The sequence below is a fragment of the Heterodontus francisci genome, chromosome 30 (assembly GCF_036365525.1).
Source record: "Heterodontus francisci isolate sHetFra1 chromosome 30, sHetFra1.hap1, whole genome shotgun sequence".
NCBI classification, from domain to species: Eukaryota; Metazoa; Chordata; class Chondrichthyes; order Heterodontiformes; family Heterodontidae; genus Heterodontus; species Heterodontus francisci.
This window is the reverse complement of record NC_090400.1, coordinates 663868-1712815: the sequence shown is the minus strand read 5'-3', so window position 1 is coordinate 1712815 and position 1048948 is coordinate 663868. Positions and strand designations below refer to the sequence as shown.

The 1048948-nt window shown below is 49.3% G+C and overlaps 6 protein-coding genes, 1 non-coding gene and 1 pseudogene across 11 annotated transcripts in view; 5 read left to right on the top strand and 3 right to left on the bottom strand.

The window, feature by feature from the left end:
* Nucleotides 1-7090: 7090 nt before the first annotated feature.
* rcc1l (RCC1 like) lies at nt 7091-96331 on the top strand. 3 transcript variants are annotated; one of them, XR_010968729.1, is made up of 11 exons: nt 7091-7220; nt 16134-16262; nt 18699-18765; nt 21610-21661; nt 25347-25431; nt 41604-41785; nt 42706-42793; nt 57626-57799; nt 87228-87313; nt 88472-88607; nt 90442-90531. XR_010968729.1 is itself a non-coding variant. In XM_068010017.1 (11 exons), the coding sequence occupies exons 1-10, from the start codon at nt 7166-7168 to the stop codon at nt 90541-90543; spliced, it is 1020 nt and encodes a 339-aa protein (XP_067866118.1). In that variant the 5' UTR covers nt 7091-7165; the 3' UTR covers nt 90544-90576; nt 95954-96331. The 3 variants fall into 3 exon arrangements, 2 of the variants coding, with proteins under 2 accessions (XP_067866118.1, XP_067866119.1); XM_068010017.1 differs by lacking the exon at nt 88472-88607 and adding an exon at nt 95954-96331 and having other exon boundaries at nt 90442-90576; XM_068010018.1 differs by lacking the exon at nt 90442-90531 and having other exon boundaries at nt 88472-90395.
* On the top strand, nt 90541-96331 carry nupr1b (nuclear protein 1b). Of its 2 annotated transcripts, none has more exons than XM_068010020.1 (2): nt 90541-93521; nt 95954-96331. In XM_068010020.1, the coding sequence occupies exon 1, from the start codon at nt 93300-93302 to the stop codon at nt 93519-93521; it is 222 nt and encodes a 73-aa protein (XP_067866121.1). In that variant the 5' UTR covers nt 90541-93299; the 3' UTR covers nt 95954-96331. The 2 variants fall into 2 exon arrangements, with proteins under 2 accessions (XP_067866121.1, XP_067866120.1); XM_068010019.1 differs by having other exon boundaries at nt 90541-93550.
* Nucleotides 96332-175452: 79121 nt separating this feature from the next.
* Nucleotides 175453-763083, top strand: LOC137346456 (phosphorylase b kinase gamma catalytic chain, skeletal muscle/heart isoform-like). The gene is made up of 10 exons (XM_068009904.1): nt 175453-175636; nt 198546-198699; nt 361513-361688; nt 362608-362662; nt 379684-379749; nt 677914-678077; nt 688546-688636; nt 729839-729992; nt 737519-737644; nt 762797-763083. The coding sequence occupies exons 2-10, from the start codon at nt 198617-198619 to the stop codon at nt 763064-763066; spliced, it is 1185 nt and encodes a 394-aa protein (XP_067866005.1). The 5' UTR covers nt 175453-175636; nt 198546-198616; the 3' UTR covers nt 763067-763083.
* A 63327-nt stretch (nt 763084-826410) lies between these two features.
* Nucleotides 826411-912587, bottom strand: sumf2 (sulfatase modifying factor 2). The gene is made up of 9 exons (XM_068010016.1): nt 912395-912587; nt 895976-896120; nt 891664-891778; nt 881476-881520; nt 873389-873539; nt 871011-871066; nt 846499-846583; nt 845817-845982; nt 826411-826681 (listed from the first exon to the last, which is right to left on the bottom strand). Exons 1-9 carry the CDS (start codon nt 912462-912464, stop codon nt 826573-826575), a joined length of 942 nt encoding a protein of 313 aa, XP_067866117.1. The 5' UTR covers nt 912465-912587; the 3' UTR covers nt 826411-826572.
* On the top strand, nt 903768-903877 carry LOC137346907 (U2 spliceosomal RNA; annotated as a pseudogene).
* Nucleotides 912588-943462: 30875 nt separating the features above from the next.
* On the bottom strand, nt 943463-968065 carry cct6a (chaperonin containing TCP1, subunit 6A (zeta 1)). Its single transcript, XM_068010015.1, has 14 exons — nt 967859-968065; nt 964351-964414; nt 962114-962248; nt 960644-960817; nt 959727-959830; nt 958192-958302; nt 956128-956287; nt 955305-955387; nt 951457-951553; nt 950763-950910; nt 950071-950204; nt 949526-949628; nt 948162-948234; nt 943463-943864 (listed from the first exon to the last, which is right to left on the bottom strand). The coding sequence occupies exons 1-14, from the start codon at nt 967993-967995 to the stop codon at nt 943792-943794; spliced, it is 1596 nt and encodes a 531-aa protein (XP_067866116.1). The 5' UTR covers nt 967996-968065; the 3' UTR covers nt 943463-943791.
* On the bottom strand, nt 960356-960485 carry LOC137346917 (small nucleolar RNA SNORA15). Its single transcript, XR_010968822.1, has one exon. It is a non-coding gene; the product is annotated as a small nucleolar RNA SNORA15 (small nucleolar RNA).
* Nucleotides 968066-1000209: 32144 nt separating the features above from the next.
* Nucleotides 1000210-1048948, top strand: part of dhx33 (DEAH (Asp-Glu-Ala-His) box polypeptide 33) — a 118676-nt gene continuing 69937 nt past the window's right edge. The window contains exons 1-2 of one of the 2 annotated variants that reach the window (XM_068010013.1): nt 1000210-1000452; nt 1018045-1018205. In XM_068010013.1, coding sequence (XP_067866114.1) covers nt 1000281-1000452; nt 1018045-1018205 — 333 coding nt within the window. In that variant the 5' untranslated portion in view covers nt 1000210-1000280. Of the gene's footprint in view, nt 1000453-1018044; nt 1018206-1043211; nt 1043267-1048948 lie in introns of those variants that run through there. The other variant, XM_068010014.1, reaches the window with a different exon arrangement.

The following is a 1048948-nucleotide window of genomic DNA, read 5'->3' as shown; positions in this document are numbered from 1 at the left end:
AAGACGGGGGGGTGAGGATGAGGGGGAAGACTGGGGGGGGGGAGGATGAGGGGGAAGACTGGGGGGGGGAGGATGAGGGGGAAGACTGGGGGGGAGGATGAGGGGGAAGACTGGGGGGGGGAGGATGAGGGGGAAGACTGGGGGGGGGGAGGATGAGGGGGAAGACTCGGGGGGGAGGATGAGGGGGAAGACTGGGGGGGGGAGGATGAGGGGAAGACTGGGGGGGGGAGGATGAGGGGGAAGACTGGGGGGGGGGAGGATGAGGGGGAAGACTGGGGGGTGGGAGGATGAGGGGGAAGACTGGGGGGGGGGAGGATGAGGGGGAAGACTGGGGGGGGGAGGATGAGGGGGAAGACTGGGGGGGGGAGGATGAGGGGGAAGACTGGGGGGGGGAGGATGAGGGGGAAGACTGGGGGGGGGGAGGATGAGGGGGAAGACTGGGGGGGGGGAGGATGAGGGGGAAGACTGGGGGGGGGGAGGATGAGGGGGAAGACTGGGGGGGGGGAGGATGAGGGGGAAGACTGGGGGGGGAGGATGAGGGGGAAGACTGGGGGGGGGGAGGATGAGGGGGAAGACTGGGGGGGGGAGGATGAGGGGGAAGACTGGGGGGGGGAGGATGGGGGGGGGGAGGATGAGGGGGAAGACTGGGGGGGGGAGGATGAGGGGGAAGACTGGGGGGGGGAGGATGAGGGGGAAGACTGGGGGGGGGAGGATGAGGGGGAAGACTGGGGGGGGGAGGATGAGGGGGAAGACTGGGGGGGGGAGGATGAGGGGGAAGACTGAGGGGGGGAGGATGAGGGGGAAGACTGGGGGGGGGAGGATGAGGGGGAAGACTGGGGGGGGGAGGATGAGGGGGAAGACGGGGTGAGGAGGATGAGGGGGAAGACTGGGGGGGGGGAGGATGAGGGGGAAGACTGGGGGGGGGGAGGATGAGGGGGAAGACTGGGGGGGGAGGATGAGGGGGAAGACTGGGGGGGGAGGATGAGGGGGAAGACTGGGGGGGGAGGATGAGGGGGAAGACCGGGGGGGGGGGGTGTAGGATGAAGGAGAAGACCGGGGGGGAGGGGAGGATGAGGGGGAAGACTGGGGGGGGAGGATGAGGGGGAAGACCGGGGGGGGGGGGGTGTAGGATGAAGGAGAAGACCGGGGGGAGGGGAGGATGAGGAGGAAGACGGGGAGGGGGAGGATGAGGGGGAAGACGGGGGGGGAGGATGAGGAGGAAGACGGGGATGGAGGAGAGGATGAGGGGGAAGACGGGGGGGGGATAGGAGGATGAGGGGGAAGACGGGGGGGTAGGAGGATGAGGGGGAAGACGGGGGGGTAGGAGGATGAGGGGGAAGACGAGGGGGTAGGAGGATGAGGGGGAAGACGGGGGGGTAGGAGGATGAGGGGGAAGACGGGGGGGTAGGAGGATGAGGGGGAAGACGGGGGGGTAGGAGGATGAGGGGGAAGACGGGGGGGGGTTAGGATGAGGGGGAAGACGGGGGGGGGTTAGGATGAGGGGGAAGACGGAGGGGGGGTTAGGATGAGGGGGAAGACGGGGGGGTTAGGATGAGGGGGAAGACGGGGGGGGGTTAGGATGAGGGGGAAGACGGGGGGGGGTAGGAGGATGAGGAGGAAGACGGGGAGGGAGGAGAGGATGAGGGGGAAGACGGGGGGGTAGGAGGATGAGGGGGAAGACGGGGGGGTAGGAGGATGAGGGGGAAGACGGGGGGGGTAGGAGGATGAGGGGGAAGACGGGGGGTAGGAGGATGAGGGGGAAGACGGGGGGGTAGGAGGATGAGGGGGAAGACGGGGGGGTAGGAGGATGAGGGGGAAGACGGGGGGGTAGGAGGATGAGGGGGAAGACGGGGGGTAGGAGGATGAGGAGGAAGACGGGGGGTAGGAGGATGAGGAGGAAGACGGGGGGGTAGGAGGATGAGGAGGAAGACGGGGGGGTAGGAGGATGAGGAGGAAGACGGGGGGGTAGGAGGATGAGGAGGAAGACGGGGGGGTAGGAGGATGAGGAGGAAGACGGGGAGGGAGGAGAGGATGAGGGGGAAGACGGGGGGGTAGGAGGATGAGGGGGAAGACGGGGGGGGGTAGGAGGATGAGGGGGAAGACGGGGGGGTTAGGATGAGGGGGAAGACGGGGGGGGGGGTTAGGATGAGGGGGAAGACGGGGGGGGTAGGAGGATGAGGAGGAAGACGGGGAGGGAGGAGAGGATGAGGGGGAAGACGGGGGGGTAGGAGGATGAGGGGGAAGACGGGGGGGTAGGAGGATGAGGGGGAAGACGGGGGGGGTAGGAGGATGAGGGGGAAGACGGGTGGTAGGAGGATGAGGGGGAAGACGGGGGGGTAGGAGGATGAGGGGGAAGACGGGGGGGTAGGAGGATGAGGGGGAAGACGGGGGGTAGGAGGATGAGGAGGAAGACGGGGGGTAGGAGGATGAGGAGGAAGACGGGGGGTAGGAGGATGAGGGGGAAGACGGGGGGGTAGGAGGATGAGGGGAAGACGGGGGGGTAGGAGGATGAGGAGGAAGACGGGGGGGTAGGAGGATGAGGAGGAAGACGGGGAGGGAGGAGAGGATGAGGGGGAAGACGGGGGGGTAGGAGGATGAGGGGGAAGACGGGGGGGGTAGGAGGATGAGGGGGAAGACGGGGGGGGTAGGAGGATGAGGGGGAAGACGGGGGGGGTAGGAGGATGAGGGGGAAGACGGGGGGGGGGGGTAGGAGGATGAGGGGGAAGACGGGGGGGGGGTAGGAGGATGAGGGGGAAGACGGGGGGGGTAGGAGGATGAGGGGGAAGACGGGGGGGGTAGGAGGATGAGGGGGAAGACGGGGGGGGTAGGAGGATGAGGGGGAAGACGGGGGGGGGTAGGAGGATGAGGGGGAAGACGGGGGGGGGGGTAGGAGGATGATGGGGAAGACGGGGGGGGTAGGAGGATGAGGGGGAAGACGGGGGGGTAGGAGGATGAGGGGGAAGACGGGGGTGGGGAGAGGAGGGGGGAGGATGAGGGGGAAGACGGGGGGGTGGGGAGAGGAGGGGGGAGGATGAGGGGGAAGACGGGGGGTTGGGGAGAGGAGGGGGGAGGATGAGGGGGAAGACGGGGGGGGGGGAGAGGAGGGGGGGAGGATGAGGGGGATGGGGGAAGACTATGCTGAGGACAGGATGGGGGGAAGGGGGGAGATAAGGGTCGGGAGGAGGACGGGGGGGTTGGAGGAAGGGGAGGGGATAAGGATGAGAGAGTGGGAGGGGAGGAGGATGAAGGGGAGGGGAGGAGAACGATGGGATGGGGGGGAGGAGGATGAGGGGGAAGGGGGAAGACGGGGGGGGGGGGAGGATGAGGGGGAAGGGGGAAGACTATGCTGAGGACAGGATGGGGGGAAGGGGGGAGATAAGGGTCGGGAGGAGGACGGGGGGGGGGGTGGAGGAAGGGGAGGGGATAAGGATGAGAGAATGGGAGGGGAGGAGGATGAAGGGGAGGGGAGGAGAACGATGGGATGGGGGGGAGGAGGATGAGGGGGAAGACGAGGGGGGGAGGATGAGGGGGAAGGGGGAAGACTATGCTGAGGACAGGATGGGGGGAAGGGGGGAGATAAGGGTCGGGAGGAGGACGGGGGGTGGTGGAGGAAGGGGAGGGGATAAGGATGAGAGAGTGGGAGGGGAGGAGGATGAGGGGGAAGGGGAGGGGAGGAGGACGATGGGATGGGGGGAGGAGCCGGGCGAGAGGGTGGAGGGGAAGAGGACGAGGGGTTGGGCGGGGAGGAGGATGCAGACGAGAGGAGGGGCAGGGGGGACAGTGGAGGGTGGATGAGGGGGAGGGCAGGAGGGGGTGGATGAGGGAGAGGGCGGGGCGGGAGGGGAATGAGTGGGGTCAGGGGGATGATGGGTCGGAAGGGGGATGAGGGGATATGGGACGAGGGGAGGATGGGGGAGGGGGCAATGGGGGGAGGACCAGAGGAAGATGGGGGGAGGATGGGGGAGGGGGCAATGGGGGGAGGACCAGAGGAAGATGGGGGGAGAAGGGGATACGGGGGGAGGGGGGGGGGAGGATGAGGGGGAAAACGGGGGTCAGGGGAGGATGAGGGGGAAAACGGGGGTGGGGGGAGGATGAGGGGGAAAACGGGGGTGGGGGGAGGATGAGGGGGAAAACGGGGGTGGGGGGAGGATGAGGGGGAAAACGGGGGTGGGGGGAGGATGAGGGGGAAAACGGGGGTGGGGGGAGGATGAGGGGGAAAACGGGGGTGGGGGGAGGATGAGGGGGAAAACGGGGGTGGGGGGAGGATGAGGGGGGAAAGGGGTGGGGGGGAGGATGAGGGGGGAAAGGGGTGGGGGGGAGGATGAGGGGGGAAAGGGGTGGGGGGGAGGATGAGGGGGGAAAGGGGTGGGGGGGAGGATGAGAGGGGTGGGGGGAGGATGAGGGGGGAAAGGGGTGGGGGGGAGGATGAGGGGGGAAAGGGGTGGGGGGGAGGATGAGAGGGGTGGGGGTAGGAGGAGGAGCATGACGGGGTGGGCGGGGATGAGGGCAGGGGGACAGGGTAGTGAATGAGATGGAGGGTGGAAGGTTGAGGATGAGGGAACGAGCGGGAGGGGGTTGATGGGGTGGGACGAGCGGGAGGGGTTTGATGGGGTGGGACGAGCGGGAGGGGGTTGATGGGGTGGGACGAGCGGGAGGGGGATGTTGGGGTGGGAGGTCGGGAGAGTGAAGGGGGACAAGGGGAGTATGGGGGGGAAGGGGACGGGGAAGGGGAGGGGTGGAGGACAAGGGGGGCAATGGCGGGAAGGGAGGGGAATGAGGGGGCAATGGGGGAGGGGAATGGGAGGAGAGGAGAGGAGGGGGGAGGGGAGGGGCACGAGGTGGGGATGAGAGGGGGAAATTGGGAATGGGAGGGGAAGGGGGAATGGTGGGAGGGGGACGGGGAGGGGAAGGGGGAATGGTGGGAGGGGGATGAGGAGGGAAGGGGGATGAGGGGGAATGAGAGGAGGGGAGGGGGACGATGGGGGAATGGGAGGAGAGGAAGGGAGGGGGACGATGGGGGAATGGGAGGAGAGGAGGGGAGGGGGACGATGGGGGAAGGGGAGGAAGGGAGGGGGACGATGGGGGAAGGGGAGGAAGGGAGGGGGACGATGGGGGAATGGGAGGAGGGGAGGGGGACGATGGGGGAATGGGAGGAGGGGAGGGGGACGAAAGGGGAATGGGAGGGGAGGGGGGGAGTGAGTGGGGGGGAGCGGGGGAGGTGGGGTGGAGTGGGGGGGGAGCGGGGGAGGTGGGGTGGAGGGGGTGGGAGTGGGGTAGGTGGGGGGGAGGGGGTGGGAGTAGGGGAGTGGAGGGGGACGAGGGGTGGGGGGGGCAGAGTGGGGGAGTGGAGGGGGACGAGGGGTGGGGGGGCGGAGTGGGGGAGTGGAGGGGGACGAGGGGTGGGTGGGGAGAGGGATGAGGGAGTGGAGGGGGACGAGGGGTGGGTGGGGAGAGGGATGAGGGAGTGGAGGGGGGATGAGGGAGTGGAGGGGGGATGAGGGGGGAGTGGAGGGGTGGGGGGGGAGTGGAGGGGGACGAGGGGTGGGTGGGGAGAGGGATGAGGGGGGATGAGGGGGGAGTGGAGGGGGGAGTGGAGGGGGGATGAGGGGGGAGTGGAGGGGGGAGTGGAGGGGGGGGAGGGGGGATGGGGGGGGAGTGGAGGGGGGGAGGGGGGAGTGGAGGGGGGGGAGGGAGACGAAGGGGGGGGAGTGGAGGGGGGGAGGGGGGATGAGGGGGGAGTGGAGGGGGGGGAGGGAGACGAAGGGGGGGGAGGGGGACGAGGGGGGAGTGGAGTGGGGGAGAGTGGAGGGGGACGAGAGTGGAGGGGGACGAGTGGAGGGGGTGGGGGACAAGGGGGGGGAGGGGGGGAGTGGAGCGGGAGAGGGGGGGGGAGGAGAGGGGGGGGAGGGGGAGAGGGGAGTGGGGGGGGAGGGAGGGGGTAATAGGGGAGGGGAGAGGGACAAGTTGGGGGAAGGGGGTAATGGGGGAGGGAAGGGGATAATGGGGCAGGGGAGAGGGACAAGTTGGGAGATGGGGGAGGGTGAGGATTGGGGGAAATGGGGGAGGGTGAGGATTGGGGGAAATGGGAGGTAGGGTGAGGATTGGGGGGAATGGGTGGGGAGGGGGGAAAATGGAGGATGGAGCGGCTTGGAAGTGGATGGGAGAGGGCAGAAGGGGGAAGGATGGAGGAGGGGAGAATGGGATGGTTGGGGGGGGAATTGGGTGAGGGGAGGGGGAATGGGGGGAAGGTGGGATGATTGGGGGAACGGGTGGCTGAGTGGGGTGGTTGAGGATGGAGGGGAAGGGGTGGATGTGGGAGAGAATGGGTGGCAATGAGTAGGGGGTGCAAGGAGGTGGTGAAGGAGTGGGGAGGAGAGTAAGAGGAGGGTGGAGTGGATGGACAACACATGCAAGGGGGGAAGGAAGGGGTAGGGGAGCGAGGAGTAGTGTTGGAAAGGGGGCGGGGAGAAAGGGTGGTTGGCTGGGGGGAAGGAATGAGACAGGATTGAGTGGAGGGAGGGAGTGAGGGAAGGGGTGTGGGGGAAAGAGTGGATGTGAGGGAAGGGGTGTGGGGGAAAGAGTAGATGTGAGGGAAGGGGTGTGGGGGAAAGAGTGGATGTGAGGGAAGGGGTGTGGGGGAAAGAGTGGTGAGGGGAGCAGGTGGAGGGAGGGGAGGTGAATGGGGAGAAGGTGGGGAGGGGATGTGGCAAGGAGAGTGAGGATTAGGGGGGTGTGAGGGTGCAGTGGAGTTGAAGTGGAGAGGTGAAGGGTGAACGGGGTGGGTCAGTGAGGTGGGGTTGGGAGGGTTCCTCTTTTGGGCTGTGCGGGTTTTCCAGTTCAATGGCCAGACTCGAGTGAGGATGCGAATTACCACTCAGCAGATCAGAGCTTTTTGAAGATAGATCCACCACACAGCAACTCTTTAATGGGTCTAGTGTGTGGGCCTGGGGATTGTGTTTAAACCTGTTTGAAGGCTTTTTGCCAATTATTGTTTGGTGAAATACACTGATTGACAAATAGATTCCAATATTAAACTTGGTGAGTCCACAATACCAATGTTCACAATACAATCTGTGTGTCTTTTTAACAGATCTCATCTGCAGCCTGTGGCTATGGATTCACTCTGCTAGCTTCACAAACCAGTGACATTACCAAGGTTTGGGGAATGGGTCTGAACAAAGATTCCCAGATTGGATTTCACCGGAGTCGGCGAGATAGGAGTGAGTTACTGTGTCCTAAAGATGGCAAATGTCTGTATTTCGTGTAAGGTTTTACTCAGACTTCAGTTGGGTGTGTGGTGTACATAGAATGTACAGCACAGAAACAGGCAATTCAGCCCAACAGCTTTATGCTTCCTCATGAACCTCCTCCGACCCTACTTTATCTCATCCTCTCTGTGTTTACTTAGCTTCCACTTGTTATTTGCCTCAGTATAGCAAAGTCCACATTCTAACCACTCTGATAAAGAAGTTTCTTCTCATATCTTATATTTGTGGCTTTTGTTCTGGGGTCTCTTATATTTTCTTTTTTTTTAGCCTTTTTTGTAGCCTTGGTGCGTTGCTGCAGTGCATCTTGTAGATGGTACACACTGCTGCCACTGTGCGTCGGTGAAGGGAGGGAGTGAATGTTTGTAGATGGGGTGCCAATCAAGTGGTGTCGAGCTTCTTGAGTGTTGTTGGAGTTGCACCCATCCAGGCAAGTGGATCACATCACATCACACTCCTGACTTGTGCCTTGTAGATGGTGGATAGGCTTTGGGGAGTCAGGAGGTGAGTTACTTGCCACAGGATTCTAGCCTCTGACCTGCTCTTGTAGCCATGGTATTTATATGGCTATTCCAGTTCAGTTTCTGGTCAATGGTAGCCCCTGGGATGTTGATAGTGGGGGATTCAGTGATGGTAATGCCATTGAATATCAAGGGGAGATGGTTAGATTCTCTCTTGTTGGAGATGGTCATTGCCTGGCACTTGTGTGGCGCAAATGTTACTTGCCACTTATCAGCCCAAGCATGGATATTGTCCAGGTCTTGCTGCATTTCTACACGGACTGCTTCAGTATCTGAGGAGTCACGAATGGTGCTGAACATTGTGCAATCATCAGCGACCATCCCCACTTCTGACCTCATTAATTGAAGGAAGGTCATTGATGAAGCAGGTGAAGATGGTTTGGCCTAGGACACTACCCTGAGGAACTCTTGCAGTGTTGTCCTGGAGCTCAGATGATTGACCTCCAACAACCACAACCTTTGCGCTAGGTATGACTCCAGCCAGCGGAGGGTTTTCCCCCGATTCCTGTTGACCTCAGTTTTGCTAGAGCTCCTTGATGTCATACTTGGTCAAATGCTGCCTTGATGTCAACGGCAGTCACTCTCACCTCACCTCTTGAGTTAATCTCTTTTGTCCATGTTTGAACCAAGGCTGTAATGAGGTCAGGAGCTGAGTGGCCCTGGCGGAACCCAAACTGAGCGTCACTGAGCAGGTTATTACTAAGCAAGTGCCGCTTGATGACACTGTTGATGACACCTTCCATCACACTACTGATGATTGAGAGTAGGCTGATGGGGCGGTAGTTGGCTGGGTTGGACTTGTCCTACTTCTTGTGTACAGGACATACCTGGGCAATTTTATACATTGCAGGGTAGATGCCAGTGTTGTAGCTGTACTGGAACAGCTTGGCTAGGAGCGCAGGTCTTCAGTACTATTGCCGGAATATTGTCAGGGCCCATAGCTTTTGCAGTATCCAGTGCCTTCAGTCATTTCCTGATATCATGCGGATTGAATCGAATTGGTTGAAGTCTGGCATCTGTGATGCTGGGGACTTCAGGAGGAGGCCGAGATGGATCATCAACTCGGCACTTCTGGCTGAAGATTGTTGCAAATGCTTCAGCCTTATCTTTCGCACTGATGTGCTGGGCTTCCCCATCAGTGAGGATGGGGATATTTGTGGAGCCACTTCCTCCAGTTAGTTGTTTAATTCTCCACCACCATTCACGGCTGGATGTGGCAGGACTGCAGAGCTTAGATATGATCCATTGGTTATGGAATCGCTTAGCTCTGTCTATCGCATGCTGCTTATGCAGCTTTGCACGCAGATAGTTCTGGGTTGTAGCTTCACCAGGCTAACACCTCATTTTGAGGTATGCCTGGTGCTGCTCCTGGCATGCCCTCCTGCACTCTTCATCGAACCAGGGTTGGTCTCCTGGCTTGATGGTAATGGTAGAGTGGGGGATATGCCGGGCCATGAGGTTACAGATTGTGGTTGAATACAATTCTGCTGTTGCTGATGGCCCACAGCGCCTCATGGATGCCCAGTTTTGCATTGCTAGATCTGTTCAAAATCTATCCCATTTAGCACGGTGGGTAGTGCCACACAACACCAAGGAGGGTATCCTCAATGTGAAGGTGGGACTTCGTCTCCACAACGACTGTGCGGTGGTCTATCCTACTAATACTGTCATGGACAGATGCATCTGCGGTGGACAGATTGGTGAGGAGGAGGTCAAGTATGGTTTCCCCTCTTGGTGGTTCCCTCACTACCTGCCGCATACCCAGTCTAGCAGATATGTCCTTTAGGAGTCGGTCAGTAGTGGTGCTACCGAGCCACTCTTGGTGATGGACATTGAAGAGCCCCACCCAGAGTACATTCTGTGCCCTTGCCACCCTCAGTGCTTTCTCCAAGTGGTGTTCAACATGGTGGAGTACTGAGTCATCAGCTGAGGGATAGCGGTAGGTGGTAATCAGCAGGAGGTTTCCTTGCCCATGTTTGACCTGATGCCATGAGACTTCATGCGGGTCCAGAGTCGATGTTGAGAACTCCCAGGGCAACTCCCTCCACCTCAGAGGTTTGCCACCACTTCTGTTGGGTCTGTCCTGCCGATGGGATGGGACATACCTAGGGATGGTGATGTCAGTGTCTGGGACATTGTCTGTAAGGTATGATTCCATGAGTATGACTATGTCAGGCTGTTGCTTGACTAGACGGTGGGACAGCTCTCCCAATTTTGGCACAAGCCCCCAGATGTTAGTAAGGAGGACTTTGCAGGGTCGACAGGGCTGGGTTTGCTATTTCCTGATTAGACTGCCAAACAGTTTCTGTTTGGGGTGAGAACAGAAAATGCTGGAAATACTCAGCAGGGCAGGCAACATCTGTGAAGAGAGAAACAGTTAACGTTTGAGGTCTGCGACTCTTCATCAAAACTGGCAAAGGTTAGAAATGTAACAGTCTTTGAGCAAGTGAAGGGGGTGGGGAAGAACAAGAGGGAAGGTCTGTGTTAGAACAGAGGGGGGAGAGATTAAATGACAGATGTCATGCAACAGAATGCAAATGGAGTGCTAAATAGTTGTAGTAAAAGACAAGGAATGAGTCCAGAGAGAGTGCTAATGGCAGAATAATGAACAGCTCTGTTAGAAAGCAAAAACATGAAAAACAATTTTAAGACCAACATGTCGTTAAAAAATAAATAATAAACGTGAAGATATAATAATAAATAATGGGGCTCACCGTCTGAAATTATTGAACTCAATATTGAGTACAGAAGGCTGTAAAGTGCCCAATTGGAAAATGAGTTGCTGTTCCTCAAGCCTGCGCTGAGCTTCACTGGAACACTGCAGCAGGTCGAGGACAGAAATATGGACATGAGAGCAAAGTGGTGCATTAAAATGGGTCGGGGTCATGCTTGTGGACCAAGCAGAGGTGTTCTGCAAAGAGGACACCCCATCTGCGTTTGGTCTCCCCAATGTAGAGGAGACCACATTGTGAACAGTGAATACCGTATACTGAATTGAAGGAAGTACAAGTAAATGGCTGCTTCACCTGGAAGGAGTGTTTAGGATCTGGGATGGTGAGGAGAGAGGAGGTAAAAGGGCAGGTATTGCACCTCCTACGATTGCATGAGAAGGTGCCCTGGGAAGGGGACAAGATGTCGGGGGTGTTGCAGGAGTGGACCAGGGTGTCGCAGAGGGAATGGTCCCTTCGGAATGCTGACAGGGGAGGGGAAGATGTGTTTGGTGGTGGCATCATGCTGAACGTGGCGGAAAGGGCAGAGGATGATCCTTTGAATGTGGAAGCTGTGGGATGGAAAGTGAGGATAAGGGGAACCCTGTCGCAGTTCTGGGAGGGAGGGGAAGCGGTGAGGGTAGAAGGGTGGGAAAAGGGGTGGACACAGTCAAGTACCCTGTAAACCACAGTGCGGGGGAATCATCTGCTGAGGAAAAAGGAAAACATATCGGAAGCGCTGTTGTGGAAGGTTGCATCAACAGAACAGATGCATCAAAGACAGAGAAACTGGGAGAATGGAATGGAGTCCTTACAGGAGGCAGCGTGTGAAGAGGTGTAGTTGAGGTAGCTGTGGGAGTTGGTGAGCTTATAATGGATATTAGTAGACAACCTATCCCCAGAGATGGAGACAGAGAAGTCAAGGAAGGGAAGTGTCGGAGATGGACCATGTAAAGGTGAGAGAAGGGTGGAAATTGGAAGCAAGTTGAAGTTTGTCAGTTTGGGGTGAGAGCAGGAAGTGCCACCGATACAGTCATCAATGTACTGATAAAAAGAGTGGGGGGAGGGGGACTGAGTAGGATTGGAGCAAGGAATGTTCGACATACCCCACAGAAAGACAGGCATGACTAGGACCCATGCAGGTACCCATAGCAACACTTCTTACTTGAAGGAAATGAGTGGAGTTGAAGGGGAAGTTGTTCAATGTGAGAACAAGTTCAGCCAGGTGGAGGGTGGTGGTGGATGGGGACTGGTTGGGCCTCTGTTCAAGAAAGAAGCAGAGAGCCCTCAGACTGTCCTAGTGGGGGATGGAGGTGTAGAGAGATTGGACGTCCATAGTGAAGAGGAGGCAGTTAGGGCCAGGAAACTGGAAACTGTTGAAATGACGTAAGGGGTCAGAAGAGCCATGGATGTAAGTGGGAAGAGACTGGAAAAGGGGAGAAAAAATAGAATCAAGATAGGAAGAAATAACTTTAGTAGGACAGGAACAGGCTGAAACGATAGGTCTACCAGGACAGTCCTGTTTGTGGATTTTGGGAAGGAGGTGCCTTCCCACAGTACCTTCCATGCAATCGCAGGAGGTGTAATACCTGCCCATTTACCTCCTCTCTCCTCACCATCCAAGTCCCCAAACACTCCTTCCAGATGAAGCAGCAAATTGCTTGTACTTCCGTCAATTTAGTATCCTGTACTCGCTGCTCACAATGAGGTCTTCTCGACATGGGTGATCAAACGCAGATTGGATGATTACTTTGCGGAACATCTCCGCTCAGTCTGCAAACATGACCCCAAGCTTCCGGTTGCTTGCCATTTTAGTTCGCCACCCTGCTCTCCTACCCAGATTTCTGTCCTTGGCCTGCTGCAGTGTTCCAGTGAACATCAAATCAAGCTCAAGGAACAGCATCTCATCTTCTGATTCGGCACTGTACAGCCTTCTGGACTCAATATTGAGTTCAATAATTTCAGACCATGAGCCCCATTATTATTTATTTATTTTTATGTATTTTCATTTTTTTTAACCATGTGCTGGTCTTAAACTTGTTTTCCATGTTTTTGCTTTCGGACAGAGCTGTTCATTATTCTACCATTAACACTCTCTCTGGACTCATTCTTTGTCTTTTGCTACAACTATGTAGCACTCCGTTTGCATTCTGTTCCATGACATCTGTCATTTAATCTCTTCTCCCTCTCCCGTCCTATCACAGACCTTCCCTCTTGTTCTTCCCCGCACCACCCCCCGCCCCCCCACTTGCTCAAAACTGACATTTCTAACTTTTGCCAGTTCTGATGAAAGGTCACATACCTCAAATGTTAACACTGTTTCTCTCCCCACAGGTGCTGCCTGACCTGCTGAGTATTTCCAGCACTTTGTATTTTTATTTGAGTTCCAGCATCTGCAATATTTTGCTTTACTGTTTGGGGTGGATGGGTGTGCGATTCACAACTGGTTATGAAGGAGCAGCGATCAGCTCCATGATGCAGTGTGAGCATGTCTGCTAGTTGGGAGATGGGTGAGATGTGTCACTGCGCATTTTTCACCATCCTTGGATGACGAGGGAGGTGGAGAATATGCTGAAACAAAAATTGAGGGTGTATGATGCATGTCAGGTGAATTCTTAAATGAGAATCAGGCTAAATACAATAAGTTGAGAGGAGAAGTGTAGATGAAAATAAGACTGACAAAGTAGAAAGCTGGTAAAAGGAGGAGTGGAACAAATTAGGGGCCAAAAAGGGGATTTATGCTTGGAGGCAGGGGAAATGGTTGAGGTACTAAATGAGTATTTTCCATCTGTCTTTACCAAGGCAAAAGATGCTGCCCAAGTCAGAGACCCTGGATGGGCGAAAAATGAAAAAGAGGTATGAGGAAGGCTGGCTGAATTTAAAGTTGATTAATCACCAGGACCGGATGAGATGCATCCAAGGATACTGGGGGAAGTAAGGGTGGAAATTGTGGAGGTGCTGGCCATAATCTTCCAAACCTCCTTAGATACAGGGGTGGTGCCAGAGGACTGGAGAAGTGCAAATATTAGACTTGTTCAAAAAAGGGTGTAAGGATAAACCTAGCAACTGCAGGGCTGTCAGTTTAACCTCAGTGGAGGGAAAGCTTTTAGAAAAACAATTTGGGACAGAATTAACTGTGGATTAAACATGGATTAATTAAGGAAAGACAGCATAGATTAATTAAGGTAAATTTGTGTTTAACTAACTTGAGTTTTTTTTGCTGAGATACTGGAGAGGATTGATGAGGGTAATGCGGCTGATGTGGTGTAGGTGGACTTCCAAAAGCATTTGATAAAGTGCCACATAATAGACTCGTCAGCAAAGTTAAAATCCATGAAATAAAAGGGACTGTAGCAGCATCCTTTAATAAATCTGTGCTGGCTTTCCTTAATTAATCCACGTTTGTCCAACTGACAGTTAATTCTGTCCCAAATGGTTGTTTCTAAAAGCCTTCCCTCCACTGAGGTTAAACTGATGGCCTGTAGTTGCTGGGTTTATCCTTACACCCTTTCAGATTATCTGAATGGTGATAGATTAGGAAAGGGGGAGGTGCAACGAGACCTGGGTGTCCTTGTACAGCAGTCGCTGAAAGCAAGCATTCAGGTGCAGCAAGCAATTAGGAAGGCGAATGGTATGTTGACATTCTTTGCAAGAGGATTTGAGGACAGGAACAAGGATGTCTTACTGCAGTTATACAGGGCCTTGGTGAGACCACATCTGGAGTATTGTGTGCAGTTTTGGTCTCCTTATCTGAGGAAGGATGTTCTTGCCATGGAGGGAGTGCAAAAAAGATTTACTAGGCTGATTCCTGGGATGGCAGGATTGACATATGAGGAGAGATTAGGTTGACTAAGCCTATATTCAGTAGAGTTTAGAAGAATGAGAGGGGATCTCATAGAAACCTATAAAATTCTAACAGGATAGGCTGGATGCAGGGAGGATGTTCCTGATGGCTGGGGAGTCCAGAACCAGGGGTCACAGTCTCTGGATACGGGGTATGCCATTTAGAACCGAGATGAGAATTTTCTTCAATCAGAGGATGGTGAACCTGTGGAATTCTCTACCGCAGAAGGCAGTGGAGGCCAAGTCATTAAATATATTCAAGAAGGAGATCCAAAGGGATCAAGGGATATGGGGAGAAAGCAGGAACAAGGTACTGAATAAGACGATCAGTCATGATCTTTTTTGAATGGCGGAGCAGGCTCGAAGGGCTGAATGGCCTACTCCTGCTCCTATTTTCTATGTTTCTATGGATGCCAAGTTGGCTGAGTGACAGGAAACAGAGTAGTGGTGTACAGTTGTTTTTCAGACTGCAGGAAGGTATATAGTGGGGTTCCCTAGAGGTGAGTACTAGGACACTGTTTTTCTTGATATATATTAATGACCTTTACTTCGGTATACCGGGCACAATTTCAAAATTGGCAAATGCCACAAAACTTGGAAGTATTGTGAACTGTGAGGAGGAAAGTGATGGACTTCAAGAGGACATAGACAGGCTGGTGAAATGGGCAGACAAATGGCAGGTGAAATTTAATGCAGAGACGTGTGAAGTGATTCATTTTGGTAGGAAGAATAGGTAGAGAGGCAAAATAAACTAAAGGATACAATTCTAAAGGGGGTGCAGTAGCAGAGGGATAAACCATTGAAGGTGGCAGGGCAGGTTGAGAAAGTGGTTAATAAAGCATATGGGATCCTGGCATTATAGATAAGGGCACAGAGTACAAAAACAGGGCAGTTGTGATAAATCTTTCTAAAACACTGATTCGGCCTCAACTGGAGTACTGTGTCCAGTTCTGGGCGCACATTTTAGGATGGATGTGAAGGCATTGGAGAGGATGCAGAAAAGATTCACTGGAGACGCTTCAGGGATGCGGAGTCATTATGGCACAGAAGGAGGCAATTCAGCCTTTCGAGTCCATGCTGGCGTGCTGAACAGCAATCCTATCATTCCCCTTTCCCCATTCTATCCCTGTCCTGTAAGTTTATTTCCTTCGAGTACCCATTCAATTTCTTTTTAAAATCATTGATTGTTTCCACTTCCTCCACCCTCATAGGCACAGCGAGTTCCAGGCCATTACTCACTTGTGTAAAAAAAAAAAATTCTTTCTCACATTCCCTGCATTTCTTGCCCAAAACATTGAATCTGTCTCCCCTAGTCACTGTACCATCAGCTAATTGGAACAGCTATTTCTTTATATACCTTATTTTAGCCTATCATAATCTTGTGTACCTTTATCCAATCTCCTTTGCTCCAAGGAGAACAATTCCAATTTTTCCAATCTAACAGATTCAATGGAGGCCTTCAAAAGAGAATTGGATAATTATCTGGAGAAAGAAAATTTGCAGGGCTTTGGGGAAAAGGCAGGGGAATGGGACTGACTGGATTGCTCTATGGAGAGCTGGCATTGACTTGATGGACAGAATGCCCTCCTCTGTGCTGTAATGACTCTGACTCGAAATCCCTCCCAGGTGATACGGCCAGTGATCCCCAGTTGCAGCAGGATCTAATCTGTCTGAATGCCCTGTGCTGTGGGATAATGGTGTTTGGCCTAGAACAGAGTTAAGATCTTTGTGTAATTGAATATGAAAGGATGCCCTGCTTCTGCTCCAGATGTAGATGTTGTGCTATTCTCTTTCAGCTAAAGGTTACGAACATGTCCTGGAGCCATCCCCAGTCCCACTACCTCTGGAGAAGCCTCAGGAGACCCGTGTGATACAGGTGTCCTGTGGGAGAGCACACTCACTGCTGCTGACTGATAACGAGGGAGGTCTGTACCTGTTCTTTCTACCTAAACACACACAGCCTTTATTCCCTGTGCATAATTTAATATGAGTTTGCTATCCATCATTTCCCCTTAACCTGTGGCTAATCATTTCATTTGGATGGTTTCAGTTTTGCCAGATGCTGTTATTTATTGGAGGAATAATCCTAATACTCAGTCCAACAGCTGAAGGTGACAAAAACTTAGAACCTCTTGAAATACCATGGGCAGTGAAGGCCACTTTCGGTCCTGTGTATAACAACTGAAAACGCAGAAGAGCACAGCACATGAAAAGTCCGCAGTCCATCAGGCTGGTCCCAAATTGACATCCCTCAATTACCCACTCCTTCAGATCATCATCCTGATTCTCCCATGCATTTCCCACACTTTGTCTCCAGATCTGTTCTCACTCTGTTCCCAGTGTTCCACCCATCCCCCACGCTGCTCCTGTTTCCTTCCACAGTCCTGTCCCCACCCCTGGGCAGCCTGTCTCACACTTGCCCACAACTCGCTCCCTAGACAGCACGCTCCTCATCCCCCCCAGCACATCCTGCTCCCTGGGCAGCAATACCCCCACAGCTCCTTCCAGGGCAGCCCATTCTCTCCACCCCTCCCCTCCCCTCCTCCCACCCTTCAATTCCACAGTTACTTTTTTGGCAATCCCTCCCTGCATTACAGGCCTTCCCCCAGGGCACTCTCCCTGGGCAGGCTGTTTCACATGTTCCCCATTCAGGTAAAATCTGCATTCTGCTTCCCCCAGTAACCAATCCAATCCAGGCATTTCTCCCTCTCCTTGGAGCTCTGCTCCTTTAAGCTGGAGATCAGTTTGGTCGCCCTTGTACACTTGACCTGCATTTATCAAACGCCTTATAATCTAAATACATCCCTTCCACAGAATTTCCATCATCAAGGTTTGTAGTGTTTCCTTGAAGCATTGCAGGAAATGTCGGTACATCCCAGCAATGCACATGGTGGTGTTTAACCCCCCTCCCCCGCCAATCCTTTTCAGGATGTCTAACACGTTACCCACAATGGATCATACAACACACAAGAGGCCATTCAGCCCATTATGTTTGTTCTGGCTCTTTGAAAAAGCTGCCCAATAAGTCCCACTCTCCTCCTCTTTCCTTGTGCATGTTCAAATATTTGTCCAATTCCTTTTAAAAGTAACTATTGAATCTGCTTCCACTGCCTTTTCAGAAAGGTTTAACATACCTTCCTTGCTCTTGTACTCTTATATCTCTGTTTATAAAATCAAGGATCCCATATGCTTTTTTAACAGAATCTCAACTTGTCCTGCCACCTTTTAAGACTTGCGTCCTCACACCCCAGTCTCTGTTCTTGCATTCCCTTTAAAGTTGTACCATTTAATTTACAATGCCACTCCTCATCCTTCCTCCAAAATACAGCACTTTGCATTTCATTGCATTAAGTTTCATCTGCCAGTTGTCTGCCCATTTCACCAGCCTGTCACCTTGTCTATACCCACCTGAAGTTAGCTACTGTCTTCCTCATTGTTATTACATTTCCAAGTTTCTTGAACTAGGCTCTTAACCCTGTCATTTGTAGCTTGCCCCTATCTCTGGGTTACTCTTGTGTTAAGTTAGCTGTTTCTCAGTCCCTACTACTCTCTCCTTGAATGATTTTACCAGCAACTTCATGTTCCTGAAGTTGCAGCTTTTTTCGGAAAGGATCCATTCAGTTCAGATCTGATTTTTTTTTTCCCTCCATGGAATAATAAGATCTCAATGCTGTCACATGTAGGAAGGATGTGTCTATAGGGCTGAGGTAAGCTTCTTAGTGTGTAGGGTTTTGCTGCAAAATTGTTCAAAAGCACAAACTCTGTAAGGTATGTGCTTGTTTCAAACTACAGCGGTAACCCTGACCCAGGTGCTGAGGGGCATTACAGCTCAATGCTCGATGGGCTCCTCTACCCGGCAACTGCTTGCACCAGTCTTGGATACTGTTTAAAAGTTTGGTCAAAGCTGAATTTTCAGGAGGGTCGTAAAGAAACGGGGGGAATTGGAGAGGTTTAGTGGGGAATTCCAGAGCTTCGAGTCCAGGCAGCAGAAGGCACAGTCGCCAGTAGAGGGGAGGGGCTGGTATAAGATACCCAAGAATCCAGAGTCAGTGGAGCAGAGTGTTTAGGACGTTGGTTGAGAGGGGTGTGGTGGGGGGCGGGTTGGGGGGTGCTGGTGTGGTTGTAGGGCTGGAAGAGATTTTTGAGGTGGGGAGGGATGATGCCATGAAGGGATTTAAATATGAGAATATGCTTATTTATAATATGATAGAGACTGGGCAGTGGGAATTGGCAGGGGAGAGTTCCTCTCTTCCATTGTCATACTGTCCTCTTTAGGGGTGAGAAATTGTTACCCCTGCCAAACATTTGTGCTTTTCTGATGAGTTGTTGAGCTGTTGGAGTTGGTTTCTGTTTCTTTGCAGTTTTCAGTATGGGAAACAATGCCTATGGACAGTGTGGGAGAAGCATCGTGGACGGTGAGATTTATAGGTAAGCTGCCTTCTGCCATCAATCAGATCTAAACTCAAACCTGGCTGTGCTTGGTGAGGGTCAGCAATCAAATGAACCTAAACTTAGCAGGAAATAGAGGAGGGCAGAAAATACCAGAGCATAAGAATGTAAGAGAAGAGGTTCGACAGAACCCTTTGAATGGCAAAGGTCCAGCACAGATTCTCTGGATAATATCAGGGATGCAGGAGGTACAGTTATGGAGTAAGAGTTACGAAATTAGGGTTTTATTTCAAGACATGAGAAGGTTAAGGGATGAACTAATGCACATCTTGGGAATATTTTAAGGTAGACAGCGATAGATTATTTCTACTGCTTCGCAAGTTAGGAAATTTCAATTAAGAAATAATGGTGAGGTTAGAAACATTTCTTTTTGCAGAGTGAGGTTAGAAATCGGTGCAGCTTGTTCATGGAGCTGTCTGTAAGTACCTAAAGGAAATTCAGTAGTCACTTGAAAGAGGACTGCTAAAGGGCAGGGGGAGTGAGCAGGAAAGTGAGGTTAGACTGGGTGCGATATTGATGGGCATAGGGAGTGAGCAGGAAAGTGAGGTTAGACTGGGTGGGATATTGATGGGCATAGGGAGTGAGCAGGAAACTGAGGTTAGACTGGGTGAGATATTGATGGGCATAGGGAGTGAGCAGGAGTGAGGTTAGACTGGGTGAGATATTAATGGGCATAGGGAGTGAGCAGGAAAGTGGGGTTAGACTGGGTGAGATATTGATGGGCATAGGGAGTGAGCAGGAAAGTGTGGTTAGACTGGGTGAGATATTGATGGGCATAGGGAGTGAGCAGGAAAGTGAGGTTAGACTGGGTGAGATATTGATGGGCATAGGGAGTGAGCAGGAGATTGGGGTTAGACTGGATGGGATATTGATGGGCATAGGGAGTGAGCAGGAAAGTGGGGTTAGACTGGGTGGGATATTGATGGGCATAGGGAGTGAGCAGGAGATTGGGGTTAGACTGGGTGGGATATTGATGGGCATAGGGAGTGAGCAGGAGTGGGGTTAGACTGGGTGGGATATTGATGGGCATAGGGGGTGAGCAGGAGAGTGGGGTTAGACTGGGTGGGATATTGATGGGCATAGGGAGTGAGCAGGAGATTGGGGTTAGACTGGGTGGGATATTGATGGGCATAGGGAGTGAGCAGGAGATTGGGGTTAGACTGGGTGGGATATTGATGGGCATAGGGAGTGAGCAGGAAAGTGTGGTTAGACTGGGTGGGATATTGATGGGCATAGGGAGTGAGCAGGAGATTGGGGTTAGACTGGGTGGGATATTGATGGGCATAGGGGGTGAGCAGGAGATTGGGGTTAGACTGGGTGGGATATTGATGGGCATAGGGGGTGAGCAGGAGATTGGGGTTAGACTGGGTGGGATATTGATGGGCATAGGGAGTGAGCAGGAGTGGGGTTAGACTGGGTGGGATATTGATGGGCATAGGGAGTGAGCAGGAGAGTGGGGTTAGACTGGGTGGGATATTGATGGGCATAGGGAGTGAGCAGGAGATTGGGGTTAGACTGGGTGGGATATTGATGGGCATAGGGAGTGAGCAGGAGTGGGGTTAGACTGGGTGGGATATTGATGGGCATAGGGAGTGAGCAGGAGAGTGGGGTTAGACTGGGTGGGATATTGATGGGCATAGGGAGTGAGCAGGAGAGTGGGGTTAGACTGGGTGGGATATTGATGGGCATAGGGAGTGAGCAGGAGATTGGGGTTAGACTGGGTGGGATATTGATGGGCATAGGGAGTGAGCAGGAGAGTGGGGTTAGACTGGGTGGGATATTGATGGGCATAGGGAGTGAGCAGGAGAGTGGGGTTAGACTGGGTGGGATATTGATGGGCATAGGGAGTGAGCAGGAGAGTGGGGTTAGACTGGGTGGGATATTGATGGGCATAGGGAGTGAGCAGGAGATTGGGGTTAGACTGGGTGGGATATTGATGGGCATAGGGAGTGAGCAGGAGTGGGGTTAGACTGGGTGGGATATTAATGGGCATAGGGAGTGAGCAGGAGAGTGGGGTTAGATTTGACAAGAAAACAGGACCAATAATTGGAAGGAGAGGGTAATTGTGGGAGTGGTGGAGGGTGTGTTTGTGTCTGGCAGTGGGGGAATGTTTGTGAGAAGAGGATCTGGGGGAGTGGGAGTGGGTTGAGCGGGGTGGTCAGGGACAGTCTGTGGAGGGTCTGGGGTTTTGTCTGTGGGAACCACGGGGAGGAAAATGGGGGAGTGTCTGTGGGAACTGGTAGGGGTGTGGGGGGGAAGTGGGGGAGCATCTGCGGGGGGAGGGGTGGGAGAGCGTCTGTTGGAGCTGGGGAGGGGTGGGCGAGTGTCTGTTGGGGGAGCTGGGGAGGGGTCAGGGAGCATCTGTGGGAGAAGACATTTTGGGATGGGAGAGGTGATCTGCCCTTTCGGGTCATGTATGTTCTCTTTTCTTATTTGGAACTCTTCTGTCAGTGAATAGTCTTCAGGCAATTCCAGTTCTGGGCACAACGCTACCTTTCAAGGCACCATTTACCCATCTCATTTACTGGATGCCCCTGCATCAGCTACCAGGCTGTGGTGATCTTCTCCTGCACCCCCACTATCGCTGCCCTACTTGGCTGCTGGGGATGGATGAAAGTGTGGGATGTGTTGCCCCCCCACCCCCTCCTCCCCCAAACCGGCATTTACCCATTCCATTGGATTCTGGTGACTTATAGCCAGGTCCTGTCGCCCTGTATTACAGCAGCAAGAGTCCACGGCTTGTTCTAAAGTGGAGAGCAGTCTTTAAGTGTACCTGTGTCGTGGCTCTGGGTTACTTACCATGTTATTGTTTTATTTCCCCAGTGGCAGCCATATTATTCACCGCATTGAAGATTTGGATAGCAAGGTTGTTGAGGTGAGGTCTGAAATCTTTGCTTTCCTCTAAATTTGATGAAAGATCACTGGAATAATGTCTTGAAGCACTGAATAAAGATTGTCACAGTGTCATGTTTAATTGCTATTTAACTTAGATGCCAAGCACATTGTGACAAAAGTGAAGCATTATTGTTGGTTTTAGCTTGGCAATGGTTCCTTTTTAATTTAGTCACAAAACCATGAGCCAGCTGCAATCAGAATTGCATCTCCAGCGTGGCTTGCCCAGTACAGTGTTGTGAGATTTGGCCTCCGTGCTTAACAGCGAGGAGCCAAGCCACATGTTCGAATAAAAGCACCCTAGTTTGTTTACTTATGCAGAACAAGCAGCTCCTTTTCAGTGTCAATCTGTAAGCCCTGGCAAGTATTCTCTGGGCTTAACCTGAGCTCCCCTCAGCACAGTGTGTGGATCAGTCTCACCGGCTATTTAGAAACGGGAGGAGGCCATACAGCCCCGGGCCTGTTCCATCTTCCACTTAGAACATTGTTTATCTCTCTCGCTTAACGCCATCTACACATTCAGTAACTCTTCATACCTCTTGTCTAACAAAGATCTATCAATCTCAGTTTTTAAATGTTCAATTGGCCCCCAGTCCTAACAGTTTTATGGGCGTAAGTTCTGGAATCCCACTACCCTTTGTGTGAATAAGTGCTTCCTGACATCATGAACAGCCTAGCTCTCATTTTAGGGTTGCTTCTCCCTTGTTATGGATGACTCCTATCAGAGAAAAAAGCTCCGCTCTAATTACCTTATCAATTTCTTTAGTCATCCAAAACACCACAATTATATTACCTCCTTAATCTTCTGTACCCAAGAGAATGCAAGCCTAATCTATACAAGCTATCATAATTTAACCCTTTTAATCCCAGTATCATTCTGGTGAATCCATGTTGTACTCCCTCCAAGGCTAGTTTATTCTCACTGAGATGCAGTGAACTGAATGCAGGACTCCAGATGGGGTCTAACCAGGGCCCTGTATAGCTGGAACAGAAATGCCACCCCTCTGTATTACCCATTTGCTCACTGCCCCATATCCTGCTCCTTAAAACATTGCTGAGATTGGCATAGGGAGAGACAGCAAGTCAAAAGTTGCCCTGCAAAGTACTCATCCATGAGGAGTGTCAGCAGAAAGCTGCTAGTAAGAACATAAGAAATAGGAGCAGGAATAGGCCATATTGTCCTTTGAAAATGCTCTGCCATTCAATCAGATCATGGTTGAACCTCTACCTCAACTCCCCTTTTCACCCAACCCCATATCCCGATTCCCTTAGTGCTAAAACTCTATTGCTCTCATCTTGAATATACTCAATAACTGAGCATCCACAGCTCTCTAGAGTAGAGAATTCCAAAGATTCAGTGACGAAGTTTCCCCTCATCTCAGTCAGAAATGACCAACTCCTAATCCTGAGACTATGACCCCCCCCCCCCCAGTTCTAGACTGTCCAGCCAGGGTAAACAACCTCCTAAGCATCTACAGTCAAGCCTTTTTAAGATTTCTCTTTTGGCTAAACTCTAGAGAATACAGGTCCATTCTACTCAACTTCTCCTGAAATCAATCCACTGAGCCTTCGCTGCACCTTCTCAAAGGCAAGTATATCCTTCCTTGGGTCAGGAGACCAAAACTATACATAGTAATGGATATTTAAATGTCAGCCCTTCAAATAGGAAAAATAATAAATGACTCAAATGAACTTTTTATGAGCTGTCTGAAGGAGCTGGGCACAGCACATGGTGGCAGCAGAGACTGGGAGAGGATTCTTTTGGGCCTCCTTATCTCGAGAGACAATGGATACGCGCCTGGAGGTGGTCAGTGGTTTGTGAAGCAGCGCCTGGAGTGGCTATAAAGGCCAATTCTGGAGTGACAGGCTCTTCCACAGGTGCTGCAGAGGAATTTGTTTGTTGGGGCTGTTGCACAGTTGGCTCTCCCCTTGCGCCTTTGAGAGGATAGAGAGGCAATTAAGTGTCAACTTTACAGGAACAGACTAGATCCTGCAGTCTGATAGGAGGAGTCCATAGCAAGGCGGAAGCAACCTTAAAATGAGAGCTAGGCTGTTCATGATGTCAGGAAGCACTTATTCACACAAAGGGTAGTGGGATTCCAGAACTTACTCCCATAAACCTATTAGGACTGGGGGCCAATTGAACATTTAAAAACTGAGATTGATAGATCTTTGTTAGACAAGAGGTATGAAGAGTTACTGAATGTGTAGATGGCGTTAAGCGAGAGAGATAAGCAATGTTCTAATTGGAAGATGGAACAGGCCCGGGGCTGTATGGCCTCCTCCCATTTCTAAATAGCCAAAACTGAAGGAGCAGGGAGCAAGGCAGCTATGAGCTTCAGCAGTGGGATGGGATGTAATGGGACAGCTGGAGGCTAAAGGAAGCTGGTGCATTTAGTTCAAAATATAAACATTCAAACCTTACTGGACTTAGGCATAAATATCTGGCAAGTCCGTTCAATTTGTCTATGTGCTAACAAATTTGGTTGAATTGGATTAAATCTAGATGCAATGTTCAATCAGCAAATGGGCAGTCCTGCTTAGAGTGTAGGCTGATGGATTAGATATCCATTAGAGTTTCCCGGTGCAGGTTTGAATTCTATCAACTGTAGTCAGTGGTTGGTTTCCCACGGTTGTGCTTTGTGAGTTGGTAGAACATGCTACTAAAAACGGCAAGCTCGTGGGTTTGATCCCTGCGCATTCAGCAAAGATAGTTTCCAAAAAACAATGTGCATCACTAGTGATGGGAAGCCTGGAATTGCACCCTGATAATCAACTGTTAACATAAGAATCCTCATTCTAAATGTTCACACAGCCATTTTATATTGTATGAGTTTATACATCTTTTACATTGTAAATGTTGACCTAAAAGTGTTGCTCAAAAATTGTGTCGAGGGAGTAAAGAGTTTAGGCAGGAAGTGTGTGTATGTGTGTCCCTTTTGTCATCTGTTATTCAATAAACTCATTTGACGGTTAAAGCTGAGATGATGTCTTCTGTCAATCATGGAGAGCCTGTGGAGAGACAGCAGTGAAAGAAAGGTTTTCTGTTTGTTATCCTGGGTTTGCTGTAAGAAACTTAACAAGATGCCAGATTCAGTGAAGATACAACTGTAAAGGGCAAGGGCAGCAAAGACATGGGAGCACAGCCATCTGCAAGTTCCCCTTCAAATCACACACCGTCCTGACTTGGAACTATAGTGCCGTTCCTTCACTGTTGCTGGGGCAAATTGCTGGAACTCACTCCCTAACAGCACTGTGGGTGTACCTACTCCACATGGACTGCAGTGGTTCAAGAAGGCAGCTCACTACCACCTGCTCAAGGGTAATCGGGATGGGCAAAAAATGTTGGCCATGCCAGTGACGTTTGCATCCCATGAACAAAGAAAAATATATAGTCTGCCAGAGAGAACTGAGGCTCCCCGGCAACAGCAGTTGAAAGATCTGGAGTAAGAAGGCAAAAGCGATGTAAAAATGTAACACAAAGAGCTACATGATGGAAGTAAAAGAGTAACAAGTCCTTCAAATGATATAAAATGAAAGTTATTAATTCTCATTCTTTAAATAATCTCTGTGCAGAATGATATTGAAGTTCTGATGTAGTAGGATGACTATTGTTTCTATAGTTTGAAAGCTGTTCACACTATCAGTGTGCTTTTTGTGATTTTCAGGTTACTTGCGGACAGGATCACAGCCTCTTCAGAACAGAGAAGGGTGAGATCTATTCCTGTGGGTGGGGAGCTGACGGACAAACAGGTGAGGGTGCCTAATTATCTCCTCAGTTGCACAGCAGTTGTTTCTTTCAGGATTCAGCACTGCAGTTTGTGATATTTTAATAAAAACAAAGCATCTCGATCATTATGGCACAGAAGGATATCATTTAACCCATCCAGTCCATGCCAGCTCTCTGCAGAGCAATCCTGTCAGTTCACTCCATTCCCAGAGCACTGCAGGTTTATTTCCCTCAAATGTCCATCCAACTTCCTTTTAAAATCATTGATTGTCTCTGCTTCCACCACCCTTGTAGGCAGCAAGTTCCAGGTCATGACCACTCACTGTGTAAAATAGATCTTTCTCGCATTCCCCCTGCATCTCACGCCAAAACCTTAAATCTGTGTCCCCTAGTCTTGTACCGTCAGCAAATCGGAACAGTTTTTCTTTGTCTACCTTATCTAAACCTGTCATAATCTTGTACACCTCTTATCAAATCTCCCCTCAACCTCTTTTGCTCCAAGGAGAACAACCCCAGCTGCTCCAACCTAACCTTGAAGCTAAAATCCCCTCATCCCTGGGACCATTCTGGTAAATCTCCTCTGCACCCTCTGAAGGACCTTCACATACTTCCTAAAGTGTGATGACCAGAAGTAGACTCAATACTCCAGTTGGGGCCAAACCAGAGCTCTATAAAGGTTCAGCTTAACTTCTCTGCTTTTGTACTCAATGTCTCTATTTATGAAGCCCAAGATCCCATATGCTTTGCTAATATGCTCTGTCAATATGTCCTGCCACCTTCAAAGATCAATACACATGCATCCCCAGGTCCCTCTGTCCCTCCATGCTTAGAACTGTGTCATTAAGTCTATATTGCCTCTCCGTACCCCTTCTGCCAAAATGCATCACCTCACACTTGTCTGTATTCAATTCCATCTGCCACATCTCTACCCATTCTGCTCGCTTATCTATGTCCTGTTGTGATCAATTGGTATCATCCTCACTGTCTGCTACACCTCCCAACTATGGTATCATTGGCAAATTTTGAAATTTTATTCAGTTTTCCAATATCCAATACATTTTTTTATATATCTCAAAAAAGCAGTGGTCCTAGCGTTGACCCTTGGAACACCATTGTGTACCATCCTCCAGTCTGAAAACAGCCATTTTACCATGACTCGTTATTTTCTGTCAAGCCAAATTTTTATCTGACCTGACTGATCGTCCTATTCCATGAGCCTGTGTTTTGTTAACTAGTGTTTTATGTGGTACCTTGTCAAATGCTTTCTTAAAATTCAAAAAGACAACATCCACTGCATTCTCTTCATCAATCTTCTCTGTTATTTCATCAAAAAATTCAAATAATTAGTCAAGCATTAGCTGCCTTTTATAAATCTGTTGTTGACACCAAATATGTACAAGTCTCACTTCTTGTACAAGATACTACCCGTCAACCAAGAGGTGATCAGTCTCTTGTCACGGTTGATCACTGAGCCTCCAGACTCAGGGTCCTGCCTTCGAGAGTTGTTCCCAGGTTCTCGCCGAGAATACCCTCCAGTGTTAACCCTTATATGTTCTTTGAAGGCTTTTTGCTCAACCCATGACGCACATGATCTTGTTTTGCACAAATCTTCAAGCATGATCTCATCTTTGGCAAGCATTAGCTATTTAGCCACCTGGATGCAAGTCCAGGCTTGTTTACAATAACCACCATTTGTTCCCCTATATCTGTTCCTCGTTTATCTATTCTTGTTCAATAGTCTAGTCTAACGGTCACATATCCCTAACCACAAGCTTCGACATGTCTGTTAGCTTACTTCAAGTTCTGCGCTTATCTTTAGCTGCCTTCGAGCATGCTGGGTATAAAGCGTTACTTGACCAACTTTTCAGGGCCTACACTGTGCTGGCTCTCCTTAATTAACTCAAACCTCTTCAAGTTGATTTGTTTTTTTCCCCTGATTATTGTTTCTAAAAACTTATCCACCACTGATGTTAAACTAACTGGCCTGTAGTTGCTAGGACTGTCCTTACACGCTTTCTTGAAGAATGGTGTCACATTTCCAATCCTCTGGCACCTCCCCAATATCTAGGGTAGATTGGAAGATTATGGCAAGCCCTTCCGCTATCTCCATTCCCACTTCCTTTAGCAACCTGGGATGCAAGCCTTCTGCATCAGGCGAGTTATCCACTCGAAGCATAGCCAGCCTTTCTCGTGCATCCTTCCTATCAGTTTTCCCTGTCCATTAACTCTACCATCTCCTTTTCTAAAATTATTTTGCCAGCATCCTCTTCCTCAGTAAACACAGATACAAAATACTCATTACGTATTCTAGCCTTGTCCTGTACCTCTAAGTATATATCACCCTCTTTGTCCCTAATAGGTCCCACCCCACCTTTTACTGCCGCTTACTATTTACATGCTGGTCGAAGATTTTTGGGTTCGCTTTTATGTTCATTGCCATTCTGTTCTCATTCTCTCTGTCAATCTTATTTTCCTCTTTACTTTCCCTTTCAACTTATTCTATTTGGCCTGCTTTTTGCTTGACAAATTCACCTGACATGCATCATACACCCTCTTTTTTGTTTCTTCAATTTCTCGATCTCCCTCATCATCCAAGGAGTTCTGGCTTTGATTCCCTTACCTTTCGCCTTTGTTGGAATGTACCTAGTCTGTACCTGAAACATCTCCTTAATGATCACCCATTGTTTCGGTAATGTTTTTCCTGTCAGTCTTTGGTTCCATTTTATCCTTTCGTTTTACTCTAAAATTATCCCAATCGATATTTGGGTAATTAAAGTCCCCCAATACCATGGTTCTATTGTTCTTGCACATCTCTGTGATTTCCCTGCAGATCTGCTCCTCTATCTCTCTCTTACTATTTGGAGGCCTATAGAATGCCCCCCGTATTGTGACCATTCCCTTTATGCTTCTCAACTCTAACCAAATGGATTCTGCTCTTGCCCCCTAAGGCAATCCTCTCTTTCCAACACAACAATGTCTTCCCTAATCAGTACTGTCACTTCATTTTTCCTTCCCTATCTTTTCTGTACACTTTGTATCCTTGAATATTAAGTGCCCAGTCCTCACCATTTTTAAGCCACTTTTCTCTTATTGCCATTACATCATTTCCCACACAGCTATTTGTGCTCACCAACCTTATTCCCCACACTGTGCATTTACATACATGTATTCTAAATCTGTCATTGTATTCCTCATTGTCCTCCTTAGTCGGCTCCTATCTAATATGGTACTTATGGTACTACTTCCTTCTCTAGTACTATCCAATACTTTCAATCATTTATGCACCTCATTCCTCTTTTCTATTTCTGTATGCTGGTGCCCATGCCCCTGCCAATTTAGTTTAAACTCTCCCCAACCACACTAGTGAACCTCCCCACGAGGACATTGGTCCCAGTCCCGTTGAGATGTAACCTGTCCCTTCTGAATAGGTGCCTCCTGCCCCAGAAATGGTCCTAATGCCCCCAAGAATCTGAAATCCTCCCTCCTGTACCATGCCTCCAGCCACACATTGATCCTCCCTATCTTCCTATTTCTGCTCTCGTGAGTGTGTGGATACTGGGAGTAATCCAGTAATTACTACCTTTTGAGGTCCTACTCTTTAACTTCCTCTCTAGCTCCAGAAAATCTGGCAGTTGGATATGAGTACCTGCCCTTTCTATATTGTTGGTACTGATGCGTACCACAACTTCTGGCTCACTCCCTTCCACCTGTAGAATATTCTGTGCCTTCTCTGTGATGTTCTTTACCCTGGAATCAGTGAAGCAACACACCATGCAGGACTGACTATGACAGTTACAGAAATGCCTATCTGTCCCCCTAACTATTGAATCTGCTATAATGACTGCATTTCTGCTCTTTGCTGTTCCTCAAGTGCAGTCCCTCACCCATTGGTGCCGTAGTCTGGACTGCATTCTTTCAGGGTGTTGTCACTCCCAACAGCCTCCAAAGCTGGGTACCCATTTGAGAGTGGCACACACCCCAAAGACTCCTGCTCTTCCTGCTCTTCTGGATGGCCACCCATCTACTATCCTGAACTCTATGCCTGTGGGGTGACCACCTCCTGGCACGTACGATCCAGGAAGCTCTCCTACTCCGTGATAGTCCACAGCGACTCCAGCTGTCCCTTCAGCTCGGAAACCCTGAGCTCGAGCTCAGGCAGCTGGCAACACTTGCTACACACGTGGTCCCCCAAGACACATGAAGTGTCCATATGGCATAGGAATTGCAAGCAACAGGTCTCAGCTGCCCATTCATACTCAAAATCAAATCTATTCCCTCTTTTAGAATCTAGTTAGTACCACATTTAAACTATCAATTTTAATTAATGCCTCTAGATCTGCTCTGCATTGATACTCTTATTAATTCACTTACTGTTATACATACCCTAATTGAAATTTTTAATTTTCCAGCTTCTAGTTTAAACAAATGCCCTAGTTTAGAGAGAGAAAAGAACAGTCACCTATCTGCTTTCCTGTGATGCCGTACTTTTTTTTCCTCTCAAATGTGGTCAGCTGCTCTGAACTCCCAGCTCGTTATCCTCCCTCCCCGCAGCCAGACTTACTCAGCTCTCACTGCTGCTCTTGGTCCTGCTCTGCTGCCACTCTTGATCCCCCTGCCGGTCTCACTCTCGAACATTTATTTATCAACTTATGAGCAGAACTCTTTGAAGGTGGCAGGTGGTGAGACTGTTTAAAAGCAGAAGTGATCCTGGGCTTTTATAAATAAAGACATTGAATACAAAAACACAATTATAAATCACTGGTTAGGCTCCAGCTGAAGTATTATGTCCAATTCTGGGCACCATATTTTAGGAAGAATGTCAAGACGTTAGAGAAAATGCAGCAGAGATTTACTAGAATGGTACCAGAAATGAGGAACGTAGTTATGTGAAGAGAATGGAGAGCTGGGGTTAATCTCCTTAGAGCAGAGAATGTTAAGGCATTCAAAATCATGAAGGATTTAGATAGGGCAAAACTGTTTCTACCTACAATTCACAGGATTCTGGATCATTTCGGACATGTCCCCAAGAGCTGTAATGATTTGTATTACAGATTCATTCAAATGCATCATAAGACAATTGCTGTAGGTATTCTCTTTTATTAACAGATTAATTTGGAAAGCTCTCATTTAACAGGGTTGGAAAGGTACAGTACTTGGGAAAGTGAGCATCTGATTTGTTACAAATTGTACTGTCAGGTCAAAAACTTATGGACTGATAGCATTCTGGACCAGGGCAATCCCAAGTTTGATCTCTCCTCCAAGTTGCTGAACCAATTAGGTCACTTTATATTACCAAACAATGTTCCCACCCCTAATTGCTGTCCTGTTCTCCAGTTGGAAAGTTGTGTGCGCATGGATTTTGGAGGAAAATCAAATCCAGCTCTTCTGAAACAGCTCACACTAAAGAACTGGCTCTTTGGGCAAGGTATCAGAGGCCAGCTGGTGCCTGCAGAACTGTACCCCAGGATGAATGGCCAACTTTGAGGGGGCTTGGAGGAGAGGAGAAAATTTAAGTTAGAAGAGTTTGTAAAGGGATATAGGTAGATTAACTGAGTGGACAAAAATTTGGCAAATGGAGTAAAATGTGGAAAATGTGTGGTTATCCACTTTGGTAGGAAGAATAGAAAAGCAAAATATTATTTGAGTGGAGAGGCACTACAGAATGCTGCAGTAGAGAGGGATCTGGGTGTCCTCTTATAGAAACACAAAAAGTTAGCATGCAAGTGTAGCAAGTAATTAGGAAGGCAAGTGGAATGTTGGCCTTTATTGCAAGGGGGATGGAACATCAAAGTAGGGATGTCTTGCTACAACTGGGGTCGCCCATTTAAGATGACGATAAGGAGACTGCTCAAGACTATTCTGCCATTCAATAAGATCATGGCTACTTTGATCTTGACCTCAGCTCCACTTTCCTGCCTGTTCCCTAGAACCCTCTATAGTTCAAAAATCTCTACCTCCGTCTTGAATATATTTAATGACTCAGACTCTACAGCTTTCTGGGGTAAAGAATTCCAGAGATTCACAAGCCTCTGAGAGAAGTTTGTCCTCATTTCCATCTTAAATGGGCAGCAACTTATTCTGAAACCATGCCCCCTAGTTCTAGATTCCCCTTGAGGGGAGCCATCCTCTCAATCTACACTGTCAAGGACCCTTAGAATTTTATATGTTTCAATAAGATCACCTCTCATTTGTCTAAACTAATGAATGTACGCCCAACAAGCTCAACTTTTCCTCATAAGACAACCCCTTTCCAGGAATCAGCTGAGTGAACCTTCCCTGAACTGCTCCAATGCAAGTGTCTCCCTCCTTAAGTAAGGAGACCAAAACTGTATGCAGTACTCTAGGTGCGGTCTCACTAACACCCTGTACAGTCATAGATTTGTAAATAGTTGAGGACCCAGCACCGATCACTGTGGCACCCCACTAGTTAGTTTCCAACCTGAAAATGACTCAATTATTCTGACTCTCTGTTATCTGTGGTGATTAGCCAGTCCTCTATACATGTTAATGGTTGGGGAGGGTTCAAACTAAATTGGCAGGAGGTTGGGCACCAGTATATAGAAGTGGAAAAGAGGAATAAGGTGCATAAAGTGAGAGCGTTGGATAAACTAGAGAAGGAAGTAGTACCATATTAGATAGGAGCAGACTAAAGACTATGAGGAATACAAAGAATGTATGCATGCAAATGCAGAAAGTGTGGTGAATTAGGTTCGTGAGCTACAAGTATGAATAACTGTGTGGGAATATGATGCAGTGGCAATAAGGGAAACATGGCTTAAAATGGTGAGGACTGCGTGCTTAATATTCAAGGAAACAAAGTGTTCAGAAAAGATAGGGAGGAAAAAACAGAGGTGGGGTTGCAGTGGGGAAGATATTGTAGTGTTAGAAAGAGAGGAAGCCTTGGGGCAAGGACAAAGTCCATTTGGTTAGAGTTGAGAAGCAAAATGGTATGATCATGTTAGTGGGGTATTCTATAAACCTCCAAATAGAGAGCGAGAGGACCAAATCTGCAGGGGAATCACTGAGGTATGTAAGAAATATAGAGTGGTGATATTGGGGAACTTTAATTACCCAAATATCGATTGGGATAATGTTAGAGTAAAGATTGAAGAAGGAGAGGAAATATGTTCAGGATCTGGTGCTGGGGAATTGAAGTGGGCCAACTGGACTAAGTGTCTGATGGAATACTTTGGGTAAGGGTGTCATTGTATCATAAGATTAAGATTAGTAATGGAGAAGTGCAAGGAGCAATCTAAAGTAGAACTTTTAATTTGGAAGAGGGCTAACTTCACTGGGTTGAAAGGGGATCTAGCCAGGGTAAAATGGAACCAAAGACTGACAGGAAAAACAGTAACAAAACAGGAGATGTTTCAGGTACAGGCTAGATACATTCCAACAAGGTAAAGGATCCAAAACCAGGGCTCTTTGGATGACGAGCGAGATTGAGAATATGATGAAACCAAAAAAGAGGGTGTATGATGCATGTCAAGTGAATTCTTCAAGTGAGAATTAGGATAAATACTGTAAGTTGAAAGGGAAAGTGAAGAGGAAAATAAGACTGGTAAAGAGAGAATGAGAATAGAATGGCAATTACCATAAAAGTGAACCCAAAAATCTTCTACCAGCATGTAAATAGTAAGCGGGTAGTAAAAGGTGGGGTGGGGCCTATTAGGGACAAAGTGGGTGATATATACTTAGAGGTGCAGGACAAGGCTAGAATACGTAATGAGTATTTTGTATCTGTGTTTACTGAGGAAGAGGATGCCAGCAAAATAATTTTAGAAAAGGAGATGGTAGAGTTAATGGGTAGGGAAAAGCGATAGAAAGGATGTACTGGAAAGGCTGGCTGTGCTTAAAGTGAATAAGTCTCCTGGTCTGGATGGCTTGCATCCTAGAATGCTCAGGAAGTGGGGATGGAGATAGCGGAAGGGCTTGCCACAATCTTCCAAAATTCCCTAGTCTGCAGGGAAGGTGCCAGAGGATTGGAGGGTGGCAAATGTGATACCTTATTACTTATTCCAGTAACCACAGGCTGGTGAGTTTAACATCAGTGGGGGTTAATGCCTTAACATTAATCAGGGAATAAGTCAACAGGCACTTGAGAGGTTTGTGGTTAATGAAGGAGAGCCAGCACAGTTTTGTAAAAGGCAGATTATGCTTGACTAATCTAATTGAATTTTTTGCTGAAGTAACAGAAGGTTGATGAAGGGAAAACAATGGATGTTGTCTATATGGATTATAAAGCTTTTGACAAAGTATCACATAAAAGGCTGGTTACCAAAATTGAGGCTCATGGAATAGGAGGGTCAGTGTCAACTTCAGTTTAAAAAAAAAAAATTGGCTTAAGGACAGAACACCGATTTATACGAAGTGGTTGTTTTTCGGCGTGGAGGATGATAGACAGTGGTGTTCCCCAAGGGTCAGTGCTAGGCCGCTGCTTTTTTTTTGACATACATAAATGATTTGGATATTGGAATAGAGTAAAATTCCAAAATTTGCTGATGATGTCAAACTTGGATGTGTGGCAAACTTTGAGGATGGTACCAATCAACTGCAACAGGGCATAGATAGACTAGCAGAATGGGCAGATGGAATTTAATAGAGAAGTTTTAGGTGATGTATTTTGGCAGAAGGGATATGGAGAGGCAATATAGGCTTAATAGCACAGTACTAATGTGTGTGCAGGGACAGAGGGACCTGGGGGTTCATGTGCATAGATCGTTGAAGGTGTAAGGACATATTGATAGAGTAGTTAGCAAAGCATATGGGATCTTGGGCTTCATCACAGAATCACACAGTGCAGAAGAGGCCCTTCGGCCCATCGAGTCTGCACCGATGCATTAAAACACCTGACCTGTCTACCTAATCCCATTTGCCATCCCTGCCCCCCACCTATCAGCCACTTGCTCCCATTGTGCTTCTCTTCGCCGCTGCCTCCCACGCCTGTCTGCTTGCTGCTCCCTCCCCACCTCACCACTGCCTTCCCTCAGCCCATCACTCCCCACTTCACCCCCTCCACCCCAATGTGTCGGCCACTCGCTCCCGACCATGCCACTTCATCCCATCAGCTGCTTGTTCCCCGCTTCAACCAGCAGCCCCCCCTCCCCGGCCCACCAGACTACCTGCCGGCCACTCACTTGCGCCCTAGCTGCTCCCTCCCGCGATCGCCGCCTCTCTTCCCCTCACTGGGGAAGGGGGAAAGATATTGAGAGTGATAAGATAGGCAGGGCAGGGGAGAGAAGGGAGACTGCGAGCAAGAGACTGGGGAGGAGGGGAAGTAGACAAGGGGGAACGGACAGAAAGAGACTGTGGGGGTAGAAGAATACAGGTCTAAGATGTCACAGACTAGGAGTCGCTGCATCTCCTCCTCCAGGCTGTCCATGAAAGCAAAGATCAGGTTGGCTGGCCATAGTAGCCCCTCTGCAAATGATCAAAAACATCTGGGCAGAATGTCCACTGCTGTTGCGTGAGCTAATACAGAGCCAGTCTGAGCACCAGGCCAGCACACGTGTCAAACTGTTGGGGTCAGCAAGTGAGGGAGAGTGTGTGTGTGTGTGTGTGGGGTGAGGGGGTGGGGGGGAGGGGCATATACTGTGGGGTTACAAAGTGTAGCTGCTGAGTGAGAGAGTGTGCGTGGGGAGGATGATGCATTGCTCTCAACTTTAGATACCTCTGCTGCAGCAGACAGGTTCATCCATCACATTACTGGTGAGGAAGGAATAATAATCGTGGACATATGTTGTCTTGTGATGTGTTACTGCAATGATTACCAAAGTCCTTAGGTGCGTGGTTGAAATCAGAACTGCCTGTAGGGGTACGCAAAAGGCAGGCACTAGACAGCTGGAATATCTGAAGTACAGTTGAAAATTAGGGAACAGTAGCAACAAAGTAACCTCGACATTTCCGAGTTTAATGGATTATTAAGTACAGACAAACACAGGAGCATGAACTTGAAAACGCCCCCATTGATGCGTCAAAGCATTAAAGACATTGCTCTGTGGATACATGAGTTTTGTGTCACCAACATTCTTGCAAAAAAGACAGGTATGCAGAACTGAAGAGGTTGTTCCCAGGGTGCCTCGCAGCGAATGAAAATTGGGCTCTCTATTCTGCTAATTTACTGTGCATGTGAAGAAGGCAAAGTCAGTGAAAAATCACCAGAGTGTGAGCTGCAGTTGACTTTTTTTTTCTGCGAAGGTTTACCAGACTGATTCCTGGGATGGCGGGACTGATGTATGAGGAGAGATTGAGTCAGTTAGGATTATATTTGCTGGAGTTCAGAAGAGTGAGGGGGGAATCTCATAGAAACCTATAAAATTCTCACAGGACTTGAGAGGGTAAACGCAGGAAGGATGTTCCCGATGGTGGGGGAGTCCAGAACCAGGGGTCATAGTCTCAAGATACGGGGTAAACCTTTCAGGACTGAGATGAGGAGAAATTTCTTCACCCAGAGAGTGGTGAGCCCGTGGAATTCGCTACCACAGAAAGCACTTGAGGCCAAAACATTGTATGTTTTCAAGAAGGAGTTAGATATAGCTCTTGAGTTTAAAGGGATCAAAGGATATGGGGGGAAAGCGGGAACAGGTTACTGAGTTGGCCATGATCATAATGCATGGCGGAGCAGGCTCGAAGGGACGAATGGCCTACTCCTATTTTCTATGTTTCTATGATGCATCCCAGTTTCCGCTACGTCCATAAAATGCAAGGTTCCTTTTCACATCGTGACAAGCTCCACAGCATGAAAAGGTTGCTCAGCACATCCTTGTTTCTTCCCCTGCACTGTCTCCATTGCTTGAATGCCGTCCTTAACTCTGACACCAGAAAAGGATTGTAGTCTCAAAGGCATGTTTTACATGAAAAGAAATATCAGTGTCAGAGCTTCCATCCAATGAAATTTCCTTCTATTTCTTTCACCTTTATGCTTTTATATACCTTCGCTTTAAATGTATCTAAGCAGGGTGTAGCTGGGAGTGGTGGGGGGGGGGGGGTCAGGGGGAGGAGGAAGTGGCCATGGGGTGGTGTGGCGGGTGATTGGGATGTTTCAGCCAGTGAGACTTCATTTGCATGTGGGCTAATAGTGCACCAAGTGTTGGTTGTGCTGTCACCAAATACATTCCTTAACATTGAATCCAGATGGAAGTTGATCTTGGATGAGGTGTGACTAGCCACTGTGAAGCAGGTTGTAAAGAAGCGCACAGCCTTGTTTGACCCCGATGACCTCGTCGCTCCCCTGCTATCCTCACCCCGCCACGGAAAGTATGGGGATGGAGAGGGGTGAGTCAGTGGACATATTGGTGAACAAGGAGTATCATTCAAGGGAGGTGTTGCTGACCCAGGAGCCCGCATAGGCGATGGACAATGGTGTGGATGCACTCCCACTCCAGCAGTTGTGGAATCAGCAAGAACATTCACATTTGCACTACCACTGGACACTGCATGCTTGTTTCTTTTTGTGTGCTGTCTCTTACTGAATGTTCCCCAAGCGCTTGACCCCTTTGGATGTCCTCGCTGCTTGACAGGCAGCAGCTGGCAATCATGGAGTCTCACAAGGCTCTGCAGGGTTTTCAAGGGCGGATGAGGAAACAGCTGGGCATGTGCCAGTGCCCACTGCTGTGTTGGGTGCGGAAAGACGCCATTCCGCTCTGCAGAACGGTCTGTTGTAACTGAGACAATTGATCCGAAAGCAAACGGTATTTCTCATTGTAGTTCAGGGGCCTTGGCTGTTCCTCTGTAATTGCAATGGCAGCAGTCATGTTTGTCCTTGTGGGTGTCTGAGATGTGCGGCAGTTAGGGGTGAGCCTCTCCAGAGACAGACCGAGATGCCGCTGCACAATAGTATGTTTGCAGGGCAACAAAGTCTGCATGGAGAAGATGCAGCTGCAGGTAGCTCAGCCATCATGTCTGCATTATGTATTCTTTGGCACCGGAATTCACAGTCACTGTGGCTTCGTCCTGTTGCTTGACACTTACTCGATGAAGGTGGCTATGATCCTGATGCATCAGCTTCACAGCGTGACTGGTGAATCCTGCAGAGAAGGATTGTAGATCTGCTGGTGCCTCTGCGATGCGCTTGAAAGAGGCTCCCTGCAGGAATGTGGAATAGGAGCGCTCCCATGGAAGATCAGCGCTGAGATACATTCCTTCATGGATGAGGAGGAGTGGAGCAGGTGCTTTATGTTGCCATTCTCTGACTCAATGCTTTGTACGCCACTCATTATTTTCTCCTCCAAAGGTGCATGAACCATTTCCTTGTAGGTCATAAACAACTCATCCCTCAGTTCACCGTTCAGTGGGTAGCTGCTGATTTTCCTCCTCATGCTCTGCATTACATGGAATTGACAGAGGAGAACCATAGCAGCTGGGAGATGCTTCCTGATCGAATTGATCTCATCGATGTCCTTATCCACGTCCTCATATGGCTGGCGCTGGATCCCATGAATTCAACAAAATCGCCCACAATCTCGGCCATCTCATTCCTCACCATGGCATAGAACACAGCCCTGCTCCAGTAACATTGTCCTGCACCATCACCTGGTACAGAGGGTAGCCACATTTGTTAACTTTATAAATTCCGTCCATGAACAGTTCAGGAAAGGCCTGCAGGTGGGCCTTGTCATGAAGGCAATTTAGAGGATGTTCTTTCCTTGCAGACCAACACGCACAGTAGCCCCGTCCTGCTGAATCTTCTCCAGTGTATCACAGTGCACCCATGTTATCATCCCCTGTTTTGAGCCGGGTCTTTACGTTTCTGATGTCACTAAGGGTCACGCTCTTATTGAATGAACGCTGGATGTAATCCTTCAGCTGTTTGTTCCTTTCCTGCAGCTTGACCAACTCTTCTACTTCCTCCTGGTTCAGTTATTGTCTCCTTGCATAGAAGCGTAAACATTCTGGATCCAAAACATGACTGGTATGTACAAGATGGTTGGAGTTGACACACAGTCTGTTCTTGATCGCATTGAATTTCACAGTGATGAAGGCCTCACAGCCCAGAACGGATGCATGCCTGTCCAGTCCAGACACAACACAGCCTCACCGAGGCATACTTAAAGCAGCTGGGAATTTTGATTTGCCGCCTCTAGTTCTCTCAAACATACGGGGGCTTACTTTCTTGAATGGACTCCCCCGTTGCCTGTAACAACAGCAACAAGCATTTAAACAGCATTATTAACACAATTGAGCATAACAAGGCACATTGAGATGTGCCTGCAGACCATGCTACCTGTTGAAACATCTCCAGTTTACTGCTGAAGAGGTCATACCTCTCGAATTCCAGGGTTGTGAAGGTGGCAAGGAACTGCTCTGTGGAATCGATCGAAGTAACCATCATCATTTGCAGTTCAGGAAGGCTGTTAATGGATCACATGGGAAACATGAGATGAGAAATACTGAAGGCACGCCGTAGAAACTTGAGAAATAAACTGATGCGCTGGAAAACTGTTCCTCGTCGTGAATGGATTTCGGTGCAGTGCGCTAGACTGGAGCACACGTGCTGGCTCCACACAGCCCCATCAATGGAAGTGGAAAGCATTTCAGAACAAACAATAGCAGATCAACTCAGCTTTAAGCAATCTTGAAAGGAAAATCTCTTTCCACATCCAAATCCAAATCCACAGCGACTATGACGTCAAGAAAACTCTCCTCTTTCCAATCCAAATCCACAACGATTATGGCTGCATGGAAATTCTCCTCTTTCCACTTTCAAAAACTCGTGCTGAGGTTAGAATTAGAACATTACAGCGCAGTACAGGCGCTTCGGCCCTCGATGTTGCGCCGACCTGTGAAACCATCTGACCTACACTATTCCATTTTCATCCATATGTCTATCCAATGACCCATGACCCAGGTTGACACATGTGCGAAGAACCGTCGGGTGGGGGTGGGGTGGCGTCTGGATACGCGATGACGTTCCAGTGCATGATGACATTTCCACGCACATGCGCAAATTAGTCCTAGCAAGCTGGGTGCTGACATAGGCTGCGCATGCATAGCACCTTACGGCAAAATACCATTCTGCACATGTGCGCAGCTAGGGAGCACAATGATTACGTTGGTGCTCAGCTGCGTTGTCAGGAATCAATTTGTTACTTTTTAAACTCATCCTTTGATGGTTTCAAAGTTGCTCGCAATTATTGTAGTACCTTTGTTGCAAGCCCCCATTATTTCTTAATTTATACTTTGTCCTACTGTGTAGCTCCTGTTAGGGTCCTATAAGACTACTCCCACCAGTGACTTCTTTCCCTTGCTATACCTTATCTCTACCCGAACTGGTTCTATATCTTGATCTTCCAAACCAAGATAGTTTCTCACTACTGTGCTGATCTCATCCTTTATTAACAGAGATACTTCCTTTTCCTTTCTTCCTATCGTTTCAAAATGTCAAATAACGTTGAATATTTGGTCCCCAGCCTTGTTCACCTTGCAGCCACATCTCTGCAATGGCTATCATATGATTCTATTTTGTTACAAATGTTGTGTGCATTCAGATAAACAGCCTTTAATTTTGCGTTTTACCATTTTCCCTACTTCCTGTCACACTCTGGTTATCATTACCCATATCACTACCGTGCACTATTGCCTTGTCCTTTCTCATTACCTTTTTAAATTTCCCCTCACCCGAACCCCCGCCACACTCCCTTCCCCCCAATTATTTACTTTAAAGCCCTATCTACAGCCCTAGTTATTCGATTCACAAGGACACTGGTCCCAGCAAGGCTCAACAGAACAGCACTTTCCCTCCTCCCCGCCCCAAAGTACTGGTGCCTGTGCCCCATGAATCAAAACCCATTTCTCTCACACCAGTCCTGTCCCTGACCACAGACTAAATCTGAAGTACTTAACCTAAGAGGTGACTGCCTCCTGGAACAAAGTGTCGAGGTAACTTTCCCCCTCCCTGATGTATTGTAATAGCTGAAGCTCAGATTCCAGCTCTTGAGCCGAAGTTCCTCGAGCTGCAGACACATACTGAAGATGTTGCTGTGGATTGCACTGGAATTGTATAGACTCAATATGGATTTTCACACCTACTAATGCTTCACAATTTGTTTCTTGACTTGTGTCAATTTTGCACAAGTCTGAGTTCCAGTTTCTGAGGGAATCTGACCAATAAATCAGTCTTCAGGTTCTGTTTGTAACTTGTCATAAGGCCACAACCGTGGTCGTTCGGGATGCTTATTAAAATTTATTTCTGCATGTTTGTGATTGATGTTTGTGGCTACTTACCCATGTCTTGCTTTGGAATGGTCATGGCAAAGCTGAAGGAACAGGGAGATAGCTTTTAAACACCAAACTTTGAAACAGCTCTTGTAAAGTTGACAGATCAAAACTGAAAAGGTGCTTTACATTCACATTTATAGTTCACTCTGTCATTCATGATGAGGAAAGGAGATATTAGCTGTCTAAAAGGGGCAAATAATATTTGAAATTTCATAGAATCATGGAATGTTCCAGCACATATCCCATCCAATGCTGGTATTTTCTCCACATGAACCAGTCTAACCACTCACTCCTGCTCAATCCCCAGCCCCTCTTAGTAACGATCTAATTCTTTAAATCCACGTACAATTATCTTTGCCATAAATCGTGGACTTTCCAAAAGCATTTGATAAGGTAGAACAACCACTGTTTCCTTTATCCTCTCTTTTATTTGTTTGACGAAGTCTATATCATGAACAAAACAGCCTGCCTTTAGAAATCCTGATTAATCCATCCCATATTACAGACCCCAGTAACAGACTGATTGCCCTGTAACTTCTGGCCTCATCCATGCTTCCTTTTGTAAAGAGAAAGGTCACAAACTGCAATCATCTAGCACAAATTTCCTTTCTGAAAAATTGTTTCCCCAGCTTCCCTCAGGATCCCTTAGGCTGCACTCCAGGTTCTGGTAATTTGTTCAGTAATTTCTTCAATCCCATTTCTCTTTGAATGGTAACCTCCACAACCTGTTCTCCACCCCATCAATGCTTTGACACCCCTATTTTGAAAGCTCAGGTAAAGTCCTTGTTTAATATTGCTGCCATTGAGTTTCCACAAGTTCACCTCCATTATCAATCGTGTTGCCCAGTGCTATCTGTGAATAACGGGATTGCCCTGATGACTAGTGTGCCTGTAGAAAGATTTTAATTGCCTTTGTTTAAAGAGTTAATTCTTTTTATTTAAAAACAAGAAAAACCTACCCTGATAATTCTTTACTTAGGTCTCGGTCACTATGGTATAAGCTGTAAACTGACAAGGCTGGCAGGTGATGTTGCTGGAGTCAATATTGTACAGACAGCAACATATGGAGACTTCTGCTTAGCCGTATCCGAAGATGGGGATCTGTTTGGCTGGGGCAACTCTGAGTATCTTCAGTTTTCTGCAGTTACTGAGGCCACACAGGTATGTATGGAAGTTCTCCATCCAGAGAGAAAGGCTGAGAGATCTCCAATGTCAAAACCCATGCTTAATGGTGACACAGCATGTAAGCATAACCAGTAGCTCAGAGTGAAGGTCAGACTCACTGCTGAGTTCCTAACCTGACCCTCTGGGCTACCTGGTTTCTACAGCAGAAATAACCCATTGTCACTTGATATTTCTGGTATATGGCGTTAGCTCCCACTATTTTAAAACTGCTTGATTTTGATACTATTCTGTGTTGGGATCACAGGCTGTTTCAGTTACAGAGAAAATGATCTGATCTGTAATTGGAGATTTATTTTTAATCCTTGCTTTCAAAGGGACAGTTTGTTTTTATATTTTAAGATATTTAAAAATAATTTCATCTCTAGGAAGTTGCAGCTTATTTTGTGATTGTCCTACGTTTTCTGTTTTGATAGCAATGAATATTAAATTAGATTTTTTTTCTTTTCTCGAATGAGAACACCAAAGAGGAAATATTTCCGTATTCTGTGGACAACATTATCAAAGAGTAAACCTGAATTTGGTTTTGGTTAGCTGTTTCTTTGTCTCCGTCAAGGAAGAGCAAAGTCCCCAAAACTTTCCGAGGTTAGCTGTCTGAGCACAGGCAGGTGGTTGATGTGTAAATCAGTCAGAAGGCAGGTGCTCAAAGTTGTGGATGAACCCTAGGGATACAATACAAAGTTCCCTTAAAATGAGAGTGCAGGTATTTAAAGACCAATCAATTGTTGGGTTTCGTGAACAGAGTACTGGGTATAGAGGTAATGATAAGTGGAGCAGGACCATATTAGGACACTGTTTACTGTTCTGGGTGCACTCTTTCTGTGGTAACTGGGAAGCGTGAAAAATCTCTCAAAGTGATGGTAACTTTCCTTCATTGTAAATTTATGTTTTTATTGCAGGTGAATGTACCAAAACATCTCCCATTTAAAGGAGTTGGAAAGATAAAGCAGGCAGCGTGTGGTGGGACTCATGCTGCAATTCTTAATGGTGAGTTCTCATCATTTTCACGGTATTCACTGTTCAATTCTTTTACTTTCAGGGCCTTCTTAATCCCAAATAACAGGAGTAAATATTATAGCTGGCCATTAACCTGTCTGGATAACAGGATTAGGTATCACAGGTGACCATAATTGGAAAAGTGGAAATTGAAAAGTTATTGTTTGTGGGGGTCCACTCCGCTGTTACCTTGGGGAGAGGGATTACGTAAGGGGAGATGTGGTAAATTAAACAGAAAGGACAAGGCAATAGAGCAGGGTAGCTAACAAGAGAGTGGCAGGAAGGGACAGAGCGTATAAATTGAAGATAAAGCCAGAGTTTGCAAGAATGGTAAAAAGATAGAATTAAAGGCTCTGTATCTGAATGCGCACAGCATTCGGAATGAAACTGATGAGCTGATAGCACAAATAGAAATAAATATGTATGCCCTGATAGTTATTTCAGTGACCAAGATTGGGACCTAAATATTCAAGGGTATTTGATACTTCAGAAGAACAGGAAGTTAGGAAAAGGTGGTGGGATAGCACTGTTAATTAAGGTTGACATTAATACAGTAGTGACAGATGACCTTAGTTCAGAAGATCAAGATATGGGGGGAATTTTATGCTCTTCCCCCGCGGTGGGTTTGGCGGCAGGGAGGGCATAAAATTGGTTGAAATGCTAGGGGGGTGTTCCCGCCACCTTACTGCCTCTGCCGAAACTTAGTCCAGGGCAGGAAGGCCTGTGAACGACCTTCCTGCTCTGCCACTAGTTAAGGCCCTTAACTAGGTAATTAAGTCCCAATTAAGGGCCTCTTTCTGCCGCAGCCACAAATACCCATCCCGCGGTGGCCCTGTCACCGCATGGCATGCACGGAACGAAAAACTGTGTGGGCTGCTTCTTGGCTGTGGGGGGGTGGGGGTGGTGGTGGTGGTGAGGAGTGCAGGGCCCCTCATTCAAAGGCATTTAGTGCCTGATTGAGGGACCCAGCATCGGGAAGGGGGGTTGCTGAGGGGCGACTCACCCCTCCCCTCTCACCCTGACCTATCTGAGGCCTGGGTCCAGCAACGATCCTCGGCCTCCAAGGTGGTCATCTCAAGCCTTCGCAGTAGCGTTACGACTGCCGGCCTCTAATTGGCTGGCAGCTCTCCAAGGATGGGACTTCCAGCGACGGGGTCCTAAATCCTATGGAAAGCCCTTTGCGGTCCACTCAAGTGCCTGATTGGCAATAAATTTGGCAGGCCTTACAGAAAAGAGATAGGGTCTCGGCGTCTGTTTCCCCTGTTGCCAAGACCCCCTGCCACCAGCATAAAATTCCCATAGGAGCAGTTTGGGTAGAGATAAGAAATAGCAAAGGTAAGAAGTCACTTGTGGGAGTAGTTTATAATCCCCCTAACAATAGCTACACTGTGTAGGACAGAGTATACAGGAAGAAATAATGGCAACTTGTAAGAAGGATACTGCAATAATCATGGGTGATTTTAGTCTTCTTATAGATTGGACGAATCAGATTGGCAAAGGTAGCCTGGAAGATGAGTTCATAGTGTATTCAGGAAAATTTCTTGGAACACTATATTCTAATGCCAACCAGGGAGCAGGTTATTTTAGACCTGGTAATGTGCAAAGAGACAGGATTAATTAATTAATGACCTCATAGTTAAGGAGCCTTTCGGCAACAGTGATCATAACATGGGTGGCAGACATTTAAGGAGATATTTCATAACTCTCAGCAAAGATATATATCATTGAGAAAGAAAGACTCTGAGAAGGATGCACCATCAATGGCTAACTAAGGAAGTTAAGGATAGTATCAAATTGAAAGAAAAATAATACAATACTGCGAAGATTAGTGGTCATAGAGTTTAACAGCACAGAAACAGGCCCAACGCGCCTGCGCCGACCATCAAGCACCCATCCAATCTAATCCCATTTTCCCGCACTTTGCCCATAGCTATGACGTTTCAAGTGCTCATCCAAATACTACTTAAATGTTGTGAGGGCTCCTGCCTCCACCACCCCTTCAGGTAGTGTGTTCCAGATTCCAACACCCTCTGGGTGAAAAAAATGTTCCTCAAATCCCCTCTAAACCTCCTGCCCCTTACCTTAAATCTATGCCCCCGGTTATTGATCCCTCTGCTAAGGGAAAATGTTCCGTCCTATCCTATCAGTGCTCCTCATAATTTTGTATACCTCAATCAGGTTCCCCCTCAGCCTTCTCTGCTCCAAGGAAAAGAACCCTAGCCTATCCAGTCTCTCTTCATAGCTGAAATGCTCCAGCCCAGGCAACATCCTGGTGAATCTCCTCTGCACCCTCTCCAGCACAATCACATCCTTCCTATAGTGTGGTGTCCGGAACTGTACACAGTACTCCAGCTGTGGCCTAACTCGGGTTTTATAAAGCTCTAACGTAACCTCCCTGCTCTTATATTCTATGCCTCGGCTAATAAAGGCAAATATCCCGTATGCCTTCCTAACCACCTTATCTATCTGTGCTGCTGCCTTCAATGATCTATGGACATGCACCCCAAGGTCCCTCTGATCCTCTGTACTCCCTAGGACCCTGCCATTGTATATTCCCTTGCCTTGTTAGTCCTCCAAAGTGCATCACCTCACATTTCTCAGGATTAAATTCCATCTGTCACTGCTCCACCCATCTTACCAGCCCATCTATATCGTCCTGTAATCTAAGGCTTTCCTCCTCACTAATTTAGACACCGCCAATCTTCGTGTCGTCTGCGAACTTACTGATCATACCTCCTATATTCATATCTAAATCATTAATGTACACTGCAAGCAGCAAGGGTCCCAGCACTGTTCCCTGTGGTATCCCACTGGTCACAGGCCTTTTTTCGCAAAAACAACCCTTGACCATCACCCTCTGCCTCCTTCCACTAAGCCAATTTTGGATCCAATTTGACAAATTACCCTGCACCCCATGGACTCTGACCTTCTTAACCAATCTCTCATGTAGGACCTTATCAAAAACCTTACTGAAGTCCATGTAGACTACATCAACTGCCCTCATCTACACATCTTGTCACCTCCTCAAAAAATTCAATCCATAGAAACCATAGAAATTTCCCCCTGACACAGTCATGCTGACTATCCCTGATTAATCCCTGCCTCTCCAAGTGGAGATTAATCTTGTCTCTCAGAATTTTTTTCCAATAATTTCCCTACCACTGACGTTAGACTCACAGGCCTATAATTGCCTGGTTTATCCCTGCTACCCTTCTTTAATAATGGTACCATATTCGCTGTCCTCCAGTCCTCTGGTACCTCTCCTGTGGCCAGAGAGGATCTGAAAATTTGTGTCAGAGCCCCTGCTATCTCCTCCCTTGCCTCACATAACAGCCTGGGATGCATCTCATCTGGGCCTGGGGATTTATCCACCTTTAAGCCCGCTAAAACAGCTAATACTTCCTCCTTTTCAATGCTAATTTGATCAAGTATATCACAGTCACCCTCCCGATCTCTACACCTACATCGTCCCACTCCATAGTGAACACAGATGAAAAGTAATCATTCAAAACCTCACCTATGTCCTCTGGCTCCACACACAGATTGCCTCTTCGATCCCTAATGGGCCCCACTTTTTCCCTGGTTATCCTCTCGCCCTTAACATACTTATAAAACGCCTTATGATTTTCCTTTATCTTGTCTGCCAGTGATTTTTCATGCCCCAAACTTGGACAGATTTTAGAAACCAGCAAAAAATGACTAAAAAAAAATGAGGAAGAAATTAGAGTATGGGAGAAAGCTAGCGAGGAATACAAAAACAGAGTTTCTACAAGTATTTAGAAAGGAAAAGAGTAATTAAAGTCCCTTAGACTGGGTGAACTGGGGAATTAATGGGAAACAAGGAAATGGTGAAAATGTTGAACAGGTATTTTGTACCTGTCTTACTGTAGAAGGCACAAAAAAATTCCAAGAATACTTGAAAATCAAGAGGTAAAAGAAAGGAACTTAAAACGATCACAATCACTAAGGAAAAGGTACTGGGAAAGCTATTAGAATTAAAGGCTGACAAGTCCCCTGGACCTGATGGCTTGCATCCTAGGGTGTTTTTTAAAAAATAAATAGTGGCTGCAGATATAGTGGTTATATCTTTCAAAATTCCCTAGTTTTGGGAAAGGTCCCAGCAGATTGGAAAATTGCAAATCTAACACCTCTATTCAAGAAAGGAGGGAGACAGGAAGCAGGAAACTATAGGTCAGTTAGCCTAGTTTTCCTCATAGGGAAATTGCTAGATTCCATTATTAAGGAGGTAATAGCAGGACATTTAGAAAATCATAATACAATCAGGCAGAGTCAACATGGTTTTGTGAAAAGGAAATTATGTTTGACTAAATTATTAGAGTTTTTTGAGGAAGTAACATGCAAGGTGGATAAAGGTCAACTGTAGAAGTGGATTGGTTAGCTAACAGGAAGCAAAGAGTAGGGATAAATGAGACATTTTCGGGTTGGCAAGCTGTAACTAGTGGAGTACCACAGGGATCAGTGCTGGGGCCTCAACTATTTACAATCTATATCAATGACGGATGATGAGACCAAATGTATGGTTGCTAAATTTGTTGATACAAAGATAGGTAGGAAAGTAAGCTGTCAAGAGGGCATAGAGACTACAAAGGGATTTAGATCAGTTAAGTGTGTGGTTTGGCAGATGGAGTATAACACGAGAAAATGTAAACTTGTCCGAAAGAATAGAAAAGGAGTATATTAGTGTCTTTTGGGATGATTTAAACTAGTTTGGTAGGGGGATGAGAACCTGAGGGCAATTTCAGATAGGACAAATTCAGAGCAGGGAACGGGAGCCAGAAAATTAGCGAGTGACTCTGAAAGAAAGAAGAAGCAAAGGTTAAAAAGTGTGCAGCATATGGATTTGGCAGTGTTAAAAGGTATTTATTTAAATTCAAGGAGTATAGCAAATAAATCCGATGAGCTGAGGGCACAGATAGACACATAGCAGTAATATAAAAGCAAAATACTGCGGATGCTGGAAATCTGAAATAAAAGCAAGAAATGCTGGGACCACTCAGCAGGTCTGGCAGCATCTGTGGAAAGAGAAGCAGAGTTAACGTTTTGGGTCAGTGAGCCTTCTTCGGAACTAGCAAATGTTAGAAATGTCAAAGGTTGTAAGCAAGTAAGGCGGGGGTGGGGCAAGAGATAACAAAGGAGAAGGTGTAGATTGGACAAGGCCACATAGCTGACCAAAAGGTCATGGAGCAAAGGCAAACAATATGTTAATGTGTTGAAAGACAAAGCATTAGTACAAATAGGGTGTTAACGGACTGAAGATTGAACAGCAGCAAGTGCAAACATGAAAAAAAACAGTGGGTAAGCAAACTGAACAAACTAAGATGAAATGAAATAAACATGAAAAAAAAGTAGTAAAAAAGGTAAAAAAGAAAAAAAGAAAAAATAACTAAAAATAAAAGTAAAATGGGGGGCCCGTCATGCTCTGAAATTATTGAACTCAATGTTCAGTCCGGCAGGCTGTAGTGTGCCGAATCGGTAAATGAGATGCTGTTCCTTGAGCTTGCGTTGATGTTCACTGGAACATTGCAGCAATCCCAGGACAGAGATGTGAGCATGAGAGCAGGGGGGAGTGTTGAAATGGCAAGCAACCGGAAGCTCAGGGTCCTGCTTGTGGACTGAGCGGAGCGGAGACACGTGGTAGCGTGATATCATTGCTATAATGGAAACTTGGCTTAAAGAGGGGCAAAAATGGCAGCTGAACATCCCTGGATATAGAGTTTTCAGGCAGGATAGAGAGGGGGATAAAAAGGGAGGGAGTGTAGCATTATTGGTTAAAGAATCAATTACAGCTGTGAGGAGGGATGATATGCGAAATGATTCATCAAATGAGACTAATATGGGTGGAGATCAGAAATAAAAAAGGGGCAGCCACACTACTAGGAGTGTATTGTAGATCCCCAAATAGTGAAAGGGAGACAGAAGAACAAATATTAGGCAAATTTCTGAGTGCATAAACAATAGGGCAATAATAGTTAGGGATTTCAACTACCCTAATATCAGCTGGGGTACAAATAGTGTGAAGGACACAGAGGGCACAAAATTCTTGAACTGCATTCAAGAAAACTTTTTCGCCAGCAAGTAACAAGCCCAACGAAAGGGGACACAATTCTAGATTCAGTCTTAAGAAATGAAGCTGGGCAAGTGGATGAAGTAGCAGTGGGTGACCATTTTGGAGATAGCGACCATAATACAGTTAGATTTAGCATTATTATGGAAAAGGACAAAGATAAAACAGGAGTAAAAATTCTAAATTGGGGGAAGGTAAATTTTATGAAGCTGAGAGGTGATCTGGCAAAAGTGGACTGGGTACAGCTACTTGAAGGAAAATCAGTGGCAAACCAGTGGGAGGCATTCAAAAGTGAGATTCCACAGGTACCGTGTAGACATGTCCCCACAGAGAAAAAGGGTGTTATTGTTAAAGCAAGAGCCCCCTGGTTATCTGGAAGCTTACAGGGTAAGATAAAGCAGAAAAAGAAAGCTTATGACGGTCACAAAAAAAAGCAAAAGGATAACTAAAGGCCTATCAGAGATGTAAAAGGTAACCTATGCGTGGATGCAGAAGATGTGGGCAGGGTTCTTAATGTGTACTTTGTCTCTGTCTTCACAAAGGAGGGGAATGATGCAGACATTGTAGTTAAAGAGGAGGAGTGTGAAATATTAGATATAATAAGCATAATGAGAGAGGAAGTACTAGACGGTCTGACATCCTTGAAAGTGGATAAATTACCAGGGCCAGATGGATTGTAACCCAGGCTGTTAAAGAAAGCCATGGAGGAAATAGCGGATGCTCTCAGGATCATCTTCAAATCTCACTAGATACAGGCGAGATGCCAGAGGATTGGAGGTCTGTGAATGTTGTACTATTGTTTAAAAAGGGTGCGAGGGATAGGCCAAATAATTATAGGCCGGTCAGTTTGACCTCAGTGGTGGGCAAATTATTAGAATCAATTCTGAGTGGTAGGATAAACTGTCACTCAGAAAGGCATGGATTAATCAGGAATAGTCAGCATGGATTTGTTAAGGGAAGGTCATGTCTTACTAACTTAATTGAATTTTTGAGGAAGTAACAAGGAGGATTGATGAGAGTAGTGCAGTGGATGTGGTTTACATGGATTTTAGTAAGGCATTTGACAAGGTCCCATATGGCAGACTGGTCGGTAAAAATTAAAAGCCCATGGGATACAGGAGAATATGGCAGGTTGGATCCAAAATTAGCTGAGTGACAGGAAACAAAGGGTAGTGGTTGACAGATGTTTTTGGGAATGGAAAGTGGTTTCCACTGGCGTTCCACAGGGCTCAGTGTTGGGTCCCTTGCTGTTTGTGGTATATGCTATTGATTTGAACTTAAATGTGGGAGGCATGATTGGGAAATTTGCAGATGACACAAAAATTGCCCGTGTAGTTGATAGTGAAGAGGATAGCTGTAGACTCCTGAATGATATCAATGGTTTGGTTGAGTGGGCGGAAAAGTGGCAAATGCAATTCAACCCAGAGAAGCGTGAGATAATGCATTTGGGGAGGACAAACAAAGCAAAGGAATGCACAATAAACAGGAAGATATTGAGAGGGGTAGAAGAAGTGAGAGACCTTGAAGTGCATGTCCACAGGTCCCTGAAGGTGGCAGGACAAGTAGATAAACTGTTGAAGAAAGCATATGGAATGCTTTCCTTTATTGGCTTAGGTATAGAATACAAAAGCAGGGATGTAATGCTGGAACTGTATAAAATGCTGGTTAGGCCACAGCTGGAGTATTGCGTACAGTTCTGGTCACCACGTTACAAGAAGGACATAATTGCTGTGGAGAGAGCACAGAGGAGATTTACAAGAATATTGCCAGAGCTTGAAAATTGCACCGATGAGGAAAGGTTAGGGTTGTTTTCCTTAGAACAGAGGAGGCTGAGGGGTGACTAAATTGAGGTGTACAAAATTGTGAGGGGCCTAGATAGAGTAGACAGGAAGGACCTGTTTCCCTTAATGGAGAGGTCAATTACCGGGGTGGGGGGTGGGGGACACAGATTTAAAATGATCGGTAGAAGGATTAGAGGGGACATGAGGAAAAACTTTTTCACCCAGAGGATGGTGAGTGTCTGGAATTCACTGCCAGGATCAGTGGTGGAGGCAGAAACCCTCAACTCATTTAAAAGGTACTTGGACCTGCACCTAAAGTGCTGTAACCTGCAAGGCTACGGACCAGGTGCTGGAAGGTGGGATTAGATTCTGTGCCGTAACTTTTCTTTGGTTCTATGGTTATTTGAAAGGAGAGTGACTGCATAACTCTACAATACAGAGGGATCTGGGTGTCCTGAATCACAAAAGGTTAATATGCAGGTCCTGCAGGAGATTAGAAAGAGAAATGGAATGTTGATGTTTATTGCAAGGGGAATAGAGTATTAAAGTAGGAAAGTCTTGCGACAACTGTACAGGGCCTTAGTTGACCACATCTGGAGTATCGTGTACAGTTTTGGTCTCCTTACTTAAGAAAGGATATAATTGCATTAGAAGCAGTTCAGAGAAGGTTCACTCGATTCCTGGGATGAAGGTGTTATCTTATGAGGAAAGGTTGAACAGGTTGGGCCTATACCCACTGGAGTTTAGAAAAATGAGAGGTGATCTTCTTGAAACATATATAAGATCCTGAGGGGACTTGACAGGATGTTTTCCCTGTGGGATGGTGGGGACGGGGAGAACTAGGGGATACAGTCTAAAAATTGGGGGTCTCCCATTTGAGACTGAAATGAGAAGAAATGTTTTTTCTGAGGGGCATTAGTCTGTGGAGTTCTCTTCAGAGAGCAGCGGAGGCTGGGTCATTGAATATATTCAAAGCTGAGTTAAATTGATTTTTTGATCAACGAGTGAGTCAAGGGTTATTGAGGGGCAGACAGGAAAGTGGAGCTGAGGCCACAGTCACATCAGTCATGATCTTATTGAATCTTTTTTTATTCGTTTCATTGGATGTGGGCATCTCTGGCAAGGCTGGCATTTTTTGCCCATCCCTAATTGTCCTTGAGAAGGTGGTGGTGAGCTGCCTTCTTGAACGGCTGTAGTCCTTGGAGTGCAGGTACACCAACAGTGCTGTTAGGAAGTGAGTTCCAGTATTTGGACCCAGCAACAGTTAAGGAGCGGTGATATAGTTCCATGTTAGGATGGTGTGTGGATTGGAGGGGAACTTGCAGGTGGTGGTGTTCCCATGCATCCGCTGCCCTTGTCCTTCTAGGTGGCAGAGGTTGCAGGTTTGGAAGGTGCTGTCGAAGGTGGCATGGTGAGTTGCTGCAATGTGTCTTATATGGTACACACTACTGCCACTGTGCATCAGTAATGGAGGGAGTGAATGTTTAAGGTAATGAATGGGGTGCCGATGAAGTGGGTTGCTTTGTCCTGGATGTTGTCGAGCTTCCTGAGTGGTGTTGGAGCTGCATTCATCCAGGCAAGTGAAGTGTATTCCCTCACACTCCTGACAGGCTTCAGAAAGTTAGGAGGTGAGTTACTTGTCGCAGAATTTCCAGCCTCTGATCTGCTGCTGTAGCCATTTATTTATTTGTGTTTATGTGGCTGGTCCAGTTCAGTTTCTGGTCAATGGTAACCTCCAGGATGTTGATAGTGGGGATTCAGTGATGGTACTGCTGTTGAATGTCAAGGGGAAATGGTTAAGTTCTCTTTTATTGGAGATGATCATTGCCTGGCACTTGTGTGGCACAAATGTAACTTGGCACTTATCAGCTTGAATATTGTCTAGGTCTTGCTCATATGGGCATGGACTGCTTGAATATCTGAGGGGTAGCTGAATGTGCTGAGTAGCATGAAGTTCCTGTGCTTGCACAGTATATATGAGATAAATTCATCATAGAGTGTTGAGTCAACTTATTTCAAGTCTTGGTACCCTTTTAACATTGTGATAAATATTAATTGCTGTAGTCAACTATTTAAGAAGGGAAGGAGAGAGAAAACAGGGAATTACAGACCTGTTAGCCTTACATCAGTCGTTGGGAAAATGCTAGAATCTATTCTAAAGGATGTGACAAATGAACGCTTGGGTAATAATCTGATTGGGCATAATCAGCATGGAATTATGAATGGGAAATCATGTTTGACGAACCTGTTGGAGTTTTTTGAGGATGTTGCTAACAGAATTAATAAAGGAGAGTCAGTGGACATGGTATATTTGGATTTTCAGAAGGCTTTTGATAAAGTCCCCCACGGGTTGGTTAGCAAAATTAAACCGCATGGGGTAGGAGGTAATATACTGGCATGGATTAAGGATTGGTTTAACAGGCAGAATGCAGAGAGTAGGAATAAACGGGTCATTCTTGCATTGGCTGGCTGTAACTAGTGAGATACTGCAGGGATAAGTGCTTGGGCCCCAGCTGTTCACAGTATACATCAATGATTTGGATGTGGGGACCAAATGTAGTATTTCCAAGTTTGCGGATGACACAAATCTAGGTGGGAATGTGTGTTGTGAGGAAGATGCAAAGTGGCTTCAAGGGGATTTGGACAGACTTAGTGAGTGGGCAAGAATGTGGCAGATGGAATATAATGTGGAAAAATGTGAGGTTATCCACTTTGGTAGGAGGAATAGATGTGCAGAGTATTTCTTAAATGGGAAGAGATTTACAGAGGGACCTGGGTGCCTTGTCAATAAATTACTGAAAGCTAACATGCAGGTGCGGCAAGCAATTAGGAAGGCTAATAGTATGTTAGCCTTTATCACAAGAGAATTTGAGTACAGGAGTAGCGAGGTCTTGCTTCAATTGTGTAGAACCTTGGTTAGACTACACCTGGAGTACTGTGTGCAGTTTTGGTCCTCTTACCTTAGGAAGGATATTATTGCCATAGAAGAAGTGCAACGAAGGTTCACCAGACTTGTTTCCGGGATGGTGGGACTGCCCTAAGAAAAGAGATTGGGGAAACTGGGCCTGTATTCTCTAGAGGTTTGAAGAATGAGAGGTGATCTCATTGAAACCTACAAAATACTTAAAGGGATAGACAGGGTAAATGCAGGTAAGATGTTTCCCCTGGTTGGGGAGTCTAGAACCAGGAGACACAATTTCAAAATAAGGGGGAAGCCACTTAAGACGGAGATGAGGAGAAATTTTTTTTTCAGAAGGTTGTGTATCTTTGGAATTCTCTACCCCAGAGGGCTGTGGAAGCTCAGTCACTGAGTATGTTTAAAGCAGAAATTGAAAGATTTCTAAATACCAATGACATAAAGCGATAAGAGGATAATGTGGGGAAAAGGCAGTGAAGTGGATGATCAGCCATGATCGTACTGAATGGCCTACTCCTATTCCTATGCTGTGAAGAAGTGCTTCCTGACATCACCTCTGAGCTCTAAGTTGAAGATCGATTCCTTTGTTCTGGACTCCCACACCAGAGGAAATAATCTCTCTACCTTATCATATCCTTCAATCATCTTAGCTCCACAATTAGGTCATCCCTTAGTCTTCTGTACTTGAGGACATATAAGCCCAATCCAAGCAACCTGTCATCATAATTTAACACTTTTAACCCTGTTATCCTGCTGAATTTGCACTGCACTCCCTCCAAGGCCAGTTTATCCTTCCCGTGATGCAGTGCCCAGAACTGAATGCAGGACTCCAGATGGGGTCTCACCAGGGCTCTGTACAGCTGGAACATAACTTCCACCCCTTTGTATTCAGCACCTTTGAGATAAATGCTAACATTCCATTGGCCTTTTTAATTATTTAGTGTACCTGTCCGTTAGCTTTTAGTGGTTTCTGAAGACGAACCCCTAAATCTCTCTGCTTATCCGCAGTTCCCAACTTCTCACCATTTAGAAAATATTCTGATCTGTCTTTCTTAGGTCCAAAGTGGATAACCTCACTCTTCCCCACACTGAACCCCATCTGCCACAGCTTTCCCACTCATTTAATCGATCAATGTCCCTTTGCAACTTTCTGCTCCCTTCTGCACTACTTACTGTGCCATCTAACTTAATGTTGTCAACAAACTTGGATATATGGCTCTCTATTCCTTCATCCTAGACAGTGATAAATGTAGTGAGAAGTTGTGGCCTCAATGCAGATCCCTGTAGGACATCCTGCCGGTTTAAGTACATACACATGATTCCTACTCAGTTTCCTACCCCCTAACCAATTCCCTACCCATGTCAATAAGTTGCCTATCAATGCACTCTCATTTTTAACAGTTTCTATGTGGAACATAGAAACATAGAAAAATGGGAACAGGAGTAGGCCATTCGGCCCCTTGAGCCTGCTCCGCCATTCAATATAATTGTGGCTGATCATCCAAACTCAGTACCCTGTTCCCACTTTCTCCCCATATCCCTTGATTCCATTAGCCCTAAGAACTATATCTAACTCTTTCTTGAATATATTTAATGATTTGGCCTCCCCTGCTTTCTGTGGTAGAAAATTCCACAGGTTCGCCACTCTCTGGGTGAGGAAATCTCTCCTCATCTTAGTCCTAAATGGCTTACTCCTTATCCTTAGACTGTGACCCCTGGTCCTGGACACCCCCGCCATCAGGAACATTCTTCCTGCATCTAGTCTGTCCAGTCCTGTTAGAATTTTGTAGGTTTCTATGAGATCCCCGCTCATTCTTCTAAACTCTAGTGAATACAAGCCTAATCGACCCAATCTCTCTTCATACGTCAGTCCTGCCATCCCAGGAATCAGTCTGGTGAACCTTCGCTGCACTCCCTCCATAGCAAGAACATCCTTCCTCAGATAAGGAGACCAAAACTGTACATAATACTCCAGATGTGGTCTCACCAAGGCCTTGTATAATTGCAGCAAGACATCCTTGCTCCTGTACTCTAATCCCCTCGCTATGAAGGCCAACATACCATTTGCCTTCTTAACTGCTGACCAGACTGATTCCTGAGATGGCAGAACTGACGTATGAAGAGAGATTGGGTCGATTAGGCTTGTATTCGCTGCACCTGCATGCTTACTTTCAGCGACTGGTGCACAAGGACACCCAAGTCTCACTGCACCTCCCCCTTTCCCAATCTATCGCCGTTCAGTTAATCTGTCTTTCTGTTTTTGCCACCAGATTGGATAACCTCACATTTATCCACATTATACTGCATTTGCCATGTATTTGCCCACTCACTCAACCTGTCCAAATCACACTGAAGCTTGTCTGCATCCTCCTCACAGCTCACCCTCCCACCCAGCTTTGTGTCATCTGCAAACTTGGATAGAGTCATAGAGTTTTACAGCACAGAAACGGGCCCTTCGGACCAACGCGCCTGTGCCGACCATCAAGCACCCGTCCTAACTAATCCCATTTCCCCGCAGTTGGCTCGTAGCTTTGTATGTTATGGCGTTTCAGGTGTTCATCTAAATACTTCTTGAATGTCGTGAGTGTTCCTGCCTCTACCACCTCTTCAGGTAGTGTGTTCCAGATTCCAACCATGCTCTGGGTGAAAAGATTTCTCCTCAACTCCCCTCTAAACCTTCTGCCCCTTACCTTAAATCTATGCCCCCTAGTTATTGACCACACCGCTAAGGGAAAAAGTTTCTTCCTATCTATCCTATCAATGCCCCTCATAATTTTGTATACCTCAATCATATCTCCCCTCAGCCGTCTCCGCTCCAAGGAAAACAACCCTAACCTATACAGTCTCTCCTCAAAGCTGAAATGCTCCAGCCCAGGCAACATCCTGGTGAATCTCCTCTGCATCCTCTCCATTGCAATCACATCCTTCCTATAGTGTGGTGACCAGAACTGTATACAGTACTCCAGCTGTGGCCTAACCAGCGTTTTATACAGCTCCAATATAACCTCCCTGCTCTTATATTCTATCCCTCAGCTAAAAAAGGCAAGTATCCCGTATGCCTTCCTAACAACCTTATCTACCTGTCCTGCTGCCTTCAGTGATCTATGAACAAGCACCCCAAGGTCCTTCTGACCCTCTGTACTCCCTAGGTTCCTACCATCCATTGTATATTCCCTTGCCTTGTTAGACCTCCCAAAGTGCATCACTTCACACTTCTCAAGTTTAAACTCCATTTGCCCCTGCTCCACCCATCTTACCAGCCCATCTATATCGTCCTGTAGTCTAAGGCTTTCCTCCTCACTATTTACGACACCACCAATTTTCGTGTCGTCTGCGAACTGGATATATTGTATTTAATTCCCTCATCTATATCATTAATATATATTGTGATTGACTGGGGTCCTAGCACTGATCCCTGTGGTACCTCACTGGTCACTGCCTGCCAGTTGGAAAAAGACCCATTTATTCTACTCTTTGTTTCCTGCCTGCCAACCAGTTCTCTATACATGTCAGTACCTTACCCCCAATCCCATGTGCTTTAATTTTGCACGCTAATCTCTTATCTGGGATCTTATCGAAAGCCTTTTCAAAGTCCAAATACACCACATCCACTGGTTCTCCCTTATCTATCCTACTAGATACATCCTCAAAACATTCTAGTAGATTTGTCAAGCATGAATTCCCTTTCATAATCTTATTGAAGGCCCCCTGAAAGTCTATATAAGTAACATCCGTAGACATCCAACCAAATTACCATTGAGTTGTTTTCATGTAGGAAAATCCAGAAAGCACTGCAAATACCACCATGAGATGGCTTAAATTCGCTACCTACTGGCTGAAGCAAGAGTGCTACACACTGAGCTACTGGCCCTTAAACCCCCCAGGAATGCTTCACTCTACACAGTTATCAGTTTCTCAGTGAATCTGCAATTCCCTTCTGTTGCTAATTATCTGAAAGCATTCATGGAAGATCCTGACTTGTTTGCACACCCACAGCTGAATTTTCAAAGAATTAACTTGTACTATTTTGTCAATTGCAGGGGAAGGCAATGTGTTTGTCTGGGGTTATGGAATTCTAGGTAAAGGCTGTAGTCTATCTGAATCTGCAGTGCCGGAGATGATCCCATCAACGCTGTTTGGCTGGTCTGAGTTCACACCTCAGGTCCGAGTTGACCGAATCAGTTGTGGCCTCAACCATTTTGCTGCCATCACAAGTAAGTGTCTTACAAAAAGCTTTAGCAGTCGCTGAAGGAGTACTGTTTCAGGGGATTGGTTTTTGTTTCGTTTTGTATCATCACTTTACTCCTCTGTCATGTTATCATCCTTTCATTTCTCTCCTCTCGTGTACTTTATCCTCCCAAATTTCTATCCCAACCCTTCAGCTCGTCAACCTTCCTACTCCTGCTGCCATCCCAGGTTTGACTCCCTCCTAGATAATCCTACATTTTCCCTGTGTATCTCTCTTGGCGTTCTCCAAAGGGCCCCCGAGGCACTCAGCACTGCCTTCTTACGAACAGCAACACCAACTGTCCCATCTTACACTCCTGCCACCTTCCCCCACACAGTGTGCCTGCTAATCTTGCAGTCTCCTTCCCATCCAACTCACCCCTCCCAGTGCTGAGTCTTTGACCACTAACACTGGCTTACCTATCACCGCTCCTGTCTGCACCTCCTGCCACAATGTCTGTTCACTTGTGAACAAGGCCCTTACCATCTGAGGTTATTGTGGATGATTATGCCACCACCTAGCTGAGGTGTGATGAGAACTTCCTCCTGAATGAAGCCTCCCCACCTGGCTGTACCTTCCACCACTTGCCTTGCCCAGACCATCGCGGTGGTGGTGTGGTTCTTATCACCAAATTGCACATTGGACAGTCGTCCTCCTCCTCCTCTGACACTTTCTCCTTCCTTTAAGCATCTCATTGTGTTGTAGTCCTCTCGCCTCTCGTTTAAAATGCTTGTTCTTTATCCCACACTCAAGTACTAGAAGGCCAAGTTTCAAACTGAGACATCTTCTCTGCTTTCCTCCTATAGTCTCTGCACCAAGAAACTTCTCAACCTTGGTGATTTCAACCTACATTTCAACTCATCATGTTCCCCCTCCTCTGAATTCACTGCCCTCTATTCTCCCTTAATCTCTCCCTTCATATAAACTCTCTGAACCATATTTATGGCCATCCCCTTGACCTTGCCATCTCATATGGCTTTGCTACTCCCATCATATCAATCACAGATAAGGCCAACTCTGATCACTTCCTTGTATTGATCTCGACTCGCTTTCACCTCCCAACCCTGCTTTCTTCTGGTCCACTCCGAGAGAAAACTCTTTCCACCCCTCCAAGTCACTTACAACGGTACTTTCAAAATCCCAACTGTCTAGCCACTGACATTTTTGCAGCTACCAATATGCTCAGCCACACCCTTGCGCCCACCTTTTAATGCCCTAATCCCCATTAAAACCATTACATTCTCTCGCCCTGGTCATTTCCCCTCTATGGCCCTCATTTCCATTCCCTCAGTCCAAGGGACGCAGACTTGAATATTTATGACAGAAAACTGGTTTAGCCATCCACTGCCAGATCTGGCTGGACCACATAAAGCAATATTGGGTCCTGCTCACATCTGCTAAAACTGCTCACGATTCCAGGATCATCCTCGAATGCGAAGACTCTACTGCAATCCGTCTTCTTAAACCCCTCTCCCCTCTCTCCTCCACCCTCCCCTCCAAGACTAACGAGTGCAAGGAGCTTGTGAATGTCTTTGTCACTAAGATCAAGACCATCCGATCAGCTGCCTCTGCCGCTTCGCTCCCTTTCCCTAGACAAGCGGGCCAGACTTCCTCTAAGGTTCCCCACTACCCTGACCCTGAACGCCAATTTTTCTCTCGTTTCTCTCTTAACTCGCCTCGTTCCCTCTCCAAGCTCGTCTTGTCCAGGAGATCCACCCTATTCCCATCAAACCACTGACCATCCAACTTGCCTCTTGGTCCCCAAGTTAGCTGATACTGTTAATGGTTTTCTTCTCTCTGATACTGTCCCCCTCTCCTATTCTGCCATCATCACCTGTCGTCTCAAAACAAACCCTTGGCCCTACTATCCTTGCAAACTATCATCCAATCTCCAACCTCCCTTTCCTCTCCAAAGTCCCAAATCCTGCAAATTAGGTTTCTGCCACTGCCACAGTACTGGAATAGGTCTTGTAAAAGTTACAAATGACATCCTCATCCTCCTCGACCTGTCTGCAGCAATTGAGCACACCATCTTCCTCCAACACTTCTCCCTGTATTCCAGCTGGGTGGGTTTGTCTCTCCTGATTCCATTCTTATCTATCCAGTCTTAGCCAGAGAATCAACTGCAATGTCTTCTGTTCCTACCCTCACACCGTAGCATGAAAAAATAAGTAAGAGCAGGAGTAGGCCATTCGGTCCCATGAGCCTGCTCCACCATTCAAAAAGATCATGGCTTAACTTCTACCTCATCTCCACTTTCCTGTCCTATCGCCATATCCCTTAATTCTCTTAGTATCCAAAAACTGTCAATATATACTCAATGTATCCACTCCTGTCCTCCATGAGAGAATTTCAAAGGTTTGCAACCTTTTGTGTGAAGAGATTTCTCCTCATCTCAGTCCTAAATGGCCAACCCCTTATTCTGAGACTGTGACCCTGTGTTCCAGACACCCCAGCAAGGGGAAACATCTTCCCAACGTCCACACTGTCAAGCCCCTTAAGAATTTTGTGTTTCAATTAGATTACCTCTCATTCTTCAGAACTGTAGTGAATAAGGCCTAGTCTACTCAATCTCTTCTCATAGGACAAGCCCCTCAAAGAACAGTACAGCACAGGAACAGGCCATTCGGCCTTCCAAGCCTGCGCCAATCTTGATGCCTGCCTAAACTAACACCTTCTGCACTTCCGGGGCCCATATCCCTCTATTCCCTTCCTTTTCATGTATTTGTCAAGATGTCTCTTAAACGTCGCTATCGTATCTGCTTCCACCACCTCCCCTGGCAGCAAGTTCCAGGCACTCACCACCCTCTGTGTAAAAAAAAAAAACTTGCCTCGCACATTCCCTCTAAACTTTGCCCCTCGCACCTTAAACCTATGTCCCCTAGTAACTGACTCTTCCACCCTGGGAAAAAGCTTCTGATTATCCACTCTGTCCATGCCGCTCATAACTTTGTAAACCTCTATCATGTCGCCCCTCCACCTCCGTCGTTCCAGTGAAAACAATCCGAGTTTTTCCAACCTCTCCTCATAGTTAATGCCCTCCAGACCAGGCAACATCCTGGTAAACCTCCTCTGTACCCTCTCCAAAGCCTCCACGTCCTTCTGGTAGTGTGGCGACCAGAATTGTACGCAATATTCTAAGTGTGGCCTAACTAAGGTTCTGTACAGCTGCAACATGACTTGCCAATTTTTATACTCTATGCCCCGACCAATGAAGGCAAGCATGCCGTATGCCTTCTTGACTACCTTATCCACCTGCGTTGCCACTTTCTGTGACCTGTGGACCTGTACGCCCAGATCTCTCTGCCTCTCAATACTCCTAAGGGTTCTGCCATTTACTGTATACCTCCCAGGAATCAGTCTCATGAACTGTCATTGCACTCTCGCTAAAGCAAGAATATCCTTCCTTAGGTAAGGAGTATATAGTACTACATCCATACTAAGATCCAATCCCATGAGTCCTAATTTTGTGTAATAACCTCTTACATGGCATTTTATCAAATGCTTATTGAAAGTCCAAATGCCCTAGTCATAGAGTCATAGTTATACAGCACAGAAACCGGCCCTTCGACCCATCATGTCTGTGCCAGCCATCAAGCACCTATCTACTGTAATCCCATTTTCCAGCATTTGGCCCATAGCCTTGTATGCTGTGGCATTTCAAGTGCTCATCTTAAATGTTGTGAGGGTTCCTGCCTCTACCACCCCTTCAGGTAGTGTGTTCCAGATTCCAACCACCTTCTGGGTGAAAAAATCTTTCCTCAAATCCCCTCTAAACCTCTTGCCCCTTACCTTAAATCTATGCCCCCTGGTTATTGATCACTCCGCTAAGGAAAAAGTTTTTATTTTATTTTATTTATTTTATTTAGAGATACAGCACTGAAACAGGCCCTTCAGCCCACCGAGTCTGTGCCGACCAACAACCACCCATTTATACTAACCCTCCAGTAATCCTATATTCCCTACCACCTACCTACACTTGGGGCAATTTATAATGGCCAATTTACCTATCAACCTGCAAGTCTTTGGCTGTGGGAGGAAACCGGAGCACCCGGCGAAAACCCACGAGGTCACAGGGAGAACTTGCAAACTCCGCACAGGCAGTACCCAGAATCGATCCCAGGTCCCTGTAGCTGTGAGGCTGCAGTGCTACCACGTTTCTTCCTATCTATCCGATCAATGCCCCTTATAATTTTGTATCCCTCAATCAGGTCCCGCCTCAGCCTTCTCTGCTTTAAGGAAAACAACCCTAGCCTATCCAGTTGCTCTTCATAGCTGAAATGCTCCAGCCCAGGCAACATCCTGGTGAATCTCCTCTGCACCCTCTCCAGTGCAATCACATCCTTCCTATAGTGTGGTGACCAGAACTGTACACAGTACTCTAGCTGTGGCCTAACTAGCGTTTTATAGCTCCATCATAACCTCCCTGCTCTTATATTCTATGCCTCAGCTAATAAAGGCAAGTATCCCATATGCCTTCCTAACCTGTGTTACTGCCTTCAGTGATCTATGGATAAGTACACCAATGTCCCTCTGACCCTCTGTACTTTCTAGGGTCCTACCATCCATTTTATGTTCCCTTGCCTTGTTAGTCCTCCCAAAATGCATCACCTCACACTTCTCAGGATTAAATTCCATTTGCCACTGCTGCGCCCATTTTACCAGCCCATCAATATCGTCCTGTAATCTAAGGCTTTCCTCCTCACTACACCACCAATTTTTGTGTCATCTGAGAACTTACTGATCATACCTCCTATATTCACGTCTAAATCATTAATGTACACTACAAACAGCAAGGGTCCAGGCACCGATCCCTGTGGTACACGACTGGTCACAGGCTTCCACTCGCAAAAACAACCCTCGGCCATTACCCTCTGCCTCCTGCCAATTTTGGATCCAATTTGCCAAACTGCCCTGCAGCTGGTGGCTCCCCCTTATCCATGCTGCTCGTTACATCCTCAAGAAATTCTTAATACATTTGTCAGATACAATTTCCCTTTCATAAATCTATGTTGGGTCTGCCTAATTGTTATATGATTGCCCTGTTACCACATCCCTAATAATAGATTCCAGCACTTTTCCCTACTATAGCTATCAGGCTAACTAGCCTACAATTCCCTGTTTTCTCTCTCTCGCCTTTCTTCAACAGCAGGGTTACATTTGCTACTTTCCAATCCACAGGGACTGTTCTGGAATCTTGGGAATTTTGGAAGATCAAACCGGTGCACTCACTATCTGTCTCTGTAGCCACTTCTTCCCAGGATGTAGGTCAGGGTTTGTCTGCTTTTAATTCCATGAATTTCTCCAGTATTTTTTCTTTACAAATGGGCCAGGTTTTGTGGTCAGAGGTGCAGCAGCAGCACTCACCACTAACATAGGACATAGAACAGCACTGTACAGCACAGTACAGGCCCTTCGGCCCACGATGTTGTGCCGACCCTTTAACCTACTCTAAGATCAAACTACCTACATACCCTTCATTCTACTATCATCCATGTACCTATCCAAGAGTCGCTTAAATGTCCCTAATGTATCTGCTTCTACTACCACCGCTGGCAGTGCATTCCACGCACCCACCACTCTCTGTGTAAAGAACCTACCTCTGACATCTCCCCTAAACCTTCCTCCAATCACCTTAAAATTATGCCCCCTGGTAATAGCCCTTTCCGCCCTGGGAAAATGTCTCTGACTATCCACTCTATCTATGCCTCTGATCATCTTGTACCCCTCTATCAAGTCACCTCTCATCCTTCTTCGCTCCAGTGAGAAAAGCCCTAGCCCCCTCATCCTTTCTTCATAAGACATGCCCTCCAGTCCAGGCAGCATCCTGGTAAATCTCCTCTGCACCCTCTCTAAAGCTTCCACATCCTTCCTATAATGAGGCGACCAGAACTGAACACAATATTCCAAGTGTGGTCGAACCAGGGCTTTATCGAGCTGCAGCATAACCTCGCGGCTCTTAAACTCAATCCCCCTGTTAATGAAAGCCAACACACCATACGCCTTCTTAACAACCCTATCAACTTGGGTGGCAACTTTGAGGGATCTATGGACGTGGACCCCAAGATCCCTCTGTTCCTCCACACTGCCAAGAATCCTGTCTTTAAGCCTGTATTCTGCATTCAAATTCGACCTTCCAAAATGAATCACTTCACACTTTTCCAGGTTGAACTCCATCTGCCACTTCTCAGCCCAGCTCTGCACCCTGTCAATGTCCCGTTGCAACCTACAACAGCCCTCCACACTATCCACAACTCCAGTAACCTTTGTGTCATCGGCAAACTTACTAACCCAGCCTTCCACGTCCTCATCCAAGTCATTTATAAAAATCACAAAAAGCAGAGGTCCCAGAACAGATCCTTGTGGAACACCACTGGTCACCGAGCTCCATGCTGAATACTTTCCATTTACTACCACCCTCTGACTTCTATGGGCCAGCCAATTCTGTATCCAGACAGCCAAATTTCCCTGTATCCCATGCCTCCTTACTTTCTGAATGAGCCTACCATGGGGAACCTTATCAAACGCCTAACATTGAATGAAACTACACACCTATATACTGCAATCCTCTTGGTAAGAATTTGAGTTTGAAGTAGTGCGGATTCCCTCCCAGTGTTGGCCTCAACAAGGTCCAGCAGCACTGGGTATCATGGGAGAAAATGGCAGGCAGTTGTGGGCGTGGCTGCCAGTCACTGCACCACAAAATCTGTATCAACAGACTAGTTTAGTGCAAAGGCATTGGAACAAAAGATTAAATCAAATTTGACATAAATCATTTTACTAAGTTAAAAATTTAAATATATTTTAAAAATGATCATTTTGATCAGAACTATTTTTATACGTATTTTGAGGATGTCAGATAAATCATTTTGAAAAAGTGATATACATTGAAATATTTAAGAAGTCTGAACAATCTTGTTTAAAAGTCAAATCTTGTTAAAAAGTGAAATCTATCAGATCTTTTAAAACTTTCAGACCTATTTTAAACTTTTCACATTGCCCTTTGTAAACTGGATTTATCTGCTTTGCTTAAAAAGTCATTTACATTGAAATAATGAAAAGGTCTGAAATCTTAAAACATTTAAAAATTAATGTTGTTAAAATGGATTCAAGGAAGTGAAACATTTAAAAGATCCTTTCCAGTGTGGGCCTCCTTATTAAGTATTCACAAAATGAAAGGAGGTCCCTTTAGAGCTAAATTTTTCAGTGTGAGTATTTTGTTATTAGTGGGCAATTTGCCCAAATTCGTGCTTGTTCAATGCCTGCTGTTTCAATCTACAACTCAGTGATAGAGATTGCGAGTAATGTTCTCTCTAATGTCCTTTCGCTGTGCACAGCCTGTTCCAATGTCCAATAATGGTGAAGGCTGAATCATCATTATTGGCACTGCAAAATCCATCACAATATATTTAAGTGTCTCATTTTCACCCAGAGCCTTGGTTCCTAATTAATTCCGGAATTTTTTTTGTGTCTTCTACCGTGAAGACATACAAAGTGTTCAATGTCTCTGCATTTTCTTGTTCCCCATTATAATTTCACCTGTCTCAGCTTCTAAGGGAACTCGTATTTAATTTTGTCTGTCTCATTTTTTTTTACATACCTAGAGAAGCTTTTACACTCTTTTTATGTCTAGCTAGTTTACTATCACATCCTGTTTTCCTATCGTTTCTTTGTCATCTTTTGCTGGACTGTAAAGTCCTGCCAATCCTCAGGCTTACTACTCTTTTTGGCAACATTGTAAGCCGCTTCCTTTAATCTAATACTATCTTTAACTTTTCTTGTTAGCCATTGTTGGACCACTTGTGGGGTTTTTTATTCCTTAAGGGGATATGTAATTGGTGCAAATTATGAAATAATTCTTTAAATATTTGCCATTGCTTTTCTACATCATATCTTTTAATCTAATTTCCCAAACTACTGTAGTCAACTCGCCCCTTGTGAACAATGTTTGCTTTGTTCATATTTAAGACCCTGCTTACCTCTGTCCCCCAAGGATCTCTCCTTGGTCGCCATCTATTTCTCATCTACGTGCTGCCCCTCAGTGACAACGTGTATCGGTTTCCACATGTATGTTGATGACAGCCAACTCTGCCTCACCGCCACTTCTTTCAACCTCTCCACTGTTTCTAAATTGTCAGACTGCTTATCTGATATCCAGTACTAGATGAGCAGAAATTTCTTCCAATTAAATATTGGAAAGGCTGAAGCCATTGTCTTCAGTCCCCAAACTCCATTCCTTAGTTGTCGACTCCATCCCTCTCCCTGGCAATTCTCCAAAGCTGAACCAGACTGTTCGCAACCTTGGTGTTATATTTGAACTCTGAGATGAGCCTCCGACTACATATATGCGCCATCACTGAGACTATCTATTTCCACCTGCCTAACATCATCTGACTCAGCTCATCTCATGCTGAAACCCTCATTCTTGCCTTTATTACCTCTAGACTTTACTCTTCCAATGCACTCCTGACTGGCCTCCCAAGTTCTATCTTCTGTAAACTTGAGGTCATCCAAAACTTTGCTGCCCGTGTCCTAACTTGCACCAGGTGCTCGTCACCTATCACCCCCGTCCTCTCTGACCTACCTTGGCTCCTGGTTAAGCAATGCCTCAACTCTAAAGTTCTCATCCTTGTTTTCAAATCTCTCCATGGTCTTTTCTCTCCCTATCTCTGTAATCTCCTCCAGTCTCACAACTCTCCAGGATATCAGTGCTCATCTGATTCTGGCCTCTTGAGCATCCCTGATTTTAATAGCTCCACCATTGCATTTTGGCTCCCTCTTAGAGTTCTATATTATTGTTCATTCCTCATTCGTTCTTTCAGAGCATTCTCCAGTGGATGTCTGACTCATCTATTCATTCTCCGGATGTGAGTGTGGCTGATGAGTCTAACCCCAAGTTTCCCTGGTGCGGTTTATGAAATCAGAGGGAGTTAAGGGTTAACAGAACAGATTTTGCCTTCTGAACAAATGGCAACAGTCATTCATCACACTTACACTTGCCCACAGACTTTCAATGAGCTTTTTCCCTGGTACTTGCTGTAATTAAAAGCCATTTTGGTGCAGCACCCTCTACAGTGAACAGGGCAAGCAACTGTGCATCTCCTTAACTAATCAGATTGACGAATTCTTCACGAGTCTGAACTAGGAAGTGTCAGTTAAAATATGTCAAATCAGCTGCACAACAAGAAATAGAGAGGAAAAAGAAGATTGAATTTAGAGAGACAAAAAAGAAACAACTAAATAAAGTAAGATCTCCAACAATAATTATTAAAATCCAAAGGAATGAGACTCCACACTTGTAGAAGTTAATATTCAGTGCCAGAGATATTTTTAGGAAGTAATTAAAACTTGCTGTTTAAAAATTTACTTGCATTGGTTTGGACAAACTTTTTCTGGCAAGTACAGCAATTTCATGCTGTTCCATGTGTTTTAATGCTGAGTCTCTTGGTGAGATGCTGTTACAGCGCAGCTTCAGGAGAAGCTGGGCAACTCGGACAGCAACTTCCCGATCCTGCTCTCCGCGTTTCCCTGTGCATGTGCAGTCGGTAGAAGTTGCTTTCCAATTTACAATAAGGAGGTAAGTAATAGGAGCATGAGTGGATCATATAGTGCCTTGACTCTGCTCTGCCATTCAGCGCGATCATGACTGATCTCCTGCCTCAACTCCCACTTTCCCCATATCTCTTGACTCACTGAAAGATCAACAATCCATCTGGGGGAGAGAATTCCAAAGATTCACCACCCTCCAAGTGAAGACACTTCAGTAACTGTGAGCCTTGCTGTTATTTCTGCCACAAAATCCAGTCCAACCACATTGGACAGCAGATTTCCTTCTGTAAAGGACTTTAATGATCCAGTTGGGTTTTTACAACAATCCGACAGTTCAGTCTCTTTTACTGATAATCTTTTAATTTCAATTAGAATTCAAATTCCCAAACAGTTGTAGCATTTGAGCTTACTAGACTAACAATCCAGAGAACAAAACCACCGTGCAACCAGACCTGCTGACCTAGGTTAACTGCCTGTCCCTATTTTTTTTATTCATTCATGGGGGTGTCACTGGCAAGGCCAGCATTTATTTTATATCCTTGAACTGAGTGGCATGCTAGGCCATTTCAGAGGGCATTTACGAGTCAACCATATTCTATAGGTATATCAGGAATAAAAGAATGACTAGAGTTAGATTAGGGCCAATCAAGGATAGTAGTGGGAAGTTGTGTGTGGAATCAGAGGAGATAGGGGAAGCGTTAAATGAATATTTTGCGTCAGTATTTACAGTAGAGAAAGAAAATGTTGTCGAGGAGAATAGTGAGATTCAGGCTACTAGGCTAGATGGGATTGAGGTTCACAAGGAGGAGGTGTTATCTATTTTCACACTTTCCAAAATTGATAAGTCCCCTGGGCCAGATGGGATTTATCCTAGGATTCTCTGGGAAGCTAGGGAGGAGATTGCAGAGCCTTTGTCCTTGATCTTTATGTCGTCATTGTCGACAGGAATAGTGCCGGAAGACTGGAGGATAGCAAATGTTGTCCCCTTGTTCAAGAAGGGGAGTAGAGACAGCCCTGGTAATTATAGACCTGTGAGCCTTACTTCGGTTGTGGGTAAAATGTTGGAAAAGGTTATAAGAGACAGGATTTATAATCATCTTGAAAAGAATAAGTTCATTAGCGATAGTCAGCACGGTTTTGTGAAGGGTAGGTCGTGCCTCACAAACCTTATCGAGTTTTTTGAGAAGGTGACCAAACAGGTGGATGAGGGTAAAGCAGTGGATGTGGTGTATGTGGATTTCAGTAAGGCGTTTGATAAGGTTCCCCACGGTAGGCTATTGCAGAAAATACGGAAGTATGGGGTTGAAGGTGATTTAGAGCTTTGGATCAGAAATTGGCTAGCTGAAAGAAGACAGAGGGTGGTGGTTGATGGCAAATGTTCATCCTGGAGTTTAGTTACTAGTGGTGTACCGCAAGGATCTGTTTTGGGGCCACTGCTGTTTGTCATTTTTATAAATGACCTGGAAGAGGGTGTAGAAGGGTGGGTTAGTAAATTTGCGGATGACACTAAGGTCGGTGGAGTTGTGGATAGTGCCGAAGGATGTTGTAGGGTACAGAGGGACATAGATAGGCTGCAGAGCTGGGCTGAGAGATGGCAAATGGAGTTTAATGTGGAAAAGTGTGAGGTGATTCACTTTGGAAGGAGTAACAGGAATGCAGAGTACTGGGCTAATGGGAAGATTCTTGGTAGTGTAGATGAACAGAGAGATCTTGGTGTCCAGATACATAACCTGGGTAGCAACCTTCAGGGATTTAATAGGGCTGTTAAGAAGGCATATGGTGTGTTAGCTTTTATTAGTAGGGGGATCGAGTTTCGGAGCCACGAGGTCATACTGCAGCTGTACAAAACTCTGGTGAGACCGCACCTGGAGTATTGCGTGCAGTTCTGGTCACCGCATTATAGGAAGGATGTGGAAGCTATGGGAAGGGTGCAGAGGAGATTTACTAGGATGTTGCCTGGTATGGAGGGAAGGTCTTACGAGGAAAGGCTGAGGGACTTGAGGTTGTTTTCGTTGGAGAGAAGGAGGAGGAGAGGTGACTTAATAGAGACATCTAAGATAATCAGAGGGTTAGATAGGGTGGATAGTGAGAGTCTTTTTCCTCGGATGGTGATGGCAAACACGAGGGGACATAGCTTCAAGTTGAGGGGTGATAAATATAGGACAGATGTCAGGGGTAGTTTCTTTACTCAGAGAGTAGTAGGGGCGTGGAACGCCCTGCCTGCAACAGTAGTAGACTCGCCAACTTTAAGGGCATTTAAGTGGTCATTGGATAGACATATGGATGAAAATGGAATAGTGTAGGTCAGATGGTTTCACAGGTCGGCGCAACATCGAGGGCCGAAGGGCCTGTACTGCGCTGTAATGTTCTAATTCTAATATTGCTGTGGGTCTGGAGTATCATGTCGGCCAGACCCGATAAGGATGGCAAAATTCCTTCACTGAAGGACATTAGTGAACCAGATGGGTTTTTGCAACAATTGACAATGGTTTCATAGTCACTCACAGGGTGGTGAATCTTTGGAATTCTCTCCCCCAGAGGGTTGTGGATGCACCATTGTTGAGTATATTCAAGGTTGGGATAGATGGATTGTTGATCTCTCAGCTTTTTTAATTCTAGATTTATTAATTGAATTCAAATTTCACCATCTGCTGTGGTGGGATTCGAACACAAGTCCCCAGAGTCTGAGCCTCTGAATACTAGTCCAGTGACATTACCACTGCACCACTGCCTTCCCTCTGTTGGTGCCAGTTCTAATGTTCCTGTTAAGTTGCACAGCTGCACGGCCTTGCAACAGCCTGGAAAGTACCGTGGAGGCCTTGTTCTCGATTAAAGACTGCAAATGGGTGACCATGCAAAAAAATTTAAAGGCAGCACGCATTGAAAAACTGGCCACACAGAATAACAGTCCCTGTTTTTAAGTATTCCCTAAAAATGTCCACCTGGAACATGTCCAATTATATGAGCCTTTACCCAAGTACCCTGGTGTGCAATCTGTCTGCTATTGACTCACCTTCCTTCACTGCCTTCAGCCTGTCTATCATCTATCAGCTGACATTATTTTATATTTCCTCACCTTCATTAGAAATTCTACCGCATTAGGAAGCTTGCCTGAGATATCCTCCTTTAATACAGACTCTCAGAATTGGCATCATTACCAATCGTTGATCTTGGAATCAGAATTTTACAGACCAAGATTGAGGCTATTTGGTCCATCATGCCTTTCCCAGCAATGAATAAGTTTCCTCTGACTCCTTTCCATTGCCCTTTCCCCAGACCCTTCTACAGTTGTCTTTTTCAAATATTTATCCATTTCCCTTTGAAATCCTATGATCGATTCTGTTTTCACCATAGTTTCTGATAGAACGTTCCATGTCCTAATATTCTGGATAAAAACATTTGTTCTAACCTCTCCCTTTGTTCTTTTGATAAATTTCTGCCTTCTAGTTACAAACTCACCTATCAGTGAAATCTGGATTGTCCAGATTTCTCAATGCCTGAGTTTGGAGCACATTTATTATGCCTCTTTTACCTTCTTTGTTCACTGGATAACGTCCCATTTGGAATTGCTCAAGGGTCCCACCCTTTCCTGTTTGCTGTGTTTATATTTATTTAAAAAAATACCTTCACCCTTTTAAATTCTTGGTAGTCCTTCTTCAGCCTGTTGTGGTCACCCACACCAGTTTTCTACCCTCTCTAACCTTACTCATAAATTAATTCCCATCCCCTGGTCTCTGTGTGGAGCTAAAATTGAGGAAAATTCTTTTTTGACCTTTCCTCTGCAGCAATTCTCTTGCTGCCTGCTTCAGTTTCATTTTGCTCTGTTGTCCTTCTGACCAAGTGTGATGTCAATACTTGCATTGATCAGAATTCACCCCAAGGTTACTCCACTTCTATCTTCTGTGGGTCTGTACTGAGGGAGTGCCGCATTGCCAGAGGGTCGGTACTGTGGGAGTGCAGGAGTGCATGTACTGTGGGCACGCTGCACTGCCGGAGGGCACATACTGTAGGCGCACCACACTGCTGGAGGGCATGTACTGTGGGCATGTACTGAGGGAGCACCACACTGTTGAGGGTGCTGTCTTTTGGATGAGGCCTTAAAACATTTGAAGAGGAGCAAGAGAGATTTCCCAATACCTGACCAATATTTATTCCTGAAGCTTCGTCACCAAAATCTCACATTGCCGTTTGTGGACCCTTGCTTTGTGCACTTTAGCCGCCATGTTCCCAAATTACAGCAATCACTGCATTTCAAGTAGCTCATTTATGTAAAGGACTTTGAGACATACTAAGTACACAAAAGGCACTGTGCAAATTCCTTCGTAATGGAAACTGCCTATGTAAGCTTTATCATGCTCACCTGCCACTGAACATAGGAATTTATAATTAAAAATATCCAAAGAATTCATAGAGACTGAATTACATTGGGGTGCCCTGGTCCAAATACTCCTTACCCTTTAACCTTGCCTCACCTAAAAGTTACCCTCACATCCTTTCTAAAGTGTGGGGACCAGAACTGGACGCAATGCTCCAGCTGGGGCCTAACAGCTTTATGAAACCCAAGATCTACAGCCACACTCAATATGTCCTGCCACCTTCAAAGATCTATGCCCATGTACCCCCAGGTCCCTCTGTTCCTGCACACTCTTTAGAACTGTGCCATTAAGTATCTTCCTATATTTACAAAATGCATCACTTGTCAGTATTCCATCTGCCACTTTTCTTCCCATTCTGTCAGACTATCTATGTCCTGTTGCAGGTTCATGACATCCCCACTGTTTGCCAGACCTTCAGGTTTGATGTCAGTGGCAAATTATGAGATTCTACTCTCTATTCCAAGATCCAAGTCATTTTATAGATGGCAAAAAAAGCAGTGGTCCCATCGCTGACCCTTGGGGAACATCACTGTCTACCATCCTCCAGCCTGAAAAGCAACCATTTACCACGACTTGCTGTTTTCTGTCCTTAAGCCAATTTTTTTAACCAGTTGGACACTGACCCTCCTATTTCATGGGCTTCAGTTTTTTAACCAGCCTTTTATCTAATCAAACACTTTCTTAAATCCATATAAACAACATCCATTGCATTCCCTTCATCAACTTTCTCCGTTACTACTTCAAAAAATTCAATTAGATTAGTCAAGCATGGTCTGCCTTCCACAAGTCCTTGCTGGCTATCCTTAATTAACTTGCTTCTCATGGCTGAAAATGCTTTGCAAAGTTTTCATTTCCTATTTTTCCATAACTGAAATTTATAATGCCCCAAATAACAGTGGAACCAAAAAAAAAAATCCATATTTCAAAATAACTTAATCAACCTTACCTGTTGAATTGTCTGTTTTTAATACTTATTACAGACAGGTGGGGAGTGGTGTGGACGGCTTCCACTTTTCACCTCCAGCCAACTGACGACAGATAGTGTTTTGTTAAAAACAGTGGGTTAGTCCCCAAGTGTTTTAGGGTCAAATAAACAGATAAATGACTGTTTTTAAAAAAAAAAATAGATAATTTTTTAAACAATTTCCAAAATGGCCACAAACTCACCCATACACCCATTCACACTCGCATGCACACATAAGAGTAGATAGATAAAGAGAAAAGGGTAGGATGCAATTAAAGTCCAAATTACTGTTCAAGAATCTGTTACTTAAAAAAACTTTGGAGTTCTTTTTGGGAGGAAATTGTATCACGATGTTGCAGGCCTGAATGCTCCTTGTCTGGGAGTAGCTGAAATCTTCTGTGGTTAAAACGCAGCCCAAAGTAGTTGGTGTGAATCCTGGATTACTTTCACAGATGGAAAGTCTCAACGTCACCTTGTAATCTCTCTGCTGCAGTGGTTGTTCAAGTTGTTATTCAGCAGGGTTCTTCTGCCTAACTGGACCTTATCTCACAGCCTCTGGCTAGAACTGGCTTTTTGTGGTCTTTGGTTGATCTCCCCTCTCGCTCTAGAGAGTTGCCTTTTAAGGTAAAAATCTGTCAGGTGACAAAGGGCCCCTCCCCTGGTGTGACCACACAATGATCCAGGAAATGGAAACCATTGCGATCTGCAGGCGTCTGGATGGGGAACCATTCTGTTACAATGGTGATACTTCCCACTTGGCCATGTGAGCCGCATGGAAGATGGCAGGATCCCCAAGGACACATTGTACAGCGAGCTCGTCACTGGTATCAGACCCACCGGCCGTCCATGTCTCCGCTTTAAAGTCGTCTGCAAACGCGACATGAAGTCGTGTGACATTGATCACAAGTCGTGGGAGTCAGTTGCCAGTGATCACCAGAGCTGGCGGACAGCCATAAAGGCAGGGCTAAAGAGTGGCGAGTCGAAGAGACTTAGCAGTTGGCAGGAAAAAAGACAGAAGCGCAAGGGGAGAGCCAACTGTGTAACAGCCCCGACAACCAATTTTATCTGCAACACCTGTGGAAGAGTCTGTCACTCTAGAATTGGCCTTTATAGCCACTCCAGGCGCTGCTTCACAAACCACTGACCACCTCCAGGCGCTTACCCATTGTCTCTTGAGACAAGGAGGCCATAGAAGAAGACTTCACACTTATTCATCTTGGTTTGGGCTGTGGGGTCAGCCAGGCTCAGAACCTTTGTTAGTCCCATTCCTGCAGGAGTAGTCATGAACATGAAGTAGTTTCTTTCCATTTCAGTTTGTTTTCCTGAAAGCTAATTCAGACGCAGTTAATATGTTTCGTCTTTGCAGACAAGTTTGTTTATTGACAGTACAGGAGGGGGACATCAGACCTCTCTATCTTGTCTGTAACCTAAATGTGTCCATTTTCTTGTAGCTCAGTTGAAACAGTTGACTTTTGTTTCATAATACCTCCAGTTCATTTTATTTTTCATCACTGTTCCTTCTGTAAACATAATGCCTCCCCGCAAAAAAGGAAAAATGAAATATCTTGGCATTTGTTTTTTTGTTTTTTTTTCAGAAAGAAAGACAGTAAGACACAGGATAACACACACTTGTCCACATTCATCCCATGCATTCCTCAGGCTTTCAGTCATGATTTCTTTACAGAATCCTGGTAGTACACGGTTTATGGATTTGGAACAGCGGGCTATAATGTTCTTCCCAGCTGTATGTACAATTTTCAAGTCGAACAGCTGGAGAAGTAGCTTCCATTAGAACAGTCTGACATTTATAACTTTGAATTTTTCCAGAAATGTGAGGGGGTTGTGGTCAGTATAGATTTGACTTTCTCTGTCTGTTATTTGCATAAGTTTTGAAATGTTGAAGGGCTAGTAGGAGTCCTAATGCCTGTTTCCCTATTGTGGAATATTCTCTTTGTTAGTTTAGTTTTATTGAGAAATAACCAATTGGCCTCTTGAGGCCTGAATCATCATCTTGGAGGAAGACTGCCCCCACTCTGACATCACTGACTGCCCCCACTCTGACATCACTGACTGCCCCCACTCTCACATCGCTGACTGCCCCCACTCTGACATCGCTGACTGCCCCCACTCTGACATCGCTGACTGCCCCCACTCTGACATCGCTGACTGCCCCCACTCTGACATCACTGACTGCCCCCACTCTGACATCACTGACTGCCCCCACTCTCACATCGCGAGCTGCCCCCACTCTGACATCGCTGACTGCCCCCACTCTGACATCGCTGACTGCCCCCACTCTGACATCGCTGACTGCCCCCACTCTGACATCGCTGACTGCCCCCACTCTGACATCGCTGACTGCCCCCACTCTGACATCGCTAACTGCCCCCACTCTGACATCGCTGACTGCCCCCACTCTGACATCGCTGGCTGCCCCCACTCTGACATCGCTGGCTGCCCCCACTCTGACATCGCTGGCTGCCCCCACTCTGACATCGCTGGCTGCCCCCACTCTGACATCGCTGGCTGCCCCCACTCTGACATCGCTGGCTGCCCCCACTCTGACATCGCTGGCTGCCCCCACTCTGACATCGCTGGCTGCCCCCACTCTGACATCGCTGGCTGCCCCCACTCTGACATCGCTGGCTGCCCCCACTCTGACATGGCTGGCTGCCCCCCCTCTGACATGGCTGGCTGCCCCCCCTCTGACATGGCTGGCTGCCCCCACTCTGACATGGCTGGCTGCCCCCACTCTGACATGGCTGGCTGCCCCCACTCTGACATGGCTGGCTGCCCCCACTCTGACATCGCTGACATCAATAGCCATCTTCAAGGGTTTTTTGAAATTTGGGTTTGCCAATACTGGGTCATTTGTTAAAAATCACTTCCAACTTTTCAAACACCATCTGGCACCGCTCTAACCACATTACTTTTACATTTTTGTTTAATAAGTCTGTTAAGGGTGCAGCTAAGGTGCTGAAGTTGGGAACAAATCTTTGCTGGAAACTGCACATTCCCAGGAATCACGTGATTTCCTTCTTAGTTTTGGGAATGGGGAAATCTACCAGAGCTTGCACCTTTGCTGCCCTTGGCAACACCCATCCTTGGCCTACAATGTGGCCCAAATAGGTTACTTGAGCGATTTTACTCTTTGCTAGATTGCCCACTAGCTGAGCTTTCTGTAGACCTCTGAAGAGTTCCCTTAAGTGGTTCACGTGGTCTTCCCAGGTATCACTTAAAATAACAGGTCATCCAGGAGACGACACAGTTATTTAAACCAGCTACCACCTGGTTCATTAGTCTTTGGAAAGTTGCTGGGGCGTTCATAGAGTTGTACAGCATAGAAACAGGCCCTTCGGCCCACCGCGACCATGCCAACCATAATGTCTATCTATACTAATCCCACCTGCCTGCATTAATTCCATATCCTTCTATGCCTTTCTCATTCAAGTACCTGTCCAGATGCCTCTTAACTATTGCAATTCTTTAATCTGAATGGCATTACTTTACATTGAAATAAGCCAATGGGGTGGCAAATGCTGAAATTTCTTTTGCTTGAGGGGCCATGGGAACTTGCCAGTGTCCTTTCAAAAAATTGATTTTCCTAATGTAGGTGGAGTTTCTTACTCGGTCAATACAGTCTTCAATATAGGGGATTGGGTGTGAGTCTGTTCGGGTTACTGCATTAACCTTTTGAAGTCTGGTTGATCTGTCAGGTTTAGGGGCTAATACAGTGGGTGAGCTCCAGCTGCTTTGACTGGGTTCAATAAAATCATTGTCCAGCATATATTCAATTGTTTGCGGACTTGAGCCAATTTATTGGGGCTCAGTCTGTATGGGTTTTGCTTTATTGGTGGGGTCTCTCCTATGTCTACATTGTGTATTGTTAAAGTGGTATGACCTGGCTTGTCCCTACAAATTTCCACAAACTCTCTTAGCAGTGTTGCTAGGTCCTGTCTCTGCTGGTCAGAGAGATAGGCGGCACAGTGGTTAGCACCGCAGTCTCACAGCTCCAGGGATCCGGGTTCGATTCTGGGTACTGTCTGTGTGGAGTTTGCAAGTTCTCCCTGTGACCATGTGGGTTTTCGCCGGGTGCTCCAGTTTCCTCCCACAGCCCAAGACTTGCAGGTGATCGGTAAATTGCCCGTTGTAAATTGCCCCTAGTGTAAGTAGGTGGTAGGGAATATGGGATTACTGTAGGGTTAGTATAAATGGGTGGTTGTTGGTCGGCACAGACTCGGTGGGCCGAAGGGCCTGTTTCAGTGCTGTATCTCTTAAAAAAAAAGTTGAATATGGCGTCTAGTCTCCTTAATATTTCTGTATTTTCCAATTTTATGGTGGGGGGGTTCAATTTGAGAATTTTGTGGGTTCTCTTCCTCACTTAGTTTGTCTTCACGAGGGCTGTCTTCCTCTACTGCTTTTGCTGTCTGACATATACTTGCTGGTCTATCTGGTTCCTGGCTGTGGTATTGTTTTAGCATATTGATGTGACACAGTCTGCTTTTTCCTCCACTCTGGTATTAATCAAGTAATTCATGTCATTCACCTTTTTCCCTATACTATATGGGCCACTAAATCTCACCTCATGTCAAAAAAAACAATTCAAATGGGCTGTGGATACACTTGGTAGCAAACAGCAAAAAAGCTACTCCTTTTTCCCAGACATGGGGTAATCACAGCAATATGCCCTGATCATGGTTTTCAGGGTTTGATGTATCATTCCAGAGCCCCTTCAGTCTATCGGTGGTATGCTGAAGATTTCAGCTGGTCAAGGGCGGCACAGTGGCGCAGTGGTTAGCACCGCAGCCTCACAGCTCCAGGGACCCGGGTTTGATTCCGGGTACTGCCTGTGTGGAGTTTGCAAGTTCTCCCTGTGTCTGCGTGGGTTTTCTCCGGGTGCTCCGGTTTCCTCCCACAAGCCAAAAGACTTGCAGGTTGATAGGTAAATTGGCCATTATAAATTGTCACTAGTATAGGTAGGTGGTAGGGAATGTAGGGACAGGTGGGATGTTTGGTAGGAATGTGGGATTGGTGTAGGATTGGTATGGATGGGTGGTTGGTGTTCGGCGCGGACTCGGTGGGCCGAAGGGCTTGTTTCAGTGCTGTATCTCTAATCTAATCTAATCTAATACAAAGGCAATGTAGGACTTCCTGGAATGTTTGGGGCATGAAATTAGTTCCTTGATCGGGCTGAATTTCTTTAAGCAGTCTGTATCATGTGAAAAACTGGTTTGGCAGTAATTTTCTTTAAGGGTATGATTTCTGGGAATCAGGTGGCTGTATCCGTGATGGCTAGGAGATATTGGTAACCTGTCCTAGTTTTAGGTAGTGGTCCCACGCAATTGACCAAAACTCTGGTAAGGTTTCCTTGAAAGCAGCAATGGGGATCAGTGGAGCAGGTTTGGTTGTAAGTTGTGGTTTCCCAACAACCTGGCAGGTATGGCTGGTCCTGCAAAATATAACCACATCTTTGTGGATTTCAGGCCAGTAAAAGTGTCAGCTTATCCGGGCCTGGATCTTTCAGATACCCACGTGCCCAGCCATATGGATTTCATGGGCAATCCTCAAAATCTCCCTACGATATTTAGGAGGGACTACAGTTTGGTGGACCACTGTCCACTCCTTCTCTGCAGGACGCTGTGGAGGTCTTCACTTTCTCATTATTACCCCATTTTTAAAGTAATAACATTCAGGCATTTTCTCTGCCTCTGCCTCAGAACAGGAGGTCTGTTCTATTTTTAAATCAGGGTTTGCCTGCTGGGCTTCAATTAAAGAAGACCTACTATATACCTCTTTCTTCTCCACAATGTCTCCAAATATATTTCAACTAGCCAGACCTCAGAGTCCTCTTGCTGAATTACTGGCTCCACTTGTTCTGCTGGAGCTTTCTTAGCCATGGACCTAGTTACCATAGAATCAGGGAATGTTCCAGGGACTGCCTTCTGTATTTGTTCTGTCTCCTTGACCTCATTTGGCTGGTCTAAAACTACTGGGGCTGCTACCACCCTATTTCCAGCCAAATCATTGCCGGGCAATAAATCTATTCTGGCCACAGACTAGGAACAATCCCTACTGTAACACTGCAGGTGACCCGATATAGGGGTACGGACATGTACCCACATTCAATACCTTTGACCAGAACCTTCGACTTCAGCGAGCTCTCTGGTGGAAAGGTCATACTTTGGTCCAGCACTAAAGATTGTGTGGTCCTGTATCTGTGAGCAAAACAATGGATTTGCCTGTCTTATTAGAGGTGTTTGGGGACACCTTTCCATTTAAAACAAAATCCTGTTAACCTTCAGGAATCTTTTCAACTTCTGCCACACCTAAGGCGGTATTCTTTATTTATTTATTTAGAGATGCAGCACTGAAACAGGCCCTTCGGCCCACCGGGTCTGTGCTGACCATCAACCACCCATTTATACTAATCCTACGTTAACCCCATATTCCTACCACATCCCCACAATTTCCCTACCTATACTAGGGGCAATTTGTAATGGCCAATTTACCTATCAACCTGCAAGTCTTTGGCTGTGCCCGGCAAAAACCCACGCAGTCACAGGGAGAACTTGGAAACTCCGCACAGGCAGTACCCAGAATTGAACCCGGGTCGCTGGAGCTGTGAGGCTGTGGTGCTAACCACTGCGCCACTGTGCTGCCCTTACCGTGGTTAAGGGGTTCCTTACCGTGGTTAGGGCCACAAGCCTGTCTGCCTTGTTGCCTGCTTGGGCACCCTTTTCCAGGCTCGCCTCGTAAACTCCTACTGGCCTCCCCTTTAACTTTCAGGGGTCGGATTTCGCATGTCCTGCTTTACTGCAATGGGAATGCACTGTGGAAGACATTCCTGCCCTCTGCACTTTTATTCCTTACTGGTGGAGGGCTTCTTGCATTCTCACTTTTGGTTCCCTTTTCACTGGCACCCCATCTTTTATCATTATCCCACTTACTGTCCTTTCTGGACCTCTGGAGATTACTATGGAAGGTTTTTCCCTAAAAAGGTATTTATGAGTAAGCTCATAGTCATCTGCCATCACAGCCGCTTCTCTTACCCTTGCAATTCTTCGCTCCTCAATATGAATCTTTATGTTAAGGGAAATGCAATTTTTAAATTCATCTAGTAAAATCACTTCTGTCAAATTTTCATGAGAGGTCTAACTTGAGAGATCGTATCCAGCAATCGAAAACCATGTATTTAACTTTCAAATTCAATAAAGGTTTGTGCAGGTCTTTTCCTCGCATTTCGAAACTTTTGCTGATAGGCTCATATGCACTTAAGGTAGCAGTTTTAGTCTGTTTGTAATCAGAAGAACTTTCTTCTGATAAGAGAAAAACTTAGTGAGCCCTACCCTCTAACTTACCTTGTAAGAGGAGAGTCCAATATTCTTTTGGCCATTTTAGCTTAATACCTATTGTCTCAAAGGAAATAAAATAAGACTGGATCACCTCCTCATTAAATTTTGGCACTGGTCATGAGTGTCTCATAATGTCCGAATTGGGGATAATGTTTGAGCAGTTGGTGGCATTCTCACCTTGTGCTTACAGCCTTTCGAGCTCAAACTTGCTCACTGCTGCCTCTCTTTCCTTCTGAAATTGCTTCGCCCCCCCCCCCCCACCCCAGGTGAAACTGCATCGCCTCCCACTCTCCAGCTGAAACTGCATCGCCCCCCCCCAGCTGAAACTGCATCGCCTCCCCCAGCTGAAACTGCAGCGCCACCCACTCCCCAGCTGGAACTGCATCGCACCCCCCCCCCCCCTCCCAAGCTGGAACTGCATCGCCCCCCCCCCCCCCCAAGCTGGAACTGCATCGCCCCCCCCCCCCACCAAGCTGGAACTGCATCGCGCCCCCCAGCTGGAACTGCGTCGCGCCCCCCAGCTGGAACTGCGTCGCGCCCCCCAGCTGGAACTGCGTCGCGCCCCCCAGCCGGAACTGCGTCGCGCCCCCCAGCCGGAACTGCGTCGCGCCCCCCAGCTGAAACTGCGTCGCGCCCCCCAGCTGAAACTGCGTCGCGCCCCCCAGCTGAAACTGCGTCGCGCCCCCCAGCTGAAACTGCGTCGCGCCCCCCAGCTGAAACTGCGTCGCGCCCCCCAGCTGAAACTGCGTCGCGCCCCCCAGCTGAAACTGCGTCGCGCCCCCCAGCTGAAACTGCGTCGCGCCCCCCAGCTGAAACTGCGTCGCGCCCCCCAGCTGAAACTGCGTCGCGCCCCCCAGCTGAAACTGCGTCGCGCCCCCCAGCTGAAACTGCGTCGCGCCCCCCAGCTGAAACTGCGTCGCGCCCCCCAGCTGAAACTGCGTCGCGCCCCCCAGCTGAAACTGCGTCGCGCCCCCCAGCTGAAACTGCGTCGCGCCCCCCAGCTGAAACTGCGTCGCGCCCCCCAGCTGAAACTGCGTCGCGCCCCCCAGCTGAAACTGCGTCGCGCCCCCCAGCTGAAACTGCGTCGCGCCCCCCAGCTGAAACTGCGTCGCGCCCCCCAGCTGAAACTGCGTCGCGCCCCCCAGCTGAAACTGCGTCGCGCCCCCCAGCTGAAACTGCGTCGCGCCCCCCAGCTGAAACTGCGTCGCGCCCCCCAGCTGAAACTGCGTCGCGCCCCCCAGCTGAAACTGCGTCGCGCCCCCCAGCTGAAACTGCGTCGCGCCCCCCAGCTGAAACTGCGTCGCGCCCCCCAGCTGAAACTGCGTCGCGCCCCCCAGCTGAAACTGCGTCGCGCCCCCCAGCTGAAACTGCGTCGCGCCCCCCAGCTGAAACTGCGTCGCGCCCCCCAGCTGAAACTGCGTCGCGCCCCCCAGCTGAAACTGCGTCGCGCCCCCCAGCTGAAACTGCGTCGCGCCCCCCAGCTGAAACTGCGTCGCGCCCCCCAGCTGAAACTGCGTCGCGCCCCCCAGCTGAAACTGCGTCGCGCCCCCCAGCTGAAACTGCGTCGCGCCCCCCAGCTGAAACTGCGTCGCGCCCCCCAGCTGAAACTGCGTCGCGCCCCCCAGCTGAAACTGCGTCGCGCCCCCCAGCTGAAACTGCGTCGCGCCCCCCAGCTGAAACTGCGTCGCGCCCCCCAGCTGAAACTGCGTCGCGCCCCCCAGCTGAAACTGCGTCGCGCCCCCCAGCTGAAACTGCGTCGCGCCCCCCAGCTGAAACTGCGTCGCGCCCCCCAGCTGAAACTGCGTCGCGCCCCCCAGCTGAAACTGCGTCGCGCCCCCCAGCTGAAACTGCGTCGCGCCCCCCAGCTGAAACTGCGTCGCGCCCCCCAGCTGAAACTGCGTCGCGCCCCCCAGCTGAAACTGCGTCGCGCCCCCCAGCTGAAACTGCGTCGCGCCCCCCAGCTGAAACTGCGTCGCGCCCCCCAGCTGAAACTGCGTCGCGCCCCCCAGCTGAAACTGCGTCGCGCCCCCCAGCTGAAACTGCGTCGCGCCCCCCAGCTGAAACTGCGTCGCGCCCCCCAGCTGAAACTGCGTCGCGCCCCCCAGCTGAAACTGCGTCGCGCCCCCCAGCTGAAACTGCGTCGCGCCCCCCAGCTGAAACTGCGTCGCGCCCCCCAGCTGAAACTGCGTCGCGCCCCCCAGCTGAAACTGCGTCGCGCCCCCCAGCTGAAACTGCGTCGCGCCCCCCAGCTGAAACTGCGTCGCGCCCCCCAGCTGAAACTGCGTCGCGCCCCCCAGCTGAAACTGCGTCGCGCCCCCCAGCTGAAACTGCGTCGCGCCCCCCAGCTGAAACTGCGTCGCGCCCCCCAGCTGAAACTGCGTCGCGCCCCCCAGCTGAAACTGCGTCGCGCCCCCCAGCTGAAACTGCGTCGCGCCCCCCAGCTGAAACTGCGTCGCGCCCCCCAGCTGAAACTGCGTCGCGCCCCCCAGCTGAAACTGCGTCGCGCCCCCCAGCTGAAACTGCGTCGCGCCCCCCAGCTGAAACTGCGTCGCGCCCCCCAGCTGAAACTGCGTCGCGCCCCCCAGCTGAAACTGCGTCGCGCCCCCCAGCTGAAACTGCGTCGCGCCCCCCAGCTGAAACTGCGTCGCGCCCCCCAGCTGAAACTGCGTCGCGCCCCCCCAGCTGAAACTGCGTCGCGCCCCCCCCAGCTGAAACTGCACCGCGCCCCCCCAGCTGAAACTGCACCGCGCCCCCCCAGCTGAAACTGCACCGCGCCCCCCCCCAGCTGAAACTGCACCGCGCCCCCCCCAGCTGAAACTGCACCGCGCCCCCCCCAGCTGAAACTGCACCGCGCCCCCCCCAGCTGAAACTGCACCGCGCCCCCCCCAGCTGAAACTGCACCGCGCCCCCCCCAGCTGAAACTGCACCGCGCCCCCCCCAGCTGAAACTGCACCGCGCCCCCCCCAGCTGAAACTGCACCGCGCCCCCCCCAGCTGAAACTGCACCGCGCCCCCCCCAGCTGAAACTGCACCGCGCCCCCCCCAGCTGAAACTGCACCGCGCCCCCCCCAGCTGAAACTGCACCGCGCCCCCCCCCCAGCTGAAACTGCACCGCGCCCCCCCCAGCTGAAACTGCACCGCGCCCCCCCCCCAGCTGAAACTGCACCGTGCCCCCCCCAGCTGAAACTGCATCTGTTTCCCCCCCCCCAGCTGAAACTGCATCTGTTCCCTCCCCCCCAGCTGAAACTGCATCTGTTCCCTCCCCCCCAGCTTAAACTGCATCTGTTCCACCCCCCCCAGCTTAAACTGCATCTGTTCCCCCCCCCCCAGCTGAAACTGCATCTGTTCCCCCCCCCCCAGCTGAAACTGCATCTGTTCCCCCCCCCCCAGCTGAAACTGCATCTGTTCCCCCCCCCCCCAGCTGAAACTGCATCTGTTCCCCCCCCCCCAGCTTAAACTGCATCTGTTCCCCCCCCCCCAGCTTAAACTGCATCTGTTCCCCCCCCCCCAGCTTAAACTGCATCTGTTCCCCCCCCCCCCAGCTTAAACTGCATCTGTTCCCCCCCCCCCCAGCTGAAACTGCATCTGTTTCCCCCCCCCCCCCCCCTTCGGCTGAAACCGTGCCGCCACCCCCCTCCACCCGCCTGAGCTCTACCCCCCCCAGCTGAAACTGCACCGCGCCCCCCCCAGCTGAAACTGCACCGTGCCCCCCCCCCAGCTGAAACTGCACCGTGCCCCCCCCCCAGCTGAAACTGCACCGCGCCCCCCCCCAGCTGAAACTGCACCGTGCCCCCCCCCCAGCTGAAACTGCACCGTGCCCCCCCCAGCTTAAACTGCATCTGTTCCCCCCCCCCCCAGCTGAAACTGCATCTGTTTCCCCCCCCCCCCCCCTTCGGCTGAAACCGTGCCGCCACCCCCCTCCACCCGCCTGAGCTCTACCTAGGGTTATTTTTTCTGACTCTGATGCCATGCTTGCTCCTTCCGGTTTGGGGCAAGATTAAAATAGCCAGCTAGTTTCTTCACTATTTCAGGTTTCTTTGTTTTTTCGTTTGAAAGTGTCTGCCACCTGGGCAGCTGGTGTTTATATATCTTCAGTACTTTAATGTATCATGAGATATGTCTCCCCGCTCTTCAAACTCTTTGACATTAAATGTGACCATGTCTTTTGTTTCTGGCATCCTAGATTTTAGATTTTAAATACCAGATGCACGAAAACCTGTTTGTTCACTTTTGCAGTTTTAAGGTCAATTTTCCCCTCATTTCCAAATCTCTTGTTTAATCTGAAGTTTCAAAAATCCTGGCTTAGAGCCCCACATTTATTAGGACAGATGGGGAGTGGTGTGATGTGGATGGCTTCCACTTTTCACCTCTAGCCAACTGACTGCAGATAGTAGTCTGTTAGGTTTAAAAAAGAAAGATTTTTTAAACAATTCCCAAAATGGTCACAAACTCACCCACATGCGCATTCACACCCCCATGCACACACAAGAATAGATAGATCAAGAGAAAAGGGTCGGGTGCAATTAAAGTCAAATTACTGTACAAGAGCTTGTTGCTTAAAAAACCTTTTTGAGGTCCTTTGGGAGGAATTTTTATCTCGGTAATGCAGGCCTGAATGTTCGTTGGCTGGGAGTTGAAGTGTCGTACTCTTCTGTCGTTAAAACGCAGCCCAAAGTAGTTGGTGTGAATCCTGGTTTACTTTCACAGTTGGAATGTCACAAAGTCACCTTGTAATCTCTCTGCTGCAGTGGTTGTTCAAGTTGTTATTCAGCAGGGTTCCTCCGCTTAGCTGGACTATCTCACAGCCTCTGGCTGGAATTTGCTTTCGGTGGTCTAGTGTTGATCTCCCCTCTCTCTCTAGAAAGCTGCCTTTTAAGGTAAAAATCCATCACTTTGAGTCTGAGAGGTGACAAAGGGCCCTCTCCCCTGATGTAACCACACAATGATGCAGGATATGGAACCTTTGCTGTCTGTTGGCATCTGGATGGGGATCATTCTGTTACAGTGGTGCTACTTAACACCTATTCAGCTTGGTTTGGGCTGTGGAGTTAGTCTGTCTACAGAACTTTTGTTAGTCCCATTCCTGTAGGTGGGAGTCATTAACATGAAATGAGCTTCTTTCCATTTCAATGTGTTTTCCCCAGAGCTAATTCAGACAATTAATGAGTTTCATCTTTGCATCCAAGTTTGTTTATTGACAGTACAGGAGGGGGTCACTTGACTTCTTCTCCATCTTGTCCATAGTCTAAATGTGTCTATTTACTTGTAGCTCAGTTGAAACAGTTGACTTTTGTTTCATAATTCCTCCAATTCATTTTATTTTTCATCACTGCTCCTTCCGTAAGCATAATGCTCCCCCACAAAAAAGGAAAAAAGAAATACCTTGGCATTTGTTTTTTTTTGTTTCTTGTTTTTCGTCAGTTCGTCCTCTGTGAACATAAACCAAATAAGAGTTGAACCAAAAAATTGCATATTTCATAATTACATCAAACTTGCCCATTGAATTGCCTGTTTTAATACCATTATTTACATTTTTACCGAAGGCCTCAGCTGCTCCAAAAATCTTGAGCTTGACTAGCACTTTTTGCCCTGAACTACAATAACATACATTTATATAGCGCCTTTATTGTAATAAAATGTACCAAGGCGCATTATAAAACAAAGTGCTACACAAAGCCACAAGTAGATATTGGGTCAGATGACCAAAAGCTTGGTGAAAGAGGTAGGTTTTGAGGAGTGTCGTAAAGGAGGAAAATGAGGTGGAGAGACGGGGATGTATTGGGAGGGGGGTATTCCAGAGTTTGGGGCATAGGCAACAGAAGGTGGTAAAGCAATTAAAATCATGAATGCTCAAGAGGCCAGAATTTGAAAAGTGTAGATATCTCAGAGGGTTGTGGGACTGGAGGAAGTTTGAGATAGGAAGAGGCGAGGCCATGCAGGGATTTGAATAAAAGCAAAATACTGCGGATGCTGGAAATTTGAACTAAAAACAAAGTGCTGGAAATACTCAGCAGGTCTGGCAGCATCTGTGGAGAGAGAAACATGAACTCTCTTTCTCTCTCCACAGATGCTGCCAGAGCTGTTGAGTATTTCCAGCATTTTGTTTTTATTTGAGGATTTGAAATCAAGGATAAGAATTTAAAAATTAAAATATTACTTGACCGGGAACCAAGCACAGGCAGCAGACTGAATGGGACTTGGTGTGAGTTAAGACACAGGCAGCAGAGTTTTGGATGCCGTCAAGTTTCCAGAGGGTGGATTGTGGAAGACCAGCCAGGAGTGCAATGGAATAGTCAAGCCTAGAGGTAACAAAGGTATGAAAGGGGGTGTCAGCACCAGATGAACTGAGACGAGGCACAGTCGGGCCATGTTATGGAGACAGAAAGAGGCAGTCTTAGTGATGGTGCAAATATGAGGTCGGAAGCTCATCTCGGGGTCAAATGTGACGCCAAGGTTGCAAACAGACTGTTGCCAGGGAGAGGGACAGAGTCGGTGACTAGGAAACAGAGTTTGGAATGGGGTCCGAAAACAATGGCTTCAGTTTTCCCAACAACACTGTGACATAGCTGAATTCAGATTGTGCAATGTGAGCACGTGAAAATACATGCAATTTTCCAGCAAGTAATGGTATTACACAGCTACAAGACCACAGAGATTAAGATAATAAATCCTGGAAAGCCCCAGCAGTCTTCACATCCATTGATAACGTTATGTTGAAAATCAGCACTATTGTTTTGTATATTAGAACATAGAACATTACAGCGCAGTACAGGCCCTTCGGCCCTCAATGTTGCGCCGACCTGTGAAACCATCTGACCTAAACTATTCCATTTTCATCCATATGTCTATCTAGTGTTATCTACTCTACAGTGGCTTATTTATATTGAATTCAAGAGGAAGTTGGATAACCACTTGAGGGAAGTAAATTTGCAGGGCCACAGGGATTGAGGAGGGGAATGGGACTGGCTGGATAGTTCTGTGGAGAGCTGGCATGGATTTGATGGGCCGAATGACCGCCTCCTGTGCCATAAATGACTCTGTGAATTGATGTGAAATAATGAACCATCTCATTCAGCCAATTGATGACCACCTGCATTGGAAGCAAAGGAGTGAAACTTGAGTTCTTTTTTATTTGCTGAACAATTCATTCAGTAATATTGTCTTCATGTTGCAGATCGTGGTGAGCTCTTTGTATGGGGCAAGAATCTCCGAGGTTGCCTTGGCATTGGGAGCATGGATGATCAGTACTTTCCCTGGCGGGTAGGTCCTTCACTAATTTGATATTCAGGTTCACAGAAATTTGGTGTTACAGTGCTGACTATTTGTGTCAACCCCCTCGGAATCCAATTTAGCAGACAAACTGAACTAAAGCGGAACAGCTGAGGGCAGTTTTTCAATACAATGTTGTCTTGAATGAAATATTAACTATCTTCCCCCCTGCACTGCCCCTTTACCCCATTCCCCACAAACAAGCCAATCTCTTAGGTCAGTCATCAGGGACAATGAATTGATTTTCTTTAGTCTGTACACTTGCACATATTAACATTTCAGAGATAGACTACCTAAAGGACACTTTGACCTAATTATTCTCTGAAGGCAGGCAGTGGCACCACCAGAGGTGGTAAGCTGATTTTTGTAGTGGATGGTTCTGTTCAGTTCAGTTTGGGGCGGCACAGTGGCGCAGTGGTTAGCACCGCGGCCTCACAGCTCCAGCGACCCGGGTTCAATTCTGGGTACTGCCTGTGTGGAGCTTGCAAGTTCTCCCTGTGTCTGTGTGGGTTTTCTCCGGGTGCTCCTGTTTCCTCCCACAAGCCAAAAGACTTGCAGGATGGTAGGTAAATTGGCCATTATAAAAAATTGCCCCTAGTATAGGTAGGTGGTAGGGAAATATAGGGACAGGTGGGGATGTGGTAGGAATATGGGAGTAGTGTAGGATTAGTATATATGGGTGGTTGATGGTCGGCACAGACTCGGTGGGCCGAAGGGCCTGTTTCAGTGCTGTATCTCTAAACTAAACTAAAACTAAACTTTGTGTCTTGGTCATTCTTCTGTTCTGGAAGCAAAGGACTCCTTTTAAAAAGGCAGCTAGCTGAGACCCATTTTTATTTCACATTTACTTTACTATCTAAAGTCACCTCAAACTATAATACAGAAATCCTCTATTTTGTCCCACCTAGACCACTTATGCATCTGATCGTTGTTGGAGCCCCTCGCATCTTGTTTTTCTCCACTTGTTTGGTATTTATGATGGACTGCAGAATGGAGTTCATTGCTGATGTCTGTGTCACTTACTCTTAATTTAACCCTCAGAGTCCACGTATCATTCTGGTAATCTGCTGCACTCCCTCCAATTCGTCCTAAGGTGTGTTGTGCAGAACTGAGAGGAAGTGGCTAACTATACTTTGCTGTATGTTTCAGGTGACAGTACCAGGCAATGTCGTGGACGTGGCTTGTGGGGTGGACCACATGGTGGCTCTTACAAGATCATTCATCTGAATGGACACTCGCTAAACATGATGAGAGATTAGAAGAGAGTTCTCTTTTGTATCATAGTGTGGGTCTGCTTTGAACTGGTTTTTCCAGTGAGACTGCTTATTGATCAAGTGTTCACAGTGAAGTGGAGCTGTGTGTTCATTGTATGGTCATCTTTAATACAAGCTTTTCTTTTCAAACGTCTTCTTTCCTTTCATTCACTAACCGTTCTCTCTGTCTGTCTGTCTCTCTCGTTCTCTTTCTCTGTCTGTCTGTCTCTCTCTCGTTCTCTCTCTCTTCCTTTAAAACTGGGTAGAGGTGCCATTTCAACTAAATCTATGAGCGTGTTATCATCGAGTCATAGAGAGATACAGCACTGAAACAGGCCCTTCAGCCCACCGAGTCTGTGCCAACCAACAACCACCCATTTATACCAATCCTACATTAATCCCATATTCCCTACCACATCCCCACCTTCCCTCAATTCTCCTACCACCTACCTACACTAGGGGCAATTTACAATGGCCAATTTACCTATCAACCTGAAAGTCTTTGGCTGTGGGATGAAACCGGAGCACCCGGTGGAAACCCACGCGGTCACGGAGAACTTGCAAACTCTGCACAGAACTGAACCCAGGTCGCTGGAGTTGTGAGGCGCAGTGCTAACCACTGCGCCACTGTGCTGCCCCGATTTGTTGTGATTTTATTGCAGCTGCTGTATTAACAATTGTGACAATTGATGTAAAGGTTGTCACAGATCCGCAAGTCTTACTTTAGCTGATCTCAATCTGGGATATTTTCCTGACCAGTTATACTGAGGAACTTGTTTCCTTTTGTTCTAGTGCTAAAGAGCTTTGCTCATTTTTCTCTGAGTGACATTCTTTCAACCACCAGCACCTTCCCAATCTCTCATTACCTGTCAAAATTATTGCTCATTCTCTCATTATGCCTTTTATATAAAAAATATTTGCAGTATTTCAAAATACCACCATTGATAACCACAGCCCCTTTAATTCTTTCTATGTGTTACTGTATCTAAGATACTACGTACTTATTTAACATGCTGTTGTGATGTCACAATACTGGTGCTAGAGGCAGTGAACAGTATAACTCCCATCCAATAATATAGCCGTGAGAGATGTAGAAATTCTGGAAGTCGATCTTCTGCAGTGAGCCACAGAATCCTGGATTTGTGTGTGGAAAGAGGGAATCCAGATTCGCAAGTGAAAGTCTACTGTTCATTTCTGTACAGTCAGTTTCAAACTTTTACGCGTCTAATTTGTGTAACTTTTACATTGATCCTTTCTTATTTCATGAATTATTCTGACTACAGAACCCGTTCCATGGGCCTTGTGGAATCTGGTGCATTCCTGACTGCCAGTTCTTACATGGTAACTGGGATTGCAGTTTCAATGAATAGAGACTAGAGTTTGAATCCTACTTTCAGTGACATGTTTCCACAAAGACTTTCCCTGGGGCTTTTGGGAGAGGGCAAGTGAATTGGTTCAAGAGAAATGTTGATGGAACCTCTCGACAATTTTCGATGGATATTTAAACAGTCTGAGCTAGTGATAGTCCTGTGGATACAAAGGTGGAAGTGATTGGGTAAGGGGAATAAGCTGGTGTCTGCACTCGGATTTATCTTGCTGCAGTATGCAGCAGGTTTGTAAAGGTTATTGTAATGTGCTTTACTGAAGAACAAAAACAGGTAGCAGCATTGAATGAGAGCATGGAGGAGTTCAGCTCAAATGTAGTGGAAATCACCATGGTTTTTATTTCTAAATCTGTTCCTGCCTCTATCAGTGATCCATGGTAAAAATGGCTTGATTCTCATGCTAATAAATTGATAAAGAATAAAAGTGTAAATATATATGGAAAATTTGATTGAGTTTAAAGTTCTGCCAATCCCTCGACAGGTCTGTGTATCTTGGAATTGTGGAGGGGGAGGAAGCACAGCCAGAATACTTGCTCCTGAGCACCAGGTGGAGACTCACTGGAAAATACAGCTGTGTGGCTGAAGGCTGAATTGTCAGCACGCAGTCTTGGCAATGGTAGGAATATGTGTTTGAAGCTCATCTATAGCAGCACCAAGGTTGCAAACAGTCTGGCAGTTGCCAGGGAAGAGGGTTGGAGGCAGAAGCTAGGGAACGGAGTTTGTGGTGGGGACCGAAGGTGATGGCATTTAAGACGGAGAGGAGAAACTTTTTTCTCTGAGTTGTGAGTCTTTGGAACTCTCTTGCCCAAAGAGTAGTGGAGGCGGGGTCATTGAATATTTTAAAGGCAGAGGTCGATAAATTCTTGACTAACAAGGGAGTCAAAGGGTATCGGGGTTAGGCGGGAAAGGGGAGTTGAGGCCACAATCAAATCAGTCATGATCTTATTAAATGGCAGAACAATTCAAAGGGGCCGAATGGCCTACTCCTTCTATTTCTTTTTCATATGTTCCCAAAATTTAGATGGAGGAAATTTCTGCTCTTTGGCTGTAAAGAACATCAGTTCATCCTGAGGATGTGAAAGCTGCTAAATAATTTTTTTTCTTACTTTATGGTAGTCTGGCTGATCAGCTGAAGTCTGCCTCACCCCTTACTCAGGTACATTTACAGCTCTGTAATTGGCAGTCATTATGTACTGCTGACAGCTTTGCAATCTGCTCTGATTACTTTTCTCCCAGCTGAAACTATAATGTGAATGCCCAGCAGGCAGTCACTCCGTGTGAACGTGTTTGAACCAGCTTCTAGTTTCTGTCAAAAAATAAACTCCTGCTGATGCTGGAAATTGAACAAAACTGAAGAAGCTGGAAAGAGTTGGTTTGATCTGTCAGAGAATCATGTTTCAGCATTTGTACCCTCCTTTAGAACTGGAAAATAGGAGATCGAAAGGGGAGGGGAAAAACAGACAAACTTACTTGTGTGAAGTAACATTGAACCATTGTTGGATGACATCACATCATCTCAGTTAATGGAAAGAATTATTAAACCAGAAGTGAGAGTATATGTGATAGGGAGAGGTCAGAATGGGATGGTAAGTTAAAAGTGGTGAGTTACAGGGAGCTCAGAATTGTGGAGAGGATTGAGATGTTCAGGAAAGTAGTCATCTAATCTGCATTTGTTCTCCCCAATGTACAAGAGTTTGAATTGTGAGCAGCGAATACAAGATATATAGAGAGGAAGGCATGTGAATTGCTGTCCTATGCAGAGACTGTTTGGGGCCCTGGACTGTGTACCTTGTACAGGAAGTGCTTGGAGAAGGGCCACAGGAAGGATGAGCTAGGGTGCTGTGAAGGGCCCCTCCAGAAACCGGAGAGAGGACGGATGGAGAGATGTTTGGTGGTGGAGGTGCCAGAAATGACAGATAATAAGCTACTGACTGCAGAGCTTGACGGTGTGAGGAGGGAGAGCAGTGGAGAAGTTCAGGGTAGAAGCACATGAGTCAGACAGGCTGACCAAGGCCCCTCTCGATCGTGCAGAGGGAAGCCTCCACTGAGTTCGAAGGGCATATTCAGTTCTGGTTAATCGTCAAATGCAATAGAGTTGGAGAAACTGGGAGAGTGGGACTTAGTCCTTACAGGAAGTGGGTGAGAAGAACTATAATTCAGGGAGTTGTGGAACTGGGGTTGTAGAAGTGTGTGGAACACTTAGTCCTAGAGACAGAGGAGTCCAGAAAGGGAAAAGTCAGAGATGGATCACATTGAAAGTAAACATTTATATAGGGACGCAAATATGTCATTCAGAACCCCAAGTCTGTTCTATCATTTGATTAAATCCAGTCAAATTTCTGCCTCATTTACACACCTTAGCTCCATACCCCTTGATATTCTTTGTATTGATCTGTCTTAAATTTCAGTTGACCGCCCCCCCCCCCCCTTGCCGAGCACTCAGTTTTTGGGGAGAGAGTTCCAGATTTCCACTGCTTTTTGTGTGAACAATGCTCCCTGACATCGGCCCTGAATAGTTTGGCTGTAATTTTAAGGTTATGCCCCCTTGTTCTGGACTCTCCCACCAGAGGAAAGTTTCTTCCTGTCTCTATCTTTTTAACATTTTAAATCCCTTGATTGTATCACATCTTCATTTTCTAAAGTAAAGGGAATGCAAGTCAAGTTTATATAACCTGCTTCATAATTTGACTCTTTTAGCCCTGGTATCATTCTGGTGAATCTGTGCTGCACCCTCTCCAAGGCCAGTATATCCTTCCTGAGGGGTGATGCCCACAACTGAAAGCATAGTAAGTAAAATTCTCTAGATAAGGGTGAGGTAAGGGTAGTAGAGGAAGAGATCATGGAAGGGACCTGAGTAGCTCAGCATTGATAAGACAGGAATATGAAATGAGCCGAGCTAAAGGAGAGATTGTTAAAGGTGAGAAGTGGCCGAAGGTCTCTGTTGCATGAGATACCCTGAAAGATGGAAGTGTAAAGGTACTGGATACCCACAGTGAAAAGAGATGGTTGGGGCCAGAAAATCAGAAATTGTTTCTTTTTACCTGGTAACTTTAAATCACATCCTTTATCTCAACCTATAACATGGTGATTTAATAGTTAACCAAAACCAGGAACTCCCTCGAAGCAAACTGATCTGTTGCTCTAAACAAGTTAAACACCACACCTCTGAAAACTGCTTCAAAAAGCTGCCTGTCCCACCCTGCCCTGACATCATAGTGAACCAATGAAGGCACACTGAGTGAGCACAGCACAGCCTAGCCCAGTCCAACACAGCACAGCACACAAGGCAGCTCCCAGCTCCACCTCCGGCTTCCCTCTAAAACATAAGCCCCAGGCACAATGTCCTGCAATAGCCTGGAGTCCTTTGAAGAAGCGCATTATGATGAGTACGAGTATTACAATCTGGCGGATTACCCGGCTCACAGCGGAAGGAAGGGAAGGAGCAAGAAGGAGATGGGTCAGAACACAAATCGCCACAGTCCAGCTGGGCATGAGAGGAAGATCACGGAGAAACTCTACAACAGCGAGCTGAAAAGGAAGAGAGCCCGGAGCAGGTCCTAGGTGTGTGACTTCACTCCTCCCCGCCCCAGGTATGTGAGCTCCCCCCTCATGCACCCCCTCCAGGTGTGGCCTCTCCCCACCCTCCCAAGATGTGTAATCCCATCTTCGCCCAGGGTTTGCAATGCCCCTAGCAACAACAACATGTATTTATATAGCACCTTTATTGTAATTAAACACCCCAAAGCCTGAGTGTTATTATACAATGCGACACCGAGCCAGAAAAGGTAGGTTTTAATGTGCTTCTTTAAGGAGGAAAGAGACACTGAGAGGTTTAGGGAGGGAATTCCAGAATTTAGGGCTTTAGCAGCTGAAGGCATGGTCACTGGCAGTGGATTGGGAATGCTCAAGAGGCCAGAATTCGAGTGCAGAGATTGTAGGGCGGAGGAGATTACAGAGATAGGGATAGGCGAGGCAAAAGAGGGAATTGAAAATAATGAGAATTTTAAAATTGAGGCAATGCTTAACTGGGACGCATTGTAAGTCAGCAAGCCAATGGGATTTGGGCGAGCATAAGGACATGGGCAGCAGAGTTTTGAATGACCTCAAGTTTATGGAGGGTAGAATGTGGGAGGCTGCCAGGAGCGCATCGGAATTATCAAGTGTAGGTCAAGGTAACAAAGGCATGAACGAGGGTTTCACCAACAGATGAGTTGAGGCAGGAGTAGAGTTGGGCGATGTTACAGAGCTGATGTGGTAGGAAGATCATCTCAGGTTTAAATATGACACTGAGGTTGCAAACAGTGTAGCTCCGTGTCAGACATTTACCAGGGGTGAGGGAACACAGTTAGATAGCTTCAGTCTGTCCAACATTCAGTAGCAGGAAATTTCTGTGTGACAGTGTGACAAATCAGATGGTGGAGGTGCACGACCTCCTGCATCCAAATGTACGCTTCACTCCCCCAGATGTGTAGTCTCCCCCCACAGGATTGCTTTGCCTAATTCAGGTGTACAGCTTATACATCTCAGGACAGCAGAACACCCCCCCCCCCCCCCCCCCACTCCCCCTGTCAGAGTGTGCAGCCTCGGCCCCCCACAATGAAGTGTGGCCTTCCGCTGCCGCCCCCTGTGGCTATTAAACAATGTGGCAAAGCTGGAGGGAAGCTCTTTCCAATGAGATGATGTGTGACAACTCAACATAACTGACAAGAGTGTGCCTCTCCAGCCAGCCCCTGGCAGGGTTAACTACAGGAGTTTTTCTCAGGCTATGCTGCCCTTTCTACTCATTGAGCACAGCCACTTAGCTTTGCCTCTCCGAAACTTACTAAATTGAATTTCTGCCTTTTAATTGCTCAGGTGTTTCAAGTTGTGGAGGGAGTGGGATTTGATTCCCAGGCTGTGATGAATTAGGGGATTTTAACTGGGGTATCAATAGAGTTTACAGTTGGCCTCAGGTGGGAGACTATAGCATAGTTTCTGTCCGAATCATCAGTGACAGGTGTGTGCATCTGGAATGAGGGCATGATCAGACCCAGATGTGATGCACCCTTTAGTCAAATAGCCGACTAATGGTCACTTACTGGGTTTGCACATGAGAATTGGATGAGTTACAGGAGAGCAGCCTGGAATTATGTTTCGTGACAAAGACTTCAGGAAGTGAGGAGGGAGAGGAAATGGACATATGCAAATTTTGTAAACTGAGTATTGGATATATGGGTGACAGATTATTTTAAAAATGAATTAAACTGAAGAGAACCATAGTGTGTGTTTACAATGCTACAGATGGGAGATCAGACAACACCTGCTATCCATACAGCATTGGGGTGAAGTTATCAGAATAGGCGCCCTAGAAAGTAAGAACAAACTAGCATTTGTTCAACATCTTGTAGGAACAGGAGGAGCCCATTCAGCTCCTTGAGCCTGTTCAATCACTGAAGGAGATCATGGATAATCTGTACCTCCACTCCATTTACCCAGCTTTGGTCTATAGCCCTGAATTCCCTTCCCCAATAAAACTCATCCATCTCATGTTTGAACATTTCAGTTAACCCTCAGCATCCACAGCCTTTGGGGGTAGAGAGTTCCAGATTTCCAATACACATCAGTGTGAAAAATTGCTTCCTGATTTCACTCCTAAATGGTACAGCTCTAATTTGTACCCCCTTGTCCTGGATTCCCCCACCAGAGGGGTTAGTTTCTCTCTATCTACCCTCTCAAACCTTTTTATCATTTTAAACACCTCAATTAGATCACCCTTCAACCTTCTAAATTCAGGCAATTTCTAATTTACTCCCTACCCAGGAGTCCAATCTAGTCCCACACTGCACACAATTGACTGAATACACACATGGCAACTAGATGTGGCCAATAAATCTCACTAATGTTGCCCACATCCCCAGAATAAATGTGAAAAGCATCTGATGAAGTGTTAACATTATTTCAGCCTCTGACCATATTAAAAAGAATTTGTTTCTACATGTGATTTGTCTTAACAGATTTGCAGTAAGTGACTTGGATCATGAGACCTGCTTCCTGACTGTCCTTTTGCTGTTTCCTGATGTTTTCCAACTATCGCCAGATGACTTCTCCAGTGCCAGATAATCGTTTATTGAGGCTGCTTTTGATAATGTTATAGGAAGTGAATAGTAACCTTGCTAAAACTCCCGTTGTGGAAAATCTGAGATGAGGAATTAAAGCACAATCAATTTAGCGCATCTTGTTATGTAGTGCTGGAGCTGTTTGTCACTAATAGAACTATAACCATTAGACAAGCAGAGTGAAGCTGTAAAATATGCCTGAGTGTTGTTTAATGTGGTGATTGGGATTATTGATCTCCTGTATTGAATAAACTTGTAAATGAGAATGAGACACAAGTTCTACCTGTTTTATTTGTATTTTGTACAGTTCTCAGTTTACGGTTACTGGATTATAGCAAAAAGCTTCAAATATTCAACAGGGTGATGAAAACAGTGAGACACTAAAATAATTTCCAGTAATAAGATGCAGTCTCATTTATGAAGGCACAGAATGGACAGACAGCCTAGTTACACAAAAAAAAACTTCACTGGTCCAGTCGTATGCGTAGATATTAAACCAAGTTTCAAACCAGGTTAAGTATGAGCTCAGCTGATTTTAGTTGGGGCAATGGTTCAGGCTATAATTGGTGCTGGGGCTCCTGGAGATAGAAAAAAAAAATCAACCAGATTTTCTATTTCCGATCAGTGTTCACTGAACAAGTTGGCCATGATTCTCTCCACAGACAAATAGCCTGCTCATTTTCTATATCATTGGTTCCCACATGAATCATGTTATGACCAGGTGAGGAAGGGGGTCTCAGGCTCCCCTTTCACTCCTCCCACCCCTCCTCTGGTTTGACCATGACGGGGTTTATCTTTTTAACTTAGCACTTCAGTGAGCACTTGCTCCTGTTACTCTATAATTGTAAATGAACCAATCAGACAGGTTTTCTTGAGCTTAAACAAGAAAGATGTGTTTATTAACCTTAATGTTCTAAACCGGTTAAAATTACTAAAATACGCATCCACGCTCACATTCACATGAGAGGCACACACACACAAATAGATTACAGAGGGGACAAAACAAATTTGGGAGGTTGGAGTAGAGTCCTTAATAAAATGGAATTTAAATACTGAAGTTTAGTCCCAGAGTCCTAGTTGAAGTTGTAGTCCTGAAGTCCTTGCTGGGCCCCACACAGTTCGGGCTTGCTTCTCAGTTTCGCAAGGCAGAAGAGGGTGTTTATCCATGTCCCCTGGTTGCTGGAACTTTACTGGAGAGAGAGAGAGATTGCAGCTCCCTTGCTGGCTTACAGTTACAGTCTCCTGAGGTACAATTCACAAACTCCCAGTTACACAAGCAGTCATGTGATGTGACCACCTCTTTGGTTTTGAAACAGCATCTTCTGGAATGATCTTTGAAACTCAAGGCTATTCAGACATACTTGGTGGGGTTGGGGGATTGGCTCTTTCAAAGTCAAGGGTGTCGATGGCTTTTGATAATCAACATTGACAAAACCATTCTAGGTAATTTAATCAGAGAGCACCCCCATTGTTCTGGCTAGACTGGGTAATCACCTCTGTCTCTGTCACAGAAAGGTAATAGCCTGCAAGTTGAGAACCAAGGAGAAAGTCTCCACACTCTCTGTATCTCTCTCAAGAAAAGTCCCAGGGACTCATGGTAGCAGCTTAAGCCTCAAGACAGAGCACCTCTTCAGTCTTCTGGTACCAGAGAAGCAAGTTGGAAATTGTGTACCAGGCCCCAGTGAGAACTCCAAGACCGTAACTTCAATTGAAGACATTGTATCAAAGATAAGACCATCCAGTAACCAAATTCTATTTATTGCCAACTCTACTTCAACCCCACCCGCCCCCCCCCCAATTCTTTCTTCCCGTCTGTATCTATTTGTGTGTGTGTTTTTCTCGAGTGCATGATAGTGTGGTTCTGTCACATATTTTAGTAATTTTTAACCGAGTTAGAGTGATGAGGCTAATAAACTTACATATTTCTTGTTTAAACCTAAGAAAACCTGTCTGGTTCATTTGCAATTACAATTAGAGTGCAGTGAGCAAAGGACTCACGGAGTGGGTAAGCTAAAAACACTGCATTTTAAAAGTTAAACCCAGTTACAGCCAAACCAGGAAAGGGGCCAGAGGAGAAGCTGAGACCCCCTTCCATACCCGGTCGAAACAATGTATTGAGTGGTTAGGTCTGGAATGCACTGTCTGAGAGTATGGTGAAGGCAGATTCAATTGTGGCTTTCAAAAGAGCATTGAATAATTATTTGAAGAGAAAACATTTGAAGGGCTTCAGGTCAAAGGCAGGAGAGTGGGACTAGGTGAATTGCTCTTGCAGAGAGCTGGCACGGACAGAGCTGGCCAAATGGCCTCCTTCTGTGCTGTAACCATTCTATGATTTTTTTTTTATTTCGAGATACAGCACTGAAACAGGCCCTTCGAGTCTGTGCCGACCAAGAACCACCCATTTATACTAACCCTACAGTAATCCCATATTCCCTACCACCTACCTACACTAGGGGCAATTTGCAATGGCCAATTTACCTATCACCTGCAAGTCTTTGGCAGTGGGAGGAAACCGGAACACCCGGCGGAAACCCATGCAGTCACAGGGAGAACTTGCAAACTCCGCACAGGCAGTACCCAGAATTGAACCTGGGTTCCTGGAGCTGTGAGGCTGCGGTGCTAACCACTGTGCCACCCATAGATTCTATTCTATGAAGCACCTTGGGATATTTTATTATGTTAAAGGTGCTGCATAAATACATGTTGTTATGTGCAGGAACTTGAAGCGCTCAGTGCTGCCAGTTGCAGGGCCATATTGGTACTGCAGGTTCTTGTAAACTATCAGTTAAAGGATTCGTTTTTCAGAATTCATGGAGAAATCTTTAAAACTAGCTCTTCAGATCCCAATTTAGATTTACTTAGAATCATATATGTTATTTCCAAGTTTCTTCTTTTCTCTCTTAAAGCGACTGCATTGTATTTTTATCCTAGGTTTACTCTGTATTTGGCTCCAATCCTGCCTACCCCTCTCCTGCCCAGTACCACAGAGGAATTGTAAGTTTCACTGTTTAACGTTTAATGTTATTTTAGAAGGCAGTTCACAGTGAACAACAATATGTCTTTAAGTGAGTGGTACAATAATTCAGGTCAATGGTCATTTCTGAATGAACCAAGGCAACTTGTTCGAGATGTGACAGAGAGAGTGGCTGCTCAGGGCCCAGTGGAAAGGTACCATGTAAAATCTTATCACATGTATGTACAACACAAATAAAGCTGACTAAAATACAGACATGGAAATTACAACAGGCTGTTCAGCCCATCCAGACCATGTTCTCCCGCAGCAAAGGAAACAAATTACAGCCATAAACAGTGTGAAGAGTCCCCGCAAAGGGAATTTGGGCAGATTTGTTTACTCTTTCATGGGATGTGGGCGTCACTTGACAACTGAGTGGCTTGCTAGACCATTTCAGAGGGCAGTTAAGAGTCAGCTACATTGCTGTGGATCCAGAGTCACATGTAGGCCAGACCAGGTAAGGATGGCAGATTTCCTTCCCTAAAGGACATTAGTGAACCTGATGGGTTTTTATGACAATCAATGTTTCATGGCACCATTACCTGAATTTTTATTAACGAATTTAATTTTTTGAATTCAGGGACATCCTCCCCAAAGAGGTTCAACCCTTTTCCCCCCACCCCTACCCTCACTGCCATCTCCACAGCTGTCATACAACCACAAACTCATGACAAGAGGAATGAGGCAGCAGAAGATTTTGACCATCCAATCACTTGAGCATTTGCAGGCATGCCACAGAGTGTGACTGCTTTAAACTAGGAGCTGTCTTCAGGCTGCCTATATCTGAGAGGAGCCTTGTAATTTGATTGTCTTTCCCCCTGTCATCAGTGCAAAGCCGTATCTTAGACCTGTCTGGATGTCTCACTACCATGCATGGGGCTTTTTAAAGTGTTGCGTGTTTGGAGTTCCAACACTAACAAGTAGGTACCTTGGGGTGCTGGGTGGGGGATGGATCTTTATACGTGTATCACAGAGTTCCTGCATAGAACCCAGTTGTTGCTGCATCTCAATCCCAATATATGCAAGATTCTGTTGGCTGCCATCACAGCTGATAGGTACTGGCCTCCAATCAGTGGCTGAGGAAAATATGTGTCTAAATGGAGTAGAGGAACAGAGGAATCTGGGGTACAGGCTCATAAATCACTAAAAGTAGCAAAGCAGATTAATAAGGCCAGACCCCAGGTAAGTGTGGTGGGGTTACTGGTGCCACTCTGGTAACGCCTGGAAGGTGGGTGAGGGTGTTGGTTGAATGCGGGGTGTTTAACGGAGAAGCGGCCTTTGCTGCTAGGTGTTCACTGATGGGCCACAGATTACCCATGGAGCAGGCTTCCCCCAATCCTGAAGGGATGCTGCCTTGTTTCTCTGGGTAGCCTGCACAAGTGGTGAGACTTCCACCAACCCCTCGTGTCATTCCACATTGAGACAACCGAGGTGGGAGTAATGCACTTTAATTCAGTCGCACTACTTCACAGGTCACAACATATTAGTAAAGTGTCCCCCCCTACTGGAAACTTAGCTAAATTAAACACCATATTCATTCCCCAGAATAAAGCGTACCAAACCAGGTTTCTTCAAACAATAAATTAACTATTTATTTTTAAACAATAATGAGATAAACCTAGATGTCTGAACAGATTTTAGAAGTTCTTATTCTTCCTAATCCTCATGCACACACGAAGGGCTGGATTTTACGTTGATCGGACGGGAATTCACCACCGACTGCAGCCCAGCCGAGGACATGGAGCCAGGAATGAAGGTAAGTTGGGGTTGCCTCGCCACGGCGATCAGTCGTGCCAGCGAGGCAAAGATGGCCTTTTGTTGCGGGGGGTGTCTTGGGTCCCGGGGGTGGGTTGGGAGGTGGGGGTGGCTCTCATTGGGGCACCCTGTGCCCGATTGCCAGAGCACCCCCTCGGGAATGGATAGGCCAACAGCTATCGCTGGGCAGCCTTTCATGTCTCCTGCATGCCCACTTGCCATGAGTAAAATATCCGTGGAGGCGGGCAAGGGCCTTTAAGTAGCCACTTAAGGGCCTTGATTGGCCTGAGGCAGGCGGCCCGTTTTCCGCCCCACCCGTCCTTCATAAAGTGGGCCGGAGGTGGGAGTGGGTCGCGAAGGCCTCTTGGAGCCTCCTGCTCAATTTTACGCCACCCCACCACCACCACCATCCGGCTCACTGGGGTAGTGTATAATTCCAGCCATACATTCAAAACCCAATGGTTAACTGGTTTTAAATTTTATATTTTAAATTAAAGCTGTTTCTTAGGCATAATAAAATAAAATAAGTCCTGGTTGGTTATTTCCAGTTCAGTGAGGTCTCCCAAAGTCAAATAGTCAGAAGTCACTCAAAAGCTCCATGTGAAATTAATGAACAATCTGTGGTGGGTAAGCATTCAAGGCAATTCATCAGCAATAGGAGTCGCAGAGATCTCCCAGCAAATGGTTGCAGCAACGGGTCTACTTGGACTTCTGAGTAGTAGTCCAACAGCAGAAACTTTCCTGAGGTTTCAGAATCGTTCAAACGCACAAAAAAAGGCAACAGGACTCAATTTTGAGGTAGGGAGTTTCCAGAGACTAAAGAAAACAGGGATCTTTTTCCACCCTAACAATGCAAGGCTTCCTATTCTCGGAGTCTTTTCTCTCTCCAGGTGTCTCCTCCCCTCAGGCAGGTCAAAACCACGCCTTAAATGTAAGATTCCTTGTTCTTTACAATTCCATTCAGGGAGAGTTATTTTTCTGGTCTGCAAACGCCAGGTTTCCAGCAGCAACTTTCTTTCAGAGAGAGGTCTCTTTCTATGGTTTCCAAAAATAGGTTCCAGCCCAAACTGATTTTTTCTTACCAGGAACACCAATGGTAGCAAAGAATTGAGAGTAAATTACACTTACAGTAATACAGTTAGCAATGGTTTATAGAGTTCATAGCCAGTATCAGAGACTCACCAGGAGTAACAAAAGCAGCAAAGATGGGAGAGCAAATATCAAGAGTAGTAATGCAGTTAAACATGGTTTATGGAACTAATAGCTGGATAAAGAGACTTACCAGGAACACCAACAACAGCGAGGAAGGGATAGTAAATGTGTTGAACAATTATAAGTGTGAGATTGATCCGAAAATCTAATGTTACCCTATCATAATATGTAGAAAGATAGTCAAACTCCCAGATGAAACTCCTGAATATTGTTGTAACATTCCAGTCTATTGATATCAGATTCTGACCCATTGTTGTAACATTCCAGTTCATTGATCTCAGATGCCGACCCATTGATGTAACATTCCAATCTACTGTTCTCAGATTCTGATCTATCCTCTCCTTCTATCTGGAACACCTGATCCTGTTAGTGCTGGAGCTGATGCTCCCACTGACACTATGCGATAACAGATTGAAAGGAGTTTCTTATTAATAGAAGAGGGAAATGCTCCAGTGACACAATTGTGGTCTATGGAGACTGACATTAATTACAGTAACTGAACAAACAGGCTCAGTTAACTCCTTTCAATCCAACAGTTTTTGTACCACAATAAAGTAGAACATTTACCCGCTCTGGATGGGATGTGTTGCTGAAGGAAGAATGGTGGAAATAGCAGAGGCACTAGCCAGAATCTTTCAATGCTCCTTGGATAGGTGAGTGATGAGAGAGGACTGGAGGGTTGTAAATGTTACACACTGTTTAAAAAAGGACAGATGGAGTAAGCCCTATATTTACTGACCAATGACAAGTCATGTCTGGCAAACTTCAACAACAACAACTTCTAATTATATGCTGAGTATTTCCAGCATTTCTTGCTTTTATTTCAGATTTCCAGCATTTGCAGTATTTTGCTTTTATTCTATTTATATAGCACCTTTAACGCAATAAAACAACCCCGATGTGCTTCACAGCACCATTATGAAACAACATATGACACCGAATCACAACAGGAGATATTAGGTCAGATGACTAAACGTTTGGTCAAAGAGATAGGCTTTCTCTGGGGACATGGGTTGAAATCACACCAGGGCAGCTGGTGGAATTTAAAATTCAATTAATTAATAAAAAATTAGAATTGAAAGTTTGTCTAGTAATGATGCCATGAAACTATCATTGATTGCTGTAAAAATCCATCTGGTTTACTAATGTTCTTTAGGGAAGGAAATCTGCTGTTTTTACCTGGTCTGGCCTACATGTGATTCAGACCCACAGCAAGGCTAATTTCGATGGCATCAGACAGGAACTCTCAAAGTTGAATGGGAGAGGCTGTTTACAGGTAAAGGGACGTCTGGCAAATGAGAGGCTTTTAAAAGTGCGATAGGAAGAGTTCAGGGCCAGCATGTTCCTGTTAGATGGAAGGGCAAGGCTGGCAAGTTTAGGGAGCCTTGGTTGACAAGGGATATTGAGGGTCTGGTCAGGACAGAGAAGGAGGCATATGTCAGGTATAGGCAGCTGGGGTTGAACAAGTCCCTCGAGGAGTATAGGGAATGTAGGACTACACTTAAGAAGGAAATTAGGAGGGCGAAAAGGGACCATGAGATTTCCCTGGCAGATAAGATAAAGGAGAATCCTAAAAGATTCTATAAGTATATTAAGAGTAAAAGGGTAGCTAGGGAGAGAGTAGGTCCCCTTAAGGATCAGTGTGGTAATCTATGTGTGGAGCCACGGGAAATGGGCGAGGTCTTAAATTAATATTTCTCATCCGTATTTACTGCGGAAAAGGTCATGGAAGTTGGTGTGTTCAAGGGAGGGAACAGCAATATCCTGGAGCATATCAACATTACAAAGGAGGAGGAGTTGGAGGTTTTGAAGCGCATTAAGATGGATAAATCCCCAGGGCCTGACCAGGTGTATCCTAGGATGCTATGGGAAGCAAGGGAGGAGATTGCTGGGGCCGTGGCAAAGATTTTTGTATCGTCATTAGCCACGGGTGAGGTACCGGAAGACTGGAGGATAGCTAATGGTGTGCCTTTATTTAAAAAGAGCAGCAGGGATAAGCCAGGGAACTACAGGCCGGTGAGTCTTACATCAGTGGTGGGAAAGTTATTGGAAGGGATTCTGAGAGACAGGATTTATGTGCATCTGGAAAGGCATGGTCTGATTAGGGATAGTCAGCATGGCTTTGTGCGAGGGAAATCATGTCTCACGAATTTGATTGAGTTTTTCGAGGAGGTGACCAAGAGGATTGACGAGGGCAGGGCGATGGACGTTGTTTACATGGACTTTAGCAAGGCCTTTGACAAGGTCCCGCATGGTCGGCTGGTCCAGAAGGTTCGAACACATGGGATCCAGGGTGAGCGAGCAAATTGGATACAAAATTGGCTTGGTGATAGGAGGCAGAGGGTGGTAGTGGAGGGTTGTTTTTCAGATTGGAGGCCGGTGACCAGTGGTGTGCCACAGGGATCGGTGCTGGGCCCTCTGTTGTTTGTCATATATATTAATGACTTAGATGTGAACGTAAGGGGCATGATTAGTAAGTTTGCAGATGACGCCAAAATTGGTGGTATAGTGGACAGTGAAGAAGGTTGTCTAAGGTTACAACAGGATATAGATCAACTGGGAAAGTGGGCAAGGGATTGGCAAATGGAATTTAATGCAGACAAGTGTGAAGTGTTGCATTTTGGGAAGTCAAAGCAGGGCAGGACATATACAGTGAATGGCAGGGCCCTGGGGAGTGTTTTTGAGCAGAGATACCTTGGGGTGCAAGTACATAGTTCCCTGAAAGTGGCAACACAGGTAGACAGGGTGGTGAAGAAGGCGTATGGCATGCTTGCCTTCATCGGACGAGGCATTGAGTACAAGAGTTGGGACGTCATGTTACAGTTGTACATAACGTTGGTTTGGCCGCATTTGGAGTACTGTGTGCAGTTCTGGTCGCCGCACTACAGGAAAGATGTGATTAAGCTAGAGAGGGTGCAGAAAAGATTCACAAGGATGTTGCCTGGTTTGGAGGGCTTGAGTTATAAAGAGAGATTGGATAGGCTGGGTCTGTTTTCCCTGGAGCGAAGGAGGCTGAGAGGGGACATGATAGAGGTATATAAAATTATGAGAGGCATTAGATAGGGTAGATAGCCAGAGTCTGTTTCCCATGGTAGGGGTGACTAAAACTAGAGGGCATAGATTTAAGGTGAGAGGGAGGAGGTTTAAAGGGGATCAAAGGGGTCAATTTTTCACACAAAGAATAGTGGGTATCTGGAATGAGCTGCCTGAGGAGGTGGTGGAGGCAGGAACAGTAGCAACATTTAAGTGGCATCTGGACAGGTACTTGAATGAGCAAGGCATAGAGGGATATGGAATTAATGCAGGCAGGTGGGATTAGTATAGATAGGCATTATGGTCGGCGTGGACGCGGTGGGCCGAAGGGCCTGTTTCTATGCTGTATGACTCTATGATGCGGGTAACTCTTAACTGCCCTCTGAAATGCCTTAGCAAGTCACTCAGTTGTCAAGGATAATTAGGAATGGGTAACAAATGCTGGCCTTGCCAGCAATGCCCACATCCCATGACAGAATGCAAAAGCAGTGTAGGATGGTCCTTTTAAATTTTGCTGAATATATGTTCAGCTGAGAGTGACTAACACAGCCAGTCAGCGGACATGCACAGGTCAGGTTTCAAAGACGTGCATTAAAGCTGCTGGAATAGCTGATTGACACCATATTCAGACCCCCTCCTCATGCTACAGACACACACACACACACGTTACACCCACGCTAGCAACCCGACCAGCCTGGGTGTCCTGCACAATGTGCTTGATATGACCAGCAGTGCAGCTCACACCATTTTATGGATCCAAACTTCCACAGCACCAGTGGAGCTGGAGAGATGAAATGTGTGGTCAGGGAGAGAGACAGAGAGGAAACAAAAACTTACTTTAAAAAAGGAATTGGAATATTGGAAATGGACAGGGGATTGGGATAATCAGAGGGGCGAGGCCATGGAGAGATTTGATCACGAGTAAGAATATTAAAATTGAGGTGTCGCTGGGCATAGGAAAATAGAACTCAAGAGCAGGACTTTGTCATTGGCTGTTTGAACCTGTTCCACCATTCGATAAGATCATGGCTGAATATGGCTGAACTCTTATTTTTGTTCTGATGATAGGTCACTGATCTGAAACGTTAACTCTGCTTCTTTCTCCACAGATGCTGCCAGACCTGCTGATTATTTCCAGCATTTCTTGTTTGTGTTTCTTATTCTTATGCTGTGTCGCCCAGTTACAGTCTCCCACACAAGATGAAACATCCTCCAGGTATCCACACTCTCAAGTCCCCTCGAGAACTTACATGCTTCAAATAGATCATCTCTAATTCTTCTAAACTCTAACGGGTATGTTCAACTCTAACCTGTTCAAACTTTCTTCATAAGATAAGAAATTGGAGACCAGAGAGGGAGAAAGCACAGTGGGAGCAGAGCGAGAGCAGAGCTTTAAAAAGTGCACCAAGAAATGGGAGAACAGAGCGAGGGAGCAGAGCGGAAGCAGAGCTTTAAAAAGTGCACCAAGAAATCGGAGGCCAGTGAGAGAAAACTGCGGGAAAAAAACAAAAAGCGACATCAGAGTGACATCACAGTCGACAGAGAGAGCAGGGAAACAGGTAGCCGTCCAGGGTGATTATACAGGTCAGCTTTTAATTTAATTTAATCTAAAGCAATTAAATAAAAAACAAGACTTGATCAATTCATCAGTATATAAACTAAAAACTAAAGCGAATTTTATAATTTATAAAACAGAGTGAGAGAGACCAGCAGTGAGTGTATTTGCTCAAATTCAGACATCTTCATACATAAACTGTATTAAAAGTATTATTAGTGTTTATCAGTATTCGTAAGGTTTGCTAATAGAAGTAAGGATTATTAGAATTGGCAAGCTTTATTAGCATTGGTAAGGTCTATTACCAGTAGGAAGGTCTACATACCTTTGTAATCAAGAAAAGCATAAATTTAGAACAAGTGAGTAGCTGATGAGTATTTTTTTTTTGAGTAAGGTTTACTTTAACTAGTGAACGGTATTGTTTTTTAGTAGGATTTATCAGTACTAGTAAGGTTTTATTAACAATTTTAAGGTGTGGTAGCATTGGTAAGGCTTTTTTTTTTAGCAGTAACAAGGGTCAACTAATAAATAAAGGAATGACAGGGGTGCTTCAACCTCGACAGTGCACCTCCTGTACTATGTGGGAGCTCCAGGATGCTTCCCGTATACTGGCGAACCATTTGTGCAGGAAGTGTTGTCAATTGCGGCAACTTGAGCCCTGGGTTTTGGAACTTGAGCTTCATCTGGCAACACTGCGGAGCCTTCGTGAGGATAGAGATATGAGAATAGGATATTTATAGATGTGGTTGGCCACAGCTTAAGAGTGTGCAGAGAGAGAGGGAATGGGTGACTGCCAGGCAGTCAAAAAGAATCAGGCAGGTAGTGCAGGAAACGTCTGAGTGCATCTCACTCTCCAATAGGTATTCAGTTCTGAATACTGAGGACAGTGATGCTTCACCTGGGGAGTGCAGCCAGAGCAAAGTCCATGGTACCAGGGGTGGCTCAGTTGCACAGGGGGGTACAGGGAAGGCTGGAAGAGCCATTGTGTTTGGTGATTCAGTAGTCAGGGGAACAGACAGGTGTTTCTGTGGCCGCAGACGTGAATCCAGGATGGTATGTTGCCTCCCTGGTGCCAGGGTTAAGGACGTCACTGAGCAGCTGCAGAGCATCCTGAAGTGGGAGGGTGAACAGCCAGCAGTCGTGGTCCACATCAGAACCAACAACATAGGTAGAAAGAGGGATGTGTTCCTGCAGTAAGAATTTAGGGAGCTAGCTAAGAAATTAGCAAGCAGGACCTCAAAAGTAGTAATCTCTGGATTACTCCCAGTGCCACGTGCAAGTGAATATAGAAATAGAAGGATAAGACAGATGAATACCTGGCTTGAAAGATGGTGCAGGAGGGAGGGCTTCATATTCCTGGGACATTGGGACTGGGTCTGGGGGAGATGGGACCTGTACAGGTTGAACGGGTTGCACCTGAACAGAGCAAGGACTGAGTTCCTTGTGGAATGTTTTGCTGGTGCTGTTGGGGAGGGTTTAAACTAGTTTGGCAGGGGGATGGGGACCTGAGGGTAGACTCAGTTGGGACAAAATCAGAAATGAAAATGGAAGGTGGAAAATTAATGGAAGAGTCTGGAAGACAGAGGAAACAAAGGTTAGAAAAAAAAAAGAGTTTGGCAGTGCTCAAGGGGATCTATTTGAATGCAAGGAGTATAGCAAATAAAGCAGATGAGCTGAGGACACAGATAGACACGTGGCAGTATGATATCATAGCTATTACAGAAACATGGCTTAAGGAGGGACAGGAATGGCAGCTCAACGTTCCTGGTTACAGGGTTTTCGGATGTGATAGGGAGGGGGATAAGAAAGGAGGGGGAGTGGCAATTTTGGTCAAGGAAACTATTACAGTTGTGAGGAGGGATGATATGTTGGAAGGTTTATCAAATGAGGCCATATGGATTGAGCTAAGGAACAAAAAAGGGGCAATCACACTGCTGGGAATGTACTAGAGACCCCCAAACAGTCAGAGGGAGATAGAAGAGCAAATATGTAGGCAAATCTCTGAGAAGTACAAGAACAATAGGACAGTAATAGTAGGGGATTTTAACTACCCCAATATTAACTGGGATAGTTTTAGTGTGAAAGGAATTGAGGGAGCAGAATTCTTGAGGTGCATTCAGGAGAACTTTTTTGTCCAGTATGTAGCAAGTCCAACAAGAGAGGACGCAGTTTTAGACTTAGTTTTAGGAAATGAAGATGGGCAGGTGGAAGGTGTGGCAGTGGGTGAGCATTTTGATGGTAGTGATCATAATTCAGTCAGTTTTAACATAATTATGGAAAAGGACAGAGATAGAACAGGAGATAGAGTTCTCAATTGGGGCAAGGCCAATTTTACTAAGCTGAGGAGTGATTTCGCAAAAGTGGACTGGAAACAGCTACTTGAAGGTAAATCAGTGTCAGAACAGTGGGAGGCATTCAAAGGGGAGATTCAAGGGGTTCAGAGTAAACATGTTCCGACAAAGAAAAAGGGTGAGACGGCCAGGTCTAGAGCCACATGGATGTCAAGGAGCCTGAGGAGTAAGATAAAGCAGTAAAGGAAAGCTTGTGTTCGACACCAAAAACTCAATGCTACAGAAAGCCGAGAGGAGTATAGAAAGTGGAGGGGTGAAATTAAAAAGGAAATTAGGAAAGCAAAGAGAGGGCATGAAAGAATATTGGAAAGCAAAATCCAGGTGAACCCAAAGATGTTTTATCAATACATTAAGAGTAAGAGGATAACTAAGGAGAGAGTAGGGACCATAAAAGACCAAAAAGGTAACCTATGTGTCGGGCGGAAGATGTTGGCATGGTTCTTAATGAATACTTTGCGTATGTCTTCACAAAAGTGGGGAACGATGCAGATATTGTAATTAAGGAGGAGGAGTGTGAAGTATTGGATCTGATAAACATAGGGAGAGAGGAAGTATTAATGCGATTAGCATCCTTGAAAGTTGATAAATCACCACGGCCAGATAAAATGTACCCTAGGCTGTTAAAAGAAGCAAGAGAGGAAATAGCAGGAGGTCTGACCATCATTTTCCAGTCCTCACTGGATACAGGTGTGGTGACAGAGGATTGGAGAACTGCTAAGAGAGCAAAGGATAAACTGAATAATTGCAGGCCAATCAGTCTAACCTCAGTAGTGGACAAATGATTGGAATCTATTCTGAGAGACAGGATAAACTGTCACTTAGAAAGGCACAGGCTAATCAAGAATAGTCAGAATGGATTTTTTAAGGGAAGATCTTGTTTGTCCAACTTGATCGAATATTTTGACGAAGTAACAAGGAAGATAGATGAGGGTAGTGCAGTTGATGTGGTCAACATGGATTTTAGCAAGGTCCCACATGGCAGACTGGTAAAAAAAAACTGCTGGAAGGTGGGATTAGAATAGGTGGATTATTTTTGGCTGGCACAGATACGATGGGCCAAGTGGCCTCTTTTTGTGCCATGACCTTTCTATGATTCTATAAGCCCTTCATTCACGGAATGAGTCTAGTGAACCTTCTCTCTGACCTGCTCCTAACGCAATTATATCCTTTTTTCAAATAAGGTGACCAAAACTGTATACAGTACTCCAGATGTGGTCTTACCAAAGCCTTGCACAGCTGCAGTAAAATTTAACCACACCATTCCCTTTGCAATAAACACTAACATTCCATTTTCCTTCCTAATCACTTGCTGTTCCTCCTTACTAACTCTTTCTGATTCACGTACTGGAACACCCAGATCCCTCTGTACTACCGAGTTCTGCAATCTCTCTTCATTTAAATTGTATACTGCTTTTCTATTCTTCCTGCCAAAGTGGACAAGTTTGCATTTTATCAAATTATACTCCATCTACCAATGTTTTGCCAATAACTTAGCCTATTATATCCCTTTTTAGACTCTTTACCTCCTCTTGACAACTTACTTTCCTTCCATTCTTGCTGTCATTGCGAATTTAGCAAGTCATTGTTATAGATTGCAAATAGTTGAGGCCCCAGCACTGAGCCCTGTGGGACTCCACTAGTTCTTCTACTTCTTCTTCTTTGGCCTCCTTGTCTCAAGAGAAAATGGGTAAGCGCCTGGAGGTGGTCAGTGGTTTGTGGAGCAGCGCCTGGAGTGGCTATAAGACCAATACTAGAGTGACAGACTCTTCCACAGGTGCTGCAGCTAATATTGGCTGTCGAGGCTGTTACACAGTTGGCTCTCCCCTTGCACTTCTGTCTTTTTTCCTGCCAACAGCTAAGTCTCTTCGACTCGCCACTAGTTACTGCTTGCAAAAGCAAAAAGACACTTTTAACCCGAGTCTCTGTTTCCTGTTAGTTGACCAATCCTTTATCCATACTAATATGTTACCCACTACACCATGTCTTTTGGAAATCCAAGTGTACCACAGGTTCCCCTTTATCCACCTGGCTTGTCACTTTCTCAAAGAGCTCTTATAAATTAGTTACATATGACTTCCCTTCCACAAAACCATGTTGACTCTAGCAATTTCCCGATGACAGATTTTAGGCTAATTGGCCTATAGCTTCCTGTTTTCTGTCTCCCTCCTTTCTTGAGTAAAGATGTTCCTTTTTCTATTTTCCAATCCATTGGGACCCTTGCAGAATCTAAGAAATGTTTGAAGATTATAACCAATGCCTCTACTATCTCTGCAGCGACTTATTTTAAGGACCTAGAATGCAGGCCATCTAGCTCTGGGCACTCGTCAGCCTTTGGGTGTAATAGAGTCATAGAGAGACACAGCACTGAAACAGCCCACCGAGTCTGTGCCAACCAACAACCACCCATTTACATTAATCCTACATCCCCACCATTCTCCTACCTACACTAGGGGCAATTTACAATGGCCAATTTACCTATCAACCTGCAAGTCTTTTGGCTGTGGGAGGAAACTGGAGCACCCGGAGGAAACCCATACAGTCACAGGGAGAACTTGCAAACTCCGCACAGGCAGTACCCAGAACTGAACCCGGGTTGCTGAAGCTGTGAGGTTGCAGTGCTAACCACTGCACCACTGTGCTGCCATAGCCAATAGTTTCCCCAGTGCATTTTCACTGGTGATGGTAATTATTTTAATTTCTCCCTCCCTTTTGCCTCTTGATTTAGGTACCTTTGGAAGGTTTTCTAAGTCTTCTCCAGTGAAAACAGACACAAAATACCTATTCAACATTTCCAACATGTCCTTGTTTCCCATTATTAATTCCCCAAACTCACTCTCTAGAGGACTAACACTAACTTTAGTTACTCTTTTGACTTTTATTCTGTTTTTATGTTATTAGATAGTTTCCTTTCATACTCTATTTTTTCCATCTATCATTTTTTTGCCATTCTTTGCTGGTTCTTCAAATGTGTCCAATCTTTTGGCATACCACTAATCTTTTGATCCTATCAGTAACTTTCTTATTTAGCCACACATGTTGCAACCTTCTGCAAGAATCTTTCTTTCTCACTGAGAAATTTTTGCTGAGTTATTAAACATTTCCTTAAAGATCTGCCACTACATCTCTACTGTCCTACCTTTTAAGCTAGTTTCCCAGTTCACGTCAGCTATGCCTTCATATCCTAGAATTACCTTTATTTAGATTTTAAAAAGCTAGTCTTAGCTCCACAGTTTTCCCTGCAAGCCAAATATGAAATGCTCTCATGTTATAGTCACTGTTGCCGAGAGGAACCTTTACCATGAGGTTCTTGATTAATCCCGTCTCTTTGCATATTACCAGTTCCAGAATAGCCTGCTCTCTGGTTGGCTCTAAAATGTACTCCTCCAAGGATATTTTATCTGTTTCATGCAATATGGGCATCGCTGGCCAGGCCAGCATTTATTGCCTATCCCTAATTGCCCTTGAGAAGGTGGTGGTGAGCTGCCGTCTTGAACCGCTGCAGTCCACGTGGGGTAGGTACACCCACAGTGCTGTCAGGAAGGGAGTTCCAGGATTTTGTCCCAGCGACAGTGAAGGAATGGCAATATAGTTCCAAGTCAGGATGGTGTGTGACTTGGACGGGAACTTGCAGGTGGTAGTGTTCCCATGCATCTGCTGCTCTTGTCCTTCTAGGTGGTAGAGGTTGCGGGTTTGGAAGATGCTGCCTGAGTAGCCTTGGTGCGTTGCTACAGTGCATCTTGTAGATGGTACAAAATGCAGTCAATGTGCGTCAGTGGTGGAGGGAGTTAATGTTGTTGAAGGGGTGCCAATCAAGCGGACTGCTTTGTCCTGGATGGTGTTGAGCGAGTGTTGTTGGAGCTGCACCCATCCAGGCAAGGAGAGTATTCCTTCACACTCCTGACTTGTGCCTTGCAGATAGTGGACAGGCTTTGGGAAATTAGGACATGATTTATTCACCGCAGGATTCCTAGCCTCTGGGCTGTTCTTGTAGCCATGGTATTTATATTGACCAGTTTCTGGTCAATGGTAACCCCCAGGATGTTGATAGTGGGTGATTCAGTGATCATAATGCTGTTAAATGTTAAGGGGAGATGGTTAGATTCTCTCTTGTTGGAGATGGTCATTGCCTGGCACTTGTGTGGGATAAATGTTACTTGCCACTTATCAGCCCAAGCCTGGATGTTGTCCAGGTCTTGCTGCAATTCTGCATGGACTATCGCTATCTAAGGAGTCATAAATGGTGAACATTGTGCAATCATTAGTGAACATCCCCACTTCTGACCTTATGATTGAAGGAAGGTCATTGATGAAGCAGCTGAATATAGTTGGGCCTAGGACACTACCCTAAGGAACTCCTGCTGTGATGTCCTGGAGATGAGACGTCTCAGATCGGCTGCAGAACATTCTGAAGGGGGAGGGTGAACAGCCAGTTGTCGTTGTGCACATAGGCACCAATGATATAGGTAAAAAACGGGATGAGGTCCTACAAGCAGAGTTTAGGGAGTTAGGAGCCAAGTTAAAAAGTAGGACCTCAGAGGTAGTAATCTCAGGATTGCTACCAGTGCCACGTGATAGTCAGAGTAGAAATGAAAGAATAGTCAGGATGAATGCGTGGCTTGAGAGATGGTGCAGGAGGGTGGGGTTCATATTTTTGGGACATTGGGACCGGTTCTGGGGGAGGTGGGACTATTACAAATTGGATGGTCTACACCTGGGCCGGACTGGAACCAATGTCCTTGGGGGTGCTTTTTCTAACGCTGTTGGGGAGGGTTTAAACTAATGTGGCAGGGGGATGGGAACCAAATGAGGTGGTCAGTGTACAGTAAGGAGGTAGGAACGAAAGCCTGTAAGGAACTAGATAATGAAGTCAGCGTGACTAAGGGAAAGAGTAGGCAGGGAGCAGATGATGAACGCAAAGGGACTGGTGGTCTGAGGTGCATTTGTTTTAATGCAAGAAGTGTAGTACGTAAGGCAGATGAACTTAGGGCTTGGATTAGTACCTGGGAGTATAATGTTATTGCTATTACTGAGGCTTGGTTGAGGGAAGGGCATGATTGGCAACTAAATATCCCAGGATATCGATGCTTCAGGCGGGATAGAGAGGGAGGTAAAAGGGGTGGAGGAGTTGCATTACTGGTCAAAGAGGATATCACAGCTGTGCTGAAGGAGGGCACTATGGAGGACTCGAGCAGTGAGGCAATATGGGCAGAACTCAGAAATAGGAAGGGTGCGGTAACAATGTTGGGGCTGTACTACAGGCCTCCCAACAGCGAGCGTGAGATAGAGGTACAAATATGTAAACAGATTATGGAAAGATGTAGGAGCAACAGGGTGGTGGTGATAGCAGATTTTAATTTTCCCAACATTGACTGGGATTCACTTAGTGTTAGAGGTCTAGATGGAGCAGAATTTGTAAGGAGCATCCAGGAGGGTTTTCTAGAGCAGTATGTAAATAGTCCAACTCGGGAAGGGGCCATACTGGACCTGGTGTTGGGGAATGAGCCCGGCCAGGTGGTTGAAGTTTCAGTAGGGGACGACTTTGGGAATAGTGATCACAATTCCGTAAGTTTTAGAATACTCATGGACAAAGACGAGAGTGGTCCTAAAGGAAGAGTGCTAAATTGGGGGAAGGCCAACTATACCAAAATTCGGCAGGAGCTGGGGAATGTAGATTGGGAGCAGCTGTTTGAAGGTAAATCCACATTTGATATGTGGGAGGCTTTTAAAGAGAGGTTGATTAGCGTGCAGGAGAGACATGTTCCTGTGAAAATGAGGGATAGAAATGGCAACATTAGGGAACCATGGATGACAGGTGAAATTGTGAGACTAGCTAAGAGGAAAAAGGAAGCATACATAAGGTCCAGGAGGCTGAAGAAAGACAAAGCTTTGAAAGAATATCGGGAATGTAGGGCCAATCTGAAACGAGGAATTAAGAGCGCTAAAAGGGGTCATGAACTATCTTTAGCAAACAGGGTTAAGGAAAATCCCAAAGCCTTTTATTCATATATAAGGAGCAAGAGGGTAACTAGAAAAAGGATTGGCCCACTCAAGGACAAAGGAGGAAAGTTATGCGTGGAGTCAGAGAAAATGGGTGAGATTTTAAACGAGTACTTTGCATCGGTATTCACCGAGGAGAGGGACATGACGGATGTTGAGGTTAGGGACAGATGTTTGATTACTCTAGGTCAAGTCGGCATAAGGAGGGAGGAAGTGTTGGGTATTCTAAAAGGCATTAAGGTGGACAAGTCCCCAGGTCCGGATGGGATCTATCCCAGGTTACTGAGGGAAGTGAGAGAGGAAATAGCTGGGGCCTTAACAGATATCTTTGCAGCATCCTTAAACACGGGTGAGGTCCCGGAGGACTGGAGAATTGCTAATGTTGTCCCCTTGATTAAGAAGGGTAGCAAGGAAAATCCAGGTAATTATAGACCGGTGAGCCTGACGTCAGTGGTAGGGAAGCTGCTGGAGAAGATACTGAGGGATAGGATCTATTCCCATTTGGAAGAAAATGGGCTTATCAGTGATAGGCAACATGGTTTTGTGCAGGGAAGGTCATGTCTTACCAACTTAATAGAATTCTTTGAGGAAGTGACAAAGTTGATTGATGAGGGAAGGGCTGTAGATGTCGTATACATGGACTTCAGTAAGGCGTTTGATAAGGTTCCCCATGGTAGGCTGATGGAGAAAGTGAAGTCGCATGGGGTCCAGGGTGTACTAGCTAGATGGATAAAGAACTGGCTGGGCAACAGGAGACAGAGACTAGTAGTGGAAGGGAGTTTCTCAAAATGGAGACGTGTGACCAGTGGTGTTCCACAGGGATCCGTGCTGGGACCACTGTTGTTTGTGATATACATAAATGATTTGGAGGGAAGTATAGGTGGTCTGATTAGCAAGTTTGCAGACGACACTAAGATTGGTGGAGTAGCAGATAGTGAAGGGGACTGTCAGAGAATACAGCAGAATATAAATAGATTGGAGAGTTGGGCAGAGAAATGGCAGATGGAGTTCAATCAGGGCAAATGCGAGGTGATGCATTTTGGAAGATCCAATTCAAGAGTGAACTATACAGTAAATGGAAAAGTCCTGGGGAAAATTGATGTACAGAGAGATTTGGGTGTTCAGGTCCATTGTTCCCTGAAGGTGGCAACGCAGGTCAATAGAGTGGTCAAGCAGGCATACGGCATGCTTTCCTTCATTGGACGGGGTATTGAGTACAAGAGTTGGCAGGTCATGTTACAGTTGTATAGGGCTTTGGTTCGGCCACATTTGGAATACTGCGTGCAGTTCTGGTCGCCACATTACCAAAAGGATGTAGATGCTTTGGAGAGGGTGCAGAGGAGGTTCACCAGGATGTTGCCTGGTATGGAGGGCGCTAGCTATGAAGAGAGGTTGAGTAGATTAGGATTATTTTCATTAGAAAGACAGAGGTTGAGGGGGGACCTGATTGAGGTGTACAAAATCATGAGAGGTATAGACAGGGTGGATAGCAAGAAGCTTTTTCCCCAGAGTGGGGGATTCAATTACTAGGGGTCATGAGTTCAAAGTGAGAGGGGAAAAGTTTAGGGGGGATATGCGTGGAAAGTTCTTTATGCAGAGGGTGGTGGGTGTCTGGAACGCATTGCCAGCGGAGGTGGTAGATAGCGTCTTTTGAGATGTATCTAGACAGATACATGAATGGGCAGGAAGCAAAGAGATACAGACCCTTAGAAAATAGGCGACAGGTTTAGATAGAGGATCTGGATCGACGCAGGCTTGGAGGGCCGAAGGGCCTGTTCCTGTGCTGTAATTTTCTATGTTCTTTGTTTGTTCAGATAATTGTTGTTGAAGTCAATCATTTTCCTTTGCATCAGATATGTCTCCAACCAGCAGAGAATTTTCTCCTGATTCCCATTTGTTAGGGCTTCTTGATGCCATTCTCGGTCAAATGCTGCCTTGATGTCAAGGGCAGTCATTCTCACGTCACCTCTTGAGTTCAGCTCATTGGTCCATGTTTGAACCAAGGCTATAATGAGATCAGGAGCTGACTGGCCCTGGTAGAACCCAAACTGAGTGTGACTGAGCAGTTTGTCACTAAGCAAGTGCTGTTTGATAGCACTGTCAATCACAGCTTCCATCACTTTACTTGTACCACTCTGAACTATTTTTCCAGGCTATGTTTGCCGATCTGATTTGCCCAATCTACATGCAGATTAAAGACACCCATGATTATTGTGGTAACTTTCTTATACACCCCATTTATTTCTTCCTGTATACTTTTTCCTACAGAAACCAATGTAGGTCACTGAACACAGGGATGTTGGGTGAACGGGATTTAGTGCGAGTTAGGATATAGACACCAGAGTTTTTGATAGACTGTGGTTTATGGCAGTTTAGAATAGGTAGGGTGACCAGGACAGCATTGGAATAGTCCAGTCTGTATTTAGCAAAAGCACAGATCAGGTTTTTTTTTCAGCAAATGGGCTCACGGAGGACAATATTACGGAGGTTCTAGTTGGTAAGAACAGTAATGCAGTTAAACATGGTTTATAGAATTAATAGCTGGACATTAATACCAGGGACATCAAAAATAGCACAGATAGGATCATAAATATTTTGAATCATCTTCAGAGTCCAATAGATCTGATCAGCTGTTATCCAATAATAATCTGCAGTAAGACAGTCAAACCAAAAGGATAAACTCCTGCCCATTGCTGTAACATTCCAATCTATTGTTCAGATTCTGATCCATTGTTACATTGGCCTACTCCTGTTCCTTTCAGCCCATCAAACTTGCCACACTATTCAATACGATCATGGCTGATCTTCTTCTTCAATGCCTTTTTCTGACACTAGCCTCATATCCCCTTATGTCATTTGTATTCAGAAAACTGTCAAGCTCTGCATTAAACATACTCAATGACTGAGCTTCCACAGCCCTCTGGGGTAGAGAATTCCAAAGATTCACAACCAGCTGAGTAAAGAATTCTCTCCTCATCTCTGTCCTAAGTGGCTTCCCCCTTATTTTGAAATTGTGCCCGCTGGTTATTGACTCTGTTATGACTGACTGCTCGAGTCAAAGCTCCCCAATTAAAATATATGATTCTGATTGCGGTGGAACAATGCACTGTCAGTTCAGTCCTGTCCCTCCACAGATCGCCTAACATATCACTTTAAACTTTCCAAATTAAAGAAAACCACAGCAGAATTGAACCATCTATTTACCCCCTGAATGAGACGAACAAAACCAGGTATCTCTAGATCAATTAACTGTTTATTGGGGGGGGAAAGGTTCTTCAACAGTCAGACAGTCCATAGTCTAGTTCAACAGTTGAAGTGATGCTCTTTTCCAGTGATGAATTCAGCAAATACAGTTCAGTAGCTAAAGTAATTGGTGATTTGCTTTTAAGAAATTAATCTGGCTTGACTTTTCAGAATTCGGAGAGTATAACAAATATGGGTTAAACAGACAGTTTCCTTCAGTATATGCTGGCAGACATTCTGTGTGTCTGAACAAACCAGTTCGCCAGTTTTCAAACCGTTAATCACGACATTGTATATTTAACCTCAGTCTGAGTGGCTGAATCCAACGACAACCAGGATGCATTAGCTGAAATTGGTTGATTCCCTCTCTGTAGGGGTGTATCCAATGGCAACCAGAATGCACATTCTCTGACTTGAGGCTGGCTTGTTCTTAAAGCAGTACTGATCTTTTTTCTGGCTTAAAGACACACTGCATATTTCCTTGAAAAAAAAACAGGATCATAACACCTCCACCCCCGGTGGAATGAAACACCATTCCCAAAATGCATTTCATTACAATGTGTAAAAATACAAATGGAAAAAAACACCACATTTTTTCTTGCATTTACAGATATCTAATTTTCTAAAATGGTAAGATTACAGCAACAAGTTCCACTTGTTGAAACATTTTCGGCTTTAAATTTTCAAAAGGTTGTGTCAATTAACGCATTTTAAATTTTCAAGCATAGTCTTCCAGTTGCTTCATGTTTTCCTTCCAAGTGTCCCTATTGTCCATCACCTCAGCCAGGTGAATTGCACAGCTAGGAGCACTGACCACTACTGGGTTCACTATTCTGAGACGTTTTTCAGGTACCCCATACGTATGTAGCATCACTTGACACTGGAAAACCCTGTCTGGTGTAACAGAAACTGACTGGCCCTAGAAATAGTGGGTGCATTGGTGGTCATCTTCCAAGATTCTATAGACTCTGGAACAGTTCCCACAGATTGGAGGGTAGCTAATTTAACCCCACCATTTAAAAAGGGAGGTAGAGAGAAAGCAGGGAATTATAGACCAGCCAGCCTGACACAGGAGCAGGAGTAGGCCATTCGGCCCTTCGAGCCTGCTCCACCATTCATTATGATCATGGCTGATCATCCAACTCAGTAACCTGACGTCGGTAGTGGGGAAAATTCCAGAGTCCATTATCAAAGATTTTATAGCAGAGCACTTAGAGAACAGTGGCAGAATTGGGCAGAGTCAGCATGGATTTACGAAAGGGAAATCGTGCTTGACAAATGTCCTAGAATTCTTTGAGGATATAACTAGTAGAGCTGATGAGGGGGAGCCAGTGAATGTGGTTTATTTGGACTTTCAGAAGGCTTTCGACAAAGTTCCACATAAGAGAGTAGCGTGCAAAATTATAGCGCATGGGATTGGGGATAGTGCATTGCAACGGATAGAAAATTGGTTGGCAGTCAGGAAACAAAGAGTAGGGATAAATGGGGCTTTTTCCGAATGGCAGGCAGTGACTAGTGAAGTACCGCAGGGATCGGTGCTAGGACTCTAGCTATTCACAATATAAATTATTTAGATGAGGGAACTAACTGTAACATCTTCAAATTTGCAGATGACAAAACTGGGTGGGAGGGTGAGTTGTGAGGAGGATGCAGAGAGGCTTGAGGGTGATTTGGACAAGTTGAGTGAGTGGGCAAATGCATGGCAGATGCAGTATAATGTGGATAAATGTGAGGTTATCCACTTTGTTAGCAAAAACAGGAAGGCAGATTATCTGAATGGCTATAAACAGAGAGGGGAATATGCAGAGAGACCTGGGTGTTCTCGTACACCAGTCGCTGAAGGTAAGCATGCAGGTGCAACAGGCAGTAAAAAAGGCAAATGGTATGTTGGCCTTCATAGCAGGAGGATTAGAGTACAGGAGCAGGAATGTCTTGCTGCAATTAGACAGGGCCTTGGTGAGGCCACACCTGTAATATTTTTTTTTTTTTTTTACAGTTTTGGTCTCCTTATCTGAGGAAGGATGTTCTTGCTATAGAGGGAGTGCAGCGAAGGTTTACCAGACAGATTCCTGGGATGGTGGGACTGACGCATGAAGAGATTGAGTCGGTTAGGATTATATTTGCTGGAGTTCAGAAGAGTGAGGGGGGATCTCATAGAAACCTATAAAATTCTAACAGGACTTGACAGGGTAGATGCAGGAAGGATGTTCCCGATGGTGGGGGAGTCCAGAACCAGGGGTCATAATCTAAGGATACGGGGTAAACCTTTCAGGACTGAGATGAGGAGAAATTACTTCACCCAGAGAGTGGTGAGCCTGCGGAATTCACTACCACAGAAAGCAGTTGAGGCTAAAACATTGTATGTTTTCAAGGAGTTAGAGACAGCTCTTGGGTCTAAAGGGATCAAAGGGTATGGGGCGAAATCAGGAACAAGCTACTGAGTTGGATGATCAGCCATGATCATAATGAATGGCAGAGCAGGCTCGAAGGGCCGAATGGCCTACTCCTGCTCCTATTTTCTATGTTTCAATGTCCTTATCTTGGGGGGGGGGGGGGTCAAAGGAATTTAACAGTATCCCTCCAACACATCTGTCTCTTTAAGACACATTTGTTGTCCACTCTTGAACTTACAGTCCTTTAAATGAGAATTTGGGTAGGAATGTGCCTTCTTTACCGTAGTTTATGAAAGTTTGAGCCGTCCCACCACGTTTAGTCATCAAGACCATCTGTGAATTCCAGCTGTCCTGACTAGGTTCATCTAAGCTGCCCTTCAGAATGCATTGTACCTCTGCTTCCACTTGGGCCTGTCTGTCTGGACCTAAGCAACAAGGATGTTGTTTTAAAGGAATGGCTCCCCCTATACCCACATGATGTGTGGCTGAGGTTGTACATCCTGGCTTATCCCTACAAACTTTTTGAAACGTTGTGAAAAACCTGGTTTGGACTTCACGCTGTTTTGCTTCTAAGTTTAAAAGCCTATTGTTTAATTTTCCTCGCCATTCTTCATTCACTAATGGGATAGTTGAAGGTTCACTCTGAGAATTTCCTAGGCCTGTTTCTGCCTCATCCTCACTATCCTGATTACCTGACATACCTGTACTGGCCTATTCTCCTCCCTGCAATAATATTGCTTTAGCATATTAATGTGACACAACCAGTTCTTCTTCCCGCGATTGGGGTGTCAATCAAGTAATCTACCTTACCCACTCTTTTGATCACTCTATATGGGCCACTGAACCGTGCTTTTAACAGTTCTCCCTGTAACACATCCCCTGGTTGAAAATCACGGGCTGCCCATTTTTTCCATATTGGCTTGGGATGCTTTAAGGTGTTCCTAAGCCACACCGCAAGCTTCAGTCCATCTTTCCCAGAACACAGATATAACCTAATAGCGAGGATTGATTCTTTTGTTCCAAAAATCTGTTCTTTATAGGTTTTAGAGGACCTCCTACCTCATGTCTGTAAACCAGTTCAAAAGGACTGAAGCCTGTAGACTCATTCGGTGAGTCTCTGGTGACAAATAAAAGAAAGTCTCGTCCTTTATCCCAGTCATGTGACAGTATGTTCTAATTGTCATTTTGAGAGTCTGGTAAAATCTCTCTAAAGCTCCCTGTGACTGTGGATGATGTGCTGAAAATTTCATCTGTCTAATCCCCAAATTGCCCATGACTTCTTGAAATATCCTGATATATCCAAATATTCTTGATCTGATTGGAGATATGGCTTGCCACCTGAAGTTCAAAGAATCGAGTTAACTTTTCTACCACTACTCGAGCAGTTATTGCCCTCAAAGGAATGGCCTCTGGAAATCGAGTAGCCGTATCCATGATAGTAAGTATGTATTAATGCCTTGCTTTTGTTTTTGGCAAGGGGCCTACACAGTCCACTAGCACCCTGCTAAATGGTTCCTCAATCACTGGTATGGGAACTAGTTGCTGGTTTTATGATAGGTTGTTGTTGTCCCACCATTTGACAGATATGGCATGTCCTACAAAATTGTTTCACATCCTTTGAAAGGCCTGGCCAGCAGTAATGTTAGAAACATAGAAAATAGGAGGAGTAGGCCATTTGGCCCTTTGGGCCTGCTCCGCAATTCAAAAAAGATCATGGCTGATCATATAATTCAGTACCCTGTTCCCACTTTCTCCCCATATCCCTTGATCCTTGTGGTATTAAGAAATATATCTGTCTCCTTCTTGAATATATTTAATGATTTGGCCTCCACTGCCTTCTGCGGTAGAGAATTCCACAGGTTCACCACTCTGAGTGAAGAAATTACTCCTCATCTCAGTTCTAAATGGCATACACTGCATCCTGAGACTGTGACCCCTGGTTCTGGACTCCCCAGTCATCGGGAACAGCCTTCTTGCATCTAGCCTGTCTATTCCTGTTAGAATTTTATAGGTTTCTATGAGATTCCCTCTCATTCTTCTAAACTCTAGTGAATATAGGCCAAGTCGACCCAATTTCTCCTCCTATGTCAATCCTGCCATCCCAGGAATCCCAGAAAGTAAATCTTCTTTGCACTCCCTCCATGGCAAGAACATCCTTTCTCAGATAAGGAGACCAAAACTGCACAGTTGTGATTTGATCTTCCAAATTCCCGTATGCCCCGCTAAAGGAATGCCATGTGCTAACTTTAATAATCCTGGTCAATATTTAGGTGCTACCGCTATCTGTTCAACAACTGTCCAGTCTTCGTTGGCAGGTCTATGAGGTAGTCTCCATTTCCTCCCCAAAACCAGAACTCCTTTTGCCTCAGCTTCTGACAGAGCCATCTGTGCTACTTGGTAGATCTCTAGATCAACTTGCTGTGCTGCAATGATAGGCGATCTGTTAAACATCTCATTTGGATTATCTAAATCCCCAAATAAGGTTTCAGATCCCTGGCTATCTATTTGTAGTGCTCCTTTTACCTCCGACAATTGATCCTGTTTATCCATTGCTCAGCTAACTACACACACAGGAAATATTCCCAGAACTTGTTCCTGTAATTGCTCCATTTCCTTAATTTCACTCGGTTCCTCTGTAATGATAGGAGAAGCTGATACTTTGATCCAGCCAAATCATTTCCTAGGAGTAGACCAGTTCCCTTTATGGGTAAACTGTGGACAACACCTACAGTAACTATCCCAGATAGTTTTCCTGTCTCACTTACAGGATACGGATTTACTCTCCCCTTTGACAGAAATTCATTATAACTCAGGTATTTTATTCCGAACCTTGACACTTTCAGTTTTAGTATCTGGTTTCATAGCTGTCATTAAAGCTATAGCCTGATCTGCTATACTCTCAGTCAGAGTCTTTTCCTCTGCGCTAACTTTGCGTACCCCAACAAGTCCTATGGGTTAACCTCAATTTCCAGCACTCTGAACAAAGGTGACCCATTTTGTTGCAATGATAACACTTGGCCTGTGAACCTCACTTCTACCCTCAGCACCTTCCTTTCTGACCTGAGGAGGTGATCCTGGGCATTCTCAGCTGTTCCTTCTTGTTCCCAGCTACTTGCCTTCCTTTCATTCTCCCACTTTCTATCCATCTCGGGTTTATGGGGGTGACGGACAAAATAGGTTGGCTTATTTACAAGCTCAAAATTATCAGCAATCTCTGCTGCTTGCCTAGCTTTCAAGTTATCTATGAGTTCTCACTATTGAAGGAATGGAGTTTTTAAACTATTGAGAATTAATTCTTGAAGGTTCTCATATGTGGTTTCTACCTTTAATGACCATATCCAACAGTCAATATTCATTTGCTTCACCCTCTCAAATTCTAAATTTGTCTGCCCAGTCAATCTCGAAGTTCCTAAATTTCTGATGGTAAGCTTCAGGGAATAACTCATGCACAGCGAGAATAGACTTTTCCTGTGTTTTGGCTATTTTTTCAGAAGAAATGAAAAATGCCTCGACATACCTTTCCTCGAGCTTAGGAAGAGCCTGTATAAATTTAAACAACTTTTCACTGGGTGCTGTGCTAAATTCAGACTCTTCCCAAGCCGAATTTTCCCTGGATTCAAGACTACCCTTTTGTCTTAGTTCCATCTCTTAACTTAAATTCCTTTTCCTTCTGTCTTCCAGTTCAAGTTTTCTTATTATGAATGCTTTTTCAGTTTCCTGTTGAAGCTCCAGTTTTTTCATTTCCAACTGAATCCTAGCCAATTCCACTGCATTACCCTCTGATTTATGACCTTCTTGTCTCTCATATTCCCTTTCTTGTTCCCCATATTGCCCTTCATCATCATCATCATCAAATTGCAGATGTTCGGCTATTATGTCAATTAACTTTGCTTTTTTGGCACCCGATTTCAATTCCAATCCGAATTTTGCTGCCAATTCTTTTAATTTGTTCTAAGTTAAAGTTACCAAGTCACTCAGGGAAACATTCTGCTTTCCCAAAAACTCTGCTGCAACAGCTAATGCCATTACAATGGTATAGACTGTACCTTATTATACAAGATAACTGGTTCTTTTATTTCTTTTTAATTGGCATTAGTTTTAGATCCCAACAATCGACTTTCCAATTGACCCCAATTTAAATATGGTATTCCAGAAATGACTATATAAATGATTCCAAATGTGAGCCCTCCAATTAGTCTGATTCTGATCAGAGACATGAGCACTTAATTAAAATATGATTCAATCATGAGCGAGCCCTCAATTAATGCGTTACGGCTGACCGCCCCTGCCGAAATGGAATGTAGAGACAGTCGAAGGCTGCTTGAAGTCTTCGCAATTGTCAACAGTTGGTCAGTCAGTAGTCTAGTTCAGCAGTTGAAGTGTTGCTCTTCTTCTCCAATGATGAACACAGCAATTACAGTTCAATGGTTAAAGTAATGTTATTTTCTTCTCAGAAATTAATCTGGCTTGAAAGCATCTTTAAAATCTTGAGGGAGTCTAATAAATTAGGCTTAAACAGACAGAGGGAGAGCTGTCCTATTTGCTCCAGTACAGGCTGGCAGCACAGTCTGTGCCTGTTTCAAATAGTTCTTTTTCAGCCAGTTTCAAAACCAAACAACATTGTATATCTTGATCCAGAGTCTGAGTGACTGTATCCCAGGCAACCATGATGCACATTTGAAGATGGCTGGGTCTTCCACTCTAGATTGTTGTATCTGATGGCAATGAGAATACACTTTGGCTCCCAGTTCCTGGAGCTTGTTGCCTTAAAGATTTTGAAAAGATAATAAATGATTATTAAGGATTATGAAGGGTTATGTACCAGGATGCAGTCATGTGACTACTTGTCAGCCTCACTAACTGTAACACCAAAAGGCAAGTCATGTAAATAGATAGCTCTGCACTGTATATACTTGTTAGCTGTTAATAAACCTGTTTAGATCTTTAATCAAGTGCTGTAGGAGGGAGGGCATCAGATTTCTGAGGCACGGGGACCAGTTCTGGGGCAGGTGGGACCTGTACAAGATAGACGGGTTACACCTTAACAGGACTGGATCTAATTTTCTCGCAGGGAGATTTGCTAGTGCTGTTGGGGAGGGTTTAAACTAGCTTGTCAGGGGGATGGGAACCTGAGGGGTAGCTCAAATTGGAAGGAAGTAAAGCCGGTAACAGGAGACAGAAAAGTAACAAGTGACATTAGAAGGCACGCAAAACAAAGGCAAGCTAGGCTTAGAATGCAGAATAATGTCAAGACAACAAGGTGACACTACCTGAATGCATGCAGCATTCACAACAAGGTAGATGAATTAAAGGCCCAAACAGAGGTAAATGGGTATGATCTAATTGCCATAATGGAAACATGGCTACAGGGTGACCAAGACTGGGAACTGAATATTCAAGAATATTCGACATTTGGGAAGGACAGGCAAAAAGGAAAAGGAGGTGCTGTTGCGCTGATAATGGATGGGGATCAGTACCTAACAATACAAGGGAGGATCTCAGATCAGAAGAACAAAATGTGGAATCTGTTTGGATGGAGCTAAGAAACATCAAGGGGCAGCAAACATTGTTAGAAGTTGTTTAGAGGCCACCAAGCAGTAGTGGTAGTGTGGGAGATGGTATTAATCAGGAGATTAGAGAAGTATGTTTTTCTTTATTTTAGAGATACAGCACTGAAACAGGCCCTTAGGCCCACCGAATCTGTGCTGACCATCAACCACCCATTTATACTAATCCTACATTAATCCCATTACCCTCTCACATCCCCACCTTCCCCTACCACCTACCTATACTAAGGGCAATTTACAATGGCCAATTTACCTATCAACCTGCAAGTCTTTTGGCTGTGGGAGGAAACCGAAGCACCCGGCAAAAACCCACGCGGTCACAGGGAGAACTTGCAAACTCCACACAGGCAGTACCCAGAATCGAACCCGGGTCGCTGGAGCTGATGCTGCGGTGCTAACCACTGCGCCACTAAACATGTGTCATAGGTAATACAATTCAGTAATACAGTAGTCATGGGTGACTTCAATCTGCATATAGAGATAAACCTAATGAGCACTAATACTGTGGAGGACGAGTTTTTGGAATGTGTTAGGGATGGTTTTCTAGAGCAGTATGATGAGGAACCGACTAGAGAACAGGTTATTTTAGATCTAGTTTTATGTAATGAGAAAGGGCTAATTAATAATCTTATTGTAAAAGAACCTTTAGGGATGAGTGACCACAATATGATAGAATTTTATGTTATGTTTGAAAGTGAGGTAGTTCAATGTGAAGCCAGGGTGTTAAATCTGAACAAAGGAAATTATGAAGGGGCAAACTGGCTGAGGTGGATTGGGAAAATACATTAAAAGGTATGACAGTACATTGGCAATGGATAGTCTTTAAAGAAATATTATATACTTTACATCAAGTATACATTCCCTCAAGGCACAAAACCTCCAGAAGTAAAGGCAGTGAACTGTGGATAACAAAAGGAAGTTAATGATTTTTATAAGATTAAAAGGCCTATAAATGTGCCAGAAATAGTAGTAAACGTAAGGATTGGGAGGATTTTAGAATACAGCAAAGGAGGACGAAGAAACTGATAAAGAAAGGGAGAATAGAATATGAATGTAAACCAGCAGAAAATATAAAAATGGATTGTAAACACTTCTACGTAAAGGTATGGAAAAAGGAAACATTTGACTAAGATAAATATAGGTCTATTACAGGAAGAGTCAGGAGAATTTATAATGGGAAATACAGGAATGACAGGGAAGCTAAATAATTACTTGGTGTCTGTCTTCACGGAGGAAGATACAAGAAATCTCTCAGAATTAGAGATCCAAGGGATTAGGGGGAAATGAGGAATTGATTGAAATTAGTATTAGTAAGAAGGTTGTATTGGAGAAATTAATGGGGCTGAAGGTTGATAAGCCCCCAGGACCTGATATTCTACATCCCAGTGTGTTGAAAGAGGTAGCTATGGAGATAGTGGATGTATTGGTGATCATCTTCCAAAATTCTATAGATTCTGGAGCGGTTCCTGCGGATTGGAAGGTCGCAAATGTCACCCCACTATTTAAGAAGGGAGGGAGAGAATTACAGACCTGTTAGCTTACATCAGTCGTTGAGAAAATGCTAGAATTTATTCGAAAGGATGTGATAAATGGACACCTGGATAATAATGATCTGATTGGGCATAATCAACATGGATTTATGAATGGGAAATCATGTTTGACGAACCTGTTGGAATTTTTTGAGCATGTTCCTGACAGAATTGATAAAGAGGACGCAGTATACTTGGATTTTCAGAAGGCTTTTAATAAAGTTCCCCACAGGGGTTGGTTAGCAAGATTAAAGCACATGGGATAGGAGGTAATATACTGGCATGGATTAAGGTTAACAGGCAGAAAACAGAAGGATGACAGGTGAAATTGTGAGACTAGCTAAGAGGAAAAAGGAAGCATACATAAGGTCTACGTGGCTGAAGAAAGACAAAGCTTTGAAAGTATATCGGGATTGTAGGCGCAATCTGAAACGAGGAATTAAGAGGGCTAAAAGGGGTCATGAAATATCTTTAGCAAACAGGGTTAAGGAAAATCCCAAAGCCTTTTATTCATATATAAGGAGCAAGAGGGTAACTAGAGAAAGGATTGGCCCACTCAAGGACAAAGGAGGAAAGTTATGCGTGGAGTCAGAGAAAATGGGTGAGATTCTAAACGAGTACTTTGCATCGGTATTCACCGAGGAGAGGGACATGACAGATGTTGAGGTTAGGGACAGATGTTTGATTACTCTAGGTCAAGTCGGCATAAGGAGGGAGGAAGTGTTGGGTATTCTAAAAGGCATTAAGGTGGACAAGTCCCCAGGTCCGGATGGGATCTATCCCAGGTTACTGAGGGAAGCGAGAGAGGAAATAGCTGGGGTCTTAACAGATATCTTTGCAACATCCTTAAACACGGGTGAGGTCCCGGAGGACTGGAGAATTGCTAATGTTGTCCCCTTGTTTAAGAAGGGTAGCAGGGATAATCCAGGTAATTATAGACCGGTGAGCCTGACGTCAGTGGTAGGGAAGCTGCTGGAGAAGATACAGAGGGATAGGATCTATTCCCATTTGGAAGAAAATGGGCTTATCAGTGATAGGCAACATGGTTTTGTGCAGGGAAGGTCATGTCTTACCAACTTAATAGAATTCTTTGAGGAAGTGACAAGGTTGATCGATGAGGGAAGGGCTGTAGATGTCATATACATGGACTTCAGTAAGGCGTTTGATAAGGTTCCCCATGGTAGGCTGATGGAGAAAGTGAAGGCGCATGGGGTCCAAGGTGTACTAGCTAGATGGATAAAGAACTGGCTGGGCAACAGGAGACAGAGAGTAGCAGTGGAAGGGAGTTTCTCAAAATGGAGACGTGTAACCAGTGGTGTTCCACAGGGATCCGTGCTGGGACCACTGTTGTTTGTGATATGCATAAATGATTTGGAGGAAAGTATAGGTGGTCTGATTAGCAAGTTTGCAGATGACACTAAGATTGGTGGAGTAGCAGATAGTGAAGGGGACTGTCAGAGAATACAGCAGAATATAGATAGATTGGAGAGTTGGGCAGAGAAATGGCAGATGGAGTTCAATCAGGGCAAATGCGAGGTGATGCATTTTGGAAGATCCAATTCAAGAGTGAACTATACTAAATGGAAAAGTCCTGGGGAAAATTGATGTACAGAGAGATTTGGGTGTTCAGGTCCATTGTTCCCTGAAGGTGGCAACGCAGGTCAATAGAGTGGTCAAGAAGGCATACGGCATGCTTTCCTTCATCGGACGGGGTATTGAGTACAAGAGTTGGCAGGTCATGTTACAGTTGTATAGGGCTTTGGTTCGGCCACATTTGGAATACTGCGTGCCGTTCTGGTCGCCACATTACCAAAAGGATGTAGATGCTTTGGAGAGGGTGCAGAGGAGGTTCACCAGGATGTTGCCTGGTATGGAGGGCGCTAGCTATGAAGAAAGGTTGAGTAGATTAGGATTATTTTCATTAGAAAGATGGAGGTTGAGGGGGGACCTGATTGAGGTGTACAAAATCATGAGAGGTATAGACAGGTTGGATAGCAAGAAGCTTTTTCCCAGAGTGGGGGATTCAATTACTAGGGGTCACGAGTTCAAAGTGAGAGGGGAAAAGTTTAGGGGGGATATGCGTGGAAAGTTCTTTACGCAGAGGGTGGTGGGTGCCTGGAACGCATTGCCAGCGGAGGTGGTAGACGCGGGCACGATAGCGTCTTTTAAGATGTATCTAGACAGATACATGAATGGGCAGGAAGCAAAGAGATACAGACCCTTAGAAAATAGGCGACAGGTTTAGGTAGAGGATCTGGATCGGCGTAGGCTTGGAGGGCCGAAGGGCCTGTTCCTGTGCTGTAATTTTCTTTGTTCTTTAACAGCGGAGGCATTAGAGGAGTATAGAAAGTGTAGGGGGGTACTTAAAAAAGTAATTAGGAGAGCAAAGAGGGGACATGAAAAACATTGACAGGCAAGATAAAGGAAAATCCTAAGGCGTTTTATAAGTATATTATAAGGGAAAGAGGATGACAAGGGAAAGAGTAGGGCCCATTAGGGACCAAAGTGGAAATCTGTGTGGAGCTGGAGGACATAGGTGAGGTTTTAAATGATTACTTTTCATCTGTGTTCACTGTGGAGAAGGACGATGTAGGTGTAGAGATCAGGGAGGGGGATTGCGATATACTTGAACATATTAACATTGAAAGGTAGAAAGTATTAGATGTTTTAGCGGGCTTAAAATTGGATAAAACCCCAGGCCCAGATGAGATGTATACCAGGCTGTTATGTGAGGCAAGGGAGGTGACAGCAGGGGCTCTAACACAAATTTTCAAATCCTCTCTGGCCACACGAGAGGTACCAGAGGACTGGGGGACAGCGAATGTGGTACCATTATTCAAGAAGGGTAGCAGGGATAAACCAGGTAATTACAGGCTGGTGAGTCTAACATCAGTGGTAGGGAAACTATTGGAAAAAATTCTGAGGGACAGGATTAATCTCCACTTGGAGGCCGGGATTAATCAGGAATAGTAGGCATGCCTTTGTCAGGGGGAGATCGTGTCTAACTAACTTGATTGAATTTTGAGGCGGTGACTAGATGTGTAGATGAGTAAAGCAGTTGATGTAGTATACATGGACTTCAGTAAGGCTTTTGATAAGGTCCCACATGGGGGATTGGTTAAGCAGGTAAGAGCCCATTGGCTCCAGGGCAATTTGGCAAAGTGGATCCAAAATTGGCTTAGTGGCAGGGTGATGGTCGAGGGTTGTTTTTGCAATTGGAAGTCTGTGACCAGTGGTGTACCGCAGGGATCGGTGCTGGGACCCTTGCTCTTTGTAGTGTACATTAATGATTTAGATGTGAATATAGGAGGTACGATCAGTGAGTTCGCAGATGACATGAAAATTGGTGGTGTCATAAATAGTGAGGAGGAAAGCCTTAGATTACAGGACGATATAGATGGGCTGGTAAGATGGGCAGAGCTGTGGCAAATGGAATTTAATCCTGAGAAGTGTGATGTGATGCATTTTGGGAGGACTAACAAGGCAAGGGAATATACAATGGATGGTAGGACCCTAAGAAGTACAGAAGGTCAGAGGGACCTTGGTGTACTTGTCCATAGATCACTGAAGGCAGCAGCACAGGTAGATAAGGTGGTTAGGAAGGCATATGGGATACTTGCCTTTATTAGGCGAGGCATAGAATATAAGAGCAGGAAGGTTATGATGGAGCTGTATAAAACAATAATTAGGCCACAGCTGGAGTACTGTGTACAGTTCTGGACACCACACTATAGGAAGGATGTGATTGCACTGGAGAGGGTGCAAAGGAGCTTCACCAGGATGTTGCCTGGGCTGGAGCATTTCAACTATGAAGAGAGACTGGATAGGCTAGGGTTGTTTTTCTTAGAACGGAGAAGGATGAGGGGGGGGACATGATTGAGGTATACAAAATTATGAGGGGCATTGATAGGTTAGATAGGTAACTTTTTCCCTTAGCAGAGGGGTCAATAACCAGGGGGCATAGATTTAAGGTAAGGAGCAGGAGGTTTAGAAGGTATTTGAGGAAAAATAGTTTCACAGAGGGTGGTTGGAATCTAGAATACACTGCCTGAAGGGGTGGTAGAGGCAGGAACCCTCAACATTTAAGAAGTATTTAGATGAGCACTTGAAACACCATAGCACACAAGGCTACGGGCTAAGTGCTGGAAAATGGGACTAGAATAGTTAGGTGCTTGATGGCTGGCACAGACACGACGGGCTGAAGGGCCTGTTTCTGTGCTGTATAACTCTATGACTAGCCATGATCATATTGAATGGTGGGGTAGGCTCGATGGGCTGAATGGCCTACTCCTGCTATGTTCCTATGAACTCCACACATTTCATTTTATGTTGCATCAGACAACATAAAAATCTTCTCATTACATCTACCACCGAGAAGGACAAGGGCAGCAGATGTCTAGAAACACCACCACCTGCAAGTCTCCTCCGAGCCACACAACACCCTAACTTGGAACAATATCCCCATTTCTCCCAGGACTCCCTTCCTAATAGCACTGTGGGTGTACGTACACCAGTAGTTAGAAGGCAGTTCATCACCACCTTCTCAAGGGCAATTAGGGATGGGCAACAAATGCTGGCCTAGCCAGCACACTCATATCCCATGAAAGAATTTTTAAAAACCGAATCCACCCGGAAACATTCCCTGACAGCGGGAATGCATCGGAGAGCCATCCCAACGTGGCTCCCTCCTTTCTCAGCTTCCCTGCCTCCAAGTCTGACTCCAAAGCCAGGAAGTCCTGGTCCCAGTCCCAGAATTCTTCTTAATGGAAAAGTACCCTGCAATATTTCAGTCTCACTGTTTAAAAGAACAAATCACATTTCTATATTTTATAACAATTCTTCAATTTGGGGCTCAATCTGTCAGGTAAATCTACTTTCACATTCTGAAAAATGTTATAAAATGCATTGGGAAATGGATCAAAAGTGGTTTCCATTCAGACATTGCTGCATTGTGAAACTGTGTTAACCTGTGTAGAGACAGGAGACTGGATTGCTGAATGGAAGTGCAGGTTTTAATTGACTGAAAAGGGTGAGAATTAGATCGTGTCCCTTGCAAATACACAGGATTGAAGCGGTTTACGGTAAATGCCCAAGAATGAAATGGTTAACCAATGCCTAAAAAGCACCAAAGTCTTCAAAATACATGAAAGAACAAGAGACGCAGCAATATACAAAACGTCAGGCCCCAGACAATCGTAGAAGGAAGTTCTTATTCCAATTCTGAATCTGTTTTAACCCGGATGCCTGGGTTAATGATTCAGGAGGCAGGAGATCAAAGACGACAACACTAGGCTGTTGTGAATAAAGTTCTGTTCTTTTATAATAAAAAAAGTCTGGAATGAAAAAACTCAGTCCAAGATGGAATGACTCAGTCCTGTCAGCCACTGTGGAGCCTGTGTATTTCTCAGTCCATTCCTATACAGATACAGCAGACAGCCATGGCTGTGCAGGCTTGAGGGACTTCTGTGCTCCTAGCTAACAGGGAGAAACTTAAGGACTGTATACTATCAGACTGGAGTGAATCATTCCCGTTTTAACCATCGTGTACTGAACATACTCTGTTCCATTGCAGCCCAATACAGGATTGTATGGTATGAGGGGACAGGTATGACAGGTTAGATAAACAGTAAAGTTCCTTTTCCCCTCTCTCTCCCTCTCTGTCCTTCTGTCCCTCCCAGTCATAAGAACATAAGAAATAGGAGCAGGACTAAGTCGTACAGCCTCTCCAGCCCACTCCATCGTTGTCTAATAAATCTTTGTTGCGCCATCTCTATGGCAAGTGCATCCTTTGTTAGTTACAGAGACCAAACTATACACAGGTGTGGTCTTATCAAAGCCCAGCACATTTGCTGCAAAACTTCCTTAATCTTGTACTCCAACCCCTTCACAATAAAGGCAAACTCACCATTTGCTTTCCTACTTGCTTGCTGAACCTGAAAGTTAATTTTGAGATTTGTGTAGAAGGACACCCAAATCCTTCTGAACACCAACATTTAATAGTTTTTCACCATTTACAAAATATTCGAGTTTTCTATTCTTCCTACCAAAGTGAATACCTCACACTCCCCCACATTATATCCCCATCTGCCACTTTTTTGTCCACTCACTTAACCTGTCGACATTGCTTTGCATCTTCAGAATGACTGAATTGCTACAGCACAGGAGGAGGCTCTTTAGCCCATCATGTCTGCACTGGCTCTCTGAATGAACAATTCACTTAGTGCCATTCCCCTGCCTTCTCCCTGTAACCCTGCACATTCTTCCTTCTCAGATAACAGTCTAATTCCCCTTTGAATGCCTTGATTGAACCTCCTCCTCCACACTCAGGTAGCGCAATCCAGACCACAATCACACTCTGCATGAAAAAGTTTTCCCTCATGTCACTTTTGCTTCTTTTGTCAATTACTTTAAATCTCTGTCCTCTCATTCTTGATTCCTTCATGAGTGGGAATATCTCAGATACATTACACTTGGCCCTTTCACCTAGCTCATTGATATAGATTGTAAATAGCTATGGTTCCAGCACAGGTCCCTGTGGCACTCTTAGTATCAGCCTGTCAACTTGAAAATGACTTCTATTCCTACACTGTTTTCTATCTTGTATCTTATCAGAAGCCTATTCCAAAATCGCAATATCCTTCAGTCACACTCTGCCCCTTGGTCACTCTGTGTGGCTCTCTGTCTACCTGTCTTTCTCTCCTTTCAAAATGTCTATAAAAATGCACACTTATCAGTTCGGCCTTTTAAGCTTGTTCATGGTAGCCAGCCAGAAGTGAATCGTGTATGCACTGTGTACTGTACATATGCAGGAGCTGGCCTTGTTTTTCATTCATTCACGGGATGTGGGCATCACTGGCAAGGTCAACATTTATTGCCAATCCCTAAATGCCCTAGACAAGGTGACAAAACAGTACCTCAAACTACTTTTGGGGTAGCACAATGGCGCAGTGGTTAGCACCGCAGCCTCACAGCTCCAGTGACCCGGGTTCAGTTCTGGGTACTGCCTGTACGGAGTTTGCAAGTTCTCCCTGTGACCGTGTGGGTTTTCACCGGGTGCTCCGGTTTCATCCCACAGCCAAAGACTTGCAGGTTGATAGGTAAATTGGCCATTGTAAATTGCCCCTAGTGTAGGTAGGTGGTAGGAGAATTGAGGAAAGGTGGGGATGTGGTAGGGAATATGGGATTAATGTAGGATTAGTATAAATGGGTAGTTGATGATCGACACAGACTCGGTGGGCCGAAGGGCCTGTTTCAGTGCTGTATCACTCTATGACTCTATTGCAGTCCATTTGGATTGAATCAGTCACCTGCTATATCATAGAACCATAGTATCATAGATTGGTTATGCAGAAAGAAGCCATTCAGCCCGTCATGTCTGTGCTGGCTCTCTGCAAGAACAACTCACCTAGTCCCACTCCCCCACCTTTTCCCTGTAGCCCTGCAAACTTTTTCTCTTCAGATAATTATCCAATTCTCTTTTGAATGCCTCAATTAATTCCGTCTCCACCACACTCTCAGGCAGTGTATTCCAGATCCTGACCACTCGCTGTGTAAATAAGTTTGTCCTCATGTCACCATTGCTTCTTTTGCCAATCATCTTCAATCGGTGTCCTCTGGTTCTCTATCCTTCTGCCAATGGGAACAGTTTCTCCTTATCTATTCTGTCCAGATCCCTCATGATTTTGAACACCTCTACCAAAATTCATCTAATCAACAACTACATATATTTATATAGTGCATTTAACATAACAAAATGACCCAAGGCAATTCACAGGAGCTTGGTAAAACAAAGTATGACACCAAGCCACAAAAGGAGATATTAGGTCAGATAACTAAAAGCTTGGTCAAAGAGATAGGTTTTAAAGGAGTGTCTAAAGGAGGAAAGAGATTAGGGAGGGTATTCCAGAGCTTGGGGCCAAGGCAACTGAAAGCACGGCCACCAACGGTGGAGCGATTAAAATCAAGAATGCACTAAAGGTCAGAATTAGAAGACCACAGATATCTTGGAGGGTTGTGGGGCTGGAGGAGATTACAGAGATAGGGAGGGATGAGGCCATGGAGGGATTTGAAAATAAGGATGAGAATTTTAAAAATCAAGACATTGCTTGACCAGGAGCCAATGTAGGTCAGCGAGCACAGGGGTGATAGGGGAAAGGGACTTGGTGTGAGTTAAGATATGGGCAGCAGAGTTTTGGATGACCTCATGTTTACAGAGGATAGAATGTGGGAGATCAGCCGGGAGTGTTGGAGTGGTCAAGTCTAGAGGTAACAAAGGCATGAATAAAAGTTTCAGCAGCAGATGAGCAGAGAATGAACTGAAATAAAAACAAGAAATGCTGGAACCACTCAGCAGGTTTGGCAGCATCTGTGGAAAGAGAAGTAGAGTTAACGTTTCGGGTCAGTGACCCAGTTGGTCAGTTCCGAAGAAGGGTCACTGAACTAAACTAAACTAAACCTGCTGAGTGGTTCCAGCATTTCTTGTTTTTATTTCAGATTTCCAGCATCTGCAGTATTTTGCTTTTATTTTAGAGAATGAACTGAGTTGTGCGATGTTATGGAGTTGGAAATAGGCGGTCTTAGTGATGGCACAGATGAGATCGGAAACTCATCTCAGGGTCAAATGTGACACCAATGTTGCAAATAGACTGGTTTAGTCTCAGACTGTTGGCAGGGAGAGGAATGGAGTCGGTGGCTAGGGGACAGAGTTTGGAGCTGAGACCAAATGCAATGGTTTCAGTCTTCCCAATGTTTAATGAGGAAATTTCTGCTCATCCAGTACTGGATGTCAGATAAGCAGTCTGATAATTTAGCGACAATGGAGGAATTGAGAGAAGTGGTGGTGAGGTAGAGCTGGAAGTTGTCAGTGTACATTCCGGGAGCGGGCTCTTACCTTCCGGGAGCGGAGCGGCCCTGTGGGGAGAACACCGAGAGCGGAGCCTATAAATCGAGCCTGAGGATCGAGGCCCAGTCTCTTACTTTCCGGGAGCAGAGCGGACCTGTGAGAGCAGTCAGAGCTCTTCCAGCGTGCTGGAGTTTTGAAAAAAGCCGACAGTGGCGTCAGAGGAGAGCTGCGAGGTGATTGGTTGGTGAGTAGCAGCTGTTAGAATATCTTAAAACATAAGGGGAAAGTTTTTTTTGTTGAAAAAACCTCTGGTGATAAGGTGAGTACTACTAAAGTGTTTTATTTTTAAGGACTTTAGATTGGAGTGGGTGGAACAAGGCTCCTAGTGTAATTAGTATTTTTTATAGGGAGTAACTAAGTAATCTAAGGGTAAGTCATGACAGGAGAGCTCAGCCCCGTGATCTGCTCCTCCTGCACTATGTGGGAAATCAGGGACGCTTCCAGTGTCCCTGATGACCATGTGTGCAGGAAGTGTATGCAGCTGCAGCTACTGGCTACCCGCATTACGGAGCTGGAGCTGCGGGTGGATTCACTGTGGAGCATCCCTGATGCTGAGGAAGTTGTGGATAGCACGTTTAGTGAGGTGGTCACACTGCAGGTAATGGTTGCACAGGCAGAAAAACGAGATGGGTGACCACCAGATGGAGTAGTAGGCGCAGTTGGTAGTGCAGGAATCCCCTGTGGCCATCCCCCTCTCAAACAGATATACTGCTTTGGATACTGTTGGCGGGGGCGGGGGGGCGGGGGGGGTGTGGAGGATGACCTCCCAGGGGAAAGCAGAAACAGCCAAGTTCGTGGCACCACGGAGGGCTCCGCTGCACAGCAGGGGAGGAAAAGGGGTGGAAGAGCTATAGTTTTTATTTTATTTATTTATTTAGAGATACAGCACTGAAACAGGCCCTTCGGCCCACCGAGTCTGTGCCGACCATCAACCACCCATTTATACTAATCCTACACTAATCCCATATTCCTACCACATCCCCACCTGTCCCTATATTCCCCTACCTCCTACCTATACTAGGGGCAATTTATAATGGCCAATTTACCTATCAACCTGCAAGTCTTTGGTGGTGGGAGGAAACCAGAGTACCCGGAGAAAACCCACGCAGACACAGGGAGAACTTGCAAACTCCACACAGGCAGTACCCAGAATTGAACCCAGGTCACTGGAGGTGTGAGGCTGCGGTGCTAACCACTGCGCCACCCCTAGTGATAGGGGATTCTATCGTAAGGGGTGCAGATAGGCGTTTCTGTGGCCGCAAACGAGACTCCAGGATGGTATGTTGCCTTCCTGGTGCTAGGGTCAAGGATGTCTCGGCGTGGCTGCAGGACATTCTGAAAGGGGAGGGTGAGCAGCCAGAGGTCGTGGTCGAAATTGTTACTAATGACAGACAGGAAGAGAGATAAGATCCTGCAAAGTGAATATAGGGAGTTAGGCAGAAGGTTAAAAAGCAGGACCTCAAGGGTTGTAATCAGGATTACTCCCTGTGCCACATGCGTGTGAGGGTAGGAATAGGAGGATTAGGCAAATGAATGCGTAGCTGAAGAGCTGGTGTAGGCAGGAGGGCTTCAACTACTTGGATCATTGGGATCTCTTCTGGTGCAGAGGTGACCTGTACAAGAAGGACCGGTTGCATCTCAACTGGAGGGGGACCAATATCCTTGCAGGGAGGTTTGCTAGCACTACTCGGGAGGGTTTAAACTAGTCTTGCAGAGGGGTGGGACCCAAAGTAGTAGTCTCTCAGATGAGATAGTTGAGGCAAATGTAGAGGTTAAAAGCAAGCAAGTCCAGTAGGTAGGCCGGGCAGGGGCAGGATAGGGACCGTGGAAGGTCTGGTAGGCTAAACTGCATTTACTTTAATGCAAGAAGCCTTACAGGTAAGACAGATGAACTCAGAGCATGGATCGGTACATGGGATTGTGATATTATAGCTATTACAGAAACGTGGTTGAGGGATGGGCAGGACTGGCAACTCAATGTTCCGGGGTACCGATCCTTCCGGCATGACAGAGGTGGAGGTAAGAGAGGAGGGGGAGTTGCACTATTGATTAGGGAGGTCATCACGGCAGTACTTAGAGAGGATATTCCAGGGGGGAATGTCCAGCGAGGCCATATGGGTAGAACTTAGAAAGGGATGGGATTATACTATAGGCCCCCCCAATAGTCAGAGGGAGGTGGAGGAGCATATATGAAGGGAAATCACAGATAGGTTTAGGAATTATAGGGTTGTAATAGTAGGTGATTTTAACTTCCCTAATATTGACTGGGACTGCCTTAGTGCTAAGGGATCAGATGGGGAAGAATTTGTTAAGTGTGTCCAGGATAGTTTTCTGAAGCAGTATGTGGATGGCCCTACTAGAGAAGGGGCTACACTCGAACTCCTCTTAGGAAAGGAGGATGGGCAGGTGGTTGATGTGTCAGTGGGGGAGCACTTTGGGACCAGTGACCATAACTCTATTAGCTTCAAGATAGTTATGGAAAAGGATAGGACTGGTCCTCAGGTTGAAGGACCTAAATTGGGGGAAGGCTAATTTCGATGGCATCAGACAGGAACTCTCAAAAGTTGAATGGGAGAGGCTGTTTATAGGTAAAGGGACGTCTGGCAAGTGGGAGGCTTTTAAAAGTGAGATAGGAAGAGTTCAGGGCCAGCATGTTCCTGTTAGATGGAAGGGCAAGGCTGGCAAGTTTAGGGAACCTTGGTTGATGAGGGATATTGAGGGTCTGGTCAGGACAAAGAAGGAGGCATATGACAGGTATAGGCAGCTGGGATCGAGCGAGTCCCTCGAAGAGTATAGGGGATGTCGGACTACACTAAAGGAGGAAATTAGGAGGGCGAAAAGGGGCCATGAGATTTCCCTGGCAGATAAGATAAAGGAGAATCCTAAAAGATTTTATAAGTATATTAAGAGTAAAAGGGTAGCTAGGGAGAGAGTAGGTCCCTTAAGGATCAGTGCGGCAATTTATATGTGGAGCCACGGGAAATGGGCGAGGTCTTAAATTAACATTTCTCGTCTGCATTTACTATGGAGTTGGTCATGGAAGTCGGTGTGTTCAAGGGAGGGAACACCGATATCCTGGAGCATATCAACATTACAAAGGAAGAGGTTTTGGAGGTTTTGAAACACTTTAAGGTGGATAAATCCCCAGGGCCTGACCAGGTGTATCCTAAGATTCTATGGGAAGCAAGGCTGGGGCCCTGGCAGAGATTTTTGCATCATCATTAGCCACGGGTGAGGTACTGGAAGACTGGAGGATAGCTAATGTTGTGCCTTTATTTAAGAAGGGCAGCAGGGATAAGCCATGGAACTACAGGCCGGTGAGCCTTACATCAGTGGTGGGAAAGTTATTGGAAGGGATTCTGAGAGACAAGATTTATATGCATTTGGAAAGGCATGGTCTGATTAGGGATAGTCAGCATGGCTTTGTGCATGGGAAATCATGTCTCACGAATTTGATTGAGTTTTTTGAGGAGGTGACCAAGAGGATTGACGAGGGCAGGGTGATGGACGTTGTCTAGTAAGGCCTTTGACAAGGTCCCGCATGGTAGGCTGGTCCAGAAAGTTTGAACACATGGGATCCAGGGTGAGCTAGCAAATTGGATACAAGATTGGCTTGGTAATAGGAGGCAGAGGGTGGTAGTGGAGGGTTGTTTTTCAGATTGGAGGCTGGTGACCAGTGGTGTGCCACAGGGATTGGTGCTGGGCCCTCTGTTGTTTGTCATATATATTAATGACTTGGATGTGAATGTATGGGGCACGATTAGTAAGTTTGCAGATGACACCAAAATTGGTGGTATAGTGGACAGTGAAGAAGGTTACAATAGGATATAGATAAACTGGGAAAGTGGGCAAGGGATTGGCAAATGGAATTTAATGCAGACAAGTGCGAAGTGATGCATTTTGGGAAGTTAAACCAGGGCAGGACATATACAGTGAATGGCAGGGCCCTGGGGAGTGTTGTTGAGCAGAGAGACCTTGGGGTGCAAGTACATAGTTCCCTGAAATTGGCAACACAGGTAGACAGGGTGGTGAAGAAGGCGTATGGCATGCTTCCCTTCATCGGCTGAGGGACTGAGTACAAGAGTTGGGACGTCATGTTACAGTTGTACGTAACGTTGGTTCGGCCGCATTTGGAGTACTGTGTGCAATTCTGGTCGCTGCACTACAGGAAAGATGTGATTAAGCTAGAGAGGGTGCAGAAAAGATTCACAAGGATGTTGCCTGGTTTGGAGGGCTTGAGATATAAAAAGAGATTGGATAAGCTGGGTCTGTTTTCCCTGGAGCGCAGGAGGCTGAGAGGGGACATGATAGAGGTATATAAAATTATGAGACATCGATAGGGTAGATAGCCAGAGTCTGTTTCCCATGGTAGGGGTGACTAAAACTAGAGGGCATAGATTTAAGGTGAGAGGGAGGAGGTTTAAAAGGAGATCCAAGGGGTAAATTTTTCACAAAGAATAGTGGGTATCTGGAATGAGCTGCCTGAGGTGGTGGAGGCAGGAACAGTAGCAACATTTAAGAGGCATTTGGACAGGTACTTGAATGAGCAAGGCATAGAGGGAAATGGAATTAATGCAGGCAGGTGGGATTAGTATAGATAGGCATTATGGTCGGCATGGACACGGTGGGCCGAAGGGCCTGTTTCTGTGCTGTACGGCTCTATGACGTGAAAACTAACGCTGTGTTTTCGAATGATGTCAGCGAAGGGCAACATGTGATGAGAAATGGGAGGGGACACCAGAAGTAACCGTGCGGGAGATGGATGAGAAGTCATTGTAGATGATACTCTGGCTACAATTAGATAAAGGTGGAACCAGGTGAGATGAGTCCCACCCAGCAGGCTGACAGTGGAGAGGCATTGGTGGAGGATAGTGTGGTCAACTGTGTCAAAGGCTGCAGACAGGTCAAGAAGGACGAGGAGAGAAAGTTTACCTTTGTCACAGTCACATAGGATGCTATTTGTGACTTTGATAAGGACTGTTTCAGTACTGTGGCATGTTGGAAACCTGATTGGAGGGATTCAAACATGGAGTTCCAGGAAAGATGGGAATTTGAGAGGTGACAATATACTCAAGGACTTTGGAGAGGAAAAGGAGATTGGAGATGGGGTGGTAGTTTGCAAGGGTAATGGGGTCTAGTGTTTTTTTTTAAGGGGGTGATGACAACAGATTTAAAGGAGAGAGGGCAACAGCTGGAGAGAGAGAAAACCATTTACAATAATCGATTAATCTGGGGAGCAGGAGGGGAAGTTGGTGATCAGCAATTTAGTGGGAATAGAATGTGAGTGTCAGGGACAAAATCTTCTTTTCTCTAATCTATCCATGTAACAGAAGTTCCTCATCCCTGGAACCATTCTTTTCTGCACTCTCTAATGCCTTCATGTTCTTCCTAAAGTGTGAAGCTTAGGGCTGAACACAATACTCCAGTTGAGGCCGAACCATTGTTTTATACAGTAATATAATGAAAGCAAAATACTGCAGATGCTGGAAATATGAAATAAAAACAAGAAATGCTGGAAATACTCAGGTCTAGCAGCATCTGTGGAGAGAGAAGGAGAGTTAACATTTCAAGTCATTGACCCTTCATCAGAACTGCTTTTTTTTTTTTTGAGTGCGGCAAGTTCAGAGGGGGACAGGTTAGAGTGAGAGAGGAGGGCAGAGAAATTGAGATGGACACTGTCTCGCTGACAGTTAGAAACATAGAAAATAGGAGCAGGAGTAGGCCATTCGGCCCTTCGAGCCTGCTCCGCCATTCATTATCATCGTGGCTGATCATCCAACTCAGTAACCTGTTCCCACTTGCACCCCATATCCTTTGATCCCTTTAGATCCAAGAGCTATATCTAACTCCTTCTTGAAAACATACAATGTTTTGGCCTCAACTGGTTTCTGTGGTTGCAAATTCCACAGGTTCACCACTCTCTGGGTGAAGAAATTTCTCCTCATCTCAGTCCTGAAAGGTTTACCCCGTATCCTTAGACTATGACCCCTGGTTCTGGACTCCCCCACCATCGGGAACATCCTTCCGAAATCAACCCTTCAATGAAAAGTTCAAGAGCGGGTAAGAGGCCTGAGGGAGCGGTCTCGGTAGAGGGAGAATGCTGGAGGCGGGTGAGTGCAGTTCTGATGAAGGGTCACTGATCTGAAATGTTAACTCTGCTTTGCTCTCCACGGATGCTGCCAGACCTGCTGAGTATTTCCAGCATTTCTTGTTTTTATTTCAATGTTTTATACAAATTTATCTTAACTACCTTGCTTTTGTACTCTTATGCCTCCATTTATAAAGCCCAGGATCTTGTGCTCTGTTAACCATTTTCTCAACCTGCCCTGGCACCTCCAGTGATTTGTGCACATATACCCCAGATTCCTCTGGTCCCACACCCTCTTTAGAATTGCACTCTTCATTTTATATTGCCTCTGCTTGCAAGGTTCTGCATGCAACCTGTGAAGGGGGTTGGGGGATGAGGGGGGGGGGGGGGGGTGCGCACAGGGTCTAGTGGCAACCGGGGGTTGAGGGGTGGGGTGAGATAGAGGGGGCAGGCTCCACCACTTGACTCAGAAAGGGACAGGGACCAGTGTGCTGCTAATTTACTCTGAGGACATTAAAAGTCAGTGTGTGACTGGAGTCATATGTAGGCCAGCTTGAGGAGATTAGGTGATCATTTCACTTTTCATGACTCAAAGAAAATTTGCATCAGTCTTGTATCGATATTGCTAAAATTCTTTGACTTGTATTATTACTTTCCACAGGACCTGCAGCATCCTCTCCTGTGACAGAGAATTCACCAAGAACGTCAGGTGAAAACCTTTCTGTCCTGAAAATTGTGTTTCCTGTTTGTTTCTTGCTGTTGTGTAGCCAGTTACATCCGGAAAGAACAGAGTGGAAAGGTTGAGAGGTTTTGCAGTGAACAGGGTTTTTTTGAATACAAACTGTACCTGGAGCAAGTATGTGCAAGTGTAAATAATAAACTGAGCAGGAAAGGATCATGGAATAGTATAGCACTGTAGAAGGCTATTCAGGAGTTCCTCAGGGTAGTGTCCGAGGCCCAACCATCTTCAGCTGCGTCAAAGACCATCCCTCCATCATAAGGTCAGAAGTGGGGACGTTCGCTGATGATCGAGCAATGTTCAGTACCATCCACTACTCCTCAGATACTGAAGGAGCCCATGTCCATCTGCAGCAAGACCTAGACAATATCCAGGCATGGTCTGATAAGTGACAAGTAAATTCCGTGCCACATAGGTGTCAGGCAATGACCATCTTTTTTTTTTCCTCAAAAGAGATACAGCACTGAAACAGGCCCTTAGGCCAGAGTCTGTGCCGACCATCAACCACTCATTTATACTAATCCTACATTAATCCCATATTCCGACCACATCCCCTCAATTCCCCTACCACCTACCTACATTAGGGGCAATTTACAATGGCCAATTTACCCATCAACCTGCAAGTCTTCGGCTGTGGGAGGAAACCGGAGCACCCGGCAGAAACCCACGCGGTCACGGGGAGAACTTGCAAACTGCACACAGGCAGTACCCAGAACTGAACCCAGGTCGCTGGAGCTGTGAGGCTGCAGTGCTAACCACTGCGCCACTGTGCCACCCGAAAGTGCTTCCATTTTTTGTTTAATATTTTGAGGTTTGGGAGCAGTTTAGAATTCAGCAAAGGAGGACCAAGGGATTGATCAAGAAGGGGAAAATAGAGTACGAGAGCAAGCTTGTGGGGAACATAAAAACTGACTGTAAAAATTTCTATAGGTATGTGAAGAAAAAAAGATTGGTGAAAACAAATGTAGGTCCCTCACTGTCAGAAACAGGGGAATTTATTATGGGGAATAAAGAAATGGCTGACCAACTAAATGCATACTTTGGTTCTGTCATCACAAAGGAGGACACAAACATAACAAATGTTGGGGAACACAGGGCTTGCTGAGAGAGAGGGAGGAACCGAAGGAAATCGGTATTAGTAGAGAAATGGTGTTGGGGAAATTGATGGGATTGAAGGCCGATAAATCCCCAGGGCCTGACGGTATGCATCCCAGAGTACTTAAGGAAGTGGCCCAAGAAATAGTGGATGCATTGGTGGTCATCTTCCAAGATTCTATAGACTCGAACAGTTCCTACAGATTGGAGGGTAGCCAATGTAACCCCACTATTTTAAAAAGGGAGGTCGAGAGAAAACAGGGAATTGTAGACCAGTCAGCCTGACGTCGGTAGTGGGGAAAATTCTAGAGTCCATTATCAAAGATTTTATAGCAGAGCACTTGGAGAACAGTGGTAGAATCGGGCAGAGTCAGCATGGATTTACAAAAGGGAAATCATGCTTGACAAATCTACTAGAATTCTTGGAGGATGTAACTAGTAGAGTTGATGAGGGGGAGCCAGTGGATGTGGTTTATTTGGACTTTAAGAAGGCTTTCGACAAAGTCCCACATAAGAGATTAGCTTGTAAAATTAAAGCGCATGGGATTGGGGGTAGTGTATCGCGATGGATAGAAAATTGGTTGGCAGACAGGAAACAAAGAGGAGGAATAAACGGGTCTTTTTCCGAATGGCAGGCAGTGACTTGTGGGGTACTGTAGGGATCAGTGCTAGGACCCCAGCTATTCACAATATATATCAATGATTTAGATAAGGGAACTAAATGTAATATCTCCAAATTTGCAGATGACAAAACTGGTGGGAGGGCGAGTTGTGAGGAGGATTCAGAGAGGCTTCAAGGTGATTTGGACAAGTTGAGTGAGTGGGCTAATGCATGGCAGATGCAATATAATGTGGATAAATGTGAGGTTATCCACTTTGGTAGCAAAAACAGGAAGGCAGATTATCTGAACAGCTATAAACAGAGGGGAATATGCAACGAGACCTGGGTGTTCTCATACACCAGTCGCTGAAGGTAAGCATGCAGGTGCAACAGGTGGTAAAAAAGGCAAATGGTATGTTGGCCTTGATAGCGAGAGGATTCGAGTACAGGAGCAGGGATGTCTTGCTGCAATTATACAGGGCTTTGGTGAGGCCACACCTGGAATATTGTGTGCAGTTTTGGTCTCCTTATCTGAGGAAGGATGTTCTTGCCATAGAGAGAGTGCAGCGAAGGTTTACCAGACTGATTCCTGGGATGGTGGGACTGATGTATGAGGAGAGATTGAGTCGGTTAGGATTATATTTGCTGGAGTTCAGAAGAGTGAGGGGAATCTCATAAAAACCTATAAAATTCTAATTGGACTTAGGGTAAATGCAGGAAGGATGTTCCTGATGGTGGGGGAGTCCAGAACCAGGGGTCATAGTCTAAGGATACATGGTAAACCTTTCAGGACTGAGATGAGGAGAAATTTCTTCACCGAGAGAGTGGTAAGCCTGTGGAATTCGCTACCCCAGAAAGCAGTTGAGGCCAAAACATTGTATGTTTTCAAGAAGGAGTTAGATATAGCTCTTGGGGCGAAAGGGATCAAAGGATATGAGGGGAAAGCGGGAACAGGTTACTGAGTTGGATGATCAGCATGAATGGTGGAGCAGGCTCGAAGGGCCAAATGGTCTACCCCTGCTCCTATTTTCTATGTTTCTATGTTAAAGTAACGAAAAAGGTAAAGTCTACAGTTTTTTTTATATAGCAAGTAGCGTTTTTTTTTTTAGGGAATCAAGGACCCTTGTGTAAATAATCTCAAATTTTTTATTTTGAGTAAATTAAGGGCAAGTCATGGCAGGGCAGTCAGCAGCATGGACTGCTCCTCCTGTGCAATGTGGGAAGTCAGGGACACTTCCAGTGTCCAGGGCAAACACGCACAGTAAGCATCCCCAGCTGCAGCTCTCGAAATCCACGTTTCAGATCTGGAGTGGCGGCTGGGGACACTATGGAGCATCCGTGATGCTGAGATCATTGTGGATAGCACGAACAGGTGGTCACACCTCAAGTAAAGACTCCTCAGGCAGAAAGGGAATGGGTAACCACCAGGCAGGGATTGCAGGAGTCCCCTGCATCCATCTGCTCTCCAACAGATTTCCACTTTGGATACTGTTGGGGGAAGATAGCTTCTCAGGGCAATGCAGCAAGAGCCAAGTCTATGGCACCAAGGGTAGCTCAGCTGCCAGGAGGGAAGGAAAAAGAGTGGGAGAGCTATAGTGGTAGATTATATCGTAAGGGGTACAGATAGGTGTTTGTGGCTGCAAACATGACTCCAGGATGGTATGTTGTCTCCCTGGTGCTAGGGTCAAGGATGTCACAGAGCAGCTGCAGGACATTCTGAACGGGGAGGCTGAACAGTCAGAGGTCGTGGTTCACATTGGTACTAACGACATAGGTAGAGAGAGGGATGAAGTTAGAGAGGGAAGATGATTAGATTAGGGCCAATCAAGGATAGTAGTGGGAAGTTGTGTGTGGAATCAGAGGAGATAGGGGAAGTGTTAAATGAATATTTTTCGTCAGTATTTACAGTAGAGAAAGAAAATGTTGTTGAGGAGAATACTGAGATACAGACTACGAGGCTAGATGGGATTGAGGTTCACAAGGAGGAGGTGTTAGCAATTTTGGAAAGTGTGAAAATAGATAAGTCCCCTGGGCCAGATGGGATTTATCCTAGAATTCTCTGGGAAGCCAGGGAGGAGATTGCAGAGTGTTTGTCCTTGATCTTTATGTCGTCATTGTCGATAGGAATAGTGCCGGAAGACTGGAGGATAGCAAATGTTGTCCCCTTTGTTCAAGAAGGGGAGTAGAGACAGCCCTGGTAATTATAGACCTGTGAGCCTTACTTCGGTTGTGGGTAAAATGTTGGAAAAGGTTATAAGAGACAGGATTTATAATCATCTTGAAAAGAATAAGTTCAGTAGCGATAGTCAGCACGGTTTTGTGAAGGGTAGGTCGTGCCTCACAAACCTTATTGAGTTTTTTTGAGAAGGTGACCAAACAGGTGGATGAGGGTAAAGCCGTGGATGTGGTGTATATGGATTTCAGTAAGGCATTTGATAAGGTTCCCCACGGTAGGCTATTGCAGAAAATACGGAAGTATGGGGTTGAAGGTGATTTAGTGCTTTGGATCAGAAATTGGCTAGCTGAAAGAAGACAGAGGGTGGTGGTTGATGGCAAATGTTCATCCTGGAGTTTAGTTACTAGTGATGTACCGCAAGGATCTGTTTTGGGGCCATTGCTGTTTGTCATTTTTATAAATGACCTGGAAGAGGGTGTAGAAGGGTGGGTTAGTAAATTTGCAGATGACACGAAGGTCGGTGGAGTTGTGGATAGTGCCGAAGGATGTTGTAGGGTACAGAGGGACATAGATAGGCTGCAGAGCTGGGCTGAGATGGCAAATGGAGTTTAATGCGGAAAAGTGTGAGGTGATTCACTTTGGAAGGAGTAACAGGAATGCAGAGTACTGGGCTAATGGGAAGATTCTTGGTAGTGTAGATGAGCAGAGAGATCTTGGTGTCCAGGTACATAAATCCCTGAAAGTTGCCACCCAGGTTAATAGGGCTGTTAAGAAGGCATATGGTGTGTTAGCTTTTATTAGTAGGGGGATCAAGTTTCGGAGCCACGAGGTCATGCTGCAGCTGTACAAAACTCTGGTGCGGCCGCACCTGGAGTATTGCGTGCAGTTCTGGTCACCGCATTATAGGAAGGATGTGGAAGCTTTGGAAAGGGTGCAGAGGAGATTTACTAGGATGTTGCCTGGTATGGAGGGAAGGTCTTACGAGGAAAGGCTGAGGGACTTGAGGTTGTTTTCGTTGGAGAGAAGGAGGAGGAGAGGTGACTTAATAGAGACATACAAGATAATCAGAGGGTTAGATAGGGTGGATAGTGAGAGTCTTTTTCCTCGGATGGTGATGGCAAACACGAGGGGACATAGCTTAAAGTTGAGGGGTGATAGATATAGGACAGATGTCAGAGGTAGTTTCTTTACGCAGAGAATAGTAGGGGCGTGGAACGCCCTGCCTGCAACAGTAGTAGACTCGCCAACTTGAAGGGCATTTAAGTGGTCATTGGATAGACATATGGATGAAAATGGAATAGTGTAGGTCAGATGGTTTCACAGGTCGGCGCAACATGGAGGGCAGAAGGGCCTGTACTGCGCTGTAATGTTCTATGTTCTATAAGTCCTGCAACAAGACTTTAGGGAGCTAGGTAGCAGATTAAAAAAGACCTCAAAAGTTGTAATCACTGGATTACTCCCGGTGCCATACACTGGTGAGTATTGGAATAGGAGGATAGAGCAGATGAATATGTGGCTGAAGAGATGATGCAGGAGGGAGGGCTTTACTTTCCTGGATCACTGGGTCTGTTTCTGGCAAAAGTGGGACCTGTACAAGTTGGACAGATTGTATCTGAACTGGAACGGGACCAACATCCTTGCTGGGAGATTTGATAGTGTTATTGGGGGGCAGGGTTTAAACTAAGTTGACAGGGGATGGGATACAGAGTGGAGGTACAGCAGGGGGTGATGCACAGCCAAATATAGAAGAGAAACTGAGTCAGTCTGGAAGGCAGAGCAAATATATACTTGTTAAGGCACAAGCGAATAATGCAAGGCAGGATTGCACCTATTTTAATGTAAGAAGTCTCAGAAATAAGGCAGATGAATTGAGGGCATTGATTAACACATGGGAATATGATATTATTGCTATCAGACATGGTTGAGGGAAGGGCAGGACTGGCAGCTCAATATTCCAGGGTATAGAATCTTCAGGCATGACAGGGGAGGATGTAAAAGGAGGTGGCATTGCACTGTTGATCAAGGATCAACTGCAGTAAAGAGGGATGATATCTTAGCAGGTTCCTCAAATAAGGCAATATGGGTAGAACTTAAAAACAGAAAGGGGGCAATCACTTTGCTGGGAGTGTACAAAGGCCCCCAAATAGTCAGGGAGAGGTAGAGGAACAGATATGTAGACAAATCTCAGACAGGTGTAAAAATAATAGGGTAATAATAGTTGGGGATTTCAACTTCCCCAATATAAACTGGGGTAGTCTAAGTGCAAAAGGCTTAAAGGGGGCAGAATTCTTAAAATGCACACAGGAGAGTTTTTGAGCCAGTACATAGAAAGTCCTACAAGAGAAGGGGCAGTACTGGACCTAATCCTGGGGAATGAAGCCGGACAAGTGGGTGAAGTGTCAGTGAGGGAGCATTTCAGGGATAGTGACCATAACTCTAAGATTTAAGGTAGTTGTGGAAAAGGACAAAGACGGACTGGAAATAAATGTGGGGAAGGCACATTTCAAAATGATAAAACAGATCTGGCCAAAGTGGACTGGGAGCAGCTACTTGTAGGAAAGTTGACATCTGACTGGTGGGAGTCATTCAAAAAGGAAAGTGTGTGTTCAGGGCCAACATGTTCCCGTAAAGGGTAGGCCCAATAAGTCCAGGGAACCCTGGATGTCAAGGGATATAGAGGATTGGATCAGGGGGTAAAAAAAAAGGCTTATGCAGATTCAGAGCACTGAAAACAGCAGAGGCATTAGAGTATGGAAAGTGTAGAGGGATGCTTTAAAAAGTACTTAGGAGAGCGAAGAGGGGGCATGAAAAAACACCTGGCGGGCAAGAATAAGGAAAATCCCAAGGCGCTTTATAAGTATATTAAGGGCAAGAGGATAACCAGGGAAAGAGTAGGGCCCATTAGGGATCAAAGTGGCAATGTGTGTGTGGAGCCAGAGGACATAAGTGAGGTTTTAAATGATTACTTTTCATCTGTGTTCACTATGGAAAAGGACAATGGAGGTGTAGAGATCAGAGAGAGGGAATTGTGAAACACTTGAACAAATTAACATTGAAAGGGAGGAGATATTAGTGGTTTTAGTGAGCTTAAAAGTGGATAAATCCCCACGCCCAGATGAGATGTATCCCAGGCTACTATGTGAGGCAAGGGAGGTGATAGCAGGGGCTCTGACACAAATTTTTAAATCCTATCTGGCCACAAAAGAGGTGCCAGAGGACTGGAGGACAGCAAATGTGGTATTATTCAAGGGTAGTAGGAATAATTACAGAATCAGGTAATTACAGACCGGTGAGTCCAACATCAGTGGTAGGGAAACTACTGGAAAAAATTCTGAGTGACAGGATTAATCTCCACTTGGAGAGGCAGAGATTAATCAAGGATAGTCAGCTTAGCTTGTCAGGGGGAGATCATGTCTAACAAATTTGATTGAATTTTTCAAAGAGGCGACTAGATGTGTAGATGAGGGTAAAGTAGTTGATATAGTCTATGTGGACTTCAGTAAGGCTTTTGATAAGGTCCCGCATGGGAGATTGGTTAAGAAGGTAAGCACCCATGGGATCCAGGACAATTTGGCAAATTGGATCCAAAATTGGCTTAGTGGCAGGAGGCAGAGGGGGATGGTCGAGGGTTGTTTTTGCAAGTGGAAGGCTGTGACCAGTGGTGTACCGCAGGGATCGGTGCTGGGACCCTTGCTGTTTGTAGCATACATTAATGATTTAAACGTGAATGTAGGAGGTATGATCAGGAAGTTCACAGATGACACGAAAAATTGGTGGTGTCATAAATAGTGAGGAGGAAAACCTTAGATTATAGGAGGATATAGATGGACTGAGCAGTAGCAAATGGAATTTAATCCTGACAAGTGTGAGGTGACACATTTTGGGAGGACTAACAAAGCAAGGGAATATACAATAGATGGTAGGACCCTAGGAAGTACAGAGGGACCTTGGTGCACTTGTCCATAGATCACTGAAGGCAACAGCACAGGTAGATAAAGTGGTTAGGAAGGCATATGAGATAGAGTCAGAGTTATGTAGCATAGAAACAGGCCCTTCGGCCCAACGCATCTGCACCGGCCATCAAGCACCCATCTATTCTAATCCCTACTTGCCTTCATCAGCCAAGGCATAGAATAAGAGAGCAGGGAGGTTATGATGGAGCTGTATAAAATGCTAGTTAGGCCACAGCTGGAGTACTGTGTACAGTTCTGGTCACCACATTATAGGAAGGATGTGATTGCACTGGAGAGTGCAGAGAAGATGCACCAGGATGTTGCCTGAACTGGACCATTTCAGCTAAGAGAGACTGGATCAGCTAGGCTTGTTTTCCTTAGAGCAGAGAAGGTTGAGGGGTTTGGAGGGGTGGAAATCTGATTGAGATATATAAAATTATGAGGGGCATTGATAGGGATAATGTTACTTCCCATCTGCCCTTAGTGGAAGTGTCAATAACCAGGGGGCATAGATTTAAGGCAAGGGGCAAGAGGTTTAGAAGGTATTTGAGGATTTTTTTTTTTTTCAGCCTGTGGGTGGAATCTGGAACATACTACCTGAAGGGGTGGAAGAGGCAGCAACCCTCAACATTAGTATTCAGATGAGCACTTGAAACACCAGAGCATACAAGGCTACAGGCCAAGTGCTGAGAAATGGGACTACAATAGACGGGTGCTTGATGGCTGGCACAGACACAATGGGCCAAAGGACCTGTTTGTTGTATATTATGACTCTCCTGGCTCTATCCTCATTTATGTCCATGACTCTTTTCTGCTATATTATGTCTATGCCCCAGGGCCTCAGAATGCCACAACCAGAGTCAAAGAATTAAGAACAGTACAGCACAGGAACAGGCCATTCAGCCCTCCAAGCCTGCCTGTCTAAACTAAAACCTTCTGCACTTCTGGGGTCCGTATCCATCAAGACACCTCTTAAACATCACTATTGTACCTGCTTCCACCACTCCCCGGCAGCAAGTTCCAGGCACTCACCACCCTCTGAAAAAAAAACTTGCCCCTAACACCTTAAACCTATGCCCCCTAGTAACTGACTCTTCCACCCTGGGGAAAAGCTTCTGACTATCCACTCTGTCCATGCCACTCAACTTTGTAAACCTCTATCATGTCACCCCTCCACCTCCATCATTCCAGTGAAAACAATCAGATCATCCAACCTCTCCTCATGGCTAATGCCCTCCAGACCAGGCAACATCCTGGTAAATCTCTTCTGTACCCTCTCCAAAGCCTCCACATCCTTCTGGTAGTCCTGCATCTTGAGACACTAAAGATATAATTTGTGCTATGAAGGCAGATGGAAGTGATTATATATACACATATATTTTTAAAGTTAAAGCAATCAAGCAGATACCTGATCCAAGTATTTGAGAATGTCACTCCAGTTAAGACCAGGAGTCTACACATGTACAACACAATTCAACAACTTGAAATCAAGCACTGAACAAGGAATTTCCAAATAGAATTTCTGCAATCTTTTATACAGTGTTAAATTCCATGATATATTCCTCCATGGAAATAACTGTATCTTTCTAAATTTACCAATGGCTGACCACACCTTGTATATATTTACTAGATTAGCTTTCTTATAAATTTTAAGCATAAAAAAAGGTTATTAGCTCCAAACCTTCTTCAATGACTAACTGACAGGCCTCTAGCTCACAAAATACCTTGTACTTGATCTTGTACAAAAGCAATAGTGCCATACCTTTTTTCTCTTCAGTAAGGAGATAACCCATGTTCACATAGACACTTCCTTTTTCCATTGGTTATAAAAGGTCAGATTCAGAGAACACCAAGTGAGAAATTATACCCTAACATTTCACACTTGGTTTCAGCTATTATTCTCAAACATAACTCAGATTACAACCTTCTATCCAAAAAAAAACTCAGCTTCCAATCTTCACCTTTCAGCAGTCATCCTCTGCTACCATATTATTATAGATCCAAGCCAAATAGTGAAGAATGAAGCTGCACAGAGATGATTTCCCTTGATAGCCAATTTCTTCCCAAAAATACAGATTCTATACCCCCTTTCCCCCTATGTCTTAGCAGGCTCTCTTTTTATCCGCTCTAAGTTCTTAATTAAACAATGCCCTTCACCAGTGTATCTTTAACAACATACTTAACCTACCATTAACACTGATGAGCAGTGTGAGTAGATTATTGATCACATTGGAGGGCCATGTTGTCAAGCACTTTGTGAATTTTCAAGTTTCAATCCAGGAGAATTATTTATTCAGCTGTTTTGCATTGGGCACAAGGATTGTGTTCTTGGAATGTGATCAGCAGCTGCTACAGGTAAACTTTGCCCATTGTTTCAGATTCATTGCATCTCCACTGGGAATGGGGACTGGGAATAGAGCCTGGGAATAGGGACTGGGTTAGGGACTGAGAATGGGAACTGGCAATGAGGGACAACTGGGAGTAAGTGCCTTGGATCTTTGTCACTGACTATACCTGAGTTCAGGAAGATGGTTGTGGTTTTTGGAGGTCGATCACCTGAGTTCCAGGACATCACTGCAGGAGTTCCTCAGGGTAGTGCCCTAGGCCCAACCATCTTCAACTACTTCATCAATGACCTTCATTCATAAGGTCAGAAATGGGGATGTTCGCTGATGATTGCACAATGTTAAGCACCATTTGCGACTCCTCAGATACTGAGGCAGTCAGTGTAGAAATGCAGTAAGACCGGGACAATATCCAGGCTTAGGCTGATAAGTGGCAAGTAACATTCGCGCCACAAAAGTGCCAGGCAGTGACCATCTCCAACAAGAGAGAATCTAACCATCTCCACTTGATGTTCAATGGCATCACGATTGCCGAATTCCACCCCCCCCCCCCCCCACCACCACCATTATCAACATCCTGGGGGGTTATCATTGACCATCTAGATGCTGTGGCTACAAGAGCAGGTCAGAGGCTGGGAATTCTGCAATGAGTAACTCACCTCCTGACTCCCCAAAGCCTGTCCACCATCTACAAGGCACAAGTCAGGAGTGTGATGGAATACTCTCCACTTGCCTGGATGGGTGCAGCTCCAACAACACTCAAGAAGCTCGACACCATCCAGGACAAAGCAGCCCGCTTGATTGGCACCCCATCTACAAACATTCACTCCCTCCACCACCGACGCACAGTGGCAGCAGTGTGTACCATCTACAAGATGCACTGCAGAAACTCACCAAGGCTCATTTGACAGCACCTTCCAAACCCAAAACCTCTACCACCTAGAAGGACAAAGGCAGCAGACACATGGGAATACCACCACCTGCAAGTTCCCCTCCAAGCCACACACCATCCTGACTTGGAACTATGTCGCCATTCCTTCACTGTTGCTGGGTCAAAATCCTGGAAATTCCTTCCTAACAGCACTGTTGGTGTACCTACACCCCAAGGACTGCAGCAGTTCAACAAATAAGAAAAATTATACTCCATCCGCCATCTTGTTGCCCGCTCACTTAACCTGTCTATATCTTTATGCAGCCTCTCCGTGTCCTCCTCACAGCTTACATTTCCACCAACCATTGTATCATCAGCAAACATTAATCTTTGTCTCTTCATCTAAGTCATTAATATAGATTGAGGCCCCAGGACTGATCCTTGTAGCACTCCACTAGTCAGTGCCTGCTGTTATAAGCGTGCTTCCATTTTTTAATATTTTTGAATACTCGTGTTTTAGAACTGTAGGGATAGATTCATTGGAGAACTGAAGTGATTCCAATAGATGCTGGATTTTTTGAAACGAGCACTGGAAGGACTTTGTTTAAAAATAACATTGACTGGATGTCACATGTCTTCAGCTAAGTTAAAAACGGGTGCCTTCTGACTATGAGAGTTCTTAACAAGGGCGGCATAGTGGCACAGTGGTTAGCACCGCAGCCTCACAGCTCCAGGGACCCAGGTTCGATTCCGGGTACTGCCTGTGTGGAGTTTGCAAGTTCTCCCTGTGTCTGCGTAGGTTTTCTCCGGGTGCTCCAGTTTCCTCCCACAAGCCAAAAGACTTGCAGGTTGATAGGTAAATTGGCCATTATAAATTGCTCCTAGTATAGGTAGGTGGTAGGGAAAATATAGGGACAGGTGGGGATGTTTGGTAGGAATATGGGATTAGTGTAGGATTAGTATAAATGGGTGGTTGATGTTCGGCACAGACTCGGTGGGCCGAAGGGCCTGTTTCAGTGCTGTATCTCTAACCTAAAAAAAAAAGAGAAGTGACATGTCACGATTTATGGTGCTCAAGAGTGGGTTTCATTTTTGAACACTGTTTTGAGTCAGTTGGTTTTGTAGCCTGCTGAAAGAAACACCCAGTTCATCTTTTCTCCACCTCTCTGAGAAATCTTGCAAAAACATCCAATGCATGATAGCTGTCATGCCTGCTGCTGCATTTCTCCTGAAAATCTTCTGGAAGATTTCCTCTCAACATCTGAACGAACTGCTTCTGAAAAGGTGCCAGTGACCCATCTACATGTACTCAGATTCCAGACAGTATGCAATCTGGAACATAACTTACCTTATCTTTTTTCTTCAAGAATTAACAAGTACTTTGGCCAAAGAATCTTTATTTTTCCTTAGAACGCTGTGCATGTGTGTGTGCATTGGGTGTTGAGAAGAGAGTATATATATGTATATTTACTGCCATATTTCAAACAGCGTGTTAACTCTTTGCATCTGTATTACCTTATTCTTGTTTAATAATAAATTAATACCTTTGTTGTTTATTAAAGAAACCTGGTTGGTGGATTTTATTCTGAAATCAAAATAGAGTATATAATTGACTACATCGGTAACTGGGTAAACATTTAAATAAATGTTGTGACCGGACCTGTGGAGAAATGGAATTAGTGAAAGACAGCACACTCCTCCCGCCTCGGTTATACAGTCATAGAGTCGGACAGCATAGAAATAGGCCCTTCGGCCCACCGCATCCATGCCGACCATAATGCCTATCGAAACTAATCCCACCTGCCTGCATTAATTCCATATCCCTCTATGCCTTGCTCATTCAAGTACTTGTCCAGATGCCTCTTAAATGTCGCTACTGTTCCTGCCTCCACCACCTCCTCAGGCAGCTCATTCCAGATACCCACTATTCTTTGTGTGAAAGATTTACCCCTTTGATCCCCTTTAAACCTCCTCCCTCTCACCTTAAATCTATGCCCTCTAGTTTTAGTCACCCCTACCATGGGAAACAGTCTCTGGCTATCTACCCTGTCTATGCCTTTCATAATTTTATATACCTCTATCATGTCCCCTCTCAGCCTCCTTGGCTTCAGGGAAAACAGACCCAGCCTATCCAATCTCTCTTTATATCTCAAGCCCTCCAAACCAGGCAACATCCTTGTGAATCTTTTCTGCACCCTCTCGAGCTTAATCACATCTTTCCTGTCGTACGGCGACCAGAACTGCACACAGTACTCCAAATGCGGCCAAACCAACGTTATGTACAACTGTAACATGGCGTCCCAAATCTTGTACTCAATGCCTCGGCCGATGAAGGCAAGCATGCCATACACCTTCTTCACCACCCTGTCTACCTGTGTTGCCACTTTCAGGGAACATGTACTTGCACCCCAAGGTCTCTCTGCTCAACAACACTCCCCAGGGCCCTGCCATTCACTGTATATGTCCTGCCCTGGTCTAACTTCCCAAAATGCATCACTTCACACTTATCTGCATCAAATTCTATTTGCCAATCCCTTGCCCACTTTCCCAGTTGATCTATATCCTGTTGTAACCTTAGACAACCTTCTTCACTGTCCACTCGACCACCAATTTTGGTGTCATCTGCAAACTTACTAATCATGCCCCTTACATTCACATCCAAGTCATTAATATATATGACAAACAACAGAGGGCCCAGCACCGATCCCTGCGGCACACCACTGGTCACCGGCCTCCAATCTGAAAAACAACCCTCCACTACCACCCTCTGCCTCCTATCACCAAGCCAATTTTGTATCCAATTTGCTAGCTCACCCTGGATCCCATGTGTCCGAACCTTCTGGACCAGCCTACCATGCGGGACCTTGTCAAAGGCCTTGCTAAAGTCCATGTAGACAATGTCCACTGCCCTGCCCTCGTCAATCCTCTTGGTCACCTCCTCAAAAAACTTAATCAAATTCGTGAGACATGATTTTTCCAAAAGTTATGCTGACTATCCCTAATCAGACCTTGGCTTTCCAGATGCATATAAATCCTGTCTCTCAGAATCCCTTCCAATAACTTTTCCACCACTGATGGAAGGCTCACCGGCCTGTAGTTCCCGGGCTTATCCCTGCTGCTCTTCTTAAATAAAGGCACACCATTAGCTATCCTAATACTTATTGTAACACTGCCAACTTGAAAATGCCCTGTTTTTGCCCAATCTTTTCTTCCTGTCCATTAGTCAATCCTCTATCCATGCGAATATATTACCCCAACTCCATGAGCCCTTATCTTGCCTATTAACCTTTTGGGCTAGATTTTGTGCAGGAGGCAGGGCTTCTGGCGGGGGGATTCCCACCTCTCCATTTTTTCAGCCCCCCGGAGCGATCCCCCAGTCTTTTGCTGTCAAAGTTTAAGGAGGCGAGATCCCCGTCCCTTTAAAAACCCCAAGAGCTGCAGGCTCTGCCAGCCAATCAGAGGGCTGGCAGCTCAGCAGTATCGGCAGCGCAACCGGGAGTGGTGACCACTGTCAGTACTGCAGAGGCCTTGGACCCAGGCCCAGCGTTGGAACCCCAGAGCAGAGGTAGGTGAATCAGGGTCGTTCGGGCATGTCCGGAGGGTGGGTGTTCGGTCCAGGGGGAGGGGTTTCCTGGGGAGTACTGTTGTTCCCAGTGGGGGTCTTCTGTGGACCACAAATTGCCCACGAAGGAGGAACATCCCCAAGCCAACATTTTCCAAAACTTCCTCCCTGCATGGCGAAGGCCCACACACCCTCTCCCACCCCTCCCCACCCCAGCGCTGATAAGATCCTAGCGGGAGGAGGCCTTTATTTGGCCTCTGGACAGGATGGTCATCGGCATTCCTGCCCCTGGGAGAATAACAACCGGACCTCCCAGCGTCAGGCTCTGTGGCAGTCGATTCTACCCCGATTTTTCCGCCCCAATGCCACGAATCCCTCCATCAGGATGAGAACAAATCTGGCCCTTTGTGTGGCGCCTTATCGAATGCCTTTTGGAAATCCATCTAATGGTTCCCCTTTATCTACCCTATTAGTTACATCCTTAAAAGAACACCGATGAATTTGTCAAACAGGATTTCCCTTTAATAAAACCTTGTTAACTTGTTCTAACCATACTATGCTTCTCTATGTGAATTGTTAAGACTTTCTTAACAATAGATTTCAACATTTTCCCAATGACTGACGTTAGGCTAACTGGCCTGTAGTTCCCTGTTTATTCTCTCCCTCCTTTCCTGAAAAGCAGTGTAACATTAGCCAACTTTATATCTGATGGGACCATTCCTGAATCTTGGAAAACCATAGCTTGCGCATCCTGTAGATCTCTGCAGGATATCTCTGCAGATATCTCATTTAGAACCCGAGGGTGTAGGACATCAGGTCCTGGGCATTTGTCAGATTTTGGTCCCTTAAGTTTTTCCAATACTTTTTCTCTGTTGATATTATTTCCTCACTCTTTTTAGCCCCAGGTTACCATCTATTCTGGTATGAAAGTTGTGACACAAAATATTTGTTCAATGTCTCTACCATTATCTCCTTCCCTATAATAATTTCTACTGTTTCTGCTTCTAAGGGACCAACGTTTACTTTAGCTACTATTCTGAAGATGCTTCTATATTTTTTGTTAAGTTGTTTTTTGAGGACACATATTTAAATTATGGAGATGGATTCATTGGAACGCTAAAGATTTCAAAAAAGCTGGGCTTTGCTTTGTTCTTGACAGTTCATTGAAAGGACACTGAGATGTTGTTTAAAAAGAACCTTGCTGGATGTATTGTGCTTTAAGCTCAATAAACAACTGAAACCGTACTGACCTGGGGAAGATGTTTACAGAGAAGCTACATGTCACGGTTTATGGAGCTCAAAGAACAAAGAACAGTACAGCACAGGATCAGGCCATTCGGCCCTCCAAGCCTGCGCCGATCTTGATGCCTGCCTAAACTAAAACCTTCTGCACTTCCGGGGTCCATATCCCTCTATTCCCATCCTATTCATGTATTTGTCAAGATGCCTCTTAAACGTCTCTATGGTACCTGCTTCCACCACCTCCCCCGGCAACAAGTTTCAGGCACTCACCACCCTCTGTGTAAAGAACTTGCCTCGCACATCCCCTCTAAACTTTGCCCCTCTCACCTTAAACATATGTCCCTTAAAGAACAAAGAACAAAGAACAGTACAGCACAGGAACAGGCCATTCGGCCCTCCAAGCCTGCGCTGATCTTGATGCCTGCCTAAACTAACACCTTCTGCACTTCCGGGGCCCATATCCCTCTATTCCTTTCCTATTCATGTATTTGTCAAGATGTCTCTTAAACGTCGCTATTGTATCTGCTTCCACCACCTCCCCTGGCAGCAAGTTCCAGGCACTCACCACCCTCTGTGTAAAAAACTTGCCTCGCACATCCCCTCTAAACTTTGCCCCTCGCACCTTAAACCAATGTCCCCTAGTAACTGACTCTTCCACCCTGGGAAAAAGCTTCTGACTATCCACTCTGTCCATGCCGCTCATAACTTTGTAAACTTTTATCAGGTCGCCCCTCCACCTCCGTCGTTCCAGTGAAAACAATCCGAGTTTTTCCAACCTCTCCTCATAGCTAATACCCTCCAGACCAGGCAACATCCTGGTAAACCTCCTCTGTACCCTCTCCAAAGCCTCCACGTCCTTCTGGTAGTGTGGCGACCAGAATTAAAGAGGTTGACTTTCTGTTTTGGGATTTTGGATATTGTTTTCAAGTCATTTGAGGTGTAAACTGTTTGGAAGACAGCTGGTTTTGCCTGCCAAGGAGAAAGGAACCACCTAGCGCACCTCTTTCTTTACCTCTTTGAAGAAACCCTGCAAAGATCCAGTGTGGGAGAGCTAAAATCTCTGGTGCTGCATCTCTCCTGAAAAGCTGAAAAACCCTGTGATTTAAGTGTACTGGCTGAAAACCCTGGTGCCACATGTCTCCTGGAAAGCCTACTAGACAATTTCTCGACATCTCGAGAACAAATTGCTTCTGAAAAGATCCCAGTGGGATCAAAGAGGAAAAGTAAAAACCAGGTTTCTTCCACATTACAATAAACTTTACACTACTGGAATGTCCTTGTTAGTTGCTACAACCTTTCTGGGGAAGGATGATATATCCCTGACTGATTTGAGAAACTTAACCAAGGTTAGACTAAAGTAAATGAAAGCAAAATACTGCGGATGCTGGAAATCGGAAATAAAAACAGTGCTGGAAAAACTCAGCAGGTCTGGCAGCATCTGTGGAGAGAGAAGCAGAGTTAACGTTTCAGATCAGTGACCCTTCATCAGAACTGGCACATATAAGAAATGCAAAAGATTTTAAGCAAGTAAAGCAGGGGTGGGGCAAGAGATAACAAAAGAGAAGGTGTTGACAGGACGAGGTCACTGAGAATAGCCGACCATGGAGCAAAGGTAAACAATATGTTCATGGTGCATTGAAAGACAAAGCATTAGTACTGATAGGGTGTTAATGGACTGAAAACTGAACAGCCACAAGCACAAACATGAAAAAAGCGTGTAGGCACAGTAGAAAATAAACACAAAAAATAAAAGAAAAAATAACTAAAGATAAAAGTAAAATAAGGACCCGTCATGCTCTGAAATCATTGAATTCAATGTTCAGTCCAGGAGGCTGTAGTGTGCCTAATGGGTAAAGGAGATCCTGTTCCTCGAGCTCGACAGAGATGTGAGCATGAGAGAAGGGGGGAGTGTTGAAATGGCAAGCAACCGGAAGCTCAGGGTCATGCTTTCGGACTGAGCGGAGGTGTTCCGCAAAGCAGTCACCCAGTCTGCGTTTGGTCTCCCCCAATATAGCGGAGACCACATTGTGAGCAGCAAATACAGCATACTACATTGAAAAAAGTACAAATAAATCGCTGCTTCGCCTGAAAAGAGTGTTTGGGGCCTGGGATAGTGAGGAGAGAGGAGGTAAATGGACAGGTATTACACCTCCTGCGCTTGCAAGGGAAGGTGCCATGGGAAGGGGACGAGGTGGTGGGGGTAATGGGGGAGTGGACCAGGGTGTCACAGAGGGAACAATCCCTTTGGAATGCAGACAGAGGAAGAGAAGGGAAGATGCATTTGGTAGTGGCATCACGCTGGAAGTGGAGGAAATGGCGGAGGATGATCCTTTGGATATGGAGGCTGATGGTGTGGAAAGTGAGGACAAGGGGAACCCTGTCACGGTTCTGGGAGGGAGGGGAAGGGGTGAGGGTAGAGGTGCGGGAAATGGGCCAGACACGGGTTGAGGGCCCTGTCAACAGTTGGGGGGAATCCTCGGTTGAGGAAAAAGGAGGTCACATCAGAAGCGCTGTCATGGAATGTAGCATCATCAGAGCAGGTGCGTCGGAGACGGAGAAACTGGGAGAATCGAATGGAGTCCTTACAGGAGGTAGGGTGTGAAGAAGTGTAGTCAAGGTAGCTGTGGGAGTCGGTGGGTTTATAATGGATATTAGAAGACAGCCTATCCTCAGAGATGGAGACAGAGAAGTCGAGGAAGGAAAGGGAAGTGTCGGAGATGGACCATGTAAAGGTAAGAGGAGAGTGGAAATTAGAAGCAAAGTTGATAAAGTTTTCCAGTTCGGGGTGGGAGCAGGAAACGGCACCAACGCATTCATCAATGTACCAGAAAAAGAGTTGGGGGAGGGGGTCTGAGTAGGACTGGAACAAGGAATGTTCGCCCATGCGGGTACCCATAGCAACACTTTTTACTTGACAAGGTTGGTGGTGTTGTATGGCGTACTGACCTCTACCTTGTCTCAGACACTTCTTCCTACTTCCCCCTGGACCATGACCCCACCATTGAACATCAAGCAACTGTCCACAGGACTGTCACTGACCTCATCTTCTCTGGAGATCTTCCCTCTGCAGCTTCCAACCTCATAGTCCCACAACCCCGGACAGCCCGCTTCTACCTCCTTCCCAAAATCCACAAACGGGACTGTCCCGGCAGACCCATTGTGTCAGCCTGCTCCTGCCCCACTGAACTTATTTCTTCCTATCTTGACTCTATCTTTTCTCCACTTGTCCAGTCTCTTCCCACCTACATCCGTGACTCTTCTGACGTCCTCCGTCATTTTGACAATTTCCAGTTTCCTGGCCCCAACCGCCTCCTCTTCACTATGGACGTCCAATCGCTCCACACCTCCATCCCCCACCAGGATGGTTTGAGGGCTCTCCGCTTCTTCCTGGAACAGAGGCCCAACCAGTCCCCATCCACCACCACCCTCCTCTGCCTGGCTGAACTTGTTCTCACATTGAACAACTTCTCCTTCAACTCCACTCACTTCCTTCAAGTAAAAGGTGTCGCTATGGGTACCCGCATGGGTCTGAGTTATGTCTGTCTTTTTGTGGGATATGTCGAACATTCCTTGTTCTAGTCCTACTCAGGCCTCCTCCCCCAACTCTTTTTCCGGTACATTGATGACTGTATCGGTGCCGTTTCCTGCTCCCGCCCGGAATTGGAAAACTTTATCAACTTTTCTTCTAATTTCCACTCTTCTCTTACTTTTACATGGTCCATCTCCGACACTTCCCTTCCCTTCCTCAACTTCTCTGTCTCCATCTCTGGTGATAGGCTATCTACTAATATCCATTATAAACCCACTGACTCCCACAGCTACCTCTACGACACCTCTTCACACCCTACCTCCTGTAAGAACTCCATTCCATTCTCCCAATTTCTCCGTCTCCGACGCATCTGCTCTGATGATGCTACCTTCCATGACGGTGCTTCTGATATGTCTTCCTTTTGCCTCAAGCGAGGATTCCCCCCCACTGTGGTTGACAGGGAACTCAACCCGTGTCTGGCCCATTTCCCGCACCTCTACCCTCACCCCTTCCCCTCCCTCCCAGAACCGTGACAGGGTTCCCCTTGTCCTCACTTTCCACCCCACCAGCCTCCATATCCAAAGGATCATCCTCCGCCATTTCTGCCACCTCCAGCGTGATGCCACTACCAAAGGCATCTTCCCCTCCCTTCCCCTGTCAGCATTCTGAAGGGATCGTTCCCTCCGCGACACCCTGGTCCACTCCTCCATTACCCCACCACCTCACCCCTTCCCACGGCACCTTCCCCTGCAATCGCAGGAGGTGTAATACCTGCCCATTTACCTCCTCTCTCCTTACTATCCCAGGCCCCAAACACTCCTTTCAGGCGAAGCAGCGATTTACTTGTATTTCTTTCAATGTAGTATACTGTATTCGCTGCTCACAATGTGGTCTCCTCGACACTGGGGAGACCAAACGCAGATTGGGTGACTGCTTTGCGGAACACCTCCGCTCAGTCCGCAAGCAGGACCCTGAGCTTCCAGTTGCTGGCCATTTCAACACTCCCCCCTGCTCTCATGCTCACATCTCTGTCCTGGGATTGCTGCAGTGTTCCAGTGAACATCAATGCTAGCTCGAGGAACAGCATCTCATTTACCGATTAGGCACACTACAGCCTGCCAGACTGAACATTGAGTTCAATAATTTCAGAGCATGACGGGCCCCCCATTTTTACTTTTATCTTTAGTTATTTTATATTTTTTCTTTCTTCTTTTATTTTTTGTGTTTATTTTATTTAATTTGGACAGTTTGTTTCTACTGTGCCTACCCACTGTTTTTTTTCATGTTTGTGCTTGTGGCTTTTCAGTTTTCAGTCCATTAACACCCTATCTGTACTAATGCTTTGTCTTTCAGCACACCATTAACATATTGTTTGGCTTTTTTTTATTCATTCATGGGATGTGGGCATCACTGGCCAGGCCAGCATTTATTGCCCATCCCTAATTGCCCTTGAGAAGGTGGTGGTGAGCTGCCTTCTTGAACCGCTGCAGTCCATGTGGGGTAGGTACACCCACATTGCTGTTAGGAAGGAGTTCCAGGATTTTGACCCAGCGACAGTGAAGGAACGGCGATATAGTTCCAAGTCAGGATGGTGTGTGACTTGGAGGGGAACTTGCAGGTGGTGCTGTTCCCATGTATTTGCTGCCCTTGTCCTTCTAGTTGGTAGAGGTCGCGGATTTGGAAGGTGCTGTCTAAGGAGCCTTGGTGCATTGCTGCAGTGCATCTTGTAGATGGTACATACTGCTGCCACTGTGCGTCGGTGGTGGAGGGAGTGAATGTTTGTAGATGGGGTGCCAATCAAGCGGGCTGCTTTGTCCTGGATGGTGTCGAAGTTCTTGACTGTTGTTGGAGCTGCACCCATCCAGGCAAGTGGAGAGTATTCCATCACACTCCTGACTTGTGCCTTGTAGATGGTGGACAGGCTTTGGGGAGTCAGGAGGTGAGTTACTCACCACAGGATTCCTAACCTCTGACCTGCTCTTGTAGCCACGGTATTTATATGGCTACTCCAGTTCAGTTTCTGGTCACTGGTAGCCCCTAGAATGTTGATAGTGGGGGATTGAGCGATGGTAATGCTGTTGAATGTCAAGGGGAGATGGTTAGATTCTCTCTTGTTGGAGATGGTCATTGCCTGGCACTTGTGTGGCGCGATCAGCCCAATCCTGGATATTGTCCAGGTCTTGCTGCATTTCTACACGGACTGCTTCAGTATCTGAGGAGTCACGAATGGTGCTGAACATTGTGCAATCATCAGCGAACATCCCCACTTCTGACCTTATGATTGAATGAAGGTCATTGATGAAGCAGCTGAAGATGGTTGGGCCTAGGACACTACCCTAAGGAACTCCTGCAGTGATGTCCTGGAGCTCAGATGATTGACCTCCAACAATCACAACCATCTTCCTTTGCGCTAGGTACAACTCCAGCCAGCAGAGGGTTTTCCCCCTGATTCCCATTGACCTCAGTTTTGCTCGGGCTCCTTGATGCCATACTTGATCAAATGCTGCCTTAATGTCAAGGGCAGTCACTCTCACCTCACCTCTTGAATTCAGCTCTTTTGTCCATGTTTGAATCAAGGCTGTAATGAGGTCAGGAGCTGAGTGGCCCTGGCGGAACCCAAACTGAGCGTCACTGAGCAGGTTATTGCAAAGCAAGTGCCGCTTGATGGCACTGTTGATGACACCTTCCATCACTTTACTGATGATTGAGAGTAGGCTGATGGGGCGGTAATTGGCCGGGTTGGACTTGTCCTGCTTTTTGAGTACAGGACATACCTGGGCAATTTTCCACATTGCAGGGTAGATGCCAGTGTTGTAGCTGTACTGGAACAGCTTGGCTAGGGGCTCGGCAAGTTCTGGAGCACAGGTCTTCAGTACTATTGCCGGAATATTGTCAGGGCCCATAGCTTTTGCAGTATCCAGTGCCTTCAGTCGTTTCTTGATATCATGCGGTGTGAATCGAATTGGCTGAAGTCTGGCATCTGTGATGCTGGGGACTTCAGGAGGAGGCCGAGATGGATCATCAACTCGGCACTTCTGGTTGAAGATTGTTACAAATGCTTCAGCCTTGTCTTTCGCACTGATGTGCTGGGCTCCCCCATCATTGAGGATGGGGATATTTGTGGAGCCATCTCCTCCAGTTAGTTGTTCAATTGTCCACCACCATTCACGGCTGGATGTGGCAGGACTGCAGAGCTTAGAACTGATCCGTTGGTTATGGGATCACTTAGCTCTGTCTATCGCATGCTGCTTACGCAGTTTGGCATGCAAGTAGTCCTGGGTTGTAACTTCACCAGGTTGACACCTCATTTTGAGGTATGCCTGGTGCTGCTCCTGGCATGCCCTCCTGCACTCTTCATTGAACCAGGGTTGGTCTCCTGGCTTGATAGTAATGGTAGAGTGGGGGATATGCCGGGCCATGAGGTTACAGATTGTGGTTGAGTACAATTCTGCTGCTGCTGATGGCCCACAGTGCCTCATGAATGCCCAGTTATGCATTGCTAGATCTGTTCGAAATCTATCCCATTTAGCACGGTGATAGTGCCACACAACACGATGGACAGTATCCTCAATGTGAAGGCGGGACCTCGTCTCCACAAGGACTGTGCGGTGGTCACTCCTACCAATACAGTCATGGACAGAAGCATCTGCGGCAGGCAGATTGGTGAGGCCGAGGTCAAGTATGTTTTTCCCTCGTGTTGGTTCCCCCACCACCTGCCGCAGACCCAGTCTAGCAGTTATGTCCTTTAGGACTCGGCCAGCTCGGTCAGTAGTGGTGCTACCGAGCCACTCTTGGTGATGGACATTGATGTGCCCCACCCAGAGTACAGTTTGTGCCCTTGCCACCCTCAGTGCTTCCTCCAAGTGGTGTTCAACATGGAGGAGTACCGAGTCATCAGCTGAGAGAGGGCAGTAGGTGGTAATCAGCAGGAGGTTACCTTTTCATGTTTGACCTGATGCCATGACACTTCATGGGGTCCAGAGTCGATGTTGAGGACTCCCAGGGCAACTCCCTCCCTACTGTATACCACTGCACCTCTGCTGGGTCTGTCCTGCTGGTGGGACAGGACATACCCAGGGATAGTGATTGCAGTGTCTGGGACATTGTCTGTAAGGTATGATTCCGTGAGTATGACTATGTCAGGCTGTTGCTTGACTAGTCTGTGGGACAGCTCTCCAAACTTTGGCACAAGCCCCCTGATGTTAGTAAGGAGGACTTTGCAGGGTCGACAGGGCTGGGTTTGCCATTGTCGTTTCCGGAGTCCAGGTCGATGCCAGGTGGTCCGTCTGGTTTCATTCCTTTTTATTGATTTCGTAGCGGTTAGATACAACTGAGTGGCTTGCTAGGCCATTTCAGGGGGCATGTAAGAGTTAACCACATTGCTGTGGGTCTGGAGTCACATGTACGCCAGGTAAGGACAATAGATTTCCTTCCCTAAAGGACATTAGTGAACCAGATGGGTTTTTACAACAATCGACAATGGTTTCATGGCCATCATTAGACTAACTTTTAATTCCAGATTTATTAATTAAATCCAATTCCACCTTCTACTGTGGTGGGATTCGAACCCATGTCTCCAGATCAATACCCTGGATCTCTGGGTTACTAGTCCAGTGATAATACCACTCCGCCACTGCCTACCCACATGATCTTCTGGCCAGCTATTCTGTGACACTGTCCTATCGATACATTCTCTTTTGTTATCTCTTGCCCCACCTCTGCTTTACTTGCTTAAAACCTTTAGCATTTCTTATATGTGCCAGTTCTGAAGAAAGGTCACTGACCTGAAACGTTAACTCTGCTTCTCTCTCCACAGATGCTGCCAAACCTGCTGAGTTCTTCCAGCACTTTCTGTTTAGACTAATGTAATTGGCAGAAAAGTTGGCGTTAGACTTAAAACCAGAGGCTGAGAAAGCAGATATAATTGAGGTAATAGTACACCATTTGAAATTGGAAGAAAAAAAAGGCGAACCAGATGGTAGTGCAGTTGAATTAGATAAAATTCAGTTGCAGATGAGGTAGCTTGAATTTGACAAAGAAAAAGAAAAAGCAATAGAATTGGAAAAACTTAAGCTTGAACAGGAAAGGGAATTGACAATGAAAAAACTTGAACCAGAATTTCGAAGAGAAAGTGAAAGAGAAGGAAAAGAATTTGTATTAAAAAAGATGGAATGAAGGCAAAGGGGTGGTCTTAACTCCAGTGAAAATTTTGGTGGGGAAAGATCTGAAGATCTGACTCCAGTCCAGGATCCAGTGTGAAGCTGTTTAAATTTACACAAGCACTCCCAAAGTTTGAGGAAACGAACATAGTTCGAAAAGATAGTCAGACAGATGAAGTGGCTAAAGGAAAGCTGGACACTGCTCATACAAAGCAGGTTGATGGGCAGAGCTCATGAAGTTTATGCCATGCTTTCTGGGGATGCGTCTGAAGATTATGAGATAGCAAAAACGCTATTCTCGCTGCTTATGAGTTGGTCCCTGAAGCATACAGGCAAAAATTTTGGAACTTCCGGAGACATTCTGGGCAGACTTATATAGAATTTGAGAGGGTAAAGCAAATTAAGTTTGATCACTGGATATGGGCACTAAAGATAGAGGCCATGTATGAGAACCTTAGGGAAATAATTTTCCTGGAAGAATTTAAAAATTCAGTCCCTCTGTTAGTAAGAACCCATGTCGAGAACCAGAAGGTTTCAACAGCCAGACAGGCAGCGGAAATCACTTATGATTACAAGCTTGTTTACAAGCCCAAACCCTTTGTTCATCACCCCGCAAGAAGGATAGAAGGTGGGAGGGTGAAAGGGAAGACAAGTAGCCGGGGACAAGAAGGGACAGCTAGGAACACCCCTGGATCTCCTCCTCAGGCCAGAAAGGAAGATGCTGAGGGTAGAAGTGAGGTTCTCAAGCCTACGTGTTACCGTTGCCACAAGGTGGGACACCTTCCTGCAGAATGCTGGAAGTTGCGGGGTAAACCCATGGGACTTATTGTGGTGCACAAAGCCAATGTAGCGAAAGGGCCCTGAAGGGAGTATGGCAGATCAGGCTGTAGCTCTGATTGCAGCTGTAAGGTCAATTACAAAAACTATTGTGAGTGCAGGAGACATAAATAAGATACCTGAGAGCTATAGGGAAGTCTTGTCAAAAGGAAAAGTAACTCCTTATCCCTCAAGTGATGCAGGTAAACTATAGTAAAACTTAGAGATACAGGAACCACCCAAACTCTTTTGCTGGGGAAAGGCATAACATTTCGACCAGAGAGCGCATTGAGTGCCAAGGTTTTAGTGAATGGTATCGACGGGGAGTATATACCTGTATCTTTGTATCAGGTGCACCTAGAATGTGACCTAATGTCTGGAACGGTAACTGTAGGAGTTGTCTATAGTTAGCCTGGAGTTAGTTGGAGTTGACCTACTTTTGGGGAATGATTTGGCCGGAGTGAAGGTACTAGCTTCTCCAGTAGTCATAAAAAAAAACAAGTGAAGTCAAAGAGACAGAACAGTTGCAGGAAAAGGTTCCAGGAATTTTTCCTTCATGTGTAGTGACCCGAGCAATGGCTAAACAAGTTCCATTGTCGGAGGTAAAATTGGCACCACAGGCAGATAGCTGAATATCTGAAACTTTCTTTGGGGATTTGGATAATCCAAAGGAAATGTTTAATAAGTCTTCTCTGATCATTGCTCAGCAAGCTGATCCAGAGTTAAATCAAGTGGCACAATCAACTCTAACAGAAGCTGAGGCAAAAGGGAGTTCTGGAAGGCTACCATATTAAAAATTGTATTCTGATGAAGAAGTGGAGACCTCATTGCAGACCAAGAAAGGACGATTGTTCACCAGATAGTGTTACAGCCCAAGTATCACTGGGAGTTATTAAGGACAGTGCATGAAATTCCTATAGCTGGACATGTGGGGATCCGGAAGACCCAATCACATATAGGTCGACATTTTTCCTGGCCAGATCTTCCCAAGGACGTGGTGCAGTTTTGTAAAATGTGCCATACATGCCAGTTAGTGGGAAAACCACAACCTTCCATAAAACCTGCACCTCTAATTCCCATGCCAGTTTTTCATAGAATCATAAAAAGTTTAAAGCACAGAAAGAGGCCACTTGGCTCATCGTGTCTGCGCTGGCCGATAAACGACCCACCTATTCTAATCCCACCTTCCAGCATTTGGTCCGTAGCCCTGCAGATTACGGCACTTGAGGTGCATATCCAGACTCCTTTTGAATGAGTTGAGGGTTTCTGCCTCAACTACCCTTTAAGGCAGTGAGTTCCAGACCCCCACCGCCCTCTGAGTAAAAACATTTTTCTTCATCTCCCCTATAATTTTGCTACCAATCACTTTAAATCCATACCCCTCGTCACTGGCCTCTCTGCTAAGGTGAATAGACCCTTCACCTCCACTCCATCCAGACCCCTCAAAATTTTGTACATTTCAATCATATCTCCCCTCAGCCTTCTATGTTCCAAGGAGCACAACCCCAGCCTATCCAATCTTTTCTCATAGCTGCATTTTTCCAGTCCTGGCAACATCCTCGTAAATCTGTTCTGAAGAAGGGTCACTGACCTGAAACGTTAACTCTGCTTCTCTCTCCACAGATGACGCCAGACCTACTGAGTATTTCCAGCATTTCTTGTTTTTATTCCTCGTAAATCTCCTCTGTACCCTCTCGAGTACAATTACATCCTTTCTGTCATGAGCTGACCGGAACTGCACACAGTACTCAAGTTGTGGCCGAACCAATGAGTTATACAGTTCCAGCAAAACCTCCCTAATCTTATATTCTATACCTCGGCGAATAAAGGAAAGGTTTCCATATGCCTTCTTAACCACCTTATTGATCTGTACTGCTATCTTCAGGGATCTGTGGACATTCAAAGAACAAAGAACAAAGAACAGTACAGCACAGGAACAGGCCATTCGGCCCTCCAAGCCTGCGCCGATCTAGATGCCTGTCTAAACTAAAACCTACTGCACTTCCGGGGCCCATGTCCCTCTATTCCCATCCTATTCATGTATTTGTCAAGATGCCTCTTAAACGTCGCTATCGTACCTGCTTCCACCACCTTCCCCGGCAGCAAGTTCCAGGCACTCAACACCCTCTGTGTAAAAAACTTGCCTCACACATCCCCTCTAAACTTTGCCCCTCGCACCTTAAACCTATGTCCCCTAGTAACTGACTCTTCCACCCTGGGAAAAAGCTTCTGACTATCCACTCTGTCCATGCCACTTATAACTTTGTAAACCTCTATCATGTCGCCCCTCCACCTCCGTCGTTCCAGTGAAAACAATCCAAGTTTATCAACCTCTCCTCATAGCTAATACCCTCCAGACCAGGCAACATCCTGGTAAACCTCTTCTGTACCCTCTCCAAAGCCTCCACGTCCTTCTAGTAGTGTGGCGACTAGAATTGTATGCAATATTCCAAGTGTGGCCTAACTAAGGTTCTGTACAGCTGCAGCATGACTTGCCAATTTTTATACTCTATGCCGTGACCGATGAAGGTAAACATGCCGTATGCCGCCTTGACTACCTTATCCACCTGCGTTGTCACTGTCTGTGTCTGGGATCAGATGGACACTGCAGTCTGTGTCAGGGATCTGAGGGACACTGCAGTCTGTGTCAGGGAACTGATGGACACTGCAGTCTGTGTCTGGGATCAGATGGACGCTGCAGTCTGTGTCTGGGATCAGATGGACGCTGCAGTGTGGGTCTCGGATCTGATGGACACTGCAGTCTGTGTCAGGGATCTGATGGACACTGCAGTCTGTGTCTGGGATCAGATGGACGCTGCAGTCTGTGTCTGGGATCAGATGGACGCTGCAGTCTGTGTCTGGGATCAGATGGACGCTGCAGTGTGGGTCTCGGATCTGATGGACACTGCAGTCTGTGTCAGGGATCTGATGGACACTGCAGTCTGTGTCAGGGATCTGAGGGACACTGCAGTCTGTGTCAGTGATCTGATGGACACTGCAGTCTGTGTCTGGGATCTGAGGGACACTGCAGTCTGTGTCAGGGAACTGATGGACACTGCAGTCTGTGTCAGGGATCTGATGGACACTGCAGTCTGTGTCTGGGATCTGATGGGCACTGCAGTCTGTGTCTGGGATCTGATGGACACTGCAGTCTGTGTCTGGGATCAGATGGACGCTGCAGTCTGTGTCTGGGATCAGATGGACGCTGCAGTCTGTGTCTGGGAACTGATGGACAATGAGTCTTTGTCTGGGATCTGATGAACACTGCAGTCTGTGTCTGGGATCTGATAGACACTGCAGTCTGTGTCTGGGATCTGATGAACACTGCAGTCTGTGTCTGGGATCTGATAGACACTGCGGTCTGTGTCTGGGATCTGATGAACACTGCGGTCTGTGTCAGTGATCTGATGGACACTGCAGTCTGTGTCTGGGATCTGATAGACACTGCAGTCTGTGTCTGGGATCTGATAGACACTGCAGTCTGTGTCTGGGATCTGATGAACACTGCAGTCTGTGTCTGGGATATGATAGACACTGCGGTCTGTGTCTGGGATCTGATAGACACTGCGGTCTGACTGGGATCTGATAGACACTGCGGTCTGTCTGGGATCTGATAGACACTGCGGTCTGTGTCAGTGATCTGATGGACACTGCAGTCTGTGTCTGGGATCTGATGAACACTGCAGTCTGTGTCTGGGATCTGATAGACACTGCGGTCTGTCTGGGATCTGATAGACACTGCGGTCTGTGTCAGTGATCTGATGGACACTGCAGTCTGTGTCTGGGATCTGATAGACACTGCAGTCTGTGTCTGGGATCTGATGAACACTGCAGTCTGTGTCTGGGATCTGATGAACACTGCAGTCTGTGTCTGGGATCTGATAGACACTGCGGTCTGTCTGGGATCTGATAGACACTGCGGTCTGTCTGGGATCTGATAGACACTGCTGTCTGTGTCTGGGATCTGATGAACACTGCGGTCTGTGTCTGGGATCTGATAGACACTGCGGTCTGTCTGGGATCTGATGAACACTGCAGTCTGTGTCTGGGATCTGATAGACACTGCGGTCTGTCTGGGATCTGATGAACACTGCAGTCTGTGTCTGGGATCTGATAGACACTGCGGTCTGTCTGGGATCTGATAGACACTGCGGTCTGTGTCAGTGATCTGATAGACACTGCAGTCTGTGTCTGGGATCTGATAGACACTGCAGTCTGTCTGGGATCTGATAGACACTGCGGTCTGTCTGGGATCTGATAGACACTGCGGTCTGTGTCAGTGATCTGATGGACACTGCAGTCTGTGTCTGGGATCTGATAGACACTGCAGTCTGTGTCTGGGATCTGATAGACACTGCAGTCTGTGTCTGGGATCTGATGAACACTGCAGTCTGTGTCTGGGATCTGATGAACACTGCAGTCTGTGTCTGGGATCTGATAGACACTGCGGTCTGTCTGGGATCTGATAGACACTGCGGTCTGTCTGGGATCTGATAGACACTGCGGTCTGTCTGGGATCTGATAGACACTGCAGTCTGTGTCTGGGATCTGATGAACACTGCGGTCTGTGTCTGGGATCTGATAGACACTGCGGTCTGTCTGGGATCTGATAGACACTGCAGTCTGTGTCTGGGATCTGATGAACACTGCGGTCTGTGTCTGGGATCTGATAGACACTGCAGTCTGTGTCTGGGATCTGATGAACATTGCGGTCTGTGTCTGGGATCTGATAGACACTGCGGTCTGTCTGGGATCTGATGGACACTGCAGTCTGTCTGGGATCTGATAGACACTGCGGTCTGTCTGGGATCTGATAGACACTGCGGTCTGTCTGGGATCTGATGAACACTGCGGTCTGTGTCTGGGATCTGATGGACACTGCAGTCTGTCTGGGATCTGATGGACACTGCAGTCTGTCTGGGATCTGATAGACACTGCGGTCTGTCTGGGATCTGATGAACACTGCGGTCTGTGTCTGGGATCTGATGGACACTGCAGTCTGTCTGGGATCTGATAGACACTGCAGTCTGTCTGGGATCTGATAGACACTGCGGTCTGTGTGGGATCTGATGGACACTGCGGTCTGTGTCTGGGATCTGATAGACACTGCGGTCTGTCTGGGATCTGATGAACACTGCGGTCTGTGTCTGGGATCTGATAGACACTGCGGTCTGTGTCTGGGATCTGCTAGACACTGCGGTCTGTCTGTGATCTGATGGACACTGCAGTCTGTCTGGGATCTGATAGACACTGCGGTCTGTCTGGGATCTGATGAACACTGCGGTCTGTGTCTGGGATCTGATGGACACTGCGGTCTGTCTGGGATCTGATAGACACTGCGGTCTGTCTGGGATCTGATAGACACTGCGGTCTGTCTGGGATCTGATGAACACTGCAGTCTGTGTCTGGGATCTGATAGACACTGCGGTCTGTCTGGGATCTGATAGACACTGCGGTCTGTGTCAGTGATCTGATAGACACTGCAGTCTGTGTCTGGGATCTGATAGACACTGCAGTCTGTCTGGGATCTGATAGACACTGCGGTCTGTCTGGGATCTGATAGACACTGCGGTCTGTGTCAGTGATCTGATGGACACTGCAGTCTGTGTCTGGGATCTGATAGACACTGCAGTCTGTGTCTGGGATCTGATAGACACTGCAGTCTGTGTCTGGGATCTGATGAACACTGCAGTCTGTGTCTGGGATCTGATGAACACTGCAGTCTGTGTCTGGGATCTGATAGACACTGCGGTCTGTCTGGGATCTGATAGACACTGCGGTCTGTCTGGGATCTGATAGACACTGCAGTCTGTGTCTGGGATCTGATGAACACTGCGGTCTGTGTCTGGGATCTGATAGACACTGCGGTCTGTCTGGGATCTGATAGACACTGCGGTCTGTGTCTGGGATCTGATGAACACTGCGGTCTGTGTCTGGGATCTGATAGACACTGCAGTCTGTGTCTGGGATCTGATGAACACTGCGGTCTGTGTCTGGGATCTGATAGACACTGCGGTCTGTCTGGGATCTGATGGACACTGCAGTCTGTCTGGGATCTGATAGACACTGCGGTCTGTCTGGGATCTGATAGACACTGCGGTCTGTCTGGGATCTGATGAACACTGCGGTCTGTGTCTGGGATCTGATGGACACTGCAGTCTGTCTGGGATCTGATGGACACTGCAGTCTGTCTGGGATCTGATAGACACTGCGGTCTGTCTGGGATCTGATGAACACTGCGGTCTGTGTCTGGGATCTGATGGACACTGCAGTCTGTCTGGGATCTGATAGACACTGCAGTCTGTCTGGGATCTGATAGACACTGCGGTCTGTGTGGGATCTGATGGACACGGCGGTCTGTGTCTGGGATCTGATAGACACTGCGGTCTGTCTGGGATCTGATGAACACTGCGGTCTGTGTCTGGGATCTGATAGACACTGCGGTCTGTGTCTGGGATCTGCTAGACACTGCGGTCTGTCTGGGATCTGATGGACACTGCAGTCTGTCTGGGATCTGATAGACACTGCGGTCTGTCTGGGATCTGATGAACACTGCGGTCTGTGTCTGGGATCTGATGGACACTGCGGTCTGTCTGGGATCTGATAGACACTGCGGTCTGTCTGGGATCTGATGAACACTGCGGTCTGTGTCTGGGATCTGATGGACACTGCGGTCTGTCTGGGATCTGATAGACACTGCGGTCTGTCTGGGATCTGATGAACACTGCGGTCTGTCTGGGATCTGATGAACTCTGTAATCTGTTTTTCAGGATCTGTTTCGCTCTCTCCGCCCCCACTGGAGCCATTTTGATGTTGCGGAGTTTTGAGCGGCCGTGCGGACTGAGGACTGGACAGGTAAGAGAGGATCAGACACCCCGACCTGGTCCCCGACACCCGGACCCCGACACCCGGTCCCTGACACCCGGACTCAGACCCGGTCCCCGACACCCGGACCCCGACACCCGGTCCCTGACACCCGGACTCAGACCCGGTCCCCGACACCCGGACCCCGACACCCGGTCCCTGACACCCGGACTCAGACCCGGTCCCCGACACCCGGAGCCATTGAGCGGGCAGTGGGAGTGATCAGAGAGCGGGTCCATGGAAAACCCGAAAGCTCAAATCAGTAACTTCCCCTCGTCCCCTCACACTCCCTCCCTCATTCTCACTCCCTCACACTCCCTCGCTCACACTCCCTCCCACACACTCACTCACTCACACTCACTCCCTCGCTCACACTCCCTCCCACACACTCACTCACTCACACTCACTCCCTCGCTCACACTCCCTCCCTCACACTCACTCCCGCTCACTCCCCCTCAATTCACTCAAGGTCCTTCTATCTCACTTCTTTCACGCTTTCCCTCACCCTCTCTCAGTTTTACACTGTCACACTCTCAGTCACTCGCACAGTTTCTGCTGTATCTCTCTCATTGTCTCTCTCTCCCTCACTCATCTGTCTCTTACCCTTTCTCTCACACACTCTCTCCCTCACTCCTCTGTCTCTTACCCTTTCTCTCACACACTCTCTCCCTCACTCATCTGTCTCTCTCACCCTTTCTCCCTCACTCTGTCTCTTACCCTTTCTCTCACACACTCTCTCCCTCACTCATCTGTCTCTCTCACCCTTTCTCCCTCACTCTGTCTCTCACCCTTTCTCTCACACACTCTCTCCCTCACTCATCTGTCTCTCTCACCCTTTCTCCCTCACTCTGTCTCTTACCCTTTCTCTCACACACTCTCTCCCTCACTCATCTGTCTCTCTTACCCTTTCTCTCACACACTCTCTCCCTCACTCCTCTGTCTCTTACCCTTTCTCTCACACACTCTCTCCCTCACTCATCTGTCTCTCTCACCCTTTCTCCCTCACTCTGTCTCTCACCCTTTCTCTCACACACTCTCTCCCTCACTCATCTGTCTCTCTCACCCTTTCTCCCTCACTCTGTCTCTCACCCTTTCTCTCACACACTCTCTCCCTCACTCATCTGTCTCTCTTACCCTTTCTCTCTCACCCTTTCTCCCTCACTCTGTCTCTCACCCTTTCTCTCACACACTCTCTCCCTCACTCATCTGTCTCTCTCACCCTTTCTCCCTCACTCTGTCTCTCACCCTTTCTCTCACACACTCCCTCATTCCTCTGTCTCTCTCACCCTCCAACTCTTTCGTCATCCAGGAAGTTCTGGTTTTTGTTGTCCTCTTTCCTCCTTGTAAGAATGAACCTAGACTGGACCCAAACTATCTCCTGTTTAATGGCCTGCCAATCTTTGACTGCAGTTTTACCTGCACCAGATGCTTCCTCAATTTGCTGAAATTAGCCCAACATGAAAACTACACCCACATCTGCACAACTGAACTCAATCTTTACAATTGCACAAGGCTAACATTTGTTATCACTGCAGTCCATGTGGAGTTGTTACACCCACAGTGCTGTTAGGAAAGGAGTTCCAGGATTTTGACCCAGCGACAGTGAAGGAACAGCGATATAGTTCCAAGTCAGGATGGTGTGTGGCTTGGAGGGGAACTTGCAGCTGGTGGTGTGTAAGAATTGGAATCCAGCTATCATTCGGGTGAATCGATGCGGCACTTCATGCTGACCAATATCTCCTTCCTCAGTAACTCCAGGTGTGGCTTATCTAGGGCTTTGTATAGCTGAAGCATAACTTCTATCCTCTTGTACTATTCTATTTTGCTAGATATAAAGGCCAGCATTCCATTAGCCATTTTGATTATTTTCTATGCCCGTTCGTGACATTTTAATGATCTATGTACCTGGAGCCCCAAGTCTCTTTGGATCTCCACTGTTTCGAGCTTGTCACCATTTGGAAAGTACTCTGTTCCATCCTTTTTAGGTTCAAAATGGATGACCTCACATTTCGTGAAATGCATTTGTCACAGTTTTGCCCATTTAATTAACTTACCAATATGTCTTTGTAATGTCATGCTTCCATCTACACTGCTTACAATGCAGCCTATCTTTGTGTCATCAGCAAACGTGGATATGCGGCTTTCTAGCCCATCATCTAAGTTGTGAATAATTAGTGATTAGTTGTGCCCCCCAGCACAGATTTTTGTTGGGCACCACTAGTCACATCCTGTCCATTCTCCCTCTCTGTCTCTTGTTTCTCAGCCAATTTCCCAAACAGGTCAATAATTTGCCTTCAATTCCATGAGCTTCAACTTTAGCCAACATTCTCTTATGAGTAACCTGATCAAATGCCTTCCGGAAGTCTATGTAAATAACATCCATAGAGATTCCCATGTCCACTATTTTAATCAACTCTAAAACTAATCAGGTTCGTCAGCCATGACCATGCTGGTTCTCTCTGATTAGCTGAAAATGTTCAAAATTAGCACTCTATCCTTAATTATGCATGTGTGTGCACATATAGCACAGCAAGAGGCTGTTTGGCCCATCGTGCCTATGCCAGCTTTTGCAAAGATCTGTCTAATTTAGTCTCACTCTAACCTTGCAAATTAGTTGTTATCAAATACACAGCAGTTGCCTTTCAAAAGTTCCGATGGAATCTGATTCCACCACTCTTTCAGGTCGTATGTTCCACTGAAGAAATTTCTCCTCAATTCCCCTCTAGTTCTTTCACCAATTATTTTATATCTATGACTGCTGGTATTCCATTCTCAATACTGGTTCCTCCTGGATGTACAGCCAGAGCAAAATCCACGGCACCACAGCTGGTGGGTGGTGGTGGACGGGCAGGAGGAAGATTGGAAAAGCAATAGTGATTGGGGATTCATTAGTTGGGCAACAGGCAGTCGTTTCTAAGGCCACAGTCGTGAATCCATGATGTTATGTTGCATCCCTGTTGCCAGGACATATCACTGACCTCACCTCCTCCGGAGATCTTCCCTCTACAGCTTCCCACCTCATAGTCCCGCAACCCCGCACAGCCCGCTTCTACCTCCTTCCCAAAATCCACAAACAGGACTTTTCTTGGAGACCCATCATTTAAGCCTGTTCCTACCCCACTGAACTTATTTAGACCATCAAAACCATAGAAAAAGTACAGCACAGAAGGTGGCCATTCAGCCCATCGTGTCTGCACCGGCCAAATAAATTATCCGCCCAAACTAATCCCACCTTCGATCACCTGGTTTATAGCTCCGCAGGTTACAGCACCTCAGGTAAATGTCCAGGTAACTTTTAAAAGAATTGAGGGTTTCTGCCTCCACCACCATTCCTGGGAGCGAATTCCAGACACCCACCACCCTCTGGGTGAAAAAATTTCCCCTAATGTCCCGTTAAACCCTTCCACCAATTACCTTAAATCTGTGCCTCCTGGTAACTGATCTCCCCGCCAGGGACTCAATTTTTTGTTCCCCCTGGTCCAGTCTCTTCCCACCTACATCCATGACTCTTCTGACGCCCTACGTCATTTTGACAATTTCCAGTTTCCTGGCCCTAACCGCCTGCTCTTCATTATGGACGTCCAATCTCTCTACAGCTCCATCCCCCAACCAGGACGGTCTGAGGGCTGTCCGCTTCTTTCTTGAACAGAGGTTCAGCCAGTGTCCATCCACCACCACCCTTCTCCACTTGGCTGAATTTGTTCTCACACTGAGCAACTTCTTGAACTCTACTCACTTACTCCAAATATAAGGTGTGGCCATGGGTACCCGCATGGGTCCTAGTTATGAGTGTCTTTTTCTGGTATATGTTGAACATTCCTTGTTCCAATCCTACTCAGGTCCCCTCCCATAACTCTTTTTCGGTACGTTGATGACTGGATCGGATCGGATCACTTCCTGCTCTCATTTCAAACTGGAAAACGTGATCAATTTTGCTTCCCATTTCCACAATTCTGTGACATTTACATGGTCAATCGCTGAGTCCAGCGGATACAAACCTGGGTATAAATGTGCATAAGTCATTGAAGATGGCAGGACAGGTTGAGAGAGTGGTTAATAAAGTATACAGTATCCTGGGCTTTATTAATAGGGCATAGAGTAGAAGAGCAAGGAGATTATGTTGAACTTGTATAAGACATTCTTAAAATACATACAGGAGAACTTTTTTGAGCCAGCATGTAGAAAGTCCTACAAGAGAAGGAGCAGTACTGGACCTAATCCTAGGGAATGAAGCTGGACAAGTGGTAGAAGTGTCAGTGGGAGAGCATTTCGGGCATGGTGACCGAAAATTTGAGGTAGTTATGGAAAAGGACAAAGACGGACCGGAAATAAAGGTACTGAATTGGGGGAAGGCTGATTTCAATATGATAAAACAGGATCTGGCCAAAGTGGACTGGGAGCAGCTACTTGTAGGAAAGTCTACATCAGAACAGTGGGAGTCATTCAAAAAGGAAATAGTGAGAGTTCAGGGCCAGTATGTTCCCATAAAGGTGAAGGGAAGGACCAATAAGTCCAGAGAACCCTGGATGTCAAGGGATATAGAGAATTGGATAAGGGAAAGAAAGGAGGCTTATGGCAGATTCAGAGCGCTGAAAACAGCGGAGGCCCTCGAGGAGTAGAGAAAGTGTAAGGGGGTATTTAAAAAAGTAATTAGGAGATCGAAGAGGGGGCATGAAAAAACACTGGCGGGCAAGATAAAGGAAAATCCCAAGGCATTTTATAAGTATATTAAGGGCAAGAGGATAACCAGGGAAAGAGTAGGGCCCATTAGGGACCGAAGTGGCAATCTGTGTGTGGAGCCAGAGGACGTAAGTGAGGTTTTAAATGATTACTTTTCATCTGTGTTCACTATGGAGAAGGACAATGTAGGTGGAGAGATCAGGGAGGAGGATTGTGATATACTTGAACGAATTAGCATTGAAAGGGAGGAAGTATTAGCAGTTTTAGCGGGCTTAAAAGTGGAGAAATCCTCAGGCCCAGATGAGATGTATCCCAGGCTGTTATGTGAGGCAAGGAAGGAGATAGCAGGGGTTCTCACACAAATTTGCAAATCCTTTCTGGCCCCAGGAGACGTACCAGAGGACTGGTAGACAGCGAATGTGGTACCATTATTCAAGAAGGATAGTAGGGATAAACCAGGTAATTACAGGCCAGTGAGTCTAACATCAGTGGTAGGGAAACTATTGGAAAAAATTCTGAGGGACAGGATTAATCTCCACTTGGAGAGGCAGGGATTAATCAGAGATAGTCAGCATGGCTTTGTCAGGGGGAGATCATGTCTAACAAATTTGATTGAATTTTTTGAGGCGGTGACTAGAAGTGTATATGAGGGTAAAGCCGTTGATGTAGTCGACACGGACTTCAGTAAGGCTTTTGATAAAGTCCCGCATGGGAGATTGGTTAAGAAGGTAAGAGCCCATGGGATCCAGGGCAATTTGGCAAATTGGATCCAGAATTGGCTTAGTGGCAGGAGGCAGAGGGTGATGGTCGAGGGTTGTTTCTGCGAGTGGAAGCCAGTGACCAGTGGTGTACCGCAGGGATTGGTGCTGAGACACTTGCTGTTTGGAGTGTACATTAATGATTTAGATGTGAATGTAGGAGGTATGATCAGTAAGTTCACAGATGACACGAAAAATGGTGGTGTCGTAAATAGTGAGGAAGAAAGCCTTAGTTTACAGGATGATATGGATGGGCAGAGCAGCGGCAAATGGAATTTAATCCTGAGAAGTGTGAGGTGCATTTTGGGAGGACTAACAAGGCAAAGGAACAGACAATGGATGGTCGGACCATAGGAAGTACAGAGGTTCAGAGGGACCTTGGTGTACTTGTCCATAGATCACTGAAGGCAGCAGCACAGGTAGATAAGGTGGTTAGGAAGGCATATGAGATACTTGCCTTTATTAGCTGAGGCATAGAATATAAGAGCAGGGAGGTTATGATGGAGCTATAAAACACTGGTTGGGCCACAGCTGGAGTACTGTGTACAGTTCTGGGCACCACACTATCGGAAGGATGTGATTGCACTGGAGAGGGTGCAGAGGATATTCACCAGGATGTTGCCTGGGCTGGAGCATTTCAGCTATGAAGACAGACTGAAAAGGCTAGGGTTGTTTTCCGTAGAGCAGAGAAGGCTGAGGGGGGACATGATTGAGGTATACAAAATTATGAGGGGCATAGATAGGGTAGATAGGAAGAAACTGTTTCCCTTAGCGGAGGGGTCATTAACCAAGGGGCGCAGACTTAAGGTAAGGGGCAGGATGTTTAGAGGGGATTTGAGCAAAAAAATTTTCACCCAGAGGGTGGTTGGAATCTGGAACGCACTGCCTGAAGAGGTGGTAGAGGCAGGAACCTTCACAACATTTATGAAGTATTTAGATGAGCACTTGAAACGTCATAGCATGCAAGGCTACAGGCCAAGTGCTGGAAAATGGGATTAGAATAGATAGGCTTGATGGCCGGCACGGACATGGTGGGCTGAAGGGCCTGTTTCTGTGCTGTATAACTCTATGACTCGAGGTATTCAAAATCATGATGGGTCTGTACAGTGTGGATAGGGAAAAACTGTTCCCACTTGTGAAAGGATCGATAATGAGATTTAACGTGATTGGCAAAAGAAGCAAAAACGACATGAGGGAAAATCTTTTTACACAGCGAGTGGTTATTATCTGGAATGCACTGCCCGAGAGTGTGGTGAAGGGAGGATCAATTGAGGCCTTCAAAAGGGAATTGGACTGTTATCTGAAAACACGAGTGGGAGGAAGGCAGGGGAATGGCACTAGATAGGTTGCTCATTCGGAGAGCTGGTGTGGACATGATGGGCCAAATGGCCTCTTTTCTGTGCTGTAACAATTCTGTGATTCTGAGATTGCCATTTTAATTCACCACCCTGCTCTTATGCCCACATTTCTGTCCTCGGCCTGCTGTGTTCCAGTGAACCTCGATGCAAGCTTAAGTAACAGCATCTCATCTTCCGATTAGGTTCAACAACTTCAGACCATGGCTGCCATTTTAATTGTTTTCTTTTGCCATGCACCAGTCTCAAAGTTGTTTGTCATGTTTGCGCTTTCGGACAGAGCTGTTCATTATTCTGCCATTAACACTCTCTCTGGACAAATGCTTTGTCAGTTACTCCATCTATTCCTACTCCACTTGCCTTTGTTCCATTACATCTGTGTCATTTAATTTTACCTGCCCTCCGCCCTATCACACACCCCTTTTGTTCTTCTTGCCCCCAATTCCCCCTTTCACTTGCTCAAAACCTGTATAATATAAAATAAATCTAATATAAAATAAAAACAGAAAGTGCTGGAAATACTCAGCAGGTCTGGCAGCCTCTGTGGAGAGAGAGACAGAGTTAATGTTTCACGTCTGTGACCCTTCTTCAAGAACTAGCAAAGGTTTGAAAGGTTTTGAGCAAGTGAGGGGGGTGGGAAGCAGAACAAAAAGATTAAATGACAAAGGTCACAGGCAAATAAATAAAAGGCAAAGGGAGTAGTAATAGCCATTGTAAAAGACAAAGCATTCATAGAGAGAGAGTGTTAATGGCAGAACAATGAACAGCTCTGTCCGAAAGCAAAAAGATAAAAAACAAGTTTGAGACTGGTGTATGGTTAAAAAAAACTCAATGTTGAGTCCAGAGGGCTGTAGAGTGCTTAATCGGAAGAATAGGTGCTGTTCCTCGACATTTCTAACCTTTGCCAGTTCTGATGAAAGGTTAACTCTGCTTCTCTCTCCACAGTTGCTGCCCGACCTGCTAAGTATTTCCACCACTTTCTGTTTTTATTTCAGACTTCCAACATCTGCAGTATTTTGCTTTTGTGTTAAGGAATTGTTGGATCTGGTTCTGGGGATTGAGGTAGGTCAAGTGGATCAGGTGTCAGTTGGAGAACATTTAGGGAACAGTGATCATAGTATGCGAAGGTTTCGGTGGCCATGGAAAAGGACAACGAGCAATCCAGAGTCAAATGAATTAATTGGGTGAAGGCCAACTTCAGTGGGGTGAGAACAGATCTGTCCCAGGTAAATTGGAATCAAAGATTGAAAGGCAAATTTGTAATGGACCAATGGGCTGCATTTAAAGAGAAGATGGTGTAGGTACAGAGTAGGCAAATTCCCATGAGGGGGAAAGGAAGGGCATTCAAAGCTGGAGCTCCCTGGATGACTAAACATATAGAGATTAAAATGAGACAGAGAAAGGAGGCTTATGACAAATGTAATAATACAGTAGAGAGCAAGCTGAGTATAGAAAATACAGAGGAGATCTGAAAAGGGCAATCGAAAGGGGCAAAGATAGTATGAGAATAGATTAGCAGCTAATATAAATGGGAACCCGAAAGTCTTTTATAAACATGTATAGTAGAAGTGTAGACGAAGGAAGGGTAGGACCAATTAGGGACCAAAAATGAGATCATCTTGTGGAGGCAGAGGGCATGGCTGAGAGACGAAGTAAGTACTTTGTCTTCACTGGAGAAGACGATGCTGTCAGTGCAGCAGCAGAGGAGGAAGCAGTAGTGATATTGGGTAGGGTAAAAATAAGTTACAGGATTAACAGTTCTCAAGGTAGAAAAGTCACCGGGTCCAGCTGGTATACATCCGAGGTTACTGATGGAAGTAAGGGTGGAAATTGCTTCCAATCCTCCTTAGATATCCAAGGAGAATTCCATCTGATCAATGGTAACTCCCAGGATGTTGATGGTCATGGATTCAGTGATGGTATTGTCGAAGGGGAGAAGGTTAGATTCTCTCTTGTTGGAGATGTTCATTGCCTGGCCTTTGTGCGGTGCGTATGTTACTTGTCACTTAACAATACAAGCCTGAATGTTGTCCAGGTCTTGCTGCATGCAGGCATGAACTGTTTCAGTGCCCTGAGGAGTTGCAAATGGTATTGAACATTGTGCAATCATCGGCGAACATCCCCACTTCTGACTTTATGATTGAAGGAAGGTCATTGATGAAGCAGCTGAAGATGGTTGGGCCTAGGACACTACAGTGAGGAGCTCCAGCAGTGATGTTCTGGGACTAAGATGATTGGTTTCCACAACCACAACCATCTTCCTTTGTGCTAGGTATGACTCCAACCAGTGGAGGGTTTTCCCCCTGATTCCCATTGACTCCAGTTTTGCTAGGGCTCCTTGATGCCATGCCATAAGGAGCAAACAGTTTCCAGTGGTTGCAGGGTCAGTAACCGGTGGGCACAGATTTAGGGTGTCTGGCAAAAGAACCAGAGGTGACAGGAGGAAGCATTTTTTTTAAGCACAGTGAGTTGTTGTGATCTGGAATGTGCTGCTGGAAAGGGCAGTGGAAGCAGATTCAGTCATAACTTTCAAATATGGAATAGGATAAATAGTGGAAGGAGAAAAAAGACAAGAACAAACAAGTATTTACAAAGTGCCTTTAATGTAATAAAATGTCCCAAGGTGCTTCACAAGAGCATTAAACAAAATATGACACTGAGCCACTGAATGAGGTAATGCGACAGATGACCACAAGCTTGGTCAAAGAGGTAGTTTTTGAGGAGCGTCTTATTTAGAGATACAGCACTGAAACAGGCCTTTCAGCCCACCGAGTCTGTGCCGACCATCAATGACCCATTTATACTAATCCTACATTAATCACATATTCCCTACCACATCCCCACAATTCTCCTACCACCTACCTACACTAGGGGCAATTTACAATGGCCAATTTACCGATCAACCTGCAAGTCTTTGGCTGTGGGAGGAAACTGGAGCACCCGGCGGAAACCCACGCGGTCACAGGGAGAACTTGCAAACTCCGCACAGGCAGTACCCAGAATCGAACCCGGGTCACTGGAGCAATGAGGCTGCGGTGCTAACCACTGCACCACTGTGCCATCTTAAAAGAGGAATGAGAGGCTGAGAGGTTTGGGGAGGGAATTCCAGAGCGTGGGCCTCTACATCGTCACCGCCTCCTGCTGCTGTCTTTGTCCTCCTGTATCCATCCTGAATACATTGTAGCCAGGAATGTTCAGTTCCCATTCTTGCCATGTTTAAGCCTAGTCTCCAATGTAGCCACTATATCATAATGCAATGTGGCAACCTGCACCGATAACTCATCAACCTCGCATTAGCACATGGATTACAACACTATGCTAGATAGCTTTGCTTTTTCTGCTAGCTGATTGCTGCTCTTTAGAACATAGAACAGTACAGCACAGTACAGGCCCTTCGGCCCACGATGTTGTGCCGAACCTTTAACCTACTCTAAGATCAAACTAACTACCTACCCTTCATTCTACTATCATCCATGTACCTATCCAAGAGTCGCTTAAATGCCCCTAATGTATCTGCTTCTACCACCATCGCTGGCAGCGCATTCCACGCACCTACCACTCTCTGTGTAAAGAACCTTCCTCTGACATCTCCCCGAAACCTTCCTCCAATCACCTTAAAATTATGCCCCCTGGTGATAGCCCTTTCCACCCTGGGAAAAAGTCTCTGGCTATCCACTCTATCTATGCCTCTCATCATCTTGTACCCCTCTATCAAGTCACCTCTCATCCTCTTCGCTCCAGTGAGAAAAGCCCTAGCTCCCTCAGTCTTTCTTCGTAGGACATGCCCTCCAGTCCAGGCAGCATCCTGGTAAATCTCCTCTGCACCCTCTCTAAAGCTTCCACATCCTTCCTATAATGAGGCGACCAGAACTGAACACAATATTCCAAGTGTGGTCGAACCAGGGCTTTATAGAGCTGCAGCATAACCTCGCGGCTCTTAAACTCAATCCCCCGTTAATGAAAGCCAACACACCATACGCCTTCTTAACAACCCTATCAACTTGGGTGGCAACTTTGAGCGATCTATGGACATGGACCCCAAGATCCCTCTGTTCCTCCACACTCCCAAGAATCCTGTCTTTAAGCCTGTATTCCGCATTCAAATTCGACCTTCCAAAATGAATCACTTCACACTTTTCCAGGTTGAACTCCATCTGCCACTTCTCAGCCCAGCTCTGCATCCTGTCAATGTCCCGTTGCAATCTACAACAGCCTTCCACACTATCCACAACTCCAGCAACCTTCGTGTCATCGGCAAACTTGCTAACCCAGCCTTCCACTTCCTCATCCAAGTCATTTATAAAAATCACAAAGAGCAGAGGTCCAAGAATAGATCCTTGTGGAACACCACTGGTCACCGAGCTCCATGCTGAATACTTTCCATCTACTACCACCCTCCGACTTCTATGGGCCTGCCAATTTTGTATCCAGACAGCCAACGTTCCCTGAATCCCATGCCTCCTTACTTTCGGAATGAGCCTACCATGGGGAACCTTATCAAACGCCTTGCTATAATCCATATACACCACATCCACTGCTCTTCCTTCATCAATGTGTTTTGTCACATCTTCAAAGAATTCAATAAGGCTTGTGAGGCATGACCTGCCCCTCACAAAGCCCATGCTGACTGTCTCTAATCAAACCATGCTTTTCCAAATACTCATAAATCCTGTCTCTCAGAATCCTCTCCAATAATTTGCCCACTACCGACGTAAGACTGACTGGTCTATAATTCCCAGGGTTATCCCTATTCCCTTTCTTGAACAAGGGAACAACATTTGCCACCCTTCAATCATCCAGTACTACTCCAGTGGACAGTGAAGACGCAAAGATCATCGCCAAAGGCGCAGCAATTCCTTCCCTCCCTTCCCATAATATCCTTGGGTATATCCCGTCTGGCCCCGGGGACTTATCTGTCCTCATATCATTCAAAATTTCCAGCACATCCTCCCTCTTAACCTCAACCTGTTCGAGCATATCAGCCTGTTTCACGCTGTCCTCACAAACGACCAGGTCCCTCTCACTAGTGAATACTGAAGCAAAGTATTCATTAAGGACCTCCCCTACCTCCTCCGACTCCAGGCACAAGTTCCCTCCACTATCCCTGATCGGCCCTAGCTTCACTCTGGCCATCCTCTTGTTCCTCACATAAGTGTAGAACGCCTTGGGATTTTCCTTAATCCGCCAAGACTTTTTCATGTCCCCTTCTAGCTCTCCTAAGTCCATTCTTCAGTTCCTTCCTGGCTACCTTGTAACCCTTGAGAGCCCTGTCTGAGCCTTGCTTCCTCAACATTAAGTAAGCTTCCTTCTTCCTCTTGACTAGCTGTTCCACATCTCTTGTCATCCAAGGTTCCTTCACCCTACCATCCCTTCCCTGCCTCATCGGGACAAACCTATCCAGCAGTCGCAGCAAGTGCTCCCTAAACAACCTCCACATTTCTGTCGTGCATTTCCCTGAGAACATCTGTTCCCAATTTATGCTGCCCAGTTCCTGCCTAATCGCATTGTAATTCCCCCTCCCCCAATTAAATATTTTCCCATCCCGTCTGCTCCTGTCCCTCTCCATGACTATAGTAAAGGTCAGGGAGTTGTGATCACTATCACCGAAATGCTCTCCCACCGAGAGATCTGCCACCTGGCCTGGTTCGTTGCCAAGCACCAAGTCCAACATAGCCTCCCCTCTAGTCGGCCTATCTACATATTGAGTCTGGAAACCTTCCTGGACACACCTGACAAAAACTGCTCCATCCAAACTATTTGCACTAAGGAGGTTCCAATCAATATTAGGGAAGTTGAAGTCACCCATGAGAACAACCCTGTTACTTCTGCACCTTTCCAAAATCTGCCTCCCAATCTGTTCCTCCGTGTCTCTGTTGCTATTGGGGGGTCTATAGAAAACTCCCAACAAAGTGACTGCTCCTTTCCTGTTTCTGACTTCCACCCATAATGACTCAGTAGACAAACCCTCCTCGACGACCTCCCTTTCTGCAGCTGTGATACTATCCCTGATTAACAATGCCACTCCCCCACCTCTTTTACCTCCCTCCATATACCTTTTGAAACATCTGAACCCCGGAACATCCAACATCTATTCCTGCCCCTGTGATATCCACGTCTCTGTAATGGCCACAACATTGTAGCTCTAAGTACTGATCCATGCTCGAAGTTCATCACCCTTATTCCTGACACTTCTTGCGTTAAAATAGACACACTTCAAGCCATCATACTGGCTGCAACTTTGCCCTGTCAACTGTCTAACCTTCCTCACAGACTCTCTGCACTCGGTATCTGCCTGCCCATCCCCCTGCCAAATTAGTTTAAACCCTCCCGAAGAGCTCAAGCAAACCTCCCGCCCAGGATATTTGTGCCCCTCCAGTTCAGATGCAACCCGTCCTTCTTGTACAGGTCCCACCTTCCCCAGAAGGTATCCCAATGATCCACATATCTGAAGCCCTCCCTCCTACACCAGTTCTGTAGCCACGTGTTCAGCTGCACTCGCTCCCTGTTTCTAGCCTCACTAGCACGTGGCACCGGTAACAATCCTGAGATTACTACTCTGCTCGTCCTGCCTTTCAGCTTCCAACCTAACTCCCTATATTCGCTTTTCAGGTCCTCATCCCTTTTCCTAACTATGTCATTGGTACCGATATGTACCACGACCTCTGGCTGCTCCCCCTCCCCCTTAAGAATCCTGTAGACTCGATGCGAGACATCCCTGACCCTGGCACCCGGGAGGCAACATACCATCCGGGAGTCTCGTTCGCGACCACAGAATCTCCTGTCTGTTCCTCTAACCATTGAATCTCCTATCACTATCGCTCTCCTATTCTCCCCCCTTCCCTTCTGAGCCACTGAGCCAGGCTCAGTGCCAGAGACCTGGCCACTGTGGCTTTCCTCTGGTAGGTCCCCTCCCCAACCGTATCCAAAGCGGTGTACTTATTATTGAGGCGAACGGCCACAGGGAATCCCTGCACTGTGCGCCTATTCCCTTTCCCTCCCCTGACGGCCACCCAGCTACCTTTATCCTGTAACTGAGCTGTCACTACTTCCCTATAACTGCTCTCTATCACCCCCTCAGCATCCTGAATGATCCGAAGTTCATCCAGCTCCAGTTCCCTAACGCGGTCTGTGAGGAGCTGGAGTTGGGTACACTTCTCACAGGTGAAGTCAGCAGGGACACAAGCGGTGACCCTTACCTCCCACATCCTGCAAGAGGAGCATGCAACTGCCCTAGCTTCCATCCCCTCTGCTCTAAATTGACAACAGGAGATTAAAAAAAAAGGAAAACCTTACCTTACCAAACCCTCCACACAAGAGTCCTTTTTTTTGGTTAGAGGAGGAGGATCGGTGGGAAACATTACAGGTGTAGTGATTCGGGTTTAGCCACTGCCCGAATATATAGGTTTACTTACCCAGCAGTCCCCCTGTCCGCCGAAACAAAAGGCAAGTTATTTTAAACTGAAACTCACCTTCCCAGCTGACACCTCGCTTGCACTATCGCTGCTTCAGGAAAAGCTGCTGCACTTTTCTTTATTCTGTTGCTGTTTGTCCCTCCTAATTTTCTCAGCACTTTGTCAGTCCTCCCTGCTGCTTTGTCCTGGTGCCCCTCCCCCTGCCAAATTAGTTTGAACCCTCCCCCACAGCAATAGTTCACCTCCCATGAGGTCATTGGTCCTAGCCCTGATCAGGTGCAATCTGTCCTGCTAGTACAGGTCCCTCCTGCCCCAGAACTGGCTTCAGTGGCCCAGGAATCTGAAGCTCTTTCTGCCACACCATTTCTCCAGCCACGCATTGAGCTGCATTGTCTTCCTGTTTCTGTATTTATTTGTACATGGCGCTGGGAGTAACCTAGAGGAGCATTATTAAACAAGCTTTGACACAGATTAGGACAGGTGACCAAAATGCTTGACCAAAGAGATAGGTGTAAAGGAGTGTCTTAAAAAGGAGAGAGAAATGCAGAGGTTGAGGGAGGGAATTCTAGAGCATCGGGCCCAGTCAGCAAAGGTACAGCTGCCACTGGTGGAGTGATTAAAATCGGGGTGGCTGAAGAGGCCAGAATGAGAGAAGTGCAGAGATCTCAGAGGGTTGTGGGGCTGGAGCAGATTACAGAGATAGGGAGAGATTTGATAAACAAGGATGAGAATTTTAAAATCGAGGCATTACACACATCTAAATTAATTGAATTTTTTTGATGAAGTAGCAGAGGAAGCTGATGAAAAGAATGCAATGGATGTTGTCTGTTTGGATTTTAAGAAAGCGTTTGCCTAGGTACCACATAAAAGGCCAGTTAACAAAATTGAGGGTTATGGAATAGGAGGATCAGTGTCAGGTCCAATAAAAAATGGACTTAAGGACAGGGAACAGCGTGTCGCAGTAAATGGTTATTGCATTTGCAGATTGGAGGATGGTAGGTAGTGGTGTTCCCCAAGGGGCAGTGCTAGGATCACTGCTTTTTTAGATATATATCAATGACTTGGATATTAGAATACAGAGTAAAATTTCACAATTTGTAAATGATACCAAACTTGGAGGTGTGGTAAACAGTGAGGATGATGCACAACGACTGCAACAGAACATAGATCGGAACAGAGGGACCTGGGGGTTCATGTACATAGATCTTTGAAGGGGGCAGGACATATTGAGAGAGTAAATCGCAAACCTCCCTTGGTTGCCAACATGACAGTAAAAAAGACTTGCATTTATAAAGCACCTGTCATGACCTCAGCACGTTGTGATGTAGGAAAAGCAGCAGTCAATTTGTACACAGCAAGGTCCCACAAACAGCAAGGTGGTAATGACAATATATTCGGTCATAGAAGACAGAGGGTAGCAGTGGAAGGGTGCTTTTCTGAATGGAGGGCTGTGACTAGTGGTGTTCCTCAGGGATCAGTGCTGGGACCTTTGCTGTTTGTAGTATATATAAATGATTTGGAGGAAAATGTAGCTGGTCTGATTAGTAAGTTTGCAGACGACACAAAGGTTGGTGGAGTTGCGGATAGTGATGAGGATTGTCAGAGGATACAGCAGGATATAGATCAGTTGGAGATTTGGGTGGAGAAATGGCAGATGGAGTTTAATCCGGACAAATGTGAGGTAATGCATTTTGGAAGGTCTAATGCAGGTGGGAAGTATACAGTAAATGGCAGAACCCTTCGGAGTATTGACAGGCAGAGAGATCTGGGTGTACAGGTCCACAGATCACTGAAAGTGGCAATGCAGGTGGATAAGATAGTCAAGAAGGCAAACGGCATGCTTGCCTTCATTGGTCGGGGCATATAGTATAAAGATTGGCAAGTCATGCTGCAGCTGTACAGAACCTTAGTTAGGCCACACTTGGAATATTGTGTACAATTCTGGTCACCACACTACCAGAAGGACGTGGAGGCTTTGGAGAGGGTACAGAAGAGGTTTACCAGCATGTTGCCTGGTCTGGAGGGCATTAGCTATGAGGAGAGGTTGGATAAACTCAGATTGTTTTCACTGGAACGACGGAGGTGGAGGGGCGACATGATAGAGGTTTACAAAGTTATAAGTGGCATGGACAGAGTGGATAGTCAGAAGCTTTTTCCCAGGGTGGAAGAGTCAGTTACTAGGGGACATAGGTTTAAGGTGCGAGGGGCAAAGTTTAGAGGGGATGTGCGAGGCAAGTTTTTCACACAGAGGGTGGTGAGTGCCTGGAACTTGCTGCCGGGGGAGGTGGTGGAAGCAGGTACAATAGCAACATTTAAGAGGCATCTTGACAAATACATGAATAGGAAGGGAATAGAGGGATACGGACCCCGGAAGTGCAGAAGGTTTTAGTTTAGACAGGCATCAAGATCGGCGCAGGCTTGGAGGGCCGAATGGCCTGTTCCTGTGCTGTACTGTTCTTTGTTCTGTGTTCTTTTGTTCGATATGGAATCTTGGGGCTTCATAAATATAGGTCGTAAGTACAAAAGCAGAGAAGTTATGCTGAACCCTTATAAAGTGGAGAGGATGCAGAATATTCTGCAGGAGGAAGGGAGTGTGCAGAAGTTGTGGAACATGTTGGTACCAAGGACATAGCAAGGGCAGTTGTTGGGGTCGTGCAGTCAGATTTTCAGGAGCTAGGGAGGAAGTTAAAGAGTAAGATCTTGGAGGTAGTAATCTCTGGATTGCTTCCAGTGCCGTGTGCCAGTGAAAGTAGAAATAGGAAGAAAGGGAGGATCGATGTGTGACTTGAAGCATGGTGCAGGAGGGAGAGCTTCAAATTCTTGGGGCATTGGGCCCAGTTCTGGGGGAGGAGGCACCTATTCAAAAGGGACAGGTTACACTTCAACAGGAGTGGGACCAATGTCCTCGCAGGGAGATTCATGTGTGTGGTTGGCAGGGGGATGGGCACCAGCATATAGAAATAGAAAAAGGGAATAAGGTGCATAAAGGAATGAGAGTATTGGATAGTACTTGAGAAGGAAGTAGTACCATATATAGGAGCAGACTAAGAAGGACTGAGACTTCAAAGACAGGTTTAGAATGCACAAAGTGTGGTGAATAAGATTGGTGAGCTACAAACACAAATAGCCGTGTGGTAATATGATGTCGTGGCAATAACAGAAATGTGGCTTTAAAATGGTGAGGACTGAGAGCTTAATATTCAAGGACACAAAGTGTTCAGAAAAGAAAAGAGAATAAGAGAGGTGAGTGGCAGTATTGATTAGCGAAGAGATTGTAGTTACAAAGGGAAGATATCCTTTGAGGGGACAAGGACAGAATCCATTTGGTTAGAGTTGAGAAGCAAAAAGGGTCTGATCACACTACTAGGAGTATTCTATAGGCCTCCAAATAGTGAGAGAGATAGAGGAGCAAATCTGCAGGGAAATCACAGAGATGTGCAAGAACTATAGAGTGGTGATATTGGGGGACTTGAATTATTCAAATAACAATTGGGATAATGTTAGAGTAAAGGGTAAGGAGGGGGAGAAATTGCTGAAATGTGTTCAGGAGAACTACCTTGACAAGTATGTTCTCAGTCCAACTAGGACGAAGGCTTTGCTGGTTCTGGTGCTGGGGAATGAGGTGGGCCAAGTGTCTGTGGGGGGAACATGTGGGTAAAAGTGATCATCATATCATAAGGTTTAGATTAAGAGTGGAGGAGAGCGAGGGACAATCTAAAGTAGAACTTCTAAATTGAAAGAGGGTGAACATCAATAGGATGAGAGGGGATCTAGCCAGGGTAAAATGGAACTAAAGACTGACAGGAAAAACCATAACAGAACAATGGGTAATCTTTAAGGAGGAGATGATTCAGGTACAGGCTCAGTACATTCCAACAAGAGAGAAAGGTAGGGGAACAAAAGCCAGGATTCCTTGCATGACGAGGGAGATAGAGAATATGATGAAACAAAAAAAGAGGGTGTATGATGCATGTCAGGTGAATTCTTCAAGCAAGAACCAGGCCAAATACAATAAGTTGAGTGGGGAAGTGAAGAGGAAAATTAAACTGACAAAGGGAGAACATGAAAATAGAATGGCAGTTAACACAAAAGTTTTGCCCAAAAACCTTCTGCCAGCATGTAAATAGTAAGTGGCAGTAAGAGGCAGGGTGTGTCTTATTAGGGACAAAGAAGGCGATATATGCTTTGAGGTGCAGGGCAAGGCAGAAGGCTAAATGTGTATTTTATAACGTTATTTACTGAGGAAGAGGATGCTGACAAGATATCAGTAGAAGCGGATATGGTAGAGGTAATGGATGGGGTGAAAATTGATAGACAGGATGTACTGGAAAGACTGGTTAATGTTAGAGTGGATAAGTCGCCTGGTCTGGATGGCTTGCATCCTAGGTTGCGAAAGGAAGTGGGAATGGAGATAACGGAAGGGCTTGCCATAATCTTCAATCTTCGCCGGATATAGGGGAGGTGCCAGAGGATTGGAAAGTGGCAAATGTGACATCCATATCCAAGGAAGGGTGTAGGAACATTCCTTGTAACTACAAGCCAGTCAGTTTGTCAGCTGTGGTGGGTAAGGTTTTAGAAACAATAATCAGGGGGAAAAAATCAATAGGCACTTGGAGAGGTTCGATTTAATTAGGGAGAGCCAGCACAGGATTTGTAAAAGACAGATCGTGCTTGACTAATCGAATTGAATTTTATGATGAAATTACAAAGAAGGTTGATAAAGGGAATGTGGTAGATGTTGTCTATATGGAATTTAAGAAAGCCTTTGACAAAGTGCCATATAAAAGGCTGGTTAACAAAACTGAGGCTCATGGAATAGGAGGGTCATTGTCAACTTGGATAAAAAATTGTCTTAAGGACAGAAAACAGTGAGTCGTGGTAAATTATTGTTTCTCTGACTGGAGGATGCTAGACAGTGGTCAGTGCTAGGACCTCTGCTTTTTGTGATGTATATAAAAATGACTTGGATATTGGAATACAGAGTAAAATTTTAAAATTTGCTGATGATACCAAACCTGGAGGTGTGGACCTGTAAGGATGATACTAATCGATTGCAACAGGACATAGATAGGCTAGCAGAATGGACAGACAAGTGGCAGATGAAATTTAATACAGAGAAGTGTGATTACGCAGCAAGTGGTAATGACCTGGAACTCCCTGCCCACGAGGGTGGTGGAAGAGGAGATGATGAATGATTTCAACTGGATGGGCACTGAGGGAAATAAACTTACAGGGCTATGGAGATTGAGCAGGGGAACGGGACTGATTGGATTGCTCTACAGAGAGCCGTCATCGACTCATTGGGCTGAATGGCCTCCTTCTGTGCCATAATGACTGTACGGTTGGAATTTTATGCTGAGCAGTGGCCCCGCCCATCATCTAAAATGTCTGAGGAGAGCCCGCCTCTGCTGGGCCAGAAAGCCACGCAACAATTTCCTGTGGCCCAGGCCCTTAATTGGCGTCGGTCAGGACTTCTGCCCCCTGAGGCAAGAAGTTTCACTTCCAAGAGCTGCCGGCCAATCAGAGGACCTTGGAGCACAGGGTGTCTGATGAGGAGGGTTCCTCCCACTCCACCCTGCCCAGAAGGAGGCGGCCAGGTATTCCTGGGTGGCCTCTTCAGGTTCTGAAGTGCCTGTCTGTCACTGGCAATATACCAATGGCGGTGGGAAGACACCCTTAAGTGGCAATTAATTGGCTGCCTAAGGGTCTCAGTTGGCCTCGGCAGGCAGGCTGTTTGCATCCTCCCCCATCGCTGGTAAAATAGCAGTTGGGGCTGGTAGGTGACGGAAACCCCATCCCCTGCCTCCCCCCCTCCCCCCACTCCAAGCCCACAACCCAGGGGGTTGTAAAATTCTGGCCTTTGATTCTTTGGCTCTATGACACTATGACATGTTGTGGTAGACACCTTGTTGTTTGCATATGTCCAAACTGCAAACCATTTCATCGGCTTCTATGGATCCTCTCATGATTGAAGAGTCTGATGTGGGATTGGCACGATCGTCCACAGAAGTGGCAGTTCATATTGTCGTTCTTGATGCTTAGGGGAACTTCTGCAGCTGTGTCACCTCTGGCCTTCCTCTGGGCACGTTGGATGTTGCAAATTAGGCGTAGATTGTCCTCAAAACATGCTGAAGCAGATTTCAGTGCTTACCTCCACGTGGGCTGGTCGGCTGCAGTGTTTTCCAAAGAGAGGTGGCCTTCAATGCAGAAGTTTGTGAGGCTCTTTTTTTAGGATGTCCGATATCGTTTGTACTGACCCCTTGATGTCTTTTGCCCTGAGACAGTTGCCCATAGCTGATCTGCTTGGGGATTCTGTAATCATCCATGTGGGAGACATGGCCTGCCCATCGGAGTTTAATTTTCTGGCGGGTGGCTGTTTGTGATTTTGTCCTGCCATTAAATTCTCATGATGGATCTCAGGTGCCTTTGGTGGAAGTGTTCCAGAGCTTTGATGTGGCATCTATTGCAGGCCCAGGATTCTGTGCCATACAGCAGGGTGGTAAGGGCACTGGCCTGGTAGAGTTCAATTTTAGTCTTCAGTTTAATGCCATGCTGCTTCCAGACACGATCATGGTCGTAGGTAGAACTTACCTTCTGGATGTGTGAATGGATATCTTCATCAAAACCAGCATCCCAAGAGAGCACACTATCAAGGTATGAGAATTTTTCTACAGCCTTGAGGCTGGTGCTATTAACTGTTATGTCTGGTGCTTCATAACATGTGCCTGGCACTAGCTGAAACATAACCTGGGTCTTGGAAACACTGATTTTGGCAGCACTCAAGAATTTGTTCGCCATAGTCTGGATGTCTTCCTTGTTGTGGGCAGCTAGGGCACAGTCACCTGCATCCAGAAGCTCTCTGATTACTGCCTCTGTGACTTTGGTGAAGGCACGCAGTCTGGAGAGATTGAACAGCTTCCCTGGACAGAACCTGATGTTGATGCCTGCAGGCATGTTGCTGGTGGCTTTCTTAAGCATTGCAACAAAGAGAGTGACAAATTGGGAAGCCATGATGCATCCTTTCTTTACATTGCTGGTTACCTCAAAGTCATTGGCTATCTCAGCATAGGCACAAACCCGTCCAACCACACCATCATGCAGTAGGTGCAGGATTTTGACAAACCTAATTGGACATCTTAGTTTGAAGAGCAAGTGCCATCGACCAGGTCGACTCATTTTGTCAAAAGCTTTAATTAGGTCCATGAACAGCATGTATCTAGCCTGATGTTGCTCTCTGTACTTGTAGTTGTCTTGCTGCAAACACCATATTACCGTCCCACGGTTAGCCCTAAAACCACACTGTGATTCCGGGAGAACATCATCTACGAGGCTGTCCAGTCGATGATTTAATAGGACCCTTGTGAGGATGTTTCCTACGATTGAGAGAAGACTTATTCCTCAATAGTTGCTGCATACATCATTCTCATCAAAGCAGCCTTGGTGCTTAACGCTCGCAGCATCCCAGGACATCTGATCACGGATCTGTTTCCATTCATCTTCTATGTCACTTGGGGGAGGAAGATCAAATCAGAGCGTGTCAGGTTGTGCAGCAAGGTCTATGGCAGTAGTGGGGTTCTTGAGGAGTTTGACATCCAGCTTTGGCCGTGCCTCGCAAGCTGATTTAAGATGTTTTAGCTGGTGGTGATCTGTCCAGCAGTCAGCTCCTTGCATGGCATGAGTTATGTTAACATCAGCCTTTTCCTTTTATCTGACAAGCACATAGTCAAGGCAAAGCCAGTGCTTAGATCATGGGTGGTGCCAAATTGTCTTGTATTTTTGTTTCAGGCAGAACATAATATTGGTTATGGCATGGTCATGCTTGGCACACAACGAAAGTAGGAGGGTTCCATTTATGTTTTCCTTTCCAACTCCATGTTGACCGAGGATGCCTGCCCTTCTGATATGGTCATATCCAACTCTGGCATTGAAATCGCCCATAAGGATAATTTTGTCGTCTTTAGGGATTGATTGTAGGAGATGGTCCAGATCATTCCCCATAGAACCTCTTCTTTACATCGTCACTGTTAGTCATTGTGTGAGCATAAGCACTTGTGAGTGTTGTGTGTCTCTCGTGTTGTTGCAGGAGAAGGTGTCGATTCATTAGGCATTCGTTGATTATAGTGGAGGAAGGGTGCATGCTGCTGCCCCCATTCACACAGCTGCTTTTGCATGTTGCCAGAGGCAAGGAGCATCCAAGGTGTCTCAGTAGCTTGGCAGCTGCAGTGTATGGCTAGTACTGGGTGTTTCTCTGCTTTTGCCCTTTGCAGCACTCCACACTGTGCCATATCCATTGAAAGTACCAAATACTTGTTGGGAACATTTTCCATGCCACAATGGACTATGTTTTACCCTCCAACATCTGTCCCTCCACTGTGAGGTAGAGGTTAACAGGGTGAGGTCAGATAGGACTTGAAGTGAGAGATCGTAGATCCAGAGCGGACTTCCAATCAGAGATCAGCCTCCTTTTCACTAATGATGCATTAGCTAGGACCCGTCTAATAAACAAGATGAGAGTCCCCGCACAACCTTTGAACTCCTTGTATATATACAGCCCATTCCAGGTCAGGTGCACACACTGCAATGTCTGGTGAGGAGATTTTATGTGCTGTTCTCTTGTAAGTTGTTAACATGCTAATTGTATACTGTCACCTACACTGTTAATATCCTATAATGTGTCTGTTTTCTGTCCTGATAGGTAATTGATGTCACGATAAGGATATTGCAGCTGCTGATCAATAGCATAACTACTTCCACAAGCAGAACACCATGACTCGTGAGGATGAGATGCCAGACTGGGAAGCAGCACAGGAGTTTTACGCCAAATATGACCCAAAGGATATTCTTGGCCGGTAATACTTTGAGGCTTTGTTTGAGCTGGATAATAACATGACAGTAAAATATTTCCCAAACATTGGATAATCAAATAAAAGTGGAGAAAGCCACACATCCTATTGAACTGATATTAAATAATTTCTTAACTGAGTAAAGTGCTTGAAGTGGGAAATGAATTATACCAAAACTAACCTTCTTGTCACTGAAAGATTAAACTCAACAGGTTTGACTGTAAAGACCCATCCAATCTTCTTGCTGCGTTTAATTTGTTCAGTCTCCCTGTGGCTGTGTATCCTCTGACCCCTGATTCAGTGATACAAGAAACACATTCCCAGGATTATGCTGCTAAGTGAGGTTCCCTGACTGTGACTCAGAGTGAATCCACTCTATGTGTGGTAACCCCTGGCCCGATTCCCCACCAATGGTATTCAGTATCGGTGAGCATGGATCCCATGGCAAGGTGAAGTTTCCTGTACAACCATCATGTTGATTTCTACATTTATTCAAGAATTCTAAGATTGTTAGCAATATTGAAGCCCATGGAATTAAAGGGACACTGGTTGTGTGGATAACAAATTGGCTAAGGGACAGAAAGCAAATTGTAGTGGTGTCAAACGGGGCTGGGTGTGGAGAAGTATACCATGGTGTTCCCTGGGGTGGGTGTTGAGACCACTACTCTGTGTATTGATGAGCTGGATCTGGGTGTACAGGACATTGTTTCAAAGTTTGCAGATAGCACGAGACTCAAATGTTCTAAACAAATGAGCAAAATACAATGGACACTGTAAATCTGAAATATAAACAGGAAATATGGGAATACTCCACAGACAAGGCACCATCTATGGAGAGAGAAACAGAGTTAACGTTTCAGGTTGATGACCTTTCATCAGAACTGGAAAAAGTTAGAGATGTAGCAGGTTTTAAAAATGTCTTTTCCTTGTTCATCTTTATTGCTTTCTGCTTCCCTTCTCGTGTTTAAATCCTTTTTGGGGTCTTACTGCATTCAGGCATGAACTGCTTTATTATCTGGAGCAGCGAATGATACTGAACACTGCAGGCAGCAAACATTCCCACTTCTGACCCTATGATGGAGAGAAGGTCATTGATGAAGCAGCTAAAGATGGTTGGGCTTAGGACAATACCCTGAGGAACTCCTGCAGCAATGTTCTGGAGCTGAGATGATTGGCCTCCAACAAGCATAACCATCTTCCTTTGTGCTAGGTATGACTCCAACCAGTGGAGAGTTTTCCCTCTGATTTCTATTGACTTCAAATTTTAGTGGGGCTCCTCGATGTCACACTCAGTCAAATGTTTGGACCAAGGCTGTAATGAGGTCTGCAGCGGAGTGGCCCTGACAGAACTCAAACTGAGCTTCGGGCAATAGTGCTGTCAATGATTTCTTCCATCACTATGCTGATGATCGCGAGTAGACTGATGGGACGGTAACTGGCCAAATTTTATTTGTCCTGCTTTTTGTGGACAGGACATACCTGGGCAATTTTCCGCATTGCTAGGTAGATGCCAGTGTTGTAGCTGTATTGAAACAGCTTGGCTAGGGGCGCGGCAAGTTCTGGTGCACAAGTCTTCAGTACTACCGCCGGGATGTTGTCTGGGCCCATAGCCTTTGCAGTATCCAGTGCGTTCAGTTGTTTCTTGATATCATGAATTGGCTGAAGACTGGCATCTGGGGACTTCAGAAGGAGGCAATTCAGCATTTCTGGCTGAAGATGGTTGCAAATGCTTCAGCCTTTTCTTTTGCACTGATGTGCTGGGCTCCTCTATCATTGCGGATGGGGATATTTGCAGAGCCACCTCCTCTGATTAGTTGTTTAATTGTCCATCACCATTCACGACTGGATGTGGTAGGACTGCAGAGCTACGATCTGAATTGTTGGTTGGGGTATTGTTTTGCTCTATCGCATGCTGCTTCCGCTGTTTGGCATGCTTGTGTTGTAGCTTCACTAGATTGGCACCGCATTTTTAGGTATACCTGGTGCTGCTGCTGGCATACTCTCCTGAACTCCTCCTTGAACCAGGGCTCATCCCTGGCTTGATGGTAATGGCAGAATGAATGATATGCTGGGTCATGAGGTTACAGATTATTGATGGAATATAATTCTCATGCTACTGAGGGTCCACAGTCGACTTGAAATGTTAACTCTGTTTCTTGCTCCTCAGATGCTGGCAGATCTCATATATCATAGAGATGGCACAGAAGGAGGCCATTCGGCCCATCGTGCCCATGCCGGCTTTCAATGGAGCTATGCACTTCCTGGTTTGATTCCCTAGCCCTGCAAGTCTATTTCTCCCAGGTGGTCATCCAACTTCCTCTTGAAGTCATTGATCGTCTCTGCTTCCACTACCCTGTAGACAGTGTGTTCCAGATCATTACCACCTGCTGCGCAAAAATGTGCTTCCTCATATTCCCCTGCACCTTTTGCCCAATGCCTTCAATCTGTGTCCCCTAGACCATGTAGCAATTGCTTATGGAAACAGTTTTTCCTTTTCCAGCCTATCTAAGCCTGTCATAATCTTGTACCGTTCTATTAAATCTCCCGTCAATCTCTTTTGTTCTAAGGAGAACAAACCCAGCTTTTCCAACCTGACCTTTATAACTAAGACTTCTGGGTTTCCTTGTTAGCTGCTCATCTATTTCACATGACTCTTGGCCCCTCTTATTCCATTTTAAGGTCTCTTCTGTACCTTAAATATTCAGCTTGATTCTCTACTGTATTATGAACAGTACGTTTGTCATTAGCCTCCATTTTCTATTTCATTTTAATCTTTATAATCATCAAAAATCTGTAACTCAGCCTTGAATATATTCAATGACCCAGCTTCCACTGCTCTCTGGGGAAGAGAATGCCAAAGATTAATGATCCTCAGAGAAGAAATTCCTCCTCATCTCCATCCTAAATTTTGAAGCTGTGCTCCCTAGTTGCAGATTCCCGCATGAGGGGAAACATCCTGTCAGCATCCATCAGAATCGTATATGTTTCAATGAGATCACCTTTCATTCTTCTAAACACCAACGAGGATAGGCCCAATCTGCTCAACCTTTCCTCAAAAGACAATACCTTCATCTCAGGAATCAGCCGAGTGAACCTTCTCTGAACTGTTTCCAATGCAAGTACATCCCTCCTTGAGTAAGGAGACTAAAACTGGACACAGTACTCTAGGTGCAGTCTCACCAATGCCTTGTACAGTCGGAGCAAGACGTCCCGACTTTTATACTCCATCCTCCTTGTAATAAATGCCAACATTCCACTTGCTTTCCTCATTACTTGCTGTAGCTACATGCTGATTTTTTTGTGATTCAGTGAAGTTTGTCGTCCTCCAGTTAAATCTTCTTAAACTTGATTGTTCCTTGTCCTCTTCCATAACTGTCCTAAACTTGATGATGTTCCCCAAATCCTCCCCACTGAAACATGCCACGCTTGCCCCAGTTCATTCCCCAGAACTAGATCCAGCCCTGCTTCCTTCCTCGGTGATCTAGAAAGTTCTCTTGTACATATTTCAAAATGACCTACCCCTCTTTGCCCTTTACATTATTACTATCCCAGTCTATGTTAGGAGAATAGAAGTCCCCCATTATCATAAGTTTGTATATAAAAGCAAAACACTGCAGATGCTGGAAATCTGAAATAAAAACAAGAAATGCTGGAAATACTCAGCAGGTCTGGCAGCATCTGTAGAGAGAGATGCAGAGTTAACGTTTCAGATCAGTGACCCTTCAGAACTGGCAAATATTAGAAATGTAAAAGGTTTTAAGCATGTAAAGCGGGGTGGGGCAAGAGATAACAAAGGTGTCGATAGGACAAGGTCACAGAGAATAACTGACCAGAAGATCATGGAACAAAGGTAAACGGTATGTTAATGGTGTGCTGAAAGACAAAGTGTTAGTACAGAGAGGGTGTGAATGACTGGAAAGCACAGAGGACTCCAAGCACTAACATAAAAAAACACATTAAAAAAAACCAAGCACAGTGGAAACAAACTAAACAAACTGAAAAACCTAAAATAAAATAACCAAATAAAAAAGGAAAAACGAGAAAAAGAAAAAATAACTAAGCATAAAATGGGGGACCCGTCATGCTCTGAAATGATTGAACTCAATGTTCAGTCCGGCAGGCTGTAGTGTGCCTAATCGATAAATGAGATGCTGTTCCTCGAGCTTGCGTTGATGTTCACTGGAACGCTGCAGCAATCCCAGGACGGAGATGTGAGCATGAGAGCAGGGGGGAGTGTTGAAATGGCCAGCAACTGGAAGCTCGGGGTCATGCTTTCGGACTGAGCGGAGATGTTCCGCAAAGCGGTCACCCAATCTGCGTTTGGTCTCCCCAATATAGTGGAGACAACATTGTGAGCAGCGAATACAGGATACTAAATTGAAAGATGTACAAGTAAATCGCTGCTTCACCTGAAAGGAGTGTTTGGGGCCTGGGATAGTAAGGAGAGAGGAGGGAAATGGACAGGTATTACACCTCCTGCGATTGCAGGGGAAGGTGCCATGGGACGGGGATGAGGGTGTAGCAGAGGGAACGATCCCTTCGGAATGTTGACAGGGGAAGGGAGGGGAAGATGCGTTTGGTAGAGGCATCACACTGGATGTGGCGGAAGTGGCGGATGTTGATCCTTTGGATCTGGAGGCTGATGGGGTGGAAAGTGAGGTCAAGGGGAACCCTGTCATGGTTCTGGGAGGGAGGGGAAGGGGTGAGGGTAGAGGTGTGGGAAATGAGCCGGACACGGTTGAGGGCCCTGTCAACCACAGTGGGGGGAAATCCTCGGTTGAGGAAAAAGGAGGTCATATCAGAAGCACCGTCATGGAAGGTAGTATCATCAGAGCAGATGGGTCGGAGATGGAGAAACTGGGAGAATGGAATGGAGTCCTTACAGGAGGCAGGGTGTGAAGAAGTGTAGTTGAGGTAGCTGTGGGAGTCAGTGGGCTTATAATGGATATTGGTAGACAACCTATCCCCAGAGATGGAGACAGAGAAGTCGAGGAAGGGAAGGGAAGTGTCAGAGATGGACCATGTAAAGGTGAGAGAAGGGTGTAAATTAGAAACAAAGTTAATAAAGTTTTCCAGTTCGGGGCGGGAGCAGGAAACAGCACCGATACAGTCATCAATGTACCGGAAAAAGAGTTGGGGGAGGGGGCCTGAGTAGGACTGGAACAAAGAATGTTCGACATATCCCACAAAAAGACAGGCATAACTAGGACCCATGCGGGTACCCATAGCGACACCTTTTACTCGAATGAAGTGAGTGGAGTTGAAGGAGAAGTTGTTCAATGTGAGAACAAGTTCAGCCAGGCGGAGGAGGGTGGTGGTGGATGGGGACTGGTTGGGCCTCTGTTCAATGAAGAAGTGGAGAGCCCTCAGACCATCCTGATGGGAGATGGAGGTGTAGAGCGATTGGACGTCCATAGTGAAGAGGAGGCAGTTAGGGCCAGGAAACTGGAAATTGTCAAAATGACATAGGGCATCAGAAGAGTCACGGATGTAGGTGGGAAGAGACTGGACCAGGGGAGAAAAGATAGAGTCAAGATAGGAAAAAATAAGTTCAGTGGGGCAGGAGCAGGCTGACACAATGGGTCTGCCGGGACAGTCCTGTTTGTGGATTTTGGGAAGGAGGTAGTGGGACTATGAGGTTGGAAGCTGTCGAGGGAAGATCTCCAGAGGAGTTGAGGTCAGTGACAGTCCTGTGGACAGTGGCTTGATGTTCGGTGTTGGGGTCATGGTCCAGGGGGAAGTAGGAAGTGTCTGAGAGTTGGCGCTGAGCCTCTGCAAGGTAGAGGTCGGTAACACAGACAACAACAGCACCAGCTGTAGTTGTAGTTCGTAGTTCTTGCATCTTTCAGCAATTTGCTTGCAAGTTTGTTCCTCAATTTCCTTCCCATTATTTGGTGGTCAATAGTATTCACCCAGTCAGGTAACAGCTCCTGTGTTGTTACTTAATTCTAACAAAATAGACTCTGGCTGTTAACTACATCATCCCTTTCCAGTGCTGTAATAGTTTCTTTGATCAATACTGCTACATCTATCTTTCCTGAATACTATTGGCAGGAATATCAAGTCCCCAATCCTCCCCTTCACTGAGCCAGGTGTCTATTGTTATCACTGTACCAGTCCAATGTGATGACTTGTCCTTGCCGCTCCCCAATCTTATTTACTACGCTTCCTGTGTTTGCATACCTGTACTCCAAATCCATCTTCGACTGATTTGTATTTACCCCCCTGTCTGATTCCTCCTATTTCTGAACACTCTTTTACACCAGTGCCATTTGCCTCTCCCATCCCTCTGTGCACCTTGTTTCACCTCTCTGATGTTTTATCCTGGTGCCCATCCTTCTGCTAAATTAGTTTAGACCCTTCCTAATAGCAGTAGTTAACTCTCCAAGGAGGGCATTGGTCCTAGCTCTGTTGAGTAGCAAGCCAACCATCTTGGACAGGTCCCTCCTGCCCCAGAACTAATCCCACTGCCCCACATATCTGAAGTCCTCTCTCATGCACCAGCTGTCTAGCCACGTGTTAACCTGTTTTATCCTGCTATTCCTACACTCACTAGCGCATAGCACATAACTTCCTCCAGAGTTCCTGAAACACTGACTGTAGGACCTCAACCTTTTTCTTCCCGTGATTGGTTCTCACATGGATCATGACTTCTAGCTGTTCCCCCTCCCCTGCAGAACGTTCTGTACTGCTGAGTATTTCCAGTGCTATCTGTTTTTATTTCATATTTCCAGCATCCACAATATTTTGCTTTTGTATTTGAGCTGCGTGATCTGTTCTGAATGTATCCCATTGAGCACGAAGACAGAACCATGCACGATGGAGGGAGTCCTCAGGGTGCTCCCTGTTGGGAGTCTTTTATAGACCTCCAAATAGTTCCAGAGATGTAGAGGAAAGGATAGCGAAGATGATTCTCGACAGGGGCGAGAGTAACAGGGTAGTTGTTATGGGGGACTTTAACTTTCCAAATATCGACTGGAAATACTATAGTTCGAGTACTTTAGATGGGTCAGTTTTTGTCCAGTGTGTACAGGAGGGTTTTCTGACACAGTATGTAGACAGGCCAACCAGGGGCGATGCCACATTGGATTTGGTACTGGGAAATGAACCTGGCCAGGTGTTAGACTTAGATGTAGGTGAGCTCTTTGGTGATAGTGATCACAATTCGGTTAGGTTTACCTCAGCGATGGGCAGGGACAGGTATATACCGCAGGGCACAAATTATAGCTGGGGGAAAGGAAATTATGATGCGATTAGGCAAGATTTAGGATGCGTAGGATGGGGAAGGAAACTGCAGGGGATGGGAACAATCGAAATGTGGAGCTTATTCAAGGAGCAGCTACTGCGTGTCCTTGATGAGTATGTACCTGTGAGGCAGGGAGGAAGTTGTCGAGCGAGGGAGCCGTGGTTTACTAAAGAATTTGAAGCGCTTGTCAAGAGGAAGAAGAAGGCTTATGTTAGGACGAGCCGTGAAGGCTCAGTTAGGGCGCTTGAGAGTTACAAGCTAGCCAGGAAGGATCTAAAGGGAGAGCTAAGAAGAGCAAGGAGAGGACACGAGAAGTCATTGGCGGATAGGATCAGGGAAAACCCTAAGGCTTTCTATAGGTAGATCAGGAATAAAAGAATGACTAGATTTAGATGAGGGCCAATCAAGGATAGTAGTGGGAAGTTGTGTGTGGAATCAGAGGAGGTAGGGGAAGTGTTAAATGAATATTTTGCGTCAGTATTTACAGTAGAGAAAGAAAATGTTGTCGAGGAGAATACTGAGATTCAGGCTACTAGGCTAGATGGGATTGAGGTTCACAAGGAGGAGGTGTTATCAATTTTGGAAAGTGTGAAAATAGATAGGTCCCCTGGGCCAGATGGGATTTATCCTCGGATTCTCTGGGAAGCTAGGGGGGGAGATTGCAGAGCCTTTCTCCTTGATCTTTATGTCGTCATTGTCGACAGGAATAGTGCCGGAAGACTGGAGGATAGCAAATGTTGTCCCCTTGTTCAAGAAGGGGAGTAGAGACAGCCCTGGTAATTATAGACCTGTGAGCCTTACTTCGGTTGTGGGTAAAATGTTGGAAAAGGTTATAAGAGACAGGATTTATAATCATCTTGAAAAGAATAAGTTCATTAGTGATAGTCAGCACAGTTTTGTGATGGGTAGGTCGTGCCTAACAAACCTTATTGAGTTTTTCGAGAAGGTGACCAAACAGGTGGATGAGGGTAAAGCAGTGGATGTGGTGTATATGGATTTCAGTAAGGCGTTTGATAAGGTTCCCCACGGTAGGCTATTGCAGAAAATACGGAAGTATGGGGTTGAAGGTGATTTAGAGCTTTGGATCAGAAATTGGCTAGCTGAAAGGAGACAGAGGGTGGTGGTTGATGGCAAATGTTCATCCTGGAGTTTAGTTACTAGTGGTGTACCGCAAGGATCTGTTTTGGGGCCACTGCTGTTTGTCATTTTTATAAATGACCTGGAAGGGGGTGTAGAAGGGTGGGTTAGTAAATTTGCGGATGACACTAAGGTCGGTGGAGTTGTGGATAGTGCCGAAGGATGTTGTAGGGTACAGAGGGACATAGATAGGCTGCAGAGCTGGGCTGAGAGATGGCAAATGGAGTTTAATGCGGAAAAGTGTGAGGTGATTCACTTTGGAAGGAGTAACAGGAATGCAGAGTACTGGGCTAATGGGAAGATTCTTGGTAGTGTAGATGAACAGAGAGATCTTGGTGTCCAGGTACATAAATCCCTGAAGGTTGCTACCCAGGTTAATAGGGCTGTTAAGAAGGCATATGGTGTGTTAGCTTTTATTAGTAGGGGGATCGAGTTTCGGAGCCACGAGGTCATGCTGCAGCTGTACAAAACTCTGGTGAGACCGCACCTGGAGTATTGCGTGCAGTTCTGGTCACCGCATTATAGGAAGGATGTGGAAGCTATGGGAAGGGTGCAGAGGAGATTTACTAGGATGTTGCCTGGTATGGAGGGAAGGTCTTACGAGGAAAGGCTGAGGGACTTGAGGTTGTTTTTGTTGGAGAGAAGGAGGAGGAGAGGTGACTTAATAGAGACATATAAGATAATCAGAGGGTTAGATAGGGTGGATAGTGAGAGTCTTTTTCCTCGGATGGTGATGGCAAACACGAGGGGACATAGCTTTAAGTTGAGGGGTGATAGATATAGGACAGATGTCAGAGGTAGTTTTATTTACTCAGAGAGTAGTAGGGGCGTGGAACGCCCTGCCTGCATCAGTAGTAGACTCGCCAACTTTAAGGGCATTTAAGTGGTCATTGGATAGACATATGGATGAAAATGGAATAGTGTAGGTCAGATGGTTTCACAGGTCGGCGCAACATCGAGGGCCGAAGGGCCTGTACTGCGCTGTAATGTTCTAATTCTAATTCTAATTCTAATTCATCTCGACAAGGATTGTGCAGTTCTCACTCCACCCAATGTTAGAAAAGTGAACAGTGGCAGAGTACTGGAGGGCAACTGTTGTGATTCTGGTATTTAAAAAGGGAGAGAGAGTAAGTCCAGGGAATGTTTGCTTAACATCAGTGGGAGGAAAGATAATGGCACCCGTACTCAAGGATGTGATATAGAATCATCCAGAAAATATAAACATATCGAAGTGCCATAAGCATGGAATCTAAAAGGGAAGGTCATGCTTGACGAACATTACTGACTTCTTTGAATTAATAAAATGAAAATAAGGGTGATGCAGTGGAAGGAGGGCTAGGAATTAGTCTTGGTTGGTGTTGGATTGGCTACCCGTTGTACACAGAGCCTGATAGTTCATTCATTTCATTCAGTGGATCCCTGACTATCAGGAACTTTGTTGGTACTTGTCTCCAGACTCTACATGTTCTGCTCTTGGTCAAGAGTTTATGCTGCCGTACGTTATTGAAGTGCTTTCAAATATATTTGGGTAGAAACATGTCTGGTGGTGGCATATAACAGCTAATATTGGATTGGAGCTGTGTAAATGCTGAATATAAAGCACTGTTTCAAACCCTGATTATCAGGCGCTGTGTAAAACCCTGATTGATAGTCAGGGCTGGAACCAGTACCAGATAGTCATAGAGTTGTACAGCACAAAAACAGGCCCTTCGGCCCACCGCGTCCATGCCGACCATAATGCCTGTCTATACTAATCCCACCTGCCTGCATTAATTCCATATCCCTCTCTGCCTTGCTCATTCAAGTACCTGTCTAAAGGCCTCTTAAATGTCGCTACTGCTCCTGCCTCCACCACCTCCTCTGGCAGCTCATTCCAGATACCCACTATTCTTTGTGTGAAAATTTACCCCTTTGATTCCCTTTAAACCTCCTCCCTCTCACCTTAAATCTATGCTCTCTAGTTTTAGTCACCCCTATCATGGGAAATAGACTCTGGCTATCTACCCTATCTATGCCTCTCATAATTTTATATAACTCTGGTTGTCCCCTCTCAGCCTCCTTCCCGCCAGGGAAGACAGACCCAGCCTATCCAATCTCTCTTTATAACTCAAGCCCTCCAACATCCTTGTGAATCTTTTCTGCACCCTCTCCAGCTTAATCACATCTTTCCTGTAGTGCGGCGACCAGAACTGCACACAGTACTCCAAATGCGGCCGAACCAACGTTATGTACAACTGTAACATGACGTCCCAACTCTTGTACTCAATGCCTCGGCCGATGAAGGCAAGCATGCCATATGCCTTCTTCACCACCGTGTCTACCTGTGTTGCCACTTTCAGGGAACTATATACTTGCACCCCAAGGTCTCTCTGCTCAAGAACACTCCCCAGGGCCTTGCCATTCACTGTATATGACCCGCCCTGGTTTAACTTCCCAAAATGCATCACTTCACACTTGTCTGTGTTAAATTTCATTTGCCACTCCCTTGCCCACTTTCCCAGTTGATCTATATCCTGTTGTAACCTTAGACAACCTTCTTCACTGTCCACTATAACAGCAATTTTGGTGTCATCTGCAAACTTACTAATCATGCCCCCTACATTCACATCCAAGTCATTCATATAAATGGCAAACAACAGAGGGCCCAGCACCGATCCCTGCGGCACACCACTGGTCACCGGCCTCCAATCGAAAAAACAACCTTCCACTACCACCCTCTGCCTCCTATCACCAAGCCAAATTTGTATCCAATTTGCTAGCTCACCCTGGATCCCATGTGTTCGAACCTTCTGGACCAGCCTACCATGCAGGACCTTGTCAAAGGCCTTGCTAAAGTCGATGTAGACAATGTCATTGCCCTGCCCTTGTCAATCCTCTTGGTCACCTCCTCGAAAAACTCAATCAAATTCGTGAGACATGATTTCCCACGCACAAAGCCATGCTGACTATCCCTAATCAGACCTTGCCTTTCCTGATGCATATAAATCCTGTCTCTCAGAATCCCTTCCAATAACTTTCCCACCACTGATGTAAGGCTCACCGGCCTGTAATTCCCTGGCTTATCCCTGCTGCCCTTCTTAAATAAAGGCACAACATTAGCTATCCTCCAGTCTTCCGGGACCTCACCCGTGGCTAACGATGATACAATAATCACTGCCAGGGCCCCAGCAATCTCCTCCCTTGCTTCCCGTAGCATCCGAGGATACACCTGGTCAGGCCCTGGGAATTTATCCACCTTAATGTGCTTCAAAACCTCCAACACCTCCTCCTTTGTAATGTTGATATGCTCCAGGATATCATTGTTCTCTCCCTTGAACTCACTTAGCTTCCATGACCACCTCCACGGTAAATACAGACGAGAAATATTCATTTAAGACGTCGCCCAATTCCTGTGGCTCCACATGTAGATTACCACACTGATCCTTAAGGGGACCTACTCTCTCCCTAGCTACCCTTTTACTCTTAATATACTTATAGAATCTTTTCGGATTCTCCTTTATCTTATCTGCCAGGGATATCTCACCTTTTCACCCCTCCTAATTTCCTTCGTAAGTGCAGTCATACATCCCCTATACTCCTCGAGGGACTCGCTCGATCCCAGCTGCCTATACCTGTCATATGCCTCCTTCTCTGTCCTGACCAGACCCTCAATATCCCTCGTCAACCAAGGTTGCCTAAACTTGCCAGCCTTGCCCTTCCATCTAACAGGAACATGCCGGCCCTGAACTCTTCCTATCTCACTTTTAAAAGCCTCCCACTTGCCAGACGTCCCTTTACCTGTAAACAGCCTCTCCCATTCAACGTTTGAGAGTTCCTGTCTGATGCCATCGAAATTAGCCTTCCCCCAATTTAGGACTTCAACCTGAGGACCAGTCCTATCCTTTTCCATAACTATCTTGAAGCTAATAGAGTTATGGTCACTGGTCCCAAAGTGCTCCCCCACTGACACATCAACCACCTGCCCATCCTCATTTCCAAAGAGGAGGTCGAGTTAGCCCCTTCTCCAGTAGGGCCATCCACATACTGCTTCAGAAAACTATCCTGGACACACACAACAAATTCTTTTCCATCTGATCCCTGAGAACTAAGGCAGTCCCAGTCAATATTAGGGAAGTTAAAATCACCTACTGTTACAACCCTATAATTCCTACACCTATCTGTGGTTATGCACGGCACTCGATAGTCAGGGTTACACATGGCGCCCGATAGTCAGGGTTATTCATTGTGCCTGTTAGTCAGAGTTGCACACAGCGCCTGACAAGATTATGCACAGCGCCCGATCGGGTAACACACGACGTCCGATAGTCAGGGCTAGAAACAGCACCGATAGTCAGGGTTATACACAGTGCCCGATAGTCAGGGCTGTACATGGCGCCCGATAGTCAGGGTTACACATGGCGCCCGATAGTCTGAGTTATACACAGTGCCCGATAGTCAGGGCTGTACATGGCGCCCGATAGTCAGGGTTATACACGGTGCCTGATAGGGTTCGACATGCGAAGGCTAATTATAACAATATTCGGCAGGAACTGAAGAATTTAGATTGGGGGCGGCTGTTTGAGGGTAAATCAACATCTGACATGTGGGAGTCTTTCTAATGTCAGTTGATTAGAATCCAGGACTGGCATGTTCCTGTGAAGATGAAGGATAAGTTTGGCAAGTTTCGGGAACCTTGGATAATGAGGGATATTGTGAGCCTAGTCAAAAAGAAAAAGGAAGCATTCGTAAGGGCTAGAAGGCTGGGAACAGACAAAGCCCTTAAGAAATATAAAGAAAGTAGGAAGGAACTTAAGCAAGGAGTCAAGAGGGCTGAAAAGGGTCATGAAAAGTCATTGGCAAACAGGATTAAGGAGAATCCCAAGGTTTTTTATACGTATAGAAAGAGCAAGAGTGTAGCCAGGGAAAGGGTTGGCCCACTCAAGGACAGAGGAGGGAATCTATGTGTGGAGCCAGAGGAAATGGGCGAGGTAGGAAATGAGTACTTTGCATCAGTATTCACCAAAGAGAAGGACTTGGTGGATGATGAGTCTAGGGAAGGGAGTGTAGATAGTCTGGGTCATGTTGATATCAAAAAGGAGGAGGTGTTGGGCGTCTTGAAAAACATTAAGGAAGATAAGTCCCCAGGGCCTGATGGGACCTACCCCAGAATACTGACGGAGGCAAGGGAGGAAATTGCTGGGACCTTGACAGAAATCTTTGTATCCTCATTGGCTACAGGTGAGGTCCCAGAGGACTGGAGAATAGCCAATGTTGTTCCTTTGTTTAAGAAGGGTAGCAAGGATAATCCAGGAAATTACAGGCCGGTGAGCCTTACGTCAGTGGTTGGGAAATTATTGGAGACGATTCTTCGGGACAAGATTTACTCCTATTTGGAAACAAATGGACTTATTAGCGAGAGGCAGCATGGTTTTGTGAAGGGGAGGTCGTGTCTCACTAATTTGATTGAGTTTTTTGAGGAAGTGACGAAGATGATTGATGAAGGTAGGGCAGTGGATGGTGTCTACATAGACTTCAATAAAGCCTTTGACAAGGTCCCTCATGGCAGACTGGTACAAAAGGTGAAGTCACACAGGATCAGAGGTGAGCTGGCAAGATGGATACAGAACTGGCTCGGTCATAGAAGACAGAGGGTAGCAGTGGAAGGGTGCTTTTCTGAATGGAGGGATGTGACTAGTGGTGTTCCACAGGGATCAGTGCTGGGACCTTTGCTGTTTGTAGTATATAAATGATTTGGAGGAAAATGTAGTTGGTCTGATTAGTAAGATTGCGGACGACACAAAGGTTGGTGGAGTTGCGGATAGTGATGAGGATTGTCAGAGGTTACAGCAGGATATAGATCGGTTGGAGACTTGGGCAGAGAAATGGCAGATGGAGTTTAATCCGGACAAATGTGAGGTAATGCATTTTGGAAGGTCTAATACAGGTGGGAAGTATACAGTAAATGGCAGAACCCTTAGGAGTATTGAGAGGCAGAGAGATCTGGGCGTACAGGCCCACAGGTCACTGAAAGTGGCAACGCAGGTGGATAAGGTAGTCAAGAAGGCATACGACATGCTTGCCTACATCGGTCGGGGCATAGAGTATAAAAATTGGCAAGTCATGCTGCAGCTGTACAGAACCTTAGTTAGGCCACACTTAGAATATTGCATACAATTCTGGTCGCCACACTACCAGAAGGACGTGGAGGCTTTGGAGAGGGTACAGAAGAGATTTACCAGAATGTTGCCTGGTCTGGAGGGCATTAGCTATGAGGAGAGATTGGAAAAACTCGGATTGTTTTCACTGGAACGACGGAGGTGGAGGGGCAACATGATAGATGTTTACAAAGTTATGAGTGGCATGGACAGAGTGGATAGTCAGAAGCTTTTTCCCAGGGTGGACGAGTCAGTTACTCGGGGACATAGGTTTAAGGTGCGAGGGGCAAAGTTTAGAGGGGATGTGCGAGGCAAGTTTTTCACACAGAGGGTGGTGAGTGCCTGGAACTTGCTGCCGGGGGAGATGGTGGAAGCAGATACGATACAGACGTTTAAGAGGCACCTTGACAAATATATGAATAGGATGGGAATAGAGGGATACGGACCCCGGAAGTGCAGAAAGTTTTAGTTTAGACAGGCATCAAGATCGGCGCAGGCTTGGAGGGCCGAATGGCCTGTTCCTGTGCTGTTCTGTTCTTTGTTCTTTGAGAGTCAGGATTATACACTGCGCTTGATAGGGTGAGAATCAGTGCCTGATAGTCAGGTTCAGAAACGACGCCCGATAGTCCGGGTTAGAAAGAGCGCCTGATTGTCAGAATTATACACAGCGCTTGCTGGTCAGGGTTAGTCATGGTGCCCGACAGTCAGGGTTAGAAACAGCGTCCGATAGTCAGGGTTAGAAGCCGCGCTCAATAGTGAGGGTGAGAAACAGGGCCTGATAGTCAGGGTTATGCACAGCGCCTGATAGTCAGGGTTATGCACAGCGCCTGATAGTCCGGGTTATGCACAGTGCCTGATAGTCCGGGTTATGCACAGCACCTGATAGTCCGGGTTATGCACAGCGCCTGATAGTCCGGGTTATGCACAGCGCCTGATAGTCAGGGTTATGCACAGCACCTGATAGTCCGGGTTATGCACAGCACCTGATAGTCAGGGTTATGCACAGCGCCTGATAGTCAGGGTTATGCACAGCACCTGATAGTCAGGGTTATGCACAGCGCCTGATAGTCAGGGTTATGCACAGCGCCTGATAGTCAGGTTATGCACAGCACCTGATAGTCAGGGTTATGCACAGCACCTGATAGTCAGGGTTATGCACAGCGCCTGATAGTCAGGGTTATGCACAGCGCCTGATAGTCAGGGTTATGCACAGCACCTGATAGTCAGGGTTATGCACAGCACCTGATAGTCAGGGTTATGCACAGCGCCTGATAGTCAGGGTTATGCACAGCGCCTGATAGTCAGGTTATGCACAGCACCTGATAGTCAGGGTTATGCACAGCACCTGATAGTCAGGGTTATACACAGCGCCTGATAGTCAGGTTATGCACAGCACCTGATAGTCCGGGTTATGCACAGCACCTGATAGTCAGGGTTATGCACAGCGCCTGATAGTCAGGGTTATGCACAGCACCTGATAGTCAGGGTTATGCACAGCGCCTGATAGTCAGGGTTATGCACAGCGCCTGATAGTCAGGTTATGCACAGCACCTGATAGTCAGGGTTATGCACAGCACCTGATAGTCCGGGTTATGCACAGCGCCTGATAGTCAGGGTTATGCACAGCGCCTGATAGTCCGGGTTATGCACAGCACCTGATAGTCAGGTTATGCACAGCGCCTGATAGTCAGGTTATGCACAGCACCTGATAGTCAGGTTATGCACAGCGCCTGATAGTCAGGTTATGCACAGCACCTGATAGTCCGGGTTATGCACAGCGCCTGATAGTCCGGGTTATGCACAGCACCTGATAGTCAGGTTATGCACAGCGCCTGATAGTCAGGTTATGCACAGCGCCTGATAGTCCGGGTTATGCACAGCACCTGATAGTCAGGTTATGCACAGCGCCTGATAGTCCGGGTTATGCACAGCGCCTGATAGTCAGGTTATGCACAGCGCCTGATAGTCAGGTTATGCACAGCGCCTGATAGTCAGGTTATGCACAGCGCCTGATAGTCCGGGTTATGCACAGCACCTGATAATCGGGGTTATGCACAGCACCTGATAGTCAGGTTATGCACAGCACCTGATAGTCCGGGTTATGCACAGCGCCTGATAGTCAGGTTATGCACAGCGCCTGATAGTCCGGGTTATGCACAGCACCTGATAGTCAGGTTATGCACAGCGCCTGATAGTCCGGGTTATGCACAGCACCTGATAGTCCGGGTTATGCACAGCGCCTGATAGTCAGGTTATGCACAGCACCTGATAGTCAGGTTATGCACAGCACCTGATAGTCCGGGTTATGCACAGCGCCTGATAGTCAGGTTATGCACAGCACCTGATAGTCCGGGTTATGCACAGCACCTGATAGTCAGGTTATGCACAGCACCTGATAGTCAGGCTATGCACAGCACCTGATAGTCGGGGTTATGCACAGCACCTGATAGTCAGGGTTATGCACAGCACCTGATAGTCGGGGTTATGCACAGCACCTGATAGTCAGGTTATGCACAGCACCTGATAGTCGGGGTTATGCACAGCACCTGATAGTCGGGGTTATGCACAGCACCTGATAGTCAGGTTATGCACAGCACCTGATAGTCAGGTTATGCACAGCACCTGGTAGTCGGGGTTATGCACAGCACCTGATAGTCAGGGTTATGCACAGCACCTGATAGTCCGGGTTATGCACAGCGCCTGATAGTCAGGGTTATGCACAGCGCCTGATAGTCGGGGTTATGCACAGCACCTGATAGTCAGGGTTATGCACAGCACCTGATAGTCCGGGTTATGCACAGCACCTGATAGTCCGGGTTATGCACAGCGCCTGATAGTCAGGGTTATGCACAGCACCTGATAGTCAGGTTATGCACAGCACCTGATAGTCAGGGTTATGCACAGCGCCTGATAGTCGGGGTTATGCACAGCACCTGATAGTCAGGGTTATGCACAGCGCCTGATAGTCAGGGTTATACACAGCACCTGATAGTCGGGGTTATGCACAGCACCTGATAGTCAGGGTTATGCACAGCGCCTGATAGTCAGGTTATGCACAGCACCTGATAGTCAGGTTATGCACAGCACCTGATAGTCAGGTTATGCACAGCACCTGATAGTCAGGTTATGCACAGCACCTGATAGTCAGGGTTATGCACAGCACCTGATAGTCAGGGTTATGCACAGCGCCTGATAGTCAGGGTTATACACAGCACCTGATAGTCGGGGTTATGCACGGCACCTGATAGTCAGGTTATGCACAGCACCTGATAGTCGGGGTTATACACAGCACCTGATAGTCGGGGTTATGCACAGCACCTGATAGTCGGGGTTATTAACAGCACCTGATAGTCAGGTTATGCACAGCACCTGATAGTCGGGGTTATGCACGGCACCTGATAGTCAGGGTTATACACAGCACCTGATAGTCGGGGTTATGCACGGCACCTGATAGTCAGGTTATGCACAGCACCTGATAGTCAGGGTTATACACAGCACCTGATAGTCGGGGTTATGCACGGCACCTGATAGTCAGGTTATGCACAGCACCTGATAGTCAGGTTATGCACAGCACCTGATAGTCGGGGTTATGCACGGCACCTGATAGTCGGGGTTATGCACGGCACCTGATAGTCAGGGTTATGCACAGCACCTGATAGTCAGGGTTATGCACAGCACCCGATAGTCGGGGTTATGCACAGCGCCTGATAGTCAGGGTTATGCACAGCACCTGATAGTCAGGTTATGCACAGCACCTGATAGTCGGGGTTATGCACGGCACCTGATAGTCAGGGTTATGCACAGCACCTGATAGTCAGGGTTATGCACAGCACCTGATAGTCGGGGTTATGCACGGCACCTGATAGTCAGGGTTATACACAGCACCTGATAGTCAGGGTTATGCACAGCACCTGATAGTCGGGGTTATGCACAGCGCCTGATAGTCAGGGTTATGCACAGCACCTGATAGTCAGGTTATGCACAGCACCTGATAGTCGGGGTTATGCACGGCACCTGATAGTCGGGGTTATGCACGGCACCTGATAGTCAGGGTTATGCACAGCACCTGATAGTCGGGGTTATGCACGGCACCTGATAGTCGGGGTTATGCACGGCACCTGATAGTCAGGGTTATGCACAGCACCTGATAGTCGGGGTTATGCACGGCACCTGATAGTCAGGGTTATACACAGCACCTGATAGTCGGGGTTATGCACGGCACCTGATAGTCAGGGTTATGCACAGCACCTGATAGTCAGGGTTATGCACAGCACCTGATAGTCGGGGTTATGCACAGCGCCTGATAGTCAGGGTTATGCACAGCGCCTGATAGTCAGGGTTATGCACAGCGCCTGATAGTCAGGGTTATGCACAGCGCCTGATAGTCGGGGTTATGCACAGCGCCTGATAGTCGGGGTTATGCACAGTGCCTGATAGTCAGGTTATGCACAGCGCCTGATAGTCAGGTTATGCACAGCGCCTGATAGTCAGGTTATGCACAGCACCTGATAGTCCGGGTTATGCACAGCGCCTGATAGTCAGGTTATGCACAGCGCCTGATAGTCAGGTTATGCACAGCGCCTGATAGTCAGGTTATGCACAGCGCCTGATAGTCAGGTTATGCACAGCGCCTGATAGTCAGGTTATGCACAGCACCTGATAGTCAGGTTATGCACAGCACCTGATAGTCCGGGTTATGCACAGCGCCTGATAGTCGGGGTTATTAACAGCACCTGATAGTCGGGGTTATGCACAGCGCCTGATAGTCAGGTTATGCACAGCGCCTGATAGTCCGGGTTATGCACAGCACCTGATAGTCAGGTTATGCACAGCGCCTGATAGTCCGGGTTATGCACAGCACCTGATAGTCAGGTTATGCACAGCGCCTGATAGTCCGGGTTATGCACAGCACCTGATAGTCAGGTTATGCACAGCGCCTGATAGTCCGGGTTATGCACAGCACCTGATAGTCCGGGTTATGCACAGCGCCTGATAGTCAGGTTATGCACAGCGCCTGATAGTCAGGTTATGCACAGCGCCTGATAGTCCGGGTTATGCACAGCACCTGATAATCGGGGTTATGCACAGCACCTGATAGTCAGGTTATGCACAGCACCTGATAGTCAGGTTATGCACAGCGCCTGATAGTCCGGGTTATGCACAGCACCTGATAGTCAGGTTATGCACAGCGCCTGATAGTCCGGGTTATGCACAGCGCCTGATAGTCCGGGTTATGCACAGCACCTGATAGTCCGGGTTATGCACAGCGCCTGATAGTCAGGTTATGCACAGCACCTGATAGTCAGGTTATGCACAGCACCTGATAGTCCGGGTTATGCACAGCACCTGATAGTCAGGTTATGCACAGCACCTGATAGTCCGGGTTATGCACAGCACCTGATAGTCAGGTTATGCACAGCACCTGATAGTCAGGCTATGCACAGCACCTGATAGTCGGGGTTATGCACAGCACCTGATAGTCAGGGTTATGCACAGCACCTGATAGTCGGGGTTATGCACAGCACCTGATAGTCAGGTTATGCACAGCACCTGATAGTCGGGGTTATGCACAGCACCTGATAGTCGGGGTTATGCACAGCACCTGATAGTCAGGTTATGCACAGCACCTGATAGTCAGGTTATGCACAGCACCTGATAGTCGGGGTTATGCACAGCACCTGATAGTCAGGGTTATACACAGCACCTGATAGTCAGGGTTATGCACAGCACCTGATAGTCCGGGTTATGCACAGCGCCTGATAGTCAGGGTTATGCACAGCGCCTGATAGTCGGGGTTATGCACAGCACCTGATAGTCAGGTTATGCACAGCACCTGATAGTCAGGGTTATGCACAGCGCCTGATAGTCGGGGTTATGCACAGCACCTGATAGTCAGGTTATGCACAGCACCTGATAGTCAGGTTATGCACAGCACCTGATCGTCAGGGTTATGCACAGCACCTGATAGTCAGGGTTATGCACAGCGCCTGATAGTCAGGGTTATACACAGCACCTGATAGTCGGGGTTATGCACGGCACCTGATAGTCAGGTTATGCACAGCACCTGATAGTCGGGGTTATACACAGCACCTGATAGTCGGGGTTATGCACGGCACCTGATAGTCAGGTTATGCACAGCACCTGATAGTCGGGGTTATGCACGGCACCTGATAGTCAGGGTTATACACAGCACCTGATAGTCGGGGTTATGCACGGCACCTGATAGTCAGGTTATGCACAGCACCTGATAGTCGGGGTTATGCACGGCACCTGATAGTCAGGTTATGCACAGCACCTGATAGTCAGGTTATGCACAGCACCTGATAGTCGGGGTAATGCACGGCACCTGATAGTCAGGGTTATACACAGCACCTGATAGTCGGGGTTATGCACGGCACCTGATAGTCAGGGTTATGCACAGCACCTGATAGTCAGGCTTATGCACAGCACCTGATAGTCGGGGTTATGCACAGCACCTGATAGTCAGGGTTATACACAGCACCTGATAGTCAGGGTTATGCACAGCACCTGATAGTCAGGTTATGCACAGCACCTGATAGTCAGGTTATGCACAGCACCTGATAGTCGGGGTTATGCACGGCACCTGATAGTCAGGGTTATACACAGCACCTGATAGTCGGGGTTATGCACGGCACCTGATAGTCAGGGTTATGCACAGCACCTGATAGTCAGGCTTATGCACAGCACCTGATAGTCGGGGTTATGCACAGCACCTGATAGTCAGGGTTATACACAGCACCTGATAGTCAGGGTTATGCACAGCACCTGATAGTCAGGTTATGCACAGCACCTGATAGTCAGGTTATGCACAGCACCTGATAGTCAGGGTTATGCACAGCACCTGATAGTCAGGGTTATACACAGCACCTGATAGTCGGGGTTATGCACAGCACCTGATAGTCAGGGTTATGCACAGCACCTGATAGTCAGGGTTATGCACAGCGCCTGATAGTCAGGGTTATGCACAGCGCCTGATAGTCAGGGTTATGCACAGCGCCTGATAGTCAGGGTTATGCACAGCGCCTGATAGTCAGGGTTATGCACAGCGCCTGATAGTCGGGGTTATGCACAGCGCCTGATAGTCAGGGTTATGCACAGCGCCTGATAGTCAGGGTTATGCACAGCGCCTGATAGTCAGGGTTATGCACAGCGCCTGATAGTCAGGGTTATGCACAGCGCCTGATAGTCAGGGTTATGCACAGCGCCTGATAGTCAGGGTTATGCACAGCGCCTGATAGTCGGGGTTATGCACAGCGCCTGATAGTCGGGGTTATGCACAGCGCCTGATAGTCAGGGTTATGCACAGCGCCTGATAGTCAGATTATGCACAGCACCTGATAGTCAGGGTTATGCACAGCGCCTGATAGTCAGGGTTATGCACAGCACCTGATAGTCAGGGTTATGCACAGCACCTTATAGTCAGGGTTATGCACAGCACCTGATAGTCAGGGTTATGCACAGCGCCTGATAGTCAGGGTTATGCACAGCGCCTGATAGTCAGGTTATGCACAGCACCTGATAGTCAGGGTTATGCACAGCACCTGATAGTCAGCGTTATGCACAGCGCCTGATAGTCGGGGTTATGCACAGCACCTGATAGTCAGGTTATGCACAGCGCCTGATAGTCAGGTTATGCACAGCGCCTGATAGTCAGGTTATGCACAGCGCCTGATAGTCAGGGTTATGCACAGCGCCTGATAATCCAAGTTATGCACAGCGCCTGATAGTCAGGGTTATGCACAGCGCCTGATAGTCGGGGTTATGCACAGCGCCTGATAGTCGGGGTTATGCACAGCGCCTGATAGTCGGGGTTATGCACAGCACCTGATAGTCGGGGTTATGCACAGCGCCTGATAGTCAGGGTTATGCACAGCGCCTGATAGTCGGGGTTATGCACAGCGCCTGATAGTCGGGGTTATGCACAGCGCCTGATAGTCGGGGTTATGCACAGCACCTGATAGTCAGGGTTATGCACAGCGCCTGATAGTCAGGTTATGCACAGCACCTGATAGTCAGGGTTATGCACAGCACCTGATAGTCAGGGTTATGCACAGCACCTGATAGTCAGGGCTATGCACAGCACCTGATAGTCAGGTTATGCACAGCGCCTGATAGTCGGGGTTATGCACAGCACCTGATAGTCAGGTTATGCACAGCGCCTGATAGTCAGGGTTATGCACAGTGCCTGATAGTCAGGTTATGCACAGCGCCTGATAGTCAGGTTATGCACAGCGCCTGATAGTCAGGTTATGCACAGCGCCTGATAGTCAGGGTGATGCACAGCGCCTGATAATCCAAGTTCTGCACAGCGCCTGATAGTCAGGGTTATGCACAGCGCCTGATAATCCAAGTTATGCACAGCGCCTGATAGTCAGGGTTATGCACAGCGCCTGATAGTCGGGGTTATGCACAGCGCCTGATAGTCCGGGTTATGCACAGCACCTGATAGTTCAAGTTATGCACAGCGCCTGATAGTCAGGGTTATGCACAGCGCCTGATAGTCGGGGTTATGCACAGCGCCTGATAGTCAGGGTTATGCACAGCGCCTGATAGTCAGGGTTATGCACAGCGCCTGATAGTCAGGGTTATGCACAGCGCCTGATAGTCAGGGTTATGCACAGCGCCTGATAGTCGGGGTTATGCACAGCACCTGATAGTCCAAGTTATGCACAGCGCCTGATAGTCGGGGTTTTGCACAGCGCCTGATAGTCAGGGTTATGCACAGCGCCTGATAGTCAGGGTTATGCACAGCGCCTGATAGTCGGGGTTATGCACAGCACCTGATAGTCCAAGTTATGCACAGCGCCTGATAGTCAGGGTTATGCACAGCCCCTGATAGTCGGGGTTATGCACAGCACCTGATAGTCCAAGTTATGCACAGCGCCTGATAGTCAGGGTTATGCACAGCGCCTGATAGTCGGGGTTATGCACAGCGCCTGATAGTCGGGGTTATGCACAGTGCCTGATAGTCAGGTTATGCACAGCACCTGATAGTCAGGTTATGCACAGCGCCTGATAGTCAGGTTATGCACAGCACCTGATAGTCAGGTTATGCACAGCGCCTGATAGTCAGGTTATACACAGCGCCTGATAGTCCGGGTTATTAACAGCACCTGATAGTCGGGGTTATGCACAGCGCCTGATAGTCAGGTTATGCACAGCACCTGATAGTCCGGGTTATGCACAGCGCCTGATAGTCAGGTTATGCACAGCGCCTGATAGTCCGGGTTATGCACAGCACCTGATAGTCAGGTTATGCACAGCGCCTGATAGTCCGGGTTATGCACAGCACCTGATAGTCCGGGTTATGCTCAGCACCTGATAGTCGGGGTTATGCACAGCACCTGATAGTCGGGGTTATGCACAGCACCTGATAGTCCGGGTTATGCACAGCACCTGATAGTCGGGGTTATGCACAGCACCTGATAGTCAGGTTATGCACAGCACCTGATAGTCGGGGTTATGCACAGCACCTGATAGTCAGGGTTATGCACAGCACCTGATAGTCAGGTTATGCACAGCATCTGATAGTCAGGTTATGCACAGCACCTGATAGTCAGGGTTATGCACAGCACCTGATAGTCAGGTTATGCACAGCACCTGATAGTCCGGGTTATGCACAGCACCTGATAGTCCGGGTTATGCACAGCACCTGATAGTCGGGGTTATGCACAGCACCTGATAGTCAGGGTTATGCACAGCATCTGATAGTCAGGTTATGCACAGCACCTGATAGTCAGGGTTATGCACAGCACCTGATAGTCAGGTTATGCACAGCACCTGATAGTCCGGGTTATGCACAGCACCTGATAGTCGGGGTTATGCACAGCACCTGATAGTCAGGGTTATGCACAGCACCTGATAGTCAGGTTATGCACAGCACCTGATAGTCAGGTTATGCACAGCACCTGATAGTCGGGGTTATGCACAGCACCTGATAGTCAGGTTATGCACAGCACCTGATAGTCAGGTTATGCACAGCACCTGATAGTCCGGGTTATGCACAGCACCTGATAGTCCGGGTTATGCACAGCACCTGATAGTCGGGGTTATGCACAGCACCTGATAGTCGGGGTTATGCACAGCACCTGATAGTCAGGGTTATGCACAGCACCTGATAGTCGGGGTTATGCACAGCACCTGATAGTCAGGGTTATGCACAGCACCTGATAGTTGGGGTTATGCACAGCGCCTGATAGTCAGGTTATGCACAGCACCTGATAGTCAGGTTATGCACAGCACCTGATAGTCAGGTTATGCACAGCGCCTGATAGTCAGGGTTATGCACAGCACCTGATAGTCAGGTTATGCACAGCACCTGATAGTCGGGGTTATGCACAGCGCCTGATAGTCAGGTTATGCACAGCACCTGATAGTCAGGTTATGCACAGCACCTGATAGTCAGGGTTATGCACAGCACCTGATAGTCAGGTTATGCACAGCACCTGATAGTCGGGGTTATGCACAGCGCCTGATAGTCAGGTTATGCACAGCACCTGATAGTCAGGTTATGCACAGCACCTGATAGTCAGGTTATGCACAGCACCTGATAGTCAGGGTTATGCACAGCGCCTGATAGTCGGGGTTATGCACAGCACCTGATAGTCGGGGTTATGCACAGCACCTGATAGTCAGGGTTATGCACAGCGCCTGATAGTCGGGGTTATGCACAGCGCCTGATAGTCAGGGTTATGCACAGCGCCTGATAGTCGGGGTTATGCACAGCGCCTGATAGTCGGGGTTATGCACAGCACCTGATAGTCGGGGTTATGCACAGCACCTGATAGTCAGGTTATGCACAGCACCTGATAGTCAGGGTTATGCACAGCGCCTGATAGTCGGGGTTATGCACAGCACCTGATAGTCGGGGTTATGCACAGCACCTGATAGTCAGGGTTATGCACAGCACCTGATAGTCAGGTTATGCACAGCACCTGATAGTCAGGGTTATGCACAGCGCCTGATAGTCGGGGTTATGCACAGCACCTGATAGTCAGCGTTATGCACAGCACCTGATAGTCAGGTTATGCACAGCACCTGATAGTCGGGGTTATGCACAGCACCTGATAGTCAGGGTTATGCACAGCGCCTGATAGTCGGGGTTATGCACAGCACCTGATAGTCGGGGTTATGCACAGCACCTGATAGTCAGGTTATGCACAGCACCTGATAGTCAGGGTTATGCACAGCACCTGATAGTCAGGGTTATGCACAGCGCCTGATAGTCAGGGTTATGCACAGCACCTGATAGTCAGGGTTATGCACAGCGCCTGATAGTCGGGGTTATACACAGCACCTGATAGTCAGGGTTATGCACAGCGCCTGATAGTCGGGGTTATGCACAGCACCTGATAGTCAGCTTATGCACAGCACCTGATAGTCGGGGTTATGCACAGCACCTGATAGTCGGGGTTATGCACAGCACCTGATAGTCGGGGTTATGCACAGCACCTGATAGTCAGGTTATGCACAGCACCTGATAGTCGGGGTTATGCACAGCACCTGATAGTCGGGGTTATGCACAGCACCTGATAGTCGGGGTTATGCACAGCACCTGATAGTCAGGTTATGCACAGCACCTGATAGTCATGGTTATGCACAGCACCTGATAGTCGGGGTTATGCACAGCACCTGATAGTCAGGTTATGCACAGCACCTGATAGTCATGGTTATGCACAGCACCTGATAGTCAGGGTTATACACAGCACCTGATAGTCGGGGTTATGCACAGCACCTGATAGTCAGGGTTATGCACAGCACCTGATAGTCAGGGTTATACACAGCACCTGATAGTCGGGGTTATGCACAGCACCTGATAGTCAGGGTTATGCACAGCACCTGATAGTCAGGGTTATGCATAGCACCTGATAGTCAGGGTTATACACAGCACCTGATAGTCAGGGTTATGCACAGCACCTGATAGTCAGGGTTATACACAGCACCTGATAGTCGGGGTTATGCACAGCACCTGATAGTCAGGGTTATACACAGCACCTGATAGTCAGGTTATGCACAGCTCTTGATAGTCAGGGTTATGCACAGCACCTGATAGTCAGGGTTATGCACAGCACCTGATAGTCAGGGTTATGCACAGCACCTGATAGTCAGGGTTATGCACAGCACCTGATAGTCAGGTTATGCACAGCGCCTGATAGTCAGGTTATGCACAGCGCCTGATAGTCAGGTTATGCACAGCGCCTGATAGTCAGGTTATGCACAGCACCTGATAGTCAGGTTATGCACAGCGCCTGATAGTCGGGGTTATGCACAGCACCTGATAGTCAGGGTTATGCACAGCGCCTGATAGTCAGGTTATGCACAGCGCCTGATAGTCAGGTTATGCACAGCGCCTGATAGTCAGGTTATGCACAGCGCCTGATAGTCAGGGTTATGCACAGCGCCTGATAGTCAGGGTTATGCACAGCGCCTGATAGTCAGGGTTATGCACAGCGCCTGATAGTCGGGGTTATGCACAGCACCTGATAGTCCAAGTTATGCACAGCGCCTGATAGTCAGGGTTATGCACAGCGCCTGATAGTCAGGGTTATGCACAGCGCCTGATAGTCAGGGTTATGCACAGCGCCTGATAGTCGGGGTTATGCACAGCGCCTGATAGTCAGGTTATGCACAGCGCCTGATAGTCGGGGTTATGCACAGCGCCTGATAGTCGGGGTTATGCACAGTGCCTGATAGTCAGGTTATGCACAGCGCCTGATAGTCAGGTTATGCACAGCGCCTGATAGTCAGGTTATGCACAGCACCTGATAGTCCGGGTTATGCACAGTGCCTGATAGTCAGGTTATGCACAGCGCCTGATAGTCAGGTTATGCACAGCGCCTGATAGTCAGGTTATGCACAGCACCTGATAGTCAGGTTATGCACAGTGCCTGATAGTCAGGTTATACACAGCGCCTGATAGTCGGGGTTATTAACAGCACCTGATAGTCGGGGTTATGCACAGCACCTGATAGTCAGGTTATGCACAGCGCCTGATAGTCCGGGTTATGCACAGCACCTGATAGTCGGGGTTATGCACAGCACCTGATAGTCAGGTTATGCACAGCGCCTGATAGTCCGGGTTATGCACAGCACCTGATAGTCAGGTTATGCACAGCGCCTGATAGTCAGGTTATGCACAGCACCTGATAGTCCGGGTTATGCACAGTGCCTGATAGTCAGGTTATGCACAGCGCCTGATAGTCCGGGTTATGCACAGCGCCTGATAGTCAGGTTATGCACAGCGCCTGATAGTCAGGTTATGCACAGCACCTGATAGTCCGGGTTATGCACAGTGCCTGATAGTCAGGTTATGCACAGCGCCTGATAGTCAGGTTATGCACAGCGCCTGATAGTCAGGTTATGCACAGCACCTGATAGTCAGGTGATGCACAGTGCCTGATAGTCAGGTTATACACAGCGCCTGATAGTCGGGGTTATTAACAGCACCTGATAGTCGGGGTTATGCACAGCACCTGATAGTCAGGTTATGCACAGCGCCTGATAGTCCGGGTTATGCACAGCACCTGATAGTCGGGGTTATGCACAGCACCTGATAGTCATGTTATGCACAGCGCCTGATAGTCCGGGTTATGCACAGCACCTGATAGTCCGGGTTATGCACAGCACCTGATAATCGGGGTTATGCACAGCACCTGATAGTCAGGTTATGCACAGCACCTGATAGTCGGGGTTATGCACAGCACCTGATAGTCCGGGTTATGCACAGCGCCTGATAGTCAGGTTATGCACAGCACCTGATAGTCGGGGTTATGCACAGCACCTGATAGTCAGGTTATGCACAGCACCTGATAGTCAGGTTATGCACAGCACCTGATAGTCCGGGTTATGCACAGCACCTGATAGTCAGGTTATGCACAGCACCTGATAGTCAGGCTATGCACAGCACCTGATAGTCGGGGTTATGCACAGCACCTGATAGTCAGGTTATGCACAGCACCTGATAGTTGGGGTTATGCACAGCACCTGATAGTTGGGGTTATGCACAGCACCTGATAGTCGGGGTTATGCACAGCACCTGATAGTCAGGTTATGCACAGCACCTGATAGTCAGGTTATGCACAGCACCTGATAGTCGGGGTTATGCACAGCACCTGATAGTCAGGGTTATACACAGCACCTGATAGTCAGGGTTATGCACAGCACCTGATAGTCCGGGTTATGCACAGCGCCTGATAGTCAGGGTTATGCACAGCGCCTGATAGTCGGGGTTATGCACAGCACCTGATAGTCAGGGTTATGCACAGCGCCTGATAGTCGGGGTTATGCACAGCACCTGATAGTCAGGTTATGCACAGCACCTGATAGTCAGGTTATGCACAGCACCTGATAGTCAGGGTTATGCACAGCGCCTGATAGTCGGGGTTATGCACAGCACCTGATAGTCCGGGTTATGCACAGCACCTGATAGTCGGGGTTATGCACAGCACCTGATAGTCAGGTTATGCACAGCACCTGATAGTCGGGGTTATACACAGCACCTGATAGTCGGGGTTATGCACAGCACCTGATAGTCAGGTTATGCACAGCGCCTGATAGTCCGGGTTATGCACAGCACCTGATAGTCAGGTTATGCACAGCGCCTGATAGTCCGGGTTATGCACAGCGCCTGATAGTCCGGGTTATGCACAGCACCTGATAGTCCGGGTTATGCACAGCGCCTGATAGTCAGGTTATGCACAGCACCTGATAGTCAGGTTATGCACAGCACCTGATAGTCCGGGTTACGCACAGCGCCTGATAGTCAGGTTATGCACAGCGCCTGATAGTCAGGTTATGCACAGCGCCTGATAGTCAGGTTATGCACAGCGCCTGATAGTCAGGGTTATGCACAGCGCCTGATAGTCGGGGTTATGCACAGCACCTGATAGTCCAAGTTATGCACAGCGCCTGATAGTCAGGGTTATGCACAGCGCCTGATAGTCAGGGTTATGCACAGCACCTGATAGTCAGGGTTATGCACAGCGCCTGATAGTCAGGTTATGCACAGCGCCTGATAGTCAGGGTTATGCACAGCACCTGATAGTCAGGGTTATGCACAGCACCTGATAGTCAGGGTTATGCACAGCACCTGATAGTCAGGGTTATGCACAGCACCTGATAGTCAGGTTATGCACAGCGGCTGATAGTCGGGGTTATGCACAGCACCTGATAGTCAGGTTATGCACAGTGCCTGATTGTCAGGTTATGCACAGCGCCTGATAGTCAGGTTATGCACAGCGCCTGATAGTCAGGTTATGCACAGCGCCTGATAGTCAGGGTGATGCACAGCGCCTGATAATCCAAGTTCTGCACAGCGCCTGATAGTCAGGGTTATGCACAGCGCCTGATAATCCAAGTTATGCACAGCGCCTGATAGTCAGGGTTATGCACAGCGCCTGATAGTCGGGGTTATGCACAGCACCTGATAGTCCAAGTTATGCACAGCGCCTGATAGTCAGGGTTATGCACAGCGCCTGATAGTCGGGGTTATGCACAGCGCCTGATAGTCCGGGTTATGCACAGCACCTGATAGTCCAAGTTATGCACAGCGCCTGATAGTCAGGGTTATGCACAGCGCCTGATAGTCGGGGTTATGCACAGCGCCTGATAGTCAGGGTTATGCACAGCGCCTGATAGTCAGGGTTATGCACAGCGCCTGATAGTCGGGGTTATGCACAGCACCTGATAGTCCAAGTTATGCACAGCGCCTGATAGTCGGGGTTATGCACAGCGACTGATAGTCAGGGTTATGCACAGCGCCTGATAGTCAGGGTTATGCACAGCGCCTGATAGTCGGGGTTATGCACAGCACCTGATAGTCCAAGTTATGCACAGCGCCTGATAGTCAGGGTTATGCACAGCGCCTGATAGTCAGGGTTATGCACAGCGCCTGATCGTCAGGTTATGCACAGCGCCTGATAGTCCGGGTTATGCACAGCACCTGATAGTCCGGGTTATGCACAGCACCTGATAGTCCGGGTTATGCACAGCACCTGATAGTCAGGGTTATGCACAGCACCTGATAGTCCGGGTTATGCACAGCACCTGATAGTCAGGGTTATGCACAGCGCCTGATAGTCAGGGTTATGCACAGCACCTGATAGTCAGGGTTATGCACAGCGCCTGATAGTCAGGGTTATGCACAGCGCCTGATAGTCAGGGTTATGCACAGCACCTGATAGTCGGAGTTATGCACAGCACCTGATAGTCAGGGTTATGCACAGCGCCCGATAGTCGGGGTTATGCACAGCGCCTGATAGTCAGGGTTATGCACAGCGCCTGATAGTCAGGGTTATGCACAGCACCTGATAGTCAGGGTTATGCACAGCGCCTGATAGTCAGGGTTATGCACAGCGCCTGATAGTCAGGGTTATGCACAGCACCTGATAGTCGGAGTTATGCACAGCTCTTGATAGTCAGGGTTATGCACAGCACCTGATAGTCGGGGTTATGCACAGCTCTTGATAGTCAGGGTTATGCACAGCACCTGATAGTCAGGTTATGCACAGCACCTGATAGTCAGGGTTATGCACAGCACCTGATAGTCAGGGTTATGCACAGCACCTGATAGTCAGGGTTATGCACAGCGCCTGATAGTCGGGGTTATGCACAGCACCTGATAGTCAGGTTATGCACAGCACCTGATAGTCGGGGTTATGCACAGCACCTGATAGTCAGGGTTATGCACAGCGCCTGATAGTCAGGTTATGCACAGCACCTGATAGTCGGGGTTATGCACAGCACCTGATAGTCAGGGTTATACACAGCACCTGATAGTCAGGGTTATGCACAGCACCTGATAGTCCGGGTTATGCACAGCGCCTGATAGTCAGGGTTATGCACAGCGCCTGATAGTCGGGGTTATGCACAGCACCTGATAGTCAGGGTTATGCACAGCGCCTGATAGTCGGGGTTATGCACAGCACCTGATAGTCAGGTTATGCACAGCACCTGATAGTCAGGTTATGCACAGCACCTGATAGTCAGGGTTATGCACAGCGCCTGATAGTCGGGGTTATGCACAGCACCTGATAGTCAGGTTATGCACAGCACCTGATAGTCAGGGTTATACACAGCACCTGATAGTCAGGGTTATGCACAGCACCTGATAGTCAGGGTTATACACAGCACCTGATAGTCGGGGTTATGCACAGCACCTGATAGTCAGGGTTATGCACAGCACCTGATAGTCAGGGTTATGCACAGCGCCTGATAGTCAGGGTTATGCACAGCGCCTGATAGTCAGGGTTATGCACAGCGCCTGATAGTCAGGGTTATGCACAGCACCTGATAGTCAGGGTTATGCACAGCGCCTGATAGTCAGGGTTATGCACAGCGCCTGATAGTCAGGGTTATGCACAGCGCCTGATAGTCGGGGTTATGCACAGCACCTGATAGTCAGGTTATGCACAGCGCCTGATAGTCAGGTTATGCACAGCGCCTGATAGTCAGGTTATGCACATCGCCTGATAGTCAGGTTATGCACAGCACCTGATAGTCAGGTTATGCACAGCGCCTGATAGTCGGGGTTATGCACAGCGCCTGATAGTCAGGGTTATGCACAGCACCTGATAGTCAGGGTTATGCACAGCGCCTGATAGTCAGGTTATGCACAGCGCCTGATAGTCAGGTTATGCACAGCGCCTGATAGTCAGGTTATGCACAGCGCCTGATAGTCAGGGTTATGCACAGCGCCTGATAGTCGGGGTTATGCACAGCACCTGATAGTCCAAGTTATGCACAGCGCCTGATAGTCAGGGTTATGCACAGCGCCTGATAGTCAGGGTTATGCACAGCACCTGATAGTCAGGGTTATGCACAGCGCCTGATAGTCAGGTTATGCACAGCACCTGATAGTCAGGGTTATGCACAGCACCTGATAGTCAGGGTTATGCACAGCACCTGATAGTCAGGGTTATGCACAGCACCTGATAGTCAGGTTATGCACAGCGCCTGATAGTCGGGGTTATGCACAGCACCTGATAGTCAGGTTATGCACAGTGCCTGATTGTCAGGTTATGCACAGCGCCTGATAGTCAGGTTATGCACAGCGCCTGATAGTCAGGTTATGCACAGCGCCTGATAGTCAGGGTGATGCACAGCGCCTGATAATCCAAGTTCTGCACAGCGCCTGATAGTCAGGGTTATGCACAGCGCCTGATAATCCAAGTTATGCACAGCGCCTGATAGTCAGGGTTATGCACAGCGCCTGATAGTCGGGGTTATGCACAGCACCTGATAGTCCAAGTTATGCACAGCGCCTGATAGTCAGGGTTATGCACAGCGCCTGATAGTCGGGGTTATGCACAGCGCCTGATAGTCCGGGTTATGCACAGCACCTGATAGTCCAAGTTATGCACAGCGCCTGATAGTCAGGGTTATGCACAGCGCCTGATAGTCGGGGTTATGCACAGCGCCTGATAGTCAGGGTTATGCACAGCGCCTGATAGTCAGGGTTATGCACAGCGCCTGATAGTCGGGGTTATGCACAGCACCTGATAGTCCAAGTTATGCACAGCGCCTGATAGTCGGGGTTATGCACAGCGCCTGATAGTCAGGGTTATGCACAGCGCCTGATAGTCAGGGTTATGCACAGCGCCTGATAGTCGGGGTTATGCACAGCACCTGATAGTCCAAGTTATGCACAGCGCCTGATAGTCAGGGTTATGCACAGCGCCTGATAGTCAGGGTTATGCACAGCGCCTGATCGTCAGGTTATGCACAGCGCCTGATAGTCCGGGTTATGCACAGCACCTGATAGTCCGGGTTATGCACAGCACCTGATAGTCCGGGTTATGCACAGCACCTGATAGTCAGGGTTATGCACAGCACCTGATAGTCCGGGTTATGCACAGCACCTGATAGTCAGGGTTATGCACAGCGCCTGATAGTCAGGGTTATGCACAGCACCTGATAGTCAGGGTTATGCACAGCGCCTGATCGTCAGGGTTATGCACAGCGCCTGATAGTCAGGGTTATGCACAGCACCTGATAGTCGGAGTTATGCACAGCACCTGATAGTCAGGGTTATGCACAGCGCCCGATAGTCGGGGTTATGCACAGCGCCTGATAGTCAGGGTTATGCACAGCACCTGATAGTCAGGGTTATGCACAGCACCTGATAGTCAGGGTTATGCACAGCACCTGATAGTCAGGGTTATGCACAGCGCCTGATAGTCGGGGTTATGCACAGCACCTGATAGTCAGGTTATGCACAGCACCTGATAGTCAGGGTTATGCACAGCACCTGATAGTCGGGGTTATGCACAGCGCCTGATAGTCAGGTTATGCACAGCGCCTGATAGTCAGGTTATGCACAGCGCCTGATAGTCAGGTTATGCACATCGCCTGATAGTCAGGTTATGCACAGCACCTGATAGTCAGGTTATGCACAGCGCCTGATAGTCGGGGTTATGCACAGCACCTGATAGTCAGGGTTATGCACAGCGCCTGATAGTCAGGTTATGCACAGCGCCTGATAGTCAGGTTATGCACAGCGCCTGATAGTCAGGGTTATGCACAGGGCCTGATAATCCAAGTTATGCACAGCGCCTGATAGTCAGGGTTATGCACAGCGCCTGATAGTCGGGGTTATGCACAGCACCTGATAGTCCAAGTTATGCACAGCGCCTGATAGTCAGGGTTATGCACAGCGCCTGATAGTCAGGGTTATGCACAGCACCTGATAGTCAGGGTTATGCACAGCGCCTGATAGTCAGGTTATGCACAGCACCTGATAGTCAGGGTTATGCACAGCACCTGATAGTCAGGGTTATGCACAGTGCCTGATAGTCGGGGTTATGCACAGCGCCTGATAGTCAGGTTATGCACAGCACCTGATAGTCAGGGTTATGCACAGCACCTGATAGTCAGGGTTATGCACAGCACCTGATAGTCAGGTTATTTTTTTTTTTTTTTTTTTATTCCCAAAATATACTTTATTCATAAAAATCTGTAAAAATTACATTGCCAAACAGTTTCCAACCAGCACGAAAAAATACAAACATTGCAAAAGAGATCAGTTTCTTTCAATAATGTCATGAGTTTCTTCCCAACCCTTCCGTTTCACAATTGTCATGTCAATTACAGTTTTACATTTACAGCAATTCAGAATATTAACGATACAGTTCGAGGGGCTTCCCATGGTTCCAGCCCCTCAGTCCAGCTTGGTGGGGGAACATTACACTGTGGTCTTTCCCCATTGAGCCTTTGCTGCGGCTGCCCCAAGCTTTAGTGCGTCCCTCAGCACGTAGTCCTGGACCTTGGAATGTGCCAGTCTGCAACATTCGGTGGTGGACAACTCTTTGCGCTGGAAGACCAGCAAGTTTCGGGCAGACCAAAGGGCGTCTTTCACCGAATTGATAGCCCTCCAGCAGCAGTTGATGTTTGTCTCGGTGTGCGTCCCTGGGAACAGCCCGTAGAGCACAGACTCCTGTGTTACAGAGCTGCTTGGGATGAACCTTGACAAAAACCACTGCATCTCTTTCCACACCTGCTTTGCAAAGGCACATTCCAGGAGGAGGTGGGCGACCGTCTCTTCCCCACCACAGCCAACGCGGGGGCACTGTGCGGAGGGGGCGAGACTTCGGGTGTGCATGAAGGATCTGACGGGGAGGGCCCTTCTCACCACCAGCCAAGCTACGTCTTGGTGCTTGTTTGAAAGTTCTGGTGATGAGGCATTCCGCCAAATGACTTTGACGGTCTGCTCGGGGAACCATCCGACAGGATCCACCGTTTCCTTTTCCCGTAGGGCCTTGAGGACATTCCGTGCAGACCACTGCCTGATGGACCGGTGGTCAAAGGTGTTTTTCCGCAGAAACTGCTCCACGAAGGATAGGTGGTACGGCGCCGCCCAACTGCACGGAGCGTTCCGCGGCAATGTGACCAGGCCCATCCTTCGCAACACCGGGGACAGATAGAACCTCAGCACGTAGTGACACTTGGAGTTTGCGTACTGGGGATCGACACATAGCTTGATGCAGCCGCACACGAAGGTGGTCATCAGGATGAGGGCCACGTTGGGTACATTTTTCCCGCCCTTGTCCAGAGATTTGAACATCGTGTCCCTCCGGACCCGGTCCATTTTAGATCCCCAGACGAAGCGGAAAATGGCTCGGGTGACTGCCACGGCGCAGGAGTGGGGTATGGGCCAGACCTGCGCCACGTAGAGCAACAACGTGAGCGCCTCGCACCTGATGACCAGGTTCTTACCCACAATGGAGAGAGACCGCTGCCCCCACATGCCCAACTTTTGTCGTACCTTGGCTACTCGCTCCTCCCATGTTTTGGTGCACGCCCCGGCCCTTCCGAACCATATCCCCAGCACCTTCAGGTAATCTGACCTGACGGTGAAGGGGACAAAGGATCGGTCAGCCCAGTTCCCAAAGAACATGGCCTCGCTCTTGCCGTGGTTAACTTTGGCTCCCGAGGCCAGTTAGTCAGGTTATGCACAGTGCCTGATTGTCAGGTTATGCACAGCGCCTGATAGTCAGGTTATGCACAGCGCCTGATAGTCAGGTTCTGCACAGCGCCTGATAGTCAGGTTATGCACAGCGCCTGATAGTCAGGGTGATGCACAGCGCCTGATAATCCAAGTTCTGCACAGCGCCTGATAGTCAGGGTTATGCACAGCGCCTGATAATCCAAGTTATGCACAGCGCCTGATAGTCAGGGTTATGCACAGCGCCTGATAGTCGGGGTTATGCACAGCACCTGATAGTCCAAGTTATGCACAGCGCCTGATAGTCAGGGTTATGCACAGCGCCTGATAGTCGGGGTTATGCACAGCGCCTGATAGTCCGGGTTATGCACAGCACCTGATAGTCCAAGTTATGCACAGCGCCTGATAGTCAGGGTTATGCACAGCGCCTGATAGTCGGGGTTATGCACAGCGCCTGATAGTCAGGGTTATGCACAGCGCCTGATAGTCAGGGTTATGCACAGCACCTGATAGTCAGGGTTATGCACAGCGCCTGATAGTCAGGGTTATGCACAGCGCCTGATAGTCAGGGTTATGCACAGCACCTGATAGTCGGAGTTATGCACAGCACCTGATAGTCAGGGTTATGCACAGCGCCTGATAGTCAGGGTTATGCACAGCACCTGATAGTCGGAGTTATGCACAGCTCTTGATAGTCAGGGTTATGCACAGCACCTGATAGTCGGGGTTATGCACAGCACTTGATAGTCAGGGTTATGCACAGCACCTGATAGTCAGGGTTATGCACAGGGCCTGATAATCCAAGTTATGCACAGCGCCTGATAGTCAGGTTATGCACAGCGCCTGATAGTCAGGGTTATGCACAGGGCCTGATAATCCAAGTTATGCACAGCGCCTGATAGTCAGGGTTATGCACAGCGCCTGATAGTCAGGTTATGCACAGCACCTGATAGTCAGGGTTATGCACAGCACCTGATAGTCAGGGTTATGCACAGTGCCTGATAGTCGGGGTTATGCACAGCGCCTGATAGTCAGGTTATGCACAGCACCTGATAGTCAGGGTTATGCACAGCACCTGATAGTCAGGGTTATGCACAGCACCTGATAGTCAGGTTATGCACAGCACCTGATAGTAAGGTTATGCACAGTGCCTGATTGTCAGGTTATGCACAGCGCCTGATAGTCAGGTTATGCACAGCGCCTGATAGTCAGGTTCTGCACAGCGCCTGATAGTCAGGTTATGCACAGCGCCTGATAGTCAGGGTGATGCACAGCGCCTGATAATCCAAGTTCTGCACAGCGCCTGATAGTCAGGGTTATGCACAGCGCCTGATAATCCAAGTTATGCACAGCGCCTGATAGTCAGGGTTATGCACAGCGCCTGATAGTCGGGGTTATGCACAGCGCCTGATAGTCCGGGTTATGCACAGCGCCTAATAGTCAGAGTTATGCACAGCGCCTGATAGTCCGGGTTATGCACAGCGCCTGATAGTCAGGGTTATGCACAGCGCCTGATAGTCCGGGTTATGCACAGCGCCTAATAGTCAGAGTTATGCACAGCGCCTGATAGTCAGGGTTATGCACTGTGCCCGATAGTCAGGGTTATGCACAGCACCTAATAGTCAGAGTTATACACAGCGCCTAATAGTCAGAGTTATGCACAGCACCTGATAGTCAGGGTTATGCACAGCGCCTGATAGTCAGGGTTATGCACAGCGCCTGATAGTCCGGGTTATGCACAGCGCCTAATAGTCAGAGTTATGCACAGCGCCTGATAGTCCGGGTTATGCACAGCGCCTGATAGTCAGGGTTATGCACAGCGCCTGATAGTCCGGGTTATGCACAGCGCCTAATAGTCAGAGTTATGCACAGCGCCTGATAGTCCGGGTTATGCACAGCGCCTGATAGTCAGGGTTATGCACAGCGCCTGATAGTCCGGGTTATGCACAGCGCCTAATAGTCAGAGTTATGCACAGCGCCTGATAGTCAGGGTTATGCACAGCGCCTGATAGTCAGGGTTATGCACAGCGCCTGATAGTCAGGGTTATACACAGCGCCTGATAGTCAGGGTTATGCACAGCGCCTGATAGTCCGGGTTATGCACAGCGCCTAAGAGTCAGAGTTATGCACAGCGCCTGATAGTCCGGGTTATGCACAGCGCCTGATAGTCCGGGTTATGCACAGCACCTGATAGTCCGGGTTATGCACAGCGCCTAATAGTCAGGTTATGCACAGCGCCTGATAGTCCGGGTTATGCACAGCACCTAATAGTCAGGTTATGCACAGCACCTGATAGTCCGGGTTATGCACAGCGCCTAATAGTCAGGTTATGCACAGCGCCCGATAGTCAGGGTTATGCACAGCGCCTGATAGTCAGGGTTAAGCACAGCACCTGATAGTCCGGGTTATGCACAGTGCCCGATAGTCCGGGTTATGCACAGCGCCTGATAGTCCGGGTTATGCACAGCACCTGATAGTCCGGGTTATGCACAGTGCCCGATAGTCAGGGTTATGCACAGCGCCTAATAGTCAGAGTTATGCACAGCGCCTGATAGTCCGGGTTATGCACAGCGCCTAATAGTCAGAGTTATGCACAGCGCCTGATAGTCCGGGTTATGCACAGCGCCTAATAGTCAGAGTTATGCACAGTGCCCGATACTCAGGGTTATACACAGCGCCTGATAGTCATATTTATACACAGCGCCTGATAGTCATATTTATACACAGCGCCTGATAGTCAGGGTTATGCACAGCGCCTGATAGTCAGGGTTATGCACAGCGCCTGATAGTCATATTTATACACAGCGCCTGATAGTCCGGGTTATGCACAGCGCCTGATAGTCAGGGTTATGCACAGCGCCTAATAGTCAGAGTTATGCACAGCGCCTGATAGTCCGGGTTATGCACAGCACCTGATAGTCGGGGTTATGCACAGCACCTGATAGTCCGGTTATGCACAGCGCCTAATAGTCAGAGTTATACACAGCGCCTGATAGTCAGGGTTATGCACAGTGCCCGATAGTCAGGGTTATGCACAGCGCCTAATAGTCAGAGTTATACACAGCGCCTAATAGTCAGAGTTATGCACAGCGCCTGATAGTCCGGGTTATGCACAGCGCCTGATAGTCCGGGTTATGCACAGCACCTGATAGTCGGGGTTATGCACAGCACCTGATAGTCCGGTTATGCACAGCACCTGATAGTCAGGGTTAAGCACAGCGCCCGATATTCAGGTTATGCACAGCGCCTAATAGTCAGGTTATGCACAGCGCCTGATAGTCATTGTTATGCACAGCACCTGATAGTCAGGGTTAAGCACAGCGCCCGATAGTCAGGGTTATGCACAGCACCTGATAGTCAGGGTTAAGCACAGCGCCAGATAGTCAGGGTTATACACAGCGCCTGATAGTCAGGGTTATGCACAGCGCCTGATAGTCCGGGTTATGCACAGCACCTGATAGTCAGGGTTATGCACAGCGCCTGATAGTCAGGGTTATGCACAGCACCTGATAGTCAGGGTTATGCACAGCGCCTGATAGTCAGGGTTATGCACAGCGCCTGATAGTCAGGGTTATGCACAGCACCTGATAGTCGGAGTTATGCACAGCACCTGATAGTCAGGGTTATGCACAGCGCCCGATAGTCGGGGTTATGCACAGCGCCTGATAGTCAGGGTTATGCACAGCGCCTGATAGTCAGGGTTATGCACAGCACCTGATAGTCAGGGTTATGCACAGCGCCTGATAGTCAGGGTTATGCACAGCGCCTGATAGTCAGGGTTATGCACAGCGCCTGATAGTCGGAGTTATGCACAGCTCTTGATAGTCAGGGTTATGCACAGCACCTGATAGTCGGGGTTATGCACAGCTCTTGATAGTCAGGGTTATGCACAGCACCTGATAGTCAGGTTATGCACAGCACCTGATAGTCAGGGTTATGCACAGCACCTGATAGTCAGGGTTATGCACAGCACCTGATAGTCAGGGTTATGCACAGCACCTGATAGTCGGGGTTATGCACAGCACCTGATAGTCAGGGTTATGCACAGCGCCTGATAGTCAGGTTATGCACAGCGCCTGATAGTCAGGTTATGCACAGCGCCTGATAGTCAGGTTATGCACATCGCCTGATAGTCAGGTTATGCACAGCACCTGATAGTCAGGTTATGCACAGCGCCTGATAGTCGGGGTTATGCACAGCACCTGATAGTCAGGGTTATGCACAGCACCTGATAGTCCGGTTATGCACAGCACCTGATAGTCAGGGTTAAGCACAGCGCCCGATATTCAGGTTATGCACAGCGCCTAATAGTCAGGTTATGCACAGCTCCTGATAGTCATTGTTATGCACAGCACCTGATAGTCAGGGTTAAGCACAGCGCCCGATAGTCAGGGTTATGCACAGCACCTGATAGTCAGGGTTAAGCACAGCGCCAGATAGTCAGGGTTATACACAGCGCCTGATAGTCAGGGTTATGCACAGCGCCTGATAGTCCGGGTTATGCACAGCACCTGATAGTCAGGGTTATGCACAGCGCCTGATAGTCAGGGTTATGCACAGCACCTGATAGTCAGGGTTATGCACAGCGCCTGATAGTCAGGGTTATGCACAGCGCCTGATAGTCAGGGTTATGCACAGCACCTGATAGTCGGAGTTATGCACAGCACCTGATAGTCAGGGTTATGCACAGCGCCCGATAGTCGGGGTTATGCACAGCGCCTGATAGTCAGGGTTATGCACAGCGCCTGATAGTCAGGGTTATGCACAGCACCTGATAGTCAGGGTTATGCACAGCGCCTGATAGTCAGGGTTATGCACAGCGCCTGATAGTCAGGGTTATGCACAGCGCCTGATAGTCGGAGTTATGCACAGCTCTTGATAGTCAGGGTTATGCACAGCACCTGATAGTCGGGGTTATGCACAGCTCTTGATAGTCAGGGTTATGCACAGCACCTGATAGTCAGGTTATGCACAGCACCTGATAGTCAGGGTTATGCACAGCACCTGATAGTCAGGGTTATGCACAGCACCTGATAGTCAGGGTTATGCACAGCACCTGATAGTCGGGGTTATGCACAGCACCTGATAGTCAGGGTTATGCACAGCGCCTGATAGTCAGGTTATGCACAGCGCCTGATAGTCAGGTTATGCACAGCGCCTGATAGTCAGGTTATGCACATCGCCTGATAGTCAGGTTATGCACAGCACCTGATAGTCAGGTTATGCACAGCGCCTGATAGTCGGGGTTATGCACAGCACCTGATAGTCAGGGTTATGCACAGCGCCTGATAGTCAGGTTATGCACAGCGCCTGATAGTCAGGTTATGCACAGCGCCTGATAGTCAGGTTATGCACAGCGCCTGATAGTCAGGGTTATGCACAGGGCCTGATAATCCAAGTTATGCACAGCGCCTGATAGTCAGGGTTATGCACAGCGCCTGATAGTCGGGGTTATGCACAGCACCTGATAGTCCAAGTTATGCACAGCGCCTGATAGTCAGGGTTATGCACAGCACCTGATAGTCAGGGTTATGCACAGCACCTGATAGTCAGGGTTATGCACAGCGCCTGATAGTCAGGTTATGCACAGCACCTGATAGTCAGGGTTATGCACAGCACCTGATAGTCAGGGTTATGCACAGTGCCTGATAGTCGGGGTTATGCACAGCGCCTGATAGTCAGGTTATGCACAGCACCTGATAGTCAGGGTTATGCACAGCACCTGATAGTCAGGGTTATGCACAGCACCTGATAGTCAGGTTATGCACAGCGCCTGATAGTCGGGGTTATGCACAGCACCTGATAGTCAGGTTATGCACAGTGCCTGATTGTCAGGTTATGCACAGCGCCTGATAGTCAGGTTATGCACAGCGCCTGATAGTCAGGTTATGCACAGCGCCTGATAGTCAGGTTATGCACAGCGCCTGATAGTCAGGGTGATGCACAGCGCCTGATAATCCAAGTTCTGCACAGCGCCTGATAGTCAGGGTTATGCACAGCGCCTGATAATCCACGTTATGCACAGCGCCTGATAGTCAGGGTTATGCACAGCGCCTGATAGTCGGGGTTATGCACAGCACCTGATAGTCCAAGTTATGCACAGCGCCTGATAGTCAGGGTTATGCACAGCGCCTGATAGTCGGGGTTATGCACAGCGCCTGATAGTCCGGGTTATGCACATCACCTGATAGTCCAAGTTATGCACAGCGCCTGATAGTCAGGGTTATGCACAGCGCCTGATAGTCGGGGTTATGCACAGCGCCTGATAGTCAGGGTTATGCACAGCGCCTGATAGTCAGGGTTATGCACAGCGCCTGATAGTCGGGGTTATGCACAGCACCTGATAGTCGGGGTTATGCACAGCACCTGATAGTCCAAGTTATGCACAGCGCCTGATAGTCAGGGTTATGCACAGCGCCTGATTGTCAGGGTTATGCACAGCGCCTGATAGTCAGGGTTATGCACAGCGCCTGATAGTCAGGGTTATGCACAGCGCCTGATAGTCAGGGTTATGCACAGCGCCTGATAGTCAGGGTTATGCACAGCGCCTGATAGTCAGGGTTATGCACAGCGCCTGATAGTCGCGGTTATGCACAGCGCCTGATAGTCAGGGTTATGCACAGCGCCTGATAGTCAGGGTTATGCACAGCGCCTGATAGTCAGGGTTATGCACAGCGCCTGATAGTCAGGGTTATGCACAGCGCCTGATAGTCGGGGTTATGCACAGCACCTGATAGTCCAAGTTATGCACAGCGCCTGATAGTCAGGGTTATGCACAGCGCCTGATAGTCAGGGTTATGCACAGCGCCTGATAGTCAGGTTATGCACAGCACCTGATAGTCCGGGTTATGCACAGCACCTGATAGTCAGGGTTATGCACAGCACCTGATAGTCCGGGTTATGCACAGCACCTGATAGTCAGGGTTATGCACAGCGCCTGATAGTCAGGGTTATGCACAGCACCTGATAGTCAGGGTTATGCACAGCGCCTGATAGTCAGGGTTATGCACAGCGCCTGATAGTCAGGGTTATGCACAGCACCTGATAGTCGGAGTTATGCACAGCACCTGATAGTCAGGGTTATGCACAGCGCCCGATAGTCGGGGTTATGCACAGCGCCTGATAGTCAGGGTTATGCAAAGCGCCTGATAGTCAGGGTTATGCACAGCACCTGATAGTCAGGGTTATGCACAGCGCCTGATAGTCAGGGTTTTGCACAGCGCCTGATAGTCAGGGTTATGCACAGCACCTGATAGTCGGAGTTATGCACAGCACCTGATAGGCAGGGTTATGCACAGCGCCCGATAGTCGGGGTTATGCACAGCGCCCGATCGTCTGGGTTATGCACAGCGCCTGATAGTCAGGGTTATGCACAGCACCTGATAGTCAGGGTTATGCACAGCGCCTGATAGTCAGGGTTATGCACAGCGCCTGATAGTCAGGGTTATGCACAGCGCCTGATAGTCAGGGTTATGCACAGCACCTGATAGTCAGGTTATGCACAGCGCCTGATAGTCAGGGTTATGCACAGCGCCTGATAGTCAGGTTATGCACAGCGCCTGATAGTCAGGTTATGCACAGCGCCTGATAGTCTGGTTATGCACAGCGCCTGATAGTCCGGGTTATGCACAGCGCCTAATAGTCAGAGTTATGCACAGCGCCTGATAGTCAGGGTTATGCACAGTGCCCGATAGTCAGGGTTATGCACAGCACCTAATAGTCAGAGTTATACACAGCGCCTAATAGTCAGAGTTATGCACAGCACCTGATAGTCAGGGTTATGCACAGCGCCTGATAGTCAGGGTTATGCACAGCGCCTGATAGTCCGGGTTATGCACAGCGCCTAATAGTCAGAGTTATGCACAGCGCCTGATAGTCCGGGTTATGCACAGCGCCTGATAGTCAGGGTTATGCACAGCGCCTGATAGTCCGGGTTATGCACAGCGCCTAATAGTCAGAGTTATGCACAGCGCCTGATAGTCCGGGTTATGCACAGCGCCTAATAGTCAGGGTTATGCACAGCGCCTGATAGTCCGGGTTATGCACAGCGCCTAATAGTCAGAGTTATGCACAGCGCCTGATAGTCAGGGTTATGCACAGCGCCTGATAGTCAGGGTTATGCAGAGCGCCTGATAGTCAGGGTTATACACAGCGCCTGATAGTCAGGGTTATGCACAGCGCCTGATAGTCTGGGTTATGCACAGCGCCTAAGAGTCAGAGTTATGCACAGCGCCTGATAGTCCGGGTTATGCACAGCGCCTGATAGTCCGGGTTATGCACAGCACCTGATAGTCCGGGTTATGCACAGCGCCTAATAGTCAGGTTATGCACAGCGCCTGATAGTCCGGGTTATGCACAGCACCTAATAGTCAGGTTATGCACAGCACCTGATAGTCCGGGTTATGCACAGCGCCTAATAGTCAGGTTATGCACAGCGCCCGATAGTCAGGGTTATGCACAGCGCCTGATAGTCATGTTAAGCACAGCACCTGATAGTCCGGGTTATGCACAGTGCCCGATAGTCCGGGTTATGCACAGCGCCTGATAGTCCGGGTTATGCACAGCACCTGATAGTCCGGGTTATGCACAGTGCCCGATAGTCAGGGTTATGCACAGCGCCTAATAGTCAGAGTTATGCACAGCGCCTGATAGTCCGGGTTATGCACAGCACCTGATAGTCCGGGTTATGCACAGCGCCTAATAGTCAGAGTTATGCACAGCGCCTGATAGTCCGGGTTATGCACAGCGCCTAATAGTCAGAGTTATGCACAGTGCCCGATAGTCATATTTATACACAGCGCCTGATAGTCATATTTATACACAGCGCCTGATAGTCAGGGTTATACACAGCGCCTGATAGTCATATTTATACACAGCGCCTGATAGTCATATTTATACACAGCGCCTGATAGTCCGGGTTATGCACAGCGCCTGATAGTCAGGGTTATGCACAGTGCCCGACAGTCAGGGTTATGCACAGCGCCTAATAGTCAGAGTTATGCACAGCGCCTGATAGTCCGGGTTATGCACAGCACCTGATAGTCCGGTTATGCACAGCGCCTAATAGTCAGAGTTATACACAGCGCCTGATAGTCAGGGTTATGCACAGTGCCCGATAGTCAGGGTTATGCACAGCGCCTAATAGTCAGAGTTATACACAGCGCCTAATAGTCAGAGTTATGCACAGCGCCTGATAGTCCGGGTTATGCACAGCGCCTGATAGTCCGGGTTATGCACAGCACCTGATAGTCGGGGTTAAGCACAGCGCCCGATATTCAGGTTATGCACAGCGCCTAATAGTCAGGTTATGCACAGCGCCTGATAGTCATTGTTATGCACAGCACCTGATAGTCAGGGTTAAGCACAGCGCCCGATAGTCAGGGTTATGCACAGCACCTGATAGTCAGGGTGAAGCACAGCGCCAGATAGTCAGGGTTATACACAGTGCCTGATAGTCAGGGTTATGCACAGCGCCTGATAGTCCGGGTTATGCACAGCACCTGATAGTCCGGGTTATGCACAGCACCTGATAGTCCGGGTTATGCACAGCACCTGATAGTCCGGGTTATGCACAGCACCTGATAGTCAGGGTTAAGCACAGCGCCAGATAGTCCGGGTTATGCACAGCACCTGATAGTCAGGGTTAAGCACAGCGCCAGATAGTCAGGGTTATGCACAGCACCTGATAGTCCGGGTTATGCACAGCACCTGATAGTCAGGGTTAAGCACAGCGCCAGATAGTCAGGGTTATACACAGCGCCTGATAGTCAGGGTTATGCACAGCGCCTGATAGTCAGGGTTAAGCACAGCACCCGATAGTCAGGGTTATACACAGCGCCTGATAGTCAGGGTTAAGCACAGCACCCGATAGTCAGGGTTATGCACAGCGCCTGATAGTCATATTTATGCACAGCGCCTGATAGTCAGGGTTATACACAGCGCCTGATAGTCATATTTATACACAGCGCCTGATAGTCATATTTATACACAGCGCCTGATAGTCAGGGTAATGCACAGCGCCTGATAGTCAGGGTTAAGCACAGCACCCGATAGTCAGGGTTATGCACAGCGCCTGATAGTCATATTTATGCACAGCGCCTGATAGTCAGGGTTATACACAGCGCCTGATAGTCATATTTATACACAGCGCCTGATAGTCATATTTATACACAGCGCCTGATAGTCAGGGTAATGCACAGCGCCTGATAGTCAGGGTTATGCACAGCGCCTGATAGTCATATTTATACACAGCGCCTGATAGTCATATTTTTACACAGCGCCTGATAGTCAGGGTTATGCACAGCGCCTGATAGTCATATTTATACACAGCGCCTGATAGTCCGGGTTAAGCACAGCGCCTGATAGTCAGGGTTATGCACAGCGCCTGATAGTCAGGGTTATGCACAGCGCCTGATAGTCAGGGTTATGCACAGCGCCTGATAGTCAGGGTTATGCACAGCGCCTGATAGTCATATTTATACACAGCGCCTGATAGTCAGGGTTATGCACAGCGCCTGATAGTCATATTTATACACAGCGCCTGATAGTCATATTTATACACAGCGCCTGATAGTCAGGGTTATGCATAGCGCCTGATAGTCATATTTATACACAGCGCCTGATAGTCATATTTATACACAGCGCCTGATAGTCATATTTATACACAGCGCCTGATAGTCCGGGTTATGCACAGCGCCTGATAGTCATATTTATACACAGCGCCTGATAGTCCGGGTTATGCACAGCGCCTGATAGTCATATTTATACACAGCGCCTGATAGTCCGGGTTATGCACAGCGCCTGATAGTCAGGGTTATGCACAGCGCCTGATAGTCATATTTATACACAGTGCCTGATAGTCATATTTATACACAGCGCCTGATAGTCATATTTATACACAGCGCCTGATAGTCAGGGTTATACACAGTGCCTGATAGTCATATTTATACACAGCGCCTGATAGTCATATTTATACACAGCGCCTGATAGTCCGGGTTATGCACAGTGCCTGATAGTCAGGGTTATGCACAGCGCCTGATAGTCATATTTATACACAGCGCCTGATAGTCAGGGTTATGCACAGTGCCTGATAGTCAGGGTTATGCACAGCGCCTGATAGTCCGGGTTATGCACAGTGCCTGATAGTCAGGGTTATGCACAGCGCCTGATAGTCAGGGTTATGCACAGCGCCTGATAGTCATATTTATACACAGCGCCTGATAGTCAGGGTTATGCACAGCGCCTGATAGTCAGGGTTATGCATAGCGCCTGATAGTCATATTTATACACAGCGCCTGATAGTCCGGGTTATGCACAGCGCCTGATTGTCATATTTATACACAGCGCCTGATAGTCCGGGTTATGCACAGCGCCTGATAGTCATATTTATACACAGCGCCTGATAGTCCGGGTTATGCATAGCGCCTGATAGTCATATTTATACACAGTGCCTGATAGTCATATTTGTACACAGCGCCTGATAGTCAGGGTTATACACAGTGCCTGATAGTCATATTTATACACAGCGCCTGATAGTCATATTTATACACAGCGCCTGATAGTCCGGGTTATGCACAGCGCCTGATAGTCATATTTATACACAGCGCCTGATAGTCCGGGTTATGCACAGTGCCTGATAGTCAGGGTTATGCACAGTGCCTGATAGTCAGGGTTATGCACAGCGCCTGATAGTCATATTTATACACAGCGCCTGATAGTCCGGGTTATGCACAGTGCCTGATAGTCAGGGTTATGCACAGCGCCTGATAGTCAGGGTTATGCACAGCGCCTGATAGTCATATTTATACACAGCGCCTGATAGTCAGGGTTATGCACAGCGCCTGATAGTCAGGGTTATGCACAGCGCCTGATAGTCATATTTATACACAGCGCCTGATAGTCAGGGTTATGCACAGCACCTGATAGTCATATTTAGACACAGCGCCTGATAGTCAGGGTTATGCACAGCGCCTGATAGTCAGGGTTATGCACAGCGCCTGATAGTCATATTTATACACAGCGCCTGATAGTCAGGGTTATGCACAGCGCCTGATAGTCATATTTATACACAGCGCCTGATAGTCAGGGTTATGCACAGCGCCTGATAGTCATATTTATGCACAGCGCCTGATAGTCATATTTATGCACAGCGCCTGATAGTCCGGGTTATGCATAGCGCCTGATAGTCATATTTATACACAGTGCCTGATAGTCATATTTATACACAGCGCCTGATAGTCATATTTATACACAGCGCCTGATAGTCAGGGTTATGCACAGCGCCTGATATTCATATTTATACACAGCGCCTGATAGTCCGGGTTATGCACAGTGCCTGATAGTCAGGGTTATGCACAGCGCCTGATAGTCATATTTATACACAGCGCCTGATAGTCCGGGTTATGCACAGTGCCTGATAGTCAGGGTTATCCACAGCGCCTGATAGTCAGGGTTATGCACAGTGCCTGATAGTCAGGGTTATGCACAGCGCCTGATAGTCAGGGTTATGCACAGCGCCTGATAGTCATATTTATAAACAGCACCTGATAGTCATATTTATACACAGTGCCTGATAGTCAGGGTTATGCACAGCGCCTGATAGTCATATTTATACACAGCGCCTGATAGTCCGGGTTATGCACAGCGCCTGATAGTCCGGGTTATGCACAGCGCCTGATAGTCCGGGTTATGCACAGCGCCTGATAGTCATATTTATACACAGCGCCTGATAGTCAGGGTTATGCACAGCGCCTGATAGTCATATTTATACACAGCGCCTGATAGTCCGGGTTATGCACAGTGCCTGATAGTCAGGGTTATGCACAGCGCCTGATAGTCAGGGTTATGCACAGCGCCTGATAGTCATATTTATACACAGCGCCTGATAGTCAGGGTTATGCACAGCGCCTGATAGTCATATTTATACACAGCGCCTGATAGTCAGGGTTATGCACAGCGCCTGATAGTCATATTTATACACAGCGCCTGATAGTCAGGGTTATGCACAGCGCCTGATAGTCATATTTATACACAGCGCCTGATAGTCGGGGTTATGCACAGCGCCTGATAGTCAGGGTTATGCACAGCGCCTGACAGTCATATTTATACACAGCGCCTGATAGTCGGGGTTATACACAGCGCCTGATAGTCATATTTATACTCAGCGCCTGATAGTCAGGGTTATGCACAGCGCCTGATAGTCAGGGTTATGCACAGCGCCTGATAGTCATATTTATACACAGCGCCTGATAGTCAGGGTTATGCACAGCGCCTGATAGTCAGGGTTATGCACAGCGCCTGATAGTCATATTTATGCACAGCGCCTGATAGTCAGGGTTATGCACAGCGCCTGATAGTCAGGGTTATACACAGCGCCTGATAGTCATATTTATACGCAGCGCCTGATAGTCAGGGCTATGCACAGCGCCTGATAGTCATATTTATGCACAGCGCCTGATAGTCAGGGTTATGCACAGCGCCTGATAGTCAGGGTTATACACAGCGCCTGATAGTCATATTTATACACAGCGCCTGATAGTCAGGGTTATACACAGCGCCTGATAGTCATATTTATGCACAGCGCCTGATAGTCAGGGTTATGCACAGCGCCTGATAGTCAGGGTTATACACAGCGCCTGATAGTCATATTTATACAGAGCGCCTGATAGTCCGGGTTATGCACAGCGCCTGATAGTCATGGTTATGCACAGCGCCTGATAGTCAGGGTTATACACAGCGCCTGATAGTCAGGGTTATGCACAGCGCCTGATAGTCAGGTTATGCACAGCGCCTGATAGTCAGGGTTATGCACAGCGCCTGATAGTCAGGGTTATGCACAGCGCCTGATAGTCATATTTATACACAGCGCCTGATAGTCAGGGTTATGCACAGCGCCTGATAGTCATATTTATACACAGCGCCTGATAGTCAGGGTTATGCACAGCGCCTGATAGTCATATTTATACACAGCGCCTGATAGTCCGGGTTATGCACAGCGCCTGATAGTCATTTTTATACACAGCGCCTGATCGTCAGGGTTATGCACAGCGCCTGATAGTCATATTTATACACAGCGCCTGATCGTCAGGGTTATGCACAGCGCCTGATAGTCATATTTATACACAGCGCCTGATCGTCAGGGTTATGCACAGCGCCTGATAGTCATATTTATACCCAGCGTCTGATAGACCGGGTTATGCACAGCGCCTGATAGTCATATTTATACACAGCGCCTCATCGTCAGGGTTATGCACAGCGCCTGATAGTCATATTTATACACAGCGCCTGATCGTCATGGTTATGCACAGCGCCTGATAGTCATATTTATACACAGCGCCTGATAGTCAGGGTTATACACAGCGCCTGATAGTCATATTTATACACAGCGCCTGATAGTCAGGGTTATACACAGCGCCTGATAGTCATATTTATACACAGCGCCTGATATTCATATTTATACACAGCGCCTGATAGTCAGGGTTATACACAGCGCCTGATAGTCATATTTATACACAGCGCCTGATAGTCATATTTATACACAGCGGCTGATAGTCAGGGTTATGCACAGCGCCTGATAGTCATATTTATACACAGCGCCTGATAGTCATATTTATACACAGCGCCTGATAGTCAGGGTTATGCACAGCGCCTGATAGTCATATTTATACACAGCGCCTGATAGTCATATTTATGCACAGCGCCTGATAGTCATATTTATACACAGCGCCTGATAGTCAGGGTTATGCACAGCGCCTGATAGTCATATTTATACACAGCGCCTGATAGTCATATTTATACACAGCGCCTGAGAGTCAGGGTTATGCACAGCGCCTGATAGTCATATTTATACACAGCGCCTGATAGTCATATTTCTACACAGCGCCTGATCGTCAGGGTTATGCACAGCGCCTGATAGTCATATTTATACACAGCGCCTGATAGTCCGGGTTATGCACAGCGCCTGATAGTCAGGGTTATGCACAGCGCCTGATAGTCAGGGTTATGCACAGCGCCTGATAGTCATATTTATACACAGCGCCTGATAGTCCGGGTTATGCACAGCGCCTGATAGTCCGGGTTATGCACAGCGCCTGATAGTCATATTTATACACAGCGCCTGATAGTCAGGGTTATGCATAGCGCCTGATAGTCATATTTATACACAGCGCCTGATAGTCCGGGTTATGCACAGCGCCTGATAGTCATATTTATACACAGCGCCTGATAGTCAGGGTTATGCATAGCGCCTGATAGTCATATTTATACACAGCGCCTGATAGTCCGGGTTATGCACAGCGCCTGATAGTCATATTTATACACAGCGCCTGATATTCATATTTATACACAGCGCCTGATAGTCAGGGTTATACACAGCGCCTGATAGTCATATTTATACACAGCGCCTGATAGTCAGATTTATACACAGCGCCTGATAGTCAGGGTTATGCACAGCGCCTGATAGTCATATTTATACACAGCGCCTGATAGTCATATTTATACACAGCGCCTGATAGTCAGGGTTATGCACAGCGCCTGATAGTCATATTTATGCACAGCGCCTGATAGTCATATTTATACACAGCGCCTGATAGTCAGGGTTATGCACAGCGCCTGATAGTCATATTTATACACAGCGCCTGATAGTCAGGGTTATGCACAGCGCCTGATAGTCATATTTATGCACAGCGCCTGATAGTCATATTTATACACAGCGCCTGATAGTCAGGGTTATGCACAGCGCCTGATAGTCATATTTATACACAGCGCCTGATAGTCATATTTATACACAGTGCCTGATAGTCATATTTATACACAGCGCCTGATAGTCATATTTATACACAGCGCCTGATAGTCAGGGTTATGCACAGCGCCTGATATTCATATTTATACACAGCGCCTGATAGTCCGGGTTATGCACAGTGCCTGATAGTCAGGGTTATGCACAGCGCCTGATAGTCATATTTATACACAGCGCCTGATAGTCCGGGTTATGCACAGTGCCTGATAGTCAGGGTTATGCACAGCGCCTGATAGTCAGGGTTATGCACAGTGCCTGATAGTCAGGGTTATGCACAGCGCCTGATAGTCAGGGTTATGCACAGCGCCTGATAGTCAGGGTTATGCACAGCGCCTGATAGTCATATTTATACACAGCGCCTGATAGTCCGGGTTATGCACAGCGCCTGATAGTCCGGGTTATGCACAGCGCCTGATAGTCCGGGTTATGCACAGCGCCTGATAGTCATATTTATACGCAGCGCCTGATAGTCAGGGTTATGCACAGCGCCTGATAGTCATATTTATACACAGCGCCTGATAGTCCGGGTTATGCACAGTGCCTGATAGTCAGGGTTATGCACAGCGCCTGATAGTCAGGGTTATGCACAGCGCCTGATAGTCATATTTATACACAGCGCCTGATAGTCAGGGTTATGCACAGCGCCTGATAGTCATATTTATACACAGCGCCTGATAGTCAGGGTTATGCACAGCGCCTGATAGTCATATTTATACACAGCGCCTGATAGTCAGGGTTATGCACAGCGCCTGATAGTCATATTTATACACAGCGCCTGATCGTCGGGGTTATGCACAGCGCCTGATAGTCAGGGTTATGCACAGCGCCTGACAGTCATATTTATACACAGCGCCTGATAGTCGGGGTTATCCACAGCGCCTGATAGTCATATTTATACTCAGCGCCTGATAGTCAGGGTTATGCACAGCGCCTGATAGTCAGGGTTATGCACAGCGCCTGATAGTCATATTTATACACAGCGCCTGATAGTCAGGGTTATGCACAGCGCCTGATAGTCAGGGTTATGCACAGCGCCTGATAGTCATATTTATGCACAGCGCCTGATAGTCAGGGTTATGCACAGCGCCTGATAGTCAGGGTTATACACAGCGCCTGATAGTCATATTTATACGCAGCGCCTGATAGTCAGGGCTATGCACAGCGCCTGATAGTCATATTTATGCACAGCGCCTGATAGTCAGGGTTATGCACAGCGCCTGATAGTCAGGGTTATACACAGCGCCTGATAGTCATATTTATACACAGCGCCTGATAGTCAGGGTTATACACAGCGCCTGATAGTCATATTTATGCACAGCGCCTGATAGTCACGGTTATGCACAGCGCCTGATAGTCAGGGTTATACACAGCGCCTGATAGTCATATTTATACACAGCGCCTGATAGTCCGGGTTATGCACAGCGCCTGATAGTCAGGGTTATGCACAGCGCCTGATAGTCAGGGTTATACACAGCGCCTGATAGTCATATTTATACACAGCGCCTGATAGTCAGGGTTATGCACAGCGCCTGATAGTCAGGTTATGCACAGCGCCTGATAGTCAGGGTTATGCACAGCGCCTGATAGTCAGGGTTATGCACAGCGCCTGATAGTCATATTTATACACAGCGCCTGATAGTCAGGGTTATGCACAGCGCCTGATAGTCATATTTATACACAGCGCCTGATAGTCAGGATTATGCACAGCGCCTGATAGTCATATTTATACACAGCGCCTGATAGTCCGGGTTATGCACAGCGCCTGATAGTCATTTTTATACACAGCGCCTGATCGTCAGGGTTATGCACAGCGCCTGATAGTCATATTTATACACAGCGCCTGATCGTCAGGGTTATGCACAGCGCCTGATAGTCATATTTATACACAGCGCCTGATCGTCAGGGTTATGCACAGCGCCTGATAGTCATATTTATACCCAGCGTCTGATAGACCGGGTTATGCACAGCGCCTGATAGTCATATTTATACACAGCGCCTCATCGTCAGGGTTATGCACAGCGCCTGATAGTCATATTTATACACAGCGCCTGATCGTCATGGTTATGCACAGCGCCTGATAGTCATATTTATACACAGCGCCTGATAGTCAGGGTTATACACAGCGCCTGATAGTCATATTTATACACAGCGCCTGATAGTCAGGGTTATACACAGCGCCTGATAGTCATATTTATACACAGCGCCTGATAGTCATATTTATACACAGCGCCTGATAGTCAGGGTTATGCACAGCGCCTGATATTCATATTTATACACAGCGCCTGATAGTCCGGGTTATGCACAGTGCCTGATAGTCAGGGTTATGCACAGCGCCTGATAGTCATATTTATACACAGCGCCTGATAGTCCGGGTTATGCACAGTGCCTGATAGTCAGGGTTATGCACAGCGCCTGATAGTCAGGGTTATGCACAGTGCCTGATAGTCAGGGTTATGCACAGCGCCTGATAGTCAGGGTTATGCACAGCGCCTGATAGTCAGGGTTATGCACAGCGCCTGATAGTCATATTTATACACAGCGCCTGATAGTCCGGGTTATGCACAGCGCCTGATAGTCCGGGTTATGCACAGCGCCTGATAGTCCGGGTTATGCACAGCGCCTGATAGTCATATTTATACGCAGCGCCTGATAGTCAGGGTTATGCACAGCGCCTGATAGTCATATTTATACACAGCGCCTGATAGTCCGGGTTATGCACAGTGCCTGATAGTCAGGGTTATGCACAGCGCCTGATAGTCAGGGTTATGCACAGCGCCTGATAGTCATATTTATACACAGCGCCTGATAGTCAGGGTTATGCACAGCGCCTGATAGTCATATTTATACACAGCGCCTGATAGTCAGGGTTATGCACAGCGCCTGATAGTCATATTTATACACAGCGCCTGATAGTCAGGGTTATGCACAGCGCCTGATAGTCATATTTATACACAGCGCCTGATCGTCGGGGTTATGCACAGCGCCTGATAGTCAGGGTTATGCACAGCGCCTGACAGTCATATTTATACACAGCGCCTGATAGTCGGGGTTATCCACAGCGCCTGATAGTCATATTTATACTCAGCGCCTGATAGTCAGGGTTATGCACAGCGCCTGATAGTCAGGGTTATGCACAGCGCCTGATAGTCATATTTATACACAGCGCCTGATAGTCAGGGTTATGCACAGCGCCTGATAGTCAGGGTTATGCACAGCGCCTGATAGTCATATTTATGCACAGCGCCTGATAGTCAGGGTTATGCACAGCGCCTGATAGTCAGGGTTATACACAGCGCCTGATAGTCATATTTATACGCAGCGCCTGATAGTCAGGGCTATGCACAGCGCCTGATAGTCATATTTATGCACAGCGCCTGATAGTCAGGGTTATGCACAGCGCCTGATAGTCAGGGTTATACACAGCGCCTGATAGTCATATTTATACACAGCGCCTGATAGTCAGGGTTATACACAGCGCCTGATAGTCATATTTATGCACAGCGCCTGATAGTCACGGTTATGCACAGCGCCTGATAGTCAGGGTTATACACAGCGCCTGATAGTCATATTTATACACAGCGCCTGATAGTCCGGGTTATGCACAGCGCCTGATAGTCAGGGTTATGCACAGCGCCTGATAGTCAGGGTTATACACAGCGCCTGATAGTCATATTTATACACAGCGCCTGATAGTCAGGGTTATGCACAGCGCCTGATAGTCAGGTTATGCACAGCGCCTGATAGTCAGGGTTATGCACAGCGCCTGATAGTCAGGGTTATGCACAGCGCCTGATAGTCATATTTATACACAGCGCCTGATAGTCAGGGTTATGCACAGCGCCTGATAGTCATATTTATACACAGCGCCTGATAGTCAGGATTATGCACAGCGCCTGATAGTCATATTTATACACAGCGCCTGATAGTCCGGGTTATGCACAGCGCCTGATAGTCATTTTTATACACAGCGCCTGATCGTCAGGGTTATGCACAGCGCCTGATAGTCATATTTATACACAGCGCCTGATCGTCAGGGTTATGCACAGCGCCTGATAGTCATATTTATACACAGCGCCTGATCGTCAGGGTTATGCACAGCGCCTGATAGTCATATTTATACCCAGCGTCTGATAGACCGGGTTATGCACAGCGCCTGATAGTCATATTTATACACAGCGCCTCATCGTCAGGGTTATGCACAGCGCCTGATAGTCATATTTATACACAGCGCCTGATCGTCATGGTTATGCACAGCGCCTGATAGTCATATTTATACACAGCGCCTGATAGTCAGGGTTATACACAGCGCCTGATAGTCATATTTATACACAGCGCCTGATAGTCAGGGTTATACACAGCGCCTGATAGTCATATTTATACACAGCGCCTGATATTCATATTTATACACAGCGCCTGATAGTCAGGGTTATACACAGCGCCTGATAGTCATATTTATACACAGCGCCTGATAGTCAGGGTTATGCACAGCGCCTGATAGTCATATTTATACACAGCGCCTGATAGTCAGGGTTATGCACAGCGCCTGATAGTCAGGGTTATGCACAGCGCCTGATAGTCATATTTATGCACAGCGCCTGATAGTCAGGGTTATGCACAGCGCCTGATAGTCAGGGTTATACACAGCGCCTGATAGTCATATTTATACGCAGCGCCTGATAGTCAGGGCTATGCACAGCGCCTGATAGTCATATTTATGCACAGCGCCTGATAGTCATATTTATACACAGCGCCTGATAGTCAGGGTTATGCACAGCGCCTGATAGTCATATTTATACACAGCGCCTGATAGTCAGGGTTATGCACAGCGCCTGATAGTCATATTTATGCACAGCGCCTGATAGTCATATTTATACACAGCGCCTGATAGTCAGGGTTATGCACAGCGCCTGATAGTCATATTTATACACAGCGCCTGATAGTCATATTTATACACAGTGCCTGATAGTCATATTTATACACAGCGCCTGATAGTCATATTTATACACAGCGCCTGATAGTCAGGGTTATGCACAGCGCCTGATATTCATATTTATACACAGCGCCTGATAGTCCGGGTTATGCACAGTGCCTGATAGTCAGGGTTATGCACAGCGCCTGATAGTCATATTTATACACAGCGCCTGATAGTCCGGGTTATGCACAGTGCCTGATAGTCAGGGTTATGCACAGCGCCTGATAGTCAGGGTTATGCACAGTGCCTGATAGTCAGGGTTATGCACAGCGCCTGATAGTCAGGGTTATGCACAGCGCCTGATAGTCAGGGTTATGCACAGCGCCTGATAGTCATATTTATACACAGCGCCTGATAGTCCGGGTTATGCACAGCGCCTGATAGTCCGGGTTATGCACAGCGCCTGATAGTCCGGGTTATGCACAGCGCCTGATAGTCATATTTATACGCAGCGCCTGATAGTCAGGGTTATGCACAGCGCCTGATAGTCATATTTATACACAGCGCCTGATAGTCCGGGTTATGCACAGTGCCTGATAGTCAGGGTTATGCACAGCGCCTGATAGTCAGGGTTATGCACAGCGCCTGATAGTCATATTTATACACAGCGCCTGATAGTCAGGGTTATGCACAGCGCCTGATAGTCATATTTATACACAGCGCCTGATAGTCAGGGTTATGCACAGCGCCTGATAGTCATATTTATACACAGCGCCTGATAGTCAGGGTTATGCACAGCGCCTGATAGTCATATTTATACACAGCGCCTGATCGTCGGGGTTATGCACAGCGCCTGATAGTCAGGGTTATGCACAGCGCCTGACAGTCATATTTATACACAGCGCCTGATAGTCGGGGTTATCCACAGCGCCTGATAGTCATATTTATACTCAGCGCCTGATAGTCAGGGTTATGCACAGCGCCTGATAGTCAGGGTTATGCACAGCGCCTGATAGTCATATTTATACACAGCGCCTGATAGTCAGGGTTATGCACAGCGCCTGATAGTCAGGGTTATGCACAGCGCCTGATAGTCATATTTATGCACAGCGCCTGATAGTCAGGGTTATGCACAGCGCCTGATAGTCAGGGTTATACACAGCGCCTGATAGTCATATTTATACGCAGCGCCTGATAGTCAGGGCTATGCACAGCGCCTGATAGTCATATTTATGCACAGCGCCTGATAGTCAGGGTTATGCACAGCGCCTGATAGTCAGGGTTATACACAGCGCCTGATAGTCATATTTATACACAGCGCCTGATAGTCAGGGTTATACACAGCGCCTGATAGTCATATTTATGCACAGCGCCTGATAGTCACGGTTATGCACAGCGCCTGATAGTCAGGGTTATACACAGCGCCTGATAGTCATATTTATACACAGCGCCTGATAGTCCGGGTTATGCACAGCGCCTGATAGTCAGGGTTATGCACAGCGCCTGATAGTCAGGGTTATACACAGCGCCTGATAGTCATATTTATACACAGCGCCTGATAGTCAGGGTTATGCACAGCGCCTGATAGTCAGGTTATGCACAGCGCCTGATAGTCAGGGTTATGCACAGCGCCTGATAGTCAGGGTTATGCACAGCGCCTGATAGTCATATTTATACACAGCGCCTGATAGTCAGGGTTATGCACAGCGCCTGATAGTCATATTTATACACAGCGCCTGATAGTCAGGATTATGCACAGCGCCTGATAGTCATATTTATACACAGCGCCTGATAGTCCGGGTTATGCACAGCGCCTGATAGTCATTTTTATACACAGCGCCTGATCGTCAGGGTTATGCACAGCGCCTGATAGTCATATTTATACACAGCGCCTGATCGTCAGGGTTATGCACAGCGCCTGATAGTCATATTTATACACAGCGCCTGATCGTCAGGGTTATGCACAGCGCCTGATAGTCATATTTATACCCAGCGTCTGATAGACCGGGTTATGCACAGCGCCTGATAGTCATATTTATACACAGCGCCTCATCGTCAGGGTTATGCACAGCGCCTGATAGTCATATTTATACACAGCGCCTGATCGTCATGGTTATGCACAGCGCCTGATAGTCATATTTATACACAGCGCCTGATAGTCAGGGTTATACACAGCGCCTGATAGTCATATTTATACACAGCGCCTGATAGTCAGGGTTATACACAGCGCCTGATAGTCATATTTATACACAGCGCCTGATATTCATATTTATACACAGCGCCTGATAGTCAGGGTTATACACAGCGCCTGATAGTCATATTTATACACAGCGCCTGATAGTCAGGGTTATGCACAGCGCCTGATAGTCATATTTATACACAGCGCCTGATAGTCAGGGTTATGCACAGCGCCTGATAGTCAGGGTTATGCACAGCGCCTGATAGTCATATTTATGCACAGCGCCTGATAGTCAGGGTTATGCACAGCGCCTGATAGTCAGGGTTATACACATCGCCTGATAGTCATATTTATACACAGCGCCTGATAGTCAGGGTTATACACAGCGCCTGATAGTCATATTTATGCACAGCGCCTGATAGTCACGGTTATGCACAGCGCCTGATAGTCAGGGTTATACACAGCGCCTGATAGTCATATTTATACACAGCGCCTGATAGTCCGGGTTATGCACAGCGCCTGATAGTCAGGGTTATGCACAGCGCCTGATAGTCAGGGTTATACACAGCGCCTGATAGTCATATTTATACACAGCGCCTGATAGTCAGGGTTATGCACAGCGCCTGATAGTCAGGTTATGCACAGCGCCTGATAGTCAGGGTTATGCACAGCGCCTGATAGTCAGGGTTATGCACAGCGCCTGATAGTCATATTTATACACAGCGCCTGATAGTCAGGGTTATGCACAGCGCCTGATAGTCATATTTATACACAGCGCCTGATAGTCAGGGTGATGCACAGCGCCTGATAGTCATATTTATACACAGCGCCTGATAGTCCGGGTTATGCACAGCGCCTGATAGTCATTTTTATACACAGCGCCTGATCGTCAGGGTTATGCACAGCACCTGATAGTCATATTTATACACAGCGCCTGATAGTCAGGGTTATACACAGCGCCTGATAGTCATATTTATGCACAGCGCCTGATAGTCACGGTTATGCACAGCGCCTGATAGTCAGGGTTATACACAGCGCCTGATAGTCATATTTATACACAGCGCCTGATAGTCCGGGTTATGCACAGCGCCTGATAGTCAGGGTTATGCACAGCGCCTGATAGTCAGGGTTATACACAGTGCCTGATAGTCATATTTATACACAGCGCCTGATAGTCAGGGTTATGCACAGCGCCTGATAGTCAGGTTATGCACAGCGCCTGATAGTCAGGGTTATGCACAGCGCCTGATAGTCAGGGTTATGCACAGCGCCTGATAGTCATATTTATACACAGCGCCTGATAGTCAGGGTTATGCACAGCGCCTGATAGTCATATTTATACACAGCGCCTGATAGTCAGGGTTATGCACAGCGCCTGATAGTCATATTTATACACAGCGCCTGATAGTCCGGGTTATGCACAGCGCCTGATAGTCATTTTTATACACAGCGCCTGATCGTCAGGGTTATGCACAGCGCCTGATAGTCATATTTATACACAGCGCCTGATCGTCAGGGTTATGCACAGCGCCTGATAGTCATATTTATACACAGCGCCTGATCGTCAGGGTTATGCACAGCGCCTGATAGTCATATTTATACCCAGCGTCTGATAGACCGGGTTATGCACAGCGCCTGATAGTCATATTTATACACAGCGCCTCATCGTCAGGGTTATGCACAGCGCCTGATAGTCATATTTATACACAGCGCCTGATCGTCATGGTTATGCACAGCGCCTGATAGTCATATTTATACACAGCGCCTGATAGTCAGGGTTATACACAGCGCCTGATAGTCATATTTATACACAGCGCCTGATAGTCAGGGTTATACACAGCGCCTGATAGTCATATTTATACACAGCGCCTGATATTCATATTTATACACAGCGCCTGATAGTCAGGGTTATACACAGCGCCTGATAGTCATATTTATACACAGCGCCTGATAGTCAGGGTTATGCACAGCGCCTGATAGTCATATTTATACACAGCGCCTGATAGTCAGGGTTATGCACAGCGCCTGATAGTCAGGGTTATGCACAGCGCCTGATAGTCATATTTATGCACAGCGCCTGATAGTCAGGGTTATGCACAGCGCCTGATAGTCAGGGTTATACACAGCGACTGATAGTCATATTTATAAGCAGCGCCTGATAGTCAGGGCTATGCACAGCGCCTGATAGTCATATTTATGCACAGCGCCTGATAGTCAGGGTTATGCACAGCGCCTGATAGTCAGGGTTATACACAGCGCCTGATAGTCATATTTATACACAGCGCCTGATAGTCAGGGTTATACACAGCGCCTGATAGTCATATTTATGCACAGCGCCTGATAGTCACGGTTATGCACAGCGCCTGATAGTCAGGGTTATACACAGCGCCTGATAGTCATATTTATACACAGCGCCTGTTAGTCCGGGTTATGCACAGCGCCTGATAGTCAGGGTTATGCACAGCGCCTGATAGTCAGGGTTATACACAGCGCCTGATAGTCATATTTATACACAGCGCCTGATAGTCAGGGTTATGCACAGCGCCTGATAGTCAGGTTATGCACAGCGCCTGATAGTCAGGGTTATGCACAGCGCCTGATAGTCAGGGTTATGCACAGCGCCTGATAGTCATATTTATACACAGCGCCTGATAGTCAGGGTTATGCACAGCGCCTGATAGTCATATTTATACACAGCGCCTGATAGTCAGGGTTATGCACAGCGCCTGATAGTCATATTTATACACAGCGCCTGATAGTCCGGGTTATGCACAGCGCCTGATAGTCATTTTTATACACAGCGCCTGATCGTCAGGGTTATGCACAGCGCCTGATAGTCATATTTATACACAGCGCCTGATCGTCAGGGTTATGCACAGCGCCTGATAGTCATATTTATACACAGCGCCTGATCGTCAGGGTTATGCACAGCGCCTGATAGTCATATTTATACCCAGCGTCTGATAGACCGGGTTATGCACAGCGCCTGATAGTCATATTTATACACAGCGCCTCATCGTCAGGGTTATGCACAGCGCCTGATAGTCATATTTATACACTGCGCCTGATCGTCATGGTTATGCACAGCGCCTGATAGTCATATTTATACACAGCGCCTGATAGTCAGGGTTATACACAGCGCCTGATAGTCATATTTATACACAGCGCCTGATCGTCAGGGTTATACACAGCGCCTGATAGTCATATTTATACACAGCGCCTGATATTCATATTTATACACAGCGCCTGATAGTCAGGGTTATACACAGCGCCTGATAGTCATATTTATACACAGCGCCTGATAGTCAGGGTTATGCACAGCGCCTGATAGTCATATTTATGCACAGCGCCTGATAGTCACGGTTATGCACAGCGCCTGATAGTCAGGGTTATACACAGCGCCTGATAGTCATATTTATACACAGCGCCTGATAGTCCGGGTTATGCACAGCGCCTGATAGTCAGGGTTATGCACAGCGCCTGATAGTCAGGGTTATACACAGCGCCTGATAGTCATATTTATACACAGCGCCTGATAGTCAGGGTTATGCACAGCGCCTGATAGTCAGGTTATGCACAGCGCCTGATAGTCAGGGTTATGCACAGCGCCTGATAGTCAGGGTTATGCACAGCGCCTGATAGTCATATTTATACACAGCGCCTGATAGTCAGGGTTATGCACAGTGCCTGATAGTCATATTTATACACAGCGCCTGATAGTCAGGGTTATGCACAGCGCCTGATAGTCATATTTATACACAGCGCCTGATAGTCCGGGTTATGCACAGCGCCTGATAGTCATTTTTATACACAGCGCCTGATCGTCAGGGTTATGCACAGCACCTGATAGTCATATTTATACACAGCGCCTGATAGTCAGGGTTATACACAGCGCCTGATAGTCATATTTATGCACAGCGCCTGATAGTCACGGTTATGCACAGCGCCTGATAGTCAGGGTTATACACAGCGCCTGATAGTCATATTTATACACAGCGCCTGATAGTCCGGGTTATGCACAGCGCCTGATAGTCAGGGTTATGCACAGCGCCTGATAGTCAGGGTTATACACAGCGCCTGATAGTCATATTTATACACAGCGCCTGATAGTCAGGGTTATGCACAGCGCCTGATAGTCAGGTTATGCACAGCGCCTGATAGTCAGGGTTATGCACAGCGCCTGATAGTCAGGGTTATGCACAGCGCCTGATAGTCATATTTATACACAGCGCCTGATAGTCAGGGTTATGCACAGCGCCTGATAGTCATATTTATACACAGCGCCTGATAGTCAGGGTTATGCACAGCGCCTGATAGTCATATTTATACACAGCGCCTGATAGTCCGGGTTATGCACAGCGCCTGATAGTCATTTTTATACACAGCGCCTGATCGTCAGGGTTATGCACAGCGCCTGATAGTCATATTTATACACAGCGCCTGATCGTCAGGGTTATGCACAGCGCCTGATAGTCATATTTATACACAGCGCCTGATCGTCAGGGTTATGCACAGCGCCTGATAGTCATATTTATACCCAGCGTCTGATAGACCGGGTTATGCACAGCGCCTGATAGTCATATTTATACACAGCGCCTCATCGTCAGGGTTATGCACAGCGCCTGATAGTCATATTTATACACAGCGCCTGATCGTCATGGTTATGCACAGCGCCTGATAGTCATATTTATACACAGCGCCTGATAGTCAGGGTTATACACAGCGCCTGATAGTCATATTTATACACAGCGCCTGATAGTCAGGGTTATACACAGCGCCTGATAGTCATATTTATACACAGCGCCTGATATTCATATTTATACACAGCGCCTGATAGTCAGGGTTATACACAGCGCCTGATAGTCATATTTATACACAGCGCCTGATAGTCAGGGTTATGCACAGCGCCTGATAGTCATATTTATACACAGCGCCTGATAGTCAGGGTTATGCACAGCGCCTGATAGTCAGGGCTATGCACAGCGCCTGATAGTCATATTTATGCACAGCGCCTGATAGTCAGGGTTATGCACAGCGCCTGATAGTCAGGGTTATACACAGCGCCTGATAGTCATATTTATACGCAGCGCCTGATAGTCAGGGCTATGCACAGCGCCTGATAGTCATATTTATGCACAGCGCCTGATAGTCAGGGTTATGCACAGCGCCTGATAGTCAGGGTTATACACAGCGCCTGATAGTCATATTTATACACAGCGCCTGATAGTCAGGGTTATACACAGCGCCTGATAGTCATATTTATGCACAGCGCCTGATAGTCACGGTTATGCACAGCGCCTGATAGTCAGGGTTATACACAGCGCCTGATAGTCATATTTATACACAGCGCCTGATAGTCCGGGTTATGCACAGCGCCTGATAGTCAGGGTTATGCACAGCGCCTGATAGTCAGGGTTATACACAGCGCCTGATAGTCATATTTATACACAGCGCCTGATAGTCAGGGTTATGCACAGCGCCTGATAGTCAGGTTATGCACAGCGCCTGATAGTCAGGGTTATGCACAGCGCCTGATAGTCAGGGTTATGCACAGCGCCTGATAGTCATATTTATACACAGCGCCTGATAGTCAGGGTTATGCACAGCGCCTGATAGTCATATTTATACACAGCGCCTGATAGTCAGGGTTATGCACAGCGCCTGATAGTCATATTTATACACAGCGCCTGATAGTCCGGGTTATGCACAGCGCCTGATAGTCATTTTTATACACAGCGCCTGATCGTCAGGGTTATGCACAGCACCTGATAGTCATATTTATACACAGCGCCTGATCGTCAGGGTTATACACAGCGCCTGATAGTCATATTTATGCACAGCGCCTGATAGTCAGGGTTATGCACAGCGCCTGATAGTCATATTTATACACAGCGCCTGATAGTCAGGGTTATACACAGCGCCTGATAGTCATATTTATACACAGCGCCTGATAGTCAGGGTTATACACAGCGCCTGATAGTCATATTTATACACAGCGCCTGATATTCATATTTATACACAGCGCCTGATAGTCAGGGTTATACACAGCGCCTGATAGTCATATTTATACACAGCGCCTGATAGTCATATTTATACACAGCGCCTGATAGTCAGGGTTATGCACAGCGCCTGATAGTCATATTTATACACAGCGCCTGATAGTCAGGGTTATGCACAGCGCCTGATAGTCATATTTATACACAGCGCCTGATAGTCATATTTATACACAGCGCCTGATAGTCAGGGTTATGCACAGCGCCTGATAGTTATATTTATAGACAGCGCCTGATAGTCATATTTATGCACAGCGCCTGATAGTCATATTTATACACAGCGCCTGATAGTCAGGGTTATACACAGCGCCTGATAGTCATATTTATGCACAGCGCCTGATAGTCACGGTTATGCACAGCGCCTGATAGTCAGGGTTATACACAGCGCCTGATAGTCATATTTATGCACAGCGCCTGATAGTCCGGGTTATGCACAGCGCCTGATAGTCAGGGTTATGCACAGCGCCTGATAGTCAGGGTTATACACAGCGCCTGATAGTCATATTTATACACAGCGCCTGATAGTCAGGGTTATGCACAGCGCCTGATAGTCAGGTTATGCACAGCGCCTGATAGTCAGGGTTATGCACAGCGCCTGATAGTCAGGGTTATGCACAGCGCCTGATAGTCATATTTATACACAGCGCCTGATAGTCAGGGTTATGCACAGCGCCTGATAGTCATATTTATACACAGCGCCTGATAGTCAGGGTTATGCACAGCGCCTGATAGTCATATTTATACACAGCGCCTGATAGTCCGGGTTATGCACAGCGCCTGATAGTCATTTTTATACACAGCGCCTGATCGTCAGGGTTATGCACAGCACCTGATAGTCATATTTATACACAGCGCCTGATAGTCAGGGTTATACACAGCGCCTGATAGTCATATTTATGCACAGCGCCTGATAGTCACGGTTATGCACAGCGCCTGATAGTCAGGGTTATACACAGCGCCTGATAGTCATATTTATACACAGCGCCTGATAGTCCGGGTTATGCACAGCGCCTGATAGTCAGGGTTATGCACAGCGCCTGATAGTCAGGGTTATACACAGCGCCTGATAGTCATATTTATACACAGCGCCTGATAGTCAGGGTTATGCACAGCGCCTGATAGTCAGGTTATGCACAGCGCCTGATAGTCAGGGTTATGCACAGCGCCTGATAGTCAGGGTTATGCACAGCGCCTGATAGTCATATTTATACACAGCGCCTGATAGTCAGGGTTATGCACAGCGCCTGATAGTCATATTTATACACAGCGCCTGATAGTCAGGGTTATGCACAGCGCCTGATAGTCATATTTATACACAGCGCCTGATAGTCCGGGTTATGCACAGCGCCTGATAGTCATTTTTATACACAGCGCCTGATCGTCAGGGTTATGCACAGCGCCTGATAGTCATATTTATACACAGCGCCTGATCGTCAGGGTTATGCACAGCGCCTGATAGTCATATTTATACACAGCGCCTGATCGTCAGGGTTATGCACAGCGCCTGATAGTCATATTTATACCCAGCGTCTGATAGACCGGGTTATGCACAGCGCCTGATAGTCATATTTATACACAGCGCCTCATCGTCAGGGTTATGCACAGCGCCTGATTGTCATATTTATACACAGCGCCTGATCGTCATGGTTATGCGCAGCGCCTGATAGTCATATTTATACTCAGCGCCTGATAGTCAGGGTTATACACAGCGCCTGATAGTCATATTTATACACAGCGCCTGATAGTCAGGGTTATACACAGCGCCTGATAGTCATATTTATACACAGCGCCTGATATTCATATTTATACACAGCGCCTGATAGTCAGGGTTATACACAGCGCCTGATAGTCATATTTATACACAGCGCCTGATAGTCAGGGTTATGCACAGCGCCTGATAGTCATATTTATACACAGCGCCTGATAGTCAGGGTTATGCACAGCGCCTGATAGTCAGGGTTATGCACAGCGCCTGATAGTCATATTTATGCACAGCGCCTGATAGTCAGGGTTATGCACAGCGCCTGATAGTCAGGGTTATACACAGCGCCTGATAGTCATATTTATACGCAGCGCCTGATAGTCAGGGCTATGCACAGCGCCTGATAGTCATATTTATGCACAGCGCCTGATAGTCAGGGTTATGCACAGCGCCTGATAGTCAGGGTTATACACAGCGCCTGATAGTCATATTTATACACAGCGCCTGATAGTCAGGGTTATACACAGCGCCTGATAGTCATATTTATGCACAGCGCCTGATAGTCACGGTTATGCACAGCGCCTGATAGTCAGGGTTATACACAGCGCCTGATAGTCATATTTATACACAGCGCCTGATAGTCCGGGTTATGCACAGCGCCTGATAGTCAGGGTTATGCACAGCGCCTGATAGTCAGGGTTATACACAGCGCCTGATAGTCATATTTATACACAGCGCCTGATAGTCAGGGTTATGCACAGCGCCTGATAGTCAGGTTATGCACAGCGCCTGATAGTCAGGGTTATGCACAGCGCCTGATAGTCAGGGTTATGCACAGCGCCTGATAGTCATATTTATACACAGCGCCTGATAGTCAGGGTTATGCACAGCACCTGATAGTCATATTTATACACAGCGCCTGATAGTCAGGGTTATGCACAGCGCCTGATAGTCATATTTATACACAGCGCCTGATAGTCCGGGTTATGCACAGCGCCTGATAGTCATTTTTATACACAGCGCCTGATCGTCAGGGTTATGCACAGCACCTGATAGTCATATTTATACACAGCGCCTGATCGTCATGGTTATGCACAGCGCCTGATAGTCATATTTATACACAGCGCCTGATAGTCAGGGTTATACACAGCGCCTGATAGTCATATTTATACACAGCGCCTGATAGTCAGGGTTATACACAGCGCCTGATAGTCATATTTATACACAGCGCCTGATATTCATATTTATACACAGCGCCTGATAGTCAGGGTTATACACAGCGCCTGATAGTCATATTTATACACAGCGCCTGATAGTCATATTTATACACAGCGCCTGATAGTCAGGGTTATGCACAGCGCCTGATAGTCATATTTATACACAGCGCCTGATAGTCAGGGTTATGCACAGCGCCTGATAGTCATATTTATACACAGCGCCTGATAGTCATATTTATACACAGCGCCTGATAGTCAGGGTTATGCACAGCGCCTGATAGTTATATTTATAGACAGCGCCTGATAGTCATATTTATGCACAGCGCCTGATAGTCATATTTATACACAGCGCCTGATAGTCAGGGTTATGCACAGCGCCTGATAGTCATATTTATACACAGCGCCTGATAGTCATATTTATACACAGCGCCTGATAGTCAGGGTTATGCACAGCGCCTGATAGTTATATTTATAGACAGCGCCTGATAGTCATATTTATGCACAGCGCCTGATAGTCATATTTATACACAGCGCCTGATAGTCAGGGTTATGCACAGCGCCTGATAGTCATATTTATACACAGCGCCTGATAGTCATATTTATACACAGCGCCTGAGAGTCAGGGTTATGCACAGCGCCTGATAGTCAGGGTTATACACAGCGCCTGATAGTCAGGGTTATGCACAGCGCCTGATAGTCAGGTTATGCACAGCGCCTGATAGTCAGGGTTATGCACAGCGCCTGATAGTCAGGGTTATGCACAGCGCCTGATAGTCATATTTATACACAGCGCCTGATAGTCAGGGTTATGCACAGCGCCTGATAGTCATATTTATACACAGCGCCTGATAGTCAGGGTTATGCACAGCGCCTGATAGTCATATTTATACACAGCGCCTGATAGTCCGGGTTATGCACAGCGCCTGATAGTCATTTTTATACACAGCGCCTGATCGTCAGGGTTATGCACAGCGCCTGATAGTCATATTTATACACAGCGCCTGATCGTCAGGGTTATGCACAGCGCCTGATAGTCATATTTATACACAGCGCCTGATCGTCAGGGTTATGCACAGCGCCTGATAGTCATATTTATACCCAGCGTCTGATAGACCGGGTTATGCACAGCGCCTGATAGTCATATTTATACACAGCGCCTCATCGTCAGGGTTATGCACAGCGCCTGATAGTCATATTTATACACAGCGCCTGATCGTCATGGTTATGCACAGCGCCTGATAGTCATATTTATACACAGCGCCTGATAGTCAGGGTTATACACAGCGCCTGATAGTCATATTTATACACAGCGCCTGATAGTCATATTTATACACAGCGCCTGATAGTCAGGGTTATACACAGCGCCTGATAGTCATATTTATACACAGCGCCTGATAGTCATATTTATACACAGCGCCTGATAGTCAGGGTTATGCACAGCGCCTGATAGTCATATTTATACACAGCGCCTGATAGTCATATTTATACACAGCGCCTGATAGTCAGGGTTATGCACAGCGCCTGATAGTCATATTTATACACAGCGCCTGATAGTCATATTTATGCACAGCGCCTGATAGTCATATTTATACACAGCGCCTGATAGTCAGGGTTATGCACAGCGCCTGATAGTCATATTTATACACAGCGCCTGATAGTCATATTTATACACAGCGCCTGAGAGTCAGGGTTATGCACAGCGCCTGATAGTCATATTTATACACAGCGCCTGATAGTCATATTTCTACACAGCGCCTGATCGTCAGGGTTATGCACAGCGCCTGATAGTCATATTTATACACAGCGCCTGATAGTCCGGGTTATGCACAGCGCCTGATAGTCAGGGTTATGCACAGCGCCTGATAGTCAGGGTTATGCACAGCGCCTGATAGTCAGGGTTATGCACAGCGCCTGATAGTCATATTTATACACAGCGCCTGATAGTCCGGGTTATGCACAGCGCCTGATAGTCAGGGTTATGCACAGCGCCTGATAGTCAGGGTTATGCACAGCGCCTGATAGTCATATTTATACACAGCGCCTGATAGTCCGGGTTATGCACAGCGCCTGATAGTCCGGGTTATGCACAGCGCCTGATAGTCATATTTATACACAGCGCCTGATAGTCAGGGTTATGCATAGCGCCTGATAGTCATATTTATACACAGCGCCTGATAGTCCGGGTTATGCACAGCGCCTGATAGTCATATTTATACACAGCGCCTGATAGTCAGGGTTATGCATAGCGCCTGATAGTCATATTTATACACAGCGCCTGATAGTCCGGGTTATGCACAGCGCCTGATAGTCATATTTATACACAGCGCCTGATCTTCATATTTATACACAGCGCCTGATAGTCAGGGTTATACACAGCGCCTGATAGTCATATTTATACACAGCGCCTGATAGTCATATTTATACACAGCGCCTGATAGTCAGGGTTATGCACAGCGCCTGATAGTCATATTTATACACAGCGCCTGATAGTCATATTTATACACAGCGCCTGATAGTCAGGGTTATGCACAGCGCCTGATAGTCATATTTATGCTCAGCGCCTGATAGTCATATTTATACACAGCGCCTGATAGTCAGGGTTATGCACAGCGCCTGATAGTCATATTTATACACAGCGCCTGATAGTCAGGGTTATGCACAGCGCCTGATAGTCATATTTATGCACAGCGCCTGATAGTCATATTTATACACAGCGCCTGATAGTCAGGGTTATGCACAGCGCCTGATAGTCATATTTATACACAGCGCCTGATAGTCATATTTATACACAGCGCCTGATAGTCAGGGTTATGCACAGCGCCTGATAGTCATATTTATACACAGCGCCTGATAGTCATATTTATACACAGCGCCTGATAGTCAGGGTTATGCACAGCGCCTGATATTCATATTTATACACAGCGCCTGATAGTCCGGGTTATGCACAGTGCCTGATAGTCAGGGTTATGCACAGCGCCTGATAGTCATATTTATACACAGCGCCTGATAGTCCGGGTTATGCACAGTGCCTGATAGTCAGGGTTATGCACAGCGCCTGATAGTCAGGGTTATGCACAGCGCCTGATAGTCAGGGTTATGCACAGCGCCTGATAGTCATATTTATACACAGCACCTGATAGTCATATTTATACACAGTGCCTGATAGTCAGGGTTATGCACAGCGCCTGATAGTCATATTTATACACAGCGCCTGATAGTCCGGGTTATGCACAGCGCCTGATAGTCCGGGTTATGCACAGCGCCTGATAGTCCGGGTTATGCACAGCGCCTGATAGTCATATTTATACACAGCGCCTGATAGTCAGGGTTATGCACAGCGCCTGATAGTCATATTTATACACAGCGCCTGATAGTCCGGGTTATGCACAGTGCCTGATAGTCAGGGTTATGCACAGCGCCTGATAGTCAGGGTTATGCACAGCGCCTGATAGTCATATTTATACACAGCGCCTGATAGTCAGGGTTATGCACAGCGCCTGATAGTCATATTTATACACAGCGCCTGATAGTCAGGGTTATGCACAGCGCCTGATAGTCATATTTATACACAGCGCCTGATAGTCAGGGTTATGCACAGCGCCTGATAGTCATATTTATACACAGCGCCTGATAGTCGGGGTTATGCACAGCGCCTGATAGTCATGGTTATGCACAGCGCCTGACAGTCATATTTATACACAGCGCCTGATAGTCGGGGTTATCCACAGCGCCTGATAGTCATATTTATACTCAGCGCCTGATAGTCAGGGTTATGCACAGCGCCTGATAGTCAGGGTTATGCACAGCGCCTGATAGTCATATTTATACACAGCGCCTGATAGTCAGTGTTATGCACAGCGCCTGATAGTCAGGGTTATGCACAGCGCCTGATAGTCATATTTATGCACAGCGCCTGATAGTCAGGGTTATGCACAGCGCCTGATAGTCAGGGTTATACACAGCGCCTGATAGTCATATTTATACGCAGCGCCTGATAGTCAGGGCTATGCACAGCGCCTGATAGTCATATTTATGCACAGCGCCTGATAGTCAGGGTTATGCACAGCGCCTGATAGTCAGGGTTATACACAGCGCCTGATCGTCATATTTATACACAGCGCCTGATAGTCAGGGTTATACACAGCGCCTGATAGTCATATTTATGCACAGCGCCTGATAGTCACGGTTATGCACAGCGCCTGATAGTCAGGGTTATACACAGCGCCTGATAGTCATATTTATACACAGCGCCTGATAGTCCGGGTTATGCACAGCGCCTGATAGTCATATTTATACACAGCGCCTGATAGTCAGGGTTATGCACAGCGCCTGATAGTCATATTTATACACAGCGCCTGATAGTCCGGGTTATGCACAGTGCCTGATAGTCAGGGTTATGCACAGCGCCTGATAGTCAGGGTTATGCACAGCGCCTGATAGTCATATTTATACACAGCGCCTGATAGTCAGGGTTATGCACAGCGCCTGATAGTCATATTTATACACAGCGCCTGATAGTCAGGGTTATGCACAGCGCCTGATAGTCATATTTATACACAGCGCCTGATAGTCAGGGTTATGCACAGCGCCTGATAGTCATATTTATACACAGCGCCTGATAGTCGGGGTTATGCACAGCGCCTGATAGTCAGGGTTATGCACAGCGCCTGACAGTCATATTTATACACAGCGCCTGATAGTCGGGGTTATCCACAGCGCCTGATAGTCATATTTATACTCAGCGCCTGATAGTCAGGGTTATGCACAGCGACTGATAGTCAGGGTTATGCACAGCGCCTGATAGTCATATTTATACACAGCGCCTGATAGTCAGTGTTATGCACAGCGCCTGATAGTCAGGGTTATGCACAGCGCCTGATAGTCATATTTATGCACAGCGCCTGATAGTCAGGGTTATGCACAGCGCCTGATAGTCAGGGTTATACACAGCGCCTGATAGTCATATTTATACGCAGCGCCTGATAGTCAGGGCTATGCACAGCGCCTGATAGTCATATTTATGCACAGCGCCTGATAGTCAGGGTTATGCACAGCGCCTGATAGTCAGGGTTATACACAGCGCCTGATCGTCATATTTATACACAGCGCCTGATAGTCAGGGTTATACACAGCGCCTGATAGTCATATTTATGCACAGCGCCTGATAGTCACGGTTATGCACAGCGCCTGATAGTCAGGGTTATACACAGCGCCTGATAGTCATATTTATACACAGCGCCTGATAGTCCGGGTTATGCACAGCGCCTGATAGTCAGGGTTATGCACAGCGCCTGATAGTCAGGGTTATACACAGCGCCTGATAGTCATATTTATACACAGCGCCTGATAGTCAGGGTTATGCACAGCGCCTGATAGTCAGGTTATGCACAGCGCCTGATAGTCAGGGTTATGCACAGCGCCTGATAGTCAGGGTTATGCACAGCGCCTGATAGTCATATTTATACACAGCGCCTGATAGTCAGGGTTATGCACAGCGCCTGATAGTCATATTTATACACAGCGCGTGATAGTCAGGGTTATGCACAGCGCCTGATAGTCATATTTATACACAGCGCCTGATAGTCCGGGTTATGCACAGCGCCTGATAGTCATTTTTATACACAGCGCCTGATCGTCAGGGTTATGCACAGCGCCTGATAGTCATACTTATACACAGCGCCTGATCGTCAGGGTTATGCACAGCGCCTGATAGTCATATTTATACACAGCGCCTGATCGTCAGGGTTATGCACAGCGCCTGATAGTCATATTTATACCCAGCGTCTGATCGACCGGGTTATGCACAGCGCCTGATAGTCATATTTATACACAGCGCCTCATCGTCAGGGTTATGCACAGCGCCTGATAGTCATATTTATACACAGCGCCTGATCGTCATGGTTATGCACAGCGCCTGATAGTCAGGGTTATACACAGCGCCTGATAGTCAGGGTTATGCACAGCGCCTGATAGTCAGGGTTAAGCACAGCACCCGATAGTCAGGGTTATGCACAGCGCCTGATAGTCAGGGTTAAGCACAGCACCCGATAGTCAGGGTTATGCACAGCGCCTGATAGTCATATTTATGCACAGCGCCTGATAGTCATATTGATACACAGCGCCTGATAGTCAGGGTTATGCACAGCGCCTGATAGTCATATTGATACACAGCGCCTGATAGTCCGGGTTAAGCACAGCGCCTGATAGTCAGGGTTATGCACAGCGCCTGATAGTCAGGGTTATGCACAGCGCCTGATAGTCAGGGTTATGCACAGCGCCTGATAGTCATATTTATACACAGCGCCTGATAGTCAGGGTTATGCACAGCGCCTGATAGTCAGGGTTATGCACAGCGCCTGATAGTCATATTTATACACAGCGCCTGATAGTCATATTTATACACAGCGCCTGATAGTCAGGGTTATGCATAGCGCCTGATAGTCATATTTATACACAGCGCCTGATAGTCATATTTATACACAGCGCCTGATAGTCCGGGTTATGCACAGCGCCTGATAGTCATATTTATACACAGCGCCTGATAGTCCGGGTTATGCACAGCGCCTGATAGTCCGGGTTATGCACAGCGCCTGATAGTCAGGGTTATGCACAGCGCCTGATAGTCATATTTATACACAGTGCCTGATAGTCATATTTATACACAGCGCCTGATAGTCATATTTATACACAGCGCCTGATAGTCAGGGTTATACACAGTGCCTGATAGTCATATTTATACACAGCGCCTGATAGTCATATTTATACACAGCGCCTGATAGTCCGGGTTATGCACAGTGCCTGATAGTCAGGGTTATGCACAGCGCCTGATAGTCATATTTATACACAGCGCCTGATAGTCAGGGTTATGCACAGTGCCTGATAGTCAGGGTTATGCACAGCGCCTGATAGTCCGGGTTATGCACAGTGCCTGATAGTCAGGGTTATGCACAGCGCCTGATAGTCAGGGTTATGCACAGCGCCTGATAGTCATATTTATACACAGCGCCTGATAGTCAGGGTTATGCACAGCGCCTGATAGTCAGGGTTATGCATAGCGCCTAATAGTCATATTTATACACAGCGCCTGATAGTCCGGGTTATGCACAGCGCCTGATTGTCATATTTATACACAGCGCCTGATAGTCCGGGTTATGCACAGCGCCTGATAGTCATATTTATACACAGCGCCTGATAGTCCGGGTTATGCATAGCGCCTGATAGTCATATTTATACACAGTGCCTGATAGTCATATTTGTACACAGCGCCTGATAGTCAGGGTTATACACAGTGCCTGATAGTCATATTTATACACAGCGCCTGATAGTCATATTTATACACAGCGCCTGATAGTCCGGGTTATGCACAGCGCCTGATAGTCATATTTATACACAGCGCCTGATAGTCCGGGTTATGCACAGTGCCTGATAGTCAGGGTTATGCACAGTGCCTGATAGTCAGGGTTATGCACAGCGCCTGATAGTCATATTTATACACAGCGCCTGATAGTCCGGGTTATGCACAGTGCCTGATAGTCAGGGTTATGCACAGCGCCTGATAGTCAGGGTTATGCACAGCGCCTGATAGTCATATTTATACACAGCGCCTGATAGTCAGGGTTATGCACAGCGCCTGATAGTCAGGGTTATGCACAGCGCCTGATAGTCATATTTATACACAGCGCCTGATAGTCAGGGTTATGCACAGCACCTGATAGTCATATTTAGACACAGCGCCTGATAGTCAGGGTTATGCACAGCGCCTGATAGTCAGGGTTATGCACAGCGCCTGATAGTCATATTTATACACAGCGCCTGATAGTCAGGGTTATGCACAGCGCCTGATAGTCATATTTATACACAGCGCCTGATAGTCAGGGTTATGCACAGCGCCTGATAGTCATATTTATGCACAGCGCCTGATAGTCATATTTATGCACAGCGCCTGATAGTCCGGGTTATGCATAGCGCCTGATAGTCATATTTATACACAGTGCCTGATAGTCATATTTATACACAGCGCCTGATAGTCATATTTATACACAGCGCCTGATAGTCAGGGTTATGCACAGCGCCTGATATTCATATTTATACACAGCGCCTGATAGTCCGGGTTATGCACAGTGCCTGATAGTCAGGGTTATGCACAGCGCCTGATAGTCATATTTATACACAGCGCCTGATAGTCCGGGTTATGCACAGTGCCTGATAGTCAGGGTTATGCACAGCGCCTGATAGTCAGGGTTATGCACAGTGCCTGATAGTCAGGGTTATGCACAGCGCCTGATAGTCAGGGTTATGCACAGCGCCTGATAGTCATATTTATAAACAGCACCTGATAGTCATATTTATACACAGTGCCTGATAGTCAGGGTTATGCACAGCGCCTGATAGTCATATTTATACACAGCGCCTGATAGTCCGGGTTATGCACAGCGCCTGATAGTCCGGGTTATGCATAGCGCCTGATAGTCCGGGTTATGCACAGCGCCTGATAGTCATGTTTATACACAGCGCCTGATAGTCAGGGTTATGCACAGCGCCTGATAGTCATATTTATACACAGCGCCTGATAGTCCGGGTTATGCACAGTGCCTGATAGTCAGGGTTATGCACAGCGCCTGATAGTCAGGGTTATGCACAGCGCCTGATAGTCATATTTATACACAGCGCCTGATAGTCAGGGTTATGCACAGCGCCTGATAGTCATATTTATACACAGCGCCTGATAGTCAGGGTTATGCACAGCGCCTGATAGTCATATTTATACACAGCGCCTGATAGTCAGGGTTATGCACAGCGCCTGATAGTCATATTTATACACAGCGCCTGATAGTCGGGGTTCTGCACAGCGCCTGATAGTCAGGGTTATGCACAGCGCCTGACAGTCATATTTATACACAGCGCCTGATAGTCGGGGTTATCCACAGCGCCTGATAGTCATATTTATACTCAGCGCCTGATAGTCAGGGTTATGCACAGCGCCTGATTGTCATATTTATACACAGCGCCTGATAGTCCGGGTTATGCACAGCGCCTGATAGTCATATTTATACACAGCGCCTGATAGTCCGGGTTATGCATAGCGCCTGATAGTCATATTTATACACAGTGCCTGATAGTCATATTTATACACAGCGCCTGATAGTCATATTTATACACAGCGCCTGATAGTCAGGGTTATACACAGTGCCTGATAGTCATATTTATACACAGCGCCTGATAGTCATATTTATACACAGCGCCTGATAGTCCGGGTTATGCACAGCGCCTGATAGTCATATTTATACACAGCGCCTGATAGTCCGGGTTATGCACAGTGCCTGATAGTCAGGGTTATGCACAGCGCCTGATAGTCAGGGTTATGCACAGCGCCTGATAGTCATATTTATACACAGCGCCTGATAGTCAGGGTTATGCACAACGCCTGATAGTCAGGGTTATGCACAGCGCCTGATAGTCATATTTATACACAGCGCCTGATAGTCAGGGTTATGCACAGCGCCTGATAGTCAGGGTTATACACAGCGCCTGATAGTCATATTTATACACAGCGCCTGATAGTCAGGGCTATGCACAGCGCCTGATAGTCAGGGTTATGCACAGCGCCTGATAGTCATATTTATACACAGCGCCTGATAGTCAGGGTTATGCACAGCGCCTGATAGTCAGGGTTATACGCAGCGCCTGATAGTCATATTTATACACAGCGCCTGATAGTCAGGGTTATGCACAGCGCTTGATAGTCATATTTATACACAGCGCCTGATAGTCAGGGTTATGCACAGCGCCTGATAGTCATATTTAGACACAGCGCCTGATAGTCAGGGTTATGCACAGCGCCTGATAGTCAGGGTTATGCACAGCGCCTGATAGTCATATTTATACACAGCGCCTGATAGTCAGGGTTATGCACAGCGCCTGATAGTCATATTTATACACAGCGCCTGATAGTCAGGGTTATGCACAGCGCCTGATAGTCATATTTATGCACAGCGCCTGATAGTCATATTTATGCACAGCGCCTGATAGTCATATTTATACACAGCGCCTGATAGTCCGGGTTATGCATAGCGCCTGATAGTCATATTTATACACAGTGCCTGATAGTCATATTTATACACAGCGCCTGATAGTCATATTTATACACAGCGCCTGATAGTCAGGGTTATGCACAGCGCCTGATATTCATATTTATACACAGCGCCTGATAGTCCGGGTTATGCACAGTGCCTGATAGTCAGGGTTATGCACAGCGCCTGATAGTCATATTTATACACAGCGCCTGATAGTCCGGGTTATGCACAGTGCCTGATAGTCAGGGTTATGCACAGCGCCTGATAGTCAGGGTTATGCACAGCGCCTGATAGTCAGGGTTATGCACAGCGCCTGATAGTCATATTTATACACAGCGCCTGATAGTCATATTTATACACAGTGCCTGATAGTCAGGGTTATGCACAGCGCCTGATAGTCATATTTATACACAGCGCCTGATAGTCCGGGTTATGCACAGCGCCTGATAGTCCGGGTTATGCACAGCGCCTAATAGTCAGAGTTATACACAGCGCCTGATAGTCAGGGTTATGCACAGCGCCCGATAGTCAGGGTTATGCACAGTGCCCGATAGTCAGGGTTATGCACAGCGCCTGATAGTCCGGGTTATGCACAGCGCCTAATAGTCAGAGTTATACACAGCGCCTGATAGTCAGGGTTATGCACAGCGCCTGATAGTCCGGGTTATGCACAGCGCCTAATAGTCAGGTTATGCACAGCGCCTGATAGTCCGGGTTATGCACAGCGCCTAATAGTCAGAGTTATGCACAGCGCCTGATAGTCCGGGTTATGCACAGCACCTGATAGTCCGGGTTATGCACAGCGCCTAATAGTCCGGGTTATGCACAGCACCTGATAGTCCGGGTTATGCACAGCGCCAAATAGTCAGGTTATGCACAGCGCCTGATAGTCCGGGTTATGCACAGCACCTGATAGTCTGGGTTATGCACAGCGCCTAATAGTCAGGTTATGCACAGCGCCCGATAGTCAGGGTTATGCACAGCGCCTGATAGTCAGGGTTAAGCACAGCACCTGATAGTCCGGGTTATGCACAGCGCCTAATAGTCAGGTTATGCACAGCGCCTGATAGTCCGGGTTATGCACAGTGCCCGATAGTCAGGGTTATGCACAGCGCCTGATAGTCAGGTTTATGCACAGCGCCTGATAGTCAGGGTTATGCACAGCGCCTGATAGTCCGGTTATGCACAGCGCCTAATAGTCAGAGTTATACACAGCGCCTGATAGTCAGGGTTATGCACAGTGCCCGATAGTCAGGGTTATGTACAGCGCCTAATAGTCAGAGTTATACACAGCGCCTAATAGTCCGGGTTATACACAGCGCCTGATAGTCCGGGTTATGCACAGCACCTGATAGTCCGGGTTATGCACAGCACATGATAGTCGGGGTTATGCACAGCACCTGATAGTCCGGTTATACACAGCACCTGATAGTCAGGGTTAAGCACAGCGCCCGATAGTCAGGTTATGCACAGCGCCTAATAGTCAGGTTATGCACAGCGCCTGATAGTCATTGTTATGCACAGCACCTGAGAGTCAGGGTTATGCACAGCAGCTGATAGTCCGGGTTATGCACAGCACCTGATAGTCAGGGTTATGCACAGCAGCTGATAGTCCGGGTTATGCACAGCACCTGATAGTCCGGGTTATGCACAGCACCTGATAGTCCGGGTTATGCACAGCGCCAGATAGTCAGGGTTATACACAGCGCCTGATAGTCAGGGTTAAGCACAGCACCCGATAGTCAGGGTTATGCACAGTGCCCGATAGTCAGGGTTATGCACAGCGCCTGATAGTCAGGGTTAAGCACAGCACCCGATAGTCAGGGTTATGCACAGCGCCTGATAGTCATATTTATGCACAGCGCCTGATAGTCATATTTATGCACAGCGCCTGATAGTCAGGGTTATCCACAGCGCCTGATAGTCATATTTATACACAGCGCCTGATAGTCATATTTATACACAGCGCCTGATAGTCAGGGTTATGCACAGCGCCTGATAGTCAGGGTTATGCACAGCGCCTGATAGTCATATTTATACACAGCGCCTGATAGTCATATTTATACACAGCGCCTGATAGTCATATTTTTACACAGCGCCTGATAGTCAGGGTTATGCACAGCGCCTGATAGTCATATTTATACACAGCGCCTGATAGTCCGGGTTAAGCACAGCGCCTGATAGTCAGGGTTATGCACAGCGCCTGATAGTCAGGGTTATGCACAGCGCCTGATAGTCAGGGTTATGCACAGCGCCTGATAGTCATATTTATACACAGCGCCTGATAGTCAGGGTTATGCACAGCGCCTGATAGTCAGGGTTATGCACAGCGCCTGATAGTCATATTTATACACAGCGCCTGATAGTCATATGTATACACAGCGCCTGATAGTCAGGGTTATGCATAGCGCCTGATAGTCATATTTATACACAGCGCCTGATAGTCCGGGTTATGCACAGCGCCTGATAGTCATATTTATACACAGCGCCTGATAGTCCGGGTTATGCACAGCGCCTGATAGTCATATTTATACACAGCGCCTGATAGTCCGGGTTATGCACAGCGCCTGATAGTCAGGGTTATGCACAGCGCCTGATAGTCATATTTATACACAGTGCCTGATAGTCATATTTATACACAGCGCCTGATAGTCATATTTATACACAGCGCCTGATAGTCAGGGTTATACACAGTGCCTGATAGTCATATTTATACACAGCGCCTGATAGTCATATTTATACACAGCGCCTGATAGTCCGGGTTATGCACAGTGCCTGATAGTCAGGGTTATGCACAGCGCCTGATAGTCATATTTATACACAGCGCCTAATAGTCCGGGTTATGCATAGCGCCTGATAGTCATATTTATACACAGCGCCTGATAGTCCGGGTTATGCACAGCGCCTGATTGTCATATTTATACACAGCGCCTGATAGTCCGGGTTATGCACAGCGCCTGATAGTCATATTTATACACAGCGCCTGATAGTCCGGGTTATGCATAGCGCCTGATAGTCATATTTATACACAGTGCCTGATAGTCATATTTATACACAGCGCCTGATAGTCATATTTATACACAGCGCCTGATAGTCAGGGTTATACACAGTGCCTGGTAGTCATATTTATACACAGCGCCTGATAGTCATATTTATACACAGCGCCTGATAGTCCGGGTTATGCACAGCGCCTGATAGTCATATTTATACACAGCGCCTGATAGTCCGGGTTATGCACAGTGCCTGATAGTCAGGGTTATGCACAGCGCCTGATAGTCAGGGTTATACACAGCGCCTGATAGTCAGGGTTATGCACAGCGCCTGATAGTCAGGGTTATACACAGCGCCTGATAGTCATATTTATACACAGCGCCTGATAGTCAGGGTTATGCACAGCGCCTGATAGTCAGGGTTATGCACAGCGCCTGATAGTCATATTTATACACAGCGCCTGATAGTCAGGGTTATGCACAGCGCCTGATAGTCAGGGTTATACACAGCGCCTGATAGTCATATTTATACACAGCGCCTGATAGTCAGGGTTATGCACAGCGCTTGATAGTCATATTTATACACAGCGCCTGATAGTCAGGGTTATGCACAGCGCCTGATAGTCATATTTAGACACAGCGCCTGATAGTCAGGGTTATGCACAGCGCCTGATAGTCAGGGTTATGCACAGCGCCTGATAGTCATATTTATACACAGCGCCTGATAGTCAGGGTTATGCACAGCGCCTGATAGTCATATTTATACACAGCGCCTGATAGTCAGGGTTATGCACAGCGCCTGATAGTCATATTTATGCACAGCGCCTGATAGTCATATTTATGCACAGCGCCTGATAGTCATATTTATACACAGCGCCTGATAGTCCGGGTTATGCATAGCGCCTGATAGTCATATTTATACACAGTGCCTGATAGTCATATTTATACACAGCGCCTGATAGTCATATTTATACACAGCGCCTGATAGTCAGGGTTATGCACAGCGCCTGATATTCATATTTATACACAGCGCCTGATAGTCCGGGTTATGCACAGTGCCTGATAGTCAGGGTTATGCACAGCGCCTGATAGTCATATTTATACACAGCGCCTGATAGTCCGGGTTATGCACAGTGCCTGATAGTCAGGGTTATGCACAGCGCCTGATAGTCAGGGTTATGCACAGCGCCTGATAGTCAGGGTTATGCACAGCGCCTGATAGTCATATTTATACACAGCGCCTGATAGTCATATTTATACACAGTGCCTGATAGTCAGGGTTATGCACAGCGCCTGATAGTCATATTTATACACAGCGCCTGATAGTCCGGGTTATGCACAGCGCCTGATAGTCCGGGTTATGCACAGCGCCTGATAGTCATATTTATACACAGCGCCTGATAGTCAGGGTTATGCACAGCGCCTGATAGTCATATTTATACACAGCGCCTGATAGTCCGGGTTATGCACAGTGCCTGATAGTCAGGGTTATGCACAGCGCCTGATAATCAGGGTTATGCACAGCGCCTGATAGTCAGGGTTATGCACAGCGCCTGATAGTCATATTTATACACAGCGCCTGAGAGTCAGGGTTATGCACAGCGCCTGATAGTCATATTTATACACAGCGCCTGATAGTCAGGGTTATGCACAGCGCCTGATAGTCATATTTATACACAGCGCCTGATAGTCAGGGTTATGCACAGCGCCTGATAGTCATATTTATACACAGCGCCTGATAGTCGGGGTTATGCACAGCGCCTGATAGTCAGGGTTATGCACAGCGCCTGATAGTCATATTTATACACAGCGCCTGATAGTCGGGGTTATCCACAGCGCCTGATAGTCATATTTATACTCAGCGCCTGATAGTCAGGGTTATGCACAGCGCCTGATAGTCAGGGTTATGCACAGCGCCTGATAGTCATATTTATACACAGCGCCTGATAGTCAGGGTTATGCACAGCGCCTGATAGTCAGGGTTATGCACAGCGCCTGATAGTCATATTTATGCACAGCGCCTGATAGTCAGGGTTATGCACAGCGCCTGATAGTCAGGGTTATACACAGCGCCTGATAGTCATATTTATGCACAGCGCCTGATAGTCAGGGTTATGCACAGCGCCTGATAGTCAGGGTTATACACAGCGCCTGATAGTCATATTTATACACAGCGCCTGATAGTCCGGGTTATGCACAGCGCCTGATAGTCAGGGTTATGCACAGCACCTGATAGTCAGGGTTATACACAGCGCCTGATAGTCATATTTATACACAGCGCCTGATAGTCAGGGTTATGCACAGCGCCTGATAGTCAGGTTATGCACAGCGCCTGATAGTCAGGGTTATGCACAGCGCCTGATAGTCAGGGTTATGCACAGCGCCTGATAGTCATATTTATACACAGCGCCTGATAGTCAGGGTTATGCACAGCGCCTGATAGTCATATTTATACACAGCGCCTGATAGTCAGGGTTATGCACAGCGCCTGATAGTCATATTTATACACAGCGCCTGATCGTCAGGGTTATACACAGCGCCTGATAGTCATATTTATACACAGCGCCTGATCGTCATGGTTATGCACAGCGCCTGATAGTCATATTTATACACAGCGCCTGATAGTCAGGGTTATACACAGCGCCTGATAGTCATATTTATACACAGCGCCTGATAGTCAGGGTTATACACAGCGCCTGATAGTCATATTTATACACAGCGCCTGATATTCATATTTATACACAGCGCCTGATAGTCAGGGTTATACACAGCGCCTGATAGTCATATTTATACACAGCGCCTGATAGTCATATTTGTGCACAGCGCCTGATAGTCAGGGTTATGCACAGCGCCTGATAGTCATATTTATACACAGCGCCTGATAGTCATATTTATACACAGCGCCTGATAGTCAGGGTTATGCACAGCGCCTGATAGTCATATTTATACACAGCGCCTGATAGTCATATTTATGCACAGCGCCTGATAGTCATATTTATACACAGCGCCTGATAGTCAGGGTTATGCACAGCGCCTGATAGTCATATTTATACACAGCGCCTGATAGTCATATTTATACACAGCGCCTGATAGTCAGGGTTATGCACAGCGCCTGATAGTCATATTTATACACAGCGCCTGATAGTCCGGGTTATGCACAGCGCCTGATAGTCAGGGTTATGCACAGCGCCTGATAGTCAGGGTTATGCACAGCGCCTGATAGTCATATTTATACACAGCGCCTGATAGTCAGGGTTATGCACAGCGCCTGATAGTCATATTTATACACAGCGCCTGATAGTCAGGGTTATGCACAGCGCCTGATAGTCAGGGTTATGCACAGCGCCTGATAGTCAGGGTTATGCACAGCGCCTGATAGTCATATTTATACACAGCGCCTGATAGTCATATTTATACACAGTGCCTGATAGTCAGGGTTATGCACAGCGCCTGATAGTCATATTTATACACAGCGCCTGATAGTCCGGGTTATGCACAGCGCCTGATAGTCCGGGTTATGCACAGCGCCTGATAGTCATATTTATACACAGCGCCTGATAGTCAGGGTTATGCACAGCGCCTGATAGTCATATTTATACACAGCGCCTGATAGTCCGGGTTATGCACAGTGCCTGATAGTCAGGGTCATGCACAGCGCCTGATAATCAGGGTTATGCACAGCGCCTGATAGTCAGGGTTATGCACAGCGCCTGATAGTCATATTTATACACAGCGCCTGAGAGTCAGGGTTATGCACAGCGCCTGATAGTCATATTTATACACAGCGCCTGATAGTCAGGGTTATGCACAGCGCCTGATAGTCATATTTATACACAGCGCCTGATAGTCATGGTTATGCACAGCGCCTGATAGTCATATTTATACACAGCGCCTGATAGTCGGGGTTATGCACAGCGCCTGATAGTCAGGGTTATGCGCAGCGCCTGATAGTCATATTTATACACAGCGCCTGATAGTCGGGGTTATCCACAGCGCCTGATAGTCATATTTATACTCAGCGCCTGATAGTCAGGGTTATGCACAGCGCCTGATAGTCAGGGTTATGCACAGCGCCTGATAGTCATATTTATACACAGCGCCTGATAGTCAGGGTTATGCACAGCGCCTGATAGTCAGGGTTATGCACAGCGCCTGATAGTCATATTTATGCACAGCGCCTGATAGTCAGGGTTATGCACAGCGCCTGATAGTCAGGGTTATACACAGCGCCTGATAGTCATATTTATGCACAGCGCCTGATAGTCAGGGTTATGCACAGCGCCTGATAGTCAGGGTTATACACAGCGCCTGATAGTCATATTTATACACAGCGCCTGATAGTCCGGGTTATGCACAGCGCCTGATAGTCAGGGTTATGCACAGCACCTGATAGTCAGGGTTATACGCAGCGCCTGATAGTCATATTTATACACAGCGCCTGATAGTCAGGGTTATGCACAGCGCCTGATAGTCAGGTTATGCACAGCGCCTGATAGTCAGGGTTATGCACAGCGCCTGATAGTCAGGGTTATGCACAGCGCCTGATAGTCATATTTATACACAGCGCCTGATAGTCAGGGTTATGCACAGCGCCTGATAGTCATATTTATACACAGCGCCTGATAGTCAGGGTTATGCACAGCGCCTGATAGTCATATTTATACACAGCGCCTGATCGTCAGGGTTATACACAGCGCCTGATAGTCATATTTATACACAGCGCCTGATCGTCATGGTTATGCACAGCGCCTGATAGTCATATTTATACACAGCGCCTGATAGTCAGGGTTATACACAGCGCCTGATAGTCATATTTATACACAGCGCCTGATAGTCAGGGTTATACACAGCGCCTGATAGTCATATTTATACACAGCGCCTGATATTCATATTTATACACAGCGCCTGATAGTCAGGGTTATACACAGCGCCTGATAGTCATATTTATACACAGCGCCTGATAGTCATATTTGTGCACAGCGCCTGATAGTCAGGGTTATGCACAGCGCCTGATAGTCATATTTATACACAGCGCCTGATAGTCATATTTATACACAGCGCCTGATAGTCAGGGTTATGCACAGCGCCTGATAGTCATATTTATACACAGCGCCTGATAGTCATATTTATGCACAGCGCCTGATAGTCATATTTATACACAGCGCCTGATAGTCAGGGTTATGCACAGCGCCTGATAGTCATATTTATACACAGCGCCTGATAGTCATATTTATACACAGCGCCTGATAGTCAGGGTTATGCACAGCGCCTGATAGTCATATTTATACACAGCGCCTGATAGTCCGGGTTATGCACAGCGCCTGATAGTCAGGGTTATGCACAGCGCCTGATAGTCAGGGTTATGCACAGCGCCTGATAGTCAGGGTTATGCACAGCGCCTGATAGTCATATTTATACACAGCGCCTGATAGTCAGGGTTATGCACAGCGCCTGATAGTCATATTTATACACAGCGCCTGATAGTCAGGGTTATGCACAGCGCCTGATATCAGGGTTATGCACAGCGCCTGATAGTCATATTTATACACAGCGCCTGATAGTTCGAGTTATGCACAGCGCCTGATAGTCCGGGTTATGCACAGCGCCTGATAGTCATATTTATACACAGCGCCTGATAGTCAGGGTTATGCACAGCGCCTGATAGTCATATTTATACACAGCGCCTGATAGTCCGGGTTATGCACAGCGCCTGATAGTCATATTTATACACAGCGCCTGATAGTCCGGGTTATGCACAGCGCCTGATAGTCATATTTATACACAGCGCCTGATAGTCAGGGTTATGCATAGCGCCTGACAGTCATATTTATACACAGCGCCTGATAGTCCGGGTTATGCACAGCGCCTGATAGTCATATTTATACGCAGCGCCTGATAGTCCGGGTTATGCATAGCGCCTGATAGTCATATTTATACACAGCGCCTGATAGTCAGGGTTATGCACAGCGCCTGATAGTCATATTTATACACAGCGCCTGATAGTCATATTTATACACAGCGCCTGATAGTCAGGGTTATGCACAGCGCCTGATAGTCATATTTATACACAGCGCCTGATAGTCATATTTATACACAGCGCCTGATAGTCCGGGTTATGCACAGCGCCTGATAGTCATATTTATACACAGCGCCTGATAGTCCGGGTTATGCACAGTGCCTGATAGTCAGGGTTATGCACAGCGCCTGATAGTCATATTTATACACAGCGCCTGATAGTCCGGGTTATGCACAGTGCCTGATAGTCAGGGTTATGCACAGTGCCTGATAGTCAGGGTTATGCACAGCGCCTGATAGTCATATTTATACACAGCGCCTGATAGTCCGGGTTATGCACAGTGCCTGATAGTCAGGGTTATGCACAGCGCCTGATAGTCAGGGTTATGCACAGCGCCTGATAGTCATATTTATACACAGCGCCTGATAGTCCGGGTTATGCACAGTGCCTGATAGTCAGGGTTATGCACAGCGCCTGATAGTCAGGGTTATACACAGCGCCTGATAGTCATATTTATACACAGCGCCTGATAGTCAGGGTTATGCACAGCGCCTGATAGTCATATTTATACACAGCGCCTGATAGTCAGGGTTATGCACAGCGCCTGATAGTCATATTTAGACACAGCGCCTGATAGTCAGGGTTATGCACAGCGCCTGATAGTCAGGGTTATGCACAGCGCCTGATAGTCATATTTATGCACAGCGCCTGATAGTCAGGGTTATGCACAGCGCCTGATAGTCATATTTATACACAGCGCCTGATAGTCAGGGTTATGCACAGCGCCTGATAGTCATATTTATGCACAGCGCCTGATAGTCATATTTATGCACAGCGCCTGATAGTCATATTTATACACAGTGCCTGATAGTCATATTTATACACAGCGCCTGATAGTCATATTTATACACAGCGCCTGATGGTCAGGGTTATGCACAGCGCCTGATAGTCATATTTCTACACAGCGCCTGATAGTCTGGGTTATGCACAGCGCCTGATAGTCATATTTATACACAGCGCCTGATAGTCCGGGTTATGCACAGCGCCTGATAGTCATATTTATACACAGCGCCTGATAGTCCGGGTTATGCACAGTGCCTGATAGTCATATTTATACACAGCGCCTGATAGTCAGGGTTATGCAGACCGCCTGATAGTCATATTTATACACAGCGCCTGATAGTCATATTTATACACAGCGCCTGATAGTCAGGGTTATGCACAGCGCCTGATAGTCAGGGTTATGCACAGCGCCTGATAGTCATATTTATACACAGCGCCTGATAGTCAGGGTTATGCACAGCGCCTGATAGTCATATTTAGACACAGCGCCTGATAGTCAGGGTTATGCACAGCGCCTGATAGTCAGGGTTATGCACAGCGCCTGATAGTCATATTTATACACAGCGCCTGATAGTCAGGGTTATGCACAGCGCCTGATAGTCATATTTATACACAGCGCCTGATAGTCAGGGTTATGCACAGCGCCTGATAGTCATATTTATGCACAGCGCCTGATAGTCATATTTATGCACAGCGCCTGATAGTCATATTTATACACAGCGCCTGATAGTCCGGGTTATGCATAGCGCCTGATAGTCATATTTATACACAGTGCCTGATAGTCATATTTATACAGAGCGCCTGATAGTCAGGGTTATGCACAGCGCCTGATAGTCATATTTAGACACAGCGCCTGATAGTCAGGGTTATGCACAGCGCCTGATAGTCAGGGTTATGCACAGCGCCTGATAGTTATATTTATACACAGCGCCTGATAGTCAGGGTTATGCACAGCGCCTGATAGTCATATTTATACACAGCGCCTGATAGTCAGGGTTATGCACAGCGCCTGATAGTCAGGGTTATGCACAGCGCCTGATAGTCATATTTATACACAGCGCCTGATAGTCAGGGTTATGCACAGCGCCTGATAGTCATATTTAGACACAGCGCCTGATAGTCCGGGTTATGCACAGCGCCTGATAGTCAGGGTTATGCACAGCGCCTGATAGTCATATTTATACACAGCGCCTGATAGTCAGGGTTATGCACAGCGCCTGATAGTCATATTTATACACAGCGCCTGATAGTCAGGGTTATGCACAGCGCCTGATAGTCATATTTATGCACAGCGCCTGATAGTCATATTTATGCACAGCGCCTGATAGTCATATTTATACACAGCGCCTGATAGTCCGGGTTATGCATAGCGCCTGATAGTCATATTTATACACAGTGCCTGATAGTCATATTTATACACAGCGCCTGATAGTCAGGGTTATGCACAGCGCCTGATAGTCATATTTATACACAGCGCCTGATAGTCAGGGTTATGCACAGCGCCTGATAGTCAGGGTTATGCACAGCGCCTGATAGTCAGGGTTATGCACAGCGCCTGATAGTCATATTTATACACAGCGCCTGATAGTCATATTTATACACAGTGCCTGATAGTCAGGGTTATGCACAGCGCCTGATAGTCATATTTATACACAGCGCCTGATAGTCCGGGTTATGCACAGCGCCTGATAGTCCGGGTTATGCACAGAGCCTGATAGTCATATTTATACACAGCGCCTGATAGTCAGGGTTATGCACAGCGCCTGATAGTCATATTTATACACAGCGCCTGATAGTCCGGGTTATGCACAGTGCCTGATAGTCAGGGTTATGCACAGCGCCTGATAATCAGGGTTATGCACAGCGCCTGATAGTCAGGGTTATGCACAGCGCCTGATAGTCATATTTATACACAGCGCCTGAGAGTCAGGGTTATGCACAGCGCCTGATAGTCATATTTATACACAGCGCCTGATAGTCAGGGTTATGCACAGCGCCTGATAGTCATATTTATACACAGCGCCTGATAGTCAGGGTTATGCACAGCGCCTGATAGTCATATTTATACACAGCGCCTGATAGTCGGGGTTATGCACAGCGCCTGATAGTCAGGGTTATGCACAGCGCCTGATAGTCATATTTATACACAGCGCCTGATAGTCGGGGTTATCCACAGCGCCTGATAGTCATATTTATACTCAGCGCCTGATAGTCAGGGTTATGCACAGCGCCTGATAGTCAGGGTTATGCACAGCGCCTGATAGTCATATTTATACACAGCGCCTGATAGTCAGGGTTATGCACAGCGCCTGATAGTCAGGGTTATGCACAGCGCCTGATAGTCATATTTATGCACAGCGCCTGATAGTCAGGGTTATGCACAGCGCCTGATAGTCAGGGTTATACACAGCGCCTGATAGTCATATTTATGCACAGCGCCTGATAGTCAGGGTTATGCACAGCGCCTGATAGTCAGGGTTATACACAGCGCCTGATAGTCATATTTATACACAGCGCCTGATAGTCCGGGTTATGCACAGCGCCTGATAGTCAGGGTTATGCACAGCACCTGATAGTCAGGGTTATACACAGCGCCTGATAGTCATATTTATACACAGCGCCTGATAGTCAGGGTTATGCACAGCGCCTGATAGTCAGGTTATGCACAGCGCCTGATAGTCAGGGTTATGCACAGCGCCTGATAGTCAGGGTTATGCACAGCGCCTGATAGTCATATTTATACACAGCGCCTGATAGTCAGGGTTATGCACAGCGCCTGATAGTCATATTTATACACAGCGCCTGATAGTCAGGGTTATGCACAGCGCCTGATAGTCATATTTATACACAGCGCCTGATCGTCAGGGTTATACACAGCGCCTGATAGTCATATTTATACACAGCGCCTGATCGTCATGGTTATGCACAGCGCCTGATAGTCATATTTATACACAGCGCCTGATAGTCAGGGTTATACACAGCGCCTGATAGTCATATTTATACACAGCGCCTGATAGTCAGGGTTATACACAGCGCCTGATAGTCATATTTATACACAGCGCCTGATATTCATATTTATACACAGCGCCTGATAGTCAGGGTTATACACAGCGCCTGATAGTCATATTTATACACAGCGCCTGATAGTCATATTTGTGCACAGCGCCTGATAGTCAGGGTTATGCACAGCGCCTGATAGTCATATTTATACACAGCGCCTGATAGTCATATTTATACACAGCGCCTGATAGTCAGGGTTATGCACAGCGCCTGATAGTCATATTTATACACAGCGCCTGATAGTCATATTTATACACAGCGCCTGATAGTCATATTTATGCACAGCGCCTGATAGTCATATTTATACACAGCGCCTGATAGTCAGGGTTATGCACAGCGCCTGATAGTCATATTTATACACAGCGCCTGATAGTCATATTTATACACAGCGCCTGATAGTCAGGGTTATGCACAGCGCCTGATAGTCATATTTATACACAGCGCCTGATAGTCCGGGTTATGCACAGCGCCTGATAGTCAGGGTTATGCACAGCGCCTGATAGTCAGGGTTATGCACAGCGCCTGATAGTCAGGGTTATGCACAGCGCCTGATAGTCATATTTATACACAGCGCCTGATAGTCAGGGTTATGCACAGCGCCTGATAGTCATATTTATACACAGCGCCTGATAGTCAGGGTTATGCACAGCGCCTGATATCAGGGTTATGCACAGCGCCTGATAGTCATATTTATACACAGCGCCTGATAGTTCGAGTTATGCACAGCGCCTGATAGTCCGGGTTATGCACAGCGCCTGATAGTCATATTTATACACAGCGCCTGATAGTCAGGGTTATGCACAGCGCCTGATAGTCATATTTATACACAGCGCCTGATAGTCCGGGTTATGCACAGCGCCTGATAGTCATATTTATACACAGCGCCTGATAGTCCGGGTTATGCACAGCGCCTGATAGTCATATTTATACACAGCGCCTGATAGTCAGGGTTATGCATAGCGCCTGACAGTCATATTTATACACAGCGCCTGATAGTCAGGGTTATGCACAGCGCCTGATAGTCATATTTATACACAGCGCCTGATAGTCATATTTATACACAGCGCCTGATAGTCAGGGTTATGCACAGCGCCTGATAGTCATATTTATACACAGCGCCTGATAGTCATATTTATACACAGCGCCTGATAGTCCGGGTTATGCACAGCGCCTGATAGTCATATTTATACACAGCGCCTGATAGTCCGGGTTATGCACAGTGCCTGATAGTCAGGGTTATGCACAGTGCCTGATAGTCAGGGTTATGCACAGCGCCTGATAGTCATATTTATACACAGCGCCTGATAGTCCGGGTTATGCACAGTGCCTGATAGTCAGGGTTATGCACAGCGCCTGATAGTCAGGGTTATGCACAGCGCCTGATAGTCATATTTATACACAGCGCCTGATAGTCCGGGTTATGCACAGTGCCTGATAGTCAGGGTTATGCACAGCGCCTGATAGTCAGGGTTATGCACAGCGCCTGATAGTCATATTTATACACAGCGCCTGATAGTCAGGGTTATGCACAGCGCCTGATAGTCATATTTATACACAGCGCCTGATAGTCAGGGTTATGCACAGCGCCTGATAGTCATATTTAGACACAGCGCCTGATAGTCAGGGTTATGCACAGCGCCTGATAGTCAGGGTTATGCACAGCGCCTGATAGTCATATTTATGCACAGCGCCTGATAGTCAGGGTTATGCACAGCGCCTGATAGTCATATTTATACACAGCGCCTGATAGTCAGGGTTATGCACAGCGCCTGATAGTCATATTTATGCACAGCGCCTGATAGTCATATTTATGCACAGCGCCTGATAGTCATATTTATACACAGTGCCTGATAGTCATATTTATACACAGCGCCTGATAGTCATATTTATACACAGCGCCTGATGGTCAGGGTTATGCACAGCGCCTGATAGTCATATTTCTACACAGCGCCTGATAGTCTGGGTTATGCACAGCGCCTGATAGTCATATTTATACACAGCGCCTGATAGTCCGGGTTATGCACAGCGCCTGATAGTCATATTTATACACAGCGCCTGATAGTCCGGGTTATGCACAGTGCCTGATAGTCATATTTATACACAGCGCCTGATAGTCAGGGTTATGCACAGCGCCTGATAGTCATATTTATACACAGCGCCTGATAGTCATATTTATACACAGCGCCTGATAGTCAGGGTTATGCACAGCGCCTGATAGTCAGGGTTATGCACAGCGCCTGATAGTCATATTTATACACAGCGCCTGATAGTCAGGGTTATGCACAGCGCCTGATAGTCATATTTAGACACAGCGCCTGATAGTCAGGGTTATGCACAGCGCCTGATAGTCAGGGTTATGCACAGCGCCTGATAGTCATATTTATACACAGCGCCTGATAGTCAGGGTTATGCACAGCGCCTGATAGTCATATTTATACACAGCGCCTGATAGTCAGGGTTATGCACAGCGCCTGATAGTCATATTTATGCACAGCGCCTGATAGTCATATTTATACACAGCGCCTGATAGTCAGGGTTATGCACAGCGCCTGATAGTCATATTTATACACAGCGCCTGATAGTCCGGGTTATGCACAGCGCCTGATAGTCATATTTATACACAGCGCCTGATAGTCCGGGTTATGCACAGCGCCTGATAGTCATATTTATACACAGCGCCTGATAGTCAGGGTTATGCATAGCGCCTGACAGTCATATTTATACACAGCGCCTGATAGTCCGGGTTATGCACAGCGCCTGATAGTCATATTTATACGCAGCGCCTGATAGTCCGGGTTATGCATAGCGCCTGATAGTCATATTTATACACAGCGCCTGATAGTCAGGGTTATGCACAGCGCCTGATAGTCATATTTATACACAGCGCCTGATAGTCATATTTATACACAGCGCCTGATAGTCAGGGTTATGCACAGCGCCTGATAGTCATATTTATACACAGCGCCTGATAGTCATATTTATACACAGCGCCTGATAGTCCGGGTTATGCACAGCGCCTGATAGTCATATTTATACACAGCGCCTGATAGTCCGGGTTATGCACAGTGCCTGATAGTCAGGGTTATGCACAGCGCCTGATAGTCATATTTATACACAGCGCCTGATAGTCCGGGTTATGCACAGTGCCTGATAGTCAGGGTTATGCACAGTGCCTGATAGTCAGGGTTATGCACAGCGCCTGATAGTCATATTTATACACAGCGCCTGATAGTCCGGGTTATGCACAGTGCCTGATAGTCAGGGTTATGCACAGCGCCTGATAGTCAGGGTTATGCACAGCGCCTGATAGTCATATTTATACACAGCGCCTGATAGTCCGGGTTATGCACAGTGCCTGATAGTCAGGGTTATGCACAGCGCCTGATAGTCAGGGTTATGCACAGCGCCTGATAGTCATATTTATACACAGCGCCTGATAGTCAGGGTTATGCACAGCGCCTGATAGTCATATTTATACACAGCGCCTGATAGTCAGGGTTATGCACAGCGCCTGATAGTCATATTTAGACACAGCGCCTGATAGTCAGGGTTATGCACAGCGCCTGATAGTCAGGGTTATGCACAGCGCCTGATAGTCATATTTATGCACAGCGCCTGATAGTCAGGGTTATGCACAGCGCCTGATAGTCATATTTATACACAGTGCCTGATAGTCAGGGTTATGCACAGCGCCTGATAGTCATATTTATGCACAGCGCCTGATAGTCATATTTATGCACAGCGCCTGATAGTCATATTTATACACAGTGCCTGATAGTCATATTTATACACAGCGCCTGATAGTCATATTTATACACAGCGCCTGATGGTCAGGGTTATGCACAGCGCCTGATAGTCATATTTCTACACAGCGCCTGATAGTCTGGGTTATGCACAGCGCCTGATAGTCATATTTATACACAGCGCCTGATAGTCCGGGTTATGCACAGCGCCTGATAGTCATATTTATACACAGCGCCTGATAGTCCGGGTTATGCACAGTGCCTGATAGTCATATTTATACACAGCGCCTGATAGTCAGGGTTATGCAGAGCGCCTGATAGTCATATTTATACACAGCGCCTGATAGTCATATTTATACACAGCGCCTGATAGTCAGGGTTATGCACAGCGCCTGATAGTCAGGGTTATGCACAGCGCCTGATAGTCATATTTATACACAGCGCCTGATAGTCAGGGTTATGCACAGCGCCTGATAGTCATATTTAGACACAGCGCCTGATAGTCAGGGTTATGCACAGCGCCTGATAGTCAGGGTTATGCACAGCGCCTGATAGTCATATTTATACACAGCGCCTGATAGTCAGGGTTATGCACAGCGCCTGATAGTCATATTTATACACAGCGCCTGATAGTCAGGGTTATGCACAGCGCCTGATAGTCATATTTATGCACAGCGCCTGATAGTCATATTTATGCACAGCGCCTGATAGTCATATTTATACACAGCGCCTGATAGTCCGGGTTATGCATAGCGCCTGATAGTCATATTTATACACAGTGCCTGATAGTCATATTTATACACAGCGCCTGATAGTCAGGGTTATGCACAGCGCCTGATAGTCATATTTAGACACAGCGCCTGATAGTCAGGGTTATGCACAGCGCCTGATAGTCAGGGTTATGCACAGCGCCTGATAGTTATATTTATACACAGCGCCTGATAGTCAGGGTTATGCACAGCGCCTGATAGTCATATTTATACACAGCGCCTGATAGTCAGGGTTATGCACAGCGCCTGATAGTCAGGGTTATGCACAGCGCCTGATAGTCATATTTATACACAGCGCCTGATAGTCAGGGTTATGCACAGCGCCTGATAGTCATATTTAGACACAGCGCCTGATAGTCCGGGTTATGCACAGCGCCTGATAGTCAGGGTTATGCACAGCGCCTGATAGTCATATTTATACACAGCGCCTGATAGTCAGGGTTATGCACAGCGCCTGATAGTCATATTTATACACAGCGCCTGATAGTCAGGGTTATGCACAGCGCCTGATAGTCATATTTATGCACAGCGCCTGATAGTCATATTTATGCACAGCGCCTGATAGTCATATTTATACACAGCGCCTGATAGTCCGGGTTATGCATAGCGCCTGATAGTCATATTTATACACAGTGCCTGATAGTCATATTTATACACAGCGCCTGATAGTCAGGGTTATGCACAGCGCCTGATAGTCATATTTATACACAGCGCCTGATAGTCAGGGTTATGCACAGCGCCTGATAGTCAGGGTTATGCACAGCGCCTGATAGTCATATTTATACACAGCGCCTGATAGTCATATTTATACACAGTGCCTGATAGTCAGGGTTATGCACAGCGCCTGATAGTCATATTTATACACAGCGCCTGATAGTCCGGGTTATGCACAGCGCCTGATAGTCCGGGTTATGCACAGAGCCTGATAGTCATATTTATACACAGCGCCTGATAGTCAGGGTTATGCACAGCGCCTGATAGTCATATTTATACACAGCGCCTGATAGTCCGGGTTATGCACAGTGCCTGATAGTCAGGGTTATGCACAGCGCCTGATAATCAGGGTTATGCACAGCGCCTGATAGTCAGGGTTATGCACAGCGCCTGATAGTCATATTTATACACAGCGCCTGAGAGTCAGGGTTATGCACAGCGCCTGATAGTCATATTTATACACAGCGCCTGATAGTCAGGGTTATGCACAGCGCCTGATAGTCATATTTATACACAGCGCCTGATAGTCAGGGTTATGCACAGCGCCTGATAGTCATATTTATACACAGCGCCTGATAGTCGGGGTTATGCACAGCGCCTGATAGTCAGGGTTATGCACAGCGCCTGATAGTCATATTTATACACAGCGCCTGATAGTCGGGGTTATCCACAGCGCCTGATAGTCATATTTATACTCAGCGCCTGATAGTCAGGGTTATGCACAGCGCCTGATAGTCAGGGTTATGCACAGCGCCTGATAGTCATATTTATACACAGCGCCTGATAGTCAGGGTTATGCACAGCGCCTGATAGTCAGGGTTATGCACAGCGCCTGATAGTCATATTTATGCACAGCGCCTGATAGTCAGGGTTATGCACAGCGCCTGATAGTCAGGGTTATACACAGCGCCTGATAGTCATATTTATGCACAGCGCCTGATAGTCAGGGTTATGCACAGCGCCTGATAGTCAGGGTTATACACAGCGCCTGATAGTCATATTTATACACAGCGCCTGATAGTCCGGGTTATGCACAGCGCCTGATAGTCAGGGTTATGCACAGCACCTGATAGTCAGGGTTATACACAGCGCCTGATAGTCATATTTATACACAGCGCCTGATAGTCAGGGTTATGCACAGCGCCTGATAGTCAGGTTATGCACAGCGCCTGATAGTCAGGGTTATGCACAGCGCCTGATAGTCAGGGTTATGCACAGCGCCTGATAGTCATATTTATACACAGCGCCTGATAGTCAGGGTTATGCACAGCGCCTGATAGTCATATTTATACACAGCGCCTGATAGTCAGGGTTATGCACAGCGCCTGATAGTCATATTTATACACAGCGCCTGATCGTCAGGGTTATACACAGCGCCTGATAGTCATATTTATACACAGCGCCTGATCGTCATGGTTATGCACAGCGCCTGATAGTCATATTTATACACAGCGCCTGATAGTCAGGGTTATACACAGCGCCTGATAGTCATATTTATACACAGCGCCTGATAGTCAGGGTTATACACAGCACCTGATAGTCATATTTATACACAGCGCCTGATATTCATATTTATACACAGCGCCTGATAGTCAGGGTTATACACAGCGCCTGATAGTCATATTTATACACAGCGCCTGATAGTCATATTTGTGCACAGCGCCTGATAGTCAGGGTTATGCACAGCGCCTGATAGTCATATTTATACACAGCGCCTGATAGTCATATTTATACACAGCGCCTGATAGTCAGGGTTATGCACAGCGCCTGATAGTCATATTTATACACAGCGCCTGATAGTCATATTTATGCACAGCGCCTGATAGTCATATTTATACACAGCGCCTGATAGTCAGGGTTATGCACAGCGCCTGATAGTCATATTTATACACAGCGCCTGATAGTCATATTTATACACAGCGCCTGATAGTCAGGGTTATGCACAGCGCCTGATAGTCATATTTATACACAGCGCCTGATAGTCCGGGTTATGCACAGCGCCTGATAGTCAGGGTTATGCACAGCGCCTGATAGTCAGGGTTATGCACAGCGCCTGATAGTCAGGGTTATGCACAGCGCCTGATAGTCATATTTATACACAGCGCCTGATAGTCAGGGTTATGCACAGCGCCTGATAGTCATATTTATACACAGCGCCTGATAGTCAGGGTTATGCACAGCGCCTGATATCAGGGTTATGCACAGCGCCTGATAGTCATATTTATACACAGCGCCTGATAGTTCGAGTTATGCACAGCGCCTGATAGTCCGGGTTATGCACAGCGCCTGATAGTCATATTTATACACAGCGCCTGATAGTCAGGGTTATGCACAGCGCCTGATAGTCATATTTATACACAGCGCCTGATAGTCCGGGTTATGCACAGCGCCTGATAGTCATATTTATACACAGCGCCTGATAGTCCGGGTTATGCACAGCGCCTGATAGTCATATTTATACACAGCGCCTGATAGTCAGGGTTATGCATAGCGCCTGACAGTCATATTTATACACAGCGCCTGATAGTCCGGGTTATGCACAGCGCCTGATAGTCATATTTATACGCAGCGCCTGATAGTCCGGGTTATGCATAGCGCCTGATAGTCATATTTATACACAGCGCCTGATAGTCAGGGTTATGCACAGCGCCTGATAGTCATATTTATACACAGCGCCTGATAGTCATATTTATACACAGCGCCTGATAGTCAGGGTTATGCACAGCGCCTGATAGTCATATTTATACACAGCGCCTGATAGTCATATTTATACACAGCGCCTGATAGTCCGGGTTATGCACAGCGCCTGATAGTCATATTTATACACAGCGCCTGATAGTCCGGGTTATGCACAGTGCCTGATAGTCAGGGTTATGCACAGCGCCTGATAGTCATATTTATACACAGCGCCTGATAGTCCGGGTTATGCACAGTGCCTGATAGTCAGGGTTATGCACAGTGCCTGATAGTCAGGGTTATGCACAGCGCCTGATAGTCATATTTATACACAGCGCCTGATAGTCCGGGTTATGCACAGTGCCTGATAGTCAGGGTTATGCACAGCGCCTGATAGTCAGGGTTATGCACAGCGCCTGATAGTCATATTTATACACAGCGCCTGATAGTCCGGGTTATGCACAGTGCCTGATAGTCAGGGTTATGCACAGCGCCTGATAGTCAGGGTTATGCACAGCGCCTGATAGTCATATTTATACACAGCGCCTGATAGTCAGGGTTATGCACAGCGCCTGATAGTCATATTTATACACAGCGCCTGATAGTCAGGGTTATGCACAGCGCCTGATAGTCATATTTAGACACAGCGCCTGATAGTCAGGGTTATGCACAGCGCCTGATAGTCAGGGTTATGCACAGCGCCTGATAGTCATATTTATGCACAGCGCCTGATAGTCAGGGTTATGCACAGCGCCTGATAGTCATATTTATACACAGCGCCTGATAGTCAGGGTTATGCACAGCGCCTGATAGTCATATTTATGCACAGCGCCTGATAGTCATATTTATGCACAGCGCCTGATAGTCATATTTATACACAGTGCCTGATAGTCATATTTATACACAGCGCCTGATAGTCATATTTATACACAGCGCCTGATGGTCAGGGTTATGCACAGCGCCTGATAGTCATATTTCTACACAGCGCCTGATAGTCTGGGTTATGCACAGCGCCTGATAGTCATATTTATACACAGCGCCTGATAGTCCGGGTTACGCACAGCGCCTGATAGTCATATTTATACACAGCGCCTGATAGTCCGGGTTATGCACAGTGCCTGATAGTCATATTTATACACAGCGCCTGATAGTCAGGGTTATGCACAGCGCCTGATAGTCATATTTATACACAGCGCCTGATAGTCATATTTATACACAGCGCCTGATAGTCAGGGTTATGCACAGCGCCTGATAGTCAGGGTTATGCACAGCGCCTGATAGTCATATTTATACACAGCGCCTGATAGTCAGGGTTATGCACAGCGCCTGATAGTCATATTTAGACACAGCGCCTGATAGTCAGGGTTATGCACAGCGCCTGATAGTCAGGGTTATGCACAGCGCCTGATAGTCATATTTATACACAGCGCCTGATAGTCAGGGTTATGCACAGCGCCTGATAGTCATATTTATACACAGCGCCTGATAGTCAGGGTTATGCACAGCGCCTGATAGTCATATTTATGCACAGCGCCTGATAGTCATATTTATGCACAGCGCCTGATAGTCATATTTATACACAGCGCCTGATAGTCCGGGTTATGCATAGCGCCTGATAGTCATATTTATACACAGTGCCTGATAGTCATATTTATACACAGCGCCTGATAGTCAGGGTTATGCACAGCGCCTGATAGTCATATTTAGACACAGCGCCTGATAGTCAGGGTTATGCACAGCGCCTGATAGTCAGGGTTATGCACAGCGCCTGATAGTTATATTTATACACAGCGCCTGATAGTCAGGGTTATGCACAGCGCCTGATAGTCATATTTATACACAGCGCCTGATAGTCAGGGTTATGCACAGCGCCTGATAGTCAGGGTTATGCACAGCGCCTGATAGTCATATTTATACACAGCGCCTGATAGTCAGGGTTATGCACAGCGCCTGATAGTCATATTTAGACACAGCGCCTGATAGTCAGGGTTATGCACAGCGCCTGATAGTCAGGGTTATGCACAGCGCCTGATAGTCATATTTATACACAGCGCCTGATAGTCAGGGTTATGCACAGCGCCTGATAGTCATATTTATACACAGCGCCTGATAGTCAGGGTTATGCACAGCGCCTGATAGTCATATTTATGCACAGCGCCTGATAGTCAGGGTTATGCACAGCGCCTGATAGTCATATTTATACACAGCGCCTGATAGTCATATTTATACACAGCGCCTGATAGTCAGGGTTATGCACAGCGCCTGATAGTCATATTTATACACAGCGCCTGATAGTCATATTTATGCACAGCGCCTGATAGTCATATTTATACACAGCGCCTGATAGTCAGGGTTATGCACAGCGCCTGATAGTCATATTTATACACAGCGCCTGATAGTCATATTTATACACAGCGCCTGATAGTCAGGGTTATGCACAGCGCCTGATAGTCATATTTATACACAGCGCCTGATAGTCCGGGTTATGCACAGCGCCTGATAGTCAGGGTTATGCACAGCGCCTGATAGTCAGGGTTATGCACAGCGCCTGATAGTCAGGGTTATGCACAGCGCCTGATAGTCATATTTATACACAGCGCCTGATAGTCAGGGTTATGCACAGCGCCTGATAGTCATATTTATACACAGCGCCTGATAGTCAGGGTTATGCACAGCGCCTGATATCAGGGTTATGCACAGCGCCTGATAGTCATATTTATACACAGCGCCTGATAGTTCGAGTTATGCACAGCGCCTGATAGTCCGGGTTATGCACAGCGCCTGATAGTCATATTTATACACAGCGCCTGATAGTCAGGGTTATGCACAGCGCCTGATAGTCATATTTATACACAGCGCCTGATAGTCCGGGTTATGCACAGCGCCTGATAGTCATATTTATACACAGCGCCTGATAGTCCGGGTTATGCACAGCGCCTGATAGTCATATTTATACACAGCGCCTGATAGTCAGGGTTATGCATAGCGCCTGACAGTCATATTTATACACAGCGCCTGATAGTCCGGGTTATGCACAGCGCCTGATAGTCATATTTATACGCAGCGCCTGATAGTCCGGGTTATGCATAGCGCCTGATAGTCATATTTATACACAGCGCCTGATAGTCAGGGTTATGCACAGCGCCTGATAGTCATATTTATACACAGCGCCTGATAGTCATATTTATACACAGCGCCTGATAGTCAGGGTTATGCACAGCGCCTGATAGTCATATTTATACACAGCGCCTGATAGTCATATTTATACACAGCGCCTGATAGTCCGGGTTATGCACAGCGCCTGATAGTCATATTTATACACAGCGCCTGATAGTCCGGGTTATGCACAGTGCCTGATAGTCAGGGTTATGCACAGCGCCTGATAGTCATATTTATACACAGCGCCTGATAGTCCGGGTTATGCACAGTGCCTGATAGTCAGGGTTATGCACAGTGCCTGATAGTCAGGGTTATGCACAGCGCCTGATAGTCATATTTATACACAGCGCCTGATAGTCCGGGTTATGCACAGTGCCTGATAGTCAGGGTTATGCACAGCGCCTGATAGTCAGGGTTATGCACAGCGCCTGATAGTCATATTTATACACAGCGCCTGATAGTCCGGGTTATGCACAGTGCCTGATAGTCAGGGTTATGCACAGCGCCTGATAGTCAGGGTTATGCACAGCGCCTGATAGTCATATTTATACACAGCGCCTGATAGTCAGGGTTATGCACAGCGCCTGATAGTCATATTTATACACAGCGCCTGATAGTCAGGGTTATGCACAGCGCCTGATAGTCATATTTAGACACAGCGCCTGATAGTCAGGGTTATGCACAGCGCCTGATAGTCAGGGTTATGCACAGCGCCTGATAGTCATATTTATGCACAGCGCCTGATAGTCAGGGTTATGCACAGCGCCTGATAGTCATATTTATACACAGCGCCTGATAGTCAGGGTTATGCACAGCGCCTGATAGTCATATTTATGCACAGCGCCTGATAGTCATATTTATGCACAGCGCCTGATAGTCATATTTATACACAGTGCCTGATAGTCATATTTATACACAGCGCCTGATAGTCATATTTATACACAGCGCCTGATGGTCAGGGTTATGCACAGCGCCTGATAGTCATATTTCTACACAGCGCCTGATAGTCTGGGTTATGCACAGCGCCTGATAGTCATATTTATACACAGCGCCTGATAGTCCGGGTTATGCACAGCGCCTGATAGTCATATTTATACACAGCGCCTGATAGTCCGGGTTATGCACAGTGCCTGATAGTCATATTTATACACAGCGCCTGATAGTCAGGGTTATGCACAGCGCCTGATAGTCATATTTATACACAGCGCCTGATAGTCATATTTATACACAGCGCCTGATAGTCATATTTATACACAGCGCCTGATAGTCAGGGTTATGCACAGCGCCTGATAGTCAGGGTTATGCACAGCGCCTGATAGTCATATTTATACACAGCGCCTGATAGTCAGGGTTATGCACAGCGCCTGATAGTCATATTTAGACACAGCGCCTGATAGTCAGGGTTATGCACAGCGCCTGATAGTCAGGGTTATGCACAGCGCCTGATAGTCATATTTATACACAGCGCCTGATAGTCAGGGTTATGCACAGCGCCTGATAGTCATATTTATACACAGCGCCTGATAGTCAGGGTTATGCACAGCGCCTGATAGTCATATTTATGCACAGCGCCTGATAGTCATATTTATGCACAGCGCCTGATAGTCATATTTATACACAGCGCCTGATAGTCCGGGTTATGCATAGCGCCTGATAGTCATATTTATACACAGTGCCTGATAGTCATATTTATACACAGCGCCTGATAGTCAGGGTTATGCACAGCGCCTGATAGTCATATTTAGACACAGCGCCTGATAGTCAGGGTTATGCACAGCGCCTGATAGTCAGGGTTATGCACAGCGCCTGATAGTTATATTTATACACAGCGCCTGATAGTCAGGGTTATGCACAGCGCCTGATAGTCATATTTATACACAGCGCCTGATAGTCAGGGTTATGCACAGCGCCTGATAGTCAGGGTTATGCACAGCGCCTGATAGTCATATTTATACACAGCGCCTGATAGTCAGGGTTATGCACAGCGCCTGATAGTCATATTTAGACACAGCGCCTGATAGTCAGGGTTATGCACAGCGCCTGATAGTCAGGGTTATGCACAGCGCCTGATAGTCATATTTATACACAGCGCCTGATAGTCAGGGTTATGCACAGCGCCTGATAGTCATATTTATACACAGCGCCTGATAGTCAGGGTTATGCACAGCGCCTGATAGTCATATTTATGCACAGCGCCTGATAGTCATATTTATGCACAGCGCCTGATAGTCATATTTATACACAGCGCCTGATAGTCCGGGTTATGCATAGCGCCTGATAGTCATATTTATACACAGTGCCTGATAGTCAGGGTTATGCACAGCGCCTGATAATCAGGGTTATGCACAGCGCCTGATAGTCAGGGTTATGCACAGCGCCTGATAGTCATATTTATACACAGCGCCTGAGAGTCAGGGTTATGCACAGCGCCTGATAGTCATATTTATACACAGCGCCTGATAGTCAGGGTTATGCACAGCGCCTGATAGTCATATTTATACACAGCGCCTGATAGTCAGGGTTATGCACAGCGCCTGATAGTCATATTTATACACAGCGCCTGATAGTCGGGGTTATGCACAGCGCCTGATAGTCAGGGTTATGCACAGCGCCTGATAGTCATATTTATACACAGCGCCTGATAGTCGGGGTTATCCACAGCGCCTGATAGTCATATTTATACTCAGCGCCTGATAGTCAGGGTTATGCACAGCGCCTGATAGTCAGGGTTATGCACAGCGCCTGATAGTCATATTTATACACAGCGCCTGATAGTCAGGGTTATGCACAGCGCCTGATAGTCAGGGTTATGCACAGCGCCTGATAGTCATATTTATGCACAGCGCCTGATAGTCAGGGTTATGCACAGCGCCTGATAGTCAGGGTTATACACAGCGCCTGATAGTCATATTTATGCACAGCGCCTGATAGTCAGGGTTATGCACAGCGCCTGATAGTCAGGGTTATACACAGCGCCTGATAGTCATATTTATACACAGCGCCTGATAGTCCGGGTTATGCACAGCGCCTGATAGTCAGGTTTATGCACAGCACCTGATAGTCAGGGTTATACACAGCGCCTGATAGTCATATTTATACACAGCGCCTGATAGTCAGGGTTATGCACAGCGCCTGATAGTCAGGTTATGCACAGCGCCTGATAGTCAGGGTTATGCACAGCGCCTGATAGTCAGGGTTATGCACAGCGCCTGATAGTCATATTTATACACAGCGCCTGATAGTCAGGGTTATGCACAGCGCCTGATAGTCATATTTATACACAGCGCCTGATAGTCAGGGTTATGCACAGCGCCTGATAGTCATATTTATACACAGCGCCTGATCGTCAGGGTTATACACAGCGCCTGATAGTCATATTTATACACAGCGCCTGATCGTCATGGTTATGCACAGCGCCTGATAGTCATATTTATACACAGCGCCTGATAGTCAGGGTTATACACAGCGCCTGATAGTCATATTTATACACAGCGCCTGATAGTCAGGGTTATACACAGCACCTGATAGTCATATTTATACACAGCGCCTGATATTCATATTTATACACAGCGCCTGATAGTCAGGGTTATACACAGCGCCTGATAGTCATATTTATACACAGCGCCTGATAGTCATATTAGTGCACAGCGCCTGATAGTCAGGGTTATGCACAGCGCCTGATAGTCATATTTATACACAGCGCCTGATAGTCATATTTATACACAGCGCCTGATAGTCAGGGTTATGCACAGCGCCTGATAGTCATATTTATACACAGCGCCTGATAGTCATATTTATGCACAGCGCCTGATAGTCATATTTATACACAGCGCCTGATAGTCAGGGTTATGCACAGCGCCTGATAGTCATATTTATACACAGCGCCTGATAGTCATATTTATACACAGCGCCTGATAGTCAGGGTTATGCACAGCGCCTGATAGTCATATTTATACACAGCGCCTGATAGTCCGGGTTATGCACAGCGCCTGATAGTCAGGGTTATGCACAGCGCCTGATAGTCAGGGTTATGCACAGCGCCTGATAGTCAGGGTTATGCACAGCGCCTGATAGTCATATTTACACACAGCGCCTGATAGTCAGGGTTATGCACAGCGCCTGATAGTCATATTTATACACAGCGCCTGATAGTCAGGGTTATGCACAGCGCCTGATATCAGGGTTATGCACAGCGCCTGATAGTCATATTTATACACAGCGCCTGATAGTTCGAGTTATGCACAGCGCCTGATAGTCCGGGTTATGCACAGCGCCTGATAGTCATATTTATACACAGCGCCTGATAGTCAGGGTTATGCACAGCGCCTGATAGTCATATTTATACACAGCGCCTGATAGTCCGGGTTATGCACAGCGCCTGATAGTCATATTTATACACAGCGCCTGATAGTCCGGGTTATGCACAGCGCCTGATAGTCATATTTATACACAGCGCCTGATAGTCAGGGTTATGCATAGCGCCTGACAGTCATATTTATACACAGCGCCTGATAGTCCGGGTTATGCACAGCGCCTGATAGTCATATTTATACGCAGCGCCTGATAGTCCGGGTTATGCATAGCGCCTGATAGTCATATTTATACACAGCGCCTGATAGTCAGGGTTATGCACAGCGCCTGATAGTCATATTTATACACAGCGCCTGATAGTCATATTTATACACAGCGCCTGATAGTCAGGGTTATGCACAGCGCCTGATAGTCATATTTATACACAGCGCCTGATAGTCATATTTATACACAGCGCCTGATAGTCCGGGTTATGCACAGCGCCTGATAGTCATATTTATACACAGCGCCTGATAGTCCGGGTTATGCACAGTGCCTGATAGTCAGGGTTATGCACAGCGCCTGATAGTCATATTTATACACAGCGCCTGATAGTCCGGGTTATGCACAGTGCCTGATAGTCAGGGTTATGCACAGTGCCTGATAGTCAGGGTTATGCACAGCGCCTGATAGTCATATTTATACACAGCGCCTGATAGTCCGGGTTATGCACAGTGCCTGATAGTCAGGGTTATGCACAGCGCCTGATAGTCAGGGTTATGCACAGCGCCTGATAGTCATATTTATACACAGCGCCTGATAGTCCGGGTTATGCACAGTGCCTGATAGTCAGGGTTATGCACAGCGCCTGATAGTCAGGGTTATGCACAGCGCCTGATAGTCATATTTATACACAGCGCCTGATAGTCAGGGTTATGCACAGCGCCTGATAGTCATATTTATACACAGCGCCTGATAGTCAGGGTTATGCACAGCGCCTGATAGTCATATTTAGACACAGCGCCTGATAGTCAGGGTTATGCACAGCGCCTGATAGTCAGGGTTATGCACAGCGCCTGATAGTCATATTTATGCACAGCGCCTGATAGTCAGGGTTATGCACAGCGCCTGATAGTCATATTTATACACAGCGCCTGATAGTCAGGGTTATGCACAGCGCCTGATAGTCATATTTATGCACAGCGCCTGATAGTCATATTTATGCACAGCGCCTGATAGTCATATTTATACACAGTGCCTGATAGTCATATTTATACACAGCGCCTGATAGTCATATTTATACACAGCGCCTGATGGTCAGGGTTATGCACAGCGCCTGATAGTCATATTTCTACACAGCGCCTGATAGTCTGGGTTATGCACAGCGCCTGATAGTCATATTTATACACAGCGCCTGATAGTCCGGGTTATGCACAGCGCCTGATAGTCATATTTATACACAGCGCCTGATAGTCCGGGTTATGCACAGTGCCTGATAGTCATATTTATACACAGCGCCTGATAGTCAGGGTTATGCACAGCGCCTGATAGTCATATTTATACACAGCGCCTGATAGTCATATTTATACACAGCGCCTGATAGTCAGGGTTATGCACAGCGCCTGATAGTCAGGGTTATGCACAGCGCCTGATAGTCATATTTATACACAGCGCCTGATAGTCAGGGTTATGCACAGCGCCTGATAGTCATATTTAGACACAGCGCCTGATAGTCAGGGTTATGCACAGCGCCTGATAGTCAGGGTTATGCACAGCGCCTGATAGTCATATTTATACACAGCGCCTGATAGTCAGGGTTATGCACAGCGCCTGATAGTCATATTTATACACAGCGCCTGATAGTCAGGGTTATGCACAGCGCCTGATAGTCATATTTATGCACAGCGCCTGATAGTCATATTTATGCACAGCGCCTGATAGTCATATTTATACACAGCGCCTGATAGTCCGGGTTATGCATAGCGCCTGATAGTCATATTTATACACAGTGCCTGATAGTCATATTTATACACAGCGCCTGATAGTCAGGGTTATGCACAGCGCCTGATAGTCATATTTAGACACAGCGCCTGATAGTCAGGGTTATGCACAGCGCCTGATAGTCAGGGTTATGCACAGCGCCTGATAGTTATATTTATACACAGCGCCTGATAGTCAGGGTTATGCACAGCGCCTGATAGTCATATTTATACACAGCGCCTGATAGTCAGGGTTATGCACAGCGCCTGATAGTCAGGGTTATGCACAGCGCCTGATAGTCATATTTATACACAGCGCCTGATAGTCAGGGTTATGCACAGCGCCTGATAGTCATATTTAGACACAGCGCCTGATAGTCAGGGTTATGCACAGCGCCTGATAGTCAGGGTTATGCACAGCGCCTGATAGTCATATTTATACACAGCGCCTGATAGTCAGGGTTATGCACAGCGCCTGATAGTCATATTTATACACAGCGCCTGATAGTCAGGGTTATGCACAGCGCCTGATAGTCATATTTATGCACAGCGCCTGATAGTCATATTTATGCACAGCGCCTGATAGTCATATTTATACACAGCGCCTGATAGTCCGGGTTATGCATAGCGCCTGATAGTCATATTTATACACAGTGCCTGATAGTCATATTTATACACAGCGCCTGATAGTCAGGGTTATGCACAGCGCCTGATAGTCATATTTAGACACAGCGCCTGATAGTCAGGGTTATGCACAGCGCCTGATAGTCAGGGTTATGCACAGCGCCTGATAGTTATATTTATACACAGCGCCTGATAGTCCGGGTTATGCACAGCGCCTGATAGTCATATTTATGCACAGCGCCTGATAGTCATATTTATGCACAGCGCCTGATAGTCATATTTATACACAGCGCCTGATAGTCCGGGTTATGCATAGCGCCTGATAGTCATATTTATACACAGTGCCTGATAGTCATATTTATACACAGCGCCTGATAGTCAGGGTTATACACAGCGCCTGATAGTCATATTTATACACAGCGCCTGATAGTCCGGGTTATGCACAGCGCCTGATAGTCATATTTATACACAGCGCCTGATAGTCCGGGTTATGCACAGTGCCTGATAGTCATATTTATACACAGCGCCTGATAGTCAGGGTTATGCACAGCGCCTGATAGTCATATTTATACACAGCGCCTGATAGTCATATTTATACACAGCGCCTGATAGTCAGGGTTATGCACAGCGCCTGATAGTCATATTTATACACAGCGCCTGATAGTCCGGGTTATGCACAGCGCCTGATAGTCATATTTATACACAGCGCCTGATAGTCAGGGTAATGCACAGTGCCTGATAGTCATATTTATACACAGCGCCTGATAGTCCGGGTTATGCACAGCGCCTAATAGTCATAGTTATACACAGCGCCTGATAGTCCGGGTTATGCACAGCGCCTGATAGTCATATTTATACACAGCGCCTGATAGTCCGGGTTATGCACCGCGCCTGATAGTCATATTTATACACAGCGCCTGATAGTCAGGGTTATGCACAGCGCCTGATAGTCATATTTATACACAGCGCCTGATAGTCAGGGTTATGCACAGCGCCTGATAGTCAGGGTTATGCACAGTGCCTGATAGTCAGGGTTATGCACAGTGCCTGATAGTCAGGGTTATGCACAGCGCCTGATAGTCAGGGTTATGCACAGCGCCTGATAGTCATATTTATACACAGCGCCTGATAGTCATATTTATACACAGTGCCTGATAGTCAGGGTTATGCACATCGCCTGATAGTCATATTTATACACAGCGCCTGATAGTCCGGGTTATGCACAGCGCCTGATAGTCCGGGTTATGCACAGCGCCTGATAGTCCGGGTTATGCACAGCGCCTGATAGTCATATTTATACACAGCGCCTGATAGTCAGGGTTATGCACAGCGCCTGATAGTCATATTTATACACAGCGCCTGATAGTCCGGGTTATGCACAGTGCCTGATAGTCAGGGTTATGCACAGCGCCTGATAGTCAGGGTTATGCACAGCGCCTGATAGTCAGGGTTATGCACAGCGCCTGATAGTCATATTTATACACAGCGCCTGATAGTCAGGGTTATGCACAGCGCCTGATAGTCATATTTATACACAGCGCCTGATAGTCAGTGTTATGCACAGCGCCTGATAGTCATATTTATACACAGCGCCTGATAGTCAGGGTTATGCACAGCGCCTGATAGTCATATTTATACACAGCGCCTGATAGTCGGGGTTATGCACAGCGCCTGATAGTCAGGGTTATGCACAGCGCCTGATAGTCATATTTATACACAGCGCCTGATAGTCGGGGTTATCCACAGCGCCTGATAGTCATATTTATACACAGCGCCTGATAGTCACGGTTATGCACAGCGCCTGATAGTCAGGGTTATGCACAGCGCCTGATAGTCATATTTATACACAGCGCCTGATAGTCAGGGTTATGCACAGCGCCTGATAGTCAGGGTTATGCACAGCGCCTGATAGTCATATTTATACACAGCGCCTGATAGTCAGGGTTATGCACAGCGCCTGATAGTCAGGGTTATACACAGCGCCTGATAGTCATATTTATACACAGCGCCTGATAGTCCGGGTTATGCACAGCGCCTGATAGTCATATTTATACACAGCGCCTGATAGTCCGGGTTATGCACAGTGCCTGATAGTCATATTTATACACAGCGCCTGATAGTCAGGGTTATGCACAGCGCCTGATAGTCATATTTATACACAGCGCCTGATAGTCATATTTATACACAGCGCCTGATAGTCAGGGTTATGCACAGCGCCTGATAGTCAGGGTTATGCACAGCGCCTGATAGTCATATTTATACACAGCGCCTGATAGTCAGGGTTATGCACAGCGCCTGATAGTCAGGGTTATGCACAGCGCCTGATAGTCATATTTATACACAGCGCCTGATAGTCAGGGTTATGCACAGCGCCTGATAGTCATATTTATACACAGCGCCTGATAGTCATATTTATACACAGTGCCTGATAGTCAGGGTTATGCACAGCGCCTGATAGTCATATTTATACACAGTGCCTGATAGTCATATTTATACACAGCGCCTGATAGTCAGGGTTATACACAGCGCCTGATAGTCATATTTATACACAGCGCCTGATAGTCCGGGTTATGCACAGCGCCTGATAGTCATATTTATACACAGCGCCTGATAGTCCGGGTTATGCACAGTGCCTGATAGTCATATTTATACACAGCGCCTGATAGTCAGGGTTATGCACAGCGCCTGATAGTCATATTTATACACAGCGCCTGATAGTCATATTTATACACAGCGCCTGATAGTCAGGGTTATGCACAGCGCCTGATAGTCATATTTATACACAGCGCCTGATAGTCCGGGTTATGCACAGCGCCTGATAGTCATATTTATACACAGCGCCTGATAGTCAGGGTTATGCACAGTGCCTGATAGTCATATTTATACACAGCGCCTGATAGTCCGGGTTATGCACAGCGCCTGATAGTCATAGTTATACACAGCGCCTGATAGTCCGGGTTATGCACAGCGCCTGATAGTCATATTTATACACAGCGCCTGATAGTCCGGGTTATGCACCGCGCCTGATAGTCATATTTATACACAGCGCCTGATAGTCAGGGTTATGCACAGCGCCTGATAGTCATATTTATACACAGCGCCTGATAGTCAGGGTTATGCACAGCGCCTGATAGTCAGGGTTATGCACAGTGCCTGATAGTCAGGGTTATGCACAGTGCCTGATAGTCAGGGTTATGCACAGCGCCTGATAGTCAGGGTTATGCACAGCGCCTGATAGTCATATTTATACACAGCGCCTGATAGTCATATTTATACACAGTGCCTGATAGTCAGGGTTATGCACAGCGCCTGATAGTCATATTTATACACAGCGCCTGATAGTCCGGGTTATGCACAGCGCCTGATAGTCCGGGTTATGCACAGCGCCTGATAGTCCGGGTTATGCACAGCGCCTGATAGTCATATTTATACACAGCGCCTGATAGTCAGGGTTATGCACAGCGCCTGATAGTCATATTTATACACAGCGCCTGATAGTCCGGGTTATGCACAGTGCCTGATAGTCAGGGTTATGCACAGCGCCTGATAGTCAGGGTTATGCACAGCGCCTGATAGTCAGGGTTATGCACAGCGCCTGATAGTCATATTTATACACAGCGCCTGATAGTCAGGGTTATGCACAGCGCCTGATAGTCATATTTATACACAGCGCCTGATAGTCAGTGTTATGCACAGCGCCTGATAGTCATATTTATACACAGCGCCTGATAGTCAGGGTTATGCACAGCGCCTGATAGTCATATTTATACACAGCGCCTGATAGTCGGGGTTATGCACAGCGCCTGATAGTCAGGGTTATGCACAGCGCCTGATAGTCAGGGTTATGCACAGCGCCTGATAGTCATATTTATACACAGCGCCTGATAGTCAGGGTTATGCACAGCGCCTGATAGTCAGGGTTATGCACAGCGCCTGATAGTCATATTTATACACAGCGCCTGATAGTCAGGGTTATGCACAGCGCCTGATAGTCAGGGTTATACACAGCGCCTGATAGTCATATTTATACACAGCGCCTGATAGTCCGGGTTATGCACAGCGCCTGATAGTCATATTTATACACAGCGCCTGATAGTCCGGGTTATGCACAGTGCCTGATAGTCATATTTATACACAGCGCCTGATAGTCAGGGTTATGCACAGCGCCTGATAGTCATATTTATACACAGCGCCTGATAGTCATATTTATACACAGCGCCTGATAGTCAGGGTTATGCACAGCGCCTGATAGTCAGGGTTATGCACAGCGCCTGATAGTCATATTTATACACAGCGCCTGATAGTCAGGGTTATGCACAGCGCCTGATAGTCAGGGTTATGCACAGCGCCTGATAGTCATATTTATACACAGCGCCTGATAGTCAGGGTTATGCACAGCGCCTGATAGTCATATTTATACACAGCGCCTGATAGTCATATTTATACACAGTGCCTGATAGTCAGGGTTATGCACAGCGCCTGATAGTCATATTTATACACAGCGCCTGATAGTCCGGGTTATGCACAGCGCCTGATAGTCCGGGTTATGCACAGCGCCTGATAGTCCGGGTTATGCACAGCGCCTGATAGTCATATTTATACACAGCGCCTGATAGTCAGGGTTATGCACAGCGCCTGATAGTCATATTTATACACAGCGCCTGATAGTCCGGGTTATGCACAGCGCCTGATAGTCAGGGTTATGCACAGCGCCTGATAGTCATATTTATACACAGCGCCTGATAGTCAGTGTTATGCACAGCGCCTGATAGTCATATTTATACACAGCGCCTGATAGTCAGGGTTATGCACAGCGCCTGATAGTCATATTTATACACAGCGCCTGATAGTCGGGGTTATGCACAGCGCCTGATAGTCAGGGTTATGCACAGCGCCTGATAGTCATATTTATACACAGCGCCTGATAGTCGGGGTTATCCACAGCGCCTGATCGTCATATTTATACACAGCGCCTGATAGTCAGGGTTATGCACAGCGCCTGATAGTCAGGGTTATGCACAGCGCCTGATAGTCATATTTATACACAGCGCCTGATCGTCAGGGTTATGCACAGCGCCTGATAGTCAGGGTTATGCACAGCGCCTGATAGTCATATTTATGCACAGCGCCTGATAGTCAGGGTTATGCACAGCGCCTGATAGTCAGGGTTATACACAGCGCCTGATAGTCATATTTATACACAGCGCCTGATAGTCCGGGTTATGCACAGCGCCTGATAGTCATATTTATACACAGCGCCTGATCGTCAGGGTTATGCACAGCGCCTGATAGTCAGGGTTATACACAGCGCCTGATAGTCATATTTATACACAGCGCCTGATAGTCAGGGTTATGCACAGCGCCTGATAGTCATATTTATACACAGCGCCTGATCGTCAGGGTTATGCACAGCGCCTGATAGTCAGGGTTATGCACAGCGCCTGATAGTCATATTTATGCACAGCGCCTGATAGTCAGGGTTATGCACAGCGCCTGATAGTCAGGGTTATACACAGCGCCTGATAGTCATATTTATACACAGCGCCTGATAGTCAGGGTTATACACAGCGCCTGATAGTCATATTTATACACAGCGCCTGATAGTCAGGGTTATACACAGCGCCTGATAGTCATATTTATGCACAGCGCCTGATAGTCAGGGTTATGCACAGCGCCTGATAGTCATATTTATACACAGCGCCTGATAGTCCGGGTTATGCACAGCGCCTGATAGTCATATTTATACACAGCGCCTGATAGTCAGGGTTATGCACAGCGCCTGATAGTCAGGTTATGCACAGCGCCTGATAGTCAGGGTTATGCACAGCGCCTGATAGTCAGGGTTATGCACAGCGCCTGATAGTCATATTTATACACAGCGCCTGATAGTCAGGGTTATGCACAGCGCCTGATAGTCATATTTATACACAGCGCCTGATAGTCAGGGTTATGCACAGCGCCTGATAGTCATATTTATACACAGCGCCTGATAGTCATATTTATACACAGCGCCTGATAGTCATATTTATACACAGCGCCTGATAGTCGGGGTTATCCACAGCGCCTGATAGTCATATTTATACACAGCGCCTGATAGTCAGGGTTATGCACAGCGCCTGATAGTCAGGGTTATGCACAGCGCCTGATAGTCATATTTATACACAGCGCCTGATAGTCAGGGTTATGCACAGCGCCTGATAGTCAGGGTTATGCACAGCGCCTGATAGTCATATTTATACACAGCGCCTGATAGTCAGGGTTATGCACAGCGCCTGATAGTCAGGGTTATACACAGCGCCTGATAGTCATATTTATACACAGCGCCTGATAGTCCGGGTTATGCACAGCGCCTGATAGTCATATTTATACACAGCGCCTGATAGTCCGGGTTATGCACAGTGCCTGATAGTCATATTTATACACAGCGCCTGATAGTCAGGGTTATGCACAGCGCCTGATAGTCATATTTATACACAGCGCCTGATAGTCATATTTATACACAGCGCCTGATAGTCATATTTAGACACAGCGCCTGATAGTCAGGGTTATGCACAGCGCCTGATAGTCATATTTATACACAGCGCCTGATAGTCAGGGTTATGCACAGCGCCTGATAGTCATATTTATACACAGCGCCTGTTAGTCATATTTATACACAGTGCCTGATAGTCAGGGTTATGCACAGCGCCTGATAGTCATATTTATACACAGCGCCTGATAGTCCGGGTTATGCACAGCGCCTGATAGTCCGGGTTATGCACAGCGCCTGATAGTCCGGGTTATGCACAGCGCCTGATAGTCATATTTATACACAGCGCCTGATAGTCAGGGTTATGCACAGCGCCTGATAGTCATATTTATACACAGCGCCTGATAGTCCGGGTTATGCACAGCGCCTGATAGTCAGGGTTATGCACAGCGCCTGATAGTCATATTTATACACAGCGCCTGATAGTCAGGGTTATGCACAGCGCCTGATAGTCATATTTATACACAGCGCCTGATAGTCAGGGTTATGCACAGCGCCTGATAGTCATATTTATACACAGCGCCTGATAGTCGGGGTTATGCACAGCGCCTGATAGTCAGGGTTATGCACAGCGCCTGATAGTCATATTTATACACAGCGCCTGATAGTCGCGGTTATCCACAGCGCCTGATCGTCATATTTATACACAGCGCCTGATAGTCAGGGTTATGCACAGCGCCTGATAGTCAGGGTTATGCACAGCGCCTGATAGTCATATTTATACACAGCGCCTGATCGTCAGGGTTATGCACAGCGCCTGATAGTCAGGGTTATGCACAGCGCCTGATAGTCATATTTATGCACAGCGCCTGATAGTCAGGGTTATGCACAGCGCCTGATAGTCAGGGTTATACACAGCGCCTGATAGTCATATTTATACACAGCGCCTGATAGTCAGGGTTATACACAGCGCCTGATAGTCAGGGTTGTACACAGCGCCTGATAGTCATATTTATACACAGCGCCTGATAGTCAGGGTTATACACAGCGCCTGATAGTCATATTTATGCACAGCGCCTGATAGTCAGGGTTATGCACAGCGCCTGATAGTCATATTTATACACAGCGCCTGATAGTCCGGGTTATGCACAGTTCCTGATAGTCATATTTATACACAGCGCCTGATAGTCAGGGTTATGCACAGCGCCTGATAGTCAGGTTATGCACAGCGCCTGATAGTCAGGGTTATGCACAGCGCCTGATAGTCAGGGTTATGCACAGCGCCTGATAGTCATATTTATACACAGCGCCTGATAGTCAGGGTTATGCACAGCGCCTGATAGTCATATTTATACACAGCGCCTGATAGTCAGGGTTATGCACAGCGCCTGATAGTCATATTTATACACAGCGCCTGATAGTCATATTTATACACAGCGCCTGATAGTCCGGGTTATGCACAGCGCCTGATAGTCATATTTATACACAGCGCCTGATCGTCAGGGTTATGCACAGCGCCTGATAGTCATATTTATACACAGCGCCTGATCGTCAGGGTTATGCACAGCGCCTGGTAGTCATATTTATACACAGCGTCTGATCGTCAGGGTTATGCACAGCGCCTGATAGTCATATTTATACCCAGCGCCTGATAGTCCGGGTTATGCACAGCGCCTGATAGTCATATTTATACACAGCGCCTGATCGTCAGGGTTATGCACAGCGCCTGATAGTCATATTTATACACAGCGCCTGATAGTCAGGGTTATACACAGCGCCTGATAGTCATATTTATACACAGCGCCTGATAGTCATATTTATACACAGCGCCTGATAGTCAGGGTTATACACAGCGCCTGATAGTCATATTTATACACAGCGCCTGATATTCATATTTATACACAGCGCCTGATAGTCAGGGTTATACACAGCGCCTGATAGTCATATTTATACACAGCGCCTGATCGTCATATTTATACACAGCGCCTGATAGTCAGGGTTATGCACAGCGCCTGATAGTCATATTTATACACAGCGCCTGATAGTCATATTTATACACAGCGCCTGATAGTCAGGGTTATGCACAGCGCCTGATAGTCATATTTATACACAGCGCCTGATAGTCATATTTATACACAGCGCCTGATAGTCAGGGTTATGCACAGCGCCTGATAGTCATATTTATACACAGCGCCTGATAGTCCGGGTTATGCACAGCGCCTGATAGTCAGGGTTATGCACAGCGCCTGATAGTCAGGGTTATGCACAGCGCCTGATAGTCATATTTATACACAGCGCCTGATAGTCAGGGTTATGCACAGCGCCTGATAGTCATATTTATACACTGCGCCTGATAGTCAGGGTTATGCACAGCGCTGATAGTCATATTTATACACAGCGCCTGATAGTCAGGGTTATGCACAGCGCCTGATAGTCATATTTATACACAGCGCCTGATAGTCAGGGTTATGCATAGCGCCTGATAGTCATATTTATACACAGCGCCTGATAGTCCGGGTTATGCACAGCGCCTGATAGTCAGGGTTATGCACAGTGCCTGATAGTCATATTTATACACAGCGCCTGATAGTCCGGGTTATGCACAGCGCCTGATAGTCATATTTATACACAGCGCCTGATAGTCCGGGTTATGCACAGCGCCTGATAGTCATATTTATACACAGCGCCTGATAGTCATATTTATACACAGCGCCTGATAGTCCGGGTTATGCACAGCGCCTGATAGTCATATTTATACACAGCGCCTGATAGTCATATTTATACACAGCGCCTGATAGTCCGGGTTATGCACAGCGCCTGATAGTCATATTTATACACAGTGCCTGATAGTCATATTTATACACAGCGCCTGATAGTCATATTTATACCCAGCGCCTGATAGTCATATTTATACACAGCGCCTGATAGTCCGGGTTATGCACAGCGCCTGATAGTCATATTTATACACAGCGCCTGATAGTCCGGGTTATGCACAGTGCCTGATAGTCAGGGTTATGCACAGTGCCTGATAGTCATATTTATACACAGCGCCTGATAGTCCGGGTTATGCACAGTGCCTGATAGTCAGGGTTATGCACAGTGCCTGATAGTCAGGGTTATGCACAGTGCCTGATAGTCATATTTATACACAGTGCCTGATAGTCAGGGTTATGCACAGCGCCTGATAGTCATATTTATACACAGCGCCTGATAGTCAGGGTTATGCACAGCGCCTGATAGTCATATTTATACACAGCGCCTGATAGTCAGGGTTATGCACAGCGCCTGATAGTCATATTTAGACACAGCGCCTGATAGTCAGGGTTATGCACAGCGCCTGATAGTCAGGGTTATGCACAGCGCCTGACAGTCATATTTATACACAGCGCCTGATAGTCCGGGTTATGCACAGCGCCTGATAGTCATATTTATACACAGCGCCTGATAGTCAGGGTTATGCACAGCGCCTGATAGTCATATTTATACACAGCGCCTGATAGTCATATTTATGCACAGCGCCTGATAGTCATATTTATGCACAGCGCCTGATAGTCATATTTATACACAGCGCCTGATAGTCCGGGTTATGCACAGCGCCTGATAGTCATATTTATACACAGCGCCTGATAGTCAGGGTTATACACAGCGCCTGATAGTCATATTTATACACAGCGCCTGATAGTCAGGGTTATGCACAGCGCCTGATAGTCAGGGTTATACACAGCGCCTGATAGTCATATTTATACACAGCGCCTGATAGTCAGGGTTATACACAGCGCCTGATAGTCATATTTATGCACAGCGCCTGATAGTCAGGGTTATGCACAGCGCCTGATAGTCAGGGTTATACACAGCGCCTGATAGTCATATTTATACACAGCGCCTGATAGTCCGGGTTATGCACAGCGCCTGATAGTCATATTTATACACAGCGCCTGATAGTCAGGGTTATGCACAGCGCCTGATAGTCAGGTTATGCACAGCGCCTGATAGTCAGGGTTATGCACAGCGCCTGATAGTCAGGGTTATGCACAGCGCCTGATAGTCATATTTATACACAGCGCCTGATAGTCAGGGTTATGCACAGCGCCTGATAGTCATATTTATACACAGCGCCTTAGTCAGGGTTATGCACAGCGCCTGATAGTCAGGTTATGCACAGCGCCTGATAGTCAGGGTTATGCACAGCGCCTGATAGTCAGGGTTATGCACAGCGCCTGATAGTCATATTTATACACAGCGCCTGATAGTCCGGGTTATGCACAGCGCCTGATAGTCATATTTATACACAGCGCCTGATAGTCAGGGTTATGCACAGCGCCTGATAGTCAGGTTATGCACAGCGCGTGATAGTCAGGGTTATGCACATCGCCTGATAGTCAGGGTTATGCACAGCGCCTGATAGTCATATTTATACACAGCGCCTGATAGTCAGGGTTATGCACAGCGCCTGATAGTCATATTTATACACAGCGCCTTAGTCAGGGTTATGCACAGCGCCTGATAGTCATATTTATACACAGCGCCTGATAGTCATATTTATACACAGCGCCTGATAGTCCGGGTTATGCACAGCGCCTGATAGTCATATTTATACACAGCGCCTGATCGTCAGGGTTATGCACAGCGCCTGTTAGTCATATTTATACACAGCGCCTGATCGTCAGGGTTATGCACAGCGCCTGATAGTCATATTTATACACAGCGCCTGATCGTCAGGGTTATGCACAGCGACTGATAGTCATATTTATACCCAGCGCCTGATAGTCATATTTATACACAGCGCCTGATAGTCAGGGTTATACACAGCGCCTGATAGTCATATTTATACACAGCGCCTGATCGTCAGGGTTATGCACAGCGCCTGATTGTCATATTTATACACAGCGCCTGATCGTCATGGTTATGCACAGCGCCTGATAGTCATATTTATACACAGCCCCTGATAGTCAGGGTTATACACAGCGCCTGATAGTCATATTTATACACAGCGCCTGATAGTCATATTTATACACAGCGCCTGATAGTCAGGGTTATACACAGCGCCTGATAGTCATATTTATACACAGCGCCTGATATTCATATTTATACACAGCACCTGATAGTCATATTTATACACAGCGCCTGATAGTCATATTTATACACAGCGCCTGATAGTCAGGGTTATGCACAGCGCCTGATAGTCATATTTATACACAGCGCCTGATAGTCATATTTATACACAGCGCCTGATAGTCAGGGTTATGCACATCGCCTGATAGTCAGGGTTATACACAGCGCCTGATAGTCATATTTATACACAGCGCCTGATATTCATATTTATACACAGCACCTGATAGTCATATTTATACACAGCGCCTGATAGTCATATTTATACACAGCGCCTGATAGTCAGGGTTATGCACAGCGCCTGATAGTCATATTTATACACAGCGCCTGATAGTCATATTTATACACAGCGCCTGATAGTCAGGGTTATGCACATCGCCTGATAGTCAGGGTTATGCACAGCGCCTGATAGTCATATTTATACACAGCGCCTGATAGTCAGGGTTATGCACAGCGCCTGATAGTCATATTTATACACAGCGCCTTAGTCAGGGTTATGCACAGCGCCTGATAGTCATATTTATACACAGCGCCTGATAGTCATATTTATACACAGCGCCTGATAGTCCGGGTTATGCACAGCGCCTGATAGTCATATTTATACACAGCGCCTGATCGTCAGGGTTATGCACAGCGCCTGTTAGTCATATTTATACACAGCGCCTGATCGTCAGGGTTATGCACAGCGCCTGATAGTCATATTTATACACAGCGCCTGATCGTCAGGGTTATGCACAGCGACTGATAGTCATATTTATACCCAGCGCCTGATAGTCATATTTATACACAGCGCCTGATAGTCAGGGTTATGCACAGCACCTGATAGTCATATTTATACACAGCGCCTGATCGTCAGGGTTATGCACAGCGCCTGATTGTCATATTTATACACAGCGCCTGATCGTCATGGTTATGCACAGCGCCTGATAGTCATATTTATACACAGCGCCTGATAGTCAGGGTTATACACAGCGCCTGATAGTCATATTTATACACAGCGCCTGATAGTCATATTTATACACAGCGCCTGATAGTCAGGGTTATACACAGCGCCTGATAGTCATATTTATACACAGCGCCTGATATTCATATTTATACACAGCACCTGATAGTCATATTTATACACAGCGCCTGATAGTCATATTTATACACAGCGCCTGATAGTCAGGGTTATGCACAGCGCCTGATAGTCATATTTATACACAGCGCCTGATAGTCATATTTATACACAGCGCCTGATAGTCAGGGTTATGCACAGCGCCTGATAGTCATATTTATACACAGCGCCTGATAGTCATATTTATACACAGCGCCTGATAGTCAGGGTTATGCACAGCGCCTGATAGTCATATTTATACACAGCGCCTGATAGTCATATTTATACACAGCGCCTGATAGTCAGGGTTATGCACAGCGCCTGATAGTCAGGGTTATGCACAGCGCCTGATAGTCATATTTATACACATCGCCTGATCGTCAGGGTTATGCACAGCGCCTGATAGTCAGGGTTATGCACAGCGCCTGATAGTCATATTTATGCACAGCGCCTGATAGTCAGGGTTATGCACAGCGCCTGATAGTCAGGGTTATACACAGCGCCTGATAGTCATATTTATACACAGCGCCTGATAGTCAGGGTTATGCACAGCGCCTGATAGTCAGGGTTATACACAGCGCCTGATAGTCATATTTATACACAGCGCCTGATAGTCAGGGTTATACACAGCGCCTGATAGTCATATTTATGCACAGCGCCTGATAGTCAGGGTTATGCACAGCGCCTGATAGTCATATTTATACACAGCGCCTGATAGTCCGGGTTATGCACAGCGCCTGATAGTCATATTTATACACAGCGCCTGATAGTCAGGGTTATGCACAGCGCCTGATAGTCAGGTTATGCACAGCGCCTGATAGTCAGGGTTATGCACAGCGCCTGATAGTCAGGGTTATGCACAGCGCCTGATAGTCATATTTATACACAGCGCCTGATAGTCAGGGTTATGCACAGCGCCTGATAGTCATATTTATACACAGCGCCTGATAGTCAGGGTTATGCACAGCGCCTGATAGTCATATTTATACACAGCGCCTGATAGTCATATTTATACACAGCGCCTGATCGTCAGGGTTATGCACAGCGCCTGATAGTCATATTTATACACAGCGTCTGATCGTCAGGGTTATGCACAGCGCCTGATAGTCATATTTATACCCAGCGCCTGATAGTCCGGGTTATGCACAGCGCCTGATAGTCATATTTATACACAGCGCCTGATCGTCAGGGTTATGCACAGCGCCTGATAGTCATATTTATACACAGCGCCTGATAGTCAGGGTTATACACAGCGCCTGATAGTCATATTTATACACAGCGCCTGATAGTCATATTTATACACAGCGCCTGATAGTCATATTTATACACAGCGCCTGATCGTCAGGGTTATGCACAGCGCCTGATAGTCATATTTATACACAGCGTCTGATCGTCAGGGTTATGCACAGCGCCTGATAGTCATATTTATACCCAGCGCCTGATAGTCCGGGTTATGCACAGCGCCTGATAGTCATATTTATACACAGCGCCTGATCGTCAGGGTTATGCACAGCGCCTGATAGTCATATTTATACACAGCGCCTGATAGTCAGGGTTATACACAGCGCCTGATAGTCATATTTATACACAGCGCCTGATAGTCATATTTATACACAGCGCCTGATAGTCAGGGTTATACACAGCGCCTGATAGTCATATTTATACACAGCGCCTGATATTCATATTTATACACAGCGCCTGATAGTCAGGGTTATACACAGCGCCTGATAGTCATATTTATACACAGCGCCTGATCGTCATATTTATACACAGCGCCTGATAGTCAGGGTTATGCACAGCGCCTGATAGTCATATTTATACACAGCGCCTGATAGTCATATTTATACACAGCGCCTGATAGTCAGGGTTATGCACAGCGCCTGATAGTCATATTTATACACAGCGCCTGATAGTCATATTTATACACAGCGCCTGATAGTCAGGGTTATGCACAGCGCCTGATAGTCATATTTATACACAGCGCCTGATAGTCCGGGTTATGCACAGCGCCTGATAGTCAGGGTTATGCACAGCGCCTGATAGTCAGGGTTATGCACAGCGCCTGATAGTCATATTTATACACAGCGCCTGATAGTCAGGGTTATGCACAGCGCCTGATAGTCATATTTATACACTGCGCCTGATAGTCAGGGTTATGCACAGCGCTGATAGTCATATTTATACACAGCGCCTGATAGTCAGGGTTATGCACAACGCCTGATAGTCATATTTATACACAGCGCCTGATAGTCAGGGTTATGCATAGCGCCTGATAGTCATATTTATACACAGCGCCTGATAGTCCGGGTTATGCACAGCGCCTGATAGTCAGGGTTATGCACAGTGCCTGATAGTCATATTTATACACAGCGCCTGATAGTCCGGGTTATGCACAGCGCCTGATAGTCATATTTATACACAGCGCCTGATAGTCCGGGTTATGCACAGCGCCTGATAGTCATATTTATACACAGCGCCTGATAGTCATATTTATACACAGCGCCTGATAGTCCGGGTTATGCACAGCGCCTGATAGTCATATTTATACACAGTGCCTGATAGTCATATTTATACACAGCGCCTGATAGTCATATTTATACACAGCGCCTGATAGTCATATTTATACACAGCGCCTGATAGTCCGGGTTATGCACAGCGCCTGATAGTCATATTTATACACAGCGCCTGATAGTCCGGGTTATGCACAGTGCCTGATAGTCAGGGTTATGCACAGTGCCTGATAGTCATATTTATACACAGCGCCTGATAGTCCGGGTTATGCACAGTGCCTGATAGTCAGGGTTATGCACAGTGCCTGATAGTCAGGGTTATGCACAGTGCCTGATAGTCATATTTATACACAGTGCCTGATAGTCAGGGTGATGCACAGCGCCTGATAGTCATATTTATACACAGCGCCTGATAGTCTGGGTTATGCACAGTGCCTGATAGTCAGGGTTATGCACAGTGCCTGATAGTCAGGGTTATGCACAGCGCCTGATAGTCATATTTATACACAGCGCCTGATAGTCAGGGTTATGCACAGCGCCTGATAGTCATATTTATACACAGCGCCTGATAGTCAGGGTTATGCACAGCGCCTGATAGTCATATTTAGACACAGCGCCTGATAGTCAGGGTTATGCACAGCGCCTGATAGTCAGGGTTATGCACAGCGCCTGACAGTCATATTTATACACAGCGCCTGATAGTCCGGGTTATGCACAGCGCCTGATAGTCATATTTATACACAGCGCCTGATAGTCAGGGTTATGCACAGCGCCTGATAGTCATATTTATACACAGCGCCTGATAGTCATATTTATGCACAGCGCCTGATAGTCATATTTATGCACAGCGCCTGATAGTCATATTTATACACAGCGCCTGATAGTCCGGGTTATGCACAGCGCCTGATAGTCATATTTATACACAGCGCCTGATAGTCATATTTATACACAGCGCCTGATAGTCAGGGTTATGCACAGCGCCTGATAGTCATATTTATACACAGCGCCTGATAGTCCGGGTTATGCACAGCGCCTGATAGTCATATTTATACACAGCGCCTGATAGTCCGGGTTATGCACAGTGCCTGATAGTCAGGGTTATGCACAGCGCCTGATAGTCAGGGTTATGCACAGCGCCTGATAGTCATATTTATACACAGCGCCTGATAGTCAGGGTTATGCACAGCGCCTGATAGTCAGGGTTATGCACAGCGCCTGATAGTCATATTTATGCACAGCGCCTGATAGTCAGGGTTATACACAGCGCCTGATAGTCATATTTATACACAGCGCCTGATAGTCAGGGTTATGCACAGCGCCTGATAGTCAGGGTTATACACAGCGCCTGATAGTCATATTTATACACAGCGCCTGATAGTCAGGGTTATACACAGCGCCTGATAGTCATATTTATGCACAGCGCCTGATAGTCAGGGTTATGCACAGCGCCTGATAGTCAGGGTTATACACAGCGCCTGATAGTCATATTTATACACAGCGCCTGATAGTCCGGGTTATGCACAGCGCCTGATAGTCATATTTATACACAGCGCCTGATAGTCAGGATTATGCACAGCGCCTGATAGTCAGGTTATGCACAGCGCCTGATAGTCAGGGTTATGCACAGCGCCTGATAGTCAGGGTTATGCACAGCGCCTGATAGTCATATTTATACACAGCGCCTGATAGTCAGGGTTATGCACAGCGCCTGATAGTCATATTTATACACAGCGCCTTAGTCAGGGTTATGCACAGCGCCTGATAGTCATATTTATACACAGCGCCTGATAGTCATATTTATACACAGCGCCTGATAGTCCGGGTTATGCACAGCGCCTGATAGTCATATTTATACACAGCGCCTGATCGTCAGGGTTATGCACAGCGCCTGATAGTCATATTTATACACAGCGCCTGATCGTCAGGGTTATGCACAGCGCCTGTTAGTCATATTTATACACAGCGCCTGATCGTCAGGGTTATGCACAGCGCCTGATAGTCATATTTATACACAGCGCCTGATCGTCAGGGTTATGCACAGCGACTGATAGTCATATTTATACCCAGCGCCTGATAGTCATATTTATACACAGCGCCTGATCGTCAGGGTTATGCACAGCGCCTGATTGTCATATTTATACACAGCGCCTGATCGTCATGGTTATGCACAGCGCCTGATAGTCATATTTATACACAGCGCCTGATAGTCAGGGTTATACACAGCGCCTGATAGTCATATTTATACACAGCGCCTGATAGTCATATTGATACACAGCGCCTGATAGTCAGGGTTATACACAGCGCCTGATAGTCATATTTATACACAGCGCCTGATATTCATATTTATACACAGCGCCTGATAGTCATATTTATACACAGCACCTGATAGTCATATTTATACACAGCGCCTGATAGTCATATTTATACACAGCGCCTGATAGTCAGGGTTATGCACAGCGCCTGATAGTCATATTTATACACAGCGCCTGATAGTCATATTTATACACAGCGCCTGATAGTCAGGGTTATGCACAGCGCCTGATAGTCATATTTATACACAGCGCCTGATAGTCAGGGTTATGCACAGCGCCTGATAGTCATATTTATACACAGCGCCTGATAGTCATATTTATGCACAGCGCCTGATAGTCATATTTATACACAGCGCCTGATAGTCAGGGTTATGCACAGCGCCTGATAGTCATATTTATACACAGCGCCTGATAGTCATATTTATACACAGCGCCTGATAGTCAGGGTTATGCACAGCGCCTGATAGTCAGGGTTATGCACAGCGCCTGATAGTCATATTTATACACAGCGCCTGATAGTCATATTTATGCACAGCGCCTGATAGTCAGGGTTATGCACAGCGCCTGATAGTCATATTTATACACAGCGCCTGATAGTCCGGGTTATGCACAGCGCCTGATAGTCAGGGTTATGCACAGCGCCTGATAGTCAGGGTTATGCACAGCGCCTGATAGTCATATTTATACACAGCGCCTGATAGTCAGGGTTATGCACAGCGCCTGATAGTCAGGGTTATGCACAGCGCCTGATAGTCATATTTATACACAGCGCCTGATAGTCATATTTATACACAGCGCCTGATAGTCAGGGTTATGCACAGCGCCTGATAGTCATATTTATACACAGCGCCTGATAGTCCGGGTTATGCACAGTGCCTGATAGTCAGGGTTATGCACAGTGCCTGATAGTCATATTTATACACAGCGCCTGATAGTCCGGGTTATGCACAGTGCCTGATAGTCAGGGTTATGCACAGTGCCTGATAGTCAGGGTTATGCACAGTGCCTGATAGTCATATTTATACACAGTGCCTGATAGTCAGGGTTATGCACAGCGCCTGATAGTCATATTTATACACAGCGCCTGATAGTCCGGGTTATGCACAGTGCCTGATAGTCAGGGTTATGCACAGTGCCTGATAGTCAGGGTTATGCACAGCGCCTGATAGTCATATTTATACACAGCGCCTGATAGTCCGGGTTATGCACAGTGCCTGATAGTCAGGGTTATGCACAGCGCCTGATAGTCATATTTATACACAGCGCCTGATAGTCAGGGTTATGCACAGCGCCTGATAGTCATATTTAGACACAGCGCCTGATAGTCAGGGTTATGCACAGCGCCTGATAGTCAGGGTTATGCACAGCGCCTGATAGTCATATTTATACACAGCGCCTGATAGTCAGGGTTATGCACAGCGCCTGATAGTCATATTTATACACAGCGCCTGATAGTCAGGGTTATGCACAGCGCCTGATAGTCATATTTATACACAGCGCCTGATAGTCATATTTATGCACAGCGCCTGATAGTCATATTTATGCACAGCGCCTGATAGTCATATTTATACACAGTGCCTGATAGTCCGGGTTATGCACAGCGCCTGATAGTCATATTTATACACAGCGCCTGATAGTCATATTTATACACAGCGCCTGATAGTCAGGGTTATGCACAGCGCCTGATAGTCATATTTATACACAGCGCCTGATAGTCCGGGTTATGCACAGCGCCTGATAGTCATATTTATACACAGCGCCTGATAGTCCGGGTTATGCACAGTGCCTGATAGTCAGGGTTATGCACAGCGCCTGATAGTCAGGGTTATGCACAGCGCCTGATAGTCAGGGTTATGCACAGCGCCTGATAGTCATATTTATACACAGCGCCTGATAGTCATATTTATACACAGTGCCTGATAGTCAGGGTTATGCACAGCGCCTGATAGTCATATTTATACACAGCGCCTGATAGTCAGGGTTATGCACAGCGCCTGATAGTCAGGGTTATGCACAGCGCCTGATAGTCATATTTATGCACAGCGCCTGATAGTCAGGGTTATACACAGCGCCTGATAGTCAGGGTTATGCACAGCGCCTGATAGTCAGGGTTATACACAGCGCCTGATAGTCATATTTATACACAGCGCCTGATAGTCAGGGTTATACACAGCGCCTGATAGTCATATTTATGCACAGCGCCTGATAGTCAGGGTTATGCACAGCGCCTGATAGTCAGGGTTATACACAGCGCCTGATAGTCATATTTATACACAGCGCCTGATAGTCCGGGTTATGCACAGCGCCTGATAGTCATATTTATACACAGCGCCTGATAGTCAGGGTTATGCACAGCGCCTGATAGTCAGGTTATGCACAGCGCCTGATAGTCAGGGTTATGCACAGCGCCTGATAGTCAGGGTTATGCACAGCGCCTGATAGTCATATTTATACACAGCGCCTGATAGTCAGGGTTATGCACAGCGCCTGATAGTCATATTTATACACAGCGCCTTAGTCAGGGTTATGCACAGCGCCTGATAGTCATTTTTATACACAGCGCCTGATAGTCCGGGTTATGCACAGCGCCTGATAGTCATATTTATACACAGCGCCTGATCGTCAGGGTTATGCACAGCGCCTGATAGTCATATTTATACACAGCGCCTGATCGTCAGGGTTATGCACAGCGCCTGTTAGTCATATTTATACACAGCGCCTGATCGTCAGGGTTATGCACAGCGCCTGATAGTCATATTTATACACAGCGCCTGATCGTCAGGGTTATGCACAGCGACTGATAGTCATATTTATACCCAGCGCCTGATAGTCATATTTATACACAGCGCCTGATCGTCAGGGTTATGCACAGCGCCTGATTGTCATATTTATACACAGCGCCTGATAGTCATATTTATACACAGCGCCTGATCGTCAGGGTTATGCACAGCGCCTGATTGTCATATTTATACACAGCGCCTGATCGTCATGGTTAGGCACAGCGCCTGATAGTCATATTTATACACAGCGCCTGATAGTCAGGGTTATACACAGCGCCTGATAGTCATATTTATACCCAGCGCCTGATAGTCATATTTATACACAGCGCCTGATCGTCAGGGTTATGCACAGCGCCTGATTGTCATATTTATACACAGCGCCTGATCGTCATGGTTATGCACAGCGCCTGATAGTCATATTTATACACAGCGCCTGATAGTCAGGGTTATACACAGCGCCTGATAGTCATATTTATACACAGCGCCTGATAGTCAGGGTTATACACAGCGCCTGATAGTCATATTTATACACAGCGCCTGATATTCATATTTATACACAGCGCCTGATAGTCATATTTATACACAGCACCTGATAGTCATATTTATACACAGCGCCTGATAGTCATATTTATACACAGCGCCTGATAGTCAGGGTTATGCACAGCGCCTGATAGTCATATTTATACACAGCGCCTGATAGTCATATTTATACACAGCGCCTGATAGTCAGGGTTATGCACAGCGCCTGATAGTCATATTTATACACAGCGCCTGATAGTCATATTTATACACAGCGCCTGATAGTCAGGGTTATGCACAGCGCCTGATAGTCATATTTATACACAGCGCCTGATAGTCATATTTATGCACAGCGCCTGATAGTCATATTTATACACAGCGCCTGATAGTCAGGGTTATGCACAGCGCCTGATAGTCATATTTATACACAGCGCCTGATAGTCATATTTATACACAGCGCCTGATAGTCAGGGTTATGCACAGCGCCTGATAGTCAGGGTTATGCACAGCGCCTGATAGTCATATTTATACACAGCGCCTGATAGTCATATTTATACACAGCGCCTGATAGTCATATTTATGCACAGCGCCTGATAGTCATATTTATACACAGCGCCTGATAGTCAGGGTTATGCACAGCGCCTGATAGTCATATTTATACACAGCGCCTGATAGTCCGGGTTATGCACAGCGCCTGATAGTCAGGGTTATGCACAGCGCCTGATAGTCAGGGTTATGCACAGCGCCTGATAGTCATATTTATACACAGCGCCTGATAGTCAGGGTTATGCACAGCGCCTGATAGTCAGGGTTATGCACAGCGCCTGATAGTCATATTTATACACAGCGCCTGATAGTCATATTTATACACAGCGCCTGATAGTCAGGGTTATGCACAGCGCCTGATAGTCATATTTATACACAGCGCCTGATAGTCCGGGTTATGCACAGTGCCTGATAGTCAGGGTTATGCACAGTGCCTGATAGTCATATTTATACACAGCGCCTGATAGTCCGGGTTATGCACAGTGCCTGATAGTCAGGGTTATGCACAGTGCCTGATAGTCAGGGTTATGCACAGTGCCTGATAGTCATATTTATACACAGTGCCTGATAGTCAGGGTTATGCACAGCGCCTGATAGTCATATTTATACACAGCGCCTGATAGTCCGGGTTATGCACAGTGCCTGATAGTCAGGGTTATGCACAGTGCCTGATAGTCAGGGTTATGCACAGCGCCTGATAGTCATATTTATACACAGCGCCTGATAGTCCGGGTTATGCACAGTGCCTGATAGTCAGGGTTATGCACAGCGCCTGATAGTCATATTTATACACAGCGCCTGATAGTCAGGGTTATGCACAGCGCCTGATAGTCATATTTAGACACAGCGCCTGATAGTCAGGGTTATGCACAGCGCCTGATAGTCAGGGTTATGCACAGCGCCTGATAGTCATATTTATACACAGCGCCTGATAGTCAGGGTTATGCACAGCGCCTGATAGTCATATTTATACACAGCGCCTGATAGTCAGGGTTATGCACAGCGCCTGATAGTCATATTTATACACAGCGCCTTATAGTCATATTTATGCACAGCGCCTGATAGTCATATTTATGCACAGCGCCTGATAGTCATATTTATACACAGTGCCTGATAGTCCGGGTTATGCACAGCGCCTGATAGTCATATTTATACACAGCGCCTGATAGTCATATTTATACACAGCGCCTGATAGTCAGGGTTATGCACAGCGCTTGATAGTCATATTTATACACAGCGCCTGATAGTCCGGGTTATGCACAGCGCCTGATAGTCATATTTATACACAGCGCCTGATAGTCCGGGTTATGCACAGTGCCTGATAGTCAGGGTTATGCACAGCGCCTGATAGTCAGGGTTTTGCACAGCGCCTGATAGTCATATTTATACACAGCGCCTGATAGTCATATTTATACACAGTGCCTGATAGTCAGGGTTATGCACAGCGCCTGATAGTCATATTTATACACAGCGCCTGATAGTCCGGGTTCTGCACAGCGCCTGATAGTCATATTTATACACAGCGCCTGATAGTCCGGGTTATGCACAGCGCCTGATAGTCATATTTATACACAGCGCCTGATAGTCCGGGTTATGCACAGTGCCTGATAGTCAGGGTTATGCACAGCGCCTGATAGTCAGGGTTATGCACAGTGCCTGATAGTCAGGGTTATGCACAGTGCCTGATAGTCAGGGTTATGCACAGCGCCTGATAGTCAGGGTTATGCACAGCGCCTGATAGTCATATTTATACACAGCGCCTGATAGTCATATTTATACACAGTGCCTGATAGTCAGGGTTATGCACAGCGCCTGATAGTCATATTTATACACAGCGCCTGATAGTCCGGGTTATGCACAGCGCCTGATAGTCCGGGTTATGCACAGCGCCTGATAGTCATATTTATACACAGCGCCTGATAGTCAGGGTTATGCACAGCGCCTGATAGTCATATTTATACACAGCGCCTGATAGTCAGGGTTATGCACAGCGCCTGATAGTCATATTTATACACAGCGCCTGATAGTCAGGGTTATGCACAGCGCCTGATAGTCAGGGTTATGCACAGCGCCTGATAGTCATATTTATGCACAGCGCCTGATAGGGTTATGCACAGCGCCTGATAGTCATATTTATACACAGCGCCTGATAGTCGGGGTTATCCACAGCGCCTGATAGTCATATTTATACACAGCGCCTGATAGTCCGGGTTATGCACAGCGCCTGATAGTCATATTTATACACAGTGCCTGATAGTCATATTTATACACAGCGCCTGATAGTCATATTTATACACAGCGCCTGATAGTCATATTTATACACAGCGCCTGATAGTCCGGGTTATGCACAGCGCCTGATAGTCATATTTATACACAGCGCCTGATAGTCCTGGTTATGCACAGTGCCTGATAGTCAGGGTTATGCACAGTGCCTGATAGTCATATTTATACACAGCGCCTGATAGTCCGGGTTATGCACAGTGCCTGATAGTCAGGGTTATGCACAGTGCCTGATAGTCAGGGTTATGCACAGTGCCTGATAGTCATATTTATACACAGTGCCTGATAGTCAGGGTTATGCACAGTGCCTGATAGTCATATTTATACACAGCGCCTGATAGTCTGGGTTATGCACAGTGCCTGATAGTCAGGGTTATGCACAGTGCCTGATAGTCAGGGTTATGCACAGCGCCTGATAGTCAGGGTTATGCACAGCGCCTGATAGTCATATTTAGACACAGCGCCTGATAGTCAGGGTTATACACAGCGCCTGATAGTCAGGGTTATGCACAGCGCCTGATAGTCATATTTAGACACAGCGCCTGATAGTCAGGGTTATGCACAGCGCCTGATAGTCAGGGTTATGCACAGCGCCTGACAGTCATATTTATACACAGCGCCTGATAGTCCGGGTTATGCACAGCGCCTGATAGTCATATTTATACACAGCGCCTGATAGTCAGGGTTATGCACAGCGCCTGATAGTCATATTTATACACAGCGCCTGATAGTCATATTTATGCACAGCGCCTGATAGTCATATTTATGCACAGCGCCTGATAGTCATATTTATACACAGCGCCTGATAGTCCGGGTTATGCACAGCGCCTGATAGTCATATTTATACACAGCGCCTGATAGTCATATTTATACACAGCGCCTGATAGTCAGGGTTATGCACAGCGCCTGATAGTCATATTTATACACAGCGCCTGATAGTCCGGGTTATGCACAGCGCCTGATAGTCATATTTATACACAGCGCCTGATAGTCCGGGTTATGCACAGTGCCTGATAGTCAGGGTTATGCACAGCGCCTGATAGTCAGGGTTATGCACAGCGCCTGATAGTCATGGTTATGCACAGCGCCTGATAGTCATATTTATACACAGCGCCTGATAGTCATATTTATACACAGTGCCTGATAGTCAGGGTTATGCACAGCGCCTGATAGTCATATTTATACACAGCGCCTGATAGTCAGGGTTATGCACAGCGCCTGATAGTCAGGGTTATGCACAGCGCCTGATAGTCATATTTATGCACAGCGCCTGATAGTCAGGGTTATACACAGCGCCTGATAGTCATATTTATACACAGCGCCTGATAGTCAGGGTTATGCACAGCGCCTGATAGTCAGGGTTATACACAGCGCCTGATAGTCATATTTATACACAGCGCCTGATAGTCAGGGTTATACACAGCGCCTGATAGTCATATTTATGCACAGCGCCTGATAGTCAGGGTTATGCACAGCGCCTGATAGTCAGGGTTATACACAGCGCCTGATAGTCATATTTATACACAGCGCCTGATAGTCCGGGTTATGCACAGCGCCTGATAGTCATATTTATACACAGCGCCTGATAGTCAGGGTTATGCACAGCGCCTGATAGTCAGGTTATGCACAGCGCCTGATAGTCAGGGTTATGCACAGCGCCTGATAGTCAGGGTTATGCACAGCGCCTGATAGTCATATTTATACACAGTGCCTGATAGTCAGGGTTATGCACAGCGCCTGATAGTCATATTTATACACAGCGCCTTAGTCAGGGTTATGCACAGCGCCTGATAGTCATATTTATACACAGCGCCTGATAGTCATATTTATACACAGCGCCTGATAGTCCGGGTTATGCACAGCGCCTGATAGTCATATTTATACACAGCGCCTGATCCTCAGGGTTATGCACAGCGCCTGATAGTCATATTTATACTCAGCGCCTGATCGTCAGGGTTATGCACAGCGCCTGTTAGTCATATTTATACACAGCGCCTGATCGTCAGGGTTATGCACAGCGCCTGATAGTCATATTTATACACAGCGCCTGATCGTCAGGGTTATGCACAGCGCCTGATAGTCATATTTATACACAGCGCCTGATCGTCAGGGTTATGCACAGCGATTGATAGTCATATTTATACCCAGCGCCTGATAGTCATATTTATACACAGCGCCTGATCGTCAGGGTTATGCACAGCGCCTGATTGTCATATTTATACACAGCGCCTGATCGTCATGGTTATGCACAGCGCCTGATAGTCATATTTATACACAGCGCCTGATAGTCAGGGTTATACACAGCGCCTGATAGTCATATTTATACACAGCGCCTGATAGTCATATTTATACACAGCGCCTGATAGTCAGGGTTATACACAGCGCCTGATAGTCATATTTATACACAGCGCCTGATATTCATATTTATACACAGCGCCTGATAGTCATATTTATACACAGCACCTGATAGTCATATTTATACACAGCGCCTGATAGTCATATTTATACACAGCGCCTGATAGTCAGGGTTATGCACAGCGCCTGATAGTCATATTTATACACAGCGCCTGATAGTCATATTTATACACAGCGCCTGATAGTCAGGGTTATGCACAGCGCCTGATAGTCATATTTATACACAGCGCCTGATAGTCATATTTATACACAGCGCCTGAAAGTCAGGGTTATGCACAGCGCCTGATAGTCATATTTATACACAGCGCCTGATAGTCATATTTATGCACAGCGCCTGATAGTCATATTTATACACAGCGCCTGATAGTCAGGGTTATGCACAGCGCCTGATAGTCATATTTATACACAGCGCCTGATAGTCATATTTATACACAGCGCCTGATAGTCATATTTATGCACAGCGCCTGATAGTCATATTTATACACAGCGCCTGATAGTCAGGGTTATGCACAGCGCCTGATAGTCATATTTATACACAGCGCCTGATAGTCATATTTATACACAGCGCCTGATAGTCATATTTATGCACAGCGCCTGATAGTCATATTTATACACAGCGCCTGATAGTCAGGGTTATGCACAGCGCCTGATAGTCATATTTATACACAGCGCCTGATAGTCCGGGTTATGCACAGCGCCTGATAGTCAGGGTTATGCACAGCGCCTGATAGTCAGGGTTATGCACAGCGCCTGATAGTCATATTTATACACAGCGCCTGATAGTCAGGGTTATGCACAGCGCCTGATAGTCAGGGTTATGCACAGCGCCTGATAGTCATATTTATACACAGCGCCTGATAGTCATATTTATACACAGCGCCTGATAGTCATATTTATACACAGCGCCTGATAGTCCGGGTTATGCACAGTGCCTGATAGTCAGGGTTATGCACAGCGCCTGATAGTCATATTTATACACAGCGCCTGATAGTCCGGGTTATGCACAGTGCCTGATAGTCAGGGTTATGCACAGCGCCTGATAGTCATATTTATACACAGTGCCTGATAGTCATATTTATACACAGCGCCTGATAGTCATATTTATACACAGCGCCTGATAGTCATATTTATACACAGCGCCTGATAGTCCGGGTTATGCACAGCGCCTGATAGTCAGGGTTATGCACAGTGCCTGATAGTCATATTTATACACAGCGCCTGATAGTCCGGGTTATGCACAGTGCCTGATAGTCAGGGTTATGCACAGTGCCTGATAGTCAGGGTTATGCACAGTGCCTGATAGTCATATTTATACACAGTGCCTGATAGTCAGGGTTATGCACAGCGCCTGATAGTCATATTTATACACAGCGCCTGATAGTCTGGGTTATGCACAGTGCCTGATAGTCAGGGTTATGCACAGTGCCTGATAGTCAGGGTTATGCACAGCGCCTGATAGTCAGGGTTATGCACAGCGCCTGATAGTCATATTTAGACACAGCGCCTGATAGTCAGGGTTATACACAGCGCCTGATAGTCAGGGTTATGCACAGCGCCTGATAGTCATATTTAGACACAGCGCCTGATAGTCAGGGTTATGCACAGCGCCTGATAGTCAGGGTTATGCACAGCGCCTGACAGTCATATTTATACACAGCGCCTGATAGTCCGGGTTATGCACAGCGCCTGATAGTCATATTTATACACAGCGCCTGATAGTCAGGGTTATGCACAGCGCCTGATAGTCATATTTATACACAGCGCCTGATAGTCATATTTATGCACAGCGCCTGATAGTCATATTTATACACAGCGCCTGATAGTCCGGGTTATGCACAGCGCCTGATAGTCATATTTATACACAGCGCCTGATAGTCATATTTATACACAGCGCCTGATAGTCAGGGTTATGCACAGCGCCTGATAGTCATATTTATACACAGCGCCTGATAGTCCGGGTTATGCACAGCGCCTGATAGTCATATTTATACACAGCGCCTGATAGTCCGGGTTATGCACAGTGCCTGATAGTCAGGGTTATGCACAGCGCCTGATAGTCAGGGTTATGCACAGCGCCTGATAGTCAGGGTTATGCACAGCGCCTGATAGTCATATTTATACACAGCGCCTGATAGTCATATTTATACACAGTGCCTGATAGTCAGGGTTATGCACAGCGCCTGATAGTCATATTTATACACAGCGCCTGATAGTCAGGGTTATGCACAGCGCCTGATAGTCAGGGTTATGCACAGCGCCTGATAGTCATATTTATGCACAGCGCCTGATAGTCAGGGTTATACACAGCGCCTGATAGTCATATTTATACACAGCGCCTGATAGTCAGGGTTATGCACAGCGCCTGATAGTCAGGGTTATACACAGCGCCTGATAGTCATATTTATACACAGCGCCTGATAGTCAGGGTTATACACAGCGCCTGATAGTCATATTTATGCACAGCGCCTGATAGTCAGGGTTATGCACAGCGCCTGATAGTCAGGGTTATACACAGCGCCTGATAGTCATATTTATACACAGCGCCTGATAGTCCGGGTTATGCACAGCGCCTGATAGTCATATTTATGCACAGCGCCTGATAGTCAGGGTTATGCACAGCGCCTGATAGTCAGGTTATGCACAGCGCCTGATAGTCAGGGTTATGCACAGCGCCTGATAGTCAGGGTTATGCACAGCGCCTGATAGTCATATTTATACACAGTGCCTGATAGTCAGGGTTATGCACAGCGCCTGATAGTCATATTTATACACAGCGCCTTAGTCAGGGTTATGCACAGCGCCTGATAGTCATATTTATACACAGCGCCGGATAGTCATATTTATACACAGCGCCTGATAGTCCGGGTTATGCACAGCGCCTGATAGTCATATTTATACACAGCGCCTGATCCTCAGGGTTATGCACAGCGCCTGATAGTCATATTTATACACAGCGCCTGATCGTCAGGGTTATGCACAGCGCCTGTTAGTTATATTTATACACAGCGCCTGATCGTCAGGGTTATGCACAGCGCCTGATAGTCATATTTATACACAGCGCCTGATCGTCAGGGTTATGCACAGCGCCTGATAGTCATATTTATACACAGCGCCTGATCGTCAGGGTTATGCACAGCGACTGATAGTCATATTTATACCCAGCGCCTGATAGTCATATTTATACACAGCGCCTGATCGTCAGGGTTATGCACAGCGCCTGATTGTCATATTTATACACAGCGCCTGATCGTCATGGTTATGCACAGCGCCTGATAGTCATATTTATACACAGCGCCTGATAGTCAGGGTTATACACAGCGCCTGATAGTCATATTTATACACAGCGCCTGATAGTCATATTTATACACAGCGCCTGATAGTCAGGGTTATACACAGCGCCTGATAGTCATATTTATACACAGCGCCTGATATTCATATTTATACACAGCGCCTGATAGTCATATTTATACACAGCACCTGATAGTCATATTTATACACAGCGCCTGATAGTCATATTTATACACAGCGCCTGATAGTCAGGGTTATGCACAGCGCCTGATAGTCATATTTATACACAGCGCCTGATAGTCATATTTATACACAGCGCCTGATAGTCAGGGTTATGCACAGCGCCTGATAGTCATATTTATACACAGCGCCTGATAGTCAGGGTTATGCACAGCGCCTGATAGTCATATTTATACACAGCGCCTGATAGTCATATTTATACACAGCGCCTGATAGTCAGGGTTATGCACAGCGCCTGATAGTCATATTTATACACAGCGCCTGATAGTCATATTTATGCACAGCGCCTGATAGTCATATTTATACACAGCGCCTGATAGTCAGGGTTATGCACAGCGCCTGATAGTCATATTTATACACAGCGCCTGATAGTCATATTTATACACAGCGCCTGATAGTCATATTTATGCACAGCGCCTGATAGTCATATTTATACACAGCGCCTGATAGTCAGGGTTATGCACAGCGCCTGATAGTCATATTTATACACAGCGCCTGATAGTCATATTTATACACAGCGCCTGATAGTCATATTTATGCACAGCGCCTGATAGTCATATTTATACACAGCGCCTGATAGTCAGGGTTATGCACAGCGCCTGATAGTCATATTTATACACAGCGCCTGATAGTCCGGGTTATGCACAGCGCCTGATAGTCAGGGTTATGCACAGCGCCTGATAGTCAGGGTTATGCACAGCGCCTGATAGTCATATTTATACACAGCGCCTGATAGTCAGGGTTATGCACAGCGCCTGATAGTCAGGGTTATGCACAGCGCCTGATAGTCATATTTATACACAGCGCCTGATAGTCATATTTATACACAGCGCCTGATAGTCATATTTATACACAGCGCCTGATAGTCCGGGTTATGCACAGTGCCTGATAGTCAGGGTTATGCACAGCGCCTGATAGTCATATTTATACACAGCGCCTGATAGTCCGGGTTATGCACAGTGCCTGATAGTCAGGGTTATGCACAGTGCCTGATAGTCAGGGTTATGCACAGCGCCTGATAGTCATATTTATACACAGCGCCTGATAGTCCGGGTTATGCACAGTGCCTGATAGTCAGGGTTATGCACAGCGCCTGATAGTCATATTTATACACAGCGCCTGATAGTCAGGGTTATGCACAGCGCCTGATAGTCATATTTAGACACAGCGCCTGATAGTCAGGGTTATGCACAGCGCCTGATAGTCAGGGTTATGCACAGCGCCTGATAGTCATATTTATACACAGCGCCTGATAGTCAGGGTTATGCACAGCGCCTGATAGTCATATTTATACACAGCGCCTGATAGTCAGGGTTATGCACAGCGCCTGATAGTCATATTTATACACAGCGCCTGATAGTCATATTTATGCACAGCGCCTGATAGTCATATTTATGCACAGCGCCTGATAGTCATATTTATACACAGTGCCTGATAGTCCGGGTTATGCACAGCGCCTGATAGTCATATTTATACACAGCGCCTGATAGTCATATTTATACACAGCGCCTGATAGTCAGGGTTATGCACAGCGCCTGATAGGCATATTTATACACAGCGCCTGATAGTCCGGGTTATGCACAGCGCCTGATAGTCATATTTATACACAGCGCCTGATAGTCCGGGTTATGCACAGTGCCTGATAGTCAGGGTTATGCACAGTGCCTGATAGTCAGGGTTATGCACAGCGCCTGATAGTCAGGGTTTTGCACAGCGCCTGATAGTCATATTTATACACAGCGCCTGATAGTCATATTTATACACAGTGCCTGATAGTCAGGGTTATGCACAGCGCCTGATAGTCATATTTATACACAGCGCCTGATAGTCCGGGTTATGCACAGCGCCTGATAGTCATATTTATACACAGCGCCTGATAGTCCGGGTTATGCACAGCGCCTGATAGTCATATTTATACACAGCGCCTGATAGTCCGGGTTATGCACAGTGCCTGATAGTCAGGGTTATGCACAGCGCCTGATAGTCAGGGTTATGCACAGTGCCTGATAGTCAGGGTTATGCACAGTGCCTGATAGTCAGGGTTATGCACAGCGCCTGATAGTCAGGGTTATGCACAGCGCCTGATAGTCATATTTATACACAGCGCCTGATAGTCATATTTATACACAGTGCCTGATAGTCAGGGTTATGCACAGCGCCTGATAGTCATATTTATACACAGCGCCTGATAGTCCGGGTTATGCACAGCGCCTGATAGTCCGGGTTATGCACAGCGCCTGATAGTCATATTTATACACAGCGCCTGATAGTCAGGGTTATGCACAGCGCCTGATAGTCATATTTATACACAGCGCCTGATAGTCAGGGTTATGCACAGCGCCTGATAGTCAGGGTTATGCACAGCGCCTGATAGTCATATTTATACACAGCGCCTGATAGGGTTATGCACAGCGCCTGATAGTCATATTTATACACAGCGCCTGATAGTCGGGGTTATCCACAGCGCCTGATAGTCATATTTATACACAGCGCCTGATAGTCAGGGTTATGCACAGCGCCTGATAGTCATATTTATACACAGCGCCTGATAGTCAGGGTTATGCACAGCGCCTGATAGTCAGGGTTATGCACAGCGCCTGATAGTCATATTTATACACAGCGCCTGATAGTCAGGGTTATCCACAGCGCCTGATAGTCAGGGTTATGCACAGCGCCTGATAGTCATATTTATACACAGCGCCTGATAGTCAGGGTTATGCACAGCGCCTGATAGTCAGGGTTGTGCACAGCGCCTGATAGTCATATTTATGCACAGCGCCTGATAGTCAGGGTTATACACAGCGCCTGATAGTCATATTTATACACAGCGCCTGATAGTCAGGGTTATGCACAGCGCCTGATAGTCAGGGTTGTGCACAGCGCCTGATAGTCATATTTATGCACAGCGCCTGATAGTCAGGGTTATACACAGCGCCTGATAGTCATATTTATACACAGCGCCTGATAGTCAGGGTTATGCACAGCGCCTGATAGTCAGGGTTATACACAGCGCCTGATAGTCATATTTATACACAGCGCCTGATAGTCAGGGTTATACACAGCGCCTGATAGTCATATTTATGCACAGCGCCTGATAGTCAGGGTTATGCACAGCGCCTGATAGTCAGGGTTATACACAGCGCCTGATAGTCATATTTATACACAGCGCCTGATAGTCCGGGTTATGCACAGCGCCTGATAGTCAGGGTTGTGCACAGCGCCTGATAGTCATATTTATGCACAGCGCCTGATAGTCAGGGTTATACACAGCGCCTGATAGTCATATTTATACACAGCGCCTGATAGTCAGGGTTATGCACAGCGCCTGATAGTCAGGGTTATACACAGCGCCTGATAGTCATATTTATACACAGCGCCTGATAGTCAGGGTTATACACAGCGCCTGATAGTCATATTTATGCACAGCGCCTGATAGTCAGGGTTATGCACAGCGCCTGATAGTCAGGGTTATACACAGCGCCTGATAGTCATATTTATACACAGCGCCTGATAGTCCGGGTTATGCACAGCGCCTGATAGTCATATTTATGCACAGCGCCTGATAGTCAGGGTTATGCACAGCGCCTGATAGTCAGGTTATGCACAGCGCCTGATAGTCAGGGTTATGCACAGCGCCTGATAGTCAGGGTTATGCACAGCGCCTGATAGTCATACTTATACACAGCGCCTGATAGTCAGGGTTATGCACAGCGCCTGATAATCATATTTATACACAGCGCCTTAGTCAGGGTTATGCACAGCGCCTGATAGTCATATTTATACACAGCGCCTGATAGTCATATTTATACACAGCGCCTGATAGTCCGGGTTATGCACAGCGCCTGATAGTCATATTTATACACAGCGCCTGATAGTCAGGGTTATACACAGCGCCTGATAGTCATATTTATACACAGCGCCTGATAGTCCGGGTTATGCACAGCGCCTGATAGTCATATTTATACACAGCGCCTGATAGTCAGGGTTATGCACAGCGCCTGATAGTCAGGGTTATACACAGCGCCTGATAGTCATATTTATACACAGCGCCTGATAGTCCGGGTTATGCACAGCGCCTGATAGTCATATTTATACACAGCGCCTGATAGTCAGGGTTATGCACAGCGCCTGATAGTCAGGGTTATACACAGCGCCCGATAGTCATATTTATACACAGCGCCTGATAGTCAGGGTTATACACAGCGCCTGATAGTCATATTTATGCACAGCGCCTGATAGTCAGGGTTATGCACAGCGCCTGATAGTCAGGGTTATACACAGCGCCTGATAGTCATATTTATACACAGCGCCTGATAGTCCGGGTTATGCACAGCGCCTGATAGTCATATTTATACACAGCGCCTGATCGTCAGGGTTATGCACAGCGCCTGATTGTCATATTTATACACAGCGCCTGATCGTCATGGTTATGCACAGCGCCTGATAGTCATATTTATACACAGCGCCTGATAGTCAGGGTTATACACAGCGCCTGATAGTCATATTTATACACAGCGCCTGATAGTCATATTTATACACAGCGCCTGATAGTCAGGGTTATACACAGCGCCTGATAGTCATATTTATACACAGCGCCTGATATTCATATTTATACACAGCGCCTGATAGTCATATTTATACACAGCACCTGATAGTCATATTTATACACAGCGCCTGATAGTCATATTTATACACAGCGCCTGATAGTCAGGGTTATGCACAGCGCCTGATAGTCATATTTATACACAGCGCCTGATAGTCATATTTATACACAGCGCCTGATAGTCAGGGTTATGCACAGCGCCTGATAGTCATATTTATACACAGCGCCTGATAGTCAGGGTTATGCACAGCGCCTGATAGTCATATTTATACACAGCGCCTGATAGTCATATTTATACACAGCGCCTGATAGTCAGGGTTATGCACAGCGCCTGATAGTCATATTTATACACAGCGCCTGATAGTCATATTTATGCACAGCGCCTGATAGTCATATTTATACACAGCGCCTGATAGTCAGGGTTATGCACAGCGCCTGATAGTCATATTTATACACAGCGCCTGATAGTCATATTTATACACAGCGCCTGATAGTCATATTTATGCACAGCGCCTGATAGTCATATTTATACACAGCGCCTGATAGTCAGGGTTATGCACAGCGCCTGATAGTCATATTTATACACAGCGCCTGATAGTCATATTTATACACAGCGCCTGATAGTCATATTTATGCACAGCGCCTGATAGTCATATTTATACACAGCGCCTGATAGTCAGGGTTATGCACAGCGCCTGATAGTCATATTTATACACAGCGCCTGATAGTCCGGGTTATGCACAGCGCCTGATAGTCAGGGTTATGCACAGCGCCTGATAGTCAGGGTTATGCACAGCGCCTGATAGTCATATTTATACACAGCGCCTGATAGTCAGGGTTATGCACAGCGCCTGATAGTCAGGGTTATGCACAGCGCCTGATAGTCATATTTATACACAGCGCCTGATAGTCATATTTATACACAGCGCCTGATAGTCATATTTATACACAGCGCCTGATAGTCCGGGTTATGCACAGTGCCTGATAGTCAGGGTTATGCACAGCGCCTGATAGTCATATTTATACACAGCGCCTGATAGTCCGGGTTATGCACAGTGCCTGATAGTCAGGGTTATGCACAGTGCCTGATAGTCAGGGTTATGCACAGCGCCTGATAGTCATATTTATACACAGCGCCTGATAGTCCGGGTTATGCACAGTGCCTGATAGTCAGGGTTATGCACAGCGCCTGATAGTCATATTTATACACAGCGCCTGATAGTCAGGGTTATGCACAGCGCCTGATAGTCATATTTAGACACAGCGCCTGATAGTCAGGGTTATGCACAGCGCCTGATAGTCAGGGTTATGCACAGCGCCTGATAGTCATATTTATACACAGCGCCTGATAGTCAGGGTTATGCACAGCGCCTGATAGTCATATTTATACACAGCGCCTGATAGTCAGGGTTATGCACAGCGCCTGATAGTCATATTTATACACAGCGCCTGATAGTCATATTTATGCACAGCGCCTGATAGTCATATTTATGCACAGCGCCTGATAGTCATATTTATACACAGTGCCTGATAGTCCGGGTTATGCACAGCGCCTGATAGTCATATTTATACACAGCGCCTGATAGTCATATTTATACACAGCGCCTGATAGTCAGGGTTATGCACAGCGCCTGATAGGCATATTTATACACAGCGCCTGATAGTCCGGGTTATGCACAGCGCCTGATAGTCATATTTATACACAGCGCCTGATAGTCCGGGTTATGCACAGTGCCTGATAGTCAGGGTTATGCACAGTGCCTGATAGTCAGGGTTATGCACAGCGCCTGATAGTCAGGGTTTTGCACAGCGCCTGATAGTCATATTTATACACAGCGCCTGATAGTCATATTTATACACAGTGCCTGATAGTCAGGGTTATGCACAGCGCCTGATAGTCATATTTATACACAGCGCCTGATAGTCCGGGTTATGCACAGCGCCTGATAGTCATATTTATACACAGCGCCTGATAGTCCGGGTTATGCACAGCGCCTGATAGTCATATTTATACACAGCGCCTGATAGTCCGGGTTATGCACAGTGCCTGATAGTCAGGGTTATGCACAGCGCCTGATAGTCAGGGTTATGCACAGTGCCTGATAGTCAGGGTTATGCACAGTGCCTGATAGTCAGGGTTATGCACAGCGCCTGATAGTCAGGGTTATGCACAGCGCCTGATAGTCATATTTATACACAGCGCCTGATAGTCATATTTATACACAGTGCCTGATAGTCAGGGTTATGCACAGCGCCTGATAGTCATATTTATACACAGCGCCTGATAGTCCGGGTTATGCACAGCGCCTGATAGTCCGGGTTATGCACAGCGCCTGATAGTCATATTTATACACAGCGCCTGATAGTCAGGGTTATGCACAGCGCCTGATAGTCATATTTATACACAGCGCCTGATAGTCAGGGTTATGCACAGCGCCTGATAGTCATATTTATACACAGCGCCTGATAGTCAGGGTTATGCACAGCGCCTGATAGTCAGGGTTATGCACAGCGCCTGATAGTCATATTTATACACAGCGCCTGATAGGGTTATGCACAGCGCCTGATAGTCATATTTATACACAGCGCCTGATAGTCGGGGTTATCCACAGCGCCTGATAGTCATATTTATACACAGCGCCTGATAGTCAGGGTTATGCACAGCGCCTGATAGTCATATTTATACACAGCGCCTGATAGTCAGGGTTATGCACAGCGCCTGATAGTCAGGGTTATGCACAGCGCCTGATAGTCATATTTATACACAGCGCCTGATAGTCAGGGTTATCCACAGCGCCTGATAGTCAGGGTTATGCACAGCGCCTGATAGTCATATTTATACACAGCGCCTGATAGTCAGGGTTATGCACAGCGCCTGATAGTCAGGGTTGTGCACAGCGCCTGATAGTCATATTTATGCACAGCGCCTGATAGTCAGGGTTATACACAGCGCCTGATAGTCATATTTATACACAGCGCCTGATAGTCAGGGTTATGCACAGCGCCTGATAGTCAGGGTTGTGCACAGCGCCTGATAGTCATATTTATGCACAGCGCCTGATAGTCAGGGTTATACACAGCGCCTGATAGTCATATTTATACACAGCGCCTGATAGTCAGGGTTATGCACAGCGCCTGATAGTCAGGGTTATACACAGCGCCTGATAGTCATATTTATACACAGCGCCTGATAGTCAGGGTTATACACAGCGCCTGATAGTCATATTTATGCACAGCGCCTGATAGTCAGGGTTATGCACAGCGCCTGATAGTCAGGGTTATACACAGCGCCTGATAGTCATATTTATACACAGCGCCTGATAGTCCGGGTTATGCACAGCGCCTGATAGTCAGGGTTGTGCACAGCGCCTGATAGTCATATTTATGCACAGCGCCTGATAGTCAGGGTTATACACAGCGCCTGATAGTCATATTTATACACAGCGCCTGATAGTCAGGGTTATGCACAGCGCCTGATAGTCAGGGTTATACACAGCGCCTGATAGTCATATTTATACACAGCGCCTGATAGTCAGGGTTATACACAGCGCCTGATAGTCATATTTATGCACAGCGCCTGATAGTCAGGGTTATGCACAGCGCCTGATAGTCAGGGTTATACACAGCGCCTGATAGTCATATTTATACACAGCGCCTGATAGTCCGGGTTATGCACAGCGCCTGATAGTCATATTTATGCACAGCGCCTGATAGTCAGGGTTATGCACAGCGCCTGATAGTCAGGTTATGCACAGCGCCTGATAGTCAGGGTTATGCACAGCGCCTGATAGTCAGGGTTATGCACAGCGCCTGATAGTCATACTTATACACAGCGCCTGATAGTCAGGGTTATGCACAGCGCCTGATAATCATATTTATACACAGCGCCTTAGTCAGGGTTATGCACAGCGCCTGATAGTCATATTTATACACAGCGCCTGATAGTCATATTTATACACAGCGCCTGATAGTCATATTTATACACAGCGCCTGATAGTCAGGGTTATACACAGCGCCTGATAGTCATATTTATACACAGCGCCTGATAGTCCGGGTTATGCACAGCGCCTGATAGTCATATTTATACACAGCGCCTGATAGTCAGGGTTATGCACAGCGCCTGATAGTCAGGGTTATACACAGCGCCTGATAGTCATATTTATACACAGCGCCTGATAGTCCGGGTTATGCACAGCGCCTGATAGTCATATTTATACACAGCGCCTGATAGTCAGGGTTATGCACAGCGCCTGATAGTCAGGGTTATACACAGCGCCCGATAGTCATATTTATACACAGCGCCTGATAGTCAGGGTTATACACAGCGCCTGATAGTCATATTTATGCACAGCGCCTGATAGTCAGGGTTATGCACAGCGCCTGATAGTCAGGGTTATACACAGCGCCTGATAGTCATATTTATACACAGCGCCTGATAGTCCGGGTTATGCACAGCGCCTGATAGTCATATTTATACACAGCGCCTGATAGTCAGGGTTATGCACAGCGCCTGATAGTCAGGTTATGCACAGCGCCTGATAGTCAGGGTTATGCACAGCGCCTGATAGTCAGGGTTATGCACAGCGCCTGATAGTCATATTTATACACAGCGCCTGATCGTCAGGGTTATGCACAGCGCCTGTTAGTCATATTTATACACAGCGCCTGATCGTCAGGGTTATGCACAGCGCCTGATAGTCATATTTATACACAGCGCCTGATCGTCAGGGTTATGCACAGCGACTGATAGTCATATTTATACCCAGCGCCTGATAGTCCGGGTTATGCACAGCGCCTGATAGTCATATTTATACACAGCGCCTGATCGTCAGGGTTATGCACAGCGCCTGATTGTCATATTTATACACAGCGCCTGATCGTCATGGTTATGCACAGCGCCTGATAGTCATATTTATGCACAGCGCCTGATAGTCAGGGTTATACACAGCGCCTGATAGTCATATTTATACACAGCGCCTGATAGTCATATTTATACACAGCGCCTGATAGTCAGGGTTATACACAGCGCCTGATAGTCATATTTATACACAGCGCCTGATATTCATATTTATACACAGCGCCTGATAGTCAGGGTTATACACAGCACCTGATAGTCATATTTATACACAGCGCCTGATAGTCATATTTATACACAGCGCCTGATAGTCAGGGTTATGCACAGCGCCTGATAGTCATATTTATACACAGCGCCTGATAGTCATATTTATACACAGCGCCTGATAGTCAGGGTTATGCACAGCGCCTGATAGTCATATTTATACACAGCGCCTGATAGTCATATTTATACACAGCGCCTGATAGTCAGGGTTATGCACAGCGCCTGATAGTCATATTTATACACAGCGCCTGATAGTCATATTTATGCACAGCGCCTGATAGTCATATTTATACACAGCGCCTGATAGTCAGGGTTATGCACAGCGCCTGATAGTCAGGGTTATGCACAGCGCCTGATAGTCATATTTATACACAGCGCCTGATAGTCATATTTATACACAGCGCCTGATAGTCAGGGTTATGCACAGCGCCTGATAGTCATATTTATACACAGCGCCTGATAGTCCGGGTTATGCACAGCGCCTGATAGTCCGGGTTATGCACAGCGCCTGATAGTCCGGGTTATGCATAGCGCCTGATAGTCATATTTATACACAGTGCCTGATAGTCATATTTATACACAGCGCCTGATAGTCATATTTATACACAGCGCCTGATAGTCCGGGTTATGCACAGTGCCTGATAGTCAGGGTTATGCACAGTGCCTGATAGTCCGGGTTATGCACAGTGCCTGATAGTCAGGGTTATGCACAGTGCCTGATAGTCAGGGTTATGCACAGCGCCTGATAGTCCGGGTTATGCACAGTGCCTGATAGTCAGGGTTATGCACAGCGCCTGATAGTCATATTTATACACAGCGCCTGATAGTCAGGGTTATACACAGCGCCTGATAGTCATATTTATACACAGCGCCTGATAGTCAGGGTTTTGCACAGCGCCTGATAGTCATATTTATACACAGCGCCTGATAGTCAGGGTTATGCACAGCGCCTGATAGTCAGGGTTATGCACAGCGCCTGATAGTCATATTTATACACAGCGCCTGATAGTCCGGGTTATGCACAGCGCCTGATAGTCAGGGTTATGCACAGCGCCTGATCGTCATATTTATACACAGCGCCTGATAGTCAGGGTTATGCACTGCGCCTGATAGTCATATTTATACACAGCGCCTGATAGTCAGGGTTATGCACAGCGCCTGATAGTCATATTTATACACAGCGCCTGATAGTCATATTTATGCACAGCGCCTGATAGTCATATTTATACACAGCGCCTGATAGTCAGGGTTATGCACAGCGCCTGATAGTCATATTTATATACAGCGCCTGATAGTCATATTTATACACAGCGCCTGATAGTCAGGGTTATGCACAGCGCCTGATAGTCATATTTATACACAGCGCCTGATAGTCCGGGTTATGCTCAGCGCCTGATAGTCAGGGTTATGCACAGCGCCTGATAGTCAGGGTTATGCACAGCGCCTGATAGTCAGGGTTATGCACAGCGCCTGATAGTCAGGGATATGCACAGCGCCTGATAGTCAGGGTTATGCACAGCGCCTGATAGTCATATTTATACACAGCGCCTGATAGTCATATTTATACACAGCGCCTGATAGTCAGGGTTATGCACAGCGCCTGATAGTCATATTTATACACAGCGCCTGATAGTCCGGGTTATGCACAGCGCCTGATAGTCCGGGTTATGCATAGCGCCTGATAGTCATATTTATACACAGTGCCTGATAGTCATATTTATACACAGCGCCTGATAGTCATATTTATACACAGCGCCTGATAGTCAGGGTTATGCACAGCGCCTGATAGTCATATTTATACACAGCGCCTGATAGTCCGGGTTATGCACAGTGCCTGATAGTCAGGGTTATGCACAGTGCCTGATAGTCAGGGTTATGCACAGCGCCTGATAGTCCGGGTTATGCACAGTGCCTGATAGTCAGGGTTATGCACAGCGCCTGATAGTCATATTTATACACAGCGCCTGATAGTCAGGGTTATGCACAGCGCCTGATAGTCAGGGTTATGCACAGCGCCTGATAGTCATATTTATACACAGCGCCTGATAGTCCGGGTTATGCACAGCGCCTGATAGTCAGGGTTATGCACAGCGCCTGATAGTCATATTTATACACAGCGCCTGATAGTCAGGGTTATGCACAGCGCCTGATAGTCATATTTATACACAGCGCCTGATAGTCAGGGTTATGCACAGCGCCTGATAGTCATATTTATACACAGCGCCTGATAGTCAGGGTTATGCACAGCGCCTGATAGTCATATTTATACTCAGCGCCTGATAGTCAGGGTTATGCACAGCGCCTGATAGTCATATTTATACACAGCGCCTGATAGTCATATTTATACACAGCGCCTGATAGTCCGGGTTATGCACAGCGCCTGATAGTCAGGGTTATGCACAGCGCCTGATAGTCATATTTATACACAGCGCCTGATAGTCAGGGTTATGCACAGCGCCTGATAGTCAGGGTTATGCACAGCGCCTGATAGTCATATTTATACACAGCGCCTGATAGTCAGGGTTATGCACAGCGCCTGATAGTCATATTTATACACAGCGCCTGATAGTCAGGGTTATGCACAGCGCCTGATAGTCATATTTATACACAGCGCCTGATAGTCATATTTATACACAGCGCCTGATAGTCATATTTATGCTCAGCGCCTGATAGTCATATTTATGCACAGCGCCTGATAGTCAGGGTTATACACAGCGCCTGATAGTCATATTTATACACAGCGCCTGATAGTCAGGGTTATACACAGCGCCTGATAGTCATATTTATGCACAGCGCCTGATAGTCAGGGTTATACACAGCGCCTGATAGTCATATTTATACACAGCGCCTGATAGTCATATTTATACACAGCGCCTGATAGTCAGGGTTATGCACAGCGCCTGATAGTCATATTTATACACAGCGCCTGATAGTCATATTTATACACAGCGCCTGATAGTCCGGGTTATGCACAGCGCCTGATAGTCAGGGTTATGCACAGCGCCTGATCGTCATATTTATACACAGCGCCTGATAGTCAGGGTTATGCACTGCGCCTGATAGTCATATTTATACACAGCGCCTGATAGTCAGGGTTATGCACAGCGCCTGATAGTCATATTTATACACAGCGCCTGATAGTCATATTTATGCACAGCGCCTGATAGTCATATTTATACACAGCGCCTGATAGTCAGGGTTATGCACAGCGCCTGATAGTCATATTTATATACAGCGCCTGATAGTCATATTTATACACAGCGCCTGATAGTCAGGGTTATGCACAGCGCCTGATAGTCATATTTATACACAGCGCCTGATAGTCCGGGTTATGCTCAGCGCCTGATAGTCAGGGTTATGCACAGCGCCTGATAGTCAGGGTTATGCACAGCGCCTGATAGTCAGGGTTATGCACAGCGCCTGATAGTCAGGGTTATGCACAGCGCCTGATAGTCAGGGTTATGCACAGCGCCTGATAGTCATATTTATACACAGCGCCTGATAGTCATATTTATACACAGCGCCTGATAGTCAGGGTTATGCACAGCGCCTGATAGTCATATTTATACACAGCGCCTGATAGTCCGGGTTATGCACAGCGCCTGATAGTCCGGGTTATGCATAGCGCCTGATAGTCATATTTATACACAGTGCCTGATAGTCATATTTATACACAGCGCCTGATAGTCATATTTATACACAGCGCCTGATAGTCAGGGTTATGCACAGCGCCTGATAGTCATATTTATACACAGCGCCTGATAGTCCGGGTTATGCACAGTGCCTGATAGTCAGGGTTATGCACAGTGCCTGATAGTCAGGGTTATGCACAGCGCCTGATAGTCCGGGTTATGCACAGTGCCTGATAGTCAGGGTTATGCACAGCGCCTGATAGTCAGGGTTTTGCACAGCGCCTGATAGTCATATTTATGCACAGCGCCTGATAGTCAGGGTTATGCACAGCGCCTGATAGTCATATTTATACACAGCGCCTGATAGTCCGGGTTATGCACAGCGCCTGATAGTCAGGGTTATGCACAGCGCCTGATAGTCATATTTATACACAGCGCCTGATAGTCAGGGTTATGCACAGCGCCTGATAGTCATATTTATACACAGCGCCTGATAGTCAGGGTTATGCACAGCGCCTGATAGTCATATTTATACACAGCGCCTGATAGTCAGGGTTATGCACAGCGCCTGATAGTCATATTTATACTCAGCGCCTGATAGTCAGGGTTATGCACAGCGCCTGATAGTCATATTTATACACAGCGCCTGATAGTCATATTTATACACAGCGCCTGATAGTCCGGGTTATGCACAGCGCCTGATAGTCAGGGTTATGCACAGCGCCTGATAGTCATATTTATACACAGCGCCTGATAGTCAGGGTTATGCACAGCGCCTGATAGTCAGGGTTATGCACAGCGCCTGATAGTCATATTTATACACAGCGCCTGATAGTCAGGGTTATGCACAGCGCCTGATAGTCATATTTATACACAGCGCCTGATAGTCAGGGTTATGCACAGCGCCTGATAGTCATATTTATACACAGCGCCTGATAGTCATATTTATACACAGCGCCTGATAGTCATATTTATGCACAGCGCCTGATAGTCATATTTATGCACAGCGCCTGATAGTCAGGGTTATACACAGCGCCTGATAGTCATATTTATACACAGCGCCTGATAGTCAGGGTTATACACAGCGCCTGATAGTCATATTTATGCACAGCGCCTGATAGTCAGGGTTATACACAGCGCCTGATAGTCATATTTATACACAGCGCCTGATAGTCATATTTATACACAGCGCCTGATAGTCAGGGTTATGCACAGCGCCTGATAGTCATATTTATACACAGCGCCTGATAGTCATATTTATACACAGCGCCTGATAGTCAGTGTTATGCACAGCGCCTGATAGTCATATTTATACACAGCGCCTGATAGTCATATTTATACACAGCGCCTGATAGTCATATTTATGCACAGCGCCTGATAGTCATATTTATACACAGCGCCTGATAGTCATATTTATACACAGCGCCTGATAGTCAGGGTTATGCACAGCGCCTGATAGTCATATTTATACACAGCGCCTGATAGTCATATTTATACACAGCGCCTGATAGTCATATTTATACACAGCGCCTGATAGTCAGGGTTATGCACAGCGCCTGATAGTCATATTTATACACAGCGCCTGATAGTCAGGGTTATACACAGCGCCTGATAGTCATATTTATACACAGCGCCTGATAGTCAGGGTTATGCACAGCGCCTGATAGTCATATTTATACACAGCGCCTGATAGTCAGGGTTATGCACAGCGCCTGATAGTCATATTCATACACAGCGCCTGATAGTCAGGGTTATACACAGCGCCTGATAGTCATATTTATACACAGCGCCTGATAGTCAGGGTTATGCACAGCGCCTGATAGTCATATTTATACACAGCGCCTGATAGTCATATTTATACACAGCGCCTGATAGTCAGGGTTATACACAGCGCCTGATAGTCAGGGTTATACACAGCGCCTGATAGTCATATTTATACACAGCGCCTGATAGTCAGGGTTATACACAGCGCCTGATAGTCAGGGTTATGCACAGCGCCTGATAGTCATATTTATACACAGCGCCTGATAGTCAGGGTTATACACAGCGCCTGATAGTCAGGGTTATGCACAGCGCCTGATAGTCATATTTATACACAGCGCCTGATAGTCATATTTATACACAGCGCCTGATAGGGTTATGCACAGCGCCTGATAGTCATATTTATACACAGCGCCTGATAGTCATATTTATACACAGCGCCTGATAGTCAGGGTTATGCACAGCGCCTGATAGTCATATTTATACACAGCGCCTTAGTCAGGGTTATGCACAGCGCCTGATAGTCATATTTATACACAGCGCCTGATTGTCCGGGTTATGCACAGCGCCTGATGGTCATATTTATACACAGCGCCTGATCGTCAGGGTTATGCACAGCGCCTGATAGTCATATTTATACACAGCGCCTGATCGTCAGGGTTATGCACAGCGCCTGTTAGTCATATTTATACACAGCGCCTGATCGTCAGGGTTATGCGCAGCGCCTGATAGTCATATTTATACACAGCGCCTGATCGTCAGGGTTATGTTTAGCGACTGATAGTCATATTTATACCCAGCGCCTGATAGTCCGGGTTATGCACAGCGCCTGATAGTCATATTTATACACAGCGCCTGATAGTCAGGGTTATGCACAGCGCCTGATAGTCATATTTATACACAGCGCCTGATAGTCAGGGTTATGCACAGCGCCTGATAGTCATATTTATACACAGCGCCTGATAGTCATATTTATACACAGCGCCTGATAGTCAGGGTTATGCACAGCGCCTGATAGTCATATTTATACACAGCGCCTGATGGTCATATTTATGCACAGCGCCTGATAGTCATATTTATACACAGCGCCTGATAGTCAGGGTTATGCACAGCGCCTGATAGTCATATTTATACACAGCGCCTGATAGTCATATTTATACACAGCGCCTGATAGTCAGGGTTATGCACAGCGCCTGATAGTCATATTTATACACAGCGCCTGATAGTCCGGGTTATGCACAGCGCCTGATAGTCAGGGTTATGCACAGCGCCTGATAGTCAGGGTTATGCACAGCGCCTGATAGTCATATTTATACACAGCGCCTGATAGTCAGGGTTATGCACAGCGCCTGATTGTCAGGGTTATGCACAGCGCCTGATAGTCATATTTATACACAGCGCCTGATAGTCATATTTATACACAGCGCCTGATAGTCAGGGTTATGCACAGCGCCTGATAGTCCGGGTTATGCACAGCGCCTGATAGTCCGGGTTATGCATAGCGCCTGATAGTCATATTTATACACAGTGCCTGATAGTCATATTTATACACAGCGCCTGATAGTCATATTTATACACAGCGCCTGATAGTCAGGGTTATGCACAGCGCCTGATAGTCATATTTATACACAGCGCCTGATAGTCCGGGTTATGCACAGTGCCTGATAGTCAGGGTTATGCACAGCGCCTGATAGTCATATTTATACACAGCGCCTGATAGTCCGGGTTATGCACAGTGCCTGATAGTCAGGGTTATGCACAGTGCCTGATAGTCAGGGTTATGCACAGCGCCTGATAGTCCGGGTTATGCACAGTGCCTGATAGTCAGGGTTATGCACAGCGCCTGATAGTCAGGGTTTTGCACAGCGCCTGATAGTCATATTTATACACAGCGCCTGATAGTCAGGGTTATGCACAGCGCCTGATAGTCAGGGTTATGCACAGCGCCTGATAGTCATATTTATACACAGCGCCTGAGAGTCCGGGTTATGCACAGCGCCTGATAGTCAGGGTTATGCACAGCGCCTGATAGTCATATTTATACACAGCGCCTGATAGTCAGGGTTATGCACAGCGCCTGATAGTCATATTTATACACAGCGCCTGATAGTCAGGGTTATGCACAGCGCCTGATAGTCATATTTATACACAGCGCCTGATAGTCATATTTATACACAGCGCCTGATAGTCCGGGTTATGCACAGCGCCTGATAGTCAGGGTTATGCACAGCGCCTGATAGTCATATTTATACACAGCGCCTGATAGTCAGGGTTATGCACAGCGCCTGATAGTCATATTTATACACAGCGCCTGATAGTCAGGGTTATGCAAAGCGCCTGATAGTCATATTTATACACAGCGCCTGATAGTCAGGGTTATGCACAGCGCCTGATAGTCATATTTATACACAGCGCCTGATAGTCATATTTATACACAGCGCCTGATAGTCATATTTATGCACAGCGCCTGATAGTCATATTTATACACAGCGCCTGATAGTCAGGGTTATGCACAGCGCCTGATAGTCATATTTATACACAGCGCCTGATAGTCAGGGTTATGCACAGCGCCTGATAGTCATATTTATACACAGCGCCTGATAGTCATATTTATACACAGCGCCTGATAGTCATATTTATGCACAGCGCCTGATAGTCATATTTATGCACAGCGCCTGATAGTCAGGGTTATACACAGCGCCTGATAGTCATATTTATGCACAGTGCCTGATAGTCAGGGTTATACACAGCGCCTGATAGTCATATTTATACACAGCGCCTGATAGTCATATTTATACACAGCGCCTGATAGTCAGGGTTATGCACAGCGCCTGATAGTCATATTTATACACAGCGCCTGATAGTCATATTTATACACAGCGCCTGATAGTCAGGGTTATGCACAGCGCCTGATAGTCATATTTATACACAGCGCCTGATAGTCATATTTATACACAGCGCCTGATAGTCATATTTATGCACAGCGCCTGATAGTCATATTTATACACAGCGCCTGATAGTCACATTTATACACAGCGCCTGATAGTCAGGGTTATGCACAGCGCCTGATAGTCATATTTATACACAGCGCCTGATAGTCATATTTATACACAGCGCCTGATAGTCAGGGTTATGCACAGCGCCTGATAGTCATATTTATACACAGCGCCTGATAGTCAGGGTTATGCACAGCGCCTGATAGTCATATTTATACACAGCGCCTGATAGTCAGGGTTATACACAGCGCCTGATAGTCATATTTATACACAGCGCCTGATAGTCAGGGTTATACACAGCGCCTGATTGTCAGGGTTTTGCACAGCGCCTGATAGTCATATTTATACACAGCGCCTGATAGTCAGGGTTATGCACAGCGCCTGATAGTCATATTTATACACAGCGCCTGATAGTCAGGGTTATACACAGCGCCTGATAGTCATATTTATACACAGCGCCTGATAGTCAGGGTTATGCACAGCGCCTGATGGTCATATTTATACACAGCGCCTGATAGTCATATTTATACACAGCGCCTGATAGTCAGGGTTATGCACAGCGCCTGATAGTCATATTTATACACAGCGCCTGATAGTCAGGGTTATACACAGCGCCTGATAGTCAGGGTTATACACAGCGCCTGATAGTCATATTTATACACAGCGCCTGATAGTCAGGGTTATACACAGCGCCTGATAGTCATATTTATACACAGCGCCTGATAGTCAGGGTTATACACAGCGCCTGATAGTCATATTTATACACAGCGCCTGATAGTCAGGGTTATACACAGCGCCTGATAGTCATATTTATACACAGCGCCTGATAGTCAGGGTTATACACAGCGCCTGATAGTCATATTTATACACAGCGCCTGATAGTCAGGGTTATGCACAGCGCCTGATAGTCATATTTATACACAGCGCCTGATAGTCAGGGTTATGCACAGCGCCTGATAGTCATATTTATACACAGCGCCTGATAGTCATATTTATGCACAGCGCCTGATAGTCATATTTATACACAGCGCCTGATAGTCAGGGTTATGCACAGCGCCTGATAGTCATATTTATACACAGCGCCTGATAGTCATATTTATGCACAGCGCCTGATAGTCATATTTATGCACAGCGCCTGATAGTCATATTTATACACAGCGCCTGATAGTCATATTTATGCACAGCGCCTGATAGTCATATTTATACACAGCGCCTGATAGTCAGGGTTATGCACAGCGCCTGATAGTCATATTTATACACAGCGCCTGATAGTCCGGGTTATGCACAGCGCCTGATAGTCAGGGTTATGCACAGCGCCTGATAGTCAGGGTTATGCACAGCGCCTGATAGTCAGGGTTATGCACAGTGCCTGATAGTCATATTTATACACAGCGCCTGATAGTCATATTTATACACAGCGCCTGATAGTCAGGGTTATGCACAGCGCCTGATAGTCATATTTATACACAGCGCCTGATAGTCCGGGTTTATGCACAGCGCCTGATAGTCCGGGTTATGCATAGCGCCTGATAGTCATATTTATACACAGTGCCTGATAGTCATATTTATACACAGCGCCTGATAGTCATATTTATACACAGCGCCTGATAGTCAGGGTTATGCACAGCACCTGATAGTCATATTTATACACAGCGCCTGATAGTCCGGGTTATGCACAGTGCCTGATAGTCAGGGTTATGCACAGCGCCTGATAGTCATATTTATACACAGCGCCTGATAGTCATATTTATACACAGCGCCTGATAGTCAGGGTTATGCACAGCGCCTGATAGTCATATTTATACACAGCGCCTGATAGTCCGGGTTATGCACAGTGCCTGATAGTCAGAGTTATGCACAGCGCCTGATAGTCCGGGTTATACACAGCGCCTGATAGTCATATTTATACACAGCGCCTGATAGTCATATTTATACACAGCGCCTGATAGTCAGGGTTATACACAGCGCCTGATAGTCAGGGTTATACACAGCGCCTGATAGTCATATTTATACACAGCGCCTGATAGTCAGGGTTATGCACAGCGCCTGATAGTCATATTTATACACAGCGCCTGATAGTCAGGGTTATACACAGCGCCTGATAGTCATATTTATACACAGCGCCTGATAGTCCGGGTTATGCACAGCGCCTGATAGTCAGGGTTATGCACAGCGCCTGATAGTCATATTTATACACAGCGCCTGATAGTCCGGGTTATGCACAGCGCCCGATAGTCCGGGTTATGCACAGCGCCTGATAGTCCAGGTTATGCACAGCGCCCGATAGTCGGGGTTATGCACAGCGCCTGATAGTCCGGGTTATGCACAGCGCCCGATAGTCCAGGTTATGCACAGCGCCCGATAGTCAGGGTTATGCACAGCACCCGATAGTCCGGGTTATGCACAGCGCCCGATAGTCCGGGTTATGCACAGCGCCCGATAGTCCGGGTTATGCACAGCGCCCGATAGTCCGGGTTATGCACAGCGCCCGATAGTCTGGGTTATGCACAGCGCCTGATAGTCGGGGTTATGCACAGCATCTGATAGTCAAGGTTATGCACAGCACCCGATAGTCCGGGTTATGCACAGCGCCCGATAGTCCGAGTTATGCACAGCGCCTGATAGTCGGGGTTATGCACAGCATCTGATAGTCAAGGTTATGCACAGCACCCGATAGTCCGGGTTATGCACAGCGCCTGATAGTCGGGGTTATGCACAGCGTCTGATAGTCGGGGTTATGCACAGCGTCTGATAGTCAAGGTTATGCTCAGTGCCCGATAGTCAGGGTGAGAACCAGCGCCTGATAGTCAGGGTATGAAACAGCTCCCGATAGTCCGGGATAAGCGGTAGAAGTATCAGTGGGGGAGCATTTCGGGGATCGTGACCATAACTCTGTAAGATTTCAGGCAGTTATGGAAAAGGACAAAGATGGACCGGAAATAAAAATACTGAATTGGGGGAAGGCCGATTTCAGTATGATAAAACAGGATCTGGCCAAACTGGACTGGGAGCAGCTACTTGTAGGAAAGTCTACATCAGACCAGTGGGAGTCATTCAAAGAGGAAATAATGAGAGTTCAGAGCCAACATGTACCCGTTAAGGTGAAGGGTAGGACCAACAAATTCAGGGAACCCTGGATGTCAAGGGATATAGAGGATTGCATCAGGAAAATAAAAAGAAGCTTATGGCAGATTCAGAGCGCTGAAAACCACAGAGGCCCTAGAGGAGTATAGAAAGTGTAGGGGGGTACTTAAAAAAGTAATTAGGAGAGCGAAGAGGGGACATGAAAAAACATTGGCGGGCAAGATATAGGAAAATCCGAAGGCATTTTATAAGTATATTAAGGGCAAGAGGATAACCAGGGAAAGAATAGGGCCACGGATGACACAAAGGTTGGTGGAGTTGCGGATAATGATGAGGATTGTCAGAGGATACAGCAGGATATAGATCGGTTGGAGACTTGGGCGGAGAAATGGCAGATGGAGTTTAATCCGGACAAATGTGAGGTAATGCATTTTGGAAGGTCTAATGCAGGTGGGAGGTATACAGTAAATGGCAGAACCCTTCGGAGTATTGACAGGCAGAGAGATCTGGGCGTACAGATCCACAGGTCACTGAAAGTGGCAACGCAGGTGGATAAGGTAGTCAAGAAGGCATACGACATGCTTGCCTTCATCGGTCGGGGCATAGAGTATAAAAATTGGCAAGTCATGTTGCAGCTGTACAGAACCTTAGTTAGGCCACACTTAGAATATTGCGTGCAATTCTGGTCGCCACACTACCAGAAGGACGTGGAGGCTTTGGAGAGGGTACAGAGGAGGTTTACCAGGATGTTGCCTGGTCTGGAGGGCATTAGCTATGAGGAGAGGTTGGAAAAACTCGGATTGTTTTCACTGGAACGACGGAGGTGGAGGGGCGACATGATAGAGGTTTACAAAGTTATAAGCGGCATGGACAGAGTGGATAGTCAGAAGCTTTTTCCCAGGGTGGACGAGTCAGTTACTAGGGGACATAGGTTTAAGGTGTGAGGGCCAAAGTTTAGAGGGGATGTGCGAGGCAAGTTTTTTACACAGAGGGTGGTGAGTGCCTGGAACTTGCTGCTGGGGGAGGTGGTGGAAGCAGATACGATAACGACGTTTAAGAGACATCTTGACAAATACATGAATAGGATAGGAATAGAGGGATATGGGCCCCGGAAGTGCAGAAGGTGTTAGTTTAGGCAGGCATCAAGATCGGCGCAGGCTTGGAGTGCTGAATGGCCTGTTCCTGTGCTGTACTGTTCTTTTCTTTTTATTACGGACCAAAGTGGCAATCTGTGTGTAGAGCAGAGGGATATAGGTGAGGTTTTAAATGATTACTTTTCATCTGTGTTCACTATGGAGAAGGATGATGAAGGTGTAGAGATCAGGGAGGGAGATTGTGATATACTTAAAAATATTAGTATTGAAAGGGAGGAGGTATTAGCTGTTTTAGCGGGCTTAAAAGTGGATAAATCCCCAGGCCCAGATGAGATGTATCCCAGGCTGTTATGTGAGGCAAGGGAGGAGATAGCAGGGGCTCTGACAAAATTTGTCAAATCCTCTCTGGCCACAGGAGAGGTACCAGAGGACTGGTAGACAGCGAATGTAGTACCATCATTCAAGAAGGGTAGAAAGGATAAACCAGGTAATTACAGGCCAGTGAGTCTAACATCAGTGGTTGGGAAACTATTGGAAAAAATTCTGAGGGACAGGATTAATCTCCATATTAATCGGTCATAGAAGACTGAGGGTAGCAGTGGAAGGGTGCTTTTCTGAATGGAGGGATGTGACTAGTGGTGTTCCTCAGGGATCAGTGCTGGGACCTTTGCTGTTTGTAGTATATATAAATGATTTGGAGGAAAATGTAGCTGGTCTGATTAGTAAGTTTGCGGACGACAGGAAGGTTGGTGGAGTTGCGGATAGTGATGTGCGAGGCACGTTTTTCACACAGAGGGTGGTGAGTGCCTGGAACTTGCTGCTGGGGGAGGTGGTAGAAGCAGGTACGATAGCGACGCTTAAGAGGCATCTTGACAAATACATGAATAGGATGGGAATAGAGGGATACGGACCCCGGAAGTGCAGAAGGTTTTAGGTTAGACAGGCATCAAGATCGGCACAGGCTTGGAGGGCCGAATGGCCTGTTCCTGTGCTGTACTGTTCTTTGTTCTTTGTATGGTGGAGCAGGCTCGACGGTCTGTATGGTCCACTCCTGCTCCTATTTCTTATGTTCTTATCCTCCCTTTCCAGACAGACTGTAGACAGTACACCTGCCTCCCTCCCAGACTGACTGTAGACAGTACACCTGCCTCCCTCCCAGACTGTAGACAGTACACCTGCCTCCCTCCCAGACAGACTGTAGACAGTACACCTGCCTCCCTCCCAGACTGACTGTAGACTGTATGCACCTCCCCCCCCCCGTCCCCCAACCTCAGGCAGCTGAACTCCTATGAGAGAGGATGGTTGTGGGAAAAGGATAAAATGTCTCTCATTGCGTCCTCCTGCTTCGTTATTAATTTTATGCCCATTCTGCAATTTCTAGGTGTTTATAATTCAGCTTTGTATTGGAAAGTCAGTGATTTAGAAAGAAAAAGCTTCCAATCTGCTATAAATAAAACTGAATTTTCAAGTTGTGTGACCTTGGTCTCTGCCTTTGCTCATCATATTCATAGTCCATGGATTCATCCCGGTCATACAGTGTCAAGATATAATCTGCTGTCCATTTCTTCAATGATTCAGTGAGAATTGGAGCCATCCCCAGTGTAATAAGACAAGACAGGAATTTACAGATTGTGCTGTGTTATCTGATCTGATCCAGGGGATGTGAATCGGGACTATTAATGCGCTCAGTGCCCCCATGCAGGGAGAAGACCACCCTGATGGTTCTTCCGATTGCTGTGGTGGGTGTGTGGATGGTGGGCTGGGGCTGACTGGAAAGGCTGATTGGTGGCCAGCACATTGAACTGTTGCTCAACATTACACTTCCAAGAAAGGACGGACAGAAAACTGAGGAGTAAAATGTAACTACCCTGTGCTAAACCTTTATTGTTTGTGAAGCCTATAATATTTGAAACCACTTGATTGGTGGGGGTTTGCAGAGACGTGGCCGGGGGAGTGTAGTTGGGCACCTGGGAGTGGGGAGGGGACAGAACGTTTTAACAGGACCATGTGTGCATTAACCTTATTCAAAATGTCAGAACAGAGAGGCCATTTGGAGCAACAGAGAAGATGCTGTTCTGATTGACTCCATTTGCAGATTTAGATAATTACTATTCCCAAGATCAGTCTGGAGTTAAAAAAGTTTGGATGTGTCCAGCTGAAGGTTATTTACTGTTCTTTTTCCTCTCCTCCCAGGGGTGTTAGCAGTGTAGTCAGGCGCTGTATTGAGAAGAAGACACAAATAGAATACGCTGTGAAGATTATTGACATCACATCTGAGCATCTTACTCCAGAGGAGCTGGAAGAGATTTGCACGTCTACTGTCCAGGAAATCAGCATTCTGAAGGAAGTTTCAGGCCACCCACATATAAGTAAGTAATTCATCCAGGCGAAATGAGAAAGACAATAGAGCGGAAATCAAAGAAATAAATAGAGGCCTTGATCCTAGGCAGATAGAATTGCTGGCATCTGCCTGTTCACCAACATCCAGTAACAGGTGCCAGATTTGGGAGAGCTGTCTCACAGACTAATCAAGCAACAATCTGATGTAATCATACTCACGATCAGATCTATCAACCAACATTCCAGAATCCATCAGCATCACTGGGTATGTCCTGTCCCACTGGCAGGACAGACTCACCAGTGATGGTGGCACAGTGGTATATAGTCAGGAGAGAGTGACCCTGGGAGTCCTCAATATTGACTCTGGACTCCATGAAGACACATGGGATCAGGTCAAACATGGGCACACTATAGACAGAGCAAAATGATCCCACACCAATGGATCAGATCAAAGCTCTGCAGTCTTGCCACATCCTGTCATGAATGAATCTTGACTGAGTACTGGTTGTTGCTCAGTCTACTTAAAATAGGGGGGGATTTAACCTCACAAAACAGCTTCATACCTGACAGATCTCTTATTGCAGGATGGACAGCTGAGTTTTAGGACATTTGTCTGATTGAGAGCTGACAATGGAGCTAGTCTAAATGCCAGTGAGTGCCCTGCAGACTTGACGAGCACGGATGTGTTTATTGATCTCAGCTGTTCCACAATCGCGAGGGCCGGAAAGGAGACTTCCATTGGCAGCTGGTATTGCACTGGTGTCTGAGATGGTTGTAATCAGGAGGAAAATAAGAAAAGAAATAAAAATCAATAATAAAAATAGGCAGAGTCTCTGCTGAAACCTTCATAACTAACAGCATTTGAGATTTCCCATTTCCAGGATCTGCATTATTTTGTTTCTTGATAAACAAAATCGGTGAATTACACAATTGTTTTCTTTGTTACAGTTGCACTAAATGACTGCTATGAATCTTCAAGCTTCTACTTCTTGGTGTTTGATCTGTAAGTATGGAAGCCATTAAAGAGGAGATGGTTTACGTACAGAATAGGGATAAAGGAAGGCATCCAAATCCAGAGCTCCCTGAATGACTAAAGATATAGTGATTACAATGGAAAAAAAAAGGAGCTCATACTAAATGTCAGGCTTATAATACAGCAGAATACAGAAAGTACCAAGGAAAATTGACAAAGGAAATAAGAGGGGCGAAGAGAGACTGAGAATAGATTAGCAGCTAAGATAAAATGGAACCCAATTATACAAAAACATGGATAGTAAATAGGTCGTCAAAGGAAGGGGAGGGCCAATTAGGAACCAAAAAGGAGACCTTCCTGTGGAGGCAGAAGGCATGGTTGAGGTAATAAATGAGTCTTCACTAGAGGAGACTGTCAATGTAGCAGTAAAGGAGGAGGTGGTAGAGAAGTTGGGCAGCTTAAAAACAAAGAGTAGGTACTTAAACCATTGGCAGCACTCAAAGTAGAAAGGTCAAAGAGTCTGAATGGGTTTTGTCTTAGGGATGTAAGGATGGAGGTAGTGGAGGCTGTGGCTGCAATCTTCCAATCTTCCTTTAATATGGGAGCAAGAGGACTGAACCTAATTGCCCTTGAGAAGGTGGTGGTGAGCTGCCTTCTTGAACTCCTGTAGTTCTTGGGATGTAGGTACACCCACAGTGCTGTTAGGAAGGGAGGACCAGGATTTTGACCCAGTGACAGTGAAGGAACGGCGATATAGTTCCAAGTCAGGATGGTGTATGGCTTGGAGGGGAACTTGCAGGTGGTGGTGTTCCCATGCGTCTGCTCCCCTTTTCTTTCTAGGTGGTAGAGGTTGCGGGTTTGAAAGGTGCTGTCGAAGGAGACTTGGTGAGTTGCTGCAGTGCATCTTGTAGATGGTACACACTGCTGCCACTGTGAATTGGTGGTGGAGGGAGTGAATGTTGAAGGTGGTGAATGGGGTGCTGATCAATTTGTTTTGTCCAGGATGGTGTCAAGCTTCTTGAGTGTTGTTGGAGCTGCACCTATCCAGGAAAGTGGAGAGTATTCCAGCACAGTCCTGACTTGTGCCTTGTTGATGGTGGACAGGCACTGGGGAGTCAGGAGGTGAGTTACTCGCCACAGGATTCCTAGCCTCTGACCTGTTAAAAAAACAGATGGTATCCTTGGCTTTATAAATAGAGACATAGTACAAGAGCCAAGGAAGTTATGCCAAAATTTTATAAATCACTGGTTCGGCCTCAGCTGGAGTGTTGTGCCCAATTCAGGGCACCACAGTTTAAGAAGGATGTCAAGGCCTTAGAGAGGGTGCAGAGGAGATTTACTAGAATGGTACCAGTTATGTGGAGAGACTGGAGAAGCTGGGATTGTTCTCCTTAGAGCAGAGAAGGTTAAGGGGAGATTTAATCGAGCTGTTCAAAAATTATGAAGGGTTTGCTCATGTAAATAAGGAAGAATAGTTTCTATTGGCAGAAGGGGTGGTAACCAGCGGATACAGATTTAAATAATTGGCAAAAGAACCAGAGATGACATGAGAATTCTTTTTGAGAATGCAGCAAGTTATGATCTGAAATGCACTATCTGAAAGGACAAGGAAGCAGATTGAATCATAACTTTCAAATTGGATAAACACTTGAAGTGGGTAAAATGTGCAGCTTTGGGGAAGGGCATGGGAGCGGACCATAATATGCAACCATGATGACCCTAACGGCCTCCTGCTGTGCTGTATCATTTTAGATTCTAAGCACAAAGGTTAATTCTCCTCAACTGATGAGACTAACAACTTTTGATTGCTACATTTGTCAAACAGAATATGTCACATGACCGATCAAAGCACTCTGGTACCCCTAACTCTAAAGTGTATGGCCCTTGTCCTGGATTCCCAAGAGGAAACACTTTCCCTTTCTATCCTATCAAATCATTTTATCGTTTATCAAGAGCTCCCAGTGAAAATTCTACCCCAAATTTGGTGCATCGAAGTCTAATATCCCCAGGGCTGGGTCTGGCTGTGAAAACCTTGTTCCACCCTGATGAAAAGGGATCAGAAAATGCTGCCTGATTCAGCTAATACTACGAACCTACCCTGATGAAATTACAGCCGCTCTCAGTGCTATAGGTTAAAAATAGTGCTGAACTTTGGCATGTGTTTTCATGCTTCCAAATGGTAAAAGGTCATTCACTGTCCCAAAGGCTGATTACATTCTGACAGCAGGGGTTCTCTTGAAGCTGTTCCATTGGTGAATACTTTTGACCTTCACTCAGTGCTGTGTGTTTATAATATATTGGAGAATACACAGACTGGTGCTGAGGAATGAGTGAATGATGGAAAGTAATAGACATGGTTTGTAACTCCCATAATGAAAGGTACCAGGAAGGTGTCACATGAGTCCGCACCTGTTCAGGTAACCCTGGTCGGTGGGGGTGGGTGTGACCTCTGACTCTCAATCCCACTGGTCACATGGCCACCTACAGCCCACTGCTTCTAACATTATTTGCACCATAAGTTATACCAATTGTAAATGCTTCCAAAATTTGCGTTAGTGCAATTAAAGGTTAGCAAAGGTGTCATGTACCAGGGAACTGCCCTTATCAAGTTCCAGCCACTCTCGAAGCTCCAGTTTAAAAATAGTGTTAAACTTCGGCCTTTATTTGAGCTGCATTCACTATAGATGGGCAGCAAACTCCTGATAATTCAAAGCCAGTCTTTACACTGAAGTTTAAATTAAGCAAGTCAAATTACAATAAAGCAGAAATTTAGGGCTAAGTGAAGTTGAACTATCATACAATTTGAAATAGAAAAACCTTTTCATTAAGAGGGGCAGAATACACACACACACCGACAAGTGAAACGGTCTAGGTTCAGAACTCAGTAAAGGCCACATGGGTAGCCTAGTGGACCTAGATGAGTTGTTGTGTTCAGGAGAGGCGGAGTGGGGGGGGAGAATCAGTGACTGTGAAAGTCTCTTTGTATTAACAAAGTTTAAAAACAAGTTACCTTGAGGCACACCAACATGCCAGAACACACCAAACCATACCCACGTATCAGAATACAACAGTATTCGCCGGACCACAGCAATGTGATTGACTCTTAACTGCCCTCCGAAATAGCCTAGCAAGCCACTCAGTTGTATCAAACCACTACAAAAATAGAAGGAAAAAAAACAGATGGCCCACCTGGCATCAACCTAGGCACTAGAAACAACAACGGCACACCCTTGCCTAGTTGACTCTGCAAAGTCCTCTTCACTAACATTTGGGGACTTGTACCAAAATAGGGAGAGCTGTCCAACAAACTAGTCAAGTAACAGCCTGATATCGGCAGTCCTCTTTTATATAGAGGTGTGGTTTCAGAGGGCTAGAGGATTGCAAATACGACATCCTTGTTCAGAAAAAGAGGATAAACCTCGCAGCTACAGTCAGTTTAACTTTGGTGGTGTGGAAACTTTTAGAAACAATAATCTAGGAGAAAAGCAACAGTCGCTTTGGACAAGCATGGACTAATAAAGGAAAGCCAGCACAGATTTGTTAAATCATGTTTGACGAACTTGAATGAGTTTTTTGATCAGGTAACAGAATGTGGAAGGACACTGCAGTTGATGTTGTGCAAATGGGCTTTCAAAAGGTGTTTGATAAAGTATCGCATATGAGGCCTATTAGCAAAATTGAAGCCGATAGGATAAAAGGGCAATAACAGCATGGATACTAAATTGGCTAAGGCATTGAAAACAGTTGTGGTGAATGTTTTTTGGACTGGGGGAGGAATTCAGTGCTGTTCCCGAGGGTTCCGTATGAGGACCACTGGTGTTTTTGATGCACATTAATGATTGGATTAGGGTGTAGTGTTGTGCTGTGTTCTTAAGTCGACACTAAAGATAGGTGCAGGCTTTATATTCAGACTCAATACAAACACTATTTATTGTCTAGATATTAAAGATATCAAGGAATATGGAGATAGTGTGGGAAAATGGCATTGAGGTAGAAGATCTGCCATAATCTAATTGAATGGCGGAGCAGGCTTGAAGAGCCGAATGGCTTAGTCCTACTCCTATATTCCTATATTCCTATGCTTTACTTATCTACATTGCATGATCTGAGGTCCAGGTCTTTTCTGTGTATGTCTGTGTGTGCACACGTGTATATGCTCTCCCTGCAAGCCATGTGTTGAGTGTGTCTCTCAAAATAGTGTCTCCTTATATATGCCTTATGATGTCACCAGTTGCATCAGTGACCTGGTTTCTTAAAGGTGAAGACACCACTACACTACATTACATGACCTACCTTCGTTAAATTTAAAATTTTCCCCTTTACTTTAAAAATTAACAGTTACTGTCTAGCTACTTCGTTACACAGTTATATTGATCAACATTCGGTTGGATTGATGTTTGAAACTTGGAGGGGAGAGGTTTCAGGCACATCACCCTCAAAGCCAGACTTTGTTCCCACCGTTCATCATTGATGCATGACATAGTCTTTAAATCGTACAATTAATCAATGAGGTCTTGATGATCTTCTCTGTGAACCTTGCAGTATTGATCTCGGCTGTGCTTGATTTGGCTGAGCTGCTTCTTGAATCGTTGCAGGTATGAAGTCATCAAAGTTGTCTTTGTCACTGTCTTCTGGAAGTGTTTTAGCATTGACTGTTTTGGAGAAGGTTACATTTCTCTTCACAATGTTGTTTCCTCTCTTCGCTATGATCCTGCTGAACTACCATGAGCACTCTTAGGTCAAATGGTGAGCTAATTTTCAGTGTTTTCTCTTGCCGACCCAGGACTTTCCCTCCTTCTTTTATCTCTCTATCTTTTGTGTGCATCCATCGGTCTGCTTGCATTTTTATCCTCTGTTTTTGACTCTTGTCTCTATCCCTCAAGCTTTTCAAAGAGTGTGTGTACAGTTGAGTAAACATGAATTGTGACAGTGGATACTCCGTCAGGATTTCTTCTTTCATCAGGGAGTTCTGTCCTCTGACAATGTTGATTGTGATCAGCTTCAATAAAACTGGCAATTTTGAAACTTAGCAGATTTCCCTTGCTTGAGTCTACAACATTGGAACTAAGCCTAACATGTGGACCCATAGGAGGATTTGAGAGTAACTTGGATGATCCCTAGGACTGGTAGAGAGGTGTCAGGTCCAGAGGAGAAGATTTGAGATATCAGCTTGTTCAATTGCTGTTTCTGTTTTCTTTGTAACTCATGGAATGTCGGGGCATCCATTATCAGAACTGATGAAGGGTCACAGACCTGAAAAGTTAACTCTGTTTCTCTCTCCACAGATGCTGCCAGAGCTACTGAGTATTTCTAGCGCTTTCTGTTTTTTATTTGAGGCCTCCAAAAAGGTGAGTGGGGTTTTCGGCCTCCCTGGGGACAATCGGCTGGGCCCCTGCGAGGGGGGGTGTGGGTCGATCAAGAGGGGCAGGCACTGCTCCAACGTGGGCAGCTTCTGCTGTTCGGGTGCAGGGTGCCTGATCAGGAGAGCCCCGGGCCTGCAAGGAGGCCACTCAGTTTTACTGGCGGCCTCTTCATGTGCTGAAGTTCCTGGTCACTGCTGGTAAGATACCAGCAGCAGTGGGAGCAGGCCCTTAAGTGGCATTTAGTTGGCCGCTTAAGGTCTTCAGTTGGCCTGGGGTGGGCGGGCTGTTTTCAACCTCACCCACTGCTGTTAAAATGACATCGGGGGCGGGTAGGCAAACGGGAACAGCACCCCTGCCTCCCACTCGATTTTACGTCCACCCGCCGCCTCCAGCCTGCTCCTGGGGAGGGTGTAAAATTCCAGCCAGTATCATGCTTTCACTGCATCATAAGTATCATTGGATCTGTGAGTGTATCAAAACTATTAGAGTCATTGAGTCATACAGCACAGAAACAGGCCCTTCGGCCCATCGTGTCCATGCCGGCCATCAAGCACCTACCTATTCTAATCCCATTTTCCAGCACTTGGCCCATAGCCTTGTACGCTATGACGTTTCAAGTGCTCATCTAAATACTTCTTAAATGTTGTGAGGGTTCCTGCCTCTACCACCTCTTCAGGCAGTGCGTTCCAGATTCCAACCACCCTCTGGGTGAAATTTTTTTTCCTCAAATCCCCTCCTGCCCCTTACCTTAAATCTATGCCCCCTGGTTACTGAACCCTCCGCTAAGGGAAAAGGTTTCCTTCCTATCTAATGTATCTATGCCCCTCATAATTTTGTATGCCTCAATCATGTCCCCCTCAGCCTTCTCTGCTCTAAGGAAAACAACTCCAACCTATTCAGTCTCTCTTCATAGCTGAAATGCTCCAGCCCAGGCTACATCCTGGTGAATCTCCTCTGCACCCTCTCCAGTGCAATCACATCCTTCCGATAGTGTGGTGCCCAGAACTGTACACAGTACACCAGCTGTGGCCTAACTAGCGTTTTATACAGCTCCATCATAACCTCCCTGCTCTTATATTCTATGCCTCGCCTAATAAAGGCAAGTAACCCCTACCTTCCTAACCACCTTATCTACCTGTGCTGCTGCCTTCAGTGATCTATGGACAAGTACACCAATGTTCCTCTGACCATTTGCACTTTGTAGTGTCCTACCATCCATTGTATATTCCCTTGCCTTGTTAGTCCTCCCAAAATGCATCAGCTCACACTTCTCAGGATTAAATTCCATTTGCCACAGCTCTGCCCATCTTACCAGCCCATCTATATCGTCCTGTATTCTAAGGCTTTCCTCCTCACTATTTACGACACCACCAATTTTCGTGTCATCTGCGAACTTACTGATCATACCTCCTATATTCATGTCTAAATCATTAATGCACACTACAAATAGCAAGGGTCTCAGCACCAATCCCTGCGGTACACCACTGGTCACAGGCTTCCACTCACAGAAACAACCCTCGACCATCACCCTCTGCCTCCTGCCACTAAGCTAATTTTGGATCCAATTTGCCAAATTGCCCTGGATCCCATGGGCTCTGACCTTCTTAACCAATCTCCCATGCGGGACCTTATCAAAAGCCTTACTGAAGTCCATGTGGACTACATTAACTGCTTTACCCTCATCTACACACCTAGTCACCTCCTCGAAAAATTCAATCAAGTTTGTTAGACATGATCTCCCCCTGACAAATCCATGCTGACTATCCCTGATTAATCCCTGCCTCTCCAAGTGGAGATTAATCCTGTCCCTTAGGATTTTTTCTTATAGTTTCCCAACCACTGATGTTAGATTCACTGGTATTTACCTGGTTTATCCTTGCTACCCTTCTTGAATAATGGTACCACATTCGCTGTCCTCCAGTCCTCTGGTACCTCTCCTGTGGCCAGAGAGGATTTGAAAATTTGTGTCAGAACCCCTGCTATCTTCTTCCTTGCCTCACATAACAGCCTGGGATACATCTCATCTGGGCCTGGGGATTTCTCCACTTGTAAGCCCGCTAAAACAGCTAATACTTCCTCCCTTTCAATACTAATATGTTCAAGTATATCACAATCTCCCTCCCTGATCTCTACACCTACATCATCCTTCTCCATAGTGAACACAGATGAAAAGTAATCATTTAAAACCTCACCTATGTCCTCCAGCTCCATGCACAGATTGCCACTTTGGTCCCTAATGGGCCCTACTCTTTCCCTGGTTATCCTCTTGCCCTTAATATACTTATAAAATGCCTTAGGATTTTCCTTTATCTTGCCCACCAGTTTTATTTCAAGTCCCACTGTCCTAATTACTTTTTTAAGTACCCCCCTACACTTTCTATACTCCTCTCGGGCCTCTGCTGTTTTCAGTGCTCCGAATCTGCCATAAGCCTCCTTTTTTTTCCTGATCCAATCCTCTACATCCCTTGACATCCAGGGTTCCCTGGACTTGTTAGTCCTACCCTTCACTTTAACGGGTACATGTTGGCTCTGAACTCTCATTATTTCCTCTTTGAATGACTCCCACTGGTCTAATGTAGACTTTCCTACAAGTAGCTGCTCCCAGTCCAGTTTGGCCAGATCCTGTTTTATCATACTGAAATCGGCCTTCCCCCAATTCAGTACCTTTATTTCCGGTCCGTCTTTGTCCTTTTCCATAACTACCTTAAATATTGTTAACTTTTGGTCCAGGATAGTGTAGGACTAACACACTCACTCTTTGGAGCATATTGATATCGAGTGCCACCATTAGGCGGTCAATTCATCCAGCCATTTGCTCCACTCTGGCCCTGGGTTGCTGTTTGTCCCTGTAAAGGCTGGAAAGACTGGTAATTATTGTGCACACATGGGTCGGATTTTGACTTGACAATGGGAGTCTTGACCACTGGCGAAAGCGCCGGCAAGAGCCCCACGTCGCCTCCTCTGGGGAAGGCCCAGCGGATCAAGTGCCAGTTAGGCACCTAAGTGGAAAGCAGTGGGTCTTCCCTGGGATCAAAGCCCCAGCGGCGGAAGCCTCGCCTGCTGAGAACTTCTGGCTAGTCAGAGACCGGCAGCTCTTTAACTGAGCAGCACCACCACAGAGGCGGTGATGCTGCCAGAAGAGCACTCACCTGAGGCCCTGGAACCAGGCCACAGGTAAATCAGAGTGGGAGGAGTTTCGGAGGTGGGGATTGCAGCAGAGGTGAGTGTAGGGGAGTAGATAGCATGGGCAGGGGTGTGACTCACAGCAGGTCCCCTCCTTCATCATGCTGGGTCCCTTGTTGAGGCATTAATGAGGGACCCACCCCTCCGGAGTTGGCAAGCAACCAACATGGGTTTGCTCGGCATACTTCCTGTGTGGCGACAGGCCTGGCTGCCACTGGGCTAATTCTGGTGGCTGTGGGATGAGGCCTTTAATTGGGTGTTAATTGCCCACTTGAGGGCCTCAATTGGCGGCTGAACAGGGAGTCTGTTCACTGGCCTTACTGCTCCAGACTTAATTTGGGTGGAGGCAGGAAGGTGACTGCCCCCCACCACCACCCCCACCCACGCCCCCGCAATCATCCAATCCAAACCCAATGCGGGGGAGAGCATAAAATTCTCCTGCCCGAGTAATTGCTTTGGTTAAATCTGGAACAAGTGGAATTTAATCCTGAGAAGTGTGAGGTGATGCATTTTGGGAGGACTAACAAGGCAAAGGAATATACAATGGATGGTAGGACCCTAGGAAGTACAGAGGGTCAGAGGGACCTTGGTGTACTTGTCCATAGATCACTGAAGGCAGCAGCACAGGTAGATAAGATGGTTAGGAAGGCATATGGGATACTTGCCTTTATTAGCCAAGGCATAGAATATAAGAGCAGGGAGGTTATGATGGAGCTGTATAAAATGCTGGTTAGGCTACAGCTGGAGTACTGTATACAGTTCTGGTCACCACACTATAGGAAGGATGTGATTGCACTGGAGAGAGTGCAGAGAAGATTCACCAGGATGTTGCCTGGGCTGGAGCATTTCAGCTATGAAGAGAGACTGAAAAGGCTCGGGTTGTTTTCTTGGAGCAGAGAAGGCTGAGGGGGGATATGATTGAAGTCTACAAAATTATGAGGGGCATTGATAGAGTAGATAGGAAGAAACTTTTTCCCCTTCGCGGAGGGTTCAATAACCAGGGGGCATAGATTTAGGGTAAGGGGCAGGAGGTTTAGAGGAGATTTGAGGAAAAGATTTTTCACCCAGAGGGTGGTCAGAATCTGGAATGCGCTGCCTGAAGAGGTGGTAGAGGCAGGAACCCTCACAACATTTAAGAAGTCTTTAGATGAGCTCTTGAAAAACCATAGCATACAAGGCTACGGGCCAAGTGCAGCAACATGGGGTTAGAATAGTTAGGTGTTTGATGGCCGGCATGGGTACGATGGACCGAAGGGTCTGTTTCTGTGCTGTATGAATGTAAAACTTTTTTACTCCAGCCCAGGTTTTCTTTATACTCAGTCCACATTTTCTCTCTGATCCGGTCCTGCTTTTCTATTAAAACAGAAAGTGCTAGAAATACTCAGCGGGTCTGGGAGCATCTGTGGAGAGAGAAACAGAGTTCCACAGATGCAGCCTGATCTGCTGAGTATTTCCAGCACATTCTGTGTTTATTTCAGATTTCCAGCATCTGCAGTCTGCTTCTTTATCTGTCCTTAGGTTTTTCTGTGCCTCATCTTTTTTTGCCCGCTTTTTCTTAATCCTTATCACCAGAATATGTAGTGTTGTGCTGTCTTCACTAACGATAGATGTAGGCTTTATATTCGGAAACAACACAAACACTATTTATTGTCTTACTTATTGGCTGTGCATGATCTCAGGTCCAGGACTTTTCCTTGCTGGTGTGTGAATGTGTGTCTGCTCTTTGCAAGCCATATGTTGAGTGTGTGTCTCAAAATGTTGTCTCCTTAAATAGTCTGATGATGTCATCAGTTGCCTGGTCTCTTAAAGGTACAGTTTCTTAAAGGTGATGTCACCACTACACATTCGAGTACAAAAGTTGGGACGTCATGTTTTTTTTTATTCATTCGTGGGATGGGGGCGACGCTGGCCAGGCCAGCATTTATTGCCCATCCTTAATTGCCCTTGAGAAGGTGGTGGTGAGCTGCCTTCTTGAACCGCTGCAGTCCATGTGGGGTAGGTACACCCACAGTGCTGTTTTTATTGACTTCGTAGCAGTTAGATACAACTGAGTGGCTTGCTAGGCCATTTCAGAGGGCATGTAAGAGACAACCACATTGCTGTGGGTCTGGAGTCACATGTAGGCCAGACCAGGTAAGGACAGCAGATTTCCTTCCCTAAAGGACATTAGTGAACCAGATGGTTTTTTTTACAACAATTGACAATGGTTTCATGGCCATCGTTTGATTAGATTAAAATAGATTTTAGATTAGATTAGACTAGATTTTTAATTCCATATTTATTAATTGAATTCAAATTCCACCTTCTGCTGTGGTGGGATTTGAACCCATGTCCCCAGAGCAATATCCTGGGTCTCTGGATTACTAGTCCAGTGACAATACTACTACGCCACCGCCTCCCCGTACAGTTGTACATAACGTTGGTTAGGCCGCATGTGGAGTACTGTGTGCAGTTCTGGTCGCCGCACGACAGGAAAGATGTGATTAAGCTCGAGAGGGTGCAGAAAAGATTCACAAGGATGTTGCCTGGTTTGGTGGGCTTGAGTTATAAAGAGAGATTGGATAGGCTGGGTCTGTTTTCCCTGGAGCGAAGGAGGCTGAGAGGGGACATGATAGAGGTCTATAAAATTATGAGAGGCGATTATCAGTTCCGAAGAAGGGTCACTGACCCGAAACGTTAACTCTGCTTCTCTTTTCACAGATGCTGCCAGACCTGCTGAGTGGTTCCAGCATTTCTTGTTTTTATTATATTATATGAGAGGCATAGATAGGATAGATAGCCAGAGTCTGGTTCCCATGGTAGGGGTGACTAAAACTAGAGGGCATAGATTTAAGGTAAGAGGGAGGAGGTTTAAAGGGAATCAAAGGGGTAAATTTTTCACACAAAGAATAGTGGGTATCTGGAATGAGCTGCCTGAGGAGGTGGTGGAAGCAGGAATAGTAGCGACATTTAAGAGGCATCTGGACAGGTACTTGAATGAGCAAGGCATAGAGGGATATGGAATTAATGCAGGCAGGTGGGATTAGTATAGATAGACATTATGGTTGGCATGGACGCGGTGGGCCGAAGGGCCTGTTTCTATGCTGTACGACTCTATGACTATTACACAGGGGACAATTGTAAAATTTTCAGATGGCAAAACGTCAAAAGTGTAGTAAAAAATGAGAAAGATAGTAATAGACTGCAAGAGGATATAGACAGGCTGTTGGAATGAGCAGAGCTCAGCCCCAGCATTTTTTTATTCTTTCAAGGGATGTGGGTATTTGTTGCCCATCCCTAATTGTCCTAATTGTCCTTGAGAAGGTGGTAGTGAGCCCTTGCTTTGAACCGCTGTTGTCCATCTGGTGTAGGTGCAGCCACAGTGCTGGTGGAAGGAAGTTCCAGGATTTTGACCCCACAAAAGTCAAGGAAGGGTGATATATTTCCAAGTCAGGATGGTGTGTGACTTGGAGGGGAACCTGGAGGTGGTGATGTTGCCATGTGTCTGCTGCTCCTGTCCTAGATAGTAGAGTTTGTAGGTTTGGAAAGTGCTGTCGAAGGAGCCTTGGCAAGTTGCTGCAGTGCATCTTGGAAATGGTAAACACTGCTGCCACTGGGCGCCGGTGACTGAGTGAGTGCACGTTTAAAGTGGTGAATGGGGTGCTGATCAAACGGACTTTTTTCTCCTGTATGGTGTAAAGGTTCTTGAGTGTTGTTGGAGCTGCAGTCATCCAGGCAAGTGGAGAGTATTCCATCACGCTCTTGACTTGTGTGTTGTAGATGATAGACAGGCATTGGGGAGTCAGGAGATCAGATACTTGCTGTAGACTTCCCAGTCTCTGACCTGCTCCTAAAGCCCCAGTATTTATATGGTTATTTCAATTAAGTTTCTGGTCAATGGTAACCTTCAGGATATTGATGATATGCGATTCAGCGATGGTCATGACGTTGAACATCATGGGGAGATGGGTACATTCTGTCTTGTTTGAGATGGTCTTCACATAGAGCGTACCCACCATTGTGTTGTGTGGCACTACCATCGTGCTAAATAGGATAGATTTGAAACAGATCTAGCAACTCAAAACTATGCATCCATGAGGTGCTGTGGGCCATCAGCAGCAGCAGAATTATACTCAACCACAATCTGTAACCTCATGGCCTGGAATATCCCCCACTCTACCATTACCATCAAGCCGGGGGACCAACCCTGGTTCAATAAAGAGTGCAAGAGGGCATGCGAGGAGCAGCACCAGGCATACCTCAAAATTAGGTGTCAGCCTGGTGAAGCGACAACACAGGACTACTTGCATGACAAACAGTGGAAACAGCATGCAATAGACAGGGCTAAATGATCCCAGAACCAACAGATCAGATCTAAGCTCTGCAGTCCTGCCACATCCAGTTGTGAATGGCAGTCAACAATTAAACAACTCACAGGATGAGGAGGCTCCACAAAAATCCCCATCCTCAATGATCAGGGAGCCAAACACATCAGTGCGAAAGATGAAGCTGAAGCATTTGTGACCATCTTCAGCCAGAAGTGCCGAGTTGATGATCCATCTCGGCCTGCTCCTGAGGTCCCAGTATCACAGATGCCAGACTTCAGCCCATCCGATTCACTCCACGTGATATCAAGAAACGACTGAAGGCACTGGATACTGCAAAGTTTATGGGATCTGACAACAGTACTGGCAATAGTACTGAAGACATGTGCTCCAGAACTAGCCACGCCCTAGCCAAGCTGTTCCAGTACAGCTACAACACTGGCATCCACCCAGCATTGTGGAAAATTGCCCAGGTATCTCCTGTGCACAAAAAGCAGGACAAATCCAATCCAGCCAATTACCGCCCTATCAGTCTACTCTTGATCATCAGCAAAGTGATGGAAGGTGTCATCGACAGTGCTATCGGGCGGCACTTGCTCAGCAATAACCTGCTCAGCGATGCTCAGTTTGGTTTCCGCCTGGGCCACTCAGCTCCTGACCTCATTATAGCCTTGGTCCAAACATGGACAAAAGAGCTGAACTCCAGAAGTGAGGTGAGAGTGATTGCCCTTAACATCAAGGCAGCATTTGATTGAGTATGGCATTAAGGAGCCCTAGCAAAACTGAAGTCAATGGGAATCAGGGGGAAAACTCTCTGCTGGTTGGAGTCATATCTAGTGCAAAGGAAGATGGTTGTGGTTGTTGGAGGTCAATCATCTCAGTCCCAGGGCATCACTGCAGGAGTTCCTCATTTTGTGTCCTAGGCCCAACCATCTTCAGCTGCTTCATCAATGACCTTCCCTCCATAATATGGTCAGAAATGGGGATGTTCATTAATGATTGCACAATGTTCAGCACCATTCGCAACTCTTCAGATACTGAAGCAGCCTGTGTCCATATGCAGCAAGACCTGGACAACATCCAAGCTTGGACTGATAAGTGGCAAGCTACATTCGCGCCACACAAGTACCAGTTCCAACAAGAGAGAATCTAACCATCTCCCTTTGACATTCAATGGCATTACCATCGCTGAATCCCCCACTATCAACATTCTGGGGGTTACCATTGACCAGAAATTGAACTGGAATAGCCATATAAATACCATGGCTACAAGAGCAGGTCAGAGGCTGGGAATTCTCCGACGAGTGACTCACCTCCTGTCTCCTCAGTGCCTGTCCACCATCTACAAGGCACAAGTCAGGAGTGTGATGGAATACTCTCCACTTGCCTGGATGGGAGCAGCTCCAACAACACCAAGAAGCTCGACACCATCCACGACAAAGCAGCCCGCTTGATTGGCACCCCATCTACAAACATTCACTCCCTCCACCACCGATGCACAGTGACAGCAGTGTGTACCATCTACAAGATGCACTGCAGCAACTCAGCAAGGTTCCTTAGACAGCACCTTCCAAACCCGTGACCTCTACCACCTAGAAGGACAAGGGTAGCAGATGCATGGGAACACCACCACCTGCAAGTTCCCCTCCAAGTCGCACACCATCCTGATTTGGAACTATATCGCTGTTCCTTCACTGTTGTTGGGTCAAAATCCTGGAACTCACTTCCTAACAGCACTGTGGGTGTACCTACACCACATGGACTGCAGCGGTTCAAGAAGGCAGCTCACCACCACCTTCTCAAGGGCAGTTAGGGATGGGAAGTAAATGCTGGCCTGGCCAGCAACGCCCACATCCCCCCTAACAAATAAAAAAAATCAGTGCTCCTCCATGTTGAACACCACTTGGAAGAGGTTCTGAGGGTGGAAAGGGCTTAGAATGTACTCTAGGTGGGGGACTTCAATGTTCATCACCAAGAGTGGCTCCGTAGCACCACTACTGACCCAGCTGGCTGAGTCCTGAGGACAGATCTGCCAGACTGGGCCTGCAGCAGGTGGTGAGAGAACCAACAAGAGGGAAAAACCTATTTGACCTCATCCTCACCAATCTACCTGTCGCAGATGCATCTGTCCATGACAGTATTGGTAGGAGTGACCACCGCACAGTCCTTGCGGAGAGTTCCATCTTCACACGAAGGACACCCTCCATCATGCTGTGTGGCACTGCTACCGTGCAAAATGGGATAGATTTAGAACTGTCTAGAAGGTCAAAACTGGGCATCAATGAGGCGTTGTGGTCCATCAGCAGCAGCAGAATTGTATTCAATCACAGTCTGCAACCTCATGAGCTGGCATATCCCCCACTCTATCGTTACCATCAAGCCAGGGGCCAACCCTGGTTCAGTAAAGAGTACAGCAGAGTATGCCAGGAGCAGCACCAGGCATATCTAAAAATGAAGTGCCAACCTGATGAAGCTACAACACAGGACTGCTTGCATGCCAAACAGCGGGTGCAGCATCCTATTGAAAGAGCTAAGCAATCCCACAACCAATGGATCTGATCAAATCTCTGCAGTCCTGCCACATCCAATAGTGAATGGTGGTGGACAATTAAACAACTAACTGGAGGAGGAGACTACAAAAACACCCATGCTCACTGATGGTGAAGCCCAGCACGTCACAAAAAACAAGGCTGAGGTCCCCATCATCACAGAAATCAGTCTTCAGTCAATTGTCCAGGTATCTCCTGTCCACAAAATGCAGGACAAATCCAATCCAGCCAATTACCGCCCTATCAGACTACTCACAATCATTGGCAAAGTGATGGAAGGTGTCATCGACAGTGCTGTCAAGTGACACTTAATCAGCTGCTCAATGACACTCAGTTTGGGTTCCGCCAGGGCCACTCAGCTCCTGACCTCATTACAACCTTGATTCAACCATGGACAAAAGAACCGAACTCAAGAGGTGAGGTGAGAGTGACTGCCCTGGACATCAAAGCAGTATTTGACTGAGTATGGCATTAAGAAGATGCCAGTGTTGAAGCTGTACTGGAACAGCTTGGCTGGGGGCGCGGCCGGTTCTGGAGCACAAGTCTTCAGTCTTATCGCTGGAATGTTGTCAGGACCCATAGCCTTTGCAGTCTCCAGTGCCTTCAGTCATTTCTTGATATCATGTGGAGTGTGGAGTGGATCGAATTAGCTGAAGGCTTGCACGTGTGATGCTGGGGACCTCAGGAGGAAGCCGAGATGGGTCACAGATGAAAGGTCACAGACCTGAAACGTCAACTCTGCTTCTCTCTCCACAGATGCTGCCTGACCTGCACGTTCTGTTTTTATTTCAGATTTCCAGCATCTGCAGTATTTTGCTCTTATTCTTCTGATCATGCTGGTTCAGCCAGTCTAAGGCTCAGTTACTGGCAGCTGGGACAAGGCAGGAAATGCTAGGGACAAGCCTCCTACATCAGCACCTTCCAAACCCATGACTGCTACCATCTAGATGGAAAAGGATAGCAGACGCATGGGAAAACCACCACCTTCTCAAGGGCAATGAGGGATGGGCAACAAATGCTGGCCGAGCCAGCGATGCTCGCATCCCTTAAAAGAATTTTAAAAAGGTGTGTTTGGGACCTGATACACTGGCCCCTCCCCCAATTTCCCTTTCTCTGCCCCAGTAACTGATATGAATCCCTTCATTGCAGGTGCGTTATATATTAATTTTAAAATTCTCATCCTTGTTTTCAAAACCCTCCATGGCATCACCCGTCCCTATCTCTGTAATCTCCTCTCGCTCCACAACTCTCCAAGATATCTACACTCATATGATTCTGGCTTCTTGAGCATCCCCGATTATAATCACTGCAACATTGGTGGTCGCGCATTCAGTTGCTGAGGCCTTAAGCTCTGGAATTGCCTTCTTAAATCTCTCCACTTCTCTACCTCACTTTCTTCTTTTAAGCTGCTTCTTAAAACCTACTTCTTTGTCCAAACTTTTGGTCATCTGCCCTAATATCTCCTTATATGGCTTGGTGTCATATTCTGTTTAATAACACTCCTTTAAAGTGCATTGGTCCAATTTAATATGTTAAAGGTGCTAAATAAATGCATATTGTTGTTGAGTTTTCTTGTGCACATGGAGTAACAATGTGAAGGAAAACAGTCCAACTTGTAGCATGAGATCTTTAAAATGCTCCTATGTTAACAGGATGAAGAGAGGAGAGCTGTTTGACTACTTGACTGAAATGGTTACATTAAGTGAAAAAGAGGCCAGGTAAGTGAATATATATATATCCGAATATCATATGTAAACAACCCAGTGAACATTTCATTATCCAGACTCATTTGAAACACAGGTGAATCTCATAGGAACATAGAAGCAGGAGTAGGCCATTCAGCCCATCGAGCTTGCTCCACCATTGAATTAGATCATGGCTGATCATCTACCTCAATGCCACTTTCCTGTGCTATCTCTTGCTATCCCTTGATGTCATTAGTTTCCAGATATCTATTGATTTCTGTCTTGAACATGCTCAATGATTGAGCTTCCACCTCTGTTGCACTCCCTCTATGGCAAGTATATCTTTCCTTAGATAAGGAGACCAAAACTATACATAATACTCCAGGTGCGGTCTCACCAAGGCTCTATACAATTGCAGCAATACATCTTTACTCCTATACTCAAATCCACTTGCGATGAAGGCCAACATACCATTTGCCTTTCTAATTGCTTGCTGCACCTGCATGCTAACTTTTAGTGACTCATGAACAAGGACGTCCAGGTCCTTTGGACATCAACATTTCCCAACCTCTCACCATTTAAGAAATACCCTGTCTTTCTGTTTTTTCTACCAAAGTGGATATCTTCACACTTATTCACATTAATCTTCGATTCAGTTAATTTCGAGTATTACCTCTTTATTAATTCTCATTTCTTTGAGTTCCTCATTTTTACAAGTCCTTTGCTTCCCTAGTATTTCTGGGAGATTTTCTGTATCTTTCTCCATGAAGACAGACACAAAGTAATTGTTTAGTTTCTCTGCCATTTCCCTATCCTCCATTATAAATTCTTCTGTCTCCACCCGTAATGGAATCAAAGAACAAAGAAAATTACAGCACAGGAACAGGCCCTTCGGCCCTCCAAGCCTGCGCCGATCCAGATCCTCTACCTAAACATGTCGCCTATTTTCTAAGGGTCTGTATCTCTTTGCTTCCTGCCCATTCATGTATCTGTCTAGACACATCTTAAAAGACACTATCGTGTTCGCATCTACCACCTCCGCTGGCAACGCGTTCCAGGCACCCACCACCCTCTGCGTAAAGAACTTTCCACGCATATCCCCCCTAAACTTTTCCCCTCTCACTTTGAACTCGTGACCCCTAGTATTTGAATCCCCCACTCTGGGAAAAAGCTTCTTGCTATCCACCCTGTCCAGACCTCTCATGATTTTGTACACCTCAATCAGGCCCCCCATTTGTGCTTGCCAATCTTTTCCTTTTCACATACCTGAAGAAGTTTTTACAGTCCACCTTTATGTTTCTCACTAGATTGCAGTCATAATCTCTTTTCCCTTTCTTTATCAGTTTCTTGGTCCTCCTTTGCTGGATTCTAAATTGCCCCCAATCCTCAGGCTTATCACTTTTTCTGGCAACCTTATAAGCCACTTTCTTTGATCCAATGCAATCTTTAACTTCTTTTGTGGAGAGAGACGCAGAGTTAATGTTTCAGGTCAGTGACCTTTCATCAGAACTGTTCTGATGAAGGGTCACTGACCTGAAACATTAACTCTGCTTCTCTCTCTACAGATGCTGCCAGACCTGCTGAGTATTTCCAGCACTTTATGTTTTTCCAGAGTCTGGAGACAGACAGACAGAGAGAGAGAGAGCACAACGGGAGCGGAGAGAGAGAGAGCATGGCAGGAGTGGAGGTTTAAAAAGCACGCCAAAAGGGACAGAGTCAGAGACTGGAGACAGACAGACCTAGAGAGAGCACAGCGGGAGCGGAGAGAGAGAGAGAACACAGCAGGAGTGGAGAGAGAGAAATCACAGCGGGAGTGGAGGGAGAGAGCACGGCAGGAGCGGAGGTTTAAAAAGCGGGCCAATAGGGACAGAGTCAGAGGCCGGAGACAGACCGACTGAGAGAGAACAGGGGAAAAATCGAAAAGTGACATCAGAGTGGCGTCACAATCAACAGAGAGAGCAGGGACACAGAAAGCAGCCCGGGTGATTATACAGATAAACTTTCAATTTAATTTAATTTAAATCAAATATAGAATAAGACTTGATCAATTTATAAGTATATAAACTGAAACCTAAAGTAGATTTTATAATTTATAATACAGAGAGGGAGAGAGAGAGACCAGTAGGGAGTGTATTAGTTCAACTAGGACAACTTAATACACAATTAGGGTTTATCAGTATTTGTAAGGTTTACTAATAGTGGTAAGGTTTATTATTGGCAAAGCTTTATTATCATTAGGAAGGTCTAATAGACTCATGGAGTGCAGATTACAAGTTGAGTATGGAGATTCGAGTTTGGTGAGTGGCAAGTTCGGTGAAGGGGGAGGAGGTGCTCCATTTTGCCTTTTTTTTCTATTTTTTTAACCCTCCAGTATTTGGTTCTTGCTTCAGTGCAGTGGAAGGAGCTATTTGGTGAGTACCTGGTAAGCTATTCTACTTATAATACATAGTCTGTAAAGTTAAGGTATGGCAGGGCAGCTCTGCCGAGTGGAATGTACATCCTACAGTATGTAGGAAGTCATGGACACACCATATGTCCTAGACGAACACATCTGCAGGAAGTGTCACCGGCTGCAGAAGCTTGAGCTCTGGGTTTCGGAACTCGAGCAACGGCTGGAGTCACTGTGGTGCATCCGCGATGCAGAGAACTACATGGATAGCACATTTAGGGAGGTGGTCACACCGCAGGTTAGGAGCATCCAGGCACATAGGGAATGGGTGACCGCCAGGCAGTCTAAGAGAACCAGGCAGGCAGTGCAGGAGTCCCCTGATATGATCTCACTCGCTAATCGGTTTTCCATTTTGGATACTGGTGAGGGTGATGGTTCCTCAGAGGAGTGCAGTCAGAGCAAAGCTCGTGGCACCACAGGTGGCTCAGCTGCACAGGAGGGGAGGAAGAGGAGTGGAAGAGCAGTAGTGATAGGGGATTCATTATTTGGGGAACAGACAGGCGTTTCTGCGGCAGTAAATGCGACTCCAGGATGGTGTGTTGCCTCCCTGGTGCAAGGGTCAAGGATGTCACGGAGGGGCTGCAGGACATTCTTCTGGGGGAGGGGGAACAGCCAGAGGTCGTGGTCCACATTGGTAGCAATGACATAGGTAAGAAGGGGGATGAGGTCCTGAAAGCAGATTTTAGGGAGCTAGGAAGGAGATTAAAAAGCAGGACCTCAAAAACAGTAATCTCAGGATTACTCCCAGTGCCACGTGCAAGTAAGTATAGGAATAGGAGAATTGAGCGATTGAACATTTGACTGGAGAACTGATTTAGGAGGGAGGGCATCAGATCTCTGAGACATTGGGACCGGTTCTGGGGCAGGTGGGATTTGTACAAGATGGACGGGTTGCATCTTAGCAGGACTGGGAGGAATATCCTTGCAGGGGAATTTGCTAGTGCTGTTGGGGAGGGTTTAAACTATTATTAGGGGGATGGGAACCTCAGAGGGAGCTCAGATTGGAGGGAAGTAAAACTGGTAACTAGTCAGGGGTGTGAGAACCAGGAGCAAGTATTAGAGAGGAATACCGAGGTGCACAGAATACTGGGGAGATAAATAGCACGAGAGTAGGGAATAGTACGTTATTAGGTGGGGTCAGAGTAAGGGAGAAAGTAATAAAGTCTGAATCAGGGTTAAAGTGGATGTATGTGAATGCACGGAGGGTGGTTAATAAGACTGGTGAGGTACAAGGGCAGATTTTCATGTGTAAATATGATGTTGTGGCTATAACAGAGACCTAGCTCAAAGAAGGACAGGACTGTGTGTTAAATATTCCTGGATATCAAGGTTTTCAGGAAAGATAGGAAAGGGAAAAAAAGGGGGAGGGTGGCAGTATTGATTAAGGAGAGCATTGCAGTGCTGGAGAAAAAGAATGTCCCAGAGGGGTCGAGGACAGAATCAATTTGGCTCAAGCTAAGGATCAAAAGAGGTGCAGTTACATTGCTCAGTGTTGTCTAGAGGTCACCTCTAGGAAGGATGTGGAGGAACAAATTTGCAAGGAAATTACAGAGAGGTGCAAAAATTATTGGGTAATTTTAATGGGGGACTTTAATTATCCAAATATAGACTGTGATAATAGTGTAAAGGGCAGTGAGGGGCAAGAGTTCCTAGAGTATGTTCTGGAAAATTTTCTACACAGTATGTTGCTCGTCCAACAAGAAAGGAGGCACTGCTAAGACCTGTTTCTTGGAAATGAGGTAGGCCAAGTATCAGTAGGAGAGCATTTAGGGGATAGTGTTCATTGTATCATAAGGTTTAGGCTGACTATGGAAAAGGACAAAGAACAATCCAGGGTAAGAATAATTAACTGGGGGAAGGCCAACTTCAGTGGGAGCTGAATGGAGCTGGGCAAATAAATTGGAGTCAACTGCTGGTAGAAAAACCGGTAGATGAACAATGGGCTACCTTCAAAGAAGAGATAGTTCGGGCACAGTCGAGGTATGTTCCCTCGAAGGGGAAAAGTAGAGCAAACAAATCCAGAGCTCCCTGAATGATTAAAGAGGTAGAGATTAAGATAAAGATGAAAAAGTGCTTGTGACAGATGCCAGGTAGAAAATACTATTGAGAACCAGGCTGAATATAGAAGGGTTCCGACGAAGGGTCACTGACCCGAAACGTTAACTCTGCTTCTCTTTCCACAGACGCTGCCAGACCTGCTGAGTGTTTCCAGCATTTCTTGTTTTTATTTCAGATTTCCAGCATCCGCAGTATTTTGCTTTTATTATATGAATATAGACGGTCTGGAGGAGAAGTAAAGAAGAAAATAAGAGAAGCAAAGAGAGAACATGAGAAGAGACTGGCAGCTAGCATTAAAGGAAATCTCAAAGTTTTCTATAGGCATATAAATAGTTGTTGTTGCGACCATAGTCCCAAAGGACCGTAGGCATCTCTCCCATTTGAGCAAGACGGTTGGCGATGTATAGCTTGAAGGTCATCACTCCACAAGCATGGGGTAAGGCAAGGAGGCAGATCTCCATGAACTACCACAGCTAGTAAGGGGATTGAACCCACGCTGTGGGTGTCTTTTGGCATCACAAACTAGTCATCTAGCCAAATGAGCTAACTGACCCCCACATATAAGTAGTAAAAGAGTGGTAAAAGGAGGTGTGGGGCCAGTTAGAGACCAGAAAGGGGATTTACACATGGAGGCAGAGGGCATAGCTGAGGTATTAAATAAATACTTTGCATCTGTTTTTACCAAGGAAGAAAATGCAACCCAGGCAATGTTGAAAGAGGAAGTAAGTCAGACACTACAGGGGTTTAAAATTGATAAAGAGAATATCAGATAGGCTGTCTGAACTTAAGATCAAGCACCAGGGGCCAGATGAGATGCATCCAAAAATATTGAGGGAAGTGAGGGTGGAAATCGCAGAGGCGCTGGCCATAATTTCTCAGTCTTCCTTTGACTCAGGGGTGGTGCCAGAGGACTGGAGAATTGCAAACGTTACACCCTTGATAGAAAAGAGTGTAAAAGATAAGCCCAGCAACTACAAGTCAGTCAGTTTAACTTCAGTGGTGGAAAACCTCTGGAAAAAATAATTCAGGACAAAATCAAGAGTCACATGGACAAATGCAGGTTAATTAAGGAAAGCCAGGATGGACATCTTAAGGGAAAATCATGTTTAACTAACTTGCTAGAGATTTATGAGGAGATAACAGAGAGGGTTGATGAGGGCAATGCTGTTGATGTGGTGTACATGGACTTTCAAAAGGCATTTGATACAATGCCACACAACAGAGCAAACTTGCAGCTCTTGGAACAAAAGGGATAGTAGCAACATGGATACGAAATTGGCTGAGTGACAGGAAATTAAGAGTAGTGGTTAATGGATGTTTTTCGGGCTGGAGGAAGGTTTGTAGTGGAGTTGCCCAGGGATCAGAGTTGGGACCCTTGCTTTTCCTGATATATATTAATGTCCTAGACCTTGGTGTACAGGGCACAATTTCAAAGTTTGCAGATGATAGGAAACTTGGAAGCATTGTGAGCTGTGAGGAGGATAGTGTAGAACTTCAAGAGAACATAGAAAAGTTGGTGAGATGGGCAGACAGGTGGCAGATGAAGTTCAATTCAGAGAAATGTGAGGTGATTAATTTTGGTAGGAAGAACATGGAGAGACGATATAAAATAAAGGGTACAATTCTAAAGTGGGTGCAGGAGCAGAGGGACCTAGGTGTATATGTGAATAAATTATTAAAGGTGGCAGGACAGGTTTAGAGAGCAATTAATAAAGCATACAGTATTCTGGGCTTTATTAGTAGAGGCATAGAGTACAAGAGCAAGGAAGTTATGTTGAACTTGTATAAGACACTAGCTCAGCCTCAGCTGGAGTATTGCATCCAGTTCTGGGCGCCGTACTTTAGGAAAGACATGAGGGTATTGGAGAGAGTACAGAAGAGATTCACGAGAATGGTTCCAGGGATGAGGAATTTCTGTTATGAAGATAGTTTGGAGAAATTAGGACTGGTTTCCTTGAAGAAGAGAAGGCTGAGAGGTGATTTGATAGAGGTATTCAAAACCATGAGGGGTCTGGGCAGGGTAGATAGAGAGAAACTGTTCCCACTTGTGAAAGGATCGAGAACGAGAGGGCACAGATTTAACGTATTTGGTAAGAGAAGCAAAAGTGACATGAGGAAAAACTTTTTCATGCAGCGAGTGGTTAAGGTCTGGAATGCATTGCCTGAGCAAGTGATGGAGGCAGGTTCAATTGAAGCATTTAGAAGGGAACTAGAAAGTAAGATGAAAAGGAAGAATGTGCAGGGTTATGAGGAGAAGGCAGGGGAATGGGACTGAGGGAATTTCTCTTTCAGAGAGCCAGTGTGGACATGATGGGCTGAATGACCTCCTTCTACACTGTAGCGATTCTATGATTCTTTGTTAGTTCAGATTTCCTGCATCCACAGTATTTTGCTTTTACTTTAATGTCTTTTGTTATCCATGGTTGATTCACCTTTCCTGTTGGGTTTTTGTGTCTTAAAGGAATTTATATTTGTTGTGGACCATGTAATACTTCTTTAAATACTAGCCATTGTCTGTCTGCCATCAAATCGTTTAATGTATTTTCCCAATCTATAGTCAATTTGCCCTCATATCTTCATAGTTTCCTTTGCTCAGATTTAAGACCCTAGATTCAGAATGAATGATATCACCTTCAAACTTCATGTAAAATTCTTTCATATTATGATCACTATTTCCCAAAGCCTCCTTTACAGCAAGGTTATTAATTAGCCCTTTCTCACTACATAATACTAAATCTAAAATAGCCATTACGGAGACGTGGATATCACAGGGGCAGGAATGGATGTTGGATGTTCCGGGGTTTAGATGTTTCAAAAGGAATAGGGAGGGAGGCAAAAGAGGTGGGGGAGTGGCATTGTTAATCAGGGATAGTATCACAGCTGCAGAAAGGGAGGTCATCGAGGAGGGTTTGTCTACTGAGTCATTATGGGTGGAAGTCAGAAACAGGAAAGGAGCAGTCACTTTGTTGGGAGTTTTCTATAGACCCCCCAATAGCAACAGAGACACGGAGGAACAGATTGGGAGGCAGATTTTGGAAAGGTGCAGAAGTAACAGGGTTGTTCTCATGGGTGACTTCAACTTCCCTAATATTGATTGGACCTCCTTAGTGCAAATAGTTTGGATGGAGAAGTTTTTTGTCAGATGTGGCCAGGAAGGTTTCCTGACTCAATATGTAGATAGGCCGACTAGAGGGGAGACTATGTTGGACTTGATGCTTGGCAACGAACCAGGCCAGGTGGCAGATCTCTCGGTGGGAGAGCATTTCGGTGGTAGTGATCACAACTCCCTGACTTTTACTATAGTCAAGGAGAGGGACAGGAGCAGATGGGATGGGAAAATATTTAATTGGGGGAGGGGGAATTACAATGCTATTAGGCAGGAACTGGGGAGCATAAATTGGGAACAGATGTTCTCAGGGAAATGCACGACAGAAATGTGGAGGTTGTTTAGGGAGCACTTGCTGTGACTGCTGGATAGGTTTGTCCCGATGAGGCAAGGAAGGGATGGTAGGGTGAAAGAACCTTGGATGACAAGAGATGTGGAACATCTAGTCAAGAGGAAGAAGGAAGCTTACTTAAGGTTGAGGAAGCAAGGATCAGACAGGGCTCTAGAGGGTTACAAGGTAGCCAGGAAGGAACTGAAGAATGGACTTAGGAGAGCTAGAAGGGGACATGAAAAAGTCTTGGCGGGTAGGATTAAGGAAAATCCCAAGGCGTTCTACACTTATGTGAGGAACACGAGGATGGCCAGAGTGAGGGTAGGGCCGATCAGGGATAGTGGAGGGAACTTGTGCCTGGAGTCGGAGGAGGTAGGGGAGGTCCTAAATGAATACTTTGCTTCAGTATTCACTAGTGAGAGGGACCTGGTCGTTTGTGAGGACAGCGTGGAATAGGCTGATATGCTCGAACAGGTTGAGGTTAAGAGGGAGGATGTGCTGGAAATTGTGAATGATATGAAGACAGATAAGTCTCTGGGGCCAGACGGGATATACCCAAGGATATTACGGGAAGCGAGGGAAGAGATTGCTGCGCATTTGGCGATGATCTTTGCGTCTTCACTGCCCACTGGAGTAGTACCGGATGATTGGAGGGTGGCAAATGTTGTTCCCTTGTTCAAGAAAGGGAATAGGGATAACCCTGGGAATTATAGACCAGTCAGTCTTACGTCGGTAGTGGGCAAATTATTGGAGAGGATTCTGAGAGACAGGATTTATGATTATTTGGAAAAGCATGGTTTGATTAGAGACAGTCAGCATGGCTTTGTGAGGGGCAGGTCATGCCTCACAAGCCTTATTGAATTCTTTGAAGATGTGATAAAACACATTGATGAAGGAAGAGCAGTGGATGTGGTGTATATGGATTTTATCAAGGCGTTTGATAAGGTTCCCCATGGTAGGCTCATTCAGAAAGTAAGGAGGCATGGGATTCAGGGAAAGTTGGCTGTCTGGATACAAAATTGGCTGGCCCATAGAAGTCAGAGGGTGGTAGTAGATGGAAAGTATTCAGCATGGAGCTCGGTGACCAGTGGTGTTCCACAAGGATCTGTTCTGGGACCTCTGCTCTTTGTGATTTTTATAAATGACTTGGATGAGGAAGTGGAAGGCTGGGTTAGCAAGTTTGCCGATGACACGAAGGTTGCTGGAGTTGTGGATAGTGTGGAAGGCTGTTGTAGGTTGCAACAGGACATTGACAGGATGCAGAGCTGGGCTGAGAAGTGGCAGATGGAGTTCAACCTGGAAAAGTGTGAAGTGATTCATTTTGGAAGGTCGAATTTGAATGCGGAATACAGGCTTAAAGACAGGATTCTTGGTAGTGTGGAGGAACAGAGGGATCTTGGGGTCCATGTCCATAGATCGCTCAAAGTTGCCACCCAAGTTGATAGGGTTGTTAAGAAGGCGTATGGTGTGTTGGATTTCATGAACAGAGGGATTGAGTTTAAGAGCCGCGAGGTTATGCTGCAGCTCTATAAGGCCCTGGTTTGACCACACTTGGAATATTGTGTTCAGTTCTGGTCGCCTCATTATAGGAAGGATGTGGAAGCTTTAGAGAGGGTGCAGAGGAGATTTACCAGGATGCTGCCTGGACTGGAGGGCATGTCCTACAAAGAAAGATTGAGGGAGCTAGGGCTTTTCTCATTGGAGCGAAGAAGGATGAGAGGTGACTTGATAGAGGGGTACAAGATGATGAGAGGCATAGATAGAGTGGATAGTCAGAGACTTTTTCCCAGGGTGGAAAGGGCTATCACCAGGGGGCATAATTTTAAGGTGATTGGAGGAAGGTTTCGGGGAGATGTCAGAGGTAGGTTCTTTACACAGAGAGTGGAGGGTGCGTGGAATGCGCTGCCAGTGGTGGTAGTAGAAGCAGATACATTAGGGGCATTTAAGCGACTCTTGGATAGGTACATGGATGATAGTAGAATGAAGGGTAGGTAGTTAGTTTGATCTTCGAGTAGGTTAAAGGTTCGGCACAACATCGTGGGCCGAAGGGCCTGTACTGTGCTGTACTGTTCTATGTTCTATGCCTTCTGGAAATCTAAGCCCTATTCCTAATTAGTTCTTCAATGTACTGCTCCAGAAACCCAACTCGTACACACTCCAGGAATTCATCCTCCACAGCATTAGTGCTGATTAGGTTTACCCAGTCCACATGCACCAGTAATTTCCTCATTTATACTGTGCCCAACATTACCACTACTGTTTGGTGGCCCATTAACAACTCCCACCAATGTTTGCTGCCACTTGCTGTTTCTTAACTCCACTCAAATTGATTCTACATCTTGATCATTTGATCTAAGATCTTGTCTCAATAATGTACTGAACTTGTCCCTTATTAAGAGCACTACCCCACCTCCTTTTCTTTTTTGCCTATCCTTCCTAAATGATGAATATCCTTGAATATTCAGTTCCCAGGCTTGGTCACCCTGTAACTGTGTCTCTGTAATAGCAATTAAACCATACCTCTATTTGTGCCTTCAAATCATCTATCTTGTTGCAATTTTTTAACGTTCTGATCCTATTTGATGCTTGCCTTTGCTTCATCAGCCTTCTGATTTTGCTCACTACATTTTTACTTCCTGTTACAGTTTTGCTTCCCTCCAATCTGAACTCCTTGTTAGGGTCCCAGCCCCCGCCACTTTAGTTTAAACTCTCCCCAATAGCACTAGCAAAACTGTCTGTGAGGATGTTAGTTCCAGTCCTGCCAAGGTGCGAGCCGTCCATCTTGTACAGGATCCATCTGCCCCAGGGCTGGACCCAATGCCTCAGAACTTTGATGCTCTCCCCACTACACCAATTCTCCAGCCGCGTGTTCAATCGATCAATTCTCCTATTCCTATGCTCACCAGCACATGGCACTGGGAGTAATCCTGAGATTACTGCTCTTGAGGTCCTGCCTTTTAATTTCCTTCCTAACTGCCTAAAATCTGCTTTCCGGACCTCATCCCTCTTCCTACCTATGTCATTGTTACCAATGTGGACCATGACCTCTTGCTGTTCACCCTTCCCCAGAAGGATGTCCTGCAGCTGCTCTGTGACATCCTTGACCCTGGCACCAGGGAGGCAACACACTGTCTACAGCTGCAGAAACGCCTGTTTGTTCCCCTAACTAACGAATCCCTAATGCCCTTCGACTCTTCTTCCTCCTCTCCTGTGCAGCTGAGCCACCCGTGGTGCCACAGACTTGGCTCTGGCTGCACTCCTCTGAGGATCAATCACCCTCAGCAGTATCCAAAATGGAAAACTGGTAGCGAATGAGATCGTCTCAGTAGACTCCAACACTACCTGCCTGGTTCTGTTAGACTGCCTGGCGGTCACCCATTCCCTCAATGTCTGCATGCTCATAACCTGCCGCTTACCACCTCCCTAAACATGCTACCCATGTAGTTCTCTGCCTCGCAGATGCACCACAGTGTCTCCAGCTGCCACTCAAGCTCCGAAACCTAGAGCTCAAGTTTCTGCAGCTTTTGACACTTCCTGCAGATGTGTCTGTCGAGGACATATGACGCATCCATGACTTCCCACATGCTACTAGATGCACATTCCACTAGGCCAAGCTGCCCTGCCATACCTTATCTTTACAAACTATTTATTATAAGTAGAATACTTAACATTTCACAAATCAGCTTCTTTACCTGTACCGAAGTAGGAACTAAATACTGGAGGGTGAAAAAGGTAGTAAAAGAAAGGAGCACCTCCTTCCCACCCTTCAATGAACTCCCTCATTCACCAAACTCCAGCTTCACACTCTGTGCCAAACCACACTCACTTGCCCAGAGAGGCTAATCTTTAGAACACTGAAGGTGCAGTGAAGTGTGGCCTTCCCCTTGATAAGCTGAACACACTCACAGATGGAGTGATGATGTAAGTTTTAGTCACTAGTGATTGTGAATCCTTTGGTCATAGAGTTATAATGGCACTGAAGGAGGCCAATCAGCCCATCGAGTCTATGCTGGCTCTCTGTAGAGCAATCCAGTCCCATTCCCGTACTCTATCCCCATAGTCCTGCAGGTTAATTCCCCACATGCGCCCATCTAATTTCCTTTTGACACGATTCATTCTCTCCGCTTCTACTATCCTGATGGGCAGTGAGTTCCAGGTTATCACCATGCAGTGTGTAAAAATGTTCTTCCTCATATTCCCCCTGCATCACACTCCCAAAACCTTCAATCTGTGTCACCTAGTCCTTGTACCATTAGGTAATGGGAACAGTTTTTCATTGTCTACCTTATCTAAGCCTGTCATAATCTTATACACGTCTGTCAAATCTACCCTCAACCTCTTTTGTTCTAAGGAGAACAAACCCAGCTTTTCCAGCCTGATCTTGTAACTAAAATCCCTCATCTTTGGAACCATTCTGGTAAATCTCCTCTGCACCCTCTCAAGGACCTTCACATCATTCTTGAAGTGTGGTGAACAGAACTGGATGCAATACTCCAGTTGGTGCCTAACCAGAGCTTTATAAAGGTTCAGCATAACTTCCCTGCTTTTGTACTCAATTCCGCTATTTATGAAGCCCAAGATTGCATTTGTGTTGTTAACCACTCTCCCAAAAGTATTGCCACATTCAAAGATTGATGCACATGCACCCCCAGGCCCCTCTGCCCTTGTACGCTATTTAAAACTGTGCCATTAAGTCTATATTGCCTCACCCTATCCCTTCTGCCAAAATACATCACCTCACACTTCTCTGTATTAAATTCCATCTGCCACTTGTCTGCCCATTCTGCTAGTCTATTAATGTCTTGGTGCAGTGATTTGTATCATCCTCACTGTTTGCCACATCTCCAAGTTTGGTATCATCGGCAAATTTTGAAATTTTACTCTGTATTCCAATATGCAAGTCAATTATATATATCAAAAAAGCAGTGATCCTAACACAGACCCTTGGGGAACACCATTGTCTACCATCCTCCAGTCTGAAAAACAACCATTCACCCCATTTACCACAATGCACTGTTTTCTGTCCTTAAGCTAATTTTTTATCCAATTGGATACTCACCCTCCTATTCCATGTGCCTTTTTTGTGGTACTTTGTCAAAGGTTTTCTGCAAATCCATTTAGACAACATCCACTGCAGTTAAAACAGAAAATGCTGGAAATACTCAGTATCTGTGCAGAGAGCAACAGAGCTGACATTTCAGGTTGATCACCTTTCATCAGAACTGGGAGAAGTTAGAAATGTAATAGGTTTAAGTAGGTCAAATGGGGGAGGGTGGAAAAAGAACAAAAGGGAAGGTCTCTGATAGGGTGTAAGATGGGAAGCATGAAATGACAAAAGAGTTAGTGGGGTAGAGCCAAAGGGAATGGTAATGAGACAAGTAAGGAGACAAAGGTTGTGTCTAGGTGAGGTGTGAATGGCAGAATGAGTAACAGCTGCAATCCGAAAGCAAAAGCAAGAGAAAAACAAGATTAAGGCTAAAACTTGCAAAGGAAAGGAAACAAAATGGAAGCAGCCATTACAATACGATATTGTTGAACACAGTGTTGAATCCAGAAGGCTGTAACGTGCCTTATCGAAGGATGAGGTGCTGTTCTCGAGTTCCACTGCTGTCCCTTCGTCAACTTTCTCTGTAACTTCATCAAAGAAATCAATTAGATTAGTCATGCATGCTCTGCATATTACAAATCAGTGCTGGCTCTCTTGAATAAACCTCTCCAAGTGCCTGTTATTTTTTTCCTGATTATTGTTTCTAAAACCTTACCCACCACTGATATTAAACTGACTGGCCTGTAGCTAATAGGAATGTCCTTACATTCTTTCTTGAACAAGGGTGTCACATATGCCACTCTTCAATCCTCTGGCGGCTCCTCCATATCTCGGGAAGATTGGAAGATTATAGCAAGCCCTTTCCCTATTCCACCTGCATTTCCTTTAGCAACCTGGGATGCAAGCCATCCGGATGATGTGACTTTATCCACTCTAAGCATAGCCAGCCTTTGCAGTATATCCTGTCTATCAATTTTCATCCTGCCAATTACCTCTACCATCTCCACCTCTACTGATATTTTGTCAGCACCCTCTTCCTTAATAAGTATCAATATAAGGTATTCATTAAGTATTCTAGCCTTGCCCTGCACCTCTCAGCATATATCTCCCTCTTTGCTCCTAATAGGCCCCACCCACCTCTTACTACCCACTTACTATGTACATGCCTGTAGAGGATTTTTGTGTTCCTTTTCATGTTAACTACCATTCTAGTCTCATATTCTCCTTTTGCTAGTCTTATTTTCCTCTTCACTTTCCACTCTCAATTTATTGTATTTGGCCTGGTTCTCATGCACCCTCTTTTTCTATTTCATCATTTTCTCTATCTCCCTCGTCATCCAAGAAGCCCTGGCTTTGGTTCCCCTGCCTTTCTTTCGTGTTGGAATGTACCTAGCCTGTACCTGAAACATCTCCTCCTTAAAGATCACCCATTGTTCCATTACAGTTTTTCCTGCCAATTTTTGGTTCCATTTTACCCTGGCTAGACCCCCTCTCATCCCATTGACGTTAGCCCTCTTCCAATTTAGAAGTTCTGTCTAGATTGTCCCTTGCTCTTCTGCATCACTAGTCTAAATCTTTCGATACAATGATCGCTCTTACCCAAGTAAGTGGTCCCCACAGACACTTGGTTCACTTGAACCACCTCATTTCCCAGCACAAAATACAGCAATGCCTCAATGCCTCCTTCCTAGTTGGACCAAGAACATAAGAGAAAAATACTACAGATGCTGGAACACTGAAATGAGAACAGAAAGTGTCAGAAATACTCAGCAGGTCTGGCAGCATCTGTGTAGAGAGAAACAAATTAAAATGTTCATGTCTGTGACCCTTCATCAGAATGGAAGATTATGGCCAATGCCTCTACAATTTCCATCCTTACTTCCCTCAGTATCCTTGGATGCATCTCATCCGGTCCTAGTGACTTCTCAACTTTATTCAAAGCCAGCACATCTAATACTCCCTCTTTATCAATTTATAACACATTCAATGTCTCAACTATGACCGTGGCAGCATTTTCTTCCTTGGCAAAGACAGATGCAAAGTACTCATTTAGTATCTCAGCCATGCCCCTGCCACTGGACATTAATCCCTTTTTTGGTCCCTAATTGGCCCCTCTCTTCCTTTTACCACACTTTTGCTATTTATGTTCCTATAGAAAACATTTGGATTCCCTTTTATGTTAGCTGCCAGTCTTCTCTCATATTCTCTCTTTGCTGCTCATTTATTTTTTCAGTTCCCCTCTGAACTTTCTATATTCTGCCTGGTTCTCAATTGTATTATGCACCTGACATCTGTCATGTGTACCCTTTTTCTGCTCCATCTTTCTCTTATCATGAGCATCATCCAAGGAGTTCTGTATTTGTTTGTCCTATATGTTCCCCTCATGGAAATGTACCTCTTTAAAGGCAGCCCATTGCTCCGTTACAGTTTTGCCTGCCAATCTTTGATTCTAATTTACCTGGGACAGATCTGTATTCACCCCATCGAGGTTGGCCCTCCCCCAATTAATAATTTTTACTCAGGATTGCTCCTTGTCCTTTTCCATAGCCAACCGAAACCTTATGATACTATAATCACTATCCCCTCAATGTTCCCCAATTGACACTTGATCCACTTAACCCACCTCATTCCCCAGTAATATTCATCATATTCCAACACTACTATTTGTGCTTGTAGCTTGCGAATCTTATTCACCACACTTCGTACGTTTACATATATGCATTCTAAACCGGTCATGTATTCCTCGTAGTCCTTCTTAGTCTGCTGCTATATATTGTAGTACTTCCTTCTCTTGTACTATCCAATATTCTCAGTCCTTTATTCACCTTAGTCTTCTTTTCTACTTCTATATGCTGGTGCCCATCTCCCTGCCAATTTAGTTTAAACTCCTGTCATGAAAACCTTCCATGCCAAATGGGAAGTATTAATTTCATCAGTTGGAACGTTGCCTTAGACTTTTACTGGAGATTCTTACAAATAACATTTTTAAAAAGAAAAGCTGGCAGCCAAGATGGCCACTGCAATTTACATATGAAACACCAACAGAGTAGATTGGAGACAACATGACTGACTCAACCTGGCCAGAACAATGGGGTGCTTTCTGATTAAATTACCTGAAATGGCTTTACCAACACGACTGTCAGGAGCCATCGACACCCATTGACTTTAAAAGAGCCAACCCCCACCAAGTGTGACTGAACAGCTTGAGGTGTGAATCTCAGAGAAGATTCCAGAAGGACCTCATTAACACCACAAAGAGGTTTGGTAACATCATGTGACTGTTTGTGCAGCTCTGGGGAGACTGTAAGTTTTTGACAGTCAGAAAGCAGTGAACTGTAACTGTAAGCCATCAAGAGAGCAGCTCTCTCTCTCTCTCTCCAGTACAGATCCAGAGAAGACCCGTCTGCAACTGGTAAAGCCAAGACTACAGACCACCACAAACAACAACTAGAGGACAAGGATCAAACCCCCTCTTTTACCTTTCAAAGCCCTGAGAAGCAAGCCCGCACCATGCACATGGCCCAGCGGGAACTTCAGGACTACAATTACAGCTGAGGACCCTGGGACTGATATTCAGTATTTAAATTCCATTTTTATTCCGGACTCTACTACACGCACCATGGTCCCTCTGTAATCTTTTTGTGTGTGTGTGAGTGACTCTCGTGTGAATGAATGTGTCAATGCGGAGTGTATTTTAGTCATTTTAACCGGTTTAGTGTGTTAAGGATAATAAACTTACATCTTTATTGCTTAAACTCAAGACAACCTGTCTGATTGGTTCTTTTGCAATTATATTAGAGGAACAGGAGCAAGTGTTCACAGAAGTGGTAAGATCAATCACTGTGTTAAAAAAGGATAAACCCTGTTGCGGTCAAATCAGAGAAGGGGCGAAGGGGAGCCTGAGGCTCGCCTCCTCACCTGGCAGTAACACTCTCCCCAACCACACTCGTGTACCTCCCCTCGAGGACATTGGTCCCAGTCCCGTTGAGATGTAGCCCGTCCCTTTTGAAGAGGTGCCTCCTGCCCCAGAACTGGCCCCAATGCCCAAAGAATCTGAAGCCCTCCCTCCTGCAATATGCCTCAGGCCACGCCTTGATCCTCCCTTTCTTCCTATTTCTACTTTCACTGGCACACGGCACTGGGAATAATCCAGAGATTACTACCTTCAAGATCGTACTCTTTAACTTTGTCCCTAGCTCCTGAAAATCTGACTGTAGAACCTCAATACCCGTCCTTGCTGTGTCGTTGGTATGAACATGCACCACAACTTCTGGCTCACTTTCTTCCCCGACAGAATATTCTGCACCTTCTCCATGACCTCCTTTGCCCTGGCACTAGGAAGGCAACACACCATGCGGGACTCACGATGATGGTTACAGAAATGCCTGTCTGTCCCCCAATCTATGGAATCTCCTATAATAACTGCATTTCTGCTCTTTGCTTTTCCCTCCTGTACAGTCCCCTGTCTTTTGCACCATGGTCTGGCCTGCTCTCCTTCAATGTGTCGTCACTTCCAACAGTCTTCAAATCTAAGTACCGGTTTGAGAGTGGCACACAAGCCGAAGACTCCTGCACTTGCTGCCTCTTCCTGCTCTTCCGGATGGCCATCAAACTACTATCCTGAATTTCTACTACCTGTGGGGTGACCACCTCCTTGAGTGTACGATCCAGGAAACTCTCCTGCTCACTGATGCTCCGCAGTAACTCCAGTTCCCCCTCAGGTTCGGACATCCTGAGCTCGAGCTCAAGCAGCTCAAGATACTTCCGCAATACGTGGTCCCCCAAGAGACATGAAGTGCCCTTAACTTTCTAAATGGCACAAGAATTGCAAGCAACCGGTCGCAGCTCCCCATCCATGATCAAAAACCCCGAAAGAGAGTTTTACTTTCCTGGCTTAGTTGAAACCAAAGTTCCAGTTTAGTGAGAAAGAAAAACCAATCACTTTCCAGCTTTTCAGTGATGTCACAATTCGATTTTCTTTTCCCTGTTTTTTGAATTCTATTTTGAAAAGTTCTGAGGCCTCCCTGACGCTCCTAATCCCAGCCTCACTCTCCCTGACGCTCCTAATCCCAGCCTCACTCTCCCTGACGCTCGTAATCCCAGCCTCACTCTCCCTGACGCTCCTAATCCCAGCCTCACTCTCCCTGACGCTCCTAATCCCAGCCTCACTCTCCCTGACGCTCGTAATCCCAGCCTCACTCTCCCTGACGCTCCTAATCCCAGCCTCACTCTCCCTGACGCTCCTAATCCCAGCCTCACTCTCCCTGACGCTCCTAATCCCAGCCTCACTCTCCCTGACGCTCCTAATCCCAGCCTCACTCTCCCTGACGCTCCTAATCCCAGCCTCACTCTCCCTGACGCTCCGAATCCCAGCCTCACTCTCCCTGACGCTCCTAATCCCAGCCTCACTCTCCCTGACGCTCCTAATCCCAGTCTCACACTCCCTGACGCTCCTAATCCCAGTCTCACTCTCCCTGACGCTCCTAATCCCAGCCTCACTCTCCCTGACGCTCCTAATCCCAGCCTCACTCTCCCTGACGCTCCTAATCCCAGCCTCACTCTCCCTGACGCTCCTAATCCCAGTCTCACTCTCCCTGACGCTCCTATTCCCAGTCTCACTCTCCCTGACGCTCCTAATCCCAGCCTCACTCTCCCTGACGCTCCTAATCCCAGCCTCACTCTCCCTGACGCTCCGAATCCCAGCCTCACTCTCCCTGACGCTCCGAATCCCAGCCTCACTCTCCCTGACGCTCCGAATCCCAGCCTCAATCTCCCTGACGCTCCGAATCCCAGCCTCACTCTCCCTGACGCTCCTAATCCCAGCCTCACTCTCCCTGACGCTCCTAATCCCAGCCTCACTCTCCCTGACGCTCCTAATCCCAGCCTCACTCCCCCTGACGCTCCTAATCCCAGCCTCAATCTCCCTGACGCTCCTAATCCCAGCCTCACTCTCCCTGACGCTCCTAATCCCAGCCTCACTCTCCCTGACGCTCCTAATCCCAGCCTCAATCTCCCTGACGCACCTTTGAGGAGTAAACCGTGTGAAAAGCCTGAGGAAGTCCAAATGCGAGAGAGAGAGAGAGAGAGAAAGAGCCTGAGGGAGTCAGCAGGAAAGAGAGAGAGAGAGAGAGCTGATGGAGTCAGCAGGAAAGAGAGAGAGAGTGAGCTGAGGGAGTCAGCAGGAAAGAGAGAGAGCTGAGGGAGTCAGCAGGAGAGAGAGAGAGCTGAGGGAGTCAGCAGGAAAGACAGAGAGCGGGCTGAGGGAGTCAGCAGGAGAGAGAGAGAAAGCCTGAGGGAGTCAGCAGGAAAGAGAGAGAGAGAGCTGAGGGAGTCAGCAGGAGAGAGAGAGAGAGCCTGAGGGAGTCAGCGCGAAAGAGAGAGAGAGAGCCTGAGGGAATCAGCAGGGAAGAGAGAGAGAGAGCTGATGGAGTCAGCAGGAAAGAGAGAGAGAGAGCTGAGGGAGTCAGCAGGAGAGAGAGAGAGAGCTGAGGGAGTCAGCAGGAGAGAGAGAGAGAGCCTGAGGGAGTCAGCAGGAAAGAGAGAGAGAGAGCTGAGGGAGACAGCAGGAGAGAGAGAGAGCCTGAGGGCGTCAGCAGGAGGGAGAGAGAGAGAGAGAGAGAGAGCCTGAGGGAGTCAGCGGAAGAGATAAAGAGAGAGATCCTGAGGGAGTTAGCACGAAAGAGAGAGAGCGCCTGAGGGAGTCAGCTGGAGGGAGAGAGAGAGAGCCTGAGGGAGTCAGCGGGAGGAAGAGAGAGAGAGAGCCTGAGGGAGTCAGCGGAAGAGATAGAGAGAGCCTGAGGGAGTCAGCAGGAGAGAGAGAGAGAGAGAGAGAGCCTGAGGGAGTTAGCGGGAGAGAAAGAGAGAGCCTGAGGGAGTCAGCAGGAGGGAGAGAGAGAGAGAGAGAGAGCCTGAGGGAGTCAGCAGGAGAGAGAGAGAGAGCCTGAGGGAGTCAGCAGGAGAGAGAGAGAGCCTGAGGGAGTCAGCGGAAGAGATAAAGAGAGAGATCCTGAGGGAGTTAGCACGAAAGAGAGTGGGCGCCTGAGGCAGTCAGCTGGAGGGAGAGAGAGAGAGCCTGAGGGAGTCCGCGGGAGGAAGAGAGAGAGAGAGCCTGAGGGAGTCAGCGGAAGAGATAAAGAGAGAGAGCCTGAGGGAGTCAGCAGGAGAGAGAGAGAGAGAGCCTGAGGGAGTTAGCGGGAGGGAGAGAAAGAGAGAGCCTGAGGGAGTCAGCAGGAGGGAGAGAGAGAGAGAGAGCCTGAGGGAGTCAGCGGAAGAGATAAAGAGAGAGATCCTGAGGGAGTTAGCGCGAAAGAGAGAGAGAGCCTGAGGGAGTCAGCGGGAGGGAGAGAGAGAGAGCCTGAGGGAGTCAGCAGGAGGGAGAGAGAGAGAGAGCCTGAGGGAGTCAGCGGGAGGGAGAGAGAGAGAGCCTGAGGGAGTCAGCGGAAGAGATGAAGAGAGAGATCCTGAGGGAGTTAGTGCGAAAGAGAGAGAGAGAGAGCTTGAGGGAGTCCGCGGGAGGGAGAGAGAGAGAGCCTGAGGGAGTGAGCGGAAGAGAGAGAGACAGAGAGCCTAAGGGAGTCAGCAGGAGAGAGAGAGAGCTGAGGGAGTCAGCAGGAGAGAGAGAGAGAAGCTGAGGGAATCAGCAGGAGGGAGAGAGAGAGCTGAGTGAGTCAGAAGGAGAGAGAGAGAGAGCCTGAGGGAATCAGCAGGAGAGAGAGAGAGAGAGAGCCTGAGGGAGTTAGCGGGAGAGAAAGAGAGAGCCTGAGGGAGTCAGCAGGAGGGAGAGAGAGAGAGCCTGAGGGAGTCAGCGGAAGAGATAAAGAGAGAGATCCTGAGGGAGTTAGCGCGAAAGAGAGAGAGAGAGAGCCTGAGGGAGTCAGCGGGAGGGGGAGAGAGAGAGAGCCTGCGGGAGTCAGCAGCAGGGAGAGAGAGAGAGAGCCTGAGGGAGTCAGCGGGAGGGAGAGAGAGAGAGCCTGAGGCAGTCAGCGGAAGAGATGAAGAGAGAGATCCTGAGGGAGTTAGCGCGAAAGAGAGAGAGAGAGAGCTTGAGGGAGTCCGCGGGAGGGAGAGAGAGAGAGCCTGAGGGAGTGAGCGGAAGAGAGAGAGACAGAGAGCCTAAGGGAGTCAGCAGGAGAGAGAGAGAGCTGAGGGAGTCAGCAGGAGAGAGAGAGAGAAGCTGAGGGAATCAGCAGGAGGGAGAGAGAGAGCTGAGTGAGTCAGAAGGAGAGAGAGAGAGAGCCTGAGGGAATCAGCAGGAGAGAGAGAGAGAGAGCCTGAGGGAGTTAGCGGGAGAGAAAGAGAGAGCCTGAGGGAGTCAGCAGGAGGGAGAGAGAGAGAGAGCCTGAGGGAGTCAGCGGAAGAGATAAAGAGAGAGATCCTGAGGGAGTTAGCGCGAAAGAGAGAGAGAGAGAGCCTGAGGGAGTCAGCGGGAGGAGGAGAGAGAGAGAGCCTGCGGGAGTCAGCAGGAGGGAGAGAGAGAGAGAGCCTGAGGGAGTCAGCGGGAGGGAGAGAGAGAGAGCCTGAGGGAGTCAGCGGAAGAGATGAAGAGAGAGATCCTGAGGGAGTTAGCGCGAAAGAGAGAGAGAGAGCTTGAGGGAGTCCGCGGGAGGGAGAGAGAGAGAGCCTGAGGGAGTGAGCGAAAGAGAGAGAGACAGAGAGCCGAAGGGAGTCAGCAGGAGAGAGAGAGAGAAGCTGAGGGAATCAGCAGGAGGGAGACAGAGAGCTGAGTGAGTCAGAAGGAGAGAGAGAGAGAGCCTGAGGGAATCAGCAGGAGAGAGAGAGAGAGCCTGAGGGAATCAGCAGGAGAGAGGGAGAGAGCTGAGGGAGTCAGCAGGAGAGGGGGAGAGAGAGAGAGCCTGAGGGAGAGAGAGAGAGCATAAGAAAGTCAGCGGGAGGGAGAAAGAGAGAGAGTCTGAGGGAGTCAGCGGGAGAGAGAGAGAGAGCCTGAGCGAGTCAGCGGGAGGGAGAGAGAGCGAGGGCCTGAGGGAGTTACGGGGAAAGAGAGAGGAAGCCTGAGGGAGTCAGCAGGAGAGCGAGAGAGACTGAGGGAGTCAGCGGGAGAGAGAGAGAGAGAGCTTGAGGGAGTCAGCCGGAGAGAGAGAGAGAGCCTGAGGGAGTCAGCAGGAGGGAGAGAGAGAGAGCCTGAGGGAGTCAGCAGGAGGGAGAGAGAGAGCTGAGGGAGTCAGCGGAAGAGATAAAGAGAGAGATCCTGAGAGAGTCAGCAGGAGAGAGAGACTGAGGGAGTCAGCAGGAGAGAGAGAGAGACTGAGGGAGTCAGCAGGAGAGAGAGAGAGAGAGCTGAGGGAGACAGCAGGAGAGAGAGAGAGAGCTGAGAGAGTCAGAAGGAGAGAGAGAGAGGGAGTCAGCAGGAGATAGAGAGAGACTGAGGGCGTCAGCAGGAGAGAGAGAGAGAGAGAGCTGAGGGAGTCAGCAGGAAAGAGAGAGAGAGAGCTGAGGGAGACAGCAGGAGAGAGAGAGAGGGAGCCTGAGGGAGTCAGCAGGAGACAGAGAGAGACTGAGGGAGTCAGCAGGAGTGAGAGAGAGAGAGAGCTGAGGGAGTCAGCAGGAGAGAGAGAGAGCTGAGGGAGTCAGCAGAAAAGAGAGAGAGAGAGCTGAGGGAGTCAGCAGGAAAGAGAGAGAGAGAGCTGAGGGAGACAGCAGGAGAGAGAGAGAGGGAGCCTGAGGGAGTCAGCAGGAGAGAGAGAGAGACTGAGGGAGTCAGCAGGAGAGAGAGAGCCTGAGGGAGTCAGCAGGAGAGAGAGAGAGAGAGAGCCTGAGGGAGTCAGCAGGAGAGAGAGTGAGGGAGTCAGCAGGAGAGAGAGAGAGACTGAGGGAGTCAGCAGGAGAGAGAGAGAGAGCTGAGGGAGTCAGCAGAAAAGAGAGAGAGAGAGCTGAGGGAGTCAGCAGGAAAGAGAGAGAGAGAGCTGAGGGAGACAGCAGGAGAGAGAGAGAGGGAGCCTGAGGGAGTCAGCAGGAGAGAGAGAGAGACTGAGGGAGTCAGCAGGAGAGAGAGAGCCTGAGGGAGTCAGCAGGAGAGAGAGAGAGCCTGAGGGAGTCAGCAGGAGAGAGAGAGAGAGAGAGCCTGAGGGAGTCAGCAGGAGGGAGAGAGAGAGAGAGAGGGAGTCTGAGGGAGTCAGCGGAAGAGATAAAGAGAGAGATCTTGAGGGAGTTAGCACGAAAGAGAGAGAGCGCCTGAGGGAGTCAGCTGGAGGGAGAGAGAGAGAGCCTGAGGGAGTCCGCGGGAGGAAGAGAGAGAGAGAGCCTGAGGGAGTCAGCGGAAGAGATAAAGAGAGAGAGCCTGAGGGAGTCAGCAGGAGGGACAGAGAGGGAGAGCCTGAGGGAGTCAGCGGAAGAGATAAAGAGAGAGATCCTGAGGGAGTTAGCGCGAAAGAGAGAGAGAGAGAGCCTGAGGGAGTCAGCGGGAGGGAGAGAGAGAGAGCCTGAGGGAGTCAACAGGAGAGAGAGAGAGAGCCTGAGGGAGTCAGCAGGAAAGAGAGAGAGAGAGCTGAGGGAGTCAGCAGGAAAGAGAGAGAGAGAGCTGAGGGAGACAGCAGGAGAGAGAGAGAGACTGAGGGAGTCAGCAGGAGAGAGAGAGCCTGAGGGAGTCAGCAGGAGAGAGAGAGAGAGAGAGAGCCTGAGGGAGTCAGCAGGAGGGAGAGAGAGAGAGAGTCTGAGGGAGTCAGCGGAAGAGATAAAGAGAGAGATCCTGAGGGAGTTAGCACGAAAGAGAGAGAGCGCCTGAGGGAGTCAGCTGGAGGGAGAGAGAGAGAGCCTGAGGGAGTCCGCGGGAGGAAGAGAGAGAGAGAGCCTGAGGGAGTCAGCGGAAGAGATAAAGAGAGAGAGCCTGAGGGAGTCAGCAGGAGGGAGAGTGAGTGAGAGCCTGAGGGAGTCAGCGGAAGAGATAAAGTGAGAGATCCTGAGGGAGTTAGCGCGAAAGAGAGAGAGAGAGAGCCTGAGGGAGTTAGCGGGAGGGAGAGAGAGAGAGCCTAAGGGAGTCAGCAGGAGAGAGAGAGAGAGCCTGAGGGAGTCAGCAGGAAAGAGAGAGAGAGAGCTGAGGGAGACATCAGGAGAGAGAGAGAGAGGGAGCGTGAGGGAGTCAGCAGGAGAGAGAGAGTGCCTGAGGGAGTCCACGGGAGGAAGAGAGAGAGAGCCTGAGGGAGTCAGCGGAAGAGATAAAGAGAGAGAGCCTGAGGGAGTCAGCAGGAGAGAGAGAGAGAGAGCCTGAGGGAGTTAGCGGGAGAGAAAGAGAGAGCCTGAGGGAGTCAGCAGGAAAGAGAGAGAGAGAGCTGAGGGAGTCAGCAGGAGAGAGAGAGAGAGCCTGAGGGAGTCAGCGTGAAAGAGAGAGAGAGAGCCTGAGGGAATCAGCAGGGAAGAGAGAGAGAGAGCTGATGGAGTCAGCAGGAAAGAGAGAGAGAGAGCTGAGGGAGTCAGCAGGAGAGAGAGAGAGAGCCTGAGGGAGTCAGCAGGAGAGAGAGAGAGAGCCTGGGGGAGTCAGCAGGAAAGAGAGAGAGAGAGCTGAGGGAGACAGCAGGAGAGAGAGAGAGAGAGGGAGCCTGAGGGAGTCAGCAGGAGAGAGAGAGAGCCTGAGGGCGTCAGCGGGAGGGAGAGAGAGAGAGAGAGCCTGAGGGAGTCAGCGGAAGAGATAAAGAGAGAGATCCTGAGGGAGTTAGCACGAAAGAGAGAGAGCGCCTGAGGGAGTCAGCTGGAGGAAGAGAGAGAGAGAGCCTGAGGGAGTCAGCGGAAGAGATAAAGAGAGAGAGCCTGAGGGAGTCAGCAGCAGAGAGAGAGAGAGAGAGCCTGAGGGAGTTAGCGGGAGAGAAAGAGAGAGACTGAGGGAGTCAGCAGGAGGGAGAGAGAGAGAGAGCCTGAGGGAGTCAGCAGGAGAGAGAGAGAGAGCCTGAGGGAGTCAGCAGGAGGGAGAGAGAGAGAGAGAGAGCCTGAGGGAGTCAGCGGAAGAGATAAAGAGAGAGATCCTGAGGGAGTTAGCACGAAAGAGAGAGAGCGCCTGAGGGAGTCAGCTGGAGGGAGAGAGAGAGAGCCTGAGAGAGTCCGCGGGAGGAAGAGAGAGAGAGAGCCTGAGGGAGTCAGCGGAAGAGATAAAGAGAGAGAGCCTGAGGGAGTCATCAGGAGAGAGAGAGAGAGAGAGCCTGAGGGAGTTAGCGGGAGAGAAAGAGAGAGCCTGAGGGAGTCAGCAGGAGGGAGAGAGAGAGAGAGAGAGCCTGAGGGAGTCAGCTGAAGAGATAAAGAGAGAGATCCTCCGGGAGTTAGCGCGAAAGAGAGAGAGAGAGAGCCTGAGGGAGTCAGCGGGAGGGACTGAGGGAGAGCCTGAGGGAGTCAGCAGGAGGGAGAGAGAGAGAGAGAGCCTGAGGGAGTCAGCGGGAGGGAGAGAGAGAGAGCCTGAGGGAGTCAGCGGAAGAGATGAAGAGAGAGATCCTGAGGGAGTCATCAGGAGAGAGAGAGAGAGAGAGCCTGAGGGAGTTAGCGGGAGAGAAAGAGAGAGCCTGAGGGAGTCAGCAGGAGGGAGAGAGAGAGAGAGAGAGCCTGAGGGAGTCAGCTGAAGAGATAAAGAGAGAGATCCTCAGGGAGTTAGCGCGAAAGAGAGAGAGAGAGAGCCTGAGGGAGTCAGCGGGAGGGAGAGAGAGAGAGCCTGAGGGAGTCAGCAGGAGGGAGAGAGAGAGAGAGAGCCTGAGGGAGTCAGCGGGAGGGAGAGAGAGAGAGCCTGAGGGAGTCAGCGGAAGAGATGAAGAGAGAGATCCTGAGGGAGTTCGCGCGAAAGAGAGAGAGAGAGAGCTTGAGGGAGTCCGCGGGAGGGAGAGAGAGAGAGCCTGAGGGAGTGAGCGGAAGAGAGAGAGACAGAGAGCCTAAGGGAGTCAGCAGGAGAGAGAGAGAGCTGAGGGAGTCAGTAGGAGAGAGAGAGAGAAGCTGAGGGAATCAGCAGGAGGGAGAGAGAGAGCTGAGTGAGTCAGAAGGAGAGAGAGAGAGAGCCTGAGGGAATCAGCAGGAGAGAGAGAGAGCCTGAGGGAGTTAGCGGGAGAGAAAGAGAGAGCCTGAGGGAGTCAGCAGGAGGGAGAGAGAGAGAGACAGCCTGAGGGAGTCAGCGGAAGAGATAAAGAGAGAGATCCTGAGGGAGTTAGCGCGAAAGAGAGAGAGAGGGAGTCAGCGGGAGGGGGAGAGAGAGAGAGCCTGCGGGAGTCAGCAGCAGGGAGAGAGAGAGAGAGCCTGAGGGAGTCAGCGGGAGGGAGAGAGAGAGAGCCTGAGGGAGTCAGCGGAAGAGATGAAGAGAGAGATCCTGAGGGAGTTAGCGTGAAAGAGAGAGAGAGAGAGCTTGAGGGAGTCCGCGGGAGGGAGAGAGAGAGAGCCTGAGGGAGTGAGCGGAAGAGAGAGAGACAGAGAGCCTAAGGGAGTCAGCCGGAGAGAGAGAGAGCCTGAGGGAGTCAGCGGAAGAGATAAGAGAGAGATCCTGAGGGAGTCAGCAGGAGAGAGAGAGAGACTGAGGGAGTCAGCAGGAGGGAGAGAGAGAGAGAGAGAGAGCTGAGGGAGTCAGCGGAAGAGATAAGAGAGAGATCCTGAGGGAGTCAGCAGGAGAGAGAGAGAGACTGAGGGAGTCAGCAGGAGAGAGAGAGAGACTGAGGGAGTCAGCAGGAGAGAGAGAGAGAGCCTGAGGGAGTCAGCGTGAAAGAGAGAGAGAGAGCCTGAGGGAATCAGCAGGGAAGAGAGAGAGAGAGCTGATGGAGTCAGCAGGAAAGAGAGAGAGAGAGCTGAGGGAGTCAGCAGGAGAGAGAGAGAGAGCCTCAGGGAGTCAGCAGGAGAGAGAGAGAGAGCCTGGGGGAGTCAGCAGGAAAGAGAGAGAGAGAGCTGAGGGAGACAGCAGGAGAGAGGGAGCCTGAGGGAGTCAGCAGGAGAGAGAGAGAGCCTGAGGGCGTCAGCGGGAGGGAGAGAGAGAGAGAGAGCCTGAGGGAGTCAGCGGAAGAGATAAAGAGAGAGATCCTGAGGGAGTTAGCACGAAAGAGAGAGAGCGCCTGAGGGAGTCAGCTGGAGGAAGAGAGAGAGAGAGCCTGAGGGAGTCAGCGGAAGAGATAAAGAGAGAGAGCCTGAGGGAGTCAGCAGGAGAGAGAGAGAGAGAGAGCCTGAGGGAGTTAGCGGGAGAGAAAGAGAGAGCCTGAGGGAGTCAGCAGGAGGGAGAGAGAGAGAGAGACAGCCTGAGGGAGTCAGCGGAAGAGATAAAGAGAGAGATCCTTAGGGAGTTAGCGTGAAAGAGAGAGAGAGGGAGTCAGCGGGAGGGGGAGAGAGAGAGAGCCTGCGGGAGTCAGCAGCAGGGAGAGAGAGAGAGAGCCTGAGGGAGTCAGCGGGAGGGAGAGAGAGAGAGCCTGAGGGAGTCAGCGGAAGAGATGAAGAGAGAGATCCTGAGGGAGTTAGCGTGAAAGAGAGAGAGAGCTTGAGGGAGTCCGCGGGAGGGAGAGAGAGAGAGCCTGAGGGAGTGAGCGGAAGAGAGAGTGACAGAGAGCCTAAGGGAGTCAGCAGGAGAGAGTGAGAGCTGAGGGAGTCAGCGGAAGAGATAAGAGAGAGATCCTGAGGGAGTCAGCAGGAGGGAGAGAGAGAGAGAGAGCCTGAGGGAGTCAGCGGGAGGGAGAGAGAGAGAGCCTGAGGGAGTCAGCGGAAGAGATGAAGAGAGAGATCCTGAGGGAGTTCGCGCGAAAGAGAGAGAGAGAGAGCTTGAGGGAGTCCGCGGGAGGGAGAGAGAGAGAGCCTGAGGGAGTGAGCGGAAGAGAGAGAGACAGAGAGCCTAAGGGAGTCAGCAGGAGAGAGAGAGAGAGAGAGAGCCTAAGGGAGTCAGCAGGAGAGAGAGAGAGCTGAGGGAGTCAGCAGGAGAGAGAGAGAGAAGCTGAGGGAATCAGCAGGAGGGAGACAGAGAGCTGAGTGAGTCAGAAGGAGAGAGAGAGAGAGCCTGAGGGAATCAGCAGGAGAGAGAGAGAGAGCCTCAGGGAATCAGCAGGAGGGAGACAGAGAGCTGAGTGAGTCAGAAGGAGAGAGAGAGAGAGTCTGAGGGAGTCAGCGGGAGAGAGAGAGAGAGCCTGAGCGAGTCAGCGGGAGGGAGAGAGAGCGAGGGCCTGAGGGAGTTACCGGGAGGGAGAGAGAGAGAGCCTGAGGGAGTCAGCAGGAGAGCGAGAGAGACTGAGGGAGTCAGCGGGAGAGAGACAGAGAGAGCCTGAGGGAGTCAGCCAGAGAGAGAGAGAGAGCCTGAGGGAGTCAGCAGGAGGGAGAGAGAGAGAGCCTGAGGGAGTCAGCTGGACGGAGAGAGAGAGCTGAGGGAGTCAGCGGAAGATTTAAAGAGAGAGATCCTGAGAGAGTCAGCAGGAGAGTGAGACTGAGGGAGTCAGCAGGAGAGAGAGAGACTGAGGGAGTCAGCAGGAGAGAGAGAGAGAGCTGAGGGAGTCAGCAGGAGAGAGAGAGAGAGCTGAGAGAGTCAGAAGGAGAGAGAGAGGGAGCCTGAGGGAGTCAGCAGGAGAGAGAGAGAGACTGAGGGAGTCAGCAGGAGAGAGAGAGAGAGAGCTGAGGGAGTCAGCAGGAAAGAGAGAGAGAGAGAGCTGAGGGAGACAGCAGGAGAGAGAGAGAGGGAGCCTGAGGGAGTCAGCAGGAGACAGAGAGAGACTGAGGGAGTCAGCAGGAGAGAGAGAGAGAGAGCTGAGGGAGTCAGCAGGAGAGAGAGAGAGACTGAGGGAGTCAGCAGGAGAGAGAGAGCGAGCTGAGGGAGTCAGCAGAAAAGAGAGAGAGAGAGCTGAGGGAGTCAGCAGGAAAGAGAGAGAGAGAGCTGAGGGAGACAGCAGGAGAGAGAGAGAGGGAGCCTGAGGGAGTCAGCAGGAGAGAGAGAGAGCCTGAGGGCGTCAGCGGGAGGGAGAGAGAGAGAGAGAGCCTGAGGGAGTCAGCGGAAGAGATAAAGAGAGAGATCCTGAGGGAGTTAGCACGAAAGAGAGAGAGCGCCTGAGGGAGTCAGCTGGAGGAAGAGAGAGAGAGAGCCTGAGGGAGTCAGCGGAAGAGATAAAGAGAGAGAGCCTGAGGGAGTCAGCAGGAGAGAGAGAGAGAGAGAGCCTGAGGGAGTTAGCGGGAGAGAAAGAGAGAGCCTGAGGGAGTCAGCAGGAGGGAGAGAGAGAGAGAGACATCCTGAGGGAGTCAGCGGAAGAGATAAAGAGAGAGATCCTTAGGGAGTTAGCGTGAAAGAGAGAGAGAGGGAGTCAGCGGGAGGGGGAGAGAGAGAGAGCCTGCGGGAGTCAGCAGCAGGGAGAGAGAGAGAGAGCCTGAGGGAGTCAGCGGGAGGGAGAGAGAGAGAGCCTGAGGGAGTCAGCGGAAGAGATGAAGAGAGAGATCCTGAGGGAGTTAGCGTGAAAGAGAGAGAGAGCTTGAGGGAGTCCGCGGGAGGGAGAGAGAGAGAGCCTGAGGGAGTGAGCGGAAGAGAGAGTGACAGAGAGCCTAAGGGAGTCAGCAGGAGAGAGTGAGAGCTGAGGGAGTCAGCGGAAGAGATAAGAGAGAGATCCTGAGGGAGTCAGCAGGAGGGAGAGAGAGAGAGAGAGCCTGAGGGAGTCAGCGGGAGGGAGAGAGAGAGAGCCTGAGGGAGTCAGCGGAAGAGATGAAGAGAGAGATCCTGAGGGAGTTCGCGCGAAAGAGAGAGAGAGAGAGCTTGAGGGAGTCCGCGGGAGGGAGAGAGAGAGAGCCTGAGGGAGTGAGCGGAAGAGAGAGAGACAGAGAGCCTAAGGGAGTCAGCAGGAGAGAGAGAGAGAGAGAGAGCCTAAGGGAGTCAGCAGGAGAGAGAGAGAGCTGAGGGAGTCAGCAGGAGAGAGAGAGAGAAGCTGAGGGAATCAGCAGGAGGGAGACAGAGAGCTGAGTGAGTCAGAAGGAGAGAGAGAGAGAGCCTGAGGGAATCAGCAGGAGAGAGAGAGAGAGCCTCAGGGAATCAGCAGGAGGGAGACAGAGAGCTGAGTGAGTCAGAAGGAGAGAGAGAGAGAGTCTGAGGGAGTCAGCGGGAGAGAGAGAGAGAGCCTGAGCGAGTCAGCGGGAGGGAGAGAGAGCGAGGGCCTGAGGGAGTTACCGGGAGAGAGAGAGAGAGAGCCTGAGGGAGTCAGCAGGAGAGCGAGAGAGACTGAGGGAGTCAGCGGGAGAGAGACAGAGAGAGCCTGAGGGAGTCAGCCAGAGAGAGAGAGAGAGCCTGAGGGAGTCAGCAGGAGGGAGTGAGAGAGAGCCTGAGGGAGTCAGCTGGACGGAGAGAGAGAGCTGAGGGAGTCAGCGGAAGATTTAAAGAGAGAGATCCTGAGAGAGTCAGCAGGAGAGTGAGACTGAGGGAGTCAGCAGGAGAGAGAGAGACTGAGGGAGTCAGCAGGAGAGAGAGAGAGAGCTGAGGGAGTCAGCAGGAGAGAGAGAGAGAGCTGAGAGAGTCAGAAGGAGAGAGAGAGGGAGCCTGAGGGAGTCAGCAGGAGAGAGAGAGAGACTGAGGGAGTCAGCAGGAGAGAGAGAGAGAGAGCTGAGGGAGTCAGCAGGAAAGAGAGAGAGAGAGAGCTGAGGGAGACAGCAGGAGAGAGAGAGAGGGAGCCTGAGGGAGTCAGCAGGAGACAGAGAGAGACTGAGGGAGTCAGCAGGAGAGAGAGAGAGAGAGCTGAGGGAGTCAGCAGGAGAGAGAGAGAGACTGAGGGAGTCAGCAGGAGAGAGAGAGCGAGCTGAGGGAGTCAGCAGAAAAGAGAGAGAGAGAGCTGAGGGAGTCAGCAGGAAAGAGAGAGAGAGAGCTGAGGGAGACAGCAGGAGAGAGAGAGAGGGAGCCTGAGGGAGTCAGCAGGAGAGAGAGACTGAGGGAGTCAGCAGGAGAGAGAGAGAGACTGAGGGAGTCAGCAGGAGAGAGAGAGAGAGCTGAGGGAGACAGAAGGAGAGAGAGAGAGAGCTGAGAGAGTCAGAAGGAGAGAGAGAGAGGGAGTCAGCAGGAGAGAGAGAGAGACTGAGGGCGTCAGCAGGAGAGAGAGAGAGAGAGAGCTGAGGGAGTCAGCAGGAAAGAGAGAGAGAGAGCTGAGGGAGACAGCAGGAGAGAGAGAGAGGGAGCCTGAGGGAGTCAGCAGGAGACAGAGAGAGACTGAGGGAGTCAGCAGGAGAGAGAGAGAGAGAGAGCTGAGGGAGTCAGCAGGAGAGAGAGAGAGCTGAGGGAGTCAGCAGAAAAGAGAGAGCGAGAGCTGAGGGAGTCAGCAGGAAAGAGAGAGAGAGAGCTGAGGGAGACAGCAGGAGAGAGAGAGAGGGAGCCTGAGGGAGTCAGCAGGAGAGAGAGAGAGACTGAGGGAGTCAGCAGGAGAGAGAGAGCCTGAGGGAGTCAGCAGGAGAGAGAGAGAGAGAGAGCCTGAGGGAGTCAGCAGGAGAGAGAGTGAGGGAGTCAGCAGGAGAGAGAGAGAGACTGAGGGAGTCAGCAGGAGAGAGAGAGAGAGCTGAGGGAGTCATCAGAAAAGAGAGAGAGAGAGCTGAGGGAGTCAGCAGGAAAGAGAGAGAGAGAGCTGAGGGAGACAGCAGGAGAGAGAGAGAGGGAGCCTGAGGGAGTCAGCAGGAGAGAGAGAGAGACTGAGGGAGTCAGCAGGAGAGAGAGAGCCTGAGGGAGTCAGCAGGAGAGAGAGAGAGCCTGAGGGAGTCAGCAGGAGAGAGAGAGAGAGAGAGCCTGAGGGAGTCAGCAGGAGGGAGAGAGAGAGAGAGAGGGAGTCTGAGGGAGTCAGCGGAAGAGATAAAGAGAGAGATCCTGAGGGAGTTAGCACGAAAGAGAGAGAGCGCCTGAGGGAGTCAGCTGGAGGGAGAGAGAGAGAGCCTGAGGGAGTCCGCGGGAGGAAGAGAGAGAGAGAGCCTGAGGGAGTCAGCGGAAGAGATAAAGAGAGAGAGCCTGAGGGAGTCAGCAGGAGGGAGAGAGAGGGAGAGCCTGAGGGAGTCAGCGGAAGAGATAAAGAGAGAGATCCTGAGGGAGTTAGCGCGAAAGAGAGAGAGAGAGAGCCTGAGGGAGTCAGCGGGAGGGAGAGAGAGAGAGCCTGAGGGAGTCAACAGGAGAGAGAGAGAGAGCCTGAGGGAGTCAGCAGGAAAGAGAGAGAGAGAGCTGAGGGAGTCAGCAGGAAAGAGAGAGAGAGAGCTGAGGGAGACAGCAGGAGAGAGAGAGAGGGAGCCTGAGGGAGTCAGCAGGAGAGAGAGCGAGACTGAGGGAGTCAGCAGGAGAGAGAGAGCCTGAGGGAGTCAGCAGGAGAGAGAGAGAGAGAGAGAGCCTGAGGGAGTCAGCAGGAGGGAGAGAGAGAGAGAGTCTGAGGGAGTCAGCGGAAGAGATAAAGAGAGAGATCCTGAGGGAGTTAGCACGAAAGAGAGAGAGCGCCTGAGGGAGTCAGCTGGAGGGAGAGAGAGAGAGCCTGAGGGAGTCCGCGGGAGGAAGAGAGAGAGAGAGAGCCTGAGGGAGTCAGCGGAAGAGATAAAGAGAGAGAGCCTGAGGGAGTCAGCAGGAGGGAGAGTGAGTGAGAGCCTGAGGGAGTCAGCGGAAGAGATAAAGTGAGAGATCCTGAGGGAGTTAGCGCGAAAGAGAGAGAGAGAGAGCCTGAGGGAGTTAGCGGGAGGGAGAGAGAGAGAGCCTAAGGGAGTCAGCAGGAGAGAGAGAGAGAGCCTGAGGGAGTCAGCAGGAAAGAGAGAGAGAGAGCTGAGGGAGACATCAGGAGAGAGAGAGAGAGGGAGCGTGAGGGAGTCAGCAGGAGAGAGAGAGTGCCTGAGGGAGTCCACGGGAGGAAGAGAGAGAGAGCCTGAGGGAGACAGCGGAAGAGATAAAGAGAGAGAGCCTGAGGGAGTCAGCAGGAGAGAGAGAGAGAGAGCCTGAGGGAGTTAGCGGGAGAGAAAGAGAGAGCCTGAGGGAGTCAGCAGGAAAGAGAGAGAGAGAGCTGAGGGAGTCAGCAGGAGAGAGAGAGAGAGCCTGAGGGAGTCAGCGTGAAAGAGAGAGAGAGAGCCTGAGGGAATCAGCAGGAGAGAGAGTGAGGGAGTCAGCAGGAGAGAGAGAGAGACTGAGGGAGTCAGCAGGAGAGAGAGAGAGAGCTGAGGGAGTCATCAGAAAAGAGAGAGAGAGAGCTGAGGGAGTCAGCAGGAAAGAGAGAGAGAGAGCTGAGGGAGACAGCAGGAGAGAGAGAGAGGGAGCCTGAGGGAGTCAGCAGGAGAGAGAGAGAGACTGAGGGAGTCAGCAGGAGAGAGAGAGCCTGAGGGAGTCAGCAGGAGAGAGAGAGAGCCTGAGGGAGTCAGCAGGAGAGAGAGAGAGAGAGAGCCTGAGGGAGTCAGCAGGAGGGAGAGAGAGAGAGAGAGGGAGTCTGAGGGAGTCAGCGGAAGAGATAAAGAGAGAGATCCTGAGGGAGTTAGCACGAAAGAGAGAGAGCGCCTGAGGGAGTCAGCTGGAGGGAGAGAGAGAGAGCCTGAGGGAGTCCGCGGGAGGAAGAGAGAGAGAGAGCCTGAGGGAGTCAGCGGAAGAGATAAAGAGAGAGAGCCTGAGGGAGTCAGCAGGAGGGAGAGAGAGGGAGAGCCTGAGGGAGTCAGCGGAAGAGATAAAGAGAGAGATCCTGAGGGAGTTAGCGCGAAAGAGAGAGAGAGAGAGCCTGAGGGAGTCAGCGGGAGGGAGAGAGAGAGAGCCTGAGGGAGTCAACAGGAGAGAGAGAGAGAGCCTGAGGGAGTCAGCAGGAAAGAGAGAGAGAGAGCTGAGGGAGTCAGCAGGAAAGAGAGAGAGAGAGCTGAGGGAGACAGCAGGAGAGAGAGAGAGGGAGCCTGAGGGAGTCAGCAGGAGAGAGAGCGAGACTGAGGGAGTCAGCAGGAGAGAGAGAGCCTGAGGGAGTCAGCAGGAGAGAGAGAGAGAGAGAGAGCCTGAGGGAGTCAGCAGGAGGGAGAGAGAGAGAGAGTCTGAGGGAGTCAGCGGAAGAGATAAAGAGAGAGATCCTGAGGGAGTTAGCACGAAAGAGAGAGAGCGCCTGAGGGAGTCAGCTGGAGGGAGAGAGAGAGAGCCTGAGGGAGTCCGCGGGAGGAAGAGAGAGAGAGAGCCTGAGGGAGTCAGCGGAAGAGATAAAGAGAGAGAGCCTGAGGGAGTCAGCAGGAGGGAGAGTGAGTGAGAGCCTGAGGGAGTCAGCGGAAGAGATAAAGTGAGAGATCCTGAGGGAGTTAGCGCGAAAGAGAGAGAGAGAGAGCCTGAGGGAGTTAGCGGGAGGGAGAGAGAGAGAGCCTAAGGGAGTCAGCAGGAGAGAGAGAGAGAGCCTGAGGGAGTCAGCAGGAAAGAGAGAGAGAGAGCTGAGGGAGACATCAGGAGAGAGAGAGAGAGGGAGCGTGAGGGAGTCAGCAGGAGAGAGAGAGTGCCTGAGGGAGTCCACGGGAGGAAGAGAGAGAGAGCCTGAGGGAGTCAGCGGAAGAGATAAAGAGAGAGAGCCTGAGGGAGTCAGCAGGAGAGAGAGAGAGAGAGCCTGAGGGAGTTAGCGGGAGAGAAAGAGAGAGCCTGAGGGAGTCAGCAGGAAAGAGAGAGAGAGAGCTGAGGGAGTCAGCAGGAGAGAGAGAGAGAGCCTGAGGGAGTCAGCGTGAAAGAGAGAGAGAGAGCCTGAGGGAATCAGCAGGGAAGAGAGAGAGAGAGCTGATGGAGTCAGCAGGAAAGAGAGAGAGAGAGCTGAGGGAGTCAGCAGGAGAGAGAGAGAGAGCCTGAGGGAGTCAGCAGGAGAGAGAGAGAGAGCCTGGGGGAGTCAGCAGGAAAGAGAGAGAGAGAGCTGAGGGAGACAGCAGGAGAGAGAGAGAGAGAGGGAGCCTGAGGGAGTCAGCAGGAGAGAGGGAGAGCCTGAGGGCGTCAGCGGGAGGGAGAGAGAGAGAGAGAGCCTGAGGGAGTCAGCGGAAGAGATAAAGAGAGAGATCCTGAGGGAGTTAGCACGAAAGAGAGAGAGCGCCTGAGGGAGTCAGCTGGAGGAAGAGAGAGAGAGAGCCTGAGGGAGTCAGCGGAAGAGATAAAGAGAGAGAGCCTGAGGGAGTCAGCAGGAGAGAGAGAGAGAGAGAGCCTGAGGGAGTTAGCGGGAGAGAAAGAGAGAGCCTGAGGGAGTCAGCAGGAGGGAGAGAGAGAGAGAGCCTGAGGGAGTCAGCAGGAGAGAGAGAGAGAGCCTGAGGGAGTCAGCAGGAGGGAGAGAGAGAGAGAGAGAGAGCCTGAGGGAGTCAGCGGAAGAGATAAAGAGAGAGATCCTGAGGGAGTTAGCACGAAAGAGAGAGAGCGCCTGAGGGAGTCAGCTGGAGGGAGAGAGAGAGAGCCTGAGAGAGTCCGCGGGAGGAAGAGAGAGAGAGAGCCTGAGGGAGTCAGCGGAAGAGATAAAGAGAGAGATCCTGAGGGAGTTAGCACGAAAGAGAGAGAGCGCCTGAGGGAGTCAGCTGGAGGGAGAGAGAGAGAGCCTGAGGGAGTCCGCGGGAGGAAGAGAGAGAGAGAGAGCCTGAGGGAGTCAGCGGAAGAGATAAAGAGAGAGAGCCTGAGGGAGTCAGCAGGAGGGAGAGTGAGTGAGAGCCTGAGGGAGTCAGCGGAAGAGATAAAGTGAGAGATCCTGAGGGAGTTAGCGCGAAAGAGAGAGAGAGAGAGCCTGAGGGAGTTAGCGGGAGGGAGAGAGAGAGAGCCTAAGGGAGTCAGCAGGAGAGAGAGAGAGAGCCTGAGGGAGTCAGCAGGAAAGAGAGAGAGAGAGCTGAGGGAGACATCAGGAGAGAGAGAGAGAGGGAGCGTGAGGGAGTCAGCAGGAGAGAGAGAGTGCCTGAGGGAGTCCACGGGAGGAAGAGAGAGAGAGCCTGAGGGAGTCAGCGGAAGAGATAAAGAGAGAGAGCCTGAGGGAGTCAGCAGGAGAGAGAGAGAGAGAGCCTGAGGGAGTTAGCGGGAGAGAAAGAGAGAGCCTGAGGGAGTCAGCAGGAAAGAGAGAGAGAGAGCTGAGGGAGTCAGCAGGAGAGAGAGAGAGAGCCTGAGGGAGTCAGCGTGAAAGAGAGAGAGAGAGCCTGAGGGAATCAGCAGGGAAGAGAGAGAGAGAGCTGATGGAGTCAGCAGGAAAGAGAGAGAGAGAGCTGAGGGAGTCAGCAGGAGAGAGAGAGAGAGCCTGAGGGAGTCAGCAGGAGAGAGAGAGAGAGCCTGGGGGAGTCAGCAGGAAAGAGAGAGAGAGAGCTGAGGGAGACAGCAGGAGAGAGAGAGAGAGAGGGAGCCTGAGGGAGTCAGCAGGAGAGAGGGAGAGCCTGAGGGCGTCAGCGGGAGGGAGAGAGAGAGAGAGAGCCTGAGGGAGTCAGCGGAAGAGATAAAGAGAGAGATCCTGAGGGAGTTAGCACGAAAGAGAGAGAGCGCCTGAGGGAGTCAGCTGGAGGAAGAGAGAGAGAGAGCCTGAGGGAGTCAGCGGAAGAGATAAAGAGAGAGAGCCTGAGGGAGTCAGCAGGAGAGAGAGAGAGAGAGAGCCTGAGGGAGTTAGCGGGAGAGAAAGAGAGAGCCTGAGGGAGTCAGCAGGAGGGAGAGAGAGAGAGAGCCTGAGGGAGTCAGCAGGAGAGAGAGAGAGAGCCTGAGGGAGTCAGCAGGAGGGAGAGAGAGAGAGAGAGAGAGCCTGAGGGAGTCAGCGGAAGAGATAAAGAGAGAGATCCTGAGGGAGTTAGCACGAAAGAGAGAGAGCGCCTGAGGGAGTCAGCTGGAGGGAGAGAGAGAGAGCCTGAGAGAGTCCGCGGGAGGAAGAGAGAGAGAGAGCCTGAGGGAGTCAGCGGAAGAGATAAAGAGAGAGATCCTGAGGGAGTTAGCACGAAAGAGAGAGAGCGCCTGAGGGAGTCAGCTGGAGGGAGAGAGAGAGAGCCTGAGGGAGTCCGCGGGAGGAAGAGAGAGAGAGAGAGCCTGAGGGAGTCAGCGGAAGAGATAAAGAGAGAGAGCCTGAGGGAGTCAGCAGGAGGGAGAGTGAGTGAGAGCCTGAGGGAGTCAGCGGAAGAGATAAAGTGAGAGATCCTGAGGGAGTTAGCGCGAAAGAGAGAGAGAGAGAGCCTGAGGGAGTTAGCGGGAGGGAGAGAGAGAGAGCCTAAGGGAGTCAGCAGGAGAGAGAGAGAGAGCCTGAGGGAGTCAGCAGGAAAGAGAGAGAGAGAGCTGAGGGAGACATCAGGAGAGAGAGAGAGAGGGAGCGTGAGGGAGTCAGCAGGAGAGAGAGAGTGCCTGAGGGAGTCCACGGGAGGAAGAGAGAGAGAGCCTGAGGGAGTCAGCGGAAGAGATAAAGAGAGAGAGCCTGAGGGAGTCAGCAGGAGAGAGAGAGAGAGAGCCTGAGGGAGTTAGCGGGAGAGAAAGAGAGAGCCTGAGGGAGTCAGCAGGAAAGAGAGAGAGAGAGAGCTGAGGGAGTCAGCAGGAGAGAGAGAGAGAGCCTGAGGGAGTCAGCGTGAAAGAGAGAGAGAGAGCCTGAGGGAATCAGCAGGAGAGAGAGTGAGGGAGTCAGCAGGAGAGAGAGAGAGACTGAGGGAGTCAGCAGGAGAGAGAGAGAGAGCTGAGGGAGTCATCAGAAAAGAGAGAGAGAGAGCTGAGGGAGTCAGCAGGAAAGAGAGAGAGAGAGCTGAGGGAGACAGCAGGAGAGAGAGAGAGGGAGCCTGAGGGAGTCAGCAGGAGAGAGAGAGAGACTGAGGGAGTCAGCAGGAGAGAGAGAGCCTGAGGGAGTCAGCAGGAGAGAGAGAGAGCCTGAGGGAGTCAGCAGGAGAGAGAGAGAGAGAGAGCCTGAGGGAGTCAGCAGGAGGGAGAGAGAGAGAGAGAGGGAGTCTGAGGGAGTCAGCGGAAGAGATAAAGAGAGAGATCCTGAGGGAGTTAGCACGAAAGAGAGAGAGCGCCTGAGGGAGTCAGCTGGAGGGAGAGAGAGAGAGCCTGAGGGAGTCCGCGGGAGGAAGAGAGAGAGAGAGCCTGAGGGAGTCAGCGGAAGAGATAAAGAGAGAGAGCCTGAGGGAGTCAGCAGGAGGGAGAGAGAGGGAGAGCCTGAGGGAGTCAGCGGAAGAGATAAAGAGAGAGATCCTGAGGGAGTTAGCGCGAAAGAGAGAGAGAGAGAGCCTGAGGGAGTCAGCGGGAGGGAGAGAGAGAGAGCCTGAGGGAGTCAACAGGAGAGAGAGAGAGAGCCTGAGGGAGTCAGCAGGAAAGAGAGAGAGAGAGCTGAGGGAGTCAGCAGGAAAGAGAGAGAGAGAGCTGAGGGAGACAGCAGGAGAGAGAGAGAGGGAGCCTGAGGGAGTCAGCAGGAGAGAGAGCGAGACTGAGGGAGTCAGCAGGAGAGAGAGAGCCTGAGGGAGTCAGCAGGAGAGAGAGAGAGAGAGAGAGCCTGAGGGAGTCAGCAGGAGGGAGAGAGAGAGAGAGTCTGAGGGAGTCAGCGGAAGAGATAAAGAGAGAGATCCTGAGGGAGTTAGCACGAAAGAGAGAGAGCGCCTGAGGGAGTCAGCTGGAGGGAGAGAGAGAGAGCCTGAGGGAGTCCGCGGGAGGAAGAGAGAGAGAGAGCCTGAGGGAGTCAGCGGAAGAGATAAAGAGAGAGAGCCTGAGGGAGTCAGCAGGAGGGAGAGTGAGTGAGAGCCTGAGGGAGTCAGCGGAAGAGATAAAGTGAGAGATCCTGAGGGAGTTAGCGCGAAAGAGAGAGAGAGAGAGCCTGAGGGAGTTAGCGGGAGGGAGAGAGAGAGAGCCTAAGGGAGTCAGCAGGAGAGAGAGAGAGAGCCTGAGGGAGTCAGCAGGAAAGAGAGAGAGAGAGCTGAGGGAGACATCAGGAGAGAGAGAGAGAGGGAGCGTGAGGGAGTCAGCAGGAGAGAGAGAGTGCCTGAGGGAGTCCACGGGAGGAAGAGAGAGAGAGCCTGAGGGAGTCAGCGGAAGAGATAAAGAGAGAGAGCCTGAGGGAGTCAGCAGGAGAGAGAGAGAGAGAGCCTGAGGGAGTTAGCGGGAGAGAAAGAGAGAGCCTGAGGGAGTCAGCAGGAAAGAGAGAGAGAGAGCTGAGGGAGTCAGCAGGAGAGAGAGAGAGAGCCTGAGGGAGTCAGCGTGAAAGAGAGAGAGAGAGCCTGAGGGAATCAGCAGGGAAGAGAGAGAGAGAGCTGATGGAGTCAGCAGGAAAGAGAGAGAGAGAGCTGAGGGAGTCAGCAGGAGAGAGAGAGAGAGCCTGAGGGAGTCAGCAGGAGAGAGAGAGAGAGCCTGGGGGAGTCAGCAGGAAAGAGAGAGAGAGAGCTGAGGGAGACAGCAGGAGAGAGAGAGAGAGAGGGAGCCTGAGGGAGTCAGCAGGAGAGAGAGAGAGCCTGAGGGCGTCAGCGGGAGGGAGAGAGAGAGAGAGAGCCTGAGGGAGTCAGCGGAAGAGATAAAGAGAGAGATCCTGAGGGAGTTAGCACGAAAGAGAGAGAGCGCCTGAGGGAGTCAGCTGGAGGAAGAGAGAGAGAGAGCCTGAGGGAGTCAGCGGAAGAGATAAAGAGAGAGAGCCTGAGGGAGTCAGCAGGAGAGAGAGAGAGAGAGAGCCTGAGGGAGTTAGCGGGAGAGAAAGAGAGAGCCTGAGGGAGTCAGCAGGAGGGAGAGAGAGAGAGAGCCTGAGGGAGTCAGCAGGAGAGAGAGAGAGAGCCTGAGGGAGTCAGCAGGAGGGAGAGAGAGAGAGAGAGAGAGCCTGAGGGAGTCAGCGGAAGAGATAAAGAGAGAGATCCTGAGGGAGTTAGCACGAAAGAGAGAGAGCGCCTGAGGGAGTCAGCTGGAGGGAGAGAGAGAGAGCCTGAGAGAGTCCGCGGGAGGAAGAGAGAGAGAGAGCCTGAGGGAGTCAGCGGAAGAGATAAAGAGAGAGAGCCTGAGGGAGTCATCGGGAGAGAGAGAGAGAGAGAGCCTGAGGGAGTTAGCGGGAGAGAAAGAGAGAGCCTGAGGGAGTCAGCAGGAGGGAGAGAGAGAGAGAGAGAGCCTGAGGGAGTCAGCTGAAGAGATAAAGAGAGAGATCCTCAGGGAGTTAGCGCGAAAGAGAGAGAGAGAGAGCCTGAGGGAGTCAGCGGGAGGGAGAGAGAGAGAGCCTGAGGGAGTCAGCAGGAGGGAGAGAGAGAGCCTGAGGGAGTCAGCGTGAAAGAGAGAGAGAGAGCCTGAGGGAATCAGCAGGGAAGAGAGAGAGAGAGCTGATGGAGTCAGCAGGAAAGAGAGAGAGAGAGCTGAGGGAGTCAGCAGGAGAGAGAGAGAGAGCCTGAGGGAGTCAGCAGGAGAGAGAGAGAGAGCCTGGGGGAGTCAGCAGGAAAGAGAGAGAGAGAGCTGAGGGAGACAGCAGGAGAGAGAGAGAGAGAGGGAGCCTGAGGGAGTCAGCAGGAGAGAGAGAGAGCCTGAGGGCGTCAGCGGGAGGGAGAGAGAGAGAGAGAGCCTGAGGGAGTCAGCGGAAGAGATAAAGAGAGAGATCCTGAGGGAGTTAGCACGAAAGAGAGTGAGCGCCTGAGGGAGTCAGCTGGAGGAAGAGAGAGAGAGAGCCTGAGGGAGTCAGCGGAAGAGATAAAGAGAGAGAGCCTGAGGGAGTCAGCAGGAGAGAGAGAGAGAGAGAGCCTGAGGGAGTTAGCGGGAGAGAAAGAGAGAGCCTGAGGGAGTCAGCAGGAGGGAGAGAGAGAGAGAGCCTGAGGGAGTCAGCAGGAGAGAGAGAGAGAGCCTGAGGGAGTCAGCAGGAGGGAGAGAGAGAGAGAGAGAGAGCCTGAGGGAGTCAGCGGAAGAGATAAAGAGAGAGATCCTGAGGGAGTTAGCACGAAAGAGAGAGAGCGCCTGAGGGAGTCAGCTGGAGGGAGAGAGAGAGAGCCTGAGAGAGTCCGCGGGAGGAAGAGAGAGAGAGAGCCTGAGGGAGTCAGCGGAAGAGATAAAGAGAGAGAGCCTGAGGGAGTCATCAGGAGAGAGAGAGAGAGAGAGCCTGAGGGAGTTAGCGGGAGAGAAAGAGAGAGCCTGAGGGAGTCAGCAGGAGGGAGAGAGAGAGAGAGAGAGCCTGAGGGAGTCAGCTGAAGAGATAAAGAGAGAGATCCTCAGGGAGTTAGCGCGAAAGAGAGAGAGAGAGAGCCTGAGGGAGTCAGCGGGAGGGAGAGAGAGAGAGCCTGAGGGAGTCAGCAGGAGGGAGAGAGAGAGAGAGAGCCTGAGGGAGTCAGCGGGAGGGAGAGAGAGAGAGCCTGAGGGAGTCAGCGGAAGAGATGAAGAGAGAGATCCTGAGGGAGTTCGCGCGAAAGAGAGAGAGAGAGAGCTTGAGGGAGTCCGCGGGAGGGAGAGAGAGAGAGCCTGAGGGAGTGAGCGGAAGAGAGAGAGACAGAGAGCCTAAGGGAGTCAGCAGGAGAGAGAGAGAGCTGAGGGAGTCAGTAGGAGAGAGAGAGAGAAGCTGAGGGAATCAGCAGGAGGGAGAGAGAGAGCTGAGTGAGTCAGAAGGAGAGAGAGAGAGAGCCTGAGGGAATCAGCAGGAGAGAGAGAGAGCCTGAGGGAGTTAGCGGGAGAGAAAGAGAGAGCCTGAGGGAGTCAGCAGGAGGGAGAGAGAGACAGCCTGAGGGAGTCAGCGGAAGAGATAAAGAGAGAGATCCTGAGGGAGTTAGCACGAAAGAGAGAGAGCGCCTGAGGGAGTCAGCTGGAGGGAGAGAGAGAGAGCCTGAGAGAGTCCGCGGGAGGAAGAGAGAGAGAGAGCCTGAGGGAGTCAGCGGAAGAGATAAAGAGAGAGAGCCTGAGGGAGTCATCAGGAGAGAGAGAGAGAGAGAGCCTGAGGGAGTTAGCGGGAGAGAAAGAGAGAGCCTGAGGGAGTCAGCAGGAGGGAGAGAGAGAGAGAGAGAGCCTGAGGGAGTCAGCTGAAGAGATAAAGAGAGAGATCCTCAGGGAGTTAGCGCGAAAGAGAGAGAGAGAGAGCCTGAGGGAGTCAGCGGGAGGGAGAGAGAGAGAGCCTGAGGGAGTCAGCAGGAGGGAGAGAGAGAGAGAGAGCCTGAGGGAGTCAGCGGGAGGGAGACAGAGAGAGCCTGAGGGAGTCAGCGGAAGAGATGAAGAGAGAGATCCTGAGGGAGTTCGCGCGAAAGAGAGAGAGAGAGAGCTTGAGGGAGTCCGCGGGAGGGAGAGAGAGAGAGCCTGAGGGAGTGAGCGGAAGAGAGAGAGACAGAGAGCCTAAGGGAGTCAGCAGGAGAGAGAGAGAGAGCCTGAGGGAGTCAGCAGGAGAGAGAGAGAGAGCCTGGGGGAGTCAGCAGGAAAGAGAGAGAGAGAGCTGAGGGAGACAGCAGGAGAGAGAGAGAGAGAGGGAGCCTGAGGGAGTCAGCAGGAGAGAGGGAGAGCCTGAGGGCGTCAGCGGGAGGGAGAGAGAGAGAGAGAGCCTGAGGGAGTCAGCGGAAGAGATAAAGAGAGAGATCCTGAGGGAGTTAGCACGAAAGAGAGAGAGCGCCTGAGGGAGTCAGCTGGAGGAAGAGAGAGAGAGAGCCTGAGGGAGTCAGCGGAAGAGATAAAGAGAGAGAGCCTGAGGGAGTCAGCAGGAGAGAGAGAGAGAGAGAGCCTGAGGGAGTTAGCGGGAGAGAAAGAGAGAGCCTGAGGGAGTCAGCAGGAGGGAGAGAGAGAGAGAGCCTGAGGGAGTCAGCAGGAGAGAGAGAGAGAGCCTGAGGGAGTCAGCAGGAGGGAGAGAGAGAGAGAGAGAGAGCCTGAGGGAGTCAGCGGAAGAGATAAAGAGAGAGATCCTGAGGGAGTTAGCACGAAAGAGAGAGAGCGCCTGAGGGAGTCAGCTGGAGGGAGAGAGAGAGAGCCTGAGAGAGTCCGCGGGAGGAAGAGAGAGAGAGAGCCTGAGGGAGTCAGCGGAAGAGATAAAGAGAGAGATCCTGAGGGAGTTAGCACGAAAGAGAGAGAGCGCCTGAGGGAGTCAGCTGGAGGGAGAGAGAGAGAGCCTGAGGGAGTCCGCGGGAGGAAGAGAGAGAGAGAGAGCCTGAGGGAGTCAGCGGAAGAGATAAAGAGAGAGAGCCTGAGGGAGTCAGCAGGAGGGAGAGTGAGTGAGAGCCTGAGGGAGTCAGCGGAAGAGATAAAGTGAGAGATCCTGAGGGAGTTAGCGCGAAAGAGAGAGAGAGAGAGCCTGAGGGAGTTAGCGGGAGGGAGAGAGAGAGAGCCTAAGGGAGTCAGCAGGAGAGAGAGAGAGAGCCTGAGGGAGTCAGCAGGAAAGAGAGAGAGAGAGCTGAGGGAGACATCAGGAGAGAGAGAGAGAGGGAGCGTGAGGGAGTCAGCAGGAGAGAGAGAGTGCCTGAGGGAGTCCACGGGAGGAAGAGAGAGAGAGCCTGAGGGAGTCAGCGGAAGAGATAAAGAGAGAGAGCCTGAGGGAGTCAGCAGGAGAGAGAGAGAGAGAGCCTGAGGGAGTTAGCGGGAGAGAAAGAGAGAGCCTGAGGGAGTCAGCAGGAAAGAGAGAGAGAGAGAGCTGAGGGAGTCAGCAGGAGAGAGAGAGAGAGCCTGAGGGAGTCAGCGTGAAAGAGAGAGAGAGAGCCTGAGGGAATCAGCAGGAGAGAGAGTGAGGGAGTCAGCAGGAGAGAGAGAGAGACTGAGGGAGTCAGCAGGAGAGAGAGAGAGAGCTGAGGGAGTCATCAGAAAAGAGAGAGAGAGAGCTGAGGGAGTCAGCAGGAAAGAGAGAGAGAGAGCTGAGGGAGACAGCAGGAGAGAGAGAGAGGGAGCCTGAGGGAGTCAGCAGGAGAGAGAGAGAGACTGAGGGAGTCAGCAGGAGAGAGAGAGCCTGAGGGAGTCAGCAGGAGAGAGAGAGAGCCTGAGGGAGTCAGCAGGAGAGAGAGAGAGAGAGAGCCTGAGGGAGTCAGCAGGAGGGAGAGAGAGAGAGAGAGGGAGTCTGAGGGAGTCAGCGGAAGAGATAAAGAGAGAGATCCTGAGGGAGTTAGCACGAAAGAGAGAGAGCGCCTGAGGGAGTCAGCTGGAGGGAGAGAGAGAGAGCCTGAGGGAGTCCGCGGGAGGAAGAGAGAGAGAGAGCCTGAGGGAGTCAGCGGAAGAGATAAAGAGAGAGAGCCTGAGGGAGTCAGCAGGAGGGAGAGAGAGGGAGAGCCTGAGGGAGTCAGCGGAAGAGATAAAGAGAGAGATCCTGAGGGAGTTAGCGCGAAAGAGAGAGAGAGAGAGCCTGAGGGAGTCAGCGGGAGGGAGAGAGAGAGAGCCTGAGGGAGTCAACAGGAGAGAGAGAGAGAGCCTGAGGGAGTCAGCAGGAAAGAGAGAGAGAGAGCTGAGGGAGTCAGCAGGAAAGAGAGAGAGAGAGCTGAGGGAGACAGCAGGAGAGAGAGAGAGGGAGCCTGAGGGAGTCAGCAGGAGAGAGAGCGAGACTGAGGGAGTCAGCAGGAGAGAGAGAGCCTGAGGGAGTCAGCAGGAGAGAGAGAGAGAGAGAGAGCCTGAGGGAGTCAGCAGGAGGGAGAGAGAGAGAGAGTCTGAGGGAGTCAGCGGAAGAGATAAAGAGAGAGATCCTGAGGGAGTTAGCACGAAAGAGAGAGAGCGCCTGAGGGAGTCAGCTGGAGGGAGAGAGAGAGAGCCTGAGGGAGTCCGCGGGAGGAAGAGAGAGAGAGAGCCTGAGGGAGTCAGCGGAAGAGATAAAGAGAGAGAGCCTGAGGGAGTCAGCAGGAGGGAGAGTGAGTGAGAGCCTGAGGGAGTCAGCGGAAGAGATAAAGTGAGAGATCCTGAGGGAGTTAGCGCGAAAGAGAGAGAGAGAGAGCCTGAGGGAGTTAGCGGGAGGGAGAGAGAGAGAGCCTAAGGGAGTCAGCAGGAGAGAGAGAGAGAGCCTGAGGGAGTCAGCAGGAAAGAGAGAGAGAGAGCTGAGGGAGACATCAGGAGAGAGAGAGAGAGGGAGCGTGAGGGAGTCAGCAGGAGAGAGAGAGTGCCTGAGGGAGTCCACGGGAGGAAGAGAGAGAGAGCCTGAGGGAGTCAGCGGAAGAGATAAAGAGAGAGAGCCTGAGGGAGTCAGCAGGAGAGAGAGAGAGAGAGCCTGAGGGAGTTAGCGGGAGAGAAAGAGAGAGCCTGAGGGAGTCAGCAGGAAAGAGAGAGAGAGAGCTGAGGGAGTCAGCAGGAGAGAGAGAGAGAGCCTGAGGGAGTCAGCGTGAAAGAGAGAGAGAGAGCCTGAGGGAATCAGCAGGGAAGAGAGAGAGAGAGCTGATGGAGTCAGCAGGAAAGAGAGAGAGAGAGCTGAGGGAGTCAGCAGGAGAGAGAGAGAGAGCCTGAGGGAGTCAGCAGGAGAGAGAGAGAGAGCCTGGGGGAGTCAGCAGGAAAGAGAGAGAGAGAGCTGAGGGAGACAGCAGGAGAGAGAGAGAGAGAGGGAGCCTGAGGGAGTCAGCAGGAGAGAGAGAGAGCCTGAGGGCGTCAGCGGGAGGGAGAGAGAGAGAGAGAGCCTGAGGGAGTCAGCGGAAGAGATAAAGAGAGAGATCCTGAGGGAGTTAGCACGAAAGAGAGAGAGCGCCTGAGGGAGTCAGCTGGAGGAAGAGAGAGAGAGAGCCTGAGGGAGTCAGCGGAAGAGATAAAGAGAGAGAGCCTGAGGGAGTCAGCAGGAGAGAGAGAGAGAGAGAGCCTGAGGGAGTTAGCGGGAGAGAAAGAGAGAGCCTGAGGGAGTCAGCAGGAGGGAGAGAGAGAGAGAGCCTGAGGGAGTCAGCAGGAGAGAGAGAGAGAGCCTGAGGGAGTCAGCAGGAGGGAGAGAGAGAGAGAGAGAGAGCCTGAGGGAGTCAGCGGAAGAGATAAAGAGAGAGATCCTGAGGGAGTTAGCACGAAAGAGAGAGAGCGCCTGAGGGAGTCAGCTGGAGGGAGAGAGAGAGAGCCTGAGAGAGTCCGCGGGAGGAAGAGAGAGAGAGAGCCTGAGGGAGTCAGCGGAAGAGATAAAGAGAGAGAGCCTGAGGGAGTCATCGGGAGAGAGAGAGAGAGAGAGCCTGAGGGAGTTAGCGGGAGAGAAAGAGAGAGCCTGAGGGAGTCAGCAGGAGGGAGAGAGAGAGAGAGAGAGCCTGAGGGAGTCAGCTGAAGAGATAAAGAGAGAGATCCTCAGGGAGTTAGCGCGAAAGAGAGAGAGAGAGAGCCTGAGGGAGTCAGCGGGAGGGAGAGAGAGAGAGCCTGAGGGAGTCAGCAGGAGGGAGAGAGAGAGCCTGAGGGAGTCAGCGTGAAAGAGAGAGAGAGAGCCTGAGGGAATCAGCAGGGAAGAGAGAGAGAGAGCTGATGGAGTCAGCAGGAAAGAGAGAGAGAGAGCTGAGGGAGTCAGCAGGAGAGAGAGAGAGAGCCTGAGGGAGTCAGCAGGAGAGAGAGAGAGAGCCTGGGGGAGTCAGCAGGAAAGAGAGAGAGAGAGCTGAGGGAGACAGCAGGAGAGAGAGAGAGAGAGGGAGCCTGAGGGAGTCAGCAGGAGAGAGAGAGAGCCTGAGGGCGTCAGCGGGAGGGAGAGAGAGAGAGAGAGCCTGAGGGAGTCAGCGGAAGAGATAAAGAGAGAGATCCTGAGGGAGTTAGCACGAAAGAGAGTGAGCGCCTGAGGGAGTCAGCTGGAGGAAGAGAGAGAGAGAGCCTGAGGGAGTCAGCGGAAGAGATAAAGAGAGAGAGCCTGAGGGAGTCAGCAGGAGAGAGAGAGAGAGAGAGCCTGAGGGAGTTAGCGGGAGAGAAAGAGAGAGCCTGAGGGAGTCAGCAGGAGGGAGAGAGAGAGAGAGCCTGAGGGAGTCAGCAGGAGAGAGAGAGAGAGCCTGAGGGAGTCAGCAGGAGGGAGAGAGAGAGAGAGAGAGAGCCTGAGGGAGTCAGCGGAAGAGATAAAGAGAGAGATCCTGAGGGAGTTAGCACGAAAGAGAGAGAGCGCCTGAGGGAGTCAGCTGGAGGGAGAGAGAGAGAGCCTGAGAGAGTCCGCGGGAGGAAGAGAGAGAGAGAGCCTGAGGGAGTCAGCGGAAGAGATAAAGAGAGAGAGCCTGAGGGAGTCATCAGGAGAGAGAGAGAGAGAGAGCCTGAGGGAGTTAGCGGGAGAGAAAGAGAGAGCCTGAGGGAGTCAGCAGGAGGGAGAGAGAGAGAGAGAGAGCCTGAGGGAGTCAGCTGAAGAGATAAAGAGAGAGATCCTCAGGGAGTTAGCGCGAAAGAGAGAGAGAGAGAGCCTGAGGGAGTCAGCGGGAGGGAGAGAGAGAGAGCCTGAGGGAGTCAGCAGGAGGGAGAGAGAGAGAGAGAGCCTGAGGGAGTCAGCGGGAGGGAGAGAGAGAGAGCCTGAGGGAGTCAGCGGAAGAGATGAAGAGAGAGATCCTGAGGGAGTTCGCGCGAAAGAGAGAGAGAGAGAGCTTGAGGGAGTCCGCGGGAGGGAGAGAGAGAGAGCCTGAGGGAGTGAGCGGAAGAGAGAGAGACAGAGAGCCTAAGGGAGTCAGCAGGAGAGAGAGAGAGCTGAGGGAGTCAGTAGGAGAGAGAGAGAGAAGCTGAGGGAATCAGCAGGAGGGAGAGAGAGAGCTGAGTGAGTCAGAAGGAGAGAGAGAGAGAGCCTGAGGGAATCAGCAGGAGAGAGAGAGAGCCTGAGGGAGTTAGCGGGAGAGAAAGAGAGAGCCTGAGGGAGTCAGCAGGAGGGAGAGAGAGACAGCCTGAGGGAGTCAGCGGAAGAGATAAAGAGAGAGATCCTGAGGGAGTTAGCACGAAAGAGAGAGAGCGCCTGAGGGAGTCAGCTGGAGGGAGAGAGAGAGAGCCTGAGAGAGTCCGCGGGAGGAAGAGAGAGAGAGAGCCTGAGGGAGTCAGCGGAAGAGATAAAGAGAGAGAGCCTGAGGGAGTCATCAGGAGAGAGAGAGAGAGAGAGCCTGAGGGAGTTAGCGGGAGAGAAAGAGAGAGCCTGAGGGAGTCAGCAGGAGGGAGAGAGAGAGAGAGAGAGCCTGAGGGAGTCAGCTGAAGAGATAAAGAGAGAGATCCTCAGGGAGTTAGCGCGAAAGAGAGAGAGAGAGAGCCTGAGGGAGTCAGCGGGAGGGAGAGAGAGAGAGCCTGAGGGAGTCAGCAGGAGGGAGAGAGAGAGAGAGAGCCTGAGGGAGTCAGCGGGAGGGAGACAGAGAGAGCCTGAGGGAGTCAGCGGAAGAGATGAAGAGAGAGATCCTGAGGGAGTTCGCGCGAAAGAGAGAGAGAGAGAGCTTGAGGGAGTCCGCGGGAGGGAGAGAGAGAGAGCCTGAGGGAGTGAGCGGAAGAGAGAGAGACAGAGAGCCTAAGGGAGTCAGCAGGAGAGAGAGAGAGCTGAGGGAGTCAGTAGGAGAGAGAGAGAGAAGCTGAGGGAATCAGCAGGAGGGAGAGAGAGAGCTGAGTGAGTCAGAAGGAGAGAGAGAGAGAGCGTGAGGGAATCAGCAGGAGAGAGAGAGAGCCTGAGGGAGTTAGCGGGAGAGAAAGAGAGAGCCTGAGGGAGTCAGCAGGAGGGAGAGAGAGAGAGACAGCCTGAGGGAGTCAGCGGAAGAGATAAAGAGAGAGATCCTGAGGGAGTTAGCGCGAAAGAGAGAGAGAGGGAGTCAGCGGGAGGGGGAGAGAGAGAGAGCCTGCGGGAGTCAGCAGCAGGGAGAGAGAGAGAGAGCCTGAGGGAGTCAGCGGGAGGGAGAGAGAGAGAGCCTGAGGGAGTCAGCGGAAGAGATGAAGAGAGAGATCCTGAGGGAGTTAGCGTGAAAGAGAGAGAGAGAGAGCTTGAGGGAGTCCGCGGGAGGGAGAGAGAGAGAGCCTGAGGGAGTGAGCGGAAGAGAGAGAGACAGAGAGCCTAAGGGAGTCAGCAGGAGAGAGAGAGAGCCTGAGGGAGTCAGCGGAAGAGATAAGAGAGAGATCCTGAGGAAGTCAGCAGGAGAGAGAGAGAGACTGAGGGAGTCAGCAGGAGGGAGAGAGAGAGAGAGAGAGAGCTGAGGGAGTCAGCGGAAGAGAGAAGAGAGAGATCCTGAGGGAGTCAGCAGGAGAGAGAGAGAGACTGAGGGAGTCAGCAGGAGAGAGAGAGAGACTGAGGGAGTCAGCAGGAGAGAGAGAGAGAGCCTGAGGGAGTCAGCGTGAAAGAGAGAGAGAGAGCATGAGGGAATCAGCAGGGAAGAGAGAGAGAGAGCTGATGGAGTCAGCAGGAAAGAGAGAGAGAGAGCTGAGGGAGTCAGCAGGAGAGAGAGAGAGAGCCTCAGGGAGTCAGCAGGAGAGAGAGAGAGAGCCTGGGGGAGTCAGCAGGAAAGAGAGAGAGAGAGCTGAGGGATACAGCAGGAGAGAGCGAGAGAGAGGGAGCCTGAGGGAGTCAGCAGGAGAGAGAGAGAGCCTGAGGGCGTCAGCGGGAGGGAGAGAGAGAGAGAGAGCCTGAGGGAGTCAGCGGAAGAGATAAAGAGAGAGATCCTGAGGGAGTTAGCAAGAAAGAGAGAGAGCGCCTGAGGGAGTCAGCTGGAGGAAGAGAGAGAGAGAGCCTGAGGGAGTCAGCGGAAGAGATAAAGAGAGAGAGCCTGAGGGAGTCATCAGGAGAGAGAGAGAGAGAGAGCCTGAGGGAGTTAGCGGGAGAGAAAGAGAGAGCCTGAGGGAGTCAGCAGGAGGGAGAGAGAGAGAGAGCTTGAGGGAGTCCGCGGGAGGGAGAGAGAGAGAGCCTGAGGGAGTGAGCGGAAGAGAGAGAGACAGAGAGCCTAAGGGAGTCAGCAGGAGAGAGAGAGAGCCTGAGGGAGTCAGCGGAAGAGATAAGAGAGAGATCCTGAGGAAGTCAGCAGGAGAGAGAGAGAGACTGAGGGAGTCAGCAGGAGGGAGAGAGAGAGAGAGAGAGAGCTGAGGGAGTCAGCGGAAGAGAGAAGAGAGAGATCCTGAGGGAGTCAGCAGGAGAGAGAGAGAGCCTGAGGGAGTCAGCAGGAGAGAGAGTGAGGGAGTCAGCAGGAGAGAGAGAGAGACTGAGGGAGTCAGCAGGAGAGAGAGAGAGAGCTGAGGGAGTCATCAGAAAAGAGAGAGAGAGAGCTGAGGGAGTCAGCAGGAAAGAGAGAGAGAGAGCTGAGGGAGACAGCAGGAGAGAGAGAGAGGGAGCCTGAGGGAGTCAGCAGGAGAGAGAGAGAGACTGAGGGAGTCAGCAGGAGAGAGAGAGCCTGAGGGAGTCAGCAGGAGAGAGAGAGAGCCTGAGGGAGTCAGCAGGAGAGAGAGAGAGAGCCTGGGGGAGTCAGCAGGAAAGAGAGAGAGAGAGCTGAGGGAGACAGCAGGAGAGAGAGAGAGAGAGGGAGCCTGAGGGAGTCAGCAGGAGAGAGAGAGAGCCTGAGGGCGTCAGCGGGAGGGAGAGAGAGAGCCTGAGGGAGTCAGCGGAAGAGATAAAGAGAGAGATCCTGAGGGAGTTAGCACGAAAGAGAGTGAGCGCCTGAGGGAGTCAGCTGGAGGAAGAGAGAGAGAGAGCCTGAGGGAGTCAGCGGAAGAGATAAAGAGAGAGAGCCTGAGGGAGTCAGCAGGAGAGAGAGAGAGAGAGAGCCTGAGGGAGTTAGCGGGAGAGAAAGAGAGAGCCTGAGGGAGTCAGCAGGAGGGAGAGAGAGAGAGAGCCTGAGGGAGTCAGCAGGAGAGAGAGAGAGAGCCTGAGGGAGTCAGCAGGAGGGAGAGAGAGAGAGAGAGAGAGCCTGAGGGAGTCAGCGGAAGAGATAAAGAGAGAGATCCTGAGGGAGTTAGCACGAAAGAGAGAGAGCGCCTGAGGGAGTCAGCTGGAGGGAGAGAGAGAGAGCCTGAGAGAGTCCGCGGGAGGAAGAGAGAGAGAGAGCCTGAGGGAGTCAGCGGAAGAGATAAAGAGAGAGAGCCTGAGGGAGTCATCAGGAGAGAGAGAGAGAGAGAGCCTGAGGGAGTTAGCGGGAGAGAAAGAGAGAGCCTGAGGGAGTCAGCAGGAGGGAGAGAGAGAGAGAGAGAGCCTGAGGGAGTCAGCTGAAGAGATAAAGAGAGAGATCCTCAGGGAGTTAGCGCGAAAGAGAGAGAGAGAGAGCCTGAGGGAGTCAGCGGGAGGGAGAGAGAGAGAGCCTGAGGGAGTCAGCAGGAGGGAGAGAGAGAGAGAGAGCCTGAGGGAGTCAGCGGGAGGGAGAGAGAGAGAGCCTGAGGGAGTCAGCGGAAGAGATGAAGAGAGAGATCCTGAGGGAGTTCGCGCGAAAGAGAGAGAGAGAGAGCTTGAGGGAGTCCGCGGGAGGGAGAGAGAGAGAGCCTGAGGGAGTGAGCGGAAGAGAGAGAGACAGAGAGCCTAAGGGAGTCAGCAGGAGAGAGAGAGAGCTGAGGGAGTCAGTAGGAGAGAGAGAGAGAAGCTGAGGGAATCAGCAGGAGGGAGAGAGAGAGCTGAGTGAGTCAGAAGGAGAGAGAGAGAGAGCCTGAGGGAATCAGCAGGAGAGAGAGAGAGCCTGAGGGAGTTAGCGGGAGAGAAAGAGAGAGCCTGAGGGAGTCAGCAGGAGGGAGAGAGAGACAGCCTGAGGGAGTCAGCGGAAGAGATAAAGAGAGAGATCCTGAGGGAGTTAGCACGAAAGAGAGAGAGCGCCTGAGGGAGTCAGCTGGAGGGAGAGAGAGAGAGCCTGAGAGAGTCCGCGGGAGGAAGAGAGAGAGAGAGCCTGAGGGAGTCAGCGGAAGAGATAAAGAGAGAGAGCCTGAGGGAGTCATCAGGAGAGAGAGAGAGAGAGAGCCTGAGGGAGTTAGCGGGAGAGAAAGAGAGAGCCTGAGGGAGTCAGCAGGAGGGAGAGAGAGAGAGAGAGAGCCTGAGGGAGTCAGCTGAAGAGATAAAGAGAGAGATCCTCAGGGAGTTAGCGCGAAAGAGAGAGAGAGAGAGCCTGAGGGAGTCAGCGGGAGGGAGAGAGAGAGAGCCTGAGGGAGTCAGCAGGAGGGAGAGAGAGAGAGAGAGCCTGAGGGAGTCAGCGGGAGGGAGAGAGAGAGAGCCTGAGGGAGTCAGCGGAAGAGATGAAGAGAGAGATCCTGAGGGAGTTCGCGCGAAAGAGAGAGAGAGAGAGCTTGAGGGAGTCCGCGGGAGGGAGAGAGAGAGAGCCTGAGGGAGTGAGCGAAAGAGAGAGAGACAGAGAGCCTAAGGGAGTCAGCAGGAGAGAGAGAGAGCTGAGGGAGTCAGTAGGAGAGAGAGAGAGAAGCTGAGGGAATCAGCAGGAGGGAGAGAGAGAGCTGAGTGAGTCAGAAGGAGAGAGAGAGAGAGCGTGAGGGAATCAGCAGGAGAGAGAGAGAGCCTGAGGGAGTTAGCGGGAGAGAAAGAGAGAGCCTGAGGGAGTCAGCAGGAGGGAGAGAGAGAGAGACAGCCTGAGGGAGTCAGCGGAAGAGATAAAGAGAGAGATCCTGAGGGAGTTAGCGCGAAAGAGAGAGAGAGGGAGTCAGCGGGAGGGGGAGAGAGAGAGAGCCTGCGGGAGTCAGCAGCAGGGAGAGAGAGAGAGAGCCTGAGGGAGTCAGCGGGAGGGAGAGAGAGAGAGCCTGAGGGAGTCAGCGGAAGAGATGAAGAGAGAGATCCTGAGGGAGTTAGCGTGAAAGAGAGAGAGAGAGAGCTTGAGGGAGTCCGCGGGAGGGAGAGAGAGAGAGCCTGAGGGAGTGAGCGGAAGAGAGAGAGACAGAGAGCCTAAGGGAGTCAGCAGGAGAGAGAGAGAGCCTGAGGGAGTCAGCGGAAGAGATAAGAGAGAGATCCTGAGGAAGTCAGCAGGAGAGAGAGAGAGACTGAGGGAGTCAGCAGGAGGGAGAGAGAGAGAGAGAGAGAGCTGAGGGAGTCAGCGGAAGAGAGAAGAGAGAGATCCTGAGGGAGTCAGCAGGAGAGAGAGAGAGACTGAGGGAGTCAGCAGGAGAGAGAGAGAGACTGAGGGAGTCAGCAGGAGAGAGAGAGAGAGCCTGAGGGAGTCAGCGTGAAAGAGAGAGAGAGAGCCTGAGGGAATCAGCAGGGAAGAGAGAGAGAGAGCTGATGGAGTCAGCAGGAAAGAGAGAGAGAGAGCTGAGGGAGTCAGCAGGAGAGAGAGAGAGAGCCTCAGGGAGTCAGCAGGAGAGAGAGAGAGAGCCTGGGGGAGTCAGCAGGAAAGAGAGAGAGAGAGCTGAGGGATACAGCAGGAGAGAGCGAGAGAGAGGGAGCCTGAGGGAGTCAGCAGGAGAGAGAGAGAGCCTGAGGGCGTCAGCGGGAGGGAGAGAGAGAGAGAGAGCCTGAGGGAGTCAGCGGAAGAGATAAAGAGAGAGATCCTGAGGGAGTTAGCACGAAAGAGAGAGAGCGCCTGAGGGAGTCAGCTGGAGGAAGAGAGAGAGAGAGCCTGAGGGAGTCAGCGGAAGAGATAAAGAGAGAGAGCCTGAGGGAGTCATCAGGAGAGAGAGAGAGAGAGAGCCTGAGGGAGTTAGCGGGAGAGAAAGAGAGAGCCTGAGGGAGTCAGCAGGAGGGAGAGAGAGAGAGAGCTTGAGGGAGTCCGCGGGAGGGAGAGAGAGAGAGCCTGAGGGAGTGAGCGGAAGAGAGAGAGACAGAGAGCCTAAGGGAGTCAGCAGGAGAGAGAGAGAGCCTGAGGGAGTCAGCGGAAGAGATAAGAGAGAGATCCTGAGGAAGTCAGCAGGAGAGAGAGAGAGACTGAGGGAGTCAGCAGGAGGGAGAGAGAGAGAGAGAGAGAGCTGAGGGAGTCAGCGGAAGAGAGAAGAGAGAGATCCTGAGGGAGTCAGCAGGAGAGAGAGAGAGCCTGAGGGAGTCAGCAGGAGAGAGAGTGAGGGAGTCAGCAGGAGAGAGAGAGAGACTGAGGGAGTCAGCAGGAGAGAGAGAGAGAGCTGAGGGAGTCATCAGAAAAGAGAGAGAGAGAGCTGAGGGAGTCAGCAGGAAAGAGAGAGAGAGAGCTGAGGGAGACAGCAGGAGAGAGAGAGAGGGAGCCTGAGGGAGTCAGCAGGAGAGAGAGAGAGACTGAGGGAGTCAGCAGGAGAGAGAGAGCCTGAGGGAGTCAGCAGGAGAGAGAGAGAGCCTGAGGGAGTCAGCAGGAGAGAGAGAGAGAGAGAGCCTGAGGGAGTCAGCAGGAGGGAGAGAGAGAGAGAGAGGGAGTCTGAGGGAGTCAGCGGAAGAGATAAAGAGAGAGATCCTGAGGGAGTTAGCACGAAAGAGAGAGAGCGCCTGAGGGAGTCAGCTGGAGGGAGAGAGAGAGAGCCTGAGGGAGTCCGCGGGAGGAAGAGAGAGAGAGAGCCTGAGGGAGTCAGCGGAAGAGATAAAGAGAGAGAGCCTGAGGGAGTCAGCAGGAGGGAGAGAGAGGGAGAGCCTGAGGGAGTCAGCGGAAGAGATAAAGAGAGAGATCCTGAGGGAGTTAGCGCGAAAGAGAGAGAGAGAGAGCCTGAGGGAGTCAGCGGGAGGGAGAGAGAGAGAGCCTGAGGGAGTCAACAGGAGAGAGAGAGAGAGCCTGAGGGAGTCAGCAGGAAAGAGAGAGAGAGAGCTGAGGGAGTCAGCAGGAAAGAGAGAGAGAGAGCTGAGGGAGACAGCAGGAGAGAGAGAGAGGGAGCCTGAGGGAGTCAGCAGGAGAGAGAGCGAGACTGAGGGAGTCAGCAGGAGAGAGAGAGCCTGAGGGAGTCAGCAGGCGAGAGAGAGAGAGAGAGAGCCTGAGGGAGTCAGCAGGAGGGAGAGAGAGAGAGAGTCTGAGGGAGTCAGCGGAAGAGATAAAGAGAGAGATCCTGAGGGAGTTAGCACGAAAGAGAGAGAGCGCCTGAGGGAGTCAGCTGGAGGGAGAGAGAGAGAGCCTGAGGGAGTCCGCGGGAGGAAGAGAGAGAGAGAGAGCCTGAGGGAGTCAGCGGAAGAGATAAAGAGAGAGAGCCTGAGGGAGTCAGCAGGAGGGAGAGTGAGTGAGAGCCTGAGGGAGTCAGCGGAAGAGATAAAGTGAGAGATCCTGAGGGAGTTAGCGCGAAAGAGAGAGAGAGAGAGCCTGAGGGAGTTAGCGGGAGGGAGAGAGAGAGAGCCTAAGGGAGTCAGCAGGAGAGAGAGAGAGAGCCTGAGGGAGTCAGCAGGAAAGAGAGAGAGAGAGCTGAGGGAGACATCAGGAGAGAGAGAGAGAGGGAGCGTGAGGGAGTCAGCAGGAGAGAGAGAGTGCCTGAGGGAGTCCACGGGAGGAAGAGAGAGAGAGCCTGAGGGAGTCAGCGGAAGAGATAAAGAGAGAGAGCCTGAGGGAGTCAGCAGGAGAGAGAGAGAGAGAGCCTGAGGGAGTTAGCGGGAGAGAAAGAGAGAGCCTGAGGGAGTCAGCAGGAAAGAGAGAGAGAGAGCTGAGGGAGTCAGCAGGAGAGAGAGAGAGAGCCTGAGGGAGTCAGCGTGAAAGAGAGAGAGAGAGCCTGAGGGAATCAGCAGGAGAGAGAGTGAGGGAGTCAGCAGGAGAGAGAGAGAGACTGAGGGAGTCAGCAGGAGAGAGAGAGAGAGCTGAGGGAGTCATCAGAAAAGAGAGAGAGAGAGCTGAGGGAGTCAGCAGGAAAGAGAGAGAGAGAGCTGAGGGAGACAGCAGGAGAGAGAGAGAGGGAGCCTGAGGGAGTCAGCAGGAGAGAGAGAGAGACTGAGGGAGTCAGCAGGAGAGAGAGAGCCTGAGGGAGTCAGCAGGAGAGAGAGAGAGCCTGAGGGAGTCAGCAGGAGAGAGAGAGAGAGAGAGCCTGAGGGAGTCAGCAGGAGGGAGAGAGAGAGAGAGAGGGAGTCTGAGGGAGTCAGCGGAAGAGATAAAGAGAGAGATCCTGAGGGAGTTAGCACGAAAGAGAGAGAGCGCCTGAGGGAGTCAGCTGGAGGGAGAGAGAGAGAGCCTGAGGGAGTCCGCGGGAGGAAGAGAGAGAGAGAGCCTGAGGGAGTCAGCGGAAGAGATAAAGAGAGAGAGCCTGAGGGAGTCAGCAGGAGGGAGAGAGAGGGAGAGCCTGAGGGAGTCAGCGGAAGAGATAAAGAGAGAGATCCTGAGGGAGTTAGCGCGAAAGAGAGAGAGAGAGAGCCTGAGGGAGTCAGCGGGAGGGAGAGAGAGAGAGCCTGAGGGAGTCAACAGGAGAGAGAGAGAGAGCCTGAGGGAGTCAGCAGGAAAGAGAGAGAGAGAGCTGAGGGAGTCAGCAGGAAAGAGAGAGAGAGAGCTGAGGGAGACAGCAGGAGAGAGAGAGAGGGAGCCTGAGGGAGTCAGCAGGAGAGAGAGCGAGACTGAGGGAGTCAGCAGGAGAGAGAGAGCCTGAGGGAGTCAGCAGGAGAGAGAGAGAGAGAGAGAGCCTGAGGGAGTCAGCAGGAGGGAGAGAGAGAGAGAGTCTGAGGGAGTCAGCGGAAGAGATAAAGAGAGAGATCCTGAGGGAGTTAGCACGAAAGAGAGAGAGCGCCTGAGGGAGTCAGCTGGAGGGAGAGAGAGAGAGCCTGAGGGAGTCCGCGGGAGGAAGAGAGAGAGAGAGCCTGAGGGAGTCAGCGGAAGAGATAAAGAGAGAGAGCCTGAGGGAGTCAGCAGGAGGGAGAGTGAGTGAGAGCCTGAGGGAGTCAGCGGAAGAGATAAAGTGAGAGATCCTGAGGGAGTTAGCGCGAAAGAGAGAGAGAGAGAGCCTGAGGGAGTTAGCGGGAGGGAGAGAGAGAGAGCCTAAGGGAGTCAGCAGGAGAGAGAGAGAGAGCCTGAGGGAGTCAGCAGGAAAGAGAGAGAGAGAGCTGAGGGAGACATCAGGAGAGAGAGAGAGAGGGAGCGTGAGGGAGTCAGCAGGAGAGAGAGAGTGCCTGAGGGAGTCCACGGGAGGAAGAGAGAGAGAGCCTGAGGGAGTCAGCGGAAGAGATAAAGAGAGAGAGCCTGAGGGAGTCAGCAGGAGAGAGAGAGAGAGAGCCTGAGGGAGTTAGCGGGAGAGAAAGAGAGAGCCTGAGGGAGTCAGCAGGAAAGAGAGAGAGAGAGCTGAGGGAGTCAGCAGGAGAGAGAGAGAGAGCCTGAGGGAGTCAGCGTGAAAGAGAGAGAGAGAGCCTGAGGGAATCAGCAGGGAAGAGAGAGAGAGAGCTGATGGAGTCAGCAGGAAAGAGAGAGAGAGAGCTGAGGGAGTCAGCAGGAGAGAGAGAGAGAGCCTGAGGGAGTCAGCAGGAGAGATTAGATTAGATTAGATTAGAGATACAGCACTGAAACAGGCCCTTCGGCCCACCGAGTCCGTGCCGAACATCAACCACCCATTTATACTAATCCTACACTAATCCCATATTCCTACCAAACATCCCCACCGTCCCTATATTTCCCTACCACCTACCTATACTAGTGACAATTTATAATGGCCAATTTACCTATCAACCTGCAAGTCTTTTGGCTTGTGGGAGGAAACCGGAGCACCCGGAGAAAACCCACGCAGACACAGGGAGAACTTGCAAACTCCACACAGGCAGTACCCGGAATCGAACCCGGGTCCCTGGAGCTGTGAGGCTGCGGTGCTAACCACTGCGCCACTGTGCCTGAGGGCGTCAGCGGGAGGGAGAGAGAGAGAGAGAGCCTGAGGGAGTCAGCGGAAGAGATAAAGAGAGAGATCCTGAGGGAGTTAGCACGAAAGAGAGAGAGCGCCTGAGGGAGTCAGCTGGAGGAAGAGAGAGAGAGAGCCTGAGGGAGTCAGCGGAAGAGATAAAGAGAGAGAGCCTGAGGGAGTCAGCAGGAGAGAGAGAGAGAGAGAGCCTGAGGGAGTTAGCGGGAGAGAAAGAGAGAGCCTGAGGGAGTCAGCAGGAGGGAGAGAGAGAGAGAGCCTGAGGGAGTCAGCAGGAGAGAGAGAGAGAGCCTGAGGGAGTCAGCAGGAGGGAGAGAGAGAGAGAGAGAGAGCCTGAGGGAGTCAGCGGAAGAGATAAAGAGAGAGATCCTGAGGGAGTTAGCACGAAAGAGAGAGAGCGCCTGAGGGAGTCAGCTGGAGGGAGAGAGAGAGAGCCTGAGAGAGTCCGCGGGAGGAAGAGAGAGAGAGAGCCTGAGGGAGTCAGCGGAAGAGATAAAGAGAGAGAGCCTGAGGGAGTCATCGGGAGAGAGAGAGAGAGAGAGCCTGAGGGAGTTAGCGGGAGAGAAAGAGAGAGCCTGAGGGAGTCAGCAGGAGGGAGAGAGAGAGAGAGAGAGCCTGAGGGAGTCAGCTGAAGAGATAAAGAGAGAGATCCTCAGGGAGTTAGCGCGAAAGAGAGAGAGAGAGAGCCTGAGGGAGTCAGCGGGAGGGAGAGAGAGAGAGCCTGAGGGAGTCAGCAGGAGGGAGAGAGAGAGCCTGAGGGAGTCAGCGTGAAAGAGAGAGAGAGAGCCTGAGGGAATCAGCAGGGAAGAGAGAGAGAGAGCTGATGGAGTCAGCAGGAAAGAGAGAGAGAGAGCCTCAGGGAGTCAGCAGGAGAGAGAGAGAGAGCCTGGGGGAGTCAGCAGGAAAGAGAGAGAGAGAGCTGAGGGATACAGCAGGAGAGAGCGAGAGAGAGGGAGCCTGAGGGAGTCAGCAGGAGAGAGAGAGAGCCTGAGGGCGTCAGCGGGAGGGAGAGAGAGAGAGAGAGCCTGAGGGAGTCAGCGGAAGAGATAAAGAGAGAGATCCTGAGGGAGTTAGCACGAAAGAGAGAGAGCGCCTGAGGGAGTCAGCTGGAGGAAGAGAGAGAGAGAGCCTGAGGGAGTCAGCGGAAGAGATAAAGAGAGAGAGCCTGAGGGAGTCATCAGGAGAGAGAGAGAGAGAGAGCCTGAGGGAGTTAGCGGGAGAGAAAGAGAGAGCCTGAGGGAGTCAGCAGGAGGGAGAGAGAGAGAGAGCTTGAGGGAGTCCGCGGGAGGGAGAGAGAGAGAGCCTGAGGGAGTGAGCGGAAGAGAGAGAGACAGAGAGCCTAAGGGAGTCAGCAGGAGAGAGAGAGAGCCTGAGGGAGTCAGCGGAAGAGATAAGAGAGAGATCCTGAGGAAGTCAGCAGGAGAGAGAGAGAGACTGAGGGAGTCAGCAGGAGGGAGAGAGAGAGAGAGAGAGAGCTGAGGGAGTCAGCGGAAGAGAGAAGAGAGAGATCCTGAGGGAGTCAGCAGGAGAGAGAGAGAGCCTGAGGGAGTCAGCAGGAGAGAGAGTGAGGGAGTCAGCAGGAGAGAGAGAGAGACTGAGGGAGTCAGCAGGAGAGAGAGAGAGAGCTGAGGGAGTCATCAGAAAAGAGAGAGAGAGAGCTGAGGGAGTCAGCAGGAAAGAGAGAGAGAGAGCTGAGGGAGACAGCAGGAGAGAGAGAGAGGGAGCCTGAGGGAGTCAGCAGGAGAGAGAGAGAGACTGAGGGAGTCAGCAGGAGAGAGAGAGCCTGAGGGAGTCAGCAGGAGAGAGAGAGAGCCTGAGGGAGTCAGCAGGAGAGAGAGAGAGAGAGAGCCTGAGGGAGTCAGCAGGAGGGAGAGAGAGAGAGAGAGGGAGTCTGAGGGAGTCAGCGGAAGAGATAAAGAGAGAGATCCTGAGGGAGTTAGCACGAAAGAGAGAGAGCGCCTGAGGGAGTCAGCTGGAGGGAGAGAGAGAGAGCCTGAGGGAGTCCGCGGGAGGAAGAGAGAGAGAGAGCCTGAGGGAGTCAGCGGAAGAGATAAAGAGAGAGAGCCTGAGGGAGTCAGCAGGAGGGAGAGAGAGGGAGAGCCTGAGGGAGTCAGCGGAAGAGATAAAGAGAGAGATCCTGAGGGAGTTAGCGCGAAAGAGAGAGAGAGAGAGCCTGAGGGAGTCAGCGGGAGGGAGAGAGAGAGAGCCTGAGGGAGTCAACAGGAGAGAGAGAGAGAGCCTGAGGGAGTCAGCAGGAAAGAGAGAGAGAGAGCTGAGGGAGTCAGCAGGAAAGAGAGAGAGAGAGCTGAGGGAGACAGCAGGAGAGAGAGAGAGGGAGCCTGAGGGAGTCAGCAGGAGAGAGAGCGAGACTGAGGGAGTCAGCAGGAGAGAGAGAGCCTGAGGGAGTCAGCAGGAGAGAGAGAGAGAGAGAGAGCCTGAGGGAGTCAGCAGGAGGGAGAGAGAGAGAGAGTCTGAGGGAGTCAGCGGAAGAGATAAAGAGAGAGATCCTGAGGGAGTTAGCACGAAAGAGAGAGAGCGCCTGAGGGAGTCAGCTGGAGGGAGAGAGAGAGAGCCTGAGGGAGTCCGCGGGAGGAAGAGAGAGAGAGAGAGCCTGAGGGAGTCAGCGGAAGAGATAAAGAGAGAGAGCCTGAGGGAGTCAGCAGGAGGGAGAGTGAGTGAGAGCCTGAGGGAGTCAGCGGAAGAGATAAAGTGAGAGATCCTGAGGGAGTTAGCGCGAAAGAGAGAGAGAGAGAGCCTGAGGGAGTTAGCGGGAGGGAGAGAGAGAGAGCCTAAGGGAGTCAGCAGGAGAGAGAGAGAGAGCCTGAGGGAGTCAGCAGGAAAGAGAGAGAGAGAGCTGAGGGAGACATCAGGAGAGAGAGAGAGAGGGAGCGTGAGGGAGTCAGCAGGAGAGAGAGAGTGCCTGAGGGAGTCCACGGGAGGAAGAGAGAGAGAGCCTGAGGGAGTCAGCGGAAGAGATAAAGAGAGAGAGCCTGAGGGAGTCAGCAGGAGAGAGAGAGAGAGAGCCTGAGGGAGTTAGCGGGAGAGAAAGAGAGAGCCTGAGGGAGTCAGCAGGAAAGAGAGAGAGAGAGCTGAGGGAGTCAGCAGGAGAGAGAGAGAGAGCCTGAGGGAGTCAGCGTGAAAGAGAGAGAGAGAGCCTGAGGGAATCAGCAGGAGAGAGAGTGAGGGAGTCAGCAGGAGAGAGAGAGAGACTGAGGGAGTCAGCAGGAGAGAGAGAGAGAGCTGAGGGAGTCATCAGAAAAGAGAGAGAGAGAGCTGAGGGAGTCAGCAGGAAAGAGAGAGAGAGAGCTGAGGGAGACAGCAGGAGAGAGAGAGAGGGAGCCTGAGGGAGTCAGCAGGAGAGAGAGAGAGACTGAGGGAGTCAGCAGGAGAGAGAGAGCCTGAGGGAGTCAGCAGGAGAGAGAGAGAGCCTGAGGGAGTCAGCAGGAGAGAGAGAGAGAGAGAGCCTGAGGGAGTCAGCAGGAGGGAGAGAGAGAGAGAGAGGGAGTCTGAGGGAGTCAGCGGAAGAGATAAAGAGAGAGATCCTGAGGGAGTTAGCACGAAAGAGAGAGAGCGCCTGAGGGAGTCAGCTGGAGGGAGAGAGAGAGAGCCTGAGGGAGTCCGCGGGAGGAAGAGAGAGAGAGAGCCTGAGGGAGTCAGCGGAAGAGATAAAGAGAGAGAGCCTGAGGGAGTCAGCAGGAGGGAGAGAGAGGGAGAGCCTGAGGGAGTCAGCGGAAGAGATAAAGAGAGAGATCCTGAGGGAGTTAGCGCGAAAGAGAGAGAGAGAGAGCCTGAGGGAATCAGCAGGACGGAGAGAGAGAGCTGAGGGAGTCAGCGGAAGAGATAAAGAGAGAGATCCTGAGAGAGTCAGCAGGAGAGAGAGACTGAGGGAGTCAGCAGGAGAGAGACAGAGACTGAGGGAGTCAGCAGGAGAGAGAGAGAGAGCTGAGGGAGTCAGCAGGAGAGAGAGAGAGAGCTGAGAGAGTCAGAAGGAGAGAGAGAGGGAGCCTGAGGGAGTCAGCAGGAGAGAGAGAGAGACTGAGGGAGTCAGCAGGAGAGAGAGAGAGAGAGCTGAGGGAGTCAGCAGGAAAGAGAGAGAGAGAGAGCTGAGGGAGACAGCAGGAGAGAGAGAGAGGGAGCCTGAGGGAGTCAGCAGGAGACAGAGAGAGACTGAGGGAGTCAGCAGGAGAGAGAGAGAGAGAGAGCTGAGGGAGTCAGCAGGAGAGAGAGAGAGAAGCTGAGGGAATCAGCAGGAGGGAGAGAGAGAGCTGAGTGAGTCAGAAGGAGAGAGAGAGAGAGCTTGAGGGAATCAGCAGGAGAGAGAGAGAGAGCCTGAGGGAGTTAGCGGGAGAGAAAGAGAGAGCCTGAGGGAGTCAGCAGGGGGGAGAGAGAGAGAGAGCCTGAGGGAGTCAGCGGAAGAGATAAAGAGAGAGATCCTGAGGGAGTTAGCGCGAAAGAGAGAGAGAGAGAGCCTGAGGGAGTCAGCGGGAGGGGGAGAGAGAGAGAGCCTGCGGGAGTCAGCAGCAGGGAGAGAGAGAGAGAGCCTGAGGGAGTCAGCGGGAGGGAGAGAGAGAGAGCCTGAGGGAGTGAGCGGAAGAGAGAGAGACAGAGAGCCTAAGGGAGTCAGCAGGAGAGAGAGAGAGCTGAGGGAGTCAGCAGGAGAGAGAGAGAAGCTGAGGGAATCAGCAGGAGGGAGACAGAGAGCTGAGTGAGTCAGAAGGAGAGAGAGAGAGAGCCTGAGGGAATCAGCAGGAGAGAGAGAGAGAGCCTGAGGGAATCAGCAGGAGGGAGACAGAGAGCTGAGTGAGTCAGAAGGAGAGAGAGAGAGAGTCTGAGGGAGTCAGCGGGAGAGAGAGAGAGAGCCTGAGCGAGTCAGCGGGAGGGAGAGAGAGCGAGGGCCTGAGGGAGTTACCGGGAGAGAGAGAGAGAGAGCCTGAGGGAGTCAGCAGGAGAGCGAGAGAGACTGAGGGAGTCAGCGGGAGAGAGACAGAGAGAGCCTGAGGGAGTCAGCCAGAGAGAGAGAGAGAGCCTGAGGGAGTCAGCAGGAGGGAGAGAGAGAGAGCCTGAGGGAATCAGCAGGACGGAGAGAGAGAGCTGAGGGAGTCAGCGGAAGAGATAAAGAGAGAGATCCTGAGAGAGTCAGCAGGAGAGAGAGACTGAGGGAGTCAGCAGGAGAGAGACAGAGACTGAGGGAGTCAGCAGGAGAGAGAGAGAGAGCTGAGGGAGTCAGCAGGAGAGAGAGAGAGAGCTGAGAGAGTCAGAAGGAGAGAGAGAGGGAGCCTGAGGGAGTCAGCAGGAGAGAGAGAGAGACTGAGGGAGTCAGCAGGAGAGAGAGAGAGAGAGCTGAGGGAGTCAGCAGGAAAGAGAGAGAGAGAGAGCTGAGGGAGACAGCAGGAGAGAGAGAGAGGGAGCCTGAGGGAGTCAGCAGGAGACAGAGAGAGACTGAGGGAGTCAGCAGGAGAGAGAGAGAGAGAGAGCTGAGGGAGTCAGCAGGAGAGAGAGAGAGACTGAGGGAGTCAGCAGGAGAGAGAGAGAGAGAGCTGAGGGAGTCAGCAGGAAAGAGAGAGAGAGAGCTGAGGGAGACAGCAGGAGAGAGAGAGAGGGAGCCTGAGGGAGTCAGCAGGAGAGAGAGCGAGACTGAGGGAGTCAGCAGGAGAGAGAGAGCCTGAGGGAGTCAGCAGGAGAGAGAGAGAGAGAGAGAGCCTGAGGGAGTCAGCAGGAGGGAGAGAGAGAGAGAGTCTGAGGGAGTCAGCGGAAGAGATAAAGAGAGAGATCCTGAGGGAGTTAGCACGAAAGAGAGAGAGCGCCTGAGGGAGTCAGCTGGAGGGAGAGAGAGAGAGCCTGAGGGAGTCCGCGGGAGGAAGAGAGAGAGAGAGAGCCTGAGGGAGTCAGCGGAAGAGATAAAGAGAGAGAGCCTGAGGGAGTCAGCAGGAGGGAGAGTGAGTGAGAGCCTGAGGGAGTCAGCGGAAGAGATAAAGTGAGAGATCCTGAGGGAGTTAGCGCGAAAGAGAGAGAGAGAGAGCCTGAGGGAGTTAGCGGGAGGGAGAGAGAGAGAGCCTAAGGGAGTCAGCAGGAGAGAGAGAGAGAGCCTGAGGGAGTCAGCAGGAAAGAGAGAGAGAGAGCTGAGGGAGACATCAGGAGAGAGAGAGAGAGGGAGCGTGAGGGAGTCAGCAGGAGAGAGAGAGTGCCTGAGGGAGTCCACGGGAGGAAGAGAGAGAGAGCCTGAGGGAGTCAGCGGAAGAGATAAAGAGAGAGAGCCTGAGGGAGTCAGCAGGAGAGAGAGAGAGAGAGCCTGAGGGAGTTAGCGGGAGAGAAAGAGAGAGCCTGAGGGAGTCAGCAGGAAAGAGAGAGAGAGAGCTGAGGGAGTCAGCAGGAGAGAGAGAGAGAGCCTGAGGGAGTCAGCGTGAAAGAGAGAGAGAGAGCCTGAGGGAATCAGCAGGAGAGAGAGTGAGGGAGTCAGCAGGAGAGAGAGAGAGACTGAGGGAGTCAGCAGGAGAGAGAGAGAGAGCTGAGGGAGTCATCAGAAAAGAGAGAGAGAGAGCTGAGGGAGTCAGCAGGAAAGAGAGAGAGAGAGCTGAGGGAGACAGCAGGAGAGAGAGAGAGGGAGCCTGAGGGAGTCAGCAGGAGAGAGAGAGAGACTGAGGGAGTCAGCAGGAGAGAGAGAGCCTGAGGGAGTCAGCAGGAGAGAGAGAGAGCCTGAGGGAGTCAGCAGGAGAGAGAGAGAGAGAGAGCCTGAGGGAGTCAGCAGGAGGGAGAGAGAGAGAGAGAGGGAGTCTGAGGGAGTCAGCGGAAGAGATAAAGAGAGAGATCCTGAGGGAGTTAGCACGAAAGAGAGAGAGCGCCTGAGGGAGTCAGCTGGAGGGAGAGAGAGAGAGCCTGAGGGAGTCCGCGGGAGGAAGAGAGAGAGAGAGCCTGAGGGAGTCAGCGGAAGAGATAAAGAGAGAGAGCCTGAGGGAGTCAGCAGGAGGGAGAGAGAGGGAGAGCCTGAGGGAGTCAGCGGAAGAGATAAAGAGAGAGATCCTGAGGGAGTTAGCGCGAAAGAGAGAGAGAGAGAGCCTGAGGGAATCAGCAGGACGGAGAGAGAGAGCTGAGGGAGTCAGCGGAAGAGATAAAGAGAGAGATCCTGAGAGAGTCAGCAGGAGAGAGAGACTGAGGGAGTCAGCAGGAGAGAGACAGAGACTGAGGGAGTCAGCAGGAGAGAGAGAGAGAGCTGAGGGAGTCAGCAGGAGAGAGAGAGAGAGCTGAGAGAGTCAGAAGGAGAGAGAGAGGGAGCCTGAGGGAGTCAGCAGGAGAGAGAGAGAGACTGAGGGAGTCAGCAGGAGAGAGAGAGAGAGAGCTGAGGGAGTCAGCAGGAAAGAGAGAGAGAGAGAGCTGAGGGAGACAGCAGGAGAGAGAGAGAGGGAGCCTGAGGGAGTCAGCAGGAGACAGAGAGAGACTGAGGGAGTCAGCAGGAGAGAGAGAGAGAGAGAGCTGAGGGAGTCAGCAGGAGAGAGAGAGAGAAGCTGAGGGAATCAGCAGGAGGGAGAGAGAGAGCTGAGTGAGTCAGAAGGAGAGAGAGAGAGAGCTTGAGGGAATCAGCAGGAGAGAGAGAGAGAGCCTGAGGGAGTTAGCGGGAGAGAAAGAGAGAGCCTGAGGGAGTCAGCAGGGGGGAGAGAGAGAGAGAGCCTGAGGGAGTCAGCGGAAGAGATAAAGAGAGAGATCCTGAGGGAGTTAGCGCGAAAGAGAGAGAGAGAGAGCCTGAGGGAGTCAGCGGGAGGGGGAGAGAGAGAGAGCCTGCGGGAGTCAGCAGCAGGGAGAGAGAGAGAGAGCCTGAGGGAGTCAGCGGGAGGGAGAGAGAGAGAGCCTGAGGGAGTGAGCGGAAGAGAGAGAGACAGAGAGCCTAAGGGAGTCAGCAGGAGAGAGAGAGAGCTGAGGGAGTCAGCAGGAGAGAGAGAGAAGCTGAGGGAATCAGCAGGAGGGAGACAGAGAGCTGAGTGAGTCAGAAGGAGAGAGAGAGAGAGCCTGAGGGAATCAGCAGGAGAGAGAGAGAGAGCCTGAGGGAATCAGCAGGAGGGAGACAGAGAGCTGAGTGAGTCAGAAGGAGAGAGAGAGAGAGTCTGAGGGAGTCAGCGGGAGAGAGAGAGAGAGCCTGAGCGAGTCAGCGGGAGGGAGAGAGAGCGAGGGCCTGAGGGAGTTACCGGGAGAGAGAGAGAGAGAGCCTGAGGGAGTCAGCAGGAGAGCGAGAGAGACTGAGGGAGTCAGCGGGAGAGAGACAGAGAGAGCCTGAGGGAGTCAGCCAGAGAGAGAGAGAGAGCCTGAGGGAGTCAGCAGGAGGGAGAGAGAGAGAGCCTGAGGGAATCAGCAGGACGGAGAGAGAGAGCTGAGGGAGTCAGCGGAAGAGATAAAGAGAGAGATCCTGAGAGAGTCAGCAGGAGAGAGAGACTGAGGGAGTCAGCAGGAGAGAGACAGAGACTGAGGGAGTCAGCAGGAGAGAGAGAGAGAGCTGAGGGAGTCAGCAGGAGAGAGAGAGAGAGCTGAGAGAGTCAGAAGGAGAGAGAGAGGGAGCCTGAGGGAGTCAGCAGGAGAGAGAGAGAGACTGAGGGAGTCAGCAGGAGAGAGAGAGAGAGAGCTGAGGGAGTCAGCAGGAAAGAGAGAGAGAGAGAGCTGAGGGAGACAGCAGGAGAGAGAGAGAGGGAGCCTGAGGGAGTCAGCAGGAGACAGAGAGAGACTGAGGGAGTCAGCAGGAGAGAGAGAGAGAGAGAGCTGAGGGAGTCAGCAGGAGAGAGAGAGAGACTGAGGGAGTCAGCAGGAGAGAGAGAGAGAGCTGAGGGAGTAGGCAGAAAAGAGAGAGAGAGAGCTGAGGGAGTCAGCAGGAAAGAGAGAGACAGAGCTGAGGGAGACAGCAGGAGAGAGAGAGAGGGAGCCTGAGGCCGTCAGCAGGAGAGAGAGAGAGACTGAGGGAGTCAGCAGGAGAGAGAGAGCCTGAGGGAGTCAGCAGGAGAGAGAGAGAGAGAGAGCCTGAGGGAGTCAGCAGGAGAGAGAGTGAGGGAGTCAGCAGGAGAGAGAGAGAGACTGAGGGAGTCAGCAGGAGAGAGAGAGAGAGAGCTGAGGGAGTCAGCAGAAAAGAGAGAGAGAGAGCTGAGGGAGTCAGCAGGAAAGAGAGAGAGAGAGCTGAGGGAGACAGCAGGAGAGAGAGAGAGGGAGCCTGAGGGAGTCAGCAGGAGAGAGAGAGAGACTGAGGGAGTCAGCAGGAGAGAGAGAGCCTGAGGGAGTCAGCAGGAGAGAGAGAGAGAGAGCCTGAGGGAGTCAGCAGGAGGGAGAGAGAGAGAGAGAGAGAGTCTGAGGGAGTCAGCGGAAGAGATAAAGAGAGAGATCCTGAGGGAGTTAGCACGAAATAGAGAGAGCGCCTGAGGGAGTCAGCTGGAGGGAGAGAGAGAGAGCCTGAGGGAGTCAGCGGAAGAGATAAAGCGAGAGAGCCTGAGGGAGTCAGCAGGAGGGAGAGAGAGAGAGAGCCTGAGGGAGTCAGCGGAAGAGATAAAGAGAGAGATCCTGAGGGAGTTAGCGCGAAAGAGAGAGAGAGAGCGCCTGAGGGAGTCAGCTGGAGGGAGAGAGAGAGAGCCTGAGGGAGTCTGCGGGAGGAAGAGAGAGAGAGAGCCTGAGGGAGTCAGCGGAAGAGATAAAGAGAGAGAGCCTGAGGGAGTCAGCAGGAGACAGAGAGAGAGAGAGAGAGCCTGAGGGAGTTAGCGGGAAAGAAAGAGAGAGCCTGAGGGAGTCAGTAGGAGGGAGAGAGAGAGAGAGAGACTGAGGGAGTCAGCGCGAAAGAGAGAGAGAGAGAGCCTGAGGGAATCAGCGGGAGGGAGAGAGAGAGAGCCTGAGGGAGTCAGCAGGAGGGAGAGAGAGAGAGAGCCTGAGGGAGTCAGCGGCAGGGAGAGAGAGAGAGCCTGAGGGAGTCAGCGGAAGAGATGAAGAGAGAGATCCTGAGGGAGTTAGCGCGAAAGAGAGAGAGAGAGAGCTTGAGGGAGTCCGCGGGAGGGAGAGAGAGAGAGCCTGAGGGAGTGAGCGGAAGAGAGAGAGACAGAGAGCCTAAGGGAGTCAGCAGGAGAGAGAGAGAGCTGAGGGAGTCAGCAGGAAAGAGAGAGAGAAGCTGAGGGAATCAGCAGGAGGGAGAGAGAGAACGGAGTGAGTCAGAAGGAGAGAGAGAGAGAGCCTGAGGGAATCAGCAGGAGAGAGAGAGAGAGAGAGCCTGAGGGAGTTAGCGGGAGAGAAAGAGAGAGCCTGAGGGAGTCAGCAGGAGGGAGAGAGAGAGAGAGCCTGAGGGAGTCAGCGGAAGAGATAAAGAGAGAGATCTTGAGGGAGTTAGCGCGAAAGAGAGAGAGAGAGAGCCTGAGGGAGTCAGCGGGAGGGGGAGAGAGAGAGAGCCTGCGGGAGTCAGCAGCAGGGAGAGAGAGAGAGAGAGCCTGAGGGAGTCAGCGGGAGGGAGAGAGAGAGAGCCTGAGGGAGTCAGCGGAAGAGATGAAGAGAGAGATCCTGAGGGAGTTAGCGCGAAAGAGAGAGAGAGAGAGCTTGAGGGAGTCCGCGGGAGGGTGAGAGAGAGAGCCTGAGGGAGTGAGCGGAAGAGAGAGAGACAGAGAGCCTAAGGGAGTCAGCAGGAGAGAGAGAGAGCTGAGGGAGTCAGCAGGAGAGAGAGAGAAGCTGAGGGAATCAGCAGGAGGGAGACAGAGAGCTGAGTGAGTCAGAAGGAGAGAGAGAGAGAGCCTGAGGGAATCAGCAGGAGAGAGAGAGAGAGCCTGAGGGAATCAGCAGGAGGGAGACAGAGAGCTGAGTGAGTCAGAAGGAGAGAGAGAGAGAGTCTGAGGGAGTCAGCGGGAGAGAGAGAGAGAGCCTGAGCGAGTCAGCGGGAGGGAGAGAGAGCGAGGGCCTGAGGGAGTTACCGGGAGAGAGAGAGAGAGCCTGAGGGAGTCAGCAGGAGAGCGAGAGAGACTGAGGGAGTCAGCGGGAGAGAGAGAGAGAGCCTGAGGGAGTGAGCCAGAGAGAGAGAAAGCCTGAGGGAGTCAGCAGGAGGGAGAGAGAGAGAGCCTGAGGGAGTCAGCAGGACGGAGAGAGAGAGCTGAGGGAGTCAGCGGTAGAGATAAAGAGAGAGATCCTGAGAGAGTCAGCAGGAGAGAGAGACTGAGGGAGTCAGCAGGAGAGAGAGAGAGACTGAGGGAGTCAGCAGGAGAGAGAGAGAGAGCTGAGGGAGTCAGCAGGAGAGAGAGAGAGAGCTGAGAGAGTCAGAAGGAGAGAGAGAGGGAGCCTGAGGGAGTCAGCAGGAGAGAGAGAGAGACTGAGGGAGTCAGCAGGAGAGAGAGAGAGAGCTGAGGGAGTCAGCAGGAAAGAGAGAGAGAGAGAGCTGAGGGAGACAGCAGGAGAGAGAGAGAGGAAGCCTGAGGGAGTCAGCAGGAGACAGAGAGAGACTGAGGGAGTCAGCAGGAGAGAGAGAGAGAGAGAGCTGAGGGAGTCAGCAGGAGAGAGAGAGAGACTGAGGGAGTCAGCAGGAGAGAGAGAGAGAGCTGAGGGAGTCAGCAGAAAAGAGAGAGAGAGAGCTGAGGGAGTCAGCAGGAAAGAGAGAGAGAGAGCTGAGGGAGACAGCAGGAGAGAGAGAGAGAGAGGGAGCCTGAGGGAGTCAGCAGGAGAGAGAGAGAGACTGAGGGAGTCAGCAGGAGAGAGAGAGCCTGAGGGAGTCAGCAGGAGAGAGAGAGAGAGAGAGCCTGAGGGAGTCAGCAGGAGAGAGAGACAGAGCCTGAGGGAGTCAGCAGGAGAGAGAGAGAGAGCCTGAGGGAGTCAGCAGGAGAGAGAGAGAGCCTGAGGGCGTCAGCGGGAGGGAGAGAGAGAGAGAGAGCCTGAGGGAGTCAGCGGAAGAGATAAAGAGAGAGATCCTGAGGGAGTTAGCACGAAAGAGAGAGAGCGCCTCAGGGAGTCAGCTGGAGGGAGAGATAGAGAGCCTGAGGGAGTCCGTGGGAGGAAGATAGAGAGTGAGCCTGAGGGAGTCAGCGGAAGAGATAAAGAGAGAGAGCCTGAGGGAGTCAGCAGGAGAGAGAGAGAGAGAGAGAGCCTGAGGGAGTTAGCGGGAGAGAAAGAGAGAGCCTGAGGGAGTCAGCAGGAGGGAGAGAGAGAGAGAGAGAGAGCCTGAGGGAGTCAGCAGGAGAGAGAGAGAGAGCCTGAGGGAGTCAGCAGGAGGGAGAGAGAGAGAGAGGGAGAGCCTGAGGGAGTCAGCAGGAGAGAGAGAGAGAGCCTGAGGGAGTCAGCTGGAGGGAGAGAGAGAGAGCCTGAGGGAGTCCGCGGGAGGAAGAGAGAGAGAGAGCCTGAGGGAGTCAGCGGAAGAGATAAAGAGAGAGAGCCTGAGGGAGTCAGCAGGAGACAGAGAGAGAGAGAGAGCCTGAGGGAGTTAGCGGGAAAGAAAGAGAGAGCCTGAGGTAGTCAGCAGGAGGGAGAGAGAGAGAGAGAGAGAGAGAGAGAGAGAGCCTGAGGGAGTCAGCGGAAGAGATAAAGAGAGAGATCCTGAGGGAGTTAGCGCGAAAGAGAGAGAGAGCCGGAGGGAGAGAGAGAGAGCCTGAGGGAGTCAGCAGGAGGGAGAGAGAGAGAGCCTGAGGGAGTCAGCGGGAGGGAGAGAGAGAGAGCCTGAGGGAGTCAGCGGAAGAGATGAAGAGAGAGATCCTGAGGGAGTTAGCGCGAAAGAGAGAGAGAGAGAGCTTGAGGGAGTCCGCGGGAGGGAGAGAGAGAGAGCCTGAGGGAGTGAGCGGAAGAGAGAGAGACAGAGAGCCTAAGGGAGTCAGCAGGAGAGAGAGAGAGCTGAGGGAGTCAGCAGGAAAGAGAGAGAGAAGCTGAGGGAATCAGCAGGAGGGAGAGAGAGAGCTGAGTGAGTCAGAAGGAGAGAGAGAGAGAGCCTGAGGGAATCAGCAGGAGAGAGAGAGAGAGCCTGAGGGAGTTAGCGGGAGAGAAAGAGAGAGCCTGAGGGAGTCAACAGGAGGGAGAGAGAGAGAGAGCCTGAGGGAGTCAGCGGAAGAGATAAAGAGAGAGATCCTGAGGGAGTTAGCGCGAAAGAGAGAGAGAGAGAGCCTGAGGGAGTCAGCGGGAGGGGGAGAGAGAGAGAGCCTGCGGGAGTCAGCAGCAGGGAGAGAGAGTGAGAGACTGAGCGAGTCAGCGGGAGGGAGAGAGAGAGAGCCTGAGGGAGTCAGCGGAAGAGATGAAGAGAGATATCCTGAGGGAGTTAGCGCGAAAGAGAGAGAGAGAGAGCTTGAGGGAGTCCGCGGGAGGGAGAGAGAGAGAGCCTGAGGGAGTGAGCGGAAGAGAGAGAGACAGAGAGCCTAAGGGAGTCAGCAGGAGAGAGAGAGAGCTGAGGGAGTCAGCAGGAGAGAGCGAGAGAAGCTGAGGGAATCAGCAGGAGGGAGACAGAGAGCTGAGTGAGTCAGAAGGAGAGAGAGAGAGAGCCTGAGGGAATCAGCAGGAGAGAGAGAGAGAGCCTGAGGGAATCAGCAGGAGGGAGACAGAGAGCTGAGTGAGTCAGAAGGAGAGAGAGAGAGAGAGTCTGAGGGAGTCAGCGGGAGAGAGAGAGAGAGCCTGAGCGAGTCAGCGGGAGGGAGAGAGAGCGAGGGCCTGAGGGAGTTACCGGGAGAGAGAGAGAGAGAGCCTGAGGGAGTCAGCAGGAGAGCGAGAGAGCCTGAGGGAGTCAGCGGGAGAGAGAGAGAGGGAGCCTGAGGGAGTCAGCCGGAGAGAGAGAGAGAGCCTGAGGGAGTCAGCAGGAGGGAGAGAGAGAGAGCCTGAAGGAGTCAGCAGGACGGAGAGAGAGAGCTGAGGGAGTCAGCGGAAGAGATAAAGAGAGAGATCCTGAGAGAGTCAGCAGGAGAGAGAGACTGAGGGAGTCAGCAGGAGAGAGAGCGAGACTGAGGGAGTCAGCAGGAGAGAGAGAGAGAGCTGAGGGAGTCAGCAGGAGAGAGAGAGAGAGCTGAGAGAGTCAGAAGGAGAGAGAGAGATGGAGCCTGAGGGAGTCAGCAGGAGAGAGAGAGAGACTGAGGGAGTCAGCAGGAGAGAGAGAGAGAGAGCTGAGGGAGTCAGCAGGAAAGAGAGAGAGAGAGCTGAGGGAGACAGCAGGAGAGAGAGAGAGGAAGCCTGAGGGAGTCAGCAGGAGACAGAGAGAGACTGAGGGAGTCAGCAGGAGAGAGAGAGAGAGAGAGCTGAGGGAGTCAGCAGGAGAGAGAGAGAGACTGAGGGAGTCAGCAGGAGAGAGAGAGAGAGCTGAGGGAGTCAGCAGAAAAGAGAGAGAGAGAGCTGAGGGAGTCAGCAGGAAAGAGAGAGAGAGAGCTGAGGGAGACAGCAGGAGAGAGAGAGAGAGAGGGAGCCTGAGGGAGTCAGCAGGAGAGAGAGAGAGACTGAGGGAGTCAGCAGGAGAGAGAGAGCCTGAGGGAGTCAGCAGGAGAGAGAGAGAGAGAGAGCCTGAGGGAGTCAGCAGGAGAGAGAGACAGAGCCTGAGGGAGTCAGCAGGAGAGAGAGAGAGAGCCTGAGGGAGTCAGCTGGAGGGAGAGAGAGAGAGCCTGAGGGAGTCAGCGGAAGAGATAAAGCGAGAGAGCCTGAGGGAGTCAGCAGGAGGGAGAGAGAGAGAGAGCCTGAGGGAGTCAGCGGAAGAGATAAAGAGAGAGATCCTGAGGGAGTTAGCGCGAAAGAGAGAGAGAGAGCGCCTGAGGGAGTCAGCTGGAGGGAGAGAGAGAGAGCCTGATTGAGTCTGCGGGAGGAAGAGAGAGAGAGAGCCTGAGGGAGTCAGCGGAAGAGATAAAGAGAGAGAGCCTGAGGGAGTCAGCAGGAGACAGAGAGAGAGAGAGCCTGAGGGAGTTAGCGGGAAAGAAAGAGAGAGCCTGAGGGAGTCAGTAGGAGGGAGAGAGAGAGAGAGAGACTGAGGGAGTCAGCGCGAAAGAGAGAGAGAGAGAGCCTGAGGGAGTCAGCGGGAGGGAGAGAGAGAGAGCCTGAGGGAGTCAGCAGGAGGGAGAGAGAGAGAGAGCCTGAGGGAGTCAGCGGCAGGGAGAGAGAGAGAGCCTGAGGGAGTCAGCGGAAGAGATGAAGAGAGAGATCCTGAGGGAGTTAGCGCGAAAGAGAGAGAGAGAGAGCTTGAGGGAGTCCGCGGGAGGGAGAGAGAGAGAGCCTGAGGGAGTGAGCGGAAGAGAGAGAGACAGAGAGCCTAAGGGAGTCAGCAGGAGAGAGAGAGAGCTGAGGGAGTCAGCAGGAAAGAGAGAGAGAAGCTGAGGGAATCAGCAGGAGGGAGAGAGAGAACGGAGTGAGTCAGAAGGAGAGAGAGAGAGAGCCTGAGGGAATCAGCAGGAGAGAGAGAGAGAGAGAGCCTGAGGGAGTTAGCGGGAGAGAAAGAGAGAGCCTGAGGGAGTCAGCAGGAGGGAGAGAGAGAGTGAGCCTGAGGGAGTCAGCGGAAGAGATAAAGAGAGAGATCCTGAGGGAGTTAGCGCGAAAGAGAGAGAGAGAGAGCCTGAGGGAGTCAGCGGGAGGGGGAGAGAGAGAGAGCCTGCGGGAGTCAGCAGCAGGGAGAGAGAGAGAGAGCCTGAGGGAGTCAGCGGGAGGGAGAGAGAGAGAGCCTGAGGGAGTCAGCGGAAGAGATGAAGAGAGAGATCCTGAGGGAGTTAGCGCGAAAGAGAGAGAGAGAGAGCTTGAGGGAGTCCGCGGGAGGGAGAGAGAGAGAGCCTGAGGGAGTGAGCGGAAGAGAGAGAGACAGAGAGCCTAAGGGAGTCAGCAGGAGAGAGAGAGAGCTGAGGGAGTCAGCAGGAGAGAGAGAGAAGCTGAGGGAATCAGCAGGAGGGAGACAGAGAGCTGAGTGAGTCAGAAGGAGAGAGAGAGAGAGCCTGAGGGAATCAGCAGGAGAGAGAGAGAGAGCCTGAGGGAATCAGCAGGAGGGAGACAGAGAGCTGAGTGAGTCAGAAGGAGAGAGAGAGAGAGTCTGAGGGAGTCAGCGGGAGAGAGAGAGAGAGCCTGAGCGAGTCAGCGGGAGGGAGAGAGAGCGAGGGCCTGAGGGAGTTACCGGGAGAGAGAGAGAGAGCCTGAGGGAGTCAGCAGGAGAGCGAGAGAGACTGAGGGAGTCAGCGGGAGAGAGAGAGAGAGCCTGAGGGAGTCAGCCAGAGAGAGAGAAAGCCTAAGGGAGTCAGCAGGAGGGAGAGAGAGAGAGCCTGAGGGAGTCAGCAGGACGGAGAGAGAGAGCTGAGGGAGTCAGCGGTAGAGATAAAGAGAGAGATCCTGAGAGAGTCAGCAGGAGAGAGAGACTGAGGGAGTCAGCAGGAGAGAGAGAGAGACTGAGGGAGTCAGCAGGAGAGAGAGAGAGAGCTGAGGGAGTCAGCAGGAGAGAGAGAGAGAGCTGAGAGAGTCAGAAGGAGAGAGAGAGGGAGCCTGAGGGAGTCAGCAGGAGAGAGAGAGAGACTGAGGGAGTCAGCAGGAGAGAGAGAGAGAGCTGAGGGAGTCAGCAGGAAAGAGAGAGAGAGAGAGCTGAGGGAGACAGCAGGAGAGAGAGAGAGGAAGCCTGAGGGAGTCAGCAGGAGACAGAGAGAGACTGAGGGAGTCAGCAGGAGAGAGAGAGAGAGAGAGCTGAGGGAGTCAGCAGGAGAGAGAGAGAGACTGAGGGAGTCAGCAGGAGAGAGAGAGAGAGCTGAGGGAGTCAGCAGAAAAGAGAGAGAGAGAGCTGAGGGAGTCAGCAGGAAAGAGAGAGAGAGAGCTGAGGGAGACAGCAGGAGAGAGAGAGAGAGAGGGAGCCTGAGGGAGTCAGCAGGAGAGAGAGAGAGACTGAGGGAGTCAGCAGGAGAGAGAGAGCCTGAGGGAGTCAGCAGGAGAGAGAGAGAGAGAGAGAGCCTGAGGGAGTCAGCAGGAGAGAGAGACAGAGCCTGAGGGAGTCAGCAGGAGAGAGAGAGAGAGCCTGAGGGAGTCAGCAGGAGAGAGAGAGAGCCTGAGGGCGTCAGCGGGAGGGAGAGAGAGAGAGAGAGCCTGAGGGAGTCAGCGGAAGAGATAAAGAGAGAGATCCTGAGGGAGTTAGCACGAAAGAGAGAGAGCGCCTCAGGGAGTCAGCTGGAGGGAGAGATAGAGAGCCTGAGGGAGTCCGTGGGAGGAAGATAGAGAGTGAGCCTGAGGGAGTCAGCGGAAGAGATAAAGAGAGAGAGCCTGAGGGAGTCAGCAGGAGAGAGAGAGAGAGAGAGAGCCTGAGGGAGTTAGCGGGAGAGAAAGAGAGAGCCTGAGGGAGTCAGCAGGAGGGAGAGAGAGAGAGAGAGCCTGAGGGAGTCAGCAGGAGAGAGAGAGAGAGCCTGAGAGAGTCAGCAGGAGGGAGAGAGAGAGAGAGAGAGAGCCTGAGGGAGTCAGCAGGAGAGAGAGAGAGAGCCTGAGGGAGTCAGCTGGAGGGAGAGAGAGAGAGCCTGAGGGAGTCCGCGGGAGGAAGAGAGAGAGAGAGCCTGAGGGAGTCAGCGGAAGAGATAAAGAGAGAGAGCCTGAGGGAGTCAGCAGGAGACAGAGAGAGAGAGAGAGCCTGAGGGAGTTAGCGGGAAAGAAAGAGAGAGCCTGAGGTAGTCAGCAGGAGGGAGAGAGAGAGAGAGAGAGAGAGAGAGAGAGCCTGAGGGAGTCAGCGGAAGAGATAAAGAGAGAGATCCTGAGGGAGTTAGCGCGAAAGAGAGAGAGAGCCGGAGGGAGAGAGAGAGAGCCTGAGGGAGTCAGCAGGAGGGAGAGAGAGAGAGCCTGAGGGAGTCAGCGGGAGGGAGAGAGAGAGAGCCTGAGGGAGTCAGCGGAAGAGATGAAGAGAGAGATCCTGAGGGAGTTAGCGCGAAAGAGAGAGAGAGAGAGCTTGAGGGAGTCCGCGGGAGGGAGAGAGAGAGAGCCTGAGGGAGTGAGCGGAAGAGAGAGAGACAGAGAGCCTAAGGGAGTCAGCAGGAGAGAGAGAGAGCTGAGGGAGTCAGCAGGAAAGAGAGAGAGAAGCTGAGGGAATCAGCAGGAGGGAGAGAGAGAGCTGAGTGAGTCAGAAGGAGAGAGAGAGAGAGCCTGAGGGAATCAGCAGGAGAGAGAGAGAGAGCCTGAGGGAGTTAGCGGGAGAGAAAGAGAGAGCCTGAGGGAGTCAGCAGGAGGGAGAGAGAGAGAGAGCCTGAGGGAGTCAGCGGAAGAGATAAAGAGAGAGATCCTGAGGGAGTTAGCGCGAAAGAGAGAGAGAGAGAGCCTGAGGGAGTCAGCGGGAGGGGGAGAGAGAGAGAGCCTGCGGGAGTCAGCAGCAGGGAGAGAGAGTGAGAGACTGAGGGAGTCAGCGGGAGGGAGAGAGAGAGAGCCTGAGGGAGTCAGCGGAAGAGATGAAGAGAGATATCCTGAGGGAGTTAGCGCGAAAGAGAGAGAGAGAGAGCTTGAGGGAGTCCGCGGGAGGGAGAGAGAGAGAGCCTGAGGGAGTGAGCGGAAGAGAGAGAGACAGAGAGCCTAAGGGAGTCAGCAGGAGAGAGAGAGAGCTGAGGGAGTCAGCAGGAGAGAGCGAGAGAAGCTGAGGGAATCAGCAGGAGGGAGACAGAGAGCTGAGTGAGTCAGAAGGAGAGAGAGAGAGAGCCTGAGGGAATCAGCAGGAGAGAGAGAGAGAGCCTGAGGGAATCAGCAGGAGGGAGACAGAGAGCTGAGTGAGTCAGAAGGAGAGAGAGAGAGAGAGTCTGAGGGAGTCAGCGGGAGAGAGAGAGAGAGCCTGAGCGAGTCAGCGGGAGGGAGAGAGAGCGAGGGCCTGAGGGAGTTACCGGGAGAGAGAGAGAGAGCCTGAGGGAGTCAGCAGGAGAGCGAGAGAGACTGAGGGAGTCAGCGGGAGAGAGAGAGAGGGAGCCTGAGGGAGTCAGCCGGAGAGAGAGAGAGAGCCTGAGGGAGTCAGCAGGAGGGAGAGAGAGAGAGCCTGAAGGAGTCAGCAGGACGGAGAGAGAGAGCTGAGGGAGTCAGCGGAAGAGATAAAGAGAGAGATCCTGAGAGAGTCAGCAGGAGAGAGAGACTGAGGGAGTCAGCAGGAGAGAGAGCGAGACTGAGGGAGTCAGCAGGAGAGAGAGAGAGAGCTGAGGGAGTCAGCAGGAGAGAGAGAGAGAGCTGAGAGAGTCAGAAGGAGAGAGAGAGATGGAGCCTGAGGGAGTCAGCAGGAGAGAGAGAGAGACTGAGGGAGTCAGCAGGAGAGAGAGAGAGAGAGCTGAGGGAGTCAGCAGGAAAGAGAGAGAGAGAGCTGAGGGAGACAGCAGGAGAGAGAGAGAGGAAGCCTGAGGGAGTCAGCAGGAGACAGAGAGAGACTGAGGGAGTCAGCAGGAGAGAGAGAGAGAGAGAGCTGAGGGAGTCAGCAGGAGAGAGAGAGAGACTGAGGGAGTCAGCAGGAGAGAGAGAGAGAGCTGAGGGAGTCAGCAGAAAAGAGAGAGAGAGAGCTGAGGGAGTCAGCAGGAAAGAGAGAGAGAGAGCTGAGGGAGACAGCAGGAGAGAGAGAGAGAGAGGGAGCCTGAGGGAGTCAGCAGGAGAGAGAGAGAGACTGAGGGAGTCAGCAGGAGAGAGAGAGCCTGAGGGAGTCAGCAGGAGAGAGAGAGAGAGAGAGCCTGAGGGAGTCAGCAGGAGAGAGAGACAGAGCCTGAGGGAGTCAGCAGGAGAGAGAGAGAGAGCCTGAGGGAGTCAGCAGGAGAGAGAGAGAGCCTGAGGGCGTCAGCGGGAGGGAGAGAGAGAGAGAGAGCCTGAGGGAGTCAGCGGAAGAGATAAAGAGAGAGATCCTGAGGGAGTTAGCACGAAAGAGAGAGAGCGCCTCAGGGAGTCAGCTGGAGGGAGAGATAGAGAGCCTGAGGGAGTCCGTGGGAGGAAGATAGAGAGTGAGCCTGAGGGAGTCAGCGGAAGAGATAAAGAGAGAGAGCCTGAGGGAGTCAGCAGGAGAGAGAGAGAGAGAGAGAGCCTGAGGGAGTTAGCGGGAGAGAAAGAGAGAGCCTGAGGGAGTCAGCAGGAGGGAGAGAGAGAGAGAGAGAGAGCCTGAGGGAGTCAGCAGGAGAGAGAGAGAGAGCCTGAGGGAGTCAGCAGGAGGGAGAGAGAGAGAGAGAGAGAGCCTGAGGGAGTCAGCAGGAGAGAGAGAGAGAGCCTGAGGGAGTCAGCTGGAGGGAGAGAGAGAGAGCCTGAGGGAGTCCGCGGGAGGAAGAGAGAGAGAGAGCCTGAGGGAGTCAGCGGAAGAGATAAAGAGAGAGAGCCTGAGGGAGTCATCAGGAGACAGAGAGAGAGAGAGAGCCTGAGGGAGTTAGCGGGAAAGAAAGAGAGAGCCTGAGGTAGTCAGCAGGAGGGAGAGAGAGAGAGAGAGAGAGAGAGAGAGAGCCTGAGGGAGTCAGCGGAAGAGATAAAGAGAGAGATCCTGAGGGAGTTAGCGCGAAAGAGAGAGAGAGCCGGAGGGAGAGAGAGAGAGCCTGAGGGAGTCAGCAGGAGGGAGAGAGAGAGAGCCTGAGGGAGTCAGCGGGAGGGAGAGAGAGAGAGCCTGAGGGAGTCAGCGGAAGAGATGAAGAGAGAGATCCTGAGGGAGTTAGCGCGAAAGAGAGAGAGAGAGAGCTTGAGGGAGTCCGCGGGAGGGGGAGAGAGAGAGCCTGAGGGAGTGAGCTGAAGAGAGAGACACAGAGAGCCTAAGGGAGTCAGCAGGAGAGAGAGAGAGCTGAGGGAGTCAGCAGGAAAGAGAGAGAGAAGCTGAGGGAATCAGCAGGAGGGAGAGAGAGAGCTGAGTGAGTCAGAAGGAGAGAGAGAGAGAGCCTGAGGGAATCAGCAGGAGAGAGAGAGAGAGCCTGAGGGAGTTAGCGGGAGAGAAAGAGAGAGCCTGAGGGAGTCAGCAGGAGGGAGAGAGAGAGAGAGCCTGAGGGAGTCAGCGGAAGAGATAAAGAGAGAGATCCTGAGGGAGTTAGCGCGAAAGAGAGAGAGAGAGAGCCTGAGGGAGTCAGCGGGAGGGGGAGAGAGAGAGAGCCTGCGGGAGTCAGCAGCAGGGAGAGAGAGTGAGAGACTGAGGGAGTCAGCGGGAGGGAGAGAGAGAGAGCCTGAGGGAGTCAGCGGAAGAGATGAAGAGAGATATCCTGAGGGAGTTAGCGCGAAAGAGAGAGAGAGAGAGCTTGAGGGAGTCCGCGGGAGGGAGAGAGAGAGAGCCTGAGGGAGTGAGCGGAAGAGAGAGAGACAGAGAGCCTAAGGGAGTCAGCAGGAGAGAGAGCGAGCTGAGGGAGTCAGCAGGAGAGAGCGAGAGAAGCTGAGGGAATCAGCAGGAGGGAGACAGAGAGCTGAGTGAGTCAGAAGGAGAGAGAGAGAGAGCCTGAGGGAATCAGCAGGAGAGAGAGAGAGAGCCTGAGGGAATCAGCAGGAGGGAGACAGAGAGCTGAGTGAGTCAGAAGGAGAGAGAGAGAGAGAGTCTGAGGGAGTCAGCGGGAGAGAGAGAGAGAGCCTGAGCGAGTCAGCGGGAGATAGAGAGAGCGAGGGCCTGAGGGAGTTACCGGGAGAGAGAGAGAGAGCCTGAGGGAGTCAGCAGGAGAGCGAGAGAGACTGAGGGAGTCAGCGGGAGAGAGAGAGAGGGAGCCTGAGGGAGTCAGCCGGAGAGAGAGAGAGAGAGCCTGAGGGAGTCAGCAGGAGGGAGAGAGAGAGAGCCTGAAGGAGTCAGCAGGACGGAGAGAGAGAGCTGAGGGAGTCAGCGGAAGAGATAAAGAGAGAGATCCTGAGAGAGTCAGCAGGAGAGAGAGACTGAGGGAGTCAGCAGGAGAGAGAGCGAGACTGAGGGAGTCAGCAGGAGAGAGAGAGAGAGCTGAGGGAGTCAGCAGGAGAGAGAGAGAGAGCTGAGAGAGTCAGAAGGAGAGAGAGAGATGGAGCCTGAGGGAGTCAGCAGGAGAGAGAGAGAGACTGAGGGAGTCAGCAGGAGAGAGAGAGAGAGAGCTGAGGGAGTCAGCAGGAAAGAGAGAGAGAGAGCTGAGGGAGACAGCAGGAGAGAGAGAGAGGAAGCCTGAGGGAGTCAGCAGGAGACAGAGAGAGACTGAGGGAGTCAGCAGGAGAGAGAGAGAGAGAGCTGAGGGAGTCAGCAGGAGAGAGAGAGAGACTGAGGGAGTCAGCAGGAGAGAGAGAGAGAGCTGAGGGAGTCAGCAGAAAAGAGAGAGAGAGAGCTGAGGGAGTCAGCAGGAAAGAGAGAGAGAGAGCTGAGGGAGACAGCAGGAGAGAGAGAGAAGGAGCCTGATGGAGTCAGCAGGAGAGAGAGAGAGACTGAGGGAGTCAGCAGGAGAGAGAGAGCCTGAGGGAGTCAGCAGGAGAGAGAGAGAGAGAGAGCCTGAGGGAGTCAGCAGGAGAGAGAGTGAGGGAGTCAGCAGGAGAGAGAGAGAGACTGAGGGAGTCAGCAGGAGAGAGAGAGAGAGCTGAGGGAGTCAGCAGAAAAGAGAGAGAGAGAGCTGAGGGAGTCAGCAGGAAAGAGAGAGAGAGAGCTGAGGGAGACAGCAGGAGAGAGAGAGAGGGAGCCTGAGGGAGTCAGCAGGAGAGAGAGAGAGACTGAGGGAGTCAGCAGAAGAGAGAGAGCCTGAGGGAGTCAGCAGGAGAGAGAGAGAGAGAGAGCCTGAGGGAGTCAGCAGGAGGGAGAGAGAGAGAGAGAGAGTCTGAGGGAGTCAGCGGAAGAGATAAAGAGAGAGATCCTGAGGGAGTTAGCACGAAAGAGAGAGAGCGCCTGAGGGAGTCAGCTGTAGGGAGAGAGAGAGAGCCTGAGGGAGTCAACTGAAGAGATAAGGAGAGAGAGCCTGAGGGAGTCAGCAGGAGGGAGAGAGAGAGAGAGCCTGAGGGAGTCAGCGGAAGAGATAAAGAGAGAGATCCTGAGGGAGTTAGCGCGAAAGAGAGAGAGAGAGAGCCTGAGGGAGTCAGCAGGAGGGAGAGAGAGAGAGCCTGAGGGAGTCAGCAGGAGAGAGAGAGAGAGCCTGAGGGAGTCAGCAGGAAAGAGAGAGAGAGAGCTGAGGGAGTCAGCAGGAAAGAGAGAGAGAGAGCTGAGGGAGACAGCAGGAGAGAGAGAGAGGGAGCCTGAGGGAGTCAGCAGGAGAGAGAGAGAGACTGAGGAAGTCAGCAGGAGAGAGAGAGCCTGAGGGAGTCAGCAGGAGAGAGAGAGAGAGAGCCTGAGGGAGTCAGCAGGAGGGAGAGAGAGAGAGAGAGAGAGTCTGAGGGAGTCAGCGGAAGAGATAAAGAGAGAGATCCTGAGGGAGTTAGCACGAAAGAGAGAGAGCGCCTGAGGGAGTCAGCAGGAGGGAGAGAGAGAGAGCCTGAGGGAGTCAGCGGAAGAGATAAAGAGAGAGATCCTGAGGGAGTTAGCGCGAAACAGAGAGAGAGAGAGCCTGAGGGAGTCAGCGGGAGGGAGGGAGAGAGAGCCTGAGGGAGTCAGCAGGAGAGAGAGAGAGAGCCTGAGGGAGTCAGCAGGAAAGAGAGAGAGAGAGCTGAGGGTTGACAGCAGGGGAGAGAGAGAGAGAGAGCCTGAGGGAGTCCGCGAGAGTAAGAGAGAGAGAGAGCCTGAGGGAGTCAGCGGAAGAGATAAAGAGAGAGAGCCTCAGGGAGTCAGCAGGAGAGAGAGAGAGAGAGAGAGAGAGCCTGAGGGAGTTAGCGGGAGAGAAAGAGAGAGCCTGAGGGAGTCAGCAGGAAAGAGAGAGAGAGAGCTGAGGGAGTCAGCAGGAGAGAGAGAGAGAGAGCCTGAGGGAGTCAGCGCGAAAGAGAGAGAGAGAGCCTGAGGGAATCAGCAGGGAAGAGAGAGAGAGAGCTGATGGAGTCAGCAGGAAAGAGAGAGAGAGAGCTGAGGGAGTCAGCAGGAGAGAGAGAGAGAGCCTGAGGGAGTCAGCAGGAGAGAGAGAGAGAGCCTGAGGGGGCAGCAGGAAAGAGAGAGAGAGAGCTGAGGGAGACAGCAGGAGAGAGAGAGAGAGGGAGCCTGAGGGAGTCAGCAGGAGAGAGAGAGAGCCTGAGGGCGTCAGCGGGAGGGAGAGAGAGAGAGAGAGAGCCTGAGGGAGTCAGCGGAAGAGATAAAGAGAGAGATCCTGAGGGAGTTAGCACGAAAGAGAGAGAGCGCCTGAGGGAGTCAGCTGGAGGGAGAGAGAGAGAGCCTGAGGGAGTCCGCGGGAGGAAGAGAGAGAGAGAGCCTGAGGGAGTCAGCGGAAGAGATAAAGAGAGAGAGCCTGAGGGAGTCAGCAGGAGAGAGAGAGAGAGACAGAGCCTGAGGGAGTTGGCGGGAGAGAAAGAGAGAGCCTGAGGGAGTCAGCAGGAGGGAGAGAGAGAGAGCGAGAGAGCCTGAGGGAGTCAGCAGGAGAGAGAGAGAGAGCCTGAGGGAGTCAGCAGGAGGGAGAGAGAGAGAGAGAGAGAGCCTGAGGGAGTCAGCGGAAGAGATAAAGAGAGAGATCCTGAGGGAGTTAGCACGAAAGAGAGAGAGCGCCTGAGGGAGTCAGCTGGAGGGAGAGAGAGAGAGCCTGAGGGAGTCCGCGGGAGGAAGAGAGAGAGAGAGCCTGAGGGAGTCAGCGGAAGAGATAAAGAGAGAGAGCCTGAGGGAGTCAGCAGGAGAGAGAGAGAGAGAGAGAGCCTGAGGGGGTTAGCGGGAGAGAAAGAGAGAGCCTGAGGGAGTCAGCAGGAGGGAGAGAGAGAGAGAGAGAGAGCCTGAGGGAGTCAGCGGAAGAGATAAAGAGAGAGATCCTGAGGGAGTTAGCGCGAAAGAGAGAGAGAGAGAGTCAGCGGGAGGGGGAGAGAGAGAGAGCCTGCGGGAGTCAGCGGGAGGGAGAGAGAGAGAGCCTGAGGGAGTCAGCAGGAGGGAGAGAGAGAGGGAGCCTGAGGGAGTCAGCGGGAGGGAGAGAGAGAGAGCCTGAGGGAGTCAGCGGAAGAGATGAAGAGAGAGATCCTGAGGGAGTTAGCGCGAAAGAGAGAGAGAGAGAGCTTGAGGGAGTCCGCGGGAGGGAGAGAGAGAGAGCCTGAGGGAGTGAGCGGAAGAGAGAGAGACAGAGAGCCTAAGAGAGTCAGCAGGAGAGAGAGAGATCTGAGCGAGTCAGCAGGAGAGAGAGAGAGAAGCTGAGGGAATCAGCAGGAGGGAGAGAGAGAGCTGAGTGAGTCAGAAGGAGAGAGAGAGAGAGCCTGAGGGAATCAGCAGGAGAGAGAGAGAGAGAGCCTGAGGGAGTTAGCGGGAGAGAAAGAGAGAGCCTGAGGGAGTCAGCAGGAGGGAGAGAGAGAGAGAGAGAGAGCCTGAGGGAGTCAGCGGAAGAGATAAAGAGAGAGATCCTGAGGGAGTTAGCGCGAAAGAGAGAGAGAGGGAGTCAGCGGGAGGGGGAGAGAGAGAGAGCCTGCGGGAGTCAGCGGGAGGGAGAGAGAGAGAGCCTGAGGGAGTCAGCGGAAGAGATGAAGAGAGAGATCCTGAGGGAGTTAGCGCGAAAGAGAGAGAGAGAGAGCTTGAGGGAGTCCGCGGGAGGGTGAGAGAGAGAGCCTGAGGGAGTGAGCGGAAGAGAGAGAGACAGAGAGCCTAAGGGAGTCAGCAGAAGAGAGAGAGAGCTGAGGGAGTCAGCAGGAGAGAGAGAGAGAAGCTGAGGGAATCAGCAGGAGGGAGACAGAGAGCTGAGTGAGTCAGAAGGAGAGAGAGAGAGAGCCTGAGGGAATCAGCAGGAGAGAGAGAGAGAGCTGAGGGATTCAGCAGGAGAGAGAGTGAGAGAGGGAGCCTGAGTGAGTCAGCAGGAGAGAGAGAGAGCCTGAGGGAATCAGCAGGAGAGAGGGAGGGAACTGAGGGAGTCAGCAGGAGAGGGGGAGAGAGAGCATAAGAAAGTCAGTGGGAGGGAGAAAGAGAGAGAGTCTGAGGGAGTCAGTGGGAGAGAGAGAGAGAGCCTGAGCGAGTCAGCGGGAGGGAGAGAGAGCGAGGGCCTGAGGGAGTTACCGGGAGAGAGAGAGAGAGCCTGAGGGAGTCAGCAGGAGAGCGAGAGAGACTGAGGGAGTCAGCGGGAGAGAAAGAGAGAGAGCCTGAGGGAGTCAGCCGGAGAGAGAGAGAGAGCCTGAGGGAGTCAGCAGGAGGGAGAGAGAGAGAGCCTGAGGGAGTCAGCAGGAGGGAGAGAGAGAGCTGAAGGAGTCAGCGGAAGAGATAAGAGAGAGATCCTGAGGGAGTCAGCAGGAGAGAGAGAGAGACTGAGGGAGTCAGCAGGAGAGAGAGAGAGAGACTGAGGGAGTCAGCAGGAGAGAGAGAGAGAGCTGAGGGAGGCAGAAGGAGAGAGAGAGAGGGAGCCTGAGGGAGTCAGCAGGAGAAAGAGAGAGACTGAGGGAGTCAGCAGGAGAGAGAGAGAGAGAGAGAGAGAGCTGAGGGAGTCAGCAGGAAAGAGAGAGAGAGAGCTGAGGAAGTCAGCAGGAGAGAGAGTGATGGAGTCAGCAGGAGGGAGAGAGAGAGAGAGCCTGAGGGAGTCAGCGGAAGAGATAAAGAGAGAGATCCTGAGGGAGTTAGCGCGAAAGAGAGAGAGAGAGAGCCTGAGGGAGTCAGCGGGAGGGGGAGAGAGAGAGAGCCTGCGGGAGTCAGCAGCAGGGAGAGAGAGTGAGAGACTGAGGGAGTCAGCGGGAGGGAGAGAGAGAGAGCCTGAGGGAGTCAGCGGAAGAGATAAAGAGAGAGATCCTGAGGGAGTTAGCGCGAAAGAGAGAGAGAGAGAGCTTGAGGGAGTCCGCGGGAGGGAGAGAGAGAGAGCCTGAGGGAGTGAGCGGAAGAGAGAGAGACAGAGAGCCTAAGGGAGTCAGCAGGAGAGAGAGAGAGCTGAGGGAGTCAGCAGGAGAGAGAGAGAGAAGCTGAGGGAATCAGCAGGAGGGAGACAGAGAGCTGAGTGAGTCAGAAGGAGAGAGAGAGAGAGCCTGAGGGAATCAGCAGGAGAGAGAGAGAGAGCCTGAGGGAATCAGCAGGAGGGAGACAGAGGGCTGAGTGAGTCAGAAGGAGAGAGAGAGAGAGAGTCTGAGGGAGTCAGCGGGAGAGAGAGAGAGAGCCTGAGCGAGTCAGCGGGAGGGAGAGAGAGCGAGGGCCTGAGGGAGTTACCGGGAGAGAGAGAGAGAGCCTGAGGGAGTCAGCAGGAGAGCGAGAGAGACTGAGGGAGTCAGCGGGAGAGAGAGAGAGGGAGCCTGAGGGAGTCAGCCGGAGAGAGAGAGAGAGCCTGAGGGAGTCAGCAGGAGGGAGAGAGAGAGAGCCTGAAGGAGTCAGCAGGACGGAGAGAGAGAGCTGAGGGAGTCAGCGGAAGAGATAAAGAGAGAGATCCTGAGAGAGTCAGCAGGAGAGAGAGACTGAGGGAGTCAGCAGGAGAGAGAGAGAGACTGAGGGAGTCAGCAGGAGAGAGAGAGAGAGCTGAGGGAGTCAGCAGGAGAGAGAGAGAGAGCTGAGAGAGTCAGAAGGAGAGAGAGAGATGGAGCCTGAGGGAGTCAGCAGGAGAGAGAGAGAGACTGAGGGAGTCAGCAGGAGAGAGAGAGAGAGAGCTGAGGGAGTCAGCAGGAAAGAGAGAGAGAGAGCTGAGGGAGACAGCAGGAGAGAGAGAGAGGAAGCCTGAGGGAGTCAGCAGGAGACAGAGAGAGACTGAGGGAGTCAGCAGGAGAGAGAGAGAGAGAGCTGAGGGAGTCAGCAGGAGAGAGAGAGAGACTGAGGGAGTCAGCAGGAGAGAGAGAGAGAGCTGAGGGAGTCAGCAGAAAAGAGAGAGAGAGAGCTGAGGGAGTCAGCAGGAAAGAGAGAGAGAGAGCTGAGGGAGACAGCAGGAGAGAGAGAGAAGGAGCCTGATGGAGTCAGCAGGAGAGAGAGAGAGACTGAGGGAGTCAGCAGGAGAGAGAGAGCCTGAGGGAGTCAGCAGGAGAGAGAGAGAGAGAGAGAGCCTGAGGGAGTCAGCAGGAGAGAGAGTGAGGGAGTCAGCAGGAGAGAGAGAGAGACTGAGGGAGTCAGCAGGAGAGAGAGAGAGCTGAGGGAGTCAGCAGAAAAGAGAGAGAGAGAGCTGAGGGAGTCAGCAGGAAAGAGAGAGAGAGAGCTGAGGGAGACAGCAGGAGAGAGAGAGAGGGAGCCTGAGGGAGTCAGCAGGAGAGAGAGAGAGACTGAGGGAGTCAGCAGAAGAGAGAGAGCCTGAGGGAGTCAGCAGGAGAGAGAGAGAGAGAGAGCCTGAGGGAGTCAGCAGGAGGGAGAGAGAGAGAGAGAGAGTCTGAGGGAGTCAGCGGAAGAGATAAAGAGAGAGATCCTGAGGGAGTTAGCACGAAAGAGAGAGAGCGCCTGAGGGAGTCAGCTGGAGGGAGAGAGAGAGAGCCTGAGGGAGTCAACGGAAGAGATAAAGAGAGAGAGCCTGAGGGAGTCAGCAGGAGGGAGAGAGAGAGAGAGCCTGAGGGAGTCAGCGGAAGAGATAAAGAGAGAGATCCTGAGGGAGTTAGCGCGAAAGAGAGAGAGAGAGAGCCTGAGGGAGTCAGCAGGAGGGAGAGAGAGAGAGCCTGAGGGAGTCAGCAGGAGAGAGAGAGAGAGCCTGAGGGAGTCAGCAGGAAAGAGAGAGAGAGAGCTGAGGGAGTCAGCAGGAAAGAGAGAGAGAGAGCTGAGGGAGACAGCAGGAGAGAGAGAGAGGGAGCCTGAGGGAGTCAGCAGGAGAGAGAGAGAGACTGAGGAAGTCAGCAGGAGAGAGAGAGCCTGAGGGAGTCAGCAGGAGAGAGAGAGAGAGAGCCTGAGGGAGTCAGCAGGAGGGAGAGAGAGAGAGAGAGAGAGTCTGAGGGAGTCAGCGGAAGAGATAAAGAGAGAGATCCTGAGGGAGTTAGCACGAAAGAGAGAGAGCGCCTGAGGGAGTCAGCAGGAGGGAGAGAGAGAGAGCCTGAGGGAGTCAGCGGAAGAGATAAAGAGAGAGATCCTGAGGGAGTTAGCGCGAAACAGAGAGAGAGAGAGCCTGAGGGAGTCAGCGGGAGGGAGAGAGAGAGAGCCTGAGGGAGTCAGCAGGAGAGAGAGAGAGAGCCTGAGGGAGTCAGCAGGAAAGAGAGAGAGAGAGCTGAGGGTTGACAGCAGGAGAGAGAGAGAGAGAGAGCCTGAGGGAGTCCGCGAGAGTAAGAGAGAGAGAGAGCCTGAGGGAGTCAGCGGAAGAGATAAAGAGAGAGAGCCTCAGGGAGTCAGCAGGAGAGAGAGAGAGAGAGAGAGAGCCTGAGGGAGTTAGCGGGAGAGAAAGAGAGAGCCTGAGGGAGTCAGCAGGAAAGAGAGAGAGAGAGCTGAGGGTGTCAGCAGGAGAGAGAGAGAGAGAGCCTGAGGGAGTCAGCGCGAAGGAGAGAGAGAGAGCCTGAGGGAATCAGCAGGGAAGAGAGAGAGAGAGCTGATGGAGTCAGCAGGAAAGAGAGAGAGAGAGCTGAGGGAGTCAGCAGGAGAGAGAGAGAGAGCCTGAGGGAGTCAGCAGGAGAGAGAGAGAGAGCCTGAGGGAGTCAGCAGGAAAGAGAGAGAGAGAGCTGAGGGAGACAGCAGGAGAGAGAGAGAGAGGGAGCCTGAGGGAGTCAGCAGGAGAGAGAGAGAGCCTGAGGGCGTCAGCGGGAGGGAGAGAGAGAGAGAGAGAGCCTGAGGGAGTCAGCGGAAGAGATAAAGAGAGAGATCCTGAGGGAGTTAGCACGAAAGAGAGAGAGCGCCTGAGGGAGTCAGCTGGAGGGAGAGAGAGAGAGCCTGAGGGAGTCCGCGGGAGGAAGAGAGAGAGAGAGCCTGAGGGAGTCAGCGGAAGAGATAAAGAGAGAGAGCCTGAGGGAGTCAGCAGGAGAGAGAGAGAGAGACAGAGCCTGAGGGAGTTAGCGGGAGAGAAAGAGAGAGCCTGAGGGAGTCAGCAGGAGGGAGAGAGAGAGAGAGAGAGAGCCTGAGGGAGTCAGCAGGAGAGAGAGAGAGAGCCTGAGGGAGTCAGCAGGAGGGAGAGAGAGAGAGAGAGAGAGCCTGAGGGAGTCAGCGGAAGAGATAAAGAGAGAGATCCTGAGGGAGTTAGCACGAAAGAGAGAGAGCGCCTGAGGGAGTCAGCTGGAGGGAGAGAGAGAGAGCCTGAGGGAGTCCGCGGGAGGAAGAGAGAGAGAGAGCCTGAGGGAGTCAGCGGAAGAGATAAAGAGAGAGAGCCTGAGGGAGTCAGCAGGAGAGAGAGAGAGAGAGAGAGAGCCTGAGGGGGTTAGCGGGAGAGAAAGAGAGAGCCTGAGGGAGTCAGCAGGAGGGAGAGAGAGAGAGAGAGAGAGCCTGAGGGAGTCAGCGGAAGAGATAAAGAGAGAGATCCTGAGGGAGTTGGCGCGAAAGAGAGAGAGAGAGAGCCTGAGGGAGTCAGCGGGAGGGAGAGAGAGAGAGCCTGAGGGAGTCAGCAGGAGGGAGAGAGAGAGAGAGCCTGAGGGAGTCAGCGGGAGGGAGAGAGAGAGAGCCTGAGGGAGTCAGCGGAAGAGATGAAGAGAGAGATCCTGAGGGAGTTAGCGCGAAAGAGAGAGAGAGAGAGCTTGAGGGAGTCCGCGGGAGGGAGAGAGAGAGAGCCTGAGGGAGTGAGCGGAAGAGAGAGAGACAGAGAGCCTAAGAGAGTCAGCAGGAGAGAGAGAGAGCTGAGGGAGTCAGCAGGAGAGAGAGAGAGAAGCTGAGGGAATCAGCAGGAGGGAGAGAGAGAGCTGAGTGAGTCAGAAGGAGAGAGAGAGAGAGCCTGAGGGAATCAGCAGGAGAGAGAGAGAGAGAGCCTGAGGGAGTTAGCGGGAGAGAAAGAGAGAGCCTGAGGGAGTCAGCAGGAGGGAGAGAGAGAGAGAGAGAGAGCCTGAGGGAGTCAGCGGAAGAGATAAAGAGAGAGATCCTGAGGGAGTTAGCGCGAAAGAGAGAGAGAGGGAGTCAGCGGGAGGGGGAGAGAGAGAGAGCCTGCGGGAGTCAGCGGGAGGGAGAGAGAGAGAGAGCCTGAGGGAGTCAGCGGAAGAGATGAAGAGAGAGATCCTGAGGGAGTTAGCGCGAAAGAGAGAGAGAGAGAGCTTGAGGGAGTCCGCGGGAGGGAGAGAGAGAGAGCCTGAGGGAGTGAGCGGAAGAGAGAGAGACAGAGAGCCTAAGGGAGTCAGCAGGAGAGAGAGAGAGCTGAGGGAGTCAGCAGGAGAGAGAGAGAGAAGCTGAGGGAATCAGCAGGAGGGAGACAGAGAGCTGAGTGAGTCAGAAGGAGAGAGAGAGAGAGCCTGAGGGAATCAGCAGGAGAGAGAGAGAGAGCTGAGGGATTCAGCAGGAGAGAGAGTGAGAGAGGGAGCCTGAGTGAGTCAGCAGGAGAGAGAGAGAGCCTGAGGGAATCAGCAGGAGAGAGGGAGAGAACTGAGGGAGTCAGCAGGAGAGGGGGAGAGAGAGCATAAGAAAGTCAGTGGGAGGGAGAAAGAGAGAGAGTCTGAGGGAGTCAGTGGGAGAGAGAGAGAGAGCCTGAGCGAGTCAGCGGGAGGGAGAGAGAGCGAGGGCCTGAGGGAGTTACCGGGAGAGAGAGAGAGAGCCTGAGGGAGTCAGCAGGAGAGCGAGAGAGACTGAGAGAGTCAGCGGGAGAGAGAGAGAGAGAGCCTGAGGGAGTCAGCCGGAGAGAGAGAGAGAGCCTGAGGGAGTCAGCAGGAGGGAGAGAGAGAGAGCCTGAGGGAGTCAGCAGGAGGGAGAGAGAGAGCTGAGGGAGTCAGCGGAAGAGATAAGAGAGAGATCCTGAGGGAGTCAGCAGGAGAGAGAGAGAGACTGAGGGAGTCAGCAGGAGAGAGAGACAGAGACTGAGGGAGTCAGCAGGAGAGAGAGAGAGAGCTGAGGGAGGCAGAAGGAGAGAGAGAGAGGGAGCCTGAGGGAGTCAGCAGGAGAAAGAGAGAGACTGAGGGAGTCAGCAGGAGAGAGAGAGAGAGAGAGAGCTGAGGGAGTCAGCAGGAAAGAGAGAGAGAGAGCTGAGGAAGTCAGCAGGAGAGAGAGTGAGGGAGTCAGCAGGAGAGAGAGAGAGAGAGAGAGAGAGCTGAGGGAGTCAGCAGGAAAGAGAGAGAGAGAGCTGAGGAAGTCAGCAGGAGAGAGAGTGATGGAGTCAGCAGGAGGGAGAGAGAGAGAGAGCCTGAGGGAGTCAGCGGAAGAGATAAAGAGAGAGATCCTGAGGGAGTTAGCGCGAAAGAGAGAGAGAGAGAGCCTGAGGGAGTCAGCGGGAGGGGGAGAGAGAGAGAGCCTGCGGGAGTCAGCAGCAGGGAGAGAGAGTGAGAGACTGAGGGAGTCAGCGGGAGGGAGAGAGAGAGAGCCTGAGGGAGTCAGCGGAAGAGATAAAGAGAGAGATCCTGAGGGAGTTAGCGCGAAAGAGAGAGAGAGAGAGCTTGAGGGAGTCCGCGGGAGGGAGAGAGAGAGAGCCTGAGGGAGTGAGCGGAAGAGAGAGAGACAGAGAGCCTAAGGGAGTCAGCAGGAGAGAGAGAGAGCTGAGGGAGTCAGCAGGAGAGAGAGAGAGAAGCTGAGGGAATCAGCAGGAGGGAGACAGAGAGCTGAGTGAGTCAGAAGGAGAGAGAGAGAGAGCCTGAGGGAATCAGCAGGAGAGAGAGAGAGAGCCTGAGGGAATCAGCAGGAGGGAGACAGAGAGCTGAGTGAGTCAGAAGGAGAGAGAGAGAGAGAGTCTGAGGGAGTCAGCGGGAGAGAGAGAGAGAGCCTGAGCGAGTCAGCGGGAGGGAGAGAGAGCGAGGGCCTGAGGGAGTTACCGGGAGAGAGAGAGAGAGCCTGAGGGAGTCAGCAGGAGAGCGAGAGAGACTGAGGGAGTCAGCGGGAGAGAGAGAGAGGGAGCCTGAGGGAGTCAGCCGGAGAGAGAGAGAGAGCCTGAGGGAGTCAGCAGGAGGGAGAGAGAGAGAGCCTGAAGGAGTCAGCAGGACGGAGAGAGAGAGCTGAGGGAGTCAGCGGAAGAGATAAAGAGAGAGATCCTGAGAGAGTCAGCAGGAGAGAGAGACTGAGGGAGTCAGCAGGAGAGAGAGAGAGACTGAGGGAGTCAGCAGGAGAGAGAGAGAGAGCTGAGGGAGTCAGCAGGAGAGAGAGAGAGAGCTGAGAGAGTCAGAAGGAGAGAGAGAGATGGAGCCTGAGGGAGTCAGCAGGAGAGAGAGAGAGACTGAGGGAGTCAGCAGGAGAGAGAGAGAGAGAGCTGAGGGAGTCAGCAGGAAAGAGAGAGAGAGAGCTGAGGGAGACAGCAGGAGAGAGAGAGAGGAAGCCTGAGGGAGTCAGCAGGAGACAGAGAGAGACTGAGGGAGTCAGCAGGAGAGAGAGAGAGAGAGCTGAGGGAGTCAGCAGGAGAGAGAGAGAGACTGAGGGAGTCAGCAGGAGAGAGAGAGAGAGCTGAGGGAGTCAGCAGAAAAGAGAGAGAGAGAGCTGAGGGAGTCAGCAGGAAAGAGAGAGAGAGAGCTGAGGGAGACAGCAGGAGAGAGAGAGAAGGAGCCTGATGGAGTCAGCAGGAGAGAGAGAGAGACTGAGGGAGTCAGCAGGAGAGAGAGAGCCTGAGGGAGTCAGCAGGAGAGAGAGAGAGAGAGAGCCTGAGGGAGTCAGCAGGAGAGAGAGTGAGGGAGTCAGCAGGAGAGAGAGAGAGACTGAGGGAGTCAGCAGGAGAGAGAGAGAGCTGAGGGAGTCAGCAGAAAAGAGAGAGAGAGAGCTGAGGGAGTCAGCAGGAAAGAGAGAGAGAGAGCTGAGGGAGACAGCAGGAGAGAGAGAGAGGGAGCCTGAGGGAGTCAGCAGGAGAGAGAGAGAGACTGAGGGAGTCAGCAGAAGAGAGAGAGCCTGAGGGAGTCAGCAGGAGAGAGAGAGAGAGAGAGCCTGAGGGAGTCAGCAGGAGGGAGAGAGAGAGAGAGAGAGTCTGAGGGAGTCAGCGGAAGAGATAAAGAGAGAGATCCTGAGGGAGTTAGCACGAAAGAGAGAGAGCGCCTGAGGGAGTCAGCTGGAGGGAGAGAGAGAGAGCCTGAGGGAGTCAACGGAAGAGATAAAGAGAGAGAGCCTGAGGGAGTCAGCAGGAGGGAGAGAGAGAGAGAGCCTGAGGGAGTCAGCGGAAGAGATAAAGAGAGAGATCCTGAGGGAGTTAGCGCGAAAGAGAGAGAGAGAGAGCCTGAGGGAGTCAGCAGGAGGGAGAGAGAGAGAGCCTGAGGGAGTCAGCAGGAGAGAGAGAGAGAGCCTGAGGGAGTCAGCAGGAAAGAGAGAGAGAGAGCTGAGGGAGTCAGCAGGAAAGAGAGAGAGAGAGCTGAGGGAGACAGCAGGAGAGAGAGAGAGGGAGCCTGAGGGAGTCAGCAGGAGAGAGAGAGAGACTGAGGAAGTCAGCAGGAGAGAGAGAGCCTGAGGGAGTCAGCAGGAGAGAGAGAGAGAGAGCCTGAGGGAGTCAGCAGGAGGGAGAGAGAGAGAGAGAGAGAGTCTGAGGGAGTCAGCGGAAGAGATAAAGAGAGAGATCCTGAGGGAGTTAGCACGAAAGAGAGAGAGCGCCTGAGGGAGTCAGCAGGAGGGAGAGAGAGAGAGCCTGAGGGAGTCAGCGGAAGAGATAAAGAGAGAGATCCTGAGGGAGTTAGCGCGAAACAGAGAGAGAGAGAGCCTGAGGGAGTCAGCGGGAGGGAGAGAGAGAGAGCCTGAGGGAGTCAGCAGGAGAGAGAGAGAGAGCCTGAGGGAGTCAGCAGGAAAGAGAGAGAGAGAGCTGAGGGTTGACAGCAGGAGAGAGAGAGAGAGAGAGCCTGAGGGAGTCCGCGAGAGTAAGAGAGAGAGAGAGCCTGAGGGAGTCAGCGGAAGAGATAAAGAGAGAGAGCCTCAGGGAGTCAGCAGGAGAGAGAGAGAGAGAGAGAGAGCCTGAGGGAGTTAGCGGGAGAGAAAGAGAGAGCCTGAGGGAGTCAGCAGGAAAGAGAGAGAGAGAGCTGAGGGTGTCAGCAGGAGAGAGAGAGAGAGAGCCTGAGGGAGTCAGCGCGAAGGAGAGAGAGAGAGCCTGAGGGAATCAGCAGGGAAGAGAGAGAGAGAGCTGATGGAGTCAGCAGGAAAGAGAGAGAGAGAGCTGAGGGAGTCAGCAGGAGAGAGAGAGAGAGCCTGAGGGAGTCAGCAGGAGAGAGAGAGAGAGCCTGAGGGAGTCAGCAGGAAAGAGAGAGAGAGAGCTGAGGGAGACAGCAGGAGAGAGAGAGAGAGGGAGCCTGAGGGAGTCAGCAGGAGAGAGAGAGAGCCTGAGGGCGTCAGCGGGAGGGAGAGAGAGAGAGACAGAGCCTGAGGGAGTTAGCGGGAGAGAAAGAGAGAGCCTGAGGGAGTCAGCAGGAGGGAGAGAGAGAGAGAGAGAGAGCCTGAGGGAGTCAGCAGGAGAGAGAGAGAGAGCCTGAGGGAGTCAGCAGGAGGGAGAGAGAGAGAGAGAGAGAGCCTGAGGGAGTCAGCGGAAGAGATAAAGAGAGAGATCCTGAGGGAGTTAGCACGAAAGAGAGAGAGCGCCTGAGGGAGTCAGCTGGAGGGAGAGAGAGAGAGCCTGAGGGAGTCCGCGGGAGGAAGAGAGAGAGAGAGCCTGAGGGAGTCAGCGGAAGAGATAAAGAGAGAGAGCCTGAGGGAGTCAGCAGGAGAGAGAGAGAGAGAGAGAGAGCCTGAGGGGGTTAGCGGGAGAGAAAGAGAGAGCCTGAGGGAGTCAGCAGGAGGGAGAGAGAGAGAGAGAGAGAGAGCCTGAGGGAGTCAGCGGAAGAGATAAAGAGAGAGATCCTGAGGGAGTTGGCGCGAAAGAGAGAGAGAGAGAGCCTGAGGGAGTCAGCGGGAGGGAGAGAGAGAGAGCCTGAGGGAGTCAGCAGGAGGGAGAGAGAGAGAGAGCCTGAGGGAGTCAGCGGGAGGGAGAGAGAGAGAGCCTGAGGGAGTCAGCGGAAGAGATGAAGAGAGAGATCCTGAGGGAGTTAGCGCGAAAGAGAGAGAGAGAGAGCTTGAGGGAGTCCGCGGGAGGGAGAGAGAGAGAGCCTGAGGGAGTGAGCGGAAGAGAGAGAGACAGAGAGCCTAAGAGAGTCAGCAGGAGAGAGAGAGAGCTGAGGGAGTCAGCAGGAGAGAGAGAGAGAAGCTGAGGGAATCAGCAGGAGGGAGAGAGAGAGCTGAGTGAGTCAGAAGGAGAGAGAGAGAGAGCCTGAGGGAATCAGCAGGAGAGAGAGAGAGAGAGCCTGAGGGAGTTAGCGGGAGAGAAAGAGAGAGCCTGAGGGAGTCAGCAGGAGGGAGAGAGAGAGAGAGAGAGAGCCTGAGGGAGTCAGCGGAAGAGATAAAGAGAGAGATCCTGAGGGAGTTAGCGCGAAAGAGAGAGAGAGGGAGTCAGCGGGAGGGGGAGAGAGAGAGAGCCTGCGGGAGTCAGCGGGAGGGAGAGAGAGAGAGAGCCTGAGGGAGTCAGCGGAAGAGATGAAGAGAGAGATCCTGAGGGAGTTAGCGCGAAAGAGAGAGAGAGAGAGCTTGAGGGAGTCCGCGGGAGGGAGAGAGAGAGAGCCTGAGGGAGTGAGCGGAAGAGAGAGAGACAGAGAGCCTAAGGGAGTCAGCAGGAGAGAGAGAGAGCTGAGGGAGTCAGCAGGAGAGAGAGAGAGAAGCTGAGGGAATCTGCAGGAGGGAGACAGAGAGCTGAGTGAGTCAGAAGGAGAGAGAGAGAGAGCCTGAGGGAATCAGCAGGAGAGAGAGAGAGAGCTGAGGGATTCAGCAGGAGAGAGAGTGAGAGAGGGAGCCTGAGTGAGTCAGCAGGAGAGAGAGAGAGCCTGAGGGAATCAGCAGGAGAGAGGGAGAGAACTGAGGGAGTCAGCAGGAGAGGGGGAGAGAGAGCATAAGAAAGTCAGTGGGAGGGAGAAAGAGAGAGAGTCTGAGGGAGTCAGTGGGAGAGAGAGAGAGAGCCTGAGCGAGTCAGCGGGAGGGAGAGAGAGCGAGGGCCTGAGGGAGTTACCGGGAGAGAGAGAGAGAGCCTGAGGGAGTCAGCAGGAGAGCGAGAGAGACTGAGAGAGTCAGCGGGAGAGAGAGAGAGAGAGCCTGAGGGAGTCAGCCGGAGAGAGAGAGAGAGCCTGAGGGAGTCAGCAGGAGGGAGAGAGAGAGAGCCTGAGGGAGTCAGCAGGAGGGAGAGAGAGAGCTGAGGGAGTCAGCGGAAGAGATAAGAGAGAGATCCTGAGGGAGTCAGCAGGAGAGAGAGAGAGACTGAGGGAGTCAGCAGGAGAGAGAGACAGAGACTGAGGGAGTCAGCAGGAGAGAGAGAGAGAGCTGAGGGAGGCAGAAGGAGAGAGAGAGAGGGAGCCTGAGGGAGTCAGCAGGAGAAAGAGAGAGACTGAGGGAGTCAGCAGGAGAGAGAGAGAGAGAGAGAGAGAGAGCTGAGGGAGTCAGCAGGAAAGAGAGAGAGAGAGCTGAGGAAGTCAGCAGGAGAGAGAGTGAGGGAGTCAGCAGGAGAGAGAGAGAGACTGAGGGAGTCAGCAGGAGAGAGAGAGCTGAGGGAGTCAGCAGAAAAGAGAGAGAGAGAGCTGAGGGAGTCAGCAGGAAAGAGAGAGAGAGAGCTGAGGGAGACAGCAGGAGAGAGAGAGAGGGAGCCTGAGGGAGTCAGCAGGAGAGAGAGAGAGACTGAGGGAGTCAGCAGGAGAGAGAGAGAGAGACTGAGGGAGTCAGCAGGAGAGAGAGAGCGAGCTGAGGGAGTCAGCAGGAGAGAGCGAGAGAGCTGAGAGAGTCAGAAGGAGAGAGAGAGAGGGAGGCTGAGGGAGTCAGCAGGAAAGAGAGAGAGACTGAGGGAGTCAGCAGGAGAGAGAGAGAGAGAGAGCTGAGGGAGTCAGCAGGAAAGAGAGAGAGGGAGCTGAGGGAGACAGCAGGAGAGAGAGAGAGGGAGCCTGAGGGAGTCAGCAGGAGACAGAGAGAGACTGAGGGAGTCAGCAGGAGAGAGAGAGAGAGAGAGCTGAGGGAGTCAGCAGGAAAGAAAGAGAGAGCTGAGGGAGTCAGCAGGAGAGAGAGTGAGGGAGTCAGCAGGAGAGAGAGAGAGACTGAGGGAGTCAGCAGAAAAGAGAGAGAGAGAGCTGAGGGAGTCAACAGGAAAGAGAGAGAGAGAACTGAGGGAGACAGCAGGAGAGAGAGAGAGAGGGAGCCTGAGGGAGTCAGCAGGAGAGAGAGAGAGACTGAGGGAGTCAGCAGGAGAGAGAGAGCCTGAGGGAGTCAGCTGGAGAGCCTGAGAGAGAGAGCCTGAGGGAGTCAGCAGGAGGGAGAGAGAGAGAGAGAGAGTCTGAGGGAGTCAGCGGAAGAGATAAAGAGAGAGATCCTGAGGGAGTTAGCACGAAAGAGAGAGAGCGCCTGAGGGAGTCAGCTGGAGGGAGAGAGAGAGAGAGCTTGAGGGAGTCCGCGGGAGGAAGAGAGAGAGAGAGCCTGAGGGAGTCAGCGGAAGAGATAAAGAGAGAGAGCCTGAGGGAGTCAGCAGGAGGGAGAGAGAGAGAAAGCCTGAGGGAGTCAGCGGAAGCGATAAAGAGAGAGATCCTGAGGGAGTTAGCGCGAAAGAAAGAGGGAGAGAGCCTGAGGGAGTCAGCGGGAGGGAGATACAGAGAGCCTGAGGGAGTCAGCAGGAGAGAGAGAGAGAGAGCTGAGGGAGTCAGCAGGAAAGAGAGAGAGAGAGCCTGAGGGAGTCAGCGGAAGAGATAAAGAGAGAGAGCCTGAGGGAGTCAGCAGGAGAGAGAGAGAGAGAGAGAGCCTGAGGGAGTTAGCGGGAGAGAAAGAGAGAGCCTGAGGGAGTCAGCAGGAGGGGGAGAGAGAGAGAGAGAGAGCCTGAGGGAGTCAGCAGGAGAGAGAGAGAGAGCCTAAGGGAGTCAGCAGGAGGGAGAGAGAGAGAGAGAGAGAGCCTGAGGGAGTCAGCGGAAGAGATAAAGAGAGAGATCCTGAGGGAGTTAGCACGAAAGAGAGAGAGCGCCTGAGGGAGTCAGCTGGAGGGAGAGAGAGAGAGCCTGAGGGAGTCCGCGGGAGGAAGCGAGAGAGAGAGCCTGAGGGAGTCAGCGGAAGAGATAAAGAGAGAGAGCCTGAGGGAGTCAGCAGGAGAGAGAGAGAGAGAGAGAGCCTGAGGGAGTTAGCGGGAGAGAAAGAGAGAGCCTGAGGGAGTCGGCAGGAGGGAGAGAGAGAGAGAGAGAGAGCCTGAGGGAGTCAGCGGAAGAGATAAAGAGAGAGATCCTGAGGGAGTTAGCGCGAAAGAGAGAGAGAGAGAGCCTGAGGGAGTCAGCGGGAGGGGGAGAGAGAGAGAGCCTGAGGGAGTTAGCGGGAGAGAAAGAGAGAGCCTGAGGGAGTCAGCAGGAGGGAGAGAGAGAGTGAGAGAGCCTGAGGGAGTCAGCGGAAGAGATAAAGAGAGAGATCCTGAGGGAGTTAGCTCGAAAGAGAGAGAGAGAGAGAGCCTGAGGGAGTTAGCGCGAAAGAGAGAGAGAGAGCTTGAGGGAGTCCGCGGGAGGGAGAAAGAGAGAGCCTGAGGGAGTGAGCGGAAGAGAGAGAGACAGAGAGCCTAAGGGAGTCAGCAGGAGAGAGAGAGTGCTGAGGGAGTCAGCAGGAGAGAGAGAGAGAAGCTGAGGGAATCAGCAGGAGGGAGACAGAGAGCTGAGTGAGTCAGAAGGAGAGAGAGAGAGAGCCTGAGGGAATCAGCAGGAGAGAGAGAGAGAGCCTGAGGGAATCAGCAGGAGGGAGACAGCGAGCTGAGTGAGTCAGAAGGAGAGAGAGAGAGAGAGTCTGAGGGAGTCAGCGGGAGAGAGAGAGAGAGCCTGAGCGAGTCAGCGGGAGGGAGAGAGAGCGAGGGCCTGAGGGAGTTACGGGGAGAGAGAGAGAGAGCCTGAGGGAGTCAGCGGAGAGAGAGAGAGAGAGCCTGAGGGAGTCAGCGGGAGAGAGAGAGAGAGAGACTGAGGGAGTCAGCCGGAGACAGAGAGAGAGCCTGAGGGAGTCAGCAGGAGGGAGAGAGAGAGAGCCTGAGGGAGTCAGCAGGACTGAGAGAGAGAGCTGAGGGAGTCAGCGGAAGAGATAAAGAGAGAGATCCTGAGAGAGTCAGCAGGAGAGAGAGACTGAGGGAGTCAGCAGGAGAGAGAGAGAGACTGAGGGAGTCGGCAGGAGAGAGAGTGAGAGCTGAGGGAGTCAGCAGGAGAGAGAGAGAGACTGAGGGAGTCAGCAGGAGAGAGAGAGAGAGAGCTGAGGGAGTCAGCAGGAAAGAGAGAGAGAGAGCTGAGGGAGTCAGCGGAAGAGATAAAGAGAGAGATCCTGAGAGAGTCAGCAGGAGAGAGAGACTGAGGGAGTCAGCAGGAGAGAGAGAGAGACTGAGGGAGTCAGCAGGAGAGAGAGAGAGAGCTGAGGGAGTCAGCAGGAGACAGAGAGAGACTGAGGGAGTCAGCAGGAGAGAGAGAGAGAGAGCTGAGGGAGTCAGCAGGAGAGAGAGAGAGACTGAGGGAGTCAGCAGGAGAGAGAGAGAGAGCTGAGGGAGTCAGCAGAAAAGAGAGAGAGAGAGCTGAGGGAGTCAGCAGGAAAGAGAGAGAGAGAGCTGAGGGAGTCAGCAGGAGAGAGAGAGCCTGAGGGAGTCAGCAGGAGAGAGAGAGAGAGAGAGCCTGAGGGAGTCAGCAGGAGAGAGAGAGAGAGAGAGCTGAGGGAGTCAGCAGAAAAGAGAGAGAGAGAGCTGAGGGTGTCAGCAGGAAAGAGAGAGAGAGAGCCTGAGGGAGTCAGCAGGAGAGAGAGAGAGAGCCTGAGGGAGTCAGCAGGAGGGAGAGAGAGAGAGAGAGAGAGCCTGAGGGAGTCAGCGGAAGAGATAAAGAGAGAGATCCTGAGGGAGTTAGCACGAAAGAGAGAGAGCGCCTGAGGGAGTCAGCTGGAGGGGGAGAGAGAGAGCCTGAGGGAGACCGCGGGGGGAAGAGAGAGAGAGAGCCTGAGGGAGTCAGCGGAAGAGATAAAGAGAGAGAGCCTGAGGGAGTCAGCAGGAGAGAGAGAGAGAGAGAGAGCCTGAGGGAGTTAGCGGGAGAGAAAGAGAGAGCCTGAGGGAGTCGGCAGGAGGGAGAGAGAGAGAGAGAGAGAGAGCCTGAGGGAGTCAGCGGAAGAGATAAAGAGAGAGATCCTGAGGGAGTCAGCTGGAGGGAGAGAGAGAGAGAGCTTGAGGGAGTCCGCGGGAGGAAGAGAGAGAGAGAGCCTGAGGGAGTCAGCGGAAGAGATAAAGAGAGAGAGCCTGACGGAGTCAGCAGGAGGGAGAGAGAGAGAAAGCCTGAGGGAGTCAGCGGAAGAGATAAAGAGAGAGATCCTGAGGGAGTTAGCGCGAAAGAAAGAGGGAGAGAGCCTGAGGGAGTCAGCGGGAGGGAGATACAGAGAGCCTGAGGGAGTCAGCAGGAGAGAGAGAGAGAGAGCTGAGGGAGTCAGCAGGAAAGAGAGAGAGAGAGCTGAGGGAGACAGCAGGATAGAGAGAGAGAGGGAGCCTGAGGGAGTCAGCAGGAGAGAGAGAGAGCCTGAGGGCGTCAGCGGGAGGGAGAGAGAGAGAGAGAGAGAGCCTGAGGGAGTCAGCGGAAGAGATAAAGAGAGAGATCCTGAGGGAGTTAGCACGAAAGAGAGAGAGCGCCTGAGGGAGTCAGCTGGAGGGAGAGAAAGAGAGCCTGAGGGAGTCCGCGGGAGGAAGAGAGAGAGAGAGCCTGAGGGAGTCAGCGGAAGAGATAAAGAGAGAGAGCCTGAGGGAGTCAGCAGGAGAGAGAGAGAGAGAGAGAGCCTGAGGGAGTTAGCGGGAGAGAAAGAGAGAGCCTGAGGGAGTCAGCAGGAGGGGGAGAGAGAGAGAGAGAGAGCCTGAGGGAGTCAGCAGGAGAGAGAGAGAGAGCCTAAGGGAGTCAGCAGGAGGGAGAGAGAGAGAGAGAGAGAGCCTGAGGGAGTCAGCGGAAGAGATAAAGAGAGAGATCCTGAGGGAGTTAGCACGAAAGAGAGAGAGCGCCTGAGGGAGTCAGCTGGAGGGAGAGAGAGAGAGCCTCAGGGAGTCCGCGGGAGGAAGAGAGAGAGAGAGCCTGAGGGAGTCAGCGGAAGAGATAAAGAGAGAGAGCCTGAGGGAGTCAGCAGGAGAGAGAGAGAGAGAGAGAGCCTGAGGGAGTTAGCGGGAGAGAAAGAGAGAGCCTGAGGGAGTCGGCAGGAGGGAGAGAGAGAGAGAGAGAGAGCCTGAGGGAGTCAGCGGAAGAGAGAAAGAGAGAGATCCTGAGGGAGTTAGCGCGAGAGAGAGAGAGAGCCTGAGGGAGTCAGCGGGAGGGGGAGAGAGAGAGAGCCTGAGGGAGTTAGCGGGAGAGAAAGAGAGAGCCTGAGGGAGTCAGCAGGAGGGAGAGAGAGAGTGAGAGAGCCTGAGGGAGTCAGCGGAAGAGATAAAGAGAGAGATCCTGAGGGAGTTAGCGCGAAAGAGAGAGAGGGAGAGAGCCTGAGGGAGTTAGCGCGAAAGAGAGAGAGAGAGAGCTTGAGGGAGTCCGCGGGAGGGAGAAAGAGAGAGCCTGAGGGAGTGAGCGGAAGAGAGAGAGACAGAGAGCCTAAGGGAGTCAGCAGGAGAGAGAGAGTGCTGAGGGAGTCAGCAGGAGAGAGAGAGAGAAGCTGAGGGAATCAGCAGGAGGGAGACAGAGAGCTGAGTGAGTCAGAAGGAGAGAGAGAGAGAGCCTGAGGGAATCAGCAGGAGAGAGAGAGAGAGCCTGAGGGAATCAGCAGGAGGGAGACAGCGAGCTGAGTGAGTCAGAAGGAGAGAGAGAGAGAGAGTCTGAGGGAGTCAGCGGGAGAGAGAGAGAGAGCCTGAGCGAGTCAGCGGGAGGGAGAGAGAGCGAGGGCCTGAGGGAGTTACCGGGAGAGAGAGAGAGAGCCTGAGGGAGTCAGCGGAGAGAGAGAGAGAGAGCCTGAGGGAGTCAGCGGGAGAGAGAGAGAGAGAGCCTGAGGGAGTCAGCCGGAGAGAGAGAGAGAGCCTGAGGGAGTCAGCAGGAGGGAGAGAGAGAGAGCCTGAGGGAGTCAGCAGGACTGAGAGAGAGAGCTGAGGGAGTCAGCGGAAGAGATAAAGAGAGAGATCCTGAGAGAGTCAGCAGGAGAGAGAGACTGAGGGAGTCAGCAGGAGAGAGAGAGAGACTGAGGGAGTCGGCAGGAGAGAGAGTGAGAGCTGAGGGAGTCAGCAGGAGAGAGAGAGAGACTGAGGGAGTCAGCAGGAGAGAGAGAGAGAGAGCTGAGGGAGTCAGCAGGAAAGAGAGAGAGAGAGCTGAGGGAGTCAGCGGAAGAGATAAAGAGAGAGATCCTGAGAGAGTCAGCAGGAGAGAGAGACTGAGGGAGTCAGCAGGAGAGAGAGAGAGACTGAGGGAGTCAGCAGGAGAGAGAGAGAGAGCTGAGGGAGTCAGCAGGAGACAGAGAGAGACTGAGGGAGTCAGCAGGAGAGAGAGAGAGAGAGCTGAGGGAGTCAGCAGGAGAGTGAGAGAGACTGAGGGAGTCAGCAGGAGAGAGAGAGAGAGCTGAGGGAGTCAGCAGAAAAGAGAGAGAGAGAGCTGAGGGAGTCAGCAGGAAAGAGAGAGAGAGAGCTGAGGGTGTCAGCAGGAGAGAGAGAGCCTGAGGGAGTCAGCAGGAGAGAGAGAGAGAGAGAGCCTGAGGGAGTCAGCAGGAGAGACAGTGAGGGAGTCAGCAGGAGAGAGAGAGAGACTGAGGGAGTCAGCAGGAGAGAGAGAGAAAGCTGAGGGAGTCAGCAGAAAAGAGAGAGAGAGAGCTGAGGGTGTCAGCAGGAAAGAGAGAGAGAGAGCCTGAGGGAGTCAGCAGGAGAGAGAGAGAGAGCCTGAGGGAGTCAGCAGGAGGGAGAGAGAGAGAGAGGGAGAGCCTGAGGGAGTCAGCGGAAGAGATAAAGAGAGAGATCCTGAGGGAGTTAGCACGAAAGAGAGAGAGCGCCTGAGGGAGTCAGCTGGAGGGGGAGAGAGAGAGCCTGAGGGAGTCCGCGGGGGGAAGAGAGAGAGAGAGCCTGAGGGAGTCAGCGGAAGAGATAAAGAGAGAGAGCCTGAGGGAGTCAGCAGGAGAGAGAGAGAGAGAGAGAGCCTGAGGGAGTTAGCGGGAGAGAAAGAGAGAGCCTGAGGGAGTCGGCAGCAGGGAGAGAGAGAGAGAGAGAGAGAGCCTGAGGGAGTCAGCGGAAGAGATAAAGAGAGAGATCCTGAGGGAGTTAGCGCGAAAGAGAGAGAGAGCCTGAGGGAGTCAGCGGGAGGGAGAGAGAGAGAGCCTGAGGGAGTCAGCAGGAGGGAGAGAGAGAGAGAGAGAGAGCCTGAGGGAGTCAGCGGAAGAGATAAAGAGAGAGATCCTGAGGGAGTTAGCGCGAAAGAGAGAGAGAGAGAGCCGGAGGGAGTCAGCGGGAGGGGGAGAGAGAGAGAGCCTGCGGGAGTCAGCAGCAGGGAGAGAGAGAGAGAGCCTGAGGGAGTCAGCGGGAGGGAGAGAGAGAGAGCCTGAGGGAGTGAGCGGAAGAGAGAGAGACAGAGAGCCTAAGGGAGTCAGCAGGAGAGAGAGAGAGCTGAGGGAGTCAGAAGGAGAGAGAGAGAGAGCCTGAGGGAATCAGCAGGAGAGAGAGAGAGAGCTGAGGGATTCAGCAGGAGAGAGAGTGAGAGAGGGAGCCTGAGTGAGTCAGCAGGAGAGAGAGAGAGCCTGAGGGAATCAGCAGGAGAGAGGGAGAGAGCTGAGGGAGTCAGCAGGAGAGGGGGAGAGAGAGAGAGCCTGAGGGAGAGAGAGAGAGCATAAGAAAGTCAGCGGGAGGGAGAAAGAGAGAGAGTCTGAGCGAGTCAGCGGGAGGGAGAGAGAGCGAGGGCCTGAGGGAGTTACCGGGAGAGAGAGAGAGAGCCTGAGGGAGTCAGCAGGAGAGCGAGAGAGACTGAGGGAGTCAGCGGGAGAGAGAGAGAGAGAGCCTGAGGGAGTCAGCCGGAGAGAGAGCCTGAGGGAGTCAGCAGGAGGGAGAGAGAGAGAGCCTGAGGGAGTCAGCAGGTGGGAGAGAGAGAGCTGAGGGAGTCAGCGGAAGAGATGAAGAGAGAGATCCTGAGGGAGTCAGCAGGAGAGAGAGAGAGACTGAGGGAGTCAGCAGGAGGGAGAGAGAGAGCTGAGTGAGTCAGAAGGAGAGAGAGAGAGAGCCTGAGGGAATCAGCAGGAGAGAGAGAGAGAGAGAGAGCCTGAGGGAGTTAGCGGGAGAGAAAGAGAGAGCCTGAGGGAGTCAGCAGGAGGGAGAGAGAGAGAGAGAGAGCCTGAGGGAGTCAGCGGAAGAGATAAAGAGAGAGATCCTGAGGGAGTTAGCGCGAAAGAGAGAGAGAGAGAGCCTGAGGGAGTCAGCGGGAGGGGGAGAGAGGTAGAGCCTGCGGGAGTCAGCAGCAGGGAGAGAGAGAGAGAGCCTGAGGGAGTCAGCGGGAGGGAGAGAGAGAGAGCCTGAGGGAGTCAGCGGAAGAGATGAAGAGAGAGATCCTGAGGGAGTTAGCGCGAAAGAGAGAGAGAGAGAGCTTGAGGGAGTCCGCGGGAGGGAGAGAGAGAGAGCCTGAGGGAGTGAGCGGAAGAGAGAGAGAGACAGAGAGCCTAAGGGAGTCAGCAGGAGAGAGAGAGAGCTGAGGGAGTCAGCAGGAGAGAGAGAGAGAAGCTGAGGGTATCAGCAGGAGGGAGACAGAGAGCTGAGTGAGTCAGAAGGAGAGAGAGAGAGAGCCTGAGGGAATCAGCAGGAGAGAGAGAGAGAGCCTGAGGGAATCAGCAGGAGGGAGACAGAGAGCTGAGTGAGTCAGAAGGAGAGAGAGAGAGAGAGTCTGAGGGAGTCAGCGGGAGAGAGAGAGAGAGCCTGAGGGAATCAGCAGGAGAGAGAGAGAGAGCTGAGGGATTCAGCAGGAGAGAGAGTGAGAGAGGGAGCCTGAGTGAGTCAGCAGGAGAGAGAGAGAGCCTGAGGGAATCAGCAGGAGAGAGGGAGAGAGCTGAGGGAGTCAGCAGGAGAGGGGGAGAGAGAGAGAGCCTGAGGGAGAGAGAGAGAGCATAAGAAAGTCAGCGGGAGGGAGAAAGAGAGAGAGTCTGAGGGAGTCAGCGGGAGAGAGAGAGAGAGCCTGAGCGAGTCAGCGGGAGGGAGAGAGAGCGAGGGCCTGAGGGAGTTACCGGGGGAGAGAGAGAGAGAGCCTGAGGGAGTCAGCAGGAGAGCGAGAGAGACTGAGGGAGTCAGCGGGAGAGAGAGAGAGAGAGCCTGAGGGAGTCAGCCGGAGAGACAGCCTGAGGGAGTCAGCAGGAGGGAGAGAGAGAGAGCCTGAGGGAGTCAGCAGGAGGGAGAGAGAGAGCTGAGGGAGTCAGCGGAAGAGATAAAGAGAGAGATCCTGAGGGAGTCAGCAGGAGAGAGAGAGAGACTGAGGGAGTCAGCAGGAGAGAGAGAGAGATTGAGGGAGTCAGCAGGAGAGAGAGAGAGAGCTGAGGGAGTCAGCAGGAGAGAGAGAGAGAGCTCAGGGAGTCAGAAGGAGAGAGAGAGAGGGAGCCTGAGGGAGTCAGCAGGAGAGAGAGAGAGAGACTGAGGGAGTCAGCAGGAGAGAGAGAGAGAGAGCTGAGGGAGTCAGCAGGAAAGAGAGAGAGAGAGCTGAGGGAGACAGCAGGAGAGAGAGAGAGGGAGCCTGAGGGAGTCAGCAGGAGACAGAGAGAGACTGAGGGAGTCAGCAGGAGAGAGAGAGAGATAGAGCTGAGGGAGTCAGCAGGAAAGAGAGAGAGAGAGCTGAGGGAGTCAGCGGGAGGGAGAGAGAGAGAGCCTCAGGGAGTCAGCGGAAGAGATGAAGAGAGAGATCCTGAGGGAGTTAGCGCGAAAGAGAGAGAGAGAGAGCTTGAGGGAGTCAGCAGGAGAGAGAGAGAGAGCCTAAGGGAGTCAGCAGGAGGGAGAGAGAGAGAGAGAGAGAGCCTGAGGGAGTCAGCGGAAGAGATAAAGAGAGAGATCCTGAGGGAGTTAGCACGAAAGAGAGAGAGCGCCTGAGGGAGTCAGCTGGAGGGAGAGAGAGAGAGCCTGAGGGAGTCCGCGGGAGGAAGCGAGAGAGAGAGCCTGAGGGAGTCAGCGGAAGAGATAAAGAGAGAGAGCCTGAGGGAGTCAGCAGGAGAGAGAGAGAGAGAGAGAGCCTGAGGGAGTTAGCGGGAGAGAAAGAGAGAGCCTGAGGGAGTCGGCAGGAGGGAGAGAGAGAGAGAGAGAGAGCCTGAGGGAGTCAGCGGAAGAGATAAAGAGAGAGATCCTGAGGGAGTTAGCGCGAAAGAGAGAGAGAGAGAGCCTGAGGGAGTCAGCGGGAGGGGGAGAGAGAGAGAGCCTGAGGGAGTTAGCGGGAGAGAAAGAGAGAGCCTGAGGGAGTCAGCAGGAGGGAGAGAGAGAGTGAGAGAGCCTGAGGGAGTCAGCGGAAGAGATAAAGAGAGAGATCCTGAGGGAGTTAGCTCGAAAGAGAGAGAGAGAGAGAGCCTGAGGGAGTTAGCGCGAAAGAGAGAGAGAGAGCTTGAGGGAGTCCGCGGGAGGGAGAAAGAGAGAGCCTGAGGGAGTGAGCGGAAGAGAGAGAGACAGAGAGCCTAAGGGAGTCAGCAGGAGAGAGAGAGTGCTGAGGGAGTCAGCAGGAGAGAGAGAGAGAAGCTGAGGGAATCAGCAGGAGGGAGACAGAGAGCTGAGTGAGTCAGAAGGAGAGAGAGAGAGAGCCTGAGGGAATCAGCAGGAGAGAGAGAGAGAGCCTGAGGGAATCAGCAGGAGGGAGACAGCGAGCTGAGTGAGTCAGAAGGAGAGAGAGAGAGAGAGTCTGAGGGAGTCAGCGGGAGAGAGAGAGAGAGCCTGAGCGAGTCAGCGGGAGGGAGAGAGAGCGAGGGCCTGAGGGAGTTACGGGGAGAGAGAGAGAGAGCCTGAGGGAGTCAGCGGAGAGAGAGAGAGAGAGCCTGAGGGAGTCAGCGGGAGAGAGAGAGAGAGAGACTGAGGGAGTCAGCCGGAGACAGAGAGAGAGCCTGAGGGAGTCAGCAGGAGGGAGAGAGAGAGAGCCTGAGGGAGTCAGCAGGACTGAGAGAGAGAGCTGAGGGAGTCAGCGGAAGAGATAAAGAGAGAGATCCTGAGAGAGTCAGCAGGAGAGAGAGACTGAGGGAGTCAGCAGGAGAGAGAGAGAGACTGAGGGAGTCGGCAGGAGAGAGAGTGAGAGCTGAGGGAGTCAGCAGGAGAGAGAGAGAGACTGAGGGAGTCAGCAGGAGAGAGAGAGAGAGAGCTGAGGGAGTCAGCAGGAAAGAGAGAGAGAGAGCTGAGGGAGTCAGCGGAAGAGATAAAGAGAGAGATCCTGAGAGAGTCAGCAGGAGAGAGAGACTGAGGGAGTCAGCAGGAGAGAGAGAGAGACTGAGGGAGTCAGCAGGAGAGAGAGAGAGAGCTGAGGGAGTCAGCAGGAGACAGAGAGAGACTGAGGGAGTCAGCAGGAGAGAGAGAGAGAGAGCTGAGGGAGTCAGCAGGAGAGAGAGAGAGACTGAGGGAGTCAGCAGGAGAGAGAGAGAGAGCTGAGGGAGTCAGCAGAAAAGAGAGAGAGAGAGCTGAGGGAGTCAGCAGGAAAGAGAGAGAGAGAGCTGAGGGAGTCAGCAGGAGAGAGAGAGCCTGAGGGAGTCAGCAGGAGAGAGAGAGAGAGAGAGCCTGAGGGAGTCAGCAGGAGAGAGAGAGAGAGAGAGCTGAGGGAGTCAGCAGAAAAGAGAGAGAGAGAGCTGAGGGTGTCAGCAGGAAAGAGAGAGAGAGAGCCTGAGGGAGTCAGCAGGAGAGAGAGAGAGAGCCTGAGGGAGTCAGCAGGAGGGAGAGAGAGAGAGAGAGAGAGCCTGAGGGAGTCAGCGGAAGAGATAAAGAGAGAGATCCTGAGGGAGTTAGCACGAAAGAGAGAGAGCGCCTGAGGGAGTCAGCTGGAGGGGGAGAGAGAGAGCCTGAGGGAGACCGCGGGGGGAAGAGAGAGAGAGAGCCTGAGGGAGTCAGCGGAAGAGATAAAGAGAGAGAGCCTGAGGGAGTCAGCAGGAGAGAGAGAGAGAGAGAGAGCCTGAGGGAGTTAGCGGGAGAGAAAGAGAGAGCCTGAGGGAGTCGGCAGGAGGGAGAGAGAGAGAGAGAGAGAGAGCCTGAGGGAGTCAGCGGAAGAGATAAAGAGAGAGATCCTGAGGGAGTCAGCTGGAGGGAGAGAGAGAGAGAGCTTGAGGGAGTCCGCGGGAGGAAGAGAGAGAGAGAGCCTGAGGGAGTCAGCGGAAGAGATAAAGAGAGAGAGCCTGACGGAGTCAGCAGGAGGGAGAGAGAGAGAAAGCCTGAGGGAGTCAGCGGAAGAGATAAAGAGAGAGATCCTGAGGGAGTTAGCGCGAAAGAAAGAGGGAGAGAGCCTGAGGGAGTCAGCGGGAGGGAGATACAGAGAGCCTGAGGGAGTCAGCAGGAGAGAGAGAGAGAGAGCTGAGGGAGTCAGCAGGAAAGAGAGAGAGAGAGCTGAGGGAGACAGCAGGATAGAGAGAGAGAGGGAGCCTGAGGGAGTCAGCAGGAGAGAGAGAGAGCCTGAGGGCGTCAGCGGGAGGGAGAGAGAGAGAGAGAGAGAGCCTGAGGGAGTCAGCGGAAGAGATAAAGAGAGAGATCCTGAGGGAGTTAGCACGAAAGAGAGAGAGCGCCTGAGGGAGTCAGCTGGAGGGAGAGAAAGAGAGCCTGAGGGAGTCCGCGGGAGGAAGAGAGAGAGAGAGCCTGAGGGAGTCAGCGGAAGAGATAAAGAGAGAGAGCCTGAGGGAGTCAGCAGGAGAGAGAGAGAGAGAGAGAGCCTGAGGGAGTTAGCGGGAGAGAAAGAGAGAGCCTGAGGGAGTCAGCAGGAGGGGGAGAGAGAGAGAGAGAGAGCCTGAGGGAGTCAGCAGGAGAGAGAGAGAGAGCCTAAGGGAGTCAGCAGGAGGGAGAGAGAGAGAGAGAGAGAGCCTGAGGGAGTCAGCGGAAGAGATAAAGAGAGAGATCCTGAGGGAGTTAGCACGAAAGAGAGAGAGCGCCTGAGGGAGTCAGCTGGAGGGAGAGAGAGAGAGCCTCAGGGAGTCCGCGGGAGGAAGAGAGAGAGAGAGCCTGAGGGAGTCAGCGGAAGAGATAAAGAGAGAGAGCCTGAGGGAGTCAGCAGGAGAGAGAGAGAGAGAGAGAGCCTGAGGGAGTTAGCGGGAGAGAAAGAGAGAGCCTGAGGGAGTCGGCAGGAGGGAGAGAGAGAGAGAGAGAGAGCCTGAGGGAGTCAGCGGAAGAGAGAAAGAGAGAGATCCTGAGGGAGTTAGCGCGAGAGAGAGAGAGAGCCTGAGGGAGTCAGCGGGAGGGGGAGAGAGAGAGAGCCTGAGGGAGTTAGCGGGAGAGAAAGAGAGAGCCTGAGGGAGTCAGCAGGAGGGAGAGAGAGAGTGAGAGAGCCTGAGGGAGTCAGCGGAAGAGATAAAGAGAGAGATCCTGAGGGAGTTAGCGCGAAAGAGAGAGAGAGAGAGAGCCTGAGGGAGTTAGCGCGAAAGAGAGAGAGAGAGAGCTTGAGGGAGTCCGCGGGAGGGAGAAAGAGAGAGCCTGAGGGAGTGAGCGGAAGAGAGAGAGACAGAGAGCCTAAGGGAGTCAGCAGGAGAGAGAGAGTGCTGAGGGAGTCAGCAGGAGAGAGAGAGAGAAGCTGAGGGAATCAGCAGGAGGGAGACAGAGAGCTGAGTGAGTCAGAAGGAGAGAGAGAGAGAGCCTGAGGGAATCAGCAGGAGAGAGAGAGAGAGCCTGAGGGAATCAGCAGGAGGGAGACAGCGAGCTGAGTGAGTCAGAAGGAGAGAGAGAGAGAGAGTCTGAGGGAGTCAGCGGGAGAGAGAGAGAGAGCCTGAGCGAGTCAGCGGGAGGGAGAGAGAGCGAGGGCCTGAGGGAGTTACCGGGAGAGAGAGAGAGAGCCTGAGGGAGTCAGCGGAGAGAGAGAGAGAGAGCCTGAGGGAGTCAGCGGGAGAGAGAGAGAGAGAGCCTGAGGGAGTCAGCCGGAGAGAGAGAGAGAGCCTGAGGGAGTCAGCAGGAGGGAGAGAGAGAGAGCCTGAGGGAGTCAGCAGGACTGAGAGAGAGAGCTGAGGGAGTCAGCGGAAGAGATAAAGAGAGAGATCCTGAGAGAGTCAGCAGGAGAGAGAGACTGAGGGAGTCAGCAGGAGAGAGAGAGAGACTGAGGGAGTCGGCAGGAGAGAGAGTGAGAGCTGAGGGAGTCAGCAGGAGAGAGAGAGAGACTGAGGGAGTCAGCAGGAGAGAGAGAGAGAGAGCTGAGGGAGTCAGCAGGAAAGAGAGAGAGAGAGCTGAGGGAGTCAGCGGAAGAGATAAAGAGAGAGATCCTGAGAGAGTCAGCAGGAGAGAGAGACTGAGGGAGTCAGCAGGAGAGAGAGAGAGACTGAGGGAGTCAGCAGGAGAGAGAGAGAGAGCTGAGGGAGTCAGCAGGAGACAGAGAGAGACTGAGGGAGTCAGCAGGAGAGAGAGAGAGAGAGCTGAGGGAGTCAGCAGGAGAGTGAGAGAGACTGAGGGAGTCAGCAGGAGAGAGAGAGAGAGCTGAGGGAGTCAGCAGAAAAGAGAGAGAGAGAGCTGAGGGAGTCAGCAGGAAAGAGAGAGAGAGAGCTGAGGGTGTCAGCAGGAGAGAGAGAGCCTGAGGGAGTCAGCAGGAGAGAGAGAGAGAGAGAGCCTGAGGGAGTCAGCAGGAGAGACAGTGAGGGAGTCAGCAGGAGAGAGAGAGAGACTGAGGGAGTCAGCAGGAGAGAGAGAGAAAGCTGAGGGAGTCAGCAGAAAAGAGAGAGAGAGAGCTGAGGGTGTCAGCAGGAAAGAGAGAGAGAGAGCCTGAGGGAGTCAGCAGGAGAGAGAGAGAGAGCCTGAGGGAGTCAGCAGGAGGGAGAGAGAGAGAGAGGGAGAGCCTGAGGGAGTCAGCGGAAGAGATAAAGAGAGAGATCCTGAGGGAGTTAGCACGAAAGAGAGAGAGCGCCTGAGGGAGTCAGCTGGAGGGGGAGAGAGAGAGCCTGAGGGAGTCCGCGGGGGGAAGAGAGAGAGAGAGCCTGAGGGAGTCAGCGGAAGAGATAAAGAGAGAGAGCCTGAGGGAGTCAGCAGGAGAGAGAGAGAGAGAGAGAGCCTGAGGGAGTTAGCGGGAGAGAAAGAGAGAGCCTGAGGGAGTCGGCAGCAGGGAGAGAGAGAGAGAGAGAGAGAGCCTGAGGGAGTCAGCGGAAGAGATAAAGAGAGAGATCCTGAGGGAGTTAGCGCGAAAGAGAGAGAGAGCCTGAGGGAGTCAGCGGGAGGGAGAGAGAGAGAGCCTGAGGGAGTCAGCAGGAGGGAGAGAGAGAGAGAGAGAGAGCCTGAGGGAGTCAGCGGAAGAGATAAAGAGAGAGATCCTGAGGGAGTTAGCGCGAAAGAGAGAGAGAGAGAGCCGGAGGGAGTCAGCGGGAGGGGGAGAGAGAGAGAGCCTGCGGGAGTCAGCAGCAGGGAGAGAGAGAGAGAGCCTGAGGGAGTCAGCGGGAGGGAGAGAGAGAGAGCCTGAGGGAGTGAGCGGAAGAGAGAGAGACAGAGAGCCTAAGGGAGTCAGCAGGAGAGAGAGAGAGCTGAGGGAGTCAGAAGGAGAGAGAGAGAGAGCCTGAGGGAATCAGCAGGAGAGAGAGAGAGAGCTGAGGGATTCAGCAGGAGAGAGAGTGAGAGAGGGAGCCTGAGTGAGTCAGCAGGAGAGAGAGAGAGCCTGAGGGAATCAGCAGGAGAGAGGGAGAGAGCTGAGGGAGTCAGCAGGAGAGGGGGAGAGAGAGAGAGCCTGAGGGAGAGAGAGAGAGCATAAGAAAGTCAGCGGGAGGGAGAAAGAGAGAGAGTCTGAGCGAGTCAGCGGGAGGGAGAGAGAGCGAGGGCCTGAGGGAGTTACCGGGAGAGAGAGAGAGAGCCTGAGGGAGTCAGCAGGAGAGCGAGAGAGACTGAGGGAGTCAGCGGGAGAGAGAGAGAGAGAGCCTGAGGGAGTCAGCCGGAGAGAGAGCCTGAGGGAGTCAGCAGGAGGGAGAGAGAGAGAGCCTGAGGGAGTCAGCAGGTGGGAGAGAGAGAGCTGAGGGAGTCAGCGGAAGAGATGAAGAGAGAGATCCTGAGGGAGTCAGCAGGAGAGAGAGAGAGACTGAGGGAGTCAGCAGGAGGGAGAGAGAGAGCTGAGTGAGTCAGAAGGAGAGAGAGAGAGAGCCTGAGGGAATCAGCAGGAGAGAGAGAGAGAGAGAGAGCCTGAGGGAGTTAGCGGGAGAGAAAGAGAGAGCCTGAGGGAGTCAGCAGGAGGGAGAGAGAGAGAGAGAGAGCCTGAGGGAGTCAGCGGAAGAGATAAAGAGAGAGATCCTGAGGGAGTTAGCGCGAAAGAGAGAGAGAGAGAGCCTGAGGGAGTCAGCGGGAGGGGGAGAGAGGTAGAGCCTGCGGGAGTCAGCAGCAGGGAGAGAGAGAGAGAGCCTGAGGGAGTCAGCGGGAGGGAGAGAGAGAGAGCCTGAGGGAGTCAGCGGAAGAGATGAAGAGAGAGATCCTGAGGGAGTTAGCGCGAAAGAGAGAGAGAGAGAGCTTGAGGGAGTCCGCGGGAGGGAGAGAGAGAGAGCCTGAGGGAGTGAGCGGAAGAGAGAGAGAGACAGAGAGCCTAAGGGAGTCAGCAGGAGAGAGAGAGAGCTGAGGGAGTCAGCAGGAGAGAGAGAGAGAAGCTGAGGGTATCAGCAGGAGGGAGACAGAGAGCTGAGTGAGTCAGAAGGAGAGAGAGAGAGAGCCTGAGGGAATCAGCAGGAGAGAGAGAGAGAGCCTGAGGGAATCAGCAGGAGGGAGACAGAGAGCTGAGTGAGTCAGAAGGAGAGAGAGAGAGAGAGTCTGAGGGAGTCAGCGGGAGAGAGAGAGAGAGCCTGAGGGAATCAGCAGGAGAGAGAGAGAGAGCTGAGGGATTCAGCAGGAGAGAGAGTGAGAGAGGGAGCCTGAGTGAGTCAGCAGGAGAGAGAGAGAGCCTGAGGGAATCAGCAGGAGAGAGGGAGAGAGCTGAGGGAGTCAGCAGGAGAGGGGGAGAGAGAGAGAGCCTGAGGGAGAGAGAGAGAGCATAAGAAAGTCAGCGGGAGGGAGAAAGAGAGAGAGTCTGAGGGAGTCAGCGGGAGAGAGAGAGAGAGCCTGAGCGAGTCAGCGGGAGGGAGAGAGAGCGAGGGCCTGAGGGAGTTACCGGGGGAGAGAGAGAGAGAGCCTGAGGGAGTCAGCAGGAGAGCGAGAGAGACTGAGGGAGTCAGCGGGAGAGAGAGAGAGAGAGCCTGAGGGAGTCAGCCGGAGAGACAGCCTGAGGGAGTCAGCAGGAGGGAGAGAGAGAGAGCCTGAGGGAGTCAGCAGGAGGGAGAGAGAGAGCTGAGGGAGTCAGCGGAAGAGATAAAGAGAGAGATCCTGAGGGAGTCAGCAGGAGAGAGAGAGAGACTGAGGGAGTCAGCAGGAGAGAGAGAGAGATTGAGGGAGTCAGCAGGAGAGAGAGAGAGAGCTGAGGGAGTCAGCAGGAGAGAGAGAGAGAGCTCAGGGAGTCAGAAGGAGAGAGAGAGAGGGAGCCTGAGGGAGTCAGCAGGAGAGAGAGAGAGAGACTGAGGGAGTCAGCAGGAGAGAGAGAGAGAGAGCTGAGGGAGTCAGCAGGAAAGAGAGAGAGAGAGCTGAGGGAGACAGCAGGAGAGAGAGAGAGGGAGCCTGAGGGAGTCAGCAGGAGACAGAGAGAGACTGAGGGAGTCAGCAGGAGAGAGAGAGAGATAGAGCTGAGGGAGTCAGCAGGAAAGAGAGAGAGAGAGCTGAGGGAGTCAGCGGGAGGGAGAGAGAGAGAGCCTCAGGGAGTCAGCGGAAGAGATGAAGAGAGAGATCCTGAGGGAGTTAGCGCGAAAGAGAGAGAGAGAGAGCTTGAGGGAGTCCGCGGGAGGGAGAGAGAGAGAGCCTGAGGGAGTGAGCGGAAGAGAGAGAGACAGAGAGCCTAAGGGAGTCAGCAGGAGAGAGAGAGAGCTGAGGGAGTCAGTAGGAGAGAGAGAGAGAAGCTGAGGGAGTCAGCAGAAAAGAGAGAGAGAGAACTGAGGGAGTCAGCAGGAAAGAGAGAGAGAGAGCTGAGGGAGTCAGCAGGAGAGAGAGAGCCTGAGGGAGTCAGCAGGAGAGAGAGAGAGAGAGAGCCTGAGGGAGTCAGCAGGAGAGACAGTGAGGGAGTCAGCAGGAGAGAGAGAGAGACTGAGGGAGTCAGCAGGAGAGAGAGAGAGAGCTGAGGGAGTCAGCAGGAGGGAGAGAGAGAGCTGAGTGAGTCAGAAGGAGAGAGAGAGAGATCCTGAGGGAGTCAGCAGGAGAGAGAGAGAGACTGAGGGAGTCAGCAGGAGGGAGAGAGAGAGCTGAGTGAGTCAGAAGGAGAGAGAGAGAAAGCCTGAGGGAATCAGCAGGAGAGAGAGAGAGAGAGAGAGCCTGAGGGAGTTAGCGGGAGAGAAAGAGAGAGCCTGAGGGAGTCAGCAGGAGGGAGAGAGAGAGAGAGAGAGCCTGAGGGAGTCAGCGGAAGAGATAAAGAGAGAGATCCTGAGGGAGTTAGCGCGAAAGAGAGAGAGAGAGAGCCTGAGGGAGTCAGCGGGAGGGGGAGAGAGGTAGAGCCTGCGGGAGTCAGCAGCAGGGAGAGAGAGAGAGAGCCTGAGGGAGTCAGCGGGAGGGAGAGAGAGAGAGCCTGAGGGAGTCAGCGGAAGAGATGAAGAGAGAGATCCTGAGGGAGTTAGCGCGAAAGAGAGAGAGAGAGAGCTTGAGGGAGTCCGCGGGAGGGAGAGAGAGAGAGCCTGAGGGAGTGAGCGGAAGAGAGAGAGACAGAGAGCCTAAGGGAGTCAGCAGGAGAGAGAGAGAGCTGAGGGAGTCAGCAGGAGAGAGAGAGAGAAGCCGAGGGAATCAGCAGGAGGGAGACAGAGAGCTGAGTGAGTCAGAAGGAGAGAGAGAGAGAGCCTGAGGGAATCAGCAGGAGAGAGAGAGAGAGCCTGAGGGAATCAGCAGGAGGGAGACAGAGAGCTGAGTGAGTCAGAAGGAGAGAGAGAGAGAGAGTCTGAGGGAGTCAGCGGGAGAGAGAGAGAGAGCCTGAGGGAATCAGCAGGAGAGAGAGAGAGAGCTGAGGGATTCAGCAGGAGAGAGAGTGAGAGAGGGAGCCTGAGTGAGTCAGCAGGAGAGAGAGAGAGCCTGAGGGAATCAGCAGGAGAGAGGGAGAGAGCTGAGGGAGTCAGCAGGAGAGGGGGATAGAGAGAGAGCCTGAGGGAGAGAGAGAGAGCATAAGAAAGTCAGCGGGAGGGAGAAAGAGAGAGAGTCTGAGGGAGTCAGCGGGAGAGAGAGAGAGAGCCTGAGCGAGTCAGCGGGAGGGAGAGAGAGCGAGGGCCTGAGGGAGTTACCGGGGGAGAGAGAGAGAGAGCCTGAGGGAGTCAGCAGGAGAGCGAGAGAGACTGAGGGAGTCAGCGGGAGAGAGAGAGAGAGAGCCTGAGGGAGTCAGCCGGAGAGACAGCCTGAGGGAGTCAGCAGGAGGGAGAGAGAGAGAGCCTGAGGGAGTCAGCAGGAGGGAGAGAGAGAGCTGAGGGAGTCAGCGGAAGAGATAAAGAGAGAGATCCTGAGGGAGTCAGCAGGAGAGAGAGAGAGACTGAGGGAGTCAGCAGGAGAGAGAGAGAGATTGAGGGAGTCAGCAGGAGAGAGAGAGAGAGCTGAGGGAGTCAGCAGGAGAGAGAGAGAGAGCTCAGGGAGTCAGAAGGAGAGAGAGAGAGGGAGCCTGAGGGAGTCAGCAGGAGAGAGAGAGAGAGACTGAGGGAGTCAGCAGGAGAGAGAGAGAGAGAGCTGAGGGAGTCAGCAGGAAAGAGAGAGAGAGAGCTGAGGGAGACAGCAGGAGAGAGAGAGAGGGAGCCTGAGGGAGTCAGCAGGAGACAGAGAGAGACTGAGGGAGTCAGCAGGAGAGAGAGAGAGAGAGAGCTGAGGGAGTCAGCAGGAAAGAGAGAGAGAGAGCTGAGGGAGTCAGCGGGAGGGAGAGAGAGAGAGCCTCAGGGAGTCAGCGGAAGAGATGAAGAGAGAGATCCTGAGGGAGTTAGCGCGAAAGAGAGAGAGAGAGAGCTTGAGGGAGTCCGCGGGAGGGAGAGAGAGAGAGCCTGAGGGAGTGAGCGGAAGAGAGAGAGACAGAGAGCCTAAGGGAGTCAGCAGGAGAGAGAGAGAGCTGAGGGAGTCAGTAGGAGAGAGAGAGAGAAGCTGAGGGAGTCAGCAGAAAAGAGAGAGAGAGAGCTGAGGGAGTCAGCAGGAAAGAGAGAGAGAGAGCTGAGGGAGTCAGCAGGAGAGAGAGAGCCTGAGGGAGTCAGCAGGAGAGAGAGAGAGAGAGAGCCTGAGGGAGTCAGCAGGAGAGACAGTGAGGGAGTCAGCAGGAGAGAGAGAGAGACTGAGGGAGTCAGCAGGAGAGAGAGAGAGAGCTGAGGGAGTCAGCAGAAAAGAGAGAGAGAGAGCTGAGGGTGTCAGCAGGAAAGAGAGAGAGAGAGCCTGAGGGAGTCAGCAGGAGAGAGAGAGAGAGCCTGAGGGAGTCAGCAGGAGGGAGAGAGAGAGAGAGAGAGAGCCTGAGGGAGTCAGCGGAAGAGATAAAGAGAGAGATCCTGAGGGAGTTAGCACGAAAGAGAGAGAGCGCCTGAGGGAGTCAGCTGGAGGGGGAGAGAGAGAGCCTGAGGGAGTCCGCGGGGGGAAGAGAGAGAGAGAGCCTGAGGGAGTCAGCGGAAGAGATAAAGAGAGAGAGCCTGAGGGAGTCAGCAGGAGAGAGAGAGAGAGAGAGAGCCTGAGGGAGTTAGCGGGAGAGAAAGAGAGAGCCTGAGGGAGTCGGCAGGAGGGAGAGAGAGAGAGAGAGAGAGAGCCTGAGGGAGTCAGCGGAAGAGATAAAGAGAGAGATCCTGAGGGAGTTAGCGCGAAAGAGAGAGAGAGCCTGAGGGAGTCAGCGGGAGGGAGAGAGAGAGAGCCTGAGGGAGTCAGCAGGAGGGAGAGAGAGAGAGAGAGAGAGCCTGAGGGAGTCAGCGGAAGAGATAAAGAGAGAGATCCTGAGGGAGTTAGCGCGAAAGAGAGAGAGAGAGAGCCGGAGGGAGTCAGCGGGAGGGGGAGAGAGAGAGAGCCTGCGGGAGTCAGCAGCAGGGAGAGAGAGAGAGAGCCTGAGGGAGTCAGCGGGAGGGAGAGAGAGAGAGCCTGAGGGAGTGAGCGGAAGAGAGAGAGACAGAGAGCCTAAGGGAGTCAGCAGGAGAGAGAGAGAGCTGAGGGAGTCAGCAGGAGAGAGAGAGAGAAGCTGAGGGAATCAGCAGGAGGGAGACAGAGAGCTGAGTGAGTCAGAAGGAGAGAGAGAGAGAGCCTGAGGGAATCAGCAGGAGAGAGAGAGAGAGCTGAGGGATTCAGCAGGAGAGAGAGTGAGAGAGGGAGCCTGAGTGAGTCAGCAGGAGAGAGAGAGAGCCTGAGGGAATCAGCAGGAGAGAGGGAGAGAGCTGAGGGAGTCAGCAGGAGAGGGGGAGAGAGAGAGAGCCTGAGGGAGAGAGAGAGAGCATAAGAAAGTCAGCGGGAGGGAGAAAGAGAGAGAGTCTGAGCGAGTCAGCGGGAGGGAGAGAGAGCGAGGGCCTGAGGGAGTTACCGGGAGAGAGAGAGAGAGCCTGAGGGAGTCAGCAGGAGAGCGAGAGAGACTGAGGGAGTCAGCGGGAGAGAGAGAGAGAGAGCCTGAGGGAGTCAGCCGGAGAGAGAGCCTGAGGGAGTCAGCAGGAGGGAGAGAGAGAGAGCCTGAGGGAGTCAGCAGGTGGGAGAGAGAGAGCTGAGGGAGTCAGCGGAAGAGATGAAGAGAGAGATCCTGAGGGAGTCAGCAGGAGAGAGAGAGAGACTGAGGGAGTCAGCAGGAGGGAGAGAGAGAGCTGAGTGAGTCAGAAGGAGAGAGAGAGAGAGCCTGAGGGAATCAGCAGGAGAGAGAGAGAGAGAGAGAGCCTGAGGGAGTTAGCGGGAGAGAAAGAGAGAGCCTGAGGGAGTCAGCAGGAGGGAGAGAGAGAGAGAGAGAGCCTGAGGGAGTCAGCGGAAGAGATAAAGAGAGAGATCCTGAGGGAGTTAGCGCGAAAGAGAGAGAGAGAGAGCCTGAGGGAGTCAGCGGGAGGGGGAGAGAGGTAGAGCCTGCGGGAGTCAGCAGCAGGGAGAGAGAGAGAGAGCCTGAGGGAGTCAGCGGGAGGGAGAGAGAGAGAGCCTGAGGGAGTCAGCGGAAGAGATGAAGAGAGAGATCCTGAGGGAGTTAGCGCGAAAGAGAGAGAGAGAGAGCTTGAGGGAGTCCGCGGGAGGGAGAGAGAGAGAGCCTGAGGGAGTGAGCGGAAGAGAGAGAGACAGAGAGCCTAAGGGAGTCAGCAGGAGAGAGAGAGAGCTGAGGGAGTCAGCAGGAGAGAGAGAGAGAAGCTGAGGGAATCAGCAGGAGGGAGACAGAGAGCTGAGTGAGTCAGAAGGAGAGAGAGAGAGAGCCTGAGGGAATCAGCAGGAGAGAGAGAGAGAGCTGAGGGATTCAGCAGGAGAGAGAGTGAGAGAGGGAGCCTGAGTGAGTCAGCAGGAGAGAGAGAGAGCCTGAGGGAATCAGCAGGAGAGAGGGAGAGAGCTGAGGGAGTCAGCAGGAGAGGGGGAGAGAGAGAGAGCCTGAGGGAGAGAGAGAGAGCATAAGAAAGTCAGCGGGAGGGAGAAAGAGAGAGAGTCTGAGGGAGTCAGCGGGAGAGAGAGAGAGAGCCTGAGCGAGTCAGCGGGAGGGAGAGAGAGCGAGGGCCTGAGGGAGTTACCGGGAGAGAGAGAGAGAGCCTGAGGGAGTCAGCAGGAGAGCGAGAGAGACTGAGGGAGTCAGCGGGAGAGAGAGAGAGAGAGCCTGAGGGAGTCAGCCGGAGAGACAGCCTGAGGGAGTCAGCAGGAGGGAGAGAGAGAGAGCCTGAGGGAGTCAGCAGGAGGGAGAGAGAGAGCTGAGGGAGTCAGCGGAAGAGATAAAGAGAGAGATCCTGAGGGAGTCAGCAGGAGAGAGAGAGAGACTGAGGGAGTCAGCAGGAGAGAGAGAGAGATTGAGGGAGTCAGCAGGAGAGAGAGAGAGAGCTGAGGGAGTCAGCAGGAGAGAGAGAGAGAGCTCAGGGAGTCAGAAGGAGAGAGAGAGAGGGAGCCTGAGGGAGTCAGCAGGAGAGAGAGAGAGAGACTGAGGGAGTCAGCAGGAGAGAGAGAGAGAGAGCTGAGGGAGTCAGCAGGAAAGAGAGAGAGAGAGCTGAGGGAGACAGCAGGAGAGAGAGAGAGGGAGCCTGAGGGAGTCAGCAGGAGACAGAGAGAGACTGAGGGAGTCAGCAGGAGAGAGAGAGAGAGAGAGCTGAGGGAGTCAGCAGGAAAGAGAGAGAGAGAGCTGAGGGAGTCAGCGGGAGGGAGAGAGAGAGAGCCTCAGGGAGTCAGCGGAAGAGATGAAGAGAGAGATCCTGAGGGAGTTAGCGCGAAAGAGAGAGAGAGAGAGCTTGAGGGAGTCCGCGGGAGGGAGAGAGAGAGAGCCTGAGGGAGTGAGCGGAAGAGAGAGAGACAGAGAGCCTAAGGGAGTCAGCAGGAGAGAGAGAGAGCTGAGGGAGTCAGTAGGAGAGAGAGAGAGAAGCTGAGGGAGTCAGCAGAAAAGAGAGAGAGAGAGCTGAGGGAGTCAGCAGGAAAGAGAGAGAGAGAGCTGAGGGAGTCAGCAGGAGAGAGAGAGCCTGAGGGAGTCAGCAGGAGAGAGAGAGAGAGAGAGCCTGAGGGAGTCAGCAGGAGAGACAGTGAGGGAGTCAGCAGGAGAGAGAGAGAGACTGAGGGAGTCAGCAGGAGAGAGAGAGAGAGCTGAGGGAGTCAGCAGAAAAGAGAGAGAGAGAGCTGAGGGTGTCAGCAGGAAAGAGAGAGAGAGAGCCTGAGGGAGTCAGCAGGAGAGAGAGAGAGAGCCTGAGGGAGTCAGCAGGAGGGAGAGAGAGAGAGAGAGAGAGCCTGAGGGAGTCAGCGGAAGAGATAAAGAGAGAGATCCTGAGGGAGTTAGCACGAAAGAGAGAGAGCGCCTGAGGGAGTCAGCTGGAGGGGGAGAGAGAGAGCCTGAGGGAGTCCGCGGGGGGAAGAGAGAGAGAGAGCCTGAGGGAGTCAGCGGAAGAGATAAAGAGAGAGAGCCTGAGGGAGTCAGCAGGAGAGAGAGAGAGAGAGAGAGCCTGAGGGAGTTAGCGGGAGAGAAAGAGAGAGCCTGAGGGAGTCGGCAGGAGGGAGAGAGAGAGAGAGAGAGAGAGCCTGAGGGAGTCAGCGGAAGAGATAAAGAGAGAGATCCTGAGGGAGTTAGCGCGAAAGAGAGAGAGAGCCTGAGGGAGTCAGCGGGAGGGAGAGAGAGAGAGCCTGAGGGAGTCAGCAGGAGGGAGAGAGAGAGAGAGAGAGAGCCTGAGGGAGTCAGCGGAAGAGATAAAGAGAGAGATCCTGAGGGAGTTAGCGCGAAAGAGAGAGAGAGAGAGCCGGAGGGAGTCAGTGGGAGGGGGAGAGAGAGAGAGCCTGCGGGGGTCAGCAGCAGGGAGAGAGAGAGAGAGCCTGAGGGAGTCAGCGGGAGGGAGAGAGAGAGAGCCTGAGGGAGTGAGCGGAAGAGAGAGAGACAGAGAGCCTAAGGGAGTCAGCAGGAGAGAGAGAGAGCTGAGGGAGTCAGCAGGAGAGAGAGAGAGAAGCTGAGGGAATCAGCAGGAGGGAGACAGAGAGCTGAGTGAGTCAGAAGGAGAGAGAGAGAGAGCCTGAGGGAATCAGCAGGAGAGAGGGAGAGAGCTGAGGGATTCAGCAGGAGAGAGAGTGAGAGAGGGAGCCTGAGTGAGTCAGCAGGAGAGAGAGAGAGCCTGAGGGAATCAGCAGGAGAGAGGGAGAGAGCTGAGGGAGTCAGCAGGAGAGGGGGAGAGAGAGAGAGCCTGAGGGAGAGAGAGAGAGCATAAGAAAGTCAGCGGGAGGGAGAAAGAGAGAGAGTCTGAGCGAGTCAGCGGGAGGGAGAGAGAGCGAGGGCCTGAGGGAGTTACCGGGAGAGAGAGAGAGAGCCTGAGGGAGTCAGCAGGAGAGCGAGAGAGACTGAGGGAGTCAGCGGGAGAGAGAGAGAGAGAGCCTGAGGGAGTCAGCCGGAGAGAGAGCCTGAGGGAGACAGCAGGAGGGAGAGAGAGAGAGCCTGAGGGAGTCAGCAGGTGGGAGAGAGAGAGCTGAGGGAGTCAGCGGAAGAGATGAAGAGAGAGATCCTGAGGGAGTCAGCAGGAGAGAGAGAGAGACTGAGGGAGTCAGCAGGAGGGAGAGAGAGAGCTGAGTGAGTCAGAAGGAGAGAGAGAGAGAGCCTGAGGGAATCAGCAGGAGAGAGAGAGAGAGAGAGAGCCTGAGGGAGTTAGCGGGAGAGAAAGAGAGAGCCTGAGGGAGTCAGCAGGAGGGAGAGAGAGAGAGAGAGAGCCTGAGGGAGTCAGCGGAAGAGATAAAGAGAGAGATCCTGAGGGAGTTAGCGCGAAAGAGAGAGAGAGAGAGCCTGAGGGAGTCAGCGGGAGGGGGAGAGAGGTAGAGCCTGCGGGAGTCAGCAGCAGGGAGAGAGAGAGAGAGCCTGAGGGAGTCAGCGGGAGGGAGAGAGAGAGAGCCTGAGGGAGTCAGCGGAAGAGATGAAGAGAGAGATCCTGAGGGAGTTAGCGCGAAAGAGAGAGAGAGAGAGCTTGAGGGAGTCCGCGGGAGGGAGAGAGAGAGAGCCTGAGGGAGTGAGCGGAAGAGAGAGAGACAGAGAGCCTAAGGGAGTCAGCAGGAGAGAGAGAGAGCTGAGGGAGTCAGCAGGAGAGAGAGAGAGAAGCTGAGGGTATCAGCAGGAGGGAGACAGAGAGCTGAGTGAGTCAGAAGGAGAGAGAGAGAGAGCCTGAGGGAATCAGCAGGAGAGAGAGAGAGAGCTGAGGGATTCAGCAGGAGAGAGAGTGAGAGAGGGAGCCTGAGTGAGTCAGCAGGAGAGAGAGAGAGCCTGAGGGAATCAGCAGGAGAGAGGGAGAGAGCTGAGGGAGTCAGCAGGAGAGGGGGAGAGAGAGAGAGCCTGAGGGAGAGAGAGAGAGCATAAGAAAGTCAGCGGGAGGGAGAAAGAGAGAGAGTCTGAGGGAGTCAGCGGGAGAGAGAGAGAGAGCCTGAGCGAGTCAGCGGGAGGGAGAGAGAGCGAGGGCCTGAGGGAGTTACCGGGAGAGAGAGAGAGAGCCTGAGGGAGTCAGCAGGAGAGCGAGAGAGACTGAGGGAGTCAGCGGGAGAGAGAGAGAGAGAGCCTGAGGGAGTCAGCCGGAGAGACAGCCTGACGGAGTCAGCAGGAGGGAGAGAGAGAGAGCCTGAGGGAGTCAGCAGGAGGGAGAGAGAGAGCTGAGGGAGTCAGCGGAAGAGATAAAGAGAGAGATCCTGAGGGAGTCAGCAGGAGAGAGAGAGAGACTGAGGGAGTCAGCAGGAGAGAGAGAGAGATTGAGGGAGTCAGCAGGAGAGAGAGAGAGAGCTGAGGGAGTCAGCAGGAGAGAGAGAGAGAGCTCAGGGAGTCAGAAGGAGAGAGAGAGAGGGAGCCTGAGGGAGTCAGCAGGAGAGAGAGAGAGAGACTGAGGGAGTCAGCAGGAGAGAGAGAGAGAGAGCTGAGGGAGTCAGCAGGAAAGAGAGAGAGAGAGCTGAGGGAGACAGCAGGAGAGAGAGAGAGGGAACCTGAGGGAGTCAGCAGGAGACAGAGAGAGACTGAGGGAGTCAGCAGGAGAGAGAGAGAGAGAGAGCTGAGGGAGTCAGCAGGAAAGAGAGAGAGAGAGCTGAGGGAGTCAACGGGAGGGAGAGAGAGAGAGCCTCAGGGAGTCAGCGGAAGAGATGAAGAGAGAGATCCTGAGGGAGTTAGCGCGAAAGAGAGAGAGAGAGAGCTTGAGGGAGTCCGCGGGAGGGAGAGAGAGAGAGCCTGAGGGAGTGAGCGGAAGAGAGAGAGACAGAGAGCCTAAGGGAGTCAGCAGGAGAGAGAGAGAGCTGAGGGAGTCAGTAGGAGAGAGAGAGAGAAGCTGAGGGAATCAGCAGGAGGGAGAGAGAGAGCTGAGTGAGTCAGAAGGAGAGAGAGAGAGAGCCTGAGGGAATTAGCAGGCGAGAGAGAGAGAGAGAGCCTGAGGGAGTTCGCGGGAGAGAAAGAGAGAGCCTGAGGGAGTCAGCAGGAGGGAGAGAGAGAGTGAGAGAGCCTGAGGGAGTCAGCGGAAGTGATAAAGAGAGAGATCCTGAGGGAGTTTGCGCGAAAGAGAGAGAGAGAGAGCCTGAGGGAGTCAGCGGGAGGGGGAGAGAGAGAGAGCCTGCGGGAGTCAGCAGCAGGGAGAGAGAGAGAGAGCCTGAGGGAGTCAGCGGGAGGGAGAGAGAGAGAGCCTGAGGGAGTCAGCGGAAGAGATGAAGAGAGAGATCCTGAGGGAGTTAGCGCGAAAGAGAGAGAGAGAGGGCTTGAGGGAGTCCGCGGGAGGGAGAGAGAGAGAGCCTGAGGGAGTGAGCGGGAGAGAGAGACAGAGAGCCTAAGGGAGTCAGCAGGAGAGAGAGAGAGCTGAGGGAGTCAGCAGGAGAGAGAGAGAGAGAAGCTGAGGGAATCAGCAGGAGGGAGACAGAGAGCTGAGTGAGTCAGAAGGAGAGAGAGAGCCTGAGGGAATCAGCAGGAGAGAGGAGAGAGCTGAGGGATTCAGCAGGAGAGAGAGTGAGAGAGGGAGCCTGAGTGAGTCAGCAGGAGAGAGAGAGAGCCTGAGGGAATCAGCAGGAGAGAGGGAGAGAGCTGAGGGAGTCAGCAGGAGAGGGGGAGAGAGAGAGAGCCTGAGGGAGAGAGAGAGAGCATAAGAAAGTCAGCGGGAGGGAGAAAGAGGGAGAGTCTGAGGGAGTCAGCGGGAGAGAGAGAGAGAGCCTGAGCGAGTCAGCGGGAGGGAGAGAGAGCGAGGGCCTGAGGGAGTTACCGGGAGAGAGAGAGAGAGCCTGAGGGAGTCAGCAGGAGAGCGAGAGAGACTGAGGGAGTCAGCGGGAGAGAGAGAGAGAGAGCCTGAGGGAGTCAGCCAGAGAGAGAGCCTGAGGGAGTCAGCAGGAGGGAGAGAGAGAGAGCCTGAGGGAGTCAGCAGGAGGGAGAGAGAGAGCTGAGGGAGTCAGCGGAAGAGATAAAGAGAGAGATCCTGAGGGAGTAAGCAGGAGAGAGAGAGAGACTGAGGGAGTCAGCAGGAGAGAGAGAGAGACTGAGGGAGTCAGCAGGAGAGAGAGAGAGAGCTGAGGGAGTCAGCAGGAGAGAGAGAGAGAGCTGAGAGAGTCAGAAGGAGAGAGAGAGATGGAGCCTGAGGGAGTCAGCAGGAGAGAGAGAGAGCTGAGGGAGTCAGCAGGAGAGAGAGAGAGAAGCTGAGGGAATCAGCAGGAGGGAGACAGAGAGCTGAGTGAGTCAGAAGGAGAGAGAGAGAGAGCCTGAGGGAATCAGCAGGAGAGAGAGAGAGAGCTGAGGGATTCAGCAGGAGAGAGAGTGAGAGAGGGAGCCTGAGTGAGTCAGCAGGAGAGAGAGAGAGCCTGAGGGAATCAGCAGGAGAGAGGGAGAGAGCTGAGGGAGTCAGCAGGAGAGGGGGAGAGAGAGAGAGCCTGAGGGAGAGAGAGAGAGCATAAGAAAGTCAGCGGGAGGGAGAAAGAGAGAGAGTCTGAGGGAGTCAGCGGGAGAGAGAGAGAGAGCCTGAGCGAGTCAGCGGGAGGGAGAGAGAGCGAGGGCCTGAGGGAGTTACCGGGAGAGAGAGAGAGAGCCTGAGGGAGTCAGCAGGAGAGCGAGAGAGACTGAGGGAGTCAGCGGGAGAGAGAGAGAGAGAGCCTGAGGGAGTCAGCCGGAGAGACAGCCTGAGGGAGTCAGCAGGAGGGAGAGAGAGAGAGCCTGAGGGAGTCAGCAGGAGGGAGAGAGAGAGCTGAGGGAGTCAGCGGAAGAGATAAAGAGAGAGATCCTGAGGGAGTCAGCAGGAGAGAGAGAGAGACTGAGGGAGTCAGCAGGAGAGAGAGAGAGGGAGCCTGAGGGAGTCAGCAGGAGAGAGAGAGAGAGCTGAGGGAGTCAGCAGGAGAGAGAGAGAGAGCTCAGGGAGTCAGAAGGAGAGAGAGAGAGGGAGCCTGAGGGAGTCAGCAGGAGAGAGAGAGAGAGACTGAGGGAGTCAGCAGGAGAGAGAGAGAGAGAGCTGAGGGAGTCAGCAGGAAAGAGAGAGAGAGAGCTGAGGGAGACAGCAGGAGAGAGAGAGAGGGAGCCTGAGGGAGTCAGCAGGAGACAGAGAGAGACTGAGGGAGTCAGCAGGAGAGAGAGAGAGAGAGAGCTGAGGGAGTCAGCAGGAAAGAGAGAGAGAGAGCTGAGGGAGTCAGCGGGAGGGAGAGAGAGAGAGCCTCAGGGAGTCAGCGGAAGAGATGAAGAGAGAGATCCTGAGGGAGTTAGCGCGAAAGAGAGAGAGAGAGAGCTTGAGGGAGTCCGCGGGAGGGAGAGAGAGAGAGCCTGAGGGAGTGAGCGGAAGAGAGAGAGACAGAGAGCCTAAGGGAGTCAGCAGGAGAGAGAGAGAGCTGAGGGAGTCAGTAGGAGAGAGAGAGAGAAGCTGAGGGAGTCAGCAGGAGAGAGAGAGAGCTGAGGGAGTCAGCAGGAAAGAGAGAGAGAGAGCTGAGGGAGTCAGCAGGAGAGAGAGAGCCTGAGGGAGTCAGCAGGAGAGAGAGAGAGAGAGAGCCTGAGGGAGTCAGCAGGAGAGACAGTGAGGGAGTCAGCAGGAGAGAGAGAGAGACTGAGGGAGTCAGCAGGAGAGAGAGAGAGAGCTGAGGGAGTCAGCAGAAAAGAGTGAGAGAGAGCTGAGGGTGTCAGCAGGAAAGAGAGAGAGAGAGCCTGAGGGAGTCAGCAGGAGAGAGAGAGAGAGCCTGAGGGAGTCAGCAGGAGGGAGAGAGAGAGAGAGAGAGAGCCTGAGGGAGTCAGCGGAAGAGATAAAGAGAGAGATCCTGAGGGAGTTAGCACGAAAGAGAGAGAGCGCCTGAGGGAGTCAGCTGGAGGGGGAGAGAGAGAGCCTGAGGGAGTCCGCGGGGGGAAGAGAGAGAGAGAGCCTGAGGGAGTCAGCGGAAGAGATAAAGAGAGAGAGCCTGAGGGAGTCAGCAGGAGAGAGAGAGAGAGAGAGAGCCTGAGGGAGTTAGCGGGAGAGAAAGAGAGAGCCTGAGGGAGTCGGCAGGAGGGAGAGAGAGAGAGAGAGAGAGAGCCTGAGGGAGTCAGCGGAAGAGATAAAGAGAGAGATCCTGAGGGAGTTAGCGCGAAAGAGAGAGAGAGCCTGAGGGAGTCAGCGGGAGGGAGAGAGAGAGAGCCTGAGGGAGTCAGCAGGAGGGAGAGAGAGAGAGAGAGAGAGCCTGAGGGAGTCAGCGGAAGAGATAAAGAGAGAGATCCTGAGGGAGTTAGCGCGAAAGAGAGAGAGAGAGAGCCGGAGGGAGTCAGCGGGAGGGGGAGAGAGAGAGAGCCTGCGGGGGTCAGCAGCAGGGAGAGAGAGAGAGAGCCTGAGGGAGTCAGCGGGAGGGAGAGAGAGAGAGCCTGAGGGAGTGAGCGGAAGAGAGAGAGACAGAGAGCCTAAGGGAGTCAGCAGGAGAGAGAGAGAGCTGAGGGAGTCAGCAGGAGAGAGAGAGAGAAGCTGAGGGAATCAGCAGGAGGGAGACAGAGAGCTGAGTGAGTCAGAAGGAGAGAGAGAGAGAGCCTGAGGGAATCAGCAGGAGAGAGGGAGAGAGCTGAGGGATTCAGCAGGAGAGAGAGTGAGAGAGGGAGCCTGAGTGAGTCAGCAGGAGAGAGAGAGAGCCTGAGGGAATCAGCAGGAGAGAGGGAGAGAGCTGAGGGAGTCAGCAGGAGAGGGGGAGAGAGAGAGAGCCTGAGGGAGAGAGAGAGAGCATAAGAAAGTCAGCGGGAGGGAGAAAGAGAGAGAGTCTGAGGGAGTCAGCGGGAGGGAGAGAGAGCGAGGGCCTGAGGGAGTTACCGGGAGAGAGAGAGAGAGCCTGAGGGAGTCAGCAGGAGAGCGAGAGAGACTGAGGGAGTCAGCGGGAGAGAGAGAGAGAGAGCCTGAGGGAGTCAGCCGGAGAGAGAGCCTGAGGGAGTCAGCAGGAGGGAGAGAGAGAGAGCCTGAGGGAGTCAGCAGGTGGGAGAGAGAGAGCTGAGGGAGTCAGCGGAAGAGATGAAGAGAGAGATCCTGAGGGAGTCAGCAGGAGAGAGAGAGAGACTGAGGGAGTCAGCAGGAGGGAGAGAGAGAGCTGAGTGAGTCAGAAGGAGAGAGAGAGAGAGCCTGAGGGAATCAGCAGGAGAGAGAGAGAGAGAGAGAGCCTGAGGGAGTTAGCGGGAGAGAAAGAGAGAGCCTGAGGGAGTCAGCAGGAGGGAGAGAGAGAGAGAGAGAGCCTGAGGGAGTCAGCGGAAGAGATAAAGAGAGAGATCCTGAGGGAGTTAGCGCGAAAGAGAGAGAGAGAGAGCCTGAGGGAGTCAGCGGGAGGGGGAGAGAGGTAGAGCCTGCGGGAGTCAGCAGCAGGGAGAGTGAGAGAGAGCCTGAGGGAGTCAGCGGGAGGGAGAGAGAGAGAGCCTGAGGGAGTCAGCGGAAGAGATGAAGAGAGAGATCCTGAGGGAGTTAGCGCGAAAGAGAGAGAGAGAGAGCTTGAGGGAGTCCGCGGGAGGGAGAGAGAGAGAGCCTGAGGGAGTGAGCGGAAGAGAGAGAGACACAGAGCCTAAGGGAGTCAGCAGGAGAGAGAGAGAGCTGAGGGAGTCAGCAGGAGAGAGAGAGAGAGAGAAGCTGAGGGAATCAGCAGGAGGGAGACAGAGAGCTGAGTGAGTCAGAAGGAGAGAGAGAGAGAGCCTGAGGGAATCAGCAGGAGAGAGAGAGAGAGCTGAGGGATTCAGCAGGAGAGAGAGTGAGAGAGGGAGCCTGAGTGAGTCAGCAGGAGAGAGAGAGAGCCTGAGGGAATCAGCAGGAGAGAGGGAGAGAGCTGAGGGAGTCAGCAGGAGAGGGGGAGAGAGAGAGAGCCTGAGGGAGAGAGAGAGAGCATAAGAAAGTCAGCGGGAGGGAGAAAGAGAGAGAGTCTGAGGGAGTCAGCGGGAGAGAGAGAGAGAGCCTGAGCGAGTCAGCGGGAGGGAGAGAGAGCGAGGGCCTGAGGGAGTTACCGGGAGAGAGAGAGAGAGCCTGAGGGAGTCAGCAGGAGAGCGAGAGAGACTGAGGGAGTCAGCGGGAGAGAGAGAGAGAGAGCCTGAGGGAGTCAGCCGGAGAGACAGCCTGAGGGAGTCAGCAGGAGGGAGAGAGAGAGAGCCTGAGGGAGTCAGCAGGAGGGAGAGAGAGAGCTGAGGGAGTCAGCAGGAGAGAGAGAGAGATTGAGGGAGTCAGCAGGAGAGAGAGAGAGAGCTGAGGGAGTCAGCAGGAGAGAGCGAGAGAGCTCAGGGAGTCAGAAGGAGAGAGAGAGAGGGAGCCTGAGGGAGTCAGCAGGAGAGAGAGAGAGAGACTGAGGGAGTCAGCAGGAGAGAGAGAGAGAGAGCTGAGGGAGTCAGCAGGAAAGAGAGAGAGAGAGCTGAGGGAGACAGCAGGAGAGAGAGAGAGGGAGCCTGAGGGAGTCAGCAGGAGACAGAGAGAGACTGAGGGAGTCAGCAGGAGAGAGAGAGAGAGAGAGCTGAGGGAGTCAGCAGGAAAGAGAGAGAGAGAGCTGAGGGAGTCAACGGGAGGGAGAGAGAGAGAGCCTCAGGGAGTCAGCGGAAGAGATGAAGAGAGAGATCCTGAGGGAGTTAGCGCGAAAGAGAGAGAGAGAGAGCTTGAGGGAGTCCGCGGGAGGGAGAGAGAGAGAGCCTGAGGGAGTGAGCGGAAGAGAGAGAGACAGAGAGCCTAAGGGAGTCAGCAGGAGAGAGAGAGAGCTGAGGGAGTCAGTAGGAGAGAGAGAGAGAAGCTGAGGGAATCAGCAGGAGGGAGAGAGAGAGCTGAGTGAGTCAGAAGGAGAGAGAGAGAGAGCCTGAGGGAATTAGCAGGCGAGAGAGAGAGAGAGATCCTGAGGGAGTTCGCGGGAGAGAAAGAGAGAGCCTGAGGGAGGCAGCAGGAGGGAGAGAGAGAGTGAGAGAGCCTGAGGGAGTCAGCGGAAGTGATAAAGAGAGAGATCCTGAGGGAGTTTGCGCGAAAGAGAGAGAGAGAGAGCCTGAGGGAGTCAGCGGGAGGGGGAGAGAGAGAGAGCCTGCGGGAGTCAGCAGCAGGGAGAGAGAGAGAGAGCCTGAGGGAGTCAGCGGGAGGGAGAGAGAGAGAGCCTGAGGGAGTCAGCGGAAGAGATGAAGAAAGAGATCCTGAGGGAGTTAGCGCGAAAGAGAGAGAGAGAGGGCTTGAGGGAGTCCGCGGGAGGGAGAGAGAGAGAGCCTGAGGGAGTGAGCGGGAGAGAGAGACAGAGAGCCTAAGGGAGTCAGCAGGAGAGAGAGAGAGCTGAGGGAGTCAGCAGGAGAGAGAGAGAGAGAAGCTGAGGGAATCAGCAGGAGGGAGACAGAGAGCTGAGTGAGTCAGAAGGAGAGAGAGAGCCTGAGGGAATCAGCAGGAGAGAGAGAGAGAGCTGAGGGATTCAGCAGGAGAGAGAGTGAGAGAGGGAGCCTGAGTGAGTCAGCAGGAGAGAGAGAGAGCCTGAGGGAATCAGCAGGAGAGAGGGAGAGAGCTGAGGGAGTCAGCAGGAGAGGGGGAGAGAGAGAGAGCCTGAGGGAGAGAGAGAGAGCATAAGAAAGTCAGCGGGAGGGAGAAAGAGGGAGAGTCTGAGGGAGTCAGCGGGAGAGAGAGAGAGAGCCTGAGCGAGTCAGCGGGAGGGAGAGAGAGCGAGGGCCTGAGGGAGTTACCGGGAGAGAGAGAGAGAGCCTGAGGGAGTCAGCAGGAGAGCGAGAGAGACTGAGGGAGTCAGCGGGAGAGAGAGAGAGAGAGCCTGAGGGAGTCAGCCAGAGAGAGAGCCTGAGGGAGTCAGCAGGAGGGAGAGAGAGAGAGCCTGAGGGAGTCAGCAGGAGGGAGAGAGAGAGCTGAGGGAGTCAGCGGAAGAGATAAAGAGAGAGATCCTGAGGGAGTAAGCAGGAGAGAGAGAGAGACTGAGGGAGTCAGCAGGAGAGAGAGAGAGACTGAGGGAGTCAGCAGGAGAGAGAGAGAGAGCTGAGGGAGTCAGCAGGAGAGAGAGAGAGAGCTGAGGGATTCAGAAGGAGAGAGAGAGAGGGAGCCTGAGGGAGTCAGCAGGAGAGAGAGAGAGACTGAGGGAGTCAGCAGGAGAGAGAGAGAGAGAGCTGAGGGAGACAGCAGGAGAGAGAGAGAGGGAGCCTGAGGGAGTCAGCAGGAGACAGAGAGAGACTGAGGGAGTCAGCAGGAGAGAGAGAGAGAGAGAGCTGAGGGAGTCAGCAGGAAAGAGAGAGAGAGAGCTGAGGGAGTCAGCGGGAGGGAGAGAGAGAGAGCCTGAGGGAGTCAGCGGAAGAGATGAAGAGAGAGATCCTGAGGGAGTTAGCGCGAAAGAGAGAGAGAGAGAGCTTGAGGGAGTCCGCGGGAGGGAGAGAGAGAGAGCCTGAGGGAGTGAGCTGAAGAGAGAGAGACAGAGAGCCTAAGGGAGTCAGCAGGAGAGAGAGAGAGCTGAGGGAGTCAGTAGGAGAGAGAGAGAGAAGCTGAGGGAATCAGCAGGAGGGAGAGAGAGAGCTGAGTGAGTCAGAAGGAGAGAGAGAGAGAGCCTGAGGGAATCAGCAGGAGAGAGAGAGAGAGAGAGCCTGAGGGAGTTAGCGGGAGAGAAAGAGAGAGCCTGAGGGAGTCAGCAGGAGGGAGAGAGAGAGAGAGAGGGCCTGAGGGAGTCAGCGGAAGAGATAAAGAGAGAGATCCTGAGGGAGTTAGCGCGAAAGAGAGAGAGAGAGAGCCTGAGGGAGTCAGCGGGAGGGGGAGAGAGAGAGAGCCTGCGGGAGTCAGCAGCAGGGAGAGAGAGAGAGAGCCTGAGGGAGTCAGTGGGAGGGAGAGAGAGAGAGCCTGAGGGAGTCAGCGGAAGAGATGAAGAGAGAGATCCTGAGGGAGTTAGCGCGAAAGAGAGAGAGAGAGAGCTTGAGGGAGTCCGCGGGAGGGAGAGAGAGAGAGCCTGAGGGAGTGAGCGGAAGAGAGAGAGACAGAGAGCCTAAGGGAGTCAGCAGGAGAGAGAGAGAGCTGAGGGAGTCAGCAGGAGAGAGAGAGAGAAGCTGAGGGAATCAGCAGGAGGGAGACAGAGAGCTGAGTGAGTCAGAAGGAGAGAGAGAGAGAGCCTGAGGGAATCAGCAGGAGAGAGAGAGAGAGCTGAGGGATTCAGCAGGAGAGAGAGTGAGAGAGGGAGCCTGATTGAGTCAGCAGGAGAGAGAGAGAGCCTGAGGGAATCAGCAGGAGAGAGGGAGAGAGCTGAGGGAGTCAGCAGGAGAGGGGGAGAGAGAGAGAGCCTGAGGGAGAGAGAGAGAGCATAAGAAAGTCAGCGGGAGGGAGAGAGAGCGAGGGCCTGAGGGAGTTACCGGGAGAGAGAGAGAGAGCCTGAGGGAGTCAGCAGGAGAGCGAGAGAGACTGAGGGAGTCAGCGGGAGAGAGAGAGAGAGAGCCTGAGGGAGTCAGCCAGAGAGAGAGCCTGAGGGAGTCAGCAGGAGGGAGAGAGAGAGAGCCTGAGGGAGTCAGCAGGAGGGAGAGAGAGAGCTGAGGGAGTCAGCGGAAGAGATAAAGAGAGAGATCCTGAGGGAGTAAGCAGGAGAGAGAGAGAGACTGAGTGAGTCAGCAGGAGAGAGAGAGAGAGACTGAGGGAGTCAGCAGGAGAGAGAGAGAGAGCTGAGGGAGTCAGCAGGAGTGAGAGAGAGAGAGCTGAGGGAGTCAGAAGGAGAGAGAGAGAGGGAGCCTGAGGGAGTGAGCAGGAGAGAGAGAGAGACTGAGGGAGTCAGCAGGAGAGAGAGAGAGAGAGAGCTGAGGCAGTCAGCAGGAAAGAGAGAGAGAGAGCTGAGGGAGACAGCAGGAGAGACAGTGAGGGAGTCAGCAGGAGAGAGAGAGAGACTGAGGGAGTCAGCAGGAGAGAGAGAGAGAGCTGAGGGAGTCAGCAGAAAAGAGAGAGAGAGAGCTGAGGGTGTCAGCAGGAAAGAGAGAGAGAGAGCCTGAGGGAGTCAGCAGGAGAGAGAGAGAGAGCCTGAGGGAGTCAGCAGGAGGGAGAGAGAGAGAGCCTGAGGGAGTCAGCGGAAGAGATAAAGAGAGAGATCCTGAGGGAGTTAGCACGAAAGAGAGAGAGCGCCTGAGGGAGTCAGCTGGAGGGGGAGAGAGAGAGCCTGAGGGAGTCCGCGGGGGGAAGAGAGAGAGAGAGCCTGAGGGAGTCAGCGGAAGAGATAAAGAGAGAGAGCCTGAGGGAGTCAGCAGGAGAGAGAGAGAGAGAGAGCCTGAGGGAGTTAGCGGGAGAGAAAGAGAGAGCCTGAGGGAGTCGGCAGGAGGGAGAGAGAGAGAGAGAGAGAGAGCCTGAGGGAGTCAGCGGAAGAGATAAAGAGAGAGATCCTGAGGGAGTTAGCGCGAAAGAGAGAGAGAGCCTGAGGGAGTCAGCGGGAGGGAGAGAGAGAGAGCCTGAGGGAGTCAGCAGGAGGGAGAGAGAGAGAGAGAGAGAGCCTGAGGGAGTCAGCGGAAGAGATAAAGAGAGAGATCCTGAGGGAGTTAGCGCGAAAGAGAGAGAGAGAGAGCCGGAGGGAGTCAGCGGGAGGGGGAGAGAGAGAGAGCCTGCGGGAGTCAGCAGCAGGGAGAGAGAGAGAGAGCCTGAGGGAGTCAGCGGGAGGGGGAGAGAGAGAGCCTGAGGGAGTGAGCGGAAGAGAGAGAGACAGAGAGCCTAAGGGAGTCAGCAGGAGAGAGAGAGAGCTGAGGGAGTCAGCAGGAGAGAGAGAGAGAAGCTGAGGGAATCAGCAGGAGGGAGACAGAGAGCTGAGTGAGTCAGAAGGAGAGAGAGAGAGAGCCTGAGGGAATCAGCAGGAGAGAGAGAGAGAGCTGAGGGATTCAGCAGGAGAGAGAGTGAGAGAGGGAGCCTGATTGAGTCAGCAGGAGAGAGAGAGAGCCTGAGGGAATCAGCAGGAGAGAGGGAGAGAGCTGAGGGAGTCAGCAGGAGAGAGAGAGAGAAGCTGAGGGAATCAGCAGGAGGGAGACAGAGAGCTGAGTGAGTCAGAAGGAGAGAGAGAGAGAGCCTGAGGGAATCAGCAGGAGAGAGAGAGAGAGCTGAGGGATTCAGCAGGAGAGAGAGTGAGAGAGGGAGCCTGATTGAGTCAGCAGGAGAGAGAGAGAGCCTGAGGGAATCAGCAGGAGAGAGGGAGAGAGCTGAGGGAGTCAGCAGGAGAGGGGGAGAGAGAGAGAGCCTGAGGGAGAGAGAGAGCATAAGAAAGTCAGCGGGAGGGAGAAAGAGAGAGAGTCTGAGCGAGTCAGCGGGAGGGAGAGAGAGCGAGGGCCTGAGGGAGTTACCGGGAGAGAGAGAGAGAGCCTGAGGGAGTCAGCAGGAGAGCGAGAGAGACTGAGGGAGTCAGCGGGAGAGAGAGAGAGAGAGCCTGAGGGAGTCAGCCGGAGAGAGAGCCTGAGGGAGTCAGCAGGAGGGAGAGAGAGAGAGCCTGAGGGAGTCAGCAGGTGGGAGAGAGAGAGCTGAGGGAGTCAGCGGAAGAGATGAAGAGAGAGATCCTGAGGGAGTCAGCAGGAGAGAGAGAGAGACTGAGGGAGTCAGCAGGAGGGAGAGAGAGAGCTGAGTGAGTCAGAAGGAGAGAGAGAGAGAGCCTGAGGGAATCAGCAGGAGAGAGAGAGAGAGAGAGAGCCTGAGGGAGTTAGCGGGAGAGAAAGAGAGAGCCTGAGGGAGTCAGCAGGAGGGAGAGAGAGAGAGAGAGAGCCTGAGGGAGTCAGCGGAAGAGATAAAGAGAGAGATCCTGAGGGTGTTAGCGCGAAAGAGAGAGAGAGAGAGCCTGAGGGAGTCAGCGGGAGGGGGAGAGAGGTAGAGCCTGCGGGAGTCAGCAGCAGGGAGAGAGAGAGAGAGCCTGAGGGAGTCAGCGGGAGGGAGAGAGAGAGAGCCTGAGGGAGTCAGCGGAAGAGATGAAGAGAGAGATCCTGAGGGAGTTAGCGCGAAAGAGAGAGAGAGAGAGCTTGAGGGAGACCGCGGGAGGGAGAGAGAGAGAGCCTGAGGGAGTGAGCGGAAGAGAGAGAGACAGAGAGCCTAAGGGAGTCAGCAGGAGAGAGAGAGAGCTGAGGGAGTCAGCAGGAGAGAGAGAGAGAAGCTGAGGGAATCAGCAGGAGGGAGACAGAGAGCTGAGTGAGTCAGAAGGAGAGAGAGAGAGAGCCTGAGGGAATCAGCAGGAGAGAGAGAGAGAGCTGAGGGATTCAGCAGGAGAGAGGGAGAGAGCTGAGGGAGTCAGCAGGAGAGGGGGAGAGAGAGAGAGCCTGAGGGAGAGAGAGAGAGCATAAGAAAGTCAGCGGGAGGGAGAAAGAGAGAGAGTCTGAGGGAGTCAGCGGGAGAGAGAGAGAGAGCCTGAGCGAGTCAGCGGGAGGGAGAGAGAGCGAGGGCCTGAGGGAGTTACCGGGAGAGAGAGAGAGAGCCTGAGGGAGTCAGCAGGAGAGCGAGAGAGACTGAGGGAGTCAGCGGGAGAGAGAGAGAGAGAGAGAGCCTGAGGGAGTCAGCCGGAGAGACAGCCTGAGGGAGTCAGCAGGAGGGAGAGAGAGAGAGCCTGAGGGAGTCAGCAGGAGGGAGAGAGAGAGCTGAGGGAGTCAGCGGAAGAGATAAAGAGAGAGATCCTGAGGGAGTCAGCAGGAGAGAGAGAGAGACTGAGGGAGTCAGCAGGAGAGAGAGAGAGATTGAGGGAGTCAGCAGGAGAGAGAGAGAGAGCTGAGGGAGTCAGCAGGAGAGAGAGAGAGAGCTCAGGGAGTCAGAAGGAGAGAGAGAGAGGGAGCCTGAGGGAGTCAGCAGGAGAGAGAGAGAGAGACTGAGGGAGTCAGCAGGAGAGAGAGAGAGAGAGCTGAGGGAGTCAGCAGGAAAGAGAGAGAGAGAGCTGAGGGAGACAGCAGGAGAGAGAGAGAGGGAGCCTGAGGGAGTCAGCAGGAGACAGAGAGAGACTGAGGGAGTCAGCAGGAGAGAGAGAGAGAGAGAGCTGAGGGAGTCAGCAGGAAAGAGAGAGAGAGAGCTGAGGGAGTCAGCGGGAGGGAGAGAGAGAGAGCCTCAGGGAGTCAGCGGAAGAGATGAAGAGAGAGATCCTGAGGGAGTTAGCGCGAAAGAGAGAGAGAGAGAGCTTGAGGGAGTCCGCGGGAGGGAGAGAGAGAGAGCCTGAGGGAGTGAGCGGAAGAGAGAGAGACAGAGAGCCTAAGGGAGTCAGCAGGAGAGAGAGAGAGCTGAGGGAGTCAGTAGGAGAGAGAGAGAGAAGCTGAGGGAATCAGCAGGAGGGAGAGAGAGAGCTGAGTGAGTCAGAAGGAGAGAGAGAGAGAGCCTGAGGGAATCAGCAGGCGAGAGAGAGAGAGAGAGCCTGAGGGAGTTCGCGGGAGAGAAAGAGAGAGCCTGAGGGAGTCAGCAGGAGGGAGAGAGAGAGTGAGAGAGCCTGAGGGAGTCAGCGGAAGTGATAAAGAGAGAGATCCTGAGGGAGTTTGCGCGAAAGAGAGAGAGAGAGAGCCTGAGGGAGTCAGCGGGAGGGGGAGAGAGAGAGAGCCTGCGGGAGTCAGCAGCAGGGAGAGTGAGAGAGAGCCTGAGGGAGTCAGCGGGAGGGAGAGAGAGAGAGCCTGAGGGAGTCAGCGGAAGAGATGAAGAGAGAGATCCTGAGGGAGTTAGCGCGAAAGAGAGAGAGAGAGGGCTTGAGGGAGTCCGCGGGAGGGAGAGAGAGAGAGCCTGAGGGAGTGAGCGGGAGAGAGAGACAGAGAGCCTAAGGGAGTCAGCAGGAGAGAGAGAGAGCTAAGGGAGTCAGCAGGAGAGAGAGAGAGAGAAGCTGAGGGAATCAGCAGGAGGGAGACAGAGAGCTGAGTGAGTCAGAAGGAGAGAGAGAGCCTGAGGGAATCAGCAGGAGAGAGAGAGAGAGCTGAGGGATTCAGCAGGAGTGAGAGTGAGAGAGGGAGCCTGAGTGAGTCAGCAGGAGAGAGAGAGAGCCTGAGGGAATCAGCAGGAGAGAGGGAGAGAGCTGAGGGAGTCAGCAGGAGAGGGGGAGAGAGAGAGAGCCTGAGGGAGAGAGAGAGAGCATAAGAAAGTCAGCGGGAGGGAGAAAGAGGGAGAGTCTGAGGGAGTCAGCGGGAGAGAGAGAGAGAGCCTGAGCGAGTCAGCGGGAGGGAGAGAGAGCGAGGGCCTGAGGGAGTTACCGGGAGAGAGAGAGAGAGCCTGAGGGAGTCAGCAGGAGAGCGAGAGAGACTGAGGGAGTCAGCGGGAGAGAGAGAGAGAGAGCCTGAGGGAGTCAGCCAGAGAGAGAGCCTGAGGGAGTCAGCAGGAGGGAGAGAGAGAGAGCCTGAGGGAGTCAGCAGGAGGGAGAGAGAGAGCTGAGGGAGTCAGCGGAAGAGATAAAGAGAGAGATCCTGAGGGAGTAAGCAGGAGAGAGAGAGAGACTGAGGGAGTCAGCAGGAGAGAGAGAGAGACTGAGGGAGTCAGCAGGAGAGAGAGAGAGAGCTGAGGGAGTCAGCAGGAGAGAGAGAGAGAGCTGAGGGATTCAGAAGGAGAGAGAGAGAGGGAGCCTGAGGGAGTCAGCAGGAGAGAGAGAGAGACTGAGGGAGTCAGCAGGAGAGAGAGAGAGAGAGCTGAGGGAGACAGCAGGAGAGAGAGAGAGGGAGCCTGAGGGAGTCAGCAGGAGACAGAGAGAGACTGAGGGAGTCAGCAGGAGAGAGAGAGAGAGAGAGCTGAGGGAGTCAGCAGGAAAGAGAGAGAGAGAGCTGAGGGAGTCAGCGGGAGGGAGAGAGAGAGAGCCTGAGGGAGTCAGCGGAAGAGATGAAGAGAGAGATCCTGAGGGAGTTAGCGCGAAAGAGAGAGAGAGAGAGCTTGAGGGAGTCCGCGGGAGGGAGAGAGAGAGAGCCTGAGGGAGTGAGCTGAAGAGAGAGAGACAGAGAGCCTAAGGGAGTCAGCAGGAGAGAGAGAGAGCTGAGGGAGTCAGTAGGAGAGAGAGAGAGAGAAGCTGAGGGAATCTGCAGGAGGGAGAGAGAGAGCTGAGTGAGTCAGAAGGAGAGAGAGAGAGAGCCTGAGGGAATCAGCAGGAGAGAGAGAGAGAGAGAGCCTGAGGGAGTTAGCGGGAGAGAAAGAGAGAGCCTGAGGGAGTCAGCAGGAGGGAGAGAGAGAGAGAGAGGGCCTGAGGGAGTCAGCGGAAGAGATAAAGAGAGAGATCCTGAGGGAGTTAGCGCGAAAGAGAGAGAGAGAGAGCCTGCGGGAGTCAGCAGCAGGGAGAGAGAGAGAGAGCCTGAGGGAGTCAGTGGGAGGGAGGGAGAGAGAGCCTGAGGGAGTCAGCGGAAGAGATGAAGAGAGAGATCCTGAGGGAGTTAGCGCAAAGGAGAGAGAGAGAGAGCTTGAGGGAGTCCGCGGCAGGGAGAGAGAGAGAGCCTGAGGGAGTGAGCGGAAGAGAGAGAGACAGAGAGCCTAAGGGAGTCAGCAGGAGAGAGAGAGAGCTGAGGGAGTCAGCAGGAGAGAGAGAGAGAAGCTGAGGGAATCAGCAGGAGGGAGACAGAGAGCTGAGTGAGTCAGAAGGAGAGAGAGAGAGAGCCTGAGGGAATCAGCAGGAGAGAGAGAGAGAGCTGAGGGATTCAGCAGGAGAGAGAGTGAGAGAGGGAGCCTGATTGAGTCAGCAGGAGAGAGAGAGAGCCTGAGGGAATCAGCAGGAGAGAGGGAGAGAGCTGAGGGAGTCAGCAGGAGAGGGGGAGAGAGAGAGAGCCTGAGGGAGAGAGGGAGAGCATAAGAAAGTCAGCGGGAGGGAGAGAGAGCGAGGGCCTGAGGGAGTTACCGGGAGAGAGAGAGAGAGCCTGAGGGAGTCAGCAGGAGAGCGAGAGAGACTGAGGGAGTCAGCGGGAGAGAGAGAGAGAGAGCCTGAGGGAGTCAGCCAGAGAGAGAGCCTGAGGGAGTCAGCAGGAGGGAGAGAGAGAGAGCCTGAGGGAGTCAGCAGGAGGGAGAGAGAGAGCTGAGGGAGTCAGCGGAAGAGATAAAGAGAGAGATCCTGAGGGAGTAAGCAGGAGAGAGAGAGAGACTGAGTGAGTCAGCAGGAGAGAGAGAGAGACTGAGGGAGTCAGCAGGAGAGAGAGAGAGAGCTGAGGGAGTCAGCAGGAGTGAGAGAGAGAGAGCTGAGGGAGTCAGAAGGAGAGAGAGAGAGGGAGCCTGAGGGAGTGAGCAGGAGAGAGAGAGAGACTGAGGGAGTCAGCAGGAGAGAGAGAGAGAGAGAGCTGAGGCAGTCAGCAGGAAAGAGAGAGAGAGAGCTGAGGGAGACAGCAGGAGAGAGAGAGAGGGAGCCTGAGGGAGTCAGCAGGAGACAGAGAGAGACTGAGGGAGTCAGCAGGAGAGAGAGAGAGAGAGAGCTGAGGGAGTCAGCAGGAAAGAGAGAGAGAGAGCTGAGGGAGTCAGCGGGAGGGAGAGAGAGAGAGCCTGAGGGAGTCAGCGGAAGAGATGAAGAGAGAGATCCTGAGGGAGTTAGCGCGAAAGAGAGAGAGAGAGAGAGCTTGAGGGAGTCCGCGGGAGGGAGAGAGAGAGAGCCTGAGGGAGTGAGCTGAAGAGAGAGAGACAGAGAGCCTAAGGGAGTCAGCAGGAGAGAGAGAGAAGCTGAGGGAATCAGCAGGAGGGAGAGAGAGAGCTGAGTGAGTCAGAAGGAAATAGAGAGAGAGCCTGAGGGAATCAGCAGGCGAGAGAGAGAGAGAGAGCCTGAGGGAGTTAGCGGGATAGAAAGAGAGAGCCTGAGGGAGTCAGCAGGAGGGAGAGAGAGAGTGAGAGAGCCTGAGGGAGTGAGCGGAAGAGAGAGAGACAGAGAGCCTAAGGGAGTCAGCAGGAGAGAGAGCGAGCTGAAGGAGTCAGTAGGAGAGAGAGAGAGAAGCTGAGGGAATCAGCAGGAGGGAGAGAGAGAGCTGAGTGAGTCAGAAGGAGCGAGAGAGAGAGCCTGAGGGATTCAGCAGGCGAGAGAGAGAGAGAGAGAGCCTGAGGGAGTTAGCGGGAGAGAAAGAGAGAGCCTGAGGGAGTCAGCAGGAGGGAGAGAGAGAGTGAGAGAGCCTGAGGGAGTCAGCGGAAGGGATAAAGAGAGAGATCCTGAGGGAGTTAGCGCGAAAGAGAGAGAGAGAGAGCCTGAGGGAGTCAGCGGGAGGGGGAGAGAGAGAGAGCCTGCGGGAGTCAGCAGCAGGGAGAGAGAGAGAGAGCCTGAGGGAGTCAGCGGAAGAGATGAAGAGAGAGATCCTGAGGGAGTTAGCGCGAAAGAGAGAGAGAGAGAGCTTGAGGGAGTCCGCGGGAGGGAGAGAGAGAGAGCCTGAGGGAGTGAGCGGAAGAGAGAGAGACAGAGAGCCTAAGGGAGTCAGCAGGAGAGAGAGAGAGCTGAGGGAGTCAGCAGGAGAGAGAGAGAGAAGCTGAGGGAATCAGCAGGAGGGAGACAGAGAGCTGAGTGAGTCAGAAGGAGAGAGAGAGAGAGCCTGAGGGAATCAGCAGGAGAGAGAGAGAGAGCTGAGGGATTCAGCAGGAGAGAGAGTGAGAGAGGGAGCCTGAGTGAGTCAGCAGGAGAGAGAGAGAGCCTGAGGGAATCAGCAGGAGAGAGGGAGATAGGTGAGGGAGTCAGCAGGAGAGGGGGAGAGAGAGAGAGCCTGAGGGAGAGAGGGAAAGCATAAGAAAGTCAGCGGGAGGGAGAAAGAGAGAGAGTCTGAGGGAGTCAGCGGGAGAGAGAGACAGCCTGAGCGAGTCAGCGGGAGGGAGAGAGAGCGAGGGCCTGAGGGAGTTACCGGGAGAGAGAGAAAGAGCCTGAGGGAGTCAGCAGGAGAGCGAGAGAGACTGAGGGAGTCAGCGGGAGAGAGAGTGAGAGAGCCTGAGGGAGTCAGCCGGAGAGAGAGCCTGAGGGAGTCAGCAGGAGGGAGAGAGAGAGAGCCTGAGGGAGTCAGCAGGAGGGAGAGAGAGAGCTGAGGGAGTCAGCGGAAGAGATAAAGAGAAAGATCCTGAGGGAGTCAGCAGGAGAGAGAGAGAGACTGAGGGAGTCAGCAGGAGAGAGAGAGAGACTGAGGGAGTCAGCAGGAGAGAGAGAGAGAGCTGAGGGAGTCAGCAGGAGAGAGAGAGAGAGCTGAGGGAGTCAGAAGGAGAGAGTGAGAGGGAGCCTGAGGGAGTCAGCAGGAAAGAGAGAGAGACTGAGGGAGTCAGCAGGAGAGAGAGAGAGAGAGAGCTGAGGGAGTTAGCGGGAGAGAAAGAGAGAGAGATCCTGAGGGAGTTAGCGCGAAAGAGAGAGAGAGAGAGCCTGAGGGAGTCAGCGGGAGGGGGAGAGAGAGAGAGCCTGCGGGAGTCAGCAGCAGGGAGAGAGAGAGAGAGCCTGAGGGAGTCAGCGGGAGGGAGAGAGAGAGAGCCTGAGGGATTCAGCGGAAGAGATGAAGAGAGAGATCCTGAGGGAGTTAGTGCGAAAGAGAGAGAGAGAGAGCTTGAGGGACTCCGCGGGAGGAAGAGAGAGAGAGCCTGAGGGAGTGAGCGGAAGAGAGAGAGACAGAGAGCCGAAGGGAGTCAGCAGGAGAGAGAGAGAGCTGAGGGAGTCAGCAGGAGAGAGAGAGAGAAGCTGAGGGAATCAGCAGGAGGGAGACAGAGCTGAGTGAGTCAGAAGGAGAAAGAGAGAGAGAGCCTGAGGGAATCAGCAGGAGAGAGAGAGAGAGCTGAGGGATTCAGCAGGAGAGAGAGTGAGAGAGGGAGCCTGAGTGAGTCAGCAGGAGAGAGAGAGAGCCTGAGGGAATCAGCAGGAGAGAGGGAGAGATCTGAGGGAGTCAGCAGGAGAGGGGGAGAGAGAGAGAGCCTAAGGGAGAGAGAGAGAGCATAAGAAAGTCAGCGGGAGGGAGAAAGAGAGAGAGTCTGAGGGAGTCAGCGGGAGAGAGAGAGAGAGCCTGAGCGAGTCAGCGGGAGGGAGAGAGAGCGAGGGCCTGAGGGAGTTACCGGGAGAGAGAGGGAGAGCCTGAGGGAGTCAGCAGGAGAGCGAGAGAGACTGAGGGAGTCAGCGGGAGAGAGAGAGAGAGAGCCTGAGGGAGTCAGCCGGAGAGAGAGCCTGAGGGAGTCAGCAGGAGGGAGAGAGAGAGAGCCTGAGGGAGTCAGCAGGAGGGAGAGAGAGAGCTGAGGGAGTCAGCGGAAGAGATAAAGAGAGAGATCTTGAGGGAGTAAGCAGGAGAGAGAGAGAGACTGAGGGAGTCAGCAGGAGAGAGAGAGAGACTGAGGGAGTCAGCAGGAGAGAGAGAGAGAGCTGAGGGAGTCAGCTGGAGAGAGAGAGAGAGCTGAGGGAGTCAGAAGGAGAGAGAGAGAGGGAGCCTGAGGGAGTCAGCAGGAGAGAGAGAGAGACTGCAGGAGTCAGCAGGAGAGAGAGAGCTGAGGGAGTCAGCAGGAAAGCGAGAGAGAGAGCTGAGGGAGACAGCAGGAGAGAGAGAGAGGGAGCCTGAGGGAGTCAGCAGGAGACAGAGAGAGAGAGAGCTGAGGGAGTCAGCAGGAAAGAGAGAGAGAGAGCTGAGGGAGTCAGCGGGAGGGAGAGAGAGAGAGCCTGAGGGAGTCAGCGGAAAAGATGAAGAGAGAGATCCTGAGGGAGTTAGCGCGAAAGAGAGAGAGAGAGAGCTTGAGGGAGTCCGCGGGAGGGAGAGAGAGAGAGCCTGAGGGAGTGAGCGGAAGAGAGAGAGACAGAGAGCCTAAGGGAGTCAGCAGGAGAGAGAGAGAGCTGTGGGAGTCAGTAGGAGAGAGAGAGAGAAGCTGAGGGAATCAGCAGGAGGGAGAGAGAGAGCTGAGTGAGTCAGAAGGAGAGAGAGAGAGAGCCTGAGGGAATCAGCAGGAGAGAGAGAGAGAGAGAGCCTGAGGGAGTTAGCGGGAGAGAAAGAGAGAGCCTGAGGGAGTCAGCAGGAGGGAGAGAGAGAGAGAGGGCCTGAGGGAGTCAGCGGAAGAGATAAAGAGAGAGATCCTGAGGGAGTTAGCGCGAAAGAGAGAGTGAGAGAGCCTGAGGGAGTCAGCGGGAGGGGGACAGAGAGAGAGCCTGCGGGAGTCAGCAGCAGGGAGAGAGAGAGAGAGCCTGCGGGAGTCAGCGGGAGGGAGAGAGAGAGAGAGCCTGAGGGAGTCAGCGGAAGAGATGAAGAGAGAGATCCTGAGGGAGTTAGCGCGAAAGAGAGAGAGAGAGAGCTTGAGGGAGTCCGCGGGAGGGAGAGAGAGAGAGCCTGAGGGAGTGAGCGGAAGAGAGAGAGACAGAGAGCCTAAGGGAGTCAGCAGGAGAGAGAGAGAGAGCTGAGGGAGTCAGCAGGAGAGAGAGAGAGAAGCTGAGGGAATCAGCAGGAGGGAGACAGAGAGCTGAGTGAGTCAGAAGGAGAGAGAGAGAGAGCCTGAGGGAATCAGCAGGAGAGAGAGAGAGAGCTGAGGGATTCAGCAGGAGAGAGAGTGAGAGAGGGAGCCTGAGTGAGTCAGCAGGAGAGAGAGAGAGCCTGAGGGAATCAGCAGGAGAGAGGGAGAGAGCTGAGGGAGTCAGCAGGAGAGGGGGAGAGAGAGAGAGCCTGAGGAAGAGAGAGAGAGCATAAGAAAGTCAGTGGGAGGGAGAAAGAGAGAGAGTCTGAGGGAGTCAGCGAGAGGGAGAGAGAGCGAGGGCCTGAGGGAGTTACCGGGAGAGAGAGAGAGAGCCTGAGGGAGTCAGCAGGAGAGCGAGAGAGACTGAGGGAGTCAGCGGGAGAGAGAGAGAGAGAGCCTGAGGGAGTCAGCCGGAGAGAGAGCCTGAGGGAGTCAGCAGGAGGGAGAGAGAGAGAGCCTGAGGGAGTCAGCAGGAGGGAGAGAGAGAGCTGAGGGAGTCAGCGGAAGAGATAAAGAGAGAAATCCTGAGGGAGTCAGCAGGAGAGAGAGAGAGACTGAGGGAGTCAGCAGGAGAGAGAGAGAGAGACTGAGGGAGTCAGCAGGAGAGAGAGAGAGAGCTGAGGGAGTCAGAAGGAGAGAGAGAGAGGGAGCCTGAGGGAGTCAGCAGGAGAGAGAGAGAGACTGAGGGAGTCAGCAGGAGAGAGAGAGAGAGAGAGCTGAGGGAGTCAGCAGGAGAGAGAGAGAGGGAGCCTGAGGGAGTCAGCAGGAGAGAGAGAGAGACTGAGGGAGTCAGCAGGAGAGAGAGAGAGAGCTGAGGGAGTCAGCGGAAGAGATAAAGAGAAAGATCCTGAGGGAGTCAGCAGGAGAGAGAGAGAGACTGAGGGAGTCAGCAGGAGAGAGAGAGAGACTGAGGGAGTCAGCAGGAGAGAGAGAGAGAGCTGAGGGAGTCAGCAGGAGAGAGAGAGAGAGCTGAGGGAGTCAGAAGGAGAGAGTGAGAGGGAGCCTGAGGGAGTCAGCAGGAAAGAGAGAGAGACTGAGGGAGTCAGCAGGAGAGAGAGAGAGAGAGAGCTGAGGGAGTTAGCGGGAGAGAAAGAGAGAGAGATCCTGAGGGAGTTAGCGCGAAAGAGAGAGAGAGAGAGCCTGAGGGAGTCAGCGGGAGGGGGAGAGAGAGAGAGCCTGCGGGAGTCAGCAGCAGGGAGAGAGAGAGAGAGCCTGAGGGAGTCAGCGGGAGGGAGAGAGAGAGAGCCTGAGGGATTCAGCGGAAGAGATGAAGAGAGAGATCCTGAGGGAGTTAGTGCGAAAGAGAGAGAGAGAGAGCTTGAGGGACTCCGCGGGAGGAAGAGAGAGAGAGCCTGAGGGAGTGAGCGGAAGAGAGAGAGACAGAGAGCCGAAGGGAGTCAGCAGGAGAGAGAGAGAGCTGAGGGAGTCAGCAGGAGAGAGAGAGAGAAGCTGAGGGAATCAGCAGGAGGGAGACAGAGCTGAGTGAGTCAGAAGGAGAAAGAGAGAGAGAGCCTGAGGGAATCAGCAGGAGAGAGAGAGAGAGCTGAGGGATTCAGCAGGAGAGAGAGTGAGAGAGGGAGCCTGAGTGAGTCAGCAGGAGAGAGAGAGAGCCTGAGGGAATCAGCAGGAGAGAGGGAGAGAGCTGAGGGAGTCAGCAGGAGAGGGGGAGAGAGAGAGAGCCTGAGGGAGAGAGAGAGAGCATAAGAAAGTCAGCGGGAGGGAGAAAGAGAGAGAGTCTGAGGGAGTCAGCGGGAGAGAGAGAGAGAGCCTGAGCGAGTCAGCGGGAGGGAGAGAGAGCGAGGGCCTGAGGGAGTTACCGGGAGAGAGAGGGAGAGCCTGAGGGAGTCAGCAGGAGAGCGAGAGAGACTGAGGGAGTCAGCGGGAGAGAGAGAGAGAGAGCCTGAGGGAGTCAGCCGGAGAGAGAGCCTGAGGGAGTCAGCAGGAGGGAGAGAGAGAGAGCCTGAGGGAGTCAGCAGGAGGGAGAGAGAGAGCTGAGGGAGTCAGCGGAAGAGATAAAGAGAGAGATCTTGAGGGAGTAAGCAGGAGAGAGAGAGAGACTGAGGGAGTCAGCAGGAGAGAGAGAGAGACTGAGGGAGTCAGCAGGAGAGAGAGAGAGAGCTGAGGGAGTCAGCTGGAGAGAGAGAGAGAGCTGAGGGAGTCAGAAGGAGAGAGAGAGAGGGAGCCTGAGGGAGTCAGCAGGAGAGAGAGAGAGACTGCAGGAGTCAGCAGGAGAGAGAGAGCTGAGGGAGTCAGCAGGAAAGAGAGAGAGAGAGCTGAGGGAGACAGCAGGAGAGAGAGAGAGGGAGCCTGAGGGAGTCAGCAGGAGACAGAGAGAGAGAGAGCTGAGGGAGTCAGCAGGAAAGAGAGAGAGAGAGCTGAGGGAGTCAGCGGGAGGGAGAGAGAGAGAGCCTGAGGGAGTCAGCGGAAAAGATGAAGAGAGAGATCCTGAGGGAGTTAGCGCGAAAGAGAGAGAGAGAGAGCTTGAGGGAGTCCGCGGGAGGGAGAGAGAGAGAGCCTGAGGGAGTGAGCTGAAGAGAGAGAGACAGAGAGCCTGAGGGAGTCAGCAGGAGACAGAGAGAGACTGAGGGAGTCAGCAGGAGAGAGAGAGAGAGAGAGCTGAGGGAGTCAGCAGGAAAGAGAGAGAGAGAGCTGAGGGAGTCAGCGGGAGGGAGAGAGAGAGAGCCTCAGGGAGTCAGCGGAAGAGATGAAGAGAGAGATCCTGAGGGAGTTAGCGCGAAAGAGAGAGAGAGAGAGCTTGAGGGAGTCCGCGGGAGGGAGAGAGAGAGAGCCTGAGGGAGTGAGCGGAAGAGAGAGAGACAGAGAGCCTAAGGGAGTCAGCAGGAGAGAGAGAGAGCTGAGGGAGTCAGTAGGAGAGAGAGAGAGAAGCTGAGGGAATCAGCAGGAGGGAGAGAGAGAGCTGAGTGAGTCAGAAGGAGAGAGAGAGAGAGCCTGAGGGAATCAGCAGGCGAGAGAGAGAGAGAGAGCCTGAGGGAGTTCGCGGGAGAGAAAGAGAGAGCCTGAGGGAGTCAGCAGGAGGGAGAGAGAGAGTGAGAGAGCCTGAGGGAGTCAGCGGAAGTGATAAAGAGAGAGATCCTGAGGGAGTTTGCGCGAAAGAGAGAGAGAGAGAGCCTGAGGGAGTCAGCGGGAGGGGGAGAGAGAGAGAGCCTGCGGGAGTCAGCAGCAGGGAGAGTGAGAGAGAGCCTGAGGGAGTCAGCGGGAGGGAGAGAGAGAGAGCCTGAGGGAGTCAGCGGAAGAGATGAAGAGAGAGATCCTGAGGGAGTTAGCGCGAAAGAGAGAGAGAGAGGGCTTGAGGGAGTCCGCGGGAGGGAGAGAGAGAGAGCCTGAGGGAGTGAGCGGGAGAGAGAGACAGAGAGCCTAAGGGAGTCAGCAGGAGAGAGAGAGAGCTAAGGGAGTCAGCAGGAGAGAGAGAGAGAGAAGCTGAGGGAATCAGCAGGAGGGAGACAGAGAGCTGAGTGAGTCAGAAGGAGAGAGAGAGCCTGAGGGAATCAGCAGGAGAGAGAGAGAGAGCTGAGGGATTCAGCAGGAGTGAGAGTGAGAGAGGGAGCCTGAGTGAGTCAGCAGGAGAGAGAGAGAGCCTGAGGGAATCAGCAGGAGAGAGGGAGAGAGCTGAGGGAGTCAGCAGGAGAGGGGGAGAGAGAGAGAGCCTGAGGGAGAGAGAGAGAGCATAAGAAAGTCAGCGGGAGGGAGAAAGAGGGAGAGTCTGAGGGAGTCAGCGGGAGAGAGAGAGAGAGCCTGAGCGAGTCAGCGGGAGGGAGAGAGAGCGAGGGCCTGAGGGAGTTACCGGGAGAGAGAGAGAGAGCCTGAGGGAGTCAGCAGGAGAGCGAGAGAGACTGAGGGAGTCAGCGGGAGAGAGAGAGAGAGAGCCTGAGGGAGTCAGCCAGAGAGAGAGCCTGAGGGAGTCAGCAGGAGGGAGAGAGAGAGAGCCTGAGGGAGTCAGCAGGAGGGAGAGAGAGAGCTGAGGGAGTCAGCGGAAGAGATAAAGAGAGAGATCCTGAGGGAGTAAGCAGGAGAGAGAGAGAGACTGAGGGAGTCAGCAGGAGAGAGAGAGAGAGACTGAGGGAGTCAGCAGGAGAGAGAGAGAGAGCTGAGGGAGTCAGCAGGAGAGAGAGAGAGAGCTGAGGGATTCAGAAGGAGAGAGAGAGAGGGAGCCTGAGGGAGTCAGCAGGAGAGAGAGAGAGACTGAGGGAGTCAGCAGGAGAGAGAGAGAGAGAGCTGAGGGAGACAGCAGGAGAGAGAGAGAGGGAGCCTGAGGGAGTCAGCAGGAGACAGAGAGAGACTGAGGGAGTCAGCAGGAGAGAGAGAGAGAGAGAGCTGAGGGAGTCAGCAGGAAAGAGAGAGAGAGAGCTGAGGGAGTCAGCGGGAGGGAGAGAGAGAGAGCCTGAGGGAGTCAGCGGAAGAGATGAAGAGAGAGATCCTGAGGGAGTTAGCGCGAAAGATTGAGAGAGAGAGCTTGAGGGAGTCCGCGGGAGGGAGAGAGAGAGAGCCTGAGGGAGTGAGCTGAAGAGAGAGAGACAGAGAGCCTAAGGGAGTCAGCAGGAGAGAGAGAGAGCTGAGGGAGTCAGTAGGAGAGAGAGAGAGAGAAGCTGAGGGAATCTGCAGGAGGGAGAGAGAGAGCTGAGTGAGTCAGAAGGAGAGAGAGAGAGAGCCTGAGGGAATCAGCAGGAGAGAGAGAGAGAGAGAGCCTGAGGGAGTTAGCGGGAGAGAAAGAGAGAGCCTGAGGGAGTCAGCAGGAGGGAGAGAGAGAGAGAGAGGGCCTGAGGGAGTCAGCGGAAGAGATAAAGAGAGAGATCCTGAGGGAGTTAGCGCGAAAGAGAGAGAGAGAGAGCCTGCGGGAGTCAGCAGCAGGGAGAGAGAGAGAGAGCCTGAGGGAGTCAGTGGGAGGGAGAGAGAGAGAGCCTGAGGGAGTCAGCGGAAGAGATGAAGAGAGAGATCCTGAGGGAGTTAGCGCAAAGGAGAGAGAGAGAGAGCTTGAGGGAGTCCGCGGCAGGGAGAGAGAGAGAGCCTGAGGGAGTGAGCGGAAGAGAGAGAGACAGAGAGCCTAAGGGAGTCAGCAGGAGAGAGAGAGAGCTGAGGGAGTCAGCAGGAGAGAGAGAGAGAAGCTGAGGGAATCAGCAGGAGGGAGACAGAGAGCTGAGTGAGTCAGAAGGAGAGAGAGAGAGAGCCTGAGGGAATCAGCAGGAGAGAGAGAGAGAGCTGAGGGATTCAGCAGGAGAGAGAGTGAGAGAGGGAGCCTGATTGAGTCAGCAGGAGAGAGAGAGAGCCTGAGGGAATCAGCAGGAGAGAGGGAGAGAGCTGAGGGAGTCAGCAGGAGAGGGGGAGAGAGAGAGAGCCTGAGGGAGAGAGGGAGAGCATAAGAAAGTCAGCGGGAGGGAGAGAGAGCGAGGGCCTGAGGGAGTTACCGGGAGAGAGAGAGAGAGCCTGAGGGAGTCAGCAGGAGAGCGAGAGAGACTGAGGGAGTCAGCGGGAGAGAGAGAGAGAGAGCCTGAGGGAGTCAGCCAGAGAGAGAGCCTGAGGGAGTCAGCAGGAGGGAGAGAGAGAGAGCCTGAGGGAGTCAGCAGGAGGGAGAGAGAGAGCTGAGGGAGTCAGCGGAAGAGATAAAGAGAGAGATCCTGAGGGAGTAAGCAGGAGAGAGAGAGAGACTGAGTGAGTCAGCAGGAGAGAGAGAGAGACTGAGGGAGTCAGCAGGAGAGAGAGAGAGAGCTGAGGGAGTCAGCAGGAGTGAGAGAGAGAGAGCTGAGGGAGTCAGAAGGAGAGAGAGAGAGGGAGCCTGAGGGAGTGAGCAGGAGAGAGAGAGAGACTGAGGGAGTCAGCAGGAGAGAGAGAGAGAGAGAGCTGAGGCAGTCAGCAGGAAAGAGAGAGAGAGAGCTGAGGGAGACAGCAGGAGAGAGAGAGAGGGAGCCTGAGGGAGTCAGCAGGAGACAGAGAGAGACTGAGGGAGTCAGCAGGAGAGAGAGAGAGAGAGAGCTGAGGGAGTCAGCAGGAAAGAGAGAGAGAGAGCTGAGGGAGTCAGCGGGAGGGAGAGAGAGAGAGCCTGAGGGAGTCAGCGGAAGAGATGAAGAGAGAGATCCTGAGGGAGTTAGCGCGAAAGAGAGAGAGAGAGAGAGCTTGAGGGAGTCCGCGGGAGGGAGAGAGAGAGAGCCTGAGGGAGTGAGCTGAAGAGAGAGAGACAGAGAGCCTAAGGGAGTCAGCAGGAGAGAGAGAGAAGCTGAGGGAATCAGCAGGAGGGAGAGAGAGAGCTGAGTGAGTCAGAAGGAAATAGAGAGAGAGCCTGAGGGAATCAGCAGGCGAGAGAGAGAGAGAGAGCCTGAGGGAGTTAGCGGGATAGAAAGAGAGAGCCTGAGGGAGTCAGCAGGAGGGAGAGAGAGAGTGAGAGAGCCTGAGGGAGTGAGCGGAAGAGAGAGAGACAGAGAGCCTAAGGGAGTCAGCAGGAGAGAGAGCGAGCTGAAGGAGTCAGTAGGAGAGAGAGAGAGAAGCTGAGGGAATCAGCAGGAGGGAGAGAGAGAGCTGAGTGAGTCAGAAGGAGCGAGAGAGAGAGCCTGAGGGATTCAGCAGGCGAGAGAGAGAGAGAGAGAGCCTGAGGGAGTTAGCGGGAGAGAAAGAGAGAGCCTGAGGGAGTCAGCAGGAGGGAGAGAGAGAGTGAGAGAGCCTGAGGGAGTCAGCGGAAGGGATAAAGAGAGAGATCCTGAGGGAGTTAGCGCGAAAGAGAGAGAGAGAGAGCCTGAGGGAGTCAGCGGGAGGGGGAGAGAGAGAGAGCCTGCGGGAGTCAGCAGCAGGGAGAGAGAGAGAGAGCCTGAGGGAGTCAGCGGAAGAGATGAAGAGAGAGATCCTGAGGGAGTTAGCGCGAAAGAGAGAGAGAGAGAGCTTGAGGGAGTCCGCGGGAGGGAGAGAGAGAGAGCCTGAGGGAGTGAGCGGAAGAGAGAGAGACAGAGAGCCTAAGGGAGTCAGCAGGAGAGAGAGAGAGCTGAGGGAGTCAGCAGGAGAGAGAGAGAGAAGCTGAGGGAATCAGCAGGAGGGAGACAGAGAGCTGAGTGAGTCAGAAGGAGAGAGAGAGAGAGCCTGAGGGAATCAGCAGGAGAGAGAGAGAGAGCTGAGGGATTCAGCAGGAGAGAGAGTGAGAGAGGGAGCCTGAGTGAGTCAGCAGGAGAGAGAGAGAGCCTGAGGGAATCAGCAGGAGAGAGGGAGATAGGTGAGGGAGTCAGCAGGAGAGGGGGAGAGAGAGAGAGCCTGAGGGAGAGAGGGAAAGCATAAGAAAGTCAGCGGGAGGGAGAAAGAGAGAGAGTCTGAGGGAGTCAGCGGGAGAGAGAGACAGCCTGAGCGAGTCAGCGGGAGGGAGAGAGAGCGAGGGCCTGAGGGAGTTACCGGGAGAGAGAGAAAGAGCCTGAGGGAGTCAGCAGGAGAGCGAGAGAGACTGAGGGAGTCAGCGGGAGAGAGAGTGAGAGAGCCTGAGGGAGTCAGCCGGAGAGAGAGCCTGAGGGAGTCAGCAGGAGGGAGAGAGAGAGAGCCTGAGGGAGTCAGCAGGAGGGAGAGAGAGAGCTGAGGGAGTCAGCGGAAGAGATAAAGAGAAAGATCCTGAGGGAGTCAGCAGGAGAGAGAGAGAGACTGAGGGAGTCAGCAGGAGAGAGAGAGAGACTGAGGGAGTCAGCAGGAGAGAGAGAGAGAGCTGAGGGAGTCAGCAGGAGAGAGAGAGAGAGCTGAGGGAGTCAGAAGGAGAGAGTGAGAGGGAGCCTGAGGGAGTCAGCAGGAAAGAGAGAGAGACTGAGGGAGTCAGCAGGAGAGAGAGAGAGAGAGAGCTGAGGGAGTTAGCGGGAGAGAAAGAGAGAGAGATCCTGAGGGAGTTAGCGCGAAAGAGAGAGAGAGAGAGCCTGAGGGAGTCAGCGGGAGGGGGAGAGAGAGAGAGCCTGCGGGAGTCAGCAGCAGGGAGAGAGAGAGAGAGCCTGAGGGAGTCAGCGGGAGGGAGAGAGAGAGAGCCTGAGGGATTCAGCGGAAGAGATGAAGAGAGAGATCCTGAGGGAGTTAGTGCGAAAGAGAGAGAGAGAGAGCTTGAGGGACTCCGCGGGAGGAAGAGAGAGAGAGCCTGAGGGAGTGAGCGGAAGAGAGAGAGACAGAGAGCCGAAGGGAGTCAGCAGGAGAGAGAGAGAGCTGAGGGAGTCAGCAGGAGAGAGAGAGAGAAGCTGAGGGAATCAGCAGGAGGGAGACAGAGCTGAGTGAGTCAGAAGGAGAAAGAGAGAGAGAGCCTGAGGGAATCAGCAGGAGAGAGAGAGAGAGCTGAGGGATTCAGCAGGAGAGAGAGTGAGAGAGGGAGCCTGAGTGAGTCAGCAGGAGAGAGAGAGAGCCTGAGGGAATCAGCAGGAGAGAGGGAGAGATCTGAGGGAGTCAGCAGGAGAGGGGGAGAGAGAGAGAGCCTAAGGGAGAGAGAGAGAGCATAAGAAAGTCAGCGGGAGGGAGAAAGAGAGAGAGTCTGAGGGAGTCAGCGGGAGAGAGAGAGAGAGCCTGAGCGAGTCAGCGGGAGGGAGAGAGAGCGAGGGCCTGAGGGAGTTACCGGGAGAGAGAGGGAGAGCCTGAGGGAGTCAGCAGGAGAGCGAGAGAGACTGAGGGAGTCAGCGGGAGAGAGAGAGAGAGAGCCTGAGGGAGTCAGCCGGAGAGAGAGCCTGAGGGAGTCAGCAGGAGGGAGAGAGAGAGAGCCTGAGGGAGTCAGCAGGAGGGAGAGAGAGAGCTGAGGGAGTCAGCGGAAGAGATAAAGAGAGAGATCTTGAGGGAGTAAGCAGGAGAGAGAGAGAGACTGAGGGAGTCAGCAGGAGAGAGAGAGAGACTGAGGGAGTCAGCAGGAGAGAGAGAGAGAGCTGAGGGAGTCAGCTGGAGAGAGAGAGAGAGCTGAGGGAGTCAGAAGGAGAGAGAGAGAGGGAGCCTGAGGGAGTCAGCAGGAGAGAGAGAGAGACTGCAGGAGTCAGCAGGAGAGAGAGAGCTGAGGGAGTCAGCAGGAAAGCGAGAGAGAGAGCTGAGGGAGACAGCAGGAGAGAGAGAGAGGGAGCCTGAGGGAGTCAGCAGGAGACAGAGAGAGAGAGAGCTGAGGGAGTCAGCAGGAAAGAGAGAGAGAGAGCTGAGGGAGTCAGCGGGAGGGAGAGAGAGAGAGCCTGAGGGAGTCAGCGGAAAAGATGAAGAGAGAGATCCTGAGGGAGTTAGCGCGAAAGAGAGAGAGAGAGAGCTTGAGGGAGTCCGCGGGAGGGAGAGAGAGAGAGCCTGAGGGAGTGAGCGGAAGAGAGAGAGACAGAGAGCCTAAGGGAGTCAGCAGGAGAGAGAGAGAGCTGTGGGAGTCAGTAGGAGAGAGAGAGAGAAGCTGAGGGAATCAGCAGGAGGGAGAGAGAGAGCTGAGTGAGTCAGAAGGAGAGAGAGAGAGAGCCTGAGGGAATCAGCAGGAGAGAGAGAGAGAGAGAGCCTGAGGGAGTTAGCGGGAGAGAAAGAGAGAGCCTGAGGGAGTCAGCAGGAGGGAGAGAGAGAGAGAGGGCCTGAGGGAGTCAGCGGAAGAGATAAAGAGAGAGATCCTGAGGGAGTTAGCGCGAAAGAGAGAGTGAGAGAGCCTGAGGGAGTCAGCGGGAGGGGGACAGAGAGAGAGCCTGCGGGAGTCAGCAGCAGGGAGAGAGAGAGAGAGCCTGCGGGAGTCAGCGGGAGGGAGAGAGAGAGAGAGCCTGAGGGAGTCAGCGGAAGAGATGAAGAGAGAGATCCTGAGGGAGTTAGCGCGAAAGAGAGAGAGAGAGAGCTTGAGGGAGTCCGCGGGAGGGAGAGAGAGAGAGCCTGAGGGAGTGAGCGGAAGAGAGAGAGACAGAGAGCCTAAGGGAGTCAGCAGGAGAGAGAGAGAGAGCTGAGGGAGTCAGCAGGAGAGAGAGAGAGAAGCTGAGGGAATCAGCAGGAGGGAGACAGAGAGCTGAGTGAGTCAGAAGGAGAGAGAGAGAGAGCCTGAGGGAATCAGCAGGAGAGAGAGAGAGAGCTGAGGGATTCAGCAGGAGAGAGAGTGAGAGAGGGAGCCTGAGTGAGTCAGCAGGAGAGAGAGAGAGCCTGAGGGAATCAGCAGGAGAGAGGGAGAGAGCTGAGGGAGTCAGCAGGAGAGGGGGAGAGAGAGAGAGCCTGAGGAAGAGAGAGAGAGCATAAGAAAGTCAGTGGGAGGGAGAAAGAGAGAGAGTCTGAGGGAGTCAGCGAGAGGGAGAGAGAGCGAGGGCCTGAGGGAGTTACCGGGAGAGAGAGAGAGAGCCTGAGGGAGTCAGCAGGAGAGCGAGAGAGACTGAGGGAGTCAGCGGGAGAGAGAGAGAGAGAGCCTGAGGGAGTCAGCCGGAGAGAGAGCCTGAGGGAGTCAGCAGGAGGGAGAGAGAGAGAGCCTGAGGGAGTCAGCAGGAGGGAGAGAGAGAGCTGAGGGAGTCAGCGGAAGAGATAAAGAGAGAAATCCTGAGGGAGTCAGCAGGAGAGAGAGAGAGACTGAGGGAGTCAGCAGGAGAGAGAGAGAGAGACTGAGGGAGTCAGCAGGAGAGAGAGAGAGAGCTGAGGGAGTCAGAAGGAGAGAGAGAGAGGGAGCCTGAGGGAGTCAGCAGGAGAGAGAGAGAGACTGAGGGAGTCAGCAGGAGAGAGAGAGAGAGAGAGCTGAGGGAGTCAGCAGGAGAGAGAGAGAGGGAGCCTGAGGGAGTCAGCAGGAGAGAGAGAGAGACTGAGGGAGTCAGCAGGAGAGAGAGAGAGAGCTGAGGGAGTCAGCGGAAGAGATAAAGAGAAAGATCCTGAGGGAGTCAGCAGGAGAGAGAGAGAGACTGAGGGAGTCAGCAGGAGAGAGAGAGAGACTGAGGGAGTCAGCAGGAGAGAGAGAGAGAGCTGAGGGAGTCAGCAGGAGAGAGAGAGAGAGCTGAGGGAGTCAGAAGGAGAGAGTGAGAGGGAGCCTGAGGGAGTCAGCAGGAAAGAGAGAGAGACTGAGGGAGTCAGCAGGAGAGAGAGAGAGAGAGAGCTGAGGGAGTTAGCGGGAGAGAAAGAGAGAGAGATCCTGAGGGAGTTAGCGCGAAAGAGAGAGAGAGAGAGCCTGAGGGAGTCAGCGGGAGGGGGAGAGAGAGAGAGCCTGCGGGAGTCAGCAGCAGGGAGAGAGAGAGAGAGCCTGAGGGAGTCAGCGGGAGGGAGAGAGAGAGAGCCTGAGGGATTCAGCGGAAGAGATGAAGAGAGAGATCCTGAGGGAGTTAGTGCGAAAGAGAGAGAGAGAGAGCTTGAGGGACTCCGCGGGAGGAAGAGAGAGAGAGCCTGAGGGAGTGAGCGGAAGAGAGAGAGACAGAGAGCCGAAGGGAGTCAGCAGGAGAGAGAGAGAGCTGAGGGAGTCAGCAGGAGAGAGAGAGAGAAGCTGAGGGAATCAGCAGGAGGGAGACAGAGCTGAGTGAGTCAGAAGGAGAAAGAGAGAGAGAGCCTGAGGGAATCAGCAGGAGAGAGAGAGAGAGCTGAGGGATTCAGCAGGAGAGAGAGTGAGAGAGGGAGCCTGAGTGAGTCAGCAGGAGAGAGAGAGAGCCTGAGGGAATCAGCAGGAGAGAGGGAGAGAGCTGAGGGAGTCAGCAGGAGAGGGGGAGAGAGAGAGAGCCTGAGGGAGAGAGAGAGAGCATAAGAAAGTCAGCGGGAGGGAGAAAGAGAGAGAGTCTGAGGGAGTCAGCGGGAGAGAGAGAGAGAGCCTGAGCGAGTCAGCGGGAGGGAGAGAGAGCGAGGGCCTGAGGGAGTTACCGGGAGAGAGAGGGAGAGCCTGAGGGAGTCAGCAGGAGAGCGAGAGAGACTGAGGGAGTCAGCGGGAGAGAGAGAGAGAGAGCCTGAGGGAGTCAGCCGGAGAGAGAGCCTGAGGGAGTCAGCAGGAGGGAGAGAGAGAGAGCCTGAGGGAGTCAGCAGGAGGGAGAGAGAGAGCTGAGGGAGTCAGCGGAAGAGATAAAGAGAGAGATCTTGAGGGAGTAAGCAGGAGAGAGAGAGAGACTGAGGGAGTCAGCAGGAGAGAGAGAGAGACTGAGGGAGTCAGCAGGAGAGAGAGAGAGAGCTGAGGGAGTCAGCTGGAGAGAGAGAGAGAGCTGAGGGAGTCAGAAGGAGAGAGAGAGAGGGAGCCTGAGGGAGTCAGCAGGAGAGAGAGAGAGACTGCAGGAGTCAGCAGGAGAGAGAGAGCTGAGGGAGTCAGCAGGAAAGAGAGAGAGAGAGCTGAGGGAGACAGCAGGAGAGAGAGAGAGGGAGCCTGAGGGAGTCAGCAGGAGACAGAGAGAGAGAGAGCTGAGGGAGTCAGCAGGAAAGAGAGAGAGAGAGCTGAGGGAGTCAGCGGGAGGGAGAGAGAGAGAGCCTGAGGGAGTCAGCGGAAAAGATGAAGAGAGAGATCCTGAGGGAGTTAGCGCGAAAGAGAGAGAGAGAGAGCTTGAGGGAGTCCGCGGGAGGGAGAGAGAGAGAGCCTGAGGGAGTGAGCGGAAGAGAGAGAGACAGAGAGCCTAAGGGAGTCAGCAGGAGAGAGAGAGAGCTGTGGGAGTCAGTAGGAGAGAGAGAGAGAAGCTGAGGGAATCAGCAGGAGGGAGAGAGAGAGCTGAGTGAGTCAGAAGGAGAGAGAGAGAGAGCCTGAGGGAATCAGCAGGAGAGAGAGAGAGAGAGAGCCTGAGGGAGTTAGCGGGAGAGAAAGAGAGAGCCTGAGGGAGTCAGCAGGAGGGAGAGAGAGAGAGAGGGCCTGAGGGAGTCAGCGGAAGAGATAAAGAGAGAGATCCTGAGGGAGTTAGCGCGAAAGAGAGAGTGAGAGAGCCTGAGGGAGTCAGCGGGAGGGGGACAGAGAGAGAGCCTGCGGGAGTCAGCAGCAGGGAGAGAGAGAGAGAGCCTGCGGGAGTCAGCGGGAGGGAGAGAGAGAGAGAGCCTGAGGGAGTCAGCGGAAGAGATGAAGAGAGAGATCCTGAGGGAGTTAGCGCGAAAGAGAGAGAGAGAGAGCTTGAGGGAGTCCGCGGGAGGGAGAGAGAGAGAGCCTGAGGGAGTGAGCGGAAGAGAGAGAGACAGAGAGCCTAAGGGAGTCAGCAGGAGAGAGAGAGAGAGCTGAGGGAGTCAGCAGGAGAGAGAGAGAGAAGCTGAGGGAATCAGCAGGAGGGAGACAGAGAGCTGAGTGAGTCAGAAGGAGAGAGAGAGAGAGCCTGAGGGAATCAGCAGGAGAGAGAGAGAGAGCTGAGGGATTCAGCAGGAGAGAGAGTGAGAGAGGGAGCCTGAGTGAGTCAGCAGGAGAGAGAGAGAGCCTGAGGGAATCAGCAGGAGAGAGGGAGAGAGCTGAGGGAGTCAGCAGGAGAGGGGGAGAGAGAGAGAGCCTGAGGAAGAGAGAGAGAGCATAAGAAAGTCAGTGGGAGGGAGAAAGAGAGAGAGTCTGAGGGAGTCAGCGAGAGGGAGAGAGAGCGAGGGCCTGAGGGAGTTACCGGGAGAGAGAGAGAGAGCCTGAGGGAGTCAGCAGGAGAGCGAGAGAGACTGAGGGAGTCAGCGGGAGAGAGAGAGAGAGAGCCTGAGGGAGTCAGCCGGAGAGAGAGCCTGAGGGAGTCAGCAGGAGGGAGAGAGAGAGAGCCTGAGGGAGTCAGCAGGAGGGAGAGAGAGAGCTGAGGGAGTCAGCGGAAGAGATAAAGAGAGAAATCCTGAGGGAGTCAGCAGGAGAGAGAGAGAGACTGAGGGAGTCAGCAGGAGAGAGAGAGAGAGACTGAGGGAGTCAGCAGGAGAGAGAGAGAGAGCTGAGGGAGTCAGAAGGAGAGAGAGAGAGGGAGCCTGAGGGAGTCAGCAGGAGAGAGAGAGAGACTGAGGGAGTCAGCAGGAGAGAGAGAGAGAGAGAGCTGAGGGAGTCAGCAGGAGAGAGAGAGAGGGAGCCTGAGGGAGTCAGCAGGAGAGAGAGAGAGACTGAGGGAGTCAGCAGGAGAGAGAGAGAGAGCTGAGGGAGTCAGCAGAAAAGAGAGAGAGAGCTGAGGGAGTCAGCAGGAAAGAGAGAGAGAGAGCTGAGGGAGACAGCAGGAGAGAGAGAGAGGGAGCCTGAGGGAGTCAGCAGGAGAGAGAGAGAGACTGAGGGAGTCAGCAGGAGAGAGAGAGCCTGACGGAGTCAGCAGGAGAGAGAGAGAGAGAGAGCCTGAGGGAGTCAGCAGGAGGGAGGGAGAGAGAGAGAGAGAGAGAGAGTCTGAGGGAGTCAGCGGAAGAGATAAAGAGAGAGATCCTGAGGGAGTTAGCACGAGAGAGAGAGAGAGCGCCTGAGGGAGTCAGCTGGAGGGAGAGAGAGAGAGCCTGAGGGAGTCAGCAGGAGAGAGAGAGAGAGCTAAGGGAGTCAGCAGGAGAGAGAGAGAGAGAGCTGAGGGAGTCAGGAGAGAGAGAGAGGGAGCCTGAGGGAGTCAGCAGGAGAGAGAGAGAGAGACTGAGGGAGTCAGCAGGAGAGAGAGAGAGAGAGAGAGAGAGCTGAGGGAGTCAGCAGGAAAGAGAGAGAGAGAGCTGAGGGAGACAGCAGGAGAGAGAGAGAGGGAGCCTGAGGGAGTCAGCAGGAGAGAGAGAGAGAGCTGAGGGAGTCAGCAGGAAAGAGAGAGAGAGAGCTGAGGGAGTCAGCGGGAGGGAGATAGAGAGAGCCTCAGGGAGTCAGCGGAAGAGATGGAGAGAGAGATCCTGAGGGAGTTAGCGCGAAAGAGAGAGAGAGAGAGCTTGAGGGAGTGCGCGGGAGGGAGAGAGAGAGAGCCTGAGGGAGTGAGCGGAAGAGAGAGAGACAGAGAGCCTAAGGGAGTCAGCAGTAGAGAGAGAGAACTGAGGGAGTCAGTAGGAGAGAGAGAGAGAAGCTGAGGGAATCAGCAGGAGGGAGAGAGAGAGCTGAGTGAGTCAGAAGGAGAGAGAGAGAGAGAGCCTGAGGGAATCAGCAGGCGAGAGAGGGAGAGAGAGCCTGAGGGAGTTAGCGGGATAGAAAGAGAGAGCCTGAGGGAGTCAGCAGGAGGGAGAGAGAGAGTGAGAGAGCCTGAGGGAGTCAGCGGAAGAGATAAAGAGAGAGATCCTGAGGGAGTTAGCGCGAAAGAGAGACAGAGAGAGCTTGAGGGAGTCCGCGGGAGGGAGAGAGAGAGAGCCTGAGGGAGTGAGCGGAAGAGAGAGAGACAGAGAGCCTAAGGGAGTCAGCAGGAGAGAGAGAGAGCTGAGGGAGTCAGAAGGAGAGAGAGAGAGAGCCTGAGGGAATCAGCAGGAGAGAGAGAGAGAGCTGAGGGAATCAGCAGGAGAGAGGGAGAGAGCTGAGGGAGTCAGCAGGAGAGGGGGAGAGAGAGAGAGCCTGAGGGAGAGAGAGAGAGCATAAGAAAGTCAGTGGGAGGGAGAAAGAGAGAGAGTCTGAGGGAGTCAGCGGGAGAGAGAGAGAGAGCCTGAGCGAGTCAGCGGGTGGGAGAGAGAGCGAGGGCCTGAGGGAGTTACCGGGAGAGAGAGAGAGAGCCTGAGGGAGTCAGCAGGAGAGCGAGAGAGACTGAGGGAGTCAGCGGGAGAGAGCGAGAGAGAGCCTGAGGGAGTCAGCGGGAGAGAGAGCCTGAGGGAGTCAGCAGGAGAGAGAGAGAGAGAGCCTGAGGGAGTCAGCAGGAGGGAGAGAGAGAGCTGAGGGAGTCAGCGGGAGAGAGAGAGAGAGCCTGAGCGAGTCAGCGGGAGGGAGAGAGAGCGAGGGCCTGAGGGAGTTACCGGGAGAGAGAGAGAGAGCCTGTGGGAGTCAGCAGGAGAGCGAGAGAGACTGAGGGAGTCAGCGGGAGAGAGCGAGAGAGAGCCTGAGGGAGTCAGCCGGAGAGAGAGCCTGAGGGAGTCAGCAGGAGAGAGAGAGAGAGAGCCTGAGGGAGTCAGCAGGAGGGAGAGAGAGAGCTTAGGGAGTCAGCGGAAGAGATAAAGAGAGAGATCCTGAGGGAGTCAGCAGGAGAGAGAGAGAGACTGAGGGAGTCAGCAGGAGAGAGAGAGAGAGTGAGGGAGTCAGCAGGAGAGAGAGAGAGAGAGCTGAGGGAGTCAGCAGGAGAGAGAGAGAGAGCGCTGGGAGTCAGAAGGAGAGAGAGAGAGGGAGCCTGAGGGAGTCAGCAGGAGAGAGAGAGAGACTGAGGGAGTCAGCAGGAGAGAGAGAGAGACTGAGGGAGTCAGCAGGAGAGAGAGAGAGAGCTGAGGGAGTCAGAAGGAGAGAGAGAGAGGGAGCCTGAGGGAGTCAGCAGGAGAGAGAGAGAGAGACTGAGGGAGTCAGCAGGAGAGAGAGAGAGAGAGAGCTGAGGGAGTCAGCAGGAGAGAGAGAGAGGGAGCCTGAGGGAGTCAGCAGGAGAGAGAGAGAGACTGAGGGACTCAGCAGGAGAGAGAGAGAGAGCTGAGGGAGTCAGCAGAAAAGAGAGAGAGAGCTGAGGGAGTCAGCAGGAAAGAGAGAGAGAGAGCTGAGGGAGACAGCAGGAGAGAGAGAGAGGGAGCCTGAGGGAGTCAGCAGGAGAGAGAGAGAGACTGAGGGAGTCAGCAGGAGAGAGAGAGCCTGACGGAGTCAGCAGGAGAGAGAGAGAGAGAGAGCCTGAGGGAGTCAGCAGGAGGGAGGGAGAGAGAGAGAGAGAGAGAGTCTGAGGGAGTCAGCGGAAGAGATAAAGAGAGAGATCCTGAGGGAGTTAGCACGAGAGAGAGAGAGAGCGCCTGAGGGAGTCAGCTGGAGGGAGAGAGAGAGAGCCTGAGGGAGTCAGCAGGAGAGAGAGAGAGAGCTAAGGGAGTCAGCAGGAGAGAGAGAGAGAGAGCTGAGGGAGTCAGAAGGAGAGAGAGAGAGGGAGCCTGAGGGAGTCAGCAGGAGAGAGAGAGAGAGACTGAGGGAGTCAGCAGGAGAGAGAGAGAGAGAGAGAGCTGAGGGAGTCAGCAGGAAAGAGAGAGAGAGAGCTGAGGGAGACAGCAGGAGAGAGAGAGAGGGAGCCTGAGGGAGTCAGCAGGAGAGAGAGAGAGAGCTGAGGGAGTCAGCAGGAAAGAGAGAGAGAGAGCTGAGGGAGTCAGCGGGAGGGAGATAGAGAGAGCCTCAGGGAGTCAGCGGAAGAGATGAAGAGAGAGATCCTGAGGGAGTTAGCGCGAAAGAGAGAGAGAGAGAGCTTGAGGGAGTGCGCGGGAGGGAGAGAGAGAGAGCCTGAGGGAGTGAGCGGAAGAGAGAGAGACAGAGAGCCTAAGGGAGTCAGCAGGAGAGAGAGAGAACTGAGGGAGTCAGTAGGAGAGAGAGAGAGAAGCTGAGGGAATCAGCAGGAGGGAGAGAGAGAGCTGAGTGAGTCAGAAGGAGAGAGAGAGAGAGCCTGAGGGAATCAGCAGGCGAGAGAGGGAGAGAGAGCCTGAGGGAGTTAGCGGGATAGAAAGAGAGAGCCTGAGGGAGTCAGCAGGAGGGAGAGAGAGAGTGAGAGAGCCTGAGGGAGTCAGCGGAAGAGATAAAGAGAGAGATCCTGAGGGAGTTAGCGCGAAAGAGAGAGAGAGAGAGCTTGAGGGAGTCCGCGGGAGGGAGAGAGAGAGAGCCTGAGGGAGTGAGCGGAAGAGAGAGAGACAGAGAGCCTAAGGGAGTCAGCAGGAGAGAGAGAGAGCTGAGGGAGTCAGCAGGAGAGAGAGAGAGAAGCTGAGGGAATCAGCAGGAGGGAGACAGAGAGCTGAGTGAGTCAGAAGGAGAGAGAGAGAGAGCCTGAGGGAATCAGCAGGAGAGAGAGAGAGAGCTGAGGGATTCAGCAGGAGAGAGGGAGAGAGCTGAGGGAGTCAGCAGGAGAGGGGGAGAGAGAGAGAGCCTGAGGGAGAGAGAGAGAGCATAAGAAAGTCAGTGGGAGGGAGAAAGAGAGAGAGTCTGAGGGAGTCAGCGGGAGAGAGAGAGAGAGCCTGAGCGAGTCAGCGGGTGGGAGAGAGAGCGAGGGCCTGAGGGAGTTACCGGGAGAGAGAGAGAGAGCCTGAGGGAGTCAGCAGGAGAGCGAGAGAGACTGAGGGAGTCAGCGGGAGAGAGCGAGAGAGAGCCTGAGGGAGTCAGCCGGAGAGAGAGCCTGAGGGAGTCAGCAGGAGAGAGAGAGAGAGAGCCTGAGGGAGTCAGCAGGAGGGAGAGAGAGAGCTGAGGGAGTCAGCGGGAGAGAGAGAGAGAGCCTGAGCGAGTCAGCGGGAGGGAGAGAGAGCGAGGGCCTGAGGGAGTTACCGGGAGAGAGAGAGAGAGCCTGTGGGAGTCAGCAGGAGAGCGAGAGAGACTGAGGGAGTCAGCGGGAGAGAGCGAGAGAGAGCCTGAGGGAGTCAGCCGGAGAGAGAGCCTGAGGGAGTCAGCAGGAGAGAGAGAGAGAGAGCCTGAGGGAGTCAGCAGGAGGGAGAGAGAGAGCTTAGGGAGTCAGCGGAAGAGATAAAGAGAGAGATCCTGAGGGAGTCAGCAGGAGAGAGAGAGAGACTGAGGGAGTCAGCAGGAGAGAGAGAGAGAGTGAGGGAGTCAGCAGGAGAGAGAGAGAGAGCTGAGGGAGTCAGCAGGAGAGAGAGGGAGAGCGCTGGGAGTCAGAAGGAGAGAGAGAGAGGGAGCCTGAGGGAGTCAGCAGGAGAGAGAGAGAGACTGAGGGAGTCAGCAGGAGAGAGAGAGAGAGAGAGCTGAGGGAGTCAGCAGGAGAGAGAGAGAGGGAGCCTGAGGGAGTCAGCAGGAGAGAGTGAGAGCTGAGGGAGTCAGTAGGAGAGAGAGAGAGAAGCTGAGGGAATCAGCAGGAGGGAGAGAGAGAGCTGAGTGAGTCAGAAGGAGAGAGAGAGAGAGCCTGAGGGAATCAGCAGGCGAGAGAGGGAGAGAGAGCCTGAGGGAGTTAGCGGGATAGAAAGAGAGAGCCTGAGGGAGTCAGCAGGAGGGAGAGAGAGAGTGAGACAGCCTGAGGGAGTCAGCGGAAGAGATAAAGAGAGAGATCCTGAGGGAGTTAGCGCGAAAGAGAGACAGAGAGAGCTTGAGGGAGTCCGCGGGAGGGAGAGAGAGAGAGCCTGAGGGAGTGAGCGGAAGAGAGAGAGACAGAGAGCCTAAGGGAGTCAGCAGGAGAGAGAGAGAGCTGAGGGAGTCAGCAGGAGAGAGAGAGAGAAGCTGAGGGAATCAGCAGGAGGGAGACAGAGAGCTGAGTGAGTCAGAAGGAGAGAGAGAGAGAGCCTGAGGGAATCAGCAGGAGAGAGAGCGAGAGCTGAGGGATTCAGCAGGAGAGAGGGAGAGAGCTGAGGGAGTCAGCAGGAGAGGGGGAGAGAGAGAGAGCCTGAGGGAGAGAGAGAGAGCATAAGAAAGTCAGTGGGAGGGAGAAAGAGAGAGAGTCTGAGGGAGTCAGCGGGAGAGAGAGAGAGAGCCTGAGCGAGTCAGCGGGAGGGAGAGAGAGCGAGGGCCTGAGGGAGTTACCGGGAGAGAGAGAGAGAGAGCCTGAGGGAGTCAGCAGTAGAGCGAGAGAGACTGAGGGAGTCAGCGGGAGAGAGCGAGAGAGAGCCTGAGGGAGTCAGCCGGAGAGAGAGCCTGAGGGAGTCAGCAGGAGAGAGAGAGAGAGAGCCTGAGGGAGTCAGCAGTAGGGAGAGAGAGAGCTGAGGGAGTCAGCGGGAGAGAGAGAGAGAGCCTGAGCGAGTCAGCGGGAGGGAGAGAGAGCGAGGGCCTGAGAGAGTAACCGAGAGAGAGAGAGAGAGCCTGAGGGAGTCAGCAGGAGAGCGAGAGAGACTGAGGGAGTCAGCGGGAGAGAGCGAGAGAGAGCCTGAGGGAGTCAGCCGGAGAGAGAGCCTGAGGGAGTCAGCAGGAGAGAGAGAGAGAGAGCCTGAGGGAGTCAGCAGGAGGGAGAGAGAGAGCTGAGGGAGTCAGCGGAAGAGATAAAGAGAGAGATCCTGAGGGAGTCAGCAGGAGAGAGAGAGAGACTGAGGGAGTCAGCAGGAGAGAGAGAGAGACTGAGGGAGTCAGCAGGAGAGAGAGAGAGAGCTGAGGGAGTCAGCAGGAGAGAGAGAGAGAGCTGAGGGAGTCAGAAGGAGAGAGAGAGAGGGAGCCTGAGGGAGTCAGCAGGAGAGAGAGGGAGCCTGAGGGAGTCAGCAGGAGAGAGAGAGAGACTGAGGGAGTCAGCAGGAGAGAGAGAGAGACTGAGGGAGTCAGCAGGAGAGAGAGAGAGAGCTGAGGGAGTCAGCAGGAGAGAGAGAGAGAGCTGAGGGAGTCAGAAGGAGAGAGAGAGAGGGAGCCTGAGGGAGTCAGCAGGAGAGAGAGAGAGACTGAGGGAGTCAGCAGGAGAGAGAGAGAGACTGAGGGAGTCAGCAGGAGAGAGAGAGAGAGCTGAGGGAGTCAGCAGGAGAGAGAGAGAGAGCTGAGGGAGTCAGAAGGAGAGAGAGAGAGGGAGCCTGAGGGAGTCAGCAGGAGAGAGAGAGAGACTGAGGGAGTCAGCAGGAGAGAGAGAGAGAGAGAGCTGAGGGAGTCAGCAGGAGAGAGAGAGAGGGAGCCTGAGGGAGTCAGCAGGAGAGAGTGAGAGCTGAGGGAGTCAGTAGGAGAGAGAGAGAGAAGCTGAGGGAATCAGCAGGAGGGAGAGAGAGAGCTGAGTGAGTCAGAAGGAGAGAGAGAGAGAGCCTGAGGGAATCAGCAGGCGAGAGAGGGAGAGAGAGCCTGAGGGAGTTAGCGGGATAGAAAGAGAGAGCCTGAGGGAGTCAGCAGGAGGGAGAGAGAGAGTGAGACAGCCTGAGGGAGTCAGCGGAAGAGATAAAGAGAGAGATCCTGAGGGAGTTAGCGCGAAAGAGAGACAGAGAGAGCTTGAGGGAGTCCGCGGGAGGGAGAGAGAGAGAGCCTGAGGGAGTGAGCGGAAGAGAGAGAGACAGAGAGCCTAAGGGAGTCAGCAGGAGAGAGAGAGAGCTGAGGGAGTCAGCAGGAGAGAGAGAGAGAAGCTGAGGGAATCAGCAGGAGGGAGACAGAGAGCTGAGTGAGTCAGAAGGAGAGAGAGAGAGAGCCTGAGGGAATCAGCAGGAGAGAGAGAGAGAGCTGAGGGATTCAGCAGGAGAGAGGGAGAGAGCTGAGGGAGTCAGCAGGAGAGGGGGAGAGAGAGAGAGCCTGAGGGAGAGAGAGAGAGCATAAGAAAGTCAGTGGGAGGGAGAAAGAGAGAGAGTCTGAGGGAGTCAGCGGGAGAGAGAGAGAGAGCCTGAGCGAGTCAGCGGGAGGGAGAGAGAGCGAGGGCCTGAGGGAGTTACCGGGAGAGAGAGAGAGAGAGCCTGAGGGAGTCAGCAGTAGAGCGAGAGAGACTGAGGGAGTCAGCGGGAGAGAGCGAGAGAGAGCCTGAGGGAGTCAGCCGGAGAGAGAGCCTGAGGGAGTCAGCAGGAGAGAGAGAGAGAGAGCCTGAGGGAGTCAGCAGTAGGGAGAGAGAGAGCTGAGGGAGTCAGCGGGAGAGAGAGAGAGAGCCTGAGCGAGTCAGCGGGAGGGAGAGAGAGCGAGGGCCTGAGAGAGTAACCGAGAGAGAGAGAGAGAGCCTGAGGGAGTCAGCAGGAGAGCGAGAGAGACTGAGGGAGTCAGCGGGAGAGAGCGAGAGAGAGCCTGAGGGAGTCAGCCGGAGAGAGAGCCTGAGGGAGTCAGCAGGAGAGAGAGAGAGAGAGAGCCTGAGGGAGTCAGCAGGAGGGAGAGAGAGAGCTGAGGGAGTCAGCGGAAGAGATAAAGAGAGAGATCCTGAGGGAGTCAGCAGGAGAGAGAGAGAGACTGAGGGAGTCAGCAGGAGAGAGAGAGAGACTGAGGGAGTCAGCAGGAGAGAGAGAGAGAGCTGAGGGAGTCAGCAGGAGAGCGAGAGAGAGCTGAGGGAGTCAGAAGGAGAGAGAGAGAGGGAGCCTGAGGGAGTCAGCAGGAGAGAGAGGGAGCCTGAGGGAGTCAGCAGGAGAGAGAGAGAGACTGAGGGAGTCAGCAGGAGAGAGAGAGAGACTGAGGGAGTCAGCAGGAGAGAGAGAGAGAGCTGAGGGAGTCAGCAGGAGAGAGAGAGAGAGCTGAGGGAGTCAGAAGGAGAGAGAGAGAGGGAGCCTGAGGGAGTCAGCAGGAGAGAGAGAGAGACTGAGGGAGTCAGCAGGAGAGAGAGAGAGACTGAGGGAGTCAGCAGGAGAGAGAGAGAGAGCTGAGGGAGTCAGCAGGAGAGAGAGAGAGAGCTGAGGGAGTCAGAAGGAGAGAGAGAGAGGGAGCCTGAGGGAGTCAGCAGGAGAGAGAGAGAGACTGAGGGAGTCAGCAGGAGAGAGAGAGAGAGAGAGAGCTGAGGGAGTCAGCAGGAGAGAGAGAGAGGGAGCCTGAGGGAGTCAGCAGAATAGAGAGAGAGAGCTGAGGGAGTCAGCAGGAAAGAGAGAGAGAGAGCTGAGGGAGACAGCAGGAGAGAGAGAGAGGGAGCCTGAGGGAGTCAGCAGGAGAGAGAGAGAGACTGAGGGAGTCAGCAGGATAGAGAGAGCCTGAGGGAGTCAGCAGGAGAGAGAGAGAGAGAGAGCCTGAGGGAGTCAGCAGGAGGGAGAGAGAGAGAGAGAGAGAGTCTGAGAGAGTCAGCGGAAGAGATAAAGAGAGAGATCCTGAGGGAGTTAGCACGAAAGAGAGAGAGCGCCTGAGGGAGTCAGCTGGAGGGAGAGAGAGAGAGCCTGAGGGAGTCTGCGGGAGGAAGAGAGAGAGAGAGCCTGAGGGAGTCAGCGGAAGAGATAAAGAGAGAGAGCCTGAGGGAGTCAGCAGGAGGGAGAGAGAGAGAGAGCCTGAGGGAGTCAGCGGAAGAGATAAAGAGAGAGATCCTGAGGGAGTCAGCAGGAGAGAGAGAGAGACTGAGGGAGTCAGCAGGAGAGAGAGAGAGACTGAGGGAGTCAGCAGGAGAGAGAGAGAGAGCTGAGGGAGTCAGCAGGAGAGAGAGAGAGAGCTGAGGGAGTCAGAAGGAGAGAGAGAGAGGGAGCCTGAGGGAGTCAGCAGGAGAGAGAGAGAGACTGAGGGAGTCAGCAGGAGAGAGAGAGAGAGAGAGCTGAGGGAGTCAGCAGGAGAGAGAGAGAGGGAGCCTGAGGGAGTCAGCAGGAGAGAGAGAGAGACTGAGGGAGTCAGCAGGAGAGAGAGAGAGACTGAGGGAGTCAGCAGGAGAGAGAGAGAGAGCTGAGGGAGTCAGCAGGAGAGAGAGAGAGAGCTGAGGGAGTCAGAAGGAGAGAGAGAGAGGGAGCCTGAGGGAGTCAGCAGGAGAGAGAGAGAGACTGAGGGAGTCAGCAGGAGAGAGAGAGAGAGAGAGAGCTGAGGGAGTCAGCAGGAGAGAGAGAGAGGGAGCCTGAGGGAGTCAGCAGAATAGAGAGAGAGAGCTGAGGGAGTCAGCAGGAAAGAGAGAGAGAGAACTGAGGGAGACAGCAGGAGAGAGAGAGAGGGAGCCTGAGGGAGTCAGCAGGAGAGAGAGAGAGACTGAGGGAGTCAGCAGGATAGAGAGAGCCTGAGGGAGTCAGCAGGAGAGAGAGAGAGAGAGAGCCTGAGGGAGTCAGCAGGAGGGAGAGAGAGAGAGAGAGAGAGTCTGAGGGAGTCAGCGGAAGAGATAAAGAGAGAGATCCTGAGGGAGTTAGCACGAAAGAGAGAGAGCGCCTGAGGGAGTCAGCTGGAGGGAGAGAGAGAGAGCCTGAGGGAGTCTGCGGGAGGAAGAGAGAGAGAGAGCCTGAGGGAGTCAGCGGAAGAGATAAAGAGAGAGAGCCTGAGGGAGTCAGCAGGAGGGAGAGAGAGAGAGAGCCTGAGGGAGTCAGCGGAAGAGATAAAGAGAGAGATCCTGAGGGAGTTAGCGCGAAAGAGAGAGAGAGAGATCCTGAGGGAGTCAGCGGGAGGGAGAGAGAGAGAGCCTGAGGGAGTCAGCAGGAGGGAGAGAGAGAGAGAGCCTGAGGGAGTCAGCGGGAGGAAGAGAGAGAGAGCCTGAGGGAGTCAGCGGAAGAGATAAAGAGAGATATCCTGAGGGAGTTAGCGCGAAAGAGAGAGAGAGAGCTTGAGGGAGTCCGCGAGAGGGAGAGAGAGAGAGCCTGAGGGAGTGAGCGGAAGAGAGAGAGACAGAGAGCCTAAGGGAGTCAGCAGGAGAGAGAGAGAGCTGAGGGAGTCAGCAGGAGAGAGAGAGAGAAGCTGAGGGAATCAGCAGGAGGGAGAGAGACAGCTGAGTGAGTCAGAAGGAGAGAGAGAGAGAGCCTGAGGGAATCAGCAGGAGAGAGAGAGAGAGCTGAGGGATTCAGCAGGAGAGAGAGTGAGAGAGGGAGCCTGAGTGAGTCAGCAGGAGAGAGAGAGCCTGAGGGAATCAGCAGGAGAGAGGGAGAGAGCTGAGGGAGTCAGCAGGAGAGGGGGAGAGAGAGAGAGTCTGAGGGAGTCAGCGGGAGAGGGAGAGAGAGCCTGAGCGAGTTAGCGGGAGGGAGAAAGAGCGAGGGCCTGAGGGAGTCAGCCGGAGAGAGAGAGAGAGCCTGAGGGAGTCAGCAGGAGGGAGAGAGAGAGAGCCTGAGGGAGTCAGCAGGAGGGAGAGAGAGAGAGAGCCTGAGGGAGTCAGCGGAAGAGATAAAGAGAGAGATCCTGAGGGAGTCAGCGGGAGGGAGAGAGAGAGAGAGAGAGAGAGAGCCTGCGGGAGTCAGCAGGAGAGAGAGAGAGAGAGAGCGAGAGAGCTGAGGGAGTCAGCAGGAGAGAGAGAGAGCCTGAGGGAGTCAGCAGGAAAGAGATAGAGAGACAGCTGATGGAGTCAGCAGGAGAGAGAGAGAGAGCTGAGGGCGTCAGCAGCAGAGAGAGAGAGAGAGCCTGAGGGAGTCAGCGGGAGGGAGAGAGAGAGAGACAGAGCCTGAGGGAGTCAGCAGGAAAGAGAGAGAGTGAGCTGAGGGAGTCAGCAGGAAAGAGAGAGAGAGACCTGAGGGAGACAGCAGGAGAGAGAGAGAGGGAGCCTGAGGGAGTCAGCAGGAGAGAGAGAGAGACTGAGGGAGTCAGCAGGAGAGAGAGAGCCTGAGGGAGTCAGCAGGAGAGAGAGAGAGAGAGCCTGAGGGAGTCAGCAGGAGGGAGAGAGAGAGAGAGAGAGAGAGCCTGAGGGAGTCAGCGGAAGAGATAAAGAGAGAGATCCTGAGGGAGTTAGCACGAAAGAGAGAGAGCGCCTGAGGGAGTCAGCTGGAGAGAGAGAGAGAGAGCCTGAGGGAGTCCGCAGGAGGGAGAGAGAGAGAGAGCCTGAGGGAGTCAGCGGAAGAGATAAAGAGAGAGAGCCTGAGGGAGTCAGCAGGAGAGAGAGAGAGAGAGAGCCTGAGGGAGTTAGCGGGAGAGAAAGAGAGAGCCTGAGGGAGTCAGCAGGAGGGAGAGAGAGAGAGAGAGAGCCTGAGGGAGTCAGCGGAAGAGATAAAGAGAGAGATCCTGAGGGAGTCAGCGGGAGGGAGAAAGAGAGAGAGTCTGAGGGAGTCAGCAGGAGAGGGGGAGAGAGAGAGAGCCTGAGGGAGAGAGAGAGAGCATAAGAAAGTCAGCGGGAGGGAGAAAGAGAGAGAGTCTGAGGGAGTCAGCGGGAGAGAGAGAGAGAGCCTGAGCGAGTTAGCGGGAGGGAGAGAGAGCGAGGGCCTGAGGGAGTTACCGGGAGAGAGAGAGCCTGAGGGAGTTAGCGGGAGGGAGAGAGAGAGAGAGAGCCTGAAGGAGTCAGCAGGAGAGAGAGAGAGAGAGAGACTGAGGGAGTCAGCGGGAGAGAGAGAGAGAGTGTGCCTGAGGGAGTCAGCCGGAGAGAGAGAGAGAGAGCCTGAGGGAGTCAGCAGCAGGGAGAGAGAGAGAGCCTGAGGGAGTCAGCAGGGTGGAGAGAGAGAGAGAGCCTGAGGGACTCAGCGGGAGGAAGAGAGAGAGAGCCTGAGGGAGTCAGCGGAAGAGATAAAGAGAGAGATCCTGAGGGAGTTAGCGCGAAAGAGAGAGAGAGAGCTTGAGGGAGTCCGCGGGAGGGAGAGAGAGAGCCTGAGGGAGTGAGCGGAAGAGAGAGAGACAGAGAGCCTAAGGGAGTCAGCAGGAGAGAGAGAGAGCTGAGGGAGTCAGCAGGAGAGAGAGAGAGAAGCTGAGAGAATCAGCAGGAGGGAGAGAGACAGCTGAGTGAGTCAGAAGGAGAGAGAGAGAGAGCCTGAGGGAATCAGCAGGAGAGAGAGAGAGAGCTGAGGGATTCAGCATGAGAGAGAGTGAGAGAGGGAGCCTGAGTGAGTCAGCAGGAGGGAGAGAGAGCCTGAGGGAATCAGCAGGAGAGAGGGAGAGAGCTGAGGGAGTCAGCAGGAGAGGGGGAGAGAGAGAGAGCCTGAGGGAGAGAGAGAGAGCATAAGAAAGTCAGCGGGAGGGAGAAAGAGAGAGAGTCTGAGGGAGTCAGCGGGAGAGGGAGAGAGAGCCTGAGCGAGTTAGCGGGAGGGAGAAAGAGCGAGGGCCTGAGGGAGTCAGCCGGAGAGAGAGAGAGAGAGCCTGAGGGAGTCAGCAGGAGGGAGAGAGAGAGAGCCTGAGGGAGTCAGCAGGAGGGAGAGAGAGAGAGAGAGCCTGAGGGAGTCAGCGGAAGAGATAAAGAGAGAGATCCTGAGGGAGTCAGCGGGAGGGAGAGAGAGAGAGAGAGTCTGCGGGAGTCAGCAGGAGAGAGAGAGAGAGAGAGAGAGAGCTGAGGGAGTCAGCAGGAGAGAGAGAGAGCCTGAGGGAGTCAGCAGGAAAGAGAGAGAGAGAGAGCTGATGGAGTCAGCAGGAGAGAGAGAGAGAGCTGAGGGCGTCAGCAGCAGAGAGAGAGAGAGAGAGCCTGAGGGAGTCAGCGGGAGGGAGAGAGAGAGAGACAGAGCCTGAGGGAGTCAGCAGGAAAGAGAGAGAGAGAGCTGAGGGAGTCAGCAGGAAGGTGAGAGAGAGAGCTGAGGGAGACAGCAGGAGAGAGAGAGAGGGAGCCTGAGGGAGTCAGCAGGAGAGAGAGAGCCTGAGGGAGTCAGCAGGAGAGAGAGAGAGAGAGCCTGAGGGAGTCAGCAGGAGGGAGAGAGAGAGAGAGAGAGCCTGAGGGAGTCAGCGGAAGAGATAAAGAGAGAGATCCTGAGGGAGTTAGCACGAAAGAGAGAGAGCGCCTGAGGGAGTCAGCTGGAGGGAGAGAGAGAGAGCCTGAGGGAGTCCGCAGGAGGGAGAGAGAGAGAGAGCCTGAGGGAGTCAGCGGAAGAGATAAAGAGAGAGAGCCTGAGGGATTCAGCAGGAGAGAGAGAGAGAGAGAGCCTGAGGGAGTTAGCGGGTGAGAAAGAGAGAGCCTGAGGGAGTCAGCAGGAGGGAGAGAGAGAGAGAGAGAGAGCCTGAGGGAGTCAGCGGAAGAGATAAAGAGAGAGATCCTGAGGGAGTCAGCGGGAGGGAGAGAGAGAGAGCCTGAGGGAGTCAGCAGGAGGGAGAGAGAGAGACAGAGCCTGAGGGAGTCAGCGGGAGGGAGAGAGAGAGAGACAGAGCCTGAGGGAGTCAGCAGGAGAGAGAGAGAGAGAGCTCAGGGAGTCAGCAGGAGAGAGAGAGAGCCTCAGGGAGTCAGCAGGAAAGAGAGAGTGAGAGAGCTGATGGAGTCAGCAGGAGAGAGAGAGAGAGCTGAGGGCGTCAGCAGCAGAGAGAGAGAGAGAGCCTGAGGGAGTCAGCGGGAGGGAGAGAGAGAGAGACAGAGCCTGAGGGAGTCAGCAGGAAAGAGAGAGAGAGAGCTGAGGGAGTCAGCAGGAAAGAGAGAGAGAGAGCTGAGGGAGACAGCAGGAGAGAGAGAGAGGGAGCCTGAGGGAGTCAGCAGGAGAGAGAGAGAGACTGAGGGAGTCAGCAGGAGAGAGAGAGCCTGAGGGAGTCAGCAGGAGAGAGAGAGAGAGAGCCTGAGGGAGTCAGCAGGAGGGAGAGAGAGAGAGAGAGAGCCTGAGGGAGTCAGCGGAAGAGATAAAGAGAGAGATCCTGAGGGAGTTCGCACGAAAGAGAGAGAGCGCCTGAGGGAGTCAGCTGGAGGGAGGGAGAGAGCCTGAGGGAGTCCGCAGGAGGGAGAGAGAGAGAGAGCCAGAGGGAGTCAGCGGAAGAAATAAAGAGAGAGAGCCTGAGGGAGTCAGCAGGAGAGAGAGAGAGAGAGAGCCTGAGGGAGTTAGCGGGAGAGAAAGAGAGAGCCTGAGGGAGTCAGCAGGAGGGAGAGAGAGAGAGTGCCTGAGGGAGTCAGCGGAAGAGATAAAGAGAGAGATCCTGAGGGAGTCAGCGGGAGGGAGAGAGAGAGAGCCTGAGGGAGTCAGCAGGAGGGAGAGAGAGAGAGCCTGAGGGAGTCAGCGGGAGGGAGAGAGAGAGAGCCTGAGGGAGTCAGCGGAAGAGATGAAGAGAGAGATCCTGAGGGAGTTAGCGCGAAAGAGAGAGAGAGAGCTTGAGGGAGTCCGCGGCAGGGAGAGAGAGAGAGCCTGAGGGAGTGAGCGGAAGAGAGAGAGACAGAGAGCCTAAGGGAGTCAGCAGGAGAGAGAGAGAGCTGAGGGAGTCAGCAGGAGAGAGAGAGAGAAGCTGAGGGAATCAGCAGGAGGGAGAGAGAGAGCTGAGTGAGTCAGAAGGAGAGAGAGAGAGAGAGCCTGAGGGAATCAGCAGGAGAGAGAGAGAGAGCTGAGTGAGTCAGCAGGAGAGAGAGAGAGCCTGAGGGAATCAGCAGGAGAGAGGGAGAGAGCTGAGGGAGTCAGCAGGAGAGGGGGAGAGAGAGAGCCTGAGGGAGAGAGAGAGAGCATAAGAAAGTCAGCGGGAGGGAGAAAGAGAGAGAGTCTGAGGGAGTCAGCGGGAGAGAGAGAGAGAGCCTGAGCGAGTTAGCGGGAGGGAGAGAGAGCGAGGGCCTGAGGGAGTTACCGGGAGAGAGAGAGAGAGCCTGAGGGAGTTAGCGGGAGGGAGAGAGAGAGAGAGCCTGAGGGAGTCAGCAGGAGAGAGAGAGAGAGAGAGACTGAGGGAGTCAGCGGGAGAGAGAGAGAGAGTGCCTGAGGGAGTCAGCCGGAGAGAGAGAGAGAGAGCCTGAGGGAGTCAGCAGCAGGGAGAGAGAGAGCCTGAGGGAGTCAGCAGGGTGGAGAGAGAGAGAGAGCCTGAGGGAGTCAGCGGGAGGAAGAGAGAGAGAGCCTGAGGGAGTCAGCGGAAGAGATAAAGAGAGAGATCCTGAGGGAGTTAGCGCGAAAGAGAGAGAGAGAGCTTGAGGGAGTCCGCGGGAGGGAGAGAGAGAGAGCCTGAGGGAGTGAGCGGAAGAGAGAGAGACAGAGAGCCTAAGGGAGTCAGCAGGAGAGAGAGAGAGCTGAGGGAGTCAGCAGGAGAGAGAGAGAGAAGCTGAGGGAATCAGCAGGAGGGAGAGAGACAGCTGAGTGAGTCAGAAGGAGAGAGAGAGAGAGCCTGAGGGAATCAGCAGGAGAGAGAGAGAGAGCTGAGGGATTCAGCAGGAGAGAGAGTGAGAGAGGGAGCCTGAGTGAGTCAGCAGGAGAGAGAGAGAGCCTGAGGGAATCAGCAGGAGAGAGGGAGAGAGCTGAGGGAGTCAGCAGGAGAGGGGGTGAGAGAGAGAGCCTGAGGGAGAGAGAGAGAGCATAAGAAAGTCAGCGGGAGGGAGAAAGAGAGAGAGTCTGAGGGAGTCAGCGGGAGAGGGAGAGAGAGCCTGAGCGAGTTAGCGGGAGGGAGAAAGAGCGAGGGCCTGAGGGAGTCAGCCGGAGAGAGAGAGAGAGCCTGAGGGAGTCGGCAGGAGGGAGAGAGAGAGAGCCTGAGGGAGTCAGCAGGAGGGAGAGAGAGAGAGAGAGAGCCTGCGGGAGTCAGCAGGAGAGAGAGAGAGAGAGAGAGAGAGCTGAGGGAGTCAGCAGGAGAGAGAGAGAGCCTGAGGGAGTCAGCAGGAAAGAGAGAGAGAGAGAGCTGATGGAGTCAGCAGGAGAGAGAGAGAGAGCTGAGGGCGTCAGCAGCAGAGAGAGAGAGAGAGCCTGAGGGAGTCAGCGGGAGGGAGAGAGAGAGAGACAGAGCCTGAGGGAGTCAGCAGGAAAGAGAGAGAAAAAGCTGAGGGAGTCAGCAGGAAAGAGAGAGAGAGAGCTGAGGGAGACAGCAGGAGAGAGAGAGAGAGAGCCTGAGGGAGTCAGCAGGAGAGAGAGAGAGACTGAGGGAGTCAGCAGGAGAGAGAGAGCCTGAGGGAGTCAGCAGGAGAGAGAGAGAGAGAGCCTGAGGGAGTCAGCAGGAGGGAGAGAGAGAGAGAGAGAGCCTGAGGGAGTCAGCGGAAGAGATTAAGAGAGAGATCCTGAGGGAGTTAGCACGAAAGAGAGAGAGCGCCTGAGGGAGTCAGCTGGAGGGAGAGAGAGAGAGCCTGAGGGAGTCCGCAGGAGGGAGAGAGAGAGAGAGCCTGAGGGAGTCAGCGGAAGAGATAAAGAGAGAGAGCCTGAGGGATTCAGCAGGAGAGAGAGAGAGAGAGAGCCTGAGGGAGTTAGCGGGAGAGAAAGAGAGAGCCTGAGGGAGTCAGCAGGAGGGAGAGAGAGAGAGAGAGAGAGCCTGAGGGAGTCAGCGTAAGAGATAAAGAGAGAGATCCTGAGGGAGTCAGCGGGAGGGAGAGAGAGAGAGCCTGAGGGAGTCAGCAGGAGGGAGAGAGAGAGAGAGCCTGAGGGAGTCAGCGGGAGGGAGAGAGAGAGAGAGAGAGCCTGCGGGAGTCAGCAGGAGAGAGAGAGAGAGAGTGCTGAGGGAGTCAGCAGGGAGAGAGAGAGCCTAAGGGAGTCAGCAGGAAAGAGAGAGAGAGAGAGCCGAGGGCGTCAGCAGCAGAGAGAGAGAGAGAGCCTGAGGGAGTCAGCGGGAGGGAGAGAGAGAGAGACAGAGCCTGAGGGAGTCAGCAGGAAAGAGAGAGAGAGAGCTGAGGGAGTCAGCAGGAAAGAGAGAGAGAGAGCTGAGGGAGACAGCAGGAGAGAGAGAGAGGGAGCCTGAGGGAGTCAGCAGGAGAGAGAGAGAGACTGAGGGAGTCAGCAGGAGAGAGAGAGAGAGAGCCTGAGGGAGTCAGCAGGAGAGAGAGAGAGAGAGCCTGAGGGAGTCAGCAGGAGTGAGAGAGAGAGAGAGAGAGCCTGAGGGAGTCAGCGGAAGAGATAAAGAGAGAGATCCTGAGGGAGTTAGCACGAAAGAGAGAGAGCCTGAGGGAGTCCGCAGGAGGGAGAGAGAGAGAGAGCCTGAGGGAGTCAGCGGAAGAGATAAAGAGAGAGAGCCTGAGGGAGTCAGCAGGAGAGAGAGAGAGAGAGAGCCTGAGGGAGTTAGCGGGAGAGAAAGAGAGAGCCTGAGGGAGTCAGCAGGAGGGAGAGAGAGAGAGAGAGAGCCTGAGGGAGTCAGCGGAAGAGATAAAGAGAGAGATCCTGAGGGAGTCAGCGGGAGGGAGAGAGAGAGAGCCTGAGGGAGTCAGCGGAAGAGATGAAGAGACAGATCCTGAGGGAGTTAGCGCGAAAGAGAGAGAGAGAGAGCTTGAGGGAGTCCGCGGGAGGGAGAGAGAGAGAGCCTGAGGGAGTCAGCAGGAGGGAGAGAGAGAGAGAGAGAGCCTGAGGGAGTCAGCGGAAGAGATAAAGAGAGAGATCCTGAGGGAGTTAGCACGAAAGAGAGAGAGCGCCTGAGGGAGTCAGCTGGAGGGAGGGAGAGAGAGCCTGAGGGAGTCCGCAGGAGGGAGAGAGAGAGAGAGCCTGAGGGAGTCAGCGGAAGAGATAAAGAGAGAGAGCCTGAGGGAGTCAGCAGGAGAGAGAGAGAGAGAGAGCCTGAGGGAGTTAGCGGGAGAGAAAGAGAGAGCCTGAGGGAGTCAGCAGGAGGGAGAGAGAGAGAGAGAGCCTGAGGGAGTCAGCGGAAGAGATAAAGAGAGAGATCCTGAGGGAGTCAGCGGGAGGGAGAGAGAGAGAGAGCCTGAGGGAGTCAGCAGGAGGGAGAGAGAGAGAGAGCCTGAGGGAGTCAGCGGGAAGGAGAGAGAGAGAGCCTGAGGGAGTCAGCGGAAGAGATGAAGAGAGAGATCCTGAGGGAGTTAGCGCGAAAGAGAGAGAGAGAGAGCTTGAGGGAGTCCGCGGCAGGGAGAGAGAGAGAGCGTGAGGGAGTGAGCGGAAGAGAGAGAGACAGAGAGCCTAAGGGAGTCAGCAGGAGAGAGAGAGAGAAGCTGAGGGAATCAGCAGGAGAGAGAGAGAGAGCTGAGTGAGTCAGCAGGAGAGAGAGAGAGCCTGAGGGAATCAGCAGGAGAGAGGGAGAGAGCTGAGGGAGTCAGCAGGAGAGGGGGAGAGAGAGAGAGCCTGAGGGAGAGAGAGAGAGCATAAGAAAGTCAGCGGGAGGGAGAAAGAGAGAGAGTCTGAGGGAGTCAGCGGGAGAGAGAGAGCCTGAGCGAGTTAGCGGGAGGGAGAGAGAGCGAGGGCCTGAGGGAGTTACCGGGAGAGAGAGAGAGAGCCTGAGGGAGTTAGCGGGAGGGAGAGAGAGAGAGAGAGCCTGAGGGAGTCAGCAGGAGAGAGAGAGAGAGAGACACTGAGGGAGTCAGCGGGAGAGAGAGAGAGAGTGCCTGAGGGAGTCAGCCGGAGAGAGAGAGAGAGAGCCTGAGGGAGTCAGCAGCAGGGAGAGAGAGAGAGCCTGAGGGAGTCAGCAGGGTGGAGAGAGAGAGAGAGCCTGAGGGAGACAGCGGAAGAGATAAAGAGAGAGAGAGCCTGAGGGAGTGAGCACGAAAGAGAGAGAGAGAGCCTGAGGGAGTCAGCAGGAGCGAGAGAAAGAGAGAGAGAGCCTGCGGGAGTCAGCAGGAGAGAGAGAGAGAGCCTGAGGGCGTCAGCAGGAAAGAGAGAGAGAGAGAGAGTCTGAGGGAGTCAGCGGGAGAGGGAGAGAGAGCCTGAGCGAGTTAGCGGGAGGGAGAAAGAGCGAGGGCCTGAGGGAGTCAGCCGGAGAGAGAGAGAGAGCCTGAGGGAGTCAGCAGGAGGGAGAGAGAGAGAGCCTGAGGGAGTCAGCAGGAGGGAGAGAGAGAGAGAGAGAGCCTGCGGGAGTCAGCAGGAGAGAGAGAGAGAGAGAGAGAGAGCTGAGGGAGTCAGCAGGAGAGAGAGAGAGCCTGAGGGAGTCAGCAGGAAAGAGAGAGAGAGAGAGCTGATGGAGTCAGCAGGAGAGAGAGAGAGAGCTGAGGGCGTCAGCAGCAGAGAGAGAGAGAGAGCCTGAGGGAGTCAGCGGGAGGGAGAGAGAGAGAGACAGAGCCTGAGGGAGTCAGCAGGAAAGAGAGAGAAAAAGCTGAGGGAGTCAGCAGGAAAGAGAGAGAGAGAGCTGAGGGAGACAGCAGGAGAGAGAGAGAGAGAGCCTGAGGGAGTCAGCAGGAGAGAGAGAGAGACTGAGGGAGTCAGCAGGAGAGAGAGAGCCTGAGGGAGTCAGCAGGAGAGAGAGAGAGAGAGCCTGAGGGAGTCAGCAGGAGGGAGAGAGAGAGAGAGAGAGAGCCTGAGGGAGTCAGCGGAAGAGATTAAGAGAGAGATCCTGAGGGAGTTAGCACGAAAGAGAGAGAGCGCCTGAGGGAGTCAGCTGGAGGGAGAGAGAGAGAGCCTGAGGGAGTCCGCAGGAGGGAGAGAGAGAGAGAGCCTGAGGGAGTCAGCGGAAGAGATAAAGAGAGAGAGCCTGAGGGATTCAGCAGGAGAGAGAGAGAGAGAGAGCCTGAGGGAGTTAGCGGGAGAGAAAGAGAGAGCCTGAGGGAGTCAGCAGGAGGGAGAGAGAGAGAGAGAGAGAGCCTGAGGGAGTCAGCGTAAGAGATAAAGAGAGAGATCCTGAGGGAGTCAGCGGGAGGGAGAGAGAGAGAGCCTGAGGGAGTCAGCAGGAGGGAGAGAGAGAGAGAGCCTGAGGGAGTCAGCGGGAGGGAGAGAGAGAGAGAGAGAGCCTGCGGGAGTCAGCAGGAGAGAGAGAGAGAGAGAGCTGAGGGAGTCAGCAGGGAGAGAGAGAGCCTAAGGGAGTCAGCAGGAAAGAGAGAGAGAGAGAGCTGAGGGCGTCAGCAGCAGAGAGAGAGAGAGAGCCTGAGGGAGTCAGCGGGAGGGAGAGAGAGAGAGACAGAGCCTGAGGGAGTCAGCAGGAAAGAGAGAGAGAGAGCTGAGGGAGTCAGCAGGAAAGAGAGAGAGAGAGCTGAGGGAGACAGCAGGAGAGAGAGAGAGGGAGCCTGAGGGAGTCAGCAGGAGAGAGAGAGAGACTGAGGGAGTCAGCAGGAGAGAGAGAGCCTGAGGGAGTCAGCAGGAGAGAGAGAGAGAGAGCCTGAGGGAGTCAGCAGGAGGGAGAGAGAGAGAGAGAGAGCCTGAGGGAGTCAGCGGAAGAGATAAAGAGAGAGATCCTGAGGGAGTTAGCACGAAAGAGAGAGAGCCTGAGGGAGTCCGCAGGAGGGAGAGAGAGAGAGAGCCTGAGGGAGTCAGCGGAAGAGATAAAGAGAGAGAGCCTGAGGGAGTCAGCAGGAGAGAGAGAGAGAGAGAGCCTGAGGGAGTTAGCGGGAGAGAAAGAGAGAGCCTGAGGGAGTGAGCAGGAGGGAGAGAGAGAGAGAGAGAGCCTGAGGGAGTCAGCGGAAGAGATAAAGAGAGAGATCCTGAGGGAGTCAGCGGGAGGGAGAGAGAGAGAGCCTGAGGGAGTCAGCGGAAGAGATGAAGAGACAGATCCTGAGGGAGTTAGCGCGAAAGAGAGAGAGAGAGAGCTTGAGGGAGTCCGCGGGAGGGAGAGAGAGAGAGCCTGAGGGAGTCAGCAGGAGGGAGAGAGAGAGAGAGAGAGCCTGAGGGAGTCAGCGGAAGAGATAAAGAGAGAGATCCTGAGGGAGTTAGCACGAAAGAGAGAGAGCGCCTGAGGGAGTCAGCTGGAGGGAGGGAGAGAGAGCCTGAGGGAGTCCGCAGGAGGGAGAGAGAGAGAGAGCCTGAGGGAGTCAGCGGAAGAGATAAAGAGAGAGAGCCTGAGGGAGTCAGCAGGAGAGAGAGAGAGAGAGAGCCTGAGGGAGTTAGCGGGAGAGAAAGAGAGAGCCTGAGGGAGTCAGCAGGAGGGAGAGAGAGAGAGAGAGCCTGAGGGAGTCAGCGGAAGAGATAAAGAGAGAGATCCTGAGGGAGTCAGCGGGAGGGAGAGAGAGAGAGAGCCTGAGGGAGTCAGCAGGAGGGAGAGAGAGAGAGAGCCTGAGGGAGTCAGCGGGAAGGAGAGAGAGAGAGCCTGAGGGAGTCAGCGGAAGAGATGAAGAGAGAGATCCTGAGGGAGTTAGCGCGAAAGAGAGAGAGAGAGAGCTTGAGGGAGTCCGCGGCAGGGAGAGAGAGAGAGCGTGAGGGAGTGAGCGGAAGAGAGAGAGACAGAGAGCCTAAGGGAGTCAGCAGGAGAGAGAGAGAGAAGCTGAGGGAATCAGCAGGAGAGAGAGAGAGAGCTGAGTGAGTCAGCAGGAGAGAGAGAGAGCCAGAGGGAATCAGCAGGAGAGAGGGAGAGAGCTGAGGGAGTCAGCAGGAGAGGGGGAGAGAGAGAGAGCCTGAGGGAGAGAGAGAGAGCATAAGAAAGTCAGCGGGAGGGAGAAAGAGAGAGAGTCTGAGGGAGTCAGCGGGAGAGAGAGAGCCTGAGCGAGTTAGCGGGAGGGAGAGAGAGCGAGGGCCTGAGGGAGTTACCGGGAGAGAGAGAGAGAGCCTGAGGGAGTTAGCGGGAGGGAGAGAGAGAGAGAGAGCCTGAGGGAGTCAGCAGGAGAGAGAGAGAGAGAGAGACTGAGGGAGTCAGCGGGAGAGAGAGAGAGAGTGCCTGAGGGAGTCAGCCGGAGAGAGAGAGAGAGAGCCTGAGAGAGTCAGCAGCAGGGAGAGAGAGAGAGCCTGAGGGAGTCAGCAGGGTGGAGAGAGAGAGAGAGCCTGAGGGAGACAGCGGAAGAGATAAAGAGAGAGAGAGCCTGAGGGAGTGAGCACGAAAGAGAGAGAGAGAGCCTGAGGGAGTCAGCAGGAGCGAGAGAAAGAGAGAGAGAGCCTGCGGGAGTCAGCAGGAGAGAGAGAGAGAGCCTGAGGGCGTCAGCAGGAAAGAGAGAGAGAGAGAGAGCTGAGGGAGTTAGCAGGAGAGACAGAGAGCCTGAGGGAGTCAGCAGGAAAGAGAGAGAGAGAGAGCTGATGGAGTCAGCAGGAGAGAGAGAGAGAGAGCCTGAGGGAGACAGCAGGAGAGAGAGAGAGGGAGCCTGAGGGAGTCAGCAGGAGAGAGAGAGAGACTGAGGGAGTCAGCAGGAGAGAGAGAGCCTGAGGGAGTCAGCATGAGAGAGAGAGAGAGAGCTGAGGGAGACAGCAGGAGAGAGAGAGAGGGAGCCTGAGGGAGTCAGCAGGAGAAAGAGAGAGAGAGCTGAGGGAGACAGCAGGAGAGAGAGAGAGGGAGCCTGAGGGAGTCAGCAGGAGAGAGAGAGAGAGAGAGAGACAGCCTGAGGGAGTCAGCAGGAGAGAGAGAGAGACAGAGAGCTGAGGGAATCAGTAGGAAAGAGAGAGAGGGAGCCTGAGGGAGTCAGCATGAGAGACAGAGAGCTGAGGGAATCAGCAGGAGAGAGAGAGGGAGAGCCTGAGGGAGTCAGCATGAGACAGAGAGAGACAGAGAGCTGAGGGAATCAGCAGGAAAGAGAGAGAGGGAGCCTGAGGGAGTCAGCAGGAGAGAGAGAGAGACTGAGGGAGTCAGCAGGAGAGAGAGAGAGACAGAGAGCTGAGAGAATCAGCAGGAAAGAGAGAGAGAGAGCTGAGGGAGACAGCAGGAGAGAGAGAGATGGAGCCTGAGGGAGTCAGCAGGAGAGAGAGAGAGACTGAGGGAGTCAGCAGGAGAGAGAGAGAGAGAGCCTGAGGGAGTCAGCAGGAGGGAGAGAGAGAGCTGAGTGAGTCAGAAGGAGAGAGAGAGAGAGCCTGAGGGAATCAGCAGGAGAGTGAGATAGAGCTGAGTGAGTCAGCAGGAGAGAGAGAGAGCCTGAGGGAATCAGCAGGAGAGAGGGAGAGAGCTGAGGGAGTCAGCAGGAGAGGGGGAGAGAGAGAGAGCCTGAGGGAGAGAGAGAGAGCATAAGAAAGTCAGCGGGAGGGAGAAAGAGAGAGAGTCTGAGGGAGTCAGCGGGAGAGAGAGAGAGAGCCTGAGCGAGTTAGCGGGAGGGAGAGAGAGCGAGGGCCTGAGGGAGTTACCGGGAGAGAGAGAGAGAGCCTGAGGGAGTTAGCGGGAGGGAGAGAGAGAGAGAGCCTGAGGGAGTCAGCAGGAGAGAGAGAGAGAGAGAGACTGAGGGAGTCAGCGGGAGAGAGAGAGAGAGTGCCTGAGGGAGTCAGCCGGAGAGAGAGAGAGAGAGCCTGAGGGAGTCAGCAGCAGGGAGAGAGAGAGAGCCTGAGGGAGTCAGCAGGGTGGAGAGAGAGAGAGAGCCTGAGGGAGACAGCGGAAGAGATAAAGAGAGAGAGAGCCTGAGGGAGTGAGCACGAAAGAGAGAGAGAGAGCCTGAGGGAGTCAGCAGGAGCGAGAGAAAGAGAGAGAGAGCCTGCGGGAGTCAGCAGGAGAGAGAGAGAGAGCCTGAGGGCGTCAGCAGGAAAGAGAGAGAGAGAGAGAGCTGAGGGAGTTAGCAGGAGAGAGAGAGAGCCTGAGGGAGTCAGCAGGAAAGAGAGAGAGAGAGAGCTGATGGAGTCAGCAGGAGAGAGAGAGAGAGAGCCTGAGGGAGACAGCAGGAGAGAGAGAGAGGGAGCCTGAGGGAGTCAGCAGGAGAGAGAGAGAGACTGAGGGAGTCAGCAGGAGAGAGAGAGCCTGAGGGAGTCAGCATGAGAGAGAGAGAGAGAGCTGAGGGAGACAGCAGGAGAGAGAGAGAGGGAGCCTGAGGGAGTCAGCAGGAGAAAGAGAGAGAGAGCTGAGGGAGACAGCAGGAGAGAGAGAGAGGGAGCCTGAGGGAGTCAGCAGGAGAGAGAGAGAGAGAGAGAGACAGCCTGAGGGAGTCAGCAGGAGAGAGAGAGAGACAGAGAGCTGAGGGAATCAGTAGGAAAGAGAGAGAGGGAGCCTGAGGGAGTCAGCATGAGAGACAGAGAGCTGAGGGAATCAGCAGGAGAGAGAGAGGGAGAGCCTGAGGGAGTCAGCATGAGACAGAGAGAGACAGAGAGCTGAGGGAATCAGCAGGAAAGAGAGAGAGGGAGCCTGAGGGAGTCAGCAGGAGAGAGAGAGAGACTGAGGGAGTCAGCAGGAGAGAGAGAGAGACAGAGAGCTGAGAGAATCAGCAGGAAAGAGAGAGAGAGAGCTGAGGGAGACAGCAGGAGAGAGAGAGATGGAGCCTGAGGGAGTCAGCAGGAGAGAGAGAGAGACTGAGGGAGTCAGCAGGAGAGAGAGAGAGAGAGCCTGAGGGAGTCAGCAGGAGGGAGAGAGAGAGCTGAGTGAGTCAGAAGGAGAGAGAGAGAGAGCCTGAGGGAATCAGCAGGAGAGAGAGATAGAGCTGAGTGAGTCAGCAGGAGAGAGAGAGAGCCTGAGGGAATCAGCAGGAGAGAGGGAGAGAGCTGAGGGAGTCAGCAGGAGAGGGGGAGAGAGAGAGAGCCTGAGGGAGAGAGAGAGAGCATAGGAAAGTCAGCGGGAGGGAGAAAGAGAGAGAGTCTGAGGGAGTCAGCGGGAGAGAGAGAGAGAGCCTGAGCGAGTTAGCGGGAGGGAGAGAGAGCGAGGGCCTGAGGGAGTTACCGGGAGAGAGAGAGAGAGCCTGAGGGAGTTAGCGGGAGGGAGAGAGAGAGAGAGCCTGAGGGAGTCAGCAGGAGAGAGAGAGAGAGAGAGACTGAGGGAGTCAGCGGGAGAGAGAGAGAGAGTGCCTGAGGGAGTCAGCCGGAGAGAGAGAGAGAGAGCCTGAGGGAGTCAGCAGCAGGGAGAGAGAGAGCCTGAGGGAGTCAGCAGGGTGGAGAGAGAGAGAGAGCCTGAGGGAGTCAGCGGGAGGAAGAGAGAGAGAGCCTGAGGTAGTCAGCGGAAGAGATAAAGAGAGAGATCCTGAGGGAGTTAGCGCGAAAGAGAGAGAGAGAGCTTGAGGGAGTCCGCGGGAGGGAGAGAGAGAGAGCCTGAGGGAGTGAGCGGAAGAGAGAGAGACAGAGAGCCTAAGGGAGTCAGCAGGAGAGAGAGAGAGCTGAGGGAGTCAGCAGGAGAGAGAGAGAGAAGCTGAGGGAATCAGCAGGAGGGAGAGAGACAGCTGAGTGAGTCAGAAGGAGAGAGAGAGAGAGCCTGAGGGAATCAGCAGGAGAGAGAGAGAGAGCTGAGGGATTCAGCAGGAGAGAGAGTGAGAGAGGGAGCCTGAGTGAGTCAGCAGGAGAGAGAGAGAGCCTGAGGGAATCAGCAGGAGAGAGGGAGAGAGCTGAGGGAGTCAGCAGGAGAGGGGGTGAGAGAGAGAGCCTGAGGGAGAGAGAGAGAGCATAAGAAAGTCAGCGGGAGGGAGAAAGAGAGAGAGTCTGAGGGAGCCAGCGGGAGAGGGAGAGAGAGCCTGAGCGAGTTAGCGGGAGGGAGAAAGAGCGAGGGCCTGAGGGAGTCAGCCGGAGAGAGAGAGAGAGCTTGAGGCAGTCAGCAGGAGGGAGAGAGAGAGAGCCTGAGGGAGTCAGCAGGAGGGAGAGAGAGAGAGAGCCTGAGGGAGTCAGCGGAAGAGATAAAGAGAGAGATCCTGAGGGAGTCAGCGGGAGGGAGAGAGAGAGAGAGAGAGCCTGCGGGAGTCAGCAGGAGAGAGAGAGAGAGAGAGAGAGAGAGAGCTGAGGGAGTCAGCAGGAGAGAGAGAGAGCCTGAGGGAGTCAGCAGGAAAGAGAGAGAGAGAGAGCTGAGGGATTCAGCATGAGAGAGAGTGAGAGAGGGAGCCTGAGTGAGTCAGCAGGAGGGAGAGAGTGCCTGAGGGAGTCAGCAGGAGAGAGAGAGCCTGAGGGAGTCAGCAGGAGAGAGAGAGAGAGAGCCTGAGGGAGTCAGCAGGAGGGAGAGAGAGAGAGAGAGAGCCTGAGGGAGTCAGCGGAAGAGATAAAGAGAGAGATCCTGAGGGAGTTAGCACGAAAGAGAGAGAGCGCCTGAGGGAGTCAGCTGGAGGGAGAGAGAGAGAGCCTGAGGGAGTCCGCAGGAGGGAGAGAGAGAGAGAGCCTGAGGGAGTCAGCGGAAGAGATAAAGAGAGAGAGCCTGAGGGATTCAGCAGGAGAGAGAGAGAGAGAGAGCCTGAGGGAGTTAGCGGGAGAGAAAGAGAGAGCCTGAGGGAGTCAGCAGGAGGGAGAGAGAGAGAGAGAGAGAGCCTGAGGGAGTCAGCGGAAGAGATAAAGAGAGAGATCCTGAGGGAGTCAGCGGGAGGGAGAGAGAGAGAGCCTGAGGGAGTCAGCAGGAGGGAGAGAGAGAGACAGAGCCTGAGGGAGTCAGCGGGAGGGAGAGAGAGAGAGACAGAGCCTGCGGGAGTCAGCAGGAGAGAGAGAGAGAGAGCTCAGGGAGTCAGCAGGAGAGAGAGAGAGCCTCAGGGAGTCAGCAGGAAAGAGAGAGTGAGAGAGCTGATGGAGTCAGCAGGAGAGAGAGAGAGAGCTGAGGGCGTCAGCAGCAGAGAGAGAGAGAGAGCCTGAGGGAGTCAGCGGGAGGGAGAGAGAGAGAGACAGAGCCTGAGGGAGTCAGCAGGAAAGAGAGAGAGAGAGCTGAGGGAGTCAGCAGGAAAGAGAGAGAGAGAGCTGAGGGAGACAGCAGGAGAGAGAGAGAGGGAGCCTGAGGGAGTCAGCAGGAGAGAGAGAGAGACTGAGGGAGTCAGCAGGAGAGAGAGAGAGACTGAGGGAGTCAGCAGGAGAGAGAGAGCCTGAGGGAGTCAGCAGGAGAGAGAGAGAGAGAGCCTGAGGGAGTCAGCAGGAGGGAGAGAGAGAGAGAGAGAGACTGAGGGAGTCAGCGGAAGAGATAAAGAGAGAGATCCTGAGGGAGTTCGCACGAAAGAGAGAGAGCGCCTGAGGGAGTCAGCTGGAGGGAGGGAGAGAGCCTGAGGGAGTCCGCAGGAGGGAGAGAGAGAGAGAGCCAGAGGGAGTCAGCGGAAGAAATAAAGAGAGAGAGCCTGAGGGAGTCAGCAGGAGAGAGAGAGAGAGAGAGCCTGAGGGAGTTAGCGGGAGAGAAAGAGAGAGCCTGAGGGAGTCAGCAGGAGGGAGAGAGAGAGAGAGCCTGAGGGAGTCAGCGGAAGAGATAAAGAGAGAGATCCTGAGGGAGTCAGCGGGAGGGAGAGAGAGAGAGCCTGAGGGAGTCAGCAGGAGGGAGAGAGAGAGAGCCTGAGGGAGTCAGCGGGAGGGAGAGAGAGAGAGCCTGAGGGAGTCAGCGGAAGAGATGAAGAGAGAGATCCTGAGGGAGTTAGCGCGAAAGAGAGAGAGAGAGCTTGAGGGAGTCCGCGGCAGGGAGAGAGCGAGAGCCTGAGGGAGTGAGCGGAAGAGAGAGAGACAGAGACCCTAAGGGAGTCAGCAGGAGAGAGAGAGAGCTGAGGGAGTCAGCAGGAGAGAGAGAGAGAAGCTGAGGGAATCAGCAGGAGGGAGAGAGAGAGCTGAGTGAGTCAGAAGGAGAGAGAGAGAGAGAGAGCCTGAGGGAATCAGCAGGAGAGAGAGAGAGAGCTGAGTGAGTCAGCAGGAGAGAGAGAGAGCCTGAGGGAATCAGCAGGAGAGAGGGAGAGAGCTGAGGGAGTCAGCAGGAGAGGGGGAGAGAGAGAGCCTGAGGGAGAGAGAGAGAGCATAAGAAAGTCAGCGGGAGGGAGAAAGAGAGAGAGTCTGAGGGAGTCAGCGGGAGAGAGAGAGAGAGCCTGAGCGAGTTAGCGGGAGGGAGAGAGAGCGAGGGCCTGAGGGAGTTACCGGGAGAGAGAGAGAGAGCCTGAGGGAGTTAGCGGGAGGGAGAGAGAGAGAGAGCCTGAGGGAGTCAGCAGGAGAGAGAGAGAGAGAGAGACTGAGGGAGTCAGCGGGAGAGAGAGAGAGAGTGCCTGAGGGAGTCAGCCGGAGAGAGAGAGAGAGAGCCTGAGGGAGTCAGCAGCAGGGAGAGAGAGAGCCTGAGGGAGTCAGCAGGGTGGAGAGAGAGAGAGAGCCTGAGGGAGTCAGCGGGAGGAAGAGAGAGAGAGCCTGAGGGAGTCAGCGGAAGAGATAAAGAGAGAGATCCTGAGGGAGTTAGCGCGAAAGAGAGAGAGAGAGCTTGAGGGAGTCCGCGGGAGGGAGAGAGAGAGAGCCTGAGGGAGTGAGCGGAAGAGAGAGAGACAGAGAGCCTAAGGGAGTCAGCAGGAGAGAGAGAGAGCCTGAGGGAGTCAGCAGGAGAGAGAGAGAGAAGCTGAGGGAATCAGCAGGATGGAGAGAGACAGCTGAGTGAGTCAGAAGGAGAGAGAGAGAGAGAGCCTGCGGGAATCAGCAGGAGAGAGAGAGAGAGCTGAGGGATTCAGCAGGAGAGAGAGTGAGAGAGGGAGCCTGAGTGAGTCAGCAGGAGAGAGAGAGAGCCTGAGGGAATCAGCAGGAGAGAGGGAGAGAGCTGAGGGAGTCAGCAGGAGAGGGGGTGAGAGAGAGAGCCTGAGGGAGAGAGAGAGAGCATAAGAAAGTCAGCGGGAGGGAGAAAGAGAGAGAGTCTGAGGGAGTCAGCGGGAGAGGGAGAGAGAGCCTGAGCGAGTTAGCGGGAGGGAGAAAGAGCGAGGGCCTGAGGGAGTCAGCCGGAGAGAGAGAGAGAGCCTGAGGGAGTCAGCAGGAGGGAGAGAGAGAGAGCCTGAGGGAGTCAGCAGGAGGGAGAGAGAGAGAGAGAGAGCCTGCGGGAGTCAGCAGGAGAGAGAGAGAGAGAGAGAGAGAGCTGAGGGAGTCAGCAGGAGAGAGAGAGAGCCTGAGGGAGTCAGCAGGAAAGAGAGAGAGAGAGAGCTGATGGAGTCAGCAGGAGAGAGAGAGAGAGCTGAGGGCGTCAGCAGCAGAGAGAGAGAGAGAGCCTGAGGGAGTCAGCGGGAGGGAGAGAGAGAGAGACAGAGCCTGAGGGAGTCAGCAGGAAAGAGAGAGAAAAAGCTGAGGGAGTCAGCAGGAAAGAGAGAGAGAGAGCTGAGGGAGACAGCAGGAGAGAGAGAGAGAGAGCCTGAGGGAGTCAGCAGGAGAGAGAGAGAGACTGAGGGAGTCAGCAGGAGAGAGAGAGCCTGAGGGAGTCAGCAGGAGAGAGAGAGAGAGAGCCTGAGGGAGTCAGCAGGAGGGAGAGAGAGAGAGAGAGAGCCTGAGGGAGTCAGCGGAAGAGATTAAGAGAGAGATCCTGAGGGAGTTAGCACGAAAGAGAGAGAGCGCCTGAGGGAGTCAGCTGGAGGGAGAGAGAGAGAGCCTGAGGGAGTCCGCAGGAGGGAGAGAGAGAGAGAGCCTGAGGGAGTCAGCGGAAGAGATAAAGAGAGAGAGCCTGAGGGATTCAGCAGGAGAGAGAGAGAGAGAGAGCCTGAGGGAGTTAGCGGGAGAGAAAGAGAGAGCCTGAGGGAGTCAGCAGGAGGGAGAGAGAGAGAGAGAGAGAGAGCCTGAGGGAGTCAGCGTAAGAGATAAAGAGAGAGATCCTGAGGGAGTCAGCGGGAGGGAGAGAGAGAGAGCCTGAGGGAGTCAGCAGGAGGGAGAGAGAGAGAGAGCCTGAGGGAGTCAGCGGGAGGGAGAGAGAGAGAGAGAGAGCCTGCGGGAGTCAGCAGGAGAGAGAGAGAGAGAGAGCTGAGGGAGTCAGCAGGGAGAGAGAGAGCCTAAGGGAGTCAGCAGGAAAGAGAGAGAGCTGAGGGCGTCAGCAGCAGAGAGAGAGAGAGAGCCTGAGGGAGTCAGCGGGAGGGAGAGAGAGAGAGACAGAGCCTGAGGGAGTCAGCAGGAAAGAGAGAGAGAGAGCTGAGGGAGTCAGCAGGAAAGAGAGAGAGAGAGCTGAGGGAGACAGCAGGAGAGAGAGAGAGGGAGCCTGAGGGAGTCAGCAGGAGAGAGAGAGAGACTGAGGGAGTCAGCAGGAGAGAGAGAGCCTGAGGGAGTCAGCAGGAGAGAGAGAGAGAGAGCCTGAGGGAGTCAGCAGGAGGGAGAGAGAGAGAGAGAGAGCCTGAGGGAGTCAGCGGAAGAGATAAAGAGAGAGATCCTGAGGGAGTTAGCACGAAAGAGAGAGAGCCTGAGGGAGTCCGCAGGAGGGAGAGAGAGAGAGAGCCTGAGGGAGTCAGCGGAAGAGATAAAGAGAGAGAGCCTGAGAGAGTCAGCAGGAGAGAGAGAGAGAGAGAGCCTGAGGGAGTTAGCGGGAGAGAAAGAGAGAGCCTGAGGGAGTCAGCAGGAGGGAGAGAGAGAGAGAGAGAGCCTGAGGGAGTCAGCGGAAGAGATAAAGAGAGAGATCCTGAGGGAGTCAGCGGGAGGGAGAGAGAGAGAGCCTGAGGGAGTCAGCGGAAGAGATGAAGAGACAGATCCTGAGGGAGTTAGCGCGAAAGAGAGAGAGAGAGAGCTTGAGGGAGTCCGCGGGAGGGAGAGAGAGAGAGCCTGAGGGAGTCAGCAGGAGGGAGAGAGAGAGAGAGAGAGCCTGAGGGAGTCAGCGGAAGAGATAAAGAGAGAGATCCTGAGGGAGTTAGCACGAAAGAGAGAGAGCGCCTGAGGGAGTCAGCTGGAGGGAGGGAGAGAGAGCCTGAGGGAGTCCGCAGGAGGGAGAGAGAGAGAGAGCCTGAGGGAGTCAGCGGAAGAGATAAAGAGAGAGAGCCTGAGGGAGTCAGCAGGAGAGAGAGAGAGAGAGAGCCTGAGGGAGTTAGCGGGAGAGAAAGAGAGAGCCTGAGGGAGTCAGCAGGAGGGAGAGAGAGAGAGAGAGCCTGAGGGAGTCAGCGGAAGAGATAAAGAGAGAGATCCTGAGGGAGTCAGCGGGAGGGAGAGAGAGAGAGCCTGAGGGAGTCAGCAGGAGGGAGAGAGAGAGAGAGCCTGAGGGAGTCAGCGGGAAGGAGAGAGAGAGAGCCTGAGGGAGTCAGCGGAAGAGATGAAGAGAGAGATCCTGAGGGAGTTAGCGCGAAAGAGAGAGAGAGAGAGCTTGAGGGAGTCCGCGGCAGGGAGAGAGAGAGAGCGTGAGGGAGTGAGCGGAAGAGAGAGAGACAGAGAGCCTAAGGGAGTCAGCAGGAGAGAGAGAGAGAAGCTGAGGGAATCAGCAGGAGAGAGAGAGAGAGCTGAGTGAGTCAGCAGGAGAGAGAGAGAGCCTGAGGGAATCAGCAGGAGAGAGGGAGAGAGCTGAGGGAGTCAGCAGGAGAGGGGGAGAGAGAGAGAGCCTGAGGGAGAGAGAGAGAGCATAAGAAAGTCAGCGGGAGGGAGAAAGAGAGAGAGTCTGAGGGAGTCAGCGGGAGAGAGAGAGCCTGAGCGAGTTAGCGGGAGGGAGAGAGAGCGAGGGCCTGAGGGAGTTACCGGGAGAGAGAGAGAGAGCCTGAGGGAGTTAGCGGGAGGGAGAGAGAGAGAGAGAGCCTGAGGGAGTCAGCAGGAGAGAGAGAGAGAGAGACACTGAGGGAGTCAGCGGGAGAGAGAGAGAGAGTGCCTGAGGGAGTCAGCCGGAGAGAGAGAGAGAGAGCCTGAGGGAGTCAGCAGCAGGGAGAGAGAGAGAGCCTGAGGGAGTCAGCAGGGTGGAGAGAGAGAGAGAGCCTGAGGGAGACAGCGGAAGAGATAAAGAGAGAGAGAGCCTGAGGGAGTGAGCACGAAAGAGAGAGAGAGAGCCTGAGGGAGTCAGCAGGAGCGAGAGAAAGAGAGAGAGAGCCTGCGGGAGTCAGCAGGAGAAGAGAGAGAGCCTGAGGGCGTCAGCAGGAAAGAGAGAGAGAGAGAGAGCTGAGGGAGTTAGCAGGAGAGAGAGAGAGCCTGAGGGAGTCAGCAGGAAAGAGAGAGAGAGAGAGCTGATGGAGTCAGCAGGAGAGAGAGAGAGAGAGAGCCTGAGGGAGACAGCAGGAGAGAGAGAAAGGGAGCCTGAGGGAGTCAGCAGGAGAGAGAGAGAGACTGAGGGAGTCAGCAGGAGAGAGAGAGCCTGAGGGAGTCAGCATGAGAGAGAGAGAGAGAGCTGAGGGAGACAGCAGGAGAGAGAGAGAGGGAGCCTGAGGGAGTCAGCAGGAGAAAGAGAGAGAGAGCTGAGGGAGACAGCAGGAGAGAGAGAGAGGGAGCCTGAGGGAGTCAGCAGGAGAGAGAGAGAGAGAGAGAGACAGCCTGAGGGAGTCAGCAGGAGAGAGAGAGAGACAGAGAGCTGAGGGAATCAGTAGGAAAGAGAGAGAGGGAGCCTGAGGGAGTCAGCATGAGAGACAGAGAGCTGAGGGAATCAGCAGGAGAGAGAAAGGGAGAGCCTGAGGGAGTCAGCATGAGACAGAGAGAGACAGAGAGCTGAGGGAATCAGCAGGAAAGAGAGAGAGGGAGCCTGAGGGAGTCAGCAGGAGAGAGAGAGAGACTGAGGGAGTCAGCAGGAGAGAGAGAGAGACAGAGAGCTGAGAGAATCAGCAGGAAAGAGAGAGAGAGAGCTGAGGGAGACAGCAGGAGAGAGAGAGATGGAGCCTGAGGGAGTCAGCAGGAGAGAGAGAGAGACTGAGGGAGTCAGCAGGAGAGAGAGAGAGAGAGCCTGAGGGAGTCAGCAGGAGGGAGAGAGAGAGCTGAGTGAGTCAGAAGGAGAGAGAGAGAGAGCCTGAGGGAATCAGCAGGAGAGAGAGATAGAGCTGAGTGAGTCAGCAGGAGAGAGAGAGAGCCTGAGGGAATCAGCAGGGGAGAGGGAGAGAGCTGAGGGAGTCAGCAGGAGAGGGGGAGAGAGAGAGAGCCTGAGGGAGAGAGAGAGAGCATAAGAAAGTCAGCGGGAGGGAGAAAGAGAGAGAGTCTGAGGGAGTCAGCGGGAGAGAGAGAGAGAGCCTGAGCGAGTTAGCGGGAGGGAGAGAGAGCGAGGGCCTGAGGGAGTTACCGGGAGAGAGAGAGAGAGCCTGAGGGAGTTAGCGGGAGGGAGAGAGAGAGAGAGCCTGAGGGAGTCAGCAGGAGAGAGAGAGAGAGACTGAGGGAGTCAGCGGGAGAGAGAGAGAGAGTGCCTGAGGGAGTCAGCCGGAGAGAGAGAGAGAGAGCCTGAGGGAGTCAGCAGCAGGGAGAGAGAGAGCCTGAGGGAGTCAGCAGGGTGGAGAGAGAGAGAGAGCCTGAGGGAGTCAGCGGGAGGAAGAGAGAGAGAGCCTGAGGGAGTCAGCGGAAGAGATAAAGAGAGAGATCCTGAGGGAGTTAGCGCGAAAGAGAGAGAGAGAGCTTGAGGGAGTCCGCGGGAGGGAGAGAGAGAGAGCCTGAGGGAGTGAGCGGAAGAGAGAGAGACAGAGAGCCTAAGGGAGTCAGCAGGAGAGAGAGAGAGCTGAGGGAGTCAGCAGGAGAGAGAGAGAGAAGCTGAGGGAATCAGCAGGAGGGAGAGAGACAGCTGAGTGAGTCAGAAGGAGAGAGAGAGAGAGCCTGAGGGAATCAGCAGGAGAGAGAGAGAGAGCTGAGGGATTCAGCAGGAGAGAGAGTGAGAGAGGGAGCCTGAGTGAGTCAGCAGGAGAGAGAGAGAGCCTGAGGGAATCAGCAGGAGAGAGGGAGAGAGCTGAGGGAGTCAGCAGGAGAGGGGGTGAGAGAGAGAGCCTGAGGGAGAGAGAGAGAGCATAAGAAAGTCAGCGGGAGGGAGAAAGAGAGAGAGTCTGAGGGAGTCAGCGGGAGAGGGAGAGAGAGCCTGAGCGAGTTAGCGGGAGGGAGAAAGAGCGAGGGCCTGAGGGAGTCAGCCGGAGAGAGAGAGAGAGCCTGAGGGAGTCAGCAGGAGGGAGAGAGAGAGAGCCTGAGGGAGTCAGCAGGAGGGAGAGAGAGAGAAAGCCTGAGGGAGTCAGCGGAAGAGATAAAGAGAGAGATCCTGAGGGAGTCAGCGGGAGGGAGAGAGAGAGAGAGAGAGCCTGCGGGAGTCAGCAGGAGAGAGAGAGAGAGAGAGAGAGAGAGAGCTGAGGGAGTCAGCAGGAGAGAGAGAGAGCCTGAGGGAGTCAGCAGGAAAGAGAGAGAGAGAGAGCTGATGGAGTCAGCAGGAGAGAGAGAGAGAGCTGAAGGCGTCAGCAGCAGAGAGAGAGAGAGAGCCTGAGGGAGTCAGCGGGAGGGAGAGAGAGAGAGACAGAGCCTTAGGGAGTCAGCAGGAAAGAGAGAGAGAGAGCTGAGGGAGTCAGCAGGAAAGAGAGAGAGAGAGCTGAGGGAGACAGCAGGAGAGAGAGAGAGAGAGCCTGAGGGAGTCAGCAGGAGAGAGAGAGAGACTGAGGGAGTCAGCAGGAGAGAGAGAGCCTGAGGGAGTCAGCAGGAGAGAGAGAGAGAGAGCCTGAGGGAGTCAGCAGGAGGGAGAGAGAGAGAGAGAGAGCCTGAGGGAGTCAGCGGAAGAGATTAAGAGAGAGATCCTGAGGGAGTTAGCACGAAAGAGAGAGAGCGCCTGAGGGAGTCAGCTGGAGGGAGAGAGAGAGAGCCTGAGGGAGTCCGCAGGAGGGAGAGAGAGAGAGAGCCTGAGGGAGTCAGCGGAAGAGATAAAGAGAGAGAGCCTGAGGGAGTCAGCATGAGAGAGAGAGAGAGAGCTGAGGGAGACAGCAGGAGAGAGAGAGAGGGAGCCTGAGGGAGTCAGCAGGAGAAAGAGAGAGAGAGCTGAGGGAGACAGCAGGAGAGAGAGAGAGGGAGCCTGAGGGAGTCAGCAGGAGAGAGAGAGAGAGAGAGAGACAGCCTGAGGGAGTCAGCAGGAGAGAGAGAGAGACAGAGAGCTGAGGGAATCAGTAGGAAAGAGAGAGAGGGAGCCTGAGGGAGTCAGCATGAGAGACAGAGAGCTGAGGGAATCAGCAGGAGAGAGAGAGGGAGAGCCTGAGGGAGTCAGCATGAGACAGAGAGAGACAGAGAGCTGAGGGAATCAGCAGGAAAGAGAGAGAGGGAGCCTGAGGGAGTCAGCAGGAGAGAGAGAGAGACTGAGGGAGTCAGCAGGAGAGAGAGAGAGACAGAGAGCTGAGAGAATCAGCAGGAAAGAGAGAGAGAGAGCTGAGGGAGACAGCAGGAGAGAGAGAGATGGAGCCTGAGGGAGTCAGCAGGAGAGAGAGAGAGACTGAGGGAGTCAGCAGGAGAGAGAGAGAGAGAGCCTGAGGGAGTCAGCAGGAGGGAGAGAGAGAGCTGAGGGAGTCAGCGGAAGAGATAAAGAGAGAGATCCTGAGGGAGTCAGCAGGAGGGAGAGAGAGAGAGCCTGAGGGAGTCAGCAGGAGGGAGAGAGAGAGAGCCTGAGGGAGTCAGCGGGAGGGAGAGAGAGAGAGCCTGAGGGAGTCAGAGGAAGAGATGAAGAGAGAGATCCTGAGGGAGTTAGCGCGAAAGAGAGAGAGAGAGCTTGAGGGAGTCCGCGGCAGGGAGAGAGAGAGAGCCTGAGGGTGTGAGCGGAAGAGAGAGAGACAGAGAGCCTAAGGGAGTCAGCAGGAGAGAGAGAGAGCTGAGGGAGTCAGCAGGAGAGAGAGAGAGACTGAGGGAGTCAGCAGGAGAGAGAGAGAGAGAGCCTGAGTGAATCAGCAGGAGGGAGAGAGAGAGCTGAGTGAGTCAGAAGGAGAGAGAGAGAGAGCCTGAGGGAATCAGCAGGAGAGAGAGATAGAGCTGAGACAGTCAGCAGGAGAGAGAGAGAGCCTGAGGGAATCAGCAGGAGAGAGGGAGAGAGCTGAGGGAGTCAGCAGGAGAGGGGGAGAGAGAGAGAGCCTGAGGGAGAGAGAGAGAGCATAAGAAAGTCAGCGGGAGGGAGAAAGAGAGAGAGTCTGAGGGAGTCAGCGGGAGAGAGAGAGAGAGCCTGAGCGAGTTAGCGGGAGGGAGAGAGAGCGAGGGCCTGAGGGAGTTACCGGGAGAGAGAGAGAGAGCCTGAGGGAGTTAGCGGGAGGGAGAGAGAGAGAGAGCCTGAGGGAGTCAGCAGGAGAGAGAGAGAGAGAGAGACTGAGGGAGTCAGCGGGAGAGAGAGAGAGAGTGCCTGAGGGAGTCAGCCGGAGAGAGAGAGAGAGAGCCTGAGGGAGTCAGCAGCAGGGAGAGAGAGAGCCTGAGGGAGTCAGCAGGGTGGAGAGAGAGAGAGAGCCTGAGGGAGTCAGCGGGAGGAAGAGAGAGAGAGCCTGAGGGAGTCAGCGGAAGAGATAAAGAGAGAGATCCTGAGGGAGTTAGCGCGAAAGAGAGAGAGAGAGCTTGAGGGAGTCCGCGGGAGGGAGAGAGAGAGAGCCTGAGGGAGTGAGCGGAAGAGAGAGAGACAGAGAGCCTAAGGGAGTCAGCAGGAGAGAGAGAGAGCTGAGGGAGTCAGCAGGAGAGAGAGAGAGAAGCTGAGGGAATCAGCAGGAGGGAGAGAGACAGCTGAGTGAGTCAGAAGGAGAGAGAGAGAGAGCCTGAGGGAATCAGCAGGAGAGAGAGAGAGAGCTGAGGGATTCAGCAGGAGAGAGAGTGAGAGAGGGAGCCTGAGTGAGTCAGCAGGAGAGAGAGAGAGCCTGAGGGAATCAGCAGGAGAGAGGGAGAGAGCTGAGGGAGTCAGCAGGAGAGGGGGTGAGAGAGAGAGCCTGAGGGAGAGAGAGAGAGCATAAGAAAGTCAGCGGGAGGGAGAAAGAGAGAGAGTCTGAGGGAGTCAGCGGGAGAGGGAGAGAGAGCCTGAGCGAGTTAGCGGGAGGGAGAAAGAGCGAGGGCCTGAGGGAGTCAGCCGGAGAGAGAGAGAGAGAGCCTGAGGGAGTCAGCAGGAGGGAGAGAGAGAGAGCCTGAGGGAGTCAGCAGGAGGGAGAGAGAGAGAGAGCCTGAGGGAGTCAGCGGAAGAGATAAAGAGAGAGATCCTGAGGGAGTCAGCGGGAGGGAGAGAGAGAGAGAGAGAGCCTGCGGGAGTCAGCAGGAGAGAGAGAGAGAGAGAGAGAGAGAGCTGAGGGAGTCAGCAGGAGAGAGAGAGAGCCTGAGGGAGTCAGCAGGAAAGAGAGAGAGAGAGAGCTGATGGAGTCAGCAGGAGAGAGAGAGAGAGCTGAGGGCGTCAGCAGCAGAGAGAGAGAGAGAGCCTGAGGGAGTCAGCGGGAGGGAGAGAGAGAGAGACAGAGCCTGAGGGAGTCAGCAGGAAAGAGAGAGAGAGAGCTGAGGGAGTCAGCAGGAAAGAGAGAGAGAGAGCTGAGGGAGACAGCAGGAGAGAGAGAGAGAGAGCCTGAGGGAGTCAGCAGGAGAGAGAGAGAGACTGAGGGAGTCAGCAGGAGAGAGAGAGCCTGAGGGAGTCAGCAGGAGAGAGAGAGAGAGAGCCTGAGGGAGTCAGCAGGAGGGAGAGAGAGAGAGAGAGAGCCTGAGGGAGTCAGCGGAAGAGATTAAGAGAGAGATCCTGAGGGAGTTAGCACGAAAGAGAGAGAGCGCCTGAGGGAGTCAGCTGGAGGGAGAGAGAGAGAGCCTGAGGGAGTCCGCAGGAGGGAGAGAGAGAGAGAGCCTGAGGGAGTCAGCGGAAGAGATAAAGAGAGAGAGCCTGAGGGATTCAGCAGGAGAGAGAGAGAGAGAGAGCCTGAGGGAGTTAGCGGGAGAGAAAGAGAGAGCCTGAGGGAGTCAGCAGGAGGGAGAGAGAGAGAGAGACAGAGCCTGAGGGAGTCAGCGGAAGAGATAAAGAGAGAGATCCTGAGGGAGTCAGCGGGAGGGAGAGAGAGAGAGCCTGAGGGAGTCAGCAGGAGGGAGAGAGAGAGAGAGAGAGCCTGAGGGAGTCAGCGGGAGGGAGAGAGAGAGAGAGAGAGCCTGCGGGAGTCAGCAGGAGAGAGAGAGAGAGAGAGAGCTGAGGGAGTCAGCAGGAGAGAGAGAGAGCCTAAGGGAGTCAGCAGGAAAGAGAGAGAGAGAGAGCTGAGGGCGTCAGCAGCAGAGAGAGAGAGAGAGCCTGAGGGAGTCAGCGGGAGGGAGAGAGAGAGAGACAGAGCCTGAGGGAGTCAGCAGGAAAGAGAGAGAGAGAGCTGAGGGAGTCAGCAGGAAAGAGAGAGAGAGAGCTGAGGGAGACAGCAGGAGAGAGAGAGAGGGAGCCTGAGGGAGTCAGCAGGAGAGAGAGAGAGACTGAGGGAGTCAGCAGGAGAGAGAGAGCCTGAGGGAGTCAGCAGGAGAGAGAGAGAGAGAGCCTGAGGGAGTCAGCAGGAGGGAGAGAGAGAGAGAGAGAGCCTGAGGGAGTCAGCAGGGTGGAGAGAGAGAGAGAGCCTGAGGGAGTCAGCGGGAGGATGAGATAGAGAGCCTGAGGGAGTCAGCGGAAGAGATAAAGAGAGAGATCCTGAGGGAGTTAGCGCGAAAGAGAGAGAGAGAGCTTGAGGGAGTCCGCGGGAGGGAGAGAGAGAGAGCCTGAGGGAGTGAGCGGAAGAGAGAGAGACAGAGAGCCTAAGGGAGTCAGCAGGAGAGAGAGAGAGCTGAGGGAGTCAGCAGGAGAGAGAGAGAGAAGCTGAGGGAATCAGCAGGAGGGAGAGAGACAGCTGAGTGAGTCAGAAGGAGAGAGAGAGAGAGCCTGAGGGAATCAGCAGGAGAGAGAGAGAGAGCTGAGGGATTCAGCAGGAGAGAGAGTGAGAGAGGGAGCCTGAGTGAGTCAGCAGGAGAGAGAGAGAGCCTGAGGGAATCAGCAGGAGAGAGGGAGAGAGCTGAGGGAGTCAGCAGGAGAGGGGGTGAGAGAGAGAGCCTGAGGGAGAGAGAGAGAGCATAAGAAAGTCAGCGGGAGGGAGAAAGAGAGAGAGTCTGAGGGAGTCAGCGGGAGAGGGAGAGAGTGAGGGAGTCAGCAGGAGAGAGAGAGAGAAGCTGAGTGAATCAGCAGGAGGGAGAGAGAGAGCTGAGTGAGTCAGAAGGAGAGAGAGAGAGAGCCTGAGGGAATCAGCAGGAGAGAGAGATAGAGCTGAGACAGTCAGCAGGAGAGAGAGAGAGCCTGAGGGAATCAGCAGGAGAGAGGGAGAGAGCTGAGGGAGTCAGCAGGAGAGGGGGAGAGAGAGAGAGCCTGAGGGAGAGAGAGAGAGCATAAGAAAGTCAGCGGGAGGGAGAAAGAGAGAGAGTCTGAGGGAGTCAGCGGGAGAGAGAGAGAGAGCCTGAGCGAGTTAGCGGGAGGGAGAGAGAGCGAGGGCCTGAGGGAGTTACCGGGAGAGAGAGAGAGAGCCTGAGGGAGTTAGCGGGAGGGAGAGAGAGAGAGAGCCTGAGGGAGTCAGCAGGAGAGAGAGAGAGAGAGAGACTGAGGGAGTCAGCGGGAGAGAGAGAGAGAGTGCCTGAGGGAGTCAGCCGGAGAGAGAGAGAGAGAGCCTGAGGGAGTCAGCAGCAGGGAGAGAGAGAGCCTGAGGGAGTCAGCAGGGTGGAGAGAGAGAGAGAGCCTGAGGGAGTCAGCGGGAGGAAGAGAGAGAGAGCCTGAGGGAGTCAGCGGAAGAGATAAAGAGAGAGATCCTGAGGGAGTTAGCGCGAAAGAGAGAGAGAGAGCTTGAGGGAGTCCGCGGGAGGGAGAGAGAGAGAGCCTGAGGGAGTGAGCGGAAGAGAGAGAGACAGAGAGCCTAAGGGAGTCAGCAGGAGAGAGAGAGAGCTGAGGGAGTCAGCAGGAGAGAGAGAGAGAAGCTGAGGGAATCAGCAGGAGGGAGAGAGACAGCTGAGTGAGTCAGAAGGAGAGAGAGAGAGAGCCTGAGGGAATCAGCAGGAGAGAGAGAGAGAGCTGAGGGATTCAGCAGGAGAGAGAGTGAGAGAGGGAGCCTGAGTGAGTCAGCAGGAGAGAGAGAGAGCCTGAGGGAATCAGCAGGAGAGAGGGAGAGAGCTGAGGGAGTCAGCAGGAGAGGGGGTGAGAGAGAGAGCCTGAGGGAGAGAGAGAGAGCATAAGAAAGTCAGCGGGAGGGAGAAAGAGAGAGAGTCTGAGGGAGTCAGCGGGAGAGGGAGAGAGAGCCTGAGCGAGTTAGCGGGAGGGAGAAAGAGCGAGGGCCTGAGGGAGTCAGCCGGAGAGAGAGAGAGAGAGCCTGAGGGAGTCAGCAGGAGGGAGAGAGAGAGAGCCTGAGGGAGTCAGCAGGAGGGAGAGAGAGAGAGAGCCTGAGGGAGTCAGCGGAAGAGATAAAGAGAGAGATCCTGAGGGAGTCAGCGGGAGGGAGAGAGAGAGAGAGAGAGCCTGCGGGAGTCAGCAGGAGAGAGAGAGAGAGAGAGAGAGAGAGCTGAGGGAGTCAGCAGGAGAGAGAGAGAGCCTGAGGGAGTCAGCAGGAAAGAGAGAGAGAGAGAGCTGATGGAGTCAGCAGGAGAGAGAGAGAGAGCTGAGGGCGTCAGCAGCAGAGAGAGAGAGAGAGCCTGAGGGAGTCAGCGGGAGGGAGAGAGAGAGAGACAGAGCCTGAGGGAGTCAGCAGGAAAGAGAGAGAGAGAGCTGAGGGAGTCAGCAGGAAAGAGAGAGAGAGAGCTGAGGGAGACAGCAGGAGAGAGAGAGAGAGAGCCTGAGGGAGTCAGCAGGAGAGAGAGAGAGACTGAGGGAGTCAGCAGGAGAGAGAGAGCCTGAGGGAGTCAGCAGGAGAGAGAGAGAGAGAGCCTGAGGGAGTCAGCAGGAGGGAGAGAGAGAGAGAGAGAGCCTGAGGGAGTCAGCGGAAGAGATTAAGAGAGAGATCCTGAGGGAGTTAGCACGAAAGAGAGAGAGCGCCTGAGGGAGTCAGCTGGAGGGAGAGAGAGAGAGCCTGAGGGAGTCCGCAGGAGGGAGAGAGAGAGAGAGCCTGAGGGAGTCAGCGGAAGAGATAAAGAGAGAGAGCCTGAGGGATTCAGCAGGAGAGAGAGAGAGAGAGAGCCTGAGGGAGTTAGCGGGAGAGAAAGAGAGAGCCTGAGGGAGTCAGCAGGAGGGAGAGAGAGAGAGAGACAGAGCCTGAGGGAGTCAGCGGAAGAGATAAAGAGAGAGATCCTGAGGGAGTCAGCGGGAGGGAGAGAGAGAGAGCCTGAGGGAGTCAGCAGGAGGGAGAGAGAGAGAGAGAGAGAGCCTGAGGGAGTCAGCGGGAGGGAGAGAGAGAGAGAGAGAGCCTGCGGGAGTCAGCAGGAGAGAGAGAGAGAGAGAGAGCTGAGGGAGTCAGCAGGAGAGAGAGAGAGCCTAAGGGAGTCAGCAGGAAAGAGAGAGAGAGAGAGCTGAGGGCGTCAGCAGCAGAGAGAGAGAGAGAGCCTGAGGGAGTCAGCGGGAGGGAGAGAGAGAGAGACAGAGCCTGAGGGAGTCAGCAGGAAAGAGAGAGAGAGAGCTGAGGGAGTCAGCAGGAAAGAGAGAGAGAGAGCTGAGGGAGACAGCAGGAGAGAGAGAGAGGGAGCCTGAGGGAGTCAGCAGGAGAGAGAGAGAGACTGAGGGAGTCAGCAGGAGAGAGAGAGCCTGAGGGAGTCAGCAGGAGAGAGAGAGAGAGAGCCTGAGGGAGTCAGCAGGAGGGAGAGAGAGAGAGAGAGAGCCTGAGGGAGTCAGCAGGGAGAGAGAGAGAGAGCCTGAGGGAGTCAGCGGGAGGAAGAGATAGAGAGCCTGAGGGAGTCAGCGGAAGAGATAAAGAGAGAGATCCTGAGGGAGTTAGCGCGAAAGAGAGAGAGAGAGCTTGAGGGAGTCCGCGGGAGGGAGAGAGAGAGAGCCTGAGGGAGTGAGCGGAAGAGAGAGAGACAGAGAGCCTAAGGGAGTCAGCAGGAGAGAGAGAGAGCTGAGGGAGTCAGCAGGAGAGAGAGAGAGAAGCTGAGGGAATCAGCAGGAGGGAGAGAGACAGCTGAGTGAGTCAGAAGGAGAGAGAGAGAGAGCCTGAGGGAATCAGCAGGAGAGAGAGAGAGAGCTGAGGGATTCAGCAGGAGAGAGAGTGAGAGAGGGAGCCTGAGTGAGTCAGCAGGAGAGAGAGAGAGCCTGAGGGAATCAGCAGGAGAGAGGGAGAGAGCTGAGGGAGTCAGCAGGAGAGGGGGTGAGAGAGAGAGCCTGAGGGAGAGAGAGAGAGCATAAGAAAGTCAGCGGGAGGGAGAAAGAGAGAGAGTCTGAGGGAGTCAGCGGGAGAGGGAGAGAGAGCCTGAGCGAGTTAGCGGGAGGGAGAAAGAGCGAGGGCCTGAGGGAGTCAGCCGGAGAGAGAGAGAGAGCCTGAGGGAGTCAGCAGGAGGGAGAGAGAGAGAGCCTGAGGGAGTCAGCAGGAGGGAGAGAGAGAGAGAGCCTGAGGGAGTCAGCGGAAGAGATAAAGAGAGAGATCCTGAGGGAGTCAGCGGGAGGGAGAGAGAGAGAGAGAGAGCCTGCGGGAGTCAGCAGGAGAGAGAGAGAGAGAGAGAGCTGAGGGAGTCAGCAGGAGAGAGAGAGAGCCTGAGGGAGTCAGCAGGAAAGAGAGAGAGAGAGAGCTGATGGAGTCAGCAGGAGAGAGAGAGAGAGCTGAAGGCGTCAGCAGCAGGGAGAGAGAGAGAGCCTGAGGGAGTCAGCGGGAGGGAGAGAGAGAGAGACAGAGCCTGAGGGAGTCAGCAGGAAAGAGAGAGAGAGAGCTGAGGGAGTCAGCAGGAAAGAGAGAGAGAGAGCCTGAGGGAGTCAGCAGGAGAGAGAGAGAGACTGAGGGAGTCAGCAGGAGAGAGAGAGCCTGAGGGAGTCAGCAGGAGAGAGAGAGAGAGAGAGCCTGAGGGAGTCAGCAGGAGGGAGAGAGAGAGAGAGAGAGCCTGAGAGAGTCAGCGGAAGAGATTAAGAGAGAGATCCTGAGGGAGTTAGCACGAAAGAGAGAGAGCGCCTGAGGGAGTCAGCTGGAGGGAGAGAGAGAGAGCCTGAGGGAGTCCGCAGGAGGGAGAGAGAGAGAGAGCCTGAGGGAGTCAGCGGAAGAGATAAAGAGTGAGAGCCTGAGGGAGTCAGCATGAGAGAGAGAGAGAGAGCTGAGGGAGACAGCAGGAGAGAGAGAGAGGGAGCCTGAGGGAGTCAGCAGGAGAAAGAGAGAGAGAGCTGAGGGAGACAGCAGGAGAGAGAGAGAGGGAGCCTGAGGGAGTCAGCAGGAGAGAGAGAGAGAGAGAGAGACAGCCTGAGGGAGTCAGCAGGAGAGAGAGAGAGACAGAGAGCTGAGGGAATCAGTAGGAAAGAGAGAGAGGGAGCCTGAGGGAGTCAGCATGAGAGACAGAGAGCTGAGGGAATCAGCAGGAGAGAGAGAGGGAGAGCCTGAGGGAGTCAGCATGAGACAGAGAGAGACAGAGAGCTGAGGGAATCAGCAGGAAAGAGAGAGAGGGAGCCTGAGGGAGTCAGCAGGAGAGAGAGAGAGACTGAGGGAGTCAGCAGGAGAGAGAGAGAGACAGAGAGCTGAGAGAATCAGCAGGAAAGAGAGAGAGAGAGCTGAGGGAGACAGCAGGAGAGAGAGAGATGGAGCCTGAGGGAGTCAGCAGGAGAGAGAGAGAGACTGAGGGAGTCAGCAGGAGAGAGAGAGAGAGAGCCTGAGGGAGTCAGCAGGAGGGAGAGATAGAGCTGAGTGAGTCAGCAGGAGAGAGAGAGAGCCTGAGGGAATCAGCAGGAGAGAGGGAGAGAGCTGAGGGAGTCAGCAGGAGAGGGGGAGAGAGAGAGAGCCTGAGGGAGAGAGAGAGAGCATAAGAAAGTCAGCGGGAGGGAGAAAGAGAGAGAGTCTGAGGGAGTCAGCGGGAGAGAGAGAGAGAGCCTGAGCGAGTTAGCGGGAGGGAGAGAGAGCGAGGGCCTGAGGGAGTTACCGGGAGAGAGAGAGAGAGCCTGAGGGAGTTAGCGGGAGGGAGAGAGAGAGAGAGCCTGAGGGAGTCAGCAGGAGAGAGAGAGAGAGAGAGACTGAGGGAGTCAGCGGGAGAGAGAGAGAGAGTGCCTGAGGGAGTCATCCGGAGAGAGAGAGAGAGAGCCTGAGGGAGTCAGCAGCAGGGAGAGAGAGAGCCTGAGGGAGTCAGCAGGGTGGAGTGAGAGAGAGAGCCTGAGGGAGTCAGCGGGAGGAAGAGAGAGAGAGCCTGAGGGAGTCAGCGGAAGAGATAAAGAGAGAGATCCTGAGGGAGTTAGCGCGTAAGAGAGAGAGAGAGCTTGAGGGAGTCCGCGGGAGGGAGAGAGAGAGAGCCTGAGGGAGTGAGCGGAAGAGAGAGAGACAGAGAGCCTAAGGGAGTCAGCAGGAGAGAGAGAGAGCTGAGGGAGTCAGCAGGAGAGAGAGAGAGAAGCTGAGGGAATCAGCAGGAGGGAGAGAGACAGCTGAGTGAGTCAGAAGGAGAGAGAGAGAGAGCCTGAGGGAATCAGCAGGAGAGAGAGAGAGAGCTGAGGGATTCAGCAGGAGAGAGAGTGAGAGAGGGAGCCTGAGTGAGTCAGCAGGAGAGAGAGAGAGCCTGAGGGAATCAGCAGGAGAGAGGGAGAGAGCTGAGGGAGTCAGCAGGAGAGGGGGTGAGAGAGAGAGCCTGAGGGAGAGAGAGAGAGCATAAGAAAGTCAGCGGGAGGGAGAAAGAGAGAGAGTCTGAGGGAGTCAGCGGGAGAGGAAGAGAGAGCCTGAGCGAGTTAGCGGGAGGGAGAAAGAGCGAGGGCCTGAGGGAGTCAGCCGGAGAGAGAGAGAGAGCCTGAGGGAGTCAGCAGGAGGGAGAGAGAGAGAGCCTGAGGGAGTCAGCAGGAGGGAGAGAGAGAGAGAGCCTGAGGGAGTCAGCGGAAGAGATAAAGAGAGAGATCCTGAGGGAGTCAGCGGGAGGGAGAGAGAGAGAGAGAGAGCCTGCGGGAGTCAGCAGGAGAGAGAGAGAGAGAGAGAGAGAGAGAGCTGAGGGAGTCAGCAGGAGAGAGAGAGAGCCTGAGGGAGTCAGCAGGAAAGAGAGAGAGAGAGAGCTGATGGAGTCAGCAGGAGAGAGAGAGAGAGCTGAAGGCGTCAGCAGCAGAGAGAGAGAGAGAGCCTGAGGGAGTCAGCGGGAGGGAGAGAGAGAGAGACAGAGCCTTAGGGAGTCAGCAGGAAAGAGAGAGAGAGAGCTGAGGGAGTCAGCAGGAAAGAGAGAGAGAGAGCTGAGGGAGACAGCAGGAGAGAGAGAGAGAGAGCCTGAGGGAGTCAGCAGGAGAGAGAGAGAGACTGAGGGAGTCAGCAGGAGAGAGAGAGCCTGAGGGAGTCAGCAGGAGAGAGAGAGAGAGCCTGAGGGAGTCAGCAGGAGGGAGAGAGAGAGAGAGAGAGCCTGAGGGAGTCAGCGGAAGAGATTAAGAGAGAGATCCTGAGGGAGTTAGCACGAAAGAGAGAGAGCGCCTGAGGGAGTCAGCTAGAGGGAGAGAGAGAGAGCCTGAGGGAGTCCGCAGGAGGGAGAGAGAGAGAGAGCCTGAGGGAGTCAGCGGAAGAGATAAAGAGAGAGAGCCTGAGGGAGTCAGCATGAGAGAGAGAGAGAGAGCTGAGGGAGACAGCAGGAGAGAGAGAGAGGGAGCCTGAGGGAGTCAGCAGGAGAAAGAGAGAGAGAGCTGAGGGAGACAGCAGGAGAGAGAGAGAGGGAGCCTGAGGGAGTCAGCAGGAGAGAGAGAGAGAGAGAGAGACAGCCTGAGGGAGTCAGCAGGAGAGAGAGAGAGACAGAGAGCTGAGGGAATCAGTAGGAAAGAGAGAGAGGGAGCCTGAGGGAGTCAGCATGAGAGACAGAGAGCTGAGGGAATCAGCAGGAGAGAGAGAGGGAGAGCCTGAGGGAGTCAGCATGAGACAGAGAGAGACAGAGAGCTGAGGGAATCAGCAGGAAAGAGAGAGAGGGAGCCTGAGGGAGTCAGCAGGAGAGAGAGAGAGACTGAGGGAGTCAGCAGGAGAGAGAGAGAGACAGAGAGCTGAGAGAATCAGCAGGAAAGAGAGAGAGAGAGCTGAGGGAGACAGCAGGAGAGAGAGAGATGGAGCCTGAGGGAGTCAGCAGGAGAGAGAGAGAGACTGAGGGAGTCAGCAGGAGAGAGAGAGAGAGAGCCTGAGGGAGTCAGCAGGAGGGAGAGAGAGAGCTGAGGGAGTCAGCGGAAGAGATAAAGAGAGAGATCCTGAGGGAGTCAGCAGGAGGGAGAGAGAGAGAACCTGAGGGAGTCAGCAGGAGGGAGAGAGAGAGAGCCTGAGGGAGTCAGCGGGAGGGAGAGAGAGAGAGCCTGAGGGAGTCAGCGGAAGAGATGAAGAGAGAGATCCTGAGGGAGTTAGCGCGAAAGAGAGAGAGAGAGAGCTTGAGGGAGTCCGCGGCAGGGAGAGAGAGAGAGCCTGAGGGTGTGAGCGGAAGAGAGAGAGACAGAGAGCCTAAGGGAGTCAGCAGGAGAGAGAGAGAGCTGAGGGAGTCAGCAGGAGAGAGAGAGAGAAGCTGAGTGAATCAGCAGGAGGGAGAGAGAGAGCTGAGTGAGTCAGAAGGAGAGAGAGAGAGAGCCTGAGGGAATCAGCAGGAGAGAGAGATAGAGCTGAGACAGTCAGCAGGAGAGAGAGAGAGCCTGAGGGAATCAGCAGGAGAGAGGGAGAGAGCTGAGGGAGTCAGCAGGAGAGGGGGAGAGAGAGAGAGCCTGAGGGAGAGAGAGAGAGCATAAGAAAGTCAGCGGGAGGGAGAAAGAGAGAGAGTCTGAGGGAGTCAGCGGGAGAGAGAGAGAGAGCCTGAGCGAGTTAGCGGGAGGGAGAGAGAGCGAGGGCCTGAGGGAGTTACCGGGAGAGAGAGAGAGAGCCTGAGGGAGTTAGCGGGAGGGAGAGAGAGAGAGAGCCTGAGGGAGTCAGCAGGAGAGAGAGAGAGAGAGAGACTGAGGGAGTCAGCGGGAGAGAGAGAAAGAGTGCCTGAGGGAGTCAGCCGGAGAGAGAGAGAGAGAGCCTGAGGGAGTCAACAGCAGGGAGAGAGAGAGCCTGAGGGAGTCAGCAGGGTGGAGAGAGAGAGAGAGCCTGAGGGAGTCAGCGGGAGGAAGAGAGAGAGAGCCTGAGGGAGTCAGCGGAAGAGATAAAGAGAGAGATCCTGAGGGAGTTAGCGCGAAAGAGAGAGAGAGAGCTTGAGGGAGTCCGCGGGAGGGAGAGAGAGAGAGCCTGAGGGAGTGAGCGGAAGAGAGAGAGACAGAGAGCCTAAGGGAGTCAGCAGGAGAGAGAGAGAGCTGAGGGAGTCAGCAGGAGAGAGAGAGAGAAGCTGAGGGAATCAGCAGGAGGGAGAGAGACAGCTGAGTGAGTCAGCAGGAGAGAGAGAGAGCCTGAGGGAATCAGCAGGAGAGAGGGAGAGAGCTGAGGGAGTCAGCAGGAGAGGGGGTGAGAGAGAGAGCCTGAGGGAGAGAGAGAGAGCATAAGAAAGTCAGCGGGAGGGAGAAAGAGAGAGAGTCTGAGGGAGTCAGCGGGAGAGGGAGAGAGAGCCTGAGCGAGTTAGCGGGAGGGAGAAAGAGCGAGGGCCTGAGGGAGTCAGCCGGAGAGAGAGAGAGAGCCTGAGGGAGTCAGCAGGAGGGAGAGAGAGAGAGCCTGAGGGAGTCAGCAGGAGGGAGAGAGAGAGAGAGCCTGAGGGAGTCAGCGGAAGAGATAAAGAGAGAGATCCTGAGGGAGTCAGCGGGAGGGAGAGAGAGAGAGAGAGAGCCTGCGGGAGTCAGCAGGAGAGAGAGAGAGAGAGAGAGAGAGAGAGCTGAGGGAGTCAGCAGGAGAGAGAGAGAGCCTGAGGGAGTCAGCAGGAAAGAGAGAGAGAGAGAGCTGATGGAGTCAGCAGGAGAGAGAGAGAGAGCTGAGGGCGTCAGCAGCAGAGAGAGAGAGAGAGCCTGAGGGAGTCAGCGGGAGGGAGAGAGAGAGAGACAGAGCCTGAGGGAGTCAGCAGGAAAGAGAGAGAGAGAGCTGAGGGAGTCAGCAGGAAAGAGAGAGAGAGAGCTGAGGGAGACAGCAGGAGAGAGAGAGAGAGAGCCTGAGGGAGTCAGCAGGAGAGAGAGAGAGACTGAGGGAGTCAGCAGGAGAGAGAGAGCCTGAGGGAGTCAGCAGGAGAGAGAGAGAGAGAGCCTGAGGGAGTCAGCAGGAGGGAGAGAGAGAGAGAGAGAGCCTGAGGGAGTCAGCGGAAGAGATTAAGAGAGAGATCCTGAGGGAGTTAGCACGAAAGAGAGAGAGCGCCTGAGGGAGTCAGCTGGAGGGAGAGAGAGAGAGCCTGAGGGAGTCCGCAGGAGGGAGAGAGAGAGAGAGCCTGAGGGAGTCAGCGGAAGAGATAAAGAGAGAGAGCCTGAGGGATTCAGCAGGAGAGAGAGAGAGAGAGAGCCTGAGGGAGTTAGCGGGAGAGAAAGAGAGAGCCTGAGGGAGTCAGCAGGAGGGAGAGAGAGAGAGAGAGAGAGCCTGAGGGAGTCAGCGGAAGAGATAAAGAGAGAGATCCTGAGGGAGTCAGCGGGAGGGAGAGAGAGAGAGCCTGAGGGAGTCAGCAGGAGGGAGAGAGAGAGAGAGAGAGCCTGAGGGAGTCAGCGGGAGGGAGAGAGAGAGAGAGAGAGCCTGCGGGAGTCAGCAGGAGAGAGAGAGAGAGAGAGAGCTGAGGGAGTCAGCAGGAGAGAGAGAGAGCCTAAGGGAGTCAGCAGGAAAGAGAGAGAGAGAGAGCTGAGGGCGTCAGCAGCAGAGAGAGAGAGAGAGCCTGAGGGAGTCAGCGGGAGGGAGAGAGAGAGAGACAGAGCCTGAGGGAGTCAGCAGGAAAGAGAGAGAGAGAGCTGAGGGAGTCAGCAGGAAAGAGAGAGAGAGAGCTGAGGGAGACAGCAGGAGAGAGAGAGAGGGAGCCTGAGGGAGTCAGCAGGAGAGAGAGAGAGACTGAGGGAGTCAGCAGGAGAGAGAGAGCCTGAGGGAGTCAGCAGGAGAGAGAGAGAGAGAGCCTGAGGGAGTCAGCAGGAGGGAGAGAGAGAGAGAGAGAGCCTGAGGGAGTCAGCGGAAGAGATAAAGAGAGAGATCCTGAGGGAGTTAGCACGAAAGAGAGAGAGCACCTGAGGGAGTCAGCTGGAGGAAGAGAGAGAGAGCCTGAGGGAGTCCGCAGGAGGGAGAGAGAGAGAGCCTGAGGGAGTCAGCGGAAGAGATAAAGAGAGAGAGCCTGAGGGAGTCAGCAGGAGAGAGAGAGAGAGAGAGCCTGAGGGAGTTAGCGGGAGAGAAAGAGAGAGCCTGAGGGAGTCAGCAGGAGGGAGAGAGAGAGAGAGAGAGCCTGAGGGAGTCAGCGGAAGAGATAAAGAGAGAGATCCTGAGGGAGTCAGCGGGAGGGAGAGAGAGAGAGCCTGAGGGAGTCAGCGGAAGAGATGAAGAGACAGATCCTGAGGGAGTTAGCGCGAAAGAGAGAGAGAGAGAGCTTGAGGGAGTCCGCGGGAGGGAGAGAGAGAGAGCCTGAGGGAGTCAGCAGGAGGGAGAGAGAGAGAGAGAGAGCCTGTGGGAGTCAGCGGAAGAGATAAAGAGAGAGATCCTGAGGGAGTTAGCACGAAAGAGAGAGAGCGCCTGAGGGAGTCAGCTGGAGGGAGGGAGAGAGAGCCTGAGGGAGTCCGCAGGAGATAGAGAGAGAGAGAGCCTGAGGGAGTCAGCGGAAGAGATAAAGAGAGAGAGCCTGAGGGAGTCAGCAGGAGGGAGAGAGAGAGAGAGAGCCTGAGGGAGTTAGCGGGAGAGAAAGAGAGAGCCTGAGGGAGTCAGCAGGAGGGAGAGAGAGAGAGAGAGCCTGAGGGAGTCAGCGGAAGAGATAAAGAGAGAGATCCTGAGGGAGTCAGCGGGAGGGAGAGAGAGAGAGCCTGAGGGAGTCAGCAGGAGGGACAGAGAGAGAGAGAGCCTGAGGGAGTCAGCGGGAAGGAGAGAGAGAGAGCCTGAGGGAGTCAGCGGAAGAGATGAAGAGAGAGATCCTGAGGGAGTTAGCGCGAAAGATAGAGAGAGAGAGCTTGAGGGAGTCCGCGGCAGGGAGAGAGAGAGAGCGTGAGGGAGTGAGCGGAAGAGAGAGAGACAGAGAGCCTAAGGGAGTCAGCAGGAGAGAGAGAGAGAAGCTGAGGGAATCAGCAGGAGAGAGAGAGAGAGCTGAGTGAGTCAGCAGGAGAGAGAGAGAGCCTGAGGGAATCAGCAGGAGAGAGGGAGAGAGCTGAGGGAGTCAGCAGGAGAGGGGGAGAGAGAGAGAGCCTGAGGGAGAGAGAGAGAGCATAAGAAAGTCAGCGGGAGGGAGAAAGAGAGAGAGTCTGAGGGAGTCAGCGGGAGAGAGAGAGCCTGAGCGAGTTAGCGGGAGGGAGAGAGAGCGAGGGCCTGAGGGAGTTACCGGGAGAGAGAGAGAGAGCCTGAGGGAGTTAGCGGGAGGGAGAGAGAGAGAGAGAGCCTGAGGGAGTCAGCAGGAGAGAGAGAGAGAGAGAGACTGAGGGAGTCAGCGGGAGAGAGAGAGAGAGTGCCTGAGGGAGTCAGCCGGAGAGAGAGAGAGAGAGCCTGAGGGAGTCAGCAGGAAAGAGAGAGAGAGAAAGCTGAGGGAGTCAGCAGGGTGGAGAGAGAGAGAGAGCCTGAGGGAGACAGCGGAAGAGATAAAGAGAGAGAGAGCCTGAGGGAGTGAGCACGAAAGAGAGAGAGAGAGCCTGAGGGAGTCAGCAGGAGCGAGAGAAAGAGAGAGAGAGCCTGCGGGAGTCAGCAGGAGAGAGAGAGAGAGTGTGAGGGAGTCAGCAGGAAAGAGAAAGAGAGAGAGCTGAGGGAGTTAGCAGGAGAGAGAGAGAGAGCCTGAGGGAGTTAGCGGGAGAGAAAGAGAGAGCCTGAGGGAGTCAGCGGAAGAGATAAAGAGAGAGAGCCTGAGGGAGTCAGCAAGAGAGAGAGAGAGCCTGAGGGAGTTAGCGGGAGAGAAAGAGAGAGCCTGAGGGAGTCAGCGGAAGACATAAAGAGAGAGAGCCTGAGGGAGTCAGCAGGAGAGAGAGAGAGAGAGAGCCTGAGGGAGTTAGCGGGAGAGAAAGAGAGAGCCTGAGGGAGTCAGCAGGAGGGAGAGAGAGAGAGAGCCTGAGGGAGTCAGCGGAAGAGATAAAGAGAGAGATCCTGAGGGAGTCAGCGGGAGGGAGAGAGAGAGAGCCTGAGGGAGTCAGCAGGAGGGAGAGAGAGAGAGCCTGAGGGAGTCAGCGGGAGGGAGAGAGAGAGAGCCTGAGGGAGTCAGCGGAAGAGATGAAGAGAGAGATCCTGAGGGAGTTAGCGCGAAAGAGAGAGAGAGAGAGCTTGAGGGAGTCCGCGGCAGGGAGAGAGAGAGAGCCTGAGGGAGTGAGCGGAAGAGAGAGAGACAGAGAGCCTAAGGGAGTCAGCAGGAGAGAGAGAGAGCTGAGGGAGTCAGCAGGAGAGAGAGAGAGAAGCTGAGTGAATCAGCAGGAGGGAGAGAGAGAGCTGAGTGAGTCAGAAGGAGAGAGAGAGAGAGCCTGAGGGAATCAGCAGGAGAGAGAGAGAGAGCTGAGTGAGTCAGCAGGAGAGAGAGAGAGCCTGAGGGAATCAGCAGGAGAGAGGGAGAGAGCTGAGGGAGTCAGCAGGAGAGGGGGAGAGAGAGAGAGCCTGAGGGAGAGAGAGAGAGCATAAGAAAGTCAGCGGGAGGGAGAAAGAGAGAGAGTCTGAGGGAGTCAGCGGGAGAGAGAGAGAGAGCCTGAGCGAGTTAGCGGGAGGGAGAGAGAGCGAGGGCCTGAGGGAGTTACCGGGAGAGAGAGAGAGAGCCTGAGGGAGTTAGCGGGAGGGAGAGAGAGAGAGAGCCTGAGGGAGTCAGCAGGAGAGAGAGAGAGAGAGAGACTGAGGGAGTCAGCGGGAGAGAGAGAGAGACTGCCTGAGGGAGTCAGCCGGAGAGAGAGAGAGAGAGCCTGAGGGAGTCAGCAGCAGGGAGAGAGAGAGCCTGAGGGAGTCAGCAGGGTGGAGAGAGAGAGAGAGCCTGAGGGAGTCAGCGGGAGGAAGAGAGAGAGAGCCTGAGGGAGTCAGCGGAAGAGATAAAGAGAGAGATCCTGAGGGAGTTAGCGCGAAAGAGAGAGAGAGAGCTTGAGGGAGTCCGCGGGAGGGAGAGAGAGAGAGCCTGAGGGAGTGAGCGGAAGAGAGAGAGACAGAGAGCCTAAGGGAGTCAGCAGGAGAGAGAGAGAGCTGAGGGAGTCAGCAGGAGAGAGAGAGAGAAGCTGAGGGAATCAGCAGGAGGGAGAGAGACAGCTGAGTGAGTCAGAAGGAGAGAGAGAGAGAGCCTGAGGGAATCAGCAGGAGAGAGAGAGAGAGCTGAGGGATTCAGCAGGAGAGAGAGTGAGAGAGGGAGCCTGAGTGAGTCAGCAGGAGAGAGAGAGAGCCTGAGGGAATCAGCAGGAGAGAGGGAGAGAGCTGAGGGAGTCAGCAGGAGAGGGGGTGAGAGAGAGAGCCTGAGGGAGAGAGAGAGAGCATAAGAAAGTCAGCGGGAGGGAGAAAGAGAGAGAGTCTGAGGGAGTCAGCGGGAGAGGGAGAGAGAGCCTGAGCGAGTTAGCGGGAGGGAGAAAGAGCGAGGGCCTGAGGGAGTCAGCCGGAGAGAGAGAGAGAGCCTGAAGGAGTCAGCAGGAGGGAGAGAGAGAGAGCCTGAGGGAGTCAGCAGGAGGGAGAGAGAGAGAGAGAGAGCCTGCGGGAGTCAGCAGGAGAGAGAGAGAGAGAGAGCTGAGGGAGTCAGCAGGAGAGAGAGAGAGCCTGAGGGAGTCAGCAGGAAAGAGAGAGAGAGAGAGCTGATGGAGTCAGCAGGAGAGAGAGAGAGAGCTGAGGGCGTCAGCAGCAGAGAGAGAGAGAGAGCCTGAGGGAGTCAGCGGGAGGGAGAGAGAGAGAGACAGAGCCTGAGGGAGTCAGCAGGAAAGAGAGAGAGAGAGCTGAGGGAGTCAGCAGGAAAGAGAGAGAGAGAGCTGAGGGAGACAGCAGGAGAGAGAGAGAGAGAGCCTGAGGGAGTCAGCAGGAGAGAGAGAGAGACTGAGGGAGTCAGCAGGAGAGAGAGAGCCTGAGGGAGTCAGCAGGAGAGAGAGAGAGAGAGCCTGAGGGAGTCAGCAGGAGGGAGAGAGAGAGAGAGAGAGCCTGAGGGAGTCAGCGGAAGAGATTAAGAGAGAGATCCTGAGGGAGTTAGCACGAAAGAGAGAGAGCGCCTGAGGGAGTCAGCTGGAGGGAGAGAGAGAGAGCCTGAGGGAGTCCGCAGGAGGGAGAGAGAGAGAGAGCCTGAGGGAGTCAGCGGAAGAGATAAAGAGAGAGAGCCTGAGGGATTCAGCAGGAGAGAGAGAGAGAGAGAGCCTGAGGGAGTTAGCGGGAGAGAAAGAGAGAGCCTGAGGGAGTCAGCAGGAGGGAGAGAGAGAGAGAGAGAGAGCCTGAGGGAGTCAGCGTAAGAGATAAAGAGAGAGATCCTGAGGGAGTCAGCGGGAGGGAGAGAGAGAGAGCCTGAGGGAGTCAGCAGGAGGGAGAGAGAGAGAGAGCCTGAGGGAGTCAGCGGGAGGGAGAGAGAGAGAGAGAGAGCCTGCGGGAGTCAGCAGGAGAGAGAGAGAGAGAGAGCTGAGGGAGTCAGCAGGAGAGAGAGAGAGCCTAAGGGAGTCAGCAGGAAAGAGAGAGAGAGAGAGCTGAGGGCGTCAGCAGCAGAGAGAGAGAGAGAGCCTGAGGGAGTCAGCGGGAGGGAGAGAGAGAGAGACAGAGCCTGAGGGAGTCAGCAGGAAAGAGAGAGGGAGAGCTGAGGGAGTCAGCAGGAAAGAGAGAGAGAGAGCTGAGGGAGACAGCAGGAGAGAGAGAGAGGGAGCCTGAGGGAGTCAGCAGGAGAGAGAGAGAGACTGAGGGAGTCAGCAGGAGAGAGAGAGCCTGAGGGAGTCAGCAGGAGAGAGAGAGAGAGAGCCTGAGTGAGTCAGCAGGAGGGAGAGAGAGAGAGAGAGAGCCTGAGGGAGTCAGCGGAAGAGATAAAGAGAGAGATCCTGAGGGAGTTAGCACGAAAGAGAGAGAGCACCTGAGGGAGTCAGCTGGAGGAAGAGAGAGAGAGCCTGAGGGAGTCCGCAGGAGGGAGAGAGAGAGAGAGCCTGAGGGAGTCAGCGGAAGAGATAAAGAGAGAGAGCCTGAGGGAGTCAGCAGGAGAGAGAGAGAGAGAGAGAGAGCCTGAGGGAGTTAGCGGGAGAGAAAGAGAGAGCCTGAGGGAGTCAGCAGGAGGGAGAGAGAGAGAGAGAGAGCCTGAGGGAGTCAGCGGAAGAGATAAAGAGAGAGATCCTGAGGGAGTCAGCGGGAGGGAGAGAGAGAGAGCCTGAGGGAGTCAGCGGAAGAGATGAAGAGACAGATCCTGAGGGAGTTAGCGCGAAAGAGAGAGAGAGAGAGCTTGAGGGAGTCCGCGGGAGGGAGAGAGAGAGAGCCTGAGGGAGTCAGCAGGAGGGAGAGAGAGAGAGAGAGAGCCTGAGGGAGTCAGCGGAAGAGATAAAGAGAGAGATCCTGAGGGAGTTAGCACGAAAGAGAGAGAGCGCCTGAGGGAGTCAGCTGGAGGGAGGGAGAGAGAGCCTGAGGGAGTCCGCAGGAGGGAGAGAGAGAGAGAGCCTGAGAGAGTCAGCGGAAGAGATAAAGAGAGAGAGCCTGAGGGAGTCAGCAGGAGCGAGAGAGAGAGAGAGCCTGAGGGAGTTAGCGGGAGAGAAAGAGAGAGCCTGAGGGAGTCAGCAGGAGGGAGAGAGAGAGAGAGAGCCTGAGGGAGTCAGCGGAAGAGATAAAGAGAGAGATCCTGAGGGAGTCAGCGGGAGGGAGAGAGAGAGAGCCTGAGGGAGTCAGCAGGAGGGAGAGAGAGAGAGAGCCTGAGGGAGTCAGCGGGAAGGAGAGAGAGAGAGCCTGAGGGAGTCAGCGGAAGAGATGAAGAGAGAGATCCTGAGGGAGTTAGCGCGAAAGAGAGAGAGAGAGAGCTTGAGGGAGTCCGCGGCAGGGAGAGAGAGAGAGCGTGAGGGAGTGAGCGGAAGAGAGAGAGACAGAGAGCCTAAGGGAGTCAGCAGGAGAGAGAGAGAGAAGCTGAGGGAATCAGCAGGAGAGAGAGAGAGAGCTGAGTGAGTCAGCAGGAGAGAGAGAGAGCCTGAGGGAATCAGCAGGAGAGAGGGAGAGAGCTGAGGGAGTCAGCAGGAGAGGGGGAGAGAGAGAGAGCCTGAGGGAGAGAGAGAGAGCATAAGAAAGTCAGCGGGAGGGAGAAAGAGAGAGAGTCTGAGGGAGTCAGCGGGAGAGAGAGAGCCTGAGCGAGTTAGCGGGAGGGAGAGAGAGCGAGGGCCTGAGGGAGTTACCGGGAGAGAGAGAGAGAGCCTGAGGGAGTTAGCGGGAGGGAGAGAGAGAGAGAGAGCCTGAGGGAGTCAGCAGGAGAGAGAGAGAGAGAGAGACTGAGGGAGTCAGCGGGAGAGAGAGAGAGAGTGCCTGAGGGAGTCAGCCGGAGAGAGAGAGAGAGAGCCTGAGGGAGTCAGCAGCAGGGAGAGAGAGAGAGCCTGAGGGAGTCAGCAGGATGGAGAGAGAGAGAGAGCCTGAGGGAGACAGCGGAAGAGATAAAGAGAGAGAGAGCCTGAGGGAGTGAGCACGAAAGAGAGAGAGAGAGCCTGAGGGAGTCAGCAGGAGCGAGAGAAAGAGAGAGAGAGCCTGCGGGAGTCAGCAGGAGAGAGAGAGAGAGCCTGAGGGCGTCAGCAGGAAAGAGAGAGAGAGAGAGCTGAGGGAGTTAGCAGGAGAGAGAGAGAGCCTGAGGGAGTCAGCAGGAAAGAGAGATAGAGAGAGAGCTGATGGAGTCAGCAGGAGAGAGAGAGAGAGAGCCTGAGGGAGACAGCAGGAGAGAGAGAGAGGGAGCCTGAGGGAGTCAGCAGGAGAGAGAGAGAGACTGAGGGAGTCAGCAGGAGAGAGAGAGCCTGAGGGAGTCAGCATGAGAGAGAGAGAGAGAGCTGAGGGAGACAGCAGGAGAGAGAGAGAGGGAGCCTGAGGGAGTCAGCAGGAGAAAGAGAGAGAGAGCTGAGGGAGACAGCAGGAGAGAGAGAGAGGGAGCCTGAGGGAGTCAGCAGGAGAGAGAGAGAGAGAGAGAGACAGCCTGAGGGAGTCAGCAGGAGAGAGAGAGAGACAGAGAGCTGAGGGAATCAGTAGGAAAGAGAGAGAGGGAGCCTGAGGGAGTCAGCATGAGAGACAGAGAGCTGAGGGAATCAGCAGGAGAGAGAGAGGGAGAGCCTGAGGGAGTCAGCATGAGACAGAGAGAGACAGAGAGCTGAGGGAATCAGCAGGAAAGAGAGAGAGGGAGCCTGAGGGAGTCAGCAGGAGAGAGAGAGAGACTGAGGGAGTCAGCAGGAGAGAGAGAGAGACAGAGAGCTGAGAGAATCAGCAGGAAAGAGAGAGAGAGAGCTGAGGGAGACAGCAGGAGAGAGAGAGATGGAGCCTGAGGGAGTCAGCAGGAGAGAGAGAGAGACTGAGGGAGTCAGCAGGAGAGAGAGAGAGAGAGCCTGAGGGAGTCAGCAGGAGGGAGAGAGAGAGCTGAGTGAGTCAGAAGGAGAGAGAGAGAGAGCCTGAGGGAATCAGCAGGAGAGAGAGATAGAGCTGAGTGAGTCAGCAGGAGAGAGAGAGAGCCTGAGGGAATCAGCAGGAGAGAGGGAGAGAGCTGAGGGAGTCAGCAGGAGAGGGGGAGAGAGAGAGAGCCTGAGGGAGAGAGAGAGAGCATAAGAAAGTCAGCGGGAGGGAGAAAGAGAGAGAGTCTGAGGGAGTCAGCGGGAGAGAGAGAGAGAGCCTGAGCGAGTTAGCGGGAGGGAGAGAGAGCGAGGGCCTGAGGGAGTTACCGGGAGAGAGAGAGAGAGCCTGAGGGAGTTAGCGGGAGGGAGAGAGAGAGAGAGCCTGAGGGAGTCAGCAGGAGAGAGAGAGAGAGAGAGACTGAGGGAGTCAGCGGGAGAGAGAGAGAGAGTGCCTGAGGGAGTCAGCCGGAGAGAGAGAGAGAGAGCCTGAGGGAGTCAGCAGCAGGGTGAGAGAGAGCCTGAGGGAGTCAGCAGGGTGGAGAGAGAGAGAGAGCCTGAGGGAGTCAGCGGGAGGAAGAGATAGAGAGCCTGAGGGAGTCAGCGGAAGAGATAAAGAGAGAGATCCTGAGGGAGTTAGCGCGAAAGAGAGAGAGAGAGCTTGAGGGAGTCCGCGGGAGGGAGAGAGAGAGAGCCTGAGGGAGTGAGCGGAAGAGAGAGAGACAGAGAGCCTAAGGGAGTCAGCAGGAGAGAGAGAGAGCTGAGGGAGTCAGCAGGAGAGAGAGAGAGAAGCTGAGGGAATCAGCAGGAGGGAGAGAGACAGCTGAGTGAGTCAGAAGGAGAGAGAGAGAGAGCCTGAGGGAATCAGCAGGAGAGAGAGAGAGAGCTGAGGGATTCAGCAGGAGAGAGAGTGAGAGAGGGAGCCTGAGTGAGTCAGCAGGAGAGAGAGAGAGCCTGAGGGAATCAGCAGGAGAGAGGGAGAGAGCTGAGGGAGTCAGCAGGAGAGGGGGTGAGAGAGAGAGCCTGAGGGAGAGAGAGAGAGCATAAGAAAGTCAGCGGGAGGGAGAAAGAGAGAGAGTCTGAGGGAGTCAGCGGGAGAGGGAGAGAGAGCCTGAGCGAGTTAGCGGGAGGGAGAAAGAGCGAGGGCCTGAGGGAGTCAGCCGGAGAGAGAGAGAGAGCCTGAGGGAGTCAGCAGGAGGGAGAGAGAGAGAGCCTGAGGGAGTCAGCAGGAGGGAGAGAGAGAGAGAGCCTGAGGGAGTCAGCGGAAGAGATAAAGAGAGAGATCCTGAGGGAGTCAGCGGGAGGGAGAGAGAGAGAGAGAGAGCCTGCGGGAGTCAGCAGGAGAGAGAGAGAGAGAGAGAGAGAGAGAGCTGAGGGAGTCAGCAGGAGAGAGAGAGAGCCTGAGGGAGTCAGCAGGAAAGAGAGAGAGAGAGAGCTGATGGAGTCAGCAGGAGAGAGAGAGAGAGCTGAAGGCGTCAGCAGCAGGGAGAGAGAGAGAGCCTGAGGGAGTCAGCGGGAGGGAGAGAGAGAGAGACAGAGCCTGAGGGAGTCAGCAGGAAAGAGAGAGAGAGAGCTGAGGGAGTCAGCAGGAAAGAGAGAGAGAGAGCTGAGGGAGACAGCAGGAGAGAGAGAGAGAGAGCCTGAGGGAGTCAGCAGGAGAGAGAGAGAGACTGAGGGAGTCAGCAGGAGAGAGAGAGCCTGAGGGAGTCAGCAGGAGAGAGAGAGAGAGAGCCTGAGGGAGTCAGCAGGAGGGAGAGAGAGAGAGAGAGAGCCTGAGGGAGTCAGCGGAAGAGATTAAGAGAGAGATCCTGAGGGAGTTAGCAGAAAGAGAGAGAGCGCCTGAGGGAGTCAGCTGGAGGGAGAGAGAGAGAGCCTGAGGGAGTCCGCAGGAGGGAGAGAGAGAGAGAGCCTGAGGGAGTCAGCGGAAGAGATAAAGAGAGAGAGCCTGAGGGAGTCAGCATGAGAGAGAGAGAGAGAGCTGAGGGAGACAGCAGGAGAGAGAGAGAGGGAGCCTGAGGGAGTCAGCAGGAGAAAGAGAGAGAGAGCTGAGGGAGACAGCAGGAGAGAGAGAGAGGGAGCCTGAGGGAGTCAGCAGGAGAGAGAGAGAGAGAGAGAGACAGCCTGAGGGAGTCAGCAGGAGAGAGAGAGAGACAGAGAGCTGAGGGAATCAGTAGGAAAGAGAGAGAGGGAGCCTGAGGGAGTCAGCATGAGAGACAGAGAGCTGAGGGAATCAGCAGGAGAGAGAGAGGGAGAGCCTGAGGGAGTCAGCATGAGACAGAGAGAGACAGAGAGCTGAGGGAATCAGCAGGAAAGAGAGAGAGGGAGCCTGAGGGAGTCAGCAGGAGAGAGAGAGAGACTGAGGGAGTCAGCAGGAGAGAGAGAGAGACAGAGAGCTGAGAGAATCAGCAGGAAAGAGAGAGAGAGAGCTGAGGGAGACAGCAGGAGAGAGAGAGATGGAGCCTGAGGGAGTCAGCAGGAGAGAGAGAGAGACTGAGGGAGTCAGCAGGAGAGAGAGAGAGAGAGCCTGAGGGAGTCAGCAGGAGGGAGAGAGAGAGCTGAGTGAGTCAGAAGGAGAGAGAGAGAGAGCCTGAGGGAATCAGCAGGAGAGAGAGATAGAGCTGAGTGAGTCAGCAGGAGAGAGAGAGAGCCTGAGGGAATCAGCAGGAGAGAGGGAGAGAGCTGAGGGAGTCAGCAGGAGAGGGGGAGAGAGAGAGAGCCTGAGGGAGAGAGAGAGAGCATAAGAAAGTCAGCGGGAGGGAGAAAGAGAGAGAGTCTGAGGGAGTCAGCGGGAGAGAGAGAGAGAGCCTGAGCGAGTTAGCGGGAGGGAGAGAGAGCGAGGGCCTGAGGGAGTTACCGGGAGAGAGAGAGAGAGCCTGAGGGAGTTAGCGGGAGGGAGAGAGAGAGAGAGCCTGAGGGAGTCAGCAGGAGAGAGAGAGAGAGAGAGACTGAGGGAGTCAGCGGGAGAGAGAGAGAGAGTGCCTGAGGGAGTCAGCCGGAGAGAGAGAGAGAGAGCCTGAGGGAGTCAGCAGCAGGGTGAGAGAGAGCCTGAGGGAGTCAGCAGGGTGGAGAGAGAGAGAGAGCCTGAGGGAGTCAGCGGGAGGAAGAGATAGAGAGCCTGAGGGAGTCAGCGGAAGAGATAAAGAGAGAGATCCTGAGGGAGTTAGCGCGAAAGAGAGAGAGAGAGCTTGAGGGAGTCCGCGGGAGGGAGAGAGAGAGAGCCTGAGGGAGTGAGCGGAAGAGAGAGAGACAGAGAGCCTAAGGGAGTCAGCAGGAGAGAGAGAGAGCTGAGGGAGTCAGCAGGAGAGAGAGAGAGAAGCTGAGGGAATCAGCAGGAGGGAGAGAGACAGCTGAGTGAGTCAGAAGGAGAGAGAGAGAGAGCCTGAGGGAATCAGCAGGAGAGAGAGAGAGAGCTGAGGGATTCAGCAGGAGAGAGAGTGAGAGAGGGAGCCTGAGTGAGTCAGCAGGAGAGAGAGAGAGCCTGAGGGAATCAGCAGGAGAGAGGGAGAGAGCTGAGGGAGTCAGCAGGAGAGGGGGTGAGAGAGAGAGCCTGAGGGAGAGAGAGAGAGCATAAGAAAGTCAGCGGGAGGGAGAAAGAGAGAGAGTCTGAGGGAGTCAGCGGGAGAGGGAGAGAGAGCCTGAGCGAGTTAGCGGGAGGGAGAAAGAGCGAGGGCCTGAGGGAGTCAGCCGGAGAGAGAGAGAGAGCCTGAGGGAGTCAGCAGGAGGGAGAGAGAGAGAGCCTGAGGGAGTCAGCAGGAGGGAGAGAGAGAGAGAGCCTGAGGGAGTCAGCGGAAGAGATAAAGAGAGAGATCCTGAGGGAGTCAGCGGGAGGGAGAGAGAGAGAGAGAGAGCCTGCGGGAGTCAGCAGGAGAGAGAGAGAGAGAGAGAGAGAGAGAGCTGAGGGAGTCAGCAGGAGAGAGAGAGAGCCTGAGGGAGTCAGCAGGAAAGAGAGAGAGAGAGAGCTGATGGAGTCAGCAGGAGAGAGAGAGAGAGCTGAAGGCGTCAGCAGCAGGGAGAGAGAGAGAGCCTGAGGGAGTCAGCGGGAGGGAGAGAGAGAGAGACAGAGCCTGAGGGAGTCAGCAGGAAAGAGAGAGAGAGAGCTGAGGGAGTCAGCAGGAAAGAGAGAGAGAGAGCTGAGGGAGACAGCAGGAGAGAGAGAGAGAGAGCCTGAGGGAGTCAGCAGGAGAGAGAGAGAGACTGAGGGAGTCAGCAGGAGAGAGAGAGCCTGAGGGAGTCAGCAGGAGAGAGAGAGAGAGAGCCTGAGGGAGTCAGCAGGAGGGAGAGAGAGAGAGAGAGAGCCTGAGGGAGTCAGCGGAAGAGATTAAGAGAGAGATCCTGAGGGAGTTAGCAGAAAGAGAGAGAGCGCCTGAGGGAGTCAGCTGGAGGGAGAGAGAGAGAGCCTGAGGGAGTCCGCAGGAGGGAGAGAGAGAGAGAGCCTGAGGGAGTCAGCGGAAGAGATAAAGAGAGAGAGCCTGAGGGAGTCAGCATGAGAGAGAGAGAGAGAGCTGAGGGAGACAGCAGGAGAGAGAGAGAGGGAGCCTGAGGGAGTCAGCAGGAGAAAGAGAGAGAGAGCTGAGGGAGACAGCAGGAGAGAGAGAGAGGGAGCCTGAGGGAGTCAGCAGGAGAGAGAGAGAGAGAGAGAGACAGCCTGAGGGAGTCAGCAGGAGAGAGAGAGAGACAGAGAGCTGAGGGAATCAGTAGGAAAGAGAGAGAGGGAGCCTGAGGGAGTCAGCATGAGAGACAGAGAGCTGAGGGAATCAGCAGGAGAGAGAGAGGGAGAGCCTGAGGGAGTCAGCATGAGACAGAGAGAGACAGAGAGCTGAGGGAATCAGCAGGAAAGAGAGAGAGGGAGCCTGAGGGAGTCAGCAGGAGAGAGAGAGAGACTGAGGGAGTCAGCAGGAGAGAGAGAGAGACAGAGAGCTGAGAGAATCAGCAGGAAAGAGAGAGAGAGAGCTGAGGGAGACAGCAGGAGAGAGAGAGATGGAGCCTGAGGGAGTCAGCAGGAGAGAGAGAGAGACTGAGGGAGTCAGCAGGAGAGAGAGAGAGAGAGCCTGAGGGAGTCAGCAGGAGGGAGAGAGAGAGCTGAGGGAGTCAGCGGAAGAGATAAAGAGAGAGATCCTGAGGGAGTCAGCAGGAGGGAGAGAGAGAGAGCCTGAGGGAGTCAGCAGGAGGGAGAGAGAGAGAGCCTGAGGGAGTCAGCGGGAGGGAGAGAGAGAGAGCCTGAGGGAGTCAGCGGAAGAGATGAAGAGAGAGATCCTGAGGGAGTTAGCGCGAAAGAGAGAGAGAGCGAGCTTGAGGGAGTCCGCGGCAGGGAGAGAGAGAGAGCCTGAGGGTGTGAGCGGAAGAGAGAGAGACAGAGAGCCTAAGGGAGTCAGCAGGAGAGAGAGAGAGCTGAGGGAGTCAGCAGGAGAGAGAGAGAGAAGCTGAGTGAATCAGCAGGAGGGAGAGAGAGAGCTGAGTGAGTCAGAAGGAGAGAGAGAGAGAGCCTGAGGGAATCAGCAGGAGAGAGAGATAGAGCTGAGTGAGTCAGCAGGAGAGAGAGAGAGCCTGAGGGAATCAGCAGGAGAGAGGGAGAGAGCTGAGGGAGTCAGCAGGAGAGGGGGAGAGAGAGAGAGCCTGAGGGAGAGAGAGAGAGCATAAGAAAGTCAGCGGGAGGGAGAAAGAGAGAGAGTCTGAGGGAGTCAGCGGGAGAGAGAGAGAGAGCCTGAGCGAGTTAGCGGGAGGGAGAGAGAGCGAGGGCCTGAGGGAGTTACCGGGAGAGAGAGAGAGAGCCTGAGGGAGTTAGCGGGAGGGAGAGAGAGAGAGAGCCTGAGGGAGTCAGCAGGAGAGAGAGAGAGAGAGTGACTGAGGGAGTCAGCGGGAGAGAGAGAGAGAGTGCCTGAGGGAGTCAGCCGGAGAGAGAGAGAGAGAGCCTGAGGGAGTCAGCAGCAGGGTGAGAGAGAGCCTGAGGGAGTCAGCAGGGTGGAGAGAGAGAGAGAGCCTGAGGGAGTCAGCGGGAGGAAGAGATAGAGAGCCTGAGGGAGTCAGCGGAAGAGATAAAGAGAGAGATCCTGAGGGAGTTAGCGCGAAAGAGAGAGAGAGAGCTTGAGGGAGTCCGCGGGAGGGAGAGAGAGAGAGCCTGAGGGAGTGAGCGGAAGAGAGAGAGACAGAGAGCCTAAGGGAGTCAGCAGGAGAGAGAGAGAGCTGAGGGAGTCAGCAGGAGAGAGAGAGAGAAGCTGAGGGAATCAGCAGGAGGGAGAGAGACAGCTGAGTGAGTCAGAAGGAGAGAGAGAGAGAGCCTGAGGGAATCAGCAGGAGAGAGAGAGAGAGCTGAGGGATTCAGCAGGAGAGAGAGTGAGAGAGGGAGCCTGAGTGAGTCAGCAGGAGAGAGAGAGAGCCTGAGGGAATCAGCAGGAGAGAGGGAGAGAGCTGAGGGAGTCAGCAGGAGAGGGGGTGAGAGAGAGAGCCTGAGGGAGAGAGAGAGAGCATAAGAAAGTCAGCGGGAGGGAGAAAGAGAGAGAGTCTGAGGGAGTCAGCGGGAGAGGGAGAGAGAGCCTGAGCGAGTTAGCGGGAGGGAGAAAGAGCGAGGGCCTGAGGGAGTCAGCCGGAGAGAGAGAGAGAGCCTGAGGGAGTCAGCAGGAGGGAGAGAGAGAGAGCCTGAGGGAGTCAGCAGGAGGGAGAGAGAGAGAGAGCCTGAGGGAGTCAGCGGAAGAGATAAAGAGAGAGATCCTGAGGGAGTCAGCGGGAGGGAGAGAGAGAGAGAGAGAGCCTGCGGGAGTCAGCAGGAGAGAGAGAGAGAGAGAGAGAGAGAGAGCTGAGGGAGTCAGCAGGAGAGAGAGAGAGCCTGAGGGAGTCAGCAGGAAAGAGAGAGAGAGAGAGCTGATGGAGTCAGCAGGAGAGAGAGAGAGAGCTGAAGGCGTCAGCAGCAGGGAGAGAGAGAGAGCCTGAGGGAGTCAGCGGGAGGGAGAGAGAGAGAGACAGAGCCTGAGGGAGTCAGCAGGAAAGAGAGAGAGAGAGCTGAGGGAGTCAGCAGGAAAGAGAGAGAGAGAGCTGAGGGAGACAGCAGGAGAGAGAGAGAGAGAGCCTGAGGGAGTCAGCAGGAGAGAGAGAGAGACTGAGGGAGTCAGCAGGAGAGAGAGAGCCTGAGGGAGTCAGCAGGAGAGAGAGAGAGAGAGCCTGAGGGAGTCAGCAGGAGGGAGAGAGAGAGAGAGAGAGCCTGAGGGAGTCAGCGGAAGAGATTAAGAGAGAGATCCTGAGGGAGTTAGCAGAAAGAGAGAGAGCGCCTGAGGGAGTCAGCTGGAGGGAGAGAGAGAGAGCCTGAGGGAGTCCGCAGGAGGGAGAGAGAGAGAGAGCCTGAGGGAGTCAGCGGAAGAGATAAAGAGAGAGAGCCTGAGGGAGTCAGCATGAGAGAGAGAGAGAGAGCTGAGGGAGACAGCAGGAGAGAGAGAGAGGGAGCCTGAGGGAGTCAGCAGGAGAAAGAGAGAGAGAGCTGAGGGAGACAGCAGGAGAGAGAGAGAGGGAGCCTGAGGGAGTCAGCAGGAGAGAGAGAGAGAGAGAGAGACAGCCTGAGGGAGTCAGCAGGAGAGAGAGAGAGACAGAGAGCTGAGGGAATCAGTAGGAAAGAGAGAGAGGGAGCCTGAGGGAGTCAGCATGAGAGACAGAGAGCTGAGGGAATCAGCAGGAGAGAGAGAGGGAGAGCCTGAGGGAGTCAGCATGAGACAGAGAGAGACAGAGAGCTGAGGGAATCAGCAGGAAAGAGAGAGAGGGAGCCTGAGGGAGTCAGCAGGAGAGAGAGAGAGACTGAGGGAGTCAGCAGGAGAGAGAGAGAGACAGAGAGCTGAGAGAATCAGCAGGAAAGAGAGAGAGAGAGCTGAGGGAGACAGCAGGAGAGAGAGAGATGGAGCCTGAGGGAGTCAGCAGGAGAGAGAGAGAGACTGAGGGAGTCAGCAGGAGAGAGAGAGAGAGAGCCTGAGGGAGTCAGCAGGAGGGAGAGAGAGAGCTGAGGGAGTCAGCGGAAGAGATAAAGAGAGAGATCCTGAGGGAGTCAGCAGGAGGGAGAGAGAGAGAGCCTGAGGGAGTCAGCAGGAGGGAGAGAGAGAGAGCCTGAGGGAGTCAGCGGGAGGGAGAGAGAGAGAGCCTGAGGGAGTCAGCGGAAGAGATGAAGAGAGAGATCCTGAGGGAGTTAGCGCGAAAGAGAGAGAGAGAGAGCTTGAGGGAGTCCGCGGCAGGGAGAGAGAGAGAGCCTGAGGGTGTGAGCGGAAGAGAGAGAGACAGAGAGCCTAAGGGAGTCAGCAGGAGAGAGAGAGAGCTGAGGGAGTCAGCAGGAGAGAGAGAGAGAAGCTGAGTGAATCAGCAGGAGGGAGAGAGAGAGCTGAGTGAGTCAGAAGGAGAGAGAGAGAGAGCCTGAGGGAATCAGCAGGAGAGAGAGATAGAGCTGAGTGAGTCAGCAGGAGAGAGAGAGAGCCTGAGGGAATCAGCAGGAGAGAGGGAGAGAGCTGAGGGAGTCAGCAGGAGAGGGGGAGAGAGAGAGAGCCTGAGGGAGAGAGAGAGAGCATAAGAAAGTCAGCGGGAGGGAGAAAGAGAGAGAGTCTGAGGGAGTTAGCGGGAGAGAGAGAGAGAGCCTGAGCGAGTTAGCGGGAGGGAGAGAGAGCGAGGGCCTGAGGGAGTTACCGGGAGAGAGAGAGAGAGCCTGAGGGAGTTAGCGGGAGGGAGAGAGAGAGAGAGCCTGAGGGAGTCAGCAGGAGAAAGAGAGAGAGAGAGACTGAGGGAGTCAGCGGGAGAGAGAGAGAGAGTGCCTGAGGGAGTCAGCCGGAGAGAGAGAGAGAGAGCCTGAGGGAGTCAGCAGCAGGGAGAGAGAGAGCCTGAGGGAGTCAGCAGGGTGGAGAGAGAGAGAGAGCCTGAGGGAGTCAGCGGGAGGAAGAGAGAGAGAGCCTGAGGGAGTCAGCGGAAGAGATAAAGAGAGAGATCCTGAGGGAGTTAGCGCGAAAGAGAGAGAGAGAGCTTGAGGGAGTCCGCGGGAGGGAGAGAGAGAGAGCCTGAGGGAGTGAGCGGAAGAGAGAGAGACAGAGAGCCTAAGGGAGTCAGCAGGAGAGAGAGAGAGCTGAGGGAGTCAGCAGGAGAGAGAGAGAGAAGCTGAGGGAATCAACAGGAGGGAGAGAGACAGCTGAGTGAGTCAGAAGGAGAGAGAGAGAGAGCCTGAGGGAATCAGCAGGAGAGAGAGAGAGAGCTGAGGGATTCAGCAGGAGAGAGAGTGAGAGAGGGAGCCTGAGTGAGTCAGCAGGAGAGAGAGAGAGCCTGAGGGAATCAGCAGGAGAGAGGGAGAGAGCTGAGGGAGTCAGCAGGAGAGGGGGTGAGAGAGAGAGCCTGAGGGAGAGAGAGAGAGCATAAGAAAGTCAGCGGGAGGGAGAAAGAGAGAGAGTCTGAGGGAGTCAGCGGGAGAGGGAGAGAGAGCCTGAGCGAGTTAGCGGGAGGGAGAAAGAGCGAGGGCCTGAGGGAGTCAGCCGGAGAGAGAGAGAGAGCCTGAGGGAGTCAGCAGGAGGGAGAGAGAGAGAGCCTGAGGGAGTCAGCAGGAGGGAGAGAGAGAGAGAGCCTGAGGGAGTCAGCGGAAGAGATAAAGAGAGAGATCCTGAGGGAGTCAGCGGGAGGGAGAGAGAGAGAGAGAGAGCCTGCGGGAGTCAGCAGGAGAGAGAGAGAGAGAGAGAGAGAGAGAGCTGAGGGAGTCAGCAGGAGAGAGAGAGAGCCTGAGGGAGTCAGCAGGAAAGAGAGAGAGAGAGAGCTGATGGAGTCAGCAGGAGAGAGAGAGAGAGCTGAAGGCGTCAGCAGCAGAGAGAGAGAGAGAGCCTGAGGGAGTCAGCGGGAGGGAGAGAGAGAGAGACAGAGCCTGAGGGAGTCAGCAGGAAAGAGAGAGAGAGAGCTGAGGGAGTCAGCAGGAAAGAGAGAGAGAGAGCTGAGGGAGACAGCAGGAGAGAGAGAGAGAGAGCCTGAGGGAGTCAGCAGGAGAGAGAGAGAGACTGAGGGAGTCAGCAGGAGAGAGAGAGCCTGAGGGAGTCAGCAGGAGAGAGAGAGAGAGAGCCTGAGGGAGTCAGCAGGAGGGAGAGAGAGAGAGAGAGAGAGAGCCTGAGGGAGTTAGCGGAAGAGATTAAGAGAGAGATCCTGAGGGAGTTAGCACGAAAGAGAGAGAGCGCCTGAGGGAGTCAGCTGGAGGGAGAGAGAGAGAGCCTGAGGGAGTCCGCAGGAGGGAGAGAGAGAGAGAGCCTGAGGGAGTCAGCGGAAGAGATAAAGAGAGAGAGCCTGAGGGAGTCAGCATGAGAGAGAGAGAGAGAGCTGAGGGAGACAGCAGGAGAGAGAGAGAGGGAGCCTGAGGGAGTCAGCAGGAGAAAGAGAGAGAGAGCTGAGGGAGACAGCAGGAGAGAGAGAGAGGGAGCCTGAGGGAGTCAGCAGGAGAGAGAGAGAGAGAGAGAGATAGCCTGAGGGAGTCAGCAGGAGAGAGAGAGAGACAGAGAGCTGAGGGAATCAGTAGGAAAGAGAGAGAGGGAGCCTGAGGGAGTCAGCATGAGAGACAGAGAGCTGAGGGAATCAGCAGGAGAGAGAGAGGGAGAGCCTGAGGGAGTCAGCATGAGACAGAGAGAGACAGAGAGCTGAGGGAATCAGCAGGAAAGAGAGAGAGGGAACCTGAGGGAGTCAGCAGGAGAGAGAGAGAGACTGAGGGAGTCAGCAGGAGAGAGAGAGAGACAGAGAGCTGAGAGAATCAGCAGGAAAGAGAGAGAGAGAGCTGAGGGAGACAGCAGGAGAGAGAGAGATGGAGCCTGAGGGAGTCAGCAGGAGAGAGAGAGAGACTGAGGGAGTCAGCAGGAGAGAGAGAGAGAGAGCCTGAGGGAGTCAGCAGGAGGGAGAGAGAGAGCTGAGGGAGTCAGCGGAAGAGATAAAGAGAGAGATCCTGAGGGAGTCAGCAGGAGGGAGAGAGAGAGAGCCTGAGGGAGTCAGCAGGAGGGAGAGAGAGAGAGCCTGAGGGAGTCAGCGGGAGGGAGAGAGAGAGAGCCTGAGGGAGTCAGCGGAAGAGATGAAGAGAGAGATCCTGAGGGAGTTAGCGCGAAAGAGAGAGAGAGAGAGCTTGAGGGAGTCCGCGGCAGGGAGAGAGAGAGAGCCTGAGGGTGTGAGCGGAAGAGAGAGAGACAGAGAGCCTAAGGGAGTCAGCAGGAGAGAGAGAGAGCTGAGGGAGTCAGCAGGAGAGAGAGAGAGAAGCTGAGTGAATCAGCAGGAGGGAGAGAGAGAGCTGAGTGAGTCAGAAGGAGAGAGAGAGAGAGCCTGAGGGAATCAGCAGGAGAGAGAGATAGAGCTGAGTGAGTCAGCAGGAGAGAGAGAGAGCCTGAGGGAATCAGCAGGAGAGAGGGAGAGAGCTGAGGGAGTCAGCAGGAGAGGGGGAGAGAGAGAGAGCCTGAGGGAGAGAGAGAGAGCATAAGAAAGTCAGCGGGAGGGAGAAAGAGAGAGAGTCTGAGGGAGTTAGCGGGAGAGAGAGAGAGAGCCTGAGCGAGTTAGCGGGAGGGAGAGAGAGCGAGGGCCTGAGGGAGTTACCGGGAGAGAGAGAGAGAGCCTGAGGGAGTTAGCGGGAGGGAGAGAGAGAGAGAGCCTGAGGGAGTCAGCAGGAGAAAGAGAGAGAGAGAGACTGAGGGAGTCAGCGGGAGAGAGAGAGAGAGTGCCTGAGGGAGTCAGCCGGAGAGAGAGAGAGAGAGCCTGAGGGAGTCAGCAGCAGGGAGAGAGAGAGCCTGAGGGAGTCAGCAGGGTGGAGAGAGAGAGAGAGCCTGAGGGAGTCAGCGGGAGGAAGAGAGAGAGAGCCTGAGGGAGTCAGCGGAAGAGATAAAGAGAGAGATCCTGAGGGAGTTAGCGCGAAAGAGAGAGAGAGAGCTTGAGGGAGTCCGCGGGAGGGAGAGAGAGAGAGCCTGAGGGAGTGAGCGGAAGAGAGAGAGACAGAGAGCCTAAGGGAGTCAGCAGGAGAGAGAGAGAGCTGAGGGAGTCAGCAGGAGAGAGAGAGAGAAGCTGAGGGAATCAGCAGGAGGGAGAGAGACAGCTGAGTGAGTCAGAAGGAGAGAGAGAGCCTGAGGGAATCAGCAGGAGAGAGAGAGAGAGCTGAGGGATTCAGCAGGAGAGAGAGTGAGAGAGGGAGCCTGAGTGAGTCAGCAGGAGAGAGAGAGAGCCTGAGGGAATCAGCAGGAGAGAGGGAGAGAGCTGAGGGAGTCAGCAGGAGAGGGGGTGAGAGAGAGAGCCTGAGGGAGAGAGAGAGAGCATAAGAAAGTCAGCGATGGGAGAAAGAGAGAGAGTCTGAGGGAGTCAGCGGGAGAGGGAGAGAGAGCCTGAGCGAGTTAGCGGGAGGGAGAAAGAGCGAGGGCCTGAGGGAGTCAGCCGGAGAGAGAGAGAGAGCCTGAGGGAGTCAGCAGGAGGGAGAGAGAGAGAGCCTGAGGGAGTCAGCAGGAGGGAGAGAGAGAGAGAGCCTGAGGGAGTCAGCGGAAGAGATAAAGAGAGAGATCCTGAGGGAGTCAGCGGGAGGGAGAGAGAGAGAGAGCCTGCGGGAGTCAGCAGGAGAGAGAGAGAGAGAGAGAGAGAGAGCTGAGGGAGTCAGCAGGAGAGAGAGAGAGCCTGAGGGAGTCAGCAGGAAAGAGAGAGAGAGAGAGCTGATGGAGTCAGCAGGAGAGAGAGAGAGAGCTGAAGGCGTCAGCAGCAGAGAGAGAGAGAGAGCCTGAGGGAGTCAGCGGGAGGGAGAGAGAGAGAGACAGAGCCTGAGGGAGTCAGCAGGAAAGAGAGAGAGAGAGCTGAGGGAGTCAGCAGGAAAGAGAGAGAGAGAGCTGAGGGAGACAGCAGGAGAGAGAGAGAGAGAGCCTGAGGGAGTCAGCAGGAGAGAGAGAGAGACTGAGGGAGTCAGCAGGAGAGAGAGAGCCTGAGGGAGTCAGCAGGAGAGAGAGAGAGCCTGAGGGAGTCAGCAGGAGGGAGAGAGAGAGAGAGAGAGCCTGAGGGAGTCAGCGGAAGAGATTAAGAGAGAGATCCTGAGGGAGTTAGCACGAAAGAGAGAGAGCGCCTGAGGGAGTCAGCTGGAGGGAGAGAGAGAGAGCCTGAGGGAGTCCGCAGGAGGGAGAGAGAGAGAGAGCCTGAGGGAGTCAGCGGAAGAGATAAAGAGAGAGAGCCTGAGGGAGTCAGCATGAGAGAGAGAGAGAGAGCTGAGGGAGACAGCAGGAGAGAGAGAGAGGGAGCCTGAGGGAGTCAGCAGGAGAAAGAGAGAGAGAGCTGAGGGAGACAGCAGGAGAGAGAGAGAGGGAGCCTGAGGGAGTCAGCAGGAGAGAGAGAGAGAGAGAGAGAGAGACAGCCTGAGGGAGTCAGCAGGAGAGAGAGAGAGACAGAGAGCTGAGGGAATCAGTAGGAAAGAGAGAGAGGGAGCCTGAGGGAGTCAGCATGAGAGACAGAGAGCTGAGGGAATCAGCAGGAGAGAGAGAGGGAGAGCCTGAGGGAGTCAGCATGAGACAGAGAGAGACAGAGAGCTGAGGGAATCAGCAGGAAAGAGAGAGAGGGAGCCTGAGGGAGTCAGCAGGAGAGAGAGAGAGACTGAGGGAGTCAGCAGGAGAGAGAGAGAGACAGAGAGCTGAGAGAATCAGCAGGAAAGAGAGAGAGAGAGCTGAGGGAGACAGCAGGAGAGAGAGAGATGGAGCCTGAGGGAGTCAGCAGGAGAGAGAGAGAGACTGAGGGAGTCAGCAGGAGAGAGAGAGAGAGAGCCTGAGGGAGTCAGCAGGAGGGAGAGAGAGAGCTGAGGGAGTCAGCGGAAGAGATAAAGAGAGAGATCCTGAGGGAGTCAGCAGGAGGGAGAGAGAGAGAGCCTGAGGGAGTCAGCAGGAGGGAGAGAGAGAGAGCCTGAGGGAGTCAGCGGGAGGGAGAGAGAGAGAGCCTGAGGGAGTCAGCGGAAGAGATGAAGAGAGAGATCCTGAGGGAGTTAGCGCGAAAGAGAGAGAGAGAGAGCTTGAGGGAGTCCGCGGCAGGGAGAGAGAGAGAGCCTGAGGGTGTGAGCGGAAGAGAGAGAGACAGAGAGCCTAAGGGAGTCAGCAGGAGAGAGAGAGAGCTGAGGGAGTCAGCAGGAGAGAGAGAGAGAAGCTGAGTGAATCAGCAGGAGGGAGAGAGAGAGCTGAGTGAGTCAGAAGGAGAGAGAGAGAGAGCCTGAGGGAATCAGCAGGAGAGAGAGATAGAGCTGAGTGAGTCAGCAGGAGAGAGAGAGAGCCTGAGGGAATCAGCAGGAGAGAGGGAGAGAGCTGAGGGAGTCAGCAGGAGAGGGGGAGAGAGAGAGAGCCTGAGGGAGAGAGAGAGAGCATAAGAAAGTCAGCGGGAGGGAGAAAGAGAGAGAGTCTGAGGGAGTTAGCGGGAGAGAGAGAGAGAGCCTGAGCGAGTTAGCGGGAGGGAGAGAGAGCGAGGGCCTGAGGGAGTTACCGGGAGAGAGAGAGAGAGCCTGAGGGAGTTAGCGGGAGGGAGAGAGAGAGAGAGCCTGAGGGAGTCAGCAGGAGAAAGAGAGAGAGAGAGACTGAGGGAGTCAGAGGGAGAGAGAGAGAGAGTGCCTGAGGGAGTCAGCCGGAGAGAGAGAGAGAGAGCCTGAGGGAGTCAGCAGCAGGGAGAGAGAGAGCCTGAGGGAGTCAGCAGGGTGGAGAGAGAGAGAGAGCCTGAGGGAGTCAGCGGGAGGAAGAGAGAGAGAGCCTGAGGGAGTCAGCGGAAGAGATAAAGAGAGAGATCCTGAGGGAGTTAGCGCGAAAGAGAGAGAGAGAGCTTGAGGGAGTCCGCGGGAGGGAGAGAGAGAGAGCCTAAGGGAGTCAGCAGGAGAGAGAGAGAGCTGAGGGAGTCAGCAGGAGAGAGAGAGAGAAGCTGAGGGAATCAGCAGGAGGGAGAGAGACAGCTGAGTGAGTCAGAAGGAGAGAGAGAGCCTGAGGGAATCAGCAGGAGAGAGAGAGAGAGCTGAGGGATTCAGCAGGAGAGAGAGTGAGAGAGGGAGCCTGAGTGAGTCAGCAGGAGAGAGAGAGAGCCTGAGGGAATCAGCAGGAGAGAGGGAGAGAGCTGAGGGAGTCAGCAGGAGAGGGGGTGAGAGAGAGAGCCTGAGGGAGAGAGAGAGAGCATAAGAAAGTCAGCGATGGGAGAAAGAGAGAGAGTCTGAGGGAGTCAGCGGGAGAGGGAGAGAGAGCCTGAGCGAGTTAGCGGGAGGGAGAAAGAGCGAGGGCCTGAGGGAGTCAGCCGGAGAGAGAGAGAGAGCCTGAGGGAGTCAGCAGGAGGGAGAGAGAGAGAGCCTGAGGGAGTCAGCAGGAGGGAGAGAGAGAGAGAGCCTGAGGGAGTCAGCGGGAGAGAGAGAGAGAGTGCCTGAGGGAGTCAGCCGGAGAGAGAGAGAGAGAGCTGAGGGATTCAGCAGGAGAGAGAGTGAGAGAGGGAGCCTGAGTGAGTCAGCAGGAGAGAGAGAGAGCCTGAGGGAATCAGCAGGAGAGAGGGAGAGAGCTGAGGGAGTCAGCAGGAGAGGGGGTGAGAGAGAGAGCCTGAGGGAGAGAGAGAGAGCATAAGAAAGTCAGCGATGGGAGAAAGAGAGAGAGTCTGAGGGAGTCAGCGGGAGAGGGAGAGAGAGCCTGAGCGAGTTAGCGGGAGGGAGAAAGAGCGAGGGCCTGAGGGAGTCAGCCGGAGAGAGAGAGAGAGCCTGAGGGAGTCAGCAGGAGGGAGAGAGAGAGAGCCTGAGGGAGTCAGCAGGAGGGAGAGAGAGAGAGAGCCTGAGGGAGTCAGCGGGAGGGAGAGAGAGAGAGCCTGAGGGAGTCAGCGGAAGAGATGAAGAGAGAGATCCTGAGGGAGTTAGCGCGAAAGAGAGAGAGAGAGAGCTTGAGGGAGTCCGCGGCAGGGAGAGAGAGAGAGCCTGAGGGTGTGAGCGGAAGAGAGAGAGACAGAGAGCCTAAGGGAGTCAGCAGGAGAGAGAGAGAGCTGAGGGAGTCAGCAGGAGAGAGAGAGAGAAGCTGAGTGAATCAGCAGGAGGGAGAGAGAGAGCTGAGTGAGTCAGAAGGAGAGAGAGAGAGAGCCTGAGGGAATCAGCAGGAGAGAGAGATAGAGCTGAGTGAGTCAGCAGGAGAGAGAGAGAGCCTGAGGGAATCAGCAGGAGAGAGGGAGAGAGCTGAGGGAGTCAGCAGGAGAGGGGGAGAGAGAGAGAGCCTGAGGGAGAGAGAGAGAGCATAAGAAAGTCAGCGATGGGAGAAAGAGAGAGAGTCTGAGGGAGTCAGCGGGAGAGAGAGAGAGAGCCTGAGCGAGTTAGCGGGAGGGAGAGAGAGCGAGGGCCTGAGGGAGTTACCGGGAGAGAGAGAGAGAGCCTGAGGGAGTTAGCGGGAGGGAGAGAGAGAGAGAGCCTGAGGGAGTCAGCAGGAGAAAGAGAGAGAGAGAGACTGAGGGAGTCAGCGGGAGAGAGAGAGAGAGTGCCTGAGGGAGTCAGCCGGAGAGAGAGAGAGAGAGCCTGAGGGAGTCAGCAGCAGGGAGAGAGAGAGCCTGAGGGAGTCAGCAGGGTGGAGAGAGAGAGAGAGCCTGAGGGAGTCAGCGGGAGGAAGAGAGAGAGAGCCTGAGGGAGTCAGCGGAAGAGATAAAGAGAGAGATCCTGAGGGAGTTAGCGCGAAAGAGAGAGAGAGAGCTTGAGGGAGTCCGCGGGAGGGAGAGAGAGAGAGCCTGAGGGAGTGAGCGGAAGAGAGAGAGACAGAGAGCCTAAGGGAGTCAGCAGGAGAGAGAGAGAGCTGAGGGAGTCAGCAGGAGAGAGAGAGAGAAGCTGAGGGAATCAGCAGGAGGGAGAGAGACAGCTGAGTGAGTCAGAAGGAGAGAGAGAGCCTGAGGGAATCAGCAGGAGAGAGAGAGAGAGCTGAGGGATTCAGCAGGAGAGAGAGTGAGAGAGGGAGCCTGAGTGAGTCAGCAGGAGAGAGAGAGAGCCTGAGGGAATCAGCAGGAGAGAGGGAGAGAGCTGAGGGAGTCAGCAGGAGAGGGGGTGAGAGAGAGAGCCTGAGGGAGAGAGAGAGAGCATAAGAAAGTCAGCGATGGGAGAAAGAGAGAGAGTCTGAGGGAGTCAGCGGGAGAGGGAGAGAGAGCCTGAGCGAGTTAGCGGGAGGGAGAAAGAGCGAGGGCCTGAGGGAGTCAGCCGGAGAGAGAGAGAGAGCCTGAGGGAGTCAGCAGGACGGAGAGAGAGAGAGCCTGAGGGAGTCAGCAGGAGGGAGAGAGAGAGAGAGCCTGAGGGAGTCAGCGGGAGAGAGAGAGAGAGTGCCTGAGGGAGTCAGCCGGAGAGAGAGAGAGAGAGCTGAGGGATTCAGCAGGAGAGAGAGTGAGAGAGGGAGCCTGAGTGAGTCAGCAGGAGAGAGAGAGAGCCTGAGGGAATCAGCAGGAGAGAGGGAGAGAGCTGAGGGAGTCAGCAGGAGAGGGGGTGAGAGAGAGAGCCTGAGGGAGAGAGAGAGAGCATAAGAAAGTCAGCGATGGGAGAAAGAGAGAGAGTCTGAGGGAGTCAGCGGGAGAGGGAGAGAGAGCCTGAGCGAGTTAGCGGGAGGGAGAAAGAGCGAGGGCCTGAGGGAGTCAGCCGGAGAGAGAGAGAGAGCCTGAGGGAGTCAGCAGGAGGGAGAGAGAGAGAGCCTGAGGGAGTCAGCAGGAGGGAGAGAGAGAGAGCCTGAGGGAGTCAGCGGAAGAGATGAAGAGAGAGATCCTGAGGGAGTTAGCGCGAAAGAGAGAGAGAGAGAGCTTGAGGGAGTCCGCGGCAGGGAGAGAGAGAGAGCCTGAGGGTGTGAGCGGAAGAGAGAGAGACAGAGAGCCTAAGGGAGTCAGCAGGAGAGAGAGAGAGCTGAGGGAGTCAGCAGGAGAGAGAGAGAGAAGCTGAGTGAATCAGCAGGAGGGAGAGAGAGAGCTGAGTGAGTCAGAAGGAGAGAGAGAGAGAGCCTGAGGGAATCAGCAGGAGAGAGAGATAGAGCTGAGTGAGTCAGCAGGAGAGAGAGAGAGCCTGAGGGAATCAGCAGGAGAGAGGGAGAGAGCTGAGGGAGTCAGCAGGAGAGGGGGAGAGAGAGAGAGCCTGAGGGAGAGAGAGAGAGCATAAGAAAGTCAGCGGGAGGGAGAAAGAGAGAGAGTCTGAGGGAGTTAGCGGGAGAGAGAGAGAGAGCCTGAGCGAGTTAGCGGGAGGGAGAGAGAGCGAGGGCCTGAGGGAGTTACCGGGAGAGAGAGAGAGAGCCTGAGGGAGTTAGCGGGAGGGAGAGAGAGAGAGAGCCTGAGGGAGTCAGCAGGAGAAAGAGAGAGAGAGAGACTGAGGGAGTCAGCGGGAGAGAGAGAGAGAGTGCCTGAGGGAGTCAGCCGGAGAGAGAGAGAGAGAGTCTGAGGGAGTCAGCAGCAGGGAGAGAGAGAGCCTGAGGGAGTCAGCAGGGTGGAGAGAGAGAGAGAGCCTGAGGGAGTCAGCGGGAGGAAGAGAGAGAGAGCCTGAGGGAGTCAGCGGAAGAGATAAAGAGAGAGATCCTGAGGGAGGTAGCGCGAAAGAGAGAGAGAGAGCTTGAGGGAGTCCGCGGGAGGGAGAGAGAGAGAGCCTGAGGGAGTGAGCGGAAGAGAGAGAGACAGAGAGCCTAAGGAAGTCAGCAGGAGAGAGAGAGAGCTGAGGGAGTCAGCAGGAGAGAGAGAGAGAAGCTGAGGGAATCAGCAGGAGGGAGAGAGACAGCTGAGTGAGTCAGAAGGAGAGAGAGAGCCTGAGGGAATCAGCAGGAGAGAGAGAGAGAGCTGAGGGATTCAGCAGGAGAGAGTGAGAGAGGGAGCCTGAGTGAGTCAGCAGGAGAGAGAGAGAGCCTGAGGGAATCAGCAGGAGAGAGGGAGAGAGCTGAGGGAGTCAGCAGGAGAGGGGGTGAGAGAGAGAGCCTGAGGGAGAGAGAGAGAGCATAAGAAAGTCAGCGATGGGAGAAAGAGAGAGAGTCTGAGGGAGTCAGCGGGAGAGGGAGAGAGAGCCTGAGCGAGTTAGCGGGAGGGAGAAAGAGCGAGGGCCTGAGGGAGTCAGCCGGAGAGAGAGAGAGAGCCTGAGGGAGTCAGCAGGAGGGAGAGAGAGAGAGCCTGAGGGAGTCAGCAGGAGGGAGAGAGAGAGAGAGCCTGAGGGAGTCAGCGGGAGAGAGAGAGAGAGTGCCTGAGGGAGTCAGCCGGAGAGAGAGAGAGAGAGCTGAGGGATTCAGCAGGAGAGAGAGTGAGAGAGGGAGCCTGAGTGAGTCAGCAGGAGAGAGAGAGAGCCTGAGGGAATCAGCAGGAGAGAGGGAGAGAGCTGAGGGAGTCAGCAGGAGAGGGGGTGAGAGAGAGAGCCTGAGGGAGAGAGAGAGAGCATAAGAAAGTCAGCGATGGGAGAAAGAGAGAGAGTCTGAGGGAGTCAGCGGGAGAGGGAGAGAGAGCCTGAGCGAGTTAGCGGGAGGGAGAAAGAGCGAGGGCCTGAGGGAGTCAGCCGGAGAGAGAGAGAGAGCCTGAGGGAGTCAGCAGGAGGGAGAGAGAGAGAGCCTGAGGGAGTCAGCAGGAGGGAGAGAGAGAGAGAGCCTGAGGGAGTCAGCGGAAGAGATAAAGAGAGAGATCCTGAGGGAGTCAGCGGGAGAGAGAGAGAGAGCCTGCGGGAGTCAGCAGGAGAGAGAGAGAGAGAGAGAGAGAGAGCTGAGGGAGTCAGCAGGAGAGAGAGAGAGCCTGAGGGAGTCAGCAGGAAAGAGAGAGAGAGAGAGCTGATGGAGTCAGCAGGAGAGAGAGAGAGAGCTGAGGGCGTCAGCAGCAGAGAGAGAGAGAGAGCCTGAGGGAGTCAGCGGGAGGGAGAGAGAGAGAGACAGAGCCTGAGGGAGTCAGCAGGAAAGAGAGAGAGAGAGCTGAGGGAGTCAGCAGGAAAGAGAGAGAGAGAGCTGAGGGAGACAGCAGGAGAGAGAGAGAGAGAGCCTGAGGGAGTCAGCAGGAGAGAGAGAGAGACTGAGGGAGTCAGCAGGAGAGAGAGAGCCTGAGGGAGTCAGCAGGAGAGAGAGAGAGAGAGCCTGAGGGAGTCAGCAGGAGGGAGAGAGAGAGAGAGAGAGCCTGAGGGAGTCAGCGGAAGAGATTAAGAGAGAGATCCTGAGGGAGTTAGCACGAAAGAGAGAGAGCGCCTGAGGGAGTCAGCTGGAGGGAGAGAGAGAGAGCCTGAGGGAGTCCGCAGGAGGGAGAGAGAGAGAGAGCCTGAGGGAGTCAGCGGAAGAGATAAAGAGAGAGAGCCTGAGGGATTCAGCAGGAGAGAGAGAGAGAGAGAGCCTGAGGGAGTTAGCGGGAGAGAAAGAGAGAGCCTGAGGGAGTCAGCAGGAGGGAGAGAGAGAGAGAGAGAGAGCCTGAGGGAGTCAGCGGAAGAGATAAAGAGAGAGATCCTGAGGGAGTCAGCGGGAGGGAGAGGGAGAGAGCCTGAGGGAGTCAGCAGGAGGGAGAGAGAGAGAGAGAGAGCCTGAGGGAGTCAGCGGGAGGGAGAGAGAGAGAGAGAGAGCCTGCGGGAGTCAGCAGGAGAGAGAGAGAGAGAGAGCTGAGGGAGTCAGCAGGAGAGAGAGAGAGCCTAAGGGAGTCAGCAGGAAAGAGAGAGAGAGAGAGCTGAGGGCGTCAGCAGCAGAGAGAGAGAGAGAGCCTGAGGGAGTCAGCGGGAGGGAGAGAGAGAGAGACAGAGCCTGAGGGAGTCAGCAGGAAAGAGAGAGAAAGAGCTGAGGGAGTCAGCAGGAAAGAGAGAGAGAGAGCTGAGGGAGACAGCAGGAGAGAGAGAGAGGGAGCCTGAGGGAGTCAGCAGGAGAGAGAGAGAGACTGAGGGAGTCAGCAGGAGAGAGAGAGCCTGAGGGAGTCAGCAGGAGAGAGAGAGAGAGAGCCTGAGGGAGTCAGCAGGAGGGAGAGAGAGAGAGAGAGAGCCTGAGGGAGTCAGCGGAAGAGATAAAGAGAGAGAGCCTGAGGGATTCAGCAGGAGAGAGAGAGAGAGAGAGCCTGAGGGAGTTAGCGGGAGAGAAAGAGAGAGCCTGAGGGAGTCAGCAGGAGGGAGAGAGAGAGAGAGAGAGAGCCTGAGGGAGTCAGCGGAAGAGATAAAGAGAGAGATCCTGAGGGAGTCAGCGGGAGGGAGAGAGAGAGAGCCTGAGGGAGTCAGCAGGAGGGAGAGAGAGAGAGAGAGAGCCTGAGGGAGTCAGCGGGAGGGAGAGAGAGAGAGAGAGAGCCTGCGGGAGTCAGCAGGAGAGAGAGAGAGAGAGAGCTGAGGGAGTCAGCAGGAGAGAGAGAGAGCTTGAGGGAGTCCGCGGGAGGGAGAGAGAGAGAGCCTGAGGGTGTCAGCAGGAGGGAGAGAGAGAGAGAGAGAGCCTGAGGGAGTCAGCGGAAGAGATAAAGAGAGAGATCCTGAGGGAGTTAGCACGAAAGAGAGAGAGCGCCTGAGGGAGTCAGCTGGTGGGAGGGAGAGAGAGCCTGAGGGAGTCCGCAGGAGGGAGAGAGAGAGAGAGCCTGAGGGAGTCAGCGGAAGAGATAAAGAGAGAGAGCCTGAGGGAGTCAGCAGGAGAGAGAGAGAGAGAGAGCCTGAGGGAGTTAGCGGGAGAGAAAGAGAGAGCCTGAGGGAGTCAGCAGGAGGGAGAGAGAGAGAGAGAGCCTGAGGGAGTCAGCGGAAGAGATAAAGAGAGAGATCCTGAGGGAGTCAGCGGGAGGGAGAGAGAGAGAGCCTGAGGGAGTCAGCGGGAAGGAGAGAGAGAGAGCCTGAGGGATCAGCGGAAGAGATGAAGAGAGAGATCCTGAGGGAGTTAGCGCTAAAGAGAGAGAGAGAGAGCTTGAGGGAGTCCGCGGCAGGGAGAGAGAGAGAGCGTGAGGGAGTGAGCGGAAGAGAGAGAGACAGAGAGCCTAAGGGAGTCAGCAGGAGAGAGAGAGAGAAGCTGAGGGAATCAGCAGGAGAGAGAGAGAGAGCTGAGTGAGTCAGCAGGAGAGAGAGAGAGCCTGAGGGAATCAGCAGGAGAGAGGGAGAGAGCTGAGTGAGTCAGCAGGAGAGGGGGAGAGAGAGAGAGCCTGAAGGAGAGAGAGAGAGCATAAGAAAGTCAGCGGGAGGGAGAAAGAGAGAGAGTCTGAGGGAGTCAGCGGGAGAGAGAGAGCCTGAGCGAGTTAGCGGGAGGGAGAGAGAGCGAGGGCCTGAGGGAGTTACCGGGAGAGAGAGAGAGAGCCTGAGGGAGTTAGCGGGAGGGAGAGAGAGAGAGAGAGCCTGAGGGAGTCAGCAGGAGAGAGAGAGAGAGAGAGACTGAGGGAGTCAGCGGGAGAGAGAGAGAGAGTGCCTGAGGGAGTCAGCCGGAGAGAGAGAGCGAGAGCCTGAGGGAGTCAGCAGCAGGGAGAGAGAGAGAGCCTGAGGGAGTCAGCAGGGTGGAGAGAGAGAGAGAGCCTGAGGGAGACAGCGGAAGAGATAAAGAGAGAGAGAGCCTGAGGGAGTGAGCACGAAAGAGAGAGAGAGAGCCTGAGGGAGTCAGCAGGAGCGAGAGAAAGAGAGAGAGAGCCTGCGGGAGTCAGCAGGAGAGAGAGAGAGAGCCTGAGGTCGTCAGCAGGAAAGAGAGAGAGAGAGAGCTGAGGGAGTTAGCAGGAGAGAGAGAGAGCCTGAGGGAGTCAGCAGGAAAGAGAGAGAGAGAGAGCTGATGGAGTCAGCAGGAGAGAGAGAGAGAGAGCCTGAGGGAGACAGCAGGAGAGAGAGAGAGGGAGCCTGAGGGAGTCAGCAGGAGAGAGAGCGAGACTGAGGGAGTCAGCAGGAGAGAGAGAGCCTGAGGGAGTCAGCATGAGAGAGAGAGAGAGAGCTGAGGGAGACAGCAGGAGAGAGAGAGAGGGAGCCTGAGGGAGTCAGCAGGAGAAAGAGAGAGAGAGCTGAGGGAGACAGCAGGAGAGAGAGAGAGGGAGCCTGAGGGAGTCAGCAGGAGAGAGAGAGAGAGAGAGAGACAGCCTGAGGGAGTCAGCAGGAGAGAGAGAGAGACAGAGAGCTGAGGGAATCAGTAGGAAAGAGAGAGAGGGAGCCTGAGAGAGTCAGCATGAGAGACAGAGAGCTGAGGGAATCAGCAGGAGAGAGAGAGGGAGAGCCTGAGGGAGTCAGCATGAGACAGAGAGAGACAGAGAGCTGAGGGAATCAGCAGGAAAGAGAGAGAGGGAGCCTGAGGGAGTCAGCAGGAGAGAGAGAGAGACTGAGGGAGTCAGCAGGAGAGAGAGAGAGACAGAGAGCTGAGAGAATCAGCAGGAAAGAGAGAGAGAGAGCTGAGGGAGACAGCAGGAGAGAGAGAGATGGAGCCTGAGGGAGTCAGCAGGAGAGAGAGAGAGACTGAGGGAGTCAGCAGGAGAGAGAGAGAGAGAGCCTGAGGGAGTCAGCAGGAGGGAGAGAGAGAGCTGAGTGAGTCAGAAGGAGAGAGAGAGAGAGCCTGAGGGAATCAGCAGGAGAGAGAGATAGAGCTGAGTGAGTCAGCAGGAGAGAGAGAGAGCTGAGGGAGTCAGCAGGAGAGGGGGAGAGAGAGAGAGCCTGAGGGAGAGAGAGAGAGCATAAGAAAGTCAGCGGGAGGGAGAAAGAGAGAGAGTCTGAGGGAGTCAGCGGGAGAGAGAGAGAGAGCCTGAGCGAGTTAGCGGGAGGGAGAGAGAGCGAGGGCCTGAGGGAGTTACCGGGAGAGAGAGAGAGAGCCTGAGGGAGTTAGCGGGAGGGAGAGAGAGAGAGAGCCTGAGGGAGTCAGCAGGAGAGAGAGAGAGAGAGAGAGAGAGAGAGACTGAGGGAGTCAGCGGGAGAGAGAGAGAGAGTGCCTGAGGGAGTCAGCCGGAGAGAGAGAGAGAGAGCCTGAGGGAGTCAGCAGCAGGGAGAGAGAGAGCCTGAGGGAGTCAGCAGGGTGGAGAGAGAGAGAGAGCCTGAGGGAGTCAGCGGGAGGAAGAGAGAGAGAGCCTGAGGGAGTCAGCGGAAGAGATAAAGAGAGAGATCCTGAGGGAGTTAGCGCGAAAGAGAGAGAGAGAGCTTGAGGGAGTCCGCGGGAGGGTAGAGAGAGAGCCTGAGGGAGTGAGCGGAAGAGAGAGAGACAGAGAGCCTAATGGAGTCAGCAGGAGAGAGAGAGAGCTGAGGGAGTCAGCAGGAGAGAGAGAGAGAAGCTGAGGGAATCAGCAGGAGGGAGAGAGACAGCTGAGTGAGTCAGAAGGAGAGAGAGAGAGAGCCTGAGGGAATCAGCAGGAGAGAGAGAGAGAGCTGAGGGATTCAGCAGGAGAGAGAGTGAGAGAGGGAGCCTGAGTGAGTCAGCAGGAGAGAGAGAGAGCCTGAGGGAATCAGCAGGAGAGAGGGAGAGAGCTGAGGGAGTCAGCAGGAGAGGGGGTGAGAGAGAGAGCCTGAGGGAGAGAGAGAGAGCATAAGAAAGTCAGCGGGAGGGAGAAAGAGAGAGAGTCTGAGGGAGTCAGCGGGAGAGGGAGAGAGAGCCTGAGCGAGTTAGCGGGAGGGAGAAAGAGCGAGGGCCTGAGGGAGTCAGCCGGAGAGAGAGAGAGAGCCTGAGGGAGTCAGCAGGAGGGAGAGAGAGAGAGCCTGAGGGAGTCAGCAGGAGGGAGAGAGAGAGAGAGCCTGAGGGAGTCAGCGGAAGAGATAAAGAGAGAGATCCTGAGGGAGTCAGCGGGAGGGAGAGAGAGAGAGAGAGAGCCTGCGGGAGTCAGCAGGAGAGAGAGAGAGAGAGAGAGAGAGAGAGCTGAGGGAGTCAGCAGGAGAGAGAGAGAGCCTGAGGGAGTCAGCAGGAAAGAGAGAGAGAGAGAGCTGATGGAGTCAGCAGGAGAGAGAGAGAGAGCTGAAGGCGTCAGCAGCAGAGAGAGAGAGAGAGCCTGAGGGAGTCAGCAGGAAAGAGAGAGAGAGAGCTGAGGGAGTCAGCAGGAAAGAGAGAGAGAGAGCTGAGGGAGACAGCAGGAGAGAGAGAGAGAGAGCCTGAGGGAGTCAGCAGGAGAGAGAGAGAGACTGAGGGAGTCAGCAGGAGAGAGAGAGCCTGAGGGAGTCAGCAGGAGAGAGAGAGAGAGCCTGAGGGAGTCAGCAGGAGGGAGAGAGAGAGAGAGAGAGCCTGAGGGAGTCAGCGGAAGAGATTAAGAGAGAGATCCTGAGGGAGTTAGCACGAAAGAGAGAGAGCGCCTGAGGGAGTCAGCTGGAGGGAGAGAGAGAGAGCCTGAGGGAGTCCGCAGGAGGGAGAGAGAGAGAGCCTGAGGGAGTCAGCGGAAGAGATAAAGAGAGAGAGCCTGAGGGAGTCAGCATGAGAGAGAGAGAGAGAGCTGAGGGAGACAGCAGGAGAGAGAGAGAGGGAGCCTGAGGGAGTCAGCAGGAGAAAGAGAGAGAGAGCTGAGGGAGACAGCAGGAGAGAGAGAGAGGGAGCCTGAGGGAGTCAGCAGGAGAGAGAGAGAGAGAGAGAGAGAGACAGCCTGAGGGAGTCAGCAGGAGAGAGAGAGAGACAGAGAGCTGAGGGAATCAGTAGGAAAGAGAGAGAGGGAGCCTGAGGGAGTCAGCATGAGAGACAGAGAGCTGAGGGAATCAGCAGGAGAGAGAGAGGGAGAGCCTGAGGGAGTCAGCATGAGACAGAGAGAGACAGAGAGCTGAAGGAATCAGCAGGAAAGAGAGAGAGGGAGCCTGAGGGAGTCAGCAGGAGAGAGAGAGAGACTGAGGGAGTCAGCAGGAGAGAGAGAGAGACAGAGAGCTGAGAGAATCAGCAGGAAAGAGAGAGAGAGAGCTGAGGGAGACAGCAGGAGAGAGAGAGATGGAGCCTGAGGGAGTCAGCGGAAGAGATAAAGAGAGAGATCCTGAGGGAGTTAGCGCGAAAGAGAGAGAGAGAGCTTGAGGGAGTCCGCGGGAGGGTAGAGAGAGAGCCTGAGGGAGTGAGCGGAAGAGAGAGAGACAGAGAGCCTAATGGAGTCAGCAGGAGAGAGAGAGAGCTGAGGGAGTCAGCAGGAGAGAGAGAGAGAAGCTGAGGGAATCAGCAGGAGGGAGAGAGACAGCTGAGTGAGTCAGAAGGAGAGAGAGAGAGAGCCTGAGGGAATCAGCAGGAGAGAGAGAGAGAGCTGAGGGATTCAGCAGGAGAGAGAGTGAGAGAGGGAGCCTGAGTGAGTCAGCAGGAGAGAGAGAGAGCCTGAGGGAATCAGCAGGAGAGAGGGAGAGAGCTGAGGGAGTCAGCAGGAGAGGGGGTGAGAGAGAGAGCCTGAGGGAGAGAGAGAGAGCATAAGAAAGTCAGCGGGAGGGAGAAAGAGAGAGAGTCTGAGGGAGTCAGCGGGAGAGGGAGAGAGAGCCTGAGCGAGTTAGCGGGAGGGAGAAAGAGCGAGGGCCTGAGGGAGTCAGCCGGAGAGAGAGAGAGAGCCTGAGGGAGTCAGCAGGAGGGAGAGAGAGAGAGCCTGAGGGAGTCAGCAGGAGGGAGAGAGAGAGAGAGCCTGAGGGAGTCAGCGGAAGAGATAAAGAGAGAGATCCTGAGGGAGTCAGCGGGAGGGAGAGAGAGAGAGAGAGAGCCTGCGGGAGTCAGCAGGAGAGAGAGAGAGAGAGAGAGAGAGAGAGCTGAGGGAGTCAGCAGGAGAGAGAGAGAGCCTGAGGGAGTCAGCAGGAAAGAGAGAGAGAGAGAGCTGATGGAGTCAGCAGGAGAGAGAGAGAGAGCTGAAGGCGTCAGCAGCAGAGAGAGAGAGAGAGCCTGAGGGAGTCAGCGGGAGGGAGAGAGAGAGAGACAGAGCCTGAGGGAGTCAGCAGGAAAGAGAGAGAGAGAGCTGAGGGAGTCAGCAGGAAAGAGAGAGAGAGAGCTGAGGGAGACAGCAGGAGAGAGAGAGAGAGAGCCTGAGGGAGTCAGCAGGAGAGAGAGAGAGACTGAGGGAGTCAGCAGGAGAGAGAGAGCCTGAGGGAGTCAGCAGGAGAGAGAGAGAGAGCCTGAGGGAGTCAGCAGGAGGGAGAGAGAGAGAGAGAGAGCCTGAGGGAGTCAGCGGAAGAGATTAAGAGAGAGATCCTGAGGGAGTTAGCACGAAAGAGAGAGAGCGCCTGAGGGAGTCAGCTGGAGGGAGAGAGAGAGAGCCTGAGGGAGTCCGCAGGAGGGAGAGAGAGAGAGAGCCTGAGGGAGTCAGCGGAAGAGATAAAGAGAGAGAGCCTGAGGGAGTCAGCATGAGAGAGAGAGAGAGAGCTGAGGGAGACAGCAGGAGAGAGAGAGAGGGAGCCTGAGGGAGTCAGCAGGAGAAAGAGAGAGAGAGCTGAGGGAGACAGCAGGAGAGAGAGAGAGGGAGCCTGAGGGAGTCAGCAGGAGAGAGAGAGAGAGAGAGAGAGAGACAGCCTGAGGGAGTCAGCAGGAGAGAGAGAGAGACAGAGAGCTGAGGGAATCAGTAGGAAAGAGAGAGAGGGAGCCTGAGGGAGTCAGCATGAGAGACAGAGAGCTGAGGGAATCAGCAGGAGAGAGAGAGGGAGAGCCTGAGGGAGTCAGCATGAGACAGAGAGAGACAGAGAGCTGAAGGAATCAGCAGGAAAGAGAGAGAGGGAGCCTGAGGGAGTCAGCAGGAGAGAGAGAGAGACTGAGGGAGTCAGCAGGAGAGAGAGAGAGACAGAGAGCTGAGAGAATCAGCAGGAAAGAGAGAGAGAGAGCTGAGGGAGACAGCAGGAGAGAGAGAGATGGAGCCTGAGGGAGTCAGCAGGAGAGAGAGAGAGACTGAGGGAGTCAGCAGGAGAGAGAGAGAGAGAGCCTGAGGGAGTCAGCAGGAGGGAGAGAGAGAGCTGAGGGAGTCAGCGGAAGAGATAAAGAGAGAGATCCTGAGGGAGTCAGCAGGAGGGAGAGAGAGAGAGCCTGAGGGAGTCAGCAGGAGGGAGAGAGAGAGAGCCTGAGGGAGTCAGCGGGAGGGAGAGAGAGAGAGCCTGAGGGAGTCAGCGGAAGAGATGAAGAGAGAGATCCTGAGGGAGTTAGCGCGAAAGAGAGAGAGAGAGAGCTTGAGGGAGTCCGCGGCAGGGAGAGAGAGAGAGCCTGAGGGTGTGAGCGGAAGAGAGAGAGACAGAGAGCCTAAGGGAGTCAGCAGGAGAGAGAGAGAGCTGAGGGAGTCAGCAGGAGAGAGAGAGAGAAGCTGAGTGAATCAGCAGGAGGGAGAGAGAGAGCTGAGTGAGTCAGAAGGAGAGAGAGAGAGAGCCTGAGGGAATCAGCAGGAGAGAGAGATAGAGCTGAGTGAGTCAGCAGGAGAGAGAGAGAGCCTGAGGGAATCAGCAGGAGAGAGGGAGAGAGCTGAGGGAGTCAGCAGGAGAGGGGGAGAGAGAGAGAGCCTGAGGGAGAGAGAGAGAGCATAAGAAAGTCAGCGGGAGGGAGAAAGAGAGAGAGTCTGAGGGAGTTAGCGGGAGAGAGAGAGAGAGCCTGAGCGAGTTAGCGGGAGGGAGAGAGAGCGAGGGCCTGAGGGAGTTACCGGGAGAGAGAGAGAGAGCCTGAGGGAGTTAGCGGGAGGGAGAGAGAGAGAGAGCCTGAGGGAGTCAGCAGGAGAGAGAGAGAGAGAGAGACTGAGGGAGTCAGCGGGAGAGAGAGAGAGAGTGCCTGAGGGAGTCAGCCGGAGAGAGAGAGAGAGAGCCTGAGGGAGTCAGCAGCAGGGAGAGAGAGAGCCTGAGGGAGTCAGCAGGGTGGAGAGAGAGAGAGAGCCTGAGGGAGTCAGCGGGAGGAAGAGAGAGAGAGCCTGAGGGAGTCAGCGGAAGAGATAAAGAGAGAGATCCTGAGGGAGTTAGCGCGAAAGAGAGAGAGAGAGCTTGAGGGAGTCCGCGGGAGGGAGAGAGAGAGAGCCTGAGGGAGTGAGCGGAAGAGAGAGAGACAGAGAGCCTAAGGGAGTCAGCAGGAGAGAGAGAGAGCTGAGGGAGTCAGCAGGAGAGAGAGAGAGAAGCTGAGGGAATCAGCAGGAGGGAGAGAGACAGCTGAGTGAGTCAGAAGGAGAGAGAGAGCCTGAGGGAATCAGCAGGAGAGAGAGAGAGAGCTGAGGGATTCAGCAGGAGAGAGAGTGAGAGAGGGAGCCTGAGTGAGTCAGCAGGAGAGAGAGAGAGCCTGAGGGAATCAGCAGGAGAGAGGGAGAGAGCTGAGGGAGTCAGCAGGAGAGGGGGTGAGAGAGAGAGCCTGAGGGAGAGAGAGAGAGCATAAGAAAGTCAGCGGGAGGGAGAAAGAGAGAGAGTCTGAGGGAGTCAGCGGGAGAGGGAGAGAGAGCCTGAGCGAGTTAGCGGGAGGGAGAAAGAGCGAGGGCCTGAGGGAGTCAGCCGGAGAGAGAGAGAGAGCCTGAGGGAGTCAGCAGGAGGGAGAGAGAGAGAGCCTGAGGGAGTCAGCAGGAGGGAGAGAGAGAGAGAGCCTGAGGGAGTCAGCGGAAGAGATAAAGAGAGAGATCCTGAGGGAGTCAGCGGGAGGGAGAGAGAGAGAGAGAGAGCCTGCGGGAGTCAGCAGGAGAGAGAGAGAGAGAGAGAGAGAGAGAGAGCTGAGGGAGTCAGCAGGAGAGAGAGAGAGCCTGAGGGAGTCAGCAGGAAAGAGAGAGAGAGAGAGCTGATGGAGTCAGCAGGAGAGAGAGAGAGAGCTGAGGGCGTCAGCAGCAGAGAGAGAGAGAGAGCCTGAGGGAGTCAGCGGGAGGGAGAGAGAGAGAGACAGAGCCTGAGGGAGTCAGCAGGAAAGAGAGAGAGAGAGCTGAGGGAGTCAGCAGGAAAGAGAGAGAGAGAGCTGAGGGAGACAGCAGGAGAGAGAGAGAGAGAGCCTGAGGGAGTCAGCAGGAGAGAGAGAGAGACTGAGGGAGTCAGCAGGAGAGAGAGAGCCTGAGGGAGTCAGCAGGAGAGAGAGAGAGAGAGAGCCTGAGGGAGTCAGCAGGAGGGAGAGAGAGAGAGAGAGAGCCTGAGGGAGTCAGCGGAAGAGATTAAGAGAGAGATCCTGAGGGAGTTAGCACGAAAGAGAGAGAGCGCCTGAGGGAGTCAGCTGGAGGGAGAGAGAGAGAGCCTGAGGGAGTCCGCAGGAGGGAGAGAGAGAGAGAGCCTGAGGGAGTCAGCGGAAGAGATAAAGAGAGAGAGCCTGAGGGATTCAGCAGGAGAGAGAGAGAGAGAGAGCCTGAGGGAGTTAGCGGGAGAGAAAGAGAGAGCCTGAGGGAGTCAGCAGGAGGGAGAGAGAGAGAGAGAGAGAGCCTGAGGGAGTCAGCGGAAGAGATAAAGAGAGAGATCCTGAGGGAGTCAGCGGGAGGGAGAGAGAGAGAGCCTGAGGGAGTCAGCAGGAGGGAGAGAGAGAGAGAGAGAGCCTGAGGGAGTCAGCGGGAGGGAGAGAGAGAGAGAGGGAGCCTGCGGGAGTCAGCAGGAGAGAGAGAGAGAGAGAGCTGAGGGAGTCAGCAGGAGAGAGAGAGAGCCTAAGGGAGTCAGCAGGAAAGAGAGAGAGAGAGAGCTGAGGGCGTCAGCAGCAGAGAGAGAGAGAGAGCCTGAGGGAGTCATCGGGAGGGAGAGAGAGAGAGACAGAGCCTGAGGGAGTCAGCAGGAAAGAGAGAGAGAGAGCTGAGGGAGTCAGCAGGAAAGAGAGAGAGAGAGCTGAGGGAGACAGCAGGAGAGAGAGAGAGGGAGCCTGAGGGAGTCAGCAGGAGAGAGAGAGAGACTGAGGGAGTCAGCAGGAGAGAGAGAGCCTGAGGGAGTCAGCAGGAGAGAGAGAGAGAGAGCCTGAGGGAGTCAGCAGGAGGGAGAGAGAGAGAGAGAGAGCCTGAGGGAGTCAGCAGAAGAGATAAAGAGAGAGATCCTGAGGGAGTTAGCACGAAAGAGAGAGAGCACCTGAGGGAGTCAGCTGGAGGAAGAGAGAGAGAGCCTGAGGGAGTCCGCAGGAGGGAGAGAGAGAGAGAGCCTGAGGGAGTCAGCGGAAGAGATAAAGAGAGAGAGCCTGAGGGAGTCAGCAGGAGAGAGAGAGAGAGAGAGCCTGAGGGAGTTAGCGGGAGAGAAAGAGAGAGCCTGAGGGAGTCAGCAGGAGGGAGAGAGAGAGAGAGAGAGCCTGAGGGAGTCAGCGGAAGAGATAAAGAGAGAGATCCTGAGGGAGTCAGCGGGAGGGAGAGAGAGAGAGCCTGAGGGAGTCAGCGGAAGAGATGAAGAGACAGATCCTGAGGGAGTTAGCGCGAAAGAGAGAGAGAGAGAGCTTGAGGGAGTCCGCGGGAGGGAGAGAGAGAGAGCCTGAGGGATTCAGCAGGAGGGAGAGAGAGAGAGAGAGAGCCTGAGGGAGTCAGCGGAAGAGATAAAGAGAGAGATCCTGAGGGAGTTAGCACGAAAGAGAGAGAGCGCCTGAGGGAGTCAGCTGGAGGGAGGGAGAGAGAGCCTGAGGGAGTCCGCAGGAGATAGAGAGAGAGAGAGCCTGAGGGAGTCAGCGGAAGAGATAAAGAGAGAGAGCCTGAGGGAGTCAGCAGGAGGGAGAGAGAGAGAGAGAGCCTGAGGGAGTTAGCGGGAGAGAGAGAGAGATCCTGAGGGAGTCAGCGGGAGGGAGAGAGAGAGAGCCTGAGGGAGTCAGCAGGAGGGAGAGAGAGAGAGAGAGCCTGAGGGAGTCAGCGGGAAGGAGAGAGAGAGAGCCTGAGGGAGTCAGCGGAAGAGATGAAGAGAGAGATCCTGAGGGAGTTAGCGCGAAAGATAGAGAGAGAGAGCTTGAGGGAGTCCGCGGCAGGGAGAGAGAGAGAGCGTGAGGGAGTGAGCGGAAGAGAGAGAGACAGAGAGCCGAAGGGAGTCAGCAGGAGAGGGAGAGAGAAGCTGAGGGAATCAGCAGGAGAGAGAGAGAGAGCTGAGTGAGTCAGCAGGAGAGAGAGAGAGCCTGAGGGAATCAGCAGGAGAGAGGGAGAGAGCTGAGGGAGTCAGCAGGAGAGGGGGAGAGAGAGAGAGCCTGAGGGAGAGAGAGAGAGCATAAGAAAGTCAGCGCGAGGGAGAAAGAGAGAGAGTCTGAGGGAGTCAGCGGGAGAGAGAGAGCCTGAGCGAGTTAGCGGGAGGGAGAGAGAGCGAGGGCCTGAGGGAGTTACCAGGAGAGAGAGAGAGAGCCTGAGGGAGTTAGCGGGAGGGAGAGAGAGAGAGAGAGAGCCTGAGGGAGTCAGCAGGAGAGAGAGAGAGAGAGAGACTGAGGGAGTCAGCGGGAGAGAGAGAGAGAGTGCCTGAGGGAGTCAGCCGGAGAGAGAGAGAGAGAGCCTGAGGGAGTCAGCAGGAAAGAGAGAGAGAGAAAGCTGAGGGAGTCAGCAGGGTGGAGAGAGAGAGAGAGAGAGCCTGAGGGAGTCAGCGGAAGAGATAAAGAGAGAGAGCCTGAGGGAGTCAGCAGGAGGGAGAGAGAGAGAGAGAGCCTGAGGGAGTTAGCGGGAGAGAAAGAGAGAGCCTGAGTGAGTCAGCAGGAGGGAGAGAGAGAGAGAGCCTGAGGGAGTCAGCGGAAGAGATAAAGAGAGAGAGCCTGAGGGATTCAGCAGGAGAGAGAGAGAGAGAGCCTGAGGGAGTTAGCGGGAGAGAAAGAGAGAGCCTGAGGGAGTCAGCAGGAGGGAGAGAGAGAGAGAGAGAGAGCCTGAGGGAGTCAGCTGAAGAGATAAAGAGAGAGATCCTGAGGGAGTCAGCGGGAGGGAGAGAGAGAGAGCCTGAGGGAGTCAGCAGGAGGGAGAGAGAGAGAGAGAGAGCCTGAGGGAGTCAGCGGGAGGGAGAGAGAGAGAGAGGGAGCCTGCGGGAGTCAGCAGGAGAGAGAGAGAGAGAGAGCTGAGGGAGTCAGCAGGAGAGAGAGAGAGCCTAAGGGAGTCAGCAGGAAAGAGAGAGAGAGAGAGCTGAGGGCGTCAGCAGCAGAGAGAGAGAGAGAGCCTGAGGGAGTCAGCGGGAGGGAGAGAGAGAGAGACAGAGCCTGAGGGAGTCAGCAGGAAAGAGAGAGAGAGAGCTGAGGGAGTCAGCAGGAAAGAGAGAGAGAGAGCTGAGGGAGACAGCAGGAGAGAGAGAGAGGGAGCCTGAGGGAGTCAGCAGGAGAGAGAGAGAGACTGAGGGAGTCAGCAGGAGAGAGAGAGCCTGAGGGAGTCAGCAGGAGAGAGAGAGAGAGAGCCTGAGGGAGTCAGCAGGAGGGAGAGAGAGAGAGCCTGAGGGAGTCAGCGGAAGAGATAAAGAGAGAGATCCTGAGGGAGTTAGCACGAAAGAGAGAGAGCACCTGAGGGAGTCAGCTGGAGGAAGAGAGAGAGAGCCTGAGGGAGTCCGCAGGAGGGAGAGAGAGAGAGAGCCTGAGGGAGTCAGCGGAAGAGATAAAGAGAGAGAGCCTGAGGGAGTCAGCAGGAGAGAGAGAGAGAGAGAGCCTGAGGGAGTTAGCGGGAGAGAAAGAGAGAGCCTGAGGGAGTCAGCAGGAGGGAGAGAGAGAGAGAGAGGCCTGAGGGAGTCAGCGGAAGAGATAAAGAGAGAGATCCTGAGGGAGTCAGCGGGAGGGAGAGAGAGAGAGCCTGAGGGAGTCAGCGGAAGAGATGAAGAGACAGATCCTGAGGGAGTTAGCGCGAAAGAGAGAGAGAGAGAGCTTGAGGGAGTCCGCGGGAGGGAGAGAGAGAGAGCCTGAGGGAGTCAGCAGGAGGGAGAGAGAGAGAGAGAGAGCCTGAGGGAGTCAGCGGAAGAGATAAAGAGAGAGATCCTGAGGGAGTTAGCACGAAAGAGAGAGAGCGCCTGAGGGAGTCAGCTGGAGGGAGGGAGAGAGAGCCTGAGGGAGTCCGCAGGAGATAGAGAGAGAGAGAGCCTGAGGGAGTCAGCGGAAGAGATAAAGAGAGAGAGCCTGAGGGAGTCAGCAGGAGGGAGAGAGAGAGAGAGAGCCTGAGGGAGTTAGCGGGAGAGAAAGAGAGAGCCTGAGGGAGTCAGCAGGAGGGAGAGAGAGAGAGAGCCTGAGGGAGTCAGCGGAAGAGATAAAGAGAGAGAGCCTGAGGGATTCAGCAGGAGAGAGAGAGAGAGAGCCTGAGGGAGTTAGCGGGAGAGAAAGAGAGAGCCTGAGGGAGTCAGCAGGAGGGAGAGAGAGAGAGAGAGAGAGCCTGAGGGAGTCAGCTGAAGAGATAAAGAGAGAGATCCTGAGGGAGTCAGCGGGAAGGAGAGAGAGAGAGCCTGAGGGAGTCAGCGGAAGAGATGAAGAGACAGATCCTGAGGGAGTTAGCGCGAAAGAGAGAGAGAGAGAGCTTGAGGGAGTCCGCGGGAGGGAGAGAGAGAGAGCCTGAGGGAGTCAGCAGGAGGGAGAGAGAGAGAGAGAGAGCCTGAGGGAGTCAGCGGAAGAGATAAAGAGAGAGATCCTGAGGGAGTTAGCACGAAAGAGAGAGAGCGCCTGAGGGAGTCAGCTGGAGGGAGGGAGAGAGAGCCTGAGGGAGTCCGCAGGAGATAGAGAGAGAGAGAGCCTGAGGGAGTCAGCGGAAGAGATAAAGAGAGAGAGCCTGAGGGAGTCAGCAGGAGGGAGAGAGAGAGAGAGAGCCTGAGGGAGTTAGCGGGAGAGAAAGAGAGAGCCTGAGGGAGTCAGCAGGAGGGAGAGAGAGAGAGAGCCTGAGGGAGTCAGCGGAAGAGATAAAGAGAGAGAGCCTGAGGGATTCAGCAGGAGAGAGAGAGAGAGAGCCTGAGGGAGTTAGCGGGAGAGAAAGAGAGAGCCTGAGGGAGTCAGCAGGAGGGAGAGAGAGAGAGAGAGAGAGCCTGAGGGAGTCAGCGGGAAGGAGAGAGAGAGAGCCTGAGGGAGTCAGCGGAAGAGATGAAGAGAGAGATCCTGAGGGAGTTAGCGCGAAAGATAGAGAGAGAGAGCTTGAGGGAGTCCGCGGCAGGGAGAGAGAGAGAGCGTGAGGGAGTGAGCGGAAGAGAGAGAGACAGAGAGCCTAAGGGAGTCAGCAGGAGAGAGAGAGAGAAGCTGAGGGAATCAGCAGGAGAGAGAGAGAGAGCTGAGTGAGTCAGCAGGAGAGAGAGAGAGCCTGAGGGAATCAGCAGGAGAGAGGGAGAGAGCTGAGGGAGTCAGCAGGAGAGGGGGAGAGAGAGAGAGCCTGAGGGAGAGAGAGAGAGCATAAGAAAGTCAGCGCGAGGGAGAAAGAGAGAGAGTCTGAGGGAGTCAGCGGGAGAGAGAGAGCCTGAGCGAGTTAGCGGGAGGGAGAGAGAGCGAGGGCCTGAGGGAGTTACCAGGAGAGAGAGAGAGAGCCTGAGGGAGTTAGCGGGAGGGAGAGAGAGAGAGAGAGAGCCTGAGGGAGTCAGCAGGAGAGAGAGAGAGAGAGAGACTGAGGGAGTCAGCGGGAGAGAGAGAGAGAGTGCCTGAGGGAGTCAGCCGGAGAGAGAGAGAGAGAGCCTGAGGGAGTCAGCAGGAAAGAGAGAGAGAGAAAGCTGAGGGAGTCAGCAGGGTGGAGAGAGAGAGAGAGAGAGCCTGAGGGAGTCAGCGGAAGAGATAAAGAGAGAGATCCTGAGGGAGTTAGCACGAAAGAGAGAGAGCGCCTGAGGGAGTCAGCTGGAGGGAGGGAGAGAGAGCCTGAGGGAGTCCGCAGGAGATAGAGAGAGAGAGAGCCTGAGGGAGTCAGCGGAAGAGATAAAGAGAGAGAGCCTGAGGGAGTCAGCAGGAGGGAGAGAGAGAGAGAGAGCCTGAGGGAGTTAGCGGGAGAGAAAGAGAGAGCCTGAGGGAATCAGCAGGAGGGAGAGAGAGAGAGAGCCTGAGGGAGTCAGCGGAAGAGATAAAGAGAGAGAGCCTGAGGGATTCAGCAGGAGAGAGAGAGAGAGAGCCTGAGGGAGTTAGCGGGAGAGAAAGAGAGAGCCTGAGGGAGTCAGCAGGAGGGAGAGAGAGAGAGAGAGAGAGCCTGAGGGAGTCAGCTGAAGAGATAAAGAGAGAGATCCTGAGGGAGTCAGCGGGAGGGAGAGAGAGAGAGCCTGAGGGAGTCAGCAGGAGGGAGAGAGAGAGAGAGAGAGCCTGAGGGAGTCAGCGGAAGGGAGAGAGAGAGAGAGGGAGCCTGCGGGAGTCAGCAGGAGAGAGAGAGAGAGAGAGCTGAGGGAGTCAGCAGGAGAGAGAGAGAGCCTAAGGGAGTCAGCAGGAAAGAGAGAGAGAGAGAGCTGAGGGCGTCAGCAGCAGAGAGAGAGAGAGAGCCTGAGGGAGTCAGCGGGAGGGAGAGAGAGAGAGACAGAGCCTGAGGGAGTCAGCAGGAAAGAGAGAGAGAGAGCTGAGGGAGTCAGCAGGAAAGAGAGAGAGAGAGCTGAGGGAGACAGCAGGAGAGAGAGAGAGGGAGCCTGAGGGAGTCAGCAGGAGAGAGAGAGAGACTGAGGGAGTCAGCAGGAGAGAGAGAGCCTGAGGGAGTCAGCAGGAGAGAGAGAGAGAGAGCCTGAGGGAGTCAGCAGGAGGGAGAGAGAGAGAGAGAGAGCCTGAGGGAGTCAGCGGAAGAGATAAAGAGAGAGATCCTGAGGGAGTTAGCACGAAAGAGAGAGAGCACCTGAGGGAGTCAGCTGGAGGAAGAGAGAGAGAGCCTGAGGGAGTCCGCAGGAGGGAGAGAGAGAGAGAGCCTGAGGGAGTCAGCGGAAGAGATAAAGAGAGAGAGCCTGAGGGAGTCAGCAGGAGAGAGAGAGAGAGAGAGCCTGAGGGAGTTAGCGGGAGAGAAAGAGAGAGCCTGAGGGAGTCAGCAGGAGGGAGAGAGAGAGAGAGAGAGCCTGAGGGAGTCAGCGGAAGAGATAAAGAGAGAGATCCTGAGGGAGTCAGCGGGAGGGAGAGAGAGAGAGCCTGAGGGAGTCAGCGGAAGAGATGAAGAGACAGATCCTGAGGGAGTTAGCGCGAAAGAGAGAGAGAGAGAGCTTGAGGGAGTCCGCGGGAGGGAGAGAGAGAGAGCCTGAGGGAGTCAGCAGGAGGGAGAGAGAGAGAGAGAGAGCCTGAGGGAGTCAGCGGAAGAGATAAAGAGAGAGATCCTGAGGGAGTTAGCACGAAAGAGAGAGAGCGCCTGAGGGAGTCAGCTGGAGGGAGGGAGAGAGAGCCTGAGGGAGTCCGCAGGAGATAGAGAGAGAGAGAGCCTGAGGGAGTCAGCGGAAGAGATAAAGAGAGAGAGCCTGAGGGAGTCAGCAGGAGGGAGAGAGAGAGAGAGAGCCTGAGGGAGTTAGCGGGAGAGAAAGAGAGAGCCTGAAGGAGTCAGCAGGAGGGAGAGAGAGTGAGAGAGCCTGAGGGAGTCAGCGGAAGAGATAAAGAGAGAGATCCTGAGGGAGTCAGCGGGAGGGAGAGAGAGAGAGCCTGAGGGAGTCAGCAGGAGGGAGAGAGAGAGAGAGAGCCTGAGGGAGTCAGCGGGAAGGAGAGAGAGAGAGCCTGAGGGAGTCAGCGGAAGAGATGAAGAGAGAGATCCTGAGGGAGTTAGCGCGAAAGATAGAGAGAGAGAGCTTGAGGGAGTCCGCGGCAGGGAGAGAGAGAGAGCGTGAGGGAGTGAGCGGAAGAGAGAGAGACAGAGAGCCTAAGGGAGTCAGCAGGAGAGAGAGAGAGAAGCTGAGGGAATCAGCAGGAGAGAGAGAGAGAGCTGAGTGAGTCAGCAGGAGAGAGAGAGAGCCTGAGGGAATCAGCAGGAGAGAGGGAGAGAGCTGAGGGAGTCAGCAGGAGAGGGGGAGAGAGAGAGAGCCTGAGGGAGAGAGAGAGAGCATAAGAAAGTCAGCGCGAGGGAGAAAGAGAGAGAGTCTGAGGGAGTCAGCGGGAGAGAGAGAGCCTGAGCGAGTTAGCGGGAGGGAGAGAGAGCGAGTTCCTGAGGGAGTTACCAGGAGAGAGAGAGAGAGCCTGAGGGAGTTAGCGGGAGGGAGAGAGAGAGAGAGAGAGCCTGAGGGAGTCAGCAGGAGAGAGAGAGAGAGAGAGACTGAGGGAGTCAGCGGGAGAGAGAGAGAGAGTGCCTGAGGGAGTCAGCCGGAGAGAGAGAGAGAGAGCCTGAGGGAGTCAGCAGGAAAGAGAGAGAGAGAAAGCTGAGGGAGTCAGCAGGGTGGAGAGAGAGAGAGAGCCTGAGGGAGACAGCGGATGAGATAAAGAGAGAGAGAGCCTGAGGGAGTGAGCACGAAAGAGAGAGAGAGAGCCTGAGGGAGTCAGCAGGAGCGAGAGAAAGAGAGAGAGAGCCTGCGGGAGTCAGCAGGAGAGAGAGAGAGAGTGTGAGGGAGTCAGCGAAAGAGAGAGAGAGAGAGCTGATGGAGTCAGCAGGAGAGAGAGAGAGAGAGCCTGAGGGAGACAGCAGGAGAGAGAGAGAGGGAGCCTGAGGGAGTCAGCAGGAGAGAGAGAGAGACTGAGGGAGTCAGCAGGAGAGAAAGAGCCTGAGGGAGTCAGCATGAGAGAGAGAGAGAGAGAGCTGAGGGAGACAGCAGGAGAGAGAGAGAGGGAGCCTGAGGGAGTCAGCAGGAGAAAGAGAGAGAGAGCTGAGGGAGACAGCAGGAGAGAGAGAGAGGGAGCCTGAGAGAGTCAGCAGGAGAGAGAGAGAGAGAGAGAGAGACAGCCTGAGGGAGTCAGCAGGAGAGAGAGAGAGACAGAGAGCTGAGGGAATCAGTAGGAAAGAGAGAGAGGGAGCCTGAGGGAGTCAGCATGAGAGACAGAGAGCTGAGGGAATCAGCAGGAGAGAGAGAAGCTGAGGGAGTCAGCAGGAGAGAGAGAAGCTGAGGGAGTCAGCAGGAGAGAGAGAGAGATAGAGCCTGAGGGAGTCAGCAGGAGAGAGAGAGAGATAGAGCCTGAGGGAGTCAGCAGGAGAGAGAGAGAGAGCCTGAGGGAGTCAGCAGGAGAGAGAGAGAGAAGCTGAGGGAATCAGCAGGAGGGAGAGAGTGAGGAAGAGCCTGAGGGAGTCAGCGGAAGAGAGAGAGAGACAGAGAGCCTAAGGGAGTTAGCAGGAGAGAGAGAGAGAGAGAGCTGAGGTAGTCAGCAGGAGAGAGAGAAGCTGAGAGAGTCAGCAGGAGAGAGAGAGAGATGGAGCCTGAGGGAGTCAGCAGGAGAGAGAGAGAGCCTGAGGGAGTCAGCAGGAGAGAGAGAGAGAAGCTGAGGGAATCAGCAGGAGGGAGAGGGAGAGCTGAGTGAGTCAGAAGGAGAGAGAGAGAGAGCTGAGGGAGTCAGCAGGAGAGAGCTGAGGGAGTCCGCATGAGAGAGAGAGAGAGAGCTGAGGGAATCTGCAGGAGAGAGAGCTGAGGGATTCAGCAGGAGACAGAAAGAGCCTGAGGGAATCAGCAGGAGAGAGGGAGAGAGCTGAGGGAGTCAGCAGGAGAGGGGGAGAGAGAGAGAGCCTGAGGGAGAGAGAGAGAGCACAAGAAAGTCAGCGGGAGGGAGAAAGAGAGAGAGTCTGAGGGAGTCAGCGGGAGAGAGAGAGAGAGAGAGAGAGCCTGAGCGAGTTAGTGGACGGGAGAGAGAGCGAGAGCCTGAGGGAGTTACCGGGAGAGAGAGAGAGAGCCTGAGGGAGTTAGCGCGAGGGAGAGAGAGAGAGAGACTGAGGGAGTCAGCAGGAGAGAGAGAGAGAGACTGAGGTAGTCAGCGGGAGAGAGAGAGAGAGAGTGCCTGAGGGAGTCAGCCGGAGAGAGAGAGAGAGCCTGAGGGAGTCAGCAGGAGGGAGAGAGAGAGAGCCTGAGGGAGTCAGCAGGGTGGAGAGAGAGTGAGAGCCTGAGGGAGTGAGCACGAAAGAGAGAGAGACAGCCTGAGGGAGTCAGCAGGAGCGAGAGAAAGAGAGAGAGAGCCTGCGGGAGTCAGCAGGAGAGAGAGAGAGAGCCTGAGGGAGTCAGCAGAAATGAGAGAGAGAGAGAGCTGAGGGAGTCAGCAGGAGAGACAGAGAGCCTGAGGGAGTCAGCAGGAAAGAGAGAGAGAGAGAGAGAGCTGATGGAGTCAGCAGGAGAGAGAGAGAGCCTGAGGGAATCAGCAGGAGAGAGAGAGTGAGCCTGAGGAAATCAGCAGGGGAGAGAGAGAGAGCCTGAGGGAGTCAGCAGGAGAGAGAGAGAGCCTGAGGGAATCAGCAGGAGAGAGAGAGAGAGAGAGCCTGAGAGAATCAGCAGGAGAGAGAGGGAGAGAGGGCCTGAGGGAATCAGCAGGAGAGAGAGAGAGGGCCTGTGGGAATCAGCAGGAGAGAGAGAGAGAGCATGAGGGAATCAGCAGGAGAGAGAGAGAGAGAGAGCCTGAGAGAGTTAGCGGGAGGGAGAGCGAGCGAGAGAGCCTTCGGGAATCAGCAGGAGGGAGAGAGAGAGAGCGAGAGCCTGAGGGAGTCAGCGGGAGCGAGAGGGAGAGAGCCTGAGGGAGTCAGCAGGAGGGAGAGGGAGAGAGAGAGAGAGAGAGAGCCTGAGGGAGTCAGCGGGAGAGAGAGAGAGAGAGAGAGAGCCTGATGGAGTCAGCAGGAGAGGGGGAGAGAGAGAGTGCCTGAGGGAGAGAGAGAGAGCCTTAGGGAGTCAGCAGGTGAGAGAGAGAGAGAGAGAGAGAGAGCATAAGGGAGTCAGCAGGAGAGAGAGATAGAGCCTGAGGGAGTCAGCAGGAGGGAGAGAGAGAGCCTGAGGGAGTCAGCAGGAGAGAGAGAGAGAGAGAGCCTGAGGAAATCAGCAGGAGAGAGAGAGAGAGAGCCTGAGGAAATCAGCAGGAGAGAGAGAGAGTGCTGAGGGAGTAAGCAGGAGAGGGGGAGAGAGAGAGAGCCTGAGGGAGAGAGAGAAAGAGCCTTCGGGAGAGAGAGAGTGCCTGAGGGAGTCAGCAGGAGGGAGAGAGTGAGAGCCTGAGGAAATCAGCAGGAAAGAGAGAGAGAGAGCTGAGGCAGTCAGCAGGAGAGGGGGAGAGAGCCTTCGGGAGAGAGAGAGAGAGCCTGAGGGAGTCAGCGAGAGAGAGAGGGAGAGAGCCTGAGGGAGTCAGCAGGAGAGAGAGAGAGAGAGAGAGAGCCTGAGGGAATCAGCAGGAGAGAGAGAGAGAGAGAGCCTGAGGGAATCAGCAGGAGAGAGAGAGAGAGCCTGAGGGAGTCAGCAGGAGAGAGAGAGAGAAGCTGAGGGAATCAGCAGGAGGGAGAGGGAGAGCTGAGTGAGTCAGAAGGAGAGAGAGAGAGAGCTGAGGGAGTCAGCAGGAGAGAGCTGAGGGAGTCAGCATGAGAGAGAGAGAGAGAGCTGAGGGAATCTGCAGGAGAGAGAGCTGAGGGATTCAGCAGGAGACAGAAAGAGCCTGAGGGAATCAGCAGGAGAGAGGGAGAGAGCTGAGGGAGTCAGCAGGAGAGGGGGAGAGAGAGAGAGCCTGAGGGAGAGAGAGAGAGCACAAGAAAGTCAGCGGGAGGGAGAAAGAGAGAGAGTCTGAGGGAGTCAGCGGGAGAGAGAGAGAGAGAGAGAGAGCCTGAGCGAGTTAGTGGACGGGAGATGAGAGCGAGAGCCTGAGGGAGTTACCGGGAGAGAGAGAGAGAGCCTGAGGGAGTTAGCGCGAGGGAGAGAGAGAGAGAGACTGAGGGAGTCAGCAGGAGAGAGAGAGAGAGACTGAGGTAGTCAGCGGGAGAGAGAGAGAGAGAGTGCCTGAGGGAGTCAGCCGGAGAGAGAGAGAGAGCCTGAGGGAGTCAGCAGGAGGGAGAGAGAGAGAGCCTGAGGGAGTCAGCAGGGTGGAGAGAGAGTGAGAGCCTGAGGGAGTGAGCACGAAAGAGAGAGAGACAGCCTGAGGGAGTCAGCAGGAGCGAGAGAAAGAGAGAGAGAGCCTGCGGGAGTCAGCAGGAGAGAGAGAGAGAGCCTGAGGGAGTCAGCAGAAATGAGAGAGAGAGAGAGCTGAGGGAGTCAGCAGGAGAGACAGAGAGCCTGAGGGATTCAGCAGGAAAGAGAGAGAGAGAGAGAGAGCTGATGGAGTCAGCAGGAGAGAGAGAGAGCCTGAGGGAATCAGCAGGAGAGAGAGAGTGAGCCTGAGGAAATCAGCAGGGGAGAGAGAGAGAGCCTGAGGGAGTCAGCAGGAGAGAGAGAGAGAGAGAGAGAGAGAGAGCCTGAGGGAATCAGCAGGAGAGAGAGAGAGAGAGAGCCTGAGAGAATCAGCAGGAGAGAGAGGGAGAGAGGGCCTGAGGGAATCAGCAGGAGAGAGAGAGAGGGCCTGTGGGAATCAGCAGGAGAGAGAGAGAGAGCATGAGGGAATCAGCAGGAGAGAGAGAGAGAGAGAGCCTGAGAGAGTTAGCGGGAGGGAGAGCGAGCGAGAGAGCCTTCGGGAATCAGCAGGAGGGAGAGAGAGAGAGCGAGAGCCTGAGGGAGTCAGCGGGAGAGAGAGGGAGAGAGCCTGAGGGAGTCAGCAGGAGGGAGAGGGAGAGAGAGAGAGAGAGAGAGCCTGAGGGAGTCAGCGGGAGAGAGAGAGAGAGAGCCTGATGGAGTCAGCAGGAGAGGGGGAGAGAGAGAGTGCCTGAGGGAGAGAGAGAGAGCCTTAGGGAGTCAGCAGGTGAGAGAGAGAGAGAGAGAGAGAGAGCATAAGGGAGTCAGCAGGAGAGAGAGATAGAGCCTGAGGGAGTCAGCAGGAGGGAAAGAGAGAGCCTGAGGGAGTCAGCAGGAGAGAGAGAGAGAGAGAGCCTGAGGAAATCAGCAGGAGAGAGAGAGAGAGAGAGCCTGAGGAAATCAGCAGGAGAGAGAGAGAGAGCTGAGGGAGTAAGCAGGAGAGGGGGAGAGAGAGAGAGCCTGAGGGAGAGAGAGAAAGAGCCTTCGGGAGAGAGAGAGTGCCTGAGGGAGTCAGCAGGAGGGAGAGAGTGAGAGCCTGAGGAAATCAGCAGGAAAGAGAGAGAGAGAGCTGAGGCAGTCAGCAGGAGAGGGGGAGAGAGCCTTCGGGAGAGAGAGAGAGAGCCTGAGGGAGTCAGCGAGAGAGAGAGGGAGAGAGCCTGAGAGAGTCAGCAGGAGAGAGAGAGAGAGAGAGAGAGAGCCTGAGGGAATCAGCAGGAGAGAGAGAGAGAGAGAGCCTGAGGGAATCAGCAGGAGAGAGAGAGAGAGCCTGAGGGAATCAGCAGGAGAGAGAGAGAGCCTGAGGGAATCAGCAGGAGAAAGAGAGAGAGAGCCTGAGGGAGTCAGCAGGAGAGAGAGAGAGAGAGAGCCTGAGGGAATCAGCAGGAGACAGAGAGAGAGCTGAGGGAGTCAGCAGGAGAGAGAGAGAGAGAGAGCCTGAGGGAATCAGCAGGAGACAGAGAGAGAGCTGAGGGAGTCAGCAGGAGAGAGAGAGAGAGAGAGCCTGAGGGAATCAGCAGGAAAGAGAGAGAGAGCTGAGGGAGTCAGCAGGGGAGAGAGAGAGAGAGAGCCTGAGGAAGTCAGCAGGAGAGGGGGTGAGAGAGAGAGCCTGAGGGAGAGAGAGAGAGAGCCTTCGGGAGTCAGCAGGAGGGAGAGAGAGAGAGCCTGAGGGAATCAGCAGGAGAGAGAGAGAGAGAGCTGAGGCAGTCAGCAGGAGAGGGGGAGAGAGAGAGAGCCTGGGGGGGAGAGAGAGTGAGCCTTAGGGAGAGAGAGAGAGAGCCTGAGGGAGTCAGCGGGAGAGAGAGGGAGAGAGCCTGAGGGAGTCACCAGGCGGGAGAGAGAGAGAGCCTGAGGGAATCAGCAGGAGAGAGAGAGAGAGAGAGAGCTGAGGGAGTCAGCAGGAGAGGGGGAGAGAGAGAGAACCTTAGCTAGAGAGAGAGAGAGCCAGAGGGAATCAGCAGGAGAGGGAGAGAGAGAGCCTGAGGGACTCAGCAGGAGAGAGAGAGAGCCTGAGGGAATCAGCAGGAGAGAGAGAGAGAGTGAGCCTGAGGAAATCAGCAGGAGAGAGAGAGAGAGCCTGAGGGAGTCAGCAGGAGAGAGAGGGAGGGAGGGCCTGAGGGAATCAGCAGGAAAGAGAGAGAGAGCTGAGGGAGTCAGCAGGGGAGAGAGAGAGAGAGAGCCTGAGGAAGTCAGCAGGAGAGGGGGTGAGAGAGAGAGCCTGAGGGAGAGAGAGAGAGAGCCTTCGGGAGTCAGCAGGAGGGAGAGAGAGAGAGCCTGAGGGAATCAGCAGGAGAGAGAGAGAGAGAGCTGAGGCAGTCAGCAGGAGAGGGGGAGAGAGAGAGAGCCTGGGGGGGAGAGAGAGTGAGCCTTAGGGAGAGAGAGAGAGAGCCTGAGGGAGTCAGCGGGAGAGAGAGGGAGAGAGCCTGAGGGAGTCACCAGGCGGGAGAGAGAGAGAGCCTGAGGGAATCAGCAGGAGAGAGAGAGAGAGAGAGAGCTGAGGGAGTCAGCAGGAGAGGGGGAGAGAGAGAGAACCATAGCTAGAGAGAGAGAGAGCCAGAGGGAATCAGCAGGAGAGGGAGAGAGAGAGCCTGAGGGACTCAGCAGGAGAGAGAGAGAGCCTGAGGGAATCAGCAGGAGAGAGAGAGAGAGTGAGCCTGAGGAAATCAGCAGGAGAGAGAGAGAGAGCCTGAGGGAGTCAGCAGGAGAGAGAGGGAGGGAGGGCCTGAGGGAATCAGCAGGAGAGAGAGAGAGAGAGAGCCTGAGGGAATCAGCAGGAGAGAGAGGGAGAGAGGGCCTGAGGGAATCAGCAGGAGAGAGAGAGAGAGAGGGCCTGTGGGAATCAGCAGGAGAGAGAGAGAGAGCCTGAGGGAATCTGCAGGAGAGAGAGAGAGAGAGAGAGCTGAGGGAGTCAGCAGGAGAGGGGGAGAGAGAGAGAACCTTAGGGAGAGAGAGAGAGAGCCAGAGGGAATCAGCAGGAGAGGGAGGGAGAGAGCCTGAGGGAGTCAGCAGGAGAGAGAGAGAGCCTGAGGGAATCAGCAGGAGAGAGAGAGTGAGCCTGAGGAAATCAGCAGGGGAGAGAGAGAGAGCCTGAGGGAGTCAGCAGGAGAGAGAGAGAGAGAGAGAGAGAGCCTGAGGGAATCAGCAGGAGAGAGAGAGAGAGCCTGAGGGAATCAGCAGGAGAGAGAGGGCCTGAGGGAATCAGCAGGAGAGAGAGAGAGGGCCTGTGGGAATCAGCAGGAGAGAGAGAGAGAGCATGAGGGAATCAGCAGGAGAGAGAGAGAGAGAGAGCCTGAGAGAGTTAGCGGGAGGGAGAGCGAGCGAGAGAGCCTTCGGGAGTCAGCAGGAGGGAGAGAGAGAGAGCGAGAGCCTGAGGGAGTCAGCGGGAGAGAGAGGGAGAGAGCCTGAGGGAGTCAGCAGGAGGGAGAGGGAGAGAGAGAGAGAGAGAGCCTGAGGGAGTCAGCGGGAGAGAGAGAGAGAGAGCCTGATGGAGTCAGCAGGAGAGGGGGAGAGAGAGAGTGCCTGAGGGAGAGAGAGAGAGCCTTAGGGAGTCAGCAGGTGAGAGAGAGAGAGAGAGAGAGCATAAGGGAGTCAGCAGGAGAGAGAGAGAGAGAGAGCCTGAGGGAGTCAGCAGGAGGGAGAGGGAGAGAGAGAGAGAGAGAGAGAGCCTGAGGGAGTCAGCGGGAGAGAGAGAGAGAGAGCCTGATGGAGTCAGCAGGAGAGGGGGAGAGAGAGAGTGCCTGAGGGAGAGAGAGAGAGCCTTAGGGAGTCAGCAGGTGAGAGAGAGAGAGAGAGAGAGCCTGAGGAAATCAGCTGGATAGAGAGAGAGAGCTGAGGGAGTAAGCAGGAGAGGGGGAGAGAGAGAGAGCCTGAGGGAGAGAGAGAAAGCCTTCGGGAGAGAGAGAGTGCCTGAGGGAGTCAGCAGGAGGGAGAGAGTGAGAGCCTGAGGAAATCAGCAGGAAAGAGAGAGAGAGAGCTGAGGCAGTCAGCAGGAGAGGGGGAGAGAGCCTTCGGGAGAGAGAGAGAGAGCCTGAGGGAGTCAGCGAGAGAGAGAGGGAGAGAGCCTGAGGGAGTCAGCAGGAGAGAGAGAGAGAGAGAGAGAGAGAGCCTGAGGGAATCAGCAGGAGAGAGAGAGAGAGAGCCTGAGGGAATCAGCAGGAGAGAGAGAGAGAGCCTGAGGGAATCAGCAGGAGAGAGAGAGAGCCTGAGGGAATCAGCAGGAGAAAGAGAGAGAGAGCCTGAGGGAGTCAGCAGGAGAGAGAGAGAGAGAGAGCCTGAGGGAATCAGCAGGAGACAGAGAGAGAGCTGAGGGAGTCAGCAGGAGAGAGAGAGAGAGAGAGCCTGAGGGAATCAGCAGGAGACAGAGAGAGAGCTGAGGGAGTCAGCAGGAGAGAGAGAGAGAGAGAGAGCCTGAGGGAATCAGCAGGAAAGAGAGAGAGAGCTGAGGGAGTCAGCAGGGGAGAGAGAGAGAGAGAGCCTGAGGAAGTCAGCAGGAGAGGGGGTGAGAGAGAGAGCCTGAGGGAGAGAGAGAGAGAGCCTTCGGGAGTCAGCAGGAGGGAGAGAGAGAGAGCCTGAGGGAATCAGCAGGAGAGAGAGAGAGAGAGCTGAGGCAGTCAGCAGGAGAGGGGGAGAGAGAGAGAGCCTGGGGGGGAGAGAGAGTGAGCCTTAGGGAGAGAGAGAGAGCCTGAGGGAGTCAGCGGGAGAGAGATGGAGAGAGCCTGAGGGAGTCACCAGGCGGGAGAGAGAGAGAGCCTGAGGGAATCAGCAGGAGAGAGAGAGAGAGAGAGAGCTGAGGGAGTCAGCAGGAGAGGGGGAGAGAGAGAGAACCTTAGCTAGAGAGAGAGAGAGCCAGAGGGAATCAGCAGGAGAGGGAGAGAGAGAGCCTGAGGGAGTCAGCAGGAGAGAGAGGGAGAGAGGGCCTGAGGGAATCAGCAGGAGAGAGAGAGAGAGAGAGCCTGAGGGAATCAGCAGGAGAGAGAGGGAGAGAGGGCCTGAGGGAATCAGCAGGAGAGAGAGAGAGAGAGGGCCTGTGGGAATCAGCAGGAGAGAGAGAGAGAGCCTGAGGGAATCTGCAGGAGAGAGAGAGAGAGAGAGCTGAGGGAGTCAGCAGGAGAGGGGGAGAGAGAGAGAACCTTAGGGAGAGAGAGAGAGAGCCAGAGGGAATCAGCAGGAGAGGGAGGGAGAGAGCCTGAGGGAGTCAGCAGGAGAGAGAGAGAGCCTGAGGGAATCAGCAGGAGAGAGAGAGTGAGCCTGAGGAAATCAGCAGGGGAGAGAGAGAGAGCCTGAGGGAGTCAGCAGGAGAGAGAGAGAGAGAGAGAGAGAGAGAGCCTGAGGGAATCAGCAGGAGAGAGAGAGAGAGCCTGAGGGAATCAGCAGGAGAGAGAGGGAGAGAGGGCCTGAGGGAATCAGCAGGAGAGAGAGAGAGGGCCTGTGGGAATCAGCAGGAGAGAGAGAGAGAGCATGAGGGAATCAGCAGGAGAGAGAGAGAGAGAGAGCCTGAGAGAGTTAGCGGGAGGGAGAGCGAGCGAGAGAGCCTTCGGGAGTCAGCAGGAGGGAGAGAGAGAGAGCGAGAGCCTGAGGGAGTCAGCGGGAGAGAGAGGGAGAGAGCCTGAGGGAGTCAGCAGGAGGGAGAGGGAGAGAGAGAGAGAGCCTGAGGGAGTCAGCGGGAGAGAGAGAGAGAGAGCCTGATGGAGTCAGCAGGAGAGGGGGAGAGAGAGAGTGCCTGAGGGAGAGAGAGAGAGCCTTAGGGAGTCAGCAGGTGAGAGAGAGAGAGAGAGAGAGCATAAGGGAGTCAGCAGGAGAGAGAGAGAGAGCCTGAGGGAGTCAGCAGGAGGGAGTGAGAGAGCCTGAGGGAATCAGCAGGAGAGAGAGAGAGCATGAGGAAATCAGCAGGAGAGAGAGAGAGACAGAGAGCCTGAGGAAATCAGCAGGAGAGAGAGAGAGCCTGAGGGAATCAGCAGGAGAGAGGGAGAGAGCTGAGGGAGTCAGCAGGAGAGGGGGAGAGAGAGAGAGCCTGAGGGAGAGAGAGAGAGCATAAGAAAGTCAGCGGGAGGGAGAAAGAGAGAGAGTCTGAGGGAGTTAGCGGGAGAGAGAGAGAGAGCCTGAGCGAGTTAGCGGGAGGGAGAGAGAGCGAGGGCCTGAGGGAGTTACCGGGAGAGAGAGAGAGAGCCTGAGGGAGTTAGCGGGAGGGAGAGAGAGAGAGAGCCTGAGGGAGTCAGCAGGAGAGAGAGAGAGAGAGAGACTGAGGGAGTCAGCGGGAGAGAGAGAGAGAGTGCCTGAGGGAGTCAGCCGGAGAGAGAGAGAGAGAGCCTGAGGGAGTCAGCAGCAGGGAGAGAGAGAGCCTGAGGGAGTCAGCAGGGTGGAGAGAGAGAGAGAGCCTGAGGGAGTCAGCGGGAGGAAGAGAGAGAGAGCCTGAGGGAGTCAGCGGAAGAGATAAAGAGAGAGATCCTGAGGGAGTTAGCGCGAAAGAGAGAGAGAGAGCTTGAGGGAGTCCGCGGGAGGGAGAGAGAGAGAGCCTGAGGGAGTGAGCGGAAGAGAGAGAGACAGAGAGCCTAAGGGAGTCAGCAGGAGAGAGAGAGAGCTGAGGGAATCAGCAGGAGGGAGAGAGACAGCTGAGTGAGTCAGAAGGAGAGAGAGAGCCTGAGGGAATCAGCAGGAGAGAGAGAGAGAGCTGAGGGATTCAGCAGGAGAGAGAGTGAGAGAGGGAGCCTGAGTGAGTCAGCAGGAGAGAGAGAGAGCCTGAGGGAATCAGCAGGAGAGAGGGAGAGAGCTGAGGGAGTCAGCAGGAGAGGGGGTGAGAGAGAGAGCCTGAGGGAGAGAGAGAGAGCATAAGAAAGTCAGCGGGAGGGAGAAAGAGAGAGAGTCTGAGGGAGTCAGCGGGAGAGGGAGAGAGAGCCTGAGCGAGTTAGCGGGAGGGAGAAAGAGCGAGGGCCTGAGGGAGTCAGCCGGAGAGAGAGAGAGAGCCTGAGGGAGTCAGCAGGAGGGAGAGAGAGAGAGCCTGAGGGAGTCAGCAGGAGGGAGAGAGAGAGAGAGCCTGAGGGAGTCAGCGGAAGAGATAAAGAGAGAGATCCTGAGGGAGTCAGCGGGAGGGAGAGAGAGAGAGAGAGAGCCTGCGGGAGTCAGCAGGAGAGAGAGAGAGAGAGAGAGAGAGAGAGCTGAGGGAGTCAGCAGGAGAGAGAGAGAGCCTGAGGGAGTCAGCAGGAAAGAGAGAGAGAGAGAGCTGAGGGTGTCAGCAGCAGAGAGAGAGAGAGAGCCTGAGGGAGTCAGCGGGAGGGAGAGAGAGAGAGACAGAGCCTGAGGGAGTCAGCAGGAAAGAGAGAGAGAGAGCTGAGGGAGTCAGCAGGAAAGAGAGAGAGAGAGCTGAGGGAGACAGCAGGAGAGAGAGAGAGAGAGCCTGAGGGAGTCAGCAGGAGAGAGAGAGAGACTGAGGGAGTCAGCAGGAGAGAGAGAGCCTGAGGGAGTCAGCAGGAGAGAGAGAGAGAGAGCCTGAGGGAGTCAGCAGGAGGGAGAGAGAGAGAGCCTGAGGGAGTCAGCAGGAGGGAGAGAGAGAGAGAGCCTGAGGGAGTCAGCGGAAGAGATAAAGAGAGAGATCCTGAGGGAGTCAGCGGGAGGGAGAGAGAGAGAGAGAGAGCCTGCGGGAGTCAGCAGGAGAGAGAGAGAGAGAGAGAGAGAGAGAGCTGAGGGAGTCAGCAGGAGAGAGAGAGAGCCTGAGGGAGTCAGCAGGAAAGAGAGAGAGAGAGAGCTGATGGAGTCAGCAGGAGAGAGAGAGAGAGCTGAGGGTGTCAGCAGCAGAGAGAGAGAGAGAGCCTGAGGGAGTCAGCGGGAGGGAGAGAGAGAGAGACAGAGCCTGAGGGAGTCAGCAGGAAAGAGAGAGAGAGAGCTGAGGGAGTCAGCAGGAAAGAGAGAGAGAGAGCTGAGGGAGACAGCAGGAGAGAGAGAGAGAGAGCCTGAGGGAGTCAGCAGGAGAGAGAGAGAGACTGAGGGAGTCAGCAGGAGAGAGAGAGCCTGAGGGAGTCAGCAGGAGAGAGAGAGAGAGAGCCTGAGGGAGTCAGCAGGAGGGAGAGAGAGAGAGAGAGAGCCTGAGGGAGTCAGCGGAAGAGATTAAGAGAGAGATCCTGAGGGAGTTAGCACGAAAGAGAGAGAGCGCCTGAGGGAGTCAGCTGGAGGGAGAGAGAGAGAGCCTGAGGGAGTCCGCAGGAGGGAGAGAGAGAGAGAGCCTGAGGGAGTCAGCGGAAGAGATAAAGAGAGAGAGCCTGAGGGATTCAGCAGGAGAGAGAGAGAGAGAGAGCCTGAGGGAGTTAGCGGGAGAGAAAGAGAGAGCCTGAGGGAGTCAGCAGGAGGGAGAGAGAGAGAGAGAGAGAGCCTGAGGGAGTCAGCGGAAGAGATAAAGAGAGAGATCCTGAGGGAGTCAGCGGGAGGGAGAGAGAGAGAGCCTGAGGGAGTCAGCAGGAGGGAGAGAGAGAGAGAGAGAGCCTGAGGGAGTCAGCGGGAGGGAGAGAGAGAGAGGGAGCCTGCGGGAGTCAGCAGGAGAGAGAGAGAGAGAGAGCTGAGGGAGTCAGCAGGAGAGAGAGAGAGCCTAAGGGAGTCAGCAGGAAAGAGAGAGAGAGAGAGCTGAGGGCGTCAGCAGCAGAGAGAGAGAGAGAGCCTGAGGGAGTCAGCGGGAGGGAGAGAGAGAGAGACAGAGCCTGAGGGAGTCAGCAGGAAAGAGAGAGAGAGAGCTGAGGGAGACAGCAGGAGAGAGAGAGAGGGAGCCTGAGGGAGTCAGCAGGAGAGAGAGAGAGACTGAGGGAGTCAGCAGGAGAGAGAGAGCCTGAGGGAGTCAGCAGGAGAGAGAGAGAGAGAGCCTGAGGGAGTCAGCAGGAGGGAGAGAGAGAGAGAGAGAGCCTGAGGGAGTCAGCGGAAGAGATAAAGAGAGAGATCCTGAGGGAGTTAGCACGAAAGAGAGAGAGCACCTGAGGGAGTCAGCTGGAGGAAGAGAGAGAGAGCCTGAGGGAGTCCGCAGGAGGGAGAGAGAGAGAGAGCCTGAGGGAGTCAGCGGAAGAGATAAAGAGAGAGAGCCTGAGGGAGTCAGCAGGAGAGAGAGAGAGAGAGAGCCTGAGGGAGTTAGCGGGAGAGAAAGAGAGAGCCTGAGGGAGTCAGCAGGAGGGAGAGAGAGAGAGAGAGAGCCTGAGGGAGTCAGCGGAAGAGATAAAGAGAGAGATCCTGAGGGAGTCAGCGGGAGGGAGAGAGAGAGAGCCTGAGGGAGTCAGCGGAAGAGATGAAGAGACAGATCCTGAGGGAGTTAGCGCGAAAGAGAGAGAGAGAGAGCTTGAGGGAGTCCGCGGGAGGGAGAGAGAGAGAGCCTGAGGGAGTCAGCAGGAGGGAGAGAGAGAGAGAGAGAGCCTGAGGGAGTCAGCGGAAGAGATAAAGAGAGAGATCCTGAGGGAGTTAGCACGAAAGAGAGAGAGCGCCTGAGGGAGTCAGCTGGAGGGAGGGAGAGAGAGCCTGAGGGAGTCCGCAGGAGATAGAGAGAGAGAGAGCCTGAGGGAGTCAGCGGAAGAGATAAAGAGAGAGAGCCTGAGGGAGTCAGCAGGAGGGAGAGAGAGAGAGAGAGCCTGAGGGAGTTAGCGGGAGAGAAAGAGAGAGCCTGAGGGAGTCAGCAGGAGGGAGAGAGAGAGAGAGCCTGAGGGAGTCAGCGGAAGAGATAAAGAGAGAGAGCCTGAGGGATTCAGCAGGAGAGAGAGAGAGAGAGAGCCTGAGGGAGTTAGCGGGAGAGAAAGAGAGAGCCTGAGGGAGTCAGCAGGAGGGAGAGAGAGAGAGAGAGAGAGCCTGAGGGAGTCAGCGGAAGAGATAAAGAGAGAGATCCTGAGGGAGTCAGCGGGAGGGAGAGAGAGAGAGCCTGAGGGAGTCAGCAGGAGGGAGAGAGAGAGAGAGAGAGCCTGAGGGAGTCAGCGGGAGAGAGAGAGAGAGAGAGGGAGCCTGCGGGAGTCAGCAGGAGAGAGAGAGAGAGAGAGCTGAGGGAGTCAGCAGGAGAGAGAGAGAGCCTAAGGGAGTCAGCAGGAAAGAGAGAGAGAGAGAGCTGAGGGCGTCAGCAGCAGAGAGAGAGAGAGAGCCTGAGGGAGTCAGCGGGAGGGAGAGAGAGAGAGACAGAGCCTGAGGGAGTCAGCAGGAAAGAGAGAGAGAGAGCTGAGGGAGTCAGCAGGAAAGAGAGAGAGAGAGCTGAGGGAGACAGCAGGAGAGAGAGAGAGGGAGCCTGAGGGAGTCAGCAGGAGAGAGAGAGAGACTGAGGGAGTCAGCATGAGAGAGAGAGCCTGAGGGAGTCAGCAGGAGAGAGAGAGAGAGAGCCTGAGGGAGTCAGCAGGAGGGAGAGAGAGAGAGAGAGAGCCTGAGGGAGTCAGCGGAAGAGATAAAGAGAGAGATCCTGAGGGAGTTAGCACGAAAGAGAGAGAGCACCTGAGGGAGTCAGCTGGAGGAAGAGAGAGAGAGCCTGAGGGAGTCCGCAGGAGGGAGAGAGAGAGAGAGCCTGAGGGAGTCAGCGGAAGAGATAAAGAGAGAGAGCCTGAGGGAGTCAGCAGGAGAGAGAGAGAGAGAGAGCCTGAGGGAGTTAACGGGAGAGAAAGAGAGAGCCTGAGGGAGTCAGCAGGAGGGAGAGAGAGAGAGAGAGAGCCTGAGGGAGTCAGCGGAAGAGATAAAGAGAGAGATCCTGAGGGAGTCAGCGGGAGGGAGAGAGAGAGAGCCTGAGGGAGTCAGCGGAAGAGATGAAGAGACAGATCCTGAGGGAGTTAGCGCGAAAGAGAGAGAGAGAGAGCTTGAGGGAGTCCGCGGGAGGGAGAGAGAGAGAGCCTGAGGGAGTCAGCAGGAGGGAGAGAGAGAGAGAGAGAGCCTGAGGGAGTCAGCGGAAGAGATAAAGAGAGAGATCCTGAGGGAGTTAGCACGAAAGAGAGAGAGCGCCTGAGGGAGTCAGCTGGAGGGAGGGAGAGAGAGCCTGAGGGAGTCCGCAGGAGATAGAGAGAGAGAGAGCCTGAGGGAGTCAGCGGAAGAGATAAAGAGAGAGAGCCTGAGGGAGTCAGCAGGAGGGAGAGAGAGAGAGAGAGCCTGAGGGAGTTAGCGGGAGAGAAAGAGAGAGCCTGAGGGAGTCAGCAGGAGGGAGAGAGAGAGAGAGCCTGAGGGAGTCAGCGGAAGAGATAAAGAGAGAGAGCCTGAGGGATTCAGCAGGAGAGAGAGAGAGAGAGAGCCTGAGGGAGTTAGCGGGAGAGAAAGAGAGAGCCTGAGGGAGTCAGCAGGAGGGAGAGAGAGAGAGAGAGAGAGCCTGAGGGAGTCAGCGGAAGAGATAAAGAGAGAGATCCTGAGGGAGTCAGCGGGAGGGAGAGAGAGAGAGCCTGAGGGAGTCAGCAGGAGGGAGAGAGAGAGAGAGAGAGCCTGAGGGAGTCAGCGGGAGAGAGAGAGAGAGAGAGGGAGCCTGCGGGAGTCAGCAGGAGAGAGAGAGAGAGAGAGCTGAGGGAGTCAGCAGGAGAGAGAGAGAGCCTAAGGGAGTCAGCAGGAAAGAGAGAGAGAGAGAGCTGAGGGCGTCAGCAGCAGAGAGAGAGAGAGAGCCTGAGGGAGTCAGCGGGAGGGAGAGAGAGAGAGACAGAGCCTGAGGGAGTCAGCAGGAAAGAGAGAGAGAGAGCTGAGGGAGTCAGCAGGAAAGAGAGAGAGAGAGCTGAGGGAGACAGCAGGAGAGAGAGAGAGGGAGCCTGAGGGAGTCAGCAGGAGAGAGAGAGAGACTGAGGGAGTCAGCAGGAGAGAGAGAGCCTGAGGGAGTCAGCAGGAGAGAGAGAGAGAGAGCCTGAGGGAGTCAGCAGGAGGGAGAGAGAGAGAGAGAGAGCCTGAGGGAGTCAGCGGAAGAGATAAAGAGAGAGATCCTGAGGGAGTTAGCACGAAAGAGAGAGAGCACCTGAGGGAGTCAGCTGGAGGAAGAGAGAGAGAGCCTGAGGGAGTCCGCAGGAGGGAGAGAGAGAGAGAGCCTGAGGGAGTCAGCGGAAGAGATAAAGAGAGAGAGCCTGAGGGAGTCAGCAGGAGAGAGAGAGAGAGAGAGCCTGAGGGAGTTAGCGGGAGAGAAAGAGAGAGCCTGAGGGAGTCAGCAGGAGGGAGAGAGAGAGAGAGAGAGCCTGAGGGAGTCAGCGGAAGAGATAAAGAGAGAGATCCTGAGGGAGTCAGCGGGAGGGAGAGAGAGAGAGCCTGAGGGAGTCAGCGGAAGAGATGAAGAGACAGATCCTGAGGGAGTTAGCGCGAAAGACAGAGAGAGAGAGCTTGAGGGAGTCCGCGGGAGGGAGAGAGAGAGAGCCTGAGGGAGTCAGCAGGAGGGAGAGAGAGAGAGAGAGAGCCTGAGGGAGTCAGCGGAAGAGATAAAGAGAGAGATCCTGAGGGAGTTAGCACGAAAGAGAGAGAGCGCCTGAGGGAGTCAGCTGGAGGGAGGGAGAGAGAGCCTGAGGGAGTCCGCAGGAGATAGAGAGAGAGAGAGCCTGAGGGAGTCAGCGGAAGAGATAAAGAGAGAGAGCCTGAGGGAGTCAGCAGGAGGGAGAGAGAGAGAGAGAGCCTGAGGGAGTTAGCGGGAGAGAAAGAGAGAGCCTGAGGGAGTCAGCAGGAGGGAGAGAGAGAGAGAGAGCCTGAGGGAGTCAGCGGAAGAGATAAAGAGAGAGATCCTGAGGGAGTCAGCGGGAGGGAGAGAGAGAGAGCCTGAGGGAGTCAGCAGGAGGGAGAGAGAGAGAGAGAGCCTGAGGGAATCAGCAGGAGAGAGAGAGAGAGCCTGAGGGAATCAGCAGGAGAGAGAGGGAGAGAGGGCCTGAGGGAATCAGCAGGAGAGAGAGAGAGGGCCTGTGGGAATCAGCAGGAGAGAGAGAGAGAGCATGAGGGAATCAGCAGGAGAGAGAGAGAGAGAGAGCCTGAGAGAGTTAGCGGGAGGGAGAGCGAGCGAGAGAGCCTTCGGGAGTCAGCAGGAGGGAGAGAGAGAGAGCGAGAGCCTGAGGGAGTCAGCGGGAGAGAGAGGGAGAGAGCCTGAGGGAGTCAGCAGGAGGGAGAGGGAGAGAGAGAGAGAGAGAGCCTGAGGGAGTCAGCGGGAGAGAGAGAGAGAGAGCCTGATGGAGTCAGCAGGAGAGGGGGAGAGAGAGAGTGCCTGAGGGAGAGAGAGAGAGCCTTAGGGAGTCAGCAGGTGAGAGAGAGAGAGAGAGAGAGCATAAGGGAGTCAGCAGGAGAGAGAGAGAGAGAGAGCCTGAGGGAGTCAGCAGGAGGGAGAGGGAGAGAGAGAGAGAGAGAGAGAGCCTGAGGGAGTCAGCGGGAGAGAGAGAGAGAGAGCCTGATGGAGTCAGCAGGAGAGGGGGAGAGAGAGAGTGCCTGAGGGAGAGAGAGAGAGCCTTAGGGAGTCAGCAGGTGAGAGAGAGAGAGAGAGAGAGCCTGAGGAAATCAGCAGGAGAGAGAGAGAGAGAGAGCCTGAGGAAATCAGCAGGAGAGAGAGAGAGAGCTGAGGGAGTAAGCAGGAGAGGGGGAGAGAGAGAGAGCCTGAGGGAGAGAGAGAAAGAGCCTTCGGGAGAGAGAGAGTGCCTGAGGGAGTCAGCGGAAGAGATAAAGAGAGAGAGCCTGAGGGAGTCAGCAGGAGGGAGAGAGAGAGAGAGAGCCTGAGGGAGTTAGCGGGAGAGAAAGAGAGAGCCTGAGGGAGTCAGCAGGAGGGAGAGAGAGAGAGAGAGCCTGAGGGAGTCAGCGGAAGAGATAAAGAGAGAGATCCTGAGGGAGTCAGCGGGAGGGAGAGAGAGAGAGCCTGAGGGAGTCAGCAGGAGGGAGAGAGAGAGAGAGAGCCTGAGGGAGTCAGCGGGAAGGAGAGAGAGAGAGCCTGAGGGAGTCAGCGGAAGAGATGAAGAGAGAGATCCTGAGGGAGTTAGCGCGAAAGATAGAGAGAGAGAGCTTGAGGGAGTCCGCGGCAGGGAGAGAGAGAGAGCGTGAGGGAGTGAGAGGAAGAGAGAGAGACAGAGAGCCTAAGGGAGTCAGCAGGAGAGAGAGAGAGAAGCTGAGGGAATCAGCAGGAGAGAGAGAGAGAGCTGAGTGAGTCAGCAGGAGAGAGAGTGAGCCTGAGGGAATCAGCAGGAGAGAGGGAGAGAGCTGAGGGAGTCAGCAGGAGAGGGGGAGAGAGAGAGAGCCTGAGGGAGAGAGAGAGAGCATAAGAAAGTCAGCGGGAGGGAGAAAGAGAGAGAGTCTGAGGGAGTCAGCGGGAGAGAGAGAGCCTGAGCGAGTTAGCGGGAGGGAGAGAGAGCGAGGGCCTGAGGGAGTTACCAGGAGAGAGAGAGAGAGCCTGAGGGAGTTAGCGGGAGGGAGAGAGAGAGAGAGAGCCTGAGGGAGTCAGCAGGAGAGAGAGAGAGAGAGAGACTGAGGGAGTCAGCGGGAGAGAGAGAGAGAGTGCCTGAGGGAGTCAGCCGGAGAGAGAGAGAGAGAGCCTGAGGGAGTCAGCAGGAAAGAGAGAGAGAGAAAGCTGAGGGAGTCAGCAGGGTGGAGAGAGAGAGAGAGCCTGAGGGAGACAGCGGAAGAGATAAAGAGAGAGAGAGCCTGAGGGAGTGAGCACGAAAGAGAGAGAGAGAGCCTGAGGGAGTCAGCAGGAGCGAGAGAAAGAGAGAGAGAGCCTGCGGGAGTCAGCAGGAGAGAGAGAGAGAGTGTGAGGGAGTCAGCAGGAAAGAGAGAGAGAGAGAGCTGAGGGAGTTAGCAGGAGAGAGAGAGAGCCTCAGGGAGTCAGCAGGAAAGAGAGAGAGAGAGAGAGCTGATGGAGTCAGCAGGAGAGAGAGAGAGAGAGCCTGAGGGAGACAGCAGGAGAGAGAGAGAGGGAGCCTGAGGGAGTCAGCAGGAGAGAGAGAGAGACTGAGGGAGTCAGCAGGAGAGAGAGAGAGCCTGAGGGAATCAGCAGGAGAGAGAGAGAGAGTGAGCCTGAGGAAATCAGCAGGAGAGAGAGAGAGAGCCTGAGGGAGTCAGCAGGAGAGAGAGGGAGGGAGGGCCTGAGGGAATCAGCAGGAGAGAGAGAGAGCCTGAGGGAATCAGCAGGAGAGAGAGGGAGAGAGGGCCTGAGGGAATCAGCAGGAGAGAGAGAGAGAGAGGGCCTGTGGGAATCAGCAGGAGAGAGAGCGAGAGCCTGAGGGAATCTGCAGGAGAGAGAGAGAGAGAGAGAGCTGAGGGAGTCAGCAGGAGAGGGGGAGAGAGAGAGAACCTTAGGGAGAGAGAGAGAGAGCCAGAGGGAATCAGCAGGAGAGGGAGGGAGAGAGCCTGAGGGAGTCAGCAGGAGAGAGAGAGAGCCTGAGGGAATCAGCAGGAGAGAGAGAGTGAGCCTGAGGAAATCAGCAGGGGAGAGAGAGAGAGCCTGAGGGAGTCAGCAGGAGAGAGAGAGAGAGAGAGAGAGAGAGAGAGAGAGCCTGAGGGAATCAGCAGGAGAGAGAGAGAGAGCCTGAGGGAATCAGCAGGAGAGAGAGGGAGAGAGGGCCTGAGGGAATCAGCAGGAGAGAGAGAGAGGGCCTGTGGGAATCAGCAGGAGAGAGAGAGAGAGCATGAGGGAATCAGCAGGAGAGAGAGAGAGAGAGAGCCTGAGAGAGTTAGCGGGAGGGAGAGCGAGCGAGAGAGCCTTCGGGAGTCAGCAGGAGGGAGAGAGAGAGAGCGAGAGCCTGAGGGAGTCAGCGGGAGAGAGAGGGAGAGAGCCTGAGGGAGTCAGCAGGAGGGAGAGGGAGAGAGAGAGAGAGAGAGCCTGAGGGAGTCAGCGGGAGAGAGAGAGAGAGAGCCTGATGGAGTCAGCAGGAGAGGGGGAGAGAGAGAGTGCCTGAGGGAGAGAGAGAGAGCCTTAGGGAGTCAGCAGGTGAGAGAGAGAGAGAGAGAGAGCATAAGGGAGTCAGCAGGAGAGAGAGAGAGAGAGAGCCTGAGGGAGTCAGCAGGAGGGAGAGGGAGAGAGAGAGAGAGAGAGAGAGCCTGAGGGAGTCAGCGGGAGAGAGAGAGAGAGAGCCTGATGGAGTCAGCAGGAGAGGGGGAGAGAGAGAGTGCCTGAGGGAGAGAGAGAGAGCCTTAGGGAGTCAGCAGGTGAGAGAGAGAGAGAGAGAGAGCCTGAGGAAATCAGCAGGAGAGAGAGAGAGAGAGAGCCTGAGGAAATCAGCAGGAGAGAGAGAGAGAGCTGAGGCAGTCAGCAGGAGAGGGGGAGAGAGCCTTCGGGAGAGAGAGAGAGAGCCTGAGGGAGTCAGCGAGAGAGAGAGGGAGAGAGCCTGAGGGAGTCAGCAGGAGAGAGAGAGAGAGAGAGAGCCTGAGGGAATCAGCAGGAGAGAGAGAGAGAGAGCCTGAGGGAATCAGCAGGAGAGAGAGAGAGAGCCTGAGGGAATCAGCAGGAGAGAGAGAGAGCCTGAGGGAATCAGCAGGAGAAAGAGAGAGAGAGCCTGAGGGAGTCAGCAGGAGAGAGAGAGAGAGAGAGCCTGAGGGAATCAGCAGGAGACAGAGAGAGAGCTGAGGGAGTCAGCAGGAGAGAGAGAGAGAGAGAGCCTGAGGGAATCAGCAGGAGACAGAGAGAGAGCTGAGGGAGTCAGCAGGAGAGAGAGAGAGAGAGAGAGCCTGAGGGAATCAGCAGGAAAGAGAGAGAGAGCTGAGGGAGTCAGCAGGGGAGAGAGAGAGAGAGAGCCTGAGGAAGTCAGCAGGAGAGGGGGTGAGAGAGAGAGCCTGAGGGAGAGAGAGAGAGAGCCTTCGGGAGTCAGCAGGAGGGAGAGAGAGAGAGCCTGAGGGAATCAGCAGGAGAGAGAGAGAGAGAGCTGAGGCAGTCAGCAGGAGAGGGGGAGAGAGAGAGAGCCTGGGGGGGAGAGAGAGTGAGCCTTAGGGAGAGAGAGAGAGAGCCTGAGGGAGTCAGCGGGAGAGAGAGGGAGAGAGCCTGAGGGAGTCACCAGGCGGGAGAGAGAGAGAGCCTGAGGGAATCAGCAGGAGAGAGAGAGAGAGAGAGAGCTGAGGGAGTCAGCAGGAGAGGGGGAGAGAGAGAGAACCTTAGCTAGAGAGAGAGAGAGCCAGAGGGAATCAGCAGGAGAGGGAGAGAGAGAGCCTGAGGGACTCAGCAGGAGAGAGAGAGAGCCTGAGGGAATCAGCAGGAGAGAGAGAGAGAGTGAGCCTGAGGAAATCAGCAGGAGAGAGAGAGCCTGAGGGAGTCAGCAGGAGAGAGAGGGAGAGAGGGCCTGAGGGAATCAGCAGGAGAGAGAGAGAGAGAGAGCCTGAGGGAATCAGCAGGAGAGAGAGGGAGAGAGGGCCTGAGGGAATCAGCAGGAGAGAGAGAGAGAGAGGGCCTGTGGGAATCAGCAGGAGAGAGAGAGAGAGCCTGAGGGAATCTGCAGGAGAGAGAGAGAGCTGAGGGAGTCAGCAGGAGAGGGGGAGAGAGAGAGAACCTTAGGGAGAGAGAGAGAGAGCCAGAGGGAATCAGCAGGAGAGGGAGGGAGAGAGCCTGAGGGAGTCAGCAGGAGAGAGAGAGAGCCTGAGGGAATCAGCAGGAGAGAGAGAGTGAGCCTGAGGAAATCAGCAGGGGAGAGAGAGAGAGCCTGAGGGAGTCAGCAGGAGAGAGAGAGAGAGAGAGAGAGAGAGCCTGAGGGAATCAGCAGGAGAGAGAGAGAGAGCCTGAGGGAATCAGCAGGAGAGAGAGGGAGAGAGGGCCTGAGGGAATCAGCAGGAGAGAGAGAGAGGGCCTGTGGGAATCAGCAGGAGAGAGAGAGAGAGCATGAGGGAATCAGCAGGAGAGAGAGAGAGAGAGAGCCTGAGAGAGTTAGCGGGAGGGAGAGCGAGCGAGAGAGCCTTCGGGAGTCAGCAGGAGGGAGAGAGAGAGAGCGAGAGCCTGAGGGAGTCAGCGGGAGAGAGAGGGAGAGAGCCTGAGGGAGTCAGCAGGAGGGAGAGGGAGAGAGAGAGAGAGAGAGCCTGAGGGAGTCAGCGGGAGAGAGAGAGAGAGAGCCTGATGGAGTCAGCAGGAGAGGGGGAGAGAGAGAGTGCCTGAGGGAGAGAGAGAGAGCCTTAGGGAGTCCGCAGGTGAGAGAGAGAGAGAGAGAGAGCATAAGGGAGTCAGCAGGAGAGAGAGAGAGAGCCTGAGGGAGTCAGCAGGAGGGAGAGAGAGAGCCTGAGGGAATCAGCAGGAGAGAGAGAGAGCCTGAGGAAATCAGCAGGAGAGAGAGACAGAGAGCCTGAGGAAATCAGCAGGAGAGAGAGAGAGAGCTGAGGGAGTAAGCAGGAGAGGGGGAGAGAGAGAGAGCCTGAGGGAGAGAGAGAAAGAGCCTTCGGGAGAGAGAGAGTGCCTGAGGGAGTCAGCAGGAGGGAGAGAGAGAGCCTGAGGGAGTCATCAGGAGAGAGAGAGAAAGCCTTAGGGAGAGAGAGAGTGCCTGAGGGAGTCAGCAGGAGGGAGAGAGAGAGAGCCTGAGGAAATCAGCAGGAAAGAGAGAGAGAGAGCTGAGGCAGTCAGCAGGAGAGGGGGAGAGAGCCTTCGGGAGAGAGAGAGAGAGCCTGAGGGAGTCAGCGGGAGAGAGAGGGAGAGAGCCTGAGGGAGTCAGCGGGAGAGAGAGAGAGAGAGCCTTAGGGAGAGAGAGAGAGCCTGAGGGAGTCAGCAGGAGGGAGAGAGAGAGAGAGAGAGCCTGAGGGAGTCAGCAGGAGAGAAGGAGAGAGAGAGACAGCTTGAGGGAGTCAGCGGAAGAGATAAAGAGAGAGATCCTGAGGGAGTGAGCGCGAAACGAGAGAGAGAGCCTGAAGGAATCAGCAGGAGAGAGAGAGAGAGAGAAAGAGCCTGAGGGAGCCAGAAGGAAAGAGAGAGAGAGAGAGCCTGAGGGAATCAGCAGGTAAGAGAGAGAGAGAGAGCATTAGGGGTCAGCGGGAGAGAGAGAGAGACAGAGCCTGAGGGAGTTAGCGGGAGGGAGAGAGAGCGAGGGAGCATAAGGGTTTCAGCAGGAGAGAGAGAGTGAGAGCTGAGGGAATCAGCAGGAGAGGGGGAGAGAGAGAGCGCCTGAGGGAGAGAGAGAGAAAGCCTTAGGGAGTCAGCAGGAGGGAGAGAGAGAGAGTGAGCAGAAGGCAGTTAGCGGGAGAAAGCGAGAGAGAGAGCCTGAGGGAGTCAGCGAGGGAGAGAGCCTGAGGGAGTCAGCGGGAGAGAGAGAGAGAGAGCCTGAGGGAGTCAGCGGGAGAGATAGAGGGAGAGAGCCTGAGGGAGTCAGCAGGAGGGAGAGAGAATTAGAATTAGAATTAGAACATTACAGCGCAGTATAGGCCCTTCGGCCCTCGATGTTGCGCTGACCATCTGACCTACACTATTCCATTTTCATCCATATGTCTATCCAATGACCACTTAAATGCCCTTAAAGTTGGCGAGTCTACTACTGTTGCAGGCAGGGCGTTCCACGCCCCTATTATTCTCTGCGTAAAGAAACTACCTCTGACATCTGTCCTATATCTTTCACCCCTCAACTTAAAGCTATGTCCCCTCGTGTTTGCCATCATCATCCGAGGAAAAAGACTCTCACTATCCACCCTATCTAACCCTCTGATTATCTTGTATGTCTCTATTAAGTCACCTCTCCTCCTCCTTCTCTCCAACGAAAACAACCCCAAGTCCCTCAGCCTTTCCTCGTAAGACCTTCCCTCCATACCAGGCAACATCCTAGTAAATCTCCTCTGCACCCTTTCCAAAGCTTCCACATCCTTCCTATAATGCGGTGACCAGAACTGCACGCAATACTCAAGGTGCGGCCTCACCAGAGTTTTGTACAGCTGCATCATGACCTCGTGGCTCCGAAACTCGATCCCCCTACTAATAAACGCTAACACACCATATGCCTTCTTAACAGCCCTTTTAACCTGGGTGGCAACTTTCAGGGATTTATGTACCTGGACACCAAGATCTCTCTGCTCATCTACACTACCAAGAATCTTCCCATTAGCCCAGTACTCTGCATTGCTGTTACTCCTTCCAAAGTGAATCACCTCACACTTCTCCGCATTAAACTCCATTTGCCATCTCTCAGCCCAGCTCTGCAGCCTATCTATGTCCCTCTGTACCCTACAACATCCTTCGACACTATCCACAACTCCACCGACCTTCGTGTCATCCGCAAATTTACTAACCCACCCTTCTACACCCTCATCCAGGTCATTTATAAAAATGACAAACAGCAGTGGCCCCAAAACAGATCCTTGCGGTACACCACTAGTAACTAAACTCCAGGAAGAACATTTGCCATCAACCACCACCCTCTGTCTTCTTTCAGCTAGCCAATTTCTGATCCAAAGCTCTAAATCACCTTCAACCCCATACTTCCGTATTTTCTGCAATAGCCTACCGTGGGGAACCTTATCAAACGCCTTACTGAAATCCATATACACCACATCCACGGCTTTACCCTCATCCACCTGTTTGGTCACCTTCTCGAAAAACTCAATAAGGTTTGTGAGGCACGACCTACCATTCACAAAACCGTGCTGACTATCGCAAATGAAGTTATTCTTTTCAAGATGATTATAAATCCTATCTCTTATAACCTTTTCCAACATTTTACCCACAACCGAAGTAAGGCTCACAGGTCTATAATTACCAGGGCTGTCTCTACTCCCCTTCTTGTACAAGGGGACAACATTTGCTATCCTCCAGTCTTCCGGCATAAGAGAGAGAGCCTGAGGGAGTCAGCGAGAGAGAGAGAGAGAGAGCCTGAGGGAGTCAGCGGGAGAGAGAGAGAGAGAGCCTGAGGGAGTCAGCAGGAGAGAGAGAGAGAGAGAGCCTGAGGGAATCAGCAGGAGAGTGAGAGAGAGCTGAGGGAGTCAGCAGGAGAGGGGGAGAGAGAGAGAGAGCCTGAGGGAGAGAGTGAGAGAGCCTTAGGGTGTCAGCAGGAGGGAGAGAGAGAGAGAGAGAGCCTGAGGGAGTCAGCGGGAGAGTGAGGGAGAGAGCCTGAGGGAGTCAGCAGGAGTGAGAGAGAGAGAGCCTAAGGGAGTCAGCAGGAGGGAGAGAGAGAGGGAGAGAGCCTGTGGGAGTCAGCAGAAGGGAGAGAGAGAGTGAGTGAGCCTGAGGGAGTCAGCGGGAGAGAGAGAGAGAGGGAGAGAGCCTGAGGGAGTCAACAGGAGGGAGAGAGAGAGAGAGAGAGTGAGCCTGAGGGAGTCAGCGGGAGAGAGAGAGAGAGAGCCTGAGGGAGTCAGCAGGAGGCAGAGAGAGAGAGAGCCTGAGGGAGTCAGCGAGAGAGAGAGAGAGAATGCCTGAGGGAGTCAGCAGGAGGGAGAGAGAGAGAGCCTGAGGGAGTCAGCAGGAGGGAGAGAGAGAGAGAGAGCCTGAGGGAGTCAGCGGGAGAGAGAGAGAGAGCCTGAGTGAGTCAGCAGGAGGGAGAGAGACAGAGAGAGAGCCTGAGGAAATCAGCAGGAGAGAGAGAGTGAAAGCTTGAGGGAGCCAGAAGGAAAGATTGAGAGAGAGAGCCTGAGGGAATCAGCAGGAAAGAGAGAGAGAGCCTGAGGGAGTCAGCAGGAGGGAGAGAGAGAGAGAGAGAGCCTGAGGGAATCAGCAGGAGAGAGAGAGTGAAAGCTTGAGGGAGCCAGAAGGAAAGAGAGAGAGAGAGAGCCTGAGGGAATCAGCAGGAAAGAGAGAGAGAGCCTGAGGGAGTCAGCAGGAGAGAGAGTGAGAGAGAGCCTGAGGGAATCAGCAGGAGAGAGAGGGAGAGAGGGCCTGAGGGAATCAGCAGGAGAGAGAGAGAGAGAGAGCCTGAGGGAATCAGCAGGAGAGAGAGGGAGAGAGGGCCTGAGGGAATCAGCAGGAGAGAGAGAGAGAGGGCCTGAGGGAATCAGCAGGAGAGAGAGGGAGAGAGGGCCTGTGGGAATCTGCAGGATAGAGAGAGAGAGCATGATGGAATCAGCAGGAGAGAGAGAGAGAGAGCCTGAGAGAGTTAGCGGGAGGGAGAGCGAGCGAGAGAGCCTTTGGGAGTCAGCAGGAGGGAGAGAGAGAGAGAGGGAGAGAGCCTGAGGGAGTCAGCGGGAGAGAGAGGGAGAGAGCCTAAGGGAGTTAGCGGGAGGGAGAGCGAGAGAGAGAGCCTTAGGGAGTCAGCAGGAGGGAGTGAGAGAGAGAGAGAGCCTGAGGGAGTCAGCGGGAGAGAGAGGGAGAGAGCCTGAGGGAGTCAGCAGGAGGGAGAGGGAGAGAGAGAGAGAGAGAGAGCCTGAGGGAGTTAGCGGGAGAGAGAGAGAGAGAGAGAGAGAGAGAGCCTGATGGAGTCAGCAGGAGGGAGAGAGAGAGAGAGAGAGCCTGAGGGAGTCAGCAGAAGAGATAAAGAGAGAGATCCTGAGGGAGTCAGCAGGAGGGAGAGAGAGAGAGAGTGAGAGTCTGAGGGAATCAGCAGGAGAGAGAGAGAGAAAGCCTGAGGGAGCCAGCAGGAAAGAGAGAGAGAGCTGAGGGAGTCAGCAGGAAAGAGAGAGAGAGAGAGCCTGAGGGAGTCAGCAGGAGAGGGGGAAAGAGAGAGAGCATGAGGGAGAGAGAGAGAGCCTTAGGGAGTCAGCAGGAGGGAGAGAGAGAGAGAGTGCATAAGGGGGTCAGCGGTCGAGAGAGAGAGAGAGAGAGAGAGCCTGAGGGAATCAGGACAGAGATTTGCCAGCTTTTCAAAAGACACAAAAAATTCTTCCACATCCCCTTCATTGAACTTGGGTATCAACTGGGAGAACTTTTAAGAGTTGAGCATCTGGCCCTGAGCTGGGGTAACTCCCTCACTAGCAGTGCCTTCACTAGTTGTATTTGCCCTTCCTCTAGTGAGTTCCGTAGAACCAGAGAAAAGGTACGGCACAGAAGGAGGCCATTCAGCCCATAGTGCCCACGCCGGCTGAAAAAACTAGCCACCCACTTTCAGCACCTGGTCCGTAGCCTTGCAGGTTACAGCACTTCAGTTGCATGTCCAGGTATTTTTTGAATGAGTTGCAGGTTTCTGCCTCCGTCACCGATCCGGGCAGTGAATTTCAGACATCCACCACCGTCTGGGTGAAAAAGGTTTTCCTCATGTACCCTCTAATCCTTCTACCAATCGCCTTAAATCTGTGCCCCCTGGTAATTGACCTCTCCACTAGGGGAAACAGGTCCTTCCTGTCTACTCTATCTAGGGCCCTCATGATTTTGTACACCTCAATTAAGTCACCCCTCAGCCTTGTCTGTTCCCAGGAAAACAACCCTCGCCTATCCAAGCTTTCCTCATAGCTGTAAACTCTGGGCCCTGGTAACATTCTTGTAAATCTGCTCTGTATTCTCTCCAAAGCACTTATGTTCTTTCTGAAATATTATGACCAGAACTGAAAGCAATACTCCCAACTGTGGCCTAACCAGCATTTTATACATTTCCAGCATTACATCCCCACTTTTGTATTCTATACCTCGGCCAATAAAGGAAAACATTCCATCTGCCTTCTTCATCACTCTGTCTACCTGTCCTGCCGCCTTCAGGGACCTGTGGACATGCACTCCAAGGTCTCTCACTTCTTCTACCCCTCTCAATATCCTCCTGTTTATTCTGTATTCCCTTGCTTATTTGCCCTCCCTAAATGCGTTACCTCACACTTCTCTGGATTGAATTCCATTTGCCACTTTTCTGCCCACTGAACCAAACCAATGATATCATTCTGGAATCTATGGCTATCCTCTTCACTATTAACTATGCGGCCAATTTTTGTGTCATCTGCAAATTTCCCAATCATGCCTCCCACATTTAAGTTCAAATCATTAATATATACCACAAACAGCAAGAGACCCAACACTGAGCCCTGTGGAATGCTACTGGAAACCGCTTTCCATTCGCAAAACCATCAGTCGACCACTATCCTTTATTTACTGTCACTGAGCCAATTTTGGATCCAACTGGTCACATTCCCCTGTATCCCAAAGGGCTTTCATTTTTGTGACCAGTCTGCCATGTGAGACCTTGTCAAATGCCTTACTAAACTCCATGTAGACCACATCCACTGCACTACCCTAATCAATCATAGAGTTATACAGCATAGAAACAGGCCCTTCGGCCCATAGTGTCTGTGCTGGCCATCAAGCACCTATCTATTCTCATCCCATTTTCCAGCACTTGACCCCTAGCCTTGTATGCTATGGTGTTTCTAGTGCTCATCTAAATACTTCTTAAATGTTGTGACGGTTCCTGCCTCTACCATCCCTTCAGGTAGTGTGTTCCAGATTCAAACCACCCTCTGGGTGAAAAAGATTTTCCTCAAATCCCCTCTAAACCTTCTGCCCCTGGTTATTGACACCTCCACTAAGGGAAAAAGTTTCTTCCTACCTATTCTATCAATGCCCCTCATAATTTTGTATACCTCAATCATGTCCGTCCTCAGCCTTCTCTGCTCTAAGGAAAACAACCCTAGCCTATCCAGTCTCTCTTCATAGCTGAAATACACCAGCCCAGGCAACATCCTGGTGAATTTCCTCTGCACCCTCTCCAGTGCAATCACATCCTTCCTATAGTGTGGTGCCCAGAACTGTATACAGTACTCCAACTGTAGCCTAACTAGCGTTTTATACAGCTCCATCATAACCTCCCTGCTCTTATATTCTATGCCTCGGCTAATAAAGGCAAGTATCCCATATGCCTTCCTAACCACCTTATCTACCTGTGCTGCTGCCTTCAGTGACCTATGGACAAGTACACCAAGGTCCCTCTGACCCTCTGTACTTCCTAGGGTCCTACCATCCATTGTATATTCCCCTGCCTTGTTAGTCCTCCCAAAATGCATCACCTCACACTTCTCAGGATTCAATTCCATTTGCCTCTGCTCCGCCCATCTATATTGTCCTGGCTCGGTCATAGAAGACAGAGGGTAGCAGTGGAAGGGTGCTTTTCTGAATGGAGGGCTGTGACCAGTGGTGTTCCGCAGGGATCAGTGCTAGGACCTTTGCTGTTTGTAGTATATATAAATGATTTGGAGGAAAATGTAGCTGGTCTGATGAGAAAGTTTGCAGACGCCACAAAGGTTGATGGAGTTGCGGATAGTGATGAGGATTGTCAGAGGATACAGCAGGATATAGATCGGTTGGAGACTTGGGCAGAGAAATAGCAGATGGAGTTTAATCCAGACAAATGTGAGGTAATGCATTTTGGAAGGTCTAATACAGGTGGGAAGAATACAGTAAATGGCAGAATCCTTAGGAGTATGACAGGCAGAGAGATCTGGGTGTACAGGTCCACAGGTCACTGAAAGTGGAAACGCAGGTGGATAAGGTAGTCAAGAAGGCATACGGCATGCTTGCCTTCATCGGTCGGGGCATAGAGTATAAAAATTGGCAAGTCATGCTGCAGCTGTACAGAACTTTAGTTCGGCCACACTTAGAATATTGCGTGCAATTCTGGTTGCCACACTACCAGAAGGACGTGGAGGCTTTGGAGAGGGTACAGAAAAGGTTTACCAGGATGTTGCCTGGTCTGGAGGGCATTAGCTATGAGGAGAGGTTGGATAAACACAGATTGTTTTTACTAGAACGATGGAGATGGGGGGGCGACATGATAGAGGTTTACAAAGCTCTGAGCGGCATGGACAGAGTGGATAGTCAGAAGCTTTTTCCCAGGGTGGAAGAGTCAGTTACTAGGGGACATAGGTTTAAGATGCGAGGGGCAAAGTTTAGAGGGGATGTGCGAGGCACGTTCTTTTCACAGAAGGTGATGAGTGCCTGGAACTTGCTGCCGGGGGAGGTGGTGGAAGCAGGTACGATAGCGACGTTTAAGAGGCATCTTGACAAATACATGAATAGGAAGGGAATAGAGGGATATGGACCCCGGAAGTGCAGAAGGTTTTAGTTTCGGCAGGCATCAAGATCGGCGCAGGCTTGGAGGGCCGAATGGCCTGTTCCTGTGCTGTACTGTTCTTTGTTCTTTTATATCATCCCTCCTTACTGCAGTAATTGATTCCTTGATCAACAGTGCAATGCCACCTCCTCTTTTTCACCATCCCCTGTCATGTCTGAAGATTCTATACCCTGGAATATTGTGCTGTCAGTCCTGCCCCTCACTCAACCATGTCTCTGTGATAGCAATAATATCATAATCCCATGTGCTAATCAATGCCCTCAATTCATCTGCCTTACTAGTAAGACTCCTTGCGTTAAAATAGATGCAATCCAGCCTTGCATTGTTCGCTTGTGCCTTAACAGTTCTATATCTGCTCTGCATTCCAGACTGACTCAGTTTCTCTTCTACATTTGACTGTGCATCACCCCTTACCTCCACTCTGTATCCCATCCCCCTGCCAAATTATTTTAAACTCCCCCCCACCGCCCCCACCCCACCCCCGAACAGCACTGGCAAACCTCTCAGCAAGGATGTTGGACCTGCTCCGGTTCAGGTGCAACCCGTCCAACTTGTACAGGTCCAACCTTCGCCAGAAACAGACCCAGTGATCCAGGAAACTAAAGACCTCCCTCCTGCACCATCTCTTCAGCCACGCATTCATCTGCTCTATCCTCCTATTCCTGTACTCACTAACACATGGCACCGGGAGTAATCTAGAGATTACAACCTTTGACGTCCTGTGTTTTAATCTGTTACCTAGGTCCCTAAATGTTTGTTGCAGGACCTCATCCCTCTTTTTACCTATATCGTTGGTACCAATGTGTACCACAACCTCTGACTATTCGCCCTCCCCCTTCAGAATGTCCTGCAGCTGCTCCATGACATCCTTGAACCTAGCACCAGGGAGGCAACATACCATCCTGGAGTCACATTTGTGGCCACAGAAATGCCTATCTGTACCCCTTATGATAGAATCCCCTATCACTATAGCTCTCCCACTCTTCTTCCTCCCCTCCTGTGCAGTTGAGCCACCCATGGTGCCATGAACTTGGCTCTTGCTGCTTTCCACTGAGCCATCTCCCTCAACAATATCCAAAGCGGTATCCTCCTTGTTACTTCCTCAAAAAATTCAGTCAAGTTAGTAAGACAAAACTATAATAAAAGCAAAATACTGCGGATGCTGGAAATCTGAAGCAAAACAAGAAATGCTGGAACCACTCAGCAGGTCTGGCAGCATCTGTGGAAAGAGAAGCAGAGTTAACGTTTTGGGTCAGTGACCCTTCTTCGGAACTGTTCCTGCTGAGTGGTTCCAGCATTTCTTGTTTTTGTTGTAGTAAGACACAATCTTCCCTTAACAAATCCATCCTGAGTATCCCTGATTAATCTGTGCCTTTCTAAGTGGCAGCTTATCCTATCTCTCAGAATTGATTCTAATAATTTACCCACCACTGAGGTCAGACTAAGTGGCCTATAATTATTTGGTCTATCCCTCGTACTCTTTTTAAACAGTGGTACAACATTCACAGACCTCCAATCCTCTGGTTCCTCACCTGTATCTAGTGAGAATTTGAGAATGATCCTCAGAGCATCCACTATTTCCTCCCTGGCTTCATTTAACAGCCTGGGATATAATCCATCTGGCCCTGGCGATTTAACATTCCATCCATCCTGGCAATTTAGCCACCTTAACTCCCTTTCTTCCTCCTCCTTCTGGAAAGCTCTGTTTTTTTCCCCCTTTCCTCCCTTTTTCGCTTTCCTCCCTTTCTTTTTCCTTTCTTGGATTCTCTCTCTTTCTCTCCCTGGAAAGCTCTTTCTTTTTCTCTTTCCTGAAACTCTCTTTGCTCTTTCTCCTTCTGGAATTCTAATTCTAGTCTCCTCTGTTCTAGTTGTACCTTAGCTAACGTTACTTTGTTTGTTTCAGATTCTATGCTTGTCTCCGATTCTTCAGTGTCAATTTTAAAATGGTCATAGAGTTGTACAGCATAAAAACAGGCCATTTGGCCCACCGCGTCCATGCCGACCATAATGCCTATCTATACTAATCCCACCTGCCTGCATTAATTCCATATCCCTCAAGTTTCAGGATTTCAGGCTTCCTAGCATTTAGATGGATATAATCTCTAACTGCCCAGCTACATTCCTCAATCCTTCAACAGATAGGGCTTTTAACCTGGCCCACGTTACTTCATTCTTTGCTAGGAAGGTATTGGCCTCAAAAGTGGCCATTTTAGTACTCCAAGACTGAAAACCACAAGAAAACCTGTATTGAAGTTTTAAAATTATTGCTAGGGATCAATTTGGTTTCCCGCTTCCAGTTTCCCATTTGTCTTTGGGTTTGATCCCAGTCATGAGCCCACAAATTTCTCTTATGGTCAAGTGAGGAGAGCCTGCAGGGCTTTTGTCTTTTTTCTCTCCTTATTTGACCACAACAGGTTTAATTCTTAAAGCGGATGTACTGGCCAATATCGGGGAGGCAGTGGTGTACTGGTATTGTTACTGGACTAGTAACCCAGAGACCCAGGTATTGATCTAGGGACATGGCTTCGAATCCCACCACAGCAGAAGGTGCAATTTGAATTCACTTAATAAATCTGGAATTTAAAAGCTAGTCTAATGATGGCCATGAAACCATTGTCGATTGTTGTAAAAACCCATCTGGTTCACTAATGTCCTTTAGGGAAGGAAATCTGCTGTCCTAACCTGGTCTGGCCTACATGTGACTCCAGATCCACAGCAATGTGGTTGACTCTTACATGCCCTCGAAATGGCCTAGCAAGCCACTCAGTTCAAGGGCAATTAGGGATGGGCAATAAATGCTGGCCTGGCCTGCGACGCCCACATCCAATGAATGAATAAAAAAAAAATTCAGTTTGATTATATACTTGGAAAATCATAACAAGAACCAATGGGACAGGTTTTCTTGAGTTTAACAAAGAAAGAGGTTAACTTTATTGTACCTAAACAAAACTAATGAAAATAATAAACAACATGCCAACTTTCACTCACACACACACACACACACTGGAGTCTTACACACAAATGAGGCATTGAGTACAAGAGTTGGGACGTCATGTTACAGTTGTACTTAACATTGGTTAGGCCACATTTGGAGTACTGTGTGCAGTTCTGGTCGCTGCATTACAGGAAAGATGTGATTAAGCTAGAGAGGGTGCAGAAAAGATTCACAAGGATATTGCTTGGTTTGGAGGGCTTGAGTTATAAAGAGAGATTGGATAGGCTGGGTCTGTTTTCCCTGGAGCGAAGGAGACTGAGAGGGGACATGATAGCGTTATATAAAATTATGAGAGGCTTAGATAGGGTAGATAGCCAGAGTCTGTTTCCCATGGTAGGGGTGATTAAAACTAGAGGGCATAGATTTAAGGTGAGAGGGAGGAGGTTTAAAGGGGATCAAAGGGGTAAATTTTTCACACAAAGAATAGTGGGTATCTGGAATGAGCTGCCTGAGGAGGTGGTGGAGGCAGGAACAGTTTAAGATGCATCTGGACAGGTACTTGAATGAGCAAAGTATAGAGGGATATGGAATTAATGCAGGCAGGTGGGATTAGTATAGATAGGCATTATGGTCGGCATGGACGCGGTGGGCCAAAGGGCCTGTTTCTATGCTGTACAACTGTATGACTCTATGACTCTAAATAGGTTACAGAGTGGAGAAAGGTAGATTTTGGTTGAATGAGAGTCATTAGAAAAAAGGGTATACTGTCTGTGACGTTTGATGATACGGCTGGCTTCTCGCTGAATTTGGTGATCTTGAGGCTTTTAGTTTGAAGAGGTAGATGACTGGTTCAGTGGGTCTCTTGGAGACTGCGACTGCGACTCCAAAGGGGTTTCTGATTGTAGCCACAGTATGCAAAGGTGGTCGATCAACAAGCAGGACTTGAAAGCTTTCAAGCTGGAATGGAGAGAGAGAGAGACCTCCACTTAAGGTCTGCACGTGTCAAAGTCCAGAAGCTTCTATTTTCTCTGCTGCAGAAAGACACAAGCTTAAAACCACAGATGGGGAGGGGCTTGTCACATGACAGTCAGTGATTCAAAACAGAGCAGTTAGCAGTATTTTTCTCTTGCTAAAAAGAAAAAGAACAAGCAGTTCCTTTTATCTTCCTTGGGCTTCGTTCTTGCTGAGAAATGCAGCCATGTCATCTCCCTCCTCACAGGTCTTGTAATGTAGGATACAGTGTTACAAATAAGGTAGCCACCTTAAGCTGGTAGCAAAGTCATCTTTTTTGTCTGTGCCTTTTAAATTTCTTCAAAAGAATATAAATTCAGATCTCCAGTCAGTGGATTAAAGAAAATTATCATTCAACAAAGCCAGTTGGCGTGACATTACATACAGGAATGAGATTGTTGGATTGTCCTCGAGAAGTACCATACTGGATAGGAGCAGACTAAGAAGGATTATGAGGAATACAAAGACAGGTTTAGAATGCATTACGTAAATGCACAAAGTGTAGTGAATAAGGTTGGTGAGCTACAAACATAAATAGCCGTGCGGAGGTATAATGTAGTGGCAATAATGGAAATGTGGCTTAAAAATGGTGAAGACTGGGATCTTAGTGTACAAGAATATAAAGTGTTTGGAAAAGATAGAGAAGGAAAAAAAGGAGGTGAGATGGCTTTACTGATTAGGGAAAACATTGTAGTGTTGGAAAGGGAGGATATCCTTGAGGAGGAAGGATAGAATCCATTGGATTAGAGGTGTGAAGAAAGAAAGTGGCAACACAGGTAGACAGGGTGGTGAAGAAGGCATATGGCATGCTTGCCTTCATCGGCCGTGGCACTGAGTACAAGAGTTGGAACGTCATGTTACAGTTGTACATAATGTTGGTTAGGCCGCATTTGGAGTACTGTGTGCAGTTCTGGTCGCCGCACTACAGGAAAGATGTGATTAAGCTAGAGAGGGTGCAGAAAAGATTCACAAGGATGTTGCCTGGTTTGGAGGGCTTGAGTTATAAAGAGAGATTGGATAGGCTGGGTCTGTTTTCTCTGGAGTGAAGGAGGCTGAGAGGGGATATGATCGAGGTATATAAAATTGAGAGGCATAGATAGGGTAGATAGCCAGAGTCTGTTTCCCATGTTAGGGGTGACTAAAACTAGAGGACATAGATTTAAGGTGAGAGGGAGGAGGTTTAAAGGGGATCAAAGGGGTAAATTTTTCACACAAAGAATAGTGGGTATCTGGAATGAGCTGCCTGAGGAGGTGGTGGAGGCAGGAACAGTAGCAACATTTAAGAGGCATCTGGACAGGTACTTGAATGAGCAAGGCATAGAGGGATATGGAATTAATGCAGGCAGGTGGGATTAGTATAGATAGGCATTATGGTCGGCATGGACCCGGTGGGCCGAAGGGCCTGTTTCTATGCTGTATGACTCTATGACTCTAAAGTATGATCATACTACTGGGGGTTTCCCATCGGCCTCCAAATAGTGAGAGAGAGAGAGATAGAGGAATAAATCTGCAGGGTAATTACAGACATGTGCAAGAACTATAGAGTGTTGATGTTGCACGACTTTAATTATTCAAATATTAATTTGGATAATGTTAAAGGGTCAGGAAGGGGAGGAAGTTCTGAAATGTGTTCAGGAGAACTTCCTTAACCAGTATGTTTTCAGTCCAACTAGGAAGGAGGCATTGCTGGATCTGGTGCTGGAGAATGAGGTGGATCAAGTTTACCAAGCGTCTGTGGGGGAACACTTGGGGAAGAGTAACAAAAAAAGTTCTTCAAATACTCACCAGGTACAGGCTTGTTCTGCTGAAAGGTCACTGACCTGAAACGTTAACTCTGCTTCTGTCTGCACGGATGCTGCCAGACCTGCTGAGTATTTCCAGCACTTTTTCTTTATATTCAACAAAGAGGAAAGGTAAGGGAACCAAAACCAGGGCTTCTTGGATGCCGATGGAGATAGAGAATATGATGAAATAAAAAAAGGGTGTATGATGCATGTCAGATGAATTCTTCAAGTAAGAAACAGGCCAAATACAATAAATTGAAAGGGAAAGTGAAGTGGAAAATAAGACTGGCAAAGAGAGAATATGTGAATAGAATGGCAGTTAACATAAAAGGGAACCAAAAATCTTCTACCTGCATGTAAATAGTAAGAGGTGAGGTGGGCCTATTAGGGACAAAGAGGGTGATATTTGCTTGAAGGCACAGGGCAAGGTTAGAATATTTAATGAGTGCTTTGTATTAGTATTTACCAAGGAAGAGGTTTCTGACAAAAAGCAGTGATGGTAGAGTTGATGGATGGGGTGAAAATTGATAGACAGGATGTATTGGAAAGGCTATACTTGGCTAGTCCAGATGGCTGTGTCCCAGATTGCGAATGGAAGTGGGGATAGAAATAGTGGAAAGGCTTGCCAAAATCCTCCAATCTTCCCTGGGTCTGGGGGAGGTGTCAGAGGATTGGAAAGTGGCAAATGTGACACTCTTATTCAAGAAAGGGTGTAAGGACATTCCCAGTAACTACAAGTTGGTGAGTTTAATATCAATTCAGGTTTTAGACACAATAATCGGGGGGAAAAAATCAACAGGTACTTGGAAAGGTTTGAATTAATCAAGGGGAGCCAGCATGGATTTGTAAAAGGCAGATAATGCTTGACTAATCTAATTGAATTTTTTGATGAAGTAACAGAGAAGGTTGATGATCGGAATACTGTGGATTTTGTCTATAGTTGAAGAAAGCATTTAACAAATTGCTGCAAAAAATCTAGTTGACAAAATTGAGGCTCATGGAATGGGAGGGTCAGTGTCAGCTTGTATAAAAAATTGGCTTCAGGACAGAAAACAGTGAGTCGTGGTAAATGGTTATTTTTCAGACTGGAGGATGGTAGACAGTGGTGTTCCCCAAGGGTCTGTGCTCGGACCACTGCTTTTTTGATTTCTATAAATGACTTGGATATTGGAATACAGATTAGAATCTCAAAATTTGCAGATGATACCAAACTTAGAGGTGTGGCAGACAGTGAGGATGATACCACTCGATTGCAAGAAGACATAGATAGATTAGCAGAATGGGCAGATGCGTGGCAGATTAAATTTAACACAGAGAAGTGTGAGGTGATGCATTTTGGTAGAAGGGATAGGGAGAGACAATACAGACTTAATGGCACAGTTTATAAGATTGTGCAGGGACAGAGGGACCTGGGGGGTGGGGGGGAGGGGGAGGGGGGGATTCATGTGCATCGATCTTTGAAGGCAGCACTGCATATTGAGAGAGTAATTAACAAAGTGTATGGGATCTTGGCTTCATAAATAGAGGCATTGAGTACAAAAGCAGGGAAGTTATGCTGAACCTTTATAAAGCTCTGGTTAGGCCACAATGCTCCATCCATCAATATTGGCCACCACGCTCTGGAAGTGGTTCAAGAGTTCACCTACCTAGGCTCAACTATCACCAGTAACCTGTCTCTAGATGCAGAAATCAACAAGCGCATGGGTAAGGCTTCCACTGATATGTCCAGACTGGCCAAGAGAGTGTGGGAAAATGGTGCACTGACACGGAACACAAAGGTCCGAGTGTATCAGGCCTGTGTCCTCAGTACCTTGCTCTATGGCAGCGAGGCCTGGACAACGTATGCCAGCCAAGAGCGACGTCTCAATTCATTCCATCTTCGCTGCCTCCGGAGAATACTTGGCATCAGGTGGCAGGACCGTATCTCCAACACAGAAGTCCTCGAGGCGGCCAACATCCCCAGCTTGTACACACTACTGAGTCAGCGGCGCTTGAGATGGCTTGGCCAAGTGAGCCGCATGGAAGATGGCAGGATCCCCAAAGACACATTGTACAGCGAGCTCGCCACCGGCCGTCCACGTCTCCGCTTTAAAGACGTCTGCAAACGCGACATAAAATCCTGTGACATTGATCACAAGTCGTGGGAGACAGTTGCCAGCGTTCGCCAGAGCTGGCGGGCAGCCATAAAGACAGGGCTAAAATGTGGCGAGTCGAAGAGACTTAGTAGTTGGCAGGAAAAAAGACAGAGGCGCAAGGGGAGAGCCAACTGTGCAGCAGCCACGACAAACAAATTTCTCTGCAGCACCTGTGGAAGAGCCTGTCACTCTAGAATTGACCTTTATAGCCACTTCAGGCGCTGCTTCACAAACCACTGACCACCTCCAGGCGCATATCCATTGTCTCTCGAGATAAGGAGGCCCAAAAGAAGGCCACAACTAGAGAACTGCATCTAGTTTTGGTCACCAGACTTTAGGAAGGATGTGAGGGTCCTTGAGAGGGTGCAGAGGAGATTTACTAGAATGGTTCCAGGGATGGGAGGTTTTAGTTACAAAGTTAGGTTGGAGAAGCTGGGGATGTTCTCCTTGAAGCAAAGGAGATTGAGGGGAGATTTGATAGAGGTGTCCAAGATCATGACAGATTAAGCTAAGGAAGACAAAGAAAAGCTGTTCCCATTAGCTGCTGGTACATGGACTAGGTGACACAGATTAAAGGTTTTGGGCAAGAAATACAGGGGGAATGTGAGGAAGTGAGTGTGTGATAATGACCTGGAACTTGCTGTCTATGAGGGTGGTGGAAACGGAGATGATCAGTGATTTCAAAAGGAAGTTGGATGGGCACTTGAGGGAAATAAACCTGCAGAGCTACAGGGATAGCGTGGGCAAGTGGGACTAACTGGATTGTTCAACAGAGAGCCATCATGGACTTGATGGACCAAATGGCCTCCTTCTGTGTCATTATGACACTATAACTAAAATGTTTGTGTTCAGGAATTATCACAAATACTCTCAGCTGCACTGGCTTTAAAAATTACTTCAAAAATACGTTTCTTTTTGAAAATTCTGTCTCCTTTTTGATGTTGGCCAGTGTTTTGCCCACCACCCCCTAACCCTTTTACTGTAAGGAATGAGTTAAATGTTTGCGAGGGTGAAAAGCAGAACAGATGTTGACAACCTGTTCAATAGTTCCATATTCATGGAGATTGCTGTAATGGGAATACACCAATTGGACAGGGAAACAAACATTACAAACCTGCTAAATCAAGAATTTGGGGTTCCACCACTGTCCATCTCAACCCAAAATAACTGCCTGTGTCTTCAAAATCATGCATAAGATAAACACAACTATATTAACTTTATAATCCTGTCTCATCTATAACGCAGTCCTGAGATATGTTCCTGCAGCACACCAGTGCAGGGGTCTTGGTAATGGAATGGATATGTGGCCTGAAGCTCATCTCAGGGTCAAATAGAGTGCCAAAGTTGTGAACGGATTGGTTCAGCCTCAAACAGTGACCAGGGATAGGGATGGAATCAGCAGCTAGTGAACAGAATTTGTGGTGGGGATTGAAGACAATGGCTTCAGTCTTCCCAATATTTAATTGGAGAAAATCCTGTACTGGATGCCGGATAAGCAGTCTAATAATTTAGAGACAGTGGAGGGGTCAAGAGAGGTGGTGGTGAGGTAGAGCTGGGTGTTTAGTTTCGTTTTAGTTTAGAGATACAGCACTGAAACAGGCCCTTCGACCCACCGAGTCTGTGCCGACTATCAACCACCCATTTATACTAATCCTACACTAATTCCATATTCCTACCACATCCCCACCTGTACCTATATTTCCCTACCACCTACCTATACTAGGGGCAATTTATAATGGCCAATTAACCTATCAACCAGCAAGTCTTTGGCATGTGGGAGGAAACCGGAGCACTCGGAGGAAACCCACGCAGACACAGGGAGAACTTGCAAACTCCACACAGGCCACACAGGCAGTACCCAGAATTGAACCCGGGTCGCTGGAGCTGTGAGGCTGTGGTGCTAACCACTGCGCCACTGCGCCGCCCTGTTGTCTGTGTACATGTGAAAACTAACACTGTGATTTTGGATGATGTCGCCGAAGGACAGCATATAGATGAGAAATAGGTGGGGCCGAGGATAGACCCTTAGAAGATACCAGAGGTAATGATGCAGGAGCCAGAAGAGGAGCAATTGCAGACTCTGACTATGAATGGATAAGAATAGAACCAAACAAGAGAAGTTCCACCCAGCTGGACAGTGCAGGGAGGCGTTGGAGAAGGACGCTGTGGTCAACCAAGCCAAAGGCTACAGATAGATCGAGGAGGGATAGTAAGAAGCAGAGTCCAGCTGGTTGGAGTATTGCTTCAACAGAGTACTTCACTTGGAAAATTTGATGAGTGAGGGAATTTGGTGAATGAGGGAAGAGGTGCTATTCTGATCTTTTACAAAACAATGAGTGGTCCAACTGAGGGAGCAGAAGACGGTGAAACCTGTTGAGTAGCTGGTAAATGTTTCTAGATAATAGTTTAGAAAGTAAAGACATGGCTGGGAACCTCAGCCCAATAGAATGCACATCCTGTGCCATATGGAAATCCTGGATGCTATTTGTGGCCTGGATGACCACACATACAGGAAGTGTGAGCAGCTCGAGCTCTGTGTTTCAGAGCTTGAATGGCAGCTGGAGTCATGGCGGGGCACTCGCGAGGCTGACGACTTCATGCATTTCTGGAGGTGTTCATTCCGCAGTTTAAAATTGTGCCGGCAGAGAGAGAGAATGGTTGACCACCAGAAGGACAAGGAAGACCAGGCAGGAAGGACAGGAATCCCATTAGTGCATCATGTTTTCCAACCTGTAGTCAGTTCTGAATACTGGTGAGAGTGATGGTTCCTCTGGAAGTGCAGGTAGAGTCTACAGCACCACTGCTGCATAAGGGCAAAGAAGAAGAGTGAAAGAGGAATAGTATGCAGGATTTGATAGTAAGGGGAACAGACAGGTGTTCCTGCAGCTGCAGATGTGAATCCATGATGGTATGTTTCCTCCCTGCTGCCAACTTTAAAGGTGTCACTGAGCGACCTCAGGACATGCTGAGAGGGGAGGGTGAACAGCTAGAGATCATGGTCCATGTTGGCACCAATGACATAGGCAGAAAGAGGGATGATGGTCCTGAAGGCAGAGTTTAGGGAGCTGGAAGACAGATTGAAAAGGAATACTTCAAAGGATGTAAGCTCCAGATTGCTCCCAGTGCCACATGTTAGTGAGTACAGAAATAGGAAGATCGAGCTGAAGAATATGTGGCTGGAGGGATGGTGCAGGAGGGAGGGTTTTAGCTTCCTGAGGCCTTGGGACCTTTTATGGGGGAGATGGGACTTGTACAAGGTGGTCAGGTTGCACCTCAACACGGCCGGGACCAATATCCTCACAAGGGGTTTTGCTATTGCTGTTGGGACAGGTTTAAACTAGTTTGGTAGGGGCATGGGAACCTGAAAGTAGATTCAGAAGGGAAAGAAGAAAAGTTGGAAATGGAAGACAGAAAATTAGTGAGCGTGTTTCAAAGACGGAAGAAACAGGATAGAAAATAGAAAACAAGGGAGTTTGGCTGTGTTAAATGGTATAAACTTCAATGCAAGAAGTCTAGGGAGTAAGGCCAATGAGCTGAGAGCACAGATTGACACATGGGAGTATGATATTCTAGCTTTTACTGAGATGTGGCTGAAAGAAGGGCAGCTCAACATTCCAGTTTACAGGGTTTTCAGAGGAGATAGAGGAAGGGATAAAAAAGGAGTGAGGAGTCGCAAGATTGATTAAAGAAACAATTATAGCTGTGAGGAGGGATGATATGGTGGAAGGATCATCATATGAGGTAATATGAGTTGAACTGAGGAACAAATAATGGGCAATCGCACTACTGGGAATGTACTATAGACCCTCAAACAGTCAGAGGCAGATAAAAGACCAAATATGTAGGCAAATCTCTGAGAAGTGCAAAAACACTAGGGCAGTAATTGTGGGGGATTTCAACTACCCTAACATTAACTGGAATAGAATTAGTGTGAAAGGCACAGAGGGAGCAGAACTCTTAAAATTCATTCAGGAGAACTTTTTTAGCCAGTATGTAGCAAGCCCAACAAGCGAGGGGGTGGTTCTGGACATAGGTTTAGGAAATCAAGCTGGTCGGGTGGAAGAGGTATCAGTTGGGGGGCACTTTAGTGGAAGTGATCATAATTCAGTTAGATTTCACGTAGTTATGGAAAGGGACAAAGATAGACCAGGAGTAAAAATTCTCAATTGGGAAAAAGCTGATTTTGCTAATGTCATGCCAGCGTGCTTTGTTGAATCATAATTTTCTATAATCCACTGACTAGAGATCTGAATTTATATTTTTTAAAGAAATCTAAAAAGGAACAGATAAAAGATGACTTTGCTCGCAACTTAAGATGGCCACCTAATTTACAGTACTAATATAAATAAAAACAAGAAATGCTGGGACCACTCAGCAGATCTGGCAGCATCTGTGGAAAGAGAAGCAGAGTTAACGTTTCGGGTCAGTGACCCTTCTTCGGAACTGGCAAATATTAGAAATGTCAAAGGTTATAAGAAAGTGAGGTGGGGGTGGGGCAAGAGATAACAAAGGAGGTGAAGATTGGACAAGGCTACATAGCTGACCAAAAGGTCATGGAGCAAAGGCAAACAATATATTAATGGTGTTTTGAAAGACAAAGCATTCATACAGATAGGGTGTTAACGGACTGAAGATTGAACAGCAGCAAGTACAAACATGAAAAAAAACAGTGGGTAAGCAAACTGAACAAACTAAGGTGAAATGAAATAAACATTAAAAAAATTGTAAAAAAATGTAAAAAAGAAAAAAAGAAAAAATAGCTAAAAATAAAAGTAAAATGGGGGGCCCATCATGCTCTGAAATTATTGAACTCAATGTTCAGTCCGGCAGGCTGTAGTGTGCCTAATCGGTAAATGAGATGCTGTTCCTCGAGCTTGCGTTGATGTTCACTGGAACACTGCAGCAAGCCCAGGATAGAGATGTGAGCATGAGAGCAGGGGGGAGTGTTGAAATGGCAAGCAACCCCCCGACTCTCTCTCTCTCTCTCCATTCCAACTCGCAAGCTACAAATCCTGCCTGTTGACTGACCACCTTTGCATAGTCCAGCTACAATCAGAAACCCCTTTGGAGGAAATCATCTGCATAGCTGTCTCCAAGAGACCAACTGAACCAGTCATCCACTTTTTCAAACTAAAAGCCTGAGGACCACCGAGTTCAGTTAGAAGCCAGCCGAAACACCAAACTCCACAGGCAGTATACGTTTTTCCCTAGGGGCTCTAACTTGTCCAATCTACCCTTCCCCACTCTGTAACCTATTTGTGTTTGTATAAACCTCTAGTGTGCATGAATGAGTGAAAGTTAGCACATAGTTTATTATTTTCATTAGTTCGGTTTAAGTACAATAAAATTAACCTCTTTCCTTGTAAACTCAAGAAAATCTGTCTGATTGGTTACAAACATACGAATTAGGAGCAGAAGTAGGCCAATCGGCCCCTCAAGCCTGCTCCACCATTCAATAAGATCATGGCTGATCTGATTGTCACCTCAACTCCACATTCCGGCCTACCCCCAATAACCTTTCACCCCTTGCTTATCAAGAATCTATCTACCACTGCCTTAAAAATATTCAGATACTCTGCTTCCACTGCCTTTTGAGGAAGAGAATTCCAAAGACTCACATAGGAGCATGAGTAGACCATTCAGCCCATCGAGCCTGCCCTGCCATTCAATATGATCATGGCTGATCATCCACTTCAATGCCTGTGACCCCTGGTTCGAGATTTTCCCACAAGAGGAAACATCCTTTCCACATCCACCCTGTCAAAACCCCTCAGAATCTTATGTTTCATTCAAGTCGCCTCTTACTCTTCCATGTCCTTCGGTTCTTATTGTGATCATAACAAGTAATTAATCAAACACCGACTGAATTGGCCAGTACAGCCATTTAAAAAAAGAATTAAACCTGTTGTGGTCAAACAAGGAGAGGGAAGCCCTTTGACCCCTCCTCACCTGACTGTAACAGTAACCAGAGATGTGATTTCGATAAAGTGGACTGGAAACAGCTACTCGAAGGTAAATCAGTGCCAGATTAGTGGGAGGCATTCAAGGAAAAGATAGTGAGGGGTCAGAGCAAGTATGTTACCTTAAAGAAAAACCCCAGGCCCAGATGAAATGTGTTTTAGGCTGTAAAGAGTTGCAAGAGAAGAAATAGCAGAAGCTCTGACCATCATTTTCCAATTCCCTCTGACTACAGGCGTGCTTCCAGAGGCCTTGAGGGCAGCTAACGTTGTACCATTGTTCAAAAAGGGAGAAAGAGATAAAACAAATAATTACAGGCCAGTCATCCTGACCTCAGTGGTGGGAAAATTATTGGAAAAAATTCTGAGGGCCAGGATAAATCTTCATTTAATTAATTATACAATTAATTAATGACAGTCAGCATGGATTTGTTAATGGGAAGTCGTGTCGGGCTAACATGTTTGAATTTTTTGAGGCGGTAACATGGAAAGTCAATGAGGACAGTGCATTTGATGTTGTCTACATGGATTTTAGCAAGGCTTTCCATATGGTCCCACGTGGCAGACTGGTCATAAAAGTAAAAGCTCATGTTTTCCGAGACAAAGTGGCAAGTTGGATCCAAAATCAGCTCAGAGGCAGGAAGGAAAGGGTAATTGTTGATGGAGGTTTTTTTGTGACTGGTAGGCTGTTTCCAGTGGGGTTCCGCAGGGCTCAGTACTTGGCAGTATTTTTGTGGTATATGTCAAAGATTTGGACTTGAATGTAGGGTGTATGATTAAGAAGTTTGCAGATGATACAAAAATTGGCCATGTGGTTTATAATGAAGGAGAAAACTGTCGACTGCAGGAAGATATCAATGGACCAATCAGGTGGGTGGAACAGTGGCAAATGGAGTTCAATGCAGAGAAGTGTGAGGTAATGCATTTTAGGAAGGCTGACAAGGCAATAAATAGTAGGATAATGTAGAGGAACAGGAGGATCTTAGAGTGCATGTCCACAGGATCCCTGAAGGTTGCATGGACAGGTAGATAAGGTGGTTAAGAAGGTATACAGGATACTTGCCTTTATTAGCCGAGGCATAGAATATAAGAGCAGGGAGGTTTATGCTGGAACTGAATAAAACATTAATTAGGCTACAGCTGCATTACTACATGCAGTTCTGGTCACCGCATGATAAGAAAGATTTGATTGCATTAAAGAGAGGCTTTTTTATTATTTCATGGGATGTTGGCATCACTGGCAAGGCCAGCATTTGTCACCCATCCCTGATTGCCCTTATCAACTGAGTGTCTTGCTAGGCCATTTCAGACTGCAGTTAAGAGTCAACCACTTTGCTGTGGTCTGGAGTCACAAGACCAGACCAGGTAAGGACGGCAGATTTCCTTCCCTAAAGGACATTAGTGAATCAGATGGGTTTTTACGACAAATTGATAGTTTTATGGCACCATTACTGAGTCTAGCTTTCAATTTCAGATTTTTATTGGTTAATTGAATTTTAAGTTCCACCATCTGCCATGGTGGGATTTGAACCCGTGTCCCCAGAGTATTGGCCTGAGGAGATTTACGAGAATGTTGCCAGGACTGGAGAATTTTAATTATGAGCAAAGGGTTGTTTTCTTTGGAGCAGAGGAGGTTGAGGGGAGGCCTAAAAGAAGTGTAAAGAATTACGAGGGATCCAGATAGAGTGGACAGAAAGATCCTATTCCCCATGATCGAGGGGTTCATAACCAGGAGGCATAGATTTAGGGTAAGAGGTAGGAGGTTTAGATGGATCTAAGGATGGTGGGGCTCCAGAACTCACTGCCTGAAAGGGTGGTAGAGGCAGAAGCCCTCATAACATTTAAAAAGATATGAATGGACTAGTCAGGTGGGCAGAACGTGACAAATGGAGTACACTCCAGAGAAGTGTGAGGTAATGCTAACAAGGCAAGGATCCCACAATAAATGGTAGGATACTGTGAAGTGTAAAGGAACAGAGGGACCTTGGAGTACATGTCGACAGATCCCTGAAGGTGGCTGGACAGGTAGATAAGGTGGTCAAGAAGGCAAACAGGATACTTGTCTTTCTTAGCCGAGGCATTGAATATAAGAACAGGGATGTTATTCTGGAACTGTCTAAAATACTAATTAGGTCACAGTTACAGTACTGCTTGCAGTTCTGGTCACCACACTATAGGAAAGATGTGACTGTCCTAGAGAGGGTACAAAGGAGGTTTATGAGGATGTTGCCTGGACTGGAGAATTTTAGTTGGAAGGAAAGATTGGATAGACCAGGGTTGTTTTCATCGGAGCAGAGGAGGCTGAGGTGAGACCTAATTGAAGTGTATAAAATTATGAGTGGATAGGAAGGCCCTATTCCCATTGGTTGAGGGGTCCATAACCAGGGGGCACATATTTAGAGTAAGAGGGAGGAGGTTTAGAGGATTCAAGGAGAAATTATTTCACCCAGAGAGTGGTGAGGATCTGGAATTCACTACCTGAAAGGATGGTAGAGGCAGGTACCTTCATAACTTGGGTATGTAATTGATGTGCCGTAACCTACAAGGCTACGGACCAAGACCTGGAAAGTATGATTAGGCTGGATGGCTACTTGTCGGCCAACATGGAAATAATGGGCCAAATGGCCTCCTTCCTTGCTGTAATTTTTTATGATTCTATTGAAAAAAAGCAAAGAATGACAAAAAATTGATAAGGAGAGAAAAATTAGAGTATGAGAAAGCTAGCTAGAAATATAAAAACAGATAGTAAGAGTTTCTATAGATATTTTAAAAAGAAAAGACTTAACAAAGTGAGCGTTGGTCCTATAGAAAGTGAGTCTGTGGAATTAATAAGCAAAAATAAGGAGGTGGCAGATGAAGTGAATGGGTCTTGGTCTTCACTACAGAGGATACAAGTAACACCCAGAAATAGCTGTGAATCAGGAAATGGAAGTGAGGAAGGAATTCAAGAAAATTACAATCACCAGGGAAGTGGTACTGAGCAAATTGTTGGACCTGTGGGCTGACAAGTCCTGGGGTCCTGGTGGACTTCATCCTAGGGTCCTAAAAGAAGTGGCTAGTGAAATAGTTGATGCGTTGTTTTTAATTTTCCAAAATTCCCTAGATTCAGGGAAGGTTCCATTAGATTGGAAAATAGCCAATGTAACTCCTTTATTCAAAAAGGGAGGGGGACAGAAAGCAGGAAACTACAGGCCAGTTACATCTGTCTTACAGAAAATGTTCGAAGCTATTATTAAAGACGTTATTGCAGGGCACTGAGAAAAATTCAAGGTAATCAGGCAGAGTCAACATGGTTTTGTGAAATGGAAATCATGTTTAACCAATTTATTGGAGTTCTTTGAAGAAGTAACATGTGCTGTGGATAAAGGAGAACCGGTGGATGTACTGTACTTAGATTTCCAGAAGGCATATGATAGGGTGCCACATCAAAGGTTATTGTGGAAAATAAAAGCTCATGATGCAGGGGGTAACATTTTGGCATGGATAGAGAATTGGCTAGTTAACAGGAAACAGAGAGTAGGCATAAATGGGTCATTTTCTGATTGGCAAGATGTAATGAGTGGGGTGCCACAGGGATCAGGGGTGGGGCCTCAACTTTTTACAATTTATATAAATGACTTGGATGCAGGGACTGAAGGTATGGTTGCTAAATTTGCTGATGACACAAAGATAGGTAGGAAAGTAAATTGTGAAGATGTCATAAGGAGACTACAAAGGAATATAGATAGGTTAAGTGAGTGGACAAAGATTTGGAAAATGGAGTATGATGTAGGAAAATGTGAAATTGTCCACTTTGACAGGAAGAATAAAAAGGAAGCATATTATCTAAATGGTGAGAGATTACAGAGCTCTGAGATGCAAAGGGATCGGGGTGTCCTAGTGTACTAGCGTGTAAAATTAAAGCGCATGGGATTGGGGGTAGTGTATTGCGATGGATAGAAAATTGTTTTGCAGACAGGAAACAAAGAGTAGGGATAAATGGGTCTTTTTTCGAATGGCAGGCAGTGACTAATGGAGTACCGCAGGGATCGGTGCTAGGACCCCAGCTATTCACAATATATATTAATGATTTAGATGAGGCAACTAAATATAATATCTCCAAATTTGCTGATGACAAAACTGGGTGGGTGAGTTGTGAGGAGGATGCAGAGAGGCTTCAGGGTGATTTGGACAAGTTGACTGAGTGGGCTAATGCATGGCAGATGCAGTATAATGTGGATAAATGTGAGGTTATCCACTTTGTTAGCAAAAACAGGAAGGCAGATTATTATCTGAACGGCCATAAACTGAGAGAGTGGAATATGCAGAGAGACCTGGGTGTTCTCGTACACCAGTCACTGAAGGTAAGCATGCAGGTGCAACAGGCGGTAAAAAAGGCAAATGGTATGTTGGCCTTCATAGCGAGAGGATTCGAATACAGGAGCAGGGATGTCGTACTGCAATTATACAGGGCCTTGGTGAGGCCACACCTGGAATATTGTGTGCAGATTTGGTCTCCTTATCTGAGGAAGGATGTGCTTGCTATAGAGGGAATGCAGCCAAGGTTTATCAGACTCATTCCTGGGATGGCGGGACTGAACAGTGGCGCAGTGGTTAGCACCGCAGCCTCACAGCTCCAGCGACCCGGGTTCAATTCTGGGTACTGTCTGTGTGGAGTTTGCAAGTTCTCCCTGTGTCTGCGTGGGTTTCGTCCGGGTGCTCCGGTTTCCTCCCACATGCCAAAGACTTGCAGGTTGATAGGTAAATTGGCCATTATAAATTGCCCCTAGTATAGGTAGGTGGTAGGGAAATATAGGGACAGGTGGGGATGTGGTAGGAATATGGGATTAGTGTCGGATTAGTATAAATAGGTGGTTGATGGTCGGCACAGACTCGGTGGGCCGAAGGGCCTGTGTCAGTGCTGTATCTCTAAAAAAATAAATAAATAAATATGAGGAGAGATTGAGTCGTTAGGATTATGTTTGCTGGAGTTCATAAGAGTGAGCAGGGGATCTCATAGAAACCTATAAAATTCTAACAGGACTTGACAGGGTAGATGCAGGAAGGATGTTCCCGATGGTGATGAGTCCAGAACCAGGGGTAAACCATTCAGGACTGAGATGAGGAGAAATTTCTTCACCCAGAGAGTGGTGAGCCTGTGGAATTCGCTACCACAGAAAACAGTTGAGGCCAAAACATTGTATGTTTTCAAGAAGGAGTTAGATATAGCTCTTGGGTCTAAAGGGATCAAAGGGTATTGAGCGAAAGTGAGAACAGGTTACCGAGTTGGATGATCAGCCGTGATCATAATGAATGGCGAAGCAGGCTCGAAGGGCTGAATGGCCTACTCCTGCTCCTATTTTCTATGTTTCTATGAATCGCAAAATATGCTGGTATAGCAAGTAATTAGGAAAGCTAATAGAATGTTATCAGTTATTGCGAGGGAAACTGAATACAAAAGTAGGGAGATTATGATTCGGTTATACAGGACATTGGTGAGACCACAACTGGAGTAAAGTGTGCAGTATTGGTCTCCTTATTTAAGGAAGGATGTAAATGTGTTGAAAGCAGTTCACAGTAGGTTTTCTAGACTAATACCTGGAATAGGTGGGCTATCTTATGAGGAAAGGTTCGACAGTATAGGCTTGTATCTGCTGGAGTTTAGAAGAGTAAGAGGCGACTTGATTGAAACATATAAGATCCTGAGGGGTCTTGACAGGGTGGATGTGGAAAGGATGTTTCCCCTTGTGGGAGAGTCTAGAACTAGGGGTCACTGTTTAAAATAAGGGGTCGCCCATTTAAGACAGAGATGAGGAGAAATCTTTTCTCTCAGAGGGTTGTGAGTCTTTGGAATTCTCTTCCTCAAAATGCAGTGGAAGCAGAGTCTTTGAATATTTTTAAGGCAGAGGTAGACAGATTCTTGATAAACAAGGGGGTGAAAGGTTATCAGGGGTAGGCCGGAATGTGGAGTTGAGATTGCAATCAGATCAGCCATGCTCTTGTTGAATGGTGGAGCAGTCTTGAGGGGCGAGTAGCCTACTGCTGTCTTAATTCGTATGGGCATCTGTATGTTCATATAAATGTTCATATAAATGTTCATATAAATGTTCATATAAATGTTCATATGAGTTTACCACAGTCACATAGGATGTCATTTTGCTGTAACGGGGTAGAAACCTGATTGGAGGGATTCAAGCATGGAGTTGTGGGAAGATGGACATGGATTTAGGAGCTGACCACATGTTCAAGAACTTTGGAGAGGAAAGCGAGGTTGGAGAGTTGACAGCAGTTTGCAAAGACGAAGAGGCACCAAGGGTGGGATTTCTTTTTTTAAGGATGTTGCATGGTTCAACACACTGTCCCTGCTACATTACTGAATTAGATAAAAGAGGCAACAGAATAGTTTGGTCAGGCTTGTTGGTAATCAGTACATGGTTAACCAGATATGGGTGTGTCATTGCACACATCTTCAAACTGCAACCTTGTGACATGCTTACATTAGGAAGTCAAATTGCAGCCATTGGAGTGGAGCTGTTGGCTGTGTAACTATGAGCTCCAACAATTGTTTTGTGCTCTGTGTTACGCTGATTGAGATGCAATATATCAGACTTATGTCAATCTTCAGGCTGCAAAATCTTGACGTTCTTTATTCCAAACAACACATACATACTGTGATTAACCAATCAGATTGATCTGCATCCAGAAGTGTGACTCAGGGTCTGAGATTTGATTCTGGGTCTATAATTCAATGTTAATGGGACTGAGGTGAGACAGAATAGCAGTGACAGGGCTACAGATAGCTTCAACATTGGTCAGAGGGAGGTGAAAATCAGCTGGTAATACCTGCTGCTGATCACTCTTCATCTCCCGCTGCTGGAGGTGAGCATGTGCACTGCTTACTGAGAGTAGGATTAGGTCCGGTTGTGATGCTACACATTGGTGAGCAGCCTGCTGAAACTGACCGCTTGCGGGTGGCAGGGACATTAGCACACTGAAACAATTAAAGAACACTCATTTCTGTTTCTAGAAACATCATGCGAGCACTGCTAGAGGTGGTTCAGTTCCTCCATTCCAAGAACATCATACACAGAGATCTCAAACCTGAAAATGTCCTGCTCGATGATAACATGACCATCAAGTTGTCTGACTTCGGGTTTTCATTACAACTTGAACCAGGCAAAAAACTGCGAGGTAAGAAGCGAACTTCCTGTGTGGGGAACAACATGAATTGGCTCAGAGAAGGACTAAACATCGATAAACTGTGACCTTTCACCAATCCTCATTTACCCGATGAAAAGTAAAAAGTAACAAAGAATCAATTCAACATCTGTCCAAGAAACAACCTATCTCTATCAGTTGGCACAGAAACTGAGTCAGACACGGGAGGATTTTTATGCTGTCCCCCGCGGCAGGTTTGGAGGTGGGAGGAGCATAAAATCGGGTAGGATGGCAGCAGGTGGGGAGGGGGGGGCGTTCCCAACACCATCCCGCTCTGCCATAGATTAGTCCAGGATGGGAAGGCCTGTGAACTGCCTTCTTGCCCTGCTGCAAATTGAGGGCCTTAGCATGCAATTAACCCCTATTTAGGGGCCTCTTCCCGCCTCAGCCACAGCCAGAATCATCCTTGCAGCCGGAAGCTCTGTTGCCACACGGGAAGCATGGCATGAAAATCCGTGCGGACTGTTTCCCTGCTCCAGGTGTGGGGGTTGGGTACAGGGAGGGGTTCCCTCGTTAAAATGCAATTTAGTTGCTGAACAAGGGACCTGGCATCGGGAAGGGGGGCACATTGACAGTCACCCCCTTGCCCACGCTGCTCACACCCTCCCCTTCCCCCCTTCTCCCGTGACCCCCCCCCCACCCACCCTGATCTACCAGAGGCCTGGTTCCAGTGACACTCCTCAGCCTCTGGTGGGTGCAACTGCATTAGCAGCCACTGCCTTCACGGTGGTGTTGCAGCTGCTGGCCTCTGATTGGGCAGGGCTTGTGGCAAGAGGGGCAGGCTCACCACGGTACATTTAAATGCCTGATTGGCACTACATTTGGCAGGCTTTCTGAAGGAGCGTGACGCAGGGATCTCAGTGTCGGTTTCTCCTGATGTCGAGACCCACCACCCCCACCCCCCCCTCCCCGCCGTCAAAATAAAATTTCCCCCAGGGAGTCAGAAAGTGAGAGTCACAGAGAGGGAGGGTAAAAGACGCCGAGAAAGTAAGAGACTAGGAGAGAGTGACATTCTGAAGGGTGAGGGTGAATGGTCAGAGGTCATAATGTCACTCTCTCGGGGTCTCTCTCACTCCCTCGTGGTCTCTCACTCAGCGTCTTTCTCTCTCCCTCTTGGTCTCTCTCGCTCTCTTGATCTCTCTCGCTCAGCCTCTCTCTCCTGGTCTCACTCTCTCCTGGTCTCTCTCTCTCTCCTGGTCTCTCTCTCTCTCCTGGTCTCTCACTCCCTCCTGGACTCTCTCTCAGCATTTCTCTCTCTCTCCCTCGCTCAGCGTCTCTCTCCTGGTCTCACTCTCTCTCCTGGTCTCACTCTCTCCTGCTCTCTCTCTCTCCTGGTCTCACTCTTTCCTGCTCTCTCTCTCTCTCCTGGTCTCACTCCCTCCTGGACTCTCTCTCAGCATTTCTCTCTCTCTCTCTCAGCGTCTTTTCTCTCTCTCCTGGCCTCTCACTCCCTCCTGGTCTCTCTCTCAGCATTTCTCTCTCTCTTTCCGTTTCTTTCTCTCCCTCCTGGTCCCTCTCCCGGCGTCTCTTTCTCTCTCTCTCAGCGTCTCCCTCTGTCTCTCTCTCTCTGTCTCTCTCTCTCTCTCCCTCCTGGTCTCCCCCTCTCTTTCTCAGCGTTTCTCTCTCTCTGAGCATCTCTCCCTCTCAGCGTCTCAATCTCTCTCTCAGCGTCTCAATCTCTCTCTCTCAGCATCTCTCTCCCTCCTGGTCTCTCTCTCTCTCTCAGTGTCTCTCTCTCTCTCTCAGCATCTCTCTCTCTCTCTGTCTCTCTCTCTCTCTCTCTCAGCGTCTCTCTCCCTCTCTCTCTGCGTCTGTCTCTCACTCCCGCCTGGTCTCTCACTCCCTCCTGGTCTCTTTTTCTGCGTCTCTCTCTCTCTCTCTGCGTCTCTCTCTCTCTCTCTGTGCGTCTCTCTCTCTCTGCATCTCTCTATCTCTCACTGCGTCTCCCTCTCTCTGAGTCTCCCTCTCTCTGCGTCTCCCTCTCTCTCTCTCTCTGCGTCTCTCTCTCTCTCTCTCTGTCTCGCTCTCTCTCTCTCTCTGCATCTCTCTCTCTCTCCCTCCCCGTCTCTCTCTCTCAGCATCTCTCTCTCTCTCTCTCAGCGTCCCTCCCTCCCTCCTGGTCTCCCCCCCTCTCTCTCTCAGCATCTCTGTCTCTCCTGGTCTCACACTAGAGGCCTGCTACCTGACCTGAACCCGATGGGACCTGACGACATGTGTCGGTTCGGGCCCATCTTCAGGGTCCGGCTTTCGGACTCGGGTCAAGTCAGGCCGAGTCCATGTCGAGTCGGATCGGGTCGGGCGGGACACACACAGTAAGTGCTCTGAAATTAAAAAACTTACCTGAGCAGGGAGTTGGGGATGAAACTGATTCTGCGCAGTGAGCGAGTGATGTCACTATGATGTCATCACGCATGCAGTACAGCTTCCTGGAGGTTCGGTGTCAGGAAGGTAAGTAAATGGATGGTCGGGTCGGGTCGAGTCGGGATGGGTTCGGGTCGGGCCGGGCCCGGGGCTAAATCAGAGGGACTCGGGCTGGGTCAGGCTCGGGTCCGATGTAGTGCGGTCAGGCTCAGGTTGGGTTCCTTTCTCCCGACTTGAGCAGGCCCCTATCTCACACTCTCTCCTGGTCTCACACTCTCTCCTGCTCTCTCTCTCTCTCTCTCCCAGGTCTCCCATTTTCCAGCACTTGGCCCGTAGCCTTGTATGCTATGGTGTTTCAAGAGCTCATCTAAATACTTCTTAAATGTTGTGACGGTTCCTGCCTCTACCACCTCTTCAGGCAGTGTGTTCCAAATTCTAACCACCCTCTCGGTGAAAACTTTTTCCTCAAATCCCCTCTAAACCTTCTGCCCCTTACCTTAAATCTATGCCCCCTGGTTATTGACCCCTCTGCTAAAGGAAAAGGTTTCTTCCTATCTATCCTGTCAATGCCCCTCATAATTTTGTGTACCTCAATCAGGTCCCCCCTCAGCCTTCTCTGCTTTAAGGAAAACAACCCCAGCCTATCCAGTCTCTCCTCAAAGCTGAAATGCTCCAGCCCAGGCAACATCCTGGTGAATCTTCTCTGCATCCTCTATAGTGCAATCACATCCTTCCTATAGTGTGGTGCCCAGAACTGTACACAGTACTCCAGCTGTGGCCTAACTAGCGTTTTATACAGCTCCATCATAACCTCGCTGCTCTTATATTGTATGCGTCGGCTAATAAAGGCAAGTATCCCATATGCCTTCCTAACCACCTTATCTACTTGTGCAACTGCGTTCAGTGATCTATGGACAAGTACACCAAGGTCCTTCTGACTAGTGGTGTACTGCAGGTGCTGGGACCCTTGCTGTTTGTAATGTACATTAATGATTTAAACGTGAATATAGGAGGTATGATCAGGAAGTTCGCAGATGACACGAATATTGGTGGTGTCGTATTTCCAGCATTTCTTATTTTTATTACCCAGTTTATCCCTGCTCCCCTTCTTGAATAATGGCACGACATTCGCTGTCCTCCAGTCCTCTGGTACCTCTCCTGTGGCCAGAGAGGATCTGAAAATTTGTGTCAGAGACCCTGCTATCTCCTCCCTTGCCTCACATAACAGCCTGGGATACATCTCATCTGGGCCTGAGGATTTATCCATTTTTAAGCCCGCTAAAACAGCTGATACTTCCTCCCTTTCAATGCTAATTTGTTCAAGTATATCACAATCCCCCTCCCTGATCTCTACACCTACATCGTCCTTCTCCATAGTGAAAACAGATGAAAAGTAATCATTTAAAACCTCACCTATGTCCTCCGGCTCCACACACAGATTGCCACTTTGGCCCCTAATGGGCCCTACTCTTTCCCTGGTTATCCTCTTGCCCTTAATATACTTATAAAACGCCTTGGGATTTTCCTTTATCTTTCCCATCAGTGTTTTTTCACGTCCCCTCTTCACTCTCCTAATTACTTTTTTAAGTATCCCCTACACTTTCTATACTCCTCTAGGGCCTCCGCTGTTTTTAGCCTTCTGAATCTGCCGTATATCCTTTGACATCCAGGATTCCCTGGATTTGTTGGTCCTACCCTTCACCATTGCGAGAACATGTTGGCCCTGAACTCTCACTATTTCCCTTTTGTATGACTCCCACTGGTCTGATGTAGACCTTCCTACAAGTCACAGAATCACAGAATAATACAGTGCAGAAGAGGCCCTTCGGCCCATCGATCTGCACCGATGCATTAAAGACATTAGTGACTGGAAGCCAGTGTCCAGTGGCGTACCACAGGGATCTGTTCTGGGTCCCCTATTGTTTGTCATTTATATAAACGACATAGATGACTATGTGGGGGGGTAGGATCAGTAAGTTCGTGGATGACACAAAGATTGGCCGAGTGGTTAACAGTGAGGTGGAGTGTCTTAGGTTACAGGAAGATATAGACGGGATGGTCAAATGGGCAGAAAAGTGGCAGATGGAATTTAACGCTGAAAAGTGTGAGGTGGTACACTTTGGAAGGAGTAATGTGACACGGAAGTATTCAATGAATGGTCTGACACTGGGAAGTTCCGAGGAACAAAGGGACCTTGGCGTGTTTGTCCATAGATCTCTGAAGGCAGAAGGGCAGGTTAATAGGGTGGTGAAAAAGGCATATGGGACACTTGCCTTTATCAATCGAGGCACAGATTACAAAAGCAGGGAGGTCATGTTGGAGTTGTACAGAACTTTGTTAAGGCCACAGCTGGAGTACTGTGTGCAATTCTGGTCACAACATTATAGGAAGGATGTGATTGCACTGGAGGGGGTGCAGAGGCAATTCCCCAGGATGGTGCCTGGGATGGAACATTTAAGCTACGAAGAGAGGTTGGATAGGCTTGGGTTGTTTTCACTGGAGCAGAGAAGACTGAGGGGTGACCTGATCGAGGTGTACAAGATTATGAGGGGCATGGATAGGGTGGATAGGGAGCAGCTGTTCCCCTTAGTTGAAGGGTCAGTTACGAGGGGTCACAAGTTTAAGGCGAGGGGCGGGAGATTTAAGGGGGATTTGAGGGCTTTTTACCCAGAGGGTGGTGACGGTCTGGAATGCACTGCCTGGGAGGTTGGTAGAGGCAGGTTGCCTCACATCCTTTAGAAAGTACCTGGATGAGCACTTGGCACGTCATAACATTCAAGGCTATGGGCCAAGTGGTGGCAAATGGGATTAGTAGTCAGGTCAGGTGTCTTCAATGCATCGGTGCAGACTCGATGGGCCGAAGGGCCTCTTCTGCACTGTATTATTCTATGATTCTGTGATTCCTGCAGATTGGAAGGTTGCAAATGTCACCCCACTATTTAAGAAGGATTGCTACCAGTGCCACGTGATAGTCAGAGTAGAAATGAAAGAATAGTCAGGATGAATGCGTGGCTTGAGAGATGGTGCAGGAGGGAGTGGTTCAGATTTTTGGGACATTGGGACCGGTTCTGGGGGAGGTGGGACTATTACAAATTGGACGGTCTACACCTGGGCCGGACTGGAACCAATGTCCTTGGGGGTGCTTTTGCTAACGCTGTTGGGGAGGGTTTAAACTAATGTGGCAGGGGGATGGGAACCAAATGAGGAGGTCAGTGGACAGTAAGGAGGTAGTAACTAAAGCCTGTAAGGAACTAGATAATGAAGTCAGCGTGACTAAGGAAAAGAGTAGGCAGGGAGCAGATGATGAACGCAAAGGGACTGGTGGTCTGAGGTGTATTTATTTTAATGCAAGAAGTGTAGTAGGTAAGGCAGATGAACTTAGGGCTTGGATTAGTACCTGGGAGTATGATGTTATTGCTATTACTGAGACTTGGTTAAGGGAAGGGCATGACTGGCAACTAAATATCCCAGGATACCGATGCTTCAGGCGGGATAGAGAGGGAGGTAAAAAGGGTGGAGGAGTTGCATTACTGGTCAAAGAGGATATCACAGCTGTGCTGAAGGAAGGCACTATGGAGGACTCGAGATGTGGGGCAATATGATTAGAGATACAGCACTGAAACAGGCCCGTCGGCCCACCGAGTCTGTGCCGAACATCAACCACCCATTTATACTAATCCTACACTAATCCCATATTCCTACCAAACATCCACACCGGTCCCTGTATTTCCCTACCACCTACCTATACTAGTGACAATTTATAATGGCCAATTTACCTATCAACCTGCAAGTCTTTTGGCTTGTGGGAGGAAACCGGAGCACCCAGAGAAAACCCACGCAGACACAGGGAGAACTTGCAAACTCCACACAGGCAGTACCCGGAATCGAACCCGGGTCCCTGGAGCTGTGAGGCTGCGGTGCTAACCACTGCGCCACTGTGCCGCCCTATGGGCAGAACTCAGAAATAGGAAGGGTGCGGTAACATTGTTGGGGCTGTACTACAGGCCTCCCAACAGCGAGCGTGAGATGGAGGTACAAATATGTAAACAGATTATGGAAAGCTGCAGAAGCAACAGGGTGGTGGTGATAGGAGATTTTAATTTTCCCAACATTGACTGGGATTCACTTAATGTTAGAGGTCTAGATGGAGCAGAATTTGTAAGGAGCATCCAGGAGGGTTTTCTAGAGCAGTATGTAAATAGTCCAACTCGGGAAGGGGCCATACTGGACCTGGTGTTGGGAAATGAGCCGGGCCAGGTGGTTGACGTTTCAGTAGGGGACTACTTTGGGATTAGTGATCACAATTCCGTAAGTTTTAGAATACTCATGGACAAAGACGAGAGTGGTCCTAAAGGAAGAGTGCTAAATTGGGGGAAGGCCAACTATACCAAAATTCGGCAGGAGCTGGGGAATGTAGATTGGGAGCAGCTGTTTGAAGGTAAATCCACATTTGATATGTGGGAGTCTTTTAAAGAGAGGTTGATTAGCGTGCAGGAGGGACATGTTCCTGTGAAAATGAGGGGTAGAAATGGCAAGATTAGGGAACCATGGATGACAGGTGAAATTGTGAGACTAGCTAAGAGGAAAAAGGAAGCACACATAAGGTCTAGGCGGCTGAAGAAAGACGAAGCTTTGAAAGAATATCGGGATTGTAGGCGCAATCTGAAACGAGGAATTAAGAGGGCTAAAAGGGGTCATGAAATATCTTTAGCAAACAGGGTTAAGGAAAATCCCAAAGCCTTTTATTCATATATAAGGAGCAAGAGGGTAACTAGAGAAAGGATTGGCCCACTCAAGGACAAAGGAGGAAAGTTATGCTTGGAGTCAGTGAAAATGGGTGAGATTCTAAACGAGTACTTTGCATCGGTATTCACCGAGGAGAGGGACATGACGGATGTTGAGGTTAGGGACAGATGTTTGATTACTCTAGGTCAAGTCGGCATAAGGAGGGAGGAAGTGTTGGGTATTTTAAAAGGCATTAAGGTGGACAGGTCCCCAGGTCCGGATGGGATCTATCCCAGGTTACTGTGGGAAGCGAGAGAAGAAATAGTTGGAGCCTTAACAGATATCTTTGCAACATCCTTAAACGCGGGTGAGGTCCCGGAGGACTGGAGAATTGCTAATGTTGTCCCCTTGTTTAAGAAGGGTAGCAGGGATAATCTAGGTAATTATAGACCGGTGAGCCTGACGTCAGTGGTAGGGAAGCTGCTGGAGAAGATACTGAGGGATAGAATCTATTCCCATCTGGAAGAAAATGGGCTTATCAGTGATAGGCAACATGGTTTTGTGCAGGGAAGGTCATGTCTTACCAACTTAATAGAATTCTTTGAGGAAGTGACAAAGTTGATTGATGAGGGAAGGGCTGTAGATGTCATATACATGGACTTCAGTAAGGCATTTGATAAGGTTCCCCATGGTAGGCTGATGGAGAAAGTGAAGGCGCATGGGGTCCAAGGTGTACTAGCTAGATGGATAAAGAACTGGCTGGGCAACAGGAGACAGAGAGTAGCAGTGGAAGGGAGTTTCTCAAAATGTAGACGTGTGACCAGTGGTGTTCCACAGGGATCCGTGCTGGGACCACTGTTGTTTGTGATATACATAAACGATTTGGAGGAAAGTATAGGTGGTCTGATTAGCAAGTTTGCAGATGACACTAAGATTGGTGGAGTAGCAGATAGTGAAGGGGACTGTCAGAGAATACAGCAGAATATAGATAGACTGGAGAGTTGGGCAAAGAAATGGCAGATGGAGTTCAATCAGGGCAAATGCGAGGTGATGCATTTTGGAAGATCCAATTCAAGAGTGAACTATACAGTAAATGGAAAAGTCCTGGGGAAAATTGATGCCCAGAGAGATTTGGGTGTTCAGGTCCATTGTTCCCTGAAGGTGGCAACGCAGGTCAATAGAGTGGTCAAGAAGGCATACGGCATGCTTTCCTTCATCGGACGGGGTATTGAGTACAAGAGTTGGCAGGTCATGTTACAGTTGTATAGGGCTTTGGTTCGGCCACATTTGGAATACTGCGTGCAGTTCTGGTCGCCACATTACCAAAAGGATGTGGATGCTTTGGAGAGGGTGCAGAGGAGGTTCACCAGGATGTTGCCTGGTATGGAGGGCACTAGCTATGAAGAGAGGTTGAGTAGATTAGGATTATTTTCATTAGAAAGACGGAGGTTGAGGGGGGACCTGATTGAGGTGTACAAAATCATGAGAGGTATAGACAGAGTGGATAGCAAGAAGCTTTTTCCCAGAGTGGGGGATTCAATTACTGGAGGACACGAGTTCAAAGTGAAAGGGGAAAAGTTCAGGGGGGATATGCGTGGAAAGTTCTTTACGCAGAGGGTGGTGGGTGCATGGAACGCATTGCCAGCGGAGGTGGTAGACGCGGGCACGATAGCATCTTTTAAGATGTATCTAGACAGATACATGAATGGGCAGGAAGTAAAGAGATACAGACCCTTAGAAAATAGGCGACAGGTTTAGATAGAGGATTTGGATCGGCGTAGGCTTGGAGGGCCGAAGGGCCTGTTCCTGTGCTGTAATTTTCTTTGTTCTTTGTTAAGGGAGAGAGAGAGAAAACAGGGAATTACAGACCTATTAGCCTTGCATCAGTCATTCAGAAAGTGCTAGAATCTATTCTAAAGGATGTAATATATGGGCACTTGAATAATAATGATCTGATTGGGCATAGTCAGCATCGATTTATGAATGGGAAATCATGTTTGACAAACCTGTTGGAGTTTTTTGAGGATATTGCGAACAAAATTGATAATGGGGAGTTGGCGGACATGGTGTACTTGAATTTTCAGAAGGCTTTTGATAAAATCCCCCAAAGGAGGTTGGTTAGCAAAATTGAAGCACATGGGATAGGAGGTAATATACTGGCATGAATTAAGGATTGGTTAACAGGCAGAAAGCATAGAATAGGAATAAGCGGGTCATTCTGGTGTTGGCAGTCTGTGACTGGTGTGGTACCGCATGAATCAGTGCTTGGGCCTCCACTGTTCACAAAATATCTCAATGATTTGGATGTGGGGATCAAATATAGTATTTCCAAGTTCCCAGATGACACAAAACTAGGTGGGAATATGTGTTGTGAGGAAGATGCAAAGCAGCTTCAAGGGGATTTGGACAGACTTCGTGAGTGGGCAAGAACGTGGCAGATGGAATATAATGTGGAAAAATGTGAGGTTATCCACTTGGGTAGGAGGAATAGATGTGCAGAGTATTTCTTAAATGGTAAGAGATTAGAAAGTGTAGATGTACAAAGGGACCTGAGTGTCCTTGTCAATAAGTCGCTGAAAGCTAACATGCAGGTACAGCAAGCTATTAGGAAGGCTAATGGTATGTTAGACTTTATCACAAGAGGATTTGTGTATAGGAGTAGTGAAGTCTTGCTTCAATTCTATAGAACCTTGGTTAGACTGTACCTGGAGTACTGTGTGCAGTTTTGGTCTCCTTACCTTAGAAAGGATATTATTGCCATAGAGGGAGTGCAACGAAAGTTCACCAGACTTGTTCCCGGGATGGCGGGACTGTCCTATGAAGAGAGATTGGGGAAACTGGGCCTGTATTCTCTCGAGTTTCGGAGAATGAGAGGTGATCTCATTGAAACTTACAAAATACTTAAAGGGTATTACAAGGTAGATGCAGCTCAGATGTTTCCCCTGGTTGGGGAGTCTAGAACCAGGGGACACAATTTCAAAATAAGGGGGAAGGGATGAGGAGAAATTTCTTTACTCAGAGGGTTGTGAATCTTTGGAATTCTCTATCCCAGAGGGCTGTGGAAGCTCAGTCATTGGTATGTTTAAAGCAGAGATTGACAGATTTCTAAATACCAATGACATAAGGGGATATGAGGATGGTGTGAGAAAAAGGCATTGAAGTGGATGATCAACCATGATCATATTGAATGGCGGGGCAGGCTCGATGGGCTGAATGGCCTACTCCTGTTGCTATGTTCCTACGTTTGCACAGTCCAGACATGTATTTCAGATGTGAAATACTGGACAACAGGATTATCTGCTGCTAATCACTCAGGTTTTAGTTCAGCAACTTTCTGTTTTGTTGTTTCAAACAGAATTATGTGGGACCCCAGGATACCTGGCTCCAGAAATTCTACTTTGTTCCATGGATGAAACTCACCCTGGATACAGCAAAGAAGTGGATTTGTAAGTAATGACTCAAAATACAACAAAATATGTGTAGGTTGCATGCTTCAAAAATAAATCTGCGTAAATATTTCCTATCTAGATTCCAATGATAAAATACCCATACTTATCCTGTTAGACTTACACATGTTATCTTCCCTGTTGCGCCAGTGTACGGCATTCTAATTGGCATTTTAATGGTTAATTTGATACCTGCCGTGTCCCTGTGACACAGCACAAACATGGCACTATAAATCACTCATCGCACTTTCTGTAAATCACAATAAATACTCACACTTTCTGTATATCACTGCATATCACTGTTAATCACTCGTCACATATTTTGTAAATCACTGCATATCACTGTCAATCACTCATCACACCTTCTGTAAATCACTACATATCACTGTTAATCACTCTCACAATTTATGTAAATCATTGCATATGACTGTCAATCACTCATCACACTTTCTGTAAATCATTGCATATCACTGTAATTCACTCATCACACTTTCTGCAAATCACTGCATATCACTGTTAATCACTCTCACAATTTATGTAAATCATTGCATATCACTGTCAATCACTCTCACACTTTCTGTAAATCATTGCATATCACTGTAAATCACTCATCACACTTTCTGTAAATCACTACATATCACTGTTAATCACTCTCACAATTTATGTAAATCATTGCATATCACTGTCAATCACTCACACACTTTATGTAAATCACTGCATATCACTGTAAATCACTCATCACACTTTCTGTAAATCACTGCATATCACTGTCAATCACTCATCACACTTTCTGTAAATCATTGCATATCACTGTCAATCACTCTCACACTTTATGTAAATCATTGCATATCACTGTCAATCACTCTCACACTTTCTGTAAATCACTGCGTATCACTGTCAATCACTCTCACTTTCTGTAAATCATTGTGTATCACTGTCAATCACTCTCACACTTTCTGTAAATCACTGCATATCACTGTAAATCACTCTCACACTTTCTGTAAATCATTGCATATCACTGTCAATCACTCTCACACTTTCTGTAAATCATTGCATATCACTGTCAATCACTCTCACACTTTATGTAAATCATTGCATATCACTGTCAATCACTCTCACACTTTCTGTAAATCACTGCGTATCACTGTCAATCACTCTCACTTTCTGTAAATCATTGCGTATCACTGTCAATCACTCTCACACTTTCTGTAAATCACTGCATATCACTGTAAATCACTCTCACACTTTCTGTAAATCATTGCATATCACTGTCAATCACTCTCACACTTTCTGTAAATCATTGCATATCACTGTCAATCACTCTCACACTTTATGTAAATCATTGCATATCACTGTCAATCACTCTCACACTTTCTGTAAATCATTGCATATCACTGTCAATCACTCTCACACTTTCTGTAAATCACTGCATATCACTGTAAATCACTCTCACACTTTCTGTAAATCACTGCATATCACTGTCAATCACTCTCACACTTTCCGTAAATCACTGCATATCACTGTCAATCACTCTCACACTTTCTGTAAATCATTGCATATCACTGTCAATCACTCTCACACTTTCTGTAAATCATTGCATATCACTGTCAATCACTCTCACACGTTCTGTAAATCACTGCATATCACTGTCAATCATTCTCACACTTTCTGTAAATCATTGCATATCACTGTCAATCACTCTCACACTTTCTGTAAATCACTGCATATCACTGTCAATCACTCTCACACTTTCTGTAAATCATTGCATATCACTGTCAATCACTCTCACACTTTCTGTAAATCACTGCATATCACTGTAAATCACTCTCACACTTTCCGTAAATCACTGCATATCACTGTCAATCACTCTCACACTTTCCGTAAATCACTGCATATCACTGTCAATCACTCTCACACTTTCTGTAAATCACTGCATATCACTGTCAATCACTCTCACACTTTCTGTAAATCACTGCATATCACTGTCAATCACTCTCACACTTTCTGTAAATCATTGCATATCACTGTCAATCACTCTCACACTTTCTGTAAATCATTGCATATCACTGTCAATCACTCTCATACTTTCTGTAAATCATTGCATATCACTGTCAATCACTCTCACACTTTCTGTAAATCATTGCATATCACTGTCAATCACTCTCACACTTTCTGTAAATCACTGCATATCACTGTCAATCACTCTCACACTTTCTGTAAATCACTGCATATCACTGTCAATCACTCTCACACTTTCTGTAAATCATTGCATATCACTGTCAATCACTCTCACACTTTCTGTCAATCATTGCATATCACTGTCAATCACTCACACTTTCTGTAAATCACTGCATATCACTGTCAATCACTCTCACACTTTCTGTAAATCTTTGCATATCACTGTCAATCACTCTCACCCTTTCTGTAAATCATTGCATATCACTGTCAATCACTCTCACACTTTCTGTAAATCACTGCATATCACTGTCAATCACTCACACACTTTATGTAAATCATTGCATATCACTGTCAATCACTCACACACTTTATGTAAATCATTGCATATCACTGTCAATCACTCTCACACTTTCTGTAAATCATTGCATATCACTGTCAATCACTCACACACTTTATGTAAATCATTGCATATCACTGTCAATCACTCTCACACTTTCTGTAAATCATTGCATATCACTGTCAATCACTCACACACTTTATGTAAATCACTGCATATCACTGTCAATCACTCTCACACTTTCTGTAAATCACTGCATATCACTGTCAATCACTCTCACACTTTCTGTAAATCACTGCATATCACTGTCAATCACTCTCACACTTTCTGTAAATCATTGCATATCACTGTCAATCACTCTCACACTTTCTGTAAATCACTGCATATCACTGTCAATCACTCTCACACTTTCTGTAAATCATTGCATATCACTGTAAATCACTCATCACACTTTCTGTAAATCATTGCATATCACTGTCAATCACTCTCACACTTTCTGTAAATCACTGCATATCACTGTAAATCACTCATCACACTTTCTGTAAATCATTGCATATCACTGTCAATCACTCTCACACTTTCTGTAAATCACTGCATATCACTGTCAATCACTCTCACACTTTCTGTAAATCACTGCATATCTCTGTCAATCACTCTCACACTTTCTGTAAATCACTGCATATCACTGTCAATCACTCTCACACTTTCTGTAAATCACTGCATATCACTGTCAATCACTCTCACACTTTCTGTAAATCATTGCATATCACTGTAAATCACTCATCACACTTTCTGTAAATCATTGCATATCACTGTCAATCACTCTTACACTTTCTGTAAATCACTGCATATCACTGTCAATCACTCTCACACTTTCTGTAAATCATTGCATATCACTGTCAATCACTCTCACACTTTCTGTAAATCATTGCATATCACTGTCAATCACTCTCACACCTTCTGTAAATCATTGCATATCACTGTCAATCACTCTCACACTTTATGTAAATCATTGCATATCACTGTCAATCACTCTCACACTTTATGTAAATCCTTACATATCACTGTCAATGACTCTCACACTTTATGTAAATCATTGCATATCACTGTCAATCACTCACACACTTTATGTAAATCATTGCATATCACTGTCAATCACTCTCACACTTTCTGTAAATCATTGCATATCACTGTCAATCACTCTCACACTTTCTGTAAATCACTGCATATCACTGTAAATCACTCTCACACTTTCCGTAAATCACTGCATATCACTGTCAATCACTCTCACACTTTCTGTAAATCACTGCATATCACTGTCAATCACTCTCACACTTTCCGTAAATCACTGCATATCACAGTCAATCACTCTCACACTTTCTGTAAATCATTGCATATCACTGTCAATCACTCTCACACTTTCTGTAAATCATTGCATATCACTGTCAATCACTCTCACACTTTCTGTAAATCACTGCATATCACTGTCAATCACTCTCACACTTTCTGTAAATCATTGCATATCACTGTCAATCACTCTCACACTTTCTGTAAATCACTGCATATCACTGTCAATCACTCTCACACTTTCTGTAAATCATTGCATATCACTGTCAATCACTCTCACACTTTCTGTAAATCACTGCATATCACTGTAAATCACTCTCACACTTTCTGTAAATCACTGCATATCACTGTCAATCACTCTCACACTTTCCGTAAATCACTGCATATCACTGTCAATCACTCTCACACTTTCCGTAAATCACTGCATATCACTGTCAATCACTCTCACACTTTCCGTAAATCACTGCATATCACTGTCAATCACTCTCACACTTTCTGTAAATCATTGCATATCACTGTCAATCACTCTCACACTTTCTGTAAATCATTGCATATCACTGTCAATCACTCTCACACTTTCTGTAAATCATTGCATATCACTGTCAATCACTCTCACACTTTCTGTAAATCATTGCATATCACTGTCAATCACTCTCACACTTTCTGTAAATCACTGCATATCACTGTCAATCACTCTCACACTTTCTGTAAATCACTGCATATCACTGTCAATCACTCTCACACTTTCTGTAAATCATTGCATATCACTGTCAATCACTCTCACACTTTCTGTAAATCATTGCATATCACTGTCAATCACTCACACTTTCTGTAAATCACTGCATATCACTGTCAATCACTCTCACACTTTCTGTAAATCACTGCATATCACTGTCAATCACTCTCACACTTTCTGTAAATCACTGCATATCACTGTCAATCACTCTCACACTTTCTGTAAATCACTGCATATCACTGTCAATCACTCTCACACTTTCTGTAAATCATTGCATATCACTGTCAATCACTCTCACACTTTCTGTAAATCATTGCATATCACTGTCAATCACTCTCACACTTTCTGTAAATCATTGCATATCACTGTCAATCACTCTCACCCTTTCTGTAAATCATTGCATATCACTGTCAATCACTCATCACACTTTATGTAAATCATTGCATATCACTGTCAATCACTCACACACTTTATGTAAATCATTGCATATCACTGTCAATCACTCACACACTTTATGTAAATCATTGCATATCACTGTCAATCACTCTCACACTTTCTGTAAATCATTGCATATCACTGTCAATCACTCTCACACTTTCTGTAAGTCATTGCATATCACTGTCAATCACTCACACACTTTATGTAAATCATTGCATATCACTGTCAATCACTCTCACACTTTCTGTAAATCATTGCATATCACTGTCAATCACTCACACACTTTATGTAAATCATTGCATATCACTGTCAATCACTCACACACTTTATGTAAATCATTGCATATCACTGTCAATCACTCTCACACTTTCTGTAAATCATTGCATATCACTGTCAATCACTCACACACTTTCTGTAAATCATTGCATATCACTGTCAATCACTCTCACACTTTCTGTAAATCATTGCATATCACTGTCAATCACTCACACACTTTATGTAAATCACTGCATATCACTGTCAATCACTCTCACACTTTCTGTAAATCACTGCATATCACTGTCAATCACTCTCACACTTTCTGTAAATCACTGCATATCACTGTAAATCACTCATCACACTTTCTGTAAATCATTGCATATCACTGTCAATCACTCTCACACTTTCTGTAAATCACTGCATATCACTGTCAATCACTCTCACACTTTCTGTAAATCACTGCATATCTCTGTCAATCACTCTCACACTTTCTGTAAATCACTGCATATCACTGTCAATCACTCTCACACTTTCTGTAAATCACTGCATATCACTGTCAATCACTCTCACACTTTCTGTAAATCATTGCATATCACTGTAAATCACTCATCACACTTTCTGTAAATCATTGCATATCACTGTCAATCACTCTTACACTTTCTGTAATCACTGCATATCACTGTCAATCACTCTCACACTTTCTGTAAATCATTGCATATCACTGTCAATCACTCTCACACTTTCTGTAAATCATTGCATATCACTGTCAATCACTCTCACACCTTCTGTAAATCATTGCATATCACTGTCAATCACTCTCACACTTTATGTAAATCATTGCATATCACTGTCAATCACTCTCACACTTTATGTAAATCCTTACATATCACTGTCAATGACTCTCACACTTTATGTAAATCATTGCATATCACTGTCAATCACTCACACACTTTATGTAAATCATTGCATATCACTGTCAATCACTCTCACACTTTCTGTAAATCATTGCATATCACTGTCAATCACTCTCACACTTTCTGTAAATCACTGCATATCACTGTAAATCACTCTCACACTTTCCGTAAATCACTGCATATCACTGTCAATCACTCTCACACTTTCTGTAAATCACTGCATATCACTGTCAATCACTCTCACACTTTCCGTAAATCACTGCATATCACAGTCAATCACTCTCACACTTTCTGTAAATCATTGCATATCACTGTCAATCACTCTCACACTTTCTGTAAATCATTGCATATCACTGTCAATCACTCTCACACTTTCTGTAAATCACTGCATATCACTGTCAATCACTCTCACACTTTCTGTAAATCATTGCATATCACTGTCAATCACTCTCACACTTTCTGTAAATCACTGCATATCACTGTCAATCACTCTCACACTTTCTGTAAATCATTGCATATCACTGTCAATCACTCTCACACTTTCTGTAAATCACTGCATATCACTGTAAATCACTCTCACACTTTCTGTAAATCACTGCATATCACTGTCAATCACTCTCACACTTTCCGTAAATCACTGCATATCACTGTCAATCACTCTCACACTTTCCGTAAATCACTGCATATCACTGTCAATCACTCTCACACTTTCCGTAAATCACTGCATATCACTGTCAATCACTCTCACACTTTCTGTAAATCATTGCATATCACTGTCAATCACTCTCACACTTTCTGTAAATCATTGCATATCACTGTCAATCACTCTCACACTTTCTGTAAATCATTGCATATCACTGTCAATCACTCTCACACTTTCTGTAAATCATTGCATATCACTGTCAATCACTCTCACACTTTCTGTAAATCACTGCATATCACTGTCAATCACTCTCACACTTTCTGTAAATCACTGCATATCACTGTCAATCACTCTCACACTTTCTGTAAATCATTGCATATCACTGTCAATCACTCTCACACTTTCTGTAAATCATTGCATATCACTGTCAATCACTCACACTTTCTGTAAATCACTGCATATCACTGTCAATCACTCTCACACTTTCTGTAAATCACTGCATATCACTGTCAATCACTCTCACACTTTCTGTAAATCACTGCATATCACTGTCAATCACTCTCACACTTTCTGTAAATCACTGCATATCACTGTCAATCACTCTCACACTTTCTGTAAATCATTGCATATCACTGTCAATCACTCTCACACTTTCTGTAAATCATTGCATATCACTGTCAATCACTCTCACACTTTCTGTAAATCATTGCATATCACTGTCAATCACTCTCACCCTTTCTGTAAATCATTGCATATCACTGTCAATCACTCATCACACTTTATGTAAATCATTGCATATCACTGTCAATCACTCACACACTTTATGTAAATCATTGCATATCACTGTCAATCACTCACACACTTTATGTAAATCATTGCATATCACTGTCAATCACTCTCACACTTTCTGTAAATCATTGCATATCACTGTCAATCACTCTCACACTTTCTGTAAGTCATTGCATATCACTGTCAATCACTCACACACTTTATGTAAATCATTGCATATCACTGTCAATCACTCTCACACTTTCTGTAAATCATTGCATATCACTGTCAATCACTCACACACTTTATGTAAATCATTGCATATCACTGTCAATCACTCACACACTTTATGTAAATCATTGCATATCACTGTCAATCACTCTCACACTTTCTGTAAATCATTGCATATCACTGTCAATCACTCACACACTTTCTGTAAATCATTGCATATCACTGTCAATCACTCTCACACTTTCTGTAAATCATTGCATATCACTGTCAATCACTCACACACTTTATGTAAATCACTGCATATCACTGTCAATCACTCTCACACTTTCTGTAAATCACTGCATATCACTGTCAATCACTCTCACACTTTCTGTAAATCATTGCATATCACTGTCAATCACTCTCACACTTTCTGTAAATCACTGCATATCACTGTCAATCACTCTCACACTTTCTGTAAATCATTGCATATCACTGTCAATCACTCTCACACTTTCTGTAAATCACTGCATATCACTGTAAATCACTCTCACACTTTCCGTAAATCACTGCATATCACTGTCAATCACTCTCACACTTTCTGTAAATCACTGCATATCACTGTCAATCACTCTCACACTTTCCGTAAATCACTGCATATCACTGTCAATCACTCTCACACTTTCTGTAAATCATTGCATATCACTGTCAATCACTCTCACACTTTCTGTAAATCATTGCATATCACTGTCAATCACTCTCACACTTTCTGTAAATCACTGCATATCACTGTCAATCATTCTCACACTTTCTGTAAATCATTGCATATCACTGTCAATCACTCTCACACTTTCTGTAAATCACTGCATATCACTGTCAATCACTCTCACACTTTCTGTAAATCATTGCATATCACTGTCAATCACTCTCACACTTTCTGTAAATCACTGCATATCACTGTAAATCACTGTCACACTTTCCGTAAATCACTGCATATCACTGTCAATCACTCTCACACTTTCTGTAAATCACTGCATATCACTGTCAATCACTCTCACACTTTCTGTAAATCACTGCATATCACTGTCAATCACTCTCACACTTTCTGTAAATCACTGCATATCACTGTCAATCACTCTCACACTTTCTGTAAATCATTGCATATCACTGTCAATCACTCTCACACTTTCTGTAAATCATTGCATATCACTGTCAATCACTCTCATACTTTCTGTAAATCATTGCATATCACTGTCAATCACTCTCACACTTTCTGTAAATCATTGCATATCACTGTCAATCACTCTCACACTTTCTGTAAATCACTGCATATCACTGTCAATCACTCTCACACTTTCTGTAAATCACTGCATATCACTGTCAATCACTCTCACACTTTCTGTAAATCATTGCATATCACTGTCAATCACTCTCACACTTTCTGTAAATCATTGCATATCACTGTCAATCACTCACACTTTCTGTAAATCACTGCATATCACTGTCAATCACTCTCACACTTTCTGTAAATCATTGCATATCACTGTCAATCACTCTCACCCTTTCTGTAAATCATTGCATATCACTGTCAATCACTCTCACACTTTCTGTAAATCACTGCATATCACTGTCAATCACTCACACACTTTATGTAAATCATTGCATATCACTGTCAATCACTCACACACTTTATGTAAATCATTGCATATCACTGTCAATCACTCTCACACTTTCTGTAAATCACTGCATATCACTGTCAATCACTCTCACACTTTCTGTAAATCACTGCATATCACTGTCAATCACTCTCACACTTTCTGTAAATCACTGCATATCACTGTCAATCACTCTCACACTTTCTGTAAATCATTGCATATCACTGTCAATCACTCTCACCCTTTCTGTAAATCATTGCATATCACTGTCAATCACTCACACACTTTATGTAAATCATTGCATATCACTGTCAATCACTCACACACTTTATGTAAATCACTGCATATCACTGTCAATCACTCATCACACTTTATGTAAATCATTGCATATCACTGTCAATCACTCACACACTTTATGTAAATCATTGCATATCACTGTCAATCACTCACACACTTTATGTAAATCATTGCATATCACTGTCAATCACTCTCACACTTTCTGTAAATCATTGCATATCACTGTCAATCACTCACACACTTTATGTAAATCATTGCATATCACTGTCAATCACTCTCACACTTTCTGTAAATCATTGCATATCACTGTCAATCACTCACACACTTTATGTAAATCATTGCATATCACTGTCAATCACTCTCACACTTTCTGTAAATCATTGCATATCACTGTCAATCACTCACACACTTTATGTAAATCACTGCATATCACTGTCAATCACTCTCACACTTTCTGTAAATCACTGCATATCACTGTCAATCACTCTCACACTTTATGTAAATCATTGCATATCACTGTCAATCACTCTCACACTTTATGTAAATCTTTGCATATCACTGTCAATCACTCTCACACTTTATGTAAATCATTGCATATCACTGTCAATCACTCTCACACTTTATGTAAATCATTGCGGATCACTGTCAATCACTCTCACACTTTCTGTAAATCATTGCATATCACTGTCAATCACTCACACACTTTATGTAAATCATTGCATATCACTGTCAATCACTCACACACTTTATGTAAATCATTGCATATCACTGTCAATCACTCTCACACTTTCTGTAAATCATTGCATATCACTGTCAATCACTCACACACTTTATGTAAATCATTGCATATCACTGTCAATCACTCTCACACTTTCTGTAAATCATTGCATATCACTGTCAATCACTCACACACTTTATGTAAATCACTGCATATCACTGTCAATCACTCTCACACTTTCTGTAAATCACTGCATATCACTGTCAATCACTCTCACACTTTATGTAAATCATTGCATATCACTGTCAATCACTCTCACACTTTATGTAAATCTTTGCATATCACTGTCAATCACTCTCACACTTTATGTAAATCATTGCATATCACTGTCAATCACTCTCACACTTTATGTAAATCATTGCGGATCACTGTCAATCACTCTCACACTTTCTGTAAATCATTGCATATCACTGTCAATCACTCTCACACTTTATGTAAATCATTGCATATCACTGTCAATCACTCTCACACTTTCTGTAAATCATTGCATATCACTGTCAATCACTCTCACACTTTCTGTAAATCATTGCATATCACTGTCAATCACTCTCACACTTTCTGTAAATCATTGCATATCACTGTCAATCACTCTCACACTTTCTGTAAATCACTGCATATCACTGTCAATCACTCTCACACTTTCTGTAAATCACTGCATATCACTGTCAATCACTCTCACACTTTCTGTAAATCACTGCATATCACTGTCAATCACTCTCACACTTTATGTAAATCATTGCATATCACTGTCAATCACTCACACACTTTATGTAAATCATTGCATATCACTGTCAATCACTCACACACTTTATGTAAATCATTGCATATCACTGTCAATCACTCTCACACTTTCTGTAAATCATTGCATATCACTGTCAATCACTCTCACATTTTCTGTAAGTCATTGCATATCACTGTCAATCACTCACACACTTTATGTAAATCATTGCATATCACTGTCAATCACTCTCACACTTTCTGTAAATCATTGCATATCACTGTCAATCACTCACACACTTTATGTAAATCATTGCATATCACTGTCAATCACTCACACACTTTATGTAAATCATTGCATATCACTGTCAATCACTCTCACACTTTCTGTAAATCATTGCATATCACTGTCAATCACTCACACACTTTATGTAAATCATTGCATATCACTGTCAATCACTCACACACTTTATGTAAATCATTGCATATCACTGTCAATCACTCTCACACTTTCTGTAAATCATTGCATATCACTGTCAATCACTCTCACATTTTCTGTAAGTCATTGCATATCACTGTCAATCACTCACACACTTTATGTAAATCATTGCATATCACTGTCAATCACTCTCACACTTTCTGTAAATCATTGCATATCACTGTCAATCACTCACACACTTTATGTAAATCATTGCATATCACTGTCAATCACTCACACACTTTATGTAAATCATTGCATATCACTGTCAATCACTCTCACACTTTCTGTAAATCATTGCATATCACTGTCAATCACTCACACACTTTATGTAAATCATTGCATATCACTGTCAATCACTCTCACACTTTCTGTAAATCATTGCATATCACTGTCAATCACTCACACACTTTATGTAAATCACTGCATATCACTGTCAATCACTCTCACACTTTCTGTAAATCACTGCATATCACTGTCAATCACTCTCACACTTTATGTAAATCATTGCATATCACTGTCAATCACTCTCACACTTTATGTAAATCATTGCATATCACTGTCAATCACTCTCACACTTTATGTAAATCATTGCATATCACTGTCAATCACTCTCACACTTTATGTAAATCATTGCGGATCACTGTCAATCACTCTCACACTTTCTGTAAATCATTGCATATCACTGTCAATCACTCTCACACTTTATGTAAATCATTGCATATCACTGTCAATCACTCTCACACTTTCTGTAAATCATTGCATATCACTGTCAATCACTCTCACACTTTCTGTAAATCATTGCATATCACTGTCAATCACTCTCACACTTTCTGTAAATCACTGCATATCACTGTCAATCACTCTCACACTTTCTGTAAATCACTGCATATCACTGTCAATCACTCTCACACTTTCTGTAAATCACTGCATATCACTGTCAATCACTCTCACACTTTATGTAAATCATTGCAGATCACTGTCAATCACTCTCACACTTTCTGTAAATCATTGCATATCACTGTCAATCACTCTCACACTTTCTGTAAATCATTGCATATCACTGTCAATCACTCTCACACTTTATGTAAATCATTGCATATCACTGTCAATCACTCACACTTTCTGTAAATCATTGCATATCACTGTCAATCACTCACACACTTTCTGTAAATCATTGCATATCACTGTCAATCACTCACACACTTTCTGTAAATCATTGCATATCACTGTCAATCACTCTCACACTTTCTGTAAATCACGAAATCACTGTAAATCTCATCACACTTTCTGAAGAAAATTACATCTGCCGTTATTTTCACTCTCTGAAATTTCGAACTTTGCTAACAAACTTCTTATATGGCACTTTATCAAATGCCTATTGGAAGTCCACATTACCCTCATCAAACCTCTCTGTTACAAAGAACAAAGAACAGTACAGCACAGGAATAGGCCCTGCGCCGATCTTGATGCCTGCCTCAACTAACACCTTCTGCACTTCCGGGGTCCGTATCCCTCTATTCCCATCCTATTCATGTATTTGTCAATACGCCTCTTAAACATCTCTATGGTACCTGCTTCCACCACCTCCCCCGGCAGCAAGTTCCAGGCACTCACCACCCTCTGTGTGAAGAACTTGCCTCGCACATCCCCTCTAAACTTTGCCCCTCTCACCTTAAACCTATGTCCCCTAGTAACTGACTCTTCCACCCTGGGAAAAAGCTTCTGACTATCCACTCTGTCCATGCCGCTTATAACTTTGTAAACCTCTATCATGTCGCCCCTCCACCTCCGTCGTTCCAGTGAAAACAATCCGAGTTTATCCAACCTCTCCTCATAACTAATGCCCTCCAGACTAGGCAACATCCTGGTAAACCTCTTCTGTACCCTCTCCAAAGCCTCCATGTCCTTCTGGTAGTGTGGCGACCAGAATTGCACGCAATATTCCAAGTGTGGCCTAACTAAAGTTCTGTACAGCTGCAGCATGACTTGCCTATTTTTATACTCTATGCCCCGACCGATGAAGGCAAGCATGCCGTATGCCTTCTTGAGGTATACAAAATCATGAGAGGTATAGACAGGGTGGATAGCAAGAAGCTTTTTCCCAGAGTGGGGGATTCAATTACTAGGGGTCACGAGTTCAAAGTGAGAGGGGAAAAGTTTAGGGGGGATATGCATGGAAAGTTCTTTACGCAGAGGGTGGTGGGTGCCTGGAACGCGTTGCCAGCGGAGGTGGTAGACGCGGGCACGATAGCGTCTTTTAAGATATATCTAGACAGATACATGAATGGGCAGGAAGCAAAGAGATACAGACCCTTAGAAAATAGGCGACATGTTTAGATAGAGGATCTGGATCGGCGCAGGCTTGGAGGGCCAAAGGGCCTGTTCCTGTGCTGTAATTTTCTTTGTTCTTTGTTCTTTGACTAACTTATCCACCTGCGATGCCACTTTCAGTGACCTGTGGACCTGTACGCCCAGATCTCTCTGCCTGTCAATACTCCTAAGGGTTCTGCCATTTACTGTAAACTTCCCACCTGCATTAGACCTTCCAAAATGCCTTACCTCACATTTGTCCAGATTAAACTCTATCGGCCATTTCTCCACCCAAGTCTCCAACTGATCTATATCCTGCTGTATCCTCTGACAATCCTCATCATTATCCGCAACTCCGCCAACCTTTGTGTCGTCCGCAAACTTTCTCATCAGACCAGCTACATTTTCCTCCAAATCATTTATATATACTACATACAGCAAAGGTCCCAGCACTGATCCCTGCAGAACACCACTAGTCACAGCCCTCCATTCAGAAAAGCACCTTTCCACTGCTCCCCTCTGTCTTCTATGACCGAGCCAGTTCTGTATCCATCTTGCCAGCTCACCTCTGATCCCGTGTGACTTCACCTTTTGTACCAGTCTGCCATGAGGGACCTTGTCAAAGGCTTTACTGAAGTCCATGTAGACATCATCCACTGCCCTTCCTTCATCAATCATCTTCGTCACTTCCTCAAAAAACTCAATCAAGATAGTGAGACACGACCTCCCCTTCACAAAACCATGCTGCCTCTCAATAATAAGTTTGTTTGTTTCCAAATGGGAGTAAATCCTGTCCCGAAGAATCCTCTCTAATAATTTCCCTACCACTGACGTAAGGCTCACCGGCCTGTAATTTCCTGGATTATCCTTGCTACCCTTCTTAAACAAAGGAACAACATTGGCTATTCTCCAGTCCTCTGGGACCTCACCTGTAGCCAATGAGGATGTAAAGATTTCTGTCAAACTACTCTACAATATTTGCTGCTCTCTGTAAATTCCTTGCAAATTTGTTGCACTATATCTTTCCCACTAGTTGGTGGCCTGTAGAATATCCCCAGCAATTTAATGGTACCTGTATTGTTTCTTAGCTCTAACCTCGAGGACATCCTCTCTCTCGAGCATTGTAATGCTCCCCTTAACCAATACTGTTACCCTTCCTCCTTTCTTTCCTTCCCTATCTTTCCTGAACACCTTGTATCCCGAAATATTTAGTACTCAGTCCTACCCTTTTTTGAGCCAGGTCTCCATTATCGCCACAACATCATATTTCCACAGGGCTGTCTGTGTCTGCAGCTCACCAACCTTATTTACCACACTCCATGTATTTACATACATTCACTGCAAACCTAATTAAGACCTTATTGCATTCCTTCTTAGTCTGACCCCACCTAATACCTATTGCCTACTCTAGTGCTGTGTGTTTCTCCCAACTGTCTGTGCACCTTGCTTTTCCTCTCTAATATTACCTCCTGGTTACCATCCCCCTGTCAAGTTCGTTTAAACTCTCCAAATAGCACCAGCAAATCGCCCCGCAAGGGCATTGTTCCCGGCTCTGTTCAGGTACAATTCATCCGGCCTGTGCAGTTCCCATCTCCCCCAGAACCAGTCCCAATGTCCCAAGGATCTAAAGCCCTCTCTCCTGCAGTTCCCATCTCTCCCGCCACACATTCATCTGCACTATCCTCCTATTTCTATACTCACTAGCGCGTGGCATTGGGAGTAATCCAGAAATTCCTACCCTTGAGCTCCTGTTTGCTAGTTTCTTCCCTCGCTCCCTAAACTCTGCCTGCAAGATCTCATTCCTTGCTCTGCCTATGCCATTGGTACCAATAAGGACCACGACCACTTGCTGTTCACCCACCCCCCTCAGAGTGCTCTGCAGCTGCTCAGTGACATCCTTGACCCAGACTCCTGACAGGGAGGCAACATACCATCCTGGATTCACATCTGTGCCAGCAGATAGACTTGTCTGTTCCCCTAACTGTCAAATCCCCTATCACTTTTGTTTTTCTAATTGTCCTCCTCCCCCTGTACAGCTGAACCAGCCGTGGTGCCCTGGACTAAACTCTGGCTGCACACCCCAGAGGAACCATCACTCTCAGGTGTATTCAGAGCGGAATACTGGTTGGAGAGTGAGATGTACTCAGGATACTCCTGCACTCCCTCCCTGGTTCTACTTGAGTGCCTGGCAGTCACCCATTCCCTCTCTGCCTGTATACCCTTAGGGGTGATTACATCTATAAACATGCTATCCACAAAACCCTTATTCTCATGGATGCACTGCTGTGATGCCAGCTGTTCCCACATGTGACAGGATGTGCACTCCACAGGACTGAGGTACCCTGCCATGCCTCTATTTATTAGACTATTAACTGGCCACTCAGTCCCTGCTGTTTTTAAACTAAATTAACAAAAATAAACTTAAGAATAAAAAATACTTACCAGCCACTCAACAATCAGCTCCTTGCCTTGTGCGGCAGACTTCACTTTAGGTGTTTTTAATCTCTCTCCCTATTGCTTATGCTCCATTACTGAACTAATTGATCAGATGCTAAAAAATACTGAACACATTGGTGGTATATAGATACTGAAGTTATATACTTACCTAAAAAATCCTTGGGTTCTGCTTTTCCTCCCTCTCTCTGTGGATTGTGATGCCACTCTGGTGTCAGTGTTTGATATCCCCTGTGTTTGATTTGGTTCCCAATTCTTTATATCCAGTCTCTTGCCACTTTTTGTGTTATATTTTGTGGATTTAAATGACTTCATTAAAGTTTTTACCTGAAGGCCTCAGCCATTTCCAAAAGCTTTGGCTTGGATGTGAGTTTATTTGCCTCAGGCTATGGTATTTAATTGAATTTCGAATGTGCAATGTAAGTGTGTGCACTCTATTTCCGAGGATGCTTCAGTACTACTTAATCATCTGTTCTCTTGGAAATTTACTGCAGCTTGTAGCAGTTTGTGTCCTTTTTTTCCCCTCAAAATTATTTGACCAAATGCTAGGCACTATATTCATATGAAGCGATATTGAGGGTGTTTAAAGCAGAGCATGTGCATGTATACATGCATGAATAAATCAATATCTTTGTGGGGGGACTGAGAGACTTGCATGTCTGCAGCAACTAAGGTGGCAGATTGGCTGAACTGGGTTTTCTGCTTCAGTCTTGACAACAATGTTCTTGCAACCTCATCAAGACTTAGACTCCACACATCGGTAGCCCCTCACCACTGAGCACAAGCTGGGGAAAATAAAACGGGCAAGCTCACAGTTTCACAAATGCTGACCTGTAGATTATCCCCAACACTCTTTCAGAATTACCCCAGAATCAGTCCCGGTCCACCGAACTGTACCCCAAAATCTGCCTCTGCCCACCAGCCAATATCCCAGAATCAGCCTCTGCCCACCAGCCCATACCCCAGAATCAGCGTCTGCCCACCAGACTGTACCCCAGAATCAGCCTCTGCCCACCAGCCCATATCCCAGAATCAGCCTCTGCCCACCAGCCCATATCCCAGAATCAGCCTCTGCCCACCAGACTGTACCCCAGAATCAGCCTCTGCCCACCAGACTGTACCTCAGAATCACCCTTGCCCACCAGACTGTGCTCCAGAATCAGCCTCTGCCCACCAGACTGTGCTCCAGAAACAGCCTCTGCCCACCAGACTGTACCCCAGAATCAGCCTCTGCCCACCAGACTGTACCCCAGAATCAGCCCCTGCCCACCAGCCCATACCCCAGAATCAGCCCCTGCCCACCAGACTGTACCCCAGAATCAGCCTCTGCCCACCAGACTGTACCCCAGAATCAGCCTCTGCCCACCAGCCCATACCCCAGAATCAGCCTCTGCCCACCAGCCCATACCCCAGAATCAGCCCCTGCCCACCAGACTGTACCCCAGAATCAGCCTCTACCCACCAGCCCATACCCCAGAATCAGCCTCTGCCCACCAGACTGTGCCCAAAAATCAGCCTCTGCCCACCAGCCCATACCCCAGAATCAGCCTCTGCCCACCAGACTGTACCCCAGATGCAGCCTCTGCCCACGAAACTGTACCCCAGAATCAGCCTCTGCCCACCAGCCCGTACCCCAGAATCAGCCTCTGCCCACCAGACTGTACCCCAGAATCAGCCTCTGCCCACCAGCCCATACCCCAGAATCAGCCCCTGCCCACCAGACTGTACCCCAGAATCAGCCTCTACCCACCAGCCCATACCCCAGAATCAGCCTCTGCCCACCAGCCCATACCCCAGAATCAGCCTTTGCCCACCAGACTGTACCTCAGAATCAGCCTCTGCCCACCAGCCCATACCCCAGAATCAGCCTCTGCCCACAAGACTGTACCTCAGAATCAGCCTCTGCCCACCAGCCCATACCCCAGAATCAGCCTCTGCCCACTAGCCCATACCCCAAAATCAGCCTCTGCCCACCAGCCCATACCTCAGAATCAGCCTCTGCCCACTAGCCCATACCCCAGAATCAGCCTCTGCCCACCAGCCCATACCCCAGAATCAGCCTCTGCCCACAAGACTGTACCTCAGAATCAGCCTCTGCCCACCAGCCCATACCCCAGAATCAGCCTCTGCCCACCAGCCCATACCCCAGAATCAGCCTCTGCCCACCAGGCCGTACCCCAGAATCAGCCTCTGCCCACCAGACTGTACCCCAGAATCAGCCCCTGCCCACCAGACTGTACCCCAGAATCAGCCTCTACCCACCAGCCCATACCCCAGAATCAGTCTCTGCCCACCAGACTGTGCCCAAAAATCAGCTTCTGCCCACCAGACTGTACCCCAGAATCAGCCTCTGCCCACCAGCCCATACCCCAGAATCAGCCCCTGCCCACCAGACTGTACCCCAGAATCAGCCTCTACCCACCAGCCCATACCCCAGAATCAGTCTCTGCCCACCAGACTGTGCCCAAAAATCAGCTTCTGCCCACCAGCCCATACTCCAGAATCAGCCTTTGCTCACCAGACTGTACCCCAGAATCAGCCTCTGCCCACCAGCCCATACCCCAGAATCAGCCTTTGCTCACCAGACTGTACCCCAGAATCAGCCTCTGCCCACCAGACTGTACCCCAGAATCAGCCTCTGCCCACCAGCCCATACCCCAGAATCAGCCTTTGCTCACCAGACTGTACCCAGAATCAGCCTCTGCCCACCAGCCCATACTCCAGAATCAGCCTTTGCCCACCAGACAGTACCCCAGAATCAGCCTCTGGCAACCAGCCCATACCCCAGAATCAGCCTTGCCCACAAGACTGTACCTCAGAATCAGCCTCTGCCCACCAGACTGTGCCCCAGAATCAGCCTCTGCCCACCAGCCCATACCCCAGAATCAGCCTCTGCCCACCAGCCCATACCCCGGAATCAGCCTCTGCCCACCAGACCATATCCCAGAATCAGCCTCTGCCCACCAGACTGTACCCCAGAATCAGCCTCTACCCACCTGCCCATACCCCAGAATCAGCCTCTGCCCACCAGACTGTACCCCAGAAGCAGCCTCTGCCCACCAGACTGTACCCCAGAATCAGCCTCTGCCCACCAGACTGTACCCCAGAAGCAGCCTCTGCCCACCAGACTGTACCCCAGAATCAGCCTCTGCCCACGAAACTGTACCCCAGAATCAGCCTCTGCCCACCAGCCCGTACCCCAGAATCAGCCTCTGCCCACCAGACTGTACCCCAGAATCAGCCTCTGCCCACCAGCCCATACCCCAGAATCAGCCCCTGCCCACCAGACTGTACCCTAGAATCAGCCTCTACCCACCAGCCCATACCCCAGAATCAGCCTCTGCCCACCAGACTGTACCCCAGAATCAGCCTCTGCCCACAAGACTGTACCCAGAATCAGCCCCTGCCCACCAGCCCAGACCCCAGAATCAGCCTCTGCCCACAAGACTGTACCTCAGAATCAGCCTCTGCCCACCAGCCCAGACCCCAGAATCAGCCTCTGCCCACAAGACTGTACCTCAGAATCAGCCTCTGCCCACTAGCCCATACCCCAGAATCAGCCTCTGCCCACCAGACTGTGCCCAAAAATCAGCCTCTGCCCACCAGCCCGTACCCCAGAATCAGCCTCTGCCCACCAGACTGTACCCCAGAATCAGCCTCTACCCACCAGCCCATAACCCAGAATCAGCCCCTGCCCACCGGACTGTACCCCAGAATCAGCCTCTACCCACCAGCCCATACCCCAGAATCAGTCTCTGCCCACCAGACTGTGCCCACAAATCAGCCTCTGCCCACCAGCCCATACCCCAGAATCAGCCTCTGGCCACTAGACTGTACCCCAGAATCAGCCTCTGCCCACCAGCCCATACCCCAGAATCAGCCTTTGCCCACCAGACTGTACCCAGAATCAGCCTCTGCCCACCAGCCCATACCCCAGAATCAGCCTTTGCCCACGAGACTGTACCCCAGAATCAGCCTCTGCCCACCAGCCCATACTCCAGAATCAGCCTCTGCCCACCAGACAGTACCCCAGAATCAGCCTCTGCCAACCAGCCCATACCACAGAATCAGCCTCTGCCCACAAGACTGTACCTCAGAATCAGCCTCTGCCCACCAGACTGTGCCCCAGAATCAGCCTCTGCCAACCAGCCCATACCTCAGAATCAGCCTCTGCCCACCAGACTGTGCCCCAGAATCAGCCTCTGCCCACCAGACAGTACCCCAGAATCAGCCTCTGCCAACCAGCCCATACCTCAGAATCAGCCTCTGCCCACCAGACTGTGCCCCAGAATCAGCCTCTGCCCACCAGCCCATACCCCAGAATCAGCCTCTGCCCACCAGACCATACCCCAGAATCAGCCTCTGCCCACTAGCCCATACCCCAGAATCAGCCTCTGCCCACCAGACTGTACCCCAGAATCAGCCTCTGCCCACCAGACCATACCCCAGAATCAGCCTCTGCCCACAAGACTGTACCTCAGAATCAGCCTCTGCCCACCAGCCCAAACCCCAGAATCAGCCTCTGCCCACCAGACTGTGCCCCAGAATCAGCCTCTGCCCACCAGACTGTGCCCCTGAATCAGCCTCTGCCCACCAGACTGTACCTCAGAATCAGCCTCTGCCCACCAGACTGTACCCCAGAATCAGCCTCTGCCCACCAGACTGTGCCCCAGAATCAGCCCCTGCCCACCAGACTGTACCCCAGAATCAGCCTCTGCCCACCAGCCCGTACCCCAGAATCAGCCTCTGCCCACCAGACTGTACCTCAGAATCAGCCTCTGCCCACCAGACTGTGCCCCTGAATCAGCCTCTGCCCACCAGACCGTACCTCAGAATCAGCCTCTGCCCACCAGACTGTACCCCAGAATCAGCCTCTGCCCACCAGACTGTGCCCCAGAATCAGCCTCTGCCCACCAGACTGTACCCCAGAATCAGCCTCTGCCCACCAGACTGTGCCCCAGAATCAGCCTCTGCCCACCAGACTGTGCCCCAGGATCAGCCTCTGCCCACCAGACTGTACCCCAGAATCAGCCTCTGCCCACCAGACAGTACCCCAGAATCAGCCTCTGGCAACCAGCCCATACCCCAGAATCAGCCTCTGCCCACCAGACTGTACCCCAGAATCAGCCTCTGCCCACTAGCCCATACCCCAGAATTAACCTCTGCCCACCAGACTGTCCCCCAGAATCAGCCTCTGCCCACCAGACTGCACACCAGAATCAGCCTCTGCCCACCAGACTGTGCCCCAGAATCAGACTCTGCCCACCAGGCTGTACCCCAGAATCAGTCTCTGCCCACCAGACTGTGCCCCAGAATCAGTCTCTGCCCACCAGACTGTACCTCAGAATCAGCCTCTGCCTGCCAGCCCATACCCCAGAATCAGCCTCTGCCCACCAGACTGTACCCCAGAATCAGCCTCTGCCCACCAGCCCATATCCCAGAATCAGCCTCTGCCCACCAGACTGTACCCCAGAATCAGCTTCTGCCCACCAAACTGTGCCCCAGAATCAGCTTCTGCCCACCAGACTGTACCCCAGAATCAGCCTCTGCCCACCAGACTGTACCTCAGAATCAGTCTCTGCCCACCAGACTGTACCCCAGTCCACCCTCTGCCCACCAGACTGTGCCCCAGAATCAGCCTCTGCCCACCAGACTGTACCCCAGAATCAGCCTCTGCCCACCAGACTGTGCTCCAGAATCAGCCTCTGCCCACCAGACTGTACCCCAGAATCAGCCCCTGCCCACCAGACTGTACCCTAGAATCAGCCTCTACCCACCAGCCCATACCCCAGAATCAGCCTCTGCCCACCAGACTGTACCCCAGAATCAGCCTCTGCCCACAAGACTGTACCCAGAATCAGCCCCTGCCCACCAGCCCAGACCCCAGAATCAGCCTCTGCCCACAAGACTGTACCTCAGAATCAGCCTCTGCCCACCAGCCCAGACCCCAGAATCAGCCTCTGCCCACAAGACTGTACCTCAGAATCAGCCTCTGCCCACTAGCCCATACCCCAGAATCAGCCTCTGCCCACCAGACTGTGCCCAAAAATCAGCCTCTGCCCACCAGCCCGTACCCCAGAATCAGCCTCTGCCCACCAGACTGTACCCCAGAATCAGCCTCTACCCACCAGCCCATAACCCAGAATCAGCCCCTGCCCACCGGACTGTACCCCAGAATCAGCCTCTACCCACCAGCCCATACCCCAGAATCAGTCTCTGCCCACCAGACTGTGCCCACAAATCAGCCTCTGCCCACCAGCCCATACCCCAGAATCAGCCTCTGGCCACTAGACTGTACCCCAGAATCAGCCTCTGCCCACCAGCCCATACCCCAGAATCAGCCTTTGCCCACCAGACTGTACCCAGAATCAGCCTCTGCCCACCAGCCCATACCCCAGAATCAGCCTTTGCCCACGAGACTGTACCCCAGAATCAGCCTCTGCCCACCAGCCCATACCCCAGAATCAGCCTCTGCCCACCAGACAGTACCCCAGAATCAGCCTCTGCCAACCAGCCCATACCACAGAATCAGCCTCTGCCCACAAGACTGTACCTCAGAATCAGCCTCTGCCCACCAGACTGTGCCCCAGAATCAGCCTCTGCCAACCAGCCCATACCTCAGAATCAGCCTCTGCCCACCAGACTGTGCCCCAGAATCAGCCTCTGCCCACCAGACAGTACCCCAGAATCAGCCTCTGCCAACCAGCCCATACCTCAGAATCAGCCTCTGCCCACCAGACTGTGCCCCAGAATCAGCCTCTGCCCACCAGCCCATACCCCAGAATCAGCCTCTGCCCACCAGACCATACCCCAGAATCAGCCTCTGCCCACTAGCCCATACCCCAGAATCAGCCTCTGCCCACCAGACTGTACCCCAGAATCAGCCTCTGCCCACCAGACCATACCCCAGAATCAGCCTCTGCCCACAAGACTGTACCTCAGAATCAGCCTCTGCCCACCAGCCCAAACCCCAGAATCAGCCTCTGCCCACCAGACTGTGCCCCAGAATCAGCCTCTGCCCACCAGACTGTGCCCCTGAATCAGCCTCTGCCCACCAGACTGTACCTCAGAATCAGCCTCTGCCCACCAGACTGTACCCCAGAATCAGCCTCTGCCCACCAGACTGTGCCCCAGAATCAGCCCCTGCCCACCAGACTGTACCCCAGAATCAGCCTCTGCCCACCAGCCCGTACCCCAGAATCAGCCTCTGCCCACCAGACTGTACCTCAGAATCAGCCTCTGCCCACCAGCCCATACCCCAGAATCAGTCTCTGCCCACCAGACTGTGCCCACAAATCAGCCTCTGCCCACCAGCCCATACCCCAGAATCAGCCTCTGGCCACTAGACTGTACCCCAGAATCAGCCTCTGCCCACCAGCCCATACCCCAGAATCAGCCTTTGCCCACCAGACTGTACCCAGAATCAGCCTCTGCCCACCAGCCCATACCCCAGAATCAGCCTTTGCCCACGAGACTGTACCCCAGAATCAGCCTCTGCCCACCAGCCCATACTCCAGAATCAGCCTCTGCCCACCAGACAGTACCCCAGAATCAGCCTCTGCCAACCAGCCCATACCACAGAATCAGCCTCTGCCCACAAGACTGTACCTCAGAATCAGCCTCTGCCCACCAGACTGTGCCCCAGAATCAGCCTCTGCCAACCAGCCCATACCTCAGAATCAGCCTCTGCCCACCAGACTGTGCCCCAGAATCAGCCTCTGCCCACCAGACAGTACCCCAGAATCAGCCTCTGCCAACCAGCCCATACCTCAGAATCAGCCTCTGCCCACCAGACTGTGCCCCAGAATCAGCCTCTGCCCACCAGCCCATACCCCAGAATCAGCCTCTGCCCACCAGACCATACCCCAGAATCAGCCTCTGCCCACTAGCCCATACCCCAGAATCAGCCTCTGCCCACCAGACTGTACCCCAGAATCAGCCTCTGCCCACCAGACCATACCCCAGAATCAGCCTCTGCCCACAAGACTGTACCTCAGAATCAGCCTCTGCCCACCAGCCCAAACCCCAGAATCAGCCTCTGCCCACCAGACTGTGCCCCAGAATCAGCCTCTGCCCACCAGACTGTGCCCCTGAATCAGCCTCTGCCCACCAGACTGTACCTCAGAATCAGCCTCTGCCCACCAGACTGTACCCCAGAATCAGCCTCTGCCCACCAGACTGTGCCCCAGAATCAGCCCCTGCCCACCAGACTGTACCCCAGAATCAGCCTCTGCCCACCAGCCCGTACCCCAGAATCAGCCTCTGCCCACCAGACTGTACCTCAGAATCAGCCTCTGCCCACCAGACTGTGCCCCTGAATCAGCCTCTGCCCACCAGACCGTACCTCAGAATCAGCCTCTGCCCACCAGACTGTACCCCAGAATCAGCCTCTGCCCACCAGACTGTGCCCCAGAATCAGCCTCTGCCCACCAGACTGTACCCCAGAATCAGCCTCTGCCCACCAGACTGTGCCCCAGAATCAGCCTCTGCCCACCAGACTGTGCCCCAGGATCAGCCTCTGCCCACCAGACTGTACCCCAGAATCAGCCTCTGCCCACCAGACAGTACCCCAGAATCAGCCTCTGGCAACCAGCCCATACCCCAGAATCAGCCTCTGCCCACCAGACTGTACCCCAGAATCAGCCTCTGCCCACTAGCCCATACCCCAGAATTAACCTCTGCCCACCAGACTGTCCCCCAGAATCAGCCTCTGCCCACCAGACTGCACACCAGAATCAGCCTCTGCCCACCAGACTGTGCCCCAGAATCAGACTCTGCCCACCAGGCTGTACCCCAGAATCAGTCTCTGCCCACCAGACTGTGCCCCAGAATCAGTCTCTGCCCACCAGACTGTACCTCAGAATCAGCCTCTGCCTGCCAGCCCATACCCCAGAATCAGCCTCTGCCCACCAGACTGTACCCCAGAATCAGCCTCTGCCCACCAGCCCATATCCCAGAATCAGCCTCTGCCCACCAGACTGTACCCCAGAATCAGCTTCTGCCCACCAAACTGTGCCCCAGAATCAGCTTCTGCCCACCAGACTGTACCCCAGAATCAGCCTCTGCCCACCAGACTGTACCTCAGAATCAGTCTCTGCCCACCAGACTGTACCCCAGTCCACCCTCTGCCCACCAGACTGTGCCCCAGAATCAGCCTCTGCCCACCAGACTGTACCCCAGAATCAGCCTCTGCCCACCAGACTGTGCTCCAGAATCAGCCTCTGCCCACCAGACTGTACCCCAGAATCAGCCCCTGCCCACCAGACTGTACCCTAGAATCAGCCTCTACCCACCAGCCCATACCCCAGAATCAGCCTCTGCCCACCAGACTGTACCCCAGAATCAGCCTCTGCCCACAAGACTGTACCCAGAATCAGCCCCTGCCCACCAGCCCAGACCCCAGAATCAGCCTCTGCCCACAAGACTGTACCTCAGAATCAGCCTCTGCCCACCAGCCCAGACCCCAGAATCAGCCTCTGCCCACAAGACTGTACCTCAGAATCAGCCTCTGCCCACTAGCCCATACCCCAGAATCAGCCTCTGCCCACCAGACTGTGCCCAAAAATCAGCCTCTGCCCACCAGCCCGTACCCCAGAATCAGCCTCTGCCCACCAGACTGTACCCCAGAATCAGCCTCTACCCACCAGCCCATAACCCAGAATCAGCCCCTGCCCACCGGACTGTACCCCAGAATCAGCCTCTACCCACCAGCCCATACCCCAGAATCAGTCTCTGCCCACCAGACTGTGCCCACAAATCAGCCTCTGCCCACCAGCCCATACCCCAGAATCAGCCTCTGGCCACTAGACTGTACCCCAGAATCAGCCTCTGCCCACCAGCCCATACCCCAGAATCAGCCTTTGCCCACCAGACTGTACCCAGAATCAGCCTCTGCCCACCAGCCCATACCCCAGAATCAGCCTTTGCCCACGAGACTGTACCCCAGAATCAGCCTCTGCCCACCAGCCCATACCCCAGAATCAGCCTCTGCCCACCAGACAGTACCCCAGAATCAGCCTCTGCCAACCAGCCCATACCACAGAATCAGCCTCTGCCCACAAGACTGTACCTCAGAATCAGCCTCTGCCCACCAGACTGTGCCCCAGAATCAGCCTCTGCCAACCAGCCCATACCTCAGAATCAGCCTCTGCCCACCAGACTGTGCCCCAGAATCAGCCTCTGCCCACCAGACAGTACCCCAGAATCAGCCTCTGCCAACCAGCCCATACCTCAGAATCAGCCTCTGCCCACCAGACTGTGCCCCAGAATCAGCCTCTGCCCACCAGCCCATACCCCAGAATCAGCCTCTGCCCACCAGACCATACCCCAGAATCAGCCTCTGCCCACTAGCCCATACCCCAGAATCAGCCTCTGCCCACCAGACTGTACCCCAGAATCAGCCTCTGCCCACCAGACCATACCCCAGAATCAGCCTCTGCCCACAAGACTGTACCTCAGAATCAGCCTCTGCCCACCAGCCCAAACCCCAGAATCAGCCTCTGCCCACCAGACTGTGCCCCAGAATCAGCCTCTGCCCACCAGACTGTGCCCCTGAATCAGCCTCTGCCCACCAGACTGTACCTCAGAATCAGCCTCTGCCCACCAGACTGTACCCCAGAATCAGCCTCTGCCCACCAGACTGTGCCCCAGAATCAGCCCCTGCCCACCAGACTGTACCCCAGAATCAGCCTCTGCCCACCAGCCCGTACCCCAGAATCAGCCTCTGCCCACCAGACTGTACCTCAGAATCAGCCTCTGCCCACCAGACTGTGCCCCTGAATCAGCCTCTGCCCACCAGACCGTACCTCAGAATCAGCCTCTGCCCACCAGACTGTACCCCAGAATCAGCCTCTGCCCACCAGACTGTGCCCCAGAATCAGCCTCTGCCCACCAGACTGTACCCCAGAATCAGCCTCTGCCCACCAGACTGTGCCCCAGAATCAGCCTCTGCCCACCAGACTGTGCCCCAGGATCAGCCTCTGCCCACCAGACTGTACCCCAGAATCAGCCTCTGCCCACCAGACAGTACCCCAGAATCAGCCTCTGGCAACCAGCCCATACCCCAGAATCAGCCTCTGCCCACCAGACTGTACCCCAGAATCAGCCTCTGCCCACTAGCCCATACCCCAGAATTAACCTCTGCCCACCAGACTGTCCCCCAGAATCAGCCTCTGCCCACCAGACTGCACACCAGAATCAGCCTCTGCCCACCAGACTGTGCCCCAGAATCAGACTCTGCCCACCAGGCTGTACCCCAGAATCAGTCTCTGCCCACCAGACTGTGCCCCAGAATCAGTCTCTGCCCACCAGACTGTACCTCAGAATCAGCCTCTGCCTGCCAGCCCATACCCCAGAATCAGCCTCTGCCCACCAGACTGTACCCCAGAATCAGCCTCTGCCCACCAGCCCATATCCCAGAATCAGCCTCTGCCCACCAGACTGTACCCCAGAATCAGCTTCTGCCCACCAAACTGTGCCCCAGAATCAGCTTCTGCCCACCAGACTGTACCCCAGAATCAGCCTCTGCCCACCAGACTGTACCTCAGAATCAGTCTCTGCCCACCAGACTGTACCCCAGTCCACCCTCTGCCCACCAGACTGTGCCCCAGAATCAGCCTCTGCCCACCAGACTGTACCCCAGAATCAGCCTCTGCCCACCAGACTGTGCTCCAGAATCAGCCTCTGCCCACCAGACTGTACCCCAGAATCAGCCTCTGCCCACCAGACTGTACCCCAGAATCAGCCTCTGCCCACCAGACTGTGCTCCAGAATCAGCCTCTGCCCACCAGACTGTACCCCAGAATCAGCCTCTGCCCACCAGACTGTGCCCCAGAATCAGCCTGTGCCCACCAGCCCATACCCCAGAATCAGCCCCTGCCCACCAGACTGTACCCCAGAATCAGCCTCTGCCCACCAGACTGTTCCCCAGAATCAGCCTCTGCCCACCAGACTGTACCCCAGAATCAGCCTCTGCCCACCAGACTGTGCCCCAGAATCAGCCTCTGCCCACCAGACTGTGCTCCAGAATCAGCCTCTGCCCACCAGACTGTACCCCAGAATCAGCCTCTGCCCACCAGACTGTTCCCCAGAATCAGCCTCTGCCCACCAGACTGTGCTCCAGAATCAGCCTCTGCCCACCAGACTGTTCCCCAGAATCAGCCTCTTCCCACCAGACTGTGCTCCAGAATCAGCCTCTGCCCACCAGACTGTACCCCAGAATCAGCCTCTGCCCACCAGACTGTGCTCCAGAATCAGCCTCTGCCCACCAGACTGTACCCCAGAATCAGCCTCTGCCCACCAGACTGTACCCCAGAATCAGCCTCTGCCCACCAGACTGTGCTCCAGAATCAGCCTCTGCCCACCCGACTGTACCCCAGAATCAGCCTCTGCCCACCAGACTGTGCCCCAGAATCAGCCTGTGCCCACCAGCCCATACCCCAGAATCAGCCCCTGCCCACCAGACTGTACCCCAGAATCAGCCTCTGCCCACCAGACTGTTCCCCAGAATCAGCCTCTGCCCACCAGACTGTACCCCAGAATCAGCCTCTGCCCACCAGACTGTACCCCAGAATCAGCCTCTGCCCACTAGCCCATACCCCAGAATCAGCCTCTGCCCACCAGACTGTACCCCAGAATCAGCCTCAGCCCACCAGCCCATACCCCAGAATCAGCCTCTGCCCACCAGACTGTACCCCAGAATCAGCCTCTGCCCACTAGCCCATACCCCAGAATAAGCCTCTGCCCACCAGATGGTACCCCAGAATCAGTCTCTGCCCACCAGACTGTACCTCAGAATCAGCCTTTGCCCACCAGACTGTACCTCAGAATCAGCCTCTGCCCACCAGACTGTACCCCAGAATCAGCCTCTGCCCACCAGCCCATACCCCAGAATCAGTCTCTGGCAACCAGCCCATACCCCAGAATCAGCCTCTGCCCACCAGACTGTACCCCAGAATCAGCCTCTGCCCACAAGACTGTACCCAGAATCAGCCCCTGCCCACCAGCCCAGACCCCAGAATCAGCCTCTGCCCACAAGACTGTACCTCAGAATCAGCCTCTGCCCATCAGCCCAGACCCCAGAATCAGCCTCTGCCCACAAGACTGTACCTCAGAATCAGCCTCTGCCCACTAGCCCATACCCCAGAATCAGCCTCTGCCCACCAGACTGTGCCCAAAAATCAGCCTCTGCCCACCAGCCCGTACCCCAGAATCAGCCTCTGCCCACCAGACTGTACCCCAGAATCAGCCTCTACCCACCAGCCCATAACCCAGAATCAGCCCCTGCCCACCGGACTGTACCCCAGAATCAGCCTCTACCCACCAGCCCATACCCCAGAATCAGTCTCTGCCCACCAGACTGTGCCCACAAATCAGCCTCTGCCCACCAGCCCATACCCCAGAATCAGCCTCTGGCCACTAGACTGTACCCCAGAATCAGCCTCTGCCCACCAGCCCATACCCCAGAATCAGCCTTTGCCCACCAGACTGTACCCAGAATCAGCCTCTGCCCACCAGCCCATACCCCAGAATCAGCCTTTGCCCACGAGACTGTACCCCAGAATCAGCCTCTGCCCACCAGCCCATACCCCAGAATCAGACTCTGGCAACCAGCCCATACCCCAGAATCAGCCTCTGCCCACCAGACTGTACCCCAGAATCAGCCTCTGCCCACTAGCCCATACCCCAGAATTAACCTCTGCCCACCAGACTGTCCCCCAGAATCAGCCTCTGCCCACCAGACTGCACACCAGAATCAGCCTCTGCCCACCAGACTGTGCCCCAGAATCAGACTCTGCCCACCAGGCTGTACCCCAGAATCAGTCTCTGCCCACCAGACTGTGCCCCAGAATCAGTCTCTGCCCACCAGACTGTACCTCAGAATCAGCCTCTGCCTGCCAGCCCATACCCCAGAATCAGCCTCTGCCCACCAGACTGTACCCCAGAATCAGCCTCTGCCCACCAGCCCATATCCCAGAATCAGCCTCTGCCCACCAGACTGTACCCCAGAATCAGCTTCTGCCCACCAAACTGTGCCCCAGAATCAGCTTCTGCCCACCAGACTGTACCCCAGAATCAGCCTCTGCCCACCAGACTGTACCCCAGAATCAGCCTCTGCCCACCAGACTGTACCTCAGAATCAGCCTTTGCTCACCAGACTGTACCCAGAATCAGCCTCTGCCCACCAGCCCATACTCCAGAATCAGCCTTTGCCCACCAGACTGTACCCCAGAATCAGCCTCTGCCCACCAGCCCATACCCCAGAATCAGCCTCTGCCCACCAGACTGTACCCCAGAATCAGCCTCTGGCAACCAGCCCATACCCCAGAATCAGCCTCTGCCCACCAGCCCATACCCCAGAATCAGCCTCTGCCCACAAGACTGTACCTCAGAATCAGCCTCTGCCCACCAGACTGTGCCCCAGAATCAGCCTCTGCCCACCAGCCCAGACCCCAGAATCAGCCTCTGCCCACCAGCCCATACCCCAGAATCAGCCTCTGCCCACCAGCCCATACCCCAGAATCAGCCTCTGCCCACCAGACCATATCCCAGAATCAGCCTCTGCCCACCAGACTGTGCCCCAGAATCAGCCTCTGCCCACCAGCCCATACCCCAGAATCAGCCCCTGCCCACCAGACTGTACCCCAGAATCAGCCTCTACCCACCAGCCCATACCCCAGAATCAGCCTCTGCCCACCAGACTGTGGCCAAAAATCAGCCTCTGCCCACCAGCCCATACCCCAGAATCAGCCTCTGCCCACCAGACTGTACCCCAGAAGCAGCCTCTGCCCACCAGACTGTACCCCAGAATCAGCCTCTGCCCACGAAACTGTACCCCAGAATCAGCCTCTGCCCACCAGCCCGTACCCCAGAATCAGCCTCTGCCCACCAGACTGTACCCCAGAATCAGCCTCTGCCCACCAGCCCATACCCCAGAATCAGCCCCTGCCCACCAGACTGTACCCTAGAATCAGACTCTACCCACCAGCCCATACCCCAGAATCAGCCTCTGCCCACCAGACTGTACCCCAGAATCAGCCTCTGCCCACCAGACTGTACCCAGAATCAGCCCCTGCCCACCAGCCCATACCCCAGAATCAGCCTCTGCCCACTAGCCCATACCCCAGAATCAGCCTCTGCCCACCAGACTGTGCTCAAAAATCAGCCTCTGCCCACCAGCCCGTACCCCAGAATCAGCCTCTGCCCACGAGACTGTACCCCAGAATCAGCCTCTACCCACCAGCCCATAACCCAGAATCAGCCCCTGCCCACCAGACTGTACCCCAGAATCAGCCTCTACCCACCAGCCCATACCCCAGAATCAGTGTCTGCCCACCAGACTGTGCCCACAAATCAGCCTCTGCCCACCAGCCCATACCCCAGAATCAGCCTCTGGCCACCAGACTGTACCCCAGAATCAGCCTCTGCCCACCAGCCCATACCCCAGAATCAGCCTCTGCCCACCAGACTGTACCCCAGAATCAGCCTCTGCCCACCAGCCCATACCCCAGAATCAGCCTTTGCCCACCAGACTGTACCCAGAATCAGCCTCTGCCCACCAGCCCATACCCCAGAATCAGCCTTTGCCCACGAGACTGTACCCCAGAATCAGCCTCTGCCCACCAGCCCATACCCCAGAATCAGCCTCTGCCCACCAGACAGTACCCCAGAATCAGCCTCTGGCAACCAGCCCATACCCCAGAATCAGCCTCTGCCAACCAGCCCATACCACAGAATCAGCCTCTGCCCACCAGACTGTGCCCCAGAATCAGCCTCTGCCCACCAGCCCATACCCCAGAATCAGCCTCTGCCCACCAGACCATACCCCAGAATCAGCCTCTGCCCACTAGCCCATACCCCAGAATCAGCCTCTGCCCACCAGACTGTACCCCAGAATCAGCCTCTGCCCACCAGACCATACCCCAGAATCAGCCTCTGCCCACAAGACTGTACCTCAGAATCAGCCTCTGCCCACCAGCCCAAACCCCAGAATCAGCCTCTGCCCACCAGACTGTGCCCCAGAATCAGCCTCTGCCCACCAGACTGTGCCCCTGAATCAGCCTCTGCCCACCAGACTGTACCCCAGAATCAGCCTCTGCCCACCAGACTGTGCCCCAGAATCAGCCTCTGCCCACCAGACTTTACCCCAGAATCAGCCTCTGCCCACCAGACTGTGCCCCAGAATCAGCCTCTGCCCACCAGACTGTGCCCCAGAATCAGCCTCTGCCCACCAGACTGTACCCCAGAATCAGCCTCTGCCCACCAGACTGTGCCCCAGAATCAGCCTCTGCCCACCAGACTGTACCCCAGAATCAGCCTCTGCCCACCAGACTGTACCCCAGAATCAGCCTCTGCCCACCAGACTGTGCCCCAGAATCTGCCTCTGCCCACCAGACTGTACCCCAGAATCAGCCTCTGCCCACCAGACTGTGCCCCAGAATCAGCCTCTGCCCACCAGACTGTGCCCCAGAATCAGCCTCTGCCCACCAGACTGTACCCCAGAATCAGCCTCTGCCCACCAGACAGTACCCCAGAATCAGCCTCTGGCAACCAGCCCATACCCCAGAATCAGCCTCTGCCCACCAGACTGTACCCCAGAATCAGCCTCTGCCCACCAGACTGTACCCCAGAATCAGCCTCTGCCCACCAGACTGTGCCCCAGAATCAGCCTCTGCCCACCAGACTGTACCTCAGAATCAGCCTCTGCCCACCAGACTGTGCCCCTGAATCAGCCTCTGCCCACCAGACCGTACCTCAGAATCAGCCTCTGCCCACCAGACTGTACCCCAGAATCAGCCTCTGCCCACCAGACTGTGCCCCAGAATCAGCCTCTGCCCACCAGACTGTACCCCAGAATCAGCCTCTGCCCACCAGACTGTGCCCCAGAATCAGCCTCTGCCCACCAGACTGTGCCCCAGAATCAGCCTCTGCCCACCAGACTGTACCCCAGAATCAGCCTCTGCCCACCAGACAGTACCCCAGAATCAGCCTCTGGCAACCAGCCCATACCCCAGAATCAGCCTCTGCCCACCAGACTGTACCCCAGAATCAGCCTCTGCCCACTAGCCCATACCCCAGAATTAACCTCTGCCCCCCAGACTGTCCCCCAGAATCAGCCTCTGCCCACCAGACTGCACACCAGAATCAGCCTCTGCCCACCAGACTGTGCCCCAGAATCAGCCTCTGCCCACCAGGCTGTACCCCAGAGTCAGTCTCTGCCCACCAGACTGTGCCCCAGAATCAGTCTCTGCCCACCAGACTGTACCTCAGAATCAGCCTCTGCCCACCAGACTGTACCCCAGAATCAGCCTCTGCCCACCAGCCCATATCCCAGAATCAGCCTCTGCCCACCAGACTGTACCCCAGAATCAGCTTCTGCCCACCAAACTGTGCCCCAGAATCAGCTTCTGCCCACCAGACTGTACCCCAGAATCAGCCTCTGCCCACCAGACTGTACCTCAGAATCAGTCTCTGCCCACCAGACTGTACCCCAGTCCACCCTCTGCCCACCAGACTGTGCCCCAGAATCAGCCTCTGCCCACCAGACTGTACCCCAGAATCAGCCTCTGCCCACCAGACTGTGCTCCAGAATCAGCCTCTGCCCACCAGACTGTACCTCAGAATCAGCCTCTGCCCACCAGACTGTACCCCAGAATCAGCCTCTGCCCACCAGACTGTGCTCCAGAATCAGCCTCTGCCCACCAGACTGTACCCCAGAATCAGCCTCTGCCCACCAGACTGTGCCCCAGAATCAGCCTGTGCCCACCAGCCCATACCCCAGAATCAGCCCCTGCCCACCAGACTGTACCCCAGAATCAGCCTCTGCCCACCAGACTGTGCCCCAGAATCAGCCTCTGCCCACCAGACTGTACCCCAGAATCAGCCTCTGCCCACCAGACTGTTCCCCAGAATCAGCCTCTGCCCACCAGACTGTACCCCAGAAACTGCCTCTGCCCACCAGACTGTGCTCCAGAATCAGCCTCTGCCCACCAGCCCATACCCCAGAATCAGCCTCTGCCCACCAGACTGTACCCCAGAATCAGCCTCTGCCCACTAGCCCATACCCCAGAATAAGCCTCTGCCCACCAGACTGTACCCCAGAATCAGCCTCTGCCCACCAGACTGTACCCCAGAATCAGCCTCTGCCCACCAGACTGTACCCCAGAATCAGCCTCTGCCCACTAGCCCATACCCCAGAATCAGCCTCTGCCCACCAGACTGTACCCCAGAATCAGCCTCTGCCCACCTGCCCATACCCCAGAATCAGCCTCTGCCCACCAGACTGTACCCCAGAATCAGCCTCTGCCCACTAGCCCATACCCCAGAATAAGCCTCTGCCCACCAGACTTTCCCCCAGAATCAGTCTCTGCCCACCAGACTGTACCTCAGAATCAGCCTTTGCCCACCAGACTGTACCTCAGAATCAGCCTCTGCCCACCAGACTGTACCCCAGAATCAGCCTCTGCCCACTAGCCCATACCCCAGAATCAGTCTCTGGCAACCAGCCCATACCCCAGAATCAGCCTCTGCCCACCAGACTGTACCCCAGAATCAGCCTCTGCCCACTAGCCCATACCCCAGAATCAGCCTCTGCCCACCAGACTGTACCCCAGAATCAGCCTCTGCCCACCAGACTGTGCCCCAGAATCAGCCTCTGCCCACCAGACTGTACCTCAGAATCAGCCTCTGCCCACCAGACTGTAACCCAGAATCAGCCTCTGCCCACCAGACTGTATCCCAGAATCAGCCTCTGCCCACCAGCCCGTACCCCAGAATCAGCCTCTGCCCACCAGACTGTACCTCAGAATCAGCCTCTGCCCACCAGACTGTACCTCAGAATCAGCCTCTGCCCACCAGACGGTACCCCAGAATCAGCCTCTGCCCACCAGCCCGTACCCCAGAATCAGCCTCTGCCCACCAGACTGTGCCCCTGAATCAGCCTCTGCCCACCAGACTGTACCCCAGAATCAGCCTCTGCCCACCAGACTGTGCCCCAGAATCAGCCTCTGCCCACCAGACTGTACCTCAGAATCAGCCCCTGCCCACCAGACTGTAACCCAGAATCAGCCTCTGCCCACCAGACTGTGCCCCAGAATCAGCATCTGCCCACCAGACTGTACCCCAGAATCAGCCTCTGGCAACCAGCCCATACCCCAGAATCAGCCTCTGCCCACCAGACTGTACCCCAGAATCAGCCTCTGCCCACTAGCCCATACCCCAGAATCAGCCTCTGCCCACCAGACTGTACCTCAGAATCAGCCTCTGCCCACCAGACTGTACCCCAGAATCAGCCTCTGCCCACCAGACTGTGCCCCAGAATCAGCCTCTGCCCACCAGACTGTACCCCAGAATCAGCCTCTGCCCACCAGACTGTACCCCAGAATCAGCCTCTGCCCACCAGCCCATACCCCAGAATCAGCCTCTGCCCACCAGACTGTACCCCAGAATCAGCCTCTGCCCACTAGCCCATACCCCAGAATAAGCCTCTGCCCACCAGACTGTACCCCAGAATCAGTCTCTGCCCACCAGACTGTACCTCAGATTCAGCCTTTGCCCACCAGACTGTACCTCAGAATCAGCCTCTGCCCACCAGACTGTACCCCAGAATCAGCCTCTGCCCACGAGCCCATACCCCAGAATCAGCCTCTGCCCACCAGCCCATACCCCAGAATCAGCCTCTGCCCACCAGACTGTACCCCAGAATCAGTCTCTGGCAACCAGCCCATACCCCAGAATCAGCCTCTGCCCACCAGACTGTACCCCAGAATCAGCCTCTGCCCACTAGCCCATACCCCAGAATCAGCCTCTGCCCACCAGACTGTACCCCAGAATCAGCCTCTGCCCACCAGCCCATACTCCAGAATCAGCCTCTGCCCACCAGACTGTACCCCAGAATCAGCCTCTGCCCACCAGCCCGTACCCCAGAATCAGCCTCTGCCCACCAGACTGTACCTCAGAATCAGCCTCTGCCCACCAGACTGTACCTCAGAATCAGCCTCTGCCCACCAGACGGTACCCCAGAATCAGCCTCTGCCCACCAGCCCGTACCCCAGAATCAGCCTCTGCCCACCAGACTGTACCTCAGAATCAGCCTCTGCCCACCAGACTGTGCCCCTGAATCAGCCTCTGCCCACCAGACTGTACCCCAGAATCAGCCTCTGCCCACCAGACTGTGCCCCAGAATCAGCCTCTGCCCACCAGACTGTGCCCCAGAATCAGCCTCTGCCCACCAGACTGTACCCCAGAATCAGCCTCTGCCAACCAGCCCATACCCCTGAATCAGCCTCTGCCCACCAGACTGTACCCCAGAATCAGCCTCTGGCAACCAGCCCATACCCCAGAATCAGCCTCTGCCCACCAGACTGTACCCCCGAATCAGCCTCTGCCCACTAGCCCATACCCCAGAATCAGCCTCTGCCCACCAGACTGTACCTCAGAATCAGCCTCTGCCCACCTGACTGTACCCCAGAATCAGCCTCTGCCCACCAGACTGTACCTCAGAATCAGCCTCTGCCCACCAGACTGTACCCCAGAATCAGCCTCTGGCAACCAGCCCATACCCCAGAATCAGCCTCTGCCCACCAGACTGTACCCCAGAATCAACCTCTGCCCACTAGCCCATACCCCAGAATCAGCCTCTGCCCACCAGACTGTACCTCAGAATCAGCCTCTGCCCACCTGACTGTACCCCAGAATCAGCCTCTGCCCACCAGACTGTGCCCCAGAATCAGCCTCTGCCCACCAGACTGTACCCCAGAATCAGCCTCTGCCCAGCAGACTGTACCCCAGAATCAGCCTCTGCCCAGCAGACTGTACCCCAGAATCAGCCTCTGCCCAGCAGACTGTACCCCAGAATCAGGCTTGGTTTTTTAAATCTACAGACCCCACCCTCCATCGAACCACCTGTGGTGGCTCTGTGTTGGCTATGGACTCTCCACATAGCTTTGCAATTTTCTACCTGTCACTTATTTATCTAATTCCCTTTTGAAAGTGACTATTAAATCTGCCCGGATTGTTCTTAACACTTTTTCTTGACTTGTCAAATAAACAGGCAGTGACAGGTTTTCTTGTAGGTTTAAAACAGAAGATTGTTTATTTATTGAGCAACATTTTTTCTCCCGAAATGGTCGCAACCACAACCACACCTACACACACGCACACTCACACGCACACCAATGCACACACACTCACTTGCAGATGCACGTGTATGCGCGCACACGCACACACACAGTCACACAGATACACAGACACACACTCACACACAGAGACACACACACACACACACTCTGACACACACGGCTGGATTTTACCGGGCCCCCAGCATTGGGCCCCATGGTGGAGTGGGCGAAAGATCGTTCCGGCAGAGGCCCACCATGGAGCCTGACACCGGGAGGGCCGGTCACGTCAAGGCTCCATGGTGGCTGCCCCTGTCACTGGGCAACAGGAACTGCATTACAATATTTAGATGAATGAGATGAGTAAATTTAAATCGACTTCCCCCCAATCTTCTGGGACCGCCGTGTCCTTCAGTGTGGCAGCCAGCATTCCTGTGGCTTCATTTCCCCGTCTAGGGAAAGCAGGCATGACACTGGTGGGGAGGGGGCAGGAGTTAGGATTCTTACTGTGGTGGGGGGATGGGTCAAATAAGCATCATCAGGGTAGGGGATGGTGTAAAGGGGTGAACCTTAAACTTTGTACATCTGGGGGTGGTGAGGAGGATGGTCAGAATACAAAAGTAAGTGTTTTGGGGGAAGGGAAAATACTTAATGTAATTTTTATTGGGGGGTAGGAAAGGGACGTTAGGTTTTTATTTGATACATTTTGGGAGGGGTGTATCTTTACAAATTTAAATTTGCCAGCAGTGCTGGCTGCCCTTTAAAAAGGGCGCCAGCGCCATGTGCTGCCGCACGGGAGGCCGCAATGGTGGCAGGCTCTTAAAATCCAGCCCATGCACACACATACACAAGAAGACACAGATAGAGAGGAAAAGGGGTAAATGGTTTGAATTGAGATAGGTTTTCTGGGTTTACGGTAAAACTCTTGAATCTTCTTGGAGGTCAATTTCTCTTCAAGGTTGCAGGCCTGTGTTGTTTGTAGATTTCTCTGCTGGTTGAAATTCCAGTTCTCTGCTGCACAAATTGAAGTGTAGAATTCACAGCAGGGCACATGCTTTTGGCTTGCTAGGTATTTTTCCGGCTCTCAGCTGGACAGTCTTTCATGATGTTTATCCTGGATCTCTCTCTCTCTCTCTCTTTCCCAGATAGCTACTTGTTAAATTAGAAGTCTCTCACATCTTACCTCAATTGTGAGACAAAGACTTTCCTCTCTGTAGTGACCGACAGTGGCTACTTCACACCTTCTTTGTTTCAGAAGAACCCATTCAATGCAAAAATGTCTCTTGATGAGTTCAGGCTGGGTGTAATTGACACCTCTTAGCTTTGGAATGTATCCTTTTGCTTTTAGCAGACAGTAAGACAGTTTGAATATTCAGGTTTGACCTTTGGCATCCATTGTCCACTTTTTAAAAGGAAAAGTCAATTTTTATAAATCTTCCAATTTGAGTTATGTATTTTCAATCGCTACACTTCGCATAATACTATATAAAAATAAATTCTCCTCCTTGCTCCTCTTGTTTTTTTGCCAATTACCTTAAATCTGTGTCCTCTAGTTATGACTTTTCTGCCACTGGAGACTGTTTCTCCTTATTTACTCCATGAAAATCCTTCCTGATTTTGAACACCTCTATTAAATGTCCCATTAATATTCTCTGCTGTAAGGGGAACAACTTCACTTGTCTCTCCACACTTCGAAAGAACCTGATCTTTATAGATCCCACCCTCTACAGAACATGTCCTCGATAACAACACAACCTGCATCTTTAACATAGTAAAACATCCCAAAATACTTCACAGGAGCATTATCAAACAAAATTCGACACCAAGCCACAGAAGAAGACATTCGGACAGTTAGCCAAAAGCTTGGTCAAAAACATGGAGTGTCATCATAGAATGGTTACAGCGCAGAAGGAGGTCATTCGGCCCATCATGTCTGTGTCAGCTCTCTAAGTGCAACTCAGCTAGTCCCACCCTGTTTCCGGTAGTCTAGCAAATGTTTCTCTTCAGGGAATTATCCAGTTTCCTTTTGAAAGCCATGATTGAGTCTGCCTCCACTACTCTCTCCAAAAAACAACTGTTCACCACTATTCTGTTTCCTGTCACTCAGCCAACTTAGTATCTGCTGCTGTCCCTTTTATTCCACGGGCATCAATTTTGCTGACAAGTCTATCATGTGGCACTTTAACAAATGCATTTTGGAAGTTCCATCTACACCACATTACACTGATCAGCCCTCTCTGTTACCTCATTGAAAAACGCAATCAAATTAATTAAACATGATTTACTCTTCACAAATCCATGCTGGCTTTTCTTAATTAATCTACATTTGTCCAAGCAACTGTTAATTTTGTCCCGGATAATCGTTTCTAAAAGCTTTCCCTCCACTGAGGTTAAACTGACTGGCCTGTAGCTGCTGGGTTTATTCTTACACCCTATTATGAACAAAGTCTTTAAGGAGGACAGGTAGAGAGGATTAGGGAGGGAATTCCAGAGCTTAGGACCTCAGCAGCTGAAGAGAGGGTCACCAATCATGGAGTATTTAAGATCAGGGATTTAGTTGCCCTTGAGAAGGTGGTGGTGATCCACAATTTGGAATAGGCAATAAATGCTGGCCGAGCCAGCAATGCCCAAAACCCTTAAAAGAATAAAAAAAATGCTGCCATGAAGAGTGATGGATTTGGTGGCTAGAGAATGAACTTTGGGGTCTCTACAAAACCTGCCTTGTATAGAACCTGCCTCTATACAATGTGCTCTCTATAGAACCCCCTTCTTTAGAACCTGGCTTTATAGAACCTCGTTTTATAGAACCTGCCTCTGTAGAAGCATCCTGTATAGAATCCACCCTTTATAGATCCAGCCCTGTAATAATTCCACCCTCGAGAGAACCTGCCCTCTATAGATCCCGCCTTTGGCTGACAATCTAGAACAAGAGGAGATCGTTACCAAATGAAGTGTAAAGATTTCAGACAGAGAGCAGGAGAAATACATGTACATGATGTGCTCTGAGGGTGTGGAATGTACTGTTAGTGTATAGTTAGCAGTTAGTGCTTGAAAAGCAGAGATGACAACATTTAAGAATAAGTCAGATAGGTAGGTGAAGGGAAGAGATGTGCCGGGATGTGGGATCAGAGGATGGGATTAGGAGGGTAAGAACCACTGGCTGAGGCAACGGCCTGTTTCCGTGTTGTAATTCATATTGAACTCTATATGAAGAGCAATTACATTCAATCCGAGCTGGTGCCACCTGTTACATACATAGGCTGTTTGCTGCAGGGCTCCCTGGGAAGTAATCAGGAGCAACTCGAACTGATCTTTCCCGTACCTAAGCTGACGATGCTGAGGACAGTTGTTGTTGCCCATTTGCACAGTCTACAATTTCCAATGCAACATGGCCATGGTTGTAGGTGGGACTTTCCTGGTTTCTGTAATTCCATACTGCACAATGGGAAGATACCCACCCAGCCACGATCAGGGTCCGGGCTGCACCATTTCCATCATGTGTGAGAGCCATACATTGTTGAGAGGGTGTGTGATGAGCAAGTCTGATGTGTAATTGCTCTGTGTGCAGGTGGAGCTGTGGAGTGATCATGTACACACTGCTCAGTGGCTCCCCACCATTCTGGCACAGAAAGCAGATGCTGATGCTCAGGATGATCATGGATGGAAATTACAATTTTGACTCTCTGGAATGGCAAGATCGATCGGACACCGTGAAAGATCTGGTAGGTATTTTGTAGACCCATATGATGAAACATGTTTTCAGTGATTTAGTTTCGTGTTTATGTTCAAACCTTGGAGATAAATGAACAACCCATGAAATGCAATAATTGTAAATGTATCACAACAAACGCATCATCTCGTCACCAACTATTTCTCAATCACTGTCGAAATAGATTTTAAATTTTCACTGAGCAGCAGAGTGATATAACAGACAGTGTAATGAGCTGCATAGGGCATAAGAGAAGAAGCTGGGAGTGGAGGGGAGGCGTGTAAAAGGAGAGGCCGGGAGTGGAGGGAGCAGTGTAAAAGGAGAGGCCGGGAGTGGAGAGGAGCAGTGTGAAAGGAGAGGCCGGGAGTGGAGAGGAGCAGTGTGAAAGGAGAGGCCGGGAGTGGAGGGAGCAGTGTAAAAGGAGAGGCCGGGAGTGGAGAGGAGCAGTGTGAAAGGAGAGGCCGGGAGTGGAGGGAGCAGGGTAAAAGGAGAGGCCGGGAGGGGAGCAGTGTAAACGGAGAGGCCGGGAGTGGAGAGGAGCAGTGTAAACGGAGAGGCCGGGAGTGGAGAGGAGCAGTGTGAAAGGAGAGGCCGGGAGTACAGGGGAGCAGTGTGAAAGGAGAGGGCGCGAGCAGCAGTGTGTGCTGAGATTGTGAACTGACTGACACCGAGCCAAATGGGAGGGAAAAGAAACGCAAAATGTTGTCAGAAGACGAGGAGTCATTTGGGGTGAGTATGCTGGTCAGCTTTTAATTTAATCAATTTAAGTTAATCAAAAATGAAGTAAGACTAGATCAATTAATTAATATAAAAACTAGTCAATTTGATAGTTTATCGTATGATTACATTCAGTCTTCAATTAGTTAATCAGATCGAGGAGATAAAGTTAAAGGGATTGTAAAATTGAAGTAAATTAAAATCTGAGGAATATAGATGATAAGAGTTAAGTAAGGAATTTAACTTCGCAGCCTTTATATAAACTAACATCAACACAGAGAAAAGTTGATTGGTGAGCAGCTGGTGAATCTTTATTATTTGAAGTCTAAAATTCATTTCTGTTAAGTCAGTTAATAGTTGTTATGATTCCCGTGGAGACCAACAAAGTAAAAGAATCGATTTCACCAAGTGACCCCAATCTAGGAAACCAAAAACCAAAAGACAAGATTTCGCTTTTATAAATTCTACTTTAACAGTCAAACCAAAACTAACATAAGTTAAATATGAACTAAAGTTGAATCACGGTCGATATATAGGTTACAGGTTCATTAACAGCTGCATCAAAGGTAGTTCTTACGGATCCTCTGAACAGTCTTATCAGTAAAGCAGTGTCGAACAATCCCACAGTACAACAAAATCAGGATCTTCCTCAGGTAGTTTTTCAAGTTCTGTCCTCCAGGATGCAGATAGGGAAGTAATAAGGTCCCATCGATAGCGAGCGTTACAATCTTCCTTTTAATGGTTTGGTTTTGTCACCTCGGGAATAATCTCGGCCTTGCCCAATACCGTCCTGAAAGCATGGTACCACGAATTATTCTTTCAGTCGCCGAAGACAGCTGCCATAAGTCTTTCACCAATGGTCAGTCCTCAGCCCAGGTTTCTTTGCCTGCAGCCAAACTGTTGCTTTGTACTCTGCTTCAGTTCCAAGCACCCTCTCTGGAATCACAAAAACCTGAAGCTCTCAGCCTGTCTCTTCAAACAATAACTGATTTTTCATCCACTACAGCGTCCTTCTCAACTCTCAAAAACCTTCTGATCAAAACTGAAACTTAACCTTTAGTCACATGCTTCTGGCAAAAAAAAATTGCTTGTTTATTCTCAGTCAGAGGACTGTTAGTTTGTCTAACCTGGGTTTGACTGACCAGAATCTGGAAGCCTTTAACTTCAATTTCAAATCAGGGACTGTCTCAAAAAAAATCAAACACACGCTGTATAGAATTCAATCTATACACAAGGACACTATCACATAGTCTAATAAATAGCGGCATGGCAGGGCATCTCAGTCCCATTGAGTGCACATCTTGTTCCATGAGGCTTCTCATGTCGTGAACAACCACAGGATCAGATGGTTTCCATCCCAGTGTTTTAAACGCAGTAGGTGAGAATATTGAAGATGTCTTAACTATAATCTTCCAATGTCCTCTTGATTTGGGAACTGTTCTTTCAGATTGGAAAATTTCCCTTGTCACTCCTCTATTTAAGAAAGGTGAGAGAAGGAAAGCAGGAAATATAGACCAGTTAGCCTAACATCTGCTGTCGGGAAATTACTAGAGTCTAAAGTAAGGATAGAGTAACTAACACGTTGGAAATTTCCAGCTGATTAGAGAGAGCCAGCATGGATTTGTAAATGGTAGGTCATGCCTGACGAAACTGATTGAATTTTTTGAAGAGGTTAGGAAATTGGCTGAGCAACAGAAAACAGAGACTAGGGATAATGGGCAGGTACTCTAATTGCTAGGATGTGACTAGTGGTGTCCCTCAAGGATCTGTTTTGGGCTCACAACTATTCACCATATTTATTAATGACAGATGATCGGATAGAAAGTCACATATCCAAAATTGCCAATGATGCAAAGGGAGGCAGCATTGTAAGCAGTGTACATTGAGGTATAAAATTACAGAGGCGGGTGAATGGGTGAATGACCTCCCCCTCTCTGATGCTGAACGTTCTGTATTCAGCAAAGGTCTCAGTTTTATCCCCTTATGTCCCCACCTCAATGAATTTCGCGCTCGGCATGACGTTGAGCTCTTCTTCCCTCGCCTCCATCTCCGGGCTCACTTCTTTGACCAGGAGTCCTCTCCCCAACCAGCAGACCCATTCACCCGCCTCCAGCATTCTCCCTCTACCTGGACTCCTCCCCCTGGCCTCTTACCCGCTCTTGATCTCTTCATTGAAAACTGTTGGCGAGACATTGGTCATCTCAATTTCTCTGCCCCCCTCACTCACTCTAACCTGTCCCCCTCTGAACTTGAGGCACTCCGTTCTCTCAGGTTTAACCCCGACATGGTCATCAAACCTGCAGACAAGGGTGGTGCTGTTGTTCTATGGCGTACCGACCTCTACCTTGCAGAAGCCCAACACCAACTCACAGACACTTCTTCCTACCTCCCTCTGGACCATGACCCCACCACCGAACATCAAGCCACCGTCCAAAGGACTGTCACTGACCTCATCTCCTCTCGAGATCTTCCCTCTAGAGCTTCCAACCTCATAGTCCCGCAACCCCGGACAGCCCGCTTCTACCTCCTTCCCAAAATCCACAAACAGGACTGTCCTGGCAGACCCATTGTGTCAGCCTGCTCCTGCCCCACTGAACTTATTTCTTCCTATCTAGACTCTATCTTTTCTCGGCTGGTCCAGTCTCTTCCCACCTACATCCGTGACTCTTCTGACGCCCTACGTCATTTTGACAATTTCCAGTTTCCTCGTCCCAACCACCTCCTCTTTACTATGGACGTCCAATCGCTCCACACCTCCATCCCCCACCAGGATGGTTTGAGGGCTCTCCGCTTCTTCCTGGAACAGAGGCCCAACCAGTCCCCATCCACCACCACCCTCCTCCGCCTGGCTGAACTTGTTCTCACATTGAACAACTTCTCCTTCAACTCCACGCACTTCCTTCAAGTAAAAGGTGTCGCTATGGGTACCCGCATGGGTCCTAGTTATGTCTGTCTTTTTGTGGAATATGTCGAGCATTCTTTGTTTCAGTCCTTCTCAGGCCCCCTCCCCCAATTCTTTTTTCCGGTACATTGATGACTGTATCGGTGCCATTTCCTGCTCCCGTCCCGAACTGGAACAGTTTCTCAACTTTGCTTCCAATTTCCACCCTTCTCTCACCTTTACATGGTCCATCTCTGACACTTCCCTTCCCTTCCTCGACTTCTCTGTCTCCATCTCTGGGGAGAGGTTGTCTACTAATATCCATTGTAAGCCCACTGACTCCCACAGCTACCTGGACTACACTTCTTCACACCCAACCTCCTGTAAGGACTCCATTCCATTCTACCAGTTTCTCCGTCTCCGATGCACCTGCTCTGATGATGCTACCTTCCATGACGGTGCTTCTGATATGACCTCCTTTTTCCTCAACCGATGATTACCCCCCACTGTTGTTGACAGGGCCCTCAACCATGTCCGGCCCATTTCCCGCACCTCTACCCTCACCCCTTCCCTTCACTCCCAGAACCGTGACAGGGATCCCCTTGTCCTCACTTTCCACCCCATCAGCCTCCATATCCAAAGGATCATCCTCCGCCATTTCCGCCACCTCCAGCGTGATGCCACTACCAAACGCATCTTCCCCTCCCTTCCCCTGTCAGCATTCCGAAGGGATCGTTCCCTCTGTGACACCCTGGTCCACGTCTCCATTACCCCCACCACCTTGTCCCCGTCCCATGGCACCTTCCCCTGCAATTGCAGGAGGTGTAATACCTGCCCATTTACCTCCTCTCTCCTCACTATCCCAGGCCCCAAACACTCCTTTCAGGTGAAGCAGCAATTTACTTGTACTTCTTTCAATGTAGTATACTGTATTCGCTGCTCACAATGTGGTCTCCTCTACGATGGGGAGACCAAGCGCAGACTGGGTGACCGCTTTGCGGAACACCTCCGCTCAGTCCGCAAGAAGGACCCTGAGCTTCCGGTTGCTTGCCATTTCAACACTCCCTCCTGCTCTCATGCTCACATCTCTGTCCTGGGCTTGCTGCAGTGTTCCAGTGAACATCAACGCAAGCTCGAGGAACAGCATCTCATTTACCGATTAGGCACACGACAGCCTGCCGGACTGAACATTGAGTTCAATAATTTCAGAGCATGACTGGCCCCCCATTTTACTTTTATTTTTAGTTATTTTTTCTTTTTCTCTTTTTTACAATTTTTTTTTTGTTTATTTCATTTCATCTCAGTTTGTTCAGTTTGCTTGCCCACTGTTTTTTTTCATGTTTGTACTTGCTGATGTTCAATCTTCAGTCCATTTTAACACCCTATCTATACGAATGCTTTATCTTTCAACACACCATTAACATATTGTTTGCCTTTGCTCCGTGACCTTTTGGTCAGCTACGTGGCCTTATCCAATCTACACCTTCTCGTTTGTTATCTCTTGCCCCACCCCCGCCTCACTTGTTTATAATCTGTGACATTTCTAATATTTGTTAGTTCCAAAGAAGGGTCACTGACCCGAAACGTTAACTCTGCTTCTCTTTCCACAGATGCTGCCAGACCTGCTGAGTGGTTCCTGCATTTCTTGTTTTTATTTCATATTTCCAGCATCCGCAGTATTTTGATTTTATCCCTCTATGCCTTGCTCATTCAAGTACCTGTCCAGATGCCTCTTAAGTGTTGCTACTGTTCCTGCCTCCACCACCTCCTCAGGCAGCTCATTCCAGATACCCACTATTCTTTGTGTGAAAAATTTACCCCTTTGATCCCCTTTAAACCTCCTCCCTCTCACCTTAAATCTATGCCCTCTAGTTTTACTCACCCCTACCATGGGAAACAGACTTTGTCTATCTACCCTATCTATGCCTCTCATAATTTTATCTACCTCGATCATGTCCCCTCTCAGCCTCCTTCTCTCCAGGGAAAACAGACCCAGCCTATCCAATCCCTCAATTATAACTCAAGCTTTCCAAACCGGGCAACATCCTTGTGTATCTTTTCTGCACTCTCTCTAGCTTAATCACATCTTTCCTGTAGTGCGGCGACCAGAATTGCACACAGTACTCCAAATAGGGTCTAACCAACGTAATGTACAACTGTAACATGACATCCCAACTCTTGTACTCAATACCTCGTCCGATGAAGGCAAGCATGTCATACGCCTTCTTGACCACCCTGTCTACCTGTGTTGCCACTTTCAGGGAACTATGTACTTGCACCCCAAGGTCTCTCTGCTCAAGAACACTCCCAGGGCCCTGCCATTCACTGTATATGTCCTGCCCTGAGTTAACTTCCCAAAATGCATCACTTCACACTTGTCTGCGTTAAATTCCATTTGCCAATCCCTTGCCCACTTTCCCAGTTGATCTATATCCTGTTGTAACCTTAGACAACCTTCTTCACTGTCCACTCTACCACCAATTTTGATGTCATCTGCAAACTTACTAATCATGCCCCTTACATTTACATCCAAGTCATTAATATATATGACAAATAACAGAGGTCCCAGCACCGATCCCTGCAGCACACCACTGGTCACTGGCCCTTGTGCAGTCGGATGTGCCAGGCACATGATCTGTGATAGAACTGCAACCATTCCCTCCTTCTGGGCTTCCATTTTCCAACATCGACACCCAGACATCCAACCATCTGATTACGAACCAGTGGAGACTGAAGTTGGCCACTCACCCTGGCAGAGCGGCGAAGGTCGATGACCCACTTGCGGCACTGAATCCAGGTTCTCCGAATAGCCCTATGGCTGCTTACCTCCTCTGCAAACTCCATCCAGGCCTTCCTGGGAAGCTGGGCAGGCCTCCTCCTTTGGTCTCTCGGGAAGAGAACCTCCTGCCTTGCTTCAGCAGCCTGAAGGAGGTCATGCAGGTAGTTATCGCTGAACCATGAGGCCACCTGGGTGCTTGTCTGTGCCATGGCCACAAACAGATTAAGGTTCTAAAAGAGTTTACCGTTGGGGTACCTTGGGTCCGGTGAGACGCCCGTGTGGACTGCAGCAAATGAAAGTGTGTGCGGAATGATCCTGAGAGTGGTTCTTACTGCTTTCTGGTGCTCTGAGATGTATCTCTTTCATGTTCTGAGGCTAAGGTCTTTCACGACATGTCTCCAAGCTACTGGAGGTGCTGCAGCCCTTTCAACTGCCTGTCAGCACCTTCTTCTGGCTCTGGTCCTGCACACGCACACATTTTTTTCCAATACTCTATCAGCCAGCCACTAATTGGATAGCTGGCGGACGATCGCAGTCGGTGCGGGAGGGCCTTCGCCTTCCAGTTCCGCTTCCAGACCCACGACCCCAATGGGTCGTATAAAATTCCAGCCAGTGACTCTCTTGTATAGTAACTTGTCGGAGAAAGAGAGAGAGACAGAATGACACACAGGAGATAGACAGAAAGACAAACAGGAGAGAGAGAGAGAGAGGATTCACAGGAGAGAGGAAGAGCAGCATGTATGAGAGAAAGAGAAAGAATTTGACATGCAGGAGACTGAAACACAGAGAGAAGGACAGAGAGATCGAGGGACATACAAAAGGGAGAAAGGCTATTGTTTTTATGGGCTGTAAAGGCTGGATGTCAGGAGGCAGGGGTCAGGCTAGGAGTCTCAGTGGGAGAGGGAATTACCTGGTGCCCAGGATAGTGGCCACAAGCTCAAGTTTGCCAGCAACTATTGAGGACATCAAGCAGACGAGGACCTGAGCAGAAAGCATTAGCCATATCAGAGGATCAGACAGAGGTACATTGATATAGATTGAGATCAGTTTGAGCTATAGAGTGGAGTAAAGATAGAGGATTTGAAATGACCTTGCAGTCAGGCTGCTGCTGTAATGGAGCATGTGATGTGATGAATTGTCCATTTGTTTTTTTAACGTGCAGATTTCTCACCTGCTGGTAGTGAAACCTGAGGATCGTTACACAGTAGATCAGGCCCTGGCTCATCCTTTCTTCCAACAGTACCTGGTGGAGGAGGTTCGCTATTTCAGTCCTTTCAGGAAATTTAAGGTAAAGGTTGAGGAGTATTTAAGTGGACAGCGGCGGGCCTTCCATAGGATTTAGAAACCCGTCACTAGAAGTCCCGCCCTTGGAGAGCTGTCAGCCAATCAAGAGGCCAGCAGCTGCAGCGCCGCTGTGGAAGTGGTGGCTGCTGCTGGTCATGACTGTCCTGGAGGCCGAGGATCGTCACTGGACCCAGAGGGGTCTCGTGGGGTGGGGGGTCACGGGGGAGGGGATGGGTGGTCAGCAGCAAGAGCAGGGGGTGGCCCTCAGCGGGCGCCCCCCAATCCCGATGCTGGCTCCCTCATTCAGGCACTAATGCCTTTGAATGAGGGACCCCAATCCCGGAGCCAGGAAACAGCCCGCACAGTTTCTCGTGCGATGCTTCCTGTGAGGTAACAGGGCCGCCTGCCACATGGGTAATTGAGGCTGCAGCAGGAAGAGGCCCTTAATTGGGAGTTAATTGTCCAGTTAAGGACCTAAATTGGCAGTGGGGTGGGAAGGCCCTTCCGCCCCGGACTAAATTTCAGAGGAGGCTGGATGGTGGCGGGTATCCCTCCCCCCAAACCCCGCCACCATCCCACCTGATTTTCTGCTCTCCACTTCTCCAAACCCATGGCGGGGAAAGAGCACGGAATTCCCCCTAAAGAATGAACCAGCATTTCTACAAAACCTTTCAACCCCCTGGACGTCCCAAAGTACTTTGCAGCCAATTGAGTGCATTTGATCGAAAGTCATATATTGTAATGCAGTAAACATGGAGGACAGTTTGTGCACAGCTAGCTCCCAGAGATAAATGACCAAGTACTCTGTTTTGTGATGTTATTTGATGAGTAAATATCAGCCAGGTAACCAAGACAAACAACTCTGCACTTCTTCAAACTCGCAGCATAGGGTTAAATTAGATAAAATTGAAAACAGGCATGGGGATTTTGATGCACGATTAATCCATGCCAATTCATTGTAATACAGGCTGTATGCCAACTGGGGTAACACTTTGTAGGAGCATTAGGACAGGCAAAGGCACCCAGAAGACAGGCACTAAGGGAATGCACAAGGGGTAATTGGTTTAATTTTCTAAGCAACATGGCATGCTTTTAATTTATCAATTTGGTTTGGAATGTGTATTTTATGATGGCTTTTATTTCAGCATTGCAGTCAAGAGGAGATGGCCAGTGGCACAGTGGTTAGCACCGCAGCCTCACAGCTCCAGCGACCCAGGTTCAATTCTGGGTACTGCCTGTGTGGAGTTTGCAAGTTCTCCCTGTGTCTGCGTGGGTTTCCTCCCACATGCCAAAGACTTGCTGGTTGATAGGTAAATTGGCCATTATAAATTGCCCCTAGCATAAGTAGGTGGTAGGGGAAATATAGGAACAGGTGAGGATGTGGTAGGAATATGGGATTAGTGTAGGATTAGTACAAATGGGTGGTTAATGGTCGGCACAGACTCGGTAGGCCGAAGGGCCTGTTTCAGTGCTGCATCTCGAAATCTAAATCTAAATGTTAAGGAGTGTGAGACTATTGGTGAATGGTGAACTGGTGTTTCGTTTACAGGTATCACTGTTGAATGTGTTCATCACCCACAGCCCGGGTAGAAAGGGCCGACCAAAAACATGTAGAACTGTAGCAACAGACAGATAAAAATAAAGCAGCAGCGAACCTGTTGTATATGCAGAAGCATTTACAGTGTCTTTTAAAAGTCCGAACTAGTTTACTCTCACACTCTAAATTCTCCCTCTTTATTTTTTTTTTAGTCATCCTCTGATGGTTTCTAAAATTGTCCCAATCTTCTGGCCTACCACTCATCTTTGCGGCATTGTACACATTTTCTTTCATTTTGATACCATCCTGAACTTCCGCAGTTAGTCACGGATGGTGCATCCTTCTCATAGAGTTCTTCTTTGTCAATGGGATGTATCGTTGATGAGAGTTATGAAGTATCGACTAAAATGTCACCAACAATGCAAAGGGATTGGAGATGTGCAGGAAGGAGTGATTGAAGGAGATGTGCAGTACGGAGGGATTGAAGGAGATGTGCAGTAAGGAGTGATTGAAGGAGATGTGAAGTATGGAGGGATTGAAAGAGATGTGCAGTAAGGAGTGATTGAAGGAGATGTGAAGTATGGAGGGATTGAAAGAGATGTGCAGTACGGAGGGATTGAAGGAGATGTGAAGTATGGAGGGATTGAAAGAGATGTGCAGTACGGAGGGATTGAAGGAGATGTGCTGCACGGAGGGATTGAAGGAGATGTGCAGTACGGAGGGATTGAAGGAGATGTGCAGTGAGGAGGGATTGAAAGAGATGTGCAGTACGGAGGGATTGAAAGAGATGTGCAGTACGGAGGGATTGAAGGAGATGTGAAGTATGGAGGGATTGAAAGAGATGTGCAGTACGGAGGGATTGAAGGAGATGTGCTGCACGGAGGGATTGAAGGAGATGTGCAGTACGGAGGGATTGAAGGAGATGTGCAGTGAGGAGGGATTGAAAGAGATGTGCAGTACGGAGGGATTGAAAGAGATGTGCAGTACGGAGGGATTGAAGGAGATGTGAAGTACGGAGGGATTGAAGGAGATGTGCAGTGAGGAGTGATTGAAGGAGATGTGCAGTACGGAGGGATTGAAGGAGATGTGCTGCACGGAGGGATTGAAAGAGATGTGCAGTATGAAGGGATTGAAGGAGATGTGCTGCACGGAGGGATTGAAGGAGATGTGCAGTGAGGAGTGATTGAAGGAGATGTGAAGTATGGAGGGATTGAAGGAGATGTGCAGTGAGGAGTGATTGAAGGAGATGTGCAGTACGGAGGGATTGAAGGAGATGTGCTGCACGGAGGGATTGAAGGAGATGTGCAGTGAGGAGTGATTGAAGGAGATGTGAAGTATGGAGGGATTGAAGGAGATGTGAAGTATGGAGGGATTGAAGGAGATGTGCAGTGAGGAGGGATTGAAAGAGATGTGCAGTACGGAGGGATTGAAGGAGATGTGCAGTACGGAGGGATTGAAGGAGATGTGCAGTACGGAGGGATTGAAAGAGATGTGCAGTACGGAGGGATTGAAGGAGATGTGCAGTACGGAGGGATTGAAAGAGATGTGCAGTACGGAGGGATTGAAGGAGATGTGAAGTATGGAGGGATTGAAGGAGATGTGCAGTGAGGAGTGATTGAAGGAGATGTGCAGTACGGAGGGATTGAAGGAGATGTGCTGCACGGAGGGATTGAAAGAGATGTGCAGTATGGAGGGATTGAAGGAGATGTGCTGTACGGAGGGATTGAAGGAGATGTGAAGTATGGAGGGATTGAAGGAGATGTGCAGTGAGGAGTGATTGAAGGAGATGTGCAGTACGGAGGGATTGAAGGAGATGTGCTGCACGGAGGGATTGAAAGAGATGTGCAGTACGGAGGGATTGAAAGAGATGTGCAGTACGGAGGGATTGAAGGAGATGTGCTGTACGGAGGGATTGAAAGAGATGTGCAGCAAGGAGTGATTGAAGGAGATGTGCTGCACGGAGGGATTGAAGGAGATGTGCAGTACGGAGGGATTGAAAGAGATGTGCAGTACGGAGGGATTGAAGGAGATGTGCAGTACGGAGGGATTGAAGGAGATGTGCAGTACGGAGGGATTGAAGGAGATGTGAAGTATGGAGGGATTGAAGGAGATGTGCAGTACGGAGGGATTGAAGGAGATGTGCAGTACGGAGGGATTGAAGGAGATGTGCAGTACGGAGGGATTGAAGGAGATGTGCAGCAAGGAGTGATTGAAGGAGATGTGCTGCACGGAGGGATTGAAGGAGATGTGCAGTACGGAGGGATTGAAAGAGATGTGCAGTACGGAGGGATTGAAGGAGATGTGCAGTACGGAGGGATTGAAGGAGATGTGCAGTACGGAGGGATTGAAGGAGATGTGAAGTATGGAGGGATTGAAGGAGATGTGCAGTACGGAGGGATTGAAGGAGATGTGCAGTACGGAGGGATTGAAGGAGATGTGCAGCAAGGAGTGATTGAAGGAGATGTGATGCACGGAGGGATTGAAGGAGATGTGCAGTACGGAGGGATTGAAAGAGATGTGCAGTACGGAGGGATTGAAGGAGATGTGCAGTACGGAGGGATTGAAGGAGATGTGCAGTATGGAGGGATTGAAGGAGATGTGAAGTATGGAGGGATTGAAGGAGATGTGCAGTACGGAGGGATTGAAGGAGATGTGCAGTACGGAGGGATTGAAAGAGATGTGCAGTACGGAGTGATTGAAGGAGATGTGCTGTACGGAGGGATTGAAGGAGATGTGCAGCAAGGAGTGATTGAAGGAGATGTGCTGTACGGAGGGATTGAAGGAGATGTGCTGTACGGAGGGATTGAAAGAGATGTGCAGTACGGAGGGATTGAAGGAGACGTGCAGTACGGAGGGATTGAAAGAGATGTGCAGTACGGAGGGATTGAAAGAGATGTGCAGTACGGAGGGATTGAAAGAGATGTGCAGTACGGAGGGATTGAAAGAGATGTGCAGCAAGGAGTGATTGAAGGAGATGTGCAGTATGGAGGGATTGAAAGAGATGTGCAGTACGGAGGGATTGAAGGAGATGTGCTGTACGGAGGGATTGAAAGAGATGTGCAGCAAGGAGTGATTGAAGGAGATGTGCAGCAAGGAGTGATTGAAGGAGATGTGCTGTACGGAGGGATTGAAGGAGATGTGCAGCAAGGAGTGATTGAAGGAGATGTGCTGTACGGAGGGATTGAAAGAGATGTGCAGCAAGGAGTGATTGAAGGAGATGTGCAGTATGGAGGGATTGAAAGAGATGTGCAGCAAGGAGTGATTGAAGGAGATGTGCAGTGTGGAGGGATTGAAAGAGATGTGCTGTACGGAGGGATTGAAGGAGATGTGCAGCAAGGAGTGATTGAAGGAGATGTGCAGTACGGAGGGATTGAAGGAGATGTGCAGTACGGAGGGATTGAAAGAGATGTGCAGTACGGAGGGATTGAAGGAGATGTGCAGTACGGAGGGATTGAAGGAGATGTGCAGTATGGAGGGATTGAAAGAGATGTGCAGTACGGAGGGATTGAAGGAGATGTGCAGTACGGAGGGATTGAAGGAGATGTGAAGTATGGAGGGATTGAAGGAGATGTGCAGTATGGAGGGATTGAAGGAGATGTGCAGTACGGAGGGATTGAAGGAGATGTGCAGTACGGAGGGATTGAAGGAGATGTGAAGTATGGAGGGATGGAAGGAGATGTGCAGTACGGAGGGATTGAAGGAGATGTGAAGTATGGAGGGATTGAAGGAGATGTGCAGTACGGAGGGATTGAAGGAGATGTGCAGTACGGAGGGATTGAAGGAGATGTGAAGTATGGAGGGATTGAAGGAGATGTGCAGTGAGGAGTGATTGAAGGAGATGTGAAGTATGGAGGGATTGAAAGAGATGTGCAGTACGGAGGGATTGAAGGAGATGTGCTGTACGGAGGGATTGAAAGAGATGTGCAGCAAGGAGTGATTGAAGGAGATGTGCTGCACGGAGGGATTGAAGGAGATGTGCAGTACGGAGGGATTGAAAGAGATGTGCAGTACGGAGGGATTGAAGGAGATGTGCAGTACGGAGGGATTGAAGGAGATGTGCAGTACGGAGGGATTGAAGGAGATGTGAAGTATGGAGGGATTGAAGGAGATGTGCAGTACGGAGGGATTGAAGGAGATGTGCAGTACGGAGGGATTGAAGGAGATGTGCAGTACGGAGGGATTGAAGGAGATGTGCAGCAAGGAGTGATTGAAGGAGATGTGCTGCACGGAGGGATTGAAGGAGATGTGCAGTACGGAGGGATTGAAAGAGATGTGCAGTACGGAGGGATTGAAGGAGATGTGCAGTACGGAGGGATTGAAGGAGATGTGCAGTACGGAGGGATTGAAGGAGATGTGAAGTATGGAGGGATTGAAGGAGATGTGCAGTACGGAGGGATTGAAGGAGATGTGCAGTACGGAGGGATTGAAGGAGATGTGCAGTACGGAGGGATTGAAGGAGATGTGCAGTACGGAGGGATTGAAGGAGATGTGCAGTACGGAGGGATTGAAGGAGATGTGAAGTATGGAGGGATGGAAGGAGATGTGCAGTACGGAGGGATTGAAGGAGATGTGAAGTATGGAGGGATTGAAGGAGATGTGCAGTACGGAGGGATTGAAGGAGATGTGCAGTACGGAGGGATTGAAGGAGATGTGAAGTATGGAGGGATTGAAGGAGATGTGCAGTGAGGAGTGATTGAAGGAGATGTGAAGTATGGAGGGATTGAAAGAGATGTGCAGTACGGAGGGATTGAAGGAGATGTGCTGTACGGAGGGATTGAAAGAGATGTGCAGCAAGGAGTGATTGAAGGAGATGTGCTGCACGGAGGGATTGAAGGAGATGTGCAGTACGGAGGGATTGAAAGAGATGTGCAGTACGGAGGGATTGAAGGAGATGTGCAGTACGGAGGGATTGAAGGAGATGTGCAGTACGGAGGGATTGAAGGAGATGTGAAGTATGGAGGGATTGAAGGAGATGTGCAGTACGGAGGGATTGAAGGAGATGTGCAGTACGGAGGGATTGAAGGAGATGTGCAGTACGGAGGGATTGAAGGAGATGTGCAGCAAGGAGTGATTGAAGGAGATGTGCTGCACGGAGGGATTGAAGGAGATGTGCAGTACGGAGGGATTGAAAGAGATGTGCAGTACGGAGGGATTGAAGGAGATGTGCAGTACGGAGGGATTGAAGGAGATGTGCAGTACGGAGGGATTGAAGGAGATGTGAAGTATGGAGGGATTGAAGGAGATGTGCAGTACGGAGGGATTGAAGGAGATGTGCAGTACGGAGGGATTGAAGGAGATGTGCAGCAAGGAGTGATTGAAGGAGATGTGATGCACGGAGGGATTGAAGGAGATGTGCAGTACGGAGGGATTGAAAGAGATGTGCAGTACGGAGGGATTGAAGGAGATGTGCAGTACGGAGGGATTGAAGGAGATGTGCAGTACGGAGGGATTGAAGGAGATGTGAAGTATGGAGGGATTGAAGGAGATGTGCAGTACGGAGGGATTGAAGGAGATGTGCAGTACGGAGGGATTGAAGGAGATGTGCAGCAAGGAGTGATTGAAGGAGATGTGCTGCACGGAGGGATTGAAGGAGATGTGCAGTACGGAGGGATTGAAAGAGATGTGCAGTACGGAGGGATTGAAGGAGATGTGCAGTACGGAGGGATTGAAGGAGATGTGCAGTACGGAGGGATTGAAGGAGATGTGAAGTATGGAGGGATTGAAGGAGATGTGCAGTACGGAGGGATTGAAGGAGATGTGCAGTACGGAGGGATTGAAGGAGATGTGCAGCAAGGAGTGATTGAAGGAGATGTGATGCACGGAGGGATTGAAGGAGATGTGCAGTACGGAGGGATTGAAAGAGATGTGCAGTACGGAGGGATTGAAGGAGATGTGCAGTACGGAGGGATTGAAGGAGATGTGCAGTACGGAGGGATTGAAGGAGATGTGAAGTATGGAGGGATTGAAGGAGATGTGCAGTACGGAGGGATTGAAGGAGATGTGCAGTACGGAGGGATTGAAAGAGATGTGCAGTACGGAGTGATTGAAGGAGATGTGCTGTACGGAGGGATTGAAGGAGATGTGCAGCAAGGAGTGATTGAAGGAGATGTGCTGTACGGAGGGATTGAAGGAGATGTGCTGTACGGAGGGATTGAAAGAGATGTGCAGTACGGAGGGATTGAAGGAGACGTGCAGTACGGAGGGATTGAAAGAGATGTGCAGTACGGAGGGATTGAAAGAGATGTGCAGTACGGAGGGATTGAAAGAGATGTGCAGTACGGAGGGATTGAAAGAGATGTGCAGCAAGGAGTGATTGAAGGAGATGTGCAGTATGGAGGGATTGAAAGAGATGTGCAGTACGGAGGGATTGAAGGAGATGTGCTGTACGGAGGGATTGAAAGAGATGTGCAGCAAGGAGTGATTGAAGGAGATGTGCAGCAAGGAGTGATTGAAGGAGATGTGCTGTACGGAGGGATTGAAGGAGATGTGCAGCAAGGAGTGATTGAAGGAGATGTGCTGTACGGAGGGATTGAAAGAGATGTGCAGCAAGGAGTGATTGAAGGAGATGTGCAGTATGGAGGGATTGAAAGAGATGTGCAGCAAGGAGTGATTGAAGGAGATGTGCAGTGTGGAGGGATTGAAAGAGATGTGCTGTACGGAGGGATTGAAGGAGATGTGCAGCAAGGAGTGATTGAAGGAGATGTGCAGTACGGAGGGATTGAAGGAGATGTGCAGTACGGAGGGATTGAAAGAGATGTGCAGTACGGAGGGATTGAAGGAGATGTGCAGTACGGAGGGATTGAAGGAGATGTGCAGTATGGAGGGATTGAAAGAGATGTGCAGTACGGAGGGATTGAAGGAGATGTGCAGTACGGAGGGATTGAAGGAGATGTGCAGTACGGAGGGATTGAAGGAGATGTGCAGTACGGAGGGATTGAAGGAGATGTGCAGCAAGGAGTGATTGAAGGAGATGTGATGCACGGAGGGATTGAAGGAGATGTGCAGTACGGAGGGATTGAAAGAGATGTGCAGTACGGAGGGATTGAAGGAGATGTGCAGTACGGAGGGATTGAAGGAGATGTGCAGTACGGAGGGATTGAAGGAGATGTGAAGTATGGAGGGATTGAAGGAGATGTGCAGTACGGAGGGATTGAAGGAGATGTGCAGTACGGAGGGATTGAAAGAGATGTGCAGTACGGAGTGATTGAAGGAGATGTGCTGTACGGAGGGATTGAAGGAGATGTGCAGCAAGGAGTGATTGAAGGAGATGTGCTGTACGGAGGGATTGAAGGAGATGTGCTGTACGGAGGGATTGAAAGAGATGTGCAGTACGGAGGGATTGAAGGAGACGTGCAGTACGGAGGGATTGAAAGAGATGTGCAGTACGGAGGGATTGAAAGAGATGTGCAGTACGGAGGGATTGAAAGAGATGTGCAGTACGGAGGGATTGAAAGAGATGTGCAGCAAGGAGTGATTGAAGGAGATGTGCAGTATGGAGGGATTGAAAGAGATGTGCAGTACGGAGGGATTGAAGGAGATGTGCTGTACGGAGGGATTGAAAGAGATGTGCAGCAAGGAGTGATTGAAGGAGATGTGCAGCAAGGAGTGATTGAAGGAGATGTGCTGTACGGAGGGATTGAAGGAGATGTGCAGCAAGGAGTGATTGAAGGAGATGTGCTGTACGGAGGGATTGAAAGAGATGTGCAGCAAGGAGTGATTGAAGGAGATGTGCAGTATGGAGGGATTGAAAGAGATGTGCAGCAAGGAGTGATTGAAGGAGATGTGCAGTGTGGAGGGATTGAAAGAGATGTGCTGTACGGAGGGATTGAAGGAGATGTGCAGCAAGGAGTGATTGAAGGAGATGTGCAGTACGGAGGGATTGAAGGAGATGTGCAGTACGGAGGGATTGAAAGAGATGTGCAGTACGGAGGGATTGAAGGAGATGTGCAGTACGGAGGGATTGAAGGAGATGTGCAGTATGGAGGGATTGAAAGAGATGTGCAGTACGGAGGGATTGAAGGAGATGTGCAGTACGGAGGGATTGAAGGAGATGTGCAGTACGGAGGGATTGAAGGAGATGTGAAGTATGGAGGGATTGAAGGAGATGTGCAGTATGGAGGGATTGAAGGAGATGTGCAGTACGGAGGGATTGAAGGAGATGTGCAGTACGGAGGGATTGAAGGAGATGTGAAGTATGGAGGGATGGAAGGAGATGTGCAGTACGGAGGGATTGAAGGAGATGTGAAGTATGGAGGGATTGAAGGAGATGTGCAGTACGGAGGGATTGAAGGAGATGTGCAGTACGGAGGGATTGAAGGAGATGTGAAGTATGGAGGGATTGAAGGAGATGTGCAGTGAGGAGTGATTGAAGGAGATGTGAAGTATGGAGGGATTGAAGGAGATGTGAAGTATGGAGGGATTGAAGGAGATGTGCAGTGAGGAGGGATTGAAAGAGATGTGCAGTACGGAGGGATTGAAGGAGATGTGCAGTACGGAGGGATTGAAGGAGATGTGAAGTATGGAGGGATTGAAGGAGATGTGCAGTGAGGAGTGATTGAAGGAGATGTGCAGTACGAAGGGATTGAAGGAGATGTGCAGTACGGAGGGATTGAAAGAGATGTGCAGTACGGAGGGATTGAAGGAGATGTGACGTATGGAGGGATTGAAGGAGATGTGCAGTGAGGAGTGATTGAAGGAGATGTGCAGTACGGAGGGATTGAAGGAGATGTGCTGCACGGAGGGATTGAAAGAGATGTGCAGTATGGAGGGATTGAAGGAGATGTGCTGTACGGAGGGATTGAAGGAGATGTGAAGTATGGAGGGATTGAAGGAGATGTGCAGTGAGGATTGATTGAAGGAGATGTGCAGTACGGAGGGATTGAAGGAGATGTGCTGCACGGAGGGATTGAAAGAGATGTGCAGTACGGAGGGATTGAAAGAGATGTGCAGTACGGAGGGATTGAAGGAGATGTGCTGCACGGAGGGATTGAAAGAGATGTGCAGTACGGAGGGATTGAAGGAGATGTGCTGCACGGAGGGATTGAAAGAGATGTGCAGTACGGAGGGATTGAAAGAGATGTGCAGTACGGAGTGATTGAAGGAGATGTGCTGCACGGAGGGATTGAAGGAGATGTGCAGTACGGAGGGATTGAATGAGATGTGCAGTACGGAGGGATTGAAGGAGATGTGCAGTACGGAGGGATTGAAGGAGATGTGAAGTATGGAGGGATTGAAGGAGATGTGCAGTGAGGAGTGATTGAAGGAGATGTGCAGTACGGAGGGATTGAAGGAGATGTGCTGCACGGAGGGATTGAAAGAGATGTGCAGTACGGAGGGATTGAAGGAGATGTGCAGTACGGAGGGATTGAAAGAGATGTGCAGTACGGAGGGATTGAAGGAGATGTGCAGTACGGAGGGATTGAAAGAGATGTGCAGCAAGGAGTGATTGAAGGAGATGTGCTGTACGGAGGGATTGAAGGAGATGTGCAGCAAGGAGTGATTGAAGGAGATGTGCTGTACGGAGGGATTGAAGGAGATGTGCTGTACGGAGGGATTGAAAGAGATGTGCAGTACGGAGGGATTGAAGGAGATGTGCAGTACGGAGGGATTGAAAGAGATGTGCAGTACGGAGGGATTGAAAGAGATGTGCAGTACGGAGGGATTGAAAGAGATGTGCAGCAAGGAGTGATTGAAGGAGATGTGCAGTATGGAGGGATTGAAAGAGATGTGCTGTACGGAGGGATTGAAAGAGATGTGCAGCAAGGAGTGATTGAAGGAGATGTGCAGTATGGAGGGATTGAAAGAGATGTGCAGCAAGGAGTGATTGAAGGAGATGTGCTGTACGGAGGGATTGAAGGAGATGTGCAGCAAGGAGTGATTGAAGGAGATGTGCAGTATGGAGGGATTGAAAGAGATGTGCAGTACGGAGGGATTGAAGGAGATGTGCAGTACGGAGGGATTGAAGGAGATGTGCAGTACGGAGGGATTGACGGGGATGAGCAGTACGGAGGGATGAAAGGAGATGTGCAGTACAGAGGGATTCACGTAATGTGCAGTATGGAGGGATTGAAGGAGATGTGCAATGTGGAGGGATTGAAGGAGATGTGCAGTACGGAGGGATGAGAGGAGATGTGCAGAACGGAGGGATTGACGGAGATGTGCAGTACGGAGGGATTGACGGGGATGAGCAGTACGGAGGGATGAAAGGAGATGTGCAGTACAGAGGGATTCACGTAAATGTGCAGTGTGGAGGGATTGAAGGAGATGTGCAATGTGGAGGGATTGAAGGAGATGTGCAGAACGGAGGGATTGACGGAGATGTGCAGTGTGGAGAGCTTGAAGGAGATGTGCAGTACGGAGGGATTGAAGGAGATGTGCAGTACGGAGGGATGAGAGGAGATGTGCAGAACGGAGGGATTGACGGAGATGTGCAGTGTGGAGGGATTGAAGGAGATGTGCAGAACGGAGGGATTGACGGAGATGTGCAGTGTGGAGAGCTTGAAGGAGATGTGCAGTACGGAGGGATTGAAGGAGATGTGCAGTACGGAGGGATTGAGGGAGATGTGCAGAATGCTGGGATTGACGGAGATGTGCTGTACGGAGGGATTGAAGGAGATATACAGTGTGGAGGGATTGAAGGAGATGTGCAGTACGGAGGGATTAATGGAGATGTGCAGAACGCAGGGATTGAAGGAGATATACAGTGTGGAGGGATTGAAGGAGATATGCAGAATGCTGGGATTGACGGAGATGTGCAGTATGGAGGGATTGAAGGAGATGTGCAGTACAGAGGGATTGAAGGAGATGTGCCGAATGGAGGGATTGACGGAGATGTGCAATATGGAGAGATTGACAGAGATATACAGTGTGGAGGGTTTGAAGGAGATGTGCAGTACAGAGGGATTAAAGAAATTGTGCAGTATGGAGGGATTGAAGGAGATGTGAAGTATGGAGGGATTGAAGGAGATGTGCAGTACGGAGGGATTGAAGGAGATGTGAAGTATGGAGGGATTGAAGGAGATGTGCAGTACGGAGGGATTGAAGGAGATGTGAAGCATGGAGGGATTGAAGGAGATGTGCAGTATGGAGGGATTGAAGGAGATGTGAAGTATGGAGGGATTGAAGGAGATTAGAATTAGAATTAGAATTAGAACATTACAGCGCAGTACAGGCCCTTCGGCCCTCGATGTTGCGCCGATCATCTGACCTACACTATTCCATTTTCATCCATATGTCTATCCAATGACCATTTAAATGCCCTTAATGTTGGCGAGTCTACTACTGTTGCAGGCAGGGCGTTCCACGCCCCTACTACTCTCTGCGTAAAGAAACTACCTCTGACATCTGTCCTATATCTTTCACCCCTCAACTTAAAGCTATGTCCCCTCGTGTTTGCCATCATCATCCGAGGAAAAAGACTCTCACTATCCACCCTATCTAACCCTCTGATTATCTTATATGTCTCTATTAAGTCACCTCTCCTCCTCCTTCTCTCTAACGAAAACAACCCCAAGTCCCTCAGCCTTTCCTCGTAAGACCTTCCTTCCATACCAGGCAACATCCTAGTAAATCTCCTCTGCACCCTTTCCAAAGCTTCCACATCCTTCCTATAATGCGGTGACCAGAACTGCACGCAATACTCAAGGTGCGGCCTCACCAGAGTTTTGTACAGCTGCATCATGACCTCGTGGCTCCGAAACTCGATCCCCCTACTAATAAAAGCTAACACACCATATGCCTTCTTAACAGCCCTATTAACCTGGGTAGCAACTTTCAGGGATTTATGTACCTGGACACCAAGATCTCTCTGCTCATCTACACTACCAAGAATCTTCCCATTAGCCCAGTACTCTGCATTGCTGTTACTCCTTCCAAAGTGAATCACCTCACACTTCTCCGCATTAAACTCCATTTGCCATCTCTCAGCCCAGCTCTGCAGCCTATCTATGTCCCTCTGTACCCTACAACATCCTTCGACACTATCCACAACTCCACCGACCTTCGTGTCATCCGCAAATTTACTAACCCACCCTTCTACACCCTCATCCAGGTCATTTATAAAAATGACAAACAGCAGTGGCCCCAAAACAGAACCTTGCGGTACACCACTAGTAACTAAACTCCAGGATGAACATTTGCCATCAACCACCACCCTCTGTCTTCTTTCAGCTAGCCAATTTCTGATCCAAAGCTCTAAATCACCTTCAACCCCATACTTCCGTATTTTCTGCAATAGCCTACCGTGGGGAACCTTATCAAACGCCTTACTGAAATCCATATACACCACATCCACGGCTTTACCCTCATCCACCTGTTTGGTCACCTTCTCGAAAAACTCAATAAGGTTTGTGAGGCACGACCTACCTTTCACAAAACCGTGCTGACTATCGCAAATGAACTTATTCTTTTCAAGATGATTATAAATCCTATCTCTTATAACCCTTTCCAACATTTTACCCACAACCGAAGTAAGGCTCACAGGTCTATAATTACCAGGGCTGTCTCTACTCCCCTTCTTGAACAAGGGGACAACATTTGCTGTCCTCCGGCACTACTCCTGTCGACAATGACGACATAAAGATCAAGGACAAAGGCTCTGCAATCTCCTCCCTGGCTTCCCAGAGAATCCTAGGATAAATCCCATCTGGCCCAAGGGACTTATCTATTTTCACTCTTTCCAAAATTGCTAACACCTCCTCCTTGTGAATCTCAATCCCATTTAGCCTAGTTGGCTGTATCTCAGTAATCTCCTCGGCAGCATTTTCTTTCTCTACTGTAAATACTGACGAAAAATATTCATTTAACGCTTCCCCTATCTCCTCTGATTCCGCACACAACTTCCCACTACTATCCTTGATTGGCCCTGTTCTCACTCTTATCATTCTTTTATTCCTGATATACCTATAGAAAGCCTTTGGGTTTTCTTTGATCCTCGCCGCCAATGACTTCTCGTGTCCTCTCCTTCCTCTTCTTAGCCCTCCCTTTAGATCCTTCCTGGCTAGCTTGTAACTCTCAAGCGCCCTAACTGAGCCTTCACGTCTCATCCTAACATAAGCCGCCCTCTTCCTCTTGACAAGCGCTTCAACTTCTTGAGTAAACCACGGCTCCCTCGCTCGACAACTTCCTCCCTGCCTGACAGGTACATACTTATCAAGGACACGCAGTAGCTGCTCCTTGAATAAGCTCCACATTTCGTTTGTGCCCATCCCCTGCAGTTTCCTTCCCCATCCTACACATCCTAAATCTTGCCTAATCGCGTCATAATTTCCTTTCCCCCAGCTATAATTCTTGCCCTGCGGTATATACCTGTCCCTGCCCATCGCTAAGGTAAACCTAACCGAATTGTGATCACTATCGCCAAAGTGCTCACCTACATCTAAATCTAACACCTGGCCGGGTTCATTACCCAGTACCAAATCCAATGTGGCATCGCCCCTGGTTGGCCTGTCCACATGCTGTGTCAGAAAACCCTCCTGCACACACTGGACAAAAACAGACCCATCTAAAGTACTCGAACTACGGTATTTCCAGTCAATATTTGGAAAGTTAAAGTCCCCCATAACCACTACCCTGTTACTCTCGCTCCTGTCGAGAATCATCTTCGCTATCCTTTCCTCTACATCTCTGGAACTATTCGGAGGTCTATAGAAAACACCCAACAGGGTGACCTCTCCTCTCCTGTTTCTAACCTCGGCCCATACTACCTCAGTAGACGAGTCCTCAAACGTCCTTTCTGCCGCTGTAATACTTTCCTTGATTAACAATGCCACACCCCCCCCTCTTTTACCCTCTTCTCTGTTCTTACTGAAACATCTAAATCCCGGAACCTGCAACATCCATTCCTGCCCCTGCTCTACCCATGTCTCTGAAATGGCCACAACATCAGGATCCCAGGTACCAACCCATTCTGCAAGCTCACCCACCTTATTCCGGATGCTCCTGGCGTTGAAGTAGACACACTTTAAACCAAGTTCTTGCTTGCCAGTGCCCTCTTGCATCCCTGTAACCTTATCCCCTACCTCCCTACTCTCAACAGCCTGTACACTGGAACTACAATTTAGGTTCCCATTCCCCTGCTGATTTAGTTTAAACCCCCCTGAAGAGCACTAACAAATCTCCCCCCCAGGATATTGGTACCCCTCTGGTTCAGGTGAAGACCATCCTGTTTGTAGAGGTCCCACCTACCCCAGAAAGAGCCCCAATTATCCAGGAAACCAAAACCCTCCCTCCTACACCATCCCTGCAGCCACGTGTTCAACTCCTCTGTGAAGTATGGAGGGTTTGAAGGAGATGTGAAGTGTGGAGGGATTGAAGGAGATGTGAAGTATGGAGGGATTGAAGGAGATGTGCAGTATGGAAGGATTGAAGGAGATGTGAAGTATGGAGGGATTGAAGGAGATGTGCAGTATGGAAGGATTGAAGGAGATGTGAAGTATGGAGGGATTGAAGGAGATGTGAAGTATGGAGGGATTGAAGGAGATGTGAAGTATGGAGGGATTGAAGGAGATGTGAAGTATGGAGGGATTGAAGGAGATGTGCAGTATGGAAGGATTGAAGGAGATGTGAAGTATGGAGGGATTGAAGGAGATGTGAAGTATGGAGGGATTGAAGGAGATGTGAAGTATGGAGGGATTGAAGGAGATGTGCAGTATGGAAGGATTGAAGGAGATGTGAAGTATGGAGGGATTGAAGGAGATGTGAAGTATGGAGGGATTGAAGGAGATGTGCTGTACGGAGGGATTGAAGGAGATGTGAAGTATGGAGGGATTGAAGGAGATGTGAAGTATGGAGGGATTGAAGGAGATGTGAAGTATGGAAGGATTGAAGGAGATGTGAAGTATGGAGGGATTGAAGGAGATGTGCAGTATGGAAGGATTGAAGGAGATGTGAAGTATGGAGGGATTGAAGGAGATGTGCTGTACGGAGGGATTGAAGGAGATGTGAAGTATGGAGGGATTGAAGGAGATGTGAAGTATGGAGGGATTGAAGGAGATGTGAAGTATGGAAGGATTGAAGGAGATGTGAAGTATGGAGGGATTGAAGGAGATGTGCAGTATGGAGGGATTGAAGGAGATGTGAAGTATGGAGGGATTGAAGGAGATGTGCAGTATGGAGGGATTGAAGGAGATGTGAAGTATGGAGGGATTGAAGGAGATGTGAAGTATGGAGGGATTGAAGGAGATGTGCAGTATGGAGGGATTGAAGGAGATGTGAAGTATGGAGGGATTGAAGGAGATGTGAAGTATGGAGGGATTGAAGGAGATGTGCAGTATGGAGGGATTGAAGGAGATGTGAAGTATGGAGGGATTGAAGGAGATGTGAAGTATGGAGGGATTGAAGGAGATGTGCAGTGTGGAGGGATTGAAGGAGATGTGAAGTATGGAGGGATTGAAGGAGATGTGCAGTATGGAGGGATTGAAGGAGATTTGAAGTATGGAGGGATTGAAGGAGATGTGCAGTATGGAGGGATTGAAGGAGATGTGAAGTATGGAGGGATTGAAGGAGATGTGAAGTATGGAGGGATTGAAGGAGATGTGAAGTATGGAGGGATTGAAGGAGATGTGAAGAATGGAAGTTTTGAAGGAGAAGTGAAGTATGGAGGGATTGAAGGAGATGTGAAGTATGGAAGTTTTGAAGGAGATGTGAAGTATGGAGGGATTGAAGGAGATGTGAAGTATGGAGGGATTGAAGGAGATGTGCTGTACGGAGGGATTGAAGGAGATGTGAAGTATGGAGGGATTGAAGGAGATGTGCAGTATGGAGGGATTGAAGGAGATGTGAAGTATGGAGGGATTGAAGGAGATGTGAAGTATGGAGGGATTGAAGGAGATGTGAAGTATGGAAGTTTTGAAGGAGATGTGCAGTATGGAGGGATTGAAGGAGATGTGCAGTATGGAGGGATTGAAGGAGATGTGAAGTACGGAGGGATTGAAGGAGATGTGAAGTATGGAGGGATTGAAGGAGATGTGCAGTATGGAGGGATTGAAGGAGATGTGCTGTACGGAGGGATTGAAGGAGATGCGAAGTATGGAGGGATTGAAGGAGATGTGAAGTATGGAGGGATTGAAGGAGATGTGCTGTATGGAGGGATTGAAGGAGATGTGCTGTACGGAGGGATTGAAGGAGATGTGAAGTATGGAAGTTTTGAAGGAGATGTGCAGTATGGAGGGATTGAAGGAGATGTGAAGTATGGAAGTTTTGAAGGAGATGTGCAGTATGGAGGGATTGAAGGAGATGTGAAGTATGGAAGTTCTGAAGGAGATGTGCAGTATGGAGGGATTGAAGGAGATGTGCTGTACGGAGGGATTGAAGGAGATGTGAAGTATGGAGGGATTGAAGGAGATGTGAAGTATGGAGGGATTGAAGGAGATGTGAAGTATGGAGGGAATGAAGGAGATGTGCAGTATGGAGGGATTGAAGGAGATGTGAAGTATGGAGGGATTGAAGGAGATGTGAAGTACGGAGGGATTGAAGGAGATGTGAAGTACGGAGGGATTGAAGGAGATGTGCAGTACGGAGGGATTGAAGGAGATGTGAAGTATGGAGGGATTGAAGGAGATGTGCAGTATGGAGGGATTGAAGAAGATGTGAAGTATGGAGGGATTGAAGGAGATGTGAAGTATGGAGGGATTGAAGGAGATGTGCAGTATGGAGGGATTGAAGGAGATGTGAAGTATGGAGGGATTGAAGGAGATGTGCAGTATGGAGGGATTGAAGGAGATGTGAAGTATGGAGGGATTGAAGGAGATGTGCAGTATGGAGGGATTGAAGAAGATGTGAAGTATGGAGGGATTGAAGGAGATGTGAAGTATGGAGGGATTGAAGGAGATGTGCTGTATGGAGGGATTGAAGGAGATGTGAAGTATGGAGGGCTTGAAGGAGATGTGCAGTATGGAGGGATTGAAGGAGATGTGCTGTACGGAGGGATTGAAGGAGATGTGAAGTATGGAGGGATTGAAGGAGATGTGAAGTATGGAGGGATTGAAGGAGATGTGCTGTACGGAGGGTTTGAAGGAGATGTGAAGTATGGAGGGATTGAAGGAGATGTGAAGTATGGAAGTTTTGAAGGAGATGTGCAGTATGGAGGGATTGAAGGAGATGTGAAGTATGGAGGGATTGAAGGAGATGTGAAGTATGGAGAGATTGAAGGAGATGTGCAGTATGGAGGGATTGAAGGAGATGTGAAGTATGGACGGATTGAAGGAGATGTGCAGTATGGAGGGAATGAAGGAGATGTGCAGTATGGAGGGATTGAAGGAGATGTGCAGTATGGAGGGATTGAAGGAGATGTGCTGTACGGAGGGTTTGAAGGAGATGTGAAGTATGGAGGGATTGAAGGAGATGTGAAGTATGGAGGGATTGAAGGAGATGTGCAGTACGGAGGGATTGAAGGAGATGTGAAGTATGGAAGGATTGAAGGAGATGTGAAGTATGGAGGGATTGAAGGAGATGTGCAGTATGGAAGGATTGAAGGAGATGTGAAGTATGGAGGGATTGAAGGAGATGTGAAGTATGGAGGGATTGAAGGAGATGTGAAGTATGGAGGGATTGAAGGAGATGTGCAGTATGGAAGGATTGAAGGAGATGTGAAGTATGGAGGGATTGAAGGAGATGTGAAGTATGGAGGGATTGAAGGAGATGTGCTGTACGGAGGGATTGAAGGAGATGTGAAGTATGGAGGGATTGAAGGAGATGTGAAGTATGGAGGGATTGAAGGAGATGTGAAGTATGGAAGGATTGAAGGAGATGTGAAGTATGGAGGGATTGAAGGAGATGTGCAGTATGGAAGGATTGAAGGAGATGTGAAGTATGGAGGGATTGAAGGAGATGTGCTGTACGGAGGGATTGAAGGAGATGTGAAGTATGGAGGGATTGAAGGAGATGTGAAGTATGGAGGGATTGAAGGAGATGTGAAGTATGGAAGGATTGAAGGAGATGTGAAGTATGGAGGGATTGAAGGAGATGTGCAGTATGGAGGGATTGAAGGAGATGTGAAGTATGGAGGGATTGAAGGAGATGTGCAGTATGGAGGGATTGAAGGAGATGTGAAGTATGGAGGGATTGAAGGAGATGTGAAGTATGGAGGGATTGAAGGAGATGTGCAGTATGGAGGGATTGAAGGAGATGTGAAGTATGGAGGGATTGAAGGCGATGTGAAGTATGGAGGGATTGAAGGAGATGTGCAGTATGGAGGGATTGAAGGAGATGTGAAGTATGGAGGGATTGAAGGAGATGTGAAGTATGGAGGGATTGAAGGAGATGTGCAGTGTGGAGGGATTGAAGGAGATGTGAAGTATGGAGGGATTGAAGGAGATGTGCAGTATGGAGGGATTGAAGGAGATTTGAAGTATGGAGGGATTGAAGGAGATGTGCAGTATGGAGGGATTGAAGGAGATGTGAAGTATGGAGGGATTGAAGGAGATGTGAAGTATGGAGGGATTGAAGGAGATGTGAAGTATGGAGGGATTGAAGGAGATGTGAAGAATGGAAGTTTTGAAGGAGATGTGAAGTATGGAGGGATTGAAGGAGATGTGAAGTATGGAAGTTTTGAAGGAGATGTGAAGTATGGAGGGATTGAAGGAGATGTGAAGTATGGAGGGATTGAAGGAGATGTGCTGTACGGAGGGATTGAAGGAGATGTGAAGTATGGAGGGATTGAAGGAGATGTGCAGTATGGAGGGATTGAAGGAGATGTGAAGTATGGAGGGATTGAAGGAGATGTGAAGTATGGAGGGATTGAAGGAGATGTGAAGTATGGAAGTTTTGAAGGAGATGTGCAGTATGGAGGGATTGAAGGAGATGTGCAGTATGGAGGGATTGAAGGAGATGTGAAGTACGGAGGGATTGAAGGAGATGTGAAGTATGGAGGGATTGAAGGAGATGTGCAGTATGGAGGGATTGAAGGAGATGTGCTGTACGGAGGGATTGAAGGAGATGCGAAGTATGGAGGGATTGAAGGAGATGTGAAGTATGGAGGGATTGAAGGAGATGTGCTGTATGGAGGGATTGAAGGAGATGTGCTGTACGGAGGGATTGAAGGAGATGTGAAGTATGGAAGTTTTGAAGGAGATGTGCAGTATGGAGGGATTGAAGGAGATGTGAAGTATGGAAGTTTTGAAGGAGATGTGCAGTATGGAGGGATTGAAGGAGATGTGAAGTATGGAAGTTCTGAAGGAGATGTGCAGTATGGAGGGATTGAAGGAGATGTGCTGTACGGAGGGATTGAAGGAGATGTGAAGTATGGAGGGATTGAAGGAGATGTGAAGTATGGAGGGATTGAAGGAGATGTGAAGTATGGAGGGAATGAAGGAGATGTGCAGTATGGAGGGATTGAAGGAGATGTGAAGTATGACGGGATTGAAGGAGATGTGAAGTACGGAGGGATTGAAGGAGATGTGAAGTACGGAGGGATTGAAGGAGATGTGCAGTACGGAGGGATTGAAGGAGATGTGAAGTATGGAGGGATTGAAGGAGATGTGAAGTATGGAGGGATTGAAGGAGATGTGCAGTATGGAGGGATTGAAGGAGATGTGAAGTATGGAGGGATTGAAGGAGATGTGCAGTATGGAGGGATTGAAGGAGATGTGAAGTATGGAGGGATTGAAGGAGATGTGCAGTATGGAGGGATTGAAGAAGATGTGAAGTATGGAGGGATTGAAGGAGATGTGAAGTATGGAGGGATTGAAGGAGATGTGCTGTATGGAGGGATTGAAGGAGATGTGAAGTATGGAGGGATTGAAGGAGATGTGCAGTATGGAGGGATTGAAGGAGATGTGCTGTACGGAGGGATTGAAGGAGATGTGAAGTATGGAGGGATTGAAGGAGATGTGAAGTATGGAGGGATTGAAGGAGATGTGCTGTACGGAGGGTTTGAAGGAGATGTGAAGTATGGAGGGATTGAAGGAGATGTGAAGTATGGAAGTTTTGAAGGAGATGTGCAGTATGGAGGGATTGAAGGAGATGTGAAGTATGGAGGGATTGAAGGAGATGTGAAGTATGGAGAGATTGAAGGAGATGTGCAGTATGGAGGGATTGAAGGAGATGTGAAGTATGGACGGATTGAAGGAGATGTGCAGTATGGAGGGAATGAAGGAGATGTGCAGTATGGAGGGATTGAAGGAGATGTGCAGTATGGAGGGATTGAAGGAGATGTGCTGTACGGAGGGTTTGAAGGAGATGTGAAGTATGGAGGGATTGAAGGAGATGTGAAGTATGGAGGGATTGAAGGAGATGTGCAGTACGGAGGGATTGAAGGAGATGTGAAGTATGGAGGGATTGAAGGAGATGTGAAGTATGGAGGGATTGAAGGAGATGTGCAGTACGGAGGGATTGAAGGAGATGTGAAGTATGGAGGGATTGAAGGAGATGTGAAGTATGGAGGGATTGAAGGAGATGTGAAGTATGGAAGTTTTGAAGGAGATGTGCAGTATGGAGGGATTGAAGGAGATGTGCTGTACGGAGGGATTGAAGGAGATGTGAAGTATGGAGGGATTGAAGGAGATGTGCAGTATGGAGGGATTGAAGGAGATGTGCTGTACGGAGGGATTGAAGGAGATGTGAAGTATGGAGGGATTGAAGGAGATGTGCAGTACGGAGGGATTGAAGGAGATGTGAAGTATGGAGGGATTGAAGGAGATGTGAAGTATGGAGGGATTGAAGGAGATGTGAAGTATGGAAGTTTTGAAGGAGATGTGCAGTATGGAGGGATTGAAGGAGATGTGCTGTACGGAGGGATTGAAGGAGATGTAAAGTATGGAGGGATTGAAGGAGATGTGCTGTACGGAGGGATTGAAGGAGATGTGAAGTATGGAGGGATTGAAGGAGATGTGAAGTATGGAGGGATTGAAGGAGATGTGAAGTATGGAGGGATTGAAGGAGATGTGCTGTACGGAGGGTTTGAAGGAGATGTGAAGTATGGAGGGATTGAAGGAGATGTGAAGTATGGAAGTTTTGAAGGAGATGTGCAGTATGGAGGGATTGAAGGAGATGTGAAGTATGGAGGGATTGAAGGAGATGTGAAGTATGGAGAGATTGAAGGAGATGTGCAGTATGGAGGGATTGAAGGAGATGTGAAGTATGGAGGGATTGAAGGAGATGTGCAGTATGGAGGGAATGAAGGAGATGTGCAGTATGGAGGGATTGAAGGAGATGTGCAGTATGGAGGGATTGAAGGAGATGTGCAGTATGGAGGGATTGAAGGAGATGTGAAGTATGGAGGGATTGAAGAAGATGTGCAGTATGGAGGGATTGAAGGAGATGTGAAGTATGGAGGGATTGAAGGAGATGTGAAGTATGGAGGGATTGAAGGAGATGTGAAGTATGGAGGGATTGAAGGAGATGTGCAGTATGGAGGGATTGAAGGAGATGTGAAGTATGGAGGGATTGAAGGAGATGTGAAGTATGGAGGGATTGAAGGAGATGTGAAGTATGGAGGGATTGAAGGAGATGTGCAGTATGGAGGGATTGAAGGAGATGTGAAGGATGGAGGGATTGAAGGAGATGTGCAGTATGGAGGGATTGAAGGAGATGTGAAGTATGGAGGGATTGAAGGAGATGTGAAGTATGGAGGGATTGAAGGAGATGTGCAGTATGGAGGGATTGAAGGAGATGTGAAGTATGGAGGGATTGAAGGAGATGTGAAGTAGGGAGGGATTGAAGGAGATGTGAAGTATGAAAGTTTTGAAGGAGATGTGAAGTATGGAGGGATTGAAGGAGATGTGCAGTATGGAGGGATTGAAGGAGATGTGAAGTATGGAGGGATTGAAGGAGATGTGAAGTATGGAAGTTTTGAAGGAGATGTGCAGTATGGAGGGATTGAAGGAGATGTGAAGTATGGAGGGATTGAAGGAGATGTGCAGTATGGAGGGAATGAAGGAGATGTGCAGTATGGAGGGATTGAAGGAGATGTGCAGTATGGAGGGATTGAAGGAGATGTGAAGTATGGAGGGATTGAAGGAGATGTGCAGTATGGAGGGAATGAAGGAGATGTGCAGTATGGAGGGATTGAAGGAGATGTGCAGTATGGAGGGATTGAAGGAGATGTCAAGTATGGAGGGATTGAAGGAGATGTGCAGTGCGGAGGGATTGAAGGAGATGTGCAGTATGGAGGGATTGAAGGAGATGTGAAGTATGGAGGGAATGAAGGAGATGTGCAGTATGGAGGGATTGAAGGAGATGTGAAGTATGGAGGGAATGAAGGAGATGTGCAGTATGGAGGGATTGAAGGAGATGTGAAGTATGGAGGGAATGAAGGAGATGTGCAGTATGGAGGGATTGAAGGAGATGTGAAGTATGGAGGGATTGAAGGAGATGTGCAGTATGGAGGGAATGAAGGAGATGTGCAGTATGGAGGGATTGAAGGAGATGTGCAGTATGGAGGGATTGAAGGAGATGTGAAGTATGGAGGGATTGAAGGAGATGTGAAGTATGGAGGGATTGAAGGAGATGTGCAGTACGGAGGGATTGAAGGAGATGTGAAGTATGGAGGGATTGAAGGAGATGTGAAGTATGGAGGGATTGAAGGAGATGTGCAGTACGGAGGGATTGAAGGAGATGTGCAGTACGGAGGGATTGAAGGAGATGTGAAGTATGGAGGGATTGAAGGAGATGTGAAGTATGGAGGGATTGAAGGAGATGTGAAGTATGGAGGGATTGAAGGAGATGTGCAGTATGGAGGGATTGAAGGAGATGTGAAGTATGGAGGGATTGAAGGAGATGTGAAGTATGGAGGGATTGAAGGAGATGTGAAGTATGGAGGGATTGAAGGAGATGTGAAGTATGGAGGGATTGAAGGAGATGTGAAGTATGGAGGGATTGAAGGAGATGTGAAGTATGGAGGGATTGAAGGAGATGTGAAGTATGGAGGGATTGAAGGAGATGTGTTGTACGGAGGGATTGAAGGAGATGTGAAGTATGGTGGGATTGAAGGAGATGTGAAGTATGGAGGGATTGAAGGAGATGTGCAGTATGGAGGGATTGAAGGAGATGTGAAGTATGGAGGGATTGAAGGAGATGTGAAGTATGGAGGGATTGAAGGAGATGTGAAGTATGGAGGGATTGAAGGAGATGTGCAGTATGGAGGGAATGAAGGAGATGTGCAGTATGGAGGGATTGAAGGAGATGTGCAGTATGGAGGGATTGAAGGAGATGTGAAGTATGGAGGGATTGAAGGAGATGTGCAGTATGGAGGGATTGAAGGAGATGTGCAGTACGGAGGGATTGAAGGAGATGTGAAGTATGGAGGGATTGAAGGAGATGTGAAGTATGGAGGGATTGAAGGAGATGTGAAGTATGGAGGGATTGAAGGAGATGTGAAGTATGGAGGGATTGAAGGAGATGTGAAGTATGGAGGGATTGAAGGAGATGTGAAGTATGGAGGTATTGAAGGAGATGTGAAGTATGGAGGGATTGAAGGAGATGTGCAGTATGGAGGGATTGAAGGAGATGTGAAGTATGGAGGGATTGAAGGAGATGTGAAGTATGGAGGGATTGAAGGAGATGTGACGTACCCCGAGATTGAGGGAGTTTTGCAGTGTGGAGAGTTTGAACGATATGTGCAGTATGGTGGGTTTTAAATTTGGTCCCCTGATCGATAACCCTATTCTGGGTTATGTTTTCTAGACAATCATCTGGACTGTACTGGCCTCAGTTCGCATTTACTACAACTATCGTCGAGCAAAGCCCCTCACCAAGCAGGTGCTGATTCGAGACCCTTACGCTTTTAAGGGAATTCGTAAAGTCATCGATGGCTGTGCCTTCAAGGTGTATGGACACTGGGTGAAGAAAGGTTTGCAGCAGAACCGAGCAGCCTTGTTTGAGAATTCTCCAAAAGCCTTCTTGTTCTCTTTAGGCACTGATTTTGATGCTGCGTCTGGAGAACTATTGGAATAAATGCTGCCTCTTTTCAATTATTGCTAATAGCTTGGCATAACTGTCCTGACATTCTCCGGCCACAATCTCTGATCCCCACTTCCCTCTTAAGTTATTCATTGTTCTAATGCATTGGGTGTGGGTGTGATAGTCTAATTGCTAATTTAATACTGATATTAAAATGCCAGTGTGACCCCAACATAGTGATTAGAATCCAGGGCGGATGTGTATGAGGAGCTCTCTGTTTAGTGCACTGCTAGGTGTCAGTGTGAGTCCACCTCCTTTATGATGGTGCTCCAGTGGTACCATGTTCAGTGTGCCTGTTCCATCTCATCAATTCTAACTGATAGCAGTAACATGTGCCGACCTCTCCTCTCCCAAATGCAGGTACCTTTGTGCTCCTCGGCCTTTCTGGCTTGATTTGCATCCTAAGGGTCCGTGGCCTTCTCCTGGCCACGCCAACCAACTATATCTAATTCTGGTCTCTTGTGCATTCTGGACCTCCTTCACTCTCCCATTCACAGCCATTCCTTCAGCTGTCTAGACATCATGCTCTGGAATTCCCTCCTTCTTTAAGACACTCTCTTAAAATCTACCTTTTTGATCAAGAATTTAGTCGTTCCTTGTCCTTAGCTCAAAGAACAAAGAACAGGACAGCACAGGAACAGGCCATTCGGCCCTCCAAGCCTGCACCGATCTTAATGCTTGCCTAAACTAAAACCTTCTGCACTTCCAGGGTCCATATCCCTCTCTTCCCATCCTATTCATGTATTTGTCAAGATCCCTCTTAAACGTTGCTATCGTACCTACTTCCACCACCTCCCCCGGCAGTAAGTTCCAGGCACTCACCACCCTCTGTGCAAGACGCCCAACACCTCCTCCTTATTGATATCGACATGACCCAGACAATCTACACTCCCTACCCTGGACTCATCATCCACCAAGTCCTTCTCTTGGGTGAATACTAATGCAAAGTACTCATTTAGTACCTCGCCCATTTCGGCTGGCTGCACACATAGATTCCCTCCTCTGTCCTTGAGTGGGCCAACCCTTTCCCTGGCTACCCTCTTGCTGTTTATATACGTATAAAAAGCCTTGGGATTATCCTTCATCCTGTTTGCCAATGACTTTTCATGACCCCTTTTAGCCCTCCTGAATCCTTGCTTAAGTTCCTTCCTACTTTCTTTATATTCCTCAAGGGCTTCGTCTGTTCCCAGCCTTCTAGCCCTTACGAATGCTTCCTTTTTCTTTTTGACTAGGCTCACGATATCCCTCGGTTATTTTATCGCTCGGTATCAATTTTTTTGTCTATTGCACTTATGTGAAGCAACTTGAGGCATTTTTTCTGTGTTAAATTTACTACATAAGTAAATTACATAAATGCAAGTTTTTGTTGCTGACTTTTTCTTTTTCTTTTAGTTTTGTATCACTATTTTGGTCACTTGACCTTACTGTTCTCAATACTCTCTCAACCTCTTTTTTTGTGGGCTTTTGCCTTTTCCCCTAAGTTATCTCTCACATCTGCTCTCGACACAATTGTGCTGGGACTGTCACATTAGTTTTAAAAGCTTTGTTTCCTTTTCTTCCCATACTGTTTCAGCTGTCCCCATTCTGCTCCATGCCTCGAATGTTAAAAACACTTTATTTACAATTTGAACCCCTTAAAATCTTTGGTAAAATGGAGAATCATTACTCACTTGGCAAAGTAAGATGCAATTAAACTGTCTGAAACTAAGCACATCTCCCATGGAGATGCTACTTTGGGCTGATGCTGAAAGCTAAAAGATTTACTGTTGGAAAATTGGAGTCTGAATTTGGAAACATCTCAAGAAAAACGGCAGCCAATAAAAAGCAAAATCTGCAAATGCTGCAAATACTCAGCAGGTCTGTCAGTGGCTCAGAGAGAACAAACAGGTGGAGGCTGCAGCCACAGATCACCACCAGAAGACTGGAAGATAAACAGAGCCTGCTCTCTGCTTCAAAGAAAAGCATGATGCTGATGGATGACAAAGAAGATCTGTAAGAAATAGACAGCATTATTCAGGAGTATCCTGCTAACAGACTGACTCACCGGAAGAGAAAATCTTCACCTTTGAGCCTGTGAAGCTAGCTTAAAAATAAAAGTGCAGAAACAAATCAACAAAAAAGCCCACTGATCTGCAAAGGATGGATAAAATCTGCCCTTTAGTGCACAATAGGTTCCGTCCTTTAATGCACGATAGTGTTACGGACAGTTGGTAAGGGGTGTGGGTGGCCCCCACTGTTCACCTCCACAAATGCTTTTTAACTAGTGTTTTAACGACTTGTGTTTCATTTGTCAAATAAACAGTGACAGGTTTTTCTTGTAGATTTAAAACAAAAGATTGACTATTTATTGATAAATATTCATTCCCGAAATGGTCGCAACCGCACCCACACACGTTCACTCTCTCTCACACACACAAAATAGATAGATAGAGAGGGAAAGGGTAAGTGGTTTGATGTGAGGTAAGTATTCAGGGTTCACGGTAAACCTGTTGAATTTTCTCGGAGGACAGTTTCACTTTTAATGTTGCGGGCCTGGGTTATTTTTAGATTTTCTGGTGCTTAGGGCTTCAGTCTGGAGGCAGTGGTCACTCTCAGCTCTCTGCTGCACCAAATTGAAGGGTAGAATTCACAGCAGGGCTCCTTCTTTGGTTTTTTTGGCTTGGATTTCTAACAGCTCTCAGCTGGACAGGCTTTTTGTGAGGTTGTTGTGATCTCCCAGCTTTGTCTGCAGAGAACTACTTTTTAAGGTAAAAATCTCTCACATGTTGCCTCTGCTAGGAGACAAAGGACCCCTCCCTGTGGTGACCAACAATGGAACAGGATGTGGCTACTTCACACCTTCTTTGTTTCAGAAGAACCCATTCAATTCAGGAATGTCTCATGATGGGTTCAGGATGGGTGTAATTAACATCTCCGCTTGGAATGTATCCTTTTGTCCTTAACAGATAGTAAGACAGTTTGAATATACAGGGACAGGTCGTCTACCTTTGGCGGGCCATTTGCAGCACATTGTCCACTTTTTTAAAGGAAAAGTCCATTTTTATAACTCTACAGTTTGGGTTCTGTATATTCATCACTGTACTTCTCATGAGTATGACACCTCGCCCAAAAGGGAAAAAATGAAATTCCTTGGATTTCATCTTATGTTGTTTGATTTTTTAGGTTCGAAAGAAAGTAGGAAGGTATAGGATCACACCACTACACATATTCTTCACACTTGAGACACCCACACCTCAATCTTACAATTGCTGCAGCTGGCAGTACAATTTGGTGCTTTATTATCTGTTTTCCACTTTTAAATCCCAGCTATGTGGTATTGAACGGGGTTGGATTTCTCTAGTATCTGTTTGCAGTATTTTGGGAGATGGCTGGAAAAACAGTTTTTCTGGTTTGTAATATGTAAATTTCCATGACTGCATTGTTCCTGGCTGTTGGCATTTTTCACTGCCTGTACAGGCCTTAACCCCTTAACTGCTGCGTCCACAACACATGGATTTAATAGTTCAGGCTCTGGCATATTGATAATTCTTATCTCTAGGGTGGTGGGTGATAAAATGTTTTTTAGCCCCTTTGAAGCATTTGGGTTCTCCTCTGCACTTTGTCCTTAGTTAGTTCCGAATCTGTTTTGCTGGGTTTGATTAGCTTTGGATTTAGAACCTGACCTCGATGGGCTTTTATAATTTTATAAGCCTCCCGACATTGGGGGTCATGGCGGAGGGGGGCCTGGAAAATCCTTCCGGGAGAAATTCCCTACGGGCCTCAATGCTGGGAAGGCCCCGCCCCATTTTACTGCCGGCAGCGAGGCCTCGGAGTGGCCTCCCTGCCACACAGCGAAGGAGAAGTTATTTAAATATGTGAATAACATTAAAATGAATGAATAATGACGTACCTTGTAGCGATGACCGTCCCATGCCGATATTCCGGCCGCTTTCTGGAAATGCTGCGCCTTCGGATGTCCGTTTGGAAATCCGAGGTGTGATACTGGTGGGGAGGGGAGAGGAGTGAAGTTTTCAGGGCAGGAGGGGGGACTGGGGAAAACTAGTCCTTTTGGTTGTGAGGATGGGGTTGAGAGTCAAAGGACAGTTCGGAATAGCAAAAAGTGTTCTTTTGGGGGGTAGGGGAGGTGGGAGAGGGGATTCAAAATTAAATAAAAATTTTCTTGCAATTTTTAACACAACAGGACCTTTAAAAATGTAAATTAAACTGAAGGGCTTGAAGCCCTTTAAAAATGGCGCAGGTGCCAACGCGGTGGCACCAGATGCCATTGCCAGGGATGCAGCGCCCACCCTCATACATCATCAGGGGCAGGCGCTCCGTCCCTGCCATGTAAATGAACCGCCGCGTGAAATATCGTGAATGTGAATGCAGCTCTTTGATTGTTCAGTGGGCACATCAACACCATTGACCTCACTTTTTGTTTTCTTTTGGCTTTCACAGGTGTTGTTTACCTTAGGGCATTTAACCTTCCCTTTTCCCTTTACTTCGGGGATGGTTTTTCCTCCACTCTGCCCCATGTCCTCTGGGACATTACTGCTCACAGGTGGCTGTCCAGCTTCCACTACACTCCCCTCTGGCACTTCAGCTAGGTGAGGCAACTCCCTCACACCTGGCTTACCTGTTTGGGAACTTTCCTTGTCCCTATTTTAAATCTTTAAAGGTTTCTGCTAATCATACCTCTAGTTCCTTCCCTTCAAATTCTGCTGTTTTTATCTTAGCTCCTTTAAGTTCCTGTGGCTCTATCTTGGCCTCTTTAACTTCTGCCAGCTTTTCTTTAGCCTCTTCATTCTTTACTGGCCCTATTGCCCCCTGTGGGATTTTTGGGACTTCCTCAGCCCTCTGCAGCTGCGCAGAAATTTCCTTGTTCCCCTCAGTTTCCCCGGTCTCCTTGGATTGTCCTGGACCCTCTGGGTACAATACTGTGCTTCCTGCCAAATCATTGCCCAGCAATAGGTCGACTCCCTGCATTGGTAAACTCGGAATGACCCTGACCCTCACTATCGCAGTGACCAACTTACTCTGTAGGTAAACTTTAACTAAGGGAACCTTCAAGCATTTTCCCTTTTACTGTGGTATTTGTTCCACTTTTGGATGACATTTCTGAAAACTTTGCTGCAAGTAGTGTTTGAAAGCATCCGGTATCTCTGAGGATGGTTATCCCTTTTCCTGGTGCCTGTGATACAAAAGGAGCCATTTTTCCTTTGGCAAATAGTTTTTGTAGGTATTCTGATCCTGGGTTATATTGGAACACATCCTCACTATCCTCAGAGCTACGGGCACTGGCTTGAGAGCAGCGCCCCCTGTTGGATTTTGGAATGCCAACTATCTGCTTTGACGTGCCCAAATTTCCCATACTGGAAACATATTGGACATGTCCCTACTGGTTTATCATCTGGGTTCCTTCTTTTAAAAGCTGGAGGCTGATCTGGTTTTCCTTCCCTACTCTCCTTTTCTCTCAAGGCCATTTCTGCTTCATCTGCATCGGGCCTATTCTTCCTAGCCTGTAAGAGTTACTGGACCCACATTTATTTTGGATTAAGGGTCTGTGTATTAATGGATAAACATTAGCCATTTCTGGTGCCTCTTATCCTTTGCTCTTCAATACGGGTTCTTATATTAACTGGGGTGCTATTTTTAAACTCTTCAAGCAACATCACTTCTCTCAAATTTTCATATGAGGGTTCTGGCTTGAGATATTGTATCCAGCGATCAAAAGCCATGTGTTTAATTCTTTAAAATTTAATGTAAGTCTAGACGGATCTTTTCCTGGTGTGTCTGATTTTCTATCGATAGGCTTCAGGTACTAACTCATATGCATTTAGAATTGGAGTTTTAGTTTCTTCATACTCAAAGGATATGAGGCAAGGAAAACTCCAGTGGTGGAAAGCTTTGTGAACCATAGTTGCAAGGTCACCTGTTACTCCTAAGCTATATTCATCACGTCATGTCTCAAATTACTTATAAACTGATTCCAAAATGTTACTTCTTCAAAGAAATCTATCTAATATTGATAAATTAACATCTCCAGCTTCCACCATTTATCCAAGGAACCTGCACCATCAATAGGTCAATATTAAACCTGAGCCCAATTCACCATAGCAGATACTAGGGCATTTGAGTAACCCACTCTGGGGACAGAGCTCCATCATTAGAATATTTAAATTGGGCTCTTTTCATGAGATTTTGGCAGCAATTGGAAATTAATGCCTTCCAGGGGTTCGGGAAACTTATCAGTGAAGCAGCATTTCGAGAGGATGAAGGCTCAGTACCCGCAGCCACTTTCACAGTCCACCAAGGTGAGAGTACTTGTGAAAGATTTATTTGTACAGTTGGGGGGTTTCCCATGGAGAATAACAGGATGGCTAGTGCCATGGCTACAATAGATTCAATGGCAGATGAAGAATACATTCAGCATCGACATAGTAGTGTAGAGAGAAATACAGGTGACTGGTACAGAGACTGGCAGCAACAGTGAGGGGAGCAGCAACAGTGAGGAGAGCAGCAGAGAGGGAAGCAGGAGAGAGGGAAGCAGGAGAGAGGGAAGCAGGAGAGAGGAGCAGCAGAGAGGGAAGCAGGAGAGGGAAACAGGAAAGAGGGGAGCAGCAGACAGGAGAGCAGCAGACAGGGGAATTGGAGAGAGTGGAACAGGAGAGGAGAGCAGCAGACAGGGGAATAGGAGAGAGGGGAGCAGGAGAGAGGAAAGCAAGCGAGGGAAACAGGAGACAGGGGAGTGGCAGACGGAAATAGGAGAGAGGGGAGCAGCAGACAAGGGAATAGGAAAGAGTGGAATAGGAGAGAGGGGAGCAGCAAGGAGGGGAATAGGAGAGAGTGAAATAGGAGAGAGGGGAGCAGCAGAGAGGTGTCAGGCAAGCCCTCCATCTGCCAAGAATGAGGAAAATTAATTTCACCACATGAACATTGATTTTAAACTACTGTTGGTGAAGAAAGAACTTGCTTTAAAGAAACAATTGGAGGCTTTGGCTGGAGAGAGACATTAGCATATCAACAGACAAGTACTCCAGGACAAAGGAGCGATTCCATGCTCCAAATTAATCCACAATGGACTTTTGATTACCAGACATTGAAGCATTCTAGGTTAACTACTAAGATGGCCGAATACACAAACAGATGTGGTCAGGCCAGTTTGGGTCACATGACTAACTGACCGTTGGTGTTTTTTTGAATTTGAACTGGCCACAGGGTTAAAACTCAGAAAGCTGTTTTCTCCTGGACTGAGAACACCTCTCGCCTGTCTGCTCTCATCTCGCTCTCACCAACATCGGAAACCATTGAAGACATATGAACACCAATAGAGAAAAGTCTCCTATGGTGAACAAGGTTTAAGAAGAATACTGGGCCCCAACGAAAAGCAAGAACTGTCTACAATCAAGGACTCTACAGTGAGCTGGAAACACAGAAACAGTAACAAGAAACCCCCTATAGACACTGCCTCAAACCACTCCATTTTATTTTTCTTCTGCTCTTTTCTGTCCCTTTTGCATGTGTTTACCACATGTGCATGCTAGCGTGGGCACGTCATATATCCGTAGGCATTAACCGTATTTGAATTTAAGTTTAAGGTTTAATAAATTTCATTTCTTTAAACCTAAGAAAGCCTGTTTATGCTCATTTCTTTGCCTTATAATTGGAAAGTTGTGAACAAGGATTCACCAAAGGGGGAGCTCAAAACACAGTGTGTTTAAAATTAAACCCTGTTACAATAAGATGAGGTGAAGACAGCAAAAGACCCCTAGATACCCTTCTCATCTGGTCGTAACAGAAATTTGTGTGCTAGCGTCCAGAATTTTACCCACAGACAAACAAGTGAAATTGGAAGTGGGAAGCCAAATTGTTCCCAATCAAAAAGAGCAAAATTTTAATACAGGTTTTCTTGTGGTTGTGTGTGATTGAAAACTAACATGTCTGCAACTGAAACGAGTAGCTCTCCAAGCCAGGGTGAAGTAACTTGGGATAAGTTAAAAGCATTGTCTATGGAGGAGTTGAGAAAAGTGGCCGCGCAGTGTGGGATCACTGTACATGGCAAGGCTAGGAAATCTGAACTCCTAAGACTAGTGGCCAACCATTTTTCCCTTGAATCTGAAGAAGCAGAAACAGGGTTAGAAGCAGACCCAGACAGGGTATTGCTAGCAAAGATACAATTGGAACAGAGGAAACTTGAATTAGAGGAAAAAGAGAGGGGGGGGGCAGGAGAGGAAGAAAGAGAGAGCCTTCCAAAAGGAATGTGAAGAATATTCCAGAAAGAATCCGAAGAGAGAGAGCTGAGGTGGCTTGAGGTAACAAGGGGACAACAGAGCAACCTCAGTGAAAGCATTGCCAATATGGAGGAGCAGAATTCAGAGCTGGGAACAAGATTGTTAAAACTCATTCAATGAATTCCAAAATTCAATGAAGAAGATGTGGAAGCATTTTTCATGACTTTTGAGAAACTGTTAAAACAGCTAAAATGGCCAGCTGAGACTTGGTCTCTTTTATTGCAAACCAAACTAACTAGAAAAGCCCATGAGGTTTATTCCTTGTTGCAAGATGGGAGTTCATCAAACTATGAACTGACCAAAAAATGCTATCCTCAGGTCATATGAATTAGTACCCGAAGCCTATTGCAGGCCAATCAAACTTATCTGGAGTTTGAAAGGAGTAAGCATCTGGTTTTTGACCACTGGCTGAGGGCTTTAAAAATACAACTCAGCTATGAGATTCTCAGAGAGGTAATCCTGTTAGAGGAATTTAAAAACTCTCTCCCATTCTCAATAAAGACCCATGTAGAGGAGCAGCGGGTTCTGGGAGCCCGGCAGCAGCCGTTCTGGCCGATGAATTTGCTTTAATTTATAAGTTGGTTTCCCAAAGGAGAACCCTTCCTAATAACCCCCACAAATCCAAAAAGGAGAAAGGGTGGGAAGGTGATATGTGCTCAGGAAGTCCTGGAAGAGAAAAGAAAGCAGGAGAGACGGGGCCATTCTCCAGCCAAAAAGGAAGGTGCTGTGAGCAAGAGTGAGACCCGGAGATCTATGTGCTTCCATTGTAATAAGGCAGGGCATTTAAAAGCTGACTGCTGGAAACTAAAGGGAAAACCAGTGGGGTTAATCAGGGCACACCCATTCAGTGAAGATGGGACCCTGATGGAAAACACAGAACAAGCTGCGGCTTTAACTGTAGTGAGAGTGAAACCATGGAAGCTTACTATGGCCAGTGCAGGAAATGTTAATAGGATTCCTAAAGGTTATCAGGGTTTTGTGTCTGAAGGGAAAGTAACCCCATACTCCTCGAATGGGGCAAGCAAGCTCATAGTAATTCTCAGGGGCACAGGGACCACTGGATCCCTTTTACTGGGAAAAGGCCTGACCTTTCCCCCAGAGAGTGCAGTGAACACCAGAATGGTAGTGAATGGTATTGGAGGGCAGTGTATGCCTGTACCTGTACACCGGGTGCATCTGGAGTGCCGCCTAGTTTTGGAACTGGTGACTGTAGGGATTGTCCTTAGTTTGCCTGTGGATGGGGTTGACCTGCTCCTAGGTAATGATCTGGTGGGGGTGAAGGTGGTAGCCCCGCACCCCCCCCAGTAGCGAAAAGAAAGACCATAGGAGGTCAGAGAGACAGGGTAGTGGCAGGAGACGGTCTCCTGCAGTTTCCCTGAATGTGTAGTGGATCAGGCCATTATTAAACCAGCTCCCCCAGAGGAGATTGCATTGGCACTGCAGGCAGATGACCAGGAGGTCTGCCTGTCCGAGACTTTCTTTGGAAAGTTAGGAGTCTCAGGGAATGAATTAAATGGATTTTCCCTAGCTGAGGCTCAGCGAGCCGACCCAGTATTGCGAGAGTTCGCACAGGCTGCCCAGTCTGAAAGTGAAGTAGAGAGAGTCCCTGATTGCTACTATTTAAAGAATGAGGTACTGATGAGGAAATGGAATTCTCCTCACAGACCTGAGAGCAAGGAGTGGACAGTAGTTCATCAGTTAGTGGTACCACAGAAGTATCGGGGAGAAATATTAAGAAGAGCCTACAAGACTACAGTGGTTGTACTTGCCGGTATATGAAAGGCCAAAGCCCGCATAAGACAGCAGTTTGATTGGCCAAAACTCCACAAGGATGTGGTGGAGTACTGCAGGAGTTGCCACATGTGCCTGGTTGAGAGGAAACCCCAACCTACAGCGAAACCTGTACCCCTAAGTCCTGTACCCGTGTTAGGAGGACCCCCCAGCAGAGGACTGGCGAACTGTAAGGGACCCCTGCCGAGAACAAAATGGGACAGGCAGTCACACGGCTGGCAAAAGTTTAGAAAAAGAAGTGGAAAAGGTGACCAAGAGGGCAGGTTAAAGGAAGCCCAGGAAGAATCCCAGATGAAAACCCCTACTGTCCAGGTCCAACAACTCCGAAAAATGTGAAAAGTCAGACCCTACACCCTCTTATGTAAATGCAGACTCTAGACGCACCCCACCAGAGTTGCTAACAGCATTTACAGGAACCCTCAGTGACAAAGAGAGACCTCTAGGGGGCACAGAAACCATGAGGGTGATGCTTCACCTAGTCGAAGTGTCACAGGAGAGTGCAGTTAAGTCTGCACAAATACCTGCAGATAGGAGTCTCCCAGAGAACAAAGGGGAGAGTAACAAAGACTCCTCCCACAGTCAGAGGAAAAGGGAACCACCCATCCCCTGAAGTCAAAACTCTTTGCATGACTCAGAGAGTTCAGGATAGACCCGCCCACTACGAACTCTCCTGACAAAAAAAAGGGGGCAAATTAAAACAGCCCTGGCACCCAGAAAAGACCATTTTTAATAGGCTTTAAGATTGGTGAATGAATGGAAATGACTGAGAGAAATGCATGGTTTTTCTTTCTGTATCTTATATTTCTCTCAAACCCGATAATGAAATGCGCCATTTTTCTTCAAATTGCATTTCATTCCCTTGGGTGTGGAGGTATAAGGCAAGTCTCCCACCTGCCAAGAATGAGGAAAATGAATTTTGCCACATGAACATTGATTTTAAACTATTATTGGTGAAGAAAGAACTTGCTTTAAAAAGCAATTAGAGACTTTGGCTGGAGTGAGACATTAGCATATCAACAGACACGTACTTAAAAGGACAAAGGAGCGATTCCATGCTCCAATTTGATCCACAATGGACTTTTGATTACCAGATGTTGAAGCATTCCAGGTTAACTACTAAGATGGCCGAATACACAAACAGATGTGGTCAAGCCAGTTTGGGTCACATGACTAACTGACTGTTTTTTTGAATTTGAACTGGTCACAGGGTTAAAACTCAGAAAGCTGCTTTCTCCTGGACTGAGAACACCTCTCGCCTGTCTGCTCTCATCTCGCTCTCACCAACATCGGAAACCATTGAAGACAAACCAAGGGCGGCACAGTGGCGCAGTGGTTAGCACCGCAGCCTCACAGCTCCAGGGACCCGGGTTCGATTCCGGGTACTGCCTGTGTGGAGTTTGCAAGTTCTCCCTGTGTCTGTGTGGGTTTTCTCCGGGTGCTCCGGTTTCCTCCCACATGCCAAAGACTTGCAGGTTGATAGGTAAATTGGCCATTATAAATTGTCACTAGTATAGGTAGGTGGTAGGGAAATATAGGGACAGGTGGGGATGTTTGGTAGGAATATGGGATTAGTGTAGGATTAGTATAAATGGGTGGTTGATGTTCGGCACAGACTCGGTGGGCCGAAGGGCCTGTTTCAGTGCTGTATCTCTAATCTAATCTAATCTAAATCATAACAAAGAAAAAAAAAACATATGAACAGCAATAGAGAAAAGTCTCCTATAGTGAACAATGTTTAAGAAGAATATTGGGCCCCAATGAAAAGTAAGAGCTATCTATAATAGCTCTTACGGCGAGCTGGAAACACAGAAACAGTAACAAGAAACCCCCTATAGAGACTGCCTCAAACCACTCCATTTTATTTTTCTTCTGCTCTTTTCTGTCCCTATTTGCATGTGTGTATCGCATCTGCATGCTAGCATGTTGTATATCCGTAGGCGTTAACCATATTAGAGTTTAAGTTTCAGGTTTAATAAATTTCACTTTCCTTCTTTAAACATAAAAAGCCTGTTTATGCTCATTTCTGCCTTATAATTGGAAAGCTGTGAACAAGGATTCACAAAGGGGGAGCTCAAAACACAGTGTGTTTAAAATTAAACCTGTGACAATAATTCGAGGTGAAGACAGCAAAAGCCACCGAGACACCTTTCTCACCTGGTTGTAACACAGGGGAGTAGGAGAGAGGGGAGGAGCAGAGAGGGGACCGGCAGAAAGGGAAGTAGCAGAGAGGGGAGCAGGAGCAGAGACGGGAGCAGATTCATTGAGCGGAAGGAGACAGACAATAGGGATAATGGGCAGGCTCTCTATTCATCATATTCATTCCAAATTTGCAGACAACACAAAGGCCCCTAATATAATGAGTATTTTTCAAATAACTAATTAACCTAAGGGTAAGTCATGGCAGGAGAGCTCAGCCCTGTGGTCTGCTTCTCCTGAGCTATGTGGGAAATCAGGGACGCTTCCAGTGTCCCTGATGACCATGTGTGCAGGAAGTGTATCCATCTGCAGCTACTGGCTACCCACATTACAGAGCTGGAGCTGCAGGTGGATTCACTGTGGAGCATCCGTGATGCTGAGGAAGTCGTGGACAGCATGTTTAGTGAGGTGGTCACACCGCAGGTAACGGCTGCACAGACAGAAAAGAGATGGGTGACCACCAGATGGAGTATTAGGCGTAGGCAGGTAGTGCAGGAGTCCCCTGTGGCCATCCCCCTCTCAAACAGATATACCGCTTTGGATACTGTTGGGGGGAATGACATCCCAGGGGAAAGCAGCAACAGCCAAGCTCATGGCACCATGGAGGGCTCTGCTGCACAGCAGGGGAGGAAAAGGGTTGGAAGAGCAATAGTGATAGGAGATTCTATCGTAAGGGATGCAGATAGTCATTTCTGTGGCCACAAACGAGGTATGTTGCCTCCCTGGTGCGAGGGTCAAGGATGTCTCGGAGCGGCTGCAGGACATTCTGAAAGGGGAGGGTGAGCAGCCAGAGGTCGTGGTCCATATTGGTACTAACGACATAGGCAGGAAGAGAGATGAGGTCCTGCAAAGTGAATATAGGGAGGTAGGGAGAAGGTTAAAAAGCAGGACCTCTTGGGTTGTAATCTCAGGATTACTCCCTGTGCTACGTGTTAGTGAGAGTAAGAATAGGAGGATTAGGCAAATGAATGCGTGGCTGAAGAGAACAAAGAACAAAGAACAGTACTGCACAGGAACAGGCCATTCTGCCCACCAAGCCTGCGCCGATCTTGATGCCTGCCTAAACTAAAACCTTCTGCACTTCCGGGGCCCATATCCCTCTATTCCCTTCCTATTCATGTATTTGTCAAGAAGTCTCTTAAACGTTGCTATCGTATCTGCTTCCACCACCTCCCCTGGCAGCAAGTTCCAGGCACTCACCACCCTCTGTGTAAAAAACGTGCCTCGCACATCCCCTCTAAACTTTTCCCCTCGCACCTTAAACCGATGTCCCCTAGTAACTGACTCTTCCACCCTGGGAAAAAGCTTCTGACTATCCACTCTGTCCATGCCGCTCATAACTTTGTAAACCTCTATCATGTTGCCCCTCCACCTCCGTCGTTCCAGTGAAAACAATCCGAGTTTATGCAACCTCTCCTCATAGCTAATGCCCTCCAGACCAGGCAACATCCTGGTAAACCTCCTCTGTACCCTCTCCAAAGCCTCCACGTCCTTCTGGTAGTGTGGCGACCAGAATTGCACGCAGTATTCTAAGTGTGGCCTAACTAAGGTTCTGTACAGCTGCAACATGACTTGCCAATTTTTATACTCTATGCCCCGACCGATGAAGGCAAGCATGCCGTATGCCTTCTTGACTACCTTATCCACCTGCGTTGACACTTTCAGTGACCTGTGGACCTGTACGCCCAGATCTCTCTGCCTGTCAATACTCCTAAGGGTTCTGCCATTTACTGTATACCTCCCACCTGCATTAGACCTTCCAAAATGCATTACCTCACATTTGTCCGGATTAAACTCTATCTGCCATTTCTCCGCCCAAGTCTCCAACCGATCTATATCCTGCGGTATCCTCTGACAATCCTCATCATTATCCGCAACTCCACCAACCTTTGTGTCGTCCGCAAACTTATTAATCAGACCAGCTACATTTTCCTCCAAATCATTTATATATACTACAAACAGCAAAGGTCCCAGCACTGATCCCTGCGGTACACCACTGGTCACATCCCTCCATTCAGAAAAACACCCATCCACTGATACCCTCTATCTTCTATGACCGAGCCAGCTCTGTATCCATCTTGCCAGCTCACCTCTGATCTCGTGTGACTTCACCTTTTGTACCAGTCTGCCATGCGGGACCTTGTCAAAGGCTTTACTAAAGTCCAGATAGATAACATCCACTACCCTTCCTTCATCAATCACCTTCGTCACTTCCTCAAAAAACTCAATCAAATTAGTAAGACATGACCTCCCCTTCACAAAACCATGCTGTCTCTCGCTAATAAGTTTGTTTGTTTCCAAATGGGTGTCGGTGGGAGGGCTTCAGCTACTTGGATCATTGGGATCTCTTCTGGTGCAGAGGTGACCTGTACAAGAAGGACCGGTTGCATCTAATCTGGAAGGGGACCAATATCCTTGCGGGGAGGTTTGCTAGTACTACTCGGGAGGGTTTAAACTCGTCTTGCAGAGGGGTGGGACCCAAAGTAGTAGTCTCTCAGATGAGATAGTTACGGCAAATGTAGAGGTTAAAGCAAGCTAGTCCAGTAGGCAGGCCGGGCAGGGGCAGGACAGGGAGTGTGGAAGGTCTGGTAGGCTAAACTGCATTTACTTTAATGCAAGAAGCCTTACAGGTAAGGCAGATGAACTCAGAGCAATAATCGGTACATGGGATTGTGATATTATAGCTATTACAGAAACGTGGTTGAGGGATGGGCAGGACTGGCAGCTCAATGTTCCGCGGTACCGAACCTTCCAGCGTGACAGAGGTGGAGGTAAGAGAGGAGGGGGAGTTGCACGATTGATTAGAGGATATCCCGGGGAGAATGTCCAGCGAGGCCATATGGGTAGAACTTAGAAATAAGAAAGGGGTGATCACTTTGATGGGATTATACTATAGGCCCCCCAATAGTCAGAGGGAAGTGGAGGAGCATATATGTCGGGAAATCACAGATAGGTGTAGGAATTATAGGGTTGTAATAGTAGGTGATTTTAACTTCCCTAATATTGACTGGGACTGCCTTAGTGCTAAGGGATCAGATGGGGAAGAATTTGTTAAGTGTGTCCAGGATAGTTTTCTGAAGCAGTATGTGGATGACCCTACTAGAGAAGGGTCTACACTCGACCTCCTCTTCGGAAATGAGGATGGGAAGGTAGTTGCTGTGTCAGTGGGGGAGCACTTTGGGACCAGTGACCATATTAGCTTCAAGATAGTTATGAAAAAGGATAGGACTGGTCCTCAGGTTGAGGTCCTAAATTGGGGGAAGGCTAATTTTGATAGCATCAGACAGGAACTCTCAAAAATTGAATGGGAGAGGCTGTTTACAGGTAAAGGGACGTCTGACAAGTGGGAGGCTTTTAAAAATGAGATAGGAAGAGTTCAGGGCTGGCATGTTCCTGTTAGATGGAAGGGCAAGGCTGGTAAGTTTAGGGAACCTTGGTTGACGAGGGATATTGAGGGTCTGGTCAGGACAAAGAAGGAGGCATATGTCAGGTATAGGCAGCTGGGATCGAGCGAGTCCCTCGAGGAGTATAGGGGATGTAGGAGTACACTTAAGAAGGAAAGTAGGAAGGCGAAAATGGGCCATGAGATTTCCCTGGCAGATAAGACAAAGGAGAATCCTAAAAGATTCTATAAGTATATTAAGAGTAAAAGGGTAGCTAGGGAGAGAGTAGGTCCCCTTAAGGATCTGTGTGGCAATCTATGTGTGCAGCCATGGGAAATGGGCGAGGTCTTAAATGAATATTTCTCGTCCGTATTTACCGTGGAGAACGTCATGGAAGCTAGTGAGTTCAAGGGAGGGAACATCGATATCCTGGAGCATATCAACATTACAAAGGAGGAGGTGTTGGAGGTTTTGAAGCACATTATGGTGGCTAAATCTCCAGGGCCTGACCAGGTGTATCCCAGGATTCTATGGGAAGAAAGGGAGGAGATTGCTGGTGCCCTGGCAGAGATTTTTGTATCATCATTAGCCACGGGTGAGGTACCAGAAGACTGGAGGATAGCTTATGTTGTGCCTTTATTTAAGAAGGGCAGAAGGGATAAGCCAGGGAACTACAGGCCGGTGAGCCTTATATCAGTGGTGGGAAAGTTATTGGAAGGGATTCTGAGAGACAGGATTTATATGCATCTGGAAAGGCAAGGTCTGATTGGGGATCGTCAGCATGGCTTTGTGCGTGGGAAATCATGTTTCACGAATTTGATTGAGTTTTTCGAGGAGGTGACCAAGAGGATTGACGAGGGCAGGGCGATGGACATTGTCTACATGGACTTTAGCAAGGCCTTTGACAAGGTCCCGCATGGTAGGCTGGTCCAGAAGGCTCAAACACATGGGATCCAGGGTGAGCTAGCAAATTGGATGCAAAATTGGCTTGGTGATAGGAGGCAGAGGGTGGTAGTGGAGGGTTGTTTTTAAGATTGGAGGCCGGTCACCAGTGGTGTGCCGCAGGGATCGGTGCTGGGCCCTCTGTTGTTTGTCATATATATTAATGACTTGGATGTGAATGTAAGGGGCATGATTAGTAAGTTTGCAGATGACACCAAAATTGGTGGTATAGTGGACAGTGAAGAAGGTTGTCTAAGGTTACAACAGGATATAGATCAACTGGGAAAGTGGGCAAGGGATTGGCAAATGGAATTTAATTCAGACAAGAGTGAAGTGATGCATTTTGGGAAGTTGAACCAGGGCAGGGCATATACAGTGAATGGCAGGGCCCTGGGGAGTGTTGTTGAGCAGAGAGACCTTGGGGTGCAAGTACATAGTTCTCTGAAAGTGGCAACACAGGTAGACAGGGTGGTGAAGAAGGCATATGACATGCTTGCCTTCATTGACTGAGGCATTGAGTACAAGATTTGGGACGCCATGTTACAGTTGTACATAACATTGGTTAGGCCGCATTTGGAGTACTGTGTGCAGTTCTGGTCGCCGCACTACAGGAAAGATGTGATTAAGCTCGAGAGGGTGCAGAAAAGATTCACAAGGATGTTGCCTGGTTTGGAGGGCTTGAGTTATAAAGGGAGATTGAATAAGCTGGGCTTGTTTTCCCTGGAGCGAAGGAGGCTGAGAGGGGACATGATAGATGGATATAAAATTATGAGAGGCATAGATAGGGTAGATAGCCAGAGTCTGTTTCCCATGGTAGGGGTGACTAAAACTAGAGGGCATAAATTTAAGGTGAGAGGGAGGAGGTTTAAAGGGGATCAAAGGGGTAAATTTTTCACACAAAGAATAGTGGGTCTCTGGAATGAGCTGCCAGAGGAGGTGGTGGAGGCAGGAACAGTAGCAACACTTAAGAGGCATCTGGACAGGTACTTGAATGAGCAAGGCATAGAGGGATATGGAATTAATGCAGGCAGGTGGGATTAGTATAGATAGGCATTATGGTTGTCATGGACGCGGTGGGCCGAAGGGCCTGTTTCTATGCTGTACGACTCTATGACTCTAAAGATCGGCATTGTCAGCAGTGCAGTTGAAAGCGTAAAATTACAGAGATGTTGATATATTAAGTGAATGGGCAAAACATCGGCAAATATGAGGTCATCCATATTGGACCTAAAAATGATGAAATGCTAGAAACAGTGGAGGTCCAAAGAGACTTGAGGATCTCGGTATATAGATCATTAAAGTGTCATGAACAGGTACAGAAAATAATCTAAAAGGCTAATGGAATGCTTGACTTTCTACCTAGAGGACTAGAATACAAGGGGGTAGAAGCCAGGCCTCAGTTATATAAAGCCCTGGTTAGACCACACCTGGAGGACTGCGAGCAGTTCTAGGCACCACACCTTAGGAAGGATATACTGGCCTTGGAGGGAGTGCAGTGTAGATTTACCAGAATGATAGCTGGATTCCAAGTGTTAAATTACAAGGAGAGATTACACAAACCAGTATTGTATTCCCTGGAATTTACAAGATTAATTGCCGATTTGATCAAAGTTTTCAAAATATTAAGGAGACCTGATAGGTTAAATAGAGTGACTATTTCTGCTAGTTGGGCAGTCTGGGACCCGGGGGCATTGTCTAAACATTAGATCCAGACCTTTCAGGAGTGCAGTTAGGAAACACATCTACACACAAAGGGTGGCTGGACTTTGGAACTTTCTTCCACAAATGGCATTGTTAATTTTAAACCTTAGTTAGATTTTTGTTAACCAAAGGTGTTAAGCGATATGGTGCAAAGGCAAGTATATAGAGTTAGGTTGCAGATCAGCCATGATCCCAATGAGTACTGAATGGGCTGAAGGGGCTGAATGGCCTCTCTTGTTTCTATGATATCTGCGGCTTTCTACACAAAGACCTGCTCCCTGTTGCACTCGTGGCTGTGAAAGTCACCACCACCCTGAACTTTGTTTAACTTCCAGATCTTGCCAGGGCGCTGCCAGTGACATAGGCAGGATCTCCCAGCAGCTGCACATAAATAAATAAGGCAGGAAACTTCCCCTGTGATGACAACAGCCTCTCTGTTGGATTTCCCCAGGTACAGATGCCATTGACTGCACACACATGGCAATCTGAGCACCACCACAGCAAGCAGGAGTTTTAATTTAAAAAAAAAGGAGGTTCAGGCAAGTGTGCTCCAGAAGATCCCCTGGGAGCTGCCATGATGTTTTCATATGCAGTGGTCCAACATTCCCGACCTGTTCAAATCTGGCATCAACCCAGAAGAGGTCGCTGTGAGGTGGAAAAGGCTTTTAAAAAGTAAGTAACACAATGCCCAGCTTGACAGAGTACTGTTCCAACAGAGTTGGAGCTGATTGGGGGCAGCAGTGGCTGATAAATCAGAGCAGGGATGAAGAGCGGAGATTCCACAGCATTTTCCAAAAAGCAAGAAGTGACATCAGAGAAGAGCAGGTAGGTGGTTGGTTTGTGAGTTTTTAAGGTTTTTATTCTTTCTAATCTCGGGCAGTGGTTTAAACTGGCACTGGGAATCTAAAAGGCACTGTATTCATGTTACAGCTTAGATTAATTAATAAAATTTCAATCGGGGTAAGTATAACAGTAATTAATTAATTGAATTATTAAGAGTATTAGCACAGAGCAGATCTCGAGGCATTCATTATAATTAATAGTTTATACAAGGTACTAACTAGATTCTAAAAGAGGGATAGAATTTTTTTCCTATATCATGGATGGGCAGATGAGAAGTGTTGCTTTAAATTCTTGCACCATGTGAGAACTTCAGGACACTTCATGTGTCTTGGGGGACCATGTGAGTAGGAAGTGTCGCTAGTTGCTTGAGCTTAAGCTCAGGATTTCTGAGCTTTAGGGGCAGCTGCAGTCACTGTGGAGTATCAGGGAGCGGGAGAGCTTCCTGGATCATGTGATCCAGGAGATGGTCAGCCCTCAGGCAGTGAGAGTTCAGGATAGTAGATGGGTGGCCATCCGGAACAGTAGGAAGACGCAGGAGGTGCAGGAATCTTATGAGGTGATGATACCTTCAAGGAGTGCAGTCCAGACCATGGCACCAATGGGCAAGGGACTGCACAGGGAGGAACAGCAGAGAGTAGAAATGCAGCTGTTATAGGAGATTCCATAGTTCGAGCGACAGAAAGGCATTTTTGTAACCATCATCATGATTCGCACTTGCTGTGTTGCCTCCCTGGTGCCAGGGTAAAGGACATCACGAGGAGGGCGTAGAATATTCTGCAGGAGGAAGCAAGTGAGTCAGAAGGTGTGGTAATCTCTGGATTACCCCCAGGCCATATGCTAGCAAGAGTAGAAATAGGAAGATAGGGAGGATCAATGTGTGGCTTCAGGTACGGTGCAGGTGGGAGGACTTCAGATTCTTTGGGCATTAGGACCAGTTCTGGGGCAGGAGGCACTGATTCAAAAGGAACAGGTTGCAGCTCAACAGGACTGGGAGCAGTGTCCTCACGGGGATGTTTATTAGTGTAGTTGGGGAGGATTTAAACTAAATTGGCCTTTTGAAAAAAGAAAAAGTCAACAGTGACATCACAGGAAAGCTGCGATTGGTTAGTTGGTGAGTAACTGCTGCTAGGGAATAACTCTAAATAGCTGGGTAAGTGACCACAGTAAAGAGAAAGGTTTTTTAAAATATAATAGGTAGGTTTTTTTTAAGGGAATCAAGTTCCCTAGTGTAAATAATCTAATTTTTGGGTAATATAAGGGAATAAATTAAGGGTAAGTCATGGCAGGGCAGCTCAGCAGCATGGAGTGCTCTTCCTGTGCAATGTGGGAAGTCAGGGACACTTCCAGTGTCCAGGGCGAACATGTGTACAGGAAGTGTCTCCAGCTGTAGCTACTCGAAATCCAAGTTTTGGATCTGGAGCGGTGGCTGGAGACATTGTGGAGCATCCGCAATGCTGAGATCATCGTGGCTAGCAAGTACAGGGAGGTGGTCACACCGCAGGTAAAGACTGCTAAGGCAGAAAAGGAATGGGTGACCGCCAGGCAGAGTAGAAGAACTAGGCAGGTAGTGCAAGAGTCCCCTGAGTCCATCTTCCTCTCTAACAGATTTTCCACTTTGGATACTGTTGGGGGGATAGCTTCTTAGGGGAATGCAGCTAGAGCCAAGTCTGTGGCAACAAGGGTGGCTCAGCTGCACAGGAGGGGAGGAAGAAGAGTGGGAGAGCTATTGTGATAGGGGCTTCTATTGTAAGGGGTACAAATAGGCATTTCTGTGGCCACAAACATGACTCCAGGATGGTATGTTGCCTCCCTGGTGCTAGGGTCAAGGATGTCACTTGCTAGGTAGCAGATTAAAAAGCAGGAACTCAAAGGTTGCAATCTCTGGACTACTCATGGTGCCACATGCTATGAGTATAGGAATAGGAAGATAGAGCAGATGAATGTGTGGCTGAAGAGATGGTGCAGGAGGGAGGGCTTTAGTTTCCTGGATCCGGGTCTGTTTCTGGCGATATGGGACCTGTACAGCTTGGACGGGTTGCACCTGAACCGGAACAGGACCAACATCCTTGCAGGGAGGTTTGCTCGTGCTGTTGGGGGGAGGGAGGGGTGTGGTTTAAACTAATTTGGCAGGGGGATGGGATACAGAGTGGAGGTACAGTAGGGGGTGATGTGCAGTCAAATATAGAAGAGAAACTGAGTCAGTCTGAAAGGCAGAGCAAATATAGACCTATTAAGGTACAAGCGAATAATGCAAGGCTGGATTGCATCTATTTTAATGCAAGGAGTCTTACAAGTAAGGCAGATAAATTGAAGGTGTTGATTAACACATGGGAATATGATATTATTGCTATCACAGAGACATGGTTGAGGGAGGGGCAGGACTGGCAGCTCAATATTCCAGGGTATAGAGTCTTCAGGCATGACAGGGGAGGGTGTAAAAGAGGAGGTGGCATTGCATTGTTGATCAAGAAGTCAATTACTGCAGTAAGGAGGGATGATATCTTAGAAGGTTCCTCAAATGAGACCATATGGGTAGAACCTAAAAACAAAAAAGGGGCAATCACTTGGCTGGGAGGTACTACAGGCCACCAAACAGTTGGGAGAGATAGAGGAGCAGATATGTAGGCAAATCTCAGAGAGGTGTAAAAATAATAGGGTAATAATAGTAGGGGATTTCAACTTCCCCAATATTAACTGGGATAGTCTTGGTGCAAAAGGCTTAAAGGGGGCGGAATTCTTAAAGTGCTTACAGGAGAGCTTTTTGAGCCAACAATAGAAAGTCCTACTAGAGAAGGGGCAGTACTGGACCTAATCCTAGGGAATGAAGCCGGACACAAGTGGTAGAAGTGTCAGTGGGGGAGCATTTCAGGGATAGTGACCATAACTCTGTAAGATTTGAGGTAGTTATGGAAAAGGACAAAGAGGGACAGGAAGTAAAAGCACTGAATTGGGGAAGGCCAATTTCAATCTGATAAAACAGGATCTGGCCAAAGTGGACTGGGAGCAGCTATTTGTAGGAAAGTCTACATCAGACCAGTGGGAGTCATTCAAAAAGGAAACAGTGAGAGTTCAGGACCAACATGTTCCCATAAAGGTGAAGGGTAGGACCAATAAGTCCAGGGAACCCTGGATGTCAAAGAATACAGAGGATTGGATAAGGATAGAAAAGGAGGCTCATGGTAGATTCAGAGCACTGAAAACAGTGGAGGCCCGAGAGGAGGATAGAAAGTGTAGGGGGGTACTTAAAAATCTAATTGGGAGAGCGAAGAGGGGACATGAAAAAACACTGGCAGGCAAGATAAAAGAAATCCCAAGGTGTTTTATAAGTATATTAAGGTCAAGAGGATAACCAGGGAAAGAGTAGGGCCCATTAGGGACCAAAGTGGCAATCTGTGTGTGGAGCCAGAGGACATAGGTGAGATTTTAAATGATTACTTTTCATCTGTGTTCACTCTGGAGATGGACGATGTAGGTGTAGAGATCAGGGAGGGGGATTGTGATCTACTTGAACAAATTAGCATTGAAAGGGAGGAGGTATTAGCAGTTTTAACAGGCTTAAAAGTGGATAAATCCCCAGGCCCAGATGAGATCAGGCTGTATTTGAGGCAAGGGAGGTGATAGCAGGGGCTCTGACACAAATTTTCAAATCCACTCTGGCCACAGGACAGGTACCAGAGGACTGGGGGACAGCGAATGTGGTACCATTATTCAAGAAGGGTAGCAGGGATAAACCAGGTAATTACAGGCCAGTGAGCCTAACATCAGTGGTCGAGAAACTATTGGAAAAGATTCTGAATGACAGGGTTAATCTCCACTTGGATAGGCAGGGATTAATCAGGAATAGTCAGCATGGCCTTGTCAGGGGGAGATCGTGTCTGACCAACTTGATTGAATTTTTCGAGGAGGTGACTAGATGTGTAGATGAGGGTAAAGCAGTTGATGTAGTCTATATGGACTTCAGTAAGGCTTTTGATAAAGTCCCGCATGGGAGATTGGTTAAGAAGGTAAGAGCCCATGGGATCCAGGGCAATTTAGCAAATTGGATCCAAAATAGGCTGAGTGGCAGGAGGCAGAGGATGATGGTCGAGGGTTGTTTTTGCAAGTGGAAGCCTGTAACCAGTGGTGTACCGCAGGGATTGGTGCTGGGACCCTTGCTGTTTGTAGTGTACATTAATGATTTAGACGTGAATATAAGAGGTATGATTAGTAAGTTCGCAGATGACACGAAAATTGGTGGTGCCGTAAATAGTGAGGAGGAAAGCCTTAGATTACAGGATGATATAGATGGGGTGGTAAGATGGGCAGAGCAGTAGCAAATGAAATTTAATCCTGAGAAGTGTGAGGTGATGCATTTTGGGAGGACTAACAAGGCAAGGGAATATACAATGGATGGTAGGACCCTAGGAAGCAAAGAGGGTCAGAGGGACCTTGGTGTACTTGTCCGTAGATCACTGAAGGCAGCAGCAGAGGTCGATAAGGTGGTTAGGAAGGCATATGGGATACTTGCCTTTATTAGCCGAGGCATAGAATATAAGAGCAGGGAGGTTATGATGGAGCTGTATAAAATGCTAGTTAGGCCACAGTTGGAGTACTGTGTACAGTTCTGGGAACCACACTATAGGAAGGATGTGATTGCACTGGAGAGGGTGCAGAGGAGATTCACCAGGATGTTGCCTGGGCTGGAGCATTTCAGCTATGAAGACTGACTGGATACTCTAGGGTTGTTTTCCTTTGAGCAGAGAAGGCTGAGGGGGGACCTGATTGAGGTATACAAAATTATGAGGGGCATTGATAGGATAGCTAGAAAGAAACGTTTTGCTTTAGCGGAGGGATTAATAACCAGAGGGTTATTTAAGGTAAGGGGCAGGAGAGGATTTGAGGAAATTTTTTTTACCCAGAGGGTGGTTGGAATCTGGAACACACTGCCTGAAGGGGTGGTAGAGGCAGGAACCCTCACAACATTTAAGACGTATTTAGATGAGCACTACAAGGCTATGGCCAAGTGCTGGAAAATGGGATTAGAATAGATAGGTGCTTGATGGCTGGCATAGATACGATGGGCCGAATGGCCTGTTTCTGTGCTGTTTAACTCTATGACTCTACGGCAGGGCATGGGCACCAGCATATAGAAATGGAAAAGAGGAATAAGGTGCATAAAGTATTGAGAGTGTTGGATACTGCAAGTGAAGGAAGTAGCACTATATTAGATAGCAGGAGAATAAAAAAAACTGCAAGGAACACAAGGACAGGTTTAGAATGCATGTATGTAAACACACAAAGTGTGGTGAATAAGGTTGGTGAGCTAAAGCACAAATAGCAATATGGGAATATGATGTAGTGGCAATAACAGAAACGTAGCTGAAAAATGGTGAGGACTGAGTGCTAAATATTCAAGACTATAAAGTGTTCAAAAAAGATAGGGAAGAAAAAAATGAAAGTGGGTGGTAGTATTGATTAGGGAAGACATTGTAGTGTTGGAAAGCGAGGATGTCCTTTACGGAGTAATGCCTGAATCCATTTGGTTAGAGTTGAGAAGCAAATTTATGTAGGCCTCCAAATAGTGAGTGAGAGAGAGATAGAGGAGTAAATCTGCAGGGAAATCACAGAGATGTACAATTGGGTGTTTTTAGTTACTTCAATATTGATTGGGATAATGTTAGAGTAAAGGGTCAGGAGGGGGGAGGAATTTCTGAAATGTGTTCAGGAGAACTTGACTAGTTTGTTCTTGGTACAACTAGGATGATGGCATTGCTGGACCTGGTGCTGGGGAATGAAGTGGGCCAAGTGGACCAAGTGTCTGTGGGGGAACACTTGGGTAAGAGTGATCATCGTATCATAACGTTTACATTAGCAACGGAGAAGAGCAAGGAACAATCTAAAGTAGAACTTCAAAATTCAGTGAACATCAATGGGATGAGAGGAGATCTAGCCTGGGTAAAATGGAACCAAAGACTGACAGGAAAACATTAAGTTAGCAATTTTTAAGGAGATGTTTCAGGTACAGACTAGTTACATTCCAACAAGGGCGAAAAATAATGGAACCAAAACCAGGGCTCCTTGGATGACGAGGAAGATATGATGAAACAAAAAAGAGAGTGTATGCTGCATGTCAGGTGAATTCTTCAAACGAGAAACAGGCCAAACACAATAAGTTGAGAGGGGAGGTGAAGAGGCAAATATGACTGATAAAGAGAGAATATGAGAATAGAATGACAAGTAAAATAAGAAAACCGGACGGACTACCCGGCATCAACCTAGGCACTGGAAACCACAACTGCACATGCAGCCCTGTCAACTGTGCAAAGTCCTCCTTACTAACGTATGAGGGCTTGTGCCAAAGTTGGGAGAGCTGTCTCACACACTAGTCAAGCAACAGCCTGACAGTCATACTCACGGGATCATACCTTACAGAAAATGTCCCAGGTGCTGCCATCACCATCCCTGGGTATGTCCTGTCCCACTGGCAGGACAGACCGCCAGAGGTGGCAGCACAGTGGTATACAGTCGGGAGGAAGTTGCACTGACAGTACTCAACATTGTCTCCAGACACCATGAAGTCTCATGGTATCAGGTCAAACATGGGCGTGGAAACCTCCTGCTGATTACCACCTACTGCCCTCTGCCTCAGCTGATGAATCAACACTCCTCCATGTTGAACACCACTTGGAAGAATGACTGAGGGTGCCAAAGGCACAGAATGTACTCTGGTTGGGGGACTGCAATGCCCTTCACCAAGAGTGGCTCGGTCGCCCCACTATTGACCGAGCTGGCCAAGTCCTAAAGGACATAGCTGCTAGACTGGGTCTGGGGCAGGTGGTGAGGGACCCAACGAGAGGAAAAAACTTACTTAACCTCGTCCTCACCAATCTACCTGTCGCAGATGTATCTATCTATGACAGTATTGGTAGGAGTGATCACTGCACGGTCATTGTGGAGATGAAGTCCCACCTTCACATTGAGGATACCCACCATCGTGTTGTGTGGCACTACCACTGTGCTAAATGGGATAGATGTCAAACAGATCTAGCAATGCAGAACTGGGCATCCAAGAGGCGCTGTGAGCCATTAGCAGCAGAATTGTATTCAACCACAATCTGTAACCTCATGGCCCAGCATATCTCCCACTCTACCATTCCCATCAAGCTGGGGGATCAACCCTGGTTCAATGACAAGTGCAGGAGGGCATGCCAGGAGCAGAACCAGGCATACCTCAAAATGAGGTATGTTGGAGGTCAATCATCTCAGTCCCAGGACATCACTGCAGGAGTTCCTCAGGGTAGTGTCCGAGGCCCAACCATCTTCAGCTGCTTCATCAATTATCTTCCCTCCATCATAAGGTCAGAAGTGGGGGTGTTTGCTGACGACTGCACAATGTTCAGCACCATTTGCGATTGCTCAGATACTGAAGCAGTCCGTGACCATACGCATATGAACATATGAATTAGGCCACTTGGCCCTTCGAGCCTGCTCCGCCATTCAATAAGTTCATGGCTGAACCGATTACTCCAGATTTCCACCTCCCCCCGATAACTTTCCACTCCTTGCTTATCAAGAATCTATCTAGCTCTGCCTTAAAAATATTCAAAGACTCTGCTTCCACTGCCTTTTGGGGAAGAGAGTTCCAAAGACTCATGACCCTCTGAGAGAAAACAAATTCTCCTCATTTCTGTCTTAAATGGGCGACCCCTTATTTTTAAACAGTGACCCCTAGTTCTAGAGTCTCCCACAAGGGGAAACATCCTTTTGACATACACCCTGTCAAGACCCCTCAGGATCCTATAGGTTTCTTATAACACCTGGACAACATTCACGCTTGGGCTGATAAGTGACAAGTTACATTCGTGCCACATCTCCAACAAGACAGAATCCAACTATTTCCCCTTGACGTTCAATGGCATTACCATCGCTGAATCCCCACTATCAACATCCTGGGGGTTACCATTGTCAGAAACTGAACTGGACCAGCCACATAAATACTATGGCTTCAAGAGTAGACCAGAACCTGGGAATTCTGCAGCAAGTAACGCACCTCCTGACCCCCCAATGCCTGTCCACCATCTACAAGGCACAAGTCAGGAACACCCTCCACTTGCCTGGATGGGTGCAGCCCCAACAACACTCAAGAAGCTCAACACCATCCAGGACAAAGCCGCCCACTTGATTGGCACCCCATCCACCACCTGCAACATTCACTTCCTCCACCACCGGCGCACAGTGGCAGCAGTGTGTACCATCTACAAGATGCACTGCAGCAACTCACCAAGGTACCTTCAACAGCACCTTCCAAACCTGTAACCTCTACAAGGGCAGCAGATGCATGGGAACACAACAACCTGCAAGTTCCTCTCCAAGTCACACACCATCCTGACTTGGAACTATATCGCCGTTCCTTCACTGTCGTTGGGTCAAAATCCTGGAACTCCCTTCCTAACAGCACTGTGGGTATACCCACACCAGATGGACTGTAACAGTTCAGGAAGGCAGCTCACCACCACCTTCTCAAGGGCAATTATGTATGGACAATAAATGCTGGCCTGGCCAGCGATGGCCACATCCCGTGAAAGAATAAAAGAATATAAAAAAAAGAGGGAATGCAAAAATCTTCTGCAGGCATGTAAATAATAAGTGGGTAGTAAGAGGTGGTGTGGGCCTATTAGGGACAATGAAGGTATGGATTTTAAGAAAGCCTTTGACAAAGTACCACATTAAAGGCTGGTTAACAAAACTGAGGTTCATGGAATAGGAGGGTCAGTGTCAGCTTGGATAAAAGATGGGCTTAAAGACAGAAAACATTGAGTCATGGTAAAATGGTTGTTTTTCAGACTGGAGGTTGGCAGACAATGATGTTTCCCCAGGCTCAGTGCGAGAACACTGCTTTTTTGATATATATAAATGACTTGATATTGAAATATCGAGTAAAATTTCAAATTTGCTGATGATACCATTGGCAGACCATGAGGATGATACCAATCAACTGCAACAGGATATAGATAGGCTAGCAGAATGGGAAGACAAGTCGCAGATGAATTTAATATAGGGAAGTGTGAGGTGATGCATTTAGGCAGAAGGGATAGGGTGAAGCAATACAGACAAAGTGGCACAGTTCTAAAGAGTGTGCAGCGACAGGGGAACCTGGGGGTTCATGTGCACTGATCTTTGAAGGTGGCAGGACATATTGAGAGAGTAGTTAGCAAAACTTATGGGATCTTGAGCTTCAATAATGGAGGTATTGAGTACAAAAGCAGGGAAGTTATGCTCTTTATAAAGCTCTGGTTAGGCCACAACTAGAGTATTGCATCCAGTTCTGGTCATTACACTTGAGGAAGGATGTGAGGGTCCTTGACAGGTTGCAGAGGAGATTTACCAGAATGTTTCCAGGGATGAGGGATTTTAGCTACAATGTTAGGTTGTTCTCTTAAGAGCAAAGGATATTGAGGGGAGATTTGATAGAGGTGTATCAGATTATGACAGGTTTAAATAGGGTAGACAAAGAAAAGCTGTTCCCATTAGCTGATGGTACAAGGACTGGGGGCACAGATTTAAGGATTTGGGAAAGATGTGCAGAGGGGATGTGAGGAAGAACTTTTTTACACAGCAAATGGTAATGACCTGCAACTCGCTGCCTACAAGGGAGACGATTAATGATTTCAAAGGGAAATTGAATGGGCACTTGAGGGAAATAAACTTGTAGGTCTACGGGGATAGAACAGAGGAATGGGACTGACTAGATTGCTTTACAGAGGGAGCTATCATGGACTCGATGGGCCGAATGACCTCCTTCAGTGCCATAATGGCTCTATGAATTTATGAAAAGCTTTCAGACCTGGTTAACACCTGTGAAGAACCTCAGGAGCACTATAACTGCAGACATGTGACAACCAGATGTGTGATCAAGCGAGCAATCAGCCTGCTCAAGGTATGCTTCTGGTGCCTGGACCAGTCTGGCAAATGTCAGTACTCATCAGCTAGGGTCTCCAGGATAATCGCAGTGTTCTGTGTTATGTACAACATAGTATAGCAGTGGGGATTAGAGGTGCAAGAGGAACAAGGCACTCACTATGCCTCATCTGTCAAGGATTACCATGAATAGAAGGAAAAGAAAGAGGAAGTTGAGAGTGCCGAACACCAAACCAGCTGATCACATTGCTGTTCAGGATGTCAGGGATGCATTGATTACTCAAAGGTTCAGTTCACCACTCACACTGGACGAAAGTAACAACACATTCCCACCCCCCTCCCCACATCTATTGTCCATCCACCCATTATCCATCCTTCCACTAGCCATTCACTTATTGCCCTTCCACCCACTGCTGACCATCACCAAGAACTGAAGCCCAAGTTGGCACTTGCCAATGGGGAACAATGGAAAGTTGTGCAATGTAATAAATCTAATGTGACTTAATAAATTTCATATAGAAAATATTTTCATAAATACACTTGTTCAGGTACAATGCTTTTTTCTTCCTTTTCCAAGCACTTCTACATGTTTCAACACCTGTGTCCTCAGCAGGACTAGAGGGAGGCTGCTCAGGTCCCTGTTCAAACTGTTGAGATACTCTTGGCTGATGCTCTCTGTGTTTTGGACCACATGATGGCCCCGTCAAAGACTGCTCCAGCTACATCTGTGCAGGAGCAGTCGCGGCCACTGGGTCACAAGGCAGCATGTCAGGTACTGAATGGGGGAGCAACAGGTGAGAAGTGGGAGCACTTTGAGTTGCTTTTATCGCTCTCCAGTAGCACATCACTCTTATCATTCTGCTGGGGAACAGATTGGAGCACATTTAAGGCCAGGACTAAAGTATCTATCATCCTGTTTAAGGTGGGAGACATGTTAGCATCCAGAGTCCATGGTCAGGGCATGCAGGGATTGATTAGAGTACCAGAATTCAAGTTTCACAGAGGAGGCTGTTCTATCTGAGGATAAAGACAACCATGCATTACCCTGCGACATCAACCCACAAATGTTCAAGCTGAACTCCTCAATACTCTATGCCAGGAGTTGGCAGCCTGCGGCTCTGGAGTGGTGTGCGGCTTCCTGAGGTCCAATGTGTGGCTCCTGAACGAATACATCTTTCAAACAATGAATGTAATGAGTTTTCAGAGAATTGTTCCCCACAATGTGCTCCCAATGCTGAAACATAAAACAAACCAACTAGCTAAATATTCTTGTGTCAAATGCTTCATCAGGAAATATGGCGTCCTTCACTATCACCCGCCATCCAATCACATGGGTTGCACACAGGCAGTCAATTCGTCAATAAAGCACCACACTCACTCTGGCTCTGGTCGGCCTGTTCGAAAATCTCACCCAAATGATACATTCTGATTGGACACCGTATTTGGAACCTGACTACTTGGTATTAATTGGTTAGTGCTCCACAATTGGGTGGCTGTACAAGTAGGGGGCTGATTGGTCAATTGTAACAGAGTGCTCTTGATGGGCTTGTTGCTGTGCTGGTGAGCAAGTGCAGGCAGGCACATTAATCACAAAAAGAAGCACACTCACTGTGGCCCTGGTATTGAGGCTGTGTTGGTGAGTACGTGCAGGCAGGAAGATAAAGCATTGAAAGAACAAACTTACTGTGGACCTTGATTTGAGGCTGCTTTGGAAATGGCTGCAAGAGGAAAATGAAGAATTCCAAGATGAATGAACTGATTCATTCACATTCATCTAAAAGTCGGCTAGCCTCCCTTTGTGTCTGATTTACAATGAGAAATTCACCAACAACAAGAAATCAAATCTTCAGAGTCATTTCACGAAAAAGCCTTATAATTAGACAGCTGGAGATGCCTGAAAGAAAGCGGTGGAGGAGCTGAAGAACGAGTCAGAGAAATCTAGGAACATGTTCACCATGTAGGTAAAATCATCAGGTAGCTCAACTACTGCGGGTTTTATGGCAGCTGAAGAGATTTTGAAAGGAGGAAAGCCTTTCACAGATGGTGACGATGTAAAAGAGTGTTTCAACAAAGTCTCAGAGCAACTGGACAGTGATTTTAAAAACAAAAACAAAATTATTCAGAAAATTAAAGACGTACCTTTAGACTAAAGGACAAAAAATGAAAATGGCCACAGATAGCAGCAGCACATTGAGGGTATATATTCACTTGCTTGTGATGAATTGTGTGATGTTGATGTTATTGATGATATTTCATAGATTGCTCTTCTCTGCAGGTATGTTAATTCCAAGGGATCCCAAAGGGAGCTCATTGACTTGGTGCCCCTTTAAAAACAAAGGGGGAAAATATTTTCCCAGCTATTATTAGTCATAGAGAGATACAGCACTGAAACAGGCACTTCGGCCCATCAAGTTTGTGCCAACCATCAACCACCCATTTATACTAATCCTACATTAATACCACATCCCCACCTTCCCTCAATTCCCCTACCACCTACCTATACTAGGGGCAATTGACAATGGCCAATTTACCTATCAACCTACAAGTCTTTGGCTGTGGGAGGAAACCAGAGCACCCGGTGGAAACCCATGCAGTCACAGGGAGAACTTGCAAACTCCACACAGGCAGTACCCAGAACTGAACCCAGGTTGCTGGAGCTGTGAGGTTGCGGTGCTAACCACTGCGCCACTGTGCCGCCTCTGATTGCGTAAGGAAGAAAGGAAGACGTACCAACGATGTAACCTCAGTCGCTACTGATGAGGCTTGCAGTGGAGAGGAGCAGGACTGCAGGAGGACACGGAGCGAGGCACAGATAGATAGAGCCCGCGAATTGCAGCCTAAAGCACTTACTTTCCAGGAAAGCAGTGGAGAGGAGTGCAGGCACACCGGAGTTTGAAAACAAAGTGAGCAGTGACGTCACAGGAAAGCTGCAAAGTGATTGGTTGGTGAGTAACTGCTGTTAGGAAATAACACTAAATAGCTGAGTTAGTACACCAGTGTTTGGATGTGTGTGTAAATAGCTTAATAATAAAGAACAAGTGAGTAGCTTTTTTTTTTTGAGTAAGGTTTATATTAATGAGTGAACTGTATTGATTTTTAGTAGGATTTATCAGTAGCTTCAAAAGTAAAGGTGAGGACTTTAGATTGTAGTGTTTGGAGTAGAACAAGGTCCCTAGCATAATTAGTATTTTTTAATTAAAGGGAGTAACTAAGTAATCTAAAGGCAAGTCATGGCAGGAGAGCTCGCACCCGTGATCTGCTCCTCCTGCGCTATGTGGGAAACCAGGGACACTTCCAGTGTCCCTGATGACCATGTGTGCAGGAAGTGTATCCAGCTGCAGCTACTGGCTACCCACATTACAGAGCTGGAGCTGCGGGTGGATTCACTGTGGAGCATTTGTGATGCTGAGATCGTTGTGGATAACACGTTTAGCGACGTGGTCACAGAGCAGGCAAATGCTGCAAAGGCAGAAACGGAATGGGTGACCACCAGGCAGAGCAGAGGAAGGTAGGTAGTGCAGGAATTCCCTGTGGCCATCCTCCTCTCTAACAGATATACCGTTTTGGATATTGTTGAGGGAGATGGCTCAGGGGAAAGCAGCAAGGACCAAGTTCATGGCACCATGGTTGGCTCTGCTGCACAGGAGGGTAGGAAAAAGAGTGGCGGGGCTGTAGTGATAGGGGATTCAATCGTAAGGGGAACAGACAGGCATTTTTGTGGCCACAAAAGAGACTCCAGGATGGTATGTTGCCTCCCTGGTGCTAGGGTCAAGGATGTCTCGGAGCAGCTGCAGGGCATTCTGAATGGGGAGGGCGAAAAGCCAGTTGTCGTGGTACATATCGGTACCAACGACATAGGTTAAAAAAAAGGGATGAGGTCCTACAAGCTGAATATAGGGAATTAGGAGGTAAATTAAAAAGCAGGACCTCAAAAGTAGTAATCTCAGGATTATTACCAGTGTCACGTCTTAGTGAGAGCAGAAATAGCAGGATATATCAGATGAATGGCTGGAGAAATGGTGTAGGCGGGAGGGATTCAGATTCCTGGGGTATTGGGACTGGTTCTGGCGAAGGTGGGACCAGTACAAACTGGACAGGTTGCATCTGGGCAGGACCGGGACCAATTTCCTCGTGGTGGGGCGGGGGTGCTGTTTGCTAGTGCTGTCGGGGAAGGTTTAAACTAGAATGGAAGGGGGAAGGGAATCTGAGCAGGGAGACAGAGGAGGGGGAAACAAGGATGGAAATGAAAAACAGAAAGGTAAGAAGCAAAAGTGGAAGGCAGAGAAAACAAGGGCGAGAAACAAATGGGGCCGTAGTGCAAAATAAAGCTAAGATGACTAACAATGTTAAAAAGACAAGTCTAAAGGCATTGTGTCTTAATGAACGGAGCATTCGCAATAAGGTAGATGAACTAACAGCACAAATAGATATAAACAGTTACGGAGACATGGCTGCAAGGTGACGGATGGGAACTGAACATCCAGGGGTATTCAATATTTAGGCAGGACAGGCAAAAAGGGAAAGGAGGTGGGGTAGCATTGTTAGTAAAGGAGGAAATCAATGGAATAGTGAGGAAGGATATTGGCTTGGAAAATCATGATGTGGAACCTGTATGGGTAGAGCTAAGAAACATCAAGGGGCAGAAAACGTTGGTTGGGGTTGTCTATAGGCTTCCAAACAGTAGTGGAGATGTAAGGGATGGCATTAAACAGAAAATTAGAGATGCATGCAATAAGGGTACAACTGTAATAATGGGTGAATTTAATCTACATATAGATTGGTCAAACCAAATTAACAATAATATAGTGGAGGAGTATTTCCTAGAGTGTGTATATGACCGTTTTTTTAGACCAATATGTTGAGGAACCAACTGGAGAACAGGCTATCCTGGACTGGGTATTGTGCAATGAGAAAGGATTAATTAACAATCTTGTTGTGCGGGGTCCCTTGGGGAGGAGCGACCGAAACATGATAGAATTCTTCATTAAGATGAAGAGTGAAGTAGTTGAATCCAAAACTAGGGTACTGAATCTAAATAAAGGAAACTACGAAGGTATGAGACGCAAGTTGGCAATGGTAGATTGGGGAACTTTACTAAAAGGGTTGACGGTGGATAGGCAATGGAAATATTTAAAGAACATGTGCATGAATTACAACAATTATTCATTCCTGTCTGGCACAAAAATAAAACCCGAAAGGTAGCTCAACCGTGGCTTATAAAAGAAATTAGGGCTAGTATTAGATCCAAAGAGAAGGCATATAAAATTGCCAGAAAAAGCAGCAAGTCTGAGGATTGGGGGCAGTTTAGAATTCAGCAAAGGAGGACAAAGAGGTTGATTAAGCAGGGGAAAATCAAGTATGAGAGTAAACTTGCAGGGAACATAAAAACTAACTGTAAAAGCTACTATAAACATGTGAAGAAAAAAGATTAGTGAAGACGAATGTAGGTCTATTACAGTCAGAAACGGGGGGCAATTATAATGGGGAACAAAGCAGTGGCAGAACAATTAAACACATACTTTGGATCTGTCTTCACAAAAGAGGACACAAATAACCTTCCAAAAATGTTAGGGAACCAAGGGTCTAATGAGAGGGTGGAACTGAAGGAAATCAGTATTAGTGAAAAAATAGTGCTAGGGAAATTAATGGGGTTAAAGGCTGACAAATCCCCAGGGCCTGATAATCTACATCCCAGAGTACTAAAGGAAGTAGCCCTGGAAATAGTGGATGCATTGGTGGTCATCTTCCAAAATTCTGTAGACTCTGGAGTAGTTCCTACAGATTGTCAAATGTAACCCCACTATTTAAAAAAGGAGGGAGAGAAAAAACAGGGAATTACAGACCAGTTAGCCTTACATCAGTAGTGGGGAAAATGCTAGAGTCTATTATAAAGGATGTGATAGCAGAACACCTGGAAAGCATAAATGGGATTGGGCAAAGTTAGCATGGGTTTACGAAAGGGAAATCATGCTTAACAAATCTACTGGAGTTTTTTGAGGATGTAACTAGTAGAATAGATAAAGGAGAACCAGTGGATGTGGTGTATTTGGATTTTGGAGGATGCAAAGAGGCTCCAATGTGATTTGGACAGGTTTGGTGAGTGGGTAAATGCATGGCAGATGCAGTATAACGTGGATAAATGTGAGGTTTATCTACTTTGGTTGTATAAATAGAAAGGAAGATTATTATCTGAATGGTGATAGATTGGGAAACGGGGAGGTGCAACGAGACCTGGGTGTCCTTGTACACCAGTGGCTGAAAGCAAGCATTCAGGTGCAGCAAGTAGTTAGGAAGGCGAATGGTGGCCTTCATTGCAAGAGGATTTGAGGACAGGAACAAGGATGTCTTACTGCAGTTATACAGAGCCTTGGTGAGACCAAATCTGGAGTAGTGTGTGCAGTTTTGGTCTCCTTATCTGAGGAAGGATGTTCTTGCCATGGAGGGAGTGCAAAGAAGATTTACTAGGCTGATTCCTGGGATGGCAGGATTGACGTATGAGGAGAGATTGGGTCGACTAGGCCTGTATTCACTAGAGTTTAGAAGAATGAGAGGGGATCTCATAGAAACCTATAAAATCCTAACAGGAATAGACAGGCTAGATGCAGGGCAGATGTTCCTGATGGCTGGGGAGTCCAGAACCAGGGGTCACAGTCTCAGGATATGGGGTATGCCCTTTAAAACAAAGATGAGGAGAAATTTCTTCACTCAGAGGGTGGTGAACCTGTGGAATTCTCGACCGCAGAAGGCAGTGGAGGCCAAATCATTAAATATATTCAAGAAGGAGAGAGATATATTTCTTAATACCACAGGGATCAAGGGATATGGGGAGAAAGCGGGAACAGGGTACTGAATTAGACGATCAGCCATGGTCTTTTTTGAATGGCGGAGCAGGCCCGAGGGGCCGAATGGCCTACTCCTGCTCCTATTTTCTGTGTTTCTATACGAGAAAAAGGTCTGTAACTGGGCTGAGTTAACAGATCTACAGTGGCTACTGAAATAATACTCCAGAACAGACATCAGAACACATTTAAGCAACCTCAACAGAAAACTACAAGGAAAGTGAAACACGGTTCTCTCTCTTTTGGAAGAAGCTTGTGAAAGACATCGAGACAGGCTCATTTCCCATCAGTGAAACAATTCAAAGAACAGGTGAACCTGACCAGGAAAACCTAAAGGATATGATTCTGAAAATGCAAGGAGCTTTTGCAGGCCATTTTTAGGAACTTAGAAAGGAAAAGGCAACTTTACAATTAGTTTTCAAACCTCTTGAAGCAGACACCTTGTCACTCAACTTTTCAACATTTTCAGCAGTGAAACAAGCAGAATTAGAACTCGAACTGGCAGATTTGCAGGGCAGGGCTTCAGAAGCTTGGTAATCCAACTTGAAGATGTAGAAAGGGAGAAATCTACCTTAGCACTTCAACACAAGTGGGCTGAAATGTATGTTCTGTAAAAACAAGACCAAATTGTGTTTCAAGCTTGGAATTCTTTGCTGGACAAGTATTGTAACTTGAAGAGAAATGCAGAGGGCATACTATCCATCTTCAGATCTACTTACCTGTGACAGCAAGTGTTTTCAAGTATGAATTCCATAATGAAGTAGTTGCGGTGCCAATTGAACAATGAAAGTTTACAGTCCTGCTTGAAAATAAAATTGACAGCATACTCTCCAGATCTCAAACAACTCTTCAAAGAAATCCAACAGCAAAAATCACAATAAAGTAAAATATTTTTTTTATTTAAGGAAGGAGTTGATGTTAATTAAGTACCTTGTTTATATTGTACTTGTGAGAAAGCATCATTCAATTTGCAACTTTTTGACATATCCTTTCAAATGTCAATAGTCAGATATCCTCTTTGATATTAATATGTATATTTAGAAGCATCAGTAAAAGAGTGTTGCATAGAAATCCTTCAATGTGTCTCTCTCTTGTCTTTCATTATTAATGGAGCTTGATTAACAACATTGCTGCTCTTAAAATATTGCATTTTTGACTAATTTCTTTCAAATGGCTCTTCTTGTCAATAAGGATGCAGACCCCTGCTCGATGCGATTGTGAACAGTGTGCCTCGCACATTTGCCGCTGACCCCCGATTATTCTTCATCTCCATGATGATCTCCTGGTGTTTGGCATCTCAATCCAACTGAGCAGACCTGAGGGAGGACGGCGCCCTGAGGTTAGTTATCAAAATTAGAGCACATAGGCTTGAGGGTAATATACTGCTATGGGTTGAGAATTGGTTAACAGACAGACAGCAGAGAATCGGAATAAATGGGTTATTCACAGCATGGTAGGCTGTTGCTAGTCAGTACTTGGGCCATTGCTGTTTACAATCTCTATAAATGATTTGGATATGGGGACCAATTGTAATATTTCCAGATTTGCAGATGATACAAAACTAGGAGGGAATGTAAGTTGTGAGGAGGATGCAAGGAGGCTTCGAGGGGATTTGGACAGGCTAAGTGAGTAGGTAAGAACATGGCAGATCGAATATAATGTGAATAAGTGTGAAGTTATCCACTTTGATAGAAGAAACAGAAAGGCAGAGTTTTCTTAAATGGTGAGAGGTTAGGAAGTGTTGATCGATTGTGTTAGGGATGGTATTCTAGAGCAGTATGTTGAGGAAACGACTAGAGAACAGGCTATTCCAGCTCTAATATTATGTAATCAGAAAGGGCTAATTAATAATCTTGTTGTAAAAGAACCTTTAAGGATGAGTGACCCTAATATGACAGAATTTTACATTATGTTTGAAATTGAGGTGGATCAGTCTGAAACCAGAGTGTTAAATTTGAACAAAGGAAATTATGAAGGTATGAGGGGCATTAGGCTGAGGTAGATTGGGAAAATACATTAAAAGGTCTGACAGAACATAGGCAATGGATAGTCTTTAAGGAAATATTACATAGTTTACAGCAACTGTACATTCCGTCAAAGCACAAAAACCCCAAAAGTAAAGGCAGTCAACCACGGCTAACAAAGGAAGTTAAGCATTGTATAAGATTAAAAGAAAAGGCCTATAAATTTGCCAGAAATATGAGTAAACCTGAGGATTGGGAGGATTTTAGAATACAGCAAAGGAGGACGAAGAAACTGATAAAGGGAGAATAGAATATGAATGTAAGCGAGCAAAAAATATAAAAATGAACTGTAAAAGCTTTGATGTATGTAAAAAAGAAACGTTTGGCTAAGACAAATGTGGGTCCATTACAGGCTGAGTCAGGAGAATTTATAATGGGGAATAGAGAAATGGCAGAGAAGCTAAATGATTACTTTGTGTCTGTCTTCACTGAGGAAGATACAAGAAATCTCCCAGAATTAGAGATCCAAGGGATTAGGGGGAATGAGGAATGGTTGATCATCTACTTCAAAGCCTTTTCCCCACACTATCCTCTTTATGTTATTGGTATTTAGAAATCTGTCAATCTCTGCTTTAAACATACTCAATGACTGAGCTTCCACAGCCCTCTGGGGTAGAGAATTCCAAAGGTTCACAACCCTTTGAGTAAAGACATTTCTCCTCATCTCAATCCTAAGTGGCTTCCCCCTTATTTTGAAATTGTGTCCCCTGGTTCCAGACTCCCCAACCAGGGGACACATCTTAGCTGCATCTACCCTTCAAGTTGGGGCGGCACAGTGGCGCAGTGGTTAGCACCGCAGCCTCACAGCTCCAGGGACCCGGGTTCGATTCCGGGTACTGCCTGTGTGGAGTTTGCAAGTTCTCCCTGTGTCTGCGTGGGTTTTCTCCGGGTGCTCCGGTTTCCTCCCACAAGCCAAAAGACTTACAGGTTGATAGGTAAATTGGCCATTATAAATTGTCACTAGTATAGGCAGGTGGTAGGGAAATATAGGTACAGGTGCGGATGTTTGGTAGGAATATAGGATTAGTATAAATGGGTGGTTGATGTTCGGCACAGACACGGTGGGCCGAAGGGCCTGTTTCAGTGCTGTATCTCTAATCTAATCGAAGATACAATAACCAGCTCTCACCGATAAAATAACCAGCTCTCACCGATACAATAACCAGCTCTCAATGATACAAAAACTAGCCCTCACCGATACAATAACCAGCTCTCAATGATACAATAACCAGCTCTCAATGATACAATAACCAGCTCTCACCGATACAATAACCAGCTCTCACCGATACAATAACCAGCTCTCAATGATACAATAACCAGCACTCACCGATACAATAACCAGCTCTCACCGAAACAATAACCAGTTCTCAATGATACAATAACCAGCTCTCACCGATACAATAACCAGTTCTCAATGATACAATAACCAGCTCTCACCGATACAGTAACCAGCTCTCAATGATACAATAACCAGCTCTCACCGATACAGTAACCAGCTCTCAATGATACAATAACCAGCTCTCACCGATATAATAACCAGCTCTCAATGATACAATAACCAGTTCTCAATGATACAATAACCAGCTCTCACCGATACAGTAACCAGCTCTCAATGATACAATAACCAGATCTCACCGATACAATAACCAGATCTCACCGATACAATAACCAGCTCTCAATGATACAATAACCAGCTCTCACCGATACAATAACCAGCTCTCACCGATACAATAATCAGCTCTCACCGATACAATAACCAGTTCTCAATGATACAATAACCAGCTCTCAATGATACAATAACCAGCTCTCAATGATACAATAACCAGCTCTCACCGATACAATAACCAGCTCTCAATGATACAATAACCAGCTCTCAATGATACAATAACCAGCTCTCAATGATACAATAACCAGCTCTCACTGATACAATAACCAGCTCTCAATGAAACAATAACCAGTTCTCAATGAAACAATAACCAGCTCTCACCGATACAATAACCAGCTCTCAATGAAACAATAACCAGTTCTCACTGATACAATAACCAGCTCTCACCGATACAATAACCAGCTCTCAATGAAACAATAACCAGCTCTCACCGATACAATAACCAGCTCTCAATGATACAATAACCAGCTCTCACCGATACAATAACCAGCTCTCAATGATACAATAACCAGCTCTCAATGATACAATAACCAGCTCTCAATGAAACAATAACCAGCTCTCAATGAAACAATAACCAGCTCTCACTGAAACAATAACCAGCTCTCAATGATACAATAACCAGCTCTCAATGAAACAATAACCAGCTCTCAATGATACAATAACCAGCTCTCACCGATACAATAACCAGCTCTCAATGAAACAATAACCAGCTCTCACTGATACAATTACCAGCTCTCAATGAAACAATAACCACCTCTCAATGAAACAATAACCAGCTCTCAATGATACAATAACCAGCTCTCACCGATACAATAACCAGTTCTCACTGATACAATAACCAGCTCTCACTGATACAATAACCAGTTCTCAATTAAACAATAACTAGCTCTCACTGATACAATAACCAGTTCTCAATGAAACAATAACTAGCTCTCACTGATACAATAAACAGTTCTCACTGATACAATAACCAGCTCTCACCGATACAATAACCAGCTCTCACTGATACAATAACCAGCTCTCACTGATACAATAACCAGTTCTCAATTAAACAATAACTATCTCTCACTGATACAATAACCAGTTCTCAATGAAACAATAACTAGCTCTCACTGATACAATAACCAGTTCTCAATGAAACAATAACTATCTCTCACTGATACAATAACCAGTTCGCACTGATACAATAACCAGCTCTCACTGATACAATAACCAGTTCTCAATGAAACAATAACTAGCTCTCACTGATACAATAACCAGTTCTCACTGATACAATAACCAGTTCTCAATGAAACAATAACCAGCTCTCACTGATACAATAACCAGTTCTCACTGATACAATAACTAGCTCTCACTGATACAATAACCAGTTCTCACTGATACAATAACCAGTTCTCAATGAAACAATAACCAGCTCTCACTGATACAATAACCAGTTCTCACTGATACAATAACCAGTTCTCAATGAAACAATAACCAGTTCTCACCGATACAATAACCAGCTCTCACTGATACAATAACCAGCTCTCAATGAAACAATAACTAGCTCTCACTGATACAATAACCAGTTCTCACTGATACAATAACTAGCTCTCACTGATACAATAACCAGCTCTCACTGATACAATAACCAGTTCTCACTGATACAATAACCAGTTCTCAATGAAACAATAACCAGTTCTCACCGATACAATAACCAGCTCTCACTGATACAATAACCAGCTCTCACTGATACAATAACCAGTTCTCACTGATACAATAACCAGTTCTCAATGAAACAATAACCAGTTCTCACCGATACAATAACCAGTTCTCAATGAAACAATAACCAGTTCTCACTGATACAATAACCAGCTCTCACTGATACAATAACCAGTTCTCACTGATACAATAACCAGTTCTCAATGAAACAATAACCAGTTCTCACCGATACAATAACCAGCTCTCACTGATACAATAACCAGCTCTCACCGATACAATAACCAGCTCTCACTGATACAATAACCAGTTCTCAATGAAACAATAACCAGTTCTCACCGATACAATAACCAGCTCTCACTGATACAATAACCAGCTCTCACCGATACAATAACCAGCTCTCACTGATACAATAACCTACTCTCACTGATACAATAACCAGTTCTCACTGATACAATAACCAGCTCTCACCGATACAATAACCAGTTCTCACTGATACAATAACCAGTTCTCAATGAAACAATAACCAGTTCTCACCGATACAATAACCAGTTCTCACTGATACAATAACCAGCTCTCACTGATACAATAACCAGTTCTCACTGATACAATAACCAGTTCTCAATGAAACAATAACCAGCTCTCACTGATACAATAACCAGCTCTCACTGATACAATAACCAGTTCTCACTGATACAATAACCAGTTCTCAATGAAACAATAACCAGTTCTCACCGATACAATAACCAGCTCTCAATGAAACAATAACCAGCTCTCACTGATACAATAACCAGCTCTCACTGATACAATAACCAGCTCTCACTGATACAATAACCAGTTCTCACCGATACAATAACCAGCTCTCAATGAAACAATAACCAGTTCTCACTGATACAATAACCAGTTCTCACTGATACAATAACTAGCTCTCACTGATACAATAACCAGTTCTCAATGAAACAATAACTAGCTCTCACTGATACAATAAACAGTTCTCACTGATACAATAACCAGCTCTCACCGATACAATAACCAGCTCTCACTGATACAATAACCAGCTCTCACTGATACAATAACCAGTTCTCAATCAAACAATAACTATCTCTCACTGATACAATAACCAGTTCTCAATGAAACAATAACTATCTCTCACTGATACAATAACCAGTTCGCACTGATACAATAACCAGCTCTCACTGATACAATAACCAGTTCTCAATGAAACAATAACTAGCTCTCACTGATACAATAACCAGTTCTCACTGATACAATAACCAGTTCTCAATGAAACAATAACCAGCTCTCACTGATACAATAACCAGTTCTCACTGATACAATAACTAGCTCTCACTGATACAATAACCAGTTCTCACTGATACAATAACCAGTTCTCACTGATACAATAACCAGTTCTCAATGAAACAATAACCAGTTCTCACTGATACAATAACCAGCTCTCAATGAAACAATAACCAGTTCTCACTGATACAATAACCAGTTCTCACTGATACAATAACCAGTTCTCAATGAAACAATAACCAGCTCTCACTGATACAATAACCAGTTCTCACTGATACAATAACCAGTTCTCACTGATACAATAACCAGCTCTCAATGAAACAATAACCAGTTCTCACTGATACAATAACCAGTTCTCACTGATACAATAACCAGTTCTCAATGAAACAATAACCAGCTCTCACTGATACAATAACCAGTTCTCACTGATACAATAACCAGTTCTCACTGATACAATAACCAGCTCTCAATGAAACAATAACCAGTTCTCACTGATACAATAACCAGCTCTCACTGATACAATAACCAGTTCTCACTGATACAATAACCAGCTCTCAATGAAACAATAACCAGTTCTCACTGATACAATAACCAGCTCTCACTGATACAATAACCAGTTCTCACTGATACAATAACCAGTTCTCACTGATACAATAACCAGTTCTCAATGAAACAATAACCAGCTCTCACTGATACAATAACCAGTTCTCACTGATACAATAACCAGTTCTCACTGATACAATAACCAGTTCTCACCGATACAATAACCAGCTCTCAATGAAACAATAACCAGTTCTCACTGATACAAGAACCAGTTCTCACTGATACAAGAACCAGTTCTCACTGATACAATAACCAGTTCTCAATGAAACAATAAGCAGTTCTCAATGATACAATAACCAGTTCTCACTGATACAATAACCAGCTCTCACTGAGACAATAACCAGTTCTCAATGAAACAATAACTAGCTCTCACTGATACAATAACCAGTTCTCACCGATACAATAACCAGTTCTCAATGAAACAATAACTAGCTCTCACTGATACAATAACCAGCTCTCAATGAAACAATAACTAGCTCTCACTGATACAATAACCAGTTCTCACTGATACAATAACTAGCTCTCACTGATACAATAACCAGTTCTCACTGATACAATAACTAGCTCTCACTGATACAATAACCAGCTCTCACTGATACAATAACCAGCTCTCACTGATACAATAACCAGTTCTCAATGATACAATAACCAGCTCTCACTGAAACAATAACCAGCTCTCACCGATACAATAACCAGTTCTCACCGATACAATAACCAGCTCTCACTGATACAATAACCAGCTCTCAATGAAACAATAACCAGTTCTCACTGATACAATAACCAGTTCTCACTGATACAAGAACCAGTTCTCACTGATACAATAACCAGTTCTCAATGAAACAATAACCAGTTCTCAATGATACAATAACCAGTTCTCACTGATACAATAACCAGCTCTCACTGAGACAATAACCAGTTCTCAATGAAACAATAACTAGCTCTCACTGATACAATAACCAGTTCTCACCGATACAATAACCAGTTCTCAATGAAACAATAACTAGCTCTCACTGATACAATAACCAGCTCTCAATGAAACAATAACTAGCTCTCACTGATACAATAACCAGTTCTCACTGATACAATAACTAGCTCTCACTGATACAATAACCAGCTCTCACTGATACAATAACCAGCTCTCACTGATACAATAACCAGTTCTCAATGATACAATAACCAGCTCTCACTGAAACAATAACCAGCTCTCACCGATACAATAACCAGTTCTCACCGATACAATAACCAGCTCTCACTGATACAATAACCAGCTCTCAATGAAACAATAACCAGTTCTCACCGATACAATAACCAGCTCTCACCGATACAATAACCAGCTCTCACCGATACAATAACCAGCTCTCACCGATACAATAACCAGCTCTCAATGAAACAATAACTAGCTCTCACTGATACAATAACCAGTTCTCACTGATACAATAACTAGCTCTCACTGATACAATAACCAGTTCTCACTGATACAAGAACCAGTTCATACTGATACAATAACCAGTTCTCACCGATACAATAACCAGTTCTCAATGAAACAATAACCAGTTCTCAATGAAACAATAACCAGTTCTCAATGAGACAATAACCAGTTCTCACTGATACAATAACCAGCTCTCAATGAAACAATAACCAGTTCTCAATGAAACAATAACTAGCTCTCACTGATACAATAACCAGCACTCAATGAAACAATAACCAGTTCTCAATGAAACAATAACTAGCTCTCACTGATACAATAACCAGTTCTCACTGATACAATAACCAGCTCTCAATGAAACAATAACTAGCTCTCACCGATACAATAACCAGCTCTCAATGAAACAATAACTAGCTCTCACTGATACAATAACCAGTTCTCAATGAAACAATAACTAGCTCTCACTGATACAATAACCAGTTCTCAATGAAACAATAACTAGCTCTCAATGATACAATAACCAGCTCTCAATGAAACAATAACCAGCTCTCAATGAAACAATAACTAGCTCTCACCGATACAATAACCAGCTCTCAATGAAACAATAACTAGCTCTCACTGATACAATAACCAGTTCTCAATTAAACAATAACTAGCTCTCACTGATACAATAACCAGTTCGCACTGATACAATAACCAGCTCTCACTGATACAATAACCAGCTCTCAATGAAACAATAACTAGCTCTCACTGATACAATAACCAGTTCTCAATGAAACAATAACCAGCTCTCACTGATACAATAACCAGTTCTCACTGATACAATAACCAGCTCTCACCGATACAATAACCAGTTCTCAATGAAACAATGACTGGCTCTCACTGATACAATAAGCAGTTCTCACTGATACAATAACCAGCTCTCACCGATACAATAACTAGCTCTCAATGATACAATAACCAGTTCTCACTGATACAATAACCAGTTCTCAATGAAACAATAACTATCTCTCACTGATACAATAACCAGTTCTCACTGATACAATAACCAGTTCTCAATGAAACAATAACTAGCTCTCACTGATACAATAAACAGTTCTCACCGATACAATAACCAGCTCTCACCGATACAATAACCAGCTCTCAATGAAACAATAACTAGCTCTCACTGATACAATAACCAGTTCTCAATGAAACAATAACTAGCTCTCACTGATACAATAAACAGTTCTCACTGATACAATAACCAGCTCTCACCGATACAATAACCAGTTCTCACCGATACAATAACCAGCTCTCACCGATACAATAACCAGCTCTCACCGATACAATAACCAGCTCTCACTGATACAATAACCAGCTCTCACTGATACAATAACCAGTTCTCAATTAAACAATAACTATCTCTCACTGATACAATAACCAGTTCTCACTGATACAATAACCAGCTCTCACTGATACAATAACCAGTTCTCAATGAAACAATAACTAGCTCTCACTGATACAATAACCAGTTCTCAATGAAACAATAACTAGCTCTCACTGATACAATAACCAGTTCTCAATGAAACAATAACTATCTCTCACTGATACAATAACCAGTTCGCACTGATACAATAACCAGCTCTCACTGATACAATAACCAGTTCTCAATGAAACAATAACTAGCTCTCACTGATACAATAACCAGTTCTCACTGATACAATAACCAGTTCGCACTGATACAATAACCAGCTCTCACTGATACAATAACCAGTTCGCACTGATACAATAACCAGCTCTCACTGATACAATAACCAGTTCTCAATGAAACAATAACTAGCTCTCACTGATACAATAACCAGTTCTCACCGATACAATAACCAGCTCTCAATGATACAATAACCAGTTCTCACTGATACAATAACTAGCTCTCACTGATACAATAACCAGTTCTCACTGATACAATAACCAGCTCTCACCGATACAATAACCAGCTCTCACCGATACAATAACCAGCTCTCAATGAAACAATAACCAGCTCTCACCGATACAATAACCAGCTCTCAATGAAACAATAACCAGCTCTCACTGATACAATAACCAGCTCTCACTGATACAATAACCAGCTCTCAATGAAACAATAACCAGTTCTCAATGAAACAATAACCAGCTTTCACTGATGCAATAAGCAGTTCTCAATGAAACAATAACCAGCTCTCACTGATACAATAACCAGCTCTCAATGAAACAATAACCAGCTCTCACTGATGCAATAACCAGCACTCAATGAAACAATAACCAGCACTCAATGAAACAATAACCAGCTCTCACTGATACAATAACCAGCTCTCACTGATACAATAACCAGCTCTCAATGAAACAATAACCAGTTCTCAATGAAACAATAACCAGCTCTCAATGAAACAATAACCAGCTCTCAATGAAACAATAACCAGTTCTCACTGATACAATAACCAGCTCTCACTGATACAATAACCAGCTCTCAATGAAACAATAACCAGTTCTCAATGATACAATAACCAGCTCTCAATGAAACAATAACCAGCTCTCAATGAAACAATAACCAGTTCTCACCGATACAATAACCAGTTCTCACCGAAACAATAACCAGCTCTCAATGAAACAATAACCAGTTCTCAATGATACAATAACCAGCTCTCACTGATACAATAACCAGCTCTCAATGAAACAATAACCAGTTCTCAATGAAACAATAACCAGTTCTCAATGATACAATAACCAGCTCTCAATGAAACAATAACCAGTTCTCAATGATACAATAACCAGCTCTCACTGATACAATAACCAGCTCTCAATGATACAATAACCAGTTCTCACCGATACAATAACCAGTTCTCACCGAAACAATAACCAGCACTCACTGATACAATAACCAGTTCTCAATGAAACAATAACTAGCTCTCACTGATACAATAACCAGTTCTCAATGAAACAATAACTAGCTCTCACTGATACAATAACCAGTTCTCAATGAAACAATAACTATCTCTCACTGATACAATAACCAGTTCGCACTGATACAATAACCAGCTCTCACTGATACAATAACCAGTTCTCAATGAAACAATAACTAGCTCTCACTGATACAATAACCAGTTCTCACTGATACAATAACCAGTTCGCACTGATACAATAACCAGCTCTCACTGATACAATAACCAGTTCGCACTGATACAATAACCAGCTCTCACTGATACAATAACCAGTTCTCAATGAAACAATAACTAGCTCTCACTGATACAATAACCAGTTCTCACCGATACAATAACCAGCTCTCAATGATACAATAACCAGTTCTCACTGATACAATAACTAGCTCTCACTGATACAATAACCAGTTCTCACTGATACAATAACCAGCTCTCACCGATACAATAACCAGCTCTCACCGATACAATAACCAGCTCTCAATGAAACAATAACCAGCTCTCACCGATACAATAACCAGCTCTCAATGAAACAATAACCAGCTCTCACTGATACAATAACCAGCTCTCACTGATACAATAACCAGCTCTCACTGATACAATAACCAGCTCTCAATGAAACAATAACCAGTTCTCAATGAAACAATAACCAGCTTTCACTGATGCAATAAGCAGTTCTCAATGAAACAATAACCAGCTCTCACTGATACAATAACCAGCTCTCAATGAAACAATAACCAGCTCTCACTGATGCAATAACCAGCACTCAATGAAACAATAACCAGCACTCAATGAAACAATAACCAGCTCTCACTGATACAATAACCAGCTCTCACTGATACAATAACCAGCTCTCAATGAAACAATAACCAGTTCTCAATGAAACAATAACCAGCTCTCAATGAAACAATAACCAGCTCTCAATGAAACAATAACCAGTTCTCACTGATACAATAACCAGCTCTCACTGATACAATAACCAGCTCTCAATGAAACAATAACCAGTTCTCAATGATACAATAACCAGCTCTCAATGAAACAATAACCAGCTCTCAATGAAACAATAACCAGTTCTCACCGATACAATAACCAGTTCTCACCGAAACAATAACCAGCTCTCAATGAAACAATAACCAGTTCTCAATGATACAATAACCAGCTCTCACTGATACAATAACCAGCTCTCAATGAAACAATAACCAGTTCTCAATGAAACAATAACCAGTTCTCAATGATACAATAACCAGCTCTCAATGAAACAATAACCAGTTCTCAATGATACAATAACCAGCTCTCACTGATACAATAACCAGCTCTCAATGATACAATAACCAGTTCTCACCGATACAATAACCAGTTCTCACCGAAACAATAACCAGCACTCAATGAAACAATAACCAGCTCTCACTGATACAATAACCAGCTCTCACTGATACAATAACCAGCTCTCACTGATACAATAACCAGCTCTCAATGAAACAATAACCAGTTCTCAATGAAACAATAACCAGCTCTCAATGAAACAATAACCAGCTCTCAATGAAAGAATAACCAGCTCTCAATGAAACAATAACCAGCTCTCAATGAAACAATAACCAGTTCTCACTGATACAATAACCAGCTCTCACTGATACAATAACCAGCTCTCAATGAAACAATAACCAGCTCTCAATGATACAATAACCAGCTCTCAATGAAACAATAACCAGCTCTCACTGATACAATAATCAGTTCTCACTGATACAATAACCAGCTCTCACCGATACAATAACCAGCTCTCAATGAAACAATAACTAGCTCTGACCGATACAATAACCAGCTCTCAATGAAACAATAACTAGCTCTCACTGATACAATAACCAGTTCTCAATGAAACAATAACTAGCTCTCATTGATACAATAACCAGTTCTCACTGATACAATAACCAGTTCTCACTGATACAATAACCAGTTCTCAATGAAACAATAACTAGCTCTCACTGAGACAATAACCAGTTCTCAATGAAACAATAACTAGCTCTCACTGATACAATAACCAGTTCTCACCGATACAATAACCAGTTCTCAATGAAACAATAACTAGCTCTCACTGATACAATAACCAGCTCTCAATGAAACAATAACTAGCTCTCACTGATACAATAACCAGTTCTCACTGATACAATAACTAGCTCTCACCGATACAATAACCAGCTCTCACCGATACAATAACCAGTTCTCACTGATACAATAACCAGTTCTCAATGAAACAATAACCAGCTCTCACTGATACAATAACCAGTTCTCACTGATACAATAACTAGCTCTCACTGATACAATAACCAGCTCTCACCGATACAATAACCAGTTCTCACTGATACAATAACCAGTTCTCAATGAAACAATAACCAGCTCTCACTGATACAATAACCAGCTCTCACTGAAACAATAACCAGCTCTCACCGATACAATAACCAGTTCTCACCGATACAATAACCAGCTCTCACTGATACAATAACCAGTTCTCAATGAAACAATAACCAGCTCTCACTGAAACAATAACCAGCTCTCACTGAAACAATAACCAGCTCTCACTGAAACAATAACCAGCTCTCACCGATACAATAACCAGTTCTCATCGATACAATAACCAGCTCTCACCGATACAATAACCAGCTCTCACTGATACAATAACCAGCTCTCAATGAAACAATAACTAGCTCTCACTGATACAATAACCAGTTCTCACTTATACAATAACTAGCTCTCACTGATACAATAACCAGTTCTCACTGATACAATAACTAGCTCTCACTGATGCAATAACCAGCTCTCAGTGAAACAATAACCAGCTCTCACCGATACAATAACCAGCTCTCACCGATACAATAACCAGCTCTCACTGATGCAATAACCAGCTCTCAGTGAAACAATAACCAGCTCTCACCGATACAATAACCAGCTCTCACCGATACAATAACCAGCTCTCACTGATACAATAACCAGCTCTCACCGATACAATAACCAGCTCTCACCGATACAATAACCAGCTCTCACCGATACAATAACCAGTTCTCACCGATACAATAACCAGCTCTCACTGATACAATAACCAGCTCTCAGTGAAACAATAACCAGCTCTCACTGATACAATAACCAGCTCTCACCGATACAATAACCAGTTCTCAATGAAACAATAACCAGCTCTCACCGATACAATAACCAGCTCTCACTGATACAATAACCAGCTCTCACCGATACAATAACCAGCTCTCAATGATACAATAACCAGCTCTCAATTAAACAATAACCAGTTCTCACCGATACAATAACCAGCTCTCACTGATACAATAACCAGTTCTCACTGATACAATAACCAGCTCTCACTGATACAATAACCAGTTCTCAATGAAACAATAACTAGCTCTCACTGAGACAATAACCAGTTCTCAATGAAACAATAACTAGCTCTCACTGATACAATAACCAGTTCTCACCGATACAATAACCAGTTCTCAATGAAACAATAACTAGCTCTCACTGATACAATAACCAGCTCTCAATGAAACAATAACTAGCTCTCACTGATACAATAACCAGTTCTCACTGATACAATAACCAGTTCTCACCGATACAATAACCAGTTCTCAATGAAACAATAACTAGCTCTCACTGATACAATAACCAGCTCTCAATGAAACAATAACTAGCTCTCACTGATACAATAACCAGCTCTCACCGATACAATAACCAGTTCTCACTGATACAATAACCAGTTCTCAATGAAACAATAACCAGCTCTCACTGATACAATAACCAGCTCTCACTGAAACAATAACTAGCTCTCACCGATACAATAACCAGCTCTCACTGATACAATAACCAGCTCTCACCGATACAATAACCAGTTCTCAATGAAACAATAACCAGCTCTCACTGAAACAATAACCAGCTCTCACTGAAACAATAACCAGCTCTCACCGATACAATAACCAGTTCTCACCGATACAATAACCAGTTCTCATCGATACAATAACCAGCTCTCACCGATACAATAACCAGCTCTCACCGATACAATAACCAGCTCTCACTGATACAATAACCAGCTCTCAATGAAACAATAACTAGCTCTCACTGATACAATAACCAGTTCTCACTTATACAATAACTAGCTCTCACTGATACAATAACCAGTTCTCACTGATACAATAACTAGCTCTCACTGATGCAATAACTAGCTCTCACTGATACAATAACCAGTTCTCACTGATACAATAACCAGTTCTCACCGATACAATAACCAGTTCTCAATGAAACAATAACCAGTTCTCAATGAAACAATAACCAATTCTCAATGATACAATAACCAGTTCTCACTGATACAATAACCAGCTCTCACTGATACAATAACCAGCTCTCACCGATACAATAACCAGTTCTCAATGAAACAATAACCAGCTCTCACCGATACAATAACCAGCTCTCACTGATACAATAACCAGCTCTCACCGATACAATAACCAGCTCTCACCGATACAATAACCAGCTCTCAATGAAACAATAACCAGCTCTCAATGAAACAATAACCAGCTCTCACCGATACAATAACCAGCTCTCACTGATACAATAACCAGCTCTCACCGATACAATAACCAGCTCTCAATGATACAATAACCAGCTCTCACCGATACAATAACCAGCTCTCAATGATACAATAACCAGCTCTCAATTAAACAATAACCAGTTCTCACTGATACAATAACCAGTTCTCACTGATGCAATAACCAGTTCTCACTGATTCAATAACCAGTTCTCACTGATACAATAACCAGCTCTCACCGATACAATAACCAGCTCTCAGCAATACAATAAGCAGATTGTGGGCACTGCTGTTCTGGACAAACTATTTGGAGCTTTCCCATACTGTATCCTGACTCAATAAATGAGGAGCAAGGTTATTCTATTAAATAATGTAACGGTGTGTCATGGGAGCAGTGCACAGTCCTAGAAATCAGAAATTTACAGCACAGACGGAGGCCATTTGACTTTTAAATCCACACCAGCTGACAAGAGCCACCCAGCCTAATCCCACTTTCCAGTTTATTTTATTTTATTTAGAGTTACAGCACTGAAACAGTCCCTTCAGCTCACCGAGTCTGTGCGGACTATCAACCACCCATTTATACTAATCCTACACTGATCCCATATTCCTACCACATCCCCATCTTCCCTATATGCCCCTACCACCTACCTACACTCGGGGCAATTTATAATGGCCAATTAACCTATCAACCTGAAAGCTGTGGGAGGAAACCGGAGCACCCGGCAAAAACCCACGTGGTCACAGGGAAAACTTGCAAACTCTGCACAGGCAGTACCCAGAACTGAACCCGGGTCACTGGAGCTGTGAGGCTGCAGTGCTAACCACTGGGCCACTGTGCCGGTTACAGCACTTCAAATTCATACCAAGCATATTTTTAAATGTTATGAGGGCTTCTGCCTCTACCACCCTTTCAGGCAGTGAGTTCTGGAGCCCCACCATCCTTAGATCCCTCTAAACCTCCTACCTCTTACCCTAAATCTATGCCTCCTGGTTATGAACCCCTCGATCATGGGGAATAGGATCTTTCTGTCCACTCTATCTGGATCCCTCGTAATTCTTTACACTTCTTTTAGGCCTCCCCGCAACCTCCTCTGCTCCAAAGAAAACAACCCTTTGCTCATAATTAAAATTCTCCAGTCCTGGCAACATTCTCGTAAATCTCCTCAGGCCAATACTCTGGGGACACGGGTTCAAATCCCACCACGGCAGATGGTGGAACTTAAAATTCAATTAACCAATAAAAATCTGAAATTGAAAGCTAGACTCAGTAATGGTGCCATGAAACTATCAATTTGTCGTAAAAACCCATCTGATTCACTAATGTCCTTTAGGGAAAGAAATCTGCCGTCCTTACCTGGTCTGGTCTTGTGACTCCAGACCACAGCAATGTGGTTGACTCTTAACTGCAGTCTGAAATGGCCTAGCAAGACACTCAGTTGATAAGGGCAATCAGGGATGGGTGACAAATGCTGGCCTTGCCAGTGATGCCAACATCCCATGAAATAATAAAAAAGCCTCTCTTTAATGCAATCAAATCTTTCTTATCATGCGGTGACCAGATCTGCATGTAGTAATGCAGCTGTGGCCGAACTCATGTTTTATACAGTTTCAGCATAGCCTCAGAGCTCTTATATTCCATGCCTCGGCTAATAATGGCAAGTATCCTGGATACCTTCTTGACCACCTTATCTACCTGTCCAGCCACCTTCAGGGATCCTGTTGACATGCACTCTAAGATCCTACATAAGCCTGCCATTTATTGCATTGTTAACCTTCCCAAAATGCATTATCTCACACTTCTCTGCATTGAACTCCATTTGCCACTGTTCCACCCACCTGATTAGTGCATTGATACCTGCAGTTGACAATTTTCTTCATTGTAAACCACACGGCCAATTTTTGTATCATCTGCAAACTTCTCAGTCATACTCCCTACATTCAAGTCCAAATCATTGATCTATACCACAAAAAACAATTAACCTAGTACTGAGCCCTGCAGAACCCCACTGGATACAGCCTTCCAGTACCAAAAACACCCAGCAGCCATTACCATTTGCCTCCTGTCTCTGAGTCAATTTTGGATCCAACTTACCACTTTGCCTTGGATTCCATGAGCTTTAACTTTGGTGACCAGTCTGCCATGTAGGACCTTATCGAAAGCCTTGCTAAAATCCATATAGACTGCATCAAGTGCATTACCCTCATTGACTCCCCTTGTTACCTCCTCAAAAAATTCAATCGTGTCAGTCAGACATGACCTTCCCTTAACAAATCCCTGCTGTGTTTGATTGATCCATTCCTTCCTAAATGAAGATTTATCCTGTCCCACAGAATTTTTTCCAATAATTTTCCCACCACTGAGCTTAGGCTGACTGGCCTCTAATTACTTGGTTTATCGCTTTCTCCCTTTTTAAACAATGGTACAACATTAGCTCTTCTCTAGTCCTCCGGCACCACGCACGTAATCAGAGGAGATTGGAAAATGATGGTCAGAGCCTCCGGTTATTTTGTCTTTTGCTTCTTTTAACAGCCTGGGATACATTTCATCCAGGCTTGGGGATTTATTCACTTTCAAAGATGTTAACCTCCTTAATACTTTCTCTTTTACTATGTTAATTTCATCTAATATTTCACATTCCTCCTCTGTGACTGTAATATCTATTTTGTGGGGGGGGTGGGGGGGGGGGGGGGGGGGGTGGGCGGTACCCTCTGGATATTTTAGTCCCACCTTTTTTCTTTAAAAGAACATACTTGCTCTGAACCCTCCCTATCTCTTCCTTGAATGCCTTCCACTGATCTGGTACTGATTTACCTTCAAGTAGTTGTTTCCAGTCCACTTAAGTTAAATCACATCGAAGCTTAGCAAAATTAGCTTTTCCCTTTTATCCCTGGTCTATCCTTGTCCCTTTCCATAACTATCCTAAATCTGACTGAGGTATGATCACTTCCAAAGATACCCCTTCCACCGGCCCAGCTTCATTCTCTAAAACTATGTCCAGAACGACCACCTGTCTTGTTGGGCTTGCTACGTACCAGGTGAAAAAGTTCTCCTGAATGAATGTTAAGAATTCTGCTCCCTCTGTGCTTTTCACACTAATTCTATCCCAGCTAATATTGGGGTAATTGAAATCTGCCACAATTACTGCCCTATTGTTCTTGCACTACTCAAAGATTTGCCTACATATTTGCTCTTCCATCTCCCTCTGACTGTTCAAGGGTTTATATTACACTGTCAATAGTGTGATTGCCCCTTTTTTGTTCTTCAGTTCAACCCATATGGCTTCATTTGATGATCCTTCTACCATAACATCCCTCCTCACAGTTATAATTATTTCTTTAATCAACCCCTCCTTTTTTTACTCCAATCCCTTCCTCTATCCTGTTGCCCTGCAGGTTTATTTCCCTCAAGAGCCATCCAATTTTCTTCTGAAATCATTCATTGTCAGCTTCCACAACCCTAGTAGGCAGAGAGTTCCAGGTCAGTACCACTCACTGCATTAAAAAGTTCTTCCTCACATCCTTCCCGTATCTCTTGCCTAAAACCTTAAATCTGTGTGCCTTAGTCCTTATACCATCAGCTAATAGGAACAGCTGTTCTTTGTCTGCCTTATCTAAACCTCTCAATGTTGTACATCTTGTTACGGCCAAGTGAGGAGGGGGTCACAGTTGCCCCTCTTGCCCTTCCTCTTATTTGACTGCAACAGGATTTATTCCTTTTTAAACAGCTGTTGTGCTCACCACCTCTGAGCGTTTTAGAGTCATAGAGTCGTACAGCATAGAAACAGGCCCTTCGGCCCACTGCGTCCATGCCGACCATAATGCCTATCTATACTAATCCTACCTGCCTGCATTAATTCCATATCCCTCTATGCCTTGCTCAGTCAAGTACCTGTCCAGATGCCTCTTAAATGTCGCTACTGTTCCTGCCTCCACCACCTCCTCAGGCAGCTCATTCCAGATACCCACTACTCTTTGTGTGAAAAATTTCCCCTTTGATCCCCTTTAAACCTCCTCCCTCTCACCTTAAATCTATGGCCTCTAATTTTAGTCACCCCTACCATGGGAAACAGACTCTGGCTATCTACCCTATCCATGCCTCTCATAATTTTATATACCGCTATCATGTCCCCTCTCAGCCTCCTTCGCTCCAGGAAAACAGACCCAGCCTATCCAATAACTCAAGCCCTCCAAACCAGGCAACATTCTTGTGAATCTTTTCTTACCCTCTCTAGCTTAATCACATCTTTCCTGTAGTGCGGCGACCAGAACTGCACACAGTACTCCAAATGCGGCCTCACCAACGTTATGTACAACTGTAACATGACGTCCCAACTCTTGTACTCAATGCCTCGGCGATGAAGGCAAGCATGTCATACACCTTCTTCACCACCCTGTCTACCTGTGTTGCCACATTCAAGGAACATGTACTTGCACCCCAAGGTCTCTCTGCTCAACAACACTCCCCAAGGCCCTGCCATTCACTGTATATGTCCTTCCCTGGTTTATCTTCCCAAAATGTATCACTTCACACTTGTCTGCATTAAATTCCATTTGCCAATCCCTTGCCCACTTTCCCAGTTGATCTATATCCTGTTGTAACCTGAGACAACCTTCTTCACTGTCCACTATACCACCAATTACTTACTAATCATGCCATTCACATCCAAGTCATTAATATATATGACAAACAACAGAGGGCCCAGCACCGATCCCTGCGGCACACCACTGGTCACCAGCCTCCAATCTGAAAAACAACCCTCCACTACCACCCTCTGCCTCCTTTCACCAAGCCAATTTTGTTTCCAATTTGCTAGCTCACCCTGGATCCCATGTGTTCGAACCTTCTGGACCAGCCTACCATGCGGGACCTTGCGGTTTTACCTTTTACCTTTACTGTGATCGTGGAAGAATCAATCAGACAGCTTTTCTCGACTTTAAACAAGAAAGAGGTAAGTTTATTATACTTAACACTCTAACCCCGATTTAAAAATCATTAAAAAATGCTACACATTCACGCACACATTCACATGAGAATCACACACACAAATAGTGGAAAGTAAGGTTTTTGGTTAGATTAAAGACCGGAATAAATAAAAGTTAAATACACAGTTTGAGGTTGGTTGATTCAGTGATTAACTGGCTGGAGTTGTACTCTTGAAGTCCTCATTGGTCAAAGTACACATTGTGGCTGGCCTGCTTTGTTCAGGGTTTTCTTGAAGGCAGAATTGTAGTTGGTTCTCTTCTCCTGGTCTCTGGCTGTAGCAGTCTGTAGGCTTGGAGGGTCCACAGTCACAGACAGTTTTCAACCTTGATGTTTTCTGGAGAGAGAGAGAATGGACAGAGACTGCTTGAGTTGTGTACCTATTCACAACCTCTGCATCACCAACTCGTTCTTTCATACTAAACCCTGTCACCAGGTTTCTTGGAGGCACCCAAGATCACGTCGTTGGCACCAGCCTGGACCTCATTGTCACAAGGCGGGCCTCTTTAAACAGCGTTCAAATCACACGCAGCTTCCACAGTGCGGACTTCAACACCGACCACTCCCTGGTGTGCAGCAAGGTTAGACTCAAACCAAAGAAGCTACATCACTCCAAGCAGAAGGGATGCCCGCGCATCAACATGAGCAGAATTTCTTATCCACAGCTGTTACATAAGTTTCTAAATTCACTTGAAAAAGCCCTTCAAAACTAACCTGCAGGGGATGCAGAGACCAAGTGGGCCCACATCAGAGACGCCATCTATGACTCAGCAAATACCACCTATGGCAAACGTGTGAAGCGGAATGCAGACTGGTTTCAATCTCACATTGAACAGCTGGAACCTGTCATAGCCGCTAAGCGCATTGCACTGTTGAACTACAAGAAAGTCCCCAGTCAGTTAACATCCGTAGCACTTAAAGCAGCCAGAAACGCTGCACAAAGAACAGCCAGGCGCTGCGCAAATGACTACTGGCAACACCTATACAGTCATATTCAGCTGGCCTCTGACACCGGAAACATCAAAGGAATGTATGATGGCATTAAGAGAGCTTTTGGGTCAACCATCAAGAAGATCGCCCCCCCTCAAGTCTAAATCAGGGGACACAATCACTGACCAACACAGGCAAATGGACCGCTGGGTGGAGCACTACCTAGAACTGTACTCCAGGGAAAATGTCATCACTGAGACTGCCCTCAATGCAGCCCAGTCTCTGCCAGTCATGGACGAGCTGGACGAACAGCCAACATAATCGGAACTCAGTGATGCCATTGATTCTCTAGCCGTGGAAATGCCCCTGGGAAGGACAGCATTACCCCTGAAATAATTAAGAGTGCCAAGCCTGCTATACTTGCAGCACTACATGAACTGCTTTGCCTGTGCTGGGACGAGGGAGCAGTACCACAGGACATGTGTGATGCCAATATCATCACCCTCTATAAAAACAAGGGTGACCGCGGTGACTGCAACAACTACCGTGGAATCTCCCTGCTCAGCATAGTGGGGAAAGTCTTCACTTTAAACAGGCTCCAGAAGCTGGCTGAGCGAGTCCACCCTGAGGCACAGTGTGGCTTTCGAGCAGAGAGATCCACCATTAACATGCTGTTCTCCCTTAGCCAGCTACAGGAGAAATGCCGTGAACAACAGATGCCCCTCTACGTTGCTTTCATTGATCTCACCAAAGCCTTTGACCTCAACAGCAGACGTGGTCTCTTCAGACTACTAGAAAAGATTGGATGTCCACCAAAGCTACTAAGTATCATTAGCTCATTCCATGACAATATGAAAAGCACAATTCAGCATAGCGGCGCCTCATCAGACCCCTTTCCTATCCTGACTGACGTGAAACAGGGCTGTATTCTCGCACCTGCACTGTTTGGGATTTTTTTCTCCCTGCTGCTCTCACATGCGTTCAAGTCTTCAGAAGAAGGAATTTTCCTCCACACAAGATCAGGGGGCAGGTTGTTCAACCTTGCCCATCTAAGAGCGAAGTCCAAAGTACGGAAAGTCCTCATCAGGGAACTCCTCTTTGCTGACAATGCTACATTAACATCTCACACTGAAGAGTGTCTGAAGAGACTCATCGACAGGTTTGCGGCTGCCTGCAACAATTTTGGCCTAACCATCAGCCTCAAGAAAACGAACATCACAGCGGCACAGTGGTTAGCACCGCAGCCTCACAGCTCCAGCAACCTGGGTTCAATTCTGGGTACTGCCTGTGTGGAGTTTGCAAGTTCTCCCTGTGTCTGCGTGGGTTTCCTCCGGGTGCTCCGGTTTCCTCCCACATGCCAAAGACTTGCAGGTTGATAGGTTAATTGGCCATTATAAATTGCCCCCAGTATAGGTAGGTGGTAGGGAAATATAGGGACAGGTGGGGATGTGGTAGGAATATGGAATTAGTGTAGAATTAGTATAAATGGGTGGTTGATGGTCGGCACAGACTCGGTGGGCCGAAGGGCCTGTTTCAGTGCTGTATCACTAAATTAAACCAAACTAAACATCATGGGACAGGACGTCAGAAATGCTCCACCCATCAATATTGGCGACCACGCTCTGGAAGTGGTTCAAGAGTTCACCTAAATCGGCTCAACTATCACCAGTAACCTGTCTCTCGATGCAGAATTAAACAAGCGAATGGGAAAAGCTTCCTCTGCTATGTCCAGACTGGCCAAGAGAGTGTGGGAAAATGGTGCACTGACACGGAACACAAAAGTCCGAGTATATCAAGCCTGTGTCCTCAGTACCTTGCTCTATGGCAGCGAGGCCTGGACAACGTATGTCAGCCAAGAGCGATGTCTCAATACATTCCAACTTCGCTGCCTCCGGAGAATACTTGGCATCAGGTGGCAGGACCGTATCTCCAACACAGAAGTCCTCGAGGCGGCCAACATCCCCAGCATATGCACCCGACTGAGCCAGCGGCGCTTGAGGTGGCTTGGCCATGTGAGCCACATGGAAGATGGCAGGATCCCCAAGGACACATTGTACAGTGAGCTCGCCACTGGTATCAGACCCACCGACCGTCCATGTCTCCGCTTTAAAGACGTCTGCAAACGCGACAGGACGTCCTGTGACATTGATCACAGGTCATGGGAGTCAGTTGCCAGTGATAGCCAGAGCTGGCGGGCAGCCATAAAGGCGGGGTCAAAATGTGGCGAGTCGAAGAGACTTAGCAGTTGGCAGGAAAAAAGACAGAAGCGCAAGGGGAGAGCCAACTGTGCAACAGCCCCGACAACCAATTTTATCTGCAGCACCTGTGGAAGAGTCTGTCACTCTAGAATTGGCCTTTATAGCCACTCCAGGCACTGCTTCACAAACCACTGACCACTTCCAGGCGCTTACCCAAAGTCTCTCGAGACAAGGAGGCCAAAGAAGAGAAGAAGAGATCGTGGAAGAATCAATCGGACAGCTTTTCTCGAGTTTAAACAAGAAAGAGGTAAGTTTATTATACTTAACACTCTAACCCCGATTTAAAAATCATTAAAAAAGCGCGACACAGTCACGCACACATTCACATGAGAATCACACACACAAATAGTGGAAAGTAAGGTTTTTGGTTAGATTAAAGACCGGAATAAATAAAAGTTAAATACACAGTTTGAGGTTGGTTGATTCAGTGATTAACTGGCTGGAGTTGTACTCTTGAAGTCCTCATTGGTCAAAGTACACTTTGTGGCTGGCCTGCTTTGTTCAGGGTTTTCTTGAAGGCAGAATTGTAACTGGTTCTCTTCCCCTGGTCTCTGGCTGTTGGCCTGGAGGGTCCACAGTCACAAACAGTTTTATTTATTTCAAGATACAGCACTGAAACAGGCCCTTCAGCCCACCGAGTCTGTGTCGACCCATTTATACTAACCCTACAGTAATCCCAATATTCCCCTACCACCTACCTACACTAGGGGCAATTTACAATGGCCGATTTGCCGATCACCTGCAAGTCTTTGGCGGTGGGAGGAAACAGGGAGCACCCGGCGAAAACCCACGCGGTCACAGGGAGAACTTGCAAACTCCGCACAGGCAGTACCCAGAATCGAACCCGGGTCCCTGGAGCTGTGAGGCTGCGGTGCTAACCACTGCGCCGCCCTATTTTCAACCTTGATGTTTTCTGGAGAGAGAGAGAAAGGGAAGCACACAGCTTTCTCTGCTGCTGCACACTCAGTTGCAGCTTGTTTTCTCCAACAAAACTCCCAGTTTTTCAGAGACGGACAGATAGTCACATGGTTCTCTCAATCCCATTCTCAATTGTTTTTAACGAGGTCCAAATCTAAAACCCAAAATCTCTCTAAGGTGGAATTGTCAGTCTTTATCCCCTGGAGGGATATCTCCACTTATGAATGCCTCAGGATGACTTTGAATATCCTGCTAATGAGGATGATCTGGGAATTTCCACTCAGTTAGCCAAAGCATTGTTCTGGCTGGGCTTCTTGTTAGACCTTTGTCTCCAGTTCAATCTCCTGCTATTTCAGATGCAAATTGCAGTGGTCATTTTGGCTGCTACTTTTTAAAAAGTTAACTGTAGGATTCTTTCCATTAAAAGTCTAATGTAAGTTTCCAACCAATTAATTTAATAATTTTCATTTGGCTTATGGGGTTTTCTTGACAACCTCCATCAATCTCCCCTCAATCTCCTTTGCTCCAAGGAGAATAACCCCAACCTCTCCAACCTAACCTTGTAGCTAAAATCCCTCATCCCTGGAACCATTCTGGTAAATCCCCTCTGCACCTTCTCAAGGACCCTCACATCCTTCCTAAAATGTAGTGGCCAGAACTGGACACAATACTCTAAATGGGGACTAACCAGAGTTTTATAAAGGTTCAGCATAACTTCCCTGCTTTGGTGCTCAATACCTGTATTTATGAAGCCCCAAGATCCCATATACTTTGCTAACCACACTCAGTAATAGCTATAATATACTCCCACCAATCCGTGCTCTGAGCTCATTTGCCTTATTCCCTAGACTTCTTGCATTGAAGTATATACCTTTAGCACTGCCAAACGCCCTTCTTGTCTATTTTCTAGCCTGTTTCCTCTGCCTTCCAAACACGCCCACTAATTATCTGTCTTCCATTTCCAACTTTTCTTCTTTCCCTTCTGAATCTACTCTCAGATTCCCATGCCCCTACAGCAACAGCAAAACCCCCTGTGAGGATATTGGTCCCGGCCCTGTTGAGGTGCAATCTGTCCACCTTGTACAGATCCCATCTCCCCCATAAAAGGTCCCAATGGCTCAGGAATCTAAAGCCCTTCCTCCTGCACCATCCCTCCAGCCACACATTCATCAGCTCGATCTTGCCATTTTTGTACTCACCAGCACGTGGCACCGGGAGTAATCCAGAGATTACATCCTTTGAGGTTCTACTTTTTAATCTCTCCTAGGTTCCTGCAGAATCTCATTCCTCTTTCTGCCTATGTCTTTGGTGCCAATATCGACCTACCCCCACCCCCCGCCCCCCCCATCCCGCCATCTCAGAACATCCTGTAGGTGCTCAGTGACATCCTTCAGCCTGGCACCAAGGAGGCAACATACCATCCTGGAGTCACATCTGCGGCCACAGAAGCGCCTGTCTGTTCCTTTCACCTTCAAGTAAATCAGAATGCATATAAACCTGATGCAACAGCTTCCAAATCTTTCAGGTTGTCAACAACTCAAACTTGGTTTCTGTTCAGCATTGTAAATTTCTCAAATATTAAAACAAATAGTCTTTTGTTTAGCTGAAACAGGCGCAATGTTTGTACATGTTCTTTCTGTCTGCAAAGAACAGAGCCCTGTGTATTAATATATGTAGCTTCCAGTGCACACAAATGCACCACACTGCGAGCCCTACCGATAATCTTAAATTGGTTGTCAGCATAATTCTTAGCACACTGTGGATTATTTAGCAAATGTTGTCCAATCGTGGAATCAGCTCATTATAAGCTCAAAATAAGTGACAGTCATTCGCTGGTTCCTTCCTCAGGCCAATGTCTTGATCAATCAGAGTCAAGCGCCTGGTTTAAAATGTTAAACAAAGCTTGGCAGTTAACGGTCAATCGCTGTAAACCGGTGTATTCGCCATGGCAACGCCTCTACCAATCAGAGTTCACTTGCCAACCAATCAGCACTCTCTTCTCATGCAGTATAAGTTGTTGTTTGCCCTTACATTGGTTATTCTTGCGGATTGTCCTGATGGGTGCAAGATGAAAAGCTTTGACGTGTCTATTTTCAGCAATACTCAAATATTAAATATTTATAACCTACAAAAGGCTCTGTTCTGTGATAATTTTCAATTTTAATTCACTTCATGAGGTTATAAAAATAGGTAATGACACATTAGCAGAAACATAATCAAACTGTACACTGTGCTTAATTATTCTGCCCCATGGATCTTGCTCCATATTCTTCATAATTATTGCTATTCTTTTAAGTGTTTCTTAGAGTTCAGTCTTAATTTTCCCTTTTTGTTTTTGTTGAGATGGAACTTTGCTTGTAGCACATCGAAAGCCCAGGTTATCAGAAGCAGAGTCTGGAGTGTTTCCCATCCTAGAAACAAGGACAGCAGATTAACTTTTGGATAATTTTCTTCCGTTTTAATGTTTGATGCAATTTAAGTGCACTGGGCAGTTTGGGTCACAGAGTACAATCAGCTGCCGACTGTGGTAAACCTGTGCCTGTTGATAGGACTGCAGCTCAACGTTCCCTTTAAAATGTTATGTGTGGGCAGTTTGTTCAATGTGCAGTTTCTTTAAATTATTCTGCACACAAGGTGTTTAACACAAAACAAGGCCTGCAAAATACCTTCCAAGCCACTGTGCAGCCAAGCATGCAGCTTAGCAGGAACATTGGTGCAGGCAGCACCTCAAATCCATACTGCTCACTTGTTGCCATGCACACTGATCATTGGCTCACCCCTCTCAGGGAGACCCTGATATTTGGAGGACAGGGCACTATTTAAAGGCAGCCAGTACCCCTTAAAGGGGATGTATATTCTGGCTGGAAAAAACTGTTGTGCTAATTGCCACTGAAAATGCTGAAGCTGGGAGAGGACTGACAGGGTTCTCAGATGTAGTACTGGAGACCTTGGTGCAGGAAGCGGAGAGGAGGAGAGACATTCTTGGCCCCCCCAGGGGACAGAAAGCCCTCTGGGCAGCTAATGAGGAGGCAGTGGGAACAGATCAGCAACAAGTTCAATGCCAGGTGTCTGTGTCAGATGGTCAAGGATTCAAATCCCACTCAGTTTACCCTCTCAGGTGCATGTAAAAGTTGGCTGGCATTGTTTTGAAGGAGAGCAGGGGAGTTATCCCTTGTTTCCTAGCCAATATTTATCCCTCAACCAACATCTAAATCAGCTTATCTGGTCATTATTGTTATCTGTGGAACCTTGCTGTTTGCAAATTGGCTGCTGTATTTAACGACATTAAAACAGTGACTACAATTCAAAAGAACTTTCATTTATTTTTAAAATTTATTTAGAGATACAGCATTGAAACAGGCCCTTCAGCCCACCGAGTCTGTGCCGACCATCAACCACCCATTTATACTAATCCTACACTAATTCCATATTCCTACCATATCCCCACCTGTCCCTATATTTCCCTACCACCTACCTATACTAGGGGCAATTTATAATAGCCAATTTACCTGTCAACCTGCAAGTCTTTGGCATGTGGGATGAAACCGGAGCTCCCGGAGGAAACCCACGCAGACACAGGGAGAACTTGCGAACTCTGCACAGACAGTACCCAGAATTGAACCCGGGTAGCTGGAGCTGTGAGGCTGCGGTGCTAACCACTGCGCCGCCCTTGATTGGCTGTGAAGCATTTGGGATGTCCTGAGGTTGTGAAAGATGCTATATAAATAGAAGTTTGTTCTTTGTTACTCTAAGGCTGTCTCACCCACTCCTTGCCAAGCTGAAGACTCCTCTCTTCCATGTTTCAACCCCTTTACTTTCAGATATAGTCCTTCAGTCTTTACTCAGCCCTGCTTCACTGCTCCAACAATACTCAGTCTCTCCACCCAATGCATATTGCCTCCATTTTCCTGCATACGTTAGGTTAACAAAGATAAGAGACAGTCCCTGACTACTAAAGGTAGTTTCCTCCGGTTTCATTTTCAGTAGTTTCTCACTGTGAAGGGGCACTACCAAAGTTTGCACTCTTTGTAAATGGCCAGTGTTGCATCCAAACATAAAAATTCTGTCCTTACTTCAATATTTCCATTGTAAGTTTTTGTACATGTTTTTAAGGGAAATCACCAGTGCTGCTGCTGCAGTACCTCGAGTGACAGGAGGTTTTTTATGGACAGTTTCCATTACAAATTCAGACACAGGAATTTAAACTGGAAAATTCTGCCAAGTACGCACTGCTATTGAGATTTTTGGTTGCTGAAATCTGAAAGATGATAAAAGCGAGAGAGAGAGAACAGGTATCAGCATCGACCTGATTGAAGACACCAGCAGCAGAGATGATAAAAGCGAGAGCGAGCGGGGAACAGTGTGAATCTGATTGGCGTATTTCCAAAAAAACAACTGATATCATCACAGGACAACAGGTAGGGGATTGGATGCTGGGTATTAGATTCTTTTAGAGTCATATGCGACACAGAAGGAGGCCATTTGACCCATCGAGTCCATGCCGGCTCTCCACAAGCTATTCAGTCAGTCCCACTACCCGCTCAATCCCCACTGCCCTGCAAGTCAATTTCCTTCCAGTGCCTATCCAGTTTCCTTTTGAAGTCATTGTCTCCGCTTCCACCATCCTTGTGGGCAGCGAATTCCACATCATTCCCACCCACTGCATAAAAAGGTTCTCTCTCATATTCCCCTGCATTTCCTGCCCAAAACCTTCAACCTGTGTCTCCTAGTCCTTGTACCATTAGTAAATGGGAGCAATTTTTCCTTGTCAAACTTATCTAAGCCTGTCATAATCTTGTACAATTCTATTAAATCTCCCCTCAATCTCCTTTGCACGAAGGAAAACCAGCCCAGTTTTTCCAACCTAACCTTGTAACAAAATTCCCCATCCCTGGAACCATTCTGGTAAATCTCATCTGCACCCTCTCAAGGACCCTCACATCCTTCCTAAAGTGTGGTGACCAGAACTGCACACAATGCTCCAGTTGGGGCCTAACCAGAGCTTTATAAAGGTTCAGCATAACGTCCCAGCTTTTGTACTCAATGCCTCTGTTTATGAAGCCCAAGATTCCATACGTTTTACTAACCAATCTTTTAGTATGTCTTACCACCTTCAAATATCGATGCAGATGCACCCCAGGTCCCTCTGCTCCTGCACACTCTTTAGAACTGTGCCATGAAGTATATATGGCCTCTCCCTGTTCCTTCTACCAAAATGCATCACCTCACTTGTCAGTATTAAATTCGATCTGCCACTTGTCTGCCCATTCTGCCAGACTATCTATGTCCAGTTCCAGGCTGTTCATATCATCCTCACTGTTTGCCGCATATCCAAGTTTAGTGTCATCGGCAAATTTTGAGAGTCTACTCTGTATTTCAAGATCCAAGTCATTTATATACAGCAAAAAAGCAGTGGTCCCAGCACTGACCCTTGGGGAACACCATTGTCTACCATCCTCCAGTCTGAAAAACAACCATTTACTATGACATTCTGTTTTCAGTTCTTAAGCCAATTTTTTTTATCCAGTTGGTCACTGACCCTCCTATTCCATGAGCCTCAATTTTGTTAACCAGCCTTTTATGTGGTACTTTATCAAACACTTTCTTAAAACATGAACATCATCCACTATAGTCCCTTCATTAACCCTCTCTGTTACTTCATCAAAAAATTCAATTAAATTAGTCAAGCATGATCTACCTTTTACAAATCCGTGCTGGCTATCCTTAATTAACTCAAACTTCCTCAAGTGCCTGTTCATTTTTCCCCTGATTATTGTTTCTGAAACCTTACCCACCACTGATGTTAAAGTAACTGGCCTGTAGTTGCCTGAACTGTCATAGAATCATAGAAAGTTTAAGGCACAGAAAGAGGCCACTTGGCCCATCGTGTCTGTGCCGTCCGAAAAACAATCCACCCATTCTAATCCCACCTTCCAGCATTTAGTCCGTAGCCCTGCAGATTACGGCACTTGAGGTGCATATCCAGACTCCTTTTGAATTCAATGAGGGTCTCTGCCTCAACTACCCTTTCAGGCAGTGAGTTCCAGACCCCCACCACCCTCTGGGTGAAAAAGTTTTTCCCCATCTCCCCTCTAATTTTTCTATCAATCACTTTAAATCTATGCCCCCCTCGTCATTGACCTCTCTGCTAAGGTAAATAGACCCTTCACCTCCACTCTATCCAGGCCCCTCAAAATTTTGTACATCTCAATCAAATCTCCCCTCAGCCTTCTCTGTTCCAAAGAGAACAACCCCAACCTATCCAGTCTTTCCTCATTGCTGTATTTTTCCAGTCCTGGCAACATCTGCGTAAATCTCCTCTCTAGTGCAATTACATCCTTTCTGTAATGAGCTGACCAGAACTGCACACAGTACTCAAGTTGTGGCCTAACCAATGAATTATACAGTTCCAGCATAACCTCCCTGCTCTTATATTCTATACCTCGGCTAATAAAGGAAAGGATTCCATATGCCTTCTTAACCGCCTTATTGACCTGTCCTGCTACCTTCAGGGATCTGTGGACACTCAGTCCAAGATCCCTCACTTCCTCTACACTTCTCAGTATTTTCCCATTAATCGTGTATTCCTTTGCCTTGTTTGACATCCCAAATGCATCACCTCACACTTCACCAGGTTGAATTCCATTTGCCACTTTTCTGCCCATCTGACCAGACCATCAATATCCTCCTGCAGCCTACAGCTATTCTCCTTGCTATCTATCACCGCCAATCTTTGTGTCCTCTGCAAACTTCTTGATCATGCCCCCTATATTTACGTTCAAATCGTTAATATATACCACAAAAAGCAGGGGATCCAGTACTGAGTCCTGCAGAACGCCACTGGAAACAGCCCTCCAGTTGCTAAAACACCCGTCAACAATTACCCTTTGTTTCCTGTAACTGAACCAATTTTGTATCCACCTTGCTACATTTCCCTGGATCCCATGGGATTTTATTTTTTTAACCAGTCTGCCATGTGGGACCTTGACAAAAGCCTTGCTAAAATCCATGTAGATCACATCAACTGCACTACCCTCATCTATCTTCCTTGTTACTTCTTCAAAAAATTCGATCACCCTTTCTTGATTAAGGTCATCGCATTTGCAATTCTCTAATCCTCTGGCACCTCCACTGTATCCAGGGATGATTGGAAGATTATGGCAAGCCCTTCCGCTATCTCCATCCCCACTTCCTTTAGCCATGGAATTCAAGCCATCCTGACCAGGTGACTTGTCAACCCTAAGCATAGCCAGCCTTTTTAGTACCTGCTGCCCTCAATTTTTCCCTATCCATTGCCTCTACTCTCTATTTCTACTGATATTTTTTCAGCTTCCCTTTCCTTAGTGAACACTGATTCAAAGTACTCATTAAGTATAATAGCCTTGCCCTGTGCCTCTAAGTATATATTACCCTCTTTGTCCCTAATAAGCTCCATTCCACCTCTTACATGCCGGTAGAAGATTTTTTGAGTTCCCTTTTATGTTGATTGCCATTCTATTCTCATATTCTCTCTTCGCCAGTCTAATATTCGTCTTCACCTTCCCTCTAAATTTATTGTATGTGGTTTGGTTCTCACTTGAAGAATTCATCTGACATGCACCTTACACCCTTTTTCCTGTTTCATCATAATCTCTACCGCCCTCATCATCTGAGGAGCCCTGTTCTCGGTTCCCTTATCTTTCATCCTTGTTGGAATGCTCCTAACCTGTACCTGAAGCATCTCTTCCTTAAACATAACCCATTGTTCCGATACAGCTCTTCATGTCAGTCTTTGGTTCCATTCTACCCAGGCTAGATCCCTTCTCATGGCATTGAAATTAGCCCTCTACCAATCTAGATATTCCACCTTATTTCGTTCCTTGCTTTTCTGCATTATGAGTCTAAACCTTATGATATGATCACTCTTACCCAAGTGCTCCCCCATGGACACTTGGGTCCACTTGGCCCAACCTCATTTCGCAGCACAAGATCCAGCAATGCCTCCTTTCTAGTTGGGCTGACAACATACTGATCAAGGAAGTTCTCCTGAATACACTTCAGAAATTCCTCCTCCTCCTTACTTTTGACTCTAGAATTATCCCAATCAATATCTGAGTAATTAAAGTCCCCCAGTATCACCACTCTATAGTTCTCACACATCTCCCGTGATTTCCCTGCAGATTTGATCCTCTATCTCTCACTCACGCGCATGCATTCTAAACCTGTCCTGGTATTCCTCATAGTCCGCTCCTATCTAGTATGATACTACTTCCTTCTTTAGTACTATGCAGCATTTTCACTCCTTTCTGGATGTTATTCCTCTTTTCTACTTCTATATGCTGGTGCCCATCCCCCTGGCAATTTAGTTTAAACCTTTGAAAGTGGCAGGACAGATTGAGAGTGTGGTTAGAAAAACATATAGGATCTCACATACGAACATACCAATCAGAAGCAGGAGTAGGCCACTTGGCCCTTTCAGCCTGCTCCGCCATTCATTAAGTTAATGGATGAACTACTCCGCATTTCCATCTACCCCCGATAACCTTCCACCCACTTCCTTATCAAGAATCTATCTACCTCTACCTCTGCCTTAAAAATATTCAAAGACTCTGCTTCCACTGCCTTTTGAGGAAGAGAATTCCAAAGACTCATGACCCTCTGAGAGAAAAGATTTCTCCTCATCTCGGTCTTAAATGGGTGACCTCTTATTTTTAAATACTGACCCCTAGTTTTAGATTCTCCCACAAGGGGAAACCTCCTTTCTACATCCACCCTGTCAAGACCCCTCAGGATGTTATATGTTTCTTACTCTTCCAAATTCCAGCGGATACAAGCCTAGCCTGTCCAATCTTTCAAAGAACAAAAAACAGTACAGCACAGGAACAGACCATTCGGCCCTCGAAGCCTGCGCCGATCTTGATGCCTGCCGAAACTAAAACCTTCTGCACTTCCGGGGCCAATATCCCTCTATTCCCATCCTATTCATATATTTGTCAAGATGTCTCTTAAACGTCGCTATCGTATCTGCTTCCACCACCTCCCCTGGCAGCAAGTTCCAGGCACTCACCCCACTCTGTGTAAAAAACTTGCCTCGCACATCCCCTCTAAACTTTGCCCCTTGCACCTTAAACCTATGTCCCCTAGAAATTGACTCTTCCACCCTGGGAAAAAGCTTCTGACTATCCACTCTGTCCATGCCGCTCATAACTTTGTAAACCTCTATCAGGTCGCCCCTCCACCTCCGTCGTTCCAGTGAAAACAATCTGAGTTTTCCAACCTCTCCCCATAGCTAATGCCCTCCAGACCAGGCAACATCCTGGTAAACCTCCTCTGTACCCTCTCCAAAGCCTCCACGTCCTTCTGGTAGTGTGGCGACCAGAATTGCACGCAATATTCTAAGTGTGGCCTAACTAAGGTTCTGTACAGCTGCAACATGACTTGCCAATTTTTATACTCTATGCCCGACCGATGAAGGCAAGCATGCCGTATGTCTTCTTGACTACCTTATCCACCTGCGTTGCCACTTTCAGTGACCTGTGGACCTGTACGCCCAGATCTATCTGCCTGTCAATACTCCTAAGGGTTCTGCCATTTACTGTATACCTCCCACCTGCATTAGACCTTCCAAAATGCATTACCTCACATTTGTCCGGATTAAACTCCATTAAACAGCCCGCCCATTCCAGGTATTAGTCTAGTAAACCTTCTCTGTACTGCCTCCAACACATTTACATCCTTCCTTAAATAAGGAGACCAGTACTGTACACAGTACTCCAGATGTGGTCTCACCAAAGCCCTGTATAGCTGAAGCATAACCTCCCTACTTTTGTATTCAATTCCCCTCGCAATACACCCAGGAGGAAGACTCGGAGGGCGGAGTTCGAAAGCAGTAAGTTACCTCGGGTGGAAAAAAAAACTGAAATAAAACCTAACAAAAAACCTGAAAAAATGAGGTCATAGGAAAGCTGTGACCTGATTGGCTGGTAGGGAATCTGTACTGAATTTGAACATAAAACATTGATTAAAATTGATTAAAACCCTAATTAACTAATTAATTAATAAGTAGATGAGTAACTAAACCGGAGGGAGGAGATTACTGTATTTCGCATTTAATATTTATAGTGGAAATCTAGCACTAGTGCCCATATAGTTAATTGTAACTTAATTTAGTAAGGATTTAATAAGTATTTAATTACTTATTTTAAATTAATTTATTAATTAGTGCTAGAAATGTCAGTCAGAGGGGTAAAGTGCTTCACCTGTGAGATGTGGGAAGTCCGTGATGCTTCCACCATTCCGGACGACTACATCTGCAGGAGGTGTACCCAGTTGCAGCTCCTCACAGATCGCATGGATCGGTTGGAGCGGCAACTGGATGCACTTAGGAGCACGCAGGTGGCAGAAAGCATCATAGACAGGAGTTTTAGAGAAGTGGTTACACCCAAGGTGCAGGCAGATAGATGGGTGACCGCTAGAAGGGGCAGGCAGTCAGTGCAGGAATCTCCTGTGGCTATCCCCCTCTCTAACAAGTATACTGTTTTGGATACTGTTGGGGGGGATGGCCTATCAGGGGAAAACAGCAGCAGCCAGAGCAGTGGCACCACGGCTGGCACTGTTGTTCAGCAGGGAGGGACAAAGCGTAGAACAGCAATAGTTATAGGGGACTCTATAGTCAGGGGAACAGATAGGTGCTTCTGTGGACGTGAAAGAGACTCCAGGATGGTATGTTGCCTCCCTGGTGCCAGGGTCAAGGATGTCTCTGAACGGACAGGGGGCATTGTGAAGAGGGAGGGTGAGCAGCCAGAGGTTGTGGTACACATTGGTACCAACGATATAGGCAGGAAGAGTGACGTGGTCGTGCAGGGGGAGTTCAGGAAGTTAGGTAGAAAGTTAAAAGACAGCACCTCTAGGGTTGTAATCTTGGGATTACTCCCTGTGCCACGTGCCAGTGAGGCTAGAAATAGGAAGATAGTGCAGCTAAACATGTGGCTGAACAGCTGGTGTAGGAGGGAGGGTTTCAGATATCTGGATCATTGGGATCTCTTCCGGGACAGGTGGGACCTGTACAAGAAGGACCAGCTGCATCTAAACTGGAGGGGCACAAATATCCTGGCTGTGAGGTTTTCTAGCGTCACTCAGGAGGGTTCAAACTAGTAGAACATAGAACATTACAGCGCAGTACAGGCCCTTCAGCCCTCGATGTTGCGCCAACCTGTGAAACCATCTGACCTACACTATTCCATTTTCATCCATATGTCTATCCAATGACCACTTAAATGCCCTTAAAGTTGGCGAGTCTACTACTGTTGCAGGCAGGGCGTTCCACGCCCCTACTACTCTCTGTGTAAAGAAACTACCTCTGACATCTGTCCTATATCTATCACCCCTCAACTTAAAGCTATGTCCCCTCGTGTTTGCCATCACCATCCGAGGAAAAAGACTCTCACTATCCACCCTGTCCAACCCTCTGATTATCTTATATGTCTCTATTAAGTCACCTCTTCTCCTTCTCTCTAACGAAAACAACCTCAAGTCCCTCAGCCTTTCCTCGTAAGACCTTCCTTCCATACCAGGCAACATCCTAGTAAATCTCCTCTGCACCTTTTCCAAAGTTTCCACATCCTTCCTATAATGCGGTGACCAGAACTGCACGCAATACTCCAGGTGCGGCCGCACCAGAGTTCTGTACAGCTGCAGCATGACCTCGTGGCTCCTAAACTCGATCCCCCTACTAATAAAAGCTAACACACCATATGCCTTCTTAACAGCTCTATTAACCTGGGTGGCAACTTTCAGGGATTTATGTACCTGGACACCAAGATCTCTCTGCTCATCTACACTACCAAGAATCTTCCCATTAGCCCAGTATTCTGCAATCCTGTTACTCCTTCCGAAGTGAATCACCTCACACTTTTCCGCATTAAACTCCATTTGCCATCTCTCAGCCCAGCTCTGCAGCCTATCTATGTCCCTCTGTAATCTACAACATCCTTCGGCACTATCCACAACTCCACCGACCTTCGTGTCATCCGCAAATTTACTAACCCACCCTTCTACACCCTCTTCCAGGTCATTTATAAAAATGACAAACAGCAGTGGCCCCAAAACAGATCCTTGCGGTACACCACTAGAAACTATACTCCAGGATGAACATTTACCATCAACCACCACCCTCTGTCTTCTTTCAGCTAGCCAATTTCTGATCCAAAGCACTAATTCACCTTCAATCCCATACTTCTGTATTTGCTGCAATAGCCTACCGTGGGGAACTTTATCAAATGCCTTACTGAAATCCATATAGACCACATCCACGGCTTTACCCTCATCCACCTGTTTGGTCACCTTGTCAAAAAACTCAATAAGGTTTGTGAGGCACGACCTACCCTTCACAAAACCGTGCTGACTATCTCTAATGAACTTATTCTTTTCAAGATGATTATAAATCCTATCTCTTATAACCTTTTCCAACATTTTACCCACAACCGAAGTGTGGCAGGGGTGGGAACCAGAGCAGTAGGACAGCAGGTGAAACTAGTGAATAAGGCCAGTAAGACTAAGAGGAAGAGCAGGCAAGGAGATGTTGCTGAGCACAGCGGGACTGGTGGGCTGAACTGCATTTGTTTCAATGCGAGAAGTATAACAGGTAAGGCAGATGAACTTAGAGCTTGGATTAGTACTTGGAACTATGATGTTGTTGCGATTACAGAGACTCGGTTGAGGGAAGGACAGGATTGGCAGCTAAATGTTCCGGGATTTCGAAGCTTCAGGCGGGATAGAGGGAGATGTAAAAAGGGGTGGGGGAGTTGCATTACTGGTTAAGGAGAATATCACAGCTGTACTGCGGGAGGACACCTCGGAGGGATCATGCAGCGAGGCAATATGGGTAGAGCTCAGGAATAGGAAGGATGCAGTCACGATGTCGGGGGTTTACTACAGGCCTCCCAACCGCCAGCGGGAGGTAGAGGAGCAGATAGGTAGACAGATTTTGGAAAGGTGTAAAAGCAACAGGGTTGTTGTGGTGGGTGATTTTAACTTCCCCTATATTGACTGGGACTCACTTAGTGCTAGGGGCTTGGATGGGACAGAATTTGGAAGGAACATCCAGGAGGGCTTCTTGAAACAATATGTAGATAGTCCAACTAGGGATGGGGCCGTACTGGATCTGGTATTGGGGAATGAGCCCGGCCAGGTGGTCGAAGTTTCAGTAGGGGAGCATTTCGGAAACAGTGACCATAATTCCGTAAGTTTTAAGGTACTTGTGGATAAGGATAAGAGTAGTCCTCGAGTGAACTTGCTAAATTGGGGGAAGGCTAATTATAACAATATTAGGCAGGAACTGAAGAATTTAGATTGGGGGGCGGCTGTTTGAGGGTAAATCAACATCTGACACGTGGGAGTCTTTCAAACGTCAGTTCATTAGAATCCAGGACCAGCATGTTACTGTGAGGAAGAAGGATAAGTTTGGCAAGTTTTGGGAACCTTGGATAACGAGGGATATTGTGAGCCAAGTCAAAAAGAAAAAGGAAGTATTCGTAAGGGCTAGAAGGCTGGGAACAGACGAAGTCCTTGAGGAATATCAAGAAAGTAGGAAGGAACTTAAGCAAGGAGTCAAGAGGGCGAAAAGGGATCATGAAAAGTCATTGGCAAACAGGATTAAGGAGAATCCCAAGGCTTTTTATACATATATAAAGAGCAAGAGGGTAACTAGGGAAAGGGTTGGCTCACTCAAAGCACAGAGGAGGGAATCTATGTGTGGAGCCAGAGGAAATGGGCGAGGTACTAAATGAGTACTTTGCATCAGTATTCACCAAAGAGAAGGACTTGGTGGATGATGAGTCTAGGGAAGGGAGTGTAGATAGTCTGGGTCATGTCAAAAAGAAGGAGGTGTTGGGCATCTTGCAAAGCATTAAGGTAGATAAGTCCCCAGGGCCTGATGGGATCTACCCCAGAATACTGAGGGAGGCAAGGGAGGAAATTGCTGTGGCCTTGACAGAAATCTTTGTATCCTCATTGGCTACAGGTGAGGTCCCAGAGGACTAGAGACTAGCCAATGTTGTCCCTTTGTTTAAGAAGGGTAGCAAGGATAATCCAGGATATTATCGGCTGGTGAGCCTTACTTCAGTGGTAGGGAAATTATTGAAGAGGATTGTTCGGGACAGGATTTACTCCCATTTGGAAACAAATGAACTTATTAGTGAGAGGCAGCATGGTTTTGTGAAGGGGAGGTTGTGTCTCACTAACTTGATCGCGTTTTTTGAGGAAGTGACGAAGATGATTGATGAAGGAAGGGCAGTGGATGTTGTCTACATGGACTTCTGTAAAGCCTTTGACAAGGTCCCTCATGGCAGACTGGTACAAAAGGTGAAGTCACACGGGATCAGAGGTGAGCTGGCAAGATGGATACAGAACTGGCTCGGTCATAGAAGACAGGGTAGCAGTGGAAGGGTGTTTTTCTGAATGGAGGGCTGTGACTAGCGGTGTTCCGCAGGGATCAGTGCTGGACCTTTGCTGTTTGTAGTATATATAAATGATTTGGAGGAAAATGTAGCTGGTCTGATTAGTAAGTTTGCGGACAACACAAAGGTTGGTGGTGTTGCGGATAGTGATGAGGATTGTCAGAGGATACAGCAGGATATAGATTGGTTGGAGACTTGGGCGGAGAAATGGCAGATGGAGTTTAATCCGGACAAATGTGAGGTAATGCATGTTGGAAGATCTAATACAGGTGGGAAGTATACAGTAAATGGCAGAACCCTTAGGAGTATTGACAGGCAGAGAGATCTGGGTGTACAGGTCCACAGGTCACTGAAAGTGGCAACGCAGGTGGATAAGGTAGTCAAGAAGGCATACGGCATGCTGGCCGTCATCGGTCGGGGCATAGAGTATAAAAATTGGCAAGTCATGCTGCAGCTGTACAGAACCTTAGTTAGGCCACACTTGGAATACTGCGTGCAATTCTGGTCGCAACTCTACCAGAAGGATGTGGAGGCTTTGGAGATGGTACAGAAGAGGTTTACCAGGATGTTGCCTGGTCTGGAGGGTATTAGCTATGAGGAGAGGTTGGATAAATTCGGATTGTTTTCACTGGAACGACGGAGGTGGAGGGGCGACATGATAGAGGTTTACAAAGTTATGAGTGGCATAGACAGAGTGGACAGTCAGAAGCTTTTTCCCAGGGTGGAAGAGTCAGTTACTAGGGGACATAGGTTTAAGGTAGGAGGGGCAAAGTTTAGAGGGGATGTGCGAGGCAAGTTTTTTTACACAGAGGGTGGGGAGTGCCTGGAGCTTGCTGCCGGGGGAGGTGGTGGAAGCAGGAAAAATAGCGACGTTTAAGAGGCATCTTGACAAATACTTGAATAGGATGGGAATAGAGAGATTAAGGACCCCGGAAGTGCAGAAGGTTTTAGTTTAGACAGGCATCAAGATCGGTGGAGGCTTGGAGGGCCGAATGGCCTGTTCCAAGGCTGTACTGTTCTTTGTTCTTTGGATGTGGTACCTTATCAAATGCCTTCTGGAAATCTAAGTACAATGCATCCACCAGTTCCCCTTTCTCCACAGCACATGTAACTCCCTCAAAGAACTCCAATAAATTTGTTAAACATGATTTCCCTTTCACAAATCCATGTTGACTCTGCCTGATTACCTTTAATTTTTCTAAATGCCCTGCTATAATGTCTTTAATAATAGCTTCTAACATTTTCCTAAGACAGATGTTAAGCTAGCTGGCCTGCAGTTTCCTGCTTTCTGTCTCCCTCCCTTTCTGAACAAAGGAGTTACATTCGTTATTTTCCAATCTAACGGAACCTTCCCCGAATCTAGGGAATTTTGGAAACTTAAAAGTAATGCATCAACTATCTCACGAGGCACTTCTTTTAACACCCTAGATGAAGTCCATCAGGACCTGGGGACTTGTCAGCCCACAACTCCAACAATTTGTTCAGTACCACTTCCCTGGTCAAAGATGGCGTCTCTGATGTGGGCCCACTTGGTCTCTGCATCCCCTGTGGGAGTGTTTTGAAGGGCTTTTTCAAGTGAATTTAGAAACTTACGTAACAGCTGTGGATGAGAAATTCTGCTAGTGTTGATGCACGGGCGGCCCTTCTGCTTGGAGTGATGCAACTTCTTTGGTTTGAGGCTAACCTTGCTGCACACCTGGGAGTGGTCAGTGTCACAGTCCGCACTGTGGAAGCTGCATGTGATTTGAACGCTGTTTAGAGAGGCTCGCCTTGTAACGATGAGATCCAGCTGGTGCTAACGGCGTGATCTTGGGTGCCTCCAAGAAACCTGGTGACAGGGTTTAGTGTGAAAGAACGAGTTGGTGATGCAGAGGTTATGTTAGGTACATAACTCAAGCAGTCTCTGTCCATTCTCATTCATCCTACCAGTGCCATCGCGCCCAAGGCAGGAGGGCCATGAGTCATGGTCGGCCCACCCTGGCATTAAATTCCCCCAGCAGGAACAAATGTTTGGTATTGGGAATGCTACTAATGATATTATGGAGTTCCTCGTAGAACTGGTCTTTAACTTCAGGTGGGGAGCAGAGTTTTGGAGCATAGATGCTGAGCAGGTGTACTGGACCAGAGGCGGTGAGCAGACGGATGGACAGTATGTGTTCCGAGCCATTTGAGGGTGGCTCTATCATGCTGAGCAAAGAGTTTCTGATGGCGAAGCCCACTCCATGCTGTCTTGGTTCTTCAGGATCCCTACCCTGCCAGAAGAAGGTGTAGTCTTGCTCTCTCAGAGATCCGCTCGCAGGGAGGCATCTCTCCTGAAGTGCTGCAATGTCTACATTGAGTCTACTGAGCTCGTTGTAAACGATGGCGGTCCTCCGAGAATCGTTAATTTGTGTAAGGTCTTCCGACAGGCCAGGACACATAGTTCTGATGTTCCAGCTTGTAAAACGAAGGGCTGGTACCTTCTTTCCTTTTTTGGGTGTGCATCAGAGACACCATCTTTGACTCAGCAATGACCACGTATGGCAAACATGTGAAGCGGAATGCAGACTGATTTCAACCTCACTTTGAAGAGCTGGAACCTGTCATAGCCGCTAAGCGCATTGCACTGCTGAACTACAAGAAAGTCCCAGCGAGTTAACATCCGTAGCACTTAAAGCAGCCAGAAGCACTGCACAAAGAACAGCCAGGCGCTGTGCAAATGACTACTGGCAACACCTATACAGTCATTTTCAGCTGGCCTCTTACACCGGAAATATCAGTGGATCAGTATGATGGCATTAAGAGAGCTTTTGGGCCAACCATCATGAAGATTGTCCCCCTCAAATCTAAATCAGGGGACACAATCACTGACCAACACAAGCAAATGGACCGCTGGGTGGAACACTACCTAGAACTGTACTCCAGGGAAAATGTTGTCACTGAGACCGCGCTCAATGCAGCCCAGCCTCTGCCAGTACAGCCAACAAAATTGGAACTCAGTGATGCCGTTGATTCTCTAGCCAGCGGAAAAGCCCCTGGGAAGGACGGCATTACAGGACATGCGCGATGCCAATATCATCACCCTCTCCAAGAACAAAGGTGACCCCGGTGACTGCAACAACTACCGTGGAATCTTCCTACTCAGCATAGTGGGGAAAGTCTTCGCTCGAGTCGCTTTCAATAGGCTCCAGAAGCTGGCTGAGCATGTCTACCCTGAGGCACAGTGTGGCTTTCGAGCAGAGAGATCCACCATTGACATGCTGTTCTCCCTTCGTCAGCGACAGGAGAAATGCCGTGAACAACAGATGCCCCTCTACGTTGCTTTCATTGATCTCACCAAAGCCTTTGACCTCGTCAGCAGACGTGGTCTCTTCAGACTACTAGAAAAGATTGGATGCCCACCAAAGCTACTACGTATCATCACCTCATTCCATGACAATATGAAAGGCACAATTCAGCAGAGCGGCGCCTCATCAGAGCCCTTTCCTATCCTGAGTGCTGTGAAACAGGGCTGTGTTCTCGCACCTACACTGTTTGGGATCTTCTTCCCCCTGCTGCTTTCACATGCGTTCAAGTTTTCAGAAGAAGGAATTTTCCTCTACACAAGATCAGGTGGCAGGTTGTTCAACCTTGCCCGTCTAAGAGCGAAGACCAAAGTACAGAAAGTCCTCATCAGGGAACTCCTCTTTGCTGACGATGCTGCATTAACATCTCACACTGAAGAGTGCCTGCAGAGACTCATTGACAGGATTGCGGCTGCCTGCACCGAATTTGGCCTAACCATCAGCCTCAAGAAAATGAACATCATGGGACAGGACGTCACAAATGCCCCATCCATAAATATCGGCGACCACACTCTGGAAGTGGTTCAAGAGTTCACCTACCTAGGCTCAACTATCACCAGTACCCTGTCTCTCGATGCAGAAATCAACAAGCGCATGGGAAAGGCTTCCACTGCTATGTCCAGACTGGCCAAGAGAGTGTGGGAAAATGGCGCACTGACACAAAACACAAAAGTCCAAGTGTATCAAGCCTGTGTCCTCAGTACCTTGCTCTACGGCATCGAGGCCTGGACAACGTACGTCAGCCAAGAGCGACGTCTCAATTCATTCCATCTTTGTTGCCTCCGGAGAATCCTTGGCATCAGGTGGCAGGACTGTATGTCCAACACTGAAGTCCTCGAGGCGGCCAACATCCCCAGCATCTCCACCCTACTAAGCCAGCGGCGCTTGAGATGGCTTGGCCATGTGAGCCACATGGAAGATGGCAGGATCCCCAAAGACACATTGTACAGCGAGCTCGTCACTCGTATCAGACCCACCGGCCATCCTTGTCTCCGCTTTAAAGACATCTGCAAACGCGACATGAAGTCCCGTGACATTGATCACAAGTCGTGGGAGTCAGTTGCCAGCGATCGCCAGAGCTGGCGGGCAACCATAAAGGCGGGGCTAAAGTGTTGCGAGTCGAAGAGACTTAGCAGTTGGCAGGAAAAAAGACAGAAGCGCAAGGGGAGAGCCAACTGTGTAACAGCCCCAACAACCAATTTTATCTGCAGCACCTGTGGAAGAGTCTGTCACTCTAGAATTGGCCTTTATAGCCACTCCAGGCGCTGCTTCACAAACCATTGACCACCTCCAGGCGCTTACCCATTGTCTCCCGAGACAAGGAGGCCAAAGATGATTGACTTCCCTGGTGATTGTAATTTTCTTGAGTTCCTCCCTCCCTTCCATTTCCTGACTTACAGCTAGTACTGGGATGTTACTTGTATTCTCAATTGTGAAGACCGATGCAAAGTATCTGTTCAATTCATCTGCCATCTGATTATGGATTATTAATTCCCAGACTCACTTTCTATAGGACCAACACTCACTTTGTTAACTTTTCTTTTTTAAATATCTATAGAAACTCTTACTATCTGTCTTTATATTTCTAACTAGCTTTCTCTTGTACTCTAATTTTACCTTCCTTATCAATCTTTTAGTCATTCTTTGCTGTTTTGATATTCTGTCCAATCTTCTGACCTGCCTCCCATCTTTGCGCAATTATAGGCTTTTTCTTTAAGTTTGATACTATCTTTAACTGTTTTAGTTCACCACAAATGGCGGGTCCCACCCTTGGAATGTTTCTTTCTCATTGAAATGTATCTATTCTGTGTATCCTGAAATATCCCTTTAAATGTCTGCCACTGCATCTCTATTGACCTATCCCTTACCCTGATTTGCCAGTTCACTTTAGCTAGCTCTGCTTTCATGCCTTCATAATTGCCCTTATTTAAGTTTAAAATACTTGTCTCGGACCCACTTTTCTCTCCTCAAACTGTAAAATTCAATCATATTGTGATCGCTGCTACCTAGGGGCGCCTTAACTATGAGGTCATTAATTAATCCTATCTCATTGCACAATACCATGTCTGGTATAGCCTACTCTCTGGTTGGCTCCAGAACGCATTGTTCCAAGAAATTATCCAGAAAACATTCTATGTACTCCTCATCTAGGATACCTCTGCCCATCTGATTTTTCCAGTCTATTTTATGTTAAAATCCTCCATAATTATTGCTGCACCTTTCTGACACGCTGCCATTATTTCTTTCCTTTCACCCCGTCCTACAGTGTGGTTAATGTTAGGTGGCCTGTACACCACTCCCACAAGTGACTTCTTGCCTTTATGATTTCTCATCTCTACCCAAACTGCTTCTACATCCTGGTTTCCTGAACTTAGGTCATCCCTCTCTATTGTGCTAATACCATCATTAATTAACAGAGCTACCCCTCCACCTTTTCCTAGCTTCCTGGCCTTCCTAAATGCCATGCATCCTTCAATATTCAGGTCCCAATCTATGTCGTCCTGCAGCCATGTCTCTGTAATGGCTATCAGATTGTACTTATTTATTTCTGTTTGCGCTCTCAGTTCATCTGTTTTGTTTTGAATGCTACATGCATTCAGATACACAGCCATTGTTCTTTTATTATTTTTGTAACCTCTGGCATCATTTGTTGACTTACACTTAGATTTGTACGCAATGTCCCTTCCTGTCACAGTCTGTTTATCATTTCCCTTAATAATACCTTTCTCTCTTGCCTTGTCTCTACTCATTGATTTACCATATCTTCCCAAATTTGATTCCTTGCCCCCACTATTCAGTTTAAAACCCAATTACAAAATTTTCAAATGACTCAAAACTTGGAAGTATTGTGAGGAGGATAGAGATAGACTTCAAGAGGACATAGACAGGCTGGTGGAATGGGTGGACATGCGTAGATGAATTTTAATGTGGAGAAGTGTGAAGTGGTGCATTTTCGTAAACAATGAAGAGAAACAACAGAAAATAAAGGGCACAATTGTAAAGGGGTGCAGGAGCACAGGGACCTGGGGGTAAAAGTGCACAAATCGTCGAAGGTGGCAGCACAGGTTCAGAAAGTGGTTAAAAAGGCATATGGGATTCTGGGCTTTATAAACAGAGGCATAGAGTACTAAAGCAAGGAAGTTATGGTGTGGCCTCAACTGGAGTACTGTGTACAATTTTGGGCACTGCATATTAGGAAGGCTTTAGAGAGGGTGCAAAAAAGATTTACTGGAATGGTTCCAGGGATGATGGACTTCAGTTATATGGATAGATTGGAGAAGCTGGCATCGTTTTCCTTAGAGAAGAGAAGGTTGAGAGGAGATTTGATAGAAATGTTCAAAATCATGAGGGGTCTAGACAGAGAAGATAGAGAAAAACTGTTCCCATTGGCCAAAGCGTCAAGAATCAGAAGGCACCGAGTTAAGGCGTTTGGCAAAAGAACCAACAGGGACATGAGGAAAAACTTTGTTACACAACGAGTAGTTAGGATCTGGAACGCACTGCCTGAGAGTGTGTGGAGGCAGATTCAATCGGGACTTTCAAAAAGGATAAGCACCTGAAGAGAAAAAATTTGCATGGCTACAGGAACGAAGTGTGGAAGTGAGACTCGCTGAGTTGCTATTGCAGAGAGTCAGAATGGACTCAATGAGCTGAATGGCCTCCTTCTGTGCTGTAACCATTCTATGATTTTATAATTGTATAAGTTGGCATGAAAAAGGATGGTAAAATAACCAAAAAAACAAAATACATGGCAACAGAGGAATATTGCAATGAGTGCTGGGTTTCACCTGCTAGTAACCCGTGCTTTATGATTGACCAATCCATCTACACTGTCAATCCAGGAGGACCCACGCAGGACATACATTTTCTGAGCACTGGCCTTTCCAGAGAGACCTGGTGGAGAGTATTCCGAATCTGTCCATTCCCACACATTTCCCAGCATGTCATAGAGGCCTGAGCAAAAAGCACAAACAAACCACTGCTTCAGTTCAAATAATAAGTTACTTTCAAACTCAATGATCTGTATTTCAATGAATATGAATATTTTCCAGTTAGATCAATCTTTCATTTTCCGTGGTCATTAAACTCTAATCATACCCTGTGACCTCACTATCTATATAAAAATACCCATTGCATAACATCAGGGCAAGTTACCTTCTGTGTGCAGTGTGACCTGTCTAGAAAGAATGCAGTTACAACAACAAACTGAATTTCATTTAGAAAATGTCTCACTGTGTTTTGTTTGGCGGGGGGAGGGGGTGTTGGGGAGTGGGTGGGTATGGGGAGGATGTCGCATGGGGAAAAAAAACAATGAAATGGATAAAACGAGCAACAAGCCATGATGGGAAAGTTGGCAGACATCAATGGTTTGGTGGGAATGATTGGTTTGGTGGACTATTTTTAAAGAAGGTGACTGAGATGGGTAGCACTGTGCTTAAGACACAAAAGACTATGGTGGTAGATTCTTACCATAGTTATTCTGTGGTGGAAATGCATTCACAGGGGATACACCATGATAACCATCTTCTGCTGTGTCCTGATTTGGAAACTTTCCCTGTGGAAGATAGATGCAGAAACAACTTACTATATAGAATGAGAACAGATTAATGGGCAACAGAAAAGGGAACGCTAAAGTCTTTTCTAAACATATAAAAAGTAAAAGGGAAGTTAAAGAAGCGTGGGGTTGAATACAGACTAAAAAAAGAGATCATCTTGTGGAGGCTGAGGGCATGGCTGAGGTATTAAATAAATACTCTGCATCTGTTTTCACTAGAGAAAAGGAGGCTGCCAATGTAACAACAAAGGAAGAAATGGTAGAGAAATTGGATAAGATTAAAATAAAGAGAAGGAACTTAAAAGGTTGACAGTCGTCAAAGTAGAGAAGTCATTGGGTCTGAATGGGATACATCCGAGGTTACTGAGGGAAGTAAGTGTGGAAATTGTGGAGGTTCTGGCCACAATCTTCCAATCTGATGGTGTGGTGCCAGAGGACTGGAGGATTGCAAATATTACACTCTTGTACAAAGAAGGAAAGAGCAATAAACCAGACCACTTCAGGCCAGGTCTCCTAGGGTCAATGATGGAGAAACTCTCGGAGACCATAATCCAGGAAAAAAAACTTGACTCCTGGAAAATCATGGATAAATAAATGACACTCATGTTAAATGCAAAACGTGTCTGACAAACTTATAGAATCATAGGATCTTATAGCACAGAAGGGGGTCATTCAGTTCTTTGAAAGGTATGTCCAGTGTTATGAAAGTGCTTCTTTTTTTAAAAAAAATTTTGAGGACTTGCATTTATTTTATTTAGTGATACAGCACTGAAACAGGCCCTTCGGCCCACCGAGTCTGTGCCAACCAACAACCACCCATTTATACTAATCCTACGTTAATCCCATATTCCCTATCACATCCCCACCATTCTACTACCACCTACCTACACTAGGGGCAATTTACAATGGCCAATTTACCTATCAGTCTTTGGCGGTGGGAGGAAACCGGAGCACCCGGCGGAAACCCACGCGGTCACAGGGAGAACTTGCAAACTCCGCACAGGCAGTACCCAGAACTGAAACCGGGTCGCTGGAGCTGTGAGGCTGCGGTGCTAACCACTGTGCCACCCATTGTAGAATTATGGACATTAGTTCATGTGGAAAACTGAAAAGGTTCCTAAGATGTGTTTTTTTTCTACAAGGCTCACTGAGATAAACCTTTACTGGCTGTCACATGCCTTAAGCTCATAAACAACAGAAACCTTGGTGATTTGGGGAAGATGTTTACAGGGAAGTGACGTCAAGAGTTATGGTGGTCAGGAGGTTTTGCTTTTGGGATATTGTTTTGGTTCAGTTGGGGTGTGGACTGTGTTGAAAGCAGTTGGGTTTGTAGCCTGCTGAAAAACACCCTTCTTTCTCTACCTCTGAAAAAAACCCTGTGAATCCAGTGTGTGAGGGCTAAAACCACTGATGCCGCATTTCTCCTGAGACGCTCCTGGAAAGCCTGCCAGATTACTTTCCGACGCCGTCTGTAAAGAACCGCTCCAGAAAAGATTCCAATGACCCATCTACATGTACTCAGACATCAGACTGTATGCCATTTTTGGGACACAACATATCTCATCCTTTTTCTTCAAGAATTAACAAGTATTTGACCAAAGTATTTTTCTTGTGTTTCTTTTGTAAAAGACTTCATCAGAGAGAATTTTTTTTTTCTGTAACCGGTGTGTTAGTGTGTTTATTGGGTATTTAAAAAGGGAACTTTCATATTTCAATCAGTGTGTTAATTCGTTACTAGATAAGTCTTGTTTTGTAATAAACTGATAATTTTGTTGTTTATTAAAGAAACCTGGTTGGTGTATTTTATTCTGAGAGTAGAGTATATGACTGACAGTATCGGTAACTGGGTAAACATTTAAATATATGTTGCGATCCGTGGAGAAATGGAACTAGAAAGATAGTGCACTCTTCCCGCCTCGGTCATTACACCAGGTTAGACCTTTCAGCTTTATCCCCATAATCTTGCTCATTAGTTCTCTTCAAATACAAGTCCAATTGCCTTTTGAACTTCCTATCGAATCTATTCCACCACTTTCAGGTAGTGCTTTCCTGATATGTAACACACTGTGAGAAAATTTCTCTTCTCCCTCCAGTTATTTTGCCAATTATTTTAAATCTATGACCTCTGGTTACCGACCTACTTGCAAGGAGAAACGGTTTCTCCCTAGTTACTCTCATCAAATCCTTCACAATTTTGAACACCTGTATTAGGTTTCCCCTTAACCTTCTCTGCTCTGAGAACAATCCCCACCTTCAATCCCTCCACATAACTGAAGTCCCTCATCTCTGGTATCATCTTGGTAAGCCTTCTCTATACTCTCTCCAAGGCCTTGACATCCTTCCTAAAGTGTGGTACTGAGAATTGTGCACAATACTCCAGCTGAGGTCTAACCAGTGAATTGTAAAGGTTTAAGAACAAACAAAAGAACAGTACAGCACAGGAACAGGCCATTCAGCCCTCCAAGCCTGCGTCGATCGTTTAGCACGACGTCCTTGCTTTTGTGTTCAATATCCCTATTTACAAAGCCAAGTATCCCACACACTTTCTTAACCGTCTTATTAACATGCCCTTCAAGCAGTTGCGAATATGCCCCCAGGTGCCTCTGCTCTGGCACCCCTTCAAAAAAAGTAACATCTAGATTATACTGTGTCTTCAAGTTGTTTCTCTCAAAGTGCATACACTTATCCACACTAAATTGTATCTATCATGTGTCTGCCCATTTCACCAGTTTGTCTCCGTCCTCTTGATGTCCACTGCTATCCTGCTCATTATTTATTAAGTTGCCAAGTTTTGGAGCATTGACAAACTTATTTAACACCTCTTTTTTAATCTATTTTTGCCCAATCCAATATCTATACTCCACCCCACCCCCACCCTCTGCTGTGACATTAACCTTTTGTCATGCTTATGCAAGGAGCAATTATACACTATCAAATGAACAGATGAACTGAACTCAAAACCTTACGCTGCAAAACAAGATAGTGTAAGAGGTCAGGTGACCTCTCCTACACTGCAAATACACATGGTAACTGCTGGAACCCTCAACAAATCATCATGTCTGGTCAAGTATTGAAGAAAACATTCGAAATGCAAATGGTTCATTCAATATTAATGGTTACCCCTCTTTAACAAGTTGGAACTAACAATGACTTGACAGAAACAAAAACAAGAAATGCTGGAATCACTCAGCAGGTCTGGCAGCATCTGTGGAAAGAGAAGCAGAGTTAACGTTTCGGGTCAGTGACCCTTCTTCGGAAGAAGAGTCACTGACCCGAAACGTTAACTCTGCTTCTCTTTCCACAGATGCTGCCAGACCTGCTGAGTGATTCCAGTATTTCTTGTTTTTGTTTCAGATTTCCAGCATCTGCAGTATTTTGCTTTTATCTTAATGACTTGACAGACATGGGGCCTCCAGACTCAAACTCAGGATAATGAGTGTGAAAAACCTTATCAAGATGGCATAGAGATGAACAACATGGAAACCCATTGTCTAACAATGGCCACACCATCAAACACCATTTATGAAAGCACAATGGGAGAGAAACCTGGGGACCTGACAGAAACCAAGTCATTGATAAGGAGGTTTAATAAGAGACACTTTCTGTGCAAAACGCCAGAAAGCCAGAAGCCAGAAGGAAGGGAGACCCATCTCAGCAAGAAGGACCCTGCCAGAACACCAGCTTTAAACTACCTAGAGGCAGAGACGAAAGATGACCTTGAAGCTCCCTGCCTGAGAAACTGAAACAGGATTTTGCTATTGACTGAGATTTAACAGAAGAATTCACAGGATCACAGAATAATACAGTGCAGAAGAGGCCCTTCGGCCCATCAAGTCAACACCGATGCATTAAAGCTACCTGACCTGTCTACCTAATCCCATTTGCCAGCACTTGGCCCATAGCCTTGAATGTTATGATGTGCCAAGTGCTCATCCAGGTACTTTTTAAAGGATGTGAGGCAACCCGCCTCTACCACCCTCCCAGGCAGGGCATTCCAGACCGTCACCACCCTCTGGGTAAAAAAGTTCTTCCTCAAATCCCCCTTAAACCTCCTGCCCCTCACCTTAAACTCGTGTCCCCTCGTAACTGGCCCTTCAACTAAGGGGAACAGCTGCTCCCTATCCACCCTGTCCATGCCCCTCATAATCTCGGACACCTCGATCAGGTCACCTCTCAGTCTTCTCTGCTCCAGCGAACACAACCCAAGCCTATCCAACCTCTCTTCACAGCTTAAATGTTCCCTCCCAGGCAACATCCTGGTGAATCGCCTCTGCACCCCCTCCAGTGCAATCTTTTTCTTTTGGGCCTCCTTATCTCGAGAGACAATGGATATGCGCCTGGAGGTGGTCAGTGGTTTGTGAAGCAGCGCCTGGAGTGGCTATAAAGGCCAATTCTGGAGTAACAGGCTCTTCCACAGGTGCTGCAGAGAAATTTGTTTGTTGGGGCTGTTGCACAGTTGGCTCTCCCCTTGCGCCTCTGTCTTTTTTCCTGCCAACTACTAAGTCTCTTCGACTCGCCACAATTTAGCCCTGTCTTTATGGCTGCCCGCCAGCTCTGGCGAATGCTGGCAACTGACTCCCACGACTTGTGATCAATGTCACACGATTTCATGTCGCGTTTGCAGACGTCTTTATAACGGAGACATGGACGGCCGGTGGGTCTGATACCAGTGGCGAGCTCGCTGTACAATGTGTCTTTGGGGATCCTGCCATCTTCCATGCGGCTCACATGGCCAAGCCATCTCAAGCGCCGCTGACTCAGTAGTGTGTATAAGCTGGGGGTGTTGGCCGCTTCGAGGACTTCTGTGTTGGAGATATAGTCCTGCCACCTGATGCCAAGTATTCTCCGAAGGCAGCGAAGATGGAATGAATTGAGACGTCGCTCTTGGCTGGCATACGTTGTCCAGGCCTCGCTGCCGTAGAGCAAGGTACTGAGGACACAGGCCTGATACACTCGGACTTTTGTGTTCCGTGTCAGTGCGCCATTTTCCCACACTCTCTTGGCCAGTCTGAACATAGCAGTGGAAGCCTTACCCATGCGCTTGTTGATTTCTGCATCTAGAGACAGGTTACTGGTGATAGTTGAGCCTAGGTAGGTGAACTCTTGAACCACTTCCAGAGCGTGGTCGCCAATATTGATGGATGGAGCATTTCTGACATCCTGCCCCATGATGTTCGTTTTCTTGAGGCTGATGGTTAGGCCAAATTCATTGCAGGCAGACGCAAACCTGTCGATGAGACTCTGCAGGCATTCTTCAGTGTGAGATGTTAAAGCAGCATCGTCAGCAAAGAGGAGTTCTCTGATGAGGACTTTCCGTACTTTGGACTTCGCTCTTAGACGGGCAAGGTTGAACAACCTGCCCCCTGATCTTGTGTGGAGGAAAATTCCTTCTTCAGAGGATTTGAACGCATGTGAAAGCAGCAGGGAGAAGAAAATCCCAAAAAGTGTGGGTGCGAGAACACAGCCCTGTTTCACACCACTCAGGATAGGAAAGGGCTCTGATGAGGAGCCACCATGTTGAATTGTGCCTTTCATATTGTCATGGAATGAGGTGATGATACTTAGTAGCTTTGGTGGACATCCGATCTTTTCTAGTAGTCTGAAGAGACCACGTCTGCTGACGAGGTCAAAGGCTTTGGTGAGATCAATGAAAGCAATGTAGAGGGGCATCTGTTGTTCACGGCATTTCTCCTGTATCTGACGAAGGGAGAACAGCATGTCAATAGTCGATCTCTCTGCACGAAAGCCACACTGTGCCTCAGGGTAGACGCGCTCGGCCAGCTTCTGGAGCCTGTTCAGAGCGACTCGAGCAAAGACTTTCCCCACTATGCTGAGCAGGGAGATTCCACGGTAGTTGTTGCAGTCACCGCGGTCACCTTTGTTTTTATAGAGGGTGATGATGTTGGCATCGCGCATGTCCTGGGGTACTGCTCCCTCGTCCCAGCACAGGCATAGCAGTTCATGTAGTGCTGAGAGTATAGCAGGCTTGGCACTCTTGATTATTTCAGGGGTAATGCTGTCCTTCCCAGGGGCTTTTCCGCTGGCTAGGGAATCAATGGCATCACTGAGTTCCGATTTGGTTGGCTGTATGTCCAGCTCATCCATGACTGGTAGAGGCTGGGCTGCATTGAGGGCAGTCTCAGTGACAGCATTCTCCCTGGAGTACAGTTCTAGGTAGTGCTCAACCCAGCGGTCCATCTGTTTGCGTTGGTCAGTGATTATGTCCCCCGATTTAGATTTGAGGGGGGTGATCTTCTTGATGGTTGGCCCAAGAGCTCTCTTCATGCCATCATACATTCCTCTGATGTTTCCGGTGTCTGAGGCCAGCTGAATATGACTGCATAGGTGTTGCCAGTAGTCGTTTGCGCAACGCCTAGCTGTTCTTTGTGCAGTACTTCTGGCTGCTTTAAGTGCTGCGGATGTTAAATCGCTGGGGGCTTTCTTGTAGTTCAAAAGTGCAATGCGCTTAGCGGCTATCCTTCCTATAATGTCGCAACCAGAATTACACACAGTACTCCAGCTGTGGCCTTACCAAAGTTCTATACAACTCCAACATGACCTCCTTGCTTTTGTAATCTGTGCCTCGATTGATAAAGGCAAGTGTCCCATATGCCTTTTTCACCACCCTATTAACCTTCCCTTCTGCCTTCAGAGATCTATGGACAAACACGCCAAGGTCCCTTTGTTCCTCGGAACTTCCCAGTGTCAGACCATTCATTGAATACTTCCGTCTTACATTACTCCTTCCAAACTGTATCACCTCACACTTTTCAGGGTTAAATTCCATCTGCCCATTTGACCATCCCGTCTATATCTTCCTGTAACCCAAGACACTCAAACTCACTGTTAACCACTCGGCCAATCTTTGTGTCATCCGCAAACTTACTGATCCTACCCCCCACATAGTCATCTATGTCGTTTATATAAATGACACCCAGCACAGATCCCTGTGATACTGGACACTGGCTTCCAGTCACTAAAACAGCGGTCTGTCATCACTCTCTGTCTCCTACAGCTAAGCCAATTTTGAATCCAAGTCTGCAGCAAAATATCTGTCCACCTGAAACTTTCCAAGTCTGAATTCAATGAACCTAGGAAAAACAAGCCTGCACCGCTTTTACATCTTCCTCCGAGGGAAACACACCAAGTTTCACAATGAACTCTTTTTGAAATGATCAGATGTAAATGCATGCTATCTTTCAATCTCTATCTCTTGTGTGCATGTATGTGTGTCTGAAGTTGTGAATATTTTCAGGTATTATTTAACAAATATTCATTATTCATCTTTCTTTAAGTCTACAAGAAAACCTGTATTTGTCTGTTTATTGAGCATTAAAACACTCTGTGTTACAAGATGGCTCCTGGGCTGGAAGCTCCCTTGCTGTTCAACTCTATCCATGGCCATCTGCTCCCATCCCTCACGTTTTCTCCCCCAATCTGCCCTCTTAAACTGTTTAAATTCCCCTGGCTCTTTAAATCAGTTCATTTTAGCCCTATCTAAAAGTTAACAGTTAGTTTAGTGTATGTTACCTGGGCCCACTGCCCTCCCCCAGCCACACCTGCTCTTTGTTTTCTCAATGAAATTGATCCGGATGAAACTGACGAGAACAGCTGCCGATACTTCAATCTCCGATCCTGCTGTCTTCACAGTCCAGAGTGTCTGCAGCCACGGCATGCGGTAAGTCCATTGAGGTGAAGAAGGAGCTGCGGGACCCGAGAGAAGTACTGTGAAAAGGAGCCCCGAACACCCAAAACATCCACGAACGGCCCCCCCGGCCGCAACTTCAAAGCGCCCGCGGGAGATGGCTCGGAGAGCATCTGCAGCGCACTGTCGGCAATGCTGCATGCCTTTATTTAAACCACTGCAAAAAAAAAACCCCTTAGCAAATGTAATCACCTCTAAGTCTGCCAAATGATGCTTCACCTCCCGAAGGACGTGGATGAGCTTTCCGGACGTCGATGGTGGGCACTGAGGAAATGGCTTATTACCTGCACCAGATTCCACCCCCCCTCCCCCCCCCTTTACCCCCCTTCCACCCCCCCCCCACCCCCGTCCCCTTCCCTGCTCCACCCTCTCAGCTCACCCCCTCACAACCCTGTCCCAGCCCGCCCCCCCCTCGCACCATCTTCACCCCGCACCCCCTTCCCCTGCACCCCCCCCCCACCCCCTCCCTCTACCCCTCCCCCTTGCATCCCCTCCTCCCACCGGCACCATCCTACACCTGTGTAGGGGCCCCAACAACCCCACTGCCTTGTGGGCGTCTCGGGAGAGACCAAGGCTAAGGGAGTAAACCCTAACAGAAAATCCGGAGCGGAACCCCGTAGGCGGTCATGTGTCACCTTTGGCATGTTTCCGGCAGTTCCTGCAGCCATACTGGTGCCAAACGTCGTGTCCTGCACTCCTTTGGACCCCACCAGAAAGGCCGAGAGGGGGGTTTTGACGACTGGGCAACTCTCAACCTCCATAAATTTGCCCAGGCATGCGCCATGGAGAGGTCACTCCATAGTTGCCTCACAGCGACTGAAACAACACGGAAGGCAGCAGTTACGGGTTATAAGTCCAGATAAATTGGCGTAGAAACTGGGCGCCACGGGTTGCCTTTGTCGGTGGGAGAGGTCATTGCACCTCACTGGACAGCTACCGCCCGCCTCAAACCGGGCAGCCCCCGGTCAATAAGGTTCTGTCCCGCCACAGTCTGCCTGCTTCAATGGGTGCTTGGAGCTCAGGGTCATTGCCCGAAAGGTGGACTGATACACCGCACCAAACAACATGAAAAAAGGAAAGAAGGTACCAGCCCTTCGCTTTGCAAGCTGGAACGTCAGAACTATGTGTCCTGGCCTGTCGGAAGACCTTACACAAATCAACGATTCTCGGAAGACCGCCATCATTAACAACGAGCTCAGTAGACTCAATGTGGACATTGCAGCACTTCAGGAGACTCGCCTCCCCGCGAGTGGCTCTCTAGCAGAGCAAGACTACACCTTCTTCTGGCAGGGCAGGGATCCTGAAGAACCAAGACAGCATGGAGTGGGCTTCGCCATCAGAAACTCCTTGCTCAGCATGATAGAGCCTCCCTCAAATGGCTCGGAACGCATACTGTCCATCCGACTGCTCACCACCTCTGGTCCAGTACACCTACTCAGCATCTATGCTCCAACACTCTGTTCCGCACCTGAAGCTAAAGACCAGTTCTATGAACAACTCCATAACATCATTAGCAGCATCCCCAACACCGAACACCTATTCCTGCTGGGGGACTTTAATGCCAGGGTTGGGGCCGACCATGACTCATGGCCCTCCTGCCTTGGGCGCTATGGCGTTGGAAGGATGAATGAGAACGGGCAGAGACTGCTTGAGTTGTGTACCTATCATAACCTCTGCATCACCAACTCGTTCTTTCACACTAAACCCTGTCACCAGGTTTCATGGAGGCACCCAAGATCACGTCGTTGGCACCAGCTAGACCTCATTGTCATAAGGCGAGCCGCCTTAAACAGTGTTCAAATCACACGCAGCTTCCACAGTGCGGACTGCGACACCGACCACTCCCTGGTGTGCAGCAAGGTTAGACTCAGACCAAAGAAGTTGCATCATTCCAAGCAGAAGGGCCACCCGCGCATCAACACGAGCAGAATTTCTCACCCACAGCTGTTACAAAAATTTATAAATTCACTTGTAACAGCCCTTCAAAACACTCCCACAGGGGATGCTGAGACCAAGTGGGCCCACATCAGAGACGCCATCTATGAGTCAGCTTTGACCACCTACGGCAAAAGTGCGAAGAGAAATGCAGACTGGTTTCAATCTCATAATGAAGAGCTGGAACCTGTCATAGCCGCTAAGCGCATTGCACTTTTGAACTACAAGAAAGCCCCCAGCGATTTAACATCCGCAGCACTTAAAGCAGCCAGAAGTACTGCACAAAGAACAGCTAGGCGTTGCGCAAACGACTACTGGCAACACCTATGCAGTCATATTCAGCTGGCCTCAGACACCGGAAACATCAGAGGAATGTATGATGGCATGAAGAGAGCTCTTGGACCAACCATCAAGAAGATCACCCCCCTCAAATCTAAATCGGGGGACATAATCACTGACCAACGCAAACAGATGGACCGCTGGGTTGAGCACTACCTAGAACTGTACTCCAGGGAGAATGCTGTCACTGAGACTGCCCTCAATGCAGCCCAGCCTCTACCAGTCATGGATGAGCTGGACATACAGCCAACCAAATCGGAACTCAGTGATGCCATTGATTCCCTAGCCAGCGGAAAAGCCCCTGGGAAGGACAGCATTACCCCTGAAATAATCAAGAGTGCCAAGCCTGCTATACTCTCAGCACTACATGAACTGCTATGCCTGTGCTGGGACGAGGGAGCAGTACCCCAGGACATGCGCGATGCCAACATCATCACCCTCTATAAAAACAAAGGTGACCGCGGTGACTGCAACAACTACCGTGGAATCTCCCTGCTCAGCATAGTGGGGAAAGTCTTTGCTCGAGTCGCTCTGAACAGGCTCCAGAAGCTGGCCGAGCGCGTCTACCCTGAGGCACAGTGTGGCTTTCGTGCAGAGAGATCGACTATTGACATGCTGTTCTCCCTTCGTCAGATACAGGAGAAATGCCGTGAACAACAGATGCCCCTCTACATTGCTTTCATTGATCTCACCAAAGCCTTTGACCTCGTCAGCAGACGTGGTCTCTTCAGACTACTAGAAAAGATCGGATGTCCACCAAAGCTACTAAGTATCATCACCTCATTCCATGACAATATGAAAGGCACAATTCAACATGGTGGCTCCTCATCAGAGCCCTTTCCTATCCTGAGTGGTGTGAAACAGGGCTGTGTTCTCGCACCCACACTTTTTGGGATTTTCTTCTCCCTGCTGCTTTCACATGCGTTCAAATCCTCTGAAGAAGGAATTTTCCTCCACACAAGATCAGGGGGCAGGTTGTTCAACCTTGCCCGTCTAAGAGCGAAGTCCAAAGTACGGAAAGTCCTCATCAGAGAACTCCTCTTTGCTGACGATGCTGCTTTAACATCTCACACTGAAGAATGCCTGCAGAGTCTCATCGACAGGTTTGCGTCTGCCTGCAATGAATTTGGCCTAACCATCAGCCTCAAGAAAACGAACATCATGGGGCAGGATGTCAGAAATGCTCCATCCATCAATATTGGCGACCACGCTCTGGAAGTGGTTCAAGAGTTCACCTACCTAGGCTCAACTATCACCAGTAACCTGTCTCTAGATGCAGAAATCAACAAGCGCATGGGTAAGGCTTCCACTGCTATGTCCAGACTGGCCAAGAGAGTGTGGGAAAATGGCGCACTGACACGGAACACAAAAGTCCGAGTGTATCAGGCCTGTGTCCTCAGTACCTTGCTCTACGGCAGCGAGGCCTGGACAACGTATGCCAGCCAAGAGCGACGTCTCAATTCATTCCATCTTCGCTGCCTTCGGAGAATACTTGGCATCAGGTGGCAGGACTATATCTCCAACACAGAAGTCCTTGAAGCGGCCAACACCCCCAGCTTATACACACTACTGAGTCAGCGGCGCTTGAGATGGCTTGGCCATGTGAGCCGCATGGAAGATGGCAGGATCCCCAAAGACACATTGTACAGCGAGCTCGCCACTGGTATCAGACCCACCGGCCGTCCATGTCTCCGTTATAAAGACGTCTGCAAACGCGACATGAAATCGTGTGACATTGATCACAAGTCGTGGGAGTCAGTTGCCAGCATTCGCCAGAGCTGGCGGGCAGCCATAAAGACAGGGCTAAATTGTGGCGAGTCGAAGAGACTTAGTAGTTGGCAGGAAAAAAGACAGAGGCGCAAGGGGAGAGCCAACTGTGCAACAGCCCCAACAAACAAATTTCTCTGCAGCACCTGTGGAAGAGCCTGTCACTCCAGAATTGGCCTTTATAGCCACTCCAGGCGCTGCTTCACAAACCACTGACCACCTCCAGGCGCGTATCCATTGTCTCTCGAGATAAGGAGGCCCAAAAGAAAGAAAACACTCAAGAGTTAAAACACATTTCTAATAAAATCGCTATCTTCGGTCAGTTGAGAGGTGAAAAGGGAAATCACCCCTCTATCATTTCCCACCTGTTCATAAGACTCTTCTTTTGTCAAGTGCTCATTCAGAGGCAAATTACTCATTCAGTACCTCAGTCATGTCCTCTGCCTCCAAAAGATGATTTCCATCACCAAGAGTGGCTCAGTAGCACCACTACTGACCGAGCTGGCCGAGTGCTGAAGGAGATATCTGCTAGGGGCGGCACAGTGGCGCAGTGGTTAGCACCGCAGCCTCACAGCTCCAGAGACCCGGGTTCGATTCTGGGTACTGCCTGTGTGGAGTTTGCAAGTTCTCCCTGTGTCTGCGTGGGTTTCCTCCGGGTGCTCCGGTTTCCTCCCACATGCCAAAGACTTGCAGGTTGATTGGTAAATTGGTCATTATAAATTGCCCCTAGTATAGGTAGATGGCAGGGAAATATAGGGACAGATGGGGATGTGGTAGGAATATGGAATTAGTGTAGGATTAGTATAAATGGGTGGTTGATGGTCGGCACAGACTCGGTGGGCCGAAGGGCCTGTTTCAGTGCTGTATCTCTAAATAAATAAAAAAATAAATAGACTGTGTATGTGGTAGCTGGTGAGGGAACCAACAAGAGAGAAAAACATACTTGACCTTGTCCTCATCAATCTGCCTGCCGCAGATGCATCTGTCCATGACAGTATTGGTAGGAGTGACCACTGCACAGTCCTTGTGGAGACTAAGTCCCACCTTCACATTGAGGATACCCTCCTTCGTGTTGTGTGGCACTATCCCCGTGCTAAATGGGATAGATTTTGAACAGATCTAGCAACGCAAAACTGGACATCCATGAGGCACTGTGGACCATCAGCAGCAGAAGAATTGTACTCAACTACAATCTGTAACCCGGCATATCCCCCACTCTGCCACTGCCATCAAACCAGGAGACCAACACTGGTTCAATGAAGAGTGCAGGAGGGCATGCCAGGAGCAGCACCAGGCATACCTCAAAATGAGGTGTCAACCTGGTGAAGCTACAACACAGGACAATCTGTGTGCCAAACTGCACAGGCAGCATGTGATGGACAGAGCTAAGCGATCCCATAACCAACGGATCAGATCTAAGCTCTGCAGTCCTGCCACATCCAGTCGTGAATGGTGGTGGACAATTAAAAAACTAACTGAAGGAGGTGGCCCCACAAATATCCCCATCCTCAATGATGGGTGAGCCCAGCACATCAGTGCAAAAGCTAAGGCTGAAGCATTTGCAACACTCCTCAGCCAGAAGTGCCGAGTTGATGATCCATCTCGGCCTCCTCCTGAAATCGCCAGCATCACAGATGCCAGACTTCAGCCAATTCGATTCACTCCGCGTGATATCAAGAAATGACTGAAGGCACTGGATACTGTAAAGGCTATGGGCCCTGACAATATTCCAGCAAGTGTACTGAAGACCTGTACTCCAGAACTGGCCGTGCCCCTAGCAAAGCTGTTCCAGTGCAGCTACAACACTGGCATCTACCCTGCAATGTGGAAAATTGCCCAGGAATGTCCTGTACACAAAAAGCAGGACAAGTCCAACCCGGCCAATTACCGCCCCATCAGTCTACTCGCAATCATCAGTAAAGTGATGGAAGGTGTCATCAACAGTGCCATCAAGCGGCACTTGCTTAGCAATAACCTGCTCAGTGACACTCAGTATGGGTTCTGCCAGGGCCACTCAGTTCCTGACCTCATTACAGCCTTGGTTCAAACATGGACAAAAGAGCTGAACTCAAGAGGTGAGGTGAGAGTGACTGCCTTTGACATCAAGGCAGCATTTGACCGAGTATGGCATCAAGGAGCCCTAGCAAAACTGTGATTAATGGGAATCAGGGGAAAACCCTCCGCTGGCTGGTGTCTTACCTAGCGCAAAGGAAGATGGTTGTGGGTGTTGGAGGTCAATCATCTGAGTTCCAGGACATCACTGCAGGAGTTCCTCAAGGTAGTGTCCTAGGCCCAACCATCTTCAGCTGCTTCATCAATGACCTTCCTTCAATCATAAGGTCAGAAGTGGGGATGTTCGCTGATGATTTCACAATGTTCAGCACCATTCGCGACTCCTCAGATACTGAAGCAGTCAGTCTGTGTAGAAATGCAGCAAGACCTGGACAATATCCAGGCTTGGGCTGATAAGTGGCAAGTAACATTCGCACTACACAAGTGCCAGGCAATGACCATCTCCAACAAGAGAGAATCTAACCATCTCCCCTTGACATTCAATGGCATTACCATCGCTGAATCCCTCACTATCAACATCCTAGGGGCTACCATTGACCAGAAACTGAACTGGAGTAGCCATATAAATACCGTGGCTACAAGAGCAGGTCAGAAGCTAGGAATCCCGTGGCGAGTAACTCACCTCCTCACTCCCCAAAGCCTGTCTACAACGCACAAGTCAGGAGTGTGATGGAATACTTTCCACTTGCCTGGATGGGTGCAGCTCCAACAACACTAAAGAAGCTCGACACCATCCAGGACAAAGCAGCCCTCTTGATTGGCACCCCATTCACAAACATTCACTTCCTCCACTGACGCACAGTGGCAGCAGTGTGTACCATCTACAAGATGCAATGCAGCAATGCACCAAGGCTCCTTAGACAGCACCTTCCAAACCCGCGACCTCTACCAACTAGAAGGACAAGGGCAGCAAATACATGGGAACACCACCACCTGCAAGTTCCCCTCCAACTCACACACCATCCTGACTTGGAACTATATCGCCGTTCCTTCACTGTCGCTGGGTCAAAATCCTGGAACTCCCTTCCTAAAAGCACTGTGGGTGTACCTACCCCACGTGGATTGCAACGGTTCAAGAAGACAGCTCACCACCACCTACTCAAGGGCAATGCGGAATGAGCAATAAATGCTGGCCTGGCCAGCGATGCCCACATCCCATGAATGAATTTAAAAAAATAGTCCAGTGACAATACCACGACGCCACCGTTCCCCTGCACCATCCAGGACAAAGCAGCCTGGTTGATCGACACTCCATCCATCACCTTAAACATTCACCCCCTCCACCACCAGTGACAGCAGTGGGTACGATATACAAGATACACTGCAGCAACCCACAAAGGTTCCTTCGGCAGCACCTTCCAAATCCGCAACCTCTACCACTTGGAAGCATAAGGGCGGCAGATGCATGGGAACACCACCACCTGCAAGTTCCCCTCCAAGCCACACACAATCCTGACTTGGAACTATATCGCCGTTCCTTTACTGTCACTGGGTTAAAAACCTGGAACTCCCTTCCTAACAGTGCTGTAGGTGTATCTACACCCCAAGGACTGCAGCAGTTCAAGAAGGGAGTAACTAAGTAATCTAAAGGTAAGTCATGACAGCTCGCACCCGTGGTATGCTCCTTCTGCGCTATGTGGGAAATCAGGGATGCTTCCAGTGTCTCTGACGACCATGTGTGCAGGAAGTGTCTCCATTTGCAGCTACCTGCATTACAGAGTTAGAGCTGTGGGTGGATTCACTGTGGAGCATCCGCGATGCTGAGATCATCATGGATAGCACGTTTAGTGAGGTGGTCACAGAGCAGGCAAATGCTGCAAAGACAGAAAGGGAATGGGTGACCACCAGGCAGAGTAGAGGAAGGTAGGTAGTGCAGGAGTTCCCTGTGGCCATCCTCCGCTCTAACAGATATACCACTTTGGATATTGTTAGGGGAGATGGCTCAGGGGAAAGCAGCAAGAACCAAGTTCATGGCACCATGGGTGGCTCTGCTGCACAGGAGGGTAGGAAGAAGAGTGGCGGGGCTGTAGTGATAGGGGATTCAATCATAAGGGGAACAGACAGGCATTTCTGCAGTCGCAAAAAGAGACTCCAGGATGGTATGTAGCCTCCCTGGTGCTGGGGTCAAGGACGTCTCTGAGCGGCTGCAGGGCATTCTGAGGGGGGAGGGCGAGCAGCTAGTTGTCGTGGTACAAATCAGTACCAACGACATAGGTACAAAAAGGGATGAGGTCCTGCAAGCTGAATATAGGGAGTTAGGACGTAAATTAAAAAGTAGGACCTCAAAGATATTAATCTCAGGATTACTACCAGTGCCATGTCCGAGCGAGAGCAGAAATAGCAGGATATAGCAGATGAATGGCTGGAGAAATGGTGTAGGGGGGAAGGATTCAGATTCCTGGGACATTGGGACTGGTTCTGGGGAAGGTGGGACCAGTACAAGCTGGACAGGCTGCATCTGGGCAGGACTGGGACCAATTTCCTCGGGGGATAGGGGGGTAGGGGTTGGGAAGGTGTTTGTATGTGCTTTCGGCGAGGGTTTAAACTAGAATGGCAGGGGATGGGTCTCTGAGCAGGGAGACAGAGGAGAGGGAAACAAGGATAGAAATGAAAGACAGAAAGGTGAGAAGCAAAAGTGGAAGGAAGAGAAAACATGGGCGAGAACAGATGGTGCCAAAGTGCAAAATAAAGCTAAGATGACTAACAATGTTAAAAAGACAAGTCTAAAGGCATTGTCTCTGAATACGTGGAGCACTCGCAATAGCTCTTACCTTCCGGGAGCGGAGCGGAGTGGAGCTCTTCCAGCGCTCCGGAGTTTTGAAAAAAAAAGCCAACAGTGATGTCAGAGGAGAGCTGCAAGCTGATTGGTTGGTGAGTAGCAGCTGTTAGTACATTTAAATATCTTTTAAAAAGGGGAAAGTCTTTTTTGTTGAATAAAAAACCTCTGGTGACAAGGTGAGTACTGGTGAAGTGTTTTTTTTTAAGACTTCAGATTGGAATGGGTAGATCAAGGCCACTAGTGTAATTAGTATTTTTTAATGAAGGGAGTAACTAATCTAAGGGTAAGTCATGATAGGAGAGCTCAGCCCCAGTGATATGCCCCTCCTGTGTTATGTCAGTGTCCCTGACGACCATGTGTGCAGGAAGTGTATCCATCTGCAGCTACTGGCTACCCGCATTACGGAGCTGGAGCTGCGGGTGGATTCACTGTGGAGCATCTGTGATGCTGAGGAAGTCGTGGATAGCACGTTTAGTGAGGTGGTCACAACGCAGGTAATGGCTGCACAGGCAGAAAAGAGATGGGTGACCACCAGACGGAGTAGTAGGTGCAGGCAGGTAGTGCAGGAGTCCCCTGAGACCATCCCCCTCTCAAACAGATATACCGCTTTGGATACTGTTGGGGGGTGAAAGCAGCAACAGTCAAGTTCGTGGCACCACGGAGGGCTCTGCTGCACAACAGGGAAGGAAAAGGGGTGGAAGAGCTATAGTGATAGGGGATTCTATCGGAAGGGGTACAGATAGGCATTTCTGTGGTTGCAAACAAGACTCCAGGATGGTATGTTGCCTCCCTGGTGCTAGGGTCAAGGATGTCTCGGAGCGGCTGCAGGACATTCTGAAAGGGGGGGGCGAACAGCCAGAGGTCGTGGTCCATATTAGTACTAACGACATAGGCAGAAAGAAAGATGAGGTCCTGCAAAGTGAATAGAGGGAGTTAGGCAGAAGGTTAAAAAGCAGAACTTCTAGGGTGCAATCTCAGGATTACTCCCTGTGCCACGTGCTAGTGAGGGTAGGAATAGGAGGATAAGGCAAATGAATGCGTGGCTGAAGAGCTGGTGTAGGCGGGAGGGCTTCAGCTACTTGGATCATTGGGATCTCTTCTGTTGCACAGGTGACCTGTACAAGAAGGACCGGTTGCATCTAATCTGGAAGGGGACCAATATCCTTGCGGGGAGGTTTGCTAGTACTATTCGGGAGGGTTTAAACTAGTCTTGCAGAGGGGTGGGACCCAAAGTAGTAGTCTCTCAGATGAGATAGTTACGGCAAATGTAGAGGTTAAAGTAAGCAAGTCCAGTAGGTAGGCCGGGCAGGGGCAGGACAGGGAGTGTGGAAGGTCTGGTAGGCTAAACTGCATTTACTTTAATGCAAGAAGCCTTACAGGTAAGACAGATGAACTCAGAGCATGGATCGGTACATGGGATTGTGATATTATAGCTATTACTGAAACGTGATTGAGGGATGGGCAGGACTGGCAGCTCAATGTTCCGGGGTACTGATCCTTCCAGCGTGACAGACGTGGAAGTAAGAGAGGAGGGGGAGTTGCACTATTGATTAGGGAGGACATCACGGCAATACTTAGAGAGGATATTCCAGGGGGGAAAGTCCAGCGAGGTCATATGGGCAGAACTTAGAAATAAGAAAGGGGTGATCACTTTGATGGGATTATACTATAGGCACCCCCCCCAATAGTCAGAGGGAAGTGGAGGAGCATATATGTAGGGAAATCACAGATAGGTGTAAGAATTATAGGGTTGTAATTGTAAGTGATTTTAACTTCCCTAATATTGATTGGGACTGCCTTAGTGCTAAGGGATCAGATGGGGAAGAATTTGTTAAGTGTGTCCAGGATAGTTTTCTGAAGCAGTATGTGGATGGCCGTACTAGAGAAGGGGCTACACTCGACCTCCTCTTCGGAAATGAGGATGGGCAGGTGGTTGATGTGTCAGTGGGGGAGCACTTTGGGACCAGTGACCATAACTCTATTAGCTTCAAGATAGTTATGGAAAAGAATAGGACTGGTCCTCAGGTTGAAGTCCTAAATTGGGGGAAGGCTAATTTCGATAGCATCAGACAGGAACTCTCAAAAGTTGAACGGGAGAGGCTGTTTACAGGTAAAGGGATGTCTGGCACGTGGGAGGCTTTTAAAAGTAAGATAGGAAGAGTTCAGGGCCGGCACGTTCCTGTTAGATGGAAGGGCAAGGCTGGCAAGTTTAGGAAACCTTGGTTGACGAGGGATATTGAGGGTCTGGTCAGGACAAAGAAGGAGGCATGTGTCAGGTATAGGCAGCTGGGATCGACCGAGTCCCTCGAGGAGTATAGGGGATGTAGAACTACACTTAAGAAGGAAAATAGGAGGGCGAAAAGGGGCCATGATATTTCCCTGGCAGATAAGATAAAGGAGAATCCTAAAAGATTCTACAAGTATATTAAAAGGGTAGCTAGGGAGAGAGTAGGTCCCCTTAAGGATCAGTGTGGCAATCTATTTGTGGAGCCATGGGAAATGGGCGAGGTCTTAAATGAATATTTCTCATCCGTATTTACCGTGGAGAAGGCCATGGAAGCTAGTGAGTTCAAGGGAGGGAACAGCAATATCCTGAAGCATATCAACATTACAAAGGAGGAGGTGTTGGAGGTTTTGAAGCGCATTAAGGTGGATAAATCCCCAGTGCCTGACCGGGTGTATCCTAGGATGCTATGAGAAGCAAGGGAGGAGATTGCTGGGGCCCTGGCAGAGATTTCTGTATCATCGTTAGCCACAGGTGAGGTACTGGAAGACTGGAGGATAGCTAATATTGTGCCTTTATTTAAGAAGGGCATCAGGGATAAGCCAGGGAACTACAGGCCGGTGAGCCTTTCATCAGTGATGGGAAAGTTATTGGAAGGGATTCTGAAAGACAGGATTTATATGCATCTGGAAAGGCAAGGTCTGATTAGGGATAGTCAGCATGGCTTTGTGCATGGGAAATTATGTCTCACGAATTTGATTGAGTTTTTCGAGGAGGTGACCAAGAGGATTGACAAGGGCAGGGCGATGGACATTGTCTACATGGACTTAAGCAAGGCCTTTGACAAGGTCCTGCATGGTAGGCTGGTCCAGAAGGTTCGAGCACATGGGATCCAAGGTGAGCTAGCAAATTAGATACAAAATTGGCTTGGTGATAGGAGGCAGAGAGCGGTAGTGGAGGGTTGTTTTTCAGATTGGGCTGGTGACCAGTGGTGTGCCGCAGGGATTGGTGCTGGGCCCTCTGTTGTTTGTCATATATATTAATGACTTGGATGTGAACGTAGGGGGCATGATTAGTAAGTTTGCAGATGACACCAAAATTGGTGGTATAGTTGACCGTGAAGAAGGTTGTCTAAGGTTACAACAGGATATAGATCAACTGGGAAAGTGGGCCAGGGATTGGCAAATGCAATTTGACGCAGACAAGTGTGAAGTGATGCATTTTAGGAAGTTAAACCAGGGCAGGACATATACACTGAATGGCAGGGCCCTGGGGAGTGTTGTTGAGCAGAGAGACCTTGGGGTGCAAGTACATAGTTCCCTGAAAGTGGCAACACAGATAGACAGGGTGGTGAAGAAGGTGTATTGCATGCTTGCCTTCATCAGCTGAGGGACTGAGTACAAGAGTTGGGACGTCATGTTACAGTTGTACATAACGTTGGTTAGGCCGCATTTGGAGTACTGTGTGCAGTTCTGGTTGCCGCACTACAGAAAAGATGTGATTAAGCTAGAGAGGGTGCAGAAAAGATTCACAAGGATGTTGCCTGGTTTGGAGGGCCTGAGTTATAAAGAGAGATTGGATAAGCTGGGTCTGTTTTCCCTGGAGCGAAGGAGGCTGAGAGGGGACATAATAGAGGTATATAAAATTATGAGAGGCATAGATAGGGTAGATAGCCAGAGTCTGTTTCCCATGGTAGGGGTGACTAAAACTAGAGGGCATAGATTTAAGGTGAGAGGGAGGAGGTTTAAAGGGAATCAAAGGGGTAAATTTTTCACACAAAGAATAGTGGGTATCTGGAATGAGCTGCCAGAGGAGGTGGTGGAGGCAGGAACAGTAGCAACATTTAAGAGGCATATGGACAGGCACTTGAATGAGCAAGGCAGAGAGGGATATGGAATTAATGCAGGCAGGTGGGATTAAGTATAGATAGGCATTATGGTCGGCATGGACGCGGTGGGCCGAAGGGCCTCTTTCTATGCTGTACGACTCTATGACTCTATGACTGTAATAAAGTAGATGAACGAACAGCGCAAATAAATATAAACGGTTATGATATAGCAGCGATTACGGAGTCATGGCTGCAGGGTGACAAAGGATGGGAAATGAATATCCAGGGATATTCAATATTTAGGAAGGACAGGCAAAAAAGGAAAGGAGGTGGGGTTGGGCTGTTAGTAAAGGAGGAAATCAATGCAACAGTGAGGAAGAATATTGGCTCGGAGAATCAATACGTGGAGTCTGTATGGGTGGAGCAAGGAAACACCAAGGGGCAGAAAACATTGGTGGGGGTTGTCTCTTGGCGCCCAAACAGTAGTGGAGATGTAAGGGATGGCATTAAGCAGGAAAGCAGAGACACATGCAATAAGGGTACAACTGTAATCATGGGTGAGTTTAATCTACATATAGATTGGTCAAACCAAATTAGCAATAATGCTGTGGAGAAGGATTTCCTGGAGAGTGTACGTGGCAGTTTTTTAGATCAATACATTGAGGAACCAACTAGAGAACAGGCTATTCTAGACTAGGTATTGGGCAATGAGAAAGGATTAATTAACAATCTTGTTCTGCGGAGCCCCTCGGGGAGCAGCGACCATAACATGACAGAATTCTTCACGAAGATGGAATGTGAAGTAGATGAATCCGAAACTAAGGTTCTGAATCTAAATAAAGGAAACTACGAAGGTATGAGGCGCGAGTTGGCTATGGTAGACTGGGGAACGTTACTAAAAGGGTTGACAGTGGATAGGCAATGCATAATATTTAAAGAACGTGTGCATGAATTACAACAATTATTCATTCCTGTCTGGCACAAAAATAATACCGGAAAGGTGGCTTAACCTTGGCTTACAAAAGAAATTAGGGATAGTATTAGATCCAAAGAGAAGGCATATAAAATTGCCAGAAAAAGCAGCAAGTCTAAGGATTGGGAGCAGTTTAGAATTCAGCAAAGGAGGACAAAGAGGTTGATTAAGCAGAGGAACATAAAAACTGACTGTAAAAGCTTCTATAAATATGTGAAGAAAAAAAGATTAGTGAAGACAAATGTAGGTTCCTTACAGTCAGAAACGGGGGAAATTATAATGGGGAGCAAAGAAGTGGCAGAACAATTAAACACATACTTTGATTCTGTCTTTACAGAGGAGGACACAAATAACATGGATTGAGACTTGGTTGACAGACAAGAAATAGAGAGTCGGAATAAATGGGTCTTTTTCCGGGTGGGAGGCAGTAACTAGTGGGGTACCGCAGGGATTAGTGCTTGGGCCCCAGCTATTCACAATATATATTTATGACTTGGGTGAGGGAACTAAATGTAACATTTCCAAGTTTGCAGATGACCAAAACTGGGGGAGAATGTGAGCTGTGAGGAGGATGCAAAGAGGCTCCAGTGTGATTTGGACAAGTTGGGTGAGTGGGCAAATGCATGACAGATGCAGTATAATGTGGATAAATGTGAGGTTATTCACTTTGATTGTAAAAACAGAAAGGCAGATTATCTGAATGGTGATAGATTGGGAAAGGGGGAGGTGCAACAAGATCTAGGTGTCCTTGTACACCAGTCGCTGAAAGCAAGCATTCAGGTGCAGCAAGCAGTTAGGAAGGCGAATGGTATGTTGGCTTTCATTGCAAGAGGATTCGAGTACAGCAGCAAGGATGTCTTACTGCAGTTATACAGAGCCTTGGTGAGACCACATCTGGCGTATTGTGTGCAGTTTTGGTCTCATTATCTGAGGAAGGATGTTCTTGCCATGGAGGGAGTGCAAAGATTTACTAGGCTGATTCCTGGGATGACAAGATTGACATATGAGCAGAGATTGGGTTGACTGGGCCTGTATTCACTAGAGTTTAGAAGAATGAGAGCGGATCTCATAGAAACCTATAAAATTCTAACAGGACTAGACAGGCTGGATGCAGGGAGGATGTTCCTGATAGCGGTGGAGTCCAGAACCAGAGGTCACAGTCTCAGGATACGGGGTATGCCATTTAGAACCGAGATGAGGAGAAATTTCTTTACTCAGAGGGTGGTGAACCTGTGGAATTCTCAACCGCAGAAAGCAGAGGAGGCCAAGTCATTAAATAGATTCAAGGAGAGAGATATGTTTCTTAATGGCAAAGGATATAGGGAGAAAGCGGGAACGGTACTGAATTAGACCATCAGCCATGATCTTTTTTGAATGGCAGAGCAGGCCTGAAGGGCCGAATGGCCTACTCCTCCTATTTTCTATGTTTCTAAGGCAGCTTATCACCAGCTTCTCAAGGGCAATTAAGGATCGGTAACAAGCGTTGGCATCCTATGAACGAACTGAAAAAAATTTTTAGGAAAGGAGGTCAAAGAACAAGGTGGCAGACGCCATGGACAAGATCTGTATGGTGAGGCTAGGTGGAAACATGGAGGGAACAATGTAATAATGGTGAAGTAGAAAGACTTTTGGAACATCATAAACAGACAAAGTCAGGATACCCAAACCAGAACAAATCAAGGCAGCCAACCCATCCAAGAGGGAACATCGTGTGAACTGGGTGAGACCAATTATGCAGGAGAGAAGAGGCAAGTTTGGGGGGAGGGAAACAGAAGCTGTAATTGAGGTGAGTCTTGGGGGCTAGGGGAGGTGGCGAAAAGACATGAGGTAATGGTCAAAGCAGAGCAGTAGTAGTTCAGATACTTTGTGATTAACTCTGGGCATATGGGTCTCGGGTAGCATAGTGATCAAGATGGGCAGCTTTAGAGAGAAAAGAACATCAAGGTGGCAACTTAAATCCTGTTCACAAAATATCTCAAGCCACCTGGTTGGTCAATTTCTGCTATTTGCCAATTTGACTACGGTTGGTTTGAAAAAGGTAGTGAACAATTTCAGGCTCCATCCTATGCAGCTTATCCCTAAGTAGCAGTCACTGACTGAATCAAACAATTCTGATGTTCACGTTTGATCTGTTGAATATCTGGCAGAAAATCAGGCTAGTGTTTATTCAGCCCATCAGACATGCCAGTGTTTTGAAGCAAATGCCTTACAGTTTTGATACCTCTGAAACTACATTTTCAATTGTTAGAACTTTGGACGGCTTGACTTGATGAATGCACAATAAACAGTCACCTTATAATTACATATATATATAATATATGAATTACATTAATAAAGTCATACACGCTCTCCTGGTCACTCATTGGGAATACACAGTGTGCTGCAGATTCCAGTCTATGCATCTGTGCAGTTAGTTGATTTGTTGGGTGCTATGATTGGCTTCACCATCCTTCAATTAAAGAGGACAGTAAAAACCAGCGAGGGTTCGCAATCCCGAAGGTTATCCAACAATCCACTTGGGAAATACATGTACAGGGATTGAAGTCAACTGTGATCCTCTCTGGGATCAAATAGCTTGATGTTGCTCAGCACCTTGACCCATATATAACCACTGGCAACTTGGGTGAAGTACTGAAAGCTGCTGGAATCTCAGCAAGAGTTACCAACTTCAGGAGAGAGACAGGTGTTCTATCTATCTGCATCTATGGTTGTCCTCAATGATCTTCAAAATTTGACATGCTGCAGCTCACACACATACAATTGTTATATTCCAACTGTAATCAAAGTTGCTTAAAACAAAGTACCTGCCAGAGATTTGTGCGATTTAGCTGAAACTTGTTTCCCCATGGATATATTCGACCTGAAAACAGAGACGAGAAAAATATTTTAAATTATAGAGCAAAATGCAAGTCACTTGGTGCTGCACACAGCTTTATCGTGGACAACGTTACATAGTGCAGTCCACAACGCTGAGGAAAAAGAGAGATAAAGGGATGTGGAAAAGGGCAGCACCTGGGATCAGGGTAAATGATTATGTGGAGGATAAGCCCAACTCAGACTGGATATGACAAATAGATGGTTTCAATTTTGTAATTCTATGTAGCTACATGCAATATTACTGTGTTGCTGGGGGACAATTTGATTAACCTTCCCTAACATGGCCCCTCTTAGACCACAAGGCATTACTGCTGATCCTGATGAGCAATTATAATCGAGAGAAATACCCGAGGTGAATAAGAGGGCAGCATTTTCTGTTGCTGGTAAAAACTGAAACCAGTAGAAAATGACCAACTTTCTCTTTCTACTCCTTAAATCGCAATGGAGAGATGCACATGCATACCAGTCCCTTGTGAAACTGTACACGGGGAGTCAAGGCCAAATATACTCTTCAAGTGAAATGGGGTTAGGAGGAGGCTGGGGATGGGGGCTGGCGAGTGGGGGGGAGGTGTGTCGAGAGGAGGTAGGGTGGAGCAGGGGCTGAGGGGAAATGAAGAATGGGGTGGCAGAGAGAGGAAAGGGTCTGAGGCTAGGTGGAAGGAGGAAATGGTTAGAGGCCAAATTAGAAAGAGAAGAAAAACAGATCAGGAGGAATTTTTTTATTCTTTCATAGGCAAGGCCCATCCTTAATTGCCCTTGAACTACGAAGCTTATTAGGCCATTTCAGAGGGTGGTTAAGAGTCAACCACATTGCTGTGAATCTAGAGTTATATGTAGGCCAGACCAGGTAGGGATGGCAGATTTCCTTCTCTCAAGGATATTCATGGGTTTTTACAACAAATGATAGTTTCATGGCGCCATTCCAGGCACTAGTTTTCAATTCCAGATTTTTTCATCAATTGAATTTTTTTAATCAATTAATTGAATTTAAATTCCACCAGTTGCTGTCATGGGATTTGAACCCAATGGCATTAGCCTGGGCCATTGGATTACTAGACCAGTGTTATTAACACTACACTACTGTGCCCCCGGAGTGAGATTACAAAACAGAGGATGTTTTATTGTGAATAAAATTGGTGAGCTAGATGCACCACCTCACTTTGGGAGTTTGGTATAAAACCATTAGTAATGACATAGTACAGTCTAAGGCAGGACTGAGAGCTGTTTAAAAAGAGTTAGGATGGATAAAGGAGGGAAAAAAGTCCGGAATGCAGTGTGAGTCACAGACTCTACTGCAGCACTAGAACATAGTCCAAGTGTCATGCTTGCAGGAAAGTGTGTGCCATCTATAGTGACAGAGAACAGAATCAAAATTAGTTGCGATTCCTTCTGCTGTTTAATATTCTCAGACTAGGCTCTCAGTTGTGGCTCGGTTGGTAGCACTCCTGCCTCTGTGTCAGGTGGTTGTAGATTCAAGTCTCACTCCAGGACTTGAGCACAAAAATCAAGGTTGACACACCAGTGCAGTATCGAAGGTGTGCTGCATGGTCGGAGGAGCTATCTTTAGGATGAGAAATAGATTCTGGCCTTGCTAGTGATGCTCACATTCCATGAATGAATTGAAAAAACACTTTATAAAATACTGGCTAGGCCTTAGCTCTCCTGTGTCCAATTCTGGGCACCACACTTTAGGAAGGATGTCAAGGCCTTACAGAGGGTGTAGAGGAGATTTACTAGAATGGTTCCAGGAATGACGAACTTCTGGAAAAGGTGGGGTTGCTCTCTTTAGAGAAGGTTAAGAGGAGATTTGACAAAGGTGACTAAACTATGAACAGTTTTGATAGCGTAAATACGGAGAAACTGTTTCTATTAGCAGAAGGGTCGAAACCAGAGGACATCAGCTTAAGGTAATTGCCAAAAGAGCCAAGGTTGGGGATGAGGAGAACTTTTTTAATGTAGCAAATTGTGATCTGTAATGCACTGCCTGATTGGGTGGTGGAAGCAGTTTCAATAGTAACTTTCAAAGGGAATTGCATAAATACTTGAAGAGGAAAATCTGCAGGACTATAAGGAAAGGACAGTGGAGTACATGTAACTGGATAGTACTTTCAAAGGCACTTTGGGCTGAATGTTCTCCTCCTGTGCTGTATGATACTATGATATGAATTGTTAATATGATTAGCTGAATTTAAAGATATGCATTTCAACATTGTCTTCTGATCACTGAAGTACCCAGGACTATATGAGCGGCTAGTCTAGAACTTAAATTCCATGTAACACCAATGGTAGCATCGTGCAATCATACCTTCTAAACCTCCTCGAGCAGCAAACTCCCACTCTTCCTCAGTGGGCAATCGCATCCCCTTCCACTGACAGAAAGTCTTAGCATCAGTCCAGCTCACCTGCACCACTGGGTACTCCAGTTTATCTTTAATTCCAGAGCCAGGGCCTGCTGGCTAAAAGTAGATTATAATATAGACCGGTTATTCATGAGGATTGTTAGTTGTAAATTATACAAACAATTTATGAACTTCCAGTACAATCACCCAATCTGCTGTTAAATATTAAAAACTTAATTTCCAATTACACATTCCCAAAACCACCATTTTGGTACAATTGGTTATTTATGTGCACTGAAAATCTAAACCAAACCATTCTTAATGAAGAACAACCAGAATGCACAAGCAACCCCTCTAAGTACGTACAGATTGAGATGCTGGCATTAACAAATGGTGCCGAGAAATCTCAGGTTGACCCATTCCCTTCCTTGGGTAGCCTGCAACACCTGAGCTGACAAGTCAAGTCTCTGCCAGACATGCATCACAGTAAGTGCTTGACTTTCCCTTCCTGCAGCAAGTGCCCAGCCTGCACTCAGCATGGGTGACAGCGTGATCATCGTGGAGATCAACAAATCAAAAGAATCGAATTTACCAAATGGCTCCAATAGAAAAAGTACATGGACAAGATTTCACTTTTATAAATATAACTTTAACAATATATCCAAATTCAATGTAAATTAAACATGAATTAACAGTCAAATCACAGTCTATATACAGATATATATCTGTACATTAATTATCAGGCGCAATGAAGATAGATTTCACAGATTTACTGGGCAGTCCTCTCAGCAAAGATGGCACCGCACAGCCACAAGGTTCCTCAAAACTATGAACTTCTTCAGGTAGATTTCCAGCTCCTATCCTCTGAGATGCAAACGCCAATTTTCATTCGACAGCAGCTCCCCTGCAATCCCAAACTCCACCGATATTGTCTCTACTAAAACTGCGCATCCCTCCAGAACTTCCATAGTTCTACTCAACTGCCTTGGCTGCAAAGCTCCACTGGTGTTGCCTAAAGTAACTGGAAGCCACTGCACCAACTTGTATCTGCCAATGGCCAGCTCCCAGAATCAGTTTTTTTCCTCTCTCTACAGCTTCTCTGCTAAAAAGCCTGCAGCCATTTTAGTTCCGCAGTCTGTAAAAGCTGAGCATGAATAGGTCTAGTCACATGACTCTGATCAAATGACCCTGTGTTCGTTTTATCTGGTTTCAGCCAGTTCTGTTTCTCCAGAACCCTGAAGGTTTTAGTTTTATCTTCAAGTCAGAGTGTGTCTCAAAAAAAAGCAAGCTTTGAAACCAGAGTCAGCAGTGCACTTAACAGAATTCCGCAAGTCATCTGTTCAAAAAACTATTGGTGCACGTTCCTCCACTGGTATCGCATTGCTCTACATTGCTGCCACTAACTTACGCCACCAGCTGCTTTACTCAAAAGGGTCTAAGTTTATACAAAAATGGACGAACTGCTGTCAATCTCAACATTCAATGCTTGTTGAAGTCAATGATTGAGAAGATATAATGGGCCGAACTTTGCTGCAAGAGTCGGGAACCTGACGTCAGGACAATTCACAGGTCCCAAACCCACTCAATGAATTTTATGGGCAGCTTCTAAATAGTGGGCCACCTCTGTGTTCACCACCCAGTTAAGGTTCCAGAGGCAGGAGCTCAGGACAGCACAGACACTGCAAGGGAGGCTGGCCGCCCTCACTGCGTGGCCAGTGGGAGCACTGCAGAGGCCCAAACAGGGAAGCACTGGAGCTGCCTTCAGCATCAAGGGAGTGGCTAAGACCTCATGAGGCCCATGGCAATCAGAGACATGCGAATCCAGGAATCCCACACTCAATGACAAGGCTGTGAGATGGGAAGGCAGCGGCCTTGCCATTTTCTACTGGTATCACGTTAAATATCCTTCATCTGTAACACAGCCTCCACCTCCTGCTGTGCAGCCACCTCATTATAATTGCTGGGGTGTGGACACAGCGCACCCTGACAATATTGCTGTTCTACTTCAAGCAGCGCCTGAACTGGGTTCATTGCATTCCTGCCACTGCCAGGAAGGCGCCTCTGAAAAAATCGTGAAGAGGCGGCAACACATCGGGCAACTGGCATGCTGTCCTCTGACCCAAATTTGACAGCCCACTCACCTCCGGCTCTCTGAGAAAATTCCCCTCAGTGACTCATCTGATATTTCTAGTGTGTGGAGTTCGTGATGCTTACATAATATGAAATGACTGACCCTTTACAAAAGTTTAGGTATGCCAGGCTGCTGTCCAGATCCCAGAGCAGGTCACAAGGGAATGGGTTCCAGTTTCAGTCTAACTAAGCCACCACTCTGAAAACACCAATTTCCAAGAGGCACCTTGCTGCTATTTTAAAGCACCACCTGTCCCAGCCAAAGACTACTACAAACTCTTCTACTTATACAGTGTTTATAACATAATAAAACACCCCAAGGCAGGTAATTCACAGAAGCATTATAAAAACAAAATATGACACCGAGCCACATAAGGAGATATTAGCTTAGATAACCAAAAGCTTGGTTAAAGAGATAGGTTTTAAGCAGTGTCTTAAAGGAGGAAATCAAGGAAGAGAAGTGTAGGGGTGGAATTCCAGAGTTTAGAGCCCAGGCAGATGAAGGCACAGCCACCAATGGTGTAAAATCAGGGATGCTCAAGAGGCCAGAATTAGAGCAGCACAGATATCTCAGAGGGTTGTGGGGCTGGAGGAGATTACCAAGATAGGGAGGTGTGAGGCTACGGAGCCATTTGAAGACAAGGATGAGAATTTTAAAAGTAAGACATTACTTGATTAAGAGCCAATGAATATCACTGAACACAGGGATGATAGGGAAACAGGACTTGATGCAAGTTAAGACACAGGCAGCAGAGATTTGGACGACTTCAAATTTATGGAGAGTAGAATGTGGGACAGCAGCCAGCAGTGCTTTGGAGTAGTCAAGTTTAGAAGTAACAAAGGCATGAATGAGAGTTTCAGCAGTGGATGAGCTGAGACAGGGGCGAGGTTGGGCAATGTTCGCGATGGTGCAATGATGTGGTCAGAAGCTCATCTCGGGCTCAAACATGACACCAAGACTGAGAAGAGACTGGTTTCATCACAGAATGTTTCCAGGGAGAGGGATGGAGTCAGTAGGGAAAGGAATTTCGAGCGGGGATTGAGCTGCTTCAGTCTTCCCAATATTCAACTGGAGGAATTTCTGCTCATCCAGTGCTGGATGTCAGATAAGCTGTTTGATAATTTAGCAACAGTGGAGGAATTGAGAGAAATGGTGGTGAGGTAGAGCTACATGGCATCAGCGTACAAGTGAAAACTAATGTTGTGCTTTCGGACGATGTCACTGAGGGGCAGCATGTAGATGAGAAACAGGAAGGGACAAGGAAGGGGAACACCAGAGGTAACAGTGCAGGAGCAGGAAGAGAAACCATTGTAGGTGATACGCCGGCTACGATTAGATAGATAAGAATGAAACCAGGTGAGAGCAATCCCACCCAGCTGGACAACAGTGGAAAGGTGTTGGAGGAGGATGGCATGGTCAACTGTCTCAAGGGTTTCAGACAGGATGAGGAGGGGAGGTTTATCTTTGTCACAATCACATAGGATGTTATTTGTGACTTAGACAAGAGCTGTTTTAATACTCTGGCAGGGGCGGAAACCTGATTGGAGGAATTCAAACATGGAGTTCCTGGAAAGATGGGAATAGATTTGGGAGGCGACAACACATTCAAGGACTCTGGAGAGGAAAGGGAGGTTGGAGATGGGACAGTAGTTTGTAAGGGTGGTGGAGTCAAGGATTGATTTTTTTTGAGGAGAGGGATTTAAAGAAGAGAGAACCGTTAACAATACCAGCAAACATAGGGACCAGGAGGGGAAGTAGGGTGGTCTGCAGTTTAGTGGGAACAGAAGGTGGGTCTCATGGACAAGATGAATTCGGAGATGGTATGGGGGAAGAGGTTTGGCCAGGTGCGCTAGTGGAAGGGAGAGACGCAGCAGAGGCAGTTGAACGGATGGTCTCAACCTTAATGAGAAAAGAGTCCTTGAGCTCCTTGCCATTGTTGGAGGTGAGAGTGGAGGGGGGAGGGGTTAAGAAAGCGGATTAGAGTTGAAAAAAGAAGCCAGGGGTTATCTTTGCATTCCAGGATGATCCTGGAATATTGAGCTGTTTCAGCAAACGGGAGCAGGACAATAATGTTTTACATGGTCCAGCCATATCTGATGGTGGATATCTAAACATGGGCAGCACAGCGGCTCAGTGGTTAGCACCGCAGCCTCACAGCTCTAGTGACCCGGGTTCAATTCTGGGTACTGCCTGTGTGGAGTTTGCAAGTTCTCCCTGTGTCTGCGTGGGTTTCCTCCGGGTGCTCCGGTTTCATCCCACATGCCAAAGACTTGCAGGTTGATAGGTAAATTGGCCATTATAAATTGCCCCTAGTATAGGTAGGTGGTAGGGAAATATAGAGACAGGTGGGGATGTGGTAGGAATATGGAATTAGTGTAGGATTAGTATAAATGGGTGGTTGATGGTCGGCACAGACTCGGTGGGCCCAAGGGCCTGTTTCAGTGCTGTGTCTCTAACTAACAGTTGTCCGGCATATCATTTCACGTCTGCGTCCATTGGACTTAAGGGAGCTGAGATACCTAGAAAAGAAAAATAGGAGCAGGAGTAGGCTATTCGACCATTCGAGCCTGCACCGCCATTCAATACGATCATGGCTGATCATCCAAACTCAGTACCTTGTTCCCACTTTCTCACAGTATCCCTTGATCCCTTTAGCCCTAAGAACTATATCGAACTCTTTCTTTAATATATTTAATGATTTGGCCTCCAATGCTTTCTGTGGTAGAGAATTCCACAGGTTCACCACTCTCTGGGTGAAGAAATCCCTCCTCACCTCAGTCCTAAATGGCTTACCCCTTATCCTTAGACTGTGACTCCTGGTCCTGGACTCCCCCGCCATCGGGAACATCCTTCCTGCATCTAGACGGTCCAGTCCTGTTAGAATTTTGTAGGTTTCTATGAGATTCCCTCTCATTCTTCTAAACTCTAGTGAATACAAGCCTAATTGACCCAATCTCTCATCATACGTCAGTCCTGCCATCCCAGGAATCAGTCTGGTGAACCTTCGCTGCACTCCCTCCATAGCAAGAGCATCCTTCCTCAGATAAGGAGACCAAAACTGCACACAATACTCCTGATGTGGTCTCACCAAGGCCTTGTATAATTGCAGCAAGACATCCTTGCTCCTGTACTCGAATCCTCTCGCTATGAAGGCCAACATACCATTTGACTTCTTAACTGCCTGCTGCACCTGCATGCTTACTTTCAGCGACTGGTGCACAAGGACACCCAGGTCTCGCTGCACCTCCCCCTTTCCCAATCTATCGCCGTTCAGATAATAATCTGCCTTTCTGTTTTTGCCAGCAAAGTGGATAACCTCACATTTATCCACATTATACTGCATCTGCAACAGCCCCAACAAACAAATTTCTCTGCAGCACCTGTGGAAGAGCCTGTCACTCCAGAATTGGCCTTTATAGCCACTCCAGGCGCTGCTTCACAAACCACTGACCACCTCCAGGCGCGTATCCATTGTCTCTCGAGATAAGGAGGCCCAAAAGAAAAAGAAAGAAAAAGAAAAAGAAGAATACTGCATCTGCCATGAATTTGCCCACTCACTCAACCTGTCCAAATCATTTTGGAGCTTCTCTGCATCCTCCTCACAGCTCACACTCCCACCCAGATGAGAGGGGGAACAGCCAGGATGAGAGACAGCAATGGTTTTATTGGGGTCTAGGGCATCAAAGGCAGAGGTGAGGGTGCAGTTGAGCAAATCAGTAGCTGCGGAAATGTTGTAGCGAACAGAGGTCAAAGGCTAGTAGTAAGTGAATAGGAGGATAATTTTTGTCCAGGGATGGATATAGAAGGAAATAATGGTGGGGAGTGGAAGGAGGATGTGGATAGTGAGTGATTCAAGAGACAGCCTTATCTCCAATTGATACGATGGGACTCGCAAGGTCAAGGAGATGGCCATAAATATGGGTTGCAGAGTTTACATGAAGTGAGAGATTTATGGAGGATAAGAAAGCAGTGAACTGAGGAGAGAGAAATTGACGAGTTGAGATGAAGGTTGAAATCACTGAAGTTGTTCAGTGCAAAGGCTGAGGGAGGAAGGCAGTGAAGATATCCTGGTGATAAAATTATCATACTTGGGAGGATGGATCATAAATCATGAAACAAATCATAAAACTCAGAAACTGTAAGGTGACACTTTACAAACAGTAATCATGACAGCTGGTGGGAAACCCATCGGCCAGGAACAGAGTCTAGTGTTCCTGCAGCAGACTGTGTCTTGGGGAAAGATAACCCCTCCTCGTGTTTGCTCTGCCAGTGTGTGCACGCCTCACCCTCAGGCTTGATCTGCCAGTGTGTGTTCCCTCCACCTCGGGTTTGCTCTGCCAGTGTGTGTTCCCTCCACCTCGGGTTTGCTCTGCCAATGTGTGTTCCCTCGCCCTCGTGTTTGCTCTGCCAGTGTGTGTTCCCTCCCCCTCGTGTTTGCTCTGCCAGTGTGTGTTCCCTCCCCCTCGTGTTTGCTCTGCCAATGTGTGTTCCCTCCCCCTCGTGTTTGCTCTGCCAGTGTGTGTTCCCTCCCCCTCGTGTTTGCTCTGCCAGTGTGTGTTCCCTCCCCCTCGTGTTTGCTCTGCAAAGTGTGTGGTCCCTCCCCCTCGTGTTTGCTCTGCCAATGTGTGTTCCCTCCCCCTCGTGTTTGCTCTGCCAGTGTGTGTTCCCTCCTCCTCGGGTTTTCTCTGCCAGGTTGTGCACCCCTCCCCCTTGTGTTTGCTCTGCCAATGTGTGTTCCCTCCCCCTCGTGTTTGCTCTGCCAGTGTGTGTTCCCTCCTCCTCGGGTTTTCTCTGCCAGGTTGTGCACCCCTCCCCCTTGTGTTTGCTCTGCCAATGTGTGTTCCCTCCTCCTCGGGTTTGCTCTGTCAGTGTGTGTTCCCTCCTCCTCGGGTTTGCTCTGTCAGTGTGTGTTCCCTCCCCCTCGGGTTTGCTCTGCCAATGTGTGTTCCCTCCCCCTCGGGTTTGCTCTGCCAATGTGTGTTCCCTCCCCCTCGGGTTTGCTCTGCCAATGTGTGTTCCTTCCCCCTCGGGTTTGCTCTGCCAATGTGTGTTCCCTCCCCCTCGGGTTTGCTCTGCCAATGTGTGTTCCCTCCCCCTCGGGTTTGCTCTGCCAATGTGTGCTCCCACCCCCTCGGGTTTTCTCTGCCCGTGTGTGCACCCCTCCCCCTCGTGTTTGCTCTGCCAATGTGTGTTCCCTCCTCCTCGGGGTTTCTCTGCCAGGTTGTGCACCCCTCCCACTCGGGTTTGCTCTGCCAGTTTGCACCCCTCACCCTTGTGTTTGTTCTGCCAATGTGTGTTCCCTCCCCCTCGGGTTTGCTCTGCCCGTGTGTGCACCCCTCCCCCTCGGCTTTGCTTTGCCAGTGTGCCCCTACCCCAGGGGTTTCAGTGATCAAAAATCTGCCAAGTGATCAGAAATTTCATTTTAATTAAACATCAAACCCAATGGTTCGACAATCAGACAACATATCAGGCAGGTAATGCAATAACTTACGAATTTGTATGAATACAGTAAACAATTTCAGATATGTGAATGTTTAACAAAAATCTTTGCAATCTAAATCAGAACATATAACTTATGCCTCACTTCCAAAACCCATCAGCAAATTGTTGTTTAGATCTCAAAATTCCCTTGTGTTGTATTCCAAATGGAATCATCTGAGGGAAACAAAATTCTTTGCTTTTAAAGGAAAGCACAGGGATGAATCTGATGTATTTGGAGATGCCTCTCTTGTACATGCACACTGATAGTTTGTTGAAAATCAATCGAGGGACATTAATGTCCATGTACTGGCCAGAAGTTACTCTTTCTTAGACAGCAGTCATCAAAATATTCATGACTTTTATTTTACTTTTCTCCAAGTAAGTATATGGCTGTGAAACAAAATGCAAAAGAAAACTAGTCTTTCATTCTACAAGTCTCACCTGTCTCCAAAATGCTTTTTCAATAGGTAGCCACCAAGGAGCAGACTGAAACAGCAATATCAGAAAGTCACTCTTCCAAATAATGTCACAGTACATAAAAATTGCAATTTTTACATTCCAAAGTACCATTAGTGAACTTTATTCTGCACAGTTCATGGATTTTTCTGACTTCCAAAAAAATTGCACATTGCATAAATATTACAAAAATGTGCCTTTCAGTGTAAGCAAAGATTTCACTAGAAACTAGTGCATGCTTACAAACTGTGGCTTCGAATCGAGCAGCAAATAGGACTCAGTACTACAGCTGCAGTTTCTGCAGCTAAGATGGTGCACAACTGCAGACTGAGAAGAAGCAGATAACCAGCCTATGAGGTGCTCACTCCTACTGCAATTTTATCAGTTTTATATCAAACTTTGATTCACTCCATCCCCATCTTTGACGTACTGTTCTGCGGCCCAACATATTGCAATTGTTTTTTTTTGAGATTCCAAAGAGTCAGAGTATAGTACAGCACAGCCATTCGGCCCATCGAACTGCAGCAACTCTTCTCAACAGCAATCCAGTTAGTCCCACTTCCCCGGTCTTTCCCCATATCCCTTCTCCTTCACATATTTATCCACTTCCCTTTTGAAGCTTTTTGAATCCGTTTCCACCACCCTATCAGACAATACATTCCAAATCCTAACCACTCACTGCATAAAAATGTTTTCCTCATGTCAACTCTGGCTCTTTTACCCTCTGGTTAATGAACGATCATTAGAATTTTTTTTTTAAATGGAACATACTAAGAATATTAAGAAAGAAGGAAACTACTTGTAGTTTTAGGATGCCTTGGATAAATGAGAGGTTAGGTCAATTTGGGTTCTTTGTCTTGGTTTGCTGGAGGTCAATCATCTCAGTTTCAGAAAATCATTGCAGTAGTTGCTCAGGGCTAGTCCTGGGCCCAACTAACTTCAGCTACTTCATCAATGACCTTCCATCCATCATAAAGTCAGAAGTGGGAATGTTTGTTGATGATTTCACAGTGTTCAGTTCCATTCACAATTCCAGACAATGAAAGAGTCCGTGCCTGCATGCAGCAAGACCTGGGCAACATCCAGGCTTGGGCTTTTTTAAAAATTCAGTTTCATGGGATGTGCACATTTCTAACAAATCTGGCATTATTTCCCATCCCTAACTGTCCTTGAACTGCGGCAGTCCCAGTGGTGCTGTTGAGGAGTTCCAGGATTTTGATCCAGCGGCTGAAAAGGGGCAAGTAACATTCATGCCACACAAGCGCAGGCAATGACCATCTCCAACGAGAGAATCTAACCATCACCCCTTGACATTCAATAGCATTACTATTGCTGAATCCCCCACTATCAACATCCTGAGGGCTTACTACTGACCAGAATCTTAACTGTATGGCCACATAAAGCGGGCGGGTTAGAGGCTGGGTATTCAGTGGCAAGTAACTCATCTCCTGACTCCTCAAAGCCTCTCCATCACCTACAAGTTACGAGTACTGTGATGGAAGGGGTATGGAATAAGGGGAGGATAGCAATTTGAATTAAAATTGGTATGAAGGGAGAAAACAGAGAGTTAAGGGCAGTGTTTGAGTGGTTAGAAATGGGTAATTGTGTGCCACAGGGTTCAGTTCTGGGCCCACTTCTGTTCATTTCATATATATCTTATCTATCTGATCTTTGGCCTCTTTGTCTCGAGAGACAATGGGTAAGCACCTGGAGGTGGTCAGTGGTTTGTGAAGCAGCGCCTGGAGTGGCTGTAAAGGCCAATTCCAGAGTGACAGACTCTTCCATAGGTGCTACAGATAAAATTGGTTGTCGGGGCTGTTACACAGTTGGCTCTCCCCTTGCGCTTCTGTCTTTTTTCCTGCCAACAGCTAAGTCTCTTCGACTCGCCACACTTTAGCCCCGCCTTTATGGCTGCCCACCAGCTCTGGCGATCGCTGGCAACTGACTCCCATGACTTGTGATCAATGTCACAGGACTTCATGTCGCGTTTGCAGACGTCTTTAAAGCGGAGACATGGACGGCCGGTGGGTCTAACACCAGTGACGATCTCGCTGTACAATGTGTCCTTGGGGATCCTGCCATCTTCCATGCGGCTCACATGGCCAAGTCATCTCAGGTGCCGTTGGCTCAGTAGGGCGTTTATGCTGGGGATGTTGGCTGCCTCGAGGACTTCTGTGTTGGAGATACGGTCCTGTCACCTGATGCCAGCGATTCTTCGGAGGCAGCGAAGATGGAATGAAATGAGACGTCGCTCTTGGCTGACATACGTTGTCCAGGCCTCGCTGCCGTAGAGCAAGGCACTGAGGACACAGGCTTGATACACTTGGACTTTTGTGTTCTGTGTCAGTGTGCCATTTTCCCACACTCTCTTGGCCAGTATGGCCATAGCAGTGGACGCCATTCCCATGCGCTTGTTGATTTCTGCATCGAGAGACAGGTTACTGGTGATAGTTGAGCCTAGGTAGGTGAACTCTTGAACCACTTCCAGAGTGTGGTCTCCGATATTGATGGGTGGAACATTTCTGACGTCCTGTCCCATGATGTTCGTTTTCTTGAGGCTGATGGTTTGGCCAAGTTCGGTGCAGGCAGCCGCAGTCCTGTCGATGATCTTGTGTGGAGGAAAATTCCTTCTTCTGAAGACTTGAATGCATGTGAGAGCAGCAGGGAGAAGAAGAACCCAAACAGCGTAGGTGCGAGAACACAGCCCTGTTTCACACCACTCAGGATAGGAAAGGGGTCTGATGAGGCACCGCTATGCTGAATTGTGCCTTTCATATTGTCATGGAATGAGGTGATGATACTTAGTAGCTTTGAGGGACATCCGCTCTGTGCTAGTAGTCTGAAGAGACCACGTCTGCTGACGAGGTCAAAGGCTTTGGTGAGATCAACGAAAGCAACGTAGAGAGGCATCTGTTGTTCACGGCATTTCTCCTGTAGCTGGTGAAGGGAGAACAGCATGTCAATGGTGGATCTCTCTGCTCGAAAGCCACACTGTGCCTCAGGGTAGACGCGCTCAGCCAGCTTCCGGAGCCTGTTTAAAGCGACACGAGCGAAGACCTTCCCCACTATGCTGAGCAGGGAGATTCCACGGTCGTTGTTGCAGTCACTGCGGTCACTCTTGTTCTTATAGAGGGTGATGATATTGGCATCGCGCATGTCCTGTGGTACTGCTCCCTCGTCCCAGCACAGGCAAAGCAGTTCGTACAGTGCTGAGAGTATAGCAGGCTTGGCTCTTGATTATTTCAGGGGTAATGCTGTCCTTCCCAGGGGCTTTTCCACTGGCTAGAGAATCAATGGAATCACTGAGTTCCGATTTTGTTGGCTGTACGTCCAGCTCATCCATGACTGGCAGAGACTGGGCTGCATTGAGGGCGGTATCAGTGACAACATTTTCACTGGAGTACAGTTCCAGGTAGTGCTCAACCCAGCGGTCCATTTGCTTGCGTTGGTCAGTGATTGTGTCCCCTGATTTAGATCTGAGGGGGGGCGATCTTCTTGATGGTTGGCCCAAAAGCTCTCTTAATGCCATCATAAATTCCTCTGATGTTTCCAGTGTCTGAGGCCAGCTGAATATGACTGCAAAGGTGTTGCCAGTAGTCATTTGCGCAGCACCTGGCTGTTCTTTATGCAGTGATTCTGGCTGCTTTAAGTGCTACAGATGTTAACGCATTGGGGGCTTTCTTGTAGTTTAACAGTGCAATGTGCTTAGTGGCTATAACAGGTTCCAGCTCTTCAATGTGAGATTGAAACCAGTCTGCATTCCGCTTCACACGTTTGCCATAGGTGGTCATGGCTGACTCATAGATGGCGTCTCTGATGTGGGCCCACTTGGTCTCTGCATCCCCTGTGGGAGTGTTTTGAAGGGCTTTTTCAAGTGAATTTAGAAATTTATGTGACAGCTGTTGGTAAGAAATTCTGCTCGTGTTGATGCGCGGGTGGCCCTTCTGCTTGGAGTGATGTAGCTTCTTTGGTCTAAGTCTAACCTTGCTGCACACCAGGGAGTGGTCGGTGTCGCAGTCCGCACTGTGGAAGCTGCGTGTGATTTGAACACAGTTTAAGGAGGCTTGCCTTGTGACGATGAGGTCCAGATGGTGCCAACGACGTGATCTTGGGTGCCGCCAAGAAACCTGGTGACAGGGTTTCGTGTGAAAGAATGAGTTGGTGATGCAGATGTTATGATAGGTACACAACTCCAGCAGTCTCTGTCCATTCTCATTCATCCTTCCAATGCCATAGCGCCAAGGCAGGAGGGCCATGAGTCATGGTCAGCCCCAACCCTGGCATTAAATTCCCCCAGCAGGAACAGATGTTCGTTATTGGGGATGCTACTAATGATATTATGGAGTTCCTTGTAGAACTGGTCTTTAGCTTCAGGTGGGGAGCAGAGTGTTGGAGCATAGATGCTGAGTAGGTGTACTGGACCAGAGGTGGTGAGCAGTCGGATGGACAGTATGCGTTCCGAGCCATTTGAAGGTGGCTCTATCATGCTGAGCAAGGAGTTTCTGATTGCGAAGCCCACTCCATGCTGTCTTGGTTCTTCAGGATCCCTACCCTGCCAGAAGAAGGTGTAGTCTTGCTCTCTTAGAGATCCGCTCACAGGGAGGCGTGTCTCCTGAAGTGCTGCAATGTCCACGTTGAGTCTACTGAGCTCGTTGTTAATGATGGCGGTCTTCCGAGAATCGTTGATTTGTGTAAGGTCTTCCGACAGGCCAGGACACATAGTTCTGACGTTCCAGCTTGCAAAACGAAGGGTTGGTACCTTCTTTCCTTTTTTTGTCGTGCTGTTTGGTGCGGTGTTACAGTCCACTTGTCAGGCAATGACCCTGAGCTCCAAGCACCCATTGAAGCAGGTGGACTGTGGCGGGACAGAACCTTACTGATCGGGGGTTGCCCAGTTTGAGGCGGGCGGTAATTGTCCAGTGAGGTGCGATGACCTCTCCCACCGACAAAGGCAACCCGTGGCGCCCAATCTCTACACCAATTGAGCTGGACTTATAACCCGTAACTGCTGCCTTCCGTGTTGTCTCAGTCGCTGTGAGGCGACTATGGAGTGACCTCTCCATGGCGCATGCCTGGGCGGATGTACGGAGGTTGTGAGTTGCCCAAACGTCAAAACCCCCCTCTCGGCCTTCCTGGTGGGGTCCAAAGGAGTGCAGAGCACGACGTTTGGCACCGGTATGGCTGCAGGAACTGCCGGAAACATGCCAAAGGTGACACATGACCGCCTTCGGGGTTCCGCTCCGGATTTTCTGTTAGGGTTTACTCCCTTAGCCTTGGTCTCTCCCGAGATGCCCACAAGGCAGTGGGGTTGTTAGGGCCCCTGCTCAGGTGTAGGTGGATGCCGGTGGGAGGAGGTGGGGGGAAGGGGGTGCGGGAGGGGAGGGATGGATGGAAGAGGGTGCGAGGGGGAGCTGGGAAGGGGGCTGCTGGGGGGTAGAGAAGGGGGTGCAGGGGTAGGGGGTGCGAGGGGGGAGCTGGAAAGGAGGTGCGAGGGGGTATATCAATGACTTGGATATAGGACTAGAGGGAGTGGTGTGTAAATTTACAGCTGACACCGAATAGGAGGTCGAGTTAATTCTTTAGAAGGCCAATGGAAACTGCAAAGGGACAATGATGGCACAGGGAATGGGCTAAAAAGTGGCAGGTGGAGTTCAGTCTGTAAGTCAAGGATGCATTTTGGTTAAAATAATAACAGCTATAATCATAGGCTTGGGACGGTGGAGGAGCAGAGGGATTTGTATGGACATTAAGGGCAGTACCTTAGGTTGATGAGGCTGTAAAACAAAAAGCTAATAGAATTCTAAGAGTAATCAAGAGGTATCAAACATCAATGTCATGAGGTGACAATGAGCCAATATAAAACCCTGAGACCTGAGTTCACACTAAAGGGAGGATAGATATTGAGGCTTTTTGGGTACAATGCAGATTCATGAGGATGCTACCTGGTGGAAGGACATATGAAGCTTGAAAAGTTGTTTTTTTTTTTCATTAGAACAATGCAAATTACCAGATAAATATGATAGAGGTGATTAATATAATGAAAGGATAGGACAGAGTACGTAGAGGCAGATCGCTTCCAGTAGTTGAGGGGTTAAGAACAAGGGGTCATAGACAAAAGATTGATGAGGTTATTAATACTATTGGTAAGGTTTATTACTATTGCTGGGTTATTAGTATTAGTAGGAACAGGGTCTATTAGTAGTACCAAGGTTTATTATCCAATATAAAAGCAAAATACTGCAGATGCTAGAAATCTGAAATAAAAACAAGAAATACTGGAAATACTCAGCAGGTCTGGCAGCATCTGTGGAGAGAGAAGCAGAGTTAACGTTTCAGGTCAGTGACCTTTCTTCAGTTCTGAAGAGGAAAATAAGACTGGCAAAGAGAGAATATGAAATAGAATGACAGTCAACATAAAAGGGAACCCAAAAATCTTCTGCCGACATATAAATAGTAAGAGAGTAGTAAGAGGAGAAATGGGGCCTATTAGGGACAGAGAGGGCAATATATGTTTAGAGGCACAGGCCAAGGTTAACATACTTAATGAATACTTTGTATCAGTGTTCACTAAGTAAATTGCAGCTGACAAATATCAGTAGAAGTAGAGAAAGTAGAGGCAATGGAGAGGATATAAATTGAGAGGAGGGAGGTACTAAAAAGATTGGCTATGCTTAGGGTATATAAGTCCAGATGGCTTGCATCCCAGGTTGCTAAAGGAAGTGGGGATGGAGGTAGTGGAAGGGCTTGCCTTAATCTTTCAATCTTCCCAGGATATGGGGGAGGTGCCAGAGGATTGGAGAATAACAGAGTGAATAGTCAGAAGCTTTTTCCCAGGACCAAAAAAGTAATCTCCAGATTACTCCCAGTACCACGTGCTAGTGAGTATAGAAATAGGAGGATGGAGCAGATGAATGCGTGGCTGAAGAGATGGTGCAGGAAGAAGGGCTTTAGATTGCTGGGACATTGGGACCAGTTTTGGGGGAGGTGGGACCTGTACAGACTGGACGGGTGCACCTGAACAGAGTCGGAACCAATGCCTTCACTGGGCAGTTTGCTAGTGCTGTTGGGGAAGATTTAAACTAACTTGCCAGGGGGTGGGAACCAGGATGTAATATTAGGAAGGATAAACAAGGTGCACGAATGATTGGGAGAAGCAGATAGCACTAGAGTAAGAAATAGTAAGGTATTAGGTAGACTTGTTGACAATACAAAACTAGATGAAAATGCAAGCTGTGAGGAGGACACAGGGTGAAGAAGGGAGTTTGGTAAGTGAGTGAATTTTAAGGTTAATTTCTCAAGACTAGTTTTTGTTTTCTTTACATCTAGCAATAAATTGAAATTCCTGTTTCAGTTAAGAGGTAAGTTAGGTTTCTTGCAGTTTTAAACAGGGCTACACTAACACTCAGAGTAGCTGTAGCTAGTTAATTAGATAGCTAGCTTAAACCGGTTTCTGAGCTGTAGCAGAGTTGACACAGCATTGTTTTCTGAGTATGAATTCAGGGGACTTTCAGTGCTGCTTAAGGGCACAGAGTGTTAAGAAGGGAGTTTGGGTAGGGGGGAACATAAATTAACAAGAAAATGAATGAGTGTACAGTGGGAGTTTAGTGCATGAGGGAGGGGCTCCTTTCTTTCTTATACCTTTTTTCAGCCTCCAGTAGCTGCCTCTCTCTTTGGTACAGGGGAAGAAGTTGATTGGTGAGTAACTGGTCAGTTATTTTACTTCTCAATGTAACAAAAAGTTTTTAAAGTTACATTATGGCAGGTCAGCTTGGCCAAGTGGAATGTATTTCCTGCGGTATGTGGGAGATCATGGACGCGCCAGGTATCCTAGACGAACACATTTGCAGGAAGTGTCATCGGCTGCAGAAGCTTGAGCTCTGGGTTTCGGAACATACAGCCTTTAGTTCTGTCTTTTTACTATTTACTCTAGCCTTAGCTGCTTGCAAATTCTTAATTTCATACATTCTGTCCCTTTCTGCCATATTGCTACCTTGCTCTCTTGTCTTGTCCTCTCTCTTCAATTTATTATATCTTCTCTCACTAGATCCCTCGCCCTCACGAATTATATGACTCGCCAAAACACTGGTCCCAGTACTATTCAGGTGAAGGCTGTCCCCCACTTTCCCCAGTACGGTGCCAGTGCCCTATGAATCGAAACCCATTCCTTCCACACAAACTTTGTGTCACGCATTTAACTCTCTAATCTTATTACCCTATGCCAATTCGTTTGTGGCTTAGCTAATCTTTCTTTCTTTCTTTTCTTTCTTTTGGGCCTCCTTATCTCGAGAGACAATGGATACGCGCCTGGAGGTGGTCAGTGGTTTGTGAAGCAGCGCCTGGAGTGGCTATAAAGGCCAATTCTGGAGTGACAGGCTCTTCCACAGGTGCTGCAGAGAAATTTGTTTGTTGGGGCTGTTGCACAGTTGGCTCTCCCCTTGCGCCTCTGTCTTTTTTCCTGCCAACTACTAAGTCTCTTCGACTCGCCACAATTTAGCTTAGCTAATAACCCAGAGATTATTACTGTTGAGGTTCTACTTTTTAATTTAGCACCTGGCTGCTCATACTCCCTCAACAGAACCTCTTTCCTAGTCCTATCTATGTTGTTGGTACCCAAGTGGACCACAACTACTGAATCCTCCCCCTCCCACTGCAAATTCCTCTCCAGCCCCGAGCAGATGTCCTGAACCCTGGCACTGGGCAGGCAACACGGCCTTCTCGACTCTCGCTCTTGGCTGCAGAAAACTGTCTATCCCCCTGACTATACTGTCCCCTGCTACCACTACATTCCTATTTACTCCCCTCGCTTGAATGGCTTCCTGTACCACGGTGCCATGGTCAGTTTACTCATCCACCCTGCAGCCCTCGCTCTCATCCATACAAGCTGGAAGAACTTCAAACCTGTTGGACAATTGTAAGGGCTGACGCTCCTCCACTTTTGTCTTCTCGATCCCCTTACCAGCCTCACTCACGGTCACACCCTCCCGTCCCTGACCATGGACCAAATCAGAAGACTCTATCCTATGGGGTGTGATTGCCTTCTGGAACCAAGTATCTAGATAACTTTGCCCCTCCCTGATGCAACATAGTGTCTGTAGCTCGGCCTCCAGCTGGCTGACTCTAAGCAGAGGCTCCTCGAGCTGCGGATCACACTGCTGTGGATCACACTCGCGTCCATGAGCTCCCACATACTACAGCTGCAACACATTACCTGCCCTGTCATCCTTATTGTTTTAAATAACTAACTAATTAATTAATTAATAGGAAACACTCACCAGCCAATCTATTAAGCTTTACTACTATTAGTAAATAAAACCTTATAATTTCTAAAATCACCCGCGTTTAATAAGATAAAACTCTCACCAACCAATCAACTACTTGTTTTCCTGTGACATCACTCTTTGCTTTTCCCCAGAACGCGGACTAACTGCTGAGGTGGACTGGACAGGCCAGGATATCTCTTTTACACTCACTGTGTCTCGCTCTCTCTCTTTCCTTCCTGCCGCCAACACGCATTTAAATTCTCTGGGTCTCGCGCTCTCCCGCCCCCCCCCCTTTTACACACTCCGGATCTCGCGACCTCTTGGTCCTTCCCGCCACCACGGCTACTATTTTAAAGTCTCTGGGTCTCTCTCTCGCATGCGGGTGTTCCTACATCACATGTACTGCAGCAGTTCAAGAGGGTGGCTCACCACCACTTTCTCAAGGCAATTCGGGATGGCAACAAATGCTGGCCGAGCCAGCGATGCCCACATCCCGTGAAAGAATTTTTTAAAATTATACCATGCATTGTATGTCCCCTGTTTCTCTTTCATTATTTACATTTTTCTTCACTGAATTTCATCTGCCATAGTTCTGCACACATGCATATGCCATCTAGGTTTTTGTATAACTCTTTGGCTGCCCCAACCCTAGCAATGAATCTGACGAATGTACAACATGTTTCTGCATCTCGATTCTTCATGTAGATCAATAAAGTAAATGTCCCCTATCTGTCAACACTCCTTTCACAAGTACCTACCACTGCCTTTCTGTTAATTTTGAGCCCCCTCCAAGCTTTAATATGTTTCCAGCTCCCTTATTAAACATTTATATTGCTCTTTATAATATTCTGCTATTTTAGTGTAATATTTAAACCCTATTTCAGTAATGGGAATTAAACAGAAGTTATTATACCTCAATTCTTTGTGTCACTTTGCTTTTCAATTCTTCTGATACAAAGTCTTCAAATACAAAACTCCAGCCAAATGACTCTGCTTCTGTTTTGTATTTCCTTGATCTGATAAATTCTCTGCAACATATTGCAAAAGGTTAAACTAAATAAATGTTGCACTAACACGCACTGGCATTCTGCTGTGCTATTCGCTAGTAAATGTTGCACTAACACGCACTGGCATTCTGCTGTGCTATTCGCTAGTAAATGTTGCACTAACACGCACTGGCATTCTGCTGTGCTATTCGCTAGTAAATGTTGCACTAACACGCACTGGCATTCTGCTGTGCTATTCGCTAGTAAATGTTGCACTAACACGCACTGGCATTCTGCTGTGCTATTCGCCAATAAATGCTGCACTAACACGCACTGGCATTCTGCTGTGCTATTCGCCAGTAAATGCTGCACTAACACGCACTGGCATTCTGCTGTGCTATTCGCCAGTAAATGCTGCACTAACACGCACTGGCATTCTGCTGTGCTATTCGCCAGTAAATGTTGCACTAACACGCACTGGCATTCTGCTGTGCTATTCGCCAATAAATGCTGCACTAACACGCACTGGCATTCTGCTGTGCTATTCGCCAGTAAATGCTGCACTAACACGCACTGGCATTCTGCTGTGCTATTCGCCAGTAAATGTTGCACTAACACGCACTGGCATTCTGCTGTGCTATTCGCCAGTAAATGTTGCACTAACACGCACTGGCATTCTGCTGTGCTATTCGCCAGTAAATGCTGCACTAACACGCACTGGCATTCTGCTGTGCTATTCGCCAGTAAATGCTGCACTAACACGCACTGGCATTCTGCTGTGCTATTCGCCAGTAAATGTTGCACTAACACGCACTGGCATTCTGCTGTGCCAATCGCCAGTAAATGTTGCACTAACACGCACTGGCATTCTGCTGTGCTATTCGCCAGTAAATGCTGCACTAACACGCACTGGCATTCTGCTGTGCTATTCGCCAGTAAATGTTGCACTAACACGCACTGGCATTCTGCTGTGCCAATCGCCAGTAAATGTTGCACTAACACGCACTGGCATTCTGCTGTGCTATTCGCCAGTAAATGTTGCACTAACACGCACTGGCATTCTGCTGTGCCAATCGCCAGTAAATGTTGCACTAACACGCACTGGCATTCTGCTGTGCCAATCGCCAGTAAATGTTGCACTAACACGCACTGGCATTCTGCTGTGCTATTCGCTAGTAAATGTTGCACTAACACGCACTGGCATTCTGCTGTGCTATTCGCCAGTAAATGCTGCACTAACACGCACTGGCATTCTGCTGTGCTATTCGCCAGTAAATGCTGCACTAACACGCACTGGCATTCTGCTGTGCTATTCGCCAGTAAATGCTGCACTAACACGCACTGGCATTCTGCTGTGCTATTCGCCAGTAAATGCTGCACTAACACGCACTGGCATTCTGCTGTGCTATTCGCTAGTAAATGCTGCACTAACACGCACTGGCATTCTGCTGTGCTATTCGCCAGTAAATGCTGCACCAACACGCACTGGCATTCTGCTGTGCTATTCGCCAGTAAATGCTGCACTAACACGCACTGGCATTCTGCTGTGCTATTCGCCAGTAAATGCTGCACTAACACGCACTGGCATTCTGCTGTGCTATTCGCCAGTAAATGTTGCACTAACACGCACTGGCATTCTGCTGTGCTATTCGCGAGTAAATGTTGCACTAACACGCACTGGCATTCTGCTGTGCTATTCGCCAGTAAATTTTGCACTAACACGCACTGGCATTCTGCTGTGCTATTCGCGAGTAAATGTTGCACTAACACGCACTGGCATTCTGCTGTGCTATTCGCCAGTAAATGTTGCACTAACACGCACTGGCATTCTGCTGTGCTATTCGCCAGTAAATGCTGCACTAACACGCACTGGCATTCTGCTGTGCTATTCGCCAGTAAATGCTGCACTAACACGCACTGGCATTCTGCTGTGCTATTCGCTAGTAAATGCTGCACCAACACACACTGGCATTCTGCTGTGCTATTCGCCAGTAAATGCTGCACCAACACGCACTGGCATTCTGCTGTGCTATTCGCCAGTAAATGTTGCACTAACACGCACTGGCATTCTGCTGTGCTATTCGCTAGTAAATGCTGCACCAACACGCACTGGCATTCTGCTGTGCTATTCGCCAGTAAATGCTGCACCAACACGCACTGGCATTCTGCTGTGCTATTCGCCAGTAAATGCTGCACTAACACGCACTGGCATTCTGCTGTGCTATTCGCCAGTAAATGTTGCACTAACACGCACTGGCATTCTGCTGTGCTATTCGCCAGTAAATGCTGCACTAACACGCACTGGCATTCTGCTGTGCTCTTCGCTAGTAAATGTTGCACTAACACGCACTGGCATTCTGCTGTGCTATTCGCCAGTAAATGCTGCACTAACACGCACTGGCATTCTGCTGTGCTATTCGCCAGTAAATGCTGCACTAACACGCACTGGCATTCTGCTGTGCTATTCGCCAGTAAATGTTGCACTAACACGCACTGGCATTCTGCTGTGCTATTCGCTAGTAAATGTTGCACTAACACGCACTGGCATTCTGCTGTGCTATTCGCTAGTAAATGTTGCACTAACACGCACTGGCATTCTGCTGTGCTATTCGCTAGTAAATGTTGCACTAACACGCACTGGCATTCTGCTGTGCTATTCGCTAGTAAATGTTGCACTAACACGCACTGGCATTCTGCTGTGCTATTCGCCAGTAAATGCTGCACTAACAGGCACTGGCATTCTGCTGTGCTATTCGCCAGTAAATGCTGCACTAACACGCACTGGCATTCTGCTGTGCTATTCGCCAGTAAATGTTGCACTAACACGCACTGGCATTCTGCTGTGCTATTCGCTAGTAAATGCTGCACTAACACGCACTGGCATTCTGCTGTGCTATTCGCCAGTAAATGTTGCACTAACACGCACTGGCATTCTGCTGTGCTATTCGCCAGTAAATGCTGCACCAACACGCACTGGCATTCTGCTGTGCTATTCGCCAGTAAATGCTGCACCAACACGCACTGGCATTCTGCTGTGCTATTCGCCAGTAAATGCTGCACCAACACGCACTGGCATTCTGCTGTGCTATTCGCCAGTAAATGTTGCACTAACACGCACTGGCATTCTGCTGTGCTATTCGCCAGTAAATGCTGCACCAACACGCACTGGCATTCTGCTGTGCTATTCGCCAGTAAATGCTGCACCAACACGCACTGGCATTCTGCTGTGCTATTCGCCAGTAAATGCTGCACCAACACGCACTGGCATTCTGCTGTGCTATTCGCCAGTAAATGCTGCACCAACACGCACTGGCATTCTGCTGTGCTATTCGCCCGTAAATGTTGCACTAACACGCACTGGCATTCTGCTGTGCTATTCGCCAGTAAATGCTGCACCAACACGCACTGGCATTCTGCTGTGCTATTCACCAGTAAATGCCAAAGGATGGACCTCCAATGGCTCATTTTGTTCAGGTTGAGCTGAAGTGGCCAGAAAGGTCTCTGTTTTGATTTCTACCTGTGCTGATTCTCAGCCGTGGAGCCATGGTTGCCCAGCGTACCCTAGATTAGGGAGGGAAAGATCAGCCTGGGCTCCCAGTATCCGACAGAGCCTGCTATACATCAATGCTCGTGGCTGTTGGATGAGGAAAGAATTAGGCTCAGCTGTGACGCCTGGGTTGACACATAAAGAGCAGCCATATATGGGCATCTGCATCCGACCCAACTCAATACCTCAGTCGAGTGAGAGGAGAAGATTGATTAAAAAGGGGAAAGAGTAAAAATACAAATCTGATAATGGGATTTCTGTATTTTGTTTATGTTCAATTACTCAATCATCAGGGAGATTGATTTGACTGAAATACTAATCCTCACCTGCACTGCACTCGATTCATCACTTCCTTTTAATTATTGTGATATCAGCATGTCAGCCAATTTGTTGCAGGAAGTAAGTGGAGCAGAAATAAGCCCAGACAAAAGCTCTGAATATTGACATTAATTGGGTTTGATTTATTGTATAGCTGTCACAAGGTCAATATGACAAATGTGGTTTAGGACTGGGTAAAGAGTCTATCTCTCTTTTCAATGTTTTACAACAGTGTATACAAATACTTCAGCTACAGAATTCATTTGGGGGATTTTTCTTCCACACTGTGAAGCTACAATAGTCACCAACAATTACTTCACTAGAAATTATTTCAAGCAATGTATTTTAAAAGCAAATCATTATATTTGTCTAACCTAAATTCTGCGTTGGTGACTGGGCGCTGATATATTGCAAATGGTTTCACAGTCACTTTTCTGATTGGAGCTTCTCCGTCTCTGGCATCGGCATCACCAGTGCCCATATGAAACATCCCACCGGGCAGCTTCACCACAACATTATCTAAAAGATCACCACATACACAAGTTATTAAAAAACAGAGGGGGAATAAAAATAATAAGGAAGGAAGACAGTGCCTAATGGATAGAAGTGCAGGACAGCATTGTTGCATGTTTGTTCTATGCTGGATAATCTACTCTGTCCAGAGCCACTGATTATTCTGATAAATGGACCTCCAATTTCCTGTGAACCAGAGTGTGCCCTTAACTGCCCAATAGCTCGGGAAATTAGCGAGACGCAAGCATTGAACAGCAAACCCTTTGGCTCATGGGAATATATCATGCATGGTCATGCATCTTCAGTAGGCAGATTGACCAGTGCTCGGGCGACAAACCAGCAGTAATCAATAATTACAGACTTTGCTATCCGCTTGAAAATATCAAAACAATAAAGATGTTTCTCTTGTGCTACCTCTCAAGATAGTATTGTTCACTCATACACTCACTCACTTGCTACGTGGAAAGATTCCACTGATCTGATTGAGGTCATAAGCTCAAAGCCCAAAATCAAAAGCTCCAGGCCTCACAGATATCTGTCACTGACCCAGCCCATCTTACAGACTTTGCACTGCAGCCAATCAAAGCCACTGCCGGACAATGCCTGGAATTGCATGGAATGCCTTGAATCATTGATCTGGGCCAAATATTTTGAAATACCTGCTTGGTATGTCTTGGTCCTAGCGGTCAAGCCAATAATTACCAAAGATTTCCAAAATAACATGTCTCTGCCTTACACTGAGCTACACAATATTAAATAGACAATTAAAAATGTCAACATTACCTAACTAGAGTCTTGTGTACATTGTGGTCAGCACACAAAATCCCATTAAAAAAATGACCAAGAAAATAAAATGCTTCATTTCATCATAACAACTGGGGGATCCGGTAAATCACAAAGTACGGACAAAGAAAAATTATAACTGAGTTCTAAAAGCTATAGGTTGCTGGGAGAAGGGATGACTGATCCATTCCTGGGGTAGTATTGAGGCAATACTGAAAACTACCACAAATGGAGCTAAACACTATTCAACAATTGATCATAAAATAAACTGAAGCTGTAAGACTGGGTTTGAAAGAGCCAGCAGAGTTGAGATGGGCTGAGTTCAGCAGATAGGGCTGAACCTCCACTTAACTCCTTCTGAGAGGAAAGTGACTGCCCCCCACAGGAGGAGGTGCTCAGAGAGAATGAGTAGGAGATGGTATGACAAATGAGATACAAGCACAATAAGGAGAAAGAATTTGAAGAGAGCATATTTAGAATCTGGGAGGAACAAAAAAGAAAGTTAATAGTAGATTGAGAGAGAAACAGACGCACAAAAAGGTCTGTGTAACAGGGATTACTGAGCAGACAGGCTTTTAGCTGTGAGAGGTACAGGAAGAGCTTGTCTAGTTTTGCAGGCAGTGCTGGAGAGTGAGCGAGTACGTTAGAAATTGATGAGAAAACTGTTTGTGTGAAAGAGGAGGTTAGCTTCAGCTGAGGTGATGTGGACAGCCCAAAGAATATTAACAAGGGACGACATATGGAGCAATCAAAGACAAGAGTTACAAGCATCAGTCTTTTGGAATGTCTTATTTTGGTTTCATATCATATTCCAATTCAATGTTTCTCAGTGTGCATTTAAATTGCTCTTTTTAATTACAACTGCTAAATGGCTTCACAGGGGATGAAATCCGAGTGTTTCTTCTGGGAACTTCTGAAAGAGCTATGGCACTTCTCTTTGTAGATAAAATTGGAAATCAAATAAATTCAAATCACTACCTTGACAATGGGTTGAATGATGAGAGTGGGTGCCCCCAAATACCCCAAAACTGTCCGTTTGCACAAGAGGGGATCTTGAAAGTATTGACTGGGCGATCCAAGAGCCGTTAGTTCCAAGTGTTGACTCATATTGCTGCTGACAGCTATTGTGGAGGTCAGCTTCAGCTGGAAGTTGATCAAGAGTGCATGGATAAATTACAATAATCGTTCATTCCTGTCTGGCGCAAAAATAAAACCCTTAGGAGTATTGACAGGCAGAGCGATCTGGGCGTACAGGCCCACAGGTCACTGCATCAGTATTCACCAAGGAGAAGGACTTGGTGGATGATGAGCCTCGGGAAGGGAGTGTTGATAGTCTCATTCATCTCGTTATCAAAAAGGAGGAGGTTTTGGGTGTCTTGCAAAGCATTAAGGTAGATAAGTCCCCAGGACCTGATGGGATCTACCCCAGAATACTGAGGGAGGCAAGGGAAGAAATTGCTGGGGCCTTGACAGAAATCTTTGCATCCTCATTGGCTACAGGTGAGGTCCCAGAGGACTGGAGAATAGCCAATGTTGTTCCTTTGTTTAAGAAGGGTAGCAAGGATAATCCAGGAAATGATAGGCCGGTGAGCCTTACGTCAGTGGTAGGGAAATTATTAGAGAGGACTCTTCGGGACAGGATTTACTCCCATTTGGAAACAAATGGACTTATTAGCGAGAGACAGCATGGTTTTGTGAAGGGGAGGTCGTGTCTCACTAATTTGATTTGAGTTTTATGAGGAAGTGACGAAGATGATTGATGAAGGAAGGGCAGTGGATGTTGTCTATATGGACTTCAGTAAAGCCTTTGACAAGGTCCCAATAGCAGACTGGTACAAAAGGTGAAGTCACACGGGATCAGAGGGGAGCTGGCAAGATGGATACAGAACTGGCTCGGTCACAGAAGACAGAGGGTAGCAGTGGAAGGGTGCTTTTCTGAATGGAGGGATGTGACTAGTGGTGTTCCGCAGGGATCAGTGCCGGGACCTTTGCTGTTTGTAGTATATATAAATAATTTGGAGGAAAATGTAGCTGGTCTGATTAGTAAGTTTGCGGACGACACAAAGGATGGTGGAGTTGCGGACAATGATGAGGATTGTCAGAGGATACAGCAGGACATAGATCGGTTGGAGACTTGGGAGGAGAAATGGCAGATGGAGTTTAATATGGACAAATGTGAGGTAATGCACTTTGGAAGGTCTAATACAGGTGGGAGGTATACAGTAAATGGCAGAACCCTTAGGAGTATTGACAGGCAGAGATCTGGGCATACAGGTCCACAGGTCACTGAAAGTGGCAACGCAGGTGGATAAGGTAGTCAAGAAGGCATACGGCATGCTTGCCTTCATCGGTCGGGGCATAGAGTATAAAAATAGGCAAGTCATGCTGCAGCTGTACAGAATCTTAGTTAGGCCACACTTGGAATATTGCATACAATTCTGGTCGCCACACTACCAGAAGGATGTGGAGGCTTTGGAGAGGATACAGAAGAGGTTTACCAGGATGTTGCCTGGTCTGGAGGGCATTAGCTATGAGGAGAGGTTGCATAAACTCGGATTGTTTTCACTGGAACGACGGAGGTGGAGGGGCAACATGATAGAGGTTTACAAAGTTCTAAGCGGCATGGACAGAGTGGATAGTCAGAAGCATTTTCCCAGGGTGGAAGAGTCAGTTACTCGGGGACATAGGTTTAAGGTGAGAGGGGCAAAGTTTAGAGGGGATGTGCGAGGCAAGTTCTTTACACAGAGGGTGGTGAGCATCTGGAACTTGTTGCCGGGGGAGGTGGTGGAAGCAGGTACCATAGAGACGTTTAAGAGGCATCTTGACAAATACATGAATAGGATGGGAATAAAGGGATACGGACCACGGAAGTGCAGAAGGTTTTAGTTTCGGCAGGCATCAAGATCAGCGCAGGCTTGGAGGGCCAAATGACCTGTTCCTGTGCTGTACTGTTCTTTGTTCTTTGAAGGGTGACTCAAACGTGGCTAACAAAAGAAATTAGGGATTGTATTAGATCCAAGGAGGAGAAATATAAAATGGCCAGAACAAGCAGCAAACCTGAGGATTGGGAGCAGTTTAGAATTCAGCAAAGGAGGACAAAGGGATTAATTAAGAAGGGGAAAATAGAGTATGAGAGTAAACTTGCAGAGAACATAAAAACTGACTGTAAAAGCTTCTATAGATATGTGAAGACCAAAAGATTAGTAAAGACAAATGTGGGTCTTTTACAGTCAGAAACCGGGGAACTTATAATGGGGAACAAAGAAATGGCAGACCAATTAAACTTTGGTTCTGTCTTCACAAAGGAGGACACAAATTACCTCCCAGAAATGTTGGGGAACATAGGGTCTAGTGAGAAGGAGCAACTGTATGAAATCACTATTAGTAGGGAAATGGTGTTATGGAAATTGATGGGAGGTCGAAAAATCCCCAGGGCCTGATAATCTACATCCCAGAGTACTTAAGGAAGTGGCCCTTGAAATAGTAGATGCATTGCTGGTCATTTGTCAAAATTCTATAGACTCTGAACAGTTCCAACTGATTGGAGGGTAGCTAATGAAACCCCACTATTTAAAAAAGGAGGTAGAGAGAAAACAGGGAATTATCGACCAGTTAGCCTGACATCAGTCGTGGGGAAAATGCTAGAGTCCATTATAAAAGATGTAATAGCAGAGCACTTGGAAAACAATGACAGGATCGGACAAAGTCAACATGGATTTACGAAAGGGAAATCATGCTTGACAAATCTACTGGACTTTTTTTTTTGAGTATTAACTAGTAGAACAGATAAGGGATGTGGTGTATTTGGACTTTCAGAAGGCTTTCGATAAGGTCCCACACAAGAGATTAGCATGCAAAATTAAAGCACATGGAATTGGGGGTAAGGTACTGACATGGATAGAGAACTGGCTGGCAGACAGGAAACAAACAGTAGGAATAAACGGGTCTTTTTCTGAGTGGCAGGCAGTGACTAGTGGGGTACCGCAGGGATCAGTGCCAGGATCCCAGCTAGTCACAATATGATATAGATGAGGGAATTAAATGTAATATATCCAAGTTTGCAGATGACACAAAGCTGGGTGGGAGTGTGAGCTGTGAGGAGGATGCAGAGAAGCTCCAGTGTGATTTGAACAGGGTGAGTGAGTGGGCAAATACATGGCAGATGCAGTATAATGTGGATAAATGTGAGGTTATCCACTTTGGTGGCAAAAACAGAAAGGCAGATTATCTGAACGGCAATAGATTGGAAAAGGGGGAGGTACAGCGAGACCTGGGTGTCCTTGTGCACCAGTCGCTGAAAGTAAGCATGCAGGTGCAGCAGGCAGTTAAGAAGTTAAATGGTATGTTGGCCTTCATAGCGAGAGGATTCGAGTACAGGAGCAAGGATGTCTTGCTGCAATTATACAAGGCCTTGGTGAGACCACATCTGGAATATTGTGTGCAGTTTTGGTCTCCTTATCTGAGGAAGGTTATTCTTGCTATGGAGGGAGTGCAGCGAAGGTTCACCAGACTGATTCCTGGGATGGCAGGACTGACGTATGAAGAGAGATTGGGTCAATTAGGCTTGTATTCACTAGAGTTTAGAAGAATGAGAGGGGATCTCATAGAAACCTACAAAATTCTAACAGGACTGGACCGTCTAGATGCAGGAAGGATGTTCCCGATGGCGGGGGAGTCCAGGACCAGGAGTCACAGTCCAAGGATAAGGGATAAGCCATTTAGGACTGAGATGAGGAGGGATTTCTTCACCCAGAGAGTGGTGAACCTGTGGAATTCTCTACCACAGAAAGCAGTTGAGGCCAAATCATTAAATATATTCAAGCGTTAGATATACTTCTTAGGGCTAAAGAGATCAAGTGATACAGGGAGAAAGCAAGAACAGGTTACTGAGTTTGGATGATCATATTCAATGACGGTGCAGGCTCGAATGGCCGAATGGCCTACTCCTATTTTTCTATCTTTCTGAGAGTTAGAATACCTGGTTTCTCTCCAATGACAGCTAAGTCCCATGGAGGTTAAACTTGTGTCATATGAGATGTGTCTGAAAATTTATTTTTCACAGTTCAGAGCCCATAGGCATGTAATGAAAGGCTTTCTTTGGCCATGTGCAAAATCAAGGATCAAACTATGAGATGGATTTATGGAGAAAGGGGGAAATGGTTGCCAAGGAGGGATTCTGGAGTGTATTGATACATTATGTAATCTTTTAACAGTCAGCTTCATGATGAGGATGTCTGCTAAAACCTACCACATGGTGGTAAGATAAATCTATGGCACTGTACTTGGACTGATAACTGGCATGTTATAAACTCTCTTATTTGGGTCCTTCCATCATGCTGAAGGCAGATGTCCATATAGAGCTGATGAGGTAACTCAGATTTAGGATCAGCTGCTTTAAGGTGTTACCTGCAGCTTTGGCCTGAGAACACAAGTTCATATTATTCAGGGTTCGGTCCCACTTAAAACCGGGTTACAAAGTGGCAAAAAGATGTTCTTTAGTTAGTTTAATAAATAGAGGCATGGAGGGGCACCTCAGTCCCATGGAGTGCACATCCTTTACCATATGGGAACTCCAGGATGTTTCCCGTGTGCAGGAAGTGGCATCAGCTGGAGGAGCTTGAGCTCCAGGTTTGAAGTTGAGCAGCAACTGGAATCATTGCAGTGTATAGATACAGTGCAATGACATAGATAGGACTAGGAAAGAAGTTCTGCATAGGCAGTATGAGCAGCTAGGGGCTAAATTAAAAATCAGAACTCAAAGGTAATAATCTGTGGATTATTACCTGAGCCACAAGCAAACTGGCTAAATAAGATTAGAGTTAAAGGCATTGCTCAAAGATTGGTGTGGGAGAAATGGGTTTCAATTCATGGGGCACTAGTACTGGGGAAAATACCATTCGGACAGTCTTCACCTGAACCATGCTGGCAAGTCATATAACCAGGGCGGTAGAGAGGGCTTTAAATTAAATAGTGGGGGTGAGGAATAAAGTCAGAGAAGATGTGATAATTTAAAGAGAGAGGAGAATGCAAGAGAAATGTAGCAATAAGTGAATTGATATCTGAGTGTGGCAGGAAGCTCAGATTGGAGGGAAGCAAAACTGGTAACAGGAAGTAGAAAAGTAGTAAGCGAAGGCAAGCATCAAATAGGATCAGGATACAGAATAACATTAAAAACACAAAGTTAAGGACATTCTGTCTGAATGCACACAGATTTCACAACAATGTAGATGATTTGAAGGCACAGATAGAGGTAAATGGATATTATTTAATTGCCATTACAGAGATGTGGTTACAGGGTGACCAAGACTGGGAATTGAATATTCAAGACTATTCAGCATTTAGGAAGGACAGGCAAAAAGGAAAAGGAGGAGGGGTAGTGCTCTTAATAAGGGACGAGATCAGTACATTAGTGAGCGAGAATCTTAGATTGAAGGATCATGATGTAGAAACATTTGGGTGGAGCTAAGAAACAGCAAACACTGGTGGGAGTTGTTTATCGGCCACCAAACAGTAATGGTAATGTTAGACACGGTATAAATCATGAAATTAGAGGTGCATGTAACATAGATAATATAGTAATAATGGGCATCTTCAATTTACATATAGACTGGGTAAACCTAATCATCACTAATACTGTGAAGGATGAATTCTTGGAGTGTGTGCAAGATGGATTTCTGGAGCAATATGTTGAAGAACAACTAGAGATTGGGCCATTTTAGATTTAATATTATGTAATGAGAAAGAGCTAATTAATACCCTTGCTATAAAGCAGACTTTAGGAAATAGTGACCATAATATGATAGAAATGTTTGAAGGTTCATTCCAAAACTAGGATCTTAAATTTGAACAAAGGAAACTATGAAGATATGAGGGGCTTCTCGGCCTTTTGGCTAAGATCAAGTGTAGTATCTGTTCTTATCAGTGCTTACTTGGTTGAGAAGAGACCATGATCATTGCCTTTTTGATCCTGGGGAAGCTTTGAGTAAAATGGCTATAACCAATCTTCGAGCTTCGGGCCAGGGAGTGCGCAACACCGTTCGGGTGGTCGTGAAGGACAAGGAAGGAGATGCACCGGTCGATTGCACCTTCTTCATCAAGAAAATTCTCTTCGATTGCTGTGGATTTTAAGCGACGGACGTCTTCTGCCTGCAGGATTTCCCCAGCAGTGGATACTTCGACGTGACGTTCCGGAACGTGGCGGGATGCATCAAGTTCCTGAAGGCGTTCAAGGAGAAAGGGGACCGGGCGCCACTGTCGATCCTCACAGCGGAGCCGCTCTTCACGCTTCCGTCACAACAGGACCGGGTGGTGACGATTCACCTCCACAACCCCCATGTTCCGGTGGTGGATGTACTCACCTTTCTCGCCAGGTACGTCGAGGTGGCCGGCAGCAGCACTGATGTCAAGGACCCCTTTGGGATCTGGACCAGCAAGTGGCAGGTCAAGGTGACCTTGAAGGTCGATCCCAGTGGAGCCATCATCCACCCTCCCTCCAGCTTCGCTATCGGGGAATACCACACCTCAGCACCTACAGGCAGTGGTCGCGATGGTGGTCCCACGGGCCATCGATCTGGTCGGGGGGTAATGATTGCCGTTCCTCCGGGTATTCTGCTGCGGGGAGGTAACTTCACCATCTCCGAAGTTAAGGAGGTGGTGGGCGGTCGCCTCCTCGTAGCAGACGTAATGTACAACAACGCTCCGCTCCGGTTGATCAACGTGTACGCCCCGGTACAACGCAGCGAGCGGCTGACCGTCTTCCAGCAGCTCCCACTGCTGCTGGCGATGTCCAGGCCGGTCATCCTAGGCGGTGACTTCAACTGCATCATCGATGCGGCTGGACGATCCGGCAATGACGACAGCAAACTGGACGCTACGTCCAGATTCCTAATAGAAACAGTTAAAGATGCCAAACTGCACGACGTCTTCAGCAAACCTGCAGACGGAGCGCAGCGCAGATACACATGGTCAAGATCGGACGGGTCTGCCCGTTCCAGGATTGACTTCCTGTTTGTGTCCCGTGCTGTCACGGTCGGATCCACCGACGTCAAGCCGGTGTTCTTCTCCGACCACTGCCTCTTACTGGCCGACTGTCACTTACAGGACGACCAGCGGGTTGGCAGAGGGACGTGGAAGCTCAATGCTACACTGCTGACCCCAGAGAACGTTGAGGAACTCAAAAGGGATTACAAAGGTTGGAGGACCGTGAAACCCCTCTTTGAGTCTCCAGTTCACTGGGAAGCGATTAAGGAGAACATCAAGAGGTTCTTCATCCACAAAGGTGTTCAGAGGGCGAGAGAGAGACAGAGGGAAATGTCCCGACTCCAGAAAAGTATGCAAAATCTGCTCCGGTTGCAATCAATGGGGGTCGAGGTCAAGGAGGATCTCCAAGAGGTGAAGAGCCAGCAGGCCTCGCTCTTAGCCAAGGAGGCCTCCAAGATCATCTTCCGGTCCAGAGTCCGCTCCATCGAGCAGGATGAGACGTGCTCGCGTTACTTCTTCCAAAAGGTACACAGAGAGAGCTCTGTTATCAGCAGCCTGAAGGAAGAAGATGGCTCGGTAACGTCTTTGCAGTCCGACATACTAAGGATCAGCAAATCCTTTTATGCTGGGCTGTATGACGCGAAGCCCACAGACAGTAGCGCCTCCCAGTCCTTCCTGTCATCTATCACAGAGGTCTTAGATGACAGCATGAGGGAGAGACTGGACAAGCCGCTAACTCTGGACGAGCTGACAAAGCCGTCGAGTCCTTCGAGACGAGTAAAACTCCCGGAAGCGACGGCTTACCGGTTGAGTTGTACTCGGCCCTGTGGGACTGGGTCGGCCCGGACCTGCTGGAAGTATACGAGAGTATGCTCCTGGCCGGCAGCATGTCAGAATCCATGAGGAAAGGCATCATCACCCTCATTTACAAGCGGAAGGAGGAGAGGGCAGAAATCAGAAATTGGCGGCCCATCTCACTGCTTAATGTTGACTACAAGATTCTGTCCAAGGTCATAGCCAGTCGAGTCAAGTCTGCTCTGGAGTTGGTGATCCACCCTGATCAGACCTGTACTGTACCCGGCAGGAAGATCTCTGATCGTATCCCTGAGTAGCGTGAGACTATCGCCTATGTACGGGACAGGAGCGTGGACACCTGCCTCATCAGCCTGGACCAGGAGAAGGCTTTTGACAGGATATCGCACACCTACATGATGGACGTGCTTTCCAAAATGGGGTTTGGGGAGGGAATCTGCAATTGGATCCAACTGCTCTACACAAACATCAGTAGCGCAGTCTCAATCAATGGGTGGGAATCGGAAAGTTTCCCGATCCAATCTGGAGTCAGACAGGGCTGTCCTCTCTCCCCGGTCTTGTTTGTTTGCTGTATTGAACCCTTTGCTGAGTCTATTAGGAAGGATGCGAGCATAAGAGGGGTGACAATTCCAGGCAGCGGAGGCACTAAGGTTAAAACCTCCCTGTACATGGATGACGTCGCCGTCTTCTGCTCGGATCCGCTGTCCGTGCGCAGACTGATGAGCATCTGCGACCAGTTCGAACTGGCCTTGGGAGCCAAAGTTAACCACGGCAAGAGCGAGGCCATGTTCTTTGGGAACTGGGCTGACCGATCCTTTGTCCCCTTCACCGTCAGGTCAGATTACCTGAAGGTGCTGGGGATATGGTTCGGAAGGGCCGGGGCGAGCACCAAAACCTGGGAGGAGCGAGTAGCCAAGGTACGACAAAAGTTGGGCATGTGGGGGCAGCGATCTCTCTCCATTGTGGGTAAGAACCTGGTCATCAGGTGCGAGGCGCTCACGTTGTTGCTGTACGTGGCGCAGGTCTGGCCCATACCCCACTCCTGCGCTGTGGCAGTCACCCAAGCCATTTTCCGCTTCATCTGGGGATCTAAAATGGACATGGTCCGGAGGGACACGATGTTCAAATCTCTGGACAAGGGCGGGAAAAATGTACCCAACGTGGCCCTCATCCTGATGACCACCTTCGTGTGCGGCTGCATCAAGCTGTGTGTAGATCTCCAGTACGCAAACTCCAAGTGTCACTACGTGCTGAGGTTCTATCTGTCCCCGGTGTTGCGAAGGATGGGCCTGGTCACATTGCCGTGGAACGCTCCATGCAGTTGGGCCGTGCCGTACCACCTATTCTTCGTGGAGCAGTTTCTGGGGGAAAACACCTTTGACCACCGGTCCATCAGGCAGTGGTCTGCACGGAATGTCCTCAAGGCCCTACGGGAAAAGGAGACGGTGGATCCTGTCGGATGGTTCCCCGAGCAGACCGTCAAAGTCATTTGGCGGAATGCCTCATCACCAGAACTTTCAAACAAGCACCAAGACGTAGCTTGGCTGGTGGTGAGAAGGGCTCTCCCCGTCAGATCCTTCATGCACACCCGAAGTCTCGCCCCCTCCGCACAATGCCCCCGCGGTGGCTGTGGTAGGGAAGAGACGGTCGCCCACCTCCTCCTGGAATGTGTCTTCGCAAAGCAGGTGTGGAAAGAGATGCAGTGGTTTTTGTCAAGGTTCATCCCAAGCAGCTCTGTAAGACAGGAGTCTGTGCTCTACGGGCTGTTCCCAGGGACGCACACCGAGACAAACATCAACTGCTGCTGGAGGACTATCAATTCGGTGAAAGATGCCCTTTGGTCTGCCCGAAACTTGCTGGTCTTCCAGCGCAAAGAGTTGTCCACCACCGAATGTTGCAGACTGGCACATTCCAAGGTCCAGGACTACGTGCTGAGGGACGCACTAAAGCTTGGGGCAGCCGTAGCAAAGGCTCAATGGGGAAAGACCACAGTGTAAGGTCCCCCCACTAAGCTGAACTGAGGGGCTGGATCCATGGGAAGCCCCTCGAACTGTATCGGGGATATTTTCATTTGCTGTAAATGTAAAACTGTAATTGGCATGACAATAGTGAAATGGAAGGGTTGTGAAGAAACTCATGATAGTATTGAAGGAAACTGATCTCCCTTGCAATGTTTGTATTTTTGGTGCTGTTTGAAACTGTTTGGCAATGTAATTTTTACAGATTTTTATGAATAAAGTATATTTTGGAAATTAAAAAAAAATGAGGGGCAAGTTGGCTACGGCGGATTGGGAAAATACACGAAATGATTTGACAGTAGACAGGCAATGGCTAAAATTTAAAGTAGTATTACATGGTCTACAACAAATACACATTCCTTTAAGACACAAAAACCCAACAGGAAAGATGAATCAACCGTGGCTAACAAAAGTTAACGATTGCATTAGATCAAAGGCTTATAAGACTGCCAGAAAAAGTAGCAATTTAGAATCCAGTAAAGGATGACCAAGAAACTGATAAAGAAAGGGAAAAGAGAATATGAACGTGAGCTAGCAAGAAACATAAAGGCGGACTGTAAAAGCTTCTTTCGGTATTGTGAAAAGGAAAAGATTGGCAAAGACAAATGTGGGCCCATTACAGTCTGGGTCCATCTCCTGTCTCAGGAGAATTGATAATGGAGAATAGGGGAATGGCGGAGAAACTAAACCATTATTTTGTGTCTGTCTTCATGGAGGAAGACACAGAAAATCTCCCAGAAATACAAGTGAACCAAGGAACTTGTGAAAATGAGGAACTGAAAGAATTTATCAATAAAGAGGCAGTACTCAAAAAATTAACTGGATTAAAGATTGATAAATCCCCTGGACCACATGAGCTACATTGTAGAGTGTTGAAGGACGTGGCTACAGAGATAGTGGATGCATTGGTGGTTATCTTTCAAAATTCGATAGATTCTGGAAAGTTTCCTGCAGAATAGACAGTAGCAAATGTAAGCCCACTATTTAAGAAAGGAGGGAGAGAGAAAACAGGGAACTACAGACCTGTTAGTTTGATGTCAGTAGTCAGGAAAATTTTAGCATCTATTATAAAGGATGTGATAACTAGACTTAAAAAATATGATTGGGCAGAGTCAACATGGATTTATGAAAGGGAAATCATGTCTGACAAACCTGTTGGGATTTTATTGAGGATGTTAATTTTAGCATAAAGGAGTTGTTATATATTTGGATTTTCAGAAGGCTTTTGATAAGGTCCCACACAGGAGGTTAGTAAGCAAAATTAGAGCACATGGAATTAGGGGTAATATACTGGTATTGATTGAGAATTGTTCAACAGACAGAAAACACAGACTAGGAATAAATGGCTCATTCTGAGGATGGCAGGCTGTTACTAGTGGGATATTGCAACGATCAGTGCTGGGGCCACAGCTGTTCACAATCGATATAAATGACTTGGATATGAGGACCAAATGTAATATTTCCAAATTTGCTGTTGACACAAAACTAGGTACGAATGCAAGTTGTGAGAAGGATGCAAGGAGGCTTCAAGGGGACTTAGACAGCCTAAGTGAGTGGGCAAGAACATGGCAGATGGAATATAATGTGATTAAGTGTGAAGTTATCCACTTTGGTAGAAAAAACAGAAAGACGGAGTATTTCTTAAATGGTGAGAGGTTGGGAAGTGTTGATGTCCAAAGGGACTTGGGTGTCCTTGTTCATGAGTCACTAAAAACTAGCAGGCAGGTGCAGCAAGCAATTAAGAAGGCAAATGGTATGTTGGCCTTCATCGCAAGGGGATTTCAGTACAGGAATAAAGAAGTCTTCATGCAATTGTATAGAGCCTTGGTGAGACCGCACCTGGATTGCTGTATGTAGTTTTGGTCTCCTTACCTAAGGAAGGATATACTTGCCATATAGGGAGTGCAACGGAGGTCCACCAAACTAATCCTTGGATGGCAGGATTGTCTTATGAGGAGAGATTGAAAAAACTGGGCCTGTATTCTCTAGAGTTTTGAAGAACGAGAGGTAATCTCATTGAAACTTACAAAATTCTTACAGGGCGTGACAGGGTGGATGTAGATAGGACGTTTCCCTGACTGGTGAGTCATGGTCTCAGAATAATGGGTAGGTCATTTAAGACTGAGATGATGAGGAATTTCTTCACTCAGGGTGGTGAATCTGTGGAATTCTCTCCTCCAGAGGGCTGTGGAAGCTCAATCATTGAGCATGTTCAAGACAGAAATCGACAGATATCTGGATACTAATGACATCAAGGCATATGGGGATAGTGTGGGAAGCTGGAGTTGAGGTAGATGATCAGCCATGATCTAACTGAACGGCGGAACAGACTTGACGGGTTGAATGGCCTACTCCTACTTCTAGTTAGAGTCATAAGAGTCATACAGCACTGAAACAGGCCCTTCAGCCCATCGAGTATGTGCCGACCAACAACCACCCATTTATACTAATCCTACATTAATCCCATATTCCCTACCACATCCCCACCATTCTCCTACCACCTACCTACACTAGGGGCAATTTACAATGGCTAATTTACCTATCAACCTGCAAGTCTTTGGCTGTGGGAGGAAACCGGAGCACCCGGCGGAAACCCACACAGTCACAGGGAGAACTTGGTCACTGGAGCCGTGAGGCTGTGGTGCTAACCACTGTGCGTCCTCAGCATCTGCGAGGCTGAGAGTTTCATGGATAGTATGTTTATGAATGTAGCCACCGGAAGCTTAAGGGTGTGCAGAGGGACTGGGTGACCACCAGACAGTCAAGCAGGATCACACAGGCAATCCACAACTCCCCTTACTGCAGCTTGCTCTCAAAACTGTATTCAGTTCTGAATACTGGTGAGTGATGGTTCCTCTGCGGAGTCCAGCCACAGCTAAATCCATGGCACCATGGCTGGCTCAGCTGTACAGGGTAGCTTGGAAGAAGATTGGGAAAGCAACAGTGATGGGGGATTCTATAATTAGGGGAACAGACATACATTTCTATGGTCATAGATGTGATTCCAGGATGCTGCGTTCCCTTCTTGGTGTCAGGGTCAAGGATGTCATTGAGCAGCTGCAGAGCACTCCGAGGGGGGAGGGTGAACAGCCAGAGGTCGTGGTCCATATCAGTTCCAACAACCCAAGGTAGAAAGAGGGATGAGGTCCTGGAGGCAAGTTTTAAGGAGCTCGGAAGGAGACTGGCATGCAGACCTCCAAAGTAATAATCTCCGGATTACTCCTGGTGCCACATACTGGTGAGTACATTTATTTATTTAGCAAATGTAACTCGCCGGAGACAAGCGATATCCTCCTCATTTTCTGAGTTTAAGGTCACTTAGTCTGTATAGGGTATACTCTTCACTAATGCATAAGGAGTTTGTACTGAGGCACCAGCAGTGGAGGCTGGCTGCGCAGGGGCTGTCCTGAACCTGTTCGGCAAGGACCACTCTCGCCGAGGCAGTTCAAAGCCTACCTTTCGACAGATGGGATTTGTTACAAGGAACTTGTTTCCCATTCCTTGATCCAAAGGATGTCTGCTGGTAGATCTTGCTCAGGAAGGTTGCTTCATATGGGACGCCGAGCTGGAAGGCAGGCAGTAGGTGGATTGAATGAGTCATTATGAAGTGGCAGGTGAGGTGCAGCACGGATGGTTTCAACCAGCTTGTGGCTCATCCTCAGTCGGCAGATGCATGGGGGAGTGATGTTCGCGACAACAGGAAACCAGGGGAGGGGTGTTGAGCGGAAGGTTCCACTTATGATGCACATTGTTGCATTTAATTGAGTATCAACAAGATGTGTGAGTGATGACCTATGCCAGACAGATGCACAGTACTCTGCTGCTGAGTATGATAGGGCAAGTTCTGAGTTCCGGAGTGTTGTGGCAGCAGCGCCCCAGGTAGATCCAGCAAGTTTGGTTAATCGGTTATTTCTGATTTTGACCTTTGCTGCTGCTTTCTTCAGATGGTACCGGAAGGACAAAGTCCTATCCAGAGTCACTCCCATGTATGTTGTGTTGGGATTTGCTTCAGTCTCTGGCATCCAGCTGTGAACCTGCTCCTAAACCCTCTGGATGTTGATAAGTGGGGTGAGCCCTACAGGAACTGAGCGTGCACTGCATGGGCAAACAGAAATTGCATCTAAATGAATTTCTTTGTAGTTTGGGTTTGGCAAGTCAAACAAAGTGAAGGGTTTCCATATATATCAAGATACTGAACTGATAAAAAAGATAATGACACATTGCATAAAATTTACAGCACAAATAGGCCATTCAGCCCCAGCACCACCTCCTCAAATAAAATGAACCAAGCAAAAGTAAATGACAAAACCAAAACAAGTGCTGGGTATTGATGTTAATGTGGCCCAGTATCTCAAGAAAGATGAGGTACAAATTTGTAATGTCCTAATCATTTGAGTCACAAGACACTGGGCTTCCCGCAACCCCATCAACTTCCCCAACCAAGCAACCATCGTCAACCACCCAGCTCCATCCACCACCCACCGCCCCCCAATCCTAATCCCACCCCCATCCCCAACCCCCCTGCACCCTCAACCCCATCCACAGCTCCCCAATCCTAATCCCACCCCCAATCCCCTGCACCCACCCCACCCCCACACTCATCCAACCCACCCACCACCAACCCCCCCTGCACCCACAACCCGCACCCACCACCCTCTTCCCGCCCGCCTCATTCACGCTACAAACCTTCCAAAGCCGCCATCGCTGTACCCAGGAGCCAGAGTAGAAACACGGAGCAGCAACACGGCCGCTTCATTGTCCCGGCGATCCCGATCCCGCCCGCGGCCTCGCTCTTTCTCTCTCTCCCCGGCCCGCCCGCGGCCTCGCTCTTTCTCTCTCTCCCCGGCCCGCCCGCGGCCTCGCTCTTTCTCTCTCTCCCCCGGCCCGCCCACAGCCTCGCTCTTTCTGTCTCTCCGCAGCCCGCCCGCGGCCTCGCTCTTTCTTTCTCTCCGCAGCCCGCCCGCGGCCTCGCTCTTTCTCTCTCTCCCCGGCCCGCCCGCGGCCTCGCTCTTTCTTTCTCTCCGCAGCCCGCCCGCGGCCTCGCTCTTTCTCTCTCTCTCCCCGCCCGCGGCCTCGCTCTTTCTCTCTCTCTCCCCGCCCGCGGCCTCGCTCTTTCTCTCTCTCCCCGGCCCGCCCGCGGCCTCGCTCTTTCTCTCTCTCTCCGCAGCCCGCCCGCGGCCTCGCTCTTTCTCTCTCTCTCCGCAGCCCGCCCGCAGCCTCGCTCTTTCTCTCTCTCTCCCCGGCCCGCCCGCGGCCTCGCTCTTTCTCTCTCTCTCCCCGCCCGCGGCCTCGCTCTTTCTTTCTCTCCGCAGCCCGCCCGCGGCCTCGCTCTTTCTCTCTCTCTCCCCGCCCGCGGCCTCGCTCTTTCTCTCTCTCCGCGGCCCGCCCGCGGCCTCGCTCTTTCTCTCCCCGGCCCGCCCGCGGCCTCGCTCTTTCTCTTCCCGGCCCGCCCGCGGCCTCGCTCTTTCTCTCTCTCCGCAGCCCGCCCGCGGCCTCGCTCTTTCTCTCTCTCCCCCGGCCCGCCCACAGCCTCGCTCTTTCTTTCTCTCCGCAGCCCGCCCGCGGCCTCGCTCTTTCTCTCTCTCCCCCGGCCCGCCCGCGGCCTCGCTCTTTCTGTCTCTCCGCAGCCCGCCCGCGGCCTCGCTCTTTCTCTCTCTCCGCAGCCTGCCCGCGGCCTCGCTCTTTCTCTCTCTCCCCGGCCCGCCCGCGGCGTCGCTCTTTCTCTCTCTCCCGGGCCCGCCCGCGGCCTCGCTCTTTCTCTCTCTCCACGGCCCGCCCGCGGCCTCGCTCTTTCTCTCTCTCTCCCCGCCCGCGGCCTCGCTCTTTCTCTCTCTCCCCGGCCCGCCCGCGGCCTCGCTCTTTCTCTCTCTCTCCGCAGCCCGCCCGCGGCCTCGCTCTTTCTCTCTCTCTCCGCAGCCCGCCCGCAGCCTCGCTCTTTCTCTCTCTCTCCCCGGCCCGCCCGCGGCCTCGCTCTTTCTCTCTCTCTCCCCGCCCGCGGCCTCGCTCTTTCTTTCTCTCCGCAGCCCGCCCGCGGCCTCGCTCTTTCTTTCTCTCCGCAGCCCGCCCGCGGCCTCGCTCTTTCTCTCTCTCCGCGGCCCACCCGCGGCCTCGCTCTTTCTCTCCCCGGCCCGCCCGCGGCCTCGCTCTTTCTCTTCCCGGCCCGCCCGCGGCCTCGCTCTTTCTCTCTCTCCGCAGCCCGCCCGCGGCCTCGCTCTTTCTCTCTCTCCCCCGGCCCGCCCACAGCCTCGCTCTTTCTTTCTCTCCGCAGCCCGCCCGCGGCCTCGCTCTTTCTCTCTCTCCCCCGGCCCGCCCGCGGCCTCGCTCTTTCTGTCTCTCCGCAGCCCGCCCGCGGCCTCGCTCTTTCTCTCTCTCCGCAGCCTGCCCGCGGCCTCGCTCTTTCTCTCTCTCCCCGGCCCGCCCGCGGCGTCGCTCTTTCTCTCTCTCCCGGGCCCGCCCGCGGCCTCGCTCTTTCTCTCTCTCCACGGCCCGCCCGCGGCCTCGCTCTTTCTCTCTCTCTCCGGCCCGCCCGCGGCCTCGCTCTTTCTCTCTCTCCGCGGCCTCGCTCTTTCTCTCTCTCCGCAGCCCGCCCGCGGCCTCGCTCTTTCTTTCTCTCCGCAGCCCGCCCGCGGCCTCGCTCTTTCTCTCTCTCCCCCGGCCCGCCCGCGGCCTCGCTCTTTCTGTCTCTCCGCAGCCCGCCCGCGGCCTTGCTCTTTCTCTCTCTCCGCAGCCCGCCCGCGGCCTCGCTCTTTCTCTCTCTCCCCGGCCCGCCCGCGGCCTCGCTCTTTCTCTCTCTCCCCCGGCCCGCCCGCGGCCTCGCTCTTTCTCTCTCACCCCGGCCCGCCCGCGGCCTCGCTCTTTCTCTCTCCCCGGCCCGCCCGCGGCCTCGCTCTTTCTCTCTCTCCCCGGCCCGCCCGCGGCCTCGCTCTTTCTCTCTCTCCCCGGCCCGCCCGCGGCCTCGCTCTTTCTCTCTCTCCCCGGCCCGCCCGCGGCCTTGCTCTTTCTCTCTCTCCCCCGGCCCGCCCGCAGCCTCGCTCTTTCTCTCTCTCCCCGGCCCGCCCGCGGCCTCGCTCTTTCTCTCTCTCCCCGGCCCACCCGCGGCCTCGCTCTTTCTCTCTCTCCGCGGCCCGCCCGCGGCCTCGCTCTTTCTCTCTCTCCGCGGCCCGTCCCGGCCCGGCTCTTTCTCTCTCTCCCCGCCCCGCCCTCTCAGTCTCGACCAGCGCCTCCTCTGTGACTCGGGCCCTCAGTGTACGGGTGGCCAGAGGCTGGGAGTTGCTGGAATGGGGCCTGGGCCCAGATTTCCCACTCAAGCAGTTATTATTGCTGAACCAAACTTAGATTTAATATTGAAATCAAAGAGTAATGTTAAAGTGTAAATCCAGAAACCACTGGAAGATATAGCAGGTCATCATGTGGCTGTTTGTGTGTTCTTTAATTGTATCCATGCTGAATACAATGTAGTGGTTGTAGTTCAAATCAGTGTCAACAACATCAGTAAAAAGGATCAGATCCTGCAGGCAGAATTTAGGAAGCCAGTAAAGAAACTAGCAAGCAGACCCTCAAAGGTAGTAATCTCCGGATTATTCAAGGTTGCACACTCATGAGAATAGAAATAGGATACAGCAGATGAATGCGTAGCTAGAGTGAAGTGCAGGAAGCAGGGCTTTACATTTCTGGGACATTGGGACCAGTTCTGGGAGAGATGGGACAGGCTTGACATGTTGCACCTGAGCAGAGCCGGGACCAATATCCTTATGGAGCGATTTCCTAGTGCTATTGGGGAGGGTTTAAACCTGGCCCGCCAATCCTCTGTGACTGACAGGAGGCTGCCCGCGGCTCGGCTTTGATTGACGGCTCTCCTGTACATGGACGCCAGGCGGAGGGAGTCTGATGAACGATGGATGCCTGTCCGTGATTGGTCACTGTCTGCGACTGACAGCTGCCCGGACAGGGTGAGCGCTGGGATCAACTGCCCCTGCTGTTTTCACATGGCTCAGGGAGTGAGCAGGAATGGCTGCTGTGGGAGGGGGAGAGCAGGAAGCGGGCCAGCAAACAGAGAGTGGCGTGGGCAGAGCGGAGCTGAGGGAGCACACAGAGTAAGGCATTTTACACAATCACTAAGAGTTAAAATTCCTCCCAATAATTGGCGGGTAAAGTGGTGAAGAGGATCGATGCCTGTTAGAGACCCGCCAGACCTTCATTACCAGCTGCTTCATTGGGCATTTTAAAGGTGAAAATGGTGTGGATTTTAAGGTGGCTGTTTAGTGGTGCACCCTGGCCATCCTGCTTCCTCCCTCTCCACCCGCAGGGCCCACCCCCTGCCCCCCCGGAACCGTCCTGTGCTAAAGAAACTCTAAGATTTTGAAGGTCCCAGTCTCATAGAGACAAACAGTTATACTGCACAGAAACAGGCCCTTCAGCCATCAAGCACCTAACTATTCTAATTCCACTTTCCTAACACTTGGCCCGTAGCCTTGTATACTATGACGTTTCAAGTGCTCATCTCAATACTTCTTAAATGTTGTGAGGGTTCCTGCCTCTACCACCCCTTCAGGTAGTGTGTTCCAAATTCCAACCACCGTCTGGGTGAAAAAGTTTTTTCCTCAAATCCCCTCTAAACCTCCTGCCCCTTACCTTAAATCTATGCCCCCTGGTTATTGACACCACCCATGGTGCCATGAACGTGGCTCTTGCTGCTTTCCCCTGAGCCATCTCCCCTAACAATATCCAAAGCGGTATATCTGTCAGAGAGGGGGATGGCCACAGGGGACTCCTGCACTACCTGCCTTCCTCTACTCTGACTGGTGGTCACCCATTCCCTTCCTGTCTTTGCAGCATTTGCCTGCTGTGTGACCACCTCACTAAACGTGCTATCCATGATGATCTCAGCATCGCGGATGCTCCACAGTGAATCCACCCGAAGCTCTAACTCCGTAGTGTGGGTAGCAAGTAGCTGTAGTTGGATACACTTCCTGCACACATGGTCATCAGGGACACTTAGTGTCCCTGATTTCCCACATAGCGTAGCAGGAGCAGATTACGGGTACGAACTTTCCTGCCATGACTTATCTTTAGATTACTTAGTTACTCCCTTTAATTAAAAATACTAATTACACTAGGGGCTTTGTTCTACTTCAAACAGTATCCACTACAACCTAAAGTCCTTAATAAATTACACTAATTTAAAAAAAACACACACTTTTGTCGTACTCATCTTATCACTTTTCCGGTAGGTTCTTAACATTGCCCTTTTTAAAGCTATTTACAGGCACTAACAGCTGTTACTTACCCAAACAATCACCTTGCAGTTTTCCTGTGATGTCACTGTTGACTTTTTTTCAAAACTCTGGCGCGCCTGGACTGCTCTCCGCTCCACTCCTGAAGGTAAGTGTCTCGGCCACAATCCTTGGGCTGTATTTATCCTCTTCTCTCGCTTGGCGTTCTCCCCTCGGGTCCACTCCTGAAGGTAAGTGTCTCGGCCACAATCCTTGGGCTGTATTTATCCTCTTCTCTCGCTTGGCGTTCTCCCCTCGGGTCCACTCCTGAAGGTAAGTGTCTCGGCCACAATCCTTGGGCTGTATTTATCCTCTTCTCTCGCTTGGCGTTCTCCCCTCGGGTCCACTCCTGAAGGTAAGTGTCTCGGCCACAATCCTTGGGCTGTATTTATCCTCTTCTCTCGCTTGGCGTTCTCCCCTCGGGTCCACTCCTGAAGGTGAGTCTCATTTCATTTTGGCAGGCGAGCTTTGAACAAAAGACAGGAGTCCCAGTGCAGCATGGTGCTCTACAGCTTCAGGAATGTTGGGTTGCTGGGACACCAGCCGAGACCTTGGCAGAGCAGGGGTAGGTGTGGTGTCAACAACTGCTCACAAATGTTGGTGGAAGTTGTTTATCGGCCACCAAACAGTAGTGGTAGTGTGGGGCATGGTATTGATCAGGAGATTAGAGAAGCATGTAGCATGGGTAATACAGTAATTATTGGTGACTTCAATCTGCACATGGACTGGTAAACCTAGTGAGAACTAATGCTGTCGAGGATCAGTTTCTGGAGTGTGTTAGGGATGGTTTTCTAGAGCAGTATGTTGAGGAACCAACTAGAGAACAGGCTATTTTAGATCTAGTATTATGGAATGAGAAAGGGCTAATTAATAATCTTCTTGTAAAAGAACCTTTAGGGATGAGTGACCATAATATGATAGAATTTCACATTATGTTTGAAAGTAAGGTAGTTCAATCTGAAGCCAGGGTGTTAAATTTGAACAAAGGAAATTATGAAGTTATGAGGGGCATTTGACTGAGGTGGATTGGGAAAATACATTAAAAAGTATGACAGTACATAAGCAATGGATAGTATTTAAATAAATATTACATTGTTTACAGCAACTATATATTCCTTCAAGGCACAAAAACCCCAAAAGTAAAGGTAGTCAACTGTGTCTAACAAAGAAAGTTAAGGATTGTTAAGATAAAAGAAAAGGCCTATAAAGTTGCCAGAAATACTAGTAAACCTGAGGATTGGGAGGATTTTAGAATACAGGAAAGGAGGACCAAGAAACTGATAAAGAAAGGGAGAATAGATTAGTGTTACAACCCAGGTGAGCAAGGTATCTGGCGTCTGTTAGTATCTTCACCTGGTCTTATTGTAACGGGGTTTAATTTTAAACACACTGTGTTTTGACCTCACCCTTTGTGAATCCTTGTTCACAACTTTCCAATTATAAGGCAAAGAAATGAGCATAAACAGGCTTTCTTTGGTTTAAAGAAGATTAACTTTATGAAACCTTAAACTTAAACTCTAATACGGTTAACACTATGGATACATGATGCGCCCACGCTAGCATGCATATGTGATACGTACATGCAAATAGGGACAGAAAAGAGAAGAAAAGATAAGTAGAGCTGTTTGAGGCAATATTTTGTTACTGTTTCTTGAGCTTGCTGTCGTCCTTGATTGAAGATATGGTCTTGCGTTTTTTTGGGGCCCAGTAGTCTTCTTAATACCTTGTTCACATAGGAAACCTTTCTCTCTTTGAGTCTCACATGTTTTCACAAGATTCAGTTCCGTGGGAAGGAGATGGAAGCAGGCAAACAGGAGAGGCCGTAATTCTTGCTTCAGTTCCAGGAGAGAGCATACGGCTTTTGTCTCAGTTCAAATCCTGTTTTCTCCAATTTAAAACTCTCAGTTCAAAACTCTGCAACGGCCAGTTAGTCATGTGTCTAAAACTGGACTGACCACTTCTGTGTATTGGGGAAGCAACCATTGGGTCCCCATTATTTCAACATTGTCTGGTAATATGCAAATGTCCTTCCAGTCAGGGCTTGCAATTTAAAATTTTTGTTCATGTGGCGAAATGTGTGCCTCACTCTTGGCAGGTGGGGGGTTTGCCTGACAATGTAAACTAGCAAAAAATATAAAAACAGACAGTAAAATCTTCCATAGGTACATAAAAAGGAAATGTTTGGCTCAGACAAATGTGGGTCCATTACAGGCAGAGTCAGGAGAATTTATAATGGGGAACAGAGAAATGGCAGAGAAGCTAAATGATTACTTTGTGTCTGTCTTCACTGAGGATGTCCTACACGAGGTGTCCTCGTCAATAAGTCACTGAAAGCTAACATGCAGGTGCAGCAAGCAATTAAGAAGGCCAATGCTATGTTAGCTTTTAACACAAGAGGATTTGAGTCGAGGAGTAGTGAAGTATTGCTTCAATTGTACAGAACCTTGGTTAAACCGCACTTGGAGTACTGTGTGCAGTTTTGGTCTCCTTACCTTAGGAAGGATGTTATTGCCAGAGATGGAGTGCAACAAAGGTTCACCAGACTTTTTCCTGGGATGGTGGAAGTCATAGAGTTATAGAGTACAAAAACAGGCCCTTTGGCCCATCGTGTCTGTGCCGGCCATCAAGCATCTAACTATTATAATCCCATTTCCCAGCACTTGGCCCGAAGCTTTGTATGCTATGACATTTCAAGTACTCATCGAAATACTTATTAAATGTTGTGAGGGTTCCTGCCTCTACCACCTCTTCAGGCAGTGTGTTCCAGATTCCAACCACTCTCTGGGTGAAAATTTTTTTCCTCAAATCCCCTCTAAACCTCCTGCCCCTTACCTTAAATCTATGCCCCCTGGTTATTGACCCCTCCGCTAAGGGAAAAAGTTTCTTCCCATCTAACCTATCAATGCCCCTCATAATTTTGTATACCTCAATCAAGTCGCTCTTCAGCCTTCTCTGCTCAAAGGAAAACAATCCTTGCCTTTTCAGCCTTTCTTCATAGCTGAAATGCTCCAGCCCACTCAGTTCCTGACCTCATTACAGCCTTGGTTCAAACATGGACAAAAGAGCTGAACTCAAGAGGTGAGGTGAGAGTGACTGCCCTTGTCATTAAGGCAGCATTTGACCGAGTATGGCATCAAGCAGCCCTAGCAAAACTGAGGTCAATGGGAATCAGGGGGGAAACCCTCTGCTGGCTGGAGTCATACCTAGCGCAAAGGAAGATGGTTGTGGGTGTTGGAGGTCAATCATCTGAGCTCCAGGACATCATTGCAGGAGTTCCTCAGGGTAGTGTCCTAGGGCCAACCATCTTCAGCTGCTTCATCAATGACCTTCCTTCATTCATAAGGTCAGAAGTGGGGATGTTCGCTGATGATTGCACAATGTTCAGCACCATTCTTGACTCCTCAGGTACTGAAGCAGTCCGTGTAGAAATGCAGCAAGACCTGGACAATATCCAGGCTTGGGCTGATAAGTGGCAAGTAACATTTGCACCACACAAGTGCCAGGCAATGACCATCTCCAACAAGAGAGAATCTAACCATCTCCCCTTGACATTCAATGGCATTACCATCGCTGAATCCCCCATTATCAACATCCTAGGGGCTACCATTGACCAGAAACTGAACTGGAGTAGCCATATAAATACCGTGGCTACAAGAGCAGGTCAGAAGCTAGGAATCCTGCGGCGAGTAACTCACCTCCTGACTCCCCAAAGCCTGTCCACCATCTGCAAGGCTCAAGTCAGGAGTGTGATGGAATACTCTCCACTTGCCTGGATGGGTGCTTGAGCAAGAAGCTCAACACCATCCAGGACAAAGCAGCCTGCTTGAATGGCACCCCATCTACAAACATTCACTCCCTCCACCACCGACACACAGTGCAGCAGTGTGTACCATCTACAAGATGCACTGCAGCAATGCACCAAGGCGCCTTAGACAACACCTCCCACACCCACGATTCTACCAACTAGAAGGACAAGGGCACCAAATACATGGGAACACCACCACCAACAAGTTCCCCTCCAACTCACACACCATCCTGACTTGGAACTATATTGCCATTCCTTCACTGTCGCTGGGTCAAAATCCTGGAACTCCCTTCCTAATAGCACTGTGGGTGTATCTACCCCACATGGACTGCAGCAGTTCAAGAAGGCAGCTCACCACCACCTTCTCAAGGGCAATTAGGGATGGGCAATAAATGCTGGCTTGGCCAGCGACGCCCACATCCCATGAATGAATTTTAAAAAAACATCCTGGTGAATCTCCTCTGCACTCTCTCCAGTGCAATCACATCCTTCCTATAGTGTGGTGCCCTGAAGAAAGATTGGGGAAACTGAGTCTGTATTCTCTCGGGTTTTGGAGAATGAGAGGTGAACTCATTGAAACCTACAAAATACTTAAAGGGATAGACAAGGTAGTTGCAGGTAAGATGTTTCCCCTGGTTGGGGTCACAATTTCAAAATAAGGGAGAAGCCAATTGGGACAGAGATGAGGAGAAAGTTCTTTACTCACAGGGTTGTGAATCTTTGGAATTCACTACCCCAGAAGGCTGTGGAAGCTCAGTTATTCAGCTCAGTTATATAGCACAGATGAATGCGTGGCTTAAGAGTTGGTGCAGGAGGGAAGATTTTCGATTCCTGGACTACTGGGACCGTTTCTGGGGAAGGTGGGACCTGTACAAGCGGGATGGTCTACATCTGAACCAGAGGGGGACCAACATCCTTGCTGGCGGGTTTGCTAGTGCTGTTGGGAAGAGTTTAAACTAAATTGGCAGGGGGAGGGGACGCAAACACCTAGCAGAATAGGGACACAGCTAAACACAGGAAATTCAAACAAGTCAGAGGGAATACAGCGGAAGTAAGTTTCAAGGGAGTAAGACCAGGATGGATGGCCTCTACTTTAATGCCAGGAGTATTGCAGGTAAAACGGATGAGTTAAGGGCAAGGATTGACACATGGAATTGTGATATAGTAGCCATCACGGCTGAGGGAGGGGCAGGATTGGCAGCTCAATATCCCGGGATATAGAATCTTCAGGCGAGACAGAGGAGGGGGTAAAAGAGGAGGGGGCATTGCAATATTAGTTAAGGAGTCAGTTACTGCAGTAAGGAGAGATGATATCTTGGAGGGGGCATCAAATGAAGCTTTATGGGTAGAGTTTAGGAATAAAAAAGGGACAGCCACATTGCTAGGTGTTTATTATCGACCCCCAGATAGTCAGCAGGAAATTGAGGAGCAAATATGAGTGCAATTTGCAGAGGTGTGTAAAAATAATAGGGTAATTATATTAGGTGATTTCAACTTTCCCAACATTAATTGGGATAGTCATCGTGTTAAGGGTTTAGATGGAGTGGAGTTATTAAAATGTATATAGCGAAGTTTTTAGCTCAATATGTAGAGGATCCAACAAAGGAGGGTGCAGTGCTGGACCTAATTCTGGGGAATGAAGCCGGACAGGTGGTTGATGTGTTGGTAGGGGCGCATTTTGGTGATAGTGACCATAACATGGTACAATTTAAGCCTGTTATGGAGAAAGAAATAGACAAGTTGCAAAAAAAGGTTTTAGATTGGGGGAGAGTGAATTTTAGTAAAATAAGGCCAAGGTAGACTGGAAAGAGTTACTTGTCGGGAAATCTACAGAAGAGCAGTGAGGGGCATTCAAAAAGGAAATGGGGAGGGTACAGACCCAACTAGGGTAATAGGCAGGAGCAACAAGCCCAGAGAACCATGGATGACTAGAAACATTCAGGGTAGGATGAGAAGGAAAAGAGAGGCTTTTAGCAAAATCAAGGAGAGCAAATCAATGGAAGCATTAGTGGAATACAGAAAGTGTAGGATGGAGCTTAAGAAAGCAATTTGGAGAGCAAAGAGGGGATATGAGAAAGCTCTGGCTGGTAAAAGTAGGGAAAATCCCAAGATATTCTGTAAGTATATCAATGGGAAGAGGATAACCAGGGAAAGAGTAGGACCCATTGGGGACCAAGGGGAAAATTTATGGGTGGAGCCAGAGGACATTGGTCGGGTGTTGAACGAATACTTCACATCTGTCTTCACCCAAGAGAATGAGGATGTAGATATGGAACTTAGATAGAGAGAGAGACTGTGAGGTTCTTGGGCAAATTGTCATAGGGAGTGACAAGGTATTGGAGCTTTTGGAAGGCTTAAAAGTGGACAAATCTCCAGGTCCGCATGATTTGTGTCCCAGGATGCTGTGGAAAGCGAGGGTGGAGATTGCAGGGGCTCTGACCTTAATTTTTAATTCCTCGCTGGCCACGGGGGAGGTGCCAGAGGATTGGAGAACAGCTAATGTGGTCCCACTATTTAAGAAAGGTTGTAGAGATAAGCCGGGGAACTACAGACCAGTGAGTCTCACGTCAGTAGTAGGGAAACTATTGAAGAAAATTCTGAAGGAGAGAATCTATCTCCACTTGGAGAGGCAAAATTTGATTAGGAATAGTCAGCATGGCTTTGTCAGAGGGAGGTTATGCCTAACAAATTTGATTGAATTTTTTGAACATGTGACCAGGTGTGTGGATGAGGGTAGTGCAGTTGATGTAGTTTACATGGATTTCAGCAAAGCCTTTGACAAGGGCCCACATGGGAGACTTATCAAGAAAGCAAATGCACATGGGATACAAGGTAACTTGATAAGGTGGAGTCATAATTGGCTTAGCTGTAGCAGACAGAGAGTGATGACAGATGGCTGTTTTAGTGACTGGAAGCCAGTGTGCAGTGGCGTACCACAGGGATCTGTGCTGGGTCCCCTATTGTTTGTCATTTATATAAACGACATAGATGACTATGTGGGGGGTAGGATCAGTAAGGTTGCGGATGACACAAAGATTGGCCGAGTGGTTAACAGTGAGGTGGAGTGTCTTAGGTTACAGGACGATATAGACGGGATGGTCAAATGGGCAGAAAAGTGGCAGATGGAATTTAATCCTGAAAAGTGTGAGGTGATACACTTTGGAAGGAGTAATGTGACACGCAAGTATTCAATGAATGGCCTAACACTGGGAAGTTCCGAGGAACAAAGGGACCTTGGCGTGTTTGTCCATAGATCTCTGAAGGCAGAAGGGCAGGTTAATAGGGTGGTGAAAAAGGCATATGGGACACTTGTCTCTATCAATCGAGGGATAGATTACGAAAGCAGGGAGGTCATGTTGGAGTTGTACAGAACTTTGGTAAGGCCACAGCTGGAGTACTGTGTGCAATTCTGGTGGCCACATTATAGGAAGGATGTGATTGCATTGGAGGGGGTGCAGAGGCGATTTACCAGCATGTTGCCTGGGATGGAACATTTAAACTATGAAGAGAGGTTGGATAGGCTTGGGTTGTTTTCACTGGAGCAGAGAAGACTGAGATGTGACCTGATCGAGGTGTACAAGATTATGAGGGGCATGGACAGGGTGGATAGGGAGCAGCTGTTCCCCTTAGTTGAAGGGTCAGTTACGAGGGGTCACAAGTTTAAGGTGAGGGGCGGGAGGTTTAAGGGGGATTTGAGGAAGAACCTTTTTACCCAGAGGGTGGTGACGGTCTGGAATGCCCTGCCTGGGAGTGTGGTAGAGGCGGGTTGCCTCACATCCTTTAAAAAGTACCTGGATGAGCACTTGGCACGTCATAACATTCAAGGCTATGGGCCAAGTGCTGGCAAATGGGATTAGGTAGACAGGTCAGGTATCCATAATGCAGCGGTGCAGACTCGATGGGCTAAAGGGCCTCTTCTGCACTGTATTATTCTGTGATTCAGTATTTTTAAATGGAGATTGATAGATTTCTAAATACAAATGACATAAAGGGATATGAAATGTGTGGGGAAAAAGGCATTGAAGTTGATCAGCCATGATGGTATTGAATGGCAGAGCAGGCTCGATGGGCTGAATGGCCTACTCCTGTTCCTATGTATTTATGGAGCCAGGAGAATTCCCACTCCTTCGAGCATCACGAAACAATCACCAATGCTGGCAGAGGAAAAGACACTGTCAAATAATCGAACCTCCCAACCCCTTCCTGGGTCCTGATAAAAGCCGCAACAGTTCTGGTGACCGCTTAGTGCCCACTGTGTGCCTGTCGAAAACCACGCCCCGGTCATTAATTTAATGTAGCTGAAAGTTAGCATCTGCACGGATAGGAAAGGGAGAGATAGGGAGTAGGGGTGGGTGGGACGATAGACACAGAGGGGAGAAAGATAGACATATAGACATATGGATGAAAATGGAATAGTTTAGGTCAGATGGTTTCACAGGTCAGCGCAACATCGAGGGCCAAAGGGCCTGTACTGCGCTGTAATGTTCTATGTTCTATTCTTTTGGGCCTCCTTATCTCGAGAGACAATGGATACGCGCCTGGAGGTGGTCAGTGGTTTGTGAAGCAGCGCCTGGAGTGGCTATAAAGGCCAATTCTGGAGTAACAGGCTCTTCCACAGGTGCTGCAGAGAAATTCTATAGTGTAAGATTATTAGGTTACTAAAAGTTACTAACCAAAGTACGAATTGTTAAAATCTAGCTATAATAAACTAACTAACTTATTATCAGAAACTAACAATTAGCTTTATTAAAAGCCTTCTTTGTAGTGTGGTAACATGGGAAAACTTAGGAAATAGGGAACAGTATAGACCCGATGTCAAGGGAGAGGGATTCTGGGAGATTGTTAAATTTTAAAATGCTTACTTGCGGTAAAAGGGTGAGATGTTGAGAGCAGACAGTGAAAGCAGCTTCTGTGTAGATTTGCCTCGTAATGAGATAAGGAACCCCGGAATGTAAAAGCATTGAGATAAAGTAGTCAACACAAAGGAATACTACTTGCGCAAATCTGAAAGGTTAGCAACCATCGCAAAATGATTGGTTAAGAAAGACATCCTTTAATACAAGACTAGTCACTGGTTGGGAGAAGGGAGGGTTAATTGGAAAGCTGTCAGGATAAAAGAAGTATTGTCTTTGACCCTGTACAGCAGAAAGTCTTCGACCAACAAGAAGAGACAAGAGAAACAGAGAGAGAGAGAGAAACCGAAAAGGCTCGAGGATCCCAAAGTTGCAAAAGAAACAAGTAATGCGCTCTATCGTCCAGTTTCTGATATGGGTAGTATAATCTATGTTAGACTGTGAATCACTGCCTGAGATTATGACTTTTTTTTGTCTGTTCGTGGGATATGGGCGTTGTTGGCTAGGCCAGCTTTTATTGCCCATCCTTAATTGCCCTTGAGAAGGTGGTGGTGAGCTGCCGTCTTGACCCGCACAGTGCTGTTCGGAAGGGAGTTCCAGGATTTTGACACAATTACAGTGAAAGAACGGCGATATAGTTCCAAGTCAGGATGATGTGTGGCTTGGAGGGGAACGTGCAGGTGGTGGTATTCACATACATCTGTTGCCCTTGTCCTTCTAGGTGGTAGAGGTCGCGGGTTTGGAAGTTACTGTTGAACGAGTCTTGGTGAGTTGCTGCAGTGCATCTTGTAGATGGTACACACTGCTGCCAGTGTGAGTCAGTGGTGGAGGGAGTGAATGTTTAAGGTGGGTGGATGGGATGCCAATCAAGCGGGCTGCTTTGTCCTGGATGGTGTCGAGCTTCTTGAGTGTTGTTGGAGCTGCACCCATCCAGGCACGTGGAGAGTATTCCATCACACTCCTGACTTGTGCCTTATAGAGGGTGGCAGGCACTTGGGAGACAGGGAAGTGAGTCACTTGCCGCAGAATCTCCAGCCTCTGGCCTGCTCTTGTAGCCACAGTATTTATGTGGCTGGTCCAGTTCAGTTTCTGGTCAATGGTAACTCCCAGGGTGTTGATAGTGGGGGATTCAGCGATTGTAATGCCATTGAACATCAAGAGGAGATGCTTAGATTCTCTCTTGTTTGAGATGGTCATTGCCTGGCACTTGTGTGGCGCGAATGTTACTTGCCACTTATCAGCCCAAGCCTGAATGTTGTCCTGGTCTTGCTGCATATGGACATGGGCTGCTTCAGTATCTGAGGAGTTGTGAATGGTGCTGAACACTGTGCAATCATCTGTGAACATCCCCACTTCTGACCTTATGATGGAGGGAAGGTCATTGATGAAGCAGCTGAAGATGGTTGGACTAGGACACTACCCTGAGAAACTCCTGCAGTGATGTCCTGGGACTGAGATGATCGGCCTCCAACAACCACAACCATCTTCCTTTGTGCAAGGTATGACTCCAACCAGCAGAGAGTTTTCCCCCTGATTCCCATTGACTCCAGTTTTGCTTGGGCACCTTGATGCCATACTCAGTCAAATGCTGCCTTGATGTCAATGGCAGTCACTGTCACCTCACCTCTGGAGCTCCGCTCTTTTGTCCATGTTCGGACCAAGGCTGTAATGAGGTCAGGAACTGAGTGGCCCTGGTGGAACCCAAACTGAGCGTTGCTGAGCAGTTTATTGCTAAGCAAGTGCCGCTTGATAGCACTGTTGATGACACCTTCCATCACTTTGCTGATGACCTAGAGTAGACTGATAGGGTGGTAATTGGCCGGGTTGGATTTGTCCTGCATTTTGTGCACAGGACATACCTGGGCAATTTTCCACATTGCCAGATAGATGCCGGTGTTGTAGCTGTACTGGAACAGCTTGGCCAGGGGCACGGCTAGTTCTGGAGCACAAGTCTTCAGTACTATTGCTGGAATGTTGTCAGGGCCCATAGCCTTTGCAGTATCCAGTGCCTTCAGGAGTTTCTTGATATCACACGGAGTGAATCAGATTGGCTTAAGTCTGGCATCAGTGATGCTGGGGACCTCAGGAGGAGGCCGAGATGGATCATCCACTTGGCACTTCTGGCTGAAGATGGATGCAAATGCTTCAGCCTTGTCTTTTGCACTCATGGTTTATCTGAAAACTTAATTAATTTGTCTTTACCTTTATCTCAATAAAATCGATTCACAGCAAGCTTTGTGCTTCCAAGTCTGTTCCCACCTTAGAAGGGGGTAGAAACCACTCCTATCTTACCAAATCTAACAATAGGGAGTGTGGCGGGAGAGGGAGAGAGGGGAGATGCAGAGAGAGTGAAAGAGATTGGATGGGAGAGAGAGGGGGGAGAGTTGAGAGAGGGGGGAGAGTTGAGAGAGGGGTTGAGAGAGATAGAAGGTGAGAGAAAGGGGATTGAGAGAAAAAGACATCAGTGAGAGTCGAGAGAGAGTCGGGGAAGACAGAGAGGGGAGAGAGATAGAGAGAGGGGAGAGCGATATGGCGAGTGTGGGGAGAGATGGGAGGGGGAGAGATGGGAGGGGGGGAGAGATGGGAGGGGGAGAGATGGGAGGGGGGAGAGATGGGAGGGGGGAGAGAGAGGAGAGATAGACAAGGGGGAGAGAAAGATAGGTACAGAGAGGAAAGAGAGATAGAGTGACGAAAGAGAGGGGAGAGAGATAGAGAGGGGGAAGAGATAGCGAGGGGGAGAGATAGAGGAGAGAGGTTAGAGAAATAGAAGAAGGCAGAGGGGAGAGATAGGGAGAGGGAGAAGGGGGGAGAGAGAGATAGAGGGTGGGAGAGATAAAAGGGGGAGATATATATCTATATATATGTCTCACATATATATATGAGAGAGGGAAGAAGGGAGAGAAATAGAGAGAGAGGGCAGAGAGATAGACACAGAGGGGAGAGAGAAAGAGATCAAGATCACTCCTGACAGATGAACATCTATTTGGAATGCTCCACATTGCTACACCAAGTATGCAGGCAGACAATGACTACTTGTCCAAGCAAAAATAATGCCAGGTAGCTCACTAAATCGGTGTTCAACATAGGGATGGGTATGTAATTTAATAAATTAGTTTTATTTAAAGCTTGTTCACCGGCACATTTTTTTCCTGTTTTGATGAATAGTAAGACATTTCTAATGCCTGAATCTTTCCACAATTAGCTCACTGGTCCCATATGTGAGACAAAAATTGTAATGTGGCCACTCACGAGAAAAGGTTGCAAATACTGGAAATCTGAAATAAAAACAGAAAATGCTGGAAATACTCAGCAGGTCAGGCAGCATCTGTGCAGAGAGAAGCAGAGTTAACATTTCAGGTCAGTGACCCTTCAGAACAGGGCAAAGCAAGTGAAGTGGGGGGGGGGGGGGGTGGGCGGGGAAGAGAACAAAGGGGAAGGTATCTGATAGGGTAGGAGAGATTAAATAAAGCTGTCCTGGGACAAAGGCAAAGAGCGTGTTAATGCTTGTGGTGAAAGACAAAGCATTAGTCCCCAGAGAGAGTGTTAATAGCAGAATAATGAGCAGCTCTGACTACATGAAAAACAGACACATGGTTAAAAAATAAAATAAAGTAAAAAATATTTTTAAAAAGGCCAGTCATGCTCTGAACAAAGAACAGTACAGCACAGAAACAGGACATTCGGCCCTCCAAGCCTGCGCCGATCATGCTGCCTGTCTAAACTAAAACCTTCTGCACTTCCGGGGTCTGTATCCCTCCATTCCCATCCTATTCATGTATTTGTCAAGATACCTTTCAAATGTCGCTATCGTACTTGCTTCCACCAGAACCCCCGCAGTACGTTCCAGGTACTCTTCGCCCTCTGTGTAAAAACTTGCCTCGCACGTCCCCTCTAAACTTTGTCCCTCGCACCTTAAACCTATGTCCCCTAGTAACTGACTCTTCCACCCTGGGAAAAAGCTTCTGACTATCCACTCTGTCCATGCCACTCATAACTTTGTAAACCTCTATCATGTCGCCCCTCCACCTCCGTCGTTCCAGTGAAAACAATCCAAGTTTATGCAACCTCTCCTCATAGCTAATGCCCTCCAGACCAGGCAACATCCTGGTAAACCTCTTCTGTACCCTCTCCAAAGCCTCCACATCCTTCTGGTAGTGTGGCGACCAGAATTGTATGCAATATTCCAAGTGCAGCATGACTTGTCAATTTTTATACTCTTTGCCCCGACCGATGAAGGCAAGCATGCCATATGCCTTCTTGACTAACTTTTCCACCTGCGTTGCCACTTTCAGTGACCTGTGGACCTGTACGCCCAGATCTCTCTGCCTGTCAATACTCCTAAGGGTTCTGCCATTTACTGTATACTTCCCACCTGTATTAGATCTTCCAAAATACATTACCTCACATTTGTCCGGATTAAACTCCATCTGCCATTTCTCCTCCCAAGTCTCGAACCAATCTGTATCCTGTTGTATCCTCTGACAATCCTCATCACTATCCGCAACTCCACCAACCTTTGTGTCGTCCGCAAACTTGCTAATCAGACCAGCCACATTTTCCTCCAAATCATTTATATATAATACAAACAGCAAAGGTCCCAGCACTGATCCCTGAGGAACACCACTAGTCACAGCCCTCCATTCAGAAAAGCACCCTTCCACTGCTACCCTCTGTCTTCTATGACCCAGTCAGTTCTGTATCCATCTTGCCAGCTCACCTCTGATCCCGTGTGACTTCACCTTTTGTACCAGTCTGCCATGAGGGACCTTGTCAAAGGCTTTACTGAAGTCCATGTAGACAACATCCACTGCCCTTCCTTCATCAATCATCTTTATCACTTCCTCAAAAAACTCAATCAAGTTAGTGAGACACGACCTCCCTTTCACAAAACCATGCTGCCTCTCGCTAATAAGTTCATTTGTTTCCAAATGGGAGTAAATCCTGTCCCGAAGAATCCTCTCTAATAATTTCCCTACCACTGACGTAAGGCTCACCGGCCTATAATTTCCTGGATTATCCTTGCCGACCTTCTTAAACAAAGGAACAACATTGGCTATTCTCCAGTCCTCTGGGACCTCACCTGCAGCCAATGAGGATACAAAGATTTCTGTCAAGGCCCCAGCAATTTCTTCCCTTGCCTCCCTCAGTATTCTGGGGTAGATCCCATCAGGCCCTGGGGACTTATCTACCTTAATGCTTTGCAAGACGCCCAACACCTCCTCCTTTTTGATAACGACATGACCCAGACTATCTACACTCCCTTCCCTAGGCTCATCATCCACCAAGTCCTTCTCTTTGGTGAATACTGATGCAAAGTACTCATTTAGTACCTCGCCCATTTCCTCTGGCTCCACGCATAGATTCCCTCCTCTGTCCTTGAGTGGGTCAACCCTTTCCCTGGTTACCCTCTTGCTCTTTATATACGGGTAAAAAGCCTTGGGATTCTCCTTAATCCTGTTTGCCAATGACTTTTCATGATCCCTTTTCGCCCTCTTGACTCCTTGCTTAAGTTCCTTCCTACTTTCTTAATATTCCTCAAGGACTTGGTCTGTTCCCAGCCTTCTAGCCCTTATGAATACTTCCTTTTTCTTTTTGACTTGGCTCACAATATCCCTCGTTATCCAAGGTTCCCAAAACTTGCCAAACTTATACTTCTTCCTCACAGGAACATGCCGGTCCTGGATTCTAATGAACTGACGTTTGAAAGACTCCCACGTGTCAGATGTTGATTTACCCTCAAACAGCCGCCCCCCAATCTAAATTCTTCAGTTCCTGCCTAATATTGTTATAATTAGCCTTCCCCCAATTTAGCAAATTCACCCGTGGACTACACTTCCCCTTATCCACAAAACTTACGGAATTATGGTCACTGTTCCCGAAATGCTCCCCGACTGAAACTTCGACCACCTGGCCGGGCTCATTCCCCAATACCAGATCCAGTACGGCCCCATCCCTAGTTGGACTATCTACATATTGTTTCAAGAAGCCCTCCTGGATGCTCCTCACAAATTCTGCCCCATCCAAGCCCCTAGCACTAAGTGTGTCCCAGTCAATATAGGGGAAGTTAAAATCACCCACCACTACAACCCTGTTACCTTTACATCTTTCCAAAGTCTGTCCACATATCTGCTCCTCTACCTCCCGCTGGCTGTTGGGAGGCCTGTTGTAAACCCCCAACATCGTGACTGCACCCTTCCTATTCCTTACCTCCACCCATATTGCCTCGCTGCATGACCCCTCCGAGGTGTCCTCCCGCAGAACAGCTGTGATATTCTCCTTAACCAGTAATGCAACTCCCCCACCTCTTTTACATCCCCCTCTATCTCGCCTGAAGCTTCTAAATCCCGGAACATTTAGCTGCCAATCCTGTCCTTCCCTCAACCAAGTCTCTGTCATAGCAACAACATCATAGTTCCAAGTACTAATCCAAGCTCTAAGTTCATCTGCCTTACCTGTTATACTTCTTGCATTGAAACAAATGCACTTCAGACCACTCGTCGCGCTGTGCTCCGCGACATCTCCCTGCCTGCTCTTACTCTTTGTCTTACTGGTCTTATTTACTCGTTCCCCCTCAGATATTTCACCTGCTGTCCTACTGCTCTGGTTCCCACCCTCCTGCCACACTAGTTTAAACCCTCCCGAGTGACGCTAGCAAACCTCACAGCCAGGATATTTGTGCCCCTCCAGTTTATTTGCAACCCGTCCTTCTTGTCCATCACCTGTCCCTGAAGAGATCCCAATGATCCAGATATCTGAAACCCTCCCTCCTACACCAGCTGTTCAGCCACGTGTTTAGCTGCACTATCTGCCTATTTCTAGTCTCACTGGCACGTGGCACAGGGAGTAATCCCGAGATTACAACCCTAGAGGTCCTGTCTTTAACTTTCTACCTAACTTCCTAAATTCCCCCTGCACGACCACGTCACTCTTCCTGCCTATGTCGTTGGTACCAATGTGTACCACAACCTCTGGCTGTTCACCCTCCCCCTTCAGAATGCCCCCTGTCTGTTCAGAGACATCCTTGACCTGGCACCAGGGAGGCAACATACCATCCCGGAGTCTCTTTCACGTCCACAGAAGCGCCTATCTGTGCGCCTGGCTATTGAGTCCCCTATAACTATTGCTCTTCTGCACTTTGTCCCTCCCTGCTGAACAACAGTGCCAGCCATGGTGCCACTGCTCTGGCTGCTGCTGTTGTTTTCCCCTGATAGGCCAACCGCCCCCAACAGTATCCAAAACGGTATACTTGTTAGAGAGCGGGATAGCCACAAGGGATTCCTGCCCCTTCTAGCGGTCACCCATCTATCTGCCTGCACCTTGGGTGTAACCATTTCTCTAAAACTCCTGTCTATGATGCTTTCTGCCACCTGCGTGCTCCTAAGTGAATCCAGTTGCTGTTCCAACTGATCCATGCGGTCTGTGAGGAGCTGCAACTGGGTACACGTCCTGCAGATGTCGTCGTCCGGAACGCTGGAAGCATCACAGACCTCCCACATCTCACAGGTGAAGCACTTTACCCCTCTAACTGACATTTCTAGCACTAATTAATAAATTAATTTAAAATAAATACTTATTAAATCCTTACTAAATTATGTTACAATTAACTATATGGTCCCTGGCGCTAGATTTCTACTATAAATATTAAATGCTAAATACAGTAATCTCCTCCCTCTGGTTTAGTTACTCTACTTATTAATTAAGTAGCAATGACCAGAGAACTAATATACATCAATGAAAGCAGCATCTTTCAGTGGCTGTTGGCATGTTTTCTATGCTCTACAAGCCTGTCATCCAGTGTTGTAGTCACTTAAAGACCAATCTTCTTGCTATGCCAGCAAAAGCCAATGTTAATAGCCAAGAACCCATGGCTTGAGGCACACTTGCTGTAATCAATGCCCATGCACACTCATTAGAACTGTGCCATTCTGCCAAAATACATCACCTCACACTTCTGTCTTCAATTCCATCTGCCACTTGTTTGCCCATTCTGCTATTATATCATGTTGCAGTTGATTTGTATCATTCTCACTGTTTGCCACACCTCCAAATATGGTATCATCAGCAAATTTTGAAATTTTACTCTGTATTCCAATATCCAAGTCGTTTATATACACAAAAAAAGCAGTAGACCTATCACTAACCCTTGGAGAACACCACTGTCGACCATCCGCCAGTCTGGTAAACAACCATTTACCACAACTCGTCATTTTCTGTCCTTAGTTTTTTATCCAAGTTAACATGAGCCTCAATTTGTTAACCCAGCCATTTATCTGGCACTTCGTCAAATGCTTCCTGAAAATCCATATAGACAACATCCACTCCATTCCCTTCATCAACCTCCTCTGTTACTTCATCAAAAAATTCTATTAATCAAGCACGAGCTACCTTTTTTAAATCCGTGCTGGCTCTCCTTAATTTACAATATGTATCAATGACTTGGACGTGGGGACCAAATGTGGTATTTCCAAGTTTCCGGATAACAAAACTAGGTGGGAATGTGTGTTGTGAGGAAGATGCAAAGTGGCTTCAAGGGGATTTGGAAAGATTTAGTGAGTGGGCAAGAACATAGCAGATGGAATATAATGTGGAAAAATGTGAGGTTATCCACTTTGGTAGGAGGAATAGATGTGCAGAGTATTTCTTAAATGCTAAGAGATTTGAAAGTTAGATGTACAAAGAGACCTTGGTGTCCTTGTCAATAAGTCACTGAAAGCTAACATGCAGGTGCAACAAGCAATTAAGAAGGTGAATGGTATGTTAGCCTTTATCGCAAGAGGATTTGAGTACAGAAGTAAAGTCTTGCTTCAATTGTATAGAACCTTGGTTAGACTGCACCTGGAGTACCGTGTGCAGTTTTGGTCTCCTTACCGTCGGAAGGATATTATTACCATAGAGGGAGTGCAACAAAGGTTCACCAGACTTGTTCCCGGGATGGCGGGACTGGCCTATGAGGAGAGATTGGGGAAGCTGGGCTTGTATTCTCTAGAGTTTCAAAGAATGAGAGGTGATCTCATTGAAACCTACAAAATACTTAAAGGATAGATGCAGATGTTTCCCCTGGTTGGGGAGTCTAGAGCCAGGGGACACAATTTCAAAATAAGGGGAAGCCACGTAAGACAGAGATGAGGAGAAATTTCTTTACTCAGAATCTTTACTGTGAATCTTTGGAATTCCCAGAGGGCTGTGGAAGCTCAGTCATTGAATATATTTAAAGCAGAGATTGACAGCTTTCTAAATACAAATGACATAAGGGGATAATGATGATAGTGTGGGGGAAAAGGCACTGAAGTGGACGATCAGCCATGATCGTACTGAATGACAGAGCTGACTTGATGAGCTGAATCGCCTACTCCTGCTCCTATTTTCCTCATTAACTCAAACCTTTGTTAATTTTTCAAGGGTGAAAGTGAAGATGAAAACACACGTTCTGATCAGAGAGCTCCTCTACGCTGATGATGCTTCGCTAGTTGCTCACACGGAAACTGAGCTACAAAGACTCATGGATGGTCTCTCCCATGCCTGTAACTTGTTCTCCTTGACTATAAGCATCAAGAAAACTGTGGTCATGGGACAAGATGTTGCACCTCCTCCCCTGTTCACACTAAATAACACCTCACTGGATGTGGTTAGCAAATTCTGCTACCTTGGGTCCACAGTGATAATCTGTCCCTTGATGCAGAGCTCAATACTTGCATAGGGAAAGCAGCTACCACCTTTGGTCAACTTGTGATAACACCAAGCTGACCCTTGGGTTTATAAGACCTGTGTTCTCAGCACCTTGTTGTATGGCTGTGAAACATTGGTCACTTACAGTTACCAAGAAAAGCTCAACAATTTCTATCTTGACTGTCTGCAGCGCATTATGGGTATATCCTGGCAGGATAAAAATCACAAATGTGGCAGACCTCCCAAGTGTGTTGGCACTAATCAAACAGAGACAGCTTTGGTAGATCGGACACGTCCGCTGGATGGAAGACGGTTGCATACCCAAGGAACTTCAGTATGGTGAGTTAGCTGGTGCCAGACAACCAATGGGGCACCCAAAGCTCCACTTCAAGGATGCTTGCAAGCTTGACATGAAGGCCCTAAATATCGACTATCACACTTGGGAGTCACTAGCTGGCGAAAGAGGGAAATGGCGACACATCCTGTTAACTGGTGTGCAGTACCACGATGACCAGTTGCTGCAGCATCTTGACAACAGGCGCCAATGTCAAAAACAACAACTCAGCGTCACCTGGCATCTTGACATGCAGCAATTGTGGCAGAACCTGCCTCTCAAGGATTGGCCTTCACAGCCACCAACAAAGGTGCACCAAGAGAAAACACCCCACATAAATGGATTGTTGCTGCATGTGCATCATTTTTCGTAGATGGAAGGATGCCAGCCATTTGTTTTTTTTCTCCCCCCGATTGTTTCTCATTTACTCATTAAGTATTCTAGCCTTGCACTGCAACCCCATGATAGGACCCACCCTGCCTCTTACTACTCACCTACTATTTACATGCCTGCAGAAGATTTTTGGGTTCCTATTTTATGTTGACTACCATTTTATTCTCGTATTCTCCCTTTGCCAGTTTTATATTCCTCTTCACTTCCCTTTATGGGAGACTGCAGCATAGTGGTAATGTCACTGAACTGGCAATCCAGAGGTCTCAGCGAACACGGGTCCAAATCCCACCGTAGCAGCTGGCGGAATTTAAATTCAATTAATTAAATATCTGGAATTGAAAGCTCATCTCAGTAACGGTGCCATGAAACTATCAGATTGTTGTAAAAACCCATCTGGTTCACTATTGTCCTTCAGGAAAGGAAATATGCCATCCTTAACTGGTCTGGCCTGCATGTAACTCCAGACCTACAGCAATGTGGTTGACTCTTAACCACCATCTGAAATGGCCTAGCAAACCACTCAGTTCAAGGGCAATCAGAGATGGGCAACATATCCCATGAACAAAAAGAAAACTTCCCTCTAAACTTACTGTATTTGGCATGGTTCTCACTTGCTACCCTGACCTCCATGATACACCCTCTTTTTTTGTTTCATCTTATTATCTATCTCCCTCATCATCCAAGGAGTCCTGGCTTTGGTTCCCCCACCTTTCACCCTTGTTGGAATGTACCTGGCCTGGAACTGAAATATCTTCTCCTTAAAGATCACCAATTGTTCCATTACAGATTTTTCTGTCAGTCTTTGGTTCCATTTTACCCTGGCTGAATCCCCTGTCATCCCAGAGGTTAGCCCTCTTCCAGTTTATAAGTTCTACTTCAGATTGTCCCTTGCTCTTCTCCATTACTAATGTAAGCCTGATGATACGATGATCACTCTTACCAAGTATTCCCCCACAGACACTTGGTCCAACTCATTCCCCAGCACCAGATTCAGCAATGCCTCTTTCCTAGTTGGATCGAGAACATACTACCTGAGGAAGTTCTATGAACACATTTTAAAAATTCCTTCCCCAACTGATCATTTACTTTACCATTATCCCAATCGATATTTGGGTAATTAAAGTCCCTCACTGCCATCACTCTACAGTTCTTGCACATCTGTGATTTCCTCTCTCTCTCTCATTATTTGGAGGCCTATACAATACCCTCAGTAGTTCTTCTTTGGCCTCCTTATCTCGAGAGACAATGGGTAAGTGCCTGGAGGTGGTCAGTGGTCTGTGGAGCAGCGCCTGGAGTGGCTATAAAGGCCAATTCTAGAGTGACAGGCACTTCCACAGGTGCTGCAGAGAAATTGGTTGTCGGGGCTGTTACACAGTTGGCTCTCTCCTTGCGCTTTTGTCTTTTTTCCTGCCAACTGCTAAGTCTCTTTGACTCGCCACACTTTAGCCCCGCCTTTATGGCTGCCCGCCAGCTCTGGCGAACGCTGGCAACTGACTCCCACAACTTGTGATCAATGTCACAGGACTTCATGTCGCGTATGCAGACATCTTTAAAGCGGAGACATGGACGGCCGGTGGGTCTGGTACCAGTGGCGAGCTCGCTGTACAATGTGTCTTTGGGGATCCTGCCATCTTCCATGCGGCTCACATGGCCAAGCCATCTCAAGCGCCGCTGACTCAGTAGTGTGTATAAGCTGGGGATGTTGGCCACCTCGAGGACTTCTGTGTTGGAGATACGGTCCTGCCACCTGATGCCAAGGATTCTCCGGAGGCAGCGAAGATGGAATGAATTGAGACGTCGCTCTTGGCTGACATACGTTGTCCAGGCCTCGCTGCCATAGAGCAAGGTACTGAGGACACAGGCTTGATACACACGGACTTTTGTGTTCCGTGTCAGTGCGCCATTTTCCCACACTCTCTTGGCCAGTCTGGACATAGCAGTGGAAGCCTTTCCCATGCGCTTGTTGATTTCTGCATCAAGAGACAGGTTACTGGTGATAGTTGAGCCTAGGTAGGTGAACTCTTGAACCACTTCCAGAGCGTGGTCACCAATATTGATGGATGGAGCATTTCTGACGTCCTGCCCCATGATGTTCGTTTTCTTGAGGCTGATGGTTAGGCCAAATTCATTGCAGGCAGCCACAAACCTGTCGATGAGACTCTGCAGGCACTCTTCAGTGTGAGATGTTAAAGCAGCATCGTCAGCAAAGAGGAGTTCCCTGATGAGGACTTTCCGTACTTTGGACTTCGCTCTTAGACGGGCAAGGTTGAACAACCTGCCCCCAGATCTTGTGTGGAGGAAAATTCTTTCTTCAGAAGACTTGAACGCATGTGACAGCAACAGGGAGAAGAAAATCCCAAAAAGTGTGGGTGCGAGAACACAGCCCTGTTTCACGCCACTCAGGATAGGAAAGGGGTCTGATGAGGTGCCGCCATGTTGAATTGTGCCTTTCATATTGTCATGGAATGAGGTGATGATACTTAGTAGCTTTGGTGGACATCCAATCTTTTCTAGTAGTCTGAAGAGACCACGTCTGCTGACGAGGTCAAAGGCTTTGGTGAAATCAATGAAAGCAATGTAGAGGAGCATCTGTTGTTCGCGGCATTTCTCCTGTATCTGACGAAGGGAGAACAGCATGTCAACGGTCGATCTCTCTGCATGAAAGCCACACTGTGCCTCAGGGTAGACGCGCTCAGCCAGCTTCTGGAGCCTGTTTAGAGCGACTCGAGCAAAGACTTTCCCCACTATGCTGAGCAGGGAGATTCCACGGTAGTTGTTGCAGTCACCTTTGTTTTTATAGAGGGTGATGATATTGGCATTGCGCATGTCCTGAGGTACTGCTCCCTCGTCCCAGCACAGGCATAGCAGTTCATGTAGTGCTGAGAGTATAGCAGGCTTGGAACTCTTGATTATTTCAGGGGTAATGCTGTCCTTCCCAGGGGCTTTTCCGCTGGCTAGAGAATCAATGGCATCACTGAGTTCCGATTTTGTTGGCTGTATGTCCAGCTCATCCATGACTGGTAGAGGCTGGGCTGCATTGAGGGCAGTCTCAGTGACAACATTCTCCCTGGAGTACAGTTCTAGGTAGTGCTCAACCCAGTGGTCCATTTGTCAGTGATTATATCCCCTGATTTAGATTTGAGGGGGGCGATCTTCTTGATGGTTGGTCCAAAAGCTCTCAATGCCATGATACATTCCTCTGATGTTTCAGGTGTCTGAGGCCAGCTGAATATGACTGCATAGGTGTTGCCAGTAGTCATTTGCGCAGCGCCTGACTGTTCTTTGTGCAGTGCTTCTGGCTGCTTTAAGTGCTACGGATGTTAACTCACTGGGGGCTTTCTTGTAGTTCAACAGTGCAATGCGCTTAGCGGCTATGACAGGTTCCAGCTCTTCAATATGAGATTGAAACCAGTCTGCATTTCTCTTCGCACGTTTGCCGTAGGTGGTCAAAGCTGACTCATAGATGGCGTCTCTGATGTGGGCCCACTTGGTCTCAGCATCCCCTGTGGGAGTGTTTTGAAGGGCTGTTACAAGTGAATTTAGAAATTTTTGTGACAGCTGTGGATGAGAAATTCTGCTAGTGTTGATGTGCGGGTGGCCCTTCTGCTTGGAATGATGCAACTTCTTTGGTCTGAGTCTAACCTTGCTGCACACCAGGGAGTGGTTGGTGTCGCAGTCCGCGCTGTGGAAGCTGCTTGTGATTTGAACACTGTTTAAGGAGGCTCGCCTTGTGACGATGAGGTCTAGCTGGTGCCAACGACGCGATCTTGGGTGCCTCCATGAAACCTGGTGACAGGGTTTTGTGTGAAAGAACGAGTTGGTGATGCAGAGGTTATGATAGGTACACAACTCAAGCAGTCTCTGCCCGTTCTCATTCATCCTTCCAACGCCATAACGCCCAAGGCAGGAGGGCCATGAGTCATGGTCGGCCCCACCCTGGCATTAAATTCCCCCAGCAGGAACAGATGTTCGTTATTGGGGATGCTACTAATGATATTATGGAGTTCCTGGTAGAACTGGTCTTTAGCTTCAGGTGGGGAGCAGAGTGTTGGAGCATAGATGCTGAGTAGGTGTACTGGACCAGAGGTGGTGAGCAGTCGGATGGACAGTATGCGTTCTGAGCCATTTGAGGGAGGCTCTATCATGCTGAGCAAGGAGTTTCTGATGGCGAAGCCCACTCCATGCTGTCTTGGTTCTTCAGGATCCCTACCCTGCCAGAAGAAGGTGTCGTCTTGCTCTGCTAGAGATCCTCTCGCGGGGAGGTGTGTCTCCTGAAATGCTGCAATGTCTACATTGAGTTTACGGAGCTCGTTGTTAATGATGGCGGTCTTCCGAGAATCGTTGATTTGTGCAAGGTCTTCCGACAGGCCAGGACACATAGTTCTGACGTTTCAGCTTGCAAAGCAAAGGGCTGGTACCTTCTTTCCTTTTTTCATGTTGCTTGGTGCGGTGTTGCAGTCCGCTTTTCGGGCAATGACCCTGAGCTCCAAGCACCCATTGAAGCAGGTGGACTGTGGCGGGACAAAACCTTATTGACGGGGGCTGCCCAGTTTGAGGCGGGCGGTAGCTGTCCAGTGAGGTGCGATGACCTCTCCCACCGACAAACGCAACCCGTGGTGCCCAATCTCTACACCAATTGAGCTGGCCTTATAACCCGTAACTGCCGCCTTCCGTGTTGTTTCAGTCGCTGTGAGGCAACTATGGAATGACCTCTCCATGGCGCATGCCTGGGCGAATGTACGGAGATTGAGAGTTGCCCAATCGTCAAAACCCACCTCTCGGCCTTTCTGGTGGGGTCCAAAGGAGTGCAGAGCACGACGTTTGGCACCGGTATGGCTGCAGGAACTGCCGGAAACATGCCAAAGGTGACACATGACCGCCTACGGGGTTCCGCTCCGGATTTTCTGTTCGGGTTTACTCCCTTAGCCTTGGTCTCTCCCGAGACGCCCACAAGGCAGTAGGGTTGTTAGGGCCCCTACACAGGTGTAGGATGATGCCGGTGGGAGGAGCTGGGCTTTAAGGGGGTAGGGGGGGTGCAGGGGGAAGATGGTGCGAGGGGGGTCTGGGAAGGGGTTGTGAGGGGGGAGGGGGGTGCGGGGGGAGTGAGCTGAGAGAGTGGAGCTGGGAAGGGGAAGGGAGAAAGAGGGTGCAGGTAATAAACCATTTCCTCAGTTCCCACCATCAACGCCTGGAAGTCTGGTCCACGTCCTTCGGGAGGTGAGCGACATCCTCGGGTGCCGGTACCAGCATTGCCGACAGTGCGCTGCAGATGCTCTCCGAGTCATCTCCCGCGGGCGCTTTGAAGTTGCGGCCGAGGAGCTGTTCGTGGCTTTTTGGGTGTTCGGGGCACCTTTTCGCAAGGCTTCCCTAGGGTCCCGCTGCTCCTTCTCTTCAGTGGACTTACCGCACGCCGTGGGCACGGACACTCTAGACGGTGAAGACAGCAGGATCGGAGATCAAGTATCACCAGTACCTCAGTAGTATGATCATACTTTTCTTGTTGCTCAACTCTAACCAAATGGATTCAGTCTTTGCCCCCTCGGGAACATCCTCCTTTTCTAACACTACAATATTAAGTCTTTACTGCTACCCTCCCTCCCTATCTTTTCTGAACACTTTGTATCCTTGAATATTAAGCACTCAGTCCTCACCATTTTTAAGCCACATTTTCATTATTGCTACTACATCATATTCCCACAGGCTATTTGTGCTTTTAACTCACCAACCTTATTCACCACACTTTGCATTTACATACATGCATTCTAAACCTGTCTTTGTATTCCTCATTATCCTTCATATGCTTCTAATATTGTACTACTTCCTTCTCTAGTAATATCCAATACTCATTCCTTGATGCACCTTAAGTGCTGGTGCCCACCTCCCTGCCAATTTAGTTTAAACCCTCCCCAACCACACTTGTGAACCTTCCCATGAAGACATTGGTCCCAGTCCTCTTGAGGTGAAACTTGTTCCTTTTGAGTAGGTGCCTCCTGCCCCAGAACTGGTCCCATGAATCTGAGATTCTCCCTCCTGCATCATGCCTCAAGCCACACATTGATCCTATCTTCCTATTTCTACTCTTGCTAGCACATGGCACTTGGAGTAATTCACAGATTACTACCTTCAAGGTCCTACTTTTTAATTTCCTCCCTAACTCCTGAAAATCTGTCCATAGGACCTCAATATCTGTCCTATTTCATTGGTACCGTGTACAATTTCTGGTTCACTCCCTTACCCAAAGAGATTATTCACCCTCTCTGTGATGTCCTTTACCCTAGCACCAGGGAGGTAACACACCATGCAGAACTCATGACAGTTACAGAAATGCCCGTCTGTGCCTCTAATTATGGAATCTCCTATAACGACTGTATTTCTACTTTTTGCTGTTCCCTCCTGTGCAATTCCTTAGCCATTGGTGTCACAGTCTGGACTGCACTTTCAAGGTGTCGTCATTCCCAACAGTCTCCAATGCTGAGTACCGGTTTGAGAGTGGTACTAACCCTGAAGAGTGCTGCACTTCCTACTCTTCTGGATGGCCACCCATCTATTATCCTGAACTTTGTCTGCCTGTGGGGTGATCACCTCCTGGAACATATGATCCAAGAAACTCTCCTCTCTGATGCTCCACAGTGACTTAAGCTGCCCCTCAAGCTCTGAAATCCTGAACTTGAGCAGGCTATGGTGGCGATAAAGATGATGGAGTCGGAAGAGCAGCTGTTGGTAGAAACACTCTTCCAAGAGGCAGCAGTTCCACCTAAGCTGTAAAGCAGAGCTGACCATGTCGTAGGTCAGAGTTGGAGGAACAAGTCACATCTTTTCAGACAACACAAATGCTAATTAGCTGATCTCAGCTAGAACTGATGCAATTTATCACATCACCATTGGGCGAACAAAGGGAGAAGATGGCTACAAAGCAACTCTTCCTGAAATTGTTGGGACACCAGATGAACAATGGATAAGGAAGTTATCCAGTTTGATATCCTGTAGCATTCATTGTCAAGGCCAGTAGAAGAAACCATTATTGGAATTGGAAATGGGAAAGGAAATCCAAACAGAAAAGGACCTTGTAAGTAGAGGCACAGTGGCGCAGTGGTTAGCACCGCAGCCTCACAGCTCCAGCGACCCGGGTTCAATTCTGGGTACTGCCTGTGTGGAGTTTGCAAGTTCTCCCTGTGTCTGCGTGGGTTTTCTCCGGGTACTCCGGTTTCCTCCCACAAGCCGAAAGACTTGCAGGTTGGTAGGTAAATTGGCCATTATAAATTGCCACTAGTGTAGGTAGGTGGTAGGGAAATGTAGGGACAGGTGGGGATGTGTTAGGAATATGGGATTAGTGTAGGATTAGTATAAATGGGTGGTTGAAGGTCGGCACAGACTCGGTGCTGTATCACTAAACTAGAGTTTTCTATTAAATACCACATCAAGATGCATAAATTTCATTTGCAAAACAACCAAGTTTATTGAACACTTGAATACAAAGATTGGGAAGCTAAACTGTTTAGTTGAACATAACATGTTTGTATTCTTCACCATAAATAATCATGAAACAAGAATGCTTATAATGTATAGGTTACTGCCAATGACTTAAAAGCCTTGGTGAAAATGCACATTGCCTCTGCAAATTCTTATCGCCACAGAATGGAAAACTTCAACCTTAGTTAAACTTATTTCTGAAGCAACTTCAGTCAGTTGGCTGCATTACAGTGATATGCTAGACTCGAAGGAACAAGATTTGTTCAACTATAAAGGAATTCCATCTTCATTTAACCTTTCAGGGAAGACATTCCAGCTCGCATGATTTCATCAACAAGGAGAATATTGCTAGCAATTACAGTGCTGAAAAACAAAAGATTTTCCTGTTGAGCAGTTTGTTTCTTGTACAGTTAAACCAATGTAATATGAAGTTGATAGATTTTTAATAAGTTAAAAATCATAATTAGCTAGTTCCTTTCTAAATATAAAAATGTTTGCATTTATTTTCATCACGTATACACCTTTTAATAACTTCACTGAATTGTTACAGCACAGGAGGCGGCCATTCGGCCAGTGTGATTGCACCAGCTCTCTGAGTCATTCACTTAGTGCCATTTCCCATCTTTTCCCCGTTACCCTACACATTCGTCCTTTTCAGATAACAGTCTAATTCCCTTCGATTGAACGTGCCTCCCCCAAACTCTCTGGCAGTGCATTCCAGATCCTAACCACTCGCTGTGTGAAAAAGTTTTTCCTCATGTCAACATTGCTTCTTTTGCCAGTTATCTTAAATCTGTACCCTCTCGTTCTTGATCCATTCATGAATGGTAACAGTTTTTCCCTATCCAGTCTGTCCAGATCGCTCATGATTTTGAATACCTTTACCGAATCTCCTCAGCCTTCTTTCTCCCCGAGGAAAACAGTCTCAATTTCTCCAATCTAGCCATAAAACTGAAGTTCCTCATCCCTGGAACCATGCTCGTGAATCTTTTCGGCACTTTCTCCACTTCTCCATCTTTCCTAAAGTGTGACACCTAGAACTGGGCGCAATACTCCAGCTGAGGCCAAACCAGTGTCTTATACAAGTTCAACATAACCTTCCTGCTCTTGTACTCTATGCCCGTATTAAGAAAGTCTAGGATATTGTGTGCGTTATAACCGCTCTCTCAACCTGAGCTGCCAGCTTCAAAGATTTATGCATATGTTCACCCAGGTCTCTTTGCTCCTGTACCCTTTATTCTATATTGTCTCTCCATGTTTTTCCTACCAAAATGAATCACTTCACATTTCTCTGCATTGAACTTCATCTGCCACTTGTCCACCCATTTCACCAACTTGTCAATGTCCTTTTGCAGTTCTACACTATCCGCCTCACAGTCCATAATGCTTCCAAGTTTGGTATCATCTGCAAACTTTGAAATTGTGCCCTGTACACCAAAGGTCTTGGTCATTAATATATATCAGGAAGAGCAAGGGTCCGAACAGTGACCCCTGGGGATCTCCACTACAAACCTTCCACCAGTCCGAAAAACATCCATTAACCACTACTCTTTGTTTCCTATCACTCAGCCAATTCCGCATCCATGTTGCTACTATCCCTTTTATTCCATGAGCTTTACTCAAGTCTGTTGTGGCACTGTATCGAGTGCCTTTTGGAAGTCCATGTACACCACATCAACAGCATTACCCTCATCCACCCTCTCTGTTACCTCTTCAAAAAAACTCAAGCAAGTAAGTTAAAAATGATTTTTCTGTAACAAATCCGTGCTGGCTTTCCTTAATGAACCCACATTTACCAAAGTGATTATTAATTTTGTCCCAAATTATTGTTTCTAGAAATTTCCCCACTACCGAGGTTAAACTGACTGACCTGTTGTTCTGGGCTTATCTTTATACGCTTTTTTGAATAAGGAAATAACATTTGCAATTCTCCATTCCTCTGACACCACCTGAGTCTAAGGAAGACTGGAAAATTATGACCAGTGCCTCTGCAATTTCCACTCTCACATCTCAGTATCCTTGGATGCATCGCATCTAGTCCTTAGGTAAGCCTCTGACTGATATTACCCATAGGATACAGGACTTTATTGTACTAAAGCTGCATTCTCAACGTCAGTCACTCTGCATCGCTTGAGCAGGTAATTATTGCTTTATTGTCTAATGACAGGCCTAATCCCAAAAAGTACAAATCAAATATTTGCTATCTATAGATTTATAGTTTGCTTCAAGTGTTCCAGCTGCAAACAAGTTAGAGGTTTCCAAAAATCCCTGGTTGTAACATTGGGAAAAAAATGAGGCCAAGGGTGGGTTGTACTACATGTTCCAACAGGAGTATCTCTCTCTAATTTGAATAAACTAATGGCACATGAAACTTGGGCAGAGAGCTTTGTGTGCAACATTATTTGCTAGGTGGCATAAGAACCAGATCAGCAGCAGCTGAAAGGGCTGCACCGAGTTATTGAAGAGGAAGCAGTGGTGGGGTCAGAAGTGGATTAACTGTAAACAATGGAGACATGTGGACAATACTGCTCCCCTTAAAGAACTTGAAGTCCTGCTACAGGAGGTGCATTAAAGCAGATTAGCCTCATTTGAGGCTGAAGGCCACTCTCCAAGAAGAGGATGTGGCAGCTGAATGAAGAGGGATCAGCAAATAAGGACCAACTAAGGCAATGCTGTCAACAGGCTCCCTCATACTAGATGGAAGGCCCATCATGAATGAGACACACAGGACATTTCTTGAAAGTGAAAACGAAGAGACAACATGCAGATACTCATGACTTCCAGGTCTATCCCTGGTCTCTCCCAGTGTTTGTATTCCTTTAAAATGGCAGACACTTTGGGCTGCTACACAATGCCATATGTGCAAAATGTCTATTCCCATATAGCACCGACACATGAAGTCATCACAGCACAGCAGGAGATTATACCCTCTGTAGAGCAATCCAATCAGTCCCATTATCTTGATCTGTCCCCGTAGCCCTGCAAGTTTATTTCCCTCAAGTGTCCATCCAATATCCTTTTGAAATCAATCATCTCTGCTTTCATCACCCTCAAAGCGCGTGTTTTCCAGGTCATTTCCACTTGCTGTGTAAAAAGCTTCTTCCTTATATCCCCCTGCCTCTCTTGACCTTAAGTCAGTGTCCCCAGAGTCCTTGTTACCATCAGCTAATGGGAACAGCTTTTCTTTGTCGACCTCATGCCTGTCAGAATAATACATCTTAAATCAAATCTCCTTCGCTCCAAGGAGAACAACCCCAGTTTCTCCAACCTAACCTTGTACCTAAATTTCCTCATCCCTGGAACCATTCCGGTAAATCTCCTCTGAACCCTCTCAAGAAACTTCACATCCTTCCTATAGTGTGGTAATTAAAACTGGAATGCAATATTCTCGTTGTGGGTCATCCAGGTTGTATAATAAAGGTTCGGCATAATTTCCCTGCATGTGCACTCAATATCGCTATTTATGAAGTCCAAAATCCCATTTGCTTTGCTAACACCTCTCTCAATATGTCCTGCCACCTTCAAAGATCTATGCATCTAAACCCCCAGGTCTCTCTGTGTCGCCATACATTCTTTGGAATTGTGCCATTAAGTCTACATTGCCTCTCCCTATTCCTTCTGCCAAAATGCATCAACTCACATTTCTGTTTTAAAATCCATCTGCCACTTGTCCACCCATTTGTCTAGCCTATGTCCTGTTGCTGTTGACGAGTATCATCTTAACTGTTTGTCCTACCCCCAAGTCTGGTATCATCAGCAAATTTTGAAATTTTGCTCTGTACTCCAATTTCCAAGTTAATTAGTGGTCTGAACACTGACCCTTGGGGAACACCTCTAGTCTGGAAAAAAAAACAATCATTTGCCACGACTCACTGTTTTCTGTCCTTAAGACAATTGTTTATCCAAGCTGACACTGACCCTCCCATTCCATAAGCCTCAATTTTGTTAACCAGCCTTTTATGTGGTACTTTGTCAAATGTTTTAAAATCCATATAGCCAAAATCCAACACATTCCCTTCATTAATCTTCTCTGTTACTTCATCAAAAAGTTCATTTAGCTTAGTCAATCATGTTCTGCCTTTTACAAATCTGTGCTAGCTCTCCAGAATTAACTCAAACCTCTTCTTCAAGGGCCTATCAATAAAAATCCCCATTTGTTCATGTAGTCCACCAAGTTAATGCAAGGAGCCCTGAAGGCCATTTGGGCCATCTGCTCTCAAGGGATTTCAGTGGAGACTGTGCCCTATCAAGCTTAATGCCTTGTTTGATGAAGTGATGAAGGTATTGCCTTTTGCAAACATAGCTTGAAAGGTCTGCGCACTGAAACAGCAGATATCTTCTCTGGTGGCTTGGAAGGATTTGGCGTTAACAAAACTTCATCTGTGGTAACCACTTCCGAGGAAAAGAGCCACACCTATTTGGAACATCTCAAGCTGATGGTCAATATCCAACAGTCTCTATTTGTAGAGCCTGAATTTCATGAAATTCAGAGTGGGGCCTAATTTGCCCAAATCGACAATTTAGATATGGCCAGGTATACTCCAAAAATCACATTCCACAAAGTTTTACACCTCACACTTACCACTCTGCACCATTAGCAAAGCCTTAACATCAGGATGACGATGCATTCCCAGAACAAAATATAATTCCATTCACTTACCATGAATGAAGAAGCTGCTTTTTGACATTATAGTTGTCCCAAATGCCAGCTTCTCCTGCTAGCATCGGTTCACCTGTGGAAGATAAAATGTTGAATCAGGATTGAGGCCAATACATAGAAAAGCAATTCAGCAATAAAGCCAGCCACTTCTTTTCTACCTACAGACAAGAATTTAATCTATGCAAAGCCACAGCGAGTTTCAAGAAACAGGTCTTGATGCGGTTATGAAAATCAAACCAAACAACTCACTTTATATATTACTTTAAAAAATATTAAACTAGTATAATATATAAATGATTTGGAGGAAAATGTAGCTGGTCTGATTAGTAAGTTTGCGGACGACACAAAGGTTGGTGGAGTTGCGGATAATGATCAGGATTGTCAGAGGATACAGCAGGATATAGATCGGTTGGAGACTTGGGCGGAGAAATGGCAGATGGAGTTTATTCCGGACTAATGAGAGGTAATGCATTTTGGGGCGGCACAGTGGCTAGCACTGCAGCCTCACAGCTCCAGCGACCCGGGTTCAATTCTGGGTACTGCCTGTGTGGAGTTTTCAAGTTCTCCCTGTGTCTGCGTGGGTTTCCTCTGGGTGCTCCAGTTTCCTCCCACAAGCCAAAGACTTGCAGGTTGATAGGTTAATTGGCCATTAGCAATTTCCACAGGTCACTGAAAGTGGCAACGCAGGTGGATAAGGTAGTCAAGAAGGCATACGGCATGCTTGCCTTCATTGGTCGGGGCTTCGAGTATAAAAATTGGCAAGTCATGTTGCAGCTGTACAGAACCTTAGTTAGGCCACACTTAGAATATTGCGTGCAATTCTGGTCGCCACACTACCAGAAGGACGTGGAGGCTTTGGAGAGGGTACAGAGGAGGTTTATCAGGATGTTGCCTGGTCTGGAGGGCATTAGCTATGAGGAGAGGTTGGAAAAACTCGGATTGTTTTCACTGGAACGACGGAGGTGGAGGGGCGACATGATAGAGATTTACAAAGTTATGAGCGGCATGGACAGGGTGGATAGTCAGAAGCTTTTTTCCAGGATGGAAGAGTCAGTTACTCGGGGACATAGGTTTAAGGTGCGAGGGGCAAAGTTTAGAGGGGATGTGCGAGGCAAGTTTTTTGCACAGAGGGTGGTGAGTGCCTGGAACTTGCTGCCGGGGGAGGTGGTGGAAGCAGATACGATAGCGACGTTTAAGAGACATCTTGACAAATATATGAATAGGAAGGGAATAGGGGGATGTGGGCCCCGGAAGTGCAGAAGGTGTTAGTTTCGGCAGGCATCAAGATCGGCACAGGCTTGGAGGGCCGAATGACCTGTTCCTGTGCTGTACTGTTCTTTGTAGTACTTCATGTACTAACTTACCAGTGTTCAAGTTTACACCCACAAGCTGACCCGATTCAGAATATTCTGTCTGAATTTTTACAAGAGTCTCTTGAGCATCATATCCAGAGTTTTGTGCAAGTACCTGAAACAAATGGTTATTAATTACTTGCTCAGCAAATATCATGACCTTAGCAGTGATAGAATTATATATCTTGTTCAAATTGAGATTACACAGCTAAAAGTATCAATTCTTGTTTAAAAGATTTAAATTTTAAACATTGCAAAAAGCATAACTAAATTACAACTACAAAATCTTGTTCTACATCACCATATCATTCATCGGGTACTTTCAGACAGAAATACAAATTACAAATCTTTTCACAGCAGTGTATAGGAAAACAGCTGTAAACAGGTTGGGGCTAGGAAGGCCAAATCTGATTTAAAGCAGAAAGCACATAGTCACAAAAATCTTTTCTTCCAATCACAATTGCTCCCATTAATACTGGTGTTTGGAAATGAGGCATAGAATACATTGAGACATTCAATCATTACAATACACAAGTGTAGAAAAAGGAGTCACTTACCTTGGGAATAACCAATAGAGCATCTGCAAATGCTTGCACACCCAATTGTGCTCTGCCCTTTACACTGGCCTTGTGTTTGATCAAACCATCTGCTACAGCAACTTCAAATGCACCTGCACCTGCTACTACACAACCTATGAAAAAGCAACAAACACCAATTTTACTGCCATTTCATCTGATTGCTGCACAAGAAAACTGGCTCCCCAAATGCTGCATGTTACTGAAGCAACAGTTGATCTCAATTGCACAAGCTGCTGCAATAAGCTCGTCAATGGGCAAAAATCTTGGAACTCATTTCGATCCTTTATCACACAATATACCTAGATTTTACAGTATGACGAAATACATTTTTAGAACTTACAATGCCAATGCAAAGGGGGAAGCCATCAAGTCTGGGTCAAGTACCGCAATTATCACATTCCATAAAGAAGTTCCATTTTATTACAACATCGTTTGACACTGTAGTGTATGACATGTAATTTGTGGACAGGCTGCAACTATCTCCTCTGGTCTCTCTGGACCATGTTCTTACTGAAGCTGAAGTAGGAGTGCAAGATACTCTTTCAGGCTTACATTTTCCATGTGATAAGCTCAGGTAACACTTTCCATCAAGAAGAGGATCTGAACTCAGCAGCAGGAATTGTACCCAGTTCAGTATTTACAGAGTTCAATCATTTAAATTAGTCACTTGCCATCCTCAATTGCATTCTTTACAGCACGCAGACCGTCACGCACAGCATCTTTGATTTGTGTTAAAGTGTGCTTGTTTGGTCCCTTGAGAAGCAGCGTCACCGACCGAGGATTATCACATTGCTCAACAAAGGTGAACTTCTCTTCGCCCTGTATTCAAAAGAAAGTATTTAATGCATTCTTTGCGATGGAAGAGATCTGAATCTCAACACTAACAAGTGGAGTCTCAAGGAAGTTTCTCTCGAAAACAATCATTAACAGAACACATGACACACAGCCACACCCCCCCTATTCTGAATAGGTTCTTTTACATCTACTTGAGATAGCAAAGGCGGCCTCAATTTTTCATCTCATCTGAAAGATGGTATGCCTGACTATGCACCACGCCTTCTGTACTGCACTGACAAGTCAGCCTAGAGTTATGTTCTCAAGCCCTCGGAGCATGTAGGAACTCAACCTGACTCAGAGGCAATTGTAGTCCTACTGAACCAAAGCTGCCACCTAGTGCCAAAAGCTTGCTTGCAACTGACTTCAGTTTTCTCAGAGGAAAGTATACAACTCACAGTCGAAACCTATATTTAATGCCATGAATGCAACTGACAGCCAAATCTTAATGCTCTATACGGGAACATGTCTTGTGTCACAGTATAAACTAATTTTAGTACCGTGGGGGTAAAAGCGAATAGCAACACCCACCAATGTGTGCTCATACACAAGTCCAGCATGTCCCAAGCACTCTGGGGTAAGGTCTTCCACAGAATTCATTGCAATACCTCCACAAGCAAGTGTCAACCTGAAATATTTAAGTGGACATTAGTACAAAGATATTCAAAACTCATCAGTTTTAGGCACACACTGTAAAATATCACTGCCCCATAAGGCTCAGACCACTAAAGTCAAATTATAACTTCGATTTAGATAAGACCTTTTAATGCAGACAAACACCCCAAAGCGCTTCACAAGTCATGATGGGTCAACAGGAGTGACCAAATGCTTTGTCAAAGGTGGGTTCTAGAGGATTGTCAAAAGATAGAGAGGTGGAGAGAAGTTTAGGGAGGGAATTCAAGAGGGAGGAAGACTTGAAGCTAAAGTCACAAGTTAAAGCAGTTCATTCACAATGCCTCTTAAACCATAAAATATTTAGGAATATATAGGAGAAAGGAAAACAGAAATTTCCTATGATTAGAACGGAAATTCTAAATACCCTTTTTGCTGCTGACTTAAGAAAATGGGCAAAAATCAATGTTAATAAGCTTCATAAAAATCCGTTGGCAAAGAAAATGCAAGTCATCAAGCATTTGAAAGATCCAGGACATGGCTCACAAAAATTCATTGCCATAATCAGCACTCCACCTTCCCCATGACTTTTCAGCTCAACTGGATGTTTGACATTTACAGAAATCCTCAAAGACTATTGGAACATAATACACTTATTTATTCCCAAAGGGCAAATTTTGGAATGCAAGCATTTGCAGATGCTCTGTTAGTTATTCCCACGGTAAGTTGCTCCTTTTTCTACACTTGTGTATTACACTGATTGTATATCTTAACATTCTTTGCCTCATCTCCAAACATTAGTATTAATGGGAGCATTTGTGACTGTAAGAGAAGATTTTATGACTGTGTGCTTTCTGCCTTGAATCAGAATTGGCATTCCCACTACCAACCTGTTAATAACTGTTTTCCTACACTCTGCTGTGAAAAGATTTGTTGTTTCATTCCTGTCTAAATACCATAGGAGAGAGTATCTGAGAAATGTATGACATCATCCGAAAGCACAATATATGTTTCCAGGTATATGCTGAGGACAGAGTTCTACCTTACCACCACCATCAGATCTGCTTGTCTGACATCCAGTACTGGATAAGCAGAAATTTCCTCCAGCTAAATATTGGGAAGACTGAAGTCTTTGGTCCCCACCACTAACTCAATTCTCAGACCACCGTTTCCTCGTTCCCTGGCAACTGTCTGAAGTTAAGCCACACCGTTTGAAAAGCAAAAGATCTGCAGAAGCTGGAAATCTGAATTAAAAACAGAAAATGCTGGAAATACGCAACAGGTCTGGCGGTATCTGTGCAGCGAGAAACAGTTAATGTTTTAGGACTGACGATGGTCCATCACCAAGACTGTCCACTTCCACCTCCAACTCAACTCCACTCCACTCCTGCCTCAGTTCATCTGCTGCTCAAATCCTCATCTATGTCTGTTACCTCGAGACTTGACTATTGCAATACTCTCAATGCCAACCTCTCATTTCCCATCTTACATAAACTTGTGCTCATCCAAACTTCTGCTGCCCATATCTCAACTCGCACCAGATCCCGTGCACCAATCACCCCTGTGCTTACTGATAAACACTGACTACCGATCAGACAACGCCTCAATTTTTAAATTCTCATTCTAAAATTTCAAATCCTTCCATGCCCTCGCATCTGCCTATCTCAGTAACCTCCTACAACCCTACAAGATCACTGCTCCTCCAACTCTGGCCTCTTGAGCTTACCTGATTTTAATTGCTCCATCACGGACAGCCGTGCTTTCAGCTGCCTTGCCCCTTAGCTCAAAATTCCCTCCCTGAAATGTGAGCCCTGGCTCAACTGGTAGCAAGTTGGTTCAAGTCCAACTCTATCGACTTAAGCACAAAACTCTAGGCTGATACTCCAGGGCAGTACTGAGGGAGTGCTGCAGCTTAGGGAGATGCCAGCTTTCCAATGAAACACTAAACTGAGGCCCCATCTACCCTCTTATGGACATAAAAGATTTCATGGCACGACTTTGAAGAACAGGGCAGTTATTTCTGGTGTTCTATCTAATATTTATCCATCAATATCCCTAAGAACAGATTATCTGGTCATCAATCCATCTGTGTTTCTGGAAGCTTGCTGGGCAGAAATTGGCTGCCGCATTTTCTACATTACAACAGTCTCTTCATAAGTACTTCACTGGCTATAAAGCACTTTAGAATGTCTTGAAAGGTGCTATATAAATGCAAGTCTTTCTTTAAACCTCTCCACGTCTCTCTCCTTTAAGATGCTCCTTATCTCTGACAAGCTGTCCTAAGAACACCTTGTGTTTTTTTTTGTCAACATTTTTATTGATTGTTGCTTAAGTGCCTTTGGGTATTTTGCCTCATGAAGTCACTATATAAATTTGTTGGATGTAGAACAATATGACTTCAATAATTTGTTATTGTATAGTTTCATGTTTTAGTTTTTGCAATGTTTCCCATGCTTAGGTACATTCTGGGAAGGCTAAGGGTTAGGGAGTAAAAACAAGAAATGCTGGAAATACTCAGCAGGTCTGACAGCATCTGTGGAGAGAGAAGCAGAGTTAACGTTTCAGGTCAGTGACCCTTCTTCAGAACTGGCAAATATTAGAAATGCGAAAGGTTATAAGCAAGTAAAGCCGGGATGGGCGAGGGATAACAGAGGTGTAGATAGGACAAGGTCACAGAATAGCTGTCCGAAAGCATGACCCTGAGCTTCCGGTTGCTTGCCATTTCAACACTCCCCCCTGCTCTCATCGCTGTCCTGGGATTGCTGCAGTGTTCCAGTGAACATCAACGCAAGCTCGAGGAACAGCATCTCATTTACTGATTAGGCACACTACAGCCTGCCGAACTGAACATTGAGTTCAATAATTTCAGAGCATGATAGGCCCTCCCCATTTTACTTTTATTTTTTATATATAATTTTTTTTGTGTTTATTTTATTTCATCTTAGTTTGTTCAGTTTGCTTACCCACTGTTTTTTTTCATGTTTGTACTTGCGGCTGTTGAAGTTTCAGTCCATTAACACCCTATCTGTACTAATGCTTTGTCTTTCAGCACACTATTAACATATTTATTAACATATTTGTCATGGAGACTTTGCTCCATGACCTTCTGGTCAGCTATTCTGTGACCTTGTCCTATCTACACCTCCTTTGTTATCCCTCGCATTTCTAATATTTGCCAGTTCTGAAGGGTCACTGACCTGAAACGTTAACTCTGCTTCTCTCTACAGATGCTGCCAGACCTACTGAGTATTTCCAGCATTTCTTGTTTTTATTTCAGATTTCCAGCATCCACAGTATTTTGCTTTTATTTTAAGGCTTAGGGAGCCCTGATCAGAGATCAAAGACACAAATTCGTACATTTTGTTGCAGAAACAATAGCAAGCATTTACAAGAAAATTACAAAGAGTGACTTACCTCTAATTTATGCTAATAGGCAAAAACCATACAAGCCATCAGTATCACAGATAACGTTCCCACAATTTTTCCAGCTACAAACATTCTACTCTTTAGAGCATTGGTTTGTGGGGTTATTTAGAGCCAACTGGAAGAATTTCAACCCATGCAACTGGTCTACTTCACCAGTTTCCATTAATGAGCCAAAACATCTGGACAATCAGTGGCACGGAACACTGCGGACATGCCTGTTTAGTTCCGAACTTGATGTTAAAATGTACCCTGCTTATTTTCTGCCACAGGAAGACAACCACTAAAGACAACTGCTTTTAATAGGTGCTTTCAGAGCATCACATGTATTTAACAGAACTAACCTCTCCATGTTTCTTCGCTTTGCTCTTCTCAGTGCTACAATGCCTTCTTTTGCAAATGCATCTAATGATAATGGATCAACACCCTGTCAAATAAAAATTAAAATCTGTCAAATTTAACTTTTAGATCGGTCAAGTCACAAATGTAAAATAAAGATGAGCAGGCTGAGATAAATAAATCCAGAGTAAATTTTTAATTGAAACATCAAGTTGAATCTATAAACTGATGGGAATAAAAATATGGAGATAGAAACAGCGGAATCAAACCAACTGCCCTGCCACATTCAACTGAAAGTCAGAAGCACGGCAGCAAAATACAAAACCTCACCTGAAAACCGGAAAGACTGACTGTTGCTATAGCAATTTTACAGTTGAGTTGATTTTTATGAAAGGGTGAAATATTTTTTGAAATTTAATTACAAATATGTTTATAGACAAGTTATTGTTGCTCAAACATTAGGTCGAGTAATTTAGAGCTAATTAGAACATTTTTAAAAATCTCAGCCGAAGCAGTTGAGGAAGTGCAATTGCTCCTTTTGTGATGGTGGTTGGGGGGGGGGTTTTGGGTTTTTAAAAACGGGATTCTATAACTGTTATCCAGTGACCCCCTACTAAAAATGTGTAGCCATGGCTGTAAGTTAAATAATTTGCTGATACTTGCAGTCATCATTCATGCTTGAATTAATGGCTACTTAGGGCAAGGTGATTAGAAAAGGACCAGTGCAGTCAGAACTGAACTTCAGGGAGTCAACATCTTCATGAGAGGGAAGGGGGCAAAGATGGGCAAGGAAGAAAAAGTATAATGAAATTATGCCAAAGCACTCACTTTTTGGTTAATAAGTACAAATCCTTTATTAGACTCGCCACAAACTTTTCTCTTTAGTGCTATAATTTTGTTAACTCTGTCTTCAATGAACTTTCTCTCAGCTTGTACAAACTTTTCCCTTTCATCAGCACTTTTGTAGAAGAATCCGGAGTTTACTTCTCTGGGGGGGCAAATAAAAATGATTTGTTATTGCAGGATATTTGGAGGTAACATACTAATAGAGTGAAAACTGTATCAAGCCTTATTCAAACCAGTAAAATTGATTGATACGACACTGAATATTTGTGGCTATCAGTTTTAATTTAGCAATCTAGATCAGCCATCATTTTGAATACCATTAGAATTATAGTAAAGTTACAATCTCTTAAAGATTATTAAAGAATTATAAAGCACCAAGGCCGCCTATTTCCACCTCCATAACGTCACCCTGTCTCAGCTCAACTGCTGAAACCCTCATTCATGCCTTCGTTACCTCTAGACTTGACTATTTGAACCAGTCGTGGCTGGTCTCCCACATCCTACCCTCTATAAACTTGAGGTCATACAAAACTCTGTTGCCTGGGTCTTAACTTGCACTAAGTCCTGTTTATCTTTCACCCCTGTGCTCATTGACCTACACTGGCTCCCAGTCAAATAATGTCTTAAAAAACAAAGAAAATAGGACAGCAGTAGGCCATTCGGCCCTTCGCGCATGTTCCACCATTCATTATGATCATGGCTGATCATCCAACTGAGTAACCTGTTCCCACTTTCCCCCCATATCCTTTGATCCCTTTCGCCCCAAGAGCGATATCTAACTCCTTCTTGAAAACCTACAATGTTTCGGCCTCAAACAAAAACAAGAAATGCTGGAGTCACTCAGCAGGTCTGGCAGCATCGGTGAAAAGAGAAGCAGAGTTAACATTTCGGGTCAGTGACCCTTCTTCGGAAGAAGGGTCACTGACCCGAAATGTTAACTCTGCTTCTCTTTCCACAGATGCTGCCAGACCTGCTGAGTGACTCCAGCATTTGTTTTTGTTTCAGATTTCCAGCATCCGCAGTATTTTGCTTTTATTTTAATGTTTCGGCCTCAACTGCTTTCTGCGGTAGCAAATTCCACAGGCTCACCACTTTCTGGGTGAAGAAATTTCTCCTCATCGCAGTCCTGAAATGTTTATCCTGTATCCTTTGCCTGGTTCTGGACTCCCCCACCATCGGTAACATCCTTCCTGCAACTACCCTGTCAAAGAACAGTACAGCACAGGAACAGGCCATTCGGCCCTCTAAGCCTGTTAGAATTTTATAGTTTTCTATGAGATACCCCCTCACTCTTCTGAACTCCAGCGAATATAATCCTAACCGACTCAATCTCTCCTCATACGTCAGTCCCGCCATCCCAGGAATCAATCCGGTAAACCTTCGCTGTACTCCCTCTATAGCAAGAACATCCTTCCTCAGATAAGGAGACCAAAGCTGCACACAATATTCCAGGTGTGGCCTCACCAAGGTCCTATATAATTGCAGCAAGACATCCCTGCTCCTGTACTCCAATCCTCCCGCTATGAAGGCCAACATACCATTTGCCTTTTTACCATCTGTTGCACCTGCATGCTTACCTTCAGTCTTGATTTTAAAATTCTCATCCTAGCTTTCAAAACTCTCCATGGCCTCACCCCTCCCCATCTCTGTAATCTCCTCCGGCCACACAACCTCCAAGGTATCTGTGCTCCTCTAATTCTGGCCTCTTGTGCATCTCTGACTTTAACTGCACCTTCAGTTGCCTAGGCCCCTAATCTCTTTGACCAAGCTTTTGGTCATTTGACCCAAATATGTCATGTGGCTCAGTGTCATATTTTACTTTATAATGCTCCTGTGAAGCACCCTGGGATATTTTAAACATTGAAGGTTCTCTATTAATATAAGTTGCTATTATAGAGATTCATCAAGACAAGGAGATTCAATGCCCCTAATCTGAATTCCTGTTCTCAGCCGAGGTTGCTGCAAGGGAAATAGGTACCTTTGACTCAGCTTTTCTGGTTTTAATTCAGCTTAACTTGAGGAATTGCAAAGCCTGACTGCACCTACGTCTTTTCATACTCCAGCGAAACATTGCAGGTAAGAATGTAAGCATCTTCTACTCTTTTCTTCATATCTGGGTGACGAGCACCATGATCCAATACTAGTCCTTTCACCAGGCTGTAAAATGAAAAGTTCCAGTTATAATCATTAGTCAAAAGGGAATAACAATGAAAGGAACACTTTCATCAATACACAGAGAGAGAGAGAGAGAGAGAAACTAAAGATGTTACAAGGAAGTTACTGGAATCTATAATTAAGGATAGAGTGATTTGAGCACTTAGAACTTTGAGCTGATGAGTACAAGCATGGATTAATAAAAAGGTAGGTCATCTCTAACAAACTTAATTGAATTCAGTGAGGAAGTAACTAAGTACGAGACTGGGGAATGCATTTTAATGTGGTTTACATGCACATGACTAAAATGTAGTGGTCAAGTACAAAAAATAATCAGAAAGCCGAATGCAACGTTAGCCTTTATAACTAGAGGGTTGAAATATAAAGCAGAAGTAGTTCTGCTACAGCTGTAAAGATCCCTGGTTACAGGTGTACTGTGCACAGTTCTGGATGGCCTACTCCTTTTCCTATACACCTACCCTGCCAATTTCATTTACCAGTAACTCACTCTGCCAATGAGGTGATCACCTCTTGAAATATGCATTCTAGGAACCCTTCATACATAGTGCGTCCCGATCTACCCAGTTCAAAAAGCTGCAGCTTGAAAGCAAGAACTCAGACCTATTTTCTGCACACATCGTCTTTCCAGCCACAGATGAATCCAACATTGCAAAGAACAGACCGGAATATGAACAAAGACATGTACCGTACTGAACTACTGTCTCCCATAAAAGCTTAAATTTAAAAAAATAGAGATTTAACTCGACAAATGTAACTCAGGTAACTGCACCTCAAAGGTAAACTGCCATCAAGGCTAAACTCTACATTCCTAGCTTTTGTACTGCACTAGAGTCATGCCGTTAGTAAAAACTTATGCACTGGTCCGACTGACTAAGGAAGAGAAAAATCAAATTAGAAGAGTTAATTATATGTAATTAAGAAATCTATTATTAACTCAAACCAGCCCTAAGATAATCCCTCAACCCAAGTCCAAACCTCGTATTGAACAAAAAATAGAAGTTAAAGCCAAAACAGAAGTGAAAAATCAGAAACTAATGTTCAACAATGCAAACAATAAAAAGAAACTCAGCAGTCAATCTGCAACCCAGCCTACAGTATTCCAAAGCACTGGTGCTGTTTCTGTAGAAACAGAATACTTGTCCTTCTCCAACCCGCTTAAAATTCATACCAAGCGGCCCGTAAACAGAAGAGCTGCAGAAAAGCATTCTACCTAAAAAGTTCCAAAGATCCCCTTTACGATTAACAAAACTTTTTTGTGTTAGAGCTAAACTTTCCTGTTTAAATTTTACTGCCAATTATAACAAGATTGTGGTCTGATTATTAACTGGTACCTAACCATCAAATGAAAGGTTGTGATAGATAATTCAGCGACTCATTGCAGTCAATTTTCACTGGCTGATACTTACTTCGTGTCACTCTCAGTTTTGTGCTTCATCTCCATAATCTCAACCATGAAGAGATCAATGGGTTCATTTGGTTTCTTCACTGCCAGCACAGCATCAACAACAGCCTAAAAGGGATCAAACAGTATCAAGCAGTTGGACATTCTGTTCTTGTAACAACCAATTATATTGAGCAACACATCACAATCTTAATACTTTCCAGCAGAAAATCTTTGCACAATTAAAATGTAACCCTAAAAGTACATCACTTCACTTATCCTATGAATTCTTGCCAAAAATTGAACTAAATACATAAATCCATTTCGTGTTCCATTGGGCCAAAGACCACAGGATAACTGGACCGGGGTGTGCAGACGTAATTTAGTCCGCAGTTTAAAGTTGGACATTCAGTCACATTTTTATATAAATCCAGTATAATTCCAACATCCACATTTATTGTGGAAACATGCCTAAATAAAGATGTCACATTGTAATTACATCCTCCCACCAGCAGTGGTGTGCAATGTCTCCATTGGGATATAATTAAAATGTGACAAATTTACATGGTCAGTTTCCATATGAAAGTGAACACTGCAATTTGAAATAGAAAAATGTTTTAATATACGCAATTTGCAATGTTCATATCCATAAAAACTTGTGTTCACCTTTTGAATGTTGCTGTGACAGGACAGAGCACCAATATGAATCAAGAAAGTGAAGATACTCTAGCATGATGTCTGACTGCTTTAACTACAGAAGAGCTAACGCAGAATTCAGTCATGCACAAACACCCGATTACTTAACTACTTGCTAATACGCATTTAATACAGAAATGAAATGAGGGAAATTCCTTTTAAACGGCAAAAATAACCTCTTGAATATTTCGCATCACTGCAAAATGTGACGTTGCACTGAAGAACAAATTTTAAATATGTGAATACCTCTGTTAAAACATCTGCCAATTCTCTGTGCACCTTTGTGCGCAATGATGTCCTGGCAACATTGATAAGAGTCTCTCTGTCCATCTCCTTGGTTATTTTCACCTGCTCCAAAATCTCAAGGGCCTTTTCCTTAGCTGCTTCAAACCCTTCAGTCACAATCCTGGGATGCAATCCCTGAAAAGAAATGGTACATCCCTCATAAAAATGAAATTCTCAATTTGCTGAACAAAATTACATCATGGTGCAATTTTTATCCTCGTTTTCAAATCCTTCCAAGGCCGCATCCCTCTCTATCTCTAGCCTCCTCTAGCCCTACAACTCTCTACGATATCTGTGCCTGTTTCTGGTCTGTTGCACATCCGATTTTAACCACACCACTATTGGCTGTCTAGGCCCTGAGCACTGAAATTCCCTCAAAAAAAACCTCTCCACCTCTTTCCTCTTTAAAGAAGCTCTTTGAAACCTACATTTTCTGTCCTAATACCTTATTTCTTAAGTCAAATTTCATTTGATATAGCTTCTGAAGTGCCTTGGGACATTCTGCTATGTGAAGGCATCATATAAAAGCAAGTTGCTGTTTAAACTCAAGAAATTATATATGATCTAACTTACAGCAGTATTATAAACAACACATCCAGCAAACATTTGTACCCTGTCACACTTCAGTACAAATAAGTTCTCCAGGAACACATGATACCAGAGCCAGGGAATAGGTTCCTACTTGACTTCTATAAGGTATTTATAAATGCTAGGTCTTATGTTTAGATTAGATGTAAGCCCTGAAAAGAAATGGTACATCCCTCATAAAATATCATGGTAGAAACTTCACTGATGAAAACTTTATGCAGAACATCCACTTATCTAGTTCCAGAGATGATGCTGGAGCAGGCTGGTACTCCAAAGCAGTGGATTGCTGCAGCCTAGCAGTTATACTTTCCCCAAGGTAAGTCACTTGACTTGCACAATAATAAAAGCAAAAATAGTGCAGATGCTGGAAATCTGAAATAAAAACAAGAAATGCTGGAAATACTCAGCAGGTCTGGCAGCATCTGTGGAGAGAGAAGCAGAGTTAACATTTCAGGTTGGTGACCTTTCATCAGAACACCTTATGGATTGCTTGTTGCATGTTCATCATTCGTAGAAGGATGCCAACATCATCTTTATTTACATCAGTCTGAAGTTCTGGCTGAAAAGGGAAGATGCTGTGACAATCTTAAATGCTACTAAGTATGTGATCTGGGTACGCTTGATCATGCCAGTAACACATTTTATTCCACAGTAGTTATGAATGGGAACTGCCATCCTTGGCCAACATTCCTATTCATAATGACACTATAAGACAACCTGTCGTCACATTATGGAGTGCTACCTCAAACAAATACCGACCTGACTCAGATCTGCTGAACATCATATCATAGGCACCTCAAAAGTAACCTATTAACTTACAAAACCAAATGATGTGTTTGTTACCTCTGAAATGTAGAGATCAGCTTGTTTCAGCAGCTCACCAATAATTAGCACATTGGAAGTGGTGCCATCACCAGTCATATCATCCTGAGCTGTAGCCACTTTAGCTATTAAAGAGGCTGTTGGGTGTTGTATTTGCTGCAATGGAATAATTGGTATCTTTAAAAACAATATTTTTTCGAACATCTGAATCCCACTGACATGTGTGGATTCATTATTTATCTTACAGATCAAATCATTTTTCATTAAATCAAGGAACATAAGAGGCCATTCAGCTCCTCAAGCCTATTTCACCAATTAGATCACGGCTAGGCCCCTACCAAATTCACGGCGGTGAAAAATGCGTAATAACCATGAAAACTCGGGACCTCCGTGAAATCAGCCATTTTGCGAACATTCTACGCTGTACTGATTGACAAGGCACAACTCGCTTACTGGTAGATGGGGGAAGGGCTTCCATTGCAGTTTGAGAGTAGCAGTCTCAAGTGTTTGCAAACAAGTGCCACAATGAGCAAATCACAAATGGCCACAACCATTACTGCAGCACATTGTGTGAAAGAATTTGGAAGCCAAATTCTGCATGCCAATAGTGGTATACTGTTTTGTACAAGCTGCAATGTTTCACACATGGCAGACAACAGTTCAGTGCATATGAGGTCAGAAAGCCACTGCAGCAGAAAGAGAATATCCGACACACCGCACTGCTGGAAAACAAAAACACAAAAAAAAGCAACCATTTCTTCTCTTTTTAAGAAGTCAACAGAGAGCTCAGAAAATCATCAGTTGGTGGATGTTTTTGCAAGCGCCAACATATCATTGGAAAAACTTGATCACCCAAAAGTGGCAGTATTCATTCCATGTAACGTACAAAATGGTGGTTGCTTGCCAAGTGCAAATAAATTACGAAAGGACTACCCACCGAGGATTTTGCTACACATTGTGAGTCTCAGATTAGCGTACATGAATCTGACAATTCCAACAAACTCTGTGGAAGTGGAGAGAGCTGTGTATAAACACAGATGGACAGATGTTCACAGCTCAGAAACGGAATGAAGGAAGAGTCAATTGCAGTTTGTTCCATGCTCACATTCAACCACTGACTTCAGTGAATAAAGAATGTGACCTGTTTATAGTCAGCTTTTTACAATAGTCTTTGAGTACATAATAATTGCCATTTGAAACCAGAAATCTCTTTTGTCTTTTTTGTATAAATAGATCATTTTCAAGGTTTGTTGCAACACCATGAAATTCACAATTTAAATATGTGAAATCACAACATTCATGATTCTTAAAATGCTGCAATAGTGAAATTTGTGAACACACCTAATCATGGCCAATCTGTATCTTAATCCATTTTCCTGCTTTGGTTCCATATCCCTTAATAACCATCCCCAACAAAAAATGTTCAATCCCAATTTTTTAAATTGACCCCCACCCCAACAGCATTTTAATGGAGTGTTCCAGATTTCCATGTTCTTTGAATTAGGTACTTCTGAACACCATCCCTGAATAGCCTAGCTTAATTTTAAGATTATACCCCCATGTTTTGGACTTTCCAACCAATAGAAATTGTTTTTTTATATATATCTAGTCTAACACATCCTTAATAATCAGATCTCCTACAAATATTAAATGAAGAACTTCAATACAAGTTTTTCAAATTTTTCTCAGTTGCAGAAATCATTTTGATAGAATCCATGAATATACTATAAAATGGCTTGAATAACAGAGCACTGCAATGATTCTGGATGTTGGCAACATATGGCGTGGCTGTGAACCAAGACAGACAGATGATGACTAAACTTGCTGAAACTGCATAGGCGTGGACGCTGGCTAAGAACAGGTCAGGCATCCAAGATTACTACAAGTTGCAATGCCAACTGAATGAACTATCAGCATCCGTGGAACCATATCTCATCGCCTTCAGAAAAACCGAAAAAACCCAGGCCTATGATAAGTACAGCTTAAGCTTACTTGAAGGGGAAAAGGTTTCTCTACAGTTTTCAGTCAGCTGGGGAAGTTCCAATACATCAGCCACTAAAGCAGAATACATCTTTAAACTCATCTTAGTTTACTTATTTTTCAATTAGTTCTACCATACTTTAAACTTGCATGATTTACTTCTACAGCAGTGATATAGCATTGCATGATTTTCTTACAAGCAAAGCAGCTGCTCACGTGACTACATTCTCCCCACTTCTCTAACTATGATTATTTTCAGGCAACCATACTACACTTACCATTTCATGCAGCAAAACATTACCATCTTTGGTAAGCTTGATATCTCCAGCACCAGAAACAAGCCTGCAAAGAGACATGAAAAAATTAACCAAAAGGAAATACAAACTGCATTTATTTCATCCAGAAATGTGCAAACTACAATCGGACAGGTCAGAGTAGAACCAAGTGAGGGCAGTCCCACTTCGCTGGACAATAGAGGAAAACATGATGACCACCTACAATTTTACCATGTAAAATTTTTCCAAATCAAGCATTTCTATAGAAATAGATGAAACCATTAATTATTACATGTATAGCTCCCTCAGCACTTCACTGGATGAAGGCTCATAAGGCCCACGTGACTCACAGTTCAAACTAATTCCCTGAAAACTCCAGAATCTTGAATCAATGTCAGCAGACCCTCCCTCTTCAAACCCCATGCCCCACCCACCCTCCCGAAACCCCTCTCGATCTCTCTTCTCCACGAGCCCCTTCTCCCTTCCCAGATCCTCCCTCCCACTAATTACCCCTCTCCTCCTTCACCCACCCAAACCCTCCCCTAATCTCCAAACCCCTCCCCTCTTGATTACCTGCTTCCCATTCAAACGCCTCCCTTAATCTCCTTCCCTCAACACTCTCCCCCATCCAAACCCTTGCCCTCCCCTCACCCCCCAATCCCTTTCCCTCACTCCAATCCCCTCCGATTTCCCCTCCCCCCTTTCCCACTCCTCTGATTTTTCCTCCCCTCCTCTCCGATTTGACTCCATTCCCACCCCTCCATTGCCTGATGTCTCTCCCCTTCACGATCCTCCTCCCCTCCCCAAACCTCTTCCATAACCTTCCCCTTCTCCCAATCCCTCTCCTCCCCGCAAACTGCACTCCCCGAGCTCCCTCCTCCCCACTGCCCGATTCCCCACACCCAATTCCTCCCTCCTCCACCCCCCACCACCACCCCGATCCACATCCTCCCCCCAGCCCCGCCCTCCTCCTCCCCAAATTCCCCTCCCACACTCCTCCCCCTCCCACCACCAAAATCCCCTTCCCCTGTTCCCATTCCCACCCCCCGAATCCCCCTCCTCCTCCCCTCCTCCGATTCCCCCATGCCTTCTCCCCCTCCTCCGATTCCCCCATGCCCTGCCCCCCCCAGATTCCCCCATGCCTTCCCCCCCCATTCCTCCGATTCCCCCATGCCTTCCCCCCCCTCCTCCTCCGATTCCCCCATGCATCCCCCCACGCTCCTCCGATTCCCCCATGCCTTCCCCCCCCGCTCCTCCGATTCCCACATGCCTTCCCCCCCCCGCTCCTCCGATTCCCCCATGCCTTCCCCCCCCGCTCCTCCGATTCCCCCATGCCTTCCCCCCCCGCTCCTCCGATTCCCCCATGCCTTCCCCCCCCGCTCCTCCGATTCCCCCATGCCTTCCCCCCCCGCTCCTCCGATTCCCCCATGCCTTCCCCCCCCGCTCCTCCGATTCCCCCATGCCTTCCCCCCCGCTCCTCCGATTCCCCCATGCCTTCCCCCCCGCTCCTCCGATTCCCCCATGCCCCCCCCGCTCCTCCGATTCCCCCATGCCTTCCCTTCCCCCACTTCCGATTCCTCCATCCCTTCCCCCCCCCGATTCCTCCATCCCTTCCCCCCCCCCCGATTCCTCCATCCCTTCCCCCCCCCCGATTCCTCCATCCCTTCCCCCCCCCCCGATTCCTCCATCCCTCCCCCCCCCCCGATTCCTCCATCCCTTCCCCCCCCCCCGATTCCTCCATCCCTTCCCCCCCCCCGATTCCTCCATCCCTTCTCCCCCCCCCCGATTCCTCCATCCCTTCTCCCCCCCCCGATTCCTCCATCCCTTCCCCCCCCCCCGATTCCTCCATCCCTTCCCCCCCCCCGATTCCTCCATCCCTCCCCCCCCCCCGATTCCTCCATCCCTTCCCCCCCCCCGATTCCTCCATCCCTTCCCCCCCCCCGATTCCTCCATCCCTTCCCCCCCCCCCCCGATTCCTCCATCCCTTCCCCCCCCCCCCGATTCCTCCATCCCTTCCCCCCCCATTCCTCCATCCCTTCCCCCCCCCGATTCCTCCATCCCTTCCCCCCCCATTCCTTCCCCCCCCCGATTCCTCCATCCCTTCCCCCCCGATTCCCCCATCCCTTCCCCCCCCCCCGATTCCCCCATCCCTTCCCCCCCCCGATTCCCCCATCCCTTCCCCCCCCCGATTCCTCCATCCCTTCCCCCCCCCCCCGATTCCTCCATCCCTTCCCCCCCCCCCGATTCCTCCATCCCTTCCCCCCCCCCCCGATTCCTCCATCCCTTCCCCCCCCCCGATTCCTCCATCCCTTCCCCCCCCCCCCCGATTCCTCCATCCCTTCCCCCCCCCCCCCGATTCCTCCATCCCTTCCCCCCCCCCCCCGATTCCTCCATCCCTTCCCCCCCCCCCCCCGATTCCTCCATCCCTTCCCCCCCCTTCCGATTCCCCCATCCCTTCCCCCCCCCTTCCGATTCCCCCATCCCTTCCCCCCCATTCCGATTCCCCCATCCCTTTCCCCCCCTTCCGATTCCCCCATCCCTTCCCCCCCCTTCCGATTCCCCCATCCCTTCCGATTCCCCCATCCCTTCCCCCCCCTTCCGATTCCCCCATCCCTTCCCCCCCTTCCGATTCCCCCATCCCTTCCCCCCCCTTCCGATTCCTCCATCCCTTCCGCCCCCTTCCGATTCCTCCACCCCTTCCCCCCCCCCGATTCCTCCACCCCTTCCCCCCCCCCGATTCCTCCACCCCTTCCCCCCCCCCGATTCCTCCATCCCTTCCCCCCCCCTTCCGATTCCCCCATCCCTTCCCCCCCTTCCGATTCCCCCATCCCTTCCCCCCCCTTCCGATTCCCCCATCCCTTCCCCCCCATTCCGATTCCCCCATCCCTTCCCCCCCCTTCCGATTCCCCCATCCCTTCCCCCCCCTTCCGATTCCCCCATCCCTTCCCCCCCCTTCCGATTCCCCCATCCCTTCCCCCCCCTTCCGATTCCTCCATCCCTTCCGCCCCCTTCCGATTCCTCCACCCCTTCCCCCCCTTCCGATTCCCCCACCCCTTCCCCCCCTTCCGATTCCCCCACCCCTTCCCCCCCTTCCGATTCCCCCACCCCTTCCCCCCCTTCCGATTCCTCCACCCCTTCCCCCCCCTTCCGATTCCTCCACCCCTTCCCCCCCCTTCCGATTCCTCCACCCCTTCCCTCCCCTTCCGATTCCTCCACCCCTTCCCCCCCCTTCCGATTCCTCCACCCCTTCCCCCCCCTTCCGATTCCTCCACCCCTTCCCCCCCCTTCCGATTCCTCCACCCCTTCCCCCCCCTTCCGATTCCTCCACCCCTTCCCCCCCCTTCCGATTCCCCCACCCCTTCCGATTCCCCCATCCCTTCCCCCCGCTCTGATTCCCCCATGCCTTCACCCCACTCCTCCGATTTCCCCCATCCCTTCCCTGATCCAACCTCCCATCCCCCCCGCTCAGACCACGTGCCCTCATTCTGCTCACTAGGCCGCGACTCCTCACATTTTCATCGTCCCTTTTGGTCCGAGGTTGGTCCTCAACACATCCTGCAGCCCCCGAGCCGCACTAATATTAACAGCCAGTGCGGCCTGGGCCCTGGCCACCTCCGCTTTCGGGTTTAAAGCTTTGATAGCGGCCATTGCAACGACTCAATCAGCAAATATCGAACTCAAACCAGACTCTCCGCCGCTCCTAACCGCCCTCCCTCCTCATCCCATTGGCTGATAACCGCCCGTCCCCTCATCCCATTGGCTGCTAACCGCCCGTCCCCTCATCCCATTGGCTGATAACCGCCCGCCCCCTCATCCAATTGGCTGATAACCGCCCGCTCCTTCGCCCGCAATGGTTGCTCTCCCCCAGCCTCCCTGTGTATGGCCAAATGCAAAGGCAATCACCGCCCGCAGGCCATCTCGGTGTTTATATGGTGAGAGCTGCTTGTCAGTCACCGCATTCGTAGTCGCTGATTGGTTTAGAAACAATCAGTGGTTCTGGTGGTTTGGAGAAGGTTCTGGAAGGTGCAAGAGGCTTCAGCCGAAAGAGGTTGCGTGTTGGGAACAAGGAGGGGAATAGCAGCAGAGGGTTTCACTCCGTGCTTTGTGCCGGATTGTGCGCAGAGTAGTTGCAGGTCTTAGTTGGAGCGGCCTTAACTGCGTCATAACTATTAGTGAAATGGAGGAAACCCTGAGTAGGTCAGGGCAGTATCTGGAGAGAGAAATAGGGTTAAATTTCAGATCAATGATAGTTCATCAGAGGTGGAAAATGTTATAGAGTAACAGGGACAAAAGAGCTGAAATCCAGAGGGAGGAGTGACCGCCCTTGACATCAAGGTAGCATTTGACTGAGTATGGCATCAAGGAGCCTAGCAAAATTGGAGTCAGGGGGAAAACTCTGCTGGTTGGAGTCATATCTACCGCAAAGGAAGGTGGTTATTGGAGGTCAATCATCCCAGCCCCAAGATAAACGAGAGGTATTAATTCTATGCAATTCCACTTGCTTAGCAATAACCTGCTCAGTGACGCCCAATTTGGGTTCCGCCAGGGCCACATTACATCCTTGGTTCAAATATGAACAAAAGAGCTGAAGTTGTGAGGTGAGGGTGACTGCCCTTGACATCAAGGCAGCATTTGACTGAGTATGGCATCAAGGAGCCCTAGCAAAACTGCAGTCAGTGGGAATCGGGGAAACTCTCTGCTGGTTGGAGTCATACCTAGCGCAAAGGAAAATGGTTGTGGTTGTTGGAGGTCAATCATCTCAGCTCCAGGACATCACTGCAGGAGTTCCTCAGTCCTAAGCCCAACCATCTTCAGGTGCTTCATCAATAACCTTCCCTCCATCATAAGGTCACAAGTGGAGATGTTTGCTGATGATTGCACAATGTTCAGCACAATTCACAACTCCTCAGATACTGAAGCAGTCATGCAGGAAGACTAGGACAACACCAGGGCACAGATTTAAAATATTTGGTATGAGAAGCAAAAATGACATGAGGGAAAACTTTTTCACGCAGTGAGTGATTAAGGTGTGGAATGAAGTGCCTGAGAGTGTGATGGAGGCAGGATCAATTGAAGTATTCAAATGGATTAGACAGTTATATGAAAAGGAAGAATGTGTAGGGTTATGGGGAGAAGGTGGGGGAATGGAATTGCTCTTTCAGAGAGTTGGTGGAGACACGATGGGCTGAATGATCTCCATCTGCACTGTAACAATTCTATGATTCTGATAAGTGGCAAGTAACATTCCTGCCACACAAGTGCCAGGCAATGATCATCTCCAACAAGAGAGAATCTAACCATCTCCCCTTCAATGGTATTATCCTAGGGGTTACCATTGACCAGAAACAGAACTGGACCAGCCACGGAAATTCTGTGGCTACAAGCCTGTATGGGTGCAGCTCCAACAACACTCATGCAGCACGACGACCATTCAGGACAAAGCAGCCCGCTTGATTGGCACACCATTCCACCACCTTCAACATTCACTCACTTCATCAATGCACAGTGGCAGTTGTGTGTACCATATACAAGATACACTGCAGCAACTCACCAAGGCTCCTTTGACAGCATCTTCCAAACCCTTGACTTTTTCCACAAGGACAGCAGATGAATATAATCATGATCATACCATATACACCATGATCATAATGAATGGCGGAACAGGCTCATAGGGCCAAATGGCCTACTCCTGCTCCTATTTTCTATGTTTCTATGAATGGAAACACCACCATCTGCAAGTTCCCCTCCAAGTCACACACCATCCTGACTTGGAAATACATCCCCATTCTTTCGCTGTTGGTGGGTCAAAATTCTGGAATTCCCTTCCTAACAGCTGGTGTACCTATACTCCAAGAACTGCAGCAGTTCAAGAAGGCACCACCTTCTCAACGGCAATTAGGGATGCACAATAAATGCTGGCCTAGCCAGCAACACCCACATCCCACGAACAAATAAATAAAATAACAAAATGAAGGGCGGCGCAGTGGTTAGCACCGCAGCCTCACAGCTCCAGCGACCCGGGTTTAGTTCTGGGTACTGCCTGTGCGGAGTTTGCAAGTTCTCCCTGTGTCTGCGTGAGTTTCCCCCGGGTGCTCCGGTTTCCTCCCACCTCCAAAGACTTGCAGGTTCGTAGGTAAATCGGCCATTGTAAATTGCCCCTAGTGTAGGTAGGTGGTAGGAGAATGGTGGGGTTGTGGTAGAGAATATGGGGTTAATGTAGGATTAGTATAAATGGGTGGTTGTTGGTCGGCACAGACTCGGTGGGCGGAAGGGCCTGTTTCAGTGCTGTATCTCTAAATAAAATAAATTTTAAAAAATAAAATAAAAGTGCGGTCCACAGTCTTGCTACAGTTGTACAAGGTTTTGGTGGGATCACATGTTGAGTACTGTGAGCAGTTTTGGTCTGCATATTTAAGGATGTATATATTTGAACTGGAGGTGGTACAGCCAAAGTTCACTAGATTGGTCCCTATGATGAGAGACTGAGTAAATCTGGTCTATATTTTCTGGAGTTTAGAAGAATGAGAGGTGATCTCATTGAAACATACAATATTCTGGAAGGGCTGGACAGGGTAGATGCTGAGAGGTTGTTTCCACTGGCTGGGGAATCTGGAACGCACAGTCTCAGGATAAGGGATAGATTATTTAGGACTGAGATGAGGAGAAATTCCTTCACTCAGAGGGTTGTGAATGCTGTATTGTTGACGATTTTCAAGGCTGATATTGTATTTTTTTGGATACTAAGGATATAGAAACATAGAAAATAGGAGCAAGAATAGGCCATTCGGCCCTTCGAGCCTGCTCCACAATTCATAGATACAGCACCGAAACAGGCCTTTCGGCTCACTGAGTCTGTGCCGACCAACAACCACCCATTTATACTAATCCTACATTAATCCCATATTCCCTATCACCTACCTACACGAGGGGCAATTGACAATGGCCAATTTACCTATCAATCTGCAAGTCTCTGACTGTGGGAGGAAACCGGAGCACCCGGCAGAAACCCACACGGTCACAGGGAGAACTTGCAAACTCCACACAAGCAGTACCCAGAACCAAACCCAGGTTGCTGGAGCTGTGAGGCTCCGGTGCTAGCCACTGTGCCGCCCCATTCAGTAGGATTCATTAGGATCATGCCTGACCATCCAACTCAGTAGCCTGTTCCTGCTTTCGCCCCATACCCTTTGATCCCTTTAGACCCAAGAGCTGTATCTAACTCCTTGAAAACATACAATGTTTTGGCATCAACTGCTTTCTGTGGTAGCGAATTCCACAGGCTCACCACTCTGGGTGAAGAAATTTCTCCTCATCTCAGTCTTTGAAAGGTTTACCCCATATCCTTAGATTATGACCCCTGGTTCTGGACACCCCCCACCATCGGGAACATCCTTCCTGCATCTACCCTGTCGAGTCCTGTTAGAATTTTATAGGTTTCTATGAGATCCCCCCTCACTCTTCTGAACTCCAGTGAATATAATCCTAACCGACTCAATCTCTCCTCATACGTCAGTCCCACCATCCCAGGAATCAGTTCTGGTAAACCTTCACTGCACTCCCTCTATAGCAAGAACCTCAGATAAGGAGACCAAAACTGCACACAATATTCCAGGTGTGGCCTCACCAAGGCCCTGTATAATTGCAGCAAGAAATGCCTGCTCCTGTACTCGAATCCTCTCGCTATGAAGGCCAACATACCATTTGCCTTTTTTAACGCCTGTTGCACCTGCATGCTTACCTTCAACGACTGGTGTACGAGGACACCCAGATCTCTTTGCATATTCCCCTCTCTCAGTTTATAGCTGTTCAGATAATAATCTGCCTTCCTGTTTTTGCTACCAAAGTGGATAACCTCACATTTATCCACATTATACTGCATCTGCCATGCATTAGCCCACTCACTCAACTTGTCCAAATCACCCTGACGCCTCCCTGCATCCTCCTCACAACTCACCCTCCCACCCAGTTTTGTGTCATCTTCAAATTTGGAGATATGCAGAAGGTGGAGTTGAGATTTTGTTGAGCAGGCTGAAAGGACCAAATGGCCTACTCCAGCTCCTATCATATAACAAGTTTTAAGCAGGTACAGAGGCAGGGAAAGTGGGGAGGGCAGGCATCACCACCAGCTACTGTCCAAATAATGGGAGCAGAGGTTATGATCTGAAATTGTTGAAATCAATGTTGAGTTCCAGAAGGCTGTAAAGTATCTAATCAAAAGATGAGGTGCTTTTCCTCAAGCTTACATTGGGCTTCATTGGAACAGTGTAGCAGGCCAAGGACAGAAAGGCCAGAGTGGGACACAGAATTAAAACGACAGGCAACTGGAAGCTCAGGGGTTGTGCTTGTGGATGGAACAGAGACCACCCAGTCTGCATTTTGTCTCCCCAATGTCGAGAAGACCACATTGTGAGCAGCGAATACAGCTTACTAAATTGAAAGAGGTACAAGTAAATTGCTGCTTCACTTGGAAGGACTGTTCGGGGTGTTGGATGGGGAGAAGGTAAAATGGCAGGTGTTGTATCTCCTTGCACGGAAAGCTGGTGCGGCGGGGGGTGGGGGGTGTGGAGGGGGGAGGGTGTTGGGGGTGACTGAGGAGTGGAGCAGAGTGTTGCAGAGCGAATAGTTCCTTTGTAATGCTGAAAGGGTTGGGAAGAAGTGTTTGGTGGCACACTGGAGGTGGGGAACATGGCGGAGGATGATCTGTTGAATATAGAGGCTGGTGGGGTAAACAGTGAGAAATTCTGGGAGGAGGTGGGGGGGGAAAGGAGTGAGAACAAAGTGCAGGAAATGGAACAGAGATGGTCATGGGCGCTGCCAACCAAGATGGAGGGGAATCCTCAGTTGAAGAAAAAGGAAGACATATCAGAAGCGCTGTAATGGAAGGTTGCATCGTCCAAACAGATGCAACGGAGAGGGAGAAACTGGGAGAATGGAATGGAACAGGAAATGGGATGTGAGAAAGTGTTGTCAAGGTATCTGTGGGAGTCAATGGGTCTATGATCACACACTGATCATCTATCACAGATACTTCATCATTAGGTCAATATCTTGGAGTTTCCTACTTAACACCATTCTGGAAGCAGCATTATTTCACCAAGTGCCATGTGAAGGCTTTTGCAGACCATAAGTTCCGAAGATTCAACATTGTCCTATATTGGTGACAGCGTTTCAATTTTATTCAGTACAAGACATTATAATATACATTATAATAATATAAAAGCAAAATACTGGGTTCTGATGAAAGGTTACAGACCTGAAACGTTAACTGTTTCTCTTTCCATTGATGCTGCCAGACCTGCTGAATATTACCAGCACTTTCTGTTTTTATTTAATACATTATAGTATTTGAGCAGTACTTTTAAGAGCAAAATTGGGTTTCATATGACACAGCTGTGCTGAGTGGAAGTTGCAATTTTAAGTGTTCACACCCTCTTCCTCTCGCTTCTATTCAGTCTCCCAGGTGTCTCCTGAATTTTCCTGATGTCTTCTCCCCAGTTGTCTGTTGGGGCTCCCTTAACAATGCCTTTGCTATAATTCAAAAACTATTGAGCCTTGTTGAACCAATCACTGGCATACACTTAAATCTCCATTATTCACAAATACACAGATGCCAAAACACAATGACCCCTGCTTCCTCAGGTTTCAATCTTCTGATCTGTCTCCTTCCCCTTACATCATTTGTTTTGACTGTGAGGACAGTTATCAAGTACAGGTGTTGCAGTTCAAAGGGGATCTCTGTACTCTGCAGACATAAGGCGTAATTGACCCCTGTGGGGCACCCATTATCCTAGCCTTTTCCAAGATACCAGCCATCCCTTTCTTTCACAAATTCCAATAAGGTTCAGGCTGACCTTTGTTCCCATACACAGCTAACTCTGCTGTATCCCATGTTCTTGCTGGTAGATAACATCCAATCTTTGCTAAACTACTCACAGCTTCCTATCTTTGTTAGTCCTGTCTTGCCCCCTTAGTTTGTCTATACTGTTTTCTGAAAGTCATTTACAGCAGACAGAAAGTCGTGAAGTCACATACAGTGCAATTAAAGAAGTGTTATCTGATGCATTAGCAGTGCATATATATTATGGCATTTTACAGTTAACCATCTTTAGAGCCCATAACAAACTCTGCTGCTTCACCACAGATTCCATCCTGCACCCTAAACACTGAGGCTGAGGCTGAACCAAACTGTTTGCAATCTTGTTGTCGTATTGGTACCTGAGATGAGATTCCTACTTCATTACAGTCTCTGTTCAAATGCGCGCAAAAGAGCTGAGTTCCAGAGCTGAGGTGAGAGCAGACCCAACTCTCTTCAGCTGCTTCATCATTGACCTTCCCTCTATCATAAGATCAGAATTTCACTGATGATTACAGTGTTCAAATCCATTGGACAACATTCAGGCTTTGGCTGATAAATGGCGAATAACATTTGTACCACAAAAGTATCAGGCAATACAGTTGAAATTCAATGATATTGCCATTGCCAAATTCCCCACCATCAACATCCTGGGATCACCATGGACCGGAAACTCAACTGGACCAACACAGAAGTGCCATGGATACAAGAGTAGGTCAGAAGCTAGACTGTTGTTTGTGACTTACCTCCTCACTCTTAAAAGCCTTTTTTAAAATTCATTCATGGGATGTGGGAGTCGTTGGCAAAGTCAGCATTTATTGCCCATCCCTAATTGCCCTTGAGAAGATAGCGATGAGCCTTTTTGAACTGCTACAATCTGTGTGGTGTGGGTAGGGAGGGAGTTCCAGGATTTTGACCCAGCAACGGTGAAGGAAAGCCGTTATATTTCCAAACCCGGATGGTATATAACGTGGAGGGGAACGTGCAGGTGGTGCCTGCTGCCTTTGTTCTTATAGGTGGTAAAGTTCGTGGATTTGGAAGGTGATGTCGAAGGAGGCTTGGCAAGTTGCTGCACTACATGTTGGAGATGGTACACACTGCTGCCACTGTGCGCTGGTTGTGAAGGGAGTGAATGCTGGAGGTGGTCATTACCTAGCCCTTGTGTGGCACGAATGTTACTTGCCAATTGTCAGCCCAAGTCTGAATATTGTCCAGGTCTTGCTGCATGTGGACACGGACTACTTCAGTATCTGAGGAGATGTGGATTCAACTGAACACTGCAAACCCCACTTCTGACCTCATGATGGGAAGGTCATTGATGAAGCAGTTGAAAATGATTGGGCCTTGGAACTCCTGCAGTTGATTGGTCTCCACAACCATCTTCCTTTTGTGTTAGTTTCATGCTCACGCAAGGAGAAATTATGAACTATAAAATGAACTGATGAATTGAACTCAAAACTGGCGCATTTCGTTGCAAAGAAAATGGAGTAAGAGGTCAGGTGACCTGTCCTGTACTTTGAATACACATGGTAACTGCTGGAACCCTGAAGCAATTGTCATGTCTGGTCAAGTGTTGAAGAAACGCGGCACAGTGGCGCAGTGGTTAGCACCGCAGCCTCACAGCTCCAGGGACCCGGCTTCGATTCTGGGTACTGCCTGTGTGGAGTTTGCAAGTTCTCCCTGTGTCTGCGTGGGTTTCCTCCGGGTGCTCTGGTTTCCTCCCACATGCCAAAGACTTGCAGGTTGATAGGTAAATTGGTCGTTGTAAATTGCCCGTAGTGTCGGTAGGTGATAGGGAATATGGGATTACTGCAGGGTTAGTATAAATGGGTGGTTGTTGGTCAGCACAGACTCGATGGGCCGAAGGGCCTGTTTCAGTGCTGTATCTCTAAATAAATTAAATAAATAAATAAAGCATTAGAAATGTAAATACCCCCTTCAATATTAATGGCTACCCCTCTTCAACAAGTTGGGCTAACAATAACTTTGCAGCCATGGAGACTCCAGACCCAAACTCAGGAAAAAGATTGTGAAAGAACACTACTTTATCAAGATGACATAGAGATGAGCAACATCCAAAGCCATTATCTAACAATGACCACACCATCAAACACCATTTATGAGAACACAACGGGAGACAAACTTTTGTCACCTGACAGAAACCTGACAGAAATCTGATAAGGAATTTTAGTCAGAGACATTTTCTGTGCAGAAAGCCAGAAGAGAGACACATCCCAGCAAAAATAGGGATCCTGCCAGAATACCAGAAGGCCATTGATGAAGCAGCTGAAGATGGTTGGGTCTAGGACACTACCCTGAGGCACTCCTGCAGTGATGATTGATCTCCAACCATCTACCTTTGCGCTGTGTATGACTCCAACCAGTGGAGAGTTTTCCCCCTGATTCTTATTGACTGCAGGTTTGTTAGGGCACCTTGAATGTCAAATGCTGCCTTGATGTCAAGGGCAGTCACTCTCACCTCACCTCTGGAGTTCAGCTCTTTTATCCATGTTTGGACCAAAGCTGTAATGAGGTCAGGAGCTGAGTGGCCCTGGTGGAACCCAAACTGAGCAAGGTAAATACAGAATCACAGAATTGTTACAGTGCAGAAGGAGGCCATTCGCCCTATCATGTCCGCACCGGCTCTCTGAAAGAGGAACTCCCTCAGTTCCATTCCCCTGCCTGCTGCCCGTAACCCTGCACATTCTTCCTTTTCATATAACTGTCTTTTTGAATGCTTCAATTGAACCTGCATCCACCACATTCTCAGGCAGTGCATTCCAGACCTTAACCACTCGCTGCATGAAGAAGTTTTTCCTCATGTCACTTTTGTTTCTCTTACCAAATACTTTAAATCTGTGCCCTCTCGTTCTCGATCCTTTCACGAGTGTCTCTCTATCTACTCTGTCCAGACCACTCATGATTTTGAATACCTCTATCAAATCACCTCTCAGCCTTCTCTTCTCCAAGGAAAACAGTTCTAACTTCTTCAATCTATCTTCATAACTGAAATTCTTCATCCCTGGAACCATTCTTGTGAATCTCTCCTGTACTCTCTCCGATGCCCTCACGTCTTTCCTCAAGTGCGGCGTCCAGAACTGGACGCAATATTCCAGCTGAGGACAAAGTAGTGCAGCTCCAACAACACTCAAGAAGCTCAGCACCATCCAGGACAAAGCTGCCCGCTTGATTGGCACCCCTTCCACAAACATTCACTCCCTCCACCACCGACGCACAGTGGCAGCAGTGTGTACCATCTACAAGATGCACTGCAGCAACGCACCAAGGCTCCTTAGACAGCACCTTGCAAACCCGCGACCTCTACCAACTAGATTGACAAGGGCAGCAAATGCATGGGTACACCACCACCTGCAAGTTCCCCTCCACTGGGTCAAAATCCTGGAACTCCCTTCCTAACAGCAGTGTGGGTGTACCTACCCCACATGGACTGCAGCGGTTCAAGAGTTCACCACTACCTTCTCAAGGGCAATTAGGGATGGGCAATAAATGCTGGCCTGGCCAGCGACACCCACATCCCATGAATGAATTAAAAAAAACAAGTTCAACACAACTTCCTTGCTCTTGTACTCGATGGCCATATTAATAAAGCCCAGGATACTGTATGCTTTATTAACTGCTCTCAACCTGTCCTGCCACCTTCAATGACTTATGCACATATACATCTAGGTCCCTCTGCTCCTGCACCCCTTTTAGAATTGTTCCCTTTATTTTATTTTTATCTGAGATGAATAAATTGGAGTCAAAGGTTGGCAGGAGAAAAGGTAGCTGAACCGTGGGCTACCTTCAAAGAAGAAACATTTTGGGCACAGTCAAGGTATGTTCCCTCGAAGGGGAAAGGTAGGGTAAACAAATCCAGTGCTCCCTGGATGACAAAAGGGATAGGGATTAAGATAAAGAAGAAAAAGTGTGTTTATCACAGATGGCAGGTAGAAAATACAATTGAGAACCAGGCTGAATATAGAAGGTTCAGAGAGGAAGTGACAAAGCAAATAGGAGAAGCAAAGAGAGAGTATGAAAAGAGGCTGGCAGCCATCATAAAAGGGAATTCCAAAGTTTTCTGTAGACATATAAGAAAAGGCTGGTAAACGATGTGAGGCCGATTAGGGACCAAAGCAGGCAGAGTGCATAGCTGAGGTATTAAATGAATACTTTGCATCTGTCTTTACCAAGGAAGAAGATGCAACCCAGGCAATGGTGAAAGAGGAGGTAATTCAGACACTAGAAGGGTTTAAAATTGATAAGGAGGAGGTATTGGATAGGCTGTCTGTACTTAAAGTGGATAAGGCACCAGGACTGGATGAGATGCATCCAAGGATACTGAGGGAAGTGAGAGTGGAAATTGTGAAGGCGCTGGCCATAATTTTTCAGTCTTTCTTAGACTTGGGGGTGGTGCCAGAGGACTGGAGAATTGCAAATGTTACACCCTTGTTCAAATAAGGATGTAAAGATAAGCCCAGTAACAACAGACCAGTCAGATGAACTTTGGGGATGGGAATGAAGTGATTTATGACTTTAACCCCTTAAAAGGAACAAAACCAAATCAAGCATACATCCCTATAAGTCTCCATTAATTAAGTTCAAACAAGACAAGGGTAATAATAGCAGGGGATTTCAATTTGGCGCAGTGGCTAGCACCGAAGTCTCACAGCTCCAGCAACCTGGGTTTGATTCTGGGTACTGCCTGTGTGGAATTTGCAAGTTCTCCCTGTGACCGCGTGGGTTTTCGCCAGGTGCTCTGGTTTCCTCCCACAGCCAAAGACTTGCAGGTGGATAGGTAATTTGGTCATTGTAAATTACCCCTAGTGTAGGGATGTGGTAGGGAATATGGGATTAATGTAGGATTAGTATAAATGGGTGGTTCATGGTCGGCACAGACTTGGTGGGCCGAAGAGCCTGTTTCAGTGCTGTATCTCTAAATTATAAAAAAAACAAAAACTGGGATAGGCTTAGTGCAAAAGGCTTAAAAGGGGTGGAAGTCTTAAAATGCATACAGGAGAGCTTTTTGAGCCAGTATGTAGAAAGTCCTATAAGAGAAGGGGCAATATTGGACCTAATCCTACAGGAAATGAAACCGGTCAAGTGGTAGAAGTGTCAGTGGGGGTGCATTTCGGGAATAGTGACCATAACTCTGTAAGATTTAAGGTTGTTATGGAAAAGGACAAAGATGGACCAGAAATAAAGGTACTAAAGCTACATCCAGGGAGAAGACTCGGAGGGCGGAATTCCGGAGCAGTAAGTGTAAAAACCTTACCTCGGGGATTCGCAGCCCATGTCCAGGGAGAAGACTTGGAGGGCGGAGTTCCGGAGCGGTAAGTGCAAAAACCTTACCTCGAGGATTCGCAGCCCATGTCCAGGGAGAAGACTCGGAGGGCGGAGTTCCGGAGCGGTAAGTGCAAAAACCTTACCTCGGGGATTCGCGGCCTACATCCAGAAGGAGACACGGAGGGTGGAGTTCTGGAGCGGTACATGCAAAAACCTTACCTCGGAGATTCACGGTTTACGTCCAGGGAGAAGACTCGGAGGGCGGAGTTCCGGAGCGGTAAGTGCAAAAACCTTACCTTGGGGATTCGCGGCCTACGTCCAGGGAGAAGACTCGGAGGGCGGAGTTCTGGAGCGATAAGTGCAAAAACCTTACCTCGGGGATTCGCGGCCTACGTCCAGGGAGAAGACTCGGAGGGCGGAGTTCCGGAGCGGTAAGTGCAAGAACCTTACCTCGGGGATTCACGGCCTACATCCAGGGAGAAGACCCGGAGGGTGGAGTTCTGGAGTGGTAAGTGTAAAAACCTTACCTCGGGGATTCGTGGCCTACGTCCAGGGAGAAGACTCGGAGGGCGGAGTTCCGGAGCGGTAAGTGCAAAAATCTTACCTCGGGGATTCGCGGCCTACGTCCAGGGAGAAGACTCGGAGGGCGGAGTTCCGGAGCGGTAAGTGCAAGAACCTTACCTCGGGGATTCACGGCCTACATCCAGGGAGAAGATCCGGAGGGCGGAGTTCCGGAGCGGTAAGTGTAAAATCCTTACCTCGGGGATTCACGGCCTACGTCCAGGGAGAAGACTCGGAGGGTAGAGTTCCGGAGCGGTACGTGCAAAAACCTTACCTCGGGGATTCACGGCCTACGTCCAGGGAGAAGACTCGGAGGGTGGCATTCCGGAGCGGTACGTGCAAAAACCTTACCTCGGGGATTCACGGCCTACGTCCAGGGAGGAAGACTCGGAGGGTGGAGTTCCGGAGCGGTACGTGCAAAAACCTTACCTCGGGGATTCACGGCCTACGTCCAGGGAGGAAGACTCGGAGGGTGGAGTTCCGGAGCGGTATGTTACCTCGGGTGAAAAAAAACTCAAACAAAAAACAATTGAAAAGGTGACGTCACAGGAAAGCTGTGACCTGATTGGCTGGTGTGGAATCTGTACTGAATTTGAAAATAAAACATTGATTAAAATTGATTAAAACCCTAATTAACTCATTAATTAATAAGTAGAGGAGTAACTAAACCAGAGGGAGGAGATTACCGCATTTAATATTTATAGTAGAAATCTAGCACTCGGGCCCATATAGTTAATTGTAACTTAATTTAGTAAGGATTTAATAAGTATTTAAGTATTTATTTTGAATTAATTTATTAATTACTGCTAGTAATGTCAGTTAGAGGGGTAAAGTGCTTCACCTGTGAGCTGTGGGAGGTCCGTGACGCTTCCAGCGTTCCGGCCGACTACATCTGCAGGAAGTGTACCCAGTTGCAGCTCGTCACAGATCGCATGGATTGGTTGGAGCAGCAACTGAATTCACTTAGGAGCATGCAGGTGGCAGAAAGCGTCATCGACAGGAGTTTTAGAGATGTGGTTACACCCAAGGTGCAGGCAGATAGATGGGTGACTGCTAGAAGGGGCAGGCAGTCAGTGCAGGAATCTCCTGTGGCTATCCCCCTCTCTAACAAGTATACCGTTTTGGATACTGTTGGGGGGGATGGCCTATCAGGAGAAAACAACAGCAGCAGCCAGAGCAGTGGCACCACGGCTGGCACTGTTGTTCAGCAGGGAGGGACAAAGTGCAGAAGAGCAATAGTTATAGGGGACTCTATAGTCAGGGGCACAGATAGGCGCTTCTGTGGACGTGAAAGAGACTGCAGGATGGTATGTTGCCTCCCTGGTACCAGGGTCAAGGATGTCTTTGAACGGACAGGGGGCATTCTGAAGGGGGAGGGTGAACAGCCAGAGGTTGTGGTACACATTGGTACTAACCACATAGGCAGGAGGAGTGATGAGGTCCTGCAGGTGGAGTTTAGGGTGTTAGGTAGAAAGTTAAAAGACAGCACCTCTAGGGTTGTAATCTCGGGATTACTCCCTCTGCCACGTGCCAGTGAGGCTAGAAATAGGAAGAGAGTGCAGCTAAACACATGGCTGAACAGCTGGTGTAGGAGGGAGGGTTTCAGATATCTGGATCATTTGGGATCTCTTCAGGGACAGATGGGACCTGTACAAGATGGACGGGTTGCATCTAAACTGGAGGGGCACAAATATCCTGGCTGTGAGGTTTGCTAGCGTCACTCGGAAGGGTTTAAACTAGTGTGGCGGGGGTGGTGGGAACCAGAGCAGGAGGATAGCAGGTGAAATAACTGAGGGGGAACTAGGAAATAAGGCCAGTAAGACTGAGAGGAAGAGCAGGCAGGGAGATGTTGCTGAACACAGCAGGACTGGTGGTCTGAAGTGCATTTGTTTCAATGCAAGAAGTATAACAGGTAAGGCAGATGAACTTAGAGCTTGGATTAGTACTTGGAACTATGATGTTGTTGCCATGACAGAGACTTGGTTGAGGGAAGGACAGGATTGGCAGCTAAATGTTCCGGGGTTTAGAAGCTTCAGGTGGGATAGAGGGGGCTGTAAAAGGGGTGGGGGAGTTGCATTACTGGTTAAGGAGAATATCACAGCTGTACGGTGGGAGGACACCTCGGAGGGATCATGCAGCGAGGCAATATGCGTAGAGCTCAGGAATAGGAAGGGTGCAGTCACGATGTTGGGCGTTTACAACAAGCCTCCTAAAAGCCAGCGGGAGGTAGCAGAGCAGATATGTAGACAGAGTTTGGAAATCTGTAAAAGCAACAGGGTTGTAGTAGTGCGTGATTTTCACCTCCCGTATATTGACTGGGATTCACTTAGTGCTTGGGGCTTGGATTGGGGCTGAATTTGTAAGGAGCATCCAGGAGGGCTTCTTGAAATAATATGTAGATAGTCCAACTAGGGAAGGGGCCGTACTGGACCTGGTATTGGGGAATGAGTCCGGCCAGGTGGTCGAAGTTTCAGTAGGGGAGCATTTCGGGAACAGTGACCATAATTCCGTAAGTTTTAAGGTACTTGTGGATAAGGATAAGAGTAGTCCTCAAGTGAACGTGCTAAATTGGGGGAAAGCTAATTATAACAATATTAGGCAGGAACTGAAGAATTTAGATTGGGAGTGGCTGTTTGAGGGTAAATCAACATCTGACATGTGGGAGTCGTTCAAACGTCAGTTGATTAGAATCCAGGACCGGCATGTTCCTGTGAGGAAGAAGGATAAGTTTGGCAAGTTTCGGGAACCTTGTATAACGAGGGATATTGTGAGCCTAGTCAAAAAGAAAAAGGAAACATTCGTAAGGGCTAGAAGGCTGGGAACAGACAAAGCCCTTGAGGAATATAAAGAAAGTAGGAAGGAACTTAAGCAAGGAGTCAAGAGGGCTAAAAGGGGTCATGAAAAGTCATTTGCAAACAGGATTAAGGAGAATCCCAAGGCTTTTTATACATATATAAAGAGCAAGAGGGTAACCAGGAAAAGGGTTGGCCCACTCAAGGACAGAGGAGGGAATCTATGCGTGGAGCCAGAGGAAATGGGCGAGGTACTAAATGTGTACTTTGAATCAGTATTCACCAAAGAGAAGGACTTGGTGGATGATGAGTCTAGGGAAGGGAGTGTAGATAGTCTGGGTCATGTCGTTATCAAAAAGGAGGAGGTGTTGGGCGTCTTGCAAAGCATTAAGGTAGATAAGTCCCCAGGGCCTGATGGGATCTACCCCAGAATACTGAGGGAGGCAAGGGAGGAAATTGCTGGGGCCTTGACAGAAATCTTTGTATCCTCATTGGCTACAGGTGAGGTCCCAGAGGACTGGAGAATAACCAATGTTGTTCCTTTGTTTAAAAAGGGTAGCAAGGATAATCCAGGAAATTATAAGCCGGTGAGCCTTACGTCAGTGTTCGGGAAATTATTAGAGAGGACTCTTTGGGATAGGATTTACTCCCGTTTGGAAACAAATGAACTTATCAGCGAGAGGCAGCATGGTTTTGTGAAGGGGAGGTCGTGTCTCACTAACTTGATTGAGTTTTTTGAGGAAGTGATGAAGGTGATTGATGAAGGAAGGGCAGTGGATGTTGTCTACATGGACTTCAGTAAAGCCTTTGACAAGGTCATGGCAGACTGGTACAAAAGGTGAAGTCACACGGGATCAGAGATGAGCTGGCAAGATGGATACAGAACTGGCTCAGTCATAGAAGACAGAGGGTAGCAGTGGAAGGGTGCTTTTCTGTGACTAGTGGTGTTCCACAGGGATCAGTGCTGGGACCTTTGCTGTTTGTAGTATATATAAACGATTTGGAGGAAAATGTAGCTGGTCTGATTAGTAAGTTTGCGGACGACACAAAGGTTGGTGGAGTTGCGGATAGTGATGAGAATTGTCAGAGGATATAGCAGGATATAGATTGGTTGGAGACTTGGGTGGAGAAATGGCAGATGGAGTTTAATCCGGACAAATGTGAGGTAATGCATTTTGGAAGATCTAATACAGGTGGGAAGTATACAGTAAATGGCAGAACCCTTAGGAGTATTGACAGACAGAGAGATCTTGGCGTACAGGTCCACAGGTCACTGAAAGTGGCAACGCAGGTGGATAAGGTAGTCAAGAAGGCATACGGCATGCTTGCCTTCATCGGTCGGGGCATAGAGTATAAAAATTGCCAAGTCATGCTGCAGCTGTACAGAACCTTAGTTAGGCCACACTTAGTATATTGCGTGCAATTCTGGTCGCCACACTACCAGAAGGATGTGGAGGCTTTGGAGAGGGTACAGAGGAGGTTTACCTGTTGTGGAGGGTATTAGCCATGAGGAGAGGTTGGATAAACTCGGATTGTTTTTACTGGAACGATGGAGGTGGAGGGGCGACATGATAGAGGTTTACAAAGTTTTGAGTGGCATGGACAGAGTGGATAGTCAGAAGCTTTTTCCCAGGGTGGAAGAGTCAGTTACTGGGGGACATAGGTTTAAGGTGTGGGGGGCAAAGTTTAGAGGGGATGTGCGAGGCATGTTCTTCACACAGAGGGTGGTGAGTGCCTGGAACTTGCTGCCGGGGGAGGTGGTGGAAGCAGGTACGATAGCGACGTTTAAGAGGCATCTTGACAAATACATGAATAGGATGGGAATAAAGGGATATGGGCCCCGGAAATGCAGAAGGTTTTCGTTTAGACAGGCATCAAGATCAGCGCAGGCTTGGAGGGCCGAATGGCCTGTTCCTGTGCTGTATTTTTCTTTGTTCTTTGTTCTTTGAACTGGGGGAAGGCCGATTTCAATATGATAAAACAGAATCTGGCCAAAGTGGACTATGAGCAGCTACTTGTAGGAAAATCTACATCACATCAGTGGGAGTCATTCAAAGAGGAAATTGTGAGAATTCAGGGCCAACATGTACCCATTCAGGTGAAGGGTAGGACTAACAGGCCCAGGAAACCCTGGATGTCAAGGGATATAGAGGATTGGATCAGGAAAAAAATGAGTCTTACGGCAGATCCCAAGCACTGAAAACAGCGGAGGCGCTAAAGGAGTATAGAAAGTGTAGGGTGGTACTTAAAAAAGTAATTAGGACATGAAAGAACACTGGTGGGCAAGATAAAGGAAAATCCCAAGGCATTTTATAAGTATATTTAAGGGTAAGATGATAACCAGGGAAAGAGTAGGGCCCATTAGGGACCAAAGTGGCAATCTGTGTGTGGTGCCGGAGGACATAGGTGAGGTTTTAAATGATTACTTTGCATCTGTGTTCACTATGGAGAAGGACGATGTAGGTGTCGAGATTAGGGAGGGAGATTGTGATATACTTGAACATATTAGCATTGAAAGGGAGGAAATATTAGCTGTTTTAGCGGGCTTAAAAGTGGATAAATCCTCAGGCCCAGATGAGATGTATCCCAGGCTATTATGTGATGCAAGGGAGGATATTGCAGGGGCTTTGACACAAATTTTCAAATCCTTTCTGGCCCCAGGAGAAGTACCAGAGGACTGGTAGACAGCGAATGTGGTACCATTATTCAAGAAGGGTAGTAGGGATAAACCAGGTAATTACAGGCGGTGAGTCCAACATCAGTGGTCGGGAAAATATTGGAAAAAAATGCTGAGAGACAGGTTCATCTCCACTTGGAGAGGCAGGGATTAATCAGGGATAGTCAGTATGGCTTTGTCAGGGGGAGATCTTGCCGAACTAACTTGATTGAATTTTTCGAGGAGGTGACTAGATATGTAGATGAGGGTAAAGCAGTAGATGTAGTATACATGGATTTCAGTAAGGCTTTTGATAAGGTCCCGCATGGGAGATTGGTTAAGAAGGTAAGAGCCCGTGGGATTCAGGGCAATTTGGCAAATTGGATCCAAAATTGGCTTAGTGGCAGGAGGCAGAGGGTGATAGTCAAGGGCTGTTTTTGCAATTGGAAGCTTGTGGCCAGTAGTGTACATTAATGCTTTAGACGTGAATACAGGATGTATGATCAGTAAATTCGCAGATGACACGAAAATTGGTGGTGTTGTGAATAGTGAGGAGGAAATCCTTACATTACAGGGAGGTATAGATGGGCTGGTAAGATTGGCGGAGCAGTGGGAAATGGAATTGAATCCTGAGAAGTTTGAGGTAATGCATTTTGGGAGGACTAACAAGGCAAGGGAATACACAATGGATGGTAGGACCCTAGGAAGTACAGAAGGTCAGAAGCATCTTGGTCTACTTGTCCATAGATCACTGAAGGCAGCAGCACAGGTAAATAAGGTGGTTAGGAAGGCATATGGAATACTTGCCTTTATTAGCCGAGTCATAGAATATAAGAGCAGGGAGATTATGATGGAGCTATAAAACGCTAGTTAGGCCACAGCTGGAGTACTGTGTACAATTCTGGTCACCACACTATAGGAAGGATGTGATTGCACTCGAGAGGGTGCAGAGGAGATTCACCAGGATGTTGCCTGGGCTGGAGCATTTCAGTTATGAAGAGAGATTGAAAAGGCTAGGGTTGTTTTCCTTAGAGCAGAGAAGGCTGGGTGGGGACATGATTGAGGTGTACAAGATTATGAGGAGCATTGATAGGTTAGATAGGAAGAAACTTTTTCCCTTAGCGGAGGGGTCAATAACCAGGGGGCATAGATTTAAGGTAAGGGGCAGGAGGTTTAGAGGGGATTTGAGGAAAAACTTTTTCACCCAGAGGGTGGTTGGAATCTGGAATACACTGCCTGAAGAGGTGGTGGAGGCAGGAGCCATCACAACATTTAATAAGTATTGCAGAAAATACGGAAGTATGGGGTTGAAGGTGATTTAGAGCTTTGGATCAGAAATTGGCTAGCTGAAAGAAGACAGAGGGTGGTGGTTGATGGCAAATGTTCATCCTGGAGTTTAGTTACTAGTGGTGTACCGCAAGGATCTGTTTTGGGGCTACTGCTGTTTGTCATTTTTTTTCAATGACCTGGAAGAGGGTGTAGAAGGGTGGGTTAGTAAATTTGCGGATGACACTAAGGTCGGTGGAGTTGTGGATAGTGCCGAAGGATGTTGTAGGGTACAGAGGGACATAGATAGGCTGCAGAGCTGGGCTGAGAGATGGAAAATGGAGTTTAATGCAGAAAAGTGTGAGGTGATTCACTTTGGAAGGAGTAACAGGAATGCAGAGTACTGGGCTAATGGGAAGATTCTTGGTAGTGTAGATGAACAGAGAGATCTTGGTGTCCAGGTACATAAATCCCTGAAAGTTGCTACCCAGGTTAATAGGGCTGTTAAGAAGGCATATGGTGTGTTAGCTTTTATTAGTAGGGGGATCGAGTTTCGGAGCCACGAGGTCATGCTGCAGCTGTACAAAACTCTGGTGAGGCCGCACCTGGAGTATTGCGTGCAGTTCTGGTCACCGCATTATAGGAAGGATGTGGAAGCTTTGGAAAAGGTGCAGAGGAGATTTACTAGGATGTTGCCTGGTATGGAGGGAAGGTCTTACGAGGAAAGGCTGAGGGACTTGAGGTTGTTTTCGTTGGAGAGAAGGAGGAGGAGAGGTGACTTAATAGAGACATCTAAGATAATGAGAGGGTTAGATAGGGTGGATAGTGAGAGTCTTTTTCCTCGGATGGTGATGGCAAACACGAGGGGACATAGCTTTAAGTTGAGGGGTTATAGATATAGGACAGATGTTAGAGGTAGTTGCTTTACTCAGAGAGTAGTAGGGGCGTGGAACGCCCTGCCTGCAACAGTAGTAGACTCGCCAACTTTAAGGGCATTTAAGTGGTCATTGGATAGACATATGGATGAAAATGGAATAGTGTAGGTCAAATGGTTTCACAGGTCGGTGCAACAGCGAGGGTCGAAGGGCCTGCACTGCGCTGTAATGTTCTAATTTAGATGAGCACTTGAAACGCTATAGCATACAAGGATATAAGCCAAGTGCAGGAATATGGGATTAGAATAGCTGGGTGCTGGATGGTCGGCACAGACACGATGGGCCGAAGGGCCTGTTTCTGTGCTGTATAACTCTATGACTCTAAGACAAATTCTTATAGACACTTATTTGGGTCTAAAGAACTGACCTAGTCTTCCCTCAAACAAGAAAACAAACAGAGAATATTACCATCTTTCGTATAGCCAATTTTTTCTATGTCATAAATATCCCAGATATTATGAGAGTCTGGGAAACTCTTCAATAAGTATCTCCCCAATTAAGGAGACACAGAGAGGAGGTTCTTGTAGTTCTATACAGAATGCTACATGAGAGGATTTATTAACTTTTATATTTTGTTAAAGAATTGAACATGCAATACACTTGAAGTGGCTAAGTATACTACAATATTAAAGATTACCAAGAGATGTAACGCATAATCTTATTTCTAAAATAGAATCCAAAAGTTCAACCTTGACAATGTTACAGCAAGATATCTTAGAATATCCATCAAAATTTAAAATAAGCTTTTACCTTAAATTCCCCAAGTAACTCCTAGGTTGAGAAGCTTTGATTAGGAATTTAATATTTCTGGTTTCTTGATTCAAAAACCCTCATGTTTCTATACTTTCATCTCATCTTTTGGAATGTAGGTGATACCTTTCTGTGTGTGTTTTTCCTGCTTTTAAGATCCATATATGGTAATATCATTAGCTACCATTCCCACTAATATATTTGTTGGAAATCCCCTGCTCTTGAAGTTGTGAGCATTTATCTGGTCAAAATGTTTATTATTGGGTTCACTTGGTATCCGTTTTTGCAAGTACCATTTCATTCGGTAATTTATTATTGTATAATTGTTTTTTATGGTACCTTGTAGCATCCTGTTGAATCAGTATCACTTACACTATCAACTAATTAAGTTTATCGCCATCCTGTACTGACTTCACATAGGATGTTTCAATGTGTGTCAAGTTCTAATTCATTGTAGACCTTGGAAGACCTTGAAATGGATTTTTAACTCTACCCTTAAAGGGGAAATTTAGTGAGCCTTGAAAACTGACCATTTAGTCAATCTTTAATTCTAAAAGGTATAATGTATTAATTATATCTGCCTAATTAAGCCTATTATACCTATGTTTCATCACAGGGAAACTTCAAAAAGAATAATTTGGGACAAAATTAATAGTCACATGGACAAATACGGGTTAATTAAAGAAAGCCAGCACTGATTTTTTAAGGGAAAATCATGTTTAACTAACTTGCTTGAGTTTTTGAAGTAGTAACAGAGAAGGTGGATGAGGGCAATTCAGTTAATGTGGTGTGCATGGACTTCCAAAGGATACAGTGCCACACAACAGACTTGTGAGCAAAGTTATAGCTCATGGAAAAAATGGGCCAATAGCAACATGGATACGGATTTGGCTGAGTGACAGAAAATAAAGAGTAGTGGTTAATGGATGTTTTTTAGACTGGAGGAAGGCTTGTAGTGGAGTTACCCAGGGGCAGATGAAGTTCAATGTGGAGAAATGTGAAGTGATACATTTTGGTAGGAAGAACATGGAGAGACAATGTAAGGGGTACAATTCTAAAGGAGATGCAGGAGCAGAGGGACCTGGGTGTGTATGTGCATAAGCCATTGAAGGTGGCAAAACAGGTTAACCAAAGAAGTCTGAAACAAAGCAAACGTCCACCTGAAACTTTCAAAAGTTTGACGTCAGTGAACCAGGAAAAAGGAAAAACTGCCTGCACCATTTTTAAATCTTCCTCCTGGGGAAACAAACAAGGTCTCACAATGAACTCTTTTTTAAAACCATCGGACGTAAATGCATGCTATCTTTTAATCTGTATCTTTTCTTGTGTGTGTGCATGTGTGTGAGGGATGGCGTTGCAAATATTTTTGGGTGTTACTTCATGAATATTTATCTTTCTTTGAACCTATGAGAAAACCTATCATTTGTCTGTTTATTGATCATTAAAACATTAAAGAGTTAAAACACATTTCTAATAAATACACTGTCTTCAGTCAGTTGAGAGTTGAAAAGTGGAAGTCATCCGTATCATTTTCCACCTGTCTATACCAGATTGGGGGCTCGTGAGCTGGGATCTGGAACATTTAGAAATGGGAGGAAAATTGATCCCTAAAATTGTAGAAAAAACAGTAGGTTTTCTCGTTTTTGTTTTGCTCTACTGTGCTTAGGACATGGCTGCATTCGATGCCAGAGCATTTGCAGAACAGGGGCAGTTATCATGGTCTGCATTAAGTCTATTACATATTGAAGACTTAAAAGCTGTAGCTACCCAGGTGGGAGTAATTTTAAGGTAAAAAGCAAGGAAGCTTGAGATCCTTAAATATCTAGCAAGCCATTTTAATATTGGCCCATAGCCAGAAGAAAAAAGGCATGGTACCTGAGTCTGACAAATAGGCCCAGCTAGAATTCAAATGGAAATGCAGGGAATGGAAATGGAGTTTCAAAAGGAAAAATAGGAAAGAAAGATGCTAAGGGAGGTAGCGGAAAGAGAGATGCAAAAGGAGAGAAAGGCAAGAGAGTTTGAACCAGCTAAGGAAAGGCTGAAAGTGCAAGGGGTGATGCCGCCAGCAATTCAAATACGGATCCCAATTCGGAGTAAAGCTTTGATATTATGAGACACTCACGATTAGTGCCAAAATTTAATGAGGATGAGGTCAAATCGTATTTATCTCTTTTGAAAAAATTGCCCACAGTGGCAAAAAGAGTCTTGGACCCTTCTTTTACAAGGCCAATTAGTGGGAAGAGCCTGTGAAACTTACTCCATATTGCCAGAGGACAGCTCTTTACATTATGAGCAAACCAAAATTGCTATTTTAGACAGCTATCAGTTAGTTCCTGAGGCAAACCGGCAAAAATTTAGAAATACCAAGAAAAGACCTGCTCAAATCTTTATTGAATTTGAGAAAGTTAAACACATGGTTTTCGATCGCTGGATGAGATCTCTGAAGTTACAACCCTTGTATGAGAACTTACGAGAGGTGATTCAATTACAGGAGTTTAAAAATAGCATTCCAATTAATATATATAGACCCATATTGAGGAACAAAGGGTCACAAGCGTGAGGGAAGCTGCTGCAATGGCAGAAGATTATGAACTCACACCCTTTTATCAAGGAAAACCCTTCCCTAAATCACTTTGCTGATGTTTGAGAGTAGACCGATGGGGTGGTAATTGGCTGGATTGGATTTGTTCTGCTTTTTGTGAACAGGACAAACCTGGACAATTTTACACATTGCTGGGTAGATGCCAATGTTGTAGCTGTACTGGAAGAGCTTGGCTAGGGGTGTGGCTAGTTCTGGAGAAAAGTGTTTAGAACGATAGCCGGGATGCTGTCAGGGCCCATAGTATTTGCTGTATCCAGTGCATTCAGCTGTTTTTTGATATCATGTGAAGTGAACCAAGTTGGCTGCAGACTGGCAACTGCGATGCTGGGGACCTCAGGAGGAGGCCGAGATGGATCAACCACTCGGCACATCTGGTTGCAAACGCTTCAGCCTTTTCTTTTGCACTGATGTTCTTGGGCTTTCCATTATTGAACATGGGGATGTTCATGGAGCTGCTTCCTTCAGTTAGTTGTTTAATTGTCCACCACCATTCACGGCTGGATGTGGCAGGGCTTCAGAGCATTGATCTGATCCATTGGTTGTGGGATCACTTAGCTCTATCTATAAGATGCTGCTTCTGCTGTTTAGCATGCATGCAGTCCTTTGTTGTAGCTTCACCAGGTTGGCACATAATTTTTAGGATGCCTGCTGCTACTGTGGCATGCTCTCCTGCACTCCTGATTGAACCAAGGTTGGTTCCTGGCTTGATGGTAATGGTAGAGTGGGGGATATGCCAGACCATGAGGTTAAAGATTGTAGTTGAATGCAATTCTGCTGCTGCTGATGGTCCACAGCACCTCATGGATGCTCAGTTTTGAGCTGCCAGATCTGTTCTGAATCTATCCCATTAAGCATGGTGGTAGTACCACACAACATGATGGAAGGTGTCCTCAGTGTGAAGATGGGACTTCATCTCCAGAAGGACTGTGGGATTGTCACTCCAACCAATACAGCCATGGACAGATGCATCTGCATCAGGTAGATTGGTGAGGACAAGGTCAAGTAGATTTTTCCTTTTTGGTTCTCTCACCATTTGCTGCAGGCCAGACTGGCAGCTATGTCCTTCAGACAGTAGTGCTACTGAGCCATTCTTGGTGATGGACATTGAACTCCCCCACCCAGAGTACATTTTGTGCCCTTGCTACTCTCAGTGCTTCTTCCAAGTGGTGTTCAACATGGAGGTTTACTGATTCACCAGTGGAGGGAGGGTGGTAGGTGGTAATCAGCAGCAGGCCGACTATCAACATCCTGGGGGTTACCATTGACCGGAAACTGAACTGGAGCAGCCACATAAATACAATGGCTACAACAGCAGGTCAAAGGCTGGGAGTTCTGTGGCAATTAACTCACCTTCTGACTCCCCAGTGCCTGTCCACAACTTTGGAGTGTGATGGAATACTCTCCACTTGCCTGGATGTGTGCAGCTACAACAACACGCGGCACAGTGGTGCAGTGGTTAGCACCGCAGCCTCACAGCTCCAGGGACCCGGGTTCGATTCTGGGTACTGCCTGTGCGGAGTTTGCAAGTTCTCCCTGCGACCGCGTGGGTTTTCGCCGGGTGCTCCGGTTTCCTCCCACAGCCAAAGACTTGCAGGTGATAGGTAAATTGGCTGTTGTAAATTGCCCCTAGTGTACGTAGGTGGTAGGGAATATGGGATTACTGTAGGGTTAGTATAAATGGGTGGTTGTTGGTCGGCACAGACTCGGTGGGTTGAAGGGCCTGTTTCAGTGCTGTATCTCTAAATAAAAATAAATAAAATAAATAACACTCAAGAAGCTTAACACCAACAACGACCAAGCAGCCCATTTGACTGGCACCCCAGCTACCACCTTAAACATTCACTCCGTCCACCACTAACACACAATAGCAGCAGTGTGTACCATCGACAAGATGCATTACAGCAACTCACCAAAGCTCCTTCGACAGCACTTTCCAACCCGCGACCTCTACCACCTAGTAAGACAAGGACAGCAGGTGCATGGGAACACCACTGGAGTGCTGACTTGGGTTGCATTAGAGTGCTAAAGTGGGAGTTTTGTGACTGAGGGAGTTTGGTGAGGAGGGAGCGAGGAGCTCCTTTCATTTTCTTAAAAGCAAAATACTGCGGATGCTGGAAACCTGAAATAAAAACAAGAAATGCTGGAACCACTCAGCAGGTCTGGCAGCATCTGTGGAAAGAAGCAGAGTTAACGTTTCGGGTCAGTTGAAGGGTCACTGACCCGAAACTTTAACTCTGCTTCTCTTTCCACAGATACTGCCAGAACTGCTGAGTGGTTCCAGCATTTCTTGTTTTTATTCCTTTCATTTCCTACCTGTCCTCAAAGAGCTTGAGGGGAGCCGAGAGTTTCCACAGAGCACAGCTGACTGGTGAGTAAGTCCTGGTGGGTATATTTCAAGCTGGATTGAATTGTAGGTCATTGTTTTAGCAAGACTTAGTTGATTGATTTTTTTTTAATAATAGTCTTCTAAAGTTTTAAATTTAAAGGGTTTAGTCATGGCAGAAGAGCTTAAAGTGGTTTGCTCCTCTTGCTGCATGTGGGATTCCGGGAACATTTCCAGTCCCCGGGACCAGCAGGTGTGCAGCAAGTGTGTCCAGCTGCAGCTCCTGGAAACCCAGGTTTCAGAGCTAGAACGGTGGCTGGAAACACTGTGGAGCATCCGCGAGTCTGAGAGCATCGTGGATAGCACGTATAGAGAGGTGGTCACACCGCAGCTGAAGGGACTTGAGGAAGGAAGGGAATGGGTGACCACCAGGCAGTCCAAGAGAATCAGGCAGGTAGTTCAGGAGTCCCCTGGGGTCCCGCTTGCAAATCGGTATTCCATTTTGGAGGCTGATGAGGCTTGTTCCTCCAGGGAGTGCGGACAGAGCCAAGCTTCTGGCACCACAAGCAGCCTGTCTGCACAGGAAGGGGGAAAGAGAGGAAGAGCAATAGTAATAGGGGATTCTATAGTCAGGGGAACAGATAGGCACTACTGTGGCTGTCAACGTGACTCCAGGATGGTGTGTTGCCTCCCTGGTGCCAGGGTCCGGGATGTCACTGAACAGCTGCAGGGCATCCTGAAGGGGGAGGATGATAAGGCAGAGGTCATGCTACATGTTCGTACCAATGACATAGGTAGAAAGAGGGATGAGGTCTTTCATCAAGAATTCAGGGAGTTAGGCAGCAGAATAAAAAGCAGGACCTCTCGGGTTGTAATCTCTGGATTACTCCCAGTGCCACGTGCTAGCGAGTATAGAAATAGGAGAATAGCACAGATGAATGCGTGGCTTAAGAGTTGGTGCAGGAGGGAGGGTTTTAGATTCCTGGACCACTGGGACCGTTTCTGGGGAAGGTGGGACATGTACAAGCGGGACGGTCTACATCTGAAGCAGAGGGGGACTAACATCCTTGCTGGCGGGTTTGCTAGTGCTGTTCGGAAGAGTTTAAACTAATTTGGCAGGGGGGAGGGGACGCAGACTCCTAGCAGAATAGGGACACAGCTAAACACAGGAAAGCAAACAAGTCAGAGGGAATACAACAGAAGTAAGTTTCAAGGGAGTAAGACCAGGATGGATGGCCTCTACTTTGGCCAGGAGTATTACAGGGAAAATGGATGAGTTAAGGGCAAGGTTTGACACGTGGAATTGTGATATAGTAGCCATCACGGAGACATGGTTGAGGGATGGGCAGGATTGGCAGCTCAATATCCCGGGATATAGAATCTTCAGGCGAGACAGAGGAGGGGGTAAAAGAGGAGGGGGAATTGCATTATTAGTTAAGGAGTCAGTTACTGCAGTAAGGAGGGATGATACCTTGGAGGAGGCATCAAATGAAGCTTTATGGGTAGAGTTTAGGAATAAAAAAGGGACAGCCACATTGCGAGGTGTTTATTATTTCTTTGGCCTCCTTATCTCGAGAGACAATGGGTAAGCGCCTGGAGGTGTTCAGTGGTGTGTGGAGCAGCGCCTGGAGTGGCTATAAAGGCCAATTCTAGAGTGACAGGCTCTTCCACAGGTGCTGCAGAAAAATTTGTTTGTCGGGGCTGTTACACAGTTGGCTCTCCCCTTGCACCTCTGGCTTTTTTCCTGCCAACTACTAAGTCTCTTCGACTCGCCACACTTTAGCCCCGCCTTTTTGGCTGCCCGCCAGCTCTGGCGAACGCTGGCAACTGACTCCCATGACTTGTGATCAGTGTCACAGGATTTCATGTAGTGTTTGCGGACGTCTTTAAAGCGGAGACATGGACGGCCGGTGGGTCTGATACCAGTGGCGAGCTCGCTGTACAATGTGTCTTTGGGGATCCTGCCATCTTCCATGCGGCTCACATGGCCAAGCCATCTCACGCGCCGCTGACTCAGTAGTGTGTATAAACTGGGGATGTTGGCCGCCTCGAGGACTTCTGTGTTGGAGATACGGTCCTGCCACCTGATGCCAAGGATTCTCCGGAGGCAGCGAAGATGGAATGAATTGAGACGTCGCTCTTGGCTGACATACGTTGTCCAGGCCTCGCTGCTGAGGACACAGGCTTGATACACTCGGACTTTTGTATTCCGTGTCAGTGCGCCATTTTTCCACACTCTCTTGGCCAGTCTGGACATAGCAGTGGAAGCCTTTCCCATGCGCTTGTTGATTTCTGCATCCAGAGACAGGTTGCTGGTGATAGGTGAGCCTAGGTAGGTGAACTCTTGAACCACTTCCAGAGCGTGGTCGCCAATATTGATGGATGGAGCATTTCTGACATCCTGCCCCATGATGTTCGTTTTCTTGAGGCTGATGGTTAGGCCAAATTCATTGCAGGCAGCCGCAAACCTGTCGATGAGACTCTGCAGGCACTCTTCAGTGTGAGATGTTAAAGCAGCATCGTCAGCAAAGAGGAGTTCCCTGATGAGGACTTTCCGTACTTTGGATTTCGCGCTTAGACGGGCAAGGTTGAACAACCTGCCCCCTGATCTTGTGTGGAGGAAAATTCCTTCTTCAGAGGACTTGAACGCATGTGAGAGCAGCAGGGAGAAGAAAATCCCAACAAGTGTGGGTGCGAGAACACAGCCCTGTTTCACGCCACTCAGGATAGGAAAGGGCTCTGATGAGGAGTCACCATGTTGAATTGTGCCTTTCATATTGACATGGAATGAGGTGATGATACTTAGTGGGCATCCAATCTTTTCTAGTAGTCTGAAGAGACCACGTCTGCTGACAAGGTCAAAGGCTTTGGTGAGATCAATGAAAGCAATGCAGAGGAGCATCTGTTGTTCACGGCATTTCTCCTGTATCTGACGAAGGGAGAACAGCATGTCAACGGTCGATCTCTCTGCTCGAAAGCCATTATAGACCCCCAGATAGTCAGCAGGAAATTGAGGAGAAAATATGTGCGCAATTCGCAGAGGTGTGTAAAAATAATAATAGGGTATAGTAGGTGATTTCAACTTTCCCAACATTAATTGGGATAGTCATCGTGTTAAGGGCTTAGATGGAGTGGAGTTCTTAAAATGTATACAGGAGAACTTTTTAGCTCAATATGTAGAATATCCAACAAAGGAGGGTGCAATGCTGGACCTAATTCTGGGGAATGAAGCCGGACAGGTGGTTGATGTGTTGGTGGGGGAGCATTATGGTGATAACGACCACAACATAGTACAATTTAAGCTTGTTATGGAGAAAGAAATAGACAAGTTGCAAAAAAAGGTTTTGGATTGGGGGAGAGTGAATTTTAGTAAAATAAGGCAGGATCTGGCCAAGGTAGACTGGAAAGAGTTACTTGTTGGGAAATATACAGAAGAGCAGTGGGGGGCATTCAAAAAGGAGATGGGGAGGGTAAAGGCCCAACATGTTCCCTCTAGGGTAACAGGTAGGAACAACAAACCCAGAGAACCATGGATGACCAGATACATTCAGGGTAGGATGAGAAGGAAAAGAGAGGCTTTTAGCAAATACAAGGAGAGCAAATCAATGGAAGCATTAGTGGAGTACAGAAAGTGTAGGATGGAGCTTAAGAAAGCAATTAGGAATAAGAGGGAATATGAGAACGCTTTGGCTGGTAAAAGTAGGGAAAATCCCAAGATATTCTATAAGTACATCAGTGGGAAGAGTAGGACCCATTAGGGACCAAGGGGGAAATCTGTGGCTGGAGCCAGAGGACATTGGTAGGGTGTTGAACTTCACATCTATCTTCACCCAAGAGAATGCGGATGTAGATATAGAACTCAGAGAGTGAGGTTCTTGAGCAAATTGTCATAGGGAGTGACTAGGTATTGGAGGTTTTGGAAGGCTTAAAAGTGGACAAATCTCCAGGTCCGGACGATTTGTGTCCCAGGATGCTGTGGGAGGCAAGGGTGGAGATTGCAGGGGCTCTGACCCTAATTTTTAATTCCTCTCTGGCCACGGGGGAAGTGCCAGAGGACTGGAGAACAGCTAATGTGGTCCCACTATTTAAGAAAGGTTGTAGAGATAAGCCAGGGAAGTACAGACCAGTGAGTCTCACGTCAGTGGTAGGGAAACTATTGGAGAAAATTCTGAAGGAGAGAATCTATCACAACTTGGAGAGGCAAAATTTGATGAGGAATAGTCAGCATCGCTTTGTCAGAGGGAGGTCATGCCTAACGAATTTGATTGAATTTTTTGAGCATGTGAACATGTGTGTAGATGAGGGTAGTGCAGTTGATGTAGTTTACATGGATTTCAGCAAAGCCTTTGACAAGGTCCCACATGGGAGACCTATCAAGAAAGCAAATGCACATGGGATACAAGGTATCTTGATAAGGTGGATTCAAAATTGGCTTATCTGTAGCAGACAGAGAGTGATGACAGATGACTGTTTTAGTGACTGGAAGCCAGTGTCCAGTGGCGTACCACAGGCATGTTTGCTGGGTACCCTATTGTTTGTCATTTATATAAACGACATAGTTTATGTGGGGGGTAGGATCAGTAAGTTTGCGGATGACACAAAGATTGGCCGAGTGGTTAACAGTGAGGTTGAGTGTCTTGGGTTACAGGAAGATATAGACGGGATGGTCAAATGGGCAGAGAAATGGCAGATGAAATTTAACGCTGAAAAGTGTGAGGTGATACACTTTGTAAGGAGTAATGTGACACGGAATTATTCAATGAATGACCTGATACTGGGAAGTTCCGAGGAACAAAGGGACCTTGGCGTGTTTGTCCATAGATCTCTGAAGGCGGAAGGGCAGGTTAATAGGGTGGTGAAAAAGGCATATGGGACACTTGCATTTATCAATCGAGGCATAGATTACAAAAGCAGGGAGGTCATGTTGGAGTTGTATAGAACTTTGTTAAGGCCACAGCTGGAGTACTGTGTGCAATTCTGGTTGCCACTTTATAGGAAGGATGTGATTGCATTGGAGGGGGTGCAGAGGCGATTCACCAGGATGTTGCCTGGGATGGAACATTTAAGCTATGAAGAGAGGTTGGATAGGCTTGGGTTGTTTTCTCTGGAGCAGAGAAGACTGAGGGGTGACCTGATCGAGGTGTACAAGATTATGAGGGGCATGGACAGGGTGGATAGGGAGCAGCTGTTCCCCTTAGTTGAAGGGTCAGTTACGAGGGGACACAAGTTTAAGGTGAGGGACGGGAGGTTTAAGGGGGATTTGAGGAAGAACCTTTTTACCCAGAGGGTGGTGACGGTCTGGAATGCACTGCCTGGGAGGGTGGTAGAGGCGGGTTGCCTCTGATCCTTTAAAAGGTACCTGGATGAGCACTTGGCACGTCATAACATTCAAGGCTATGGGCGAATTGCTGGCAAATGGGATTAGGTAGACAGGTCAGGTGTCTTTAATGCATCGGTGCAGACTCGATGGGCCGAAGGGCCTCTTCTGCACTGTATTATTCTGTGATTCTGCAAGTTCCCCTCCAAGTCACACTGTCCTGACTTCGAAATATATCGCCATTCATTGTCGCTGGATCAAAATACTGGAACTCCCTCCTTAAAAGCACTGTGCGTGTGCCCGCACCAGATGGATTGCAGTGGTCAAGAAGGCAGCTCACCACCATTTTTTCAAGAGCAATTTGGGATGGGCAACAGATGCTGGCCTTGCCAGCAACTCCCACATTCCAGGAATGAATAACAAAATGGTTTTCTTGCCTGTGTTTGAACCAATGCCATAAAACGTCATGGGATTTGGAATCAATGTTGAGGACTCCGAGGGCTACTCCTTTTTGACTGTATACCACTGTACCACCAAGTCTGGTGGATCTACCATGCTGGTGGGACAGGTCATACCCAGTGATGGTTATGGAGGAGTCTGGGACATTGGCTATAAAGTGTGATTCGGTGAATATGACTATGTCAGGCTGTTGCTTTACTGGGCTGTGGGACAGCTGCCCCAATTTTCACACAGGTCCTCAGACGTTTCTGAGGAGGTCTTTGCAGGGTTGACTGGGCAGTGTCTGTCTGTTGTTTCTGATGCTTTAGCTGATGCCAGGTGGTCCATCCGATTTTATTCTTACTCGACTTTTCAATAGCGGTTTGATACAACTGAGTGGTTTGCTCGGCCTTTTCAGAGGGCAATTAATAATCAACCAAATTTCTGAGGGTCTGAAGTCTCAGATAATAAAAGCAAAATACTGCGGATGCTGGAAATCTGAAATAAAAACAAGAAATGCTGGAAATACTCAGCAGGTCTGGCAGCATCTGTGCAGAGAGAAGCAGAGTTAACGTTTCAGCTCATTGACCTTTCATGCAGTTCTGATGAAGGGTCACTGACTTGAAACATTAACTCTGCTTCTCTCTCCACAGATGCTGCCAGACCTGCTGAGTATTTACAGCATTTCTTGTTTTTATTTCTCAAGTCTCATAAACTGGCAGTCATTCATCATTCACATGTCAGCAGGATCCACTACATCCAGGAGCATACCATTGGATTGCCTTAGGAGCGAGTGTGCTACCACTGAGCCAGGACTGACATTTTGCACTGATGAGTGGGACCAAGAGTCAGTTCCTGAAGTGTTGTGGTTCGCAGTCGGAGTGGGCATTGCCACAGATAGTATTGATCCCCCTTCTAGGGTTTTATTATGGGGATTTGCTAGAGGCCTTACTCAGCTGATGAAGGGTTAGTGCAGTATGTTACTGGACAATTTGACATTCTTGTTTCTCATCCCTGCATTGATTCGACTGCTTTAGTTCCCTGGGCGTTCCATCCCTCGGGGTATTTCCGCTTCCGTTAATATGGCTGCCCCCTGTTAAGGCGCGGAGTGTGTGTGTGGAGCCTGGCTTTGACTCTTTCAACCGGCCCGTGGCCCCATGGAGCCCCGGCCTCCTCCGGCCAAGAAGTTTAAAACCGCGCTGTCGCTTTGTGGCCAAAGGCGGGACCATGCGTTCACCCAGGAGCGGGAGCGGAGAGAGCTGCCCATCTACCGGGCTCGGGACAAACTCATCCGACAGTTGCGGCAACTGGAGACGGCCATTATCATAGGTACTGACCCCCCCCCCCCCCCCACCCCCCACTCCCAGCTATAGGTACTGACCCCCCCGCCCCCCACTCCCAGCTATAGGTACTGACCCCCCCGCCCCCCACTCCCAGCTATAGGTACTGACCCCCCCGCCCCCCACTCCCAGCTATAGGTACTGACCCCCCCGATTGTAGGCACTGACCCCCACCCCTGATTGTAGGCACTGACCCCCCCCCCCACCCCCGATTGTAGGCACTGACCCCCACCCCCGATTGTAGGCACTGACCCCCCCCCACCCCCGATTGTAGGCACTGACCCCCACCCCCCCACTCCCAGCTATAGGTACTGACCTTCCATCCGCACCCCAGCTATAGGAACTGAACCCCCTACCCTCACTCCCATCTATAGGTACTGAGACCCCTCTCCAAACCCCAACTATAGGTACATACAAACATACGAATTAGGAGCAGGAGGCGACCACTCTTGAGACTGCTCCACCTTTCAACAAGATCATGGCTGAACTGATTGTAACCTCAACTCCACATTTCCGCCTACCCCCGATAACCTTTCGCCCCCTTGTTTGTCAAGAATCTGTCAACCTCCACCTTAAAAATATTCAAAGACTCTGCTTCCACTGCCTTTTGAGGAAGAGAATTCCAAAGACTCATGACCCTCTGAGAGAAAAGATTTCTCCTCATCTCTGTCTTAAATGGACGACTTATTTTTAAACAGTGACCCTGGTTCTCGATTCTCCCGCAAAAGGAAACATCATCTCCATATCCATCCTGTCAAGACTCCTCAGAATCTTATTTGTTTCAATCAAGTCGCCTCTGACTCTCCTAAACTCCAGCAGATACAAGCCCAGCCTGTCCCATCTTTCTTCATAAGACAACCCGCCCATTCCAGGTATTAGTTTAGTAAGCCTCTGAACTGCTTTCAACCATTTACATCTTTCCTTAAATAAGGAGACTAATACTGTACATAGTACTCCAGATGTAGTCTCACCAATGCCCTGTATATCTGAAGCATAACCTCCTACCTTTGTATTCAAATCCTCTCTCAATAAATCATAACATTCTATTAGCTTTCCTAATTACTTGCAATACCTGTATGAGATGATAACGTCAGCATGTAACCATGTGATGCAATGGCGTATGATGAGTTCTTCTCCTTGGAACAAAGACGATTGAGGGGAGATTGAATAGAAATGTCCAAGATTATGACAGTCTTAGCTAAGTTAGACAAGGAAAAACTGTTCCCATTCACTGATGATACGAGGACAAGGGGGACACAGATTGAGGGTTTTGGGCAAGGGATGCAGGGAAATGTGAGGAAGAACTTTTTTACGCAGCGGGTGGGAATGACCTGGAACTCGCTGCTCATGAGAGTGGTGGAAGCGAAGACAGTAAATGATTTCAAAAGGAAATCGGATGGCCACTTGAAAGAAACAGACCTGCAGGGCTAAGGGGATCAAGTGAGGGAGTGGGACTGACTGAATAGCTCTGTGGAGGGGTGGCATTAACTCAATGGGCCAAATGGCCTCCTTTTGTGCTATAAATGACTGTGATTGGAAGGCAGCTGCCCTAGAGCGAGAGAAAGTGATCTGTCATTCAAGGTACATAGTCTCTGCAGTTTTTGAATTTCTTTTAAATGCAAAATCTGTAATATTTTGAAATATAAACAAATAACTTGGTGGGGGGGTAGTGGAAATGCAATAATCTCAAATAAAGGTAGACAAAGGGGAAAAAACTGGAAATACAATCTGAAATAAAAAACATTTTTTCTTTGTCTACCTTATCTAAACCTGTCATAATCTTGTACCCCTCTATCAAATCTCCCCTCACTCTCCTTTGCTCCGAGGAGAACATCCCAGCTGCTCCAACCTAACCTTGTAGTTAAAATCTCTCATCCCTGGAACCATTCTGGTAAATTTCCTCTGCACCCACTCAAGGACCCTCACATCTAGACCCTCACATAAAATGTGGTGACTAGAACTGGACGCCATACTCTAGTTGTGGTCTAACCAGAGCTTTATAAAGGTTCAGCATAGCTTTCCTGCTTTTGTACTCAGTATCTCTATTTATTAAGCCCAAGATCTCATATGCTTTGCTAACTACTCTGTGTCGTGCATCTTCAAAGATCGATGCACATGCATCCCCAGGTCCCTCTGTCCCTTCACGCTCTTTCAAACTATGCCATTAAGTCTGTATTGCCTCTCCCTATCTGTTCTGCCAAAGTACATCATCTCATACTTCCCTGCATTAAATTCCATCTGCTACTTGTCTCCCCATTCTGCTAGCCTACCAATGTCCTCTTGCAGTTGATGGGTATCATTCTCACTGTTTGCCACACCTCCAAGTTTGGTAACACTGACAACTTTTGAAATTTTTCTCTGTGTTCCAATATCCAAGTCATTTATATATAGCAAACAAAGCAGTGGTCCGAGCACTGAGCCTTGGGGAAACATAGAAAATAGGAGCAGGAGTAGGCCATTCGGCCCTTTGAGCCTACACCACCATTCAATATGATCATGGCTGATCGTCCAAACTCAGTACCCTCTTCCTGCTTTCTCCCCGTATCCCTTGATTCCTTTAGCCCCAAGAACTATATCTAACTCTTTCTTGAGTATATTTAATGATTTGACGTCAACTGCTTTCTGTGATAAAGAATTCCACAGGTTCACCACACTCTGGGAGAAGAAACCGCTACTCATTTCAGTCCTAAATGGCTTACCCTTTATCCTTAGATTGTGACCCCTAGGTCCTGGACTCCTCTGCCATTGTGAACATCCTTCCTGCATCTAGTCTGTCCAGTCCTGTTAGAATTTTGTAGGTTTCTGTGAGATCCCCTCTCATTCTTCTCAACTCTAGCGAATACAAGCCGAATCGACCCAATCTCTCTTCATATGTCAGTCCTGCCATCCCAGCAATGAGTCTGGTGAGCCTTCGCTGCACTCCCTCCATAGCAAGAACATCCTTCCTCAGATAAGGAGACTAAAACTGCACACAATACTCCAGATGTGGTCTCACCAAAGCCTTGTATAATTGCAGCAAGACATCCTTGCTCCTGTACTCAAATCTTCTCGCTATGAAGGCCAACATACTATTTGCCTTCTCAACTGCATGCTTACTTTCAGCGACTGGTGCACAAGGACACCCAGGTCTCACTGCACCTCCCCCTTTCCCAATCTATCGCCATTCTGATAATCTGCCTTTCTGTTTTCGCCACCAAAGTGGATAACCTCACATTTATCCACATGATACTGCATCTGCCATGTATTTTCCCACTCACTCAACCTGTCCAAATCACCCTGGAGCTTCTCTGCATCCTCCTCATAGCTCACACTCCCACCCAGCTTTGTGTCATCTGCAAACTTGGATAATATTACATTTAATTCCCTCGTCTATATCATTAGTATATGTTGTGAATAGCTGGGGTCCTAGCACTGATCCCTGCGGTACCCTAGTAGTCACTGCTTGCCACTCGGAAAAAGACCGGTTTATTCCTACTCTTTAGTCATAGAGTTATACAGCACAGAAACAGGCCCTTCAAGCACCTAACTATTCTAATCTCATTTTCCAGCACTTGGCCCGTAGCCTTGTATGCTATGGTGTTACAAGTGCTCTTCTAAATACTTCTTAAATGTTGTGAGGATTCCTGCCTCTACCACCTCTTCAGCCAGCGCGTTCCAGATTCTGACCACCCTCTGGTTGAAAAAACTTTTCCTCAAATCCCCTCTAAACCTCCTGCCCCTTACCTTAAATCTATGTCTTCTGATTATTGACCCCTCCGCTAAGGGAAAAAGTTTCTTCCTATCTAACCTACCAATGCCCCTCATAATTTTGTATGCCTCACTCATGTTCCCCCTCAGCCTTCTGTGCTCTAAGGAAAATAACCCCAGACTTTTCAATCTCTCTTCATGGCTGAAATGCTCCAGCCCAGGCAACATCCTGGTGAATCTCCTCTGCACTCTCTCCAGTGCAATCACATCCTTCCTATAGTGTGGTGCCCAGAACTGTATACAGTACTCCAACTGTGATGTAAATCGCGTTTTATACAGCTCCATCAGAACCTCCCTGCTCTTATATTCTATGACTTGGCTGATAAAGGCAAGTATTCCATATGCCTTCCTAACCACCTTATCTACCTGTGCTGCTGCCTTCAGTGATCTACGGACAAGTACACCAAGGTCCCTCTGACCCTCTGTATTTCCTAGGGTCCTACCATCCATTGTATATTCCCTTGCCTTGTTAGTCCTCCCAAAATGCATCACCTCACACTTCTCAGGATTCAATTCCATTTGCCACTGCTCCGCCCATCTATATCATCCTGTAATCTAAGACTTTCCTCTTTACTATTTACGACAGCACCATATTTCATGTCATCTGTGGACTTACTTATCATGCCTCCTATATTCACGTCTAAATCATTAATGTACACTACAAACAGCAAGGGTCCCAGCACCGATCCCTGCGGTACACCACTGGTCACTGGCTTCCACTCGCATAAATAATCCTCAACCATCACCCTCTGCCTCCTGCCACTAAGCCAATTTTGGATCCACTTTGCCAAATTGCCCTGGATCCCATGGGCTCTTACCTTCTTAACCAAACTCCCATGCGGTACCTTATCAAAAGCCTTACTGAAGTCCATGTCGACTACATCAACAGCTTTACCCTCATATACACTTCTAGTCACCGCCTCGAAAAATTAAATCAAGTTAGTCAGACATGATCTCCCCCTGACAAAGCCAAGCTGACTATCTCTGATTAATCCCTGCCTCTCCGAGTGGAGATTAATCCTGTCCCTCAGAATTTTTTCCAATATTTTCCCAACCACTGATGTTAGACTCACTGGCCTGTAATTACCTGGTTTATCCCTGCTACCCTTCTTGAATAATGGCACCACATTCACAGTTCTCCAGTCCTCTGGTAGCTCTCCTGTGTCCAGAGAGGATGTGAAAATTTGTGTCCAAGCCCCTGCTATCTCCTCCCTTGCCTCACATAACAGCCTGGGATGCATCTCATCTGGGCCTGGGGATTTATCCACTTTTAAGCCCGCTTAAACTGCTAATACTTCCTCCCTTTCAATGCTAATGTGTTCAAGTATATCACAGTCCCCCTCCCTGATCTCTCCACCTACATTGCCCTTCTCCATAGTGAACGCAGATGCAAAGTAATCATTTAAAATCTCATCTATGTCCTCCGGCTCCACACACAGATTGCCACTTTGGTCCCCAATGGGCCTTACTCTTTCCCTGGTTATCCTCTTGCCCTTAATATACTTATAAAATGCCTTGGGATTTTCCTTTATCTTGCCCGCCAGTGTTTTTCATGTCCCTTCTTCGCTCTCCTGATTACTTTTTTTAGTACCCCCCTACACTTTCTATACTCCTCTAGTGCCTCCGTTGTTTTCAGCGCTCCGAATCTGCCATAAGCCTCCTTTTTTTTCCTGATCCAATTCTCTTTGTTTCCTGTCTGCCAACCAGTTCTCTATCCATACTTTACACCCAATCCCACGTGCTTTAATTTTGCACGCTAATCTCTTATGTGGGACCTTATCGAAAGCTTTCTGAAAGTCCAAATACACCACATCCACTGGTTCTCCCTTATCTATTCTACTACTTACATTCTCAAAAAATTCCAGTAGATTTGTCAAGCATGATTTCCCTTTCCTAAATCCATGTTGACTTTTTCCGATCATGTCATTGTTTTCCAAGTGGTCTGCTATTACATCTTTTATAATGGACTGTAGCATTTTCGCGACTGCCTCCTTTTTTAAATAGTGGGGTTTCATTAGCTACCCTCCAATCAGTTGGAACTGTTCCAGAGCCTATAGAATTTTGAAAAATGACCAGCAATGCATCTACTATTTCAAGGGCCACTTCCTTAAGTTCTCTGGGATGTTGATTATCAGGCCCTGGGGATTTATTGGCCTTCAATCCCACCAAATTCACGAACACCATTTCCCTACTAATACTGATTTCATACAGTTCCTCCTTCTCACTAGACCCTATGTTCCCCAACATTTCTGGGAGGTAATTTGTGTCCTCCTTAGTGAAGACAGAAACAAAGTATGTATTTAATTGTTCTGCCATTTCTTTGTACCCCATTATAAATTCCCCTGTTTCTGACTGTGAGGGACCCACATTTGTCTTCACTAATCTTTTTCTCTTCACATATCTACAGAAGCTTTTACAGTCAGGGGAACACCACTGTCTGCCATCCTCTAATCTGGAAAACAGCCATTTACCACTACTAGCTGTTTTCTGTCCTTAAGCCAATTTTTAATCTAAGTTGATACTGAGCCTCCTGTTCCATGAATCTCAGTTTTGTTATCAGCCTTCGTCAAATGCTTTCTTAAATTCCATATGAACAACATCCATTACATTCCCTTCATCAACCTTCTCTGTTACGTCAAAAAATTCAATTAGATTAGTTTAACACAATCTGCCTTTTATAAAACCGTGCTGGGTCTCCTTGATTAACTGAAACCTCTCCAAGTGCCTGTTGATTTTTTTTTTCTGATTATTGTTTCTAAAACCTTGCCCACCACTGACCGGACTGTTGTTACCAGGAATGTTCTTACACCCTTCCTTCAACAGTGGCGCAGTGGTTAGCACCGCAGCCTCACAGCTCCAACGACCCGGGTTCACTTCTGGGTACTGCCTGTGTGGAGTTTGCAAGTTCTCCCTGTGACCGCGTGGGTTTCTGCTGGGTGCTCCGGTTTCCTCCCACTGCCAAAGACTTGCAGGTAGTAGGAAATATGGGATTAATATAGGATTAGTAGAAATGGGTGGTTGTTGGTCAGCACAGACTCGGTGGGCCGAAGAGCCTGTTTCAGTGCTGTATCTCTAAATAAATAAAAACATAAATAACAAGGGTGTCGCATTTGCAAAATTCTTAAGAGGGCTGAACAGGGTAGATGCAGGAAGGATGTTTCCCCTGACTTGGGGTGAGGTCTAGAACCAGGAGACACAGTCTCAGGATATGAGCTAGACCATTTAGGACTGAGATGAGGAGGAATTTCTTCACTCAGAGGTTGGTGAATCTTTGGAATTCTCTACCCCAGAGGGCGGTGGAGGCTCAGTCATTGTGCATTTTGAAGACCGAGAGCGTTAGCTTTTTGGGTATTAAAGATGTCAAGCGATATGGGGATAGTGCGAGAAAATGATGTTGAGATGAAAGGATCAGCCATGATCTAGTTGAATATAGGAGCAGGCACAAGGGGCCGAATGGCCTACTCATCCTATTTCCTATGTGGCTCTCCAAAGGTCTTCTCTTGACATATTAACAGTAAAAGGGTCGTCAGAGGAGCTGTGGAGATGGTTAGGAACTTAAATGGAGATTTATTGGTGGAGGGATAAGGCCTGGCTGAGGTAATAAATTAGTGCTTTGCATCACTGTTCACCAAGGATAGGGTTCTGGTGATTTTATTTTTAGTCTCTATTTTCTCCATCACCATTATTTTACTTGTATTGTGTCTAATAAGTTCCTTCCCTTGAATTATTTGTAATGTTCCTTGTATCTCTTATACGTCATCCTCATCCTCTACTCTGAAAAGTGAAAAAAAGGAAAGATTCAGTAAATCTGCCATTTCCTTATTTTCAATTACTGTCTCAACTGCATATGTCTTCAAGGGATCCGCCCGCATTATTCTTAGTTGCCTTCTTTCTCTTCTATTTGTAAAAACCTTTAGGGGTTGTCCTTGATAATCTTCAAGATTTTTCTCATTCGTTTTTGCAACTCTTGCTACTTTGTAGTCTTTTGCTGTTCTTTAAATCTTACAAATCTGCAGGATCTCTGTTTTTTGCATTCGTATAAGTCTTTCTGTTAGTTTTATATTCGTGTTGACCAAGGTTGTTTAATTATACAAGTAGAGCTCTTGCCCTTTAAAAGTATGTACAGATCTTGTATTGTAACAAATATTTCTTTGAACCTCTCCCACTGTTCATTGGTAGTTTTATCTGTTACTCATTCTGCTGAGTCTATTGTCAATTCCTGCTTCGTCCCTCCAAAGTCAGCCTTGCTGAAATTTGAAACCTTGGTTTATAACTCACCCTTCTCCCTCTCAAATCTAATATTGAGTTATATCATATTATAGTCATTGTTAGCTAAACGTTCCCTTACCATTAAATTGTTGACTAATTCAGGCTCACTACTCATTACTCCATCTAAGATGGCTTGTTGTCTTGTTGAAAAGAAAGACTTGCTGTCTATAGTACCTTTCACGACCACAAGACAACCTGAAGCGTTTGCAGCCAATGAAGTACTTTTGAAGTGGATGAGCCATCTCTGCCTTCTCCTGACGTCCCCAGCATCACAGATGCGAGCCTTCAGCCAATTCCATTCACTTCGTGTGATATCAAGAAACGATTGAAGGATACTGCACTGGATACTGCAAAGGCTATTAGCTCTGATAACATTCCGGCAATAGTCCTGAAGACCTGTGCTCCAGAACTTGCCGTGCCCATAGCCTAGCTGTTACAGTGCAGCTACAACACTGGCATCTGCCCAAGTATGTCCTGTACACAAAAAGCAGGACAAGTCCAACCCAGCCAGCCACCACTCCATCAGTCTACTCTCAATCATCAGTAAAGTGATGGAAGGTGTCGTCGACAGTGCTATCAAGCAGCACTTGCTTAGCAATAACCTGCTTAGTGATGCTCAGTTTGGGTTCCGCCAAGGTCACGCAGCTCCTGACCTCATTGCAGCCTTGGTTCAAACATAGACAAAAGAGTTGAACTCGAGGTGAGGTGAGAGTGACTGCCCTTGATATCAAGGCAGCATTTGACCGAGTATGGCATCAAGGAGCCCTAGCAAAACTGGAGTCAATGGGAATTGGGGAAAACTCTCCGCTGGTTGGAGTCATACCTAGCGTAAAGGAAGATGGTTGTGGTTTTTGCAGGTCAATCATCTGAGCTCCAGGACATCACTGCAGGAGCTTCTCAGGGTAGTGTCCTAGGCCCAACCATCTTCAGCTGCTTCATCAATGACCTTCCTTCAATCATAAGGTCAGAATTGGGGATGTTCGCTGATTGCACAACGTTCACCATTCGCAACTCCTCAGATACTGAAGCAGTCCATGTAGAAATATCCAGGCTTAGGCTGGTAAGTGGCAAATATCATTCACACCACACAAGTGCCAGGCAATGACCAGGTCCAACAAGAGAGAATCTAACCATCTCCTCTTGACCTTAAATGGAATTACAATCGCTGAATCCCCCACTATCAACATCCTGGGGGTTACCATTGACCAGAAACTGAACTGGAGTGGCCATATAAATACCCAAAGTGATTCTTGACAATGCAGCTGTCTGTTGACGTCATCAGGCTACGCACATGCGCAACTGGGCTCCTGCTCTTTGTGCATGCGCTGCGTTCTGCAATGCCAGGACTGGTTGACACATGCACAGTTGACGTCATTGCGTCACGCGGGGAAGTGGGGAGAGAGTGGGGGTGGGGGGGAAGCGGAGTAAAAACCGGGGAGTGGGGGTGGGAGCGGGGAGAGAGTGGGACGGGGGTGGGAAGCTCTCCCACTCCCCCGCCCGTTCGCTCGCTGCTCAGCTCTCTAGCCATTGTGTGCTGCCATATGTTTGCATTGCCTGTGTGTGATTATTTGAGCAGCGCCATCTTTAGTCCAGGCAGCTGCCTGGGCGTCGCAGACTGACGTTTTAGTGGCACAGGCTGCATTTGCGCATGTACCAGTGCAGCGCCACTAGTGGTTGCGTTGTCAGTAAACGCAGCCATAAATACCATAGCTACATGAGCAGGTCAGAGGCTAGGAAATTTAAAACTTTGGTTTATGATGAGTAACTCACCTCCTGACTGCCCAAAGCCTGTCCACCATCTACAAGCCACAAGTCAGGAGTGTGATGGAATGCTCTCCACTTGCCTGGATGGGTGCAGCTCCAACAGCACTCAAGAAGCTCAACAGCATCCAGGACAAAGCAGCCTGCTTGATTGGCACCCCATCCACAAACATTCACTCCCTCCACCACCAACACACAGTGACAGCAGTGTGTACCATCTACAAAATACACTGCAGCAATGCACCAAGGCTCCTTCGACAGCACCTTCCAAACCTGCGAACTCTTACCACTGTGCATGGGAACACCCCACCTGCAAGTTCCCCTCCAAGCCACACACCATCCTGACTTGGAACTATATCGCCATTCCTTCACTGTCGCTGGATCAAATTCCTGGAACTCCCTTCCTAACAGCACTGTGGGTGTACCAACTCCACATGGACTGCAGCGGTTCTAGAAGGCAGCTCACCACCACCTTCTCGAGGGCAATTAGGGGTGGTCAATAAATGCTGGCCTAGCCAGTGATACTCACATCCCATGAATGAATGAAAAAAAAGTGTAGGCACTGTTGTAGGAAATGAAGTCAGTTTGTGCATCAGAAGCTCCCACAAACTGATGATGACCAGATTAGCTCTTTTTGTGATGTTGATTGAGGGATAAATATTGACCAGGACCCTGGGGAGAACTCCCGTGCTCTTCTTCGAAATAGTCCCATAAGATCCTTTATGTCCACCTGAGAGGACAGGGGGTCTTCAGTTAAACTCTCATCTGAAAATGGCACCTCCGATAATGCAGCACTCCCTCAGTATTGCACTGAAGTGTCAGCCTAAATTGTTGTGCTCAAGTCGTGTAGTGGGACTTGAACCTGCAACTTCTGCGGCCACAGCCATCTGAGCCACTCCTGACAGTAACTGATTGCATTAGGTCAAAGACGTATTGTTCCAGAAAACTGTCCCGAATGCAATCAAGGAATTTGCTGCCTTTGGTACTCGATTGTTCTGCTTCCCACAGACTGTATGAAAATTGAAGTCTCCCATTATAACTGCTCTGCTTATGCAACAAGCTTTTCTAATCTCTCCATTTATGCATCCAGCTCTCTGGAGGTCCATAAAGAACTCCCACCAAAGTCTTGCATCCTTTTCTATTCCTCCATTCTACCTGATGAGTTTCTACTGTCTGCTCACTTTTACTGATATTCCCTCTTTGGATACTGCTTGGATACTGTTGGTGGGGGGGGGGGGATGGCCCCCAGGGAAAAGCAGCAACAGCCAAGTTCGTGGTACCATGGAGGGCTCTGCTGCTCAGGAGGGGATGAAAAAGAGTGGGAGAGCCATACTGATGGGGGGTTCAATCGTAAGGGGAACAGACAGGTGTTTCTGTGGCTGTAAACAAGACTCCAGGATGGTATGTTGCCTCCCTGGTGCTAGGGTCAAGGATGTCTCTGAGCAGCTGCAGGACATTCTGAAGGAAGAGGGTGAACAATCAGAGGTCGTGGTACACATTGTACCAACGACATAGGTAGAAAGAGGGATGAGGCCCTGCAACAAGAATTTAGGGAGCCAGGTAGCAGATTAAAAAGCAGGACCTCTAAGATTGTAATCTCTGGATTACTCCCAGTGCCATGTGCTAGTGAGTATAGGAATAGGAGGATAGAGCAGATGAATGCATGGCTGAGGAGGTGGTGCAGGAAGGAAGGCTTTAGTTTCCTGGTCACTGGGTCTCTTTCTGGCGAAGGTGGGACCTGTACAAGTTGGACGGGTTGCACCTGAACCGGAACGGGACCAACATCCATACTGGGAGGTTTGCTAGTGTTGTTGAGGGGGATTTAAACTAATTTGGCAGGGGGATGGGATACACAGTGGAGTTACAGTAGGGGGTGATGCACAGTCAAATATAGAAGAGAAAATGAGTCAGTCTGGAAGGAAGAGCAAATATAGACCTGTTAAGGCACAAGTGAAAAATGCAATGCTGGATTGCATCTATTTTAATGCAAGGAGTCTTACTAGTAAGGCAGATGAATTGAGGGCATTGATTAGCACATGGGATTATGATATTATTGCTGTCACAGAGACATGGTTGAGGGAGGGGCAGGACTGGCAGCTCAATATTCCAGGGTATAGAATCTTCAGGCGTGACAGGGGAGGGTGTAAAAGCACTGTTGATCAAGGAGTCAATTACTGCTGTAAGGAGGGATGATATGATTAGAGATACAGCACTGAAACAGGCCCTTCGGCCCACCGGGTCTGTGCCTTATATCTTAGAAGGTTCCTCAAATGAGGCCATATGGGTAGAACTTAAAAACAAAAAGGGGGCAATCACTTGGCTGGGAGTGTACTACAGGCCACCAAACAGTCAGGGAGAGATAGAGGAGCAGATATGTAGGCAAATCTCAGAAAGGTGTAAAAATAATAGGGTAATATTAGTCGGGGATTTCAACTTTCCCAATATCAACTGGGATAGTCTTAGTGCAAAAGGCTTAAAGGGGGTGGAATTCTTAAAATGCATACAGGAGAGCTTTTTAAGCCAGTACGTAGAAAGTCCTAAAAGAGAAGGGACAGTACTGGACCTAATCTTAGGGAATGAAGCCGGACAAGTGGTAGAAGTGTCAGTGTCATTTCAGGGATAGTGACCATAACTCTATAAGATTTAAGGTAGTTATGGAAAAGGACAAAGATGGACTGAAAATAAAGGTACTGAATTGGGGGAAGGCCGATTTTAAGATGATAAAACAGGATCAGGCCAAAGTGGACTGGGAGCTGCTACTTGTAGAAAGGTTGACATCAGATCAATGGGAGAGTCATTCAAAGCCAACATGTACCCATTAAGGTGAAGTGTAGGACCAACAGGTCCATGAAACTCTGGATGTCAAGGAATATAGAGGATTGGATCAGGAAAAAAAAGGAGGCTTATGAGTGCTGAAAACAGTGGAGGCACTGGAGAAGTATAGAAAGTGTAAGGGGGTACTTAAAAAAGTAATCAGGAGAGCGAAAAGGGGACATAAAAAAGCACTGGTGGGCAAGATAAAGGAAAATTCTGAGGTGTTTTCTAAGTATATTAAGGGCAAGAGGATAACCAGGGAAAGAGTAGGGCCTATTAGGGACCAAAGTGGCAATCTGTGTGTGGAGCCAGAGGACATAGGTAAGGTTTTAAATGATTACTTTTCTTCTGTGTTCACTATGGAGAAGGACGAAGTAGATGTGGAGACCAGGGAGGGGGACTGTAATATACTTGAACATATTAGCACTGAAAGGGAGGAAGTATTAGCAGTTTTAGCGGGCTTAAAAGTGGATAAATCCTCAGGCCCAGATGAGATGTATCCCAGGCTGTTATGTGAGGCAAGGGAGGAGATTGCAGGGTCTCTGGCACAAATTTTCAAATTCCCTCTGGCCACTGGAGAGGTACCAGAGGATTGGAGGGCAGCGAATGTGGTGCCATTATTCAAGAAGGGTAGCAGAGATAAACCAGGTAATTACAGGCCAGTGAGTCTAACATCAGTGGTAGGGAAAATATTGGAAAAAATTCTGAGGGACAGGATTAATCTCCACTCGGAGAGGCAGGGATTAATCAGGGATAGTCAGCATGGCTTTGTCAGGGGGAGATCGTGTCTGACTAACTTGATTGAATTTTTTGAGGCGGTGATGAAATGTGTAGATGAGGGTAAAGCAGTCGATGTAGTCTATATGGACTTCAGTAAGGTTTTTGACAAGGTACCGCATGGGAGATTGGTTAGGAAGGTAAGAGCCCATGGGATCCAGGGCAATTTGGCAAATTGGATCCAAAATTGGCTTAGTGGCAGGAGGCAGAGGGTGATGGTCGAGGGTTGTTTTTGCGAGTGGAAGCCTGTGACCAGTGGTGTACCGCAGGGATCGGTGCTGGGACCCTTGCTGTTTGTAGTGTACATTAATGATTTAGATGTGAATATAGGAGGTATGATCAGTAAGTTCGCAGATGACACGAAAATTGGTGGTGTCGTAAATAGTGAGGAGGACAGCCTTAGATTACAGGACGATATGGATGGGCTGGTAAGATGGGCAGAGCTGTGGCAAATGGAATTTAATCCTAAGAAGTGTGAGGTGATGCATTTTGGGAGGACTAACAAGGCAAGGGAATATACAATGGATGGTCGGACCCTCGGAAGTACAGAGGGTCAGAGTGACCTCAGTGTTCTTGTCCATAGATCACTGAAAACAGCAGCACAGGTAGATAAGGTGGTTAGGAAAGCATAAGGGATTATTTATTAGCCGAAACATTGAATATAAAAACAGGAAGGTTATGATGGAGCTGTATAAAACGCTAGTTAGGCCAAAGCTCGAGTGCTGTGTACAGTTCTGGGCACCACACTATAGGAAAGATGTGATTGCACTGGTGAGAGTGCAGCGGAGATTCACCAGGATGTTGCCTTGGGCTGGAGCATTTCAGCTATGAAGAGAGACTGAAACGTCTGGGGCTATTTTCCTTAGAGCACAGAAGGCTGAGTTGTTGAAGCTGCACCCATCCAGGCAAGTGGAGAATATTCCATCACACTCCTGACCTGTGCCTTGTAGATGATGGACAGACTTCGGGGAGTCAGGAGATGAATGACTTGCCACAGAATTCACAGAATAATACAGTGCAGAAGAGGCCCTTCGGCCCATCGAGTCTGCACCGATACATTAAAACACCTGACCTGTCTACCTAATCCCATTTGCCAGCACTTGGTCCATAGCCTTGAATGTTATGACGTGCCAAGTGCTCATCCAGGTACTTTTTTACAGGATGTGAGGCAACCTGCATCTACCACCCTCCCAGGCAGGGCATTCCAGACCGCCACCACCCTCTGGGTAAAAAAAGTTCTTCCTCAAATCTCCCTTAAACCTCCCACCCCTCACCTTAAACTGCTCCCTATCCAACCTGTCCATGCCCCTCATAATCTTGTACACCTCGATCAGGTCACCCATCAGTCTTCTCTGCTCCAGTGAAAATAACCCAAGCCTATCCACCTCTCTTCATAGCTTAAATGTTCCATCCCAGGCAACATCCTGGTGAATCGCGTCTGCATCCCCTCCAATGCAATCACATCCATTGGTAGGTTAGATAGGAAGAAAGTTTTTCCCTTAGCGGAGGGGTCAATAACCAGGGAGCATAGATTTAAGCTAGGGTGCAGGAGGTTTAGAGGGGATTTGAGGACATTTGTTTTCACCCAGAGGGTGGTTGGAATCTGGAACACACTGCCTGAAGAGGTGGTAGAGGCAGGAACCCTCACAACATTTAAGAAGTATTTAGAAAAGCACTTGAAATGTCATAGCATACAAGGCTACGGGCCAAGTGCTGGAAAATGGGATTAGAATAGTTAGGTGCTTGATGGCCGGCACAGACACGATGGGCTGAAGGGCATGTTTCTGTGCTGTATAACTCTATGACTCTTTCTAATGCTGTAATGGTGTATTTTATCAATATTGTCACTCCTCCTTTTCCTATTTCCCTGTCCTTTCTCAAGACCTTATAACCTGGAATAATTATCTCCCAGTCATGCCCAGCTTGTAACCAGGCCTCAGTGATGACCAGTATGCAACACCATTTTACCTGAATTTGAGCTTTTTCCTCCTTGCCATGTGCATTTGTGTATAGAAGTCATATTTGAGCAACAGACCATACCCTGTCCTTTTGCTCCAGTGATATTTTTTGCATACATTTTAACATCTCATGCTTCTTGTGTTATATTGTGATAAAGAAAGGAGCCTTCCGTCCCTACCCGATCTAGACTACGTGTTACTCCAGTCAAACACTACGTGGTTGACTCTTACCTTTTGAAGTGGCCTATCAAGCTACCTAAATTCCCTACCTAACACAATTGTGGGATGCCATCACAATAAAGACTACAACGGTCTGAGGAAAATGTCACTACCAGCTTGGGACAAATACTACACCCTTGCCAGCATAGCTACATCCTGAGGAGAAAAGGGGTGATGTTTTATCAAGTGCTAGCTTTTGCGTGAGATGTTCAGATGGCCATAACTGATCCCATAACACTTTATTGAAGAAGAACGGGGAATGTGTCTCAATGTCCTGATCAATATTTTGCTCGTAACCAATACAAGTAAAACCAGAAATAAAAACAGAAAATGCTGGAAATACTCAGCAGGACAGTCAGAATCTGTGAAGAGAGAAAAACACTAGTAAAACAAGACTGAGTAATTAATCTCACTGTGCACAAATTGGCTGCACATTTACCTACAAAGCAGTAGCAATTAAGCTGTGAAGTGCTTCTTCTTCTTTGGCCTCCTTGTTTCGAGAGACAATGGGTAAGCGCCTGGAGGTGGTCAGTGGTTTGTGGAGCAGCGCCTCGAGTGGCTATAAAGGCCAATTCTAGAGTGACAGACTCTTCCACAGGTGCTGCAGAAAAAATTGTTTTTTAGAACATTACAGCGCAGTACAGGCCCTTCGGCCCTCGATGTTGCGCCGACCTGTGAAACCATCTGACCTACACTATTCCATTTTCATCCATATGTCTATCCAATGTTTGTCGGGGCTGATGCACAGTTGGCTCTCCCCTTGTGCTTCTGTCTTTTTTCCTGCCAACTGCTAAGTCTCTTCGACTCGCCACACTTTAACACTTTAGCCCCGCCTTTATGGCTGCCCGCCAGCTCTGGCGATCACTGGCAACTGACTCCCACGACTTGTGATCAATGTCACAGGGCTTCATGTCGCGTTTGCAGACGTCTTTAAAGTGGAGACGTGGACGGCCGGTGGGTCTCATACCAGTGACGAGCTCGCTGTACAATGTGTCTTTGGGGATCCTGCCATCTTCCATGCGGCTCACATGGCCAAGCCATCTCAAGCGCCGCTGACTCAGTAGTGTGTACAAGCTGGGGATGTTGGCCGCCTCGAGGACTTCTGTGTTGGAGATACGGTCCTGTCACCTGATGCCAAGTGCTGATGTGAAGTGCTAACAGGGATATGAAAGGTGCTATAGTAGTGCAGTTCTCCCCATTACTGGTGTGAGACCAGAGTGGTGGTCTGCAAAGTGCAGCCAGCAGGTCTGCAGCTGCACTGGCCTGCAACTTGCATGCTGCTACTTGTCTGCTGCATGGAGCTCCATTTCTATACCACCAAATTTTTAACAAAAAATTGAAGGTAGCAGAATTCTCTTTCTCATAACGTTGAAAAGGCAACGGACTACCTGAACACTTTTAAAAGCTTACCTCCTGAAGTCGTTATTATACTGTACCTGGTTTGAAGTCTGAGCGATCTCAAGTAGCTTCCTGTATGGCAGCTTAACTTTGTGTTTAAGAATTAGTTTGGGACCTGACTTCTGAGTTAGCGTGCCGATTTTGCAATATGACACTGATGAGAAAGTGGCAGTATAATTACAACTGAAATAACATCCATTCAACACAAGCATCAAATGAGGCAAAGAGGGAAGCTGTAAAATAAGTGGATTTAGAACATCATATGAATCATGGTTGAACACCATTCCAAGACATTACCACAATTGTGGTCAGGCTGTCAGTATGAGTGTTTCACTTCAATACATTGCTGTTATGCACTGTATTACTCTTAAAAATCATAAGCGTCTTTGGTAAACATATTAAAAATTTGTTTCAAATCTCTCAATGTAGATGGTTTTGGCACAGTGTGTTGGAATGCTCCTCTCTTGGGATCTTGATTCAAATCTAGCCTATACCAATAGGAGGAAGGGCTCCTTGATCTACTGGCTCTGAGGGTCTCGATGGCAATGAGTTTGGGCAGGCATAACTGGGCACAAGGCCCAGATGATGAGAAGGCTGACCAAGAGTATAAATCTTCTGCTCATTATGTTTTTTTCAAGGTGAGACAGGTTCCGGGAAGACAACGCAGATTCCTCAGTATTTGTATGAAGCCAGCATCGAGCGACAAGGTGTCATTGCCATCACACAGCCCCGACGCGTGGCAGCAATATCACTTGCAGCCAGGGTTTCGGAAGAAAAGAAAACTGAGTTAGGCACGTTGGTAAGGTTTATTTTAATTCATTCTCAGGATGTTGGCGTCAATGGCTAGGCCAGCATTTATTGTCCATCCCTAGTTGTCCTTGAAAAGATCATGGTGAATCTTTTTTATTTTTTGTTATTTTGTTTAGAGATACAGCACTGAAACAGGCCCTTGGGCCCACTGAGTCTGTGCCGACCAAGAACCACCCATTTATACAAACCATACAGTAATCCTATATTCCCTACCACCTACCTACACTAGAGGGAATTTACAACAGCCAATTTACCTACCACCTGCAAGTCTTTGGCGGTGGGAGGAAACCGGAGCACCCGGCGAAAACCCACGCAGACACAGGGAGAACTTGCAAACTCCGCACAGGCAGTACCCAGAATTGAACCCGGGTCCCTGGAGCTGTGAGGCTGCGATGCTAACCACTGCACCACTTCTTCTAAGAAGAAAACAAATAGGAACAGGAGTGGCCATTCGACCCTTCGAGTCTGCTCCATAATTCAGTAAGATTGTGGCTGGTCATCTACCACATCTGCACCTTCCCATGCAATTCCCCATCTCCCTTGCTTCCCTTAATATTAAAAAAAGAACTGTTGATCTCTGTCCAGAACATACACAGCGACTGAGCATCCAGAGTGCTCTAGGGTAGAGAATTCCAAAGATTCACAACCTCTGAGTGAAGAAATTTCTCCTCATCCTAAATAGCCGACCCCTATCTTGAGACTGTGACCCCGAATTCTAGACTCCCCAACTAGGAGAACATCTTCCCAGCATCCTTTTTTTAATTCATTCATGGGATGTGGGCGTCAATGGCTTTGCCAGCATTTATTGCCCATCCCTAATTGCCCTTGAGAAGGTGGTGGTGAGCTGCCTTCTTGAACCACTGCAGCCCATGAGAGGTAGATACACCCACAGTGCTGTTAGGAAGGGAGTTCCAGGATTTTGACCCAGTGACAGTGAAGGAACAGCGATATAATTCCAAGTCAGGATGGTGTGTGACTTGGAGGGGAACTTGCAGGTGGTGATGTTCCCATGCATCTGCTGCTCTTGTCCTTAGAGGTGGTACAGTTCGTGGATTTGGAAGGTGCTGTTGAAGGAACCTTGGCGAGTTGCTGCAGTCCATCTTGTAGATGGTACACACTGCTGCCACTGTGCATCGATGGTGGAGGGAGTGAATGTTTGTGGATGGTGTGCCAATCAAGCAGGCTGCTTTGTTCTGAGTGGAGTCGAGCTTCTTGAGTGTTGTTGGAGCTGCACCCATCCAGGCAAGTGGAGAGTATTCCATCACACTCCTGACTTGTGCCTTGTAGATGGTGGACAGGCTTTGGGGAGTCAGGAGGTAAGTTACTCGCCGCAGGATTCCTAGCCTCTGACCTGCTCTTATAGCCACGGTATTTATATGGCTACTCCAGTTCAGTTTCTGGTCAATGGTATTCCCTAGGATGTTGATAGTGGGGGATTCAGCGATGGTAATGCCATTGAATGTCAAGGGGAGATGGTTAGATTCTCTCTTGTTGGAGATGGTCATTGCCTGGCACTTGTGTGGTGCAAATGTTACTTGCCACTTATCAGCCCAAGCCTGGATATTGTCCAGGTCTTGCTGCATTTCTACACGGACTGCTTCAGTATTTGAGGAGTCGCGAATGGTGCTGAACATTGTGCAATCATCAACGAACATCCCCACTTCTGACCTTATGATTGAAGGAAGGTCATTGATGAAGCAGCTGAAAATGGTTGGGCCTAGGACACGACCCTGAGGAACTCCTGCAATGATGTCCTAGAGCTCAGATGATTGACTTCCAACAGCCACAGCCATCTTCCTTTGCGCTAGGCATGACTCCAACCAGCAGAGTGTTTTCCCCCTGATTCCCATTGACTCCAGTTTTGCTGGGGCTCCTTGATGCCGTACTTGGTCAAGTGCTGCCTTGATGTCAAGGGCAGTCACTCTCACCTCGCCTCTTGAGTTCAGCTCTTTTGTCCATGTTTGAACCAAGGCTGTAATGAGGTCAGGAGCTGAGTGGCCCTGGTGGAACCCAAACTGAGCATCACTGAGCAGATTATTGATCAACAGTGCCATCAAGCAGCACTTGCTTATGACACCTTCCATCACTTTATTGATGATTGAGAGTAGACTGACAGGGGCGGTAATTGGCTGGGTTGGACTTGTCCTGCTTTTTGTGTACAGGATATACCTAGGCAATTTTTCACATTGCCGGGTAGATGCCAGTGTTGCAGCTATACTGGAACAGCTTGGCTCGGGGCGCGGCAAGTTCTGGAGCACAGGTCTTCAGCACTATTGCCGGAATATTGTCAGGACCCATAGCCTTTGCAGCATCCAGTACCTTCAGTCGTTTCTTGATATCACGCGGAGTGAATCGAATTGGCTGAAGTCTTGCATCTGTAATTCTGGGGACTTCAGGAGGGGGCCGAGATGGATCTTCAGCTCGGCACTTCTGGCTGAAGATTGTTGCAAATGCTTCTGCCTTATCTTTTGCACTGATGTGCTGGGCTCCCCCATCATTGGGGATGGGGATGTTGGTGGAGCCACCTCCTCCAGTTAGTTGTTTAATTGTCCACCACCATTCACGACTGGATGTGGCAGGACTGCAGAGCTTAGATATGATCCGTTGGTATGGGATTGCTTAGCTGACTATTGCATGCTGCTTATGCAGTTTGGCATGCAGGTAGTCCCGGATTGTAGCTTCACCAGGTTGACACCTGGTGCTGCTCCTGGCATGCCCTCCTGCACTCTTCATTGAACCAGGGTTGGTCTCCTGGTTTGATGGTAATGGTAGAGTGGGGGATATGCCGGGCCATGAGGTTAAAGATTGTGGTTGAGTACAATTCTGCTGCTGATGGCCCACAGCGCCTCATGGATGCCCAGTTTTGCATTGCTAGATCTGTACGAAATCTATCCCATTTAGCACGGTGACAGTGCCACTCAACACGATGGACGGTATCCTCAATGTGAACAAAGAACAGTACAGCACAGGAACAGTCCATTCAGCCCTCCAAGCCTGTGCCGATCTTGATGCCTGTCTAAACTAAAACCTTCTGCACTTCCGGAGACCGTATCCCTCTATTCCCATCCTATTCATGTATTTGTCAAGATGCCTCTTAAATGTCGCTATCGTACCTGCTTCCATAGGCGGGACTTCGTCTCCACAAGAATTGTGCGGTGGTCACTCCTACCAATACAGTCATGAACAGAAGCATCTGCGGCAGGTAGATTTTTAAGGACAAGGTCAAGTATGTTTTTCCCTCGTGTTGGTTCCCCCACCACCTGCCGCAGACCCAGTCTGGCAGCTATGTCCTTTAGTACTCGGCCAGCTCGGTCAGTAGTGGTGCTACCGAGCCACTCTTGGTGATGGACATTGAAGTCCCCCACCCAGAGTACATTTTGTGCCCTTGCCACCCTCAGTGCTTCCTCCTAGTGGAGTTCAACATGGAGGAGTACTAACTCATCAGCTAAGGGAGAGCGGTAGGTGGTAATCAGTAGGAGGTTACCTTGCCCATATTTGATGCCATGAGACTTCATGGGGTCCGGAGTCGATGTTGAGGACCCCGAGGACAACTCCCTCCCTACTGTAGACCACTGTCTCGCCACCTCTGGTGGGCCTGTCCTGCCGATGGGACAGGACATACCCAGGCATAGTGATTGCAGTGTCTGGGACATTGTCTGTAAGGTATGATTCGGTGAGTATGACTACGTCAGGCTGTTGCTTGACTAGTCTGTGGGACACTTCTCCCAACTTTGGCACAAGCCCCCAGATGTTAGTAAGGAGGACTTTGCAGGGTCGACAGGGCTGAGTTTGCTGTTGTTGTTTCCGGTGCCTAGGTCGATGCCAGGTGGTCTGTTCGGTTTCATTCCTTTTTATTGACTTCGTAGCGGTTAGGTACAACTGAGTGGCTTGCTAGGCCATTTCAGAGGGCATGTAAGAGTTAACCACATTGTTGTGGGTCTGGGGTCACATGTAGGTCAGACCAGGTAAGGACAGCAGATTTCCTTCCCTAACGGACATTAGTGAACCAGATGGGTTTTTGCAACAATCGACAATGGTTTCATGACCATTATTAGACTAACTTTTATTTATTTATTTAGAGATACAGCACTGAAACAGGCCCTTCGGCCCACCAAGTCTGTGCCGACCAAGAACCACCCATTTACTAACCCTGCAGTAATCCCATATTCCCTACCACCTACCTACACTAAGGGCAATTTACAATGCTAAGCAACCTAAGCAAGTCTTTGGCTGTGGGAGAAAACCAGAGCACCCGGCGAAAACCCACACGGTCACAGGGAGAACTTGCAAACTCCGCACAGGCAGTACCCAGAATCGAACCCGGGTCCCTGGAGCTGTGAGGCTGCGGTGCTAACCACTGCGCCGCCAGATTTTAATTTCAGATTTATTAATTAAATTCAAATTCTACCTTCTGCTGTGGTGGGATTCGAACCCATGCCTCCAGATCAATACCTTGGGTCTTTGGGTTACTAGTCCAGTGATAATACCTCTACGCCACCACTTCCCCTGAAGAATTTTGTATGTTTCAATGAGATCACCTCTCATTCTCCTCAGTACTAGGGAACATAGTCCTCGTCTACCTAATCTTCCCTCATCCCTTCAAAAGCAAGTATAGCTTCCTTCGGTAAGGCAACCAAAACTGTACAGAATACTCTTGCTAAGGTCCTTTGCAATTACAGTAAGACTTTACTCTTGTACTGTAATCCATTTTTAATGCTGTACCTGCATATTAACTTTGTATGATTCACATACAAGGACAGCCAGGTACATCTGCAACCAACATTTCCCAGTCTCTGACCATTGAAAAAAAATTCTGCTTTTCTCTTTTTCTCAGATGAAAAATTTCCACCAAATGACGTATTTCCAGCATTGGAATTTCGGAAATCCACCTTTGGCTTCTGCCTTTCCAGCCTTAAAAAAAAATCTGAATTGTCAGTTGACTGACTTTTTTTTTTAAAGCTGGCCAACCATAAAGCTGCCTGAGTTGAATGGGTTATTATGTGTGTGTGTGTGAGGGGGAATTTCAGAGCTTCAATCTGGAGGTCAGACAATTCCATACAGACGAACAGTTGTCCCCTTACAAAAAGGAAGACTTATGGTGGAATGAAGTACACAAGGGGGGCAAGTACAACACTCCCAGCAGACTGCTATTTACTTTGAGCTGCTTCCATGCACCAGTGGTTGAAGGTTCTTTCAGCACCATGGCTAATATCATTGACTCAAGGTCTGAAGGTTAGCGCATACAGTGCAATCCAAACTGTGATATGCACTCAGTGCAGAGGATAAGTCGTTTGAAGTACTTCGCAAGAAGACGCATGAGTAGTCAAAGAGTCGTAATGCACAGAAACAGGCCCTTCAGCCCACTGCGTCCATGCTGACCATAATGCCTATCTATACTAACCCCACCTGCCTGCATTAATTCCATATTCCTCTATGCCTTGTTCATTCAAGTACCTGTCCAGATGCCTCTAAAATGTCGCTACTGTTCGTGCCTCCACCACCTCCTCGGGCAGCTCATTCCAGATACCCACTATTCTTTGTGTGAAAAATTTATCCCTTTTATCCCTTTAAAACCTCCTCCCTCTCACCTTAAATCTATGCCCTCCAGTTTTAGTCACCCCTACCATGGGAAACAGACTCTGGCTATCTACCCTATCTATGCCTCTCATAATTTTATATACATCTATCATGTCCCCTCTCAGCCTCCTTCGCTCCAGGGAAGACAGACCCAACCTATCCAATCTTTCTATATAACTTAAGCCTTCCAAACCAGGCAACATCTTTGTGAATCTTTTCTGCACCCTCTCTAGATTAATCACATCTTTCCTGTAGTGCGGCGACCAGAACTGCACACAGTACTCCAAATGCGGCCTAACCAACGTTATGTACAACTGTAACATGACGTCCCAACTCTTGTACTGAATGCCTCGTCCGATGAAGGCAAGCATGTCATATGCCTTCTTCACCACCCTGTCTACCTGTGCTGCCACTTTCAGGGAACTATGTACTTGCAGCCCACGGTCTCTCTGCTCAACAACTCTCCCCAGGGCCCTGCCATTCACTGTATAGGTCCTGCCCTGGTTTAACTTCCCAAAATGCAGCACTTCACACTTGTCTGCATTAAATTCCATTTGCCACTCCCTTGCCCACTTACCCAGTTGATCTATATCCTGCTGTAACCTTAGACAACCTTCTTTACTGTCCACTATACCACCAATTTTGGTGTCATCTACAAACTTACTAATCATGTTCCCTACATTCACATCTAAGTCATTAATATATATGACAAACAACAGAGGGCCCAGCACCGATCCCTGCAGCACAGCACTGGTCACCGGCCTCCAATCTGAAAAACAACCCTTCACTACCCCCCTCAGCCTCCTAACACCAAGCCAGTTTTGTATCCAATTAGCTAGCTCACCCTGGATCCCAAGTGTTCAAACCTTCTGGACCAGCCTACCATGCGGGACCTTGTCAAAGGCCTTGCTAAAGTCCATGTAGACGACGTACATCACCCTGCCCTCGTCAATCCTCTTGGTCACCTCCTCGAAAAACTCAATCAAATTCGTGAGACATGATTTCCCTGGCACAAGTCCATGCTGACTATCCCTAATCAGACCATGCCTTTCCAGATGAATATAAATCCTGTCTCTCAGAATCCCTTCTAATAACTTTCCCACCACTGATGTAAGGCTCACTGGCCTGTAGTTCCCTGGCTAATCCCTGCTGCCTTTCTTAAATAAAGGCATGACATTAGCTATCCTCCAGTCTTCCGGTACCTCGCCTGTGGCTAACGATGATACAAAAATCTCGACCAGGGACCCAGCAATCTCCTTCCTTGCTTCCCAGAGCATCCTAGGATACACCTGGTCAGGCCCTGGGGATTTAGTCACCTTAATGCGCTTCAAGACCTCCAACACCACCTCCTTTGTAATGTTGATATGCTCCAGGATATCACTGTTCCCTCCCTTGAACTCACTAGCTTCCATGACCTTCTCCACAGTAAATACGGACAAGAAATATTCATTTAAGACCTTGACCATTTCCTATGGCTCCACACATTGATTGCGACACTGATCCTTAAGGGGACCTACTCTCTCCCTAGCTACCCTTTTACTCTTAATATACTTGTAGAATCTTTTAGGATTCTCCTTTATCTTATCTTCCAGGGAAATCTCATGGCCCCTTTTCACCCTGCTAATTTCCTTCTTAAGTGTAGTCCTACATCCCCTATACTCCTCGAGGGATTTGCTCGATCCCAGCTGTCTATACCTGTCATATGCCTCCTTCTTAGTGCTGACCAGACCCTCAGTATCCCTCGTCAACCAAGGTTTCCTAAACTTGCCAGCTTTGCCCTTCCATCTAACAGGAACACGCCGGCCCTGAACTCTTCCTATCTCACTTTTAAAAGCCTCCCACTTGCCAGATGTCCCTTTACCTGTAAACAGCCTCTCCCATTCAACTTTTGAGAGTTCCCCCAATTTAGGTCTTCAACCTGAAGACCAGTCCTATCCTTTTCCATAACTATCTTGAAGCTAATAGTTATGGTCACTGGTCCGAAAGTGCTCCCCCACTGACACATTAACCACCTGCCCATCCTCATTTCCTAAGAGGAGGTCGAGTATAGCCCCTTCTCTAGTAGGGCCATCCACACACTGCTTCAGAAAACTATTCTGGACACATGTAACAAATTCTTCCCCATCTGATCCCTTAGCACTAAGGCAGTCCCAGTCAATATTAGGGAAGTTAAAATCACCTACTATTACAACCCTATAATTCCTACACCTATCTGTGATTTCCCTTCAGATATGCTCCTCCACTTCCCTCTGACTATTGGGGGGCCTATTGTATAATCCCATCAAAGTGATCACCCCCTTTTTATTTCTAAGTTCTACCCATATGGCCTCGCTGGACATTCCCCCCGGGATATCCTCTCTCAGTACTGCCGTGATGTCCTCCCTATTCAATAGTGCAACTCCTCCTCCTCTCTTACCTCCAATTCTGTCACGCCGGAGAGATTGGTACCCCGGAACATTGAGCTGCCAGTCCTGCCCATCCCTCAACCATGTTTCCGTAATAGCTATAATATCACAATCCCATGTACCGATCCATGCTCTGAGTTCATCTGCCTTACCTGTAAGGCTGCTTGCATTAAAGTAAATGCAGTTTAGCCTACCAGACCTTCTACGCTCCCTGTCCTGCCCCTGCCCGGCCTGCCTACTGGACTTGCTTGCTTTAACCTCTACATTTGCCTCAACTCTCTCATCTGAGAGACTACTACTTTGGGTCCCACTCTCCTGCAAGACTAGTTTAAACCCTCCCGAGTAGTGCTAGCAAACCTCCCCGCAAGGATATTGGTCCCCCTCCAGTTTAGATGCAACCTGTCCTCCTTGTACAGGTCACCTCTGCACCAGAAGAGATCCCAATGATCCAAGTAGCTGAAGCCCTCCCGCCAACACCAGCTCTTCAGCCACGCATTCATTTGCCTAATCTTCCTATTCCTACCCTCACTAGCACGTGGCACAGGGAGTGATCCTGAGATTACACCCTAGAGGTCCTGCTTTTTAACCTTCTGCCTAACTCCCTAAATTCACTTTGCAGGACCTCATCTCTTTTCCTTCCTATGTCGTTAGTACCAATATGGACCACGACCTCTAGCTGCTCACCCTCCCCTTTCAGAATGTCCTGCAGCCGCTCCGAGACATCCTTGACCCTAGCACCAGGGAGGCAACATACCATCCTGGAGTCTTTTGCGGCCATAGAAACATCTATCTGCACCCCATACGATAGAATCTCCTATCAATATAGCTCTTCCAACCCTTTTCCTCCCTTCCTGTGCAGCAGAGCCCTCCGTGGTGCCACGAAATTGGCTGTTGCTGCTTTCCCCTCGGAGGTCATCCCCCCCCCCCCCCAAACAGTATCCAAAGCGGTATAACTGTTTGAGAGGGGGATGGCCACAGGGGACTCCTGCACTACCTGCTTGCGCCTAATACTCCGTCTGGTGGTCACCCATCTCTTTTCTGCCTGTGCAGCCATTACCTGCGGTGCGACCACGACTTCCTCACATCGCGGATGCTCCACATTGAATCCACCCGCAGCTCCAGCTCCGTAATGCGGGTAGCCAGTTGCTGCAGCTGGATACACTTCCTGCACACATGGTCATCAGGGACACTGGAAACGTCCCTGATTTCCCACATAGTGCAGGAGGAGCAGATCACGGGGCTGAGCTCTCCTGTCAAGACTTACCCTTAGGTTAATTAGTTACTCCCTTAATTAAAAAATACTAATTATACTCGGGGCCTTGTTCTACCTACTCCAATCTAAAGTCCTTAAAAAAAAACATTTTCGTAGTACTCACCTTATCACCAGAGGTTTTATTTTCAACAAAAAAAAACTTACCCCTTATTTTTTTAAAGAATTCTAACAGTTGCTACTCACCAACTAATCACCTTGCAGATCTCCTGTGATGTCACTGTTTTTTTCAAAATTCAGGTGCGCTGTCGCTGCTCTTTTTAAACACCGCTGGTCTCACTCAGTCTCCTTTCCCGCTGTCGCTGCTCTTTTTAAACACCGCCGGTCTCACTCAGTCTCCTTCTTTCCTGCTGTCACTGCTCTTTTTAAACACCGCCCGTCTCACTCAGTCTGAGTAGTGATCCTGTCAGTGGCAAACTGGTGAAGTGTATGCAAGAGGCCCATAATCTGCATGCTGAGGAGAAACTTCAGAGGAGAAAAGAGGAAAAGGCTAGAAATCACACAACAGAAACTGGTGACAGAACACTCTACCAAAGCAGTTATGTTGGCTGTTGGTAAGAAAGCTAGAAAGGCCCATGTTACCGCTCTGCACTCATCAGCTAAAGGGAAAACCTAAACAGTCAATTAGCAGCATTTATAAAACTTTAGCACAGATCTGTGTACAAAGCAAAAAATACCTCATTGTGTGCTGATGTGAAAAAAATGATATAAAAGCCGAAAAGAACTAGTTGAGGAAAAGAGCTGAAAAAGCAGAGGAAGCTTTCAAGGATGATAACACCAAGAAATTATAAGTCAAGGTCACAGATGGAAAGAAATATGTAAACCCAGAAATTGGTATCAAGGATGAAAACAGAGACTTGTTATATGATAAGGACAAGGTCAGGCTGAGATGGGAAAATTACTGAAGGACACTGAAGAAGAACCAGAAAAGATAAACAACAAAGATTGGACGTTAAAAAAAGAACTGGAACCTGATTTACTGAAAGATGAGATGAGAAAAGCTGTAAAGGCGTCGAGTGGATAGACAGAATGACAAGATCAGATACCAGCGCAAGCACTAAAATCGGGAGGTAAAACAGTAGTAGATACAATGAAAGAAATTATTGATATATGGACAGCAGGTGAATGGGCTTGCAAATGGATGATGTAATGAGAAGCATTTTATGTTGTTTGATGCAACATAGATGTGATGTGTGAAGTTCAGTTGATTGGAGATCTCAAACAGGTTTATTAACAGCTAACTTATCACAGAGCGAACTATTTACAAAAGCTGCCTCTTGGTGTTACATGACTGCATCGTGGTACTCACCTTATTAGCATACTAAGATCATTAAGGGTCATCACTCTTAAAGGCAATCACACAACAACCCCCTTGTTTCCAAAGATAAGTCTCGTATGCTAAAAGTAAAATATATAACATTAGATAACATCAAAATTGTTTACACATGAATCGAGATAGTGACATTCACAAGGATGGAGGCTCAAAAGTCCATATATAGTCTTGGTGGTTTGACAACTCTTGCTCAGGGAGTTTGTGTCTCACCTGTTGCTGTTCTTTCTTAAGTTTCTCCCTCTCTGCACTCCGTTCCTGTTGCTCTGCTTTCAGCCTGCTAACATACTCTGTTGCTTTTCTCAAGATGACCACCCTTGGGGCCATGTCATTATTGGAAAGCCCCGGCATCTCATCTCGAAGAACCAATTGACAATGCGTCAACTCATTCTTACTCTGCCTGTTCAGGACATTGCGTATCCTTCACCTCGCCTCATCCTTCGCGTGTGAAGGCTTGGCGCTCGAGGTCGAGGACTTGTTGGGGGAAGAGAACTCAGTGTCATGGAGATGCATACATAGGTACAAAACTGGGTGGGAGGGTGAGCTGTGAGGAGAATGCAGAGAGGCTTCAGGATGATTTGGACAAGTTGAGTGAGTGGGCTAATGCATGGCAGATGCAGTATAATATGGATAAATGTGAGGTTATCCACTTTGTTTAGCAAAAACAGGAAGGCAGATTATTATCTGAACGGCTATAAACTGAGAGAGGGGAATAAGCAAAGAGACCTGGGTGTCCTCGTACACCAGTCGTTGAAGGTAAGCATGCATGCAGGTGCAACAGGAAGTAAAAAAGGCAAATGGTATGTTGACCTTCATAGTGAGAGAATTCGAGTACAGGAACAGGGTTGTCTTGCTGCAATTATACTGGGCCTTGGTGCTGCCACACCTGGAATATTGTGTGCAGTTTTGGTCTCCTTATCTGAGGAAGGATGTTCTTGCTATAGAGCGAGTGCAGCGAAGGTTTACCAGACTGATTCCTGGGATGGCGGGACTGATGTATGAGGAGAGATTGAGTCAGTTAGGATTATGTTTGCTGGAGTTCAGAAGAGTGAGGGGGGATCTCATAGAAACCTATAAAATTCTAACAGGACTTGACAGGGTAGATGCAGGAAGGATGTTCCTGATGGTGGTGGAGTCCAGAACCAGGGGTTATAGTCTAAGGATACGGGGTAAACCTTTCAGGACTGAGATGAGGAGAAATTTCTTTACCCAGAGAGTGGTGAGCTTGTGGAATTCGCTACCACAGAAAGCAGTTGAGGCCAAAACATTGTATGTTTTTAAGAAGGAGTTAGATATAGCTCTTGGGTCTAAAGGGATCAAAGGATAACATATTGTTTGCCTTTGCTCCATGACCTTTTGGTCAGCTATGTGGCCTTGTCCAATCTACGCCTCCTTTGTTATCTCTTGCCCCACCCCCTACCTCACTTGCTTATAACCTGTGACATTTCTAATATTTGTCAGTTCCGAAGAAGGGTCACTGACCCGAACCGTTAACTCTGCTTCTGATTAGGGATACAGCACTGAAACAGGCCCTTCGGCCCACCGAGTCTGTGCCGACCATCAACCACCCATTTATACTAATCCTACACTAATCCCATATTCCTACCAAACATCCCCACCTGTCCCTATATTTCCCTACCACCTACCTATACTAGTGACAATTTATAATGGCCAATTTACCTACCAACCTGCAAGTCTTTTGGCTTGTGGGAGGAAACTGAAGCACCTGGAGGAAACCCACGCAGACACAGGGAGAACTTGCAAACTCCACACAGGCAGTACCCAGAATCGAACCCGGGTCCCTGGAACTGTGAGGCTGCAGTGCTAACCACTGCGCCACTGTGCCGTCATTCTCTTTCCACAGATGCTGCCAGACCTGCTGAGTGGTTCCAGCATTTCATGTTTTTATTTCAAAGGATATGGGGCAGAAGCCGGAACAGGTTACCGAGTTGGATGATCAGCCATGATCATAATGAATGGCGGAGCAGGCTCGAAGGGCCAAATGGCCTACTCCTGCTCTTATTTTCTATGTTTCTATGTTACAAATTAGGAGCAGGAGTAGGCCACTCGGCCCTTAGAGCCATTCAATAAGTTCATGGCTGAACTGATTACTCCGCATTTCCACCTGCCCACGATAACCTTCCACCCCCTTGCTTATCATCTGTCTACCTCTGCCGTTAAAATATTCAAAGACTCTGCTTCCACCACATTTTGAGGAAGAGAATTCCAAAGACTCTCAACCCTCTGAGAGAAAAAATTTCTCCTCATCTCTGTCTTAAATGGGTGACCCCTTATTTTTAAATAGTGACCCCTAGTTCTTTCACATTCTTTTCACATCCACCCTGTCAAGACCCCTCAGGATCTTAAATGTTTCAATCAAGTCATCTCTTGCTCTTCTAAATTCCAACACATACAAGCCCAGCCTGTCCAATGTTTCCTTGTAAAACAGCCCGCCCATTCCAGGTATTAGTCTAGTAAACCTTCTCAGTACTGCCTCCAACGCATTTAAATCCTTCCTTAAATAAGGAGACCAGTACTGTACTCCAGTACTCCAGATGTGGTCTCTCCAATGCCCTGTATAGCTGAAGCACAACTCCCCTATTCAATTCCCCTCGTGATACACAATAGCATCCTCTTAGCTTTCCTAATTACGTGCTATACCTACATACTCTAATGTTCACGAATGTCCTTCAGAGAAGGAAATCTGTCCTTACCTGGTCTGGCCTACATGTGACTACAGACCCATAACAATGTGGTTGACTCTTACATGCCCTCCGAAATAGCCTAGCAAGCCACTCAGTTGTATCTAACCGCTACGACATCAATAAAAAATGAATGAAACCAGACGGACCACCCGGCATCTACCTAGGCACCGGAAACAACAATGGCAAACCCAGCCCTGTCGACCCTGCAAAGGCCTCCTTACTAACATCTGGGGGCTTGTGCCAAGTTGGGAGAGCTGTCCCACAGACTAGTTAAGCAACAGCCTGACATAGTCATACTCACGGAATCATACCTTCCAGACAATGTCCCAGACACTGCAATCACCATCCCCGGGTATGTCCTGTCTCACCGGCAGGACAGGCCCAGCAGAGGTGGTGGCACAGTGGTATGCAGTCAGGCAGGAGTTGCCCTGGGAGTCCTCAACATCGACTCCAGACCCCATGAAGTCTCATGGCATCAGGTCAAACATGGGCAAGGTAACCTCCTACTGATTACCACCTACTGCCCTCCCTCAGCTGATGAGTCAGTGCTCCTCCATGTTGAACACCACTTGGAGGAAGCACTGAGGGTGGTGAGGGCACAGAATGTACTCTGGGTGGGGGATTTCAATGTCCATCACCAAGAGTGGCTCGGTAGCACCACTACTGACCGAGCTGGCTGAGTCCGAAAGGACTTAGCTGATAGACTAGGTATGCGGCAGGTGGTGGGGGAACCAACACGAGGGAAAAACATACTTGACCTCATCCTCACCAATCTGCCTGCTACAGATGCCTCTGTCCATGACAGTATTGGTAGAAGTGACCACCGCACAGTCGTTGTGGAGACAAAGCCCTTCACATTGAGGCTACCCTCCATCGTGTTGTGTGGCACTACCCACCGTGCTAAATGGGATAGATTTCAAGCAGATCTAGCAATGCAAAACTGGACATCCATGAGGCGCTGTGGGCCATCAGCAGCAGCAGAATTGTACTCAACCGTAATCTGTAATCTCATGGTGTGGCATATCCCCCACTACGCCGTTACCATTAAGCCAGGAGACCAACCCTGGTTCAATGAAGAGTGCAGGAGGGCCTGCCAGGAATACCTCAAAATGAGGTGTCAACCTGGTGAAGCTACAACACTTGCGTGCCAAACTGATAAGCAGCATGCGATTTCCAGCTAAGCAATCCCATAACCAACGGATCAGATCTAAGCTCTGCAGTCCCGCCACATCCAGCCGTGAATGGTGGTGGACAATTAAACAACTAACTGGAGGAGGTGGCTTCACAAATATCCCCATCCTTATTGATAGGTGAGCCCAGCACATCAGTGCAAAAGATAAGGCTGAAGCATTTGCAATGATCTTCAGCCAGAAGTACCAAGTTGACAATCCATCTCGGCCTCCTCCTGAAGTCCCCAGCATCACAGATGCCAGACTTCAGCCAATTCGATTCACTCCGCATGATATCAAGAAATGACTGAAGGCAGTGGATATTGCAAAGGCTATGGGCCCTGACAATATTCCGGTAATAGTACTGAAGACCTGTGCTCCAGAATTTGCTGCACCCTTAGCCTAGTATTCCAGTACAGCTACAACACTGGCATCTACCCTGCAATGTGGAAAATTGCCCAGGTATCTCTTGTCAACAAAAAGCAGGACAAGTCCAACCCAGCCAGTTACTGCCCCATCAGCCTACTCTCAATCGTCAATAAGGTGATGGAAAGTGTCATCAACAGTGCCATCAAGTGGCACTTGCTTAGCAATAACCTGCTCAGTGACGCTCAGTTTGGGTTCCGCAAGACAATGCAAATGGCGCTGCTAAGGCTATGGCAACAGTGGGTGAACGAGCACATATATGAATAGGTTTTCACGGTCATGTTCTGGTGTTAAGATTTACTTCATCCTTCGTAATTACATGATGCACTAACTGTAATAATTGCTGAAAGGTTGGAATGCTTACATCACTTTGGTGATTTTATACAAATACATTGGTCCATCATCTTGACCATAACCAAAGGTAAATACAGGGAAAGCTAATGTTTCTACACAGTGGCGCAGTGGTTAGCACCGCAGCCTCACAGCTCCAGCGACCCGGGTTCAATTCTGGGTACTGCCTGTGTGGAGTTTGCAAGTTCTCCCTGTGTCTGCGTGGGTTTTCTCCAGGTGCTTCAGTTTCCTCCCACAAGCCAAAAGACTTGCAGGTTGGTAGGTAAATTGGCCATTATAAATTGCCACTAGTATAGATAGGTGGTAGGGAAATATAGGGACAGGTGGGGATGTGGTAGGAATATGGGATTAGTGTTTCTTTTTCTTTTGGGCCTCCTTATCTCGAGAGACAATGGATACGCGCCTGGAGGTGGTCAGTGGTTTGTGAAGCAGCGCCTGGAGTGGCTATAAATGCCAATTCTGGAGTGACAGGCTCTTCCACAGGTGCTGCAGAGAAATTTGTTTGTTGGGGCTGTTGCACAGTTGGCTCTCCCCTTGCGCCTCTGTCTTTTTTCCTGCCAACTACTAAGTCTCTTCGACTCGCCACAATTTAGCCCTGTCTTTATGGCTGCCCGCCAGCTCTGGCGAATGCTGGCAACTGACTCCCACGACTTGTGATCAATGTCACACGATTTCATGTCGCGTTTGCAGACGTCTTTATAACGGAGACATGGACGGCCGGTGGGTCTGATACCAGTGGCGAGCTCGCTGTACAATGTGTCTTTGGGGATCCTGCCATCTTCCATGCGGCTCACATGGCCAAGCCATCTCAAGCGCCGCTGACTCAGTAGTGTGTATAAGCTGGGGGTGTTGGCCGCTTCAAGGACTTCTGTGTTGGAGATATAGTCCTGCCACCTGATGCCAAGTATTCTCCGAAGGCAGCGAAGATGGAATGAATTGAGACGTCGCTCTTGGCTGGCATACGTTGTCCAGGCCTCGCTGCCGTAGAGCAAGGTACTGAGGACACAGGCCTGATACACTCGGACTTTTGTGTTCCGTGTCAGTGCGCCATTTTCCCACACTCTCTTGGCCAGTCTGGACATAGCAGTGGAAGCCTTACCCATGCGCTTGTTGATTTCTGCATCTAGAGACAGGTTACTGGTGATAGTTGAGCCTAGGTAGGTGAACTCTTGAACCACTTCCAGAGCTTGGGCGCCAATATTGATGGATGGAGCATTTCTGACATCCTGCCCCATGATGTTCGTTTTCTTGAGGCTGATGGTTAGGCCAAATTCATTGCAGGCAGACGCAAACCTGTCGATGAGACTCTGCAGGCATTCTTCAGTGTGAGATGTTAAAGCAGCATCGTCAGCAAAGAGGAGTTCTCTGATGAGGACTTTCCGTACTTTGGACTTCGCTCTTAGACGGGCAAGGTTGAACAACCTGCCCCCTGATCTTGTGTGGAGGAAAATTCCTTCTTCAGAGGATTTGAACGCATGTGAAAGCAGCAGGGAGAAGAAAATCCCAAAAAGTGTGGGTGCGAGAACACAGCCCTGTTTCACACCACTCAGGATAGGAAAGGGCTCTGATGAGGAGCCACCATGTTGAATTGTGCCTTTCATATTGTCATGGAATGAGGTGATGATACTTAGTAGCTTTGGTGGACATCCGATCTTTTCTAGTAGTCTGAAGAGACCACGTCTGCTGACGAGGTCAAAGGCTTTGGTGAGATCAATGAAAGCAATGTAGAGGGGCATCTGTTGTTCACGGCATTTCTCCTGTATCTGACGAAGGGAGAACAGCATGTCAATAGTCGATCTCTCTGCACGAAAGCCACACTGTGCCTCAGGGTAGACGTGCTCGGCCAGCTTCTGGAGCCTGTTCAGAGCGACTCGAGCAAAGACTTTCCCCACTATGCTGAGCAGGGAGATTCCACGGTAGTTGTTGCAGTCACCGCGGTCACCTTTGTTTTTATAGAGGGTGATGATGTTGGCATCGCGCATGTCCTGGGGTACTGCTCCCTCGTCCCAGCACAGGCATAGCAGTTCATGTAGTGCTGAGAGTATAGCAGGCTTGGCACTCTTGATTATTTCAGGGGTAATGCTGTCCTTCCCAGGGGCTTTTCCGCTGGCTAGGGAATCAATGGCATCACTGAGTTCCGATTTGGTTGGCTGTATGTCCAGCTCATCCATGACTGGTAGAGGCTGGGCTGCATTGAGGGCAGTCTCAGTGACAGCATTCTCCCTGGAGTACAGTTCTAGGTAGTGCTCAACCCAGCGGTCCATCTGTTTGCGTTGGTCAGTGATTATGTCCCCCGATTTAGATTTGAGGGGGGTGATCTTCTTGATGGTTGGCCCAAGAGCTCTCTTCATGCCATCATACATTCCTCTGATGTTTCCGGTGTCTGAGGCCAGCTGAATATGGCTGCATAGGTGTTGCCAGTAGTCGTTTGCGCAACGCCTAGCTGTTCTTTGTGCAGTACTTCTGGCTGCTTTAAGTGCTGCGGATGTTAAAACGCTGGGGGCTTTCTTGTAGTTCAAAAGTGCAATGCGCTTAGCGGCTATGACAGGTTCCAGCTCTTCATTATGAGATTGAAACCAGTCTGCATTTCTCTTCGCACTTTTGCCGTAGGTGGTCAAAGCTGACTCATAGATGGCGTCTCTGATGTGGGCCCACTTGGTCTCAGCATCCCCTGTGGGAGTGTTTTGAAGGGCTGTTACAAGTGAATTTAGAAATTTTTGTAACAGCTGTGGGTGAGAAATTCTGCTCGTGTTGATGCGCGGGTGGCCCTTCTGCTTGGAATCATGCAACTTCTTTGGTCTGAGTCTAACCTTGCTGCACACCAGGGAGTGGTCGGTGTCGCAGTCCGCACTGTGGAAGCTGCGTGTGATTTGAACACTGTTTAAGGCGGCTCGCCTTGTGACAATGAGGTCTAGCTGGTGCCAACGACGTGATCTTGGGTGCCTCCATGAAACCTGGTGACAGGGTTTAGTGTGAAAGAACGAGTTGGTGATGCAGAGGTTATGATAGGTACACAACTCAAGCAGTCTCTGCCCGTTCTCATTCATCCTTCCAACGCCATAGCGCCCAAGGCAGGAGGGCCATGAGTCATGGTCGGCCCCAACCCTGACATTAAAGTCCCCCAGCAGGAATAGGTGTTCGGTGTTGGGGATGCTGCTAATGATGTTATGGAGTTGTTCATAGAACTGGTCTTTAGCTTCAGGTGCGGAGCAGAGTGTTGGAGCATAGATGCTGAGTAGGTGTACTGGACCAGAGGTGGTGAGCAGTCGGATGGACAGTATGCGTTCCGAGCCATTTGAGGGAGGCTCTATCATGCTGAGCAAGGAGTTTCTGATGGCGAAGCCCACTCCATGCTGTCTTGGTTCTTCAGGATCCCTGCCCTGCCAGAAGAAGGTGTAGTCTTGCTCTGCTAGAGATCCACTCGCGGGGAGGCGAGTCTCCTGAAGTGCTGCAATGTCCACATTGAATCTACTGAGCTCGTTGTTAATGATGGCGGTCTTCCGAGAATCGTTGATTTGTGTAAGGTCTTCCGACAGGCCAGGACACATAGTTCTGACGTTCCAGCTTGCAAAGCGAAGGGCTGGTACCTTCTTTCCTTTTTTCATGTTGTTTGGTGCGGTGTATCAGTCCACCTTTCGGGCAATGACCCTGAGCTCCAAGCACCCATTGAAGCAGGCAGGCAGGCGGTAGCTGTCCAGTGAGGTGCAATGACCTCTCCCACCGACAAAGGCAACCCGTGGCGCCCAGTTTCTACGCCAATTTATCTGGACTTATAACCCGTAACTGCTGCCTTCCGTGTTGTTTTAGTCGCTGTGAGGCAACTATGGAGTGACCTCTCCATGGCGCATGCCTGGGCAAATTTATGGAGGTTGAGAGTTGCCCAGTCGTCAAAACCCCCCTCTCGGCCTTTCTGGTGGGGTCCAAAGGAGTGCAGGACACGACGTTTGGCACCAGTATGGCTGCAGGAACTGCCGGAAACATGCCAAAGGTGACACATGACCGCCTACGGGGTTCCGCTCCGTGGTAGGGAAATATAGGGACAGGTGGGGATGTGGTAGGAATATGGGATTAGTGTAGGATTAGTATAAATGGGTGGTTGATGGTCGGCACAGACTCGGTGGGCCGAAGGGCCTATTTCAGTGCTGTATCTCTAAAAACTAAACTAAAAAACTAAAAAAAATTTGAAGTGGCCTCGAAGCATTTACAGTCATTGCGGATGATTAACAGTGCTATAATTACAGGATACCTTGTTGAAAAATATTTTCTGACTTTTTGTCTTTGGCTGCTAATTTTCAGACCTTTTTGTCTTTAGCTCCTCTCACCCCTGTTTTTCGAAAAAAAAGTGGGTAACTTCACATTTCTCCACAATATGTTATCTGCCACATTCTTGCCCACTCAGTTAATCCGTTTGCAACCTCCTTTACATCCTCCTCACAGTTTCCTTTCCCATCTAGCTTTGTATCGTCAGCAAACTTCGATGTATCACACTCAGTCCCCTTATCTAAGTCATTGATATGGATAGTTAATAGCTGATTCTTGTGGTAACCCACCTGACAATGACCAGTTTATTCCTATTACTTTGTTTTCTGCCTGCAAACCAATTCTCAATCTATGCTACTATATTACCTCCAATCCTATGAGTCCTGATTTTATGTAATAACCTCTTTTACGACACATTTTCTCTCTCTGTCAATTTCTTTGTCATCCTTTGCTGAATTCTAAGGTCCTCCCAATCCTCTGGCTTACTACCCTTTTGGCAACATAATAAGCGTCTTCCTTTAATCTAATACTGCATTAATTTCTCTTGTCAGCCATGATTGGACCACTTTTCCTGTGGGGTTTCTATTTTTCAAGGGAGTGTGTATTAATTACCAATTACAAATTCATTATTTAAATGTCACTGTTGCTTATTTACTGTCATATCTTTTAATCTAATTTCCCAATCTACCTTAGCCAACTCGCCCCTTGTACCCTGTTCATTGCACAATACTAGATTTTAAAAATTCATTTATGGGATATGGGCATCGCTGATTAGGCATTTATTGTCCATCCCTAATTGCCCTTGAACTGAGTGGCTTGCTAGGCCAGTTCAGAGTCAACTATGGGTCTGGAGTCACATGTAGGCCAGACCAGGTAAGGATGGCAGATTTCCTTCCCTAAAGGACATTAGTGAACCAGGTGGGTTTTTTACAACAATCAACAATGGTTTCATGGTCACCATTAGACTAGCTTTTTAAAACAATTCCACATTTATTAATTGAATTCAAATTTCACCATCTGCCATGGTGGGTTTCGAACCTAGGCTCTGGATTACTAGCCCTTATTAGATATTACCACTACACCACCGCCTCCCTCCGAATTCCATTTGCCACTTTTCCGCCCACTCAACCAAACCATTGATATCATTCTGGAGTCTACAACTATCCTCTTCACTGTCAACTACACGGCCAATTTTTGTGTCATCAGCAAATTTCCCAATCATAACTCCCCACATTTAAGTCCAAATCATTAATATATAACCACAGAGAGCAAGGAACTAAACACTGAGCCCTGTGGAAACTGCTTTCCGTTCGCAAAAACATTTGTCAACTTCTTACCCTTTGTTTCCTGTCACTGAGCCAATTCTAGGTCCAACCTGCCAGATTGGCCTGTATCCCATGGGCTATTAATTTTCTGACCAGTCTGTCATGCTGGACCTTGTCAAATGCCTTACTAAAATCCATGTAAACCACATCCACTACACTACCCTCATCAGTTCTCCTTGTTACTTCCTCAAAAAATTAAATTAAGTTAGTAAGACAGGACCTTCCCTCCACAAATCCATGCTGACTACCCCTGATTAATCCATGCCTTTCTAAGTGGCAGTTTATCCTGTCCCTTAGAATTGATTCCAATAATTTACCCACCGAGGTCAGACTGACCAGCTTATAATTATTTGGCCTATCCCTCGCACCCTTTTTAAACAATGGTACAACATTCACAGACCTCCAATCCTCTGGCACCTCGCCCGTATCCAATGAGGATTTGAAGATGATCCTCAGCGTATCCACTATTTCTTCCCTGGCTTCCTTTAACAACCTGGGATGCAATCCATCCGGCCATGGCGATTTATCCACTTTTAAGGATGTAAGACCCTCTGGTACTTCCTCTCTCATGCTTATCGTATCTAATATTTCACACTCCTATTTAACTACAATGTTGCAACAACCCTCTCTTTTGTGAAGACAGAGACAAAAATCTCATTAAGAAACCAGCCCACATCTTCTGCACCATGCATAAGTTCCCTTGTCCGTCTCTGATAGGCCCTACGCTTTCCTTAGTTATCCTCTTGCTCTTAATGTACTGATAAAACAGCTTTGGGTTTTCCTTGCTTTTAACTGCCAATAATTTTTCATGTCCTGTCTTTGCTTTTCTAATTTCCTTCTTTACTTCACCCCTACACTTTCTATACCCCCAGGCTTTCTAAAGTATTAAGATTTTTATGATCGTCATAAGCTTTCTTTTTCTGCTTTAACTTACCCTGTAAGCTTCAAGATAACCGGGGGGCTCTAGATTTGGCAGTACCACCCTTTATCTTTGTGGGGACATGCTTACACTGTGCCTGTAGAATCTCGCTTTTGAATGCCTCCCTTGCAGTATTATGGTCACTGTCTCAAAAATGGTGACCCACTTCCTCTGCTTGCCCAGCTTCATATCCGAAGACTAAATCTAGAATTACGCCCCCTCTCGTTGGGCTTGTTACGTTCTGGCTAAAAAAGTTGTCTTGAACACAGTTCAAGAATTTTGTCCCGTCTGTGCCTTTCACACTGTTTGTATCCTAGTTGATGTTGGGGTAGTTGAAATCCCAACTATTACTGCCCTATTGTTTTTGCACTCAGAAATTTGCTAACATATTTGTTCTTCCATCTCCCTCTCACGATTTGGGGCTCTATAGTACAATCCTAGTAGTGTGGCTGCCCCTTTTTTTATTTCTGAGCTCCACCCATATGGCCTCATTTTAGCATTATCATCCCTCCTCAAAGCTGTTATTGATTCCTTAACTAATAATGCTACACCCCCTCCTTTTTTATCCTCCTCTCTATCCCTACCTTATAAGTGATAAGGCTAGTACTACTAAAGTGTAGTGGGATATCAGGGACGCTTCCAGTGTCCCTGACCACCATGTGAGCAGGAAGTGTATCCATTTGCAGCTACTAGCTACCTGCATTATGGAGCTGGTGCTGCGGGTGGATTTACTGTGGAGCATCTGTGATGTTGAGGACATTGTGGATAGCACGTTTAGCGAGATGGTCACACCGCAGGTAATGGCTGCACAGGCAGAAAAGGCATGGGTGACCACCAGGCGGATTAGTAGGCGCAGGCAGATAGTGCAGGAGTCCCCTGTGGCAATCCCCCTCTCAAACAGATATACTGCTTTGGATACTGTTGGGGCGGATGGCCTCCCCGGGGAAAGCAGCAACAGCCAAGTTCTTGGCACCACGGATGGCTGTGCTGCACAGCAGGGGGGACAAAGACTGGGAGAGCCATAGTGATAGACTTAATTGTAAGGGGAACAGACTGGCGTTTCTGTGGCTGCAAACGAGACTCCAGGATGGTTGGTTGCCTCCCTGGTGCTTGGGCCACGGATGTCTCGGAGCGGCTTCAGGACATTCTGAAGGGGGAGGGTGAACAGCCAGTGGTCGTGATACATGTCGGCACAAACGACATAGGCAGACAAAGGGATAAGGTCTTACAAGATGAATTTAAGGAGTTAGGAGCTAAATTAAAAAGCAGGACCTCAAAGGTAGTAATCTCAGGATTACTTCCTGTACCACATGTTAGTGAGTATAGGAACAGGAGAATAGGCCATATGAATTTGTGGCTGGAGAAATGGTGCAGGAGGGAGGGATTTAGATTCCTGGGAGATCGGGACCGGTTCTGGGGAAGGTGGGACCTGTACAAGCGGGACGGGTTACACCCAGGCAGAACCGGAACCGATGTCCTCACAGGAGCGTTTGCTCGTGCTGTTGGGGAGGATTAAAACTAGAATGGCAGGGATGGGAACCTGAGTTGGGAGGCTGGGGAGGAGGAAACAAGGATAGAAACGAAAGACAGGAAACAAAGACAAAAGTGGAAGGCATAGAAATCAAGGGCAGGAAACAAATAGGGCCATAGTGAGAAATAATGCTTAAATGACTAACAATGTTAAAAAGACAAGCCTCAAGGCATTGTGTCTCAATGCGTGGAGTATTTGCAATAAGGTAGGCAAATTAACCATGCAAATAGATGTAAATGGATACGATATAGTTTGCAATTACGGAGACATGGCTGCAGGGTGACCATGGATGGGAACTGAATATTCAAGGGTATTCAATATTTAGGAAGGGCAGCCAAAAAGGGAAAGGAGGTGGAGTAGCGTTGTCAGTAAAAGAGGAAATCAATACAATAGTGAGGAAGGATATTAGCTCAGAGAATCCTGATGTGGAATCTGTATGGGTGGAGCTAAGAAACACCAAGGGGCAGAAAACGTTGGTGGGGGTTGTATATAGACCCCCAAACAGCAGTGGTGATGTAGAGGATGGCATTAAACAGGAAATTAGAGGGGCATGCAAAAAGGGTGCTACTGTAATTATGGATGACTTTAATCTACAGATAGATTGGACAAACCAAATTAGCAATAATACTGTAGAGCAGGAATTCCTGGAGTGCGTACGTGATGGCTTTTTGGACCAGGTGTTCAGGAACCAACTAGAGAACAGGCCATCCTAGACTGGGTATTGTGTAATGAGAAAGAATTAGTTAACAGTCTTCTGCGGGGTCCCTTGGGGAAGAGCGACCATAACATGATAGAATTCTTCATTAAGATGGAGAGAGTTGATTCCGAGACTAAGGGTCCTGAATCTTAATAAAGGAAACTATGAAGGTATGAGGCGCGAGTTGGCTATGACAGATTGGGGAATGTTACTTAAAGGTTGACAGTGGATAGGCAATGGCTAGTATTGAAAGAGTGCATGGATGAATTACAACAATTGTTCATTCCTGTCTGGCGCAAAAATAAACCAGGAAGGGTGGCTCAACCGTGGCTGACAAAAGAAATTAGGGATAGTATTAGATCCAAGGAGGAGAAATATAAAATGGCCAGAACAAGCTGCAAACCTGAGGATTGGGAGCAATTTAGAATTCAGCAAAGGAGGACAAAGGAATTGATTAAGAAGGGGAAAATAGAGTATGAGAATAAGCTTCGAAAGATATGTGAAGAGAAAAAGATTAGTGAAGACAGATGTGGGTCCCTTACAGTCAGAAATGGGGGAATTTTTAATGGGGAACAAAGAAATGGCAGACCAATTAAATACATACTTTGGTTCTGTCTTCACAAAGGAGGCCACAAATTACCTCCCAGAATGTTGGGGAAAAAAGGGTCTGGTGAGAAGGAGGAACTGTATGAAATCAGTATTAGTAGGGAAATGGTGTCAGGGAAATTGATGGGATTGAAGGCCGATAAATCCCCAGGGCCTGATCATCTACATCCCTTAAGGAAGTGGCCCCAGAAATAGTAGATGCATTGCTGGTCATTTTTCAAAATTCTATAGACTCTGGAACAGTTCCAACTGATTGGTGGGTAGCTAATGCAAACCCACTATTTAAAAAAGGAAGTAGAGAGAAAACAGGAAATTATAGACTAGTTAGCCTGACATCCGTAGTGGGGAAAATGCTAGAGTCCATTATAAAAGATGTAATAGCAGAGCACTTGGAAAACAATGACAGGATCGGACAAAGTTAACATGGATTTATGAAAGGGAAATCATGCTTGATAAATCTACTGGAATTTTTTGAGAATGTAAGTAGTAGAATAGATAAGGGAGAACCAGTGGATGTGGTGTATTTGAACTTTCAGAAGGCTTTTGATAAAGTCCCACAGAAGAGATTCTTCTTCTTTGACCTCCTTGTCTCGAGAGACAATGGGTAAGTGCCTGGAGGTGGTCAGTGGTTTGTGAAGCAGCGCCTGGAATGGCGATAAAGGCCAATTCTAGAGTGACAGACTCTTCCACAGGTGCTGCAGATAAAATTGGTTGTCGGGGCTGTTACACGGTTGGCTCTCCCCTTGCGCTTTTGTCTTTTTTCCTGCCAACTGCTAAGTCTCTTCGACTCGCCACACTTTAGCCCCACCTTTATGGCTGCCCGCCAGCTCTGGCGATCACTGGCAACTGACTCCCACGACTTGTGATCAATGTCACAGGACTTCATGTCGCGTTTGCAGACATCCTTAAAGTGGAGACATGGATGGCTGGTGGGTCTAATACCAGTGATGAGCTCGCCGTACAATGTGTCCTTGGGGATCCTGCCATCTTCCATGTGGCTCACATGGCCAAGCCATCTCAAGCACTGCCGGCTCAGTAGGGTGTATATGCTGGGGATGTTGGCTGCTTCGAGGACTTCTGTGTTGGAGATACGGTGCTGCCACCTGATGCCAAGAATTCTCCGGAGGCAGCGAAGATGGAATGAATTGAGACGTCGCTCTTGGCTGACGTACATTGTCCAGGCCTCGCTGCCGTAGAGCAAGGTACTGAGAACACAGGCTTGATAATCGGACTTTTGTGTTCTGTGTCAGTGCGCCATTTTCCCACACTCTCTTGGCCAGTCTGGGCAAAGCAGTGGAAGCCTTTCCCATGCGCTTGTTGATTTCTGTATCGAGAGACAGGTTACTGGTGATAGTTGAGCCTAGGTAGGTGAACTTTTGAACCACTTCCAGAGCGTGGTCGCCGATATTGATGGATGGAGCATTTCTGACGTCCTGCCCCATGATGTTCTTTTTCTTGAGGCTGATGGTTAAGCCAAATTCATTGCAGGCAGCTGCAAACCTGTCGGAGTCTCTGCAGACACTCTTCTGTGTGAGATGTTAATGCAGCATCGTCAGCAAAGAGGAGTTCCCTGATGAGGACTTTTCGTACTTTGGACTTCGCTCTTAGACGGGCAAGGTTGAACAACCTGCCCCCTGATCTTGTGTGGAGGAAAATTCCTTCCTCTGAAAACTTGAACGCATGTGAAAGCAGCAGGGAGAAGAAGATTCCAAACAGTGTAGGTGCGAGAACACAGCCCTGTTTCACAGCACTCAGGATAGGAAAGGGGTCTGATGAGGCGCCGCCATGCTGAATTGTGCCTTTCATATGGTCATAGAATGAGGTGATGATACTTAGTAGCTTTGGTGGACATCCGATCTTTGCTAGTAGTCTGAAGAGACCACGTCTGCTGAGGAGGTCAAAGGCTTTGGTGAGATCAATGAAAGCAACATAGAGGGTCATCTGTTGTTCGCGGCATTTCTCCTGTAGCTGACGAAGGGAGAACAGCATGTCAATGGTGGATCTCTCTGCTCGAAAGCCACACTGTGCCTCGGGTAGACACGCACAGCCAGCTTCTGGAGCCTGTTTAAAGCGGCTCGAGCAAAGATTTTCCCCACTACGCTGAGCAGGGAGATTCCACGGTAGTTGTTGCAGTCACCGCGGTCACCCTTATTCTTATAGTGGGTGATGATATTGGCATCGCGCATGTCCTGTGGTACTGCTCCCTCGTCCCAGCACAGGCAAAGCAGTTCGTGAAGTGCTGAAAGTATAGCAGGCTTGGCACTCTTGATTATTTCAGGGGTAATGCTGTCCTTCCCAGGGGCTTTTCCGCTTGCTCGGGAATCAATGGCATCACTGAGTTCCGATTTTGTTGGCTGTATGTCCAGCTCATCCATGACTGGCAGAGACTGGGCTGCATTGAGGGCGGTCTCAGTGACAACATTCTCCCTGGAGTACAGTTCTAGGTAGTGCTCCACCCAGCGGTCCATTTGCTTGCGTTGGTCAGTGATCGTGTCCCCTGATTTAGACTTTTTATTTTTTTTTATTTAGAGATACAGCACAGGGAGAACTTGCAAACTCCGCACAGGCAGTACCCAGAATCGAACCTGGGTCCCTGGTGCTGTGAGGCGGCGGTGCTAACCACTGCGCCACTGTGCCGCCCTGAGGGGAGCGATCTTCTTGATTGGCCCAACAGCTTTCTTAATGCCGTCATACATTCCTCTGATGTTTCCGGTGTCTGAGGCCAGCTGAATATGATTGCATACGTGTTGCCAGTAGTCATTTGCGCACTGCCTGGCTGTTCTTGTGCAGTGCTTCTGGCTGCTTTAAGTGCTGCAGATGTTAACTCACTGGGGGCTTTCTTGTAGTTCAACAGTGCAATGCACTTACGGCTATGACAGGTTCCAGCTCTTCAAAGTGAGATTGAAACCAGTCTGCATTCTGCTCCACACATTTGCCATAGATGGTCATTGCTGAGTCATAGTTGGCGTTTCTGATGTGGGCCCACTTGGTCTCTGCATTCCCTGTAGGAGTGTCTTGAAGGGCTTTTTCAAGTGAATTTAGAAACTTATGTGACAGCTGTGGATAAGAAATTCTGCTAGTGTTGATGCGCGGGCGGCCCTTCTGCTTGGAGTGATGCAGCTTCTTTGGTTTGTGTCTAACCTTGCTGCACACCAGGGAGTGGTCGGTGTCACAGTCTGCACTGTGGAAGCTGCGTGTGATTTGAACGCTGTTTAAAGAGGCTCGCCTTGTGACGATGAGGTCCAGCCATGATCTTGGGTGCTTCCAAGAAACCTGGTGACAGGGTATAGTGTGAAAGAATGAGTTGGTGATGCAGTTGTTGTGATAGGTACACAACTCAAGCATTCTCTGTCCATTCTTATTCATCCTTCCAATGCCATAGTGCCCAAGTCAGAAGGGCCGTGAGTCATGGTCGGCCCCAACCCTGGCATTCAAGTCCCCCAGTAGGAACTGATGTTCGGTATTGGGGATGCTACTAATGATATTATGGAGTTCCTCGTAGAACTGGTCTTTAGCTTCAGGTGGGGAGCAGAGTGTTGGAGCATAGATGCTCAATAGGTGTACTGGACCAGAGGTGGTGAACAGTCGGAGGGACAGTATGCGTTCCGAGCCATTTGAGGGTGGCTCTATCATGCTAAGCAAAGAGTTTCTGATGGCGAAGCCCACTCCATGCTGTCTTGGTTCTTCGGGATACCTATCCTGCCAGAAGAAGGTGTAGTCTTGCTCTGCTAGAGATCCTCTCGCGGGGCGGTGTGTCTCCTGATGTGCTGCAATGTCCACATTGATTCTGCTGAGCTCGTTGTTAATGATGGCGGTCTTCCGAGAATTGTTGATTTGTGTAAGTCTTCCGACAGGCCAGGACACACAGTTCTGACGTTCCAGCTTGCAAAAGGAAGGGCTGGTACCTTCTTTCCTTTTTTTGTCATGCTGTTTGGTGTGGTGTTGCAGTCCCCTTTTCGGGCAATGACCCTGAGCTCCAAGCACCCATTGAAGCAGGTGGACTGTGCTGGGACAGAACCTGAGTGACCGGGGGCTGCCCAGTTTGAGGCAGGCGGTAGCTGTCCAGTGAGATACGATGACCTCTCCCACCGACAAAGGCAACCTGTCGCGCCCAATCTCTGCGCCAATTGAGCTGGACTTATAACCCGTAACTGCTGCCTTCCGTGTTGTTTTGGTCACTGTGAGGCAACTATGGAGTGACCTCTCCATGGCGCATACCTGGGCGGATGTATGGAGGTTGTGAGTTGCCCAGGCGTCAAGACCCCCCTCTTGGCCTTCCTGGTGGGGTCCAAAGGAGTGCAGAGTACGGCGTTTGGCACCGGTATGGCTGCAGGAACTGCCGGAAACATGCCAAAGGTGACACATGACCGCCTTTGGGGATCCGCTCCAGATTTTCTGTTAGGGTTTACTCCCTTAGCCTTGGTCTCTCCCGAGATGCCCACAAGGCAGTGGGGTTGTTCGGGCCCCTGCTCAGGGATAGGTGGATGGTGGTGGGGGGGGGGAGACGGGTGCGGTGGGAAGGAGGTGCGGGAGGGGAGGGGGTGCGAGGCGGAGGGGTGGGAAGTGGTAGAGGGAATGGGGTGCGAGGGGGAGCTGGGAAGGAGGAGCGGAGGGGGTGCGGGGGTGGGAGGGGGGCGCGAGCTGGGAAGAGGGAGCAGGGAGGGGTTGCAGGTAATAAAACATTTCATCAGCTCCCACCATCGCCGCAGAGAAAGCTCGGCGCGTCCTCCGGGAGGTGGGCAAAAGCTTTGAGCGCCAGTACCAGCAAGAATTCGCCGACATTGCGTTGCAGATGCGCTTCGAGCCGAACACTGCTTTGAAGCTGTGGCTGAGGAGCTGTTCCGCGATGAAGTCAACTAGGGTTGGGTCGTGGCGAATACAATTAGTGTTAAATGGTCATTCTCCAAACCAGACCCTCCAGGATTTACCTTCACTAAACATATTCCATTGGTTAATCCCCAGTATTCGAAGCAGAAATTCCACTGGTCACACTCCAGGATTCTTTGACCATTTTTTCACAGAAAAGGCATCGGAGATTAGAATGCAAAATTAAAGAACATGGGATTGGGTGTAAGGTACTGACATGGATAGAGAACTGGTTGGCAGACATAACAAACAGTAGGATTAAACGGGTCTTTTTCCGAGTGGCAGTGATTATTGGGGTACTGCAGGGATCAGTGCTCAGACTCCAGCTATTCACAACATATATTAATGATATAGATGAGGGAATTAAAAGTAATATATCCAGGTTTGCAGACGACACAAAGCTGGGTGGAAGTGTGAGCTGTGAGGAAGATGCAGAGGTGAAGTGAGAGTGACTGCTCTTGACATCAAGGCAGCATTTGACCGAGTATGGCATCAAGGAGCCCTAGCAAAACTGAGGTCAATGGGATTGGGCGGGTGGGGGGGGGGGAAACCCTCCACTAGTTGGAGTCATACCTAGCGCAAAGGAAGATGCTTGTGGTTGTTGGAGGTCAATCATCTGAGCTCCAGGACATCACTGCAGGAGTTCCTCAGGGTAGTGTCCGAGGCCCAACCATCGTCAGCTGCTTCATCAATGACCTTCCTTCAATTATAAGGTCAGAAGTGGGGATGTTCTCTGATGATTGCACAATGTTCAGCACCATTCGCGACTCCTCAGATACTGAAGCAGTCAGTGTAGAAATGCAGCAAGACCTGGACAATATCCAGGCTTGGGCTGATAAGTGGCAAGTAACATTCGCGCCACACAAGTGCCAGGCAATGACCTAACCATCTACCCTTGACACTCAAAGGCATTACCATCGCTGAATCCCCCACTATCAACATCCTAGGGGCTACCATTGACCAGAAACTGAACAGGAGTAGCCAAATAAATACCATGGCTACAAGAGCAGGTCAGAGGCTAGGAATCCTGAGGTGAGTAACTCACTTCCTGACTCCCCAAAGCCTGTCCACCATCTGCAAGGCACAAGTCAGGAGTGTGATGGAATATTCTCCACTTGCCTGGATGGGTGCAGCTCCAACAACACTCAGGAAGCTCGACACCATCCAGGACAAAGCAGCCCGCTTGATTGGCACTCCTTCTACAAACATTCACTCCCTCCACCACTGACGCACAGTGGCAGCAGTGTGTACCGTCTACAAGATGCACTGCAGCAATGCACCAAGGCTCCTTAGCA

What these genes read in the sequence shown, in the direction of transcription:
- rcc1l (XM_068010017.1), top strand. Translation starts at nt 7,166, where the DNA reads ATGGGTCTGAACAAAGATTCCCAGATTGGATTTCACCGGAGTCGGCGA. An exon ending in TCATGCTGCAATTCTTAATG is followed by an intron (nt 42,794 to 57,625) that starts GTGAGTTCTCAT and finishes TGTCAATTGCAG; the next exon opens with GGGAAGGCAATGTGTTTGTC. An exon ending in CCATTTTGCTGCCATCACAA is followed by an intron (nt 57,800 to 87,227) that starts GTAAGTGTCTTA and finishes TTCATGTTGCAG; the next exon opens with ATCGTGGTGAGCTCTTTGTA.
- nupr1b (XM_068010020.1), top strand. Translation starts at nt 93,300, where the DNA reads ATGTCCTGCAATAGCCTGGAGTCCTTTGAAGAAGCGCATTATGATGAG.
- LOC137346456 (XM_068009904.1), top strand. Translation starts at nt 198,617, where the DNA reads ATGACTCGTGAGGATGAGATGCCAGACTGGGAAGCAGCACAGGAGTTT. An exon ending in TTCAGGCCACCCACATATAA is followed by an intron (nt 361,689 to 362,607) that starts GTAAGTAATTCA and finishes TCTTTGTTACAG; the next exon opens with TTGCACTAAATGACTGCTAT. An exon ending in ACCAGGCAAAAAACTGCGAG is followed by an intron (nt 678,078 to 688,545) that starts GTAAGAAGCGAA and finishes TGTTTCAAACAG; the next exon opens with AATTATGTGGGACCCCAGGA.
- sumf2 (XM_068010016.1), bottom strand. Translation starts at nt 912,464, where the DNA reads ATGAAGCGGCCGTGTTGCTGCTCCGTGTTTCTACTCTGGCTCCTGGGT. An exon ending in TGCTCGAGGAGGTTTAGAAG is followed by an intron (nt 871,067 to 873,388) that starts GTATGATTGCAC and finishes CTCTGTTTTCAG; the next exon opens with GTCGAATATATCCATGGGGA. An exon ending in TCCACCACAGAATAACTATG is followed by an intron (nt 845,983 to 846,498) that starts GTAAGAATCTAC and finishes CTTTTTGCTCAG; the next exon opens with GCCTCTATGACATGCTGGGA.
- cct6a (XM_068010015.1), bottom strand. Translation starts at nt 967,995, where the DNA reads ATGGCCGCTATCAAAGCTTTAAACCCGAAAGCGGAGGTGGCCAGGGCC. An exon ending in AAAACTGAGAGTGACACGAA is followed by an intron (nt 958,303 to 959,726) that starts GTAAGTATCAGC and finishes TTCATTTTACAG; the next exon opens with CCTGGTGAAAGGACTAGTAT. An exon ending in AAAGAATGCAATTGAGGATG is followed by an intron (nt 950,205 to 950,762) that starts GCAAGTGACTAA and finishes GCTTTTTCATAG; the next exon opens with GTTGTGTAGTAGCAGGTGCA.